A 1,041,299-nucleotide genomic window follows, 5' to 3' on the forward strand; every position below is an offset into this window, starting at 1 on the left:
GGTCAGTGCTAGTAGAACTCTGGAAAGTACATAAAAAGGTAGGCAAAGAGTAGTTTTTGAAAAGTTTGCTGCACAACTGGAGGGACAGGGCGTTCTGGGCAGAGGCCAGGGCTGTGTGTAGAAGACAGGGTAGGACACGGTGTAGTGTACTAGCTATCAGCAAGTACTGAAGGAATTCGCTGTGACTAGAGTTTAGGTCTGGGCAAAAGAGTGAAGTGTTTGTGTTTGTGTGTAAGAAAGATCTTAATGGTGGTGATTTGGAGGATTACTTTAGGAGGAAACCAGGCAAGGCCAGGAGAGCAGGTGAAGGCTGCTGGAGTCATTCAAGTGAGATGGTAATGAGCTAAAAATGTGGCTGTGTCTGAGGCCTGAGAGATGGGGACCAATTTAGGAGAATTAGCAGGCCTTCAAGTCTGATTAGACGTAGACGTTCAGCGGAAAGGCGTGGTTCACAAACTTTAGTGAGCATCAGGATCACCTGGAGGGCTTGTTAAAATACAGATTGCGACCCCATCCCCGGAGTTTCTGATTTCAGTAGGTCTAGAGTGGGACCCAAGAATTTGAAATTCTAACAAGTTCCCAGATGATGCTAAAGTTGCTGGCCCCGGGGAACCTAACTCTGAGAACCACTGGAGTAGAGGCTGACTTCCAAGTCTCTGTTCTGCAAGTTTTATTAAATCTACTCATTTAGTTTGCCATGCTGTTGCACATTGTCATTCTATACTTGACCTCTGGATTCTGTTTCATAATGTAAAGCACTTCCAATCTTTCTTGTGGTAGAGTTATTTAAAAATAATAATTGGAAGCTAATAACACTATGTGCCAGTACTATGTGAAGGACTTATATATAATGATTCATTTTACTCTCCATAACAGTCCTTTAAGTTAGGTGCTATTATTTCCAGTTTAAAGATGAGGTGCAAAAAGGTTAAATAACTTGCCCAAGATCCAGAACTAAAAAGTACCCAAGGTAGGATTCAGTACCCAGGAGTCTGACTACAGAATCCATGCTCAGTCACTCTTCTGTACTGAAAAAACTTATTTTAAGATACTTTTGATGCATAGATCCATAGTGTACCTCTTACTGGCTAAAATCCCCATAAGCCTGAGTGTTGGAAATGTACAGTGAGAAAATCATTGTCATTCCATTCATCTTTTGCTAAGGTGTATTGTGTTCTAGGTACTGTGCTGGTTTAGGGACAGAGAAGACTTTTATGAGGCTCTTGGATTAGTGGTGATACAGTAGGAGGGATAAACACCTACTCAACTAATTCCACAACATTGCATACTGAGGATTAAGATAGGAATGCTGGGATACCCAGAGGAATTGGGGAAGGCTTCCCAGAAGAGGTGCCCCCAGGACACAGTATAGTACTTCTAGCATTAGTAAAAAACATGGATGGTGACTCAGAATTTTTTATAAGCATAGGTCTCACAAGGCCACCCTGGGAAAGGCTGACAGTCTCTTAGGAGGCCTCATGTGAGTAGCGTTTATTACTTAGTGGATTCAACCTGGCCCAGGTCTGCCCTTCAAGTTCAGAAACCTGACTTTCATCAGTAAAACAGAGACAGAGCTTCCATTACTGACGGGACTGATGTAGAGACCAGAACATCAGTTTCCAGCAAAAGTTGCCACAGGGTTTAGAGCACCCACAACTGGCTGAACAAGACTCCTCCCTTGCCAGTGGTGTCTGGATGCCGCCTGCCTCTGAAACTCCTCTCTCTCCGCAGCCAGGGCTGCCTGGCCCTCTGATGAACATGTTTTTCCGATTGCTATGTTTAATCAGGTTACAGTCTGGTTTGGCTGGTTGGGTAGCGATAGCTAGTGTCTCTTTGGGGTGACTTTACATATCTTTGCTTTCATCCATTGTGGACTTTATAGTTTAACTCTTCCTGAGGCTGACTTGCCCAATTTGAGTTCTTAGTGAAGTATCTCAGCCCCCCAGCTTTGATTCCACCCTTTCATTGACCATACTATTTATTGAGTGTATATATACCAGGCCTTCTCCCTGACGCATCCTCCTCCAAACCATCAACATGTCCTAACAATCTGCCTTTTAAATATCTCTCAAATCTATCCTCTTCTTCTCCAGTGCCACCGCCCCAGTTCAGGTCTTCATCATCTCTCTTGTAGACTTTGCCAAAGCCTCCTAATCTCCTTGCCATGGGTCCCTGTTTTTCTGTCTGCTTCCAAACCATCCTCCATGTCACAGATTCATCTAGAATCAAAATCTGCCCCTAACACTCCTACAATACAACATGACACTGATTCCCATCACACTCAGGTTAAAATTCTAAACCCTTAAAAGGCTTTTCCTTCATAACTTTAATTTCTGATTGGTACTTAATCAGTAATGGCTTAAACGTGTAAGCTGTTTTTCCCCCCCTTAAATCTTAAGAAAATGCTAATTGAAGGAAATAAAGGTACCTCCGATCTGATTATGGAGTAATGGAATCCTTTTGAGATGTGCTTAATTTTATACTCTCTAACTTGATGTTTTTCCAAAACAGGTAGGACATTAGTTGGGTTGGGAAATCAGTTTAGTGAATCAAGCAGCATGGAAAAAATGTAAACAGAGTAGTATAGTAGAATGAACTCCCATGTCCCAGTAATCACCTTCAGTAATTGCCAATTCATACCCAGTCTATCTATATTCCTGCCCACTTTCCTCTCAAATCATATACTTCTTATACTCCATTTGTAAATTTTTCAGCATGTTTAAAGTCAGCGTTTAAAAAATGATGAAATAGAATTTGTTATTGAATATGTATGTACTGGGTCACGAGAGAAAATGTTTGAAAGCCACTGATTTTTTCAACATCTCTTTTCAAATAAGAAATGTAGGTAGATCCTAATGTTATGTATCCAGGTTAGTAATATAAAAGATTATTTTATGGAGGGGAAGGTGTGTCTTTGCAGAAAGACCCCACCTATTTTTCTTCCCCACCCCAATAAGTATATATAGAATGTGTTCAGCTGCCCAAGACCTAAGGGCTTAGTTTCAGCTTCTGCTTCCTCTGGAGTCCCAACTTGAGAAGACTGAGTTGTTCTGTGGAAAGGAAAAGGGATGAGGAAAAGTAGCTAATACTTACTGAGGAGCTTCCCTGAGCCTGGCACCAAGGCTTTTAATATACATTCCCCTATTTAATCCTCACAACACTTTTAACAGAAAGAAAAGTTTATAGAGAGATGGAAATGACTTAGCAAAGACACCCCCACCACCCAACCCCCACCTAGTAGAGACCAAGCCAGGTTCCAGCCCAGGTGCCTCAGCTCTGAGACCTTCCACTACCAGCCTGCCTCTTGTATGTCTGGTCTTAAAGGCAGCCCTTTGGGCCTAAGTGGCAACAGAGATCAAACACAGTAAACCTGGGCTCTAAGCAAGAACTGATGTTCTCAAAGAAAACGCTGATTCATCTCAGCTTCTTGAGAAGGTTCCTAGCCTTGTAGAAAGAACCCAGATCTCAGAGTATTATGAACAGGCATCTAAATTCTGGCCTTCCCATCTGCTCTGTGACTGTGGGTATGTCTCTTAACCTCTCAGATAACGGTTACTTAATAGGGTTGTTGTGAAGATTAAAGATGATGGATATAAAGTCTTCATTCCTGTGACATGGCAGATATTCACTAAGTCAGGGCTGTCGTGTCTGTGTTTGAGAAGACAGAAAAGGTAATACTACATTTTAGGAAAGTGTGTAACCATGGTTAAAGAGAATATACATACGTCAGTCATCTTAAAAGTTTGATACAGAACACTTCATTCCTCACTGATTCTGAATAAAACTCACATAGGAGGTGCACATGACACACACATGTTCAGCACTATTGTGTTTTGTTTGAATTCACTCATCTAGCCCTCGCAACAACCCTTGTGGTGGGTGCTTTTCTTTTCCGCATTTTACATAATTCCCGTTTCAGATGAGAACATTGAAGCAGAGAGAGGTTAAGTAACTTGCCTGAAGTCACATACAGCTATCAGGTGGTGAAGCCCAGATTCTAACTCAGGAGTCTGGCTTCAGAGCAAGGGAAAGAATAAAACCCGCTCTACCTTGGGGTTGTTATGAGATTCAAAATAAGATAAGCTTTGGGAAAATGATTCGTAAATGCCATGTGCATTCTAAGACGGGCTGGCAGGCAGACGGGCTGGGGTTAAGATACAGACTCGAGGATGACTGCTTGGGTTAAGTCTTCACTCTGCCACTTAATTGGCCTTTGTGAGCTTGAGTAAATTACTTAATCCTCTGCCTCATTTTCTCAACTATAAAAATTGGAATTGTAAAAGGAAATACCTAATAAGATTGTTCTGAGGATGAAATAAGCTGGTATATCTGAAAAGTTTAGAATAATGCCTAACATAGCTCTAGACAAACAATGGTGATGACGATGAAGATGATGAAGGAAAAAGTGAACAGGAAGAACAGGAAACAAACCTTGAAGTTTAAGAAACCTGGGATTGAGGGCACCTGGGTGGCTCAGTTGGTTAAGCGACTGCCTTCGGCTCAGGTCATGATCCTGGAGTCCCGGGATCGAGTCCCACATCGGGCTCCCTGCTCGGCAGGGAGTCTGCTTCTCCCTCTGACCCTCTTCTCCCTCTGACCCTCCTCCCTCTCATGCTCTCTGTCTCTCATTCTCTCTGTCTCAAATAAATAAATAAAATCTTAAAAAAAAAGAAAAGAAAAGAAGCCTGGGATTGAATCCCAGCTCCTGACTTTATCTTAGGAACATTTCTTAACTTCAGACTCAAATATTCTCATGAGTTGTTGTCCCAGTTAGAGTGTCTGTAAAGGTGAGTATGTAAAGTGCCTGCCACAAAGTGGAAACTTTATAAATATGAGTTCCTTCTTTGTGTACTCTGCTCTGAGCACCTACTAGTGTAGCAGTGGTGCCAGGCTCCATGGAAGACACAGATGTGAGACATTCTCTATTTTCAGATAGAAATCTGAAGATGAGACTGGTCATTGATAACTAAGGATTAAAAAGTATGTAGTGCTAAACGCTGTGAAGAAGGCAGAAATGTAATCTCCGAAAAGGAGAGATTCCTCCACTGGGGAGATCTAGAAGGGCTTCTTGGAGGAAGTATTAGCTGTGGGCTCAGAGGCTGGGTGGGACTTTAATTCCAAATGGGATTTGACTGGACTCTGGGCCTATAGGAGGCCAGGCTTCTGAGGCCCTGTGATATTCATGCCTGTGAGCCCAGGAAGAAGTTGGCTATCCGTAATGCCAATGCTGCCAAGCTGGATAAGGCTCTGCGGGCTGAGGGATTTGGGCCCCTAGGTGCACGTAACTGGAATTTCCAGATCTGGAGGTTCTAGCATTGTGGTCAGATAGGCAGCATTTTTGGGTCCTGGTTGATCTGCCAAGACCATGACATGAGTTCTCAGAGAAAGGGGGAAAGGTCATATTTTCTCTGCTGCCTACCAAGGAGAATTGAGAGAAACTGCCCAGATAATCCTTGAGGCTTCTGCACCCTGCTTTGCCCAGGCCTCCCACTCCATCCCCAGCCCACCTGCAGACCTCAGGCAGGATTAGGGGAAAGTGCCAGATGGGGCAGACTTGGGTGTAAAGACCTAGCTCCACAGCTTAGTCTCAAGAGAATTCAGTTTTCCCCTCGGAGCCCCCGTTTCATCAACTGTAAAATGGGAGTAAATACTTAATAGGATGAAATTAAATGAGAATTTGTTTCAAACACCTGGCTTAGGGCTTGGCACATTAGAGTATGGCTCAGACTTGTCAGAATCAGTCACCATTAGTTGACACACGATTTGTGTTGCACAAGTGCCTACAATACAGACCCAGCCCAAAAGGAGACAGAAATGGTCCCCTCAACCCCCATCCTCTCACTGAGAAAAGTCTCCAGGGACCCCTGAATCCATCCTTCACACTGGACCTGGAGTGATCCTCCTCAAGGCGCTCCCTGCTCCTAGTCCTTAGTTGAGCTCCTATGGAAGCCTCCTGTCCCAGTGCCTTGCCTGTCAGCAGCCTCTACTCCCAGGCCAGACAGCTCCTTCCTACCTCCCTGCTCCCCTACCTGCCCCCCAGCCGCTCCTGCAGGCCCAAGCCCCAGACTCCATCCAGGTGCGGCCCTGGCAAGGCAGGGTTGTGTACTTAAGCAGAAGAGAAAGGCGTTGCTGACACCATCGCCCCTCGGCTCACTGGACCAGACTGGGACTGGAGAGGCTCGGGGCAGGTCCTGGTGCTGCCACTGGCCTTCCGTGTGGTCTTCGGACAAATCCCTGGGCGTCCTGGGCCTCAGCTTCTCCTCGTGACTAGTGATGGGTCTCGACGGCTCTGGACGGAAATGGGCTTGCCCTGGGACCCCAGGTCCGCTCCGGGGACACCGACGTCCCTGGCAGGCAGGGAGGTGCTCGGCCGCGGCGGGGAGGAGCCGCCGGGCCCGCCCCGCCCCGCCCCGCCCGCCCGCCCGCCCGCCCGCCGGGTCCAGGAGCTGCGGCTGGAGCCGCGGCTACAGCCCACGCCGCCACGAGGGGCCGCCCGCGCCCCCGTCCAAGTCCGGCCCGCGTCCATGGCGTTTCTGACCGCCTGGAAGGGGGCGGCCTCCGGGAAGAGCGACCGCAGGTACTGGGCGGGGACGGGGACTCGGCGGGAGGCGCGCGTGGGAGGGAGGGGCGGCTGCCGGCAGCCGACGGGAGGGACAGCTGTGGGGGTACAGCTGGAGACCGCAGTGCGCGGGCTAACGGCCGGAGGGCCGGCGGGGGGAGGTGCAGCCCAGTGCGTCTCACACCCCCACGTGCCCGCTGCTCGCGTGTTGCGGCCCCCGGCGGGGCTGGGCCTGGGGACGAGGGTTGCGGACCCCCGCTCCCCGGTCGCCCCCGAGCCCCGCTTCCAGTGCCGTCATCTGCGCGCTACCTGCGAGGGTACCCAGGTGAGCTGGCCCTCGGGCGGGCTGGGAGTCAGGTTTGGGCAGCCGAGTCAGCCCTCAGGGGTGCTTGTCACGCCCCTGATCCTCCAGAGCGCTGCATGAGTGGAGCCATGGGCACCCTTTGTGCCGGGACAGGTGAGAGCAGGCACACCATCCGCCCCCCAACCCTGGGTTGTCCACATCTGGGGGCAGCACTGTGGGGGGAAATCTTGGGTGTCAGTGCTGGTCCAGGGAGGAATTATGTGCCCTACAGCTCCTCCAAGGTCAACCCATCAGGGCTGTCATTGTCTCCTTTGTGTTGTCTCCTCCCCAGCTGTCCCCACCTCCTGGATGAGTTGGTGTCTCCAGATGTGTTCCCTTGAGAAAGAGGAGAGGGGGCAGTCCTGACCTCTCTTCTGAGCTTAGATACCCAGTTCCTTTCCTTCACATACTTAAAGTTCACCCTCCATTCTCCCTGAAGAAGAGCAATCCAATGTCTCTATGTCAGTTTTCTGTTTTAAAACTTCCATGACTCCGGGCGCCTGGGTGGCTCAGTCGTTAAGCGTCTGCCTTTGGCTCAGGTCATGATCCCAGGGTCCTGGAATCGAGCCCCACATCGGGCTCCCTGCTCAGCAGGGAGTCTGCTTCTCCCACTCCCCCTGCTTGTGTTCCCTCTCTCACTGTGTCTCTCTCTGTCAAATAAATAAAATCTTTAAAAAAATAAATAAAACTTCCATGGGTCTCTATCACCTAGAGGTTAAAGTTCACGGCTCTTGAGGAGAGAGGTTGTGACCCACCTAGGCCCGTTTCCCATAGCTTCCCAGTGCTCACTCTGGTCCAGCAACACTGACCGCTTTATAGTGCTCTCACAACTGTGCCAGGCTGCTCAGGGTTGCCTCTGTCTGGAGTGCCATCCTCCACTCCTGACATTCACATCGGTAAGACTCAACTTCAGGTGACCTCTTTTCGAGAGCCTTTCTGACCCCACCCTTGAGTCAGACTCAGGGGCTTTCGGCATCTTTGCTTCCTTCTCGTGGTTCTCATTCAGTCTTTTAACAAACATTGTTGAGCACATACTGTGCTCCAGGCACCGTACTAGGTGCTGCAGATATGGCCTTACTTCAGAGACACAACTCCCTGCTCACAGGAGACCATGTTCGAGTGGAAAAGACAGACTACACAAATAGGCAAACAAACAATGCTGTGTGAAGCTTAAAAGAGGGCCATGTGATAGACAATAAAAATAGACCATTCCCAGAAGTGAGGGTAGCTCATATCAAAGGGTGATTTGTGTCTGAGGAGCAGAAAGGAGATCCTTGAGGTGAATCAGTGTCTGATGGGATCCAGGAGGCAGGCTGCCCCGAACAGAGCAAGGAGTTTGGATTTCACTGTGTGTCGGGAAGCCACTAGAGGGCGTCAGGGAGAGGATTTACATATTTAAAGATGACCCTGGTACCCCAGGAAGAAAGGATTTTGCTGGGGGATGGACCATTTCAACACTGAATCGGGGTCACCTTTTTCTGTCTCCCCACTACACATGCAGAAGGGACAAGGGCTTAGAGAGTGCTTTGGCTTTGATGAGGACATGAAGGGACAATTTCTGAGGAAGGTGAGATACCCTGGCTGGGGTAGAAAAGAAGTCTTATGTCCAGATGAATTTCTTGCCTGAGGCCTGCCCTGCCTATGAAAACCTGGTTATGCTCTGTCCTGTAGGCACCAGGCACCTTCTGAGTTTCAAATGTGTGTATGTTGCTGATGTCACAGTGTGGAGGGAGGTAGGGAGACCAGAGGGGAGGCTGGCGTGATGATCCAGGATGGATGTTGGGGTGTGGATTAAGAGAACGCCAGGGTAGTGGGGGTGGGGGGGTGCGGGGTGGAGGGGGAGGCTAAGGAGGAAGAACTGCTAAGTGGTGAATAGACAGGCTGAGAGGTGAGACTCAAAATCACTAATGATGGAAGGGAGGTGAGAGACAGTGAAGAGGAGAGGGAGAAAGAAGACTCTAGCCAAGTAGAGGCCCCTGTATCCTCTATGGGCCTGGATGAGGGAGTATATGGGAGGGCCTGAACACATGTGCCTTTATACTTCAGGTGGAACTTGCTGGACACAAAAACCCAGAGAATACTCCCAGGTGTCCCCACAAAGTCTCATATCTGAGGCACAAACCCAGGTCTCCATTCTCCCAGCTCAGGACCTGTGACTTCACCCTTACCCCTCACCCACCACACTGCCTGGTCTCCCATAGCATGGCCAAGGGTAAAGAGCTTGCCCAGCCCCTGGTCTGCCACTTACTTACTGGCTCTATGGCCTTGATTCAATTACTTGGTCTGTGTGAACTTGTTTACTCAGCTATAAAATAATAGCTACTCACTGAGTGGTAGGAAGACCTAGTGAAGTCACATTGGAAAGGACCTCACAGACAGCCACTGGGGCATATTTGGTGTGAGTTCACTTCCTTCTTGGCAGTGGTATGAGGTAACTAAGGTATTCCCATTGAACAGAGGGGATTCTGAAAGGTTTGGGAGTCAAGGGTGGGATTCCGGGCACCAAGATGGGTATAGCCAGGAAGTGTTAGGAGAAAGAAATGATGCCCACACATCTTACAAAGGGGACTGCCACCTACTCATGCTACAAACAGGGCCCCTTCCTAGCCAAACCAGTAGCTACCCCCCCACCCCCAACCCCCTTACCTCGCCACACCCCACCCCATGGCTGCTCCTGTAGGAGGCAGCACTAGGAGCAAAGGGGGAAATATGGATGGGCAGATGGCTTTTGGGAGAGTAAGCGGCAGAGCTGCTGTGGGGGGAGGGGCCTCTCTGAGAATGGAGGGGCCCAGCCAAAGAGGCCAGGGTCCTGGGGCTGCGGTCAACTGCCCCAGTTTCAGGAGCTCTCAGATGCCTCCAGGTAGGCAGTTTCAATTTTGGTGACTGGAATCCTGGAGTGGCTTTGGGGTTCCTTCCTTGGGACAGGATCCGGACTGGAGGCCAGGGTTGAGTGTTCACCTCTTTGAGTTTCAGATTCTGTGAATTAAGGCATTTGTGAACCATGAGACTTCAGGATTTAAAATTGCCGTGCTCTACGATATTGAGGTTTCTAATCCCAGGGTTCTGATCTACCTTCTGCTGTCCAGAGCAGCTGCTTGGGGTATGAGAGGGCTCGGGTGTGGGAGGCACACTGCAGCCTTCAAACCCTCCATCTCTTGGGAGGATGCCATGGGAAACCCAGAGGTCACCTTTGTCCCTTGTTATCAGGTACAGAGGGATTCCGACTTGGGACATTTTTGGTCCTGTCTTGAGGTCAGTTGGAAATAGATTATGTAGGTTGCAGTGTTAGCTCTGCCAGCATGCCAGTTCCTGATTTATCTCCAAATCTGTGATTTGAGTTGCTTGTCCTTCCCCTGAATATTTCTGCTGCTCAGTTCAGCTTCTCTCTGCGGTCAGCTCCATTCTCTCCTAATGCTCACCTCCTTCTTCTCCATTCCGTGCAGGCATGGCTACTAGCAGCTTCCAAGCTCAAGTCCTGGGACAGTAGTACCCTGAGCCACACAGGCGGATTTGGGGTCCTGACTCTGGGACTTTCTGGCAGTATGACTTTGGACAGGTTATTTAACTTCTCCCTACTTCACTCTCCTCATCTGTAAAACGCGGTTAATGTTAGGACTTGCCTCACAGGGTTGTTGTGAGGATTATATGAATTCGTTTATGTAAAGCACTGAAAACAGTGCCTAACACATAGTCAGTGTGACCCAGGAGTGTTACTGATAATTGTCATTAGTCCCCCAGGCCAGAAGAGGAAGGGGCTCCTCCACCAGTCTTGTTTGAAAAAGCTCAGGGAAATATTCCAGTTGACCCTCCCTTCAACCAGTCACTGTGCCCCGAGAGGTAGAGTCAAATAAGAGGCACCTACCATTCTGCCAGTGGGGCTGGGGAGGAGGGAAGGAGAAGAAGTACCCCTAAGAACAAGTTGTGGGGGTGGGGCACGATATTGTAATTAACTGTGGCCAATAAGGAGGGCCCTAACATAAAGTCATAGCTTCATGAAGTACCCAAAATATGATTTGCTTGGACCTTCCTCTGAGGGTCTTCAGTTGTTGCCACCCTGGGAGCTGGGAACTAGTCCCTTGTGGGACTCTCTTGCAATTGTGACTGCTGGCTCCAGCCCCATTCTCAGCCTGACTACCACCACCTGGGGGGGGGGGGCGGGGTTTACAGGGCAAAGGTCCCTGAAGCTCATCACTTTATCACCCCAGACCAAGGGTGGGACAGACCCTTCTCCTAATACCTCTCTACCTTGACCTAAAACCAATCTGTAACTTTTTAATACGTCTTAGGAAGCAAGGAATGAGTAACAGAAGATTTTTAGGATTCTACGGCCCCTTGCCAAGCCCCTCAGCCATCCTGGAAGGAGCCTAACTGCAAAACTTCCACATCTGGAGGGCCCCGTGGATGTCTTCCCACATCTTCCTTCCTTCCCACTTCAGATGAAAATGGCAGTTCAGAAATCTATTGTATTTAGGTAAAATCCTTCCTACCCAGTGGCTGGATTTGTCCCATGTACCCCAGGAGGGCAATTATATTAGGACTTATGACAGTGAGTGGGACATCAGGTGCCCTATCCAGGTAACCCTGAGCCAGATGCTCCATACCTTGTGAGTCCCTTTTTCCCCATGGAAGGAAGTTTGTCCCTGCTTGTTCCCTCCCACAGCCTCAGGTGTCCCTCTCCCTCCCTTCCAGAGTCTGCCATGGCAAGACCCTCCCCCTGCAAGAATTCATCCCTAGGTAAGAAACACCCTCCCCCAGAGAGAGCATCTAAGTCTCAGATTGAAGGTAACTCTGCTGTCTTTCCAAGAAAATGGGTGGGTGGGTACTTCATCCACACCTGTGTAACTGAAGGGCACACCCAAGCACTGTCCCTGAGCGCAGGACAAGCCAGTCAAAGAGGGATGACCTCTCCCCAGGCTCAGTGCACAGCGCTGCACGCAAATCGTCCCCCTTCTCCTTCACTTGCCACTGCTCCTTCCAGCCCAGGTTTCTCTCCGCTGGACCCTCTGAACTAGGCCTCGGCCTTTACAACAGCCCTACTGCCTGCCACCCTGTTGCCTCAGTGATCTGATAACAGCGAGATCCACCCTTGGCTGAGCCCTGATTTGACATGCCTCACCGCCTTCCACCAACCTCAGCTCTCATGGGGGAGGTCTTCTTGTCTCCAATTCTAATAGATGAGGAGATGGAGCCTCCTTGTGCTTTCTCAAATGCATACACATTGGGGTTTTCTTTTTAGTACTACCTTTGTATTCTGCTTTTTAAATATTTTCCCACCTTCCAGAAAACTCAGTCATGCAACAATTACTGAGTGCTTACTGCATGCCAGGCACTGTTCCGGGCACTGCAAATATATTAGAGAACAAAACTGAAAAAAAAAATCCCACCCCTGTGGAGTGTAGAATTTAATAGGTAGACAGAAAATAAATGAATAAGGAAAATATTCAGGAGGTAAGATAGCAAGTGCTATGGAAAAAATACTGCAGGATGAAGGAATAGGGAGGATGAAGGCAAAGGTTCCATTTTAAATAGAATGGTCAGGGAAGGCCTCACGGAGAAGGTGACATTTGAGCTGAGATCTGAAGCCCTTTGGTGGAGGAGTAATCATGTGAATATCTGCAGGAAGAGCATTCCAGGCAGAAGGAATAGCAAGTGCAAAGGCCCTGAGGTGGGAGTGTGCCTGACATATTCGGAAAAAAGCAAGAGGCCAGAGTGGCTGAATATGAGAGAGAGAGAGTAAAGGGAGATGATGTCAGAGAGAGAGATGGGGGTACAGGTCATCCAGGGCCTCAAGGCCATGTGGAGACTTTAGCTTTTGCACTGAACAACATGGGGAGCTAGTGTGGGGTTTTGAACAGACGAGGGACATGATCAGATCAAATGGGTGTGGTTCTGTGTGGAGAAGACAATAAGGGGACAGGGGTGGGAGCAGAGAAACTACTTGGGAAACAATGTAGTAATCTGGGCAAAGAAATTCTCTATAAAATTTAAATATCTGCAGAATATTTGACCCTATAAATTCACTATAATTCACTGAAATAATTCTTTATTGATGGACATTTAGGTTATTACTAGCTGTGTCCTTATTATAGAAAACACTGTGATGAACATCTTTGTACCAGCAATCTTTATGTTTGTGACTATTTCTTCAGACATATTTGTTGCCTAGGTGTATTGGGTCACCTTTCTAAGGTTTCCAGTCCAAAATTCCAGTTCCCCTTCTGAAAGATGGTGCTGCTTTCTACTCCCCGTGGCAGCATGGGAGGTAGCACATTTGCCATAAAGATACGTGGCAGGTGTCCGTCCAGTGGATGTCCTTGTGGCCCTGGCCAGGAAGAAGACTTCCTCTTCTCTGGACAGCCTTGCATGGTTCCAAAGCTCTTTGGGGTCCATTTGCTCATTTAATGTTCACAAGAATCCTGTTATCCCTGCTTTATAGGTGAAGAAACTAAAGCTCAAAGATTAATGGTAAGGCCCTGTTCCAAGTGCTTCATGTATGTTACCACATTTAATCCTTGCAACAGCCTAATGAGGTTGGTGCCGTCATCATCCCCATCTCAGAGTTGAAGTCACTGATCCAGGGTGTCAGAGCTGGGGTGCTAACCTGCTCTCTGAACCACTCCCTGCCCTGCCTCAAGCTCGTAGAGTGATTTGCTTGGGGCTGCACAGCTAGGTTGTGGTGGGGCCAGGAGTCCAGCCAGATCTTCCTGGCTCTGCAGCCCAAGTTCTAACCCCTGACAGGATGCCACTCAATGCCTGAAACACCTCATTGGAGCTCTGCCTCTTTTTGTCCAATCAAAACTGTTCCTGGTCCCTTGTGCCTTGACTGGGGCTCCTTCCTTAGATCCACTTTCAGCAGCTCTGGGAGACCAGACTTTGGTACAAGAGCTCAGATCCCAGAACCAAGAACATCAGAGCAAGGAAGGGCCTTGAGCTCCTGGCCCACCCTTCTCTCCCCTCTATATGGGGAAAAGAGGAACCTAACAGCCAGAGTGGGGCAGTAACTTGCCCAAGGTTACACAGCTAGTGAGGGTCAGAGTTCATGAGGAGGGAGGAGGCTGGCCCAACAAGTAGGTGACCCTCTGGTCTTCCCTAAGAGCCCCTGCCAAGGGATATTTCAGAACTGTGACTGTCACAGCCCTGTTCAAGGGCCCTTTGTTGATGGGTCTGTTGATTGTGAATTATTAACCTGCCCAAGCCCGCAACCTGCTGGGTGGGGCTCACTCACTTTAAGAAAACCTGCTGTATAGTCACCAGCCCAGCTGGGTTGGTGGGAGGTCTCTGGAGTCCAACTGGCTAGTTCTGGGCTGGTAGAGAGAGCTAGTCCGGGATTGCTTCATGCCAGGGAAAGGCCTGGAGAAAGGGACTGAGAAGAGGGAAGAGGGAGAAGGGGGAAGGGGCCGAGGCATCACCTGAGTAATGCTCAGTAAAGCCTCACAGCATCCCTGCGAGGCTGGCACTGTTATCCCAGATTTACAGATGGGAAGACAGGACCAGAGAGGTAGACGCAGAGCAGACTTCACAACTTAAGCTATTTCTACAACAATGGCCTCACTTTTCACATGCTCACACCCCCATTTCTGTGGCCCACCCCCCCCTTTCCACACACTTTTCCTATAGGATAAGGAGTTAAGACCTGAGTCCAAGTCACACTTGGTCCAAGCCACTGTGGGATGGGAGATAAAGCCACTATGGAGCTTTTTGGAAATCCTGAGCTTTCACTAAACAGATATTTATTGAGGGCCTTCTTAAGCTGATAGATGGTACAGGTAAAAGTAGTCTATGGAGGTTCTCAGGGCCATCAGGTGTGGTGAGCCCAGCGATTTGTTCTTGCCATCAGGTGTGGTGAGCCCAGCAATTTGGGAGAACATGCAAGAGGAAGCAGGCCTGGCAACTTCAGGCACAAAGCACCAGGAAACTCCCCCAGCAGGGGAGGAAGGAACCTGGGACTCAGTGTACTCTCCTGATCCCCAGAGCTTGGCTATCGCCTTGAGGTGGAAATGGGCAGGTGACCTGGGTTGGGAGGCAGAAATAATGGTGACTCCCAGGCTCCCCAGGGTTGGGGCTGAGCCAGAGCTCCTGGGGGCTGGGAGCTGCCCGGGTGGAGCCCTTCTGAAGGGTGGACCACTCTGCTGCCCTGACTCATCAGGTGGGTGGCTCCAGCATCTTTGCCACTGCTATGTGGGGAGAGTTCCAGCTCCGAAGGCAGCTTGGTTGCTTATCTTGCTTAGCTTCAGTTTTCATCTACAAAAGGGGAGAATAATAGCATCTGCCTCACGGCCACCACCACCAGAGCACCGCACAGCACTGTGTCACCTGCCAGGTACTGTGCTGGGCATTTTATTTATTTTTAAAGATTTTATTTATTTATTTGACAGAGAGATAGAGAGCACAAGTAGGCAGAGAGGCAGGCAGAGGGAGAGGGAGAAGCAGGCTCTCGGCTGAGCAGGGAGCCCGACGTGGGGCTCGATCCCAGGACCCCGGGATCATGACCTGAGCTGAAGGCAGCCGCTTAACTGACTGAGCCACCCAGGTGCCCCTGCTGGGCATTTTAGATACAGGAATTCTTAATCCTCACAACCACCCTTTGAAGCAGGCAGTATTTCCGTTTTACTGATGAGGAGGTGGTTAAAAAGAGAAACCCCCAAGAGAGGTGGTTAAAAGCGAGCATTAAATGAGATAGCCCGTGTTCTACACTTAACATGTGTTGCGTGTAATAAGCCTTCGGTGAACATCAGTCATTATTATGATTACCTCAGAGGGAAATGGTAAAGTGCTAGGCCAAATGTTGGTATTCTGTGATTCATCAGAAACAGAGATGTCTGACCAGACCGGACCCTCCAAAAGCTCCCAGTCTAATGGCAGAGACAATCACATACACACCTCACTCCACCACCATCACACACAGATGGTGTGGTGTCACCCCCCCGGTGATGAGGTTAGGTCATAGGGGGTTAGGGCAGTGTGTACCCAGGAAGCCCCTTACCCAGCCAGGGAGGGAGGGCTTTCTGGAAGATGTGCTGTCTGAACTGAAACCTGCAGGGCGAGGAGTTTGGACGTATGTCAGGCTCTTAATAAATGTTGGTCAAATGCAATAAAGATTTACCTGTAACTAACGTAGCGTGAAGCTTCAAAACCGTTCCCTCACCTGGCCCTTACTGGGGCTCTGGGAGGACTCTGGCAGTTTTATATTGGTAAATTTGTATTCTTTTTTTGAAAAAGAAGGCTTCCGGGGCGCCTGGGTGGCTCGGTTGAGCGACTGCCTTCAGCTCAGGTCATGATCCTGGAGTCCCTGAATCGAGTCCCGCATCGGGCTCCCTGCTCGGCGGGGAGTCTGCTTCTCCCTCTGACCCTTCCCCCTCTCATGTGCTCTCTCTCATTCTCTCTCTCTCAAATAAATAAATAAAAATCTTTAAAAAAGAAAAAAAATTAAAAAAAAAGAAAAAGAAGGCTTCCAGTTGTAAACTTCTGGATCAAACCCTGATTAAATGAATAATAAGTGACAAGGGAGGAAGGTGTGTCCCAGGTGGAGGGACGAGCATGTACAAATGCCCAGAGATGGGCATGGCATGCGATAGGGTGCCCCAGCCTCATTATTGAGGCTCCTCTTCATACACATGGCTGGTCTTCTCACCAGCCTCACAAACACCAGCTGACATGGGTGTGCCTCTGCCCACCCCCATTCTGCTTTCACCCATGCTGTTCTCCCATCTGGTACACCCTCTCCACGACTTTATTGTGTATAAACATTCTAAACTTCAAGGCTCAACTCTGTGCCCACCTTCTCCAGGAAGCTCTCCCCCCACCCCTCCAGTCTATGTTGCACTCCTGATCTGGATTCCTCCAGATGATGGTGTATGTCATCATAGCCTGCTCCTTGTAGTTAATTACCTTTTCTGTGCCCATGTCTGAGAATGCCAGACATAGGATGATCCTTGCAAGTGAACATCTAGCCTCTGTTCACATATGGGCAGGATAAGAACTCACCACCTTTCCAGACCACCTGTGAGATTTAAACAGTGATCTTCTAAACCTCTCCCCTCTGCCACCAGGCCCAATCTACCTGGCTTTCCTGGGACCTACTCCACAGCCTTCTTCCTACCAGGCCTGCCTCTACAGGCTCCTCCTGCTTCCTATTCTGACATCCTGGAGCTAAGGGTTGCTCCAGGGGCGCTGGAGTCCCTCCTCCTCCTGTCCCCTGCCTTTGTAAAGGGAGAGTTCTGATGGCAGCCACGTGCTCTGATGAGTCATGGTTAAGAGCATCTGGGGCCTGGAAGTGGTGGCTGGTTAACGCTTCCTGGACCAGTGGCGCATTGTGCCAGAAGGCCAGGTGGGCTTCAACCCTGGTCCTAGACAGATACCGTAGGGTGTGCACACAGTGAGCATTTGAGGAGTGTTATGGGTGACTTCATATAGGGGTTGGGGACTCAGAGGGGAGAGGACCAAGGGGGAAAGAGAGACAAGAGTGTCCACCCTGGAGTCAGGAGGGCCAGTTCCAATCACAACTTGCCATTTATTAGGTGAGTTAACTTGAGCAAGTCACAAACTCTGTGCCTCGTCTCTGTCTGTAAAATGGCAGCTAGGGGGATGATTTGAGAAGGCGAGTGTGAACTGTGTGAGCACAGGGAGTGCTAAACTGCGTTATTTTCTGCCGCCTTGTGTGCTGCACGCAGTCAGGCAGGGGGCAAAAGGGAATATTAAAACCCAAGCCTGACTCTGGAGGCTGTGTCTTTCTCAGCATGAATGCCCCCCCCCCAATGCAGTAGGATGACGAAGGGCTCAGGTGGGGGCCGCTGCGAGGCGGGAGCTGGGGGGGGAGGGGAGAGTGACAGGAGGTGGACCTCAGGTTTAAGAGAACTTTCTGGCCACAAATAGGTGGGGCTGTGTGAGGAAGGAGCGAGCTCCGGCCCCTGGGGGCTGCGCGGCGGGGGCACTCGGCATGGGCCCGGCGGACCTTGGGCGCCCGGGCCTCTCACCTGTGAGAGCTGAGGGTGGGGGCGCCTCCCGCGGCCGCCCCCCGCCCAGCCCCAGCCTCCAGTCGGCCGCAGACGGGCGGCGGCCGCGGCCCCACCGCGCGGGCAAGCGGACCGAGGCCCGGCCCGGCCCCGCTGCCTTCCCCGCCCCCGGCGCGCCCCTCCCCGGCCGCGGCGTCTGCGGCTCGGCCGCACAGCGCCCGGCTCGGGGTTCCGGCGGCAGCACCTGGGCCGCGGCTGGCGTCCGGCGGGGCACCCTGCCCGCCCCCCTCCGCGATGAGCTCGGCGGACGCCGCGGACTCCCTGGCCGCGGGGTAAGTGCGCGACGGGGGCGGCCCGTGGGGAGCGGGACGGGCGCGGGGCCCGGCCTCCCCCGCGCCTCGGCCCGCACTGCGGCTCCCAGCCCCCCACCCCAGCCCCCCACCCCAGCCCCCGGCCTGGCGCTCCGCCGGCCTCCGGGAACCGCCGCCGCCGCCGGGAGCGGGGAGGGGGCTGCGGACGCTCGCGCCAGCGGAGTAGAGGCTCCGGGATCCTGGGGCGGGCACTCCCCTCTGGGTCCCAACTTTCTCACGGAGCTGTAGTAATGGCCACGTCAGGGCCGCCTTCCTCCCCTTGTGGCATTTACACCTGTGGTGAGCTCTGTTGTTTTCACCTCCGTTACTGTTGAGGAAACTGAGGCATAGCTCTTAAGTGGCTTGCCTTCCGTTACCCAGGAGGTGAGCGGTGGGCCTGGGATTTGAACCCAGCTCTCTCTGATGCTAGAGCCCCCACCCCCGTGCCATACTGCCTCATCTTCGGGATATCTGAGGGAGTTAAAAGGCTAAGATATGAATCAGCTGTGCCCATCCGGCGCAGCAGGAACTGGGGTAGTAAAGGTGGGTGTTGTCACTTCCAGTATGGCTCTCCTGCTCTTCCCCACCCCACTGAGGAACCCGGTAGAATCCCTGCACTGCCCCTGTAGCAGTGATCGCTGCTAGCAGCTGGGAGACCAGGAGCCGCTGGCCCTTTCCTGGGCGCAGGTGAGTAGGGGGCGGCTCCTGAGGGCCCAGCTGGGCAGTTGCTGGGTGGAGATCCGGCTCAGGTGAGCTGGGAGGTGTTCCCGCCCTACCTGGAGCCTCACCACCAGGGACAATATTTGCCAAGGGCCTCAGGGCTAACATGTGAACAGGAGGTGACAGGGGCTGGTGCCAGGCCCAGCTGGAGGCCTCCACAGCGCCTGTGTGTGCATCCCGGATGAGGGCTTAGAAGTTGGGTCACTGAGGGACATTCTGGGCCCCGGGACGGTGGCCTGGTGAGTTTTTCCCTCACCATGTTTGTTGTATGATTTGGGCCACATCCTTTATCCTCCCTGGACTTCTGGTCTCTCCTTTGGAAAATACAGGGAGGCCAGGCCTGGCTGCTCCCTTCCTGCTCTGAGCTGAAGTCTGTACATCTGGAGCCTGGTTAGGTCCCTGTGCCCAGCCCTGACTAAGCACCACCCTAGTGTGCCCAGAAAAGAAGCTGCCAGGAGAGAAGGCAGGCATGGAACAGGGCACCTATCAAAGAATACTGAACTCCCAGGCTAGAAGCCACATCCATCCCTCTTCCTTCCACACTCATATCCCTGCCTGAGTCCACTCTCCAACTGCAGGCCCCCCTGGCCCCTCCATGGGCCTTTAGGGCAGCAAGCTCAGTCTTCCAGCACTGGCGGATCTTCCTCATACTGAACCATACCTGCCCCCCACTGCATGCCCTCCAGGTCCCTCTCTTCTTTGAGGCCACACAGGTCCATCTGCCCCTGTCTCTGGTCAGTGCCATCCCGGTGGGGTCTGAGCAGAACAGAGGCAAAGCAGTTCCACCTTCACAATAGGTACTCAGTCACCCAACAAACACTCCCAAGGCCTGCTCGGGGCCCAGCCCAGTATATGAGGGTCAGTGGTAAACAAACCAAACTTTAAATCTCCACCACTTTAAAAATTATGAAATATTTTAAGCCTTCAGAAAAATATAGCAAATAATAAAATAAACTCCATGCCCTTGCCACCAGCTTTTTCAGATGTCAACATTATGGCCACTTATTTCATATTCTTCTTGTTAAGAAATAAATTATAGCAGAGACGTTTGAAGCCTCTGTGGACCCTCTCCTCTGCCCTCTCCAGAGATAACTGCCGTCCTGAATTTTGATTTTGGCATTTGCGTTTTTATCTTTTTAATTTTTTCTATTTGAGTATAGCTGACACACAATGTTACATTAGTTTCAGGTGTACAAACATAGTGATTCAACTTCTCTATACATTATGCTATGCTCACCACAAGTGTAGCTGCCATCCGTCATCCTACAACACTATTACAATATCATTGGTTTTGTCATTCTGTTTTTATTCTTTCGCTGAGTATGTATAAGTCTAAGAAAATGAAGCTTGTTCTGACTTCAAAATTTTTATATAAATGGGGTCATCCAGCATGAATCATTCTGCAGCTTGCTTTTTCTCACTGAGCTTCAGGTTTCTGAGATGTAGCCTTCTTGATCCTTGCAGCTCTGGTCCCCACTTTCCCTGATGTATGATATACCACCCAATGTAGGGTCCCGCATTTATTTATCGGCCTTCTTGATGGACACTGAGGTGGTTCCCAGAGTCTTGCTATTCAAACAGTAAATACTCTCAAAGGTCGTCCTTTGCGCATATGTGAGTTTTCTTTTCGGTTGCCCCACAGGAGTGGAATTGCTGGGTCATAGGATATGTACATTCCATGTTTTAAAGTTATTTAGTTTTCTTATAAAAGCAGTGTTTCTTCAGACATAATGGAAACACATATTCGTACAAACGGGAAACACATTCTCGTAGAAAAAAAGTAACAGTGGCTAACATTTCTTGAGTACTTTTACTGTGCTTACATTGTCTCAGTCATTCTTCTCAACAACCCTAGGAAGTAGGAACTGCCATTCTCGTTTTCTTGATGAGGACACGGAGGCTCATAGAGGTTAAAGAACCTTCCTAAGTTTCTCTAATGAGTAATTGCTGAGCTGCAGTTTGCGACCAGGGTTTTCCACTTTCAGAACTCTTTTTTTTTTTTTTAAAGATTTTATTTATTTATTTGAGACAGAGAGAATGAGATACAGAGAGCATGAGAGGGAGGAGGGTCAGAGGGAGAAGCTGACTCCCTGCCGAGCAGGGAGCCCGATGCGGGACTCGATCCCGGGACTCCAGGATCATGACCTGAGCCGAAGGCAGTCGCTCAACCAACTGAGCCACCCAGGCGCCCATCCACTTTCAGAACTCTTGAAGGCCACACTGCCCTGTCACATCACTCCATGCCATGTCATACTCACTTCATTCACAGCTAAGGGGGATTCTCGGAAGGAGAGTCACAATCATGTGCAATTGAGAGAGGTCACTTTGGGATGGGTTCCCGTGGACAGATCCCCTCCCAGCCCCCCACCCCGGACAGAGTTCCTCCTGAATGGTGGAGCAGGGAGGAAAAGCCACCTCTGGCTCCAGTCTGCTTCCTGAATGACTTCCTTGCACTGCGTCTACTGCCCCAGTGGGGATGGAGAGGTCCCCCTGCTCCATCCATCCTGTGCATCAGGTGTCAGGGTAGCAGCTTCCAGACAGATGAAAGCTGGGAAGGGGGAGGGAAGGGGAGAGTGGGGTGACTCCAGGCCGCCTGACAGCTCCCTTCTCACTCCAGCCTCAAGCCTCCCTCCCCTACGATGCCAAAGCTCCTGGCGTTGGTCACCAGCCCTGCTCCATGCTCCATCGAGCTCAGCGGCACCCCAGTGTCTCAGGTTCTCCAAGGCACAGTGGAAAGGCCACCATCAACCCCTCAGGAGCTCAGTAATGTATTAACCTGGGCTGGCAAGGTGGCTTGGAGCAGAAAGGCCTTGAAGACACGGACAGCCTGCAGAGAAGTGGGGACCTCAGTCACAGCCAGGGGAGGAGAAAGGTTTGGCAAGCTTGCTTTTTTTGGAAAGCATTTCTGTCTTCTCCCTAGGTTCCTTATCTTCATTGTCTTTGTCTCCTTATCTGTCAAATGCAGATAAGCGTGCCTGCCTCTGGGCTGGTGGGAGAATTGAAACAAGGCAGTCATCAGTTTAGAACCTGAAGTGAGAATCTCATGGTGGTGAAGGGGTGGTTATTAATGCCATCATTAAGTCAAATGGGACCAGTGTCCCCAGCCTTCCTGAGCTCCCTAGCCAGCCGGGACATCCCCACCTCACACCACTTAGCAGGCCTTCCAGAGCCTGTCTTGCCACCTCACCTGTATGGCTCGTGCCTCTTTATCACTATGGTATCATGACTCTAGCTCCTTGCTTGCCTTTTTCCCCTTCTTGGACTTCTTTTCCCATCTTGTCCTCAGATCAGTGCCATCTTTTCCAGAAAGCTTTGTCGAATGCCCTGTCTCCACTTCTGGGCCATCAGTGATCCCCGTGATTGCAGCCTTGATGGTTCTGGCTGTCATTGCCTCTGCCTGCATCTGTCACTTCTGTAGACTGTGAACTCTTCAAGAGCAGGGCCGGGTCTGGGCCAGAACCGGAGATGAGTGGGTATTTGTGGGATCAAAGGAAGGAGGAAATCAGCCCCAGGGCCACCCCAAAGCAGCTCCCGGTCTGCAGAGGTCATGTCAGACCCACTTAAGCAGTTAAGCAGAAGAGGTACTGGGGCTGTCAAGGGAGGGAATGCCCCTCTGTGCTATGGGTCCACCTGTCTTTCTCTCCACATAGAGCGAACAGGCAGAACGTCTTTCTTGATGGGAGGCAGAGGTGGTGGTGGCAGTAGGGTGTATGCAGAAATGGGAGGTAGGCTCTTGGCTCTGGAGTTGTTTAGAGATGGTCATAAGCCAGGACAATGGACTTGACTTCTTGGAGCTGAGCTGGTGGGTGGGCACTGGCTTAGGCAGAAACTTGGTTAGAACCCATGCTTGGGCATGTGATCGTGGCCTGGTCACCTCTCCTCTGTGCCTCATCTGTACTGGGGATAATAATCCTACTTCACAGGCTTTGTGAGGGCTCAAGGAGAGAAGCCCAGTTAAACGCTCAGGGTGGTAGGTCCTCACTGCCTCTTCACCCGTTCATCCAACAGAATGGGCAGACTGAACACCAGTCACTAGGCTAAGCCCTGGGCACAAAGGAAGACACTGTGTCTATCTCATGAAGAAAGGGACAGGGGCTGCTTCTGGTGGGGCCTTTTCTGCCATGGAAAGAAAGTTGGTCTTTATCCTAAGAGTAATAGGAAGCCAGTGAAGGATTTCAAGTTCAGAAGTGACATGGTCAGATTTGGGTTTTAAACAGGTAACTTTGGCTATTGTGAGAAGGATGGGTTAGAGGGAATAATGCTTCCGTCATTCTCCCTTATAAAAACTCCCTAGAGGCTACATGGGTTACTTCAGCCATCCTTTAAAATACATTCCTGAGCTCCCACAGAAGTAACAGAAATCCTCTCAAGCCAAGAATATAAAGGATGCTGAAATCAGGCTGATAAATGAGATGAAGCCTCAGCAACATGAGGGTGTTGACAAATTCCAGAAATCCAGAACCTTGAGTTTTAATGACCACTCAAGGGATGATAAGTAAGGAGTTGGGCCGACCCAGTGACAGTGTGAGGAGTTGAAACCCAGCCCTCCTACCACCACCACATGCATCTGGAACCTTCAGAGGGCTACCCCCTCAGCAAATAGACCAGAAAGAAATAGCCACCTTCTCACAAAATGTGGGACGACAGGTCTGGTGGAGAAATTTATAAATACGAATCTGCCCTCACACAAATTTTGTGTTTGAAGACATACTCCCTTTGTGGTCCTGGAGATACTAACCCAAAAAAGTAACTTAAGTATCATCGGATGGTAGCACCCCAGGGAATCTGGCCAAAGTAAGTGAAAATCCTCTCTGGAGGAATAGATTTTTCTCCTAAGATCCCTTTGGGATCAGCCAATAAATAGGAGCTCACGGTAAAATTACAAAACACAAGGAAACAAGTCATTGTGAGCAGCAGACACCCAAATCAAGAAACAACAGAATTTGTTTCCCTGAGAGTCTAAGATGCTAGAATTAAGATCTAGAATATAAATATTTTAATAAACATGTAAAGAAATCAAAGATGGACTTGAAGCAATAAGTGGGGAACAAAACACTGCCCCAAATGACCAAGCAGATTTGAAAAGGAAACAAGTGGAATTTCTGGAAATGTGAAAGATAATCATTGAAATTAAAAACTCAGGAAAAGTAGCAGATCAGACACACCTCAAGAGAATTAGTGAAATGGAAGATCTGAAGAAATTACTGAGAATCTCATGGAGTCAGAGATGGCAAGAAGAGCGTTAAGAGACTTGAAATATTGAGCAAAACAGTCCAACAGAGAGAGAGAAGGGGTAGGAGGGGCGAGAGCAGAAGGGGCAGTCTTCCATCAGACCCAGGTGGGGGTGATGGCGGTGCCCTGGAGCTCGCTGGGCTCAGAAGGGGCTGGGTTGAGAGATGGTCGGGAGGCAGAACTGACAGCTCAAGGAGAGGGGTGTATTAGGGCTGACTCTCAGATTTCTGGCTTGAGAAACTGGGTAGAGGAGTGTCATTTATTAAGATGGCAAAGACTAGGGGAGAACAGCTTTGGGAGAATGAACAAGAGTTCAGTTTTGAACAACATACATGTTTTGATTTGCCGGGACGATCCGCTGCTGCATCACGGAAGAGATATTCAAGCTGGACCCTAAGGCATGTGTGGACTTTTATCTGGTAGAAAGGGACTCTCTCTCAACTAACTTTTGGGGAAGGATCTCTTTTTAGTGAAGTCATCAAGGCCGCTTTTGAAATCTTCTCTCAAAAGAGACTCCTTGAAAAGAGATGTCCTCAAGACCATCCTCAAGATAGGACTTTTGGGATCTCCTAGTTTAATCTCTTATTTTTCAGATGGGGAAGCTGAGACCCAGAAGGGTCAAGGATTTGTTCTTCTCGTTCAATCATTTTTTTTTTCATTCATTTAACAGATACTTATCAAAAGCCCACTTTGTACCAGATACTAGATGCCGGGGATACAGCAGTGAACAAAACAAGGATTCTTGCCTTTGGGAAGCTTATTTTTAGTGGAGGGAGACAGACAATAAGCACAAAATAAGTAAAAATAAATAATAAATAAAAATAAAACTGTGTGTGTGTGAGGGTGATGAAAGCCATAGAGAAGTATAAGGACTAGAAGATGGTCTGGTCCACTGAAATGCTGTTGGAAAGGTGACCCTTGAGGATAAAGGGCCCTGGAAAGGCCTTACAGTCTGCTGCACACTACAGCCCATTGTGACAGAGCTTCTGGGGTTCTAGAGTGCAGGCCCGAGGAGGGCAGGAGAGAGAAGTTCTGGAGAAGGAGGAGGGAAAAGGACTGAAGTGGGATTCAGTGGGTGGGCTGTGCCCCCCTGGGGGCGGTGGGCAGAAAAGCGCGATGGGTCAGAAGGGCCATAAAGACTCCCTTTACCCTTGTGAGGGGTAAGATAAATTTGTTCCTGAGGCTTCCTTGCCCTCCATCCTCTGCTCCTCCCCAATCCCCTCCACCAGATCTCAGATGACACCCCCATTCTGCTCTCCTCCCACCTTTAGGAACACTTAGAGGTGGGTCCAAGTTGTCTTTGTGTCCCAGTACAGAGCGGGCAGCCTGGAAGAGCTTGTGACAGGCACCCAAGGCCCACAGGGAGGTCTCATGGGCTCTGTGGGGCTCAGTTCCAGCTTGGAGTGGGGTTGAGGTCTCCTGGTCACTTGAGTGTCTCTCCCAGCAGGACTTCTGTGAGCAGCCTCCATGAGGCCCTGGACCAGTGCATGATCGCCCTGGACCTCTTCCTCACCAACCAGTTCTCAGAAGCACTCAGCTACCTCAAGCCCAGGTGAGGCTTAAGTCTAGGTTGGGGGTGGGGGCCCCGGGGTGTATGTGTGTGTGTGTGCACGTGTGTGCGTGTGTGCACACACCTGGGTACACTCGGGAGTCCACGTGTAGAGGGATGGGGGGAGTTGTCTGGTCATGGAGAACTAGAAGTCTTATGTAAGAGGAACCCCGTGTAACTGACTGCCTTCAGCCTTCTGGGTCACCATGACCCTCTGAGTCCCATAAAAGTAGGGGCTCAGGCTCCCCATTCTACAGCCCTGAACAGCCAGGCCCTCCCCAAGGTCATTGTGACTTCCTTCCTTTTAGGTTCTCATGGCCTCTTCAACTTTGATTTCTTGTTACCACTGAATCCACTCGGGGTTTCTCCCTGGTCAGCTCTAACACAGCTGCTTTTCCTCATTTTTCCCCAGAGCACTAAAGATTTGAGTTGCCGTTACTCAAGCCCTTTAGGGTAATAATGTCGGTTAATCATTTAGCCATTTCTTCCAGTGTTTACTGCCTTCTTGCTAAATAATATGCTTATACTACTCTTCCTTTATCACTTTTTTCAGTTTTTTAAAAAGATTTTATTTATTTGTCAGAGAGAGAGAGTGAGCGTGCGCATGCTTGAGCACAAGCAGGGGGAGCAGCAGGCAGAGGGAGAAGCAGGCTTCCTGCTGAGCAAGGAACAGGATGCGGTCTCAATCCTAGGACCCTGGGATCATGACCTGAGCCGAAGGCATATGCTTAACCCACTGAGCAGCCCAAGTGTCCCCTTTTATCAACTTTTTAAAGACAAATTGAGCTAGAATTCATACACCATAAAATTATGGTTTTTTTACCTTTTACTTTTAAACATCTATTGGTAAACAAGAATTTAGCTTTCTTACTTTTTTTGTAATATAATAGTTCATTTTTTTAAAGTTGGTCATTTCTTTTTTTTTAATTAACAAATAATGTATTATTTGTTTCAGGGGTACAGGTCTGTGATTTATCAGTCTTACACAATTCATAGCGCTCACCATAGCACATACCCTCCCCAGTGTCCATCACCCAGCCACCCCATCCCTCCCACCCCCCTCCACTCCAACAACCCTCAGTTTGTTACCTGAGATTAAGAGTCTCTTATGGTTTGTCTCCCTCTCTGGTTTCGTCTTGTTTCATTTTTCCCTCCCTTCCCCTATGATCCTCTGTCTTGTTTCTCAAATTCTTTTATCAGTGAGATCATATGATACTCGTCTTCCTCTGATTGACTTATTGCACTTAGCATAGTACCCTCTAGATCCATTTGCAAGATTTCATCTTTTTGATGCTGTATAATATTCCATTATATATTTATACCACATCTTCTTTATCCATTCATCTGTTGATGGACATCTGGCCCTTTCCATAGTTTGGCTATTGTGGACATTGCTGCTATAAACATTGGGGTGCATGTGCCCCTTCGGATCACTACATTTGTATCTTTGGGGTAAATACCCAGGAGTGCAGTTGCTGGGTTGTAGGGTAGCTCTGTTTTCAACTTTTTGAGGAACCTCCATACTGTTCTCCAGAGTGGCTGCACCAGCTTGCATTCCCACCAACAGTGTAGGAGGGTTCCCCTTTCTCCGCATCCTCGCCCACACCTGTTGTTTCCTGACTTATTAATTGTAGCCATTCTGACTGGTGCGAGGTGGTGTCTCAGGTTTTGATTTGGATTTCCCTGATGCCGAGTGATGTTGAGCACTTTTTCATGTGTCTTTTAGGCCCTTTGGATGTCTTCTTTGGAGAAATGTCTGTTCATATCTTGTGCCCATTTCTTGATTGGATTATTTGTTCTTTGGGTGTTGAGTTTGATAAGTTCTTTATAGATTTTGGATACCAGCCCTTTATCTGATATGTCATTTGCAAATATCTTCTCCCATTCTGTCAGTTGTCTTTTGGTTTTGTTGACTGTTTCCTTTGCTACAGAAGCTTTTTATCTTGATGAAGTCCCATTAGTTCATTTTTGCCCTTGCTTCCCTTGCCTTGGCGATGTTTCTAGGATGAAGTTGCTGTGGCTGAGGTTGAAGAGGTTGCTGCCTGTGTTCTCCTCAAGGATTTTGATGGATTCCTGTCTCACATGTAGGTCTTTCATCCATTTTGAGTCTATTTTTGTGTGTTGTGTAAGGAAATGGTCCAGTTTCATCCTTCTGCATGTGGCTGTCCAATTTTCCCAATACCATTTGTTGAAGAGACTGTCTTTTTTCCATTGGACATTCTTTCCTGCTTTGTAGAAGATTAGTTGACCATAGAGTTGAGGGTCCATTTCTGGGCTCTCTATTCTGTTCCATTGATCTATGTGTCTGTTTTTGTGCCAGTACCATGCTGTCTTGATGACAGCTTTGTGATAGAGCTTGAAGTCCAGAATTGTGATGCCACCAGCTTTGCTTTTCTTTTTTTTTTTTATTTATTTTTTTTTTTATTTATTTTTTTTTTTTTAAAGATTTTATTTATTTGACAGAGAGAGACACAGCTAGAGAGGGAACACAAGCAGAGGGAGTGGGAGAGGGAGAAGCAGGCCTCCCGCTGAGCAGGGAGCCCGATGTGGGGCTCGATCCCAGGACCCTGGGATCATGACCTGAGCCGAAGGCAGACGCTTAACGACTGAGCCACCCAGGCGCCCCTGCTTTTCTTTTTCAACATTCCTTGGGCTATTCAGGGTCTTTTCTGGTTCCATACAAATTTTAGGATTATTTGTTCCATTTCTTTGAAAAAAGTGGATGGTATTTTGTTGGGGATTGCATTGAATGTGTAGATTGCTCTAGGTAGCATAGACATCTTCACAATATTTGTTCTTCCAATCCATGAGCATGGAACGTTTTTCCATTTCTTTGTGTCTTCCTCAATTTCTTTCATGAGTATTTTCTAGCTTTCTGAGTACAGATCCTTTGCCTCTTTGGTTAGATTTATTCCTAGGTATGTTATGGTTTTGGGTGCAATTGTAAATGGGATCGACTCCTTAATTTCTCTTTCTTCTGTCTTGTATAGAAATGCAACTGATGAATTTAGCCTGCCCTACCTCCCTTCCCTCATCCTCCTCTCATCATTATATCACAGTATCTGGCTAAATCAATAATGTTTACATTATTATAATTTTGGTAACTAATGCTCATTGCAGAGACAAGTTATACATTGTAAGATTACATTTCCTTTCTGGAGTTAATAATTGTCTTGTCTTTTCATTTGCCTAATTTGCTATATACATTTATCCTGAACTCTTTCTAGCCTTTTCCCTGGAAACCTGAACCGTGGAAGACAGATGTGTCTATTGGCCACCTCCCAGCTATCTCCTAGAAATCCCTTTGCTTCTCTCCCGTTTCCTTGACCTGGCTTTTTCTCTGGGATCCTCCCTCATTTTACCACAATGTGTCCTCCAGAAACTTCCTAGGAAGGAGTTGCATGAATATAATTTCTCCCCCCTCAGAATTTTGAAGGCATTGCATCCCTGTTTTCTAGCATCTACTGTAACCATGGGAACCCTAATTTCTTCAAACTTTGCATGTGATCATTATTTCTTCCCCAGAAATGTTTAGAATCTTCTCTTTTATTCTTGCAAATCTGAAATTTCACAATGATGTGCTGAAACATAGGTCTTTTATTTGGAGCCTTTCAGTTCTGGGACCTTCTCTAGCATGACCACTCCATGTTCTGTCTCCCTTTCTCAGGCTTTCTTTAAGTCAAACACTGGACCTCCTGGACCCGTCCTCTTCTAAGCCTCCTGTTTTCCCTCTAATTTTGCATTTCTTTCTCTTTTTTTTCCTCTTATTTGGGGGAGATTTCCTCAACCTTATTATTAAATCCTTCTATTGAGTTAGAAGAGGTCCTTCTATTTTCTTTTTTTCTGTGATCATATGATTAATTTCCTTGTACTCATTGTTCTCTGAATGTTCTTTTTTTCCCTAAAACATTTTATCCTTGGTTTATAGATGTACTCTGTTCTTTGTGTATATTTTTGAAATATGAGAGTCCTTAGGATAGGGCCTGGCATATAGTAAGCACTCTAGTAAATATTTGTTGTTACTATCACAGAATATTGTCTCCCAAATATTTTAATTTTTTTCCTGTATAATCTTGGCTTTCTCCAGATTCCCTTTTTCTGTGTAATGGGGGAATTTTCTGGTGCGGGCTTTTCTCAAATGCCTGATGGCCCCTGGTTGTCTGGTCATATTTAAGAGCTAGTTCTTGTCCTTGTAATTGGTGGGATTGGCTTTTGGATGGCCCAGCAGTCCCCACACCTTATCCCCACCCTTTGAGGGGATCTGGGCTTGAGATGGGGCAGGGGCAGGTCTGCAGCAAGAGTGTAGCCACCATCTGAGGTTGGCCAAGCTCCATCTTGCTGCATCCCTGAACATCTAGGTTCCCTTCCCAGTATTCTTTTTCAAGATTTTATTTATTTATTTATTTGTCAGAGAGAGAGAGAGCACAAGAAGGGGGAGTGGCAGACAGGGAGGGAGAAGCAGGCTCCCTACTGAGCAAGGAGCCGATGTGGGGCTGTATCCCAGGACCCTGGGATCATGACCTGAGCCGAAGGGAGACGCTTAACTGACTGAGCCGCCCAGGCGCCTCTCCCTCCCAGTATTTTTGAAAGACTCCCCAGCTCCACTTTCCTTCTGGTCATTACCTGTCCCTAAGCAGGCTCTTCCCTACCACCTCCCCCCACACCTTCCACACCCTCTCCCCACAGCCCCCTTGTGTGGAGGGGCTGCCTCACCCTCCCTCACCTCAAGAGGGCACTCTACCACAAGTCCTACAACTCAGGCCTGACAACTTAGGCCCCGGAGAGGAAATCCTTGCCCTGAACGAAGGAGACACTACAGAGAGACCAGCCTTTCCATGAGGCTACCTTTTAATGTCATACTTAAGGCAGTGAAGCTGCCCCTTAGCCCCTGCCCCATTCCAGAAAAGAATCTTTCCTTCCTTTTTCAGTTTAAGAGCGTTCTCTCCAAACAGTAGATGTTGTTAGCACACTCCCAACCCACATCCCCATTTTGACAACCAAAAAATGTTTCAAGAAATTGCCAGATGCTAGGGAGCCAGGGGGAGACAGGAAAAATATCTCCCCATCTTTATTAAGAAGCACTGGTCTAGGGGAAATAATTCTTGCTAAAAATGGCCTCCCCTCTTCATTTATAGCCATCGAAGTTTCAAAAGATGTTGGGGTCCAGTTTCATTCACTGTTCCTCATTGTGCAAGGTCCTCAGGGATAATGGGCTCATCAGGCTCCAAGCCTCATGCCCCAGTCTGGGCATCTGTTTTCTGTGTTTGTCACTTCTATGAGTAGCTTCTAGTTTATTTTATTTTGCTGCTTGCTGGTAGAGGAGGGAAGGGGTGGAGGCCACTAGGCTTAGCTGACCCCCACATGGCTTGAGGAGTCCCAGGTCCCAACACCCTGCTCTTCTGACGGCTCTTCCAGTGCCCTCCCCAACTTGACAGCTGGTCTGGGCCTAGAAGGTAGGACCCCAGTGAGCATCATGTCCCAGAGCTGGGTTTCGCTCAGAGGTGAGGGGGTTCTTACTCTCAGGGGTCAGGATTCTATAAGCAAACAAGAACTTGTGGATTGTAAACTAACTTGGGGTGCCTGAGGTTTGGGGAGTTGTCCTACCCCTGTATCTGCTTCACAGATACTGCATTTGTTACAAATTGAAGGTTTGTGGCAAGCCTGCCTCAAGCAAGTCTGTCCGCGCCATTTTTCCAAAAGCATTTACTCACTTTGTGTCTCTGTGTTACATCTGATAATCCTTGCAATATTTCAGACTTTCCCATTACTACTATATTTGCTGTGGTGATCTGTGATTGGTGATCTTTGATGTTACTATTGTAATTGTTTTGGGCCACCACTATGTAAGACAATGAACTTAATAAATGTTGTTTGTGTTCTGACTGGTCCACTGACCAGCCATTCCCCCATCTCTTGCGTTCTCCTTGGGACTCCCTATTCCCTGAGACACAACAATATTGAAATTAGACCAGTTAATTTCAGGACCTGCCGTGGCCCCTGAGCGTTCAGGTGAGAGGAAGAGTTGCACGTCTCTCCCTTTAAATTAAAAGCTGGAAATGACTAAGCTTAGTGAGGAAGGCATGTCAAAAGCCAAGACGGACTGAAAGCTAGGCCTCTTGCACCAAACAACCAAGTTGTGAAAGCAAAGGAAGAGTTCTTGGAGGAAATTGAAAGTGCTACTCCAGTGAACACACGAATGATAAGAAAGTCAGCCAGCCTTACTGCTGAGGTGGAGAAAGTGTGAGTGGTCTGGATAGAAGAGCAAACCAGCCACCACATCCTCTTCAGCCAAAGCCTGACCCAGAGCAAGGTCCTCGCTCTCGTCTACTCTGTGAAGGCTGAGAGAGGTGAGGAGGCTGCAGAAGGAAAGTTGGAAGCAGCAGAGGTGGGTTCATGAGGTTTAGGGAAAGAAGCCGCCTTCATAATGTGGAAGTACCAAGGTGAAGCAGCCATCTGGGTTTAGATGCTGCAGCAGGTGATCCGGAAGCTCTGGCTCAGATCACTCATGACGGTGGCTACACTAAACAACAGATTTTCAGTGTAGACAGAACAGCCTTCTATTGAAAGAAGATGCCATCTAGGACTTCCATAGCTAGAGAGGAGAAGTCCGTGCCTGGGCTTCAAAGCCTCAAAGGACAGGCTGACTCTCTTGTGAGGGGCTAATGCAGCTGTGACTTACAAGTTGAAGCTCATTCTCCTTTAGCATCCTGAAAATTCTGGGGCTCTTAAAAATTATACTAACTCTGGGGTACCTGGGTGGCTCAGTCATTAAGCGTCTGCCTTCGGCTCAGGTCGTGGTTGCAGGGTCCTGGGATCAAGCCCCGCATCAGGCTCCCTGCTCAGCGGGAAGCCTGCTTCTCCCTCTCCCACTCCCCCTGCTTGTGTTCCCTCTCTCACTGTGTCTCTCTCTGTCAAGTAAATAAATAAAATCTTTAAAAAAAAAAAAAAGAATTACGCTAACTCTATCTTCCTATACTCTTTAAGTTGAATAACAAAGCATGTCCTTTTACAAGATGGTTTACTGAATATTTTAAGCCGAGTGTTGAGACCCACTGCTCAGAAAAAAAGATTCCTTTAAAATACTACTGTTCACTGACAATTCACCTGGTCAACCCAAGAGCTCTGATGGAGCTGAATGGGCAATGAGATGAATGTTGTTTTCATGCCCGCCAACACAGCATCTGTTCTGAACATCCATGGTTCAACGAGTCATTTCGACTTTCAAGTTGTATCATTTAAGTAATCTATTTGATAAGGCTATAGCTGCCATAGTGAGTGATTCCTCTGATGGATCTGGGTGAAGTAAATGGAAAAACTCTAGAGAGAATTCACCATGCTAGATGCCAGTAAGAACTTCGTGATTCATGGGAAGGGAAGAGGTCAAAGAATCAACATGAGCAGGAGTTTGGGAGAAATTGATTCCAACCATCATGGATGACTTGGAGGGGTTCCAGACTTCAGGGGAGGAAGTGACTGCAGCTGGGGTGGCAGGAGCAAGAGATCTAGAAGTGGAGTCTGCAGGGGGCACTGCGTGGCCGCCCTCTCAGGATAAAACTTGAGTGGGTAAGGAGTTGCTTCTTATGGATGAACAAAGAAGGTGATTCCTTTTCTTTTTTTTAAAGATTTTGTTTATTGATTTGAGAGAGAGAGCATACAAGAGAGCGTGAGAGAGAGCGCATGAGCAGGGGGAACAGCAGAGGGAGAGGGAGAAGCAGGCTTCCTGCTGAGCAGGGAGCCCGATGCGGGACTCAATCCCAGGACCCTGGGATCATGACCTGAGCTGAAGGCAGATGCTTAACCAACTGAGCCACCCAGTGCCCCAAATAAGGTGGTTTCTTGAGATGGAATCCACTCCCGGTGAAGATGCCATGAAGGTGGTTGAAATGACAACAAAGGACTTGCAATATCACATAAACTTAGCTGATAAAGCAGCAGCAGGGTCTGAGAGGACTGACTCCAATTTTGAAAGAAGTTCTGCTGTGGGTAAAATGCTGTCAAACAGCATCGAGTGCTACAGAGAAATTGTTTGTGAAAGCAAGAGTCCATCAGTGCAGCAAACTTCACTGTTGTCTTACGTTAAGAAATTGCCACAGCTTACCCGTCCTTCTGCAACCACCACCCTCATCAGTCAGAAGGCAAGATCCTTCACCAGCAAAAATATTACAGCTCACTGAAATGTCAGATGCTGGTTAGCGTTTTGTAGCAATGAAGTATTTTTTAATTAAGGTATGTATTTTTTTAGACATAGTGCTTTACACACCCTGGACATAATGCTATTGCAGACTTAATTAAGCTTCTGTGTGCACAGGGAAACAAAAAATTGATTTCACTTGCTTCATTGCAATCTTGACTGTATTGCAATGGTCGGGAACCAAACCTGCAATATCTCCCATGTATGCCTGTTCCACGAGTCTCAGTCCAGAGCGCAGCTGAGGGGCTGCAGGGGTGGGCTGGGGAGGAGCCAGGATTCCCAGCCGCAGGTGCGTGTTCTGGCATTGGGCCTCAAACTAGAAATTCCACTTTGCCTGCCAGGGGCCCAGGCGGGGCTGTCTGTCTCTCCTGGGCCCGGCACCAGACTGGGTGGGTGGGGCTGAGTCTCCTGCCTCACTGGTGTGGGGGGCGTTGCTTGTGAACTGGAGAGGCCTGGAGTGGGAGGGGATTATCTGGGGGGCGGGGGTGGGTCTGGGTACTGCCAGGGAAACATCTCCTGAAGGAGAGAGTTTCTGTCCAGGGCAGTGACTCTTGACCCTGGCAGACACAGAAGGACTCACATTTATTGAGCATCAGCGATGTGGCCCTGGCCTGGGTGTGCTATTTAAGCCACCCGGAGTCCTGGGTGAGAAGGATTATTGTATCCATTTTACAGAGGAGAAACTTGAGGCTCAGAGAGGTTTAAGATTCACCAGGATTACACAGCTGGTCACTGGCAAAGCCAAGATTTCAACCTGTGTTTCAGGGACTCGGTAGCCTGAGTTCTGTCCCCACTTCAGGCTGTGGCCTCCTTTCCACAAGCCACTGCCCTCAGATTAAGCATTTCTAGCAAAGACCTGGGAGGTATCCTGACAGCTCCAGGGCTGGTGAGGGGTGGACCAGCCTTTGGTTTCCTTTACAAACATTTGACTCCCCAGAAGGAGAGGAGCTGGGGTGAGGCCTTTTGAGCAGCAATGGAAGAGTCAGACCTTGGGAGAGTCTCTTCCCCTCCCTGTTTCCCCCTTTCCCCACCACAGGGGGTCAGGGAGGTTATGGTGATCAACACATGCCAGCTACCTCTGGAGTTCTAGGAGTTGGTGCTGTCATGTTCCTTCTCTCTGGCAGAACCAAGGAGAGCATGTATCACTCGCTGACGTATGCCACCATCCTGGAGATGCAGGCCATGATGACTTTTGACCCTCAGGACATCCTTCTGGCTGGCAACATGATGAAGGAGGCACAGACGCTGTGTCAGAGGTCAGGGCCAGGGGGCGGGCAGGGATGAGGGGTTGTGAGGGCCATCCTTCTGTTACCTTCGCCTATCCCTATGCCTAAAATGCCACTATTAATGATGCTCCTTTTGGCTAAGAAGATGTGTCCCCAAGTGCTAAGAGCTGTCCCTGTCAGCTCTGCTTCAGGAGCCTTGTTGTCTGAGCCAGTCTCTAAGCAACTGCCAGGGGCCAGGCCTAATTTCATGGAGATGAATTCTGGCTCTGTCGCGTAATAACTCTTTGATCTTGGGCAAGTCCCTCTCTGGAATCAACTTTCTTCATATGGAAAATAGGTATTAAGATCGGGCCTTTGTGGGGACTGAATGAAGTCGCTGGTCACAGGACCTGGTGCATAATTGGCGTTCAGTACACATAAACTGCTTGACTGAATGAATGAATGGACGGATCCTCAGTGTTGTGCGCAGGTAGTATTGTCTTTCGCTGGGCACACGCGCATGCTGGCCCTAGGCCGGCCGCCATGCTGGGCACTGGCTACCCAGGGAAGCATCCGACCTGGCCCCTCTGACACCGGAGCTGGCTGGCCTGGGAGAAGGTGCAGCCAGTGACTCCCAGCCTGATGCAGGGAAGTTCCAGGGGCTGTGGGGGTCTTGCCAGAGGAGTAGGAAAGGTTTCCTGGAGGAGGCGAAGCTGGAGCTGGGTCCTAGAGGGTGATGAGGAACTGGCTGGGGCTAAGGAGGGAGGGGAGGGGCTCCAAGTAGGGGTGACAGCAGAAGCAGGGGCGTGAGAAAGCCTGGACTCAGTTGAGCGTGTGTGGAGTCCCATGGGAAGGGTAGCAGATGCGTCTGAGCCCACCCGGGCCCCTGCTCACCCTCACTGAATGACTTGAGGCCCCCCTTTCCTCTTCAGGCACCGGAAGAAGTCCTCTGTAACCGATTCCTTTAGCAACCTGGTTCACCGCCCCACGATGGACCAGTTCACAGAAGGTGTGGCATCTGAATGTCCTCTCACCCCCGCTGACCCCAGGCCACCCAGTTCCTGGCCCAGGGAGGGGTGGGGAGGGGCACCTAACCTCCCAGTTTCACCGAAGGGGCCGGGCCCCGGCCTAGGTGCTGGGACACAGATGGGTCAGACCTGGGGCCTTTGGACAAGCTGCTCTCAGGTGAGTTGTGGGGGTCAGGGGGTGCTCACTTACCTGATGGCATTACCTGCTGAGGACCCAGAAGCTGGGGAACGAAAACGCTGTCACGAGGTCCATGTGCTTGGCTCCTCAGGCCAGGGTGGGCTTCGAACTGTGTGTGCAGTTAGGTTTACTGGCCTGATGATCTCAGTGATCTCCTGTGCCCCAGAGGGGAATGTGGCTTTGGAGGCTGGCCTGCTGGGATGAGACAGCTGAAAGCAGTGTGAGGGATGGTCTAGGCCACCTGTGTGCCGTGAACGCCTGTGGCCGGCCTGGCGGTAGCAGCGGCCAGCCGTGGGGGGGGGGCTCGGGGCTCTTCCATGCAGGAGCAAATGGCCTTCCCCACCCTCAAGAGCCCTTGAAGTTTCCAGCACAAAATAATGAATATGACAGTGCCCCTCCCTCCTTCATGCCTTCCAGAGCTCCCCGATGCCCACAGGCCAAATGTGCAGCCCTCCACCAGCATTCAGGCCCTTTGCAACCAGACCGCTGCCCCTCATCTTTACCTGTCCCCTAAGTCTCTCCCTACCTTACCCTGTTTCAGCCTTCTGTGCTTGGCTGTCCCCAGACATCAGAGTTTTTGGTTCTCCCAGGCCTCTGCCTTGAAAGCTCTTCCTGCCTCTTCCTTCCATTCCTTTTCAAGTCAGATGGCTCGACCGAATGTCCTTTCTTCTGGAAGTCTCCCCAGACCCCCTGGACTGTGTTAGTTTTCCTTCCCTTACTCCTACAGCCTGTGGGCTTCCCTGGATCAGGATCTTCTTTGTTTATCCATTCAACCCAGCACCTTCTCCCTGCCTGGCACTGCGGGGGCTTGGCGCACAGCACCTACAGGGGTGCTCGGAGAACAAGAGAAGGAAGCCCAGGGCCCTGCACTGCCACTTGGGGTGATGGGCTGGGGGGAACCAGATGGAAGGCAGGTGGGGGGGATGTGAGCTAATTTTGGACAATGGTGAAAGCTGTGAAGGAGCCGGACCCCTCCCCCCATGGTGGGGGAGGGGGAGGGTGCTGACTCAGGCTCCCTCTGCCTTCTGGGAAGTAGGGCGTGGAGGATTTGGCCCCTGCCGCCTGCCCAAAGTCCCAGGAGGCCTCAGGGCTTTGGTTCTCTCCTTGCAGAGGAAATCCATGCTGAGGTCTGCTATGCGGAGTGCCTGCTACAGAGAGCAGCTCTGACCTTCCTGCAGGTAGGAGCCCTCTCCTTGTACAGAGGGCCTGGGGGTTTCCCATCCGTCACCATCTCGAAGCCGGAAGTAGCTATAGCAGCCCCAGCCAGCCTCCTTGCGGTTCCGGAGGACTGAGGCTTGGTGACCCCAGCACTAGCAGCCCTGGCCAGGCTCACTGGCCGCGGTGATGGGCTTTACCCCCCACACTGAGCACACGTGTCCCACCCACTGCGAGGGTGCGCTGCCGCCGTGAGGGGTGATGGGCACTGGCACAGAGCCTGCTTTACACTTGATCCATTCAACACGCAAGTTTGAATGGATCCAACTTGATTCTGAGACGTACCAGGCTTTGTGTGCACATTACAGCTATGTGGTTTTACCTACCTTACACCGAATGCATGGTCGTTTTTTTGTTTTTTTAAAGATTTTATGTTTCAACAGAGAGAGAGAGAGAGACAGCGAGAGAGGGAACACAAGCAGGGGGAGTGGGAGAGGGAGAAGCAGGCTTCCCGCCGAGCAGGGAGCCCTATGTGGGGCTCGATCCCAGGACCCGGGGGTCATGACCTGAGCCCAAGGCCAACGCTTAACGACTGAGCCACCCAGGCGCCCTGCATGGTCGTTTTTACATAAGTGTGCATAGATTATTAAATCGTCACCTCACAGGCCTGCAGAGGGGAGGACTAGAGGGGAGGAGCCACTTCCACAGGGTCATCTGATTAGCACCTGGCAGAGCTGGGATTTGAATGCAGGTCTGGTCAGCCTGGAGCCTGTGCTCCCCACCACACAGTGGTAGTTATGAGCGCCACCACCTCATGATTTCACCAGAAAGCCTGGGTTGTGACATGTAATCATGTGAATGTGGGTATTGGGGTAGGGAGGCACATATGAATTTTATTATTAGGGTACTATTTTTTTTTTTGTTAGCTATTGTTCTTTTTGTACCTCAGGTAATTAGAATTAGATTAATCCTAATTCGTCATTAGGATCACTGTTAATAATTGCATTGTGAGTGGCCTTTTATTTGTGTATTCTATTACACATAATAAACACCCATGAGTTCCCCCACCCAACCAGAGAACAGAACACAGCTCGCAAGTCCGCGAGGCCTCTGGGCTCCTCCCCACCCTGTTCCCTGCCTCCCTTCATGGGGAAACCACTGCCTAGAGTTTTATTTATCATCCCCCACCTTATTTTTTAAAAATAGTTTTCTCAGCTTCCTATTCATGTCTGAGCAGCATATTGTTATGTTCTAGTTGGCTTCAAGGTTCTTAAGCCCTCAAGCTGTGTGGGACTTGCTTTCTTTACTCGACCTTATGTGGTTGTATAATATTCCCTTCTACGAATATAGCAGTCTGTTTATCCATTCTCCTGCTGAAGGGCATTTGGGTTGTTTCTGGTTCCTGGCTGCTATCAACGCTGGTGCTGTGAACATTCTTGAAGGTGACTTCTGCAGCCCATGTTCATCATTTCTCTTGGGCATACCCCCCAGGAATGGAACTACAGATGGGCTGTAGGTATTGGTGCTTTAAATTACAAATGTGATAAATAGCTGCTTGTTGTAAAAAAAAAAAACAAAACAAACAAACAGAAAAATTAAAAAAAAACAAAACAATGAGCATCCCTCTCGCTTTCCCACAGTTCCTCCACCTGGAGGAGGCCTGTTACCCACTGGGAGTGCCTCCTCCAGGCCCCTTGCCAGGCACTTAGAATATGTAACTGTGAGGCTGTGGTTGAGCCCTGGGCATTTTGGAGGTCTTGTTTGGCAAGGAAATCCTCATCTCAAGTTCCAGGGCTTAGGGAGGCCTGGTTTGGCCAACCCCTGACCCCATCCTCCCAGGACTCCTTAGAGAGCTGGGCCCAAGGTGGGGCAGGCTGGGCCCGGAGCCTTGTACGATGCCTCTCAAGCCTGTGGCTCCCCACCCAGGCCTGGCTCTTAGCATCTCTCCCTCCTGCAGGATGAGAACATGGTGAGCTTCATCAAGGGCGGCATCAAAGTTCGAAACAGCTACCAGACCTACAAGTGAGTGGGGCTGGTCTGGGGGCGCTTGGGTCCACAGCGTCTATGACCCTGTGCCCCTCAGGCTGCTTTGTGGGAGGTAGAGAGCAACTTGCTGGTGGCAGGAAGCCTAGAATGCCATGTGACCTCAGTCAAGATTTCTGCACCCCCAGGACCTCAGTTTTCCAGAATATTATTCCCCTGGTTTTCTAGGTATATCTGTTCATTTGGTTCCCCTAAGTCTATGCCTGACCCCGAGCAGGGGAAAATCAGACAGATTGTGGACAGTGTGGTGTGGTAGGGGCTTGGAGGAAGGCACAGGGACTGTCATTTTGAGAACAGCAACAGGACCCCTACACATCTGTTAAGGCCCAGTCCAAATGCCACTTTCCGCATGAAGCCTTCTTTGGACCCCTCCAGTACACACTCACATGCTCCTAAGGGCCAGATCATTTCCATACCATCTTAGCACTGGGCCAGCCATAGGCCTTGTTCAATGGATAAAAGAAATAAGCCTCAGTCCAAACACTTCTACTTAACATGGCACTACAATTCTTATCTACAATTCTAAAATCAAAAAAACTTGGAAAGCCCAGTTTCTTCCCTCAAGTTTGGCATTAAAACTCATTTTCCATTAAAAGTTGACTTGAATTGACTTGAGACTATGTATCATCTTATTTTCCCCATCTAAAGTGACTGTTTCCCTACAGAGATACTGTGAGTCTGATTTCAAGGTACTGCTGGGATATAAGACAGCATGTAGTACATGGGCGTTGCATTACCTGGTGGGTCTGTGCTGGAGTCGTGCTCTGCCCCCACCAGTCTCTTCACCAGCTCCCAGAGTGATGTTTCCAAAGCACAGACCTTGTTAAGTCACCCCCTTACCAACTCCTGACACCCCTCTTGCTCTTAGAATAAAGTCCCAGGTCATTGCTGAGTCATTCCTGGGAGCTCCTCCTGCCCTCCGAGCAATATCGTCCACCTCATTCTGCCTCAGACATGTGGGCCTTCCCTCACTTCTTCAAACATGCCAAGCTCATTCTACTTCAGGGCTTTTGGACATGCTGTCTCTTTGCTAGGAACACTCTTTCTGTGCCAGGCTAACCCTCCCCATCCCTAGGGTTTCAGCTCAAGTGTCAGCTTCTCAGGGAGACCTTCCCTGAACCCCAGACTAGGTCAGGCCCCAGGAGTCTTCTCCTTTGAGGAGCTCCTCACCCTCACAGTGACTTGATGGGGTTCCGTCTCCTAGAGTGGGAGAGTTGTGAGGACAGCAGCTTGGTGGCTTTGCTTCCAGATGCCCTCCCTTGCCTGGCACAAAGAGACCTCAGTCCGTGTTTGCTGACTGAAAGCCCTCAAGATGCTCATGGCCCTGGAAGGAGGCGGGCACATCTTTAAAGCCTCTGTCCTACCCCAGGCAGGCTGGGATATGGACTCTGTGTGACTGATGACCAGGAAAGAGAGGGCTGGATTTCAACCAAGAGGCCCCAGGTAGACTTCTTGAAGGATGGGGTGTTGGAGTTAGCCTAGTGGCTCTTCACTGGGGCATTTGGCAATATTTGGAGACATGCTGGTTGTGACAGCCTTGGGGGAGGTTGCTCCTGGCATCTAGTGGGTGGAGGCCAGGGATGCTGCTAAACATCCTATGATAGTACAGACAGCCCCCCACCTCCACCTGAACGAAGACTTTATCCAGCCTAAAATGTCAGTAGTGCCAAAGTTGAGAAACTGTTCTAGAGAGAATGCAGAGCATGTGCAAATACCTAGACGTTGGACGAGGCAGGTGTGCTAGGGCTGATAAGGCTGACATTCAGGGGCAAGGAGTATGTTATTATGGAGATGGGGTTAGAAATTCCTCGAGTATCAGCTCTCTGGATTGCCAGAACTGTTATCAGTCTACCACCAGGGAGTTCTGAGAACAGCTGGGAGTCGGGGGCAAGCTTAGTCCCCAGCTGGAATGGGACCTCGCCCCCGCTATGTGGCTGAAACAAGACTGTGCCTCTCTCCACAGGGAGCTGGACAGCCTTGTGCAGTCCTCACATTACTGCAAGGGAGAGAACCACAGACACTTTGAAGGAGGTGTGAAGCTTGGTGTGGGAGCCTTCAACCTGGTGAGTGGGAGTGCCCCTACACCTGCTCTCTGCTGGCCTGTGGTGCTGGGTCCCATGCTGGCCCGGGGACCCAGCAAGAAAGCAGACCTGTTGCCAGCCTCGGCCACTCAGAGCCGGGGTGGGTGGGAGTGGGTGCTGGCGCTGGCTTCAGAAGTCCGTCTGTGCATTTCTTCCCAAGTCAAGTTGAAAGCTTGAAATGCACATGGCGGCGGTATTTATAGGACCAGAAAAAGACAAACACAATAAATCAGGGCCTTTTCTACCCTGGAGAGCTGGTGGTTAAATATTGACCAGTAGCAGGAGAAAGGCCTGGAAGCAGTGGGCAACGCACAGGAACAGAAAGCCAAGACCCCTTCCTGGGGGATGTTGGGGAAGGTTCCATGGAGTAGGGAATATCTGAGCTGGATCTTGAAGGATCTGTAGGCGGGAAGGGCACTCAAGGCAGAAGGAACAGTGTAAGCTAAGCGAGGCAGGGAGGCTCTGAAGCTTATTCTTGGGAGGAGGAGATGCTCATCAACAGTTTAGACTCCTGGCCCCGGGTGTCCGGAAGTGCATATGAGGCAGGGTGTGGCTCTCTCCCCACTTGGCAAAGCCTGTTCCAAGAGCAGGCCTTGGGGCCGGGGTCCCTGCCCCACTCTGGGTTCCAGTTTCCTTGTATTTGAAGTGGGAAACTGGGTTCCAGTTTCCTTGTATATAAAGTGGCCCAAGTGCTGAGAAGTTCAAACTGCAGAGTTCATCAGATGCTTTAGCAGGTTATAGCCAGGCTGTCCTGGGTTTGAGAACTGGCCCCCCTCTGATGAGCTGCGGGACCCTAGGCATGTCCTGTCACTTATCTCTGCCTCTCTTTTTCTATCTATGAAAAGGGACAGTGATCTTTCTTGGCAGGACTGTTCTGAGGATCAAATGCAATGACAGAGCCCCTGGTGCAGAGCAGGGATTCAGTGTGAAACACCAGCTTTCATGTGCTTTACAAACCTTAGTTTGATCCATCTTCATGGTACCCCTAGGAGGAAGGGGCTATTATTATTCCCAGATGAGGAAACTGAGGCACAGAAAAGCTATGTAGCTTGCCCAGGGTGACCCAGTGGGTGTGGTGAGATTAGGATTTAGACACAGTTTGCTCCTAGTTGTCACACTGAGGTGCTTCTCCATCCGGGGAAGTTGGCTTTCTGGGAAACCTTGGCCCTCCTTGTGGGCATTCTGGATATAGGTGCTCCCCCAGGATTACCGTGGGACTCTGGAGCTTGGGGAGTCGGACGGACAGCTCCCACCCCTCCACATGCCCACCTGCCTCTGTTCCTGCAGACGCTGTCCATGCTTCCTAACAGGATCTTGCGGCTGTTGGAGTTTGTGGGATTTTCAGGAAACAAGGTAACCGCCTGTCTTCTGGGACTTCTGACTGGCTCAGCTGGACAGGGTGGGGCTGAGGGGCCGCAGGCCCTGTGTGTTGGTCCTGGCACAGCCCCCCTCAGTTGTGGCCCTGGACAAAGCCCAGGCCTCTCTGAGCCTCCGTCTCCTCTCCAGTGAAATGTGGCCAGTGATCCCTGCCCAGCCCCACACAGGGTGAAGAGGCTGTAGGGTAAGGATGGGTGTGAAGGGCAGCTTCGTGCAGTGGCCTGGAGTCATGTTCTCTGAGCCTTACAGGTGTCAGGAACCTAGTCCTCCTCCCTTTGGAAGACTTTGAGCAAGTTCTTTCCCTTGAGATCATTTTCTTATCTGAGAGATGCCGAAGAGAAGCACTACCATGCATCAGGCCCTGAGGGCAGAAACCAGAGGACGCAAGCACCCAGAGACTTTGCTAAAGGCAGGAGTCTGAGTACTAGGTAGCAAATCAGGAGAGCTCCCTGGTAGAGGAGGCCCCTCATTGTAGAAGGAACCGTGGCCTGGGAGTCAGGAGTCCTGGGTCAGTCCAGCCTCGTCTCCTCCTCCTCCTCCGGGTCTTTTTGGGTAAAACAAGGGGCTTTTTTGTTTTAGACTGATCAGTGTTTCTCAAACTTGAACTTCCTCTTGCCTTTCCTGATTTTTGCCACGACTGTAGACCTCAATATTATTATTTATGTATTATTTTTCCCAAAAATGGCTCATATTTTTTACTTAAGTTTATCTAAAGGAAACACTACTACATAGAAAACCCATGTTATTTGGCATGATAAGAACATAATCATAACCATAAGCAATCTTGTGAGAGCAGGCTGTAGGATCTACTGACGCCGTTTTCCTGTGGGAAGAGGTGTTGAACACACACCAGCACGGGACTGAGGCTTTCTCCTGCATACCATCAGGACACATAGAGAACTGGAAAGGGAAGACCCTCACTTGGGACTCTGAGCCTCATGTCTGTCTGGAGACCTGTCCATGGTCCATGGCCCTGGTCCTGGGAAACACCAGCTAGAGGCTCCAAAGGTCTCTTTTAGTTTTGTTTTAAGAAGGCCCTCGAGTCCTGAGAAGGATTTCGGGATGATGACAGGAGGGAAGAGCATGAGAAAGGCCAAGAGGTGGGACGGTGTGGCCTGCCTGGCTAGGAGGAGAGGGTGACGAGACCAAAGTGGGAGAGACCTCAGACACTGGCTTTGGCTTCATCTTTACCCTGAAGGCAAGGAAGCTATGGAGGGTTTGAGGCAGGGGTGAGGTAGGTCAGATTACCCTGGAGGGCAGATGGGGGCAGAGACTGCAGGCAGGGATACAAGTGGAGTCTGGCCTCTCCTCCTCCCCAGCCAGGCTCTAGAGCCTTCTCCTTCAGGAAGCCTTCCCAGACTGCGGTCCTCGTGGTCCCATCTGTGCTCTGAGCCTCTGGTTAGGATTATCTGCCTCAGTGGAGTCTGGCCTCTCTTCCTCTCCGACCAGACCCGGGGCTGTTCTGGGCCTCAGTGCTCACCCTGGGGGCCAGCAGGTGAATAAAGGCAGGAATGGGGAAGGGGCTGTTGAGGAAGGAGGGGACACCTGGAGCCAAGCCTCCGCCCTGGCCTTGGCACCCCAGGAAGGTGGCTGAGGCAGCGAGAGGGGCAGCCTGGCTCAGGGTGGCCCAGCCCGGTGCGGGGCTTGCGGGCGGCTGACCTGGCCGGCGGGCTTCCGGACGCGCAGTGCAGCGCTCTCGGGCCCCTGCCCCAGCCGCACGGCCCTCCCAGCTGCCCGGTGGGCCCCCCGGCCCCCACCGCACCCTGGGTCTGGCCTCAGCCTGTGGGTCTCTCTCCGCCAGGACTACGGGCTGCTGCAGCTGGAGGAGGGCGCCTCAGGGCACAGCTTCCGCGCTGTGCTCTGTGTCATGCTCCTGCTCTGCTACCACACCTTCCTCACCTTCGTGCTCGGTAGGAGCGCCCCCCGGGCGCCTGGGGCTGGGCTGGCTCCCAGGGCAAGGAGCTGCGGACCCTGCGGGGGGCGGGGGGGAGGGAGGGGCGGGGCGGGACTGGGGGCGGGCGCTGGGACCAGAATCAGCAGAGCACCGTCAGCTGTCTTGGGGCCTGGCCTGCCGACCACTCACTTCCTCACCGTGTGCCCAGGTTCCAGCCTCCGTTTTGTCCTCTGGGAAATGGGGATGGTCATGCCCACCTTGTAGAGGGTGAGAGGACACTGTAGGCGGGCCCGTGGGGTTCTGGGTACCACCCTGGTGGGCATGGCTCTTGGGTATTGAGCCTCGTGTGCCGGGGCGAAACTGGCACCGTCTTATTTAATCCTCACATCACCCTGGAGGTAGGAGACTTATTATACCCATTTCCCCGAGAGGGAAGAGGAGGCCCCGAGAAGTCCCTGGTCGATTGCTGGGGGGATTCCAAGAGCCAGTGGTGGTGATATGTGCTGTCCCCTCGCCTCCTTCAGGTACCGGGAACGTCAACATCGAGGAAGCAGAGAAGCTCCTGAAGCCCTACCTGAAGCGATATCCTAAGGTGAGCCTCCCCCCTCCCCCGCCAAACCCGCCCCGAAACCTCCCCCCGGCCCACGTGTGCCCTGCGCACCCACACAGACCCGCGTGCGTGTCACTGCAGGGTGCCATCTTCCTGTTCTTCGCGGGGCGGATTGAAGCCATCAAGGGCAATGTTGACACAGTGAGTGACGGGGGTCTGGGCCAGGGCTGGTGACCCCTTGTGGTCTCCCAGACCAGCGGGCAGAGACTGGGAGGAAGGCTCCAAGAGAGAACCAACAAGAGGGCGGGGGGCGGGGAGAAGCCGTTCCCAACGGGACAGTCTGGGGAGATGAGGGAGGAGGTGGCATCCGCGGTGAGTAAGATCTGACAGGGAGATGCAGGACTGCCGCATTCCCGCACAGGGGGGCCCTTCGGTGAGACAGAGGCGTGGAGGCCCCGCTTGTTCAGGGCCTGGTGACAGGCACTGTGAATGGAGCAGCGGTGTCAGGGTGTGAGGTGGGCACCTTGATGACCTGGCCAAGGAACCTGAGCTCCGTGGATGGGAGGGAGCCATCGAAGGGGCTCGAGAGGGGAGGGACCCAGGTCTGGCAGAATCCCCAGGAGGGACTGCACAAGGTAGAGTTCTGGGGTCTCCAGCTGGCCCTGGCTGTGGTTCCTCAAGCGGCAAGACAGATGCCCCGAGTCCAGGTCCTTTCTTGGGAGCTACTGGAAGCTTCCTGAGTTTGTTCTGAGGCACAGACATTGTATTGCTTTCATATTAATACTTTCCACTGCCTCCTGTCCTTCCATTAGAGCTCTTTCCCATCCTTTCATTTTGTGCCCAAAGACTAGAGTCCCAGGAAGGGGCAGTAACTGGGCCCGGGGTTGTCCTATCAGTAAGACTTAGTGGGTAGACCCAGGCCTGGAGCCCGGAATTCCCATCCCATCCCCCCAGCGCTGCTGCCCCTCCCCCGCCCCCGAGCCTGGCACAGGGCTGGGCGGCCGAGCGCTGGGGGAGGCTGGGCCTGCCGTGGAGCGGGGCAGGGCGGTGGGGCCACAACGCTGACCAGCAGCTGCCCGCAGGCCATCCAGCGGTTCGAGGAGTGCTGTGAGGCCCAGCAGCACTGGAAGCAGTTCCACCACATGTGCTACTGGGAGCTGATGTGGTGCTTCACGTACAAGGGCCAGTGGAAGATGGCCTACTTCTATGCCGACCTGCTCAGCAAGGAGAACTCCTGGTCCAAGGTGGGCTGACACCAGGTGCTGGGGCCGCTGGGGGGCCAGGCCAAGCCAGCCTGGCCACAAGCCCCCAGACCCAGGGCCAAACCCTTAACTGAAAACAGATGTCTCAGCTGGAACTTAAACCGAACCATAAGTTCTAAGAGGACTCAGGGTTGGTAGGAACTAAAGACCGTGAGGAGCAGATAAAGTTTAGAACTACAGTGTCAGTCAAGATTTTTAGTCACAAGGGACGGAAGCATGGCTCAGCTGTCTAGGTGAGTGCTGTCCGATAGAACATTCTGTTATGGTGGAGGTAGCCCCCAGGTACAGGGCATGTTGAGAACCTACAGTGTGCTGGTGTGACTGGGAACCTGGCTGCTTTCAATTTTATTTAATGCAAATTTAAAAAGTCACATGGGGTTAATGGCCACTGTATATGGACTATGCAGGTTGAAAACACCAAAGGCTCTTTAGTTCACAGAACTGAAAATTCTAGGCACAACTGATTTCAGGTAGGGCTGGATCCGGGAATTCAAATTATGTCATCTGGGTTGACATTTTTCCATCTGTGGCTGTGCTCTGCTCTATGACATCTTTGCTGTGCAGGCGGGTTTTCTCCATGTGACAGGCAGGGTGGCCACGGACCGCCTGCCCCTAACTCACATCTTCCCTTTGGTTTCAACCATAGTCCCACAATCGAGGCTCACTGGTCTGGCGTAGGTCACATGTCAGTGCTTGGGAACAGGGGTGGGAAGACTCCTCGTGGATCAAGAGTAGGAGAGGGATGGTTCTCCAGAAAAAAATGAGGGGATGTCCCCAGAAAAAGTGTTGGTTGGTGGGAAGAGGCATTAGAGATCCTATGAAGGCAAAATAAAGCACAGCAGATGCCCACAATAGGTGAAAACTTGTAACATTATGGTAAGTGGTAAAGTAAGTGTTAGCCATTATCATCACAGTAATGATAGCACAGAATGCTCAACTAAGACTCTTAGAATCATGGAGATCATCAGAGAGCATCCAATTTGGTATTGGCAAATATAGAGAACATGGGTCTCAATGACCTTAAACCCTGATTTCTCATCCCTCCCCCACCTTTTCAGTACCCCTGTCCAGGGACAAAGCTGAAAGGGAATTCTCTGGGTCTGGGGCAGGCGGGGCTGGAGGAGGGGGCAGGCTTTCACTGAGCTTACTGTGTGCTCAGCACTTGCTGTTTCTTCCACATACACCCGATGAGGTAGAAGTTACCTCCATTGGGCACACAGGGACATGGAAGCCAAGAGAGGGTATGTGACTTTCCTGGCCCACACAGGTGCCGGTGACAGACACTGGATTTGAAGACAGTTCTGTGTGACTTCAAGGCCTTTGCTTTTCCCTTGTTCCTTAAGTCCCACTGAGGAGGCCCTTCTTGCCCTGAGACCACCATGCTGTTGAAGGTGTTCCCTCAGACCTAGCGCCTTTGGGCCTGAGATTCACTCCTCATCCCCTCCCACCCCCAGTGGGAACACCACCTCAGGGAACCTTGTTGAACTAAAGTGACCTAGAAGCCTTCCTATGGAGGGAGGCAGGCAGCTGGGCTCACATACACAGGGAAGAAGAGGCCCGGGGTGCCCTCGCAGCTGCTGGGAGGAGCTGAGGTGGGGCCAGGCCTCCCAGGTGTCAGGAAGTCTGGCTGTGAGTCAGCTCCATCGCCAGCTCACTGTGTGGCTTTGAGGTGGCCAGCCCCCCCACCCCCTACCCACAATGCTTTCCTCAGAAGTGCTTCCTGTGAAAGTGGGGGTTGTAGTACCTCGAATTCTGGGGCCTTGTTCATTCCTATTCTGCGGCACTTGGCCACCCGAATCCACCAACTTCCAGCTCTAGGAACTTAGCGTATGGCCACTACTCAGCCCCTCTGCTCGGCATCCCTCTTCGACTGGACTGTGCCAAGTCATCCGTGTGGGGCCTTCGCATTTCCCCCAGTGCATGCAGCCTGAGATGGCCACACGCATAGTGGAGACAGTGGTATGCTGAGTGCCGTAGTGAGGGAATCTAAGGGGAGCTCAGAGGCAGCCCTGGGCAGGCCAGCCAGGAGGACAGAAGAGGAGAATTTAGGGTGGCAGAGTGGAGGAAGTGGAAGGGTACTCCAAGCGAGGAGAGCAGCAAGGACCGAGGCTCAGGAGCTAGGGTGCTGCCAAGAGGTTCTGTGTCACCAGGTGAAGGGCTTTGTGGGTGGGAGTGCAGGGTTACTGCGGAGGGACTTTCCCCCTAAGTCACTAGCTGTAAGCTTCTTGAGGACAAGGACTGTCTACACAGAGCCTGGTAGAGTAATCCAGCAAAATAAATGTGTGGAATCATTGGGCAATCAGATAAGCCTGGGGAGACAGGACTCCCACCCAGGGAGGTGGCTGTTTTCCATCAGAGTGGCCCCGTAGCATCCCTTGATAACTTGGGTGCCTGTGGGTCTCAGAACTCTAGGTCACTGCATCCATCCTAACTTCTGGTGACTCAGTGAGGGTAAGTTGTTTGGGTTGGGGGAGGGGTGGCAGAAGGCTCTTAGAGGAGGCCAGCGGATGGGCCTGGTAAGGAGGGACAACGGCATCCCAGGCAGAGGGATGGCACAGGTGAAGGCCTGGGAGTTTAAGGACTGATGGGGGAGAAATGGCAGAAGAGGAATCAGAAAATCAGGTCACAAAGGGCCTTGAGTGGCTGTTTGGGCTTTAATCTGAGAGTGGGGGAGCCCCTGATGTTTGTGGCTTAGATCTGTGCCCTGAGAAATCCCTCCTGCAGTTGTTGGGCACCCCATGGGCCAGGTCCTGAGGACATCCAACCGTAAACAAAGCAAAGACCCCTCCATCTCAAGGCTCATATTCTAGTGGGAAGAGGGATAAGAAACACACAAATAGGTGTACAGTATGTCATCAGGCTGGTATATGCAGTAAAGAAAAATCAGGCAAGGCCTGTCTGAGAAGACACCAGAATGAAGTGTGGGAGCAAGCCATATGGATTTCTTAATGAAGAGCGTTCCAGGCAAAGGACACTGAAGATGCAGGGGTGGGGAAGGTGAGTGCATCTCAGGTGTTCTGGGAACAGCCCAGAGGCTAGTGTGGCTAGAGTGAGTGAGGGGGAAACAACATGAAGTTGGAGAGGAAACTGGGGGAGGAAACAGGGTAGGGGCTTACAGTCCATTACAGGGAGTCTGGATTTTATCCTAAGCATTCTGGGCTACCAAGATTTCAAAGAGGAACTGACATGACCTGACTTAAAAAGATCAGAGTGGGGTCGCCTGGGTGGCTCAGTTGGTTAAACATCCGACTCTGATTTTGGCTCAGGTCATGATCTCAGGGTCATGGGATAAAGTCCCATGTCAGACTCCACTCTCAGCTTGGAGTCTGCTTGTCCTTCTCCCTCTGCCCCTCCCCCACTCATGCTCTTTCTCTCTGTTAAATAAAATCATTAAATAAAGAACAGACTGGTGGTGGTGTGGAAATGGCCTGCAGGGACAGGGATGGGAGCAAGGAGGTGGGTTAGGAAACCATATGGACAAGGGCAGTAGAAAGACATCCCTGGTGGCCTGGAGCGGGGATGTGGGATGGAGGCTGGTGCAGTGAGTGCGGGCGAGGCCAGTGGGATTCAAGAGCTATCGAGGAGGTCAGATCATGAGGACTTGCTGACTCAGTGCCAGGCAGAGAGGGAGAAGGTAAGGATGACACCAGGAGGTTAAAGATGGGATGAGCAACAGGTTTCAGAGGGGGAGAGATCTTCCCACCACCCCTGCAAAGACCAGCTTTTCCTCATTTTGTGAAGGGTAGATGGAAGTATGGAGGGCAGAGTGGAACTAGGAGTAGCCCTGAGCTTCAGCCTGAAAGGGGCCCCCAGGTGGAGGCTGCTTTCTGCCTTCTCCTGAGACTCGACTCCACGATGTCCTGCTCCTTTTCCTTCTCCACCCCCCTGTACTTCTTTGTGAGCCACTGCCAGGTTCTTCCTCCACAGCCCCTGGTGGCAGGAGCTGAGGTTCAAGGCTCGGCCACTGGGGGGCAGGACATAGCCAGGTTTCTGGAGGGCTGGACTCCTGGGGAAGGGGAGCAGCTTTCAGGGATGTACCCTGGGGTGGGGATGGGGGTCTCTGCACAGCTGCACCTTCCCTGTCAGGGCTGGCTGTGGATCCAGTGGGCAAGGCCCTGGAAGCACACAAACCTGGGGTCACTTCCAGCTCTGCCCCCAGAAGCTCTGCAGTCCCAGCCAGGAAGCAGAGGCAAGGTACAGATTCCTTTCTGGCATTGTCTTTGGGATCAAGTGAGGTGAAGTGTGTACAGTGCCTGGCACACAGGAAGGTAGTTCTACGCAGGGACCCTGACTCACTCTTCTGGCCTCCCACCTCTGTGTTTAGGCATTCCATACTTGCCGCTACCTATTTGTCACCTTCTTACCACACATCTCGGCCCCTCCCTGGCTTTGCTCAGGCTGTTCCCCTCGTCCGGAAGGTCCTTTCTCAGGTCTCTGTGAATCATCCCATTGGCTCTCAAGAGTCCAGTCTGAAGGAATTGCTTCCCAGAAGCCCTTACTGCCCTTTGTGTGTCCATCCTCGCCTCAGCACTGCCCCGCACACCCACTCGTTGCCCGAGCCCTTCCCCCCGCTGCATCAGAGGAGAGGGGGAAGCAGCTTTGATGTGGGCCTCTCCAGGACTTAGCTCCCAGCTTGTCCTCAAGGTGCTTCAGCTTCCTCACCCTCACTTTCTCCCCTGGCTACCGGGCTGGCCTTGTGAGGTCTGAATGAGGTGTGTAGAGGGCGGGCTGCTTACATCTGACTCTTGCTCTGCTTTGCCCAGGCCACCTACATATACATGAAGGCCGCCTACCTCAGCATGTTTGGAAAAGAGGATTACAAGCCGTTTGGGGATGATGAAGTGGAGTTGTTCAGGTGGGTCCGGGGCCTCAGCCACATCTGCCCACAGCCACCCTGAGCTGTGGGCACCGGGGAGGGAGGTGGCGGGCTGCTCATCTCCCCTGGCTCTGAGCTCCCTGACCCTCCCCCAGGATGGCCCCATGTGCCTCATCACCACCACTTCCTACTGCTGCTTGTTCCAGCCCTTTGAATCTGTTCAGAGGGCTCCCCCGCCCCGGCCTCAAGAAAGGGGTTTTGTCAACATCCTTTCCACTGAGCCTCTTTCTTCTGGTCAGTGGGATACATGTGTGGACACTGAGGTTCAGAGATCTGAGGTCCCTTCTGCTGAGTTAGCCCGCTCTACTCAGAGAAGCACAGTAGAGAACCAAAATGTGGGAATCAAACAGGATCAAATCCAGCCTCTGCCGTTTCTTAGCTGTGTCACTGTGAACAATTTCAGCAGCTATAAAATGAGAATAACCACTTCTGCCTTGCAGGGTTGTTTTGTGAATCAAATAGAGACTATATTGAAGAGCCTGGTGTAGGGCCTGGAGCCACTGAATAGCGGCTGTTTTTATTCTTATCTGTGCTGCTGATTGCCTTGTGCGAAGGGTCTAGAGCAGGGCTCAAGCCTCAGCAGGCTGAGGATGGAGCCTCGGGCCTTCTTCCAGTCCTGGGTGAGGGCTGACCCCAACTTGCAGACCTGGGAGTGGTGGTAACCTGATCTTCCCACTAACTGCTGTCATAGTTGTAGGGTATTTTATCATTTACCAAGTGCCTCCACTTCACCATCTCATAGCTCTTCCAGAAAGCCTGGGACAGTAAGTATCTGTGGGGGAGGAAGGATCATTTTCCCTCTACATTTCTAGGTTCTTGGCTAGAGACTGGCTGAGATACTCCCCCCACCCCTAATAATAAAAGATTAACAGGAGAAAAATAGGCCAGAGTTTAATAACATGTATACCTCCTGTATACATGGGCGAGACCCAGGAAAACTGAGTCACTGAAATGGCCCAAGCCATCACCTTAAATATCATCCCCAGCTAAAGATAACAGAACATGTTGGGGGGTGGAAAGCCAGTTCTGAGAGGTTTTCAGGCAAAGCACAGTAAAGGAGGTAAGGTGGTCCTGCAGATTTAAGGCTCTGCTTTCTCCTTTAAGAGTTTCTAGGGCTTGTCATCCTCTTCCAGGTACAGAGGAGAAAAGCCCTTATTATTGGGAGATCTCACTTATAAGTGTAATTGTCTCTTACAAAAGGGCAGCTGCTACTAGGTTTTCAGAGCTTTTCCTGTATCTGCTGTTCCTTAACCAGCCTAACAATCCTTATGCCAAAGAGGCATATTTCAGAATGACAAATTCTCCCCTTCATAGCACTATCTCCAATTCAGAGATGAGAAAACGGGGGCCCAGAGAGGTTCCACACTGAATAAGCAGGGGAGGTGTTTGGCAGGGAACCTCACAACTAGATCCAGCTGGATGGCTCAGGCCTGAGGGTTACAGCCACACCCAGTGACTGTGGCAGAAATCGGAGGGTGGGAATGGAGCTGGGTGGGTGAGGCCCCAGATGTGGAGGCTTGCCTAGCTGCACGCATGTTACTCTGCCCTTGGAAACAGCTAAGGAGGCCACAACTCGCGTGGCAAATTAATTAAAGGTTTGAGCCATGCAGCTGTGGGCAGGTCCTTCCTTTTCTCTGGGTGTTAATCGTGGAACTGGGGTCAGACTTCTGCTGGGCCTTTTGGGCCTGAAAGTGGAAGCAAGACAATTAGCAAAGCAGGCCTGGGGTGTTTGCTGACATTCTCACCTCTGCCAGCTGGTGTGGACGAGGCCTCTCACCTAGCCTCGGGAAGTGGTCGGGTTTGGAGGCAGCGCTTGTGATACAAGGCCACGGCCACAGGCTGTTGAGTCCGACACAGTCCCTCATATAAACTGGGGAAACTGAGGCCCAGAGAGGCGCCAAGCAGAGGCTGGGCAGGCTGGAGATCTCAGTCCTCTCTAGCTTTTTTCTTCCCCTCATCTCTTTCACAGAGCAGTGCCTGGCCTGAAGCTCAAGATTGCGGGGAAATCTCTACCTACAGAGAAGTTTGCTATCCGGAAGTCCAGACGCTACCTCTCCCCCAAACCGATCTCGTTGCCAATCCCTGCTCTGGTGGGTAGGAGGGTCTAGACTGTCCCTGTACTTGTTTGGATTGTGGGGATTAACTGAAAGCCAGAGATACTGCTACGGCCAGGGGGAAGTGGATGGGGGAGAAAGACCTTCATGCCTCAGGGCCCTGAAAAGGATTTCACAATTTACCTGGGTCTGTGAGGGAAGCACACAAATAGGCCAGAGCCAGCCCCTGCCTGAGAAAGTACTGGTCTGGTGGGGGCAGGGAGACAGGTGAGCAGGCTCCAGGCGCCTTAAGGTGAGAGAGCAGGCCCACACCCCTGTGCTCAGGCAAGGACATCACTCAGCTGTTTGTGTTCCCACCCATCTGTTTCAGTCTTGTCACATGATTATAACTGTTTACACTGTCCCCCTCACTGGACCAAGTTTTTCTGAGGCCTAGGACCATGTTATAGGGCACTGACTATGTTCTTTACACCCATTGCCTCATTTGATCCTCACAACAACCCTGAGTATCAGATGCTGGTGGTATCCCCATTTTACAGATGGGGATAAGGCCTAATAGATAAGTAGAGAGAGAAAATATCTAATAAATAGGTAAGATATAAGTAGAAAGATAAAATTACTCATCCAGGTCACACAGCTAGTGAGTTGAAGAGTTAGAATTTAAACCTAGAATGGTTCTAGAGCCCAGATTCTGAACTGCTGTTATGATGCCAATTCCATGCATGATTTGAGCAGGCATCAGAGAAGTTCCCAGCTCGTTAAGAGCCTTTGTTGTTCAAATACTAAGGTAGCCAAAAAAGTGGAAAGGGCACTGCTTTTTTTTCTGGTCCCAGCTCCACTATTCACTAACAATGTGCCCTTGGATAGGGTTCCCCTTCCCTTAATATAAGATTAGGAATGATACACATCTTGCCCATTTTATAGAGCAGTAATGAGAATTAGCTGATAAACAAATATTTTATGAATCAGAAACTGAGTATCAATATAGAGCTTATTATGTATCCTAGATTATTTCTAAACACATTTTGAAGCTGTTTATAGTTTAAATTGTACAATAAAACTATTATCATATGGGGGGGTGATGGAAAGGGCAAGAAGTGACTATACCAGAAATTTAGGAGAATTTCTCAAACTATAATCTGCAAAATGCTATTTATGCCTAAAATAGTTTCTGTGATTAAATATATTTGGGAAAGACTGGCCTAAACAAAGTTTATACACTGTGGACCTTTTGGAGCCTTTATATAATATGTATGGTAAGTCTCCAAGAATAAGCTTGAAGATGATTTTTTTTCCCCTAACTTATTTGGCCACAGACCTCTTTCTTTAAAGGAACATTTGCTAATTTGGGACCATATACACCATTTGAGGAATACTGGTTCTAAACTTAAATTCCCTCCCTAGAACATAATAACAAGAACCAAAACAATAACATCTTTTTAGAACTTTTTGTATACAAATCACTTTCACATCTATTACCTGGTTTCATAGTTTAGGAAATGCTAATGGAATTACTATAAATGAACATTTAATTTAGAATTCTGAGATTCCTGGCAGTGGAGGAAAGAAAGGAATCCGGATGTCTTGCATAGTTTTCATGATGGTAACTCAAGCCCACTGCCTTGGGAGAAGAGAGACAGGGTGACAGTCTTAAGAGCTATTGGAAATCCTAAAGTGCTTAAGTAAATACAGTTCCTCCAATATGGGAGGTCCTGCCAGATGAGCAGGGAAGAGGACTTCCTGGAGAATGTGGGTCATAGCCTGGTCCTCAAAGTATAGGGGAAGAGTTTGGACACAGAGAGGTTGGGAGAGAGCATGATAACCACCCAGGGAAGCCACGAGCAGAAGAGTAGTTAAAAACTATGTGCAGGGCACCTGGGTGGCTCAGTTGGTTAAGCGACTGCCTTCGGCTCAGGTCATAATCCTGGAGTCCCGGGATCGAGTCCCACATCGGGCTCCCTGCTCCACGGGGAGTCTGCTTCTCCCTCTGACCCTCCCCCTTCTCATGTGCTGTCTCTCTTAAATAAATGAATAAATAAAGTCTTTAAAAAAACAAAACAAAACTATGTGCAGCTATGAGCAGAACAGTGAGGATATGGGTCGATCTTAAATCTGCATTGGTGTAAGGTGAGATCCCAGTATCAGTGATGAGGCTCCCTGCCATGGCCCTTCGAGCCCTTCATAGGCTGGGCTGAGATCTGTCATAAAAGATTAGAGCTAGAAGGGCCTTTAGTGATCCTCTTGATCTGAGCTGCCCATTTACAGCTGGGGAAACTAACACCCCACTGGGGAGGAAATCTTTGGACTGACTTGCTCCCCTGCTCTCAGGAAATGATGTACATTTGGAATGGCTATGCTGTGATTGGGAAGCAGCCGGAACTCACAGACGGGATACTTGGGATTATCACCAAGGCTGAAGAGATGCTGAAAAAGGGCCCAGGTGACTAACCCCGGCCCTTGAAACTGCCAGGCTGAGTCAGATCACAGGTCTTTACAGTTAAAGTTTCCCTCTAGTAAAAATGTCCTTCCTTTCTTCTCTACCCTGGTTAGTGTGGTCCTTTTCCTTTTCTAAGACTGAGCTTCAATGGCAGCTTCTCCAAGCTGTCCATTGTCCCCCAGGTAGGGTCAAGGCCTCCTCTGGGCTCCCACAGCCCCTGGGCTTCCTTCAGTCAATCCTGATCTCACTACATTGTCACTGTTTCAGTATCTGTCTTTCCTTCCCAGATGCGAGCTTCCTGAGTACAGTGACCATGTGGGAGTTACCTCTCTGTCCCCAGGGCCCAGCAGAGTAGGGGATCCATGAGTAACTGTTGCAGAAATAAACAAGCCTGTCTTCTTCCCTCACTCCCCTATTCTTAGAGAATGAGTACTCAGTGGATGATGAGTGTTTGGTGAAGTTGCTGAAAGGCCTCTGTCTGAAATACCTAGGCCGTGTCCAGGAAGCTGAGGAGAATTTCAGGAGCATCTCTTTCAAGTAAGTGCCTCTGTGGCTGCTCCCACTCCAGGTGGCCTACTGCTGGGGCCCATGTCTCCTGGGTAGAATATGCAGGGTCTCTCCTTCCTCACATGCACTCCAATGCTTGACTCTAGCCTACCCCCAATTCACTACACTTGTACTAGTGTCTGTTCTATGCCAGGATCCTTGCTGGGCACAGATCATTAGACCTCATTCCCTGGGGCCACCAGATTGCCCACCTACAGGAGTCCATCCACACTGAAGTTTAGGTGAATGGTGCCTCCTAGAGTTTGTAATCCAAGTCTGCACTTGAGGAGCACAAATGTTACAGAGAGACAGCTGTAGGCAACTCAAGTCTGGTATGATCAAGGCTGTGTTAAGAGGAAAGCAGGGAGGACAGTAGGTGCCCTGAGGAGGGACCTAAACATAATGCAAGATACCAAGAAAGGCTTTCCAGGGATGCCATTTTAACTGGGAAGTTTATCAGGCAGAGAAAGCAAAGCAGGAGTTTTAAGTGGGAGTAGGTACAGCATGTGCAAATGCCTGGACACAGGATAAACACCCAAGGTTGGGGTGACAGTGATTAGGTCCTTCCCTGCTTGGGTGAAGTTATAGAGGGAAAGGGTTATAGATGAAATAAGGGGTACTAGACTGAGAAGGGCCTGGATGTTTTGCTTACAAGGCTACTCTTTATCCTGCAGACAGAAAAGATCAGGAAGGATACTGAGCAGGGCAGGTTTGGGTTTTAAAAGAGTATCTGACGCAGCATGGAGTGTGGGTCAGAAGGGCCAGCCTGGAGACAGCAGACTTCCTAATTTAGTAAACCATTTAACTTGGACAAAGGGGGTTGGGGACAGTGGGCATGGGCTAAGGACATGGCATGAGCCATAAGTTATCAGGGAACTGAGGCCCTAGGTGCAGAGGACTGGAAGGCTTTCCTGTGGATCATAAGCCTTTCTACGGCTATGTGGTGGGAACCTTCCCCAACTAGGATTCGTTACCAGGAAACCCCACGTGAAGGCATGGATTAGATCCACTCGGGGAAGGCTCAGGAAGACTCTGAAGGATATCTCAAGGGCAGAGCCTGTAAGCCATGTCCTCCTCTGTCCCACAGTGAAAAGAAGATTAAATATGATCACTACTTGATACCAAATGCCCTGCTGGAGCTGGCCCTACTGTTTATGGAGCAAGGCAGAAATGAAGAGGCTGTCAAACTCTTGGAAACTGCCAAGTAAGGCGTGGTTAGCGTCGGTCTGTCCTTTGTTCCCTAGGAGCTCAGGAGCTTCACTCGGGCTGGGGCAGCAGAGCACAGAGAGCAGGGAGGAAGGGTGCTGGTAAGGGCATTACGGCAGGCCAGAGGCTGGGCCTGTGTCCCTGGGAACCCAATTTTCACCTGGTATAGGGAGGCTTCTTCAATTTGCCAGTGAGGATTGGAATCCCAGAAGCAGGGAGTGAATTATCCAGGGTCACACCACAAGCCAACTGCTGGGCTGGTAGGAAGACCCAGGTCTCCTGCCTTCTAGCCCCATGGATTTATTTCTTAAATTCATTCCCTCAAGTTACTCAACAGGAGTAAGAGTGGTTCCAGAGGGTACAATAACAGGGCGAGGGGTTACACATCCTTTCGGTTTTTCTCTACTGGACAAGGCCCAACTCTTTGGACAGAGACAGGGATTTAAGTGTCTGAAAATCTTCCTTGGCCTGCTAGTCCCCTACAGTTCAGACTGAAGGAAAAGCACTTCTTAGACCAGCCTCATATGCCTGATTCTCTGGTCTTTTCCAGGCAAAACTACAAGAATTACTCCATGGAGTCAAGGACACATTTTAGAATCCAGGCAGCCATACTCCAAGCCAAGTCTTCCCTAGAGAATGGCAACAGATCCATGGTCTCATCAGTGTCCTTGTAGTTTTCTGCAGCACTCCAGGCTGGAAGACAGAAACAGCCGGACAGAGCTGGAAACATTTCAAAAAGATCCCCTCCCCCTGCCCTGCCTTTGGGGTCCACCGGTGCTCCAGTGGGATAGCATGACATAGGTATCCATGCAGAAGGGAAGCCGGCATTTTCACCAGTGTGGCCAAGGGCCTTTACCAAGGACGGAGCAGGTGGAGTCCTCTGCCTGCCCTGTCACACATACGGGTACTTGTTTTTCACTGTGATGTTTAAGAGAATGTATGACCAGTTTACATTTTCCTTAGAAATATGAATGGGATCACAGTTGGCTTTAAAAAAACAAAAAACAAAAAACCCACTACCTGTAAATCTTTGTTTTTAACCCATACTAATCTGGAGGTAAATCTATACATGATGCTTTTCAAAATTCAGTAATGTCTCAGCTTCCAGGGCCAGGAGGACCATTAAGGCTTCTGAAGGTTGGGCATAGATGTTGCACACTGACACCCACTACCTTACTTCTTACACTTCATTTTCACTCCCTTAGTAACTTTCCAATTTAAAAAATGAAATGAAAATTATTTCACTAAAAAGACATGTGAATCCATCTGTAGGAAAAAAAAAAATCTTTACCAGTAAGGAATGGGAGTTGCTGAGGCCTGACAGAAGGGGAGCTGTGTGGCCCTTTCTGTGCTAAAGCCAAGAAGTTGGTCGGGGGAGGTTCTCAGACACCAATCTGCATCCTCACTGTATGCCAAACAAACAGCTGGGAATAATTTACAAAACAAAAATCTTCTGTACTTCACTAAGAGGTACAGTCATTTACTGACAGCATTTGTCTTAGAATGGTTATTCCTGGCCCGTTGTGTATGTTTTAGATTTTTCAGTTAAGAGAAAGATATTTAATAAAACTTATACACTTAAGAGATCATGCAACATCTATTTCAGTAAAATATGTGTTGCCTGAATTCTTGGGCAAGGCAGAAAAGTCTGGATCAGAAGCCATATGGCCCAGGTATGTTTTATTTAGACAACACAATGCCTTAAATGTTTTTAAAATAACATTTAAAAATGGGGATATTTCACAAATCTGGTTTCTGGCCTCTTATTTAAAAAAAGAGAATCCAATCTGGCAACATTGGGCTCATCCCTATAAGACAACAAGGCAACAATCAAGTTGGAGCGGAGTAGAGGCTGCTCTCCACACTTATATTAACCTTCTGTCCCTGAAAAGCATCTGAATTTGCAAACTCTGGGACTGTTACAGCGAGAACTCAAGTTCAGTGACTAGACACCAAGCTTTACCATTCATAAGCTAATAACAGCATACTTCATCTTAAACCATTTCCCTGGTGGAAAAAAATCATGTACATGGTAAAAATATTCATGAGTGAAATGTGACTCCTCAAATACATGAATGCAATTTCTGTAAGGGAAGAACCACAGACAGTTTCTCCAATCTTCCAGCATTGCTGGATTTTTAGCAAACACTTCTGAACATTTGCCAGGGGCTGGGTAGATTATTAACATAGTCAACCAGCCTTCTGTGACTAATAATGAAGTCATAGGTTTTAAGTAAAGCAAATTCTCATTAGGAAAACAGCATAAAACCCTCAGTCAGGATCCTCTTTTGCACTTAGTACTGTCAGAGCAGAAATGCTATGAAAAAAAAAATTTCTCATTTTGTTAGAACTAGACACAAGAATGCTTTCCACTGAGAGCAAGCCCTCTGCAAGCTTGCTCTCCAAAGCCTGGATTCTCGGAGACCAGCCTGTTTCTAGGTTGTTGGGCAGGGCAGGGTGAGAGGAATGACTAGAACCAGGCTGCTGAATGAGGGTGGCCTTTTGTGGTTCCTTCACATATTGGAACACTAATACCTACTGCTGTATAAAGAAAACAGGGCACGGGTCACAGGATACCAAGCACAACTTGCAAAACTGCAGTTAACAAAAAACTTTTCTTTAAACATTCATTTTAGGCACTTTTATTTTTAAAAATTTATGCTAGGATGGTTTCCTTGTCAATGTTATTACTGATTTCCTGTTGGGCTTCATTAATTAACCAATGCCACCTTACCTCTGTCTGCTGCCATGGCTACAGTCTGGCTGGTAAGAGAAATCAGTGGGGTTTTGTCTCCTTTATCCCACCTGCAGCTTATGAGATAGTCATATTAAAAACATGTTTGTGAAGTTGGGTGAAAATGTCAGGTGTCTAACACCATATCCTTGTGTGGAAGCTTTGAAGGTGAAAATTCTCTCCTGGGCTTCTTGTTCTATCTTCTTTCAGCCATTTCTGGTTGTTAATTCTCTAATAGTGCAGAGATTTCCAGCTCTTATGCCCTAGAGAGGGAACCATCAGGTGGACAATTCTGGCCTAGAAGTAAGGAGACCTGAAATCTAGTCCCTGCTTTGTTACTAATTTTCAGAGTGACCTTGGGAAAGCCATGGACCCTCAAAAAATAAGTAATTTGCACTAGATTAAGGCTCTTTCCTGCTGTCAATGGTTCTAACTCTGGTCAAGTATATTTTTGGATTTTCATATCCAAAGTGAGACAAGAGATATATACCTCCCTACCTTTTGCCAAAGCCTTATATCCACTCAACCAGAAATGATAGGCTTTCTCAGTCAAAGGCCTCTATAGTAGCCCAGCACACTTGGAAAGCAAATAATCTTGATTTGGGGAAAGTCTAAATCCTGTTACACAGAGGAACTCCACCATTAGGAAGTAGCAACTGTGTACCATGATCTAAACAGGCCCTCAGCAATGGAAAGTCTACCTCTGCCTCTCACTGGTCACAGGCCCTTGGACTCACAGGGTGGCTGCCAGCAGTGTGCTGGTCCCTATCAGCTCTCCCATGTGTTGGCAGGATTCCCTACTCCTTATCTCTCAAGTCAGAATGGGAGTATTTCCAAGACAGCTTTCGTCATTGACAGCAAAAAGTCATAAGCTGACAGCTAAAGCAGGACCCTAAGAGGCCAATGCCAACACAAGACTTGGCTGAGGCCCAGGTGAAAGAGTTCCAGCAACTGAAGAATGACACCAGGTGGTTTTCAGAAAGCCTCAGCCTGCTGAGTGCTAGAATCATGAAGAAAAACAAATCCAGGGAGACTTTTCTCTGGAGTTACTCCCAAATTTTTCTTCTAAGATGATGAGGACTTTTTCTTTGCTTCAAATTTAAAGCCTAACTGTGAGCCTTTCAACAACTGTTTCCTTATGTCTCTAGCACCATCATAAGAATTCACTAATAAATGAGAGGTGCTTAGATTCTGAAAACCAAGCAAAATGGGAACTTCTCATACACACCTCAGATGCAGTTTTCCAAGGCTGGAAAATGCCTTTTTGCTTTGGTTAGCATTAGCTCTTTTGAAATCTAGTGCAAAGTCCATCACTGCCCAACAGGTTAAGTCCATAAACAAGGAACCTCATTTCGGGGCTTGAAAAATCCATTTCTAAATGAGGAATGTATGAATTGTTTCTACTATATAAAACCAACTGTTAAGTGACAAAATATAACAGAGCCCTTCTTTTGGGAAGACAATTACTAAACGTTCCTTTGGACTTCTAAAAAGCTGACATTCAAGTTTAATCAGACACATCACAGCTAACACCTCACAAATAACTGGATTGGATTTTTTCGACACATCATTAGCAAATCGTTCAGAACACCACATACCATATGCTTTGGGTGGAAAAATAATAGCTAATACTAAGTGCTCACTATTTACCTCTTGCTAGTCTAAGCATTTTACATGTATGTAATTCTCATAACCATCCTATGAAGTAGGGACTATTACAGATGAGAAAACTGAGACACAGGTTAAATAACTTGCCTAAGATCACACAGCTATTATGCAGCAGAAAGATTTAAAGCCAGGCAGCTGAATTCTAAAGCCCATCCTTTGCTAAACTGCTGGTTAAACCGTAAAATTATCAGGTTAAAGTTGGATCTGACTTATATTGACCTCTGGGCCACTCACTATTAAGGATGGAAAAGTTACTGGCTAATAGCTCAAACACCAGAAATCCATGGCTTGGAACACATGGAGCATTTTTGTCTGTGTGGCATGGTTCTGGAATTGGCAAAATGTAGCCTATTTCCACACCTCTACAATAGACAGTGCTGGAGGCGAATCTCAATGTCTTTTTGATAGCATAATCCAGGCTTCCCAATTCACACAATGTCTAAGACTTGCTTTTAGATCCTAAATGACAGGGTGAACTCTTATGAGGCCTCCCCGAGAAAAGCTGGGCTCATTACTTTTGCAAAGCCAACCAAATCTTATAAGCATTCAGCCTTCACCACTAGGACCAGACTCTTGAGGCAAACCCTCAGTTACCTTTTTCAACTTCTTTTTCTCAGGGACAAGAAATTTGGAGCCTACAAGCACTGATGTTATAGAAGGGATCCGAACCATACAGGTGTTGCTCCTCCTTTGATCACAATTAGTTTTAGATGCTTAAAGTCTATACCTTATTGATAATGCTGCTTCATTCATACACAGACAAAAACAAACTTTCTGTGGAGGCATCCAAAGATGACTAAATCTTCCAGTGGACAGAAACTTAAAAAAAAATGTAGAGGACAGTTATCTCTCCTAAAGTTGCCTTGAAAACTTTATGAAAACAGTAAATGGTTTTAGTCTGTCAGCAACATTTATCAGATGGATCCAGCTGTTGTCCTGAGCTAATGCCTATTGCTCAGAGTGATAAAGCAAACAAGAACAATGTGGACAATTAAAACATGCAGATAAATCCAAATCCCTTTTGTACAGTTTTGCTGAAGCCCCTAACAAAAATTTTATGGATCAGGAAATGGGTTGTAAAGGGACTTGTGGATTTTGTTTCCATGCTAAAAAGCAAGGAAATAGCAAAAGGTAAAATGGAAAAGCAAAGTCTGGATATTCGTATCTGGAAAATCAACCTCTGAATAATCAATGAGCACCCAGTCGTGCTGTTATTTTTTAAACTACCACTATATAATTTATAAAAGGACTGGGTAGAATTAAGTGGGCTAATCATTTTTGTGGGATGTTTTTTGAGACCCACAGGCTCTCAGAAAACAAATTACAAAGTATATATTAAGTTAATATTGCCAAATACATGTGCCTTGCCCATTTATTAACATCTGTATGTCATTTTAATATAAACCTTAATGTGTTGTAATGTAACTCCCAGGAGCTTAAAAAAAGAGGTTCTTTTTCTCTAGTAAAAATACTTAATGTGCTGAGCTAATAAACAGCCCAGTTAACTTTCCCTAAATACATAAAATTAACTTACATATCTTTCAAACCACTTAGAAAAAGTACTATTTTAAGATATTTATATTATACAATCAAACATTTACAGTTACTCCATTAAATCCTTGTTTCACTTGAATTACCACACATGAAAGCCATAAATCTGAATTGTGAGCATTAAACCACTGACTAACCATAGGCAAATACATGTTTTCACCTACAGAACTGAGAAAAAAATTTTTTCAGAGACCATTTTTAATGGCTCTCAGGAAAATCTCATTTAATAGTAGGTCATTCAGTAATTACATTCAATGCAACAATGAAAATTTAATAGTTGGACATTTTTACTCTATACTTTAACAATCATTTATTAATAAGCACCTAGGTTTTGTGTACACCTTTAAGGAAAAAAATGTATTTAAGGAGATGAATGGGTAGATCCAATCTTTAAACGGGCAGACTAGCCTATACTTATGGATTCATTTCTGAAGGGAGCAGGAACATAGCCTTCATGAATAGAAGAGGCATGAAATTGACGGAAACGAGACCTCAATGCCAAATATTTAGGAACTGAGACTTAGAGGGAAGAAATTAGAAGGAATTCAACTAAGTCCCCAAAGGGTTAATATAACATAGGAAGAGACAGCTCAGGACACTGATGGCTCTTATGCCCATACTTCCCATGATGGAGACATCCAGAACGGCCTGTGTCTTAGGGAAGTGTTGTTGAGTGTAAGATTAGCGCAGAGCAGCTGCATAGAGGGTACAGAAGGAGGGATTATAAACGATCTTCTCTGACTTTCTCCCATCCAGGAAAAGAGTAGCTGATCTTTACTTTCAGTGAGTAAATTTAAAAGTACTTGAGGAGATACTACTAACCAATCCAACTTTTATGTCCACAGTTTCAAAATTAAAGGCTTACAAAATTACTTGAGGTTACTACAGTGGCTACAAGTGTAACCTCAGTTGGCTCTGAGAAACTGCTAGGCAATGCCTTTAAGCAGAGGTAACCACCGAACTGCCTACATTTCTGAATCATGCCAAAGAAACTTACCTTCATTACTGTTTACCATTTCAGTCTCAGAAGTACACAGGCAGGTCTGCTTTTTTAAAAATGCATCTTTACTTATGACAAAGCTTTGTATGCAAAGAATGTTTTAACACAATGCTCACTGTATTCTATAAAATCATATTGGCTTATATTACGCAGGGGACACTAACAGTAGGGGCAATCTTCTCCTGGCTTAAGAAATTCCCTATAAAGTACACTCAGAGGGGGCGCCTGGGTGGCTCAGTCGTTAAGCGCCTGCCTTTGGCTCAGGTCATGATCCCAGAGTCCTGGGATCAAGCCCGGCATCAGGCTCCCTGCCACAGGAAACCTGCTTCTCCCTCTCCCACTCCCCCTGCTTGTGTTCCCTCTTTCGCTGTGTCTCTCTCTGTCAAATAAATAACTAAAAAATCTTAAAAAAAAAAAAAAAAAAACCCAAAACTCAGAGAATTGAAAGGGTTTTTGTGAGAAGTATTTCAACTTGTTGGGTTTACACTTAAAAGATTCTTTTACTTTTTCCTGGTCAGGCTTTTCAGGTATTTCAAATCCTACAGCCACCTCTGAACACATCTTGCCCAAATCTAAAAGTTGCACCTATTATTTGGCTTCAGAAAATTTGAAGCTATCAAGCTTCTAAATTTATGATTAGATGGTATTAAATACCACACCAGAAAAAAACCTTCCCAAAAAGTTTATAGACCTAGAGATTAAATTTATATACCACTTTAAAGAAAGAATTAGGTAATTTGGGGAATATTCTCATGTAATCAACTCTAACTGTAGCCCTTTACAACTGTATTATAACTTTATTTAAAGTAGTAAAAGCCAAAATTGATAGTTCTTAACATGGTGTATGGAAATCAAAATTAAAGAATACAAAGTACCTTAAAAATTTTTTTCAGCTCAATACTAGTTCCTTCAATATTACTACCAAACTTCTGTGAAATAGCCTTGCAAAAAGACTAACAGCAACATTAGATGATTTTTTTTTAAAAAGTTCACTTACCTATTTTAACAATCTAGAAAAAAGGAAAGTCTGACTATAATACTTGATGACACAGACATCATGTATTAAGTAGAAAACACAAGGATAAAAAAAAGTAATATCACTGAAAATATTGCACAACTTCAGGTTTTCCTCCAAATTTGCTTTATGTAATTGGGTGGATATAAATTAATGAATGAAAACTTAAGCAAGATACATGTAATAATTTAACAGAACCTGATAATCTAATTTTCAATTTTTCTCAAATTCATCTTTAAGTCTTTCCATCATGGGGCTCATAAGAAAATTAACCAACATATGGATACCACAGTCTAATGTCAAATCTTTAGAAGTATTTATGACATACTGAATTCCTCTACAATGCAATTATGAAGAACCCTCAAGATACTTGTGTTTTGTATGTAGAAAAGTGTTAGAGTCAAATATTCAACTCAATATAAAATAACATTTCTGATGTTAGATTGAGATTGCTTCTCTTTTGCTAATGAATGATTCTTAGCTGTAATATCATTGAGCTGAACAAATAAGTCACCTTTGAGTACATAAGGAAAAATAAACACATGCTAAATGGATAAAACATTACAAACTACATCTTTACTAGACCATCTCTACCTCTAACACTTCAGAAGCTTAGAGATTCAGAGTGCTCTTACACTGAAAAAGATAAAGGAGAAATTCCCTCTTTGAGATCACAACTATGAAGTCATGTGGTTATACAAATTCTGCATTTGTGTGCAAAACATGAAATACGTTTATCTTAATTCTCCCTGCTTAGACTTGTCAGCCAGCAGGACTTTCCAAGAAACAGAGACTGAGATGTGTTTTATGTAACTTCAATAACCTCAGCACTACAATAATAAGAGATGCAGTATCCTTTTGCTATGGTTCAAGACAATAAGGGAAGGAGGTCACAAGAATAAATCAAAGCTATTACAACTGAGCAACTTTTCTCAGTTTCACCATGGTGCCACTTTCATTTTACATAAGCATGGTGGCATAATTCAAGCTCAATAAATCAGAAATCTTAGTATTTAAAATTTACCTTGACTTTTAATTATTACCATATTAACAACCAAAATAATTAGATAAAACACATGGGAAAGGGTAATAGTAAACCCCACTTTACTAGAGTTGTTTTTTGACATTAACTCAGTTTTTATAGAAAAGGGATAGTGCATCTCAGTTTGCTTACAAGCTAGGAGATCACTTTGAATTCTGCATTTCCTAACTGCAAACAGATATAGCACTTATAACAGGTTATAAATAAACTGGTTTTCAAGCATAGAGCCAGCCCCAACGATAATACAGTATTTAAAAAGACCTAAGGCAATGAATTCCATTTCCAATGGAAAAAAAGAACTGTGCAAACAAGCTTAAAACTACTTTTTTTGTGCCAGTGTTATAAAATGTAGCTTTTAATAAAACCTTGACCCAAATGCCAGCAACTTCAGAAAAGAATTTGGGTGGGGGGAAAAAGAGTTATTTCATTTAGGAAAAACAACCACTATCTTTTTCCTAATCTTCAACACACACAATTTAAACATATACAGCTGCTGTAACACTTTACACAATTCCTATGTACTGGAGCATAACAAGATCTAAATACAATTATATTTTTAAACACTGGGTCAAGGCTTTACATAAAAATACCATCCTACTTTTCCCCCTAAGTTTCTAAAATATCACGTATTTTTTCCCCAACATCTGCAGCCATTCAGGAATTTTTAGGAAACTTTTGTGCATGATCTTAATTCCTAATCCCTGGCTCTTTGGGCTCAGTGACAAAAGATCAAAACCACCAAAAATGATGGTTCACTTGTAGTCAGACCAGAGACCCTGGCTCAATTAGTCTCGTAGGACGAAAGCAGTGCTGCATCAACTGGCTCCATGCAAGAGGGGCACGTGAAGGATCTCATCAACCAGTCATCTATACAGTCCAGGTGATAGATGTGCATGCACGGCAGAAATCGAATCGGGTCCCCATAAACAAAGTCCATCATACAGATAACACACCTGTTGGGGGTGAGGGAGAGAAATCAGAAAGCAGTTTTAGAGAAGTGATATATCTAGAATACTCTTTAAAATCCCATTCCAAAGACTATGTTAATCTAAACAGATGAAAATGGCTTGCCTGTCATCCTACCACCAAAGCATGCAAACTGATTTTTTTCCTAATGAGCATTAATCCACCGACGATCTCTTATTTCGATCCCCTGGAAATTTGCGTGAGTTTGAGAGCTATCAACAGAACAAAGAGAAATGGACCACATGGGGATCAAGTCCATTCCTAGAACTGTGCATACAAAACATCTACCTATTATAGAAGACACCCGAAGAATGTGATGCTTCAGGTAGGAAGCCATCAGATTAACTTTATGTGAACTCAGTTTTTAGTGTAAGCCCAGGAGTAAAATAGTTTTCATTTTAATAACTATATATGTTTATAGTAATATAATAACTATACATATTTCTCTTAAAAAAGAGAAAATGTTATGTAAAAACCACCACTAATTTCAGTTTACTTACTGGGCTGCTGTAGCTAAAGATCTCTTTATTAACCCTAGTTTCAAGTTCACTGAATTCTACAGGTTTAAGAAGCAACCCAATGCTGTAGTATTTCAGAAGTTAGTATTCAGGACAAGTTATTATCTTAAGTACTAGCACTAAATGGTGCTATGGCTCAAATAGTCAAGCATCAACTTAGTTAATTAGATTATGTCTTTGTTGGCAAGACCATTCTCAACCTAAAAGGAGAATGTCCTCATTAGGGATTCTCAGACAATGAGCTCTTAGGACAAAAACTTCCCAGAAGTAAAATTTGATACTCAACTCAGTCTTAATAAAATTATTCCTCAAATTAAAAATAGGTATAAGATTTTCCTCATTATCACTAAAACTCCTTAATTTTAATGGCTGCATAATCTACCAGAGTATTCCTATGCCACAATCTACTTAACTATAGTTCTCCTCTAAATAAAACCAAGGTGAATATCTTTGTGTATAAAGTGTCAGGAGTTGGAGTGAGATACACATTTTAGGATAGATCTGTCTCAAAGGATATAGACCTGAGAAGGTCTATTGCCAAATTGCTTTCCCAGCTGACAGGGCCACCAGCACACTCATGCAGGTGAATATTTTTAACTGACATCAACTGTCATCCAAATGGACACAGACAACATATAAAATGGTCAGAATTCACATGATTTCTTAACTTTTTTTTTCAATGAAAATTCTTAATTGCTGTATCTCAGATATGTTCTGTTGCATGAACTGATTATCCAACTTCTAAAATGCAGGAGAATATTTTTCAAAAGCAAATCTCTGGAGATAGACCTTTGAAACATGTATACATTTATTAAAACTTACTCCCGGATCTTTTTTTCTGATCCATCCCTTCCAGGGTCATAAACTCCTTTAGGCAGATGTTGTATAAGGCCTATTCTTTGAGCTATCCTAATTTGTTCCTCTTCAGTCAGCTGAGTTGCTAGGCGAGTCTGGCTAGGTGTTGGATGATAGACCGGAACTGGAACTTGTTCCTAAATTTTAAAAAAGAGAAAATGATTATTTTTTAAACATCTGCTTTCTGGGGGTAATGTTTTCCTTGTCTCTTTTTTTTTTGCTTAGTGGGTGAGAGGTGACCTTGGAGAGGTAGGCTGGGCTAGTGTGCAGTAGTATGAGATTGTTTTACTCTGCCTTAACTTTAGCATACCTGACCAAGTTTTAAAATATAAAAACAGGGGCATCTGGGTGGCTCAGTGGGTTAAGCGTCTGCCTTCAGCTCAGGTCATGATCCCAGGATCCGGGATCAAGCCCTGCATAGGGTTCCCTGCTCAGCGGGGAGACTGCTTCCCCCTTTCCCTCTGCCCCCCCAACTCATGCTTGCTCTCTCTCTCTCAAATAAATAAAAATCTTAAAAAAAAAAGATAAAAACACAATCTTCACTGAAAAACTCACAAGGAATGTTGTTTGAAGTATTTCCACATGAATATATTGTTCCTGATATACAAATACAGTAATTCATCTATTTATATATCAGGAACAATACATAATAATTAATAAAATGGACTGTATTCAATATTCTCTGTAGGCTGTATTCTGTATTCAATGGAGCTTTATAGTCTCAGTATACCATTATTTACATTAAAACTGATCACTATAGACTCTTATTTGTAAACTTTTTTCCCCATACAGACAACCTTAAAATTTATTTAGAAAGGCTGGGTATTATTGCAATAAACTTTTTGTAAAATTCCTTTTAAGCTTTTGGATACATATTTGGATATGACAACTGAGCCAGAGGAGGCCACCCTTTCTCCCAAATGGAAAACATAAGTTTTTAGGGGATGTAAATAACCTCCATAATCATCCAGAACATCAACTGAAGCTGCTTTGAACTAATGGCTTTTGTAGTCGAAAATTGAGAGCACCCATAATGAGAAACTTTATAAGGGCTCAAGGGTAAGTAAGTATCTTTTCCAAAGAGAAGCTTTAGGAGAAAGTCTCAGATACATATAAATTAGGCTCAGATACCGAATATTTAATTCAAGGAAAATGAGACTTTTCCACAATGTCTCCTAACATGCCACTATGTCCCTTTAAAATAGCCTTATTTGTAAACACTCCTTTTCTGACAGTAGAGTTTATTAAAGGCAGAACATTAGACTTTAAAGATTCCTATATATACACAATGGAATACTGCTCAGCCATCAAAAAACCGAAATCTTGCCATTTGCAACAACATGGATGAAACTAGAGGGTATTATGCTAAGTGAAATAAGACAATCAGAGCAAGACAATTATATGATCTCACTCATATGTGGAATTTAAGAAAACAGAGTGATGAGCACTGGGTGTTATATGCAACTAATGAATTGCTGAACACTACATCAAAAACTAATGAGGTACTATTATGTTGGCTAACTGAAAATAATTAAAAAAAACAAAACAGGATCATAGGGGAAGGGAGGGGAAAAAAACAGACAAAATCAGAGAGGGAGACAAACCATAAGAGATTCTTAATCATAGGAAACAAACACCATGTTGCTGGTGGGGAGGGGGGAAAGTGGGTGGGGTAACTAGGTGATGGACGTTAAGGAGGGCATGTGATGTAATGAGCACTTGGTATTATGTAAGACTGATGAATCACTGATCTCTACCTCTCAAGAAAGTACTTTATTCCTTTTCTGAGACTTTTTTTTTTTTTAAGATTTTATTTATTTATTTGACAGAGAGACAGCGAGAGCAGGAACACAAGCAGGGGGAGTGGGAGAGGGAGAAGCAGGCTTCCCGCTGAGCAGGGAGCCCGATGCGGGGCTCGATCCCAGGACTCTGGGATCACTGAGCTGAAGGCAGACGTTTAACCGACTGAGCCACTCAGGCGCCCCCTTTGCTGAGATTTAGAACAAATGTTTAATTAAAAATCTCAAAACCCAGTAAATCCTTTATCAAATAAGAGTATATCCTCTAGTACAAATAAAATGCCAGTAGTTAAAAGTCTCATGTCTTCTGAATTTCCAACATCAAATCATTAATGGTTACTTAAGTACTTTCATACTTCTACCTCATCATGTGAATGCTTATCATAACTCTGTTGTATCTAAATAAATATTCATTTAGTGCACATTACATAGAAAGATGACACCGTGGCTCTTGGATCCAGATAACCTTGGCTCAGGTCACTTCTCTACCACTTAACAGAGTAACCTTGTTTAAGCTATTTAACCCATCTGGATTAGATTCTACCTTATAGGGTTGCTATAAGGCTTAAATGAGGAATAGTCAACCTTGAAGTGGCAAGAAGTTAAATGAGTATAGGTATTAAAACTATTAACATTGCATTCAAAGAGCTATTATCTATTGTTGCAGGCAAACTAGCTATTTCCTCTAAGTTCCATGCTTTTCCATCTTACTGCCTTTGCTCTTGCTATTCCTCCTACCTTTCCCTGCAGTCCCCGGTCCAAATTATACCTTGTCCAGCAGGTTGTTGACATGAAATGAAGCCTTCCCCAATCCTCCTCCCTACCACCCAATACTGACAGTCTCTAGCCTCAGCTTAACTACGTAGGTGTTGTCTACCTATACGAGAAATAGGAATATTATACAGAATACAGTGAAACTTCAGTTAACCTGCGCAGTCAAATGAAAAAAAGACTGTCAATTCTAGCTTTTCCAGAAAAGTTAAATACCAAACTGACTGTATTTCTCTAGTACAGCTTGGAAGCCTTCTTTCAGCCCTGTGTATCTATAGCACTATGAGCACAGGCAATTTTTGCTTTATAAACATTTTTTAAATGCATATTTCCTTTTAAAGGAACTTTGTACATACAAAAATTTTCAGTTTGTAGTTCAAATTCAGAATGTTACATGCAACATGTATATTAAAACCCTAGTTTATGCACTAGAAAAATAACTGTTGAGCAGGCTTTACAGTGCATATAAAAGTTATATTACCCCTTAGTCATTCATGATTATATATGACTGTTGACATCTTTGGTTTAAATACCTCTTCAAGGTTTTAACTATAGGCAAACTTTCAATGTAGAAGTTTCATGGTTGAGTCAAAAAAAACTGCAACTTACTAGCTTTAAGACCCTGTACAAATGGCACCTGGCTGGCTCAGCTGGTAGAGCATATGGCTCTTGATCTTGGGGTGGTGAGTTCGAGCTCCATGTTGAACCTACTCTAAATAAATAAATTAAAAAAGACCCCCCTCACCATGTTTTTTTAACCTCTCTGAGACTCAGTTTCTTCATGTGTAACGTACTAGGACGACTGTAAGAATAAAATGGGAAGTGCAAGTGTTGTCCCTGGTACAAGTACACATAAAAAAAGCTCATTAAGGGGCGCCTGGGTTAAGTGTCCGACTCTTGATTTTGGTTCAGAGTCGTGGAAGTCTGCTTGTCCCTCTCCCTCTGCTCCCCCACCCCTCATCATACTCTCTCAAATAAATCTTAAAAAAGTTCATTAAATGTTAGCTATTATTGCAGTTCTACTATTATATGACTATGGAACATCCCAATATTTAAGAAATGGATTTGATTTATAATTTTACATGTCAATTATACCTCAAAGCTGAAACTGAAACAAAATTTAGTTTTGAAAAAGAAATGGATTGGACTATGCAGAGGTATGTGAAAGTTTTCAAAAATGAATCTTAGAATTCATCCAAGACCAACTCTCTCATTTTATAGGCCTAAACCTGCCTACAGTCATGTAATTACTGACAATATTACAATCAGAATTTTGGTCTCCCTTTTATTTATTTATTTATTAAAGATTTTATTTGACAGATGAGAGACAGCGAGAGAGGGAGAGGAAGAGGGAGAGGGAGAGTGAGAAGCAGGCTTCCTGCTGAGCAGGGAGCCCGATGCAGGGCTCGATCCCAGGACCCTGGGATCATGACCTGAGCCGAAGGCAGACGCTTAACGACTGAGCCACCCAGGCGCCCCAGTCTCCTTTTTTTAAATCAGTAATTTCTACTATAGCATTCCTGGTTGCCAGATAGCAAGGAGACTCTGCAAGTTAAATGATCTGGCTTGTGTCCATTTACATTACTTTGAAGAACAGTACACTGAAATGACATTTTAAGAAAACCACAAAATAAGGCATATTTCATAAATGGTTCTATAAGGGTTTATCATCTGTGATAAAGGTTTTATAATTTCCATAACTTCTACAATTTAAGAATTTCAAAGAATATCAAATCCATCCTAAATTGCCCCTGTAAAATAGATTCTATAACTGATAGAAAAATAAACTCCAAAGTCTTATCATAACTTCCTGTCTGTCCTCTGATTGAAACTCCTGAGGTAGGTTATATCAGGTAGTTCTTACTAAGGTTGAGAGGTCAAATTCTGCTACTACTAGAGGACAGTTTCTCCTTATGCTCACTTGGGGATTTCTGTTCTCTGGTATCACTTTCTTTACCTGGTGTAAAAAGGTAACATGGCCTACTAATCCAATGGGTTTTTTGAGCATCAGAACTATCTCATTTATAATTACAATATTTAAAACTGAGCTACAATAGTGGAATGGGGCTGGAATGGAATGTGACCTAGGAGGGATGAGGATCCCCATTCTACCCCCCTACCAGGGGCATGTTTGCAGAATCACAGAAATCAATGGAACACAGTTTTTAAAACACTGCTATCCAAGAACATGGGATTTTTAATCTAAAAAATTGTAAGACTGGAGTCTGTTACTTACTATGGTCACTGTTAATATCTTTAGCAGTCTCTTAATATCGCTGAATAAAGATAAAAGCACCGCTTTAGGGGCGCCTGGGTGGCTCAGTTGGTTAAGCAACTGCCTTCGGCTCAGGTCATGATCCTGGAGTCCTGGGATCGAGTCCCACATCAGGCTCGCTGCTCAGCGGGGAGTCTGCTTCTCCCTCTCACCCCCACCCCCATCCATGCTCTCTTTCTCTTCATTCTCTCTCTCAAATTAAAAAAAAAAAAAATTAAAAAAAAAAGCACCACTTTAGAGGGTGATGATGCAATCATAAGATAACAATAAAGAGCTTTATAAATATGTCAACATTTCCAAGTTATTCTAACCATTTGTTTTCTCCCCATCATCAGTGACTCTGGTTTGCAGACTTTAAGCTAACAGCTATTGTCCCTGGATCTCTGGCTTGTCCCTGAATATGATTTCTTTGACCTCTGTTATGACCTCTACCAGGTCAGTGTTTTTCAACCCTTGGATTACCACTTCCAGGCTAGGCTACCCTCCTGATTCTCAGTCCCAGTCCAGCTGACTAGCATGGCACAGGATGACACACATATGAAGTCACACTGGAAAAACGTGTATTGGTAATAAGGGTCTCCAAAATCCTTGAACATACCTACTACAAACAAAGAATTGTTTTAAATTGTTTTAAAGGTAATAATCTCTAAGCATGTACTTTAAGAGGCTACATTTCCTTGGTCTTCCAGCTCATGTGTACAGTGAAGAAAGAACAGAAAAGGAAAGCCCTACTTTAAGAAACATATTAATACATATTAAAAATAAAAACCCTATCTTTTAATTACACATATTATGGATGTATTTTCTTTGGTATTTTTTGTTAAAGCAAAGGAACCCTCTAAGCACCATCGAGGTATTTAAAATGACTCAACATTCTAATTTCAATTTACATACAACTTTTCTGAAAGCCATAGAGGGAAGGAAATGACTAAGAACTGCTAATATTTTAAAGATGGATATGGCCTCACCATTCGGTTTAACACATACACCTAATTTGAATTTCCATCATACTTGTTAAAATGGCTTGTTGTGTGAGTTATTGTTTACAGACTAGAGATCCAATGGTATTTGTGGCAAAATGGAATCTTACTTCTAATGCCAGCTAGAAGACATTGAATGGACGATAAGACATGGATAAAAAACAGCAATTTTTAAAAGATTTGGATTCTGGGACAGTTCTCACCATTTCCTACTTGATGGCTCACTGTACCTAAACACTGTGTAAACAATTTGATTTATGCCGAACACCTGCTTCCCTCCTGGGAGTCTGTAATTTTGGTATGTCCTAGGCAGTGGGTGCCTACTCAGTATTTTGGGTTCCCCTAGTAGACAACCCTTCACACATACTGGTACAATTCAATGCTGGGGAAATTAAGTGTATCCTGTGTGACTCCACTATGAGAAGATTCTTGGAAGCTTGGGTCTATTTCCTATGGACTCGTGCTCCTTTTTCCTCTGCTGATTTTGATTTGTATTCTTTTGCCATAATAAATCAGAGCTGTGATTACAACTATATGCTAAGTGCTGTGACTCCTCCTATGAAATCGAAGAACAATCTAGATAACGTTCAGAGTGATGGACAGTTCCCACATTGACTTCTTTGCTTTCAGTTTATTTGGTCATGTTCATTAGAAATTCTTAGTGGAAAAAATTCTCCTTTGTGAAAAAGGTATGTTTTGACAATGGTGGTTACACAGTACTTGTGATTTATTCCTTTTCTCAAAGTAAAATTTAAAAGATCCCTGAAGGAACTATTATTTTGAACATGACTTAGCATACTTTTTCTGTACTTTTAAGACAGAGATGTTGTTTTGGGCTGAACGGTGTCCCCTAAAATTCCTATGTTGAAGTCCTAATCCCCAGTATCTCAGAATGTGACTGCATTTGGAATCACTAATGCAACAGATTTTGTCCTGGCCTCTTCTCCTGTCCTATACCCTTCACCTAATAACTATGTCCATGCTGACAACAAAAATTACCACTTCGATATAAATGATTCAAAAATTTATATTCCAGTCTAAATCTCCTTTTTAAATTCCAGGCTCTACTTGACAGTTCCAACTCAGATGTCCTTAAAGTGCCTCTAACTCAACATGTCCCAAAATGAACGAACCTCCTCCAAAATCTGGTCCTCTTTTAGGCGTCCCTATCTCAGTGAATGACAGGACCATCTTTCTAGTTCTGTAAGACAGAGACATCCTTGGCACTTCCCTCCCTCTTACTCTTCCATATGTAATATATCACCAAGTTCCAGTGAGTTAATTTTCTACTGAAAAACTGACAGAATCTGTTTATTTTCGTATTTATTGCCAATACTCTTAAGTTCCCATTTCGTCCCTGGTGTATAATATTAGCCAGCAAAATCTCAATTTGTTCTCTATCCAGAAGTTAGAGCAGTCCTTTCAAAACAGGCTCAACTCTATTCTATGCCCTCCTCACACATACTTAAAACCCCTTCATTCAATAGCTTCCCACTGCTCTTAGGATGGAGGCCAAAGTCCTTAATAAGACTTCCAAAGCCCTGAACAGTCTGGTTTCCTACCTGCCCTCCTTCCTGATCTAACAACTCACTGCTTTCTAGCCCCACTGGTTTTCCTTCAGCTCCTTTTTTAGAGCCATGATCTCTCCTACAGGAAGTCACAGTACCTGCTGTACTCTACGTGAAACACTTTCCTCCATCACTACTCTGCTTAAATAACGCCTTTTCTTTCTTCAGAGCTCAATTCAACTTCTACCATCTCAGAAACCTTTCCTAACTAACCATTCTCCTCTATAACAGGCTTTTATACACCAAGTAACTTTTCTTTTTTTTTTTCTTTTATTTATTTATTTTTTAAAGATTTTATTTATTTATTTGAGACAGAGAGAATGAGAGACAGCATGAGAGGGAGGAGGGTCAGAGGGAGAAGCAGACTCCCTGCCGAGCAGGGAACCCGATGCGGGACTCGATCCCGGGACTCCAGGATCATGACCTGAGCCGAAGGCAGTCGCTTAACCAACTGAGCCACCCAGGCGCCCCAAGTAACTTTTCTTCACAGCATTTGTCATAGTTGTAATTTTACATTTAGTTATAATTTGCATGTTTGTCTTCCCCACCAGACTGAGATCCACAGTAAGAATTCACTTTGCCTGAATAAAGCAGATGAATAAAAGGTCAATTAAAAACCTTACCTACTAACAACTAAAAACAATCACCCATTAATTTACTCTAGTGGTTTTTTTTCATTCGTGTTTCTTTACATTTCCTGGAACCCCTAGCCAATTGTTAAATACTTAATAAAGTTAGTGTACATGCCATAATATTGGGATTATACAGTTGTTTTTGTCTTGCTAAGTATATTCTATAAAGAATGACTGATAATAGTACCTACTTTCACCACTCCCCCAAATGTGAACTCTAAATAAGATTTTGAATACCTATTGAAAATGTTTACCAATTATTCATTTCCAATGTACAAGGACGCTTACAAAAATACTATGAATCAGTTTATGAAAATCTAAATCACTAAACTAATTAACATAAATGCTAGCACCTTCAAGGGTGATTCACTTGGCTGCCCTCACCTCTATGATATAATTCATGAGGTATTTTGTACTTATGCTAAAAAGGTGTTATTATCTGCATGATTATTTGATTATATTTCCTCATCACTGGACTATAAGTCTGATAAGGGCAGGGACTGTGTCTATTTTGCTTACCAATGTATACTATTTACTAAACACAGTATCTGGTACCTCACAGGGATTTGATAAACATTACTGGATAACTGAATGATTTATATCAAAGCACTCATGTTCCTGTAATCCATGTCATATATTCATACCAGGATTTTGTAAACATGCTATGAAAAAACTGCTAATGATTTGGATTAAATAAAACCAAAAAGAAAACTCAATGTAAACTATAACATTCCAAGTGAAAATACCTAGTTTCTTGCCTCTTAAATTTCTACCTACCTATCTCATAGGAACTTCAATACATTCAAAACCAAACTATCTCTTTACTTCCACAGTCCTTCTCAAACTCAGAATTTATATGCCTACTATAGGTTAATGATAGAGAAGTACAGTAGAAAGAACACAGACATCTCATGTAATCTCAGCTCTGGCACTTACCAGGTATGCAACCCTAAGCAAGTTACTCAGTACCTCCAGGCCTAAAGTTCCACTTCAGAAAAATAGAATACCTATCTTAAGAGTGTTGTAAGGAATAACTAAGGAAATATAAGTGAAGTACCTACTAACACAGGGACTCAATATTTAGGCCTTCCTAAAACGGCACCACCATCCTTCCTGATTCCTCTGACTTGCCCTCCTTCCACTTATCTCCATCATCGACTTTAATGTATTATCTTAACTACCATTTCCTCAATGTTGATAGGAGACACATATATTTGCCCTGTGAATTTAAATTTTGTGAAAGGGGGATTTCATAAAAGAAGCAAATATCAATTTAAACATTACCTTTCTCCTTAATGCTTTAATTCTCCACATCTTCATGCAAAAAAAAAAAAAAAAAAAAGAGAGAGAGAGAGAAGCCAAAAAAAAAAAAAAGCATTTGCAGTAAAGAAAAAGAATTAAAATTAAAGTGTGTTAGGATAAGAAATGCAGCATCACAGGAGGGAGGAGAACAGAAAAGGAACAAAGGATTACAAAATACGCTGAGGCAGAGCAAAGAGAAGACAGGGTCAGTCACAAAAAAGCAACGTCTGATCTGATGAGAAAACTCTCTGAAGCAGTTGTTTGTTAATATAGAATGTTTAATTATTTAATATATGTTGTTTGTTACAAAGCATCTATAAAATGATAAATGCTGTGAAAAATATAATGGGCCCTAATCTTAGGGAGTATACAAGCCAAGAAAGACAGAAACATATCAAAGTGTAAACATGTCTATTTGAAAGGCAGTGCATTAAAAGTTGAACCCAATTTAGGGAATATGATACAATTTTCAGAAACTAAAACAATGCAGTGGGTAAGTGCCTAAATAATGTGCTGAGGCTGGAAATAGTACAAGTCTGGTTTGTGGTAAAGGAAAAATAAAGTCACTGCTAAAGAATGCAGCTTGTCACCAAAAGCTGTATCCTTTCCTCCAGTAGGAAGTAAGAGTCAGCTCTTCTGATTTTCTCCTTACAGCCTCACAAGCTGCTGCTGGCACCACCCCCTCCCCAGCTGCAGTCTCCTACTGGGAATGTTTTCTCTGAATTTGCCAGACTGAAATTTAAGGCCATAAAATGGAAGACTTGGAATGGACAGTCTCAATGCATATTCTAACTCTGATATTCAGTGAATCATGACCCAAAAAAACTCCAAACTAAACAACCAACCAGCCAAACAAAGTCCTCAAAGATTAGCATTAATGCAATTCCTAAATCATAAGAGGTAACAATTATACATATAGAGGGGATAAGAGACGGCATTCCATCTATGATACTGACAAATGATATGTCATTTTTGTTAAGAAAGTATACAAACTAGAGTGATCTGCATGGAAGAAAAACACTGATTACATGGAGGTGGTTTGGCATTTGCTTATTTTTTTAAAGATTTACTTTTTAAAAAACGATTTTGAGAGGGGAAAGGAGAGGGAGAAGCAGACTCCCCGCTAAGCACAGAGCCCCACTCGAGGCTTGATGCCAGGACCTGAGATCATGACCTGAGCTGAAGTCAAACGCTTAACCCACTGAGCCACCCAGGCGCCCCTTATCTGAGAGAGCGAGAAAATCTCAAGCAGACTCCCTGCTGAGCAGGAGCCTGAAGCAGGGCTCAATCCCTGCTCTGAATGTCAAGAATCGGACATTCAACTGACTGAGCCACCTAGGCGCCCCATATTTGCTTTTTTTTTTTTTTTTAAATGAAAAGTTTGACTTCTTTTCACTACATAAATATTCACTGAGGACTTACTACACAGGGTTATTTACAATATCCTAATTGGGGGAGGGCTGGTAAGGCATTATCACCACAGGTACTCTGTATTAGCAAGTCATTAGATAAGCTCATTCATTCATCTAAAGCTCAAGACAACTGAAATCAAGGCCACATTTTGAGCCCAAGCATGAATTAAAGTATTTCTTGAACACCCAACCACCCACATTTCAGATGCTGTTTTAGGTGAAGGAGATTTAGTAACCAGGTAAGGTCTGTCCTGAAACCTAAATCCCGTATAGTAAGGGAATCCAGAGATAGTAAACAAGTGAAGATAGCTATCTCACCCACAGCTCCATACTATCTCTCAATTGCCCGTGAGCTGGCAACTTCTGGGACAGGCATACATTCCAAAGGCCCCATAGGCTAGCCAACATTTGATGACTTACACCTCCTGGTTGGTGAAAAGAGGGTGAACCAATCAGATTCCTTCTTCTCTTAGAATTGGAAAACTCAAATCAACTGACCTGAAAGGTCATCGAGCAACAAATAAGAGGCATGTAAAAACTGGGGTTATGAGGAGACATATATATTAAAGATAGGTTAGAAATGTTGAGTGAGGGGAACCTGGGTGGTTCAGTCGTTAAGCATCTGCCTTCGGCTCAGGTCATGATCCCAGGGTCCTGGGATCAAGTCCCACGTCAGGCTCCCAGCTCAGCGGGGAGTCTGCTTGTCTCTCTGTCCCTTGTGATTGTGCGCTCTCCCTCAAATAAATAAAAATTAAAAAAAAAAAAATGCTGAGTGAAGCAGACATTACTAGAGCCCACAAATAAAAAACACTGAAACCCCTGAGTAAAAGAAATGGGAGAGTGGCTGCTTTGGTTCCTTGACAGCTTTCTGCTTCTAATCCATGTGTATCATTAAAATACAGCATCTTTCCTCTAAGTCAATTTTGTCTAAAATATGTCTCATAAGCACCACCACCATTTTCTTTCCTAAATTAGGGCTACCTTTTTCTTCTCAAGCAAACTGGTTTCCAGAGGGGAAATGGCACCCAAGTACTGACAAAGAATTTTTTTACCAGTGGGGCAGATCTCCAGCATAGTTGTGGGCCAAGAGCCATTCCTCTGACTTAGTGCATGAGTTATTGTTGTACAACTGCTGGGCTACAAAAAATACTAGAATTTCTCATTTAAGCATTCTATCTTTGAATCTTATCAGTTCAATGAATAATACACATTTCAATAACTCTTCTTTCTTAAATGGCAGATGCAAATATAAGACTCCTAGTTGAAAGGTAAGAGTAATATGCCCAAGAATTCTTTGCAAAACCAACCAGAGGCAGAATATGTATAGCCTTGAAGGAGTTAATAAATGAGAGCTTAAAAAAATGGTATTAATTCCAAAAAGAGTAAGTCTGTAGCAGCTAAAGTTGGCTTTGGAGCTCAGGAAGTCTGGTATTGCATTTACTGCACTAAGTTCTCTAACAGATACCCTCACCCTTCTTTTTTTTAAGGTTATTTTTTGAAGGACCCAGGGGTAACATCACCAATAAAAATTAATTTCCTCCAAAGATTGCTAAACTTCAGTTGTAAGAATGTTGCAGAATTCTTTGAAGTGTCTATTTCTTGGATTCAAAGTTTGAGGCTATAAGGAAGGCCAGTCCATTAAATATACACATTAAAATACACATTCTGATTTCAAAAAGCATTGAAAAGTTTAAAAAAAAATTTTTTTTAAGTTTATTTAAGTAATCTCTACACCCAACATGGGGCTTAAACTACAATCCCAAGATCAAGAGCCACATGCTCCTCTAATTAAACCAGCCAGGCTCCCCCCAAAACAGAAGTTTTTAAAAGTACATCTCAGCATTAAGGAAATACAGTACCACTTTTATAAAGACCTACATTTAATATAACACTTACTGAACTATAATTCACACAACAGAATTAACTCATTTAAAGTATACAATTCACTGGTTTTAGTATGTTCAGAGTTATGTGACCATCACAATTTCAGAACATTTTCATCATCCTCAAACGGAACGCTATCTATCAGCTGTCATTCATCATTTTCCCAAATTCTCCAGCCCTACGCAACCACTAACCTGCTTTCTGTTTCTACTGATTTGACTACTCTGGGCGTTTCATATAAATGAAATCATACTAATTTGGTCTTTGGAGGCCTAAAACTTAGCATGTTTTCAAAATTTACCCATGTTGTACCATGTATCAGAACTTCATTCCTTTTTACACACATTTACACACCACCAGCTGTATGTGTTTAGCCATTTATCGGCATCTTGGTTGTTTCCACTTTTTAACTATTACGAATATGCTGCTATGAGCATTTGTGTACAACTTTGTGTGGATGTATTTTCATGTTTCTTGGGTATACACCTAGGAGTACTGTGGGTCACATGACAACTATGTTCAATCTTTTGAGGAACTGCCAAATTCTTTTCCAAAGTACTTGTACTTATACTGGAATTCAAATTTAAAAAGTTAAAAACAACAACAACAAAAAAGTACTTGTACCATTTTACATTCCCACCAGCAGTGTATGTATGAGTTCCAATTTTCCCACATCAATACCAAATCTTGTTTAATTATTATAGCCGCCCTAGTGGTTTTCATTTGTATTTCCCTGATAGCAAATGATATTAAGCATCTTTTCATGTGCTCACCGGCCATTTGTATTTCTTCTTAGGAGAAATGTCTATTCAGATCCCTTGCCCTTTTTGAAACTGGGTTTTGTCTTTGGAGTTCTTTATAGATCCTGGACACAGTCCCTTATCAGATAAATGATTTGCAAATATTTTCTTGCAGTTTATGGGTTGTCTTTTCATTTTCCTGATGGTATCCTCTAAAGCACAAGTTTTAAATTCTGCTGATGTTCATCTTATATGTTTTTGGGTCACCGTTGCTTCTTGGTACATCCAAGGCTTTACTTAAACCAAGGTCATGAAGACTTACTCCAATATTTTCTAAAAGCTGTGCAGATTTAGCTTCCATTAGGTACATGAACAATTGAGTCAATATTTGTATACGGTGTGAGAAAGGGGTCCAACTACATTCTGTGTGGACATGCAGGTGTCCCAGGACCATATGTTTAAAGTTGAAAAGGCCTACATTTTAATGTGAGATTTTTCCTAGAAGCCTAGTGAAATATTTTGGGGTGCAGGTGAAAGGAGTAAGAATCTTATAAGACTGCTTATCTGAAGGAACCAGGGTGTCTTAAGGATGCCTAAAATTAGTCTGACCAAACAGATTTTCTACATCCTCTAGTCCTATCAGTTGCTGCAGCTTCTACATAGGTAGTTCCTACTTTCTGCAGTCAAATGCTCTACCACTGAGCTATACCCCCACGGTAGTTCCTACTTTCTAATGCATTATTCAGTACCATATCCCTAACACTTGCCTTCTAATTGTTCATATGTGTTTCATGTAATATATCCTAACAAAGAAAACAAGAAAAATTATAGCTGTCTTATAATGATCCTCTTTAGAAACAGATACAGAGAATGCCCTGGATCTCAATGTTGAGACTATATGAAATACCAAGTATCAGCACCTAAAAGTCTGAAAGTGGAAAATCAGGTTTAATCTTTGGATTTTTCAAGTTCAATTCCACAATCAGGTCATCAGGAAACTGTTTTAACTAGTAAGAGAAATGGAAATTAGCAGAACATGGAATACAGAGTGCTTAAGTCCTCTTGGTAATGCACCCCCCCCCAAAAAAGATTCCTAACCTGACCTCAACAGTAGAAATATAAAACAGGTTAGGATTACTAGAGATTACTAATCTTAGAAACCAAATGTGAAATTGTTCTAGCAAGGTTATCCAGTGATGTAAACAGAGAGGGCCAGGTATTTACAAGTATTTTCTTTTTTTTTTATTAAAGATTTTTTTTTTTTTTTTTTTTTTTGACAGAGAGAGACACAGAGAGAGAGGGAACACAAGCAGGGGGAGTGGGAGAGGGAGAAGCAGGCTTCCTGCGGAGCAGGGAGCCTGATGCAGGCCTCGATCCCAGGACCCCGGGATCATGACCTGAACCGAAGGCAGACGCTTAACAACCGAGCCACCCAGGCGCCCCTACACGTTATTTTCAAACTGAAACTGACAGCACACTACTTTTCCCATAATTTCTACATGAGAAACACATCCAAACATCTCCTCTACCTTTACCACCACCAGGAATCAAGAAATTCACCTTGTAAAATCAAAAACCCAAATATACAGGTGAATATAAACTTAATATTTAATGGCTTTTAAAAACTAGAGCTCTAAAGACTGCGGCAACATGAGAAAATGCTTATAAAGTGATATTAAAAAGTAAAAGGATGCAAAAATATTAGTGTTATTATGCATACATTAAAAAATCTGCATTTGAGAAAATCATACACATTGAAATGTTAACCATGGTTGCAACAGAGTACTGAAAATGAGTTAATTTTTATTTCTATGCTATCATGTTTAATTTGCAATTATAAAAAGAAAACTTTTATAAAGCTGGTATCACTAATAGCTAATTTTAAAAGTTACTGCTACAAAGTCTAATTTATAGGGGCGCCTGGCAGGATATAAATCTATGCACAGAAATCAGTTGCATTTCTATACACTAACAATGAAACAGAAGAAATTAAGGAGTTGATCCCATTTACAACTGCACCCAAAACCATAACATGCCTAGGAATAAACCTAACCAAAGAGGCAAAGGATCTGTACTCAGAAAACCATAGAACACTCATGAAATTGAGGAAGACACAAAGAAATGGAAAAACGTTCCATGCTCATGGATTGGAACAAATATTGTGACGATGTCTATGCTACCTAGAGCAATCTACACATTTAATGCAATCCCTATCAAAATACCATCAACTTTTTCTCAGAGCTGGAACAAGTAATCCTAAAATTTGTATGGAACCAGAAAAGACCCTGAATAGCCAGAAGAATTTTAGAAACGAAAACCAAAGCTGGTGGCATCACAATTCCAGACTTGAAGCTCTATTACAAAGCTGTCATCATCAAGACAGTATGGTACTGGCACAAAAATAGACATAGATCAAGGGAACAGAAGAGAACCCAGAAATGGATCCTCAACCCTACGGTCAACTGATCTTCGACAAAGCAAGAAAGAATGTCCAATGGAAAAAAGACAGTCTCTTCAACACATGATTACACAGAAATAAAAATTAACTCATATTTTCAGTACTCTAATGCAACCATAGTTAACATTTCAATGTGTATTTATTGTTGGGAAAATTGGACAGCCACATGCAGAAGAATAAAACGACCATTTCCTTACCACCACACAAAAAAATAGACTCAGAATGGATGAAAGACCTATATGTGAGACAGGAATCCATCAAAATCCTAGAGGAGAACAGAGGAAGTAACCTCTTCGACATCAGCCATAGCAACTTCTTTCATGACACTCTCAAAACGCAAGGGAAACAAAGGCAAAAATGAACTATTGGGACTTCATCAAGATAAAAAGCTTTTGCACAGTAAAGGAAACAGTCGATAAAACCAAAAGACAATGGACAGTATGGGAGAAGATATTTGCAAATGACTTATCAGATAAAGGGCTAGCATCCAACATCTATGAAGAATTTATCAAACTCAACACCCAAAGAACAAATAATCCCATCGAGAAATGGGTAGAAGATATGAACAGACATTTCTCCAAAGACATCCAAATGGCCAACAGACACATGAAAAAATGCTCAACATCGCTCGGCATCAGGGAAATACAAATCAAAACCACAATGAGATACCACCTCACACCAGTCAGAATGGCTAAAATTAACAAGTCAGGAAACCAGATGTTGGCAATGCAGAGAAAGGGGAACCCTCTTACACTGTTGGTGGGAATGCAAGCTGGTGCAGCCACTCTGGAAAACAGTATGCAGGTTCCTCAAAAAGTTGAAAATAGAACTACCCTACGACCCAGCAATTGCACTACTGGGTATTTACCCCAAAGATACAAATGTAGTTATCTGAAGGGGCACGTGCACCCCAATGTTTATAGCAGCAACATCCACAATAGCCAAACTATGGAAAGAGCCCAGATGTCCATCGACTGATGAATGGATAAAGATGTGGTATATATGTACAATGGATTATGCAGCCATCAAAAAATGAAATCTTGCCATTTGCAATGACGTGGATAGATCTAGACGGTACTATGCTAAGCGAAATAAGTCAGAGAAAGACAATTATATGATCTCACTGATATGAGGAATTTGAGAAACAAGACAGAGGATCATAGGGGAAGGGAGGGAAAAATGAAACAAGACGAAACCAGAGAGGGAGACAAACCATAAGAAACTCTTAATCTCAGGAAACAAACTGAGGGTTGCTGGAGTGGAGGGGGGTGGGAGGGATGGGGTGGCTGGGTGATGGACATTAGGGAGGGAATGTGCTATGGTGAGTGCTGTGAATTGTGTAAGACTGATGAATCACGGACCTGTACCTCTGAAACCAGTAATACATTATATGTTAATTAACTGAATTTAAATTTAAATAAATAAAAAAAATACAGAGGCGCCTGGCTGGTTCAGTCAGGGGAGCATGCAACTCAATCTCAGAGTCATGAGTTCAAGCCCCACATTGGGTGTAGGGATTATTTAAATAAATTTTTTTAAAAAATTATAAAAACCCAATTTTTAAGCTAAAAAAAAAGAGACAGCTCGCAATGTATATTTAATTCTGCTAGGAATATGACTTGTACACAGTGGAGTCTAATTCCACTTTTTAAAAATGGAGGTGAATTCACGTAACATAAAATTAACCAATTTAAAGAGAACAATTCGGGGCGCCTGGGTGGCTCAGTCGTTAAGCGTCTGCCTTCGGCTCAGGTCATGATCCCAGGGTCCTGGGATCAAGCCCCCCATCGGGCTCCCTGCTCCGTGGGAAGCCTGCTTCCCTGTCCCACTCCCCCTGCTTGTGTTCCCTCTCTCACTGTGTCTCTGTCAAATAAATAAATAAAATCTTAAAAAAAAAAAAAAAAAAGAACAATTCTGTGACCTTTAGTACATTAACATTTGTGCATCCACTACCTTTCACTACTTCAAAAATACTGTAATCACTCCAAATAAAACTCTGTACCCATTAGGTAGTACTACCCATTCCCCCTTCTCCAACCATAGGGCCACCATCTGCTTCTATGGACTTGACTATTCTGTATATATCTTATAAATGGAATCACAGAATATATGACCTTTTTGTGTCTGGCTTCTTTCACTTAGCATAATGTATTCAAGGTTCATCTGTGTTGTAGCATATATTAACTCCATTATATTAAGATATAGTGAATCAGTCAAATATATATATTTGAGAGTTCCCTGCATGTAAGATATGAATATTACCTAAACAACATTTGGTTTCAACAATGCATCTTGGGATGCAAAGGTATATGAATCAGTGGAAATTAACTTTGTTTTTTACACTTAAAGTATAAAACTACAAAACAAGAAGGATTGTTAACAAACTTCAAAATATTTTTAAAGTTCACAAACCACTCATGATTTAGAATTATGTGATGATATCCAATGACTTGTACTTTTTTTTTTTAAAGATTTTATTTATTTATTTGACAGAGAGACAGGCGAGAGAGGAAACACAAGCAGGGGGAGTGGGAGAGGGAGAAGCAGGCTTCCCGCCGAGCAGGGAGCCTGATGCAGGGCTCGATCCCAGGACCCTGGGATCATGACCTGAGCCGAAGGCAGCCGCTTAACCGACTGAGCCACCCAGGTGCCCCAATGACTTGTACTTTTGATAGCACCTCTATTTTAACAAAAGATTAACTGAGAGATAGGTACATACATATGCTGTGTGTCATAAGTCAGGAAAATTTGGTTCAGTCTGGTGTTAGAAAAGAGCTGTGTGATCTTGTCGCATCCATTCAAATCTCCAAAAGTAGAGGACAAATGTTCTTAAATATTTGGCCTTTATATTAAATTGCGGACACTGAGGAATTGAGCAAGATGTAGAACCTATAGGCTATATTTTGACAGTGGTAGACAAGATATATTGAAGGCGGCAATGAAAGAAGGTAGAACAGAAGTTAGACATAACAGACCAGAGGTTGTTCATCTGAGGTCCAGGGCTTTAGGGAGCAAATACATTCCTTGAAAGTGCATGCAAAATTCTGTGCATCTTTCTACAGAGGATTTGTAGCTTACAGTTTCTCAAGAGTTAAAGAAAGGATTAAGAAACACACGGACTTAAGATGGTTGCCATAGAAAGAGAAAAAACCATCTGAAGGAATATGAGGGAAAAATTCAAATAATGGGGTTAAGGGAAGTCTTGATTTGAGAACTGAACACTCAGGAAGCCCTCTCAAACAACTAACCAAGTTCCCTCCCCCACTTCAACCCTCCTCTGGCACCATACCTATGACTTTATACTGTTTAATTTTTTTTTTTTTTAGATTTTATTTATTTGTGAGAGAGAGAGAGAGTTCACAAGCAGGGGGAGCGGCAGGCAGAGGGCAAAGCAGGCTCCTCCCTGAGCAGGGAGCCCAACGCAGGACTCTATCCCAGGATGCTGAGAGATCATGACCTGAGCCAAAGGCAGACGCCCAACCAACTGAGCCACCCAGGTGTCTCCTGTTTCATGTTTTTATCTTATACTTGGTATCCAGTGTGAGTGACATCACAGATACCCTGAAGTTGCTGAAAAAATTACCACTTTGAAGGTGTCTTCAGTCACTTTGCAAACAAGTAACTTGGGCTTAATCAAGGTTTCTATTTTATATTAAAATTACAAGTCTAGAACTGAAAAACAGAAAACTGAAATGCTTTGCAAATTATGCAGTCATGTCTTACAGTTTCTAAACCCAAAACAGTTCTTGCCCTCTAGATGGGCTAGATCCATTTAACGATGAATGGAGAGGTCCCATTTGAAGCTATCAAAAGTAGTCCTAATTCTCTATTAAAAGGTAACTTCTGAAAGTGACTTTTCAACTGACAAAACATGTAGTTTCAGGAATTTTCCTGGCTGTTGTCTCCAACTCTAGTCCAGTGACTCTTCACCTCCATGACCGGATCAGATTTCCCTAAATGAATTCCTGCTCATTTGACCAAATACAAATCTCCACACATCAGCTCTTTAACCCTAAATATTCCATTTCTATTTGCTGGTCCCAAAACAGAGCACCTCATTCTGCACTCAAATTTAGGCCCCTTAGATGTCCCAGAGTCAAACTTACACCCCTGTCCACGTGTGTACCTATCTCCAGTTAATCTTTCCATCTTATTAAAATAGAGGTGCTATCAAAAGTAAAAGAACAACCTAAATGTCCACCAAATAGGGAACTGGTTAAATATATTACATAAAATTAATTCAGCCCTAGGGAAGAATAAAACTTTTCATATACTGACAGATGGAAAAAAAGCAAGGTGCAGAATTGTGTGTGTAGTGGGCTTTTTGTGTAAAGGGGTCAGGAAGGACCCCTTTCTGTATTTGCTTGCATGTGTATAAAATCTCTTGGATCCACAAAAAACATAGTTGCCTACGGGATATGGAACTGAGTGGCTACAAAACAGAAATAAGATGTTTTCATCTGTACTCTAACAGAATTTGACTACATGAATGGACCACTTATTTAAACATAATTTTAGTTATAATCATATATATATATATCTTTTTTTAAAGATTTTATTTATTTACTTGACAGAGAGAAACACAGCGAGAGAGGGAATACAAGCAGGGGGAGGAGAGGGAGAAGCAGGCTTCCCGCGGAGCAGGGAGCCAGCCCTATGCGGGGCTCTATCCCAGGACCCTGGGATCATGACCTGAGCTGAATGCAGATGCTTAACAACTAAGTCACCCAGGCACCCTATAATCATATATTTTAATCATAAAATCATAATTGTTTTCTTTTATGTAGGCCAATTCTTCTATCTTTATGTGGATTCTATCTGCTTCCATCTTCTCAGAAAACTTAACACTGTGGGTTTTTGCTGCTTTCCCTATTCAACTTTTCACTAGATCCTTCCCATCAGCTTATAAATATGATCAATTCCTTCTCACTAAAACAAACTCATCCACCTTCAATTCCACATTCCATTATTGCCCTGTTTCTATATCCCAACCAGTCTTCTCCCAATACGTCCTGTTCTTGCTCTTTTTATATCCTAATATCCTGGATACATTCTTTTCATATAATCCATTACTAAATTGCCTTTCTTCAATATCAACACTATTCATTCATAACTCTTCATCTCTATTGCCAACACCCTACCCAACAATATCAGCTAATACAGGGGCTTCCTAACTAGTCTTCCCTTGTCTACTATCCCCTTCCTATTTGCTCTCAGAGATCTTTCAAATGCAAGTCTAATTTACATAATCATCTCACCCATAACTCCATTTAAAATCCTTTAGTGGCTAGCTTTCCACTGCTTTAGGATAAAGTCCAAAATCCTTAAGATAATAAATGTAAAGGACTCGGAACCAGTCAGCTTAATGACCACACCCAGGGTGCAAACGTGTACCCACTTCTCTAAAATGCTGCTTTACAGACCATGTTTGAATTCCTAAGCGATCTTGTTTGAGATGCTGGACATACAAAATATTTTAATGTATTTCACAATATTATCTTTTTGGCTTTATATCTTGGAATGTTTTCTAAACAGACATAATCTACTGTGAGTTATAAAATCAGTTTTAAAGATCAAAAGACTTTTTAGAAAATGAAATAAAATATACAGAATACATGCAAGGGCAACACTGTTTTATGAAATTTGTTTCTGGTTTTATAAACAGAAACATGGTATAAAATGTACTTTTTATTGAGGCGCCAAGAAATGTTTGAAAGCCTATATTCTTAGCAATTTTTTGAAATTATAATGCTGCCATTTTCCTCGTGATATTAAAATTTCTCATCTATGACTTAAGAAATTATACAAGTTAATTTAATAGATTTCAGAATTTCAGCCATTTTAAAATGGCATCATTTCATAAATGAGGTCTGACAATTTACCTAACAGTGTTGCAACAAGAAAATTTAACCGAATTCCTGTACCACACACCTATCAGAACTCTGTGGCTCAAACCCCAAAGGCTTTGTGGTTTCTGGCAGCAGTGTTATGAGCTCATGACCTGCAACTAGAGACTGCCTCTCAGGGATTCTTAACCATCTTTGTGGCACAGAAACCTTTGGCAATCTGGTGAAAGTTATGGACTACTTCTCAGATGGTGTTTTTGAATACATACATAAGATTACCAAGGAAATCAGTTATCTTAAAATGCAGTTAGTTCTATCCATGACCTTATAGGGATCTGTGGGACCAAAGGGTATTCATCAAAGATTACACTGAGCTTAAGAATTTAGAGCTTATAAAAAGTCATAGCTAATTAAAGCATGTTTTAAGGGATAAATAAAAAGCATTTTGAGAAATACAATCTAGGGAGAGAAAATTCCAGATAATGAATGAAAGACAGTTGGGAAGGAGAGGGAGAGGCATATGTGAAAAATGAAACACTGATAAGCTTACCTCAATCTTTAAGGTTTCTTTTTTTCAGTTTTTCTACTCTCATATGCATGTGGAATTCATGCCAAAATTAACTGACTTAAGCAAATTTGAGCCAAGGAAATTTTAATAATTTTTTTAAAAAAAAAGGTACCATGTATACAAATTCCAAAATACTTTATTCACAAATAAAAATGCTGCTTTAGTCAGAGGAACTGCATTTGGGATCTTTCTACCGGCAGCTGCTAGGAAATACGACAAGCTTGATTATCTGGCTTTCCAATATGCAGAACGAGAGGCACAGCAAGGGCAGATGCATTAACAGCAGATGAAGAACCATCTGACAGTGGGAAAAGAAAATGAGGGGGGAAAATGATAAAAAGCAGGTGCAAGAATTAAAATTAGAATAGGCTTCACCCAATAATAAATAGTCCTACATAATTCAAGACTCTGGAGATACCCCTCTATTATTTTCAGAGTATAATAAACTAATCTAATAATTCTGAATCAATAAAATGAGATGAAAGTCTGCTCAGAAGTCAATATTTCAGTGATTTATGGGGAAGGAGTGACAATGCAAAGGGAGGGTTGTGAAGTTTGATGAAAAAGGACCCAGTTGAGTGTTACTCTCAGTAAGAGACTGTTACTACCTTTGGTAAGTATACTGGAACAAAAAATGTTGACAAAAATGCTAAAAATGTATAATGTATTTTAGAAAGTTTTCTACCCCAAACTTATCCAAAATAAATCCCTGTTTGAACTGGTCAGTATTACTTAAATCTAACTGCAATTATACTTTCTACATTGGATCCATTACAGTCCCCTGTGTGATTTTACTACTCCATCTCTTTTTTTTACTTTATTTTAGAGAACTGTTTTCTGGACCTCCTTGCTCCTCCATTACCCTGAATGGACTACTTAGTTCCCACAGCTTCAGAGCCCACTTTGCTCCAAATCTACTTCTATTACTTCCACATTTAAAAAACACCACAATAAAAACCAGAATACAAATGACTAGTGGAAATAACACTAAATAAAACACATCCACACTTTACTGCAATTAGCCTCAATTAATAGACAGGAGCTAGTGCCTTAATACCAAATGATGATGAATATGCCATTTCTTATACTGATTTGGTTGAGAAAGGTTAGACAGGAAGGGGAATTACCAGTTGATAGAAAAGACATGTAGATACCAAACACACTTTGCTACCTTCAATACTGCACTGAGTTGGCAGGGCTGCTTATCCTCTAATGACAAAATAGATATTAAGCACAGAGGTATTTTTGTCAATTTAGCAGAACACTGTTGTGCTATATGAAACCTACCTTTATATGATTTACGAAATATTTTTAGAGGACTCACTTCATTATAAAGGAATCTCATTACTTCAATTATCACTGTTAAAGCCACTTCATTCCAATATCCCATTCTTCCGACAGATTAACTTTACTAGAAATGGACTCCATGTTCCCATGATTTGCCTTTGAGCCAAATCTGGTGTTATTACAGTTTCATTCTTCCACCATTCCTTTGCCATGCTGTGCAAATTACCTCTACTGTCTAAAACTCAAATCTCACAGCTGCCTGGCTCTGCTGTTAAGGCTGTTTCTTCATCTAGAAGATGGAATAATATTCACTTCCATAGAATTATTATGAAAATTAAGAATTTCTAGTTTCTGGTCTGGCATGTAAGGAGCTTACAAACTGCCACTCCACTAACAACAATGAAAAAAAAATTGAACAAACAAAAATGAACAACTCTTTTTATCTGTCACAGAAGTGATGTCACAGGGGAAACTGCTGACCCCAAAATTGGGAGAAACAGACAAGTGGATACAGAAAATAAAAACTTACCAAAGCAGAAACCCATGAGCAGAACCAGTGTTGGGGTAGGAAAACCTGAACTGTAACCGATAAGACTGCTGGAGGTTCAGCTTGGACAAGTCTGAGTTAAGACTCTAGGGCAGTGCCCCCACCTCTCTCTTCAAGAACTCTACCAGGTCCTCATAGTAAATATCAAGAGAAAAATCCCCTCATGCTTTTAACAGGGGTAGGGAAAAGGAGGCCTGCACTCAGGAGAAACCTTTGCCAGAGCCAACCTGCAGAGGTTTTATCAGAGCCTAACCTATCTGAACAAATGGAAATACTCAAATCCAACTGGCTTTAGCCTACCACATGGAGTAAAGGAAATATGCAACCTCATCTCCCTCTTGCCATCCTGTCCCACTAAGGGTGAGGGGGTTGACACTGAGAAGCACTGCGAACTACAAATTAAAACCAATGAAACATACCACTGTACACCTATTAAAATGGGAAAATCCAAAACACTGACAATATCAAATGTGGAGCAACAGGAAATCTTATCGCTGGTGAGAATATAATGTGGCACAGCCACTATAAGACAGTTTGGCAGTTTCCTGCAAAACTAAACAAACTCTTACAACATACGATCCAGTGTTCCATGGTATTTACCTAAAGGAGGTGAAAACTTATGTCCACCCAAAAACCTACACATGGATGTTTAGGGCAGCTTTATTCATAAGTGCCCAAATTTGGAAGCAACCAAGATGTCCTTTAATAGGTGAAAGGATAAACTGCGGTATATCAAGACAATAGATTACTATTCAGTGCCAAAAAGAAATGAGCTATCACACCATGGGTAGACATGGAGGAACCTTAATTGCATATTACTAAATGAAAGAAGACAATCTGTAAAGGCCCCATGCTGTAGGATCCCAACCATATGACATTCTGGAAAAGGCAAACCTATGGTGACAGTAAAAGGGTCAGTAGTTGCCAGAGGTTAGGAGGAATGAGGGATGAACAGGTAAAGCACAGAGGATTTTTAGGCCAGGGAAACTATTCTGAATGCTATTAATGGTGGATCTATCTCATTATACCTTTATTCAAACTCGGAGTGTACACAAAGAGTGAACCCTAATAAAAACTATGGACTTTGGATGATAATGATGTTTCAATGTAGGTTCATTTAAACAAAAAAGGTTCAAGTGGTCACATCAAAATCCCAGCTGGCTTATTTACAGAAATTGACAGCTGATCCTAAAATTCATGTGGAATTAAAAGGGACTATGAATAGCCAAAACAATGTTGAGTAAGAACAAAGTTGGAAAATTCACACTTCTGATTTCAAAACTTATTACAGAATTAGTGTAGTACTAGCATTAAGGAGAGACATAAAAATCAATGCAACAGGGGTGCCTGGGTGGCTGAGTCATTAAGCATCTGCCTTCTGCTCAGGTCATGATCCCAGGGTCCTGGGATAGAGCCCCACATTGGGTTCCCTGCTCCGCGGGGAGCCTGCTTCTCCCTCTCCCACTCCCCCTGCTTGTGTTCCCTCTCTCGCGGTCTCTGACAAATAAAATGAATAAAACCTTTAAAAAAAAAAAAATCAATGGAACATAACTGAAGAGTCCAGAAATAAATCCTTGCACTTATGGATGACTGATTTGGGGCAGGAATGCCAAGACAATGGAGGAAAAATACTCTTTTCAACAAATGATTCTGTAACAATAACACAGTCACTTGCAAAAGAATAAATTTGGGCCTTCCTTACATAAAAATTAACTCAAAATGGATGTGTACCTAAAATGTGAGAACCAGAAAGAAAACACAAGAGTAAATCTTTGTGACTGTGGGTCAGGCAAAACTTTTAGACACAACATCAAAAACTCAAATGACAAAAGAAAAAAATTGGACTTCATAACTTTTGTGCTTCAAATAATACCAGTGAAACAGTGGAAAAAACCCACAAAAGGGGCGAAAACTTTTGCAAGTCGTATCTTACAAGGGACTAGATTATATGAAGAACTCTTGCAACTCAATAATGAAGACAACCCAATTAAAAATAGGTAAAGGATTTGAATAGATACCTCTCCAAAGAAGATATACAAATGGCCAAGAAGCACATGAAAAGATGCTCAACATTATTAGTCTTTAGGGAAACGCAATCAAAACCATAATGAGATACCACATTATAGTCACTAAGATGGCTATAATAAGACAGTAAGTTTTGGCAACAATGTGCAGAAATTGCAACTCTTATGCACTGCTGGTGGGAGTGTAAAATGGTGAAAGTGCTTTGGAAATGGTTTGGTAGTTCCTCAAAAGGTTAAACATGGAATTACATGACATGGCAATTCCACTGGTAGGTGTGTAACAAAGAGAAATGAAAATACATCCATATAAAAACTTGTACACAAATGTTCATAGCAGCATTCTAACAGCCAAAAAGCAGAAACCCAAAAGTTCATTAACTGAACAATGGCTAAACAAAATGTGGTAGATTCATACAATGGAATATTTCACAAGAAATAGGAATGAAGTCCTAATACATGCTATACCACAGATGAATCCTGAAAACATTATGCTAAGTGAAAGAGGCCAATCACAAAAGACCACATAGTAGTATGCACATTGGTATGCATTCCTCATGGGGGAAATGCAAGTTAAAACCACAATGAAAGACTTCTACACACTTACCAAAATGTCTAAAATAAAATAGACTTGTAACACCAAGTGTTGTATGGATGTAGAGCAAATAGAATTCTCATACACTGCTGATAGGAGTATAAGTTGATGGAACCACTTTGTAAAATTGTTTATCAATTTTGAATGCATCAACAAATAAGATGGACTGATAAGGTGTCAAAATAAATACAGCAAAATGTATAGAATCTAATTCGTAGGAATATGGGTGTTCAAACAATTCTGTCAATTTCTATTTTTGAAAAATTTCTGTAATAAAATGTTACAGGAAAAACTATGTACCCAAAATTAGTATGTATATTATGTACATAAAAAGGTCACAGCAGATTTATACGGCCAAAAGCTAACAGAACCCAAATATACATCAATAGTAGAATGGATTGGAAAAAAATATGTAAAAATATATTTATATAATTGAATACTGTATAACAATGAAAAATTACTGCTACATAAATACAACATAAATGAACTTCACAATGTTGAACAAACTATTCTATTTAAGTTCAAAACAAGGCAAAACAAATATATGGTGATAAGGTCAGAATAGTGGTTATCTTTGGGGAAGGGATACTGACTGTTGGAGGATGTATGGGGGAGACTCTGGGGGTTGGAAATAGGCCATATCTTGATGGTGATTATAGTATGTAAACGTTCACTGGGCTATATAGTTAAGATACTGCTAGTCATACTGTAAAAGATATAGTCTTCATTGTACATAATCAGTAAGGTTTATTTACACACACACACACACATTATTACACTTTAATGTACAGGATTATACAACTCTCTAATTCATGTTCACCTACTGATTACTCTTTTGGCTCTAAGCTCCCCCACTCATAGTTTAATCAGGGCAGCTCTTTTGCTTCTATTCCTTCCTTACACTGATGTTCATGTAAGACTTCACTTAAAGTCTTCAGAAACTAAAAAGTAAATCTGATTCACTGCCCTGTCACAAATTGATCCCCCAATTTCAAAAGTCTACAGCAATTTAATAATTATATACCATTTCATACCAAACTAATAAACACTTCATGTATATACATTAATCTCATTCCCTTAGCTAAAATAGTAGCTCTTTAGGGGTAAAGGGCTCATTTTCCTTTCCCCTTGGCGCCTAACAAACTTGCTGACTGATAGAAGAAACTGGTTATGGAGCATCCTGGTTTCTATCCTTAAAGTCTTACTCACTCAATTTATGATAAACTGCTTTTTTCACCACAAATAAGAATTATACTGTTATACAAAATTACATGTAATTTTAACTAGTTGTGTCAGTTATAAAAGTCTCACTCTTCTTAAAGCCATTCAGTTTCATAAGAATTCAGAAATTTTTCAATAAATTAAGAAACAAATATATCTGGAGGACTGCTTTTTTCATTCCCATACTTTCAAATCCCTTAGTTAATTTACTGTATGCTCTCTGGATTAAGTAACAAGATAATTACTCAACTGGCCTTTGGGAACACACTCCAGGTTGGCTATTTAATTAAAAGATAGGTATATGTGCATTCATATTCAATTGAACTCAAAAGTATTCTTGATCAGTTAAAATAAGGAACTCTTCGAAGACTTCAAAAACATACCATAAAGCCAAATTGAATATCAATATCAAAAGGTCAGGCAGATTATCCAAGAGCCGGATATATTTAGTTCTCCCTAATCACTTTACTTTTTCAATTCCATGCAGCAATCTTTTGCCATTAAAAACACACACTCTGGCTGTCTATTAGCCAGCTTTTCCTTCTATCTTTCACTCACATTTCCACTCTTAAAGTCCTTGGTATCTCCACCACTTCGTTTATATCACAACTGCAAAAATCCTGAATTCTGAGCATATTACTATCATAAATATTTATTATATTCAGTATTAAAAGTTACTGGTAAGGGATCAACTTCTATAAATTTGTTACAGCCTATTTTTTAATAACCTATTTGAATACAGGACAGAAGTACATCATCCCTAACTCTTTGCTTGAAGGAAGGTTATACATAGAAAATAATTATATTCAGAAATGGCTCCAGGCAAGATGACAAATATAACCTGTAATTTTAATTGTATTTACAATTATCTTCCTTTCATTCCCCTCCTCATTTATAGAATTTAACTTGGCTAAGGCACAGTAAAGACAGAAGACAAAAGAGAAAAAGTGGCACAAGTTGAAGAAAAATGTCAGGGAGAACCTAGTCATTCTGTGACAGTTTTTCTATTTAGAAGCCAAATAAGATTAAGATCTTTAAAAGAATTTCATTCTACCTAAAGTATTAAGATTTTAATCGAAATTTTATAAAATATGGAGATTTCTAGAAAGTACTAACTAAAAAATATTTTAAGGAAGTCAACTTCTCAGATCTTATGCACCAAGTAACTCATTACCCCTATCTTCTCAAGTTACCCTATAATTAGCCCTAGAATTAAACACTGACAGACTGTCCTACTCTTAAAGGTACATACATTCTTTTTTTTTTTTAAGATTTTTTTTTTATTCTTATGTTAATCCCCATACATTACATTATTAGTTTTAGATGAAGTGTTCCATGATTCATTGTTTGTGCACAACACCCAGTGCTCCATGCAGAATGTGCCCTCCTCAATACCCACCACCAGGCTAACCCATCCTCCCACCCCCCTCCCCTCTAGAACCCTGTTTGTTTTTCAGAGTCCATCTTCTCTCATGGTTCGTCTACCCCTCCGATTTCCCCCGCTTCATTCTTCCCCTCCCCAGTGTCTATCACCCAGTCACCCCATCCCTCCCACCCCACCCCCCACTCCAACAACCCTCAGTTTGATTCCTGCGATTAAGAATTCCTCATATCAGTGAGATCATATGATACATAAAGGTACATACATTCTTAATGGCAAAGAATCAGCCTTAATTAAAGGACATCCAGATGGGTTTCGGGTATAAATAACCCCTGCAACAATGGTGACAAATAAGCAAATATCTTTAAAAAAAAAAAAAAAAAGGCAAGCTGAACTACAGTACACAAACCAAACTCAAATGAAAAAGCTCACATACTTTATAAATAACAGAACAAAAATGAATAGTCAGAAAATAATGTGGGAGAGAAAAATAGCAGAATCCTTTATGGTACACAGGCCAAAGCACAGGATTCTGGAACAATTTATATAGAAACAAGAACCATAAAATCTCACACTCTTACAGAAAAATGCAATTAACTGATTTTCACATTTATTCAAGTATTTGAGTGCCTGTTATGTGAAAAGAATAGTTCTAGCAAACTACTGAGCTGAATCATCAGAGTTGGAGTCTAGCAGAGGAGATATGACATTGTTATAAATAATTAAAATCAAGGAAGGGTAAAGTGTCCTAAGAACGGTAAACAAAGTGCTAAAGGAGTTCATATTAAGATGTTATTCAAATTGGGGGAAATCAGAAATGGATTCATGGCATATTAAGTTGGCCCTTGAAACTCTGAACTTATACCGGGAACAATTAAGGGAAGAGAATTCTGGGCAATGGGAACGGAAGAGCAAAGGCAGAGGCTGGAAAGCAGAAGGCATATATAGAATATAGCACACTGTTCAATTTGACTAGAGTCTAAGTTGTATACAAGACTACAAAAAGCTGGGCGCCTGGGTGGCTCAGTCGTTAAGCGTCTGCCTTCGGCTCAGGTCATGATCCCAGGGTCCTGGGATTGAGCTCCACACCGGGCTCCCTGCTCTGCGGGAAGCCTGCTTCTCCTTCTCCCACTTCCCCGGCTTGTGTTCCCTCTCTCGCTGTGTCTCTCTGTCAAATAAATAAAATCTTACAAAAAAAAAAAAAAAGACTACAAAAAGCTGGAAAAGTATATTAGGAGCCAGATCATGACTGACTGCTAATACAGAGATCTTCAGTAATAAGTCATGAAGAATCACTAAGCATTAAGAGGCAAGGGGTCTGATCTGGAGAGATTTATCTAGCATTGAGGAATGAAATGAATGGGGAAGAGAGGTGACATCAATTAGGTTACCTGGAGAAGTAATGAGGACCTCAATCATGGTGCTAACAGTACAGAAGGGAGAAGGCACAGTTCTAAGTTAGGCAGTAGGATCTACAATGTGTAGGATGCCATTACACTCAACTGAGATATTTTTAAAATCTTAACACATCATTCGCATTTTTTAAAAAGATTCATTTATTTATGAGAAAGTACACACACAAGAGTGGGGGAGAATCTCAAGTAGACTCCCCACCAAGCACATAGCCTGTAGTGGGGCTTGATCTCATGATCCCGAGATCATGACCTCTGCAGAAAACAAGAGTTGGATGCTCAAGTGACTGAGCCACCCCAGGGCCCCCACATCATTCTCACTTTTAAAGAAATTGTAATCTGGAAAAATCATTGTTAAAGCACTAAAAGCTAATTAATCATGCAATACATGATTTCCAGATAAATATTACAAACAAAAATTAAAATGGTCAGGGGAGGCTTTATTAAAAAGGTTGGACCTGATCTGCACCTTAATGAAAAGACAGAACTTTAAGAGGGGAGGGATAAAATTTCACACAAAGGAAACTTTTAAGTTAAATAATTCAATAAAGATGAATATATGCAAAATACAATTTAAGTAATTTCCAACAAAAAGGTAGATAAAATGTAATACATTAAAAAAATCTTCAATTTTTCATATTGCTATCAGAGAAACAAGGTATTATTACAGCTTTAAATAGTTAAAAATAAGTATTTTATTATATTCTAGACTTAAAGGAGGATTACTTTTAATGAGTTCTATAGGAAAATGAGTTTTTTTTAAAGTATCTTGAAACTTTATTCAGTCACAATTTGAAATATCCAAAATGTTTTGTTATTCATGAAAGAAGTTCCTCAAAACACATCACCTAATAACTCTCTTCATATTTTTCATGTAAGTGACAAACAGGATTTGAACTCAGATCCATCTGACTCCAAAACCAGAGCTACACTTGCACTCACTGCAGTATTAACTTATTTTCTTGATTGTAAAATCCCAGATGAATTAATCACAGTCAAAGGACAGGACAGGAGGAAGAGATCAGTAAATCTCAAACTATATAATGACTGCAAAACTGAGATACCAATCTTTGTATTTATATAAATATTTACACAGCACACAAATACTGTAAAGTGGCTTTTGTTGTTGTTCAATGAATATTAAGCTCTTTTTAACAAAGTGCTACTACTGAATTAGCATGACAAATGAGGAGGGGGATCTTAAGAGTGACAGTACCCCACTGAGGTACTTCAACCTGTTCACATATTTCTTTCAGCACTGGGCTACCAGTTGGCCTTTCCTCTTATGGACCCTCATCCTCCAGCCTTTCGTGGTTTATCTTCCCTCTCACAACCCTTCTAAGACTGCCCTTGATGGGCAGATTTCCTTTGTATTCTTTTTAAACATTCAGGAAGGACAGAGTAGAGGGTGTGCCCAATTTCTTTGTTTTTACCTTATAATTCAAGAAAAGCTCTAACCTCTTCTCTCCCATCTCTTTAAGGACAAGGATTCAAGTACTTTCTCATAAAGTAAACATTTTGTTATAGACTATACACAGAGTTAAAAAAAAAAAAACCCTAAATTTTATAATTATTTTAAACCAATTCCTATATTACTGAAAATTGATTTTTAGGATTCCTTAAAAATGATCCATAATAAAGGAAAGAAGGCACTAGGAATATGCACAGTTCTTACAAGACATTATAATTGCATTGGCCTCAAATATATTAATTCATTTAAAAGAAATCCATTCATTCAACCAATAACTGAGTGTCTAATGTGTGCCAGGTACTGTTCAACAATTTAAAAAAACTCCTTTCCTCAAGGAGCTTAGCCCTCGTGGGAGAAGACCGATAATAAGCAATAAACATAAGTAAAGACAGTGTGTTAGAAAGTGATAAATGCTATGGGGAAAAAATAGAACAGGGTACGGGAGAATTCCAGGGTGTTAGGGCAGGTTGTAATTTTAAACAGCTTACACTGGGGGAAGAGGGAAATGCCTTAATGATGAAAACATACATAACATCCAAGTGTTATATGTGCTGCTTATGGAAGTGGGGGGCAGGGGTGGTACACAAACAACTGAGTGATGGAATCACAAAGGGAGGAAGGAGAATATAGAGACTTGGGAGAGGTGACAGGAGAGCTGAGTCCTTAAAGAGGATTAGATGTTCACCTGGCCGACCTTGGGGGAAGGAATCCTAGCAGAGGGAGCAACTAGAGCAAAGGCAGAGAGATATGAACACACTCGTGTTATCTGGCAGGCCTGGAATACAGAATGTAAATATGGAGGCTTCTATATGCCACAAGTAAGACTGGACTTTATTGGTATATATGAAAGGACCCTGAGGGTTTTATTCAGAAAACCAGCATATGTGATCAGGTTTTTCTGGTGTGATGAGACACTGGTTTACAAAGAAATGAGAAAAGAATAACACTAGATAATGATGTCACCACATGAAACAACAAAGGAGACTGCCCAGTTAGAAAACTAAACCCCATTCAGGAAAAAAATTAAGCCACTTAACTATCCAAGCCCCTGCGGACAAAAAGTTTTTAGCCAGGATCATTGAAAACTGAAAAGTAGAGGAAAGGTTTTTATATATATTATGGATTATAACATCTACATATCTGTTTTGAGTTCAAGAGATCTTAGCTTTTTATTAATTGTGTAAACATATATGGGACTGATGACTGCTGTACAAAAAGCAATGAAACTGTTTAGGAGCAAGTCTTTGATACAAAGGGAGAACCACGAGTAACAGAAGGTATTTAAGTCAGGTTTAAAGGTTTCCAAAGTTCAAGATACTCAAGTTTTATTGAATCAGCGCGTTTAAGAGGTGTGTCATAGGGGTGGAGCAAAAGGAGGAGGGATTAAAATTAATACATAGATATATATAAACAAGTTAACTCTTGATGTCGCTGGACTAAAATCACCACTTGAAGCTCTTTTCTCATGTAGAAGAAATGAACACCTACCAGATCCAATTAACATAAACACACAGGGTATAGGGAGAGGATGATCATACATGACAATGTAAATGGGGTGGGGGCCAACCACCTATCCAGAACCCATAATCCAGCTGGCGGCGCGATGAGGAAATCCATTCCCCAAACCTCACAGCTCAGACTACACGATTTAGACATAAAGGCAGAAAAATGTCACTCCCAAATTCCACAAGCGAACCACCAGTCACTGGCCAAGGGGATAGAATCACATACTCAAGGGGACAGAATCCCAGAACTCAAGGACAGAATACCATCCCCACACCGTTCTTGAGCGGAGGTGAAGGATCCCCCCTATTCTAGGAGTGGGGAGCAATCACCCTCAGTCCCTGCCCTAAGGGGGTCGACGCCCCCGCGGCCAGGCCCTGACGAGACCAGGGGCAGTGACAGCCCCGAAGCCCCCTCAACCTCGGCCAGGAGCTGCCACTACTCCTCGCACCCCCTCCTCCCCAACACACAGCCTCCCCTACCTGATATGGCGGCGGCGGCTCCTGATCCGGCTCCGTCCCCTCGCCAAAACTAGCCCGGTCGGACTGAGACTCGTGAAGCAGGGAGATGTCATCCGAAGTGGGGGATTTGAGGCAGTTCCCCATCTTCCGGGGCTAGGATGTGTGATCTGGGGGAGGAAGAAAGCAGTGACGGGGTCGTTCGCACGCTCGCGGTCAGCCTCGGTCAGCGAGGTGGGGTCGGACAGCAGGCCGGGGCTCAAGCGGCGGCGGCTCCCCCGCCCCCCGGCGCCGCCGAAGGGCCGCTCATGCCAGCCCCCGGACTTGGGGGCTCAAGGCTGGGCCGCGGGCTCCGCTGGGGTCGCGGCGGTTGCCTCTTGAGAGGCGGCAATGGGGGGGGGGGGCGGGGAGACGAAGCACTTCCCCACCCCGCCCCCCCGCGGGGCGGCGGCGGCCACGGAGCTGTTGGGCCTAATCCAGGTCAGGAGGGGGGGGCGCGGCCGTCGCGGCTGCCTCAGCTGCTGCCTCAGCTGCTGCTACCCCTGCCGACGCCGGAGCCGCGGCCGCGGGCCTCATCCTACTCCGCCTCAAAGCGGCGGCGGCGGCGGCGGCCAGAACGAGGCCAGCTGCGGTCCTGCGTCACGCCGCCGTGCGTGCTCTGGTCCCGCCCCCGGCGCCGGGAGCCGTGGGCGGCTCGGGCTGCGCGGCCGCGCCCCCTTCTCCGCCTCCCGCAGCTGTTCCTCGGGCTGCGTCAGTTTCTGCGTCTCTCCCTGACAGTTGGCGCGGTACCTGACTCAGAAACCTCTCTCCAGTCTCCCGTGCCTCCCCGCTTCCACTTCTCCATCGCAGCTGTCTCTGTTCTTACCTGCGCACTGTTCTGACGGTCTTCTCACCGCCTTCTGCCAAGTGATCGATTTATAAACCCTTATCTGAATGTGTCACTCCCGTGGTTAAAATGTTAAATGGCTTCTTCCCCTTTATCCTTTCAGAATAAAGTCCAAGCTCACTAACGAACCAATCCACTATTTGTACAGTTGAATAATCTTTTTTAAAATGTAAATCTGATCCCCCATTTAAAACCTTCAATGGCTTCCTAAAACTGTTATGACTGCTATGACTAAGTATTCTTAAGTGTTTTACAAATCTGACTACTTCCCCAATCTTCATTAGCAACATTGTCTCCTCAAATATTCTAAACTCCAGGCTGTCTAAATAAAGTACTTCTGGTTATCTTAGAAGACTGTTCCCACTGGCTGAGGCCTTTAGGCATATTGTTTTTCTTTTTTTTTAAGATTTTATTTATTTATTTGACAGAGAGAGACAGCAAGAGAGGGAACACAAGCAGGGGGAGTGGGAGAGGGAGAAGCAGGCTTCCCGCAGAGCAGGGAGCCAGATGCGGCTGGATCCCAGGACCCTGGGATCATGACCTGAGCCCAAGGCAGACGGTGAAGAACTGAGCAACCCAGGCCACCCACGCATATTGTTTTTCTGACCCTAGCTCACTTCTTCACTCCAGACCTTCTACCTCTCATCAGGCTAACCATTATTCCCACTTATCCTTTCTACATTCATCTTTGTTTCCTCTAACCCTCTAGTCTGGGTTAGTCACCTCTGTGCTCTTAGTCCCTGAGCCTTTCTCTGTCACAACCTAATCAAGCTGAATCATCTGTCCCTCCTCTGTGCATGGCCTGACACATTGCCTAAGGTAGAGTAGGATTTCTTGGTTGAATGAACAAAGAGCCCAAGAAGCAATGTGTGGGAAGGAAGGAAACAAGAAAGATGAGAATGCTCTCAGAAGACAAGAAGTGGGTCTTGACTCCCTTTCTTTTATTCACCATTTACTGATTATTTTTCTCCCCTCACAAGATCCTATGCTAGGCACTAGGGAAACTGGTTTACCAGATCTGGCTTGTCTCTGTTGGAGCCCAGAGTCCAGCTGGGAATACAAGTAAACAGATGAGTTCCTCTTCTCCTCCCCGCCAAAGGTTTTTAGAGAGCCCTAAGGAGAGTGATTAGACCATTTGGGTGAGGATCAGAAACCATTCTTGGAGGTAGGACTCTGTTAAACTGGTATGGGCATGAGTACTCTAACTGTGGAGTCCCTATTCTACAAAATTACTTACTTAAATGGACTCATATCCCATATTAAATATGGGATATGCTGCATTCTCTCTTCCTCAAGACTTAGCTTCCTTCCCATTAATATCTCCCACCTAAATATGGGATCCTTTATGCCATGTTTGTATCAGAATCTTTCATACATCCTCAAGAATCATTACTTAATTCTCCAGCTTGAAAAGTAAAATCATTGGATTCCCTGGGAGAAAAATTTCAGGCATTTGGCTCTCCCCGCCCCCCCCCCCCGTTGCCATTTTCCTTGTCTCCTCTGAACTCTTACAACAGCTTCTTAATAAAGCCTTTGCTTCTATACCATGAAACCATTCTCCACACTACTGCCATGAAAAATGTAATCAGAGAGCTTTCATAGACTTGTGGTTCAGAAATTTAGCATGGCATTAAGGCCTTGCACCATTTGGTCCCATCTTCATGTCCCATGTGACTCCAACTCCAACCAGGCATCCTACACTCCAGCCATTTTCACACTACTTGCTATGCACTCAATTTTCACTATGCTTTTCCACCTTTGACCTTTTGCCATGCTGTTTCCTTCTGTTGAATTCCATCCATCTTTTAAGACCCTCCTTAAAAACTACTTTCTTCATGTAGCTGTCCTCGATTTCACTTTATTGGAACATGTGTAACAATAGAAAATAAATGGGATCTATTATTGTATTATATATAACTGTGTAATATATGAATATTTTAACACAATTTTAAATATGTAATCATAACTGACATTTATTAGCCTGAGCCAGACATGTAAGAGCCCAGAAAGGGATATATTGGTATTCCCATTTTGCAAGAATAGAAACATGGATTCACATGGATTCAGGGCTAAAGCCAGGATTTTAATCATGTACCAGTTGCCATTGTTAGGTATGAAAAAGGACTACAACTTTTTTCGTCCTGGTATTTCTCAGTATGTAAAAACAAGGGAATGGGGAAGACATCTTAAATGCCTTTGGCATCCACATGTAAGGAAGTAGCTATTCAATGATCTTTCTTCCTAACTCAGCTTTAGAAAGGAGCTCTTGGAGAGTGCCCTGTAGACCAGAGTGTGACCTAATCACAAAACATAATTTAAAATCGAAAATAGTAATAATCAGGACTACTGCAGTGACAAAGACTCTCCTTGACCTAACTCTAGTCAGCCTCCTCTAAGGTCCTCAAGGCCGTAAACTTGAGTTCTGTCCTAGGGCTACTTATTCCAGTTTTAGCAAAAATCTGAGTCAGTTTAACCCCACCCTTGTATCTGACAACCTTAGCCAGCCTTCAGCAAAAATCCTATCAAGGAGGTTTAGCCAGAATTCCTCTTAGCCCTGATGTTTCCTCTTAGTAATTTTCTATCCACTGATCCCACCCTGTTCCTTGCCCATAAATCCACACTTGTCCTTTTGTATTCAGAGTAGAGTCCATAGATTTATTTGGTAGACAAGTTTTAGGTTCATATCAATATTGAGCAGAAGGTACAAAGATTTACTATATACAGCCTGCCCCTACACATGCATAGCCTCCCGCATTTCAACATCCTGCACCAGAGTGGTATATTTGTTACAACTGATGAGCCTACAATGACCCATGACTAACACACAAAATCCTTGCTTATGTTAGGGTTCACTCTTGCTGTTGTACATTCTATGGGTTTGGACAAATTTATAATGATGTGTATCCACCATTATAGCATATACAGAATAGTTTCACTGATCTAAGAATCTGTGCTCCACCTTCATCCCTCTCTTGCCCCTAAAAGTCATTGATTCTTTACTGTCGCCATGGTTTTACCTTTTTCAAAATGTCATATAGTTGGAACCATACAGCATGGAGCCTTTTCAGATTGTCTTCTTTCACTTAGTAATATACCATTAAGGTTCTTCCTTGTCTGTCCATGACTTGATAACTCATTTCTTTTTTGCACTGAATAATATTCCACTCCCTGAATGTCCCACAGTTTACACTGAAGAACATTTTACTTACTTCCAAGTTTTGGCAATTATGAATAAAACTGCTATAAACATCCATGCACAGGGTTTTCTTTTCCAATTTTTTTATTGTGGTAAAAAACACTTAACCTAAAATTTACCACCTTAACCATTTTTTTTAAAAGTAGGCTCCACACCCAGCATGGAGCCCAACGTGGGCTTGAACCCACAACCATGAGATCAAGACCTGAGCTGAGATCAAGATCAGATGCCTAACTGACTAAGCCAGGCAGGCATTCTTCACCTTAACCATTTCTAAGCATACAGTTCAGTGGAATTAAATACATTCATAATATTGTGCAACCATTACCACCATCCATCTCCAGATCTTTATTCATCTTGTAAAACCAAAACTATCCATTAAACAATAACTTCCATTCTCCTCTCTCTCCAGCCACTAGCAACCACCATTCTGTCTCTATGATTTTTAACTAAGTATCTTACAGTATTTGTCCTTTGGTGACTGGCCTCAAGGTTCATCCATGTTGTATCATATTACAGGATTTCCTCCCTCTTTAAGGCTGAATAATATTCCATTGTATGTGTATACCACACTTTGCTTATCCATTCATCCATTGATGGGCACAGGTTTCTTCTATGTTTTAGTTATTATGAATCATGCTGCTATGAACATGGGCATACAAATGTCTCTTTGAGACCCTGATTTCAATTCTTTAGTCATATACCCAGAAGTGGAACTGCTGGATCACATGGTAATTCTGTTTAATTTTCTGAGGAACTGCGACACTGTTTTCCACAGAAGCTGTACCATTTTACATTCCCGCAGAAGTGTGTCTGCAAGTTTTTGTGTAGACATAAGTTTTCAACTAATTCTGGCAAATACCAAAGAGCACAATTGCTGGATTGTATGTTAAGAATATGTTCAGTTTTGTAAGAAACTACCAAGTTGTCTTCCAAAGTGGCCGTGCCATTTTGCATCTCCTCCAGCAATGAATAAGAGTTCCTGTTTCTCCATATCTTCCCCAGAATTGAGTTTTGGCCATACTAACAGGTGTATAGTGATAAACTCATTTAATTTCCATTTATCTGAAATTTTCCTTTCACATGCTTATTTGCTTATTTGCCATCTGTATATTTTAATTGGTGAGGTTTCTGTTTTTTTTTTTTTAAAGAGGGTTGTTTATATTGTTGTTGAGTTTTAAGAGTTCTTTATATATCTTACAGAACTGTCCTTTATCAGATATGTCTTTTATAACATTTCCTTCAAGTCTATGGCTTGTCTTTTCATCCTTTTGACCCTTTCATACAGCAGAAATTTTTAAATTTAATTAAACTCAGCTTATCTATTTTCTTTCATGTATTGTGCCATGCTTTGTATCTAAAAAGTCATTGCAAAACCTAATGTCATGTAGATTTTCTTCTATGCTGTCTTCTAGGGGTTTTATGTATTTGCATTTTACATTTAGATGTGATCCATTTTGAGTTAATTTTTGTGAAGTGTGTAAGGTCTGCATCTAGATTCATTTTTTTGCACATGGGTGTGTAGCCATTCTAGTACATTTGTTGAAAAGACTATCTTTTCTCCATTGTATTACTTGCCTTTGCTCCTTTGTTAAAGATCAATTGACTGTATTTGTGTGGGACTATCTGGACTCTATGCTGTTCTACTGATCTATTTGTCCATTCTTTTACCAATACCATACTGTCTTGATTACTATAGCCTTATAGTAAGCCTTGAAGTAGGGTAGCATCAGTCCTCCAACTTTGTTCTTCTTCAATAATCTGTTGGTTATTCTGAATCTTTTGCCTCTCCATAAAAATGGAGAATCGGGTGTTGATATCCATAAAATAACTTGCTGGGATTTTGTTTGAGATTGCCTTGAATCTATAGATCAAGTTGGAAAGAACTGACATCTTAACAATATTGAGTCTTCCTATTCATGTACATGGACTATCTCTCCATTTATTAAAAAAATTTTTTTAAGATTTTATTTATTTATTACGCAGAGAGACACTGTGAGAGAGGGAACACAAGCAGGGGGAGTGGAAGAGGGAGAAGTAGGCTTCCCGCGGAATAGGGAGCCCAATGTGGGGCTCTATCCCAGGACCCTGGGATCATGACCTGAATCAAAGGCAGACACTCAACGATTGAGCCACCCAGGTGCCCCTTTCCATTTATTTAGTTCTTATTTGATTTCATTCATCAGAATTTTGTAGTTTTCCTCAAATAGGTCTTCTACATATTTTGTTAACTTTATACATAAGTATTTCATTTTGGGGAGTGGCTAATGTAAATGGTATTTCAATTTGACTTTCAAATTCCCCCTGTTTATTGCTGGTATATACAGGAAAGCAACTGACTTTTGCATATTAGTCTTGTATCCTGCCATCTTGCTATAATGACTTATTAGTTTCAAGAGTTCTCTGGTTCATTCTTTTGGATTTTTTTACATAAATGATCATGTCATCTATGAACAAAGTCAGACTTATTTCTTCCTTCTCAGTCTGTATATCTTTGATTCCTTCTCTTGTTTTATTGCATTATCTAGGACTTCCAGTATGATATTAAAAAGCAGTGGTGAGAGGGTACTTACCATATTCCTTATTTTAGTGAAAAGCTTTGAATTTCTCACCATTTAGTATGATGCTAGCTGTAGGGTTTTTTGTAGATAGTTTTTATCAATCTGAGGAAATTCCCCTCTATTCCTAGTTTACTGAGAGTATCATGTATGAGTGTTGGATTTTGTCAAATGCTTTTTCTGTGCCTATTGATATGATCATGGGATTTTTCTTCCATTAGCCTGTTGATGTGCTGAATTACATTAATTGATTTTCAGTTGTTGAACCAGCCTTGCATACCTGGGGTAAATCTCACTTGGTATATAATTCTTTTCATATTGTTAGATTCTATTTGCTAATTTTTTTTTTGCTAACTTTTGAGGATTTTTTGCATCTATGTTCATGAGAAATATTGGTCAGTAGTTTTATTTTCTTATAATCTCTTTGTCTGGTTTTGGTATTAGGGTAATGCTTGCCTCATAAAATGGGTTAGGAAGTATTCTCTCTGCTCTATGTTCTGAAAGAAATTGTAGAGAATTGGCATAATTTCTTCCTTAAATGTTTGAAAGATTTCACCAGTGTACCTACCTGGGCCTGATCTTTCTGTTTTGGAACATTATTAATTGTTGATTCAATTTCTTAAATAGGTTTATTCATATTTTTAATTCTTCTAGTGTGAGTTTTGGCAGATTGAGTATTTCAAGGAATTGGTCAATTTCACCTATGCCATCAAATTCATGGGCATAGAATCGTTTGTGGTATTACTTTACTATTCTGTTAATGTCCATGGGACCTGTAGTGATGGCCTTTCTTTCATTTCTGATGTTAGGAATTTGTGTCCTCTCCCTTTTTAACTTAGTTAGCCTGGCTAGAGGCTTGTTGATTTTATTGATCTTTTCAAAGAACCAGCTTTTGGTTTGATTTTCTCTATTCATTTCCTGTTTTCAATTTCATAAATTTCTGCTCTAATTTTTATTATCCCTTTTCTTCTATTTACTTTGAATTTAATTTGCTCTTCTTTTTCTAGTTTCCTAAAATGGAAGCTTAGGTGACTGATTTTAGCTCTTTCTTCTCTTCTTTTCTAATATAGGCATTCAATGCTATAAATTTCCCTCTAAGCACTGCTTTTGCTCCATCCTACAAATTTTGTTAAGTTCTCTTTTCATTTTTATTTAGTTCAAAATATTGTTTAATTTCTCTTGAGATTTCTTTTTTGACCCATGTGTTAGTTAGAAGTGTGTTGTTTAATCACTAAGTATTTTGGGATTTTCTAGCTATCTTTCTGTTACTGATTTCTAGTTTACTTCAATTATGGTCTAGAGCAGACATTGTATGATTTCTATTCTTTTAAATTTTGTAAGGCATGTTTTATAGCCCAGAATGTGGTCTATTTTGGTAAATGTTTCGTGTGACCTGAGAAGAATGTATATTCTGGTGTTCTTGGATAAAGTAGTCTATAGATATCCATTATACCCAGTTGATTGATGTTGCCATTGAGTTCAATTATATCCTTACAGACTTTAAACCTGTTGGATTTGCCCATTTATGATAGAGTGGAACCAGATATTAAAGAGATATTGCAGGGGTGCCTAGGTGGCTCAGTCAGTTAAGGGTCTGCCTTCAGCTCAGGTGTTGATCCTGGAGTCCCGGTATCAAGTCCCAGATTGAGTTCCAGGATCGAGTCCCACATCAGGCACCCTGCTCAGCTTCTCCCTCCGACCTTCCCCCCTCTCGTGCTCTCTCTCTGTCTTTCAAATAAATAGGTAAAATCTTTAAGAAAAAATAAAGAGATATTGCAAAAATAAAATGTTATTTATGCTAACATATAAGGGGCTTGATATTGTTATTTTTAAATGAATTAAATATTTTTTTATATTTCTCAGTTTTCTTTTCTTTGTTTTAAAGATTTTATTTATTGGAGAGAAAGAGAGAGCAAGAGAAAGAGAGAGCATGAGCAGTGGGGAAGGGTAGAGGGAGAGGAGAAGCTGAGCAGGGAGTCTGACACTGGGCTCCATTCCAGGACCCCAGGATCATGACCTGAGCCAAAGGCAGACGCTTTACTCACTGAGCCACCCAGACGCCCCTCAGTTTTATTTCCTAACATGATGTATACTGATAGATATAATTTATATAAACCAAAGCTCATTGGAGTCCTCAATAATTTTTAAGAGCATATAGGGGTCCTAAAACAAAAAGTTTGAGAATTGCTAGTCTAAAGCCTTCCCACTCAAATGTGATCCATAGATCACCACTACCTGATTTACCTAGGAGCTTATTAGAAATGCAAAGTCTCAGACCCTACCTAAGACTGAGTAAATGAATGTACATTTTACCACGATCCTCAGATTTATATGCACATTAAAGTTTAAGGAAAACTTGACCCAGGAAGGTTAAAAGGTCTTCTTGACACTTGAGCTTTGTAGGATGGCTGGGAGCAGCTGGGGAGGACTGAAGACAAGGACTCAAGCAGAAGGGAAAGCTTAGATGAAGGCATAGTGGACAGAAATAGGAAAACTGCAAATAGAACATATCTAGATTTTTGTAATTTTTTTTCCAATTTTTTTTATTGTGGTAAAATACACATAAAATTTACCATCTTAACCATTTTTAAGTATACAGTTCAGTGGTTATTAAATACATTAATAGTGCTGTGCAATCATCACCACAATTCATCTCCATAACTCTTCTATTCTTTTTAGAATTATGTTAAAATACATATAATATAAAGTTTACCATCGTAACCATTTTTAAGGGTACACTTTAGTGGTATTAAATACATTCACATTGTTTTGCAGCCATCACCACAATCCATCCCCATAACTCTTTTCATTTTGTAAAATCAAAACTCTATACCTATTAAACAGTAACTCCCCAGTTATTGCTGTGCACAAGGGTTCCAGTTTCTCCTCATCATTGCCAACACTCGTTTTCTGTTTTCCTGATAATAGCCATCCTAATAACTGTTAGGTGATATCTCATCGTAGCTTTGATTTGCATTTCCTGAATGATAAGTGATGCTGAGTATCTTTTCATGTGCTTAATGGCCATTCCTTTTCTTTGGAGAAATGTACTCAAGTCTTTTGCCTACTTTCAATCATATTGTTTTGTTTTTGTTGTTGACTTTCAGGAGTTCTCTATATATTCTGATTCTTAATCCCTTATCAGCTATATGATTTGCAAATATTTTCTCCCATTCTGTAGGTTTCCTTTTATGCAATTTAATTTAAAAAATTTAAAAATTTAAAAAAATTTTAATTTTCATGAAGTCCAATTTGTTTATTTTTTCTTTTGTTACCTGTAATTAGTGTCATAGCTAAGATATCATTGCTGAGTCCAATGTTGTGAAGTTTTAGCACATGTTTTCTTTCAAGAATTTTTAAAATTTAGGTCTGATCCATTTTGAGTTAGTTTTTTTTTTTAATATGGTGTTAGCTAAAGGTCCAAATTCATTATTTTGCTTATGTATACCATTTTTCCCAACATCATTTCTTGAAAAGACTGTCCTTCCCCATTGAATGGTCTAGGCACCCTTTTCAAAAATCATTTGATCATATTATGTGAGGCTTTATTTCTGGGATCTCTATTCTACTCCATTGGTCTATATGTCTGTCTTTACGCCAGTACCACACTGTTTTAATTTTTGTTTTGTAAGTTTTGAAATCAGGAAGTGTGAGTTCCCCAGTTCTTCTTTTTCAAGATTTTTTCGGCTATTTGGGGTCCCTTGTGATTCCATATGAATTTTAAAATGTTTTTTTCTATTTTTATATAAAACTGTAATTGGCATTTTGATAGGGTTTGCATTGACTCTGTAGATTGCTTTGGGTAATATGGACATTTAACGATACTAAATCTTCCATTCCATTCCATGATATGTTTCCATTTATTTATGTCTTCTTTAATTTCTCTTAGCAATGTTTTGTAAGGTTCATGTACTAGTCTTTCATCTCCCTGGTTAATTCCTAAATATTTTATTCTTTTTGATGCTATTACAAAAAAATTGTTTTTGTAATTTCCTTTTCAAATTGTTCATTGTTAATGCAGGTGACCCCTGAAGAGCACAGGGGTTAGGACTGCTGACCCATGTGGTTGAAAATGCATATATAACTTTGACTCCCCCCAAATTTAACTACTAATAGCCTACTGACCAGAAGGCTTACCAATAAAATAAACAGTCAACACATATTTTTGTATGTTACATGTATTTTATACTGTATTTTTACAATAAAGTAAGCTAGAGAAAGCAAAATATTATTAAGAAAATCATAAGGAAGAAAAAATAAATACTGATAGTACTGTACTATAAAAAATCCATGTATAAATGGACCCATTCAGTTCAAACCCATGTTGTTCAAGGGTCAAATGTATATAAAAAATGCAACTGATTTTTGTGTTGACTTTGTTTCCTGCTACTTTGCTGAGTTTATTAATTAGTTCTAATATGTTTTCTTTGGTGCGTGGGTTCTTTAGGGTTTTCTATGTATAAGATTATATCATCTGCAAATAGAAATAATTCTACTTCATCCTTTCCAATTTCCCGATGTCTTTCTTTTTTCTGCCTACTTGCTCTGGCTAGATCTTCCAGTACTATGTTGAATAGAAGTGGTAAAAGTGGGCATCCTTACCTTTTCTGAGGAAAAGCTTTCAGTCTTTTACCATGGAATATGATATTCACTGTGGGTTTTTCATACATGGCTTTTATTATGTTGAGGTCATTTCCTACTATTCGTAGTTTTCAGAATGTTTTTATCATGAAAGTTTGTTGAATTTTGTCAAATGCTTTTTCTGTATCAGTTGAGATGATCATGTGGGTTTTTTTCCTTCATTCCATTAATGTGACATATTATATTGATTGCTTTTTCATATTGAAAAATCCTTACATTCTAGGGATAAATTACACTTGATTGTGGTGCATAATCCTTTTATGTGCTGCTGACTTTGGTTTGCTGGTATTTTGTAGAGGATTTTTGCATCAATGTTCATAAGGCATTGGTCTATAGTTTTCTCGTAATGTCTTTTTCTGGCTTTGGTATCAGGGTAATGCTGGCCTTACAAAATGAGTTAGGAATTGTTATCTCCTCTTCAGTTTTTTGCAAAACTCTGAGAAGGATTGGCATTAGTTCTTTAATGTTTGGTAGAAATCACTAGTGAAGCCATCAGGCAGGCCCAGGGCTTTCTTTCTAGGAAGATTTTTTATTGTGAGTTCAATCTCCTTACTAGTTATAGGTCTATTCAGATTTTCTGTTTCTTCACAATTTAGTCTTGGTAGGTTTTTTTTTTTCTAGTAATTTGTCCATTTCATCTAGATTATTCAATTTTTTGATATGCACTTGCTAATAAAACTCTCATAATCCTTGTTATGTCTGTAGAATCAGTAGTTATGTTGCCACTTTCATTTCTGATTTTAGTAATTTGAGTCTTCTCTCTTTTTCCTTAGTCATCTAATGAGAGTTTTGTCAATTTTGTTGATCTTCTAGTTTCATTTAAACTTCTGGTTTCATTGACTTTTTTTTCTATTGTTTTTGTATTCTCTATTTCATTTATCTGTGATCTATATTATTTCCTTTTTTCTGTTAGCTTTGGGCTTAGTTTGTTCTTCTTTTTCTAGTTCCTTAAATTGCAAGGTTAGTTTGTTGATTTGAGATCTTTCTTGTTTTTTAATGTGTTTATAGCTATAAATTTCCCCCTTAACACTGCTTTTGCTGAGTTCCATAAGTCTTGGTATATTGTGTTTTCGTTTGTCATTCATCTCAAAGTATTTCCTAATTTCCTTTGTGATTTCTTCTTTAAACTATTGTTTGTTTAAAAGTATGTTGTTTAATAAACACAATTTTGTGAACCTTGCAATTTTCCTTCTGTTATTTATTTCTAGTTTCATCCCATAGAAGATACTTTGCATAATATTTATATTTTTAAATCTATTGAGACTTAATTTGTGGCCTAATATATGGTCTACCCTAAAAAATGTCCCATATGCACTTAAGAAGAATATGTATGCTGTTGTTGTTGAGTAGAGTATTCTGTATATGTTTGTTAGAGGAGTTGGTTTATTGTATTAAGTCTTTTATTTTCTTACTTATCTTCTGTCTGTTATTTCCTTCCTTTCATCTTCTGGAATGGTAGTCCTAGTCATTATCATGAGTAGGGTATTGAAGTCTTCAACCATATAGAATTGTCTATTTTTCCCTTCAATTCTGTCAGGGGGAAAAGAGAAAAATGAAGGAGCAGCAAAAAAGGGGCACCAACACTTTAAATTCCCTGGAAGTCACTAGTTAGAGGGGGAGGGGCTTGCAACAACTGGAAGGTGCAACAATAATGGCTGCCCACCTCTTTGTCTGTACCTCTGTGATCAGAAGCAGCAAACAGCAATCAGAGCACAGATCCCCAGTATTTGGAGGACAGAGTTCCTTTTGCTCACCCTGGCTTGTACAAGCTGCTGGTGGTCAAGCTGCTCCAGAAACTTGTGCACAGTAGCCTGCCACTGGGGGTGGAGGTTGGACAGCTGCTACTGTGCTGAGTTGAAATTGACTGAAATTCACCACAATTTATCTTCCAAATCTTCCCCTAGAAGTTATAAGCAAGGCATCAATAAACTCTAGAATTCCAAATACATAGTTATATGAGGCAGATTCTGCTCTGCAGTTGTTGTCTAGGTGGGGAGACAGAATCTTGGCACTTCTAACTTTGCCACCTTTCCAGAATACTCTCTTGGTAACATTTTGCCCTCTAAAAAATAAATTATGGTGATTACAATATCTTTACATTAAAAACCAGGAGCTAATATATATATATTAACTGAAGGACAATCTTGGAAACAATGATCTAAATATTTGATCATAGGAAAATGACTAAATAATCATATACTCACTTTAAGATGTATTCTCTAAAATTGTCATTCTCTACAACATTATTCTCTAGTCCCTTGCCTTACTTTGTTTTTCTTTATAGCACCTGATATTTTACTATGTATATATTGTTCATTGTATGTATCTGTCACTAGAATTAAGACCATAGGGTAAAGTCTTTGTCATTTTCACTACTGAATCCTCAGCATCTAAAATAGAACCTGGCAAATTATAGGAACTATGTAAATATTTTTTGAATATATGCATAAATGAAGCATGAAAAGTTCTTGGGAAATACGATTTGGTAAAAAATACAGAAAATTAAATGTTTTCTCTCATTAAAACAATGAAAAAATGACAAAAATGACAAGACAGAGTTTGGAATTTAGGAACTTGGAGACAATGGTCACCAAGGTAATGTGGAGAAATGGAAATGATATTCTGCTAGGAGACAAGGTTGTAGGCAATGTTTCCTCTCTCTCTTTCTCTTTATTCCTAGTATTAGTGTTTCAAAATGGTTTGTGCTATGAAAAAAAAACTTTAAAAATTCTTTTCCTGAGGCGGGCACAAGTATGGATAGAATATTATACTTGCCACCCTTATTCTTGACAAATGGAGCTATATATTCCAGAGTGGGAAAGAATAGTCCTTGGAGCTTTCAGAGAGGATAATAAGCACTGAGAAGGAGGATGATTGCTTAGTGTTTGAATAGTAAGTCACATGATACATTAGAATCAAGGGATGTGGGGAGAAGGAAGTAAGAACTAGCTTCTGGGTCTGTGTCCACAGGCTCTGTTCTGAATTTAACAATGGAACACCAATAATCAGGCAAGGCCAGAACACAGAGTTTCACATCTTATACATGTCACAAAGATGCTCAAGCCAGGAAACAAGTGACAACTAAAATTCAGACCTTACTCTACTTTCTGAGCCACTGAAGCCTGGTGTAGGACTGTATCTGCCCAGAAGATGTACTTTTTTCTAATTTTCACAAAGGCGTCACAGAGGATAGGTAGTGGAATGGGCCACTGACTTAGTGTGCTGGAGTCTGATGCCAAGTAAAATAACCTCTTAGTTGTACCACATCAATCTCTACTCTAAATAAGTAGTAGGGTCAGGCTCAATGTGTAGTTTTCAAATAACCCATGAAAAGCATGTGATTAGTATTCATCACATACAGTCTGTTACCCAGACTTGCACACATGCTGAAATAAGTTTATATGCTGGATGTAAATATAGAACACTAAATGGCCTACTTTCTTCTAAGCCTACTGCCATGATTTAATGAAGAAATTGGGGTGGAAGGCTTGCATATGGGAACATAGAAAGAAAAGCTTTGGAGTTACAACTCTTGGATTCATCAACTGGAAAAACATTAAGTTGAAGTCTCCAATCACTTTCTCCTTATATCTCTCTGACTGCCTTAGGAAAAGACATTAAATAATTTCTGAGTGGTTTGTATTTCTCACATCCTCTACAACAACCATGTGAACTCAATGTTTCCCAAACATACTGTGCTCTCTCACCCTGCCTCCCCTTGGCCCATGCCTAGAAAGTCTTTCATTGTCTCCTCAGCAAATTCTCCTCAGCAAATTCTTTGATGCTCCTCCTATTAAGAGATGGTGTCTATATCCTTTCTACCTGTATCTGAGTAGAGACTCTGGTACTGTTTTAACTAATAAAATATGGCAGAAATAACAGTGCTGGTTTCAAAGCCTGGGACTTAAAAAACTGGAAGTGTTCATTTCCTATCCCTTGGAACATTGCCCCTTGGAGTTCTTGGGTGTCAGGTAAGATGTTTGACATCCTTCTGGAGGGACCTCATGGACAGGCTTTGATACCACATGTAGAGAGAAGGGCCTGACTGAGCCTAGCTTCTGTGTAAAGGAGGTGGACTTAGCTGAACCCAGTCTTCCAGTTGTCCCTGCCAATGCATCAGTCATGTGAGTGAAGCTAGGATCCTCTAGACTAGCCAAACTTCCAGCTGAAGAACATCCACTGACTCCATTTAACTCCATGTGGAGAAGAAGAATCAATTGGTCATCCAAGCTTATGCCAAATATTAACTCACAAAATTAAGATACATAATGATTTTTTTAAAAAAGCTATTAAGTCCAACAACTGATAACCAGAACAGAAGCTGATACCTGGAAATGGGGTACTTCCATAACACAAAACCCAAGACATTGGATATTGACTTTGAGACTAGGCAATGGGTAGAGACTTGAAGGGCCTTGAGGAAATCTGTTAATGAAACTTGGAATGGGTTGGAGAAGACTGTTGGTGAAGACTTACAGAACAGTCAAGAAATTGTGTTTGGAAGCTGGAGGAAGATTTGGCAAATGGTCATTTATAGTAACATGGAAAATAGAAAGATACCTAATGAACTTGAGGATCTGACTGGTGATTTGCCAGGCAGAAAGTACAAAGCATTAACTAGCTTTTTCTAGCTATCCATGATAAAATATGAGAAGAGAGAGGTAAACTAAAGAAGGGCCCAGGGTAGTATTTCTAGCCTATTTCCAGCACAAGGATCTCAAAGGAATAAATGGCCTCTTGTTACAGGTCAAATCCAAGGTGCTGTCAGCAAAATAAGGTCACAGGGTAAAAACAAATCAAGGGTGCAACTGTAAAATCTTTTTTTTTTTAAGATTTTATTTATTTATTTGACAGAGAGAAAGAGCACAAGCTTGGGGGGGAGGAGGCAGAGGGAGAAGCAGCCTCTCCACTGAGCAGAGACCCTGATGCAGCACTTGATCCCAGGACCCTGGGATCATGACCTGAGCTGAAGGCAGACTTTAACCGACTGAGCCACCCACGCGTCCCTGTAAAATCTTTTAAAACCTCAGAAAGATTTAAGGCTCTATCTTATAGATCCTTTATAAAATGTTCTTAGGGGTAAAAAAAAATTATTTCTGGGCACCTGGGTGGCTCAGTTGGTTAAGCTACTGCCTTCGGCTCAGGTCACGATCCTGGAGTCCCAAGATCGAGTCCTGCATCGGGCTCCCTGCTCAGCAGGGAGTCTGCTTCTCCCTCTGACCCTCCCCCCTCTCATGCTCTCTCTATCTCATTCTCTCTCTCAAATAAATAAAATCTTTTTTTAAAAAAAAATTATTTCTAAGAATCTTAATGCTGTGCCTCATTGCCCCTCAATGTTAAACAACAGGTTTTCTAAGAGTCTTAAGTGTGTCATTCCACAGCAGCTTCACAGAGCACCCAAGGTCAAGAAAGGCTCTCTGAAAGAGATTTGTGGGTGTGTTTTCTGCATAATGGGGCAGAGTATACTTTGATACACAGGAAACTCCCTGAATTTTAAAAGGATTACATTAGCTTGGCTTGAAACTGACAGAGACAACACAAAATGAAAAGAGGTCTTTGGACTCCCAGTCAGCTGTGGGCAGAGAGCAGGCTGAGAAAACTACTCAACTACAAAAATGGGTTAGTTGTTATAGAAAAAAGAGGAATGACTCAGAGGGCAAAACCAAAAGTCACAGACACTCTTATTCCCAGGGAGCAGAACCAGGCCTTAATGAAGGAACTGGCAACATGTGCCTGGCTAGATTTCAGAATATAGTAGTGACTGCTATGTGCTCCCATTCCCCCACCCACCACCACCACTGAACCAGAGTATCCGTTATAGTTATTTTATGCCTGTCACCATTATAGTTGGGTGTGTAAGGGGAAGATAACTTATCTCTTAAGTTCAGAGATCTTCAGGTTGAAAGGAACAATGCTCCAGAAGCTACAGCTGAGGAATTACATGAGGCGCTTCATCCACACCGGGAACTTATTCAGATAATGTGCTCATGGACCTTAATCCTGAGTCTGACGCTATAATGGGCTGTTTTGAGGGGTGGGTCCTTTGAGGAGGTGAATGCATTTTGCATGTGGGAAGAATATAAATAATTTGTGGTCAGAGGGCAGATGGTGACAGATTAAAGATGGCTGTAAATTCTTTGATCCTTTTACCATTGTCAAGTTTTATGTCTCCTCCTCCAGAGTCTGGGTGGGCTTTAGATTGTTTTGAGCAATAGAATACTAGAAATGACACTGTGCTAGTTTCCAAGCCCAAGTCTTAACAGACTGTTAACTTCCACTTCCTGTCTCTAGGGAACATTGTCTCTTTGAGCCCTGAGCCACCATGTACCCCGCTGGAGAGATCACACTGAGACTGTCTGTAGGGTAAGAGGGGCCCAAATGAAGCCAGCTTTCTAGCCATTCCTGTCAAGCCTTGAGGCATGTAAGTGAAGCCAAATGAATACCTTTGAGTGACCTCAGTTGACTCCATGTGGAGCAAAACAAGCAACTAACCGAGTCCTGACTGGATTCCTGATTCACAATTGTAGGAAATGATGAAATGGTTATTGATCTAAGCCACCAAACTGGGCTGCCTGGGTGGCTCAGTCGGTTAAGCAGCTGCCTTCGGCCCAGGTCTTGATCCCAGGGTTCTGGAATCGAGTCCCACATGGGGCTCCTTGCTCAGCAGGGAGCCTGCTTCTCCCTCTCTCTCCCTCTGCTTGTGCTCTCTCTGTCAAATAAATAAAATCTTTAAAAAAAAAAAAAAAGATAAGCTACCAAACTTTGGGATAGTTTGTTACACAACAGTAGATAACTGAGATCTCCATGACTTTGGGTCAATCTTTTCTCTCTAGAACTATTTCTTCAGCTTGGGCAGTGTTGGGCTCAGTTAGGTGAACCCAAAAGGCCTTAATGGTTCTGATTTTCAGTTCCAAAGCAGTTAAAGGTGGTTGGATTATTCCAGATGGCATTTAGACATTTGTTAAATGATCAGAGGAATATAGACTACATATAATTATGTACTCAATAAGTATTTTAATGAGTTTTGAAGGATGAAAAAGAACTAAGTAGAAGTGAAGGAAGGACACCAGACAGAATGAACAGCATGTGCAAAAACTCAAAAACCTGGACAGCTTAGGAAATTGCAAGCATTTCAGAATTGTTGAAGTAGCAAGTACAAGGGAGAACAGGGGAGATGAAGCTGCAATGATAGACAGGACCAGATTATAGAGAGACTTATGTGCCTGGCCACGCATTTTAGGCTTTATCTGCAGACCCTGGAAGACCTTGAAAGGAAAATTATCACTGAATCCTCAGCAAGATAAATGTATTATCCCTCTTTTCATAGATATAGAAACTAAGGTTTTGTTACCTGTCCAAGATTACATAATTAGTAGGTGGCTGATCCAAGATTGGAATCCATGTCTAATAGCTCTGAAACTACATTTTCAAAGACTGCAGAAGGGAATATAACTTTATTTTTTAAAAAATCACGTTGAATATATTCTTTGAAATTGTATAAAGTAGGAGAGATGTGAAAGTAAATGTCATAAGCAATCTGAATTGCTTATGATTAATTTTCCTTGGGGGAAATAGAAGAAATGATTAATTTTCCTTGGAGAAATGAGTAAAACCTCTCAGAAAAGAGGACATCTTATTTATGTATTTATGTATGTATTTATTTATTTTCCTTTTTTTTAAAGATTTTATTTATTTATTTTGAGAGAGAGAGAGAGTGGCGGGGGGTGCAGAGGGAAAGAATCTCAAGCAGGCCCCATGCTGAGCACAAAGCCAAACTCGGGGCTCCATCTCATGCTGGTGAGATCATGACCTGAGCCAAAATCAAGAGTTGGTCGCTTAACCAACTGAACCATCCAGGCGTCTCTTATTTATTTATTTGTTACTTACTTACTTATCATTTATTGTTATTTTAAAGCAGAGCTAACATTATTTGAGCTCTAACTATATGCCTGGCATTGTTCTAAGTGTTTTCCATGTATTATCTTATTTATGTCTCACAACAACCCTGTGAAGTAGGTACTACTACTTTCTACTATTATTTTTAAAGCAAAGAGAATTTAGGTAACTTGCTCAAGTCTCACATTTTGTAAGCCTGGATTGGATCCTGGTGGACTGGAATCATGCTTTTAATCATCAGCAGGAACATTTAAACTGGGTTTTAAGATAGGGAGAAGATTTGTGGGCCAAAGGCATTTAAGAGAGAAAAGCGAATGCAAATACTTGATGCAAATGTTTGTTGGCATGAAAGTTCCCTGTGTTCGAAGAATAACATTTCAGGGAAGCTGAAATTTAGAGAAAGAACATTGTGTATGTGTGTGTATAGTAGGAAGTGGAGGGAGAATGAGAGAAGAACGGTAGGTGAGGGTGCTAGAAATATAGTCTGGGGCCAGGTAATGGAAGGCCTGGGGTGCTAGACAAAGGACTTGATCATCTAGGCTATGGGGAAGCGTTGAAGTTTTTCTTTCTTTCCTTTTCTTTTTAAAAAAAATTTTTTTAATTTTTTAATCAAAGGAGTACCACAATTAGGTCTATATTTTAGAAAGAACAATCTGGTTGAAAGGGAAAATGGATGGAATAGAAGAGACTGGAGGCATACAGAAAGTAGTCAGGACTCAGCTGTAATGTCTGCCATCGAGGCCTGAGCTAGGATGGTGGTAGTGGGGATGGGGGAAAGGGAAATGAGCAATATGTGGGCTAGTGCTTGTTTTCATAGCTAATAGTTAGTTCCTACTGGGCATAATTTTGAAAGTTGATTAAATGTAGCCTGTTTTGCTTGGAGAGGTTTGGATAAAAAGCTTCTTTTCCTAATTTGAAAAGTCAGGAACTCTGCCTACAATTCAGTGGTCCACACAGGGCAGGCAAATCAAACACGCTAAGGCCATTAAAGGACACACATATAAGAAGAGTTTGAATACTTGGGTGTTTTCCTGGCCTTCCCATCTACAGCTATTTGCATTATTTCTACCTCAAAGACAAGACCCCAGCTGCATTTTTTTTTTTTTTAAGATTTTATTTATTTATTCATGAGAGACAGAGAGAGAGAGAGAGAGGCAGAGGGAGAAGCAGGCTCCCAAGGAGCAGGTAGCCCGATGCGGGACTCGATCCCAGGACCCTGAGATCATGACCAGGCAGACGCTTAACCATCTGAGCCACCCAGGCGCCCGCCCAGCTGCATTTTAACAGGCATATTCCTGGATTTTAAAATGTCTACCGAGGCCACAAAACTTTACCCGACCAAAATAAAACTGAACAAAGGCTGAGGCAAATCCTGCATTCTGCACATCCTGCCTTAACATGACAAAGGAAACTTGCTGACACCTCCAACACTTTTCATATCAATTCCATTTGCCTGGAAAGCCCTCACTTCCATTATCCTCCTCTATGATGGGCTCAGACCCACCTCTCCCAAGGCAAAGCCAGATATGCACTTCTCTCTGCTCCTCTAGCACCCTCCATATTTCTCAATTATAGCACTTGTCATCTGTTTAATAACTATGTGATTTCTTATCTTTCTCTTTCACCTGTACTGTGAACTGTTTAAGGGTACAGATTTAATTTTGTTCATTTATTTATCTCCAGCGTCAGGCAAGACACCTAACACATAAATGCTTGTTAAGTAACTGGCAGTTAGCACGTAAACATATGATAAAAATCTTCAGTTAAAGAAATTCAAATGCAAATGAAATACTGTCAAAATTATTTTAAAACTTAAAAAATAATCAAAATAATGCATTCATGTTGTTTATAAAATCAAAAAATTCTATCAGAGTTATGGTGAAAAACTGTGATCTCCAGCTCCTCCCATCCTTAACCTCAAGCCTCCTCCCCAAACTCTTTTGGCTATTTCTTCTGGTATTTACCTCCATTAAAAGATAACATGCTTACACTGATTCTTTTTGATTTATCAACTTTAGATATTATCTTTTGATTCCTATTGTGAAAAGTGAGGGGTCAGCCCTCTCCCATCACTCTAGGCCCCTATTTCCTCTCTCTAACATATATAAAATATAATTTTTTACTAAATCAAAATTCACTGTTTGAATTATTGTATTATTTACTGCCAAGCTAAGCACTGTACTATAATTCTATTTCCTTTCTTGTACACTTTTCTTACTGGAGATATTAATCATTTTATCTTTTCCTGTGCTTTGTTCTCTATGTCACTATTTTCTACATTATCGAATATATCAGATAATTCATCTGTTCCATTTATTTTCCTGAAGATACACATTCTGGAGCCCTCCATTCTCCTATTCCAATCTTCAAACATGCTAAACAGTTGCCACCCCAGCATTCTCCTTTACTATCATAACAGAGAATTTTCTTTGCCACTCTCCTGTGGTAGATGTCCTTTTTACCAAGCCCATGTTTACCTTTTTCTCCCTCATTTTGGTGGCACATATGCTATCAGTGTCATCTGTTTGTCCTGAAAAAGAGGTATGGGAAGTAATTTTTTTTGGAGACTTTGGAAGTCTCAATATGCCTTATTTTTACCTTCCAGCTTGACTGGCAGTTCTCTGCATATAGAATTCTAGCTTGGAAGTAATTTCGACACAGAACTTTTAAGGCACTGTTACTTTCTTTTCTAGTTTCTATTTTTTGTTGTTGAGACATTTCATGTCCTTTGGGTTCTCTCTCTATACCTTGTAGGATACCATTATTTTCCCTTCGTAGCTTAAGGATACTTTATCTCCCAGTATCCTGAAATTTCTTAAGGATGTACCCTGACATTTTTTTAAAAAAATTTATTGTGCTCAGCTTTTAATACATCTTTCAAATGGAAAACATGTGTTCTTCAAATTCTGGAAATTTTTTCTTGTGTTCTTTCTTTAATAATTTCTTTTTCTCGGGGCGCCTGGGTGGCTCAGTTGGTTAAGCGACTGCCTTCGGCTCAGGTCATGATCCTGGAGTCCCGGGATTGAGTCCCACATCGGGCTTCCTGCTCAACAGGGAGTCTGCTTCTCCCTCTGACCCTCCCCCCTCTCATGAGCTCTCTCTCTCTCAAATAAATAAATAAAATCTTTAAAAATAATAATAATAATTTCTTTTTCTCTATCTCTTTACTTTCTCTTTTTGAAACATACATAGCTGGATTGTGGATCTCCTGAATTGATCTTCCAGTTTTCTTCTGTCTTCTTTGTCGAGCTGTTTGTCTTCCTGTTCTGTTCTTGGGGGAAGATTTCTTCCATTTTAATTTCCAACTCTTCTATTGATTTTTTAAGTTTTCTGCTTTCATGTTTTTAATTTTCATGAGTTCTTGTTTTCTTTTTATTCCTTTTTTTCTTAAGAAAGCATCCTACTCTTGTTTCATGAATGCATTATCTATTCTTACTCTCTAAGTACATTGATGATCATCTAAAATTTTTCTTCTGTTCCCTAGTTTGTCTGCTTTTTTTTGAGTTCCATTTCTTGATTTCTTTTGGCTTCTCCCACTTTGGAGGCTTCCTTCAAATATTTGGTGAATTTTTGAAGCCCTTTATATTTAGTAGTGAGGTACTAAAACATCAGTTGGAAGCTCCGTGTGAGTAGATGGGATTTTCAACTGGTGGCTTCGCTGTAGGGTAATAGGGAGGTTACCTGATAATTTTGCTGGTTACCTCAAAATATCAGTATCTATAGTTCTTTTTTCTGAAGCTGGTCAGTTTCTCTAGATTCTCCCCTTGAGTAGCAGAGGCAGGTATGGCTGCCTGGCTATCCAAGTACTCTAAACTGTGTAGGACTAGGGGCCAGAAGTCTCACCATTCAGTGAGTGTATATTCATTTAATTCCCCTGTTTTCTGTTGGCACTTCTCTGCCCCTGCTAAGTGCCTAATTTCTCTGGGCTTTGGCGTCATGGGTGCAATTTTCCCATAGGTCAAATCTCTGGTCTTCTGCCAGGATAGGGAGATACACTAGCCTGGTTGGATGAGCTGGGGGAAGGGACCTGCAACTCTAAGTTCTCTCTACACAGACATTCAACCAATATCCACACCTCATCCCTGCCTTCCACAATAACTTGTGCCTCAAATTACTGAGCCTTTCTCAAATGGCAGTACAATGTAGTCATTAAGAGAATGGACCTTGGGGGCGCCTGAGTGGCTCAGTCGGTTGAGCGACTGCCTTCAGCTCAGGTCATGATCCCAGGGTCCTGGGATCGAGCCCCGCATCGGGCTCCCTGCTCTGCGAGGAGCCTGCTTCTCCCTCTCCCACTCCCCCTGCTTGTGTTCCCTCTCTCGCTGTGTCTCTCTCTGTCAAATAAATAAATAAAATCTTAAAAAAAAAAAAAAAAGAATGGACCTTGAACCCAGATAGCCTGGGCTTGAAATTTGGACAAATTATTTGACCTCATGCTTCAGTTTTCTCAGATGTAAAATGGTGAAAATAATAGTACCTACCTTGAAGGATGTTGTGAAGATTAAATGAGTTTATATATGAAAAATGCTTAGAATAATGCCTGATATCTACTAAGATATATAGTAATATAATATTATTCTTATCCTTATTCGTGTCTATAGCTTCCAACTGGAATCTCCCCTCAGCATATACTTCAGCTTTCTCAACTCTACTGACTTTGCCGTCTTCTAAAAATTTGTCTATTGGCAACTTTTTCTGCATTCTTTGCTCATGAGTTGATAGCATTAAAACAAACATTTGTTCTCATTTTATTGATAGTTTTGGAGAAGAGGGAAGATAAGCACACATACAAATTATAATATATACATATTATGTATAAAACATACATAACATGTTATATATTATTATATGTTATTATACTAGAACTGGTTCAGTTGACCAAAACAAAAACACTGAAATCATAACATCAATGTTGAAATAGGGAACTCATTTATTGTTATCAATATGAATTCATATAGTTCCTTTAGAATATAGAATCTATATTGAAACAATAAAATGCTTTGACCTGTAACTGGCTCTCCATTGAAATTATTTAGAGGTGAAAAATCAATAAACAAAATGTTATTCATTTTAATGAAAAATTAGAGGTCACAAAAATTTCCAACAATCTTAGGATGCTAAAATTTAGTACATGTCTTACACATCTAACACACAGTTGATAATATTATATAGTAATTATTTTCAAATATGACTTATGTTAAAATTTAAATATTATAATATAACACTAAGTGCAAAGAAAAGGACACAAACATATGTTCACTGTGGGTAAGCAATGTAAACTTTATATGTTATAAAGAGAATATGCAAAAATAAAGCCAGTTGTTTTAGAGAGGTAGAATTAGGGAGGTTTTGTTTTTCTTTTTAAAAAATTCCTTTTATGTTGTTATAAAAATGTTTTTATAATTAAAAAAAAAAAACAACCTCAAGCCTAAAGCTGACAAAAATCATAGTGATTGTGTCTACCAGACCCCTTAGATGAAGAGGAAAACTAAACCATTCAGCCAAACATCTGAAAGTTTCAGAACCGCCAGGTCTTTGATGTTGGGTAGACTAAACAACCAGATGTTTGACTGAAGTTTTCCATTTTCATCTGAAAAGCTGACATCACATAACTATAGCCTGAGTGTATTACTGCTGTCAGTCACCATAAAGTTCAATGAGTTGTTAACACAGTCCCATGCAACTCTTTTGGCCTTCCTCATTTGGTACTCATAAATATCATCATTAGCTTGCTCTTTGTTTTAGGTGTTACATGACTCTTTGATTATTCTTCATTTTCTAAAGAATAAAGGCTAACCTCCTTAACCCTTCCTAATGTGGCTCCAACTGCATCACCAGCCCCACCTCTCATCATTTCCCTCCCTCACAAGGTCCATATTCTCTAGATGCTGGAAATACAGTCCCTGATTCTCAAGATAGTCATAGTGGTATTATTATTATTGTTGTTGTTGTTGACTAGAGAATATTAGTATAATCATTGAGCTATTATGAGCCATAGTGATAGGGCTTAGTGTAAACTATTGAATTTAATCTTCACCATAACTTTTGTAGCATTATTATTTTCACTTTACCAATAGTGAAAGAGAAGCTAGAGAGATTAAGCGTCTTGCCCAAAGTTATATAACTTGTAAGATACAGAGCCAGGACTCAGTCTATTAAAATCCAAAGCTTGTGCTCTTAATCACAACACCATAGAGACAGGTTTACTAATAAATTTACTAAGGTATTATGGTGGCTATGTAGAAGTATGGAGAGAATAAGGATTATAAAATGGCAGAAAATAGATAGGCAGAGGTTTAGCCCAATTACTATTTGTAAAGTGCCTACAATGTTCTGGGTCCCATCCCAAGTACTAGACACAGAGGGAAGTCACATATGATCCTTGCCCTGAAGGAGAAATCAGTCTGATAAGGGTGTCAGGCACCTAAAATTAGTTGGAAAGTGCTGGCATTCAGAAATGGAGCCCACAGGAGTGATGGTGTCATATTTCCCCAGGGCTTGGCTGGGATATAGGGTCTCAGGGTAAAAGTTCCAGGAAAAGGAGAAAGGGAATAGAGAGATCCTAGGTACTAAGTAACTTGAATTCCTGAGTGCCCAGGGAGATCATTGTCTCCTCACAGGAAAACTTGAGGGATGAAGAAAGAGGGGAAACTGTTATCCATCCGAATCAAGAAAGCACTAAGACATATGACAGTCACAACTATTCAAGACAACAATAAAAATTCATTTATTTTACTAGTTCATATTCTGTGCCTCTTTTGTGCACCAGGGATTCAGATAAGAGTCAGACATAGTCTATTGCTGGTCACTGTGGTTGGCTCATTCTTTCTACAATTAAGTATGGAGAACCTACTATGTTCATTGTTCTAGGCATTAAAGATACAACAGTAAACAAAACAGACATGTCTTCTGTTTTGGAGCTTACATTCTACTAGGGGGAGACAAGCAAATAAATATGTAAAATATATAATATTTTAGATGGTGATAAGAGCCAGGAAGAAAAATAAAGCTGGGAAGGGGGACAGGATGTATCGGTGAGATGGAGAAGTCAGGAAAGGCCCCTCTAGGAAGATGATTTTGAGCAAAGACCTTGCATTTTCACAAAAAGGAGAGTAGAGCAAGTGCAAAGGCTGTGAGGCTAGAATATTGCTTGATGTGACCAGGAACAGCAAAGAGGCCAGTGTAACTGGGGCAGAGTAAGGATTATAAGAATTTTGACTTTTATTCTGAGAAAGATGGTTAGCCATTGGAGGGTTTTTGAACCAAGGAGTGATAATGATCTACTTTTTGATTTCAAACTTTCATTGTGGTTGCAGTGTTGATAATAAACTGAAAGAGGATAAGGGTGGAAATAGGGAGACCAACCTCACCAGGTTATTGCAATAATCCAGAGGAGAGATGATGGTGGCTAGGATCAGGAAGGTAGCAGTAGAAGTAATAAGTGGTCTGCTTCTGGATATACTGTTTTAAAGGTATACTTGGTAAGTTTGATGATGGATCAAGTTGGAGTGTGAAAGAGTGGAGTCAAAGATGACACCAAGGTTCTACTCTAAGGAAATGGAAGAATGGAATTTTAGTATATTTTGATGAATAAGACTGAGTAAGAAGCAGATTTTAGGGGAGAGACCTGGAGCTCAGTTCAGACACACCAAGCTTTATATACATATTAAATATTCAGGTGGAGATGATGAATAGATAATTGGATATATGAATCTGGAGTTCAGGGGAGAGGTCCAGGCTAGAGATAAAAATTTGGGATTCATCAACATATAGATATTTGAAACCACATGAGGCAACTAAGGAAGTGAGTATACAGAAGAAAAAAGTCCAAGGACTGAGATCTGGGCACTCCCAACATTTAGAGGTCGGGACATGAGAAACTAGAAAAGGAGACTAGAAGGAATTATTAAAATTAGAAAGAAAACCAGAAGAACATAGTTTCTAGGAATCAAATGAAGGAAGTGTTTCTGGAAACATTTGCAGTAAAGGGGAGCAGGAAATAGGGTTGAAGTTGGAAGGGAATATGAAGTCAGGAGAGGGTAATTTTTAAGATGGGAGCAATACTAGCATTTGTGTGTGTGCTGATAGGAATGATCTAGTTCAGTGTTTCTCAACTTTGGCACTATTGATATTTTGGGCAAAATAATGTTTTGTTGTGGAGGGCCATCCTTCGCATTGTAAGATGTTTAGAAACATCCCAGGCATAGTAGATGACAGTGTCCTCCCCTCACCTCCTCAGTTGTGGTAACCATAAGGGTCTCTAGATATTGCTAAATGTTCCCTGGAAGGTAGAGGGAGGGGAGTTGGCAAAATCACCTGTGACTGAGAACCACTGATTTAGTGGAAAAGAAAAATATTGGTGATGCAGGACAGAGAATGGGAGAATTTCTGAGGCAATATCCTTGAGTTAGTGAAAAGGGATGGGATCTACTGTCCAAGAAGAGGGATTGGTCTGCTAGTTTCATGGACTGTGAATCTACATTAACAGAGAAAACTGAGGATATGGGCACAGATGCAGCTAGGTGGCTAGTTGTGATGGTAGGAACCTAAGGAAGTTCTTTTCTAGTTGCCTTTGTTTTCTCAGTAAAGTAAGAAGCAGAGTAAGCAGCCAAAAGCAAGCACACAAAAGGAGGTGGTGGAGGTTTTAGGAGTTGGGAGATCTGATGGGAGATCATCTAGGAGAATGAAAGGCAAGTTGGACTAGTGAAATGTATTGTAATTGCTGAGCAGCTTTACTATTCAGAAGTAAAGATCCATTAAGAGTAGAGTAAGACTAATTAACATTGTTATGTGTTTTTTTTCCCAGTCATACTCAGGGCTCTTGGTGCACAGAATAAACTCAGAGTTGGATATAGGCAGGGTTGCATTCTTACCAAAGAATATCATGAAATGAAGGGTGGCCAGGGAGTTGAATATGAGCAAGGGAGTGATTATAATGATTGACCATAACATTTAAGCTGGGTAGGAAGGGAAGCAAGGACATGAAGGGGGAAAAGGGACAGTAAAAATGTGGTAGCATCATCAGTGGAATATAGATCCCTGTGGGATTGTTGGAGTTGAAGTACTAAAGACAGTGAGTGAGATGGAAATATAGGGGGTCAGGGTAAGGATAGGATCTAGGGTATGACCACAGTAGTGAGTTTCAGGGTAGGGTGAGAAATGGAGTCACAAAGACAGATGCATAGAACCAAAGAGATGCACAAAGCCACAGAACATCAGAGTCCAGAGGATGAGGAGGGACAATAAAACCTTACTGTAGTAACTAACATAAACAATTAGCAATTTCTACCCTACCTGGGATGATTATCCTAAAACTCTTTGTGGTAATATTATTTATTCCTCTTGCCACTGACTGATTTTGAGATGGCCAAGTAGATAAGGGAAAGTCTACAAGGAAGCTTATGGAAAATGTTTTCTTATTCCAAAGAATGGGCTGGTTCCTCTTCTTCCTCTGGATTATGTGATGCCTGAAACTTATGTAGCCACTCTTTTAGCACCCTAAGGATAAAGTTAACATTGAAGATGTCAGAGAGATGGACAGAGCATGGGCTATTGATGAATTGTTGAACCACTGTATCAACCAATCTTGGAGATTGCCCTACTCATAGAGCAATATTCCTATTTTGAGAAATAATAAGTTATCTTATTGTTTAAGTCAGTTTGCATTAGGTTTCTGATATTCACAGCCAAAGCATCTGATAACCTGTCCTTGAGGAGCCCCTTGCCTGTGGGAAAGCCAACATGGAAACAGACAAACACATCTCAGTATGTCACATGCTGGAAAACCAGGGGGCGGTGAGATCCTTGTGTAGGTGCCTAGATTGAGAGTCAGGGAAGCCTACCCAGGTGGGAGTAGTCCTTAAAGGTCAATAAGAATTTGGAAGGCAAAAGGGGGTTCCTGGGGAGAGAGAACTGAATATGTGATGGGGCAACGTTAAAACAACAACAACAACAACAAAAAAAAACCCTCAAAACTTAGTAGTTTTACAGCTAGCTAGGAATTCTAGATGACCTCAACAAAAATACTAACACTTGATATATATTTGCCAATCAAAAAAGTCACATATGTCAGAGGTTCATTGGTTGCCTATCCAGCATTTACCTTCCCTCTCTCCCTTCCTACCCATATCCATTTTTTCCTTTGGGAGCTACTCCTCCCTCCCTGTGTGATTGATTCCAACCCCAGTTCTAGAGGTAGCCTCTGACTGACAGAAACCAAGCAGAGTAATCTTATGCCCCTTGACATGGTGATTTGTTCTGGTAAATGAGGTACAAATCAATCAAATTTGGCAGTCCTGTGGGTACAGAAGATAGTTCAAGGGTAGTGTAGTCTAGTTTGGGACTTTTACTCACTGGTTTTGAGAAACGATGCTCTCTCTCACTGAATGTAAACTACAAAGCATATAATCTTTCTGCTAGATGCTGATTTGTGTCCATGGGCGATGCCAGTCCAAGGATTACAAGCTACATAAATAGGAGGTCAGAAATGAGACAACTGAGGAGAGCAATTGAGAAGCCCTGACTGAACTGCACTGAAGTCTGCCCAATTACTTGATTTTCAGTTACAATTGCTAATAAATCCTTTCATTCGTTAAGCCCATTTGAATTGGATTTTCTATTACTTGAAACTGAATGGTCCCAATTTGAAACACATATACAGAAGATCAGTATGTTCATTAGTAACCTACATTATATATATATATATATTTTTAAAAGATTTTATTTATTTATTCATAAGAGACAGAGAGAGGCAGAGGGAGAAGCAGGCTCCCCGCTGAGCAGGGAGCCCAATGTGGGACTTGATCCCAGGACCCTGGAATCATGACCTGAGCCGAAGGCAGACGCTTAACCATCTGAGCCACCAGGCGCCCTCTACATTATATTTTATATTAGCTGGTATATATGAGCAATTCATACATAACATAATGTTTTGTATCTTTAATTTCTTGGACACATAGATGACATACAGAATGCCTGATTCCACACCAGACATCTGTCTACTCTAATGGCTTGGGATGGGATACATAGATAAAACTTAGGAGAAGTGGACAGGGGACAGTATTTTATCTTAAAGATAATGGAGAGCCAGGGGAAGGGGTTAGGCAGGTTAAAAAACAAAAGGTAACAATTTCCATGGTTTTGAGGATAAGCCTTTTCAAAAAAGAAATTCTTTTTCTCTGCCTTTTTCTTTTAGTAAAATTCTTATTGAGTTCAGAATCTACCAATGTATTCAATAGCTATTTATTAAGCATTTACCATGTGCCAGTCATAGTTGTAGGAACTTAGGATATAGCAGTGAGCAAACCAGGAAAAATTCCTGCCCTTGAGGAGCTTAGGTCTTTTTCAGGCCAAACAATATCCTCTCCAGTATGTCTGCCTGAATTCTCTCAATCATATTTATTATTTTTTAAGATTTTATTTATTTATTTAGAGAGAGTGGGGGAGAGAGGCAGAGGGAGAGGGAGAGAGTGAATCTCAAGCAGACTCCACACTGAGCGCGGAGCCCATGTGGGGCTCGATATCATGGCCCTGAGATCATGACCTGAGCTGAAATCAAGAGTTGGACACTTAACCGACTAAGTCACCTAGGCACCCCTTTCTCAATCATATTTAATATATCCTTCTGCTTTATGGCATGTTGTACCATTGTAATTAAAATTATGACCTGCTTTGGGGTGCCTGGGTGGCTCAGTCGTTAAGCGTCAGCCTTCGGCTCAGGTCATGATCCCAGGGTCCTGGGATCGAGCCCTGCATCGGGCTCCCTGCTCCGCGGGAAGCCTGCTTCTTCCTCTCCCACTCCCCTTGCTTGTGTTCCCTCTCTCACTGTCTCTCTGTCAAATAAATAAATAAAACCTTTAAAATAAAATAAAATAAATTTTACACTCCTGTAAAAAAAAATAAAATAAAATTATGATCTGCTTCAAGTTAGAGGTATTGCTTAGAGGTCTCCTTCACTAGACCAAAGGGTTCTTGGGATCACAGTCTATGCTGCTAATCTGCCTCCCCAGCACCAACCTGGTTCAGAACAAGTGCCACTACGTATTCGTTGAATGAGCAAATGACTCTGTCTACAGTCCTAAAAGGGCAAGACCACATGGTGCAGCTCTCACCGTAGGCTCTGTCAGGCATTCATTTGGAGTGGATGGGAGCCAACCTGTCATGGACTTAGGTGATCTGGGAGTCATACAGAAATGACATTCCTAATGAGTGATTATTACTGATAAGTGATAATAATAAAGTTCTTTTGTATGACTGTGGGCATGATAGTAAATGAAAGTCTGGATAATTGTATTATGAAATTCAAACAGCTGTCCAGCTTAATGAATGTAAATGGCTCTTTGATGAAGAAAGGGAACATACCAATGAAAATGGTGACTGCAAGTGTAAAAATATTTCTTTGGTTAAAACTTAAACAACTCAAATGCTGGGTCACATATGCACTTAAATATTTTATAAATTATTATAACTTAGGGGCAAAGACCTCTGGTTTTCCTAAAAACAAAAAAGAACTACTGTAAAGATCCAAAGCATTTGTTTCTGCTGGATGTCAAAGGGTTGCTGCTTTATTGCTACACCATCAACAGAGGGAGGCCATGTTACAAAACCTTATATAATTTCCTTACTGAATTTTGTACATTGCTAGAAAGCCAATAGAAGAAATAGAAAGGAATGGAAGAAGTAGAATAGAACAGTTAAGGTACTGGACAATTTTGGTTTTAAACTGTACTGGGAAACTGGAATCCCTCTCATGAAACTGAGTTTAAGAGGGATGATGGTAAGTTAAAGGTATTTCAAAATAGCATACACGTAGGGGACTTGTTTTTAAATCATTTTACATACCACCAGGGTGATCCTTTATTTTTAAAGTATACAGTTATATTACTCTCCTGTTTAAAACCCTCCTGTGGCATCTTCATCACTCATATGACAAAGCCAACCTTATGGAGTGGTGTTAAAGGAGATAATCAATAGCATAGTGCCTGGCACAGTAAATTGTCAGTAAATTCTTAGTATCACTTTTCACTACTGTGTCTTTTATTGTAGTGATCCTTCAGAGTAGAATGCTTTCCAAACTGCCCCATTCCTACTACCCCCATCTGGTCAGCTCCTTTCTTGTACTAGAGGCTTCAGGATCCCAGAAGTTTTGCTTCATTCACAGTCTGCATGCTCTTCTGTAGTGATATGTTCAAAAAACGTGTCTCTCCAACTTGAGAGCAGAGGCCAGATCCCATAAATTGTTCTGTCTCTATTGCCTAGCAATCAGGTGACCAACCACCCAGGTTTGCCTGGGAGTGTTAGCACTCTAAGTTCCATGTCTCTGGAACCCCACAGTTCCAGGCAAACCAGATAGTTGGCCACCCTCCCAAAGATCCTGATACATAATAATAGTTCAATCAATAAATTTGTTTTCCTAGGCAAATTATCTTTGGTGACTCATTTTGCTTCATGGGTTTAAATTTCTCCAATTATAACTAAAAATTTTAAACAAAATAATACCTAAGCCCCTTTTTTAAATTAAAAAAAAATTTTTTTTAAAGACTTTATTTCTTTATTTGACAGAGAGAGACACAGCGAGAGAGGGAACATAAGCAGGGGGAGTGGGAGAGGGAGAAGCAGGCTTCCCTCTGAGCAGGGAGCCCGATGTGGGGCTCAATCCCAGGACCCTGGGATCATGACCTGAGCTGAAGGCAGATGTTTAACAACTGAGCCACCCAGGTGCCGCCTAAGCCCCTTTTAAACTCTGATATTTTAGAATTGGATGTTATATTTATTCTGCCTACATTCATCATTTTATCTTATCTGTACCAAGGGAATTTTAACTGTATTAACACCCTAATTTTTTAAATTAAAAACATTTTTAAAAAATTTATTTATTTTAGAGAGAAAGTGAAAACATGAGTGGGAGGGGCAGAGGGAAAGGAAGAGAGAATCTCAAGCAGACTTCACATTAAGCACAGATTCCTCACAAGGCTCAGTTTCAGGACCCTGAGATCACAACCTGAGCTGAAACCAAGAGTCAGAAGCTCAACAACTGTGCCACCCAGGTGCCCCAAAAAGATTTTTTTAATTGATGTACAGTTGATACACAATGTTACATTAGTTTCAGGTGACCAACATGGTGATTTGACAACTCTATATGTTATTCTATGTTCTCCACAAACATAGCTACCTTCTGTCACCATACAATGCTATTACAATACCATTGACTATATTCCCTACACTGCACTTTTCATCCCTCTGACTTATTCATTCCATAACTGAAAGCCTATATCTTCCACTCCCCTTCACCCCTTAAATTTTTTTAAAAAGTACTGCTGAAAATACTCATGAGAAATCAAATGAAAAGTAGAATATAAATCTTGTATATATGGTATAATTCCAATTTTGTAAAATATGTATATTTTTATGTTTTATTGAAGAAAAGAGGATGGAATTATGAATACATTTATTAATAAATTCTCCCACTTTCTGAATTTTCAAAAATTTCTACAGTGATCATATGATTTTATAGTCAGTTAACAATACCTACAAAACACCAATGTTTGTGGCAGTGGGTGTCCTTGAAATAATTATTTTTCAGGAAATTGTTCTCTTTGCATGAAGTTGTTAACAAAGGTTAGCTAACTGATTACAAGTTTCCTTTAACAGTGCTTCTCAAATATTAATGTAGGTCTGGGTTGGGTCTGATTCTGCCTTTCTAACAAACTTCCAGGTGATGCCAGTGCTTCTGGTCCCTGGACCACATTTTGGGTAGTGGGCTTTAGTGTATATGAATTCTAATTCATGTTTGACTATCAATTACAACTTTTTCAACCATACTGTGCCTTTGGTAGTGCTTCCCCAAATGACACACTGGGGAAATATAGGAAATGTCTCATAATTCACCTTTCTGAGGTGTAGTGGTTGGGAATTCCTGCCTTTGAGTTAGTTGTCTTTTGTAAACAAGAAGTCAAATGCAACAATATATGTCTGACCAACCAAAATACCAGAATCCTATGTTAACAGATGCAACAGTTGTGTTTCATAAATAGTGTTTGAATGAAGGAATGAGACTATATCATAATCCCTAACATTTGAATACTTTCTGTAGATTTAAAGCACTTGTTCTCAAATTTCAGTGTGTCTAAGACATACCTGGGAAAGTAGCTGAAATGAAGATTCTTGGACTCTGTCCCCAGAAATTCTGATTCTGGGCAGTGGAATTCAAGAATTTGTATTTTTAACAGGTATTCAGATGATTCTAATGTAGGTGTCTCTGGACCATATGCTGAGCAACACTAGTTTTAAACATAAAAAAAATTAACACATACCTATGGTAAGAAATACCTTTGGGGCGCCTGGGTGGCTCAGTCGTTAAGTGTCTGCCTTCGGCTCGGGTCATGATCCCAGAGTCCTGGGATCGAGCCCCGCATCAGGCTCCCTGCTCAGCGGGAGGCCTGCTTCTCCCTCTCCCACTCCCCCTGCTTGTGTTCCCTCTCTCGCTGTCTCTCTATCAAATAAATAAATAAAGTCTTTAAAAAAAAAAAAAGAAATACCTTTTATATCATGATCCAGTTCACACACACATTTATATACATATATATCTAAAAGAAAACTTTCATAAATACTGACCTTTACTATGTGTCCCACCTATGTGTCATATCATAGCCTGATATTTTCTATTTTATTTAATTTCCTTACAAAAACATTGCCCACAACCAACCATATTGATTTCACATCATTTATCTCTTTTAACCTTAACATCAGTGCTGCAATGTAAGCACTCTTAACTGAGTATTTCTTATTTGGAAACACAACCTTGGGGAAGATTAATGTGCTCAATGTAACACATTAAGTAAGTGGCAGAGGTGGAATTCAAACTCAGAATGCCTGGCCTTAAATGGCCCTTCTCTGCCCTCACCCTCATACAAACATCCTGAAAAAGCCTAGCAAATCTCCAATTCTGGAGTACATTCAGACAACTCCTGGCTTCCCCAGTTGAATCCTATCACCTTTGAATAGCGATTTGAAATTTCTTTTTTTTTTTTTAAGGGCAGCAGCAAAATGTTTTATTTAAAGGAATCTCATTGGCGATCCTTTTTTGAATTACCTTTGTTTATTTCTTTTATTATTATGTTCAGTTAGCCAACATATAGTACATCATTAGAAATTTCTAAGAGAAAAAGAATTTGACTCAACTTGGACCAGGTGTGATCCATTCTGCTGTAGTCAAAAGATGCTGAGGGTGGGGTCACCTAGTATAGTCATGGTCACCTAATCCCTACAGCAAGGGTTGAAGCTGGAGGACAGTGATTTCAAACAAAGGGCAAAGGGCTCAGCAGTCACAGAGAAACACATTTACTATATCTGTATTCCTCCTCATTTGAGCAGGGTAGTTTTTTAGCTCCCTTTCCAGGTCCTCACTGCAGCATCATACCAGGAGAAACTAGAACAGTATAATCCAAGTCTCCATCTCCCAACCCCTGCCAAACTTCTGCCCTCCTCACCTCCCCAAATGCACAGCAGGGATAGTCCTGGAAGTTCTCAACTGAGGCAAAGGAGAATGCCAAAATGAAAGGGGCATCTCCTTCAGTCTTTGTGACTGAGGACAGTGACTGACTTACTGGGTCAATAAAGATCTTAGGAGATTCAACAGTAGCTGATTCTTCTCTGTGTTTGAGGTTGTCACTGTTGTCCCTTTCTTCCCTGGGTCCCAGCATCAGGTTTTTGCATAAGATTCTCAAAACCTGACATTGTTACATAATTCAAACTTCCCCAGTTCCAAGACACTATTTTAACCTTCTGAAAAATGAAAAATTGCAAAATTTCTCTCAAAAGTTGTTGAATAAAGAAAAAAGGATTATTAGTGTTTTTGAAAAGTATTCAAAATAGAAAATTAAGGGGTGCTTGAGTGACTCAGTTGGTTAACCATCTCACTCTTGGTTTCGACTCGCATCATGATCTGAGGGTTGTAGGATCAGGCCCCAAGTCGGGCTCTGCACTCAGTGGGGAGTCTGCTTGGGATTCTCTCTCTCTCCCTCTGCCCTTCCCTATGCTCATGCACTCCCTCTCTAAAAATAAATAAATAAATAGTTTTTTAAAAGTAGAAAATTAATGTGACAGTTCTCTGACACATGTTCCTTCCTATAAAGACTAGCTATGGAAGTTTCAATGATGCCAAGAAACATAAGACTAAGTAAATCAAAAGGCTATAAAAGCATATGGAATTTTTAAATAGCTAAATGCTTTTTGGACAAATCAAAGAGTACTTTCATCTAAATCCCTTGTTTTCTTCCCACCCTTAAGGAAGACTGACAATTTCTTTTTTTTTTTTTTTAAAGATTTTATTTATTTGCGAGAGAGAGAATGAGAGACAGAGAACATGAGAGGAAGGAGGGTCAGAGGGAGAAGCAGACTCCCTGCCGAGCAGGGAGCCCGATGCGGGACTCGATCTTGGGACTCCAGGATCATGACCCGAGCCGAAGGCAGTCGCCCAACCAACTGAGCCACCCAGGCGCCCCTGACAATTTCTTTGATTAAAATAATAGTTTGAAGTGTTTTTTTTTATTTTCTTATTTTTTAAATATTTTATTCATTTATTTGAGAGAGAGAGAGAGAGCACAAACAGGAGGGAGGGGCAGAGGGAGAGAGAGAAGCAGACTCTCTGCTGAGCAGGGAGCCCAATGTGGGACTCGATCCCAGGACCCTAGGATCATGACCTAAGCTGAAGGCAGACACTAAACCAGCTGAGCCACCCAGGCACTCTGAAGTGTTTTTTAAAGAATATTTTTAAGGTTTTGGGTTTTTTAAAAATATTTTATTTATTTATTTGAGAGAGAGAGCAAGAAAGAAAGCACAAGCTGCAGAAATGGAGAAGCAGGCTCCCCACTGAACAGGAAGCCTGATGTGGGCTGGATCCCAGGACTTTGGGATCATGACCTGAGCTGAAGGCAGATGCTTAACCAACTGAGCCACCCAAGTGCCCCAAGATTTTGTTTTCTATTATTTTCAATATTCTTAAAAGTCTTCCTTTCTTTAATATGGTAAAATAAAGATTGATTTTTGACTTGTCTTATAAATAGAATTTAATAATGTTTACTTCTAATTAAACTCTAAAATGTTATTAAAAAAACGTTCCCTAAACCCTAACTCAAAAAGTATTTTCCTTTTCTTCCTATTCCCTTTAAGTCTTTATATGCTGTGTTTGTATAAGGATAATCCTGGGGAATAGAAAATGTTGTGCTGTTCTTTGGCTCCTTAATGACAACAGCAAAAAAATAGTGCTTTCTTTTGCAGGAACTTATTTGCTTGTGCATAATCATTATAAATAGTATTTCTATGTCTCCTACATATTACAATCATGTCTCATACTCTTTCATCTGAAAGCATTTTGATGTGTATTATTTGATGTGTATTAATTAAAATGACTATTATTTTAACAAACATTCATTTGTTCATTATTATTCATATTTACCGAGTGAAGATAGCATCTACATCCCACCAGAATCATGCCAAAGTCAACCCAATGAGCATCTAAAAAATAATACACATTTCCAGTTCCAACTGGTAAGCACTTTAAACAATACTACTATTACTTTAATAAATGAATACTATGATTTCTCTTTAGAAAATAATGTCTCAGGAAATAAATGTTTCACAAAAAAAAATTAACAAATTAATTGAAAACTTTTTAGGAAGGAAGAGGTAAAGATACAATTGAATTCTATTTTAATGGCAGATGGGGAGAGGGGATAGTTGTATTTAAAGGTAGGCTTATCATTGAATTTCTTAAATAATTTCATAGAAATGTGACAAAATATTTTAATTTCATTCAATAAATTACTGTTGCTTCACCTTCTTCAAAAATAAATAAATAAATGTAGGCTTAACACCAAAAGTTGATGGTACTCAAAATTACCCTTTAAAATGTCAAATCAGAGAGGAGGGGGCCAAGATGGCTGAATAAGAGGACCTTAAACTCACCCATCCCCTGGATACAACTGGATAACACTCACATCAGTGTAAATAACCCAGAAAATAACCTAAAGACTTACAGAACAAACCCCACAACTAAAGGTAGTGAAGAAGCCACATCAAAGAGGGTAAGAAGGACAAAGACTCAGTAGGGAGTGAAATGGATGGGGAGCAAAATGGACCTGTAGGTGGGAGGCAGCTGTAATGTGGAGAAGGAAGAGAAACAGATTATCACACTGAGAAGAGAGGAAGACAAATCCCCAAAACATTTGGCTTTGAAAATTAGAGGGGTGGGGGCACCTGGGTGGCTCAGTTGATTAAGTGTCCAACTCTTGGTTTTGGCTCAGGTCATGATCTCATGGGTTGTAAGATTGAACCCTACATGGGGCTCTGCACTCAGTGGGGATTCTGCTTGAGATTCTCTCTCTCTGTCCCTCCTGCTACTCTCTCTCTCTCTCCCTCTCTCAGAAGAATAAATAAATCTTTAAAAAAATGAAAAAGAATATTAGAGGGGTCAAATTCCATGAGTGCTTACAACAGGGAGATTTAAAGCCTGGAATTTTAAAAATCAGAGGGCTCAGCTCCAGGAGAGCCCAGAGGGTGATAGGAAGCTGAGTCCCTGCCCTTAAAGAAATAGTATGACAAACAGCCCTCAGAGATACAGCGTAGAAGTAGCAGTTTGGAAACCACCTGGGGCACATGGGATGTAGAGTTATTCACACACTTCAGAGCTCAGCCTGAAGGGCAGGGTTCCCAGAGGGATTTCCCCAGGAACAGGCACCATTTTCCTCCCCTAACCCCCAGCATAAACACACAACCACCTGCAGGGACCAGCAAAGTGCCAATATTCACTACCTAACTTTCTTACAGCAAACTCCTCCCCTCCCCAACACCTCCCCGCACCCCATGCTATAGCAGATCTATCCCTTCCAGTCACATTTGCTTCAGTCCAGGTGCTGCAGTTCCCCTCCCTCAGAAGACCAGAGTAAACCTTGCCAAGGCTGCAGTTCCCAGGTCAGTCAGCCCTGGGGAAGACTGAGGCCCACCTTGTTAAAATTGTGTGCCCAATCCTCCTAGCCCTGGTCCCAGGGGCTGCAGGAAGTCTCATTTCAAAAGTAGACCTGAGTGCTCCTTGTTAAAATGGCACACCCCACCCTACCTGTGGAGCAAACACTGCCCCCACTAGGCAAAAACAGCCTCTACAGATGACTGGACTGAAGGAAAAAGTAGCCAGGACTCAACAGCAGGGCAAATGCAATACACAGAGGAATTACCTAAAGAACCAGGTCCTGGTGAACAGGGGACACTGCACTGCAGGGCACTACAGGACCTCTTCTTCGTAAGGCCATTACTTTCAACAGTGAGAGATGTACCTGACTTTCCTAAAACACAGAAATAGACACAGAGAGTTAGACAAACTGAGGAGACAGAGGAGTATGTGCCAAATGAAACAAGAGGACCAAACCACAGTAAGAGACCTAAGTGAAATGGATGTAAGTAATATGCCTGATAAAGAATTTAAAGTAATGGTCATAAAGATACTCACTGGACTTGAGTTCAAGGCTCACATTGGGCTCCACACAGTGTGGAGCCTACTTAAAAAAATTAAAATAAAAAAAATAAAGATACTCATTGGACTTGAGAAAAGAGTGAAGACATCAGTGAGACCCTTAACAAAGAGCAAAACATAAAAAAGAAACAATCAGAGATGAAGAACAGAATAAATGAAATTTAAAATATATGGAATAAATAGCAGGCTAGAAGAAGCAAAGGAATGAATTAGTGACCTGGAGGACAGAGTAATGGAAAGTAATGTTGGTTTTGATGTGGTGATCCACGATCCATTGTTTTCGTATAACACCCAGTGCTCCATGCAGTACGTGCCCTCCTTAATACCCATCACCGGGCTAACCAATCCCTCCTCCCCCATTCCCCTCTAAAACCCTGTTTGTTTCTCAGAGTCCATAGTCTCTTATGGTTCATCTCTCCCTCCAATTCCCCCCCACCCCATTTTCCCCTTCCTTCTCCTAATGTCCTCCATGCTATTCCTTATGTTCCACAGATAAGTGAAACCATATGATAATTGACTTTCTCTGCTTGACTTATTTCACTTAGCATAATCTCCTCCAGTCCCATCCATGTTGATGTAAATGTTGGGTATTCATCCTTTCTGATGGCTGAATAATATTCCATTGTATATATGGACCACATCTTCTTTATCCATTCATCTGTTGAAGGGCATCTTGGCTCTTTCCACAGTTTGGCTATTGTGGACATTGCTGCTATGAACATTGGGGTGCATATGGCCCTTCTTTTCACTACATCTGTGTCTTTGGGGTAAATACCCAGTAGTGCAATTGCTGGGTCATAGGGTAGCTCTATTTTTAAATTTTTGAGGAACCTCCAAACTGTTTTCCAAAGTGGCTGTACCAACTTGCATTCCCACCAATAGTGTAAGAGGGTTCCCCTTTCTCCACAACCTCTCCAACATTTGTTGTTTCTTTCCCTGTCCATTTTTGCTATTCTAACTGGTGTAAGGTGGTATCTCAATGTGGTTTTGATTTGGATTTCCCTGATGACTAATGATGATGAACATTTTTTCATGTGTCTGTTAGCCATTTGTATGTCTTCTTTGGAGAAGTGTCTGTTCATGTCTTCTGCCCATTTTTTGACTTGATTATTTGTTTTTTGGGTGTTGAGTTTGAGAAGTTCTTTATAGATCTTGGATACCAGCCCTTTATCTGTAGTGTCATTTGCAAATATCTTCTCCCATTCTGTGGGTTGCCTCTTTGTTTTGTTGACTGTTTCCTTTGCTGTGCAGAAGATTTTTATCTTGACGAAGTCCCAAAAGTTCATTTTTGCTTTTGTTTCACTAGCTTTTGGAGATGTATCTTTTTTTTTTTTTTTTAAGATTTTATTTATTTATTCATGAGAGACAGAGAGAGAGAGAGAGGCAGAGGGAGAAGCAGGCTCCCAAGGAGCAGGAAGCCCGATGCGGGACTCGATCCCAGGACCCTGAGATCATGACCTGAGCCGAAGGCAGACGCTTAACCATCTGAGCCACCCAGACGCCCTGGAGATGTATCTTGAAAGAAGTTGCTGTGGGCGATGTCAAAGAGGTTACTGCCTATGTTCTCCTCTAGGATTTTGATGGATTCCTGTCTCACATTGAGGTATTTCATCCATTTTGAGTTTATCTTTGTGAATGGTGTTAGAGAATGGTCGAGTTTCATTCTTCTGCATGTGGCTGTCCAATTTTCCCAGCACCATTTGTTGAAGAGACTGTCTTTTTTCCATTGCATGTTTTTTCCTGCTTTGTTGAAGATTATTTGACCATAGAGTTGAGGGTCCATATCTGGGCTCTCTATTCTGTTCCATTGGTCTTTATGTCTGTTTTGTGCCAGTACCATGCTGTCTTGGTGATCACAGCTTTGTAATATAGCTTGAAATCAAGCAACATGATGCCCCCAGCTTTGTTTTTCTTTTTCAACATTTCCTTGGCGATTTGGGGTCTTTTCTGATTCCATACAAATTTTAGGATTGTTTGTTCCAGCACTTTGAAAAATGTCATTGGAATTTTGATTGGGATGGCATTGAAGGCATAGATTGCTCTGGGTAGCATAGACATTTTAACAATGTTTATTCTTCCGATCCATGAGCATGGACTATTTTTCCATCTTTTTGTGTCTTCTTCAATTTCTTTCATGAGTGTTTTGTAGTTCCTAGAGTATAGATTCTTTACCTCTTTGCTTAGGTTTATTCCGAGGTATCTTATGGTTTTGGTGCTATTGTAAATGGAATCATTTTGCTAATTTCTCTTTCTACAGTTGCATTGTTAGTGTATAAGAAAGCAACTGATTTCTGTGCATTGATTTTGTATCCTGCCACATTACTGAATTCCTGTATGAGTTCTAGTAATTTGGGGGTGGAGTCTTTTGGAATTTCCATATAAAGTATCATGTCATCTGCGAAAAGAGAGAGTTTGACTTCTTCTTTGCCAATTTGAATACCTATTATTTCTTTTTGTTGTCTGATTGCTGTTGTTAAGACTTCTAGTACTATGCTGAACAATAGTGGCGAGAGTGGGCATCGTTGACGTGTTCCTGATCTTTTTTTTTAATTTTTTTTATTTAAAGATTTTATTTATTTATTTGACAGAGAGAGACACAGCGAGAGAGGGAACACAAGCAGGGGGAGTGGGAGAGGGAGAAGCAGGCTTCCCGCCGAGCAGGGAGCCCGATGTGGGACTCGATCCCAGGACCCTGGGATCATGACCTGAGCTGAAGGCAGTCGCTTAACCAACTGAGCCACCCAGGTGCCCGACGTGTTCCTGATCTTAAGGGAAAGGCTCTCAGCTTTTCCCCATTGAGGATGATAATCGCTGTGGGTTTTTCATAGATGGATTTTATGAACTTGAGGAATGATCCCTCTATCCCTATACTCTGAAGAGTTTTAATCAGGAAAGGATGTTGTATTTTGTCAAATGCTTTTTCTGCATCAATTGAGAGGACCATATGGTTCTTCTCCCTCCTCTTATTAATGTGTTCTATCACATTGATTGATTTGCGAATGTTGAACCACCCTTGCATCCCAGGGATAAATCTCACTTGGTCGTGGTGGATGATCCTTTTAATGTATTGTTGGATCCTATTAGCTAGGATTTTGTTGAGGATTTTGGAATCCATATTCATCAGGAATATCGGTCTGAAATTCTCCTTTTTGATGGGGTCTTTGCCTGGTTTAGGGATTAAGGTAATGCTGGCCTCATAGAATGAGTTGGGAAGTTTTCCTTCTGTTTCTATTTTTTGAAACAGCTTCAGTAGAATAGGTATTATTTCTTCTTTGAATGTTTGGTAGAATTCCCCAGGGAATCCATCAGGCCGTGGACTCTTGTTTTTTGGGAGGTTTTTGATCACTGCTTCAATCTTGTTACTGGTTATTGGTCTATTCAGGTTGTCAATTTCTTCCTGTTTCAGTCTTGGCAGCTTATAGGTTTCCAGGAAGGCCTCCATTTCATCCAGATTGCTCAGTTTATTGGCATATAGTTGTTGATAATAATTTCTAATAATTGTTTCTACTTCTTTGGTCGTGATCTCTCCCCTTTCATTCATAATTTTATTAATTTGGGCCTTCTCTTTTCTTTTGGATAAGTCTGGCCAGTGGTTTATCAATCTTATTAATTTTTTCAAAGAACCAGCTTCTAGTTTCGTTGATCTGATCTACTGTGTTTCTGGTTTCTAATTCATTGATTTCTGCCCTAATTTTAATTATTTCTCTTCTAATGCGTGGCGTAGGCATTGTTTGTTGCTTTTTCTCTAGTTCTTTAAGGTGTAGAGCTAGTTGGTGAATTCGGGATTTTTCTATTTTTTTGAGTGAGGCTTGGATGGCTATGTATTTCCCCCATAGAACCGCCTTTGCAGTATCCCATAGGTTTTGGACCGATGTGTTTTCGTTCTCATTGATTTCCATGAATTGTTTAAGTTCTTCTTTGATTTCCTGGTTGACCCAAACATTCTTGAGCAGAGTGGTCTTTAGCTTCCAAGTGTTTGAATTTCTGCCAAATTTTTTCTTGTGATTGAGTTCCAGTTTTAAAGCATTGTGGTCTGAGAATATGCAGGGAACAATCTCAATCTTTTGGTATCGGTTGAGACCTAATTTGTGACCCAGTATATGGTCTATTCTGGAGAAAGTTCCATGTGTGCTCGAGAAGAATGAGTATTATGTTGTTTTAGGGTGGAATGTTCTGTAAATATCTATGAGGTCCATCTGGTCCAATGTATCATTCAAAGCTCTTGTTTCCTTGTTGATTTTCTGCTTAGATGATCTTCCCATTGCTGAGAGAGGAGTATTGAGGTCTCCTACAATTAACGTATTGTTATCAATATGACTCTTTATTTTGGTTAACAGTTGGCTTATGTAGATGGCTGCTCCCATGTTGGGGGCATAGATATTTACAATTGTTAGATCTTCTTGTTGGATAGATCCTTTAAGAATGATATAGTGTCCTTCTGTGTCTCTTATTACAGACTCCATTCTAGCCATTGTCTTCACAATTGCTAGCCTGAATTCCCTCTCCGACATCTTGGTTATATCTGCATCCATTTGTAAATCTGCAGCATAAGTCATAATCTCTGAGTCTTTTCTATTTTGGGGGCTCCTCCTCCTAGTCATTCTGTTGATGGGTGTTTGAGGGAATGTATAGAGTCCAAATTATTGATCACAACCCAAGCAAGATGCACCTGTTTTCTTGGGACCTTAGGGTTGCTGGCCTCTTGTTTTCCCAGCCTGTCTTCTGCGGGAGGGGCCTGCTGTGCTGTTACTCAGGCAACCCTGTTTGGGCGGAGTTGCTCTGCCCCCCTGTGGCAGGGGGATGGGTTCAGCAGGAATCAGTCTTTGGGGCTTTTGTTCTCTGGCGGCTTTCTGTGTCTCTTCCGTAAGTCAGAGCAGAAGAGACCATTTCCAACCCTCTGCCTCAGAGCAGAGAGACCGCAGTCTGTTCTTCAGTCAGCTCTCCAGGCCACACCATCTCCGTTTCTGTCGGGGCTGCTATAAACTGCAGCATCCTGGGTTGTGCGCCCCTCCGCAGCACTCCCAGTCCTGCCTCCAGGTCGGGCACGTCTCTGCCCTTTGTGCTTCTAAAACCGCCAGCCACTCCCAGTTCTTGCACGCAACCCCACTGCTTGGGCCCGGGGGCTGCCCTAAAGTCCTTTCCCCGCTGCTACCGGTCTGCGAGTCTGTGCCCATCCGCAGCGCGCGAGGCTGTCGCTCACCGGCGGGGTAGGATCCCCAGGGCCAGGCTCCCTCCCGCTGCCGTTTATCCTCCGATATCTGCCTGCGCGGAATCACGGCTTCCCGCTTCATACCTCAAAACCAACCGCCTGCGATATTCTGCTTGTAGAGATCCAGATCTTCTTACATCTCAGGCTGGTTTTGTAGGTGCTCAGAGTGGTCGGTAGATATGCAGCTCAATTCCAGGGACCAGTTGAAATAGGGTCCCCTACTCCTCGGCCATCTTTCCCCCCTCCTTATCCTGAAAGTAGGTGTCTTAAAACTCGTAATATTACTTTAAGTTTAAATGTTTTATTTACATCTAAACCGAATTTAATATAATTCTACTTTCCTGATTTTAATGGAAACAAGCTTATCAATATTTTCAAAATCTACTTGTAAAAAAATTTACCATTAAAAGTTTGTAAAAACATGTATATAGAGGTGCATATTTTTCCTTTCACCTCGGGCTTCACCATTTCAACATAGCACTGTAAAAACCTAACTCCAGAGCTTAAATAATTGGGCTATAGCTTTGGCCAAAATGAATACTTTTAACATATCAGTTTTTCATCCCTTCTCTTCTCTTCAAATTATTCTACATTATTTAGTTTTAGGATGTAAAATAGGAGGTATAGTTTCTTCTTACTTTGTAACTATCTTGTATGTAAAACATCATATAGTAAGTAACTTTTCAGAATATATTACAGATTACTTAGTTTGCTAGCCTGTACTCGCATCAACCTATCAACAATTTACATTAAAAATTTGTCTGCAGGTGCCTGGCTGGCTCAGTTGATAGAGCATGTGACTTTTAGTCTTGGGGTTGTGAGTTTGAGCCCCATGTTGGGTATAGAGATTACTTAAAAAAATTTTTGTCTCAACCCAAATGTCCATGAACAGATGAGTGGATAAACAGAAATGTGGTATATGTACACAATGTAATACTATTCAGCACTGAAATGGAATGAAGTCCTGTTATGCACTCTAACATGGATGAAGCTTATAAATGTTAATCTAAGTGGAAAAAGCTAATCACAAAAGATCACATATTGTATGATTCCACGAACATAAAATGTCCAGAATAGGCAAATTTAGAGGGACAAAGGGGTGCATGGGTGGCCCAGTTGGTTAAGTGTCTGCCTTCAGCTCAGGTCATGATCCCAGGGTCCTGGGATTGAGCCCTATGTGGGGTTCCATGCTCAGCGAGGAGTCTGCTTCTCCTTCTCCCTCTCCCCCTGTTCCTACCACCCCCACTTGTGCTCTCTCTCACATTCTCTGTCTCAAATAAATAAAATCATATATTTTATATATAATATGTATATATATTATATATAAAATCATGTATCATATATATCATATATATAATGATGGTAGGGGGAAAATGGGATTGACTATTAATAGGTATGGGATTTCTTTTTAGGGTGATGAAAATATTCTAAAATAGTTTGTGGTTATGGTTGGAGAGTTGAGTTATACATTTTAAGTGGGTGATTTATATGATATATGAATTATATACCCAGAAAGCTATCGTACATAAAACAAAAACAACCCATCCCCCATCAGTCCCTATTTCACTCAAAGCACACACAAACACAGATGCACCATCCATGAATCCAATCCTACTTGTTCAGGTCATGATTCACCACATCTTGAGAACCTTCCCTGACCTCCAGGCTGAGTTAGGGATTACTCAACAATCCCACATTCCTCCTTTCTGCTATCACAGCACACTTCACATACGGCATTTGTACTGCTGCATGCATGACTCCCTGGGGATGGAGGAGTCAGACATAGTCTTGCCTTGAAGAGCTCAACTATAAACATGATCTGAAGGGCAAGATCAAAGCTAGAGGGTGTTTGGGGAACAAAGGAAAAAAAGTAGTCAATTCCAACTTGGTGGGTTGGGATGGGATTAAAGTGTAATAAGAAAGGCATCCTTGAGATGTTTAGGAATCAGTTGTATCTTGAAGGATGAATCAGACTTGGACAGGCAGACATTGAAGCAAGGTTAGGAACATCACATTGGGAATCATGGAAGTGACTCAGGACCAGGAGTCAAAATCCTCACTCTGCCCCGTGTAACACTTGGAAAGTCCCTGCTCCTTGCTGGGCCTCAGGTTCCTAGAAATTAAAGGTAAGTGTTTGACTAGGTGGTATCTGATACTCTTGCTACTATGCTGAGCTCCTATAGTCTTATGTTCCCCTATATTATTTCATTGATTCAGCAAATATGTATTGATCACCCATTATGTGGCACTGAGAATACAACATAAGGGTACAACATAAGGCATTTTTATGCGGCTGGGGTGAGTGTCATCAAGGTCAAGTGCAAGCTGCTATGAAAGTGAGTAACAAGGAGATGTGCCCAACTGAGAAGGAAGAACACTCTTTCTGAGACTGTGGCATTTGAACTGAGATCTGAAGGATGAGGAGAGTGGGTGTGTCCCATACCAGGTAGAGGGGGATAGCACACAAAAAAGGTCATGGTCATAAGGGATGAGGCTCAGTTGAGGGGCTGAATGGAGCCAAGTGACACAGCAGTGGAAGTAGGAATGGGGCTGGAATGCGAGTGATAATCAGATCACCAAGAGCCTTGTAAGTCACAGAAAGAACTTTGATCTTTCTCTTAAGAGTAATGGGATGTGGAAGCAACCTAAGTGTCCATAGATAGATGAATGGATAAAGTAGGTGTGGTATATCATACAATAGAGTATTACTCAGCCATAAAAAAGAATGAAATCTTGGGGGCGCCTGGCTGGCTCAGTCACCAGAGAATCTGACTCTTGATCTTAGGGTCATGAGTTCAAGTCCCACGTTGGGTGTAGAGATTGCTTAAAAAAAAAAAAAAGAATGAAATCTTGCCATTTGCAACATGAATGTACCTAGGAGGTATATTGCTAAGTGAGGTAAGTCAGACAGAGAAAGATAAATACTATATGATTTCACTTATATGTGAACAAACTTCTAGTTATAAAATAAATAACAGAGATCAAAAGTACAGCATAGGGAATATAGTTAATATTGTGATCACTTTGTATGGTGACAGATGGTAACTATACTTACCATGGTGAGCATTTTATAATGTATGTAATCATTGAATCACTCAGTTGTACACCTGAAACTAACATAATATTGTATGTCAACTATACTTTTAAAATGTGAAAAAAAGAGTAATGGATGGATAAACAAAAAGTGGTATATTCATTAAATGGAATATTATTCAGCCATAAAAAGGAATAAAGCACTGACCCATGCTATATTATGGATGAATCTTGAAATATTACAAAATCTTGAAAACATTATGCTAAATGAAAGACCACATATTGTATTAAATGTCCAGCATATGCGAATCCATAGAGAATCCATGAAATACTCTAAATTTGAAGTAGGGCGAAAAAAAAGTTTCAAAAAAGGAAAAGAAAAAATACCCAACTCTTTCGGTGTTAGTGTTAGTGAAGGAGAGCCACGTGGCATGGTGTTTGTAGTTGAAGGGTGTATAGGGAGTTGTAGGAGCCTTTCCCTTTAGAAAGCATCTTGTTTGCCGCACAATCCAGACTCAGCCTCAGCCCTCAATGGTGGACAGGAGGTGTTTCTTAACAGCTTCCTGGATAGTCACATACTACAAGGTAACTCCTTTCACCATCCAGGAAAGAGTACAACTTATTTTCAATTAGACTGCAAATGCTACATTTTATTGATTCATAGAAGAATTTTTGTTATACTATGTTTCAAAATCTCCTGTTTGTTCAATTCAGTAAATTAAAAGGCCACTTTTATTTTTGTTGGTCTAGCTTTTGTGTGTGTGTTTAAAAATAACACCAATGAAGAGAGAAGCATGTTGTTAAAATTCTGATTTAAAAAATAGTGCTGCCAAGACTCTTTTGTGGTTTCAAATAGAAGAGCTAAAATATAAGAATCTATAATTTAATAATTATCTACCCTCTGAATTTAGAAACTCTAAGAATGAAACATAATTCTAAAAATTCAGTTATAAAAATTATCAGCCTTAACACTCAAAAAGACATCTTTAGTAGATTCAAAGAAGGATATAAAATATTTTAATATCTGATATTACTATTTGAGGAGACATAAACTAGCTGGCAAGTTTAGATCTCCTCAAGAATACTGGTTTCCTAAAATTTACTTTGCAACTTGGTTTGTTAAAGCACATGATATCATTTATGGCTTAAATAATCTATACTTAGGGAAAGGGACAGGAAAACTGTGTTTATTCTTTAAAATTAAAGCTTTCTATATCTTGAATTTTAAAAATTTCAATTTTGACCTTGGGTATAGGAAAAATTTTCAATACTCTTCTATTATTTTCTTTCCAAAACACCTTTCTCTATTTAAAAATATTCGATGGCACCTACTGCCTGTAGAATCAAGCCCAAATCTTAGCTTGGCATTCAAAGCCTTCCACAATCTGGTTGTCTATTTTTCTAGTCTTATCTTCCATCATTCTGTCCCTTGCCAGACTCCCACTCCTGCTACATGAGACTAGGATTTAATCCCGAAACAAGCTCCCTCTTGCACGTGGATGTGTAATGCTGACCTCACTGCCTAAGTAGCCCTTCTACTTCTCTGCCAAGCAAAATACTGGTCATAGGTCAAGATCTAGCTCAGATTGCTTCTATCATACTACAACAAGTTCTTAAATGATTTCCCTGCAGTCCATCTTGTATATCACCTCTAAGCCAATCTTATTAAAACAATTGTTTTTATCCTTTTTTTTATAAAGATTTTATTTATTTATTTGACAGAGAGAGAGACAGCGAGAGCAGGAACACAAGCAGGGGGAGTGGGAGAGGGAGAAGCAGGCCTCCTGCCGAGCAGGGAGCCCGATGTGGGACTTGATCCCAGGACCCTGGGATCATGACCTGAGCCAAAGGCAGACACTTAACAACTGAGCCACCCAGGCGCCCTGTTTTTATCCTTTTATTATCAGCCAATGACTGGGAGTTCTAGTTCAGTATAGCAAACTAAACAATTTAGATGTGGGAAATTCTTCAGCATGTGACTCTTAAGAATGAGGACATTCTCCTACATTATAACAAAATAACCACATTCATGAAATTTAACATTGATATAATATTACTAATACATACTTCATAGTCAAATTTCCCCAATTGTTCCAATAATGTTCTTTATAGTGAGAGAGAGAGAGAAAGAGGTCTAGTCTCCAATCAAGTATATCATGTTGCACTTAGCTGACATGTTTCTTTAGCCTCATTTAATAAAGAACAGTTCCCTAGCCTTTTATTGGTTTTTCATGACATGGTTGTTTTTGGAGAATCCAGGACAGTTGCTTTGCAGAATATTCCTTAATTTGGGTTTATTTGATTGTTTTCTCATGATTAAATTTAGGTAATTTGGGGAGCACCTGGGTGGCTAAGTTGATTAGGCATCTGCCTTCGGCTCAGGTCATGATCCCAAGGTCTTGGAATCAAGCCCTCCGTCGAGCTCCCTGCTCAGCGGGGAGCCTACTTCTCCCTCTCCCTCTCCCTCTGCCACTCCCCCTTCTTGTGCTCTCTCTCTCAAGTTAATATGTAAAATCTTTAAAAAAAAACTTAGGTAAAATTGGAGGGGGAGGGCAGGAATACTGCACAGGAATTGTGTCCTTCTCAGTGCATCATAATGGGAGGCAAATAATGTCAATTGGTCCCATTTTTGGTGAAATAAATTCGATTACTTGGTTTTTAGAAGTCAGCTCTGGTGAGGGATGTCCCAGCCTGAAAGGCGCTCAGGTGGCTAAGTGGGGCAGAATCCTAGGTGGGACAGTATGATCTCAGGACTCACAGGAAGACCAGGCATGCCTGAGTGCAGCAGAGTTCCTAGGCATCAGAGCACAGAAGCTGGCTGCAAGCAGTGAGCCCAGGAGTGGGCTTTCAGTTTGGGGTTGCCATAAACCGTGAACCGGAATACAGTCAGGCGACTGCTCTCCATGCAGGGGTCCAACAAGCAACAGAACTGACAAGACCCCCATTCCTCACCTGGGAGGAGTGGCACAGGAGCACACTGCAGGAGTCTGTAAGGTTTGGAGACTAGAAAAGGGGTCGTGTGCCTGAGATAGAAATGCCCGGTCACAGACTGGGTGAGCACAGACTACAGACAGAGACCAATGAAGCAGGAGTGATTGACTGCTTTTCCCTGGGGTGCACTGAGGAATGAGGCCCTGAGCTTTCAGCTCCAGGGCCAGAGATTCGGAGGCTGCCATTTTCATTCTCATCCTCTAAAGCTGTGCAGAAAGCCTTTGGGAACAAAAGCCACATAGAGAAAACCAGAGCAGCTTACTTAGCCTGGCCCCCTGGCAAGGGCAGTGCAATTCCTCCCAGGGCAGACTCTTGAGAATCAGGGAAACAGGCCCCTCCCCAAGAAGATCAGCAAGAACATCCAACCAAGACCAAGTTTACTGATCAATGAGAACTGCAAAACTCCAGTGCTAGAGGAATATAGCATATAGAATTTGTGTTTTTTTCTCCATGATTTTTAGTCTTTCAATTTTAATTTTTTTCTCTTTCCTTTTTCAACCAATTTCTTATTTTATCAATTCATTTTTAAATCTTTTTTAATTTTCATTTTTGTAGTTACATTGTATCCCTTCATTGTATTTAATTTTATTTTTGTATATATATTTTCTTTCATTACAATTTTGGGATGAAGTTTCTTCTAACAGACCAAAATACACCCAGAATCTAATGTATGGCTCTGTTTTCTTCACCTATCTGATCGTATTTCATACTTTTTTTTTCTTCTTTTTTTTTGTTAAAGTCTTTTTTAATTTTCATCTTTACAGTTACGTTCTATCCTTTCAATGTATTTAATTTTATTTTTGTGCGTGTGTGTATATATATGTATATATATATAAAAGTTTTTCTTTCCTTATAATTTTGGGATCGAGTTTTTAATAAACAGACCAAAATACACACAGGATCCAGTGTACTGCTCTATTCTGTCTGCTTGTCTGATTATATTCTTTTTTTTTTTCTTTCTTTTCTTTTGTTTCTTTAAAAAAATTTTTTTTTTCAGTCTTGGGTCTCTTCTGATTTGTTTAATGTATATTTCCCTGGGGTGGTTGTTGCCATTTTAGTATTTTGTTCTATTGTTCATCTGAGTGCATCTTGGCATTGGACAGGAGTCTGTAGGGTTTGGAGACTACAAAGGAGGTCATATGCCTGAGACAGAAATGCTTGGACAGAACGACAAGACAGAAAAACTCACCTCAAAAAAGAGAACAAGAGGCAGTACTGACTGCCAGGGACCTAATCAGTATGGACTTAAGTAAGATGTCAGAACTAGAATTCAGAATAACGATTATAAAGATACTAGCTGGGCTTGAAAAAAGCATAGAAGACACTAGTGAATCCTTTTCTAGAGAAATAAAAGAACTAAAATCTATTCAAGTTGAAATAAAAAAGGCTATTAATGAAATGCAATAAAAAATGGAGGCTCTAGGGATGCTTGGGTGGCTCAGTTGGTTAAGCGTCTGCCTTTGGCTCAGGTCATGACCCCAGGGTCCTAGGACCGAGTCCCACATCAGGCTCCTTGCTCAGCAGGGAGCCTACTTCTCCCTCTGCCTGCTGCTCACCCTGCTTGTGCTCTCTCTCTCTCTGACAAATAAATAAATAAATAAAATCTCTTAAAAAATGGAGGCTCCAACTGCTAGGATAAATGAGGAAGAAGAGAATTAGTAATATAGAAGACAAAATGATAGAGAATAAAGAAGCTGAGAAAAAGAGAGATAAACAACTACTAGATCATGAGTGGAGAATTTGAGAGATAAGTGATACCATAAAGCAAAACATTAGAATAATTGGGATCCAGAAGAAGAGGAAAGAGAGAGACGTGCAGAAGGTATATTGGAGCAAACTATATTGGAGAACTACCTTAATCTGGGGAAGGAAACAGGTATGCAAGTCCAGGAGGCACAGAGAGCCCACTCTCAAAATCAATAAAAATACGTCAACACCCCGACATATAATAGTAAAACTTGCAAATCTCAGAGACAAAGAGAAAATCTGAAAGCAGCTCAGGACAAGAGGTCTATAACCTACAAGGGTAGAAACATTAGATTGTCAGCAGACTTATCCACAGAGAGCTGGCAGGCCAGAAAGGAATGGCATGATATATTCAGGGTGCTAAATGAGAAAAATATGCAGCCAAGAATATTTTATCCAGCTAGAATGTCATTCAAAATAGAAGCAGTGATAAAAAGCTTCCAGGACAAACAGAAACTAAAAAAAATTGTGATCACCAAATCAGCCCTAGAAATATTAAAAGGGATCCTTTAAGCAAAGAGAGAGCCCCAAAGTAACATACACCAGAAAGGAACAGAGACAATATACAGAAACAATGACTTTGCAGGTAATACAACAACACTAAATTCATATCTTTCAATGGTCACTCTGAATGTAAATGGGCTAAATGCCCCAATCAAAAGACACAGGTATCAGATTGGATAAAAAAGCAAGACCCATTGATAGGCTGACTGCAAGAGACTCATTTTTCGGCCCAAAGACACCTCCAGATTTAAAGTGAGGGGGTGGAAAACCACTTATCATGCTAATAGACATCAAAAGAAAGCTAGGGTGGCAATCCTTATATCAGACAAATTAGATATTAAACCAAAGGCTGTAATAAGAGATGAGGAAGGATACTATATCATAATTAAAGGGTCTATCCAATAAAAAGATCTAACAATTGTAAATATTTATGCCCCTAACATGGCAGAGCCAATTATATAAGCCATTTAATAACAAAATCAAAGAAACACATCGACAACAATACAATAATAGTAGGGAACGTTATCACCCCACTCACTGCAATGGACAGATCATCTAAGCAGAAGATCAACAAGGAAACAAGGGCTTTGAATGACATACTGGACCAGATGGACTTCATAGATATATTCAGAACATTGCATCCTAAAGCAAAAGAATACTCATTCTTCTTGAGTGCACATGGAACATTCTCCAGAATAGATTACATATTGGGTCACAAATCAGGTCTCAACTGATACCAAAAGACTGGGATCATTCCCTGCATATTTTTGGACCACAATGCTTTGAAACTAGAACTCAATCACAAGAGTAAATTTGGACAGAACTCAAATACATGGAAGCTAAAGAGCATCCTACTAAAGAACGAGTGGGTCAACCAGAAAATTAAAGAAGAATTTTAAAAAATTCATGGAAACAAATGAAAATGAAAACACAACTGTTCAAAACCTTTGGGATGTAGCAATGGTGGTTCTAAGAGGGAAGTATATGGCAATACAAGCCTTCCTCAAGAAACAAGAAAGGTCTCAAATATACAACCTAACATTAAACCTAAAGGAGCTGGAGAAAAAACACCAAATAAAGCCTAAACCCAGCAGAAGAAGAGAAATAATAAAGATTAGAGCAGAAATCAATGAAAGAGAAACCAAAAAACAGTAGAACAGATCAACAAAACTAGGAGCTGGTTCTTTGAAAGAATTAATAAGATTGAGGGGTGCCTGGGTGTCTTAGTTGTTAGGCGTCTGCCTTCAGTTCAGGTCATGGTCTCAGGGTCCTGGGATCGAGCCCCACATCAGGCTCCTTGCTTGGCGGGAAGCCTGCTTCTTCCTCCCCTGCTCCCCCTGCTTGTGTTCCCGCTCTCGCTGTGTCTCTCTCTGTCAAATAAATAAATAAAAGCTTTAAAAAAAAAAAGAATTAATAAGATTGATAAACCCCTAGCCAGACTTGTCAAAAAGAAAAGAGAAAGGACCCAAATAAATAAAATCATGAATGCAAGAGGAGAGATCACAACCAACACAGAAGAAATACAAACAATTATAAGAACATATTATGAGCAACTATATGCCAATAAATTAGGCAATCTGGAAGAAATGGATGCATTCCTAGAACATATAAGCTACCAAAACTGAAACAGGAAGAAATAGAAAACTTGAACAGACCCATAATCAGCAAGGAAATTGAAGCAGTAATCAAAAATCTCCCAACAGGGGCGCCTTGGTGGCTCAGTCGTTAAGTGTCTGCCTTTGGCTCATGTCATGGTCCCAGGGTCCTGGGATCAAGCCCCACATCAGTCTCGCTGCTCGGCAGGAAGCCCGCTTCTCCCTCTCCCACTCCCCCTGCTTGTGTTCCCTCTCTCGCTGTGTCTCTCTTTGTCAAATAAATAAAATCTAAAAAAAAAAAAAAAATCTCCCAACAAACAAGAGTCCTGGGCCAGATGGCTTCTCAGGGAAATTCTCCCAAACATTTAAAGAAGAATTAATACCTATCCTTCTGGAGCTGAATCGAAATGGAAGGAAAACTTCCAAACTCTCTATGAGGCCAGCATTACCTTGATCCCCAAACCAGACAAAGACCCCACCGAAAAGGAGAATTACAGACCAATATCCCTGATGAACATGGATGAACATGAACAAAATTCTCACCAAAATACTAGCCAAGGATCCAAGAGTACATTAAAAGGATTATTCACCATGACCAAGTGGGATTTATTCCTTTGGTTCAACATCCACAAATCAATCAATGTGATACACGACATAAATAAAAGAAAGGACAAGAACCATATGATCCTCTCAATAGATGCAGAAAAAGTATTTGACAAAGTACAGCATTCTTTCTTGATTAAAACTCTTCACAGTGTAGGGATAGAGGGAACATACCTCAATATCATAAAAGTCATACACATAAAGCCCACAGCAAATATTCTCAATGGGGAAAAACTGAGAGCTTTCTCCCTAAGGTCAGGAACATGGCAGGGATGTCCACTATCACCACTGCTGTTAATTATAGTACTAGAAGTCCTAGCCTCAGCAATCAGACAACAAAAAGAAATCAAAGGCACCCAAATTGGCAAAGAAGAAGACAAACTCTCACTCTTTGCAGATGACATGATACTCTATGTGGAAAACTCAAAGACTCCAGCCAAAATTGCTAGAACTCATACAAGAATTCAGCAACATGGCAGGATAAAATCAATGCACAGAAATCAGTTGCATGTCTATACACTAACAATGAGACAAAAGAAAGAGAAATTAAGGAGTCGATCCCATCTACAATTGCACCCATAACATACCTAAGAATAAACCTAACCAAAGAGGCAAAGGAACTGTCCTCAGAAAACCATAGAACACTCATGAAAGAAACTGAGGGAGACACAAAGTAATGGAAAAATGTTCCATGCTTGTGGATTGGAAAAACAAATATTGTGAAGATGTCTATGCTACCTAGAGCAATCTACACATTCAGTGCAATCCCTATCAAAATACCATCAACTTTTTTCACAGAGCTGGAACAAATAATCCTAAAATTTGTATGGAACCAGAAAAGATGGTTCCTGATGGCTATTCCCTGAATAGCCAGAGGAATGTTGAAAAAAAAAAGACCAAAGCTGGTGGCATCACAATCCCAGACTTCAAGCTCTATTACAAAGCTGTAATCATCAAGACAGTATGGTACTGGCACAAAAACAGACACATAGATCAATGGAACAGAATAGAGAGCCCAGAAATGGATCCTCAACTCTATGGTCAACTAATCTTCGACAAAGCAGGAAAGAATGCCCAATGGAAAAAAGAGTCTCCTCAACAAGTGGTGTTGGGAAAACTGGACAGCCACATGTAGAAGAATGAAACTGGACCATTTCCTTAAACCATACACAATAGACTCAAAATGGATGAAAGACCTAAATGTGAGACAGGAATCCATCAAAATCCTAGAGGAGAACACAAGCAGCAACCAATGTAACCTTGGCCACAGCAACTTCTTGCTAGACACGTCTCCAAAGGCAAGGGAAACAAAGGCAAAAATGAACTACTGGGACTTCATCAAGATAAAAAGTTTTTGCACAGCAAAGGAAACAGTCCAACAAAACCAAAAGGCAACCGACAGAATGGGAGAAGATATTTGCAAATGACTTATCAGATAAAGGGTTAGCATTCAAAATCTATAAAGAATTTATCAAACTCAAAACCCAAAGAACAAATAATCCAATAAAGAAATGGGGAGAAGACAGGAACAGACATTTCTCCAAAGAAGACATCCAAATGGCCAACAGACACATGAAAAAATGTTCAACATCCCTCAGCATCATGGAAATACAAATCAAAACCACAATGAGATAACACCCCACACCAGTCAGAATGGCTAAAATTAAAAAGTAAGGAAAAGACAGATGTTGGTGAGGATGCATAGAAAGGGGAACCCTCTTACATTGTTGCTGGGAATGCAAGCTGGTGCAGCCATTCTGGAAAACAGTATGGAGGTTCCTCAAAAAGTTAAAATGGAGCTACTCTATGACCTGGCAATTGCACTACTGGGTATTTACCCCAAAGATACAAATGTATTGATCCAAAGGGCCATGTGCACCCCAATGTTTATAGCAGCAATATCCACAATAGCCAAACTATGGAAAGAGCCCAGATGTCATCAACAGATGAATGGATAAAGAAGAGGTGGTATAAATATATAAATATACATATACATACATACACACACACACACACACACACAATGGAATCCTACTCAGCCATCAAAAAAACGAAATCTTATTATTCACAACGACGTGGATGGAACTAGAGGGTATTATGCTAAGCGAAATAAGTCAATCAGAGAAAGACAATTGTTATATGATCTCACTGATATGTGGAATTTAAGAAACAAAACAGAGGATCATAGGGGAAGAGAGAAAATATAAAACAAGATGAAATCAGAGATGGAGATAAACCATAAGAGACTCTAAATCATAGGAAACAAACAGGGTTGCTGGAGGGGGAAGGAGGTGGGGGGACGGGGTAACTGAGTGATGGACATTAAGGGGGCACATGAGGTAACGAGCACTGGGTATTATATAAGACTGATAAATCACTGACCTCTATCTCAGAAATCAATAATACATTATATGTTAATTAATTGTATTTAAATTAAAAAAATAAGAAAACAAATTTGATCACTTTGATCACTTTTAGTTTTCAGTGGAAAAGTAGTTTCTTCTCTTTTTGTACATAATCTATGAATATGTACAGATACTTTGAGACTGTGAATATCATGTTCTCAACTATCTTAAACTTAGTGTTTTAGTACACATTGACTTCTTGCATAAATCATTACTAAGCAGATTGCAAATAGTGATTTCTTAATTCTATCATTCTTTCTACATTTATCAGTTGGCTTTCTGTCCTTACCACTTTAATTTTTTTTAAAGATTTTATTTATTTATTCGAGAGAGAGAGAATGAGAGACAGAGAGCATGAGAGGGAGGAGGGTTAGAGGGAGAAGCAGACTCCCTGCTGAGCAGGGAGCCCGATGCGGGACTCCAGGATCATGACCTGAGCCGAAGGCAGTCGCTTAACCAACTGAGCCACCCAGGCGCCCACCACTTTAATTTTTTAAAAAAGTTATCAGGATGGATTCATGGATCCTTTTTTTTTTTTTTCCTTATGTTAATCCCCATACATTACATCATTAGTTTTAGATCATGGATCCTTTTTTACTCAATATGTTACAATTTATTATTACTCAAATTTCCCCTAATTTGACAAGTGGGAGCCTCTTTAAACTAGCTCAGGTGTCCTTCTGACATAGTCCCATCAATTTATGAGTACGCTCTTACTTTAGGTGCAAGAAAATGTTTCAGGTTTACTTCATACTTTCCTTGCCCCAGTCCTATAATTAATCATTTCTTTCTTTTTTTTTTTTTTAGGATTATTTATTTATTTATTTGACAGAGACACAGCGAGAGAGGGAACACAAGCAGGGGGAGTGGAAGAGGGAGAAGCAGGCTTCCCACTGAGCAGGGAGCCCAATGTGGGGCTCGATCCCAGGACCACGGGACCATGACCTGAGCCGAAGGCAGATGCTTAATGACTGAGCCACCCAGGAGCCCCTAATTAATCATTTCTTCAAGGAATATTGTTCTTTTGAGTGGAGAATAGTTTTTAGAAACCAAGTCTGGGCATTAACTGTGTTGATACATGGGATGAGGTATCAGTATTAGGAAATATAGTATGAACACATATAGTATAAAGATACTAATGCTAAAAATAGTATTACAAGTATCAATGTAAATAAATAAATACACGCACAAACACACAATGTATATACATACATACTAATACTTCTAATTCCAACCCAATACTACATCACAGGCTTTTTTTCTTTTCTTCTGCAACCCTAGTCTGCATGAAGGTCAGCTAAGTCTCCTCTAAGAAGTGATATTTGAGATGAAATCAGAATAATATTTAAGAGCCAGATATATAAACTCTAGAAGCAGATCTTTACAAGCAGACAGAACAAGTACAAAGGCCTAAGGCAGAAATAAGTGTGGTACATTGGAGAAATGGAATGGCCAGGGTGGATGGAATGTATTGAACAAGGAAGTGTTTCAAAACCAAGTCAATGAGGCAGGAAGCAGTTGCCTCACATAAAGCTGTATAGGGTATGTTAAGGAGTTTGGAATGTATTTTAGCACAGCAAAAGGACATTGGAAGTTTTTGAGAAAGGGATTATGGTAATCTGATTTATATTTCAAAATATTACTCTGGATGTTGTATAGAGAATGAATTGTTCAAGGGCAAGAGAAAAAAAGCAGGGAAATAATTATGACACGTGACAAGATAAAATGATGACTAAAATTAGAGTAGCAACAGATGAGATATAAGAGAATAAATCTGAGGGATATTTTGGAGGCAGAGCTAACAGGAATAATCCTGAATTTTCAAATGGTTTTTATACATCTACTATGTGCTATGCATTGTGGTAAATCCTGGGGATAGAAACATTAAGACGAGACAAACCCTATTTGTAAGGGGTTCATAATCTAGTGGTTGGGGGATAGATACATGAATAACTTTAATGTAGTGTGATGAACACATAACCATAGAGTTAACAATAACATCTATTGAATTCAGTACTAGATAAAGTGTAAGTACAGAGGAAGAAGGAAATGACTGTGCCTGAATGCAGAAAGTGGTTATAGAAGACTTCATAAAGGACATAGAGAACTGTCTTTTTTTCCAGTTTGTTGAGATATAATTGACATATAACATTGTGTAAGTTTAAGGTGTACAACATGCTAATTTGATAAATATATATTGTAAAATGATTACCACCATAGTGTTAGCTAATACTTCTATCACGTCCCATATTACCATTTCTTTTTTGTGATGACATTTAAGATCTACTCTCTTAGCAACTTCTAAATATGTAATATTACGAGTATTATTAACTACAATCACCATGCTGTACATTACATCCCCAGAACTTATTATTCTTATAACTAGAAGTTTGTACCCCTTGACCACAAAGAACTATCTTCTAAAGATAAAGGAGTGCAGAATAAAATAGACATAGGTGGATGAAACAGCTTGGTGAATTCCAGAAATCCTTAGGATGACTAGAACCTAGAGTTTAAGAAAGGGATTCGAGTTAGGTGGAAGCAATTGAGGGGTTTTAAGTGAGGTGAGATAATATTAGATTTGCATTTATAAAGTATCACTCTGGTTTTATAAGAAAAAAGATTTGAGAAATAGGTTGATTTCCCCAACTGAGTTCTTGAAAGAAGTTTCCACACTACAGAGGTGGGAAGGGAAATTCAGTTTGGTGATTTTTTTTTTAATTCCAGTACAATTAATTACAATATAGTGATTCAACAGTTCCATATTACTCAGTGCTCATCAAGATAAGTGTACTTTTTTTTTTTTTAAAGATTTTATTTATTTGAGAGAGAGAATGAGAGAGAGAGAGCACATGAAAGGGGGGAGGGTCAGAGGGAGAAGCAGACTCCCTGCTGAGCAGGGAGCCCGATGCAGGACTCGATCCTGGGACTCCAGGATCATGATCTGAGCCGAAGGCAGTTGCTTAACCAACTGAGCCACCCAGGCGCCCAAGATAACTGTACTCTAAATCCCCTTCACCTGTTTCACCCATGCCCCCACTCACCTCCCCATCTGTTCGTTCTCTGTAGTTAAGAGTATGTTTTTTGGTTTATCTTTTTCTCCTTCTTTGTTTGCCATTTTGTTAAATTCTACATATGAGTGAAATCATATGGTATTTGTCTTTCCCTGACTGGCTTATTTCGCTTAGCATTATGCTCTTTAGATTCATCCATGGTGTTGCAAATGGCAAGATTTAATTATTTTTGTGACTGAATAATATTCCATTGTGTGTGTGTGTGTATACATATATGTATATGTACCCCAATAAACAGAGGGGGTGAATGGATCCTTTTGAATGCATGTTTTTGGATTATTTTTGGGTAAATACCCAGTAGGGTGATTACTGGATCAAAGGATAGCTCTATTTATAATTTCTTGAGGAACCTCCATGCTGTCTTCCAAAGTGGCTGCACCACTCTGCATTCCCACCAACAGTGGGATTCCTTTTTCTCCACATTCTCGCCAATACCTGTTACTTTTTGTGTTTTTTATTTTAGCCATTCTAACAGGTGTGAGGTGATACCACATTGTGGTTTTGATTTGTATTTCCCTGATGATCAGTGGTGTTGAGCATCTTTTCATGTGTCTGTTGGCCATTTGGATGTCTTCTTTGGAGAAAGGTCTGTTCATGTCTTCTGCCCTTTTTTTTTTTTAAAGATTTTATTTATTTATTTATTTGAGAGAGAGAGAGAAAGAGAGCACAAGCAGGGGGAAGCGGCAGAGGGAGAGGGAGAAGCAGACTCCCACCAAGCAAGGAGCCCAATGCAGGACTCGATCCCAGGATCCCAGGATCATGACCCAAGCTGAAGGCAGATGCCCAACTGACTGAGCCACCCAGGCGCCCCCTTCTGCCCATTTTTAATTGGACTATTTGTTTTTTGGGTGTTGAGTTGTATCAGTTCTTTATATATTCTAGGTATTAACAACTTATCAGCTATGTCATTTGCAAATATCTTCTCCCATTCAGTAGGTTATCTTTAGTTTTATTTGTTGTTTATTTTGCTGTGCAGAAGCTTTTTATTTTGATGTAGTGCAATAGTTTATTTTTGCTTTTATTTCCCTTGCCCAAGGAGACATATCTAGAAAGATGTAGCTACAGCCAATGTCCAAGAAATTACTGTCTGTCCTCTCTTCTATGATTTTTATGATTTCAGGATTCACATTTAGGTCTTTAATCCATTTTGAGTTTATTTTGGTGTATGGTGTAAGAAAGTGGTCCAGTTTCATTCTTTTGCATATAGCTGTCTAGTTTTCCCAATACCATTTGTTGAAGAGACTGTCTTCTTCCCATTGGATATTCTTTCCTGTTTGTCGAAGATTAACTGACCCTATAATCATGGGTTTATTTCTGGGCCCTCTATTCTGTTCTATTGATCCATGTGTCTATTTTTGTGCTGATACTACAGTGTTTTGATTACCCAAGCTGTATAGTATATCTTCATATCTGGGATGGTGATGCTTTCAGTTTTTTCTTTTTCAAGCTTGCACTGGCTATTTGGGGTCTTCTATGGTTTCATACAATTTTAAGATCATTTGTTCTAGTTCTGTGAAAAATGCTGTTGGTATTTTGATATGGATTGCATTAAATCTGTAGATTGCTTTGGGTAGTATGGACATTTTAACAATATTTCTTTTTCCAATCCATGAGCATGGAATATCTCTCCATTTTCTTGTGTCATCTTCAATTTCTTTCATTAGTGTTTTATGGTTTTCAGAGTACAGGTCTTTCACCTCCTTGGTTAAGTTGATTCCCAGTACTTTACTATTTTTGGTGCAATTGTAAATGGGATTGTTTTCTTAATTTCTCTTTCTGCTATTTCATTATTAGTGTATAGAAATGCAACAGATTTCTGTATATTTGATTTTGTACTCTGTGATTTTACTGAAGATCCATTTATTAGTTCTAGTATTTTTTTTTTCTGGAATCTTTAGGTTTTTTTATATATAGTATCATGTCATCTGCAAATAGTGAGAGTTTTACATCTTTCTTACTAATTTGGATGCCTTTTATTTCTTTTTGTTGTCTGATTGCTTTGGCTAGGATTTCCAGTACTGTGCAGTGAGAGTGGACATCCTTGTCTTGTTCCTGATCTTAGAGGACAAGCTCTCAGTTGTTTGTTTGTTTTTACCAGTGAGGATGATGTTAGCTGTGGGTTTTTCATATATGGCCTTTATTACATTGAGGTATATTCCTTCTACTTTGTTGAGGGTTTTTAACATGAAGGGATATTGTACTTTGTCAAATGTTTTTTCTGCATATATTGAAATGATCTATTGTTTTTATCCTTTCTTTTGTTGATATGATGTATTATGTTGATTGATTTGTGAATATTGAACCATCCCTGTATCCCAGGAATAAATCCCCCTTGGTCATTATTAGTGGTTGTTTTAATGTATTGTTGGATTTGATTTGCTAATATTTTGTTGAGGATATTTGCATCTATGTTCATCAGAGATATTGGCCTGTAGTTCTATTTTTTAGTGACTTTATCCAGTTTTGGAAACAGGATAATGCTGATTTTTTTAATTAGTATCAGTATTTGTTTATTCTGGGAACTCACATCTGACTTTTTATATTTTTCGTGGTACTTCTGTGGATTTTAAAATATAAAAGCAAGCAAAGCAGATATTTTCCCCAAAGAACACAAGCTTTACTGCTTTCCAGTTTTTTTGTTTTTAATCTCTGGGCTGCTAATGCAGATATTATCATAATCTTCAAAAGCATCTGACCATTTCTTGAAGACACAACTTAATGCATCAGCTTTGACAGATGCTTTTATTTCCAACTTTATAGAGGTAAAACTGAAAAATAAAATTGTATATATTTAACATGTACAACATGATGATATACGCACACATTGTAAAACATTTACCACAATTAAGTTAATTAACACTTCCATCACCTTCCATAGTTACCTTTTTTTTAGTGTGTTTGGTGAGAAAGTTTAAGATCTACTCTCTTAGCAAATTCCAAGTATACAATACAGTACTGTTAACTATAGTCACTATGCTGTACATCAGATCCTCAGGACTTACTCATCTTATGCTTGAAAACTTGACTGTTGACTAATATCTCCCCATTTCTCCAACCCCAGCTCTTGGTAATGGTGATTCTACTTTCTGTTTCTATAAATGCATTTTTTTTTTTCAGATTTCACATGTAAGTGATAGCACATAGTATTTGTCTTTCTCTGTTTGGCTTATTTCACTTAGCATAATGCCTTCCAACATTCCAGTGTGTGTGTGTGTTATTTTCTTTAGTCATTCATTCATTGATGAATATTTAGGTTGTTTCCAAGTTTGGGCTATTGTAAATAATGCTGCAAGGAACACAGGGGTACAGAAACTTCTTCAAGATACTGATTTTGTCATTTAAAGAAGAATTAATACCTATTCTTCTGAAACTGTTCCAAAAAATAGAAATGGAAGGAAAACTTCCAAACTCATTTTATGAGGCCAGCATTACCTTGATACCAAAATCAGACAAAGATCCCATCAAAAAGGAGAATTGCAGACCAATATCCCTGATGAACATGGATGCAAAAATTCTCACCAAAATACTAGCCAATAGGATCCAACAGTACGTTAAAAGGATTATTCACCACGACCAAGTGGGATTTATTCCTGGACTGCAAGGTTGGTTCAATATCTGCAAATCAATCAATGTGATACAATACATTAATAAAAGAAAGAACAAGAACCACATGATCCTCTCAATAGATGCAGAAAAAGCATTTCACAAAGTACAGCATCCTTTCTTGATCAAAACTCTTCACAGTGTAGGGACAGAGGGTACATACCTCAATATCATAAAAGCCATCTATGAAAGACCCACAGCGAATATCATTCTCAATGGGGAGAAATTGACAGCATTCCCCCTAAGGTCAGGAACACGGCAGGGATGTCCACTATCACCACTGCTATTCAACATGGTACTAGAAGTCCTGGCCACAGCAATCAGACAACAAAAAGAAATAAAAGGCATCCGAATTGGCAAAGAAAAAGTCAAACTCTCACTCTCTGCAGATGATATGATACTTTCTGTGGAAAACCCAAAAGACTCCACTCCAAAACTGCTAGAACTCATATAGGAATTCAGTAAAGTGGCAGGATATAGAATCAATGCACAGAAATCAGTGGCATTTATATACACCAACAACAAGACAGAAGAAAGAGAAATTAAGGAGTCGATCCCATTTACAATTGCACACAAAACCATAAGATACTTAGGAATAAATCTAACCAAGGAGGCAAAGAATCTGTACTCAGAAAACTATAAAATACTCATGAAAGAAATTGAGGAAGACACAAAGAAATGGAAAAACGTCCCATGCTCATGGATTGGAAGAACAAATATTGTGAAGATGTCAATGAGACCTAGAGCAATCTACACATTTAATGCAAGCCCTATCAAAATACCATCCACTTTTTTCAAAGAAATGGAACAAATAATCCTAAAATTTGTATGTAACCAGAAAAGAGCCTGAATAGCCAGAGGAATGTTGAAAAAGAAAACCAAAGCTGGTGGCATCACAATTCCACACAATTCCACAAGCTCTATTACAAAGCTGTCATCATCAAGACAGTATGGTACTGGCACAAAAACAGACACATAGATCAATGGAACAGAATAGAGAGCCCAGAAATGGACCCTCAACTCTATGGTCAACTAATCTTCAACAAAGCAGGAAAGAAGGCCCAATGGAAAAAAGACAGTCTCTTCAACAAATGGTGTTGGGAAAACTGGACAGCCACATGCAGAAGAATGAAACTGGACCATTTCCGGGGCGCCTGGGTGGCTCAGTTGGTTGGGCGACTGCCTTCGGCACAGGTCATGATCTCAGGGTCCTGGGATCGAGCCCTGCATTGGGCTCCCTGCTCAGCGGGAGGCCTGCTTCTCCCTCTCCCACTCCCCCTGCTTGTGTTCCCTCTCTCACTGTCTCTTTCTGTCAAATAAATAAAATCTTAAAAAAAAGAAGAAAAAAGAAACTGGACCATTTCCTTACACCATACACAATAGACTCAAAATGGATGAAAGACCTAAATGTGAGACAGCAATCCATCAAAATCCTTGAGGAGAACATGGGCAGCAACCTCTTCAACCTCAGCCACAGCAACTTCTTCCTAGAAACATCACCAAAGCAAGGGAAGCAAGGGCAAAAATGAACTATTGGGACTTCATCAAGATAAAAAGCTTTTGCACAGCAAAGGAAACAGTCAACAAAACCAAAAGGCAACCGACAGAATGGGAGAAGATATTTGCAAATGACATATCAGATAAAGGGCTAGCATCCAAAATCTATAAAGAACTTATCAAACTCAACATCCAAAGAACAAATAATCCAATCAAGAAATGGAGAGAAGACAGGAACAGACATTTCTCCAAAGAAGACATCCAAATGGCCAACAGACACATGAAAAAGTGCTCAACATCGCTTGGCATCAGGGAAATCCAAATCAAAACCTCAATGAGATACCACCTCACACCAGTCAGAATGGCTAAAATTAACAAGTCAGTAAACGACAGATGTTGGTGGGGAGGCAGAGAAAGGGGAACCCTCCTACACTGTTGGTGGGAATGTAAGCTGGTGGAACCACTCTGGAAAACAGTATGGAGGTTCCTCAAAAAGTTGAAAATAGAGCTACCTTATGACCCAGCAAATGCACTACTGGGCATTTACCCCAAAGATACAAAGGTAGTGATCCGAAGAGGTACGTGCACCCCAGTGTTTATAGCATCAATGTCCATAATAGCCAAACTACAGAAAGAGCCAAGATGTCCATCAACAGATGAATGGATAAAGAAGATGTGGTATATATACACAATGGAATATTATGCAGCCATCAAAAAAAATGAAATCTTGCCACTTGCAGTGATGTGGATGGAACTAGAGGGTATTATGCTAAGCGAAATAAGTCAATCAGAGAAAGACATGTATCATATGACCTCACTGATATGAGGAATTCTTAATCTCAGGAAACAAACTGAGGGTTGCTGGAGTGGTGGAGGGTGGGAGGGATGGGGTAGCTGGGTGATAGACACTGGGGAGGGTATGTGCTATGGTGAGCGCTGTGAATTGTGCAAGACTGTTGAATCTCAGATCTGTACCTCTGAAACAAATAATACATTATATGTTAAAAAAAAAAAAAGAAGATAGTAGGAAGGGAAAAATGAAGGGGGGGAAATCGGAGAGGGAGATGAACCATGAGAGACTATGGACTCTGAGAAACTGAGGGTTCTGGGTGGGGGGATGGGTTAGCCCGGTGATGGGTATTAAAAAGGGCACCTTCTGCATGGAGCACTGGGTGTTATACGCAAACAGTGAATCATGGAACACTACATCAAAAGCTAATGATGTAATGTATGGTGATTAACATAACAATTAAATGAAATTTTAAAAAAAGATACTGATTTTGTTTCTTTCAGATATATATCCAGAAGTAGAACTGCTGGACAATATGGTAGTTCTTTTAATCTTTAGGGAACCTCCATGCTATTTTCCATGATGGCAGTAATAATTTACATTCCCACCAAGGATTCCCTTTTCTCCACATCCTTGCCAATACTTGTTGTTTCTTGTGTTTTTTATTTTAGCCATTCTAACAGGTGTGAGGTGACATCTGTGACATCTTGTGGCTTTGATTTGCATTTCCCTGATGATTAGTGACTTTGAGCACCTGTTGGCTATTTGTATGTCTTCTTTGGAAAAATTTCTCTTCATATCTGCCATGGCTCACTCTTGAACTATTACATGCATAGGTGAAAATCCAAGGTATCCTGGGGCAAAACAACAGCTGGAGAGCTGAAAGAACCAAGCAGATACTTCAGTTATTGTCTACCACAGTGGAGACAGATTTAACCTATATAAGCTTACTTGATTTAAGAGAAAAAGCTCTAAGACTGACAAATAGCTCTAACTTGAATCATCACCATATAGAGATGTGGTTCCTCAACCGGTTCCCAGATTTGAGCTAGTTCTCAGGCTCAGAGCCTTTTAGATAAAAGATGGCCTTTGAGGAAAGGCCCAGCTGCTTTGCTAAAAATTTACATTGCAAATTTTATTACATAGTAAATCTTCCTCCTACACTTCCCCCCAAATATTTGCAGCCATTTGCCAGTGTGAGAGTGCATTGAGCTAAGGGAAATACCCAGATTTAAAAAATAGATTACCAGATACGGGCTGTGAACTGACACTAATTCCTGGAGATCTGAAATGTCACAGTGGTCCCCTAGTCAAAATAGGGGCCTATGGAGGTGTAGTTTTAGATTGGTCCATCTCAGTGAGCCCAGTGGGTTCCAAACCAAACCTGTGGTTATTTCCTCCAGTCCTAGAAAGCGTAATTGGAATAGTCATACTTAGCAAATGACAAAATCTCCACACTGGTTCCCTAACCCATAGAATGAGGGCTAGTATGGTAGCAAAAACCAAGTGGAAGCCACTAGAACTGCTTCCCCCTCCCAAAATAATAAACCAAAAGCAATACACATAGAGAGATTACAGATTAATGCCACTCGAAAGATTCAGGAGTGGTGATTCTTACCATATCTCTTTTCAAGTTGCCTATTTGGCCTGTGCAGAAGACAGATAAATCTTAGAAAATGAAAATGGATTGTTCCAAACTACTTAATCAGGTAGTCCCTCTAATTATAGCTACTGTTCCTGGTGTTGCTTCATTGGTGGAGCAAATCAATACTTTCTCTTGTATATGCTATTCACCTATTCCTCCAGCAAATACTTTTTTCTTTATTCCTGTTAGCATGGACCACAAGATGCAGTTTTATTTCATCTCTAAGGGTCAGCACTAACACCTTCACTGTTCTACTGCAGGGCTAGATTATCTCTCTAGCTCTCTGTCATAATCTAGTATAAATGGGCCTTAATCTTCATTCCATACAAATGGACACCACAGGACATTTGTGATATCATGCTTACTGGACATGGTGAACAAGCATCAGTAACTACCCTAGATAATTTGGTAAGATATATGCATGCCAGAGGGTGGAAATAAATTCTACAAAATTCAAGGGCCTGCTGCTTCAGTAAAATTACTAAGCATCCAGTGGTCTGGAGCATGTCCGGATATCCCTTCCAAGATGAAAGACTAGTTGCTGCATTGGATACCTCCAACCACTAAGAAAGAGGCACAATGCATAGTGGGCTCCTTTGGATATTGAAGGTAACATATACTTCATTTGGATGTGCTACTTGGACCCACTTGCTGAGTAACCTGAAAGAGGTTCCAGTTCTGAGTATGGCCTGGACGAATAGAAAGCTCTGCAACAGATACAGGCTGCTAAGTTAGTTGTTCTGCCACATAGCAGATCCATGCTATGTGAAGTGTTTGTAGCAAATAGATATACTCTATGGAGACTTTAGCAGGCAACTCTAGGTTAACAAGAGTCTACAGGATTCTAAACGAAGCTATGTTATCACCTGCCAATAATTATTCTTTTGGAACGTCCTCTGGCTTACTATTAGACTAGTAGGGACTTAACATGTGACCATGGCCACCAACTTACCTTTGAGTTCAACTGTTCACCATGAATTGGTGTTGTCTGATTTGCTAAGACATAAAATTAGGCATGCAGATCTGCACTCAATTACAAATGCCATTAGGATATATAAAATTGCATTTGAGCAGATTCTTAAAGCACAAAGAAACTGCATAAGAAAATGGTTAAATACCCATGGCTCTTACTCCAGCTACATGGTCTTCTCTCTTTCACCACATACCTGTGGCATCAAGTAGAGTTACTTACCATCATTTGACTGAGAAAAAAAATACTTGAGCCTGATTTTCAGACAGTTCTACATGATATGCCAGCATCATCTCAAAGTTCACAGCTGGAGTACCAGAGCCCTGCTCATGTATGGCCTTGATAGGCAGTGGTGAAAATTTCAGTAAGCATAACTTTGAGCAGTGACCTAGCTGTATAGCCTGGAAGGATAAATGTTCCAAGATATAGATTTTTACTGATTCACTGGCAGTGGGTAATGGTTTGGCTGAATGGTTGGGGACTTGTAAGGAATACAATTGGAAATTAGTGACAAGGAGTCTAGGAATGATATATATAGGTAAGTTTCTCTGAATGGGTACAGAATATGAATATAAGTGAGTTTCAAGTAAATGTTCCCCAAAGAGCAATATCAGAAGAAATGTTAATAATTAAGTGGACAAGATGATCCATTCTGTGGATGTCAGCCTCTTTCAAAAGCTACCCTTGCTACTGCTATGAATAATAAGCTGTCCTTTGTCACTGACCCAAGAGACACAAAACTATTGAAGGCTAACTTGTCAGAGGGCATGAATGGCGAAATCTCAGATCCTTCACAGTTCTTGAAAATAAGATTATTTTAGACTGGTTTAATTTCATGTGTACTGCTCATTAGTCTTTTCAAAGAGAACAATTATACAGCTATGATATAGAATAACATTTTCATAAACAAGTAAATGTGTTAGGTTTTGAGAAATAAATTCAATCTATTCTATGATAATATAACAATTACTTTATATGCATAGATCTCTTTATTTCTCATTTGTAATGACAAATATTTGGTTAGGATGCTTTGGTCAGGGGCGCCTGGGTGGCTCAGTTGGTTAAGTGATCGGCTCAGGTCATGATCCTGGAGTCCCGGGATCGAGTCCCGCTTCGGGCTCCCTGCTCGACAGGGAGTCTGCTTCTCCCTCTGACCCTCCTCCCTCCTATGCTCTCTGTCTCTCATTCTCTCTCTCAAATAAATAAGTAAAATCTTAAAAAAAAAAAAAAAGGATGCTTTGGTCATAGTAGCAGAAACAAAACTCTTTCTACTTTATGCAGAAAGGATAATTTATTATAAAATTACAAGGGTACCTTACCAACAGTTAAACAACAGTTTAAATTTTTTTTAAATTTTTTTTTAAAGATTTTATTTATTTATTTGACAGACAGAGACACAGCGAGAGAGGGAACACAAGCAGGGGGAGTGGGAGGGAGAAGCAGGCTTCCCGCTGAGCAGGGAGCCCGATGCGGGGCTCGATCCCAGGACCCTGGGATCATGACCTGAGCCAAAGGCAGACGCTTAACGACTGAGCCACCCAGGCGCCCCTAAACAACAGTTTAAAACAGGACACTAATAAATATCAAATTTTGCTAGCTTAATCAAACAGGGGGATTTATTATTAGGATACAAGGGTGCCATACCAAGCCAAGGGCAGGCTTCATGAAGGGCTGGAACAAGGAAATGGAGGACTATTAGAAAGCAGGAATCACATTCTCCTGATCTCTCATCTCAGCTTTTTACTTTGCAAGTGCTTCACTGCTCTCTCACTGCAGATTTACGATTTTTCCTCCCCAAACCACAAGGTGGGACATGGCAGCCCATAGCTCCCAAGTTTGTTTCCTCTATTCCAGAGACTAATCAGATCAAAGCTAGACTCTCTTATCTTCAATCTCAAATTCCTAGGAAAGTTTTAAGATCTTACCAAATTAGAGATGACTTTTCTGGGATAGGAAGATGGACTCTGGGACGCCAAGAGACAGAGAACAATTTATATATATGCTGTTCCTTACAGACCCTAAGTTCAAATAGCTTATTTAGATGTAGGAGTGGATATTAGAGAGATGTTCTCACAACCAGTAACTAGTAGAAATAATGAGGTGGTTCAGAAGAGAGAGGTGTTCTAATCTTTTTTAATATTTCCCATGGGACAGAATCAATTGACATGGGTAATGCTACTATCTTAATTGAGACAAATTTTTTTTCATTTTTTGTAATAGGTATGATTTATCTCTTGGGAAGATAAGCACAAATGCTGGCATGAGTAACTTAAGCACAAAAATTAATATTATATTTAATCATTTTCCAAGAAAGAAAGAAAAGGAGAGACTGATTACATGGAGAGTATTTAGGAGAAAGGGAAAAAAAAATTAATTACATGGTGGATTTCAGAAATTCCTCAGGACCAAACATAGAAATCTGACCAAGGGTCTCTCAGATTATCTTCATTAAGAGGTTTTGGAAAACTCATCAAACTCAGTAAATTTCCTTCATAACCCATTTGGAATTATTCCTAATGAAATGATAAAAATATGTAAAAAAGAAAAAAAAAAGGATTTCTCAGATTAGAGAGGAACTCTGATTCATCTAGCTTGAATCAGCTGCTTAAGAACATAGCTGCCAACATTTCCATCATAGTGGAGTAAGGACTGGGAAACCATTCTGAGAAGCAGACATAGGAAAGGGCAAAGAAAATTATTTTCTGGATTCTTCAGTGTTCCAGGCTCCCCTAGAAGAGCAAAATTATATTGTTTACCAAAATCATGACAAAATAAAATTTGAATGATAGGAAATTTATGTATTTAAAATTCAGAAAAGCTGATGGAAATATTCTGCCCAGCCCTACCCATATTGAAATAAAATTGAAAATGTCAGAAGTATAAGGAAATGCTGTCAAAGTTTTATTCAAAAGTCTATTTGTGCTGAAGATTTCTTAAAGTATTTCTCTTGTATGCTGAAATACATTCATATTATTTATTATGTCCTTTGATGAGATACAAGGAGTTAAGCTTAATGTTCATGATGTCACTCTACTGCTTCCTGTAATTTTGTTTCTAGAAATAAGAATTGGCAAGGGAAGTAGGACCACTCTATGGTAATGAACAAGTAATAGTATGGACATGTTAAGAGCCTCAGAAGCTGGTAATTCAGTTTTAACTTTCCATCACTTCAGTATATACAATGTTTCAAAAGAAAAAAGTCATTCAATATTATGTTGAAGGTTTTGTATTTCAACCTCTGTATTTCTTCGTGAAAATATTTCCTTAATGCTGTCATCTTTCTGATCATCATAAAGTGTCATGTTCAGTACATTTTCAGTACAATCTTCTAATGAAATTGTTGACAGGTATGAAAATACTTTTTCCATTAGAGGTTCCCTGAGAAAAGGAATTGGAGAGCTCTTTTTTGCTAGAGTATCATCAGAAAACCAGTCATCAGCTGCTTCTATACTTTGGCTGTAATAAGAATCAGATGGTATTGTTGATAAGCTTAAGGTAACACTGCTGGGATGTGTTGCCAAGCTAGTCTCTGAGGGGTCAGAAATGACCTTTTTTGTTGCAAGGCAGAATTCATCTTTAGAGTGATCTTTTATTACTGTAAAAGAAAATTAGATTTACTATGAATATTACATATTCATCAGCCAAATCTTACTTATAAGGACAATATTTCTTTTTCAAATTCAGACTTTTTAGGGTTAAAATGGACAGGAGGATGCAATAGTGAAAATTCTGAGTTGCTATCATCATCTGTGCGATGTTAAATATGTAACTGGGGATTAACAATTTCACAATGATGAAGAACAGAAAAGGCTATTCTAAATAAAATCAATCTGCTTTAATAGGAGATTTTAAATAGGCTAGAAGGCTCAGTTCTGGAATGTCCCTTAATATCAGAAAACATAGTTTCTTAAATATTTATAGATAAGTATTGCCTGATTTTTAAAAAATAAATTAAAAAAATACATGCCTCTGTAAGCAGGCAGATTACAAAATGTTTGGTCCACAGTGGGAAGGGCCTATGGGTTGGCTTTACACCAATTAAAATAACAACTAATATTCCTAGAGTGCCTTACAATATGCAAAGCAGTTTGATATATTTCCATATCTCATTTATCCTGTAAATAATTTTTCAAGGAGGTTATTATTAGAACCACTTCATAAAGGAGAAGACTGAGATTTAGAGATGGATGACTCACCACAAATCAGATACACAACAGACTTCACCTAGACTTCTAGTACTCTAAGATTCATGCTTCTCCAATTATTACATTATTTATGCTGCACAGTTGATATTTAAAAATGTTAAGTTTTAGAAAATATCACACTATATAGTATCCTAAGGACCTTTTATAATATTTTACATATTGACTTTTTTTAACATATTGACTTTTGAAATTAAAGTACAACATTAATTTTTAAAGCTGTTCTAAATACCTTATTATATTTTATATATCCAACGTTTCTTATATTATGTAGGACGGTAATGTTTTGAGGTACTAAGACATCATGTACAGTATCTAAAGGATTATAAAATACCCATGTCTTTTGACCCTCTAGGATTACCATATGGCATTGACTATGATACTTCTTCTGTTTTTGTTTTTTTTTTTTAAGAGATGGGGAGAGAGAGAGGGAGAGGATGAGTGGAGGGAGAAAGAGAGAATTTAAATACGCTACATGCCCAGCGTGGAGCCCTACGCCAGGCTTGATCTCACAACCCTGAGATCATGACGTGAGCTGAAATCAAGAATTGGATGCTTAACCCACTGAACTACCAAGATGCCCCTGACAATGATACTTTTGGGTATAAATAAGGAACAAAAATTTAAATTTCACATTTTAATTTAAGATGCGACATTGCAAGTCTTGTTTTTTAAGAAACATATGCCCACGCACATACTAATACATTACTGTTTCCCTTGAATTTCCATAATATTAAAATAATATTTAGATAGCATTTAGGTAGGCCTCTTGGTTCTTTAAGATGCAAATTGCTTTAAGTTGATTATGATTTCTTCTAATAAATTGTTGAGAAAAATTACCTTTTATATGTGCGGTTTCCTTTTTTCTTTGCTCCTCCTATATAAAAAAAGTTATTTGTATTTAAAAAACTGAATGTTTCTATGTAATTTGTTTAATATATTTAATGTATATTTATATAAGAATAATATATTTTAACTTCATAATAAGTTTTTGATGGAATTTTTTTTCCACGATGAGTTTATTTCACCAAAATATACTGACAGAAAAAAAAGTGTTTAGGTCTCATCTGGAAAGAATGTGAATTGGTTCAAGAAGGCAGTCTCAGGATAGGGAATGAAAGGGTGAAATAGAGTTCATAAGGATTATTTCTCCCTCTCCTCACTAACTCAGAGTCACTTGATTAGAACTAGAGAGGTCTAAAAAAGGAGTTAGAATTCCTAGACTTACTCATTTCATTAACCAACAACAACAAAAAAGTGAATTCTGGCTGAAGACTTTTATAAAAGTGTGCTATTCTTTTGAAGCAAATAAAACAGTTGCTCAAACAATATGTTCCATATGTGTTCTGGGAAGTGTCATGGTGTAGTAGTTTTCAAACTCCAGGGCATCAGAATCACCTGATGTGCTTATTAAAATGCTGATACTTGGGCATAATATCAGACCCTACTAAAACAGATTCTCTGGGAGGGGTTTGGGAATATCCATTGTAACACACTCTGCAAGTGGTTCTGATTAGGTTTTCCTACTGCATAGGGTGTTTGGGATGGAGTGGGTAAAGATGAGGCTGGAGAGATAATAACATTGTCTTCTTGTGTTTTAGGAGAACAGTGTTAGTACTCCATGCTGATCTGCATTGTCCTATCCCCCAAAATGGTTTGCTTAAGATATACATATATATAGGGTATGTATGTGTATGTGTGTATATATATTATGTATATAATACATATATTTCATATATGTCTTATATGTATATAGGATAACACATAAGTACTTTTTTCACAATCAACTTTACTTATTTGTCACTTTTACCTTTTATTAATATAAATGCCAGTATAGGGTCCTGACTTACCTTACCTGGACTTAGGACCAATTCAATTTGTGACTCCTATATAAATTATATTAGAACACTGCCCCTCAGACTTTTATGGCCCTATATTTTACCTGGGGAATTTGTTCAAATGCAGATTATAACCCAGTTGGTCTGGAGTGGGGTCTGAGATTGTGCATTTCTAACAGATGCGCCCAGGTAATGATGAGATTGCTGGTCTGGGGACCACGGAATAAGGCCCTAGACTGATTGAAATTCCACCCAAATTTAAGGGAATAGCAAAACAAACATTCTTACATATTGCTACTTATAAATAGGTAGAATTTTTCTGGAGGGCCATATAACAAATCTACTTCTAGAAATGTATTATGCCAGGTTAATAATTTTGGATTTATGTAAATATTCAGTTACCAGAATGTTCTTTACAACATTGTTAAGCATTTTTAAAGTCTGCAACTTAAAATTCTAAAAGAAATACTTAAATGTATTATGATACATAGATAGTAGTACAATCAATATTCTTCCAACTATTAAAAATGATGCTATAATTCCAGAAGTAAGGGCTCAAAAAATGACAGGGACATATAAAAAAAGACAGGGGGGACGCCTGGGTGGCTCAGTCGGTTAAGCGTCTGCCTTCGGCTCAGGTCATGATCCCAGGGTCCTGGGATCGAGTCCCGCATCAGGCTCCCTGCTCTTCAGGGAGCCTGCTTCTCCCTCTGCCTCTGCCTCTCTCTCTGTCTCTCATGAAAAAATAAAAAAAAAAATCTTAAAAAAAAAAAAAAAGACAGGGAAACATCCTTGAAGGGGTTCCCACTGGTTAAATTTGGGCATCAAAATAAGTATAGTAATGGATTATCATCTGCTGAATAACACAGAAACCCATGAGTCTACACAGATAATAAAGACAGAGAGCTTTTTTCTTATAGTAGAAAGCCAAATGGAAGATGGAAGTAGTAGAATTAGAAAAACATTATTTGCTACAGTTTTGTAAAGATCAGTTCAGGCAAGAATAATTTATATAGCTGGTAAGTAGAGTTTGATGAAGAAAGATATTTTCATGGTTATTACTTGGTTCAAAGTGTCATCACACAGGTTATTTAATTGCTAGGGTAAAAACAGGAATAATACAATGGGTGAATAGACATCATGTGTGATAAACTAAAATCATTAGTGAAAAGCAGATGAACATTGTATGTCTTCAGATGTGATAAAATGAATCTGATCACAAGGAAAGTCAAAATGAGTCTATGATCTATAAAGTAACTGTATTCTTCAAAAGTGTCAATATCATGGATGATGACAAAAGGACATTTTAAAATATTTTGAACTGAACAATGATGAAAACAAAACATAAAAATTTGTGAGATGCAGCAAAAGCAATGCTTAGAGGAAAATTTAAATATTAGATGTTTATATTATAAAAGAAGAAAAGTCCAAGAATAATAAAATTGAATATTTCTAGCAAGACTGATTTAGGATATAATCAGGAATGAAATGAGTGCCATCACTAAAGATTCTACAGATATTAGAAGGATAATAAGTGGATACTATTAAAAACTTTATGCCAATAAACTTAACAATTTAGATTAAATGGACAAATTCATTGAAAAACATAAATTTCTAAAACATACAAAATAAAACATTTAAATATCTATTAAAGGTCCTATATTTATAGTCAAAAACTTTCTCTGGAAGAAAACTCTAGACCTAGATGAACTCATTGCTGAATTCTAGGAAAACCTTTGAGAAAGCAGTATTGCCAATTATACACAAAAATTTTTCAAAAAGTAGAGGAGCAGGAAATATTTCATAGCTATTTTGTGACCAGAATAACTGTGATTTTAAAATCTAACAACAAAGAGGGGCATCTGGGTGGCTCAGTCTGTTAAGTGTTTGCCTTTAGCTCAGGTCATGGTCCCAGGGTCCTGGGATTGAGCCCGGCATCAGGCTCCCTGCTCAGCGGGGAGTCTGCTTCTCCCTCTATTCCTCCCGCTGCTCCTGTTCTCTCTCTCTCTCAAATAAATTCTTTAAAAAGTCTAACAAAGATATTATAAGATAAGAAAATTATAATGTCCCTCAAGAAAATAGATGCAAAAGTGACTTAAAATATATCAGTAAATCAAATCCAATGGGTTTATTCCAGGAATATAAGGTTGGTTTAACATTTGAAATTCAATGTAATTCATACTAACAAAAGAGAAAATCCATGTGAACAATGTCAAAAGATGCAGAAAAACCATTTGGCAAAATTCAGCAAACTTCATGACTAAAAAAACAGAAACAACAAACTCTCATTAGACTAAGAATAGAAGGGAATTTTCTTGACCTGACAATATGCATCTACAAAAATTCCATAGTTAACCTTCTACTTACTGGTGAAGAGTTGAATGTATTCTCTCTGAGATGAGGGATATAAAAAGGATAACTGTTCTCGACACTTCTATTCATCATTGTATGTGAGGCCTTACCCAGTAAAACAAGATAAAAAATTAAAAGCATAAAGATTAGAAAATAAGTAAAATTGATGTTTTTCACAGATGATATGATTGTGTTGAAGAAAACCCTATGGAGTCCACAAAAAAAAACTACTAAAAGTAATAAGTAAATTTATTTATAAAGGTCACAGAACACAGATCAATATAAATATCAATTGCCAAAGATGGCAATTCACTCCAATCTTATCTATAAACTAAATGTAATTCCCATCACAATCTCAAAAAGATTTTTTGTAGCTAGAGATTAATTTATCTTAAAATTTATATGAACAGGCAAAAAAACAATAAAAGCTAAAAAAAATTGACAAAAATGAAATTGGAGGAACCATACTGCTCAATTTTATGACCTACTATGTAGCTAGAGTGTGGTATTGGTAGAAATAGACACACAGGTCAGCAGTACAGACAGAGATCCAGAAATAGACCCACACATATTTTTCCAACAGATTTCTGACAAAAGTTGCAAAAGCAATTCAATGTAAAAAGGATAGCCTTTTCGATAAATAGTGCTGGAACAATTAGACATCAGGAGTCCCCAAATGAATTTTGACTTACACCTCATACCTTATTAAAAAAATTAACTAAAAGTGGATCAAAGATAGAAATATAAAATGTAAAACTTAATAGCAAAAACAATCATGAAAAAAAAAGTTGGAGAACTTCCTGAAATTAAAACTTACTTCAAAGCTATAATAATTAAGAAGATGTGGTACTGATATAAGGATAGATACATAGATCAATGGAATAGAACTGACATTCCAGAAATAAAAGTTCACATTCATAGTCAATTGATTTTTGACAAGTGTTCCAAGACAATCATTGGGGAAAGAATAGTCTTTTCAACAAATGGTGTTGGGACAACCAGATATGTACATGCAAATGAATGAAGTTGGGCCCATACCTCACACCATATCAAAATGCAACTCAAAATAGATTAAACATTTAAATATAAGAGCTAAAACTATTAAAACTCTTAGAAGAAAATATAGGCATAAATCTTTACATCTTAGATTAGAAAAAGGTTTTAGATATGACACTGAAGTTTTTAATCTTGATGAAGTCCCAATAGTTCATTTTTGCTTCGGTTTCCCTTACCTCCAGAGACATGTCTAGTAAGAAGCTGCTATGGCCAACGTGAAAGAGGTTGCTGCCTGTGATCTCCTCTAGGATTTTGATGGTTTCCTGTCTCACATTTAGGTCTTTCAACCATTTTGAATTTATTTTTGTGTATGGTGTAAGAAAGTGGTCCAGTTGCATTCTTTTGCATGTTGCTGTCCAGTTTTCCCAACACCATTTGTTGAAGAGACTATCTTTTTTCCATTATATATTCTTTCCTACTTTGTCAAAAATTAGTGGACCATATAGTTGTGGATCCATTTCTGGGTCTTCTCTTCTGTTCCACTGATCTACATGTCTGCTTTTGTGCCATGACCATATTGTTTTGATTACTACAGCTTTGTAGAATATCTTGATATTTGGGATTGTGATATCTCCATTTTTGTTCTTATCAAGATTGCTTTGGCTATTTGAGGTCTTTTAATTTTAGGATTATTTGCAAAACATAAATTTGATCTGTTCATACGTTGGAATACTATAAAAAAGTCTATAATGAACTATGGGTATATGCACCAACCTGGATGAATCTCAGAAACATAATGTTGCACAAAAAGGTAAGAGTATATTAGACATGGAGTCTAAAAACATGTAAAATTTAATAATACATTGTTCAAGGATCTATAGTATTTGTGGTAAAACCATAAAGCAAAGCAAAGAAATGGTTAACTGCAATTACAGGATAATGGGTCCTTCAGTGAAGGGTGGGGGTACAGACTGTAAGAGATAAATGAAGACTCAGGACATCTCAAAGGTACTGGTAATATTCTATTTCTTATTCTGGGTGGTGGGCTTAGTCTTTAAATTGTTTATGGGTACTCTTCTGTTTATATGCTGTATTTCACAATAAACGCTTTTTTAGAAATGAAGCTGTAGTTCTAAATATTAAGCCGTATCTTTTGTTACAATTTTCATCCTCCTGCCTGTCTGTCTCTAGGAGGTGAGGAAGAGGCCACTACACAGGCAGAAATTGAGATGAAAAAAAGAGGGGCAATATGAAAAAGAATCCTTTTGTACTGAAACTGACTGTGGCTGAAGTCAGCACTACTTTATTCTTTTCATACCATGTTTTCATACTATGTTTTATAATACCTTTTTTTCTGAATTAGGTTCCTATCACTATCAAGAATTCTGGCTAATACTTTATATTTACTTGTGTATTATTTATCTCTCCCATTAGACTATAAATCTCATGGGAATAGGGACTCTTGTCTTCCTTGTTCACTACCAAATTTCCAGTTGCCTAGAACAGTGCCTGGCATATAAGCCTTCATCAGGTATTTGCTGAATGAACAATAAACAGTTAAACAGTACTACTATATATGTACTTCTTCCATCATAGTACTCATGACATTTTTGTAATTATCTGTCTGTATCTATCATTAGGTATGAAGACATCATTATGTCTGTATCTATCATTAGGTATAAAGACATCATTATACTACAGTACCTAGCAAAATGCCTAGATGTGTTGGGTACTCAGTAAATTCAATTAATACTAAATACGTACATAGAAACATTTTTCTCTGCAATGCAATCTCAATTTCAAACAACCCTTCATTTGAAAGAACTATTAATCTTTAGAATTGATTTGATCATTAAGCCCACCTGCTTAAAACCCCCCAGTAATCATAATGGTAAACTTGTATGATGCTCATTATGTGACCAGGCATGATTCTGAGTGTTTTTTACATACTAATTAATTTACTTCCCATAACAATTCTATGGAGATAAAATCATCCTCATTTTGCAGATGAGGAAACAGACACACAGAAGTTAAGTAACTTGCCTAAGATTATACAGCTAGTAGTGGTAGAGCCAGGATTCTAACCTGCATCAACTGGCTCTACAGTCTATGCTCTTGACCCTAATCCCATAATGCCTCCAGTGGATCTGTAAAGCCTATGGAGTAAAATCCAAAATCCTTAGGCTGTAAATGAGGTTTCTCACAACCCCATCTCCAGGATCTTTCCCCACCACTTCTCTCTATGAACCCTAGGCCCCAAACACTGTAACAATTTTACTGAATATGTTACTTACTTTCATAGCTGCAAGCCTTTGAACATAGAATGAATGTCCTTTGTTCTCTTTCCTCCTGGCACACTTAACATTCCTTTCTCAAAATCCAGCTAAAAATTTCTTCTCTGTGAAGCCTTCCTCAATTTATGCTCCCTTGTCTGCACTTCTTCAATTCTGTGGCTCTTACCACATTATGATGTAATTTTTAGCTTATATGTTTTTCTTCTCTACTAACTTTGGGCTCATCTAGGTCTGAACTCATATCTTATTTGTTTATGTAGCCTCAGTGCCAAACCTAGTGTTGTCATATTTAAGGCACTTGAAAAATATTTGTTCAACAAATGAACACTGAGTTCAATTTGAATTCAATATTCAATAGGTATAATGAAACTTTGATATCCTATCAATTTGTTGCTATTTATTTATTAATGCTATAATAATAATGATGATGCTATAAACCACTAATATTTGTTTTGTTTAGTTATATCATAGTTTTACATTTCTACTGGTATCTCCCCCTTGTTTTACTTTGTCCATATAACACTTGTGTATGGTGTAAGAAAGTGGTCCAGTTTCATTCTTTTGCATGTTGCTGTCCAGTTTTCCCAACACCATTTGTTGAAGAGACTATCTTTTTTCCATTGTATATTCTTTCCTACTTTGTTGAAAATTAGTGGACCATATAGTTGTGGATCCATTTCTGGGTTTTACTTTGTCCATATAACACTTGTTTTACTTTGTCCACATAACTCTCTTTTGACACCACATAACAAAAAGTTAATTATGTGTCTTCCTTTCCCACTTGTACTACACTAGCATATCTTACCATCTTTAACTGGGGGTTCCCAGAGCTTAGAATATAATGAAGTCTTAATAAATCCTTGTTAAGTTTTACTTAATTTCAGTTAGTTGGTTTTGTTAGATTATCTGATTATCTGAGTATCCTCTTATTTCCAAATCGCTTTCCTCTGATGGGCCTGGCAATTTTGCTTTGTTTTTCTTATGCCATTTATCTTCATCCCTGTAATAATCCCCATCTGAGGAATATAGGTTCTTAAGCTAGAGATGTAGAGAAACAACTACAAAAGCATTTTCTTTTAGTTTTTCAGTTTCCTATAATATAAAAACTAACTAGTCTGGGTAATTTAAATTTAGCTCCACGTTACTATCTCTCAAATTTAAAAATAGCAGTGGATACTCTGTCTTTCAAATTTAAATGTTAATGACAATTTCTTTTTTTTTTTTTAAGATTTTATTTATTTATTTGAGACAGAGAGAATGAGATACAGAGAGCATGAGAGGGAGGAGGGTCAGAGGGAGAAGCAGACCCCCCGCTGAGCAGGGAGCCCGATGCGGGACTCGATCCCGGGACTCCAGGATCATGACCCGAGCCGAAGGCAGTCGCCTAACCAACTGAGCCACCCAGGCGCCCCGACAATTTCAAACAATGTTAATGACATGGTATCAAATAAATTATTTGAAAATATTTCTATAAAATATCATACACTACCTGTGATTGGAATTCTCCAGTATGAAAATTTCGAGAAATAAAGATACATTGAGAATGACTTTTAATCTTTCCCTTTAATGATCTTTGCCTGCATCTCTCATCAATTCCTTTAAATTTGGAATTTTGAAATATTTCTCTGAAAAATATTTTATAGAGAATTATTATCAAACATGAGTTCCATTATAAATCACTTAAATTATTATTTCCAATAGTTATACATAAAAGTTTAAAATCAGAATTACTATATATTTATTTTTAAAACACCAATCAACATATATATTCCCTTCTCATATGTTACTGATTTCACTACACCTATTTTATTCATAGAATGTAAATTAAGCTACTTCTTATGCAGTCATTCCAAACTTAACTATTTATTTTATTTATTTTTTTCAAGGAATTATGGCCTTTATTTTTTTTAATTTTATTTTATTATGTTAGTCACCATAAACACTATTTAAAAAATAATGCTGATTGCCATTTCTTCTTACAAAAGTACTAGAAAATTTCTAAATTCAAGAGACTGTATTGCATTACTTAATGAGGTACAATTAGGATTCACTCATTCATTGAATTCAGTTCATTTAACAGATATTTATTCAGTACTATGTGTCAGGCATTATGCTGCATGTTGTATATATAGTGGCAAGGAAAAAAAAGCACAGCCACTACCCTCATAGAACTGTTATTGCTCTCGTGGAAGTTAAACACTATTAAGGAAGACAGACATTAATAAAATGCTGACAAGAAAATGAAAAATTACAACTTTGGAAAGTGTTATCAAGGAAAGGTACCTGGTGGACTGTGGGAGTATGCAACAAAGGGAATTAATCTGGTTGAAGAGGTTAAGGAAGGCTTTTCTGAGGAAGGGATGATTGAATTGGGCATTTGAAGCAATAGTTAGTTATTAGGTAGAGTATTGTGGAGGAAGGGAGATGCAGAAGAAAGAATGTTCCAGTCAGAAAGCATATCAAGTATAAAGACCTAGGGGCCAGATTAGGACAGTGCAACAGAAGCAGTGAAAGCAAGAGAGAAGTGGGAGATGAAATGGGCAGACCATGTAAGGCCTTAAAAGTCATGCCACTTGGGCACCTGGGTGGCTCAGTTGGTTAAGCGACTGCCTTCGGCTCAGGTCATGATCCTGGAGCCCCTGGATCGAGTCCCACATCGGGCTCCCTGCTCGGCAGGGAGTCCACTTCTCCCTCTGACCCTCCTCCCTCTCATGCTCTCTGTCTCTCATTCTCTGTCTCACAAATAAACAAAATCTAAAAAGAAGTCATGCCGCTTGTCTTTATCCTAAAAGCAATGGGAAGTCCTTTATAATATAGTGGGGAATGGGATGGAATGGTCTGGTAACTTGATTAGATGTGTATTTGGAAAATGTCTGGCTGAAGTGTGAAGAGATTTAATGAGGATGATAGCAAAGGTAGAGTGTCAGTTATAACTTGTACTGCAGTAATCTATGTGAGGGATAATGATAACTTAAGTAAGATGGTGGCAGTGGTAACTGAAAGAAAAGGATAGATTTGAGTGATTTATGAGGTAAATAAATATAACTTGGTGATGGTTCAAATTTGGGGGAAGCATGAAAGAGAGAGGAATATATCAAGCATGTCTTCAATTTTTAGAGAGAAAAAAAAAACCCTTCCTTGACCTCACATTCTCCTCCAGCTACTTCCCCATTTGTCAACTCCCCTTCACCAAAAACAAAACAAAACAATACAAAACAAAAAAACCCATCTTCCTTAAAGAGAGATCTATACTTGATTCAATTCTCTTACCTCCTGCGTTTTATTCAAATGTGAGCTTCTGAACCCATCACTCCACCAAAACTGTTAAAGGTCATCAATAACTTCCATGTTGACAAATCCAAAAATTATTTCTCCATCCTCATCTTTCTCAACTTCTTAAGCACTTTCAATATCATCTCCTCCTTCTTGAAACATTTTCTAATTTTTTCCCTCTATTTCTTTTAAAAATTTTAAATTCCAGTATTGTTAACATACAAGGTTATCTTAGTTTCAGGTGTAAATATAGTAATTCAACAAGTCCATACATCACTCAGTGCTCATCATGACAAGTGCACTGCTTAATCCCCATCACCTATTTCACCCATCCTCCCCTTCACCTCCCTTCTGATAACCATCACTTTGTTCTCTATAGTTAAGATTCACTTCTTGGTTTCCCTCTCTCTCTCTCTTTTGTTTTGCTCTTTGTTTTGTTCCTTAAAATCCACATATTAGTGAAATCATATGGTATTTATCTCTCTGACTTATTTTGCTTAACATTATACTCTCTAGCTCCATTCATGCAAATGGCAATATTTTATTCTTTTTTATGGCCAAATAATATTCCATTGTCTATTATACCACATCTTCTTTATCCATTCATCATTCGATGGACACTTGGGCTGCTCCCATAGTTTGGCTACTGTAAATAATGCTGCAATAAACAGAGGGGTGCATGTATCCCTCTGAATTCATGTTTTTGGATTATTTTGGGGTAAATACCCAGTAGTGCGATTACTGGATCATAGGGTAGCTCTATTTATAATTTCTTGAGGAACCTCCATACTGTCTTCCAAAGTGGCTGCACCAGTTTGCATTCCCACCAACAGTACAAGACAGTTCCTTTTTCTGCACATCCTCTCCAACACTTGTTTCTTGTGTTTTTTTTTAAGTCATCCTGACAGGTGAGAGGTAATATCACCTTGTGGTTTTGATTTGTATTTCCCTGATGATCAGTGGTGCTGAGCATCTCTTCATGTGTCTATTGGCATCTGGATGTCTTCTTTGAAGAAATGTCTGTTCATGTCTTCTGCCCATTTTTAAATTGGACTATTCGTTTTGTGGGTGTTGAGTTGTATAAATTCTTTATATATTTTGGATACTAACCCCTTATCAGATATCATTTGCAAATATCTTCTCCTGTTCCATAGGTTTCCATTTAGTTTTGTTGATTATTTCCTTTGCTATGCAGAAGCTTTTTATGTTGATGTAGTCCCAATAGCTTATTTTTTCTTTTATTTCCCTTGCCTCAGGAGACATATCTAGAAAAATGTTGCTAGAGCCAATGTCAGAGAAATTACTGCCTGTGCTCTCTTCAAGTGGTCCAGTTTCATTCTTTTGCTTGTGCCTGTCCAGTTTTCCCAACATCATTTGTTGAAGAGACTTTTTCCCATTGGATATTCTTTCCTGTTTTGTTGAAGATTAATTGACCACAAAACTGTGGGTTTATTTCTGTGTTTCCTATTCTGTTCCATTAATCTATGTGTCTATTTTTGTGCCAGTACCATACTGTTTTGATTACTACCACTTTGTAATATAATTTGAAGTCCGGAATTGTGATACCTCCAGCTTTATTTTTCTTTTTCAAAATTGCTTTGGCTATTCAGGGTCTTTTGTAGTTCCATATAAATTTTGTGATTTTTTTTCTAGTTCTGTGAAAAAATGTTTTTGGTGTTTTGATAGGAATTGCATTCAATCTGTAAATTGCTTTGGGTAGTATGGACATTTTAACAATAATTGTTCTAAGCAATGAGCATGGAATGTCTTTCCATTTCTTTGTCTCTTTAATTTCTTCCATCAATGTTTTATAGTTTTCAGAGTATGGGTCTTTTACCTCTTTTTTTATTCCTAGGTATCCTATTGTTTTTGGTGTGATTATAAATGGGATTATTTTCTTAATTTCTCTTTCTGTGGCTTCATTATTAGTGTATTAAAATGCAACAGATCTCTACATATTGATTTTGTATCCTGTGACTTTACTAAATTCATTTATCAGTTCTAGTAGTTTTTTGGTAGAGTCTTTAGGGTTTTCTATATATAGTATCATCTGCAAATAATGAGAGTTTTACTTCTTCCTTACCAATTTAGATATCTTTTATTTCTTTTTGTTGTCTAATTGCTTTGGCTAGGACTTCTGGTACTATGTTGAGTAAAAGTGGTAAGAGTGGACATCCTTGTCTTGTTCCTGACCTTAGGAGGAAAGCTCTGTTTTTCCCCACTGAGAATGATAATAGTTGTGGGTTTTTCATGTATGGCTTTATTATGTTGAGGTATGTTCCCTCTAAACCTACTTTTTAAAGGGTTTTTATCATGAATCAATGTTGTACTTTGTCAAATGCTTTTTCTGCATCTATTGAGGTGATCAAAGTTTTTACTTTCTTTTATTGATGAGATATATCACACTGATTATTTTGTGAATATTGAACCACTCTTGCATCCCAGGAATAAATCCCACTTGGTCATGGTGAATGACTGTTTTAAGTATTGGTGGATTCTATTTGCTAGTATTTTGTTGAGATTTTTGCATTTATGTTCATCAGGGATATTGGCCTATAGTTCTCCTTTTTGTGGTATATTTATCTGGTTTTGATATCAGGATAATGCTGGCCTCATAGAATGAATTTGAAAGTTTTCCTTCTTCTATTTTTTAGAATACTTTGAGTAGAATAGGTATTAACTCTTCTTTAAATGTTTGGTAGCATTCACCCGTGAAGGCATCTGGCCCTGGACTATTGTTTGTTTGGTGTTTTTTGATTACAGATTCAATCACCTCACTGGTAATAGATCTATTCAAATTTTCTGTTTCTTCCAGTTTCAGTTTTGGTAGGTTATATTTCTCTGAATTTATCCATTTCTTCTAGGTTGTCTAATTTGTTGGCATACAGTTTTTCATAATCTCTTAAAATTATTTGTATTTCTGGGATGTTGTTATTTCTTCTCTTTTGTTCTTTCATTGGTGATTTTGTTCATTTGAATCCCCCCCCCCCTCCTTTCTGGAAGAGTCTGCCTAGAGGTTTATCAATTTTGTTGATCTTTCAAAGAACCAGCTCCTGGTTTCATTGATTTGTTTTTTTTTTTTTTAAGTTTCTATATCATTTATTTCTGCTCTAATCTTTATTATTATTTCCTTTCTTCTGCTGGTTTTAGGTTTTGTTTGTTGTTCTTTTCCTAGTTCCTTTAGGTTGTTTGAGGTTTTTCTTGCCTCATGAGGTAGGCCTGTATTACTGTAAACTTCCCTCTTAGAATTGCTTTTGCTGGGGGTGGCCAGGTGGCTCAGTCTGTTAAGTATCTAACTCTTGGTTTGAGCTCAGGTCATGATCTCAAGGTCATGAGATTGAGTCCTCTGTCAGGCTCTGTGCTGGGAGTGGAGCCTGCTTAAGATTCTCTTTCTCCCTCTCCTCTGCTCCTCCTTTCTCTCTCTCTTCCTCTAAAGAGTAAAAATAAAAAATAAATTTAAAAAATAATTGCTTTTGCTGTATCCCAAAGAATTTGGACCATTGTGGGGGTTTTTTTAAAGATTTTATTTATTAATTTATTTGAGAGAGAGAAAGAGAAAGACTGAATTGCTGTATGAGTTCTAGTAATTTGGGGATGGAGTTTTTGGGTTTTCCACATAAAGCAGGGAGGAGGGGCAGAGGGAGAGGGAGAAACAGACTCCCTGCCAAGCAGGGAGCCCAACCCCGGGGCTCAATCCCAGGATCCAGAGATCATGACCTAAGCTGAAGGCAGACGCTTAACTGACTGAGCCACCCAGGTGCCCCTGGACTATTGTGTTTTCATTTTTGTTTGTTTCCATGTGCCTTTTATTTTTTTTATTTAATTTTATTTTATTATGTTATGTTAGTCACCTTACATCATTAGTTTTTGATGTAGTGTTCCATGATTCATTGTTTTCGTGTAACACCCAGTGCTCCATGCAGAAGGTGCCCTCTTTAATACCCATCACCAGGCTAACCCATCCCCACACCCCGTCCCCTCTAAAACTGTCAGTTTGTTTCTCAGAGTCCATAGTTTCTCATGGTTGATCTCTCCCTCGGATACCCCACCTTGATTTTTCCCTTCCTTCTCCCAATGTCCTTCATGCTCTTCCTTATGTTCCAAAAATAAGTGAAACCATATGATAATTGACTTTCTCTGCTTGACTTATTTCACTTAGCATAATCTCCTCTAGCCCCATCCATGGTGATGTAAAAGTTGGGTATTCATCCTTTCTGTTGGCTGAGTAATATTCCATTGTATATATGGACCACATCTTCTTTATCCATTCATCTGTTGAAGGGTATCTTGGCTCTTTCCACAGTTTGGCTATTGTGGACATTGCTGCTATGAACATTGGGGTGCATATGGCCCTTCTTTTCACTACATCTGTGTCTTTGGGGTAAATACCCAGTAGTGCAATTGCTGGGTCATAGGGTAGCTCTATTTTTAATTTTTTGAGGCACCTCCACACTGTTTTCCAAAGTGGCTGTACCAACTTGCGTTGCCACCAACAGTGTAAGAGGGTTCCCCTTTCTCCACAACCTCTCCAACATCTGTTGTTTCTTGCCTTGTCAATTTTTGCCATTCTAACTGGTGTAAGGTGGTATCTTAATGCAGTTTTGATTTGAATTTCCCTGATGGCTAATGATGATGATGTGTCTGTTAGCCATTTGTATGTCTTCTTTGGAGAAGTGTCTGTTCATGTCTTCTGCCCATTTTTTGACTTGATTATTTGTTTTTTTGGGTGTTGAGTTTGAGAAGTTCTTTATAGATCTTGGATACCAGCCCTTTATCTGTAGTGTCATTTGCAAATATCTTCTCCCATTCTGTGGGTTGCCTCTTTGTTTTGTTGACTGTTTCCTTTGCTGTGCAGAAGATTTTTATCTTGATGAAGTCCCAAGAGTTCATTTTTGCTTTTGTTTCACTAGTTTTTGGAGATGTATCTTGAAAGAAGTTGCTGTGGCCAATGTCAAAGAGGTTACTGCCTATGTTCTCCTCTAGGATTTTGATGGATTCCTGTCTCACATTGAGGTATTTCATCCATTCTGAGTTTATCTTTGTGAATGGTGTTAGAGAATGGTCGAGTTTCATTCTTCTGCATGTGGCTGTCCAATTTTCCCAGCACCATTTATTGAAGGGACTGTCTTTTTTCCATTGCATGTTTTTCCTGCTTTGTCGAAGATTATTTGACCGTAGAGTTGAGGGTCCATATCTGGGCTCTCTATTCTGTTCCATTGGTCTTTATGTCTGTTTTTGTGCCAGTACCATGCTGTCTTGGTGATCACAGCTTTGTAATATACCTCGAAATCGGGCAATGTGATGCCCCCAGCTTTGTTTTTCATTTTCAACATTTCCTTGGCGATTTGGGGTCTTTTCTGATTCCATACAAATTTTAGGATTGTTTGTTCCAGCACTTTGAAAAATGTCATTGGAATTTTGATTGGGATGGCATGGAAGGTATAGATTGCTCTGGGCAGCATAGACATTTTAACAATATTTATTCTTCCGATCCATGAGCATGGAATGTTTTTTCATCTTTTTGTGTCTTCTTCAATTTCTTGCATGAGTGTTCTGCAGTTCTAGAGTATAGATCCTTTACCTCTTTGCTTAGGTTTATTCCAAGGTATCTTATGGTTTTTGGTGCTATTGTAAATGGAATAATTTTGCTAATTTCTCTTTCTACAGTTGCATTGTTAGTGTATAAGAAAGCAACTGATTTCTGTGCATTGATTTTATATCCTGCCACATTACTGAACTGCTGTATGAGTTCTAGTAATTTGGGGGTGGAGTCTTTTGGAATTTCCACATAAAGTATCATGTCATCTGCGAAAAGAGAGAGTTTGACTTCTTCTCTGCCAATTTGAATACCTATTATTTCTTTTTGTTGTCTGATTGCTGTTGCTAGGACTTCTAATACTATGTTGAACAATAGTGGCAAGAGTGGGCATCCTCGATGTGTTCCTGATCTTAAGAGAAAGGCTCTCAGCTTTTCCCCATTGAGGATGATAGTCACTGTGGGTTTTTCATAGATGGATTTTATGAACTTGAGGTATGTTCCCTCAATCCCTATACTCTGAAGAGTTTTAATCAGGAAAGGATGCTGTATTTTGTCAAATGCTTTTTCTGCATCAATTGAGAGGACATATGGTTCTTCTCCCTCCTCTTAATGTGTTCTATCACATTGATTGATTTGCGAATGTTGAACCACCCTTGCATCCCAGGGATAAATGCCACTTGGTCGTGGTGGATGATCCTTTTAATGGTGGATCCTATTAGCTAGGATTTTGTTGAGGATTATGGAATCCATATTCATCAGGATTATTGGTCTGAAATTCTCCTTTCTGATGGGGTCTTTGCCTGGTTTGGGGATTAAGGTAACGCTGGCCTCATAGAATGAGTCTGCAAGCTTTCCTTCTGTTTCTACTTTTTGAAACAGCTTCAGAAGAATATGTATTATTTCTTCTTTGAATGTTTGGTAGAATTCCCCAGGGAATCCACCAGGCCCTGGACTCTTGTTTTTTGGGAGGTTTTTGATCACTGCTTCAATCTCATTACTGGTTATTGGCCTATTCAGGTTGTCAATTCTTCCTGTTTCAGTCTTGGGAGTTTATAGGTTTCCAGGAAGGCATCCATTTCATGCAGGTTACTCAATTTATTGGCATATAGTTGTTGATAATAATTTCTAATAATTGTTTCTATTTCCTTGGTGTTAGTCGTGATCGCTCCCCTTTATTCATAATTTTATTAATTTGGGTCTTTTCTCTTTTCTTTTGGATAAGTTTGGCCAGTGGTTTATTGATCTTATTAATTCTTTCAAAGAACCAGCTTCTAGTTTTGTTGATCTGATCTACTGTGTTTCTGGCTTCTAATTCATTGATCTCTGCTCTAATCTTAATTATTTCTCTTCTAATGCATGGCTTGGGCACCATTTGTTGCTTTTTCTCTAGTTCTTTAAGGTATAGAGTTAGTTGGTGAATTCGGGATTTTTCTCTTTTTTTGAGTGAGGCTTGGATGGCTATGTATTTCCCCCTTAGGACCCCCTTTGCAGTATCCCATAGGTTTTGGACTGATGTGTTTTCATTCTCATTGATTTCCATGAATTGGTTGAGTTCTTCTTTGATTTCCTGGTTGACCCAAACATTCTTGAGCAGAATGGTCTTTAGCTTCCCAGTGTTTGAATTTCCTGTTTTTCCTTCTCAGATATTGATTCTTCCTATTCTTTTGCTAGATTTCTAAATGTTGGTGGGCTGAAGGGCACAGTCCTAAGTTCTTTTCTTCCAACAATCACTCCCTGGTTAGTCTCACCCAGTTCTATGACCTTAGATACCCTCTATACATTGATATCCTAAATCTTCAGGCTTAAACTCTCTTCTGAAGTTCCTACAAGTATATCTGAGTATTTGACATTTCTAATGGATGTCCAAAAGACTTTTCAAATTGAAACTCCTAGTTTATCACTATTCCCTCAACTTGCTCCCCTCTCTAATCATATTCTCATCTCAGTAAATGGCATGATCAACCACTCAGCTGCTCATTGTAAAAACGTAGGTGTTAGCATTAATTCTGCCATTTCATTTATCTTCCCTTACCTTATCTAATCCATCAAACCAGCCCTGCTAACTTGACCTGCAAAACACACCCCAAATCCAACCTCTTCTTTTTATCTCCTCTACTTCCATATTAGTCTAAGATATTATCTTTTAAAAAAATGAATTAGAACTCTCATATATTGCTGGTAGAAGCATGTACCCACTTTGGAAAACTGTTCAGCAGTTTGCTACAAAGTTAACCACATATGATCCAGCAATGCTACTCTTAGGCATTTACCCAAGAGAAGTGAAAGCACATGTACAAAAAGATTTATACAAGAACATTCATAGCAGCCTTACTCCTAAGAACTAAAAACTGGAAATGACCCAATTGTCCATTAAGAATAAAGTGAGGTATATTTATACAATTAATAAAAATCATCAATAAAAAGAATGAAATACAGATAATACAATGACATGAATGAATCTCAAAAATATTATGTTAAGTCAAAAAAGCAAACATAAAAAAGTCCATATGATTCCATTTACATGTAACTCAAGACTAGACAAAATTAACCTCTGGTAATAAAAATCAGAATAATGACTGCCTCTGAGTGGGAGATGGGGAGTGATGCCTGGAAAGGAGCATGAGGGAACTTTCCAGGGTGATGGAAAGTTGTATATCTTGACTGGGGTTGTGATTACATGGGAATATATTTGCTGAAATTCATCATCATACATTTAAAATCTATGTATTATACTGTATGTGAATTATATCTCAAATTTTCAGTTTTATAAAAATGTACATCATCTATAGGTGACATTATAGTGTCCTTAAAAGAGAGATAATATTACTACCTCATGGGGTGGTTAAATGAGATCATGTATAAAGCACTTAGAACAGTGCCTACCATGTAGTAAGCCCTCAGTGTTAGCCATTATTATGCTGATAATGTCATTCTCTGGCTTAAAACCTTATGATGGCATAAATAATAAAATCCAAACTCCATATTTTGGCCTACAACATCCTATGTGATCTAGCCCCCATCTACATCTTCAGTCTCATCATTATTTCCCTCACTCACTACAGTCTATACACTAGCCTTCTTTCCCTTTATTGAACAATACTGAGAACATTCCCATGTGGGGTCTTTGTACTTGCTAACCCCTCAGCTGAGAGAGCTCTTTGACAAAGTCTTCACATGGTTGGCTCTTTCTTTTAACTCTGATCTCAGATTAAATATTGCCCACTTGAAGAGACATTCCCTGACCATTTTATTTTTCATTATCTGTCTCCTCCCAGTGGCACCGCTAGTCTATGAAACAGAAACTGTCTGACTTGTTCACAGTTGTATCCTCGGTACCTAGAACAATGGCAGGCACCAATAAATATTTGTTAAAAGAATGAATAAGTGAATAATTTCCAGTTTTCTGACTTGTGCAAATGAATAGATAGTATGCATTCATTTGCTGAGATAGGGAATACTGGAAGAGTGTGTGCAAGAATGTGTTACAGTTTACATTTTTAAACATCAAACAAAGCAAATACTGAACAAAATAATCAAAACCACCAAATTTTAGGGTTTTCTGTCTCTGGCAAAAGACTACATTTAGACTATACCAAAGCATTCTGTCAGCTCTTCTCTTAAATATCTCCTAAAGAAAGAAAGTCTTTTTGTCTCAGTAATGTTTTTAACCTCTAAATTAGAAATCAAAAATTTTTTAAATTTCTAGCCTTATAATTTGAACACACATCTTCTAGAGAATAAAATATGTCTTATTATTCCTTAAATTTTTAATGCATGAAGATTGCTATTACAGTACTCAGACTATTATACTAGTAGGACTTGTCTTTCTGGGCTATTTTAAACATGTAAAGCTTTCCCTCCCCAATCAAAGTGTCTATAACCAAACCTCAAATTACAGAATCAGTGCTATTATAGTTATTTAATACCATTTGAAAAAGTCTTTCACTGAATTTTTAAGAGGAAAAAAAGTTAAGCATTCTAATAAACCTTACCTTCGTTTGCAAATCAGGAACCACAAAGCTGATGCCAAAGCAAAGAAACCAATTCCCAAAGTAACAGCACCAGCAGCCAGAAAATAAGTTAAGTGGTTAAAAAAACCTATACAAATAAATTATAAAAGATTATTTCATGCATGTATCTTCATTCTCTAGGTAAAATTAAATGACATAATAATATGAATGCTATGACATACTGTAGTGTTAAAACATTAACCAGGAAGTTGGGAAACCTGAATTCTAGGCTCCTGTGCAATACTAACAAATTTCAACACAAGGCCTCATGGTGAGTAGGGTCCAGGGTGCATTCCTCTGACCCTGCCTCGATTTGATATCTAGGTTTTGTTTGTTTTTGTACAGCTGTCACCTCCTTTTTTCTTATCTAGCTTTCTGCTTTCCCAGTCTAGCTGTAAATTTTTGTTATTTTTCCAGTATCATTCTTTGCAGTCCTCCAACATAAGACACTTTTCATTTTAAAATTTGTATTATCAATCACTACAAGAAGGCAGATGGAGGGTAATAAAGAACAAATATGAGGAACTTTAAAATATTTTAGAAATCTTCGTTTTATCTCTATTTTATCTCAGGAACAATAAAAGATCATGGCCAAAAGCTAAATAAAAGCAATATAAAATAATAGCATATCACAAGTTTAAAATTGGAAAAGCCTATAGGAATTATGTGGTATAACTCCTTCATTTTACAGATGATAAAATTGAGGTCTAGGTAAGAGCGAGACCTGAACTGAGATTAGGCAGCAGATTAAAGCCAGTCTTCTGTTTTTTTCTATTATCTTATCCCTTCTATAAACCATCTTAATAGTGGTATGTATTGAAAAGAATTAGGAATAAAGAATGCACGAGGTATTTATAGACAGGTTGGTCAAGTATTCCTTAAGATTCTGAAATCTGATACCTAACCATAAAGCAAGCTGTAGGAAGCTTTCACAAAAAGCTGTATAGAACCCAAAGGGCCTTAAAACAATTTAAGAGTACAGCTGACCCTTAAACAATGTGAGGGTTAGGGGCACCAACCTATGCACACTCACAAATCTACATATAACTTTTGACTCTCCGAAAACTTAACTACTTATGTACATACATATATAAACAACAGCCTACTGCAGACTGGAAGCCGCACCAATAACATAAACAGTCGATTAACACATATTTTGTATGTTCTATGTATTATATACTGTAGTCTTACAATAAATAAGCTAAAGAAAAGAAAATGTTATTAAGAAAATTATAGGGAGGAGAAAATACATTAATAGTCCTATACTATATTGAAAATCATCCACATATAAGTGGACCCTCACAGTTCAAACCCATGTTGTCCAAGGGTCAACTGCATATTACCTGGGAAAAAAGGGTTTAAAAGTATAAAACTATAGAGAACAAACTGATGATTACCAGAGGGGATGGGTTAAAAAGATGATGGGGATTAAGGATGCACTTGTGATGAGCGCCAGGTGTTGCATAGAAATGTTGAATCACTAAATTGTACACCTGAAATTAATATTATACTGTATGTTAATTAACTGGAATTTAAATAAAATCTTAAAAAAATAAAACTAATGGAAGATCTTTATCTGTGAACTTATTATAAGTTCCACTAAAAATATGACATGATAAAGACTTTGTATTTCCCATATTTTTGTTTCCTAAGTAATTTCCAGCTTCCAAGATGATGCCTCTCAAATCATAGTTTTCTTTGGGTTCAGAAAATGTCTATATTTGGGAATTAATTAATGGTACCAAAAAATTATAGAAGGCTATTTATCAAAGTGATACTTACAATACAAAAAAAAAAAACTTCTAAGTAAAACAATTTAGGAAGGCAATTAAATAAGTTATGATGATGTTACATATGAAAAATATCATATTCTTTAATTATTTAGTGCAGGGTTTCTCAACATCAATACTATTGATCTTTTGGATCAGATAATTTGTTGTAGGGATTGTTCTATGCATTGTACCAAAGATGTCTACAGGCAAATGTATTCTGGGGGGCAAAACTGCCCCAGCTGAGAATCACTGGCAGAGTGGTATAACAAAATAGACAGTATTCACTGATAAAAGCAAGATTGGTAAAATGCATATTTTTTAAAAATTAAAAAGACATAATCATACTCAAATATAAGATAAAGATTTCTAGGGGCACCTGGCAGCTCAGTCAGAAGAACATGTGACTCTTGATCTGGGGGTCATGAGTTCGAGCCCCACACAGTGTGTAGAGATTACTTAAATAAATAAAACTTTGGGGAAAAAAAGATAAAGATTTCTACGGACAAAAAAATAAAAGCAACACAGAGAAATAAGTAGAGGCTAAAACCACAGGCATATGAAGCACCGAGATCTGCAAGCAAGAATTAGCTAGAAGAAGCAGAGAAAATCACTGAGATAAGACCTAGACCAAATCATCCTTTGGCACTGTGAATGACTCTACATTAACAAAATCTCTGAGGGAAGGGGGTCCTGAACCACTAATAGAAGACCAAGAAGGAATCTTAGAAAATGAAAAATTCAAAAATTTTAAGATAAATTCTTCTTTGAACACAATTAATGAGATGAAATATAACACCTAATTACTTAAAGAAATGAAACTCACCTAATTACTTAAAGAAATGAAAAATATAAGGAAATATGAGATTGGAAAAGATTAAGAATATATAATATAAAAGTAATAGGGTTCCTAAAAGAAAAAATAGAGTAGTAGAAAAGCAATATTCAGGGAAATAACCTAAGAAGGATTTAAAAAATTTTTTAAATTTATATAGTAAAATTCATTTGTGTGTGTGTGCAGTTCTGTAAGTTTTGACAAATACAAAAAATATCTGTCACAGCACCATAACCAAGTTACGTGAGACTTCCATCACCTCCCAAAATTTCCTCATACTGCCTCTTAGTGGTCAAGCACTAATTTCTGGCAACCATTGTTTATTTTCCATCCCTATTCTCCATCCTTATACTTTTGCCTTATATGAATTTCATATAAATGGAATCATACAGCACGTGGCCTTTTGAGTCTGGCCTTTTTCACTTAGCATAATGCATCTGACATTCACTTACATTGTGTTGCATGTATTAATAGTTTGTTTCTTTTTATTGCTGAATAACATTCCATTTTACAGATGTACCACAGTTTGTGCATTCCCCAGCTGAGAGACATTTGTTTGTTTCCAGTTTGGGGTTGTTAGATTAAAGCTACTATATATTTGCATTAAGGTGTTTGTTTGAACATAAATTTTTATTTCAGTAGTGTCATGTAGTAAATATATATTTAAATGTGTAAGAAACTGCCATGCTGCTTTCCAAAGTGTCTGTATCATCTTGATTTCCCACCACCATTATATGATAATTCCACTTGCTCTGCATCATCACCACCGCTTGATATTGTTAGCTTTATTTCAGTCATTCTAATAGATGTACAGTGGTATCTCACTGTGGGTTTTTTTTTTTTTCTCACTGTGGTTTTAATTTGCATTTCCTTAATGAATAATGATGTTGAGCATCTTTGCATGTGCTTATTTGCCATCCATATGTCTTCTTCAGTGAAGTATTTGTTTACATCTTTGCTGATTTTTTGGAATTCCTCAAGTCCTTGGTCAGAGACATGATTTGGAAATATTTTCTCCAAGTCTATGGCTTGTCTTTTCAATTCTCTTAAGAGTGTCTTTCACAGGGTGCCTGGGTGGCTCAGATGGTTAAGCGTCTGCCTTCGGCTCAGGTCATGATCCCAGGGTCCTGGGATCGAGTCCCGCATCGGGCTCTCTGCTCAGCAGGGAGCCTGCTTCTCCCTCTGCCTCTCTCTGTCTCTTATGAATAAATAAATAAAATCTTAAAAAAAAAAAAAGAGTGTCTTTCACAGAGCAAAACTTTTAAATTTTGGTGATGTCTAATTTATAAAGTTTTTCCTTGTATGGATTGTGTTATGATCCTATCTAAGAACTCTTTGCCTAACCCAGGCCACAGAGATTTTCTCCTATGTTTTCCTATAAAGGATTTATAGTTTTATGTTTCACATTTAATTTATGATTTATTTTGAATGAATTTTTACATAGGTGTAAGGCATGGGTCAAGTTCCTTTCCCCCCCCTTTGGATATGTATATCCAGTGGCTCCAACACCATTTGTTGAAAAGACTATCCTTTCTTCACTGAGTTGCTTTTGCACCCTTGTCAAAAATCAAGTAGCGGGCGCCTGGGTGGCTCAGTTGGTTAGGCGACTGCCTTCGGCTCAGGTCATGATCCCAGGGTCCTGGGATCGAGTCCCGCATCGGGCTCCCTGCTCTGTGGGGAGCCTGCTTGTCCCTCTCCCACTCCCCCTGCTTGTGTTCCCTCTCTCACTGTGTCTCTCTCTGTAAAATAATAAATAAAATCTTAAAAAAAAAAAAATCAAGTAGCTATATTTGTGTCAGTCTCTTTCTGGAATCTTTATTCTGTCCTCTTGATATATATTGTCTATCCTTTTGCCAGTAACAACAACAACAATAATAACTGATATTCATATAGTAAATACTACATGCCAGGCACTGCTCAGTGTATTATATATTTAAACTCCTTTAATTCTCACAACAACTCTGAGTTAAATACTATTATTTCCTCATTTTCTAGATGCAGAAACAATTGAGACAAAATAAAGTTAAGAAACTTGCTTGAAGGCACACAACCACTAAGTGAGGGAACAATAGTAATCTAAAAATTGCTAAGGTCCTTCCTTATCTAGATAGGGTGGAGAATAGAGACCCTTAATATCTTTAGATCTGTTAGAAAAAAACCAATTAAGTAAGGATGCTAAATATTTAAGGATATCATAAAAAAAAGTATCTAAATGGCCAATAAACATATGAAAACTTCATTAACAATCAGGGAAGTACTAATTAAACCACAATGAGGTAATAACAACTACTCTATACGATGCCTAAAATGCAAATGACAGAAAATGTCAATTGTTGCCAAGGAGGCAGAGTAACCTGAATTCTCATTCACCATTAGTGCGAATGTAGTTTTGTACAATACTTTGGAAAATTGTTTGGCTCTATTATTAAAGCTGAACATATGCATACCCATGACCCAACAATTTTTAGACATTTACCAAAATGATACGTATACATATACATTCAGAAAAATATGTACTACGTTTATAGCATCACTATTTGAGACAGCCACAAATTAGAAACTGCACAAATGCCCATCAACAGTTGAATGGATAAATTTCAAAAACTGAATTGATTTAAGAAACCAAATATTCTATAAATGGGAAAGAACAGACTACAACTATGCACAACAAAATAGATAAATTTCATAAATAATGTTGGGCAAAAGAAGGCCGACATAAAATTCAAACACAGGTATTTGGGGAGTTCAGGAATGCTGGTAATGTTCTGTTTCTTGAGCTGGGTGCTGGTCACATAGGTGTGTTCAATGAAAATTCATCAAGGTTAACACTTAAGACTTATGAATAAACTAGATATATATGTATCAGCATGAATAGAACTGAAAAACACAATGTTCAGTGCAAAAAGCAATTCCCATAAATTCATGTTCAATTATTCCAATTATGTATTGATTCCATGTATGCACATTAAAAGAAAACACAAAATAATACTATTTCAAAAAAATTAATGTAATAGAAGTATTAAAATACATTAAATTCATTATATTTGTTGTGTCTGGAGAGGGAATGAGGGGAATGGGACTATGGATGGAACATAAGCTTAGACTTTATCTGTAATGTTTTATTTCTATAAAAAACTAAAGATCTGAAGCTTATATGATCAAAAACCATGTATTTAGTAGATTACATGGGTGTTTGTTATCCTTTGTCCTTTTCCTTTTTCTTTGCACTTTTCTGGTTTCCTCAAATATTAAAAAAATATATAAAAATAATATAATTTCAATTTTGTGAAAAAGACAGAAAGAAGGAAGGAAGGAAGGAAGGAAGGAAGGAAGGAAGGAAGGAGAAAGAAAGAAAGAAAGAAAGAAAGAAAGAAAGAAAGAAAGAAAGAAAGAAAGAAAGAAAAAAAGAAAGAAAGAGGAGAAACATTTGTATAAGGAAAATAATCAACAATGGTTATCCCTGGAGTAAGGGCTTATAGTTACAATTTTCTATTCTAGACTTTGTGTGTGTGTGTATTATCTACCATGAGTATCTAGAAAATTGAGAAAAAAAATTTTTGAAGCTTCTTATGTAATTCCTGACACCTTTACTTCGATACTACAAGTCTCCTTATAGAACTTTATTGTTATCACTGTGATTATAGCCCACTTAGCTGTCTCCCCTGAAGATCCCTGCCCTCCTCTATCTTTTCTTTTTTTTTCAAATCTCCATTAAGCAAGAAAATAGGTGTGATTAGTACACCATCATAGTCCCTGGTTTAAACAGGTCATTTACATCTCAGGGAAATCCTTATCAGGTATAAAGAACCTGAAAGTTTCCAAACCACTTTACCAAGAGAAAGACAAATTACATATTTGTTAATACCTTCAACAAGTCACACATTCTCTCTAAATCAAAATGTAAAATGAAAAGGCTGGACTCTGATCATTAAGATCCCTTTCTCACTTTAAAGTTTTAGTCAATATATATACAAAGGTAGTATTTTTACTTTCTTGATTCTGCTCTTAAGTATCCTGTCTAAAGTAATGACTTTATTGGGGTGCCTGGGTGGCTCAGTTGGTTTTAAGCAGCAGGCTCTTGATTTCGGCTCTGGTCATGATCTCAGGGTCCTGGGATTGAGCCCTACATTGGGCTCTGCGCTCAGCGGGGAGTCTACTTGAGGGTTCTGTCTTTCCCTCTCCCTTTGCCCCCCCACCCCCGCTCATCGCGTGCACCTCTCTCTCTAAAAATAAATAAGTAAATCACAAATAAAGTAATGACTCCTCACTTTCAGCAGTTACTCTATCATTTCACTTTGTTTCTTTGTCTTTAATAATTACTATTGTAAATAATTTTCTTTACTGGTTTATTGTCTATTCTGTCTTCCTCTACCAGAAGATAAATCTTTTTCATTATGGTATTCTTGGAGTTTAGAAAAATGACTGGTTACTCAAGAAATGATTGAATATTCAATAAACGAATGATAGGCACTGTGCTAAATGCTAGTATTACAAAAATGAATAATATAACTATGTTGTTTATAATATAAGTATGTAATAATATAAGTATGTATGTAAGAAAGTCATACATGTGAAAAGGAATAAATGCAATTAAAAAGTATATAAGTGTTATAAAGGAAGAAATAAGTACAAAATGTGGTCACAGGTAGATTTATAAAAAGGGTAAATTTTTAAAAGCTCCATAGTTTAGTTAAACATTGCCTGAGAATTTTCTATTGCCAAACCTTTGTCAAGAATTGGTGATTGAAAGATAAATAACACATGATCACAGAGTTTATAATCTGCAGGAGACAAGACATTTAAATGGATATATTCAGGGGTGCCTGGGTGGCTCAGTCGTTGAGTGTCTGCCTTCGGCTCAGGTCATGATCTCAGGATCCTGGGATCGAGCCCCACATCGGGTCCCTGCTCGGCAGGAAGCCTGCTTCTCCCTCTCCCACTCCCCCTGCTTGTGTTCCCTCTCTCGCTGTGTCTCTCTCTCTGTCAAATAAATAAATAAAAATCTTTAAAAAAATAAAAAATAAATGGATATATTCATTAAAATATTCTAAGTGCTATGATAATGACCTTTTGACAGTGCTAAGACAACAGGAGTTTGACCAAGTACAGGTACAGTCCTAGAGATAACACCTCAGCTGAATCTTACAAACTGAGTAAGAGATAGCTAGGCAAGAACATTCAGTCCTTTTTTTAAAAGATTTTATTTATTTATTTGATAGAGTGAGTGAGAAAGACAGCACAAGTAGGGGACAGAGGGAGAGGGAGAAGCAGGCTCCCCACTGAGCAGAGAGCCCAATGCAGGGTTCAATCCCAGGACCCTGAGATCATGACCTGAGCCGAAGGTAGCCAGCTTACCCAGGCACCCCAAGAACATTAAGTCTTAAATCTTAAAATAAATAAAACTCTCTCTTGGCAGCACCCTCCAGCCTTTTTTTTTTGGTACTATTTGCAGTCTAAATGAGAATTCCTACTTCTTCACATCTATTTCCAAGGCCATTAATAACTTCATTAACACAAAAATCAAAAGGTCACTATTGGCCACTCTCTCTTTTGCCTTGGCATCAGTAAAATAAATTCACTTAGTTTTCCTTCCATTTATGTATCTATACCTTTATTGCCTTTGTAGGTCCCTCTTTGTTAGCCCATCTATCCTTTAACATATGTATCTATATCTATTCTTTATATTGATATAAAGGATATATCTTTATATAGTTATAAATGTATGTATGTATATATCTGTCCTTTAACATATCTGTCTAGATTTAGATAGATATATAGAGGTATTTAAAGGATATAGATAGATATAGATGTTATCTATATACACCTATATCTATCACTTTTCCCAGAATTATTGTAGGAGTGTTTTCAGATTATTTTTTGCAATAATTCCAGAACTACAAGTCCTGTTTTATTTTTTGAGTATTCACAAATTACCTGTTTATTATACTCTTTTAGAATTTTGCCAGATTTCAGTCTCAGGTTTACTCCAATTCAACAAAAATCTTTATTTATTTTTAAGATTTTATGTATTTATTTGAGAGAGAGTGAGCAAGTAGGGGAGGAGCAGAGGGGGAGGGATAAGGAAGGGAAAGAATCTCAAGCCGACTCTGTGCTGAGTGTGGAGCCCCTTATGGGGCTTGATCTCACAACCCTGAGATCATGACCCAAGCCGAAACCAAGAGTTGGTCACTTACTGACTGAGCCACCCAGGTACCCAATCAACAAAAATCTTTTGAACACCAAATATGTGTAGAACACTGTTTCAGATATCAAGTGAGGGATAAAAAGCCATTTAAATAAGAATGACTCCTTGCCCTAAAGGTTTAAAAATCTATAATGAGATATAAGCAAGACCGATACGCAACCAGTATAAAAAGTTGACCATACTTTTTTAGTTAGTGTTTGTTCCAAGTGGTTATAAGACTAACTAGATCTGTCTGCAAATATAGAAAAGTTACTTACTGTGCTGGCTGGACTTTAATGTTCTTATTTGAAAAATGGGAGTCATACTATCTATCTTACACAATTAGAATTAGAAATAAATGAGATAATGTTGCAAGGAATTAATAACATAAAAAAAACCAGGAAGACATCTCAAACTTAACATGCATATACCAGGCCATAAAGCAAGAAAGACTCAACAAGTTTTATAGAATCATTTTACACATACCACATTCTCTGAAAATTATGAAATTAATAACCTAATATATACCCTAAGAAAAGCTCCCATACTTGTGAAATTTAAAATCACACTGTAAACAACTCACGCATTAAAGAAGAAATCAGTGGAAGTTTAAAAATACATAGATGTAATGAATAATGATATGTACAAAGACTTGTAGCAACAAAGCTGGAGCCAAATTCAAGGGAAATGTATGGCCCTAAATGCATATATTAGAAAAGAAAGCTGAGGGGCGCCTGGGTGGCTCAGTTGTTAAGCGTCTGCCTTCGGCTCAGGTCATGATCCCAGAGTCCTGGGATCGAGCCCCGCATTGGGCTCCCTGCTCGGCAGGAAGCCTGCTTCTCCCTCTCCCACTCCCCCTGCTTGTGTTCCCTCTCTCGCGGTGTCTCTCTCTGTCAAATTAATTAATTAATTAATTAAAAAAAAAAGAAAGCTGAAAAATAATGAGCTTATCATTCAAATTGCAAGTTGAAAAAGACCAGCAAAATAAGCCCAAATAATGTAGAGAAAAGAAATAATGAACAGAAATTAATGGGATAAAAATTAAGATTTTTGGTAAAGACTAGTAAGATTGACAAATCTCTAGTTAGATTAACAACCAAGTAAAGAAAGGTATAAGTAAACAATATTTAAAATGAAGAAAGAACATAATTACAATTACAGCAGAGTTTAAAATAAGAAAATACTTTGAACAAATTTATGCTAATACATTTTAAAACTTATACAAAATTATATGTACCTAAAAAGTGACTCAAGAAGTAATAGAAAACCTAAATGAACATGTATCCATTAAACTGAATCAGCAGTTACAAAATTTCCCCCAAAGAAAACAGCAGGCCCCAATAACTTTACAATTTCTACTGTATACCCATGATTCAAGTATTTCTTATCTTATACAAGCTCTTCCAGAAAATAGAAAGAGATTTCTGGTTGTTTGTCCAAATACATTTTCCTCTTCTTCCCAGGCAAAAAGCTAGACTACTGTGTCCCAGCTTTCCATACCATTAGGTGAAGCCATATGACTGAGTTCTAAACAATGGAATTTGAATGGAAGTGATGTCATAAAAACCTCTCAAGCACCTTTCTCCATGTTCTTTCTCCTTTGAGGTTTGACTGGGATAGAAATTATCCCCAGGGAACTTTGGAGCCATGTGTCACCATGATCTAATTAACATTTATAGAACACTCAACCCAAATAAAATGAAAACACAACATTATCAGGATTTTTGCAGAACTTAGGGGAAAATTTACACCAAAAAACTGCAGTATTAGGAAAAAATGTGTGAAAAACCTTAAAAACTAAAGTAGAGCAGATTAAGCCCAAAGTAAACGGAAGAAAAAGAATATTAAAAAACTAAAGTGAAAACCAATGAAATAGAAAACAAAACAATCCATATGAAAAAATCTAGCAATAGATATGCAAAAAATAAAGAAAAAGGAATCCAACTATATCACTAAAGAAAGCCAACATACCATGGAAGAGAGCAGGAGAAGAAAGGATGTAGGAAATCTATAGAAACAACCATAAAACAATAACAAAATGGCAATAAAAACATATCTATCAATAATTACTTTGAATGTAAATGGACTAACTGCTCCAATCAAAAGACACAGGGTGGAAAAGTGGATTAAAAAAAACAAACAAGACCCATCTATATGCTGCCTGTAAGAGACTTATTTCAGACCTAAAGACACCTGAAGATTGAAAGTGTGGAGATGGAGAAAGAGTCATCATGCAAATGGATGTCAAAAGAAAGCCATAGTAGCAATACTTGTATTGGACAAAATAGACTTTATTTTATTTTTTTTAATAGTTCAATTTATCACCTTTTTAAAAAATATTTTATTTATTTATTTGACAGAGAGAGACACAGCGAGAGAAAAAGCACAAGCAGGGGGAGTGGGAGAGGGAGAAGCAGGCTTCCCGCTGAGCAGGGAGCCCGATGCGGGGCTCGATCCCAGGACCCTGGGATCATGAGCTGAGCCGAAGGCAGACACTTAACCAACTGAGCCACCCAGGCGCCCCACAAAATAGACTTTAAAACAAAGACTATAACAAGAGACAAAGAAGGACACTATATAATAATAAGCAGGACAATCCATCAAGAAGATATAACAATTGTAAATATTTTATGCATCCAATATAGGAGCACCCAAATACATAAAACAGTTAATAGCAAAATAAAGAAAATAATTGATAATGATACAATAATAACAGGGGACTTTAACACCCCACTTACATTGATGGAGAGATTATAAACGTTGATGGAGAGAAAATAAATAAGGAAAGAGTGGTTTTGAATGACACACTGGACTAAATGGAGTTAACAGATATATTCAGAACATTCCATCCTAAAGCAGCAGAATACTTTTCTTTCTTTTTTTTTTTCTAAAGATTTTATTTATTTATTCATGAGAGACACAGAGAGAGAGAGAAGCAGAGGGAGAAGCAGGCTTCCTGCTAAGCAGGGAGCCCGATGCGGGACTTGATCCCAGGACCCTGGGATCATGACCTGAGCCGAAGGCAGACGCTTAACCATCTGAGCCACCCAGGCGCCCCCCCCTTTTTTTTTTCTAAAGCAAATACTTTTCAAGTGCACATGGAACATTCTCCAGAAGAGATCACATATTAGGCCACAAGATAAGTCTCAAAACTGAAAAAAAATCAAAGTTATACCATGCATCTTTTCTGACCACAACACTATGAAACTAGAAATTAACCACGAAAAAATTTGGAAGGATCACAAATACATGGTGGTTAAATAACATGCAACCAAACAATGAATGGGTCAACCACAAACTAAAAGAAGAAATAAAAATTACATGGAAACAAATGAAAATGAAAACACAATAATCTAAAATGTTTGGGATGCAGCAAAAGCAATTCTAAGAGGGAAGTTAATAGCAATACAGGCGTACCTCAAGAGGAACGAAAAATCTCAAATAAACAACCTAACCTTATGTCTAAAGGAGTTAGAAAAAGAACAAACAAAACCCAAACCCAGCAAAAGGAAAGACAGAATAATATTATAGCAAAAATAAGTGATATAGAAACTAAAAAACCCAGTAACAGATCAATGAAAACAGGAACTGGTTCTTTGAAAAGATCAACAAAATTGATATACCTTTAGCCAAACTTATCAAAAAGAGGGGAGGAAGGGAGAAAGAGAAAGGACCCAAATAAAATCACTAATGAAGAGGAGAAATAACAACCAACACCACAGAAATACAAAAAGTTGTAACAGAATATTATGAAAACCTATATGCCAACAAACTGAACAACTCAGACGAAATGGATAAATTCCTAGTAACATATAACCTACCAAAACTAAAGTAGGAAGAAATAGAAAATTTGAACAGCTTACCAGCAATGAAACTGAATCAGTAATCAAAAAACTCCCGAAAAATAAAAGTCCAGGATCAGGCAGCTTCACAGGCAAATTCTACCAAACATTTAAAAAGAGCTAATACCTATTCTTCTCAAACTATTCCAAAAAATAGAAATGGAAGGAAAACTTCCAAATTCTTTCTATGAGGCCAGCATTATCCTGATACCAACACCAGATAAAGACACTACAAAAAAAAGAGAACTACAGGTCAGTATCTCTGATGAACATAGATGAAAAATCTCAGCAAAATATTAGCAAACCGAATCCAACAATACATTAAAAAAATCATTTATGATGATCAAGTGGCATTTACTCTGGGGATGCAAGGGTGGTTCAATATAGATAAAACAATCAATGTAGTATGTCACATCAATAAGAGAAAGGATAAAAAACATAGGATAGTTTCTTTTTTTTAAGTTTTTGTTTATATTCCAGTTAGTTAATGTACAGTATAATATTAGTTTCAGGTATACAATATAGTGATTCAACACTTCCATACAACACCCGGTGCTCATCACAAGTGCCCTCCTTAATCTCCATCATCTATTTAACCCTCCCCTACCCACTTCCATTCTGGTAACCATCACGTTGTTCTCTATAGTTAACAGACTGTTTCTTGGTTTGTCTTTCTCTCTCTCTCTCCCTTCGCTCATTTGTTTTGTTTCTTAAATTCCACATATTTGTGAATTCATATGGTATTTATCTTTCTCTGACTTATTTCACTTAGTATAACACTCTCTAGTTCCATCCATGTCATTACAAATAACAAGATTTCATTATTTTTTATGGCTAAATAATATTCCATTATATATTTATATGTGTGTGTGTATACATACATACACACATATATATATATACATACATACTACCTCTTCTTTATCCATTCATCAGTCGATGGACACTTGGGCTGTTTCCATAATTTGGCTATTGTAGATAATGCTACTATAAATATCAGGGTGATGTATACCTTGAACACATTTAATTCAATCCCTATCAAAATACCAACAGCATTTTTCACAGAGCTAGAACAAACAATCCTAAAATTTGTATGGAGCCACAGAAGACCCCGAATAGCAAAAGCAATTCTGAAAAAAAAAAAAAAGGAAAATGAGGAATCACAATTCTGGACTTCCAGTTACATTACAAAGCTGTAGTGATTTAAACAGTATGGTACTAGCATTAAAAGAGACACATTCAAAAAGAAGGAATGAATATACAATGAGAAAAAAACAATCTCTTCAACAAATGATGTTGGGAAAACTGGACAGCCACATGCAAAAGAATGAAGCTGGACCACTTTCTTTGGCTATCTACAAAAATAAATTCAAAATGGATTAAAGACCTATATGTGAGACCTGTAACCATAAAAATTCTAGAGAGCACAGGCAGTAATTTCTCTGACATAGGCTCTAGAAACATTTTTCTAGATATGTCTCCTGAGGCAAGGGAAATAAAAGAGAAAATAAGCTATTGGGACTACATCAAAAGAAAAAGCTTCTGCACAGCAAAGGAAATAATCAACAAAACTAAATGGCAACCTATGGACTGAGAGAAGATCATTTGCAAATGACATATCTGATAAAGGGTTAGTATCTAAAATATATAAAGAACTGATAACAACTTAACACCCTAAAAACAAATAATCCAATTAAAAATAGACAGAAGACATGACCAGACATTTCTCCAAAGAAGACAGCCTAATGGCCAACAGACACATGAAAAGATGCTCAATACCACTGGTCATCAGGGAAATGCAAATCAAAACCACAATGAGATATCACCTCACACTTGTCAGAATGGTGAAACACAAAACACAAGAAACAAGTATTGGCAAGGATGTGGAGAGAAAGGAACCCTCTTGCACTGTTGGTGGGAATGCAAATGGTGTAATCACTGTGGAAAACAGTATGGAGATTCCTCAAAAAGTTAAAAATAGAGCTATACTTTGATCCAGTGTTTGCACTACTGGGTATTTACCCCCAAAATACAAAAACACTAATTAAGAGGGATACATGAACCCCTATGTTTATTGCAACATTAGTTTCAGTAGCCAAACTATGGAAGCAGCCCAAGTGATCATCAATAGATGCATGGATGAAGATGTGGTATACCAACAGACACATGAAAAGATGCTCAACATCAGTCATCATCAGGGAAATATATATCAAAACTACAATGAGATATCACCTCACACCTGTTAGAATCGCTAAAATCAAGAAGACAAGAAACAACAAATGCTGGCAAGGATGTGGAGAGAAAGGAACCCTGGTGCACTGTTGGCAGGAATATAAATTGGTAAAACCACTGTGGGAAACAGTATGGAGGTTCCTCAAAAAATTACAAATAGAATTACCATACATTCCCATAATTCCACTTTTGGGCATTTACCCAGGGAAAATGAAAACACTAATTCCAGAAGACATATGCACCCCCAGGTTTATTTCAGCATGACTTACAATAGCCAAGATATGGAAGCAACCTAAATGTCCATCAGTAGATGAATGAATAAGTAAAATGTGCTGTATATATACAATGAAATATTGCACAGCCATAAAAAGGATGAGATCATGCCATTTGAGACAACATGGATGGACCTAAAGGGTCCTAAATGAAATAAGTCAGACTGAGAAAGACAAATACCATGATTCTACTCATAAATGGAATCTGAAAAAAATGAGTAAACAAAAAACAATCAGAACTACAAATACAATGAATAAACTGATGATTGCCAGAGGGGAGGGGGATGGGAAGTTGGGTAAAATGGATGAATGGGAAAAGTAGATACAGGCCTCCAGTTATGGAATGAGTAAGCCGCAGGAATAAAAATCAGAGCAGAAGGAATATACTCAACGATATTGTAATAGCTATGTAATGGGACAGATGATAGCTATACTTGTGGTGAACACAGTATAACATATAAACTTGTCAAAATTAGTGAAGTTGTACACCTGAAACTAAAGTAACATCATCAATTATACTAAATTAAAAAAAAAAAAAGATGTAAGATACACACACACACACACACACACAATGGAATGTTACTCAGCCATAAAAAGGAATGAAATCTTGCCATTTGCAACACAGCAGATGGATCTAGAGGGTATAATGCTAAGTGAAATAAGTCAATCAGAAAAAGACAAATACCGGGGTGCCTAGGTGGCTCAGTCATTAAGCGTTTGCCTTCGGCTCAGGTCATGATCCCAGGGTCCTGGGATCGAGCCCCACATCGGGCTCCCTGCTCCGCGGGAAGACTGGTCTCCCTTTCCCACTCCCCCTGCTTGTGTTCCCGCTCTCGCTGTGTCTCTCTCTGTCAAATAAATAAATAAAATCTTAAAAAAAAAAAAAAGAGAAAGACTAATACCATATGATTTCATGTGGAATGTGGATGTGGAATTTAAGAGGCAAAACAAATGAACAAAGAAGAGACAAACAGGTACGCCCCGGTGGCTCAGTTGGTTAAGCATCTGACTCTTGGCTAAGCATCTGACTCAGCTTAGGTCTTGATCTCAGGGTTGTGGGTGTAGGCCCTGCGTTGAGCTCTGTGCTGGACAAACAAACAAACAAACAAAAAACAGCCTCTAAAATATACAGAACAAACTGCTAGTTACCAGAGGGGAGGTTGGTAGGGGATGGGTGAAATAGGTGAAGGGGATTAAGAGTATATTTATTGTGATGTGCACTGAGTAATGTATAGAGTTGTTGAGTCACTACATTTTACACCCAAAACTAAAATAACACCATATCTTAATTATACTAGCATTTTTAAAGTGAAAAATTTTTTTTAAATTAAAACTTCTGCTCTTCAAAAGATACTACTAAAGGGTCCTGGGATCGAGCCCTACATTGGGCTCCCTTCTCTGCGGGAAGTCTGCTTCTCCCTCTCCCTTGGCCTGCTGCTCTGCCTACTTGTGCTCTTTATCTTTCTGTCACATAAATAAATAAAATCTTAAAAAAAAAAAGATGCTACTAAGAGAATGAAAAGACAAGCCACAGACTGGAGAAAATCTTAGCAAAGCACATATCTGATTGAGGACTTATACCCAGAATATGTACAGAGTTCTCAAAACTCATCAATAAGAAAACAAACAGTCCAATTAAAAGTGAGCAAATGATATGAACAGACCCTTCACCAAACAAGATATACATAATGGCAAATAAGCATATGAAAAGATTCTCCATATCATTAGGCATTAGAGAAAGACAAATTAAAATCATAATGAAATATCAGTACACACCCATTAGGATGGCTAAAATTAGAAAGACTGACCATACCAAAGGTTGGCAAGGAGGGGGAGGAATTGGAATTCTCATACATTGCTGGTGGGAATGTACAATGGTAGAATCACTTTGGAAATAGTTGGATAGTTTCATGAAACGTTAAACATATACCTACTATATGATTCAGCCATTCTATTCCTACATATTTATCCAATAAAAAAGGAAATATATGTTCATACAATTTTTATAGCAGCTTTATTTGTACTAGCCAAAAACTCTGTGGTAGGCAGAATTCTAAGATGGCCCCAGATTCCCAGCCCCTGGTATACGTGCACCTTTTCCCAGTTATTCAAGAAGCATTAATCTAGTACTACTATTAAAGGATTTTGCAGATGTTATTAAGGTCCCAAGTCAATTGAGTTTAAGATAAGGAGATGATCCATGCCTTAAACTTATGAGTAAGATAGAGAGATGATCTGAGTGGGCCTGGCCTAATCATATTAGCCCTTTAAATCTGGGCCTAGAGGTCCTCAAAAAGTTAAAAATAGAACTACCTTATGCCCCAGCAAATGCACTACTAGGTATTTACCCAAAGGATACAAAAATACTGATCCAGAAGGGCACATGCACCCTGATGTTTATAGCAGCATTATCAACAATAGCCAAATTATGGAAAGAGCCCAAATGTCCACTGACTGATGAATAGATAAAGCACATGTGGGGTATATATAATAACCACATACATATATGAATATTAGTCAGCCATTAAAAAGAATGAAATGTTGCCATTTGCAATGACGTGGATAAAGCCAGAGTATATTATGCTAAGCAAAACAAGTCAGTCAGAGAAAGACAAATACCCTAAGATTTCACAACTATGTGGAATTTAAGAAACAATACAGATGGACATAGGGGAAAGGAGAAAAAAAGAGAGGGAGGCAAACCAGGAAACAGACTCTTAATTATAGAGAACAATCTAACTGAGGGTTGCTGGATGGGAGATGGGGGGGAGGGGATAAATGAATGATGGATATTAAGGAGGGCACTTGTGATGAGCACTGGGTGTTATATTTAAGTGATGAATCACTAGATTCTACTCCTGAAAACAATATGTTTTCTATATGTTAACTAACTAAAATTTAAATAAAAACATGAAAAAAAGAATCTGGGCCTAGAGTTCAGAGACTGGGAAAGTCAGAGATTGAAGCTTCAGGGGAATTTGTATGTGGTAAATTCTCTAGAGGGAGCCATGCAGCAAGAAATGAGGGCAGCCTCTAGCAGCTGAGAGCTGCCCTTAACTGAAAGCCAGCAAGAAAATGAGGACCTCAGTCCTACAACTAGAAGGAATTGAATTCAATTAACAACTTGAATGAACTTTGAAGCAGATTTTTTTCACCAGAACCACCAAAAAGGAATGCAGCCCAGCTGACATCAGGATTTCAGCCTTATAATACCATAAGTAGAGAAATCTGGCCACACTGTTCCTAGACTTCTGCTCTACATAACTAAAAACTAACACATGGGTGTTGTTCTAAGCAGCTAAGATTGTAGTAATTTGTTAATCAGCAAGAGAAAACCACTACAAACTGGAAACTCAAGGGTCCATCAACAGATAAATAAACAAATTGTAGTATATTCATACAATGGAATACTCTGACCAATAAAGAGAAATAATCTATTGAAAACACACAACAACAGGGATAAATTTTAAAATAATTCTGCTGAGTGAAAGAAGCCAAAAAGAGAGAGACTACATACATATGATCCCATTTATATAAAACTCTAGAAAATGCAAACTAATCTATGGTGACAGAAAGCAGATGAATGGTTGCTAAGAGATGGGGAACAGCGAAGGATGGGAAGGAGGGATTACAAAAGGGTATACAAAAACTTTTGGGGATAATGAATATACTCATTATCTTGACTGTAGTGATCTACATGTATACATACTTTGTCCAAAGTGTCATAAATATGTATTTCAATTATTTCTCAATAAAGCAGTTTTTAAAAGTAAAAACAAACTATATTTTAAAAGAAGAGATAGAAAGGAAAAATTTGAACACAATGAAAATGAAATTAAAGACTACATATTAAAAAATAAATAGAGTCTCTGAGAGGTATTTTTGTTTTCAGAACCAATTTAAATTCTGCAATGAGAGATGGATCTGAAACCTTGCTAAAGTAATCATGGTTGATCCTCATTATTTGTGGATTCCATATTTGTGAATTCATTTGCTCAATGAAATTTATTTGCAACCCCAAAATCAATACTCACAGTGCTTTTAAAGTTATTTACAAGCATGTGAATGGGCAGAGTGGTGAAAAATTTTAGTCGATGTGCATGTTTTTAACTGAGGTCAAACAAAGCAACATTCTGCCTTCTTACTGTAGATCTCATACTGTCGACAATTATCCTTTTTGTGATCTATGTAGTGCTATGGTTTTTGCATTTTTGTACTTTCTGTTGGTGATTTCACTGTTCAAAGCCTGAAGCATAATGCAAAACACTGTCTAGTATTCCTGAGTGCATGAAGGCTGTGATGTGCCTTACAGAATAAATGTATGTGGTAGATAATTCTCATTCAGCTATGAGTTTTAGTGCTGCTGTTGACTGAGTTCAATGTTAATGAATCAACTAACTATCCCTTATAAGGTGTCTTTAAGTAAAAACACACATAAAACAAAACTATGTATTGACTGGTTGACAAAAATGTAATCAGAACATAACCCTATATTTTTCCGAAGGAGCAACAGTTCAGTATTTGTTAATTCAATGTTCACAGCAACTTTATAGAACATAACTACCATGAGGAATGAGAACTTTTATTCTCAATAATAAATAAAAATGATTGAGGTTCTATAATTGAATGGCTTATATGGGTAGTCAGAGGCTTTAGAAACAATTATTTCTCTGATGATTTCTGCTTTGCCTACTTGTTAATGAAGTAAATTAAATCCAATGAATTATGCAGATTTTTAGTGTCTTATTCTCCACTGAAGATATTCTGATCTTTCTCCATTTTGCTCAAGTTTTCAACCCCATCTACCACTATCCTTAAGTTCAGATGACCTCTGTCCATTTCATACTTTAAGCTTCACTTCCAATGAGAATGCCTCAAGTCCAATGAGAACGCTAATTCTTCTTTAAAAAAAAAAGATTTTATTTATTTATTTGAGATAGAGATAGAGATAGACCGAGAGCAAGCATGAGCAGGGGGAGGAGGAGGGGCAGAGGGAGAGGGAGAAGCAGACTCCTGAGCAGGGAGCCCAACGTGGGGCTAGATCCCAGGACCCTAGATCATGACCTGAGCTGAAGGCAGACGCTTAACTGATTGAGCCACCCAGGCACCCCAAGAATGCTAATTCTTAAACCCCTTTTCTTTAAGGAAATTCAGGAATTCCTGTTGCTGGGAAATTTTCCCTTCATCTAGATTGTAAACTCTTTTAGATCTAGGTGCAGAATGCCTTTATTGCACTCCCTATTTGCTGCACTCGAGGGAAAAAAAAAAACAACCTTCAAGAATCAGGAAGAAGCAATTGGGCATGGCATCTGCAAAGGCAAAGTTAACAGAAGAAGGCTTTGAAATATATTTCAAGGTCAGTAGAGACAGATGCTCTTTTAGCATAAAAATATCTAAAAATTATGTTAGTAAGAAGAATATGAATATGATTCCTTTCCTCTGGTACACATGCCCTGTGTAATCCTCTTTCCTTGGATGCAGAAAAAAAAGTCTTCACGGGGTATTTTTCAAAGGTAGAAGGAATGTACAAGAGAAGCAATGCTGCTCCAGGCATATACTTTGTGCAAGGGAAGCTAGATTTAGGGGTACCATGCTCAACTTTTCATCTCCCACATGTATATTCTGTGTGATTGGACTTTATCATTGTAAAACTGGAATACAGAACTAACTGAACCTTGTTTGGGCTTCCTTATATGTTTATTCAGAAGAGAGGGGAGCATTTTCATTCCCTTTTCCAATCAGTGTAAGATAACTTAAGAGTAGATGACAGGGGAAAAAAGAAAATCTCTCCTGGAACTCATCTGGCCTACTAAACAGACCTACTTTAATCTTCCATGTTATCATATGTACACTAAAGAGGTAAAGGGGGCATTGTCAGCTTATCTGCGGGGGAAACTGTATTATGCTTAAGTGTAATGAAAGAGAAAGGGTCATAAGCATTTCAAAATTATTTCAAATATTTTTTTCAAAAGAGAAATAATTTGTTGCTAGAAAGAAGACTTGTTATAACCTCACAATGAGATTCCCTTACACTCTGCATAACCTCTTATTTGAAGAGGTCCCTGTGATGTACAGTACCATTACACCTAAAACTGAAAGAAGTTTTGGGCAGTGGGGAAAACTGCTTTGATCCTTCATTTCTCACTCAAGATAAGTATGGTGGTCTCAGGTGTTCATATTCCTGATGACAGTTCTTTTATATTACACGCAGAGAAATATTGCCTTCGGAAACTTTTCTCTACAACCTGGGATATATTTCAATGCAATGCATAAGCCTAAATAATAAAAATTGTACAACTGCTTAACTGTCAAAGGCATAGCCTGTGAAGTTGTTGGACAAATATAGAGCCTATAGACTACTTGTTAAAACCTTAGAGTATTAATAAATAACACAACAAAAGTACCAACATATACTCAATTAGAGGAAAAACATTGTGATCTAAAGCTTACCAACAGTTATTATGACCGTTTCATCATCTGTGGAGCACTTCTTTCTTTTACTTAAGGTACTTGAAGGAGAAGGCTTAAGAAAGTCCCATTTTGATGATGAATCTTCCATCTCATTAAAGAGCATGTAAAATGAACTGCTAGTTTTCTCATCTTGTTTACCTGGCATAAGACTCTATGGCTTTCGATTTTAAATCCATCAGAAGAAAATTCTACATTTGTGAAAAATGTTCCTGTGTTTCCCTCTGATGCTTCATTTCTGTAGTTAAAAAACAAACAAACAAGGTATTTATGAGAAAACTATAGTTTTTCTAGCTTTCAACTTGTTAGGAGACTGTCATGAATCTTCTAATAATTGTAGTGATTACCCTTTTTGATATATTTGCATCATTTGAATAGGATTTAATAACTCAAATGTGATGATGACTATAGATCACATTTCTAGACTTACATTTTGCTTCTTTTTCAGAATATTTTTTACTTTAGATAACTGTCTCTTTTGTGATTCATTTTTGCCACTTATCAACTTAAATTCATCATATATGACTTTTGATTCTTTCCTGACATCTTCCATTTGGCCTTAGAAACTTATTATTTTGGGGCACTTGGGTGGCTCAGTTGGTTAAGCATCTGCCTTCGGCTCAGGTCATGATCCCAGGGTCCTGGGATCAAGTCCCTCACCCGGCTCCTTGCTCAGCGGGAAGCCTGCTTCACCCTCTCCCTCTGCCTGCTGCTCTGCCTACTTGTGATCTTTCTTTCTCTCTCTCTCAAAAATAAATAAATAAAATCTTAAAAAAAAGAAACATTATTTTGTAGATCTGAGTGAAGGTCTTTCAAGATGTTCTGAAAGATCAGTTATTGCCAATTTAAATGAAAATAGGAATTTAGCTTTTCTTGAATAAATTCTAAAGCTGCTCTACTTTTGTTTGCTTTTTTAATAAGCCCTATTCCAAATCTGTTATTTGCTATATTCCAACACTTTCTTGAGTTACCTTTTTATGCTTATTCTATTACAATCAAACCTACATTTTCTGTAACTTGGTGACTCTTTTGAACTCTGGTTGATTTTTGGTTCACAGAGGTTAAGAAGAATGAAGGACTTTTGCTTTCCAGTTTGGGCAAATTTTGGTAAATGATATTTCTGAGAACACTTGCCAAGTGTTTCTACCATTTATTAAACTACTTAAAAATCATAATCCTTCATGACATGCTTTAAATAAAATACTGTGGGTGTTTTCCTTTATTTTTCTGTTTAACACATAAAACATTTTTAAAATGCAATGACTGAAACAAATCATATGGTTTCTATGTTCTGAAACTCAGATAAATTAACTTTGAGTTAAGAGATGTTAGCAATGTACTAAAAACATAATTTCTGTTTCATTTTAGTTTGAAATGTTTGTTTTCATCATCCTGAAGAGCATTGGTTAAATTTAATACTGAGATGCTGGGGCGCCTGGGTGGCTCAGTCGTTAGGCGTCTGCCTTCAGCTCAGGTCATGATCCCAGGGTCCTGGGATCAAGCCCCACATAGGGCTCCCTGCTCGGGGAGGGGTCTGCTTCTCCCTCTCCCACTCCCCCTGCTTGTGTTCCCTCTCTCGCTGTGTCTCTCTCTGTCAAATAAATAAATAAAATCTTTTTTTAAATTTTATTTTATTATGTTAGTCACCATACATCATTAGTTTTTGACACTATAAATAAATAAAATCTTTAAAAAAATTTAATACTGAGATGCTTACTAAGTTTTTTTTTATTTCCATGTGCTTTCCTCAATGCATATACCAATCATGTGTCAGATCACATTGTTAAAAGAATTAGTATTCTTTTCAATTGCCTTCTTTCTTAAAGTTATTTAAAATTCCTTTGTAATATGTAATCTATACCTCTGTATTTCTTCAAACTTATAATTCCCCACAACATCGCTTTTGCTGTTTATGTAGAACTAAGTTTCTTTACTCTTGTTTATTTATTTTTTTTTAAGATTTTATTTATTTGACAGAGAGAGAGAGACAGCTAAAGAGGGAACATAAGTAGGGGGAGTGGGAGAAGGAGAAGCAGGCTCCTGGCTGAGCAAGGAGCCCAATGTGCGACTTGATCCCAGGACCCGGGGATCCTGACCTGAGCCGAAGGCAGACACTTAATGACTGAGCCACCCAGGCGCCCCGTTGTTTTTCTTTTTAAAATAGATATTTTTATGTTTTCACTGATACTCTTTCTAATTTATAAAATGATTCTTAAAATATTTCCAGATAAGAGTTTCTGTTGCCAATTCTTGCCTTTATTTCATATTTTTTGTTGAAACTCTTTGTTTTTCTAACATCCATAAAATCATTCTTCTCCCCAATACTTTAATAAATTAAATTCTTTGAAGTATGGCCTATTCTGAATTTGAAGATGGTAGTTGCCTAATACATGTAGTTTTATTCAGCACAGATATTGTTTCCCTCTTATTTGACCTGAAAAGCATAATAAAATACAATTATAACATAATAAAGCAGATGTTTTAAATCACTTCATTATATAATATTAAATCATTAATTATTACAATTAAAATTATTTCATAAAATTCTATGAATTAGTCAGAAATGCCACTGGAAAAAAAATCTGCTAAAGAATGTAATAAGAGAAAAAACTGGAGGTGTCACAATTCCAGATTTCAAGTTATATTACAAAGCAGTAGTAATTAAAACAGTACCATACCGGCAAAATGATAGATACATAGAGACTCAAACATGCTGTAGCTGAGAAGTATGTGAACAGCAGCCTGGCTCAAACCCTTACCTCACTGATCTATGGATTTCTGTGTGTTTTGAGCCCTGCCTGCAGTGGACCATAGAAGCAAAAAGAGCATCATGGACTTGCAAAATGGCGGCCATATATCTGTCTGCTATATTAGACCCTGCTGGTGCCCACGAGAGGATCACAGAAGTGGAAAACATCCACTCTGCATTACAGAACTCAATAACCTTTGAGGATGTGGCCATGGACTTCACCCAGGAGGAATGGGCATTGTTGAATTCACATCAGAGAAAACTACAGAGATGTGATGCTGGAGAACTATAGATACTTGGCATCTCTGGAAAAGCAGCTCAGCAAACCCACTCTGATCACCCAGATGTAACAAGAAGATGAAACTAAAACAGGTAACTGTTCAAATTGGATGGTTCTCCTTAAAACCAAACAATCACGGGCGCCTGGGTGGCTCAGTTGGTTAAGCGACTGCCTTCGGCTCAGGTCATAATCCTGGAGTCCCGGGATCGAGTCCCATATCGGGCTCCCTGCTCGGCAGGGAGTCTGCTTCTCCCTCTGACCCTCCCCCCTCTCATGTGCTCTCTCTCTCTCTCTCATTCTCTCTCTCAAATAAATAAATAAAAAATCTTAAAAAAAAAAACAAAAAAACCCCAAACAATCACAACATAAACAAGATATTTTGGAGAAGGAAGCACTCAGTAGCAAGAAGAAGGAGCAAACTCATGGAGGCAGATCCATTGAGCAGAATAAAATTGCCTTGAGCATGAAATCTAGCATTACTCAGAATCAGAGAATTTATCCTGGAAAGAAACCCCATCAACTCCTTCATCTTGGGAAAGCCCTCAGAGATTTTTCACACCTTAACCCACATGAGAGCATTCTTTCTAGGGAAAAATTCAATGACTATAAAAATGATAAAAATACCTTCATTAGTTCTTTCTTAGATGTGCACAAGAGACAACATACAAAAGAGAAATCCTATGAATGCATTGACTCTAGGAAAGTCTTAAATTCAATCTTATAACGTAAGCATGAAAAAACTTGCATTAGAGAGAAACAATGTAGCCAGTGTGGTAAGGTATTACAGAACCATTTATCCATTGCATTGCACATGAGAAACCATAGTACATAAAATCCTTTTAAATATAACCAATGTGGGGAAGTCTACAGTTCAACCTTTTTTTTTTTTTAAAGATTTTATTTATTTATTAGAGAGAGACACAGCCAGAGAGGGAACACAAGCAGGGGGAGTGGGAGAGGGAGAAGCAGGCTTCCCGCTGAACAGGGAGCCCGATGTGGGGCTCGATCCCAGGACTCTGGGATCATGACCTGAGCCGAAGGCAGACGCTTAACGACTGGGCCACCCAGGCGCCCCGAACCTCTTATCTTACATGGTACAAGAGAATTCACACTGGGGAGAAGCCCTATGAAAAACCTTCAGAGTGTGGAAAAACCTTCAGAGATAGTTCACTTCTCAGACTACATGAAGGAATTCATTCAAGGGATAAACCCTACAAATGTGATCAGTGCAGCAAAACCTTCAGTAGAAGCTTTAGGCTTACCACGCACAAGATAATATATACCAGAGAGAAGCCCTATGCCTGTAATGATTGTGGGAAAACCTTCAGTATTCTTTCATACCTTACAAGACATAAGAGAATCCACACTGGAGAGAAATGTGTTGAGTACAGCCACTGTGGAAAAGCACACCTGTGGATACATACTAGGGAGAAACCTTACAAGTGTGATCAGTGTTGGAGAATTTTTAGAATGAGCTGTAATCTTAATGTGCACAAGAAAATGCATGCTGGAGAGAAACCATGTACATGCAATGAATATGGGAAAGCCTTCAGGGATCACTCATGCCTTAAAGAACATGTGCGAATTCACACTGGAGAGAAACTTTTTGCATGTAATCAGTGTGGGAAAGCCTTCAGAGTGAAATCTTTCCTCACTTTGTACAAGAAAATTCACATGAGAATGAAACAATATGAATGTAAGGAATATGGGAAAGCCTTTGGTGGCCTCTTACCTCATAGGAGACATATGAAAAAGCACACCAGGGAAAAGAAACCCTTCAAGTATAGTGAGCATGAAAAAGTTTTTAGGAGGCATATATCCCTTACAATACACATAAGAACTCACACTGGAGAGAAACCCTATGAGTGTGATCAATGTGGGAAAACCTTCAGTGTAAGGTGTAATCTTACTGTGCAAAAAGAGTCCATATTGGTGAATAGCCTTAACAATGCAATGTCTGTGAACATGCTTTCAGTAAGCTCTCATCCCTTCAGCGGCATCATGAGAGCACTCATGCTGGGTAAAACTCCTAGTAATGTCCATATGCAATAATTTTTAGTGAACTCTCATTCTGTAAGGCATAAAAGCAAATGCCAACTGCAGAGAAAAACTGAATGTAAAGAATGGGAGAAAGCATCTGAATAACAGACCTATGGGAGAAATATGTTATGCAATGACTGTGATAAATCCTTATTCATACCTTAGATATGTGACCACTTGATGCTGAAAGTAAAAACTTATAATGTCTTCAAGGCTTGTTACTTGAGAAAAATAAATGCCTAATGTTTTAAGCCAAAAAAAAAAAAAAAAAAAGACACATATATCAATGGAATAGAATGGAAAACCCAGAAGTAAACCTACAATTATTTGGCCAATTAATCTTCAACAAAGGATGAATGAATATACAGTGAGAAAAAGACAATCTCTTCAACAAATGATGTTGGGAAAACTGGACAGCCACATGCAAAAGAATGAAGCTGGACCAGTTTCCTTCACCATACACAAAAATAAATTCAAAATGGATTAAAGACCTAAATGTGAGACCTGTAACCATAAAAATTCTAGAAGAAAGCACAGCCAGTAATTTCTCTGACATTGGCTGTAGCAACATTTTTTCTAGGTATGTCTCCTGAGGCAAGAAAAATAAAAGCAAAGATAAGCTATTGGGACTACATCAAAATAAAAAGCACACAGAGAGAAAAACACCATATGACTTCCCTCATGTGTAGAATTTAAGAAACAAAATGGATGAACATTCAGGAAGGGGAAAGAAAAGAGAGAGGGGGGAAACGAATCATGGGAGACTCTTACATATAGAGAGCAAACTGAGGGTTGATGGAGGGAGGGCAGTGGGGAATGGGATAGATGGGTGATGGTTATTAAGGAGGACACTTGTTATGATCAGTGCTGGGTGTTATATTCAAATGATGAACCACTGAACTCTACTCCTGAATCCAATATTGAACTAACTAGAATTTAAATTAAAAATTTGTCAACTAACTAGAATTTAAATTAAAAAAAATAAAATAAAAAGCTTCTGCACAGCAAAGGAAACAATCAACAAAACTAAAAGGCAACCTACAGAATGGGAGAAGATATTTGCAAATGACATCTGATAAAGGGTTAGTATCCAAAATATATAAAGAACTTATACAACTCATCACCCAAAAAACAAATAGTCCAATTAAAAAATGGGCAGGGGCACCTGGGTGGCTCAGTCTGTTAAGCATCTGACTTCGGCTCACATCATGATCTTGGGTTCCTGGGATTGAGCCCTGCATTGGACTCCCTGCTCAGCGGAGATTCTGCTTCCCCCTCTCCCTTTGCCCCTGCCCCTACTCATGCACTCTCTCTCTCTCAAATAAATAAATAAATAAATAATGGGCAGAAGACATGAACAAACATTTGTCCAAAGAAGACATCCGATGGCAAACAGACACATCAAAATATGTTCAACACCACTGATCAACAGAGAAATGCAAATCAATACCACAATAAGGTATCACCTCACACCTGTCAAAATGGCTGAAATAAGAAATACAAGAAACAACAAGTGTTGGCGAGGATGTAGAGAGAAAGGACCCCTCTTGCACTGTTGGTGGGAATACAAACTGGTGCAGCCACTGGGGAAACAGTATGGAAGTTCCTCAAAAAGTTAAAAATAGAACTACTCTGCAATTCAGTAGTCACACTACTATTTATTCCCAACATACAAAAACACTAATTCAGAGGGATACATCCCCCCTATGTTTATTGCAGCATTATTTATAGTAGCCAAACTATGGAAGCAGCCCAAGTGTCCATTGATCAATGAATGGATAAAGAAGAGGTGGAATACAATTCAGCCATAAAAAAGAATGAAATCTTGCCATCTGCAACAACATGGAGAGAGCTAGAGTGTATAATGCTAAGCAAAATAAGTCAATCAGAGGAAGACAAATACCATATTACCTTACTCATATGTGGAATTTGAGAAACAAAACAAATGCGCAAAGAAAAAAAAAAGAGAGAGAGAGACCAACCAAGAAACAGACTCTTAACTATAGAGAATAAACTGATGATTCTCTCAGAGGGTGGGTGGGGGAATGGAGAGAATGGTGGGGGAAGGATGCAGTAAGAAAATTAACCATAAAAAAGCCATAAAATGTAGTAAGAAAATTAACCATAAAAGCTGCCTGATGAAAATGTGACCCCATTAGTTTAATTTAGGAAAATAACAGTCAAAACCACTTCATCTAGCAAATGCAAATAGTGATAGTATCTACATTATTAAGGATTGTGAGGCTTAAATAAAATAATGCATATAAAGTGCTTAGTATAGTATCTAGTACTCTAAAAACTTAATAAATGCTAGCTATAATCACTCCCCCTACTCTCCATGCCCTCTCTCACCTTCACCTCACCTCAGTCCCAATCTGCTTCACCTCTGAAATTTTAACTCCTATGTTCTACTCTTTAACCATAATATGCTTTTCTCTGATCATTATTCCAGCTTTTACTACCTTATCCTCCCATAATTTTAATTTTACCTCCTTGATATTCCTAAACCTTTGACCCTCCCATTTCCCCCCCAATTTATTATTACTCTCTGGCTTTACTTCTAGCTCTACTTTTTTCCCTATCCATCACAAAATCTCATAGTCCACAAATTTAATTATACTGCCTTGGGTTTTGTTAAACCCTAGAGGTCTATCAGTCATAGGATCTGATAGATTGTCATGGGATCTGATAGAACCCACCAAAAACTGTGGGTTCAAATTCTGGCTCTGTTACTTACTAGCTGTGAGAAATGAGCAAGATGTTTATTCTTTTTTTGATATATATAGAATGACAATTGTTAAAATTAAATGCAGTAATGTATATAAAGCTTTCACCATACAGGCTACAAATATTCGATCTTCAATAACTCTTAGTTCATTTCTCTTCTTCTCATTCCCTTCAGTAACTATTCCAAAATTTCATCTTTTTATTCAAACTCTCATTTAATCTCTTTCTCCCACTAACTCAGCAGATGACTTAATTTCCTATTTCATAGAGAAATCTGGAGCCATTAAGTCAAGACTCCTTTAATTTCCTCTAAGTTACTTATAATTTAATCTACATTAGTATTTCTTTCCAGTCTTGAAGAATCTCCCTTCTATCTATGGCTTAATGTTCCTCCTCAGCTCAGAAACCATTAACCATCACTTCTCTCTTTCTTCTGTACCGTTTCTTCCTCTTCTCTCCCTATTGACCTTTTCCCTTCACATATAAACATCCAAAATCCTCTTCCTTCTTCAAGACAAACCCTTTATTATTCCTCATGGCCAAGCCTCTTGGAACAGTTGTTCACTCTCGCCATCTCTGCTTTCTCACCTCCTATTCACTTCCAACTCACTCTAATGTTACTTCTGTCCATACATTCTTCCAAAGCTTCTCTCAGTAAGGTCCACATTGATCTCCATATTACCATGGCCAATGGATACTTTTCTACATTAATGACACAGTTTGTCAATCCCTCCCTCATTCTTGTAATTCTTTTCTTCCTTGCCTTCTATGCCGTAAGTTTCTTCAGCTTTCCATTTCTTGATTTAGTTTTATCAGGCTCATCTTTTAATGCCCATCTCCCAAATGGCATAATTCCCTCAGACTCTATTTTAAATATTTGGGTTTTTTTCTTTCACAGTAGTTGGGTGATCCATCTGAATCTATGACTTTAATTACAACACCTATATGCTGATGACTATTAAACTTTATTTCCAGTCTAGGTTTCCACTAAAACTAGAAATCTTTTACTCAACTAGCTATCCCATCTCTCCTCCCAAATGTCCCATAAATACCTCAAATTCAATATACTGAAAACTAAACTCCTATTTGCTTCTACACATATAGGACATATTTTAGAAAATAATAAAAAACCATCTTCCACACAATTACCAAGGCCTTTCTCAATATAGGACCTTTATTTAAACACAAAAAATAATTATTTCTCTTTTTTTCCAAGGATCAGTACATAATTAATTCTATTCCAGATGCATAGGAAATTAATCCATTATATATAATAGAAGCCTTAGGGCCCTAGGGTTTAATTCTCCTGCAGAACTCAGTTGAGACAGGATTCATTTACCTTCCATATCTATGCACCAAGTTAGTAGATTTTACCTCTTATCTCTGGTATCTCCATGCCTTCCTCCTTCACCTTTGCTGGCTAATGCTCTCATGCTTTTCTGGTTACCTACTCTAAGAGCCTACAAAATTGGGTTGGCCCAAATCTAACTCTCTAATTTGATTTCCTGACATTTCCCTTTAGGCTTATTATGGGACAGCCATACAATGTGTCCTGTACCTCCCTGAATATAATGCATTCTCCTGGGCTAAAGTCTCTGTGCCTTTGCTATTATTTCCTCTCTCAGGTATCCCTTCAACCCCTTCATCGCATGAACTTTTTTTTTATTTAATTGCACAAGCAAGTGATAAGTACACATTCTTTAAAAGGATTCACACAATACAACAGAGTAAAAAGTTAACTATTCCTTTATCTTGACTTCTCTCCTCCAATACCACACATATACACACATACACTTTCTTCTCTACGGATAACTATTATTAACAGTCTGGTTTGTATCCTTCCAGACTAAATTCTGGAGTTAACTCCTCCTATTTGCTTCTATAAAGCTTTGGGTTTACCTTTATCAGAGTATCATAATATATTTTAGTTGCTTAACTTTTGGTTTATACCCAACCTTAACTGTAAAATCCTGAGAGTGGGGCTTTCTTTTTAATATTTAAAAGATCCCCCATTTGTCACAGTGCTTCAAGCATTTTTGTTGAAGGATAAATTACAGTCTTTGTTCTCATTACGGTCTAGTGGGGAGACATAAATAATTCCAGGGGAAGGAACGGGGTATTTAAGAATCAAAGAGTTATGTAAAGAGTTTAGGAACTCTTCTAGGTAACATGACAGCTAAGCATCCAAATAAGTGTGAATATAAGTACACTAAAGGAAACAGAAATGTGTTCCACAAATAGAGTGACACCATAATTAGATGTCAGTGTGTACTAAAAATTTTAAAAAGAGAACAAACTGATGGTTGGCAGGGACGGGGGAGTGAAATGAGCAAAATGGGTAAAGGGGAGTGAGAGGTACGGGCTTCCAGTTATGGAATGAATAAGTCACGGGATGAAAAGTACAGCATAGGGAATATACTCAGTGGTATTGTAATAGCACTGTATAGTGACAAATGGTAGCTACGCTTGTGAACACAGCATAATGTATAGAGTTACAGAATCACTACATTGTACACCTGAAACTAATGTAACATAGTATGTCAACTACAATAAAAAAAATAAAAATAAAAAGAGGTGCTTGACTATTATTATACAACGTTATTATATTAACATATACAAAGATTTTTTCGGTTTTTTTTTATGGGCTAGGAACTTAGTATCACTCTAGTTATAATCTCTAATTATTATCTTGTTTGCAGAGAAACAAATAAGGCTTAATGAATGTATCAGATATCATCAGTGGCCTGCCCATATGTGGCAATTACCATTAGTGTTATACCAATGGTTTCCTATTTCAACCATCTTTCTGCCTGAAGGTTTTCTCTACCAACAGGAGCAGGCTACTTGAGGGAAGTACCAGTGAGTTGAGACTCCCAAGAATAACCCTTAACCACTGAGGGAGGGGAATTGGTAGATAAAGATCCCAGTTTTCTTGTCCCTCAGTGAAACAATTCTGAGTTTTATTCTATATAGCCCCTTAAAGGATCACCAGTAGAATTGAGTACCAATTGCCCTCAGTAGTAACCTGCTCATTAACACACTTCATTGGCTTTCCTTCCCTCCTTGTCTCACTTCCTCACTATGCTTCCCAAATTTCTTTGTATCCCTATCCTTGCCTCAGAGTCTTAGTTGTGGGGAAACCCAATTTAAGGTAAAGAAGTTGCTTAAAGTCATACATAGCTAATAAATAGTGAGCCTAGGTCCATCTGACTTTACATAACCCACATTCTATTATATTTATACCAACTTCTAATGGGTTTTGAATTTTTGTTTTCCTATTCACTAAGCACATTAGGAAGGCTCACAATTAAATTTACATGTGGCATAAACTCAGCGAAAAGTGGGAATACAGAGGTTCACAATAGAATACTTACTTAGAATATACATTCTTGACAGTGAACAAAATGAATTGCATTTAGAAAAACATGTTCTATGCTTTATTTGTTCATAAGGTTCAGCATATCTTAATTCTGGAATAAGTTAGCCATAGATACTGCCGTGTACACTGAAAGTGCTTACACTTTGTTACCATTGAAGTCTCTGCAAAAGTAAGCTCATATAGGAAGGAGAGGCTCTTGGATTTTACCTAAATTTGCACGTGGTAGGAAGTTGGTTTCTTTGCGGAAAGTGTTCAGATGTAAGGAAGGGTAAACAAGATTATCTTATTATTCCAAAGACTATTCTGGAAGGGCCAGAATAGGGCAATATTTTTAGATTTAGCACTTTCATCATCCTTTTAAGAAGATTCTTACCTTTCCCTTACAAACAGGACAAGAGCTCCTCATAGCAAGCCAGAGGAGGTAACTAAAGCCTGGAGTCTTCCAGGGACCCTAGGTCCGAAAACGGTCATCAACTACAAAATTCCAAAGCCCAGTGGGTGCCAAAAAGGGAACGAGAGAAAATGAGGGCGAAAGTGGGTGCCACTTCTCAGACCTGCAGTAGGTGACTCCACTGAAGCCAATCTCCACAGGAGCGAGAAGAGCGGGGGCACTTTTTCAGAAGTTTTGAAGTTTGCTGGGGCGGCAAGAAGGAAGAAAGAAACAAGATCCGGCTGGAGCAAGTGAGGAACTGCACAGCCAAGGTCAACTACAGCTACTGCGGCCACGGCTCTTGGGACAGCCTGGAGGTGAGGCGCCAGGTAGCCTCTCCGGGACTGGGCGGTGTCTTCCCCGGAAGTGGAGCCTCGCCGCCGGAAGCAGGAGCCTCACAGGCGGGAGTCAGGGCTAGAGGGCGCTAAACTCCGGCCGGGGGCTTCGGAAGTTGTAGGTAAACTCGGGATGCTTGTGCAAGTTGGCACCAGCTCCTGGGTTTATGTAATCTGAGTGAAGAGGACAAAGGCTTCCAGTATGCTTCCAGTGGGCCCCTTCGAGTCAGTTTCTGCGGTCGCCATTCTGTCCTCTGCTTCTTTTGAAGTAACCCGCTTCCACAGCCTCCCAAACCCAGTGGGGTGTCCTGTCCCGGGGAGCTTCGCTTTGCCCCCGGCCCCCTCCTCTGGTGGTGAGAATTAAGAGCCTTAAACTGTGTCTTCCCAGGACACACAGTATATTCTAGTCACTTGCTATCAGCGTTTAATTCAGCAGCGTGTAGTGGATTTATTCATGCATCAAAGTCCTGAGAGAAATTAACGTTAAAAGTCTGATTTGGATTTTTACCGACTTTGGTATATTGATTTCAGTAATTTTTTCAACCAACACATGGCACTGAGCATTTGTGTGTCAAATCCTGTGGAAATGAAACATTTTTTGCTCTCAGGGAGCGTCCAAGATAGGTAAAAATACTCGATTGGAGCATATCAATACTTCGTATATAATAAATTCAATGAGAATTTATTAAACATCTATTCTGAATTAAGCTCTGCTAGGTATTGGTCATAGAAAGTGAATCAATCTTTGGTCTAGAAATCTGAGCTCACCTTCTTGGTGGAAGGAAGAGACAGAGCACAAAACAATTATTTTTAAAAATGTAAGATGAACACTTGGTAAATGCTACTACAAAAGATTCAGAACAATTGTGAATACAGGAAACAGAGAACTGAGTTATACATCTAGAGAGAATAGGAAAGTCTTGGTAGAGAAGCAACATGTGTAGTAAGCCCTGGAAGAAGAAAGGTTATGTTTACAAATGGAGTTCTGGCTTAAGGTTTGTACTTTCCAACGGAGCTAACTTGAGGTTTTTGCTCCATTTTTCTCTAATTTTCTCTTGCTTTCCAGTCCACTTTGCCTTCCACCCACCTACAACCCAGTTCTGTTTTCTTCGAAGTAGCTTTGGCCAGGGTATATCACTTCCAATGATAATTACCTCTTATTAAAATACTTATTTCTTCATAAACATTACTTGTAAAGAAAGAATTTTTATTTTTTTTTTAGAATTTGTTTTAGTCAAGTCAACAAAGCACAGTTCCGGTGGCCCATCTGCTAGAACACAAAAATAGCCTCAGTATGCAGAAACAGATGTTTAAAATGGTATTCATTAAAATGAGATTCCACCTGTAATAGAAAACAGAAAGTGGATGCAAAAGGCATGTTGTAAGCTGGCAGTGCTTGCTTTCTGCCTTCCATTCCCTTCGAAATGTATATTTGTGGGTAAAATCTTGCTAATAAGAATATACTTCTGGCTTTAATTTCTAGTGATATGGGTTATTAGTATTATTGAAACACAATCATCCTAGACTCATTTGGAGGGTAGCAATCATAAAAAGAAAAAAACAACCCTCCAGGGTACATGTCTTCTTACTAGTGAACAAAATTATCTTGGGCAGAAAATTAATGACTACTCTATATTAGCAACAAAAATGAGCATTTACATTACACCTTCTGTGCCAGGTGCTTTATTGTATATTTTTACAAGAACCCTATGAAGGAGATATTATCTTCACTTTATAGATGAGGAAATTGAGTTATATATTAAATACTGCCCCAAACCACAACTACATTGGAATCCAAGATTCTCAGATTCTTAAGCCAATGTACTTTTTCCACTATTTCATACTGTCTTTGCAACAATGAAAGCACATAGAGGTTAAAAACCCTTCTCTATCAGATAGAGTATCTGGCATGTCAATCTAGGTTTATCTGATTCCAAAGCCTATGCCTGTGTACTTCTGCATATTTTTGGCCTTTGCCTCCAAGTTCATTTAGCCCCATCTATAGTGTGGAGGAAAAGAAGAGAACATCTAGTGAAATAGGCAGAGTTCTAAGTTACCATTAAGCAAGCCCAGGCCAGCATTTCCTGAACTGTGAATAGTTCAGGAAAACATTATACAGACTGGTGAAAATACGTTAATCATTTTTTAATGTATATAAAATGTAGATTAATTTTATTACTTCTTAAACCATATTCTTTCATTCATTAATCCAACAGATATTTGTTGATTTCTTATTTGTGTGAGACTTATAATTAATCAGTTACGTTCTGATTGGAGTTACATTCTGATTGGAGATTAAGGCAGTAAGCAAGATAAATAAATATCAACAAAATATGTTGCACATTTAGATGATAAATGTTAAACATCAAAGTTTAAGTGTGGAAAGGAAAGGAAGTGTGTGGTAGTGATTGTTCCAGTTTTAGGTAGGATAGCCAAGGAGGACTTTACCTAAAGGAAATAGGAAAAAAGAGCCAACTTGGTATCTGTGGAGCTTGCATTCCAATAGATGGAGATTAATTGCAGAGGCACTGAGGCCAGTGTGGTAGGAACAGAATATGGGGGAGGTAGCTAGTAAGATGAAGTTGGAATGATAAAGAGAGGGGGTTCAGATCATGAAGGCCTTGTGGGTAATAATAGACTTTGACTTTTACTCTGAATGAGATAGAAATTGTTGAAGGATAATGAACTGATGAATAACCTGATCTGCTTTTTTTTAATTGTGGTAAAACATACATGATATTAAATGTATCATCTTAACCATTTTAAAGGTACAGTTCAGTAGTGTTAAATATACTTACATTGTTGTGCAGCTATCACCACCATCCATCTCCATAACTCTTTTTAAAACTGAAACTTTATGACTATTAAACACTGATTTGTCCTTCTCCCATCCCCCTAGCCCCTGGCAACCACCATTATACTTTCTATCATTAGGATCTTGATTAAGTACCTCATATAAGTGGAATCATACAATATTTTTCTTTTTGTGACTGGCTAATTTACTTAGCGTAATGTCTCCAAGGTTCATCCATGTTGCAACATATTGGAGAATTTCCTTCCTTTTTAAGGCTGAATAATAGTCCATTTTATGTATATGCCACATTTTCTTTATTCATCTATTGATAGGCATTTAGGTTGTTTCTATATCTTGATTATTGTGAAAAATGCTGCCATGAACAAGGGTGTACAGTTATCTCTCTGAGACCCTGATTTCATTTCATCTAGGTTATCCAAATTTTTGGCAATTATACATAGTACTCTTTTACAGTCCTTTTCATTTCTGTAGAATCAGCTTTAATGCCCTCACACTCACTTCAGAGTTTAGTAATTTGGGTCTTCTCCTTTTTTTTCTTAGTCTATTTACCTAGAGGTTTGTCAATTTCGTTGATCTTTTTGAAGAACCAACTTTTGGTTTCATTGATTTCTCTATGGTTTTTCTATCCTCTATTTTGTTTATCTCTGCTCTCATCTTTATTATTTCCTTCCTTCTGCTAGCTTTGGGTTTAGCTTGTTCTTATTCAAGTTTCTTACGTTTTAAAATTAGGTTGTTGATTTCAGCTCTTTCTTGTTTTTTAATGTAAGCATTCACAACTATAAAATTCCTGCTTAGCACTGCTTTTTCTGGGGCCCATAAATTTCGGTGTATTGTGTTTTCATATTCATTCATTTCTAAGTATTTTCTAATTTCCCTTGTGATTTCTCTTTGATCCATTAGTTGTTTAAAAGTGTGTTGTTTAATTTCCATGATTTTGTGCATTTTTAGTTGGCTTTATGTTATTGGCTTTTTTATGGTATTGGTCAGAGAAGATGTTTTGTATGATACCTATCTTTTAAAATCTACTGAAACTTAATCTGTGGCCTAACATATGGTCTATGCTGGAAAATGTTCCATGTGCATGGAAGAAGAATGGGTATGCTGTTATTGGCGTATGGAGTGCTCTGTATATGTCTGTTAGATCTAGTTGGTTTATTGCATTGGTTATGTCTTCTATTTCCTTACTATCTTGTGTCTGGTTGCTCTATCAACCAGATTATTGTGAGAGAGGTATTGAAGTCTCCAGCTATTATGGTACACATGTATATTTCTCCCTTCAATTGTCAGTTTTTGCTTCATATCTGGTCTGTCATTAGGTGCATAAATGTTTAAAATTGTTATTTTTTTTCTGTATTGAAACTTTTGTTAATACATAATGTTCTTTGTCTCTTATAAATGTTTTTTATTTAAAATCTCTTTAGTCTGATATTAATATAGCCACTTCTGCTCTTTTGGCTAGTATTTTCATGGAATATCTTTTTCCATACTTCCACTTTCAACCTGTTTGTGTCTTTGGATCTTAAGTGGGTGAATCTCTTGTAAACAACATATAGTTAGGTCATGTGTTTTTAATCTATTCTTCTAATCTCTGTCTTTTGATTGGGAGTTGAATCCATTTATACTTAAAGTAATTACTGATAAGGAGGGATTTGCTTTTGTCATTGTGTTCTTTGTTTCCTACATGCCAGCTTTTTTGTCCCTCATTTCCTGCATTCCTGTCTTCTTTAGTGTGTAGTTGATTTTTTGTAATGAAGTATTAAAACTCTTAATTTCTTTTTGTATATAGTCTATAGCTATTTTTGGTTACCATGGGGATTACATTTAACATTCTAAAGTTATAACATTCTAGATGAATTTATAGCAGCTTAACTTAATAACATACAAAAACCCTGCTCCCTTACATTTCCATCTCCACTCCTTCTGGTTTTTGTGTCATAAAATTTCATCTTTATACATCGTGTGCTCCAAAACATAAACTAATAATTTTTTAAATGCATTGGTCTTCTGAATTATATAGAAAACAAGATTAGAGATATAAATCAAAGTTACAGTAATATTAGCTTTTACATGAATATATTTTATCTTTAAATGTATTAGTCTATTAAATTATGTAGAAAACAAAAAGTTATATACCACTGTTACAGTAATATTAGATTTTATAATTACCCATGTGTTTACCTTTATTGAGATCTTTATTTCTCCTTATAGCTTCAAGTTACTATCTAGTGTCCTTTCATTTTACCTTGTAGGATTTCCTTGAGCATTTTTTGCAAGGCAGGTGTAGTGGTTATGAACTCTCTCAGCTTTTGTTTATCTGAGAATGTCTTGATTTCTCCCTCACTTTTGAAGGACAGTTTTGTCAGATATAGGATTATTTGTTGACACTTTTTTCTTTTTCTTTTTTTTTTTAAGATTTTATTTGTTTATTTGACAGAGAGAGAGCTAGAGTACAAGCAGGGGAGCAGCAGAGGGAGAGGGAGAAGCAGGGTCCCCGCTGAGCAAGGAGCCCAATGCAGGGCTCGATCCCAGGACCTTGGGATCATGACCTGAGCCGAAGGCAGATGTTGAACCAACTGAGCCACCCAGGCACCCCTGACACTTTTTTCTTTTAGCACTTTGAATATATTAGCCCACTGCTTTCTGGTCTCCAAAGTTTCTGATGAGAAATTTGTTGATAATCTTATTAGCGATCCCTTGTGTGTGATAATTTGCTTATCTCTGGCTGCTTTCAAGGTTCACCCTTTGGCTTTTGCAAGTTTGATTATAATGTATTATGGGTTTCTTTGAGTTTATCATACTTGGAGTTTGTTGAGCTTCTTGAATATATTCATGTCTTTCCTCAAATTTGGGAAGTTTTCAGCCATTATTTATTCAAATATTCTCTCTGCCCCTTTCTCTTTCTCTTATCCTTCTGGGACTTCCACAGTAAGTATTAGTGTCCCACAGGTCCCTTAGGCTCTGTTCACTTATCTTCAATCTTTTTTTCTTTCTGTTCCTCGGTTTTGACAATTTCTATCATTCTATCTTCAAGTTCACCAATTCTTTCTTCTGCCTGCTCAATCAAATCTGCCTTTGAATCCCTCTAGTGAATTTTTCATTTCAATTACTGTCCTTTCAGCTTTGTAATTTCTTTTTAGTTTCTTTTTAGTTTTTTAATCCATTGATATTTCCATTTTGTTCATATATCACTTTCTTGACTCTCTACATCTTTCTTTAGTTCTTTCACCATCTTTAATATAAGAGTTTTCAAATCTTTGTCTAATATATTTCCTATTAAGTCTTTTTCAGGGACAAATTCTGTTGATTTACCTTTTTTCTTTTAATGGGCCACAATTTCCTATTTCTACATATACCTTGTGATATTTTTTTTTGTTATTGTTATTGAACATTGGTCATTGAATCTAATAATGTGATAACTCTGGCAATCAGATTCTCTCCCTTCCCCAGGGTTTGCTGTTTTTTTGTTACTTTAAAATTTTTTTTTCTACTTTTTTGATTGTTTTTTTCTGTGCTGTTTCCATGCCAAGGATCAGCCTAATAAGTAAACTTAATGCCTTCTAAAGTCTTTTCTGGGCATGCACAGTCACTTTGTGATTTTCTCCATATATTCAGTTGTTTTTGAATGTACTAGTCTTTAAAGTCTGGCTACTGAAAGGAGAAAAGCAAAAAAATGAAGGGTATTAAAAAAAAAGGGACCAGCCCTTTAAATGTCCTGGAAGTCACTTCAGCTAGAGGGGGAGGGGCTTGCAACTCTTGGAGGAGGTGTAACAACAATGACTGCCAGACTCTTTGTCTGTACCTTTGTGATCAGGTGCAGCAGTCAGTCATCAGAGCACAAATCACCAATATTCAGAGGACAGGTACCTATCCTAGCTCCCACAAGCTGTGTGCAAGATGCTTTAAGAACACATGTGCAGCTGCCTGCCATGTGTCTGGGGTTTGGGGGAAGGTAGCTGCTACTGTGCTAAGAACTGAAATTGACTAAAATTAACCAAAATTTAACTGTCCAGGCCTTATCCTGGAAGTTGCAAGCCTTCAACAGACTCCAGAGTTTCAAAATTAGTTACATCAGACAGATTCTGACAGTGCAATTGTTGTCTAGGTGGGGAGACAGATTCATGGTGCATCCTATTCTGCCATCTTCCCCAAATCTTCTATTATGTTTTAACAGGATCATTTTGGCTACTGTGCTGAGAATGTACTGAGGGAAAACAAGGGAGGAAGCATGAACAAATTATGAAGTCATTGCAGTAAGTAATCTAGATGAAAGAGCCTCAACAGGAGATTGGAGGGAGGGATAAGACTAAGGTCAGGGTTGGGCGCCTGGGTGGCTCAGTTGGTTAAGCGACTGCCTTCGGCTCAGGTCATGATCCCGGAGTCCCGGGATCGAGTCCCACATCGGGCTCCCTGCTTAGCAGGGAGTTTGCTTCTCCCTCTGACCCTCCTCTCTCATGTTCTCTGTCTCTCATTCTCTCTCTCTCAAATAAATAAAATCTTAAAAAAAAAAAAAAAGACTAAGGTCAGGGTAATTATTCCCCTGCAAGGAGATTACTTCCTGCAAAGTCACATGGCCGTGTCTCTTGCCTAACAACTATTGTTCTTTTCAAGATACCTAATTAATTCTTTCCTTCCAAATTATGATAACTTCCCTTTTCTCTTTGGGGTAGTGACAGCTTGGCTACTATTAAACTCGGGGTTAATGAACTATCTCTTGTGGTTTCCCTGTACCTTCATCTTACAAATATTCCTTTATAAATAAACCCTCATTGAATTATCCTTTTTCAAGTGTTGCATGTATTTACTGTTGAAACCCTAACTGATACATGAATTCTTCAGTTCAAGATGCAATGTCTTAAGTATTCTCAGTAAATTAAGCTTGTGAATTATGTACACATAATCTATATAACTGCACTTAAAAATCTATATGATGTATCAGTTATTGACAGAAGTATGTTAAAATCTCTCATTACCACCATACCCTATGTCTTTGAGAACCAAGATTCTCAGTATGGAAGAGGGAAAATAGAGAAGTAATCCAGAAGATTGAAGAGGTCATATAAAAACACTGTAGTATTAAATTTGAATTGGGAGTGTTAGTATGAACATGTGAGGTGTCATAGAGATGTGTGTATGTATATGTACATATACATATATATATGTATTAGTTTTGTCCACTAAAAAGGAATAGAAAAATGAACAACCCAGTAATAATGAGCAACCCTAGCACCCACATTCCCAGATTGTAGTCTAGAATTAATATTTGCCACTTAAAGAAACTAGAGCTTCTTAGAAAAGAGTTTTAGTTCAGGAAATGTGCAAGATGAGCCTACAACATCTTGTCATACTAGATAGCAAGGAAGCTATCAAAGACTACTAGTATCAAATCTAAAGGACACATGACTGAACTTGAAGAGGTTCCCACTGGCCAGATATTGGACCAATTGAGCTTTAATGAAGATCAAAAATACAATAGATTGAAACTCATAGAACCCATGAGTTCATAGTGACAAAAAAAATTGATCACATTCAGAAAATGATAGGAAACAAATTTGATACTTCAAACTTGACAAAGGGAAAGATCAAGAATTTATCCTGTCTTTCCTACATGAACTATATCATTTGGTACCCAAATAATAGACAAAGAGTAGCATCACTTTAATGAAGTATTTCACCCAATAAAAAAAAAGAAATATTAGCATTAGAATATCAGCATTTTGGAAGTCTCAGTGAATTAATGGTTATACATTTGGCAGCAATGATTGTTATATCACAACTAGATATGGTGTGCCTCTTAATGAATGACCACAGCATTTCCCATGATCTTGAATGTGAATGAACCTGAGTCTATTGAAGCCAGTGGATCTAGCTATCAACTTGCAGGAAATAATAGGAGTCAGAGGAACACACTGAATTGTGTGTTCTTCTCACCTAGTTTCAAGGGTATTCACCTTATAATAATTCATAGACTATACATTCATGTATTACTCTTTGTGTTTCATTTTACAATAAAAAAGAATAAAAATCTTGCACTATGTTGGTAGAATTGCTTATTTTTCCTTGTAGTTCTGTCAATTGTTGTCATGTGTATAGGTATGTCATATATATGTACATATATATGTATATGGTAATGGTGAGAATTTATACATATGTATGACAGATTTTTAGGTACATATGGGAATTATTTAGAATTATTAAACTTTTGGTAAATTATGTTGTTATTCTCTTTTGTTAATATTTTTTCCATTGAAGCCTATTTTTGTATTAATATAATGATACTAATTTTCTTGTGGTTAATATTTTCCTGGTATATCTTTGTCCATCTATTTAGTTTTTAACTTTACTGTATTCTTTGGTTTTAGATATTTCTCTAGTAAACCAGATATTGCTAGATTTTCTTTTTTCATACACTGTATCAGTCTTTGTTTTTTTTTTTTTTTAAAGATTTTATTTATTTATTTGACAGAGAGAGAGAAACAGCATGAGAGGGGATAGGGTCAGAGGGAGAAGCAGGCTCCCCGCTGAGCCGGGAGCCTGATGTGGGACTCGATCCCAGGACTCCGGGATCATGACCTGAGCCGAAGGCAGTCGCTCAACCAACTGAGCCACCCAGGCGCCCTCAGTCTTTGTTTTTTAACTGAGGTTTTATACACCTTTATGTATGGCAATTATTGATATACTTGGATTTGTCTTATCTTATTTTGTGTTCTCTCTTATCTTGTTTTTTGTTTATTTTTTCTGTTTTCTTTGCAACTTGTGAATTTTGGTCATTTTATATTCTACCCACTACTATTTCAGAAAGTATCTACTCTAGCGCTAATGTATTAGTGCTTATTTTTTAAGATTATTTATTTATTTATTTATTTGAGAGAGAGAGAATGAGAGAGAAAGAGAGAGCATGAGTGGGGGAGGGTCAGAGGGAGAAGCAGACTCCTCGCTGAGCAAGGAGCCTGATGCGGGACTCGATTCCGGGACTCCAGGATCATGACCTGAGCCAAAGGCAGTTGCTTAACCAACTGAGCCACCCAGGCGCCCAGTGCTTACTTTTTATATTTTTATTTTATACTTAACATATCAAAGACGAAAATTATTTAATATGTTTATCCTTTTCCCAAACAACACAGAGATTCTAGAATACTTTAATTAATTAATTAATTTTTCTGTTCACATTACTTAATCTAAATATTTGAGTGGCAGACATTAGATTTTATTGCATAAGTCCTGAAATATAAGCATAAGGACAAATTAAAAACAAGCATTCTTGGAATAAATGAGTCAGTAGAATAATTTTTTTAAAAAGATTTATTTATTTGACACAGAGAGATATAGTGAGAGAGGGAACACAAGCGGGGGAGTGGAAGAGGGAGAAGCAGGCTTCCCGTGGAGTAGGACGCCCGATGCGGGGCTCAATCCCAGGACCCTGGGATCATGACCTGAGCCAAAGTCAGACACTTAACAACTGAGCCACCCAGGCGCCCCCAGTAGAATAATTTATATCAAACTTTCCTGACTTACATGTTATTTTTTCATGTACTTGACTTCTGCTTTTTTTTAACCCTGATGATGTTGTTATTATTTTTAAAAATCAGTGTTTGCCAACACCATCTCTTGAAGAAGTTGTCTTTTTTTCTATTGGATATTCATTCCTGCTTTGTCAAAGATTAATTGCCCAAATATTTAAAAGTTCCTTTCTGGGTTTTCTATTCTGTTTCATTGATCTATGTGTCTGTTTTTATGCTGGTATCATACTGTCTTGATCACTACAGCCTGTAATATAACTGGAAAGCAATATGCAAAAAAAAAAAAAAGAAACTTGACCACTTTCTTACACCATACAAAAATAAATTCAAAATGGATGAAAGACCTAAATGTGAGACAGGAAACCATCAATATCCTAGAGGGGAACGTAGGCAGTAACCTCTTTGGCTTTGGCCATAGCAACTTCTTACTAGACATGTTTCCAGGGCAAGGGAAACAAAAGCAAAAAGAAACTGTTGGGACTTAATCAAGATAAAAAGCTTCTGGATATTTGCAAATGACATATCAGATAAAGGGCTAGTATCCAAAATCTATAAAGAACTTCTTAAACTCAACACCCAAAGAACAAATAATCCAATCCAGACAGAGAAGACATGAACAGACATTTCTGCAAAGAAGAACATCCAAATGGCCAACAGACACATGAAAAAGTGTTCAACATCACTCGGCATCCGGGAAATCCAAATCCAAACCTCAATGAGATGCCACCTCACACCAGTCAGAATGGCTAAAATTGAGAAGTCAGGAAATGACAGATTTGGTGAGGATGCATAGAAAGGGGAACCCTCCTACGCTGTTGGTGGGAATGCAAGCTGGTGCAGCCACTCTGAAAAACAGTATGGAGGTTCCTCAAAAAGTTGAAAATAGAACTACCTTATGACCCAGCAATTGCACTACTGGGTATTTACCTCAAAGATACAAACGTAGTGATCTGAAGGGGCACATGCACCCCAATATTTATAACAGCAAAGTCCACAATAGCCAAACTATGTAAAGAGCCTACATGTCCATCAATAGATGAATGGATAAAGAAGATGTGGTATATATGTACAATGGACTACTACTCAGCCATCAAAAAGATGAAATCTTGTCATTTGCAATTACGTGGATGGAACTAGAGGGTATTATGCTAAGCCAAATAAGTAAATCAGAGAAAGACAAGTATCATATGATCTGATTGATATGAGGAATTTGAGAAACAAGACAGAGGATCATAGGGGAAGGGAGGGAAAAATGAAACGAAACGAAACCAGAGAGGGAGACAAACCATAAGAGACTCTTGGTCTCAGGAAACAAACTGAGGGTTGCTGGAGTGGAGGGGTGGGTGGAGGGATGGTGTGGCTGGGTGATGAACATTGGGGAGGGTATGTGCTATGGTGAGCACTGTGAATTGTGTAAGACTGATGAATCACGGACCTGTACCTCTGAAACAAATCCAAAAGGGCACATGCACCCCATGTTATATTTTAAATAAATAAATAATTAATAAATAAATAAATAAATAAATAAAACTTCCAAAAAAAAAAGATAAAAAGCTTCTGCTCAGCAAAGGAAACCATCAATAAAACTAAAAGGTAACCCACAGAATGGGAGAAGATATTTGCAAATGACATATCTGGTTAAGGATTAGTATACAAAATCTATAAAGAACATATCAAACTCAACACCCAAAAAACAAATAATTCGGTTAAAAAATGAACAGAAGACATGAATAAACATTTCTCTAAAGAAGACATATAGATGGCCAATAGACACATGAAAAGATGCTCAACATTACTCACCATCAGGAAAATGAAATCAAAACCTCAATGAGATATCACCTCACACTAGTCAAAATGGCTAAAATTAACAACACAGGAAACAACAAGTGTTGGCAAGGATGCTGAGAAGGGGAACCCTCTTACACTGTTGGTGGGAATGCAAACTGGTGCAGCTACTCTGGAAAACAGTATGGAGTTTCCTCAAAGAGTTAAAAATAGAACTACCCTATGATCCAGCAATTGCACTACTAGGCATTTACCCAAAGCATACAAAAATACTGATTCAAAGGGATACATGCACCCCAATGTTTATAGCAGCATTATCAACAATAGCTAAGTTATGGAAACAGCCCAAATATCCATCAGTTGTTGAATGGGTAAAGAATATAATACAGTAGAATGTTACTCAGTCATAAAAAAAGAATGAAATCTTGCCATTTTCAATACAACATGGATGGAGCTAGAGAGTATTGTGCTAAGCAAAGTAAGCCAGAGAAAGCCAAATACCATATGATTTCACTCAGATGTGGAGTTTAAGGGGAAAAAACCAAATGAACATGGGGGGGAAAAGAGAGCAAAACCAAGAAACAGACCCTTAACCATAGAGAATAAGCTGAGGGTTACTGGAGGGGAGGTGGGCAGGGGGATGGGTTAAATAGGTGTTGTGGATTAAGGAGGGCACTTGTGATGAGCACAGGGTGTCATATATAAGTGATGAATCACTAAATTCTACACCTAAAGCTAATATTACACTGTGTGTTAATTAACTGGAATTTAAATAAAAACTGGGAAAGAAAAAAATCTCCTTACCTTTTTGGATAAGAATTATTTATTATTCTTTTTAGGTTTAGAATTATTCATCCCATCTTGCATATTCATCCCACATCTCACAGACCTTCTATCTGTGTTTACTTTCTTTCTACTTGAAGTTTCTCTTTTAAAATATTTTTTACTGAGGATCTGTTTGTAACAAATTCTCTCAATTCTTTTATGTTTAAAATTATTTTTAGTTTGAATTTGTTCTTAAGTGATATTTTCAACAATGGGAATTTTAGGTTGAAACGTAATTTCTCTATTCTCATTCAGTTTCTGTTGCTAGTATTGACAAGTCAGCTATAGGTCTAATAGCATTCTTTTCATGGGCATGTTTTTTCTCTCTGGCTAGTTTTTAGGATTTTCTTGGTCTTATATTCTAGTTTCACTATAAAGTATTTAAGTAGAGATTTTCTGTTTATCACACTTGGTATTTGTTGGGATTCCTGAACTTATAGATTGGTGTCTTTTCTAAATTCTGAATAATTCTAAGGCATTATCTTTTAAAATATTGCTGCTTCTCCATTCACTCTATCCTCTCCTTCTGAAAACTAATTAGACCTTCTTAATCTATCCTCCATGTGTCTTTTTTTTTATTATGATATGTTAATCACCATACTTTACATCATTAGTTTTTGCTGTAGTGTTCCATGATTCATTGTTTGCGTATAACACAAAGTGCTCCAAGCAGAATGTGCCCTCTTTAATACCCATCACCAGTCTAACCCATCCTCCCACCCCCCCTCCCCTCTAGAACCCTCAGTTTGTTTCTCAGAGTCCATAGTCTCTCATGGTTCATATCCCCCTCCAATTTCCCCCCCTTCATTTTTCCCCTCCTGCTGTCTTCTTCTTTTTTTTTCTTTTAACATATAATGTATTATTTGTTTCAGAGGTACAGATCTGTGATTCAACAGTCTTGCACAATTCACAGCACTCACCATAGCACATACACTCCCCAGTGTCTATCACCCAGCCACCCCATCCCTCCCACCCCCCACCACTCCAGCAATGCTCAGTTTGTTTCCTGAGATTAAGAATTCCTCATATCAGTGAGGTCATATGATACATGTCTTTCTCTGATTGACTTATTTCACTCAGCATAATATCATCCAGTCCCATCAACGTTGTTGCAAATGACAAATTTCATTCTTTTTGATGGCTGCATAATATTCCATTGTATATATATACCACATCTTCTTCTTTTTTTTTTTTTAAGATTTTATTTATTAGGGAGAGAGAGAGAAACAGCATGAGAGGGGATAGGGTCAGAGGGAGAAGCAGGCTCCCTGCTGAGCCAGAAGCATGATATGGGACTCGATCCCAGGACTCCAGGATCATGACCTGAGCTGAAGGCAGTTGCTTAACCAACTGAGCCACCCAGGCGCCCAATATACCACATCTTCTTTATCCATTCATCTGCCGATGGACATCTTGGCTCTTTCCACAGTTTGGCTATTGTGGACATTGCTGCTATAAACATCGGGGTGCACGTACCCCTTCGGATCCCTACATTTGTATCTTTGGGGTAAATACCCAGTAGTGCAATTGCTGGATCATATGGTAGCTCTATTTTCAACTTTTTGAAGAGCCTCCATACTGTTTTCCAGAGTGGCTGCACCAGCTTGCATTCCCACCAACAGTGTGGGAGGGTTTCCCTTTCTCCGCATCCCCGCCAACATCTGTCATTTCCTGACTTGTTAATTTTAGCCATTCTGACTGGTGTGAGGTGATATCTCATTGAGGTTTTGATTTGGATTTCCCTGATGCCAAGCGATGTTGAGCACTTTTTCATGTGTCTTTTGGATGTGTTCTTTGGAAAAATGTCTGTTCATGTCTTCTGCCCACTTCTTGATTGGATCATTTGTTCTTTGGGTGTTGAGTTTGATAAGTTCTTTATAGATTTTGGATAATAGCCCTTTATCTGATATGTCATTTGCAAATATCTTCTCCCATTCTGTCAGTTGTCTTTTGGTTTTGTTGACTGTTTCTTTTGCTGTGCAAAAGCTTTTTATCTTGATGAAGTCCCAATAGTTCATTTTTGCCCTTGCTTCCCTTGCCTTTGGCGATGTTTCTAGGAAGAAGTTGCTGCGGCTGAGGTCAAAGCAGTTGCTGCCTGTGTTCTCTTTTAGGATTTTGATGGATTCCTGTCTCACATTTAGGACTTTCAACCATTTGGAGTCTATTTTTGTGTGTGGTGTAAGGAAATGGTCCAGTTTCATTCTTCTGCATGTGGCTGTCCAATTTTCCCAACACTATTTGTTGAAGAGACTGTCTTTTCCATTGGACATTCTTTCCTGCTTTGTCCAAGATTAGTTGACCATAGAGTTGAGGGTCCATTTCTGGGCCCTCTATTCAATTCCACTGATCTATATGTCTGTTTTTGTGCCAGTACCATACTGTCTTGATGATTACATCTTTGTAATAGAGCTTCAAGTCCGGAATTGTTTATGCCGCCAGCTTTGCTTTTCTTTTTCAACATTCCTCTGGCTATTTGAGGTCCTTTCTGGTTCCATACAAATTTTAGGATTATTTGTTCCATTTCTTTGAAAAAAGTGGATGGTATTTTGATAGGGCTTGCATTAAATGTGTAGATTGCTCTAGGTCTCATTGACATCTTCACAATATTTGTTCTTCCAATCCATGAGCATGGAACATTTTTCCATTTCTTTGTGTCTTCCTCAATTTCTTTCATGAGTATTTTATAGTTTTCTGAGTACAGATCCTTTGCCTCTTTGGTTAGATTTATTCCTAGGTATCTTATGGTTTTGGGTGCACTTGTAAATGAGATCGACTCCTTAATTTCTCTTTCATCTGTCTTGTTGTTGGTGTATAGGAATGCCACTGATTTCTGTGCATTGATTTTATATCCTGCCACTTTACTGAATTCCTGTATGAGTTCTAGCAGTTTTGGGGTGGAGTCTTTGGGGTTTTCCACATAAAGTATCATGTCATCTTCAAAGAGTGAGAGTTTGACTTCTTCTTTGCCGATTTGGATGCCTTTTATTTCTTTTTGTTGTCTGATTGCTGTGGCTAGGACTTCTAATATTATGTTGAATAGCAGTGGTGATAGTGGACATCCCTGCCGTGTTCCTGACCTTAGGGGGAAAGCTGTCAGTTTTTCCCCACTGAGAATGATATTCACTGTGGGTTTTTCATAGATGGCTTTTGTGATATTGAGGTATGTACCCTTTATCCCTATACTCTGAAGAGTTTTGATCAAGAAAGAATGCTGTACTTTGTGAAATGCTTTTTCTGCATCTATTGAGAGGATCATGTGGCTCTTGTTCTTTCTTTTATTAATGTATTATATGACATTGATTGATTTGCGGATGTTGAACCAACTTTGCAGCCCAGGGATAAATCTCACTTGTTCGTGGTGAATAATCCTTTTAATGTACTGTTGGATCCTATTGGCTAGTATTTTGGTGAGAATTTTTGCACATATTCATCAAGGATATTGGTCTGTAATTCTCCTTTTTGCTGGGGTCTTTGTCTGGTTTTGGGATCAAGGTAATGCTGGCCTCATAAAACGAGTTTGGAAGTATTCCTTCCATTTCTATTTTTTGGAGCAGTTTCAGAAGAATAGGTATTAATTCTTCTTTAAATGTTTGGTAGAATTCCCCTGGGAAGCCATGTGGCCCTGGGCTTTTGTTTGTTGGGAGATTTTTGATGACTGTTTCAATTTCCTTAGTGGTTATAGGTCTGTTCAGGTTTTCTATTTCTTCCTGGCTCAGTTTTTGTAGTTGATACATCTCTAGGAATGCATCCATTTCTTCCAGGTTATCTAATTTGCTGGCATAGAGTTGCTCCTAATACGTTCTTATAATTGTTTGTATTTCTGTGGTTTTGGTTGTGATCTCTCCTCTTTCATTCATGATTTTGTTGATTTGGGTCATTTCTCTTTTCTTTTTGATAAGTCTGGCCAGGGGTTTATCAGTCTCGTTAATTCTTTCAAAGAACCAGCTCCTAGTTTCGTTGATCTGTTCTACTGTTCTTTTGGTTTCTATTTCATTGATTTCTGCTCTGATCTTTATTATTTCTCTTCTCCTGCTGGGTTTAGGCTTTATTTGCTGTTCTTTCTCCAGCTCCTTTAGGTGTAGGGTTAGGTTGTGTATTTGAGACTTTCTTGTTTCTTGAGAAAGGCTTGTATTGCTGTATACTTTCCTCTTAAGACTGCCTTTGCTGTATCCCAAAGATTTTGAACAGTTGTGTTTTCATTTTCATTGGTTTCCATGAGTTTTTTTAATTCTTCTTTAATTTCCTTGTTGACCCATTCATTCTTTAGGAGGACACTCTTTAGCCTCCATGTATTTCAGTTCTTTCTGACTTTCCTCTTGTGATTGAGTTCTAGTTTCAAAGCATTGTGGTCTGAAAATAGGCAGGGAATGATCCCAATCATTTGGTACTGTTTGAGACCTGATTTGTGACCTAGGATGTGATCTATTCTGGAGAATGTTCCATGGGCAGTAGAGAAGAATGTGTATTCTGTTGCTTTGGGATGGAATGTTCTGAATATATCTGTGAAGTCCATTTGGTCCAGTGTGTCATTTAAAGTCTTTATTTCTTTGTTGATCTTTTGCTTAGATGATCTGTCCATTTCAGTGAGGGGGGTGTTAAAGTCCCCCACTATTATTGTATTGTTGTCGATGTGTTTCTTTGCTTTTGTTAATAATTGCCTTATGTAATTGGCTGCTCCCATGTTAGGGGCATAGATATTTACAATTGTTAGATCTTCTTGTTGGATAGACCCTTTAAGTAGGATATAGTGTCCTTCTTCATCTCTTATTACAGTCTTTGGTTTAAAATCTAATTTGTCTGATATAAGGATTGCCACCCCAGCTTTCTTTTGGTGTCCATTAGCATGGTAAATGGTTTTCCACCCCCTCACTTTCAATCTGGGGTGTCTTTGCATCTAAAATGAGTCTCTTGCAGACAGCATATCAATGGGTCTTGTTTTTTTTATCCAATCTGATAGCCTTTGTCTTTTGATTGGGGCATTTAGCCCATTTACATTCAGGGTAACTATTGAAAGATATGAATTTAGTGCCATTGTATTGCCTGTAAGGTGACTGTTACTGTATATTGTCTGTGTTCCTTTCTGATCTATGTTGCTTTTAGGCTCTCTATTTGCTTAGAGGACCCCTTTCAATATTTCTTGTAGGGCTGGTTTCGTGTTTGCAAATTCCTTTAGTTTTTGTTTGTCCTGGAAGCTTTTTATCTCTCCTTCTATTTTCAGTGACAGCTTAGCTGGATATAGTATTCTTGGCTGCGTATTTTTTCATTTAGTGCTCTGAATATACATGCCCGTCCTTTCTGGCTTGCCAGGTCTCTGTGGATAGGTCTGTTGCCAATCTAATGTTTCTACCATTGTAGGTTACAGATCTCTTCTCCCGAGCTGCTTTCAGGATTTTCTCTTTGTCTCTGAGACTCGTAAGTTTTGCTATTAGATGTTGGGGTGTTGACCTATTTTTATTGATTTTGAGGGGGGTTCTCTGTCCCTCGTGGGTTTTGATGCCTGTTTCCTTCCCCAAATTAGGGAATTTCTCTGCTATAATTTGCTCCAATATACCTTCTGCCCCTCTCTCTCTTTCTTCTTCTTCTGGGATCCCAATTATTCTAATGTTGTTTTGTCTTATGGTATTGCTTTTCTCTCGAATTCTGCCCTTGTGACCCAGTAGTTGTTTATCTCTCTTTTTTTCAGCTTCATTATTTTCCATCATTTGGTCTTCTATATCACTAATTCTCGCTTCTGCCTCATTTTTTATTGCACTTCATTAATAGCCTTTTTGATTTCGACTTGTTAGATTTTAGTTCTTTTATTTCTCCAGAAGGGGTTTCTCTAATATCTTCCATGCTTTTTTCAAGTCCAGCTAGTATCTTTAAAATCATCATTCTGAACTCTAGTTCTGACATCTTACTAATGTCTGTATTGATTAGGTCCCTGGCAATTGGTACTGCCTCTTGTTCTTTTTGTTGAGGTGATTTTTTCCGTCTTGTCATTTTATCCAGAGGAGAATAGATGAATGAGAGAACAAAATGCTAACAGGGTAACAACACCCCCATAAAATATACACTAAACAAATCAGAAGAGACCTAAAACGGGGGGAAAAGAAAGGGAAAGAAAGAAAAAAGAAAAAGATAAAGATAAAAACAAACAAAAACAAAACAAAACAGAATATGATCAAATATGATCAGGCAGGCTGGTGCATAGATCAGTGCCACACACTAGATTTTGGGCGTATTTTGGTCTGTTAGAAGAAAGTGCCTCCCAAATTTAAAAAAAAGGAAAACATATATGTACAAAAATAAGGGTTAATACAATGAAGGGATGGAATATGACCGTAAAGATGAAAATTATAAAAGATTTTATAAAAGGAATTGGTAAGATAAGAAGTTGGTTGAAAAAAGAAAGAAGAGGATTTAAAAAAAAAAAGGAGAGAATGTGATCAGGCAGGAGACTCGAACAAAGCCATATGCTAGAGATTTAGGGTATATTTTGATCTGTTAGAAGAAACTGTATCTCAAAATTTTAAAGAGAATACAACTTATATATATATACCAAAAATAAGGGTAACTACTATGAAGGGATAGAATATGACTCTAAAAATGAAAAATAAAAAATATTTTTTAAAAAAGGGATTGATAAAATGTTGGTTGAAAAAGGGAAAAAGAAAAATTCAAAATAAAAAAAAGACAGTTAAAAAAAATTTAACTTTGAAAGACTAAAGAATCATGGTAAAAAAGCCATGAATTCTATGTGCAGTATTCTCCTAGTGCTGGAGTTCTGCTGTTCTCATTGATCGGTAAACTTGGTCTTGGCTGGCTATTCTTGCTGATCTTCTGGGGGAGGGGCCTGTTGCCATGGTTCTCAAGCGTCTTTGCCGGAGGCGGAATTGCCCCTCCCTTGCCAGGGGTCCGGGCTAAGTAATCTGCTCGGGTTTGCTCTCAGGAGCTTTTATTCCCTGCAAGCTTTCCGTACAGCTTTGGAGGATGAGAGTGAAAATGGTGGCCTCCCAAACTCCACCCCAGAGGAGCCGAGAACTCGGGGCCCCACTCCTCAGTGAGCCCCCAGAGAAAAGCAATCACTCCCATCTCCACGGTCTCCAGCTGCACTCTGTGCTCCCCCAGCATGTGACCAAGCGTTTCTATCTCTGGCACACGACCCTGTCTGGAGTCTCCAAACCCAGCAGATCCCTGTGGTGCACTCCTGCACCACTCCTCCCAGGGGAGGAAGGGGAGTCTCCCCGGATCTGCCACTTGTTGGGTCCCTGCTTCCAGAAAGTGGTCACTTTTCTCTTCAGAGAGTTGTTGCTATCCTTTCCTTTGATCTCCTGTTGAGTTCATAGGTGTTAAGAATGGTTGATCCCTATCTAGCTGAATTCCTGGGACCAGACAAAATCCAGGTCTCCTACTCCTCTGCCATCTTGCTCCGCCCCTCAATCCTCCATGTGTCTTAATCACTTTCATTTTTTCCTGTGCTAAGTGTAAAATAATTCCTTCAAATTCATCTTCCTGATCTTCATTTTGAGTATAACATTTCCATTTCTAGAAATTCAGTTGTTTTCCATATTATGTTTATTTTTTTAAAAAAATAATCTCTTGTCCTTTATCCATATTCTCAATTCTTTCTTTTTAAAAAATATAATAAACCTGAATATTTTATGTTATGTTTGTAATGATTCTGAAGTCTGTGGATCTGATTCTGCTACCTAATTTTGTGCTGGCTTTCATATGTGATATTTTGTTTCCTTGGGTGTTTTATGATTTTTTTTTTTTACTATGAGCTTATGTATTTTTGAACTTTTTTTTTTTTTTTAAGATTTTATTTATTTATTTTGAGAGAGAGAGAATGAGAGAGAGCGAGTACATGAGAGGGGGGAGGGGCAGAGGGAGAAGCAGACTCCCCGCTGAGCAGGGAGCCCGATGCGGGACTCGATCCTGGGACTCCAGGATCATGACCTGAGCCGAAGGCAGTCGCTTAACCAACTGAGCCACCCAGGCGCCCTGTATTTTTGAACTTTATCTGTGGGAATTCTTTGAAGGCATTCTAAGGAATTTGTATTTGCTTTGGTGAGACATGCAGCCATATTAACAGATAGTACTGTCTTATTTATCTAACTTACTCTTTTATTTTGCTTTGAAATAATATTAACATACAGATAGACTGCAAGCACAGTACAAAGAACTAGAAATCCCACTAAAGCTTCACTAATTGTCCCAGTAATGTATTTTATAGCAAAAGGATTCTTGTGGTCAGATTTCTTTTATTCTCCTTTAATATAGAAGAGTTCCTTAGTCCTTCTTGACTTTCAGGATCTCAACAGTTTTGAACATTGCAGGAGAGTTATTTTGTAGAATGTCTATTTGTTTTTTTCTGATGTTTCTTCATAATTAGATTCAGGTTATGCATCTTTGCAGGAACATAAAAAAATTCTTGGATTTTTAAATTACATCCCATTAGGTAGCACGCATGGTGGTTTCTTCCATCATTGGTGAGGTTAACCTCTGTTTTGAGTAAGGGATCAGGTTTCTCACCATTATGATTAATAAGTACTTGTTCAGAGATATTTTGAGTACCTTTCAGCTCCAGGTCCATATTTCATTTTCTGCTCTGTAAAATGGAACTTGAGCCTGTAAACATTTTTCTTTTGCCTGATGATACAATGTTAATCTTTGTCAGGACAGGGTGCTGGAGATACACTAAAGAAAAAAACTGGTTTCTCTTCCTGGTTTGAGTATGCTTTCCTCAGTGGGCTTCTGTAGTAAGTGGCTTCTGCAATGTGTGGCAGCCAACAGCATTTAGTGACCATCAGCATGTGGTATCTTACCATTAATGGCTTCCTTTTGTTCCCTAGAAGGCAACTTTCTGCACACTGTGCAGCAGCCCCCGTGAGTTCTACCAGTGGGGCACCTTCCTAGATGACTTCCCCTGGTACCTCAGTGTGCCAGAGCTACACCATATCCAATTAGGGCTAGATCACAGTCTGGGTGGAGCGCTTTTTCAGATTTATTACTTCCTTGAATGTTCTGCTCAGTCCTGGAGGTAGTGCTACTCCTATATCTCCTATTCTACTATTCTTTAGAGTTCTCTTTTCTTCTTGTTAAATAATTCCTTGTTACAATTCATAATCCTTTACACTAAACTTTCCCTGTTTAAATTACTGTGTAGTTTCTTTCTGCTAAGTGACCCTAACTAGTCCAGATTTGGTACTGGGAATGGTCCCAAGAGACAGACCAGAAAAAATTGAATTTGGGGATTTGTTTAGTCATGCCCTTGGGCTTAAACGTAGTGCTGAGATCCTTGCCAATAGGAAGTGGGATGCTAGTAGTTCATGTTATGCAATTATCACCACAAATAAACATGCTATTACCTACAGATGATTGTCAACAAATAACAACTGAAACAACTCACCTATTAGGCCAAGTGACTGCTGCATTTGAACATTATGATAATGATGACTAAAAGAACTAGTATGGAATATATCCTATTGACTGTATTGAATGTTTACAGAAAGAAAATGACAAGTTCAAATCTTTTATCTCTCAGCTGAAGTTGTGATCTAAGAACTAGAGAGCTGCCTTGATAGTCATAAAATAATCTCTTATGTCCAATAGCCACAGGGCTGATATTCCTAGAAAGAAAATGTAAAATTTAATCACATATATTGCTGAATTACAGTGTCAGTAGAATTCATAGTTCCACCAAGTTTCTGAGGAAAACTTAGAAAATTAATTGGTGTCTTAGTCTGTTCACACTGCTATAACAAAGTATTACAGACTGGATAGCTTGTAAACAACAGAAATTTATTCCTCACAGTTCTGGAGGCTGAAAGTCTGAGGTCAGGGTGCTAGCATGGTTGAGTAAGGGCCATTTAATGCATTGCAGCCTTCTCATATCTTCACGTGGTGAGAGGGGCTAAGACATTCTTCATGATTTGTTTCATAAAAGCACTAATCCAATTCATGAGGCCTCCATACTCAGGACCTAATCACTTTTGGAGGCCTCACCTCTTGACACCATCACATTGGGTGTTAGGATTCCAATATATGGATTCGGGGACTGGGGGACACAAACATTTAGACCACAGCAATTGGAAAGAATAGGATCTTAAAACTTGGAATGGGGACATTTGGTTGAACCCAGATGTAACTGACAGTTGAACTCTCAAGTCACTCTGGACCTCACTTGATAGGAAAGTAGTTGCCCTTTTGTTTCTGAGCAGACTAGCCTTTCTTTTCTAGAAAACCTTGTGATAACCCCCTCATATGGCACAGATGCCTTGAAAGGGGATGCTCATTCTCTTCAAGACCCACCATAGCCCCTCCCTGTTATCATTAGACCCTAATTAAGGGTCAATTTTCACCATGCTCCATAGGACCAAGTACACACTATTACCCAGGAAGAAATAGCTTACACACTACTAAAAGGATTGAAAGGCTTTACTAATATATATCAGCAGAGATCTGGGAAACATGGGAGTAATTCTGAAGGAATTGGACCAAGGTAAGTGGAATACTACACTGGATTAAATGCATTAACTAGTGAGAGCTTAACAGCTTACTTGATATGTTGATGGAACTTGGACTCAACAGTGGCTTATGTTTAATAAAGTTGAGATACCAGAGCTTCCCTGGCATGATATGCGTAAGTGCCACCATCAAAGACTTTAAAGAACTTGAAGATGGAACATTTGCCAAGACAGACAACATTCTGGGTCATAAAACAAACTCAAGAGATACAAAATAATTGCAATAATACAAAGGATATTTCTGAACACAATAGAATTAAACTAGGAATAAGTAACACAAAGATATCTGGAAAACACTACTAAATAACCCATGGTCAAGCAGAATGTCTCAAGGGAGATTAGAAATATTCTAAATTGACTAAAAATGAAAACATAGGTAACATTAGTGGAAACAATGAAGTAAGAACTCCAAAAATCCTCCCCTCTTTAAAAGCAAAGAAAACAAATGGCCAAAATTGTCAAAATCAACTTTTTCTAGAACTCTGGAAATTAACCTAATGTTTGCAACAATCCAGGGACCATTTGTTTAAGAAAAGTGGTTAAAAATAAATAAATAAATAAATAAAAAATAAGAAAAATGGTTAACTTTGTAAGCACAGCAAGCCTTGAAGTATGTTAATTTGCCTTATTTCCTTTTTTTTTTTTAAGATTTTATTTATTTATTTGTCAGAGAGAACAGGAGGAACATCAGGCAAAGGGAGCAGCAGGCTCCCCACGGGGCAAGAAGCCCAATGTGGGACTCAATCCCAGGACCCTGGGATCATGACCTAAGCTGAAGGCAGACACTTAACTGACTGAGCCACCCATTCATCCCAATTTGCCTTATTTCCATCTTCCTCTCTCCAGCTCGGTGATACGCTTGGAAACCAACAGATTCACAGTCATGGTGAAAATCAGAAGCCTTCCATCATGAGAAGGAGCTCCCACAAATCTCTATTGTCAGAGAATTGTCATTATTGGCCTGACAATTCTCTGGGAAATCTCATTCAGGGGATTTGCTTTATTTCATCTGATTCAGAGCTCACCCAGTTTGAATAGCCTATGCCTTGAAGTATTTGTCATAAACAGTCACAGGCAACTGTTGAACATCAAGGCTGCCTAGGGTGGTAGTAACAGGGCAAACAAGAAGCTGACCAAAAACCTTCAAGGAAAATTTGAGGAATGAGATGCCCATACAGGGTCTTAAAAAACTCTGACATAGACCTAGAAATTTATAAGGCCATGCACATGCATAAGGCTGTGAGCACAACAGAGCTGTGTGTATGTGCAGAAAAGACCTGAAAAAGCTTTAAGCTCTCACTTTTGACTGACCCTGAGTCTAAATAAGGAGGAACTGACAGCTAAAGTAGAGTTGTAAACCACCTGCCTGAGTGTTGAAAGTGTGCCCCAGTGCATACACAGGGCTCCTTGGCAAAGACTAGGAGACTTGCTGATTCCAAGCATTTAAGAAAGTCTCTGTAACTGTTAGCTGACCACTAAGGTAACTGAGCAGAGCCTTCAGAGACCACACATGAAAAAGAATACATACTTTACAGGGGCACCTGGGTGGCTCAGTCATTAAGCATCTGCCTTCGGCTCAGGTCATGGTCTCAGGGTCCTGGGATTGAGCCCCGCATTGGGCTCCCTGCTCAGCGGGAAGCCTGCTTTTCCCTCTCCCACTCCCCCTGCTTGTGTTCCCTCTCTCGCTGTGTATCTCTCTGTCAAATAAATAAATAAAATCTTAAAAAAAAAAGAAAAAGAATACATACTTTACAGAATGTGTTAAGGAAAGTCATTAAGCAAGTAAATAGCAACAATAAACAACAACAATAAATAAACAACCATCAATAACAATAAACCCTGGGGGGTGGGGGAGAATCTGATTTCCATAGCTGTCACATTATATTATTTAAAATATCTGGAGTTTTTTTTTTAAGATTTTATTTATTTATTTGACAGAGAGAGACACAGTGAGAGAGGGAGTACAAGCAGGGGGAGTGGGAGAGGGAGAAGCAGGCTTCCCGCCTAGCAGGGAGCCTGATTTGGGGCTCGATCCCAGGACCCTGGGATCATGACCTGAGCCGAAGGCAGACGCTTAATGACTGAGCCACTCAGGTGCCCCTAAAATATCTGTTTTTTTTTTTTTTTTTTTTTTTTTTAAAGATTTTATTTATTTATTTGAGAGAGAGAGAATGAGAGACAGAGAGCACGAGAGGGAAGAGGGCAGAGGGAGAAGCAGACCCCCTGCTGAGCAGGGAGCCCGATGTGGGACTCGATCCCGGGACTCCAGGATCATGACCTGAGCCGAAGGCAGTCGCTTAACCAACTGAGCCACCCAGGCACCCAAAATATCTGTTTTTGACAGAAATTTTTAGATTCAAAGAAACAAAGTATGAATCATATACTGGAAGAAAGGAGCCAATAAAAACTGCCCCTGAGAAAGATCAGACACTAGACTTACCTAAAAAAAAATTACTTATTTTTAATGTTTAAAGAACTAAAGGAAACTATTTCTTAAGACCTAAAGGAAGGTATGAGAATGATGCCCCACTAAATAAAGATTATTAATAAAGAGATATAAATTATTTAAAAGAACCTAATAGAAATTCTAGAGTTGAAAATGACTGAAATGAAAAATTTACTAGAGGAGTTCAAAAGCAGATTTGAGATGGCAGAAGAAAGAATTAGTGAAGTTGAAGATAGGTCAATTGAAATTATCTAGACAGAGGAACAGAAAGAAAACAAGTATGAATAAAAATAAATAGATCTGGGTGCCTGGGTGGCTCAGTTGTTAAGTGTCTGCCTTCGGCTCAAGTCATGATTCCAGGGTGCTGGGATCGAGCCCTGCATTGGGCTCCCTGCTTGGCAGGAAGGCTGCTTCTCCCTCTCCCACTCCCCCTGCTTGTGTTCCCTCTATCTCTGTCTCTGTCAAATAAATAAATAAAATCCTTGAAAAAAAAATATGTCCTGAGATTTGTGGGACACCATCAAGTATACCAGTATATACATAATGGTATTTGTAGAAGGAGAGGAAAGGGAAGGAGAGAAGATGGGAGAGGAAGGGAGGGAAAGAGGAAATATACTGGAAGAAACAATGGCTGAAAACTTCCCAAATTTGATGAAAAACATTTATCTGTGTATCAGAGAAGCTTGAGATTCCAAAGAGGATAAACTAAAAAAGATTCATACCTAGACACAACACAGCCAGCTGTAGAAAGCCAAAAGCACAGAATCTTGTAAGGAGCAAGAGAGAAGCAGCTCATTATATGTGAGATATCCTATAAGATTAACAGCCTACTAATCTTCAACAAAGCAGGAAAGAATATCTAATGGAAAAAGACAGTCTCTTCAACAAATGGTGTTGGGAAAACTGGACAACCACATGCAGAAGAATGAAACTGGACCACTTTCTAACACTATACACTAAAATAAACCCAAAATGGATGAAAGGCCTAAATGTGAGACAGGAATCCATCAAAATCCTAGAGGAGAACACAGGCAGCAACCTCTTTGACCTCAGCCATAGCAACTTCTTGCTAGACACATCTTCAAAGGCAAGGGAAACAAAAGCAAAAATGAACTATTGGGACTTCATCAAGATAAAAAGCTTTTGCACAGCAAAGGAAACAGTCTACAAAACTACAAGGCAACCTACAGAATGGGAGAAGATATTTGCAAATGTCCTATCAGATAAAGAGCTAGTATCTAAAATCTGTAAAGAACTTACCAAACTTAACATCCCAAGAAAACAAAAAATCTAGTAAAGAAATGGGCAGAAGACATGAACAGACATTTTTTCAAAGAAAACATCCAGATGGTTAACAGACACATGGAAAGATGCTCAACATCATTGATCATCAGGGGAATACAAATCAAAACTACAATGAGATATCACCTCACACCAGTCAGAATGGCTAAAATTAACAACACAGGAAACAACAGATGTTGGCGAGGATGCTGAGAAAGGGGAACCCTCTTGCACTGCTGGTGGGTGTGTAAGCTGGTACAGCCACTCTGGAAAACAGAATGGAGGTTCCTCAAAAAGTTAAAACTAGAACTACCCTATGATCCAGCAATTGCACTATTAGGTATTTACCCAAAGGATTAAAAAATAGTGATACAAAGGGGCACATGAACCCCAGTGTTTATAGAATCATCATCAACAATAACCAAAATATGGAAAGAGCCCAAATATCCATCGACTGATGAATGGATAAAGAAGTCGTGGTATTTATATACAATAGAATATTACTCAGCCATCAAAAAGAATGAAATCTTGCCATTTGCAATGACTTGGGTGGAGCTAGAGTGTATTATACTAAGCAAAATTAAGTTAGTCAGAGAAAGACAAATACCATATGATTTCACTAATATGTGGAATTTAAGAAACAGAACAGGTGAACACAGGCAAAAAAGAGAGAGAGAGAGGCAAAACCATTGATTTTGGCTCAAGTAATGATCTCCAGAACATGAGATGGAGTCCTGCATCCACCTACATGCTCATCGCACTGTTAGCTTAAGATTCTCTTTCCCTCTCCTTCTGTCCCTCCCCCCATGCTCTATCTCTCTCTAAAATAAATTTTAAAATCTTTTTAAAAAAAACAATACTACATGATTCCATTTACATGAGGTATCTAAAATAGTCAAACTCACAGAAACAGAGTACAATAGTAGTTTCTAGGGACTGAGGGGAGGGGGAAAGGGGGAGTTGCTGTTTAATGGATATCAAGTTTCAGTTACTCCCTCATGAATACATTCTAGAAATCTATTGAACAACATTGTGACTATAGTTAATAATACTGTATTATACACTTAAAATTTTATTAAGCAAGTAGATCTTATGTTAAGTGTTCTTAGCATAATATTTTTTTAATTTTTAAAAGACAAAGAATTTTAAGCTATAGTACTTAATAAAAGTATTAACAGGATATTGATGCTTGAAAGTTACTGTTAAGAAAATTTGGTCTTGGGGCACCTGGGTGACTCAGTCGGTTGAGTGTCCAACTCTTGATTTCTGCTCAGGTCATGATTTCCGCGTCGTGAGATCGAGACCCATGTGGGGCTTCACGCTAGGTATGGAGTCTGCTTAAGATTCTCTCTCTCCCTCTGCCCCTCCTTCTCTCTCTAAAAAAAAAGAAAATTTGCCATCTATTTATGTTTTATTCTTATTTATAGCTACCTGGAATGTTACAATAATATACCTAGCATTTCTGTACTTTCAAAGTATGGTATTACTGGAAGAGTTTTGTCTCAAAATGCAATAATATTAAGTTGAGTACATTTTATATTTTGCATGTGAAAAATTAAACAATTTTAATTTGGCATACATATAGGACTTTGAGTAAATATATTTTTAAATTCTATTTTAATTTCTGGACTAAAATCTCTGATATCTGTCTGAATTTCTTGGAAGCAGGATTACGTTGTGACAAGAATTTGGATTTTGAAGACTTAAGTTAAAATTATGACCTCTTACTAGCTGTGTGATCTTGGTGAGTTATATAACTACCCAGAGTCTCAATTTTCCTCAACTGAAAAGTAGAAATAATTATACCCACTCAAAAGATTGTTGGGAGGATTGTATTAGGTAATGTATCTAAATGCTTGGCATATAGTAGGGTTTACAAGAGATGCTATTCCCCTTTCCTTTCTCTTTTGTGTAAATACAGTAATGAAAAGTTTTGTTTGCTTTTTTTAGAGAGAGAGCATGCATGTGAGGTTGGGGGTTAGAGAGGGAGAGGGAGAGAAAGAGAGTCTTAAGCAGGCTTCATGCCCAGTGTGAAGCCCTATTTGGGGCTCAATTTCACAACCCTGAGATCCTGACCTGAGCCAAAATCAAGAGTCAGATGCTTGACCAACTGAGCCACACATGCACCCAGATTATGAAAGGTTTTATTTTATTTTATTTTTTTTAAAGATTTTATTTATTCATTTGACAGAGAGAGAGACAGAGAGAGAGAGGGAACACAAGCAGGGGGAGTGGGAGAAGGAGAAGCAGGGCTCCGGCTGAGCAGGGAGCCTGATGCGGGGCTCGATCCCAGGACCCTGGGATCATGACCTGAGCCAAAGGCAAACGCTTAATGACTGAGCCACCCAGGCGCCCCATTGAAAGGTTTTAAATGTGATTGTAAACTCTAAATTCTGAAACTTTACAATTCTGAAACTTAAAGTGTTACAGAAATCACTTTCAGTAATTTTTTTGAAAAATCACATCAATTACACCAGTTCTTTTTCCTCATACTCTCTGAAGAAGTCATCAAAACATTGTGATTAATATTTTTCTTTTTCTTTTTTTTTTTTTTAAAGATTTTTATTTATTTATTCATGAGAGACAGAGAGAGAGAGAGGCAGAGGGAGAAGCAGGCTCCCAAGGAGCAGAGAGCCCGATGCGGGACTCGATCCCAGGACCCTGGGATCATGACCTGAGCCGAAGGCAGACGCTTAACCATCTGAGCCACCCAGGTGCCCAATATTTTTCTAATTAAAATATATTTAGTATATTTTCCTATCACAGTCAATAAATATTTAAATCCTTCATATTAAAATAATATATAGTTTTGATGTTGTCAGAACTTGGTGTGCTTTGGTATATCTCCTTTAATATTTGACAATTGCCAGTATGTTTCATTCTACCTCAGAAAAATTAGATTCAAAATAGGTTGTTCATAGACAGTAAGTGATTAAACTTTAATTTCTTAAACATTATCCCTTTTTAACCTATTCTATCAATTCCTACCTTTTAACAGAGCCTGAAGTTAGATCAATAAAAAATTACAGTGGCATACACACACATTTATATGTATTTCTTTAAGGTTTATTTAAGTAATCTCTACATCCAACATGGGGCTTGAATTCACAACCCTGAGATCAAGAGTTGCATGCTCCTCTGACTGAGCCAGCCAGGCACCCCTATATTTACATATATAAACAAACATATGTGTACACTATACACACTAAATACAATCTATTTAGTGTATTCAGAACCAATTGGCCAGTTTGAAACAATATAAGCAGTTAGTACAGAAAATGCCTTAAAAAGAAAAAATAATGATGCTGGAGCTGGTTCAAGAGTTCACTTATATAGTTAAAGCCCTTTGAAAGAGATTAAAGAAAATTACTTGCCAACATTTTAAGAACTTAAACTTTGTTTTAAAACTTTTTTTTTTTTAGATAGATTCACTTTCATTGTTCCCATATAAATGTTTGCACAGCTCAGCTATTTGATAAAATATCCACAAGATGGTGCCATGGTTAACATGTTAACGTGGGAATCTGAGAACTAGAAGGGAGAAAAGTGTTTGACATACCATTGTATATGACAAAATCACCACCAAATTTTCATTCGTTATAATAATACTAATTTTGCATTTCAAATGTTCAAAGTATTACATTTTAGTATCAAGTTTTCTTATTGTTTGTAAACATAATTTTCAGAGAATGTTAAATAATGAAATGATATCAAAATGATAATAGGGACATAAATTGGATCTTTTATACTTTACAAATTAATGGATATGTTTTTAATGATCTCTTGCTCCATCTTTACTGCCAGGATTAGAGTAACATTCAAATGGCATAAACTACTGTAAGTTAAACTTATATAAAGGCCAGGTTTTTGCTATGGAATGTTTTATGCCCCCCTCCAGTTCATATGTTAAAGGATTAATCCCCAGTGTGAAGGTATTTGGAGATGGGGCCTTTGGAGGGTAATTAAGTTTAGATGAGATCATGAGATGGGGCCCTCATGATGGGAATAGTGCCCTTTTAAGAAAAGACATCAGGGCGCCTGGGTGGCTCAGATGATTAAGCGTCTGCCTTCGGCTCAGGTCATGATCCCAGGGTCCTGGGATCGAGTCCCGCATCGGGCTCTCTGCTCCTTGGGAGCCTGCTTCTCCCTCTGCCTCTCTCTCTGTCTCTCATGAATAAATAAATAAAAATCTTTAAAAAAAAAAAAAAAAAAAGAAAGAAAGAAAGAAAAGACATCAGAGAGCTTGCTCTTTCTCTCTCCACCATATGAGGACGGAGCCAGAAAGTGGTTGTCTGCACTCCAGGAAGAGTTCTCGCCAGAAACTGGTTATACTAATACCCTGATTTTGGACTTCCAGCCTTTGGAATTGTGAGAAAATAAATGTCTGTTGTTTAACCCACTCAGTCTATGGTACTTTGTTAAAGCAGCCTGAGCAAGCTATGACAGTCTTTAACGACAACAACAAAAATTTGCTGGAAAGCAGTTATTAAAAAATAAGGCCTGTTTGCACAGTAGATGGAAATTGGTGTAGTTAATAATAATTATTATTTGTAGTTAACTATATATAATTGTTAATATTTAAGGCTGTTACAATTTGAGTTCACCGTAGCTGTAGTAATAATGGTTACACTGATGAAATATCTAATATAATCATCTTAAAGGAGTGTTCTGAAGGAAAAATTTAGAGGAAAATTTGATTAGTGGGTGGGGAGGATTTCCAAAAATAACCAAAGGTGTACAGCAAGAATGCTAAAGAAGGAAGCCAGAAATGGGTAAAAGTGAAGTGAAAAACTTACTGCAGAAAAGAGGAAGTGTGAAGCTATCTCTAATTGGTTTTCCTAAAAACACCTTAAACACATTATTTTAAAAATTTATCACTAAACTCTTATCTCTTTGCATTTTTCTATTATGCTGTGTAACTATTATTGTTAGCTATACTGGAAAACTTGAAGTCTTTGATTCCTCAGTTCTTTATTTGACATAACTTACCCTTCACAAGATTTTCCCAATTCTTCCTCTGTGCAATAGGTCTAATATATATTTTTACCTCATTTTAAAATTACTTATTTAAAAAACCTGTGTTACTTATTTAAACTTATATATTCTCCCAGATTTTAATTTAGTAGCCTATTTCCAACATAATCTATTGATTAAGAACTACCTTTCATAAATTCTGTTCTGGTGTTGTTATTGTTCAGAAATTGTTTTCTTTTGGACTTATTCTGAGCTTTACAACCCTTCAAAATTACTGTCTCTTTTATCTTTCAATAGTGATTTCTCATTACTCATCATCACATCATAACACTTAAAATAAAAACCAGTTGATGGTATGGGTAATTGGTATCTTTTAAAAAATTTATTTTGAAATAATTTCAAACCTAAAAAACATAGTAAAAATAGTACAACATTTTGCAGGGTGCTTGGGTGGCTCAGTGAGTTGAACATCTGATTGATTTTGGCTCAGGTCATGATCTTGGGGTCCTGAGATCGAACCCCATGTGGGGCTCCGTGCTCAGCCAGGAGTCTGCTTGGGATTCTCTCTCCCTCTCCCTCTACCCATCTCCCCCAAATAAATAAACAAATCTTTAAAAAAAAAGAAAGAAAAATTAAAAATAGTACATTTTGTATACCATTCACTCAAACTCACTAATTTTTAATGTTTTGCTAGTTTTTCATTATCACTCTTTCCTTTCTTTCTACACACACAAGCACACACATATATTTTTTCAATTTTGTATTGTGGTAAAATACACTTAACATAAAATTTGCCCATATTAACCATTTTTAAGTGTACAATTCAGTGGTATTAAATACAGTTATAATATTGTGTAACCATCACATGATATGGAGATGGAGCTGTGGAGATGGATAGCTCTCAATCTTGTTTTCATCTTGTAAGACAGAAACTCTATTCCTATTAAACAATAACTCCCGGGCGCCTGGGTGGCTCAGTTGGTTAAGCGACTGCCTTCGGCTCAGGTCATGATCCTGGAGTCCCGGGATGGAGTCCCGCATTGGGCTCCCTGCTCGGCAGGGAGTCTGCTTCTCCCTCTGACCCTCCTCCCTCTCATGCACTCTGTCTCTCATTCTCTCTGTCTCAAATAAATAATAAATAAAATCTTAAAAAAAAAAAAATAACTCCCAGGGTACCTGACTGGCTCAGCTGGTAGAGCATACAACTCTTGATCTTGGAGTTGTGAGTGTGAGCTCAACGTTGGATATAGAGATTACTTAATAAAAAAATAAAATGAAATGAAACAAACAAAAAAAAAACCCAACTCCCCATTCTCCCTTCCTCCCAGCACCTGGAAACTACCATTCTACTTTCTGTCTCTATAATTTTGACTACTATATCTCATATAAATATAATCATACTGTGTTTGGCTTTTTGTGACTGACGTTTTACTTAGCATGATGTTCTCAAGGTTCATCTATGTCGTAGCATATTTTGGATTTTTTCCCTTTATAATGCTGAATAATACTCCATTGTATGTATGTACCACATTTTGTCTATCTATTTATCTCTCATGGACACTGGGGTTGCTTCCACATTTTAACTATTGTGAATAATGCTGCTATGAGCATGGGTGTACAAATATCTCTTTGAGGCTCTGCTTTCAATTCTTTTGGGTATATACCCAAAATGGAATTGTGGAATTGCTAAATTATATATACATATATAAAATTTATATTTTTATATGTTTATATATGCTTAAGATATACATGTAATTTAATATGTAATATATTATATAGTATAATATATGTAATATATATATAGTTTCCTGAATCATTACCTAATTTAAGAAATTTTACATTAGTATTATCTAAGGTACAGTCCATATTCAATTTTTGGCAGTTGTCTCAGTAGTGTCCTTATGGCATTTTCCCCTGGATCCAAGATCTAATCCAGGTTTACATTGCACTTTGTTGCCATGTCTCTTTAGTCTCCTTTATTCTGGAATGCACTTTTTTTTTCCTTTTAAGGAGGCTCCTCGCCCAGCATGGAGCCCAACATGGGGCTTGAACTCATAACCCTGAGACTGAGACCTGAGCTGTCATCAAGAGTCAGATGCTTAACCGACTGAGCCACCCACGTGCCCCTGGGATGGATTTTAACAATTTTTTTTGTCTTTTATGATACTGATGCTTTTGAAGAGTATAGGATAGTTGTTTTGCAGAATAGCCTCTGATTTTTGTTTGTCTGAAGTTTCCTCAGGGTTAAATTCAGGTTATGTATTTTGGCTGAATCATAATGATAATGTCAATTTGTCTCATTACATCTGCTACATTATAAATTCCATTAGTTATTGGTTTGTTTTTCTTATTCTACTTTTTTAAAAAATCAGCAGATATACGTATATTCTCTTATTTCCCTTTATTTCTTATATAAAAGATAGCATATTACATTTATTTTTACAGTTTGCTTTATTCACTTTACATTATATTCTAGAAATCCCTTCATTTCAGTTTATACAGATCTTCCTCATTGTTTTTTACAACTGCATGCTCTATTGGGTGGATGTGCTATAATTTATTCATCCAATTTCCTATGTATGAGCATTTCTGGTTTTTTTTCAGTATTGTTATTACAAATAATGGGAAAATGAGTAACCTTGTGCATATGTATTTTCATATTGTTGTAGATGTGTCTTGAGGGTAAATTTCTAGACATGAGATTGCTGGTCAAAGGATAAATAAATAAATAAATAAATAAATATAAAAACATAAAATAAATAATAAACATATATGTATATACATAATTTGTTAGATAATGCCACATTCACCTCAACAGGGAAAGCACTATTTTTCATTCCCATCAGCAAATGTATGAGAGTGCTTATTTCCTGAAACTCTCACCAAAATAGTGTGTTGAAAAGCTTGTGAAGTTTGGCAAATCTGACAGGTGAGAAATGATATTGCAGTGTAGTTTTTAGCCTGAAAAGCTCCCTTTAGTATTTTATTTCTTGTAGTGCAGGTCTGCTAGTGAAGAATTCTCTTAGGTTTTGTTTATCTGAAAAAGTCTTATGTTCTCCTTCAATTTTGAAGGGTGGTTTTGCTGATATAGAATACTTGTTTGACAGTCTTTTTTTTTTTCTCAGCACTCTGAGGATGTCACCCCACAACTCCTTGCCTCCCAGATTTCTGACTGGAAATCAGCTGTTAATCTTATTTAAGATCTTTTGCCTGATGAGTTGCATCTCCCTTGCTGCTTTCAAGATTCTCTCTTTGGCTTTCAACAGTTTCATTATAGAGTGTCTAGGTGCAGATCTCTTTGAGTTTATTTGATTTGTAGTCTATTATGCTACTTGCATGTATAGATTTTTTTTTTTTAATAAAATTTGGGAAGATTTTGGCTACTATTTCTTCAAATAGTCTTTCTGACCTTTCTCTCTCCTTTTCTTCTGGGACTCCCATTATACATATGTCAATATGTTTGATGGTGTTTCGCAGGCTTCTGAGACCCTGTTTATTTTTCTTCATTCTTTTTTCTTCCTGTTCTCAGAATCATCTCAAATATGCATTCTCATATGCATAATGGTATGTATATATAATGCATAATGATAGTACAAGAAAGAGAGGAGAAAGAAAAAGGAGCAGAAAAAATGCTTGAAGAAATTATGGTCGAAGACTTCCTGCATTTGATGAAAAACATTAATCTATACATCAGAAAAGCTCAACACACTCTAAGTATGATAAACTCAAAGATATTTATACCTAGACACAACCAAAGGCTTCTTCAAGCCAGGTTTACAGTTTCTTTGGCAACACATTTTCCTAAAATATTTAGTAGGTTTCTGATATACTTACAGAGAGTTATAGGTGTTATTAATCACAGTCCAGGTTGTTTTCTTTTCTTTTTTTTAAGATTTTATTTATTTATTTGACAGAGAGACACAGCGAGAGAGGGAACACAAGCAGGGGGAGTGGGAGAGGAAGAAGCAGGCTTCCCACTGAGTAGGGAGCCCGATGCAGGGCTCAATCCCAGGACACTGGGATCATGACCTGAGCCAAAGGCAGACGCCTAATGACTGAGCCACCCAGGTGCCCCTCTATATATTCTTGAAAATAAGGTGTATTCTGCTGTTGTTTCATGGACTATTCTAAAAAATGCCTTAAGACAGTTGGTTAATGGTCAAGTTTTCTCTTTCCTTGTTGAATTTTTGTCTGGTTATTATGTCAGTTATTGAGAATAATGTATTGACATCTCTACCCCAAACTGTGGAATTGTCAATTTCTCTGTCAGTTTTTACTTCATGTATTTTTGTGCCTCTGTTGTTAAATGTGTGTAAATTTTTACTTGTTTTCTATTCCTGATGTACTGAGCTTGTTAACATTATCAAATGTGCCTGTTTGTTTTAAAATATATTTTATCTGTGGGGCACCTGGGTGGCTCAGTCAGTTAAGTATCTGCGTTTGGCTCAGGTCATGATACCTGGGTCCAGGGATTGAGCCTCACATAGGGCTCCCTGTTCTGTGGGGGGGCTCCTTCTCCCTCTCCCCCAGCCTGCTGTTCCCCCTGCTTGTGCTCTCTCTGTCAAATAAATAAATAAAATCTTTAAAATATATATGTATATATTTTATCTGATACTAACATAGTCATTCTGATTCTCTTATGGTTACTCTTTGAATGATACATCTTTTCCCATCATTTTACTTTAAATTTATTTGTGTCTTTAAATTTAAAGTGTGTCTCTTGTATATGGCATATAGTTAAATCTTGCCTTTTATACTGCCTTAAATTATCTGTCTTTTAACTCTGGTGTTTAGCCCATTCACATTTAATTAATTATGATATGGTTAGATTTACATCCACTATTTTGCTATGTGTTTTCCAAATGTCTAATGTATATTTTTTCTTTATTGCATTCTTGTTTCCAACAAATACATTTTAGTGTACCATTGCAATTCCTCTGATTATCTTTTTAACTGAATATTTTGTGCTTATTTTCATAATATTTGTTCTAGGGATTACAATATGCATCTTAATTCATGACTATCTGCTTAAGGTTAATACTGACTCGATTCCAGTAAACTATTATAGCTACATCTTTGGTGCTACTACTGTCATACGTATCTATATATGTTATAAATTCAACAATATAATGTTATGATTGTTGCTTCATACAATCTTGTCTCTTAAAGAAATTAAGAAATGAAAAGAGAACTATAGATATTTATACAGGTTTTTATATTTACCCATATATTTACCAGTTCTAGCAGTGGATTTAAGTTAATGTCCCGTATCATTTCCTTCCAGCCTGAAGGACTTCCTTAGTATCTGTTATAGGGAATGTCTACTAGGAGTAAATTCTTTCAGTCTTGTTTAATATGGGAATACCTTTACTTTTCCTGAATTTTTATTATATAATTATTTGGTGATAACATTTTTTTTCTCCCAGCACTTTGAATATGTCATTCCACTGCCTATTGTCCTCCATCATTGTTGATGAGAAGTCAGCTGTTAGTCATATTGTTGTTTCTCTATACTTGATGAATCTTTTTCCTCTTGCTACTTTCAAGATTTCTCTTAGTCCCTGTAGTTTTTTGACCTCCTTGAATATCTAAATTAATGTTTTCTTTGTTTAATCATATTTACAAAGGTTTCAGCCATTATTCTTCAAATAACTTTTCTGCCCCCTCTTCCCTCTTCTCTTCTTCCAAGACTTTCACTACATGTATGTTGGTACACTTAATTTTGTTCCACAGGTTTCCGAGGCTCTGCTAATCTTTATTTAGTAATTTTACTCTGTGCTTTTAAATTTGGATTATTGCTATTGATCTAGCTTCAAGTTCACTGATTCTTTTTTTTTTTTTTAATTTTTTGGCACTGAAATTGCAGTTGAAGGGTTAGGGTTAGGGTGAATTTTTCATTCTAATTATTTTACATTTCTAAAATAAAATCTACAAACTCTAAAATTTGCATCTTTTTAATCATTTCTATTTATATTGATGTTCTATATTTGTTCCTTCATTATCATCATATTTTTCTTTAACCTTTAAACATGGTTTCCTTTAATTCTTTGAACTTATTTATAATAACTGCTTTGAGGTCATTTTATGCTAAACCCAACATCATGGCCCACCTAGATTCAGTTTCCATTGATTGCACTTTTCCTGAGTATGGATCATATTTTCCTATTTGTGTGTGGATGCAAGCAGCCCCAAGCAAGAACTCCACATACTGCAACTACTCAGTGGTTCTTCACAAACACTTTTCAATTTGTTGCTTCCCTCTGGCCTATTTCCAGAACTGTGAAAATTGTTTTTTTAGCAATTTTGTCCATTTTTATAGTTGTTTTGAGGTGAAAGGACTTGTCAAAGTTTTCATTCTGCCTCAGCTAGAAGTCCTTTCCTCTTAATTCTGTATTTTTAACAACACAAAGTATTATTTTTGTTGTTATTGTGGCTAATAGGCAATTTTTGTTTAGATTTCTCTACTTGTTTATATATATTCACTATTTCTTTATGTATTGTAGACTACTCTGCCAGGCTCATTTTGTTTATTCCTAAAATTAATCCTTTAGAAGATTTTTAGTTTAGGTTTCTTGGTAGTAATCTCTCATATATTTTTTTACTCTAAAAGCATTTTTTTAAAAAAATCATTATTGAAATATAATTTTGCTGTACAATTTTAGGTGGGTTTTTTCCCAAGCACTTTGAAGATACTCCATTTTTTCTGCTTCCTTGATTGCTTCTAAGAGGCTTCTCTTCTCCATGTATTATTCCTTTATAAGTGACCTGTCCTTTTTTTGGCTACTGTTAAGGTATATCTTCCTCCTCTATGTTGCTTTTTAAATTTGTCAGCAGTATATCTAGGAGTGGATTTTTTTGGTTTTGGGTTTTTTTTGTTGTTGGTTGTTTATTATCCTGCATGGTACATGCTATGGTTGTTAGATCTGTATATTCGTGTATTATTTTCAATTCTGGAAAACTCCAAGCTATAATCTCTTGGAATACTACATCTCCTGTATTCTTTCTTGAAATTGTCTTAGACATATGTTAGCTCTTAAATTCTTTTTTCTGTTTTCTTTTTTAATCTTTTTGTGCCTTATTATTGGAAATTGCCTTATAGTCATCTACTTTCTATTTTATATCTCTTATCCAGTTTTCTGTAGCTAATCTGTTAACTCATAAACTGATTTTTTAAAACTTCTTTTATTTTACTTTTCATTTCTAGAAGCTTTATTTACTTTCAAATTTGCCTGATCATTTTGATAGTTTCTTATTTATTGATAATTTTAAAATATCATGCTAATAATTTAATTTTTGTATTCTTTATCTGATCCTCTAATTTATGAAGTTTTTGGAGGTCTAAATTTGTTATCATTTTGCTGACTCTTACTCATGGTAACTTGTTTCCTTATGTGTTTGGTATTGTGAGTTCACACAATTTATTAAATTCAATATATAGAATCATGAAGGTCTAAATGTGATTGCTTTCCTTCAAAGAGGATTTATGCTTGCTTCTAAATTATTAGAAGCAAGGGTGGTATAAATATGGAACTATTTTAGCTCTGCTCATGAACTCCAGTTAATTATTTGAGTCTCAAATTCAGCTCTTTTTCTTCGAGGCAAGACCTACATTCTGCCTCCCAATATTAGTGTTGGTATTGGCATCTAACTCCAATGGAACCTCCACTTCAGAATTTACTAACCCCTCACAATTCAGGTTTCACATCACTGTGTCTTTATTTTGGCTCTTGGAAATTTCCTTCACTTTATTGAATGTCCAGCAAAGCTTTAAAAAAATATGCTTGTTGTATTTTATCCAGGATATCATTACACAGTAGTAGGAAAGCCCTTCAGAGTATGTAGTCCAACATTTTGCTGGAAGCAGACCTTTCAATATTAATTTTTTCAGAAGAATTTCTGAAGGTATTATGTTCCAAAAAATGTTTATTTTGATTGTTAATGTATTAAGTATACAAATTGATAAGGGGAGAGATAGCATTTTCTATACATATATATTTTTTCTATTTAATTTGTTTCCTTTATGTCCATCATGTTTATGCTTTTCAGTATAAGTCTTGCATGTTTCTTAGCAAGTTCATAACTAGACATCCTTCAGATTGTTTTTTTTGGTGATAGTTGTCAATGTAATGTTTTTATCATATATAGTAAAACTTTCAATTTTTGCATATTATGTAACCAACTACTTAGTAAAGATTCTCACATTTCTAAAAGTCTTCAATTGATTCTCTTAGATTATCTACATATTCAATCATTTTATCTGTGAATAATAATATTTTTGCCTCTTTCGAAGTTAGTATTTTTGATTTTGTAATTTTGTCTTTTGCATTGGCTATGACTATCACAAACCTACATGTTCTTGCATTAAAACTTTCCAAAATACAAGATACCTATGTAGCATACACTGAAACTGGAAATTAAACAATTGACCATAAAACTATCTATGTGCAGGTGTTTTAGTCCTTTAGCTATTATTAGAAAGGCATATTATGCCAACAACAAGTTGGTTTTAGATTTGTTTTATTTTTGGACTCGGCTTCCAAGTGATTAAATTAATTGCATCCTGAATTTGATCTCTAGAGAGATTCATGGGTTGGAGTCTCAAAAGGGGATCCTCAGCTCTCCACAAAAATGCACAGTATCAGATTATTTTTAATTATTTCAGTAATATCTAAATCTCTTTTAGGCACTGAAAGAGGTGCCTTAATCTTTAGGAGCACTGTTAAATAATCCTGTATATGTCTTTTCTCTAAAGTAATATAGTTTTCCTTAACCTTTACTATTAATTCCTATTTTCCAACACTTTCATCATTTTCATGAGTATTCTGTAAGTCTTCTCTAAAAGCTCTGTCTTTCTGAGGTTATACAACTTATTGTTGGCTCACAATCAGTCTAATAAGTATCCACCCAGGATAAAGAGGGATAATTATGAATAGTTTGCTACATATTGCCCTTCCTTTCTGGATGCTAGGATTTTATTTGCATCTTTAATAGCTTTACTTAATTAGACTTATTTTCAGGTTGTGATGCTTCATTCTTTAAATCCTTTTCAGCCTGGGTGGCTCAGTTGGTTAACCATCTGCCTTCAGCTCAGGTCATGATCCCAGAGTTCTGGGATTGAGCCCCACATCAGGCTCTCTGCTCAGTGGGGAGTCTGTTTGTCCCTCTCCCTTTGCCCCCTCCCCAGTTTGTGCTCTCTCTTTCTCTCTCAAATAAATAAAATCTTAAAAAAAAAAATCCTTTTCAGTCATACTTGCATATAGTCTGTGTTCAATAAGAAGTCATATCAACTAAACCTCTTCTCTTCTTTGGACAATGTCATTAGAAAGTGTTAATAGATCTTTATTAGAATAAGGAAACCATTATATTTTGTGTCTAGATTTCAGCTCACACACTCTCTGGACCCAATCGCTTTTGGCAACATTTAGTGGACAACATAGCCATGTTGACTTGATAATTAAGCAGTAAAATGAGTACTTAACTATATTAAAAACAATACTCAGGAAGTAAGAGTTATAGGTGTGTTTTAAACTTGAGGAAGTCTTTCGGTCATTAAAAAACTAATGATAAGCCCTAGAGAGATGGCTAATTCTATAACTGGGGTGAGAGGTACACGGTCTGAGCCAGAGAAAGTAGTGCCAGAGGGGCACCTGGCTGGCTCAGTCAGTGGATTGTGCAACTCTTGATCTCAGAGTCGGGAGTTTGAGCTCCATGTTGGGTATAGAGCCTACTTAAAAAAAAAAAAAAAAAAGAGTAGTGCCAGAAAATAAGAAAGTGCTCAAACACTCACCCATAATGAGGGGGATATGTTGAAGGGCTTACGTAGTCCTCTGAAAGAGCTCACAAAAGCCAAAGCTGGAGGGGCGCCTGGGTGGCTCAGTCAGTTAAGGGTCTGCCTTTGGCTCAGGTCATGATCTCAGGGCTCTGGGATCAGCCTCGCATTGGGTTTCCTGCTCAGCGGAGAGCCTGCTTCTCGTTCTCCCTCTGCTGATCCCCTTGCTGTGCTCTCTCTCTCTCTGTCAAGTAAATAAATAAAATCTTTTAAAAAAAGCCAAAGCTGGAAAAAGTTGAACAACAAAATAAATGAATTAGCATTGGATTATAACTCAAAGTCTAAAATAAACATCCTTAAGCCCATACTGGTATAAATAAATGAATACATGAGAGAGAATAGACAAGTATTGCATGCACGATTCCAAATAACTTACATAGATGATCTACTTTTAAAGGGATGAAGCTGGAAAGAGCCCAGATCAACAGATGAATGGATAAAGATGTGGTGTATATATACAATGGAATATTACGCAGCCATTAAAAAATGAAATCTTGCCATTTGCAACGATGTGGATGGACCTAGAGGGTAATCCTAAGCAAAATAAGTCAATCAGAGAAAGACAATTATCATATCATCTCACTCATATGTGCAATTTAAGAAACAAGGCAGAAGATCATAGGGGAAGAGAGGAAAAAATGAAACAAGATGACATCAGAGAGGGAGACAAACCATAAGAGACTCTTAATCTTAGGAAACAAACTGAAGGCTGCTGGAGGGGAGATGGACATTGGGGAGGGTATCTAGGGGCAGATGCCCCTAGACTTTTTTTTTTTAAAGAGGGAAGGTGAGGGACGCCTGGGTGACTCAGTTGGTTGAGCGTCTGCCTTCGGCTCCAGTCATGATCCCAGGGTCCTGGGGATCAAGTCCCGCATTGGGCTCCTTGTTCTCAGGGAGCCAGCTTCTCCCTCTGCCTGCCGCTCTTCCTGCTTGTGCACTCTCTCTCTCTGACAAATAAATAAATAAAATCTTTAAAAGAGAGAGAAATAGAGAATGTGTGATTTTATAGTGGAGAATCCTGGCAAACACTAGCTCAAGCCAAGTGACTAAAGCTAACATCAACAATGATAAGTCATACTGATAGTATTGATAGTAGTCATATTGATAAGGTTTGATGAGATGGTATTTTACCTCTGTGGTCTTCCTCCCCAAAACCCATAACTTCAGTCTATTCATGCCAAAAACATCAGGTAAATTTCACAGAAATACCTGGCCAGTATTCCTCAGAACTGTCAAGGTCATTAAAAACAAAGTCTCGTTAAACACTACATCAAAAACTAATGATGTATTATATGTTGGCTAATTGAACATAATTAAAAAAAAGAAATTATATTAACAAAAACCAAACAAACAAAGTCTGAGAAATTGTCACAGCTGAGGATAGCCTAAAGATACATGAGTACTAAATATAATGTGATGTCCTGGATGAGATCCTGGAACAGAAAAGGACATTAGGGGAAAATGGGGGAAATCTGAATAAACTATGGATTTTACTTAATAGTAATGTATCAATATTGTTTCATTAATTTTGACAATATATCATACTAACAATGTAAGATGTTAATAATAGGAAAACTGGATATGGGATATATGTCTCTGTACTATCTTTGTAATAATTTCATACATCTTAAACTGTTACAAAGTAAACAGTTCATTTAATAAATAATTTTATTTATTTTTTAAATATTTTATTTATTTATTTGACAGAGAGAGACACAGCAAGAGAGGGAACACAAGCAGAGGGAGTGGGAGATGGAGAAGCAGGCCTCCCGCAGAGCAGGGAGTCCAACACGGGGCCCAATCCCAGGACGAAGGCAGGTGCTTAATGACTGAGCCACCCAGGCACCCCAGTAAATAATTTTTTTTATTTATTTTTTTTAAAGATTTTATTTATTTATTTGAGAGAGAGAGAGAGAATGAGAGACAGAGAGCATGAGAAGGAGGAAGGTCAGAGGGAGAAGCAGACTCCCTGCTGAGCAGGGAGCCCGATGTGGGACTCGATCCCGGGACTCCAGGATCATGACCTGAGCCGAAGGCAGTCGCTTAACCAACTGAGCCACCCAGGCGCCCAGTAAATAATTTTTTTAAAAGTCAGTAGTAGGGCTTTGTTTCTTTCATGTTTGGTATTTAAATGACTATCTTGGATAAATATTGATAGCATCCCAATGAAGATCGATGGAGAAAAATGAGAAGTGATAGCTAATTTGTTAAATAAGACGATTGGGATTTTAAAAGATCTCAATGGATTGGAATGATAGACTGATCTTCAGTAAGATTCCATTTCATAAGGCTAAATTTAAATTTATGCTCAAAAATGAATTGCACAAGTAAATTATGTTTGCTAGATGTACCATATATGTGAAAAAATCCTATAGGCTTTATTTTATGATAAACTTGATGCAAGTCTGTAAATTTTTGCTGTCAAAAAAAGTCAGGGCTCCTGGCTGGCTCAGTCATTAGATCATGTGACTCTTGTTCTCGGGGTCATGAGTTTGAGCCCCACATTGGGCATAGAGATTATGTAAATAAATAAAAATATGGGGCACCTGGGTGACTCAGTTAAGCAGCTGGTTCTTAATCTCAGCTGAGGTATTGATCTCAGGGTTGTGACTTCAAGCCTGCATTGAGCTCCATGCTGGGCATGGAGCATACTAATAAAATAAATAAAATTAAAATAAATAAATAAATAAATAAATAAATTAATAAATAAATAAATAAATAAATAAATAATAAGTATTCATCTATAGCAACAGGATTTAGAATGAATGGTAATGTTGCTATTCTCTTACAGTCAAAAAACTCCTTGACTATGAAATCAGTTTAGGAATGGTATACTTTAAAAGATACAAGGCAGATTGGAGCAGATCCAGAGGAGAAAAAGTACAAATGAGGAACACATTTTAGAACACAGTTTCTTCACCTATTTGAAAAGTAACACTGTGAAAAAACTGAGGTTAATTTCATGTGGCTTTAGAAAATAGGATAGAAATAGGATAAAAGTTCTAAGGAGGTAGATTTCAGGAAAAAATTGATTTCTGAAAATAAAATTGTCTAACTCAATATGAGTTCTCTCTCACTGAAGGTGTTCACATAAAATCTCTATTTTAATTTGTTGAAGATCTTGAGGAATTCAAATATTTATGGGGAGTTTTAGTAGAATGAAATGCCCTTAGGTTTTATATTCTTCAATATTTCATTCAATTAAAAAATTTCAAAATACATTATTATTTCCTGTGTCAAAAGCCAAACTCTGCCTACTGAATAAAACAAAGCATAAAGATAAGTTCATTTCAAGGCTTTTGACCTGCAAGCCAGGAACTCAAGGATACAGAAGCAATGAATTCAAAGTTGCTCACAGACTAAGAGATTTTTATGAGATAAATGCAGAAATTATTTGGCTTTTTCAGCCGATTGGTTGGCTAGTATTTTTCTTTTTTTTCTTTTTAAAATTTATTTATTATGTTCAATTAGCCAACATATAGTATATCATTAGTTTTTGATGTAGTGTTCAACGATTCATTAGCTAGTGGCTTTCTTATTTGGATCAGGTTAGTTGAGTCAGGGGAACAAGGAAGTCCAGAGATGGTATAAACAGACTTGGAGTTTGGAGATTGGCTGTTGTCCTCTGCTGATTTCCAAGAAGAGCTGTAAATTCCTATAAGGTTAGGTTGTTTGTTTTATGCACCTGCATTGACCCTTCCCATTTTGTCCTTGACATAAGTGACTCCATTTTAGTTTAGTTCTACACTTGATACTAGTTAATCTTCTGAATATTAAATATTAGGCATTGGGGAAGCAGCATAGCATATAGTGAATAAAATGATAGTCTTTGGAGCAATTGTCTGGGTTCAAGTCTGGTTCTGCCATTTACTATGTTGGTGAGCTGGGGCAAGTTACTTAACTTTAATATGTTGTAGGCTTTACCCAGACAAAAGCAATTTGTTTCCTTATTTGTAAAATGAGAATAATAGTACCTACTTCATGTCTTTATTATAAGGATTTAATGACATCATATTTATAAAATGCTTAGAGTAGTAACTGATACTTTGTAAGCATTATAAATGTTGAAATATAATGAGGATTTTTAGTAAGTTTTAAGAGGCCCTAGGATGAAAGTTGCAATCTTTATTTCATATGGTGCAATTAATGTTAAAAAATATAATTTTTCTTCTAATTTACAACTTTTGGTGCTGTTTTGTTATATTTTTAAATAAAAGGGAATCTGTTCATGCCACAATTGTAAAATAATCTAGTAAGATCAGTAAATTAATGATCCTCTGCTATGTAGATATTTATACATTAAATTCTTAATTACTTTATTATTTCCCCCTACATTTGCTCTACATCAAGTGTAAATTCCAAAGTGTTTCTCCCCCAAATTATTTTAAGCCCTGTCTTTCATCATTTTTTTTTGCTCACCCCAAATGCAACAATACCCTTGCTTAATCAACTTAACTTATGTATCTGGAATTGCAACATAAAAGTCCCAAAACAGCACTTGAGAAACTATGATTTATACTTAATGTGTTACAGGTGGCTTCTTAGGAGAAATGCTTATTTCTTGCATCATTAAAATGATAAATTTCTAAATTCTCAAGTTGCATTTCTGTTAAAAGTTTGCTGTAGTTCATTTACTTCCAAATTTGGTTTTGCATACACATTCCCAAATAATACTCTTGACCTTAAGTTTACAAGAGCAAAATTACTATTAAAATCCTAGTAGAAGTAGATGATATTAACAAATTCAGCAACAGGATTTCCTGCTATTAAAACATCATAAGTTATTTAGACTAAACTGTACCAGATTTTGTTCTCAGGATTGGTAAAAAACAAAAAACAAAGCAAAACAAAAAAACACATCAGATCACTATCAAAACCAATAAGATGACCTCACTGTTATTAGGAATTCTCAATCTCAGGAAACAAACTGAGGGTTGCTGGAGTGGTGGGGGGTGGGAGGGATGGGGCAGCTGGGTGATAGACACTGGGGAGAGTATGTGCTGTGGTGAGCGCTGTGAATTGTGCAAGACTGTTGAATCACAGATCTGTACCTCTGAAACAAATAATACATTATATGTTAAAAAAAAGAAGAAGAAGAAGAAGATAGCAGGAGGGGAAGAATGAAGGGGGGGAAATCAGAGGGGGAGATGAACCATGAGAGACGATGGACTCTGAAAAACAAACTGAGGGTTCTAGGGGGAGGGTGGTGGGAGGATGGGTTAGCCTGGTGATGGGTATTAAAGAGGGCACGTTCTGCATGGAGCACTGGGTGTTATATGCAAATAATGACTCATGGAACACTACATCAAAAACTAATGATGTAATGTATGGTGATTAACATAACATAATAAAAAAACCCAATAGGATGGTGAGAGGATGGGTTAAACAGGTGATGGGGATTAAGGGGTCTACTTGTGATTAGCACAGAGTGACGTATGGAAGTGCTGAATCACTATATTGTACACCTGAAACTAATATAACATTGTATGTTAACTAACTGGAATTAAAATAAAAACTTAAAAAAAAAAACAGTAAGAATGTAACGGATGAGGCAATCTTAAATATAAGTTACACCAAAGAAAGCAGCTGCTATAGATTTTAACATGTGATCTGTTACATTGATTTTTGCGAGGTTTTAGCTTCAAATTCCAATTTTAATAAAAAAGATTTATAATGAAATAAGGGCAATAATCATGTCTTGAAAACACATTTGACTATACCTTTGCTAAGTTAATGTTTTACAATTTAAAAGCTACTTTAAAAATGAATATAGAGACCAAACACATGGTTTCAATAAGCTTTGGTGTGATACAGCAACATCTTTTGCTGATTTAAAGATAAAGAGTATATTATACTACAGTAATACAGCTAGGCTGTATTATGCACAAATTGTCAATCAAATGCCCATCATTTTGGTACAAGATAATTAATCCTATATACTCTGTATGTAATATTTTAGGAAAGTACTGTTTTAATAATGAAATGAAGATGGTTATTTAAAAATTTTTTAATATGATAAATGAACTTTAAAGATGTATGAAGGCAATAATTTCTGTATCTTCTAATGTTTAATGACATTCTATTCATGATGAATGATCATATGAACAAGCTATATTAGCCTTATTTGCCCATTTGTTTTTAAGGTTTTTTATTTATTTGACAGAGAGAGAGACAGTGAGAGCAGGAACACAAGCAGGGGGAGTGGGAGAAGAAGCAGGCCTCCTGCGGAGCAGGGAGCCTGATGCGGGGCTCGATCCGAGGACCCTGGGATCATGACCTGAGCTGAAGGCAGATGCTTAATGACTGAGGCACCCAGGCACCCCCTTATTTGCCCATTTTTATCTCTCCTGATTACTTTTTTTTAAAAAAGATTTTATTTATTTGACAGAGAGAGAGATAGAGCAGGAACACAAGCAGGGGGAGTGGGAGAGGGAGAAGCAGGCTTCCCACCGAGCAGGGAGCCCGATGTGGGACTCGATCCCAGGACCCTGGGATCATGACCTGAGCTGAAGGCAGACGCTTAACGACTGAGCCACCCAGGCGCCCTCTCCTGATTACTCTTAAGGAAAAATTGTGTATCTACTGATTATTGAGCCTTCCTTGGGCAAAATCATCTATCCTCTATTTAAATCACTTGACAGCTAAAATTGTTTTTGGGAATACAAACAACTTTCTATATTTAAATATCTCCCTGAAGGAAGTAAATTTAATGCCATCCTTGTAGTATTCAAGTCAGGAATTATGGAGTTGTGTTTTTTGAGCTTCTGGGTAATAGAAAAGCTACAGACTCTACCTTAAACATATAGAAGAAACTCAATACAGTAGCCTACCAGGATTTTCCCTAATTGTTTTCTTGTTCAGTCACTTAAAAAAACTTTTACTGTGCCTAATTTATGTCAGACTATGCTATGTATTAATAATATTTTTTAAAAAACATAACATGGTTGTTCTCAAGGACTTTACAATTTAGTGAGTCATACAAGTAACAAAAACTTAAAATATAGTTTGAAAATGCTATGATAAGGTATGCAAAAACATAGCAAAGAGGTATCCTAACTGTACCTCCGATGGCTTGGGAAGGTTTTTTGAATGAGATACTAATTGAATCAAGACTTAAATTGTATGTAAAGTATTCAGGAAAATTTGGTGTAGGATAAGGTGAAAAGAATATTCTAGGCAGAGAACAGCATTTGCAAAGGCAAAGTTTCAAGAGTGTGTGGCATATTATTAAAAACACTAAATACTTAGGTATAACAAGTAAACAGAAGCCTGTTGGTAGAATTAATAAATATTTCTGGAAAGACAAAGTCCAAGTCAAGAAGTATCTTCAATGATGGCGCCTGGGTGGCTCAGTTGGTTAAGCAACTGCCTTTGGCTCAGGTCATGATCCTGGAGTCCCAGGATCAAGTCCCACATCGGGCTCCCTGCTCGGCAGGGAGTCTGCTTCTCCCTCTGACCCTCCTCCCTCTCATGCTCTCTGTCTCTCATTCTCTCTCTCTCAAATAAATAAATAAAATCTTTAAAAAAAAAGTATCTTCAATGAAATCCTATAAATTAAGTATTTATTCTGAATATGACACATTGTCAGATGTTTAATGATAGCCATCCTACCATTTTTCCTTAGCTATAACATGCATGTAGCAAAATATATTAAGTGTATAACTATGAATTTTTTCTTCCTGTTTTGTTATTTTTTATTCAATATAATTAACAGTGTTATATTAGTTTCAGGTATATAATATAACGATTCAAAATTTCTATACATTACTCAGTGCTCATCATGATTAGTGTACTCTAAATCCCTTGTATCTGTTATCTATTTCACATATCCCCCCCTCCACCTCCCCTCTGCCAACCACCAGTTGATTTACTATATTTGAGTCTGTTTGTTTATTTGTCTCTTTTTTCTTTGTTCATTTGTTTTATTTTTTAATTTCCACATGTAAGGGAAATCATATGGTATTTATCTCTGTCTGACTTATTTCACTAAACATTGTACCTTCTAGATCCATCCATGTTGTTGCAAATGGCAAGATCTCCATCGTTTTTATGGTTGAATAATATTCCATTATATATGTGTGCCACATCTTTATCTACTCATCTACCAATGGACACTTGGGTTGCTTCCATATCTTGGCTATTGTAAATAATGCTGCAATAAACATAGGGGTTCATATTCTTTTGAATTAGTGTTTTTGTTTTCTTTGGGTAAATACCTAGTAGTGAAATTACTGGACCATATGGAAGTTCTATTTTATATTTTTAAAAGAATCTCCTTACTGTTTTTCACAGTGTCTGCATCAATTTGCATTCCCACAAATAGTGAACGAGGGTTCTTTTTTCTCCACATCCTCACCAACACTTGTTATTTCTGTCTTTTTGATTCTAGCCATTCTAACAGGTGTGAGGTGATATCTTGTTGTTTTGATTTGCACTTCCCTAATGATTAGTGATGTTGAGAATCTTTTCATGTGTCTGTTGACCATTTGTATGTCTTCTTTGGAAAAATGCCTATTCAGGTCCTTTGCCCATTTTAATAGGATTATTTATTTTTTTGGTGTTGAGTTGTGCAAGTTCTTTATATATTTTGGATATTAACCCCTTATCAGATATATCATTTGCAAATATCTTCTCCCATTTGGAAGATTGCTTTGTCATTTTGTTGATGATTTCCTTCACTGTGCAAAAAGTTTTTTGTTTTGATATAGTCCCAATAGTTTATTTTTGTTTTTGTTTCCCTTGCCTGAGGAGATATATCTAGAAAAACGTTCCTATGGCTGATGTCAAAGAAATTACTGCTTATGTTTTCTTCTAGGAGTTTAATGGTTTCAGGTCTCACGTTTACCATCTTTATTCCATTTTTAATTTATTTTTGTGTATAGTGTAAGAAAGTCATCCAGTTTCATTCTTTTGCATGTAGCTGTCCAGTTTTCCCAGCATCATTTGTTGAAGAGACTGTCTTTTCCTCATTGTGTATTCTTGACTCCTTTGTCATAGATCAATTGACCATGTAAGTGTGAGTTTACTTCTGGGCTCTCTATTCCGTTCTATTGATCTTTGTGTCTATTTTTTTGCCATTACCATACTGTTTTGATTACTACAGTTTTGTGGTAAATCTTGAAATCTGGGATTGTGATATCCCCAGTTTTGTTCTTTTCCAAGATTGCTTTGGCTATTCAGTCTTCTGTGGTTCCATACAAATTTTAGTATTATTTGTTCTCGTTTGGTTGCAAATGTTCTTGGTATTCTAACAGGGATTGCATCAAATCTGTAGGTTGCTTTGGGTAATATGGACATTTTAACAATACTGGTTCTTCCAATCCATGAGCATGGAATATTTTTCTATTTGTGTCATCTACAATTTATTTCTTTATTTCTTTTTTTTTTTCAGTGTGCATTTTCCCCCTGAACTCTTTCTTTCTTTTTCTTTCTTCCTTCCTTCCTTCCTTCCTTTCTTTCTTTCTTTCTTTCTTTCTTTCTTTCTTTCTTTCTTTCTTTTTCTTTCTTTCTTTCTTTCTTTCTATTAATTTTTTATTTAAATTCAATTTAGTTAACATATATATATAGTATATTATTAGTTTCAGGGGTAGAATTTAGTGATTTGTCAGTTGCCTATAACACCCAGTGCTCATTACATCAAGTGTCCTCCTTAATGCCCATCATCTAATTACCCTATCCCCCCACCCAATTTATTTCATTCAGTGATTTATAGTTTTCAGAGTACAGATCTTTCACCTCCTCATTTAACTTTATTCCTAGGTATTATATTCTTTTGGTGCAATTGTAAACGGGATTATTTTCTTAATTTTTCTCCTACTTCATTATTAGTGTATAGAAGTGAAATGGGTTTCTGTATATTAATTTTATATGCTGTGACTTTACTGAGTTCATTTATCAGTTCTAGTAGTTTTTTAGTGGAGTCCTTAGAGTTTTAAAAATAAACACCTTTTTAACTATTACCCATATTAAGATGTGCAATATTTCCCACACTCTAGGTTTTCTCATACCCCTTCCCTATCTATAACCACCCCTTACCCAGGTAACCACTATTCTAACATATTATCATGGATTAGTTTTGCCTGTTCTTGTGCTTTTTTAAGACTCTCTTCTTTCACTCAACACAAAATCTGTGAGATGCACCCAGGTTAATGCATGTAATACTAGTGTTTTTTCTTATTGCTGTGTAGTCTCTTTTATGATTTTATCACAGTTGTGTATCCATTCTACTGTTCACTAACATTTACATTGTTTTCTAGTTTTTTGTTACAATAAAACTACTATAAAGATTTTTTTTGGATGTGTTGATATATTGTTTGCATTCTTCATTAGATCTGTTGGGTGGATTCTCCTGGAGTGAAATTGGATGTTTAGGTTTAATAGTTACTGCCAAAAAGTTTTCTGAAGTGGTTATGCCAATTTACACACTAACCAGCAATGTATAAGATTTCTTTTTTTTTTTTCCTTCAATTTTTTATTTAAAGTCTAGTTAACACACAGCACAATATTAGTTTCAGGAATAGAATTCAGTGATTCATCACTTATATACAACACCCAGGGCTCAACATGACAAATGCCCTCCTTAATACCCATCACCCATCTAGCCCAACACCCACCCACCTCCCTCCATCAATCTCCATCAGTTTGTTCTCTATCTTTAAGAGTCTTTTATGGTCTCTCTCTCTTTCTGTCTCTCTCTTTCTTTTTGAGCCCAAATGTCCACTGACTGATGAATAGATAAAGAAGATGTGGTATATATACACAATGGAATATTACTCAGCCATGGGAAAAAGGATGAAATCTTGCCATTCACAATGACATGGATGGAGCTAGAGTGTATTATGCTAAGTGAAATAAGTCAGTCAGAGAAAGACAAATACCATATGCTTTCACTTGTGTGGAATTTAAGAAACAATACAGATGAACATGTGGGAGGGGGGAAAAGATTTCTATTTGATTCATATCTTCATCAATACTTGATAGTCTTTTACATTACTAGCTATTCTGGTGGATGCAAACTGGTATTTCATTGTAGTTTTGTTTTTTGGTTTTTTTTTTAGATTTTATTTTTAAGTAATCTCTACACCCAACATGGGGCTCAAAGTCACAACCCTGAGATCAAGAATTGCATGCTCTACTGACTGAGCCAGCCAGGTTCCCCTCACTGTAGTTTTAAAGTGCATTTCCCTGGTAATAATGATTTTAATTTTTTTGGTCATTTGGATATCTTCTTTCAGAAGAACTTGTTCAATTCTTTTGTTATTTTTTAATTAATTTTTTTCCTTTCATCTTATTTGTAGGAGTTCTTTGTAAACTCAGGATAAACTCCTTTGTTAGATGTATGTACTGTGAATATCTTTTCTGGACTATAGCCTTCCTTTGTACTGTCTTACTAGTGTTTTTGATGAACTAAATTTCTTAATTAAGTTTAATTTATTAGTTTTTATTTTAGAGTTAGTGTTTGTGGCCTGTTTAAATCCTTGCCTACCATAAGATCATAAAGATAGTCTCCTATGTTTTCCTCTCTAAACTTAATTGTTTTAGCCTTCACATTTAGAATCATGATTCATCTCAACTAATTCTTATAGATGGTATGAATAGGGGTTAAGGTTCATTGTTTCTCAAACAGGTGTCCACTTTACCTAGCACTATTTTTTAAAAAATCCTTCTGCCACTTAATTGCAGTTACAGCTTCATTGTAAATCAAATGACTATATATTTGTGAGTCTATTTCTGAACTCTATTCTGTAACAGTATTGGTCTATATGTCTATTGTCTTAGTTCAGACTGCTATAACAAATTACCATAGACTGGCTGGTGTGAACAACAAACATTTGTTTCCCACAGTTCTGGAGGCTGGAAGGTCCAAGATCAAGATGCCCACAGAGCCAGTGTCTGGTGAGAGCCTGCTTCCTAGTCTGCAAATAGCACTCTTTTAGTATCCTTACATAGTGGAGAGCAAAGAAATAAGGAGCAAACTCTCCTGTCTCTTCTTCTAGGGGCACTAATCCCAGTTATGATGGCTCCATTCAAGACCTAATTATATTCCAAAGGCCCTACCTCCTAATATTAACATACTGGAGGTTAGAATTTTAACATATGAGTGGGGGAGGGACACAAATGTCTATTCTTTTGCCACTACCACAGTGTATTAACTAATGTACCTTTAAAGTAAATCTTCAAATCTTGTTATTCAGGATTATATTGGCTATTGTAAGTCCTTTGCATTTCCATATAAATTTTAGAATCAGTTTGTTAAATCTTCACAAAACTCAAACCTTTTGGGATTTTGATTAGGACTGTGACACATAGATAAAATTGGGAGGAATTGACATCTTAATGATATTGAAGGTTTTTTTCTCTGTGAACACGAATTATCTGTCTTTATGAAGGTCTTTAATTTCTCTAAGAAATGTTTTATAGTTTTCAGTATAGCGGCCTTTCACATCTTTGTTAGATTTATTCCTAGGTATTTACTTTGCTCATGTTATTGTCAATGGTGTAGCTTTATAAATTTTATTTTCCATTATTTATACCTAATATATAGAAATACAATTAATTGTTACATAATAACCTTGCATCTAGATACCCTGCCAAAATCAGTTATATTTTGTATATTTTCTTGGGTTTGCAATATATAATCATATTATCTTTAAATACAACTTTTATTTTCTATCCAATCTTCATACATTGCAAAATTTTTCTTATTGCACTGCCTAAGACCTCTAGTATAATAATAGCTTATAGTGAACATTGATGTCACCTTCTCAAATTTAGAAGAGACATAACCTAAGTGTAGGTTTTGTGTAGATAACTTTTATCAGATTTTAAAGTTCCCTTTTTTTCTTAGTTTTTATCATGAATTCATGTTGGACTTTATAAAATGCTTTTGCTGCTGCTGCTGCTGCTAATGGGATGATTGTATTGTTTTCCTTTTTATTCTGTTATGTGGTAAATTAAATTAATTGATTTTTCAAATGTTAAACTATGCTTGCTTCCTGGAATAAATCTAACTTGGTCATGATATGTTATCCTTTTTACATATCACAGGGTTTGATTTGTTAATACTTTTTTTTTTTTAGAATTTTGGTATCTAGTTTCATGGGAGATATTGGCCAATAATTTTACTTTTTTACAATGTTTTTATCAGATTTTATAATTAGGGTTATGCTGGCTACATAAAACAAGTTGTAAAGTGTTCACTCTTTCACTATCGTCTGAAGGAGATTGTTAATATTGTTATTATTTCCTTCCTTAAATGTTAGCAATAATTTACCAGTGAAGCCATATGTGATTGGGGTTTTTTTGTGGGGAAAGGGTTTCAGTTTTGAATATAATTTCTTTAACAGGTATAAGACCATTCAGATTTTTTTCTTTTTCTTTCTTCCTTGTTTTTCCTTTTGCTTTCTCTCTTTTTTTTTTTTTTTTTGCTTTATATATTTTGAAGCTACGTTATTAAGTGTATATAAACTTAGGCTTGTTGTGTATTGCTTTTGAATCAATACTTTTAATCATTATCAAATGTCCCCTTTTATATCTAACAATACTTTTTGTCTTAGGTTCACTTTTTCCCATGTTAACATAGCTGTAAATTTTCTTTGATTAGGGTTTATTTTCAACCTTTACCTGTTCTCATCTTTATAGCATGTCTCCTGTAAACAATGTATTATCAGGTCTTGTTTTTTAGTCATTCCTACAATACTTTTCCTTTAATCAGTGTCAATGTACATTTAAGTACTGATATATTTAGATTTAAATCTATCATCTTGCTATGTTTCCTATTTGTTTCATCTATGTTTCCTTATTTCTCCTTTCCCATAGTCCTCATCTTCTTCTTTTAGGCTAGTGAATTTTTAGTTATACACTTGATATTATTACGTTAAGGATCACTTTAAAGCAGGGTTTCCTCAGCCTCAGCACTATTGACATTTTGGAACAGATAATTCTTTGTCTGTCTGTGCACAGGAGACTGTCCTGTGCATTACAGGGTGTTTACCAGCATCCAAGACCTGTACCCAGTAGCAGCATCTTTCCATCCAAGGTTGTAACATCCCCAAATTTCCAAGACATTTCTAAATGTTCCCTGGGATGGCCAAATTAATCCTGTTTGAGAACCACTGCTCTAAATTAGTGCTAACAGAAATATAACACAAGTTATATATGTAATTTTAAAATTTCTGGTGCCCACATTAATAAAGCAAAAAGAAAGAGGTGAAATTAATTTAAACAATGTTTTTATCTAACCAAATATATTTAAGATATTAGCATTTCAACATGTAATCAATATTAAAAAATGTTAATGAGATATTTTACATTCTTTTTTTCATACTATGTCTTCTAAATCTGGTGAGTTTTACTTTTGCAGTGCATCTTAATTTGAACTAGCTACCATAGGGGCACCTGGCTGGCTCAGTCAGTGGAGCATGCAACTTTTAATCTCGGGGTCCTAAGTTCAAGCCCCACATTGAGCACAAGCCTACTTAAAAAAAAGAAGGAGGAGAAGAACAACAACAACAACAACAACTAGCTATATCAAGTACTTAATAGCCACATGCAGCCTAGTAGCTACCAAATTGGACAAAACCTTAGAGATGTTGATATTTATTCTTGACTTATTATAATTGTTAGCACATAAGTCAGGAAATTCAGTCGAAGTAAATCAGTACTTCTATCACAATAGAAGAATCTTACAATAGTTTAGCTCCATTTTTTCCTGTCCTCCCTTTGTGACATTGTTGTCACATGTTTTATTTCTACATATGTAATAAACCCTGCAAGACATCATTGTTTCTTTTTAAAAATCTGTATTCTTTTGTACTAACCCACATATTTACCCTTATGGTATTATTTATTCCTTTCTGTAGTTCTGTACTTCTGGGATCATTTCCTTTAACTTGAAAATCTTTTAGAATTTATTATTGTGTGAGGCTATTGGCAACAAAGTCATTTAGCTTTCCTTCTGTCTTTCTGTTACATTTTAAAGAATATTTTTTCTGGGTACAGAACTCTAGTTTGGGAGGGTGTTTGTTTGTTTAGCAATTTAATGATGCCATTACATGGTCTTTTTGGTTTCAGCTGAAAGTCAGTTTGAAATCTTATTGTTGCTCTTTTAAAGAGAATTCTTTCTTTTTCTCTGAATTCTTTCTAATATCTAATAAAGATATTAGTTCTTTTTTTCAGCAGCACATCTTCTTTATCCATTCATTTGTCAAAGGACATTTGGGCTCTTTCTATAATTTGGCTGTTGTTGATAATGTTGCTATAAACATCAGGGTGCATGTATCCCTTTGTAGCAGTACTTTTTGGGTAAATACCTAGTAGTGCAATTGCTGGATTGTAGGGTTGTTCTGTTTTCAACTTTTTGAGGAACCTCCATACTGTTTTACAGAGTGGCTGCACCAGTTGCTTTCCCACCAACAGTGTAAGAGGATTCCCTTTCTCAGCATCTTCACCAACACCTGTTGTTTCCTGTGTTGTTAATTTTAGCCATTCTGACTGGTGTGAGGTGATATTTCATTGTAGGTTTGATTTGTATTTCCCTGATGATCGATGATGATCAATGATGCTCATGTGTCTGTTAACCATCTGTATGTTTTCTTTGGAAAAATGTCTATTCATGTCTTCTGCCCATTTTTAAATTGGATTATTCATTTTTTGGGTGTTGAGTTTGATAAAGTCTTTATAGATTTTGGATACTAACCCTTTATCAGATATGTCGTTTGCAAATATCTTCTCTCATTCCATAGGTTGCCTTTTAGTTTTGTTGATTGTTTCCTTCAGTGGGCAGAAGCTTTTTATTTTTATGAAGTCCCAATAATTTATTTTTGCTTTTGTTTCCCTTGCATCAGGAGAAAGAAGTTGCTATGGCCAATGTCAAAGAGGGTACAGCCTGTGTTCTCCTCTAGTATTTTGGTGGTTTCCTGTCTCACATTTAGGTCTTTCATCCACTTTGAATTTATTTTTGTGTATGGTGTAAGAAAGTGACCCAGTTTCATTGTTTTGCTTGTGGCTGTTCAGTTTTCCTCATACCATTTGTTGAAGAGACTGTCTCTTTTCCATTGGATATTTTTTCTTGCTTTGTTGAAGATTATTTGACCATAGTGTCATGGGTTCATTTCTGGGTTTTCTACTGTGTTCCATTGATCTAAGAGTGTGTGACTCTTGATCTTGAGGTTTTAAGTTTGAACCCCGCATTGGATGTAGAGATTACCTAAAAATAAAATCTTCTAAAATAAAATAAAATAAAAATCTCTTCAAGTTTTAAAACCATATTTGTTAATAGTGATTTTAAAGTCCTTATCTACTATTTCCAACATATGTATCATCTGTGGTTCTGGTTCTGTTTGTTTTTTATCTTGATTGTTGGTATCATTTTTTCTCTTTATGTGTATTGTAATTTTTAATTATATGCAGACATTTTGTATAATGTGACCATAGAGAGTACTGGTGATGTTATTTTCTCCCAGGAATAGTCCACTCTTTTCTCTGCTAACTAAATGAATTAAGGTAAAGATCACTTCAGTACAATCTGGAAATGAACTAGGTGAAAGCTGAATTATACTTCTAGTGAAACTCAGTCCATCTCTGACTTATCCCTGATCCTTAGAAGGGGCCTCTAAGCTTTTAATTGGAATTTTAGTAAGTCTGCAGACTGACCTACTGTGGGAGAAGCCTAACACCCTACTGGACATTCATTCAGAGGTTTGAACAACATGAAACCACAAGAGATTTCACTCTACCTTTTCAGCCCAGCCCCATCCTTTAGTGTGACCATTCCAGGCTTTTGACTGAAAGACTGGTGAGTCTCTGTCTTCTCAGCTCTCAAAATTTCTTTGGAAAGTTTTACGTTTTAAACTTAATCTTTTGCTTCTCTTCTCATACAGTTATGAAATCTGGCAAATTTATTGGGAGGGAGAACTGCTGTGTGTTTGTTGCAGGCCTATTTACTTTAGCAAGACTCTTTGTCTTCCTGCCCCATGCAATTTCACTTTTGCTCCCTGGCCCAGGCCCTCCAGCTTCCTGCTCCACTCAGTTAGAAAATGTCCCATATGATAAACTGGCTCCATATTTGGGGTATCTCTTTTTTTTTTTTTCAAATTTTTATTTAAATTCTAAGCATTAACATATAGTGTAATACTGGTTTCAGGAGTAGAATTTAGTGATTCATCACTTACATATAACACCCAGTGCTCACCATAACAAGTGCCCTCCTTAATACTCATCATCCATTTAGCCCATCCCCCCCATCAACCCTCAGTTTGTTCTCTTTCATTAAGAGTCTCATGGTGGGACACCTGGGTGGCTCAGTTGGTTAAGCATCTGCCTTTGGCTCAGGTCATGATCCCAAGGCCCTGGGATCAAGTCCCATATCCAGCTCCTTGCTCAGAGGGGAGCCTGCTTCTCCCTCTGCCTGCCGCTCCCCCTGCTTGTGCTTGCTCTCTCTCTCTCTGACAAATAAACAAAATCTTTAAAAAAAAAAAAGTTCTCTTATGGTTTATTTCCCTCTCTCTTTTTTTTTTCTATTTGGTGTATCTCTAAATTCCAATCCATCATGCTAGCCAATGTGGTTGTCTAATGCTTTTCTGCTTCTTTTTTCTTCCAGGGGAGTCCCTCTAAACTAGGCCAAGCCCAATTTCTCAGTGTCTAGAATTAGCAAATATAATAAGGAAAGAAAAATGTTGGCTATTATCAACTTATCTGGAGAGGACTCTTCACATTAAAAGTTTAATTCATCTAAGTGAAAACTGATGTATTTAAAAATATTTTTGGAATTTATCTATTTGTTACAGCAGAACATTGGTTTATCCTTCCCACTGTATCCTACCCACAAGTGGAATTATCATGATTTAAAGAGAATTTTACAGGTTATGAATTAAGTTGAACTGTTTTCATGTATTTATGGACATTGGATTTTCCTTTTTGTGAAATATAAGTTACATCTTTTGCCCCTTTTTTCTACTGAGTTATCTACTTTTTTAAAAAGATTTATTTATTTATTTTAGACAGAGATTGAGAGAGAGAGAGCAGGGAGATGGGGCAGAGGGAGAGGGAGAGAGAGTCCCAAGCAGACTCTGCGCTAAGTGCACAGAACAACATGGGACTAGATCTCATGACCCTGAGATAACGACCTGAGCTGAAACCAAGAGTCAGTCGCTTAACCAACTGAGCTACCCAGGTACTCCTACTTTTTAATGATTTAAAGGAGTTTTTATATATTCTTCTAGAATGGGTCCTCTGTAAGTTTTATGTATTGCAAATATATTCTCTCCCTCTGTGGCTTTTTTTCCCCCAATTTTCTCTGGATATGTAATATATCATAATAAAAAAGTTTTGAACCTATTTTAGACATGTTGAGATTAAAATGCCTGTAGACAATCCAAGTGGGAATATGTAGGCCACAGTTACAGATTTGGGAGTATATTTGGCACTTTCTATGCATTGCCTCAGTTTTTCCACTAGTCTTCCTGGCCCTCGGCTGCTTGGTCAGCCCTTGCTACTGCCTGTTTGGTCAATTATACAGACTGCAATATCCAAGTTGTTTCACAACTGAATCTTGAAGTCTCCTTCTCCACCCACAAATTCCAGACTCAAGTGAAAGATCATGCCATAGAGTATGAGATCTTGCTTACCTAGAAAGTATAGGAGAGGCCAAATGACTGGAAAGTATAGGGTAGTTAACTCTGTCAGGGGAAAACTTTGACAATGGGGACAGGACAAAGGAGTGTCCAGCCAGTAGATTCTCCTTTCATTCTGCTCCAAAAGACTTCACTGGGTCTGGTGTTTCTGTATAACCTGTCTGGAGATACCGTTTGGATAAATTTCTGGCTGTCTAACTTTGAGAAGTAATGGCCAGCTTAGCAATGTAATACATTGTTTTTGCTACCAACTTTTCCCTACCTCACTGCCCTTTTTCCTCAGTCTTTTTCTTTCTTTCTTTCTTTTTTTTTTTTTTTTAAGATTTACTTATTTATTTTAGAGAATGAGAGAGTGAGCATGCATGAGCAGGGGAAGGGCAGAGGAAGAGAGAATCCCAAGCAGACTCCCCACTGAGCACAGAGCTGAAATCAAGAATCAGATGCTTTCCTGACTGAGCCACACAGGTGCCCCTCTTTTTCCTCAGTCTTAAATTAATAATTCAGCTTTGCCTCAGGATTTGTTTTCTAGGGAACACAGGTGAATATAACTTGTAAGTTAGTAGTCTTTCCTTCTCAGCTTTAAATTCTATCCACTTGGGACACCTGGTTAAGCGTCTGCCTTCAGCTCAGGTCATGATCCCAGGATCCTGGGATCAAGTCCTGCATTGGACTCCCTGCTCAGCAGGGAGCCTGCTTCTCCCTCTGCCTGCCACTCCCTCAGCTTGTGCGTGCTCTCTTTCTCTCTCTGACAAATAAATAAAACCTTTAAATTCTATCCACCCTGAAGTATCCAATGTTATTTTCAAGTCCTGCTTAAATGCTGCCCCTCCATTTTACTTCCTGGGTTCTTTTTTTCACTCAACTCTCAAATAACTTTTCTTCTTTTCCTGTGTCACTTACCATATTCTACCTTATAATTGTAGGCTCTTTACTAACAACCTGGACCTGGTATAGTGCTACCAGAAAGTCATTTTATTATTTCCCCCTGATTCCTTCAAGACTACTCTCAGCTTTTTCTTTTCCATCCTTGGATGATATCTCAGGAATTTCCATAGCTTTTCGGGTTACTTTCAGTAATTAAAAAAAAAGTCCTCCTGGTCCAATAAATAAAGTCTTTTGTTTGAAACTAAAAATGTCCAGTCCAAACTCTCCTACTTCAAACTTGCATACAGCTTAAACTTCTCCTTTATCCAACTTGATCTGTGACATGTAAAACCCTGTGTTGGGGAGAGTAATGTAATTGACTTCTGTTCTACTTTACCACCTTGCTCTTTCACTCCTTCCCTATTCACTAGGGTATATCTGGATTGGAACAAGGGAGAGGGAGGAGAGGTAAGAGGCAGAAAAATCTCACTTAACTGAAGTTATAATCTGCCTTCAGGGTCTTCTTTATGGCAGTGGCATAATTAGTGGCTCTCTCTTTCATAAAGTACATTTGTGGGCTTTTTCAAAGACCCTTCTTTCAATTCCTAGGGATTCTCTCAGCAACAGCCAATTACTCTCCCAGCTTATTAGTTACAACTCCCCTCAACCTTAGTTTCTTTTTTTTTTTTTTAAGATTTTATTTATTCATTTGACAGAGAGAGAGAGAGATAGCGAGAGCAGGAACACAAGCAGGGGGAGTGGGAGAAGGAGAAGTAGGTTTCCTGCCGAGCAGGGAGCCCGATGTGGGACTCCATCCCAGAACCCTGGGATCATGACCTGAGCCAAAGGCAGACGCTTAATGACTGAGCCACCCAGGTGCCCTAAACCTTAGTTTCTAACAGTTCACCTATCTATTGAATTCACCTCACCCTCCAATCAGTCCTGTATGGAGTCTCTCTCAAGAAAACCCAAGCAGGTTCACTGGCTTTCTTCAGAACAGTGGTAAGAATTTAAGTCAAACTTCAATAAGTTGGCACAAAATTTTCTTACATTTATTCTGAGTTCAGTGCCTTGACATTCAATAACTGTTAAATTTTGTTATTCAGGGACCCTCTGGATATTTTAATACCTCTGCCAGAATTTGAGGTGTGGCACAAAACTCTCAGCCTTTGGCAAGATTTCTTCCCTCTTGCAATATTCACTACTTTACCACAAACTTCTTCCTCGGGACAATGAGAAACAATCTTGTGATGCCATTTGTCCCTGTTTGTATTAATTGTTATAACAAGCCCAGATCACATAGGTCATCCTTCTTACCTGAGAGTGTATTTCCATTAGACTATGTATATTTCATTACCTGACTCCTTTTCCAGCCTACCTCTGCCACTCACTACCATAATAGCACTCTAGACCTTGTCTTACCTGTAACTATAATCTTCCTATAATCTCAATTCCAAGCATCCTACTCTCCAACCATCATTTGTCTTTCCACTCACTCCCTCTAGGGTAGTAACTCTAATAAGTCTTAAAGCCGCCTGAGACTTATAATTTATTGTTTCTGTGACCTTTTAATTATCCTTCATCCACTTATGACCTCACACTTTTCTTACCTAATTTAAATTCCATGGCCAGTGATTACAATTCTTCCCTTCCACACATCTTCAACCCACTTGCTTCTCTCTCATTTTGTCATATTCCTGTGACAAAACTTGTTAAATTCAACTCTCTTTATACCTTTTTATTACACTCACCATGCTAAATGTGACTGGAGAAAAACACACAACTATACTGACTATTCTTATTTTAAATTTATAATCAGGAATCAATAACCTTGAAGGTGCTCAGAAATCATATTACCTGCAGTTTTTACCCTTCCATTCTCCTAGAAAACTATTTCTACCTGTTTCCTCAGATCTTCTACTCCTCCCGCCTCTTTAACACTTCCTTCTAATAACTTTACTTCCTATTTTACTTTAAAATTTGAAGCAATCAGGGACACCTGGGTGGCTCAGTCGGTTAAGCGTCTGCCTTTGGCTCAGGTCATGATCCCAGCGTCCTGGGATCGAGTCCCACTTCGGGCTCCCTGCTCAGCGGGGAGCCTGCTTCTCCCTCTGCTTGTTCTCTCTTTCTCTCTGACAAATTAATAAATAAAATCTTAAAAAAAAAAAAAGAAAGAGATCTTACTCAGCTTTGATCTCTTAAAAAATTTTTAAAAATAAAAATTGAAGCAATCATAAGAGAACCTCCATAGCTCCCTCCACACTCTCCTGGTTTCTGTGTGACAACATCTTTTCAGTTCCCATTGCTGGTTTCTCTTAATCTCTCTGACCTCTAAATATTTGGAAGTCCCAGGGCTCAAACATTTTACTTCCTCTTTATTCCATCTAACCTTACACTTTCAGGTATTTCATCCAGCCTAATGGCTTTAAATATCATCAATGTGTGGACAATTTCCAAATTTATAGCTCCAACCAAGTCTTCTTCTCTGAACTCCAAACTTTTGTATATTCAACTGCCTACTCATCATATCTATTTGGATATATAATAGGAGTCTCATATTTTACATCTCACTCCCAAACTTATTTTTCCTACAGTTTTCCCAATCTCCATTCTATTTGTTTAAACTTAAAAACTTTGAGGCAAATTGTACTGTCCCTTTCTTTAAAACATATTCAAAATTTTGCTATTTACCACTATCTCCACTGCTACCATTCTGGTTCAAGTTATCTCTCCTGCCTAGATTATTGCAACAGCATCCTAACTGGTCTCTCTGTTTCTATCCTTGTCTTTGTCCTACTTCTCAACATAGCAGCCACAGTCATAGTTTTAAAATAGAAGTCAGATCATTTTATTTCCCTGCTCAAAGCTTTAATGGCTTCTTCTCATCTCACTCAGGGTAAAAGTAAGGGTCCTGACAGTAGTCTCCAAGATCATACATTATCTGCCTCACTATACCCCAGTACCTCTGATGTCATCTTTCTATTTTCCCCTCACTCACTCTACTAATTCTACAATATTTGCTTCATTACTGTTCTCTGAATATGCCCATGACAGACATACTCTTGCCTGAGGGCCTTTTCACTTATTTTTCCCTCTGCCTGGGAAAGCTTAAGAACACTCTTAACCCAGATAGCAATATGGCTTATACCTTTTAGATGTTTTCTCAAATTTTACCTATCAATTCCCTCTATGATCACCCTATTTAAAATTGCAACTCCCTCAATACTTTCCTTTTCTTTTGCTGTTTTCCTCATAGCACTTACCATCTTCTAGCATACCACAGATTTTATTTGTATATCTTGGTTTTTGTCTTGGTTCTCTCTCATAGAACAAGGGTAGAATTTTTGTCTGGTTTGTTCTTTATCCCTAGAGTCTGGAAAAGTGCTCAACCAATGATAGGCACTAAGTACATATTTGTTGACTACTCACAGGATTCCAGACTTTTTACTAGATGCTGAGCCTACTACTATCAGCAGACATCATCCCTGATCTCATGGAGCTTACAGCCTGACTCAGAAAACCAACTTTAAACATAAAATTATCCAAATAAATATTCAAGTACAGTTATAATAAGACTCACTGAAGAAAAGTACTGGTTGATAAAAGCATTAAACAAGGGGCCATCTAAGCTGCTTTACGGAGTCAGGAAAGGTCTCCTCATGAAGTGATATTTAAGTTGATACCTGACTGATGAGGTGGGGAAATGCACAAAAAGTAGAAGGAATAGCATGTACAAAAACCCTGAGGCAAGAAAGAGCTTGTCCTTTTCAAAGAACTACAAAATCTGTAAGGTTATTGGAATATAGTGGTTGAATATATTTTCAATTTGTGTTTCTCTGAAAGCAGAGTCATAGACATGGTCTTGGATGCAGGCAGTTTATTTAGGAGGCAGGTAGTTTATTTAGGAGGTCATCCCAGGAACCAGCAGGGAGGGAATAAATAAAGTGAAATAGGGAAGGAGGAAATATAAGGGCATGTTGAGTTTTTTGTAATCCACTTTAAAGAAGCTGGAGCATTTATCCATGAATCCCACATCCTATCAATTACGTTACCCCAGAAGAGGTTAAATCCCCCCACTCATCTGGGTTGTGCTTGCCAAATGGGCTAAGCAAACTCTCATGATGTCTGGAGAGGGCCCTAGGGAAGAATATAGGAAAATATTTGAATAGGACAAGGGAAATGTGAAGTGATTTGGGATGACCTTGTAGATATGGCTAATGTCAGAGATGGGCTGTGGGTATGTGATATGGGTAGTACCAAAGACATCTGCTACAGAGGAGGAGAATGCCATTATTATATATTTTTTCTAATTAAGAATGGTGTTACCTCAGAACATGAACATCTAAATTTGGAATAATTACATTTCAGTGCCTAACCTTTTTCCATTTCAAAATCAAATTCAGTTTTTAGTCTAGTTAGGATGCAGTGAGAATATTTTTTACACTTATATTTATTGATTGATTTCCTATTACATGAAATGCCCTCATGGAATTTAGTCTATTTGGAGAGAGAAGACAATTTGTAATTTTGTAAGATATACAAATTGGTGAATGATTCAGTAAAATATAAAAACTAAAGTGCTATATATAGAGATATGGAGTGTTCAGGAAGGAGAACATTCTCAACCTCATTCTTTTTTTTTTTTTAAAGATTTTATTTATTTATTTATTTGAGAGAGATAGCGACAGAGATAGTGAGAGAGCACGAGTGGGGAGGAGAGGGAGAAGGAGGCTCTTCGCTGAGCAGGAAGCCCAATATTGGGCTCAAAACCAGGACCCTGGGATCATGACCTGAGCCGAAGGCAGCCGCCTAACAACTGAGCCACACAGGCACCCCTGGATAGTGAAAATCTTTTATTATTGAAATATAATACATATATAGCATTATATTAGTTTCATGTATACAACATAACGATTTGACATTTGTCTATATTGTGAAATGATTACCACAATAAATATAATTAGCATCCATCACCACATAGTTACAATTTTTTTCTTGTGGTAAGAACTTTTAAGATCTACTCTTAGCAACTTTTAAATATACAATACAGTATTGTTAACTATAGTCACCATGCTGTACATCACATCTCCAGGACTTATTTATTTTATAACTGAAAAGTTTGTACCCTTTGACCACTTACACACATTTCACCCACCCCCACCTCTAGTAACTACCAATCTGTTCTCTGGGGGGATGGGATAACTGAGTGATGGGCATTAAGGAGGTCACATGAACAATCTATGAGCTTGTTTTTTTGTTTGTTTGTTTGTTTGTTTTTTTTTCCAGGAACATTTTATTTTTATTTATTAATCATACTTGGCTCTTATAAATCAAAAAGCATTGCCTTTTTTAAAAAAAAATTATTATTATGTTCAATTAGCTGACATATAGTACATCATTAGTTTTTGAAGTAGTATTCAACGATTCATTAGTTGTGTGTAACACTCAGTGCTCAACACCACACATGCCCTTCTTAATACTATGAGCTTAGTTTTTGTTTATTTATTTGTTCATTTAGATTCCACATGTAAGTGAGATTTATGGTTTTGTCTTTCTCTGTCTGTCTGACTTATCTCAGTTACCATAATGTACTCAAGGTCCATGCATATCATTGTGAATGGGAAAATTTCCTTTTTATGGCTGAATAACATTCCATTGTGTGTGTGTGTGTATATATACACACACACACATATGTATCCATTGGCTATATATATGTATATATCCATTCATCCATCAATGGACACTAGATTTATTTCCATATCTTGGCTATTTTAAATAATGCTGCAGTGAACATGGGGGTGCATATGTCTTTTCAAGTTAGTGTTTTCATTTCCTTTGGATAAATACCCAGAAGTGGAATTGCTGGATCATATGGTAATTCTATTTTTAATTTTTTTGAAGAGCCTCTATATTGTTTTACACAGTGGCTGCTCCAATTTTGCATTCCCACCAACAGTACACAAGGGTTCCCTTTTCTCTACATCCTCACCAGCACTTGTTATTTTTGTCTTTTTTCTTTTATTTATTATTTATTTATTTATTTGAGAGAGAATGAGATAGAGAGAGCATGAGAGGGGGGAGGGTCAGAGGGAGAAGCAGACTCCCTGCTGAGCAAGGAGCCCGATGCGGGACTCGATCCTGGGACTCCAGGATCATGACCTGAGCCGAAGGCAGTCGCTTAACCAACTGAGCCACCCAGGCGCCCTGTTTTTGTCTTTTTGATAATAGTCATTCTAACAGCTGTGAAGTGATATCTCATTGTGGTTTTGATTTGCATTTCCTTGAAGATTAGTGATGTTGAGCACATTTTCATGTATCTGTTGGCCATCCATGTCTTCTCTGTAAAAATGTCTATTCAGATCCTCTGCCCATTTTTTTAATACTTTGCCTAGCCAGCACACATTTATTTTTTTTATTTAAATTCAAATAGCCAACATATAGCACATCATTAGTTCAGATGTAGTGTTCAGTTATTCATCAGTTGCATGTAACACCCAGTGTTCATCACATCATGTGCCCTCCTTAATGCCCATCACCCAGTTATCCCATCCCCCCACCCAGCTCCCCTCCAGCAACCCTCAGTTTGTTTCCTACAGTTAAGAGTCTCTCATGGTTTGTCTCCCTCTCTGATTTTTTCCCATTCAGATTTCCCTCCCTTCCCTTATGACCCTCTGCACTGTTTCTTTTCTTTTCTTTCTTTCTTTCTTTTTTTCTTTCTAGAAAGTCTTTATTTGTCTGTTATGAATAATTGTTTTTTATGGTTATCCCAAATGATTTTATAAATTTCGTAATTTTTATATGCCTGACTGGTATCCATGAAATATCAAAAGTACAATCCCCATCCAAAGAAACAAATGGACGTACTGAAAGGCTCTGATTAAATTGATTATTTTCAGGAATAAAAGTAACTATATCCTCTTTCATTAATTAGATGGTGGTTTGGTAAAATTTTTATACTTTTAATGGTTTTTGGTTTTCCATGATGTTTTCTTAGGCAACATTCCACCAAATTACAGCTTTCCAAAAGTTGTAGTTTCATGTATAATTCCTTAGTATGATAATCATTTTCATTTTAAAACCAGAATCAGGCTGAATGTAGCTTTCTTTTTGAATCTAAAATTTATGCTAAATTTTAATCTAAAATTTAAGACACTGATACTCTAGTGTCCCATTACCTTTAATCAGAAGTAATAACACTCTTGTTGAAAAGTAAATTATCAAACAATGAAACTTAAGGTTGTAGTAAAAGTGAAAAAAAGGAAAGGAAAAAAAACCCTTGTCTTTTTTGTTAAGGCTTTATGGAATAGAATTTGTATTTAATCAGAATGACTAAAGACCCTTTTTTGGCAATGAAAGCAAAAGAAGCAAGTCAAATTGTTAGATCTCTTGTTTTTTTGTCATCTACTTATACTGCAACCATAACTATGTATAGTGCATTAGTATGAAATACTTTTGAAATACATAATTTTTAAAAAATGGAACCTATACAAAAATCACATACTGTTGGATAGGATGTTGAAATGACTGGTGTGTAATATTTTTTAAAACCTTCATTTTTGGTCAGCACAAATTTCCTTTAATTTTCATTTCCAGTAGGATTTCATTTTGAGGTTTAACATGTATGAAGCCAGTATAAAGTTTTACAGTGTAGTAATTCTGGATTCCAGGTCATTTAAGATGAAAACTGAAAGGTGAAGTTTACTTAAGAAAATTAATTTTCTTCTTCTGTAACATCTAAGTCTTCATCCTCTTCATCATCATCTTCTGCCTGTTGATCCTTTCTTAGTCGACAGGTAGATACCTGTCCTCTTCCAGATATACACTTAGCTGAGAGTGATCTCTGAAGAGATGACTTTGAATTTGCTCTTACGATATCTAAAAGAGATGCATAATCTGGTGGATACAGAGAATTTCGGAAAACCTCCAAATCTTCTCCATCAATCTTTTGTATGTTTTGGTAGGCAGCAGTGTAGACCTCTAAAGCTTTGCCATGAAATAACATTTCAATTGTGATAAATTCTGAAAATATAGTCTTTATATCCTTTATTTTCTGCTTTTCAAAATTGTCAATAGTTTCCTACAGATGACGAGTTGTTTGGGTAGCATCCATTGTAGCTCTCTGCAATTCAGTTTTTGCCTGTGAAATAACATGTGGCTCCCATGGGTTTCGCTGATGTGTTCTTTCTGAGTTAACTGTTTAGCTTCTCGATTCCTTGCTGTTAATGTTGCTTTGAGGTCATCTCATTTCATTTTTACAATGGTTCCATAAGCTTTCAAAGGTTCAACTACTTTGGCTTCAAGTCTTTCAACCTCTGCTTGTCGATAATCCTGAAGCTTGGCAAACTCATCAGCAAAGTTTTTCAGGCCCTGCTTTAAATTTGGGGTTTCTGTAGAGGCATACACGTTGATTTCATTCACCAGTAGGTCTGCTTTGTCTCGCGGTCTGGCAGTTTTCCGCACATAAGCAGCAAAGATTTGGCACAGCTCTCCGAAATGCTTCTCCACATTTGTGACAGCATCTTGCAGTTGTCTGGTTTGAACGTCCCGGTTTTCCATGCTGCGCCTCAACATCTTGCCTTGCACTTGGCCCGGGGACCCTGATCCCGGCCCAAAGACTTGGGCTCAGAGGCGCCCGAGCGTGCGCCCCCTCTGCACTGTTTCTTAAAGTCCAGATATGAGTAAAACCATATAATTGACTTTCTCTGACTTATTTTGCTCAATACCCTCCAGTTCCATTCAAGTTGATGTAAATGGTAAGATTTCATCCTTTTTGATGGCTGAATAGTATTCTAATATATATATAAAACACATCTTCTTTATCCATTCATCTGTTGATGGACATCTGGGCTCTTTCCACAGTATGGCTATTGTTGACATTGCTGTTATGAACATTGGGGTGCAGGTGCCCCTTTGATCACTACATTTGTATCTTTGGGGTAAATACCTAGTAGTGCAATTGCTGGGTCATAGGGTAGCTCTATTTTCAACTTCTTGAGGAACCTCCATACTGTTTATTAAACTCAACACCCAAAAAACAAATAATCCAGTCATGAAATGGGCAGAAGATATGAACAGACATTTCTCCAAAGAAGACATATAAATGGCCAACAGACACATGAAAAAATGCTCAACATCAATTGGCATCAGGGAAATACAAATCAAAACCACAATGAGATACCACCTCACACCAGTCAGAAAGGCTAAAATTAATTAATAGCAAATATTTTCTCACCTTTGGTAGGTTGCCTTTTAATTTTGTTGATGATTTCCTTCACTGTGTGGAAGCTTTTTAGTTTGATGTCATCCCACTTTTTTTTGTTGTTGTTGTTGCCTTTGCCTTTTTAAAAAGATTGATTGATTGATTGATTGATTGATTTAGAAAGCATGAGCCAGGGGAGGGGCAAAGGTAGAGGAAGAGGGAAAATCTCAAGCAGACACTGAGCTGAGTGTGGAGCCCAATATGGGGCTTGATCTCATGACCCTGGTAGCATGACTTGAACTGAAATCAAGAGTCAGACACTTAACCAACTGAGTCATCCAGGTGCCCCTGTCTTTGTTTTTGGTGCCAGATCCAAGAAAGCATTGCCAAGACCAATGTCATGGAATTTACTACCTATGTTTTCTTCCAGGAGGTTCTTTTTTTTTTAAAGATTTTATTTATTTATTTGACAGAGAGACACAGTGAGAGAGGGAACACAAGCAGGGGGAGTGGGAGAGGAAGAGCAGGCTTCCCGCGGAGCAGGGAGCCCGATGCAGGGCTCGATCCCAGGACTCTGGGATCATGACCTGAGCCGAAGGCAGACACTCAACGACTGAGCCACCCACGTGCCCCATCTTCCAGGAGTTTTATGGTTTCAGCTCTTATGTTCAAATCTTTAATCCATTTTGAGTTGATTTTTTGCACAGTGTAGTGGTCCAGTTTCATTATTTTGCATATGGCTATCCAGTTTTCTCAACATCATTTATTGAAGAGGTTCTCCTTTCCCCATTGTGTATTCTTGGCTCCTTTGTCATAAATTAATTGACCATATATGCATGGGTTGAAAATCTTTTGTTGATAACAACAGCAACAAAAATTTTTTAAAGATTTTATTTATTTATGTTTCAGAAAGAGAGAGCACAAGCAGGGGGAACATTCTACATCAGAAAAATACAAACCAAAACCACAATGAGATATCACCTCATACCTGTCAGAATGGCTAAAATGAACAACACAAGAAACTACAGGTGTTGGCAAGGATGAGGAAAAAGGGGAACCCTTTTGCACTGTTGGTGGGAATGCAAACTGGTGTAGCCACTCTGGAAACAGTATGGAGGTTTCTCAAAAAGTTAAAAAATAGAACTACCCTACAGTCCAGCAATTGCACTATGAGGTATTTACCCAAAGAATACAAAAATACTACTTCAAAAGGATACACACACCCCAATGTTTATAGCAGCATTATTTACAATAGCCAATTTATGGAAACAGCCCAAGTGTCCATCAATAGACGAATGGATAAAGAAGATGTGGTATACATATATAATAGAATATTACTCAACCATAAAAAGAATGAAATCTTGCCATTTGCAACAATATAGATGGAGCTGGAGAGTATTATGCTAAGCAAAATTAAGTCAGTCAGAGAAAGACAAATGCTATATGATTTCACTTATATGTGGAATTTAAGAAACAGAACACATGAACATAGGCAAAAAAGAGAGAGACATACAAAGAAACAGACTCTTAACTATAGAGAACAAACTGATGGTTACCAGAGGGCAGGGGGTGAAGGGGTAGGTCAAATAGGTGATGGGGATTAACGAGTGCACTTGTGATGAGCATCAGGTATTGTATGGAAGTGTTGAATTGCTATATTGTTCACCTGAAATTAATATTACACTATATGTTAACTAATTAAAATTTAAATTAAAACTTTATAAAAAAATAATAAAAAAATTAAACCAATGTGTTGTATACCTAAAACTTACTAAATGTTATGTCAGTTATACCTCAATAAATATTAAAAATAGCAAAAATAATTAAAAATTACAGTACAGAAAAATAAAAAATAAAGGATTAATAATTTTTAATTTTATTTATTTATTTTAAAGAGAGAGAGCATGAGCTTGGGGAGGAGGGGCAGAGGGAGAGCGTGAGAGAAAATCTCAAGCAGGCTCCACACCCAACATGGAGACCAACGTGGGGCTCCATCTCATGACCCTGAGATCATGACCTGAGCCAAAATCAAGAGTTGGACGCTTAACCAACTGAGCCACCCAGGTGCCCTGAAACTTTTAAATTATTTTTAAAGGGGAAAGAAACTTATACTTACAAGTTGTCTGTTGTAGTAATCAATACCATTTTGTTTTTGAGCTATACCTTCTGCTGTTTTGTCAACGACTTCATCAAAATTGGCCTTCTTTGTATATTCATATTCAATAGAGAATACAGTCAGATTTATCAATCTTTATTCACTGTTTTTTTTTAAGATTTTATTTTATTTATTTGACAGAGAGATAGAGAGAGAGCACAAGTAGGCAGAGCAGCAGGCAGAGGGAGAGGGAGAAGCAGGCTCCCTGCTGAGCAAGGAGCCCAATGCAGGACTCGATCCCAGGACCCTGGGATCATGACCTGAGCCGAAGGTAGCTGCTTAACTGACTGAGCCACCCAGGCACCCCATATCTTTACTCACTGTTGATTGAAAAGCTCTTTTTATTGACTTTAATTTTGAAAAGTTTCTTTCAAATGAAGCAACATATCTACAAATAGTAAAAGTCTTAAGTAGAAAGGATAGGCTTGGCAGAGATTCACAAAAATCCTATTTCACAATAAACTCTAGAAATTACATGTCTTTGTTTCTTCAGTATTGATTTTAGCAGTTTTCAAATGTCTCTGCTTTTTATTTTATTTTATTTTTAAAGATTTTATTTATTTGACAGAGAGAGAGACAGCAAAAGAGGGAACACAAGCAGGGGGAGTGGGAGAGGGAGAAGCAGGCTTCCCACTGAGCAGGGAGCCCGATGTGGGGCTCGATCCCTGGGATCATGACCTGAGCCGAAGGCAGACACTTAACAGCTGAGCAACCCAGGCGCCCCTGCTCTGTATTTTAAATTTTAAATTTTAAACACAAATAAGAACTCCATATTGTTATGTAAAATGAAAGAATTCAGGGAACTGAAGTTTGTTCTTTACCTTTACAATCTTTGTGTTATCATTTTTGTATCAAATTCACTGTTTAAATGCAGAAATAGGGGTTGAAGACAAGAACAGCATCTGTAGGGAACTCAAGCAATTCTGAACCATTATGAATTTACTCTAAAACAAATGTGTAGCTGTGTTTGAGGGTGTTGGATGCTGATTCCAAATTGACTTCCATATAGCATATGAAGTTTCAATGACAAAAATTAATGATAAATTATTTTTAAGATGATTAAAAATGTGCTAATTGGAAGTTTATGTACATATTAATGTTTATTTGTTATTGTTTATTATGTTATTTTTAGTTTCATGGCAAAATTGAGAGGAAAGTACAGAGATTTCCCATATACACCTTGCCCCCCACATGTATTGTTTCATTATCCCATTATCAACATCTCTCATCAGAGTGGTACATTTGTTACAATTGATGAACCTAAACTGACACATCATAATCACTCCCAAATCCATAGTTTGCTTTAGGATTAACTCTTGGTGTTGTACTTTCTATAGATTTGGGTAAATATATAATGATATGTATCCATCATTATAGTGTCATACAGAGTATTTTCACCTCCCTAAAAATTTTCTGTGCTCTTCCTATTCATCCCTCCAAACACTTTACCTCTGGCAACCACTGACTGTTTTACTCTTTACATAGTTTTGCCTTTTCCATAATGTCATATAGTTGGAATCATACAATATATAGCCTTTTCAGATTGGCTTCTTTCACTTAGTTACATGCATTTAAGGTTCCTCCATGTCCTTTCATGACTTGATAGCTCAATTTGTTTTAACACTGACTAATATTCCCTTGTCTGGTTGTACCACAGTTTATCCATTCACCTACTGATGGCTATCTTGGTTGCTTCCAAGTTTCAACAGTTATGAATAAATGTGCTATAAATATCCAGGTGCAGGTTTCTGTGAATATTACTTCTCAACTCCTTTGGGTAAATACCAAGGGATGCAATTACTGGATCAAATGAGAAGAGCATGTTTAGTTTTGTAAGAAACTACCAAATTTCCAAGGTGGATGTACCATTTTGCATTTACACCAGCAATGAATGAGAGTCCCAGTTGATCTACATTCTTGCCCAAATTTGGTGTTGTCAGTGACCTGGAGTTTAGCCATTCTAATAGGTGTGTAATGGTATGACTTATTGGTTTTTTGGAGGAAGATTATAAATGTAAAGTACCATTTTCATCATAGGATATCAAGGTTACATACCACCAACATGACATAGGACTGCTGATGTTGACCTTGATCTGCAGACCATTGTGTTTGTTAGGCTTTCTTACTATAAAGATATTCCTACTCCCCAACTTTCCATATTGTACTTTTAGGAAGAAAGTCACTATGTGCAACCTACATTTAAGGAGTAGGAACTTAAGCTTCCCTTCTTTTAGGTTTGAGTATCTATATATTTGGAATTCTTCTGCATGGGAAATTTGCCTATTCTTCCCCATTAATTAATTATTTTAGTCATGTATTTATATCATTATGGACTCATGGATATTTATTTTATACTTTGGGTTATAATTTGATGCTACTTTTATTTTGTTGCTCAAATTATTCCATTTTTGGCCATTTAAGAGTTCTTTCAGTAGGCTCCTATGTCCCTTTGACATATCCCACTAGTGTGTATATGAGTGTGTTTGTATGTGTATTAAACAATCCCTTACTTTCTGACACCACAAGCTGATCCAGGTTCATCTTGTATATTGTCTTCCTCAGTCATAGAATAAGCCATTTTCCAAGGAACCCTGGTTCCTTTTCATGAAAATGGTACTAGATGCCAAGATCTAGGCCCTAAGTGTGTTTATTGTATTTGGGGTGTCATTTCTTCTAAGCTCTCTCAGTGGACAGAACAAAGAAGTATGTGTGCATGTACTAACCCATGTGTGTACACATATCTACAAATATTTCTATATTTAACCATCTGTACCTATAGCAATTAAACATTCATTCTTACTGATGTCTCCAACTTTAATACATTACCACATTCATGATTCTATGTATCCTGTTCCCCTGGCTTGTCTGTAACTTCCCATTCATGAAAGGAATTATATATATATATATGAGATTATTTAATCGTGTGAGATAGGTGTTAGTATGTCATTTTATAGTTGAGGAAACTGAGGCTCAGAGATGATACATTTTTTCTAAGACATAGCAATTAAGAGGTGGAAGTAAAATTCCTTCTGTGAGAAAAAGAACACTTAAGACACAAAATTAAAACATTGGTTTGTGCAGTAGGCCATCTTGGTGAATTGGCAAAATGCATTAAATCTATGTTGGTATGACCCAGAATTAAACACAGATAAATTTGAAATTATGTCAGTTCTTTCAATGTTGTGTGCACATCTTTGAGGACCAAACTATTATATTGAAGATCTGTTCTTAATTGTACATCACCTCATGAGTCAACTGCAAAACTGTTTAAATTTGTTTTATATCTTCTAAAAAAAAGCATGACTTGCTCTTAAATCATAAAGATCATTTTGTGTTGTATACTTTAAGTCAATCGACTGAAGAATAATAAATAGGAAATGGATTAGCCAGGGAAATTGCATAGTCATATTTTTCCTGACCCACTTAAATAATCCAAAACAACAACCATGTCCCCCAATTATGGTTTATTTTGAAATATTAATTTTGACTGGTCACTGGAAATGGGGCTCTGTGAACAAAGAGCTTGGGAAACATTGCATATCTATCAATCCCCTCTTGTAAACTCACATTTGCTTAGTAAGGTAGTTGAGAAAACCTGCAACAAAAAATCAGTTCAACTTTTGAATAACTGCTTCCAGATTTATTTGTCCATAGAATGCTGTTTTCATATAAAGGCTATTAACATCTCATACATCTATACTTGGAACACAATTAGTTCTTCATTTTACAAGAGAAGGAACATGGTTTATTTTTTCTATTTTCAGAATCTGAAACAGGGCCTGGCATATAGTAGGTCCTTAATATTTGTCAAATAAATGAATGAACAAATATTTATTGAGCCTCTACTATATACCAGTCACAAGGAATACAATGCTGAAAATATAAACATGGTCTCTGCCCTATGCAACTTACAGCCTAATGGAGAAGATTATAAATAAGTAAATAAAAAATTAAATGTTAAGTAAGAGCTGTGGAAACACAGATAATGTTGAGATGCAGCATAAAGGAGGTGATGGGGATGGTAGATCTTTAAAGCATTTACACAAACAAGTCAGTAGTTAACCAGAATTTGAATATTTCTAACATCAACTTTCATTCAGAATGCATGTTGAAATAGGTTATGTTAATTAAGTTCTTGCATTAAGTGGATGGCATGCTCAAAAGAACTTAGATTAAAGACTATTTACAGAGATGTGGACAAGTTTAAAGGAAGAAACAAGGGAAGAAGAGGATCTCAAGAACCAAAAGACAGCCAGGAGTCATTAGCACTCTTAGACCTGAAAAACAAGGAAGTCAGTGGGAGCAAAGCATTGGGGGTTGACTGAAAAAAAAATTATATTAAGCATTAGGTAATATGCAGGCAGTACAAACACCATCTATATAAATAGACAAAAACTGTGATTCCATTTAGACAAAAAGCAGATTTGTCTTCTTGACTGTCTCAGCACTTATCACAATCCTCACATATAGTGGCACTCAAATGTGTATTGAATATATAAATTGCATCTAGCTCAGTCTTTCACACATGGTTTCCTATAAACTATCAAATAATCATACAGACTAGTAGCTATCAGCAACAGGGATGCACTGAAAAAAGTACTTACCATCTGCCCAAATACTTAAGGTACCAAGAAAGAGTGGGCTGGGGAAGGCAAAGCCAACAGTTGAGAATACTGGTAAGAAATGTCCACTTTTGGGGTATCTAGGTTGCTCAGTCGGCTAAGTGTCTGCCTTCAGCCCATGTCATGATCCTAGGGTCCTGGGATTGAGCCCCGTGTCAGGCTCCCTGCTCAGCAAGGAGTCTGCTTCTGCCTTTTTCTCTGCCCCTCCTCCCACTCGTGCTCTCTCTCTCCCTTGCTTTCTCCCTCTCAAATAAATAAAATCTTAAAAAAAAACAAAGAAATGTCCACTTTTACTAGCTCTCTTACTGTTATTAGCCCTGGGATACTGCATCATCCCTTGTTGGTTTCCTTAAACTCTGCTCATGCCTTTGTAAATATAATCCCTTTATTAAATTTGTCCCAAACAAACAAACAAAAAAATTACATCTAACAGATGTAACTTTCTTGAACAGCAGTAATTACATGAGTTATAATTTTTCTGAAATTTTGCAGTTAAAAAGTCAGGATAACTTTTATAAGAGTCAGAACATTTCAAATTTAGAACTATGTTCTATTTGGCAATTATATATTTCAAATTAAGAAAACTATTCTCTTGTGGGTCTAGTGAAGAAACCAGAGAAATCAGCAATAAACAGAACAGAGGTTTAAAAAACTACTGGCACAAAGGTGTAAAACAGGTCTTCTTTCATGTTTACTTTTAAGTGTGTGAACAGTGAAACAAAAAGCACCTTAGAAAAAAGTATGTTTGCCATAAAGAGGAATTTGCCATGAATTTTCACATATAATCACTTTGTTCCATTCCATGCGAAAAAAAGATAGATTAAGCATTAGTGACCTTTTTAAAAGAACAAACTGGCTCTAGATAACTTAAAATATCTATTTAAAAAAAGGATTTGTTTAGGTCATGTGAAGTAATTTACATTTTAAAACATGCTACACATGAAAATGTAGAGCATTATGGGCACCTGGGTGGCTCAGTTGGTTAAGCGACTGCCTTCGGCTCAGGTCATGATCCTGGAGTCCCTGGATCGAGTCCCGCATCGGGCTCCCTGCTCAACAAGGAACCTGCTTCTCCCGCTGACCCTCCCCCCTCTCATGTGCTCTCTCTCTCTCGTTCTCTCTGTCTCAAATAAATAAATAAAAAAAGAAAAAGAAAATGTAGAGCGTTATAAGCACTAAATTCTAGGTTTATTTTTCTTTTCTTTTTTCCTACTTAATCTACTATATATGTATAGAATTATGTGATGTTTGTAACAGAGATCATGAGCAATTAAATGACCACGCTGCAACATTAGAGCCAAAATTGTCTTTTTGCCAGAATCCACTTATGCAAGTGCTTAGGTGGGATTGACTCAATACTCCCCGAGATGGGTAAACTCAGGTTTGGCCAGACAAAGCCACAGTGATTACTTCAGAGATTGGTTACTTAAAATCAAGGAGGCTCAATGACGAAGAAGGAAGGAAGTCATAGGATTCATAATATATTTTGATGATGTAGTGGGCAGGATTTGCTAATAGTTAAGATGGTTAAGAGAAAGAGAAGAGTCAAGACTAATGAACCTGAGCATTTGGGTGATGGTAGCCATGTACTGAGATGGGAAACACAGAAGAAACAGGTTTTATGGAATAAAAATTAAGGATTTAGTTCTGGACATTATAAATTTGAGATGCCTATTAGACACACATGGGTATAAGACATGTCCAGTTAACAGTTGCACAGATGAATTTAAGATAAATTTAGAATTCCTTAGTGTAGATTCCTAGCAGTAGAGTTGCTGGATCAAAGGTTATGTGCATTTTTACTGAGTTGTGCCAGAGCCAGCTTCTACTGGCTCATAAGAGTTGATTGTTAAATTTTCAAGAATTTTATGAGCCAATTATTTGAAATAGTCATTTTAAAAAATTAAATTACATAAGCTTACAATTAAATACATTACTTTTTTAAAAAGGACAATAGGGGGTGGTGTCAGAGGAGGTCTAGTAGAGAGCCAGGATGTTCACCACTGCCAAACAATAATGAAGTTACTTTGTTCTCCCCCATAGTGTCCATGGGAGGTCCTATTGGGAGCACAAATGAAGCACACCTATCTTTCCTAGGCAGATTGGTATTGGTTGGAGCACTAGTGGGGAACCAGAACTTCTCTCCTTGCCCAGCAGTAATGAATAGCCCCCATCCTGCATGTAAACAGAGTCCAAATTGGAAACCTGGACTTGTGCCCTGACTTCTACCCCACCTTGCAGTAATGAGGTGGTGGGCACATCCCTTCCCCTAGCCATAGAAATGTCAGAGAAAGCTGGCTAAAACAGGATAAATAATATTCATGGCTCAATCCAACACCTAAATAAAGGGACAGAGAAGCATGGTAAGTTAAATTCAACAGTGAAGCAACTGGCAAAATCCAGACAGTATAAATACCCAGTTTCTGCAATAACAATAAAACAACAACAAAAATTTTGTAAGAAAATTTTCAAAGGAGGGGAGAGAGTCCTTACAGACTAAAAAAGACTTGAGATTTATTGGTGAAACACAGTGTGGACATTATTAGGATTCTGATTGAAATAGTCTGTCAAGAGAAATAAGACAAGAAAAATTTTAAAACAATGTTTAATGGTAATAAAGAATTATAGCTAAAAAATTACTGCTAGTTTTTTCATACTTAAAAAATAAATATTTAGGGGCACCTAATATTTAGGGTGGCTCAATCATTAAGCGTCTGCTTTTGGCTCAGGTCATGATCCCAGGGTCATGGGATCGAGCCCCGCATTGGGCTCCCTGCTCAGCAGGAAGCCTGCTTCTCCCTCTCCCACTCCCCCTGCTTGTGTTCCTTCCCTCACTGTCTCTCTCATTCTGTCAAATAATAAATAAATAAAAATCTTTATTAAATAAATAAATAAATAACAGCCAGAGTTTCAAAACCCCAAGATGTCAAAGTTTCAATCAAAAACCACACATCACACCTGGAACTAGGAAAACCTCAAGCTAAATTACAAATAAACAAACAAAAAAGATAATCAATAGCTACCATTCTGAGATGACAGAGATTTTAGGTCTATATGACAAAGATTAAAGTAGCCATCATAAAAATACTTCAAGAAACAAATGTAAAAACATGCTTGAAACATGGAAAAACAAAAATTCTTGGTAAAGAAATAGGAAATGTACCACATCTTCTTTATCCATTCATCTGTTGAAGGGCATCTTGGCTCTTTCCACAGTTTGGCTATTGTGGACATTGCTGCTATGAACATTGGGGTGCACAGAGCCTTTCTTTTCACTACATCTGTGTCTTTGGGGTAAATACCCAGGAGTGCAATTGCTGGGTCATAGGGTAGCTCTATTTTTAATTTTTTGAGGCACCTCCACATGTTTTCCAAAGTGGCTGTACCAACTTGCTTTCCCACCAACAGGGTAAGAGGGTTCCCCTTTCTCCACAACCTCTCCAACATTTGTTGTTTCTTGCCTTGTCAATTTTTGCCATTTTAACTGGTGTAAGGTGGTATCTCAGTGTGGTTTTGATTTGAATTTCCCTGATGACTAATGATGATGAACACTTTTTCATGTATCTGTTAGCCATTTGTATGTCTTCTTTGGAGAAGTGTCTGTTCACGTCTTCTGCCCATTTTTTGACTTGATTGTTTTTTGGATGTTGAGTTTGAGAAGTTCTTTATAGATCTTGGATATCAACCCTTTATCTGTAGTGGCATTCGCAAATACTTCTCCCATTCTGTGGTTTGCCTTTTTGTTTTGTTGACTGTTTCCTTTGCTGTGTCCACATATACAGTGGAATATTATTCAGCCATCAGAAAGGATGAATACCCAACTTTTACATCAACATGGATGCAACTGGAGGAGATTATGCTAAGTGAAATAAGTCAAGCAGAGAAAGTCAATTATCATATGGTTTCACTTATTTGTGGAACATAAGGAATAGTATGGAGGACATTAGGAGAAGGAAGGGAAAAATGAAGGGGGGGATATCGGAGGGAGAGATCAACCATGAGAGACTATGGACTCTGAGAAACAAACTGAGGGTTTTAGAGGGGAAGGGATTGGGAGGGATGGGTTAGCTCAGTAATGGGTATTAAGGAGGGCAGGTACTGCATGGAGCACTGGGTGTTATACAAAAACAATGAATCGTGGATCACTACATCAAAAACTAATGATGTATTGTATGCTGACTAACATAACATAAAAAAATAAAATAAAAAAAAGTCAAAGAAAAAAAAAAGAAATAGGAAATATAAGGATGGACCAAATGGAAATTTTAGAATTGAAAAATATAATAACCAAAATAAAAACTCAGTGGATGGACTCAACAGCAGAATAGAGGGATCAGACAGAAGAACTAATGAACTACAAGATATAAAAATAGAAATTCCTCTATCTGAACAACAAAGAGAAAATAGACCAAAAACAACAAAAACAACAACAAAAGAACAGAGCCTCAGGAACCTGTGGGACCATAACAAAAGATCTAATGTTTATGCCATCAGAGTCCCAGAAGGAGAAGAGAAAGGGGGCATGGTTAAAAAAGTACTTGAGGAAATAATGGCTGAAAACTTCCCAAATATAGGAAAAGACACACACCTACATATTCAATAATCTGACTAAATCCCAGAAAGGCTAAATCCAAGAAATCTAAACAAAACCCATCATAGTTAAACTTTTGAAAACTAAAGACATTAAAAATCTTGCAAGCAGAGAGAGAGAAACAACACCTTACGTATCAGAGAAAAAAGCAGTTCAAATGACAATAGATTTCTCATAAAAAACCATGGAAGTCAGGGACGCCTGGGTGGCTCAGGGAGTTAAGTGTCTGACTCTTGATTTTGACTCAGGTCATGATCTCAGGGTCATGGGATTGAGCCCTGCATCAGGCTCTGTGCTCAATGGGGAGTCTGCTCCTCTCCTTCTTCCCCTCCTCCTGCTCTCTCTCTCCCTCCCTCTCTAAAATAAATAACTAAATAAATCTTTTTTTTTTTTAAGCCACAGAAGTCAGAAAGAAGTGACACAAGACTTTTAAAATACTAAAAGAAAAGAACTCTGAACCCAGAATTCTATATCCAGCAAAATTATCCTTTAGGAATGAAGGGAAAACCAAGACATTCTCAGATAAAGGAAAACTAAGAAGTTATCATCAACAAACACACACAGAAAGAATGGTTAAAAGAAGTTCTCTAAACAGGAAGGAAGGGACTAGGGGCTCCTGGGTGGCTCCGTCAGTTAAGCATCTGCTTTAGGCTCAGGTCATGATCCCAGGGTCCTAGGATGGAGCCCCCAGGTGGCGTTGGGCTCCCTGCTCAGCGGGTAGTTTGCTTCTCCCTCTCCCTCTGCCCCTCCCCCCCACTCGTGCTTTCTCTCGTTCTTGCTCTTGCTTGCTCTCTCTCAAATAAATAAAATTTTTATTAAAAAAAGAAAGAAAGAAAGAAAAAAGGGACAAGAAAAGCTGACTTGGAGTATCAGAAAGGATGAAATAATACAGTGAGAAAAAACATAATTAAATATATTAGATTTTCCTTCTTTTTTTTGAGGTTTCTAAAATATGTTTGACAACTGAAGCAAAAATTTTGATACTGATGTGGTTGTACGTGTGTGTAGAGGAAATATTTAAGACTATTTTATTATAGGGGCGCCTGGGTGGCTCAGTTGGTTGAGCGACTGCCTTCAGCTCGGGTCATGATCCTGGAGTCCCGGGATCGAGTCCCAAATCCGGCTCCCTGCTCAGTGGGGGTCTGCTTCTCCCTCTGACCCTCCCCCCACTCATGTACTCTCTCTCTCTCATTCTCGCTCTCTCAAATAAATAAATAAATCTTTTTTAAAAAAAGACAATTTTATTATAAAGGGGGGAAGTATAAAGGAAAATGAAGGAGAGTATGGTTTCTATACTCCCCTCAAACTAATAAAATGACATCACTAGACTGAAAGGTTATGTATGTATGATATAATACTTAAAGCAATCCCTAAAAAGGCTACACAAAGAGATCCACCCAAAAACACTATAAAAAATAAAAATGGAATTCTAAAAATATTCAAGCAACCCACAGGAAGGCAGGAAAGGAAAACAGAAAAATGAAAAACAGGACAAACAGAAAGTTAAAAATAAAATGACAACTTAAGCTCTAAAATGTCAATAATTTCCTTAAATGTAAATGATCTAAATACAAATTAATAGAGGTGGTCAAAGTGAATTAAAAAACACAATCCAACTATATTACGTTTATAAGAAACTCACTTCAAATATAATGAAACAGTCAGTTTGATAATAAAAGAATGGAGAAAGTAACATCATACAAACATTAATTAAAAGTAAGTGGTGGGCGCCTAGGTGGCTCAGTTGGTTAAGCGACTGCCTTCGGCCCAGGTCATGATCCTGGAGTCCCGGGATCGAGTCCCGCATCGGGCTCCTTGCTCAGCGGGGAGTCTGCTTCTCCCTCTAACCCTCCTCCCTCTCATGCTCTCTGTCTCTCATTCTCTCTCTCTCAAATAAATAAATAAAATCTTTAAAAAAAAAAAGAAAAAAAAAAAAAGTAAGTGGTAGTGTTCCTAGCCACTGCCATGCCATGGTCGCTTGCTCACACCAGGGCCACCTGTAGCTCCCTGAGCTCCAGCTGAAGGAAAAGAGCGGAAAGTAAGGAGGTCTCTATACCATGGCTCCTACAAAGTGGACTGCAAGGTTGCAGCTTTTGGTGCTTTGTAGGAGGCAAGTGAGGCCTATCTGGTGTGCCTTTTTGAAGACACCAATATGTATGGTATCCATGCCAAACATATAACAATTATACCAAAAGACATCCAGCTAGCATGCCACGTAGGTGGAGAACATGCTTAAGAATCCACTATGATGGAAAACATTTCAGTCTTTAAAAAAAAAAAATCTCTTCTTGGTAGTTCTGAATGTTAGATATTTTTTTTCCATAGGGTCAAAAGGTACCTAAAGTATATGACTGCAAGTGGAAAAATAGAAGACAGAAATCAGGTAGTGGCAGTTTTTCCATTTTCATTTGTGTGTGAATTTTTAATATAAATGTGGGAACATAAAGCCTTAATGCAAGTCAATGTTTCAGTGAACAAATTTCAGTAGTTCAACTTTATAACAATTATAAATAAACCTGTTAAATTTTTAAAAAGTAGTAAAAAATAAATAAATAAGTAGTCATGACTATATTAATATCAGATAAGGTACACTTCAGAGCAAAGAAAATAACCAGGAACAGAGAAATACATTATGTAATGATTAACCCACCAAGAAGACATAGCAATCCTAAATATATATGCACCAAACAACAGGTCTGCAAAACATGTAAAGTAAAAACTGGTAGAACTGAAAGGATAAATCAACAAATCCACAACTATAGTTGGAGACTTAAACACTCATCTGTCAACAACTGTTACGTTGGATAACAGATCTAAATATAAAAGCTAAAGCTATTAGAAGAAGAAAAAATAAGAGAATATCTTCATGGTCTTGAATTAGGCAAAGTTAATGCAGACAGGACCCAGAAAACCATAACAGAAAAGATTGATAAAAATGGGCTTCATCAAAATTTACATTAATCAATTAACAAAAATTAAAACATCTGTTTATTGTAAGGATATGCACATTTTATTTATCCATTTATCAGTTAATGGACACTTGAGTTGTATCCACTTTGTTGGCTATGATGAATAATGCTGCTATGAACATTTGTGTGCAAGTTTTATGGAGTATGTTTTTATTTTTCTTTGATATACACACTGAGTAGAATGGTAATTCTTTAACAATTTGAGGAATTGTCACATTGTTTTCTGAAGTGGCTCTATTTAACATTCTTACTGGCAGTGAATGAGGATTTCAATTTCTCCACATCCTTGTCAACACTTATTATAGTCTTTTAACTTTTTAATTTTTTGTAAGACTTTATTTGAGAGAGGGAGGGAAAGAGAGAGTGGGGGGGCAGAGGAAGAGGGAGAGAGAATCTCAAGCAGACTCTACTGAGTGCAGAGCTCTATGTGGGGCTCAATCTCATGACCCTGAAATCATGACCTGAGCCCAAATCAAGAGTCAGATGCTTAACCAAATGAGCTACCCAGGTGCCTCTATGATAGTCTTTTAGATTACAGCCATCCTACTGGATGTGAAGTGGTATCTCCTTTGGGCTTGATCTGTGAATGATATTGATCACCTTTTATATGCTTATTAACCACTAGTATATCTCCTTTAGAGAAGTATCCAAATTGTTGTGTCCATTTTTAAATTGGATCATTTGTCTTTTAAAAATTTTTAGTGATGATTTTTTTTAATTCCAGTATAATTGACATACAGTGTTATATTCATTTCAGGTGTACAATATAGTGATTCAACAATTCTATAAATTACTCATTGTTCATCATGATAAGTGTACGCTTAATCCACTTCACCTATTTCACCCATCCTTGCACCCACTTCCCCCCCTGGCAAAGAACTGTTTGTTCCCTATATTTGAGTCTGTTTTTTAGTTTCTCTCTTTTTTCCTTTGTTCATTTATTGTGTTTCTTAATTTCCACATAGGAGTGAAATCATATGGTTTTGTTTTTCTCTGTCTGACTTATTTCACTTAGCATGCCCTCTAGTTCCATCCATGTTGTTGTAATTGCAAGATTTCATTCTCTTTTATGGCTGAGTAAAATTCCATTGTATATATATGCCACATCTTCTTTATCCATTCATCTATCAATAGACACTTGGGCTGCTTCCATATCTTGGCTATTGTAAATAATGCTGCAATAAACATAGGGGTACATATATCTTTTAAAATTAGTGTTTTGTGTTTTGGGGGGTAAATACCCAGTACTGGAATTACCAGATCATATGGCAATTCAATTTTTAATTTTTTGAGGACCTTTGTACTATTTTCTTCGGTGGCCGTGTCAATTTGTATTCCCACCCACAGTACATGAGGGTTCCAAAAGCTGTAGTAATCAAAACAGCATGGTACTGGAACAAAAACATACACATAGATTAATGGAACAGAATAGAGTCCAGAAATAAACTCATGCTTTTATGGTCATTTAATCTATGACAAAGGAAGCAAGGATATACAATGGGAAAAAGATCATCTCTTCAGTAAATGGTATTGGGAAAACAGGACAGCTACATACAAAAGAATGAAACTGGACCACTTCCTTACACCATTCACAAAAATAAACTCAAAATTAATTAAAGACCTAAATGTGAAACCTGAAACAATAAAATTCCTAGAAGAAAACACAAGCAATAATTTCTTTGATGTCAACTATAGAAGCATTTTTCTAGATATGTCTCCTCTGGCAAGGGAAACAAAAACAAAATAAAGCTATTGTATTTACTAAAATAAAACTATTGGGACTACACCAAAATAAAAGGCTTCTGCACAGTTAAGGAAACTACCAACAAAACAAAAAGGCAACCTACTGAATGGGAGGAGATATTTACAAATGATATATCTGATAAGGGGTTAATATCCAAAATATATAAAGAACTTATACAGTGCAACACTAAAAAACAAATAATCTGATTAAAAATGGGCAGACAACCTGAATAGATAATTTTCCAAAGAAGACATCCAGATGGCCAAAAAACACATGAATAGATGCTCAACATCACTAATCATCAGGGAAATGAAAATTAAAACTGCAATGAGATATCACTTTGCTTTTTTTCCTTTGATAATATTGATATTTTTGAACAGTCGAGCCAATTGTCTCATAAAGAACTCAAAATCTTTATCTGATTGCCTCTTCAAAATTAGATTCAGGTTAAACATTCTTGGCAAGAAATTTCCTATGTAGTATTGTGTGCTCTCTTTGTATCACATCAGGAAGTACCTAATGTCAATTAATTCCCTCATGGTCATGCTAAGTTTGATCACATGATTAAAGTGGTGTCCAAAAGATCTCTCCATTGTAATAATAACTTTCTCCTTCATGATTAAGTAATCTTCGGGGTGATCTTTTGGGATCATGTAAATATTCTGTAACCCATCAAACTTTCATACAATAATTCTAAGTATTGCATGAGTAATTACAAGATAGGATTTCTTAACTCTGTCGTTCATTCTTCTTCCTTTTTTTTTTAATTCAATTAGCCAAGGTATAGTACATCATTAGTTTTTGACATAATGTTCAATGATTCATTAGTTGAATCATATCATGTGCCCTCTTTAATTCCCATCATCATTCATTCTATTTTTCTTTTTCATTCAACACTTACTTCCTGGGTGTCTACCATGTGCTAGGCACCATCCTAAGAATCAAAGATAGTTAAGTGACCAAAATAAACACATTTCCTCATTCTCATGGAGGAAAATAAATAAGGAAATAATCTCTTCTCAGCACTCCAGGAAAGAGTTACATAAAATATCTAAAGAATAAGTCCTACTTTTATAGATCATCATCTTTGTTCTGAGTAAAGGGCAATAGACACATGCCTGGGTTCTTTTGTTGTTTTTGCCTCTCTCTTCCTCTTTAAAAAACTGGCAGTTCATACACCATAGAATTTACTTTTTCAATAAAGTATACACTTCAGTGATTTTTTAGTATCTTTACAAAATTGTGCAGTGATCGCCACTTTCTAGTTCAAGAATTTTTATCACCCCTAAAAGGAATTTTGTACCCATTAGCGTCATTCCCTATTTTTTCCTCCAGTAGCCCCTTACAACACTTAATCTACTTTCTGTCTCTGCAGCTTATTCTGGACATTTTATTTAAATGGAATCATATGGGGGCACCTGGGTGGCTCAGTCGTTAAGTGTCTGCCTTTGACTCAGGTCATGATCCCAGGGTCCTGAGATCAGGCCCCTCGTCGGGCTCCCTGTTCCGTGGGAAGCCTGCTTCTCCCTCTGCCACTCCCCCTGCTTGTTGTGTTCCCTCTCTCGCTGTCTCTCTCTCTGTCAAATAAATAAAAATCTTTTAAAAATTTAAAAAATAAAAAAATAAGTGGAATCATACAGTAGGAAGTCTTTTGTGTCAGTCTTCTTTTACTTAGCATAATTTTCATCCACGCTGTACCATTTATTAGTACTTCATTCCTTTTTATGACTAAAAATATTCCATTGTATGGATTTATCATATTTTGTTTATACATTCCTCACTTTATCTCAGATTACACAGCTTTTCCTAAGTTTTTAAATGGCTGCATAGTTTTCCATTGTGTAAATGTGTCACAGTTTATTCTAATCAGTCCCTGTGGCTGGATATTTAGGATATTTACAATATTTTGCTACTACAAATAATGTTTATTTGTAATGCTATTACAAATACACATAATAAAATATTTGTGCATGTGTTTTTCCTATCCTTTTTTAAAAATTTTATTTATTTATTTGACAGAAGAGAACACAAGCAGAGGGAGCAGCAGAGGGAGAGGGAGAAGCAGTCTCCCGGCCGAGCAGAGAACCCAACGCGGGACTCAATCCCAGGACCCTGGGATCATGACCTGAGCTGAAGGCAGACGCTTAACCGACTGAGCCTATCTTGAAAGTGTATTTCCAGGTTAAATTCATAGAATTAAAATTATAGGGTTAAAACATGAAAGCATATGTAGTTTTGTTATGTGTTGCCAAATTCACTTCATAGAGGTTGTACCATTATTTTATTCCTGTCATTAATGAATAGAGTGCTTGTTTCCCCATAGCCTAACCAACTGAGTACACAGTACATTTTTTACCAAATTTTATTTTTTTACCCAACTTTTCAGTGAGAATTATATTTTTACTTTGCATTTATCTAATTTTGAATGAAGCTGAATATTTTTTGAAATGTTTAAAGATCATCCTAGAGTATCCAACATCATCTGACCTGCCCCAGATGAGAACCATCTAGCTAATCCACAGAACCTATTAAACAATAAATCTTGTTTTAAGCCATTAAGTTTTGAGGTGGTTGGTTACACAGCTAACTCAAATAGTCCCATTGGCCAACACAAATCATATGACTGAGCATAACTACAAGGGGCTGGGAAGTACAGTGTGCCTCCTAAGGGAAGAATCGCTAGTTAACCTGGCAAAGAATATAGATAAACAGAACAGTGAGTAATTGGTCCTATAGTTCAATCTAGCACAGTGTTGTTCTTTTTTCCCTATCTTTATCAAATTTAGCATTTGACAGTTTTCCTTCTTTTATGATGCTCTGCAATAATTTAGGTAGCACTGGAATCATTCGCATGTGAGAGGTTGTATAATTCCCTTGTCAAAACATCTGACCTGATGCTTTTTTGAGAGATATCTCTTCAATGATTTTCTGTTTCTTCTATGCAAATTGGTCTATTTAAGCTTTCTATCTACATTGGAGTTAATGTGAGTAAATTTTATTTTAGTAGAAACTCTGCATTTTAAATTATATTTAAATGTGTTTGCATAGAGTTGTGCAAAGTAGTCTCTCATAATTTGTTTTGCTATTCTCTATATCAGTGTTTATTTCCCATTTGTCATTTCTTATTTTGTGTATGTGTGCTTTCTCCCACTTTATCAGGTAAGCTAGTGGTTTTCTATTTTATTGACTTTTTTCCAAAAAAACAGAAATTTTTATTTCTTATTATTAGTTATGTAATTTCTCTATGTGTCTCTATGTGTTCTACCTCAATAGCAACTGCTTTTATATTTATTATGCCTTTCCTCTGCTTTTATTTGATTTATTTTCCTTTTCTAGCTACTTGAGTTGAAAATTAATTCATATTTTTATTGATAAAAGTATTTAAGGCTATAGGCTTTCCTCTGATCACTACTTTAGTTGTGTCACTTAGATTCTGATATCTAGACATTATTTTTTTTTTTTAGAAATTCTGGAATTTTCATTTGTTTTCCCCTTTTAACCAAGAGTCATTTGCTAGAGAGTTTTTAAAGTTGTAGTTGGAAGAAACTTTTTAAAAATTTTTCACTCTTGGGCGCCTGGGTGGCTCAGCCATTTAGCATCTTTCTTTGGCTCAGGTCATGATCCCAGGGTCCTGGGATTGAGCCCCACATCGGGCTCCTTGCTCAGCAGGGAAGCCTGCTTCTCCCTCTCCCACTCCTCCTGCTTGTGTTCCCTCTCTTGCTGTCTCTCTCTCTCTGTCAGAAAATAAATAAAAAATCTTTAAAAAACAAATTTTTTCACTCTTGGGAGCACCTGGGTGGCTCAGTCAGTTAAGTGTCCAACTCCTGATTTCAGCTCAGGTCTTGATCTCAGGGTCATGAGTTCAAGTCCCATGTGAAGCTTGAACACTGAGTGTGGAGCCTACATAAATAAATAAATAAATATATAAATATATAAACAAACAAATAAATAAATAAATATTTTTACTCATAAAATAAAATAAAAAGTAAAGGGGGCACCTGGCTGGTTCAGTTGGTAGAGCATGTGACTCTTGCAACTCTTGATCTCAGGGTTGTGAGTTTGAGCCCCATGTTGGACATGGAGATTACTTAAAAATAAATAAATAAATATTTTTACTCTTGATTTCTAGTTTTCTTAGATTGTAATAAGAGAATGTTGTTTGTAATATATCTACTTCATGGTATTTGTTGAGATTTTTTTTTGACTCACTATGTGACTTATTTCATAAATGCTTCATGTGCACTAGAGAAGTAGGTACATTTCCTATTACCAGGGTGTAAAGTTTGATATATACATTAAAGCTACCATAACCATAGCTGTTACATTGTTTAGAACTTTTTTATTTTTACATCTTCTGTTAAAATTGACATGATAGATTTAGAATCACGTATTATAGATTCATACAATTAGTGTGTTTCTATTTCTCCTATACCTCTTTTTTTTTTTTTTTAAGTAAGCTTGTTTGTATTTACCTGGTATATCTTTGACTATCCTTTTTTTTTAGACTTTATGGTTCACTTAATTTGAGGTATGTCTCTTAAGTAAAGCATAGGTTGACTTTTGTTTTGTCCTGAAATATGAATATCTTTTTCTTTTTTTTATATCTTTTTCTTTTAATAGGTGAAACAAGTCCACTTTATTTCTTTATTTATAAATATTTTATTTTTCTTAAGTAATCTCTATACTCAACATGAGGCTCAAATTCACAACACTGAGATTGAGTCACATGCTCTACCAACTAAGCCAGCCAGGTACCCCAGAACAAGCCTATTTATTTACATTTGTTGATATGATCTATGTATTTGATCTCAACTGAAATAATACAAAGTATATTTTGTAATCACAGATAGTGGAAATAGCCCATGGATCAAAAAGGAAGTCATAAGGAAAGTTAGAAATATTTTTAATTGACTGAAAATGAAAATGTAACTTATCAGAATTTGTGGGATGCATGGACATTTGAGAAACTGTTTCTTTTATTTTTTTTAAAGATTTTATTTATTTATTTATGAAAGAGAGAGAGAGAGAGAAACAGCATGAGAGGGGAGAGGGTCAGAGGGAGAAGCAGGCTCCCTGCTGAGCCGGGAGCCTGATGTGGGACTCGATCCCACGACTCCGGGATCATGACCTGAGCCAAAGGCAGTCGCTTAACCAACTGAGCCACCCAGGCACCCCAGAAACTGTTTCTTTTAGAAAACAAGAAGTGTCCTGAATCATTAAGCTCTAAGCTTTCACTTTAAGAAGAAAAGAGCAAGTTAAACTGAAAGCAAGGCGCCAGAAGGAAATAATAAAGGTAAGAACAGATATCGGTGAAATTGAGAACAGAGAAACAATAAAGAAAATCAGTGAAGCCAAAAGATGGTTCTTTGAAAAGTTCAATACAATTGATATATTCAATTGATCAAAATAAATAAATAAAAGAGAGAGAAGATATTAATTGCCAATATTAAGAATGTAAGAGGGGACATAACTTCATATACTACATATATTTTAAAAATAAGGCATATTATGACAAACTTATTTTCAAAAGTTTGACAACAAAAATAAGATGGACAAATTCCCTGAAAGTCACAAACTACCAAAGTTTACTAAATGAAATAGATTGCCTGAATAGCCCTGTATCTATTTTAAAATTTGAATTTATACATAAAAACTTTGCCATGAAGAAGTTCCAGAGGGCTTCAATGATTAATTCCACCAAACATTTAAGGAAGTTATAATACCATTCTATTTAAACTCTTTCTGAAAATAGAAGAAGAGAGAGCACTTCCCAACTCATGAGGTTAACATTACTCTAGTATCAAAGCCAGAAAAAGATGTGTCTTAGTCCATTTGAGCTGCTATAACAAAATACCATAGACTGGGTGACTTATAAACAACAGAAATTTATTTCTCATAGTTCCAGAGGCTGAGAAGTCCAAGATCAAGGCTCTGGCAGAATCAGTGTTTGATGGAGGCCTGCTTTCTGATTCATAGGTGGAAGAGACTAGGGAGCTCTGTGGGGTCTCTTTTATAAGAGCACTAATCCCGTTCATGAAGTTTCCACCCTCATGACCTAAGTAGTTCCCACAATCTCCTGATAGCATCACATTGAGCATTATGTCTCAACATATGATTTTGAGGGGACACACATCCATCTATAGCAAGATGTTAATAGTAAAGAAAGCTATAAATCAATACCCCTAATGAACATACTCATAAAAATCTTTAACAAAATATTAGCATATCAAATCCAGTAATATATAGGAAGTATGATCAAAACCAAGTGGGGTTTGTGGGGTTTCTCCTAGAAATGCAAGGATAATTCAGTATTTGAAAATCAATATAACTCACCTTCTTAACAGGTTAAACAACAACAACAGCAACAAATAATCACCTCAATAAAAGCAGAAAAAAGTTATCAAAGTCCACATCCATTTATGATTTTAAAATAAAAAGTGTAAGCATACTAGGAAGAGAAGGAAACTTCCCTAACCTAATAAAGGGCATCTATGAAAAATCTAGAGCTAATATCATGGTGATAGATTAAGTGCTTTCTTCCTAAAATCAGAACTAAGGCAAAGATGTCTACTCTCATCACTTCCATTAAACATTGTATTGGAGGTGATAGCCAGTGCAGAAAGGCAAGAAAAAGAAATAAAAGGCATACAAATTGGAAAGGAAAAAAATAAAACTCTTTACTTATAGACAATATGGCTATCCATGAAAACCTACCAAAAACAAAACAAAACAAAACAAAACCCAAAAACCTAGAATGATTAGTAAGTTTAGCAAGGTTGGAGGATATAAGGTCAGTATAAAAAAGTCACTGTATTTCTCCCTATGACCCAGTAATTACACCACTGGGTATTTAGCCAAAGAATACAAAAGCACTAGTTAAAAGGGTTACACGCATCCCTATGTTTAGAGCAGCTTTATTTACAATAGCCAAATTATAGAAGCAGCCCAAGTATCCATCAATAGATGAGTGGATAAAGAAGATGTAGTATAATAGACAATGGAATATTATTTAGTCATGAAAAAGAATGAAATCTTGCCATTTGCAACAACATGAACGGAGCTAGAGAGTATAATGCTAAGTGAAATAAGTCAGTCAGAGAAGGACAAATACCGTAAGATTTCACTCATATGTGGAATTTAAGAAACAAAACAAATGAGCAAAGGAAAAAAGAAGGGAGAGAGACAAACCAAGAAACAGACCTAACTATAGAGAAGAAACTCATGGTTACCACGGAGGAGGGAGGTTGGGTATGGGTGAAATAGGTGATGTGGATAAAGGAGTGTACTTGTCATCATGAGCACTGAGTGATGTATGGAATTGTTGAATCACTATATTATACACCTGAAACTAATAATAACACTGTATGTTTATACTGAAATTTAAAAAGTCACTATATTTCTGTATGCTAGCAATAAACAATTGCAAATTGAAATGAAAACAACTTAAAAATGTGAAATGTTTAGGATCAAGTTTGACAAATTTTATGCAATATCTATATAGAAAGTGGCAAAATATTAATGAAAAAAATTTTAAACCTGAATAAGTAGAGAGATATTCATGGTTAGAAGACTCAAAATTATTGACATGTCATTTCTCCCCAGAATGATTTATAGATTCGACATAATTCCAATCATTTTTTGAGAATTTGACATACTAATTCTAAAATTTGAAAATGTATATGGAAATCAAAGGATCTGGAATATCAAAATTAGATTTGAACAAATACAGTTGGATTGGTTTCAAGGCTACTTGATTTCAAGACTTATTATAAAGCTATGATAATCAAGACAGTGTTACATTTGCATAATGATAGACATATAGTTCGATGGTACAGAATAGAAAGCCATAATTAGGCCTACATATATATGGTCAATTGATTTTTCCAAAAAAAATGTCAAGATAATTCAATGGTTAAGGATCGTGTTTTCAATAAATGATCCTAGAATAACTGGATATACAAGGAAAAAAAGCCTTCAACCCTTACCTCAAACCATATATAAAAATTTATTTGAAATGGATCACATACCTAAATGTAAATTATAAAGCTTTGAAGCTTCCAGGAGAAAAACTTTTTTCCCCTGGTTTAGGCAAAGATTTCTTGGAACACACAAAGCGTGAACAGGAAAATTTAAAAATTGATAAATTGCATTTCATTAAATTAAAAACTTCTCTTCAAAAGGCAAGATTAAATGAAAAGACAACCCACAGACTGAGAGACAATATTTACAAACACATACTGATAAAGGTCTTGTATCCAGAATATACAAAGGACTTTCAAAACTCAGTAAGAAAATAAACAAATGAAAAACAATAAAAATGGTCCAAATATTTGTACAGACACTTAGTTTAACTTTTCCTTGAGCATACTACTATTTGGGGGGGGGATGGTTCTAGCTTTATAAAGGGGCTTTTGGTCAGTCTTCCTACTTCATGATTCCCCTAACCATTGTCTTTTAGCCTTTCTTTAAAACCAAAACTTTAGGTTACCAGGTGTTATGGGCTGAATTGTGTCTCCCCGCAAAAGACCCTGAAGTCCTAACCTCCAGTACTTGTGAGTATTATCTTATTTGGAAATAGACTTAGCAGATAATTAATATAAGATGAGGTTTTTAGGGTGGGCCCTAATTCATTATGACTGGTGTTCTTATAAATAGGGGTAAACTGGACACACATAGAGGAAAGACAATGCCAAGACCTAGGAAGAATACCATTTACAAGCCAAGAAATGTCTGAGGCTACCAGAAGCTAGGAGAAAGGAATGGAATAGATTCTTCCTCAGCCCTCAGAAGGAACCAACGTGATTTCAGACTTCTACCCCTTAGAAATGTGAGAAGATACATTTCTGTTGTTTTAGCCACCCAGTTTGTGGTACTTGTTATGGCAGCCCAGGAAACTAACACATTAGAGATCAGTAGATGCCCCTAGAGCACCTGGCATCAGGACTCACTTTCCCTCATTTTTTGTCTCTGTAGATTTCTCTTACTTTCTTACCAGCTCACTTTGCATGCCAAAACATGTTTTAAAAAGTATTTTATCCAACAAGTTATTTGCTAATTTGGGGATTTTTTTTTTCTTTTCTTTTCTTTCTTTCTTTTTTTTTTAGAAAATCTAATCTTCATTTTGTCGGAAATGAAAGTCTACCTGACTCTTCTAGAGTAACTTTTTGAAAATGGAGTTTGGTTTCTCTCAGGCACTTATTACTTTCCAAGTCCAATTTATTATTTCTTTTGTGCTTTCATTATACCTAACATCCTATTATATTCTGTATATGGTATTTTGTTTCCCTTACTAAATTGCCAGTTACTCACCTTTGTATACTAGCATATAGAAAAATACCTCACATATAATAGGTAATTAATAAGTGGTTATTAAATGGAATGTACTTGTATATTGGTCACATGTACATATGTGTATATAGCTGCTAGGAGCAATGACTTTAAGTCTTAGCTCAAAATTTTTATTCTTAATCCACAAATATCTGTGTTAGTCAAGGTTATGTTTACCTAAGAGGAATTTTCTTTTCTTTCTGGTTAATATAACTAAATATAAGTCTCAGGAAACCTCTTGGTTTATGTCAAAACAAGTTTCCTATATTAGACCATAAAATGACTTATTAATAAATATTCCTAATTGTTATAATGCTGTAATGTAAATGTAATTATACCCATTTTACAAACGTAGAAATGAAGATCAGAAAGGTTAAGTACCCATTGCAAGGTGAGATACATATAATGTACCAGAGTTGGAAATAAAGTTTATTTGGCTCTAAAACCATTCACTCACTAGCCTACACTGACTACTTATTATGGATCCCATTATGTTATGATTATGAAACTCCTAAGTATTTTTCTATTCCCATTTGAATCAGAGTATCATAGTCACTTATTCCAAAATAATGAAAGATACCTTTCAAAACACCTACTTATTTATGCTTTTAATAATATATTTCATGTCCTTGCAGTTACTTTCTATTGTTCACCTGATGTATTTGCTAGATATAGACACCTTCAGAGTACATGCTGGAAAAACAGTCAATTATTTTGAGGTGGCTTTTCCTTTTTCTTCTCAATAAGGGAAGTTTTCCACTATAGGATATTTAAATCCATATCTTAAGTCTTCTAATAAGATTTTCCCTAATAAAACTGCTTTTTTGTGTGTGCAATCTGCACCACAAATTACCATGCACTCAGACCTTGCTTTCCAGTTGTTATGTGTATGCCATATGTAAACTTTATTTACCCAAATAGTTTTTAAGTTCCTTAAGGTCAAGAATGGATTTTCTGTTATTTTGTATTCCTCATAATGATAATTGCCACTTACATGAGAGGGGTTATGAATATTAAATTAGGTAATACAGATACAAAATAATATTGATTTATTAACATGCTTGATTTTGTTCCTTTTCTCTCTCCTTTTACTGAATTGTAAACTGAATTAGTATGTGTATAAATTAAGAAGTTCCAAAAAGAAAAGACACTTATTAAAGTGTCCCCTATTTTCTTTATATATATACAGTTTAATAGCCTACTAAATGATGACAAAATTCAATTCAGCACTTTTTATATGCCAACATATTCATAACTACATAAAATGTCTTCAGAGAACCATCTCAGATCAATTATTATCGCACATCCTAAGCAGGGAGCCACTTGTTTTTTAGGATGTTCATATCTCTTTTATAAATATTTAGGATTTTATTCCCTACAATATTGGATAAGAAGGCAGCAATCTTTTAATCTAATGAAAAGAGATTTAAATATTTTTTCTTACGTTCTTTTCCTCAAATAAACAAGATTATGATGTGAGAAAATTTTTCTTGGTTGATTTAATATGACTGTTATTCTATAATTTGAATTCTATGTCTGAATTTTATGTTTTGATTTAATTTCTCTTCTGTCTATTCTGTTGCTGAATAAAGAGAAACCTCGCAACGGCCATACAGAGTTCTTTTGTTTAAATTCTATATATTTAAACTTAAAACAATGATATAAAATATTATTTTACTTTAGAAATGTCAAATTAACTTTACATTGATCCTAAATATAATCTGGGGTTTTTTTTGTAGAAGACAAAATGTGCTACTAAAAATTTCCATATCTTCATCCTAATAATTCAAGAAGGACATTTTCCTTAGAAAGTACTGATCTTTAAAATTCTTTTACGTTGATAAGCCACAGCATTTACTTGCTGATCTTAGGATATGGTGCATGATATTTCAATAGGATCTGATGAACTAAAAGGCATCTTGGAGTACTTTTTTGTGGAAATTTTAAAAATTAGAATATTAAGTTTGTGTTGTGTATTTTATAGATGCAAGTCATATGTCTGAAGAACTGTGCATTTTAAATCTTTAAAACATAAGACTTTCTTAAGAAATTGAAACCAATCATTGATCTTCAGCTGATGTTATTATGTGCAGTTCTCTTTTATGTTGCTACATTAATATTTTCCCTGTGACATCTGTGATGTCCTTCTGGATGCAAAAAAATATATACCTCTTCCTTGAAGTGTCTTTGAATAAAGTTATTTGCTTTTCTAGTAGGTACATTGTGTATTTAAACAACTATAGACAATGTATACTAGGCTCAGAGCCCTTTTGATTACTCTTAAGCAAATTAGCCAGCATTCAGTCAATTCAGTGCTCTCTCCCATGTGGCCCTACTTGGGTTTCACATTAAACAGCCCCTCAGTTTAGTCCAGATGTCCAACTGTATCACTCTCCCTTTCAGAATCGTGCTGAACTTGCTCTTTTGGGACAGAATATGTGTCTGTTGTATTTAAGTAAAACATAATATATACGTAATTTTAAAATATGACTGTAAATAGTAAGTGGTTATTTTCTAGCTATATGTTTTAAGAGCATTAAGCAAGTGAAAGAGTAGAAAACTTCACTGGAAACTGGAAACTTATCCATACCAAGAAAATTAACTTGTTTATATTTCCTATGGTGGTACAATGAAAAGAAAATTTTGATCTTGTTTGCCCTGCTTTTGAATTCTTGGGCAGATGTCTTTTTACTAGTCTTGTTTTGTCCTTGCTTTTGGATTAGTTAGCAAATTGCCTATCATGTAATTGAAATTAAATTAACCTACAGTCATGGCTACCCACATTTTAAGTATCCATTCTTCCTCTTGTCACTATCACAATTCTATTTCTATTATTTCAAATTTGATTATATTAATTGTGGATGTTAAGTTGCTTTCATATACATTTGCCTCATGACAGGAATTTGAAACAATAACCTAGGAAGAACTAGGACCTGCATCAGTATTTTAAGTTCTCAGATTTTAATTTATATCCTTCCCTGGATCATTAATGAAAATGATTTCACCTATATCTAAAAAATTATCAGCTAACATTTCTATAGCAGATCATGATTTTACATCTTAAAATTATAATATAAAGTGAATTGATAGTATTTGTTCAAAATATCTATTTGCTCAGTAGTGAACTTTAGTAAGAAATATCTAAACATGCACACATGTACATAAAAATACCCATATAGGACAAGACTACAAAGTATTACTTTGAATACCTGCATGATAACAACCATATGCTTTTAGATGAACATAGAAAACTCTGGTCCGTGTGCCAAGTGCAAAATTTAACTGTAAAGTAGTGACCACTATAATTAAAATATACAATTTACCAGTAGAGAATAATTTATTTAAAAAAGCCATTGCATTAGATTTGATATCATGGTGGTACAATGATATTTTGTACCTTCATATTTTTCTCTATCAACATTTTAACTTTTTATTGTTAAAACAACTGGTCTTATCTTAATATGGCAAATTAAAATATATTATTTTCTGAAGACCAGAAATTTAAGATTTTCTAGATCTTGATCCTGCACTAAAAGTCTTAGCATATGTCAAAATATTAAATAGGTTTTAAGATTCCAGGAAATTTATATTCAAAACATAAATACACACTTGCTACAACGTAATATCCACACTTTTTTCACTTTATTTTAAATAAAATACAGATTGAGTGCTTTTTCACTTATAGGCCTATGATAAATTTAAATTAATGGGAATAACAATTACTTTTTAACGTCACAATATATGATTTTTAAAGTTGAAGTAATGTTTGTGAATAGAGAAATAGATGGCTGAGGAAACAGGAATAAAAGAGAATTGGAAACCTCTTTCTACATGCTATTTTTGTCCATCACCTAAAATGTGGAGGCAAAAAAATACAAAAAGTAAAAAAAAAAAAAAAAAAAGGGCCAGCCAAAAATATAGGTGATTATGTAGTGAAGTGTTTTTTAAAAAGAGCACTATGTTTTAATTACATTTTACTTAGCAGTGGAAAAGAGACTCTGGAACCATTACTCCTATATCTAATGATGATTATTATATATTATTATCTTGACAGTTAAAAATCATACCAGAATACACACTGTTGCTTATTTGAGTATTGAGATAGGAAATACTATACTATTAATCATCATCAAATGTTGCTTACTTTAATAATTTGAACTCACTTATTCTCCTAAAATATGAAGTTTTAAAAATTTCATCTTGAATCATCACTACACTATAATAACTGATTTGCAAATTAGTTATTCTAGGACTTTCAAATGTTAACATTCAATCATATCTTTCCTAAGTTTTGACATAGAAGAAATGCATGTTCCTTTTAAAATGGCCTGTATAGGTTTGGTCTGAAGTTTCTGGATTAGCAGAATGGACATCAGAACGGACATCAGTTGCATCATTGACAGTCACTTTTTAGTAAAAAATCTGAAGGAGAAAACTATGGAACAAGAACTATTTGGGCCCAAATGGCTTTTACAATAGTTCCAAAATGTAAGACAGGGAGATACTGTTGTATTAGCTATACACAGAATAGCCAAATTATAGAATAATTATTCTTAAAGATCAGTGAGTTATTTTTTAATTTAGGAAATTATGTTTCCAAAGCATAAATTTTAAACTCAGGGCAGACTTCTTTATCAGTGAGTTGTGCACATTGTACATTTAGAAGAAACAGGGGAGTAGACTGTATTTTAATACAGTTGTGATAATTTGGTTGCATTTCCAAATTAAAATTTTAACATTATAAGAAGTTGTCAGTTTTGCTTTATAGTGAACTATCACTATATATAACTAATCTGAAAAACTAAGGCATATAACTAAAATAAAATTAGCATGATATTGCTTTATATGGTCAAGATAAAGGACCTATTTTTTCCCTAAGTAACTACTGTACTGATTAAATATAAAGAAGAACAGAAGCTGCGTCTCCAAACATGTCGGTGATTTTTTTAGCTTTTCACCTATCAATTCCAGAAACTGTCCCATTATTTTCATGTTAAAAGATAATTAATATCACTTTAATTATACCAATTAAATGTGTTTGAGGTCCAGGTAAATCATTTCTTCTTTCATAGTATTGGTTATATGTAGGATTCCTTCTTAGTACACAAAAGAAATGACGGGTAGTTTGGATAAGGATTGGTGGTTTTTTTACTTCCTCCGCAAAAGAGCTGATATTTTTGGCCGACTGGTTTTTTGGGGGGAGGAGGGGGTGAGAAAGAGATAAAGGCTGTACACAGAATTATAGAATAGGCCTACACTAAAATTGTTCCTTGACCAATGAGGATGAGGGCTGGGAGAAAGAGAGGTGAGGTGGATTAACTGAAGTGTAATAATGGCAGTGTAGTTTGTTGTTGTTGTTTTAATGTACAAACACTTTTCCCGTCTCCTGTCCCCCTCCTTGTCTGTGCTGGTACCTCTGGACCGTTCAGAAGCCATTTTAGAACTCAGGAAGCAAAATATGTGAGTTCCACTTGTGCTTTTGCAGGTGCTGTGGTGGCAAGGATAACCTTTGCTCACTGGCCGGGTGTGTTACCATGCTGTTATTTCATGTCTTTGGGAATTAAAGACACTACAGAAAATTCCAAACCCACATCCTAACACCTGAAGCTTGCACAATGTTTCTGTAACAGATGGCAAAACATTTCACTGGAACCTTAATTTACCAAGTCAATATCCAGATCTGGAGAGTTTTTATTCTTTGAGACACCGCTTGAAGATCCATACTCGATATTCGGATCTATTCCGGGTAAAAACAGAACAAGAAGACCCCTTCTAGGTGTTCTGCACGCCCGGGCCCCACCCAAAGTGCCGGCGGGCCTGCAATCTCTGTATTTCGCGCCGAGGGTCTTTCCGAAAGAACGTGCATTTTCAGTCCTGGACGACTACTAGTTTATGGGGGAGGTGCGGGGGGGAGAAGGCAACACCACAGGGCAAATTCCCGAATAGTCTAAGGGGCTGAGAAGCCTGAGGTACATTTGCCTCCTCGCAGTTGGACGCAAGGCTCGGAGCCCGGCTGTCCTCAGCTGTCACGGGGGGAGGAGGAGGGAGTGCTGGCATTGGCATTGGGCGTGGAGTTGCTCCAGCCGCCGCGCCGCGTCCCGCCGCCAGCTCACCTCCACGGAAAGCTAGGCACTCACCGGCCCGCTTGCCCCTGCTCCCACGTCGCCCTCCCGCCCCAGTCCTCAGGCACAGGTCGCCGGGACCATCCAGTGGGATGGCCGCCGCCTCCTCAGGGACCGCTGCCTGAAGGCCAGGGCCGAGGGACCCCGGCCGCCCCGGTAGCCCGCAGCTCCGGGGCGTTGTGGCAGCGGCCGGCAGGCGCCGGGGCCCGCTCCCCCTCCCCGCCCCCAGCTCCCGCCTCCTGCCCGCTGAGCGGTGCACCCGCTCGCCCCAGCCGGCTGGCGCAGCAACGCACACACTCACTCCGAGGGCGCCTCCAAGGTTACCCGCGGGGTGGGGGCTGGGGCAGGCTCCGGCCACTGGCTTTCTCCGCTGCTTTCCTATTGCCGCGGCCCTTTCGCCGCTCCCGGGCGACCGGGATCCAAACCCCGAAGCAGAAAAGGCTCCAAAGTCCGGGGAGGGAAGTCGAGCTGGGAGGCAGACAGGCGTCCGGGCGGGGGGCGGCCTTAGCTGGCTCTGGGCGCCCGGAGAGCCGGGTCAGGCGAGGTCGCGGCAAGAGGGGGCTGTGGCTCCGGCTGGCGCGCTCTGAGCCACGCAGCCTGGGCCTGGGGCAGCGCGCAGGGGCTGCAGGCAGCACCGAGGCGCCCGAGACGCCCCGGGCCCGATGGGGGGCAGAGACAAGCGGGCGGCCAAACCTGCCGAGGAAACTAACTAAATAAAAGGAGACTGTTATTTAAGGCGCGGAAATTTGAAATATTTGGACAGGAAGAGAAAAGAAAAGAAACCTTAGCGAGGGAGGGAAAAGAAAAAAAAAAAAACGCGAGCTAACGGTTTTGAAACTCCCCCACCCCCACGCCGGGCTTTTCTGCGCGCCCTGAGGGAGCTCTGGGCTCAGCTTCCTCACTGGGGAGCCGGAGCTGCCGTTGGCGTCTGGAGAGTTTCGAAGGGACAGAAAGGATGTCTTCGCAGCCCCTGCATAGACGGCTTGGCTTAGGTTGGCAATGGGCAGAGCTTTATTCCGGGTCTCAGGCTTGAAGATTGTCTCCTGCCTCTCTGAGTAGGTCCCTCCGTGGATCTGCTTTTTTTTTTTTTTTTGGAACTGCCGTGTAAAATCAAAACAGTCTCGAGATAGCAAGACCGGGACTCCCCTCCTCCCCTCCCCCCCGCCGGAGTCTTTCGATGAAGGTAGCTTAGGGCAGTCAGGAAAGCTGACGGTACGACCCTTTCTCGCTCCAGCACTGTGATCTTCCAGCGCTTCTGGACTATTACTTTTACCCCCCGGCAAAAGCCGAAAGCACCTTTTTGGGAACTGAGATTTCGAAACCAGTCCCGGGCTACGGATTCCACAACGTTCGTTTCATGATCAGGAAAATTTATAATATTACCAATTGAATTGCTTTTAGATTTTATTTATTTATTACTCACCCAGGGTGGTGTGTGTGTAGGAGCTCATCACCCCATTGTGAGATGCGTAATGTTTATCAGAAAACTATTGATTCACTACCGAAAGATGGCAAAATGAGGTTTGCTCAGTGGCTCAAGGACCAGAATGTGGCCTGAGGTGCGATTAGTGTCCCCCACGTATAAGCTTGAATTCAATTTACCGGGCAAAGGCTGAGCCCGAGTTTCCAGAAGTGGATGCGGATGCAGTGAAGAACTGAATTTGACAGCGCATCCCTGCTTAAGTATCCTCCATCCTTTACATAGCGTTGTCTCCTGGGATTCTGATCATTCTGTCCATTTGCGCTTGCCGCTCCTCTCGGTATCTGAATTAAGTTCAGACCCTTCTCTACCTCAGCTCGTTACAGATTAGATCCCATTAAACTCAACAGCACCTTCTCTTCCATCGTATACATCGTATACATTCAAAGCCTTGCTGAATATTGTCGAGGTTTTTGAGAGATTGAATAATGGCTTTTCATATTTCCTAGAGGGGGACCACATAACTCATTTCTAAAATACTTAGATTAGTAAAGCTATTTCCTGCAAAGAGCCAAAGAAATGTGCCGATGTTTTAATGCTTAGCAAATTTTAGGCTAATGAAGAGAGCACGAGAGAGCTCCCACTCCCCTTATGTGCTCCAACCACTTAAGAACAAAGCAACTGTAGAAGTACTTCTCAGCTTTATAGACACCCTATGCCTCTAGATTTGAAATCTCTAAAGAGTAATTTTAATGCTAAAACTTGGATACTGAAAAGTTAATTAAACTTCACTTTAAATTTGGAAATGTCCATCTTTACAGTTGCAACTTGTAAAAAGGGTTGTTTTTATTTTTTAGTAATAAGCTTGTGTTTAGAAAGTATTGTTTTCCCAAGCAGTGTATTTTGTATACTGATTCTGGTTTTAAAATTCAAAACACAACACTTTTCCTTCAAAACATCCCAATTTCTACTTTTTTCTAAACTTTAAAATTTAATATTTTTAATTTAATTTCATGTTGCTGTCAAAAATTAATTAATCAGTAATTTGTGGTTAGGGGTGGCAGAAGTCGAAGTCTTACTGAACTTAAGGAAGGTGAACTTTAGTGATAAGTGAAAAGGATAAAACTTTTTCTCCTATATTCTTTTATACTATCACGGAAAATAAATTATTGAAAACCACTTGCCTGCGACCATTCCAATCCTTGTTAGGGCAGGCATCAGAACCATGTCCTTCAATAAACCTTAAAGTATTTTCTTCTTTTTGGAGGCAGGCAGGGAGCTTATACAGCAGAAGGAGAGAGCTTTCACATAAAACATCTTTGTTCATGTCAGAGATGATGAATAAAGTATTTATAAATTTATAAATGGTAACGGCATTGAAATCCTTTGGTGAAAATCTTTAATTAAAATTAAAGTAAGTAGTAGATGCTGGACAATTCTCTTGGAAATTTGATATTTCTATTTCAATTTTTTTTTGTTTTTAGCTAAGTGTAGTCTTAAGATTTTATAAGCCTTTACTAAAAAGTTTTGTGGAAATCAAGTACCATATATAAGAGTGGCCTATTTACTGATTGTAAAAGTTTCTATATTTATTATACTGCAGTTAAGACACTTACATGTATATATAATTAATTAGTTAAGACCCTTACATGTAATTTATATATTTTTTTCTTGCTGCACTTTTTATCCCCTAAAAATTTGTATTTGCGTTATGTTTTAAGACTTAACATTTTGTAATGTTACATTTCTGACATGCAGGGAGAAAAAATGTGATAGTATACTTATGGTATAATTTTGGGAAATGTATTATTTAACCAATTGTTTCACTTTGTGATCTAAAAAAAACAACTAGTGGGAAGCACTTTTACGGTGGTACTTTAAAAGTGACTTTTAGAGCTAATATATATTTGTTTTCAGATCGCTACCTCTGAAACCCGTTTTTCAACTATTATCTTAACTTTGAGAAAAGGGGAAGATTGAACATTAGGAAAAATTCACATTGCAATAATTTCAGCTCTTCAAAAAATGTTGTCCTTATTTTGTTGTAAAGAGAAATACGAGGCGCCAAGTAAAATCTTTGGAGGGAGGCATGAGGAAAGAAAGAATAACTCAATCATCAGTAGAATATGTCTAGCTTTTTACTTGGTCTACTTTTCTAATGTTGAGACTTACAACATTGTGATCTTTTAGTACACTTCTTAGCAAGTGGCAAACTATGTGGGGGTAATAGAGTGGAAATCACAGAAAAACATTGTCCTGTTTTGAAAAAGTGTTTTAATTAGGCAAAAGAAGCATCAGGACAAACCATTTTTAAAATAAAATCTCTTAAGCTGGGTTTTGAGACTGGCAAAGGGAGAAGCAAGGAAAAAGTCAAGGCAAGATAACATATTCAGGAGAAAGCCAAAGCTATTTGCAATTACATGTTAGAACTCAGGATTTTGCAGGTGAAAAGGATGTTGCTTAAATATATTCATAAACCTGTAATAAGATTTCCACTTTGCAGTCTGAGAAGATTTAACTAGCTGCTTAAAATATGACAAAACTGAATTTTAACAAGTGATAGTAAAATAGGACAGCCAACCAATTAACTGACAAAACAGAAGGCGGTGTGGGAGAGCCCTCCCCACATTCATTGCAAATTTGAAGCTCCCTCAGCCTGGTTTCCCTCCATCAGGCTAACGATCTCGTTCCTCCGGTAGAGCCTGGCCAAGTCGCAGGCGGTGTCCCCCTTATGGTTCCGATGCCCCACTTTGCTGGCCGTGTGCTTCATGAGGAACTCCACCACAGGGAGGTGGCCTTCTTTGGCAGCCAAGTGCAAGGGCAGGTTCCCTTCATTATCCTCGATGTTAACATCAGCTTGGAACTCCAGCAAAGTCTGTAAAGTGTCCAGGAAACCTGCTCTGGCTGCATCGTGAATGACAGCGAAACCAGTTCGGTCTTTCAAATCGGGATTAGCACCTCTAAGTAGTAGTCTCCTGGCAATCTCGGGATTTCCAAGTTTCATAACCTAGGAAAGAAGAGAAAACGGGAGAATTCTTCAAGTGCTCTTACAAGAATATTTTAAAATATCCATGTCTCCTCTTTATATAACTTTATTTTTGGTGAAAGAGTGCTTGGGGAAGACCCACCTGGTGGGGTCTGAAAGGCTCAATTGCAGGAAAGAAAGTCCTAGTAGGTAAAAGTAGAAGAAGACCTCTAAAAATTGAGCTTCTATGATGGAATATCTTAAACGGGCCCAAAAGTAGGATAAATTGATCAATAAAATATAACCAGTAAAACTTGTAGAAAATTCACCCCACAACTCAGTTTCCTATCTCCCATGAAGAGTTGTGTAATTTCATGAATTTATTAAAATAAAAGAAATGGAGTTTGAGAATCTCTTGTTTGCTTGCTTATGCTCATAAAACATAAAACCTGGGTTATTAATTCTGAAATATCAAATGTAGATAAAATTTATTTTCTAAATAGCTACTGAAAAGAAATAAGGAGAGTGAGTTTCTTTAAACCCCCCAAGAAGTGTTTCCACACCTCAGACACCATCACCTAGTATAAAAATGATCTATTAAAACACCGGACCTGATATTTTCTTAAATTATTAATTTTCACAAGTTCTCTCCAAAAAGATATAGCTCAAATTTCCAAGTGTTTTTTAAAAATATTTTTTCTTTGCAAGTTACTTCATATTGGCTACCGGGTGTGTTTGGTGCTTAGAATCCTTCACCTGAAATTTTAAAATGTTACTGATTGTTCAAGTGTTAAATAGTCAATGGTATTCTACACTGCTTATGATACTGATTTGTCTAAAGCTGAGTTCATGATATGCTATGTATTAGACAGGAGATGATTGCATGGCAACCGTTCTTGAAAAGAATGAAACAGTGATCCTACTATATCACTTACTGTTTCTTAAAGTTCTAACTAGCTTCCTGATTTTTAAGTGAGCAAACGAAGAGAAAATAAGATATTTAATGTGTATTTTGAGACAGACAACTTTGTCTTGTGGTTTGAGTGCATTTAATAATCAACTGGTGATGCCATCTTATTTCCTTTTGCAGTTATTATCAGGCATTTAGGAATAGCTATTTGTAAACTGCCACCATTTTAAAAGTCAGAATGTGGTATTAAAATTTGCTATCAACATACAAATAATTCACATGACAAAGACTTAACCTACTGTTGTCTGAATACATTTCACTTTAATAGGGGCCTCTGTTAGGCTCTCCTAATTATAAAATGTCTTGTAGAGCAGCATGCAATTATATAATACATAAAATTTAGTTGTGAAAAAAATGTAGTCTCATTAACATGCCAGAAAATAGTTCAGCATTTTAACTGGTTTCATTTATATTTAGGTATATTCATAACAACTTAAATTTATAATAAATAGATTACATAGTAGATACTCAAATGTTTGTGAAATTAAATATCCATTGAAAAATCCATACAAAGTTGATCTATCACTTAAACTGTTTATTTATAAAACAATCACAAATTAAGTAATAAAATATGTTTAGAATAAATAATATTTTATAAATGCAAACTATACAGATGGCCAAGATATCACGCTTCCCGGTTGATAAAACCCTGGGGACTTAGCCCTTCCTTTGGAGCAGTGGTAAAAATGATACATAATTTATTTTTTGAGAATTTCAATAAAATATACTTTTTGGTTAAAAATGAACACATTCTAATTTTTGCCACATCTACCTCTAGAGATTGAGTCACATTTAAGGACCTGGACTGGGAAAAATAAGGGACAGACACCTTGGATCTTTGTAAAGCAAATGTGCGATTAAGGCCTTTGATATTATCCTGATTGAAAAGCTTATACTAGGAAGGGGGGGAAAGCTTTTGCAACAGAGTTAAATGAACATAATTACAGAAGAAAATTTGCCATCTTCCACAGAAATAATAGTAATTTTGGAAATGGTTTTGAAGAAAGTTCTTTCTTGAATTATGACACAACTTCAGAGTCAGGATTATACATATGAAAATAAGCCTTGAGACTTCTGTTTGTGTATGTTTCATTATATGTACTAGGGTTAAGCCACAATAAGTGGGTGTTAGTATATTGATAAGTGTGGTTAATATAAACAAGATTGCAAAGTTGTATTAAAAATGCCAAAACTTTTTTTGTCAGTATTAATCTCCCAGTCTTCCTGTTCGTCAAAAGTCCTGTAAGATCTTATTCTGAACATGGGTTAAGTTGCTCATTCTTTGTGAGATTTATATAACCTTTTGGGTTTTCAATAGGAAACTTTTCAATGTGTTAAATTTGTAGCATTGTTATCACCACCAAACCTATTAAAAACTACTAGGTGGACAAAGAAAAAAATTCCTTATTCCACAGAACCTACCCGAAATAACAAGATTAAATAATTTGGTATCTATGCATAAGCTTCCTTAATACTGAAATTTTTGCAAGGTCAGTATATTGTTTTAAAATGCACAGACTGAACTTCGTCTGTTAATAGTGTATCTCCTGCCACTTAAATTTCTAATTCTTGTAAAACAAAGCATTCTAAAACCTTCTCCCCAAAGGATTTTCAAAAACAGCTTCAAGTGTTGCATTTCCGAATAAGAATAGTTCATAAGAATACCATCAGAACTCTGATAAAGCAACTATTTGAGACTACTTTGCCATTTTTCTATTTCTAAGCCTTTCAACTAAGTTACTTGATAACTAACATTCAGAGGAGGAAAAAAAAATATCAGGTACAATACTTGGCAGCTGAACATGTTTCATTTCTTGCTTGTAAATCTAATTACTGAAAATTAGAACATACCACCACATGACCGCAGAGACAAAAATACTACAAACTGAGCTCTGATTAGAAAATTCAACTTTTTATTCCTCCTCAATCCTGAATGGGTGGATGGTATTACATTAACTGTGAAATGTACATCCTGTCCCCGTGCCCAGGCCACCCATTCCAAACGAGGAAAGGTCGTTTGTCAAAACTTGAAGCATTTGAAGGAAAAACACCCTCGCCAGTAGTCAGGAAAATTAACGTTAAAGTCAATTATTGGAGCAAAGCACGGAAACCACTAATAGCAGTGTATTTACTTCAAATAATAATCATAATAATGTGTTTACAGAGCTGTCTTAAAAAAAAACACACACACCTCGGCGCTGCTACGACTACTTTTAAATCCCAACCGTCACAAAAACATTCCAAAAATTAAGACCAAACCTGGAACCCATTTGATATCGAGGAGGTTATTGAATTTGACGAGTTTGTTCAAAGTACGTCATTTTGGGGAGTTGGATCCACTTAAAGATATAAAATATGGCAACCAACTAGGCTTTAAAAAGTGAAATTTTGTACCCCTGAAAGCTTAAAAGCCGTTATTCCAGAAACCCGGTCACGTAGGCAACATTGTTGACCTGTTTTCCCCACCTCTCTGGATACCAACCTGCAGCGCAGTCCTTCCAAATCCATTTTGTGCATTGACGTTTACATTATTTTGCAACAAACTAGTAAGTTGCTCTAGGTCCCCCCTGGCAGCTGCAGACGCCAACTCGTTCCCCCAAGGCTCGGCCATTCTTTAGGGTCCTGACGATCGGGAAAAGATGAATTAGTTGTTTTTCTTTTTCCCCTTTCCTTTGCTCCTAACCAGGCTGCATGATGGCATCGGAGACTGACAGAAGGACTGGGATGGTTAATCTGGAGTAGAGCTTGGTAGTAAATACTAGTAAGATCTGCCTGCCAAAAGCCCGCCCCTCGATTCACACGTGATTATTCAGCAAAACTGAGCCATTGGAGAGGGGCTCCGCTCCTCGCTTTTTAGCTTAACCCCTGTGAAGAATTCTGGTGACTCAACAGAAAGACACACAGACATATATATATTCCTGGCAAATTACTCTGGACGTAAAATGTAGACAGAGATGTCACGTATCTACACTACAGATCTCTGTGAGGAATGTGTGCGGAGACTTAAGGGACTAGATCAGGGCACAAAATACCGCGGAAGAAAAGACATTTCGGGGGGGAAAGAAAAGGCATTAACCCACCCTTGTTCACGGTGGTGACTTGAGCCGCGCGAGCCAGAACCGCTGGGGCAGGTCCTCGGAGGGGCTCGGTCTCCATCCGTCTCACCGAAGGGGTAGTGCTGAGTCCTCCGCAGGGAGAGCGCCGCGGTGGCTGGATGCTGACGTGCTCGGGAGGGTTAAAGATGATCGCCAAAGGCAAACGGGAGTAGCAGTTCCGTGGCCCTCAAGTTACAGGTCTTCACGACTCTTCAGTCGCCTCCGCTTCTCAGGAGGAGCCTTTATTCGCGTTCCGGCCGAACTGCTGGCTAACGCCGCATGGGCAGGCTGCGTAGCCCGCCCGCTGGGCTGCCGCAGCCCTGCGGAGTCTCAGAGGCCGTGGGAGCCAGGCTCGGAGCGCGTCTCCGGAGACTGCCCGGCGCGCGGCGGGCTCCGGGCAAGTCGGTCATGCCGGCCCCACCAGGTCCCGGGACTCCCAGCAGCGTGAGGAAGGGAGCGAGTGATGCGGGAAGCGTCTATGGGGCCCGGGCTGCTGGGGCAGCGCGCGGCAGCATCGCGGATGCACAGGGCAACCCACCCGTAACTTCCCGCCTACGACCGAGCCAGTTCAGACTTCCCACTGTAGACGCTCATTGAGCTGCAGCCGCCGTCTTTTCCTTCCTTTCCCAGTTTTCTGGGGGCCTCCGGAGATCGAGAGCGACCAGAGAAGCGCAGGCCAAGGTCTGAGTATGGGCAGTCGCCACAATGCCAGAGCGCAGCCAGTCCCACCGCCCTCTCGACGAGAGCCCAGCGACTCCGACACCCGGTGCCACTTCGCCAACCTCTCGCCGTCCCCCGGCCTGTGCCCCCAGCCTGTGCCGCCGACAGGGCAGCGGCCGCCAGCTAACTGTGCCCCGGAGCCGAGCCGGGCAGCACTGCTTCCTCCAGAGCCGCAGCGCTCCCAGTGACAGTTTCTTTTGTAGCTGGTTCCCCCAAATCGCCGGTCCCTGCTCTCTTCACCCCTACAGACACTTGCGCGTTGTCCTCCTTTGAGCTCTTTTCCTTCCCTCCCTCCCTGGCTTCTTTTTTCGCTCAAACAATTGCTGCTTCTGTTGCCGCTGCAGAGACGGTGCCGGTTTCTTCTCTCTTTTTTCCGACCTCATCAGCTTTTTTTGAAAAGAAAAAAATTGAGCGCTTTTTGAGTTGAAAAACCCGCCCCCATTTTAACGGCAGAGTTTTAAGGAGGCTCGGCTGAGTTGCAGCGCCGCAGGAGCGGGAAGGCCGGGCACCGCCCACGCCCCGCCCACTGCCCAGGAGGCGCTCGCGCTCGCAGGCTCGCTCGCTCCGCCCCCCGCCCGCGCCCTTTCTCCCGCCTCCTCACTCCCCACAGCCCTCCCTGAGTCTCAGGCGCTGGTTCCCACCCTCCCGCCCCGCGGCCAGTCCCCAGCTGAATCGGCGTTCTGCCCCGCGAAGCCGGGTATGGCCTTCTCAGGCCGGCTGGCGGGATGGAGTCTGCGACACGAAACCTCGGACTCTTGGAGCCCGGCGGGGGCGGGTGAGGGGGAAGAGGCTTGTTAATTAAGACGGCTGCGGAGAGCCGCAGGGCCTTAGAGGCTCGGCGGCGGTGGCTGCTGGAAGGCGGAGAGCGAGCTGGCGCGAACCAAGTTTTCCCCGGCCCTGGCGGGGCAGGCCGGCTCGCCTCCGCGCTCCCCCACTAGGCTCTCGAAGTTCGGGCGGCCAGGCCTACCGCTGCCGCCGCCTCTTCTGGGGCGCGCACCGTGTAAACTCCACAGCCTTTTCTCACTCCCGGGCCTCGGCCTCGCACCTGCCAGATCAGCGACCGGGTCGTGGTGGGCAGAGGTGGCCGTGGGGCTGGAGGAAGAGACCCGGACTGACAGCGAGAACAGTGCTTAGAAAAAGCAAACGTCTTTAATAGACTGATTTTTACGAAAACTAAAGACAGTATAGGGAAGAAATCATGACGAACTCTGAACTCTTAATGTTTCAGGGACGAGAAACAAATATTCCATTTCTTCGGGAAAAGGGAGAAAAGCAATCAACTTGAAGGCTAAATTTACAATAAGTCTTAGGAAGCTTTTCTAACAAGGCCATTTCTTTATTGCCAAAGTTCTCTCTTTTTCTACTTATATGGGGGCTTGTTTTTGGGGGGGAGGGAAGGGTGTCCAACTGTAAAGGAGCAAATAGTCTGTTCCCCAGTCATTTATTTCAGTCATCCGAGACACCAGGTGTCTGTACTTCTAACCTCCTCTTTTAGCTACGTAAGATAATTAACTACTGGCTTATATATTTTTTGCTCTTAAAAATAGCCAGCACGGTTACATGATGCACCCAGTGGTCAAAATGAAACCAAGCAAAAAATGACAAGTGGTCTATAGAGCCGGCCTCTACTAAACATATTCCCCCAGTAACATCTGTACCCAGCCCCTTGAAGTATAATGGGAGTATTAGCAACAAAACACACCAGAAACATCGATAATCATCTAGCAACAGATTGGCTAGTAGGTAGAGGGAGAGTTGAAACTGGGAAGAATCTGGCAGTATTTTCTTTAACAGAAGCGCTGAGGAAAAAAATAACTAGAGTTCTTTCCTTAGGTAACTAAACTTGAATTGTGCATCAAGTATTAACTACAACACCAGAGATTAACTCCTCTCATTTCTTACATGTATTTAGACATTTCAAATTTATGAAGAGTTGCTTTCTGGCATATATTATGATTTCTTGCTAAGAGAAGGTATTGTAATTAGGAAGAATCTTAAATTATGCTCATTATGTATAAATACATATGTGTTATAATTTTCGTGAAATATTTTGGCTGAATAACTGAGTAAATAAAATTATGGTAATTTAGGTTGCATGCAGAGCTAGATTAAGGATTTTTGGAGGTCCTAAACTAACTGAAAAGATTTTGATGGCCCATCACCCCACCTCATATGTAAATAAAAACAAAGCCAAAAAATAAGAGTAAAGAAGTCCAAAAAAATTGTGATTTTCCCCATGATGACTACTTCAGTGCTTTTGCTGAAATACTAAATTTAAATTCTTTAAGGAAGGCTTTTTGGTTTTTTATTCTGGCTTTGCTGGTGCTCTAAAGCATGTGCTTAATCTGCTTACTGTATAAACCACAACTGGCAGCATAGAGATTCCAGTCTTAGTTCAGAGAGCATAAGTAACCACTCTAAAGTACCTCCAATGAAAATCTAATATTTATTAAGTATTAGTTCACTGAAGTATATTCAAAGGTGAGTATCTCTGCCTTTAATAAGTTTACATTCTAATATTCAAAGGTGAGTATCTCTGCCTTTAATAAGTTTACATTCTAATATGATATATGAGAAAGATCCACAGTTAGGCATCTGTTATATTGAAAGTAGTGGTTTCTCTTTTAGCATAATAATGACATGTCTTTCAAACACCAAAAAAGAGGCTTTATATTAAATACTAAGTTATAGAAATCTTTTTTCCCCCAGCAGTTCATACTCATTTTTAAGTGCTTATAGAAATATAATTTATCAGATTATTTTGTGCTTTTCCTCATTGACTCAATTATGCAGTTTCTCAGTGATTAACTTATGGAAATGTGTATGTGGTATCTATAATTTCTTTACTGAGTATCAAAGTCTTCCTTTTTGTTGTATTTATAGATCCAACAGAGGTGGAAAACAGACCTCAGGGACCTTTTTACCATTTCATAATTGTGACTTAGACATTTTATTTCTGAATTTCAGTAGGTTTTTTATATGGGTACTCCCACCACTTATGAAAGTCATTTTGTATAGTAAGTAAATAAGTGCCCAGTAAGCAACTCAAAAGCTTAAATATAATAGCAACAATTAACATTTGTATATTGTTTCATAATTATAACATCTGATGATATGCACACATTATTTAATCTTCACAACTCCAAGTTAAATATGGTAATTATCTCCACTTTTTAGCTGAAGGAATTGAGGCTTGCAGAGATTATGACTTAAAGCCAGTAAGTAGTGGATATAGGATTTGGACTCAGATCTTGGGGCCCCAAATCTTATGCTTTTCCCATTAGTTAAGAGTCCAGGATCAGACACTAGACTCCTAAAGAAATTAAATCATTAGATGAAATATATTTTTGATTACTCAAGTGTGGATCTAATTCTGTAGTAGCATTAATCTTCTCATGAATTATATTAGAAGTGAGTAGTGTTAAAAAGCTTAATTAACTTAACCAAAGGATTAAGGTTAACACCACCATAAGTTATGTTGATAATATGTGCCCTGGTAATATGTGATGATGGCACATCACTTCTGTGGTATTCTTCCTCCCAAATCCATAAACAGTATAATTCTGACAAAACTTAGGCAAACCCAAATTGAGGGATGGTCTATAAAGTTCCTGACCACTACTCTTCAAAAGTCAAGATCAAAAAACTATCACAGATTGGAAGAGGCTAAGGAAACATGACAACTATATATACTGTGGTATTCTGGATTGGACCCTGAAACAGAAAAAAGACATTGATGTAAAAATGCAAATAGAGTCAGGGCACCTGGGTGGTGTAGTCCATTAAGCATCCGACTCTTGGTTTTGGCTCAGGTCATGATCTCAGGGTCCTGGAATCGTGCCCCGCATCAGGCTCCATGGTCAGCATGGAGTCTGCTTGAGATTCTCTTCTCCCCCTGCCACCCCCCACCCCGTCTCAAATTTTAAAAATGCAAATAGAGTCTCTAGAAATTGATTAAGGGTATTATGCCAATGTTAATGTCTTAGGTTTGATAGCTGTACCATGGTTATGTAAGATGGTAACATTAGAAGAAGCTAGATAAAAAGCAAATAAATATAAATCTAAAATCATGTCAAATGAGGGGCACCTGGGTGGCTCAGTCGTTAAGCGACTGCCTTCGGCTCGGATCGTGGTCCTGGGGTCCTGGGATCGAGCCCCGCATCGGGCTCCCTGCTCCGCGGGAAGCCTGCTTCTCCCTCTCCCGCTCCCCCTGCTTGTGTTCCCTCTCTTGCTGTGTCTCTCTGTGTCAAATAAGTAAATAAAATCTTTAAAAAAAATAAAATCATGTCAAATGAAAATTCAGCAAAATAACTTTATCACATATATTTGAAAGAGAGATGAAATAGAAGTTCTTTTTCAAACAGTAATGGTAAGATCAAAGAACATGGAGATTCTAGAGAAAGATTTATATTTGAATTAGGCTGCTCCATAATATAGTAAATTAACTATGAGAATGAATTAAAATTATTTTCCTTTGCTCATGCTTATGTACAGAGAATCTCTATACATTTTTATTCTCAATTTGTGACAGTGAAATGAAATTGTTTCTAAGAAAATTCTGGGGAAATGAAAAATGAACTATTTTTTAATTCAATATTTATTTTTCTTTCATTTCATTCTCTGCAGTGGACAATCATTTTGGATGCTGGGTACCCAACCATGAATAGCTAGGTCATAGGGAAGAATCAGTCTCTTCAGGAAATGTACAAACTTTGCAACATGGAGGGTGAATTGCAAGGATGCAACAGGTTCAGTGGAAAGAGCACTGGTTTTGACCTAGCCTTGAATACTACGTCTGTCACTTTGTAACATGACTTTGGACACATTCTTAACCTCTCAGAGCAGTTTTTTTATTCTGTAAAATCATTGTCAGAATAAGATAAGGTGTGTAAAATACCTGTACACACTAGACATCCAATAAAAGTTAATAAATTCAAAAATATTGGTTATTATTATATACCCAATACTTTGCTATATGTGAACTATGGTGAATATAAAAACATACTGAATGAAATGGCTTATAATCTCAAGGAACTTTCAACCTTTGGGGAGAGAATAAAACATGAATAGATGAAACTGTTAGAGAAAAAAAAATTACAGAATTCCCCACAGCATTAAATTGTGTTGTAAAGACAGTAAAAGCAGTGATTAGAAAGGAGAACAATCCTTGTTTGTTTGTTTTATGAAAGCAGTAGCCTTGAGAAAAACATTTAGGAGTTGGTATACAGAGTAGTAGTAACTAATATGTTTGGAGAGCTTTAAGGTTTCTGAAGAGTTTTCACAAGCATTGTATCAATGTTCACAATTACTCTATAAGTTTTATAAGCCCCATTTTAGAGATAAAGAAATTGAGACTCAGAATTTTTTTTGTCAAGGGGCAGAATTGGAACTGAAACCTAGTAATGCTGACCATGAAATTTCTATGCTTGTTTTGTAAAAATATTTTATTTTCCATGCATTTTCATATTTGTTTTTTATCACCTGAAACAGTCATATCAGAAGATGAAGTCAGAGATACTAAGTGACCCATCCAAGTTCCCCCAGCTAATTAGTTGGAAAAGCAGTACTGGAACTTATATACCTGAATGTGTAGGGTATGCTTCCCATCTTTGCACATTACCACATTATTTTAATTTCCAGATGGAGAGAATGGAGGGGGAAAGGGACCAGCATTGGATTTGAATGGGTTCTGCAGTATACACACATCATCACAGAGAAAACCCTCAACTTTTCAGGGCTGCATTAATCCTGGCCATATAACTAGAGACAATTATTCACCCGCCTTGTTCTGAGAATGACATGTATGAATGGGCCAACTGAATTACCACACTTAAATTGCTGGTACTGTGTTTCACCTCATGATTCACATTTGTGCTATATTTTGGAATTACTTCCTATGGGATGGCAATTTAAAAAGACATTCAATTCATGTGACTACGGAGAGTTCTATTCCTGATCTACCTAATTCTGGTTTAAGTACAGATTATTGCATGAGAGTTGTAGGTCAGACTATTTTCATTTAAGAAAACACAGGATGAACCTAGATCTTTACAACACCAGAGTGCTACCAGAGTGCTCTTCTTTGTCTTCAGGGAATACAAAGATCTAGGCCTTGGTCTATATGGTGATTTCACTAGCACCTACTTTACAGCACAAAATCAGCAATCTTACTCCACACTTTCAGGGTTTAATGTACTTTCCAAGGCAAGTCAATGCTCTATTACAGTCCAGACAATGATATTTTCCCAAGTCAAAGTTAAACATATCCCACCATCACTTTTCCTCCAGTGAGGATGACAATTACAAATTGCCACACTTCATTACATAGTCTTTGACTATTCTTGTCTCAAAGCCGTTCAACTTCTGACCATAAATTGAAACTTTTGGTAATTGGTATTTTAATATAATTTCTTCATTTATGGAAGTATTTTAAATGGATTATATACAAAGCTGGACTCAAGTTTTCCCCATTTGTAAGATGTTGCCTTAGGTCTAAAAAATAAATGCTATGCTGCAGGAATAGAAAAGTTTTTGTCATAACTAACAAAAAATGCTCATCTTTTTCTTGGGATCGATAGTCTCACTTTTCTCGGGATCGATAGTCTCACTTTTCTCAGCTTCCATGTTCCCCCACGTCGATCTTGGGAGCCTGGTTATCTCTGTGTTATCGAGAGTTTAAGGATGCATGAGACAGGGGGCTTGGGATTGAGGGTGACAGTGTGTAAGCAGGTTTTGGTAGCGAGGTTGAACCTAAAAGACTGTAAATGAAGTTGTATTTTGGTGAACCTTTGTTAGAGGAAATGTACATTTATGAAATGCTGTTTGTAAAACGGGTTGTGAGAGTGTTGAATTGGTTTGTGGGGCTTGATGCGTTACTTATGTGACTATGTAACTTCGTAAGGCTTAGAAGCTGATCCCCGCCTCAGCCAGGAGGAGGCTGTACCCTGAAGCCTTTGCTTAATTCCAAACCGGAATAACCTGTTGCGGGACTACTAGCTCCCGCAGTTGCTAGTTGGGGGTCCCCGCCAGCGGCGCGCGGATCCCCGCCCGGTAGTCGCGCGCCCAGCGCTTGACAGGAAGGCAGTCACGTGGCAGCCGCAAAGCGGCGCTTTGCGACCTCGATGACAGGCAAAATGTGCGACAGCCTTGGCGCCGGCCAACCAGGGGCGGAGGCGGTGGCCAGGGAGGAAGCGGAGGAGGCGGAGGCGGCCGTGGGGTTCGCCCGCCTGCTCGTTCGCCTGGTTTCCCCGCCCCCGCCGGGCTCGCCGCTGCTGAAGGGAGCCGGTTGCGCGCTGTCGTAACCTGCCCTCATCCTGGCCAGCAGCAGCAAGACCGGACCCTCATCCAGACCAACCTCCCTGTCAGGGCGGCTGCGGCGCGGGCTCCGCGGGGCGCAGGCGGGCGGCCCGGGCGCCTGAAGGTTACTGAGTGCATGAGCGCCTAGCTTCCCGCGCTGCCCCGCCCGCCGGCCCGCCGGTCCGCCCGCCGGCTCGCCCGCCAGCCCCTCGGCGCCCGGCGGCGGCGGCGGCGGCGGCGACGGCCGCAGGAGGCGCCGTTTCCCTTCCAGGTGCGCGCTTCGCTCCCGGAGCCGCGGAACTCGGCGGCCGCCATGGCGTCCAACATGGACCGGGAGATGATCCTGGCGGATTTTCAGGTGAAGTATATGGCCTTGTACCTCTTCCACCTCCAACCTCGTGGGTTCCCGGTGCCAGAAGGGTTGCCTTTCCTCAGGGTTTGTTAGAGCATTGCGGTGGTGTGTGGTTTGGGCTTTTATACGGTACGTGGCGCGCGGGTACGCGCGCGCGCGCGCGCGTGTGTGTGTTTGGGCTTTTATACGGTACGTGGCGTGCCTGTGTGTGTGTGTGTGTGTGTGTGTGTGTGTGTGTTGTGGGCCATCCGGGAACGTGCAATTCTTATGCTGGTTTGGGTGTGTATAGAATTTGTATGTACGGATTTGCAGGGTGAAGGGATGTTATGATACTTGGTTATGTGTGTGGACTGTGTAGTGTTTCCTGTATTATGTGGAGAATGGGTAGAATTTGGGGGTATTAAGCGGGGCTTTTAAGTATGGGCTTTTTGGGAGTTTTGGGTTATGTACGTGGGAGAGTGCTGTATGGAGTGTGGGTGTGGAGAGTGTGGTGTTGTGGGTGTGGTGTATTAAGGGGTGAGTAAAAAAGAAAGGAGGAGGAGGAGGTGGTGAAGGTAGTGGTGAGGGTATGGTCTTTTTCAAGGAGAAATAAACATTCGAGACTTTGCCTTATTGGAATCTTTGGAGTGTATAGAAGGTAAGGAGGAGGCAAATAGACTGTATATATCAAAGTATCCTCGGTGAAAATTAAAAATTACATATTTGCGGATTCCCTTCCCCTACAGATTTGAATTGCTTGGTGTGTGTCCTAACTCCAGGAATAATTTAAAGAATAAGCAAAGGTTATTCCTTTACTTATCCCAACTGTAGTCACACTAATATATGAGTATCTTAAGGAGGCCCTTTGAAAGTAGAGTTGTACACCATTCATGAAAGACTTGTAGTTAGAACTAATACCCTGTGCACACCACCTTTGCCTTTTTATGTTTGATGAAGATATTGTAGTGAGATTTTTTTTTTTAAAAGATATTATTTATTTGTTTGACAGAGAGAGACACAGCGAGAGAGGGAACACAAGCAGGGGGAGTGGAGAGGGAGAAGCAGGCTTCCCCGCTGAGCAGGGAGCCCGATGCGGGGCTCGATCCCAGGACTCTAGGATCATGACCTGAGCCGAAGGCAGACGCTTAACCGACTGAGCCGCTCCGCGCCCCATTCATTTTGGCATTAACTTAGAAGCTACTGTTACGTATAGGCAGACTTTTCTCTCTGTAACAGTCATCATTGCACATGGTCTAACACTAGCATAGAGGTGATAGTTTTTCTTACTGAGATTTTGTTTGGCTTCTCTTCTCCCTCTTTCTCTGATTTTCCTTATTTCATAACTTAATATTGTGATGGTCATTTCCAGAGTTTGCTCTTTATCTTACCCAGTAAGGGTATCTGATTTATTGGGAATGTGGATATATCTGCATTTGATTATACTGTAACTTCCAAACTCAGAAAGAAGTGTTCTGAAAATAAAAGTTGATCGCAAGATTTTGGTGTTTTGTAGGATTAGAATTTGCCTGAGATTTTTTTTTTTGCCTAAGTCTTTTATTCTCTTTCTTTTTTTCATTCTCCAATCTTTTATCTAATGTGGGATATGGTCATATGAAAAAGGACTCTATTTCTAGGAGTATTTTATCCTGTTATAAAACTGCTTTATAGAAATGTCTTTAGACAACAATGGTCATAGTTTACCTCACTAAAAGCTTTAAGGTAATTATAACTTTGTTTTGATTTCACCAAATTTTTTTACTTACTCTAACAACTTGTAGCTGCTTGTTTTCTTATTTGTGATAGTTATTATGTTTACTGTGAACTTTATATTGGCCAAGGACAGGAAATTTAGGATTCTTGTACTCAGAGACAAAGTAAGATTTTCTGACAAGCATTTGGGATTTTATTTTGATCACATTAATACATTCTGTTTTTCTCTTCGAACCAGTGGCATGATGTGAACAGTTCTTTACAGAATGGGAAAAAGCTATGGCATTCTCAATGTTTGCCAGATGGTGAAAGTTTATTTCATATTGTCAAGTAGGTAAGAACGTTATTGGTAGAATAAAAAGTACACATAAATAAAATATGAATAAAAAGAATACACATACAGAATAATACACATACAGAATAGAAAGTATACACATATTAAGTACATTAGCCTTTTGTGTTTTTAGGAACCTTGTATTCCTCTCACAAATGATTCCAGATCAGTTTGTTCTTGTGGACTTACTTTTTAAAATCAATTATTCTTCCTATTTTTTAATATTATGTAAACTTTTTTATAGGATTAACTTCTAAAAATTAGCATTTATCCAGTTATCAGAAACTAGGTAATTTTAAACATTGAAGTTCAAGTCTTGTAGATACTTGGATGATGCTGGTTTCGCCTGTAACTGTAAATCAGTTTCTCCCCAAAAGTGAACACATGACTGTGAAATTAATAATTTTGAGAGTTCAGTGCTGCCTTTGTAGAAAGGCACATGATTTTTTTTAAAGTTTTTATAAAAAATTCTAGTTAGTTAACATACAGTGTCATATTAGTTTCAGGTGTACAATATAGTGATTCAGCACTTCCGTGCAATGCCCAGTACTCATCACAAGTGCACTCCTTAATCCCCATTACCCATTTAACCCATTCCCCCCACCTACCTCCCCCCTGGCAGTCATCAGTCCGGTTCTCTATAGTTCAGTGTTCACTTCATGGTTTGCCCTCCTCTCGCTCCTTTTTTGAGAAAGGGACATGATTTTTAAATATGATCAGATTTTAAAAAATAAGTTTCAGATTTTGATTATTGTTAGGTAATAGGTTCTTCTAAAGACAGTGCCTAAATATGAAAAAACTTTTTTTTTTTAAGATACATTTATTTATTTGAGAGAGAGCCTGGGGGAGTGCTCTTGTGTGCTCAGGTGGGGAGAGGGGAGGGGAGGAGCACAGAGTGGACTGGAGCTGGGGCTTGATCTGACCACCCTGATATCATGACCTGAGCTGAAATACAGTTCCATGCTCAACTCACTGAGCCACCCAGGAGCCCCGGAAAAACTTTTGGGAAAGATTTTTGTATATTAACTATTTCAACTCAATGGAGAAAGGACTTCTGTTGAAACTGATCAGTGAAGGAGTAGTTAACAATCGTAATTTTAAAAATAAATTACCTGGTTTCTTATAACTGGTAAGTAGTGGATGGAAGATTGCACCTCAGACTTAATGAGACAGGTTTGGAATTTTGTAGATCAGTGAACTCATTACAAAGGAAATGTATTACAAATTGTCCTCTAAAAGATTCCTCCCCCTGAAATAAGAACAGCTTTCAATTAAAAAATTTTTTTTAAAGATTTTATTAAGGGAGTGAGTGAGAGAGAGAGTGAGCACGCACGAGCTGGGGGGCGGGGGGCGGGAGGGGCAGAGGGACAGGGAGAAGCAGACTCTCCTGCTGAGCAGAGATTCTGAGGTGGGGCTGGATCCCAGGACCCCAGGATCATGACTGAGCCGAAGGCAGACACTTAAACTGACTGAGCCACCCAGGCACCCCTCAATTAAAATTTTTAAAAAATTGTGGTGAATATATATAACATAAAATTTGCCATCTTAACTTTATGTGCCATTTTTAAGTGTCCAGTTCAGTGACATCAAGTACATTTACATTGTGAAACCATCACCACCCACCGTCTATCTCCAGAACTCTTTTTATCTTGCAAAACTGTAACTTTTTTTTTTTTTAAAGATTTTATTTATTTATTTGAGAGAGAGAGCACATGAGAGGGAGGAGGGTCAGAGGGAGAAGCAGACTCCCTGCCGAGTAGGGAGCCTGATGTGGGACTCGATCCCGGGACTCCAGGATCATGACCTGAGCCGAAGGCAGTCGCTTAACCAACTGAGCCACCCAGGCGCCCGCAAAACTGTAACTTTAACCATTAAACAGTAACTTCCCATTTTCCCCTGGTCTCCAGTCGCTGGCAACCACCATTCTATTTTCTGTCTATGAATGTGAATATTCTAGGTACCTTATATAAGGGTAATCATGCAGTATTTATCCTTTTGCGACTCTCCTATTTTATTTAACATGATGTCTCCAACGTTCATCTGTGTTGTAGTATGTGTCAGAATTCCCTTCCTTTTTAAAAGGCTAAATACTGTCTATGGCCGTACCACCCTGAACGCGCCTGATCTCGCCTAAAAGCCTGAATACTATTACACTATTAAACAGTATGTGTATACAGTAATCCCCCATTATCTTTGGTTTTGCTTTCTGTGGTTTCAGGTACCCTTGGTCAACTGTGGTCAGTATGTGTATATAGTAATCCCCCATTATCTCTGGTTTTGCTTTCCATGGTTTCAGTTACCCTTGGTCAGCTGTGGTCCAAAGGTAGATGAGCTTCCTGATGTATAATAAGAAGGTCAGTAGTAGCCTAGTGCTACGTCACAATGCCTAGGTCATTCACCTCACTTTATCTCAACATGTAGGCATTTTATTGTCTCACATCACCAAAGAAGGGTGAGTACAGTACAATAAGAGATTTTGAGAGACCACATTCATGTAACTTTTATTGCAATATACAGTATTGTTAAAATTATTCTGTTTTATTATAGTTATAGTTAATCTCTTACTGTGATGGGTTTATAAATTAAATTTTATCATAGGTATATAGGAAAAAACAACATACATAGGGCTCAGTATTATCCTTGGTTTCATGCATCTGTTCGGGGCCTTGGGACATAACTTGCAGATAATGGGTCACTGCTGAACCACATTTTGTTTACCCATTCATCTGTCAGTGGACATTTTCTTCCATGTTTTGAATATTGTGAATCATTAATGCTGTTATGAACATGGGTGTACAATTATTTGTTTGAATCCCTGCTTTTAATTCTTTTAGGTATATATCCAGAAGTTGAATTATTGGATCATATGGTATTTCTGTTTTTAATTTTTTTGAGGAACTGCCGTCCATACTGTTATCCATAGTGGCTCACCACCAAAAGTTTGAATGGAGACAATGACAGCATCATGTTTAATGAATTATTTGTAAATTCAACTCTGGGCAATGAGTTTATAATTTGGAATAATCTAACAAAAATCATTTCTTTTTTTTTATATTTTATTTATTTGTCAGAAAGAGCACAAGCAAGGGGAGCAGGAGTGGCAGGCAGAGGGAGAAGCAGGCTCCCTGTTGAGCAAGGATTTCCCAGGACCCTGGGATCATGACCTGAGCTGAAGGCAGATGCTTAACCGACTGAGCCACCCAGGTGTCCCAAAAATCAGTTTTAAATGTAAATAGTGTTAGCATAGTATGCTACTGGTAAAGGAATGAATAGAGTAGTACACCTAGAGTTCTGGCTGGCCAGAGCCAGGAGGGGGTGTAAAGGAATTTCCTGGGTTTAAAAAACAGGCAGGCATTGATGAATCAGGACCTTTTTTTTTTTTTCCTTAATGTCTTTTTATAACAGAGATGCATTCAGGTGACAGTTCCAATCTTGTTCTTTTTGTAATTGTAGAATTCTTTGCCTTTTTTTTTTTTTAAAGTTTGAGGTGTAGAGCAAAAATCATTTGATCACACAAACTTTTGAGATATATTTGGTTTGCTTACAGATGTGAAAATAGCTATCCAAATGGAATTGCAGTTGCTATCAAATAATTTCAGTAATATTAATTATTTTGGGCCCATATGAACCAAAAATGAGTATTCCCATTTCCCCCTTAACCTTTTAATTACTGTAGTGCTAATTTCTTTTTCCTCTAAGATACATTTTTATAATATAATTTTTTTGAAAACAAAAATGGTGCTAAAGCTATTTAGGTTAGTCTCACATATTTTTCTATTTATATTTCTGTTATTGTATAATACAGAGATATAGATCATAGCTTTACTCAAGTCAAGGAAAAAAAAGGAACAACTTTTACTAGTAGTAATATTTTTTTTTTAAGCAACAAAACCTTATCTGCCTTGCTAAAAAAATATTTTTTCTGAACCTAGTTCTAGTGGTCACAGAGTGAGTCTATTTCTTCTCTAATTTGGCTTTGATTTTGATGTTACTTTCAGTTATGTTTCCTGGATGACACAGTTGTGCCTTTGTTTTCCTCTCCTGGTCTTTCAAGCTAGTAATACCTTTGCTGCCTAAATTGCTGTATGCATTTTCATATATTGGACTATCATTATGGGACTTTTAAGTTTTCTCTTGCCTATCAGCTTCTCTTGGAAGCATGGACTCTTCCATGAGACTACCAGTAAGTCACTTGAAATTCATTTCTGCCCCTTCATAACATTTCTGCCTTCTAAATGAAGCTGTGAATCTTCTTTCTTTTTTTGGTTTGACAGACTGTGCAAGTAGAAATGGTATTGATCCGCATGGATAGGTATTCTTTGTGATGTTGTGGTTTAGGGACCAAACTAAGTATCCATGGAACATCATATTTATTTCCTGGAACGTTACCTTAGGCAAGAGATTGAGTACTATGGCTGAAAATAGTCTTGTTACTGTCCTTTCTTTCCTTTTTCCACTATCCTCTTTATTCATTAGAGGGACAGGCATTTTGTGTTTGTGTTTGGATTGTTGGTCATTGGGATAATAGGTTTGGCATGTAGAATAAAGTTTAGTAGTTAGTGGTTAAGAGCATGGACTCTGAGGTCAGATTGCTTGGATTTAAATCAAGTACTGCCACTTGGACATCTTGTGATCTTTGACTACTCATTTCACAACTCTGCCTCAGTTTCCTCATATGAAAAATGACTTAATGCATGTAAAGTGATTAGAACAGGTGTCTGGCATAGAAAGAGTTAGATAAGTTTTAGTTATTTTCATTTTTGATAATTTTAAGGTATATACTTGTTCTCTGCAAGAGACATCTATTTCCAGTTTCTCATTTTTCCTTTTGTGGAAATTGAGGCCAGAAGAAGGAAGTGACTTGTCCAAGTTCATGGGTTGATTTGAAACAAAGATTTTATCCAGGTACATGGAAGAGTGTTTATTTTCTAGCTTAATGTGTCAGATGGCTTCGATTTCTAGAGGAAAACAAGACCCACCTTTCAGAAATTTTTCCAAATGATAAAATTTACGTATAAAATGAATTAACAATACCTGGCATATAGCAGACATGCCAGAAGGGAGGGAGGGAGGGCCTGGCACTTTGATTGTTCCTAGACTAGCATTCATTCCAGTCTAGTGCCATGCTTCTAAGTTTACAGGTGGTCAGAAGCCATGGAATGCAGAGTCTTTAGATTTGTTGAGCATAGTTGGGTTGATGCCTGTGTTTGCCAGACTGCGTTTATGGACTCTGTAGATGGGGGGTCAGGAAACTATAGCCTATAAGCTGGCTTCCTGTTTTTATACATAAAGATTTATTGGAATACAGTGATAGCTATTCTTTTACCTATTGTTTGTGACTGCTTTCTTGCTGCAGTGACAGAAGTGAGTAGTTGAGACAGAGACTTCATAGTGCACAGGCTTAAAGTACTGTCTGGGCCTTAAGATAAAGTTATTTCAACCCCCCTCCCCCCACAACAAATACTTCTCTTTCAAAGTTTTAGTAACTGCAAAGTGCTAGAATGTTTGAATGCTTCACGAGTAATATTATATGGTTATACACCACTATAGGAGGCAGTTGTTAAAACATTGCACTTAGGCAGACTAGAGCTCTAGTTTTTTGCTTTGTTTTGTTTTGGTTCTGGTTCTCTGAGCTAGTCCTTTATCCTTTCTGGCTTTGAGTTATTCAGTCTATGAAATGGAGATTTGTGTAGAGTTATATGTACCTGAAAACAGGAGTGGACTAAATCAGGTATTCATATAGAGCTTGGACAGTCACTTGGCAGCAGGGGTGTTTGAGGACATTCAGTTATAATTTAGGTAATTCATCTGGATTAGGGATCAGCAAACTACATCCTGAGGGCTAACCTACCACCTGTTTTCGTCAGTAAAGTCTTATTAGAAGACAGTCATGCATATTTGTTTACATATTGCAAAGCCTAAAATATTTACTCTGCCCTTTACAGGATAGCTTGCTGATCCTTGATCTATATTAATGGTATTCAATTGTGGGTGATTTCTGTTCCCCAGGGGACATAAGGCAATGTCTAGAGAGATTTTTGGCTGTTATAACTGGGGGGTGCTGCTGGTATTTAGTGGGAAGATGCCAGGAATGTTGCTAAACATTCTGCACAAGACATCCCTTCACAATGAAGAATTATCCACTCTAAAATGTCCAGAGTGCTGAAAAACCCTGATCTAAATTACTAGTTCTCAAACTTAAATTTGTATAAGAATAACCTGGAAAGCTTTGCTAAACTATAGGTTGCTGGGCCCCACCCCAGGTTTCTGAATGAGTAGATTCTAGGTGGGGCCTGAAAATTTGCATTTCTATCAGATTCCTAGGTTATGCTGCTGCTGATCCAAGATCTACACTTGGGAACAACTGATCTAGATGACTTTAGAAGTTATATCCATTCCTGTGATTTTTTTGATTTTGTTGTCTTAAGTACTGTTTCATTTTTATGACTTAAGAAAATTGAGTATTTTATTATATGCCCTGTGCCAAGTGTGGGGCTTGAACTCATGACCCCGAGATCAAGAGTCACATGCTCCACCATCTGAGCCAGCCAGGCCCCCAGGCTCTGTGCCTTTATACCCTTATTTTTTGTGGCCCTTTAGAAAAACTATTTACCTTTCAAAACCTATCAGCTGCCTTTTGCTGATAACATCAGTATCATGTGCCCAGTTTTAGGGTTAATAATTTTGTCTTATGTATCTTTGGTATGTTTCTCTTGAGTCTTTTTAAAAATTTTTAAAAAATATTTGTTTATTTATTTATTTTTAGAGCGAGAGAGCACATGAGCCTGAGGGGCAGAGGGAGAGGGAGAGAGACTCTCAAGCAGACTCTGGGCTAAGGACAGAGCCTGATGCAGGGCTTGATCCCAGGACCCTGAGATAATGACCTGAGCCAAAACCTAGAGTCAGACACTTAACCCAACTATACCACCCAGGTGCCCCTCTTCTTTTGAGTCATATGCCAGATTGTCAGTAATCACTTTACATATTTCTTTTCCCTAATGTCAGCTCTTTGAGTGAACAACTGCCTGGGTCTTAACCATCTTTTCCTACAATATCTATAAGAGGTTCTCATGAATATTTTTTGAAGGAATATTATGAATATTAGCTCTTATGGTACAAATAGAGTAGAATTGTAAGTTTGCATGTATAGTTGACCCTTGAACAATACAGGGGTTAGGGGCACCAATCTGGGCCGCACATTTGAAAATCCACACATAATTTTGACTGCCCCCAAATTTAACCAGTAATGGCTTATTGTTGACTGGAAGCCTTACTAATAATATAAACAATCAATTAACACATATTTTATATGTTGTATGTTTTATATATCGTATTTTTACAATAAAGCAAGCTAGAGAAAATGTTATTAATAAAATCATAAAGAAGAGAAAATACAGGGACAGTACTGTACTGAAAAAAAAAAAATCCAGGTATAAGTGGACCCACGCAAATAAAAATGTGTAGTTTTCAAGGGTCAGCTGTATTTTTAAGCATCTACCATTTGTTGACATATGATTTTGAATAATAAAATCTGCCATTGAGAGAATAAAAATTGGGCTGTTTTATTGAACTGAGGATTATAACTTTAAAGTGACCGATTTATAGAGAAGTACAAAACACCTCCCTTCTTGTTTAGCTTTTATAGAGGGCTCAATAAGGTAATGTGGCAAAATATAGGGCTCGAGGTCAATAACTTCGGGAAATTTGCTCTGTGTCAGTCACTCTTCACTTTCAACTTTTTTAAGGCAGAAATTTAAATTTCAAATCAAAATTGTTTACCATGTTAAATCATTAGTCATCGGCTTTAAGGTGAGTTTGAGATATTTTAAGAAGTGTTTGGCAGGGTGCCTGGGTGGGTCAGTTAAGTGTCTGCCTTTGGCTCAGGTCATGATCCCAGGGTCCCCTTCCCCCACTCTCTCTTTCTCTTTCTCAAGTGAATAAATAAAATCTTAAAAAAAAAAAAAGAAGCAGTTTGGCAACATTAACAGAATAATTGTACCTGTCTTCATACTTATTGTGGTTATAGAGGAATAATTGAGGTAGAAAGGATGAGATGTCAAGTTGTGGTAAGAAAAGCAGAAATGTTTGCAGGTTATGTGCATCTTAATGGCTTTAGAGTTAGGTTCCAGGCACCTGTTTTTTTTTTTTCCTTCTCCATTTTACCTTGGTTCCCTGGACTCTAATGATTGAGCTGTAATAGTATAATGTTAGTGAGAGGAAAGCTTTGTCTCTTGTGCCCTCTTGGCTACCCACCTTCTTTCTCACAAGGGAAAAGTAGTGCTTGAACTTGTTTTTTAAAATATAATTTTATTAGGTGGATACACAATTGAGCATTCTTATTTTAGGTTTAATGGGGGAGGAATAATAAAATTAGCATCTAGCTTTTGATTGCTTTGTATGTGTCAGGTACTGTGCTAGTCTCTTAACAGCTAAATTCTACAGTGACCCTGTTGGGATCCATTGATACAGTTCTCCATGGTTTCTGTATGTCTTGTGATCAGAGACACTGCTTTTGTTTTCTGCTCTTTTCAAGGATATTTGTATAGTGAGCTGCCTTGGAAGATAGAGGTAGTGTCTCCCTTTGGAGCAAAGGGTATGCATGCGTATCCTTTGAATTTTGAGAGATTTGGTTCTGTAGGCTCTGGGTTCCTCTTCTAATGCAGTCCATTGCATGTGTAGTTATCACTTGGCCTACTACATGTTGCACTGTGGGCAGTGGGACTGGGGAACTACATAAGAAAATGCTGATATTCTGACTATGAATATTGTCATGAGTCATAAAGTTCATTGTCTCTAACCCAGAATTCTATGTCTTCCTCCATGAAGCTGGCAGGCTAACTTGTTAGTTTACAAGTAGGATAAAAAAGATCAGCTCTTTCACTGCTTTAACAGTTTTGGCAACAAGGATATTATGTTGATAGACACATGGTTTCTTGGAAGAGGAAGGGTGAGGGCATGGGCTGGTTAACAGAATTTGGGGGAAGGCCATGGGAATTGATTCTGAACATGCTGACCAAATTGTCAAGTGGTTCTCTACTTTATTGCCTGTTAATGAGGAAGAATTAGGAAGGTGGTTGCAGACTGAATACCAGGAAGTGGGTTCAGAGACAGCCTGGACATTCCTCTAGTTGTTGCTAACTCTTAACAACCCTCAAATACCGTCTCTGGTAGATGGAATTTTTTTCACCAATCTGTCAGTCAGATTCAGAGTCAGACTACCCCCCCCCCCAGTGTAAAACTAGTACTAAGATTTGTCCTGGCTGGGCAGAAGGTTCTGCCTCTTTTAGACAACATTTACAGACCTGTGTATATCTACACTTGAGTGTGAAAGGAGGCAAATTTGCAACCTCCTTGGGCACAAAGCAAAGTTGTTAGAACTTTCACTGGTTTGTCTGAGAGATGAGAGGATGGGGGTTCATAATATCTATGGCTCAGTCCTTCCTTTGGAGGAATCTTTATTCCCTACTTCAAAGCCACTGACTCAGTGGGGTCCTCAATTCATAGAGGTTTCCATAAACCTGGGCCTGGTTCACCAGTGGTTCAGCCAAGCCAAAACTGATTGTGTCTGCTTGTCTTCTGGGGCTGTTCAGCCTCTGCGCCAGCTATGCAGACTGATAGTGGTTGTGATTGCTTTGTTCAGTGGATAGAACTCAAGGCTGTTCTTATAGCTCTGGCCAGTACTGTCCTTCATGAAACTTGTATTTCTTTTTTTTTTTTTTAAAGATTTTATTTATTTATTTGACAGAGAGAGACACAGCGAGAGAGGGAACACATGTGGGGCTTGATCCTAGGACCCTGGGATCATGACTTGAGCCAAAGGCAGACGCTTAACGACTGAGCCACCCAGGTGCCCGAAACTTGTATTTCTACCGCCCTTTGGCCTGTTGCCAGTGGCCTAGCTATTTGGTCTGCCACTTGGAAAGTATAGACTGGCAGATTAAAGACAGCTCTCTTTGAAGCTGTGAACTATGGAAACAAATTACAGCTGCTGATCAAACTGTCTGGATCACTCATGTAGATGCCCACAATAAGGGCCTGTTCTCTAATGAAGCCCACTGGAATCAAGCTTCTGATTGAGTCTGCACTGCCCAGAGCTATCATTGTTGTCTGGGTCCATCCATCATATCAGATGTGATAACACATCAGCTATCATAAACTGGGTGTAGACTTAAGGACTGTATTTCTGATGCAGAGGGTAGCATTGCTATACTTGTGATTTCTGCCAAAAATTGACCTGCTTGTCACATAATGAGAGAAGCCACATTTAATGGGATGTGGCCCCTGCTTGCTTTTAGCAAATTTAATACATTGGATCTTTGACCTCCCATTCATAAGTATCAGTGCTGCCTCACTGCTGTTGATACTTTTTCTGGTTATGGAATTGCTGTTCTAGTCCAGTTAGCTGACTGACCACACCATTTTGGCCTGTGAAACTAATCTGTGTTATGCTTTTGGGCTTTCTGGACCATTTGCAGTCTGACAGTGGTGCACTTTTTGTCTCAAAAGACACTCAACAGTGAGCTTGATAATCAAGATACTTGAAGGACCTTTCATGCTCCCTACCATCCACAGGCATCTGGTATGTGGATAAATGTTGAACGTTGAAACATCTTTTTCCTTAGTAAGTCAGGCCACTGAATGCAGCTATGCCAGAAAGAGATCATCTCATCTTGGTCACTTCATGACCCAGTGGTAGGGATGGAAGGGGTGGGAGGTTATATAGTCCTGTTTTGAAAATTCAGGTTATTATTATTATTTTTAAAGATTTATTTATTTATTTGAAGGAGAGAGAGAGAGAGGGCGGAGGGGCAGAAGGAGAGAAAACCCTAAGCAGACTCCGTGTGGAGCGCAGAGCCCAACGCGGGGCTCAGTCTCAGGACCCTGAGATCACACCCTGAGCCGAAACCAAGAGCTGGATGCTTAATTGTGCCACCCCAGGCATCCCTTGAAAATTCAGATTCTGTCCTATTTCTGGGCATGAAGCTTCTTTTTTTCTCCTAGCTGCAGCACATGGCCAGCCTGTTGGTACACCTTTTTAAAAAAGATTTTATTTGAGAGAGAGTGAGAGAGAGAGAGAGAGAGAGAGAGAGAGAGAGAGAAGAGAGTGCACAAGCTGGGTGAGGGGCAGAGAGAGAGGGAGGAGCAGAACCCCCGATGAGTAGGGAGCCCCATGTGGGACACGATCCCAGGACCCTAGGATCATGACCTGAGCTGAAGGCAGATGCCTAACCTCCTGAGCCACCCAGGTGCCCCTGTTGGTACACCTTTTATGTGGCAGTTTGACAAAAGGTGGCGTAGGGATTCAAACTTAATTCTCGTTCAGCCACCTGGATTCTCACATTGGTTTGACATGGTCTAGACCTTAAGGATAATGACCACTGGTTGAGTACACTGCTTGCTGAGTTCCCCTACAGTGGCCCATGTGGGTCAGTGGGGACCATAAATGGGTTTCTGTAGGTTTAATAAAAATTCTTGCTTATCTTGCTTGTCTCACACCTGACATTTCTAGGGGAAAGACCTAAGTATGAGTAGGAGAAGATTGTAAAAAAGATGAAATTATAGCTACTTGAATGGAACATACTGATTTTGTGGCAGTGGGGGGAAAGCCAACAATCTTGACATCTAGGAAGGAACACCTTAGACCCCAGAAGAAGCTTTGGGGAGGGGAGAGACCTTCAGAACCACACTTTAAGCTTTCCTTATGAAGGAAAATGTCCTGGTGCTTTTCTCCAAACTGTTACAGGCACATTAAATTTAATTGACTGCCGGGTCTGCCATCCTCCCATTAGATTGCTCAGCTCTGATCACCATTTGATTGTCATTCCCTTTAATTTTACTGGGAAATCTATTGGAAACAGCAAGGGTTGCCCCAGCTCCTATACCTTCCATGCAAAACACCTGTCATTATATCCTCATGTCTACCCACATGTCTTCCGTAGCCTTCACTCAGATATTCTGTGGGGCAGATTACTAGTGGCCTGGACAGTTGGGACAGTTTGGACTGACTGCCTTCATTCAGTCCTTTGAAAAACAAGAACTAGACTCAATTATTCAAACTGAATTTGGGAACTCTAGGGCTGCCATCTGGCTGGGAGGCCATGTTGGGACACAGGTTGACTATGTCTCCCAGGCTGAGGTAGGTCCTCCTAAAAAATATGGACTCTTGCACCTTTGAGTGTTTAACAGAACACCACTAGTAGATCTTAGAGCCTTTGGTGGACTGTGGAGATCTCTCCAAAATGAGACTATCCTTGATTTTTTGGGGGAAGCTTCCCAGAGTCGTAACTGATTTGTTATTTATGTGCATCCGTAGACAGTTACCTCCATGAGGGAAGTTACTGAATTAGAATAGGTGGTTCAGAATTTGTTCCTGACCTTTAGCTGACATGATCAGTGACACACGTTGGCCCTGGAAAGCATTCTTATTAGCCTCAACTCACTGACCAGCATTGTTATGGATGATAAAATTGCCCTTGTAGGCCGAAGCAGAGGCTGTATAATTGTTAATACATCTTGTTGTTCCTGGATTAATGCCTTGGACCAAGTGGAAAGGTTAATACAGAACCTCAGGGATAAAGCCACCAGACTTTCTGAGGTAGATCCTGATGTCTTACGGGATTTCTTCAACTTATTTGGGGGTGGGACTCTGAGGAACATGGTTGAAATCAATTCTGAAGGTTGGCCTTATCCTACTGCCTGTTGATAGCTGATTTAATTAAATGCTGTATGAAACAAATTGAATGGATTTAGTCCCAGTCCCTTGTCAGTCAGATTAATCAGAGTGGTCATTGGAATCGTATACTCATGAGAAACTTTGTCAGCAGCCAAGATGGTTTAGAAGTGAGAGAGACAATTCTCTTTGTCTCATATTTCAGCACATCTTTTGAATAGAGACAGTGACTGTTCCAGCCTGTCTTTTCAAGGGTGTTTTATTGTGACCAGCCTAGATAATGTCTCCTTCCAGACCAAAGGACAAGTTTGCTTGCATTCTCGGAGATAAGGATACTTTCTCCCTAAAGCAAAAGGTGGGCATGCTTACTGTCCATTAAAAGAGATTCAGGGTTCCTCTCCTGTAGTGCATGTGCAGGTGTCACCTGGCCCACTCTGTATGACCCTGTGGGCTAATGGGAGTTGGGAACCCATGCAAGAAAATGCTGATACTCTGGCTACTGCTATTGTTGTGAGTAATAAAGTACTTTATTCTTGACCTAGGAGTCTTGTGTCTTCCTCTAGCATCCATGAAATTGTAACATGTTAAATTGTTAACTTGCAAGTGAGTAATATATTAGATCCTTCATAGTTCTTAACACCCTGTAAACTAGGCAGTCCTTTATTATACAGATTGATTTTGGAGATGGCAATTATAATTACTACTAACATTTACTCAGCATTACTTTGGCCTATATGATAAATGTCTTATCTGCCTTGTCCAATCTAATTGGTATATACCATTTAATTTATGATAGCCATTATTACTATTCCCATTTTAAAGATGAATAAGTGGAGGCCTCTCGGGAGGTTAAGTAATTATCTAATGACAGGTAGTCATAACAAGGCTGGGTTTAGAACTCAGGTCTGCTCTACTCCAAAGTCAAATCTGTGATCTTATATATGTACATTTCTCAAATGGGTATGCTAGGGAGTACTCGAAGTTACAGAATAAATATCAATGTCTTGTAGCACCAGTTTACTAGAATAACTTAAAAAGAAATATGTGGTTTTTTAAAATTAAAAATAATTATGAAGTAAATATAAAAATTGCATGAATTTTAAAGAGTAAATGAAATTTCAGAGAAATTGTAAGGATGTGGCTTTTTTTCTTTGGGTCATTTCCTCCCCTCTTCCCATTGGGGGACATGTTTCCTTTCCTCTATCATTATGACTACAATAGTGGAAAAAATTAGTAAGTACTACACTTTATAAGGTTACCTTTAAAAAAATCAAAGCTGCATCCAGTTATTTTTTGATTCCTTCATCCTATTGTAGCTTTGTGAAATACAAAAAGAAAGAAAATAAAGTTTTTCTGGTGTCCCTGGATTTATTGAGGCTAATAGAGGGATCAAAAGATGAAAAACTGGGATTAATTGACCTCTATTTTTTTAAGATTTTATTTATTTATTTGAGAGAGAGAGTGTGTGTGCTGCATGTAAGCACAGGTGGGGGGGCAGAGGCAGAGGGAGGGGGAGAAGCAGACTTCCCGCTGAGCAGAGAGCCTGATGTGGGGCTTGATCCCAGGACCTGATCATGACCTGAGCCGAAAGCACATGCTTAACCGACTGAGCCACCCAGGCGCCCTTGGCTTCTGTTTTGAAGTTTCATGTGGCAGTGATTGCTATTAGGATTATTTAGGTACTATTACGATCACCATTAGGTTGCTATTAGGATTACTTTAGTAAGAGATTATCCTGTCGTTTTTTTTTTTTTTAAACTTCACTTTTACATTTACCAGTATTTGTATTGTGTTGGTATAAGTATATATTTATGTTAAGTATTTTTGTCTCATTTTTCTGGGAGTACTGTCAGTTTGGGGTATATTCCTAAGGTCTAGTACTGAGTCTTGAAACAAAAGTAATGATGTTGTGACAAAAATAGTAGGATTGTGGTGCCTGGGTGGCTCAGTCAGTTAAGCATCTGACTTTGGCTCAGGTCATGATCTCAGGGTTCTGAGACTGAGCCCCCTGTTGGGCTCCTTGCTTGGTGGGGAGTCTGCTTGGAATTCTCCCTCTCCTCTGCCCCTACCTCTGCTCGTACATGCTCATAAATAAATAAATAAATGAATAAGTGAATAAATAAATATAAATAAATAAAATCTTAAAAAAAAATAGGATTGATTCCAGCTAAGGCAAGCTGGCTCCCAGTTGAAACCCAAGAACTTTGTTTTATTTATCATTTTATTTTATTATTTAAAAAAATTTTTTTAAAAGATTTTTTAAAAAATTTTATTTATTTGAGAGAGATAGAGCAAGAGCAAGGAGGAGAGGCAGAGGGAGAGGGAGAAGCAGACTCCCCACTGAGCAAGGAGTCTGAAGCGGGGCTTGATCCTAGGACTCCAGGATCATGACCTGAGCTGAAGGCAGGCAACCAATGGAGCCACTCAGGCGCCCCCATTTTATTTTTTTATTTTATTTATTTTTTTTAGGGGGGGCAGAGGCAGAGGGAGAGGAATCTTAAGCATGTTCCGTGCCCATCACAGAGCCTGACATGGGGCTCAATTGCGTACAGCACTGACGTCATGATCTGAGCCGAAATCAAGAGTTGGATGCTTAACCGACTCAGCCACCCAGGCACCCCTTATTTTATTTTAAATTCCAGTATACGTAATCAAGAACTTTGTTTTAAACTACATTGTATTTTAGAAAAGGAAAGCATTATTTAGTGATTACTTTGGAATAATTTAGTAAATATTTTGCCAAAACTGAGTGGCTATTTGATGGAATTAAATAATTGCATTTATTAAGTGTGATAATGTATTGGGTTATGTTTTAAAAAAAGGAGTCCTTAGCCTTTAGAGATATATACTGAAATATAGTGGGTGAAGTGATATGATATCTGAATTTACTATGGAACAGTCTGGGAGGGGTTTTGGGGGTAGAGTTGATGGGGAGTGAAATACTGGCTGTGACTTGGTAGTTGTTGAAGAGGATATTGTGTTCATGGCTGTTCATTTTACTATTATCTCTATTCTTTTATATGCTTAAAATTTTCCATAATAAGTAAAAAAGATGTTCTGTCAAAATAAAAATTACTTTGAGGGAACTGTAAGCTTTAGTATAATACTTTCATGTTCTAATGGGCTACAGGATTAGAGGAGTGGCTATGAGATTATTACAAGGAAGTAATAACATAGCAATCATAGTAATGTTATATAATCATAATATCTTGCCAAAATGGTTGGTAAATATTTGTCTATATTTGTTGTCACTGGAAAATTTAAAGTAGTTAAATTTTATTTGTAAAAAGTCTTGGCTGTTGTCTTGGCATAAAGGTTTCCTAAAACTAATCAATTTTCTAACCAAGATGAAAGGTATAAACTTACAAGAAATTAACTTTCTGTTGTAAATTTGATTAACTGAAGGCAAGTGTTACTTTGGCAAAGAGGTGCTAGGAACTTTTTTCTTTTTTTAACCAATATTTTGACAAAATAAGAAACCTAAAAAGGTACAAAAGATCCCGTTAAGCAGAAAGAAAAGGCCAAATTAGATGATGTGTCATTTTCTGTGTGTATGTTTAGATTTTATTTATTTTTATTATTATTTTATTATTTATTTGAGAGAGAGTACGTGAGCGCAAATGGGGAAGAGAGAGTGAGTATGTGAATGCGAGCCGGGGGAGGGGCAAAGGGAGAGGGAGAGGGACAAGCAGACTCCCTACTGAGTAGGGAGCCTGATGGTGGGGCTTGGTCCCAGGACCCTGAGATTATGACCTGAGCCAAAGTCAGATGCTTAACTGACTGAGCTACCCAGTCGCCCCTAAATATGGCTTTGTTTTAAGAACTGAGAAATACTTGGGGTGCTTGGGTAGTCAGCTTGTCTGACTCTTGGTCTCAGCTCAGGTCTTCTCAGGATGGTGAGTTCAAGCCCCTCGTTGGGCTCCACGCTGGGTGTGGAGCCTACTTAAAAAAAAAAAAGCACAGAGAAATACTTCATGTTATAACACATGCATGGAGAATATGTAAAATTACATCATGGATTATGCCAAAATAAAGTATGTTTTTATTGTTTAGATTAAAGATTTTATTAGATCATAAATCCTACCTATAATCCAGGATTAATTTAATTTGCTAAGATAAAAACATTGATATGCCAGGAAATAATCACATGGTTTCTACTAGAGGATTTCTATTTCTTTCCTTTTTTTTTTTAAAGATTTTTATTTATTTATTTGAGACAGAGAGAATGAGATACAGAAAGCATGAGAGGGAGGAGGGTCAGAGGGAGAAGCAGACTCCCCGCCGAGCAGGGAGCCCGATGCAGGACTCGATCCCGGGACTCCAGGATCATGACCTGAGCCGAAGGCAGTCGCTTAACCAACTGAGCCACCCAGGCGCCCTTTTTTTCTTTTTTTTTTAATCTGTGCAGTGTGTGTGTGTGAGAGTGTGATTGTAGCAGAGCCTTGGCATTTCCAGAGGATGGATTCTGAAGGTATGTTGACTTAACATGGATACAGAGTCATTCTTTGATGAAAGGGCAATAGTGACATGCATAGTTGGCCTTGGGGATTCAGTTCCACATGCATTTCTCCTGAGTTTTTAGGAAACCTTAATGAAGGGGGCACCTGTGTGGCTCAGTCGTTAAGCATCTGCCTTAGGCTGAGGTCATGATCCCAGAGTCCTGGGATGGGCCCTGCATTGGGCTCCCTGCTCAGCGGGAAGCCTGCTTCTCCCTCTCCCTCTCCCTCTCCCTCTCCCTCTCCCTCTCCCTCTCCCTCTCCCCCTGCTTGTGTTCCCTCTCTCACTGTGTCTCTCTCTGTCAAATAAATAAATAAAATCTTAAAAAAAAAAAAAACACCTTAATGAAGATAGCTGCAAGGAATTTCCTGCTGGCCATGACATATCTCACAGTTGCAGCTGCTGTATTTTACCCATGGGGCAAGTATGAAATTGTGGAGTCAGGGATCTTGGTTGGTTTTCTACTGTTGTTTTAGTAATCCCAGATAGGATGCTCTGGGCTTTCCCAACAAGGTATTTACTCAGAAATACCTCTGTTCTGGTTGCTGTTATAGTCAGATTAAGTAAAATAAAAGAGATGGGAATAGCATGAGTTTTGGTGGTGTTAGTGATAGTTTTTGATAAATGAACAGCATCTTTAATTCTTAGTGCTTTAAATCTGTAAGTATGTTACTGAGGGTATACCAGACATTCATTTGTTCAACAGGTACTTGAATGACTTCACATGTGTTGTGATGTGAGGATGTTAGGAATACAGAGAAATATGAATTGCCTGACACTGTCTTGATTCGTATTTTCTCTTGATGAAAATTTATTGAATACCTGCTTTGTGCCAGACATTATACTAGGTAATTGGGAGATCGCTACTTCATAAGGCAGTTAAAAAAGCTAATAAAAGTTTACCTCTGTATAGCTTATTTATTTACTGTAGACCTGTAGAGAAGTTCTTTTCCTGTCACATGAAGGCAACTATGTTACCATTAACTCTTACTATCTGAGCCCTAATTTTCCAGTGCTTTCCACTACTCCTTATCACTTGTTTGCTTTCCTCTGGATGCTTTTACTTATTAATGGCACACTTCAAAGGAGAAGCTTGGGAGTGAACACAATATTCAAAAAGAGGCTTGGAGTAGAGCAGAATGGCCTCTCCCCTAATTTTGTACATTATATTACTATTAATGCAGTCATTACGGTTTTGACACATTTTTAATGGGTAGTAACTTAAAACTCTACATGAATAGGTAAGGCATATCTCCCTCATCCTAAATTCAGTCATTTGCATTTCTCAAGCTAAGTGGAGAACTTTATATTTATCTTTCTTAACTTCTGTCCCTCTACCTGCTCTTAATCATCTGTCTAGAAATTTGTTCCACATCACTTTTTTTTGTACATTTCCTTTGGCTTCTGCATCTTCCTTCCTTCCTACTGGCTCCCTCTTTTCAACCAATTTCCAGTTTAAAAAACTTGCCAAGCTTCAATCAGTTTAAAAATATTCCTCATCGATTTTACGTCCTATTCTGAATGTTTTCATATTTCTCTCTCCTTCCCCCCCTGTATTTCTCTTAAGAGTTAATGTACCTTAAGGGTCTTTCCCTGTTCTCTTTTCCTTTCTACCCTATTCTGTCACATATGGTTTCTTTGCATAATCGTCCTTTCTTTAGTTTTAACTATCCAATATATATATATATATATGCTTTTTTTCCATTATATATATGCTATTGACTCCTAACCCAGCAGCCTCACTCCTAATTTCTCTTGAACTCTATTTTCATTTGCTTCTATAAGATATAAAGGTCAGGTTCATTGGTGTGCTAACAAAGCTCTTTGTGATTTGGCCTTTTGTAGGCTATACTTTTCCCATTACTTTGTTCTGCAGTATGCTTGTAATTTTCTTGAACTTATTTCTGTCTCTTTGCTTTTGCCAGTTCTCCCGTTGCCTACCTTCCAGTCTTCTATTTATCCCTTAGAGTTCTGCATAGGCATTATTTCCTGTGAAGGCTTTTCTGACAGTTACTTACTCCCTCTATATTTCTCATTCTTAGACATGCATCTGTTGTTGCAGCTATCACATTACTTTGTAAATACTTGTTTACTTGTCTTTCTTACTAATTTGTGAGTTCCTTACAGCTAGGAATTAGATCTTACTCATTTTAGTATTCCTAATGCCTAGTACACTTTCTGGCACCTACTGTGTTCTCACTGAATAGTAAATTGAACTGAAGTAGTTAGTTTTGAGCCTGTTTAAATAAGACGAAGATGAAAAGGATATGATTGAGTTTTTGGATTCTCATTTTGTCATCAGAATACTAGCCATTTAGCTTTGTGTCATTTGCATATGTAAATGAGTATCCTGAGATTTAGAATTGTGTCAGTTCATCTCTGTATTGTTAGTATCTAATGCATGCCTGCCAAATATCAGGTTTCTAGTGTTTATTGAACTGAAGCAAATTAAATTAAAATTGATGAAAGCATTCATGCTACAAAGATAGTATATGACTAGTGGCATTCATCTTTATTTCTGTATGTTATCTTTAAGAATAAATGAGAAAAAATTTTTCAGTTGCCTTATTGAAATCCAGATTTAGGGGATATATGTTATATTCCTGATCTGTAAGTCAAATTATTAAAAAAAATCTTGGCATTATTTATTATGATGATCACACTTTCCCTTCTAAGCATTTATAGGGCAACATTTCTTTAAGATTTGTTTTAAAATGTGGCATGAATTGATGACAAAGTAATAGTGGTAATTGTTTTAATTTTTCTCTTTTTTTCCTCTTTTAAAGTGCTCCTAGCATTCCTTCTGTTAAGAAAAAAATGTCCCCAAAGATGTCCTCTTGGTTGTGTGGATATTATTGGCAAGATTTTTCAGTACCTTTGCATGTAGTTGTTACGAGACATAACTTTACAGATTCAAGAAGCTCTGTGGACAGCAAGTAGGATTAATACTAAGAAAGTCATACACAGGCACATGGTAGTCACATTGCTGAAAAACAGACATAAAAAGAAAAGTTTTAAACACATTCTATGAAGAGAACAATGACAAGAATGGTAATTAACTTCTCATCAGAAACAATGTGATAAATACAGGGGACAATGGAATGATATCCTTAAGTGCTAAAAGAAAAAAAATTATCAAACTGGAATTTTAAATGTAGCAAAATTATCTTTCAAAAGTGAAAGTGAAGACATTCTCAAAAAATAAAACGAGAGGGTTTGTTGCCAACAGAGCTGTACATTATCAGAAATGCTAATGGAAGTTCTTGAGGCTGAAGAGAGGTGATACCAGGTGGAAATGCGGATCTATGGAAGAAGTGAAGATCACTGAAAATAATATATATGTGGGCAAATATAAACAATTATACTTCTCTTTTCATAGTTTTTTTTTTTTTTTAAGATTTATTTATTTAACCTGGGAGGGAGAGAGAGAGAGCGTGCACGTGCATAGGGGGAGGGGCAAAGGGAGGGGGAGAGAAAATCTCAAGCAGACTCTGTGCTGAGCGCAGAGCCCAACTTGGGGCTTGATCTCACGACCCCGAGATTATGACCAGAGCCAAAATCAAGAGTTGGATACTCAACTGACTGCACCACCGAGGTGCCCCTCTTTTCATAATTTCTTAAAGAACAGTTGACTAGCACAAAAATAACAATACACTGTGGAGTTTTATATTTTATGTAGAAGTAAACTACATGACAACAGTAGCTGAAAGAAAATACATAATTAGACTTTCTTATAAGGTTCTTACATTATATGGGATGTAGTAATAATATTAACTCAAGGTACACTGATAAATTATGGATACATATTATAATTTGTAGAACAACCACTAATAAATAGAAAAACTGTGGTGAAAAAGCCAATAGAGGAGATAAAAATAGAATACTAAAAAATAGGCTCAACCTTAAAGAATGTAGATAAGGAAGAATAATGGAACAAAAACAATTGGGACAGATTATAAACAAATGATAGACAAACTCAGTCATATTAGTAATTACATTAAATGTAAATAGACTAAACAGTAATCAAAAGGTAGAGACTGCCATCAGCAAAGGTCCCTGAACTCACCCCCACCTCACCCACTGATATTTCCAAGAGTGTGACTTGGACTCAGCCACCACTTTCTAGGAGCCAGCCTGTACTCTTTTTACCTGCTTCCCTCACCCCTCCCACCCCCCATTGTAATTAAAATTGTTTAAGGAAAGGCAAAAGGAAAAAAATAGAGACTGTCAGATTGGATAAAAATAAAAACTGATCTATTGTTTACAAGAGGGACATTTGAAATATAAAGACCCAGTTAGGTTGGAAATGTAAGGATGAGAAAAACTATACCATGTAGACATTGATCATAACAAAGCTGGTGTGATTAATATCAGACCAAGTAGACCTTAAGATAAGGAGTATTTTATGGTTTTTGGTGCTATTGTACATGGAATTGTTTCTCTCATTTCTCTTTCTACAGTTGCATTGTTAGTGTATAAGAAAGCAACTGATTTCTGTGCACTTTGGAAAAGTGTGGAGGTGCCTCAAAAAATTAAAAATAGAGCTACCCTATGACCCAGCAATTGCACTACTGGGTATTTACCCCAAAGACACAGATGTAGTGAAAAGAAGGGCCATGTGCACCCCAATGTTCATAGCAGCAGTGTCCGCAATAGCCAAACTGTGGAAAGAGCCAAGATGCCCTTCAACAGATGAATGGATAAAGAAGATGTGGTCCATATATACAATGGAATATTACTCAGCCAACAGAAAGGATGAATACCCAACTTTCACATCAACATGGATGGGACTGGAGGAGATTATGCTAAGTGAAATAAGTCAAGCAGAGAAAGTCAATTATCATATGGTTTCACTTATTTGTGGAACATAAGGAATAGCATGGAGGACATTAGGAGAAGGAAGGGAAAAATGAAGGGGGGGAATTGGAGGGAGAGATGAACCATGAAAGACGATGGACTCTGAGAAACAAACAGGGTTTTAGAGGGGAGGGGGGTGGGGGGATGGGGAGGGGGGTGGGGGAATGGGTATTAAGGAGGGCACGTACTGCATGGAGCACTGGGTGTTATACGAAAACAATGGATCATGGATCACCACATCAAAAACTAATGATGTATGGTGACTAACATAACATAATAAAAAAAAAAGATAAGGAGTACTAAGTAGAAATAAAGAAGTTCTGGCTTGCTACTTTTCCACTTTCTAATCCTGGGCAAAACATGTGGCCTTCTTTTATTTTCTCATCTATAAATTGCAATTAACATATGAGCTCTTATGTTAGGCATTTACCTGCATTATTATCAATCCTTGTAATAGCCTTGCAAGATGATTATTATTTTTCCTAAAGTCACAGGGTTATTAATAAGCTGTGATTGAAAATTTTCAGTGTTGGCATTAAGATATTATTGTTCATCACTATATTTTATTTTTTAAAATATTTTATTTTTAAGTAATCTCTACACCCAACACGGAGCTTGAGCCTACAACCCCAAGATCAAGAGTTGCCCACTGATCCAGCCAGGCGCCCCATCAATACATTTTAAAGATGCCCCTCTCCTGAAATACTTCGTAAACTACAGCCCCAAATTCCCTAAGTCAGTGTTAATTTACTTAAATTTTGATTAAGGTAAATGAAAAAAGGCAAAATAACTTAGATTATTTGAGTCCATTCAGAAAAAGATATTGGCATTGTAGAGCCTACTGTGAATTCTTTATATAATAAACAGCATAATGCATGTTATTTGCCTTAGAGTTGTAGACTATAAATTAACTGATACTTGTTTAGTCTTTTCCATCATATTTGTGGTTTCTGGTCAGACTTACACTTTGCAATTTACAGTAATGCTATAAAAAAGCCAAGAATGATTTGTTCATGTTTTTAAAGAATTTTACAAAACTGTAGACGTACTTTGTTGTGTGAAGTACTATGATGCCTGGGAGCAGGAGCTATATATTTTACCCATAGTATTTCCAGACACTGCTTAGCACATGGTAAATACTCAAATACTTTTGGTAGCGTTTTTTTTTTTTTTCCTGTTTATTGTCCCCTAAAAGTCTTGTGTAAAAATTAGTATGTAATGAAATTCCCATGAAGATGTGTTAAATGTTTGCTCCCTCTTGTGGTTATAAAGGAGAACGTAAGTTCTTACAATGAAATCTGTTCTCTAGTTTTTGTTGTTAAAAGATGTGTGTAAAAATTACCAAATAGTGTGTAAAATTTACCAGAATTTTTCTCTTTTTGGAGGGATATTAATCCATATACCTTTATCAACTCAATAAATTTTTTTATTTCACACTCATAAGACATGCAGAATTCATGCTCAAGTATAATTTTTTAATGTCCAGGATAGTTTATATACTGTTAATTCAAGTCAGAACTTACTAGCACTTTTGGGCACACATTTTCTGCTTTCCTGCATATAAATTATATGAACAGTGAAATAACTTTTTTGTGTTTTGAGAACTATATTAGTTTTAGATATATATGAGAATATTATTGAGAGTATTGTTTCCTAATGGTGTTAAACGTTCCTTGTTTTGATCAAAGTAAAAACAAAGCCTATTTTTTTTTGCCTTCACAGCTTTTAAATTCAGAACACCTGACCAGTTTTTTTTAAATGCATAATATTTTTATTCTAAATAATTAATGCAACTAAGACTATAAGCAGCTGGGCCTTGGGAATGCTTTGACACGTAGAAAAATCTTTTTAACACATGTCTATATATATCCTTGACATTCTTTTCTTTATATACTTAACAGACTTCCAGATTACTTTGTTAGACCTCTTCATTTTGTTTACTTCTGTCATTAATAGAAGTTGACTTTCCTTTTGAGACTATTTTTGGAATAGAAACAATATTTTTACCATTTCAGAAGAATTGTACGGTATGTGCCAAAGACAAATAGCATGCAATAAATGTGCACTGTAAAGTGATGTTGTACTCTCAGCAGGGCTCACTTACTAGACAGGTGACTTGCTCCTGAAACCAGTCTAGCTGTGATCATGATCTAGATCCTCACCTCAGCAAAATCACAACTATCTGTCATTAATTGAAGCAAACAAAAAACAAACAAAATGTTGTGGTATATACTCACATAGCAAAGAATACAAATCATAAAAGATTCATGAACTTGCACAAAATGAATACATCCATGAAACCAACGCTCAGGTTAAGAAAACAATATAAAGTACAACTTCAGAAGCCTTCTTCTAGTCATTATCCCCTCATGCTCTAGGATAACCCCAGTACTTTAAATCTAACATATATATTAGTTTTGCATGTTTTTAAACATTACATGCAGGAATTTTTTTAAACCATTTGTAAGTGTAGAATTCAGTGGCATTAAGTACATTCACATTGTGCACCATCACCACCATCTATCTAGAATTTTTACATTTTTAAAAATATTTTATTTATTAGAGAGAGAGCGAGCACAAGTGGGGGGGTGTGGGGGTGCAGAAGGAGAGAGAGAGAGAATCAGACTCCCTGCTGAGCAGGGAGCCTGACATGGGGCTTGATCCCAGGACTCTGAGCTGAAGGCAGATGCTCAACCGGCTGAGCTACCCACATGCCCCAAGTTTTTCCATTTTCTTGAATTAAAATTCTATAACAATTAAACATTAACTCTTCATACCCCTCTTCTTCTAGTTCCTGGCAACCACCATTCTACTTTTTGTCTCTAATGGATCTGACTCTTCTAGGTACCTCATATAAGTGGAATCGTAATATTTGTCCTTTTGTGTCTGGCTTATATTACTTAGTATAATGACCTCAAGGTTTATCCATGTTGTAAGCATATGTCAGAATTTCCTGCCTTCTTAAGACTGAATAATCTGTTGTTTGCATATGCCACATTTTGTTTATCCATTCATCTGTCAGTGGATATTTGGGTGATTTCCACCTTTTGGCTATTGTGAACAGTGCATCTGTGAACATGAATGTACAAATAACTATTCAAGTTCTGCTTTCAGTTCTTTTGGGTATACCCAAAAGTGGAATTGCTGGATCAAATGGCAGTTTTATGTTTAATTTTTTGAGGATGTGGTAGACTTTTTCATGTGCTTATTTTTTATTTTGTGACCTTATTAATTTATCAATGTAAGAGGTTTTTCTTTTTTTAAAGATTTTATTTATTTATTTGACAGAGAGATAGAGAGAGAGAACAAGTAGGCAGGAGGCAGGCAGAGGGAGAGGGAGAAGCAGGCTCCCTGCTGAGCAGGGAGCCCGATGCGGGGCTTGATCCCAGGACCCTGAGATCATGACCCGAGCCAAAGGCAGCCGCTTAACCGACTGAGCCACCCAGGCGCCCCGAGGTTTTTCTTTTTAAAGAATGCAGAGGATGTTCTACATACAGTCATTTATCTGTGATAAAAGATATCTTTACTTCTTTAGCACTTACAGCCTTTTTCTTGCTTTATCACATTGGTTAGTTAGGATCTCCCATATATGTTGAATAGAAGTAGTGATAGCAAACATCCTTACCTTGTTCCCAATCTTAGGAAGAAAGTTTTGGTCTTTCACTATTAAGTATAGTGTTAGTGTAGGTTTTTTATAGATTTCTTTCATCAAGTTGAGGAATTTTCTTTTGTTCCTAGTTTGCTAAAATTTTTTTTTTATTACGAGTGAGCGTTAAATATTGTCAGATTTTTTTTTTAAGTTTATTTATTTATTTTTAGTAATCTCTGCAACCAACGTAGGGCTTGAACTCATGACCCTGAGATCAAGAGTCACATGCTTTTCCAACTGAACCGTATAGATTCTTTCCATTATTTTGTTATTATGGTCAGTTACACTGATTTCCTCATGTTAAATCATATTTGCATTGCTGGAAGAAACCCCACTTGGTCATTGGTCATGATGTGTTATCCTTTTTATAATATATATATATTATAAACATGTATTATTATATACACACGCATATATACATATATTTTTGGACTTTTGCATCTGTATTTGTGAGGAAAATTAGTCCAGATCTGGAGAAATTATGGACCTATCTCCTGCTCCATGTCAGTGAGGTAAGTCAGTAGATCAGTGATAGTCTGTATGAGCTACAGTAGCACCGTGTGCCATATCTAGACTTTTTGAAGGTGGTAAAGCCTGCTGCTTCTCATCTGCCTTCTAAATCTTGCACAGATTTTTTAAAAATTAGGGCCACTCCTGACCTGAAACTACTCAGGGAAGAAATTTTTAGAAATGTAGTTTCAGCTTAGATAAATCTGAGATCATCTTGGCCATACTTCCTATACCTTTTTGGTTTTTTTTCTTGTTGTTCTAGAGATTAAAATATAAATGGCTTACTCTACCCCAGTGTGTCTTGAATTATATACCACTTCATGTATAATAGTGTAAGAACTTTATAAGGGTGTACTTCTATTTTTCTGTCCCAGTCTTTGTTTTATTCTTGTCATGTATTTTACTTCTACATGTTATAAACCTCATAATTTATTGCCGTTATTTTTGCTTTAAAGAGTTAATTGTCTTTTAAAGAATCTAAGAAACAAGAATTATCATGTATTTACCCACATATTTACCATTTTTGGCAATCTGTGTACATTAAAGTTTCCATCTGATATCACTTCCCTTCAGCATGAAAAACTTTTTACTTTTTCTTGTATGCAAGAAAGATCCATTGGTGAGAAGTTTCCTCAGCTTTTGTTTATCTGAATATTTCTTTATTTTGCCTTTTCACTGTATATTTTTTATTGAGGAATTAGATGTAGTGGTAAACCATGTTGGGTATATAAATACATTTTGGCAAAGTATGAAAATCATTAGGGAAATCAAGTTTCTCTTATCTCATAATTTTATTACTCTGCTTTTTTAATAAGTAAAAGTCCATTTCTTTGGATGTTTATAACTTAAAAATGTTAATTTATGTGAAATTCACATTCAGTGGCATGCACTTATCTTAAGCAATTTTTATAGCTGTATATACCCCTTTAACCATCACCCTAACAAAGATAGAGAATATTCTGATTGTTCCAGAAAGATTCCCTCATGTTTACTCCAGTCAGTCCCCATGCCTCATAGGGAATCACTGTTCTGATTTCTATCATTGTAAATTAGTTTTGCCTTTTATTGGATTTCTTTCCCTCAACATAATTCTTTTGTGTTTCATCCATATTTTCATAGATATGTAGTTTAAAAAATTGCTGAGTAGTATTCCGTTTCCCCAATAAAGATAGAGTACATTTTTATTGCTCCAGAAAGGTTCCCTCAAGTTGTCATCTTTTTTTTCTTTTTTTAAGATTTATTTATTTTGAGAGAGAGAGTGGGTACATGAGCAGGGGGAGTGGCAGAGGGAGAGGGAAAGAGAGAATCTTAAGCAGACTTCCCACTGAGCATGGAGCCTAATGTGGGGACCCTGAGATCATGACTTGAGCTGAAATCAAGAGTTGGATGCTTAACTGAGCCACCCCGGTGCCCCCCATCAAGGTGTCTTCTAATCAATCCCCATGCTTCCTGGAAAATCACAGGTCTGATTTCTATCACTATAGATTAGCTTGCTTGTTATTGGACCTCATATAAATGAGATCATATAGCATGAAGTCTTAATCTGACTTCTTTCACTCAAATGAATGCTTTTGAAGGTCATCTGATAATATGTATTATGAATATTTTCTTTCAGTCTGTGTCTTGCCATTTTATTTTATCTTAGAGCTTGTGTTTTCTGAGGTCTTGTGCTCTGGCTGATCCTGAAGCGTAATTTTTATATTGTAAGACTGCCAAAAATTATGCTCTTTTATTTTTTACTAATGTTTTTAGCTTTCTAACCTGTAGAAGCCTAGAATTTACTAAATGTTATTTCACAGAAAACTGGCATTATGTTTGAGGGCCCTCCAGATTTTCATAAATAGCACAATGAGGCACATAATAGTATAAGGTAGAGTAGAATTAAATGCAAAATGATTGTTATAGACAGAATCATAAAAGAACAGAAAAGGAAGAATTGAATTTTTAAAGGGCTTCATATATGAGGGACTTTAAGCCTTAAAGGCTTAAAATCCAAGTTACCTTTTGGCTTTTTCTCTCACATATCAAAATGGAATGTGATTAAATCCTAAGTCAATCTCTCAGGCTTTTTATTTTGAAGCCCTAATTTTAGTAGTTTTGGAAAAGCAGTTTACCTGTGGGCTAAGTGTGAAAAATTGATAGTGGACAATTTGAGACTAGCAGTAATTCACTCTGCTTATTATCATTTGCTTATTTAGGGGGAAATTTTGCTTATATCAAAAAGTGCTTTTTATTGGCCTATATAATTTTGTATACTTATTTATATGCCTGTGGTATCATAAGCAAAATTCTGTTTGGTATACTTGAAAGTGAATGAAGAAAAAAAGATCTAACTTTAAGATTCTGCTAAAATTGAATCATAGTTGTAAATGCAAGGTTTGGATATTTTTATGAAATGTGATTCAAATAATGAGAGAGATTGGCCAATTTATCCCAATTCTGTGGTTTGGTTCTTTGCTCTGCAGACTTAAATATTATTTGTTCTTTTTTTTTTTTAAGATTTTATTTATTTATTTGACAGATAGCAAGAGCAGGAACACAAGCAGGGGGCGTGGGAGAGGGAGAAGCAGGCTTCCCGCCGAGCAGGGAGTCCGATGCGGGGCTCGATCTGAGGACCCCGGGATCATGACCCCAGCTGAAGGCAGACGCCCGATGACTGAGCCACCCAGGCGCCCCATGTTATTTGTTCTTTATCTGTTACCCATCAGTGATAATGTTCTGGGGAATTGGTTCGGAATAACAGCTTCACAGGAGGCAGATTTGTTAATTAGAATATTAATTTACAACAGGATAGACACTTTTACATTGACCACAGTACTTGTAATCATTATTCAGACATCCTCTTCCTGGTATTAGGATACCTGAGAAACCAGTTTGGTTATCAGAATATGGATTGGTAAGTAAGGAAGCAGAGCAGAACAAAGTACCTCCATTTGTTTGGAGGTTGGCTTACCCAGGCTATGCTAAGTCTAGGGAATTACTCTTGCTTTATTTCTAGTGTTGAGATACTCATACAATTAGTTCCATGAATACTATCTTTAGTATCTTTAAGATATCTTTATAGTAACTTTTTTGGTCAGTAATGGACAAATTCTTACTTTCTGATTCTTCTTTCCTTATACTTGGTGTACCTTTTTGTTAGAAACTTGTTATATTGTGATTAGTTTGATTGATACTTTTGCTGCTGACAGTTTATTCTTCTTGATGAAACTCGGGAACAACCCAAGCCTTCCTAAGACTGTGGTACAAATACTCTTCCTTTTTTATGTTAACATCTTGACGAAATTTGCAGGGTTGTAGTGGAAAGATTGATCACTTTGATGTTCTGGCTCTAGATTCAGATTCTGGTTCTGCTACTGAGTAGCTGAGCAACTTGGTAATGCTGTTTGATCTCTTTGAGCTTGTTTCCTCAGTAGTACTTAATTTTGTGAGGATGTTGAGAGGGTTATGAATTAATGTGTCTAAAATACTTGAACAGTGAGTGCATAAGAAATGTATTTCTATGAAATTCATCCATCCATTTATCCTTTCAACAACTATTAATTGACTGACTTACTATGTGCCAGGCAATTTGCTATGCACAGGGGTTACAACACTGACCATGATGGTCAGTGATCTGTGCATTTTTGGCATTTACAGTCTAGTGGGGGGTAGAGGCACATAAACCAGCAATTGTAATACTATGTGATAAGTGCTATACTAGGTGGTAGAAGCATATTTATAAGTGTTTTTAGAGATACCTTAAAAAATGCAGTGTCATAATAATAAAGACTTTTCAAGACCTGAGTTCCCCAACTTACTAGCAGTGCCTGGTTAATTTTTGTGAATTGAATGCATGTACAACTTATATGAAGGAGATGTTTGTATGAAAGATAGATACTGAATTGATACAATTCAATTTTGGTGGAGCTTCTACATTTTGAGATTTTTTAAAGAAAAATTTAAAGTTTTAAGAAAAACTTTCGGGCGCCTGGGTGGCTCAGTTGGTTAAGCGACTGCCTTCAGCTCAGGTCATGATCCCAAGGTCCTGGGATCGAGCCCTGCATCAGGCTCCCTGCTCTGCGGGAAGCCTGCTTCTCCCTCTCCCATTCCCCCTGCTTGTGTTCCCTCTCTCGCTGTGTCTCTCTCTGTCAAATAAATAAATAAAATCTTTAAAAAAAAAAAAAAGAAAAACTTTCAAAGAAAAGTTATTTAAGAAACTGAAACTGGGTCAATGATTGTTAATATTTCCTAATATCAGACTGTTTTGTGATAAAATGTGTGTGCATCTGCACTGTGGTACTGTTTGGCATTTATTTGCATTGACCAATTTGTGAGTAGATTACATTAGTACAGAATCATATGGCAGCTTATTTTGGGAAATAGTAGAGACGTGCTTTATTTTTCTTAGTACACATACATTGTCAATAAAAGCATCTGTGTAGGTTGTTGTAATCAGACTAATGATGTTAAAAAGAACAATAACAGAAAAGCAATGCTTGGTAAAATTTAAAATAGTATAATTTAGTAGCCCTGATTTTCATTTTTACTTTTTTAGGTATGTATGTGTGTACGTATGTATATAGGTAAGTAAGCAAGCCTCTACGCCCAACGTGGGCTTGAACTCATGACCGTGAGATCAAGAGTTGCATGCTTTATGACTGAGCCAGCCAGGTACCCCAGTAGTCCTTTTTAACAACAGGAACTTTTGCACTGAGTTGAAGTGGCTTACCTGAAAATATCCAGCTGGGGATTAGGAGGTAGGCAATGCTCTGTTTTCATTGTGCTGGTGGTTCTCAAACTTTAATCAGTATAAGAATCACCTGAGGTGGTTAGTAAACTAGAGCCCTACTTCCAGAAAGTCTGATTCAGTCGTGCAAGGCAGAGTCTAAAAACCAGTGTTTTTAATAACCATCCCAGGTAAACCTGATGCAGGAGTGATAACACTTTTATCTACTATGCTGGCCCCTGTGCTGTGATAGAGACCTGTCATGTTGCTGCTCAAGGCCTCTCTCCTCTTTCTGAAGTTGATGACCTTCTTGAAATCAAATTGTCCTTACCATTGTAGCACTGACAGTAATAGTCTGCTCTGTGTTGTGCTCCAGTCCTCTAAGTGCTCTGCTTTTGAGTATCCCTTGGATATATCTGATTTTTCTCATAATGTGAAGACAACGCATCTATTACTCTTTTTTCATTTTCCACAATTCTTAATTAAAAATTTATGTTTTAATAAAAATGAATTAATTTTAGTTTCCTAGCATGACTGCTCTTACCCTGTTTTATCTCTTCTTTCCACTTCCTCTCTTCTTCTCTACCTCTTCCTTCCTCCCATCACTCCTGTTATGTTTCTCTGACCAAGCTATGAGCTTCTTAAGCCTGGAATAGAATTGGTGCTTAATAAATATAATGAATAAGTGAATAATAAGTCTTGTATTTTCTAAATATTATTAGTTCATATATGAGTTTCATGGTTGTTTTACCCATTCATGGGAATAGATTTTTCTTAAGAGAAGCAAGATAATAATAAAGGTAAAATTCAGGGTAATAGTTAACTTAGTGGAAAAAGGAAAGTGATTAGGAAGTAGCACTCTGAAGGCTTCGAGGCTACTAATGATGATGTAATTTTTTAGTTGGTTGGTGGGTGCATTAGTATCAGTAGGTATTTGGAAACTGGCTATTCATCTTTGCTCAAATAGGGAAGAGTGAAATATAAACTATTAGAACCATTTGTAATGTAAGTGGGACCGTCTGTGTATTTGGGATGGTAGACTCTAAAATGAAATCCACTGGGAGATTTGAAAAGTTGGCTTCAGTGAGATTGGTAGGAAACTCTCAGCACAACTAAGCAATACCAAAGGCTTAAATAAATGGCTTTTTTTTTTTTTTTTTTGGTTTTGGTTTTGGTTTTTGTTTTTTGTCAGGTGAAAGAGCAGAGGGAGAGGCAGAAGGAAAATTCTTAAGCAGACTGCATACCCAGAGTCACTGTTACTAGGCGCTGTTACTCTATCTTTGAGAGTCCTTTAAACATCTTTTGTTGTTAAATAAAGTATTTACATGGTTACAAAGTGAAATCTACGCGCATCAGAGTATAGTCAAAGAAGTCTAACTTCTTTTCCCTTTTGCCTTTTCCTCCTTTTTTAACATTAAAAAGTCCTTTATTTTCCCATTGAATAAAGTAAAAGTGAGTATGTTTATATTTTTATATTCTTATCAGTCTTAAATAAATGATAGTACAGTACACCACCTTTTCTACAGCTTTTTTTTTTTTCACTTAAGGGTATATTCTGGAAGTCTCTTCATTGTAATATATAGAACAGTTGCTCATTCCTTTTTATAATTGTATAGTACTGCTACAGTATTATTTAATTTTTTTTATTTTTTTTAAGTTTATTTACTTAAGTAATATCTAGCCTCAGCATGGGGCTTGAATTCATGACCCTGAGATCAAGAGCTGTATTAAGGAGGGGACGTACTAAATGGAGCACTGGGTGTTATACGCAAACAATGAATCATGGAACACTACATCAAAAACTAATGATGTAATGTATGGTGATTAACGTAACATTAAAAAAAAAAATTGTAAGCTCTTCCGACTGAGCCAGCCAGGTGGCCTGCTAGAGTATTTTTTAAAATGTAAATCCTAAATAGTATTTCATTCCAAACTGATGCTATTGTTGAACAGCAAACCACCCTAAATTCAGTGGCTTAAAACAGTTACTTACTTTCATTCAGGCATTTGCTGTGAGTTGACTGATCTAGGCTGTTTGTGTGGGTCGCTCTGCTTCATGTTTGAGGTCTTATTGGACTATCTCCTGAGCAGGTTGGAGCTCAGATATGTTACATGCATATTCATTCTGTCATCCTCTTAAGGGACTACAGATAACCCAGTGATTATCTGGGTTCACATCTGTGATGAATACAGATATAGGAGGGCAAGCAGAAACTCTTAAAGGCCTAAGTTCAGAATTGTCGTAATGCCACATTCAATCATATTTCAAAATCAAGTCATAGATACAAGCCCCAAAGTTACCTTTTTTTTTTTTTTAAAAGATTATATTTATTTATTTGAGAGAGAGAGAGCATAGGGGAGGCAGAGGGAGAGGGACAAGCAGGCTCCCCACTCAGAGGGCCCGACAGTGCTCGATCCAGGACGCTGGGATCATGACCTGAGCTGAAGGCAGACGCTTAACCGACTGAGCCACCCAGGCATCCCTCAAAGTTATCTTCTTTTTTTTTTTTTTTAAAGATTTTATTTATTTATTTGAGACAGAGAGAATGAGAGAGAGAGCACATGAGAGGGGGGAGGGTCAGAGGGAGAAGCAGACTCCCTGCCGAGCAGGGAGCCCGATGCGGGACTCGATCCAGGGACTCCAGGATCATGACCTGAGCCGAAGGCAGTCGCCTAACCAACTGAGCCACCCAGGCGCCCAAAGTTATCTTCTTAATGTTGGTCTTACTTGGCCACTCTATCAGAAATTTCAATCCCTTCCCAGTGTTTCATATCCCCCTTCCCTGCTGTAATCCTTAATTTATTATTATCTTAAATATGTGTGTATTTAAAATACTTAAATCTTGTTTATTGTCTGTATCACCCCTTTACAATGCATGTGTAATGAGAGCAACATTTTCTATATTTTTATTCACTGTATATCCTGAACCTAGAACACAGTTGATGCTCAATAAATATTTGTTGAATGAATAAATGAAGGCATGAAGTGAAATAAGACCTGTCCTTCATTAGTTTTTTTTCTTATACTACCCTTTCTTGTTGTCGAGGTATACTTCTATAAGATAAAATGCACAGATCTTAATAGTACAGTTTTATAAATGTCAATAAAAGTATATTCATGAAATCATAACTCCAGTTAAGATGTAGAACATTCCTATCACTTTAAAAGGCTTCCTCATGTCCTTTCCTGTCATTTCTCCAACCTCTAGAGGCAATTGCTATTCTCATTTCTGTTGCCATAGATAAGTTTTTTGTACTTTAGAATATCATGTATATGGAATCATATAGCATATATGTTTTTCTTATTTCCTATTCTCACTCAACATAATGTTTTTGAGATTTATCCATGTTGATGTATGATCAGAAATGCATTCCTTTTTACTACTGAGTAGTATTCTATTGTACAAATACATCACAATTTATTCATTTGTTGATGGATATTTGGGTTGGTTCCTTTTTTGACTATTATGGATAAAGCTGATATTAACATTCTTATATAAATCTTTTTGTGGATATTCATTTTATGAAGGTTTTTATTTCTCTTGAATAAATACTTAGAAGTGGAATTGCTGGGTCATAAGGTAATGTATTAACTGTTTAAGAAAGTGCCTAATGGTTATTCAAAGTGGTTTACCATTTAAAATTCTCCCAACAATGTATGAAACATACCAGTTAAAGTTTTTTGTTTTATTTTACTTTGAAAGTTTGTTGATTTATAAGTATTCTTCCTAAGAGGCAGTATGGTAGGGAGAAAGAATAAAGACTCTAGAATTAGTCTGTGGAAAAATGTTTTAAGTATTAAAGCAGTCTTGCTGTCTGAGAACCATTCTCCATATACATATGTATGTGGAGAATATATATACAAATATGCATGTGTGCGTGTGCGTGCGTGTATGTGTGTATGCCTCAATATCTCAGACAGAACTCTAGATGCAGTTTTTTCCTCTGTGCAGTATTTACCTAATTTATGAGGATTAGAATTGGCATGTAGTTTACCGGTTTGAGATGGTGACATAAGAGGCTCAACTCAGCTATTCTCATGGACACACCAAGTCTACAGCCACATATGGAAACATTCCCTTTGAAAGAAGTACGGAAACAAGCTGAGTGACTCCTACTCATTGGGTAAATGAGATAAAATTCATCAAAAAAGATGAGGAGAGGCTGAGAAACAATCTTACCATAAAAACCAACTCCTGGTTAGCAACATACCTGGGAGGGAAGGAACAACTCCCAGCTTCTTCCTGAAAAGAAAAGGTTTTGGATCCCACATCTGGTGCCCCGACTCCTAAGACTTCCATTTGAGGGATGTGCCCCCAAAACATCCTGCTTTGAAAGAAAATAGGGCTTGTGTTCATGAGACCCATAAGGCTATAGTGAACTCAGAGGCAGCTCTTGAAGGGCTTTTGTTGACTTAACTGTAGCTAACCCCCCAGGGCCAAGCACACAGGTAGCAGACTGAAACGTACCCAGTCTTTCCATGAAAGAGCCCCTCTTAAAAGCTTCAGTCTGGGGGGCAGGCTTCTAATTTAAGACCTATTTAGGGGCCAACTGCAATAGTCTCCAGAGACCACAGAGGCTAGCAGGCACCATCTTCCTGCTCATCCTCTGCCTTGCACCAGGTCTTCACTATCTCAGAAAGGAGCTCACGCACACATCTGGCACCAGGGTTTTTGCAGCTACTGACCAGGGATGCCCCTTGATTGTCTGATTCTTGTGGCCAGCATGGCTTACATTCATGAGTACACAGGACTGTAACAAACAGAAACAGTTTTTAACCAGCAATCCTCCAGGGCACGTACAGAGGCAGCAGGCAGAAATGCCTAGACTTTTTGTGAAAGAGGCCTATTTGCATATTATAGTACTGCAGTCTGAGGGGGAGGCTTTTATTTTAACACAAATCAAGGAGCCAACTGCATCTTCAGAGAATGGGGAGGCTGATGGGTGCCATCTTCACGCTTACTCTCTGCCTTGTGCCATATCACTGGTGGATCCACGAAAGGAGCTTGTGCACACATCTGGCAGCCCAGCTTTTGTGGCTGTTGTCCAGGGAGACATATGATGATAGCCTGGCTCTGGTGGCCAGCAGGGCTTGTGTTCATGGGTTCATTGGGAAGGTAGCAAAGAAACAGTTCTTAAGTGGCTGTCACCCCAGTGCGGACAGATATACCCATCCACAATCTTTTCGTGAAAGAGATATATTTACTCACTTCAATAGCTGCTGCCTGAAGATCCAGCTCTTAATCAGCCTACATCTAGCTGCTGAGATCCTCCCCTTTGGGATACTGACAGTTTTTGGCACACCTTCAACTACTGGGAGCCATTAAGAACAAAAAAGTGTGCTTGGATGATCATAAAAGTTTGAGAGACAACCAAGAGCTATGGCAGGATTGAAAGATAAAGTTCATCTCCTACATAAGACCACTACATCAAGACTGGAAAGGGTAGCTGTTTCATCTAATGCTTAGCAACCGGCCCAGAGAGTCAAGGAAAATGAACAGAGTATATTCCAAGTGAAAGAAAATGGTAGAACCCCAGGAACAGATCTTAATGAAACAGAGATAAGTGATTTACCTGAAGAGTTCAAAATAGGGGTGCCTGGGTGGGTGGCTCAGTTGATTAAGCATCTGCCTTCAGCTCAGGTCATGATCTCAGGGTCTTGGGATTGAGCCCTGTGTTGTTGGGTTCCCTGCTCAGCGGGGAGTCTGCTTCTCCCTCTCCCTTTGCCGCTCTCCCCAACTCATCCCACGCATGCACGCGATCTCTCAAATAAATAAAATCTTTAAAAAATTTTTTTTAAAAAGTTCAAAATAACGGTCATAGAGATGCTCACTGAGGTCAGGACAGCAATGCATGGCAAAGTGAGGATTTCAACAAAGAGATAGAAAATACAATCAAGTACCAAAGAGATATCAAAAGAGCTAAAGAATACAACAATTGAACTGAAAAATTCAATAGAGGTATTCAGAAATGGACTAGATGAAGTAGAAGATAGCGAGCAGCAAACTTGAAGACAGGGCAGTGGATTCATCGAGAGGGTCAAAAAGGACAAAGAATGAAAAAGTGAAGATAAGGAACTTATGGGACAACATCAAATCAGTATTTACATTATGAGTCTTCTCAGAAAGAGAAGAGAGAGAAAGGGGCAGAAAACTTATTTGAAGAAATAGTGGCTAAAAGGGGCACCTAGGGGGCGCCTGGGTGGCTCAGTCGTTAAGCGTCTGCCTTCGGCTCAGGTCATGATCCCAGGGTCCTGGGATCGAGCCCCGCATCGGGCTCCCTGCTCTGCGGGAAGCCTGCTTCTCCCTCTCCCATTCCCCCTGCTTGTATTCCCTCTCTCGCTGTGTCTCTCTCTGTCAAATAAATAAATAAAATCTTTAAAAAAAAAAAAAAAGGGGGCACCTAGGTAGCTCAGTTGGTTAGGCGTCTGCCTTCAGCTCGGGTCATGATCACAAGGTCCTGGGATCGAGTCCCACATCAGGCTCCCTGCTCAGTGGGGAGTCTGCTTCTCCCTCTCGCTCTGTTCCTCTCCCCTGCTTGTGCTCTCTCTCTCTTATTCTCTCTCCCCACCAAATAAATAAATAAAAAAATATTAAGAAAAAATACATAGTGGCTATAAACTTCCCAGACTTGGGGTGGGAAACAGACATCCAGACCCAGAGAGTTTTTTTTTTAAGATTTTTATTTATTTATTTGAGAGAGAGAGAATGAGAGACAGAGAGCAGGAGAGGGAAGAGGGTCAGAGGGAGAAGCAGACCCCCCACTGAGCAGGGAGCCCGATGTGGGACTCAATCCCGGGACTCCAGGATCATGACCTGAGCCGAAGGCCGTCGCTTAACCAACTGAGCCACCCAGGCGCCCCAGACCCAGAGAGTTTTAAATAAGTTAAACCAAAGAGACCCACACCAAGATACATAATAATCAGATTGCCAAAGTTAAAGATAAGGAGAGAATCTTAAAAGTGAAAAGGGAAAAACAACTTGTTATATACAAAAGACAGCCCCCCTCCCCCATAGGACTGTAAGCAGATTTTTCAGCAGGTACTTTGTAGGCCAGAAGGGAGTGGCATGGTATATTCCAGATGGTGAAAGAAGAATTGCCAACTAGTAATACTCTGCCTGGCATAACTTCAGAATTGAAGAAGAGATAAAGAGTTTCTCAGACAACAAAAGCTGAAGGATTTCATCACCAATAGATTGGCCTTACAAGAAATGTTAAAGGAACTTCTTCCCCCCCCCCCCCCAGCATTGCCGTTTACTTTTTGGGGGAGAGGATAGGAGGAGGGAGGAGAGAAACAGTCCCAGGGAGTCTCCGGAGTGTATGAGACTGGTAATACAATGATGGGATGTGATGGAAGGTCCCCAGGATCCTTTTTTTTTTTTTTTTAAGATTTTATTTATTTATTTGAGAGAGAGAGAATGAGAGAGAGCACATGAGAGGGGGGAGGGTCAGAGGGAGAAGCAGACTCCCTGCCGAGCAGGGAGCCTGATGCGGGACTCGATCCCGGGACTCCAGGATCATGACCTGAGCCAAAGGCAGTCGCTTAACCAACTGAGCCACCCAGGCGCCCCCCCAGGATCCTTTTTGCTATTGGTTTCTAGACTTTGATGAAAATGATATGACACATGTGTAATTGGCTACCATGTGGTATTCAGTAAACGTCAGTTGCCTTTTCTAGCCAGGCTCTCCACAGGCTATACCTAGGTATCTCCATCCTTCCCGTTTCAGGGAATGAAGCTCACCTACAGAATGAGGGAACAAGAAGTGCAGTACAGTTTGGGTAATGCAGTTGGCTAGCTGGCTTGGTGGCAGGGCCTCACTGTGTCCCCATCCTCCCCATGCAGCTCTGCCAGGATGGGGCCGAGAGTAGAGGTTCCCAAGAGGCTTCCCTGAGGCCTAACCAGCTTGTCTTAGAAGACTCCATGTGGAGGGCTATGGGCTGCAGCTCTTTAGTGTACAGTCCTCTCTTTTTGACGATGATAATTGTAGGGAAAGAAGTGGACACAGATGCTGATTTCACAGGCGGTCTTCAGGGTCTCAACAGCCTTGCTGTGCTCAGTGTCTTGGAAATCCATGTTTCACAGCTAGGACTTTGTCCCCTTCCTGATGTCCAATGTGCATCCGAGTCAGGAATCACCTTGGAGATAAAGATGCCTGGCTGGGAGGGCTTTCCTCCTCGGATATTAAATCCCAACTGAGTTCCAGGGGGCTTCTTCAGTGTGACAATTTGGGGCAGAAACTGGGTCAACTCATTGTTGTAGTCTGGGTGATAAACCCTCTCAAGAGGCAGAATCTATGCTGGGGGATTCTCATAGGCAGGCAGGAAGACCCAGGGGTAGTCATTATAAGGAATCTGTCTGTCCATCTCCAGCAAGGCCCCATAGGCCTCAGGAACCTCAGGCTCCACTCCTAAAGGAACTTTTTAAAGCTGAAATGATAGTTAATTAGTACAGGAAAACATGAAAGCATAAATCTCACCAGTAAAGGTAAATATATGGTTAAATTCAGGATAATCTAATGTTGTAATGGTGGTGGATTAATCATTTATAAATCTAGTATGAAGATTAAAAAGACAAAAATAGTAAAAACAACTAGCAACAGTAGTTTTTTTGATGGAAACACAAGATTAAAAGATATAAATTATGACATTAAAAACATAAAATGTAGGAGGGGAAAGAGTAAAAATGTAGAACTTTAGAATGCATTCAAACTTAAGTTGTTATCAACTTAAAGTAGACTGTTACAAATATGTTTTATGTAAGCCTCATGGTAACCATAAAGCACAAACTTATGGTAGATACACGAAAAATAGACAGGAATCTAAATACACCACTAGAGAAGATCATCAAATCAAGAAGGAAGAGAGCAAGAGAAGAAGAAAGGAACAAAAGGATTACAAAATAGCCAGAAGACAATTAACAAAATGGCCGTAAGTCTGTACCTGAATAATTACTTTAAATGTAAATGGACTAAATTCTCCAATCAAAAGACAGTTGCTGAGTGGATACAAAAACAAGACCCAACTATATGCTGCCTACAAGAGACTCACTTCAGCTTTAGGGATACACAGAGACTGAAAGTGAAGGGATAGAAAAAGATATTCCATGCAAATGGAAACAGAAAGCCGGGGTATAGACTCCACGACAAAGACTTTAAGAAGACACAAAGAAGGTCATTATATAATGATAAAAGCATGAATCTGACAAGAGGATATAATATTTGTAGATACTCATCACCTAACATAGGGGCATCTAAATATATAATGCAAATATTAACAGGCCTAAAGGGAGAAATAGACAACAGTGCAATAATAGTAGGGGACTTTAATACCCTGCTTCATCAATGGATAGACTATTTAGACAAAATAAAGAAACATTGGCCTTTAAGGTTAACATATTAGACTAGATGGACCTAACAGACAGTACAGAACATTCCATCCAAAAAGCAACAAAATTTATATTCTTCTCAAGTGGACATGGAGCATTTTCCAGGATAAATTACTTGGTTACAAATGTGTAGTAATTTTTTTGCCTTCTGACACACTCATCAGAGGAGTAGGGGAAAACCGAAAGAGCTCCCTTCACAAGTGGCAGGCACCATTATCTCCTAATTCTAAATCACTAGGTGAATAAAAAATAACTGTATAGGCTCCTCACCTTGTCAGATTCTTTCCACAACATACCATGTGGCAAATATGATAGCCTCATTTCTGTATGACTGAGAAAAACTAAGTTTCTTTTGATAATCATTGGTTTAGTGTAATTACTAGCACCTCCAACAACAATAGCAGTAACAGAAAAAACAATATATGAAAGAGAAAGAATAGCCAAAATATGATTACACTTGTATAAGCCCTTCCATCATCATGTCAAAATCAAATTAACTCACCAGGTGCTCCCTCTCTTTGGTGTCATAGGCCCTAAGATATGCCCTACTTTCTTCTTTGAGTAATAGCTATGATTGTAGTCTCATCCCTTGAGATTTTTCTCAGAAATAGGACAGGTCCTCAGTTACTATATATATTATACAGGTCTTTTTATAGCCCAGGTCCCATTAACCAGCATTATATCCTGAAGCATCTTGAAGCTAGAGTACTCCTGTTCAGTGGGAGTCCTCTAGGGAGGGGGTTCCAGTATGGTGGCTGAAGCCCCAGCTATCCACAGAGATGGTCATGCAACATACATGAAAATCACATTTCCTTGCCTGTCAAAGAATGTAGATTCAGACTACCTCATACTCTTTTTGAGATTTGCCATCTTTTTTCTGCTTCTTTCTCCATTTTTAGCTGCATTACCACTCTGGGGTAAAACAAGATCTCTATCTGTTGAGTAGCTTAGTAACAGTCAAACAAGATATCTCAGTTGGCAATTGAAAGGGGAAAGAGAACTGGTTGGGAAAATTTAATTTGAGAAAACAGCATCTGAAACCACCATGCTGTATACATAGAAAAAAGTTTATAATGTTGCATATACTAATTGTCAGTGTCATGTATATTCTAAATACTGTAGAAGTTAGGAAGAGAGCTACATAATGATGGACAAATGATAGCTCATTCTTAAAGATAAGGTTAAGGAAGGAAGGGATAGACAATACAGATAGGAAAATCAGAATGGGAAACATAGGGTTCATATGTATGTCATATGTTGGGAGACAAAATTAACTGTAGTCAAGTGGAATAGGTTTGCAGAGGCCAGACTATAGATAGGCTTTGAATACTATGGAAGATTTTTCTTTTTTTCTTCCTTTTTTTTTTTTTTTTAAGATTTTTTAAAAAAAGATTTTATTTATTTGAGAGAGAGAGAGCCAGAGAGGGAGTATAATCAGAGGGGAGGCTCAGAGGAAGAAGCAGATTCCCTGCTGAGCAGGGAGCCCGATGCAGTGCTCAATCCCAGGACCTTGGGATTATGACTTGAGCTGAAGGCTTAACCAACTGAGCCACCCAGGCACCCCTGTGGAATATTTTTCAATAGAAGAAGTGAAATGGTTAAAACAGTATTTTACGAAGATTAATCCGATATTGGTGAGTAGAATGGATCAAAAGAGGAAAATATAAAACACAAAGAGTACTACAACACTATCATAATATTTCAGATATTTGGTACTGAGAATCTAAATGAGTGTAGTGATATGGAGTGGAATAGATGTGAATTAAAAAAAAAAAATCCCTAAGAAACAGTGATCAAAATTAGGTGACTGAATAGGAAAGGGATTAGAAGTTTGAAGAAGTGACTGAAAGATGATTAAAGTTTATGTCTGAATGAGTGGGAGAATGGTAGTTCTGTTACAGTAAACAAGGAAGCCTTTAAAATGTCTTTCATCTTAAATTTTCCTTAGGGTTCTTGTGATAGGAAGAATAATGGCTCCCTAACGATGTTCATATCCCAATCTCAAGAATTTATCAATGTGTTACCTTACATGACAAAAGCTACTTTGAAGATGATTAAGTTAAGGATGTTTAGATGGAGAAATTATGCTGCATTATCCAGATGGCCCCAATATAATCACAAGGGTCCTTCTAAGGGTTTGGCAAGAGGGTCAAATTTAGAGAGAAGGTGACTTGACAACAAAAGCAGAGAGATGAAAGGGTTTGTAATGCAAGACCAGGCTCCGAAGATTGAGGACAGCCTCCAGAAGCCTGTAGCTTCCAGAAGCAAGTAAACATTTTTTCTCAAAGCCTCCAGAAGTGAAGCAGCCCTGTTGATAACTTTTTTAGGACATCTGACCTCCAGTATTGTAAGGTAATGAATTTGTGTTGCCTTAAGATACTAAGTTTTGTGGTAATTTGTTAAGGGAATAATAGGAAACTAATACCATTCTCTCAGCCCTCCCTCTTGGGTAATGTCATCCATGCCAGTGGCTTCCCTTACGACTCATATGATGGCTATCAAAAATAAAATTCTAGGCCCATGTTTCTAACCAATGGACTGCACATCCTGAAAATCTTACAGTTGCCTCAAAAGTATTGGGTTCAATTTGTGTAAACTGTGAATAGAAATGTCTCTCAAATCTGATGTGTCCCATTGCCACTATTCCCCCTAGAATTTAAGAAATTGAGGTAAAGAACACAGAACATAGCATTTACAATCTTAACCTCCTTGAAACTTGTTTCTCATTGTTAAGATGGATATAACGGTATCCACTTTTTAGGGTTGTTGAGAAGATTTAATGAGATAATGTAAGTTGCTTGGCTTACAATAAATAACTTGTTTGCTCTGAATGGGTAAGAGTTATGCTGGGTGTTCCAAATGATTTTGAATGTTCTCCATTGGCCTCATTTCCCTAGTTTGAGAATTATGTCAGTTGAGTTTGCTGATAGTTAACTTTTTTTATCTTATCTGTAGGTCTTAGGGTGAAAGAGAAGAAACCATCTGGAACAGACACCTATATATCTGACTCAAAAGGCTATGAATAATTTGACTAGAATCCTAGCCTTTTATTGGTTTCTTGGGCTTTTGAATGATAATTTAGTTCCTTGTGTAATACTTAGGGAGGCAGATAACTTTGATTATTAATTTACAGCATTTATAATTCACCAAAGCAACTTTTATACTTGATTTATTAAGTTAATTTTGTCTCACAGAGCATAGCCATTTTTGTTAGTCATCAATAAACTGAAGGGGGAAAACAGCTAATTGGAATGAGGAAGCATTTCTTCCAGGCCTGGAAGGTGCTTTCAAAACCAAACTGTTACATTCAATATAAAGTCGATATAAATGTAACTAGTAGAACATTTAGAACCTAGGTATTACACAATATATAGTATTTTTACTTGATGTTTTTTTCTGTTCAGGATTTTATCAAGGATACTGCATTACATGTAGTTGTTGTCTGCTTAGGTTCCTCTTGCTGTGATAGTTTCTCAAGCATTCCTTGTTTTTGATGATTTTGATGATTTTCAAGAGTCCTTGTCAGGTTGTCCTTCAGTTAGGATTTGTCTAATGTTTTTCTCATGATTAGCCTGGAATAATGTTTTTTTGGGAGGAAAACCACAGAGATAGATTACCATTTTCTTCACATGACAGCATTGTTGATACTGACCTTGACCACCTGGCTGGGATAAAGTTTAAGTTTTTCCACTGTAAAGTTACTCCCTCCCTCCCATTTATATACTGTACTCTTTGGAAGGAAGTTGTTATGTGCATCTCACACTTAGGGAGTAAGGAGTAACACTCCGTCTTTGTGAAGGCTGAGTATCTACATAAATTATTTGGAATTCTACATGGGGGGTTTGCCTCTTATTTATTTGTGCGCGTGTGTGTGTTTCAGTCAGAACTCATGCATATTTATTTTATACTTTGGGTTATAATCCAGTAATAATTTATTTTGTTGCTTGAATGTCCCAGTTTTGACTATGGTCTTTCAGTGAACGACTGCATTCTTCTTACATATCCTTATCATTGTGTGTGTGTTTTGTATTTGAACACTTACATGTTCTCTGGCACTGCAAGGTGTTCCAGGCTAATCTTCAATATAGCCTGTCCCAATCCTAGAATCAGACATTACTCCAAGGAACCCTGGTTCGTTTTATGGGAGAATAGTATTAGAAACTAAGATGTAGGTGCATTGTTCTTGATTTTGACCTACTTCCCCCCAAACATACCATAATTTCACGCATCCATGATGCTTTCTCTGTGCAGAGTATTCTCTACCTTTTTTCTGCCTGGAAACTCCCATTTCATCTTTCAAAAGCCTATTCAAGGACTACTTTCTCTGGGAAGTAGTTCTTTGATTCTCTCTGAGTCATTTACTCTCTTTTAAAAATTCTTTTACACATTTTGCATACTGTTAAAGTTGTTTTGAAGTTTTTATGTGTAATATTAATTTCAGGTGTATGATACAGTGATTCAACCCTTCCATACATCTGGTGCCCATCACAATAAGGGCACTCCTTAATCCCCATCACCTATTTAACCCATTCCCCCAATCAACTCCCTTCTGGTAACCATCAGTTTTCTATAGTTAAGAGTTTGTTTCTTGGTTTGCCTCTTTCTTTTTTCCCCCTTTGTTTATTTGTTTCTTAAATTCCACACATGGGTGAAATCATATGGTATTTGTCTATCTCTGATTTATTTGCTTAGCATAATACTCTCTAGCTCTGTCCATGTCTTTGCAAATGGCAAGATTTCATTCTTTTTGATGGCAGAGTAGTGTTCCATTGTATATATATACCACACCTTCTTTATCCATTCATCAGTCAGTGGACCCTTGGGCTGTTTCCGTAATTTAGCTATTTTTTTTTTAAAGATTTTTTATTTTGTATTTGACAGAGAGAGAGTACAAGCAGGGGGAGCGGCAGGCGGAGGGAGAGGGAGAAGCAGGCTCCCTGCTGTGGGGCTCGAGCCCAGGACCCTGGGATCATGACCTGAGCTTAACCATTTGAGCCACCCAGGTGCCTCCATAATTTAGCTATTGTTGATAATGCTGCTATAAACATTGGTGTGTATGTATCCCTTTGAATTAGTAATTTTGTATTCTTTGGGTGAATACCTAGTAGTGTGACTGTTGGATTGGATATCCTCTTATAGTTTTGTTTGTTTACATATGTATTTGCCCTGCTAGACAGTGAGCTTTTTCATGACAGTGGTTGGGTCATTCTCATCGTTTAAAAAAACCTACAAAACAAACAAAAAAACCCATTTGTTTTTGAGAGGAAAAGAAGTAGTGGTGGTGATAATTAAAGGGGGACTTGGGTGAATGGTTTTTTCAAAATTAGAATTTGAAAGAGAGCATACTGCTTACTATACTTAAGCTCTTTTGCTTTTCATACAACTGTCACTCAATGTCATTTGAAAAGGAAGACCCATTTTGTTGTCTTAATCAGAATATGGTAAAAAACAAAGATAACAAATAGACCTCTAGGCATTTTAAGCAGGAAGGGGTTTAATACAGAGAATTAGATGCTAATGAAATCTTTGGCTGGGTTAGAGAAAAGGCCTTTGCTTTCAGGAAATAAGTGATTATAGGAATAGCTATAACTTCTGCCTGTGATCTTAACTATTTGCAGTTCTGAAGCCAGTGGTTTGTAAGAGCTCACTTGGAGGCCATGGCAAACTTCATGGTTTCAGTCTGCTCAAGGTTTTATCTTTTGCTGCAAGGAAGGATTCATTTTATTTTATTTTTTTGGTCTTTACCTAGGATTAACTGTGAACCTGGGGGATTTTTCATATACATGACAACTCATATGACTGCCTTTCTTTAAAGGTGTCTTATTTTTATCATTTTTTAAAAAATATTTTTATTTATTTATTAGACAGAGAGAGATACAGCGAGAGAGGGAACACAAGCAGGGGGAGTGGGAGAGGGAGAAGCAGGCTTCCCGCCGAGCAGGGAGCCTGATGTGGGGCTCGATCCCAGGACCCTGGGATCATGACCCGAGCCGAAGGCAGCCGCTTAACTGACTGAGCCACCCAGGCGCCCCATTTTTATCATTTTTTGTTTAAAGCTGTGGTTAATACTAACCAGGGATGGGTGCTATTGTTAAAGAATTTGTTTGAGTGGGAGATATGAACTAAACAGATAGAAATACATGTATTTGTCAGTATGTATTTGTGTGTGTTTGAAGAAATTCTGTTTGTTTTCAAGGAAAGCCATACATGTTGTTCATTTTGACATCTTATTAAACTTTTGCTTTTTTGGTCACTTCTAGTGTGCTTCCGAAAGCTTGCATGTAGTGATGGTCTTGTGCTTGAGAGTGGGCACCCACTGCTTTGTAAACAGTACTTATATAAGGCTCCAAGTCTTGAAAGACTTAAAATAGCTGTCACACACTCACTTTTTGGCTGCTTTCATGGCCACGGTGACTTTGTTAGCATCAGCTGTCTTTCTTTTTCTCCATGGCCTTGATGACCCCAATGGCCATTGTTTGCCTCATATCATACACAGCAAAGTGACTAAGGGGCAGGCACTTTGAGAAGCTTTCCAGCTGGGTCCCCATACTTCAAAGCTTTGAGTTGTCTTCAGGCTTCTTGCCTGAGCTGCAGTTAGTCATCTTCTACAACTCAGCAAACTTGCAGGTGATATGGGCCATGTGGCAGTACTGTGATGTGACAAGAATGGTTGTGATATGACAGGAGTGGTTGAGAATGGTTACCTGAGAGACAAAGGTACCCACCTCTGAAGGCAGGCTGTTTCTTGCAGCCTTTTGTCCCACCTGATGTTCTTTACTGAAGTGCTTTTCATGTTGATGCCCATGCTGTAGTTGGGCAGGGCCTGTGGTGCATGCATCTCTAGAGACTTGACCTCTGTGGGTGATGTTGCTGGGGGCAAAGGTCACTACCAATCTGTACTTGACAAAGGCTGATTCCACTCCGCCCATGGGCTTGGTGTTGATGCCCCAGTCTTGTAGATGACCTGCAAGGGCATGTTGGTAGGTCAGGCTTGGGGGGTGGGGGGAAGAGATAATGGAGACCAGCACATCTAGCAGTGTCATGCTTGCCACATTCCCTTTTTTCCTGGTGGTCTTCCAATCTTTGAACCTGTGTGTCTTGCTGTTGGTAGTCAGCATGTTGTCCCTGTGCCAGCCTGAGATGGTCACAAAGGCCATAACCTCAGAGTTACAATCAGTCTTGTCAACGTAGGCATTACCTCCTTGATGATATTATCAAAGCACTCTTATGAATAAGATAATTATAAAATTATAATTTTAATATAAAATGCATTAAGATGACAGAAAAATAATTTAGGGAGAGAGTTGTTTTAATACCTAAACAAAGTCTATTTCAATATGTTGTGTTAGGAATTTGTTTATCTGGTTGCTAAGGAAACTTTTGACCTTTGTTTGACATTCTTTTTTTTTTTTTTTAAGATTTTATTTATTCATTTGAGAGAGAGAGTGCGAGTGCACAGGTGGAGGGGAGGGGCAGAGGAATGGGGAGAAGCAGACTCCCCACTGAGCAGGGATCCCAGTGTGTGGCTCTATCTCAGGACTCTGGCACCATGACCTGAGCGGAAGACAGACACTTAACTGACTGAGCCACCCAGGTGCCCCGACATTATTTCTTTAAAAGAAAAATTGACTCTTGAGTTTAAATAGAAATTCACTTTAGTAATGTTTAAAATCTCTCCATACCACTTGCCTTTTTTAAAAAAGTGACATAAATTTTTCAAAACCTTAGTGCTGTATAAAATTTGAATATTTTCCTCTTACCCAGTCACTTAATGGAGAGAGAGAGGAAAGCAATTGAAAGGCAGTAAGGTGAGTGCATTTGCAAACTTAGAATTTTAAAAATCAAAAAACTAAAATTTCAAAATTTAAAATAAAAGTGTATACTCATACATGTATCATCTGAAATAGACCCCACTGTGTCAAATCAGACCTAATGCAATGGTATAGATATGATGACAATATAGTACATGCACTGAAAAAATACATGACACCAAAAAGGTGACATTACATGTAGCCATAAGATAGTCAAATTTTTTTCTCTTCATTCATTTATTCATTTATTTAACATCTATGTGCTTGGCACCATGCTGAGTAGTTGGGGATACATTTCTCATTAAAATCTGGTGGTCATACAAACTTAACATGAAGATTTGGAAGAAAAATCTGATAAACCAGGAAAAACTGAAGGTGTGAATGTCTTACAACCCATTAAGTTTACATATTTAAAATCTATCTATACCAGAAAACATACTGTTGGTTTTTATAAAATGTACTGAAGTATAGATTCAGATTGGTAAGATTTATCTAGACTTTAAAAACACAAAATGATGTTCTTTCATATCTGAATTCATATATATAATGTAAAAATATAAAACATGCTGGTGTAACTCTCAGACTGTTGGAGAAGGAAGAAGGAAAGGATATAAAATAGAGAAAGATTAGGGACTTAAACCATCTGTAAATTTTTCTCACTTAAAAAATGGATTTGAAATATTTATGACAAATAATAAAATTGTTAAATGTGGGTGGAGGGGTATACCAGGGTATGGAATGTTTTTCCTTTTATGTTCAAGAAATTTTATTATAAAAAGGAAAGAAAAATAGTGAAAGACTTTTATATAGTGTGAAAGACTGAGCTAAAGACCCTCTCTGTTAATGCTTAATGAAATCAACCAACAAAATAAAACAGCAATAACTACAAAAAATTAAACATGTTCAAACTAGAGAGCAAGAAAGCAGAGTTCTCAGATACTAGAACTCAAAAGGGAAATCACTGCCTTTGGAGTGGCCAGTTGCTGAAGGCAAATGGCCTTTTGAACTTCATATAGATAACAGTATTGCTGGACGTTGATCTCATGCCTGGAGTTGAAGGCTAAGACCTTAGGCCTGTATAAGCAAGGAGTTGTAAAAGCCTGGTGTCTGTCTCTGAAATAATATCTGGTAAAATTCTACCCATAGATTCAGGGATGTGGTAAAGAAAGGGAGTTTTGACTTAGGAACATTGGTGGAAAAGGCATCATCCTCAAAAAACTGGAACTACAAGATTATATCAAAAGGTTAAGTCTCTGAATTTAAATAAGAAATAAGAATAAGACAAATAAGAACTGGTCCAGAACTAATGAAATGCTTAAAGTTTCAGCCAAGGTAAATGCAATAGACACTTTGTAAGGACACCACCAAACCCAAAGCATGAAAATAAATCCTGCTGAAGATGAACTTAATGTCAGAAATTATATGCCACAGAGAAGCCACAATCACAGTCAGCAGATGCCAAAACTGAAGAACTAAGAACTTGAGAATTGATAACAATGTCAAAGAGACTTTGAAGTGGATGTTTAAAATATGTGAAGCAACAGAGAATAGAATTCATAAGATAGAAACAGTATAGTGACAATTATAGAATGGGTTTTTAAAAAGAATCTGTGGGCATCTGACTGGCTTAGTTGGTAGAGCATGCAACTCTTGATCTAAGGGTCATGAGTTCAAGTCCCACATTGCATGTGGAGCCTACTTAAAATAAAAAATAAATAAAATATTTAAATAAAAAAATAAAAAGAATCTGAAAGAAAATCCTGAAAGAAAAAAAAAAACAAAAACGGAATAGATGAGTAAATTAGAAAGCTACATAGTTAAAAAAAAATGAAATAGGAGATTAGAGCAAATCATCACAGTAAAATATAGAGATCATTTAAAAGATGACATAGAAGCTAGAATGAGATGCAGCTACATGACAAGTAGGAGATATGACAAGGAGAATAGATTATGTGGGAGAGAGAACACCCAAGTAAATAAAAGTGGAGGATGTCCCAGATTTATAAAAATACCTTTAAACATCAAACACTATGCCAGAATAGCAAAATCAAAAATAACTGCTAAATTCTTTATAGATTTTGGATACTAACCCTTTATCTGATAAGTCATTTGAAAAGTCTTCTCCCATTCTCTAGGTTGCCTTTTAGTTTTGTTGGCTGTTCCCTTTGCTGTGCAAAAGCTTTTTATCCTGATTAAGTCCCAGTAGTTCATTTTTGCTTTTGTTTCCTTTGCCTTTGGAGACATGTCTAGCCAGAATTTGCAATGGCCAAGGTCAAAGAGGTTGCTGCCTGTGTTCTTCCCTAGGATTTTGATGGTTTCCAGTTGCGCATTTAGGTCTTTCATCCATTTTGAATTTATTTTTGTGTATGGTATAAGACAGTGGTCCAGTTTCTTTATTCTGCATGTGGCTGTCCAGTTTTCCAACACATTTATTGAAGAGACTGTGTTTTTTCCATTGGATATTCTTTCCTGCTTTGTTGAAGATTAGTTGACCATAGAGTTGAGAGTCCATTTCTGTGTTACCTATTCTGTTCCATTGATCTATGTGTCTCTTTTTGTGCCAGTACCATACTGTCTTGATGATTATAGCTTTGTAATACAGCTTGAAGTCTGGAATTGCGATGCCTCCAGCTTTGGTTTTCTTTTCATCATTCCTTTGGCCATTTGGAGTCTTTTCTGGTTCCATACACATTTTAGGATTATTTGTTCCAACTCTGTGAAAAATGCTGGTTATATTTTGAGAGGGATTGCATTGAATGTGTAGATTGTTTTGGGTAGCATAGACATTTTAGCAATATTTATTCTTCTAACCATGAGCATGAAATGTTTTTCCATTTCTTTGTGTCTTCCTCAATTTCTTTCACAAGTGTTCTATAGTTTTCAGAGTACAAACTCAACACCCCAAAAAATAAAAAATCCAATCAAGAAATGGGCAGAAGACATGAACAGACATTTCTCTAAAGAAGACATTCAAATGGCCAACAGATACATGAAAAAATGCTCAACATCACTTGGTATCAGGGAAATACAAATCAAAACCACAGTGAGATACCACCTCATGCCTGTCAGAATGGCCAAAATGAACAGCTCAGGAAACAACAGATGTTGGTGAGGATGCAGAGAAAGGGGAACCCTCTTACACTGTTGGTGGGAATGGAAACTGGTGTAGCCATGCTGGAAAGCAGTATGGAGGTTTCTCAAAAAGTTAAAAATAGAACTACCCTATCATCCAGCACTTGCACTACTGGGTATTTATCCAAAGGATACAAACAGCGATTCGAAGGGGCACATGTGCCCCAGTGTTTGTCACAGCAATGTCCACAATAGCCAAACTATGGAAAGAGCTCAGATGTCCACTGACAGATGAATGGATAAAGAAGAGATGGGAGATATATATATATATATATATATATATATATATATATATATATATCGATCACACACACACACACACACACACACAGGAATATTACTCTGCCATCAGAAAGAATAAAATCTTGCCATTTGCAGTGACATAGATGGAACTAGAGGGTATTATGCTAAGTGAAGTATGTCACAGAAAGACAAATACCATATGCATTCACTCATATGTGGAATTTAAGAAACAAAGCAGATGAACATAGGGAAGGGAAGGCAAAATAAAATAAGATGAAACAGAGAGAGAGGCAAACCATAAGAGACTCCTAACTATAGGAGACAAATGGAGGGTTGCTGGAGGGGAGGTGTATGGGCAGATGGGGTAATTGGGTGATGGGCATTAAGGAGGGTACTTGACGTAATGAGCACTGGGTGTTGTATGCAGCTGATGAATCACTAAATTCTACCTCTGAAACTAATAATACAGTATATGTTAACTAGATTGAATTAAAAAAATAAACAAAACAAAATAACTGCTAAAGGCTACCAGACTGAAATAGTTCGAAAACAAATAGGAAGATTGTAAACCCAGTCATATTTCATTAAATGTGAATGTTTTAAATACACCATTAAAAGGCCAGAGATTGTCAGACTGGATAAAAAAGACCTGACTAGGCTATCTACGAGATGTGCACTGTATAAATAAAGCAACGGTTATGTTAAAAGTATACAAAAAACCATATTATGAAATTATTGAAAAGCTTAAGTGGTTGTTTGAATAGCAAACAAAATAGACATTAGGATAAGGGATATTACCAAAGGTAGAAGGAACAAAACGATAAGAGAATCTATTCTTCCAGGAGATAATATCCCGCGTTTGTGTACATTCAATGTATCAAGCAAAAATGAGCAGAACTGAGGGTAGAAATAGACAAATTCAAAATTATTACTGGAGATTTTTTTTTTTTAAAGATTATTTATTTATTTATTTATTTGAGAGAGAGAGAATGAGAAGCAGAGAGCACGAGAGGGAAGAGGGTCAGAGGGAGAAGCAGACTCCCTGCCGAGCAGGGAGCCCGATGCGGGACTCGATCCCGGGACTCCAGGATCATGACCTGAGCTGAAGGCCGTCGTTTAACCAACTGAGCCACCCAGGCGCCCATTACTGGAGATTTCTACAGTCTTCTCTTAGTGATTAATAGAACAAATAGGATCAGTGAAGATATAAAAGATTTGAAGAAAACTATCAATAACTAGACTTAATTGGTTTATTGAACTATAATATTAATTTGTTATAAATTTATAAAGTACTTCACAACAGTGGAAGAATACAGATTTTATTTTAGTGCATATGAAATATTTAGCAATACAAACCATTGGCTGGGGAAAGAAGTCTTGATAAATTATAAAGGATTGATACCATATAGAAGTGATTGATGATGGGGTGCCTGTTGGCTGGGTTGGTGGAATATGCAACTCTTGATCTTGGGGTTGTAGGTTTGAGTCCCGTGTTGGATGTAGAGATTACTTAAGAAAATCTTTAAAAAAGTGATCAGTGATGGGATAATTCTTCATCTTCATGAGATGATTCTTTTATTTTTTACCAAGAATGAAGAAGCCATTACTAAAGATCCTCCAGATTTAGAAGTATAATGGGAGAATGTGTTCTCTGACTATGATGGAATTAACATAGAAACCAATAACAAAAAGATGTGTGGGAAACCTCTAAATATTTGGAAATTAAGTAACATCATTTCAAATATAATGCATGGTCCAAAGAAGAAATTATGAGGAAATCTAGAAGGTATTTTGAGTTGAATGATAATGAAAGCACATATATCAAGATTTGTGACATAGGAAAAGCAGTGATTAAAGGTAAATATGGGGGCGCCTGGGTGGCTCAGTCGTTAAGCGTCTGCCTTCAGCTCAGGTCATGATCCCAGGGTCCTGGGATCGAGCCCTACATCGGGCTCCCTGCCCAGCAGGAAGCCTCTCCCACTCCCCCTGCTTGTGTTCCCTCTCTCGCTGTGTCTCTCTCTGTCAAATAAATAAATAAAATCTTTAAAAAAAATTAAAAAAAAAGTAAATATGGAGCTATAAATGCTTACATTTAGAAGAGAAAAGATTTAAAACCATTGATCTAAACTTCCACTTTAAGCAACTTAAATGAAAAATAAGTGGAAGGAAGCAAATAAAGATAAATGCAGAAATGAGTGAAATAAAAAACAATAAAAATAATGGAAGCAAAAATACTGGTATTTTTTTCTAGGTTGTCCACTTACATTTTTAATTCACCAGATATTTTTTATCACAATTATTTTATGTTAATGGCTTGAGTTTTTTTTATCACTTTTTTATTGAAGTTTAACATACTGAAAAGGGCACAAATCATTAAATGTATCCTTCAGTGAATTTCTTAAAAAAATTTTTTTAGAGTATAGCTGATGCACAATATTGCATTAGTTTTAGGTGTGCAGTATAGTGATTCATCTTCTTTATACATTATGCTATGCTCACCACAAGTGTAGCTACTGTCACCAGACAATGCTATTACAATATCACTGACTATATTCCCTGTGTTGTACTTTTAGTTCCATGATTTACTCATTCCATAACTGGAAGCTTGTATCTCCCACTCCTCTTTACCCATTTCACCCATCCCTCCATCCAGCTTCCTTCTGGTAACCATCAGTTTGTTCTCCATATTTAATAGAAATCTAACTAGGCTGATCTAAGAGTACCTCCCTCCCCACACACAAACACATTACCAGTGATAGGATAATTCTTCACCTTCAGAAGATAATTCTTTCACACTTCATTAGGAATGAAGGTGGGGGCATTACTATAGATCCTCCAGACCTAAAAGCACATTAGGAGAGAATTATGAATGGCTTTTGCCAGTTCTTTCAACAATTGAGAAGATACATATTACTCATATTAAGAAATACATTTGAATATATTTATAACATTTAAAAAAAGTAAATTGATCATTAAAAACCTTCCTTAAGAAAACTCTAGGCTGGGCGCCTGGGTGGCTCAGTTGGTTAAGCGACTGCCTTCGGCTCAGGTCATGATCCTGGAGTCCCTGGATCGAGTCCCGCATGGGGCTCCCTGCTCGGCAGGGAGTCTGCTTCTCCCTCTGACCCTCCCCCCTCTCATGTGCTCGCTCTCTCCCATTCTCTCTGTCTCAAATAAATAAATAAAATCTTAAAAAAAAAAAAAAGAAAACTCTAGGCACAGATCACTGGTGAATTTTGTCAAACAGTTTAAGGATGAAAAAAGTACCAGTCTACGTAGACTATTTCAGAAAATAGATGAGGACATTACCCTTGTACCCAAATCAGACAAAGACACAGGAAAAGAAAACTATAGACCAAAATCCTTGTGAACATAGATGTGAAATCCATAAAATACTAGCCGTTGAATCCAGGGACATGGAATTTAATATATCCTGACTGAATGGGGTTTATCTGAAAAATGTAAGATTGATGTATCATTTTATTTATGTATTTATGTATTTTTAAGATTTTATTTATTTATTTGACAGAGAGAGAGAGATAGCGAGAGCAGTAACACAAGCAGGGGGAATGGGAGAGGGAGAAGCAGGCATCTTGCCGAGCAGGGAGCCTGATGTGGGACTCGATCCCAGGACCCTGGGATCATGACCTGAGCCGAAGGCAGACGCTTAACGACTGAGCCACCCAGGCGCCCTTGATGTATCTTTTTAAAGTCAGCCAATGGAATTCACCATATTCATAGGTTTAAGGAGAAAATTCATATGATCACCTCAATAAATACAGGAAAATATTTCACAAAATTCAGCACCAAGTCATGGTAGAAATTTTTAGGAAGCTGAATAGAAGGAAAGCTCAGCCTGATAAAGAGTAAATGAAAAACCTATAGCTAATATCATAGTTATGCTTTCCCCCAAGACAAGATAAAGACAAGAATGTTTGCTCTCATCACTTTTATTCAGCATTTTTTTTTTACATTTCATTTATTTATTTTTATTATTATGTTACATTAATCACCATACATTACATCATTAGTTTTTGATGTAGTGATCCATGATTCACTGTTTGTGTATAACACCCAGTGCTCCGTGCAGTACATGTCCTCTTTAATACCCATCACCAGGCTAACCCATCCCTCCAGCCCCCTTCCCTCGAGAACCCTCAGTTTGTTTCTCAGAGTCCATAGTCTCTCATGGTTCGTCTCCCCCTCTGATTTCCACTTCATTCTTCCCTTCCTGCTATCTTCTTCTTCTTCTTTTTTTAAACATAAAATATATTATTTGTTTCAGAGGTACAGGTCTGTGATTCAATAGTCTTACACAATTCACAGCGCTCACCATAGCACATACCCTCCCCAATGTCTATCACCCAGCCACCCCATCCCTCCCACCCCACTCTAGCAACCCTCAGTTTGTTTCCTGAGATTAAGAATTCCTCATATCAGTGAGATCATATGATACATGTCTTTCTCTGATTGACTTTTTTCTGTCAGCATAATACCCTCCAGTTCCATCCACGTCGTTGCAAATGGCAAGATTTCATTCCTTTTGATGGCTGCATAATATTCCATTGTATATATATATACCACATCTTCTTTATCCACTCATCTGTTGATGGACATCTTTTTTTTTTTTAAAGATTTTTATTTATTTATTTGAGAGAGAGAGAATGAGAGAGAGCACATGAGAGGGGGGAGGGTCAAGGGAGAAGCAGACTCCCTGCCGAGCAGGGAGCCCGATGCGGGACTCGATCCAGGGACTCAGGATCATGACCTGAGCTGAAGGCAGTCGCTTAACCAACTGAGCCACCCAGGCGCCCCTGTCGATGGACATCTTGGCTCTTTCCATAGTTTGGCTATTTTGGACATTGCTGCTATAAACATTGGGATGCATGTTCCCCTTTGGATCCTTACATTTGTATCTTTGGGGTAAATACCCAGTAGTGCAATTGCTGGATCGTATGGTAGCTCTATTTTCAAGGTTTTGAGGAACCTCCATACTGTTTTCCAGAGTGGTTGCACCAGCTTGCATTCCCACCAACAGTGTAGGAGGGTTCCCCTTTCTCTGCCTCCCCGCCAACATCTGTCGTTTCCTGACTTGTTAATTTTAGCCATTCTGACTGGTGTGAGGTGGTATCTCATTGAGGTTTTGATTTGGATTTCCCTGATGCCGAGTGATGTTGAGCGCTTTTTCATGTGTCTTTTGGATGTGTTCTTTGGAAAAACGTCTGTTCACGTCTTCTGCCCACTTCTTGATTGGATCATTTGTTCTTTGGGTGTTGAGTTTGATAAGTTCTTTATAGATTTTGGATACTAGCCCTTTATCTGATATGTCATTTGCAAATATCTTCTCCCATTCTGTCGGTTGTCTTTTGGTTTTGTTGACTGTTTCTTTTGCTATGCAAAAGCTTTTTATCTTGATCAAGTCCCAATAGTTCATTTTTTGCCCTTGCTTCCCTTGCCTTTGTCTTGATGATGACAGCTTTGTAATAGAGCTTGAAGTCCGGAATTGTGATGCCGCCAGCTTTGCTTTTCTTTTTCAACATTCCTCTGGCTATTCGGGGTCTTTTCTGGTTCCATACAAAGTTTAGGATTCTTTGTTCCATTTCTTTGAAAAAAGTTGATGATATTTTGATAGGGATTGCATTAAATGTGTAGATTGCTCTAGGTAGCATCGACATCTTCACAATATTTGTTCTTCCAATCCATGAGCATGGAACGTTTTTCCATTTCTTTGTGTGTTCCTCAATTTCTTTCATGAGTATTTTCTAGTTTTCTGAGTATAGATTCTTTGCCTCTTTGGTTAGATTTATTCCTAGGTATCTTATGGTTTTGGGTGCAGTTGTAAATGGGATCGACTCCTTAATTTCTCTTTCTTCTGTCTTGTTGTTGGTGTATAGGAATGCCGCTGATTTCTGTGCATTGATTTTATATCCTGCCACTTTACTGAATTCCTGTATGAGTTCTAGCAGTTTTGGGGTGGAGTCTTTTGGGTTTTCCACATAAAGTATCATATCATCTGCAAAGAGTGAGAGTTTGACTTCTTCTTTGCCGATTTGGATGCCTTTTATTTCTTTTTGTTGTCTGATTGCTGTGGCTAAGACTTCTAATATTACGTTGAATAGCAGTGGTGATAGTGGACAACCCTGCCGCATTCCTGACCTTAGGAGGGAAGCTCTCAGGTTTTCCCCATTGAGAATGATATTCACTGTGGGTTTTTCAGAGATGGCTTTTATGATATTGAGGTATATACCCTCTGTCCCTATACTCTGAAGAGTTTTGATCAAGAAAGGATGCTGTACTTTGTCAAATACTTTTTCTGCATCTATTGAGAGGATCATGTGGTTCTTGTTCTTTCTTTTATTAATGTATTGTATCACATTGATTGATTTGCGGATCTTGAACCAACCTTGTAGCCCAGGGATAAATCCCACTTGGTCGTGGTGAATGATCCTTTTAATGTACTGTTGGATTCTATTGGCTAGTATTTTGGTGAGAATTTTTGCATCCATGTTCATCAAGGATATTGGTCTGTAATTCTCCTTTTTGATGGGGTCTTTGTCTGGTTTTGGGATCAAGGTAATGGTGGCCTCAAAACGAGTTTGGAAGTCTTGCTTCCATTTCTATTTTTGGAACAGTTTCAGAGGAATAGGTATTAATTATTTAAATATTTGTAGAATTTCCCTGAGAAGCCATCTGGCCCTGGGCTCTTGTTTGTTGGGAGATTTTTGATGACTGCTTCAATTTCCTTAGTGGTTATAGGTCTGTTCAGGTTTTCTGTTTCTTCCTGGTTCAGTTTTGGTAGTTGATACATCTCTAGGAATGCTTCCATTTCTTCCAGGTTATCTAATTTGCTGGCATGGAGTTGCTCATAATACGTTCTTATAATTGTATTTCTTTGGTGTTGATTGCGATCTCTCCTCTTTCATTCATGATTTTGTTGATTTGGGTCATTTCTCTTTTCTTTTTGATAAGTCTGGCCAGGGGTTTATCAATCTTGTTAATTCTTTCAAAGAACCAGCTCCTAGTTTCGTCGATCTGTTCTACTGTTCTTTTGGTTTCTATTTCATTGATTTCTGCTCTGATCTTTATTATTTCTCTTCTCCTGCTGGGTTTAGGCTTTATTTGCTGTTCTTTCTCCAGCTCCTTTAGGTGTAGGGTTAGGTTGTGTACTTGAGACCTTTCTTGTTTCTTGAGAAAGGCTTGTATTGCTATATCCTTTCCTCTTAGGACTGCCTTTGCTGCATCCCAAAGATTTTGAACAGTTGTGTTTTCATTTTCACTTGTTTCCATGAATTTTTAAAAATTCTTCTTTAATTTCCTCGTTGACCCATGCATTCTTTAGTAGGATGCTCTTTAGCCTCCATGTATTTCAGTTCTTTCTGATTTTCCTCTTGTGATTGAGTTCTAGTTTCAAAGCATTGTGGTCTGAAAATAGGGGAATGATCCCAATCTTTTGGTACCGGTTGAGACCTGATTTGTGACCTAGGATGTGATCTATTCTGGAGAATGTTCCATGGGCACTAGAGAAGAATGTGTATTTTGTTGCTTTGGGATGGAATGTTCTGAATATATCTGTGAAGTCCATTTGGTCCAGTGTGTCATTTAAAGTCTTTATTTCCTTGTTGATCTTTTGCTTAGATGATCTGTCCATTTCAGTGAAGGGGGTGTTAAAGTCCCCCACTATTATTGTATTGTTTTCAATGTGCTTCGTTGCTTTTGTTATTAATTGGCTTACAAAATTGGCTGCTCCCATGTTAGGGGCTTAGATATTTACAATTGTTAGATCTTGTTGGATAGACCGTTTAAGTATGATATAGTGTCCTTCCTCATCTTTTATTACAGTGTTTGGTTTGAAATCTAATTTGTCTGATATAAGGATTGCCACCCCAGCTTTCTTTTGGTGTCCATTAGCATGGTAAATGGTTTTCCACCCCCTCACTTTCAATCTGGGGTGTCTTTGGGTCTAAAGTGAGTCTCCTGCAGACAGTATATTGATGGGTTTTGTTTTTTTATCCAATCTGATAGCCTGTGTCTTTTGATTGGGGTAATTAGCCCATTTACATTCTGGGTAAGTATTGAAAGATACGAATTTAGTGCCATTGTATTGCCTGTAAGGTGACTGTTACTGTATATTGTCTGTGTTCCTTTCTGGTATATGTTACTTTTAGGCTCTCTTTGTTTAGAGGACCCCTTTCAATATTTCTTGTAGGGCTGGTTTCGTGTTTGCAAATTCCTTTAGTTTTGTTTGTCCTGGAAGCTTTTTATCTCTCCTTCTATTTTCAGTGACAGCCTAGCTGGATATAGTATTCTTGGCTGCATATTTTTCCCATTTAGTGCTCTGAATATATCCTGCCAGTCCTTTTCTGGCCTGCCAGGTCTCTGTGGATAGGTCTGTTGCCAATCTAATGTTTCTACCATTGTAGGTTACAGATCTCTTCTCCCGAGCTGCTTTCAGGATTTTCTCTTTGTCTCTGAGACTTGTAAGTTTTACTATTAGATGTTCGGGTGTTGAGCTATTTTTATTGATTTTGAGGGTGGTTCTCTGTGCCTCGTGGGTTTTGATGCCTGTTTCCTTCCCCAAATTAGGGAAGTTCTCTGCTATAATTTGCTCCAATATAGCTTCTGCCACTCTCTCTCCTTCTTCTGGGATCCCAATTATTCTGATACTGTTTCATCTCATGGTATCACTTATCTCTCCAATTCTGCCCTTGTGATCCAGTAGTAGAGAGATCCAGATCTCTCTTTTTCTCAGCTTCTTTATTTTCCATCATTTGGTCTTCTATATCACTGATTGTCTTTTCTGCCTCATTTATCCTGGCAGTTAGAGCCTCCATTTTTGATTGCACCTCATTAATAGCCTTTTTGATTTCAACTTGGTTAGATTTTAGTTCTTTTATTTCTCCAGAAAGGGTTTCTCTAATATCTTCCATGCTTTTTTTAAGCCCAGCTAGTATCTTTAAAATCATCATTATGAACTCTAATTCCGGCATCTCACTAATGTCACTGTTGATTAGGTCCCTGTCAGTTGGTACTGCCTTTTTTTTTTTTCCGTCTTGTCATTTTATCCAGAGAATAGATGAATGAGAGAACAAAATGCTAACAGGGTAACAACTCCCCCAGAAAATATACACTAAACAAATCAGAAGAGACCTGAAAATGGCAAAAGAGAAAGAAAGAGAAAAGAAAAAAAAAGAAAAAGATAAAAACAAACAAAAACAAAATTAAAAAAAGCAGAATATGATCAAATATGATCATGCTGGTGCATAGATCATTCCACACATTAGATTTTGGGCGTATTTTATTCTGTTAGAATAAAGTGCCTCCCACAATTTTAAAGAAAGAAAAGTATATATGTACATAATTAAGGGTAAATACGATGAAGGGATGGGATATGATTGTAAAGATGAAAGTTATAAAAGATTTTATAAAAGGAATTGATAAGATAAGAAGTTGGTTGAATTAAGAAAGAAGAGGATTTAAAAAAAAGAAAGGGAGAGAATGTTATCAGGCAGACTAGAAAAAGCCATACACTAGATTTAGGGTATATTTTGATATGTTAGAAGATACTGTATCCCAAAATTTTAAAGAGAGAACAACTTACATATGTATACCAAAAATAAGGTTAACTAGTATGAAGGGATAAAGTATGACTCTAAAAATGAAAAATAAAAAAGATTTTTTATAAAAGGGATTGATAAGATGTTGGTTGAAAATGGAAAAAGAAAAACTTGGAAAAAGAAAAAGAAAAAGAAAAAGAAAGTTAAAAAAAAATTAACTTTGAAAGACTAAAGAATCATGGCAAAAAAGCCATAAATTCTGGAGTTCTGCTCTTCTCATTGATCTGTAAACTTGGTCTTGGCTGGCTATTCTTGCTGATCTTCTGGGGGAGGGGCCTGTTGCCGTGGTTCCCAAATGTCTTTGCCTGAGGTGGAATTGCCCCGCTCTTGCCCGGTCCCAGCTAAGTAATCTGCTCGGGTTTGCTCTCTGGAGCTTTTGTTCCCTGCAAGCTTTCCGTTCAGCTTTGGAGGAGGAGAGTGAAAATGGCGGCCTCCCAATCTCCCCCTTGGAGGAGCCAAGAACTCGGGCCCCGTTCCTCAGTGAGCCCCCAGAGAAAAGCAGTCAATCACTCCCGTTTCCCTGGTCTCTGGCCGCACTCCGTGCTCACCCGGCCAGTGACCGAGTGTTCCTGTCTCTGGCACACGACCCCATTTGGAGTCTCCAAATCCAGCAGATCCCTTCCATGTGCTCCTGGGCCACTCCTCCCGGGGGAGGAATGGGAGTCTCCCCTGATCTGCTGCTTGTTGGGTCCCTTCTGGAAGAACAGTGGCCCGACTGTGCTGGGGATCACAGTTTATGGCAACCCTGAGCTGAGAGCCCACTCCTTGGCTCCGTCTCTGCAGCCAGCTTCCCTGCTCGGATACCTGGGAGCTCTGCCGCAATCAGGCATCCCTGCTCTTTCTGTGACTCCGAGGGTCCTGAGACCACACTCTCCCAGCGAGGGTTCCACCGTCCGCTTAGCCACTGGAGCGACGTCCCTCAGCAGAGCTGACTTCTAAAAGTTCTGATTTTGTGCTCTGCTGCTCTGTCACCTGCCGGTAGTGGCTGACAGAGGCCCATTCCCCCACCATCTGTCTTCACGAATATTGCCTCAGATTCACATCTCTGCACGTCCTACCTTGCAGAAAGTGGTCGCTTTTCTGTTCAGAGAGTTGCTGCTATTCTTTTCTTCGATCTTCTGTTGAGTTCGTAGGTGTTTAGAATGGTTTGATCCCTGTCTAGTTGAATTCCTGGGACTAGACGAAATTTAGGTCTCCTACTCCCCCTCCATCTTGCTCCTCCCCCCTTATTCAGCATTTTACTGGAAGTTCTATCCACTTATTATTCTATAATAAGTCAAAGAAAGGAAGGGAAAGACTTCAGTTTGTAAATTGAAAATGAAGAAGAAAAAAGTATTATTATTGTTGTATGACATGGTTTTGTGCAGTTAAAATCATAAGGAATCTACAGGAAAAACTACTTAAAGTAAGTCAGTATGTAATTTTAAAAATTTAAAAAATAACTTTAAACTAAATTAAAAATACCACTTACAATAGCATTCAGAAAACACTTGGGGATAAGTTAAAACATGTATGGGATAAATATTACTGAGAAAATAAAGAAAAATTAAGTGGACAGATTTTTATTCATCAGAAGTCTCAGTATTGTTAAGATATCACTTCTCCCCAAATTTATTTCTATATATTTTATTCATTTAGACCATATCATAAATGGAATTATTTTCTTATTATCCTTTCCAGATTATTCATCGCTAGTGTATGGAGATACAACTAAATTTTGTGTGTTGATCTTTTATCCTGCAACTTTGCTGAATTTATTAGCTCTAACAGGTGTGTGTGTGTGTAGTCCTTAGAATTTTCTATGTTTAAGATCATATCTGGGAATAAGGGTAGTTCTACTTCTTCTGCTCTGATTTTGATGTGTTTTATTTTTTTTCTTGCCTTATTGATCCAGCTAGAATTTCCAATATAATGTTGCACAGAAGTGGAAAGGGTGGGCTTTCTTATCTTGTTCTTGATCTTGGGGTAAAGGTTTTTAGTCTTTCATCATTGAGTATGTTATTAGTTGTAGGTTCTTCATAGATACCTTTTATGTCAAAGAAGTTCCCTTTATTCATAATTTATGTGTTTTTATCATGAAACATTGGATTTTTCAAATACTTTTCCTGCATTGTTTGAACTGATTTTATTTTGTTTTGTCTTTCCTTCAGGCTTTATATGGGTGTAATGATTCCTCTGTGTTGAACCACTTTTGCAATCCTGGAATAAATCCCCTTTTAATATGTTCTGGTTTGTTAGTATTTTGTTGAGGATTTTTGCATCTATATCTACAATGGATATTGGTCTGTAGTTTTCTTTTCTTGTGCTTTGTCTGACTTTGTTATTAGGATGCTTCTGACCTCATAGAATGACTTAGGAAGTTTTATCTCTTTAGTCTTTTGGGGAAAATTTATAAGATTAGTGTTAATTCTTTATATGGTAGAATTCAGCAGTGAAGCCATCTGGTCCTTGGCTTTTCTTTAATGGGATGCTTTTGATTACTGATCTAATCTCTTTGTTATAAGTCAGTTTGGATTTTCTGTTTCTTCTTGAGTCAGTTTTGGTAGATAGTATGTTTCTAGGAATTTCTTTCATTTCATATAGGTTATCTAATTTGTTGAAATGTAATTATTCATAGTATTATTTTCATATTTTTATTTCTGTGAGGTCAGTAGTAATATTCCTGCTTTCACTTCTGGTTTTTGTAATTTGAATCTTCTCTCTTTTTTTCTTACTCAGTCTAGCTAAAGGTTTGTCAACTTTGTTAATCTTTTTGAAGAATCAGTCTTTGGTTTTTTTGATTTTCTCTATTTTTTTCTATTCTTTGTTTTATTAGTCTCTAATTTTTATTATTTTCTTCCTTTTGCTTGCTTTTAGTTTTTTTTTTTCTGTTCCTTAAGGTATAAAGTTAGAATATTGATTTTAAATCTTTTTTTATTTAAGATTTTATTTATTTGAGAGAGAGAAAGTGTGCAAGTGGGGTGAGGAACCAGAGGGAGCGAGACAAGCAGACTCTGCACTGAGTTCAGAGCCACATGTGTAGATCGATTCCATGGCCCTAAGATCATGACCTGAACTGAAACAAAGCGTTGGACACTCAACTGACTGAGCCACCCAGGTGCCCCTTAAATCTTCTTTTTAAGAAGATATTTACAGGTATAAGTTCCCTTTTGGTCATAATATATTTTGTATGATTTCAGTCTTTTAAAATTCATTGAAACTTGTTTTCATATGTTCTATCTTAGAGAATGTTCCATCCACACTTGCGAAAAATATGTATTTATGTTTTTTTTCGGGTAGAGTGTTCTATAAATATTTTATCTATTCAGTTTATACTATTTCTCAAGTTCTCTATTTCTTTATTGATGTTTATTGAAGGTAGGACATTGATATATCCAGCTGTTGTTGTAAAACTGTCTATTTCTCCTTTCAATTCTGTCAATTTTTTCATTTATTCTGGAGGCTCTGTTATTAGGTATGTATATATTTCTTATTTTTATATCTTCTTGATGAATTGTTTATCAGTATATAATGTCCTTTTTATTCTCTTATAAAATTTTTTTAGTTAAACTCTACTTTATCTGATATTAGGATAGCCAGCCAACCTTTCTTTTGGTTATTAATTGCACATGTATTTTTCCATTCTTTCACTTTTCACCTCTTTGTATCTTTGGATCTGAGGTGAGTCTTTTGTAGACAGCATATAGTTGGATCATTTCTTTTTATCCATTCTGCTAATCTCTGCCTTCTTATTGGAGAGTTTAATCCATTTACACCTAAAATAATTACTGATAAGAATGCCTTTAGTTCTGCTATTTTGTTATTTGTTTTTGGCCTATCATTCTTTTTTCCTCAATTTTCTCAATTCTTTACTATGTCTCCTTTTTGTTTAGTTGACTTTTTTGTATTGTAGTTTTGATTCCTCTCTCATCTATTTCTGTATATTTTTTAGTTATTTTCTTAGTGGTTACTCTAGGGGTTATAAATAGCCTGTCCAATTTATAACAATCTATTTTGAAATAATACCAGCTTAGCTTCTGTAGTATATAAAAACTGTTCCCTGTACAGCTCCATCTCTCCTTCTTTATGTTCATTTTTCTTCTTTCATTTTTCTTTGTGCTCCCCAGACTAGATAATTGCATTTGATCTACCTTCAAGTTCTCTGATCTTTCTTCTGCTTTCTCAGAGTTGCTATTGAAACCCTGTAGTTAGTTTTTCATTTCAGTTATTGTACTTTTCAGCCCCAGAATTTTTTTCTTTGGTTCCTTTTGAAGTAATTTGTATCTCTTTATTGATAGTCTCTATTTGTTGACACATTGTCTTTCTGGTTCCCATTAGCTCTTTGTTCATGGATTCTTTGAACTCTGAGAATATTTAAGATGATGATTGAAAGTCTTTGCCCAGTAAGTCTAATGTCTCTTCTTCTGCAGTTTCTGTCTGTTTCTCCTTTGAATGAGTCATACTTTCTTATTTCTTAGCATACATCACTATTTCCTTTTTAAAAAGTGATTATTTTAAATATTATAATGTAATAACTCTGGAAATCAGATTCTTCCTCCTCCACCTTATAGTTTGTTTTTTTGTTGCTTTCTGTGGGTTGTTGCCTGTTTACGGACTTTTCTAAACTATTTTTGTAATTATTTTGGTGATGAGCTGACTCTGTCTTAGTCTGCTTGGGCTACCGTGACAACATATCATAGAACAGATTTATTTTCTCATAATTCTGAAGGCTGAAAGTCTGAGATCATGTTGCCAGCATGACTGGTTTCTGGGGAGAACTCTCTTCCTGACTTGCAGATGGCCACCTTCTCCCTTGGCTCTCACATGGCAGGGAGAAAGAGAGACAGAGACACAGAGACAGAGAGAAAGGAAACACCCACTGGTGTCTCTTCTTCTAAGAGGCACTAATCCCATTATAAGGGGGCATTAATCCCATTATGAGGGCCCTACCTTCATGACCTCATTTAAACCTGATTATCTCCCAAAGGCCCCCCCCCCATCTCTCAGTTCCATCACAGTGGAGATTAGGGGCTCAACATATGAGTTTTGGTGTGTATATGGGGGTGGGGCACAGACATTTGGTACATAATGGTCTCTGAAATCTTTTCTTCTTTAGCTGTGGTCTGCTAGTAGTATGAGAGAGATATCCTTGAATATCTGAAGTAAAAAAAGAAAATAAAAAGAAACAAAAGAGAAAAAAAGAGAAGGAAGAAAATCCTTTCTTAGTCTTTGCAGACTGGCTCTGTGTTGGAGCGCTCTAACACTTAGGCTGTTTACACATCTGTCTTTACTTCCTGTTTGTGCTGAGCCTAGAGATGAGCCAATAGTTTTCTCAGGTCTTCTCTGAGTAGGTTTCTTGCCTTGCACATATGCATGGCTTTCTAAATTCCCAGTGTTTTTTAATGTCCTAATTTCCCAAAGAAACTCTCTTGCCATTTTTTCTTTCAGGTTTTTGGCATGTCTTGTTGTTTGCCTCAACTGGAATATTTTGTCCCAGGTGGCAGTGAGGTTTTCATTTGCCTTAAGAATTTCTCTGAAGAGGGGCGCCTGGGTGGCTCAGTCGTTAAGCGCCTGCCTTAGGCTCAGGTCATGATCCCAGGGTCCTGGGATCGAGCCCCGTATCGGGCTCCCTGCTCAGCAGGAAGTCTGCTTCTCCCTCTCCTACTCCCCCTGCTTGTGTTCCCTCTCTCGCTGTGTCTCTCTCTGTCAAATAAATAAAATCTTGAAAAAAAAATTTTTTTTTTCCTGAAGAATGCCCTCTGCATAGCTGCTTTTCTGTACTAAGAGATTTTCAAGTTGATAAAATAAAGGAGAGAGCCTTGAGTCAGTCCTTCAGGTAGCCCTGTACAGGTCACAGCAGACAAAAATTCTTTGAGAACAGAGTCTGCTCTGCTCCCTCTAGAACCAGGGACCAGGGTTCAACTGTTGGAATGTGGGCTAGTATATTCAAGACTGCCACAGAGCCAGGAGTGGGGAAAGGGAAATAAAAACATCGCAAAGCTTTCACACTGTTTTGAAGTACCTTTTCATGTTTCAGCATTTGTTTGATTGATGTAAACCTTTGACTAATTTCCAGAGTTCTGAGAAATTTGATTCTGACAGTTTTTGCTCCATTTTTAGGTGTTTCTATGGAGGGGATAGGCTCTTGGAACTACCTCCTACATGTTTTTCTGAGGGGAAAAAAGGGTGATGTCATCGAGGAAGTGTATTTTGCTGGTGCTTTCTGATATTTGTTGTTGTTAGGCTCACAGTTACCCCCTATAGTTTTTCTCTCCTGTTCCTCCTGTGCAGCTTCTGCCCTATCTTAACTCTTCTTAGCTGCTTTTATGAGTATTTTAGAACCTTTGGGTTGTTCCTGTTTTTTCATTCAGTTTAAAATAAGGATTGCATTTTTTAATGTCTTGTTTGCTTTGTTGCATTTTTATGGTATCCAGGAATCAAATTTTGTTCCCCTTACTCCCCAGATTTCCCTCTTAATGCTTGTTATCAACCCTTACTCCTACCCCAAGCCTCTGGTAATAATAAATATGTTTTCTGTTTTTATAATTTTGTCTTTTCTAAAATGTCATGTAAGTGGAATTATACAGTATGTATCCTTTTGAGCCTGGCTTTCACTTAGCATAATGCATTTGAGGATTTCTCCACATCGTTTTGAGTTCAAATCAATAATTTGTTCATTTTTGTTGCTGAGTAGTTTTCTGTTATATGAATGTATAGTTGAAGGACATTTGGGGTGTCTTCTGTTTTCAGTGATTATGAATAATGCTGTTGTAAACTTTAATTTTATAATTTCATGTGAACGTAGTTTTAATTTCTTTTGGATAAGTAAATACCTAGGAAGTGGGATTACTGTGTTATAACTTTCTTAGAAATTGCTAACCTGGGTGGCTCAGTTGGTTAAGCAACTGCCTTCGGCTCAGGTCATGATCCTGGAGTCCCGGGATTGAGTCCCGCATCGGGCTCCCTGCTCAGCAGGGGGTCTGCTTCTCCCTCTGCTCCCTTCCCTCTCGTGCTCTGTCTCTCATTCTCTCTCTCTCAAATAAATAAATAAAATCTTTAAAAAAAAATTGCTAACCTGTTTTGTAAAGTGGCCACATAATTTTGAGATACCTGTGTACATCACACATATTGTCAATGTATGAGAGTTCTGATTTTTCTGCATCCTTACCATCACTTGATATTGTTAGTGTTTTGGATTTTAGCACTCTAATGTATGGAAGGGGAATCTGTGTTTGTTTTATATTTTTCTTTTTTTTTTAAGATTTTATTTATTATTTGACAGAGAGAGAGATAGCTAGAGGAGGAACACAAGCAGGGGAAGTGGGAGAAGGAGAAGCAGGCTTCCCGCAGAGCGGGGAGCCTGATGCGGGGCTCGATCCCAGTACCCTGGGATCGTGACCTGAGCTGAAGGCAGATGCTTAATGACTGAGCCCTATTGACTAATGCTGTTGAGCATTTTTTCATGTATATTTGTATATCTTCTTTAGGGAATTTTCTGTTGAAATCTTTAGCTATTTATTATTTATTTTAATAGAGTTTTGAGAATTCTTCTTATATTGTGGTTATTAGTCCTTTGTTAGATGTGTTTTGCAGTTATTTTCTCCCAGTCTGGCTTGCCTTTTCATTCTCTTAACAGTGTCTTTCAAAGAACAGTTCTTAATTTTAAAGAAGTCCATTTTATCGAGTTTTTGGGTTTTGCTTTTGCTGTTGTATCTAAAGCTCATGAAGATTTCTTCCTATGTTTTCAGTACTAAAAATAGAACGAAAGTCATAAATAATTAAAACGTTCTTAGTATTCATGTTAAAAAAGTAAAAAGCAGGTGGAATTAATTTAAACGTTATGTTTTAATTAAGCCAACATTTTCAAAATGGTCATCTCAATACACATTGAATAGAAAATTATTATTACTATATTTAAAGATTTTATTTTTAAGTAATCTCTATATCCATCGTGGGGCTTGAACTTATAACCCTGAAATCAAGCATTGCACGCTCTACTGATTGAGCCAGCCAGATGCCATGAAAAATTAATAAGTATTTATTTACATTTTTATTTTTGTACTAAGTCCTGCTCTCATGTGTATTTAACACAGCACATATTAAGTCAGTTGAGGCGCATCTCAAGGGCTCACTAGCCATGTACGTCTAGTGGTTACCATAGCAGACAGCACAGATCTGCAAGTCTTAGAGTTTTAGGTTTTACTTTAAATCTGTTATTTAGGGGCTCGAGACCGGGCGCTGAGGGCAATGGCTGCGCGCCGGCTCGAAGACGAGCGTCTCCGGGCGGGGGCGGGTGTGGAGCGTGCCGGGGCCGCGCGTGGCCTCTGAGAGGCCGGACGGCACTGCCGGGAGGCGGCGGCGACAACGACGGCGGCGGTGACGGGAACCGCGCCAGGGGTGAGGCACTGTAACCCCGTTTAATTCTGCATCTAGAAAGCCCAAGACTGAAGAAGATCAGAGACATTGACTAACCTGGAAACAGGGACCTCTTTGGAACTTTGCTTTCATCCATAGTACCGTTTTAGAACTATCATTGAGTGGAATTGATTTCTTCATCTTATTTTGTTAATTGGGAAGAACATGGATTCAGGGATTTTACGTTTCCCTTTAGTTTGCATGAACTCGATAGGAAACGGAGCCCTTAAAGGGCTTGGGAATAACAAGAAGAGATTGAAGACACAAGCTTGCTCGTGCTCTCTCTCTCTGTTTTCCCTCCCCCTTGGAAGAAAAGGATTTACAACTCAACCTTCTAACAGCTGCGGCCCACCTTTAGCCATCAAAAGAAAATAAATAAAATTAAACCACCATTGCCAGACTACAAGCCCTGAAGTCAAGGTGTGGGAGTGGTGGCATTGAGAAAACTGCCTAAAAGGGACAAGGAGTGCAGTAAAAAATCTTCTCTTTAAAACTGGCAGGGGCCTCAGATTCCCTTTTGGATTAAAATAGAAACACAGGGCACACCTCTTTTAGGTGCAGCTCACATTTGGTGGAGTGTGGTAGTCGTGGAGGTGCTAGAGTGTCTCCTCAGAAGAATTTTTCCTTGCCCGAAGTGGTCTCCCCTACCCTGATATTCTCCCTGCTTGCCTTTTGAAGACTTGCCTCCATCCATGAGCTATTCCCTGACCTGTCTGACGGCCCATGTTCTCCACCTGCAACCATTTGCATCTGTACAGCCTACTGTTTGTCTCCAGTTTTTAAACTGTACAAGTTGTGTTTCTTAATCTCTCCCTCTTGCCTTGTTCTGGGGAGTGGTTATTCATCATTTGGAATCACCTTTCCCCCTCCCATGTGTTTTCCTTCATTTGAGATCTTTTGACCTTTGGTTTTCTTTGGGAGGGGGAAGGGTGATAATTTTAAATTTCTGTTTCCCCGGTTTCCTTCTGTACTCTTTTTCTCCGTTGTTCACCTCATCTCATTTTCTTGTCTGTTCTGCCACTGTGTGGGCCTGGGCTATGCGGCAGGGCAGACCTCCCATCAGAGCTCCAACATGCCCGCAGAGTATGGAAAGAGTTTCAAGCCCAGCAAGTATGTTCTGGTCTCAGCAGCCACCATCTGCTTAGTGGGAGCTATGACCCTTTTCTTTGCCTTTACCTGTCCAGGACTAAGCCTCTATGTGTCACCTGCAGTGCCCATCTGCAATGCGGTGGTTTTTCTCTTTGTGCTGGCCGACTTCAGCATGGCCACCTTCAGGGACCCAGGGATTTTCCTTCGAGCTGAGGAGAATGAAGACAAGGAAGATGACTTCCGAGCTCCCCTTTACAAAACAGTGGAGATTAAGGGCATCCAGGTGCGCATGAAGTGGTATGCCACCTGCCGTTTCTACCGTCCTCCTCGATGTTCCCACTGCAGTGTCTGTGACAATTGTGTGGAGGAGTTTGACCATCACTGCCCCTGGGTGAACAACTGTATCTGTTGCCGGAACTACTGCTATTTCTTCCTTTTCCTCCTCTCCCTGACAGCACACATGATGGGTGTGTTTGGCTTTGGCCTCCTCTCTGTCCTCTACCACATGGAGGAACTCTCAGGGGTCCGCACGGCTGTCGCAATGGCAGTGATGTGTGTGGCTGGCTTATTCTTCATCCCCGTAGCTGGCCTCACGGGATTTCATGTGGTGCTGGTGGCTAGGGGACGCACAACCAATGAACAGGTTACAGGTAAATTCCAAGGAGGTGTGAACCACTTCACCAATGGCTGCTGTAACAATGTCAGCCGTGTGCTCTGCAGTTCCCAGCACCCAGGTATTTGGGGAGACCAAAGAAAGAGAAGACGATTGTCATCAGACCTCCCTTCCTTCAACCAGAAGTGTCAGATGGGCAGATAACTGAAGATCATGGACAATGGCATCCAGGGAGAGCTGAGGAGAAGCAAGTCTAAGGGAAGCTTGGAGATCACAGAGAGCCAGTCTACAGATGCTGAACCCCCACCTCCTCCTAAGCCGGACTTGAGCCATTACACGGGGCTACTAACACACCTCAGCCTGGCTACTAATGAGGATGGCAGCCTCCTGGGCAAGGACAGCCCTCGCACACCTACCATGTACAAGTACCAGTCGGGCTACAGTAGCAGCAGTACGTCAGCCACCATGCCTCATTCCTCCAGTGCCAAGTTGAGTCGTGGGGACAGCTTGAAGGAGCCGACCTCAGTTGCAGAGAGCAGCTGCCATCCCAGCTACCGCGTGGAGCCCAGCTTAGAGCCAGAGAGCTTCTGTTCTCCCACCTTTGGCAAAAGCTTTCACTTCGAGCCACTATCCAGCGGCTCACGCTCCTCCAGCCTCAAGTCAGCCCAGGACACTGGCTTTGAGCTGGGCCAGTTGCAGTCCATTTGTTCAGAGGGCACAACCTCCACCTCCTATAAGAGCCTGGCCAACCAGACACGCAACGGAAGCCTGTCTTACGACAGCTTGCTCACTCCTTCGGACAGCCCCAATTTCAAGTCCGTGCAGGCAGGGCCTGAGCCAGACCCACCTTTAGGCTACACCTCTCCCTTCCTGTCAGCCCGGCTGGCCCAGCAGCGGGAAGCCAAGAGGCACCCACGTTTGGTGCCAACCGGCCCAACACACCGAGAGCCCTCCCCGGTCTGGTACGACAATCTGTCGTGCCATATTGTGGCCTCCCTCCAGGAATGAGAGAAGCTGCTACGCCAGTCACCCCCACTCCCAGGCCGCGAGAAGAACCAGGCTTGGGGGACTCAGGCATTCAGTCAACGCCGGGCTCAGGCCATGCCCCTCGCACTAGTTCCTCCTCAGATGATTCAAAGAGATCACCCTTGGTCAAGACTCCACTGGGACGCCCAGCTGCCCCCCGTTTTGGCAAGCCAGATGGGCTAAGGGGCCGGGGACTAGGGTCCCCTGAACCAGGCCCAGTCGCCCCATACCTGGGCCGATCTGTGTCTTACAGCAGCCAAAAAGCCGGTGTCACCCCAGCTGGTGTCTCTGAGGCAGAGGAAGTAGCCTTGCAGCCGTTATGGACACCCAAAGATGAAGTACAGCTCAAGACCGCCTACAGCAAATCCAATGGGCAGCCCAAGAGTATAGGCTCTGCCTCCCCTGGCCCAGGCCAGCCGCCCCTCAGCAGCCCCACAAGGGGTGGAGTCAAGAAGGTGTCAGGGGTGGGTGGTACCACCTATGAGATTTCCGTGTGAGCCTTCGGCACCTCCCTTCCCCCCATGCCTCTGCGCCTACACCAAAGGGCCCCAGGTGGCCACCTTCCTTTCCTCAAGGGATTCCCCTCCCCTGCATGGACATTTTTTTAAACCACCGATTCCAAGAGGATGAGGAGCGTTTTATAAAATGCAGTGGGGATGGGGAGTCAGAGAGTTGGGGCCCTGAGACTGGGGTAGCAACCCCCTTCACCTTTTAAGACCTTCCCTTCTTTAACCCCTGGACCAGACTCAGTGGACATTTGTGCAATTGCTCGCCCTGGAGGGAACCAGATCATTTTTAAACCAGAAATAATTATTTTTATTATTGTTATGGATTCTGTTTTTTTCCTCTGCATTACCAGGTGTGTGTGTACATATATATATATCTATATATATATATTATAAATATCAAAGAAATTATATATCTATCCTGGGATGGGAAAATGAGGGAGGGGTATGTAGGAGGAGGGGTATCTTACTCTTTCGTTCCTCAGACCAGCAGGAAAGACACGGAGACATCCATCGAAGTCTTCCTTTTCCCAGTGGTTCCCTCTCTTTTGTCCCAGTTACCAACTAAGGAAACCGCACCCCCCTGTTGTTGGTGCATAGTGATCAGGAAAGAAACCTTGGGAGAGGCGAGTCTGGGGGTCTTGGTCAGAGGAAGGAAGGATTTGGAGAGGAGAGTTAGTTTTCTAGGTTCACTGGCACTTAGTTTCCCCAGGAAAGGAGTCACAGCCCCATGACTTTGGTGGTGGTGGGGAGATCAGGAAAAGAGCTTGACTGAGCTCCAGAAACAATATTGGATAATGCCCCCCCTTCTTAGGGGAGAGGGATTAGTGTGGGCTTCTTTAGTCCCCTCAGAGCCTTCCTCCAACTCATACGGTTAACATTATTTTTAAATCCAAGGCTGGGAGAGACGAATCCAAAAAGCAATATTTTTCATCACATGGGGCGCCTGGGTGGCTCAGTTGGTTAAGCGACTGCCTTCGGCTCAGGTCATGATCCCAGGGTCCTGGGATCGAGTCCCACATTGGGCTCCCGGCTCAGCGGGGAGGCTGCTTCTCCCTCTAACCCTCTCCTCTCTCATGCTGTTTCTCTCTCGCTCGCTCTCTAATAAATGAATAAATAAAATCTTAAAAAAAATATTTTTTATCACATGCCGAAAACGGGATACAGAGAAGGAGTGGCAGGCCTAGGCCCCTCCGATTGTCCCTTGGGGGTTACCCCTCAGCCTGCCTCAGTATGGTGCTGGGTAGTGGGGGTACCTGGGTTCTAACCTCTAAAAAGGGGAGACCCCAGCCTCTAGACAGAGGCCCTCTTATTTTTTATTCTGATTAGCCATTTTAAACCAACAAGGAATAAAAAGAAATCCTGATCTAAAATAAATAAATAAATAAAAATAAATCTGTTCCTTATTTTAAGTTAAATTTTGTATAAAGTATAAGGTATAAGGTATGGATTGCAGTTTGTTTTATATGGTTGTCTGTCAGAAACGTTTTTTTTAAAAGTAGGCTCCATGCCCTGTGTGGAGCCCCATCAGAAACTTTTTAATAAAAGTTCTGGGCAATTAGAAATCTCGAGATCATTCTGGGCTCCAAAGCTCAACATTTAAACATACTTTCTTTTATTGCTTTAATTTATTGTCTTTTGTTTCAGTGCAATGTAAATTTATTTTGTAATTAACAATTTTCAAACCATATTTGTAAATTGCTCAGAAGTGTTAGGCATTTAGTGGCTTTATTCATATACCTTTCTAAAACTGAAATAACACATTATGCTTTTTATATTTTTAAGATTCACCTCCCCATTCCCAAACTTGTATCTAAAATTTTCACTTTGCTTCCAGGCATGTACTGGCATTGAAAACATTGATGAAGCTATTACACTGCTTGAACAAAATAATTGGGACTTAGTGGTAAGTACTTTTTATCTTTTCCCTTTTTTCTAGCTTTATTGAGATATAACTAATGTATAACATTGTGTAAATTTAAGGTGTATAATGTGATGATTTGATACACATACATATTGTGAAATGATCATCACAATAAGGTGAGTTAACATATCCATCACCTCATGTGGTTACTTTTTTTGTGTGTGATCAGAACTTTTAAGATTTACTCTTTTATCTATTTACAAGTATACAGTGTAGTATTGTTAAGTATAGTTACCTTGTTATACATTAGATCACCGGAATTTATTCATTTATACTTGGGAAGTTTGTATACTTTGATCACCTTCACTCACTCTCCCTAGCAACCACTAATCTAATCTGTTTCTATGAATTCCATTTTCTTTTAGATTCCAAATGTAAGTGAGATCATACAATATTTGTTTTTCTCTCTCTGAGTTATTTCAAGAAATTTTTTCTTTTTTTGGACCAGTAATCAAATTTTATTAATTTTTCAATGTTTTTAGTGTTCCTTATAGATGATTTAGCATACCATAGCCCATTTATAGCTCTAATCTAAATGAATAAAATCTAAATGTCTTTAATATGAAGTTTGTAATTAGTTCAGTATTAAATTACTAAATTATTATGAATTCTTAGATAATTTAAATAATTGTTAAAGTTGTTCTCTTATGTTACTGTGTATTAAGGTTCCTCTTTCCCTGTGATATTTTGGTGGAGATGCTTGGTAGGAGAGAAAATGCAGACTTGTCTAAATGTCAGAATAAATCTATTTGATGTTTTCCCTTCACTTCCTGGGGCCCACACTGATAATCACTCCTTTCTAAAGCTATTAAAGAAGTGACATTTTGTTAGATGTTTTTAAAAAAAATTTTTTTAAATGAACTTCAGAGAGTTTATTATAGAAGTCTTTTAGTTTTTTGAGTGGGGGGAGGCAGTAACTCAAAATCAAATCCTGGCACAGCACTACACATTCACTGAATTGTAATTTACTTACAGTTGCAAGGCAAACTAAACATGAATTGTTTACCAGTATAGGAGCAGCAGTGGTTGTGTTGGGATGACACAGGTGTCCTCAGTGCCTTTGAAATCCTAAAAAAGTCTAAGTTACAATTTTGAAGAAGTGTTAATTTTCAAAGGTCAAAACTTGAAATGTGTGCTTATAGAATTGAGATTAGATATGTAGATAGCTTCAAGTCCATGCATGCATGGACTTATATAATCAGCTATCAATTGTCTATGTTTTGTGTAGATTTACTATTAACTTTTTTTACTCAAAATGTAAAAAGCCTCTATTTTCTACTTCTACAAGTAATCAACATTTTCTAGTATATTATTCAAGGGTATTTTCTCTTAATTGTGTGATTAAAATTACTTTTTATATAAATGAGGTAATTCTACTCCTACTATTTTGTAATCTGCACTTTTCAAGTAACAATCCATCATGAATGTCTAAGTAAATGTGATTGCTCATTCTTTATAATGTTCATTTAATGTTTGCATGGTATTCCAAGGGGTGGTTATAGCATAATAATTTTACCAGTCAGTGCTATGCTGTTATACATTTGGGGTTTTTGCAGTATTTTGCTATTAGACACATTACTTTAGAAAATATTCTTGGACATTCATCCTTGCATACTTAACCCATTATTTTCCTAGAAGATACTGAATAAATTCAATTCATAAGTGTATTTCTGTGTCAAATTGTCTATGTGTATATATATATACACATACTTTATATATATATGTGTGTGTATATATATATATATATAATTTATTTATTTATTTAGGTTTTTGGTAAATTGCCTTCCAGGATGGTTGCACTAAATTAAATCTCTGTCAAATATATACATTTTTGAGATTGCTTATTTCATTAAAGCAGAGCTTCCTTATTTTTCATTTAGGGCATGTTAGGGCATTTGTCAAAATTTATAAATGTTTGTATGGCCTGACTCCAAATCCATGCTTTTACCATGCTGTAATCTTTTAAAAAAATATTTTTATATTTTTAAAAAAGTTTTTATGTTAATCACTTGCTACTCATCATGACAAAGATACTCTGTAATCCCCCATCACATATTTCACCCATCCCTCTGCCCACCGCCCCTCTGAGGTGACCACTAGTTTGTTCTCTATAGTTAAGAGTTTGTTTCTTGGTTTCTGTGTGTTTCTCCTTTTTTTTCCCTTTGCTCCTTTGCTTTGTTTAAGTTACACATATGAGTGAAATCATATGGTATTTGTCTTTCTCTGACTGATTTCACTTAGCATTATACTCTCTAGCTCCATTCACGTAGTTGTAAATGGCGAGATTTCATTCTTTTTTTTTTTTAAAGATTTTATTTATTTGACAGAGAGAGAGATAGCGAGAGCAGGAACACAAGCAGGGGGAGTGGGAGAGGGAGAAGCAGGCTTCCTGCCGAGTAGGTAGCCTGATGTGGGACTCGATCCTGGGACCCTGGGATCATGACCTGAGCCGAAGGCAGACGCTTAACGACTGAACAACCCAGCGCCCCGAGATTTCATTCTTTTTTATGGCTGAATAATATTCCATTGTATGTATATACCACATTTTCTTTTTTTTTTTTTTTTAAGATTTTTTTAAATTTATTTATTTGACAGAGAGATAGCACAAGTAGGCAGAGCGGCAGGCAGAGGGAGAGGGAGAAGCAGGCTCTCTGCTGAGCAGGGAGTCTGATGCGGGGCTCGATCCCAGGAGCCTGGGATCATGACCTGAGCCGAACGCAGACGCTTAAGGACTGAGCCACCCAGGCGCCCCCTATACCACATTTTCTTTATCCATTTGTTGATCAGTGGACAGTTGGGCTGCTTCCATAATTTGGCTATTTTAAATAATGCTGCTATAAACTTTGGGGTGTATGTATCCCTTTGAATTAGGGTTTTTGTATTCTTTGGGTAAATACTCAGTAGTGCCATTGCTGGATTATAGGGTAGTTCTATTTTTAACTTTAAAAAAAATTTTTATTGTTATGTTAATCACCATACATTACATCATTAGTTTTTGATGCAGTGTTCCATGATTCATTGTTTGTGTAGGAGCAGACCATGTCCTCTTTAATACCCATCACCAGGCTAACCCATCCTCCCACCCCCCTATTTTTAACTTTTTAAGGAACCTCCACACTCTTCTCCAGAGTAGCAAAAATAAACTATTGGGACTGCATCAATATAAAAAGCTTCTGCACAGTGAAGGAAACAATCAACAAAACTAAAAGGCAACCTATGGACTGGGAGAAGATATTTGTAAATGACCTATCTGATAAAGGGTTAGTATCCAAAATCGTAAAGAACTTTTCAAACTCAACACCCAAAAACCAAATAATCCAGTTAAGAAATGAACAGAAGACATGAAGAGGCACTTTTTCAAAGAAGACATCCAGATGTCTAATAGACATGAAAAGATGCTCAACATCACTCATCATCAGGGAAATACAAATCAAAACCACGATGAGATATCACCTCATACTTGTCAGAATGGCTCAAATGAACAACACAAGAAACAACAGGTGTTGGTGAGGATGCAGAGAAAGTGGGAATGTGAACTGGTGCAGCCCCTCTGGAGAACAGTATGGAGGTTCCTCAGAAGTTAAAAATAGAACTACTCTATGATCCAGCAATTGCACTACTAGGTATTCCCCCAAAGGATACCAACATACAGATTCAAAGGGGTACATGTACCCCAATGTTTATAGCAGCATTATCAACAATAGCCAAACAGTGCAGAGAGCCCAGATGTCCATTGACAGATGAATGGATAAAGAGGTAGTGTGTGTGTGTACACACACACACACACAGACACACACACACACACTGGAATATTACTCTGCCATCAAAAATTGAAATCTTGCCATTTGAAACAATGTGGATGGAGTTAGAGTGTGTTATCCTAAGTAAAATAAATCAGAGAAAGACAAATACCATTTGATCTCACTCATATGTAGAATTTAAGAAAGGAAACAGATGAACATACGGGAAGGGGAAGAAGAAAAAAAGGAGAGAGAGAAACAAACTATAAGGGACTTTTAATGATAGAGAACAAACTGAGGGGTGATGGAGAGAGGTGGGTAGGGGATGGGCTAGATGGGTGATGGGTATTAAGGAGGGCACTTGTAAGAAGCACTGGGTGTTGTATGTAAGTGATGAATCGCTGAATTATACTCCTGAAACCAATATTGCACTGTATGTTAACTAACTAAAATTTAAATGAAATAATTCTAAAAATAAATGTTTATGTTCTCATGGCAATGAATTAAATAAATAAATACATGTATGTATGTATGTTTGGTAGAATTTGCCGTGAGGCTATCTGGTCTGGACTTGTGTTTGTTGGGAGTTTAATGATTACTGATTCAATTTCATTGCTGGTAATTGGTCTGTTCAAATTTTTATTTCTTCCTGTTTCAGTTTTGGTTGGTTATGTAGGTAATATGTTTCTAACAATTTATCCATTTCTTCTTGGTTGTCCAATTTCTTAGTATGTAGCATTTCATAATATTCTCTTATAATTGTATTTCTCGGGTGTTTGTTGTTTTCTCTCATTTGTGATTTTATTTATTTGGGTCCTTTTTCTTTTTTTCTTTATATGTCTGGGTAGAGGTTTATTCATTTTATTGATTTTTTTCCATGAAACAGCTCCTGGTTTCATTGATCTGTTCTGTTGTTTTTTTTTAGTTTCTACTTCATCTATTTCTGCTTTAATCTTTATTATTTGTTTACGTCTGCTGGTTTTAGGTTTTCTTTGTTTTGGTCTTTTCCTAGCTTCTTTAGGTATAGGGTTAGGTTGGTTATTTGAGATTTTTTTTCTTGCTTCTTGAGGTACGCCTGTATTGCTGTAAACTTCCTTCTTAGAAGCATTTTTGCTGCATCCCAGATGTTTTGAGTCATTGTGTTTTATTTTCCTGTGTTTCCACGTACTTTTTAATTTCTTCTTTTATTTACTGGTTGACCCATTCATTGTTTCGTAGCATGTTATTTAACCTCCATGTATTTGTGGTCTTTCCAGATTTTTTCTTGTGTTTGACTTCATAGTGTTGTGGTCAGAAAAGATGCATGGTATGACTTCTATCTTTTAAAATTTGTTGGGGCTTTTTTTATAGCCTAATATGTGATCTGTTCTGGAGAATGTTCCATATGCACTTGAAAAGGATGTGTATTCTGCTGTTTTAGGATTGAATGTTCTGAATATATCTGTTAAATCCCCCTGGTCCAGTGTGTCATTAAAAGCTGTTGTTTCTTTGTTGATTTTCTGTTTAGATTGATGTAAGTGGGGTGTTAAAGTCCCCTACTGTTATTGTATTACTATTGATTAGTTCCTTTATGTTCAGTTATTAACTGTTTCATGTATTTGGGTGCTCCCCTGTTGGGTGCATAAATATTTATAATTGTTATATCTTTTTGTTGGATTGTTCTCTTTATTATTATATAGTATCCTTTGTCTCTTGTTATAGTCTTCAATTTAAAGTCTGTTTTGTCTGATATAAGTATTGCTACTCTGGCTTTCTTTTGACATCCACTTGCATGGTAAATGTTTCTCCATCCTCTCACTTTAAATCTGCAGCTGTCTTTTGCTCTGAAGTAAGTGTCCTGTAAGTAATCGATAGATAGGTCTTTTTTTTTTTTTTTAATTAATCCAGTCTGTCATCCTGTGTCTTTTGATTGGAGTGTTTAGTCCATTTATTCAAAGTAATTATTGATAGAAATGTATTTATTGCCTTTTTATTACTGGTATTATGCTTATCTGAAGATTTTCTCTGATCCTTATCTTCCTTTCTTTCATAGATTGCTTGTTTTATTTAGTGATACATTTGGATTTCTTTCTCTTTATTCCTTGTGGATTAATAGTTTTTGATTTTTGGTTACCATTAGGTTTGTATATAACATCTTGTGCATATAGCAGTCTATATTACGTTGAAGGTCATTTAAGTTTGAACCCATTCTTTCCTCCTTTCCTCCTCATGTTTAGGTATATGGTATCATATATTACATCCTTTTATATTGTGAGTTCCTTGCCTGGCTTTTTACATAAATACTAATATTTACTACTTTTGTGTTTCCTACCTTCATGCTGCTGTTTTTTTGTCTTTCCTTTTCACTCAGAGTCCCCTTTAATATTTCTTGCAGGGCTGGTTTAGTGGTCATGAATTACTTTAGTTTCAGTTTGTCTGGGAAATTCTTTTATCTCTCTGTTGTGATTGATAGATAGCCTTGCTGTATAGAGTATTCTTGGCTGCAGGTTTTTCCCATTCATCACTTTAAATATATTATGCCGCTCCTTTCTGACATGGAAATTTTCTGCTGAAAAATCCACTGACAGCTTTATGGGGTTTCCTTTGTATGTAACTGCCTTCTTTTGTCTTGTTGCATTTAATAATTTTCTTTCTCATTGTATTTTGCCAGTTTAATTACAATATGTCTTGTGGGTCTGCTTTGTTGATTTTGATGAGGGTTCTCTGTGCCGCCTGAATCTGGATATCTATTTCTTTCCGCAGATTAGGGAAGTTTTCAGCTATTTTTTCTTTTTAACTTTTTTTTCTTTTATTATGTTAATCACCATACATTACATCATTAGTTTTTGACGTAGTGTTCCATGATTCATTGTTTGCGTATAACACCCAGTGCTACATTCAGTACGTGCCCTCTTTAATACCCATCACCAGGCTAATCCATTCCCTGACCCCCCTCCCCTCTAGAACCCTCAGTTTGTTTCCTGAGATTAAGAATTCCTCATATCAGTGAGATGATATGATACATGTCTTTCTCTGATTGACTTATTTCTGTCAGCATAATACCCTCTAGTTCCATCCACGTCGTTGCAAATGGCAAGATTTCATTCCTTTTGATAGCTGCATAATATTCCATTGTATATATATACCACATCTTCTTTATCCATTCATCTGTCGATGGACATCTTGGCTCTTTCCACAGTTTGGCTATTGTGGACATTGCTGCTATAAACATCGGGGTGCATGTACCCCTTCGGATCCCTACATTTGTATCTTTGGGGTAAATACCCAGTAGTGCAATTGCTGGATCATATGGTAGCTCTATTTTCAACTTTTTGAAGAACCTCTGTACTGTTTTCCAGAGTGGTTGCACCAGATTGCATTCCCACCAACAGCGTAGGAGGGTTCCCCTTTCTCTGCCTCCCCGCCAACATCTGTCATTTCTTGACCTGTTAATTTTAGCCATTCTGACTGGTGTGAGGTATCTCATTGAGGTTTTGATTTGGATTTCCCTGATGCCGAGCGATGTTGAGCGCTTTTTCATGTGTCTTTTGGATGTGTTCTTTGGAAAAACGTCTGTTCACGTCTTCTGCCCACTTCTTGATTGGATCATTTGTTCTTTGGGTGTTGAGTTTGATAAGTTCTTTATAGATTTTGGATACTAGCCCTTTATCTGATATGTCATTTGCAAATATCTTCTCCCATTCTGTCGGTTGTCTTTTGGTTTTGTTGACTGTTTCTTTTGCTATGCAAAAGCTTTTTATCTTGATCAAGTCCCAATAGTTCATTTTTTGCCCTTGCTTCCCTTGCCTTTGTCTTGATGATGACAGCTTTGTAATAGAGCTTGAAGTCCGGAATTGTGATGCCGCCAGCTTTGCTTTTCTTTTTCAACATTCCTCTGGCTATTCGGGGTCTTTTCTGGTTCCATACAAATTTTAGGATTCTTTGTTCCATTTCTTTGAAAAAAGTTGATGATATTTTGATAGGGATTGCATTAAATGTGTAGATTGCTCTAGGTAGCATCGACATCTTCACAATATTTGTTCTTCCAATCCATGAGCATGGAACGTTTTTCCATTTCTTTGTGTGTTCCTCAATTTCTTTCATGAGTATTTTCTAGTTTTCTGAGTATAGATTCTTTGCCTCTTTGGTTAGATTTATTCCTAGGTATCTTATGGTTTTGGGTGCAGTTGTAAATGGGATCGACTCCTTAATTTCTCTTTCTTCTGTCTTGTTGTTGGTGTATAGGAATGCCGCTGATTTCTGTGCATTGATTTTATATCCTGCCACTTTACTGAATTCCTGTATGAGTTCTAGCAGTTTTGGGGTGGAGTCTTTTGGGTTTTCCACATAAAGTATCATATCATCTGCAAAGAGTGAGAGTTTGACTTCTTCTTTGCCGATTTGGATGCCTTTTTTTTCTTTTTGTTGCCTGATTGCTGTGGCTAGGACTTCTAATACTATGTAGTGGTGATAGTGGACAACCCTGCCGCATTCCTGACCTTAGGGGGGAAGCTCTCAGGTTTTCCCCATTGAGAATGATATTCGTTGTAGGGTTTTCATAGATGGCTCTTATGATATTGAGGTATGTACCCTCTGTCCCTATACTCTGAAGAGTTTTGATCAAGAAAGGATGCTGTACTTTGTCAAATGCTTTTTCTGCATCTATTGAGAGGATCCTATGATTCTTGTTCTTTTGTTAATGTATTGTATCACGTTGATTGATTTGCGGATGTTGAACCAACCTTGCAGCCCAGGGATAAATCCCACTTGGTCATGGTGAATAATCCTTTTAATGTACTGTTGGATCCTATTGGCTAGTATTATGGTGAGAATGTTTGCATCTGTGTTCATCAAGGATACTGGTCTGTAATTCTCCTTTTTGATGGGGGTCTTTGCCTGGTTTTGGGATCAAGGTAATGGTGGCCTCATAAAATGAGTTTGGAAGTCTTGCTTCCATTTCTGTTTTTTGGAACAGTTTTAGAAGAATAGGTATTAATTCTTCTTTAAATGTTTGGTAGAATTCCCTTGGGAAGCCATCTGGCCCTGGGCTTTTGTCTTTTGGGAGATTTTTGATGACTGCTTCAATTTCCTTAGTGGTTGTAGGTCTGTTCAGGTTTTCTATTTCTTCCTGGGTCAGTTTTGGTAGTTGATAGTCTCTAGGAATGCCACCATTTCTTCCAGATTATCTAACTGACATATAGTTACTCATAATATGTTCTTATAATTGTTTGTATTTCTTTGGTGTTGATTGCGATCTCTCCTCTTTCATTCATGATTTTGTTCATTTGGGTCATTTCTCTTTTCTTTTTGATAAGTCTGGCCAGGGGTTTATCAATCTTGGTAATTCTTTCAAAGAACCAGCTCCTAGTTTCGTCGATCTGTTCTACTGTTCTTTTGGTTTCTATTTCATTGATTTCTGCTCTGATCTTTATTATTTCTCTTCTCCTGCTGGGTTTAGGCTTTATTTGCTGTTCTTTCTCCAGCTCCTTTAGGTGTAGGGTTAGGTTGTGTACTTGAGACCTTTCTTGTTTCTTGAGAAAGGCTTGTATTGCTATATCCTTTCCTCTTAGGACTGCCTTTGCTGCATCCCAAAGATTTTGAACAGTTGTGTTTTCATTTTCACTTGTTTCCATGAGTTTTTAAAAATTCTTCTTTAATTTCCTCGTTGACCCATGCATTCTTTAGTAGGATGCTCTTTAGCCTCGATGTATTTGAGTTCTTTCCGACTTTCCTCTTGTGATTGAGTTCTAGTTTCAAAGCATTGTGGTCTGAAAATAGGCAGGGAATGATCCCAATCTTTTGGTACCGGTTGAGACCTGATTTGTGACCTAGGATGTGATCTATTCTGGAGAATGTTCCATGGGCACTAGAGAAGAATGTGTATTTTGTTGCTTTGGGATGGAATGTTCTGAATATATCTGTGAAGTCCATTTGGTCCAGTGTGTCATTAAAGTCTTTATTTCTTTGTTGATCTTTTGCTTAGATGATCTGTCCATTTCAGTGAAGGGGGTGTTAAAGTCCCCACTATTATTGTATTGTTTTCAATGTGTTTCGTTGCTTTTGTTATTAATTGGCTTACAAAATTGGCTGCTCCCATGTTAGGGGCTTAGATATTTACAATTGTTAGATCTTGTTGGATAGACCGTTTAAGTATGATATAGTGTCCTTCCTCATCTTTTATTACAGTGTTTGGTTTGAAATCTAATTTGTCTGATATAAGGATTGCCACCCCAGCTTTCTTTTGGTGTCCATTAGCATGGTAAATGGTTTTCCACCCCCTCACTTTCAATCTGGGGTGTCTTTGGGTCTAAAGTGAGTCTCCTGCAGACAGTATATTGATGGGTCTTGTTTTTTTTATCCAATCTGATAGCCTTTGTCTTTTGATTGGGGTAATTAGCTCATTTACATTCTGGGTAAGTATTGAAAGATACGAATTTAGTGCCATTGTATTGCCTGTAAGGTGACTGTTACTGTATATTGTCTGTGTTCCTTTCTGGTCTATGTTACTTTTAGGCTCTCTCTTTGCTTAGAGGACCCCTTTCAATATTTCTTGTAGGGCTGGTTTCGTGTTTGCAAATTCCTTTAGTTTTGTTTGTCCTGGAAGCTTTTTATCTCTCCTTCTATTTTCAGTGACAGTCTAGCTGGATATAGTATTCTTGGCTGCATATTTTTCCCATTTCGTGCTCTGAATATATCCTGCCAGTCCTTTTCTGGCCTGCCAGGTCTCTGCGGATAGGTCTGTTGCCAGTCTAATATTTCTACCTTTGTAGGTTACAGATCTCTTCTCCTGAGCTGCTTTCAGGATTTTCTCTTTGTCTCTGAGACTCGTAAGTTTTACTATTAGATGTTGGGGTGTTGAGCTATTTTTATTGATTTTGAGGGTGGTTCTCTGTGCCTCATGGGTTTTGATGCCTGTTTCCTTTCCCAAATTAGGGAAGTTCTCTGCTATAATTTGCTCCAATATAGCTTCTGCCCCTCTCTCTCTTTCTTCTTCTTCTGGGATCCCAATTATTCTGATATTGTTTCATCTTATGGTATCTGGTATCAAATTCTGCCCTCGTGATCCAGTAGTTGATTCTCTCTCTTTTTCTCCGCTTCTTTATTTTCCATCATTTGGTCTTCTATATCACTGATTCCCTCTTCTGCCTCATTTATCCTGGCAGTTAGAGCCTCCATTTTTGATTGCACCTCATTAATAGCCTTTTTATTTGAACTTGGTTAGATTTTAGTTCTTTTATTTCTCCAGAAAGGGTTTCTCTAATATCTTCCATGCTTTTTTAAGCCCAGCTAGTATGTTTAAAATCGTCATTCTGAACTCTAGTTCCAGCATCTTACTAATGTCCATATTGATTAGGTCTCTGGCAGTCAGTACTGGCTCTTGTTCTTCTTTTTGAGGTGATTTTTTCCATCTTCTGTCATTTTATCCAGAGGCGAATAGATGAATGTAAGAACAAAATGCTTACAGGGTAACAACGACCCCAGAAAAATATACACCAAACAAATCAGAAGAGACCTGAAACCGGGGGAAAGAAAGGGAAAGAAAGAAAAAAGAAAAATTAAAAGATAAAAATAAACAAAAACAAAACAAAACCATAATATGATCAAATATCAGGCTCGTGCATAGATTAGTGCCACACACTAGATTTTGGATGTATTTTGGTCTGTTAGAAGAAAGTGCCTCCCAAAATTTTAAAGAACGAAAGACTCATATACGTACAAAAATAGGAGTAAATACGATGAAGGGATGGAATATGAGTGTAAAGATGACAATTATAAAAGTTTTTATAAAAGGAATTGATAAGAAGTTGGTTGAAAAAAGAAAGAGGAGGATTAAAAAAAAAAGGAGAGAATGTGATCTGGTAGGAGACTAAAACAAAGGCATACACTAGAGATTTAGGGTACATTTTGGTCTGTTAGAAGAAATTGTATCCCAAAATTTTAAAGAGAGAACAACTTATATATATATACCAAAAATAAGGTTAACTAGTATGAAGGGATAGAACAGGACTTTTAAAATGAAAAATAAAATAGATTTAAAAAAAAAAAGGATTGATAAGATGTTGGTTGAAAAAGGGAAAAAGAAAAATCCAAAAAAAAAAAAAAAAGAAAAAAAAGAAAATTAAAAAAATTAACTTTGAAAGACTAAAGAATCATGGGGAAAAAGCCATGAATTCTATGTGCAGTATTCCCCGTGTGCTGAAGTTCTGCCGTTCTCATTGATCAGTAAACTTGGTCTTGGCTGGCTGTTCTTGCTGATCTTCCGGGGCGGGGGTGGGTGGGTCGGGCCCTGTTGCAGTGGTTCTCAAATGTCTTTGTCATAGGTGGAATTGCCCCGCCCTTGCTGGGGGCCGGGCTCAATAATCTGGTTGCGTTTGCTCTCGGGAGCTTTTGTTCCCTGCTTGCTTTCCGTACAGCTTTGGAGGAAGAGAGTGAAAATGGCGGTCTCCCATCTCCGCCCCGAGGAGCCAAGAACTCAGGGCCCCACTCCTCAGTGAGCCCCCAGAGGAAAGCAATCAATCACTCCCGTCTCCCTGGTCTCCGGCCACAGTCCTGTGACCAAGCGTTTCTATCTCTGGCACCCGACTCATTGTGGAGTCTCCAAATCCAGCAGATACTTGCGGTGCCCTCCCGTGCTGCTCTTCCCGGGGGATGAAGGGGAGTCTCCCTAGATCTGCTGCTTGTTGGGTCCCCGCTGGAAGAGCAGTAGCCCGACTGTGTCACAGATCACGGTTTACCGCAACCCTGAGCTGAGAGCCCACTCCTTGGCTCCGTCTAGCAGCTGGCTTCCCCGTTCGGATACCTGGGAGCTCTGCCGCACTCAGGCACCCACGGTCTTCCTGTGACCTCGAGGGCCCTGAGACCACACTGTCCCAGTGAGGGTTCCACCCCCAGCTTGGCCACTGGAATGACGTCCCTCAGCAGAGCCGACTTCTAAAAGTTCTGATTTTGTGCTCTGCTGCTCTATCACTTGCCAGTAGCGGCTGACAGAGGCCCCCTACCCCGCCGTCTATTTTTCTGAATATCGCCTCGGATTCCCGTCTCTGCACATCCTACCTTGCAGAAAGTGGTCGCTTTTCTGTTCAGAGAGTTGCTGCTATTCTTTTCTTTGATCTCCTGTTGAGTTCGTAGGTGTTCAGAATGGTTTGATCCCTATCTAGCTGAATTCCTGGAAGCAGACGAAATTTAGGTCTCCTACTCCTCCACCATCTTGCTCCTCCTCCTATTTTTTATTCAAATAAATTCTGTGCCCCCTTTTTTCTCTCTTCTTCTGGGACTCCTTTAGTCTGAACATTATTATGTTTGATGGAGTCATGATCATTACTTTCCATTACTCTGTCTTCTAGGTCATTAAGTAGTTCCTCTGCTTCTTTCGGCCTCTTGTTCATTCCATCAGTTGTGTTTCTCATTTCATTTATTGAGCCTTTTATCTCTACTGTGTTATTTTTTATCTTTGTGTTAATTGTCTCACTGATGTCTACCACTTTTTTTTCAAGTCCAGTGAGTATCCTTATGATCATTGCTTTAAATTCTTCATCAGTAATGTTACTTACATCTGTTTCGCTTAGACCTCCAGCTATGGCCTTGTCTTCTTTCATTTAGGACACATTCCTTTGTCTTTTCATTTTGTCTAAGTTTCTGTGCCTGTTTCTGTGTGTTAGGAAAGTCATTGATATCTCCTGTCCTTGAGGGTAATGGCTTCATGGAGAAGCCCTCCAGTGCCGTACAGTGTAATCTGTTCTGTTGCCCAGGGCCTGGTGCCCCTGGGAGTGGCTCCACGGGTGTTGTTGTGTGTGCTCTGCTGTTTTGTCCTGACCACTTTATCCTTCAGGTCAGTTGTCTGTAGAGGCTCTCTTTGCCTGGTGTGAGTAGTGTTTCATCCTTGGCCTGAATGTGGCATATTTTAACTAGGTGTGCTCTGGTCTGCTTGTGAAATGAGACCTGTCATTGCTGCCACTGGATCCAAGGCCTTGCAAAACTCCTGGGTCTGGAGTCATGGTGTTGGCATTGTTTTGGGTTGGTCTTCTTGGGGAGGGGCTTTCACCCTTGGGAGTGAGGTAAGTGTGATTGGGAGGTGTGGCTCTTCTGGAATGTGGGAGGCAGGGCTTGGTTTAAACAAGTTAGGTAGTGACTGGCAGCACTGTGTTGTTTCCCACAGGTGGCCCTGTGTTCATGCTGAGGGGTGGGGAAAGGAAATGCCACCTGTTAGTTCCTTTTTTCTGGACGGGGTCTCTCTGTGAATGCTACCTCTCTGGACATGCTCCGGAATGAGCACATAGCTGGTTTACCATGTGCCTCAAGTGCTCTTCAGAATGCTGTCTCCACACTGTATGTCCATGGGCTGTTTGTCCTGCTTTCTTTTTTTTTTTATTTTAATATTTTATTTATTTATTTGACAGAGAGAGGCACAGCAAGAGAGAGAACACAAGCAGGGGGAGTGGGAGAGGGAGAAGCGGGCTTCCCACTGAGCAGGGAGCCCGATGCGGGGTTCGATCCTAGGACCCTGGGATCATGACCTGAGCCGAAGGCAGGTGCTTAACAACTGAGCCGCCCAGGCGCCCCCCGTTTGTCCTGCTTTCTATTCAGGAGCAGCCACAATGTCCTTTGAACTCTCCCAGATCAAAGTATGTTGACCTTTAAAACTCCAGGCTCTAAGTTCTGCTGGTTGTAAGAACTCCCGAAATTTGGGCCCTGTGGCTTTGCAAGCGAACTACTGTGGCCTTTTCATTTTCCCATGTGCTCTCCTGTGTGCAAGTATGTCTCTCACCCTTCTCTGCACTGCAGTGGCCATGATCTGTTTGTTTCCCAACCTAGTCTCTGAACTTCGTACCTTCTTCAGTGTGGCCTCTTTTCTTCCTTTAGTTGTGGAGTTTGTTCTGCCAGTCTTCAGGTCGATTTCTGGTGTATTTTAGGTGATTTGATAGTTCCTTCGTTGTATTTGTGGTAGGAGGTGAGCCTAGGGTCCTCCTACTCTGTTGCCATCCTCCTAATCCATTGTGCTATATTTTTATTAAAGCACTGTATAGATGATATGTCCATGATTTCTATGTGGAGGTGGGAAGTGTCGGGAACTTATTCAGAATAATGTCCCAGATTTCTTGTCTTGAAGTTTTTGTTTGTTTTGTTTTGTTGTTTCTTTTGTTGTTTTTTGTAGTAGCAAGTGCATTACTTTATTTAGTTTGTGTATTTTTAGGGTATCCTTTGGGGAGGCTGATGCAAATTGTTGCTTTAGATTAAAAATCCCACCAAGCCACTCTTGCATGGTATTGATGAGAGGAGTATGGGATGGAGTGAAGTGAGGTCATGGGCTTGGAATAATGGACTACAAGTCTTTCATCTGAAAATTACCCTTTGGGGGTAATGTAAATTCTTTCCTAATGTCCTTTCTGTTGGTCCATGTTCATTAGCTTTGAAGGGTAAAACGTCAGTTGGCTCTGCATATTTTCTTAATCCAGTCTATCTAGAATATTGCAAAAGACAATTTTTCCAGATAGTGTTAAATAATTGAATGATAGAAGTATTCTTCAACTATTTCTGAGTTAACTTAATTTTGGAAAATATTGTAATAGCACTTGGGTTAAAAACACTGGTGTTAAATTTCTGCAGAAAAGTAATTTCACACTTTAATGGGCCCAAGCAAAAGCATCAGGCTATCTCTCACAACCTTAAACTTTGGGTTTCTTTTGAAATAAATGTCCTAGCTGGCTTTTTTTCTGCAACTAATCCATTTGTATCCACAGTAAAAATTTGCTGTGCTGTGTAACTATCTTGCTCTATACATTTTCTCATTTTACTGTTTTTCTACAACACTTACTTTATCTTGTTGTTTTTAAAAAATGAAACGAACATTTTAAATAACTCATTATTCAAACTTTTCATTAGGTTCATGGAACTTTTATGGTGTTTTATATATTTTGCCTGTGCATTGTATTTTGTCTTTCTAAATTGTGATTTTCACTGCTCTATGTTTTATGGACCTTACGGAACAGTTTGTATAATTTGAGTTTTAAACCTCAGACATGTCTATATTTTAAATTTCCTGTACGTAACAGTTGGACCTCTCTTCCTCTGTTTTTGTGCCTATTTTGCTAGAGAAGCGTAGAGGAATTTGAGTTAGGTACCACAATCTCGGATTGTGATGATTTTAAGAAAACTCAAGAACAAAAAACTCATTATGTCAGTACTGAGTGCTTATAGTGTATCCAGATTTATGTTAGATACAGTGGGAGCTTAAAAAAAATTAACATATATGGTATCTGACTTCGAGAAGTGTACTGAAAAATTAATAAGACATATGGTCTCTTAGACATGTGTTTTATACTTAGAAATGGTAATAACTTCCTGAAAAATGATGGTTGTGCATATTTTAGCTATTTTATAGATTTAGACACACAAGTAAAAATATTCTATGTGGAGATATAGCTGAGTCCCAAGAATTTTAGTCATTAATCACTTACCCTGATCCTGCCCCTTATTTTCATTATATAGGTATTGACAAACTAGTGCTTCCAAACCCTGTTTTAAATACTCTCCAGTTGACTGTATTTATTTTGGGGTAACTCTAGGTTGGGTTATATATGCTAAAATTCTGAAAGCAAAATGACATGAACTTTAATTCTGTTGGGAAGTATCTCAGCTACTGTTTTACATGAAATGAAGACTAATTGTACTCTGCCTTCCTCCATCCACCTCAGTCTTTGAGTTTTCACCTTGTCCTGCACTTATATTTAAGAGAGGATTAATGTTGTTATAGTTGATTCCTTCCTATACTGAAAGATGAATATGTAAGAAAGAGTTACTGCAAATGAAGTAGAATCTTTTACCAAGGGATTGCTTTCTTACATGGAAGCATGCTATGTGATCACTATAAATTCTAATCTAGGCTCCAGAATTGACCCACTGTTCCTTTTTTTTTGTTTTCAGTATAGAAGAATTTGTGCCAGTGGAGGATAGAAATCTATACAGTTTGTGTTAATTTTGAGTAATCAACATGTGAGGCAGGTAACTATAGTGAAAATCCATTGCTTTCATCTTGAATCAGAATCCCTGTCTTTTCAAATCTCTTGTCATTATTTTATTGAGTATAGCCTAAGTTACTTCTTTCTGAACTTCTGGACTTCTTTATATAAAATAATCTGTTTGGACTAAATCATAGCCAAGGTCTCTAGATACATGAAATATTTATGAAGAATTGATTTATGTCCTAATTCCTATTGAGATTCTATAAAAATCAGTCAACTGTGAATAGTAATATAAGCAAACATTTTAGTAGAATTTCATAAGTGTTTGAAATACTTGTACACATACCATTTTGTTTAATCTTTTTAACAACTTTATGATGTAGATAATGGCAAGACAAGATGCGTGTCAGTTGCTTCACAGGTCTGTATATATGAAACTCCTTTAATAAAATAAAATTTTCAGTAAGTTCTAGGAGATCCAGGGAAAGATATTTGACATATACTTGATAACCCAGTGCTAAGTGAAATAAAATAAAATAAATGTTAACCTAGTCATACTGCATTTTAAGTACTCTATGCTCTTAGGAAATGATTTTTGAACTTTGCACTCTAGTTCTGCCCTAGTTTTCTGCCTGTGCTGACATAGCTGTTTTGCTGAAGAAAGACTCTATTCAGTGTGCTTGTATTTATCTTTACATGTTTCAAAGTAAGGCAAAAATGAAACAAATCAGCCTATCTATTTTTGGATCATTACTGAATTAGTAGTCCTCAGTGATAGATTTGTACTAATAGTAAGTTTATAATAAATTGATAAACAGTGAAGAGTGAAACACAAGGAAAATTACTATGCACATAATTTGTCACATTTTAAGGTTCACTGAGGTGCCTTGAGATATTTCCATTCTACCAATTTTCACTTTTGAAGAAATGTATCTTAGTGATTATCCTAAAATTCCTTAGAAATATTTCTTCTACTACCCTACTCAGGATGTGGTTAGAGTTCCTTGAATGTGCACTGCTTTTCTATTTTATACAGTGTTATGAACACCTGCAGTTTTATGAATGAACTAGTTTAGCCAGTGATATAATGAGTCTCTGTTGTCATCAGAAAGCAGCCAAGCATTGAGTGCTGCCCTTCATCAAAGGCCATTAGACACTGGCTTATATTTGCACACATCCTTGTTATGACAAAAGAGAAGTTATTATGAAGGAATATCTCATTTTATCAATTACTTCTCCTTTGCTATAGCCTTCTTTGTTTTTCTTCTTTTTAAGGGACTGTAAGGCCATTGTTCTACAGAAGTTTTCAATTTTTCAGTTTGTAATTCGCCTACCATCCCATGTCTACTGTCAGTCCTTTTATTGAGGGTGTACTTTGTGCTAGGTATCATGTCAAGTGGTTTACCTACATTATTTCATTTAATCTTCACAGCAGTTCTAAAAGGTGGATAGGTAGGTGGATATTAGCTTCATTTTATAGATGAGAAACTGAGGCCCTATAAAGTTAACTGTCCATGCTTGTGCATCTATCTGATAAGGAGTAATGTTGTGATTTTGAACCCTTGTCTTTCAGTCCATAAAAATGTTCATACCTTTAAAGTCATGGTTCATGATTATTAGATTCTCTATACCCAGTCTATTTATCTTCTCTTTACTCCTATATTTTTCTTTTTACCACTCACAACTAATTTCATATTGTCAAATGAAAAACTTTTGCTGTAGTTATCTCTACTGGTACTTTAAATATGTTTATGCGTTGTTTTCAAGTGGATTCCAAGATTCTTTTTTTTTTTTTTTAAAGATTTTATTTATGTATTTGACAGAGAGAGACACAGCGAGAGAGGAAACACAAGCAGGGGGAGTTGGAGAGGGAGAAGCAGGCCTCCCGTGGAGCAGGGAGCCCGATGCGGGGCTCGATCCCAGGACCCTGGGATCACGACCCGAGCCAAAGGCAGACGCTTAAGGATTGAGCCACCCAGGTGCCCCTAGATTCCAAGATTCTAGAAGAAAGGGATTTTGTTTCTTATTATCTTGGCACCTGATACTTGTTTAATAAATGCTTATTTGAATGATTGCTTTTATTAGTAGTACACTTAAATTTTTTAGTCTATTTTCCATCTCTGTCATTTGCATATTTGAAAAGTCCTTACTGTTAAGTCTTCTCTTACTGCTATTACTATTCCTTATCTGGCATAATGCAGTTTGAGGAAAGAGGGAGGAAAACCCAGATACCCAAGGAATATGATTGAGCTGATTTCATTATCTCACTAATAACATTTAGATGGTCTTCTCCTCTTGTAGCTTTTTTTTTTTTTCAAAGATTTTATTTATTTATTTGAGACAGAGAGAATGAGAGAGAGAGAGCACATGAGAGGGGGGAGGGTCAGAGGGAGAAGCAGGCTCCCTGCCAAGCAGGGAGCCTGATGCGGGACTCGATCCAGGGACTCCAGGATCATAACCTGAGCCGAAGGCAGTCGCTTAACCAACTGAGCCACCCAGGCGCCCCTCTTGTAGCTTTTTAAGCAATATGTTTCACAAACAAATTGTTTCTGTTTTTTTTTTTCCCTTCTGTTTATTTCTGGTTGTGCTAATCTGGTTGAACTATCATAAAGAAAGCTCCTCACATGACCTAATCTGTTTGAAGTTTGAAGTTGAAACTCTGCATCTCAATAAAGAACTTAAGTGCAGTGAAAGACTACTGCTATTTCGGGGTGCCTGGGTGGCTCAGTCGGTTAAACATCTGTCTTTGGCTCAGGTCATGATCTCAGGGTCCTGGGGCCAAGCCTGGCATCTGGCATCTGGCTCCCTGCTCAGCATGGGGTCTGCTTCTCCCTCTCCCTGTGGCCCTCCCCTGCTCATGTGTGTGTGCTCTCTCTCTCTCAAATAAATAAATAAAATTAAAAAAAGACTACTGCTATTTAAAGTGTGATTAAGTGGATATGAAAGAATTGTTTTCTAGGGACGCCTGGGTGGCTCAGTTGGTTAAGCATCTGCTTTTGTTCGGCTCAGGTCATGATCCTAGGGTCCTGGGATCAAGTCCCATGTAGGGCTCTTTGCTCAGTGGGGGGCCAGTTCCTTCCACTCCCCCTGCTTGTGCTCTTTCTCTCTGACAAGTAAATAAATAAAATCATAAAAAAAAAAAAAAGAATTGTTTTCTACCTTTCAGAGGAAACTTAGGTTTTTACAAACATGAAATTCTCAGTTTACTAACCTCACAGTGGTTCACATTACCAAAACAAAACTTTGAGGTCTACATTTTTACCCCTGACTGCAACTTGACTTTCTGCTTATTTTTTCATTGGAATTTGCTCCATGTTGTGTTACTTTTCGTTTAAATATAATCTAGTTCTAGAGTTACTTCCTTGCATGAACCAAATATCTCTTTTATAAAACCTATGGTAGGTAAAAGTTTAGAGACTTTAAGACCTAGTAAAAAGTGGTGTGCTAATGTGATGGTTAATTGATAATGTGCCCATTATTAAATGAAATTTGGAACTGTGGCTAGTATTTATTGTTTTCTGATTTCTAGTATACTTGTCTAACCTATGTTTCAGAACACAGTTAAAACTATTTAATGAAATCATGAGGAGTCAGCTCACTGAGGTGAAACTAAGCTGAAAGCTTCATGCTAATTCTGAAAGAGGTAGTATATGCTACTTAAAGCTTGAATATTTAAAAGAAAATTAAAATTTAAATGGTTTTGTTTTTAAAATTACTCAGTTCAACTGGATGCACTTTAATCTTGATATTTTATAAAGCTTGCTAACCTACAGGTTAGCTTGATTTTAAAAATGGGTTTATTTTCCCCAAGTTGCCTTGCTATATGATACTTAACTAATTTATTTCTGTTACTGGAATTGGTTTAAACAAAATATCATTGCAGCAAAGTCAGTGGTTAGCACACCTGTAAATGTGATGACTTGCAGTTCCTCTTGCTGGTTTCAAGGATCAGTGGACATAAATCAGTGTGTGCTTAGAAAAAAAAGTAATACGGCAGTTAAAATTCCGGTTTTCATAATTTTTTATACTGACATGTCAGTTTTTAAAAATTTGCTACTTAACAATAATAAAATTTCTTAATAATTTTAGTTACACTTCTTTATTTAAGTAAGAGGTAGTTAAAATGTTCACATAAAAATTTATGTTTTCTAATATCTCCCTAGGTTATCATTTTCTTCATTCTCTTATTAATTTTTTTAATTAAAAAATTTTTTTGCAGTACGACTGTTTAACATCTACCCTCAGCAACTTCATTTTCTTTTAATAATCTATTTTTGAATTTTGTTGTCTGGTTTGTGTTTTGTTTAACTTGATGTTTTAGTAGTTTTTTATATTTTTGGTGTACTCATCTAATACTTCTTCCTTTCTTGTGCATGGGTTTCTTTCCAACATATACTTGTTCTATGTCTTAAAAACATAGTTCCATAGTTCTTTAGATACCAAGGTACTCTAAGATAAACTATGTTTTATTTATATCCAGTTTAGTTAGGTACTCAAAGAACAACTCCACTGTTGCTTGGAGTTGTTGAGTACCTCTGTTATAGAATTTGGGCTATCTTTCATAGCTTAATGTTGAAAGCCCTCTACCATTTAACCCTGCCTATTCATTATGAATGAGCTTCCATAACTCTAGAGCATATATGACTTCATACAGCCAAGTTAGCCTATAATCTCAAACATGCCATAAGTATTCTTATTGCCAAGTTTGTGCTTTTCCTTTTCCTTGTTGATCATTCAGATTTTATCCTTCCTTTAAGGCTCACTTGAACTCTAATCTTTTCTATTTCCTAGCAGCCTCTTCCCTCAGTGGGAATGCTTGTCTCCGAAGCTTTGTATCCATTATTGTGGTACTACACTCATCTAATATTTAGCCTTTGCTCCATTTTTCCTCTTCCCTTCACCCCAACATGTGGTCATACACATGCACACATTTAAAGAGAATGTGTAATATTGTTAAAAGAATTAAAATGGCTTTCATCTAGGGGAACCTGGGTGGCTCAGTTGGTTTAAACGTCTGCCTTCAGCTCAGGTCATGATCCCAGGGTCCTGGGATCGAGCCCCACATTGGGCTCTCTGCTCAGCAGGGAGCCTGCTTCTCCCTCTGCCTGCTGCTCCCCCCGCTTGTGCTCTCTCTCTCTGTCAAATAAATAAATAAATAAATAAAATCTTAAAAAAAAAAAAGACTTTCAACTAGAGTGTATAAGGAAGGACTTTATGGGTAAGTGTACGTGTTGATTCATAGATATACCTAGAAAAATGCAGTATGTTATACCTGTAATAAATCTATGGTTCGCAGCTATGTAGAAGATATCTTTGAAGATAATTGAATAGTCCTAATGTATTACTACATTATGACTAACATGTTGGCTTTTTTTTTTTTTTAAACCAGTAAGTTTATTATCTTTTTCTGAGTGTCACAATTGAGGTATAGTTCTAGAGGCCAGTAGTCTCTAATAGTCAGAGGTCTGTATTTTAGGGATATGGCAAGTCTAATAGCACTCTCATAAATTCTCGGCTTGAATTTTTTTCTTCGTAACTGATTTAATGCACAGAGGATGAATATTTTTAAAACATAATGACTAATAATAGCATGTTTAGAACATGAGATTATTTAAAAATGTTAAGGAATCATAGAATAGTTGCAAAATAGTTCAGGGTTCTTGATACCCTTTATCAAACTTCTGTTAACATTGACATCTTACATAACCACAGTGCAGGTGGTAACAGTTGGTACAACTGGCACAGTACTATTGGTAACTTTAGTACAATACTATTATAATATTACTGATTTACTATTGGTACAGTATTATTAACTAATCTATGGACCTTATTTGAATATCACTAGGTATTTTACTAATGTACTTTTTTTGATTCAAGATCCAATCTAAGACCCACAATGCATTTACTTTTTGTGTTTCTGTAGCCTTGTGCAGTCTTTGACAATTCCTGGGTGGTTCTTTGTTTCATGACCATGACACTTTTGGAGAGTACTGATCAGGTATTTTGTAGCATATTCCTGAGTTTGGATTTCTCTGATGTTTTCTCATAATACACTGAACATATATGTATTCTTGGAAAGAATATCACAGATAGGATTTTGTGCCTTTCTCACTGTACCAGGAGGTACACGATGTCAATATGTCTTACTGGTGGTGTTAACTTTGACACTTGGTTCAGGTGATGTCTTCCAGGTTTCTTCACTGTAGTTACTATTTTCCTCTTTGTAATTAGTAAATATCTTACATGGAGATATGCTGAGACTATAGAAATATTTTATTAAAGTTTTGTGTGCTAATTTTATCTCTTCTGTTGATTTGTCATTATACTTCTTATGAAATTATTTTTAGTAGTTGTCCTAGGTTTTACAAAATAATCTTTAAACAATCAGAATCTACATTTAAATAATAATATACTGCTTCATGTGTAGTGTGATGGCCCTACAGCATTGTATTTCCAATTCTCTCCCATTTTTTGTATTGTTATTGTCATGTTATTTTAGTTTTGCAAATTGTATAAACACAATATGTTGTGACAGTTTTTGCTTCAGGTACTCAGTTTTCTTTTAGAGCAGTAAAATGTGAGGAGAAAATAATTTTATTTTACTTAATATTTGTTTCCTTTGTGTAGATTTAAGTTTTTATCGGGTATCATATTCCTTCTGCCTGAACTACTTCATTTAGTATTTCTTGTAGGGTAGGTTTGGTGGTAATAAATTCTCACAGTTTTTTGTTTTTCTGAGAAAGTTTTTATTTCTTCATTTTTGAAAGATGATTTCAGTGGGTATGGAATTCTGGGTTGACAGTTTTTTCCCCCTTCAGCACTTTAAGTTGTATTTTACTCTCTTATTTTCTAGCTTGCATGGTTTCTGGAGAGAAGTCTGTTTATTTTCTTATATTTGTTCCTCTGTTTGTAATGTCTTTTTCATCCCCTCTGGCTGCCTTCAAGATTTTCTCTTAGTTTTTCAGCAGTTTGAATATGATCTGCCTAAGGGTGTGTGTGTGTTTGTGTGTGTGTGTGTGTGTGTGTGTGTGTGTGTGTAGCTTTTGTAGTTCTGCTTGGTATTCTTGGATCTGGTTTTAAAGATTCTTTTTTATTTTTTTAATTGAGATTAATATTGCATACAGTTAACCATATTAATATGTACAGTTCAGTGGTATTTAGTGTATTCACAATGTTATGCAACTGCAAGCTCTCTAGTTGGTTTTGAAAATTCTTCATTTTTTTCTCCTCTTTTTTTCTATATTTTTGACTATGTATGTATTAAATATAGTAATCTTAAACAATACAGGCTTCAACTGTGTGAGTCTGCTTATACATGGATTTTTTAAAATATAGTACAGTACTGTAAATATATTTTCTCTTCCTTATGAGTTTCTTAGTAACATTTTCTTTTCTCTAGTTCACTTTATTGTAAGAATATAGTATATAGTACATAGAACACACAAAATATGTGTTAATCAACTGTTTATGTTATTAGTAAGGCTTCAGCCAACAGTAGACTATTAGTAGTTAAGTTTTTTGTTTTTTTTTTTTTTAGATTTTATTTATTTATTTGACAGAGAGAGAGACAACGAGAGAGGGAACACAGGCAGGGAGAGTGGGAGAGGAAGAAGCAGGCTTCCTGCTGAGCAGGGAGCCCAACATGGGGCTCGATCCCAGGACCCTGGGATCATGTCCTGAGCCAAAGGCAGACGCTTAACGACTGAGCCACCCAGGCGCCCCAGTAGTTAAGTTTTTGTGGAGTCAAAAGTAGTGTGGATTTTTGACTGTGGGGGGGGGGGGTTGGCACCCTTAACTTCCTGCATTATTCAAGGGTAACTTTAGTTTGATTTCATCTTACAGCTCTTGGATTCTCTTATGTTTTTTCCCCTTCTCTTTTTCTATGTGTTTCAGTTTGGGTAATTTCTCAATACCTATCCGCAAGTTCACTGATTCTTTCCTTGACTGTGTTAATTCTACTGATAAGCCTGTTGAAGATATTCTTCATCACTGTTACAGGTTTTTTTTTTTCCTCCCTCCAGCATAGTTTCCAACTCTGCTGAAATTACTCATCTGGTCTTACATGTTATCTGTTTTTTCTGTTAGAGCCTTTAACATATTAATTGTTATTTAAACATATTAACTATTTAACATATTCAGTAGTCATTTAATATTCCCTGTCAGTTTTAACATCTGTGTCCTACCTGTGTCTCTTTCTGATTACTGCTTGTACTTGCCTGTGTGCTTTTCTGGCCTTTTGATATGCTTTACAATTTTTTTCTGAAAGTTGGACATTTTATGTAGGATAGTAGAGACTAAGATCTAGAAATGGGCATGCCATTCTTTATGCTAAGACTTTTGTGCAGGTGTTTGACTTGATCTAATTTTGAGTTCGGTTGGACTTGAGATTTATTTCTCCTTTAGCTTTACTCAGTGAAGGAGATGGAAGGGTCCTGACAGAGTTTTGTGCCCTTCCCACAGTGTCTGCTGCTCTTCTCCCTTTGTTCTCTACCTTAGTAGAGACTTTCTCAAGACTGCCAAATTCTTCTTGTGATACCTTGTGTTTAGGGTGTTGACTGGTTTGTGGGAGTTTTTTTTTTTTTTTAATTTTCACTGCTCCCTCAGCTTTTGGTTTTTCCTTTGAGCTGTGCTTTGGAGAGGGTGTCTCTTGCAAGTTACTTGTTACTCTGCAAGCTAGACTGGTCATGGGGACTGGCAGGCATTCTCCATTGTTTTGATAATACTTAAGTCTTCTGCAGGCATTGAGTCCAAGGGTTTTGGGTTTGTGGCCTTCTCCAAGCTCCTGTCTCTCTCCAGGTGTAATTCTGAGCCTAGCATGTTTTCCTGCCCCTCTTTGTAGGGTAGAGGATTTTCCCTCTTTTTACTTTTCAGGTCACTGTGGATATCACCAGTGTCCTAAGGTGACAATGTTTGTTGCCCTTCTCTCAGACTAAGGCTTTTGTTTTGTGAGGGAGATGGAAGGGTCCTGACAGAGTTTTTGCCCCTCCCACAGTGTCTGCTGTTCTTCTCCCTTTGTTCTCTACCTTGGTAGAGACTTTCTCAAGACTGCCAAATTTTTTTCTGTGAGCACTTGGTGGTATTTACAGAGCAAAAACCTGTAAGAACTTTCAGAACTCCTATATTTGCCTTAACTCTCTCTCACCAGTACACTTTTAGTCTTTACCAATTTGTCAATCATCCTAGTGTAACTCTTACCCTAGCAAGTCCGTGCTCACATTTTGTCTTTCTCTGCATGCTACTGTCTTAGATTTTATGCCAGTTGTTCACCCTGTGAATGGGGTCCAGAAAAGTTAGGAACTTGGGTGCTCTCTCTTTCCATTATGAGGTTGAAAGTAATACTTTCTCTAGTTCTCTAATGATCCAGTGTCATTATTTTGAAAAACTGTCATTTCAGTTTTTCTTCTTTCTCCAGTAAATGTTTAGTAGGTGGTTTTAAAATTTCCAGATGTAAGGTCCTTTCTATTTTCTTATTTTTGTTAGTAACTTCTAATTCCATTGTATTAGATTTAGAGAGTATTGTTTATAACATTTCTACTTGGTGGAGATTATGTTTCTTTGTAACCTAACATATGATTGATTTTTGTGTTTGTGTCATTGGCTCTTGAGAGAAGGTATGTTCTTTATTATCAAAATGTAGATTTTAACATATATCCGTAAGATCTTCTACCTCCTTTCGTATGTTTTGTCCACTTGATCTGTCTTGTATTGAGAGTGCTGTATTTAATTAGTCTACTATTATTAGTGTATTTCTGTGTCTTTTTAAATATCCTATAGTTTTCTATAATGAAGTTGGTTGCTGTTTTATTCCATGCATGCATATTCATTTTTTAAAAAATTTTATTTATTTATTTGAGAGAGAAAGTGAGAGAGAGCGTGCATGCACAAGAGGGGGGAGGGGCAGAGGGAGAGGAAGAAGCCGACTCACTGCTGAATGTGGAGCCTGACACGGTGCTCAGACCCAGGACCATGAGATCATGAGATCATGACCTGAGCCAAAGTCAGACACTTAACCAACTGAGCCACCTGGGTGCCCCATGCATGCATATTCATAAGAGTAATATCTTCATTGTGATTTGTGGCTTTTAGCATTAAAAAGTGACCTTTGTAAATAAAAGTGACCTTTGTTACATTTAATATTAGATGGCTACTCCTACTCCTTTTTTGTGTCCATTAGCTTGATTTTTTAAAAATGATTTTATTTATTTATTTATTTGACACAGAGAGAGAGAAAGAGCACAAGCAGGGGGAGTGGCAGGCAGAAGGAGAGGGAGAAGCAGGTTCCCTGCTGAGCAGAGAGCCCAGCACGGGACTCCATCCTAGGACCTCAGGATCATGACCTGAGCTGAAGGCAGACAGATGCTTAACTAACTGAGCCACCCAGGCACCCCCATTGCTTGATTTTTAAAAAATTTTTGTTTTAGTCATTTTGTTACTTTGTCTTAGGTGAATCTCTTGTATATAGCATATAGTTGAGTCTTGTTTCATGAGTGAAATTGAAAATGTTTAACAGTTATGTCCATTCATATTCACTAATGCGATTGAAAATGTTTAACAGTTATGTCCATTCATATTCACTAATGCGATTGATGTGTTTGGTCTCAGTGCTGTCATAACATTTTGTAATCATTTGCTATGCTTTCTATCAGGTGTATTTTCTTTCCTTTTATTTACAGTTATTTTTCTTAAATTATTGGTATTTAAGAAGGCTTGTATGTTCTTGTGGTTACTTTTATACTTGAACTTTTTTTAATGCTCTTAGTTTCATATTTTCTTTTTAGCTGTTTACTGTGTGATTTATCAATTTTAAAGTATTATTTAAGCCTACCTTTTGCCTGTGTAACAATTGGTGTTCTTATTCTATTTTCCTTCTTACATTAATATTTTATACTTTTTCAGAACATTTAAATTTGTCCGTTTGTCTTTCTCCTTTCATCTCACATCTGTTTTAGTGGTGTATATTTATATATTCTTAAAATACTTATTTTTGGTCCTTTCACTAAAGTTTTCTTAGTCATCAGTTGGTTGGATGAAGTTCTTTCTCTAGTAGATTTCTCAAGGGCTCATTACTGCAGAATTTCCTAAGTTCTTACATGTTGAAAAATTTTTTTCTGTTACCCTGATATTTGAAGTTTGGCTGCATATAAAATCTTTGGTTCATATGTTCTTTATTTTTGCTTTTATTTATTTGTTAATTAGAAATAGACCTTTTTTTTTTAAGATATTATTTATTTGAGACAGAGAGAGAATGAACAGGGGGTGGGGCAGAGGGAGAGGGAGAAGCAGACTCCCCACTGAGCAGGGAGCCCCATGTGGGGCTTGATTCCAGGACCCTGGGATCATGACCTGAGCCAAAGGCAGCTGCCCAACCTACTGAGCCACACAGGTGCCCCTAATTGTGTTTTTAAAACCTGCTGCTTCATTGTCTTGCTTTATATATTGGTTTGGAAACTGATGGCAGTCTTAATCTTTTGCCTTTGTAAGTTAATGATCTTTGCCTGGAGGCTATGAGGATTTTATTTATATTTGAAATTTAGTAATTTTAGTAAACTATGTCTCAGAGTTGGTCATTCTGGATTAATTTCCCCAGGCCTCCAGTAAGCCTATTCAATATATAGATTCATGTCTTTTTGTATTTCTAGAAAGCTTACTTAGATTATAGTTTTTTAAATTTTATTTTTATTTTTAAATTTTTATTATTTTTTTAAGTAGGCTCCACGCCCAGCAGGGGCCCAATGTAGGGCTCAAACTCATGACCCTGAGATCAAGACCCAAGCTAAAAAGAAAAAAAAAAAAGACCCAAGCTAAGATCAAGAGTTGGATGCTCAACCGACTGAGCCACCCAGGCGCCCCTCTTAGATTACAGTTTTAAATTTTAGTTCTGTTCCATTGTTTTCTGTTTTAGGAACTTGACAATATGAATATTATTACTTTGTCTCTCTTCCACTTTGAGTACTTTCTTTCTGATCCTTTTTTTTTCATTATGTTATTTTCATTCTCATGGTTGTTTTCTTGCCTTTCTTCAGTGCCCCTCATGAAATTTTGGTTGGCATCTCTTTTTCCATGGGTACCTTGTGACTTATTCTTCATTTCTGAGAATATCTTATTTTTTCCTTTTTCCTGAGTACCATCAGCTTTCTTTCCTTTCTCTCTGCCTTTTTGATTATTGTTCATAGTTTTAAAATTTTCTGATTCAAGGTGGTTTTTCCTCAAATGCTTATTTAACAATATTTAAATACATTGTTTGGATTATTGATTTACAGCTTTTCTTTGCTTCATGGTAGTTTTTTGGAAGGGAATTTCCCTCAGTAGATACATATGAAATTTCTTTTCCTGATTTTTTTTTCAGTAGCTCTTATATATTGGTTGATTTGTGTGTGTTTATGTTCATTTTTATGGTGATACGAATGACAATATTTTTATTTAATGGCGCCCTCTTCTGTCAATTTAGCAAAGCTCAGATACTTCAGTCAGTTTTTTGGTTGGTTTGTTTTGGTGTTTGGGGGGAGTTGAAGGGTGGTAAAGAGTAATGCTTGATTTTATGATTCTCTTTTTGTCTTGTAAGACACTAAACTTTCCCATTTTGCTTCTTTTCCCCTTTACCACTTGACTATCAAAGGGAGCCTTTCACTTTCTTTTTGCTTTTTTTTCTCTTTGCAATAGCTTTGTGTTTTTTAGACTGCCCCTTTAAGTCATTCCTGCCCTTTTAAATTGTGCCTTTATAAATCCCTTTCTTGTAATCTTTGCTCTGATCTGTTTTACGTTTTTATTTTTTATTTATTTTATTTTTACCTTTTTTTTTTAATTTTACGTTTTATTTATTTATTTATTTATTTATTTGAGAGAGCCGAGCAAGTGAGAACATGAGTTGGGAGGAGTGGCGGGGAGAAGGAGAAGCAGACTTCCCACTGAGCAGGGGAGTCTATCCCAGGCCCTGGGATCATGACCTGAGCCGAAGGTGGATGTTTCGCCAGCTGAGCCACACAGGCGCCCCTGTTTATACCTTTTTAATGTTTTCAGACAGACAGAACTTACGCACTCAGGCAGTAGTTTTAGCGCAGTTGTAATCTTCTTCTCTAGCTTTCCTCTTATGTATTCTCCTCAATTTTGGAGGCCTGTCTTGTGGGGTAGGGATAGGATGAGGAACATGAGAGACCATGCACTAGGATTTGGTAATTTTCCTCTTTTTATTCACAGTTACTTTGAAGTTTCAATATTCTCTTTCTGTAAGTCATGTTGAAGGCATCATTTTTGTTTACCTTTATTTCCCCTTTGTTGTTTAGTATTGTTTTGGATGATGTAACAGTCTGGCTTTAATCAGGATATAGAAAACCACACAGTAGGTTAAACAAGTGAAATTTAATATAATGAATTATTAACTATGATAAAGGAATAAGTATAAGATTTGAGAAAACTCTATACTGTACTCTAGGGCTAAGAGAGAGTACCTAAGGAAGGACAAACTTAGAAGGGATTCAGACCTTTTTGGAGAGTTCAGCCCATTGAACAGGAGAGAAGTTCACTCTTTGGCCAGACCTGAAATGGTTTGTAGTCACTGGGTAAGTAATTGTCACCCTCTGGTGGAAGATGAGGGGGGCAGCAAATCAGCCATCATATGCAGCGGGCTTGCATGGAGTTGGGAATCCTCTGATCACATAGGTAGGCTGAGTGCGGAAGATGGGGGACTTGAAGAAGGAGCTGCAACATGGTGTGATCCCTCTGGCCACAGGCAGCTGTGCACAGGGACTTGCAGGGAAAATCAGGGGGTGGTCAGTGGGCAGAAAACTTCTGGGCACTTTTCCAGTTGAGATGGCTGTGGAAAGATTATCATTAAGCCAAGACTGCATGGTTGTAGACAGACTATGTTCTGGGCTCAGGACTGGGGTAGCACTCTGTTGGGTGTCCTCACTTCCCACCCATATTGCCAACACCTGTGCTGCAGCTTGAGACTACAGGAGAGAGCCTTTTTCCCTCGGCAGTGTCCTTCTAGTATTCTCTACTGACAAGACGTTATGCTCACTTTAAAAGAGATGTCAAGGAATTCTTTCTTTCTTTCTTTCTTTCTTTCTTTCTTTCTTTCTTTCTTTCTTTCTTTCTTTCTTTCTTTCTCTCTCTCTCTCTCTCTCTCTTTCTTTCTTTCTTTCTTTCTTTCTTTCTTTCTTTCTTTCTTCCTTCCTTCCTGCCTTCCTTCCTGCCTTCCTTCCTTCCTTCCTTCCTTCCTTCCTTCCTGCCTTCCTTCCTTCCTTCCTTTCCTTCTTTCCTTCCTTCCTTCCTTCCTTCTCTTTCTTTCTTTCTTTCTTTCTTTCTTCTTTCTTTCTTTCTTTCTTTCTTTCTTTCTTTCTTTCTTTCTTTCTTTCTTTTCTTTTCTTTTCTTTTCTTTTTCTTTCTTTCTTTTTAAATCACTGAACATAGTTAAAGTGTATGTTTGGACCTAAGAGTCAAATAAATGACACAGATGGAAATACTGGATGGCAGATAGTTAGGCAGCCACTGTTGACTTCAGTTACCTGGAAGTCCCACTAAATTCTATGTATCTGTACCTTTTTTCTCTTTTCTTTCTTTTTCCTTTTTTTTTTTTTTTTTTTTAAGATTTGATTTATTTGACAGAGAGAGAGACAGCGAGAGACGGAACACAAGCAGGGGGAATGGGAGAGGGAGAAGCAGGCCTCCCGCTGAGCAGGGAGCCTGATGCGGGGCTCAATCCCAGGACCCTGGGATTATGACCTGAGCCAAAGGCAGACGCTTAACGACTGAGCCACCCAGGTGCCCCTCTGTACCTTTTCTTAAGTTCGTCATTTGGAATGCCATCTTTTGGTACTTCAGAGCTTTCCTTCCTCCCAGCGTGTCAAAAATTTATCCTGCCTCAGGCACCCTCTGTTATAATCTTGACTTTAGCTTTTTTATTACTAATCACTGCCACCTCTTCTGTAATCTTAATTTCAGGTATTCCTCTTTCCTATCCCCATCTCCTACCCTTTAATAACTTGACTTAGAAAATCCTTCAAGCACACTAGGATCTATTAATTCATGGGTCCTGTCACCTTTACACTGTCTTTCAGATCCTGTGTATCCTACTTTCCTGATTTTTTTTTTTTTTTGGTCCCGTCATTATATTGATACTGCAGGGCCAAAACTTGAAGTCCAGGTCTTCTGACTCTAGATTCATATTCCCATATTCCACTGTACTAGAGATGGCAAACAGTTTTAATATGTAAGCCAGCTCTGTTCAATTTTTTTTTTACTGTGTGCAAAGACAATTGATAATGTCTGCCTCAAGAAGTGTATTATGGTTTATGGGATCATGTCTAGATTTAGCAGGAAAAAGTGATATAATTGCTTCTGAATAGCTGCAATGGACATATATATCTCACTGTAACCACATTTATTTCAACAGGTCTTAAAAATCAGTAGTGATGATCACTGGTATGTTTAAGAAGCAAATTTAGATTTTGGTTTTAGACAAAGATAACTGGCATTGGTAACATCTCTCTTCCTTCCACTTGCTGTGTTCTATAAAGCTGATACATAATTCCAAAATGATTATATCTCCTTCACTTATTAATTGGAATGAGAAGCCAACCTTGTAAAGATCTGAAGGAAAAGCACTGTAGAAGCAGAAGAAAGAACAAATGCAAAGGCCCTGAGGTGAGGGCCAACATATTTTTGAGGAAGAGATAGAAGTCTGATGTGGCCAGAGTGCAGTGAGCAAAGGAGAGAGAATGCTAAAAGTCAGAACAAGAGTTAGGGACCTGATTTTGTAGGACCCTGTGGATGAATATTTTGGGTGTATCAGTAACATTTCAATTTGATAACTCATAGTCCAAAAATGATTTTCTCATTAATGCATGAAACATTTAAATACATGCTTAAGAATGATATAAAATTATATTAGTTTGGGTTACAAAGTAGTGTTCTCTTATAGTGGACCTCAGATGACAAGCCATTTAATACATACAGGAAGAAACAATGGAAAAGCTCCTACTGTTCTGAAGAAATTATTACCCAGACCGTCAGTTCTTTTTGTGTCTGTCTTCGACCGTTTGGACTGTGTTGATTAGAGGCTCAATATCTAGAGTTTTACATTAGAATGGAAGTATTGGTTCTGGCAGTCAGTGTGAAAGAGTTACAAGTACTCTGAATGAGTATATGAGGTTCAGTGCAGTTAGTGTTATCTGGACTCAGTACTCCTATTTAGGGTGACAAGACTTGATATACTTACATAAAGTATAACAGGATCTTTTGGTCAGTAAATAAAATGAAGTCCAGAATTCCAAATAAGTTAGAAAGTATAATGAGGCCTTTGCATTCCTAGTCAGTCAGGAAATGTAACAGAGTCCAAATCTCTTACTTAGTCTGGAAATGTAATGATCCAGCATTCCTAGTTAGTCAGGAAGTATAATAGTCCAGCCCTTAGCCAGATATTGCTTAGCAACTGGTATAAAGGTTTGATGGAAGAAAGGAAACAGAAACTAATGGTCAAAATGGAGTTTTGGAATCATTAATTTATTTAAGCCAACTTTTGATTGATCTTAAAATTTTATGCTTCATAGCCGGATTTTTCTTTTGACCTTAATAACTTATTTTTAAAAATCTTTAATATCTGACTTTTCATTCTCTCCAAGTATTTTTGTCTCATATTAATTGATGACTAATTCAAAGTGTTGCTTTTCAATTAACTTCATATCTTTTTCTTTGTTTTTGTTTTGTTTTGTTTAAAGACCTAGAGTTCTTACCTTATCTTCCTTTTTACTAAAACCTTAAAGACAAACAAATGAAACCTTACAGACAAGGAAACAAATGAACAGGCTCGGTTTAGCCTGTTTCTTCTGATTAATTTGAACCGAAGGCAGACACTTAACTGATTGAGCCACCCAGGCACCCCCATTTAGGTCTTTCTTAATTTTTCTCTGTTATAAACAAAATAGTGGAGCAGTAAATACTCTTACATTTACTGTCTGACAATTTCCTTGCAATATATTCCTAGAAGTAAAATTGCTCAAATTTGTATGAATTGCCTGGTTGCACTTGAGAAATGGACCAATTTATAGATAACTTAACAGTAGGCATTATGGAACATTTTCATTAGTTATAATTTTTATAAAGTGAAATGCATAGATCTCAAATATACAGTTAGATGAGGGTGCCTGGGTGGCACAGTTGGGTAAACCTCTGATTCTTGGTTTTGGCTCTGTCATGATCTCAGGGTCCTGGGATGGAACCCCGTGTTGGGCTCTGGGCTCAGCACAGAGTCTACTTGAGATTCTCTCTCTCTCTCTCCCTCTGCCCCTCCCCTCATGCTTGCTTGCTCGCTCTCTAAAGTAAATAAATCTTTAAAAAATATATACTGTTAGATGAATTTTGACAATTCTATACACCTACATAACTAATATCTCCATCAGAATATAGAACATTTCCATAATCACAGAAAGATTCCTTGTTAATCTTCTTCATGTGTTTGTCGGCCATTTATATTCTTAAGTGATTTATCTATTCAGGTCTTTTGTGTATTAAATTTGGATTGCTTATTTTCTTATTCCACTGAATTATGCGTTCTTTATATATTCTTTATATATAAAAATATTCTAGTCCTTTGTCAAATATATTTATTATGATATTTTCTTCCAGTATATGGCTCATCATTTCATTTTCTTTTTTTTTTTTTATGTTTTTTATTAACCTATAATGTATTATTTGTTTCAGGGATACAGGTCTGTGATTAATCAGTCTTATACAATTCACAGCGCTCACCATAGCACATACCCTCCCCAGTGTCTATCACCCAGCCACCCCATCCCTACCACCCCCCACCACTCCAGCAACCCTCAGTTTGTTTCCTGAGATTAAGAGTCTCTTATGGTTTGTCTTGTTTCTCTCTGGTTTTGTCTTGTTTCATTTTCCCCCCCCTTTCCCCATGGTCCTCTGTCTTGTTTCTCAAATTCCACATATCAGTGAGATCATATGATAATTGTGTTTCTCTGATTGACTTATTTCGCTTAGCATAATACCCTCTGGTTCCATCCACATCGTTGCAAATGGCAAGATTTCATTTTTGATGGCTGCATAATATTCCATTGTATATATATATACACCACATCTTTATCCGTTCATCTGTTGATGGACATCTAGGCTCTTTCCATAGTTTGGGTATTGTGGATGTTGCTGCTATAAACATTGGGATGCACGTGCCCCTTTGGATCATCACATTTGTATCTTTGGGGTAAATACCCAGTAGTGCAATTGCTGGGTCATAGGGTAACTCTATTTTCAACTTTTTGAGGAACCTCCATACTGTTTTCCAGAGTGGCTGCACCAGCTTGCATTCCCACCAACAGTGTAGGAGGGTTCCCCTTTCTCTGCCTCCTCGCCAACATCTGTGATTTCCTGACTTGTTAGTTTTAGCCATTCTGACGTCACCATTTCATTTTCTTAATGGTGTCTTGTGAAAAATAGAGGATTTTAATTTTGATATTCAATTTATGAACTATTTTATTGTTCCTGCCCTTATGTCAACTGGATACCCATTTGTTCCAGTACCATTTTTGAAAGGATTATTCCTTCCTCATTAAATTCCTTTATCGCCCTTTTTGAAAAATCAGTTAAACTTATAGAATTGTTCTATTATATCTTTGAGGAATGGGTTTGTTCATAGTGTTGAAGTATAGGGAATCAGGATCCAGGCTTTTAATAGTCTTCAAGTTGATTAATTTTGATAAGCCTTCATTAAAAAAATTTTTTTTTGCCTTTTTTCTGTATCTTAGGATGGCTATCATAGAATCTGATTTGTAATATACTCATTTTCAGCAGAACATGTTCAGATTTTTTCCCTCTCTTTTAAAAATTACTAGTATTGCCAAATTATCTACTGGTATTGAGGGATAAACAGGTTAATAGCCATCTGGAAATAGTTGTTAGAAGGACCTGACAGGTAATGAGCATCCTTAGGACACCCTACTCTTCCTTTCTGTGAAAGCATAAGATGCTGTGCAATTATCAAAATCTGATAAACAATACTTAGGCCATTTCTCCATTGCTAATGCATATTTGCTGACATCTTTTGTGTTGTCATGCCAGCAGTGACCAAGACCTTATGAAATTCTGGTTGAATAAAACACCTGGAGATATAATAATTTATAGATATATGAAAAAAGACTCAAGTCTATAAATACCAGACTTCCTGCATACCAGAAAGTTTTGTGTATTTTGAGTGCTTGGGAGTATGTGGAGAACTTGGAGTATATGGTTGACTACCCAGTAGTGGCCCTTTGCTTGATGTTAGTGTCACTAATATAAACCAATGTAAGCAGACATATTTTGTGAATATGTCGCAACTGGATTTTTGTTGTTTTTGTTTATAAAAATAATAGTATAAATTTAGTTACTACAGATATGAACTCCCTTCTTCTTGTTTTTCTTGCATAGTGCCAACAAAAAATGTGCAGTCATTGAGCAAAGGGCAGGCTAATAGATGTATATTCCTTTTTAAGAAAGTGAAACAAAACAAAACAAACCTTTCAGTTCCTTGCTGTAGAGAGTTCTTTGTGCTTTGAACACATCGAAAAAGAATAGTTTAGGAGTAACTCATACTATAGCTAAGTTAGTTGAATATATTCCCCCTAGTATTTTAATAATGAACACTTATTTCAGTTGTTTATACCTTGGTAATGAGTATTGAAAACTTATCTTTAGCTTTTAACTTTACTATCTGAAAGATTTGTCTGTGTTATAAATTTGAATTTGATTTAGGTACTTTTATTGTTATAACTTTAAAAAGAATTATTAGTATTTAATAGTAATAGTGATGTATTATTTATAGTTGCCACATTTTAGGAATTTTCAAAATAGAATGAAATCCTGTGTATATATCACTCTGAGCGAAGATTATGATTTTCAAAATTTTATATTTGCACAACCAGTAGCATTTATGGTAGCAATTGATTGTCACAGATATTTTCCAGGAGATTCAAAAATAATTTATGTTTCTATTTACCATCCTATACATGCCAGTGTATGCATTTATACTATAGCTATGGTTACATGGACTTACCAGGATAAAATTTTTTTAACAATTGAGAGCTTTGAAAGATAACAGTTGTTGAATATTAGTTATAAATTTTTCACTTTTTTTTTTTTGAAAAAAAGAAACATCTACCATCTGATGGTATTTACACACTTTAGCCCAGTGGTTCAGTCTGTAAAACCATCCTGTTTTAATACACCAAAGAAATGTTTGCGGGGGGGGGGGGGGGAAGAATGTTTGCAGAGTTGAGCATGCCTTTATGATTGATTTTTTTGGGGGGTGGTGGTGGGAGGCACTTTATGGTTTTAAAGGGCACATAGTATAAAGGAGCTTCCTTTTCCCAACAGTATTTTCTACTATTTTCATAAAGCTGATGGCTGAATTGAGTTTACGGATTGGGTATGTATTTGGCACAAATTGTTCTGGGTGTCAGATCACAGAATTATGCTTCAGTTGTTGTCTTTGAATTTACATAATGAAAGTTATTTGACCAGCCTTTCAGAACATGTAGATTCCACATTAAATCAATACATGTAGATTCCACATTAAATCAATACATGTAGATTGTTTAGAACATGTAGATTCCACATTAAATCAATACATGTAATATATTATAAATTTCATAAAGAAGAGCATCACCTATGTAGTATTCTTGCCAAATGTTTAAATGAAATCTAATCATGAGGAAATAATCAAATACAGTTGGCAGATTATTGTATAAAATTTTTAATGGCATGTAAAACACACACACACAGAAGAAAAGGAAAAAAGTTGGGGAAACTGTTCTAGATTAAAGGAGACCAAGCAACAAGATAGCTAAATGCAGTGCATGACCCTTAACTGGATCTTGATCCAAAACAAAAACAACAAGAACAACAAAAACAGTGCACACTTATTAAGGGACAATTGGGACAGTTGGAGAAATTCATATATGCACTATATCCTACATGCAATATAATGTCAATATTAAAATTTTTGAACTTCATAATGGTATGGTTGTTACATAGGAGAATGTCCTTTTTCTTCAGATTAAATGCTGGGGTAGTTTCATAGTATCTACAGTTTACTTTTAAATGTTTCAAAAAGAAAAGGTGAGTGCATAAGGCCAGAGGGAATGAAAGTAAATTTGGCAAGTGTTAACAATTACTGAATCTATGTGAAAGGTGTATTGGTATTCATTGTGTTATTCTTTCAGCTTTTCTCTAGCTTGAAAATTTCAAAACAAAAATGCTGGGGACAAAATCTCCACACAGAGTAAACTTAACAGTTAGGATGGTGCAACTTACTTTATTTTGTCTGATTTTTATCTGTAATCATATGTTTTGCAAGAGATTTTTAAATATGTTATATGCTCAATAATTACTAGTTGGGATTCTGCATTTTAATAATGTGATTTCATGATTTTAGAATGTCTCATAGTTTAAAGAACATATACAGTGGGTTATATACATTCTGTTTTCCATTTTGTAAAATAGATGAGATAGGTGGTGTTTTCTTCATTTTAGAAACAAACAATTTGGGGTTTCAAGAAAGGTACCCAAGGACATAGCCAGCTACCCTCATGCCCAGACTTCTCTCCTAAGCCTTGGAATCCGCTATCTTATCATTCATTACACACTTCTCCTGGATGTTCCACAGGTATCTTTTTTTTCTTTTTAAGATTTATTTATTTATTTATTTATTTGAAAGAGAGAGAGAAAGAGAGAGAGAGAGCAGGAACAAGGGGGCGGGGCAGAGGGAGAAGCAGACTCCCCGCTGAGCTGGAGCCTGACTTGGGGCTTGATTCCAGGACCTGGAGATCATGACCTGAGCCAAAGCTAGAGGCTTAGCCACACAGGCTGTCCACTTCATTTCCTTTAGAACCTCCATGCTGTTGACATAATGAACTTTCTAAAAAAGCAAATCTAGTCATATTGCTTCATTTCATTGATAGGATGAAAACAGCAAACAAAGCACTTCATATAATCTAGACCCTACCTACTTCTCTTTCCGCATCCTTATATGCCTCCTGACATTTACCTTACTTTCCAGTCACACTGAAAACTGATTTGCAGCTGCAATAGTCTTTCATGGCTGCATGCCCTCATATTTGTTATTACTCTAGCTCTTTCACTCTTTGCCACATAATGTGTTACACTTACTATTCAAGATTTGAAAGTATAAGTTCCCACTGTAGGTCTTCATAACACCTTCACTGGCTGAATTAGGTGCTTTTTCTTTGCCCTGTGCATATTTCTGCTATAAAACTCCATTTTAACTGTTTCCATTGCCTTTTACTATAAAATTGTGAACTCCTTGAGGGTCATAGCTCACACATATTAAGTGTTCAGTAAATGTTAATGGACCTTCATCTAATCTTAACACTATGAAGATACTTTTCCTTAGAGACACTGGCATATATCAGTTTTTCATAGAGTTGTTGTGACTTTTATATTTATGTGTTTAATTCATCCCCAGTATTGGAATGGTAATTGGAGAACCTGATTTCTAGTTTTGGCTCTGCCCCTTTTTTGGTATACTCTCTTAGGCAAGTTAGTGTGACTTTCTAGGCCTTAGTTTCTGGTTGATGACAGGTTGAATTAAATGTTTTCTCACACCTACCCATTTTTCCCAGTGACTCTGATTTTATGATTTCATCTGGGAGGTTTTTAAGCAGAGATGTGACACATTGATAGCAGTGTTACAGGAGTTTCACTTTGACAGAATGTAAATTGGAAGGGTATAGAATGGATAGATGCAGAGAAACCAGTTAAGAAACTAATGTGGTTTAATGAGCATTTCATATAGGATCAGTGTTTGGGAAAGGAGAAATAATTATGAGAGAAACTTTACAGTTTGAAATGGTGAGGGCAGAATGAGTTGTCTTCTGCCTAGTCCTTCCCCTCAAATGGATTACATGATTCAAAACCTGTATTGACTTCTACAGAGAACTAGATTTTCTATTTTGAGAGAAATGAAACTAGGGGAATAAATGGCTTAAATTTTCTCTAATTTCTACCTTAGCTTCAAAACAGAATAAAAGATAGGAACTTTATAACCAGAGCATAGCTATTTCCAGATTTACATAGAAAATATGTTATTTTTCACTTGAAGAAACCACTCCCTAAAAACACAGAAAGAAGGTTATCACTCAAAAGAAGCATAAAGACAGAAAAAAGAGGTTTGAAAATCCTAGTTTGAAAAAAACAAAAAACCTCAACTATCTAAACATGCTGCTCATCAAGTTCATAGGCTGTGAAGTTTTGGTTTTGAAATTTTCCTCACTGGGGCATACGCTGTGGAGAAGGTCTCCTTGTTAGTGTTATTGCAGTTGCACACTTAAATTTAACAGTTGTTGAGCTTTCAAACTTGTTCAGCTGGGAGCTTTAGAAAATACCTCTCCTGTACTATAAGGATGCTACTGGGGCTTATTACCCCAGACAATCAAGAAATCCAGAAAACTTTGGTAACAAAATTGATACTAAATATGAGAAGTGCCATGGATGATCACTTTTGTTCCTGTCACGACAACTGTTACTTTCTGCCAGTAGAGGACAATAGAAACAACTGTTGAGGCAGCTGTTGCTAATGTTACTACCACTCTAAAAGTTTTACATAATGCTTCCACTTGATTTACAAATTTGTTGAGAGGAAATGTGTTGGTTTTCTCCATTTCGCCCTTTGTATTTTCCATGCCACACTGCACATTGATATTTCTAATAGCAAATATATTAGTTTCCTAGGGCTGTTTTAACAATTTACCACAAACTTAGTGTCTTAAAACAAGAGAAATTTATTCTTTTACAGTTCTAGAAGCCAGAAATCCAAAATCAAGTTGTTGGCAGGGCCACACTCTTTCTGAAGGATCTAGGGAGAGTCCTTTCTTTCTTGCCTATTTCAGCTTCTGATATCTTCTTGTGGTCTTTGGTTTGTGGCAGCGTAACTTCAGTGTCTGCCTCCAGTTTCACATGGCCTTCTTCTCTGTGTATACTTTTTGTCTCTGATAAGGATGCACTCATTGAATTTAGGACTTACCTTTTTCTAGTACTATCTCAGTCCTTACCTTGTATCTATGAAGACCCTATTTCCAAATAAAGTCACATTTTGAAGTTACAGGTTGACATGAGTTTTGTTGGCATGCCATTCAATCCACTGCAGGAGAGTGCTGGCAATTTGAGATAACTCTTATTGGTGGAGACCTTGTTTTCTTATGATCATATTCATTCATTTGTTCAACAAACATTTAATAAACCCCAACATTATACCAGGGGCAGGTTTAAAGGAAGATGGATCAGATTATTTACTCTTAAGGAGCTCTCACTGTAGTTGGAAGGCAGATACAGACCTCAGTATCTATGATACAATGGGACAAGCAGGGTAATAGAGGCTTATATTCAATGCTGAATACACCTATGTATTCATCCAGTATTTGTTGTGGAGGGACCCAGGAGCGATCAGAAAAGCGGGGGGGAGAGGGAGAAACAGACTCCTGGCTGAGCAGAGAGCCAGAGGTGGGGCTTGATCCCAGGGCCCTGAGATCATGACTTGAGCCGACGGCAGACGCTTAACTGACTGAGCCACCTAGGCGCCTTGTTCTGATTTTTTATAATATAAACACCACAGAGAATATCCTTGTAGAAAAATCACGTAAAAAAAATTCCTTATTATTTCCTTAAACCAAATACCTGAGAATAGAGTTGTTAGTTTAAAGGGATCTCTCTCCTTGAGAGAGATACTCCTTTTTAATGCTTTTGATAGTGTATCAAATTAACCTCCAGAAAGGCTTCATCTATTTGCAAATGTAAGAAAGCCTTTTTCATTGATTGTTATCAACACTGGATATTTTTGTGTATGTGCCCATGTGCATGTGAGCATTTGGCAATCTGATAAGTAAGCATGTTATCTTGTTTTAAATTTTATTTCTTTAGTTGAGATTTTGACCCCCCCCCGCATATGTTGGATTGGTCATTTATATTTATTTCCTGTGAAGTTTGTATCTATTGTCCATTTTTTCAGTTACTAAAATATTTTTTAATTAGTTCTATAATTCAGTCTATTAAAGACATGGAGTTTTTTTTTTTAACAATCATGTATGTTCACCTTTTTTTTTTTCCTATTTTGTCATTTGTCGTTTAAATTTATTTATGGCATTCTTGGATGTCACAATTATTATTTTCATGTGGCTAAATCTGTCAGCTTCTTTTTTTAGTTTTTCCTTTGTTAGTATGCTTATATTTTTTACTACAAGATCAGATCAAACATATGCATGTATTTCTCCTAGCGCTGTTGTGTTTTCATTTTTTTTATATTTAACTCGTTAACCCACATAGGTTCTGTTATTGTAAAATAGCTCTATAACTTTTTCCCTCAGTTAATCAGTTCTTTTTTTTTTTTTTTAAAGATTTTATTTATTTATTTGAGAGAGAAAGAATGAGACAGAGAGAGCATGAGAGAGAGGAGGGTCAGAGGGAGAAGCAGACTCCCCGCCGAGCGGGGAGCCTGATGCAGGACTCGATCCCAGGACTCCAGGATCATGACCTGAGCTGAAGGCAGTCGCTTAACCAACTGAGCCACCCAGGCGCCCAGTTAATCAGTTCTTAATTTTAGTTAATCAGGAACATTTTTTGTTTACAACTCCTGTATTTTCTTTAACTTGAAATGTCACCTTTAGCATATGTTGAATTTTTCTGTATACTGGGGTTTCTTTTGGTCCCTTTGATTTTTGAAATCTGTTCTTGAACTAGCTTGAAGTGGTTTTCCTTAAGGTAACTTTATAATACATACTTGCTGCATATGAGAGACAAATGTTTTTTCATTACACTTCTTCTGCAAAAATGTTTTGCCTTTTTTAGCTGTTTTTTTTTTTCTTCCAGATGGGTTTTAGAATCATTTTGTTTAGGTTACAAAAAATATTGGTATTACTCTTGTAATTTCTTTGTTCTTATAAGGTAACTTGGGAAGAATTGGCATAATTCCAGTAGTCTTTCCATTCAGGGATAGCTTCCCATTTCTTCATATTTCCTTTTAATTTTCTTTAGTAAAATTTTAGATATTTTTATTTTAAATGAGATGAGAAGCCACTGGAGTTGATAAATAAGACTTTGAGCCCAGGAGGAAGGTACAGTACAGAACAGCTTATCTATGTGATAAACTAGTAACAAATTTTGTTCAGATTATAAAATGTAGGTTGGTGAAACTTGGAAATGTTTTATAAAAGATGTACTGATTGCTGAAGTGGTGAATCTGAATTCATCTAGTTAGTGGTCAATCTGATTTAATGATTGTCACAAAATTTATAAGAACAATCTTTTTAAAATATCTTTGTGTCTTAAATGACACCCTTGGGATCATGAGGAGAAGGTTAAACAGACTGTGTTTAATCTAAATTTCTATGATGTGGATGCAGACATCTTCCATCAGCCTGCCTGACCCTAAAAGGGACATAGTAAGGTGCCAAGGTTTGGGTAGTGCATGTGTGCTAGATTCTAATGACCAAACTATTATTACTTTTGTTACCTTGCAATTCTTTTCAAACTACTAATAATGCTTTTTTTTATTTAAAATGATATATTTTTAAATTTTACTCACTTGCAAGAGCAGTTTGGCTCCTGAGGTTTAAACAACTGAAATGCTAGCCCTTGGTTTGTCAATTGGCAGCTCAGTTACAAGATGCAATATAGCTGCCCAGATTTAGAAGAAACAAGTGGAATAGGAAAAAAGAGAAGGGTGTGTGGGTAGTTTTTTGGTTTCCTGATATTTCCACTCAATGGTACAAAATGCTCTGAAAGAGGAATGGACTTTTGGGAAGGGGTGTTGCCTTTAACTGCCTTTAATCCTGAGCAGCAGTCTCAATTTCCTACTTACCCTGGCACACATGCCTGTTTTTCTCTTGTGGAATGTGTTGGGGAACACAGCAAATGGGTGTCAGCACTGTTGAGGTTAGGCTGTAATGAGAGGTCGCTTATTTGAGGGTGAATCAATTTATGGTTTATAGCACACAATGTTAGTATTTCACAGTAGGTAACACTGTGAAAGTCAAATTGTGAGACTTTACTGAATAAGTAGTTAAAGGATAGTGCCTTTTTTGTGTATTCTGCCCCAGCAGAACAGATCTTTCTGACTGGTCTGGTTCCACTTTTCACCTTCATGTTAGAGTACGGCTCCTTGCAGTAATGTTCCTCCCTTCTTTGCTCCCTTCCACATTATGACTATATCATACTACCTCTTTCACAGAAGTGGTTACACGACTTAAATTACTGTGGGCAGAGTATGAGAGGTCCAGTTGCTCTGTATCCTTGCCAGTACTTGGTATTGTCACATTTTTATTTTTATACTTTTTCTTAAACGTAGAGGCATTTGATCAGGGTTTTAATTTGTACTTCCCTGATTACTAGTGGTCATTTGGGTATGCTCCTTTCTGAGTACCCATTTAAATCTCTTACTTTTCTATTGGAGTGTGTATCTTTTTCCTGTTGATTTGTGGGAGTTCTTTATGTTTTCTGGTTATACGCTCTTTGCTGTATGTGTTGTAAAGATCTTCCATTCTGAGGCTTGCCTTTTACTCCTTTAATGGGGTCCTTAACGAGGAGGAAAGGCTAATTTTAATGTAGCTGCATTTTTTAACTTTTCCACTTACTGAATTTGCTTTTTAGGTCCCATATTTTAAAGAAATCTCTGCCTAGTCCAAGCTCATGAAGATGTTCTTCTAGATGTTTTCTTTAGAAGCTTTACTGTCTTTGTCTTTTACATTTAGAGTTGTAATTTATCTGGAGTTGATTTTTGCGGTTGTATGAGATAGGCCCAAATTTTTTTGTTTTTTTTTGTGTTTTTGGTCATGGATATCCACTTGACTTACTGTCATTTACTGAAAAGACCATTCTTTCCCTGCTTCTCTGCAGTGCCGTATTTATCATAAATCAAGTATTCTACATGTGTGGATTTGTTTCTCAACTATTACAGTTCCATTGCTCTGTTTGTCTTTACTTGCTTCAGTACTACCCTGTTTTACTGACTGTAAATTTAAAAAAGAATATTGATAATCTGGTGGGGGTGTAGATTTTGAAGCTTTGTCCTTTCCAAGATTGTCTTGGTTGTTCTTGATCTTTGCATGTTTATATATATGTATAATCAGGTTATCAATTCATACAAAATAATCTGCGAGAATTGTAATTGAAATTATATTGAATTTGAGGATGAATTTGATAAGATGAATCTGAAAGAGAATTAACATCTTTACAGCATAACATCTTCAAATCTACAAACACAGGGTATTGCTACCATTTTTTGAACTTGTGTTTATTTTTAATTTTTTAATTTTTTAATGTGTTAGGCATCATACAGTACTTCATTAATTTTTGATGTAGTGTTCCATGATTCATTGTTTACATATAACACCCAGTGCCCATTGCAATATGTGCCCTCCTTAATACCTATCACCATGCTAACCCATCCCCCCTCCCCGAAATTCTGTTTGTTTCCCAGAGTCTCATGGTTCATTTCCCCATCTGATTCCCCCCCTTCATTTTTCCCTTCCTTCTCCTAATGTCCTCCGTGCTATTCCTTATGTTCCACATATAGGTGAAACCATAACCATATAATTGTCTTTCTCTGCTTAACTTATTTCACTTAGCATAATCCCCTCCAGTTCCATCCATGTTGATGCAAATGGTGGATATTCATCCTTTCTGATGGCTGAGTAGTATTCCATTTTATATATGAACCACATCTTCTTTATCCATTCGTCTGTTGAAGGGCATCTCAGCTCCTTCCACAGTTTGGCTATTGTGAACATTGTTGCTATGGACATTGGGGCGCATGTGCCCCTTCGAATCACTACATCTGTATCTTTGGGGTAAATACCCAGTAATGCAATTGCTGGGTCATAGGGTAGCTCTATTTTTAACTTTTTGAGGAACCTCCATACTGTTTTCCAAAGTGGCTGTACCAACTTGCATTCCCACCAACAGTGTAAGAGGGTTCCCCTTTCTCCACATCCTCTCCAACATTTTTTGTTTCTTGCCTTGTCAATTTTTGCCATTCTAACTGGTATAAGGTGGTATCTCAATGTTGTTCTGATTTGAATTTCCCTGATGGCTAATGATGTTGAACATATTTTCATGTATCTATTAGCCATTCATATGTTTTTGGAGAAGTGTCCGTCCATGTCTTCTGCCCATTTTTGATTTGATTATTTGTTTTTTGGGTGTTGAGTTTGAGAAGTTCTTTATAGATCTTGGATGCCAGCCTTTTATCTGTAGTGTCATTTGTAAATATCTTCTCTTATTCCATGGGTTGCCTCTTTGTTTCGTTGACTGTTTCCTTTGAATCTGTATGTGTAACTTAATAAGCTAAACTTAATGTCTATTTCTTATACAGCCTTAAGAAAAGTTTACATATTCAGGCTGATCAAATATTTTCATTATCTTGTCACTGAGAAAACGAGAATCATCTTATATTTAGACATGTACAATAAATTCTTTTTAAAGATTTTTTTTTTTTTTTTTTAATCTCGGAGAGAATGGGAGACAGAGAGCATGAGAGGGGGAGGATCAGAGGGAGAAGCAGACTCCCCGCTGAGCAGGGAGCCCGATGTGGGACTCGATCCCGGGACTCCAGGATCATGACCTGAGCCGAAGGCAGTTGCTTAACCAACTGAGCCACCCAGGCGCCCCATCATGTACAATAAATTCTTATTTTTATTTTAAAAGCAGCTAGATTCATCCACTCTAGCCATTAGTCACAAGGCCCAACTCAAGTCTCTCTTCGATCCCCCTGCATTCTCAGTCATTCTCACACTCTCAATTTTTATTGCCTAAACCTATTTGAAGACACTTAGTTTACACATATATTTTGTCTTATAATATTTATGCTTTTTTTCCCATCTATGTGTTTTTTGTCCTCAAATAGAATCTAAGCTCACATAGGCAAGCCATAAATTACTTCTTTGCATTCACCATAGCACTTAGAGCTGAGTGATTTCTAGAAGACAGAAGGAAAGCTATGGATCTAGGTTCTCCAGATATCTAAGGAATGACAAAACAAAATTTTTCTCAATCTATTATACAATAGATTTGCAGGACAATTCCTCAACCTCAATAAATTTGAGCAATTTGTACAAGGTCAGCACTACTAAAATTCAGGTTCTTTCCAATTCTGAATTGTTGATCCTTTACTGACTGATTACCATCTGATTGACACACTGTTTAAAAACTCTAACACCTTCCTGACACCATTACCCTCACCCTCCTCCACTCCTTCCACTGCCACCACCAGAAGGTATGAAAGGTGGAGGTGAGGAAGATGGAGAAGGAAAGATAGTAATAGTTACTGGCAGCAAAGAATATACGTGTCCAGGCACACAGTTTCATGGTAAATTAATCCGTGTCCACTTTGGAAATGTCTTAGGTACTAATAATTAGATAATAGCACAGACATTTCCACTCAGAAAAGAATCGCAATTAACAGAAGATAAGGGATCACAAATAATTAAGGCCTAAACGTAAGCAGTCTGAATTATTTATCATCCTGCCAAACCAATGAAGGGAAAAGGCTCCAGGCTGATGAGAATCAAAACTTGAGTAAACCCAAATCTTTTATTCACTGCTTAATATCTTCGGGGACAGGAATAAAATAAATATATAGAGAGAATGCAATACAGTAATTACTAATTCCAGTTCTAGAGTTAGAGATCTAAGTTCAGATAAGAGGTCTGTCATTGACAAAATGTGTCATTTTAGGCAAGTCAGTATGCAAAATAAGGTGATAATAACACTTATTTCCTAGGGTGGTTATGAGAATTGATGAGAAAAATGGATACAAACTACTTAGGATAAGACCTAATGTATGGAAAGTAGCCAATATGTATTTTTTATTTGAAGTAGGAGAGGCTGAGCTTTTCCATTTGGATTTGATGCTCTGGGCCAAGCAATTTCAGGTAATAAGAATGTTTGATTGGAAGTCAGGAAACTTGGGTTCATGATCTGGTTTTCTCAATAACGTGTTCTTTGACCTTGGCCAATTTCTTCATCTCCTTGGGCCTTTAAGTTACCATATCTGTAAAAATAGAGGGGCTGGGCTAAATAATCTTGTATTATTCAGCATTCTCCAGAGAAACAGAATTAACATGGTATGTGCATATATGTATATGTGTATGAAGAGGGAGAGGGAGAAGAAGAAAGGGATTTATTTTAAGGAATTGGCATATCCAATAATGGAGGCTGGTAAGTCCAAAATCTATAAGGTGGGCCAGCAGGCTGAAAACCTAGGGAAGAGCCAATGTTTGCAGTTCAAGTATGAAGGCCATCTACTAAAGAATTCCCCCGTGCTCAGGAAAGGCCAGTCTTTTGTTCTACTGGGCCTCCAACTGTTTGGATGAGGCCCACCCACATTATGAAGGGCAGTTTGCTTTACTCAAAGTTTACCTGTATCAGGAGAGGGGTCAAGGTGCTGGATATAAAAGAATGAACAAAAAGAGATATAGTCACCAAAACCATAAAACTCCTAGGGAAAAACATAGAGAAAAAGCTTTGTGAGACTGGATCTGGCAATGATTTCCTAACTATCACACCAAAAACATAAGCAACAAAAGCCAAAAAGGGGGGGCAAAGGGGAAGGATACATGAAACTAAAATTTCTGTGCATCAAAGGACACAATCAACAGAGTGAAAAAACAACCTATAAGATGGGAGAAAATATTTGCAAATAATACTTGTGATCCTACAACTCAATAACAAAAGATCAAATAATTCCATTTAAAAAACGGCAAAGGACTTGAACAGACATTTCTCCAAAGATGATATAGTAATGGCCAATGAGCATATGAAAAGACCCTCAACATCACTGATCATCAGAGAAATGCAAATCTACTGCAGTGAGACATCACCTCACACCCATTAGGATGGCTACCACAAAAATTAATAAATTAAACTTTTAAAAGTGTTGGCAAGGATTTGGAAATATTGGAGCCCTTGTGCCTTTTATGCACTGTTGATGGGATTGTAAAATCGTGTAACTACTATGGGAAACAATAAGGACAGTCCTCAAAAATTAAAAATAGAACTAACATATGATCCAATAATTCCAATTCTGGGTATACATCCAAAAGAATTTAAAGCAGGGTCTCAAAAAGATATTTGCATACCATGTTTCTACAGCAGCATTATTCACAACAGCCAAGAGGTGGAGGCAACCCAATCACCACTGATGAATGAATGGATAAGGAAATTGTGTTATATACATAAAATGGAACATTATTCAGCCTCAGAAAGGAAAGAAATACTGTCAGAGGCTGCAACATGGATAAACCTGGAGAACATTATGCTAAGTGAAATAAACAAATCACAAAAAAAACAAATACTGTATGATTCTACTTAACTGAGGTATCTAAAGTAGTCAAATTCATAGAAACAGAAAGTAGAATGGTGGTTACCAGGCAGGGTCAGGGCGGGTGGGGTGGTGGAGGGGGAGATCGATAGTCGTCGTTTAATCTGTGTAAAGTTTCAGTTTTGCAAGGTGAAAAAGTTCTGGAGATGTGTTTCACAACAATGTGAATACTTTTAACACTGTCGAACTATACACTTAAAAATGGTTAAGATGATAAATTTTACGTTACATACGTTTTATCACAATAAAACAAAATTCATTAAAAAAAGATTTCTGCCAAGAAATAAAGAGAAAAAGAAGGGAAGGAGGATTAAAATAAATATTCTCTGAAAGTAGTTTCCTTCCTAAAATGTCAATAATATATAAACTTTAAAAATACTTACATTAGCAGATTCTTATATTGGTTAATTGACAGTCAACATTTTTTAATACAGGGTTCTTGTCAAAAGCAGGTGAAAAACAACTAGTAATGTATATATGACAGACCACTTAACTAAAGATTAATTGCTCCTCATTTTGAATAAGGGTCTCTAATCCTTCTGTATCTCTAATATTCCTCAGCACTCTATTAAAATTTCTCTCATACCAAGCAACTGGGTGGCTCAGTCAGTTAAGTGTCTGCCTTCAGCTCAGGTCATGATCTCAGCCCCACGTCAGGCTCCCTGCTCACCAGGGAGTCAGCTTATCCTTCTTCCTCTGCCCCTACCCCCATGCTCTTGTTCTTGCTCACTCTCTCTCAAATAAATAAATAAAATCTTTGAAAAAAAAATTCTCTCATACCAAACAAACATCAGACCTGGTTTCTGCCCTTATGGAACTTAGAATATAGGAAATGTTACAGGTAATAAATAAACAGTAAACATATAGATAAGTATCTCATCAGTTTCCAACAAGGAAAAGTAACCAATACCAGACAGATCAATAGAGGGACTTCAATAAGGAAAACTACTTTTAAGAATATTGGAAGAACTAAAAAGGTTGAAAATGTACGCTAAGTGCAAGAAGGCTCACACAAAATGTTAAATATTGTATAATTCCTTTTATATAATATATCCACAATAGGAAAATCCACAGAGACAGAAAGTAGATTAAAGTTTACCAGGAGGTAGAAGGAGGGGGGAAAGGGAAGAATTACTTAATGGGTCTGGGTGTTTTTATGGGTAATGAAAAAGTTCTGAAATCAGAGTGAGCTGATAGATGCAACACACTGGGAGTACAATAAAGACCACTGAACTGTACACTTTTACATGGTTAATCATATGTTATGTGAATTCTACTTCAATTTAAAAAAAAAAAGTATGTCAGGCAACCTAGCAATAAGCAACAGGAAGTCCCTACTACCCCAAAAAGGGTGGCGATACCAAGAAAGAAAGTATACTAATAGAGTCTATAAGCCAAGGCCACCCAGTTGGAATGGGGGCCATGGAAGAGAGGCTGCCCAGCAAGAGATGGAACTCTTGAAAGAGCCAGAGACACACAAGAAATGGAATCACTACAAGAGACTCCACAGAAACAGGAGAAGAGTAAAAATAGCCTTGTATCTCACTCTCCCATCTCTTCACACTGCCTGTCGTAAGAGGATGGCTAAAAGCTAGATATCAAGAGAGCTTGGGGAGGGGCTCCTGGGTGGCTCAGTCGGTTAAGCGTCTGCCTTCGGCTCAGGTCATGATCCTGGGGTCCTGGGATCGAGCCCCACATGTGGCTCCCTGCTCAGCAGAGAGCCTGCTTCTCCCTCTCCCTCTGGCTGCCACTCTGCCTACTTGTGCTCTCTCTCGCTCTCTCTGTCAAATAAATAAATAAAATCTTTAAAAAAAAGAGAGAGCTTGGGGGAATGTAGCTTATGTGGGTCAGCCCAGTAACTCAAAACAGAGCAGGAGACAGTTGGAAAACTGTCAAATGATGAGCACAACCATACACTAAACTAAGCAATACAGAGGAAAAGAACACAGTGCTATGACAGAAATATCTGTGATCAAGAAAAACTCTCTGAAGAGGTTAAATATTTGTTAAGACCTAACAGACACTCAGATGTCAGTTATTTTAAAAACTGGGAAGGAATATTTGAGGTAGAGAAAACTGCATGTGCAAATGTTGTAAAGGTAGAAAAAAACTTAGTGCATTTGAGAAACTAAAGAGAGAAGAATTGGCAGAGGAGAAAAATTCTTGCCAACCAAAGTTACAAGTGAAATGGCCAAGATCTAAAGATATTAGTTAGATTTATGACCAGTGTTTGAGTTACTGCAAATCCTTAGACATATTGGGCCAACATCCCTTGAAGATTAGTCTGAGTCAAACATCTAGACTTCACCATCAAAATGCCTTCCATTCAGAAAAAGCCATCAATAAAACATGATATCCATGCATCAGTTAGTTGAACTGAACTCTTAAAGTAGTATCACTGTATATAAATTACGTATATTATGTAAATTATGCCCCAATTAAAATTTTTTTTAAATTATAAAACAAGCAAGGGGCAGCTGGGTGGTTCAGTTGGTTAAGCATCTGACTCTTGATTTCGCCTCAGGTCATGATCTCAGGGTTGTGACATCAATCAAGTGCCACGGAGGGCTCTGTGCTCGGTGTGGACCTGCTTAAGATTCTCTGTCTCTCACTGGGGAGGGTATGTGCTATGGTGAGCACTGTGAATTGTGCAAGACTGTTGAATCACAGATCTGTACCTCTGAAAAAAATAATACATTATGTGTTAAAAAAAAAAAAGATAGCAGGAGGGGAAGAATGAAGGGGGGGAAATCGGAGGGGGAGATGAACCATGAGAGATGATGGACTCTGAAAAATAGACTGAGGGTTCTAGAGGGGAGGGGAGTGGGAGGATGGGTTAGCCTGGTGATGGGTATTAAAGAGGGCACATTCTGCGTGGAGCACTGGGTGTTATACGCAAATAATGAATCCTGGAACACTACGTCAAAAACTAATGATGTAATGTATGGTGATTAACATAACATAATAAAAATAAATAAAAATAAAATGGTAAACAGCAAAAAAAAAAAAAAGATTCTCTGTCTCTCCCTCTCCCTCTGCCCCTTCCCCCAGCGCTTCCATGTTTTCTCTCTCTTTCTTAAAAAAAAAAAAAAAACCCAGAGAAAAATGGCAGATTACAATCAAAGAAATGGCAGTGAGAATGGCCACTAACTTCCCATCAGAAACAAAAAAGGCCAGAAGATAATGGAATGATATCTTCAACTGATGTTCTAAAGGGAAAGTATAATCAACCTATTATTCCATACCTAGGGAAGATATTTTTCAAAAATAAAGGAAAGGGAAAAATATATGTTTCAGACAAACTAAACCTGGAAGAGTTTGCCCCCATATGATCTGCACTAATGCAACCTCTACCGTATATACTACAGCAGAAGGAAAAGGATACTAAATTGAACGCAAAGATGAAAAAAAGAACAAAGAAAATGGGGGGAAATGTAGGTAAATCTAAATGAAAATTGACTGCATAGAACAATGATAATAATTTGTGGGGTTTAAAATTTTTCTACAAAACTAAAGTACCTAACAAAATAAACAGTATATATATAAGTTGAGAGGAATGTAAATGGAAAATAAACAGTTGTAAGATCCTTACAATATATTAATTTTAGAATTTGATGAGTCAGATATCCATTGTCTGATTTCCAAAGAAATTTGCCACAAGATTTTTAAAGAGTATATAATTACCAAATGGAAAGAGGAAAGGGATATGAAGGAGTAACAAAAATAACCAATGTAACAGAAGAGGGAAAACAGAACATTTCTACAAAGCACATAACATCATATATTTCACCCAAAATATATGAGTAATTACATTAAATCTGGCTGTTGAAAATGATAAGCTTGAAATGCAAAGATTATATAGATTAAAGATGACTCATCAACCAGCTGTATGTTATCATGAAGCAACACATTAAAATATAATAACACAGAAAGGTTAACAAAAAAGGGTAAAAAGGTTAACAATAAAGGGTAAAAAGAGATATACCAAAAAAACACTACCCAAAACTGGTGTACCTATAATAAAATTAAAACAGAATATAAAGCCAAAAACATTCCTAGAGAAAAAGAAAATAATAAGGGAAAAGGTTCAGTTTGCTAGGATGTTATAATAATTCTATATTTGCATGTATCTAATAGTACAGCCTAGAATGCACAAATGAACAGCATCACCCATAAAAATTAACAAAACCACAATCATTGCAGGAGATTTCAATATATCATGTTCAGTAATTGATAGAACAATCAAAAATAAAGATTTAGAAGATTTGAACAATTTAAAATACTTGATCCAATGGACATATATAAAATACTACACCTAACAACTGCATAGTGAACATATTTCTAAAAACAAAACAATAAACAAATTGGATCACAAATTAGGTCATTAAGCAGTGTATTAGTTATCTATGATGTAACAAATTACCACAAACTAAGCAGTTTAAAACAATAAATACTGATTATCTCATAGTTTCTGTTGGTCAGAACCTAGGCATGGCTTAGCTGGGATCTCTGCTTCAGAGTCTCTCACAAGGCTGCAATTGATGTGTCTGCCAGAGTTGGATCTCATCTGGAGGCTCACCTGGGGAAGGATTTCCCCATTTCCAGGCTCATTTATATGGTTTTGGGGATGATTCCATTACTTTTGGGCTGTTGGAGTTCTTTGCCACTATTCCTCACCAATACAGTCACTTGCTTCATCAAAGCCAACAAGAAAGTCTCTAGCAAGACAGAAGTTAAATCCTATGTAATTTAATTAAAGAACTGATATCTCATCACTTTGTTGTACAGACAGTGCCCAACTTACCATGATTCAACTTACAATTTTTTGATTTTATGATGGTGCAAAAGCAAAACACATTCAGTAGAAAGTGTACTTCAAATTTTGACTTTTGATCTTCTTCTGAGCTAGTGATATGCAGTACAATACTCTCTTGTGAAGCCAGGCAGTAGCCGCAAACCACAGCTCCCACTCAGCTATATAATCACAAGGTTGTGATTACACTTACAACCATTTTGTTTTTCACTTTTAGTATGGTATTCAATAAGTTACATGAGATATTCAACATTTTATTATAAAATAGGCTTTGTGTTAGATGATTTTGCCCAACTGAAAGCTAATGTAAGTTTCTGAGAGTGTTAAGGTAGGTGTATTAAATGCATTTTCAACTTACGGTACTTTCAACTTAGAATATTTTCAACTTATCATGGATTTATTGGGACATAACCCCATCATAAGTCAAGGAAGATCTATCACAGATCCCACTCAAAGTGAGGGAAGGGTATTAAACAAGTGTATGAATATGCAGAGGTAGGAATCACAGGGAGCCATCTTAGACTCAGCCTGTCACAGAAAGTATCAATAAATTGCAAAGGACTGAAATCATACAAAGTGTACTATCCCATACTAATATAACACTGTATGTTACCTATACTGAATTAATTATTCATACTGCTGTAATTATGGTGCAAACATTAACAAAGTTTACTTTTAAAAAAATGTTTGAAATTTTTTACATATACTTATTTCCATGTGAATTCTAAATAAATACTTGTGAATATGATAGTTGCCATTCCTCTGATTAAACTCTCCACTATGTCCTGTAATAATATATTTCTAAAAAATTGGTAATTGAAATATCTGGATCTCCTATGGATCTGTTTCTATTGTCTGTTTCTCTAGGTTTTCAGGAAAATTTTTACTTTATGGCATGCCTTATTATTTTTCACTGAGTAGATCAATGGAAACAAAACACTGAGAGATATGTTTGAGGTTCAACTGGTTTTTACTCCTGGAAACATCTAGGCAAAAATATAGATCATCTTACTGTAGTCAAAAATGGAGATGATTCAAAATTGGGCCTCATTTCTTCTGAGTGCTGGTCTATTTTCAGTTTACCCTTATTCCTTAGGTGTATTGCTTCAAGGTCCCAAATGAAACTGTCTGGGGTGTTCACTAGAGTTCTTTGATAGGACCTGACCTGTACTCTCTCTCATCCCTCTCACCCCTAACCCTGTGAAATTATGGAAATAAGAACTGAATAATAAAGCTGAAATTAACTTTGTAGATGGATTTAACATCAGATTAGACTTAACTGAAGAGATAATTAGTGAATATGAAGTAAATCAGAAGAAAATTATCCAAGTGAAGCATGGAGAGACAATGGAATAATGACTAAAAGACATATGGGGCAGAATGAAAGATATTACACATATGTAATTAGATTCTAGACTTAAAAGAGAGAGAGAATAACTCACAACCTTTATAAAAGGGACATTACTAATATTTCCAAAAATTGATGGGCATTAAGAGACATACTAGGGCGCCTGGGTGGCTCAGTTGGTTAAGCGACTGCCTTCGGCTCAGGTCATGATCCCAGGGTCCTGGGATCGAGTCCCACATTGGGCTCCCGGCTCAGCAGGAAGCCTGCTTCTCCCTCTCCCACTCCCCCTGCTTGTGTTCCTGCTCTCGCTGTCTCTGTCTCTGTCAAATAAATAAATAAAATCTTAAAAAAAAAAAAAAAGACATACTAAATAAACCCTAAGAACTCCAGGCAAGATAAATAAAAAGAAAGCCACACCTAGGCACATATTAGTTAAATCTCTGAAAAACAAAGAAAGAGAAAATCCTAAAAGCAGTCAAAGAGGAAAAGGTTTACCATCTAGGAACAAAAATAAATACAATAGCTGCTTTCTTCCCAGAAACAATGGAAGCCAGAAGAAAATAAAATGTCTTCAAAGTAATGAAAAAAACAAGCTTTCTTAACCTATAATGCTGTTTCCAGTTTAAAAAAATATACTCTTCAAAAATGAAGTTAAGAAAAAAAAAATAAGGTGAGATAAAGACATTTTGAAAACATATTTAAAAAGAGAATTTTTTTGTTAATACACCCACAATAAAGGAAAAACTAAAAGATATTCTTCAAACAGAAGAAAAATGGCATGAGATGGAAGAAAATGCAGAAGGGAATAAAAAACAACAGAAAGAGTAAAGAGAAAGTAAATCTAAATGCATATTGGCAGTATAAAACAATAATGATGTCTTATAGGACCTAAAATGTATACAGAATTAAAACATAACAAAATACATAAAACTTAAGAAAACAATAAATGGATATTAAGTGTTGTTCTAATTCCTTGCTTTGTCTGAAAAGTAGTAAAACCCTTCATTTATATTAGGTTTTAAAAATTCAGGAGTACATGTTTAACCTCTATCATAATCACATTAAGAAAAGGGGTGCCTGGGTGGCTCAGTCGTTAAGCATCTACCTTTGGCTCAGGTCTCATGATCCCCGGGTCCTGGGATGGAGCCCCACATTGGGCTCCCTGCTCAGCGGGGAGTCTGCTTCTCCCTCTCCATCTGCCCCCTGCTTGTGTTCCCTCTCTCGCTGTCTCTTTCTCTCTGTCAAAATAAATGGATAAAATCTTAAAAAAAAAAAGAGAATATATAATAAACAAAGATTGTATATCTTTGCAGGATACAAGGTTATGATATAAAATCTACTCACCTCCCTATATACCAGCAATGAAGAATTCTAATTTGAAATTAAAAACAGTATCATTTACATGAGCACCCCAAAAATGAAATATGTAGGTCTAAATCTAACAAAATTCCAGGCACAGACAGTTTCGCTGATGAATTCTACCAAATATTTAAGGATGAAAACACCAATCTTATATAAACTCTTCTAGAAAAAGAGAGAGATGCAACATTTTTTCTTAAGATTTTATTTATTTATTTGACAGAGACACAGCAAGAGAGGGAACACAAGCAGGGGGAGTAGGAGAGGGAGAAGCAGGCCTCCTGCGGAGCAGGAGCCCGATGCAGGGCTTGATCCCAGGACCCTGGGATCATGACCTGAGCCGAAGGCAGCCGCTTAACCACTGAGCCACCCATGCGCCCCGAGATGCAACATTTCTGAACTTGACCTATGAGTGATGTTGCCAGATAAAATACAGGATGCCAAATTAAATGTGAATTTCAGAAAAGCAGTAAGTATTTTTTAGTATAAGTATACATGGGATTTTTATTTGCTAAATCTAGCAACCCTTTATGAAGCCAGATAAGCTTGCTACCAAAATATGTTAACATTACAAGAAAAGAAAATCATATGCCAGTTTCTCTCACAAACACAGATGCAAAATTCCTAAATAAAACATCAGTAAAGTGCATCCAGAATTAAATGAAAAATAATATATAACATTCAAATATCAACCAGTGTAATTCACAACATTAACAGAATAAAGAAGAAATTTTTTATGGCTATTTCAATCTATGCAGGGCAAGCACTTAATAAACCTCAATTCAATTATAATTGCTAAGAGATATTCTTTTTTAAAAAAAGCACAGACAGAAATTTCCTTATCTTTATAAAGTGTTGCTACAGAAAACCTACAAGTAACATCACTTCTAGTTTAAACACTGAAATCTCTGTAAGAATGGGAATAATTCAGAGAGGCCCTCTAGTACCACTCCTTTCACTAAACACAAGTTCACTTCTCAAACTGAACACCCCAAAAACGAATAATCAAGTTAAAAAATGGGCAGAAGACATGGACAGACACTTCTCCAAAGACATATGAATGGCTAACAGATACATGAAAATATGTTCAACATCATTAGCCATCAGGGAAATTCAAATCAGAACCACATTGAGATACCACCTTATACCAGTGAGGATGGCAAAATTTGACAAGGCAAGAAACAAAAAATGTTGGAGAGGATGTAGAGAAAGGGGAACCCTCTTACACTGTTGGTGGGAATGCAAGTTGGTACAGCCACTTTGGAAAACAGTATGGAGGTTCCTCAAAAAGTTAAAAATAGAACTACCCTATGACCCAGCAATTGCATTACTGGGTATTTACCCCAAAGATACAGATGTAGTGATTCGAAGGGGCACATGTGCCCCAATGTCCATAGCAGCAATGTCCACAATAGCCAAACTGTGGAAGGAGCCAAGATGCCCTTCAACAGACGAATGGATAAAGAAGATGTGGTTCATATATAAAATGGAATATTACTCAGCCATCAGAAAGGATGGATATCCACCATTTGCATCGACATGGATGGAACTGGAGGAGATTATGCTAAGTGAAATAAGTTAAGCAGAGAAAGACAATTATCATATGGTTTCACCTATATGTGGAACATAAGGAATAGCACGGAGGACATTAGGAGAAGGAAGGGAAAAATGAAGGGGGGGAATCAGAGGGGGAGACGAACCATGAGAGACTATGGACTCTGGGAAACAAACAGCGTTTCAGAGGGGAGGGAGTGGGAGGATGGGTTAGCCCAGTGATGGGTACTAAGGAGGGCACGTATTGCATGGAGCACTGGGTGTTATATGCAAACAATGAATCTTGAACACTACATCAAAAACTAATGAAGTACTGTATGGTGACTAACATAACATAATAAAATAAAATTTAAAAAACAAAATAGTAAAATTATATAATATAAAATGTTGCCTTAAAGTATTACCTTTTTTACACTTGCTTCATGAAACATTATTCAGACCTTTCACATGCATTTTAAACATTAGCATCTTCTTCACTAACCAGAGTTAGTCTCCCAATTTTTCAAAGCACATGATCTTAATTTTTGTTTAAGTGGTTTGAGATAGGAGCATTTAAAAAATCTGGATATGGTACTTTTCCTGGGAATTTTAATCTCAAGTCACAAGAACTCATTTGCTCTTCATGAGCTCTACCCTGAAACCCTTTCAAACCCAGTCTTTAACAGGCTTATTTATAATGGCATCTAAAGTTTTAATTGTAAAATTATTATCTCCCCTCCCATTAGAAAATCTGTGCTGAAGTTCTTTGCCATCTTTTTAAGCTGATCACATCAGGGAACCTGTTTTCAGTATCCAAAACTTGTATTGCCTGAAGTTTTAGACTGTGTGTCTTTTTTAAACAGTTTTTTCTTCTTCCTAAATAAAATAGTTTTAAGGACTCAACTATAGGGTAATTTCCTTTTTCCTTTGGGACAGTTTTGGGAAAAGAACTTTGCCATATATGCACTGTCATCATTTAAAGTGGATCAAAGTATTATAAGTGAGCAAGTGAGTGAGGTGAAGGATATGGCTGAAGTGGAATGGAGAGTCTAGAACAGTGTATATAGACACATCCAATATAGATGTTACTACCCTTATGTGGGTATTTCAATTTAAATTAAATGGCTAATTTAATAATTATGTTAATCATTAAATTATAATTCAATTCCTTGGTCACACTGGCTATACTTTCAAGGGATCTATAGCCACACAGGCTGGTGGCTGGTGTATTATACAGTGCAGATATAAATTACTTCTATCATTGCAGGAAGTTCTTTTGGGTAGCTGTAGTCTGGAAGGTGTTCTGTAACCTCAGTAATTTAATTTAGTTGATTTCTAGGAATGATCATATTGATGGTAGTAGTCAGACTTCTCCCCTTACCCATAATTCAACACCCCAGCCAACACTTTCCCTTCACCCATACAGACACAGATCAAAGATGCATTAATATCTCAGTTTCTAAAATAGAGTTAGTGATCCAAGGTTATTAGTATTGTTAGTATAGTACAGAGATTTATACTGTGTTCATCTGAAACACAAGGTATACCCTTTCCTCTATGTTGTTGTCAAGGAAAAAAAAAACCCAAATTGCTTTGTGGTGAAAAGATCGGTACTTCTGGGAGTCAGAGAGGCCTGAATTTGAATGTTACTCTGTATAATCTTGGATAAACCACTTATTCTCTCAGAATCTTCATATGCTTGCTTCATGGAGTGAGGATTGAATGAGACGTGTAATGATGTGTAATTTATTGTACATAGCTCCTTGCACATTACAGATGCTTCCTTCCCTCTTTATTCCTCTAAGTCCAAAAAGACATCTAATGAATATTAATTCACTAATACTTCCATTCATAAATTCACCAGAAGATATTTATTGAGCATTTACTATATGCAAAGATTTCTTCTCTGTGGTAGGAATATAGCAGTGAACCAAAACAGGTAAGAATCTCTGTCTTCATGGTGCTTACATTTTCACAGGAGGAGACAGACTATAAATGATATAAATAAGTAACATAGTGTATCAGAAAGTGATCATTTCTTTTTTTTTTTTAAGTTTTATTTATCTATTTGAGAGAGAGAGAGAATGAGTCAGAGAGGAGAGCACAAGCAGGGTGAGGGGCCGAGGGAGAAGCAGACTCCCTACTGGATATGGTAGTCTGCTTCTCCCTCGGCCCCTCACCCTGAGCTGAAGGCAGATGCTAACCAACTGAGCCACCCAGGTGCCCCAGAAGTAATCATTTCTAAGGGAAGGAAGAAAAAAAAAACAAGGAAGGAGGATAAAAGTATGTTGGGTGGGGTCTGTAGTTTTCTAGAAAAAGTGGGCAGGTGACAATTGAATAAAGACCTGGAGGAAGGGAGTTAGTGAATGTACTGTCTGGGGGCAAGACCATTTCAGGCAGGGGGAATAGTAACCACATATACCCTGAAGTGGGAAATCAGGCTTCCAATTTTCCAGGAATATCAAGAAGACAAGTGTGGCTCAGGAAAGGAGAAGGAGGTGAAGTAAGAGATTAGAGGAAGGAGAAATAAGGCATATTAAGGATGTTGTCTTTTTATCTCAGAGTAAAAAGTGGAAGATTTTGAGTAGAGGATTGACATGGTCTGACTTATATTTTAATAGCTTCATTATGGCCACTCTGATGAGAGAATACACTAAAGATGAGCAAGGGCAATGCAAGGAAATCAGGAGGCTAATGCAGTAATAGAGGAGAGAGAAGATGGAGGCTTCACATTGCACATAACAGTGCAATGTGATCAAATTCTGAATGTGTTTTAACATTTCAGCTCTCAGAACTTGTGAATAAATGGGAAGGAGGAAATCAAGGATAACACCAAGGTTTTTGACTTGGTCAGCTGGAAGATTGGTGTCATTTATTGAGATGGAAACACTTTCTATATTCTACTCTAATGTATTCTTATCTTACTTTTCCTCCTCACTTCCCAAGGTTTGGGGCTGTCTTGTCCATGTGTTATCCACAATACCTAGTACATTTCTTCTTTTTTTATTTAGTACAGAGTAATTGCAACCTACTTTCATGAATTAAATTGATTTTAGATGTTCCATCAACCCCAAAATGGAGACAGCTATATTTAGGACCGCTAATAACAAGGAAGAGTGTTTTCCTTATGTTGCTGCTTGTAACAGAAAGCAGATTTGGCTTGTTGGCTTCCCTTTAATACTGCAGGATGTCTGCCTCCATAAATCCTTCATACTGCTAACCTTCAACATTTCTATCTTTTTTAGGTTTTTAGCTTATAATCTGAATCTAGCAAAGGCAGATTAGTTGACATTTTTTCCTTTCTCTTTTTACATTCATTGAATAAAGCAGAAGGCAATAATTTTATACTAAGTGGAAGAGAGAGGGGTGAGTAGGTCTTTATGTGATGCTAACCAAAGTCTAAGTACTACCATGTTTCCTCAGGAGGGGCAAAGAACCTGGGGAAGGGAAGCAAGTGACTGTCACAGAAACCACCTTTCCTAATTTTTGCTTTTAGTAAATGAGATATTGGTTGCCAATTCCTTTTGATCTTAGCTATATGGTTTTCCCAGTTTGCAGTTTGGTTTTTCATCCATAGATATTTACTTGAGTAGGGTAAATCTCTCAAGTACCATTATTAATCTTTGGATCTGCCCTGTATTTCTTTGTCCTTCATTTGATCTGCACCAGTCCTGATGCTGCATGTTGAGCTATTTTGATAGTGATATCTACTTGGAAGGACTCAGTGAACATTTTTTGCATTTGACTAAAAACAGATTGTGGGTGGCTATATGTCTTAAATTGTTCTGCTGTTTTCTTTCCCTGAAGGAAAAAAAAAATCAACTTAGAACTTATTAAAACTAAGTATTTGGCTGTTAGGAGCTCTTTTAGGGTTGCCAACTGTAATTCTTTTCTACTAAAAAAATAAACAACAATAGGTGGATTTAAAAGAACAGGTTAAAAAATTTAAGTTTGGGATTGTAGGATTGTTAAACTACTCACTTTTCTTGTATGTTGGTTTCATCATTTTATCTGTAAGTGATAGAGTATTTTGATGATGTAGACCATTATTTAAATAGTGAAGAGAGAAAACATCTCCAGAAATAAGTTGTCTGCAAAAGATAAGTGTTGTGAGTGGAAAAATTTGTTTTTTTATAGTGTCCATTCCTTGCTTTCAGAATTTTGTGATTAAAAACTATTTGTGATTTTATTTTATTTTTTTTGCCAAGTCAACAATGATTTATTTATTTATTTATTTATTTATTTATTTATTTATTTATTTATTTATTGTCCCTCATACTAACATCTTTTATTAAAACTTTTTATTTTTTATTATTTTTAAAATTTTTTAAATTTTAATACACATTTATTTGCTATATCCTTTTTTATTATTAATATATAATGTATTATTTGTTTCAAGGGTACAGTTCTGTGATTCATCAGTCTTACACAATTCACAGTGCTCACCATAGCACATACCCTCCCCAATGTCCATCACCCAGCCACCCTATCCCTCCCACCCCCGTCCGGGCGCCTGGGTGGCTCAGTCATTAAGTTTCTGCCTTTGGCTCAGGTCATGACCCCAGGGTTCTGGGATCCAGCTTTGCTCAGCACGGAGCCTGCTTCTCCCTCTTCCACTCCCCCTGCTTGTGTTCACTCTCTCGCTGTATCTCTCTCTGTCAAATAAATATTTGTGATTTTAAACAAGAATAAATCTTGGTATGACAAACATGGGTGGATCTAGAGGATATAATGCTAAGTGAAATAAGTCAGTCAGAGAAAGACAAATACCATATGATTTCACTTATTGTGGAATTTAAGAAACAAAACCAAGAAAAAAAAGAGAAACAAAAAAAGCAGACTCTTAAATATAGAGAATAAACGGGTATTTATCAGAGGGAAGGTGGGGGGGATTAAGAGTATACTTACTGTGATGAGCACTGAGTAATGTATAGCATGTTGAATGAACCATACTGTACACCTGAAACTAATATAACACTGTACTTTAATTATACTGGAATTAAAAGAAAACAGTGCAAAAAAAATCTTGGTATGACAAATGTTAGAATAAAGGCAGTTCACCTTTATTGAATATTTTACAATGTATCAGATACCATTTAAGCACTTAGTGTATGTTAACAAGTTTGATAAAATCCCAATGAACCAGTAGGGTTATCACTCCCATTTTACTGATGAGAACTGAGAGAGAACTTTCTCAAGATTATACAACTATAAATGATGGGGCTTAGAAATCAGTGGCTTTCTGGCTTAATAGCCTTCTCCTCACTTTGAGCATATTTAATAACATGAGTTTCTGAAGGATCTATGCCTTTAGATAACTTCTATGCCCACTTCTAAAATAATAAATGGTTTAGTGGGAATTAATAGATTGTATATAATGTCAGAATAAAGGATTTTGTGTAGATCTCTAAAATGTTCAAAGTTGTTCCCTAACCTCACTGTGCATAAGAATCACTTGAAGAGTTTTTGAGGGGAAAAAAAAAATCTGGACCCCTTCCAGACTACCTGAATTTGAATCACTGGGAGCAGGACTTCAGTATATCTGTCTTTCTAGCCCAGCATGAGGCAGACATTTATGCACCAGTGATATATAGTATGTAACAAAATAGACTAAAACAAAAACAATATGTGATGAGGATGAATAATTATGGTGGCTAACATTTGTAGAGTACTTTTGTATTATCTCATTTAATCCTTATAACAGATAACCTTGTAAATTAAGTTGGTATTATTACCTCCAGTTTGTAGATGGGGAAACTAAATCTTAGAGTAGCCAGTTAACATGGCCAGAGTCACACAGATAATAAACACATGATAGACCTAGAATTTGAAAACAGATCTGCCAGACTACAGGACATAGAACATCCCATAGTTGACCTATTAAATTATAGTAGATTATAGATCAGAGAGAACTAAGTACTGAATATGAATTGTTATTGTAGGTTTTTTTTTTTTTGCTTAAAAAAGAAGGTATCAAAAGCATTTATAAAATTTACTGTTTGTATGCCATCTCCTTTTTATCCATTTTCTATTAATGACAGTAGATCATCATAGTTGGTAAATTCCCTAAGAGCCAGTTTCACTTTTAAAAATTTGGTTAATGCGTATATGTAACTGTAACTGAGATTTGTATTGAGGCTCAGATGTCTATATATATCTCCTCCTACTTCTCTGATACTTCCGTTTAATATTTTGTCTGATTCTATTTTTCCTACATACTCCTTAAATGTTGACATTCCAGAGTTTCCATCATGGGGCTTTTCTTTTCTTTGTTCACATTATCCCTCATTTCAGATAAACTTAATCCACTCTTAAGACTTTTGCAAAGACTTTAAAAAATACGGTTTTGTAACACATAACATGAAATGTATCATCTTAATCATTTTTAAGTATATAGTTCAATAGTGTTAAATATATACACATTGTTGTGAAACAGATCTCCAGAATGTTTTCATCTTGCCAAACTGAAACTCTATACCCATTAATCTACAACTTTCCCTTTTTCCCTCCTCCCACTCCTGGTAACTACCATTCTACTTTCTGTTTCTATGAATTTCACTATTCTAGGGACTTCCTGTGAGTAGAATCATACGGTATTTGTCATTTTTTGACATTTGACATTTTTTGGCTTATTTCACTTATAATGTCCTCAAGATTTATCCATGTTATAGCCTGTGATGGTATTTCCTTCTTTTTTAAAGCTGAATACTATTCCATTGTATGTATATACTGTATTTTCTTTATCCATTGCTGTTGATGGGCATTTGGGTTGCTTCTACTTCTTCACTATTGTGAATTGTGGTGCTGTGAATATTGGTATACAAACATCTCTTTGAGACCCTGCTTTCAATGATTTTGGATACATACCCAGAAGTGAGACTGCTGGATCCTTTGGTAGTTCTGTTTTTTCCAAATACCTTTTTTTTTTTTTTAAGAAAGAACAGCATGGAGGTAGAGAGGGGCAGAGGGAGAGGGACTGAGAGAATCTTAAGCAGGCTCCACACTGAGTGCGGAGCCTGACATTGGACTCGATCTCATGACCCTGAGATGATGAACTGAACCAAAATCAAGTCAGACGCTTAACTGACTGAACCACCAGGCACCCCTTTTCAAGTACTTTTAAAGTAGATGACTCATGACTCCAAACTCGGTATCTTGAACTCACACATTTTAGATTCTTAACAATCTGTTGGACATCTCTATATGAATGTCCCATACTTCATACTTCAGTTTTACTTCAGTAAAACTGAAGACCTCAGATCCTCTTCTCACCAGCCTGTCCCTTTGCTCATGTTCTTGGGTTCATGGCATGCATTCATTTATTCATTCATGTGTTCAGTATATGTTAACTCACACAGCCTAGGGATGAGGCACTGTTGGTGTTGAGGACACATCAGTGAACAAAATAAAGTCATTTGGGTCTCACATTCTAGTGAGGGAAGACAGATAACAAACAAGGAGACAAATAGGTAGAGTGTCATGCATGGCTAGAGGAGTTCTCTTTTAGATGGGATGGCTAGGGAAGGTCTCTCTGAGATGACCTTTGAGTAGAAACCTTACTGAAGTGAGGGAGTGAGATATGTGGATATCTGAAGGAAGAGCATTGCAGGCAGAAGGAAGAATAAGTATAAGGGGTTTAATGTGAGAGCATATTTCACTTGTTCAGGAAATTGTAAGGAAATCAGCAACTAGAGTTAGTGAACCTCAGGGATAGTGGAAGAAGATGATGTCAGAGAAGGAGCTGGAGGCAACTAATGTAGTCTTTAAGGTCAGAATGAGGTCTTTGACCTTTACTCTGATGTTATGGGAAGGCATTAGAGTAGGGAAAGGGTTTTGACTTGACATTTGTAAGTATCATGCTGGCTTCTGTGTGAACAGGCAGTAAGCAAGTGGGGCAAAGATAGAAGCAGGGAGACCAGTTTGGAAACTATTGAAATACCAATCCAGAGGAGAGATGATGGTTTAGACTAGGGTGGTAATAAAAAAAATTGGTCAGATTCTACATTTTGGAGGTAGAATAAAGAATTTCTCATAGGTCAGATGTGGAATGTAAGAGAACGGAATTGAGGATGACTATATGATTTTTGACTTGAGCTATGGAATCTCTAGAATTGCTTGCCAGTTGTGATGATTGGGAGGACTGGAGCAGGAACTGCCTATACAGTCACCCAAGCCAGAAGCCTGGGCATCATTCTCAACAATTTTCTCTTTTCAATTCGTATTTCACAGTGCTGACCAAATGATGTTCCTTCCTGAAGGGCAAATTTCAGTTGCAGCAGTTGCCTGCCCATTATCTTCAGGTTAAGTAAAACTTTTAATGCCTGTATTTATACTGCTTCTCATAATCTAACTCTTGCTTACCTTTCCAACTATCTCCTCATTGCTTCCTGACCCAAACCTTTGTTGAAGCCACACAAAACTACTTTCCACTTCCTGAACAGACTTACCCCCCCCCATTTTTTTTTCCCTTGTCCCTGACTGCTCTTACTCAGCTTTTTACCCCAGAAGAGCCTTGCTTTAACACTTGGTTCAAATATCACCCCTTCCCAGCTTTTTTTCCTGGCATTCAAATTACTTCTACTCTTTTGCCTTCATATAGTATCTTATATATTTCTCTCTTGAAGGTTATAATAAATGGAAGGAAGAGTCATCAGCTTTTGAGTCATACAGTAGAGTACTTGAAGAAGGCTTAGAAAAGGGTCATCATAGTGATTAACATATTTGGAAAGTAGGAATTTGAAAGAACATTTTTTTTTTTTTGAAGATTTTATTTATTTATTCGTGAGAGACAGAGAGAGAGACAGAGGCAGAGGGAGAAGCAGGCTCCCCGCGGAGCAGGGAGCCCGATGCGGGACTTGATCCCAGGACCCTGAGATCATGACCTGAGCCGAAGGCAGACGCTTAACCGACTGAGCCACCCAGGCGTCCCTGAAAGAACATTTAGAAGAATTTAAATATAGTAGATTATTGGAAACAGTCTGTTACAGATACTTACAGAAAATCAAGTAATTATTTATGGGAAAAAAAAAAAAGATTTTCCTTTCTGCCCAGAAAGAAAGAGGAGAAAATGGTGTTAAGCATCTTTTTGAGGCCTCATTGGCTTCCCACCATAATCTCATTGTCTTTCTTTAGAACTCTACAATTTAGTGTGGACACTTAAATCTACTACTTTTGTTTCTCTGGCCTTTTACTTGCATAGCTGAGAAAGTTTCATTCCAAAATGGACCCTTTTCTTATAGCTCATTTGATTAACATAATACTAATGAGGTCTGTGAAATAAGAGAAAAAATATATACTGGTCTCTGTCCCCCAGTTCCTGGCACAGAGCTTCTAAAATCCTTATAATTTCTTAAGTGATAAGAATCTAGTGGTATCTTTTGTTCTAATATTTGGTTTTTGACCTTGGTTCCTGTTGTAGAACTCCTAAATCCCTTGGGGAATTTCCTGGGTGATAGGAGTGTCTTTTGTTCTATTGAGGAGACTTTTGGCTCCTGGATAGCTTCAGGATGGGGGCTGATCACCAGAAAGACCAAACCATGATTAGAAGCTTGGAGCTATCATTCCTACCCCCCATCCTCCAGGAGGGGGAGAAGGACTAGAGATTGAATTAGTGATTATTCATGCCTATGTAATGAAGCCTCCATAAAAATCCCAATAATATAGGTTGGGAAGCTTCCAGGTTGGTGAATACATGAAGGTGTGGGGAGGGAGAGTGTGCCCAGAGAGATAATGGAAGCTCAGCATGCCTTCCCATGTGCCTTTCTCCAGGTGTCTCTTCTATCTGGCTGTTCCTGAGTTATATCCTTTTATAATAAGCCAGTAATCTAATAAGTAAAATGTTTTCCTGAGTTCTTTGAGCCACTCTAGCAAATTAATTGAATTGAAGAGAGGGTTGTGGGAACCCCTGATTTATAGCCAGTAGGTCAGAAGCACAGGTAACAGCCTGGACTTGTACTTAGCATCTGAAGGGGGAGTAGGCTTGTGGGACTGAGCCCTTAACTTGTGGGATCTAATGCTGTCTCTAGGTAGATAGTGTCAGAATTGAGTTAAATTGCAGGACACGTAGCTGGTGTTGCAGAATTGCTTGATGTGTAGAAAACCCACACATCTGGTGTCAGTTGAAATAGTGTTGTTTGTAGTAGAGTATTGAGAGTAGAGTAGACACACAGGATAGTGTTTCATCCTCATACAAGGTAAAAGGTGAAAATTCCACAATTCATGGCTGTAGAATAATGGCCTCTTCCAGAACTTCTCATTGGCTCTACTCAAGGTAAAAACACGAGGGGGAGATGATTTTGTGAATTTAGCATGGACACTTAAATCTACTACTTTTGTTGTTTCCTCAGTACCCAGAATAGTTCCAGGTGAGTAACTAAATATTTGTTGGGTGGGTTAATGTTGGAATGAATAAATGAAATATTCAGATGAATGAATGAGATGTATGAGTGCTATGTAAGTAAATGGAAAATCATAGAGACTTTTAAAGCAAACCAAGAAACAGACTCTTAACTATAGAGAACAAACTGATGGTTACCAGAGGGGAGGTAGGTGGGGGGTGGGTTAAATAGGTGATGGGGATTAAGGAGGGCACTTGTGATGAGCACTGGGTGATGTAAGTGTTAAATCACTAAATTGTACACTGAAGCTGATACTACACTGTATGTTATCTAACTGGAATTTAAATAAAAATTTGAAAAAAAGAAAAATCATTGAGAAAAAGGTGGTGTGAGTCAAATTTTCTTGAAGAAAATGTTTCACATCTGGGTCTTCATCTCCATTAGGCAATAGTAGACATTCCTTCCTTCATGATCCCATATTGTCTTTCACATTAGAATTAGTTGTTTCTGTAACTGCCTGTCCTGGGAGGAACATGTCATTTTTGTTTTCCCTCTGGTCCTAAAACACTGTTCAGTGAATAAAAGAATGAATGAATTTGAACTGGTGGAAAAGAGAATGTTCTGTGTAAAGGATCAGTATGATTGGGTGAGAGAAAGTCTGGGTTTGTTGGAAGAATTCACTTGATGGCAAGATCAGAGCTGTGAATGCTAAAATACTAGTACTTTGTGGGTCCGAAGTTTATTTTTTAGGCATTTTGAAATTATTTGACTCTGACATGCCATAGAGTAATAATTTCAAATTGAACAAGAGTTTACTAATTTAGGAAGTATTTTTCTATATTTTAAGTATTTTTAGGAGATGGAAAAAAGTGGTTAATAGACACAACAAAGCAAGTATTACTGGGGCATCTGGGTGGCTCAGTCAGTTAAGTGTCTAACTTTTGATTTTGGCTTGGGTCATGATCTCAGGGTCTTGAGATCAAGCTGTGCATCAGGCTCTGTGCAGGGGGTGGAGCCTGCTTAAGATTTTCTGTCTTCCTCTCCCCCTCTGGAAAAAAAAGCCAGTATTAGAATAATTATTATTTTCTTAGTTTCACAGGCTTCCCAAACATGTGGGATATGTAGAGTTGCCTATATTTTTAATTCTATCAACTAATAATATATATGATTATATATATATAATGAAAATGTGTTTATCATTTCTATTTTCATAAAATTCTAAATATTTTCTTTTTCTATTTGTTTATAAATTCTTATAACTTAAATGTATTAAGTATTTAGTTTTACTGATCTGTAATCAGTAATTTAGAAATTGGCCAGGTGAGGAGGCTGCTAATAAGAATAAAGCTGATGATATGGGGCACCTAGGTGGCTCAGTTGGTTAAGTATCTGCCTTTAGCTCAGGTCATGATCCTGGAGTTATGGGATTGAGCCCCACTTTGGGTTCTCTGCTCAGTGGGAAGTCTACTCTCTCTTCCTCTCCCTCCCCCCGCCCCCACTCATGCTCTCTTTCTCATTCACTCTCTCAAATAAATAAATAAAAATCTAAAAAGAATAAAGCTAATCATAATGCTGTGATGTAATCATTGAAGCATCACTGAAGAAACATCTGGAAAAATGGTGGTCTGTTATTAACTAATCTGTATTATATTGAGAATAATGAGTATTATACTGAAATTCCTATTTTTATACTTTCACACTATTTCAAGTTGTAATTTATTTCCCATGTATTTCTTAGTCTTTTATAATTTAATTTTTAGTAAAACTTAAAAAGTATGTCTAATAATCTCTTAGGCCTCATATTATTAGACTATTCTCACATTTTTCAGTTTTGTCTAATCCTTCCTTGTAATACCTTCTTTGCCCCTTCTATGACATATTCCTGGTCTTTCCCTCATATCTAACCCTTCTATTTTTATTGTTTTGTTTTTGTCTTTAGCTTTCTCTCCTCTATTTCTTATATGTATGAATTCCCCAAGACTCTATCTCTGTCTCAACTTCTCTTCACCAAAGAAGAAGGCTTATTAGGGGGAGGGAATTAAAATATTTTTAGGGCTGCTTTTATTTGCCTTTAAACATATATTGTTTTACTTAACCTGGCTCTGAATTTTTAAATTACTTTTTGTCTCCATTTGGATATTACCTGAACTGCTTATAGTAAAATTAATTGTTTAAGGGGCGCCTGAGTGGCTCAGTCGTTAAGCGTCTGCCTTCGGCTCGGGTCATGATCCCGGAGTCCTGGGATCGAGCCCCGCATCAGGCCCCCTGCGGAGCAGGCGGTCTGCTTCTCCCTCTCCCACTCCCCCTGCTTGTATTCCCTCTCACGCTGTGTCTCTCTCTCTGTCAAATAAAAAAAAAAATTTTTTAATAAAAAAAAATTAATTGTTTAATATATTTTTGTCCCTGCTAGAAGGTAAGCTATGTTACGTCCATTAGTATATCTCCATTGCCTAGCCCAGAGCTTGGTATATAGTTGGCAATTAATACATATTTGTTAAGTAAACAAATGATATCCTACTGTCACTTTGAAGTTAACATGTTCAAAATTGAACTCATCTGAAATTTTCCTTTGCTTCTATGCCCACTCATTGTTCAGTGTCCAGATCAAATGCCATCTCTTTTCTGAAACTTTCCTTAATCCTCACAAAAATCTCTCTCCCTATTCTATATTCCTTTAGCAAATTATACTTTTATTGTACCTTCATTCTGGATTACATTTTACATATTTATGTACAAAATAGGTTGAGGTCAGGGACTTTCTACCCCAAAGCAGATACATTATTTAACATGATCTAAGGTCTTAGAAAAGGAAAGTGGAGGTGTGTCACTGTTCCTTCCGCATAGTATTGCCCTCTACCCCATCTTACTACTTTCCCCTTATCCTTCAGTCTTTTTTTTTTTTAAGGTTTATTTATTTATTTGAGAGAGAGAATGAGGGAGAGAGAATGTGTGCACGTGCACGAGCAGGGGGAGGGGCTGAGGGAGAGAATCTTTAAGCAGACTCTCTGCTGAGCATGGAGTCCTTCATGGGGCTTGACCTCACAACCCTGAGAGCATGACCTGAGCCAAAACTGAGAGTTGGATGTTCAACTGACTGAGCCACCCAGGTAACCCCGCTTATCCTTCAGTCTTAATTGAGACATTATCTCATCTAGGAAGCTTTCTGAGCCTTGGTCAGGTGTTGACCATGTGACTTTTGTTTTTGTATTTGTTTTTTAAAGATTTATTTACTTTAGAGAGAGAGAGTGTGGGCAGAGGGAGACGGGGAGAGAGAATCCTCAAGCTGACTCCCTGCTGAGCACAGAGCCCAACCTGGGGCTTGATCCCAGGACCCGAAATCATGTCCTGAGCTGAAATCAAGAGTTGGTTGCTCAACCGACTCAGCCACCTGGGCACCTCTGTTTTTGTTTTTTTTTGTAGTCCTCTAGCATCATTAATTTAACAAATAAGTATCGAGTGCCGTTTAGTGCCTGTGTTGTGCTAGGCAACTGGGATAAAGTAAAGAACAAAATTGTTATTATCTTGTCTGTCACATAGCCTACACCTTACAGAAAAAGGCAGACATAAAACAAATAATCACCAAATAAGTAATTAAAAATTACTATGAAGGAAAAGCACAGAGTTCTATGTGAGAGTAAGGCTATGTAGATGGGGGGGGGGTTGATTAAGAATTCTTTGAAAAAGTATATCTAACAAATTTCAATTATGATGATTAAGATTTAGCCAGACAAGAAATGGGGAAAAGGCATTTCAAACAAACATAGTATATCTTCAAAAGACCTAAGAAATAGAAGAACTTGATGCCTTTGAGGAACAAAAAGACAGGCCCATTTTGGCTGAGGAAATAGTATTAGCTCATTATACAGATGAGGAAACTGAGGCTCAAAGAGGTTCAGTGAGTATAGAACATATTAAGGTCATAAAATTAATAAGTGGGAAAGTCTGGTTTCAAATCTTGGACTTTGTAAATCCTTAGTATTCTTTCCATTATACCTTGGCATTCCCGAGTGAAAATTTGAACAAAATCTTTCCAAACTCTGGTATTTTGTTTCTTTTCCAACACCATAGAAAATTCTTTTACTATTTTCTATTTTTTAGCAAAGGAGATATTTGTATGTGGAGCTATTGCTGTCAAAAGAAAAGGGATAATTGATCTGGCAGTAGGCAGAGATACTTCCATTGAGTATGTGGCTTTGAAAACCCATTTTAGCATTTGTTTGACTCAAAGGATTTATGAGCCTCCAGAGTTGTCGGGGTTCTGTGGAATCCACTGTCTATATTAATCTGTGGTTATCTTTGGTTTTTGCTAGTGGAGCATTACAGCTCTCAAAATTCATAGCAAGCATCTTACATTCTACTTTATTTCAATTTAACAGAATAACATTGTAAACTTGACCCACTTCTGGCAAATATTTAAGTTAATGTTTCACAAAATAACACAACCTCCTTTTGGGAATTGATTTCTAGGCAACTGATAAAGCATTGAAGTGTTACCTTTTTTTTTTTTTCTTTCTCATTTTGATGTGGACTTGGATGGGCAAGGGGAGGGAAGAAGTTGTTATGATGCAGAGGCAAATTTGGAAAGGCAGAGTTTTTTCCTCCAGAGAATCTTTGTTACCCTGTAATGAACTGCCTACAATCCAGGATGTTGCAGCCTGCTTGCTTAGTATCCTGCAGAAATGTCCATATCATGTCAGGTCTGTGCTATGTTCTAAGTAACTGGTGACTTGTTAGCTTAGAGACCAACTTCAGGATTGTTTTATATAAGGAAACTTCCCCCGTGATACTCCTGCCTCCTTTTGTAACCTGGTACAATCGTGGTATTTGTTTATCAAAGAACTCTTGCCTCTATGTTTTTTCCTTCTAAATGTTCTTTTTACTAAGAATATTAATTATAACATGAAAGAATGAATTTATTCCATGAGCTCATTTTTAAATTCTTACTGGAATTTTTCATTTGTGATTTTATATCTCTCTCCTCTCAATCTGAAGAAGGAAATAAGTTAAAACTATTATTTTAAGGTACTGATTTTACTTGTTCTGACGTTCTTAAACATTGGTTTTTGTGAGTGTTTTGCTTGAATGAAGACTGTGGAATTAAGCCTTTTATGACTCAAGATTTGGGGGTATTAAAAGCCAAATGCATGGTTTTTTTTGGTTTGTTTTGCCTTTTTTTTTAACTTCCTAAAATACGGTTTTATTATAGTAAATAGAGAAACATTTTAGAGAATATTTTGTGTTATTAAGGAAACATTTAATATTTTGTTTAAATTTTATATTATTTTACTTTATTTTTTTTAAAGATTTATTGATTTATTTATTTGACAGATAGATAGAGAGACAAGTAGGCAGAGTGGCAGGCAGAGGGAGAGGGAGAAGCAGGCTCTCCATTGAGCAGGGAGCTGGGTGTGGGGCTCGATCCCAGGACCCCAGGATCATGACCTGAGCTGAAGGCAGCCGCTTAACCGACTGAGCCACCCAGGTGCCCCTAAATTTTATATTATTTTAAAAGCTTTTATTTATTTGACAGAGAGAGCAAGAGAGCACAAGCCTGGGGAGCAGTTGGAGAGGCAGAAGCAGGCTTACTGCCAAGCAGGGTGGGGCTTGATCCCAGGACCCTGGGATCATGACCTGAGCCGAAGGCAGACACTTAACCATCTGAGCCACCCAGGCGCCCCCTAAATTTTATTTTTCAAAGTATACTTATTTCCCTGTACAGTGTTCTCCACCCCACACATCCCTGAGCATTTTTCTGTTTTGTTCTTTTTTTTTTTTAATGGTCTTCTCTGTTTTTTGTTTGCAGGCAGCTATCAATGGTGTAATACCCCAGGAAAATGGCATTCTACAAAGGTATGTTATAAAGTGCCTAATGGTAGGATGAGAATTTAGCCAAGCAAAAAAGAGACAATTGTTAATTTTTTTGTTTAACTTTTTGATAGAGCATTTGATCTTTGGTGTAGAAGCTCTATTAGTTACTGTTCTTTCAGATAATTTTATTATATCAGTTTCCTAAAGTTTCCAACTTTTAACTATATAAGGTTATTTCAGAATGAGTGATACTATGTTTAATGGTGGTTTTATTTTATTTTTAAAAAAGCTTTTCAAGGGCATCTTCTAATTCATAAAATGGAAGGAACTGAATCTCTGTAGCTCTAGAGCATGGTTATTGTCTGCCTATCCAGGCTTTATCTTCAGCCTTACTACATTCTGTTTTTTTCTTCACTTTTGGTTTCTAAATTAAGTATATGATAATTTGCAACAATTTGCATAAGTCCTTAATTGATGAAACTTCCCAAAGCACTGAACTGTTTCACCTGAAGAATGCATTGTTAACATGTGGAATGGTCTTCGTGGTTTTGTGTCATTGCCGGAGGGTAAAATTGGAAGATGATGCCAAGAGAACTATAAGTTACAAAATAATTCCTTAAATTAGAAATAACTTTTCATAAGTTTTCTTTCCTTAAAATTGGAGACTGGTTTGGATTAAAAGAGGACACTATAGAGTCATAGGAGGTAAAACCATTCCCCCTTCCAAGTGTAGTTTAATTACTTGATTTTTTCCCCCCTCTCTTCTCAGTTCAAACTTTGGCTTGAATTTTGGTGGCTAGGATTTCTAAGTCACTGAAGCATGATCTGCTGAGTGCAGATGAGGCAAACAGAAACAGCAGACTAAGACTGAGGTTGTTTTGGAGAGGAAGAAAAGTGCTGTTGCAAAACCATCAAAAAATTCACCATGAACTGCAAAATGTGCTATACTTTATAGGAAACTGTATATTTAGAAAGGAAGCAAATTCTGTTTGGTACTTGTACTACCCTTAGTAATTAATAGACCTTCCCCACCATTTTTTAAAAACTGTCAGAAAAAATTTCATCCAGAGTAAATGTGGCTGATTTCCAGAGTCTGTACCAATTTTTTGTTGTTGTTGTTCAAAAGCATTAGTTTTATTGAAATCCTTGTCTAGAAAGCAAACCAGGTGATTACAGGAACTTCCTTTATGATCATTTTTTTCCTTGGTTTAGAAAGTTTTAGACTTCTAAATATGGCTTCAGTTTTATTCTTGAGTAAATGTTATTCCACTTTCTGTTCCAAAGTTTTTGCTTGTTAAACCCTTGTGGATTCAGCTTCTGGGTTCTGAGTACATATTGGATACATCTTAAAATTAACAGTATTTTGCTGTGGGTGAACTCTAGAAATTTCCTCATCCCTGGAAACATCCCATCTCTCCTGTCACTAATGGTACTTTTTGCTTAATATTTTATAAGTAGAGATTCAGCACTAAATTGATTTCTAAAACTATAAAATTTGGAGTTTAACGTTCATCAGAGTAGGTTTTTGTTTTGTTTGCTTGTTTAATTAAAGGAATGAATCATATGTGCATAGAAGAAAATCGGTTGTATCTAGCAATAGTCTTCAATTCTCTCCCTTCCTAACTTTGTTATTTAGGTTTGAAATCACTGTGGACTTGACGTAACTGAAAATTCCTCTTGTGTATCTCCTAACCAGAGGAAAATGAAAGAGGGCTCTTTGTTGCTTTCTCATTGGCTTAACACTGAAAGTGGAAGACTTAATAGTAGGAATGGTATATGTAGGTAGTTAAAAGGATTTTTGTTTTGTATGTTTTACTTTTGTAGTGTAGTCTTTGAATGCAGGTGACTCTTAATTTGTCGGTTCATACTTCGACAGAGGAAAGAGCTACTAAAAAGATTTTTTAATATGAATTATTTTTGGATGGAGAAGAGCCCAATCCCTGTGCTTTATAGCTTTTCTTGAAATCAGATTTTTGTGTGAATTCAAAAGTGGGAATATGGTTTTTAATGTTCCCATAAAGTTCAAAGCAAAGAAACTAACATTTTTTAAATGCTTAAGGCACTGTGCTAGGTAATTGATATATTTTTCATCATTTAATACTTACTGTAACTCTTAAGAGGTTCATATTTCATAGTGAGGAAACTTAAGGTTGGAGAGTTTACATAGTTTTGTCCAAGCTCACAAATGTAGTACATGGTGAAATCTGTATTGTCTCATTTTAAAAGCCATGCATTTTTTGATACCACTCTGCCCTATTCAGGGTCAGCAAACTAGTCATGTCATACCTTTTTTTAAAAGATTTTTTTCCTTTGGGTAAAAAAGTTGGAATTTAATACATGTGTATAAGATCTTTCTCCCATAGGTTTGTTTTACAGTTACTATTTTAGTTGTAAGCAAGTAAAGGCAGATATTATTATCCCTCATTTTACAGGTAGAGAGAATAAGGCATGAAGTGACTTGGCCCAGATGATACAGCATGATGTTGATGGAGTCAGGATATAAGCAAGTCTTCTGCCTCATCCTCCAAGGCTTATTTTACTAGACATACTGCTAATACAACATTTTATATACTGTGTGACTTATGCTGTCATAAATGTAAGCCATTCAGTCATAGAACATCAAATGTGTGCATGTTTATTTACTACATCTTGGTATAATACTTTATTTATTTAGCATATTGTCCAGAGCCTTTTTAAACATTATTTTTGGAGACAGTTATTGTTAGAAGGAAGTGCTAATGAATTACTTATGTTAGTAGACAGCACATGCTATATTTTCTAAAAATTTTATGAATCAGTAGTATAATTTTCCTCATTGACTAAGTGGGTAGTATTTGTCAACTCATATTTATTTTTTTGACCCAGACAGTCTGTATGTTTCTTTATCCATTGTTTAATTCATTGAGGAAACCTAGAGAAGACTAGGCATTTTTTTTCTAGTTATTTGCTGTTAGGTTTTCAGAATATATAAATGCTGAGGTTTTTGATACAGATAATATCCATTTTGGTCAGTTAGTTTCTATTTATTGTCTTTTCTGATGCTCATTTAAGAATCTGATTTAAAAAAAAAAAAGAATCTGATTTTTTTCTAAAGACAAATTTATCTTTAAAACACATACATGTTTTTGTTTTGTTTTTGTACCTAGAAATTTTACCTTGGGATGGTTTTTTAAAAATTGAAATAAACATGTACAGAGTTTCTGTTTGCTTTGTTCATTGCCTTCCAATGATATGTGTGGTTTGTAGAGCAAAGTTGACTGAGGATAAATACACTCCTTTAGTTGACCTTTAGATCTAAAATAGATTTCTCCATAGAGTTTCCCTTGCCAATCAGTGTATTTTTTTTTTAAATTATTGATTAACTAGAAAAGAATAGTGAATAGATCAGATTATAGAATGGTATCTTCATAGATGAAGTCTTAAAAATACCTTTTTTTTTTTTTAAGTCAACAATTTTGGATGTCTTTGTACTCTATGGATACCATTGAATATTAGTCAAAATTGATAGGATCATTAACTGGTAGTCTCTCTTTTTCCCTCTTTTTTTGTTTTTGGATTGTAAATTCATTATTTTTTATTGATCTTGAAATAAAATAATTATAGCCAATAAGAAAATTCTCAAGTGAAAACTTTCTAAAAAATTCTCTTGGGTTGACAACACACCAAATAGCCTGCTATGATTAGAAATGTTAAACTGTCTCCTAGAGTTAGGGTTTGGTAAAGAAAAAAAAAGGCACACTAGAGTGTTTCAAACACAGGGAATTTCATATAGGGAATCAGTTCCAGAGATGTGGAGCAGATTGAAAGAGCAAAAAGGGAATACTGAGACAATTCAGATATAATGACGTCAGGAAACAGCTGGACTAGCAGGCAGGCCCAGCTGTGGGTGGGGTGGTCCTGCTATGCTTGAGGAAAGGTGCATAGGTCAAGAGAAGATTTACAGCTGCAGCATCCTCTGAGTAGGGTGGGCACAACCTGGACTGTGTGGACTGGGTCCAGGGTATTGCAGGAAGCCTGCTCTAGGACAGGTCTGTCTGGGAGAGCTCCCTGCTAACCATTAAAGGACACAAAGTCACTCCTAGTATTAGAAGAAAAAAGGAAAGTGATTGGGAGAGATTGAGGTTAACAAGACTTTGAAGCCCAGAGGAAGGGCCCTAGCAACTTGACCCTAGACATAAGAGAAAGAAATCCTGCTCAGCTGATGCTGGTACCTCTGCAGGATGCAGAGGCTTGTTTTGAAGTACTGAAAGAAGCTAGAAGCTAACACCAGTGGCTGATGCTAAAACAAAGTGGGTGTCATTGTTAGAGTAATGTCACTGCTAGGTCACTGGTGTTAAGATCAATGTGCAAAACAGAAGAAGAAGAAAATTTTGTGTGTGTCTGTGCACACACTTGTGTGGTGCTACATTTTTGTTACTGTTACTGTTAAGGCCATGATTAATATTTACCAGTTTCTTCTTCCACTCTTTATATTCCCTCTGCCAGCAACTCAGATAGTCAAGTTTCTTTACTTGGTGGGACATCTCAAACATTTATTCTGAAATAGTCAGAATCCTCAGTGGACCTGCCTTTTTTAAATTGGCTGTAGTTTTCCACTAACTCATAATTGGAAATGCCTCAGAAAATAGTTCATTGTATAGCAGCAACCCAGTTTTTTCTTGGTAATCAGGACCTCCCACCTCACTTCGTACCCCCTTATTTTGCTAGTTGATTCAGTAATATGAAGAGTAGAAAATGGCCAAGTGGCACTCTCAGGTTCTAATTCTATGAAAAGTATTGTGGAAACATTACATACTTGGGAACCATGACCTCTGAACCACCAGAGCCCACAGTAGCAGGAAGCAAAAATTCTGTTGTTATTAGGAGTAATAAAAGGAACCACTACTGACACTTAATTCTCATACCCATGTTTTCTGGCAATATGAGAAATAGCACTGTGTTTTGGTCACTGATATAAAGCATACACTACATCCTTTAAGGTGGAGACCCAAGTTTTGAGTATGTTGTCTCCCAACTGTCTTCAGCAGGACAATTCACTGTTCTGACAACTAGGTGCTTCTGGCTAACAGTATATACGAATGATACCAGCACTACACTTCTTTTGCTGTGAAATGAGTTCCTTGATTAGAACCAGTGTTGTGTTTGAAGCCTTAGATCAATAAGGCATTCCCTCAGTACATGAATGGTGGTGCTGGCAGAAGTATTGCTGTCAGAAAAGTCAATTTCATATCCAGAAAAGTATCTTTTTAAGGGAGAACATATTGCTCCCTCCTCCATGATAGAAATGATCCATTACCAGATCCCTAAGTAATGATGCCATATTGGGGACTCAGTATTAGTCTCTGTTGTTTGCAGTGTAGACACTTGGTAGTTTCCCTAGCCAGATTCAGACGTGATAAAGGGGAATTGATGTTGTATCTATGTCTAACCTCCACTCCTATTGGCATGGCCACATTATATATTAATGCAATTAATATATAATTAATGTAAGCTGACTTACATCAATAGAACAATGTCATCTTATGCACATTGAGAGCCTTTTTTTCCAGTGGATAGCCTGTAGGCAACATCCCCCACAGAAACATATATTCACATTTTGTGTCCATTCTGAAAGTTCCGTTTTCATATCTTTTCCCCAGATTCCCTTGTCACCCAACTTTTATTTTTTCCAAGTCCTGATCAGCTGGCCAACCTATTGTCTGTTGTCCATGGTTCAAATAGATTTGTACCTCAAGCAGTCTCTTTCTAAATGAAAAAGTCAACCTGTGGTACAATCCCAAGTTCTCCCCATTAGGAAGCTTTTCTTTCACTACTGTCTTCCTGGGTTATCTTTGGGGGCTGTAATGCTTTAGCGTTTGTTTTTGGTTGGTATGAGCATGTATATTATATAAACATCTTTTCCTTTCCCAGTCCAAATCTTTTCTTCATCATTTAACTTAGTTATCTCTTATTATCAATGGGAAGTGCAAGATATAGCAACTGGCCTTTTACCCTGATTGCTTCTGATCACTGGACCCCAGAAACCTCACCAAGGTGGCGGGCCCCTGCATTTTTGTGGCACGTATCTTCTACTCTCTATCATACATGTGTCTTATCAAAGCACCCAAGTACTTGCTACTCTTCTCTTCAGGATCAATTCACATTGTTATCAATGTAATGTTGTTTTGTGGAATGTCTAGGTCATCAAGATCTCTCCAGACTAGATTGTTATGCTCGAGAGCAGGAGAGTTGATGTAATCCTCTGAAAAAGACAGTGAAGGTATATTGTTTACCTTGCTGGGTAAAAGTAAAATGCTTGTCTTGGTGATTGCAAATTAATATAGAGAAAAAAACTATATGCAAGATCAGTTGCTTCCTGTTACTAACCTACTAACCCTTCCTACATAGTAACCCTAACTCCACAGATCAGGAAGTCAATATAGAATGTCTGCTGGTTACTGAGTATGTCTCTTTCGGTTATGCGTTCAGAATCTGGAGAAGAAATTGCAGGGTAGTTTGACAGATTGTTTGAACATGGTATGTGTGGATTTGGGCCCAAACTTCATTTACCACCATAATCTTCCACTTTTATATCCCCAGGAATTAATATCAGTTTAGAGTTAGCATCTAGTAATCCCCTAAAAATTTAGATATTTTCCTTTTATCAGTACACAAACACCCTAGTAAATGGCTGCAGGCCTCTTAGGAAAAGTCTTAGAGGAAAATTTCCAATGCATATGTGTGGTTCCCCGTTGCATGGTCTTTGTGGGGATCAGGGACTTTATGTCTCTGAAACAACTTGTGTTTGGAAACTGAGAGTGGCTATGACTGCCCATTGTGTTACAGACATTAGGTTTTAGGCTATCAGGTCTAGGGTTTAGATCAAGTAATATTTTAGTCAATTGACTTTTAATTTGGTTCCTTAGAAATAATCATGTTCTGGGGTGCCTGGGTGGCTTAGTTGGTTAAGCGTCCAACTCTTAATTTCAGCTCAGATTGTGATCTCAGAATCTATGAGATTGAGCCCTTTGTGGGGTTGGGTGTGGAGCCTGCTTAGGATTCTCTTTCTCCCTTTCTCTCCGTCCCTCTCCCCCACCGTGCTTGCTCTCCCTCTCAAAGAAGAAAAATAATTATGTACAGTTAAACACTTCTAAAGATCTCTGCAGGTTGAAATCTTCTGATTGCCACTTCTTGTCTATGCTGTCCATTAACATAATTGCTCCCACCTTTTTCTTACTAAATTCTGCCATTTGACCTGAGCACTTTGGGATCTCATGCCCATTAAGGAAACTTATTCAGTGGTGTCATCTCCTCATGTCATTCCCAACCCATGGAAGACAGCCACTACAATTTTTCAAGAATGCAGACCTCCCCTCCCCCCTTACTAATGTATTTCTTAATGCTTTAGTGCAATGTCCTCTGGGACCTCATGGATGATGTAGTAGGAGGATGTATGTATGTTCAGATTGTGCATGGTGAATCCACTTGAGCATTCTTATTTTTCTAAGCATCTGGATTTCTTCTACATTTTGCCAGGAAAGTTTGGGCATTTCATCTTCATTAAATGTAGACTCCTTTGGGACTTAAGTTTCATTCAGTCAACAAGCAAACTATTAGAGGACTTAGAGCTGCTTAAGCAAACATGTTATATTTGGCCCTATCCAAACTCTTTTGGTCAAATTCACTTCAAATTCATTTCCTTACCTATTCCCTAGGTTTTTGCTTTATCAAAATCTTATAATTATTTTGGATATAAGCCCTCTCTCAGTTAAGACATTGTACTTATTCTCCTGGAGCATGCCTAGATCTGATTTTAGAGGCAGTAAGGAATGGTGGGGGTAGGTTTCGACAATAGGCATCCTTTTCCAAGGCAATGGTCCAAGTAAGAGCATTACCAGTTTTTTGGTTTTTTTTTAAGATTTTATTTATTTACCTGAGAGAGAGAGAGGGATAGCACAAGCAGGGGGAGTGGGAGAAGGAGAAGCAGACTCCCTGCGGAGCAAGGAGCCCGATGTGGGACTCGATCCCAGGACCCTGGGATCATGACCTCAGCTGAAGGCAGACGCTTAACGACTGAGCCACCCAGGCGCCCGAGCATTACCAGTTTTCAGGCAAGAGGAGGCTAACTTCAGTCATGGGAAGAGGAGTTGTTTCTGTTTACAAAAGAGGTTCAGAGGGACTCTGTGGGTTCAAGATTGTAACCTTCATCTGAATTCACTTGGGTATCCCTATTCCACATTTTAGGGTCCCACTCCTTCTAAAACAGTGCTGTAATTTTCACAACAGAGGCTTAGAAAGTATATGTACTCAGCTTTCACTGTAGTTATGTAAGCTGCAAAATTAAATTTTGTGTTTGGGATTCTCAGTAGGATCATACCTGGAGGACGGGAAATAAGAAAGTGCTACTTCAAAAGCTCTAGCTTTCTTATCATGGCTTGAACTGAAAGTTAATAACCCAAAGTATGTCATTTTCTTCTGTTAAGCTTTCCAGAAGCAGCCAGCTCAAGGTCTTTATTGTTATTATTACTACCGTGATGGCCAAGTCAAATAGTCATTTGTCCCCTTAGGCACTTGTTTTAATAGGTATGTGATCATAATGAACTATAAGTGGTAATTCAATTAATCATTATGCCAGTGCATGATCACTAGTATCTCATTTTCCATTGGCAAAGAGCTCATCAGTGTATTGAAGGTCAAGGACGTAATCAAACCAATTCCTGAATCCTGTTTCTGGGACACCTCCATTACCAAAAAAAAATTTTGGGTATTTCAAGTTTAGTGTAGGATTGGTTACACAGGTGTGGAAGACTAAAAGAGCAAAAAGTAAAACTGAAGTAACCTATGTATAATAGCTGCTTCAGGAAGTTACCACTCTTAGGTCTAGGTCAAAAGGATTAACAGAACTTTAAAGCTCCGAGGAGTCCCTTGGACCTGAGTGAGGATCAGGCCTCTGTGGAATGCACACTGTCTAGCTGTTATTGGTGTCTGAGGGGATGTCAAGAAGCTGGTTATATGGATACTGAAAAAAGCCAGGAGACTGAAAGCTACAGGATGACACTGATAGATGGATATGCAAATAGGAAGAAGGAAGGCTTTCCTCCTCTCCTCGTAACACGATCTCTATCTAATAGTATCCCCTATTTGCAGAATCTATTGGGGAAACATGCCAAAGGACAAATAGAATTTTGCAGAATGCTAGCCCCAGCATCACACAATAGACTACAGAAGGATGAATTTGTAGTTAAGAAAACAGTAAGTCAGGGACCAGCCTATTAACTTTAGCTGTTTTTCCGAGGTTCTGAGAAGTTGTGACAAAATTGAGAGATATGAAATATTGCACACATTCTCTTCATAGATACTCACTTTGGATTCCAATAGTGATAGTCTTTCCTGCTTTGGACATTTTCTTTTCCATCTCTTACTTCTAAGATTACTTTTCTTGAATCTTAACAACTGGGAGAAAGTGTAGGTTTTTGTCTTTGGATCAGTGATTACTAGAGTATCTGAACTCTCATCATTTTCACACTTTCTTGGCTATGATGTACAATGAGAAATACCTGGAATCCAAAACACACATATGCAAATATGTATCTGAATCAAAAGTTTTGGGAAACAATACATGGTCCTAATTATTAAGTGCCATGTACTGATCATTTGTATCCTATCCTATCCTATCCTATTCTTTAAAAGACGATCACAACTCACAAAAATCAATTTTGTAATCTAAATTTGGTAAACACTAATCAGAGCAATAGTGTGAAGTAAATGTAAATATTTTTTCCTGGCTTGTTGGTATCAGTAGTGCTTATTTGTGTGTTTTTGGTCGTTCTTGTTTTTGTTGTTCTTGTTCAGGTTCCCAATCTGTTGTTTTCCCGTAAATTTAGGGTGAGAAAAAAGATGTTTTAGAAATGAGCTTGTAGTTTGGTGGTGGTGGAACATATATACAAAATGATGTTTCAGTGGAAGCATTCCTTATATTCTCTTCTTCCTTACTCCTCCCAGTGAGGGGGAAAAAAGTGACTATATATGTAAATTAAGTGAGAGAAAAGCCAAATTCTTTAATAATTATTCCTTTACTCATTAGTTTGTTAAATATTTAAGTACTTTCTCTGTAAAATCTTGAGCTCCAGGCAGAGGATACAGCCATTAAAAACACAAATGTGAACTTTGCCCTTGTGGAACTTATATTCTCTGGGGGGTCCTAAATGTCAAATGATTAATACCAATTATAATTGGTAGTGGTGAGGAATTAGAACCAGTCTGAGGTAGTAAAACATGCTCTGAGTTGAAAAAGATTCAATCTGAGATATGAAGGGTAAATATAATTAGCTAGAAGAAAGATAGAATATTGGGATGATATGGGAAAGAAAGAATATTCTTTGAAGGAATAGTCTGTGTTCCCCTATGAAATGGGAAGGATCAAGGCGAGACGGAAGAAATGAAAGGCTGTTAATGGCTGTTAAAAGAGAGATTGGAGATAGCCTAGCACAAGCTAAGGATGGGGAGGTAGATAGGATTTGGATCATATAGGGGCTTATATGCCTCTTTAGCTCTGTATGAAGAGCAGAGGGGAATATTGAAGAAAATGACATGAAGACATTTCTATAATTTCATTTTTGTGGTGGTAAGGAATGACATGCAGGGGAGCAAAGGAACCTTCAGAGAGATTAGTTAGGAGGCTGTTCCATCAGTCCATGTAAGAGGTGCTTGTGGCTTGCGCTAGGGTGTCAGCTTCAAAGGGGAAAGGTGGATGACTTAAGTAAAAGATATTTAGGAGGTAAAATTGAAAGGACTGACTAGATATGGGAGTTGCGAAAAGGTATCAAGGATAATGCTGGAAGTTTCTGGCTTGGGTAGCTAATATGAGGAACAACGGAGGGAGGATCAGGCTTGGGGAAACATTAATGAGTTAAACTTTGGATATACTGAGTTTGATGTTTGAGATCTTACTAGGTACCAGGCAGTGTGCTAAGCTTTTCATGTAAATACCTGATTTAATCCCTACAAATATAATTAATTTTCCCATTTTAGAAATGAGATAACTATTAAGTGAGCAGAACAAAGATTTTATTTTTATTTTTTAAGACTTAAACATGTTTAAATGTTATTAAGAAGAATCCAGAAGAGAAGGAGATGTTGAAGATACTGGAAAGGAAAAGCATACCATAATGTAAAGCTAATTAGAAGATGGTTTTAGAATGATGTTGCCTCTGTTCTATAGAAAGAGAAAAAGAGTATATATGTGGGTTAGTTTGTGGATTTGATGTCAAAAAAGTAAGGGAATTTCATCTTGATGGCATCTGTTTTCTATGCAAAGCAGGAAAAAAATTATCTTTTAAGACTGAGCAGTATGATAGAATGGAGGTTTAAGGATGGTAAATTTCTGAGTTTTTTGGAAAGTAGAGTTAATCAAATAATGTTTCAGCAAGCAAATGAAAGTGAATGAAGAAGACACTGTTCTTAATTCAAAATTAATGTTTTACTAATATTATAACAACATGGGGCAAAACTCTGATTAAATGCTAAATTATATGTATGATACTGCTAATAGACATAGAAGGGCAGGGATGGGAGGGAGAGTAATTTGGCTTTCAGTCACTAGGAAAGATTTTATGGAGGAAGTAAAACTTTAGTTAGGCCTTGATGCACAGGTAGGTAAATTTGATTGGAAGACCAACACAAGCCAAATATGGAATGGGTCCTTAGTGGTAATCTGTAATGATTTGGTTGATGATAATCTTTCTTTCTATGTCAATATTTCAGTGACTATGGAGGTGAAACTATACCAGGACCTGCATTTGATCCAAGTCACCCAGCTTCAGTTCCTGCTCCCTCTTCCTCTTCAGCATTTCGACCTGTAATGCCATCTAGGCAAATTGTAGAACGGCAACCTCGGATGCTGGACTTCAGGGTTGAGTACAGAGACAGAAATGTTGATGTGGTACTTGAAGACAGCTGTACTGTTGGTAAGGTTTTTCCTAGCATAAAGCCTTCATAAATAAACAATTTATTAGGTAAACCTTTAGTTTATATTCTTTTCTTTTGAGTTGACTGCCAATAAGAAGGGAAAAAAGGCAAATTGAAACTGATATTTTCCATACAGATAATTATGCTGCATTTTAAAATACTGTGTTGATACTGAGGCAAGTTTGAAAATAATTCTTTTGTTCCACTTATATGGAATGGTATAAGATGCTCTTTTAGGGCAGATGCAAATCAAACTTTTAAGTATATTGTGTATTATACTTTATTGCTGAAATTCATTCTATTTTCATGCTATGGTTAATGAGAGATCAGAGAAAAGTTGAATAAGTGCTTCAATACTATCCTTTCAAAGGAAACTTAAGTGTATGACTGCCATTATTGGACAGATTTTACCCGATTCCTTTCTTTTCTTTGCTCTTTCTTTTTTTAAGATTTTACTTATTTATATGATAGAGAGATAGCGAGAGAGGGAACACAAGCAGGGGGAGTGGGAGAGGGAGAAGCAGGCTTCCCACTGAGCAGGGAGCCCCATGCGGGGCTCGATCCCAGAACCCTGGGATCATGACCTGAGCCGAAGGCAGATGCTTAACCGACTGAGCCACCCAGGTGCCCCTTTTTTCTATAGAGAAACTATGTTGAATTCATAATTGATTCAGATTACTTGACCCATTAATGGAATTTTGCCTTAAATCTAAATTCCAGATATTTCTGAAATTTTGCCTTTGTTTTTTTAAGGAAGATTCTTGCCTAATTTTATTTAATTTTTTAATTGAGGGCACTTGGGTGGCTTAGTAGGTTAAGCATTCAACTCTTGATCTCAGCCCAGGTCTTGATCTCAGGACTGTGAGTACAAGCCCTGTGCTGGGCTCCAGTTGGGTGTGGAGCCTATTTAAAAAAAAAAAAGAAGAAGAGGTATACTGCAGAGAAAAGTAAAATTGTTAAAAGATTGATCATTCTCAAACACTAATCAGATTGTTATTCCCTTACTTAAAGCCATTTAGAAACTTTCCATTGGTTTAGGATAAAATTAAAATCTTTCACCATGGCCTGTAAGTCCCTGCTTGATCAGGCTCCTGCTACATCTCTGGTTTTCATCTGTTACCACTTTCATCCTTGCTCACCATGCCTAAATTGTTTTGGACTTGTTTCAGTTCCTTGAATAGGTTATTAGCCCACTCAAGGCCTTTGTACATGTACCTTCTTCTGCCCAGATTTCTTTACTTCATTCATTTTTTTCCCATGCTCATTCCCATGCCCCCTGTATATTCCTTCCCCCACCCCAAATTGTGGTAAAAAAGCACATAATGTATCTATCCTTTTAACACATTTTTAAATGTACAATTTTTAAATGTACAGTTGTTAACTATATGCACATTGTTGTACAGCAGATCTTTAGAACTTGTTCATCTTATGTAATTGAAACTTTGAAATTTGAAAATTTGAAACATCAAATAGCAACTCCCTATTTTCCCCTTCCACCAACCCCTGACATCCATCATTCTACTTTCTGCTTAGATGAGTTTGACTACTTTAAATATATCATATAAGTGGAATCATACAGTATTTGTCCTTCTGTGTCTGGCTTATTTCACTTAGTATGATATCCTCAAGTTTCATCCATGTTGTAGCATTTTACAGGATTTTCTTTCTTTTTTTTAATGTTGAATAATAATCCATTATATATATACTACATTTTCTTTATCCATTCACCCATCTGTGGACATTTAGGTTGTTTTCACCTCTTGGATATTGTGAATGCTACAGTGTACATGGGATTGCAAGTATCTCAAGATTCTGCTTTCAGTTTTTTTTGGATAAATACCCAAAAGTGGAATTGTTGGATCATATGTGGTTCTATTTTTAATTTTTTGAGGAATGTCCATACTGTTTTCCATAATGGGTGCACCATTTTAACATTCCCACCAATATAAAATGCATAAGGGTTCCAATTTCTCCACATCTTTGCCATCACTTGCTATTTTCTGTTTTGTTTTTGATTTATACTGGTCTTCTTAACAGGTATGAGGTGATATCTCATCGTGGTTTTGGTTTGGATTTCCATGATGATTAGTGATGTTGAGCATCTTCTCATATACTTATTGGTTATTTGTATGTCTTCTTTAGAGAAATGCTTATTCAGGGCCTTTGCCCATCTTTAAATCAGGTTATTTACTTTTTTGCTTTTGAATTGTAGGATTTCTTTATATATTTTGAATATCAACTCCTTGTCAAATATATGCTTTGCAAATATTTTCTCCTTTACAGTCTCGTTGATTGTTTCCTTTGCTGCACAAAAGCTTTTTAGTTTAATCTAGTCCCACTTGTCTATTTTACTTTTGTTGTCTTTGGTTCTGGTGTCATATCCATGAAATCATTGCCAAGACCCATGTATGAAGCTTTTGCTTTATATTTTCTTCTATGAGTTTTAGGGTTTCAGATCTTATGTTTAAGTCTTTAAACAATTTTGAGTTAATTTCTGTATATGGAACAAGATAAAGGTCCAATTACACTCTTTTGCATGTAGATATCCAGTTTTCCCCACACCATTTGTTAAAAAGACTATCCTTTCTCCATTGTGTAGAATTGGCACTTGGTCAAATCATTTGACCCATATGCATGGATTAATTTCTGGGCTCACTATTCTGTTCCATTGGTCTATATGTTTTTCTTTATGCCAGTACCTACTGTCTTGATTACTTCGTAAAATGTTTTGAATTCAGGAGGTATGAGGCCCCCAGCTTCATTTCTCTTTCTTGAGACTGTTTTGGCTATATAGGGTCCTTTGTGGTTCCTTATGAATTTTAACATTGTTTTCTGCAAAAATGTCTGCAAAGATGCCATTGGGATTTTGATAGGGATCACATTGAATCTGTAGGTTACTTTGGATGGTATGGATATTTTAACAATATTAAGTCTTTCAATCCATTGAACATGTGATGTGTTTTCATTTGTTTCTTCTGTACTTTCTTTCAACATTGTTTTATTGTTTTCATTGTACAAATCTTTTGCTTCCTTGGTTAAGTTTATTCCTGTGTGTTTTATTCTTTTTGTTGGTATTGTAAATGAGATTGTTTTATTAGTTTCCTTTTTAGATTATTTGATGTTAGTGTTAGAGAAATATAACTACTCTTTGTATGTTAATTTTATATCTTGTAACTTTGCTAAATTTGTTTATTAGTTCTAGCAGGGTTTTTTTTTTAAATAGAATCTTTAGGGCTTTCTATGTATAATATCATCTAGAAACATAGATAATTTTATTTCTTGCTTTCTGATTTGGATGCCTTTTATTTCTTTTTATTGCCTAATTGCTCTGGCTAGGACTTCAGATACTCTGATGAATAGAGGTGGCAACAATGGGCATTCTTGCATCGTTCATGATCTTTAGAGGAAAAGATTTTAGTTTTCACCACTGAGTATGATACTAGCTGTAGACAGTTCATATATAGCCTTTATTAGGTTGCAGTAATTTTCTTCTGTTTCTAGCTTGCATATTTTTTATCATGAAATGGTGTTGAATTTTGTCAGATGCTTTTTCTGCATCTATTGAGATGATCATGTAACATTTTTCCCTTCATTTTGTTAATATGGTGTATCACGTTGATTGATTTCCATATGTTGAACCATCTTTTCATAACATGCATGAATGTTATTTGGTTATGGTGTATGATCCTTCTAATGTGCTGTTGAATTTGGTTTTCTAGTATTTTGTTGAGGATTTTTGCATCTGTATTCATCCAGTTGTTGGCTTATAGTTTTTATTCTTGTCTTGTAGTGTCTTTGCCTGGCTTTGGCATCAGGGTAATGTTGACTTCATAAAATGAATTTGGAAGTGTTCCCTGCTCTCTGATTTTGGGGATGAGTTTGAGAAAGAGTGACATTAATTTTTCTTTAGATGTTTGGTAGAATTCTCCATTGAAACCATCTGGTGCTGATTTTTTCTTTGTTGGGAAGTTTTTGATTACTGATTCAGTCTCTTTACTAGTTATAGATTTGTTTAGATTTTCTGTTTCTTTGGATTCAGTCTTTGTAGGTTATATGTTTCTATGAATTTACCCATTTCTACTAGGTTATCCCATTTGTTGGCATATAATTGTATATAGTAGTGTCTATATTCATATTTATTTCTATGACATCAGTTGTAATGTCTCCTTTTTCCTTTCTGCTTTTACTGAGTCTTCTTTTTTTTTTAGTTTAGGCTAAAAGTTTATCAGTTTTCTTGATCTTTTCTAATATCAACTCTCAGTGTTGCTGATTTTTTAAAATTATTTTTCTATTCTCTTTTAATTTCTGCTCTAATCTTTATTATTTCCTCCCTTCTTCTAACTTTGGGCTTAGAATGTTCCTTTTTTTAAAGTTAGTTGAGGTGTAAAGTTAAGTTGCTTGTTAGATCTTTCTTCTTCTTTTTTTAAATGTAGGCATTTACTGCTGTAAACTTTCCTGCTTTTCCTACATCCCTGAATTTTTGGTATGTTGTATTTTTGTTTGCATTTGTCTCTAGATGTTTCTTAATTTCTCTTTTGATTTTTTTCTTTGATCTTTTGGTTGTTTAGGCATAAGTTGTTAAATTTCCACAGATTTGTGAATTTTCCAGGATACATGACATGTTGGTCACAAACAAATCTTTTTCTTTTTTTTTTAAAGATTTATTTTTATTTTCTTTTAAAGGTTTTTATTTATTTATTTGAGAGAGAGAGAGCATGAGCAGGAGGAGGGGCAGAGGGAGAAGCAGACTTCCTGCTGAACAGGGAGCCTGATGTGGGGGTCGATCCCAGGACTCGAGGATCATGACCCAAGCTGAAGGCAGCTGATTAACCAACTGAGCCACCTGAGCGCCCCTAAAGATTTATTTATTTATTTGAGAGAGAGAGCTTGGGGGGAGTGGGAGAGGGAGAGAATCTCAAGCAGACTCCCTGCTAAGTGTGGAGCCTCACACAGGGCTTGATCTCATGACCCTGAGATCATGACCTGAGCCAAAATCAATAGTTTGATGCTTAACCAACTGAGCCACCTACCTACCCCAGGTCACAAACAAGTCTTAATAGATTTAAGAAGATTTAAATCATATCAGGAATGTTTTCCTACCATATTATAATGAAACTAAAAATCTGTAGTAGTTTCCTTCTGCTTCTTTCTTCTTAAATTCATTAAGACTGATTTACAACCTGGGGTGCCTGGGTGGCTCAGTCTGTTAAGTGTCTGCCTTCGGCTCGGGTCATGATCCCAGGGTCCTGGGATCAAGCCCCACATCAGGCTCCCTGCTCAGCGGGGAGCCTGCTTCTCCTTCTCCCTCTGCTACTCCCCCTGCTTGTGCTGTCCCTCTCTCACTCCCTCTCTCTGTCAAATAAATAATAAATTAAAAAAACCTTAAAAAAAAAAAAAAGACTGATTTACAACCTAACATGGCATCTACCCTGGAGAATGTTCCATGTGTGTTTGAGAAATATGTGTATTTTGCTGCTTTTCAGTGTAATGTTTTGTATATGTCTGTTAGGTCCATTTGGTCTACAATATTGTTCAAGTCCTGTGTTTGCTTATTGATCTTCTGTGTGGAAGTTCTATCCATTACTGAAATCCCCTACTATCATTGTTTGCTTCATATATTGTGTGCTTTGATGTTGGGTGCATATGTGTATATAATTGTTACATCTTCCTGGCGAATTGACTCTTTTATCGTTATATAATGTCCTTTCTCTCTTGTGAAAGTTTTTGACTTACAGTCTATTTAGTCAATATAAGTATGGCCACCATCCTCTCTTTTGGTTACTATTTGCCTAGGATATTTTTTTCTATCCTTCCACTTTCATTCAGTGTGTCCATGAATCTCAAGTGAATCTCTTGTAGATACCATATAGTTGGATTTTTTTTTTTTTTTAATCCTTTCAGCTAGTCTGTGTCTTTTGTTTCGGGAGTTTTATCCATTTACACTTACAGTAATTACTGGTAGGAAAGGACTTACTATTGCCATTTTGTTGATTATTTCCTTTGTCTTGTAGCTTTTGTTCCCTCTTTCTCTTGCCATCTTTCTTTGTTTGTTGATTTTTTTTTTGTAGTGTCATGCTTTGATCTTGTTCCATTTTCTTTTGTGTATCTTCTATAGCTGTTTTCTTTGTATCTTTTAATCTTCTTTAGCTGTTATCTTTGTAGTTATCATGGGGCTTACATAAGACATAGTTTTAATAATCTATTTTAACCTAATAACTTCAGTCATCTATACAATGAGTCTTTATCCCCTCCCTTCGTTAATTAATATCACAAATTAAATCCTTTCATATTATGTACCATTAACAATTTATAGTTATACTTATTTTGTATGCTTTTGTCTTTTAACTTCTATACCAGATTAAGTGATTAATCATTACTGTTACAGTATTCTGTACTTGTCTAGAATGTTTTGTAGTTGTCTATATATTTACCATTAACAGCTTTATACTCCTGTGTTGCTATCTAGTATCCTTTTGTTACAACTGGAGTACTCTCTTTTGCATTTCTTATAAGGCAGTGTTGAACTTTCTCAGCTTTTGTTTATCTGGAGAAAGTCTTTATTTCTCCTTAATATATGAAGAACAGTTTTCCTGGACATAGTATTCTTGTTTGGTTGTTTTTTTCTTTCAGCACTTTTAATATATCACTCTATCCCCTCTGGCCTGCAAAGTTTCAGTTAGAAATCTGCTGATACTGGGGGCTCCCTTTACGTGATGAGCTTTTCACTTGTTGCTTTCAAGTTCCTTTTTGTCCTTTAATTTGACAATTTGATTTTAATGTTTTCTTTTGGTATGGACTTTTTAGGATTTATTATTTTTTGGATCCTTTATGCTTCATGAATCTGGATGTCTATTTCCTACCCCACATTTGGGAAGTGTTCACCATTATTTCTTCAGATAAGCCTTCTGCCCCTTGGTCTTATTTTCTGCACCTCCCAAAATGCATATATTGGTCCTTTAATGGTTTCCCATTAGTCCTCTGGCTTTTTTCACTCTTTCTCTTGCTTTTTTCTTTTTTCTCTTCTGACTGGGTAATTTCAAAAGACTTGTCTTCAAGTTCACATATTCTTTCTTCTGGTTGATAAGTGTGTTGTTGAGCCCCTTTAGTGACTTTTCAATTCAGTTATTATATTCTTTAGCTCCAAAATATGCTTGGTTCTTTTTTTATAAGTTTCGATCTCTTTGTTGATATTTAAAATGAATTTATACTTTTAAAATTACCAAAACCCATCTACTGATGTTTGAAAAATAGTTTTACAATTACAAATTACAATAGTAATTAGTCAGAATTGACCTTGCTTATTGTTCATATAGATTTTCAATAATATTGCTAAGGCATCCTTGGTGTGTTAGTAGGAAACCCCTTATATAGGGTTTTACTAGGCTTTTACTTCCTAGTTTAGTAATGAATATATTTATTATAGGGGAAAGAATTCAGTACCATATCACACTTTTTCTTTTACTTAATATTGTCTCAGATTTTTATCCATTTAAAAAAAAACAGGAAAGAAGTCTTATACTAAATAAATTCTAACTGCTATTTTGTAGCATGTGGCTGAGTAGTTAGCAGTGTCTCATTTCAAAGTGACCTGATTTTTTTTGTTGATGTAATATTTGGTATATGGTGGAAGTAAATGGATCACTTAAACCACCCTTTTCATTGGTTCACTCAGTTGGAGTGAAATCCCTGCTTATTTCAAAGATGGTGATCAGAAATGCTGGCTTCTCTGGATGATATATGTTAATGTTATACTTTAAGTCTATCTGAATTTGGAGGATAATCTATGAAACTATTTTAAAGCTTTGTTATAAAAACATGTGATAGAATTTCCAGAAATCACATTTGTTAATCTGTTCGATTTATAATTCATTGTAAAAGCAGACTCATGCCCAAGTATGGTAGAGTAGAAAGTCAAGTCATCATTCTGTTTGAAAACAAATAAAATTAAAATAGTTACAAACATAAAAATAAAATGTGATTCAAAAGAAATTATATACAGATATTGTACAGTACACAGCTTCTCCTTATTATTCCAGTTTTTTATTTGTTCTCGATTATAGTTATTCTTTTATTATGAATTGCATGCCAGTCAAAGAATCATGTCATGCATCTTCTCTGTGTTCACTGTTAAGTTTGTTAATATGCATCACTGTGGAAGTTATGTGCAGAGATATTTGGGACTTGATGGAAAATTTTTTCTTCTTTCACTGCATTTGGTTGATTATGTTCTGTTAGTTTTATAGCAATATTATGTGAATCCTTCCTTTATTTTTATGACCTCTGTTACTTCAGGAGTTAATCTCTGTCATGAATTATTAACATAATTCCTCTAATTTCTATTCTTTCAGTTTCTTTATTTTTCTAGTCTGTATTTTACATAGTTGTCCTATAATGATATTTCTAGACTGTAAATCTTCTTATACATCTTTCAGAGGTTCCTTATTTCCTATATTCTATTTGATTTGCCCTTCCTTGTTTTAGTTTTTCTAGAAAACTCACACTCATATTTTAATATTACATACAAATATCTCCTTTATGAAGCCTTTCCTGACCTCCATGGACATAGTTAAGTTGATTCATTCATTGATTTTAAAACATCTTATTCTTTCTTTGTGTTTCAGGTTTCCTTTGTGAATGTTAACTTCTCAAACTGAGACTAGGTCTTATTCTTCTCTAAATTCTCCAAGCACAGTGGTTAGCACAGAGCAGTATCTGCTGAGAAAATAAATGGTTCAGTAAATGAGCATATGTATGTATTTGTTTGTATATTAAAATATTTACCATAGGGAAATTTAAAAATATACTCAGTAAAGTTTAGGTGACCTGAAATATAATTGTTAAATACTTTATAATAGACCAGCTTACTGTTATTAAGGAATTGGATAAATACTATTTTTTCTGTGTATGTATAAATATTAAAATGCAGAGAGATGCTAAATAAGATCCAGTTTTCCATGTTATTATCAGAAGACTCAACAATGTATAAAGCAAGCCTGAAGGCAGCCAACAACTTTATATCACAGTGACACCTAGTGGTAATTTTATTGGTCTGTTAATATTTTTAATGTGTTATTTAATTATTTATTTGTTTATTTCTGCAGTTTTGTTTTATTACAGAATCCATCTGGGTTTTCATATCTTTTTTTTTTTAAAGATTTTATTTATTTATTCATGACAGAGAGAGAGAGAGAGAGAGAGAGGTAGAGGGAGAAGCAGGCTCCCCGCAGAGCAGGGAGCCCGATGCGGGACTCGATCCCGGGACCCTGGGATCATGACCTGAGCTGAAGGCAGACGCTCAACCATCTGAGCCACCCAGGCGCCCTGGGTTTTCGTATCTTGAATAAATTTTAAGAATTATTTTAAAACACTTTTTTCTATAAAATACTATCTAGTGTGAAGTAGTATGATCTTGAGGGTAGGAATTACTGTGTATTTTAATGCCTATAATATGTAGCACTGGATTTAACCTAACATACAGGTATTTGTTCAGTAAAGTTTGTTGAATCAGTGCTGTCAGCAAATCTACTTTTGCTGGGTCTGTTCAGCATAGCCTTAGTTTCATTTCTGGAATGGAAAATAGAAAAATAGGTCTGTCATTAGTTTAACCATTTACCTCATTTTCTGTTTTTAATCTACTTTCTTAAAACTGCTTTTATTATATTGGTTAACATTTTAGTTTAAATGAATCAGATTGAGTATGGAAAGAGTTAAAACATTTAGCAAGTGCAGTTTGAGCCTAAAAAGTAGTTTAGGATATTTCAAACTAGTTTTTTTCTTCAATCTATGAACTTCTTAGTTTTCAGTCTTGACTCTGTAACTCAGATTAAGTATGTAATTTTTGGCATATGCCTTTACCCCTCTATGTTCAGCCACCCTTTATGAATAATAAACACCTATAAGTGGTTTTTGTTGTTGTTATTAGTGCATGTGAAAAGAGAGAAAGATTAGCAATCTTATTTGTCTTACACAGATGTTGTGGGCATGAAATAACAAGAGGACTGATCATAGCTTGTACTTGCGGGGAGGGGGTGTCTGCAAATGTTGTGCATTAGTTGCTTTGTTCTTTGGTCCATCTGCAAACTAATGTTTATTGCCTCCATGCCAACAATTGTGCACTCCCCAAATTATTTATAAGATCATTTCATTATCTAAATAAGCAGCATCTGAAATTGGGCCTTAATATGCATACTTAATTTTTATTTATGCATTAGGAATTTTTTTTAACCTAGTTTCACATTTCTAAATACTGTATTTTCAGTAAAACAATCTTTTTTTTTTTTTTTTAATAGAGAGGTATTTTTCCTTTCTCTCATTCTTAAGTCCCTGCTGTTAGCAGTTTGGTATAGAGTTTAAGGTTGCCATTTTATAAAAAGCCTTTAAGCTTTATTTTAAAATCATTTTTCCCTCAGCTACTTTTATCACTCATGTCATTTTTTTGTTGTCTTATCTTCAAAACAAAGAAATGAAGATCAGAAGCATAGACATGTTTTCTAACATCTTATTTTGTACCATTTATCTTTCAGTCTCTTCTTCCTCTAATAATTCCCTATCATCTTCCTTCGAAAGACTCTGATGACTTTTTTAAAAAAGATTTATTTATTTATTTATTTATTTATTTATTTATTTATTTATTTATCAGAGAGAGAGAGAGCGTGAGCATGCGCACACAAGCAGGGGGAGCTGCAGACAGAGGGAGAAACAGGCATCCTGCTGAGCAAGGAGCTTGATGCGGGACTTGATCGCAGGACACTGGGATAATGACCTGAGCCGAAGACAGGCGCTTAACCAACTGAGCCACCCAGGCGTCCCTTTATTCATTTTTAATACAGACACACACACACACACACACGTATAATCATATTACCTGTTGTACACTAGCCACTATGCTCACTGTACTTGTTTCCTATACAACACTTACAACAATACTGTGAGGCAGTCATTGTTATTCCTGTTTCAAAGATGAATAAACTGAAGCTCAGAGAATTCCTAAATCACAAATTCAGTCTTTTTTTTTTTTTTTAAAGATTTTATTTATTTATTTGACAGAGAGAGATACAGTGAGTGAGAGAACAGAAGCAGGGAGAGTGGGAGAGGGAGAAGCAAGCTTCCTGTGTAGCAGGGAGCCCGATGCGGGACTCAATACCAGGACCCTGAGATCATGACCTGAGCCGAAGGCAGACGCTTAACGACTGAGCCACCCAGGCGCTCCACAAATTCAGTCTTAAACTGAATCTAGAACTCATGATCTTTCCAATGAAATAATTTCTGTTATGAAAGTAGGTAGTGCTATGAGGATATTGAAAAGGAAGATTCAGTTTTAACTGGTGTCTTGGAGTAGGGAAGGGAATAAATAGGGCTGTTGAGGGTGGTCAGGAAAGATTTCAGAGGGACCAACTTATGAAATATGAATCAAAATATGTTATGTGGATGTAGTCGTCAGGAAGTTTATTCTAGATAAGGAAAGCACAGAAGCAGGAATGATAATGGGGTGTCTGGCAGAATAATGAGGAATATGCAGTCTTGAGCATGAAGTTGGGGTTGTGGTCTTCAGTTAGTTGAACAGTTCACTTCAATGGAACCTCTCCTTTTCCACCAGTGACAGATTTATGCTATGCTTCCCTCCCCTGATCCTACCTTAAGTTCCTACCTCTGCTCTTTTATACTCATTGACTTATTATTTTCACATTACCTTGAGATAGCCAGAAACTGTATCCCCACTTTATAGTTGTGAGAACTGACAAAAGAGAATAAGTGACTTACTGGTTCATGGAGATAATGACTGTGGAGGGATCTGTAAAACTGTCTAGTCCACATGGTCACAAATTAAGCAGTATTTTACACATTTTTGTCTTAGGGTCATCTCGTGCATGCTTAAATACTTTTAGCAGTGGAATGCTTATTAATTTTAAGGCATTACTTCATTTGTTCAGCAACTCTGTCTAAAATTTTATAAATAAAAACATTTTATACACCAACCACATGCAAAAAATGAGGTATCAGTTGCATGTGTTTGTTTTTCCTTATTTTGAGTTGCCACCTGTAAGCTCCATTCCTTTGACCTCACTCTTCTTTCAGAGACAGACCTCACAAGGTACATATATTTTCTCTCTTGAGTATTCTTCAGCTATTAAAAGACAGTACTGTTTTTTTCTCCCATTTCTTCGGGCTAAACATCTTTAGTTCATTCAACCATCCCAGAGTTGTATTGAAATTAAAATACAGGGACGCCGGGGTGGCGCAGATGGTTAAGCGTCTGCCTTTGGCTCAGGTCATGATCTCAGTGTCCTGGGATTGAGTCCGGCATCAGGCTCCCTGCTCAGCGGGGAGCCTGCTTCTCCCTCTCCCTCTGCCTGCTGCTCCCCCTGCTTGTGCTCTCTCTCTCTCAAATAAATAATAAAATCTTAAAAAAAAAAATTAAAATACATACTCTATGGGGATATAACGTATAAAGCATGGTGATTGTAGTTAACAGTGTTGTATTTATATTTGAAATTTTGCAAAGAGAGTAGCTTTTAAAAGTTTTCATCACAAGAAAAAAATTGTAATTATGTGAGGTAAGTGATGTTAACTAAACTTAGTGTACTAATTATTTTGTAATATGATCAAACCATTATGTTGTACACCTTGAACTAATATATCAATTATATCTTAATGAAACTGAAAAAATACGTACTGTAGATCCTAGTTGTTGTTAGTCCCATATTTTCTGAGGCATCACTTTCAGATACTTTTCCAATTTAGAACTGTGATTCATTTTAGGAGGTCAGTGCTGCATATACAATGTGACACTCATATGAATGCCCACCTTGGATTGAGAGACCGTAGTTGATCTATCCTCTTCCTTGAGTGAGGAATGTCATTTCTTTCTTTCTTTTTTTTTTTTTAAGATTTTATTTATTTATTAGAGAGAGAGAGAGAGAGAACAGAAGCGGGGGAGGGGAGGAGCAGAGGGACAAGCAGACTCCTTGCTGAGCACGGAGCCTAACATAGGGCTTCATCCCAGGGCCCTGAGATCATGACCTGAGCTGAAATCAGATGCCTGAGTCACCCAGGTGCCCCAGAGGCATGTCATTTCTATTAGTGTAACCTGTGTTAGTTTTTGGAACCTAATCTCACAGCGAGATGGTGATTGGTATTACTTCCTGCCCTGTGCTCACTCTGTTTATCTTTGTAAAGCAATTGTTTCATGGTTTCTCAACAAGTCTGTCTTTCTGTTACACTCTGAGTTCTTTAAAGACAGACATAATTTCTTCTTATTTATTTATTTATTTATTTATATGTTTTTATTTATTTGACAGAGACATAGCGAGAGAGGGAACACAAGCAGGGGGAATGGGAGAGGGAGAAGCAGGCTTCCCGCCGAGCAGGGAGCCCGATGTGGGACTCGATCCCAGGACCCTGGGATCATGACCTCAGCTGAAGGCAGACGCTTAACGACTGAGCCACCCAGGCGCCCCTCTTCTTATTTTTATATTGTGCTTGGTGCTTGGCAATAGTAGGCATTAATAAAATATTTGTTGAATGCCTTTATGGAATAATGGGATTAGCGATGGTCTAATACTAAAACTTTTAGGTTAAAAATATCTTATCCATGGGGTGCCTGGGTGGCTCACTTGGTTGAGCGTCTGACTCTTGATTCAGCTCAGGTCATGATGTCAGCATCATGAGATCGAGCTCCAGGTCAGGCTCCGTGCTGGGTATGGAGACTGCTTAAGATTCTCTCTCCCTGTCCCTCTATCCCCTACCCCAAAAAACCCCCCAGATCTTATCTTGTTCCTCTTCCTTTCTTCTAGTTTACAATGTTTTCTTGCTTAGGACTTCCTTTTCTACAGTCCTAACTCCTGTATGGCTTGAATTTCTGATTAGTTCAGACTGTTCTACTTGCTTTTCTAAGACCAACTTGTTCATCATCTTAGTGGGCTGGAGTCTAGAGAAGAGAAAGCAATAGGAAGATTTATGGCATTGCTAGTTATTACCTCTTCTGTCAACCCAACAATCTATTGTAAAAACTTAGTGCATCTTGGTATTTTAGGATTGTTGTACTTTTGAGTTGATCCTCTTCCCTCTACTTTTCTCCCAACCCTCTCTCCCTTTCAGTCATTTATGCCATTAGAGGATGTTAGACTATCCCACTGATAGATTTGGTTTGGAAACTTCTTTATAAACTTGGAAAATAGGTTTGAGTTTGGGGGGACTAAAGAGACATAGCCATACTTTATTTAATTCTTGGTCCCAAAATATAAAGATTTAGGTTAATTCAAGGATATGTGATAACCCAAGAAAAATAGACCAAATTACCTAGCCCTCTTTTCTTGGCTTGGTCATTGCAATAACTCAAACCCGGATGTAAACTAACATCAACCAAAATTTCTCCAGGATTCTTAGACATGTAGAAAGCTTGAAATTTTTGTTTGTTTGTTTGATTTTTCCTAATCAGATTAGATCCTTTGCCACTTAACTGTTCTGTTGCAGAAATAACCAACCCTCAACTAGATAGCCTCCCAATTATTTTCTCTACCTCTAGGGTTTCTTCATTCTAGCTGATCCTTCATGTTCTTGCTCTACTTGTATTTGTTTACACATTTGTTTATTCACTCAATAAGTATTTTCTTTGTTTTTTTAAAATATTTTATTTATTTATTTATTTATTTATTTGAAAGAGAGTGAGAGAGAGAGAGAGAGCATGAGCAGGGGGAGGGGGAGAAGCAGACTCCCCTGCTGAGCAGGGAGCATGACTTGGGGCTCATTCCCAGGACCCTGGGATCATGACCTGAGCTGAAGGCAGTTGCTTAACCAACTGAGCCACTCAGGCACCCCTCAATAAGTATTTTCTACTCTGATCCAGGCACTGTATTCAAGCCTAGATATAGAATGGAGGAGAAAACAGGCATGGTATTTGTCTTCACAAAACTTACAGTCTAGTGAAGGATATAGATATAATCAATTTATAAGGAGTAATTTGCAACTTATGTTAAATGATCTCTCAAAAATATAAGTATAATCCTGTCACTCCTGTGATTGAAAAAATTATCATGTACCTTATCAACAGGTTAAAAAAGAAAAACCATATGATCATTTCATCACATATAGAAAAAGCATTTAACAAAATTCAGTGTCCATTTGAAAAAAACTCTCCAAAATTAGAAATAAAAGTAGATTCCTCAACCTGATAAAAAACATTTATAAAAATCCTACACTTAGCATACTTAATGGTGAAAGATTGAATCCTTCACCCTAAGATTGAGAACAAGGCAAGAATGTTCACTCCTACCACTTCTATTCAACATTGTCATTCAAAGCATCATTGTCATTTGAAAATGACAGAATAATCAAGGTAGAAAACCCCCAGGAATCTACAAAAAAGCTACTAGAAATAATAATTGAATTTAGCATAGTCATAAGATACAAAGTCAGTATATAAAAATCAATGATTCTTCTTTACACTGCAATGAACAATTGGAAATTAAAATTTAAAAAAATACTTTTTTTATAATATCATTAAAAAAAAGACTTAGGGATAAATTTAGCAAAGAATATGCAAGGCCTTACACTGAAAACTATAAAACATTGCTGAGAAAAATTAAAAACCTAAATAAATGGAGTATTATCATGTTCATGAATTGTAAGACTCAATAGTGTTAAAATGTCACTTTTCCTCACATTAATCTGGAAAATCAGTGTAATTCCAATAAAAATTCCAGCTTTTTAAAAATAAAAGATATTGATATATTGATGAGTTGATTCTTTCTTTAAAGATTTTATTTATTTGTCAGGGGAAATGAGTGAGCACACAAGCAGGGGAGAGTCAGTCAGAGGGAGAAGCAGACTTCCTGCTGAGCAAGGAGCCTGATGTGGGATCATGACCTGAGCTGAAGGCAGACACTTAACTGACTGAGCCAGGCATCCCATGATGAGTTGATTCTAATGTTTATATTAAAATGAAAATGGTGTAGAATAGTTAAAACAGTTTTGAAAAAGAACAAACTTGGATATCTTCATACCACATAATTTTAAGACTGATTGTAAGACACTAGTCATGACAATATGTTTTTTGCAAAAAAGATAGACAAATAGGTCATTGAGACAGAGAGTCCAGAAATAGACCCTACATTTACCTGATCAGCTTTTTACAACTTGCCAAGATAATTCAACTCTGTAGGAATAGTCTTTTTAACAAATGGAGCTGGCACAATTGGACATCCAAATGCAAAAAAAAAAAAAAAAAAAGGGAAGCAGCAAGAGCATTAGCAGTAGCAACTTAACCCTTACACCACATATCAAAATTAACCCCAAATAATTCACAAACCTAAGTGTAAGAGATGAAATTGTAGAATTTGTGAAAGAAAATCTTTGAGACTTTGGGTTAGGCAAAGATTGTTTCTTCCCCAAATAGGACACAGAAAGTACAAACTCTAAAAGAAAAATTAAAATACTGAACTTCATCAAAATTTGTATACACTGCTCTTTGAAAGACATTCATTCTTATTTTTTTTTTTTTAAAGAATTTATTTACTTGAGAGAAAGAGAAAGCTTGCACAAGCAGGGGGAGGGACAGAGGTAGAGGCAGAGAATCTCAAGCAGACTCCCTGCTGAGTGTGGAGCCTGATGCAGGGCTTGATCTCATGACCCTAAGATCATCACCTGATCCGGAACCAAGAGTTGGATGCTTAACTGACTGAGCCATCCAGGCACCCAAAAAGACATTCATTCTTAAGAAAATGAAATGATAAGCTGAAGACTTGGAGAAAGTAATTGCAAAACACACACCTTGTAAAGGACTTGTATCCAGAATATCTGAAGAATTCTGAAAACTCAATCTTAAGAAAAAACCCAATAAAAAATGGGGAAGAGATTCTAATGGATACTTCATCTAAGAAAACAGGTAGAAAGTAATCATGTGAAAAGGTGTTTAATGCCATTAGTAATTAGGGAAATACAAACTAAAATCATAATGAGATACAACTACACACCTGTTAGAATGGCTAAATTGAGATGCTTAGGTGGCTCAGTCATTAAGCGTCTGCCTTCGGCTCAGATCATGATCCCAGGGTCCTGGGATCGAGCCCCACATCAGGCTCCCTGCTCTGCGGGAAGGTTGTTTCTCCCTCTCCTGGCCCCCCCCCCCGCTTGTGTTCCCTCTCTGGCTGTCTGTCAAATAAATAAAATCTTAAAAAAAAAAAAAGAATGGCTAAATTTAAAAGCCTAAATACAAAGGACTGGCAAGGATGCAAGGAACTTTCATATATTGCTGTTAGGAAAGGAAAATGGTAGGAACACTTTTGAAGACAATTTTGGTAGACAATCTTATAAATTAAAACATATACTTAACCATATGACCCAGAAATTCTATTTCTAGGTATTTACTCAAAAGAAATGAAAATATGTCCCCACAAAGACTTGTACGTGAATATTCATTGCAGCTTTATTCATAATGGCCCCAAGCTGGAAATATCTCAAATTGTCCATCAACTGATGAACTGTGGTACAACCATGCAATGCAATTCTGCTTAGCAATAACAAGGAATAAACTACCAATGCAGGTAACAATGAATGAATCTCAAAATACTATACTAAATGGAAGGAGCCAGACATAAAAAGGAATCTGTATAATTTCATTTATATAACTTTCTGAAAAGGCAACAAAACTAGTTAATGAAATCAGATTAGTGGTTGCTAGGAGTTAGGGATAGGGGAGGGCATTGACCGTAAAGGGGAATATGAGGGAACATTTCACGGTCATGGTAATGTTCTTTATCTTGACTGTGGTGGTGGTTTCACAGGGGTATACATTTGTCAAATCTCATTTCATCAAACTGCACCCTTTTAGGATAAGTTCAAGCTGATTAACTTGGCTTATATATACCCTTTCCTATCTGATCTTATCCTACATTTCTAGCCTTACAGTTTTCCTTCCCTTATAAGCACCCATTTCTCATTTCATTGTGTACCTACTGTGTCCCAGTTACTCTTCTAGCTCTTAAGGATAGGCTTGACATTAAAATGTTTTAAGCTCTTTAATGTGAGCAGCTTGAGACATTAAAAAAATACAATCCCAAGAGGACAAATTAAGCAGTTGCATAGTATGGCAGAAAGCTACCTTTAGGCAGAAGTGATTATTAAGTTAAACTAGAAAGGAAGCGTCCATGTTGTTTGCCACAGAAAATGGAGAGCCCATAGCAACATGGAACTGATTACCAACATGCTTGAAAACTAAGCCGTTTCTTTTATTCGTCCATCCCTCTCATTCTCAGGTTCTACAAGTTGCTAAATTTCACAGGAGTGTTTCTAATTTTGTGTGCATAAAAGTCAACTACAGAGAGAGTTGAGGGGCTGATTAAATGTTTAAGTCCTGGGCTGAATCCTATAGATATAGATTCTAACTCTGTAATGGAGTAGAGCCCACAAATCTGCATTTTTAAAAACAAACAGCATAGGGTGCCTGGGTGGGCTCAGTCATTAAGCATCTGCCTTCGGCTCAGGTCATGATCCCGGGGTCCTGGGATTGAGCCCCGCATTGGGCTCCCTGCTTGGTGGGAAGCCTGCTTCTCCCTCTCCCACTCCCTCTCCCATTCCCCCTCTGTTCCTGCTCTCGCTAACTCACTCTCTCTGTCAAATAAATAAAATCTTTAAAAAAAAAAAAAAGCATAGGTGAATCTGATGAAATTGATTCAAGAACTACATCTTGAGAAACAATGCTAAAGAGTCATTTTCACAGGCTTCTGTCTTGTGCATCACCTTTTTCATTATCAACACAGGCAGTTTATGCTTTATTCACTATTCTTGTCTTGCTGTTTTAGTGTCCTCTGCTAATAGGTTTTATCTTTTCTGTTCCCCATTCAATTCTTTGCTAGACTTTCTTGCTAAAATCTGTAATGAGTTCCCTATGCTACTCAATATACATGGTTAAAATCTGTCACTAGAAGAAAGCCTTTCAATAGATATTAGTTGCTTTGTTTACCCTTTCTTTATTGAGTCCTGGAATAGGAATTGTTTCTGTTTATAAATACTTCATTTCCTTTGCATTCCTGCTCCAGTGTTCATGGTAGAAAATTTTTGAAATAGGCAAAATATGAAAAAAGTAGAAATTGTCAATAATTCTACATTTAACTACAGTTAACATTTTGTTGCATTTAGTTCCAGTTTCATTCTATGTCTATTGTATAAATATATATTTTACAAAATTGAGATAGATTATATTTAATGCTTCATAATCTTTTTTCACTTGTAGTATTGTATCATGATCATTTTCCATGTTATAAAATACTCTTGAAGTATAGTTTTAAAAGCCTGTACTATGATTTATTGGACCACTTCCTTTTTGCTGTTTGAGTCCCCCTCTATTCCTGATCTTTTAGTATAATATACTGCAGTGAACTTTGTTGAACCTCTGTGGTTACTTTTCTTAATATAGATGCCTAGAGGTGCAATTCTACATGAAACGGCACACCCATTTTTGAAGTTTTAGGCATATTCTACCAAATTACTCTTTAGGGAAGTCTTACTAGTTTAAATTGCCATCAGTAGTATATTAGTTTATTATTGCCAACAATTTGTGATATTAAAAAAAATCTCAAAGACCTAAACATAAGAGCTCAAACTCTAAAACTCCTGTAACAAAATATAAGGGAAAAGCTTCATGAAATTGGGTATGACAATGATTTCTTGTATGTGATACCAGAAGCACAGGAAGAAAAGAAAAAATAAGTGAACTAGACTTCATCAAAATTAAAAACTTGTGTGCATCAGGGATTCTATCTACAGAATGAAAAGGCAACCTACAGAATGGTAGAAAATACTTGCAAATCATATATCTGATAAGGGTTTAGTATCCAGAATATATAAAGAACTACAACTCACCAACAAAAAGAAAATCCACAAACAATCCAACTGAAATTGTTCCCACCACAAAAAAATAATTGTGACCTGATAGAGTTGTTAAAATGGTAATCAAATTCCAGTATATAAATGTGTCAAATCAACATATGTACACCTTAAACTTACACAGTGTTATATGTCAATTATATCTCAATAAAATATAATTAAAAAAAAAAGAAAATGGGCAAAGGTGAGAGTGAACATCCCTGTCGTGTTCCTGACCTTAGGGGAAAAGCTCTCAGTTTTTTCCCATTGAGGATGATATTCACTGTGGGTTTTCATAAATGACTTTTATGATATTCAGGTATGTTCCTTCTATCCTTACACTGCAGAGAGTTTTTATCAAGGAAGGATGCTGTGTTTTGTCAAATGCTTTTTCTGCATCTATTGAGAGGATCATATGATTCCTGTCCTTTCTTTTATTAATCTGGTATATCACATTGATTTGTGGATGTTGAACCACCCTTGCAACCTAGGAATAAATCCCACTTGGTTGTGGTGAATAATCCTTTTAATGTACTGTTGGATCCTATTAGCTAGCATCTCACCATTGTTGTTCAACATGGTACTGGATGTCTTAGCCTCAGCAATTAGACAACAAAAAGAAATAAAAGGCATCCAAATCAGCAAAGAAGTCATCAAACTTTCACTCTTCACCATTGACATGATACTCTATGTAGAAAACCCAAAAGACTCTACCCCAAAATTGCTAGAACTGACAAGAATTCAGCAAAGTCACAGGATATAAAATAAATGTACAGAAGTCAGCTGCATTTCTATACACTAACAATGAAGCAGATGAAAGAGAAATCAAGGCATCAATCCCATTTACAATTGCACCAAAAGCCATAAGATACCTAGGAATAAGCCTAACCAAAGAGGTAAAGGATCTGTACTCTGACGACTATAGAACACTTACAAATTAAGGAAGACAGAAATGGAAAAACATTCCATGCTCATGGATTGGAAGAACACATATTTTTGTTAAAATGTCTGTGCTACCCAAAGCAATCTACACATTCAATGCAATACCTCTCAAAATACCATCAGCATTTTTTTATAGAGCTGTAACAAACAGTCCTTAAATTTGTATGGAGCCAGAAAAGACCCTGAATAGCCAAAGAAAAGTTGAAAAAGAAAACCAAAGCTGGAGGCCACACAATTCCAGACTTGAAGCTGTTTACAAAGCTATAATCATCAAGACAGTATGGTACTGGCACAAAAACAGTCACATAGATCAATGGAACAGAATAGAGAACCCAGAAATGGACCCTCAGCTCTATGGTCAACTAATCTTCTACAAAGCAGGAAAGAATATCCGATGGAAAAAAGGTCTCTTCAACAAATGGTGTTGGGAAAACTGGACAGCAACATGCAAAAGAATGAAACTGGACCACTTTCTTACACCATACACAAAAATAAACTCAAAATGGATGAAAGACCTAAATATGAGACAGGAATCCTTCAAAATCCTAGAGGAGATTGCAGGCAGCAACATCTTTGACCTTGGCCACGGCAACTTCTGGCTAGACACATCACCAAAGGCAAGAGAAACAGAAGCAAAAATGAACTATTGGGACCTCATCAAGATAAAAAGCCTTTGCACAGCAAAGGAAATAGTCAACAAAACTAAAAGGCAACCTACGGAATGGGAGAAGAGATGTGCAAATGTCTTATCAGATAAAGGGCTAGTATTCAGAATCTATAAAGAACTTATCAAACTCAACATCCACAAAAACCAAAAAATCCAGTCAAGAAATGGGCAGAAGACAGGAACAGACACTTCTTCAAAGAAGACATTCAGATGGCCAACAGACACATGAAAAAACGCTCAGCATCACTCAGCATCAGGGAAATACAAATCAAAACCACCGTGAGATACCACCTCATGTCTGTTAGAATGGCCAAAATGAACAGCTCAGGAAACAACAGATGTTGGTGAGGATGCAGAGAAACCCTCTTACACTGTTGGTGGGAATGGAAACTGGTGCAGCCATGCTAGAGAACAATATGGAGGTTTTTCAAAAAGTTAAAAATAGAACTACCCTATGATCCAGCAATTGCACTACTAGGTATTTATCCAAAGGATACAAACACAGTGATTCGAAGGGGCACATGTGCCCCAATGTTTGTCGCAGCAATGTCCACAATAGCCAAGCTATGGAAAGAGCCCAGATGTCCATCGACAGATGAATGGATAAAGAAGAGATGGGATACACACACATGCACACACATACGCACACGCACACACACACATATATACATACACACACAATGGAATGTTACTCTGCCATCAAAAAAGAATGAAATCTTGCCATTTGCAGTGACTGATGGAACTAGATAGTATTATGCTAAGTGAAATAAGTCAGAGAAAGACGAATACCATATGCATTCACTCATATGTGGAATTTAAGAAACAAAACAGATGAACATAGGGGAAGGGAAGGCAAAATAAAATAAGAGGAAAACAGAGAGGAAGGCAAAACCATAAGAGACTCTTAACTCTTGGAAACAAACTGAAGGTTGCTGGAGGGGAGGTGGATGGGGGGGATGGGGTAACTGGGTGATGGACATTAAGGTGGGCACTTGAAGTAATGAGCACTGGGTGTTGTATGCAACTGATGAATCACTGAATTCTACCCCTGAAGCTAATAATACAGTCCATGTTAATTAAATTGAATTTAAATAAAAATATTAATTGAAAATTAAATTAGGAATAAATAAAAATGAAACAAAAAAATGAGCAAAGGACTTGAGTAGATATTTCAGCAGAAGATATCAGATGGCCACTAAGTACATGAAAATATGTTGAACATTATGAATCATTAGGGAAATGCAAATCAAAACCAAAATGAGATTACCACTTCACACCCATCAGGATTACTATTATGAAAACAACAGAAAGTAACAAGAGTTGGTAAGGATATGGAGAATTTGGAACCTTTGTTCACTGCTGGTAGGAGTATAAAATGGTGCAACCACTGGGGACACAGTATGACGGTTCCTTGAAAAATTAAAATTAGAATTACCACATAATCCATCAATCCCACTTCTGAGTATATACCCAAAAGAATTGAAAGCAGGGACATTTACAGAAGAATAGAACAAGAAGTAGAAGCATTGCGGGGCACCTGGGTGGCTTAGTTGGTTAGGCGTCTGACTTGATTTCGGCTCAGGTCATGATCTTGGGGTTGTGGGATCGAGCCCTGCGTCAGGCTCCATGCTCAACGGGGAGTCTGAGATTCTCTCCCTCTTACTTTGCCCCTCTCCCTGCTCACATGTGCATGCTTGCTCTCTCTCATGCTCTCTCAAATAAATAAATCTTAAAAAAAAAAAAAAGGTAGAAGCATCCCATGGGACCATTGGCTGATAAGTGGATAGGCAAAATGTGGTATATACATACAATAGAATCAGCCTTAAAAAGGAATGAAATTCAGCTGTATGCTACAACATGGATGACAATTGAAGACATGCTGAATGAAATAAGCCAGACACAGAAAGACATATATTACTCCATTTATAAGAGGTACTGATAATAGTCAAATTCTAGCAAGTATAATAGTGGTTATCAGGGGCTGGGGGAGGTTGGAATAGGGAGTTATCGTTTAATGGGTACAGGGTTACAGTGTGGGGTGATGAGTACGTTCTGGAGATGGATAGTGGTGAGTTGCACAGCGTGAAAGTACTTAATGTCACTGAACTGCACACTTTTAAATGGTTAGAGTGGTGTATTTTATGGTATGTTTTACCACAATAAAGAAAGAAAATAAAAAGCTTTGCCAGATTGGAAATAAATGACATCTTTTGTTTTCAATTCACTTTTCTTTCACTACTAATGAGTTAATACTTCACTGATTTATTGGCCCTTTTATATGTGAGTTTATGTTGCTACTGACTTAAAAATTTTAATTTATAAGGCCTTCTTATATGAATGAGATGATCCTTTTATTCATTACCTGTTTTGCAGGTATTTTCCCAATTTACATTTTTATTTTATTGTGCTTTTGGAGAGAAGGAAGTTTTTTATTTTGACAATATTGGACTTTTTCTTCATAGTTTTTCCCTTTATTTTGGTAATTAGGAAGCCCTTTCCATCCTGACTTATTCAGTTTTTGTATTTTTCAGAGTGCTAAACTTAAGGCCTTACACTTAGTAGATATAACATGGATATGAGGTTTTAGATCCAGAAGAGCCCTTAAAGGCCATTTAGTCTAGCTGCTTTATTTTACAGATACAAAAACTTAAACTCAAGATGGCTGCCCTGCCATGGTCCCATAGTAGTTAGTAGACCCCAGAACAGATAGTAAATGTCTTTTGATGTTCAGCCCAGTCTGTTTCCACTAAACTTAAAATGATTTTCTTGTATGGATGGCAAACACAGAGTGTCTTTATTTGGGCAAAGTCTCTATAGTACAAGAAGCAAAGAAGTAAATAGCAAACACAGTCACAATGAAAATTATTTGATACCTTTATTGGCCAGCATGCTTCATAAATTACTAGAACTTTTGCTCCCTAAAAACTTATTTTACATAGTTCCCTTATCTATTAATTATAATCTTTAGGTTTCTTTCAGTGTTCAGGGGAACATTGATGTTTGGGGGAAATAAAGACTTATGCCATTTAATCTCACAGACACATTAGCTTTTAGAGTAGTCTGAGAGAGTGTTTACATGCATTGTTGGATGTAATCTCAAGTTCCTGTAGGACCCAGTGACACACTATAAATAACCTTGTAAAAATGAGCAGCATTTTCTGGAATCCTTTTGTCTCAGAACCCCTAAATATCCATGTATTTATGATTCTTTTGATAATTATGTGTTATGTTAATGATCTTTTTGTTCAGATTTATATGCTTGAGCAGCAAGTTTCAGGAGCTGCATCTTTGAATCTGTGAGGTCAGAATGTGGTATAGAGGGAGAAGCAATAGAGTATTACTTTGTAGTTTTTGCCATTAAAGTCCTACTTGTTCTTGGGTAAGTCATATTTCAGAGTGGTTTTAAACAGCATCTGAGATGGGTCCTTTCTAGCCTTAAAAGTCTAATGTGCTTCTTCTGATACAGAATCTTAATCTGATTTTTCTCAAAAAAATAGCTTTCATAGTTCAAACGAGTATTCATAGGGACTAGTAGTTTATAATGCTTGAAATAAGGAAATGATTGGAAGCACTAAAAGATTTCTGACTTACAAACATGTCAGTGGAATAAAGGGGAAAGAAATTCACTTTTGAGGATTATGCTTTGGAAAAATCCATATGATACATTATCACACATTTTGTTTCTTCTAGGTGACAGGTTTGATTTCCTTATTGTGGAAATAGGCTATCATTTTTGGAGGGGGACAGTTTTAATTTTTTGGCACCACCTTGTGCTGTCATTTTTTAATTTAAAAAATAGCAACAGGTGGCATTACAGGTGTCCTTAATATGAAATGTATTCATAGCTTTTTTTCCTTCTAATTAATGTGGAATTTGAGGCCCAGAGGCCTACAATTTGCCTTAATAATAGTTACCTAGTGATTGAACTGGGATAATGCTTTTTATCCTAGTGATCGTAGCATTGTAACAATGTGCTGTATTCTGCTTGGAAGTTATTAATACAGTCCCTGTATCCAATTTTCACTACATATTTTCCTCTGTGAGAGGAATTAATTGGAATGTATTAATAGCCATTTGTTTTATATTGATAGAATCCTCTTTTTCTTCTCCCCATATTTAGTTGCCTTTACAAACTATAAAGATTTAATAGTACATATTCCTTCCAAATGACTTGAAAGAAGGTAGTAAATTCTATAGACAGTGTGTTTGTTAAAACTTAGGAATCTGAAGGAAGATAAAAACAGTTAAATAAAATGTTTCTTAGGCTTTAAATGGCAGGTAAAGTGTTTATAAATCTGTTTTCAGTTTATTGTACCTCTTGCCAATGATTTCTCTATTGGGCAGGCAAAAATCTGTTTAGACTAATTGCTGACTATGGTTTGAGGTAGTCTTTTTTTCCTTTCCTTTTTCTTTTTAGCTTTCTTGCCACAGAAACTGGAAAACTAGAGAAATGTTGCTGTTAAAACAAAAAAAGCCTGGGTGGTTCAGTCAATTGAGTGTCCGACTCTTGATTTTGGCTCAGGTCATGATCTTAGGATCCTGGGATTGAGCCCCTCATCAGGCTCAGCGCTCAGCAGGGAGTCTGCTTGAGGATTCTCTTTCTCCCTCTCCTACTGCTCCTCCCCCCAATCATTTTCTCTCTCTCTCTCAAATAATTTTTTTTTAAAAGAAGTGTTTCTTTTTTTTTAAAGATTTTATTTATTTATGAGAGAGAGAGCGAGCCTGAGCAGGGTGAGTGGCAGAGGGAAAAGCAGACTCCCTACCGAGCAGGGAGCCCTATGTGGGACTTGATCCCAGGACCCCGGAATCATGACCTGAGCTGAAAGCTGATGCTTAACCGACTGAGCCACCCAGGCACCCCTCAAATAAATCTTAAAAAAAAAAAAAAGCAAATTATACTCAGAGCAATGTTTGTAATATCCTTATTAATGTATAGAATAAATTGATAGATGAAATAATTTATTGTTCATGTTAATATAAAACCACATGAATATAAAACATCGTAATTTCCAATGTAAAGGTAGGCATTATCGTGTAAAATATAATTAATGTGCCTAAAAATAGCTGAATATGCTTTCATGACCTACATCTCTGATTGGTTAGTTTTTATGAAACTTTTTCAGACCTGGGAAAACATTGGCATTTTTGTTGGCAGTAACTTTGAGAAATAAAAATTATAAGAATTTCTGTATCTGTCCCTAGTGGAATAACTGGTGTGGTGCCTGCTGAAAGCACCCATAACAACTATCTTTAGGTATTGGACAATAGGCAACATAATGGACTTGTGATCCCTGAGAAAAGGGAAACAAACAGGTGAGCTCAATAGTTTCCTCTGATTTCTGCCTGGAGGAAATTTCTAGACCATTGTTTACAGAAAGGGAACCCAAGCAGAAGGTAATAGTCTTGTTGAGATGAAAAAAAGCGTTCGGAGATCCATGATGCTTAGATGACTGGAATGTTCTGGGCAGAATACTAGAGAAAAGAGTGCTACATGGAGAAAAACTCCAGAAGTCTGGATTGTGCTTGCCTCATATCTTTGGCTGAATAGTAATCTGCGCAATATAGGCTAACTTGAACAATTCCTTGAGCTCACAGGTAGGGTTAGGAGACTATTAAATTCCTTCCAGCTGGAGGAAAGAGGCTCTGTTGAACATATAGGACAGTAGAGACTCCAGAGGAGTATTTTCTGTTAGTAATTAAAACTGAGAAATTTTAAAAGTATTTCTTAATTAGTAAATAACAAATTAGAACTCATCATATGTTGACATAAATAAGATTCTTCATGAAAAATAATTACTTTTACAAATAAAAAAATGGAAAGGGGGCATTGTTTCACATTTTTTGTAAACTCTTCAATGTCTATGTAGAAGACAGCTAGATTCTTAGATCTGCTACTTTATGCTGTTGAAGTATGTTATTTCTGTTGAAGTATGTGAAGAAATGGTGTCACCAACTGATATATAGTTAGAGAAAGGAGGAGTATTGTAATCAGGTAGTATTCTTATAGTTTTATTTGATATTCTTATTTGATAGTACAACCAAAACCTGGTAAGTGGTAATTTCTTAAAAGTTATTGGTAATGTAAAATCTGAAACCACATCAGCAAAATTTTGGTATTGTTATATTAAAATTCACTGGAATATTCAACTTCAGTATATGGTTTTCTAATATCTGTGTAATAGTTGTTTGGGTTTATCTTTGTGTATGGTGTAAGAAAATGGTCCAGTTTCATTCTTCTGCATGTGGCTGTCCAATTTTCCCAGCACCATTTATTGAAGAGACTGCCTTTTTTCCATTGGATATTCTTCCCTGATTTGTCAAAGATTAGTTGACCATAGAGTTGAGGGTCCATTTCTGTGGTCTCTGATCTGTTCCATTGATTTATGTGTCTGTTTTTGTGCCAATACCATGCTGTCTTGATGATCACAGCTTTGTAATATAGCTTCAAGTCAGGCATTGTGATGCCCCCGGCTTTGTTTTTTTGTTTTGTTTTTTTTTTTTCCAGCAAATCCCCTGGTGATCTGGGGTCTTTTCTGGTTTCATACAAATTTTAGGATTGCTTGTTCCCGCTGTGTGAAAAATGCTGATGGTATTTTGAGAGGGATTGCATTGAATGTGTAGATTGCTCTGGGCAGCATAGACATTTTCACAATGTTTATTCTTCCAATTCATGAGCATGGAATGTTTTTCCATCTCTTTGTGTCTTCCTCAATTTCTTTCATAAGTGTTCTGTAGTTTCTAGAGTAACGATCCTTTACCTCTTTGGTTAGGCTTATTCCTGGTATCTTATGGTTTTTGGTGTTATTGTAAATGGAATCGATTCCTTAATTTCTCTTTCTTCAGTCACACTGTTAATGTATAGAAATGCAACTGATATCTGTGCATTGATTTTGTATCCTGCCATGTTGCTGAATTGCTGTATGAGTTCTAGCAATTTGGGGGTGGAGTCTTTTGGGTTTTCTACATAAAGTATCATGTCATCTGTGAAGAGTGGGAGTTTGACTTCTTCTTTGCCAATTTGAATGTCTTTGATTTCTTTTTGTTGTCTGATTGCTGAGGCTAGGACTTCTAGTACTATGTTGAACAATAATGATGATAGTGGGCATCCCTGTCGTGTTCCTGACCATAAGGGAAAAGCTCTCAGTTTTTCCCCATTGAGAATGATACTCGCTGTGGGCTTCTTGTGGATGGCTTTTATGATATTGAGGTATGTTCCCTCTATCCCTATATTTTTTAATCAGGAAATGATGCTGTATTTTGTCAAATGTTTTTTTCTGCATCAATTGAGAGGATCATATGGTTCTTGTCTCCTCTTTTGTTAATGTGATCTGTCAATTTTTTCACTTTTCTATTGTTATGTTAATCACCATACATTACATCATTAGTTTTTTTTAATTAATTAATTAATTTATTTTTTAAAGATTTTATTTATTTATTTGAGAGAGAGAGAATGAGAGACAGAGAGCATGAGAGGGAGGAGGGTCAGAGGGAGAAGTATTTTCTGTTAGTAATTAAAACTGCTGAGCAGGGAGCCCGATGCGGGACTCGATCCCGGGACTCCAGGATCATGACCTGAGCCGAAGGCAGTTGTCCAACCAACTGAGCCACCCAGGCACCCCTACATCATTAATTTTTTTTTTAAAGCATGAGATTTTATTTTATTTTATTTATTTCTTTATTTTTAAAGATTTTATTTATTTATTTTGACAGAGAGAGAGACAGCGAGAGAGGGAACATAAGCGGGGGGACTGGGAGAGGGAGAAACAGGCTCCCCGCTGAGCAGGGAGCCTGATGTGGGGCTCGATCCCAGGACCCTGGAATCATGACCTGAGCCAAAGGCAGACGCTTAATGACTGAGCCACCCAGGTGCTCCTACATCATTAGTTTTTGATGTAGTGTTTCATGATTCATTGTCTGTGCGTAACAGCCAGTGCTCCATGTAGAACGTGCCCTCTTTAATACCCAACACCAGGCTAACCCATTCTCCCACCCCCCTCCCCTCTAGAACCCTCAGTTTGTTTTTCAGGTCCATTGTCTCTCATGGTTCATCTCCCCCTCCGATTTCCCCCCCTTCATTCTTCCCGTCCAACTATCTTCTTCTTTTTTCTTAACATATATTGCATTATTTGTTTCAGAGGTACAGATCTGTGATTCAACAGTCTTGCACAATTCACAGTGCTCACCATGGCACATACCCTCCCCAATGTCTATCACCCAGCCACCCCATCCCTCCCATCCCACTCCCCACTCCAGCAACCCTCAGTTTGTTTCCTGAGATTAAGAATTCCTCATATCAGTGAGATCATATGATACATGTCTTTCTCTGATTGACTTATTTCATTTAGCATAACACCCTCCAGTTCCATCCACGTCATTGCAAATGGCAAGAACTCATTCCTTTTGATGGCTGCATAATATCCCATTGTATATATATATACCACATCTTTTTTATCCAGTCATCTGTCGATGGACATCTTGGCTCTTTCCACAGTTTGGCAATTGTGGACATTGCTGCTATAAACATCGGGGTGCACGTACCCCTTCGGATCCCTACATTTGTATCTTTGGGGTAAATACCCAGTAGTGCAATTGCTGGGTCATAGGGTAGCTCTATTTTCAACTTTTTGAGGAACCTCCATACTGTTTTCCAGAGTGGTTGCACCAGCTTGCATTCCCACCAACAGTGTAGGAGGGTTCCCCTTTCTCCGCCTCCCTGCCAACATCTGTCGTTTCCTGACTTGTTAATTTTAGCCATTCTGACTGGTGTGAGGTGGTATCTCATTGAGGTTTTGATTTGGATTTCCCTGATGCCGAGCGATGTTGAGCAGTTTTTCATGTATCTGTTGGCCATTTGGATGTCTTTGGACAAATGTCTGTTCATGTCTTCTACCCATTTCTTGATTAGATTATGTGTTCTTTGGGTGTTGAGTTTGGTAGTTTCTTATATATTTTGGGTACTAGCCCTTTATCTGATATGTCATTTGCAAATATCTTCTCCCATTCTGTCAGTTGCCTTTTGGTTTTGTTGACTGTTTCTTTTGCTGTGCAAAAGCTTTTTATCTTGATGAAGTCTCAATAGTTCATTTTTGCCCTTGCTTCCCTTGCCTTTGGCGATGTTTCTAGGAAGAAGTTGCTGCAGCTGAGGTCGAAGTGGTTGCTGCCTGTGTTCTCCTTTAGGATTTTGATGGACTCCTGTCTCACATTTAGGTCTTTCAACCATTTGGAGTCTATTTTTGTGTGTGGTGTAAGGAAATGGTCCAATTTCATTCTTCTGCATGTGGCTGTCCAGTTTTCCCAACACCATTTGTTGAAGAGACTTTTTTCCATTGGACATTCTTTCCTGCTTTGTCAAAGATGAGTTGACCATAGAGTTGAGGGTCCATTTCTGGACTCTCTGTTCTGTTCCATTGATCTATGTGTCTGTTTTTGTGCCAGTACCATACTGTCTTGATGATGACAGCTTTGTAATAGAGCTGGAAGTCCGGAATTGTGATGCCACCAGCTTTGCTTTTCTTTTTCAACATTCCTCTGGCTATTTGGGGTCTTTTCTGGTTCCATACAATTTTTAGGATTATTTGTTGCATTTCTTTGAAAAAAGTGGATGGTATTTTGATGGGGATTGCATTGAATGTGTAGATTGCTCTAGGTGGCATTGACATCTTCACAATATTTGTTCTTCCAATCCATGAGCATGGAACGTTTTTCCATTTCTTTGTGTCTTCCTCAATTTCTTTCATGAGTATTTTATAGTTTTCTGAGTACAGATCCTTTGCCTCTTTGATTAGATTTATTCCTAGGTATCTTATGGTTTTGGGTGCAATTGTAAATGGGATTGACTCCTTAATTTCTCTTTCTTCTGTCTTGTTGTTGGTGTATAAGAATGCCACTGATTTCTGTGCATTGATTTTATATCCTGCCACTTTACTGAATTCCTGTATGAGTTCTAGCAGTTTTGGAGTGGAGTCTTTTGGGTTTTTTCACATAAAGTATCATATCATCTGCAAAGAGTGAGAGTTTGACTTCTTCTTTGCCATTTCAGATGCCTTTTATTTCTTTTTACTGTCTGATTGCTGTGGTTAGGACTTCTAATACTATGTTAAACAGCAGTGGTGATAGTGGACAACCCTGCCGCATTCCTGACCTTAGGGGGAAAGCTCTTAGTTTTTCCCCACTGAGAATGATAATCTCTGTAGGTTTTTCATAGATGGCTTTTATGATATTGAGATATGTACCCTCTATCCCTATACGCTGAAGAGTTTTGATCAAAAAAGGATCCTGTACTTTGTCAAACGCTTTTTCTGCATCTATTGAGAGGATCATATGATTCTTGTTCTTTCTTTTATTAATGTATTGTATCACATTGATTGATTTGCGGATGTTGAACCAACCTTGCAGCCCAGGGATAAATCCCACTTGGTCGTGGTGAATAATCCTTTTAATGTACTGTTGGATCCTAGTGGCTAGTATTTTGGTGAGAATTTTTGCATCCATGTTCATCAAGGATACTGGTCTGTAATTCTCCTTTTTGATGGGGGTCTTCGTCTGGTTTTGGGATCAAGGTAATGGTGGCCTCATAAAACGAGTTTGGAAGTTTTCCTTCCATTTTTATTTTTTGGAATAGTTTCAGAAGAATAGGTATTAATTCTTCTTTAAATGTTTGATAGAATTCCCTTGGGAAGCCATCTGGCCCTGGGCTTTTGTTTGTTGGGAGATTTTTGATGCCTGTTATAGGTCTGTTCAGGTTTTCTGTTTCTTCCTGGCTCAGTTTTGGTAGTTGATACATCTCTTGGAATGCATCCATTTCTTTCACATTATCTAATTTGCTGGCATAGAGTTTCTCCTAATACGTTCTTATAATTGTTTGTATTTCTGTGGTGTTGGTTGTGATCTCTCCTCTTTCATTCATGATTTTATTTATTTGGGTAATTTCTCTTTTCTTTTTGATAAGTCTGGCCAGGGGTTTATCAGTCTTGTTAATTCTTTCAAAGAACCAGCTCCTAGTTTCGTTGATCTGTTCTACTGTTCTTTTGGTTTCTATTTCATTGATTTCTGCTCTGATCTTTATTATTTCTCTTCTCCTGCTGGGTTTAAGCTTTATTTGCTGTTCTTTCTCCAGCTCCTTTAGGTGTAGGGTTAGTTTGTATATTTGAGACCTTTCTTGTTTCTTGAGAAAGGCTTGTATTGCTATATACTTTCCTCTTAGGACTGCCTTTGCTGCATCCCAAAGATTTTGAAAAGTTGTGTTTTCATTTTCATTGGTTTCCATGAATTTTTAAATTCTTCTTTAATTTCCTGTTTGACCCATTCATTCTTTAGTAGAATGCTCTTTAGCCTCCATGGATTTGAGTTCTTTCTGACTTTCCTCTTTCTAGTTCTAGTTTCAAAGCATTGTGGTCTGAAAATAGGCAGGGAGTGATCCCAATCTTTTGGTACCAGTTGAGACCTGATTTGTGACCTAGGATGTGATCTATTCTGGAGAATGTTCCATGGGCACTAGAGAAGAATGTGTATTCCATTGCTTTGGGATGGAATGTTCTGAATATGTCTGTGAAGTCCATTTGGTCCAGTGTGTCATTTAAAGTCTTTATTTCCTTGTTGATCTTTTGCTTAGATGATCTGTCCATTTCAGTGAGGGGGATGTTAAAGTCCCCCACTATTATTGTGTTGTTGTCAATGTGTTTCTTTGCTTTTGTTATTAATTGCCTTATATAATTGGCTGCTCCCATGTTAGAGGCATAGATATTTACAATTGTTAGATCTTCTTGTTGGATAGACCCTTTAAGTAGGATATAGTGTCCTTCCTCATCTCTTATTACAGTCTTTGGTTTAAAATCTAATTTGTCTGATACAAGGATTGCCACCCCAGCTTTCTTTTGGTGTCCATTAGCATGGTAAATGTTTTTCCACCCCCTCACTTTCTGGGGGTGTCTTTGGGCCTAAAATGAGTCTCTTGCAGACAGCATATTGATGGGTCTTGTTTTTTAATCCAATCTGATAGCCTGTGTCTTTTGATTGGGGCATTTAGCCCATTTACATTCAGGGTAAGTATTGAAAGATATGAATTAGTGCCATTGTATTGCCTGTAAGGTGACTGTTACTGTATATTGTCTGTGTTCCTTTCTGGTCAATGTTGCTTTTAGGCTCTCTATTTGCTTAGAGGACCCCTTTCAATATTTCTTGTAGGGCTGGTTTCGTGTTTGCTAATTCCTTTAGTTTTTGTTTGTCCTGGAAGCTTTTTATCTCTCCTTCTATTTTCAGTGACAGCCTAGTTGGATATAGTATTCTTGGCTGCATATTTTTCTCGTTTAGTGTTCTGAATATATCCTGCCAGTCCTTTCTGGCCTGCCAGGTCTCTGTGGATAGGTCTGTTGCCAATCTAATGTTTCTACCATTGTAGGTTACAGATCTCTTCTCCTGAGCTGCTTTCAGGATTTTCTCTTTGTCTCTGAGACTCGTAAGTTTTGCTATTAGATGTCGGGGTGTTGACCTATTTTTATTGATTTTGAGAGGGGTTCTCTGTGCCACCTGGATTTTGATGCCTGTTTCCTTCCCCAAATTAGGGAAGTTCTCTGCTATAATTTGCTCCAATATAGCTTCTGCCCCTCTCTCTCTTTCTTCTTCTTCTTGGATCCCAATTATTCTAATGTTGTTTCATTTTATGGTATCGCTTATCTCTTGAATTCTGCCCTCGTGATCCAGTAGTTGATTCTCTCTCTTTTTCTCAGCTTCTTTATTTTCCATCATTTGGTCTTCTATATCACTGATTCGCTCTTCTGCCTCATTTATCCTAGCAGTTAGCGCCCCCATTTTTGATTGCACCTCATTAATAGCCTTTTTGATTTCAACTTGGTTAGAATTTAGTTCTTTTATTTTTCCAGAAAGGGTTTCTCTAATATCTTCCATGCTCTTTGAAGCCCAGCTAGTATCTTTAAAGTCATGAATCTGAACTCTAGATCTGACATCGTACTAATGTCCGTATTGAGTAGGTCCCTGGCAGTTGGTACTACCTCTTGTTCTTTTTGTTGAGGTGATTTTTTCCGTGTTGTCATTTTGTCCAGAGGAAAGTAGATGAATGAGAGAACAAAATGCTAACAGGGTAACAACGTCCCCAGAAAATATACTCTAAGCAAATCAGAAAAGACCTGAAGCCTGGGGAAAAGAAAGGGAAAGAAAGAAAAAAGAAAAACAAAAAAAAAAAAGATATAGATAAAAACAAACAAAAACAGAACAAAACAAAAAACCCAGAATATGATCAAATATGATCAGGCTGGTGCATAGATCAGTGCCACACACTAGATTTTGGGTGTATTTGGTCTGTTAGAAGAAAGTGCCTCCCAAAATTTTAAGGAAAGAAAAACTTATATATGTACAAAAATAAGCGTTGGTATGATGATGGGATGGAATATGATTGTAAAGATGAAAATTATAAAAAATTTTATAAAAAGAATTGATAAGAAGTTGTTTGAAAAAAGAAAGAAGAGGATTTAAAAAAAAAAAAGGAGAGAATGTGATCAGGTAGGAGAATAGAACAAAGCCATACACTAGAGATTTAGGGTATATTTTGATCTGTTAGAAGAAACTATCTCAATTAAAGAGAGAACAACTTATATATATATGCCAAAAATAAGGGTAACTACTATGAAGGGATAGAGTATGACTCTAAAAATGAAAAATAAAAATGTTTTTTCAAAAAAGGGATTGATATGATGTTGGTTGAAAAAGGGAAAAAGAAAATTAAAAAAAAAGAAAGTTCAAAAAAATATTAACTTTGAAAGACTACAGAATCGTGGTAAAAAAGCCATGGATTCCATGTGCATTATTCCCCTAGCGCTGGAGTTCTGTTGTTCTAATTGGTCGATAAACTTGGTCTTGGCTGGCTGTTCTTGCTGATCTTTTCAGGGAGGGGCCTATTGCCGTGGTTCCCAAATGTCTTTGCCGGAGGCGGAATTGCCCCAAAGTAATCTGCTCGGGTTTGCTCTCGGGAGCTTTTGTTCTCTGCAAGCTTTCCGTACAGCTTTGGAGGATGAGAGTGAAAATGGTGACCTCCCAATCTCTGTTCCAGAGGAGCCGAGAACTTGGGGCCCCGCTCCTCAGTGAGCCCCCAGAGAAAAGCAGTCAATCACTCCCGTCTCCCCGGTCTCCGGCCGCACTCCGGAGTTTTTCGCGCTCACCCAGCCTGTGACAAAGCGTTTCTGTCTCTGGCACCCGATCCCATGTGGAGTCTCCAAACCCAGCAGATCCCTGTGGTGTGCTCCCACGCCACTCCTCCCGAGGGAGGAAAGGGAGTCTCCCCAGATCTGCCACTTCTTGGGTCCCCGCTGGAGGAGCAGTGGCTCGACTGTGCCGCGGATCATGGTTTATGGCAACCCCGAGCTGAGAGCCTGCTCCTTTGCTCCATCTCTGCAGCCGGCTTCCCTGCTCCGAAACCCAGGAAGTCTGCTGCTCTCAGGCACCCCTGGTCTTTCTGTGACCCCGAGGGTCCTGAGACCACACTGTCCCGCGAGGGACCCCCTGCTTAGCCACTGGAGCGACGTCCCTCAGCGGAGCAGACTTCTAAAAGTTCCGATTTTGTGCTCTGCTTCTCTATCACTTGCCAAAAGTGGCAGATGGAGGCCCCCTCCCCCGCCATCTATCCTCCTGAATATTGCCTCGGATTCACTTCTCCGCACATCCTACCTTCCAGAAAGTGGTCACTTTTCTGTTCAGTTGTTGCTATTCTTTTCTTCGATCTCCTGTTGAGTTTGTAGGTGTTCAGAATGGTTTGATCCCTATCCAGCTGAATTCCTGAGACCAGACGAAATCCAGGTCTCCTACTCCTCCGCCATCTTGCTCTGCCCTTGTGATCTATCACATTGATTGATTTGCAAATGTTGAACCACCCTTGCATCCCAGGGATAAGCCACACCTGGTCATGGTGAATAATCCTTTTAATGTACTGTTGGATCCCATTGGCTAGGATCTTGTTGAGTATTTTGGCATCCATCAAAATCCTGAGGAGAACATAGGCAGTAACCTCTTCAACATTGGACACAGTGACCTCTTTGAAGACACGTCTCTAAAGGTAAGGGAAACAAAAGCAAAAATGAACTTTTGGGACTTCATCAAGATAAAAAGCTTTTGCATAGTAAAGGAAACCGTCAACAAAACAAGGAGGCAACCCACGGAATGGGAGAAGATATTTGCAAATGACAGTACAGATAAATGGCTGGTATCCAAGATCTATAAAGAACTTCTCAAACTTGGGGCACCTGGGTTGCCCAGTTGTTAAACCTCTGCCTTCAGTTCAGGTCATGATCCCAGGGTCCTGGGATCGAGCCCCACGTCGGGCTCTCTGCTTAGCGGGAAGCCTGGTTCTCCCTCTCCCACTCCCCCGGCTTGTGTTTCCTCTCTCACTGTGTCTCTCTGTCTGTCAAATAAAGAAGTAAAATCTTCAAAACAAAACAAAACAAAAAAAGAACTTCTCAAACTCAACACCCAAAAAACAAATAATCCAGTCAATAAATGGGCAGAAGACATGAATAGACACTTCTCCAAAGAAGACATACGAATGGCTAACAAACACATGAAAAAATGTTCAACATCACTAGCCACCAGGGAAATATGAATCAAAACCACAATGAGATACCATCTTACACCGGTTAGAATGGCGAAAATTAACAAGACAGGAAACAAGTGTTGGTGAGGATGTGAAGAAAGGGGAACCCTCTTACACTGTTGGTGGGAATGCAAGTTGGTACAGCTACTCTGGAAAACCGTATGGAGGTTCCTCAAGATGTTAAAAATAGAGCTACCCTACCACCCAGCAATTGCAGTACTGGGTATTTACCCCAAAGATATAGATGTAGTGAAAAGAAGGGGCACCTGCACCCCAATGTTCATAGCAGCAATGTCCACAATAGCCAAACTGTGGAAGGAGCCGAGATGTTCTTCAGCAGATGAATGGATAAAGAAGATGTGGTGCATATATACGATGGAATATTACTCAGCCATCAGAAAGGATGAATACCCACCATTTGCATTGACATGGGTGGAACTGGAGGGTATTATGCTAAGTGGAATAAGTCAAGCACAGAAAGACAATTATTACATGGTTTCACTCATATGTGGAACATAATAGCATGGAGAACCATAGGGGAAGGGAGGGAAAACTGAATGTGAAGAAATCAGAGAGGGAGACAAACCATGCATGATTCTGGACTCTGGGAACCAAACCGAGGGTTACAGAAGGGAGAGGAGTTGAGGGATGGGGTAACTGGATGATTAAAAAAAAATGTTAATAGTGTTCACCAAAAAAATAAAAAATCAATCAATAAAATAAATAAAAATAATGCCACAATGAGTAAAAAAAATAGTTATTTGGAAAATACTGGTTCGGTTAGATCAACCAAATATTGAAACATGGCATTATATGATATCAGTAAATCACATTTATTAATATCACTGATCTCACAGAAATGTATTTTAAGTAAGGGGAAGTTGTAAAGCTCATAATGACATATACAGATTTTTTAAAAATTTGGAATTTAGTTTGAAGGCTCAAATTTTGTCATTGACAAAAAGTTGTCATTTGTTTTCCTTGAATTGACAGGTTTACTTTGTTCCTTTTTTAAGAAAATGTCAACTCTGAATAACATAGTGTGACATCATTTGCTCAAGTAAAAATGGTGTTCTTTGAAAAAACAGTTCACCTCACAGTGTAAACATGTCCTTTTCCTCAGTACAACGGTTGTGCTTTAGTATGTAGCAGAAATGCCTTATGGGTGCTTTCAGTTTCATCACACATAATATTAAAAGCCCCAAGATTTGATACAAATAATAATTTTTGTTACTTCATGGCTTTTTTTTTTAATACAATATTTATTAGTATGCAATACAGTGACTACTAGTTCAGCTTAGCACCACTACTTTTTATTTCTTATTATTTATTTATTTGAGAGAGAGCAAGAGCAGGGGGAAGGGGCAGAGGGAGAGGAAGTGAGTGTCTTAAGCACACTGGGAGCTGAGCGTGGAGCCCAGTGTGGGGGCTCAATCTCATGACCCTGAGATCATGACCTGAACTGAAACCAAGAGTTGGACGTTTAACTGACTGCACCCCAGGCGCCCCAAATTTTGTTTTTGTTTTTGTTTTTTTTTAAAGATTTTATTTATTTATTTATTTAGAGAGTATACAAGCGGAGGAAGGGACAGTGGAAAAGGGAGAGAGAGAATCTCAAGTAGACTCCACATTGTTTGAGGAGCCTGACATGGGCTCTATCTCACCACCCTGAAGTCATGACCTGATCCAAAATCAAGTGTCAGATACTTAAACCAATTGAGTCACCCAGGTGCTCCTTAGCACCACTACTTTGATTTGCCCGCAGTTTTACTTAGCATTACTTTTGTACAATCAGTCTCAAGAAATCTCAGGAATCTGTGAACTATACTCTTGAGAATCACTGCTTTAGATCCATCCTAAAAATGTTGTAAAGGAGTCTAAAAAGGATCAGCCTGATATGGGTGAAAATTAAGGGCTTGTCAGAATAAACTTCTACACTCTTTAAAGGCACACCACTAAGTGTAGACACTCATTAATGTAATTTTCATGATGAATGGTATTTAGTCAAAAACTAGTAGACATGAGGGGTGCCTGGGTGGTTTAGTCATTAAGTGTCTGCCTTGGGCTCAGGTCATGATCCCAGGTTACTGAGATCAAGCCCTGCATCGGGCTCCCCACTCCACAGGAAGGCTGCTTCTCCCTCTCCCACTCCCCCTGCTTGTGTTCCCTCTCTCACTGTGTCTCTCTCTGTCAAATAAATAAAATCTTAAGAAAAAAAACACAATAAACTAGTAGACATGAGAAGTAGCCAAAAGTGATTCATAACCTGAAGAAAAATTTGAAAATAAAAATACGTCAGTGGTAAAAATAATAGAGTTAGGAGATGATGATTTAAAAGTTATTATAACTATTCTTAAGAGTTTAAAGGAAATCAAGAATGCAATGAGGAAAGAAATGAAAAATACTGAAAATTAACCAAATGGAAATTCTAGAACTAAAGTATAACGTTTACCCAAAAGGAGTTAAGAGGCTAGATGCTGTTGACAAAAGATCAATGAATTTGAGAACATAGCAATAAAAACAATGCAAAGTGAAGTGCACACAGCAAATATATTTTGTATTTGTATTTTTGCTTCATGTAGGAGTGGAGGTAGATAGTGGAATGGAGCCTGAGTGACCCTTGGGGGACATAAAGAGTGGCCTAATGTGTGTGTGAGTAAAGTTCCTGAACTAGAGGGGCTAGTTAGAAAGGGGGAAATTTTAAAGAAAGAACAGAAGAAAACTACCCAAATTTCATGAAAAATATAAACTCACAGATATAAGCAGCTTAGTAACTCCATCAGGAGTAACTCAAAGGAAACCATATCAAGGTACATCATAATAAAATTGCTGAAAATCAGTAGCACAAAAAATTTAAAAAGTAGTCAGAGGTGAGAAAACACAGACACATTGCACATAGGGAAACATTTAAAAATAATGATTACAGAATTCTTATCAGAAGCAGTGCAAGCCAGGAGATAATCAATGATATTTTCAAGTGCTAAAGGAATAAAATGTTAACTTAGAATGCTATATCCAACAAAAGTATCTTTCAGAAATGAAGACTAAATATATTTTTCACACAAACAGAAGCTACAAGAAATGTTAAAGGAAGTTCCTTAGGCTAAAAGGAAATGATAACAGATGGAAAATTAGATCAACACAAATAAATGAAGAGCACCAGAAATTGTAAATATTTGGGTACATATGAGAAATTTTTTATTTATAATTTTTTAAAAAGAGAGACATTTGAAAAGTGAAAGTAATTACAGTATATTGTGGCATTTATGAATTATATAGAAGTAAATGTATGAAAACACACAAACAACAGGAAAGGAGAATATAAGTATACTGTTATAAGACAAGTCCTATATTATTTGAAGGCAGACTGTGTTAAGTTAAAAATGCATATTGGGGTGCCGGGGTGACTCATTTGGTTAAGCGTCTTGACTCTTGATCTCAGCTCAGGTCTTGATATCAGGGTCATGAGTTTAAGCCCTGTGTTGGGCTTCCTACTGGGTGAGGAGCCTACTTAAGAAATAAATAAAAATGCAAATTGTAAACCCAAGAGCAATCACTAAAACAGTGAAATGCAGAATATAGTTTTTAAGCCAAGGGTTGAAATGAAATGGAATACCTAAAAATAATAAATTCAAATGAAGGTAGAAAGAAATACCAAAATAAAAAATAAGGTAGGACGAATATAAAACAATAAGGCCATGAATACAATTTATATAAATTATCTCACATTCTTTTCTTTCTTTTTCTTTTTTTTTTTTTAGATTTTATTTATTTATTTTAGAGAGAGCATGCACATGTGTGCACACATATGGGGAGGGGTAAAAGGGGAGGAAGAGGAAGAGGGAAAGACTCCCAAGCTTACTGTGCACCGAGCTGGGATTCCGATGCAGCTCAATCCCTTGACCCTCTGAGATCATGATCAGAGCGGAAACCAAGAGTCAGAAGCTCAACTGGCTGAGCCACCCAGGCTCCCCTATCTCACATTCTTATTAGGAGGTAGAGGTTGTGAGAGTGGATAAAAAAGGAAAACCAAATATATGTACAAGAAACCCACTTTAAATATAAAGTATAATATTAAAATATATATAGGAAAATGCTAATCAGGATATGAAATGTTACGTTAGTAACATATTACTATATTATGTTAATATTAAATGAAGTACTTCTGGACAAGGATTATTATTAAGGCCAAATGGAGACATTTTGTGATGAAAATGGCAACTCATCACAGTCATCACAAAGACATGGTATCATAAATGTGCCCGTGTCTGGGGCGCCTGGGTAGCTCAGTCATTGAGCGTCTGCCTTCGGCTCAGGTCATGATCCCAGGGTCTTGGGATTGAGCCCTGCATCGGGTTCCCTGCTCCGTGGGAAGCCTGCTTCTCCCTCTCCTACTCCCCTTGCTTGTGTTCCCTCTCTCGCTGTGTCTCTGTCAAATAAATAAATAGAATTTAAAAAAAATGTGCACATGTCTAATAACAGAGTTGGAAAGTATATGAAACAAAACCTGATAGAACTGAAATGAGAAATGGACAAACCCACAGTGGTAATTGGAGATTACAGCACTCCTTTCTCATAGTAAATGTTCAGACCAACAGCAAATACGAACAACATATCAACCAGTTTGATCTATTTGAAGTGTGAAGACTCCTCATAATCACAGCAAAATACACGTTCTTTTCATATGCAGTTGGTACATTCATTAAGGCATAAAATATACTCAGCCATAAAATAAGTCACTAAAAGTTTAAAAATCATGTGAAGTGTGTTCTCTAACAATAGTGGAATTAATAGAAATCAAGAGTCTGGAAAATCCTGATATATTTGGAAATTAACATATTTCTAAATAAACAAGGTCAAAGAAGGAATCACAAAAGAAATTAGAAAATATTGTGAACTAAATTAAGATGGAAACATGGCATACCAACATTGTTTGATGCTGACAAAGTGGTATTGAGAGGGAAATTTGTGGTTCAAATGCTTAATTACAAAAGAAGAAAGTTCTAAAAGCAATGATCAGCCCTTCTACTAAGAAGTAGGAAAAGTGTCCCCTCCCCTCCTTTGACTTATAGCAACAAGATTTACCTTCACTCCTAAAACAGCTAAATAAACCACCCAAAAGGCTTAGAAGGAATACCATTAGGAATAGTATCTGTGCTCACAAGCTAGAAAAGAAAACCTCATAATTCATGAAGCTTGGATAGAGTATTCAAGGCTTTTGCATTGGTAATGGGGAATAATTAGCTTTAGATTAAGTACTACTTGGTTGATACTCACTGACATCTTAATAGAAAGACCCAAGCACATTGAACTGTTTCCAAGTAACTTACCTGCATTTTAGAACAAAGCCCAAGAATATAGGAAAAAAAAATATTCAGTACCCATCAAGGTAAAATCCACAATGTCTGGCATCCAATAAAAATTGCCAGGCATTCAAAGATTCAGAAAAACCTGGCCCATAATGAGGAGAGAGATTAAAAACAACTCAGAACTGACATAGATGTTGGAATTAGCAGGTATGGACATTTTAAAATAGTTTTTATAGCTTTCTTATGCTTACATTTAAAAGAGAGAGGAGAAGGGTCAAAAATGTGAGCAAGCCTGTGGTTGCCTGTGGTGGCAGAGTTCAGTAAACTGGGTTTAGTGCAAGGTGATATTTGAGAATGATGTTGTGAAAGAGGCCATAAGAAGTCTTCTTGAGAACCTTTATAACGACAGGATGTTTCGCATTAAGAGAGCACTGGACCTGCCTATGAGGCAGCAGATTTTGCCTAAAGAGCAGTGGATAATATGAAGAGGATAAATTCTACTTTGAACCATATCTGAAAGAAGTTATTTGGGAAATAAAAGAGAAGAATGGGCAAAGAAATAATCATGGAATTGAAATCTGTGGTAGCAGCTGTCCTACAAATATTTTTAAGAAGTTGGGTAAACATGAAATGTACAATTTAGAACTATTTGAGCTGCAAATGTATTACTTTAAATAAATGTCTAATGTAATTATAAAAAAATAAAAATAAAAAAGAGAAAAGATTTAAAATAATAAGTCATTGCAAATGTTAAAATGGCCCAAACTGAGTGTCTAGAGATGAAGACCATGATATCTGAGATGAAAAATTTACCAGGTAAGATTAACAGACGGCGAAGAAGAAAAGATTAGTAAATTTGAAGATAACACAGTAGAAACCACTTCAGGAAAGAGTTTGACAGTTTTCTACAAAGTTATTATACAATGCCCATTCCTCTTCTAGGTATTTACCCAAAAGAAGTGAAAGCATGTCTATGAAGACATGTACATTATTGTTTATGGCAATGTATTTGTAAAAGCACCAAACTATAGATAACCCCAAATGCCCATAAACCAGTGGATGGATAAACACTTTGTTGTATATCTATATAATGTAGTACTACTTAGGAATAAAAGAAATGGACTGTTGTTACACACAACAATGTGGGAGAATCTCAGACTTTTTTGAATGAAAGAAGCCAGATTTAAAAAGTATATTAATGCAGTTCCATTTATATAAAATCATAGATAATTCTAACTAAACCATAGTTACAGAAATCAAATTAGCAGTTCTCTGGGGATGAAGTAAGGAGAGTGTAGAGGAATTACCAAGGGGCATAAAAAACCTTTTTATGCATAAAACTACAAACTTGCGTATGATGAATTTCACTTTTTGGATATATTTATCAAAACTTACGAGATTGTAGATTTTAAATATGTGCAGTTTATTTCATGTCAATTACAATAAAGCTGTTAAGAATTTTTTTAAAAAAGAGCAAATAAAATTCCAAAGTAACTATAGAAGGAAGCAAATTTATATGTGTATACACACAAACAGAAATCAATAAAGCAGAAAATGGATAAATAGTAGAGAAAATGAACAAAATAAATAAAACTTACAGCTGTTTTTTGAGTAGATGAATAAAATTGATAATTCACTTGATACTGTGAATAAGAACAAAAGAAAGAAAGCACAAGTTGTTCATACTGGAAATGAAAGGAACTTTTAGATGTTAAATGGGTTATAAGGCAACATCAAGAACAAATTTATGCCAGTAAGTTTAAAAGATATATCAAACTTTAAGAAGCTATAAAGACTATTTTAAAGGTACAGATTACAGCCAACAGAAGAAAAAATAAAAAATCTGAATAGGTGTGCATCAAATATATAAATTGAATTGATAATCAAAAACCTTCCCAGAAAGCAATCCCAATATTAGATGACTTCACTGGTAAAGTCTATCTAATATTTAAGGAAGAAATACTAGCAATCATTCATAAATAGAGAAAGGATAATGTATTTCCTAATTCATTTCATGAAATCAGCATTACTCTAAGATTTTTTTTTTTTTTTTTTATTCATGAGAGACAGAGCGAGAGAGAAAGGCAGAGGGAGAAGCAGGCTCCCAAGGAGCAGGGAGCCCGATGCGGGACTCGATCCCAGGACCCTGAGATCATGACCTGAGCCGAAGGCAGACGCCCAACCATCTGAGCCACCCAGGCGCCCGAAATCAGCATTACTCTAATACTAAAACCAGACAAAGACATTACAGGAAAAGAAAAGTACAGACCAATATTTCTTAAAATTATAGAGGCAGAAATTCTTTACAAAATATTTGCAGGTTGGGGTGCCTGGGTGGCTCAGTTGGTTAAGGTCCAACTCTTGATTTTGGCTCAGGTCATGATCTTAGGTTCATGAGATGAAGCCCCAAGTTGGGCTCTGCACTCAACATGGAGTCTGCTTATCTCTCTGCCTCTGCCCCCACCCCGCTCGTGCACTCTCTTGCTCAGTTTCTCAAATATAAATAAATAAAATCTTAAAAAAATATTTGCAAGTTGAATTCAGTAAAATATAATAAAATACACATGTATATAATATACCTCATGGTCAAGTCAGTTTATTCAGGAATGCAAAGCTTGTTTAGCAGCTTATAAATCATTGTAATTCACCATATTAGAATAATAAATGAGAAAATTCATCTGATCATTTTAGTAGGTGGAGGAAAAAGCACTTAATGCCCATTCATGTTGTAAAATAAAAAAAACTCACAACTAGTAAGAACAGAGGGAAACTTTGTCATCCTCATAAAGCACATTGCTGAAGAACATACAACTAATATACTTGATAATTAAAGACTAAATTCTTCCCCCCCTTAAGATTAAGAACAATGCAAGGTCCACTTGTAACGCATCTATTCAGTGCTTTATAGAAGATAGGCAATAGCCATTAAGCACACAAAAAGATGATCAGTGTCATTAGTTATTATTAATCATCAGAGAATACAAATTAAAACCATAGTTAGAAACCACAGCCACTAGAATGACTAAAATTAAAAAGACAGAAAATTCTTTTTGTTGATAGTGATATGCAGCCATTGGAACTTTGGTGGGATTCATGATGGTATAATCACTTGGGAAAACAGTTTGGCAGTTTTTAAAATAAAGTTAATCATACAGTCTAGCAATTCCATTCTTAGGTATTTATTCAAGAGAAATCAACACATATTTACAAAAGGGTTTACACAATGTTCATAGTAGCTTTATTTGCAGTAGGGAAAAAAACATGTTTATCAGCAAGAGAATATATAAATTGTGTAATATCCATATGTATTTTATTTGTTGTAACAAATGACTCAAAATTTAGTGATTTAAGAAAACAATTTGTTATCTCACAGTTTGTGTAGATGAGGAATCCAGGCATGGTTTAGCTGGTCTCTTATGGGCTGCAATTAGTATGTCATCTCAAGGCTCAACTAAGGAAGTATAAACTTTTGAGATCACTGTTGTGGTTGCTGACAGGATTCATTTCCATGTTGGCTGTTAAGCCAGGACTCAGCTCTTCACTCACTCTTGGTTGGAGGCTGCCCTCTGTTCCTTACTGTGTTTGCCTCTCTCTATACCAGTTTACAAGGCAGTTGGTTTCATCAGAACAAGTAAAGGGCAAGAGAGAGGGTGCTAGCAAGATGGAAACCATAGTCTTAAAACTGATTTCAGAAGTCACATCCCATCACCATTATTATATTCTCTTCATTAGAAGTAACTTGGTACAGCTCATACTCATGGGAGAGGGAATTACAAACGGCATGAATACCATGAGGGTGGGGAGCATTGGAAGTGATTTCAGAAGCTGCCTACCTTACAAAATAATGAAATACTACTAAATAATGAAAAAGAACCTTATTGGTACACACAACAGTGTAGATGAATGTCAAAAACATTATGCAGAGCAAAAGAACCCAGGCATAAAAGGTAACAGAACTAATCTTTAGAGTGAGAAGGAAGATCAGTGGTTGGGTGGGAGGTTTTTGTTTCAAAGGGGTATGAGTATCTTTTTGTGCTATATCCCCAGTGCTTATTATATTATAACTGGAAGTTGTATCTTTTGAACACCTTCATCCACTTCCCAACTCTCCACTTCTAGTTACTACAAATCTGATCTCTTTTTCTGTGTGTTTCTTTCTTTCTTTTTTTAGATCCTCATATAAGTGAGATATATAGTACTTGTCTTTCTATATCTGACTTCTTTCACTTAGCATAATGCCCTCAAGGTCTGTTCCTGTTATCAAAAAAGGCAGGATTTCCTTCTTTTTTACGTTTGAATATTGAAATGTACACATACATCATAACTTCTTTATTCATTCATCCATCAGTAGACACTTAGGTTGCTTCAGTATTTTGGCTATTGTAGATAATGCTTCTATGAACATGAGGATGTAGATATCTCTTTGACATAGTATTTTGTTTCCTTTGAATATATTGCTGGATCATATGGTAGTTCTGTTTTTAATTTTTTGAGGACCCTCCATGCTGTTTTCCCTAGTGGTTGTGCTAATTTACAATTCCACCAGCGGTGTACAAGGGTTCCTTGTTCTCCACATCTTTGCCAGCATTTATTATCGCTCGTCTTTTTGATAGTAGCCATTCTAATAGGCATGAGGTGATATCTCATTGTGGTTTTGACTTGCATTTCCCTAATAATTAGTGATGCTGAGCACCTTTTCATTTACCTCTTGGCCATTTGTATATCTTTTTTGGAAAGATATCTGTTCGGTCCTTTGCCCATTTGTTTTTAAAGATTTATTTTGTTTATTTTAGAGAGTAAGAACAAGGGGGAGGGACAGAGAAGAGGGAGAGAATCCTTAAGCAGACTCCCCACTGAGTGCAGAGCCCAATGCAGGGCTCAATCCCAGGACCCTGAGATCATGACCTGAGCCAAAGGCAGACGCTTAATTGACTGAGCCACCCAGGCGCCCCATGCTTACCCATTTTTAATTGGATTGTGTGTGTGTGTGTGTGTGTTTTACTATTGTGTTGTGAGTTCTTTATGTATTTTGGATATTAACTCCTTATCAGATATATGGTTTGCAAATTCAGTGGACTGCTCTTAATGACATCTGCATAGCTTCATTTTTCCAAGTAACATATTAGGATGCTGTAGTGGCAGTGCCATCTTGTGTTAAGATCTTTGGTGTCAGGCAGACCCAGATATGAATACTGGCTCTGAAACTTGCTGCATTCTAGTACTTCACTGACCTATATTATTTTGGATATTCCTAAAACAATAACTACTGTTTATTTAGAATCTATACTGGCCAGGTACTATGCTAGACATTTATGTGTGTATTACCTTAGTTAATACAAATCAAAATAACCAACATTTTTTGAGACACATCTAATATAAAATATTTCCATGTCTTATGTGATTTAATGCAGCAACCCAATGAAGTGTTGGTACTATAATTATCCCCACTTTACAGAAGAAGAAATTGAGACCAACAGAATAAGTTTTTAAAATATGAGGAAATCGGGTTGCTATCAAGATTCTGGTTTCATTTTCTATTCTTCTCTACCTGTGGAATTAGACTTTTTGTATGTTACCCAAGCTTGTTGCCAAGAGTAACTGCAACTTCAACTTAAGATCTCTTTTTGTTTTTTCTTTAAGAAACTTCTTTCAGGTTGTGAATGCTAAGAGTATCTCCAGGAGTCTATAGAAGTGTCAGGTGAAGATTGGTTTCTAAGAGGAAAGCACTGGGCAGACTTGCAAGAGCATAAGCTCAATTCCAGACAAGTACAGCTCTAGAAATACCAACCTTAGCCATAAATGAAAAGGCAATGTTTATATATATTTGATATAAAAAGTATGGCTTATTTTTTCTACCATTTCCATAAAAGAATAATTCTTTGTCAGCAGTGACATTTTTTTGAAGTCCAAAGTTGATAAAAGTTTGTGCTTGTAAAATATATTATGATGTTTAATCACTATCAAAAGTGCCCAGACAGGAATTTTCTTTGGGGAAGTAAAACTTTGTCACTAAGGCCATGAAGTGTTTGATTGTAGCACTGCTTACTTTGGCAACTGTATTTCCATAGTACTTGTGTAGCCTGGAATTATTTTTCCTCTTTTAATATATAACAATCAGTTTTTTTCAGTATTTAATCACTTATTATAAATGGGGTTGAATTATATGTTAATCTAAAAGTATAGACTGGGGGCACCTGGGTGGCTCAGTAAGTTAAGTGTCCTACTTTTGATTTTGGCTTGGGTCATGATCTCAGGGTTGTGAGATTGAGCCTGCATCAGGCTCCATGCTGGATATGAAGGCTGCTTAAGATTCTCTCCCTCCCACAGAGGTCGGTTCTACACCTTCGGTCGTGTGTTCTCTGGGCTGGTGTCCACTGGCTTGAAGATCAGGATCATGAGACCCAACTACACCCCTGGGAAGAAGGAGGACCTGTACCTGAAACCCATCCAGAGGACAATCCTGATGATGGGCCATTAGGTGGAGCCCATTGAAGATGTGCCTTGTGGGAACATTGTGGGTCTGGTGGGTGTGGACCAGTTCCTGGTGAAGACTGGCACCATCACTACCTTTGAGCATGTCCACAACATGCGGGTGATGAAGTTCAGCATGAGCCCTGTTGTCTGGGTCGCTGTGGAGGCCAAGAATCCGGCTGACCTTCCCAAGCTAGTGGAGGGTCTGAGATGGCTGGCCAAGTCGGACCCTATGGTGCAGTGCATCACTGAGGAGTCTGGAGAGCACATCATTGCAGGGGCTGGGGAGCTGCACCTGGAGACCTGTCTGAAGGACCTGGAGGAGGACCATGCCTGCATTCCCATCAAGAAATCTGACCACGTAGTCTCCTATCGTGAGACTGTCAGTGAGGAGTCGAATGTGCTCTGCCTGTCCCAAGTTCCCCAACAAGCACAACCGGCTGTACATGAAGGCACGGCCCTTCCCTGATGGCCTGGCTGAGGACATTGACAAGGGCGAGGTGTCCGCCTGGCAGGAGCTCAAGCAGCAGGCCCACTATCTGGCCGAGAAGTATGAGTGGGATGTGGCTGAGGCCTGCAAGATCTGGTGCTTTGGCCCGACGGCACTGGCCCCAATGTCCTCACAGACATCACCAAGGGTGTGCAGTACCTCAATGAGATCAGGATAGCATGGTAGCTGGCTTCCAGTGGGCCACCAAAGAGAGGGCTCTGTGTGAAGAGAATATGCGTGGTGTGTGCTTTGATGTCCACGACGTGACCCTGCATGTGGATGCCATCCAGCGCGGGGGGCACAGATCATCCCCACTGCCTGGCGCTGCCTCTACGCTAGTGTGCTGACTGCCTAGCTCCAGCTTATGGAGCCCATCTACCTTGTGGAGATTCAGTGTCCGGAACAAGTGGTTGGTGGCATCTACGGTGTCCTGAACAGGAAGCGGGGTCAGGTGTTTGAGGAGTCCCAGGTGGCTGGCACCCACATGTTTGTCGTGAAGGCCTGTCTGCCCGTGAATGAGTCCTTTGGCTTCACTGCTGACCTGAGGTTCAATACTGGCGGCCAGGCCTTCCCCCAGTGCGTTTTTGACCACTGGCAGATCCTGCTGGGGGATCCCTTCGACAACACCAGCTGCCCCAGCCAGGTGGTGGCCGAAAGATGCAAGCGCAAAGGCCTGAAGGAAGGCATCCCGGCCCTGGACAAATTGTAGGCAGCCCTCCCCTGCCTCCACTACCCCGGATGGGACTCAGCACTGTATCCGGCTGACGATCGACCATAGCAACAAGCCCTCGCACTCTCCATAACACCTTGAGATTGTCCACGGGGACGCTCTACCTGACAGGTTCTGGGGCCCACTCAGTGCCATCACTCAATGTGAACACTTGATGCCATTTCTTTCGATATTTATTTCAAGATTTCAGAGGCAACAGAAATGCCCTGGCAGCAGGGACTTATTTGGCCGGTGGGGGTGGGGGAGGCGGCATGGGACACTGAACACTTTTTTCCATTTCAGAAACTCAAATGTCCAAGAAAAAACAAAACAAAACAACGCATTAAGAGGTTTATTTGGGTAAATGGTCCGTAGTGGATTTTCCCCTCAGAAAGGGGGAAGGAACAAGCAGGTAGACCTTTCTCTTTGGACAGAAGCTAGAAGGCAGGAAACTGTGCGGTGTCACCGTGAGCACCTGGAATAATAAATTTGTTATGGTGGTGAAAAAAAAAAAGATTCTCTCCCTCTCCCTTTACCCCTTTCCCTGCTCATGCACTCTCTCTCTCTCTCTCTAAAAATAAAGTATGAAAAAGTATACTTTTAAAAATAAAGTTTTTTTTAAAAAGGCTGGATTAGCAGCAACCTAATAGAAGTAGATATATGCAATACTTTTATATTCTGATTCAACAATCTGCTTAATATACTGTAGTTCTAGAAATTAGCTGATTGATTTATAAGTAGACTTGATTCCTGAAAAATAATTTGTGGAACACTGGGAAAATTTTGATTCCTGTTTTTCATTAGCATCATGTTCATTTTTGCCTTTTTACCTTTAAGTCTTTTGTCTTCACTGAATAGAATAACTTTTGGTGTGGCACTCCTTCACAACCCAGCTATCCTTCAATCTGGGTTTAAGTCTCATCTCTCACATAAAGCCTTCTCTACTTATCCAATACATTTTTTTTTCTTTTCGAAATTCTGTTGCTTTTCTCTTTAACATAATTTAAATTGTCTTCTAGATTATATACATTGGCTTTATTTTTCAGCTGCTTTCATGGATGTTATTTCCTTTTATCCTTAGACCCTGGAAATAGTTAAGAAAGGCAATATTATTCTCCATTTTATGATACAAAAACTAAGAATAGATATTCAATTTCTTCAAGACCCAAATCTTCATTCTAAAATCTGCTTTGCTTATACTATACCACTTCAAGTTTTATACTTTACCTGCTATTCCTACCACATGCTGAGCACATAGTGGTATTGTCAGTTGATTGGTTTAAAATACGTTGTTTCTAATCAAAGCCCCAATCACTGGTATCTATTTCTTTTAAAAAGCTATGTAATTAATTAACTAGTTAATTAATTGTAGAGTCTTTTGTCATAATTAATGTTGAAGCCTGAGTTCTTCAAAGGGGCAACATTTGTTTAAGATTTGAAGTTTGGGGGGCGCCTGAGTGGCTCAGTTGGTTAAGCAACTGCCTTCGGCTCAGGTCATGATCTTGGAGTCCCAGGATCGAGTCCCGCATCGGGCTTCCTGCTCGGCAGGGAGTCTGCTTCTCCCTCTGACCCTCCCCCCCTCATGCTCTCTCTCTCTCATTCTCTCTCTCAAATAAATTAAAAAAAAAAAAATCTTAAAAAAAAAAAAGATTTGAAGTTTGGAATATGGAAATTTTCTTATTTATTCATCAGACAAATGTCATTGACTGTGTACCATATTCCTAATATTTGTGGTAGCCCTGGATATGGACAAATGTTGATTGCATTATTTTGTTAGTAATATTCAGTCTTTTCTTATTTATACAGGAGAGATTAAACAGATTCTAGAAAATGAACTTCAGATACCTGTGTCTAAAATGCTGTTGAAAGGCTGGAAGACCGGAGATGTGGAAGACAGTGTGAGTTTCTTAATTGCCTAGAAATAAAAGAAAGTTAAGTCATGCAATTGACTAAATGATACATAAAAATTGGTTTTTATTAGTTTTGTTACATATGACAGAAGTAGATTTTGGTAATAGTAACTTAGTTTAAGGAATCAGCCAACAGTGTTTTTCAAGTTAAAACATTTTCATGGTAAACCAACAATAGTTTTGAATGAGTTAGGTATGTAAATGAGAACACTATATGGCATGTTTTTCCTATTTCTAACTGTTAATATAGGAGTTAGTTTGGTACTCTTTTTTGAGAGCTTTTACTTTTTTATCAAACCTCATAGGGTGTCAGTAAGTGCCCTGGAATAATAATTTACTGAACAATTACTTACTGGCCTGAAAGAAGTCATATACAATGTATACATGTATGTCAATATTGATAATGGAACAAAGATAATAATAAGACATTTTTTTAAACTTGGAAAATTTAATGGTAAGAATCTTTGTTTACTTGGGTAGTGGCAAGTACATGGAATGAATTGTACTTTAAGAATTTTTATAAAGTGTTGCAATTTTAAGGCAGTAGTTGCTGTTCTCAAGGACCCAGTAGCAGCCTCAGGTATTAAATATTTCACATTCTGTTTCTTTGTCTGACAGAGAAAGTGGGGAGGGAAGGAAAGAAATGAATTAACGCTAAAGTTTTAGATGTTTGAAGTGCAAATAATTATCAAATCTTTTCATAGTTACTAACTTGATATTTCAATATCTAGGCATAAACTTAGAACCTTCAACTTTTGGTTCAGTTCTTTTTCAGTGACTTCTGGTAGACATTGTACTTATAAATATATGTGAGTTCATTTGGTATATGGAGATGTTTGGAGTATTTCTTTCTTTTTTTTTTTTTAAAGATTTTATTTATTTATTTGACAGAGAGAGAGATAGCGAGAGCAGGAACACAAGCAGGGGGAGTGGGAGAGCGAGAAGCAGGCTTCCTGCCGAGCAGGGAGCCCGATGTGGGACTCGATCCCAGGACTCTGGGATCATGACCTGAGCCGAAGGCAGACGCTTAACGACTGAGCCACCCAGGCACCCTGTTTGGAGTATTTCAATAAGATATTTATGTGAATTTCACATTAGCAAGATATTTATAAATTTAGGTAGAAGTTAGTGATGTACTATTTTAGGGCTCAGCAGACTTTCTATACAGAACCAGGTTATAAATATTTTAGCCTTTGTGGGCAGTACAGTCTCATTGTAGCTACTCAGTTCTGCTGTTGTAGTGTGAAAGGAACCGTAGACCATATGTGAAAGAGTGAGCCATGACTGTTTTCCAATACATCTTTATTTGTGGACACAGAAATTTGAATTTTATGTAATTTCACATATCATGAGATACTCTTCTTTTGATTTTTTTCCCCCACCATTTAAAAGATGTAAAAATCATCCTTAACATCGTAGGCCATATAAAAATAGGCAGTGGGATAGATTTGTCCCATAGGCATAATTTGCTGACCCCTTGTGCTACATGGCTGTTGTAATTGAAACATAGGTTAAAAAATAAAAAGAAATGCTATCTGAGTAAATCAACAACCTCAGCAGAAATAAAACACTAAAATGCATTAGTTTATATGGCTGTATCATTTATTTGTTCATTTATTGAGAAATCTATGGATATGAATCATTTGCACATGGCATTTTCAGTAGTTTGTAAAGAGAAAGGCAATTATTTTGAAAATTTTCTTAAAGCTGTCTGTCCTAATATTTGAACATAGTCTTTTGTCACCAACAATATTTTCAGTTACTTATTTCTATGTACTCTTTTCCTAAGGTGATTTCTGCTATTCCTATGCCATTAATTTTCTGATTGCTCCCAAATTTATATTTCCAGGTTATACTTCTGTGAATTCATGTATCCAAACTGGTAATTCACTTTGGTACTTGCATACCTTATGACATCTTAAGGTTAGCATGTTTAAAATGGAGCTCTTGGTTTTCCTTTCCATACCATTTCTCTACTAGTTTCCCCCCAGTAAACAGCAGCACTGTATAGCCACTGCTGAGTCCAAAAATACGGGCATCCAGTCTTTTCCCATTTCAAACAACACCTAATCCTTTGGTAAGTCCTATAGCTTCTGTCTCCAAAATATATGTCAACTATGGTCACTTTTCAGCATTTTTATCATGCTGCCTAATCTAGGCCATTAGCATCTTTTGCCTGGACCAATGTAATAGCTTCATCATTGTTTTTCCAGCTTCCTTTCCTGGGTTCTTCCTTACATTCTCCACACAGCAGCCAGAATGATCTTTTAAGAACATAAATTGAATTATATCACTCTCCTGTTAAAACAGTTTTTTACTGCACTTTGAATAAAATTCAAACTACTCACCATGGTTTAAAAGGCATTGTATTTTTATGCACTATTCACCTCTGCAACCTCATCTTCAGCCTTTCTTACTCTCACTTTCCATGATGCAGCCATAGAAACCCCCTTTTAATTCTTCTAATAGAACCAAGCACTTTATATCTTTACCTGCACCTTCCACTGCTTGGAATGCTTTGCCCCCAGTTCTTCACATGGGTGTGGCTCTATTTTATCCTTCAGGTCTCAGTTTAAACATTACTTTCTCTAACAGGCCTCTATAAAATTAGGTTCCCATCCCAGCAATTTCTATCATAGTCCCATGAGTAAATGTTTGTGGAATGGATGAATGAATGACTTAAAGGAAGTATCCATTTATATAATCATTCCGTATGTGATTTAAGGGGGAAGATTTAGTGGAAAATCTTTGGATGGTGGTGTAGCAAAAGGACAGTAGTGACTTGATCAAGTAGTAAGAGTAAACATTTATCAGTAATCCAACAGTTAAAATAATGAAAGATAGAAAGGTAAAAAATAATTTTCCTATGTACATATGCGTGTGTTTTGTTTGCATGTTAACTCTAGAGAGGTAACACAGATCACTTCCAAAAGGACTTACAAATATTTGATATAAAGATTCGGAACTTAAAGGTGAAATTATGAGTAATTGCCTACTGCAGTGTTTTTGCAGATCATGGGTTACAAATACATTAATGGGTTGTGAAGTGAATTGAGTGGGTTATAGTCAGCATTAAAAAAAAGAAATAGAGATGGGCGCCTGGGTGGCTCAGTTGGTTAAGTGACTGCCTTCAGTTCAGGTCATGATCCCAGGGTCCTGGGATCGAGTCCCGCATCGGGCTCCCTGCTCTGCGGGGAGCCTGCTTCTCCCTCTCCCACTCCCCCTGCTTGTGTTCCCTCTCTCGCTGTGTCTCTCTCTGTCAAATAAATAAATAAATAAAAATCTTAAAAAAAAAAAAAAAAGAAATAGAGGGCGCCTGGGTGGCTCAGTTGGTTAAGCGACTGCCTTTGGCTCAGGTCATGATCCTGGAGTCCCTGGATCGAGTCCTGCATTGGGCTCCCTGCTCAGCAGGGAGCCTGCTTCTCCTTCTGACCCTCCCCCCTCATGTGCTCTCTGTCTCTCTCATTCTCTCTGTCTCAAATAAATAAATAAAATCTTAAAAAAAAAAAAAAGAAATAGAATAGAAGATGTCAGAGTACATTGCAAGTAGTAAGGGTATTTTTACTTAACATATAGCTAATATTAGTCAAACGAAGTCCCAATGTCCATGGAGTAAGACTGTGTACTTAGTAAGATGAACCTTCTTGTGGAGGGATCAAGAATGAGTTCCTCATGTTTTATGTTTGGGTAAGATCAGCCTCCTGTCTCTACTTCCATCTGCAGGGTTAAGAGAGATTCCTAGACATTCACTCCACTTGCTTTCCAACACTTGCAGCCTTAATATTATTGTTTGATTAAACCAGGACTAATTTTATTACTTCTTTTCCCACTGTTTATCACCCCTCACTCAAATTTCCGTAGTTTCTGCATAGGCCATATCTGTCTCTATCCTTTTTCGTTTACAATACCTGAAACCTGTTTGCTATTCCCTGTGGAACTAATTTTATCACTAGCCAGGTTCCCTCTGTTGTCAACCTCTTCCCTGCACATTCCTTTCACCATCTTCCTCTGACTGAAACCTGCCTTCCTAAGGACATTGTTCTCTATAGCCTTCCCAGTGTTTTTTTTTTTTTTAGACACAAAAGTGAGTATTTAATGAGAATAAGGAGATAAATCACAACGAATTACAAATTTCACAAAGCTAAAATATACCTCAAACATCACAAAAGGCAGAAAAATAAAGTATTTGCAATAACTGCCTGATGCATCTCTGTAATACTTTTTTTTCCCCCCCCACTTTTAGGTTTGTTGCACACTCTTTGATCACCTTTTGATGTGATAATAATTTTATAATTGAGTGTTTAGAGAAGTTTCTTTCAACTTCAAATTCATTGGTAATGTCCTGTAGCTTTCTGGGATTTTTTTTTTTTTTAATTTTATTATGTTATGTTAGTCACCATACAATACATCATTGGTTTTTGATGTGGTGATCCACGATCCATTGTTTTCGTATAACACCCAGTGCTCCATGCAGTACGTGCCCTCCTTAATACCCATCACTGGGCTAACCAATCCCCCCTCCCCCCTCCCCTCTAAAACCCTGTTTGTTTCTCAGAGTCCATAATCTCTCATGGTTCATCTCTCCCTCCGATTCCCCCTCCCCATTTTTCCCTTCCTTCTCCTAATGTCCTCCATGTTATTCCTTATGTTCCACAAATAAGTGAAACCATATGATAATTGACTTTCTCTGCTTGACTTATTTCACTTAGCATAATCTCCTCCAATCCCATCCATGTTGATGTAAAAGTTGGGTATTCATCCTTTCTGATGGCTGAGTAATATTCCATTGTATATATGGACCACATCTTCTTTATCCATTCATCTGTTGAAGGGCATCTCGGCTCTTTCCACAGTTTGGCTATTGCGGACATTGCTGCTATGAACATTGAGGTGCATATGGCCCTTCTTTTCACTACATCTGTGTCTTTGGGGTAAATACCCAGTAGTGCAATTGCTGGATCATAGGGTAGCTCTATTTTTAAATTTTTGAGGAACCTCCACAAAAGTGGAGGTTTTCGAAAGTGGCTGTACCACTTTGTGGTACAAGTTGTTGCATTCCCACCAACAGTGTAAGAGGGTTCCCCTTTCTCCACAACCTCTCCAACATTTGTTGTTTCTTTCCCTGTCCATTTTTGCCATTCTAACTGGTGTAAGGTGGTATCTCAATGTGGTTTTGATTTGGATTTCCCTGATTATAGCTTTCCCAGTGTTAATTGCTTTTCTTTAGCAGCCATCATACCACTGGATTATCTGGTGAAATATGTGTCCTGATTGTACCTCACTTCCACTTCCAGACCTTTATCAGTCCTTCCTCTCTTAAAATCTTCAGCTTTGAATTTCATGTTAAAAGGTCATCACCTATTTATTGAGGTCATCTCCCTTCATTTCCTGATTTTTGGGTCCTGGTCTATAATTGCCCCCCTTAATTCTTAGTAATTTAACTATCTTTATAAGTGGTTCTTCCAATACCTTGGCCCCTTAGTTTCTTGAATTTCTTTCCTACAGAAATCTTTTCCTCCATCCTGCATCAGCTATATCTTCCAGTGGTCCTATCATTTAATTATAAATTTCAAATCTTAATTTTAGGCTTCCATTTTCTGCTTACTATCTCTTATCTTTCTAGCTCATTTTCTTTGGTATCTTTACTCCAGCAATCCTTCAACACTATTTAGGCCTCCAGTCCATTGTTTCTACCATCTGTTTGTGATCATTACCTCCTTCATGTCCTCTCTTCCTTCCTTAGAGTGGATTAAATCCCACAATTAATCATTATAATCACTTTCTTGCATAGAGTCTCAACTCTTTCTTTATGGATCCTGCATGACAAAAGTCCTTATTTTCAATAAATCCAACTCCATCTATTCTGTGCATTACAGTTAAATGTGGCTACAGACAAATAAAATCATTAATGTATCTTTAAATTCATGATCATGATGTTTAGAGCGTCCCTTAATGTTGCTAGGCAGTCACAGTATATTTACCTGGTTTATCCACATCCTAAATGGTTATTTTATACTTATCCTCTCCTCAGACCTTTAAAGCACCTCTCCCTTATTCTCACTTTCAGCTGATAACTTGACTTCCTGTTTTGTTTCACTCACAAAATAAAGGCAATACAAGAAAATTTCTATAAGCTTGGTCTCTCTTTACTTACCTGCATCTTACACACATACTCTTCTTTTGTTACTCTGGATGGCCTGTCCATTCTCCTTTCAAAGACCACACCTCCATATTTGCTTTGGATTACATTCTTTGTGTCCTCTGGCCTATTCAAGGACTTCACTCTTAATTCTTCCGTGTGTTTCCTGTATCATCAATATTTTCCTCTAGTAGGTCATAATAGAGTATAACCACAAACATGATGTTCTTTCTTCCATTTTTCTCTTGATCCCACTTCCCCTTCCAGCAGTCGCTCCATTCCTCTAGTCCCCTTGATAACAAAACTTTCCCCAAAGACTTGTTTATATTTCTTGTCTCTATTTCTCCCCATGCCTCCTGAGCCCAGTCTAGGCAGAGAATTGCTAGTGCTCTTATCAAAGTACCAGTGAAGTGACCACATAACTAAATTCAGTGGTGATCTTATCCAGTGTAATGATTTTTAAGTGCATCTATATGCATAGTTTTATATGTTTAATTTATATCTCCACCCCAGACCCGTTCCCTGAATTCCAGATTAATATATCCATCTGCTTATCTTTTCCACTTAAATGCCTAATACACATTTCAAACTTACCTGCCCAAAATAGAAGTCCTCATCTTCATTCTTTCCCATTTCAATTGATAGTAACTTCATCCTTCTAGTTATTCAGTCTAAAATCTTTAGGATCATTACTGACTCCTTTTCTGTCATAACACATATTCAATGTGTCAAGAAATTTTTTGGCACTATCTTCAAAATATATCCAGAATCTAGCTATTTTGCATCACTTCTACTACCATCACACTGACATAAACCATTATCACCCTTATCTTAGTATATTCCATTAGCCTTCTGTGTGCTTCTACCCTCCTCTGCCAACCCCTTCCCATCTGTTTTCAACATAGCTGACAAAGTGAATCTTTTTAAATGTGAATCTGATCATGTCACTCCAGTAGTTTACCTTTTCATTAGGAGTAAAAGTCAAAGCCCATAGCTCAGTACATTTCTTGTCCCTACTGTGACTGTTCTCTCTCTGACCTATCTCTACTAATGTTCATTTGACTTCAGTTACATTGGACTTCTTGTTGTTCCTTAAGCATTTTGTGCTGTTTTCTTTGCCTGACATATTCTTTTTCTGTATTTTCTCATGAATTGTTTTGTCACCCCTTTACATCTTTGCTCAAATGTCACATTCTCCAAGTAAGCTCCACCCTGATCATCCAGTTTAAAATTACATAACTTCCCACCCCCATATGCTTCACCCCCCCTTCCCTGATCTATCTTTAGTCCAAAAAATTATCACTTTTTAATATTCAGCTACATAGGTTACTTACTTTATTTATTCCTACTAAAATGTAAAGCTCTATAAGAGAGATCAGGGGATTTAGACTGTGCTGTTCACCGCTATATCCTCAGTGTTTGGAATAGTCCTGGCACAGAGTAGGTGGCTCAATAAATATCTGTCGAATAAATATGTATGTCCTGAGTTACGATGTAAAGATATAAAATGTGTTTCTTAATGCATTTTGCTGTCAAAAAAAGTTTGAGGGGTGCCTAGGAGGCAGAGTCAGTTAACTGTTTGATTCTTGATCTCAGCTCGGGTCTTGATCTCAGGGTTCTGAGTTTGGGCCCCACATTGGGCTCCATGCCCAGTGTGGAGCCTACTTAAAAAAAAAAAAAAGGTTTGAGCTATGTTAGTATTTACCATCAAGTTAGGAATTTGAAAGGTATGTAGTAATTTTATGGCCAAAAAAATTTAGTGAACTTTTGTATGGTTTTCAAGATGTAGTTCAGATGTATCCCAAGAGTAGTTTATTCACCCTGGATGGATCATTTTAACATAAAAATTCTCTGGAGAAAGAGTTAAGTGACCTAGGTAACATTTACTAGAGATCTCATCCAAGTTACCTTATTTCTCAGGCTGCAGCTCCTCATCTATAAAGCCATTGGGTTGAGTTGCTCACTATGATCTTTTCTAAGTCTTATGATCTCTAAAAACCTACATTGCTAATTTTTGCTATAATGATCCTGGAACGAAGTGCATATTAGTTTCAAGGATATACTTCTTCAGTGAAGAAATTAATGACTCTTAACTGTGTTCTTATCTATTGTATCTCATCATGAGCTAAAGATTTTGTATTTTATTTTTAATGTTCATATTTATGCTTATATATATATATATATATAGGAGAAACAAGTTACTTGGTTTCAATAGTTCTGCATTATTCTGTTTAGGAAATTGTCAAAAGTTTCAAAAAATTACAATATTGAAAAAATTTTAAGAACTTTAGGGAAAAAATGAACAATATACAATCAACAGTCATTTTTTTTGTTTGTTTTTAATTTTTCTTTTTCAGACGGTCTTAAAATCGCTACATTTGCCAAAAAACAACAGTCTTTATGTCCTTACACCAGACTTGCCGCCACCTTCATCATCTAGTCATGCTGGGTAAGGTGTTTACTTTTCCTGAGAATCTGAAATGAAAAGCTTGATTGTTAAGTTGCTTTAAGCTGTATATAAATATCAAAATGAAATAAAATAAAAATCTTGCTGAAGCTTTAACTTACCAACAACTATTAACTACATAAAATTTCAAACTATTTGTTTTGGGTAGTTTGATTTTAGTGGTGGAATTTTTTTTCCAAAGAAAATCTTTAGCAAAACTCCATTATGGGAAAAATAGTCAAAAATGATACTGTTCTGTTTGAAGGGGAAGGACTAGTGTTGGATGGAAGAGATTGAGTAAATGGAACTCTAGCTTCTCCCATGGCTAAAGAAGGCATACCTTTGAGGAAAATTCATCAGGCACTGCAGAATACAGCTTGAAAAGCATTGATACAACATTTTTATTAAGATTTTATCTCTTTTTGGAATAAAGTATCTCGTTCTTTTTTCATTATTCACAGTGAAACTCGGGACATTTATAGAATGATTAAATGATTTTAATATTAAATTATGGCATTATTATTGCTAGGTGGTACATGATGTTAGTGATAGAGTAATAATTTTGTGAGTACAGTATCATTCCAGAACTATGTTTAAGTTGTTTTTAGGTTTTCACAGTTTTTATACACATTTACTTCTTTTTAAATACTACTTGGTGATTTTGTGTAGACCTGTGTACCTAAACTTGGGATATTATCAAACTTTGCCTACCACGTATCAAATATTTTTATTATTATATAGTAGAAGGAAAAAATTACTGTTTTTCTCTACTGTACTACTTACAGAACACTTCTGGCTACCAAATATGTGGCAATTCTTCAATACCAGCTTGATGTTCTATAATTTAAATAAATTCTGGAACTATCTACCTGGAGATAGCATCTAATCCTATAGGTTCAGGGCTCAGTTTCATAAGACTGCTCCCACATCGGATACTACTTCAAGTCTAGGTTGTCTCCTGTGCTTCTGAACAACTGGGTATACATTGGAGGTTCCCACAACCCCCTTCCTGGGTTTGATAATTTGCTAGAATGACACACAGAACTCAGAAAAGTGCTCTACTTACTATTACCAATTTATTATAAGACATATTTTAAAGAATATAGATGAACAGCCAGATGAACGAGATAAATAGGACAAGATCTGGAAATGTCTTGAGCACAGGAGCTTAAAGTTGGGGGTGTGTCACTCTTACAGCACATAGATGCATTCTTGTTCACCAACTTGAAAGCTCTTTAAAACCCATCAGCTAGGGTTTTTTATAGAGGCTTTATTACATAGGCACTATTGACTAAATTATTGGCTATTAATAATTAACTCAACCTCCAGCCCCTCTGCCCTCCCTACAAATGTGGAGGCAGGGAGAATGCAGGTAGCTGAAAGTTCCAACCCTCTAATCACTTGCTTGCTTTCCCTTGCAACCAGTCCTCATCCTGAGGATTTTTTCTCAAAGTCATTAACTCGTGAACAAACTCTTGTGTGGCTGAAAGGGGCTTGTTATGAATAACAAAAGATCCCTTGCTCCTTCCACCTGTATCACTCTCATCATTTAGAAAATTCCAAGGGTTTTAGGAGCTCTTGGGTGGGGGGAAGGGGGAGAGAAGACCAAATGTATATTTCTTATTATAAATTATGCCATTACAGGTAGATAGTAGCAAAAAAATTAAACATGGCTTGTACCAAAGTAGAAATCACTGAACTGAAAAAAGTTAAATCTAATGTAATTGTATTTGATAGTCTGTTAATAGTTCATTTTAGGTTAAGAATTTAAACATTTCTTCGGTCACTGTTTATTTTCTGTTAAGGTCACATATTAATGGGAGGTTGAATTTGCACATCATTACACACAGCCAAACAGTACTGTAGTCCTTGTGTTTATAGTAGTTGTTATCAACACTAGATGAGATTAAGTTAAACAAGGAGTTATATGTATGGTTCTGTATCTAGTTAGGGCATTATTTTTGTAGTTTAGTTAACAAGAGTGTAATCACTGTTACCCAGTATGTAATCCACATAATTATGAGCAGATAGGAGACATTACTGGTTATAATCTATTGCTTTCCAGTCACATGATTAAATGGATTTATCAAAATGTCTTCCTGGGCTAATGGAAATATTCTTCATTGCTATGTGGCTGATCTTCCTTTGATTGTCTGATTGTCAAATTGCTCAGTTCCTAGGCAAGCAGGGCCTTACAGTGCTTATGAAATGCAGTGTTTTATTGGAGAATGAGTACTTAATATAGCACTAAAGTAGTCTTCCTTAGTTGGCTTTATGAATTTTTTTTTAAGTTTCTATTTTAATTCCAGTTAGTTAACCTACAGTGTTATATTAGTTTCAGGTGTGCAATATAGAGATTCGCTAATTCTTTGCATCACCCGGAGCTCTTCACAACTAGTGCACTCCTTAAGCCCTATCATCTATTTAAGCCATCCCCCTACCAACCTCCCCTCTGATAACCATTAGTTTGTTCTCTATGGTTAAGAGTCTGTTTCTTGGTTTATGTCTCTCTTTTTTTCTCCTTTGCTCATTTGTTTTGTTTCTTAAATTCCACATAGGAGTGAAATCATATGGCATATGTTTTTCTCTGACTGACTTCGTTTGCTTAGCATTATACTCTTTAGTTCCATCATGTTGTTGCAAATAGTGATTTCATTTTATTTTATGGCTGAATAATACTCCATTGTATATATATATATATACACCACATCTTCTTCATCATCAGTGGACACTTAGGCTGCTTCCATATTTTGGCTGTTGTAAATAATGCTGCTATATATATATAGCAGGTGCATGTATCCCTTTGAATTTGTGTTTTTGTATTCTTTGGGTAAATACCCAGTAGTGCAATTGCTGGATCATAGGGTAGTTCTATTTTTAACATTTTGAGGAACCTCCATACTGTTTTCAGAATGGCTGTACCAGTTTGCATTCCCACCAACAGTGCAAGAGGGTTCCTTTTTCTCCACATCCCTGTCAACACTTGTCTGACGTTTTTTGATTTTAGCCATTCTGACAGGTGTGAGGTGATATCACCTGGTGGTTTTGATTTGCATTTCCCTGATGTTGAGCATCTTTTCACATGTCTGTTGGCCATCTGTATATCTTCTGTGGAGAAATGTCTGTTCATGTTTTCTGCCCATATTTTAATTGGATTATTTGGTGTTTGGGTATTGAGTTGTACAAGTTCTTTATATTTAGGATACTAACCCTTTATTGGATAACGTCATTTGAAAATATCTCCTCCCATTCTGTAGGTTTACCTTTTGATTTTGTTGATTGTTTTCTTCAATGTGCAGAAGCTTTTTATATTGATGCTGTCCCAATAGTTTGTTTTTGTTTCCCTTGCCTCAGGAGACATACCTAGAAAAAAGTTGCTATGGCTGATGTCAGAGAAGTTAATGCCTGTGTTATCTTCTAGGATTTTTATGGTTTCAGGTCTAACATTTAGGTCTTTCATCCATTTTGAATTTATTTTTCTGTATGATGTAGAAAAGTGGTTCTGTTTCTTTCGCATGTTCTGTCCAGTTTTCTCAGCAATATTTGTTGAAGAGACTGTCTTTCCCATTGGATATTCTTTTCTGCTTTGCCAAAGATTAATTGACCATATAGGTGTGGGTTTATTTCTGGGTTTTCTGTTCTTTTCCATTGAGCTATGTGTCTTTTTTTTCCAGTAATACTATTTTGATTACTACAGCTTTGTAAAATAATTTGAAATCTGGAATTGTGATGCCCCTAGATTTGCTTTTCTTTTTCAAGGTTGCTATGGCTCTTCAGGCCTTTTGTGGTTCCATACAAATTTTAGGATTGTTTATTCTAATTCTGTGAAAAATGCTTGTGGTATTCTGATAGGGATTACATTAAATGGGTAGATTGCTTTGGGTAGTAGAGACATTTTAACAATATTTATTCTTCCAATCTATGAGTGTGGAATGTCTTTCCATTTCTTTGTGTCATCTTCAGTTTCTTTCATCAGTGTTTTATAGTTTTCAGAGTACAGGTCTTTCAGCTGTTTTGTTAGGTTTATTCCTAGGTATCTTACTATTTTTGGTGCAGTTGTAAATGGGATTGTTTTCTTAATCTCTTTTTCTGCTGCTTCATTATTGGTATATAGAAATGCAACAGATTTCTGTAGATTGATTTTGTATCCTGCAACTTTACTGAATTGTTGTGTCAGTTCTAGGAGTCTTTTGGGTTTTCCATATATAGTATCCATATATAGTCGTATGCAAATAGTGAGTTTTACTTCTTGCTGATCTGGATGCCTTTTATTTATTTTTGTTGTCTGATTGCTGTGGCTAAGACTTTGAGTAATATGTTGAATAGAATTGGTGAGAGTGGGCATCCTTGTCTTTTTTCTGCCTTTGGGAGAAAGGCCCTCAGTTTTTCCCCATTGAGGATGATGTTAGCTGTGGTTTTGTCATATATGGCCTTTTGTATGTTCCCTCTAAACCTACTTTTTGAGTTTTTATCATGAATGAATGTTGTACTTTGTCCAATGCTTTTTCTGCATCCACTGAAATGATCATATGGTTCTTATCCTTTCTCTTACTGATAACGTGTATCATGTTGATTAATTTGCAAATATTGAACCATCCTTGCAGCCCAAGAATAAATCCCACTTGATTGTGGTGAATGATATTTTTAATGTATTGTTGGATTTTGTTTGCTAGTATTCTTTAGAGGATTTTTGTATCTATGTTCATCAGAGATATTGGCCAGTAGTTCTCTTTTTTTGTGTGGTGTTTTTATCTGGTTTTGGTATCACGGTAATGCTGTTGGCCTCATATAATGAATTTAGAAGTTTTCCTTCCATTTCTGTTTTTTAGAATAGTTTGAGAAGAATAGGTTATTAGCTCTTCAAATGTTTGGTAGAATTTGCCTGTGAAGCCATCTGGTCCTAGACTTTCGTTTCTTGGGAATTTTTTGATTACTGATTCAATTTCCTTACTGGTAATTGGTCTGTTCAAATTTTCTATTTCTTTCTGTTTAAGTTTTGGTAGGTTATTTGTTTTTAGGAAATCCATTTCTTCTAGGTTGTCCAATTTATGGGCATATAGTTTTTCATAATATTCTCTTATACTTGTTTATATTTCTGTGGTCTTTATTATTTTTTCCCTCTCACTTGTGATTTTACTTATTTGGGTCCTTCCTTTTTTTTCTAGATGAATCTGGCTAGAGGCCTATCAGTTTTATTGATTTTTTTTCCAGAGGACCAGTTCCTGGTTTCATTGATCTCTTCTGTTGTTTTTTAAATTTCTATATCATTTATTTCTGTTGTAATCTTTATTATTTCCTTCATTTTGCTGGCTTTAGGTTTTGTTTTTTGTCCTTTTTCTTAGCTCCTTTAGGTCTAAGGTTAGGTTATTTATTTGAGATTTTTCTTGCTTCCTGAGGTAGGCCTATATTGCTGTAAACTTCCCTCTTAGAACCACTTTTGCTGCATCCCAAAGGTTTTGAACCATTGTGTTTTCATTTTCATTTGTTTCCATGTACTTTTTTTTAATTTCTTACTTCTTTGTTGACCCATTCATTGTTTAGTAACATGTTATTTAATCTCCATGTATTCGTGGTCTTTCTAGATTTTTTCTTTTCTTTTTTTAAAGATTTTGTTTATTTATTTGACAGAGAGAGACACAGCAAGGGAGGGAACGCAAGCAGGGGGAGTAGGAGAGGGAGAAGCAGGCTTCCCGCCGAGCAGGGAGCCCAATGCGGGGCTTGATGCCAGGACCCTGGGATCACAACCCGAGCCGAAGGCAGCTGCTTAATGACTGAGCCACCCAGGCGCTCCTCCAGATTTTTTCTTGTGGTTGACTTCTAGTTTCATAGTGTTGTAGTCAGAAAAGATGCATGGTATGACTTCTTTTTAAATTTGATGTGGCCTGTTTTGTTTTGCCTAATATGTGAGTTATGCTAGAGAGTGTTCCACGTGCACTTGGAAAGAATGTGTATTCTGCCGTTTTAGGATGGAATGTTCTGAATATATCTGTTAAATCCCTCTGGTCCAGTGTGTCATTCAAAGCCATTGTTTCCTTGTTGATGATCTGTTTAGATGATCTGTCCATTGATGTAAGTGGAGGTGTTAAAGTCTCCTACTATTATTGTATTTTTATTGATTAGTTCCTTTATGCTTGTTATTAACTATTTTATGTATTTTATGTATGTATTTTATGTATTGTAACTATTTTATGTATTAAATATTTGTATTAGTTATATCTTCTTGTTGGATTGTCCCCTTTCTGTTGGATTGTCCCCTTTATCTCTTTTTACAGTCTTTGTTTTATTTATTTTTTTTTAAAGATTTTATTTATTTATTTGAGAGAGAGAGAATGAGAGACAGAGAGCACAAGCGGGAAGAGGATCAGAGGGAGAAGCAGACCCCCTGCCGAGCAGGGAGCCCGACGTGGGACTCGATCCTGGGACTCCAGGATCATGACCTGAGCTGAAGGCAGTCGCTTAACCAACTGAGCCACCCAGGCGCCCTACAGTCTTTGTTTTAAAGGCTATTTTGTTTGATATAAGTATTGCTACTTTGGCTTTCTTTTGACATCCATTTGCATGATAAATGTTTCTCCATTCCCTCACTTTTAGTGTATGGGACTCTTTAGGTCTAAAATGAATCTCTAGTAGGCATCCTGTAGATGGGTCTTGTTTTTTTATCCATTCCATCACCCTTTATCTTTTGATTGGAGCATTTAGTCCATTTTAATGTTGTCATTTTATTACTTGTTTTGTGAGTGTTTCTGAAGATTTTCTCTGATCCTTTCTTGTCTTTGTCTCTTTCATGATCTTCTGGTTTTCTTTAGTGATATATTTTTATTTCTTTCTCTTTATTCTTTGCATATACATTAGTAGTTTTTGATTTGTGGTTACCATTAGTTTTGTATACAATGTCTTCTGCATATAGCAGTCTGTGTTAAGTTGATCATCATTTAAGTTTGAACTTATTTTTTTTTTTACTTCTCCCCACGTTTGAGGTATATGGTGTCATATATTACATTCTTTTATATTATGAGTTCCTTGACTGGCTTTTTACAGAAATATTCATTTTTACTGCTTTTGTGTTTCCTGCTGTTATGCTGTCACTTTTGGTCTCTCCTTTCTACTCAAAGAGTCCCTTCTAACATTTCTTGCAGGCTGGCTCAGTGGTCTTGAACTCCTTTCATTTTAGTTTGTCTGGGAAACTCATTATGTCTCCTATTTTGATGATAGCCTTCCTGGATAGAGTATTCTTAGCTGCAGACTTTTTCCATTCAGCACTTTGAATATATTATGCCACTCCCTTCTGGTTTAGAATGTTTCAGCTGAAAAGTCCCCTGCTCGTCTTATGGGTTTTCCCATGTAAGTTACAGTCTTTTTTTTTTTTCTTGCTGCTTTAAAATTTTTTCTTCATTACTATATTTTGCCATAGTTTAATTATGTGTTGGTGTGAATCTGCTTTTGTTGATATTAATGGGGGTTTTCTGTGCCTCTCCTGGATATGGATATCTGTTTCCTTCCCTAGATTAGGGATGTTTTCAGCTATTTTTAAAAATATTTTATTTATTTATTTGAAAGAAAGATAGCAAGAGAGAGAGCATGAGCTGGGGGAAAGGGAGAGGAAGAGGGAGAAGCAGGCCCCCTCCTGAGCAGGGAGCCTGACACGGGGCTCACTCTCAGGACCCCAGGATCATGACCTGACTGGAAGGCAGATGCTTAACTGACTGAGCCACCCAAGCACCTCTGTTTTCATCTGTTATTTCTTCAAATAATTTCTCTGCCCCCTTTTCTCTCAAATGTTATTACATTTGATTTAGTCACTGAGTTCCCCAAGTCTTTTCTTGTTTTGCATAATTCTTTTTTCTCTCTTTTGTTCATCTTGATACTTTCTATTACTCTGGTCTGGGTCATTAATTTGTTCCTCTGCTTTTTGCAGAAGCTGTTCATTCCATGAAGTGTGTTTCTCATTTCATTTATTGATCTTTTTATCTCTGCTATGTTATTTCTTATCTCTGTGTTAAAGGTCTCACTCATGCCCTCCAGTCTTTTCTCAAATCCGGGGTGTATCCTTATGATCACTACCTTATATTCTCTACCAGGCATGTTACTCATATCTGTTTTGCCTAGTTCTCTGGCTATGGCCTTGTCCTGTTCTTCAATTTGGGATAAATATTTCTGTCTTCTCATTTTGTCTAAGTCTCTGTGCCTGTTCTTGTGTGTTAGGAGTCATCGATATCTACTGTTCTTGAGGGTAATGGCTTTATTAAGAAACCCTCTAGTGCCATGCAGTGTTGTCTCTCCTGTTCTCCAGGGCCTGACACTTCCAGGAGTGTCTCCATTGTGTGCTGCATGTGCTCTGTTGTTTTTCCTGGCTGCTTTATCCTCAGGTCAGTCGTCTATAGAGGCTCTCTTTGCTTATTGTGGGCAGTGTTTGGTCCTTGGCCTGAATGTGGCACTTTTTAATTAGGTGTGCTCTGGTATATTTGTGACATGAGACCTGTCACCACCACCGCGGAACTGAGGCTCCACAAAACTCCCGTGTTTGGAGACATGGTGTGAGCACAGGTTTGGGCTGGTCTTCTGGAGCAGGAGGCCACCACATTGGACTGATGCAAGCATTATTGGGAAGTGTGGTTCTTCTGGAGCATGGGGGGGTGTGGCTTGGTTAGGTATGAGTGTCCATGCTGTGCTGGTTCCTGCAGGTGGCCTTGTATTCATGGTGAGGGCAGGTAGTGAAATGGTGCTGGCCAGTTCCTTTGTTCCTGGAGTGGTGTCTCTGTGAATGCTGCTTCTCTGGGATGCACTCTGAAATGAGCAAATAGCCTACCCACTGTGTGCCCAGGTGCTCTTCAGATCACTGTTTCTACTCTGTGTCCTTGGGTTGTTTGCTGCTCCAAGAGGAGCTTAATGCCCTCTGGGTTCTATTCCAGCGAAGTCTGCTGACCTTTAAAACTCCAGGCTTTAGGCCCTGCTTTGTTGCAGGAACTCATGAAATTCAGCCCTTCTTGCTTTCCCAGCCACCTGCTATGGGGATTCATTTTCCCCTTGTGCTCTCCTGTGTGCTAGTCACTCTTCTCCAGGACCCAGATTCCCTCCCCATTGTGGCGGCCACAGTCTCTTTTTCTCCCCAAACCGTGTTTCTGCACATCCTACCTTCTTTGATGTGGCCTTTTCTCTACCTTTAGTTGTTGAGTTTGTTCTCCCAGTCTTCAGATGAATTTCTGGGGTATTTAGGATGATTTGATAATTATCTAGTTGTATTCCTGGGACAAGGCAAGCCTAGGGTCCTTCTATTCTGCTATCATCTTCCAACCTGGCTTAATGGATTTTTACCAAGTTATAATGATGCTGTTTCCTTTGTTGGAACAGTATGACAAAAAAAATTCAAAGCCAAACAGAAGACATAAATGCACAGAGTATCTGGGGAGTGGGAGGAGGGACATGTAGAGCTCCTCTTAATGAAAAATCATGTTAATGCACATTTTATTAAAATCTAACTAAAATCCAAGTTGTTTTTCTTTTAGTGTGTTAATCTAATATATCTTTCTATAAAAGTAGGGATTATTTTCCCTTTTTTGGTAATGTATATTTTAATTTTGATTTCATGGGAGACAATTAAAAAATCCATGCAGAACCTTAAATTAATGGTTATAATTATTTTTAACTTGTGATTTTTGTTTTTTGTTTCAACAAATAAAAATAAGTTTTTGACATCTTAACTATAGAGTCTACAAACAATTTCCTATTGAGTTATATAACATACTGTGTTCTCTGATATGGTAGATAAAATTTGTAATTTGTTACCTAATTTATAATCTAAAAAGGAGAAAATAAAGGATAACTGTGATTCTTAATGTTATTTGAGAATTGGCAAATGAATAGAAGAGCTCTGGAATTGGTTGTCATAAGTAGGAGATATTATTATGTATATAATAACCCATCCCTTTCTTTATCTCAGATTTAGGAATTTTGAAAAAGTAGTATTTTTTATTTACATGGTTGGTTTGATGTTTAGTTGGTTTTATTATTTATTTTTGTCTGAGATGAGTCAATATATATTGGAAAATGGAGGGGAATTGGATAATAACCGACTATAATGAGGCTCTGCTGCTAGATTCTACCATTGCAACTCCAGTGCAATGGAAACATTAGATTTTTTTCTTTATAAAGTATCCGTCTTCTCTTAATGGGGTGCCTGGGTGACTCAGTTGGTTAAGTGTCTGCCTTCAGCTCAGGTCATGATCCCAGGATCCTGGGATCGAGCCCCGCGTCAGGCGTCAGGCTCCTTGCTCAGCTCAGCAGGGAGTCTGCTTCTCCCTCTCCTCCCTGCTCCTGCTTTCTCTAGCTCTCTCTCATGCATGGTCTCTCACAAATAAATAAATAAATAGAATCTTAAAAAAAAAAAGTATCCGTCTTCTCTAAATGGACTAGAAAATACTGGTATTACAGTGTCACTCCTAAACAAAATTTATTATAACCAAGTCAGAAAAGTGTTATGATTAAAATCTATCTCTCAAGACAAAGGATGCCAAGATATAAGTATTATGAGAAAAAGCCTGGATTAGTCTCCCAGTTTAGTTGGGACCCTAGATTTTTCATTTATTATAAAATGGGAAGCACTGTTTTTAGTTGTCAAAGCGGTTGTAAAAATTCAGTAAGCATTAGTGGTACATTATATGCGAAAGCATAAATCACAGAGCATAATAATTAAAATGATTTGTTTATGCTAATAAATACCATTAGTAATCCTTTTCATTTAACTGTTACTTGATTCTTACCATAAGCCTACAAGGATGCAGATTGATTTTGATGCATCTATTTTATAAATGAGGAAATTGAGGTGTGTAGAAGAGTTTTGGATCATTCAGGGTCAACAGTAAATACTTCTGACTCTGAAGTCTCCATGTGAGTCTCCATCTAGTATAGTTTTCAGATCCTCAACAGAAAGTTACAAGATTTTACTCTAAAGATGCCTTTTCTTTTGGAGGCAGTTGTTTAGAAAGAAATTTTTTTTTCAGTCTTGTAATTTGTTATATACTCTTTGAAGGTCATTTATATACATTATTTCACTCATTGTAATTCTTCTCAGGAGTATTCATGAAACTTCAGTGTGGGATTCACTTCTTTTTCAGCGTATCCTTAATCATTTAGTAAAATGTAGATATAAAATAACATGCTTTTACATTTTTTACTGACAAACCACTTCATTCTCAAGGTTTGGTGAGAACTGTAGATCTAGAGAACACTACATTTTAAACCATGTCCTATAAGAATTTTTTTGTTGATTTTATACTGCCACTAGGGGGTGCCTGTTAATTGAGTCTTTTTTTTGTATTTACAATTTCTGAAAAAATAAAAAACTAAGAGCAGAAAATTATGATATGCGTATCTATAATTACATTTAGAATTATTTTAAAGTAAATTATATTTTTCAGAAAACAGAATATGAAGCTTTCTGAGAATATAAGAGCAATCTCTTTAATCATAACCTTTATAACAGTTGAAAATCATTTAAAAACACTTCTTAATAGATCACATTTCACTAATTAATAGAAAAGTGAAGCAGTACCCCAATGGCAAAACTTGAAACTATACTGTAAGTCATAGTAAACTTAGCAAAGCAAAGATAACCTGTTAATTATACATGTTTCATATTATAAGATTTAGTTCACCAAAGATTTAATTATTACATGCTGGATAAGCCCTGTCCTCAAGTAGCTTATACCCTATTCATTAAAAGTGTAAGGTTTTTTCTTAATTTGTCTCTTTACAGAAATTTTGCTTAGATACCACTCTTAATGTTCTGTCTGCCACTCAGATTGATTCATTCAGTAAGCTTCTTTTTTCATCTGCTCTAAAGGCTGGTGTTCCTGAGAGTTCTGTTCTCAGCAGTCTCTCCTACTGTAACTTCTCCTGATATCTACTCTTAGTCCTTCATTTTTCAAATATGTATAGATGACACACAATCTGTTTATCAACCCATATATCCTAGTTGCCAATGGAACTTTTCACTGGTGTGTATCCACATGTAATTCAAAGTCATATGTCTAAAAGTAAGAAAATTTTGAGAAATCTATACTATTTCCTATATTTTTTGTTTCAAATATACAGTGGTGCAAAATACTGCAGTGTATTCCAATTAGGATGATAATTATTTAAAAGGTCATTGAGTTTGGCATATTAATTGATAACTTTGTTGAGATTATTTTTGGTAGATAAGAATGAGAACCAGATTATAGTAGATTTTAAGGAATAAGAGAGAAATGAGGAATTGGAATTACTATTATTTCAGAAAAGTCAACTGTGAAGGGAAGGAGAAGTTGAGGGATGAGTAGGGTCAAGAGACTGGAGAATTAGAAGTATGAGGAGAAAGAGACAGCAGATAAGGAAAATTTGGAAAAGTAAAACCAAAAAAGAACGATTGGCCAAAAAGGTTACAGCAGTGGCTTAGCTTGAGCTACTGTAACAAAATACCATGGACTGGGTGACTTAAACAACAGACATTTATTTCTCACAGTTCTTGAGACTGAAAGTTTCAAGATCAAGTTTCCAGCAAGTTTTGGTTTTTGTAGAGAGCTTTATTCCTAGCTTGCAGACAACTGCCTTCTTGCTGTGTCTTCACATGGCAGAGATTGAGAGAGAGAAAAAAAAAAGATAGTAGGTGTGTGCGATTAAGCAAGTGAGTTCTGGTCTCCCTCTTGTAAAGACACCAAATCTATCGGAGTAGGGCCCCACCTTTACGAACTCATTTAACCTTAATTACTTCTTAAAGACTGTCTCCAAATAGTTATATTGGGGGTTAGGGCTTCAACATAAGAATTCTGGTTGGAAAGGGGGAAAATGCAGTTCAGTCCATAGCAGGGAGGCAGAGTAGAGTCCAGGGATTAAGTATTTGAAATGAAGTTAGCTAGCAGATTTAGAGAGAGTAGGAAAGATAGAAGATAGAAGGGAATAATGATAAAGAAAAATAACCTGCATACTTCTAGAAGAAAAAAGAAAATGGGAAAACTTAGTCAATACATCAGCAAGCAGTAATATGAAAAAGAAGCACAGGAAAACAAGGAGAGTAGAGAGCAGAAAATATGGTAGCAAAAAAAAAAAATAATCAAGTATATCAAAATTTCAGTAAAGTATCAAACTCTGCTATTAAAGATAAAAGCTCTCAAATAGGATTTTAGAAATAGTCCACTATATGTTGTTTACCAGAGAATCATCTTTTGAAGAAATGGCATAGAAAAGAGAAAATAAAGGGACAGAAAATGATATTCTAGCCAAATCTTAGTTAAAAGAATGTATAGCAATACTAGTATCACATAAAATTGAATTTAAGGCAGATAGCAATGAGGGCCAGTTTACCAAGAAGATAGGACAGTTGTGAACTTGTGTGCACAAATCAGCAAAATTGGCAGAATTACAAAGAGAAACAGATCAACCAGTCGTATACAAACATGTTTCAGAAACTAATGAATTAAGCAATATATTTTTGCAGGCTATAGAAGATTTGAATAGCCATGTTAAACATAAATGGAACACTTACGAAAATTGGTCATTCCTAGAACACAAAGCCAGTATCAAAGAATCACTATCATACTGACCTCATTCTCTGACCATTATGTAATAAAATTAGAGGTGAAGTAATAATAAAAGATATCTCTGAGATTCTCCATATATTTGGATACTACAAATGATTTATTTCAGAATTATGGGTCAAAATGAAATCATACTAACAACCACTAGATATTTAGAAGTGAACATAAGTGAGAGTGCTAGTACTAAAACTTAGAATACAGCAAAAGTGGTACTTTGAGGGAAATGTGTGATCTTAAGTCCACTAATTAGAAGACAAGAAAGATAGAAAACAATTGAATTGTTGTTCAACTTAAGAAAATAGAGAAATAACAACAGAGTAAGTCAGAAGAAAACAGAAGGAAAGAAGTACTAAGTAGCAGAAATTATTGATAGAGGTAATCAACAGCAAATTAACTCTTTGCTTGGAAAGTCAAGCCAGGAAAAAATAAGAGTACAAATAAAAATACCAGGTATGAAAAAGGGGACTTAACTATAGATTCAGAAGAGATTTCTTAATTAATAAAGTAACTACTAATTAATACTAAAAAATTAAATTGTTTTAAAACAAAAATAAATATGTATAAATAATAAAATGTCTATCTTTATATCAATAAAACCTGAAATTGAGATGAAATGGAGAGTGTCATATAAAATTAAAAGTACTAAAATTAGTACAAGAAGAAATAGATAACCTGAAAAAAATGATAACCATTAAAGAAACTGAATTAACCGTCAAAAATTTGATATGCCACTCCTTCCCCCTCTCCTACCCCAGAGGATTTCCATGGTGAAATTTTACTAAATCTTCACGAAACAGAATATTCCAATCTTAAATTGTTCCCAGAGGGATTGCTACCTATCTTATAATGCTCATAGAATCTTGATACCAAAACCAGAAAAAGATAATGTAAGAAAATTATCTCAACTTGTAACCAGAGACAATAAAAATGAGTAGGTAAACTTTTCTTTGCCACTCTCAGCTTTCCCATTTAATCTCTTTTTTCCCCTGTCCCTAATCCACTACGTTCAAATGGCATTTCTCTCCAAATTCAAATGGTGTTACTAATATTTAAATGAACCAGTAGCCCTCTTTTGAAAACATAACTTGATTATGTTTCTCCCCTGCTCAAACCCCTCTACTAGCTTTTCATCACACTTAGAATAAAATCCAAGTTCCTTACTATGACCTATGAAGGATTTACATAATCTTGTTCCTGACCCTCTCCCTCATTTCATCTCTCTCTTATCACTCTCCTCCTGGCTCATAGCTTGCCAGCCGCACTGGCCTACTTGCTCTTCTTTAAACATTCTAAATGTGCTTCCACTTCAGGGCATTTGCCTATTCCTCTGCCTGGAATGATCTTCCATCAGTAATCAACTTGGCTTATTTCTTTACTTTATTCAGTCCTCTACTCAAATGTCACATCCTCAGAGAGGCTTTTCTTGATCCCCCTGTCTAAAACAGCCCCTCTGTCATACTTTCTCCCTTTATCTTGCTTTATCACTGCAATGCATTACTTTAGTAATATGTTAATATTTCTTGTCCATTTTCTTTATCACAGTGTAAAGCTATAAGCAATCAGGGACTTTTTTTGTTCACTGGTATATCCTCAGCAGCTAAAAGAGTGCCTAAAACATACTAGGTACCTAGAAATATTTGTAGAATAAATATTGTGAAGTGACACAGTCCTAAGGATATTTGCCTCTTAAAGACCAAAGCTAACGAGTGAAGTTCTAGTGGTGGGATATGAAGCATTATGCAGAACGGAGATGAAATATCTGGGGAACAGAAGATCTTAAAAATGCCTCATAAATGTAATGAGCTAGACAATCTTCACTTCTTGGCATGAGGTTAGCCTTTATTTTTGTCCAATGTTCCTTATGGTTTTTCTTCATCAAAATATGGAGTAATGGAAGGAGCTCTGGCTTTATAGAACACATAGACTATTCAGTTCTATATTTGCCCTACACTGGCTTTTTGGCCTCAGGCAACATTTTTCCTCTCTGAGACTAGTTTCCTTAGTATTATTTCATGTATAGTTATCTTCTCCAACCAGATCCTGAGCTGTGAAAAGCAAGAACATTCTTAATGAGCATCTCCCTCAGTTTATGAAAGTGTTAATGTATGTAAAAAGCCCTTAATAACATATTTTTGTAGTGAATATGAAGAGTTTCATGACTAATTGAGGAATGTGGTTTTTGGTCCATGCATTTGTAGTCTCTCCATTGGCTGTTTTCCTAATTGTCAAATTCATCATAAAGTGTTTTTCAGATAAATTGAGAGTCCGTCTATCATGTTATTCATGAAGGATGTCTATTATTCACTCATTTACCAGAGACAGATTGAGTACCATCTTACAATGTGTTAAGTTATTGTTCTAGGTACTAGGGATACAATAAGGAACAAGATGACAAAGTGCCTGCTTTCATGGGGTTTACAATATAATATGTGTAGAGGTGGGGGGACAGGCAACAAACTATAAAAACATAAGAAAAAATATTAGGTGATAATAAGTGCTTTCTAGAGAACTGAAATAGACTGACATGATAAGAATTGGGTGGCTACTCTAGGTTGTAAGCTCAGGAAAGGCCTCTCCGAAGATTTACTGTTTAAGCTGAGACATGATGGTTGAGGAGCCATTCAAGTGAAGAGCAGAAGAAAAAGTATTCTAGGTAAGGGAAATAGTGCCAAAGCTTTCAGGCCATATATAAATATAGTTGGAGAAGGTTGAATATTTTTGGATTTGGTATTACTAGTGATCACTTGCTAGAAAAGGATTGAGGGGATGTCTTGGTAATAAGACAGTCTTTTCAACTTGTTTTGGTCTTGTTCTAATAAGTGATGAAAATGTCCAGTACCATTTTAGTTATATAGATTTTCTTCATTTAATGGAAAGGTGACAGAAAGCAAGGTGTCCCTTGTATAGTAGTCCCTTTTACTAGTAGTAATTGAGACATGGTGTTGAACTTTGACCTTTTATACTGGGAGGATGGTTCCAGTTAATATTTTAATGACTTCTATGAGGGTGTTTTTGAGCTCTGGTCATGCAAACATATGTTCTGCTTGTGTGGCCTCTGAGTTGTGAAGTTGCTGTTAACTATGGCTTTGAATTAATTGCTATTGTACAAGCAGGGTTAAATCCAGGGTGCTAATTGGGACTCTTGTGATAGTTGAGTAAACCACTGGTGTTAATATATATGGCTTTCTTTCTTTCTTTTTTTTTTTTTTTTTTTGTCCATGGAAAACCATTGGTGGGAAATCAGGTAATGGTAGTCTTGAATTAAGCAAGAGTGGGGTATTATATTTTCCAATGGGTGCTGTGGAAGGAATTGAGGAGTAATGAGTCAAGATATCTGAGTTGTAGCCCCAGCTCTGCCACAGAATCACTGTATGACTGTAGATAGGTCACTCTTCTGCTCTGGGCCTCAGATACTACCAGAAAATAAAGAGATTCTTCTAGATTCTTAGGCATCTGTGGTGCCATTCATTCTTCCTTTCCTCTAGGGTTCTAATCAGTGGATTATACACACAAAAATTCGTATTTAAATTAGAAAACAAAACTGCTTTAATGGCCAGACAAGCACACAATAGAACATGTGGTTGGTTGGGTGAGTGGGTTTGTTTATTTGTTTGTTTGTTTATTTTTATAGTACATCCTTAGTTTTTTATGTAGTGTTCAATAATTCATTAGTTGCGTATAACACCCAGTGCCCATCACATCACATGCCCTCCTTAATGCCCATCACCCAGTTTCTGCATGCCTCCACCCACCTCCCCTTCCACAACCCTCAGTTTGTTTCCCAAAGTCAAGAGTCTGTCATGGTTTGTCTCCCTCTCTGATTTCTTCACATTCAGTTTTCCCTCCCTTCCCCTATGATCCTCTGCACTATTTCTTATGTTCCACATATGAAATTGTCTTTCTCTGATTGACTTATTTCACTTAGCATAATACCCTCCAGTTCCATCCATGTCGATGTAAATGGTAGGTATTCATTCTTTCTGATAGCTGAATAATATTCCATTGTATATACGAACCACATCTTCTTTGTCCATTCATCTGTTGAAGGACATCTTGGCTCCTTCCACAGTTTGGCTATTGTGGACATTGCTGCTATGAACATTGGGGTGCAGGTGCCCCTTCTTTTCACTACATCTGTATCTTTGGGGTAAATACCCAGTACTGCAATTGTTGGGTTGTAGGGTAGCTCTATTTTTAACGTCTTGAGGAACCTCTGTACTGTTTTCCAGAGTGGCTGTACCAGCTTGCATTCTCACCAACAATGTAAGAGGGTTCCCCTTTCTCCACATCCTCACCAACATTTGTTGTTCCCTGTCTTGTTCGTTTTAGCCATTCTCACTGGTGTAAGGTGGTATTTCATTGTGATTTTTATTTGTATTTCCCTGATGACAAGTGATGTGGAGCATTTTTTCATGTGTCTGTTGGCCATTTGGATGTCTTTGGAGAAGTGTCTGTTCATGTCTTCTGCCCATTTCTTGACTGGATTTTTTGTTTTTTGGGTGTCGAGTTTGATAAGTTCTTTATAGATCTTGGATACCAGCCCTTTATCTGTACTGTCATTTGCAAATATCTTCTCCCGTTCCGTGAGTTGCCTTTTAGTTTTGTTGACTATTTCCTTTGCCGTGTAGAAGCCTTTTATCTTAATGAAGTCCCAATAGATCATTTTTGCTTTCATTTCCCTTGCCTTTGCAGATGTGTCTTGCAAGAAGTTGCGTGGCCGAGGTCAAAGAGGTTACTGCCTGTGTTCTCCTCTAGGATTTTGAGGATTCCTGTCTCACATTTAGGTCTTTCATCCATTTTGAGTTTATCTTTGTGTATGTTGTAAGAAAATGGTCCAGTTTCATTCTTCTGCATGTGGCTGTCCAATTTTCCCAGCACCATTTATTCGAGAGACTTTTTTTCCATTCGATATTCTTTCCTGCTTGTCGAAGATTAGTTGACCATAGAATTGAGTATCCATTCCTGGGGTCTCTATTCTGTTCCATTGATCTGTGTGTCTGTTTTTGTGCCAGTACCATGCTGTCTTGGTGTTTACAGCTTGGTAATATAGCTTCAAGTCAGGCATTATGATGCCCCCAGCTTTGGTTTTCTTTTTCAACTTTCCTTTGGCTCTGTGGGGTCTTTTCTGGTTCCATACAAATTTTAGTATTGCTTGTTCCCGCTGTGTGAAAAATGCTGATGGTATTTTGAGAGGGATTGCATTGAATGTGTAGATTGCTCTGGGCAGCATAAACATTTTCACAATGTTTATTCTTCCAATTCATGAGCATGGAATGTTTTTCCATCTCTTTGTGTCTTCCTCAATTTCTTTCATAAGTGTTCTGTAGTTTCTAGAGTAACGATCCTTTACCTCTTTGGTTAGGCTTATTCCTGGTATCTTATGGTTTTTGGTGTTATTGTAAATGGAATCGATTCCTTAATTTCTCTTTCTTCAGTCACACTGTTAATGTATAGAAATGCAACTGATTTCTGTGCATTGATTTTGTATCCTGCCATGTTGCTGAATTGCTATATGAGTTTTGGCAATTTGAGGGTGGAGTCTTTTGGGTTTTCTACATAAAGTATCATGTCATCTGTGAAGAGTGAGAGTTTGACTTCTTCTTTGCCAATTTGAATGTCTTTTGGTTTCTTTTTGTTGTCTGATTGCTGAGGCTAGGACTTCTAGTACTATGTTGAACAATAATGGTGATAGTGGGCATCCCTGTCGTGTTCCTGACCATAAGGGAAAAGCTCTCAGTTTTTCCCCATTGAGAATGATACTCGCTGTGGGCTTTTTGTGGATGGCTTTTATGATGCTGAGGTATGTTCCCTCTATCCCTATATTTTAAAGAGTTTTAATCAGGAAAGGATGCTGTATTTTGTCAAATGCTTTTTTTGTATCAATTGAGAGGATCATATGGTTCTTGTCTTGTCTTTTATTAATGTGATCTGTCATGTTGAATGATCTGCGAATGTTGAACCTCCCTTGCATCCCAGGAATAAATCCCACTTGGTCGTGGTGAATAATCCTTTTAATGCACTGTTGGATCCTATTGGCTAGTATCTTGGTGAGTATTTTGGCATCCATGTTCATCAGGGATATTGGTCTGTAGTTCTCCTTTTTGATGGAGTCTTTGTCTGGTTTTGGGATCAAGGTAATCCTGGCCTCGTAGAATAAGTTTGGAAGTTTTCCTTCCCTTTCTATTTTTTGAAACAGCTTCAGTAGAATAGGTATTATTTCTTCTTTAAATGTTTGGTAGAATTCCCCTGGGAAGCCCTCTGGCCCTGGACTCTTGTTTTTTTGGGAGGTTTTTGATTACTGCTTCAATTTCTTTGATGGTTATTGATCTGTTCAGATTTTCTGTTTCTTCCTGTTTCAGTTTTGATAGTTTATAAGTTTCTAGGAATGCATCCATTTCTTCCAAATTGCCTAATTTGTTGGCATATAGTTGCTCATAATATGTTTTTACAATTGTCTGTATTTCCTTAGTGTTGGTCATGATCTTGCCCCTTTCATTCATGATTTTATTAATTTGGGTCCTTTCTCTTTTCTTTTGGGTAAGTCTGGTCCGAGGTTTATCGATCTTACTAATTCTTTCAAAGAACCAGCTTCTAGTGTTGTTGATATGTTCTGTAGTTCTACTGGTTTCTATCTCATTGAAATGAAATTCTCCTGCTTGGTTTAGGCTTTATTTGCTGTTCTTTCTCCAGGTCCTTTAGATGTAAAGTTAGCTTGTGTATTTGGGCTTTTTCTAATTTTTTGAGAGAGGCTGGTGTTGCAATGTCCTTCCCTCTTAGGACTGCCTTTGCTGTATCCCAGAGGTTTTGAACCAATGTGTTTTCATCCTCATTAGTTTCCATGAATTTTTAAAATTCTTCTTTAATTTCCTGGTTGACCGATTCATTCGTTAGCAGGATGCTCTTTAACCTTCAAGTGTTTGAGTTCCTTCCAAATTTCTTCTTGTGACTGAGTTCAAGTTTCAAAGCATTGTGATCTGAAAATATGCGGGGAATAATCTCAATCTTTTGATATCAGTTGAGACCTGATTTGTGACCCAATATGTGATCTGTTCTGGAGAAAGTTCCATGTGTACTTGAGAAGAATGAGTATTTTGTTGTTTTAGGAATATTCTGAATATAACTGTGAAGTCCATCTGGTCCAGTGTGTCATTCAAAGCTCTTGTTTCTTTGTTGATCTTCTGCTTAGATGATCTGTCCATTGCTGTGAGTGGTGTGTTGAAGTCTTCTACTCTTAATGTATTATTATTAATGTGTTTCTTTACTTTGGTTATTAATTGGTTTATGTGGTTGGCTGCTCCCATGTTGGGGGCATAAATATTTACAGTTGTTAGATCCTCTTGTTGGATAGACCCTTTAAGTATCATATAGTGTGCTTCTGCGTCTCTTCCTGCAGTCTCTGACTTAACATCTAGTTTGTCTGATATGAGGATTGCTACCCTAGCTTTCTTTTGAGGTCTATTAGCATGATAAATGGTTCTTCACTCCCTCAGTTTCAGTGTGGAGGTGTCTTTAGGTCTAAAATGAGTCTCTTGCGAACCATGAGAGACTATGGACTCTGAGAAACAAACTGAGGGTTCTGGGTGGGGGGGAATGAGTTAGCCTGGTGATGGGTATTAAAGAGGGCACGTACTGAATGGAGCACTGGGTGTTATATGCAAACAATGAATCATGGAACACTACATCAAAAACTAATGATGTAATGTATGGTGATTAAAATAACATAATAAAAAAAATAAAAATAAAATAAAATAAAAGAGTCTCTTGTAGACAGCATATGGATAGGTCTTGCTTTTTTATCCAATCTGATACCCTGTGTCTTTTGATTGGAGCGTTTAGCCCATTAAAATCAGAGTAACTATTGAAAGATAGGAATTTAGTGCCATTGTATTGCCTGTAAAGTCCCTATTTCTGTAGATTGTTTCTTTCTGGTCTGTGTTACTCTTGGGGGTCTCTCTCCGCTTACAGGATCCCCATAATATTTCTTGCAGGGCTGGCTTGGTAGTCCCATATTCTTTCATTTTCTGTCTGTCCTGGAAGCTCTTTATCTCTCCTTCCATTCTGAATGACAGCCTTGCCGGATAAAGAATTCTTGGCTGCATATTCTTTTCATTTAGTACCCTGAATATATTATGCCAGCCCTTTCTGGCCTGCCAGGTTTCTGTGGATAGGTCTGAGGTTAGTCTGATGTTCCTCTGTACATAAGGAATCTCTGGTCTCGAGCTTCTCTCAGGATAGCCTCTTTTACTCTAAAATTTTCCAGCTTCACTATTATATGTCGGGGTGTTGATCTATTTTTATTGATTTGGGGCAGGGTCCTCTCTGCCTCATGGACATGAATGCTTATTTCCTTCCCCAGATTAGGAATGTTCTCAGCTTTGATTTGCTCAAATATACCTTCTGGCCCTCACTGTCTCACCTCCCCTTCAGGCACACCAATAATTCTGACATTTGTTTGTTTCAAAGCATCATTAAATTCTTAAAGCCTTTCTTCATGGGCTCTGAGTTGTCTCTCCTTTCCTCTACTTACTTCCTTTCCATCAGCCTGTCTTCTAGATCACTTACTCTCTCTTCTGCCTCATTCACTCTAACTGTTAGAGCATCCAATTTAGACTGCATCTCAGTTAGCATTTTTAAGTTTGGCCTGATTAGATCTCATTTCTGCACTTGGAGATCCTCTACTGTCTTTTATGCTTTTTCAAGCCCAGCTATTAACTTAATAATTGCTATCCTGAATTCCATTTCTGACATCTTACTTATGTCCATATTGATTAGCTCTGTGGCAGAGAACATTACCTCTGGTTCTTTCTTTTGTGGTAAATTCCTCCTTCTGGTCATTTTGCCCAGAGAAGAATGGGTGAGCAAGTGAGCAGAGTCCAAAATATCAATCCCAACCCAAGCAGAGTACACCCTAGGCAAATCCAAGGCAGCTGGAAACCAAAACAGAAAGCAAACAAAAAGAACAGAACAAATGAGAAAAAGAGGGGGAAAAAAGGCGGGTTGGTGGGGAGAGAGTATAATCTCACAGGATGGACAAAGCTTGTTTGTCCATCACTTGTTCCTGAGTGAATTTTCTTCTGTGTGTTAGAAGACACTACTTCCCAAAATTGCAAGGAAAGCAAAACTTACCTATATATAAAAATAAAATTGAATAGAGTGTAAAAAGGACTGAAATGAAGCCTATGTCTGTTAAATGTAGATGTGAAAAATAAAAGTTACAAAGCAACTTAAACATAAGTTGGTAAAATAAGAAACTAGCTGAAACGGGAAAAAGGTAAAATAAAGAAATGGAAAATTTTAGACTGAAATATAACTGAATTATGAGGAAAAACCTCAAACTCAATATATTATTTTCCCCTGGCGCTGGAGTTTTACAGTCTTGTGGGATAGGTAACCTAGTTTGCACTTAATATTCCAGATTGTCTTCCTGGGGGAGGGGCCTATTGTGCTGCTTCTCAGGTATCTTTGCCTGGGCAGAGTTGTACTGCCCCTTGCCAGGGGGCTGGGCTCAGTGTAAGCTGGTCCTCTATGTGGTTTTTGTTCCCTGGAGGTTTTCCATACCTCTTTAGAGGATCAGAATAAAAATGGCCACGCCCTGACCTCTGGCCCAGAGCCAAAAGATCGAGGTCCCCCCTCTTCAATAAGGAACAAACAATCTTCCCCTTTGGGTGTGCCAAACTCTGCACACTCTTGTGGTGTATGCCCGCTGTAATCCTCCTAGGGGGAGTCTGAGGGACCCGTGCATGTCACTGCCCTTTGTGTGCCTTGGGACTGAGAGGGGTTGCGGGCTTGTGCATGTACCCCACTCCACTGCTCCCAGGCCACGGCTGGGTGTCGCTGTACTGTCCTTTCCGGGGCTGCCACCACCCTGAGAGCTGTTGCCCAGTTGTGGGTGCAGCCTTTTCACCCCTCCCAGGGGATAGTAAATAGCCCACACATTCCAGTCCTTTTCATGGTGCTCAGGTAGAGAGCCGTCACCTAGCCGGCTCGCCGTTTATGGCGACACAAGCTGAGAGTCCCCTCCTGGAGTCGCTGACCATAACTAGTTTCCCCTCTCCATTGCTTGGGCGCTCTACCTGTTCAAGCACCGCTGTTTGTTCTCTCTGCTGGGATCCTGAGACCATAATGACCCACCTAGAATTCTGCCCTTTTCATCCCCTGAGCCCCTTTCACAAAGTGAACATGTGGTTTGTACTTGAATCCTAAGTGGAGTCTTTGACCTTTCACTCCAGATCTAAATCTTAGGAACTACATACTTAGGTAGCCTATAGAAGGAGTTAAGACTGGGTCTTTAGAGCCTGATGGCCTGGTGCAATACCCACTGGTGCCTCACCAACCCACTTACAGTAGGATTGACAGCTTAGAGAGCTCATGGCAAGCTTTGTTCAGGTCTGTCTACCACAGAGGGTAAGAAGTAGGAGGGAATTCAGTGCACTGGGGCATAAGAAGTGAAAGAGAAGCTGCTGGGGTTTAGTCCCTGCCTTCTGTGAAACCTAACCTAGTACAATGTGACCTTGTGAATAATTCCAATAGTCTCTTCTCTTCCTCTGGGAGAAACAAGTGTAGAATAGGGAAAAATGCTACAAGTGTCCTCATTAAAACTTCCTTTGTGGGAAGAAGTGTCATGGGCAGAAATAGTGTACCCTTATGAGCAGAGGCAGAAATTTGAAGAAAAGCAGATGAAACATTGTTTGCAGGATCCTTGAGGTCTCTAACTCCACATTTGATATGTGCTTCCCTACACCCATTAAGCATGGTATGATAAGGGAAGGACTGAAGTATTCCTCCTGTCTGTAGCTTCTTGTAACCATCCAGCAGTTCTGGTAGTAAGTATCCACCTGTGCTCCTAGCCTTGTTTCTAGCAAAGAGGTGTATTGATATTCATATAAACATAGTATACCTTTTTCTTTTTCTCGTTCCAGTCTGTCCCACCCTATACTGAGACCATCCTAGACACTCATCTGCCCCCATTATCCCAACTAAGAAAGAATTTGTGGGATTCAGTTATTTGAAGGACATTCTGAGAATGCCTGCAAATAACTATCATTCTATTTCTGTTTGCCCAAACACCTCACAATCTCTGCACAAATATTACTCCTTGTAATATTTTTCACTCTTTTGTGTGTATCCTATTTTCACTTTTGGTATATTCCCTTAGTGCAAGAAGAGTCACACCTGTAAGAGCTCTGTCTTAGAATGAGAGGAAAGCTGAAGGATATCTTCTTTGGAGGGAGTTAAAGCAACCTTCTAATCCAGTCCCATTTTATGATTGGGAAAACTGAGGTACAGAAAGAAGTTAAATGGTCTGTTAAGCCTTAGCTTCTTCGCCCAGAATGATCAGGTTGATAATTTCTGCCTCCTTGTGCTTTGGAAAGAGGCAGTGTGATTAAATAAGAACACATGTGAGCATTGGGCAGGTCACAGAGCTAGTTAATGGATGAGCCAGGACTTGGCTGTCATAGAACTCTTAACTAACTCTAAACCACTCAGAGTGCCTCTGAGCACTACTCAAAAGGTCAGAGTGAATATGGTCCTCAACATAAAGTCTCATTTCAGCCTAGTTCATGTGTAAAGTAGATGTTCAATAAATCCTTTAGACGGATAAGACAAAGTGATACAGTTCCTTTAGGAAGAAACAAACAGCTTTCAATGGGGGAGGTTTTTTTTTAAGTATTTTTATTTTCAAACGAGGGGGAAAAAGCCACAAAGACTTTAACCTTTAAATAATTTGCTGAGATTTCATTTGAAATGGTGTTCTATGAGTGTGTCTTCTTCATGGTGGCTTTTTATTGATCGGTATTCATGAGATTTTAGCAGTGTGGTAGAAAGAAATGGCCTATATATGACAGTTTTCTGAAAACTTCATATATTCAAGTAAATGTTTTTAATGGATCGATTAAATTTTTCTTCCAAAATGCTTTACAAAATAACTTTTTTGTTATTGTTTTTACAAAGTATAGTTACCTGTGGGAATATTTTACCAGTGTTATAATCATTATAATTGATATCAGTTTGATATATCATTCTTAGAGTAACTCATTATTTCTCAAGAATAAATGGATATAAGCAATGTTTCCAGTACATTATTGTGATTGCTGTTGAACTTAAATTTAATTCTAGTGACTATTATTATTAGAGTTTGTAAAAGTAAAATTAGGAAATACTGGTTTGGTAAATGTTTCTTAATAAGGGGTTACTGAAAAGTGGCTCATTTTAAGAAGAGGATATTTCCCTGAAGTTATGCATCCTGGATGAAAGAAGAAACTTGTCCCCAATTAAAGCATCGATGGAGTTCACAACACATCTAATTGGATTGATGTACCAAACCCATTTATACAGTTTACTGCCTATTGATGGGTTGGTGACTACTGAGATTAGCTTAACATCACACTTTGAAAAAGAATTGCAGGTATTCTCTATAGTTGATTTAATGAACAGTCAGAAACTTGGTCACTAATTCATGAAACAAATATCAGTATATATGTAAATGTAATTTTTTTTGCTTTCTTCCATTTTGTCTACATGGATAGAATTATGTTTTGACAGTTTTGCTATAAACTACTTGATGGATCACAATATATCACTATCACCACTAATTACCACATTTTGATTAATCTTAAATACTTTGGTTAATACATTTTGCTGTATGCAATATGTCACTATATTGATAAACAGTAATTATAGACATAAAGACACCTGAACTTGAAATTATCATGAAAAATGTTATTAAGAATTATGTGAAACCAAATGTTTGTTTATCTAGACATATTTGCCAGCAAAGAAAGCAATTAAAAGTAGCTGCAGAGTAAGAGGCTAACCTTCGTTAAACGTGGTTTTAAGATTGTTACAGAACTTGTGGTGATGATAACATGGTGTCTTGGAGGATGTTAACAACTGTAGCAGAGTGTTAATTAAGAATGATGTAATCTGCAGCTCAGAATTTATAGTATCATATGTTAGTTTAGCTGGACAGGAGCAAGACCTAGTTTCAGTTATGATGAGGGCTCAAGTTGTATTTATAGTGGAAAGATTAACATTTTATTTTTATGCTGTTCCTGAGACAATTTAAAAATCCTGAATGAAATACAGTCAAATGTAAACATCAAGTCCCTAGCTCATTTACATATGTGCCAGATTTCCAAACTGATTGCTATTTGAACCTAATCTGTCATTGCTGGCTGCATTAGCTACAACAAACATTACATTTACATATTGATTTCTTATTTTGTTTTAGTGCAAATAATCCATAATTATAGTAAATTTGGTCTTTTGTTGACAAGAGCTCATATGACTCTGTAAGTTTAGAATGGAAATTTAAATTGCCATGTGTGATGCTTTTTAATTTAAAATCTTGATGTATCTGAAAGGATAAAAAGATCACTGTAGATCATAAAATATTCCCAGAAACAAAAAGAACATTTTGTAGGGCCTTTTGGAAAGATATAAATTATAAAGTATTAATGAAAAATTCAATAGCATATTCCAAGATTATTTACATTTTTCTAATAAAGATTCACAGTAATTTGAAAGAAATTACTGTTTTTGCTTCAAATTCAGGTCATATTTAAAAAATAAAATCTACTGGAAATGAACCCTCTAAGCCTATTATTTTTTACTGATATTTTTGTTTAAAATATCTAGTACAAGAAAAGAAATAGCACACACACATAGCAGGATTGAAACAGGAGATATTTTTGATCCCTATATTGGTGTTGATGCTTTGCTTATTGTAACTACATACACAGCATTGATTTGAGAAGTATGATTTCATTGGCAACAAACCATATGTGTCAGTGGAAATACAGTATTATTAACTAGCAGTGGCAATAAATCCATGGTTTCCATTTACATTGATTAAAAAGCATGTTGTATTTTTGAAGTTAAAAATATGGGACCCAGGGTGTCTGCGTAGCTCAGGTCATGATCCCGGCCGGGGTCCTGGAATTGAGCCCCGCCCCCCCCTTACTCTGTCATTCTCTCCCTCTATCTCAAATAAATAAATAAATAAAATCTTTAAAAAAAAAAAAAAAGGGACCCAGGGTACCTGGGTGGCTTAGTTGTTAAGTGTCTGCCTTTGGCTTAGGTCATGATCCCAGGGTCCTGGGAGCAAGCCCCGCATCGGGCTCCCTGCTCAGTGGGAATCCTGCTTCTCCCTCTCTCACTCCCCTTGCTGTGTTCCTTCCCTCGCTGTGTCTCTCTCTATCAAATAAATAAATAAAATCTTAAAAAATAAATACATAAATAAAATAAAAAATGGGACCCATTTAATTGCAAGAATGGTAGCTATCAGACTGTTCAAGTATTTCTTTTCATGGTTTACATTTTTATAGAGATAAAATTTACATACAATAAATGCACAATTGTTTTTTGCAAATTTATTTACAATTAAAAAATTTTTTTATTTGAGTGTAGTTGACACACAATGTTAGTTTCAGGCATACAACATAGTGATTCCACAAGTTTATACATTATGCTATGCTCACCACAAGTGTAGCTACTGTCTGTCACCATACAATGCTATTACAATATCATTGACTATATTCCTTACACTGTGCTTTTTATTTCTGTGACTTATTCTATAACTGAAAGCCTATATCTCCTACTCCCTTTAACCCATACCCCAACCAAAAATGCACAGTTCTGAAGTTTCTTCCAGTTACAAGAGTTTTGACAAAAACATATTGTTTTCTACCATGGATTTTAATGAGTGAGATTCTAATTTGGATGTGTGTGTGTGTGTGTATGATTAACAGCCATTTAGAAGCTTATGCACAACTGATAGCAGTTGTTTACATGGTGCTATGAATACAGAAACTCTAAAGGCCCTTACATTAGTCAACTCAGGCTGCTATAACAAAATACCATAGACTGGGTGGCTTAAACAACAGACATTATTTCTCACAGTTCTGAGGCTGGGAAGCTCAAGATCAAGGTACTGGCAGATATGGTTCCTGGTGAGAGCCCTCTTCCTGGCTTGTAGATGGTTGCCTTCTTGCTGTGTCCTCACTTGGCAGAGAGAGAAAAATCTCTGGTCTCTCTTCCTCTTCTTTTAAGGACACTAATCCCATAATGGGCCCTACCCTCATGATTTAGCTAAATTTAACCTTCCAAAGGCCCTACCTGCAAATACCATCACATTGGGGATTAGGCTTTCAGCTTGTGAATTTAGCGGGCTCAAGGGATAGGGGAGGAAGGGTGGGACACAAACTTTCAGTCCATAAGAGCCCTGAAACCTGTCTGAATTTGTTGTGCTTCCTAGTTTGGTTGTTTAATCTTGATGGATTTATACTTTTATAACAGTGTTTCCCTTGGAACTGGTAATTAAGACCAGTGTAGCCTGGCCAAATCTGCTAGCTGAAGAATTTAAGAGGGAATTCCTGATTCAAGGATTGCTGGAAAGGAAATCCTTAAATTACTGTTACTATCCTTGATTCAGGATAGCCTGCCTACTACTGTGCTGCCCTGTGAAATGGGCCTGCTGCTATTTGGCAGGAAGAAAGCCATTTGTCTTAATCAGGAATTAACAACAGGTATATAGATACATGATGATCAAATGATTGTTTCACTACCATAATGCAGCCTTAAGTTAACCTTGAAAAATCACTGCATCATACATATTAAATAGCCATGTGCTTTCTGCATAAGTGAATTACTAAAGTGCTCTCTCAATGTGAAATAAACTCAGTCAAGACAGTAGACTGTTAACATTTATTTCATAATGTTGCTTTTATCAATACTTGATCCATAGAGGCTAATAATTTATGGCTTTTTATGTCCACATGTATAAAAATATATGTAGCTTCAGATTTATTTATTGGGGCCTATGTGTTAAAATTTGCTATACATTATTTTTCCCTTATTAAAAAAAGCTAGGGGGGAATATAAAATGTGTTAAACTAATCCAGTGAATTAAAATGAAACTGGTACCTATTAGAAGACAGATATTTTATAGATGACCTCTTGATTTCTGATAAATATTAATAGTTAAATTGGAATAAGATCTCCCCAGGCAGAGGAGGACATTCTGTTAATGAAAGGGCACTAGAAGTGTAAGACTTCTGGACAAAAAAGAAAGCAGAGAAGGGATGTTCTACCAGAACTATTTCTAGAATTGTGTTGGTGACTTCAATATTAATGCTTAGTTATAATACTGAGAATTTTAAGGGAGTGGCTGGGCTTCTTTTCCTTCCTTCCTTACTATAATTCCCTCTTTTGTATCCTCTCCTCCCCCAATTGTAAATATTTTATTATTTATTTATTTATTTAATTTACTTATTTAGAGGGGGAGAGTGGGAGGAGGAACAGAGGGAGAGGGAGAGAGAGAGAATCCCAAGCAGACTCTATGCAGAGCGTGGAGCCCAGTGCGGGGCTTGATCCTGTGACCCCGAGACCATGACCTGAGCTGAAATCAAGAGTCAAAGGCTCAACTGACTGAGCCATCCAGGCTCCTACCCCCCCCCCCCATTCCCCACCAATTTTAAAATGAAGAAACTGGCTAGGGGAGTTATGAGATGGTATATATGAAAATATCTAACACTTTATCTACTAATTGCTTAAAAATGTTAATGTTCATTGTAATATCATGTAGTGTATTATATTTTTTGCACATAGCCACTAGCTTTAAGCTTGGAACAACGTATGTGATTCTTATTACAATTTGAACGTTAATTTCACTCTGAGTTTGAAGGTAGAGTAATGGTAAGTATTAACAGCCCTTGTCTGTTTATAATAACAAAGTCATTGTTTTTTTAAGATTTTATTTATTTATTTTAGAGAGAGAGAGGGAGCATGTAAGAGCAGGGGGAGGGGCAAAGGGAGAGAGAGAAGCACACTCACCGCTGAGCAGGGAGCCCGATTCGGGGCTCCATCCCAGGACCCTGAGATCATGACCTGAGCCGAAGGGAGATGCTTAACCGACTGAGCCACCCAGGCACCCCCAAAATCATCTTCTTGTTGGTAAATGCAAATGTTCTAACTGAAAGGAAAATCATGATGAAGAATAAAAAATTAAAAACCTTACAGTGAGGAGAGAATAGATATTCTATTGAAACCATTTCTTGCTATGGGTTAAAATTCAAACTGTTTTTAAAAAGGTTGTACATTTGCCTACACCTTTCCTTCTCCCTCTAATTGAAGAGAAAACATGCCATTAAAAAAAAAAAAATCATTTCATGGTATTTCTCACCTACCCACTTTGGTTGGCAGTCATCCTCAGAGCTACTCTAAAGGTCAAAAGTTGAAGTAGCATGAATGACTTTGCATTTTAAAAGAGAGACTGCTTGAAGGTGGATTACCTGAGGCTAACTATCCTAATCAACCTTTAGAAGACACTTAGAAAATTGCTCCTAGGTGCGCTAAAAGGTGAGGACTCAATTCATTCTGCTAGGTTGCAGCTAGAATCAGTTGCCTAGATAATATTTTAGCAAGTCTTTGCAGATTATGCCAATCACCACAGTAAATTCTTTACAGCTTTCACCCCTATTTCATTTCAATCCCCCCCCCAAAAGAAAAACCCCTCAGAAAACCAAGAAACAAAACTACTCCGTTTACATGCCAGCTTCTGTGGAAAGCCTCTGTGGTTAAATTTAGCTATTCTTCCTTTTTATTTACATAGCACCCTGGGAGAAGGGGTATTAGAGTTCTTAGCAAACAGTACCAAAGATGAGTTGTAAGTTTGCTTGTCTCCCAGTCTCTCAATAAACTCAATGAAGACAGAACTATGATTTTATTGGGTTCCCTTCCCCAGTACCTGGAGGACAAATCCTGAGTTAGACCTGGGTCACCGTTACTTATTTTCTGTGTGTCATTAGGCAAGTAGTGTAACATCAGTTTTCTCATCTGTAAAATGGAAAATGATAATCATAACTTCATAAAGTTGACATGAAGTTCTTAATGCCTGATACATAGTAGCACTCATTAAAGGTTAGCCATCATTGTTAATGGCTAAGTAAATGAGTCAGGCTGGAGTCTGAGGTCACAGATAATACCCTCAGCTTACTCCTCCAGATGAACCATTCTTACAAGGAACATGAATGTGGTATAGCAACCCCAAGCAAGACCTGTGTAAAAAAGAACGTTGTGAGTCTGGATAACATTAGGCATAATATACAATTATGTTCAATGCATCAAAAAAATGTTTCATTCTTATTGTAAGATTTTAAAGTATGGGTACCCTTCAAAAGTGTTCTGTTTTCAGTAATTTATATGATAGGCCACCTTAAAACTTATATGCAATAAAAATTCCTACTTGGCTTTCTAAAATTTAATATTCATAGTTCTATGAAGAATTATTATCCTTTTTCTGAAGAGGAAATTGAGAATTTACAGAATAATTAAGTACCTAAAATGGGGCCTTATGTGGTAGACATTCAGCAAATATGTTGAATGTATGACTGACTTTTCAAAATCAAACAACTAGCGAGTAGTGGAGCAGGGACTCAAATCTGGCTCTGTGACCTTTGAGCAGTTTAAAGCTATAAATATTTTCTCTTGCCAACTTACCCTCTGCCAGGACTATTGAGAAATTGTAGAACTGGACTAACGTGATTTTTTTTCTTTAGAGAGAGGGGCAGAAAGAGAGGGAGAGACAGAATCTTAAGCAGCCTCTGTGCCCAGTGTGGAGCCTGACACAGGGCTCAGTCTCAAGACCCTGAGTTCATGACCTGAGCTGAAATCAAGAGTTAGACACTTAACTGGCATGTGAGCCACCCAGGTGCCCCAAAGGTGATGTTCGTCTAAAGTAGTCTGGCAGTTAATGCTGGTCCTGGCAAACCTTTTTGCAAAGTTATTGTACAAGTCTGCCAGTCAATATCAAGAAACATATCTAAGGAATTACATAAAAGCAAGCACTGAAAGTATTAAACATATGTGTAGATCCATATGTAAAGATAAAGGAGGATCTATATAATAAGACTTAACAGAATTCTGAGCTTCTTAGCCTTGCATGTGAAGCCCCCATAATGGTGGTCTTTAATTTTTTAAAGTTTTCTTTTTCACAAACCCTTCTTCACATTTCCTTATACTTCTTCCTCATTGCTTTCTACATCTTTCTCTATGTTTTCCAGTCTCTGTCTCTGCTCAAACTAGTCTATGCCTGAAATCATCTTCCATATCTGCTTGTCAAATTACTATCCATTCTTCACATTACTCCAGAGTACTGTCTCCTTTCTTCACAATCTTCACATCTCTTTTAAATTCTGTGAATAGTCTGTCTTGACTGTTACAAATAATAGGAATCAAATAATTATAGGAAGAATGAATGACTTGTGAACTCCTAGCAGGCAGGAGTCTTATTCATCTTTGTATTCCCAAAGCACCCTAGCCATTTGGGAGATAGGATACTGATGTGTAAAGAACATAGAATGAAATATAGTTTAGAAACTTGGTTCATCTTTCTGTACTGCATGACCTTGGGCAATTACTTAACCTTTCTGAACCACAATTTTGTGAATAAAATGGCAAAAAATATGCAGTTATATGCAGTTCAGAATATGCAGCTCAAAAAATATGCGGTTATATGCAGTTCAGAATATGCAAAACTATTCCTTAATTGTGTATAGGATTCGATTGAATCACTTTTGAATATGCTGGTTGCCAAGGGAAATACTGATGAGTAATAAGATATTTATCCTCAAAAGGCTTATAGTCTTGAATTAAGGACATCCACACATGAAACAAAGCAAACTATACAGAATTGCTATATGAAGTATTAAATGCTAATATGCTATAATTAGGTATTAAATGAATTATATGATAAAAGAATTCAGAGAAGAGGGAGTCTATAATAAATACAAATGGTAGGCCCTGAGGTAGCCTGAAAGCTGTGCAGTGTTGGTGGGGTAGCTGCGAAAGGGGATGAGAACAACATGAACAGAGATTGAATTGAGTGTAGTGTGATGTTTTTGACATGAGAAGTTAGCCAAGCTTTAGAGCAAAAGCCAAATTTTGTAGAATAGTTGTGAAAGGCCCTGAAATTCCAAGTAGACTTTCCATTACTTGCCACTTTTGACCCCAAATTCATTTAATATACAGATATTGAACATTGACCCAACCTACTGTTTGGGCCTCATTATACTCCTCCCACACACCCTTCATTGTGGTCATAATGAACTTTTCACAATTTCCTGAACACTGTGATTTTTTCTGACCTTACTGTACTTAATGTCTCAGCATCACTTGGCATAATTACTTATGCTCTCCTAATTGAAACAGTTACTTATACTAGACTTTCTTGGTCTTTCTCTTATCTCACTCCCCATTTATCAATCTCCTTTGCTCTGACTCCTCTTCCTCTGCTTGATTTCAAATGATTGGAATGCCCAGGGCTCCATCCTGGCCTCTCTCCTTTTCTCTAAGCAACCTATTTCTCTAGGTTTATTTCTTTTGCCCACAAAATCTAAATATGGTCAGTGTGCTATGAACTCTCCTGCTCTTGAGCTGTCTTTGTTGACCTTTACCTCTGTACAGATGTACATGATACCTCTTTTTGGATATCTAATGGGCATCTTAAACTTAATATATCCAAAACTTCACTCTCAGTTTCCCCACCCAACCTGTTCCTACCCCAGTTTTCCTTGTTAAATCCAATTCCATCCTTCCATTTGCTTAGGCCAGAAACTTGGGGTTATGTTTTTCTCTCATTCCATTAGTAATTTGTCTGGCTTCTACCTCTAAAAGATACCTGAACCTGACAACACTTCACCCTCTTTGCCTCTACTACCCTAGTCCAAGTCACCACCACTTCTTGCCAGGACTAGCCTCCTAAGTCTCCTAGCTCTCCCTGCCTTTACTCTTTCTTCACTGTAGCCTAAGCAGCCGGAATAATATTGTATACATGTAAATGTAAGTCAGTTCTTAACTATTTCCCTGTGTAAAACCTATTTCCCTGTGGCTTTCCGTTGCAATTACTATAAATATCAAGTTCTTTACTATGGTCTGCAAGGACCTACATGATCAGACTACTGCTATCTCTTTCTTATCATAGCAGCCTCAACTTAAATGGCACTTCCTCAGAGATGCCTTTCCTAACTATTCTGTTGAAAATAACTCCCTTCACCCTGCCCCTCTGTTACCTTTTTAATTGTAATCCTGTTTTATTTACTTCACAGCACTTAGTATTCTCTCAAATTACTTACTCATTTATTTGGTTATTGTCTGTCTCCTTTACTGGAATATAAGTTTCATGAAAGCAGGGATCATGTTTTTCTTGTTCACTACTGTATCCCTAGCACCTAGAACAATGTCATAAATATACGTAGGTGCTCAATAAATACATGTTAACTGAGTGAATGAACATGCTGTGTTCTTCCATTTATTATTTCCTTGTCTAAAAAGTGCCACCCTTCTTTCTTCCCCAAACGAAGCAAAAATTTCATGCCTTCCAAATGATAAACACAAAGCTCCTACTTACCTAACTTCATATTTCAACGTATATTTTTCTTCCCCTCTGAAGCTTTCCCTAACCATTTCCCCTTTCTCAGTTGTACCTATTACATTTTACTCTGGCTGTTTATATATCTGTCTACCCTTCTTGGATTGTGAAGTTTTTTATGGACAGACCTATATATTTGGGTTGGTTTCCTTAGCACATGGAATAATGCAAGACATTGACTTAATGTTGATAAATACATGACTCAACATCAAAATCTTAACCCCATAGTAGTTTTCCAGAAAGTAACATTGCTTTCTGAGATACAAAGATGGATAAGACTCTTGCCTTCTGGAAATTCACAATTTGTTCATTGTTCAATAAATATTTACCTGCAGTGTGACAGGCATTATGCTTAACTGCTAAGGATACAGTGACAAAGCTTCCTGCCTAAAGAAACTCTATTTTAGTTGGGTATTATTTCCTTTGATTTTGATCAATAATATTTCATGCTGTATATTGGTGTTTCCTAGGTATTTTTAGTCTGTAATTAACCTGGGAACTCTATGGGAGACAATGGGAGAGACAGATTAACTACCTAATCCTAATCTTACGTTGCATGTATGTTTATTGCATAGTTACAGAATAGCAAAGGAGGAGTAATGGAGGCCAGAACTGTGTAGCACACCCAAATTGTTTTCCCAATTCTGCAAGCATGGCACAATTATACCCAAGGCTGCCAGTATAGATTATTCATACATTAACAGTGGCAGATTTTTATTTTCAGTGTTGATAGTGCTTTTTAATATTGTTATAAACAAATAGAACCATGACTAATGTTTCTTAATTTATGTGGTTAATTTCATTTACTCTTCATGGTTCGGACACATTTCTAACATTTTGGTTAATGTTGCTCTGAATTCTCCAATTTCTAAATTCTGTGTATTCGTGAGTCCTAAGTGAAAGCACAGATATTTTGAAGGAATTTTGATATAGCAGGTAAAGTTCTGGAGATTTCAGTATTTTCTGAATTTTGACTGAAACCATATTTCTATTCTTATACAGCATTCATGAGTATAAACAATATTTTATATTTCTGTTCTTCTAAAACACCTATTTCACTTGGATTTGAACCAGAGTCTTTGAATATACATCTTAGTAGCATATTTGGAGTTTTATATAATTGAAAAAATTTGGTTCTCTTAGAGGAAGTACATATGCAGACAATAGTATATGACTTCTAGAAAATTCTTATGTATGCAAAGTGTTTAGAATTGAAGTTTAAAAACACCTTGGTAGAGAAGGAGTTAACAGGTTAGCTCCCCTTGGTTGCTCTCAGCATGCTCTCTTGCCTTTAGGAGCTGAAAAGATGATAACATTGGGCCCGGACATGCCTGTGTGGAGGTTGTGGTACTCCTGGGGTTTTTGCAGCTAGCTGTAAAGCAAGCTAGAACATGTTCATCTCAGAGTTCCTTGTTTTTCTTTCAACCCTTTCAGTGCCCTGCAGGAGTCATTAAATCAAAACTTCATGCTGATCATCACCCACCGAGAAGTCCAGCGGGAGTACAACCTGAACTTCTCAGGAAGCAGTACCATTCAAGAGGTAAGTTATGTCTCACAGCTAAGGAATAAAGGTAGCTCATTATAGCTAATGTTGACCCTGTTAAAGAGGGCTTATCTGTTCTAGTTGGAAACTCTCTTTATGTTTCATTATTGGGTTCTTAATTTTAATTAACTGGAGCATCAATGATTACTGTAGATCTATTTAATGACTTGACCCAGAAAGATAGATGTTATAAATGAGAGCTCTTGATAACTCTTAAAATAGTCAACTTAAAACCTTGCTTAAAAATAATTCATTGTTATATAATGTATTTTACGGTTTTATAGTAATAGTTAAAAATATTAATTTGGAAATTGTTGACAGCATGCATTTTTGAATATGCCTATATTTTATTTGAAAGGTTGCTCTCAAATGTATTATTTATAATGTGTACCCTGCCTTTTTCCAAAAGGAGTTTGAGGAGGCTTTTCTTTAGTAGCTCAATCCCAACATTAGGCAATATTCGTGAGATGCTGTTGGAGACTGTCAGTCTTTAGCTTAGAATATCTGAGATATAGTGTCAATATTTTCTTCAATGTGGCCAACCAGGGCCACTGTTTCAAAAAAGAACCGCCCCCAAGAGAGAAAAGGTACCTTTTTGCCTGTGGCCCCACCCACTTAAAAGCCAGTAATTTATCTCCATCTGGGTAAAATGTATAAGGCTTTGACAGGATTGTGTTTAGAAACACTGAAATGACGATTATGACAGTTAGGTTTGTTAATTGTGAAGACAACAATTGTTTGTCTACTGATATTTTTATAAAGATAATTATGCTCAATCTTGGATTATTTCATAAAATTTTTCTTGGTCTACATTGTTTAAGATAATTATTAATGTCATATTGAAAGAATGAGTTGTTTTCACCTAATCATTTTTCAGATGTATATGAATTGTTTTAGTAGTGGTTAGACTATTAATGGTTTCCTTTTGGATGTTTTGTCAATGAATTTCAACTTCTGAATTTGCCATAAGTAGCTCATTGTTTAAAGTTTATTTTCTCTGTTTATTACTTAAATAGTTTGTTGACTAGTAACTAAAATCTTTAAAATTTTTCTTGGCCCCTACTTTGAATCATAAGTTTGAATTATTTGATTTTTTTTCCAGAATTTTAAGTGTATTAATTGGCATTTCATTTTAACCTCTATAATGGGTGTTCTAGTCTCTAAATTTTCAATTCCTTGGAGAATCATTGTTGCTTTTACTTTAGAAATAATATTTAACTATGGCTCTATAGCAGATTTCTTCTGGTAACTTCATGGTAGTAAAATTTAAATTACATATTGGATGTAATTAAATAAGGAAATTTAGTTTCAAAACAACTCCATTTTAATCAAGAAAAGCAAAAATAATACAAAGTAAATTTCATTTTGTTGTTGATTTACTTTTTTAAATTGAAGACTAGTACAATGCTTGATGGATAAATATATACTGCTGTATTTTTTTTCTGATTGAAATTTTTATAGCCAGAATTTTTTACCTTTTTTTTTTACATTTTTTTTAACATTTCTCTAGTTTAAGTGTGTTTCAACTTTCTCCCACAAGAGGGCAGAAAGGACTATTAAACTGATAGTCTAAAAATGTCATTCAGTGTTTTCAAATTAGCTTCTCTTATATTAACAAAAAGGAGCATAATGGCCAAGTTATTGTTTGATTTACAGATAATTGGCATATTGCAGGGAGGAGACTTAATTTCACCCTTTTAAATTAAACAGGGAGATTTAAAAAGACATAAAATATTCATTAATGTTCGGTGATTATAAAGTAGTGGCATATATTTATTTTGCCTTTATTACTGTTTCGATGGGAAAATACTGCAAATATTTCCGAAATCGAGTTGGCCATACTGACAAGTTGAAATGTTTAAGCAGCGTTAATGCAATCTGCTCACACCTGATATCCTATGCAGAATGATTCAAAATGACTACATCAATTATTAAAAGAAATATTTAAAATTCTGTAAATGTGCCACTGTGTGCCACAGTTGGCTGAAACTGTTCTCCATGGCCTGCTATTTAGATTATCCAATATATTTTAAGCTTCAAGGACTTGAAAACAGTAAACCTTTTTCATACCATTTTCTAAATGAAAAATGTCCCAGAAATATTTTTGCAAAGACAGATATTCTTGTGTATTTCTTCACAAGAGTTTGGTTTCTTCTTTTTCTTTTTTCTCCCCCCCCTTTTAAGTTTATTTAAAATAATATTTTGAAATTCTAGGTGCCAGGACAAAATAAACGCAATCAGTGCTTTTTGTGAGTAGACAGGTACATGGAAACTCCTTTATTCTGTACAATTTAGTAAAAAAGAATATAGGATTATAGTCTCTGGGCCTAGGATCACACTCTGTAGGCCTAGTTCAAAGACTTTTCTTCTTCAACTTATGGAATATTTGGGGGCTTGGGGCTGGTTCGGGAGGAGTAGTTGCTCTTATGCTACAGCCATGCAACCCACAGTGACACTTAAGTATGTCCTTTTTTGTTGTGTGATTGAAAGTCAGTTTGCAACACAATAAAAATACAATGTCAATATGATTTTGCAGTATGGTTTGATAAATGTTAGAATTTTTGCTATTAATATGGAAGCTTAATGATGCCATATATCTTAAATTATAAATTAATTTCTGTCATCAGTTTCAGAAATCTCTTTTCAGTGTTGTTTAATAGTTCCAAGAATGAATTCTGACCAATATATGAGAGAAAGGAAGAAAAAAACACCTGATTTTTTTCCAGGGTAGGAGTATATTATTTTTGTTATAGGTGAAAAAACAGCCCATTTTTTGCTGTTTTTAAATTTTGAAAGCCTTGCGTATATAAAAAAAAAGCTTTTGTAATATTTTTCCCCCAGAGACAAATTTGTATTAAATGAAATAGTGTTGAAAAGGCACTGTGATTTTAACTTTATTTAGACAAAATACATTTTTTAAAATACTGAATTAGAAAATAGAACTTAGATGCAGTTTGAATTTCAAATAAACTCTTCAGTGACCATATGTTCATGCAAGTTAGTGGTGATAAACCGTAGTTGTGCAAGTGTTTGTTCATTCTGGCTCTGTGGTCTCTTGCCTCACAATGCATGACTTATGTCCTTTGGGTGCTCTAGATTTTAATTTAAGCTAGTTAGATATTGAGGGTTTTTTTAAACTCTTTACAAATCATTCCACTTACATTATCCTTCTACTTAAGGAAAAGGCAATGATAGTATAAAAAGGTCAGTGTGGAAAGTTGCAAGTAGTCCTAGAATAAAAATCCTTTCTCTTTTTCCATTTCAACAAATTGTTTATGAAATTATCAGATAATATGACAATTACTTTGTGACAGTCATCTTTCCACCTTTTTGGGTCCTGAAGTAGCTACTTACCACACTTTAAAACAGTGAATTTCTTTGAAAATTTAAACAAGCTTACCTTATTTTAATGAATTTTCTACACTGAGAATTCAGATTTTTAAACAATTATACAGATTCTCGTAATACTGTCTAATACTATTAAAATCTGTGATTACAAATGCACTTGGGATTGGTTAAATTAAGGGAAAAAAGATTGATTTGCCTAGTGCAAATCCTAAACCCAGGTGTGGAAAAGGATATGAAATCCCTGAAATCAAGCCAACTTTTCTTGGAAACCAATTCTTTGTTGTCTATATTACTATTGCAAAAGCTTCTATTAGGCAGAATACCCACTTTTCTTTGCCGATGTCATACAAACTTAAGGAATACACACATGACCCAGAAAAACAATAATAAGAAAACTAATTATTTTTGGCATGGAATCATGGAGTATTACTTATCTATCTGTTATAGCGAGAAGCATGATAAATAGCTATTGGAATTATTTAAATTCTCTTCCAAGTTTTACTTTACCCTAGAATTCTCACTGTTCTTATTAATGTTGATTTAGCTCTTAAGGGGAATGAAAGGTGAAAATTGATGACCTATAAAGATATAGCTTGCATAAAATAGTAAAACATTTCACTACTAATATTAGTGATTGTCAAGTGAGAAGCCAGTAGTTTGAATTAGCAACAAGAAGTGAACTAAATATATAAATCATACCAGTCTTTAAAAATAATCTTGGCTAAATAATTGTGAAATCATGAGGCTAGTTCTGATTCTGCAAATTTGAAACTTGGGTTGGGTTTTGTGCCTATTTTTCTATTTGCTACTTTCTGAACTTGCTTGATTAACGTATATTTCAAACTCTTCTTTGATGCTAGAGATCATTAACAGTATTAAATATGTAGTTTTTTAGAGATTGTACTAATAAGCAATTTTCTGGTATTGGGTTGACCATAACTGCTTAACTAACATGCCCTTTCTGTAAATGTTTTAGGTATAGTTGTTTTTTGTTTGTTTTGTTTTGTTTTTTTGTTTGTTTGTTTTCCAGTTTAGAGAGGGCGGGGGTGCTGGCACAGAACTGAAGAGTAGACTAGCTGAGAATGTGCATGTGCAAGAGGGTAAATTAAATTGTGTGCTTATTTAATTAAAAGTTTAAGTGGTTTATAAATTTACTTCAAGATAAACGGCATATATAAACTCAATTAGAATGAACCCATTTTAATTAGCATGTATCATAGTTTGATTTTTTAAAATTTGAAATCACCAATGACATCTTAGCAAGAATGAAAGCGATATAATTTCTTAAGCAGTCGGGCAATGAATTCAAGCCTTTATTCAGCTTTGAGAAAAGGACATTATGAGTTTCTTTTAAATATGCGTGTATATTATTAGTTTCAAGTTGAAATTTATAATCTGTTGAAGTCATACCACTTTAAGTGAACAAATTGCTAATGATCATTTTATAAATATTGAGGTTACCTGTTATTCCTAGTAAATCATCCCCTTAGGAAATAAGTTTAAGTAATATTTACAATGCAGCCATTTGGAACTGACAAGTCTTTTTCTCTCCCCAAAAGTATTTTAGAATAATCTCTCTGGGAAATTTTTTTTAAGCCCATGTAAGTATTTCTTCACCTACTTTTCAAGAGGATAGAAACAATGAAATTTTGTTAAGAATTAAGGGCAATGCTTTGGTCCTTTGTTACTTAAGATATGTGTATCCTAACATCTGCTTAGCTGACCATGTTTCATAATCTGTGATTTGTGTGTTGGTAGTTTTGAAATGTCTGGGTTAAGAGAAATTATGTTCAGTTATCAGAAACTAATAAACATAAGACATTTTTATATGCAAGAAAAGGCAGAGAGTAAATAATTGCACTGGTGACCAATACTGTAATAATCCTGTTTTACAATATGCACTTGACAGGTTGTAATAGTGCTAATTGAAGAGACTAATTCACACTTGCTTCATTCTATTCAAAGGCAAAATCAGCAGCTTGTTTTGCTTTTGACCAGATGGTCCTCATGAACACCTACTGTGCACTTTAAGTGCTTTACTAGAATTACAAAGGCTGGGGGCTGCGTTCGACTCCAAATGATTGGAGAAGAGAGAGGGAGACAGAGAGAGAGAGGGGGAAAAAAACCCCTCTGTGCTCAATGGATTTGGTGCAAGTAAATTAATTCTAGTGGACCCATTACACACTGAGCCCCCTTTTCAAAGCTCTGAGCCTCCTCGCTTGCTCTGTAGCAATGAGAAAGAGAAAGAGAAAGGCAGATTACTGCAAACAGAAATAAAAAAAAGGGCTATGAAAGGGAGAAAAGAGGCCTTGAAGCCTTTCATATCATTTGAGTTTTTCAAGTGCGTTATTTTTGGGGAGGGTGGATATATGAAAAGCCAATTGGAGTTTTTTTTGTTTTAAAGTGCGCTATTTAAGCACCATGAATATAGGCGCAAGAGCAACAGTTGACTGAGTTTACTGTGGTGAAGCTTTGTGTCCGAGGATGAATCAAATTCATTATATTCAACTCTTTGTGTTTTAACATGAATGTAGGGTTAGTTTCACAAGACTGTGTCTGTTTAGGATAATTATAATTTAATATTTTCCTTTCATAAAGTTATCACTGTAGATGTCTAAAATTTTAATCAAAGCAGATTTTGTACATTGACTTTGAAGCACCCTGACAGTTTAAAATTCAAAGGAAAGCTTTTTTAGTTTTCAAAAGAAAAGAAAGGCTCATTCTAATGGCATTGAAGCAGAGATTATTATAACTAATTAGAAGTCACACATCTGTTAGCTTTTGGTTTGTGACTTACTTATGTATTTTTTGAGTAAAATATATACTTTAAAAATATATTGCTGTTATTGAGTGAACCCAAAGGGATAAAATTCACTTAATGGAGAGCCATTTATTTGAGCCAACCATTTTTGCAAATTTCTACACGGTCCCATAAAAATATGTAGTATATTAAAGTCCATTAAATGTGAATGGAATTGTATAATTAATAACCTGAAATTGGAATACACTTCCAAACAAAATATTCTCACATAGTTCTTCTTAGGATAATTCTGATTATTAACCAAAGTTATTATGACACAACAAGAAAATTAGCTAGCCCAGATTGTGCAGATTTATAATTATCTTTAAAGCTGTTTATGTACAATTGTAATTTGGAATACTGACACTGTAAAATAATGAATTCTAAGCTATGTGGGTTAGATAAGATACAAGGGATTACATCTAGGACATGTCAATTTTGTATGTTTTTATACTTTTAAGTTTAATACTTGTGGTACATTGTTGTTGCATGGTCTACCTTTGTTTGATGTCATACTGACACTAATTCAAGTGCATTTTTATTATAGTTACTAGCAAAGAATACAACAAAATCATGCCAATAATATATAACTTAAAGATAATTGTAAACAATTCATAGAGAAGACTGTTTCTAGGTTTGGCCTATCTCTTTAAATGAATGTCTAGAATTTATACTTTAAAAAGCATAAAGTACTAATAATGTTTTACATATCAATATATGTTAATCACATTCTTAGGAAATAAAATGTAGAAATGTAAAAACAACTACAAAAACATTTGGGTTTTATTTTTCAAAGACTTAATAGTAGCATGCCTTCTTTAATATTTAAAATAAAATTTGATTCATTTCCTATTAATGTCATTACTTTAGGACTTCATTCATTGAAATACAAGTTTTGAGGTGGGGAAGAATATAGGGGGAATCCCCAGACCTTCAACCAACAAAACATATAATGAAATTTATAAGCAATGAGGTGTTAATGAATTGATATCCTTTGGGAAAAAAGGATTTCTAGAAAAAATATGAATGATTAGGAAAACTTACTGAAAAATTTTTTGCAGTGGACTAAAAATGAAAGTAAGACTACTAGATTCTCTTTCTTGTAGGTACCATAAAAAGCTATCTTTAAATCTAAAACTTCCATTAGCAGATATGGTTTGACCATGACCATGCAGTCACTAACTTAGGTGGCGCTAATTCTTTGGTTTCATAGGCACAGTAGTTGGAGCCTTTCTCCTCATGAAGAAGAGTTTATTTCAGTATTAAAATATTAACCCCTAGATTCCTGAATGCTAGAGACAAGTTTCTCTCCTGTAGGGGAAGGGTTGGAAAAGGCTACAGTTTTTTTTTTATAGACTTGGTAGGTACCATGTTACTTAAGCTGAGAAATATTTTAACATTTAAATATCCTCCAGCCATAAAATAAGAATAATGACCTCATTCTTCTCCCAAACCAATCCCAGAAAAAAAAAAAAAGAGAGCGAGAAAGAAGTAAATCAAAGGATGGGTAAGTGAATATAAGGTGCTCATAAACATAACCTAGATTGAGTCAAGGTATATTAAGGCCTGCATGTTGAAAATTATTTATATGTTTATCCTTATATACCAAAGATTATTTGTCCGTAACCCCTTAAACATCTGTTTATGATCATTTTTCTTTTGTCTAATGTGTCTTGTGTATGACTTAATACCATCTAGTCAAGGAGTTCTTTTTCAAACATATTTAGTATGGAAAATAAAACTTTAAAAAGATTCTATAACTCAGTTTAGAGCTATATTACCTTATTATTACCCTCAATACATTCTTTTTAAAAAAAAAAAAAAAACGATTTTTAAAAGAAAAAAGACTTTAAAAGCTTGTAACAAACATTTTTTATAAATGACAAAATGTATTCCTTGCTTTGTGGTCATTGCGTGACCAGACAGTAGAGTACTGGATTGTTCTAAGGTTTTTACAGCTGCAAGGCAAAAGCATCTGTTCGTTGCAAAGCCGGCATTGTTTAATTTTGACACTGACTTTTCCATGCGTCTTGTACCAAGCACTGGATTAGATGCCACTAAGATGAAATTTGTTTTAAGTTGCTCCCAAAGTGCAGCTGTCCCCATATATGGCCTTGTAGCTTAACCAAAACAGACAGACATAGGATCAATCAGAATCTTTGTACAGGGTCACCTTACTAGGCTAGAGAGGCTCAGAGAAGGAATGTTAATGATATTTATTGTGAATAACTGCAAAATTTGTTTACAAACTGATTTAGTGTATGTAGAAGTATATCCTTCCCATTTTTAGGGCAACAGAACCATTTTTAAATATTAAGCTTTTAAACTGGGGTATCAAATACTATCGTGCCTATATATACACAGGCACTATTCTTCCACATTTGATTATAAGAAAAATGATCAGTTTATTGGTCACTAAAGTAGTAATTGACTGAAAATAAAACTCAATCTAAAATGGCTCTGCTAAAATCTTGAGAAGTGGACATTTTTATAGAATGATAATTTTTCTTTAATGTTTCAAGTGAATGAAAAATGAAAGAGCACCTCACTTCCCGGGTTTCCTGGGATTGTGTGAATTTCTACCCAGCTGGTCCAAATTGATTGATACAGGGCCAAATATTTGTCTGCCTACATTTCAAAGTCTATAATTTGCTAATGAATTGTGGTAATAATCTTTCATCATACATGAAAGATTTAGCCAAACAATTTGCTAAGTATGTATTTTGATCATAAAATTTTTGGACTTACACCAAGCTTTACATCTGTTTTACAGCTTATGCATGGGGGTGGAGGGGGAACAGGGGGAGAAATAATACTGAACATGAGCACTTGATGGAAAGGGAAGAAGGAATTGAGGGAAGAAGGAACTTTGGAAAAGAGTAGTGCTAGGAAAGTCCTATGAGTGACAGTGGAAAACAAATTAGATTTGCACTTAGAGTACAAAATAGAATTTTTTAAATGCCAGCAGTTTTAGCCTGTGATGTCCAGAGGTGTGGTATGTATCCAGGTAGATGAAGTCAAGGAAGGAATTTTTTCCTTTTTGGCTACAGCTATTCTGTACATTGATTATGGAATAATTTCCTTGAAACTTTATGCTAGAAAAGTCAAGTGCCCACAAATTAAAAGTAATTGAAGGCATAAGAATAAAAGCCAGATGTTTAGAGACTTAAAAAAAAACAAACAGTGACGACATAAATATGATTTGACCAATTCCAGAAGAAGGTGAAAGAGGAACCTCCTAGTTACGCTTTTGACATGACTGTAGGCATCCACGAAAATACTTTCTCCCTCTAAAATAAAGACTGTACAAAGGACAATGGGGGCTCATATTTGTATGTGTGTGTGTGTGGGGGGGTGATATTTAGGATTAAGTATCCTCCATTTGAGAAAGTGTAAATCTTAATTATGTATTTTTGAAGAGCAGCATAGGATAGACTCCAGAGAAAGCCCAGGATTAGCCAATGGAGTGAGAGGACAAGAAAATGTTCTAAGTAAGATTCTATTGTATATCAGTAATTTCTGTTTCATTGTTAGAATTCAGGGTGCTATGACTTCTTATTTGACTGATATAGTCTGAATTGTTTTCAAGTTGTCTGTAAGGAGAATATTTAATAATATTGATAAAGTTTTCCTTGCCTTGCAGATAGGTAGTTTTAAAAAAAAGGAGGTAGCTAGAAAGAGAGAAACATATTATAGAAGAGACTGGACCTTCCATTTTATAGATTTTAAAGATAAGCAGCTTTAGAATTTTTACATACCTATTGGACTTCTTGATTATGTCACATTTCCAGAGCATTATTTCTGTCCACTTATCTAATTCTCTTTTCTCTGATAGAGCTAAGCCTGTTCTAAATGTTAATACAGTGAATGTCTATCCAAGATGGCACCATTGGAAACTCCTAATGCATATAGGAAAGTTAAAAGATTTATATGTCAGACTAGAGCTTTATTTCAAATGAATTGAAATCTTGTTTTACAGTTGACTTTCTCAGGCTCTTTCCTTCTATTTTGTGATTTTTTTCTGTTTCACCGATTTGATACTTGTCGTAATTCTTTTGTGAGCATAGTTACCACATTTATGATAGTGCAGTTAATATAGAAGAGATAACTATAATCATTATGAAGGAAAGAATTATCAAAACTGAGGGTTATAGAAGGGAGGGAGTGGGGGGATGGGGTAACTGGGTGATGAGTATTAAGGAGGGCATGTGTTGTGATGAGCACTGGGTGCTATATGCAACTAATGAACCGTTGAACACTACATCAAAAACTAATGATGTACTATATGTTGGCTAATTGAATATAATAATTTAAAAAATCATATTTAAATAAAATCAATTATGAGTGAGATAGTGACATTCCAGATTCTCTTGTTCACAATTTTATAAAAATTGCATTTCAAAAACATTAAAGTTATAGGTTATATATGTTAAATTCAAATGTTGAATGCTGTTGCCATTTGTTTCTAGTACTTTGGATATTCTGTTATCAAAAGCACTTTACATTTACATGCCTGCCTTTGCCTGATGAAAATGTGAAGTATTTCCAACTAAGAGGTATGTTTGTAATGTCAGTTAAACATCGGTTCATTTCTGTTGAATCAGGAGGTATTTCCCTTATGCTTCACATTGTAAATGAGGGAATTTTAATAAGGTGTATTTAAGGCTATTTTTTTGTGGGTGAAAATTTTTGTTGCTGATAACAGGTATGCACATGGATCACTGTGCTTGGATTTTGAAATTTCAGAAATATAGTAAAATGTCTTATGAGTCCTAATTTCTATTGGTAATTGTAATTTCAAATATTGTGACCAATGTTTGTATATAACGAATGAGCAATATGTGGAGCATGACTCTAAAAGTGATTGATATATTAACATGCTTACATGTCATAAATTTAAATGAATGTTGATGCCTTCAAATTAGTCATCTTTGTTATTGATACATATATTCTCTGTTGCTCAGAAGTTATTCTAGATTTCTAGGAACTGGCTTTAGAGACTATGATGCTTTTTAAAATTTTTCTTCTTGAATGACCTCATGTATGGCCAATCTTTGTCATATGAAGGGGAGAAATTGATTTGTTGAAACTGCCAAAAGTAATTGGAAGCCAGATGTTGAGAGGCAGGTGGTTATTCAATCTGGGTAGTCAAATTTTTGGTTATTCTCTCTGCTTTGAGCTTCTCCTCTCCCTGTAAATATGTATCTGTCTTAGCATTTACCACACTCATTTGCAGTTATCTGTTTACTTATTTTTTCCTCCTATTAGACTAAGAGCATCTTAAGAACAGGAAAAGTATCAAATTCATCTCTTTATTTCTGGACCTACCACTGAATTTGTTAAAGAGTTGGTATGCTTAATGAATGACTGAATTAAAAAAGAATCTATAACTCAATGAGATTATTTGCATCTGAAGGCATTTGCAAAAGTGAAGTCATTCAAGGCTTTCTGAGTATTTCAAGCATTTTAAGTATTAACGTTGACATAAATAGGTACTTTCTCAAGGGGGTTATGAGAGATTTCTCTGATTTAGCTATTTAAACTCTCACTTATTTGTTAAAAATGAGACTGAGAATAGATAGTTTGCACAAAAAGTGTAAAATAAAATTCTGACTTTAAAATAGATTTATGTCATCCTTAATTTGTAATATCTGCCAGGTCATTTCTTGGTGTTTTCTTTGTAAATGAAGTTATAGCTGTTTTTTTTTTGTTTTTTTTTTTTAATTTTTTAATTAACATATAATGTATTATTTGTTTCAGGGGTACAGGTCTGTGATTCATCAGTCCTACACAATTCACAGCGCTCACCATAGTACATACCCTCCCCAATGTCCAGCACCCAGCCACCCCATCCGTCCCACCCCCCCTCCACTCCAGCAACCTCACTTTGTTTCCTGAGATTAAAAGTCTCTAATGGTTTGTCTCCCTCTCTGGTTTCATCTTGTTTCATTTTTCCCTCCCTTCCCTTATGATCCTCTGTCTTGTTTCTCAAAATCCTCATATCAGTGCGATCATATGATACTTATCTTTCTCTGACTGACTTATTTTGCTTAGCATAATAGCCTCTAGTTCCATCCACGTCATTGCAAGTTATAGCTGGTTTTTAAAAATTGTTTTCCAAATCTAGGGGATGCAATCTTCTAGATTTTAATCTAACTATTTCTCAATTGGCAATTAGTTAGCTTGTGATAGTGGAAAGATCATTACACTATGGTGTATGGAATCTGAGTTCTTTTTTTCTTTTTTTAAGATTGTTTATTTATTTATTTAACAGAGAGAGAGAGAGATAGTGAGAGCAGGAACACAAGCAGGGGGATTGGGAGAGGGAGAAACAGGCTTCCCGCTGAGCAGGGAGCCAAATGTGGGGCTCGATCCAGGACCCTGGGATCATGATGTGAGCTGAAGGCAGACGCTTAACGACTGAGCCACCCAGGCGCCTGGAGTCTGAGTTCTAATCTTCCTGCTACTAACAAGCTGCACGATCATCTAGCCCTGAGTGGCTTGATATTTCTTTTTCATATGTATGACTTTTTCATAATGTAGAACTGCAGAAACTCAAAGTTTTTGCTGGTGAAAATATAAAATGTCTTAGAACTTTAAAGTATGCATAAAATCCCTGTGTCCCATTGAACTTGGTGTATCCTTCTATTGCAGCACCTCTATTCTTTTGTTTTGTGTTTATTTTCCTTCTTATGGTAGGTTTCTTGAGGGTAGGATCTCAGTCATTTAATCTTCATATTTATAGCACTAAATGTAGTACCTAGCACCTTATAAATGATTATTAAGTGAGGAAGTATTTACATGAGTCACCATCCAGTAGCTGAAAAGAAATTGGGAAACCTGGATTCTATATCTGATATTTTGCTTTCTTAGCTATATTAGTTTGGGTAATTCATATAACTACTCTGGGTCTGGGTCATTTATGAAAAATAGGAAATGGTTTCAGAGGAGTTTTCTGCTTCTAAAATTTGGTCATTACATATGAATTTAGAAATTTAGTATGTGCTTCAGTTGAACCTTGTGTGTGAGGTTGGGATGGGGGAGAGAGAACTGGTCAGTAGGTAGTCACTGTGTATGTAAATGTGTATATATGTCACTGTGGAATGTAAATATCCCTTTAATACTTAAGGTGTTAAGAGGTTCAAGGTTGAAATAGAGGCCTCTCTTGCCATGGTGTTTGAATTTATAGAATTGAGATTTTTAATTTTTATCTTAAAGTAGACTTTAACCTTGAATACATATGATCTAACAAGACTTTAAAGGTTAGTTGCATAAACATAACAAGTCTTTCTAATATGTAAGATTTTTAAGTATTGAGATACGTAAAAGTAAATAGTAGTAGTTTAATGTCATTAGTTTCACTTGTGGTAAGTGAATTAAAATTTTATGAGAATATCAAGGTTATAAAGATAACTACCATAAGGATACACCTATAGATCAATGGAACAGAATTGGAAGTCCAGAAATAAATCCCTTACACTCAAGTTCAGTTAATTTTCAGCAAGGTTGCCATGACAGTTAAACATGGAAAGAATAGTGTTTTCAACATATGGTGCCAGGACAGCTGGATATCTACATGCAAAATGAAATTGGACTACTCTTTCACATCATATGTAAAAATTAATCAACTGGATCAAAGACCTAAATATAAAAGCTAAAACTGTAAAACTCTTAGATGAAAACATAGGAATAAATCTTTGTGACCTTGGGCTAGGTGATGGTTTCTTTAGATATGACATCAAAAAGACAAGCAACAAAAGGAAAAATAGGTAAATTGGACTTCATCAAAATTTAAAAACTTTTATGCCTCAAAAGATACCATCAGTGAAGTGAAGAAAATACTCACAGAATGGAGGAGCATATTTCCAAATCACTTATTGATAAGAGACTTGTATCTGGAATATAAAGAACTCTTACAGCTTAACAATGAAAAGACAACCTAATTTAAAAATGGGTAAAGGATTTGAATGGATATTTCTCAAGAGAAGATATGCAGTGAGTATGCATATGAAGAGTTGCTCAACATCTTTAGTCATTAGGGAATTGCAAACCAAAACCAGAATGAGATAGCATTTCATATCACTAGGGTGGCTAGAATAAAAAGAATGACAGTAACAAGTGTTGAGAGAGAACTGGGGAGTTTTTGCATAGTGCTTCCATTAGTTTGTTCTGTTACTGTGAATGTAGTAGAAGCATATTTGAGCGTGGAGTAAGTACATCTTATGAGAATAAAGATATTAATTAGCCTGTTAGAAAAATATATTCTCTGTGAGGAAATTATCATGTATCTATAATCTAGTGGAGATCCACTAAAAGAGGGAATGGTTTTTATTTCACAGTAATTTGAATGAATTTCTACAGAGATTCTTGTAGTCAGTGATATTCTAGCTGTTGACCTAACATTAAGTTGTTGATTACTTCACTGAGGAGAAAGGAGAAGGAAGCTTCACGTTGGGTTAGTGTTTTATACTTTTCAACTTCCTTTCCCTGCCTTACTGCATTTGATTCTTATAGCATATGCTAATGTCAGGCCTGCTGCATATGGCTGTGCAGGTTGAAAATGGAACCACTTGAAGCTGTGAAATACAATGATCTTGATGAGGCTGTGAATGTAGGACTTGATGAATGTAGTCACTCTTCCTTCTAGATAAATAGGGGTACTGGGGCACCTGTCTGGCTCAATCGGTGGAGCATGTGACTCTTGATCTTGGGGTTGTGGGTTTGAGCCCTATGTTGGGGGAGAGATTACTTTAAAAAATAAAATCTTTGATAGATAAATAGGTAGATAGATAGATAGATAGAGGTGCTGATGCAGGTTATAGGTAAGTGGTATAAGAGTCCCCAATAAAGTCATTGTTTTTTCCCATTGTATGATTCGTAGTACTTTAATTTATTTCATTTCCTAAATCTTTAATCCATTCACATTGTCTCTGAGAAATAGCCTACCTCACCCTCCTTCTGTCTCACTATATAGACTCTTTCCTCATCTGTAAGATTAGCAGTGGTAATATTACTTGCCTAATAGGTATTATTTATGCAAATGAAAGTGAGACAATAAACGTGAATATAACTTTAGTAACTAAAATACTTTTTATAGGAATTATTCTTCTTTCCATGTACCTCAGATTTTACTAAGTGACATTACTTGTCTCTTAATGTGCCTCACTTTTTTTTTTTTAAGATTTTATTTATTTGACACAGAGAGAGAGACAGCGAGAGCAGGAACACAAGCAGGGGGAGTGGGAGAGGGAGAAGCAGGCTTCCCACCTGCAGGGAGCCCAATGCGGGGCTCCATCCCAGGACCCTGGGATCGTGACCTGAGCCGAAGGCAGACACTTAACTACTGAGCCACCCAGGCACCCCAATGCCTCACTATTTTTAAAAAGGTTTCTTTAATTCTTCTCCTTCAGCTTGACTCCTTCTCTTCAAACTGTTCAAAGACCCTTTCCCTCTCTCCATATATATTTCAGGAAGACCATACTCAGCTGATAATCCTTCAGGAAATCTTCTTTAATCCTCTGTCCTTTTATAGATATAACCTCTCTTTACCTCTTCATTTTGCCCTTATATGCCACGATGTGATATTGTGCCTCATACACTCATTTATATACTTGTCCTAGCTCATTGTTCAGCTCTTTGAGGAGAGGGGGGCTATGTCCTGTTGATCTGTATGTTCTCTACAGAACCGAACAGAATGCTTTAAGAATAATAGGGGGAAAAATAATATAGAAGAAAAAGCATTTGTTGAAATTGAGTTCCATTCAGTTGTTCCAACCATAACACTTAACATATGCATCTGTTATAGCACTTATTGGTGTTAACTGCAAAAATTTGATTGAAGTCATTAGTTGTGCTGGAGCTAACTCCTGTCAGCGCAAGAAAGCTGATTGTTAGATACTCAGGAATTTTGTGAACCTAATAAACTGTTGATAGTTTGAAATTGGCCACAGTTGGGAGTATTTACACCATGTAAATTGGCAAACTTCAAATCATGGCTTTTTGTTTTGGGAGAACCAATTTACCAGCCATCACTAGTTGTGTCTCTCTAACCCACAGTAGTCTGTGAATTCCTTCGATTCATTTCTTTCTCAATGCCTGCCCTATGATAGGAATACTCTTTGCAGAATTAATGAATAAATAAGTGATTGAATATATCAGCTGCCTTATTCCTCTACTGTCTCACTCCTGCTGGCAGAGACTGAATTTCAGAGTCTAGTGTATTTTTTGAGATCGGAAATGGCCCATTGTCATGGTTCAAAAAAGGTGTCTGTTGGAAATCAAGTCTATTAAACACAGATGTTTCAATAGCACAGTAAGGATGGCATTTCTGTCCATTATCACCTTGTTAAGCTACTCCTGCTATGATTTTGCTGCCTACTAAGTTTTTGGCATCCATTGCTTAACTGACTGACTCACCTTTCAGTTTCCAAGTTGGAAGCCAATAGTGTGAACCATCTCAAATTAGCTGAAAGATTTCCTTTCACGTTATAAGAGGTAACTTAACTGATAAATTCTCTCTAGTCATAGATGCTATCAATACCTACAAATGAAAATACAATGTCTTGGACCTTCAAATATTACTAAAAATAACTGTATTAAAACAACTTGAACTATTTTTTCATTAATGTTACTGTCAGTTTTATTAAAAGTGACATTTATATAAAATGAAATTTAAAGATAATGTTAAGAATCATTTGGATTTTTTATTTTTTCTAAAATATCCTCCATAATCATGATACATATAAGTTTTAAAAAAATGCTGTGCTTTCTGGCCATTCCATGTGCCATCTATAGCCATCTAAACTGAAAAATGCTTTACATTTTTAATTTCCTTTAAATTTTGAAGAAAGTAAACATACTCAGATCTCAACACTAAGTATTAAAAGAATAGAAAGAGCAGCTTTGTGAAGTTCTGTTTTATGTTCTATACATTATATTTATGTTACTTACAGTACTTTTAAATCCCTTTCAAAAGTCTGAGATGGGAGTGCCTGGCTGGCTCAGTCTTGATATTGAGGTCGTGAGTTCAGGTCCCACGTTGAACATGGAGCTTACTGAAAAAAAAAAAAAAGCGGGGGCTGAGATGTATTGAATAGGTAGCAGGTTAATTCTTGTAACTGAGGAGGTGAGTAGGCTAATCACCAACATAATTTTTTTATTTCTGAAGTTCTAATCTCACTTTACACAATAGGTTAAATATTTTGTTGGTAAAATCGAGACAGACAGAAAATGACATTACACAACATGCATATTTGTTGGTTTTATTGAAAGTGTGAAAAATTTCAAACAGTTCTAATTAGGTGCAAGTGCACTCTTATCTCTAGAGGTACATCTTTCAGTATCAGCTACTCAGTTGCATGTTGAAATTCTGTGCTGTTTGGAATTTGTGCATTGCAGATACTGAAGATGTTTGATTCAAGAATAATAATAATGGAGGGGTGACATTTTAATAAAATCTTGCTTATTCTGTGGAAAAGTTAAGAGATAGAAGCTATTCAGAAAAATGTGAGATTCCTGTTTGGGTTAAAAATTTATAGTGTGCTAGTATTTGTTTTCAAGTGTGTGTGTGTTCCAGAATACTGTTGGATCATTTCCAGAGATTAATAGGCATTTGAAATTTATAATCAAAACATGAAAAGAATAACTACTTTTTATTTTTCAGACAAAGTTAAGGTCATCACAAATTTTGGTAGAAATGAAGCATACAACTAACTTTTCTTTTTTCAGGTATTTTATTAAAAAATCTGATTATGTGTGAGAGATTCTTGTTATGGAGAATACTGCACTGAGTAATTGTTTTTACCAGATGATCCCGTAGGTTACTTTTGGCTCTAAAGTTCTTGGAATCTGTGATGGATTTTCAAAGTGTTTCCTTAATAAAATGAACATTATAACTTCTGCTTAAGGTATCTTTTCTTTAAAATGAATTTTAGCCAAAGGATAATAAGAAACGAGCTTTAAAAAATTATAATTAATATTTAGTGATAAAACAAATTGTCAGTAACACTTGAATGCTAGTTCTACAAAATATTAATTAGATGTTCCTGTTATCATACACTATCAGAGCTTAACATTTCTTCAACTTGGAAAGCATTATTTTAATCTTTTAACATTCCCTAAGTCTGTATCGTAATTAATTAAATATGAAACAAAAATGCTTTCTTTTGTTGAGCACCTACTATGTATACTAGGTACATCATAGTGAAAGTGGTTTTCCTTTTTAGCTAGATTTTATCTCAGGGCAAAATATTATTTATTGTGAAGCAAAGGTAAAAGTTTTAGGCTCTAGCATTTATTCATGTTTAGGTCATTTACCAGAAATGTATTGTCAGTCTGTATGGTGTTGTTATTAGATGTATTAACTGCTAAGATGTATGGTTAAGACTGTACTTAAATGCTTGTACAGAAACTATTTTATTTTTTAGTATTTGCATTTAGAATATCTGTGACATACAGTTACATGTGGAAATATATAGCAGTTACCAATATTTTTATTTTGTTTATTGTACATTTTAACTGCACAATGTTATGATTTTATTAATCGGTAAAAACGTGTTTTAGGTAATACTAAATTGAAATACAACTTATAGAAATAAGATAGAATTTACTGAGAATTATCACTTTGCCTCCTTAAGTGTGTAAGACTCTTGCCTACTTTTTACTTACCCTTCTATCTGGAACATCTTTTGTATGTTTGGCTCCTCATTCTTCAAGTCTCAGCTTCAGTGTCTTCCTAGAAAGACCTTCTCTGCCATCATTTCCCCAATCTAACTAGGTTTCCACTACTTTGTTAGTTTCCATCATTAAGTTCAGTTTATTTCCTTCATAGGACTGATCACAAGTTGTAATTATGTGTTCTGCTTACTTGTCTTTCCCATTAGACTATATGCTTCATGGAAGTAAAATTATGTCTGTCTTACTCCCCAGCATAACCCAAACACCTAGTTCAATAACTACAACAAAATTTTGCTGCCTCTAAGAAACTTGTCCACTCAAACTCACTGTCTTTTTACCTTTGTGAGGGGAGGCACTTTATGCTAGATGTACCACTTACTAAATTTGACCTTGTGAAGTTATTTAGTCTCTCCATGCCTCAGTTTCTTCATCTCTGCAAAGATGACATATTTCAGGAGTTTGTTATGAAAAATTAACTTTATTAGTGCATTTAGAGCTCTTAACACAATAAACACTAAATACAGATATTTAATATTTAAAGATGTACTAAGGTCTGGATTGCATGAAAATTGTTCATCATTGTGTCCATTGCTCTCTTTTTTGTTGTAAGCTTCAGGAGGAGAGTAGTAGGTATGTTTTACTTATTTGTCTGTACTACTGTATGTCTGCAGTGTTCTGTAGCAAGTTAAGGTCTAGTTCAACATCCATTAGATACTTAATTCCATATCCTAAATATCTACAGAGTAATAAAATTGTTCTCTTGATGTCTGAGTGTTGCTATGAACTAAAAGCAAACAACGTCACCTTTGTTCTTCCTATTTACCAGAAGCTCCAACCACTCAGAGCTGCTCTGCATTCTTAGACACACACCCCTGCAACTTCTTGTACCTTTCCTTGTTCATGCTCTCTTTTGCTCTGACTGCTTTTACATTCCATGTCCATATCTAGAAAGTTTTTAAGGTCTGTGCTCAAAGATGCCACTTCTATAAAGCTTTCTTTAATCTTCCATAGAGGTAGAATGACTTTTCCTCTTAGCTCTTTGTTTGTGACTTTTTGGATACCTAATAATGTAATATCTTACATTAGAGTCATTTGTATAAAGCTCTTCCTATGTAAAAGAAATACGGACTTCTATTTCAACAAATATTCACAGCACTCTTACCATTTGCTAAGCACCATGCTAATAGCTTATAGCACAAGGATAATTTGCATGTGGACTTCTAAGGAAATAAACCCATATGTATTAAAGATGATTTAGTGCTGTAACAGAAGTCTATTGAAGATTGTAGGGACTGACATTGGCTTTACCTATATGGTTTAAAAAGGCCTTCTCAGGTGGTAATATTTGAGGTGGACGTTTAAAAATGGGTAAGAATTTTCCAAGGGGACAAGAGGAAAAGCATGGAAGCATGAAAGTAACTGTTTTAAGGAAATACCATTTTTCTGATATATGTAGAAGAAAAGGTTCCTTTTATTTTCTAGTCCTGTTGGGGTCTACCCAGTATAGTACTTGACATATAGTGAGTTTTTAATGTTTGAATAATGAATAAGCACAAGTGGTATGTCTAGCACAAACCAGCATAAACTGCAGTCTTATCTTTTGCTTCCACTTTATTTTGAACTATCTTTATTTTCAGTCGGTTTCTTCCCAAGTGCTGATACAGTGGCTAGTACATACAGTTCCAAGTTTATTCTGCAAGTTTAGTAAGTTTAGTGAAATTTGCCTCTCTCGTAGTTACAGTCAAATTTCTGCTACTGATTTAACTGGCTCTGCTTGGATCACATATTCATCTTTAAACAAATAACTTGGTGGGTGAGAGGATAATTAGTTCTTAATTTGGAGAAGTGGGGACCAAGTCATTCTAAGTGCAATGGGATGCTTTTAGAGGTTTCAAAAAGAAAAATTACATGATCTAGTTATGTTTTTTAAGATACTATTTTTGCTGCTATGTGTAGAATAGATTGCAGAAGGCAAAAGTGAAAGCACCTAGACTTTTGTGGTAGTTATTGTACTTGTCCAGGTGAGAGATGGTGGTAGTCTTGTTTTGGTTACGAATTAAAAGGAATGAACGGTGAGATTAAGGTGAAAATGAAAGATGATTCCTAAATTTTTGACTTGAGTAACTGAATGGTAGTGCCATTTATTAAAATAGGGAGGACTGGGTATGAAAATAGTTTAATTTTGGATATGTTACATTTTTCATTGTTAAATATCTGCATAGAGAAGCAAGTATATCAATTGGGCAAATACTTAGATGTCATTTTTCTCTATAAAGTGGAAATAAGGCCATCTAATAGGGATACTGAGGGATATGTTCATGTATAAAGCATTTGGCATCTAATAGTTGAATAAAGGAATGAATGGTGTTGAAATTCAGAACTACAGCCTTTTTTTAAAAGGAACTGGCTTCCCTTCCCTCAGTAATTTTGTTGCCACATTTAGCAGTTATAAAACAATGTACTTTGTGTTGATCATATTTGGTAGATAAAGGATCTGGCATAGGAAAATATATATTTTAAAAAGCAACTAGTTTTACTTTATCAGATTGTCTATTTCTTGCCTTCTTCCTTGTGTTTTTAGTCCTAAAAATGGTGTTTTGTGAAATGTGTAAGATAGAGAAAAAACGGATTCCCTATAGTACCCTGGTCAAACACTAATGAACTTGCCCTCAGATATATGCTTGACATTGTCTGACCCATGAGTTAAATAAAAAATGACAGTTGTGGTTTCAGTAGTGTACAGTTGCCTGCTTACTCAGTCCCTGTACACTTGCCTATGAGGCTAATGCTATTTGTACTTATGAGAGATTGGGGATATTCCTGATGCAGTTTTTAGATTTTGTATTGTGGGGTATCTTAAGGGTGGCACAGGTGGAGTTAAACCTGCCTGGAGCAGGGGAAGGGCCTGACATCAAGTGTTAATTTTGAATGTGTAGTGGTTATATCAAATAGTCAAACACAAATTATTTTCCTTTTGTAGTTTACATATCTGGCCTAGATATGCTTCACAATTCATACTTTTCTATACTTAGTAATATGAAATAAAATGAAGAAATTATTATGCACACTTAGGTTGACATTTTAAAGTGTAACAACAATTTTTCCATCATAGTGTTAGTTACTATTTTTTAAGTTACTCAGAAAGTACATAAATAATATTTTCATTGTAAATGGCTCAGGAACTCAGAAGCCTTAAAAAATAAAAATTGACAGCCCCTCTTTGTGAGTGGTATGGATTTCTCTAAGATAGCTACCCAGAAAGGGAATGACAGGGTTGAAGGATACATTAATTTTATTTTAATAGATATTGCCAAATTTACCCCTTCAAAAAAGCTTTACTTTTTACTTCACCCACCAGCTATTTGAGCATGCATATTACACCAACAGTGGATTATGTCAATATTTTTAGTTGTTTCCCCTTTGAAAGGTGTGAATGGTATTTTTTTTTTTAAGGTTTTTAAAATTTATTCATTTGAGAGAGATACAGAGACAGAGCACAAGCAGGGGGAGAGGCAGAAGGAGAGGGAGAAGCAGGCTCCCCATTGAGCTGGAGCCCAACATGGGGCTCGATCCCAGGACCTGGAGGTCATGACCTGAGCCGAAGGCAGACACTTAACCATCTGAGCCACCCAGGTGCCCCGTGAGTGGTATGGTATTTTTTAATTTGCATTTTCTTAATTACTAATGAAATTAAGGATTTTAAAGTGTGTATTGGTTTATCTTGATGGTATTATAGTTTCCAAACCAAGTTACTTTGGTATTTACTGAATTACAAAGTTATTAGTTAATGTGCACATAGTAATGGTTGAAGTGTAACGACGCTGAAACACTTGATTCATGTTGTTTTACTATAGACTAAGTATATATTGTAGTGTATAATTTATTGCCTTTTCATGTATATCACAGTGGGAATAAAATATAGAGAGGCACTTATTATCATTATTATTATTATGTGATCTTGGTTAAGTTACATATCCTCTCTGTGCCTCAGATGTCTCATCTATGGATGAATGGATAAAGAAAATATGATTTATACACACAGGGGAATACTATTCAGCCTTAAAAAAGGAAATCTTGCCATTTGCAACAACATGGATGAAGCTAGAAGACATTATGCTAAGTAAAATAGACACAGAAGGACAAATACTATGTGATATCACTTATATGAGTAATCTAAAATAATCAAATTCATAGAAGCTGGAAGTAGAATGGTGGTTGCCAGATGTGGGGAGGGGGAGGAGGAAATGGAAAAGTATTAGTGAAAGGGTACAAAGTTTCAGTTATATGAGATGAGTAAGTCATAGAGATGTACTGCAAAGCATAGTGGCTATAGTTAATAGTACTGTATTGTATACTTAAAACTTTGCTAAAAGGGTAGACATTAAGTGTTCTTATCACCAAATAATAGTAATAATAGTGATGAGAATAAATAAAGAGGTTAGAAGGAAACTTTTGGAGGTGAGGGATAGGTTTATGGCTTAGACTGGTGATGGTTTCACCGGTGTATACTTACCTCCAGTTCATCAAGTTGTTTGCATTAAATATGTACAGCTTTTTCTATTTTAATCATACTTCAATAAGTTTTTAAAAGATATTTATTTATTTATTTATTTATTTATTTATTTATTTATTAGAAAGTGGGAGAGCAGGAGGAGCAGAGGGGGAGGGGCAGGGAGAAAGAATCTGAAGCAGACTCCACACTGAGCACGGACCCTGACGCAGGGTTCAGTCCCCCAACCGCAAGATCTTGGACTAAGCTGAAACTAAGAGTTGGATGCTTCACCAGCTGAGCCGCACAGATGCCCCTAAAGTCGTTTTTAAAAAAAGAAAATTTATGAAAATTGTTAATATCTGTAAAAGTGCTTAGAATAGTGCTTGGCCATAGTAAGTGCTATTTGAATGCTAAATTAATCAAATTAATAAATTTATTGCATATTGAGTAAATGCAGTTCTTTAACCCACTAGGATCTCAGCATTTAAAAAAAAACTTCATGATACAAAAATGTACTACAGCTCAACTGTTAATGTCTAAAGCTCACATCTTGAATATGTGCTGTATAGGTAGTTGCCAGGGCAATTATTAAATTGAAAAGACTATCTAAAATTTTCTCTATTTTATGAAATGAGTTGGGTGCAAAAGTATTAGTTTTATTTTTCAAATATTCTGTATGACTGATCTTCAGAAACTAAGACTTTTATTTGGAGCAATGAGTAGTGTGATATGGTAGGAAAAAACCCACAGATTTTTGAAGTTGGAAAGAATAGGGTTCAAATCCAGCTCTAGCACATAATAAAGCCCTTTCTGTACCCACAGGATTGATGTGAAAATGAACTGTAGTAACATATGCAAAGTGTGTAGACCAGTGCCTTGGCACTCAATAAATGGTAGCTGCAGTTGTTTATAATGGTCTCTTCTCTGTGTGCTCCTAATACTTTGTTGATATCTTTATCATACTAATCATCACATTGAACCATGAATATTTGTTTCTGGGTGTAACCATCACAGGGCTGTGACTTCCTTGAAGGCAAGAATATTGTGTCTTTTTCTACCTTTGTATCTGTCCTGCAGAGGTTGTAAACTGGCCAACTGCAAGTTTGGCTATCAGTTTTGGTCCGAGAGTGTTTTAAATTTGAACTGGTTGCCAACATTTAAAAGCTGGGAGGCTTCACATTTAACAAACAAAACAAACCAGGATTCCTGGCTTCTGGCTTCTCTCAAAGAATGAGAAAATTCTGGCAACATCGAACCCCAGATTTTTCATAGCAGCAATCAGCTGTTCTGGAGTAGCAGCCACCTCATTGGATGAAGTATGCTCTCCTGTTTGCCATAGTCCCCAGCACCCCAGTATTGCTTCCTCAAAACTAAATCTAAATGCCATTTGCCTGTCACATTTCACTCATTTATATTCCTGTCTGGCTGCTCTGGACACCTGGATTTGAGAAAGCTGCTGTTGTGACTTTCAGAGACTAGGACTTTGGAAGTGCTTAAGAAATCTTTGTTGAATGGATGAATGAAAGAACCATGAACATATATATACAGGTATAGAAAGTTTACGATTTACTTTTATTTATTTATTTATTTTTTTAAAGATTTTATTTATTTATTTGAGAGAGAGAGTGAGAGAGAGAAAGAGCACAAGAGGGGGGAGCGGGAGAGGGAGAAGCAGACTCCCTGCTGAGCAGGTAGCCTGATGCGGGACTCGATTCCGGGACTCCAGGATCATGACCCGAGCCGAAGGCAGTCGCTTAACCAACTGAGCCACCCAGGCGCCCTAGATTTACTTTTAAATGCACAAGGTGGTAAGGGTCTAGCTGTGCTTTAGCAACAGCTATTCCCATCATCTTTTTCAATTTAGAAGGTGTGGTAGTGTTGGGGTGTCAGAGAATGATGCTCTGAAATAACTGGCTTTCATTGGATGTGATTGCCAGGCTGCCACAATTTTCAAGAATAGATATCCTCAAATTTATTAAGTACTGGCATAATGCAGTGAAACATGACAAAAAATAAAATATGATCAAATGCACTTGCCTTTTATTTTGGAATGCATGACAATATCTATTCACTTGAGCAAAAATGTACAAACAACACCCAGCTGTGTTTGAAGACAGGGTATCTTTGATCAGAATCTCTGAAATATCCCTTTGAGTTTAGCTATTAGTATAATAAACTTTATTAATTTGTACCTGACAGTAATTTGGGATTTATGATTATTTAGTCTAGTTGAACTAATGCATGACCCAACCTGTGAAGGAAGAGTTAGCCAAGTAAGTGAACTGTGTGGGTAATATTTCTTTGGTAAGGGATGTAAAGGGGGGGGGGGCAGTAATAATCTAATGAAAAAGAACGGACTTTTCTAGTTTTAGTTTTGGGGGAAGTATCATGGTACGGTGAAAAAGATAAAGTGCCTCAGAGTCCCATACATTTCCTTTTGAATCCTGTTTATGCTACTTATTTGGAGAGTTTGAATCCTCAGTTGCTTTTTCTGTTAAAAAAAAAAGAATAAAAGCTGCGTTGAACTTGATAGTAAAAATTAGAGAGTATATACGTGTATCTAAAGCACCTGACAGTACCTTTGCATTTCATATTTCAATGCCTGGAACATTCTTTCTGGGATAAGTACCTTCTCATTCAGGATTCAACTCATCTAAAGTAGAGAATGACTGTGGGAGTCTAATATCACCCTTCATAGAACTTAACTAATCTGAAATTATCTTGTTTATATTTTTACTTATTTCTTTTCTGTCTCCTTCCTTACTGCCCCCCCACCTGCCATATACATACTATAGAATGATTTAAACTCCATGAAGGCAGAGACTTTGTCTCTTAGTCACTACTACAAAATAGTAGCTTCCTCATTGTAGACACTCAGTAGATATTTTTTGACTGGCTGGACAGCTATGAATGCTCATGAATTATTAGCAGTCAATGAATGTATTTGTTAAACCTAAACAGGTTTATCTATTGTTTATAAAATCCAGTGAGAAATTCTCCTCGTACTTTGTTAGCAGTATATTATGTGCTTTCTTTAAAAGTATTTTTTAAGTCACCCTTATTTTTAGCATTAATAAAAAGATGATCTGCTTTTTTAAAGGAGGAGAAATGTTTTATATTTCATTCTTAACTCTCTGGTCCCATCTGCATTTTTTTTTCATTCATTCATTCATTCATTCATTTTATTTACCTTTAAAAAAAATCCTATAACAAGTATATTATAGCCTTTCTCACATATTTTCTTATAACCAGATGCACTTCCTCAAGGGAGTACAGAGGTCTGCATTTTATTCACCCAGCACTTTCTTTGCTTTATTGTAATCACTGAAGTGATAGATGCTCAGTAATAACTTATTGAATCAATATGGAACTGAGTATGAGACTGGTAGTGGTTATAGCATCTATTATATCTGTCTATTTCCAGCTCTGCTCCTATGAATGCTTTAGGAACCTTGGCCCAAAAAGAAGGCATTAATTTTGAATCACCACTCTCTTAAATGAAAAACTGCCAGATGTGCAGTTAACATCATTTGTTGTAGTAACATCTAAATCATTGTAATTATTCCCAGGTAACCATTTTGTGAGTGAGGGAAGGAAGGAAGAAAGGAAGGAATTGATGAATAATTAGACCTACATAATGTGGCAGCTATGTAAATCAAGCTTATATTTTTTCCTAAAGAATATTTGACTATCTTGGATGTTTAAGGATTATAATATAGCCCATATTGCTTTTTTCCAAGTACAGTATTATTTATGTGTATTCTGTTACTATTCCTTCAATTTCAGAATACTAAAGCAGTTAGTTCCTATTGGTACTTATTAGGCTACTTTAACATTGTTAAAAACAATAAAAGTATATGTGTGAAAAATTAATTTAGCACAATATTTCTATCTTTATGTCTCAAGGACTATAAAGAAATAAGAATGAGATAAAGTATGTAAGTATATAGTTTTATCAGTAGTATGTTTTTATGTTGTTCACAGTGTTCTCTACTTAAGTAATCTTAATATACTGTTCAGTAGGGTAGGTACTATTCACATGTGGCAATTTAAATTTAAATTTATTATAATTAAAGTTAAAAATTACGTTCCTTAATCAACTACAGCTGTGTTCTAAATGCTTAGTGGTCACATGGGACTAGTGGCCACCCTATTGGACAGCACAGATAAAGAACATTTCTATCTTCATAGAAAATTCTGTTAGCACTGGTAGACCATCATACACACAACTCCTTACCCTTTATTTTGCCACATTGTACATTAGATTCTTTTGTTTATAATTTGAAAATGAAGTTTAGTATTTTCTAGAAATACTACCTTGCTAATTTCTTGAAATCTTTTCCCCAAAATCATTGTTTTATCAACTATATATTTAAAACAGCATGTTCTTTTTTTCCTTTGTTTTTCCATTTATTAAGATAGTCAACACCTGACATTTTCACTATTATTTAAAACTCTTGAGTTCTGTGATGAATACAGTTGAAGTAATACCTCTAGGTATTATTAACTTGTAAGACAACATAGCATATGACAGTGTCTCCATGCACCTCATATACAATGAAAAAAATACTTATTAAATGGTGATTTTTCCCCCTTTATCTTATTAAGTAAATTATATGGTCCTTTTATATGGAAGCCTCCATAGTTAGAGATGTAAAACAGCAATTTCTTGGTTCTATAGCATGACATAGTTCAGAGCTGAGATTAGAGAAACCCCGTAGAGTTGTTAATACTTGAGGGCATCCCCAACTAGAAAAGTATGTGAATTTAGGCATGAGAGGAAGGAAGGATCTGCTTTAAATTTAGTGTAGGGTCACTGAATCTTAATGATAGATTAAACAAGGGAGGTAGAATAATGAATAGGGGTATGCAGTGTGTAGCACTAATACCAGAAGTCCATCATTTGTGGCGGTTTTTTAATGTCCTTTCCCATATGGTTTTGAATAGAGTAGGTTATGGCAGGGATGAGCTAAGGAATAGCTTTGTTAATGAATAAATAGGAGTAATTTTTTTTAATGGGAGACTTCAGACAATTTATTTAGAATGCCTGCTTATTTAATGAATCATGATTTAAAAAAAAAACACATTTTCTGATCTTAATACATTAAGATCAAAATACATTGGCTAGGGTATTCCTGTTATTTTCTTTATAAAATAGCTATATTTACATTTCAGAGCCAGCCCTAACAGTGAAATCCTTGGGTTGGGATTGTAACTGCCTTAATTAAAACCCAGTTGTGTGGAGCTTCTGCACATTGGCAGCGTTAGTCCTTAGTTAGGGTTTGGTGTGTAGTATTAGACTTTAATTCATAGTGTCAATTCACTTTGATAAGTTTTAATTAAATTGTCATTTGGAACAAGTTTCCTACTCTACCTCATTCACCTAAAATTAACAAAGTATGTGATTATGTTGCCCATCCTCTTATTACAATTTTGCTCTTAGTCAAGGCTGCTACTTTCCTTAAGATATCCTCCCTGCCCTCCCACCCACATATCTCTTGGAGAGAGTAATACTGAAAACTGATCTTGGAAAGTAGCAAGTTAGAATCAGAAAACCTAACTGGACGCACTTCTAAATATCATTCAGTGCTGCTGTTTGGAGATTACTTAGTATTTCCGAAAGGAGAGGTTAAATAGGTTGTCTCTGATGCCTTGGTTAAGCAGAGTGAAGGGAAATGTAACTCTCCTGACTCCAGGGCCCCAAATGCAAACACTGGCCTAGTGTTCCCAAACTTTCTCCTTGATGTGGATGACTTGAATGGTTTATTTTCACTTGATGAGCCACACCCCCAGGCCACTTTAGTATTCATGGCAGACCCCAACACTAAGTCCCTTTGTTGTCTTTGTTTTTTGCATTTTTTTGTTAACAAGAAAAGATAAAATTATAAGAGACCTGATTATAGACTGAGCTTCCATTGCTGATGGTTCCCACCACTTTTTTCAGCATCTCAGAGAAAGGCAAAGGCCTGGATGGGCAACAGAAAGCAGCAAAGCAAACATAAACATCATGTCTAAGCATCAGTGTGGTGCTACCAGAATGGGTAAAGGATACACAGTCTTTATCAAAATATAAAGATGGGTCTTTGCCCAAAACAGTAGGATTGGCAGCATTTTAAAAAATTTGAAGTTTCCTCTAGAAGCAATGGTCTTTTCTTTAAAAAAATTTTTTTTGAGAGGAAAGAAGAAATGGATTAAGAACTTAAAATCTGCATTATCATCCTGACTTAGACTAACTGAATGACATTTGGACAAGTAGTTTAATTTCTGTGTGTGTGTGTGTGTGTGTGTGTAAAATTTAAAAGAAAATGCAATTCTATGATAAAACAAATTGGTAGAGTAGATTAACGTCATTGCCCCACAATTTTACATTAGAACCCGTAGAGATTGTAAGTAAAAACAAATTCTTGACCAGAATTTCACTTGTGCAAATCAAAAGCATTGTCCACATCAAAAGAGGGGTTGGCAAGAGGGCCCAACTATTGAAAGAAGGAAAACTAGAATAATAAGGTAGGGCATAATTTACTGTAAATTGGCAAAGTAGAAGAAGCAGACCTATAGTGTGAATGTCTTCAAGTTCTTTTATTCTAGGCAGAACTCTTACATTAGCATGGGGTGGTAACTCAGAAGGCTTTGGGCAAAAGCTTATAAGAGAAAGAGCCTTTGCTACCTCTCACTTTATAGTTTATTTACTATTAACTGTTCTTTTGCCTTGATTTATTTTCCTTGAAAATTTTTTATCTTGCTATTTCTTTCCCAGCTGTGTGTGACACCAGGAACTGCCCTCATACTGTGAAGGCCACATTCAACTGTTGAAACAATAACAAGTTGCTATTTGATCTGGCAGTTGTCCTTCCTCTATAGTGCTTAAAAGTACAAAATCTGCAGCCTGTAACTTGCTCTTCATTGCCTGTTGCAGCACAACAGGTGTGAAAAGGCTCTCTGGGTCTCATGACAGAGCTTTTTATTTGTAGTTGGTTACTCTTACTTGTTACCACTTAATGCCCACCATTTAGAGTAAGTATAAATGGTCTCATAGAAAATTCTTACACATTGCATTTATAAAAGTGTCAGGTGGGAAAGAATTTTAAAGATATTAAAGAAATTTGAAGATTTATTACAACCCTTTATTTTACAGAAGAGGAAATTCAGGCTAAGAGAAGATTATGTCATAGTCCAGAAAGAATCTAGACTTTAGAATCTCCGAGAACTAAATTAAATCCTAATTTAATTAAGTAGTCACCATAGGTAAATTATTTTATTGTCTCTGAGCCTCAATTTCTCATTTGTTAAATGAAGACAATAATATATGTAAAAGGTTGTTGTGAAGATGATATGTTAACATAAAACCTAGTTCCTGGTTTGTAAAAGATACTCAGTAAATGTTCGGTTGCTTCTCTTTCCTTCCCCTTTACTTTGTTCAGGGTTATTTATAATTAGTAGCACAGCTGAAAATGAAAACAAGGTTGTTCTGACTCGAAGGGCATGTCTTTACCTTGAATAAAAATAAAGCAAAACAAAATTCTTATTACAGAAGTAATAGAAACTTAGAAAAGATAGAAAATAAAAATGAGTCATAATTCCATGATACAGAGGGAACAAATTTTATCTTGTGTATTTTTTTTCTGTGCATACACATAATACACATACACATATGTAATATATATAATATACACATATATATGTGTATATACGTATGTAACTTAATAACAAGCAGAAATGTACATAATTTTGTAACCTGGTTTTTCTTTAATATGTAACAACTTTTAATGTTAGTAAATATTCTTCTATATCAAGGTCAGCAAACTTTTTCTGTAAAGGACTAAATAATAAATATTTTAGGCTTTGCAGGCCATATAGCCTCTGTTGCATCTGCTCAACTCTGCCATCATAAAAATTCAGAAGCAGCCACAGACGTTATTATATAAACAAGTGGAAGTGGTAGTGTTCCAACACAACTTCATTTACAAACACAGCAGACTGAATTTGGCCTCGAGGCTGTACTTTGCTGACCCTGGTTCTACATCATCATTTTAATGGATGCATGATAATTTGTTTATTTATTTATTTATCCTATTATTGGATATTAAGAATTGTGCCAATTTTGTATATGTCTGATGATATACAAGGTGCAATGAATGTCCTTATAGTTAAATATTGGGTTTTACACGTACGATTATATCCTTAAGATTAACTTATATACTACTTCTGACATTATATTAAATTGTCTGCTAAAATTCAGACTTAAAAATCAAAACATTTCTTACATACAGGTATTTCTGGATTTATATAATCAATCTTTGAAGTAATACATAAAATTGCACTTTATAAAATGGTTAAGTTAAAGTAAAACTCCTAAAAATGTTCTTATCATTGTGCAATTATTTCTAGGATTGACTTTTGACTTAATTGTGGAAGGAATTATAAATTGATTGATTTACTTTATTTTAAAAGGGGAAATTTTAAGAGCATTTTTTGAGTGACTGATATATTCATTGCAGGCATTAAAAAACATATCTATTAGACCATTAAATAGTTTGAAAAACTTTGCGCTCTTAGTGTTTCCATAAAGAATAGAGAGGAGATATTGCCCTCTAGGATAAGGTCTCGACTGACTGATATGAGGTTAACCTCTTGCTATTTTTCCTTTGGGTCTTGTTTCTCTAGCCTAAGAGAGTGACAAAAAACAAAACTGTTTAGCTTTTCATTTGCTTCAAACATGGTTCTCTGATGTTTAGGAACATTTCTTCAATTCAGCTGATGTATAGAGGTGTTTTCCACATTTACTTATTTATTTATTATTTATTTATCATGACCGATATATCACTTATTGTAGATTTGCAATTTTACTGTGTTGTCCAAATATATATTATAGCCAGAAAGCAATCACACTTAAGCTTAAGGCAGAAAAACAGAAGAATAACACAGATTTTCAATGATGAAGATTATTATTTCTCAATTATTTCAGTGCTATAAAGTCTGTAGTAAAGAGGTAGTGGGGTGTCTCATTAATTTCTTAAACTAACAGTGATCACTTTATCATTCAAATAAAATTATAGCATGTCTAAAATTTCTGTAACAAATCATTATTAATCATATTTATTCTCAGAAAGGATTGTCTACATTAGGCACAAATTCAAAGAACTTTAGAATGAATATTCTAGAGAGGCATGGTTATCTGGGAAAGCCCATGATTCACACATCCTCAAAACAGTGCTTCTTAAACTTTGGCTTAGTAAGAATTACTTAGAGGGCTTGTTAAAATACAGATTGCTAGTCCCCAGAGTTTCCAACACACTAGGTCTGGGATGGGTCCCCCAAATTTTCATTTCTAGTTTTCAGGTGATGTTAGTACTTTTCTCCAGGTACCACACTTTGAGAACCACTGTTGTAGAAAAATAATTGTTCTATTTATTGTTGTTGTTTATGGTTTCAACTTCTGCAACTTCATAGTTTCTCGAGACCTTTTTTTTCCCAGAAAGCTCTTAAAATTTAGCATCTTTACTATTTGTGAAATATACTCAGCCTTGCTCATCTATAAACATTTTCTTAGCACTGTAGGAATTCTCTTTTAAAATCCAGGCTTAACCTTTAGCTAAAGATATGAATTTATTTTAATTTGTGATCATTAGTTCAGTCACTTTAAATATGATCTATCTATTTTATATCATTTTCACCCACACCAACCTTTTAGGATAGGCAATTATGAATATAACCATGTTTCTAATGAAAGTGTTGAATCTTATCCATGGTAGTTTTTTAGGATGGATAAAATCCATTTCCAAGTATATGCATTCAAATGTATTTCCATATTTGATTAGCTTTATTGTCATCATTCGCAGTAATGCCAATTGTCAAACTTCTTTACTGACAAGTAAGAGGTAGAATAAGTTTTTTAAGTATGGTATACAAAGCAAAACTTAGTTACAGTTGTTGGAATGAAGAATTCAGTTAGAGCCAAAAGATGTTTTAAAGAGCAGAATACAGTCAGTTCAAAGCCTGATTGAAAGCAACTTCAGTTTTATAGTTTTCTTCAAACAACATCTTCATTGTTTTCTGGAAAGATGGTATTTGAGAAAAAGAAATGTCTCGAGTTACTGTTTTTATGAGGAGAGAATTGCTGAGTCTTTTAAATGGTTAATGAGAAGAAGTAATAGTTAAACACTTGGAGCATTGATTTCTGATTTGAATTCTCCAACACAGGCCAGCCCTGAGGGAAGGGGAAAAAAAGCTTGCTAATTAACATTTGATTACTGATGCCACCTTCTCATTCCCCTTGCACCATCCGGTTTCAAGTGTTTTTGTTCAGGAAGGATTTTTAGGAGGGTTTTAACTTGCATCTTAGTAAAACAAATCCATCTGCAACTGCAGTGAGTATATAATGTGTTAAAAAAGAAGAAAAAGAAAAGTCCTTAGATATAAAGTATGTGTTCAAAACCCAGTCTGGATCAGGAATGATTGGTTTCTTAACTATAAGCCTTTCACAGCACCAAAGATTGCTAGGAAACTGGAAGGAAGCCTAGTCTGTATGCCTTATTTTGATTTAAACACCCACACACAAATACTTACTTGTTCAGTGCAGTTACTATTTAGCAAACTCCTAACCAGAGCATCATTTGATAGTGTGAATGAAGTACTTAGAGTTCAAAGTTTGATATAATTAAAATTTGGGTAAGTTCAGGTTCTAATAGGACCAAAGGCCTTTTTCTTCTGATTGATAAGAGAATGAGATAGATGTCCGTTTCAGGGTGCTTTTTGGTAAGGGTTGTAATTTGCCATAGTATTCTTAATACAGAGAAATTAGGAACTAGAATACTCATAAATTTATAGCTGTTCTAATCCCATGGAAATTAAGTATTTTGTTTCTTTTTTTGCTATATTAAAATGTTTGATATGTGAAGAATCCTGAGCCAGATTTCAAAATTTTAAAGATGTTGACATAAATTAATGGAACTTTACAACTGTATCACTTAGCTAGTAGTATTCTGGCAAAACCATAGCCTCACGGATAACATTTGGTTGATGGAATAGTTATTTGGGAAACCAACATGACTGGCTTTACTTTTAAATGAGATTTCATAAGAGGAAACAGTTATTTAGCCTTTTAAAAAGTGTAGACTTTTTAGTGTAATAAAAAACAAAAGCTAAGACTTTTCTCATCTAAGAAAAAAATTCACCTAAATGCTTATTATAAATATGTTATTCTTACATGAAATTAATTGCAGTTTTCCTTTTGGATGATTGTATTAACTCTTTACTATTTTTCTTCCATGTTCATTTTAAACTTTCCCACATTAGTTCCTTCTCTTACATATAGAATGCTCTTCTTTTCCTTTTCCTAGGATTAACTCCAATATTGTCATAAAATTTTAGAATTTTGAAAATCAGAAGTGATTTGTTTTATTCTCTTCTAATATTGAGTAAACTAAGTCTCAGAGAGATTTCACCAACTTGCCCACAATAATAGCTGGGCAAAATTAGGACTAGAAATCTAGTTCTCTCCTCTCATTATGCCATAATACCTCAAACCTTGTGCCTTTTCTACTATCAGAATCTGCTTTCTCTTTAAATGACATTTAAAATTCCCTGAAATGTTTTTCAGTAGTTTGATCAACATTTAGCACACAAGGAATGATTTTATTAAGGCTGACAAGTTTTAACTAAGTTTTTTATATTTCAGTTTGAATAGCTACAAACAACTCATTCGAGGCTAATCTGAGCCTCAAAATTTAGCCTTTAGCAGAGTAACTTCATAAGAATTTTTTTCTAAGAAATTCTGATAAAATTTAACTAAAAAATAAAATAATTTGAAAATTTATGGAACTCAGAAGAAAACTTTGTGGGAGATGAAGATCTTAATATAATTTTATATTGAGCAGGTCAAAATAAAAATGATCTTTTCCCCAGTGCTGTATTTATCACTGAAAATGCACATGAGGAAATACGAAGTTTGAAGTTAAGAGCATTGCTTAGCTTTATATATTAATTATAGTATAATAAATAGATGTTTATTATGAAAAGCAAATCAGTACTGTATTAATTCTGTACTATTTCAAGTTAATCTAATTTTTTCTTAGTCACAAACAATTATCTGAGGCAAGGGGAAGAAATGAAACTATCCTTTTAGAAAATCTAGAAAACAAACTCTGAAAAGTCTGTTGTCAATGTAGAATACTTGATCCATATACAGTATACTTTGCAACATAACTTTAATGTTCAGCTGGTAATCAAAGCATTTATTAAATTTCTTCAGAACTAATTGAAACATTTGCATAGTTTAGCAGCCTGAAATCTCATAGATTTAGAGCTTAATGCATAACCAAAATTGAAAAGATTATGAAGGTTCAGCATGTTACTGAGCCAATGCTGATCAAAGAAAATGTGTAAGACAAAAAGGCCCTTAGGAAATGTTACCCTGTGAAGTGCCACTTGTCCTTAACTGGAATTTAACACAAATCTCTAAAGATGAAACTCCATCAGAAGTAGCACAATAATGGCAGCTGGGCATGCCAGCTACAACATCCCAGCCTGTGTGTGTGTTCTTTCTGCCTCTCTCAAGTGCTGTCAAATCTCTCAAATCAATCAGTCTCTCAGTTTCTCTCTCTTCCTCCCTGTCCCCTTTCCCTCTTCCCTTTAGTCCTACCTTTCTCCCCCCAGCCTCTCACTCTCCTTCCTCTGTTTCTCCATCCTTCTTCCCTTTCTTAGAGAACTCTGTTCTTCATATGATTCATGATGACCTTAAATTCATCTACATCATTTTATACACAGCTGTATTTTGTTACTCAGGTTTCCTAGAATACTAATTTTTTAAAAGAATCATTTTTTACTTTTGTGTACATTTGGGATTTTTTCCTTCTCTGCAAAATTGTGACGTAAATTTTTAATTAAGTAAAACCGTCAATGAAGATAATGGAATTTGAATATCTCCATTAGTAAAACCATCACTCATTTTGTGGTTTTGCTCTCGTTATCACTTATCTTTCTTTCATATAATGGTAAAATCTGCCTAGGGTTACAACACTGATAAAATAGGAAATTATTTTTGAAAGACTGGTTTGTTTTCACTTAAATTGTTGTTTAGTGATTGCGGTTTAACACATGATTCTTTTTGCTTAATCTCAGAAACTCTGTCAATTTAGTTTTTCATTGGAACAATCAAACATTAGCCTAATATGCTTTCCCTAATATGCTTTACGTTGTACTGTCTCAGCCAAGTTCTGTCCGCATTAACCAGTTTATTCTATGACAAGTTGCTTAACAGATGTCATTCTGGGAAGAACAATGAAGCCAAATACTTGTGCAATGGCTAACATTACTCTAACTTTGATCACTTTTGTTCAGCACATCAGTCTGGCGTTGTGCTTTATACCAACATAACACTATAGCCAGAACATGCTTTTCAGGCTTAGAATAGCAAAGGAATGTTATTCAATTCAGTGCAGTTACAGATGAGTTAATGGAAGAAGAAAAATACTGTTTATTTCATAATACCATATTGTTGTGTTTTGGAATTAAGGTGGAATTTAAAGAATCCCACTCCAGAGTTATTTGTTTATATACTCAACCCATAGTATTTGTGTATACTCTTCAATGCTGGGGTAGGCTTGCTACCTTTCCAACAGATGTAAATATTTGTCTTGTCTTTCTCTCCCCCCCCCCCCCCAATAGCTGAGGAAACTTGGTGTATCTAGACAACATAATTCAAAAATAACTTTAAGAAAGGAATTTTTTGTGTTGAGGCCTAAAGTCTCCTCATAATGCCTTTTCTGTCCTTTCCCTTTCTTTTATTAATATAATGCTTTGGGTTTATGAAACACCCTGTTCCTTAAGAGCACTAATGTTTAAGCATGACAGAATAGTCTTGGCTAGTGGAAGTGGTCAGAAGTTTGCCCAGTTGCATTTGGTTAAATTGTTGTGTTGATAATAACTAATGAAAATTTCCAAACTTCATGCAGCTGGCCATAAACAAAATACTGCATGGTAGACTGACCATTGCTAAGAACCTCTGAAGAAAAGCTGTTTGTTTGAATTGAGTGGGGATCAAGCCATGCCCCCAAGCTCCTCAGTTCTCACTTAGTCTTTTTTCACAGGTGTACATTAGAGATAAAAATAGATTGAGTTCTGAGTTTTGTTTTGTTTTTCTTTTCCCCAGTGAGTATATATCTCTATTTCACTGGAAGGATAACTTAGATGTGTTTATGTATAATAAACAGTAATGTGATACAAGATGCTGTAATTGGATAATGTGATACTTTAGGCTTCTGCATTTTTTTTAAAACATGAATGAATACTGCTTGTTTTCCATATCGAAGTGGCGTTATAGAACAGATTATGTGCAACATTTCAGTACTAGCTTTACTTGTTACAGTCAGGTATTCCTGTAACTAACTTGAAGAGTTAGTTAAGATGGGTGATCTCTCCATTCTTAGGACTTGTTATTTTTTTAAATTTGTACATTCAGAATGAAATAGAATTTCTGTGTCCTATTTAGAAGTAAAGCTAAAGACAGAAACCACACCTCTTAATTACTGGGTAACATAGAATTTAACCTTCCAACACTTTATTTGGAGAAATTACTTACCTCCTGTCCTTTTAAAATGAAAGGTACAATGTTGCATGTTGAGAAAAGTAGTTTTTCATCTTTAACAGTATTTAAAAGTATCATTACCCTATTTTCAGGAGAAGCCTAAATAATATGTTAACAGATGACTTTCAGTTAATAAATATTCTGTTGAAATAGTTTTTAATTTGGGGTGATATCAAAGAAATAATCTGTGCTGCTTTATTAAGTTTTTATATCTTTGAAACTTCCACCAAACAATAAAGATACCTTCAGGCTTTTCCTCCTGCCCTGTCCAAAAAATAAAACACAACAACCAAAAACTACATAGAAACTTGAAGTATATCTTTTGTTTATTGCACATCATGAGTCATTTAAAGATTTAATACATTAATAACATTTATAATTATAGTCCATCATAGATGAACTGTGTACCTGAAGTTTCCTGACTGAAAAGAAACTTGAAGTCATCCGGGAATATAAAAACAATCGGCAGAGGGAGATGTTTATTGAACCTTTATTTCCCCTAGTCTTCATTGAGAATCTGCTTTTAAATTTGATTTAGAATTTTTTACAAAATTTTTCTGACTTCTGTTTTCCTAGTTTCAAATTTTTGTTTCAAATCCAGAAAAGGAAATACAATGAATATCACATAAGTGGCAATGATCATAAGTCATGTGGAAACCTTATTTTAATTGTGCTGTCTTTTTCTTTGTATAGGTAAAGAGAAATGTGTATGACCTTACTAGTATCCCTGTTCGCCATCAATTATGGGAGGGCTGGCCAACTTCTGCCACAGATGACTCGGTAAGTGACAGTTGAGTTATCAGTTTTTTATTCTCTTCTCTCTTTTGCCACTTTCAGTCTAATTGGTTGTGATAATAAGCAGAATCAAATGCTTTGAATGTTCCATTGAAAGAACCTTATAAATCAAATAATGTGAAAATAAGGAGTTGTGATAATTTGAGTTCACTTGCAGAACAGATATCATAAACCAAGTATATCAACATTCTTTTGGTAATGTTATAGTATCAATATCAGGAATTTGATGCTGCTTGATATAATTTTTTCCTTAATGAAAAGAATATATTTAGACGTTCCTAATGAAATATCCCAAGCACAATTTTTTTCCTAAATTACAGTTGTCTCAAAATCAACCTAATCATTATGTTTAATTTCAAAACTACATTTCCCATAGTAGGTTGATACTTTTTTAAAATGTTAATTTTTACAGTAATATTAATGGCCCTTTATTCTTAAAATACCCATAATTTTCACTGCCATAAAAAGCTAGAGGAAAAGATTTAGTCTGTCATTTTTACCTGTTATTATATCTATTTACAATAATTATCCTATTGTAAATTTTGAAACCTTTCCTGTCTCTGCCCTGTTTGCAGTGATTATTCTTTTCTCAGAAAGTAAATTTTATCATCTAAGGGGGCCAGCTGAAATTACATTTTGGCCACTTTTACCCATAATCTTGTTCTAACCAGATACCCTTTCAAAAAAAAAAAAGAAAGAAAGAAAGAAAAAGAAGAAAAGGTAAAAAATGAGAATGTTTCAAGAATTTTGAAGTTAAGTCCAATGTTTGTAATGAATAGGGCTAAAAAGAAATTGAGACTTTGTAAACATCTTTTAATAATAAATACCCAAATGATTATAGCTAGGAAGCAAATTACCTTTTTTTATTTTCTGGTAAATACTGTGTTTCTATATGGATAATAATTATTCCTTCTCTCTCAATACCACCATCATACATTTTGTGGAAGATAGAAACATTTTTAAACAATTTATGTAGATGCTGAGTCTAAATTATTTCACAATTTAAACACCATGCTTTTGGAAAATGCTTTGTAGGTTTTAGAACTTTAAGAATAAGCAGAAAATAGAGGAACTTTTTTTTTTTAAGTGGAAAAACTTGTTTACATATAGTCATTTATTTCTAAGCAACTGATCTTAATGTTGATATAGTAAATCATTAGAATTATTGACTGGTTATCCATGGCTAACAGGTAGGGATGTGGTTGTTGTTTTTACTTTGGATTTTTTTTTCCCTATTGGATAAAATTTGACGCGTTTGACAGAAAATGTGCTACATTTATTTTTACAAAAATAAGAGTAATGTTCATAAATGATAGCTTTCTGTTTACCTGGAGAGACATGGAGAAAACAGAAATGTTCTTAACATTGTCTAATAATCTGTTACAAGAAATAATAACATTAATAGAAGAAAATAATTAAGATCTGACCATGTCACTTAAATTCTCTGAGCTTCAGTTACCTCACTAATTTGCGGTATTGTTATGAGGAGGATTAGTGATAATATATGTATTGTACCCAGCTCACAGTAGACACTCAATAAATGAGTCACTATTATAATTAATATTAACATATAACATTAACTCAGAAAAGTATCACATGCAAGAATTGACTGGGTTATATAAATGAAATGGTGTTTGAGATTTGCTTCAAAATAACTTGTGGGGTTGGGAGTGTGAGTAGAGATACAGGTAAATCCAAGTGAGCCACATATTGATCATTGTTGAAGCTGGATGATGTGTATATTCAGTTTATTACACTGTTTTCTCAAATTTTGTATATATTTGAAATTTTCTATAATACAAAGTTTAAAGCAAAAATAATTTTAAGAACATAGGTGATATAGTCCAGAAATGTGGGACTTCACAGGGTTTGAAAAGCCAACTGCTCTGAGACCCCATACTTGAAGACACCTATTACATTTTGGTTACAGATTCAAGTTCCAAGAGTGATAGGCAAATTTAGTGAAGAATTCAGTGATAAATTCTTCTGTAGGCTCATGCCCTATACATTTTAGGTGTTAAAAAATTAAACTGAGTCGACAGAGTCTTTTATGAGGCCCATGTTTTAGTGATTGTTATAACATTTAACTTTTTACCAAAGAGTTCTAATGCAATTTCATTCCCTGTAGGAGAATATGGAAAGCAACTTAAACTCACCATATTCAAAACTGTAATACTACCTGGTGTTGTATCTAAGTCACAGCTAACACAAGAGGGAATCTCTATTAAGAGACTTGATTCTTTTTGCCTCATTATTCATATTTGCACCTTGTCCCAGAACCTGTGAAGTGATGCCTGCCCACACCTCCCCAGAGCAAATGTTGCCACATTGGCAGGATGTTGCCTTGAGCTGCATGATTTGATACAACAAAGATGTTTAGGGCCCGTTGCTTTTAACTGGTGCCATAGCAGATCCACTAGCTCCAGTACTTAGGTTTTGGCAAAAATGGCTTATAACTGTAGTCTTCTAAGGAGATCCCAGCCAAAGAAATGTCATGAAACCTTTCTTTCATTAGGATTATAAAAACTCATAAAGCTGGTGCTTGTAATCTATATTGTTGCAGGCGATGGTGTTTTTTTACTTGTTTAAATCACTAAGTGGAGGCATCTGCTACAAAACAAGATCGTCCTCACAGCTTAGGGCATGAATTGGGTACAGCTGAGAAATGTCAGCTGTGTAAACAGCCTGAAATGTGTTACCAACAAAAATATAATTAATTTCTTTCCAAGACAGTGTGCCATAACTTAATACTTAGAATGGTTTAACTTTCAGAGAAAGCACCTGAACATTTTCTTCCCAGTGCCAGAGTAGAGGATTGATTATAAAGGTCATTAAAAGTGAGGTTAGTTTGCACTTTTCCTGCTCAATTGCGGATATTTGTGTGGCTTTGAATATATAGTAACTTACCAGTGGCTTCTGTGAATTTATGGAAACATCTTAGATCAAGAAGTTAATGGATTTGAGACGATGCAAGTATTCTAAAATTAGATCGTGGTGAGAGTGCACAACTCTGTAAATTTACTAAAAATCACTGTATTGAGCACTTAAAAATGAGTAAATTTTATGGCATGTAAATTATACCTCAAAAGCTATTTTTTAAAATGTTAATGGAGAGAACTAGATTAAAATACGTTTTTCATTTACATTTTTATGTTGCATAAGAAATTTTTTGCAATAACACAGGAGGTGTTTTCTTTAGCGTACTTCTCATTAACCTTTGACTTAGCAAACGGGACAAAGAAATAGACTTCTTATAATTAGATTCTTGTATAATCTTGAGTCTCTTACCAACCTGATAGACTACACTCTTTTGACATTTTCAGTGCTACTCAGTGAAGTCAACAATCATTTAAAACATTGTTGTCCCGTCTCCCTTCAGAGTTAAAATATTTTCTTTGCTTGTAGCTGTACTCTAATGGGGTATGGGATACTGTATGAATTGTCAATAACTCTTTCAGTTCCTTTTGCGCTCTTTCACCAGGGAAATAGGTATCTAAAGCTGCACCAGTAGGGGAATGTTTTCATGCTGTGACAGTTCAGCTGTGAGAACAAGGAGTTGCAAGTAGGCGAAATCTCATTTTACACTTTAACAAGGAAGCTCTTGGTTTCCAGAGAGTAGAAATAATTTTAACACTCTGAATTATGTCTGGACACCTTATTTATTGTAATGCAGACAATTTGAATATATGTAGTTTTTAAAATTCCAAGTTTTAATAATGCTTATATAAAGGAAGAAAAAATCCTTCCATTTTTTTATTAAAAATTTTTTTATAGTTTAATGTATTTTAATAGCAAACTTACAGGAACAGCACAGAAGAGAGACAATAGTAAAAACATGTACTTACATGTAGGACAACTCAGAAAAGTATAGTTAATGGATGGAATACACTGTATGATAAAAATGCTACAAACATCATTTAGTTGCCATCAATAAGAAATTTACTTGTTTTTAAAAAATCCAAATGCTGGCATTGTGCAGAAAAATTTAGCAGTTTTATTTATAATTGTTATAAAGTTGAACTGCTGAAACTTGTTCACTGAAATATTTTGACTTGTATTAATGCTTTATGTCCCTGCATTTATATTAAAAATTCACACACAAATGAAAATGGAAAAACTGCCAATACCTGATTTGTGTCCTCTGTTTTTCCACTTTCAACCATATACTTAGATATCTGTTGACCCCATGGAAAAAAACATATCTAACATTCAGAACTACCAATAACAGGAAGAAGAGAAAAAAAAATTTTTTTTAAAGAATGAAATGTTTTCCATCATAGTGTGTTCTTAAGCACATTCTCCTCATGTGCGGTGTGCTAGCTGGATGTCTTTTGGCATAATTGTTATACATTTGGCATGGATAGCACACATGTTGGTTTCTTCAAAAAGGCCTATCAGATAGGCCTCACTTGCCTCCTGCAAAGCACCAGTATCTGCACTCTGGAAGCACAAATCTGTTTTGAAGTCCTGGGTAATTTCTTGCACCAGCTGCTGGAAAGGAAGTTTACGAATCAGAAGTTCAGCGGTCTTCTGATAACGTCTAATTTCACACAGTGCCACAATACCAGGCCTGTGACGATTAGATTTTTTCACCCTTCAAGTAGAGGGTGCACTCTTGCTAGCGGCTTTTGTATCCAGTTGCTTCCTCAGTGCTTTATCACCAGTAGATTTGCAGTCCACTTTGTAGGGGCCATGGAAAAGACACCTCCTTACTTACTCCCCTTCTCCTTCAGCTAGAGCTGGGTGAGCAAGAGGTGGTGCAGCAGTGGCTGCAAACACAATTTAATCCTTCAGGTTTAATCCTTTTTTATTGTGTACCTTATTTTTTCTTTTGAATTTACTAATGGGCTTCTATGGTTCCATCATTGGCTAAAGGAATGTTAACTCAGAATTGAAGAAAATAGGAATTTTATTTTATTTTTTAAAGATTTATTTGAGAGAGAGAGAGAGCAAGCGAGCAGGGAGAGAGGCAGAGGGAGAGGGAGAGAGAATCTTTAAGCAGACTCCCCACTGAGCATGGAGCCCAATGCAGGGCTCAGTCCCAGGACCTTGAGAACATGACCTGAGCTGAAATCAAGGGCCAGACCCTCAACCAACTGAGCCACCCAGGTGCCTCTTGAGAAATTAGGAATTTTAGAATCAGTTCTTTAGGCATGTGTTAGGAATCAGAAAGCTGCTTATTAAATATTTTCACATTGAAAAGGAGATCATTTATAAGCAGAATCATTACACAATGGTTTTTCTATAAAATAAAAACAAAACAAAAACCACACACACACACACACACACACCCTCCTTCCTTTTTGTAGTTTTAAATAAAAAGAATTTGTGAATGTTAGGTATGTTATCTACTTTGATCCTTCTTGTGGGAACAAAACATTTTCTTCTGTAACTTCTCCCTGATGCATTGGGTTTGGCACGTGTCAAATTATGGACATTCCCTTGCCACTGGCTGCCTGCCCTCCACTTTACAGGAGCTGCTGTCTGAATAGACTCTCACAATTACCACATACTTACTACACTCTAGTTACCTACTAAGTAAACTCATAAGCTTCCACTATAGTCATTCCATCCATTGTTCCAAGGTTAACATTCTGAAGTGCATAATGAATCACATTTAGCCTTGCTTACTTATCTTCAATGGCAACCCAATACTTGCTGATTTATGTACAGATTTTTATTGCTGGCACTCAAAACCCTTCATTCTTTGGTCTGAAATTTCTCTTCTAGGTTTATTTTCCCATATAGGCCCAGAATAAATGCTCAGTAAATATTTCTCAGTGATTGAATATGATAACATATATATCTCAGCTTTAGCTAAATACTCATTTTGCTGTTCCTGAAATATACATGATACTCTCTCCTACTCTGTGTCAGTTAATCATACTATTCCTTCTGCCTAGAATACCTAGAGCAATAATTTCCTTCCTCTAAGACTTTTCTTTTTTTTTCTTTTATTATGTTATGTTAATCACCATACATTACATCATTAGTTTTGATGTAGTGTTCCATGATTCATTGTTTGCGTGTAACACCCAGTGCTCCATTCAATACGTGCTCTCTTTAATACCCATCACTAGGCTAACCCATCCCCCATCCCCCTCCCCTCTAGAACCCTCAGTTTGTTTCTCAGAGTCCATAGTTTCTCATGGTTTGTCTCCCCCTCCAGTTTCACCCCTTCATTTTTTTCCTTCCTACTATCTTCTTTTTTTTTTAACATATAATGTATTATTTGTTTCAGAGGTACAAGTCTGTGATTCAACAGTCTTACACAATTCACAGCTCTCACCATATCACATACCCTCCCCAATGTCTATCACCCAGCCACCCCATCCCCCCCACCCCCCACCACTCCAGCAACCGTCAGTTTGTTTCCTGAGATTAAAAATGCCTCATATCAGTGAGATCATATGATACATGTCTTTCTCTGATTGACTGATTTCGCTTAGCATAATACCCTCTAGTTCCATCCATGTCGTTGCAAATGGCAAAATTTCATTCCTTTTGATGGCTGCATAATATTCCACTGTGTATATATCCCACATCTTCTTTATCCATTCATCTATTGATGGACATCTTGGCTCTTTCCATAGTTTGGCTATTGTGGACATTGTTGCTATAAACATCGGGGTGCACATACCCCTTTGGATCCCTACATTTGTATCTTTGGGGTAAATACCCAGTAGTGCAATTGCTGGGTCATATGGTAGCTCTATTTTCAACTTTTTGAGGAACCTCCATACTGTTTTCCAGAGTGGTTGCACTAGCTTGCATTCCCACCAACAGTGTAGGAGGGTTCCCCTTTCTCTGCCTCCCCGCCAACATCTGTCATTGACTTGTTAATTTTAGCCATTTTGACTGGTGTGCGGTGGTATCTCATTGAGGTTTCGATTTGGATTTCCCTGATGCCGAGCAATGTTGAGCACTTTTTCATGTGTCTGTTGGCCATTTGGATGTATTCTTTGGAAAATGTCTGTTCATGTCTTCTGCCCATTTCTTGATTGGATTCTTTGTTCTTTGGGTGTTGAGTTTGGTAGTTTCTTATATATTTTGGGTACTAGCCCTTTATCTGATATGTCATTTGCAAATATCTTCTTCACTCTGTCAGTTGTCTTTTGGTTTTGTTGACTGTGTCGTTTGCTGTGAAAAAGCTTTTTATCTTTTTTTTTTTTTAAAGATTTTATTTATTTATTTGAGACAGAGAGAATGAGATACAGAGAGCATGAGAGGGAGGAGGGTCAGAGGGAGAAGCAGACTCCCTGCCGAGCAGGGAGCCCAATGCGGGACTCGATCCCGGGACTCCAGGATCATGACCTGAGCCGAAGGCAGTCGCTTAACCAACTGAGCCACCCAGGCGCCCCAAAAGCTTTTTATCTTGATGAAGTCCCAATAGTTCATTTTGCCCTTCCTTCCCTTGCCTTTGGTAATGTTTCTAGGAAGAAGTTGCTGCGGCTGAGGTCAAAGTGGTTGCTGCCTGTGTTCTCCTTTAGAATTTTGATGGACTCCTGTCTCACATTTAGGTCTTTCAACCATTTTGAGTCTATTTTTGTGTGTGCAATAAGGAAATGGTCCAGTTTCATTCTTCTGCATGTGTCTGTCCAATTTTCCCAACACCATTTGTTGAAGAGACTGTCTTTGTTCCATTGGACATTCTTTCCTGCTTTGTCGAAGATTAGTTGACTATAGAGTTGAGCGTCCATTTCTGGGCCCTCTATTCTGTTCCAATGATCTGTGTGTCTGTTTTTGTGCCAGTACCATACTGTCTTGATGATTACAGCTTTGTAATAGAAAAGACCCCGAATAGCCAGAGGAATGTTGAAAAAGAAAAGCAAAGCTGGTGGCATCACAATTCTGGACTTCAACCTCCAAGACTTTTCTTTAAGAAACTTTGCCTATATGCCTCTTCCCATGCCACCTTCCCCAATCCTCTTAGAAATAAGTTTATGTTTCTGTTCTGTTTTTTTTTTTTTTTTTTTTTTTTTTTTAAGATTTTATTTATTTACTTGACAGAGAGAGACACAGCGAGAGAGGAAACACAAGCAGGGGGAGTGGGAGAGGGAGAAGCAGGCTCCCCGCAGAGCAGGGAGCCCGATGCGGGACTCGATCCCAGGACCCTGGGATCATGACCTGAGCTGAAGGCAGTCGCTTAACCAACTGAGCCACCCAGGCGCCCTGTTTCTGTTCTGTTTTTAAAAAAGATTTATTTATTTATTTGAGAGAGAGAGCACACATGAATGTGAGAGAGGGACAGAGGGAGAGAACCTCCAAGCAAACTCCCTGCCAAGCACAGAGCCTGACAACCCATGAGATCATGACCTGAGCAGAAACCAAGAGTCGGACGCTTAACCGACTGAGCCACCCAGGTGCCCCTCTGTTCTTCTACTTAAATTATTTTAACTTTCCCTTATTTGGTTCTTTCCTTCCTTTATTCCTCTCACCTGGCTCTATTACTTACCATCTGAACAACCACAAACAATTAACTTCTATGGGTGTCAGTCTATAAGTGTAGAACACAGATAATTACTCCTAGAGGTATTGTGAAGACTGAAAGAGTCAGTAGTTATAAATACAGTTACTCCTAAGTTTATTTTGAAGATCAAAGTAGTCAATACAAGGTAATGTCTAACATAGTTAACCTTTGGCTGTTACTGTTTTTCATCCATCTATCTGTTCATTCACTTGACATTTGTAGAACAACTCTTATAGGCCAGTAAACATGCTGGCCCTGAAAGTTGCAAGAATAAGGTCCTGTTCTTCAGGTCCATTCCTCAGGGATTGCAAAATATAGTGTGAGACAGATGTATAAGCAATGACAGTTGAAGTTTATGTAAATGCAGAGGGATCGTTGAAGAGGGAGCAGCCAATTTTGCTGACAGATGGGGGTAGTGAAAAAAATGACTTCCCAGAGAAAGGGATATTTGATTGTATTTCATTTTGTATTCTTATGTTCCTCTCTTTTGTAAATTCTAAAAATTGAGAGTAAGAACGCTCTTCCTCATCTTTGTATGCTCTATGAGTCAAACGTAGAGTACATTCACTCATTAGAATTGTTCAGAGCTCCATTAAGTTGACATCTATGACAATAAACAACTAAACAGTGAATTTATATTTTTATAGTAAATTGATAAACTGAGAATCGGGTTTATTTTCTTTCTAATAAAAATTAAATTATCAAAATTCAGTGTTTCTTTAGTGGCAAGTAGAATAACATAGTTGGGGTTGGGGGGCAGGGCAACACCCAGCTGTTTTGTACCACTGTGTGATGTGTGTGTGTCAGAGCAGGGCAGTCCAAGTTCATCGAATCGCAGTATTGCTCTTATTTGGGTAGGTTACTTACAGTATGAATTTCGGTTTCGTCATCTGCAAAATGAGGATGCTATTGACACCCTTGGAAGTCTATTGTGAAGATTAAATGGATTAACATAACAGGTTGAAACATGAAATTGCCACTTTTTAAGAATGAGATAATTGAATATTAACAATTTCATATGGTTTTACCGAATAGGTAAAGCACATAATATGCAGGGTTTGGCAATTATAACTGTCAGCCCAAATCCCACTCAACATCTATTTTTGTAAATAATGTTTTATTGGAACACAGTCACACCCATTTGTATATGTATTGTATACAGCTTCTTTTACACTATAACTGATGGCAGGGGTGTGTGGTTACAACAAAATCACATGCCCACAAAACCTAAAATATCTACTGTTTGGACCTTTACAGAAAAAGTTTGCCAACCCCTCGTGTAATGTCTGGCATTTAGTAGGCATTCAACAAACATTACCTCCTTTTCCCTTGAGTAAGCACCTTCTTTATATCACATACACATGCAGAATCAGAAACATTCTTTGGGTAGCTTCAGGGCCATTTTATGCTATTTAAATTACTCTGTTGGCCTGTCCTAGGTCAGACAAATTTAGGCAATCTTTGAATGTCTTCACTGGCTCTTTCTTTATTTGGCAAGGTTATAGATAATGTTGCTTCTGATGGTAGTGAGACTCTGTAGCTTCAGAGCATACATCCTTGTCAACATATAGAGTCTTTGACAAATAACACAGGCAAAGACTAAACAGCCAGAAAGAACAGCTTTGAAAGCAGAAGAAAGTTTGATTGATTTGATTGATTGATTGATTGATTGATTTGAGAGAGAGAGAATGAGAGAGAGCGAGTACATGAGAAGGGGGGAGGGTCAGAGGGAGAAGCAGGCTCCCCACCGAGCAGGGAGCCCGATGCGGGACTCGATCCAGGGACTCCAGGATCATGACCTGAGCCGAAGGCAGTCGCTTAACCAACTGAGCCACCCAGGCGCCCGAAAGTTTGATTTTTAAAAGGAGTGAAAAGTTGTGAAATGGACTATACCCTGAACAGAGAGAGTGAGAAATTTGGGAGGGTGGATGAAACATTCAAGGGACATATTTACTCAGTAAATATGAGGGCAAACACATGGAAGTGAGACATCCCCCAACAGGAAATTTACAAGCACTATAATCAGATGCTGTGAATCTTTTTTTTTTTAATTTTTTTTATTTATTTTTATTTTTTATTTTTTTTAAGATTTTATTTATTTATTCGAGAGAGCGAGAATGAGAGAGAGTACATGAGAGGGGGGAGGGTCAGAGGGAGAAGCAGACTCCCTGCTGAGCAGGGAGCCCGATGCGGGACTCGATCCCGGGACTCCAGGATCATGACCTGAGCCGAAGGCAGTAGCTTAACCAACTGAGCCACCCAGGCGCCCCAGATGCTGTGAATCTTGATTTCAGTTTATTAAAATCCCAAACCTGTAGACCACTGCTTCTCGTAACTGCTATGAAAATGTTCTTCCTTCTATAAACAACTAGAAGACTGGATAAAATATGTGATATATAACTATTTTCAGATATTAGACAACAGGTAGTGCAGGACTCTGAAGAAGGAAACAAAGGAGCCCTATGGTGGTCTTACATTCTTACACCTCCAATCCTGGAGGCAATTTCTGGATCCCAGAGTAGGGAGAAGAAACCAAAGCAGAACCTGCTATTTTACTGAGTTTGAAGAGACAGAGTGTTTAGGGAAGTCAAGGCAGCTAGACTTTTTGCAAGGTAGAGTACTAGCAGAGGAAAAACCTCTAGAAATCTAATAGTGTCCCACATGGCGTTTAGCTGAGTAACAATCTGTGCATGCATCGGGTGAAATTCCAGGAGGCTGGACAACCAATGACTGCCAGGAAAAAGAACAATTAACTGAGACTTGTAAGGCAAATAATTCTGAGCTCACACAGAACTGGGAATAATCTGAGTTCCCGCCAGCATAGTAGAGACACCTCAGTGACTACATGAGGCATTCAGGAGATACCCTCCAAAAGAGTCACACATAATGGAGTGAATAAACAAGCGCTAGGGTGAAGACTACTTTAGGATCGCTGTTTTACACGCTTAAAAACAACCTTCAAAAGGAACAAGTTGATTAACAAATTAACAAATTGCCTCTAAGAAACAGAGTCCAGCATCCAGTCAAAAGTTACTATACATATGAACAGCAGGGAAACCTAACCCACAATCAGGAGAGAAATTAGTCAAAAGAAATAGACCTAAAAGTGACTTAGATAATGAAATTAGTACATTGGGACTTCAGCTGTTATAAATACTATGAATATGCTCAAGGATTTAAAAACATGAACATACTGAGGGGAGAATAGAATATATAAAATGGAATAACATATCATTCTAGAGATAATATAATATCTGAAATGACAGTTTCAGTGGATGGCTTAATAGCAGATTAGAAACTGCCAAAGAAAAGACCAGTGAACTTGAATATATAACAATAGAAACTACCTAAATTGAAGCACAGAGAGAAAAAAAGACAAGAATAAATGAACAAAGTATCAGTGACCTCTAGGGTAAAATTAGGCAGTCTAACCAACATGCAGTTGGAGTCCTCAAGGGAGAGAAAAGATTGGGGAAGGAGGTCAAGACAAAAAATCCTTGAAGAAATAATCTCTAAAGTTTTTCCATAGCTGATGAAAACTATAAAACTTATAGATCTAAAAAGCTCAATGAACTCCATGAAGGGTAAACACAAATATTTCTACATTAAGGAGTATCATTGTCAAATTGCTGAAAACAAGTGATAAAGAGAAAAAACAATTTCAAAGCAGAAAGAATTAAAAAAAACACAGATTACACAGGGGAACAAATACAGACTCTTTAGATTTCTCATCAGAAACAATGCAAGCTAAAAAGCTAGACATTTTTAAAGTACTGAAAGTTAAAAGAAATGATAATTTAGAATTCTATATAAGGTGAAAATAATCTTTCAAAGTGAAGGAAAAATACTTTTTAAAATAAAAACTGAAAGAATTTGGTGCCAGCAAACCTGCACTATAAGAAATATTAAAAGAAGTTCTTTAGGCAAAAGGAAAATGACACCAGAATAAACTTTGATCTATACAGAAGAATGAAGAGTGCTAGTAATGGTAAAATGTGGTTAAGTATAAAAGACATTTTCCTTCTGTTTTTAATTTCTTTAAAAGATAACTATTTAAAGAAAAAATAACTAATACTGACTTTTGGACATACATAGAAATAAAATATATGACAACAATAGCATGAAAGACAGAACAGAATTGTAGTACGGTTCCTTTTTTTTTAAATATTTTATTTATTTATTTGAGAGAGAGAATGAGAGAGAGAGCATGAGAGCGGGGAGGGTCAGAGGGAGAAGCAGACTCCCCGCTGAGCAGGGAGCCCGATGCAGGACTCGATCCTAGGACTCCAGGATCATGACCTGAGCTGAGGGCAGTCGCTTAACCAACTGAGCCACCCAGGCACCCTGTAGTAGGGTTCCTTCTTATACATGAAGTGATATAATATTAATTGAAGATAGTCTGTTATACTAAAGATACATATTGTAAACCTTAGAGCAACCACTAAAAAAAAGACAGAAAATATAGTTAATAAGCTGTTAAGATAGATAAAATGGAATACTAAAAAAAGAATTATCCAGAATAAGGCAGGAAAAAGGAAAAAAATGGGATATGTACAAAACAAGTAGCAAGATGAAAGATTTAAATCCAACCACATTATAATTACAATAAATATAAATGGTCTGTACATTAAAGGGCAAAGATTGTCAAAATGAATTTTTAAAAGCAAGACTCAGCTGTATGCTGCCTATAAGAAACATACTTTAAATATAATGACAGTAATAAGTTAGACATAAATGAAATGGGAAAATATTTACAAACACTAAACATAAGAAAGCTATAATGACTGTATTAATATCAAAGTACAGAAAAAAGAGTATTATCAGGACTAAAAAGAGACGTTTCATAATGATTGAAAGGACAGTTCAAGAAGGTATAACAGTCTTAAATGTGTATGCACCTAATAAGAGTTTCAAAATACATAAAATAAAAACCGACAGGACCAAAAGAATAGACAAGTTCACAATTATACCTGGAGATTTCACATTCCTATCTCAGCAATTATAGGAAAATGACAGATAAGGGTATAGATTTGAGCAACTCTTAACAACTCGACCTAATTGAAATTTATAGACACTTTACTTAACAGTAGCAGAGTACATAGTCTTTTCAAGTGTACATGGTACATTCACCAGCATAGACCATGGCCTAGACCATAAATAAAGTCTTAATAAATTTTAGAGGACTGCAATCAAGTGTATTATATCTGACCAAAACAAAATTAAATTGCATATTTTATAATTTATGTAATTTATAATTTATATAAGTTATCTTTATTCTTATGCACTGTGTTTAGTAGTTTGTTTCTTTGTATGTCCAATATAATCAACAAAAAAGCTACTAAAAGTGATAAGTGAAATTAACAAGGGCATAGCCTAAGATTAATATACCAAAAAAAAAAAAGTACTACATTGAAGATGGAGTTTTTGAAATATTATACCATTCATGATTCCACCCAAAAACATGAAATATTTAAGGATAAATCTAACAAAATATATGCAAGATCTGTACACTGAAAACTACAAATTATTGCATAAAGAAATACAGTCATACCTTGAAGATATCATAGGTTTGGTTCCAGACCACTGCAGTAAAGCAAATATCGCAATAAAACAAGTCAAACAAATTTACGAATTCTTTTGTTTCCTAGTGCACACAAAAGTTATGTTTACCTCATACTGTAGTCTGTTACAATGTACATACCTTAATTTAAAAATACTCTATTGCTAGAAAAATGCTAACCATCATCTGAGCTTTTTTAGCAAGTTGTAAATTTTTTGCTGGTAGAGGGTCTTACCTTTATGTCGATGACAGCTGACTGATTAGGGTGGTGATTGAAGAAGGTTGGGATGGCTGTGGCAGTTTCTTAAAATAAGACAACAATAAAATTTGCTGTACTGATTGACTCCTCCCTTCATGAATGATTTCTCTGTATCATGTGATGCTGTTTGACAGCATTTTACCCACAGTAGAACTTCTTTCAAAATTGGGGTCAGTCCAGGGTGCCTGGGTGGCTCAGTCATTAAGCGTCTCCCTTCAGCTCAGGTCATGATCCCAGGGTCTTGGGATCGAGCCCTGCATCAGGCTCCCTGCTCAGTGGGAAGCCTGCTTCTCCCTCTCCAACTCCCCCTGCTTGTGTTCCTTCTCTTGCTGTCTCTCTCTATGCAAAAAATAAAATCTTAAAAAAAAAAATTGGGGTCAGTCCTCTCAAATCTTGCTGTTGCTTTATCAACTAAGTTTATGTAGTATTCTAAGTCCTTTGTTGTAATTCTAACAGTCTTCATAGCATCTTCACCAGGAGTTGATTCCTTTGCAAGACCATTTTCTTTGTTCATCCATAAAAAGAAACTCCTCATCTGTTCAGGTTTTATCATGAGAATGCAGCCATTCAGTCACATCTTCAGACTCAACTTCTAATTCTAGTTCTCTTGCTCTTTCCAACCCATCTGCAGTTAGTTCCGCCACTGAAGTCTTAAACCCCTCAAAGTCATGCATGAGGGTTGGAATCAGCTTTTCCCAAACTCTTGTTCATGTGGATATTTTGACTTCTTCCCACAAATCAGGAATGTTTTTAATGGTATCTAGAATGGTGAATCCTTTCCAGAAGGTGTTTGATCTGTTTTGCCTAGATCCATTAGATGAATCACTATCTGTGGAAGTTATAGCCTTACAAAATGGATTTCTTAAATGATAAAACTTGAAAGTTGAAAGGACTTCTTGACTCATGGGCTGCAGAATAGATGCTGTGTTAGCAGGCATGAAAATAGCATTACTCTTGTTGTATATCTCCATCAGAGCTCTTCAGTGGCCATGAACATTGTCAATGAGCAGTATTATTTTGAAAGAAACATCTTTTTCTGAGCAGTAGGTCTCAACAGTGGGCTTAAAATATTCAGTAAACTGTGTTGTAAACAGATGTGTTCTCATCTAGGCTTTGTTGTTTGATATAAAGAGTACAGACAGAGTAGATTTAGTGTTAATTCCTAAGGGCCCTAGGATTTTCAGAAAGGTAAAGGAGCATGGACTTCAGCTTAAAATCACCAGCTGCATTAGCCCCTTGCAGGAGTCAGCCTGTCCTTTGAAGCTTTAAAGCCAGGCATTGACTTCTCCTCTCTAGCTATGAAAGACTTAGATGGCACCTTCTTCCAATATAAGGCTGTTTAGTCTGCGTTGAAAATCTGTTGTTTAGTGTAGCCACCTTCATTATCTTAGCTAGAGCTTCCAGATAACTGCTGCAGCTTCTGTATCAGTACTTGCTGCTTCATGTTGCAAGTTCATATTATGGAAATGGCTTCTTTCCTTAAACCTCACAAACTCCCCTCTGCTAGCTTCAGATTTTTCTTCTGCAGCTTCCTCACCTCTCTTAGCCTTCACAGAATTGAAGAAAATAAGGATCTTGATCTGGATTAGATTTTGACTTAAGGGAACATTGTAACTAGTTTGATCTTCCATCCAGACCACTCAAACTTTCTCCATATCGGCAATAAGGCTGTTTCACTTTCTTATCATTCATATATTCACTGGAGTAGCACTTTTAGTTTCCTTCAAGAACTCTCCCTTTGCATTCATAACTTGGCTAACTGGTGCAAGAGGCATAGTTTTCAGTTTATCTTGGCTTTCAACATGGCTTCCTCACTAAGCTTAATCATTTGTAGCTTTTAATTTAAAGTGAGAAACATGCAACTCTTCCTTTCATTTGAACACTCCGGGGCCATTGTAGGATTATTAATTGGTGTAATTTCAATATTCCCTCTCAGAGACTGAGGAAGCCTGTGGAGAGGGAGAGAGATGGGGGAAAGCTTATTGGTAGAGCAATCAGAACATACGTAACATTTATCAGTTAAGTTCACTGCCTTATATGGGTGTGGTTCATGGTCCCCTAAAACAATTATAATAGTAAAACACACTGATCATATATAACCATAACAACTATAATAATAATGGAAAAGTTGGAACTACTGCAAGGGAGAGGGAGAGAGTATATTAAGCAGGCTCCATGCCCAGTGTGGAGCCTGACACAGGGCTTGATCTCATGACCCTGAGATCATGACCTGAGCTGAAATCAAGAGTTGGTCGCTTAACCAACTGAGCCACACAGGTGCCTTTAAGTTCTGTTTTTAATAGTGGATTATGATGAAATGTCGATTTAAAACCATAACTGATAAATGAGAAGGCAAAATGCAGAACCAGTATTCAACTCCAAATCTGCTCCCTCCCTGATGCCATGTACCTTATCTTGTACCATGCTATTTCTTATGTATTCCATGTTTCCCAAGATAGTTTCAATTTTTGAATATCCAGTCAAATTTTTTTCCAGAACTGCACTAATACTGGTTTGAAGTATAACAGTTATTCAATAAAAGGCAGAAACAGAGAAACAAAATTTGTCTTTATTTTCCTTTATTAGATTAGCATTTATGTGTCTTTATTAGATTCACATTTATGTGTCTTTGGGTGTAATTGAATTTTTGACTTTCACTGTAGCACTTTGGTTTGTATATGTATGTGTTCTTGAATAGTAGCCATATGATTGATTAATGTGGCAGGGAATGTGCAGCAATACTCTATTTTGCTACCCACAGTTACTTAATATAGTGCTAGGTAGGCATACTAAGAGACACTTATATAATGATTTTTAGTTTACAAAGCATATTTCATATACATGATCTCATTTGAGCCAAGTAGTAGATTAAATAATTTTTGATAGAAATAGTATACAGTAGAATACAGTTGGTATTATTATAAATTATCCTCAGTGTTATTTCAAACCACTTCTTCTAACTAGCTCTTAGAGTAGTTGTAATAATGTATTTGTTTGTATACACTTTGCTCTATAAGACTATGAACTCCTTGAGGGCAGGAAGCAGATCTTACTCATCTTTGTGTCTCAGGTGCCTAGCATAGCTCCTGGCACAAAATAAACAGTAAATGTTTCTTGTATTTATATTAAATGTAATTCTGAAAAGTCAAGTGATTGGCTCTAAATTGCAATAAATAACTCCTAGCCCAGTACTCTAATATATATTACTGCTTTCTTCAGATGTTCCCCTGCTCTTTTTCAAGAAACCAAGCTCTTTTCCTCTGTTATTGAGAAAGGTCTTATTGGAACCCTTGTACTTGACCCTATTCTATAACTGAGAAATGAAAGGTTGTTTATAATATATATGTACACTACTTAATCTCTGGCATTTGTGTTTGCAAGTTAACATGCTGTCTATTGCATTTGAACAGCTGTAACGTATGTGATAAGATTTCTTAATAAGTCATTTTTTGAGCAATGGAAATATGAATCTGGAGAATAATGTTCCCAGCTTGTTAAGTTGTGCTTTTGGACTCTTGGGTTTTAAACAGTCAGTTGCCTATAATTCTCTGTTTGAGAAAGGTAGTGAAGATAGCATTGTAACCTGTTTCTGAGCTAACAGAGATTCCATGGAATTTTTTGATGTGCAAAGAAAAGGGCTGTTTGCAACTATGTTCAATTGGCTAAATTCCTATAAATTTTCCAACAGAAAGAGAAGGCTTAAAATGAAAATTTATGCATGATAAGTAGTTTTTTTAGTTCAGGGTGACTTAATCAATAGTCTTATCAATTGCTGGCCCACTTCATGACACTGTTTAATATTCTACATGTATAATATATAAAGGTTTTTTTGGATAAACATCTACAAGAGATTGTTGGTACTGATTGTTCCCACAGCCAATGAAAGTCTTTTTGTTCTTTTATTGTATGTTTGTTGACAGTTGTGATCAACACGGAATGAACTGCTTTACAGTTTATTACTTTCAAAGTACAAATTTGAATGCTGTGGATTCAGATGTATAAAAGAGATAAAATTACAGACAGCTTTGAGTGGCAGTTACATATCAAACCTCATGGGGGTTTGACAGGCAACGAATATCGTTATTAGACGCTTTTTCCATAATTGCTGACATTTATCCAGTGTTTCACAGTATTTGCTAATGTATTAATGCAGTCAATCTCTGAGAGGCTGCACATGCCTTTTTAGCCCTGGCTTTTATGGGATTCTGAAATTCATAGACCCACAGATACTTATTCCCTGCTGGTTGCCGTAGTGACAGAGCTCAGAGATAAGCCAAGACAGAGCCCTTTTGTGATTGCTTTTCAGGTGACATTCAGCGGCAGCTTGAGTAGAGTGTCCTTTTATAGTTCCTGTAATTCAGAAAATGATAACAGCTTTCTGCTGCTTAGAAGGGAAGTCTGTGGACTGCTCCCGGTGGGATTTCAGTTTGCTGTGCCACTTCATACCAACATCAGCCTGATAAAGTTCTTATTATTGTGGAGATTTCAAAGTGCAAGGGGACTGAATTAATTATGACAGGTTAGAAAATACAGGACTGATGCTACAAATAAAACTTTAAAGAACCAATGCATGTTCTCTAACTATATGTAACATTAATTTGGATATTTTAAGTTATTAGTGATGATGTAATTAAGTACTTGCTTAATAAGTAAATGCATCTGACCTTTAAATTGCTGGTGAACAATGCCAGCTGTTCCATCTCAAAGTTTAGAAGTTATCTTTTATTTCTGTGTATCATTTTCTCATTTTGAAACCATTTCCTCAATATCTTCCTGTTTTAGAGGCAAAGAGCTGTATTTGGACACTCTCAGAGTTATTTTAATTTCTTTTCAGTATTCTCAACAGTGGAATAATTAAAAATGAATGTTTTATAAATAGCAGCTTATATAAAGTACTTAAAGTTCAGAAGAAAACACTATTGATGATAGAGCATGGTGGTGTGGGCAGATCAAGAAATTGCTGGAGAAAATAGAATCTTACCTGGAAGGCATATAGATGCCCTAAGGAGCCATGTTTTCCCCCTAGACTCTGGAAGCTAGGAGAGTTAATAGTCTTGATTCTGGAAGAAGGAGAACTCCAGTAACAATGGGTATGTATGAGAAGCCATGAGAGCTAGAAACAACTGTCTGTGTAGTTGATTTTATTGAAAAGAGGCAAAAACAAACAAAAAACACCCAAGAAGAAGCAGGAACACTAACCTGAATTAAACCATGCAAATCTGAAGGAAGGTATTAAGCGCTTATATATCTTACCCCTAAATGTAATTTCACAGTTAAACGGGAAGCAAGCAGAATGAGCTGAATAGAGAAGTAACTAGAGAATCTGAAGAGATGAAAAAGAGTAGATGTATTCCCTGATTTGTAAATTTCTAGTGAACCATGCTAGGTGAACAAGCATATGGATAGCACATGAATGAGGACTCAGAATAGAAATTTGGCCTAAAACATCTAATTAGTTATCTTGGATTAGGTATGCAATTGAAAAGGTGGAGATCTGATTTGTGTTACTTGTTTCTAACCTTTCAGTCTCATTTAGAGCAGATGTAAACTCAACCGTCATAAAATTCAATATTTGTAATTCAGACAAAAAAGGGTAACCTTCAGACTAGTGACAAATAAATATGGCATTTTCAAATGATGTTTAGTAGACCTTTATTAACAGTGTGTTACTCCATGGTGTTCATTGCATTTCTTACTTTTTACAGTTAGCTTAATCAGTCATCTACTTTGATATATTAAAGAAGAGAAAGAGAGAAGAGAGATCTGTAAGAGTTGTACTATTATATGATATGCTTTTCTGTGTTGTGGTTATCTACTTAGGGAATCTCTTAAAATTTAATTATCCACTAAGAAGGTCTTTAGGACCATATCACCCTCACAGTATTTTAGAATTGATAAATACCAGCTTATAATTATTACTAAAAACAAAACAAACAAGCAAACAAACCAGAAAAATAAGACCTATAGGGTAAGGGAAAAGGGCATAATAGTCTTTTGAAAAATGTAAAGATTCCGTGTTTAAAAATGGTTATTATATTCAGGGAACTGTTTCTTTCTTTTTTTTTTTTTTTTTTCATTTTTTTATTCTTATGTTAATCCCCATACATTACAACATTAGTTTTAGATGAAGTGTTCCATGATTCATTGTTTGTGCACAACACCCAGTGCTCCATGCAGAATGTGCCCTCCTCAATACCCACCACCAGGCTAACCCATCCTCCCACCCCCCTCCCCTCTAGAACCCTGTTTGTTTTTCAGAGTCCATCGTCTCTCACGGTTCGTCTACCCCTCCGATTTCCCCCGCTTCATTCTTCCCCTCCCGCTACCTTCTTCTTCTTCTTCTTTTTTTTTTTTTCCTTAACATATATTGCATTATTTGTTTCAGAGGTACAGATCTGAGATTCAACAGTCTTGCACAATTCACAGCGCTTACCAGAGCACATACCCTCCCCAGTGGGAACTGTTTCTTTTTATTAACATAATCACTTGTTTCCTGAATTCAGAAGCAAAAATTTCATCATGATGTTTGTCTATTTTCAGATGATTATAAACTCAAAAATAATTTAATGAAAATTGGCCTTTTGCAGCATGACATCAGATTTTGCAGCAAGAACATTTAAATAACTTTCAAAAATTGAAGTTTAGTTATTTTAATACAAAATATGTTAAAACTGGGGCACCTGGCTGGTTTAGGCAGTAGAGCATGCAACTCTTGATCTCAGAATTGTGAGTTCGAGCTCCATGTTGGGCATAGAGATTACTTAAAAATAATAATAAAATAAAAATGTTACAGCTAAAAGTGGAATACATTTGTGACTTGACCCCTAGGAAATTAAAAAAAAAGAAAAGTCTAGATGAAATGTAACCATTTCTCTTCACCTCTGTAATTATTATTCTTTTTGTTATTAATAAAAATAGTAATAACAGGAATGATACCCATTTTTCCTACTTTGTTCTAAACATCTTGCTGGGGCTTTATATACTTTATTCCTAATATTCCCATTAATCAGTTCTGAAAGGTAGATGTTGTTATTGCTCATTTACACATGAAGGAACTGAGGCTCAGAGTCATTTAGTAACTTGTCCAACAATGCACAGAGAAGAACTGGTAGAAAGGGGATCCTGGCCCAGGTTTGACTCTAAAGGCTACTTCTTTCCATTGTACCAAAAGGGATTTCCTTATGAACCCTCAGTCCCAGGTTCTTATTTTTCCTTCCCTGTATAGTTCTCCAACTTCACTTATTATGAACATTCAGATATTTTCCTTAAAGAATCTGTTTTGTTCCATAAGATTGATCCCTTTGCCTTAAGCTCATCTTAGACTTGTCTCTCTAGGAATGATAACATTAGATAGTGCTTTAAAAATACTATACACAAGATACTAGTCTTAGCAGTGTATATAATAATATAATTCAGTCTTTCTGACTACCGTAGGAGGTGAAGTTTATTGTTTGTCCCATTTTACACAAACAATACACAAACATGCGTATTGAGGCATATTCATATGACCTCATAATTAATAAGTGGCAGTGGTATTTGAACCCAAGTAGAATAGAGTTCATGGCCTTACCACATTGTATGCCTCTCGTTATAGCAGAGGTAGATGAATGACAGGACATCTGTGAAAGCCTATCTGTTGTGTTCCATGATTCATTGGAACACTACATCAAAAACTAATGATGTACTATATCGTGACTAACATTACATAATAAAATTAAATTAAAAAAAAAAAAAAGAAAGCCTATCTGTCATCTGTGTTCCTCACCGTGGCGTTCTGTTCATTGTGGAGCAGCTCACAGATGAGCATGCCACATTCATTGTGTCAATAATTCTACTTTTATGGAATTTGAGGTGGAAAATGGAAACTAGATCTTTCTGTAATTTACTGTGAAGGATGACCACTGTGTGTACCACGTCTGCCAATCCTTTCTCTTTCTTTTAGATTCATTGATCTATAGACAGTTGGCAACTTTATTTCCTCACAAGCTTTTAACATTCAAGGAGAAGGTATCATCATTCTAACCTTTTTCATCTCTAATGCCAATAGCTGAGGGTTTACCAATTGATCCATAAAACTCCAGAAATGATATTAAATGTCATTTCCATTTTAAACACGGAAGGAAGATACCGTGGCTAGTTATTTAAAAACTTGTCCAATTCCACAGAGACAGGATTAAAACTTGGAAGCTCCTTTATACTGAACATTAGAATATTGCCACTAACTAATCCCACACTTTGAAATCAGGTAACTGTGTATAGGAAAAGCACTGGATTTAGAGGTCAGAAAACATTGATTCTAATCTAAGCTGAGTATAAGATCATCTCTATACCTGTGTTCAGTACCCCATTCCCATTTGTCTTCTCAGAACTATACATTATCAATGATCTCTTCTTTAGTATTTTAACTAATGTCATTGTGCTGGATATTCTATCCACATTTTAAGCACAAAAAGCCTCTCATCATAAAAGAAACACACATATACACACCATAAAAACAAATATATATAAAAACAAATCCTCCCCTGGCTTTAACTACTACTTTCTCTCCTACTTTTTGCAGCCAAAATTCAAAAAGAGTTATCTGTATTTACCATCTCCATTTTTTCTGTTTGACTGATTCCTCACCTCACACCACCTTCACCTTCAACCCATTTCTCCACTGGAATAGCTTTTCTTGAGGTACCGTTGACTGCCATGTTACTAAACCAAGTTGACCTCTCAATCCTCATTGTAGCTCTGCTTGATTTCTTAACAGTGTTAGAGGAAAAAAAAAAAACCTTTTAATTGAAATACATTCATTCAGAAAATTGTACACCTCATAAATGTACAGCTTGATGAATTTTCATAAAGTAAATACCTTCATGTAATCAGCATCCAGACTAAGGAAGAGAACATTTGCAACATTCCAGAAAGCCCTCTCAGGTCCCCTTCATCCAAAACTAAGACCCTAAATTAGTTTGTCTGGCTTTCAACATATGTAAATGGAATCATATGTATATACTGTTTGTCTTCTTTATGCATTCTTTGCTTTCTCTCTTCCTTCTTTTTTTTTTCAACCTTATGTTTATGAGGTTCATCCATATTCTTATATGTAGTTATATTTGATTCATTTTCATTGCTTTATAATACTCCATTATGTGGATGTTCCCCATTATTCATCTATTTTACTATTAATGGGACAGGCATTTAGGTAGTTTCCCCTGCTGGGCTATTTTCTTTTTTTTTTTTTTTTTTTTTTTTTTCTGGGCTATTTTCAGTACTACTTCTCAGCAGCATTAGATCCTGTTGAAAACTCCTCCTTCCTGGAATGTTCTTTCTTTGCCTCCCAGGATACCATACTCTCCTGGTTTTTCCCTTGCCTCTGTTCCTTCCTTTTTGGTCTTGTTTGGAAGCTCATCCTTCTCTCTACCCAATCACTAAATATTTGAGTTCCCTAGGGCATAGTTCCATGTACTCATTTTGTCTCATTTTGTGTGTTCTTTGTAGGCATTCTCATCATACCTATAGCTTAAATTGTCATCCATGTGATGGTGATTAATAAATTTATATTTCTAGCCCAGTCCTCCCAGGTCAGTTCCAGAAGAGCCTTCTTATCGCCTCTTAGAGGTCACATAGTACCTTAAATTCAACATAACCAAACTTGAATTTATATTTTTCCCTGGCCATACCTGGTCCCCTTCTAAAGTTTCCTGATTCCATTAATGGCATCACTATCCGTCCAGTTTCACAAGTCAGATAGGAGTTACTCTGGGTACCTCTCTTTCCCTTGCTGAGTTTATCCAAATATTCAATTCTTGTCAATGTTAGCACTATATAGCTCCCATTTATTCAATTCTATCCATCTCCACTGCCACCACCCTAATACAAGATACAATTTCTTAAATCTGGATTATTGGAAAAGCCTACAGACTGGGCTCTTGTATCCACTTTCCCTTCCCTTCAAGTCTACACTTCATACTACATCAGGATTATTCTTTTAAAAAAAAATATATGTGTATGCTCAAGTAGTCTCTCTGTTTAAATTCCAAATAAAGACCAAAATCATTAGCATAACCCACCGGACCCTGCATAGTCTGATTTCTGCTTACTTCTTTAGTGTTGTCTTATGTTTTATTATACTGTCTCTTGTTTTTTAGCTACACTGGTCTTCTGTGAGTTCTTCTAATGTACCATCATTGGGCCTTTACAAATGTTGTTCTCTGTACCTGAAACAGTTATACTCCCCCAAGATCTGTGCTTTATAAGTCTTACTCATTCTTCTGACTCAACCATTTCTTCATGGAAGCCAGTCTTTCTTTGCATTTACCACAGGTGTGGTTTTATATAAGTGATTATTTCACACTTTAAACTGTAAGCTCCACAAGGACAGATGTCTATTTTTTATTCACCATGTGTATCTAATACTTTAAGAGAGTAGGTGCTCAATAAATGTTGGTTGAAGGAATAAATGTTTCTGAGCCTCAATTTCCCATTCTTTCAACTACTCAGCATTGTTGTAAGGTAAAAATAAGACTCTCTACGTGGAAACACCTTAAAATTTAACACACTGAGGAAGTTAAGGAGTTGATATCATTATACCCAAGCAGATAGATTCTTTCTGCTATAGATTATAATTCTTAAATTTTGCTGTGATACTGGAATTATGCAAACAAATGGCAAGAATAATTATTATTTCAGTTCTCATTCTTTTGTTCCATTGATCTGTCTCCCCTGTCATTCTGTCATTCTTGCCATAGTTTATTTAGGTTCCCATCATTTTCTCCCATTTCCCTATTTCAGGTCTCCTTCTCTTACATCAGTCCATCTTCCCTTCTTTATTGTAATTATCTTTGTTAGATGCATTTGCATCATATTATTCCCTTGTTTCAAATCTCTGTGGTTTCTCATTGCCTATAGGATAATGTCTAAGCTCCTTAATGGGACATATATGATTCTTCATAATTAGACTTATCCCCTTCTACCTGTATCTCTCACTATTTTGTACCTTATCTGTCCTCCAACAACACTAAATTACTTGTTTCTTAGATGTGTTGCCTTCTTTCTTGCCATTTTGCCATTACCTATATCATTTCCTTTTCTTTTAAGGTGCTTGCACTCCTTGTGGTCTGCTCCTTAATCAAATTATTCTTTCTAGATTCAGCTGGCACTCTTCTGTGATATTTTCCCTTGAAGTCTTCAGGCAAAGTTAGGCATTTCCTCCTCTTGTTCTATTAGGGGACTTAACCACATTGGTAAAACTAGTTATTTACACTTCTTATGTGTAAGTACATTTCACTACTTGTTTGTAGACCCTTCAAAAGCAGTGATACTATTCTCTTTATCTCTCTATCTATAGACATATACTTGATATTTAGTGACAGGGTGATTAGAGGAGAAGAGTGACTAGAAGAAATGAAGAATGGTCAGACTTTAAAGTGAAAAGATGTTTGGGGTCAAATTCATGTTGTATAGTGGAGTCCTTCTACCATTGTTGTTAAGACTGAGGTCAGCTGCAAGATCTTGGTGCTGTGTAGAGGGACGAATTACAATGCATTTGACTTTGGCTAGTTAAGGTTCTTATTGTGTCATCAAGATCAGCTTAACAGTCAGATTTTTTTTTGCATATCTACTTAGTACATGGCACTTGAATTTTACTTTGAGATCCTATAAGGCAATCAAGGTGAATATATATGAAAAGTTAAAGTTAAGATAATGCTAATGTTATGTAGTGCATAGGATGAGGCTAGTAAATGCTGAAGGAATAAAACCATTCATCTGTTTTTCAGTTTTGAAGTCGTTTCATGTAGACGAACTCATTTTTCTTTCGTAATTTTTTAAAAAAATTATTTATTTTAGAGGGGGGCAGAGGGTAGGGAGAGAGAATCTTTAGCAAACTCTGTGCTGAGCGTGGAGCCTAATTTGGGGCTTGATCTCACGACCCTGAGATTATGACCTGAGCTAAAACCAGGAGTCGAACCCTTAACTGACTATGCCACCCCGGCTCCCCTCTTTCATAATCTTTTAATCAGGCAGAAGAGTTACTGTTTTTCCCTTATAAATAAAGAAACTGAGATTCAGAGAGGTAAATGACTTTGGTAAGAACACTAGAAAGTAATAAAGTTGTAGAGTCTGGACAAGAATCCAGTTCTTCTGACTTGACTACCAGAATGCCTCCCATGGAACTGCATGACCTTTCTGTTTGGCTGTACCACCACAATGCCATTTATCTTCTGATCTGTGAGAAGTTTTTCAGCCTGGGCCAAAATTTCTGAAACTTTCTAAAGTACAGTCAAAATGGAACATTGTCCCTTAAATACCACAATAAAAATGAAAGAATATCATTTAGCAAAGTCTTCAAGTGCTCTTTACTTGGTAGGGGTTGGTCTGTCTGTTGACCTAGTTGATACTTTAGGCTCTGAGGGAATGAAACTCAATACAGACTCTGTAGTTCGGAGATGGTAAGAGCAGCAGGGTCATGATGTAGGAGAAGATGATATTAATGAGCCTAGGGTGTAGAGTATGGTATAATATGGACTTAGAAAGTCAAAGATGATGAAGTCATAGGAGAGGATTTGGGGAATAAGAGTAGAATCTACAAGAAACTCCAGGCTGCCTCTCATTTGGGCCTAATTGTGACTACCATTGCTTCCAGATATACACAGCTATACTCTCAAAGGTTCCCCAGAGGAGCCATATTCCCTTCTCCTCACAGTATCCCCAAGGACATCCCACTCTGGTAGAGAGTTGATCACTGCCACTTGTCTCTGAGCTGGCTTTGTGTGTACAAAATGGCAGCCTATTGGTTCTTAAGCCCCCAGGAACTCACCTTAGTGAATGCCTCCTGGGTTGGCAAAACAAAGAAGATGCTTTTGTTATCCTTCTTTCCTAAGCAGACTTCACCCAAGACTGGCTATAGCATAGTATTTTTTCCTCCCTGGCCATAACTGACTAAAAGTTTTAGTGTTAGGAAATTGGAAAAGGTTAAGTTTGAGTGATATTATCGTAATTATGTCAAATAAGTTTGAATGTCATTTTAGCTGGGGAAGATTTCATATGACATCATTTAGGAGGCTCTTGGGTTAGGCAGTGATGAAATGTGTGAATATCTTGAATGACAAAGTGTGGGGAAAAAAGAGTATGATACATGGAAGCAAATAGGCCCAGCTCATAGTCTCTCCTCTGAACTTGCCACCTGTTTGACCTTGGGCAAGTTATGTAAGTCCTCCGGACTTTGGTTTCCTTAGCAGACAAATGAGTTATATTAGAAAACATACATGTGAACATATAATTAGAAGATCTTAAAGTAGCTTTAGACGGAGTTACTAATTTTACTAAGCCTATGTTTCCTCCTCTGTCATATGGGAATATTAGCAACTTTAAGATGGAATGAGTTAATGAATATGGATTGCCTGGCTAAATAAAAGTTAGTTTCTTTCATATGGGTGAACAGATATACATTCTAGACTTAGAACAACTTGAATTAGAATTAAGTCTCAACCCCACCAGGGGCAGTTCGTCTCTCGGGACTTCTGTTTCCTACACTTGATCTTAGCCAAAAGGCCGAGAAGTGATCGGGACTTCTGTTTCCTGAAACAGGGGTAATAATACCTACCTCATAGAACCCTTTGTTAATGGGAAGTTGGTGGAGGAATTTAAAGTGCCTGGTACCTAGTAAGTAGGTGCCTAAAAAAATATTGGAATCATCTCTAATCTCCATCATCTTTCCCACCCCCAATTCCAAGGTTTCCCCTAACTCTAAAATTCTTTGATTCTATACAATTCTAATGCATAAGTCTTTAACAAATGAATCAACTAAAAATGGGTAAAATTCAAATAATATGCAACTCCTAAATGACAATCTTACTAGTGTTTTTCAAAAAATAAAGCTTTTTCTTCTCATTAGTTCTTGCTCCCACTTTGCTGAGAGATCTCCAGATACTTTGTTTTGCTTTATTTTTGTTTTTGACATTACTGTATGTTGATAAAAATAATGTATAAAATGATTTATTCCTAGCTTCTGGAAAAAAAAATTTTCACTAAAAATGAATTAGTTCACTAAAAAGTTTTATCTCACATTAAAGAGTCCTTTTTTTTTTTTCCTTTACTGTACTACTTTTCAGAAGTCTATTCAGCTCAAAGTTAACAGGTTGATTAGTATTTGGAAAATAAGGCTTATAATTAGCACACAGAAATGATTACTGTGTATTTTAAAGAGTTAACACTTTAGCACAACTTTCATTTTATATATATTTTTTGGCATTGACATAAAATAAGCGCTGCAGGTATGAATTTGCCCACTAAAGCATGCCTGAATCAGGAATAAAGCATTATTTTATCATGTGTCAAAATATTTTTGAAAGATTATTGGATTTGAGGATTTTCCCATTTCTTAATACAAAAGATTATTCTTGGTGTGTGTGCGTGTGTGTGTGTGTGTACAAGAACCCAGTGAACCAGTGACTAAACACATGCACATGTATCTAGAGAGATCTAGAGAACTTACTGGTTTTTGTATTTATCAGTGTGAGTCCTAAAAAATACAATAGTAAAATAATGCTTATGTATTATTACTCCTAAGTGAGATGTAATTTACAGTGTATTAGGGTATTTTTATGTATAGTATACATTACTGGATAGTTTTTATACCTATCTGAAAACATTTTTATTAGCCATATTATTATATATCCTCATAAATTTGAGCCATCATATTTTACAATGTAGAGTTGAAATGACATTTGTATACTCTAATTCCTATGAAATCCATAGAGATGAAATGCATTAGAAATTGAAGATAATTATACAGAAACATTAAATATGAAAGAATAGTATGCTTTATCAAAAAATGAAAATATTTAAGTTCAAATTATGTTGATGTTGAATTTGATGGTCTATATTTTACTTATTTTGACTGGTGGTTTCAGGTCATCAGTTACTACTGAATCAAATTTAACCTGTCAGAATTATGTCAGAATCCTTTTGGTCCTTAACGCTTTTCACTCAGACGCAGAGGTCAATCAGCACTCTGATGATACTTTTAGTATTTCTTATCTCACTTTGGAGTGGTTTCCAGGCTTTTTTTTTTCCCTAGGTAGATATGTATTTCTCTAGAAAATTACAAGTATCTTTCATATCTTTGGCGAGGAAAGTAGGTAAAGTACTCATGTAAATTAAAGTAATAGACATTTATTATGTGGCAGGTCTATCAAAGTAAGCTGCTAAGCCCTATGCAGGCTAAAAATGAGAATATAAGATTCAGGTTGTGTCCTTAAGGACCTTAGGGTCAAATACCTACACAGAGACATAGGCAAAGTTGAACCACAAACCAAGAATTCTCAAGGTTCACAGTAAGGGCATAGGAGTTGAGCAGACGAATCACAGGATTGGAATGGGCCAAGCATGGATTACCCATCGAGGTGAAATTCTTTTTTTCCTAGTTTCTAGATAGCACCCATTTATTGGCTGTGCGTAACTTGATATTCAGACTCTGTTTTTCCGGGAGGAAAAGCCATGACAAGATGCACAGCAGCACTATGTCCATGTGGTATGACCAAAGCTGTTAGCATAACTGCCTGAGTTTTGCCAAGGAATTAGATGCTGCTGGAAAAATATCCAGAGCTCCTATGTTTGCTATCCAAAGAGTTCCACAGTATTGTGGGGTAAATGGCATCCCACTATTGACTAGATATATGCCAAATGGCTGGTTGGTACTCTTTATGCATACAAAGCAGGTTTGAGATGTATCCCTGCATATTTGAAGAGTCTGTCATTATGATGAGCTAAAGTCACCACTGATTACCACTGTAGCTATCTAAAATAATGAGGTTTTCCACAAGAGAACCTCTTTATCAAACTTAAAATGAGGAGCCAACTTGAGGTAAAAGCACCTTCTGACCAAAGATTTTGTCTTGATTTTCTGTGAATATGTTATGATTATAGAATAAAGCAAAAGGCTTGTCTTGATAAGATCCTGGGTTCTTATAATCAATATTTCATGTTGACTTTATATGTTTTTGTTAATAAATGACTTTCTAAATGTTAGAAAAATGAAGAAAAATACCTTGAGGGTTTTTTTCGTAAGTTACCCCTTCTATATTTTGGCTTGAGAAAAATTCTGCATTTCTAATGCACTATCCATGTATATAATAGTTTTAAAATTTTGTGGAACTTAATATTAAGATAATGAAATTATGTTGCCATACCAAAATTACAATGGTTTCATCAATGGATGTGGTTTTCTGTAAACAAGCAATTACTTTCTTCTGCTGAATTCCTGCTCACTGTCATTATTTTGCCCTTTGCTTTTCATGAGTGTTTAATACTTCTAGATTCTGTTTCAAAGCTAGTTTCTACAAGCTCTGACTTATAGCTTTCAGCCAAGTTGTTGGTGTGTGTATGCCTATGTGTTTGTGTTTGTGAAACAACACTGAATTCCTTTTAACTTTGGTCAGGTAATGGACACTAGGCATTTGTTAGTCAAATTGTGCATGTTTTGATGAATACAGATCCATTCATTGTTGCTTTGTTAGTGCATATTAGCATTGATTATGATATGGACATGTTTATTTCCTAGACTTTCTGGATCTTCATCTAAATAATAGCAACAAATAGTGAAGTATCCAGAGTTTAGCCATCATTATTCAGTGTTTCCTTGAATACAAATCGAAGTAAAAATGGAGTAAAAGACCATTTTATTTATTTTTAAAATCCCCTATCAGGGGAGAGTAATTAACTCAAGATCCACAATTAGCCTCACAGCAGTCCATATTAACCACCTCCAACCATCCCAGGTCTTTCAGAGGTGGCATAATTCTGAGATTATTTAGCACTTGAAACAGAGAGGCTTATAATAACTAGCTTAAAACACATTCAAGAGTGTGAGGTTTTTCCTTTTTCTTTTTATGTTAATGTCTGCCTTCTCTAATGATAATTTTCTGGTTTGTAAATGGAAAAAAACACAAATATTAGGAGAGAATTAATGCTTCCTTCCTACCTGGTTTTAAAGCTATGTATTCCTTTGGTAAATCTGGAAGTAGCTGCTTTAACTGGAAATTTCATTATTGAACTAGTTACATGACACAAAAAGAATCAACAAAATGAATCACATATTCAAGCTTGAGAGAAAACCATGAAGAAAACTTAGGCCCACTGTTAAAGTATAATTGCTGGCTCTTCCTTGTTTACTTTTTTGGTTTTGTTTTGTTTTAAAGGAAATGTTCGGTTGCAGAGCATTCCTGCATAATTCATATATAGCACAAAGCTCGACCCTGGGAACCTTTTCTGCTGCTCTCTGAATGTTCTTTGTGCAACCTACTTTTACAGGTTTAAATTACATTCTGTGACACTGTTTTTGTGGTTGAATTAGAAACTTTTTTTTTTTTTTTTAGTTAAACCTGTGATAAGTAATTGTCACAGTTAGCGCCCTGGTACAATGCTAATTTGAAGTGACATGTCCATACTGGCCCTCCGTAACATGAAGAAGCCTAACAGGTGTGAGGGGTGTGGCTTCCCATGGGCTCTGTTGAACTTCTAACCAGAGAAAAATAGCAGAAAAAGTGAAATGAACCTTGAATAAAGCTGTCAGCAGTAATTATCTCAGCAACACTTTGTGGGGAGATAAAATAAGCACTGGTGCTTTTATAACCTGAACACACTGCACCCAAGATAGATTTTTTTACCCATTTAACCTAAACTGCTAAATACCTTTCAAGAGATATTTTTATAAGCCTAATTAAACAATAACAACAATAATAATTATCACAAAATATAAATTGTTGGAAGACAGGCATTTGTTTTTACTTTAACATGTGGCTTTTTGGTATTTGTTTAAGTAGTTTTGGTAACAAAAGTTTTGTTTTTTTCATTCTTCTTGTTTTGGTAAGCCATTATGGTATGAAATCTCAAGTATTGTATAGAAAATTACATTATCTTCTCAGAAAGAATACTTTCACAATTAATGTTTGAGAGTTTGGTTTTCAGTTACTTTGAAAAGTATTCAGAGTATTGGACTGACCCATATGAGACAGGATAATATATGTGAATGAGCTGAATGAACTGCAGGACATCATAACAACACAGCTGCAAACACTTCCTTGGACAGGTATAAGAGTACTCTATTTCTTGAGTGGAAGATTTGATAAGCCTTTTTCCAGTCTGCTTTCCAGGCACCAGCCATTGTCACTTTCTTTGACAGTAGTATTTTTAAAGTATACTTTAAAAACTTCCTTAAAAATAATTCAAATGACATAATGACTATGTTTGCCTGACCTGAGAAGTACAGATGAGTTAAAGTATGATTTTTCTTTACAAATGTCCAGGCTTTAGAAGCTAACTGTGCAAAAAATAGTTGAGATTTTGCAACATATACTGCTCTCTTTATTTCTTTTATTGCCTTTCTTTGGCTTGAAATAGAGTTATGATTTCAGGTGATCTGATGATATCTGGAGACTTTTAAGTTTTTTTCATAATTTAACTTTACCATGTTCCCACACCCAATAATTTAGAGGCTTAACAAGCTAGCCAGGTTGGTTCACATTTAAAGTGGAGGTGATGTCATTTAAAAAAAAAAAAAAAAAGGTTAGGTGGGAGTCAACATGTTAGTCCTGACTCTGCTGTATTTATTAGCTTTGTGATCTTGGGTAAAAAATAAGAACCTCAATTTTTTTTCCTGTGGAATGGGACTCGGCAAATATGCCAGGTACATTCTCACTAAGGGGATAACAAAGATCAGATATAGCAGGATAAAATAGAGCTAACATGTATATACTTTATTCACAAACCAATGGTTATTAACTTCATCAAAAGAGAAACTGTTCACCATTGGCTATATCCCTAGCACTCAGCTGATTTCCTCGTGGATGCTCAGTAACTATTAGTTAAGTGAATGAATAAAGTTGCATTTTGTACTCTACTTAAGACAGGTTTAGTACTCTCTGTTTGTCTACTCCCCAGAGTTATATAGCAAAATCCCTACCATATGTATATATGACACACACACACACACACACAGACACTCTTTAATCCTCACAACAGTCTTATGACTTAGAAACTTTACAGAGGAGGGAATTGAGGAACTGAGAAGATAAGAGAGTTGTCTAAAGTCACACAGCTATTAGCCAGCAGAGTCAGGATTTCAAATACTGGCAGTGTGACTTTGGAGTTCAAGTTCATAATCACTATGCTTTTATACCTCTCTGAGGAAGTACAGTGACAATGATTACCAAAGAAATTGTCTTATGGTGACACAGGTTTCCCCAGAAACTTCCTTGTTACAAATATAAATGATTCAGGAGACAGGGGAGTACATTTTGGTGAGATTCCTTCCTTATTCATTGGGACACTTTCTCTCTCTTTTGTCTCCTAGAACAGCAGGTCCCCCGATCCATTGCACCCACTGAAACAGTATTGCTGCCTTAGGGGCTACCTCTTCCCCAGTGACAGAAATGGCATACAGGGCAAGGGCCTGGACAGACTTCCACAAATGTAGGATAACAGAGCTTTGATTCCTAGATATTTGGCCCTTCCTTCAGGGGGTCCTATTCCTGGGCCAAGCTTTTCACCCCTTTATTCCAGACCCTGATCTACCCATGTAAGACTTCTGTTTATAAAATTCCCACTGCCTCCTTCTACTCAGCTCTCACCTGGGATTCTCGTCCTCCCCTCAGGAACTGGCTGACTAAAAGATGTTTATTTCTGGAAGATTTGGCCAAGTTTCACGAGGTATGATTGAATACCAAAAGATACCAGGTGTTTTTTGGGGCACCTGGCTGGCTCAGTTGGTGGAGCGTGTGACTCTTGATCTCAACATTGTGGGTTCAAGTCCCATATTGGGCTTAGAGCTTAACTTTAAAAAAAATTTTTTTAAATGATACCAGCTATTTTAGAGAACAGAGAAAATTTTGAGATTGGGAGGTTATAGGGGCCTTAAGGAACGTGATTGAGCTGAGGTTTGAAGAAGTGCTTTCACTTTTCTCATATGATCCTAACATACCTATGAAACAGACAGGTAGAAAAGAATGGGGAGGGAAACCCAGGCAAGAGTAATGGCATGAGCAAAAGCCTAGGAGTAGGTAAGTGCAAGGCATATTTTTGGTTCATTGAGCAAACAAATGTGTATATAGTACAAAAAAGTAGTGAGGGATAATAGCTGGAAAGATGGGTAAGCAGTGGCCTTGAAAGATTTGTTCAGAGTGAGATAAAGGAACTTAGAAATCACCTAGTCATGTTTTTTTTCATTTTACAGGTGATGAAGCTAAGAGAAGAGAGTTGATCAAGGTCACACAGTAAGAGGCAGAGTTAGAATTTTAATCCACATCGTTTTATTTATGTACAGTGTTCTTTCAGTGTATTAGCCCTCCAATATTTTTATACACATGGAATCATATCATAGGCAGCATTGATGGGAGAAAGTCTTAAAAGGGCACCATGCAGCCTTAAGACATAAAAGAACAATACTTTATTTGCTTTAATGGTGGTGACAAAAGAGGAGTAGCTTATGGGCTGGTTAAATGTATTTAAGCTGAAAGTCCTTGGTAGGCTTAACTAGTCTCCCGCAGTCACTGCAGCAGATAGGAGCACTCCTTTCCTCTCCCCTGCGCCCCAACCCCCACTACTCCCCGCAGGCTGTTTTCCTCTCCTTCAATCTTGGTTAAGTTAATCTCATAGGAATTAAATGGGAAACCTGTAGCAAGTTTCCACTTTTGGACATCCCTTGTAAAATATCCTTATAAAAATCTGTCATGGGGCGCCTGGGTGGCTCAGTCGGTTAAGGGGCTACCTTCGACTCAGGTCATGATCTCAGGGTCCTGGGATCAAGCCCCGCCTTGGGCTCCCTGCTCAGAGGCGAGTCTGTTCTCCCTCTGCCTCTGTGATCTCTCTCGTGCTCTCTCAAATAAATAAATAAAATCTTTTTAAAAAAATCTGTCATAAACAGGTAGTGAATGTCAGAGATGGGCTCTTAGGTTCACTTAGAGCCAAAATATATCTAAACAAACATACTCCTCACTGGGTGATACTTAGAAGAATGTCATACAAGGTCTTGAGAGTAGATAAGAAACCCCTAAGTAAGCTTAGCTTGTTCACCTAGGAAGAAAATATTTTATTAAGTATTAGTCCACATCTTATGGATACCTTTGATGTGGAAAAGTTTAAGTAGTACATTAGGCTGTTCCGTGTATATTTCAGAACACATATCAATTAAGTTAAATGTAGTTGACATAAGGTGTTATTAAACACTTATCTGATATCAATACTGTCATCTAGGCTTAAATTCTTAAAGACAGAAATAATTGGGCATTGCATCTGAAAACACCTATATGATAATCCTTTCTTCTGACAAAGAACCAAAGATGAAGTGTGTGCTTTTTGTTGTTGTTGTTGTTTTAGTTGAAAAATTAAGTCCACTATGCTTGGCACTTATTCACTTCCCATCTTTTTAATGCTGTCAATAAAGATATTATTCCCATTACTCAGATGAGGAAACTGGGGGGTCTTATGAGGTCAAGCAGCTTCCCTGGGAAATGTATTAAATATCAAAGCCAGGATCCAAGGCCAGGTTATCTGTATCCAAATGCCTGACACAATGGGAACTTAAATGTTTATTGCATAATTAAGTTATAGACTTTGGGTAACTATATGGTTCATATAACTTACTCAGCAACTAGTTCTAAATTATAAGTAATTATGGGGAAGAAGGGCAAGTTAAAGAGAAATCTGCACGTTTCAGATTACTTTTTTCCCCCTCACCTGTCCAGTGGGTTCCAGAAGCAGTGGATTTTTTAAATAGGTTCTTTTCTCTTTTCTGCCCTCCACCAGAGGGTGCTCATAAGCAATTAAATGAGCCAGCTCTAGAGATTGGAACTGAGAGACAAGTGCCATTTTAATTCACAGCATGGATTATTGGCCCTGTGCAAAGTAGCAGACTTTAAAACGGAACGCTTGATTCAGATGAAATAGCTTCTTTGGCTTAAAGTTGTCTTGCAAATAATAACTAGTCTGCCTGCCTGAGCTTGTATCTTTATAGAGGTAAACCTAACCATTCTCGCTAAATAGGTATGAGGAAAATTATGCCAGTAGGCAGCGTTAGGCTGGTCTGATAGGGCTATATTCTTATATAACTTAATGTTCAGAAGTACTCTAGTATTCTGAAGTACTTCAGAAGCTCGCCTAGTGTACTCACTGGAATCAAATAATGAAATGCAAGAATGTTGTTATTGTCTATATATTTAGTTTTATAAAAGTATATCTTTTTAGAAATTTTGTTAATTCTGCTGCAGTGGGTAAATCTTTATCTCCTTATGGTATAGTCTAGTTTTAGGAGCTGGGATGCAATAGAAGACTTTAAAAAAGAAAACTTTTGTCTTGAGCAACCTCTCTTTGATAGAATGCTGGATAATGTTGGACCAGTGCAGGGAAGTATGAAGGTAGGCAGTTATAATGTGTAAAAGTATCATCAGGTGATTCTCCTTGTTTTCAAAAATCCCAGCATATTTTAAAAAATATTTTCAAAACTTTTAATAAATTTATTCTTTGTACAAAAAGACAATTTAAGTATGTTATGTAGAATTTACAACTTGTCAAAGCTACAGTTCACATCTTGGGAATATTCACATGTAACTTATGACACTAACTATTGGTTAAATGGAACCAAAATAAATTAAAAATATTATAATGCAATCTTTTTATTGAAAATTGTCCTCTGCAAATGTTCACTGAGGACCCAAGAAGATGCCCAGCTTATATAGCTTATAATTGAGAGTGTAGTTATCCAAGAATGCCACAAATATGTTGCTTCACTAAGGCATTTCTGCATACCACTGCATTAGGAACTGCTATTTATTTTGACAGTCATTTCCTCAAAGATCAGTCTCAAATCATTATTTATTTGAAATTCCTTTTTTCTTTTTTGTTTTTTTTAATTTTTAATTGAAGTATAGTTGACATTTAATTTCAGATGTACAATTATATACAGTACAAAATGCTCACCATGGTAAGTGTATTTACTGTCTGTCACCATACAAAGTTATTACAGTATTATTGACTATATTCCCTATGCTGTACTTTTCATCCCTGTGATTTATTTATTTCATAACTGAGGTTTGTACCTCTTTATCTTCTTCACCTATTTTCAGCCATCGCCCTACTCCCCTCCCTTCTGGCAACCACTAGTTTGTTCTCTGTATTTATGAATCTGTTTTTCTTTTTGTTTGTTCCTTTGTTTTGTGTTTTAGATTCCATTTGTAAATGAAATCACATGGTATTTGTCTTTCTCTGTCTGATTTATTTCACTTAGTGTAATACCCTCTAGGCCATTCATGTTGCAAATGGCAAGATTTCATTCTATTTTATGACTGATTCCATTGTATATATATTTACCACATCTCCTTTATCCATCCACCTATTGAGGGACACTTAGGTTGCTTCCATATCTTGGCTGTTGTAAATAATGCTGCAATAAACATTGGGGTGCCTGTATTTTTTCAAATTAGTGTTTTCATTTTCTTTGGATAAATACCCAGAAGTGGAATTACTGGATCATAAGGTATTTCTATTTTTAGGTTTTTTGTTTTTTGTTTTGGGGAAACTCCATACTGTTTTCCACAGTAGCTGTACCAATTTACATTCCCATCAACAATGCACAAGGGTTCCCTTTTCTCCACTTCCTTGCCAACACTTGTTATTTTTGTCTTTTTGATACTAGCCATTCTGACTGGTGTGAGATGGTATCTCATTGTGGTTTTGATTTGCATTTCTCTGATGATTAATCATGTTGAACATCTTTTCATGTATCTGTTAGATTAAAAGAAACAAACAAGAAAACAAGTCAGGAGCATTTTAAATTATTTTCATATATATTTCCTAAAAAATTTTTTTTAGAAATTTGGGATAATTAAAACAAAATATAGTATTTTGCAACTAGCTATAACATCTTTGAAGAACAGATTAAGAGTCAAGAGAACACGCTTGTGCTATCATTAAGCTGTGACTTGGGGCAAGGAACTTTACCTCTCTATGTCTCAGTTTCCCCTTAAATAGTAGTATTAGACTAGATCTTCTTGTGAGAAACTACCTTTCATTTGGAATCTATTAGAGATGATGGGGCTACTGATAGAAGATGCTTAAGAGTAGGCTGGTGATAAACTCTCAGGGGAGTCCCATTACTAGCTTTGAATGGAGCAACGGATGCTTGATGGAGATAGTATGGTGGCAGCACTTAACTCAGCTAAGACTTAAAGATCTGTGGTTTCTGGGGCTCTTGGGTGGCTCAGTTGGTTAAGCATCCAATTCCTGATCTCATGTGAGTTCAAGCCCCCCATTGGGTTCCACTCTGGGTGTGGTGCCTTCTTAAAAAGAAAAAAAGATCTGTGGTCTCCTTGTTGGGATATGAGCAATTGATGAATTCAAAGACCCTTCCAACTCTAATACCTTATGAGTCTAAAATGAAGCCATCTACAGCAGCCATCCTTGTTTCTTTCAACTCTGCTTGCTTGCATGATAGCATTCTTGTTTTTGTACACAGCAGAAAGTCTCAGAATTTGCTACTGTTGGTATTTATTTCATTAAACGTTACCAACTTGCCAAATCAGTTGAGGACTCTAATACAGCAAGGCCAGGGTGAGAACACAGTTTTTAAGCTGTTTACACAAGAGTTTTGTAGATAATTGATCTTGACCTCCACATGTCTTATAATATACCATTCCATTGGTTCCAGATTATTATTAGTCACTTCCTTTTTAACAGTGTGCCTTTTTTTTTTTTTTAATGAGGTAACTAAACTGCTATTTAACCCTGCTACAAGAATGTGGCAGTGGACTAGTCCAGACAAGTGGATGTGCACTTGGTGACTAACATTCTTAATAAGCTTGCTTCAACCTGCCACAAATTAAAGCTCTGTGACTTTTCTAACACATAAGTGATTTAAAAAAAAAAAAAAAAAACTTGGATTGTGAATAAATAAGCTTTTTTGATTTGCACTCTGGTTGGCAGTAAATGAAATTTCAGCGTCATGATTCAGTTTGGCTTCTAACTACTTTAATCTGTCTAGCTGAAGAGCATCTGAAAATTTTAAAGGGGGTGATCCAGCAGTTATCTTTAGGGCTTCTTTTTCATAAAAAGCTTTGGGTTGGTCAGAAATGTGTGATGTAGTTAAAACTCCATGGCTTTTGGAATAAAATCTGGTTTGCCACTTAGTAGCTAATTAGTCTTAGACAAGTTATTCTACCCCTCCAAGGCTGTTTCGCGATCTATGCAATCATGTTTATCTTTAATTTGCAGGATTATCATATATGGTAGATATATATTAAGCACTTAAAATATAGTACTTGACAAATTGATGGTATCCAGGAATAGCTATTTTGATTAAGCCAAAGAAAGTATTCTTGTTTATCAGTCCCTCAGACAACATATAGTAGGGCCTTAATAGTTGTTTGATTGAATTATTTCTAAATGCCTCTGAGATAAATCTTTCTGAGTTTGAGTTTTGGCTCACTACTCAATAGCTGTGTGACCTTGGGCAATCTGTGTAAGGCTTAGTATCCTTATCTTTAAAATGGGGATTATAATAATACCTATCAAGCAGGGTTATTGTGACAGTTAAGTGGAGTAATGCATATAAAGCACACACATAATACCAGTATATATTAAGCTCTCAATAATAGCAATTATTATTAAAGTATTTTTTAAAACTACTGAGTGATTTCATGGGTATTTGTATATATATTCCAAACCATATCAAATTATATATTTCAAAATGTGTATAGTTTATTGTAGGTCAGTTATACCTCAATAAAGTAATAATCAGTGATACGTGTGTGTGTATCTTCATTGTACTACAATGATTGTATTCAATGCTGATGCCCAGTAAGACTCCCAAACCTAGATGGAACTAGGTTCCTAGATGGAACCATGCCGCTGCCTTGTCAGGATGGTGACAAGCTTGAAATATGGTTTTAAATTTTTTTCTTATATTATTTTTTAAAACACAAGGCAATTGTATTTTACAAACTAATTTTTAAAAGCTGTTTGGGGCACCTGGGTGGCTCAGTCAGTTAAGCATCTGCCTTCAGCTCCCTGCTTAGCAGGGAGTCTGCTTCTCCCTCTGCCCCTCCCCCTATTCATGGGTGCGTGTTCTGTCTCTCTCTCTCTTCAAATAAATAAATAAAATCTTTTTAAAAAGATACAAATAGTGAAGCTATCGTTTTATAATTTTTAGGTTGTGTCACTAAGTGTATCACATGCAGGGCAAGGATCCTGCGGGTGACTAAACTGAATCTTCTTGGTAATGCATTAAGATTATAGTTCATAAGAGCTAGAAGGGATCTAAGAGGTCATTCATGTGGGTTGCTCTCAGGGAGGAGTATTTTATTTTATTTTTTTAAATTTTATTTTATTATGTTATGTTAGTCAACATACATCATTAGTTTTTGATGTAGTGTTCCATGATTCATTGTTTGCATGTAACACCCAGTGCTCCATTCAGTACATTAATACCCATCACCGGGCTAACCCATCCCCCCACCCCCCTCCCCTCTAAAACCTTCAGTTTGTTTCTCAGAGTCCATAGTCTCTCATGGTTTGTCTCCCCCTCCAATTTTCCCCCCTTCATTTTCCCTTCCTACTTTTTTTTTTAACATCTAATGTGTTACTTGTTTCAGAGGTACAGGTCTGTGATTCATCAGTCTTACACAATTCATAGCGCTCACCATAGCACATACCCTCCCCAGTGTCCATCACCCAGCCACCCCATCCCTCCCACCCCCCACCACTCCAGCAAACCTGTTTGTTTCCTAAGATTAAGAATTCCTCATATCAGTGAGATTATATGATACTTGTCTTAGTCTGATTGACTGATTTCGCTTAGCATGATATCCTCTAGTTCCATCCACGTTGTTGCAAATGGCAAGATTTCATTCCTTTTGATGGCTGCATAATATTCCATTGTATATATATCTATCACATCTTCTTTATCCATTCATCTGTTGATGGACATTTTGGCTCTTTCCATAGTTTGGCTATTGTGGACATTGCTGCTATAAACATTGGGGTGCTTGTACCCCTTCAGATCACTACATTTGTATCTTTGTGGTAAATATCCAGTAGTGCAATTGCTGGGTCATACGGTAGCTCTATTTTCAACTTTTTGAGGAACCTCCATACTGTTTTCCAGAGTGGTCCCACCAGCTTGCATTCCCACTAACAGTGTAGGAGGGTTCCCCTTTCTCTGCATCCTCGCCAACATCTGTCGTTTCCTGACTTGTTAATTTTAGCCATTCTGACTGGTGTGAGGTGGTATCTCATTGAGGTTTTGATTTGGATTTCCCTGATGCCGAGCGATGTTGAGCACTTTTTCATGTGTGTGTTGGCCATTGGGATGTCTTCTTTGGAAAAATCTGTTCATGTCTTCTGCCCATTTCTTGATTGGATTATTTGTTCTTTGGGTGTTGAGTTTGATAACAGGGAGGAGTATTTTAATAGTCTTTTCAGATCATTGTGGATATTCTTCTTTGATATTAAACCAGAACTCAAAGTGATAGTTTTCTAAATGTTAGTTTTGATATGGAATCTGCAGCCATATCAATATACTTTTTGTACTGTCACAGTAAGATCCATTGATTTGTCTTGCACTTTAAATAGATCCTTTACCAGTGCATAATTTTATAACATCATGTATTCATTGTTCATTTGGAGAGTATTGATCCTCTGAGTTATGCAGATTTTCTAACAGTAAGCTATTCCATATATATATATAAAAACCTGTTAATATCACCACGGACCTCATCAGAAAAGTCTTTAAGGGGGTGCCTGACTGGTTCAGTTGGTGGAGCATGCGACTCTTGATCTCAGGATTGTGGGTTCAAGCCCCATGTTGGGTGTAGAGATTACTAAAAAACAAAATCTTTAGGGGCACCTGGGTGGCTCAGTCATTAAGCATCTGCCTTTGGCTCAGGTCATGATCCCAGGGTCCTGGGATTGAGCCCCGTGTCAGGCTCCCTGCTTCAGTGGGAAGCCTGCTTCTCCCTCTCCCACTCCCTCTGCTTGTGTTCCCTCTCTTGCTGTGTCTCTGTCTGTTAAATGAATAAATAAAATCTTTTAAAAAACCCCACACAACCAAAATCTAAAAAATAAAGGGGTGGGGGAGGAAAGTCTTTAAGCATTAGGAAGCTGTTATATTTTTGGTGGCTGGTAAGTTTTCCAAAATTTTAATTTTTACTTGAAAACTCAAATTTTGTCATGGGCAGTTAATACTCCCAGACCTGTTCCTTAAAGTAACAGGCTTGCTTAATTCATTTTGGAAGAAAATCCTGTCAAATATTACTTAAGTCCAAATAACCATAGTTTGCCTGCCAGTCATTTCAGTAATCATAGGGCTCTATGAAAAAAGTAGTTCATTCAGCACACAAGTCAAACAATTACACAAGTGCTTTTTCCTCAACACAACCATCATACTTCTTCATGCAGCAGGAGTTTTATACATACTTCCCATTTGTCACATAGAGAATATTAAAAGAGGTGTACTCGAGAGTCAAGTTTAATTAAAAGTAATATTTTTTACTGATTCAGCAGGAACATTCTTAAGTTAAACTGGCATTTTTAAAGATTTTTTTTTTTAATTTGAGAGAGAGAATGAGAGAGAGAGAGCAGGAGAGGGGGAAGGGTCAGAGGGAGAAACAGACTCCTTGCCGAGCAAGGAGCCCGATACGGGACTCGATCCTGGGACTCCAGGATCATGACCTGAGCCGAAGGCAGTTGCTTAACCAACTGAGCCACCCAGGCGCCCTAAACTGGCATTTTTACAGTGAGTTTGGCAGTGGAGACTTTCACACAGTTTGGTGTCACTACCTTGATTTGTGTTAAGGTACCAACAGTTTTGCCCACCATTGCTTTTTCACTGTCAGTGTAAAAACAGTGAAAAAGTGAAATACCATCTAAATATTATTATGAAAATGATTTTGACCTTGTGGAACCTCTAAAAGGATCTCAAGAACCCTGTGTCTATAAACCACATTTTGAGAATCATTAACATAGTTAATATGTTCCTAAGAAAATACTAAATACTTTCTATAAGAAAAAAAAAAACAACTTCAAATAGGCCTTAAGAGTATTTACAAACTGATGGGATATCTACTGTTTGGCAAATCAATTCTCATTAAAGCCATCTTACAGAAGGCCTTTTAGGAAAGGAAATATTACCCATTTTTATAGAAGAAGCTGAGGTTTGAGATATGAAATATTGATTGGAGTAAATAATAGAACAATAACTACCAGAAGTGAATTTGAACTCAAGACACTCAGACTTTAGAAGTCCTTGCTTTCAAGAGAATCAGAAGATAAACCACAAATTGGTAGAAAAGATCTACAAAAGATACTCTTAAAACTCAACAAGAAAATGAACAACCCAATTTAAAAATGAGCCAAAGACCTTAACAGACATCTTACCAAAGAAGATATACAGATGGCAAATAAGCATATGAAAAGATGCTGCACATCATATGTCATCAGGGAAATGCAAATTTAAAAACTACCCATTAAGGGGTCCCTGGGTGGCTCAGTCTGTCAACTCTTGATTTTGGCTCAGGTCATGATCTCAGGGTTGTGAGATTGAGCCCCGCATAAGGCTCCATGCTGGAAATGGAGCCTGCTTAAGATTCTGTCTCTCCCAGGGTGCCTGGATGGCTCAGTTAGGCATCTCACTTTGGCTCAGGTCATGATCTCAGGGTCCTGGGATCGAGCCCTGCATCAGGCTCCCTGCTCAGCAGGAAGTTGCTTGTTCCTCTCTCTCTCTGCCTCTGCCCCTCCTCCTGCTTGTGTTCTCTCTCTCTCTCTCAAAATCTTTTTTAAAAATTCTCTCCCTCTTTCTCCGCCTCTACCCCCCCACTTAAAACAAAACAAACAAACAAACAAACAAACAAAAAACACCTTTTAAATGACCAAATTCCAGACCACTGACACCACCAAATGCTGGTGAGGATGTGGAGCAATAGGAACTCTCATTCACTATTGGTAGGGATGCAAAATGTTACAGCCATTTTGGAATACGATTTGGTAGTTTCTTAGAAAACTAAACATACTCTTACCATGTGACCTAGAATGTGCTTCTTGCTATTTACCCAAAGGAGTTGTAAATTTAGTTCCATACAGAAACCGACACACAGATGTTTATAGCTGCTTTATTCATAATTGCTGTAACCTGGAAGCAACCAAGACATCCTTCAGTAGGCGAATGGATAAGCAAACTGTGGTACATCCAGACAATGGAATATCATTCAATACTAAGAGGAAATGAGATTTTAAGCCATGAAAAGACATGGATGAACTTTAAATGCATATTACTAATTGAAAGAGACCAATTTGGAATGACCTTCTGGAAAAGAAAAAACTATGGAGACAGGAAAAAGACCAGTGGTTGCCAAGGGCAGTGAGGGGAGGTGGAGATGAATAGTCAGAGCATGGAGGATTTTTAGAGTGGTGAAAATACTCTGTATGACATTATACAATGGATAAATGCCATTATACCTTTTTCCAAACATATAAAATGTACAACACCAAGAGTGAACCCTATTGTAAACTATGGACTTTGAGTAATTACAATGTGTCAATGTAGGTTTATCCTTGGTAAAAAACACCATTCTGGTGAATGATGTTAATAATGGGAGAGACTATGCCTGTTTGAGGACAGGGAGTATAGGAGAAATCTCTGTATTTTCTTCTTAATTTTGTTGTAAACCTAAAATTACTCTTTAAGAAAAGAAAGTCTTCGTAAAAAAAAAAAAAGAAAAGAAAGTCTTCGTAAACATGTATTACGAAGACTTTCTATGTTGCCTTTCAACAACATAACCCATTTACATATATAATAGTTTAATTTAATTAAACCCATGACCCATTTAATACATATAATAGTCAGTGAGAGTAAAATTCTTTTACTTCAACCTTTCTCCATCCCTAAGCATTCAGAAGATTATACTCTCAGATATGCTTTATTTAAAGGTATAGAATTAAATAATAAAGGAATTTTGCCATGACTTCATTTTGAATTTGTGACTCTGTTTTGAACCTCTGTATCTGCAGTAATGGAAAGTCAGAGAATTACAGTCTAACATGGCCAGGAAAAAAACTGAATAAAGCCTTGAAATAGATTTTGCAAATGAGTCACAGTTCTTCATTATATTAGGTTAAAGCTATCTTGTGACTGAGAGAGTACCATTATGTATAGGTTAATTAACTAATATAATGTATGCAAATTTAAATTTTTTAAGGTAACCCCCTTCAACTATAAAGTCAAACAAACCTGCAGCCCTAATCTTTTTTTCCAATTCCTTGCAAAATAAATACCCCAATGATAATAATATCAATCCTTTACAATTGTATAATCATTTGGTTTCACATACATTATCTCAATCTTACTGGATCTTCATACCAACTCTGTGAGAGAGAACAGATTGATTACCCTATTTTGTAAATTAAGGACGGGTTCTATTACACCATTCTCTAAATAAGAAAACTGAAATACAGAAATTCTAAGTGATTTTGTCCATAGTCATTGGACAACTCAGCCTTCTGACTTCACATCTTTTATGTGAATTTAGGTTATGAGTCCCATCAAACATTTACTTTAGCCCTAAATTCTTGAAATCACTGAGTAACTATTGTCCCTTCCAAGGGGTTGCTAGCCCTACAGAGACTGCCCCATCTTTCCTCCCTTGTATTCCTTTTTCTGTGCCTGTTCCTATGTGCATCTTTTGTCTTTCTAACTGGTATATATGTTCCTTTAGGACACACTTCTATTTAATCCACACTGGACGTATAGTAACTCAGAAATTCCTGACCCTTTAACTTCCCAGTGTATTGTGATTAGTAGGATCTGAAATAGAGTGATGCAGAGGCCCACTTGGTCAGCTGTAGGCTAAGGAGAAAGTGCTCGCCGCTCTCCTCTTCAGGAATTATTAGTAGCTATGGGGAAGGTTAATGTTGAAAACTGTGGAGAGAAGCCCATTGAGGAGCCAGCCCATCTGTAGTACTGTGTACTTTTTTTTTTTTTAAGATTTTATTTACTTATTTGACAGAGAGCGAGAGCAGGAACACAAGCAAGGGGAGCGAGGGAGAGGGAGAAGCAGGCTCCCCGCGGAGCAGGGAGCCCGATGTGGGGCTCAATCCCAGGACCCCGGGATCATGACCTGAGCTGAAGGCCCACGCTTAACGACTGAGCCACCCAGGTGCCCAGTACTGTGTACTTTTAATGAGCACTTTCCTCCAGCTTCTCCTAAAGTATGTCTTTTAATTTATACATGATTAGGCTGTTATGCAAAGGTAGTCACAGTAGAATCTAATCATCATCTCTTTTCTCCAGGTCCTAAAAATGATGATCATTGGAATGATAACAGGTCTTCTGCTTATTCAGTAGTTTCAAAGCCAGCTTTTACTTACCTTAATACATTTAACCCTTTCAAAAGTCAATTGAGGTAGTTAAGGCAGGGATTATTCACCTCAATAAATGGAAAATTCTGGAGTAGAATAGAGAAATGACTTCCCCAAGTGCAGGAGGCTGGGAAATACTTGAATTGAGATTTTTCTGGCTCCCAGTCCAAGTCTCTTTCCATTATACTACACTGCTTCTGATTGTCAGTGACATTTACCATCATTATTATTTCATTACCAGAGGATTTTAGGGTGGGGGAGGAGGACTTTTTTTTTGTAATGAAAAATATTGTGAAAGTAACGTGACTTGAAATTTAGCCTGTGCTTCTTATACAAATTAGCTTTGCTTTTGTTTATCCTGAAATAAAATAAATTGAGCCAATTGTGACAAATGTTGATGAATATGACTGAATAGAATGACAGAATTGATACAGTTTTACTTTTAAAAATTATTATTATTAATCAGGTTTTCTAGCATTTGTAAGAGACAATGCCAAAACATCTAAATGCCAAAACTAACTAACTAACCTCTCTCTAACCACGGGGCACCTGGCTGGCTTAGTCAGTAGCACATGAGACTCTTGATTGCAGGGTGGTGAGTTAGAGCCCCACATTGGACATGGACATTATTACTTTAAAACATAAATAAAATAAAATGATTAAAGTGGCAAAGATTATACCCCAATTTAAAAAAAAATTTAAAAACCTCTAACCAGACTAAAGAAAAAATAATCAAATACAAATGATTTTTATCAGTATAATCTATATGACAGCACACACCTCACATGATTGAAAATACCTGTGTATTCATGTGACATTTGCCTTTTTCATTCAGTATTTGTCTTCAGATAATTAGCTTGATTATAACACGTTTGAATTGTAGTTATAACCAACCCACTATTGTGTCCGTGGTTGGTCTCTATAAATTTACAGATATTTGGGTTTCCTCATATATCAGTGTAATTCACACCTCCCCAAAAGTTACCAAAAGTGTTCTCAGTGTGCTAATGGAGACTCTATTTTATTTCTAATAATAATAAAAGAAACATGATATCATCATTACATTAAATACACAAATGTGTCATTTCATGAACACCAAAGAAAAACACCCTCTTTTGGCTATTTAATATTGTTTTAATTCCTCTAAATATACAAAAGTGACATGTACTCATATTTGCTCACATTTTCCCAAATTTAATTTAAACCTCAAATTAGTTATTTAATATCTGACCCACTAAAAACTTCAGTAGGAGTAAATATATTTGGCTTTAATTGTGTTGGCTAAACTAGGCAGATTCTTTAGGTAATATATCATAATGGTAATAAAAATTAACTGAGTTCACTGAATGTTTGTGTGCCAGTTACTGTGCTATGTGCTTTACATATATTGTAGATTCCTAAGCTATAACAATCTGATATTGTGGATTAATATGATTAAAACATAAATGATATTGTTACCATCTGTAGAAACTTTTCTTTTTAATGCCTTCAGCAAACACTATTGCAGTATACCCTCCAGAAAAGATTTATAGAGTGTTTCCCTGGGAATTAGTAAACTGAAGTATTATTCTAATTGGAAAAGTAACAGACACACTGGTGGTGGGTGGGGGTGTAGAGATATATATATATATATATGATTAGCTTTATTTTAGGCCTATTACGGTTTCCTGGAGCACTAGTCTTTTGCTTATGAAAAATAGCCTTGACTAAAAATAAACTTCGGGACTACATCAAAATAAAAAGCTTCTGCACAGCAAAGGAAATAATCAACCAAATTAAAAGGCAACCTACTGAAGGGGAGAAGATATTTGCAAATGATGTATCCAATAAAAGATTAGCATCCAAAATGTATAAGGAACTTAAAACAACTCAACACCCCAAAAACAAATAATCCAATTAAAAAAATGGGCAGAAGACATGAACAGACATTTCTCCAAAGAAGACATGCAAATTGTTGACAGACACATGAAAAGATGCTCAACATCAACTCATCATCAGGGAAATGCAAATGAAAACTACAATGAGATATCATCTCACACCTGTCAGAATAGCTAAAATCTAAAACAAAGAAACAACAAGTGTTGGTGAGGATGTGGAGAAAGGGGAACCCTCTTACACTGTTGGTGGGAATGCAAACTGTCTGTGCAGTTTGTGCAGCCAGTCTGGAAAACAATATGAAGTTTCCTCAAAAAGTTAAAAATAGAACTACCCTGGGATCCAGCAATTGCCCTACTGGGTATTTAGCCAAAGAATACAAAAATACTAATTCAAAGGGATACATGCACCCCAATGTTTATAGCAGCATTATTTACAATAGCCAAATTATGGAAGCAGCCCAAGTGTCCATTGACTGATGAATGGATAAAGAAGAGGTGGCATATATATACAATGAACTATTATTCAGCCATAAAAAAAATGAAATCTTGCCATTTGCACTGACATGGATGGAGCTACAAAGTATAATGCTAAGTGAAATAAGTCAGGCAGAGAAAGACATACCATATGATTTCACTCACATGTGGAATTTAAGAAACAAATGGGCGTAGGAAGAAAAAATAGACAAACCAAGAAACAGACTCTTAATGATAGGGAACAAACTGATGGTTATCAGATGGAGGTGGATGGGGGGGATGGGTGAAATAGGTGATGGGGATTAAGGAGTGCACCTACTGTGATAAGCACTGGGTGATGTATGGAGTTATTGAATCACTTTGTTGTACACCTAAAACTAATATAACACTGTATATGTTGACTATGCTGGAATTAAAATAAAAACTTAAGACCGCTGGGACCATTGATGACTGAGTCGGTGTTGCAGCTTTTGTATTACTCCCTGGGCACTGCAAGCAGGCCAGGCATCGTATCACCTTACAGGTGGTATGGAGGAGAAAACCAAGGTGTGTGTTGGTAATCTGGGGACCAGTGTCAGCAGAGGAGAGTTAGAAAGGGCTTTTAGTTATTATGGTCCCTTAAGAACTGTGTGGATTGTGAAAAGTCCTCTAGGATTTGCCTTTGTGGAACCTGAAGATCCTAGACATGCAGAAGATGCAGTTTGAGGCCTGGATGGGAGAGTGATTTGTGGTTCCTGAGTGAGAGTTGAATTATCAACAGGCATGCTTTGGAGATCTGGTTTTGATAGACCACCTGCCCAACGTTCCTTTGATCCCAATGATAAATGCTATGAGTGTGGCGAAAAGGGACATTATGCTTATGATTGTCATCATTACAGCCAGCAGAGGAGAAGCAGGTCACAGTGTAGATCACATTTAAGATCCAGAGGCAGGCGATACTCTTGCTCATGTAGCAGGAGCAGGAGGTCAAGATCAGCATCTCCTCAACCATCAAGATCTGTGTCTCTTTCAAGATCCGCTTCACCCAGAAGATCTAGGTCTGGTTCTATAAAAGGTTCAAGATGCCCGTCGAGGTCAAGGTCAAGATCCAGGTCTGTTTCATTACTAAGAAGCAGCCAAAGTTCAAATATCCCATCTCCAAAAAGAAGTCATTCCCCATCAGGAAGTCCACAAAGAAGTGCAAGACCTGAAAGAGTGAAGTTCTCAAGTTCACCTTTTAGGGAAGAGTTATTTCGTTTACATTATTATAAGGGATTTGTGATGTCTGTAAAGCGTAACTTAGGAAGGTTATTTCAATCATCCAGTCAAAATGGATCTGGATTATAACTGTAAATTCACAGCAATAAGATAATATAAATTTTTGTTAAATGTATTAACATCCTGGTGGTCTGAAAATGTGGGTTTTTATTTGGCACATTTAAATAAAATGTTTCTAGCTAGAAAAAAATAAATATAAATTAAAACTTAATAAAAGAGGGGTGCCTGGGTGGCTCAGTTGGTTAAGTGTCTGCCTTCAGCTTAGGTCATGATCTCAGGAGTCGGCCTCTCCCTCTCCTTTGCCCCTCCCCCCCACTCCTGCTCATTCACTCTCTCTCTCGCTCTCTCTCAAATAAATAAAATGTTTAAAAAAAAAAGTAATTAAAAAACCAGCAGATTAGAGAAAAAAAAAAAAAAGAAACCAACCCTGCCGACATCTTGATCTGAGACTTTCAACCTCCAGGACTGTGAGAAAATAAATTTCTGTTGTTTAAACAAACAAACAAAAAAATAGCTTTGACTCTTGTAACGTGCTATATATGGAAGAATTTCAAACTTTCAAAGCCTTCCTGGGAATGTAATACCTGGGCTACTGTGATAAAGATTAGAGCAGAGATCAATGAAATAGAAACCAGAAAAACAGTAGAACAGATCAATGAAACTAGAAGCTGGTTCTTTGAAAGAATTAATAAGATCTATAAACCACTGGCCAAACTTACCCAAAAGAAAAGAGAAAGGACCCAAATTAATAAAATCATGAATGAAAGGGGAGAGATCATGACCAACACCAAGGAAATAGAAACAATTATTAGAAATCATTACCAGCAACTGTATGCCAACAAATTAAGCCCTGGAAGAAATGGATGCCTTCCTGGAAACTTACAAACCACCAAGACTGAAACAGGAAGAAATAGACAATCTGAATAGACCAATAACCAGTAACGAAATTGAAGCAATAATCAAAAACCTCTCAAATTCTACCAAACATTTAAAAAAGAAATAATACCTATTCTACTGAAGCTGTTCCAAAAAAAGAAACGGAAAGGTTCCAAACTCCTTCTATGAGGCCAGCATTACCCTGGCCCCAAAAGGAGAATTACAGACCAACATCCTTGATGAACATGGATGCCAAAATACTCAACAAGATCCTAACTAATGGGATCCAGCAGTACATTAAAAGGATTATTCACCACAACCAAGTGGGTTTTATACCTGGGATGCAAGCGTGGTTCAACATTTTCAAATCAATCAACGTGATAGAGCACATCAATAAAAGAAAAGACAACCATATGATCCTCTCAATTGATGCAGAAAAAGCATTTGACAAAATACAGCAACCATTCCTGATTAAAACTCTTCAGAGTGTAGGGATAGAGGGAACGTTCCTCAATATCATTAAAGCCATCTTTGAAAAGCCCACAGTGAATCTCATCATCATTGGGGAAAAGCTGAGCGCTTTTCCCTTAAGATCAGGAACACAAGAGGGATGCCCACTCTTACCACTGTTGTTCAACATAGTGCTTGAAGTCCTAGCCTCAGCAATCAGAAACAAAAAGAAATAAAAGGCATCCAAATTAGCGTAGAGTGAGCTTTCTAATCTAACTTCAGAAATCTAGAAAATATTGGGGCACCTGGGTGGCTCAGTCCATTTAGTGTCTGCCTTCGGCTCAGGTCATGATCCCAGCATCCTGGGATAGAGCCCTGCATCGGGCTGGCTCCCTGCTCAGTGGGGAGTCTGCTTCTCCTTCTTCTGCCCCTCCCCCTGCTCATGTGCGAGTGTGCGTGCGCTCTCTCTCTCTCTCTCTCAAATGAATAAAATCTTTTTAAAAAAAAGAAATCTAGAAAATATCAAAAGGGGCTTTTGTGAGACATGGCCTCATTTTGTTTACAAATGGTGGATTCTTCTTTTTGCAGATGTGTCTTGCTGAATCAGGGCTGTCTTATCCCTGCCATCGACTTACAGTGGGCAGAAGAGCTTCACCTGCACAAACCCGGGAGCAGTCCGAAGAGGTAAGCCTGTTTGCCAAGCTTTTCAGTGAATAGGAGGCCTGTCTTCCACCTGCCTGCCCATTTCCTATTCTTTTTTATCTGCCATAGCAATGAATAGATAAGTTAATGTAGCATGAATAAAATCTCAGTAAATTCTTGAAGGTAGGAACTTTTCATGCGAGTTTATTGTTAATGTGCTCCTTCTTGGTCTATAAGTTTCATGTTTCAACAGACAGAATTCAGGTGGATTGGTTGAAATGAGTTTTACTTAGAATTGACAGGTTGACAACAGATTTTCTTCATTGCCAACTATATAGTTGAGTACATTTACTAAGACTGATCCTGAAGGTCCTTTAACTCATTGAGCTAGAGCACCTTCTATGAACCAGGTATTGTGCTTAATACTAAGTAACAAAGATGAATAACAATGTATCTATACCAAGGTGCTCAGAGTCAAAGGTGATAGATTAATTAATTATAATGGCAAACTAATAAAAGCAGAGATAGCACATAGAGTGCTATAGAAACAGAAGAGGGACAGATAAGATTGAACATGTTTAGGTATGGGATGTACTTGTGTGTGTCTTTGTGGGTCTGAACAATGTTAAAAGACAGTATCTTTTCCATGGCAACAGTAGCACTCGGTGTCCAACTGTGACTTTGATTAAAAGGTAATGGGAAAGATAGCTTGGACATTACAATTTATCTGTTAGAAAGCATTTATTGAGCTCCTACTATGTGTTAAAGAAAAATCATCACCATCACTTAAAAAGTGTATGTGATAGAGGTCATAACTAAATAGCACAGAAAAATGTTACCTTAGTGTTTTTCAGTCCAATAAAACCTTTTTCCATTTACATTCTATACAAAATATGGTTGTGAATTTTTATTTAAACTGACTGTATTTTGGACACTCATTATGGAAGCTGCCACAGGACCTCTCCAGCCATCCTCTGAATATGTATTTATATCACTTAAATATGTGAAAGGGAAATGGGATGCATAAGTTACATTCTGTAAAATGATCATCCTGTGAAATGATAATTTGCAACTCTGGTTTTTAACATTTTTTTAGAAATCCACAAAGAAGAAGGGGTTTTCCCGTGCTACAAATATTACTGTATTGTTTTCTTAGGCCTCTAAAAATGTTAATTTCCTTTAAAGAGCCCACACCATTTTAGTTAGCATTTTATCTCACTAATCCTCATGAAAGAAAACATGATATTGAGTTTCACTGCTTGGCAGAAATTCCCAGAAATAATTTATTGAAATACTTCTTTCTAATGTGTGAGTGTGTTTCTAATGCTGAAGTAGGTTGTGCTTCAACCCTGTAATGGATAAATCTACTACATTAAAAGGTGGCCAACTAGCTCCACCCAAAATTTTAAATTCTGTGCTCTGAAAGGTGACAGATACCTGTTTCACTTCATTTTATTTCCTTCTCTCACTCTTACCATTGTATGTGTTATTTGGATGGTCCCTTCAGCAAAAAGAAGTCAGTGCCATACAGTAAGAAATAGTGTTTATGAAAGGCTGGCATACTCTTTAGGTTAGAGAAGAAGGTAGAATGGGATTAGGAGGCTTTGCTAAACTAAAAGAGCTGCAGTCCTGGGAACATCTTAAAATATGATTATTTGTGATGAAACCATTATTTTTCTTCCCCTGGTTAACTGTAAATATCACCTTTTTAGGGAACTGGTGAGAAATGGGCAAGTGTGACTCGGGCTTTTATGCTGCCATAGAATTATACAACTGGAAGGGATTTTTAAAATTTGATTTCCACTCTTCTATCCATTCATCCCTCATTCATTTAAATACTAATGGCTCCTAGGTGCCCATCATTAGGACCACAGTCTGTATGCTAAAAGAGCTCACTCAAAATATCCCCTCAAAATATACCTTTGTTTTATCTTCAATAACAAGGCAACCAGTTCCATTGTTGAGCAGCTCTGTCTGTTGATATCTTCCTTAAACTGGAACCTGTGTCCTTGTAGCTTCCACCCAGTGGTTCTGCTTCTTTTTTTTTTTTCTGCTTTTAACCCTTCTCCTACATGATTTCAGGTTTCAGGACAACTACCATTTTTCTATTGATTGTCTGAAGCCTTGAGTTAGGACGAAGATATTTGAGACCAGTAGTTAAATTTAAGCTTTGATTTTTATGGATTATAGTTACGTGTCCTCTGGCTAGAGGAATTTTATTTCTTACATCCTCCTTCCTCTCCTGCAACTATATTTTTTTATGATAATTCACCATTTTTTCTTTCCTTCCCAGCCTTCCCTTGCTCCTGAGCCCCCTTTTAATGATCTTTCCATATCTGAGTACCTAGCTAATACCTTCCTCTCCTTTCTCCAGCTGCCTGGGTGGAACAGGGTAGGGACCCATAGACCCAGGCTTCTTGAGAATTGTCCAATCCTCAGTTGATAGTGGAAGAGAGAGGGGAGTGCCACAAGAATAAAACAAACAAACAAAACAACAACAACAAAAAACTTCAAATGTAGTAGATGCTAGTTAATTAGTTAATAACTTCAGTTAAGGAAACGTCTATTAAATGCTCACTATGTGCTAGTCAGATGAATATAAAACTGGTAATTTCATATTATGTAATGATAAAATTGAGCAAGCACAAGATACTAGGGCACAAATGTGGGGGTTGAAGGCATAACACTCAAGAATGTTTGCAAGCAAAAGCCATGTCTGCCTTATGCACCTCTGAACACCTAGTGTAGTACCTGGCACATACCAGCCACAAAATAAATATTGGTGAGTGAGTATTTTTTTAAAAAGAAGAAGGAGTGGGGGAGAGAGGAATGAGTTGGGGGAGGAGGATGAAGAAAGACTACAGGAATTTATATCCAAATCTAATTATAAAGAATGAGGCACAGTCAGCCAGATGAAGAAATATGGAAATAGTATTTCATTCAAAAGAAACAGCATGATCTGATGTAGTATATGCACAGAGATGAGTGCAGTTTGGTGTTCGTGCAAAATAAAGTGGGAGACAAAGATAAGAGATGAGGTGAAGGTGAATAGATCTTAGGTCTTACAGGTCATGTTGGGAACTTGAACTTTGGGCAGCCACAGGAGGCTTTTCAGTGACAAATGATTTTCTTTCCCCAAATACACATTTTAGAGAAGAGTACTTTGCTGCTGTGCAGAGGCTAGATATAAGGGAAGCAAGACTGGAGGCAGAAAAATCAGGTATGAATCTATTGTACTAGCACAGTTAAAGGATAATGAGATCCTGAACTAGAACATAATTTGTAAAAATAGAGAAGGATATGGGTTCAGGAAGTACTTTGGAGGGAAGATCAGTAGGACTGGTGACTGATAGGATCTGTGGGAGGAGAGAAAAGGAAGCGATAAGAATGATACCTAGGTTTTGGTTTAAGCGACAGAAAAGAGTCATTCGGTATTCATTCAGTAAGTTCTGATTACATGCCCCTCTATGCCTGGTACTGATCTAAATGTCAGGAATGTGGCTGTGAACAAAGCAAAGTCTTTGCATAAAGGATCTTGTACCTAATAAAATGAAATTGAACACAGATAATTGCCAAAAATTTGTATTTCAATTTTTAAAACTTGGTGAGACAAGTATTTAGCTTGTCTGCTGTGGTCCTACCATTAGTATGTGGTATTGCACCACAGGCAGACAAGCTAAATAGTAATCATGTTACTTCTGAACATTTCCATCTGAATGCCCACTGCAGACTCACTCTGTACAAAATTGAACTTCCCATATCTCCCCAGAAACCTATTTCCTCACCCATATTAATGATCACTATCAATCCAAGCCAAAAACTGTTCATTCTAATCACTGAAGGACCTGCTATTCTTTGAAACTGTCCCAAATGAACTGATACATTGGATTTTTATAACCCTTTCCTTTTGACTATTCAAATAAGTATATTTTTATGTCTTCCTTTAGAATTTCTTGAGGGCCTGAACCATGTTTTATCTATCTCTGTATCCCTAGCTTTTAACCTGTTGCTTTGATATAAGTAGTTGATGAAAAGAACATCTACTTCAGTTTTAAGCTTGCCTTAGTGCCGAGTATATATGAGTCTAAATTTTGTCTCAAACAGTTTGGTTCTTTCTCCTCTAGGAAGTTTGCTCTGATTTTTCCCATTCCTCGTGCATTAAATGTTCTCCTCTGAACTTAACCTGTCATAACACTTATCACTAGGTATTACAATTAACTGTATATATTATATAGTGTTCTTTAAGAGCATATAGACTATCTTTCACATAGGTCCAGGCAGTGTGGCATTTACTAGGGTTTGGTAAATGTTTGTTAAATGATAATGGGAATAAATGAATGCCAATAAACAGCCAAAATAGAATCACGAATTTTTTAAGCTGTTTTTTAAATTCTGAGTAAATAACTTCTCTGGATTCAAAGAGTTTTAGGGCTGCCATGGCTGAACCAAGAGATTATGTATTCTCATCAGCAAACATTAATGAAAAAAAGATTGTTTATCTCATTTTTTAGAAAAAGCTTTTCCTAACCTGTTAGATGGCTGATAAGAAAATGTGAAGAGATTGGAAGTTCCTTATACATAATTAAGCAGCTCATTCTTGCAGATACTTCAATAATTCATATTTGAAATATACTTTTTTCAACAAAATTGACTTTTTAGATAACTCCCTTTAAAGATGTTGTTGTTGTAGGATTTTGCTTTCTGGATTTTAAGAGATTTGGGAACTCTACACTTTATGAAGACAAAATGAATAATGAGTTAGTTACATAGGCACAAAATTAAAATCACTATCCCAGTATGATATAAAGTTCTGTTGTTATGGAAAGGGGCTACTATTTGATTGGAAAACTGGATTAGGAGAAGGAGTTTAGATGTGGTGGATAAGGTAAAAGGAGTGAGAAGAAAAGATGATATGTAGAACAAGGCTTTTTCTTCTCTATGTCCTCCAACCCTTCTTAACCTGATGCCTCTTAAAGGGAAAGATGAGTGTTAGGCAAGACTAAGTGAAGGCTGAGATGGTAGCTTAGCTGATAGAGAATGTGACAAGATTCATCAGACTGGACCTTTGTTTCTTTCCACTAGCCTGTGAACCTGGCTAAGTATCCTAGAAGAGTATGTAGTGTACCTTTTAGATCCTAAACCTTTACCCCTTTAAGAAACTGAGACTCAAAGTTCAGGGAACTTCATGCTCCAGATATCTGTGTGCCTGAAACACAGGGAAATCAAGCACAGTAGTCATCCTAATAGATGTGTGGTTTTGTAGAGGAGGCTCCCTTACTACTTTGAAATGAGAAGGGGTTTTTGAATTTTTAAGCTGTTGAATTGCTGAAATCAGGAGATCTTTGCCCTACAAAGTGAAACACTAAAGTAAGATTAGGATCGTAAGTAGAACCAAGGTGTCTGTGAGAAATAGTGGTGCAGTCAGAATAGCAGATAGACTGCTTAGGACAAGGACCATTCATTTTTACTCCTTCAATAAGTATTTGTTCATTATCTTCTTTATTCAAACCACTAGGAAGACTTTCTTTCAAATAAGACGGAGAATGTTACAATTCTGGGCATTAGTGCTTGGTTATGCCCAAGGAGGAAATGCTAAGCTGAGTCAAATGGAGTAAATATCTTGGCTTCTTCATTTGGAACCATTAGACTTGCTAGGTCAGTAGTTTTAAAATTGTTCCACAGTGTCCTGAGATCCTTCAGAGGTACCCCAACTATCAAAGGGATATGAGAAAGAAAAGGCCAAGCCTAGGAGGAGCATTAGACTCCCCATTGCCCTCTGGCTGCATCAACCAGAGTAGCCTTACTTTTGTCTATTGTATGCACTATAATTTTACATAATATTTTCCTTGGGGCCAGGGGAGAGAGGTAACCCTGTGAAAAGAAGTTTGAAAACCATTGATAAGAAGATCTTTAAAATCCCTTCTAGTTTGGGCGCCTGGGTGGCTCAGTCGTTAAGCGTCTGCCTTCGGCTCAGGTCATGATCCCAGGGTCCTGGGATCGAGTCCCACATCGGGCTCCCTGCTCGGCGGGAAGCCTGCTTCTCCCTCTCCCACTCCCCCTGCTTGTGTTCCTGCTCTCACTATCTCTCTCTCTGTCAAAAAAAATAATCAATCAATCAATCAATCAATCAATCAATCAATCAATAAAATCCCTTCTAGTTTAAAATCTGTAATTTTTATGACTAGCTAACCTCTAACATCCCTCTAGCCAAGTTTTATAAGTCTTTGATTCTAAGTTTCTCTTAATGCTTTTCTGGCAAATATTTATCTCTAAGTTAGGCTCTTTTGCATAGACCAGAATCAAATAGTTTCCCCATTTTCACAGCTTAAGGACATAGTGCCATATTTTAAAAGATAGAAATTTCATATATTAAATAGTCTGTGTAGACTTCATTTATCGAACATAGGACAGACAGGCATTTAGCCAGGTACCTTGCTGGGACCCCCTTCTCATCCAAGGCATAAATATTTGTCAGTATTCACAGTTTGGATGTTTTAGATCTCAGTATTTTGAAATTCCATTCTTACCTAGAGATAGCAGCCTAGTTCATATTTTGAATCCGATGTTTTTAATTGTAATACTTTAAATCTCAACTGATGTTGCTGAAAACAAAATAAACGGAGCATGTTTATCAGTGCCCAGCATGTAGTAAATTCTCAATAAATGTTTATTGAATAGAAGCACATCTCATATTTAATAGCCTGCACTTTACAAAGAGCTTTTATATAGTGTATCTCCAATAACACTGAAAATAGTGTACCATATTCCACTAATGAAAAATTTGAGAACCATTGCAGTAAGGAAGTGGCAAGTTTGAAATGGAGATTACTGTGAGCTTTTTAAAAGACTCATATAGCTTGCTTTGTCTTTGACCTGATTATACCCATCTCCTCATTTATTGAGCAAATATTTATTGAGCACTTAATTGTGTACTATGTTCTGGGGATAAAACAGACAAAAATCCCTGTCTTCATTGAGTTTGTAAGCATCCTTCATTTTCCCTCAGGTTCCAGCCTTTAGTCTAGGGGTATCACAGCAAGTTTAGAAATATATATAAGCCTTAAAATGAAAAATATTAAGCTTTACTCTAGCAAATGGCTTCTTACTTAATAGAACTATTGTAATACTAATGTCCTATTGTGATTACTTAACTTATATTTTGGAATTTGATTTCCTAAAGTCAATATAAAACTAATCAGGACTTTTCTTAAATAGCAAAGCACCGATGTTCATATGGTTAGTGATAGTGATGGAGATGACTTTGAAGATGCTTCCGAATTTGGGGTGGATGATGGAGAAGTATTCGGCATGACATCATCTGCCCTGAGAAAATCTCCAATGAGTGAGTATTAATAGCTCTTTGGGTCCAGCACTGTAATTCTACTTCCTACTGCAGAAACTTATGAAGAACAATGAACTTAAAAATCTCTTACTGACTTCCCAGGTTTGGAGAGAGAAAATATAGCAAGTAGGCACATTATTCATTAGAACCAGATCCTCTTGAGTTTTGGTTTTATTAAGCTCAACAATTCCCAGTGCTTTAGTAAAATTCATTAAAAATGCAAGGGAATGTATAACTTATGTTTCACGTATATTTAGTTATGATTCTTTCTCTTTACTTTAAACCTAGAGGTTGATAAACAAATAGCTATATTTTCTGTGACTGTACTTGTTTCCCGGCATCTTAGTGGAGATATCAGTTTTAAGAATAGTAATAATTATTTTTCCATTCGGTGGTACCACCTTTGGCAGGAAAAAAAGGTAAACTAATGTGCCATCTCCTTCTCTTTAACTTTACAAGATACATACTGTAGAATCACAAGCAGTATTATATTCAAAATTACCATTAAAATCAATCCGTAAATGGCTCATTTACTCAGTGAAATTAGGGAACTCCACTGGGCAGAAATAGATGTGATATTTACTTAAAATTGACCATCTTTCTTATAAATGAGATTTTTGAAAGAACTTGAGATCCTTTTTATATAATTTATTCACAAGATGTCATTTTAAGAAAACATTGAAATCCTAATTGATGACTGGCACGTACTTGAAATGCTTAGCAGGACTGTGTCAGTTGGCTTTCCAAAATTTATGAGCTTGGAATTTTTTCAAGGTTCTTTTTTAAGGTTTGATGAAATCTTCTAATGTATGTCAAGTTAAAATGTCTCCTCAAATATATCACAGAAGCTAAGATTTAATTTTATTTCCTCTTTATTGATTAAATATATTTCTTATATGTGGGATTAGATGTTATGTGGTTTGTTTTTTGTGTCTATTTGTTTTGTTTTTTTTGTTTTTGTTTTTTCTTTTGTTTGTTTTTTAGTGCCAGAAAACGCAGAAAATGAAGGAGATGCCTTATTACAATTTACAGCAGAGTTTTCTTCAAGGTAGGGTTAGGACATTAACTATATAAAATTGATGTTCTTTTAATGCTACTGTGATTTTTCTGGAGCAATTTTAATCATAGATTGTCTTTAATTTCTCTGTAAAGTATTCAAAGGATATATTTATCAGTTTATGTAGTCCTGATAGTTTAACACATACTATTCAGTGTCAGATAACTAGTAAGCCATTTATGCCACTTCAGAGATGTATTTATCATCTTATCTCTATATCTTTATTGAAGGAAAATAAATGTGTCACTAATTAATATATTGACTATATTCCCAAAAGGACTAGGTTATAGGATACTAATTTTTGGTATATCCTAGAATAAACAAAATATCCTTTAAAAGAATATTAAATTAAAAAATAATTTAAAAATTTTAAATGTAAGTGAATTTTTTCTTTTAATTTTTGTTTTGGAACTATTAACATTTCTTCTTTTAAGAGGCTAATATAAAATGTTTTATATGCATTTGAGATTCTTATAAGTTGTTTAAGAGGATTTAAGTATTTAACCCTAAATTTTTGTGTAAGTGATATTTCTCTTTAGTTCTGTTTTCTAATGTAATATAATTTGGAAACTTTGCAAGATTACAGTTTTTTCCCTCTCTGTTGGACTTCCAGAATAAATGAACTAATAAAATGGAAAGTTAAGGTTACTATAAGGAAAATCTTATGAAAGTGGATAACCAGGAATTGCTACCTATAAATGGCATGGTTTTGTAGCACTTATTAAATCCATTTGCTAGATGTACTTAAAATTCCAGTATTCTAATATTATCACTACAGGCCAAGATGAATTTTAAGAACTAATGAAGCTCATTCCCAAGCCTTTAAAGAAATGTTTTAATGTTTGGTCTATAGTTAAGAGACATTAATCCCAACATTTACTTAAAAGATGCTGATTAGACTTGTGAAACTTTGAAGTAAATTTGAAATGTATTTAAATTAATAGACATAATTTTTCCTATAGATATGGTGACTGCCATCCTGTATTTTTTATTGGCTCATTAGAAGCTGCTTTTCAAGAGGCCTTCTATGTGAAAGCCCGAGATGTAAGTGCAATCTTACCTTTTGTGATTAAAAAATGCATCCCATAGGTTTACCACCAGGCCTCAGGCAATGCTTAATGTTTTCTGTTTTTTTCAGATTGAAGACTTGATTTTGTTTGTGGTTCATCTACCAGCCTAATCATCACCAAGATGCCCATTTCAGAGGGGCAATAGTGTAATAGGGTATTGCTGGCTCTTGTAGATGGCCTTGTCAAGCTCTGAAACAGGAGTTTTTTTGTAGGGGGAAAAAGGGAGCCATGCTTAGAAGGGACCAGGCTACATGTGTATGTTCTTTTCAGTTATGTGATTGACAGGTTCTTTCTAAATGCCCTTTCAGTCTTTTCCCAAAATGATTCCATCTAATAGTATATATCTAATAACTGCAATATTTTTATCTTAAAAGTTACTTTAGACAACAAAAATATAGAAATGGGCATTTTGATCTTAAAGTAAAGTAGATTGGCATTTATAACAAGAATTCCGAAGGTACATTTTCAGCAAGAAATTTCTATGCAATCACTCTGTTTATATGTTGAGCCAGCAGTGGAGACCTCAGTAATCTGGCTCCTACCTATATGCACAACTTTAGCTCTTTCCATTCCTTGCCTTACACTTAATAAATCTAGCAATGATGTACTGTTTGTGTTTCCCCATAATCTTACTCTTTGGTCATGCTTCTCTGCTATAAGGAATGACTTCATTCTGCCCTTTACCTGGTTAACTTCTGCTCTTCCTCTGAGACTTAATTGTCCCTGACTCTTCCACTATTTGACAGTTGGATCCACCCCTTAGTACTTTGTACCGATACCCTCTGCTCATCTTACTGTTACACTTAACACATTGCTTATCATTATCCATTCTCTCTATATATGCCTTCTCAAGAGATTCGATTTTCTTTTTGGCAGTGACTGTACCATCCCTGGTAAATATTCTATGTATTTAATGAATGAAGGAAAAAAAGAGAGTGGGAAGGAAGAAATAGTGTGTAGATAGAGTAGAGGGCAAGTTATTGGAATTAAAGAGGGCAAGGACTTTTGAGAGTAGAGCGCAAGGATGCCTCTGAAATTTCTAGTTTCCAGTTTATCTTAAACCCTGACCTAAAAAGAAAATTTCATTTTAAACAAATTTTAAAAATTGACAATAATTAGTGATCAAACTTAGAGCAATGAATGGGTTTAATGAAGTGGAATAGAAACACAAACTGTTCTTTATCCTAAGAATAGTGGAATAGCCCATTATAAATGCTGTGTTAGTCTATTTTTTAACTATTAAATTTATATAAAATGGATGTCATTTTTGAAGAAATAAATATTTATAATAATACACATTTATAGTTTCCATAGGTTTATGGAAAACACTGAAAAGCAAAAAGAAAATATTCTAACACAGATTAACAGTTAACTTTATGATACATGTTCTTTCCATATTTTTAAATATATTTTGATGAATACTTTTATGTATGCTTAATATTATTGAGTCATGTTATAATCCTGCTAAAACAGTTTATTTTCACCTTTTAATATTACATGGTCATTTGCTTTTTTTTTTTAAATTTTTTATTCTTATGTTAATCCCCATACATTACATCATTAGTTTTAGATGAAGTGTTCCATGATTCATTGTTTGTGCACAACACCCAGTGCTCCATGCAGAATGTGCCCTCCTCAATACCCACCACCAGGCTAACCCATCCTCCCACCCCCCTCCCCTCTAGAACCCTGTTTGTTTTTCAGAGTCCATCGTCTCTCATGGTTCGTCTACCCCTCCGATTTCCCCCGCTTCATTCTTCCCCTCCCGCTTGGTCATTTGCTTAATTATATTTTATAATATTTTAATTTTTTATTAAAACAATTTTTAATACAGAAAAAGTAAAAAGAATAGTACAGTAAACACCCAAATCCCCTATCCCTAAATTTAATAACTAATAAATTTTGCCATGTTTGCTTCTTTCATATGCAAGCATCCCAAAGTTTTAATGGAGATAGAAGCCTTAATAACTTCAAAAGTTTAACTACCACACATTTATAAAAGAGCAGCATTTGAAATGTAATTATTTACATTTTTATACTTATTTAGGTTTGTGATTTTGATGAATAAATTTTTTATGATAAATTTTCATTTCCTCTCTGAAAATGGCAAACATTGACTGGAATAGAAAATAAGTATAAAATTTATTATTCAAAATATATAAAAACAAATGTAAAAAAATTAAAGTTTCACATGATTTTTTTTTAACTTTGTAGCAGTTACACTTTTGAAATAAAACTTAAACTGCATGAAAATATTTAGGATACCTTTTTATATTCAATATTTTTTGTTAAATTACATATCTTACACCTAAAGACATCTGTATGTGTTTTCCAAAAAATAATGATATTCTCTTACATAATCATAATACCATTATCACATGTAACAAAATTAACAGTAATTCCCTAATATCACCTAATATCCAGTGCATATTCATACTTTACCAGCTGTCTCCAAAATGTCTTTTTAACTATTTTTTTGAAACCACAGTCTACTCAAGGATCACAAATTACATTTGGTTGTTAGATTTTTAAAAATATTTATTTATTTTAGAGAGAGTGAGAGAGGGCATGGTGGTAGGGGCAGAGGGAGAGAGAGAATCTCAAGTAGACTCCCCTTTGAGCGGGGAGCTTGTCACAGGGCTCGACCTCATAACCCTGAGCTCATGACCTGAGCCTAAATCAAGGGTCGGACACTTAACCGAGCCACCCAAGCGCCCTGTGATTGTTAAATTTCTTAAATCCCTTTAAACAAGCACTCTCTCCTCCTGCCTCTCTTTTTTCCCCCATAACATTTGCTTAGTGAAGAAATCATGCTTTGTTATATTCAGGTCAAAATTTTTTTGCAAGAATGCTTTGTAAATAATACTGAATACTTCATTAAAACAGGACTCTAATGGTTATAGAGTCTCATTGTATGGCCATGTTATTATATTTAAACAATCACTTATTGGACATAAATATGGTTGAAAGTAGTTGAAGTAATCGGAAAATGTTAGGGCCTTTGTGACTTAAACTGTAGCTCCCAAAATAAGCATAGATGTCTTTTAAATCCCACTTAAAAAGCTACCCTAAGATACACTGTGTATACCTTAAACATTTTAACTTTAAATGAAGATACTTGTTTAAATATACAGTATATAATAGACAAAGAAACTTTTGCTAAGTGTCTTATATAATAAACTGGCATTTGATGATCCCCAGAGGAGAATAAACTCTTGCATATTAGCTTCTGGATATTTCTAATGAAATAATTGATTGTTTGCTTTTGACTAGGGTCTTGGTATTTTATTTTATTTTATTTTATTTTTATTTATTTGAGAGAGAGAGAATGAGAGACAGAGAGCATGAGAGGGAGAAGGGTCAGAGGGAGAAGCAGACTCCCTGCTGAGCAGGGAGCCCAATGCGGGGCTCGATCCTGGGACTCCAGGATCGTGACCTGAGCCGAAGGCAGTGGCTTAACCAACTGAGCCACCCAGGCGCCCCGGGTCTTGGTATTTTAACAAATGAAAGTCATTGGTTCATGTAATTAAATGTTTTGCTTCATATTAGATTCGTACCAAAATCCTTTGACCTCTTTGGAATGCTAAATTGTCTGTATCTTTTTCCCCTTGCCCAAAACTTTTTCTTTCCTCATTTCTCTTTTCCAGGTTAAAGAACAGTTTATACATCGTTTAAGACATTACTGTAAACTTAAGTAAAATTGATCCACATGATAGATACATTTTTCAGATTTAAATCTATGCAGATACATTCATTATGGTCATCAGCCAAGTTACACACATACACACACACACATATCTCCTTTTAATTAAAGAGTACTGTGTACGCATAGAAATAGTACTGCTGCTACAGATTTATATGGTGCTGTATGGTTTATAGAGCATCTTTCCTATATGTATCTTATTTGAACCCCACAACAAACCAGTGAGATAGGGACATATAATATCAATATTCCTATTGTATAGATGAGGAAGCTCAGAAATGCAACAGAACTTAATCAAAGCACATCAGTAGTAAGTACTAGAGGCCAAATAAGAGCTCAGGGTTCTAACACAGGTAAGTACGATTTACACTGTATCACTATATTTCAGTTTTCAATGGTAACTACTATACTGCAGGATTCAGTGATCAAACGTCATTTCTCCTTTTCAGATTTCACATTTGAAAGTTAAAACAAGTCTTTGTCAATATTATTTTTTAAAACTTGTGAATGAATCATTTTTAAGAAAGCAGTTTGCTGATGTTCACATATTTTAAAGCAAGTGTGACCGATACTGTGGCATTCTGACTAAATTTCTTTCATCTTAAATATCACATGTTTAATTTAAACTGTGGGAGGCACATTAATTTTACCAGGGCAACAGATGAGCCTCAAGCACCAGCATTCTTCACTCAAAGTGAGAAATTGAGTTCCAAGAGTAAATAAAAACAAGATTGAAGGTTTAAATCCTCTGCTAGGCTTTTTGAACTTATATACTCATTAAATGTTTATTGGAGTGGTGGGATTACAAAGGATTTGGGGAGCTTCATCAACTGGTATATAGTTAATCACTAAGTAAAACACTACATTTGATAAAGTGTTTCTCACGATGCCACATTCAATCCATCTTAATGAAAACTGCTTCAAACTGATTTCATTTGAGAGCACTTGGTGGTGAGAGTGCCCATAGTTCCTTCTGCCTTTTTCATGAGGAATTTAAAACACTGTCCAAAGCAGTGCTCCAACTTCAGTGAAACAAGTATTCTAAGGTCTTGTGTTTAAGCATATTGTGACAGAGTTTTGACTTCTGGCAACAGGTCCATCAGTTATGACCTCCTCTCATGCCCTTAACTGTTAGAGATGTTCATTCAGTTGAGGGCCATAAATATTTATCACATGCCTGTTAAGGACCTGGAATATAGAACTTTCCTGCCTTTGAGATGCTCATACTCTAATGGGGAAGATAATATCAACAGATTCATATAGTATAGTACGTTATAGCAGCAAAGAGGAGAGGTACTTCATCTACCTTAGAAAGTTTAAGGAGATTTCTTAAGGAGGTACATCTACCCTGAATCTTATGAGTCATACTTAGCCAAATAACAGAATTCTAAACAGAAAAAAAAGGTCAAAACCAAAGGCAAGAAGATTAAAATGAGAGAACTACAACGAAAAACTTAAGACCAAGAGTAAAAAATGCAAGATAGAGAGTTGGATTGCAAGGCATGAGGTGGGGAAGATCAGAAGGGGCCAAGGCATGGAAGGGTCTAGCATTCCCTGTCATTTAAGAGATATTTATTGAATAAAGCTTATATTTTATCTTTAGGTAAGTGAGAGCCAATGGTTAGTTACTGTAATTAAGGTTGCAGAAGCGTTACCACTGGCCACACCATGATTCCCTAGGAGTTTCTTAACCAGGGTTCTTTTTCTCCTTATAGCCTCCCCACCTCTCATTCCTGCTACCTCTGAATTCTGTACAAAACAGAAAGTGCCCTATAGAATGATTAGACATTTGTAGTAAGTAAAAATCAACAGCAATAAAAATCTCAGTGCCAGGGTTTATCTCCCATGTGAAGTATTGTTCCTTTCTTAGTTCAGTTCCTCCCCTTGGGAGACTGGGCTTTGATTTCAGTAATCCTGTTATACTTCCTTAGATCTTGACTTCAGATCCAGTGATGTTTCCAAATATTACACATAAATTAAGGAAACCACTGCTCAATTACTAATTTCCCACTTAGTAACTCTGTGGCCCCAAACAAGTAATCAGCCTATTTCTAATCTAGGAACTAAAAAACAAAAGGGAGATAATGATATGGTTGTTTTGAGGATTAAATAGGATGCTATCCATATATGCACCCAGCACCGTGGCTAATTGCTGTGAAGCAGTTTTGGACTATTTGAGAAATGTTTGTGAAAAACAAACTGATTTATTCATGCAATTCATGAACTAATTCTAAGAACAATTCCAGAAAGGAATTTTAAGAACCCCTATGAGCATTTACAGCACTAAAATAAGTGCTTTACTTTAACAGTATTTGTGATCAAGTTTTATTACATTTACTTTTAAAAATCAGCCCATTTTAAAGTAGTGCTGTTTCTATTATATCATGTTAAAAAGAAATCTGAATACCATCACTGATCAATACGTTTTAAGAAAAATAAGTTCTACAGAAATCTGAAGCCACAGCTGTAGCTGGTAGGTTTCTAGCCCTCCATTAGCCAGAAAAAAAGAGGCAAACAAACTTATTTGTGCTTTAGAGAATATGCCCAGTCTGATTATCTTGTCTTTGTTTTCTTTTCAATTTAAATTCCTTAAAGGCAGACAATGTCCTTGGAGTAATTTTATATGACAGCTATGAGAGCAGCCTGCACATGTGTGAGATAATATAATGCTAATATACTTTGTTAAGTATGTTCATTCTACAAATAAAATATTTGTTGTAAAAAGAAAAAGGAATACAGGTGCATTTAAAGTAGAAAACAAGTTACCACATAATCTGAAGCCTGAAAATAATCACTATTAAATATTATTTTTACTTTTAAACATGATTTTTTAAAAATCTCCAAATATGTGTATCAGTAAAAAAGTTGACATGTTTTACATAAATAAAACCATACCAAATATGCTGTTCTATAATTAGATGTTTCCATTACACAGTATATTGTTAGCACCATATTTAGAATTTGCCTCAAATTCTCCTACTGAATTATCAGAACTACCTAATTAAAATTGTAGAAAACTTTACTGTCCATATTTAAATTATTTTTTAGTTAAAAATTTAGTAAATTAGTTTTAAGATATGCTGCTTTGTAAAACATTCTTTTCAATTTACTGCTACTCACCATCTTTTAAAAACAATTTAACCATATTTGAAAAGCATTATAGGTAAAATTTATTAAAATATCAGAAGCAAGGCTGATTTTCATTTATGGGCTTTATCCATATTTGTATCATTTTTCCCAAAGGGCCTTTCCTGGCCCTAGAAAGTATTTGTTATTCATATTACTTATTTTAAAAGGATTAAAAGCTAAGTTTGATCTCTATAGTATTTCAGTTGTAAATTCAAGAAATCTGTTTCATATCTAATCTTAAACACTAAAAATAAGAGGTATGGTAGAAAGCATACTAATCAAAATTCTTATATTTGGGTTCTGGTTTTTCATTTACTAACTATGTCCAATTAACCAGATTACTCTTCTCCTCTGATCATCAATTTCTGCATTTAAAAATTTGTATTGTAATACTTCACAAGATTGTTTAACAGAAAATTAACATATTTAAAACATCTTTGAAATGTATGTGAAACATCTTTAAGATTGTTTGCTTATAAGTAGGTGGACATTGAATAAATCAGGCAAATTTGGATTGGAAACTAGGCCCTGATACTGACTGAGCTATGTAAGCAAGCCTCCATTCTCCTTTCTCTGAAATGGGCTAAAATTACCTTGACAATTAAACCACCTTGGAAAATGAGCCCTTACATTAACAGTAACCAAGTTATTCAGATATACATGTTAGAGAAGATAAATAGGCCTGTTTAATTTGTATATATGGTACTTGGAACAGTAGAGGATAGGGCTAAAATAAAGAAGTAGACTGGGTCTACTTTTCATTATGGAAATCCCTGAAGACGAGCTAAAGACTTTTGTTGTTGTTAGGCAGTGGTTAGCTTTGGAAAGTTTTTGAAGAGGTCACACTGTCAGAGCTGTACCGTAGACATAAGTAATGTGGTAGTAGTTTGTAGGATGGATTGGAGGGGAGAAATTGGTGGCATGAGACTGAGCAACTGTATATATTTGTATCTTGTGTAGTTGTGGAATGTCAGGCATTGGTTAGAAAATCATAGTACAGTGATAGCACAATATAGTTCGCAAACTTTCTGGCTCCTAAATTTCACAGCCTATTAGCTTTTGTGTACCTTTTTATACCTATGTATCTTCTAGTATCCTGACTCTCCCATATCCTCCTTAAAGTGCCTAACAAAACTGAAGAGAATAATACTGCTTCTGACATAGACCTAGGCTAATGTGTTCTGGCCTTTCTTTCCTTTGTGGAGCATTTCAGTAGGATCTGTTGATTTTATATTTGCCTTGTCATTTACAGTCTTTTATAAGGAACCTGTATTAAGAAAATCAAAGTATTTCTTTTTTTTTTTTTAATTCTTATGTTAATCCTCATACATTACATCATTAGTTTTAGATGAAGTGTTCCATGATTCATTGTTTGTGCATAACACCCAGTGCTCCATGCAGAATGTGCCCTCCTCAATACCCACCACCAGGCTAACTCATCCTCCCACCCTCCTCCCCTCCAGAACCCTGTTTGTTTTTCAGAGTCCATCGTCTCTCATGGTTCATCTACCCCTCCAATTTCCCCCCCTTCATTCTTGCCCTCCCGCTACCTTCTTCTTCTTCTTTTTTTTTTTCTTAACATATATTGCATTATTTGTTTCAGAGGTACAGATCTGAGATTCAACAGTCTTGCACAATTCACAGCGCTTACCAGAGCACATACCCTCCCCAGTGTCTATCACCCAGTCACCCCATCCCTCCCACCCCACCCCCCACTCCAGCAACCCTCAGTTTGTTTCCTGCAATTAAGAATTCCTCATATCAGTGAGAAGAAAATCAAAGTATTTCTGATGTTAAGTAGTGCATAGTATCTTTATTAAAGATACTGGAAACTTAAATTTCTCTAGCATATTTAATTATGAAAAACTCCATAAATCAGTAAGAAGACAGCAACCCATTATGGGTAAGCAATATAAGCAAGTACTTCACAGAAAATATGAAAAGATGTTCTTACTTTCCATAATACAAAAAATACAGATTAAAACTACACTAATATATCATTTTCACATATCATAATAGCAAAATTTTTTCTGCATATATACCTAAGCATATGAGAAATAAGATAAATACAAGGATAATTATTATATAATTGTTTAAAATAGCAAAAAATTGGAAATACTTTAAATGTCATTCATATCATGGGATACTATGTGACCAGTAAAAAGAATGAAGCCACTTCATATATATTGATGTGGAATGATGTTCAAGATATTTTGCGAAGTGAAAAAAGTGAGATGCATAACAGTGTGTATAGTACATCCTCTTTTGTGTTGTAAAACTGTGTACATAGATTATAAAAAATACAAAATACATCGACCAACCACCTGCTATGACTTCAACCATCCTGGGTCTCAAATATATGTAATATGGCACGCATGGCATTTCAGATAGATGTACCCTTCACTATTGCACTATTACAAATCCCAGTAGGCTATGCTGCATGGGTTAAATGGACTGGACCACATGTTAACAGTGAAGGCTCTCCCTGATCTTTGCATGAAGGCTAGATAGCAACCTCCATGTCTTCTTTTGCCTTCATGCCTACTTGGCCTTTCAAAAACAGTGTCCCCCTCTTCTCTTCTCACTAACCAGATGTATAAGATGGAGCTTTCTGAATAGCCAGTTAGGTCATTTACGTTAGGCTAGTGTTAATTACAGTCCCTTAAAGTGTAATTCAGGGTCCTTTGGAGGCTGTGAGAGTCTTTCTGATGGACCATGAACTAATCCATAAATGCATATCTATTCTTTAGATCATCTAGGTTAATAGTACAGTTCCATGGACTATCATTTCTATGTATGACTAAGGATTTCTTATAGTTAGTCTATTGTTAAGAGTTAAGATTGGGTTTGGTTGCTTGTAACAGAAAAATAAAAATTAATAGTGGCTCAAACAAAATAGAAGTTAATTTCTCTATTCCCTTCAAGAAGTCCAGAGGTAGTCTGTCCAGGCCTGGTATGGTATATCACAGAGTCAGAAACTCAGATTCCTTCTATCATGTTGCTCCACTGTGTGGTACAGTTCAGGTTATGTCATGATTCTGGATGTAAGCACTTCTGCTTACATTAACCAGAACTTGGTTACATAGCCACCTTTGTTTAAATGGAGGCTGAGAAATGTATTCTTTATTTCAATCAGCCATTAATTCAACCTAAAAAAATACGTAAGAGATTTCCTTACTAAGGAAGATGTGGAAAATATTTAGGGACTACAGTCTCCACCATTCCTATTAAATGAATAGTTAAGAGTTACTACAATTCTGTATGCTTAAACTTAGCTTATTTTTATAATTCACAGTGTTCTACTTTGAAATCTGCCAGACAGTACTTGATAGTAGTAAAAAGTTACTGAACATGTACACCCACAAATCGTTAGAATTCTTGACTTTTCAGCAAGAATGCATTATTATCTATATATTTTAAATTAAAAATTACTGTTAATAATCTCCAATTCTTTATTGCTGTGGTTCCCCCACCACTGGAGTATGGAAATGATGAGATAGGTAGGCTATGGGTCCTTTTTCTCTTCTTCAGTAGCCTAAAAATGGGAGAAGGAAGTGTTTGTGTAACATTGCCTTTCATCCACATTCATGTTGTTCTGCCTGTTTAACAGACCACTGTTAACCAGGGGTAGTGTTATTCCTCTCAAAAGAGAAAATCAAAAAAATCCTGCCTGCACTTCTATGAGGCTGCTCTTCCAGTCCTTGGTACTGCTTCTAGGTGTTCACCTGGAAAAGCAATGGGATGAAATCTTTGATCTGGCCCAAAACTGCCTACTTTCTTGCCTCCATAAGCCCTCTCCCGGCCTTCCCAAAGAGCTTGCCTGCCTCTCTACAGTTTGCTGTAATAGCCTATCACTTGAACTTCTAATTTCCTTATTTGTAAAAACTTTAGTCATATGTTGGTTTTCCTCAAAAATATTTTACGACCTGAGTATTACAGTCTGAACAATGAAAACTGATAAAACTCTGTACCCAATGAGCATTTGTCAGCTTATTATATGAAGAGAGTTTGATTTTACTTTAGGCTTTTTTTCTTTGTTTGTATAACCTGTGACTTTCATATGAGAATTCAACCTACATAAGACTCAAATACATTTGTGTCCTTAAGAATTCAGAGTTCTATCCCAACATCTCATTAAGGAAGTGAGAAGAAAAAGACACCTTGGCATCTTGGCATCACCTCACCTTCAATATCTGGCTGTTTCCTTTTGGAACCTCTCCAATTGGTTGCTGCCTATTGGTCCCTGAACTCAGCTTTGGGAGCCAAAAATGCAGAGTGTCAATGATTCTTTCCACAAATCAATCTGCACTTATTCTTCGCTCTTTAAAAGTTACTAGCTTGGAGTTCTTTGAACATATCAGGCTACTGACATTACTGGGCCTTACCAAACTTTTCTCTTTTTCTTTTTCTCATTCTTCTTTTCTTCGTTATCACCTAAATTTAAAATTTAGCTTAAAATCAAAGATGTCAGTTAATATATCATGTTTTTAAAATTTAGCTCAAGTATTCCCTTCATAAGGAAACAGCCAGGGCGCCTCGGTGGTTCAATTGGCTAAGCATCTCCCTTCAGCTCAGGTCATGATCCCAGGGTCTTGGAATCAACTCCCGCATCAGGCTCCTTGCTCAGTGGGCAATCTGCTTCTCCTTCTCCCTCTGCCCCTACCCCCGCTCGTGCTCTGTCTTGCACTCTTGCTCTCTCACTCTCTCAAATAAATAAATAAAATCTTTTTTTTTAAGAAAAGAAGCAGCCAATCAGTGTTCATGCTTAGACCCTAGGACTGCCTCTATTACAGCACTCACATTACCACTCCCATCTAGACAGAGTATTGAACTTCTGACCTCCAGAGCTATATAGCACCCAAAGCATAAAAAAGTGAGGTAGTTTCCTAAAGTCACATAGCCAGGAGGTGGCAAAGCAGGAATTTGAACCAGATGTTGTGGCTTCATGGTGCCCTGCCTCTAATCTCACCTTAGTTATGTTGAGTCATGGTTTCATGCTGTGCTGGGCCTATGAACATTCATAAATAGGAATAGGATTATAGAAGTGAGCAGTGTACTGGAATGATCCTAATTGGAGCCAGGATTTTTTTTTTTTTTTAAGATTTTATTTATTTATTTGAAAGACAGAGAGAGAGCACAAGCAGGGGGAACGGCAGGCAGAGGGAGAAGCAGGCTCTTTGCCGAGCAAGGAGCCCAATGCGGGACTCGATCCCAGGACCTTGGGATCATGACCTGAGCCGAAGGCAGACGATTAACCAACTGAGCCACCCAGGTGTCCCTGGAGCCAGGATTTAAAACAATAAATAAGACAGCTACAAGGGGCATTTTGAGGTGGTTGGAGAAATTTGAATATGGACTTTATGTTAGATGATATTGTAACAATATTATATGTCCAAGGTATGATAAAAATATTATGGTTATGTAAGGGAATGTCCTTGTTTCTTAGGAGACAGACACTGAAGTATTTAAAAGGTGGAGGTGTCAAGATGTGTGCAACTTTAAATGTTTCAGGGAAGGAGGCATACAATGAATGATAGAACAAATATGGCAAAATGTTAATAATTGATAAATCTAGGGTAAAGGATGAGTGAGTGTTTATTGTTGTATCAGTGTATCAGGTCTTTGTATCAATAAACCATTCCCAATTTAAAACCAAAAAAAAAAAAATAATAATAGTGATATGATTCTGATGATTATGGTGATGATAATCATGATAGAAAAGAAGGAAACAGAGAAAGTCAGGTCCCAATTTATATAAAGGAAATTATTTTGTTTTTAATATATTTTAATTCTTACACTGGAAAATTTATGAACTACCATTTATAGAAATTATTTATCCTATCAACCTTAAAATTTTTGAAAACATGGACTATAGATATTCTGGTACTCAAAAAGAAACTAGAAAATTTCCTTTTCAGTCCATCAGCAAATATTTTCTGAGTGTGTGCTCTGTGCCTGGCTTATTTTGAGACATAGCCAGCTCATTTCTTCCAGCTCTAATGTTCTATGGTTCTGTAATGCTAAGTGTCAAATACAATAGCTACTGTAGCTCAAGGCCAAATCACATTGGTTGCTGTCAGCTTGGCATTTCCTAAGCATCAACTTAGTACCTTAGCTCTTGGATTTGAATGTGAAGATTAGTGAGGCCCTGAAGGCAGGGACACAATTTAGCATCCCAAACATTGCTAGTAAGAGAAATGAAGGCACTTCATAATCTTTAATAAATTTTCAGGGCTATCATTTCTCTTGAAATTGCTTTCAAATCCTTTATTTTGAATGGATAGTTCTGGAATCATCCTAACAACTACATTTCATTCAGCACTTGCTATGGGCCAGGTGTTGTAAAGGAGGTACTTTACCTGCTTTATCTATAATTCTTGGAACAAATACCCATCTTGCCCCATGGTCACACAGCTGGTAAGTGCAAAACTGGATTTAGCACAGAGCTTTTTTTACCTTTACATTATGTTACCAAAACCTAGATCACAAAGAGGGAGTCTGAGGAGTGTAGCTGGGCTGCTTGCCTTAGTTTACCAGACTTATACCCTCTCTGCCAAATTAGAAAGACAAATAAAATGTTTTTTTTTTAAGTGTCCCATTCTTATCACTTATCATATGGTACTGCAGTTTAATTTTTGCTTCCCCATACACCAACCCCCGCCCCCCAACTCTTTGAGGCCTAGGAAACTTTGTTTTATTCATCTTTATGTTCGCAATGCCTAACACATCAGTGCTCCGTAAATGTTATTGAACTAAATTATTAATGGGCCAACAGGAAAAATGGTTATAGTAATGGGAAACAAAACATTTTCTCATGCTTTTCCTATGTACTAAATGCCCTTTCTTCACAAAAGCAGTTTTCTGATATGCTGAACCCTGTTCGGGCCTGTGTTTAATTGAGCTCAATAAAATAATCAGAAATCTGAGTCTGGGGCTCATTTAGTTGTGCCTGTAATCTAATCAGAGATTTATGTAGCCCAAATTTAGTGGCATTTGCATATTTTTAAGAGTTTTATATTTTGCTTTTTACTACTGTCAAAATAGCGGAAGAAAAATTTTTGTTGAAAGCTTTTTATGTTAGAGAGAAAAGATCATTTTAAGATTATTCAGTTTTCCTTTTCAAAGCTACTATGGGAGTCCCCCCAGCCTGAAGATTCTCTACTGATTACTCTCTTTATCATCTCCTTTCTCACAGTTTAGAGCTTAAAGTGAGAATTTTTTTTAAGTGTGTTTTCCTGGCATCTCATGTTTAACAGTGTCAGGGGTTTGTGTCCCTGGAACGAAAACTGTTTCTCCAGAGCCTTTTTTCTCTCAGCTTCCAGTGAAAAGAGGGGCGAGGCGAGCCAGTCGCTTACCACAAAGCAATGCCACCACAAAGGAAAGATTAAGGGTTTAGAGAGAGGTCAATGTGGGTTTTTCTCTAACTAAACACTTTCCTAAAGTTTCCTTGTGGAAAAATAATGAAGTCATCTCAGAGTTTTTAAAGAATTTTTATTTCTTTTTCACCGTCTGCATTCGCTTGTCTTCTCAGCATGGATGTTTAATCTTCCTAGGCTTTGTGAATTGGCCCAAATGAATAAGTAGTGAGCTGTCTCTCTAGGAGCTAGAGGCTTATTCTAAGGGCCTAATCACTGAGTAAACACATCTTTGCCCTCCCTCTCACAACTGCGATATAATAGTCGAGATTCTAGCACAGTAACCTGGATATTGCAGGGACCAATGCTTTGAAATGCAGAATGGTTGATCCTCCAAAACAGACAGTGCCTGATCTTCGCCTGCCTCTTTCTTCTTTTTTAAATTAAATATTGCCAAAGAGATGCTGTTTTATTGCTTGATATTGTGCATTAGTGCCCTGGATTTCCAAGTTTAGTTTCAGTCAACACTGTCGACTGCACTTAGAGGGAACTCTGCATGTTGGGTTTCTTAGTAGCCTCTTCAGCACATGTGTGTTTGGTTTGGAAGAGCATTTAAATTAAATCAGTGAGATAGCAATGTAAATCGCTAATCTCTTTCCCAAAGTCTAAATGTTCCATTGCAGCATTCTTGAGAGAAATGGGCGTTTTAAAGATTTGCCATTGCCATTGTTTGGTTAGAAATATGCTGATTTAAAAGTGGACAGCTCTCTTGTTCCCAGTGTCTCATTAAATGTAGTTGCTGAGATACGATCAAGCAGAATTAGAGGTTGACATCTCTCTGTCTATTCAGCTAGAGAGCTCCTAAGAAGAGGAGCTCCGAATTTGTTAGTGCGGCCAGGTTCACGTTCCTTTCCCTAAAGCAGCATATTTCTAGATTCTTTTACTGAAAGTGGTTTGCATGCTGCTGCCATTTGGGGTCTTTTTTTGCCAGGGGGTTGATAATCAACATTCAAGTTTCTTTCATCAAACATGCCGAGACCTATGCTAGCTTTAGGGATGCAGAGAAGACTGAAAGAGACCCAGCCCTCACCCTTGAGAGACTTTGTCTAGAGGGGAAACTGATAAACAATGATGATACTAATTGGGAAGAGATAGAGGCCCAGAAAAGGAAGCTCTTAACTCTGCCAGAGGGAATCAGGGAAGGTTTCATAGAGGCATTTGCTTTGAGACTTAAAGGATGAGTAGGAATTTACCAGAGAAGTATCTCTTCAACTATGTATCTGATTACAAACTTATAGAAGCCAGCTACTGTTACCTTCGGACATCAATATGGATGAAGAAACCCTGAGTCTTTCTTGCTCACCATTTTATTACCATTGCTTCCTCCTCGGCTCGACACAGTATTTCAACAAATGCTTGTTGAATGAATGATTAAATGAATTGACACATGGAAACAGCTACTGTTGGAGTAACTGAGCTACTTATACTCAGGAATCCTGTCCTTATTCCCATTACCTGTTGTCTCTGAGGCCCCAGAAGCACTAATGTATGAGCAGCGGCCAGTCTGGCATCTTCATATTCTATGAGCACTTCAAGCCTTGAGTACAGTATGGTTGATTTTCCTACTACTGCTGTAGTATCAGAGAAAGAGTACTAGGCATGGCGTCAGGAATCCTGGTTCCAATCCCAGATGTACTACTTACTTACTAGTTGTGGTAGAATTTAGGACAAGTCTGCTTTCTAAACCTCAGTTTCCTTGTATGCTAATAAAATTAAGAATACTACTTTACAGGCTTATTCTGGGGAGATAAGTAGATAATGGGTGTGTAATTAAAGTGCTTCCTATTTGTAGTAGAAGATTTGGGGATCTTAATCTACCTATATACCTTAGTACAGAATTTACCTTGGAAGAAAATATTTTAATGATTACTTTTTTATTATTATTATAATTTGGATTATTTATCAGGATAATTCCAAGCATCAAACTTCAGTATCCTTTCATCAACGTGAGCCTTATATTTTTCTGTAAGTGTCCTACTTTTTTTGGAATCCCACACAGTGAGTTTTTCTTTATTATTATCACATCCTTATTTAATATGAAGGGAAAGACCCTAAGCTTCCTTAAAATTTTCCTTTCCAGAATTTCACAGATTGGTTTGTATATTGTCTTTACCATAAAATTTATCTTTCCGTTTCCTGGCAACTGACTGTTGTTAAACTCTATAAGGTGGCACCAAGAAGTTTGTCAATAACAATGTAAGCTCTTTAATCATCATTGTCACTGTTATTGTTAAAGTTAACATGTTGTGGGGCGCCTGGGTGGCTCAGTTGGTTGGGCGACTGCCTTCGGCTCAGGTCATGATCCTGGAGTCCCTGGATCGAGTCCCGCATCGGGCTCCCTGCTCGGCAGGGAGTCTGCTTCTCCCTCCGACCCTCCCCCCTTTCATGCTCTCTCTCTCTCTCAAATAAATAAATAAAATCTTAAAAAAAAAAAAAAAGTTGACATGTTGCAAATTGTATTGCTCCATTTCAGTTTTTAGTTTCAATTATTTTATTGACTATCCAACTATGACAGAGGACACTTTTAAGAGAGCAAATGCCATTTCTTGAAAGCAAGTTTTATCAAGCAAAGAGGAAGGAATAATTCTCCATATGAGAAACCACAGACAAATTTTCTGGAATATTGACTAGAAAGAATTCATGTGAAGCGAACTATTTTCTACTATCCTTCCATTGACAATTAGATGTTACATGCTCTTACATAAGGACTTTAATATGAGAACACATTAAGGGCTTTGAAAGTACCTGTGGAAGTAAAAGACAACTTCATTTCAGACCTTTTCCTTTCAATTAGAAGAGACTTTCCAGTGTTCAGATTAAAAACAAAAAATACTAAGAGAGATTTTGGCAACCAGTCTTAATCAGTACTTTTTCTGTGTACAAAGTTGAATAGTTCAAAATTAATTTTCCCTTTGTAAAGTATGTTTAATATGAAGAATTGTAAATCCATTTTATTTAAAGAAAATGCAATTCCGTTGCATATTCTGCTTGAGTTAGGCTTGCACATGTTAATAAGAATCTGTGACAGTGGTCTATAAAACAGAATATAATCATCCTACCCTCTTTAGGGTTTAAGGAAGCAAAATTTATTCATATTAGTAAATGCTATAGGAAGTCCAAGTGTCAGGTACTCTTTTAAAGAGAGTAGCATTTAATTTTTGTCTTTGCTGTTTATATCGACAAATTATGCTTTTCCAAAATTCAAGAAATCTTACATTAATGGATATTTTAATTCATCAGTCTTTCTTCCTCTTTTCAGAGAAAGCTTCTTGCTATCTACCTCCACCATGATGAAAGTGTATTAACCAACGTGTTCTGCTCACAAATGCTTTGTGCTGAATCTATTGTCTCTTATCTGAGTCAAAATTTTATAACCTGGGCTTGGGATCTGACAAAGGACGCCAACAGAGCAAGGTAATACTGTTGTTCACAAGTTATAAGTTGGGCTTCTATTTTTTTAAAAAAAGTTATCATTGTATTTGGTTTCTTATCATCTCATAAACATTTTCGTCCTCAGCATTAAATTCTCTACCATTACATTTAATTATATAAAAGCTATTTGTTGTAGCTAACATGCAGTTATTTACAATGGGAAAATATACCTCAATTTATAAATGATTTCTAAATCCAAGAATAACCCAAAAAACAAAACCAAAATACATCGTTTTCATCTTTTTGCAGTAAAACTGGTACAGTACATATCTATGTACTTACTGTATATTCCAAGGTTCTTATCTGTTGTTGAATATTTAGAGAAAATCTGTTTTTAATAATGTTCAGAAAAGGCAAGGCAAGTCTAACATATAATCTTAGTAGTAAGTTTATTTTTTAATAATTCCAGTGAAGAAGGCAGTACATTCTGGACTAGTCCATGGAGTTGGTAATAGCTTAACTCTAGCATATACTAATTGATGTAATTGCTTTATTGCACACATTCTTTTGCACACATCCATATTCTCAGTAGGAAAAAAAAAGTCCTTTTCCTTGCTGTCAGGATAAATTTACTTAATTTGTTAATCATAATATCTATAAATGAATAATTTTTCATATTTTGCCTATTTGAGTTTCCCATCTGAAATACATTTCATCATGTTTAATTACACATGTGGCCATAACATCCAGTGATGTTACTTTGGGTGTGTTAACACAATAATAATCACAGGCTGCTGGTTTATGAACAGGGAGATTAAATTAATTCATTTCAAGGCAAGCCTATTGTAGTTACCTAATTTAAATGTTTATAGAACAATTAGAAATCATCTGATTTTTTTTATTATTTTATAGCTCACTGAATTTTTGCTCATCATTTAGACTTTGTTTTATGTAGTCTAAACCTGAAAAGAAAGATGATTCTTCCCTTAAATGTGAAGCAAAAGAATGTTGAAGCAATTTTTTCATCTAATACTTCATTTCTTTAAGCAAATGGTTAGGAAATTTCACAGGATGACTTCGTTCTGCATTGGAAATGTTCCCTGTTATACATAAATAAAGAACCTTTAGCACCTGTATTTGTTTAAATTAAATCAGGTTATTATTCACACTCAGTTAAAGGTGATGAAAAGCAGTGCCAAAAACAGATAAAAATGCAGCATCGAAGGGCTTTCATGAGGCAAAATACATAGACTGGAGACTTGGCTAAATCTTTCACCATTCACTGGCAGTAAGGAATCTCCTCCTTTCCTTTTATCCACAACTTGATGGAGAAGGAAACACTATTTCTAAACCATCTGTAGTGGCTAAGTTCAGCAGGCTACCTGCTGTTATTTTGTTCTATCCTCCATTTAATTCCTTAGTTCCTTTTATTTTACAATGACAAAAAATTGCAGTGTAGTTTCTTTTGAAAAACAGTGTTTGAGGGTTTTTTTTTATGACTAGCAATCAACAGCCATGTAATTGCTTTGTTATGTTTTACTAAAGAAGTCTGTTAAGTAGCACAACTTTGATACACTAGTAATAAGAGTTTGCAGGTTACAGAGACACCTGTGGTGACCAAAGCGACAGAAGCTGCTTATTAGAAAGAGCCAGTACAGCTGTGTCCTATTAACTCCTTATGACACTTTTTTTAAAACACAAAATAAAGGCCTTGTTTAAGGCTTTAGAGCTATTTCTCAATGAATTGCAGGACCAACTAAGAGGTATGATAGGCTATTTCAATCTACATTTTTAAAAATATGGTATCTCATTATCGTTATCATTACATTCATAAAAATGAAAAGAAGTGATATTAAAGACTAAAAATAGAAAGATGTAGGAATTTGCTTTAACAAATATTTATAGGAACAAGAAACAGGGCCAATGGGAAGAAAGAGAATGTTATAATTTCTAGAATTTAGGATACTGGCAATCCTTACTCAAAATCAAATTCTATCCATATTACAAATTAAAAACTTTTAATTTAAGGTATTACATTTCTCTCTATAAAGCAAAAGAATTATGTAGATGCTTTTCATGTACAGCTCCTCATTATTATTATTAAAGCAAATGGAAAAGTACACATTTTACACACACAGGATAAAAATGCATTGAAATGGCATATTCCTAAAAGAGAGTAAAAGTGGATTTCTTTTTGCTATATTAAACTGTAGGAAAATTTTAATTAATTAGTCTGATTTATTGTCCCAAAAAAGGATTGGCTTAGCACCGGTTTTCTGACCACCCATCATAGAGTCAATCTAAATATAATTGTCTAATTGAGTTTCTGTCTTTGTGATCTTACTTAGATTTTTTTAGCACCACATTTTACCCAGAGATGTTTGTCATAAAAATTTATTGCATTGTCCATTTGATACTATTAACACTGAGTAACAAAACCTCAAGCTTTCACCCTCAATTCAGTAGAAGACTGCTGCACTAATATTTATTGGTCAGTGAGCTACATTTCAAAAGTTGCTGTGCCATCATTTGCATATTACCAGAGTTAAAATATGACAGATCAATATGTGAAAATATAGAAGAGATTTCTAGGTATCACAAACTAGATTGTTGCTCTGAGTTTCCTTTTAACTGTGATTTTCTTATGACATATGTAAAAGTTTAGAAATAAATTCCTTGTGGATGGCTTGTCTCATCCCATGTCCGGCTCTCCTAGTTCAAACTGATCAACACATTTTTAAAATCCTGAGCCTGTAAGCTGGTTAGTCTAGATGACTCCTTAGTAATTTTTCTGGGACCACACCCTGACATGATAGGTAGGGACATTTGTGCCCAAGATGGGGAGGGTCTTGCCAAGCATATTTACTTTTCCTTAAGAAATACTCTGCTGGGGGCGCCTGGATGGCTCAGTTGGTTAAGCGTCTGCCTTCAGCTCAGGTCATGATCTCAGGGTCCTGGGATCGAGCCCCACATCGGGCTCCCTGCTCAGTGGGAAGCCTGTTTCTCCCTCTCCCACTCCCCCTCTGTGTTCCCTCTCTCGCTGTGTCTCTCTCTGTCAAATAAATAAATAAAATCTTAAAAAAAAAAAAAAAAGAAAAGAAATGCTCTGCCAGGGGTACCTGGGTGGCTCAGTCGTTAGGCGTCTGCCTTCGGCTCGAGTCATGATCCCGGGGTCCTGGGATCGAGCCCTGCATTGGGCTCCCTGCTCGGCAGGAGGCCTGCTTCTCCCTCTCCCACTCCCCCTGCTTGTGTTCCCTCTCTCACTGTGTCTCTCTCTGTCAAATAAGTAAATAAAATCTTTAAAAAAAAAAAAGAAAAATACTCTGCCAAACCTACAGAAACATTAGTCCTCCTCAGTTTATTGTGAATCTCTCATGTGTAGAAGATAAGTGAAGGGTTTTGAACTAAGTGAATGCTTTGGTAAAGTTACCAGAATGTGAGTGTCAATTGTGGTTATAAGTTAAATTTCCTGATTTCACTAACAAACTAGAATAAAAAAGAAATAGATGTCTATCGAATGTCACTGTCATACACCTCTGTGATGTTGATGATTTGGATTTCCCACTCCAAAATGATTCTAATAACTTTCTAAGTTGAATACTTAAGTTGACCAACCTATATCTGTATGAAATGGATTAGAGTAATTTCTGGATTGATCTTGGAACATTCCAAATACGAATTGGGACATCAGACTGTAGCAGTAATGATTATGTGCCTATCTTCTCCCTCACTAAATTGTGATCTTCTGGATCTTATTCATATTATTTATCTCATTCAACAAAACACTTTAAATTTACAAAATTCTAGGAGAAAGAAACTCAATAAGCATTTGGCAAATGAATGAATGCATCCAATTCCACCAAAGAATGTGTTTATAATTTCAGTATTATATATCTAAATGTAGGTTTCTTTCCTGGAAAACTCTGTACAGTCTCGTTGGCTGCCATGTCTACTTGGAATTCAGGTCCATTCTTTCTTAAAGCAGTAGGCAATAAGCCCTTGGTTAGTTTTAGGAAGTGCTAGAGGGTATAATTTCCTAAATATCCATCTGAATAATGATCCTGAAAGAAACAGTAGGATATATCTGTAAATGAAAGAGCTAAAAACAGATAATAGTATAAACAAGGAGATCCCGCAACTCACTTCTGAAAGTGGCTAAAAGAATATCTTAAGAAACATATATTTCCTTCATATTTATTCATTGAGTAAACATTTACTGAATATTTCATGTGAACCAGGAATGGTGCTTTGCACTGAGGGTGAGAAGATGAAAAAGATACAGTGCTTACTACTGGGTATTTACCCCAAAGATACAAAAGTAGGGATCCGAAAGGGTACGTGCACCCCGATGTTTATAGCAGCAATGTCCACAATAGCCAAACTGTGGAAAGAACCAAGATGTCCATCGACAGATGAATGGATAAAGAAGATGTGGTATATATATACAATGGAATATTATGCAGCCATCAAAAGGAATGAGATCTTGCCATTTGCAACGACGTGGATGGAACTGGAGGGTATTATGTTGAGCGAAATAAGTCAAACAGAGAAAGACATGTATCATATGATCTCACTGATATGAGGAATTCTTAATTGCAGGAAACAAACTGAGGGTTGCTGGAGTGGGGGGTGGGGTGGGAGGAATGGGATGACTGGGTGATAGACACTGGGGAGGGTATGTGCTCTGGTAAGTGCTGTGAATTGTGCAAGACTGTTGAATCTCAGACCTGTACCTCTGAAACAAATAATGCAATATATGTTAAGAAAAAAAAAGAAGAAGAAGAAGAAGGTAGCAGGAGGGGAAGAATGAAGTGGGGGAAATCAGAGGGTTAGACGAACCATGAGAGATGATGGACTCTGAAAAACAAACTGAGGGTTCTAGAGGGGAGGGGGGTGGGAGCATGGGTTAGCCTGGTGGTGGGTATTGAGGAGGGCACATTCTGCATGGAGCACTGGGTGTTATGCACAAAAAATGAATCATGGAACACTAGATCTAAAACTAATGATGTAATGTATGGGGATTAACATAAGAATTAAAAAAAAAAGATACAGTGCTTAATGCTCAAAATACTCATAGTCTAGTAGAAAGACATGGAGCTAATACGTAATATTAAGTATGCACAAGGTGCTTGGGGAATACAGGTGAAATTCATAGGGAGTTACTCTACCTGAGTGGGCTAAAGAAGGACTTGAAAGAAATGACATACAGAAAAATGAAATTAGAAGTTTTGTTCTTTTTATTTAGAGATTTTTATATTAGCAGCATTCCTAGTTTATTGGGTTGCAGATATTTGCTATTTTTATAAAAGAATATTGGTATTTTAAGCCTCATAATTAAGTATCAGAAATGAAGGATCAGTGGCTTACATAATTGTGGAGGAGAGGGCCCTGGCCAGCTAGTGTAATCATATATGGTCTGAACCAGATTGAGGATTAAGGTCAACCAGCAGGATGGACAGATCCCAAGCAGTTGTTTTGTTAATGATTCATCTCCAGTATTGGCATATGCTTACAGGCAGACAGTGGAGCAGAGATCAGATACTCTTTTGGATGTAGAGACATGTAGAAAACTATCATGAATTTAACAATAAAAATATATTTAAGGACAATATACTATTAGTAAACAAATGCTTGTGCTATAAAAGAATAATTTCTTAAAATTCAGGACAGGTGTCACCTCTAGGAAGCCTTGCCACTGTCCATCCTTCTCTTGCCTCAGTCTGAGTTAAAATGCACATTCTTTATGCTCCGATAATATCCATATACTAACCTATGATGGAATTCATTACACTGTCTGTCTCCCTGTTAGGTTGTCAGCTCCCCAAGGGAGCTATGTCTATAATCTCAATGTGTTACACAGTGCCTTTGAAAAAGTGAGTGTTATATTGAAAAATAAATAATCTCTAATAGTCTTATTGAATAATGAGAGAGACCAGCTTGGGTAGTAGAAAAAGCAAGGAAATGCTGCTGTATGACTCTTTTGTGATCTTCCCCCATAGCCATTAATAGGACTGATAAAGCAAAAGCCTTCATTTTCCTTGTAGAATGAACTAACAATGTCCAGACCAGGTACTTTGTGTTCTGCTGGCCCTGAAGCACTTGAGAATATTGTGGCCTGTGCTCTGTGCACCAGGCACCCACACATCATCTGGAAAGAGACTTGAATTCCAGCCTAGATGAGTTCATCCAGTGGTTCTAGAGTTTCTTCCCCAGATTCACCAAGTCTCTGATAGCCCTGAAACAATTGGCCCCTCGGATCGGGCCATTCTGGGATGGAACTCTGAGCCTTCTGCAGTGGTGATGGTGCTGATTAAAGTAAACATGTCCACAGAACCAGATTGCTAGCCTGGCTACATGATGACATATGCCACAGAGCCAGGCAAGTTCCATTTGGGCACCATTTGAATTAATTAAATATAGATAGTACTATATAAAGCACAATAAGCGTTAATTTCCTTCCCGCTATTAGAGTTAATTTGGACATCTGTTGGTTGCGTGGGAACATTGGCACATGACTGCCCTTGGTGTGAAGCTGTGTTTTTGGCTCTAGTTGCTTCATCAAGAAAAGCTACATAACAGGGCACCTGGGTGGCTCAGTTGGTTGAGCGACTGCCTTCGGCTCAGGTCGTGATCCTGGAGTCCCGGGATTGAGTCGCTCAGCGGGCAGTCTGCTTCTCCCCCTGACCCTCCCTCCTCTCATGCTCTCTCTCTCTATCTCATTCTCTCTCTCAAATAAATAAATAAAATCTTAAAAAAAAAAAAAAAGAAAAAGCTACATAACATGTGGCACACTAAACCACCAATATTAACCAGTAATAAGTGAGTTAATAGGTATCTCTTTTTCTGACCAGGAGGGCCCACAAGGCAAATGTCTCCATTCATCCAGGATAGGTACTGGTTTATATGATACAATTCTAGAAAACTTAAACATTGAATTTGACTAGAATAGTGCCAGCTGAGGTCACCAGCCAGCTATGAGTTGCTTATATGTAAGTTTCTGAAGTGGAAATGTTTAGCACATCAGCATACATGCTACAAAGTGTTAAATCAGGCATCGCACACTACTTCTAAGCTGTGTTCTGAGTAGCTGCAAACAGTTACCTAGGAATTGCTGACAATTACACAGGTTGCATGTAACTTATACAGAGTGTTGTATTAAATTTTACCTACACAGTTAGTACCAATGTTCACAGACAGAATTATTAGCTTTTGAACTGCATGCCCTTAGGTGCAGTATTTCAGATCACTGTAAACTTCTGCTGCTATGCTGACAGGTACTTGTTAGCCTTAATATTCAAGTGATAGTTTTCCACATTACTTAATCTTTGCAAGAGTTAATTGACTTAAAGCTCTTATTATCAGTAGGCTGTCTTCACCTGCACTTTCCATCTCAGTAATTAGCCATATTCACAGTGGCATACCCTTAATTCCAAACTACTCAGTGCTTCATGCCTGGCTGAAGCCTAGATGACCATGTTACTCTAACCCTACACCTCCATTTGATCCAGCAAATTTAGCCCAGGTGTGGGGTCTGTGTGGGAGACTAAGGAGTGTTAATTTCCAGCTGCTACCCTAGGAGCAGATATGGATTCTGCAGAAGTAGCTGATAAAACAGATGGATATGTTGTGGTCAGGGAACCAAGACTTCATAAGAGTCTTCATGCCAGATTTCCATATAATTTTCCCCAAACTTCTCTATTCCCTTTGTGCTACGTTTTCCTTCCAGTACTTTTAAAGGAAATGTATTGTCATCCTAAACATCCCAGGTCAAGGGCTTAATTAATGCTTTAAAATAAAGGTTCCAAAACACCAGGAGAGTTTGTCATTTTCTCCCTGGTTTGTTTTGTGAAGAGGGAGGAGAGAAGGTGAGGAGGAACCCCTCCTGTTCCATGATTACATCCTACCCACTCATTTTCTCCTTTTCTCCTCTGCTTTTGATTTTTAGTGGCAGTCTTAACAGAATGTCAAGATCAATTTGCAGCATGGTTTAACTCAAGGTTTGCGTTCTGCCAGCAGCAATTGTCCCTGCAAACAATGCCGTGTGTTCTTGTAACTTCAGAAGCTTTTAGAAGGATCATGGCAAGGGCAGCATCTAATGACTTTATTAGTGTAAGGTTTCAAAATGGGCTCCGTAATTGTTCATATCTCTTTGTCAGCAAGTCATAATTACTGCTCAGCATTGTCCAAGGGTACACTTGTGAATAGTTTTCTAATAGTACTGAAAGGAAGGGAAAGAGGGGAGGATAAAAGGTGATAGCCTCTTATGACTGAGAACAAGCCAGTCTGTATATAGATGATGGCTAAACTGTTTATAATACTTTACTCTTTTTAAAATGGAAGATTATCCTTTTTAAAATGTTCTTTTGGGTAATTTGAAATGACTAATTTGGAAGCCTTTTTTACTGTAATTTAGATACTTCCCACACTACTACCTAGTACTACAATCATAACTGCCTGGTGCTACATGCACTAAATCTGAATCAGGCTATGTATTTTTCCTTGACATTAATCTAATTATTGCTATTTAGGAAATGTGCATTTAACTCAGATACAGTTTTCTGTGTGTTTTCACAGTCTATGTGAAAACTGTTGTTAGAAAAGAACAATACAAAGGTGATAACTGTAGACAAGATAGTCCAAAAGAACATTGTAAGTTTTTATTAAATCTTTTTCTCACGCACTAGACCTTTCTTGTTACTCTTTTGGGGTTCTCCTTGGTCTTTCTGCTAAACCCTTTGTGTTTTGAATATTCTAAGTATCTTGATTGTAAGAGTTACAGAATTAAAAGAATCATTGCCTTCTCAAGATATATAAAGGTTCAGCTTAATGCCAAGCCTTTGTGCTCTGTTGCCAAATTTTTTCCTGTTCTGTGACTCTGTACATTCATGTACAGTTCTGTGCAAATATTCACTCCCAATAGCTAGTTATCCTAGTATTTTAGAATATACAGATTCAAATAAATATGACTGCCTTAGATATTTAATCCAGTGTTTATATAGAATAAAAAACATGAGTTTTCTAACGAAACAAATTCTAAAAATAAGACATCTCCAAAATGAAATTTTTTTTTAAGTAATATATACCCCATCAGGGCTTTTACCTTTACTTCTTGCTTAAAATTGAAAAGATCTCAAAAAATTTATTTTTTTTTCTTAACTGCTTTGTTAGTACTAATAATTTTTATATTCATGGTTGTTTCTGAAGAGTTTTTACTAATCATATCATCTGTGCCACTTAAATCAGTAGCACAGTTCTCCTCTTCCATAAATACTGATGGTAATACACTCAGAAAAATTATAATGGAAACATGTTAGTTCAGTCATATAAAACCAACTATGGAAACTGGTTCCTCTGACATTTTTCCAGGATTTTCCTGTCAGTCTACATAGATACTCAAAGAGGTTTTAGTGCCCAGTTATCTTAATGATCTAATCTGCTAAATATACCACCAAAAATTGAAAGAGGAAATAACTGTTAATCTGGAATTGGGGAGTCAGGTGGAATCCTGTTTCTTATTTGTTTGGGTAATTCATTAGGAAACGGTTTGGTATCCTTTCCTCAAGGATGTGTCTTTGAACTTGATTGCATTATAGTAATAGAGAAAAGTGACAAAATAGTTTTATATTATTAACAAATAAAGGCTTAACCTTAGGGATTTTTGTGAAAAGCCTTCTGTTAATTTATCTACTATTGGCTGATTCTGTCTGTAGCCACACCAACAATTTAAAGAATCCTTCTAAACAGTCTCCTTCAATGTATCTTTCTTTTCCTCAATGCATGATCAGCACCAAGAAAGTCCTCTAACATTCTTTTCTACACATCTCAACTAAGGAAAGAGTGAAGCAAGCTTATACGAACTATAAAGAAGCTTTGATTGCTGTGTCTCAATCTGAGAAATTATATTTCCAACCCAGTATCAAATCAGGTATTGGTGGCTCTGAGCAGCACCCAAATAAGTTACTCAACAACCACAGCAACAAAAATTTATTTGGCTATTATGAAAGCTATGTAAGTATTAACTTCTTATTAGTTCTTAAAGCAAAACCTATACAAATTTAAATATGTCAGTTGCTGTTCTTGAAAGACTATGATAAACTATTTTTTCATTGTTTATACAGATAGTCAGACCTCATTCATAAAATGTAGCCCTATTAGGAAGTGGGACTCAGTCAGTCTGGGAGTATGAAGAACTCAAGGAATATTAGGCAAGTGGTATAACATTTTCAGATCTTTTTTTTTTTTCATCTCTGAAAATTGGGGGAGAGGACGCTAACAGCTGATCTATTTGACCTAAGACTTTTGACCTTTATCTCTAAAATTCCCTTTCTGATGACTTAGACACAATTGTTTTCAATAGAAAAAAGAGAAGTAAGCAAGATTTTGTTTTTAAAATAAATGTTCGTAAAGTATGTAAGTAGATTATAGCATACTGCGCTTGCCAGTTTGTGATGATTTAGTTAGTGTGACCTTAGTGGAGTGTAGCTAAGGAAGCCACAATCATTTTCTCCCTCTTTCACCAATAAAGATAGCTTCCTTACCCTTAGAACTGTTCTCCAAGCTCATGCCATTCTTGACAGGAGCTTCTACTGAGAGAGTATCAGTAGCTAAGAACAAGACTATCATTACTGCTTTTGTAAAAAATCAAAACACATAATAACTGTAACCATTAAACCTACTATGTGCCAGACTCTCTCTATATGAGCTCCTTTAATGCTCACTGTATATGCATTACCTCATTTAACTACAATTCTACAAAGGTCCAATCACATATGTGGAAACTATTTTTGGCTCAGAGAAGTTCTATAATTTACCCAGTGTCATGTAAATGGTTGTACCAGGTATAAATCCCAAATCAACCTATGCTTTTCTGCTTCATAATGCTTCTTGCCCCATGACCTTGTCAGGCTGGATTATTCAACAATGAAAGTGTACTGAATAACTGTATGCAAAACCTTGTGGGAGTTATAAGAGAAATATAACACATGGACCTTTTGCACAAGGAACAAATAAACATGGGATTCACTAAATCTTAGAGTTGCAGGTTAGAGAGGTATTCTCAATATCCAGGCGGCAGGTATTTTTCCTCATGATGTGCTTAACTGATGTTACTACAGTTGCTACCTGAATACTCCTAGGGACAAAGAAATTAAAGCTTCAAAAGATAGTGTATTTTTGAGCTACTCGAAAAGTCAGAAAAGGTTTTTGCTACAGTGTTTCTTCCTCTGGAGGGCTTCTGCAACTTTCTCCCTTTTGGTTCTGGTTTTGAATTAATAAGCTTAACTTGGGAATTAATAAGCCTAACTTCTGTTCTGCATTACAGTCCTTTATCAATTTGACCACAGCTATCTTGTTTACCCTATTTTTCTTGCTTTTTCTTACCAAGTATGTTTGTTTATTTCCATTGTTCCTTATATGCTAGGATATCTAGACCCAGCCCATTCAGAAGGTGCTCAAATCAAGCTCCAGAGCAAGTTTATCTCATGCTATGCTCAATTCTATTCTGTAATTTTATTATTGACTCCTATTGAATTGAGGTAGTCAACTAAAACCCCCTACCAGTTTCTCAGATATGAGGCTGCCGAGAATAGTCTGGGTCTGTGTTGTTACTAAACTAGATCTCTGCCATTCTCTACTAATGCAGTTGACTGACAGCATCTTTTGAAGTTCAGATTCTATTAACTCTCCCAAGAGTTATCACTCACAAATGATGCTGTAACTCCTGTCATTTCTACTGTTATCATTCTTGATAATCCTCTCTGCTCCTAGACATATCTAACTCCAGAAAATTTTTTTTCTTCTCCTTATTTACCAAACTTGGATGTAGTCATCAAGAGAAGCTTTATCACATCATATATTTTGATTTCAAGCACCTGGCTCTCACCAGCACTTCCTATTCCTATCTTACTTGATCAAGTGCTGAAGTTTTTTTTTTATATCATTATGCCCTCTAATCTGTTGACCCCACCACTTTACTTCATCTACCCTTTTCTGTCTCCAATCTTCATTTCCCTCTTTGTCCTATTTAGATTTCAAGGTCCATCATTATCATCATTGTAATATCTTGAATTTCCTCACCTCTGTCTCCCTCCATTGTACTCATTTTGTTGAACCCAACTATTCACCTTCTCTGTGCCTAGGCCTTTGCACTTGAACACTGCTGGAGACAGTCACACTCATTTTTTTTTCTAAATAAACAGAAACTTCAAGCAAGCAATAATGCTGAGAAAGCCTACTGTGAATCTCTAGTTTTTCTTTTCCCAGATAAGATGGCTATTTCATACTACTACTCATTCGTTAAACATCACATGTCCCTCGCTTCTCCCTTTCCCAGCTGTCCTTACTAGTTGACTGAGAAAACAGAAGTCATTAGATGGAAATGACTCTTAATTTTCTTTCTTCAGGTCTCAATGTAAATGTCTACTCTTCAAAAAGGCCTACTGAACCCTTTTAGAGGAAGCTTCTTCACCATCATTCTCTTTCATAGAACTCTCTTAGAACTTTCCATAATAAGCCGTTATTTTGCTTATTAAAATTTTGTTTTCTAATTCTTCCATTAGAATGTAAGATTACTAAGGGCAAGAATTAACATTAGTCTTCTTCACTTTGTTTCTTACTCCAGTACTCAATAATTACTTGTTGGATAATATAAAAATGCAGGAGTGCCTGGGTGGCTCAGTCGTTAAGAGTCTGCCTTCAGCTCAGGTCATGATCTCAGGGTCCTGGGATTGAGCCCCACATTGGGCTCCCTGCTCCAGGGGAGGCCTGCTTCTCCCTGTCCCACTCCCCCTGCTTATGTTCCCTCTCTCGCTGTGTCTCTCTCTGTCAAATAAATAAATAAAATCTAAAAAAAAAAAATGAATGGGAAGAAATTAGAGAGCGAGACAAACCATGACAAACTCTTGACTCTGGGAAACAAACTGAGGGTTGCAGAAGGGGAGGTGGGGGGGGATGGGGTAACTGGGTGATGGGCATTAAGGAGGGCTCATGATATGATAAGCACTGGGTGTTATATGCAACTAATGAATCACTGAACACTACATCAAAAACTAATGATGTACTATATGTTGGCTAATTGAATTTAAATTAAAAACAAAAAAAAACAAAATTAAACAAAACAAAACAAAAAATATATAAAAATGCAGAACAGTGTAATGGTTGAGTATGAATTAATTTGGATTTAGTCAAACTAAGATTGGAATTCTAGCTATGCCAGTAGGCCACCATAGTGACCTTGAGCAAGTTGCTTAAACCCTCTAAGTTGCAGTTTCTGTATTGGAAAATGGAGATTAAAAACTATATCCCTTAGAGAACTTGTTAGAAATAAGTGGGATAATTGATTTTTGAAAAGGGACAAAGCACAGAGTAAGTGCTCAGTGCATTTTATCTATATATGTATATTTTATTTCTTTATCTCAGACATTTATGAAAATGTTGACAAAGCCAAATGGTAAGCTGTTTGAGACCACCTTCAGTTTGGCAGCACTCTACAGGTTCAATTTCTCAGTGACAAAGGATTTATCCAACTTAGCCTACATTTCTGAATCTTACCCTGAAGGATACTTTGAGACACCTCGTCACTTCTTACTGAAGTCCAGATAGTTGAAACTTAAGGAATGCTCCTGAGTTCTCAGCCTGGTAACCTCATAGTTAAGTTAGGTTTATTGTGTTCTTTTTTTTTTTAATTTAATTTATTTATTTGAGAGAGAGAATGAGATAGAGCATGAGAGGGGGGAGGGTCAGAGGGAGAAGCAGACTCCCCGCTGAGCAGGGAGCCCGATGCGGGACTCGATCCAGGGACTCCAGGATCATGACCTGAGCCGAAGGCAGTCGCTTAACCAACTGAGCCACCCAGGCGCCCGGTTTATTGTGTTCTTAATAACCCATGCTGTCTTCTAGTTATCGCTATGGTATTCTAAGCATTCATAAGCCATTTGTCTAAGTGACTTTTCTAGCTTCTGTAGAGGACTGAGGTCAAGTTTACTAATCTGTACTTTTTGAAACTCATGGTATTTACTTGTTTTTAGGGATGCAGATTCCTCAGATGATAGTCATTTTTATCATCATTCATTCTAGCTTTTTACTGACACATTTATTCTACTACCTATCCATTTCTTTGTCCAGTATTTTGTCGTTACTTTGTCCAGTAACGTACCTATCCATTAAACATTTATAAACACCTGGGGTGACTCAAGTTTTTGAGTTTCTACTATGTGTCAGGTACAGTTTATTGTACTGTATTTATTTATTGAGTTTCTACTATGTGCCAGGTACAGTTATGTACTGGAGTTTACAGTTTACTATTTGTAGTTCTCATTGATTAATAAAAAAAATTTAACAGTCCATCTCAAGATTTCCTGGCACTGAATTCAAGAAAGAATTTTTTTGCATGATTATCTATTTGAGAGTCATTTAAGAAATAAAATAGACAATTATTTTCTACTGTTGTTTTGCATACGACATATTATTTTAAATTTAAATAGATGGTTCTTATATCAATCCTCTGTAAAAGCAGAGGGCTTTGTATTAAATATTTTTTCAGTAATGGTAATTGTTTTAGGGAGCTTAGGTGATATGGTCCTTAAATATTCCTTTTTGATGATCTGACTCATAGCTGGTATAGAACTTAAAGGAAAAGCCTATGTAGTCAACCTGTTCATGTAGCTCTCTTTGTCAAACATCAGTTATCTCAAGTGAGCCTTTGTCAAGTGCTGGACTGTAATCCTTTCTTGCTTGAAAGCTTTAATGAGTGACTGAGATGCTAATATATTGGATTGTTGGTCATTTATCTTTTAAAGACTTTCTTCCTATGTATGAGATTTCTGCTTATACTCTCCCACATTTTTTTTATCCATTAGGATGATAGTAGGTGGGGAGATGGGCTAAATAGGTGATGGGGATTAAGGAGTGCACTTGTTGTGATGAGCACTGGATATTGCATGGAAGTGTTGAATCACTATATTGTACACCTGAAACTAATATTACACTGTATGTTAACTAACTGGAATTTAAATAAAAACTTTTTTAAAAATCAAATACAGGGTGCCTGGGTGGCTCAGTTGGTTAAGCGCCTGCCTTTGGCTCTGGTCGTGATCCCAGGATCCTGGGATCCAGTCCCACATTGGGCTCCTTGCTCACTGGGGAGTTTGCTTCTCCCTCTACCCTTCCCCCCTGCTTGTGATCTCTCTCTCTCTCTCTCTATCTCAAATAAAATCTTTATAAATAAATAAATAATCAGATACATAAGGAAATTATGTATAGATGTCAATGTTCCAAGAGAAGCCAACCAACTCTAAAATAAACCATGCTGAAAATTTTTTATATAATAATAAAAATCACAAAGTCTCCAACTTTTGCAGGGGGGGCTGGAAATCAGGGAACATGACAATATGAAAAAATAGCTATCTTCAAATCTCTGCCCAGAATAGGGCATGATCTTATGTTACAAGGATGCTGATGCATACCGTAGAAGTTATAAAGCAATATAATACAGTGCCAAGCATGGTGCTAAGCATAACTCCTTGTTTAGTGATGTGAGTCTGATACTGCTGTTATAATTTATTAGGAAACATTTTGCCATATCCACGAGGGGGTGGATAAAGGAAAAACTGATTTTGATTCTGAAGCACATAAAAGAAAGGAAAAAGAATATTAAGTAATCTGCAGACCAATTCTAAAAATAGGTATCATTATCTTCATTTTATGTATTAGAAAGCTAAGGCTCAGAGCAATTAAGTTATCCAAAGAAACAACTAGTAAGTGATAAAACCAGGTTTGTTTGATGCCTAAGTCTGTTCTTCCTACAGAATTACACTGCTTGCAATGCCATCCAGGCACCCCTAATATGTTAATGTTTCAATATTTTACACGTCTTCAAAATCACATTTTCGGTCAGTGGGTGGTGACAGGATGAAATTATGTGAAAACTGCAGTATGCTAAAAAATCAGAAGGGAAGCTTAAAGTCATGAACTTGTGGACCAATACCTGCTTATTTTGAGGGTCCAAATGCCTATGGTGATAGAAGCACAGTGGAAGGGGCTTTAGAGACCATGATAATTCATGTCAACCGTCTTAATTAAATTGATTTCAGAAGTGGTTGGAAGAGGAAAAGGAAAGTTGTATGATCAACATTGTTATAGTGGAGATAAAAGTTACCTAGGCTGAATTGGCTTATTCATGTAATAAATATAATTAGTCACTAGGTGCTAGGAATGCAGAGGTGAATAAGGGATGATTTGTCTCCTTCTAATAGCTATCTAGGAGTACCATCATGGAATACAAAATTCTCCCTGACTTCTGGGCCCCTTCTCTGAATCTCTCCAGCATTTCATCTGAACCACTAAATCCAGGCCCCAATTAAATACCAGATTATGTTTCCTGTTTACAGGCCTTGATTTGCCAAACCCAAAATATCCTTAGTATCTTAAGGACAGAAACCATGTCTTATCTTGTCATATATTTAGTAGGCCCTCCTAGATATTGATTGATTGGTAAAAGTCAGAACACAGAAAAAATATTATCTATCATTTAACCTAAATTTGCTCTCTTACACAGCCCTGGAAAATGAATCTTCTCTTTACATTGCTAGAGGAAGAATTTTTGCATTTGATAAGAGATTGGATTAGATATTCTCTGTTATTCCTCCCAGCTAAGATTTATATGAGGTACTTAAAATGAATGTTTATGTTCTTACTAGTGGTGAGAAAAAGCCAATTATCTATTTATGATTATTATCCTTCCAAAAAATTAGTATAAATAATGACCCGATAGTCATTAAACTGTCAGTGCCTCAAAGCCTTTTCATTTGAGTGAAATAAGGAGATAAATTAAGAAGTTAATTGCTTTTTTAAAACTCTGTCTACTAATCATTTGAGACAATTTAACAGTTTACTGTTACTGGGAAGTCCAATAAACCTCAGACAGGTAAGGGATGCTTTTTAGATTAAATCTTCCCAAAATCTCACCTGTGTTTTCTTAAATTTATCTTTAGTTTGGCTGTGTTCTAACATGCATACAGTATTTGCATTTTCACGGAGAGACATTATACCATCCTTTTAGGAAATGATTGATACATACTGATAATATGGATCAGTAGTCATTAAGTGATTTTACCTTTTTACCCTATAATTCCACTGTACAGACTTTTTGTCTTAAGGAAATACTTCTGGTTATTTATCCCAGTATTATTTATAATGATAAAAAACTAGAAAGGAAAATCTAGCTGCAGGTGAATAGTTATGAATATAGCAACATATACATCTACTCAATGGAATATTATTCAAACACTTAAGTAACATGCCAGTTCGATTACTGTTGCATAGAAGGCTAAAAGATTGTATTCATTCATATAGTGATTACCACAAAAAGGAAAAGATATATTTGAACAAAAGACCAATAAAAAATAGACAAATGTGATTAATATTGTGTTAAAAGTTTATGGAACTGTGATACTCTATGTGGAAAACCCAAAAGACTCCACCCCAAAATTGCTAGAACTCATACAGGAATTCAGCAAAGTGGCAGGATATAAAATCAGTGCACAGAAGTCAGTTGCATTTCTATACACTAACAATGAGACAGAAGAAAGAGAAATTAAGGAATCTATGCCATTTACAATTGCACCAAAACCCATCAGATACCTAGGAATAAACCTAACCAAAGAGGTAAAGCATCTGTACTCTGAAAACTGTAGGAACACTCATGAAATAAATTGAGAAAGACACAAAGAAATGGAAAGATGTTCCATGCTCATGGATTGGAAGAACAAATATTGTTAAAATGTCTGTGCTTCCCAGAGCAATCCATACATTCAGTGCAATCCCTATCAAAATACCATCCACATTTTTTAGAGAGCTGGAACAAATAATCCTAAAATTTGTATGGAACCAGAAAAGACCCCAAATAGCCCGAGGAATGTTGAAAAAGAAAACAAAAGCTGGTGGCATCACAATTCCAGACTTCAAGCTATATTACAGAGCTGTAATCATCAAGGCAGTATGGTACTGGCACAAAAACAGAGACATAGATCAATGGAACAGAATAGAGAGCCCAGAAATGGACCCTCAACTCTGTGGTCAACTAATCTTCAACAAGGCAGGAAAGAATACCAGTGGAAAAAAGACAGTCTCTTCAACAAATGGTGTTGGGAAAATTGGACAGCGACATGCAGAAGAATGAAACTGGACCATTTTCTCACACCATACATAGAAATAGACTAAAATGGATGAAAGACCTAAAATGTGAGACAGGAATCCATTAAAATCCTAGAAGAGAACACAGGCAGCAATCTCTTTGACCTTGGCCGCAGCAACTTCTGGCTAGACACATCTCCAAAGAAAAGGGAAACATAGCCAAAAATGAGCTATTGGGACTCCATCAAGATAAAAAGCTTTTGCACAGCAAAGGAAACCGTCAACGAAACCAAAAGACAACCTACAGAATAGGAGAAGATCTTTGCAAACGACATATCAGATAAAGGCCTAGTATCCAAAATCTATAAAGAACTTACCAAACTCAACACCCAAAGAACAAATAATCCAATCCAGAAATGGGCAGAAGACATGAACAGACATATCTGCAAAGAAGACATCCAAATGGCCAACAGACACATGAAAAAGTGCTCAACATCACTCGGCGTCAGGAAAATACAAATCAAAACCATAATGAGATACCACCTCACACCAGTCAGAATGGCTAAAATTAACAAAACAGGAAACAACAAATGTTGGTGAGGATGTGGAGAAAGGGGAACCCTCTTACACTGCTGGTGGGAATGCAAGCTGGTGCAGCCACTCTGGAAAACAGTATGGAGGTTCCTCAAGAAGCTAAAAATAGAGCTACCCTATGATCCAGCAATTGCACTATCAGGTATATACCCCAAAGATACAAATGTAGTGATCCGAAGGAGCGCCTGCACCCCAATGTTTATAGCAGCAATGTCCACAATAGCCAAACTATGGAAAGAGTCCAGATGTCTATCGACAGATGAATGGATAAAGAAGGTGTGGCGTATATATACATGGAATATTACTCATCCATCAAAAAAAAGAAATCTTGCCATTTGCAACGATGTGGATGGAACTAGAGAGTATTATGCTAAGCGAAATAAGTCAATCAGAGAAAGACAATTATATGATTTCACTCATATGTGTAATTTAAGAAACAAAACAGAAGAGCATAGAGGAAGGGAGGGAACAAGACATAATCAGAGAGGGAGACAAACCATAGGAGACTCTTAACCATAGGAAACAAACTGAGGGTTGCTGGAGGGGAGCGGGGTGTGGGTGATGGACATTAAGGAGGGCACATGAGGTAATGAGCACCGGGTGTTATATACAACTGATGAATCACTGAACTCTACCTCTGAAACTAATAATACACTATATGTTAATGAATTGAGTTTAAATTTTAAAAAAGTTTATGGAATTGATGTTACATGCAATTTTTATTTTTTAAGGGACTTACTATCTTTCAAATTTGATATTTATTTCCTGACTGGCTAATAAATGCACATTAATCAAAACTCAAAAGGCATAAAAAGGTATGAAATGAAAAGTCTCGTACTTACCCCTGTCTCGAAGTTACCCTCCCCAGAGGCACTGTTATTTGCCCACCCAGAGATTATCTTATATTTATTAGCAAGCTAACATATACTTAATTTTCCCCAGTTTTACACAAATGGTAAACACTTTATTCAACACACTGCATTTTCCACTAACATTAAATGTTAAAGATATTCCATATCAGTTCATAAAGAACTCTGTTTTGTGGCTAAATATTATCCCTTTAAATTCCATAAGGTACTATAATTTATTTAATAAGATCCTTCCTACACATGGACATCCAACAGTCTGCTACTACAATTCAATAGTAACAGTATACATAGATGATTTCCCACATGAAAATATAGACTAAATTCCCAGATGTAGGAGTGCTAGGTTAAGAGTATGTGTGCATTCTTTTTCTTTTTTTTTTTTTTAAGATTTTATTTATTTATTTGACAGAGAGAATGAGATAGAGAGAGCATGAGAGGGGGGAGGGTCAGAGGGAGAAGCAGGCTCCCCGCTGAGCAGGGAGCCCGATGCGGGACTCGATCCCGGGACCCCAGGATCATGACCTGAGCTGAAGGCAGTCGCTTAACCAACTGAGCCACCCAAGCGCCCTGAGTATGTGTGCATTCTTTAACAGATGAATATAGCAGGGGGGAAGAGAGGCAAACCATAAAATAGACTCTTAACTATAAAGAACAAACTGAGGGTGGGTGGAGAGGAGGTGGGTGAGGAATGGGTTAAATGGGTGATGGGTATTAAGGAGGGCACTTGTGATGGGCACTGGGTGTTGTATGTAAGTAATGAATCACTAAATCCTACACCTGAAACTAATATTACACTGTATGTTAACTAACTGGAATTTAAATAATAATAATTTAAATAACTTGGAAGAAAGAAAAGGGTATGTGTGTGCTGTTAATTTTCATAGATATTGGCAAATTACCCACAAGGGAGTTGGTACCAATTTCACTCTAATAGTGTACAAGTGTGCCTATTTCCCTATAACCTTGCTTTATTAATTTGACATATGAAAAATAGTTTCTTAGTGTAGCTTTATTTTTTTTTAAGTTTATTTATTTAAGCAATCTCTACACCCAGTGTGGGACTGGAACTCACAAACCCAAGATCAAGAGTTGTGTACTCCAACAACTGAGCCAGCGAGGCATCCCTCTTAGTGTAGCTTTCATTAGAAGTTAATTCATTATGAGTTATTTTGAGTATCTTTTCACATGTTTATGAGCCACTACTACTTCCATTTCTGGGAGCTATCTTCATAAATTGTTGATTTTTTCCTTATTGTTGTAAAGAGTTCTTTATATATTAGGGAAGTTAGCCCTTTTTCTGTGCTTTGAAATTCAGAATTTTTTCCCCTGTTTATCATTTATCTTTTGGCCTTGTTAAGCTGTTTTTTACCATATAGAAATAGTCAAAATTATCAATTTTGTCTTTTATGCTTCACTCTGCTCTAGCTATACTAACCTCCTTTTTACCTTTAAAATATGCTAGATACTCTCCAACTTCAAGGTCTTGGTATTTGCTGTTCTTTCTGCCTGGAATTCTCTTCCCAGAGATAATGTGTTTCACCTCCTCCTTCACCTCTTTTGAGTCTTTAACCAAAACCAACAACTTTTCAGTGTGATATGTTCCCTGACTATTTTATGTTGCAGCCTCCCCTTCCCTCCTTTGTTTTTCTGTATCACCTATAGCTCACAGGCTTTAGAGGTATATTTTTATTAGTCTCACAGAGACATTGCAGCTCACCTACACAAATGAAGCAAGTGAGAATTAACATCTTCAATGTGGTCATCACCTCAGGAGAGTAGATATATGCTCCACTGAAGCTGCTATTGCCCAAAATATTTTGGGGACAACTTCTTAAAGAATTGCATTCCAAGACAGCTTAAAGCCTTACAAGGAAAACAGTCCTGTGTCCTGAAAGCAGTGTTTCTCAGTGTGGTCCATCGATCACTTATATCAAAATCACCTGGGTGGGTTGGCAGCTTATTAAAACAGGCAATTTCCTGGGCCTTTCCCCAGATCTACTGAATCAGAATCTCTGAGGGATGGGGCTGAGGAACTTACCTTTTAGAATAAACTCCCTAGGGGCACCAGGGTGGTGCAATTGGTTAAGTGACCAACTCTTGGTTTTGGCTGAGGTCGTGATCTCAGGATCATGAGACCAAGCCCCATGTTGGGCTCCGCGCTCAGTGTGGAGTCTGCTTCAGATTCTCTCTCCCTCTCCCTCTGCCCTTCCTGCTCATGGGCTGGCATGCTCTCTCTCTCAAAATAAATAAATGAATTCATTCATTCATTCATCTTGAAAAAGAATTTTTTTTAACTCCCTAGGTGATTCCTAAGCCATTAACATTTGAAGATCACTGCCTATAAAGTCAGTGTCTCCCAACTTAGTCATGTACCTTGTTTACCTAACTCAGTTTGAATCAGATGTAAGACTATTTCCAAAAATCAAAGCCACCCTCAAAGGACAAAGGGGCATGTGCCAGGGATGCTGAAGGTCATTCCCAGTGGGAACTCCAGAAATGAGGTGACCAGTTGCAGACTCACAGAAATGATGTTGTGGTAGGAGACAAAACTCTTTGGCTGGCCTGATTTTGGTATGCTTAGCAGTGCTAGTAACTTGGTAAGTGTCACTTCACACATTAAAGAACCTTGGCTTATCAGGGAAATTCAAATCAAAACCACACTGAGATACCACCTTACACCAGTTAGAATGGCAAATATTGACAAGGCAAGAAACAACAAATGTTGGACAGGTTGCAGAGAAAGGGGAACCCTCTTACACTGTTGGTGGGAATGCAAGTTGGTACAGCCACTTTAGAAAAGAGTGTGGAGGTTCCTCAAAAAATTAAAAGTAGAGCTACCCTATGACCCAGCAATTGCACTCCTGGGTATTTACCCCAAAGACACAGATGTAGTGAAAAAAAGGGCCATATGCACCCCAATGTTCATAGCAGCAATGTCCGCAATAGCCAAACTGTGGAAAGAGCTGAGATGCCCTTCAACAGAGGAATGGATAAAGAAGATGTGGTCCATATATACAATGGAATATTACTCAGCTATCGGAAAGGATGAATACCCAACTTTTACATCAACATGGATGGGACTGGAGGAGATTATGTTAAGTGAAATAAGTCAAGCAGAGAAAGTCAATTATCATATGGTTTCACTTATTTGTGGAACATAAGGAATAGCATGGAGGACATTAGGAGAAGGAAGAGAAAAATGAAGGGGTGGAAATCAGAGGAGGAGACGAACCATGAGAGACTACGGACTCTGAGAAACAAACTGAGGGTTTTAGAGGGGAGGGGAGAGGGGGGATGGGTTAGCTCAGTGATGGGTATTAAGCCTCCTTAATTGCATGGAGCACTGGGTGTTATACGAAAACAATGAATCATGGAACACTACATCAAAAACTAATGATATACTGTATGGTGACTAACATAACATAATAAAATAAAAAAAAATAAAGAACCTTGGCTTTAATTTTCCTATTAAAGGGAAAAGGGGAAGAACGGAGAATTGTGTGTTGGCTAGATAGGTAGATGATCTCTAGGTTCCTTTCTCTGTCTTATGTTCTGGTTTTTCTGCTGATGATAAAAAAAACCCTCGACACATGAATGAATATGTATAAGTAACTAGGATTATTACTATAGCAAAAGCTGCTAATTTGGTCTGTTTTAAGAGGAAGAGCCTTCTTAATTAAAAAATAGTTATTTTAGTTCTATACCCACTTTTTAATTTTTCTTTTATTAAAGATGAGTTGTTTGGAAAAGCAGATTCTGATTGCATTTAGCTATATAACTGTATTGTGCCTATAATATCCACTTTTAAATGTGTAAAGTTTGTAGTATCACAGCTGCAGCATCATGTATTTTCTTATTTTCCAAATATTAATACTTGCCCTTTTATTCTCTAAATGAATATAAAACCAGCGACTATATTTTTTAGTCAACAGTTCTTACTATGCAAAGTATCAGTGTTGGCCCATAGATAAAAGCTATCATTTTAATCCTGAAAGTAGTTGTGATAAAAATGTTAAATATTATTATGCAGTTAATAATAAAATAGTACCAATGTTAAGGGCATACCATATTTTGAGCATAATTCTGAGTAAACTTTTTGTATCTTATAAGAATATGTGTTTTAAAAATAAGTGTTATTCCCATTTTGCATCCGAGGCTTCTTTGGAGGTCATATTGAAATGTAATAATCAGGAGGCCTCACACAGTCATTAGCAGTTTTCAGCTTCCATTTTTTATCAGATGTGCCTCCTTTTACATTACCTGGTTTATTGTAGGTAGTCAGTAAATGTTTGTGGACTTTCACCACTCTCCCCCTAATTTGCTGTTTCTTTTAGTATATATTTTATGTTGAAATACAGCTTAATAAAAGTCAGTGACTGGTTTAATTATGACTTTGAAAGAAACTAAAGTATATCCTGTTTTGAATTAAAATGAGATTACTTTTTCCCATATCTGATTTATTAGTAATCCTGGTTTCCATTAGCAAGATAGAAAAGATCTATGCTTCAGAGACTGAAAATTTTACTAATGATTAATATATGCTAGCCATTAGATGTTCTGCTTGTTTTTCTCCCCAAACTTCAGATTAAAAGATAAGATCGTATCTTTCTAATTTTAGATGTCTAATAATAAGAACTGGTGAATAGGGCGCCTGGGTGGCTCAGTTGGTTAAGCGACTGCCTTCGGCTCAGGTCATGATCCTGGAGTCCCGGGATCGAGTCCCGCATCGGGCTCCCTGCTCAGTGGGAAGCCTGCTTCTCCCTCTGACCCTCCCCCCTCTCATGTGCTCTCTCTCTCTCTCATTCTGTATCAAATAAATAAATAAAATCTTTAAAAAAAAAAACTGGTGAATATGAGCTACTAATTATATTTATAGTTTCTTCAGCAAGGCAGAAGTTTGAGACTTCTCACTCACTAACCCCACCATCACTACTACCACCCAGCTCCCAGGGACCAATGAGTTGCTTTATAGTACCTGATTTGTGATTTGTTTTCTCTTCATTCATTTTCTCAACCCTTCGTTTTTCTTCCCCTTTCTCCCTAACCCCCTTCCTCCCACCTTCGCTTTACCCTCTTAGTGAGGGCGTTTGTTCTTTATCTTTTCAAATTTGTCACTTTAGCTTTTGGTTTTGGGGGTTGATTTGGCAACTTATTTATTCCCTCTTCTCAAATAGATACATGATGAGTAGGTTGTTTCATTTATTTAAATCTTTTATAATTAAAATAACAAAGCCATTTCTCCTTGCCACAGACCAGTTGCCATTGCTTCCCCTTTTGGTTTTGAGATTGCAGGAATCCAATTGCTGTGGAAACCAATTATCCCTTCATGACACCTGATTCTCATGAACACCATATGCAGTTGGACTGACAAGTTTGGTGCTGCCATTAGATGCACCAGCACACTTTTGTTTTTAAAAGGGAAGACAATGCCGCAGTTATGAGAACCACATTTTTTCTCTTGAAACAATTTGTTTTTCCCTTGTCTGTTTTTGTGCTAATGTTTTGAACTGTATGCGGTGAATGATAACTTCGTGCTGTGAATGATGTTGAGAGGAAGAAGCAGAGTCCCCCAAGCCATGAGAAAGATTTGATATCTGCATTGTGAAGTTCTTATAAATTGTAATGGAAGGAACTAATAAGTAGGAATTTTGTAATTTGGGGCTGTCCATTGGCCCTACAGGCTCTCAATGATTATAATTTGAAAATCTCAAAGTAAACATGATTCGGATCTTAGGAAGATTAATTTAGATTAATTAAAATTTTAACAAAGTCTCTCTTTGATTAGAACAAATTGTTAGTTAAGGCCACTAGGAAGCATCAACTGGCTGCGGGATCCCTGTGTATTTCTCAGCTACTTCCAAAACATTAGAATGACTTGCCAATACCTGGCAAAAAACTGATCACTTTGTTGTTTTTTATAATTAATTGAGCAGCTAATGTACCTTTGAAGGCTCTATCTCTCTTGAATATGTTTTATGAAGTTTTGAAATTTGTGTTGTATATTAATTTAAACCTAATAAGATACCTATATTTTCATAATTATTTTTCCTTCTAGCTCATTTTCATAAAAAGACAATTTGGGAAGTACACAATTTCTGGGCAAAATTACCTTGAAATTGAATTCTTTAAGCCATTAAGCTAGCCAGTCTGCCTGCCTACCTGCCTCCATCTCTCTTTCTTTCCTTCATTTTTTGGGGATATCCTGTTTAGGTAGTATTTAATATCACTTGTGAGGCTAGTACTGTGATGGGCATCTACTGTGTGATATCCACTTAATCCATTGGTGTGAAAGCAACAAGGACTTATTTTCTCCCTTTTGTAGGGAATGACATTCCAACTGTTTTTTGACATCTTTAAATTCAGAGGTCAACAGTGATCAAATCAGGATCAAGATAGACTTCAAATATTTTCGTAAGAGCAGAAAGAAAAATGAGATCCTAACTTTCTAGTGTTCTGATCTACACATCTCTATTGATGAGTTAAAGCTATATGGGTATGAAATTTGGTACCAGAGGCTTAGGCTGCTTGAGCACCTTTTATCGTGTAATAGTTCTGGAATGTGAAGATCTGAATTTTCATGGGAGCACTGATATGGCCAACAATGGATTTCTTAGGGCCTTGTCATTTCAAATTGCCATGAGGTCTGGTTATTGCTGCTCTAAATGTAAATATGAAACCGCCTCCCAATGAACTTATTGCGGTGGTGCTAACTTGTCTTGACACTCTTGCTGACAGTTCTAGTGGCCCTTAACATGGTCTACTTTTGTAGTCACAGCACAGGTTTTATGGAGAATTCAGCCTAAATTTCTGGAATGAATTTCTATAGACAAGAGATATATTGGCTTTAAAAATTAAGAGGTTTGATTCTGTTTTGAATTTGGTTATCAAATGAATCTGAGCACATGACATTTTCATGCCGTTTGTCTTTTCAAATAGGTTTACCTTCTAATGCATGTGACAACAGGATTTTGCTCATCAGCTAGAACATACATTTCGGAGGAGTTGTTACCTAAAATATTATCATAAGGCATAAGAAAACACACGATTTAAGTTGCCTTTCATGAACATAATTAAGAATTAATAAGCCAGTACCAGTGGCTAGTCCCCAGAATTTCCACTGTTTTGCCTTTTGTGACCTGTGTTATTAAAAGTCCATTATTTTTACAGACTTTATTAAATTGGATCTTATTAAAGCATTCTATATTTGCATTTGGTCTTTCATAATTCATTATTATTATGACATTTACTTTTTACCATCAGATCTGAAAACATATCATAAGCTACCCTTTTCTCTTGAAAGAAATGCTAATTTCAAACAGTCCTCTAATAGAAGAGAAAAGCTTTATCAGTTTTTTCATTTATTCCAGATCGTGTTAAGAATACTAATGCTAGACTTCAGTATGCTAATATCTCTGAGCTTTTTTTGGTAAAAGCTTAGAATTATTATTTTTATCCCATGGTAAGTATGAAACCAGAAGACCTGCTACTACTGGAGAAAACACAATTCTAAAGTACAATTCTTGATTCTAAAGACTTGTGAAAATGTTGCTAAATCCTGTTTAGACTAGGATGCTGCCAGTCAATTTAACTTTGTACCATACAATATTTGTCCTATTTAAGAAATTATTTTCTCTTAAAATTCAGTTTGTTTGTTTTTCTCATAGTCTAGGTCAATATAGCTTGAAACGTTTAAGACTAAGAATCCTACGCTGTCAGCCCCAGACACCATTTAGGGTGTGCTGCCTGCCTTTCTATATGGTAGTCATTTCTATATCATTTAAGATGCAGTTGAAAACTCAATGTAGCAAGATTTTATATATTGATATCAGACAGGCTATCTAATTATTACTAACATAATTAGTAAAATAGTGAGTTTTCTGTTGGGGTACTAGTAAATTTATTAAACTCTGAAATGAAATTTACTTTGGCTTTTGTCTCATTTTAGATTTCTGACAATGTGCAACAGACATTTTGGCAGTGTTGTTGCACAAACCATTCGGACTCAAAAAACAGATCAGTTTCCACTTTTTCTGATTATTATGGGAAAGCGATCATCTAATGAAGTGTTAAATGTGATACAAGGTAAAGTACATGTCACAAGGGGAGTAGAGTGTCTTCTTGTGTATGTGATAACATTATAATATTTACCATCAAAGTTGACTGTAATTCTCTATATGAGTGCACATCTTTGTATTTTCAAACATAGAATATCCTAAAGAAGAACATCTTCAAAAAATATAGGATCTATGAAAAATAAAATATGCTGCATGAAAATCTAACAGAAATTTCTTAATAAAGTTGCACAGCCCTTTGGACAGAGCATAATCATGTTAAATGTTCAGAATTGCTAAGTTCTCTAAACTAGCAATCAAGTCATAATCAGTTGTCAAATATGACATTTCTTATACATGTATTGATTTCTTTCTGTAATGTTGATTAGTTGAAAGAAATGCTTAACTTCAGTTATCTAGAAAATCCAGTGACTGGATATTGCAAATTAATTGTTCACACAGTTGTAGTTGTTTCCCCTTAATTGTGTGAATTTGTGTCTAGGATGCAGCGCTAAGGCGTGAAGCTATAGGAAGCCTATGAATGTAATTGCATTATATATTCTTTACAAACAAAAAACGTGAATTTTTTTTACTATTACTGATAAACACCAAGGATTATTATAAAATATTACCTTATTTATAGCACAACTTAAATTGAAAACAGTATATCTTTTCTATGCCCCAGGGAAAAAGATGTTTCAAGGGCCCCAGGCTAAAGCTTGTGTTTGAGATACTTTATTTTTACAAACCCTATTTAAGTCAAAAGTTGTATAGCAGATAATATGATGGGGGTGTGTGATGTAAATTCTAGTGCCTTTAAAACTCAAAATAAAACCTCTGGTATTTTATGTTTGCTCTGTAACTAGAACATTGAGTTTCATAAACAGTGCTAAAGAAGATCTGCAGGGGGAATGAATTGCATAGGGTAAATGGATAATGAAAATAATATTTCATTCCTGTTTTCCCTGTCAGAGGCAATATTATAATAGTGGTTCTCAAAATATGGTCCGTGGTTCTGGAGGTCCTCTAGACCCTTTCAGTGGATCCATGAGGTCAAATTATTTTCATGACAGTAAAAAGACTTTTCCATTTTTTTACTGTGTTGACATTTGCACTGGTGGCACAAAATCAGTGTTGTGTAAAACTATTGGCACCTTCACACAATCAAGGTCATGACCAAAACTATACCAGTAGTCGTATTCTTTACCTCCATTTTGTGCAATTAAAAAATTATTTTATTAAATTTTAACCCTTTTTATAGTTTGTGTGATACAATAAGAGGTATGGAGAATGCGTTTCTGCTGCATTTCAGAGTACAAAGGTAGTCTCAAAGAAAAGCACTTGTGTGGTTGCTTGAGCTGAACTACTAGTCATTTTTTCTTAGAGAACATCACTTTTACTTGAAAATAACTGACAGACAAACTATACTTAGATAGCCTGGGTATTTGGCAAACATTTTCTACAGAATGAACAAAGTGAGTCTATCACTTCAAGAAAAGAGAACTGACAGTACTTGTTGCCAATGATAAAATTTGAGCTTTTAGGCAAAATGTTATATCCTCCACCATAAGATTGACAGCTTAAATAATTTTCTGATGACATCAGCTGTAATGTTAATATGATTTTTTTGATATCATATAGTTATGTCAACATTGAAGATAAATGCTTAAGTTAGTAAACCAATATTTTCCACATGACCAGTGCATGATGTTATAAAATAATGCACAGGTAAAAGATCCATTCAAAGAGTGAGATAGGTCAGTGGATCTTAATATAGCAAAGTACAAAAAGTTCATTAATGGTTTCAAATTCTTCACATACTTGAAGAAACTTCCACTTGTCAGTTTGGGTGTATCAAAGAATATTTATAATTATTTATTACAATACTCCTCCCTTTTTCAACTATATATCTATGTGAGGCCAGATTTGCTTCATAAATTTCAGCTAAGGCATAAGACAACATATTGTAACTGGTTTAATATAGAAGTGGATGTGAGAATCCGGTTATGTTCTCTTAAGCCAGACGTTAAAAACATTTGCAAAAATGTGAAAACAATACCATTCTTCTCACTAGACTTTTCCCTATGGAACATAGAGCCATTTTTCATAAAAATCTTGTATTTATAAACATGTAATGGGTTTAGTATTGTTACTTTTAATGAATTGATAAATATGTTTTAAGTATTTCAGCTTTAATTTCTAACACAGTAAATGTTGATAAAAATAACCCACATAAAACTTATTTCAGGATCTCAGTAGTTGCTAAGGGTGTAAACAAGTTCTAAAAACAGAAGTTTGAAAACCACTGCAGTTCGTCTCCCCCTCCGATTTCCCCCCCTTCTTAACCATGAGAGACTATGAACTCTGAGAAACAAACTGAGGGTTCTAGAGGGGAGGGGGATGGGGGGATGGGTTAGCCTGGTGATGGGTATTAAAGAGGGCACGTACTGAATGGAGCACTGGGTGTTACACGCAAACAATGAATCATGGAACACTACATCAAAAACTAATGATGTAATGTATGTGATTAACATAACATAATAAAGGAAAAAAAAAGAATTTAAACAATAAAAAAAAAAAGAAAGAAAGGGAAACTCAAAGATTTGCCCAGTATCCAAATCTACATTGAAGGTACTCCTAAACTTTTTGCCATTTGTTATATCTATTCATAATAACTACCAGTGATCGTGTGTCCTATATACAGAGGTAGTATTATCTTCATTTTACTGTGAAGGGAATTGATCCTTAGAGAGCTATAGTCAGTCACTCATTCACTTATTTATTCATTTACTAAGTGAATATTTATTAAGCCCTTGTCACATGCTAGGCAATTTCTAGGTACTAGAGATCATATAGTTTGTAAGTAGCGGAACTAGAGTTAGAACTATGACTACAAAACTAGTTCTGCTTTCTCAGTACCATGATTTTTTTTGTTAAGGACCACACATGCTCCCTAACATGCTGCCAGTGGTCATAAGGAAAATTGAGAAACAGACCATTGAAAGACAATGTTAGTCCAGCCCTACTCCAAAATAACACTAACAAGGATACTACTTGTCCTATTTCATCAATGGGACAGGAAGACCTCTGCTCAGGCCCTGAAGGAAGATGGGTTCTTTGCCCATAGTCTTGAAAGAAGAGAAGAATTGCTATATCTCTATGGATTTCTCTGTTGTAGATGTATCGAAAGCAAGCAACAGGAGAGTGCATTCAGGAAATAGCATATATCTGCTATAGGCTTGTTATGGCCTTGGACAGGGAATAAAATAGCATTAAGGAAAATCAAACATTTTAATACTCTCATAAAACCAATATAACATTGTATGGTAACTAACTGGAATTAAAATGAAAACTTAAAAATAAATAAATACTCATAAAGTTTATAGTATAGTCATTTGAAAGCAGCTGAAAGAGAAAAATATCAACTGGGCAAAAAAAGAACTCAGTTTTTTTAGAAAATGAATTACTATCTGCTTCACCAAAGAATTTTTAATGATAGGAGATAATTCTAAATAGTGTATTGAGGTGGCAAAGAGAACAGGCTTTTGAGTCACTCATTTAGTTTCAAATTCTTGTCCCACCACTTACTCAGCCTGACCTTGATTGCACAGGCTACTCCAGCTCTCAAGGCCTCATTTTTCCTTCTCTTTAAAGTCAAAATCCTAATGATACCTTCAAAGAATTGTTGTGCAGGTTAAATGAGGTAATATATATAAAGTGCTTAGCCTAATTACTGGCATATAAACAAATGGTAGTTGTTGCTAGTATTTTTAAGTAGATAATGTTTCTGTAACTTGAAAGAACTTTTGATTCTCATTACTTGGACATTGTTCTTCATAGAGCTGAAAATCTTTCTCATTAACAGATGGTTCCTTCAAATCTACTGTATTTGAAATTTCAACTGCCTATACACTGCTTTACTCTTTCACAGTGAACATATGAAACTTTTCAATGAAAATATGAAAGTATTTTAACAGATACTAGCATAGTATGTCATTTTTATTAGACTGTAGCTGTTCCTTACTGATTAATTCTAGAATGATTTTTCCATTTTATAATAACTTCACTAATGTGAAATTTGGCAATCTCCATGTGTTGCTAGGTAACACCACAGTGGATGAGTTAATGATGAGACTCATGGCTGCAATGGAGATCTTCACGGCCCAACAACAGGAAGATATAAAGGATGAGGTAAGATGAAAGGTTAAGTAGACCTTTAATAGGATTTTGATGAAATAATTTGTCAAAAGGAGACACTTGCCTATGTCATGATTGATAAATAAGTATGATGAAGATGCATTTCCAGATTAACCAAGGACTTTTATGCCATTGAGTTTACCTTTCAGTCCATTCTTTTCATGACCCCAAGACCCAACAATTTGTTTAACTTTATGGACATTTATACTTGTTAGATTTGGAGTGGTGGCAGGAGGTCAATTTGCAGGAAATGAATTCTGAAGCATATTTACAAAAGAAATGACAGTCCAGGAAATCCTGTGCACTATGTGGTTTTTTCACTCACTTTCAGGATCCTTTTACTCTTTTAAATATTGAGGTTGATTAGCAATAAACACATTTTACATTTCTGAAGCACTGTGAGAATTAGTAAAAGATCTCCAGAATTCTGAATTTCTCAGTCTCCTGGATATATTCAGTTGGTATAGATGGCATGAGTGTGGAACCTCAAATAAAATAATAATAACAGCAATATTGATCATGACAATAGTACTCAACTCTTACTGAATATTTATAATGTGCGAAGCACTGAGCTAAGCACTTTACATATATTATCTCATGTGATCTCAAAACAACCCCATGAGGTTGTATATGAGTCACACAGAGTTCTGGCAGAAAACACATGGCACTTTCAAACTGGTTTATATGAGAACAATTTAACAAGAGAACTGTTTATAAAGGTAAGGGCAGGGTTTATGGAAGTCAACAGTGGATAGTACCGACTCTAGGGCTAAAGGGAGCCATTACCACCTGTAGGCCTAAAGGCCTTGGAGAGGGTGGTATATCGAGAGGACTATATCTGATAGAGGAATATAGCCAGCGCTTGGTGACCTGTTAGGGAGAAAACCAGGGAATAGCTTTATTTTCCTTCCATACTCTGATCTTCTGCTAATATTACCTACCTAACCTGTATGCTCAAAGGTGAGAGAACCTCCCTGGGCAAAAAGCTAGGTGGAGCATGGATACTGAGGGGCAAATGGGAGATAGTCTAGCATAGATTGGTACTATATTATCTCCACTTTTCAGGTGAGAAAACAGAATCAAAAGGATTAGGGGCGCCTGGGTGGCTCAGTGGTTAAACGTCTGCCTTTGGCTCAGGTCATGATCCCCCAGGGTCCTGGGATCTAGCCCCGCATCGGGCTCCCTGCTCCACGGGAAGCCTGCTTCTCCCTCTCTCACTCCCACTGCTTGTGTTCCCTCTCTCGCTGTGTCTCTCTCTGTCAAATAAATAAATAAAATCTTTAAAAAAAAGGGGTAGTTAAGTTAATTTACCCAAGATCACACAACTAGTAGGACCTATAATAATCTCAAGTAACTATTAGTGCTCTATCAGTCAAAAAATTTCCGGATTTGGAGACTAGCCTAAAGATAAAATATGAAACACATGTTAGCATTTGTTAATTTAAGATGCTCAGTTCACAGGTATTTCTTAAATTGTCCTTCCTAATATTTTTAACTGAAAGAAATCTTTCATGGACAAGTAGGGAGAGTTTGATTTCTGAGCAATGATGAAAAGTTTCCAGCTATAGTGAGTGTTTTCACTATAATACCCATTGGCTATTGCAAGTGGAAAACATGTAGACAATTTTAATATAAGGTAGAACCATTGTATTTTACCTTACTTGCTTGTCTCTTTCTTCTGTTAGACTGAGTTTAAGAGCCAGAGTTGTATCATATTCACATTTATAACTGTATCCTCTAACAGTGTACCTAGGACAAAGTAGCTACTCAGTAAATTTTTATTAAATGACTGAATAAATTAATACTTGGGAAGAATTCATATGAAATAATGTTACTTGAAAAAAATAATTCTTGATTGCAGTGGTGTAAAACCTGATGTGTCCATATTAACAAATATGAAAACTTAGAGTGCTGTAACTAGTTTAGAGTTTTATACACATTAGGTTTCTTTTATTGCGGGAAAAATGATGTTTGTAATTTTCCTTAATAGTCAGTGTTTCATTTACTCAAAGAAAAGGTAATCAGGTATATGGTGGAAAGATGTTTATCTGTTACTCTATAAATTGACAGTGACATTTTGAAATAATGAAGTACTGTACTTACTTAGGAATTTGTAATAATAGGTGTGTTGCCATTCAAGATTACGTTTATCCTGGAATAGAGGCATTGATTGACAATAATTCACTAAACACATTCTTCAGCCATTTAAATCTTGAGTCTCATTAGTACTAGATTTACAGATTATGCTGTATAATAATATGAATGCACAATATTTGCATGCATATTCCCAGTTCATTCTTTCATCTTAATTTGTGTTCCTCGTAATTCATTGGTAAAGAAATTGACTTTAATTCCTTTAATACTGAGCACAAAATTTAATATGAGGGTTACAGGAAAAATCCAAGGCTCCATATTAATTGAAATTTTTATTGAAATTTAACTGCAAGAGGTAAGGATTTCTCTTTGTTTTTAGAGTGTCTTCATGAAAGTTATCATTCAGTGCACAAGTAGAGTTCCTAAGAAAAGCCTTTCTAGGTTCAAAGACTTGTTTTGGATTATGCGTAGATCCTAATGGATTTGGTATCTGCTGAGTATGTGACAAGAAACACTGTCCCTTGTAATTGTGATTTTGCCTTTACTCTTAAAAAAAATTTCCAGTAACACTTTACCTGAAGCTTGCAATGAAAATCAAATTCATAAACAGGTTTGGAGAATGGCTTCCGAGGCCTGAATTTATGTAAACTTAACTTTGGTTCAGTTACATCCATCACTTCAGTGATTCCATTGTATTAGTGCCACCAGGGATACCTATACTATACAGCGTTTTTATTAAATAGAACCAAGCCCAAACATTATACTCTGAATGATTCTTTAATAGCCCAGAATGGACTAACCTTTATATCACTAATTATTCTATTTCTAATCAGGAAGTATACATTACATGAGTCTCTTGTTTTTGATAGAACTGCCAATATAGCTTTATTCACAGACATTTTCATTAGTGGTATTAGTTTGGTTTTTTAAATGTTAACTGAGTATCTATCAAGTATATAGCACTGGGCTCAGTCTTGGGGACAGAGGTACTTTGCCACAATGTAGGCTTATTGGCAAATATCACTACATGATGGTAGCCTGTTTAGAATCAGAACATGTAGACTCTATTTAGAATCAGAACATTTAGAATCTGTTTATGCTTACAGCCTGGTTCCAAACAGTAGATACTTTCTAACATGTAAATAGATTCAGTTATTTTCATATGCCCTATTTTCTTTCGCCATTAGTAATCCAGAAACCTCTGATTACTAAGAGTTTATGATACTTTTAGTTCCTAATCTGTTTATTATTTCATTCATTTCTTTGTTCATCCGTTCAACACTTAACTTATTTAGAATCCTCAGTATCATAGGTGCAAGGATTACTTCTTTCCAGATTTTCTATTTCTTCCTGATTTAGTCTTGTTAGGTTGTATGTTTCAAGGAATTGATCCATTTCTTCTTAAATGATCTAATGTATTTGCATATTGGCATATAATGGTTCATAGTAGTCTCTTACAATCCTTTGTATTTCTGTGCTATGAATTGTAATATCTCCTCTTTCATTTCTGATTTTATTTATTTGAGCCCTCTTTTTTTTCTTGGTCAGTCTAGCGAAAGGCTTGTTAATTTTATCTTTTTTAAAAAATCAGCTCTTAGTTTCATTGATCTTTTCTTCTTTTTGAAATATAATTAATATAAAATGTATTAGTTTCAGGTATACAACATTGATTCAGTAATTCTATATATTATTCAGTGTTCACCATGATAAATGTAGTCACACTGATCTTTTCTATTGTCTTTTAATCTCCATTTCTTTCTGCTCTGATCTTTGTCATTTTTTCCCTTCTGCTAACTTTGGGCTTTGTTCTTTTTCTAGTTCCTTGAGATGTAAAGTTAGATTGTTTATTTGAGATCTTTCTTCTTTCTTGATGTAGGCATTTATCACTATGAGTTTCTTGCTTATAATTTCATTGGCAGTGTCCCATAGGTTTTGGTACATTGTATTTCCATTTTCATTTGTCATAAGGTATTTTTTTATTTCTTCTTTGATTTCTTCTTCGACCCGCTGGTTGTTCAGCATCGTGTTGTTTAAGCTCCACATATTTGTGAATATTCCAGTTGTCTTCTTGTAATTGATTTCTAGTTTCATACCATTTTGGTTGGGAAAAGATTGATATGATTTCAGTCTTCTTAAATTTATTAAGATGTTTTTGTGTGTGCCCTAACATATGGTTTATGTTATGGACAGTGTTCCATGTGTGCTTGAGACAAATGTGTATTCTGTTGCTTTGGATAAAATGTTCTGTATATGTTTGTTAAGTCCACTCTGTCCAGCACATCATTTTATTCAAATGTTTCCTCATTGATTTTCTGTCTGGATGATATATCCATTGATGAAATTGGGGTATTAAAGTCCCCTACTATTATTGTATTGCTGTCTCTTTCTCCCTTTGAGGTCTGTTAATATTTGTTTTCTATATTTAGGTACTCCTATGTTGGGTGCATAAACATTTTAAAAAGGATTCTTCATCCAGTGTTTTTTCTCCATAGTTAGTCCCAGATCACAGAAGATAATAATTTCTCTCATCTTGATTTGTATATTCATTTCATAAATATTTATTGATCTTTTCCTACATACTAGACACTGTGTAAAGCACCAGTACCACAGCTATGTGCAAGATAGATAAGGCCATTGAGCTTACAACACAGCAGTTCCAATATAGTCTATGAAGTAACCAAGTAGATAAAGCCCTGGGAGCACCTAGTCAGAGTGAGCTAGACATGCTGTGTGGGCAACTTGACATACAGCACACAGAAGGGCTCTCATATTCTCCAGGGCCAGCTATGAGGTAGGTAGAACAGGTGAGAATGAAGATAATAATAACAGCCACTCTTCAGGTTCCTGCTACATGCCAGCCATAGGTATTTCTCAGTGTGATTCCTAGACTACCAGAATACTTAGCTACCTACCTAGGATTCCAGGCAGTTAGGTATGACAAGCAATGTAATCAGTTTTGTTAACATTTTCTTTTGTTAACATTGAAATGTAAAATAAATTGTGATATCCCTCCAAATCCCATTTCATTCATCATATCTGTTAAAATTTGTTAGACTGCTCGTGTACAAGAAAGATTGCATTGGATATTTTGTTTAGACAAATTCATTTAACTGGGGCAGTTTACTTTGGCTTCTGAACTTTTATGTCATTCACATGTTATTGTTAAATTTACATTCATTTTTCCTTGCTTAAATTAGTTATATTATATTCTTAATTCCCCAAAATTGATCATGGCTGAAATGTGGTTCATTGAAGCATAAACATAATGATGAAAATAGTATAATATATATTGTAAATCAGTATAACATAGTTCAAACTAATTCAACATTAGTGTAAACATAATTGAGAGAACTCCAGTGCTAGTATAGACGATGCCAGGACAGCTGACTCTAAATGTGATGATTTCATATTAGCTGCCATAAAAAAGAAAAATTTTTTTGATTGAGAGGCAAATATGTGAAAGTTGATTGTATAGGAGAAACAATCCATTTCCCACTAGTGCCACTATTTCTGAGGTTTTTCATAAAAGCATGAAGCTTTCAGAGTTTTTGTTTCATTATTAAATAAAGGCCAGTGACCTATCTTTCTGTTAAATCAATGGATTTTTTTTTTCAGTACAAGAGAAAAATAATACCACTAAAAAAAAAAAAAAATCTTAATTGTGCAAGGCAGAGAAGTGACCAAACCACAGATGAGAAATTGTTTACAAAGTGCATTCCTTGAGGTAAAAATGAATGCAAATCCTACTACTGCCAAAAACTGTAAATTCATCTCCAAAGTTAACAATAAAAAAAATACTCAACAAGACAATAGAATGATTTCCTGGGAAAGTACTTTCTCAAATTACACTGTTGAGTGGCATGCAATGGCAATAGGATGGTTTGTGGAAGAGCAATGACCACATTCTGCATGTTATGCTGCTTTATAGTTAGATTACCACTAAGATGTGCAGAATAAGAATCAGTTTTTAGCATATTGCTATTTGTATGTATACAAGGTAGAAGTAGTCATCACTGTTCATTCTGTTTATCAGTGAGAAATATATATTACAAGAGAAGTTTTTAATTTAATGATTATTTTGCAAACTTTGAGTTAGACTTAAAAAGATGAGGTAGAATTGGTACTGATGACAAACTAACTATATTTCAAAGGACACCATCCAGAAAGTGAAAGGACAGTCCACAGACTGGGAGAAAATCTTCGCAAATCATATATTTGGTAAAGGACTTATATCTAGAATATATAAATAATTCTTACAACTCAATAATAAAAAGACAAATTACCCCCATTTAAAAATGGACAAAGGATCTGAAAAGACATTTCGCCATGGGAGATATACAAATGGCCATTAAGCACATGAAATGATTTTCCACATCATTAGTGATCAAGCAAATGCAAATCAAAACCACAATGAGATAATACTATCCCACACAAACTGCAATGGCTGGAATCAAAAGATAACAGGTGATGGTGAAGATATGGAGAAATCTGAACCCTCGTAGACTGCTGGTGGGAATATAAGATGGAGCAGCTAGGGCGCCTGGGTGGCTCAGATGGTTAAGCGTCTGCCTTTGCCTCAGGTCATGATCTCAGGGTCCTGGGATCGAGTCCCACATCGGGCTCCCTGCTCCTTGGGAGCCTGCTTCTCCCTCTGCCTTTCTCTCTCGCTCTGTCTCTCATGAATAAAAAAAAAAAAAAAGATGGAGCAGCTGCTTTAGAAAACAGTATGGTAGTTCCTCAAATGATTAAACATAGTTACCATATGATCCAGAGTTTACTGATAGTCATGTACCTAAAAGAAGTGAAAAGATATGTCCATACAAAAATCTGTGCATGTGTAGCAGCTTCTTTCTAGATATGTCTCCTGAAGCAAGGGAAACAAAAGCAAAAATAAACTATTGGGACTTTATCAAAATAAAAAGCTTTGGCACAGCAAAGAAAACAATCAACAAAACTAAAAGGCAACCTATGGAATGGGAGAAGATATTTGCATATGACATACCCAGTAAAGGATTAGTATTCAAAATATATAAAAAACTTATCAAACTCAACACCCCCAAAATGAATAATCCAATTTAAAAATGGGCAGAAGACATGAATGGACATTTTTCCAAAGAAGACATACAGATGGCCAATAGACACATGAGAAGATGCTCATCATCACTGATCATCAGGGAAATACAAATCATGACTACAATGAGATATCGCCTCACACCTGTGAGAATGACTAAAATCAACAACACAAGAAACAAATGATGGCAAGGATGTGGAAGAAAGGAACCCTCTTGTGCTGTTGGTGGGAATGCAAACTGGTGCACTCACTCTGGAAAACTGTATGGAGGTTCCTCAAAAAATAAAAATAGAACTACCCTACAATCCAGCAGTTGCACTGCTGGATATTTACCCAAAGAACACAAAAACACAAATTCAAAGGGATACAAGCACTCCTATGTTTATACAGCAGCATTATTTACAATAGCCAAGATATGGAAGCAGCCCACCTGTCCATCCATTGATGAATGGATAAAGAAGAGGTGGTATATATATATATATATATATATATATATATATATATATATATACACACACACACACACACACACAGTGGACTACTATTCAGCCAAAAAAAAGAATGAAATCTTGCCATTTGCAACAACGTGAAAGGAGCTAGAGAGTATTATGCTAAGCAAAATAAGTCAGTCAGAGAAAGACAAATACCATGATTTCATTCACATGTGGAATTTAAGAAATGAAACAAATAAGCAGAGGGAAAAAGGGAGGCAAACCAAGAAACAGACTCTTAACTACAGAAACTTATGGTTACCACAGGGGAGATGGACAGGGGATTGGTCAAATAAGTAATGGGGATTAAGGAGTGCACGAGTTGTGATGGGCAGCAGGTGTATGGAATTATTGAATCACTATATTGTACACCTGAAACTAATATTACACTATATGTTAACTGGAATTTAAATGAAAACATTTAAAAAAAATCTGTGCATGATTTAAAGCAACATTATTCATAATAGCCAAGAGGTGGAAACAACACAAATGTCCATAAAGGAACAAATGGGTTAAAAAAAAAAAAAAGTGACATATGCATACGATGGAATGCTATTCAGCCATAAAAAGGAATGAAGTTCTGATAGATGCTACAATATCAGATAAATCTTGAAAACATTATGCTAAATGAAGTAAGCCAGTCAGGGGAAAAAAAAAAAAAAAACACAATTAGGCAAGAAAAATAAAAGGCATCCAGATTGGAAAGGAGTAAGTGAAATTATCTCTTCAAAAATAATATGATCTTATATGTTGAAAACCCTAAAGATTCCACACAAACTATTAGAGCTGATAAACACATTTGGCAGAGTTACAGGATATAAAAATTAAAAATCAACCAGTTGTATTTATATACACTAACCAGGAAGATTTGAAAATGAAATTTAAAAAACAATTTCACTTATGATTGCATCAAGAATAACAAAATACTTAGAAATACATTTAACCAAGGAGGCCCAAGCCTTGTACACTGAAAACTATAAAATAGTGCTGAAAGAAATTAAGAAGACCCAAATAAATGGAAATACTCCCCTATTCACAGGATTGGAAGACTTAATGTTTAGATGACAACACTATCCAATGCTATCCATAGATGCAGTGCAGTCCTTATCAAAATCCCAAAGGGGTATTTTTTTCAGAAATAGAAAAACCCATTTTAAAATTCATATGGAACATCAAGAAACCCTGAATAGCCAAAACAATCTTGAAAAAGAAAAACAAAGTTCATGGATTCATACTTCACAATTTCAAAACTTACCAAAAACCTACAGTATCAAAACAGTGTGGTACTAGCATAAAGATAGACATGAAGACCAATGGAATAGAAAAGAGAGCCCAGAAATATACAGTTGGTTTTCAACAAAGGCACCAAGACCATTCATGAGGAAGGAACAGTCTCATCCATAAATGGTGCTGGAAAAACTGGATACTCAGACACAAATTGTGAAGTTGAACACAAACCTAGCACTGTATACAAACATTAACTCAAAATGGATCAAAGACCTAAGTTTAAGACCTAAAACTATAAAACTCTTAGAATACAACACAGAGAAAGATCTTCATGACCTTGGATTTGGCATTAGTTTCTTAAATATGACACCAAACGCACAGATAACATAAGAAAAAAACAGGTAAGTTAGGCTTCATAAAAATTAAAAACTTATTGGTGTATAGAAATGCAACAGATTTCTGTACATTGATTTTGTATCCTGCAACTTTACTGAATCCTTGTATCAGTTCTAGTGTTTTTTGGTGGAGTCTTTTGGGTTCTGCGAATAGTGAAAGTTTCACTTCTTCCTTCCCAATTTGGATGCTTTTTATTTCTTTTGATTGTCTTATTGCTGAGGCTAAGGACTTCCAGTACTATGTTAAATAGAAGTGATGAGGGTGGACATCCCTGTCTTGTTCCTGACTGTAGAGGAAACTCTCTCAGTTTTTCCTCATCGAGGATGATATTAGCTATGGGTTTTTCATATATGGCCTTTATTATGTTGATGTATGTTCCCTCTAACCCTACTTTATTGAAGATTTTTATCATGAATCAGTGTTGTACTTTGTCAAATACTTTTTCTGCATCTGTTGAGAGGAACATATGGTTCTTATCTTTTCTTTTATTAATATGGTGTATCACATTGATTGACTTACAAATATTAAACCATCCTTGCAGCCCAGGAGTATCCCACTTGATTGTGGTGAATGATTCTTTTAATGTACTGTTGGATTTGATTTACTAGTATTTTATTGAGATTTTTGCATCCATGTTCATCAGGGATATTGGCCTATAGTTCTCTTTTTTAGTGGAGTCTTTGTTTGGTTTTGGAATCAGGATAATACTGGCCTCATAGAATTAGCTTGGAAGTTTTTCTTCCATTTCTGTTTTTTGGAATAGTTTGAGAAGAACAGATATTAACTCTTCTTTAAATGTTTGGTAGTGGGGCACTTAGGTGGCTCAGTCAGTTAAGCGTCTGTCTTCAGCTCAGGTCATGATCCCAGGGTCCTGGGATCGAGCCCCACGTTGGGCTCCTTGGTCAGCGGGGAGCCTGCTTCTCCTTCTCCCACTGCCTGCCGCTCCCCCTGCTTGTGCTCTCTCTCTCTCTGTCAAATAAATAAAATCTTTGATAAATAAATAAATAAATAAATGTATGTTTGTTTGTTTGGTAGTGGTGCAAGTCGGTTAAGCGTCCAACTCTTGGTTTCAGCTCGGGTGATGATCTCAGGGTAGTGAGATCAAGCCCTGGTTTGGGCTCTGCACTCATCAGGGCGTCTGCTTGGGACTCTCTCTCCCTCTCCCTGAGCCCCTCCCCACTGCTCTCTCTCTTTCTCTCAAATGAATAAATATATCTTTAAAAAAAAAAAAAGTTTGGTAAAATTCCCCTGTGAAGCCATCTAGCCCTGGACATTTGTTTGTTGGGAGATTTTTGATTACTCATTCAATCTCTTTGCTGGTTATCAGTCTGTTCAAGTTTTCTATTATTTCCTGTTTCAGCTTTGGTAGTTGATATGTTTCTAGGAATTTATCCATTTCTTCCAGGTTGTCCAGTTTGTTGCCATATAATTTTTCATAATATTGTCTTATAATTGTTTGTATTTCTGTGGTGTTAATTATTTCTCCTCTCTCATTATCAACAATAGCCAAATTATGGAAAGAGCCCACATATCCATCGACTGATGAATGTATGAAGAAGATGTGGTGTGTGTACACACACACACACACACGCACACACACACACACACTGGAATATTACTCGGCCATCAAAAAGAATGAAATCTTGCTATTGCAACAACATGGATGGAACTAGAGTGTATTAGGCTAAGTGAATTAAGTCAGTCAGAGAAAGACAAATACCATATGATTTCACTCATATGTGGAATTAAGAAACAAAACAGATGAACATAGGGGAAGGAAAAATAAAAGATAAAAACAGAGGGAGACAAACCATAATAGACTCTTAAATGGGATGACTGGGTGGCTCAGTCAGGTAAGCATCTACCTTTGGCTCAGGTCGTGATTCTGGGGTCCTGGGATTGAGCCCCATGTCAGGCTCCCTGCTCAGCGGGGAGTCTGCTCTCCCTCCCCCTGTGCTCCTCCCCACCATTCATGTGCTCTCTTTCACAGTGCACTCTAGCTCTCTCAAATAATTAAATAAAATTTTTTTTAAAAAGAGACTCTTAACTGTAGAGAACAAACTGAAGGTTGCTGGAGGGGAGGTTGGTGGGGTGATGGGCATTAAGGAGGGTACTTGTTATGATGAGCACTGGATGTTATATATAAGTGGTGAATAACTAAATTCTACTTCTGAAACTAATACTACACTATATTTTAGCTAATTTGAATTTAAATAAAATTTAAAGAATTTTTCTTCTAAAGAAAATTTTTCTTTTGGAAGAAAAAAATGATTTCAAAAGGAAAAAAGATGTGAGATATATATACATACATATGTGTGTGTGTATATATATATACACATATATATAATGGAATACTCAGCCATAATGAAAAATTGCCATTTGCAATGACGTGGATGGAGCTAGAGAGTATTATACTAAGTGAAATAAGTCAGAGAAAGACAAATACCATATGATATCACTCATGTGGAATTTAAGAAAAAAAACAAATGAGCAAAGGGGGGAAAAAGAGAGAGGCAAACCAAGAAACAGACTCAACTATAGAGAACAAACTGATGGTTACTGGAGGGACGCAGGCAAGGGTATGGGTTAAATAGGTTTGGAGATTAAGGTGGGCATTTCTTGCGATGAGCACTGAGTGTTATATGTAAGTGATGAAGCACTAAATTCTACACCTGAAACTAACATACAGTTACACTATGTGTTAACCAGCTGGAATTTAAATAAAAACTGGGAGAAAAAATTAAAATCTTTTGAGCTTCAAAGGACACTACTGAGAGAGTGAAAAGACAACCCACAGAATGGAAGAAAATACTTTCAAATCATATATGAAAAGGGTTTAATATCCAGAATATATAAAGAACTCCCACAACTGAACAACAAAAGGCAAACAACGCAATCCAAAAATGGGCAAAGAACTTGAATAGACATTTCTCTGAAGACATTCAAATGGCCAACAAGCACCAAAAAAAAAGTGTTCGACATTATTAGTCATTAGGGAAATGCAAATCAAAACCACAAGGAAATACCACTTCACATCCGCTAGGATGGCTATTATCAAAAAGAATGGAAATTAACACAAATCAGCCAGGATGTGGAGAAAGTAGAACCCTTGTACATTGCTGATTGGAATGTAAAGTGGTGCAGACACTGTGACAGTTTGGAGATTCCTCAAAAAGTTAAACATAGAATTACCAGATTACCCAGCAATCCACTTCCAGGTATAAATACCCAAAGAATTGAAAACAGGGACTCAGACACTTGTTCACAAATGTTCACTGTAGCATTATTCACAACAACCAAAAGGTGGAAACATTCACCAGCAGATGGGTGTGTTTAATGCCACTAAATCATACACTTAAAATAGTGAATTGTATATTATGTATATTTTACCGTAATAAAAAAACAAAACACTAACAACATACATGGATGTTTAGTACTTTTGAGCTGAGAAGTGAGAGGTTGCTGTGGGCTGGCAACATGAGAAGTTCTTGATTCTTGGGCTCAGTACTTGCCGGAAACTACTGGGAACTGACACGGAGTGGAAAAGATTCCACCCCTGCTTTCATGAGCTTTAATCCTGAGCAGTTTTTCATTCTGTATTAAATTCCAAACTTTTACTTCTTAGGGAAGCAAGGATGTCAGTTGAAGTACCTTAAAAAAGAAAGCAAGAATATGTTGAGTACCTGCTAGTGCCAAGCACTACGTTAGATACTTCCTGCAAATAATCACTTTTGGTTTTCATGATAACCTTGTGAAATAGTTATTATCCCCATTTTATTGACGAGAAAACTGAGCATACAGTAGTTATAAATAGTTTGCCCAAAGTCACACAACTGTGTCAAAACCAGAATACATACTTATGTGCTTTTCATGCATCATGATCCCTTGTAAAGCTGAGTTACATTTAAATTGAAGATTTGTAGGATAAATGAACACTGGGTGTTATACACAACTAATGAATCAAAAACTAATGATGTACTATATGTTGGCTAATTGAACGTAATAATAATAAAAAAAATCTCAAGATTTGTAGGATTAATGAAGCAGTGCTCTTATCAAGATTAGGTAGAATCAGAGTGGGCTGACCTGAGGAGTAGGTCAGACATTCCTAGATTCCCAGATACCATATTCACTTGAGTAGAATAAGAAAGTTTGTCATAACTGTCTACTCTTGTGCATGGAATAATGCTCACTGTTAAAAAGTTATATCCACACCCTATTTATTTACATTTGTTGCTCTTAAAGTGCCTGCTGATGGATTTGTTCAGCCATGCTTGACACCTTAGAGTAGAAGTTAATAATTTGTCATATATGAAACTAATGTAAAGAGATTTATGACTGAACACTGGCATTACAATTCAACACACCTGTTCTGAGCCAGCCCTTCACATTTTTTCCTTCCTTTGCCTGAGGTAGAGACTTCTTCATGGATTACAGTAACACTTTTTGACAAGCTTAGACTGGGTGGAGCTGCCTTGTAATGACAGAACACAATTGATGATATCTCAGTAATGCATTCTTTTTTGATTTGGACTGTCAACATTTATTACTGTAAAGGCACTCATTGTTAAACAGCTGGTCCAACCTGCCCACTTTTTGTTTTTAGTAGAAGTCGAGTCTAACAAAATATGTTTATTTTTCTAGTTATGCAATATTAGCTAGTTTGGGGGGGGATATATAGAGAATAAAAATTCTTTTATGTACCATTGTTTTAATTTTAGTGTTCTCCAAATAAAAAATTAAAACCTGCTGCTTTTTCTAAAGTGTTCTCAAGTGGCTGTTGAGACCTTCCCAGTGTCATAAACCTGACAGGCATCCAAAGAAAACGTTAACTGAAACTCTCTTAAGGCACATCCTTTAAAAAGATTCAGAAGAAACTTTTCCTGTCTTAAATATGACACTACCTAAATCCTTATCTTTAGAGACAGGCCTATTCCTTGTGAATTTTTCTTTCCCACGGGGCAATATATCTAATTACCTGTCATGCCAGCAAACAGGTAATTGCAATATAGTATGAAAACATAGCAATGCCACTAAGTACAAGATACAGAGGTGAACAAAGAAAACTTCTTAGAGGAGGAAACATTTAAGTCTTAAAGGATGATACATAGATGTTCACCAGGTAAACCACCATTAATTCATTTCTTTGGTCCCTAAGCCAACACATTTTTATTAAGGGCCTGCTACATGCCCACATTGTGCTAAGCTCTAATGGTTACAAGGATGACACAGTCCTTAGATGTTCAGTGACATGCAAACAAAGGATTCCAGTATAATGGTAAAATTCCTATGGTGGAGGTATATGTAGATTGTTAAATCTGCCCATCAGGGTTAGAAAGAAAGGCCTCACCAGGAAAAATTCTTTTAAGCTGAAACTTTAAAAATTAGCATTATAGCAGGTAGACTTGTGAAGAAGTGTCTTCTGGAAGAAAAAGAGATACTTTTACAATAGATGGGTAGTTTGGAAGACTACCTCATCAGCCAAAGAAGACACATTTACACATTCTATAATTAAGATATAATTGAGGACTACTTGGTTAGATATTTCAATTCAATGATAACCATATATACCCCATTTCCTGTTAATACTTGTCTTTGCAGACCATTTTTACCATAAAGCATACCAAACAAAGTTAAGTCAAAGAAAAAATGATTCTCCACACTTATAAAATTTTGTTACTGTTAAAGGTGTAAGTGTGTTTATGTATGTAATGTTTCAGTGTCTGGACATAATAAAGGAAGACATCCTAGAGAAAATTTTAGCAGACTAGAGAAAACTATTTTAATAGAGGATTTGCGTTTGGAATTCTTGGCTATGCAGTGTTGCTTTATTGAAGTCAGTCAGTGCTTGTATACTAAAATATTTATCACAGCTTTGCACAGCTTTGGAGACTTAGACTAAGAATGCTTATTATCCTTGAGTTAGAAGAGAGGACACTAAGATGCCTGATGGAGAACAACATGAACTCCAAGTCATTTGCTGATGCGAATACAAAATTCTTCAGCCATTCAGAAAAAAGTTTGACCTTCCCTCAGAAAGTTGACCATACACTTAACACACAACTCAGCAACCTCATCCCTAGGTATTAATTCTAGAAAAGTGAAAACTTAGGTTCACACCAAAACCTATACATGAATGTTCATAAAAACTCTGTTCATAATTGCCAAAGCTGGAAACAATTCAAATGCCCTTCATGATCCTTCCATTCACCTTCACTGGGTGAATGGATAAATATACCCCTACTGAGTCAGTTTTCAATCTCTTCTTGTATAAAATAGTACCTACCTGGGGTGCCTGGGTGGCTGTCGGTTAAGCATCTGCTTTCAGCTCAGGTCATGATCCCAGCGTCCTGAGATTGAGCCCTGCATTGGGCTCCCTGCTCAGTGGGGAGCCTGCTTCTCCCTCTTCTGCTCCCCCTGCTTGTGCTCTCTCCCTCTCTCTCTCAAGTAAATTTTTTAAAAAATCTTTAAAAAAATAAAATAGTACCTACCTGATATGCATGTTTGGAAAATTAAATAAGATAATACATGTAAAGCAGGAACTAGTACCTAGTATTTGAAGTATATAAGTAAGTATTATCTATTGCTGTTATTTTTACTCTAGTCTGGGCTGAAAAGAACTTTAGAAATCATTTAATCTTAATTTCATTCTACTGTTGAGGGAACTTAAGAGTTATAGAAATTTTCCCAAACTCACATACAGAATCAGGCCTTTGTTGTTAGTTTTTCTCTTTTTAGTGCTATTTTCTCTTTACTGAAATTAAATATCTCTCTTATAATGGGACATCCAGTAGGTGTGGGGGGGTTGGAGGAGGAAAGATTTTCAAATGATTTGGAATTGTAGCCTTTTGTTTTTAAATGACATTTTCCTTTTTTTTAACTGAGATATAATTGACATCATACAACATTATATTAGTTTTAGTTGTAGAACATAATGATTCAATATATGTATATATTGTGAAATGATCACCACAATGAGTCTAGTTAACGTACTTCACCATACATAATTATAGAATTGTTTTTGTGATGATAACTTTTAGGATTTACTCTCTTTGTAACTAACATATGCAGTACAGTATTACTACCTATAGTTGCAATGCTGTATATTATATCCCCATGACTTATTTATTTTATTACTAGAAATTTGTACCTTTTGACCACCTTTACCCATTTCAACCAACTCCACCTCTGGCAACCACCAACTTTTCTCTGTATGTATGAGCTTGGTTTTTTGTTTGTTTGTTTTAGATTCCACATGTAAGTGAGATGGTACAGTATTTGTCTTTCTCAGACTTATTTCACTTAGCATAATGCCCTCATGGTCCATCAGCATTGTCACAAATGGCAAGATTTCATTCCTTTTTATGGCTGAGTAGTATTCCGTTGTATATTTATATTCCATTTTCTTTATCCATTCATCCATTGATGGACACTCAGGTTGTTTCCATATCTTGGCTATTGTAAATAATGCTGCAGTGAATATGGAGGTACACATGTGGTTTAGAGTTAGTATTTTTGTTTTAGTCAGATAAATACCTAGAAGTGGAATTGCTGAATCGTATGGTAGTTCTATTTTTAATTTTTTGAGAAACCTCCATACTGTTTTCCATTGGCTGCACCAATTTACACATTTTCCTTTTAAAATAAATTATCTTATGGGGCGCCTGGGTGGCTTGGTCACATGGACGTCTGGCTCTTGATTTCAGCACAGGTCATGACCTCAGGGTCCTGGAATCGAGCCCCATTTTGGATTCCACATTCAGCAGGGAATCTGCTTGGGGATTTCTCTCCCTCTCCTGCTCCCCCTGCTCATACACTCTCTTTCTCAAGTAAATAAATTTTAAAATAAAATAAAATAATCCTATGTACTTTTGCTAGAAAAAATGATTCCTTAAATCCTTTTTCATAAAGCTCTTATATGCATATGTATATATTTGATTTTACTACTTTAGCATTGTAAAGAGGGTTTACCCTTAGGAGAAGATGAACTAGAATAACTGTATTTAAAGTGCAAAGAATACAATGTATACAATCTATTCACTGCATATATTCCAGGTGTAACTGAGACAGAGAACATACACTTTGTAGTCCTGAACTAGTTTATTCATGCAGAGCAATAGAAAAATTCAGCTTTGCAAGCAACCCGAAGTGTTGTGTTCGAACATCTCTTATTTGGGAAGGGGGTGAAAACTTCTCTATAGCTTTTAAACCCAAATATCAATTTAAATGTATAGCTGTAGCTATCTAATTACTGTTTACTTAGGGGACTAAACTACACAATTTCTCTTTGAAAGTCAGGACCAGCCAACCATGGAGATCAGTCCTTTATATGCCTAAGAGCCCTTTCATGATGACAGCCTTCTGTCAAAAAAGGAACTAACAAATACCTGCCCCCTCACTCCCTCATTCCACTTGGGAGGAACTACCCATTCCCCATTCATGTGCTTTCTCTTCAATCACTGAACATAGGTTAGCTGGTAAAATGCTTGCTGTGCACTTCAGTACAACAAAAATTCAGTGCCTGCCATGTACCAAGCTACACTGGGAGACACAGTTTCTACCTTTCTACCCTCAGAGAGCTTGCCACTTACCTCTAAAAATGAAACCTCCGTACCTGAAGCAATTAGAGAACAATTAAGTTCAAAGCAGGGAGACGTATTCCGCATACAAGTGGAATGGAAGAAAGTTCATTCAGAAGATTAAGAAATAAGAGTAGATTAAAAGAATCTGAAGAGAGATATGGTTTGAATTAGGCCCTGGGTAATTGAAAGGAAGTCCTTGCCTGAGAATAAATAGCTCATTGTCTCATGAGAGGCAACTATAAATTAGTCATTAAGAGTTTATAGTGCCATAGTGCCTGAATTCAAATCCTAGCTCTGCCACTTAGCAGCTGTATAACATTGAAAAAAATCCCTTAATCTCTGTGCCTCAATTTCCTCAATTAGTAGTTACTTGATAGGATTAAATCCATTGATACATGTAAAGTGCTTAGAGTAGTACCTGGCATCTAATAAGTACTTATGAAATATTTTCTTTAATAATCCAAACTGAGTTTGGAATAATGAGTAGGAAGTAATCATGTGGACTAAGGAGGAAGTACTTTTAAAAATGTGGAAATGTGATACAACTTGGAGTTGTGAAATGGCTTGGGACATGTAGAAAATGAGAAGTAGGGATGACTGGGTGGCTCAGTCAGTTAAGCGTCTGCCTTCGGTTTGGGTCATGATCCCAGAGTCCTGGGATTGAGTCCCACATTGGGTTCCTTGCTCAGTGGGGAGCCTCCTTCTCCCTCTGCCTGCCGCTCCACCTGTTCATGCTCTCTCTCCCTCTCTCTCTCTGTGTCAAAAAAATAAATCTTTAAGGTTTTTTTAAATTTATTTTATTTATTTGACAGAGAGAGACACAGCAAGAGAGGGAACACAAGCAGGGAGAGAGGGAGAGGGAGAAGCAGACTCCCCACTGAGCAGGGAGCCTGATGCAGGATTCAATCCCAGGACCCTGGGATCATGACCTGAGCCGAAGGCAGACGCTTAATGACTGAGCCACCCAGGCACCCCAATAAATAAATCTTCAAAAAAAAAAAAAGAAAATGAGAAGTAATTTAGTAAAGCAAGAAGGGAAGGGTTGGTAGAGGAAAGGGAGGAGAGAAGAGGCTGAAAATGTGCATTAGGGCCACATGTTGAAGGTACTTCTATGCTCTGCTGTAGAATTTGAACCTTAAACTGTGGGCTGTGGAGTCTTTTTCATTTCTTTTCAGCAGGAAGTTGACATGCTTAGATTTGTAATTTAGGAAACTAATGCTGATGACTATGACTATCACTTTGTTGGTATCTTTATGTTAGTACTTATCTTGATGTTATAATTTATCTGTTATTTTGTTTTCTTTTTGAGGTACAGTGCTTTTCGAAGTGTGGTCCATTGAGCACATATTTGTTACAACTACAGATTTTTGAGCTTCTATGCTAGACCTACTGAATTAGAATCTCTGCAGATGGGCCAGAGAATCTGTATTTTCACAGCTTTCCTATATAACAAGAGATTCTTGTATATCTTAAAATTTGAGAACCATTGGTTTAGTGAGAAGAACATAGCCTTTAGAAACAGATAGACCTAAGTATAAAACCTGATTCAGTCCCTTATAAGCTCTATATCACTGGCAGATTATGTAACCAGTTTGAGTTTCGATTTCCCCATATGTTGAGTGGAAATAGTAATACCCCATTGTGGGAGTGAGAAGAAACAGCATATGTAAAATGACTAACTCACAATAGGCCCTCATATATATTGCCTTCCTTTCCAAGTTCATCTATCTCCTCCATCTAGTGAAAGAAGGAAACTATGTCTTATTCATCTTCTTGTTTCTAGTTCTTTTTTTTTTTCTTGTTTCTAGTTCTTAACACAAAGCCCAACATATAGTAGGTGTACATAAGTATTTTATAAATGTACAAGTGAATGAATGAATGAGTGAATAATGAATTTTATGGGGAGGAACTAGAAGTTAGGATACCTGTTACGAGGTTAATGCCATAATGTAAGCAAGAGATGACAAGGGTCTGAACTAAGGCATCATGCTTGAAAAATGTGCAGGTTTCATTCTAGATTACCAAACAGATATGTAGATTCTCTCTGGATTGTTTTAGCCTTAACATAAACTCTCACAGGTTAGCCCATTTCCTTTAAAGCAAACACTGAGACAGCAGTCCATCGTTTGAAATCCTGCCACTAAAGAAATTAGCAAACCAGTCTTAAATCCAGCTTTTCAACTCACCATACCACTTCTATCCAGATGAAAAAGAATCTTTTCTAAACATCTCCACCGGAAATTCCAGAGACTTACATTCTAGCAAAGCAAGACCGTCTCAGTTAGGACTTGGAAGTTACTTGCTACTTGTGAATTCAGTTCTCTGTTTTCATAGTCCTACAATGGACTATTTTAAAATTTCTCTGTTTAAAACTTTGGATAATTAAATTTTAAAAAATAACCAATTAGTCTAGCATTTAGACTCAGTCTTTGATATAATAGGTACCAAACATATTCTTTCAAGAATGTAACCTGAAAGAATGTTGAGTGTCAGGTTTGCCGTAATCCTTATTTCACTGTTTTTGAGCACAAGTAGTTCACTAATGATTTTACAGGCAAATCAGTTTAACAAATATAAACTTATAATACAAATGTCTGTAGAGCCAATTGTTCATTCACTGTTCAGTTTTTAAGGATCTGCAAAATACCATGCACTGTTTGTGACTAAGGATACAGAAATAATAAGGAAAAGTCTCTTCAATTTGCTTAGGGTCTGAAGAGAGAAATAAACATGTGAGTAGATGATGACAACTCTACAGGATAATACAAGGCTGGAGGTACATATCCATCTCTTCCTATCTTGCTCTTCTCTATGGAGAGTCCGTTGGCAATAAAATAAGTTAAACCTATATTTTTCTTTTTTTTTTAATTTATCCTGTGTATTTTATGTATTTAGCAAATATAATATACATAATATAAGGAACATATACATCATATTTATATCCTGAGATGCATATTTTCCACATTTTTTTGTTTTTTTTCTTACTATGTTATGTTAGTCACCATAGAGTACATCATTAGTTTTTGATGTAGTCTTCCATGAGTCATTGTTTTTCTTATTATTCACTTCATTCAGCAAGGGTAAACAGCTTATTCCCAGGAAAATCATTCCATGACTATCTCCTACACCATTTGAAGGACTATATTTGCAGTAGTTGGAAGCAAGAAAATTTAGAGGGGGAAACACATTAAGCATGGAGATTGAAGAGAAATGAAATGACAGAAAAAGCTATAGATGAGATACCAGGTGGCCTACATTCTAATAAGCTCTGTGACCCTGGGAAAATCACTTAAACTTTCTTAGTCTCAGTTTTCTCATCTCTAAATGGGGATAAAAGTCCCTTCCTGGCTAACCTAATTATTGTGAGTATCACATGTGAAAGTGTCTTAGTGAAAGTGCTTTTTAAACTTTGGAATATAAGACTTTAAAGGATTAAAAGTCTTAGGTAAAAATATAGGTGGGGATATTCATTAATACTTAATCTATTTTCCTTTCCAAATACTTAGTTAATGGTAGCTTTGATTAACAAGGAAATGAGATGTTTCTCAGAATGGAAACCACAGTGATAAATTAGGCCTCAGGCCAAGGAATTCATTCTTTTTTTTTTTTTTTTCTTTTTTAAGGAATTCATTCTTACCATGGAGTAGATCAGGCCTTCTAAGTCATTCCTGATTCCATTAAGAAAATGATAATTCCTTCCAGTCTGCAGTCTTTGTACGTTTCAGAGCCATGTCCCACCATGTGTTCCTCTGTCTAATCCTCATAGCCTGGGTCACCCAAAAGTTGAGCAAACTTAGGGGTTTGCTCTGGGCCCTTAGGTTAAAGAACCTTCCTCCACTAGAAGCTCCTACAACCTGCAACTTAGAATGTCATTGTCTAAAGGCTGACTAAGCAGTTATGGACTCAGCAGAGTCAGTTCACCAAATAGACAGGAAAAATAGAGAGAGGGGGGTATAATTTGACTTTTCAGAAAATTCAAAGTGGTCATGAGAAAAATCAGAATTTTGTCAGACTTCTGAAATTTATTTTATAGTTTAGTATAAGCTTTTCTTCTAAATTACACATGGTGCATAACTCATACTTAGGACCACTCATGTTCTTATCTTTGGCACTGGGACACTTATCAGAGCCCTGGTACATGGGCAGTGACTTGGATGAGGTACAGCAATCAGCCAGGGAACAATGGAAAAATGCTTCGGAGACCTGAAGCTTGTGTTCATATAATTGTTCATGAACCTTTCCCTGCCTTCCCTCCTCTACCATTGCCAATCTACCCATAGAAAAATGATGCTGTTAATGAGTGATGATTTGCCCCAGGTCCTCCCCAGTCAGTCCTTAGAAGAAACTTAGAGAAATTCAACTGTTTGGACTGAGATTATACATCTAGTTATTAGAAGGAAGAGGATTGATATTATTAGGGTGATGATGGTGATGATGATGATTAGGATAACATTTATCAAATGCCCACTGTAGTCCCAGATACTATACTAGGAGATATATATTCATTATTTCATTTCATCCTTTCCATAATCTAGCTTATGGGAGGTATTTCTCCCATTTTAGAGATATCATTGATCAGTGTTTGAAAGAGGTCAAGGAACTTACCCAAGGACATAGAAAATAAAGTGGCAAACCTAGAATTCAAACCAAATCTGTGTTTTAAGCCTGTGACCTTTTCCTTGTACTGTTCTGCCATCAGGATGGGATGAGGACTACAATCCAAGTTGTTGGTTGGAAAACAAATGTCTTGGCTGCAGTACACCATGTAGCCAATGCTATCAGGCAGCACTTGTTTTGAATGTCAATTTAATGCATCTTTTCAAGCAGTGCTTTCATCATTTATACTGCAGGTGCAGAAAAATAAAAATATTCCTCTCTCTTTTTCCACTTTGTTGATATTCAGTTCTTGGTTCTGTTGCTATCAAGACAACAGCTCATATAATTTCCCTCTGTAATTCTGATACTTGGGGGTTTTTAAGGCAACATTCACATAACAAAATTAATCATTTTATTTTTTTAAACTGTTTTTTAAGGTTTTATTTATTTAAGTAATCTCTACACCCAACGTGGGGCTCAAACTCACGACCCTGAGATCACGAGTCACATGCTCTACTGACTGAACCAGCCAGGTGCCCCCAAATTAACCATTTTAAAAGTGTACAATTCAGTGGCATTTTGTACATTCACAGTGTTGTGCAGCCTCCATCTAGGTCTGAAACATCTTCATTACTTCAAAAGCCTCTGGCAGCCACCATTCTACTTTCTGTCTCTATGGATTTGCCTATTCTAGATATTTCATACAAATGGAATCACAAAGTAGTGATTTTTTTTTTTTGTCTGGCTTCTTTCACTTAGATTCCTCCACACTGTAGCATGTGTCAGTACTTCAGTTTTTTTATGGCTGCATAATATTTCATTGTATGGCTATGCCACACTTTGTTTATCCATTCATCTGCTGATGGACATTTGGATTGTTATTTTTCCCTTCCTCTCACCGCCCCCTTTTTAAATAACAGCCATCCTAGTGGATGTAAGGTGGTATATCATTGTTTTGATTTGAATTTCGCTAATGACTAATGATGCTGAACATCTTTTCATGTGCTTCTGGCCATTTGTATATATTCTTTGGAGAAATGTCTAATTCTGATACTTTAAAAATAGGAGATACTGTTTAAAAAATCTTATTTTGTAAACAAGATTATCAGAATATTCTGTGGCCTAAGAAATTTTCAAAAATAGGCTCTTAAATATCTGAACTCCAGTTCTATTCCAATTAAATCAGAAGATGAAGGTTAAAAAAAAAAAAAAAAAAAAAAAGCTTTCACCTCCCAAACATTGAGGAAGAAATTGAGGCACATTCTTACATCTTTCTGGTGCCTAATGAATTAGTCCCCTTAGAATAATTTAATTACTAAATTCTCTGCTTTCTTGGTTCTCATACTAACCAGGTACTTACTTAGAAAATAAAATGATCAATTTGGCTTCAGTAGCAGGTTATGAAAACTTGGCTTTTTCTTTTTTTTTTATTATGTTATGTTAATCACCATACATTACATCATTAGTTTTTGATGTAGTGTTCCATGATTCATTGTTTGCGTATAACACCAAGTGCTCCATTCAATACATGCCCTCTTTAATACCCATCACCAGGCTAACCCATCCCCCTACTCCCCTCCCCTCTAGAACCCTCAGTTTGTTTCTCAGAGTTCATAGTCTCTCATGGTTCATCTCCCCCTCCAATTCCCCCCCCTTCATTTCTCCCTTCCTACTATCTTCTCTTTTTTTTAACATATAATGTATTATTTGTTTCAGAGGTACAGGTCTGTGATTTAACAGTCTTACACAATTCACAGCGCTCACCATAGCACATACTCTCCCCAGTGTCTATCACCCAGCCACCCCATCCCTCCCACCCCCTACCACTCCAGCAACCCTCAGTTTGTTTCCTGAGATTAAAAATTCCTCATATCAGTGAGATCATATGATACATGACTTTCTCTGATTGACTTATTTCGCTCAGCATAATACCCTCCAGTTCCATCCACGTCATTGCAAATGGCAAAGGTAGTGATCTGAAGAGTTATGTGCACCCCAGTGTTTATAGCAGCAATGTCCACAATAGCCAAACTATGGAAAGAGCCCAGATGTCCATTGACAGATGAATGGATAAAGAAGATGTGGTATATATATACAATGGAATATTATGCAGCCATCAAAAGGAATGAAATCTTGCCATTGGCTTTAAATTATTATATATTTGAATTCTTTTACTTTTTTTTTAAATTTTTTTTTTAAGATTTTATTTATTTATTCATGAGAGACAGAGAGAGAGAGAGAGAGGCAGAGGGAGAAGCAGGCTCCCAAGGAGCAGGGAGCCCGATGCGGGACTCGATCCCAGGATGCTGGGATCATGACCTGAGCCGAAGGCAGACGCTTAACCATCTGAGCCACCCAGGCGCCCTGAATTCTTTTACTTTTTGAGATCACTGAATCTACAATTGCCAGGGACTGGCTTGTCTGTTTTGGTGACTTGAAGAAGTCAGTTAATTATCCTCCCAGTTGAATTCGGTCTACATTTGTTGACTAACTACTCTGTGCCAGGCACTGTGCCCAGTCATCAGCATGAGGAGTACCCTGAAAAGAAACTTGTCATTCATACAGATTATGTTACAGAGGGTAGTCCTGGAATAATCTAACACCCTACACAAGAGGACCATTTTCCTCAGTAGAGCTATATTTCTTAACTCCCATCCTTGCCTATTATCCTTTCTCTCAAAGCTTCTAACCATCTTTTAAATCTCAGAACCCAAGATAGAGGTAATAATAACTAATGGAAGCAAGAGGAAAGTAAAACAAGAGGATTTAGCTTGCAAAGGCTATTGACACTTCTGAGATCCATGATAGTTTCTAGAGCAGGTACATTAGCTCCCTTTCCCTTTCTTTCTTCTTAAATATGTAATCACCTCCTTTCTTTCTTCCTTCCCTCAATATACATGAGGATGAAATCAAATAATAATATACAAACTAATTAGAATAATACACAAACTAATTAGAAAAGTGGCATAAAGTAAGCATTCACTAAACATTAACTACTATTATTATCCAGCAAGTGCCAACTTGGTGGTGGTAATGTATGCTGGAAAAATTCAGAGATTAATAAAATAGTGTCCTTGCCCTCTAAATTCTCAGTCTAATGGAAGAGACAAATATGTAAATCTATAACTATACTATGATGTGAATAGAACACAGAAGTGAAGCCATTCTACCCAGGGGTGGGGGTGGAGGGAGTACCTGTGTCTACCTGGACACTTAAGGTGGGCCTGAAAGACAAGTGTGATTTTTGCCCAAAGGGAAGAGTATTCCAGACCAAGGATAAAGGATATATAAAGGCAGGGAGGCATGCAAAAGCCTGTTCTATTCAGAGTTATATATGGCTAGAACATAGGATATATGGAAGGGAGAAGTGGACAATGAAGCTGATAAAGTATGTGAGGGCAGCTATGCTAAGAATTTGGGCTTTAAATTGCACTACTGGTTATTTACCCCAAAGATACAAAAGTAGGGATCCGAAAGAGTACGTGCACCCCGATGTTTATAGCAGCAATGTCCACAATAGCCAAACTGTGGAAAGAGCCAAGATGTCCATCGACAGATGAATGGATAAAGAAGATGTGGTATATATATACAATGGAATATTATGCAGCCATCAAAAGGAATGAGATCTTGCCATTTGCAACGACGTGGATGGAACTGGAGGGTATTATGTTGAGCGAAATAAGTCAAACAGAGAAAGACATGTATCATATGACCTCACTGATATGAGGAATTCTTAATCACAGGAAACAAACTGAGGGTTGCTGGAGTGGGGGGTGGGGTGGGAGGGATGAGGTGACTGGGTGATAGACACTGGGGAGGGTATGTGCTCTGGTAAGCGCTGTGAATTGTGCAAGACTGTTGAATCTCAGATCTGTACCTCTGAAACAAATAATGCAATATATGTTAAGAAAAAAAAAAAAGAAGAAGAAGGTAGCAGGAGGGGAAGAATGAAGGGGGGGGAATCGGAGGGGTAGACGAACCATGAGAGACGATGGACTCTGAAAAACAAACTGAGGGTTCTAGAGGGGAGGGGGGTGGGAGCATGGGTTAACCTGGTGATGGGTATTGAGGAGGGCACGTTCTGAGGAGCACTGGGTGTTATGCACAAAAAATGAATCATGGAACACTATATCTAAAACTGATGATGTAATGTATGGGGATTAACATAAGAATAGAATTTAAAAAAAAAAAGAAAAGAAGAATTTGGGCTTTATCCTGAAGGCATGGGGAAATCATTGGAAGTTAGAGTGTTGTAATGTGATTTTGATTTTAGAAAGGTAATTCTTTTACTGACACTATACTTTCAACAATAGAAATTTGATAATAGCAGTATATAACTACAGAGTCTCCATTAAAGTAACAACAAAAATCCTTTGTCCCTTTTACATGAAATTAAAAGGACTCTTTAATGTAAGGACTAGTGTAACATCATTCTCTTTCCCACAGTACCTGGCCCAGTGTATTATTTATAGTAGATGTTCAACAGAGTCATTGCCTGAAAGCCAAGATAGCAAGTGGTTCACAACAAAAAAATTCTATACCTAAGCCTCTAAAACAGCTGATTTGTTCAGATATGTCTAGAGTTAGAAAGTATTCTTCCATTTTTTCTGGAAACCTAGGTATATAATTCTCTTGCATTCTTATGTTTAGTCAAATTATTTTTATCAATAATTTGAAATAAGTGGCTGTGAGACTTTTGCCTTTAAATCTTTAATGCTGTCAGAGCTAGGTTATGGCTTCTGATTTCTTGTACTGAAAAAATTACTCTTTCCATCTGACCTTTCCTTTTCCTGAAGCTTTCCCTAAATTTCCATGAACTGTAAATCTCATTAGAGTTTTATTCCCTGCTTACTAAAAGTTACAAAAGCTGAAATCAACATTTATGATGATTTAAATGGGTCATCAAACTTTTTCTGTGAAGGGTCAGGTAATATTTTTAGCTTTGAGGGCCATATACTCTCTGTACACCTACTCAACTGTGCTATTGTAGCACAAAAGGAATCATACATAATACGTCATGACTATGCTCCAGTAAAACTTTTATTTTCAGAACCAGGCCACAGGCCAGTTTTGGCCCTAAGACCATAGTTTGTTCACCTATGATTGAAAAGAAGCTTTCTCTTCCTGTCTTATCTACTTTCAGGAAGGAATCCTAACTAGAGAAGTAGCAACCGAATGTAAAAGATTTTACTGGAGACCATTACATCATTTCTGTTACATACACACACACACACACACACACACACACCCAAAAAATCTCCAGAGCATTTGGCTGGACTTTCCATGTAATGGGCCTGCCATATGGGAGAGGAAATACATTTTTCTCTCTCTGTTATCTTTCTCAGAGTGTATGCTCTCAATGGACATGTTCCTATGTGAGCAGTCTACATGACCACTTAGGAACCTATTGTGGGGTCTCAATTCAAAAGCACGGGTCTTGTCTCTCAAACTTCTGCCTGGCTGCTGATGGATTAAGTCCTAATCCTAGTAGTATTTAAGTATTCTTCTCTACCCATGTATATGAACTTCTCCCATTTATGGCTTTCCTGCAAGCAAAAAAAATCCCAACCACTTGTCACTTAAACAATATTAGATATGTTACCTTCAAGCAAAGAGATTCTTGCTTTCTGTAAGATGCCCTTCTTAAACAGTGCTTTTCAAAATTAAATGTGCATAGGAATCACCTGGAGATCTTATTAAAATTTATGTTCTGCTTTCATCAATCTGGAATGGGGCCCAAGAAATTCTGCATTTCTGACAAGCTTCCAGTTATTTTCAGTCTGCTTGTCATTGAATCACACTTTGGCAAGGTTTTAACTACTACTTCTGTTACTACAGCCCAGTCATTCAAGGTCTTATCATTGGATTAGCAGAATCGAGAATCAGAGCTGGTGTTTTTCAGGTGAGGTGGCATTCAAAGCTCTACTCCTTGATTATGGGACTTCAACCAATTGATATGTTTATTCAGCTTAGTAGTTTCTAACTAGAGGTTACCATTTGAAATGGTCTTACCCATTTAATATTATCTCATACTAGAAAATTCAAAAGCATTATCTCTTTGAGTATTGCTCCCTTTTCTATACTACCCTCTTCTAGAATTCCTAGCAGATGCATATTAGACACTCTGATTATATCCTCTGTGTCTTTTAACTTCTCTGTCATATTTTATTTCTCTGTATCTCTCTGTGTTGCAATTTAGGTGATTTTTTCACATTACTTCCACTTCATTAATTCTCTCTTCACCTGTGTCTAAGCTGCTGTTTAATCCATCCATTAATTTTCTAGTATTATTAATCATTTATTTTCTAAAGCTATTTTGGAGTATAATTGATACATAATAAACTGAACCTATAAAAAGTAAACAACCTAAAAGTTTCTGCCATATTTATACTCATTAAACTCTTACTACAATCAAAATAGTGAACCTGTTCATATCCATCACTCTCAAAAGTTTCCTCATATACCTTTGCAGTCACTTCCTCCTGTATCTACCTGCCAACCTTCCAAGTCCCATGCAAGCACTGATCTTTCTGTTACTGTAGATTTGTTTGCGTCTTCTCAAATTTTATAAAAAACTGTATCATACAGAATATATTCTTCAGTGTGGCTTCTTTCACTTAGCCTAATTATTTGAGATTCATTCATGTTGTTGCATGTATCAATAATTCATTCCATTGAATTGGTTAGTAATATTCCACTATATGGATATACAGAAATTTTATTATATTTTTTAGTTCTAATATTTTTTAATATAAGTAGAATTTACATAACATAGTTAATTACTATAATGTGTGTCATTCAGTGTATTCACAATGTTGTGCAATGACCATTCAGCAATATTAACAATGGTACCTTTCAGAATAATTTAACAATTGCATTTTAAAATTTTGCATAAATGCCTTTTTAAGACCAGTTTTTAAACAGCAAAATAGCTTAAATATGCTATATTTTTCTTTCTGATTAGCTCATCTCTCTCACACACACATGCACACACACATGCACACAGAATGCTTGAATATTCACCCATACTAAATAGCAATATTCCAACAGACCTAAATGCTTTATTCATTGTTAGCTATCCTGGATCCTAAAATAGGCTACTAACATGTAGGACAAGTCTTCCCTCCAGTAGCCACTGAGTAATATGATGGCTATTTGTGCTTATAAGGTAACTGCCTCCCACTCTCTGAAGTCCTATGAAGAGGAATCATTACATTATGACAGAAGTTCCAATACCTGTCTGCTCTGAACAAGCAGTGGTTCAGTGAAAGCACCTACTGCCACTTTCAGTGGTGTTTGTATTTTTTCACATTTTTTTGTCCATTCACCTATTGACAGACATTTGGATTATTTCCTAGTTTGGGACTATTACAAATAAAGCTGCTATGAACAGTTGTATATAAGTTTTTGTATATGCTCTCATTTGTCTTGGATAACCACCTAGGTGTAGAATGACTAGCTTATATAGTAAGTATATGCTTAATTTTTTAAAAACTGCTAAAAGTGTTTTCCAAAGTGGTCGCACCATTTTATCATGAGTGCATGAGAGAGAGTTCCAGTGCTCTACATCCTTGTTAGCCCTAGGAATGGTTAATCTTTTTAAATTTAAGACATTCTAGTAGACTCTATATAGTAGTGCCTTCTTGTAGTTTGAATTTGCATTTTCCTAGTGATTAATGAGATCAAGCTGCTTTTCATGTGCTTCCTTGCTGTCCATATGTCTTTATTTTTGTCCACTTTTTAAATGGGATTATTTGTTATTTTTGGATTTTGAGTTACCTGTTCTAGATAGAAGTTCTTTATTTGATAAGTAATTTGCAAAGATTTTTCTCCCAGTTTGTATCTTAATTTTCATTATCATTTTCAACTCTCTTTAAGAGAGCAGAAGTTTTTAATTTTGATGAAGTCCAATTTAGATTTTTTTTAAATCTGTCCCGCTTTTAGGTCATATCTGAGAAATATTTGCCTAATTCAAGGTAACTATTTTTTCTATATTTCTCCTAAAAGTATTATAACTTTAGATTTTATACTAAGGTCTATGATCCATTTGAGTTAAATTTTATATATAGTATGAAGTATGGATTGAAGTTCTTGGGGATGGAGGGAGACATGGATATCTCATAGTTCCACCACTATTTGTTGCAAAGACTATCCTTTCCATTGAACTGCCTTTACATCTTTGTCAAGAATCAGTTGATTATATATGCATAGATCTCTATCTGGACTCCATTCTAATCCATGACTCTTTAATCCATGAAAATGGATGTATTTCTCCATTTATTTAGGTCTAATTTCTCTCAGCAGTATTTTGTAATTTTCAGTGTACATCTTTTTGTCAAATTTATTCCTAAGTACTTCACATATTTTATGCTATTATAAGTGGTATTTTTAAAAATTGTAAATTCTGTTTGTTGCTAGTATATAGAAATGAGGTGTTGTATATCAATTTTATATCTTGCAATCTTACCAAAATCACTTATTAGTTCTAATCGCTTTTTGGTAGAATCCATATAATTTTCCATATCTCTAATCATTTTATTTGTGATAAAGAGAGTTGTACATCTTCCTTTTCATTCTAGATGTCGTTTATTTCCTTTTCTTGCCTTAGACTTGAGAATCAATCAGTGTGATTCACCATATGATTATCTCAGTGGATGTAGAAAAAACATTAGGCTAAAGCTAATCCATTACTGATAGAAACTTTCTGTAAAATAGGAAAAGAGTAGAACCTGATAAAGAACATCTATTAAAAAAAAAAAAAAGAACCTACAAGCTAATACTTACTGGTGAAAGACTGAATGTTTTTTTACTAAAATCAGGAAAAAGGCAGGAATGTCTGTTCATATCACTTCTATTCACCATTGAATTAGAGATCTAGCCAGTCTAATAAGCAATAACTCTCCATTCTGCTCCCTTCAGTTCCTAGTAATCTCTGATTTACTTTCTGTTTCTATGAATCTACCTACTCTAAGTAACTTATGTTAAGTGGAAACATACAATATTTGTCCTTTTCTGTCTGACTTCTTTTAGTATAATGCCTTTAATGTTTATCCATGTTATAGTATGTATCAGGACTTCCTTCCTTTTATGGCTGAATAATATTCCATTGTATCTGTATACCACATTTTGTGTATCCATTCATCTGTTTATAACACTTAGGTGGCTAGTGTGAATAGTGCTGCTATGAACATGTACTTATTGGCCACTTATATATCTTCTATTGAGAAATGTCTTTTCAAGTCCTTTGCCCATTTTTTGATTGGATTGTTCATTTTTGTTGTTGTTAACTTATAGGGGTCCTGGATATTAAACTCTTATCAGATAATATGATTCACAAATATTTTCTTCCACTCTGTGAATTGCCTTTTCACTCTCTTGGTAGTGTCTTTCGATGCACAGAAGTTTTTAATTTTGATGATACCTAACTTATTTATTTCTTTTTATTGCCTATGCTTTCATTGTCATACTAAAGAAATCATTGCCTAATCCAAGGTCATGAAGATTTTTCACCTATATTTTCTTATAAAATGTTTATAGTTTTAACTCTTAATTTTAGGTCTTTGATCCATTTTGAGTTGATTTTTTTTTAAAGATTTTATTTATTTATTTGAGACAGAGAGAATGAGAGAGAGAGAGAGCACATGAGAGGGGGGAGGGTCAGAGGGAGAAGCAGGCTCCCCGCCGAGCAGGGAGCCTGATGCGGGACTCGATCCCAGGACTCCAGGATCATGACCTGAGCCGAAGGCAGTCGCTTAACCAACTGAGCCACCCAGGCGCCCGAGTTGATTTTTTTATGAGGTTTAAAGTTAGGGCCAGGGGCGCCTGGGTGGCTCAGTCATTAAGCGTCTGCCTTCGGCTCAGGTCATGATCCCAGGGTCCTGGGATCGAGCCCCGCGTCGGGCTCCCTGCTCAGCGGGAAGCCTGCTTCTCCCTCTCCCATTCTCCCTGCTTGTATTCCCTCTCTCGCTATGTCTCTCTCTGTCAAATAAAGAAATAAAATCTTTTAAAAAAATAAATAAATAAAATAAAGTGAGGGCCCAACTTCATTCTTTTGTAGCTTTCCCAGCACCATTCATTGAAAAGACTGTCCTTTCTCCCTTTGAATGGTCTTGACACTCTTGTCAAAAATAAATTTATTGGGGCGCCTGGGTGGCTCAGTCCTTAAGCATCTGCCTTTGGCTCAGGTCATGGTCCCAGGGTCCTGGGATCGAGCCCTGCATTGGACTCCCTGCTCAGCGGGAAGCCTGCTTCTCCCTCTCCCACTCCCCTGCTTGTGTTCCCTCTCTCACTGTGTCTCTCTCTGTCAAATAAATAAATAAAATCTTTAAATAAATAAATAAATTTATCATGTATGTGAGTTTATTTCTGGGCTCTCTATTCCATTGGTCTAAATATCTGTCCTTCTGCCAGTACTATAATGGTTTTTATTATTATTATTATTATTTGAAGTATAATTAACATGCATTGTTATATTAGTTTCAGGTATACAGTATAATAATTTAATAATTCTGTACATTACTCAGTGTTCATCATGGTAAGTGTATTCTTAATCCCCTTTATCTGTTTCACCCATCTTACCTACCTACCTCCCCATTAGCAGTTTGTTCTCTGTACTTAAGTCTGTTTTTTTGTCTCTTGTTTGTTTTGTTTTTTTAGATTCCACATGTGAGTGAAATCCTATGGTATTTGTCTTTTCTTTGTTTAACTTATTTCATTTAGCAATATATCATCTAGGTCCTCCATATTGTTGCAGATGGCAAGATCTCATTCTTTTGCATGACTGAGTAATATTGCATTATAGTTAAGAATGGATAAATTACTACAGTGTTTTTACTACTGTAGCTTTATAGAAAGTTTGGGAATAAGGAAATATGAGTTCTCCAACTTTGTTATTTTTCAAGATTGTTTTGGCTATTTGGGGTCCTTTGAGTTTCCATATGAATTTTAGAATGGGTTCTTCTGTTTCTTTAAAAAATGCCACTGAGGGGGCGCCTGAATGGCTCAGTTGTTAAACATCTGCCTTTGGCTCAGGTCATGAGCCCCGCATCTGGCTCCCTGCTCAGTGGGAAGCCTACTTCTCCCTCTCCCACTCCCCCTTCTTGTGTTCCTTCTCTCGCTTTCTCTCTCTGTCAAATAAATAAGTATAATCTTTAAAAATAAAATAAAATGATAAATAAAAAATGCCATTGGTATACACTCAATTGTTTCTTAAGAAATTTAAATAGTAAGAAAAAAATGTCTCTTAATTTACCCACAAAGCTCCCATTTCTAGTCCTCCTCTGTGTAGATCCAGATTTCCATCTGGTTGGTATGATTTTCTTTCTACCTGAAGGACTTCCTTTAACTTTTACTGTAGTACACATGCTGGTGACTAATTCTTTACGCTTTGTATATCTGAAAAAGTCTTTTTATTTCATCTTCAATTGAAAGGTATTTTTACTGAATATAGAATTCTTAGTTGACACATTGTTTTCTTTCAGTGCTTTAAAGATGTTGCTCCATTGTCTTATCACTTGCACGGTTTCTGAGAAGTCTGCTTTCATTCTTAATTTATTCCCCTATACATATCATGTCTTCTCTGGTTTCAAGATTTTTCTTTTTCTTTTTAATTTTATGCAATTTGGTTATGCTGTTCCTGGATGTAGCTTTCTTCATGTTTCTTTCACCTGGTGTTCATTTAGATTCTTAGATCTGTGGCTTTTTAGTTTTTATCAAATTCAGAATACTTTTGGCCGTCATTTCTTAAAATAAGGTTTCTCTCCCTCCTCCCCCACACCGTATTCCCAGACTCCAATTATACTAATACTATACTGCCAAAAGTTATCCCATAGATAACTTTCCAGTTCCCTACCTTGCTTAGGTCCAAAATAAAATCTTCTGGTTTCAATTGGTCCTCTAGGTTACCAAAATGGGTAATCTACCTTGTCAGATTCTATATTACCTCCTCATTTGCAGCACTAATTTTTCAGTTTCCTCTTTATTTCTGGTACCCAGGTATTTCTCTTTCTTTGCTTCTTACCTTCTTGCATGCTAAGTAATACTTTTTAAATATCTTTGTTATATTTTATCTAACTCTAAGTATTTATATTGAGAGAATTTCAAGTTATCTTGGTCCATACCTTTTCGGGGATACATATCAGGGCCATTTCCCTGCTTACCAGGTTTTACTTATCAGGGCAAAGAGCAAGGTGTACATTCTGACCTGGGCATTCAAGAAGAACAGATAAATAACAAATACCATATGTGTATATATGTATGTGCATACTTGTATATGTATTTGGTAAGTATTTGAGACAAGCCTAACCACTATAGGCTGCTTCAGTTTGATAATTTAGAATTTTGCATTAGTCTTTTGGGTATTAACTGATGATTACTAATTTTAAACACTACCAAGGAGTAACAAGTTACACCTAAATTCCATTTCTGTTTAAGCTGCTCATTTAGGAACCATTTGACAGCTGAGAATGTTTTCATTAATTTTAATGGGTTGTAGAAAAATATGACTCAATGGCTACTGTCTCAGAGAACTATACCGAGCCACCTACTATGTCACAGTGGGAAAAAAACATAGGCTTTGGGGTGAGAAAGACTAGGTTTGAATTCTAATTTTTGCACTTCTTAACAAGTCATTATAATACTCAGGATAAGAAATACATGTAGATAAACATTACTAGTTTGAATACTTAGAAGCTCCAGAACTTCCATTCATTCATCAAACAGATACGTATTTAATGCTTGCCATATATAAGATGGTACCCTAGATGCCATAGGGAATAGAAGGACATATCAAATGGAGTCTTTTCCCTCTCGGAGCTTACAGCTCAGGTAGGGAACAGTGAGACAAATATATAAATGAGTGTAGCACAAAGCAGTATGAGAGCAGTGACAGGTATGCTATAAATGAAAGGCTCTAGTGGAGGCTATCACTTCATTCTGAGCAATCCAGCTTCACATTTTGGTGTGATAAAGAGTATTTTGATGCCAAATAGCCCAAGCCATAGCCCAAGCAGCACCTGAGACCTATTTCTGAACTTGATTATCCAGCTGTTCTACTTCCACACAACATACATGTATTTCTAGTCACTTTGTCTAATCTGTCCACTCAGATTTAGCAAGGGGAAACTCCACAAGGACTGTATTTGTACGACACCGGAGAAGTTCCAAGAGGCACATCTATAGAATATGAGAACAAGTTTGTACATGAAATGTTAACCACAACACCTGGAATTTTCTTTTTAAAAATCTAATTGTATAGAATAATATGGGGGAGATGCCTGAGCAGTGTTCTCTAAATCCCCAGATTGGAGATGACAGTGAACAGGACAATTAGAGAAACAAGTATAAAATCTACAAGACAGAAAAGAAGAAATGGTAGCCATTCACAAGCAACTACCAAACACATAAAAAGCTCTGACCATGATAAGTTTAGAAAAATTCATCCTGAGCCACATGCCTGAGCTAGCCCTTCTATTTGCGATAGTCAGGGAGAGCTGTGAGCAAAGGAAAGAGCATTGGATTGCAGCTGGGAGGGGAGAGGAAGCTGTCAGGAGATCTGGATTCAAGTCTAAGCTCTGCCACCTAATGGGTAGTCTTGTATAAATCCTTTATCCTCATATGATTTCAGTTTCTTCATCTATATAGTAGCTCTTTTGTACATGTTGGTCTCTTATATTTCTAAAAGTGTATGAAAAGCTGGTAGATTTTTTTTTTAAGATTTTATTTATTTATTTGACAGAGAGAGACACAGCGGGAGAGGGAACACAAGCAGGAGGAGTGGGAGAGGGAGAAGCAGGCCTCCCGCTGAGCAGGGAGCCCAATGTGGGACTCGATCCCAGGACCCTGGGATCATGACCTGAGCCGAAGGCAGACGCTTAACGACTGAGCCACCCAGGTGCCCCAAGCTGGTAGATTTTTAATGACAGAGATGACGGAGCAGGAACTATTCCAGGTGGAAAGAGAGTGACAGTATTTAAGGAACAAAAGGAAAATAATAGAAAACTTGAACACTGAAATCTTCACAGTAAGTCAGTAGGCTCCATAAAATAATGATGAAGGTGATCCAAGGATGACTATCTGTGTCTTCCCTTAGTAAACTATGGCCTGTCTCTGTATCCTCAGTGCTAGTGTGATGCCTAATATAAAAGGAGAGGGGTGGGGGGAAGGAAGGAAGGAAGCAAGTTAGCCTGTTCAGGAAGTCCTCTCACAACAGGTGCCACATTTTGTGGCAGAGGTCCCTGTATTTAATGGCTTTTCATATCTGCAACAGTCTGTTTTAAAACAGAGCTGTTTACTTAGAATGCTTTTATTATCAACTATATTTGTGTTCAAAGGGCTTCCAGCTGTGGTAGCTTTTAGAAGGTCCCTTTGTTGTGTGTACATAGTGTCATAACGTGTCATTTCTGCCCAGCCAGTTGATTTCATTGACTCAGATGGGGCTGCTTTGTGGATGAGCTGTCTTCTTCCTTCTTAATTTTTACTGCAGACAATAAATATTTTATGCATGGAAAGACAATTTATTTATTCAACAAATGCTTATTAAACACCTCCCCAAAACTAGGCAATGTGTGAAACACTTGGAATATAGAGGTGTATAATATAGGCAAGGTCCCTGCCTTTACGATGCTTACAGTGTCATGGGGGAATCTCACATTAAGTAAATGATTATATGATAATTAATTAATTGCAATTGTGATAAATGTTTTAAAGGGAAAGTACAGAATGTTACAAGAGAAACTTTAACTAATTTGGAGGGCCAGGGTCAAGAAAGTGATGTAAAATTAAAATTTTAGACATCCTAAGTGTTTCTCCATTTGAAATATAGAAAGATAATATTCCCATAGGTTATACTGATTGTATTAGGGATTTCTGAATTTGGAAAGATAGACTTGTCCACAGAGGCATAAAATCCTTAGAAATCCAGTCCTTTAATTTAATAAATGACTGAAAAGGGACACGTTATTTATCCTAGAACACACAGCTTGCTACTGGCAGGGATTGGACTTAAACACAGATCTGCTAATCGCACCCCCCCCATTACCTCTCCTCAGTGACTTAAAAAAATAAAGACATTATATATCAAATATAGATCAACCATGGCCAAATTAACTATTAAGTGGCCATGGTGTACAAACTTGGATATTGAGTGGGAGAAGGAATTCAAAGTAATGAATTAAGCAAATGCTAATATAAATAGAAATGCACAAAATATACCTTATCAGGCTGATTGTATCTGGTCACAGTAAAACCTAATGTATATACCAAAGTGGGAAATATCCAGCTGGAATTAGTGAAAATATATTTAAAGGTATATGCTTCTATTTCTCTAAAATATAAATACTAATGGCTTAGTACATGTCTCCAAATAGATGTTTTTAAAACCTATTTTTATTCATGTGTAATATTATATGACATGTAAATTATCCTTGAATGCTTTGCAGCCTGAGTGGTCTCTCAGGTAGTTAAATATTATTCCTGAAACTGTGTTCCACCATATAATTCACATAGCATACCCTTTCATCATAGATAATACAGCAATTAGCTTTAGGCCAGCAACTTATAATTCTTCCAGATTTTTTATTTAAAAGATTGGGAATCAGTGAAATGTTACTATTTATATCAGAGATTTTGGGATTAGTTGAATCATTGAAACTAAAAGGAGATTGAGACTTCAGAGAGAAGGCCAGTCTTGAATAGGTATCAGTGAGAGCACCTAAGTATATACTGACTTGGGGAGCCAAAAACTTAGAAAGTACTAAGTTAAACCATATGAAATTTCCATTTTTAGAGGTCAAAAACAGTCAAATATTGGTGACTTTATATGATTCGCTCAGCTATTACACAAAATGGCCCAAAAGGGAACCTATATTCTAATGTCAACAGGTGTGGCTATTTATTAAATTTAAGTACATGTACATTGGCTATACTTCAAAATTTAACAAATGAGAAATTACGGTAGTTGAATGAACTTTTAATTTCATATGAAGTAACGATTTAAATGTAGGTAGATGACACAATCACTTCAGAAGCTAAAAATGTTTTAAAAGATCTCCAACTTGGATAACTGCTAAGTCATCCACACTTCATGAGTGTGAGCGTTGTGGGGAATACTTAGTTCAATAACCAAGCTTCACTGGTGTGATGTGGACTGTAGTTAACCAGGGTATTTTGCTTTCAGCCGCTTCTTATGCTGACCAGAGGCTTACTTTCTAGTCCTTTACTCTCTCCCAGTCCTTAGCCCCAGTGGTGACAGTCTCCAAGTTTATCTTAGAAAAATCAGGAGAAAAGGGGAAGGGAACTAATCATTGTAAAAATGAACTGTCAGGTGCTTTGCAAGACAGTTTATGTATTATTGCATTTAATTCTCACAACAACCCTATAAAACAAATACTATTTCTATTTTACAGTTGAAGAAACTGAGATCCAGAGAGGTTAAATAACTTGCCCAAGGTCACAGTTTATAAGTGGTAGAGCTAGGCTCCAGACATTCTTATTTCACTATCTGCTGTGCTGCTCTTCTTGCTTGTTTGCTTATTTCTAACCTATATACTTTAGAAGTGCCTTATTTAATTCTAATAAATTCACACAGGAGTAGACAAGGGGATTATCATTGTTTTCTTCTTTTAAAAAAGTAATATAGTAAAACACATTTGAATCTTTTCCTTTCTTCTAAGGATGAACGTGAAGCCAGAGAAAATGTGAAGAGAGAGCAAGATGAGGCCTATCGCCTTTCACTTGAGGCTGACAGAGCAAAGGTAGGTTTGGTCAAAGGACTTCTGAGATAAAGAACTCAATCCTAAATAGTCTTTTATTATTTAATTGCCAGTCCTTTTATCACTTTGATCCCTAAGAATGTTGGGTTTGCAATGGAGTAAGCTAGATTCAATTAACAGAACATAATTCTACCCTTGGTTCTTAAAGAATGGTTCATTTGACAACAAAAAGTTTTTTAAGAATCATGAAATATGAAAACAAAAATGGGCCTAATATTTATTTTCCTTGTCTTTTAATCAGTCTGTGGTAAAAACCTAGCAATGTTTTAAAAGCTCTTCATGTGATTTCTACTGTGCAATCAGGGTTGAGAACACTGAGAACCATTAATTTATTTAATATTTCTTGAGTACCTACTTCTCTACTGGGCATTGAAGGAGAGGGAAATGAATAAGCCACAGTTTCTGCCCTCAAAAGAAGGCTCACAATATGGTGTAGAATAGATTAACTCAAAAACACAGTTAGCTATAATACTTACACAAGGGTCCTAAAAGTCATAAGGGAAGCCCTGAGTTTTTTGAGAGATTAGTGAACAGGAGTTTCAGTGGAAAGTCTGTTCCAGCTTTTCTGGAGAGCTAATAAGTGGGAATCTATTGGAGAGGGTTTCATGAAAGAGGTTGTATATGTGTACTAAGTAGAAAAAAGGGGTAGGAGACAAGAGGTGGTATATGCTAGCCGCAAGGAGCCAGAAAGCATGGGTGCATGATAGAAGCTGATGTGACTAGAGCTTGATATTTGGGTACAGGAGAAGTAGCAGAAAAGACCAGAAAGGAAGACCAGAGAAAGGTCTTCTGATGGATCTTGAATGCCACACTACCCAGAACTACCCAGGTGTTTGAATGGGTACTCAACATGAGCTGAGAGCTATGCTTTGTTGTTGCTTCCATTTCCATTCTTGTTCCAGAAAAAAACATTTCTATTATCACAGTGCTGGGAGTGAGTTCTTTTTTTTTTCTTCTCCTTTTTAAGTAAACCAGTGTTTATTGAGTGCTGGCTTCCTTTCTCTTTCATTGACAGAGGGAAGCTCATGAGAGAGAGATGGCAGAACAGTTTCGTTTGGAGCAGATTCGCAAAGAACAAGAAGAGGAACGTGAGGTAGGCATAATTTCAAGTAACATTATTCAAAAGCTAGGTTTATTTCCACTGCAGTTGATAACTGAGGCTGTTAATATTTCTTATGACTTCTTTCCACCTTTTCCAGACTCGTTTTAGTATGGAAAACCTAACCTTTCCTTAAAAGAATCATTCCTGCTCTCTTGTGTGGAACTCTTAGAAAGCTTGACCTTGTACTAGATTCATGGTTTTCTGTTGTTTTCAATTGCTTTTCCCTTTTCTTGCATGACCAGTGCTCGCATCCCTCTTGGATATTGTTTCATCCCAAGAATACAGAGACTGTATTTTCTGCCCTTTCCCAGTCTTCATTTTCCCCACCAAAAAACACTGTGAGTTACTTCTGTGACATCTTGCACTGGGCCCCTATGTATGGGAAATCCATTTAACATGGTTTATTTTTACCCCCAAGTTCATGTCATGTTCATAATAATAGAATTTTTCATTCACTCATCTTGCAAATATTTTTTTGAATACTTAGTACATCCCAAAATCTGTTAGGGGGTAGGGATACAGATGTGGGTCATCCCCACCAGGAGTTCATAGTCTTCTAAAAATAGAATTACAAAACTATGTGTAAAAGTTGTAACAGAGATTTGCCTAAAGTGCAGTGGGAACAAAGAGAAGGGGTGTCACAAAAACAGATTTTTAGAACTTTTTCGAGACATGGGATTAATAGCAAGATTTACTTATAAAAAGAGAAAGCCATCTAACAAGTGATGGAAAGGCCCAAAGGGCCCTAATTTGAGCTGAGGAAAACTCTATTAGTCATCATTCCCGGTCAGAGGATGTTACCTAGCACTTATTCGATATATGTTTTTTGAAGAAGAACTATGCTAAACACTGAAAGAGAAACAGAAGATAATAAAACAGTTTCTGCCTGCAAGAAGAGATTGCATCTTGTAGGGAAGATACAGCATGTCTACAAGTAACAGCAAATCAAGGAAAAACTGTGCCAAATAACATAGAAGTAAGAGCAAAATACTTAGAGAGTTCATTGGCAAAGTAAAAATCTGTTAAGCTTTGAGAAACAGACCACACTATAGAAGTAGTGATATTTGAGTCAGGTCTTGAAAGATGTATAATATTTCATGGTTTGGAAATCAAAGTTTATTCATCTTCATACACATTATTAAGTGCCTATCACATATGTACAAGATACTGTGCCTGACAAACCCTGGTCTCTGTACACTGAGGACTCTTAGTAATGGAAGGTAGAAAATATTTTATTGAACATCTTCTGTGTATCAAGTACTTTTCTAGCTGCTTTACATATGCTTACTCATTGACCATTAAAACAAGCTACAAGGTTAGAGACTTCTTTACAAGTGAGAAAACTGAAGCTCATTGAAAAGTCACACATAGAAATGGAAAAACAGCTGAGATTCTCACCTAGGTCTTTATTGGTCTAAAGTCCATGCTCTTTCACTTACTCCATTCCAGTACAAGGTCATATATCATTCTGTGTGTCTATAGGAATCATGTTTGCAGAGTTTTACAAAAGTTAAGAGACAGATTTGTCATTATGCTTTTAGGCTATTTCAAGAAATATAGTTTAAAAATTTAGGACTCTCGTTCTTTCCTGTTCTTTCACAATGCACATGCTGTCTCTCAATAGTGTATCTTCAACCATATACTTGATAAATGTCAAGTGTACTCAATTAACTGCATGTCCTGGATCTAGAGCTTGATGGTACATGTACTTTCTTCTGATGGTTTACCTTTTTTACCCTGGGCTAAAATTTTTTCTCTTTCCCAATACAGATAAAGCCTGTTCTCTCATAGAAGACCCCATAAACATCCTTTAGCATACCTCAACATATATGTTCCCGCTGTAAACATGTGAGAGGGTGGGGCACAGAGGGAGGGAGAACAAGTCGTATTTTGCAACTAGTCGTTATTATACTTAAAGTCCAAAAAAACCAAGTTCAGCTAGTGCTCCAGAGAGTCACAAATAAAGACTCTTATAAATCCCACCATTAAGAAACTATTTATCTTCTGTGTATCTTGATTTAATTAAGTCTTATCCAAACTTATTTGACCCTTTTCTTTGTGGAGCACCAATTAACATATTTCAGCACGCTCATGTACAACAAACAGTTCTTTGGGAAAGCTGGTATTGTGCAACCTCTGAAGAAACTGAGACTCAGGAAGATTATACAGTTTGCCTATGGTCACCAAACTGGTTGGATACATAATCTGGACTAGAAGCCTGGTCACCTGACTTTTCACAGTAATATTGCCTCTCCTTCTAACCAGAAATCCTAACCCATATAATTGTATTGAAAAACAAGAATGGTTTTATTATCTTAATTATCTCTAGTATTTCAAAATCCTTTGGAAAGATGGAAGTATTGTGTAGTCAGATCACCTTGGTTACAGGGAAATTCCTTAGTGGTTGGTCTCGCTTTGTTGTAGTGAAATCAGTAAATTAAAGTCCTAGAAGAAAACAAAATCTTCATGATCTTGAGTTAAGCCACGATTTCTTAGATCTGACACCAAAAGTATAATCCATAAAATAACAAGTGTCTAAATTAGACTAAATCAAAATTAAGAACTTCTACTGTTCAAACGACACTGTTAAGAAATTCAAAAGACTGGGGAGCCTGGGTGGCTCAGACGGTTAAGCATCTGCCTTCGGCTCAGGTCATGATCCCAGGGTCCTGGGATCGAGCCCCACATTGGGCTCCCTGCTGAGCGGGGAGCCTGCTTCTCCCTCTCCCTCTGTCTGCTGCTTACCCTGCTTGTACACTCACTCTCTCTGTCAAAAATAAATAAAATCTTTAAAATAAAAAAAAAAATTGAAAAGACAAGCCACAGACTGAGAAAATCATATATCTATTGTCCAGAATACATAATGAACTGTTAACATTCAATAATAAAACAAATAACCCAAATTTTTTAATGGGCAAAATATTTAAACAGACACTTCATCAAAGAAGATCTACACAAGGGCAAATAAGCACGTGAAAAGATGCTTAACATTATTAGTCATTAGGGAAATGCAAATTAAAACCATAATAGGTACACACCAATTAGATGGCTTTTTGAAAGAAAAAACTACTGGCAAAGATGAAGAACAACTGGAACTCTTATATATTAATGATGACAGTCATTAATGATAGCACATCCGTTTTGGAAAATAATTTGGCACTTTGTTTTAAAGTTAAATATATACATACCATATGACCAAGCAGTCAGGCTCCTGGGTATTTACACAGATGAAATGAAAGTTAACAGTAAAATTTAGGTTCACACAAAAATCTGTGCATAAACGTTTATAGTCACTTTATTTGTAGTCACCAAAAACTGGAAACAACTCAAGTGTCCCCCAACTGGAGAAGGAGTAATCAAACTGGTATATCTATCTATACAATGGAATACCACTTAGCAATAAGTAAGAATGAACTACTGATACAGTCAATAATATGGATGAATTTCAAATGCATTACACTAAAAGAAGGAAGCCATTTATATGACATTTATATAACATTCTAGAAAAGGTAGAACTGGGGACAGAAAACAGATTGAAGTTGCCAGGGGCTAGGAATGAGGGAATTGCGGCGGGGGGGTGGGGTGGGGGGGTGACAGAACTGTTCTTTACCTTGATTGATGATGATATGCATTTATCAAAACTCACAGAACTATACATTTAGAGGGATGGGTTTTACTTTATTTATATTATACCTCAATTTTAAAATGGGAAAAAAATCATTCTCTGGGCTACTCAAAGCCATGTATGATTTACTCACCCCTCTCCTTTGATTCCTTCTCTAACCACCTCCATCCCCCTCTTCTGATCTTTCTGCTCCAGCCACATTATCCTCAGTCAAGCCAGACACCAGGGCTTGGCAGTTACTGTGACTTCTGCCCGTAATACTTCTCTCTGATCTGAATGTCCATGTGACTCCCTCTCTCTTTTAGGTGTTTGCTCGCTGGCCTACAGTTTTTTGCTTATTGAGGTTTACAGAGTTGTTGGTTTGTTTTATGTGTGTCTGTGGGTTTTTTTTTTAAGATTTATTTATTTTAGAGAGAGAGAGAGGGAGAGTGTGTGCTCCTGGAGGAAGGAGCAGAGGGAGAGAATCTCAAGCAAACTCCCTACTGAGTGTGGGGCTCAATGCAGGGCTCATCGGTCGAGGAGCTCCATCTCCCCACCCGTGAGATCATGACCTGAGCCAAACCCAGGTGTTGGAGGCTTAACCAACTGAGCCACCCAGGCACCCCAAGGCTTACGGAGTTTATAGTTGTACCCTTCCCTCCTTTCTACCAGCCTCCCTGCACTCTTTCCATAGCACTCATCACTTTGTGACAAACTGTACATTTTCCTATGTGTGTATTTGTTGTCTTTCTTCCACCCTACTAAAATATAGCCTCCATGTAAGCAGAATTTTTTTTTTATCTATTTTGTTCACTGATATTTTCCTATCATATAGAACAATGCCCGGCACATAGGAGGTGCTCAGTAAGAATTCATGGAATTAATAGCTGTTAGCTTTAGCCTATTTCAAACTCTGCCTCAACCAGCTATAAACTGTTACTTGGTGGGTACTCATAGAAGCCTAGAAGATAATATGTGCATGCATGTATTTATGTATTTGTGTATGTATGTGTGTAAATTAAGTCAGTCCTTGATTTTTATTGTAAGAGAGTGGTGTGAGTATATATTATTTTTCCTGTTTAAAAAAATATAATTGTGTAGAAACTATCTTTTCTGGGTGTCTATCTTTACTACCAGATTTCACTTCCAAGAAGTCCCCATTTCTCATCCCTCAGATGTGAATGTTTTGAGTATTCATATTTTTTAGTAAAACAAAAAGTCCAAGGTCAATTTTTATTTCCAACTTATACTAGGTTTCCTTGCTTTGTTACAAACATAAAATAATGCAAATAAAAAATTATATTTGTTGAGCAAACCAAATTGAAGTTTAACAATGGTCTTTATACTATGACTGCTATTCAAGTGTAGGTGTCCTTTATGTCATTGTTTTATAACAATGTTTACTTATATGAGGCCTTTGTTTTTAGCCAGTATATTTGAAACTGAGCTACTGATGTATATTTGTTCTTTTTTACCGGTAAAACTTGGGTATTCAGATCCCAAGGTTGCCAACTTACCTAATATCTCTTCATTGTTTTCCACATTGGGACCACTGGTGTGGGATATCTGAGGTCTGTTTTCATTCTGGGGAAAAGCTCTACAGACTGGGTGCATTGAGGAAGCGGATAATGTCTGCACAATGAGTGGGGTAATGAGCTACTGTTGTTTATTCTTCTCTAGTATAATTGGTTGAGTTCAGACAATAATGTAGCATCTGTTGTTATACTGTGCAGGGAAATGTCAAAATAGAAAGCAAGCAGACAGGTGGATTAAATGGAGAACAGGAGGAGAAACCAGGAAATACCATATTAAGTTCTGATTTAAAGTAGGTGCAGAGGGATTATAATAATGATAATGATAACAACATCAATAACAACTGTCATCTGTTGAGCACAATATTACATCATGAGGTTCCATGCTAGGGACTTACTGAGTGCTGGCTATGTGTTAGCACTTGCTAAATGTTTTATAAACATTACTGCATTTTATACAAAAACCTTTTTGAGAAAGGTATTATCAGCCCTATTTCTTCTATGGGGTAACTGAAGTTCATAAAGACTGTCATATGCCTAATAGCCAAGATTTGAACCTCTGTCTGTCATACCCAAAGCCTATTTCCTAGCCAGACATCACATTTAATTATTAAAGTTTTTTAAACTGCAGATAGTGGGGCACCTGGGTGGCTCAGTCGTTAAGCGTCTGCCTTCGGCTCAGGTCATGATCCCAGGATTCTGGGATCGAGCCCCGCATTGGGCTCCCTGCTCAGCAGGAAGCCTGCTTCTCCCTCTCCCACTCCCCCTGCTTGTGTTCCCTCTCTCGCTGTGTCTTTCTCTGTCAAATAAATAAATAAAATCTTTAAATAAATAAATAAACTGCAGATAGTGATTAAGGAAGATAATTTTTAGGAAGGGGATTAAAGGACTTCTGAGATGCTTGATCAGGGTGCCACTTACATAGGTATGTTCACTTCTGAAAATTTATCAAGTTCTACACTGTTGTACGCTATCTCTATACAATGCACTTTTTCATATACATGTTACATTTCAATAAAAACTTTAAAACAATGACAAAGTGCATGACTTTGGACAAAAGATAAAGCATTGTACAATATAACAATGATTCAAGTTTTGTAAAAAAAGTTTAAAATATATATGTTTATATAAAAATATGCACAAAAAATTGATGGAGAGCGTGGTGATGAAAAAGTTTTAGAAAAAAATGGTGGTGATGGTAACACAACATTGTGAATGTACTTAATGCCACTAAATTGTACACTTAAAAATGGTTTAAAAAATTAATGGGTGTAAACACTCAAAGGATAGCAGTGGCTATCTCTCGATGGTGAATCTGGTAATTAATTGTAATGCTTTTCTTATCATTTATTTTTGCAATGATTATATACATTATGTTTATAATCAGGAAAAATATTTTTTAATCTCAAAGGCAGTTTTTTTAAAGTTTTTATTTTAATTCCAGCTAACATACAGTGTTATATTAGTTTCAGGTGTACAGTATAGTGACTCAACAATTCCATACATCACCCAGTGCTCATCACGATAAGTGCCTTCCTTAATCCCCATCACCTATTTCACCCATCCCCCTGCCCACCTCCCCTCTGGTAACCATCGGTTTGTTCTCGATAATTTACAAGTCTGTTTTTTGGTTTGTCTCTCTCTTTTCTCTCATTTTTCCCTTTTGCTCATTTGTTTTGTTTCTTCAACTCCACATATGGGTGAAATCATATGGTATTTGTCTTTCTCTGACTGACTTATTTCACTTAGCATTATACTCTGTAGCTCCATCCATGTTGTTGCAAGTGGCAAGATTTCACTCATGTTACTTGATTATAATAGTTGTAGGTTGGGGTGCCTGGGTGGCTCAGTCATTTAAGCCTCCAGCTCTTGATTTTGGCTAGGCTCCATGCTCAGCACAGAGTCTGCTTGTCCCTCTCCCTCTGCTCCTACCCCTGCTCATGCTCGCTCTTTCTCTTTCTCTCTCTCTCTTTCTCAAATAAATTAATTTAAAAAAATAGTTGTAGATCAATTGAGGGAATATTTTGTTTTTCTATTGATGACAAATTGGGAACATGAAAATGTCAAAGTAACCAGGCAAGAATATAACTGTGAGACTGAGCATGCTGATACCGGACTTACCTAAGGAGCTTCCTGGAGTACTAGAAACAAAAAGGTTTTCGTGAATTTCTGCCATAGATTCCTACATCAGAGACCTTCTAACTTCTAGTGGAGTATCTAACAGAATGTATCATGAATGTGAAACAATGCAATATTATATGTTGAGAACCAGGAAACCTGGGCTCAAGCCCAGCTCTAATCATGAGATCTCTCAACAGTTTATTCCACCTATTTGAATCTGTATTTTTACCTGTGAAATGAAGAATTTGAGCCATCTCTAGGTCCGGAAATCTGGACTTGGCCAAATCCCACAGCAAGTTAGTGACAAGGCTAGAACTAAGACTATGGTCTCCTACCTCCAATAAACCTGATATTTTAATTTCTTTCCATTCCATTCCACTTTCTTTTTATTGTAGCAAAATACATATAATAGAAATTTGCCTTTGTAGCCATTTTTAAGTGTACAATTCAGTGGCATTAATTATATTCATAATGTCATGCAGCCATCACCACTATTTCCAAAGTTTTTCATCATCCCAAGTGAATCTTTCCACTCCATTTTGATGTTAATATAATATCTAGTATTCTACAAACTCTTTAGTTATTTTGATTTGGGAAATCTGTGTTTTTCAAATATATTATTTACATGTGTGTCTTCTGTAAATGTTTCTAATAGCTTTAATTCATACCCTAGAAAGGAAGCAATTAGGTATTTGATACCTCTTTCCTCAATCACAAGCACCTGAGCCCTTCAGTAAAGAACAATTAAATTACATTTATTTTCTATGTGATTACCTATCAATTTAATAACACATATCATCAAGGTGGGACTTATTTTAATTAATTGCTTATTGGGCTAATATTAAGAAAATGAAAAACATGATTCTATTGTCAAGCATCAGACTTGGTTAATAAATGGACAGTAACTTTTTGATGGGTTTATACAAAGCAGCAGTTTTCTTCTAGGCTCTCCCTGCCCCATTCCCCACAGTCCTATATATCACACACTTTGACACCTGGTTTTTGCCTTCTTTAGGCCATCCGGCTCTCCTTAGAGCAGGCCCTGCCTCCAGAGCCAAAGGAAGAAAATGCTGAACCCGTGAGCAAACTGCGGATCCGGACCCCCAGTGGCGAGTTCCTCGAGCGGCGATTCCTGGCCAGCAATAAGCTCCAGATTGTCTTTGATTTTGTAGCTTCCAAAGGATTTCCATGGGACGAGTTCAAGTTACTGAGTACCTTTCCTAGGAGAGACGTAAGTTCACATGCCTATTTTAGGAAATGTGTCCAGTGGGAGATATCCCATCATTAAGGCTGGACAAAATAGTCCAAGAAAAGTCCCATGGTACAGCCTACTACAAGACCATACACCTAGGAGTACTTTGTTCTGCACACCATTCTGTCCTCAGGCTTCGGAGAAGGTATGTCTTCCCAGGCCAACAGACTTGTGCCCAGGAGCCTATAGAAGAAATTAGGTACTAGGTCTTTCTTCCTTCCTAGCTATTTTCCCTATTCCACCATCCATATAGGCTTTCCCAAGATCGCATCTTTGTATACCTCAGAATAGATCTGAGAATTGTGTGCCTAACAGCTTAACAATTCAATCAGAATCAGTGAGTATAGGTTCACTAAGACATGCTAAACCAAGAGTATTTTGTGATTTGATAGTTCTTACTATCCTGGAAAGTCACAGAGGATGACCTGTATTCACTGTGTTTCTGTATTTCAGCATGGTATTTGATAGTCTCTAATAGTATCCTGGGGCAAAGTAGAAAGATATAAATCTATAGCTAGGTAGTTTCATTGCTTATTAAATGATGGTATCCAAAAAGTGTTGACTAAGTGATTATCCTCTCCCTAGAAGGAACCAAGAGGTTCTATATTTAATCCCTTATTACTCACCATGCTTACTGGAACTTACATGAAGACTTTATCAGATTTATAGATTATGAAAAATAAGATTCAAGAAAACCTTAAAATACTAAAACAATAGAAATGAACCTATAAGGGGGCGCCTGGGTGGCTCAGTTGGTTGAGCGACTGCCTTCGGCTCAGGTCATGATCCTGGAGTCCCAGGATCGAGTCCCACATCAGGCTCCCTGCTCAGCAGGGAGTCTGCTTCTCCCTCTGACCCTCCTCCCTCTCCTGCTCTCTGTCTCTCATTCTCTCTCTCTCAAATAAATAAATTAAAAAAAAAAAGAAATGAACCTATAAGAATTTTACAGAAATATTCAGAGATAGATTCCCACAGTAAATTTAGAGAATTAATTACTCACATTTGGGATGGAAAGACCATGTGTTATCAGAGGTTATGGTTGAATTGAGCTGAATATACATTATTGTGTTGTGGCTGCTAAGAAAATGCTAGCTGCGTTTCTGGAGGTATAATCCCGAGAGGATAACTTAATGGTCCTATTCAACTCTGTACTAAAATAAATTCACTCTCAAAGAATCCTTAGACTCCATTCTGAAGCCTGAAGGAAAAAAAAGCATGTCTAGAGCAGGGCTAGTGGGAAGACGAGGGAACTGGGAATCATATAATTTGAGGAACATTTCCTCTAGAGATGGAAAGGCCATGGGAGACTTGATTGTTGTCTTCAGCTACTTGAAGGCCTGCCATGAAAAAGAGGGATCTTACTTTGTGAGGCTCAAAGGACAGAACTGGGACCAATGATTTGAAAGTTACAGGAGGCAATTTTGGCCCAATATAAGAAAGTATTTTCTAAAGAGGGAATGAATATCTTGTATCATGAAGTAGTGGTTTTCCTGACATTGGAGATAACCAACACTACTAACTGATTCCTTTTCAGCAGTACTAGACTTATGTGGAGAAGGATTCATTCCCGGTGTTCCTACTTTAAATAGGGTGGGGCTTAGACTAGCTTACCTCTAAGATACACAGTAAATCTTAATAGTCTATGATTCCATTTAATTGATCTAATATTTATGAGATCTAGTAACTTAGACTTCATCTAAAACACAAAACCAAGAATTTGATTAAGGTTCATCTTAGTCCCTCACAGTGACTGTCAGATTTGTAGAGTAGAGACAGAAGCCAGTGGTATATGTTTAGCCCTACCACTCAGCCACAAAATTCCTAGGTGGGATGAGGATCCTACTACTTATGTCTAAGCCAAGGAAACTAGAATAGACCCTAGGTGCTGGCCATTGGCTCCTGTCTTACTAGCCCCACCTACTGCTCCAAGCTCTTCCTCTTTGTTCATATATAACACACACAAACATGTTCAGGGAACACATGTGTGTACATGCTCTGTGTACTGCATAGCCAGGTAAGAAACTACTTTAATTCTGACACTGAAGTTAAACTCTAAATGTATAAACACTTAGGAAAGAGCCACTAGCAAGGGGTTCAAGATCAGCCTGGTTCTCATACTTACTGTTCTATGATGAACATCTCTCTTAAAGAACTTATAAAACTTAGGAGCTAACTTAGTCTCTCCCAATTCTTGTTTTTTTGTTTGTTTGTTGTATTTAAGTATAATTAACATATAACTTTATATTAGTTTCTAGTGTACAACATAATAATTCAGTATTTGTGAACATTGTGAAATGATCGCCACAGTAAGTCTAGCTAATATCCATCACCATACATATTTATAAATTTTTTTTCCCTTGTGATGAGAACTTCTAAGATCCCAACCCTTGGTTTTAAGGCACTCCCCTTCTGGGCCTTTCATTTGAAAATGAAAGTACTAGAAGAGATAGAATCTAAGGACTTTGCTGGCATTTAAAATTAAACTTTATTTTCTTTCAAATTAATTTTTAAACCTGATTACTGGAGGTAGGGTTGGGGGGCAAATCTCTAAAGAAGCTGGATTTTATGGTCAGTATTAGTGACCTCTTCCCACAAGGCAGAAATGTAGACTGTACAAAGTTGTTGTTGCAAATAAGCAAGGGAACTGTGAGGTGAAATGCAGAAGGTTCTTGAGCCTGCTACCTACCCGCTTCAAGTTCTACTGATCCAGCACTCAGCCTTTTCAGTGCAGACTGTGTTAACTGTGGATTTGCCCTAAATGGAGGATCAATCACCTAGTCTTAGAGAAAATGTACTCTTTTTTTTTTTAAAGAAGTGTTTTTGTTTCTTTTTTTGAGATTTTATTTATTTATTTGACAGAGAGAGGCACAGCGAGAGAGGGAACACAAGCAGGGGGAGTGGAAGAGGGTGAAGCAGCCTTCCCGCTGAGCAGGGAGCCCGATGCAGGGCTTGATCTCAGGACCCTGCCATCATGACCTGATCCGAAGGCAGACGCTTAATGACTGAGCCACCCAGGTGCCCCCAAAGCAGTTTAGATCAAGTTTGTCCCAGTTTCCCAGAGGAAAAGTCTAACCAGAGGCTTGCTTCTCTAGGAGGAATCAAGAGCTTCCCAATATCCATCACAGGTCCATTTTATGGTCCTTGGTCAACCTGATATTATCTGCACAGAGTGGTTTTTCTAAAGCCCTATTCTGATCATTCCCTTTGTTGTTAAAAACTCATTAATAGGGACGCCTGGGTGGCTCAGTTGTTAAGCGTCTGCCTTTGGCTCAGGTCATGATCCCAGGGTCCTGGGATCAAGCCCTGCATCGGGCTCCCTGCTTGGCAGGAAGCCTGCTTCTCCCTCTCCCACTCCCCTTGTTTTGTATTCCCTCTCTCGCCGTCTCTCTCTGTCAAATAAATAAATAAAATATTTTTAAAAATAAAAATAAATAAAAACTCATTAAAAGCTCCTTATAGCCCTGGGATGAGGATAGACCCCTTAGAATGTTTTTCAAAAACTCTTCACGGTCATACCTACCTTTCCCACTTTAAGTTCTGCCTCTCATTACGTATTTCTGTCACCAGGAGATAAGAGATTGCTCACTATTCATGGAAGACACAAAAGATTCTCATGCCTCTGTGCTCTTGAACTGTGTTCTCTCTTCCTTGAATATCCACCCTCCCCACTTTTCCTGGCCTGTTTGACCTCATCTTTTTTTTTTAATTTTTTATTGTTATGTTAATCACCATACATTACATCATTAGTTTTAGATGTAGTGTTCCATGATTCATTGTTTGTGCATAACACCCAATGCTCCATGCAGAACGTGCCCTCTTTAATACCCATCACCAGGCTAGCCCATCCTTCCACCCCCCTCCCCTCTAGAACCCTCAATTTGTTTTTCAGAGTCCATCGTCTCGCATGGTTCGTCTCCCCCTCCGATTTCCCCCCCTTCATTCTTCCCCTCCTGCTGTCTTCTTTTTTTTTTTTTCTTAACATATATTGCATTATTTGTTTCAGAGGTACAGATCTGAGATTCAACAATCTTGCACAACTCACAGCGCTTACCAGAGCACATACCCTCCCCAGTGTCTATCACCCAGTCACCCCATTCCTCCCACCCCACCCCCCACTCCAGCAACCCTCACTTTGTTTCCTGAGATTAAGAGTTCCTCATATCAGTGAGGTCATATGATACATTGACCTCATCTTTTAATGCCCAGCTCAAATGTCATCCCCTCTCAGAAGCCCTCCCCTCCTCCCAAGCTCCTCACCTATGTACCCATTGCAGTTTGTACATTCCTCTGTCATAGCACTTGTTCTGTTGTTCTATAATTTTTTACAAAGGCTGTCCATATCATGTTCATGTCTACCTCCCCTGAAGTTCCCATCATGGTACCTCACACATAAGTATTTAGTTACTGTTGTCAAATGGTAATGATCTCCAGTCTGACCTAAATCTCTGATTCCAGAGTGACCTAGAGAAGCTGTTCCAAATGAGAACAGAAGCCCTAGGCCCACCCAGATTCCAGACCCAGACCTAAACCCAGAAAGCCCACCCAGGACTCCTTAGACCTCCTAGAGTCACGGGTAGGATGAGAGTTAATGGCCCTTCATCCTTGTCTGAATGCTCTTTCAAGTCAAATGACTAGTGTTTTTGCAAGGCTATTCTGTTAACAGCCACCTGTGTCTGCAAGGATTAGGATCTAATTTGTAAAAGTCATCTTAAATTACAACCAAACTAAAGACTGTTAAAAAGCACATCTTAAGACTTCGCCTCTTTAATAACAAATAACGTAAGACTTAACTCTTATTGTGTCTTCAGCCTTTTCTCCACAAAGCAGAGACTGATTTCTCACCATAGGACCTGGTAAACGTTCTTCTGCACCCCCACCCCCCCAATCAAAACAATACTTCATGTTAAGATTTCCCAGCTGTCCAACTATTTACCACATGTCTGGTGGGTATACCACTGAACTGAGCACTGTGGGACAACCAAAACAGCAGCAGACACAGGCCGTCCTCAGAAAAGCTGATTGTCAAGGTGCTGGGAACATTGAGTGACTTGATTTTTGCTGTTGCTGTTATTGTCGTTGTTGTTTTACTGTCTGTTTTGCTAGCAACAGTTACCAAGAGAAGAAGTATTCACTACCAGAGCTTTGGCCGTTAAGCTCTACCTCTTGGATGTGTTAGAGCCATGTGAACATCAGTGGCCCATTTGCTTACTTGGGCATTGAGAGGTAGTTGGTATTGAAGTAGTTGAGTCCTAAAGTTGAGGAGTGATCCTAACCCCTACTTCCCCTGCCTCGGAGTCAGAGTAAGGGGCCCCTGACAGCTTCCCAGTTCCCCTTTGGACTTACTGGGCACTGACCCCGTGCCACTCAGTGTGAGGTTGTCAGTATCCTCCAACCTTCCTTTTCCCTTTTCTCTCCTTCTTTCCCAGCCCTCCCCTTCTTTCCAGTCCCATTTTATCCTTTTTATTCTCTTTCCTTCTTTCCACTCTTCCCTCCTCCTTATCTTTTTATCCCCCTTTCCCCTTCCTGCCTCCTCTGTTTTTCTTCTTTTGTCTACTCCTATCCATATCACTCAGAGAAGCTCCATCTGCAACTGGAAAATGTGGTCTTCTGTTTATAACATGACTAGGGAGTACTGGGGAAGGAGGATGGTAATGGCAGATTAGCTTCAGGACTAGTGAGTGCCCTGTGTGCCTTGTCACTTAGGTAATCACACAGCCCTCATTCTTCCCCCGAGAACATGTCTTCCTCCAGATCTATAGATGTGAACCCCCTCCCCCCAAGCAGACGAACATGCATGCGTCCCAAAATACAATATAAGACACTTTATGTTCTAAAAGTAACGTATATATTCCTATTTTTCTCCTGCTTTCTAGTTTTTTCCCCCTCCATAACAATAGCTTATCATTTTTTTCTTTCTCCCTCTATGTTTAGAGGAAATGTATAAACAAGCTTCTAGCAGGGTTTTTCACAGAGTGAAAGGCCCTCAGTAAATGTTTGTTTAAATTAACTGGGGGGAAAGCCTTTCAAATTTAGAGTATGTGGATTCCTTCCTCTGTCACCCATCCACCTTTATTACATTAAGCACTAAGCTCAGCACTGGGAAGACAGTGCTGAGAAAAATGACATAATTCTTACCCTTGTAGAACTTACAGTCTGTATCCACAAACCTACTGTTGGATGATGTTTGACTTTATCAATAACACAAGGATATCCAATTTGCCACCATAAGGAAATATAAGTAGTTTAATTTGTACTTCATTCATGTATTTGTTCTTCCGTATGGCAAAACATTTGCTGAGCAGCCACTCTACCAACCTCCATACCAGACGCTAATGATACAGAAATAAAAGATATTGTTACTGACCTCGAAGAGTTCACATTCTAGTGAAAACACATTTAAAACAAATTGCGTTATAAATTATACCCATAGTTGGAAGGATAGGTAATTTCAGCCTGCAGTGGTAAGGGAAGGCATTATAAAGGAAATGAATTTGACCTGAGCCTTGCACAGAGAGATGTTGGGTGAATGGAAACAGAATAGCATAGTTAAAAATAAAAGTTTTGGTTGTAGTTAGACTTATATCTGAATCCCACTCCATCAGATACCTGCTGTATGACATTGGGCAACTTACTTGGCCGTGCTGAATGTTTATCTCTTCACTTTTCTTTCTTTGAAAGAAAAATAATAACATCTAGTTCAGAGAGTTGTTGTAAGAATTAAATAAGTGAATGTAAACTACTATGTCCCTACCACATAGTGAACAGTATCTGCTATAATTATCTTAAGTGAAGAGAGGCAGAAGAGGTGGGAAAAGCTTATAGCTAAAGAAAGCATGGTAGCAGTGAATTCTTTCTTTAGAGCAATGATGGATATTTATGTTAAAAAATACCCAAATGTTCTAAACCAGACAAAATAATGTGTCATTGGAATCACTGATATATTTGAAAGGAATCTCAGAGATACCAAGGCCAATGCTGTCATTTTACATATGGAGGAATCAAAGCATGATCAAATGATACACTTTACTTATGTCACATGATAAATAGCAGAGCCAGCATTAAAACCCAAGTTTTGTTATGGCCATTGCTTTTTAAGATCACTGGCTCCTTTTAAAACTCTGCTAATAGATTACAGAGCTCCACTTTAAAATTAGAGCAATAGGACAATAAAACTAGAAGATCAACATTAGAGACCACATAGTAAATGCAATAAATTGCAGCTCCAAGCACCAAGTTTTAAAATATTCTGTATTTCAATGACTTTCATATGTTAATGCCTCTAATATTGCAGTGGGATTGATTTTAAATTTATATTAGACTGTCTGATTTAAAAAAAAAGAAAAGAACCAGAAGGAAAAACTTTAATGCCATTGAACTACCTATATCTTAAAAGCTTTGTTTTCAAGATAAAGCAAGATGAAGCATCTAATCAGTGAGATACATGTTAAAGTTACCACTGCTGAGCTTGCTCCATTCCCTCCAGGTATTTTAATAGCACCACATCTAATTATTTGAGGTTTTCCAATATCCCTAAATGATCAAGATTTAGAGAATAAGAATAATGATTGTGGATGGAACACAACTAATATCTAGTCGGTCACAATATCAGTCTGCCTCTAAGCTTCTCTCGAATCTCTTCTTTTCCTCTCCTTTCCCACTGTCCCCACTGCTCACATCGTCATAGCTGGATTAAACCTATGGTTTCCTTCCCCTTGACTCCAGTCTTGTCTACCCCACCTCCCACCCATCCTCCCCACTGACTCCTGAGTTATTTTTCTGAAACATAAATTTGATGATATCTCCTTCCGGCTTAAAAGCCATCAGTGGTTCTAAAGGCCAACAGTCCAAATTCTTTACCAAAGCATACACAATCTCACACCATCTCCTCTTCCTGCTCAGTTCTTCTCCCTCCCTCCCATTACTTCCCCACCACATGCATCTCACCAGTAAGCCACAAAAACCTGCTTGACTGAAAGAAACCAAGAGATCGTACTCAGGTGCAAAATGCATTCACAGGGTTATCTCAGTCCTTTTCTTGTCAGCTTAGGGAGGTAGCAAGGCAGGCGGTATTAGTGTCAGTCAACAGATGGAGAAAATGAGGGCCTGGGGTGACATGGCTTGCTTGAGAGCATACATGTAGTTGATGACCATGGAGGACTAGAGCCCAAGCCTCTTAGTTGCTTTATTTTCAAAAGTGATGTTATAAGGATAGATGTTTCTGGAGTATTTTGACCACAGGACACTTGCGTTTATAGGTTGAAGTCATCTGGTAAACTGTTTACATAATATTTACAACAAAAGAAACTAGGTAACAAAAGATTTAAAAGAATAATATAGCTACTTCTTAAATAGGTCTTACAGGAAACTCTCATCTGGTATAATAGCCCTCTAATTAAAGGGGAAAAAATACTCCTTCTAGCAAGGGTGATTTATATTTCTTCAGGTTATTTGTTTTGTTTAAGAAATGTATAATTTTCTAAATTATAAATTTTAGTAATGAAATGAAGCATCCTGTGCCTTAACAATGCCTTACACACTAAATCAATCTGAAAAGTTTTTAAGTGTCTCTTAAATGATTGAGGAGATGGAATAGAGGGAAGGCAGTGATATAGAGGAAGGAACTTTGGACTGGGAATCAAAAAGGGTAGCTGGGCAACCTTGAACAAGGAACACCCCCTCTCTAAATCTCAGTTTTCTTCTCTATAAATTAGAAGCAATAAATTCTGGCCTCTCCTAGGACCATAGCATGGCTCAAATAAGGTGATGTATATAAAAGTGTTTTGTAAACTGTGAGGTACTGTCTAAATATGAAAAATGATGATCATGATGACTATCCAATAACCAAACATTCAGAATAAAAATTTTTTAATAATAGTATTTATTGAGGGTTTACTATACTAGGCACTCTTCTCGGTGCCCTATATGCATTATCTCATTTAATCCTGAAAACACAGGGAAAGGGAAGGAAAAATAAAATAAGATGAAAATAGAGAGTGAGGCAAACTGTAAGAGACTCTTAACTCTAGGAAACAAACTGAGGGTTGCTGGAGGGGAGTTGGGTGGGGGAATGGGGTAACTGGGTGATAGGCATTAAGGAGGACACTTGATGCAATGAGCACTGGGTGTTATATGCAACTGATGAATCACTAAATTCTACCCCTTAAACTAATAATATAGTATATGTTAACTAAATTGAATTTAAATAAAGAAAAGAAAACAAACAAAAACTATTCTGAAGGTCAATATCCTGTCCTCACTGAGATGGGGAAATTCGGGCACAAAAGAGGTTAAGTAACTTGCCCAATGTCATAGTAAATATCAGAACCAGATACAAACGTAAGTTTGTGACTCTGGGTCTGTGCTCCTAATCCCTATGCCATCATTCCTCCTGATTTATTCCAAAGGAAGGAATAAATTAGTGAGGTAGTTTATCATCTAGAAAAATACTTTAAATGTGTAAATGAAGCTCAGTTTTATACATTTGCAAAGATTTCGTCTTCTCTGATTTCTTCATATTGTCTTTGTAATTCCTATTATAGAGTCACAGCCAGATGTAGGTAAAGTATACACTTAGTTGTATTTCACACTCTGTTTACCAACAAACTTTTTTTTTATTATGTTATGTTAATCACCATACAGTACATCGTTAGTTTTTGATGTAGTGTTCCATGATTCATTGTTTGCGTATAACACCCAGTGTTCCATTCAGTACGTGCCCTCTTTAATACCCATCACCAGGCTAACCAACAAACTTTTTATTTTTCGAGGCATGTGCTAAATGCCAAAGAATAAGGCATGGTCCTTGCCTTTGAGAATACCCTGGCTTCTCATACAAAAATAATCCTCATAATGCAGTTCATGCAATGGGTTCTAAGAGTAGTCAGACAAAAAGGGCAATATAACTCAAAGTTGACCAAGATCCCTGCTGACCTGGGTGATCAGGAAAGGCTTTGTCCAGGAGGTAGCAGATGAACAAAACTTTGAGATGGATAGGATTTTTGTTGGACTGATAAGGGGACAACATTCTCCAGCAGCCAGGATAGCTTGAAGAAAGAAGCTAATGTTAGAAAGCACAAGGCATGGCTAGATGGTGGAGTGCAGTCTAGATTAGTTGAAAAATGGGACTTGTATAGTAAAGTTCTAGGAACGGGAACTGTATAAAATCTAGACTACCAGGCAAGGGAGCTTGGCTTTATTTCATATAAATTTGTTGAGCAAGGTAATGACATGGTCATCATGGTTATAATCAAAGTAAGATTACCCGTACATTATTTCATATTTTATAAATTCACATTGCCTGGCACATTGTAGGTACTCAAGAAATGTCAGTCCTTTGATCTCTTCCCTTACTACCCTCATTATCTAGGTGATCTCATTCAGTCTTGTGGCTTTATATGTCATATATACAGTTAAAACTCCAGAAGTGTATATCTTTAGCCCAGGCTCTCCCCTGAACTCTGGATATTTGTACACACAACTGGCTATTCAGCACCTCCACCTTATGAGTAATTGGCATTTCAAATTAAACATAGTCAAAACTAGGGGCTCCTGAGCATCTGCCTTCAGCTCAGGTCATGATCCCAGGGACCTAGGATTGAGCTCCCTGCTCAGTGAGGAGCCTGCTTCTCCCTCTCCCTCTGCCACTCCCCCTGCTTATGTGCTCACTCACTCTCTCTCTATCAAATAAATAAATAAAATCTTTTAAAAAAATAAATAAACATAGTCAAAAATAAACTCTTGATTCCTACCCTCCCCTAAACCTGCTCCTCTTATATTCTTCCTCAACTCATTAAATGACAACTTCATTCCTTTTTTTTTTTCAGGCCAGAAACCTTGGAGTCATCCTTGACTCGTCTTTCATTTCTCCATCCAACTCATAAGCAAATTCTGTTGGTTTTACCTTCAAAATATATCCTAAGTCTACTTCTTACTGCCTCCACAACTAACCCTAGGCCAAGCCACTGTAATCTCTTGTCCAGATTATTGCAGTGGTATTAACTGGCTGCTTGGCCTCCACCCATGCAACTCCCCTACCCCCTTCAGTCTCCTTTTCTAAAAACCAGAGAGACTTCAAAATATATATATAAGGCAAATCACTTCTCAAAACCCTGTAATGGGAGTTCCAAGCTTTTAAAAGGCCCTCCCTGATGTGACTCCCTGGCATTTCTCTGACTCCACTCAATCTTTTCCAGTTACCTTGGCATGTTTGCTATTTGTGAAATACAACAAAACATTTTTTAACTTCAGGGCCTTGCATGTGCACTTTCTTCCTCTAGAAATCTGCATTGCTCATGTCCTTCCTTCAAGTCTCTGCTCAAATGTTGCCTTTTCATTGAGGCCTTTTTGACCAACCCATGTAAAATAAGTCTTCCTTCCCTCCTTTCAGCTCCCACCTTTCTAACTGCCAACACTTATGCTATCTACCGTTTATTGAGTTCCCACTGTGGATTAGGCAGTTATACTATGCACTTTACAGGCGTCATCTAATTGAATCCTTACAACCAACTTATGAATTTGGTATTATCTTCACCTTATAGTTGAAAAAATGAAAGGCACAAAGAAGCAGATTTCAAACACATGTCCAAAATCTATTATATCAGGCAAATCTTATTCCCATTGTACAGATACAGGAACTGAAGCTTGTAAATTAAGTGTTTTGTCCAAGATCACATAGCCAGGAAGTGGAAATTAAATATGAAGGTGCTGATTCTTTCCATTATATCTCACTGGCAACCTAGAAAGATAAATTGACATGAAGAAAGACTGAAGCCAGAAGAATAGTCAAGGGATGTTGCAGGACTTAAAATGAGATTGATAAAAGTGCAGCCAAGCAGGGGAAGATTAGAGAGATGCTTATACATAGTCTGCTAATACCTGGAATAAGTATTTTGATAAATGGTTCCATAGTTTCTCCTATCGTGTCTGTACTTAGAGTCAGAGAGATCTTGGTTCTAATGCTGGCACTTCCATCTATTTGCTGAGTTACATTGAGTACATTATTTCTCTTTGCTATATTTTAGTTACTTCATCTTTCAAGTGTGGATAATGTCATGTGTCCTCACTACTATATTGTGATGATAAGATTAAAAGTGATAATGAAAACACTTGGTAAATGGCAGAGGCCCACGCTGCTTGATTTGGTAATGCAGAGTTCCTTTTATCCATTTCCAGCAAGTCACTGCTTTTGCCATATCTCTAACCTTTAAAAAATAAGTTTTGACACACATTTTCATTCCTAATATGAGGGTGACCTGCGTTTTGTCACTTGTGTTATAACAGACTCTTCCCTGGAAGGGAATCCACTATTTATTGCAGTCTCCCTAGTATAGGAAAAATGTGTTCCGAGTATTGGCAGTCAACAGAGAGACAGCACAGTGATAAAAAGAACCTGTTACCAGGTGGACGTTGGGCAAGGCACACAACCTCTCTAAACTTGTTCCTTTGTCTGTACAAGGCAGATAATAATAGCTATGTGTGAGGTGGTTGTAGAATTAAGAGCGGTGATGTGAGGGCAAGGACACAACACATGGTAGATGCTCAGGACATGTGATACTTTAAAATGTGTAGACTTTGGGACACCTGGGTGGCTCATTCGGTTAAGCATCTGCCTTTGGCTCGGGCCATGATCCCAGGGTCCTGGGATCGAGTCCCACATCGGGCTCCTTGCTCAGTGGAAAGCCTGCTTCTCCCTCTGCCTGCTGCTTCCCCTGCTTGTGCTCTCTCTCTGTCCCCCTCTCTCTCCAACAAATAAATAAATAAATAAATCTTAAAAAAATAAAATAAAATGTGTAGACCTTGTGCTTGGAAGAAATAATGTAGCTCACCGGCTGGACATGCCCCTGGGCAAATCTCTATGTGTAGGATGAAACCACACCATCTCACTTTCAGCATATTTTCCTTTAAGGGAGCATTTTTTCTCCTCCTTCCTCCATGTTACTGTGGCCACAAAGCAGAGTACTGTTAGTTGAGATTGCATGGAAATAGGACTGAATACCAAAGAGGTTTGCAGTGGAATGTGTTGGTACAATTTCCTGCTTAGTTTCAAGATGAATTGGGTCTGAGCTTTCCAAAAGAGGGTGGATCTCTGATGTGAAAGTTTTATTTGAAATTTTTGTGGCTCAGGCCGTGTCATATCAGGATACACACAAGAAGTACAATCTCCAGAAGGCATACATGGTCCGTGGAAACAAAATTTATGATTAATTGCTAGAGCACCCCAAGCAAGACACGCATTAGGCCCAGTGTGTTAACTGCCCACCCATAGATTCTCAGTCAGTCCAAACAGTTTAGTTCAGCACTTGGTTTCAGAGGGACTGCCTAAGGCAAGCAATCTCAAATAGATTTGCTTGTCCAGAATACCAGGTCATCTGCCTCGTGAGTGTATATAACATCTGGAGGTGTTCTGTATGGAAGTGAAGGAGCTGGGACAACTGCCTTCTGTCTCTTAGTCACACTGTCATGTGTGATTGTAGACTCAGCAGTCAGTTTGAATTCAAAGCACTTGCAGGAGCTTAGAAAGCCAGCATGGGGAGTTTTCCTTTAGGAAGAAAGGAAAGTTTCCAGGAACAGTTTAGAAAAGCAAAGATTTTAATGCTTTCCTCCTCCCCTACCCCATGCCAGGGTTTTGTTTTTGTTTTTTCTCCTTTGTTACAAAATCAGTATATTTCATTTAGCAATCATAATTTTACTTTTTTTTTTTTAATCATCCCCTACTCTCATCTAGACCTTTTCTCTGGAAGGATTGTATTTGCAAGAGGGACAGAAGATTTTTATAGAAAATCATTTTTACACAACTTCACCAGAAAGATACATCATATTTAGGAATTGGTCAGGTCAAAATCCTGAATTACAAAGAATTTTCAAAATGGGTTTACATAACCTCCCACCCCTTTCATCCTGTTTGTTTTTCTGGTGAGCATCCTAGAAAATATCAATCCCTTTTTGGGAACAGCAGCATTTAATAATCAGATTGTCTTTCTGAGGTGTGTATACCAGGAGAAAGGTGAGAAAAGTAGAGTTTATTAGTCTTTTGTTGCAAACTGCAACTAAGCTGGGAAGTTGAGCACAAGTCAACAGCAGTGAGACATCTCCCAAAGGAAGTCAGGAGTCCAGTCTGTCAGGAATGGGCAGAGGGGTCACACTCCTTGTGGTGTGCCCTATCCCAACTTGTAGCTTTTGGCAGGAATCACAAATTAGGAATGCAGTCAGTCTCTATACCTAATATAAACCAATCAGCAACTTGATTTTATTTTATTTTATTTTTTATTTATTTATTTGACAGAGAGAGACAAAGCAAGAGAAGGAACACAAGCAGGGGGAGGGAGAGAGGGAGAAACAGGCTTCCCGCCAAGCAGGGAGCCCAATGCAGGGCTCCATCCCAGGACCCTGGGATCATGACCTGAGCCGAAGGCTGATGCTTAATGACTGAGCCACCCAGGCGCCCCAGCAGCTTGATTTTAGATGGTCCTACCAAAAAAACAAATCCTTTCCTAGAGGCATTTGTATGTGACTCAGATAGTACAGGCAATACTCATCATGTTTTCAAATTTCAGGCCCCACAGAGAGGTGTCCTAAATTTACAACAGTTCCAGGTTCAAAGTAATGTTCATTGAGCTTATGCTTGCTTTCAGTTCAGCACAGCACATTCTGATGCTGAAACAGCTCACAACAGACAGTGTCAGGTTTTTGTTTAGAGTCAGGTCTAGACAATTAGGATCTGTGGATTTAGGATTCCAAAAGAAGCCAGCAACTTTTCTTCAGCAGCAGCAAAGCCAAGATGCCACAAGACCAGGCAGCAGTGTTCTGAGTTCAAGTGACAAGCGAGGCTTTCCTAAGCCCTTTTGTTATTGTCCAAATTTACCTACTCAGAAATATGCACACCACACAGGGAAATCATCAGCCTCTAAAGATCAGAGATCTGATTTTATAAGAGCTCATTAGCAAACCAAAAACTGTTTTTAAAACTCCCAAGGTGTGTCTCTATCTGGAGACTGCCTCTATGTCCCATGTTATCTCCCTTTTTCTAGAGGCTTCAATAAGCAAAAATCTGGAAACATTTTCTATTTCCAGTACTCAGTTTAAATTTTAACCCACTCACCAGTGGGTGAATCAAGGAAGTAGTGTTCTACTAACACAATTTTTCAGCTTTCTTTAGTCAGGATGATTCCTCTAGCATTTATGAAATTAAAAGCATATAATTCTTTATATCCATTTTTACCATATATCCAGATACAATAGCCACAAGACCATTATTTTTTTAAATCCCCCCTCTTCTCATTGCACATTTACTCAAACACCTAGCAATACTTTTAGCATTTATAGGGTTAATATTAAAGCTGTTGGGGAGGATCCTTGCTGGAATGCAAGGGAAGATGGGAAGGGAGCAATACTTGGCTATTGCAGCAACAGAGGTGACAACAGTTAAGCTGAAGAAATGGCTGGAGTATTTTTCTCCCTTTTTCCCCCCTCTGGTTTATCTAAAATTGTGCTCCAGCCCTGGGAACTAATTTAACTCTTTTTCCTCCCCTACTCGAAGGAGAGAACAATGCAGACTTTTAGCATTTTTTTGCCTATCCAAAGCTCACCTTTGGAAATTTTGTGATCCTTTTCTCTTGCCACCTGAGAGAACAAAAACCAAAGGCATTACAAGGCTGCACTTTTTCCCCTCACTCTAGTTAGTGCAGCCAAAAGCAATTAGGGAGCCATGAAGCCAACTCTCCTGGATTGGATCTATCATTTTAAAATTCCATAGGTAACTTTTACGTCTCACAACCGATAGCAGCTGTTTCATGCCATGTATGAATGACTTCATATCTACTCAGGCACCAAAGGTTGACTATTCCCTATCCCATCAAACTTTCTTTTCTTAAACAATGCTTTCACCATATTTCAATGAGTCAGGTTGGGCTTTTTAATCCCACTTCTGACACCAACTGATACCATAACCACTCCAAGGTTTAATGATTGATTCCTTAGCAGAACTCATAGGACTGAGCATATAGTCACACTCATGGCTATGATTTATTACAGCAAAAGGATACAAAGCCAAATCAGCAAAGAGAAAAGGCAAATGGGGCAAAAAGTCCAGCAGAAACCAAGCACAAGCTTCCAAATGTCCTCTCCTGGTAGAGTCACATGAGACACATTTAATTCCCCCAGTAATGATTTGAGATAACACATGTGAAATGTTGCCAAGCAAGGAAGCTTATTAGGAACTGAGTACCCAGAGTTTTTAGTTGGAGACAGATCATGTATGTACCCTCTGCAGTGACATATCCCAAAATTTCAGAATCCCAGAAGGAAAGCAGGTATTCAGTATAAGTTACGTTGTTTGCCCAAACAGTTTAGTCATAGTGAGCCACTCTTACCAGTTCTGGGAATGGTGGGAAGCCTCTCCAAACCCAAGTTCCCAAATGCCAGCCAAGGGCCAACCTTGTAAGCAAGCCTTTCAAAAGAATAGCTGTCAAGTCTGCTATGTTAACCCTTCTCTGCACATATAATTTAATTATTTTTTTTATAATTTTATTTTTTAAGATACTTACATCTCAAATTCATCTCTGGGGTTTACTACTGGATATATGGGTGGAACTCTGTAAACTGGGAAACTTCTAAGCATTTGACTTTTTACTTTCATTTGTAACAGAACTTAGTCCTTTAGTAAAGGGTAAAAATAGCCTCAGAAGAATACAGTTGATCCTTGAACAATATGAGGGTGAGGGGTGCCAACCCCCTGTGCAGTCAAAAATCCACATATGACTTTTAACTCCCTGAAAACTTATGTACTAATAGCCTACTGGTGACTGGAAGCCTTACCAATTTAACATCAACTGTCGATTAACACATATTTTATATGTTATATGTATTATATACTGTATTCTTGCAAGAAAGTAAGATAAAGTAAAGAAAATCTTATTAAGGAGAAAATACATTGACAGTACCATACCATATTTATCAAACAAAATCTGCATCTAAGTGGACCCGCTCAGTTCAAATCATGTTGTTCAAGGGTCAGCTGTACTAACAGGCACCAGCTCAAGTCACCAGTATTAACAAAATACCAGCTGTATTTTCCAAGGGGATATTCAAGAGAAACTGAGGGGCGCCTGGGTGGCTCAGTCATTAAGCGTCTGCCTTCGGCTCAGGTCATGATCCCAGGGTCCTGGGATCGAGCCCCACATCAGGTTCCCTGCTCTGTGGGGAGCCTGCTTCTCCCTCTCCCATCCCCCTGCTTGTGTTCCCTCTCTCGCTGTGTCTCTCTCTGTCAAATAAATAAATAAAATCTTAAAAAAAAAAAAAAAAGAAACTGAGGAACGCGCAGTCCATCGGAGATGTTTTAGAGAGCCAACATATTCAATATAAACTTGCCCCCAAATCTGCAGTGGTCCTTCAGGCTTCAGCCACTTTCCCTCACTGCAGAGGAAGAATACTTTCTTCAAACTGGCTACTTAAAGGTGGGATTATTGGTATTTATTTTCCCTTGCTTGTTTTATAAGCAAATATAAATCAAACTGTAAAGATGATTTATTTAATACTACCTCTTCTTTTCAGTCACATTTCAGAGGCATTGTAGCCTGAAACAAAAGCATATACAGGCTATGGAGTCAAATGGACCTGGCCTTGAATTCTGGATCAGCTCTTCATTGAGCGATCTTAGGTTACTTAATCTCTTGGTAAAAATGGGAATAACAATACCTACTTCAAAGGGCTGTTGTGAGCATTAAATGAAAAAATGAACATAAGATGTTTAGTACATATAGCATTTACCACAGAGCATGAATATAATGATAGTAACTGGTATGATGGTAATGGTGATTATTTCTCTCGCCACCTTATTTTTTCATTCATGTTTTGGTTTTAAGAAGACAAAGAATCTTTGTCCAATTTTAACTTTTTGGAAACCTCCAGTTTTCAAGTAAGGATATCAAACCCTAGTAACAATAGTTTGAGAGTGGTGTTCAACTAGAAATATCTAGAGTTTAATATCTGTCTTCTGTTTTACCAAACCAGCAGATTTCTTTCATAGCTGGAAACATTTCTGTATTAGTCTGTGGCATCTTTCCTAGGGTGAGACACAGGCTTATTTCCTCCTGGAGATTTTTACCTCATTTATGTCAGGGTCCTCTAGGGTCTGCTGTCTGTAAGCTCATGTAGGGCAGTAGCTATACTGCATCTTATTTGCCTTTGCACCTCCAGTTTCTGACACTGGCCTTGCACAGGCCTACCACAGAGTAAGGACCCACCAAGATGTGAGTGGATATAGGATGGATAGAAGGATGTAGGGATGGCACACTGTGGTGGGTGTGTGAGGATGATTATGACATGGTCTTGGTCTAAAAGGCCAAGTCTGGTGGGGGAGATAAGGCAGGAAATCACCTTAGCAGGCACGGGACAACACATCCTGCCAAGTGAGGCACAACATGAAGAAGAATACACTGTTTGGACTGAACAAAAAGGTATGTGTCAGTGGTACAGATTATAGTAAGCAGTATACCTGAGGTTAAAAAATTACTGTATTCTTATTTCATTCTGGAGGCTATAGGGAGCTGTTGGTTTTAGAACTGAAGAAGTACAGTCAGTTTCCATTTTTCATAGTAGTTATGTTGTATAAAGTTGCCACAAATACTTAATATTGCTCCTAAGAGAAGTACAGAGTTAAGTTCCTATGAGCCTCTGGTTACAAGTTTTCATCAACCAATCAATACATAACTTTGTTTTATGTGTGTTTCTGTTTTTGAAGACACTTTATTTAATATATAATGTTTCATTAACATTGAGCTCATGGCCAGCAATACTATAACTCATGCCTGAATGAAGTTTGTCTAGCACACACATTTTCTCCATAAGGCATTTCACAGCCTTCTTAAACTTGGGAACACCACACAGCACTTCAGGAGTATGCTTCGGGGCCATTTGGAACAGCAAAATTACCCAAAAACACAAAAATGCAAAAACCATGACACTAAATCTACCAGGAGAAGGACATTTGTTTATACTGTGAGAGCTAAAACAATAAAGCAGAGTATTGCGTGGTTCAACCTCATTTGGGAACATGGGTATCAGGCAACTCACATTTTTCACCACACTGCACGTGTTCTCACATGACCATGAAAAGTCCTGCAGGTATGGATTTTGGAGTTACAAATGAATGTAAACGAGTAGATGAATTTGTAAATATTAGAATCTGGAGTCATGAAGACCAACTATAATATGAGCTGTGTAGCCTTTTAGGAACCTTTGCATAGCATTTTGCCATTTTCAAAAATACTTCTACCTGTAACTTATAAGTTAGTCTACATTTATTAATTTAATGAACATTTAATACATACCTAGTTTTTTTTTTTTTTTAAGATTTTATTTATTTATTTGACAGAGAAAGACACAGCGAGAGAGGGAACACAAACGGGGAGTGGGAGAGGGAGAAGCAGACTCCCTGCCGAGCAGGGACCCCGATGCGGGACTCGATCCAGGGACTCCAGGATCATGACCTGAGCCGAAGGCAGTCGCTTAACCAACTGAGCCACCCAGGCGCCCTAATACATACCTAGTTTTACCAGGTACTTGCTAGGCACTAAAGATACAAAACGTGACCAAAAGCCCTTACAGATGAACGAACAAATAAAGATATTCAAAGGTCAAAAGTGTTGTGATAGCCCATGCTGGCTATAATGGGAACCCAAGGAATAGTAGAGGCTTTAGTTTTATTTGGAGATCAGTAAAACTTCACAGAAGAAACAGGGTTTAGACAAAGTATTTTTAGAAAGGAATAGCAACTGAATTTAAGTAAAGAAAAAAAGAATAGCAATCAAAAGGAGTGAACTCTGATATATGAAACAACTTGGATGGGTCTCGAAGGCATTATGCTGAGTGGAAAAAGGCAATCTCAAAAGGTTGCACATACTGGATGATTCCATTTATATAACCATTCTTGCACTGACAAAAATATAAGGATGGAAAACAAGTTAGTGGTTGCCAGGGAATAAGGATAGAGGGTGTGGTTGTAGGGGATGGGTGTGACTATAAATTTCATAGTTTTATTCTGTATCTTAATTGTGGTGGTGGTTACACAAATCTGCACATGAGATAAAATTGCATATAACCATTCACATACACACACTCAAATGAATAGACGTAAGAACTGATAAAATATGAAGGAGGCCTATAGTGTAGTTAATAGTATGATACCAGTGTCAATTTCCTGGTTTTTTATTATACTATAATTAAAAAGGTGGTACTATTGAGGGAAGCTGGGTGAAGGATACAAGGCACTCTACTATTTTTGCAACATTCTAGGAGTATATAGGTTTTTCAAATTAAAAGTTAAAAAAAAATAAATGGACATTTGCCAAGCAGAAGTATGAACAAAAACCGTAGGAATATAAGCCAGCATATGTTGGGGAATTGCTGTTCTCTGTGATGGAATTTAGGATATGAAGTTGCACACAGAAGGAATTGAAATAGATGAAAAAATACTGAAGAGTCTTCTATGTATTAATCTAGCAAATATTATTTGAGCACCTCTTATGCATGAGACATTGGGGATATGGTAGTGAATAGGCTAGACAAAGGTCTTGCCCTCACAAAACAAGTCTAGTGGAAATTTGAACTAGTTAAGATAGGTGTTAACCCTTGTAATAAAGATGAGAAATTTAGGCTTATAGCTGCCAAGTGGCTAACACAAATTGACATAGCTAATAAGTTGCAGAGGAATGGCTCCACTTAGGTCTTTTGATTTCATATTTTTGCCTTTTCCTTATTGTCTAAAATTTGTGGATTATTTTTATCAAGAAGGATTAGAGTAGGGAGAGCCTGGAAAAAGGAGACCAGATAGGACTATTACAGTAGACAAGACAATAGGCTGTGGAAATCTGAACTAAGATGGCATCAGTAGGAATGAAGAAAAGGCAGCAGAATCAGGAAAAAGGGAGAATCAGTGAGATTTGATGATTGTCAAACTATGTCCGGTGGGAGGGTGGGGGTGGAGAAGGAGGTAACTTAGACGTTCCCAGCCTGAATGTCGAGATGGTATTTACCACGTACAGAAATCAAGGAAGACAGATAAGGAAGCAGATTTCACTTGAGACGGATTTGTTGAGTCTGGGGTACCAGGAGAAAGTCTAGGTGGTGCTTTCTAACAGAGGATAGAGATTTAAACCCTGAGACTGGCTCAACACCAGAAAATGCCCCTGGCAGTGACTGGAGTGGATTTGAAGGAGATAGTGATAGACAGTATAGGGTAGTGGTTAAGAGATTGGATTCTGACATCCCAGACTGAATCTCAACTCTGCCATTTCCTAACTCCTTGATCTTGGGCAAATTACTTAACCTCTATATAGCTCAGTTTCCTCACCTATGAGATAAGGATGATAGTACCTACTTCATAGGGCTGTTGTAAAAATGAAATGAACTGATACTTATAAAACACCAGCATGTAGTAAGTGCTCAGTGTATCTAAGCTGTTATGATTAAGTTGATGGCAGGAAGAAGAGGAAAGATTTTTATAAGAAAACGCATCATTTAAAAGATCAGATTAAAAGAAATACACAAAGGAGTTTTAAAAATATGTTTGAGAGAATTAAGCCATTTCATGGAAGCTGAAGAGAATTCAGAGCCTTCACAAAATCTGCTTTTGCCCTTTCTACTCTACAAAGGACTTGGAGTGGTAGGGAGTAATGACAATGAATAAAAAACATTTATTTTTGTGCCATTTTGTGTATAATCAAGTATATTAGTTCTCTGAAAGATAGATATTATTACCACTTTACAGGTAAGGACATGGAAGCTTAGAGAACTTAAATTTTTCAGGCTTGCACAATAAATGTCAATACCAGTATTTAATTCCCAAAACTCAGGTCCTTTCCCCATACCATACAAACATAAAATGGCATGACTGTTACTGATTATGTATAGGTATGTTGATGTATTTAAACCTTTACAAAATTATTTACTTTGCCCCAGAAGTTAATTTTATAAGGGGTTTATAAAGCACTATACCATTCAAAATTGCTATATCAGAAATCAAACTTTTGAAGGCTTTACATACAATCCAATCTGACTCCATCTGGCCATAAATAAAAAATCATTAGTTCTGTGCTCAATATTCCAGGTGCTTCTGCAGACATGCTTTACTCACTTAAAGTCTGTATAATAAACCCATTGTAAATACAAACAACTGCAAACGTGTATATGTGCAGATTAACCTTTTCTAGACACTCCTTGTAATTTTCAAAGCCAGTGCTGGAGTTCCAGAGTGCATTAGCACTTGCATCAACATGCCAAATCCTCCCCTGGGCCTCACTGCAGTGCCAGACCCAGCCCCAGACCCAGACCCAGCCTAGCCCCAGCCTCCTGCACCCTGACCACACCCCGATCTTTACCTAGCAGCAGGACCTCAAAGCTACAGGTTTAATGTCTGTGGCTGAATCCCAAAGCTGAAGATTCCTTTGACACTTCCAAGTTTATTTCACTTTCTTCCTCTAGTTGGCTTTAACGTAAGAGCCCTTTTGTAAACAGGCTTTCCTCTTGCATGTATTTTAGACTGTGTGAACTAGAAAAGACCCCTATTTTATAGATGAAACAACCAAGATACAGAGAAGAAAAGGAACTTGATCAAGGCCTAGGAAAACCAAAAGATACCAAAAGCAGAAATGCTTGGTCCCAAGTTTACATAGTCACAAAATGAAGGTAAGATATATGTTTTTTAAACAAAAAAAAAAAACAATTATACACATCAAATTATTTGGGATTGTGTCTTTATTAGAGTATTCCCTAGTACTGTGCTTGGCACATAGTGGGCAACTAATACTGAATTATTATGTGTAAAAGTGTAAGTCAGAAAAATTGTTAATTCGATTGTAGGAGACAGTTGTGCATATTAGAATGAGTCAAGAAGAAGGACAAATAAGGAGCTAATTGACACCCTGGGACTGAGATGCTTACCTTCCTCGTGCCCCCCTGCTGAACCTCTTCCCTATCATAGCCCTTTACTGGTTTGAATTGCAGCGGGCTGATTTCTTGTCTGCATCCTGTCCTAGGTTCTCCATTCCTTGAGGACAGAGATAGTGCCTTGTTCACTGTTGTGTCCCAGTGCCTAGCGCAGATTCCAACATTGTAGTAAACACTCAGGAAATATTTGTTTAGTAAATAAATGAAAAGGAATGAAGTATTCCTACCCATTCATGCATCCACTGTTTTTATTTGGTTTTTGCTTTCATATTTTCCATCTCACCAGGCAGAAGCTCATGGTATCCTCATGGCTTGAGCAGAGGCAAGAGAAGGACTGCAGTATAGTGACATTCACCCTCACTTATTCCTGGTTTCCCTCCATGTCTCTCCCCCTACCTCCATGTTTCTCCCTGCCCCCTCCCCCTGCACAGTCATGGAAGAGAACTCCAAAGTCTTAGGGGGAACCATGGAATCTCTGGAATTTAAGCTCTAGAAGTCACCCATCTGGTTAAAATGTTCAGGTGTTTTTGTTAACAGCCAGTTGCTAGCCTCTCATTTTGACATCTCCAGCAGGACATTCTCAGAAGATTGTGATAGACTAGGAAGGGAACTAACCTGGGAGCCAGGCATCCGGGGCAGAATCTCAGTTCTTTCAGCCATTTGTTGTGTGATTTCAAGCAAGGTACATACTTCTCTGGGTCTTATTTTCTTCATCTGAAATATGAAGAGATTAAAATAAATGCTTTCTTAATCTTCTCTCAGCTCTGATACTATGTGACTCTATGATTAAATGACCTGCATATAGATAACACCTGCCCTGTTGACAGCACTATTCTGAAAACTAGAGCAAAACCATTGGCTTTCTGGTCGTACTGGCTTTATTTAAGATTGTCTTCTCTCCTTTTATATGAGAATGTCTCTGTCCCAGGCAGTTTATGGGGACTTAAGCTTTTATTTACTGTAGCTGGAGGCTCCTATAAGCTGGGGCTTTGACAATATTTCACATTTATTTATCTGAGCCAGAGCTTAGGATCAGGTGGCAGCTAAGTCACTTAAGGTTATTCAGATGCATTGAAAATGTTCCTTAATAATTCAGAACCAGTTTTCTCTGTTTAGAGTATTAAGATTTTTTAAATCCTTCTAATTAGCCAATTCCAACAGCAGTTTAAATAGACAGGGAAAAATCTGTCCCTTCTGAAAGGGCAACTGATGCAAACTTATTGTCAGTCTCTATGTCTGTGCAGCAGGACTGACTGAGGCAAGGGCCAGAGTCCAGAGCCAAGGGACCTGTTAATGGTATTACTGACAAGCTCTGCCTGCTGTTGCAATGAGGCTAGGGCGAAGGCGCCTGGGAATACAGCTCTTCTTGACTCCCTTTCTTTGGATTGGTGGACACTCCTGGGAGGAGTGGGGAACCCCCATTCAGTCATTCAGTAGGTCAGTCTTTCAACAAACATTTGTTGAATTCACACTGTTCCCAGCAATACACTAGGCTCTGAGGATAGATAGCCAGTGAAACCTCATTTTGTGCCCTCAGAATTCAACCTAACTGGAGAGACAGACTCATAGACAAACCTGAGAGGCACAACAGACAAATAACTCGTGTGAGACTGTAGCTGATCCTTTGAACTAGATCCTCCAGAAATGGGTAGCCTTGCCTGGTCAAGGAAAAGTACAGTATAGTAGTGCTGGTTTAGCAAAGGAAAAGGTCAACTTGCCAGTGTCTACATTTCAGTTCAAACACTGATCTTAAGTCTGCCAACAGATGTTGGCAACCACCCTGTCTGAGGTGGAACAGAGGTATTAGTGCATCAGATGTGGACTGACCACATGCAGGGCATGTGTAGAATAGGCACTTGAGGGAGAGACCACAATAAACATATATGGCCTCTGTGTTCCAGGAACCCATGGCCCAGTGAATGGGAGAAGATGCCACTTAGGATTAATTCTGTTACCAGGAACCAAAGAATGGGATTAATTTAGGCTCTGTCACTTAGGCCTGGTTTTGTAGATGAAGTAGCATTTGAGATGAGCCTTGAAGGATATAGAAGTTTCAACAGATGGAACTGGGGAGGAGGGACAGTCCAGTAGAGGAAACAACATAAGCAAAGGTTCAGAGAGGAGAAGTATCAGACATATTTGGGGAATAACAAACTGCTCTAATTGGCTAGAGCATAAGGTCTGTGAGGGGATAGTATTTAGAGAAAGAGTATTGGGGCCAAGCCACCACCACCCTTTCAAAACATTTAGCCCCAGATATCACTTATTTGATGTATTTTTTCAAAAGAAAATAGAATAAACATCTATTTTGCCACCTAACTTTACAAATGTTAATAGAGGCTTGCTCTGTATTTTTCAATGTTCCATGATGTACATCTCTGGTTTGATCATTTATATTTATTCAATAAGCATTTATTGAGAGCATATAATGCACTAGGTTCTTTTCTGGAAGCTGGAAATAGAGGAACACACAGTTCCTGTCTTTAAGTTTCTCAGTCTTATCCAGGAGACATTCTTGTAAAGTGCAGTGGAAGACAAGCTGTGTAGATGCTCCTAGCAGGTATCTAAGGGTGCATCAGATATAACATCCTTATTTATTTATTTATTTATTTGTTTGTTTATTTATTTATTTATAATTACAACATCCTATTTAACAGAAGGAAACTCAGAGGAGGAAAAGTGACTTGCCCAAGATCACACAGATAGTTAGAAGCTGTGTGCTAGAGTTAGGGGCCAGGTTTGGAGTCTCTCAAAGGGCGCTTGTTCCCTTCTCTCCTCTACACTGAGCCCTGAACTTCTGTGGACATAAGGACTGAACTGACAGGAAATGAGCATGAAGAAAGTCTGGCTAGGTAAAATACATATCCCCAGCCACCTTCAAGTACCACTTCCTTAGCATCTTCTCTCCTAAATAGTTATTTCTCATCATGGTACCTTTCCTTAAGTCCAGGAGAGTCTGAGAGTTTCTGGTATAAGTTTGGTGTTGTCCAGGCGCCTGCTGGACCAACCTTCAAAGAAAACACCTGTTCTGTTCATGATTCTTGCCTTCCAGTTTCATAAGCTTTTGGGCAGATGAAATGTAATATCAAAATAGCTCAGAGAGAGCCTTGGTAACATTTAAGATATTGAACGTGCTGCATCTGGTAACTAGAAAATTTAATGATCTCCTGCTGTTTTGGTAATTGGATAAGTAAATACATCAGAATAAATCACACCGGCAAGTCTTTTGTATGTCGTTAGGGACTCAACTCTTTTAACTCCTGTTCAAAGCTTCAGCTCTTGAGTGGCGTTTGCATGCAGAGTTACGCACACACCAGCTCATGTGGCCCTGCTTGAGTACTAAAATGCATTCAAAATGCTCACTTTCCCCCTAGCCACTCTGCCTGAAGAGCACGCTGAGCATGCCACTTCAGATCCCTCTGAAGCCAGGGAGAAAAATTTTATCAAAAGTTTAAACTAAGCCTAATAAGACATTCGAGCCCTTCATGATCTATCTCCAAATGGTCTGCCCAGCTATGTCTTCCATTATGGTTGTGCTATAAGCCTTGCCCGAAACACTATCCATTTACAAGTTGGGAAAATGAGGCCAAAGCAAAAGGGGATTATCCTGTTGTAGAAAGGAATCATGTAAGAATTTTAAGTAGGAGAGAGGCAGGATCAGACATTTTGTTCAACTCTCTCAAGTGACAGTGTGAAAGAGAGACCCAGAAGGAAAGAGGGAAATGGTCCATTAGAACCTATTAGGTGTTGGGTAATGTTGTCACCATCTTGCAGATGAGAAATTTGGGTCTTCTGGGGGTTAAATGACTTGCTCAAGAGCATACATGCAGAACTAGAATTCAAAACCCACCAGTGCTTTTTCTTACTGCCTCTCTAATTAGCACTTAAAGGCCTAGCGGTGAAACTGTCAGGAAAACAGTAATTAGGGTTTTTCAGAAGGTTTTTACGCTGAGGTAACAGTTCTGAACTTGACCAGTTAACAGGTTTCTCTCCAAACACAGTGGTAGCATTATAGACCAATCTTTTATCAGAGGCATCTTAGGAACTATTTATACAAGGACCTGGCTGCCTTCCATGATATCAGCCCCTGAAAGTGAGGCACGTCCCCCAGACCAATGCTTCCAGCCTTTTACAAGTCACTGCACACATTGAAAATGTTTGTGTGCCTCATTGGAGTAACTACACTAAGCTGCTCAGGGTTAGAGGCAACCCAGCCCTGAGGATCCTAGTTGCCCTAAGGGATGAGGAGGCTGGCATCCTGGCACACCACTGGGGCTAATCTGCACAGATTTCTCTTGCCACACCATAGAATCCTCATTCATGAATTTGCCTGTACCTCCATTTATTATGCTTTCAGGGACAGTGAGCTTGCAAACCATCTGTAAAGTAGGACTTCCTTTTATGTACTTGAAATCATGTCTTCCAGAGCCCAAGAGGGACTAATCTTGGGAACTGTCTTCCCAGAATGAAGACACATGCATGTTCTCATTTTTTTATGCTATTCTTTTACTCTTTTCCTGCTTTTTACATTCACTCTGCACACTTGGATCTTCTGTTTCTAGACTAAAGAGGCTTTCCTGTCCACCCCCACGCTACTCATCTTGATAGAAGCCTCTCTGTTCTCTCTGAGCTTTCCCCCTCAACACTGTTGTTTAATAGTGTAGTGACCAAAGCCACTATCAAGGATACCAATGCAAGGAGAGGGCCACATCTTTCATTTGGTCTTCAGGGTCTCCCTGACAGTATGCCAAGTTTGAGGCCATTTTGACATTAGTAACACTTTAGAGTTGGTGCCCTCATTAAAAATCCTGTCTAAAGGGGTACCTGGGTGGCTCAGTCATTCGGCGTCTGCCTTCGGCTCAGTATCCTGGGATCGAGCCCTGCATCGGGCTCTCTGCTCGGTGGGAAGCCTGCTTCTCCCTCTCCCCCTCCCTCTGCTTGTGTTCCTTCTCTCACTGTGTCTCTCTCTGTCAAATAAATAAAATCTTAAAAAAAAAAAAAAGTTCTGTCTAAAGGCACAGGCTGAGAATGAAGAATCTAGATTTGGTCCCACATCTGCCGTGAATGCTAAGTAATCTACGGTAAGTTCTTTTCCCTCACTGGACTTTTCTCTCCCCATCTGTTACAGAGATAACCTCTAAAAATCCCCTCCAAGGGTACCTGGGTGGCTCACTCAGTTAAGCGTCTGCCTGCAGCTCAGGTCATGATCTCAGGGTCCTGGGATTGAGCCCCACATCGGGCTCCCCACTTAGCGGGGAGTCTGCTTCTCCCTCTGTGTGCTTGTTTTTTCTCTCTCTCTCTCAAATAAATAAAAATTCAAAAAAATAATAAATAAATAATTAAAATCCCCTCCAGTTCTAACAATCACGGGTTTGTGATAATTGAGGAGCTAGAAATTTGTCCAAATGCCTGACATAGTAATACACTCTGTTTGGGGGAGATATGTGCTTCAGTTACATGAAGGGGATGATCCTTCCAAGCAAGAGACTTAGAATAGTCTAGTGTATGACTACAATACTAATATTACCTGGTGTGGTGATTAAGAACACAGACTTTTGGGGTGCCTGGGTGGCTTAGTCATTAAGCACCTGCCTTCAGCTCAGGTCACGATCCCATGGGATCGAAACCCCGCATTGGGCTACCTGCTCCATGGGAAGCCTGCTTCTCCCTCTCCCACTCCCCTTGCTTGTGTTCCCTCTCTTGCATTCTCTCTCTCTGTCAAATAAATAAAATAAAATCTTAAAAAAAAAAAAAAAAAGAACCAGACTTTGGAGCCAGACCCAGTTTTAGGTCCTTGTTCTGCCACTTCCTGCCTGTGCAGTCTTAGGCAGGTTACATAATCTCTCTGAGCTTCTATTTCTCATTTTTAAAGTGGAGGTAATAGCACCTTCCTCAGAGGGTTGTGTAGTGCTTGTGAACCACTTAGAAGAATTAGCACCCAGTAAGCTCCCAGAATATGGTTAACTGTCACCATTACTATAATGTGATAAAACAAAGAATAGATATGGCAACCTACAAGATAAAATTTTTATCCCTTTGCCACTTTAGTCTTCTCTCCCTTTGTTCTTCCTTTAACTTTTCTTTCATTCTCCCTTCCCATCTAAAAAAAAAAGTCAAGGAAAGAAAATGTCTTGTAGGACCCTATTCTTCGCAACTGCAGAAATCCACCCAGCCTCACTCTGTAGCACACCAGTTACTCTGCCACAGTTTAGTAATGAAAAGAGGAGCATCTGTCATTGTTTTCTGGAAACTCTTGCCCAAGTGCTGCTGCTTTCCTGTGATCCAAGGAGACATATTGGTCCAGCGACTACACAGGAAGCTGGGATGGAAATAAGCTATAGCGTAGTCACATAGTGGGACCCTTCCAGATTGAAAGTTCCTTTTGGGGTTGCATTACCACCTACAGCAAATGTAGAGGAGAAGTTACTAGGAGCTAAAACGCATTGCTGTGCTTGGTGATGATGATGATGATGATGATGATGATGATGATGAAGAAGAAGAATCCCTTATGTTTGCAAAAGACTTTATAGTTACCAAAGCCTTTTCACACTCTGACCAGCATATGACCAGCAGATCAGTTCTTAAGTTCTCTCTCTGATACTTTGTGGGTGTAAGTGGCCTCTTCAGGGATTCCTAGCTCATCAAGAGGTATTTAAAGAATATGGACAGGGGCGCCTGGGTGGCTCAGTTGGTTAAGCGACTGCCTTCAGCTCAGGTCATGATCCTGGAGTCCCTGGATCGAGTCCCACATCGGGCTCCCTGCTCGGCAGGGAGTCTGCTTCTCCCTCTGACCCTCCTCCCTCTCATGCTCTCTGTCTCTCATTCTCTCTGTCTCAAATAAATAAAAATAAAAATCTTTAAAAAAAAAAGAATATGGACAATTAGCTATTTGGACCAAGTTGACAGTAATAAAAAGTAGCCTGTGTTCCTGTGGGGAACAACAAAGCTCATACCACACCAGGGCCATGAGCTATGATACATCTGCAGAGTGCATGCTTTTTTTATGCTCAAGGGAACATTAACTGTTCTCCTTTTAGAAGTAGCATCAGAGGTTAAGAGGCAGTGAAGAGGGATGCATTAGATGTAGTCTGGACGTTCACAAACCTGGGTGCAAATTCTAGCCTTATCTTTTCTACCTCTGTAATCCTGGGCAAATCCCTTAACCACTTTGGACCTCAGAGAATAGAATTCATCTATAAAGTAGGAATAATAGGAGTACTTATCTCATAGGATTGTTACGACAATTTAATTAGATAATATATAGAACAACTAGTATTGCATATGGCACTTATAAAATGCCAAATAAATGGTAACTTTTTTGGTAGTGATGACATTAATGATTATTTTTTAAACTTGTATTTAATACGCATTTTTTACAGCAGTTAACAGAATGGATTACTCCTAGCATACCAAAAAGATTAGTTGTGGGGCACCTGGGTGGCTCAGTTGGTTAGGCATCTACCTCTTGATCAGGTCATGATCTCAGGGTCATGGGTTCCCCACTCAGCGGACTCAACAGAGAGTCTACTTGAGATTTTCTCTCTCTCTTTCTCCCTCTCTCTGCCCCTCCCCCCTGCTCTCTCTCTCCCTCTCTAAAATAAATAAATAAATCTTAAAAAAAAAAAAAAGATTAGTTCTCCCATGCTCAAAGTAAATGCTAATTTTGAACAGAAGCGAAAGCAGATATATATAGATATATATATACAGCTTCAGTATAATTTGGGAATTTACATAAGCAACACCTTTGTGCTGCCTCCTAGGGTAGAAAGAGCTCAGGATTTGAACTGAGAAGATGTGGGTTCAAATGTGAGCTCCAGTCACCAATTTCTAGTTGTATGACCATAAGTAATAACCTTGTTTGAGTTTTGGTGTTCTCATCTGTTAAAATGCGAATAAATTAGTCCAATCTCTTGGAATAGCTCCGGGGTTTAGATAAAATATATGAAGGTAGTGTGAGAGCTATAAAACAATAGTCATTGTTATGTACACATTCTTCAAAGGAAGTTTGTGAGCACATTCATTTTGTATTCAGATAACTTGTTTAAAGAAGCAAGTCTTTAAGAACAAGCTTTGTTGTGGCTTTATGGGTGGGAAATATATTTAGAATTGATTAATGCCCTGACTGGGTGACTCTCATCTTCTAATCAAGGCTGAATAGACTTTGAGAAAAAAAAGATTTGTGACCCTTACATCAAGTTACATCAAATCATAATTGTTAAGCACTTGTTTAGTGCTATAGGGGTATTTGGGGTTTTAAGTGTCATTTAAATAATACCCCTTCACTTAACTTGTTCAAGACTAATTAAAAGACATAAGACCAACTGAAAGAGACATTTGACTGAGGGGGAATACAAATATCACGTTTGTTACTGAGAAAGTTGATTAGAGATTGTGGTTTGGGATCTGCAGCCAGGGGGCTTACTGATATATTCCTTGCCCCTAAATTGACAGACTTGCCCACGAAGTCCTTGGTCTACAATTGGAGAAGCAGATTTGGCTCCAGAAAAGGGAAAGGAAGGGGCTGAGCTTAGATTCTTCACCCACACTCACCAAACAGGTCTTGATCTCACCCTGTGTGAGAGATGGGGAGAGCATCCCAGAGTCCCTCTGTGTGGAATCATGAGTATGAAATGTGTCATAGTTATAAGCTTCATCTTATTAAATCTTCACAGCAACTCTGGATGGTAAAAATGTCTCAATATTATAAATAAACAATGAACCAGAAAATTAAGTAATTTATCCATGGTCATCAGAGAGTTAGGAGGTGTTAGCAATGGAATCCAACCCAAGGCTCTCTCCCTAGGTCATTGGGGATCTCACACCATACAAATGACATCTACTAAGACATAAATAAGACATTGAATCATAATAGCTGCCATGTGTGAGACTCCATGATGGCCATTTTAATCCCTACAACAACCCTTTCACCCAGTAGAGAAGGAAGCTGGAGCTCTAAGCATCTTACTGACATGGCCAAGAGCTTGAATTTGAACCCAAGTGTTTCTATTTCCAAAGCCCCACAGCAGTCCAGTTGACCCCATTGAATCATTAACCCCCACATTTTTAAAAATGCAAAAATTAAAGGGTAGAGAAGAAAAGTGACTTATCCAAAGTTGCACCACTAGAGCCAGAATTAGAACCTGTACATTCTGGTCCTTTACATCCTGACAGCATTAGATAATATACAGCCTTAGCCGTCAGTACAAAGGAATGTAGAGGAGGGGGAGCTTGATGAGAGCTGAAAGGTGAGGGAGTGCTTGCAGAGGCTGCATGGTCTTCTGTCTGTCTATTGTAGATGATGGGATCTAATTGTCTCCCACATCTGTGGGAGAGAAAAGGAGGAAGAAGGGGTATGGATGAGATTCTAGTGTTTGCTTTCTGTGTGAACTACAAAAGGATTGTAAATTTTCCACCAGTGTAGCAAAGGGCTGCTCCTGGGGGTCAGACTGTGCAAGGCTCCATCTGCTCACAGTGCTGCCACCACACAGCACAGTCTAGAAAGTGGTGGTGTTGGTCGCCCAGAGAGGAGCAGCCAAATACTACAGAAAATATGAGAATAGAGCTTTTCTCCCCTTGGAGATGCTGGAATTTTCTGAAATGCAAATTTTACTCTAAAAGCAAGAATACATTTGAGAAACCACTGGTGGTCTATTGCCTCCCAATTCCACACACTGAACCTGAAGGCTATAACTCATGGAGTGAGAAAGAACACTTGAAGGAGGTGGGGGAGTTGTAATGGAAAGCATTAGGAAACTAGTCAGAAGGCTTGGGTTCTGGTTCTGCCTCTAACGTTTATGCTATCATAGGCAAACACAATCTCTAGGTCTCATTTCCTAATCTACAGAGTGTGGCTAATTCCAAATGCATGATTTCCAAGTACCACTGCAGTGCATTTCCTTCATAAGCTGTTAAAATACCTTGGGAATGTTAAAAAAAAAAAAAGCAACCTAGCATGTTTTTTAAAGACTTTATATTGGGGCGCCTGGGTGGCTCAGTTAGGTGTCTGCCTTCGGCTCGGGTCATGATCCCGGGGTCCTGGGATCGGGCCCCGCATCGGGCTCCCTGCTCGGCAGGAGGCCTGCTTCTCCCTCTCCCACTCTCCCTGCTTGTGTTCCCTCTCTCGCTCTCTGTCAAAAAATAAATAGAATCTTTAAAAAAAAAAAAAAATCCCCATTAAAAATAAATAAATAAATTAAATAAAGACTTTATATTTTTTGAGCAGTTTTAGGCTCACAGCAAAATTGAGCAGAAAGTACAGAGAGTTCCCATATACTCCCTTTCATGTGTAGCCTCTCCCATTATCAACATTCCCTATTGTCAACATCCCTCACCAGAGTGGTACATTTGTTACAACTGATGAACCTACCTTGACACATCATTATCACTCAGAGTTTATAGTTTACATTAGGGTTTACTCTTACATTCTATTGGAACTAGAATCTTTTTACTGGAAACTACTGGAACTAGTGATCTTTTTACTATCTCCATAGTTTTGCCTTTTCCAGAATGTCATATAGTTGGAATCATACAATATGTAGCCTTTTCAGATTGACTTCTTTCATTTAGCATTTAAGATTCCTTCATGTCTTTTCATAGCTTAATAGCTCATTTTTTTAGTGTTGAATAATATTCCATTGTGTGGATGCACCACAGTTTATCTGTTTACCTACTGAAAAACATCTTGGATACTTCCAAGTTTTGGGCAGTTATGAATAAAGGTGCTGTAAACATCTGTGTGCAGATTTTTGTGTGGACATAAGTTTTCAGCTCCTTCAGGTTAATACCAAGGAGTATGATTACTGGATTATATAGTAAGAATAGGGTTAGTTTTGTAAGAAACCACCTGTCTTCCAGTACTGTGCCATTTTGCCTTCCTACCAACAATGAATGAGAGTTCCTGTTGCTCCACATCCTCAACCAGCATTTGGTGTTTTCAGTGTTCTAGATGTTGGCCATCTAATAGGCGTGTAGTGGTACCTCATTGTTACTTAATTTGCATTTCCCTGATAGCATATGATGTGGTGGAGCATCTTTTCATATATTCATTTGCCATCTGAAGTAGCTCTTCTTTGATAAGGTATCTTTAAGGTCTTTGGCCCATTTTTTAATTGGATTGTTCATTTTCTTATTGTTGAGTTTTAAGAATTCTTTGTATATTTTGGATAATCATTCTTTATCAGATATGTCTTTTGCAAATATTTTTTTCCACTGTCTATAGCTTGTCTTCTCATTCTTTTGACAGTGTGTTTTGCAGAAGTTTTTAATTTTAATGAAGTCCAGCTTTATCAATTATTTCTTTTGTGGATTGTACTTTTGGTGTTATATCTAAAAAATCAAAGCCATTCTCACGGTCATCTAGGTTTTGTCCAATGTTATCTTCTAGGAATTTTATAGTTTTGTGTTTTACTTTTAAGTCTGTACTCCATTTTGAGTTATTTTTGGAAAGGGTGTAAGTTCTGGATCTAGATCCTTTTTTTTTGCATGTCAGTGTTCAGTTGTTCCAGCACCATTTGTTGAACCTAGCATTTTTTCCTAAATGTGAAAATATTAGATTCGAACTTAACTTTTATTCAATTTCAAAATAAAAGCATTACTTCAGCAAAATTAAGTAAAATAACAAGGACTGATAATAATATCTATGCTATATGACCATGAGTTAATGTTTGTATAAATATGTTACAAACTACAAAGTACTATGCATATATTGCTGCTACTGTTATTTTTAGTATCACTCAGCTCTTGCTCTCAGGTAGCCCCCAGCCTTGTAGTAGTAGTATATTATGCTTAGGTATTTTTTTTTAAGTGAGAGGCAGAATGGTGTGCTTTCTAGAAAGAACCCCGAAATGGAAGTCAGAAACTCTGGGGTAGAGTACTACATCTGCCTCTTAACTGTGTGACCTGGGCCAAGTCACTTGACCTCTGTGTGAAATGAAGGGGTTGGACTTTTGGCATTTAAGGAACTTTCTCACCCTAACATTCTGGGACTCTGTTTGGTATGACGTAGGACGAGATTCTGTCACACTGATTCACATTTTTCTCAGCAACAATATTAGACTTTTTTTAAAAAGGAACTGAAGCCCAAGGAAGTAATAGAAATAAGATGTATATGAAAGTTCCAACTGCTGAGACAATTGATCTTGGAAAGAATAGTTCTATTTGTCCCATTTTTGCTAACATAAACAAGTTTCACAAAACCAAATAGCTAAGGTATTAATTTAATAAGAAAATATATCATTCAGGTTCCCTAAGTATAATGAATAAACTGTCAAGGTGATTGACTTTCCTTTTCTAACATAGACAAAGTCAGGCCAGAACTCTTAACTGAGAATGCTCCTCCTCTCCCAAGGAGTCCCAAAGGGTAGGTTTCTCTGTTGATTTAGAGAGTCAATAATTCAGTAAAGTCCCAGGTAAATGGCAGAACACAAGCTAAGATTGGGTTTTTGTATTCGTATTTTATAAACATTTCAGGGTTGGTTTTTTTTTCCTGACCCTTGATCTTTTGCCATTCTTAAAGTGAAGATTTTATATCTTGGAAGCTTGGTTAGAAACAACCTCAGGGTCATCTCATCCAACTTTTTTCTCTGGGTGGAGCCTGCTCTTAGCCACACCCCTGGCTGAATATTCTAGCAGTTCAACATATGGATTCCAAAACTGGATTCACATCCTGGCTCTGTCTTGAATAGCTTTAAGACCTTGGGCAAGTTACTTAATGTGTTCCATGGGTCAGTTTTCTCATCTGTAAAATGGGAATAATAATTGTATCTACCTCAGGAGGTTATTATGCAAATTAAATTATTTTATAAAGTGCTTGGAATATGCCTGGTACAAAATAAATGCTAACTATATGTTAGCCGTTACTGTTATCTTCATGATCTTCTCAAATATGCCCTTATTTGAATGCTTCTAGGGGCAAGAGAGAATGCACTCACTGTCCCCACCCCACCCTCCTCCTCCATTGCCACAAGGCAGCCCACTGACATGTTAGCCAGAAGCATTCTGTTTAGCATGAGCTTTGGAGTCAGACAGACTTGAGTGTGAAATCTTATTCTATCTACACCTTGATATGATAACCCATGGTATCTTCAGCTATAAAATGGCAGCAGTAATACCTACTTCATTTGGCTTTTTTGAGGACTAGTTAGAGTACTATATATATATGAAGTACTTAGCATGATTCCAGCTACATGGTAGGTACTCAATAAATGATAGTTGCTGCTATGATGATGGTTAGGAAGAACAAGAAGAAAACAGAATAGAAGGAGGAAGAAGGAAGTAGCACAGCCGCACACGAGCAGCTTCAAGAGTCCTTTCTGGCCAGCTGAATTCTGCGTTCCTGTGATCTCACCGGTCCCAGCCCTGCCCACTGGCGCTGCACGTAACATGTCTGATCTGCTTGGCAGTCCTTCAGCTACCCCTTTCCTTATAGCAGCAGCCACCACCACCACTTCTCAGTTCTCTCTTGAACGGGACCCAGAGCATGGCATGATGGTTCCATAGCATGGCCACCTGTCTTGCAGGGGAGAACCCCATCCCCCTAGGTTCCCCTACAGCCTTTTTGTCCATGCAGGCAAAAAAAGAATGGAAGCAGAGGTTGTCCTTGTTCATTCTGAAATTTCTGTCTAAAATGACCTCCGAAGAAGAAAACCATTGCTTCTGATCTGGGGTACCAGAAGGAACAGCCCCCAAACAGCCACGTTTGCTGTGAAGTAGCTCAGCATGGCCTCACTGAAACTATCCAAGGGGGTCTCTAGTTATTGAGGCATTAGCCTAGCAGGGCAGCAGGGCAGAAATAAGAAAGGCAGCCCAGTGCAGACCTGCGCTCCAGGAGGCTTCAGGAAAAGAGCTCCAGCTGTGAAGTGGGACCAGGACCCCTCTCCAAGGCAACATTCCAGCCAGTAATGGCTACCACTCACTGAGCATGTACTGGCTTGAGCACTGTACCAGAAGCTTTACCAACACTCCATTTAACCATCACACCAACCTATGAACGAGAAACTGATTATTCTCATCTTAGAGATGGAGAAACCTAGGCTCTGTGGTTATAGAACTTCAAGGTCTATAGGTAGTAAAGTGAGAACAGGGATTTGCATCTAAGTTTGCTTCAGTCTTTTTAACCATTATACTGTATAGACAGACCCCTACTAACCACGTGGCCTTAAACAAGTGGCAGCCACTTTGAGCCTCAATTTTGCCACCTCTACCTACCTTGCATGGTTGTTACAGGAATTAAATGAAATAACATGAAGTCCCTGGCATGTAATAGGTGTTCAAAAAACTTTAGTTTCCTCCTTTTCAAGTCCCAGCTGTCTCACCCAAAGTGACAGAGAAAATCACTTAACTTTCCTGGGACACAGTTTTCTGAACCTCTAACCCTGGATGTTGACAGCTTAGGCAGGGTGCAGTTTGGGCCCGAGGCTCCAGCCTCCAGCCTCCCTGCCTGTTTTGCTTCATAGCATTTCTGCTGGTGTGCATAGGCTCTGGAACTATTATGATTATGGTTTCTCCCAACAAACATCATATTTACAAACCACAAATAACAAAGCACAAGATGCCGGAAGAGCTCTGGCATGTTAATTAAGAACAATAGCGGAAGCAGCTGGGCAGAAAATACCAACGAGTCTGAAGCAGAGTCTCTGTTGACAAGAGACAGTGCAATATTGTACATTAATTGGGGATGTGGGTAAACATTTGCCGCAGCTTGCCCCCCAGTGCATTGGAAGACAGACAGCAGGCTGGGCCCTCCCCACCACCTTGCCTGCCCATCTGCCCAGAACCCAAGAGATACCAGTACAGCCACTTTGCTCTGGGTTCCGTGTAAGCAGAGAGGATTCTGGTGGTTGATGTGTCTCCTTAATGACCCCCCTGGGCCTACCAGGTTTCCATCTGGATACAGTCGAAGATGAAGATAGTGTTCCTCCTTCAGCTCTCCAGCCTGCTTGTGACACTAGGCTCCCAGGGCCCTCATCCCCCTTGAGTAGAAGACAGTGGAGCCATCTCATTAGGTGTGGCTTGAGTTGAGCAGAGGACAAGATTGCCAGCCTCAGGTGCTATATTCTCTGCGGACCACAGGCCCAGAGTCCCTGTATCTCACATAGCAGACTACCCAGCCTCCCATCACACACAGACCTGTCCATTTATCTGTGTGTCTGTCCATCCTTAGTTATTCACATACACGGTAGCCATCATTGAACACCTGCTCTGTGCTGGACACTGCTAATTGTATATTTTTTTCTCATTTAATCCTCACATCAGTCCTGCATGGTTGATATTAACTCCAAAGACAGAAAGCTAATAGCCAAGACAGCTATGATTTAAACCGGAATCTTTTTTTTTTTTTAAGATTTTATTTATTTATTTCAGAGGGACAGCAGGGGTAGGGGGGGGAGAGAGAGAGAGAGAGCATGAGCAGGGGGAGGGGGCAGAGGCAGAGGGAGAAGCAGACTCCCTGCCGAGCAGGGAGCCTAATGCGGAGCTTGACCCCGGGACCATGACCTGGGCCGAAGGCAGACGCCTAACCGATTGAGGCACCCAGGCACCCCTTAAACCGGAATCTTTCTGGTTCCAAAGCCCACTGTCACTTCCACTAAACTAGTATTTCTTTTTTTTTTTTTTTTAATTTATTTATTTGACAGAGAAAGACACAGCGAGAGAGGGAACACAAACGGGGAGTGGGAGAGGGAGAAGCAGACTCCCTGCCGAGCAGGGAGCCCAAATCGGGACTCGATCCTGGGACTCCAGGATCATGACCTGAGCCGAAGGCAGTCGCTTAACCAACTGAGCCACCCAGGCACCCTAAATTAGTATTTCTCAACTTTTTAAAATTCATACTCCCTGCTGATAAATAGGAAAACTGTTTCTTTCTCTCACTCTCAGATTCATAAATCCTCCATCCCTGCCCCTGGCCTAGGAGTCATAAATCTACTTTAGGATTCCTATATGACTAGCATTTCCCAACTGAGCCAAGATTTGGTCTAGCTTTACTCCCTATAGTTCATACTATTAAATAATGATTTTTTTTATTTCTAAAATAGAAAGTCTTATTATGGCATTGACTATTTTTTCAAACTAAATATCCTCCCCCTCCACCAACAAGGAGATTGTGATACGCCTTCCTAGGGAGACTTTCCCTCAGAGGAGGATATTCATCTTTGGGCATGGTAGAATAGGCATTGTCCAGTTTACTACAGGAAGGTTTAGCCAGAAAATCAGCCCCGAGGACTTAGCTCTTTTCCTACCAAGCAGAAAAGTGCGCCCATGCTGTCAGGAGTTAATGAAGCGCAGAGGTCCCCAGAATGCCAATCAGTTGTTTAGCCAGTACCCTTTCCTAAGGGGCTTCCGTTCTGTGGGTCAAGCTGTGCTGTGCAGGAGGCACGGATCTCCCACCTGCCCAGGAAGAGGTCCAGGCTCCTGAAGCTGTGCCTGCCTGTGGTCACATGCTAGTTCTTCCACTAATCTATGAGCCGTGACCTCTCTGAGCCCTGGTGTCCTTGGTTCTAAGATGGAAATCGCACCACATACGTCCCAGGTTTATTGTGAGCATCTAATAAGATGATAGATTCGGACATGCTGAGGCCACTGCGTAGCAGGCTGAGAGCCAGTGTGCACAGGGAGGACCCGAACGCCATGAGGAGATTGTTCCAATCTTTTAAATGTGTTTTCTTTCTTTTTAGGTAACCCAGCTGGACCCAAATAAATCACTATTGGAGGTAAAGTTGTTCCCTCAAGAAACCCTTTTCCTTGAAGCAAAAGAGTAAACATGGCCCAGCAGTGGAACCAGCCTTCCTTGACAAGCCAGAGGCCTGCATCAAGAGAAGGGCTCCTCGCCAACCCACCTACACGCTCGTCTCACTCAACTCAATGTCACACTTCTGCCTCTTGCAAGATTGCTGGAAAAAAGTAATAATAAACATAGCTACTTAAAATTTCCCATCCACGAGTATATGTTCCCAATCCTCATAGAAAATTACAACTCTGCAGCCCTCCCTTATCCCCTTCACCTCACCCTTATTCAATGACTAATGCACTGTTCAAGTGTGAGTGACCACGAAGTAGAATTTTTACCTCTCCAGTGCCCACCGTTTCCCCACACTGTCTAGGACAGTTCTGTCTGCCCTGGGACACCAGGATGCCATGTATTTGATACGTCTCATTGAGCCAGGGCTCATACACCTCTGCCTTTTTATTTTCACAACTGGATTTCTACTTTGTCACCTAATTTTAAAAGGCATGGGGAAAAAAGTCAAATGGGACTTCTCAGCATGGAGATTAAACGTTGTTGTAGGAAAAAAAGCATATCATTTTTGTTGGTACTTTCTGACTTATTTACTAAGATGTGAGGTTGTGTTTGAGGACTGCATTTGACATATATGCAAGATACTTATTTTAAACTGCAGCTGCCTTGGGTCTCCAGGTTCCATCTAGGAGGTATCTGCTCTTCCAGTGCAGCGTGGAAAACTGTTGAAGCGCATTATGTGAATGTTGAGATAGTGTGAAGAGGACCAGTACCAGGACTTTGGTATCTGGCCCAGATGCAAGAAGCTGCTGTTTGCATTTGGGCAGTTCGAACCTCATAGATACCAGCTCCCACAGAGCTGGTCCATCAGTGAACACAGTTCTCTCCTGCTTTTCTCTCCCTCTGCTCCACCATGTGTTGGGACCTTGTTACTTGGTATTTTAAGCACCTTGTCTGTCATCAAAATCTGATCAGTCACGCCATGGACTCTGAGCCCCGCTATAAAACCTTGCTCCACTATTTCATTCTTTTAACGTTTCAGTATTAGATATTAGATTTGCATTTCAAATGAAAGATCTCATGGCTGAAAATTCTGATCTCATATATTTAAGAGAGCAAACTTGGGGGCTCAGCTCAGAAGACATGTGTTGCCTGAACCTACATATAATAATTTGGGAATGATTTAGTAAATACAGATTTTTGTTAATCTGTGGATTTGGGGTTTGAAGTTTAGTTCATGGAAGCACTATTGATGCCTTCACAGCCAATGATTTCTTTTTAGTCTTGGAATGTTTCTCCATATCTGTTTTTATGTCACCTGTGGTCTCTATCCCAGGGTTTGGGATTCTGATTTTGACATTTTGTATTTGTCCAAAGTACAGTCTAAGTGCTGGGTTTTTCCCCTGGCCCAATTCAAGGGGTTCTCAGAAGACTCTAACCGAAGCCTAAGATATGGCTGGTCCTTTTCCCTCTGCCTGGAAGTGGATATTGGCCAGGAAAATTCCTCCTGTGTCTTTTCTCTGGTGCTCCGACCAGGACCTCCCTGAACACTCTCTCGTAAGAGATGTGTTCCTAAAAGATAGTGCTACATCTGCTTAGAGTCAGGCCTTCTCTGCTCCAGAGGTCTCCCAGGGAGGCTGGAAGGAAAAGAGACCCACTATGGGGGGAATTCAGCTCTACTCCTACCTTCCTTTTTTTTTTTTTGTCCACACCTACCTTCCTAACCTGGTGGACCCAAAGACAGTCATTTCCAATGCTACAGATGCACTAGGGCACCAATTCTTCTTTTTCCAGGTATACCTTAGCTGCCATGCAGAAGCTATAGCCCTTAACCCAGGCCATACTCAGGAACAGAGCAAGAGTGTGGGTGGGAGTTGGAGAGACAGGACTCTGAATTTACTTTCATGGTTAACCTGTTCCATCTGATTTGGGTTTGGTTTCATCATATTGTTCTGCCCTGTCAGCTTCACTTCTGTATTCTAGTGATAGAGACTTTACTCTGAAAGTGATTTCATAAAAGTTATTAAATGCTTCTTGAACGTGTATGAAGTTTACACACCCTTTTTCAACCCTGTCTTGAGAGATTCTTCTAGTTCAGTCTCATGAAATCCTATCCTATAGGCCCCCATTGCTGGGAAAGGCCTCAGCTAATTGTCACTGTTCACTCACATCATTCTGGTCTACTGAGCTCCAGAACCGGAGGCCAAAGCAGTTTTGGGCTTTTTCTTACAAGCACAACATTAAAGGGACTTGCATAAAGTTAGGTTCCAAGAAAAACATCAAGTAACTTGCTATCACAAGAGGAGAATTTCTGCTATCACAGAAATAGCAATGTCCTTTGGCAATTCTTCCTCCTGCCCTTAAACTTCTTTGGGCTTTACATCCCAGCTGCCAGATGCAGTGAGTCAATCAGAACATGGGCTCCGTGTTCTTCTGCCCAGCTGTTTACAGTGAAGTTCCAGGACTCCCTGTCATCCTCACTTCCATTCCAGCTCATTCCTCTGTGTTCCTTGGATTATCAGTTGTATGTTTGGAGCATTAGTTTGAAGATTTAAGGAAGTATTGACAATTTCCCACAGACCCTGAGAAGGTGTAGTTTGGAGAGGTTTCTGGTTGGAAATGTTGCCATGCTCTGGCACCACTAGCTTTACGGGACACACAGGTGTTCATCTCTGAATTAAGCATCCAAAGTCTGAATTGGATGAGAACATCTTTTATGGAATCTTTCTTTTTTTAATGTAGGAGAATAGGATTTAGGCTTTTATAAGTTTTATTTGGTGACATTAGAAACATAAGTTTGCATTTGCATTAAAATTGCTACTCCCAAAGCTACACATACTGACCTGAGTATGCTGGTCAAAGGGATGGGTTTTAAAGATGTTGCAGAGCTCTGACAGATTTCCGCAAAAGCACAGAAGTTCTTCATTTGGATAGGGGAGCGGGTCTTCATTGTCTCCATGAGCAGCATCACTGATGAACACACTTCCGCCATCCCTCCCAGCTCCCCATCCACCCAGTCCCGGGTCCCACAGATGGATGGGACGTGGAATCCTAAATTCAGTTCAGGAGTAATCACATACACGTCACACTTCACAATCTGTGTGACCCTTTCACCTGCATTATCTCATTTGATCTTTTTAAAAATTCTTGGAGGGAGATCTCTCTCTCTCTCCTTTCTTTCGCTCTCATTTCTCGTTCCCTCTCCCCTTTTTTTCTCTCTCTCTCTCATTTCTCTTCTCTCTCTCTCTCTCTCACTCACTCACACACACACACACACAGACTTTAGTGTCTTCCAGTTTGAACCTTGGTTCTGCCACTTTATAGCTATGTGACCTTAAGGTGAGTAACCTCTCTGAACCTCAGCGTCCTGATAACATTCAGGTAGCATTTTGCAGTTTCCCACACCCTCTACACTCATCATCCCAGACCACTGCAGTGCGGGCTCAAAGGGCAGTGCTTGCCTAAGTCACACAGAATGTCAGGACAAGAGTCTGGACTCAAGCCCTAGGCTCTGATTTTCAGGTTCACGGCTCTTCTATAAAGAATCTCTAAATTTCATGTCCAAGAATGGGTCTTGGCATCCCCCACAATTGTGTATAAGAAGCTAAATGTAATTTTCTGGAAGGGAAAATCTGTATGCATCAGATTCTCAGTGGGCAATATTGATGCCAGAAAATTCAGAACCACCATTTACATCATGCAAACACCATCAGACTATTTGGGAAGTTGAATCTGCCCATTCTTTTCATCAAGCCACATTTTTATCTAAATGAAAGCTGCAACCCCCAAAGGGGGGGAGGGTGGAGATAACAACAGTTGGGCTTCCTTGCCTTGAACCTCCCTCTGCATTCAGTGCTTCTCTCTCATCTCAAATAATCTGCTTTGGAAGATGACCCCTAACAACTGCCATGGCTTTACAGCTCCTCCCTGCTGTATTTTGAAAGTGTGGTCTGAAAGGAAATACCAATAAAAGAGACTTGCTCTCCAGTCTTCATTCTGTTAACTCTTAGTTTGCACACTGTTAGTTGTGGTTCTCAGTTTTGAGAGGTGATGTGTGTGGCCAAGAGCATGGTCTCTGGAGCCACGTTGCCTGGGTCCAAGCCGCTCCTGCACTTACTAGTAGCGTGCCCTCAGGAAGTCACTTCACCTTCTTGTGCCTCCGCATTTGGGCTATAAAATGGAAATAATTACAGTACTTGGTTGATAAGGTTGTGAAGATTAAGTGAACTAACATTTAACAATTAGTTAACACGTAAAGCAGTTAGCTATCATCTGGTCTGCAAACTCACACAGGATTACAAAAGGAAAGGAGAGTGGGTGATGATAATGACAACTGGCAGTTTATGGGGGAGGACACAGGAAATGTGAACAGCAGATGCAAGAAGTCCAAGAATACTGCTCTGGGGCCCTCCAGGGAAGGTTAAAGAGCCTTGCACAAAGTGTCACTGTTACTGGTGTCCAGAGGCTAAGCCTGGGGCATCATGGGAAGGAGGGGAGAGGAGACCTAACTTGCTGAGCACTTAGGATGTGCCCAGTACTGTGCTCAGAGCATTACATACATTACCTCGTGTAACCCCACAACAACCCTGTCGAATGGGTGATCCTGACCCCATTTTGAAGCAACAGGCTCAAAGAGGTGAAGTGTGACTTGCCCGAGCTCCACAGCTAATAAAGAGCAGAACAGAGTTTGAGACCCAGACCTTTGACTCTAAAGCTCCTGCTGTTTATGTCAATGCAGTACCACCTTCAGGAAAAGTATGCCCTTTTACCAAAGCATTTCCAATAATCGTAATAATATTTTCTAACTGTTGGTGGATACAAAAATGGGTAAAGCCCCATTTCCATAGAGAATTCAGCTCTCCAAAATGACTCATTCCCCAAGGTGTCAGGGGCCAGGTTTTAAGCAATGCCTTTTATTTTTAAGCACATGCAACATTTTAAGAAGAATCCTGCAGCTTCTACCTCTTGGACATCTCCAAAGTCCATTCCTTGCTCCTTCACCCATTATCCCATGGGCATTTCTTCCGTCAGACCTTTGTTGTCTCTCACCTGGGTTATAAAACCACATCCTAATTGATTTCCCTTTCTCAGTCCTTCTCTTCGAGACCAGTCTCCACGAAGCTGCCAGAAAGAGCTTTCTAAAACCCCTGCCTCAATATGCCACACCCATGCCTTCATACCCTCAGAGGCTTACCATTGCCCTCCAAGTAAAATCCAAACTCAGCTTGCATTTAAAACTCCTGCCATCTGGCCCCTACCTCCCTTCCCATCTACCTCCAGCCATGCCCTCAACACACATCCAGAGTCACCTGCAATCTTCTGAAAGCATCAGCTTTGTATCACCTCTGGCCTTGGACACTATTCCCTTTGTCGCCACCAGACTCCTGCCACCTCTCCATCCTTCACTTTCAGTTTAGACTTCATTTCCTCCAAAATGGTTTCTCTGACCACTGCTACAGCCTCCCCACACCCTCCAAGTTAGGCGAGAATCTTCAGCCCTGTGCTGCCCTTTCTGTACATAGCGCTGGACCACTCTGAATCATAACTCTAAACTCGTATGTTCTTCCTGCCCCCATCCCAGACTGTGAGCCCTCCAAAGGGTCTAAATCACTTCTTATCCTCAAGGCCTAGCAAAATGACTAGTACATAGTAAGCACACAGGAAATTTTGACTTTGTTAACTGAGTTTCAACAAAGAAATGATGTCTGTGTGCAGGTGGTGACTTCATCTCTAACACCTTGCTCATCAGGGAACATTGTGAGAACAGAGACCAGGTCATAATCACCTGTTTATTTCAAGCCAGCCCAGGGTCAGCACGTAGCAGTCATGCACCCAGTGGTTACTGAAGCAGTTAGTTAATTGGAGCTGGAACAAAACCAACTGGAGCTGCTGAGAAGAGACAAAGGGTAAAGGAATTCCTGTTGAGTACCCTGGTAAGCCCTGCACAGTGTCGCCCCCTAGCCATTCTCAGAAGTATTCCGCCAGGTCGCTACTGCTAATATCCTCATATTACAGTTAGGGGAACTGAGGCTCAGAGAAATGATGTCACTGTCCAGAGACACACAGCTAGTAGAGAGGAGCTGAGAATCCACTCTGGATCTGAGCCCAAAGCTCACGCCTGCTCTGTTTCCCCTTATCCATGAGCCCCAGCCCCAGCCCCGGCCCTGAGCTGCTTTAGTAGCTGTAACTTCTAAGCCACAGGTGAGAGTAGAATAAAAATCCCCACACACTTTCTAGGATACTGCACGCCCCTAGTTTTCTTCCACTCCTCTGAAAAATCCCCCTGTGTCTCCTCTGCAGAGTTTTCCTGCTCTGCTTGCCTGTGAAATATCAGCAGCCCTGAATTCCTTCCTCTGCCCTCTGCTCTTCTCAAACTGTCCTTAGATAGGAGGCAATTTGTGCTTCGAGACTCAGCTCAGATTTTGCCTAAGGTATAAAACCCACAAGGGTAAGGTCTGTGTCAATCTGATCTGTTGTTTTATCCTTCCACACAGACCTGGCACTGTATATAGTGCTTGATAAATATTGAACATTTATATCATGTTTATTGAATGCCAGGCACTAAGTACTTCACTCCTCACAACAACCCTGTGAAGTAGGAGCTATTAATATCCCCACTTCATTGGTGAGCAAACTGAGGCACAAGAGATTAGGTAATTTGCCCAAGGTCACACAGCTAGTAAACCAAGGAGCCAGGATTCAAACGCAGGTGTTTTGGCTCCAGAGTTCAGGCTATTACCACTTCACTCCACTACCTCTCCTCCAGAAAGCCTCATGGAATCCCCAGGGCCAGGTTAGGGGCCTCTTCTAATCCCTGTGTTTGCCCCTAGCTGAGCACTTATCCTATTATTGTGATTATTTGCTCAGAAGTCTCCCTCTGTGGATCGTGACAGGTCTGGCCCCTGGGCCTGGCACAGGGCACAGACAGTAAATGTTATATGAATGAATGAACTACAAAACTACCCTATGAGATGGAACATACTATCCTGCTTCATACATTGATAAACTGAGGCTTAGAGAGGTTCAATCATTTGCCCAAAGTCTCATAACAACTATATAACATATCCTGTCTGTCTCCAAAGCAAATCTTTTTTTTTCCATCATGCATTTTCATTAGACCTGCATTTATTTCATTTCTTTTAAGATTTTATTTATTTACTTGAGAGAGAGTGCACGCACACATGCGCCAAAGAGGCAGAGCATGAGCAGGGGGGAGGGTCAGAAGGATGAGGGAGAAACAGACTCCCCGCTGAGCAGGGAGCCTGACTCAGGACCCATCCCAGGACTCTGGGATCGTGGCCTGAGCAGAAGGCAGACGCTCAACTGACTGAGCCACCCAGGCGCCCATTAGACCTGCATTTAGTTGAAGTTCTGTTTAAGTGCCCTTTGCCTTATGGAGATAGTGTCAGTTTTGACTCCATCTATTCATCATTTTAGGCTTTTTGTTAAACACTGGATTCTCAGCCTCTACCCTTGTCCCAGAATCTCCAGGCTGGGATGGGGCCACCAATTCCAGGACAATGTGGTCAACACTAGAGAAGTTCCAGGAGCCATGGGAACCCAGAGAAGGCCCCCAGTTTGGGCAGTTGGATAGACTTCTGGGAGAGATGAACACCACCTAGTGGCTGTGGCCAGAGTCCATTCTGTAATAAATGGCACTACCCAAGCCTGACAATCTGAGATCTGAGAGTTAGAAAATGTAGGCATCCTACAGGATCAAAATGAAGACTGCCTCTCTGGGCTGAGGTCCCCAGGCCCCTAGAAATGTTATCTGCCTTACTTGGGCACACATTGGTAACACTGGCATAGTATTTTTCTGAAGAGTTGACAACAAGGAGAGTCTTACTGAAACTTCTCTGTGTTTGGGGGAGTCTAGTGGAAACACATGTAAAGGAAATCAGGTTTGGAGGCCAGGAATTTTGCTATATTTCCAGAGGAGAGTGCCAAGGTCCCAGCTGGATGGAGCATCCCACATATGTATCATCATTTTCCTACCTGGGTCTGCATGGTCCTTTTCTCATTTCAGAGCATTTCCAAATATAGCAGGTCTACCTCTCCTCATTCTACAGATGGAGCAACTGAGACCCAGAGCAGTGAAATGACTTGAGCAAGGCTCCATTCTGGCATGCCTTCAACCACACCAAGCATCATTGAAGAACTAACTTGTGCAGTATCACCTACATGCCTCAGGTTCTTGATATTAAAAAAAAAAAAAAAAAACGGCGCATTTTATGAGTTTTTTACATGCTATGGGAGGTCATGGACACAAAAGGAAAGACTATGTTCTCTGGTATAAAAGTGGTACTGTGCCATGGGGGCAAAGAACCCAGCCCCTGCCTTTGCGGAGTCCCACAAGGAACCAGCAGGGCTATGGTGTACCCAAAATAGTGGAGGCCCTGAGAAGAGACAGGTGGGGTTGCTTCCAGAAGCTGGGGATGGGCTCTGGGCTGTGATGCTCCTTTCTTTTTTTTTTTTTTTTTTTAAAGATTTTATTTATTTATTCATGAGAGACAGAGAGAGAGACAGAGGCAGAGGGAGAAGCAGGCTCCCTGCGGAGCAGGGAGCCCGATGCGGGACTCGATCCCAGGACCCTGGGATCATGACCTGAGCCGAAGGCAGACGCTTAACCGACTGAGCCACCCAGGCGTCCCGATGCTCCTTTCTTACTGGCACAATTTCACTTTATGCTTTATATCAAACATGTTCTGATTAATGGAGCCCCTGGAAAGGGTGGTGGGAGTGAACGAGGTGACCTAAGGAGGGAGATGGCCCCGAGTCCCTCTGGGACCTTGAGCACCCCAGGCCTGCCAGAAGGTCTCTGAACCACTACAATCCATCAGAATTCTGATTCTGGAGGGAGTTTTCAAATTATGGTTCAAGTGACCTCCTGTCATCAGCTCCCAGCCTCCCCAGTCATTTTTCTAAAGGAGGCAAAAGGATACTGAGAAGGGACCAGTTTTCCACTCTGGAGTAAGGCAAAGAGAAGAATTCATTCATTCAGCAACTGGCTAACAAATAACGATATCCAATATACCTTGAGTGTTTACTACACATCAGACACTGAGAAGGATTTTCTGTGAATTGTGTTATTGAATCCTCACAATGACCCCATGAAAGCATTCTTTTTACTTCCATCTTACATAGGAGGGAATGTGACAAATGCAGGACTCCACCCCAGGTCAGTTTTCATACTGACAGCCCTGCTCAGCCAGGCCCTGTGACCAAGGGTGCTAAGGATGCATGAAGGATGGCGGGAGACTCCTGACCAGCAGTGAAAGCACAGTCCTGACAGGCGAAGGGGGGTTGTACATGCTCAGAAGGGAGTGAAGTGGCTAGCCCCCAAGAAAAGAGGCTCCCAACACCAAAGGAAGGGCTGCCTTCATCTTCCTACACCTATCCCTAGGGGTCAGTTCCGAGAACTAGGGGTAAGGAATGTGGCCTCAACTCCACCTGCTAATCTCCAACCAGTCTCTTCTACAGATGCAAAGAACAGTTCTCATCCCTCTCCCACCTAGCTGTATGACCCTGGGAAAGTCACTTCCTCTCCATGCCTCAGTTCCTCTGATATGAATTGGGCATGAAGATGGGTGTGTGTGTGGCTTCAGAGAGGGCAAAATGCAGAGGCACTTAGAGAGCTTGCAGCGTTGGCATCTGCCTACTGTGCCTCTGACAAGAAACAGTAGAGCATCCTGAGTGCTGGGTCCTAACTGGTGAGCAGAAGTGTTCCAGGTAACTGTCTGGCCTGGGCCTGGGCACCCGGAGGAGGCATCTCTGCATCCGTGCTGCTGCAAGCCTGGAGTCTGAACCACCCACTGGGGTTAAAAAGAAAAAGAAAAAAAAAGCCCATTTGTCAGCCAGCTTCCCCACCCTGACACGGGACCCGGCCAGGAAAGAGAGTTAACATGTTGGGCTCCTGCCCAACCAGTATCCGGCCCTGAGCCAGTCAAGCAGCTTGGAACTCACCCACCATACACAGCCTGGAAGGAGACTGCACAGTCCCAGCAGGAAATGGGGGGTGGAGGGAGTAGAAGGTGTGTGTAGGGGAGGATGTAAGTCAGAGTAGAACTCTTTGAGGGAAAGACACCAAAGACGCCAAAGAGTGAGTGAGAGAGTGTGTGTGTGTGTGTGTGTGTGCACGCGCGCGCGCGCGCCTGAGCAGATGGATTAGGTCTCTCCCTCCTAGCCCCATCTCCCCCTTTTATCTTCATTTTGGTCGGTGACCTGGGGTTTATAGGCTGGGCAAATGGGGCTGGGGACCCCCGATGCGCACTTCAAGAACGGGTAGGCACTGCACTCAAGCCGAGTCTGATCCGGCCCAAGAGCCTCGCCCTGATGCCCTTCATCTTCACATTCTCCTCTCCCCACATGCGGTGGCCTGGCCGCCGCTGTCCTCCAAGCAATCTGATTCCAGCAAGGAGACGACTCATCCAATGTCACACAGCGCTGCGAAGGCTCTGAGTCTGGGTGGCATGTTGCCCCGGGGGCTGATTCCTGGAATCGCTGTTTCCAAAGGCCCTCTTCTGAGGTGGAGACCATGAGAAGGAAGGTCCAAAGAAGACCACCTTGCGTGTGCACATCGTCCTCAAAGCCTAGGAGAGCCTGCAAATCACTTGGGCCTTTGCCCCATTTCCTATGTGCAGAATCGCCCCTCCCTTTCTTCCTCAGCCTAGTCAATTCCAGATCCTTCCAAACTCAGCTACCGGAGACTGTGAGAACTCATTTAAAATGGGTCAGAAAGGAGGCCAATCTCAAAATAAATATACTATGATCAGTAACTTTCTTATAACCAGTTAGATGTTGGGAAAAGACAGGTGAAAAGATTCTGTTCACAATAGACACATAAAATACCAAAGATTATGCTTAAGAAACAACTACAGGAACAAAATGACAAAATTTACAAAGGGACATAAAAGTCATAAATAAATGAAAGTCACACTGTGTCCTATATGGCAATATCCCATATTGTGAAGATATATAATCTCCCTCAAAATACTTTCTAAAGGCAGTTAAATAAAATTTCCAAAGGGTTTTAAATTTTTACTTTCCCTTTGGAACCAGCTTTAAAAATTCTAAAATATTTTTTCAGAAGACTCTCTTTCCAAAATAGCCAAGAGAATTTTGAAAAAGAAGAATCAGGAATCAGAAAGATGCTTGCCTTCCCAGACATTACAGAACTACAATAAATTTTGAGTGAAGCTGGTGCAAAAGTAAATCATTCCTTAGAAGAGAAAGTGTTGAAATGACCTAACACCATCTGAGAATTTAGTATATAGCATATGGTCAGTGGGGGAAAGGGTGGATCATTAAGTAGTGCTGTGATAACTGGTTAATCATTTGGGGAAAAATTAAGTTACAAACTTCCTTCACACCTTCCACCAAAATTAATTTCAAATGAACTAAAGATTTAAATATGAATAATGAGAATATAGGTGAATGCTCTCAGAAAGTTGGATTTAAAAAACCCTTGGTAGGTATGATACTGTAAATCGAATCTATAAAGAAAAAATGACAGATTTGGTTATATAAAATTGTTTAAAACTGCAGTATAACAACAAAACTGGGTGAAACCAAAGAAAGGAGAAATGCAGCATATGTTACAGATAAGAGGATGCTACTGTCTTTAATATATAAACAGCTATTACAAATTAAGGAAAGGAGAAACTTTATAAGAGAAAAAAACAAAGAATATACACAGAGTTAAAAAAAAAAAAACACGAGTGACTAACACATAAAGAAGAAACTAAGGAATAAGTAAGGAAATGCAAATTACAATGACAAAAGATTCTTTTTTTCCTGCCTGAACTGGCAAAGAATAAAAAGATCGGCAAGATGCACTACTGTTAGTGTGCTCGTTGACACAACCTTTCCTGAGGGCTATTTGACAAGCAGCTATCAAAAGCCTTAAAAAAAAAAAAAAAGCCTCTGGCCAATCAGTCTTATTTCTAGGAATTTATCCTAAGGAAATAATTAGGCAAATTCACAAAGAATGTTCATTGTAGTAATGTTTATTGTAGCAAAAACTGGAAACAAGCAAAATACCTCTCAATGGAAAACTGGCTAAATAAAGGTACAACCATACATGGAAATATTAAGCAATTTTTAAAGTTTATGTAGATATATTGATTAACATGAAAAAAATGTTTATCGGGCTTATGTAAAAACGCAAGTAACAAAAAGCATATTTTTGTAAAGGTATGTACACAGAAAAAAAATTCCAAACATACTTTGCTGAGCTGTCTAAAATGTTTTATAATGTTTTATCAGAACAAGCAATAATAATGTTTCCACTTGGGAAACTTAACGTCTCACCTCAGGGATCCCCTTCTTCAGGAAGTCTCCTTTGACCCTCCTTTCCCCACTCCCACCTCAACCCTGTTTCTCACTGTGAGGTCACTGGTGGGTGACTGTGTCCCTGGTTGGTCAACGAGCACTTCAAGGGGCCATCACAGTTGATTAACTTCGGGCCTCAGGGTCTGGCACTTACTAGGTGCTCAACATGAATGAAATTAATGAAAGACCCCTTCTCTCGCATTTTCGTGAATGATTTATCAATTGAATGGTATCGAACTGATCCTACCCGACTGGAACTGAAGATGAGAAGGAAAAATGCCTGGGTGGGAGTGGGATCTAGGTTCCCATCTTCCTCGAAGCTCAGCAGCACTGTGACCTCGGGTAAGTTACGTCGCCTCGCTGAACCTCGGAGAACTTGTCTCTAAAAAACGTGGAACATCACACCTCCCCAAGGACTGGGTACCAAGCAATGGAGCACACACCAAGCATTTAGCAGGGTAGTGGTATGCATTAGGTGCTCAAAAATAGAAGCAAATAGTTGGGCAATGAACATTACTCTCAGCGCGTTTGTTCCAGGCTCAGATGCACCCAACCAGAAGGTTGTGGAGACAGGAAGCCTGGCGACACTGGGCGGTCGCCGCTCCCGCACGCGCCCTGCGGACTCCCGGGCTTGATCCGAAGGAGCGCTGCGGCCCGGCTCAGGGGCTCCGCGTTGGGGGCTCCCGCCGGGCTCTCAGCTCCGGTGCCCTCGCTGCCCCGCCTTCAGGTGGCTCGCTGGCCCACTTCTCCCCTGGGGAGTCAAAGGCCCGAGGAGAGGCTGAGCACCAGCAGGTCCCGCGGGCCCCAGAGGGTGAGGGTGAGGAGAAGGGCCATCCGTTCGCCGCGCCCAGCCGGAGGCCGCGCCTGGAACCGTGCACAACTTGGGCCTTGGGTAGGGGTCTCCCCTGGTACCCCTAGTTTCGAATTCTCCTCTGTCCCGTACTGCTTGTGAGATGGGGGGCCAGTCACCTCACCTCTCTGAGTCTGTTTTCTCACCTGTCAAGTGGAATAATAGGACTTGCCTCGCAGAATGTGGCGCGACTTAAGACCCTGCAGGGAAAGCGCGAGGTGCAGGGCCCCTCGCAGGAAGAGCGCCGAGAAGTCAAGCGCCAGGATGGCAGAGGGTCTATCTGGCTGCCTGGGCCCCTGGCCCTGGTCTAGGCCGTATCCGTGGCTTTGACCCCGTCAAAGGGCCATTTTAGCGGGCTCGGGGGCGGGGGCAGCAAACCAGGCTGCGCTTCTCTGTCCACCCAGGGGTGCACGCGGCTGAGTCTAACGTGGCTCAAGAGCTGATCCGGAGGAAAATGTTGTCGTGGTCTGTCTGTGTGTGTACAGATGTGAGTGTATCTACACGCGTGTTCGTGCGTCTGTGGTTGTGCGCGAAACAGCGTTATGGGTCGGCCTGCGTAGACTCCTTCTCCCAAAGGCACCTTCCCCCTTTTCTTCGCGCCCCATTCCGGGTAAAGAGTTTCAGCCAAACTAACGGAATCTGGAGCGGCCAAGGGAGGGCTGGGGACAGGAGGGGCGATTCCGTCCCGGAGCCACTGGTTTGGGGATAATTACTTTTAATGTCAGAAAGATTTAGTTTAATATCATCTCTATTAGGCTGCCGGGAGGGTAATTAAACGGGACGCGCCGCAGCCGGCAAACAGATGGCGTCTGCTTGCTCCGAGGCCGCGGGCAAACAGCGCAAAAGTCAATGCCTCTCGGGTCCCCCGTCAGAGCCCCCGGCAATGTTCCTACTCAGCGCCACCGTGCTGCACCTCCAACCCCCTACCGCACCCTCAGCCCCCAACTCCAGCCTCACCCTGGGTCTCCACCGGGCCATCTCTTTGGACCCCACCCTTGCCCAGGCGGAGGTTGGGGCGGGCAGCGAACACGGGTGGAGGCGGGTTTTCGTGGTTGGGAGAGCTCATCCGGGACCCTCAGGCGCCCGCACAGCAAATGATTCCGAGCTAAGAGGAGATGCGGGAGGGAGTGTGTATGTGTGTGATCGTGTGAGGATAAGCTTTCTGCTCTCAGCCACCTCATTTGTCCCGGTGGTCTGGGTTTGTCCGCCTAGGGTCCACCTTCAGGGCCCTGGAATAGGGCTGGGCCCAGGGAAAGGGAAGGCACACGTGTGTGAGCATATGCTCCTGTCTAGGTGTTCAGTCACTGACCAGGGAGTCTGTGGGCGTCTGAGTATGAGGTCAAGTACTAAGTGGAAATTCTAGGATGAGGGCATGATGATGAGAGCCCTGTGAATTCAATCAGACTTTCTGATGGGGTCCTCTTGGGTGGAAAGACAGCGTCAGAGGTATGTGCACCCTGTGGGTGCATGCAGGTGTGAGCATGTACCCAAGATTTTTGCAGAATGAGGTCCCACATGCGGGGTGTGTGTCCAGGTGTGAAGCCACACTCTGGTGCAGGAGGTGTAGGAGGTAGACCCTGCTGCCTCAGTCTGGGCATGTTTTCTCTACCACTTGCAGCTGTGGAGCCACCCCACTCTGGTCTGCCCCCCCTTGGGGACCTCAGTCCAAATCAGAACTAACCCCAGTGGCCTGTGGAGGTATGCGTGCAGTGACCTCCACCCAGCTTGGTTACTCTGTCTCCCTCTATCCATGACACATTCACTCACATGAGCACCCCAACCTCCCAACCTCGGGTGCCCCAGAAGAAAGGTTGTATGTAGGTCCAGGACCTGCTGAGCTGTGAATGCAAGGAAAGAGGAGCCTGCTCTAGGAGTGGGCAGGTTTCCTCTGATTGGGCTAGGCTTCAGGATATGTCCTGGAGGTTCCTCACACACTAGTGGGAGAGCTTGGGGTTCTCAAGTCCTTGTGGCTGAACTCTTGTCTGCCCCCTGGTTCACTCCGCTGAAGTCCTGGAATCCCACAGTGGCCTGGCCTCAAGTGAGGAGTGCCTGGGCCACCGCCCTCTAAAAGCTAGGCATATTCCTATCGTTCAATTTGTTTGGGGTTTAAAACAATTTCTGGAAAACCTTGTCCAATGTAGCTCTGGGGGAAGGCGCCCAGGGTGGTGCGGGATCCAGCCGCAGCCCTCCCTCTCTCCCACACATCCTCCTGCCAGGGTGCAGTTAACTGAGAGATTTCCTTAACCTTATAACCTCAAGGTGTTGTAAGGTGCGGTCTGGGTCTTATACTCCTGCAGGACATATTATCCCAGACTCACTCCCTTACCTCACCCCACATGGGAGACCGGCAGAGCTGACCCCTTGCTCTCTCCCAAATTCTTCTCAGGCTCCAGCGAGTGGAATTTTCTAAGAGCGAAGGGCCTGGTTTATGTTACCATCACAGACTCCACTCAGGGTCGGAGGGCGCTCGGGCGCCGGCCTGGTCAGCTTTCTGGAAGTTCTTTACCCGGCTCTTCTGCACACCACCCTCTCCCCTCCTTCCCTCCCTCCCTCAGCCTGGTCCTCCCAGAGGGCATCCAGGAGGAACCGCGCAAGGCTCCGCGCTCTGAGGTGGGGCCCCGCTTGTCTCGGCGCCTTCCTCCTCCAGTCGCCAGCCCCCAGGTTCAGAGGCTGGGCTGCCGGGGTGCAGCCCACGAGTTGTGCCAGGGGGAAGGGGCTGCATCCCGAGGCCCCTGGACTGAGTCTGCACGCCCCGTACCCCTGCGCCCCAGACGGCGGGCGGGCCAGAACCCCGTGGCCCTGAAAGTTCTAAAGAACATCACGGAAACGCATGGTTGGGAGTGGAGGGAGAACAACGTTTTGGAAAACTCATTTTTCCCATCAATTAAACAAATTTTCTTTACTCTGAAGGAAAGAGAGAAGTGGAGAATAAAAATGAGAGTGAGGGCACATTGGAACGAGGAAAAGACAGAAAGAAAGGGCACAGAGAATCACAGAGAAACCCAAGGCGACCCTGCCCGACGACTGCAGCATTAATTCCAGATGTTGCCATTCAAAAGGGAAACAAAATCCAAAACCTGTTACCTCCTCTGCAGATCAAACTGTTCCTCAGGGCCTTGACGTCAGTAGGGGAGAGGAAGGTGAAAGCTAAAACTACTCCTGGGGGTCGGTGGCGACCTTGTCTCAGGCTCGGAAGGACCGACAGACGGATGCGCGTCCTGCGTGCAAGAGGATCTGGGGAGACAGAGAGGTCACGTTTTACTTTCGTTTAAAAAAGAAAATTAAACTTCTTGTTAATTCGAAATAACACTGACAAAAAGAATCCCACCACCACGTAAAAGAAATCGAGGTGCTGCAGAAGTGAGGAGAGGAAAGAGCAAGAGGGGGCAAAGGGACGGAATTAGGGGGTGGGGAGAGGAAAGATGCGGAGCGCAAGGGACTCGGAGGGCTCCGACAGGAAGCGCAATCTCAGTTCTCTCCGGACTCCTCTTTAAAAACAAAAAATCCTCGTAAACCACACTTACCCTTCTTGATGACTATCATACCGGGAATTTTAAAATGAAGGACCTGTGTTTTAAAGGCGGCAGGAGGAAAAAACAAAACAACAGCCCCCAACTAACCCAAACGCACCGGACTTGGGAGCATACCGTAACAGAGCCGGAAAGAGGCAGGAAAAATCCTCTTGGCATTTATGCCATATACCCTCTCCCTTCCCCACCCCCGAGTCCCCGTTCCACCCCCACCCCGACCGCGGTAATTGAATTGTCACCTGCCCCTATCCCGCCCCCGGCCACCAGGGCCACTTGGGAAACTCGGCCGTGCCAAGCGCCCCCGGCCAGTGAGAGCGGCGCAGCCAAGCCCGCGTCCCAGACGCCGAGGGGTTACACACGGCTACGTAGAGGCGCACCGGACACGGTAATTAGGCGCAATTCACACGCTCTAGGGCGCACGGAAACTACTTGTCACGGTATTTTCAACGCTCCTCCTAGCCCACTTTTCTCCACTCCTTCCCTGGCGCGCCCCTCCCCTCCCGGGAGGCACTCAGTAGAGCTTTTGGAGTTTCGAATCTTTCGGACACTGTAGAATGCGGGGCTCCCCGGGCGCGGGCCCGGCCAATCAGAGCGCTGTCTGCCTCCCCCGGCCAATGGCAGGCGCCACATTGTTGTCCAATTCTGTCTAATGGAGCCCTAAGGAGCAACAATAGAGCAGGCGAGCGGCTCATTGAGAGTCTGGCAGCGCCGGGCAACTGGGGCGCGGCTGTGCGCAGCGTCCCGCGCGCTCCGCGAGGGGACGCCGCGCGGCGAGGGCCGGGTCGCGGGCTCCAGCCAGCCGGTCCCTAACCGGTCCCCTGGCTCGGATTTCCGACGGAAGGGTTGGACTGCGCAGCGTTCTGAGGGGGTCCGGAAGTTCGGACATGGTGACTGAAGGAGGGTGACGTGGTCAGATAAGGGACCAGGGGGCAGGGGGAAGAGGCCAAGAGCGCCAGCAACGCGAGCGGAGCTGGTAGGTGCGTGAAGCGCCGGCGGAGGAGGAGGATCCCGAGCCCAAGGCAGGTAGTTGAGGGACGCAGGGAGGGCAGGGGAGGCGGCCTGGCCTGAGGGCCCTGTTGACGAGGCCCGGGCCACGCCGGCCCTAGGGACTTCGCGGCCCAGGGGCCTGAGGGAAGAGGCAGCTCAAATAGGGAAGGGATCTAGGATACTGGGGCGGAGACCCCAGGACTCTGGCCCGGGCTCTGGCGGGAACCCGGTGACCCAGAGGAGCCCGGGGCCGAAGCTCGGGGCTGGGCCTGCTTGGGCCTTCTGAGGCCGCAGCACAGGTGAGACTCCATAGCCAGGTCCAGAGGCGACTCCCCTGCCTCGGTGCTGTCTCCTGGGCCGTCCAAGTCCCAGGAACCCAATTCCGAGCCCAGAACTCGAGAACCTGCACCCAAATAGGGTCCCGCGGGGGATCCCAGGATGGGGAGGGCGTGTCTGACGATTCTGTCCCTAAAACCGGAGGGGAAGAGACAGCAGTGTGAGACGCTCAAGGAAAGGATCTCCCTCCAGAAATACCTAACTTTCCGCAAGATACCTTTTCCTTCCCGACTACTCTTCCAGACGACAGGGGTAAAAATCGTGCCACAGGTTTTACTCCACCCACAACCTTTGCCTGCAGGGTTTTTTGTTTTTTTCTCATGCACACCTCTCTCCCCCACGTGAACCCTGGGACCCAGACATCCATATCAGCTGGTTTTTGTTTTCCTCACTCCTCAAGCTAACCTTCTGGCTGTGTTTGCCTGACCAAAGTTTCTTGGGCTTAATTTTCTCTTTAACTCTGCCCCACGCCTACTAAACTCATCACACTCATTTTTCTCCACCATTCTCTGGAGGCCCTCTGCACCATGAAACTTGTAGCCCCCGCATTTTCACGGGTCCCTGGGGCCCCACGGCCTAACTTTGCTCCTGAGATGTTTGTTTTGTTATCTAGCCTTCACTCTATTCCTAGAGCTATTCTTTTCTGTCCCTGATTTTTCTAACTCTCCTGCTCCCACCAGCATAAAAACTTCAGACCCAGCCAGCTGAACTCTATGCCTTGTGTGCTTTGATAGCTCTCTCCTTTTCACCTTTCCACAAAACTGAGCAGTTCGCCTCGAATTTTGTTTTGTTTTGTTTTGCTCTTGGTATCTAGTCTGACTGTTGAGTCAAAATTTTCTCTCTAATCCAAGTCCCATCAAACAGACATTTCTCTCTACCCGTCTCGCCCCAATTAAGCTAAACTTTGGGGGGGATAATACTTTCCTTTCCACACCCTCGTTATATCCACCTGAACCAGTGACTTTTCAAAATTTATCTTTTTTTTTTTTTTTTTCCAGCGGAACCACCGATTCAAACGAAATCTTAGACCCAGCGCATAAATCAGATTTAAGAAGAAGAGCTCTGGTGGGAATAGGGTGGGGGAGCTCGGCTTTACAAGGGGGATCCGAAGGTACCTCCTTCCAGCAATTTGGCAACCACTAGCCAAACTTCCGCGACTTTCCCTCCCTAAGCCTGATCTCCTCGAGGGTACGCTGTAGCTTAGCACACCGTGCGCTCCTCACCGCAAGTCTCTTCCTTCTTCCCACCGTCTTCTACGCCAGGTCCTGCCATGGAGCTGCGCTCCGAGCTGCCTAGCGTGCCCGGCGCAGCAACGGCGGCGGCAACAGCGACAGGGCCGCCCGTGGCGTCGGTGGCGTCGGTGGCAGCGGCGGCGGCGGCGGCCGCGTCGCTACCGGTGAGCGTGGCGGGCGGCTTGCTAAGAGCGCCGCCGCTGTTGTTGCGGGCGGCGGAGAAGTACCCGCGGACCCCCAAGTGCGCGCGCTGCCGCAACCACGGCGTCGTGTCGGCGCTCAAGGGCCACAAACGCTACTGCCGCTGGAAGGACTGCCTGTGCGCCAAGTGCACGCTCATCGCCGAGCGCCAGCGCGTCATGGCGGCGCAGGTGGCGCTGCGCCGGCAACAGGCGCAGGAGGAGAACGAGGCGCGCGAGCTACAGCTGCTCTACGGCACTGCCGAGGGCCTGGCGCTCGCCGCCGCCAACGGCATTATCCCGCCGCGACCCGCCTACGAGGTCTTCGGCTCCGTGTGCGCCGCCGACGGCGGGGGGCCGGGAGCGGGAGCGCCCGCGGGGACCGGAGGCGGCGCAGCGGGCGCGGGGAGCTCAGGTGAGCGCGCCGCCGGGCCGGGAGGAAAGGGAGCGGGGCCCAGGCCTGGGGGCACGCGGCCCAGGGACTTGTCTTGGTACTGAAAGAGTGGAATCCCCTCTTCCAAACGCCCGACTGCTAAGAGTTCGCGGCGCACCCAGGCCCTGATCTGGGGCACAAACACATAAATTCTTTCTCCCCTTTCTGAAGAATTTGCCCTTCACCCCCTTCTCTCACCGCGGGCCCAAATGTAGACGCTGGAATCGTATCTCCTCTACCCAAAGGCGGCCGGGTCCCACCTTCCCTGCTCACTTGGCTCGGTCTCCCCAGCGTGGAACCTTTAACCTTGGTTCTGCTCTTCTCCACTTGCCGTGGTTCCCTTCCCAACTCTCTTCAGAAATCCGGCCCTCTCCCAGTCCTCCTCCCCCGCACCCTCCACCCGCTTTCTCTGGGTGTCAGGAACACCTCTTTCCTTTCCCCGTGTGATTTCTTTTCTCCAGTTCCTAATGCTCCCCGGACAACCGCACGCTGCGCCTGCTCCTTCTTTCTAGCTTCTTTCCCCACTTGTCCCCGTTTTCTCAAGAGTAGGCGCTCTCTCGCTTCCCTCGATCCCCATTCTTCTAACCCCCTACTCCCCGTCTGGCCCCACCCTCCTCTTCAAGAATTTCTCGCCTTTTTCTAGGGAGGGAAGAAATTAAGGCTGGGGCCATTGCGGGGCCTCTCAGCCCTCATCTTGGGAGTAAAGAACTTCTTAGGTTTTAATTTTGGAAAGGGTTGATTAGAAATAGGGGCTCTATTTTTGCCTGCAGAAAGCCTTGGGATCTCTTAGATACCCAAGGTGCCTTCCCTAACAAGCTATGTTGCCCAGGGCCAGAGGGTGCCCAGGGCAGGGTTCGCTCTTGGAATGATGGATGTGGAGTGGGGTCCTCTATACAGTAGGTGGTATATATAGGTGGAAGTTATATTGTCTCCTGCTTGAACTCTGGGCCAGGCCACTTTGCCGGGTCACGGACCCGGCTAGGAAGGAGGATAAGGGTGGAGGTGTTGGGGCACAGATGTGGAAGAGGGGAACTGGACATTGAATTTACAGGGCACAGGTGGTTGGGGTTCTGGTACAGAAAGAGTGCGCCCTGGGGGGTAGGGGAAGTGAGAACTGTAGGGGCTCAGAGAGTAAGGAATGCTGGAGAAAAAAGGAGGGGGCGCCGGAGTCCAGTGAATGAGGGTCCTCAGGTTCAGGAAACTGCGGTCCAAAGGGCTGATGTGCTGAGGGTGCCTCACCTCCCCGCCCCTAATCACGCCTCACATCCCCTTTTCTCCCCTCCTAGAGGCCAAGTTACAGAAGTTTGACCTGTTCCCCAAGACGCTGCTTCAGACCGGCCACCCCGGCAGCCCGCAGCCGCCACCGGGGAAGCCCTTATCACCCGACGGCGCGGACTCGGGGCCCGGGACATCTTCTCCGGAGGTGCGGCCGGGCTCGGGCTCGGAGAACGGCGACGGCGAGTCCTTCTCAGGGTCGCCCCTGGCCCGGGCCTCCAAGGAGGCAGGTGGGAGCTGCCCGGGCAGTGCAGGCCCGGGAGGCGGTGGCGAGGAGGACAGCCCGGGCTCCGCCAGCCCTTTGGGCTCCGAATCCGGTTCTGAGGCCGACAAAGAAGAGGCAGAGGCCGCTCCCGCTCCAGGGCTGGGCGGGGGCCCGGGTCCACGGCAGCGGACGCCGCTGGACATCTTGACGCGCGTCTTCCCGGGCCACCGGCGAGGCGTCCTGGAGCTGGTGTTGCAGGGTTGCGGCGGCGACGTGGTGCAGGCCATCGAGCAGGTGCTGAACCACCACCGCGGGGGCTTGGCAGCCGGCCTCGGTCCCGCCGTGCCCCCTGATAAGGCCGCAGTGGGTGCAGTAGCAGCCGCGGACGACGCGTGGCCGGGCCGCGTCGACGCCGCCGCTGCCGGGGGGCCGGGGCTGCCCGCGCCGCTGCAGGCCGGCCCCGCCGCTCCTCCGCACCACAGACCTTTGCTGGCCGGCGCCATGGCGCCTGGGGCGCTGGGCTCGCTGAGCAGCCGCTCGGCATTCTCACCACTGCAGCCCAACGCCAGTCACTTCGGCGCCGACGCAGGCGCCTACCCGCTGGGTGCGCCGCTCGGCCTCAGCCCCCTGCGCCTGGCCTATTCGGCGGCAGCGGCGCACAGCCGTGGCCTGGCCTTCATGGCTCCCTACTCGACCGCCGGCCTGGTGCCCACACTCGGCTTCCGCCCGCCCATGGACTACGCCTTCAGCGACCTCATGCGCGACCGCTCGGCCGCCGCCGCTGCGGTGCACAAGGAGCCCACCTACGGCGGCGGCCTGTACGGGCCTATGGTCAACGGCGCCCCTGAGAAGCAGTAGGGCCAGGGGCCCGGCACCGGGCCGCCCCCAAACGGGGACCCCAGCCTTGATCCCGCGGGCCGCCGGTCCTTCTTTGCCCGGGGCGCTCTGTGCGCCCCGGCTGGGGTGTTCTCGCTCAAAGGTGATTTTCGGTTTTGTTTTGGAAGGTGGGCAGAGAGCTGAGCAAAGGGGGAGCAACTACAGATGCAGGTGTTCTCGGAGAGGGTGCGTGGTCCTGATCCTCATCCTCTGGCCACCTCCCAAGGCTCCTCCAGCCCTTCAAAAGGCCGGGAATTCTTGAGAATTCAGAGGCTGCGGCCGCCGCACACGCTCCTGCCTCTCCTTTTCCTGTGCTCATCCCACCCGCCCGCTCTCCAGTGGATGGCAGGATAGTCCGAGAATCTGTCTTCTGTGTATCCCTCTCCTTATTAAAATTTTTAAAAAAATGTTCGCTCTAACAAATATAAATTTAGGATGTATAAATCTCTTGACACTGAGTTGAGTCTTTGGGACACACACATATATATATCGATATCAATTGTAAAAAAAAAAAAGGAAACAAGTTCTAAGGTGCACTTTCCTCGTTGCGGTATTTGTCGCTCTCTGTTGCTTATGCCAATAAGCATGGGTTTCCTTGGTGCAGTGTGAGTTTTTATATATGTATAAATCTATATATAATCTATACATATATATATACAAGCCAGTGTATAATGTTATAAAATGGAATTCTAAGTTATTAATTGTAATCTGTAGGTGACCTCGGTATTAACGTGAAAAATATTCAAAAACAAGCAAAAAAAAAAGGACAAAATGGAAAAAAGTAGACTATGCGCGCATTGTACTTATCAGGTTTTATAGATTAAATATATTGTAAACTCGGGACAAATCCTGCCCACCCGCCCCTCTTGCCTGCGGCCGATCTCTCCCTAAGATGCGGTCAAGGTGCGCACTGAAGCAGGAACAGAGCAACGAGTGACTGAGCCAGAACCGCCCGCCCGAGAGCCCATCCCTGCCTCCCGGGACTCGCCAAACCCCCGGCCCGAAGGGACGGCAGCGGGAAACGCTGCTGCAGAGAATGGCTCGCTTTGTGCTTTCCTTTGCATAGACATGAGCTAGAAATAAATGTTATTTTCTAAGAAAACAGCACCGGATCCCGTCCTGCTCCTCGGTAGGCCGGATTGAAAAGGTCTTGAATTCGCGTTCGGGCCCGCGGTGCCAGCTAGACTTCAGTCCGGCTGGTGTCCGACCCTCGGGGTGCGGGCCGGAAAACTTTCTGTGGCGTCGGGAAAGGCCCCGCCGACGGGAGTGGCGCGCGGCTCAGAGCCCCGCGAGGAGCGGTGCCCCCTGCGCCTCTGGGACCCCGCGTCCTTCCCACTCCGGTTTTGGGCGCGCGGGCGCAACGGGTCGCCTTGCCAGTGCTCAGGATCCCTGGATTTTGGGCAGAGCCTCTTACGGAATCCCGAGAGGCTGGAGGCCGGATTTCGGTTCTCCCCGGGCCTCAGATTTGGACACAGCCGGGGTCGCACAATGCGCGCTTCCCTTCTCAAAGAGGTTTGGAACCCAGGTGACAGAGGCGGCGGCTGGGGAGGGAGAGCTGCGACCCTTCTCCCACGAAGGCTAGTGGCCTGGGAGTTATTTTGGGGTGGTAGGGGTGGTGGGGCGCTGCCCTCGCCAAGAGACAGGGTGATCCGAAAGTGGCTGTGAGGATGCGCCTTCCAGCCAGACCTCGCTCAGCACCCTAGTTACCTTCCCTCCTCACTCCCGGCTGAGCACAATAGTGGGTCCCCCGCCGACCCCCTCCTCCAACCGCCCCGGGCCTGCTCTGCTCCCTGCAGGGTGACTCCCCCTCTCCGGGAAACAGGGTGCTCCCTCCCCTAGTCTGGGCCCGGCGACATCCCAAGGTAAACTTCTGGGGCCGGCTCAAGTTCCGCCAGGCGGTGAAACTTAATAGCAGGACAAGAAAACGGTTTAATAAAGAAGGGCTTTAATAGGGAACTAATTTGATTGAGTTGCCTAATTCCACTTTAATTGGAAAGGGGTTTGGCTGTTTGGTTATAAAGTGCGAGGGTGACAACGAGATGGAGGTGGGGCAAGAAGGAGCGAGAGAAGAAAGATGGGGGGCAACAGAAGAGGCGAAAAAGGGAACGAAGGTAGGAAGGAAAGAAGAGGGAGAGAGGAGAAAGAAGAGGGAAGAGTTACTAGAAAAAAAAGAGGAAGGCTAGAGAAGCGCAGGAGCTTTTAGAAGTGTGAACTTTCTTGCCCTTCACGCTGCTCTCTCAAGCCTCCCACGTCCTCCTCCTACTCCAGGTTTTTGGAAGCCTCGGGTCCTCTCTTAGTCCAGGTTCCAGCTGCCGCCTTTCTGGCCTCTGCCTTCATCCCCATTCAAGGTGAATCTAAGATCGCTCTGGGTCTCTTGGTTTCAGGAGGGACTTATACTGAGTCTCCCCAAGTTCCTTGTTTCCTGCTGGTGCTTAAGCCAGACCCCAGGGGTTGGCTTGGGGGCCCACATTATCCACTCTTGAGAACATCCAGAGCTTCAAAGATTTCAAGATTAGTATTTTAGTTCATCCTCACAGCAAACCCGGAATAATCTGGTGAATTGTTTATTAATGGGTCCATTTTACAAAGGAGGAAACTGAGGTCCAGAGTGGTTTATAGACCCGTCCAACCAATCCGGGGACTCTGGACCTCTTTTCCTCTGCCCTGTTAGGGTGAACCTCCTCCTCTCCTGGAGCGGTCTCTCCTGGCTGAAGGTGGGGGCTCTGCAGATCCCCCCATGTACTCCTGCGGCTCAGAGAGGGGAAGTACCTTGCCTCAGCTCCAGGCGGCCAGCGCTTTGGCTGAGCTCAGAATGATTCGTGAGTGGTGAAACTTTGAGAGGGTGGAATAGTGGGGTTCCCAGGTTCTTCTCATCCCCGGCCCTGTGAGTCTTGGTGGCCCAGACCTGGGGATGGAACCCCAGGGCTGTAAGTCACAACCTTGACACCTGGCGAAGGGCTGCACCCATGCATGCCCCTGACCCCACTGCCTACTGAGCAGTCAGGAAGACTGAGGCTCAGAAACTGACAGTGACAGGCCCAGGGTTGTACGTTCAGGTTCTGCAGAGTCAGACTCGGAACCCAGGACGCTCAAGCCAGTTTGTTAGGTGGCAGTGGTGGGAGTGGGGCTGGGCCAGTAGGCGCCTCTGCAGCAGGTGGGAGGAGGGTGGGGCCTGAGCTCCGCTGAGTTCCACTGGGAGGATCACTGGGATCCCAGTCATGGGAGGCAGCAGCAGCCTCACCTCTTCTTTGTGGGGAGGAGAAGGTGGGATGAGAGTTTCCTCCTGACCTCTACAGTCCATATTTATTCCCAAACTTTCCCCTAAGTCTGCTGGAGCTGTGCTTGGCCTGGATACTGGGAAGACCTGGGCCTGATCACCATGGGGGAGCTAGGGCTATTGTAGTCATTAAAACTTACTTTCCTCCTCCTCCTCTTTCTTCATAACAACAGCAGCAGCTACAAATTACTGAGTACCTACTGTGCACCAGGTCCTGTACACAGCACATTTCATACAGATCCTGCTCAGTGGGTGAAAAAGAGCCAAGAGCTGGGATCCAGGCTCTGTTTCTGGCTGAGTTTATTCATTCACAATTACTTCAGTTAGCAAATGTTTACTAAGTACTTACTGTATGCCAAACCCAGTTCTAGGAACTTGGGATACACAAGTGTGCGAGACAGGCACCATCTCTACCCTTTAAAACCTCACAGTGTGTGGGGGTGTGGACAGGAGCAACTAAACAGGCAAGGAGGATGCACTGATCAGTGCCCCAGGGCTCAGGGAGGTCTGACCAGGGAAAGGTGAGTTGGGACACTTCACCTCAGCTTCCTCCTCAGTGAAATGGGGTTGATAGTGACTGTCAGTCTGGATGCTGTGAGGATTGATTGAGAGAATGTGTAAAAAAAACTTTTAGCTTAGTGCCTAACTGACCAGGCACATTCATTATAATCTCAGATACTTTGGTGTGGGTATTGTCCCATTTCATAGAGGAGTACACAGTTCAGAGGGATTGAGTGACTGGAGCAAATTTCCCTTATAAATCCTCTAAAGTGTCACAGGTTATGGGAGGTGCCCTGCCTGAGCAACAGGCCACAGTGAAGGATCATCAGATGGGAGATGCTTCTGAGGGAAGGTGAGGCTGCAGCTAAGTCCTGAGGACATTGGTGAGGGGCAGCATTAGTGATCAGGAAATTGGTGAGGGAAGAGCAGGTGGAGAAGGAGGAGGTGGGGACAGGTGGTGATGTTGGACAGAAGTCAGGGGTCAGATCAAGGGGAACCTCAAGCTCCAGGGTAAGGGACCTAGGTTTCAGAGTGAGGGTACTGGGGGCCAGTGACAGCATGCCTGGTGAGATTTGCATTTGGACTGGATACATTGTTAGGGAAGGCCAAACCCATTTAAGGAAGAGTCATGTAAGATGGTAGCACCCAAAAATGACCAGTGGGGGCAGGGACAGGGAGAGAAAAGGTTGACTTCAAGAACTACTGGGAACCAGACCCTCTACTCTTGATCCAATGGATGCTGGAGGGGAGTAAACCAGGAGGAGGGCTCATGGATAATTCCCAGGTATCTGGGCTGCTTGACCCTTTGCAGGTGACAGAGTTGTGGGCCCTTAGAGCAGAGACAAGATTGGAAGGTGAGGAAAAAATTCCAGTGTTCAACATATAGAATTTGAGGAACTTATGGGGCTTCTAGGTGTGGACACCAAATGGTAGAAAGAGTTAGCATGTGGGTGGCAACAGGGCCTTGGGAGGGATGAAGTGGCCCAACCCTTTCTCCACACTGGACATAGGACTCCTTTAATGGAGGCTGTGGGCCTGGGGGAGGGGGGTTGTTGAGACCCCAGACATTGGAGTTCTGCCTCTCACCTTTTTGGTTCATTCCAAGAAGGCTGGCCTCTGAAAATAATTCTCTTAAAATTTTTCACCCTGTGAAGGTTATTGTCCTGGAGCAGGACCCTGGGAAGCCTGTCCCTGCCTTTATTGTGACACCAATGAAGCTTAAACTTAAGGGGTCCCCACCTGTACAGGTCCCTTTCAAACTTTCCCTGCTTTCTACTCCCTGAAGCTTTAGCTTCAGTGGCTTTCTGCCCTCTCCCCACTTGTCCATCCCCACCTCACCATGACCAATGAGCTCATCAGAGTCACCTAACAGACCATGAACTTTCCTGCATCTTTGCTCATGCAAGTCCCTCTGCTTGGAAAGCCCTACCTTTTTCTTCTACTTTGAGGACCATCCTCACTTGCCCCAAGGCCCAGTGACACCAATGGAACTTAAAGTTCAAGTCTTGTCACTCAGAGAGGAAGATGGTGGTGGAGTAGGAGGACCCTAGGCTTGCCTCTTCCCACAAATACAAGATTACTATCCTAAATACCGCAGAAATTGATCTGAGGACTGGTAGAACAAACTCCCCAACTAAAGGTAGAGAAGACGCCACACCAAAGAAGGTAGGAATTGCAGAGACAGAGATGCAACTTGGGAGAGAAAGGAATAGTGGTCACTGCCATGGGGTGGGAGCCACGGTCACAGAGAAGGGCAAGAGACAAACTAGCACACAGGGAAGCACACGGGGAAAACAAATCCCCATAGCAATTGGCTTGGAAAGCAACAGGGCCTGAATTTCATGAATTCTTGCAACCAGAAGGGCTTAAAGCCTGGAGTTTTAAAGGTCAGTGTGCTTGGCTCTGGGAAAGCTTGGAGGACATTAGGGCTGCTTTTGGAGAAAAGGCAGAGCAAACAGCCTGTGGACATACAGCTTGGAAACAGTGATCTCAGGAACGCCTGAAATACACAGTGGGGAGGTTAGCTGTTCATCTCAGAGCATGTCCTAAAGAGGCAGTTTTCATGAAAAGACCTTTCCAGGAACAAAGGAACATAGCTGGCACCATTTCCCTCCTCTGCTCATCAGCATAAACACAGAGCAGTGCCAACACTCACTACCTAATTTGCTTACACCAAACCCCACACTCCATGCTTCAGAAGAACCACCCTTCCCAACTGTACTTGCCTCAGCCCCAGCATGGCCAGCCCCCTCACCCAGAAAACCAGCCCAAAACCCTGCCAACACCATATCTCCTGACCTGGAAGTTTTGTGAGGCCTTGGTTCTGGTGGTAGTGGCAACAGGTCTTATTTCACAAGCAGACCAGAGTACACCTAGTGAAAATGTACCACATCCAGGCCAGGGACCAAACACTGTGTACAACAGGCAAAGAGACCCTCAGCAGACCATTGGCCTGAAGAAAAATGTGTCAGGGACACAAGAGCAGAGTGCGTGCAGCACACATTGGAGGCCCTGGGGGACAGAGGGCACACTGCTGGGCACTTCAAGACCTCTTCTTCAGAAGGCCATTACCCTCAAGAACAGGAGACATAGCTGACTTTCCTAATACAGAGAAGCAGGCACAGAGACTTAGACAAAATGAGAAGACAGAGGAATGTGCCCCAAATGAAAGAAGAGGACAAGGTTACAGCTGGATATCTAAGCAAAATAGATATAAGTAACATACTTGAATGGAGAGTTTATTTTTTTATTTTTGACATTTATTTATTTTAAATAGGTTCCGCACCCAGTGTGGAGTCCAATGTGGGGTTTGAACTCATGACCCTGAGATCAAGACCTGAGCTGAGATCAAGTCAGACTGCTTAACTGAATGAGTCACCAGGTGCCCCAAGATTTTATTTTATTTTATTTTATTTATTTTTTAAAAAAGATTTATCTATTTATTTTAGAGAGAGAGAGAGAACAGCAAGGAGGGGCAAAGGGAGAGAGAGAATCCTTAAGTAGACTCCCCACTGAGTGCAGAACTTGATGCGGGGGTCCATCCCTGGATGGAGCCCCGTGTTGGGCTCCCAGCTCCATAGGGAGTCTGCTTCTCTCCCCCCACCCCTCCACTTATGATCTCTCTCTCTCAAATAAATAAATGAAATCTTAAAAAAAAAAGTATGTTTAGAGGGAATGTACCTCAACATAATAAATGTCACATATGAAAAACCCAGAGCTAACATCATCTTCAATGGGGAAAAACTGAGAGCCTTTCCCCTAAAGCCAGGAACAAGACAAGGATGTCCACTCTCATCACTTCTATTCAACATAGTACTGGAAGTCCTAGCCACAGCAATCAGACAACAAAAAGAAATAAAGAAAATCCAAATCAGTAGGGAAGAGGTAAAACTCCCACTATTTGCAGATGACATAATAACATATATAGAAAACCAGAAAGACTGCACCAAAAAACTGCTAGAACTGATACACCAATTCGGTAAAGTCACAGGATGCAAAATCAATCTACAGAAATCTGTTGCATTTCTATATAACAATAATGAAGCCACAGAAAGAGAAATTAAGAAAACATTCCCACTTACAGCTGCACTAAAAATAAGATACCTAGTAACAAACCTAACCAAAGAGCTGAAAGACCTGTACTCTGATAACTATAAAATACTGATGAAAGAAATTGAAGAAGACACAAAGAAATGGAAAGACATTCCATGCTCATGAGTTGGAAGAACAAATGGCTTTAAAATGCCTATACTACCCAAAGCAATCTACACATTTAATGCAATCCCTATCAAATTACCAACAGGATTTTTCATAGAACTAGAACAAACAATCCTAAAATTTGTATGGAACCGCAAAAGACCCAGAATAGCCAAAGCAATCTTGAAAAGAAAAGCAAAGCTGGAGGAGTCACAATTCCAGACTTCAAGTTATATTACAAAGCTGTAGTGATCAAAACAGTATGGTACTGGCACAAAAATAAGACACATAGATTAATAAAACAGAATGGAAAATCCAGAAATAACCCCACAATTATATGGTCAATTAATCTATGACAAAGCAGGAAAGAATACCGAATGGTAAAAAGATGGTCTCTTCAACAAATGATGTTGGGAAAACTGGACAGCAACATGCAAAAAAAATGAAACTGAACTGCTTTCTTACACCATACACAAAAATAAATTCAAAATGGATTAAAGATGCAATTGTGAGACATGAAACCATAAAAATCCTAGAAGAGAGCACAGGCAGTAATTTGTCTGGCATCAGGTGTAGCAACTTTTTTCTAGAGAGGTTCCCTGAGGCAAGGGTAGCAAAAGCAAAAATAAACTATTGGGACTTCATCAAAATAAAAATCTTCTGTACATCAAAGGAAACAATCAAGAAAACTAAAAGGCAACGTATGGAATGGGAGAAGATATTTGCAAATGACACATCCATTAAAGGGTTAGTATCCAAAATATATAGGGAACTGATATAAGTCAATACCCAAAGAACAAATAACCCAATTTAAAAATGGGTGGAAGTCAGGAACAAACATTTTTCCAAGGAAGACATCCAGATGGCCAACGGACACATGAAAAGATGCTCAATATCACTCATCACCTGAGAAATGCAAATCATGACTACAATGAGATATCACCTAACACTTGTCAGAATGGCTAAAATCAAAACACAAGAAACAACAGGTCTTGGGGAGGATGTGGGAAAAAAGGAACCCTCTTGCACTGTTGGTGGGAATGCAAACTGGTGCAGCCACTCTGGAAAACAGTATGGGGGTTCCTCCAAAAGTTAAAAATAGAACTACCCTACCATCCAACAATCACACTACTGGGTATTTACCCAAAGAATACAAAAACACTAATTTGAAGGGATACATGCATGCCTATGTTCATAGCAACATTATTTACAATAGCCAAGATATGGAAGAAGCCCAAGTATCCATTGATCGATGAATGGATAAAGAAGATGTGGTATATGTATGTATACAATGGAATACTATTCAGGCATAAAAACAAATGGAATCCTGCCATTTGCAACAATATGGATGGAGCTAGAAAGTATAATGCTAAGTGAAATAAGTCAGTCAGAGAAAGACAAATACCATATGATTTCACTCATATATGGAGTTTAAGAAACAAAATAAATGAACAAAGGGAAAAAAGAGAGAGAGAGACAAACCAAGAAACAGATTCTTAACTATAGAGAACAAACTGAGGCAAGGGTAACAAAGGGGGAGTTACCAGAGGAGAGGTGGGTGGGGGGAACGGTGAAACAGGTGATTAAGAAGTGCACTTGTCCTGATGAGCACAGGGTGATTAAAATAAAAACTTACGAAAAAACTCAACAAAAACCAAAAACACCCCAAAACTACTGGAATGGAGATCTGAATGAAGAATGGACTTTAGTTAATGTGAATGTATCAATATTGGTTTGTTAATTGTAACACATGCACCACATTAATGGAAAATGTTAATAATAGGCAAAGCTGAATACGGGGTACATGGGAACTTTCTGTACTGTCTTCTTAATTTTTCTGTAAATCTAAAATAAAGTCTTAAAAAAAAATAAAAGACTTGTTACTTGTACAGGTCCCTTTCAAGGTCTTGCACTTTGTGCGCATGGTCAGATGACTTCTTTTTCTTAAAGTTTCAGGCCCCATTAAAACTGTTACTATTAACTATTACTGCATAATAAATGACCCCCAAATTTAGTGACTTAAAACAATAACCATCTTATTATCTTACGACTTTGTGGGTCAGGAATTTGAGCAGGGTGTGACTGGGTTGGCCTTTTTTCCATATAGTGTTGATGGTGATCAGTTGGTGGTATTCAGCTAGTGGATTTGTTGGTCTGGAGGGTGATAGCTTCAGTCACATGTCTGGTGCTTTTGTGTGGAGGGCGGGAAGGCTGGGCTCAGCTGGACCACTGACTGGAGCACCTATCTGTAGTCCTTCTGTCATGGTGGCCTAAGGGTATCAGACCTCTTGCATGTTGACTCAAGTTTCTAAGAGCAGATGTTCCAGTAAACAAAGTGAAAGCTACATGGCCCTCTATGACTTAGCCCCATAGGTCAAGAATGTGATAAGACTACTATTTCCAAGTGACTGACACCAAAGTCACATTGATTTAAAAAAAAAAAAAAAGGAATTGATGTCCTCTCTGCAAAGGCTTCTGCAGAGAATAAGGCCTGCTGGAAAACCAAGCTTTCAGTATAGCTGAATGTTTGGCCATTTCAGCCCTAAATAGTCTTTGTTTTAGCATTTTAAGGTAGAAGCTTAATAAAGCATGTTACTTGCTTTTCCATTTTCTTTTCCAAGGGATACTGAGATGCTTCAAGCTTTCTTTGATTCAAATTCATCTCAGGATGTACATGATAGGGTTGTGGGATTTTACTGGATTGAGGGTTCACTGTCTCTAGCACTAAAGACTCAATATTTCTGGGATTTTCTGATATATTTTTTAAAATTTTGAAAACCATTTATTATGAAAAATTACAAGCATGTAAGAAAATATACATTAGAGTATAATAAATTCTTATATACTCATCACATAACTTTAATAATTAACGTTTTGCCATGTTTGCTTCACCCAGTTTTTTTGAGGAATTTAAAATAAATTATAGACATTGTGAATTTCCACTGTGAAATACCTCAGTATGCATCACGAAAATATGAGACATGTTCTTACAAAACCACCATATCATCAATACACTATCAATATTAAAAATAATTCCTTTATATCACCTAATACCCAAAACATATTAAGATTTACCCAGTTGCAGGGGTGCCTGGGTGGCTCAGCCAGTTAAGAGTCAGCTCTGGTCATGATCCCAGGGTCCTGGGATCAAGCCCTGCATCAGGCTCTCTGCTCAGCAAGGAGCCTGCTTCTCCTTCTCCCTCTGCCTGCAGCTCTGCCTACTTGTGGTCTCTCTCTCTGTGTCAAATAAATAAATAAAATCTTTAAAAAAAAAAGATTTACCCAGTTGCCCCCACTGGGGACTTAACTTACTTATTACTTACTTACTTACTAATTTACACACACACACACACACAATTGATTTGTTCAAACCAGGATTTGGTCACCTCTAGTAGACACTGTCAGAGTCCTATTCATATCCCTTAGGACCTTTCAGCCACTGATTTCCAGCTTCTGGGATCATTTTCTCTATGTTAAGGGCTTTTAGTCCAGAACCACAGAAGAGAGTGGCATACCAGAGTTGGGGTGGTGGGAGTCATCCTTTTCTGAGGAGACAATGAGAAGATGCATTGTTTGTAGAGAATTAAAAACAATAATAATACGGACTACAAGTTCATCTGCTTTTTATTTTTTAATTTTTTTTTTTAAAGATTTATTTATTTATTTTAGAGTTGGGGAGAGAGACAGAGAGAGTCTTAAGCAGACTCCATGCTGAGTGTGGAGCCCGATGCCAGGCTCAATCTCACAACCCTGAGATCAAGACCTGAGCTGAAAACCAAGAGTCAGACGTTTAACTGACTGGACGACCCAGGTTCTCCGGTCTGCCTTTTAAATGATCACCATAGCCCAGCAATTCTAAATAATCCAGAGATAAAATATTACTCACCTCAAAAACTTTTTGTTGGTGGTTAAACTTCTGAACAATTCTTGCTGTGATTGTTGAGTTTACATTTTGTGTACACGTGCATGTGTGTATGCAGATATGCAGACACATATAAAATGTATTTAGATATACATATATATCACAAATTGTTACTTTATTATTTTTTATGTTTATATACAGTAAACCTGACTTTTCTGTAGTTGATTTCTAAAAGTGGGAACATGCGTATAGATTTGTTAATTGCCTTCACAATCAGGATTCAGATCATCTTTATCACCCCAGAAAACTTCCTTGTGTTACTCTTTTGTAATCAATCGACACTTAACTCCTGTTAAACAGTGACCTGCTCTCTATCTTTAGTTTCTTCTTTTCTGGAATGTTACATAAGTGGAATCAATAGTATGTAGCCTTTGGCAACTGGCTTCTTTCACTCAGCATGCCTTTGAGATTCATCCAAATTGTTGCAGGTGTCAATAGTTCATTCCTATTTATTGCCACATAATATTAAACTATTCAGATGACCACAGTTTGTTAATCCATTCACTGTTGAAAGACATTTGGGTTGTTTTTGGTTTTGGTGATTATGAATGGAGCTGCTATAAACATTCATGAACAGGCTTTTGTGGGATCATAAATTTTCATTTATCCAGGGTAAAGTACACGAGAGTATGATTACCAGGTCATATGGTAATTATTTAGCTTTAGAAGATATTGCCTGTTTTCCAAAAGAGCTATGCCATTTTGCATTCTCAGCAGCAATATATGAGAGTTGCCACATGGTTAAATGCACATGGTTGTCTAGCTCTTTTCTTTTTAAGTCATTTTTAATAACAGTGCTATGGTGTCTTATTTTTTTTTAAGATTTTATTTTTTAAATAATCTCTACACCCTATGTGGGGCTTGAATTTACAACTCTGAGATCAAGAGTCACATGCTCTACTGACTGAGCCAGCCAGGTGCCCTTCTTACTGTGGTTTTGATTTACATTTCCCTAGCGGCTAATGATCTTAAGCATCTTTTCATGTATTTGTTTTCCATCCGTACAGCTTTGCTGAAGTGTCTGTTCAAATATTGTGCCCTTTTAGAAAAATTGAGTTGTTTGTTTTCATACAATTGAGGATTTTCAAATAACAGCTTTTAAAAAAATTACATTCAATTTAGTTAACATATACTGTATTATTAATTTCAGGGGTAGAATCCAGTGGCTCATCAGTTGCATATAACTCCCAGTGCTCATTACATCAAGTGTCCTCCTTAATGCCCATCACCCAGTTACCCCATTCCCCCACCCACCTCCCCTCCAGCAACCCTAAGTTTGTTTCCTACAGTGAAGAGTCTCTTATGGTTTGCCTCCCTCTCTGTTTTCATCTTATTTTATTTTGCCTTCCCTTCCTCTATGTTCATCTGTTTTGTTTCTTAAATTCCACATATGAGTGAAATCATATGGTATTTATCTTTCTCTGACTAACTTACTTCACTTAACATAATACTCTCTAGTTCCATCCACATTGTTGCAAATGGCAAGATTTCATTTTTTAGTTGGGTAATATTCCATTATGTGTGTGTGTATATATATATATATACATACATATATATATACATACATATATATATATACACACACATACACACACATATACACATACACACACATATATACCACACCTTCTTTATCTGTTCATCTGGGCTCTTTCTATAGGTTGGTTACTGTGGACATTGCTGCTATAAACATTGGGGTGCATGTCCGCCTTCGAATCACTATGTTGGTATCCTTTGGATAAATACCTAGTACTGCAATTGCTGGGTTGTAGGGTAGCTCTATTTTTAACTTTTTGAGGAACCTCCATACTGTTTTCCAGAGTGGCTGCACCAGCTTGCATTCCCACCAGCAGTGTAAGAGGATTCCCCTTTTTCCACACACTTACCAACATCTGTTGTTTCCTGAGTTATTAATTTTAGCCGTTCTGACTGGTATGGGGAGGTATCTCATTGTGGTTTTGATTTGTTTTTCCTTGATGCTGAGTGATGTGGAGAAATTTTTCATGTGTCTGTTGGTGATTTTTATGTCTTCTTTGGAGAAATGTCTGTTTATGTCTTCTGCCCATTTCTTGAGTGGATTATTTGTTTTTTGGGTTGAGTTTGATAAGTTCTTATTTTTTCATGCCTTCAAACATAAATACATATTTATTATGTAGTTTCTGTGGATCAGGAATTCAGGGGCAACTTGGGTGTGTGGTTCTGACTCAAGGCCTCTCATGAGATTGTACTCCAGTAAGTAGTTGGTCAGGGCTGTAGTCCTCTGAAGCCAAATTGAAGCTGGAGTTCTTTATGGATTTTGGATACTAGCTCTTTATCTGATAAGACATTTGTAAATATCTTCTCGCATTACGTAGGCTGCCTTTTAGTTTTGTTGACTGTTTCCTTTGCTGTGCAAAAGCTTTTTATCTTGATGAAGTCCCAGTAGTTCAGTTTTCAGTCTTCTGCATGTGGCTGTCCAATGTTTCCAACATCTTTTGTTGAAGAGACTGTCTTTTTTTCATTGGATATTCTGTCCTGCTTTGGCTAAGATTAGTTGACCACAGAGTTGAGGGTCCATTTCTGGGTTCTCTATTCTATTCCATTGTCTATGTGTCTGCTTTTTTGCCAGTACCACACTGTTTTGATGACTACAGCTTTGTAATGCAGTTTGATGTCTGGAATTGTGATGCTTCCAGCTTTGGTTTTCTTTTTCAACATTACTTTGCTATTTGGGATCTTTTCTGGTTCCATACAAATTTTAGGATTGTTCCAGCTCTGTGAAAAATGTTAATGGTATTTTGATAAGGATTGCACTGAATGTGTAGATTGCTTTGGGTAGCATAGACATTTTAACAATATTTGTTCTTCCAATCCATGAGCATGGAATGCTTTTCCATTTCTTTGTGTCTTCCTCAATTTCTTTCATAAGTGTTCTCTAGTTTTCAGAGTACAAATCCTTTACCTCTTTGGTTAGGTTTATTTGTAGGCATCTCATGGGTTTTGGTGAAATTGTAAATGGGATCGATTCCTTGATTTCTCTTTCTTCTGCCTCATTGTTAGTGTATAGAAATACAACTGACTTCTGTGCATTGATTATATACTGCCACTTTGCTGAGTTCCTGTATCAATTCTAGCAATTTTGGGGTGGAGTCTTTTGGGTTTTCTACACAGTGTATCTTGTCATCTGACTTCTTCTTTGATGATTTGGATAACTTTTATCAAATAACAGCTTTATTGAGATATAATTCATATACCATACAATTCACCTATTTAAATTGTATAATTCAGAAGTTTTTAGTGTATTCCCACAGTTGCAAAGCCATCACCATAATCAATTTTAGAACATTTTCATCACCTCCAAAAGAAATTCTATACCCATTAGCAGTCACTACTCATTTGTCCTAAACTCTCCAACCCCACATAGGCACTAATCTATTTTTTGTCTCTATAAATTTGTCTGTTCTGGAAAATTCATATAAACAAAATCATACAGCATGTGGTCTTTTGTGTCTGGCTTCTTTCACTTAGCATAATGTTTTCAAGGGTCATCCATGTTGTAGCATGGATCAGTACTTCATTCTTTTTTATTGCTACATAATATTCCACTGAATAGATACACCACACTTTCTTTATCCATTCATCTGTTGATGGACATTTGGATTGTTTCCACTTTGTGGATATTAAGAAAAATGTTGCTATGAACATCTGTGTATAAGTTTTTGTGTGAATATACATTTTCATTTCCTTTGAGTATACATCTAAGTGACATTGCTGGATTACATTATATATCTATGTTTAACTTTTTGAGGAACTGTCAAACTCTTTTCCATAGCAGCTGCACCATTTTACAATCCTGCCAACAGTGTAATAGGGTTCCAATTTCTCCACATCCTTGTCCACATTTGTTATTATCCATCTTTTTGATTCTAACCATCCTAGTAGTTGCAAAGTGGAGTTTATTTTGTTACACTGATTTATGTATCTATCCCTTTGCTAATACCACACTGTCTTCATTATTGTAGCTTTATTTTTTCTTACTGTAGCTTTATAGTAAATATTAAAATCCTCTGGTGCCATGAATCCTCTGACTTCATTCTTTTTCAAAAAAAAAATTCAGTATTTTAGTTCCTTTGGCACTTCATGTAAATTTTAAAACATGTTTGTCTATATATGCAAAAACTTCTGCTGGGATTTTGATTGGAATCGTGTTGCATGTATAGATCAATTTTAAGGAAGAATGGAAATTTTAACCATATTGAGTATCCCAACCCATGAACATGATATGTCTCTCTCTCCATTTAGATCTTTCATTTTGTTCATCAACATTTCATAGTTTTCATAGATGCTGAATATGTTGTGTTAGATTTATACCTTACTACTACTACCTACTACATTTTGGGAGGAACTATTGTAAGTGCTGTTTTAAAATTTTGGTTTCCAGTTGTTCATTGCTATTAATAGATATACATTTGATATTTATATGCAGCCACTGTATCTTGCAACTTTGACAAACTCAGTTGTTAGGTATAGGAGGCTTTTTGTATATTCTTGGGATTTTCTACATAGATAATCATGTCATCTGTTAGTGGAGATAGTTTTAATTGTACTATAATGTTGAATGAAAGTGGTGAGAGTAGAGATCCTTGCCTTGTCCTAGTCTTACAGGGAAATGATTCATCTTTCACCATTAAATATGGTATTAGTTCTGGGTGTGCTCTTCTGGGTTTCAGGCTGTCCTTAAGTCCAGGCTGGGAGGTACTGAAGTAAAACACAAGGAAACTCACCAATGGTTCAAGTTTTAGTTTCCTTCCCCAACCCTCCTGCTATTATTACTTTTTGGAATTCTCAGATAGCTGCTCCATGTGTTCTTTGTGGGATTGTTGTTGTTGTTGTTGCATACAATGGAAGAGACAGGTGGAGTGTGCTTACTCCATCTTATACAGGAACCAGAACCAAATAAAGGACCACCTTTTAATTATCCTTTAATAAGCATTGTTATTCACATGGAAGTTAATTTAGAGATATCAAGTTATACAGTCAGCCTCCACATATGCAGAATCAGCTACATGCATTTGTTTCAAGATAAGTTTGTGAAGGTCTGGAATCATTGGAGCTTCATGTAGTTCATTACTCCAACCTCTGTGGAACTACCTATTCCTATGTTTATTTATTTTTTTAAAGATTTTATTTATTTATTTGACAGAGAGAGACATTGAGAGAGGGGGAACACAAGCAGGGGGAGTGTGAGAGGGAGAAGCAGGCTTCCCGCTGAGCAGGGAGCCCAAGGTGGGGCTCGATCCCAGGACCCCAGGATCATGAACTGAGCCAAAGGCAAACACTTAACGACTGAGCCATCCAGGCATCCCTATTCCTACGTTTAAACAGCAGATTTGAAATAAATGATAATAGCATAGTGAGTGTAAAGATGAAGAATCAGAACTTGAATTAATTCTGTCACTGTACATGACTTCTTGGAGATTTTATTTGTGTTTAATATTTATTTATTTTGTTTATTTATGTGAAACAACATCCATAATTTTTATTAATTGAAAGTTCATAATTTACACTAAAACTCAGTCTTTGGGCTTTGACATTCTACGAATTTTGACAAATGCATAATGTCAAGGATCACCGTTACAGTAACATACAGAAATCTGTACACCTGTGTTCATTGCAGCATTATTCACAATAACTACAGATGGACACTCCCCCAAAGGCCATCAAGTGACGAGTGTATGAGCATTTTCATTAACAGAAAATCTTTCTCCTTGAAAAAGAATTTTGTATTTGCTGATCAGAATGGACTTGAGAGAACTGCCATGAAAGGCTCGAGCCTTTTCTATAGGTGTCTTCTTTAATTTCCAGGGAGCCATTGACTCAACAACTGTATTCCATCTGGTTTCCTGAAGTCATCAAGAAAACAATGTATAGGATGGTGTGATCCTCATAGTGCTTTATTTTTTCTAATCACAGGTGGATGCAGGAGGAAATGAAATACATATGTATTCTAAAATCAGTCTTTTTTTGAGGCAAAATCTAGGTGATGAAGAAGGTGGGCCTTCCTTGACTGCTTTGGAGAGTCACCCTGATTCCAGGTTCCTGCTGGGAATGGGGGTTGGGAGTGTAGCGAGAGAAACTGACTGTCCTGTAAGAACTGTGACCATGTTCTATAAATCCTGGAAGCAAGTAGGTCATTTAGGTGCTGTGGTTTGTGTGTGTGAGAACTGGAGGGTGTCTATGTTTGAGGCTATGTGACATGATTCTAAGTGTGAGTGCATGTGAGTGCGTGTATTTCCTCAGGAGCTATTTCCCACTTAAACAGCACAATGCAAGTGTCAGAGTTCTAAAAAAAGACACACATTGCACGCTTTATCTACATTAACTCATTCCTCCTTCACTACAGTTGCATCTGGAGGATTCTTCAATATTCCCTTTCCTCCCCAAGCCAAAGGCCTTGTTCTTCATTTCTTTCCTGCTCCTTTACTCTGCCTCCCTGTGTCCACCCAGGAGGGTGGTCTAACAGCAGCTCAGTCCATACTTACTAACCACCCACATGCACACTCTCACACCATGCACACATCCAGTAAAGCTCGCTGACTAGTTGCTGAGCAACCCCACCAGTGCCCTGACAGTTGCTATGAATCCTCCTAGTTCCCACCAAGGGCCTATTGAAAGATCTTCCCAGTTTGAAGGAAGAAGAAGAAGCCCCAAATCTCTCCAAGGTAAACTTGCTTTTCTTTGTCTAAAAGGGAAACATCTTTTTTTCTTTTTCAATAGACTTAAGGTATGAAATTCTGACATCTGGACATCACAGATGATATATACAATTATCTCGGTTTGGAGAGTTTCAAGTGAGAGTGTATTACCAACTGATACCTAATATAAAAGGGTATTTTTAAAAAATGACAATATCAATTACAAACTGTATGGTAGTGAGCATTTTCTCAGCAGAAATTTTCATCCTTGAAAGTAAATTTTGTACTTGCTGATCAAAATGGACTTGAGAGATCTTGCATGAAAAGCTCAAGCTTTTTCCATGTCCTCCATGTTTTGTTCTGGGGTCATTGACTCAACCACTGGTTCCCATTTGGTTTCCACCAGGACCTGAAACAACTAGGGAGATGACAGAGCATAACAGACCCTTGTAGATAACTTTCTTGAATCTAAAGTGAAGCTCAGGACAAAGGTTATGTGCTTTGGATCCTGCCAACTATGCCAAGTAATGACCAAGAAGAAGAGGCTGTGAAATGAATGTCAAAGCAGGTGATGTCCAGGGTCCTTCCAACCACAGTCTTGCTCACTGTATCACTCCAGCACTGATCATGGGACCAGGAGAGCCACAACACACTGAGTGGACCAGGGGAACCTTTTGGTGCCTGGCCAGTAAACAGGCGTGGGAGGGAGCATGGGTGGGACTTGTGTCTAAAATTTAAAACAGTAAAACAAAGTGTGAAATTTGAGGCACAATATTTTTGTTTGGTAAGCATGGTGTAGCTCAGGTAAAAATCAAGTATATTGATCCCAAATCCTTCTTAGTCCCTTGTATAATTTTTCTCTGGATCTTTATGGAGTTCACACTTTTGGAAGTTTTTTTTTTTTTTAATGTGTGATTTTTTTTAATTTTGAGAAAAAGTTATCCATTCCTTTCAATATCATTTCATCTATTAAAAATGCTACTGAATGTAGATATATCAGTGAAACAGACTATCTTAGGCAAATGAAGCTGTGTGCACAGTAAGGACAAATTTGAGAGTTAATGCTAACTTTTGAAATATTGCACAACCTAAAAGAAGGCATGGACATAAAAGGATCAGCTCATAATTTGTTCTTTGCTCCACATGATCTGTGTTCTGACATATTTTATTATTTGGTGTGAAATTTTATTTATTTATTTATTTTTAAGGATTTTATTTATTTGAGAGGGAAGAGAAAGAGAGAGAGCAAGGGAGAGCAAAGAGCAGGGGGAGGGAGAAGCAGACTCCTTGCAGTGCAGCGAGCCTGACATGGGGCTCGATCCCAGGACCCTGGGATTACCACCTCAGCTGAAGGCAGATGCTTAACTGACTGAGCCACCCAGGTGCCCCTTGGTGTGAAATTTTAGATGACATTAATTAGACAGAAAAATATTCACAAAGAGTCAGTTACCCACTGCAGTACTGACATAACAAAAAACCCTGCATTAGCTCCTTTCCTTTCCTGTATCACTTCCTTGCTGCCCTATGGGTCCTTCAGTGACTCCCACATAAACTCAAATCCATATTTCAGAGTTTGCTTCTGGGGGAACCTTTTCATTTAATCTAGAACATCCTTCAATTTGTTTTAAATGACAGTGATTTACTAAAGACACGGAGGCAGTTGTCCTCTAGAATTACCTTTCTTCAGAATCTGTCTACTTGTTTCTTCATGGTGTCATTTAACTTTTTCCTCTATCCCCTGTATTCCTGGTAAACTGGAAGTTAGACCCAAAATGTTGTTTAAAGTCATGTAAAACATTCTTGGTAAGAATTTTTCATTGGCGATGCTTTTTTAGTTCATATTACACAACACAAGAATGCATACCATCCACCAATAATGATGTTAAAATAGATCAGTGGGTTCAGGTGGTGACAGTCTAACTCCTTCATTTCTAAGATGCATTTTTCCCATATGACCTCTATATAATCTGTGTGTTGAGAATTTGACACCAGGCAAATACCTACTTCCCCATTTTGGTAGGCAGAATAACACTCTTCCCCCAAAGATGTCTGTGTCCTAATCTCTAGAACTTGTGAATATGTTATATTGCATAGCAAGAGGGAATAAAGGTTGCAGATGGAATTAAGGGTAATAAGATTATCTTAAAATAAAGAGGTTATCTTGGATTATCCAGGAAGCCCAATGTAATCACAAGGATCCTTTAAAGCAGAAGAAGGAGGCACAAGGGAGTTCAGAGTCAGAAAGAGATTTAGAGATGCTAGCTGCTAGCTTTGAAGAAGGAGAAAAAGACAACTAGCCAAGGAGTGCTGGCAGCCTCTAGAACCCAGAATACCTAGGAATTGGATTCTCCCCTGGGGCCTCCATAAGAAACACAGCCCGCATGACATCCCTGGCTTTAGCCCCTGGGATTCATTTTGGATTTCTGACCTCCAGAACTAAAAGATAATAAATTTATGTTGTTTTAAGCCACTAAGTTTGTAGTGATTTGTTACAGTAGCAATAGAAAATGAATATACACACCAAGCCCTTTTTTTCCCCCAGAGGTAGAATTTGGTGATTCATCAGTTGATATAACACCCAGTGCTCATTACATCAAATGCCCTCTTTAATGCCTATCATCCAGTTACCCCATTCCCCCATCCACCTCCCCTCCAGCAACCCTCAGTTTGTTTCCTACAGTGAAGAGTCTCTTACGGTTTGCCTCCCTCTCTGTTTTCATCTTATTTTGCCTTCCCTTCCTCTATGTTCATCTGTTTTTTTTCTTAAATTCCACATATGAGTGAAATCATATGGTATTTATCTTTCTCTAACTTATTTCACTTAACAAATACCCTCTAGTTCCACCCATGTCATTGCAAATGACAAGATTTCATTCTTTTTGATGGCTGAGTAATATTCCATTGTATAAATATACCACATCTTCTTTATCCATTCATCTGTCAATGGACATCTGGGCTCTTTCCATTTGCCTATTTTTTTTTAAAGATTTTATTTATTTATTTGACAGAGAGAGAGACAGCGAGAGAGGGAACACAAGCAGGGGGAGTGGAAGAGGGAGAAGCAGGCTTCCCGCTGAGCAGGGAGCCTGATGCGGGGCTCGATCCCAGGACCCTGGGATCATGACCTGAACTGAAAGCAGACGCTTAACAACTGAGCCACCCAGGCGCCCCTCCATTTGCCTATTTTTTGCCTATTATGGACATTGCTGCTATAAACACTGGGGTGCATGTTCCTCTTCAAATCACTATGTTTGTATCCTTTGGATAAATACCTAGCAGTGCAATTGCTGGGTTGTAGGGTAGCTCTATTTTTAACTTTTTGAGGAACCTCCATACTGTTTTCCAGAGTGGCTGTACCAGTTTGCATTCCCACCAACAGTGTACGAGGGTTCCCCTTTTTCCACACACTTACCAACATCTGTTGTTTCCTGAGTTATTAATTTTAGTCATTCTGACTGGAATGGGGTGGTATCTCACTGTGGTTTTGATTTGTATTTTCCTGATGCTCAGTGATGTTGAACATTTTTTCTGTGTCTGTTGGCAATTTGTATGTCTTCTTTGGAGAAATGTCTGTTCATATCTTCTGCTCATTTCTTAACTGGATTGTTTTTAGATGTTGAGCTTGGTAAATCCTTTATAGATGTTGGATACTAGTAACCCTTTATCTGATAAGACATTTGCAAATATATTCTCCCATTCTGTAGGTTGCCTTTTAGTTTTGTTGACTGTTTCCTTTGCTGTGCAAAAGCTTTTTATCCTGATGATGTTCCAATAGTTCATTTTTACTTTTGTTTCCCTTGCCTTTGGAGACATGTCTATCAAGAAGTTGCTGTAGCCAAGGTCAAAGAGGTTGCTGCTTGTGTTCTCCTCTAGGATTTTTTTTATGTGAGAGAGGGAGTGAGAGAGAGAGAGAGCATGAGCAGGGGGAGAGGCAGAGGGACAAGCAGACTCTCCACTGAACAGGGAGCTCAATGTGGGGCTTGATCCCAGGACCCTGAGATCATGACCTGAGTTGAAGGCAGATGCTCAACTGACTGAGCCACCCAGATGCCCCTCCTCTAGGATTCTGATGGATTCCTGTCTCATGTTTAGGTCTTTCATCCATTTTGAGTTTATTTTTTGTGTATGGTGTAAGAAAATGTTCCAGTTTCATTCTTCTGCATGTAGCTGTCCAATTTTCCCAACACCATTTGTTAAAGAGACTTTTTCCCCCCATTGGATATTCTTTCCTGCTTTGTTGAAGATTAGTGGATCATAGAGTTGAGGGTCCATTTCTAGGTTCTCTATTCTGTTCCATTGATCTATGTGTTTGTTTTTGGGTCAGTACCACACTGTCTTGATGATTACAGCCTTGTAATACAGTTTGATGACTGGAATTGTGATGCCTCCAGTTTTGGTTTTCCTTTTCATGATTCCTTTGCTATTTGGGGTCTTTTCTGGTTCCATACAAATTTTAGGGTTGTTTGTTCCAGCTCTACACACAAAGCTTTTGTCAAATGTGATTTTCATCCGTTGTTCATCATTAGCTAGAACATTATTCCATGAGGGGTTGCAAAAAAGTGTTTTTTCTAGTTCCATCATTACATCAACATTTTCTAGTTAAAATTCTTTTGTAAGAAAAAAACCTTTCCTCATCAACCAAGGCTGTTTGGTTACATACAATTTGTCATACAGTTTGAATAGGAGAGGCAGGCTAAATGCTTGATTGTTTCCCATTAATTGCCAATAGTCAGATTTTGGAGTGGGTACAATTGCTATGTCCAAGGGTGATAAATGCACTGTTACAAAATATTATTATGATATGTATGACCTCAGTCAGGGTATGTAATTTCTCTAAGCCTTATTTTCCTCATTTGCATAAAGGAATAATAGTGGTCTTACTTCATAGTGTGCTGTGAGGATTAAATGATGATGATGCTGATGATAAATATATTTATGCACCTAATAACATATCTTCAAAATATATGTAGCAAAATCGACAGAACCTAAGAGTGACACAGACAGTTCTACAGTAATAGCTGGAAATACAATACTTCACTTTCAATAATAGATAGAACAACCAGATAGAAAATAAGCAAGGAAGTGTTAAATAGAAATGAAATTCTGATATATGTTACAACATGGATGAACCTTAGAAACATTATACTAAGTGAAATGAGCCAGATACAAAAGGATAAACATTGTTATGATTCCACTTATATGAGGTACCTAAAATAGCCAAATTCATAGAGACATAAAGTAGAAGAGTGGTTACCAAGAGCTGGGGGGCGGGGGTGAGGAATGAGGAGTTAGGGAGTTAATGTTTAATGGGTCCAGAATTTCAGTATGGGATGATGAAAAAATTCTGGAGGTGAATAGTCGTGATGTTTGCACAACAATGTGAATGTACTTAACGCCACTAAACTTGATATCACTTAATGAACTTAATGTCACTTAAATGAATAAACTTAATACCTCCTAAAATAAAGTGGTAAAATTTTTGTATACTGCAATAAAAATAAATTTTTAAAAATATACTACAATAATAATATAGACATTATATTCTAGGCACTGTTATAAGCACTTTCATAATATAAACACACTTACTTAGTACATAAATAATACACTTGGCATAAAGCTTGGCACATAGAAAGTGCTTAATAAATCATAGCTAATAATAATAATAATAATAATAATAATAATAATTGCTGTTTTTTGATTATAGCAATCCCCATTTTGAAAATCTGAGACTGAGGCCTGGGGCCTGGGGAGTTTAATGGACTTGTCCAAGATCATTAAGCATGAAATTTATGGTTCAAGGCCTCCTCTGGCTGCTAGATTCCCAAACCTTCAGTTTCCTACTTTTCTGCTCCCCATGAATTATTGAATTTCCAGCCAGCAACTGATAATGATGGAAAAGATAGAAAGAAAGTAATCCATCAATGCCAACAAACAGTGGTTAACAACCAAGATTTTCAGTGCAAGAGAAAATTATAAAATCAGAGGATTTGTACATGAAAAGATATTCAATGTCACTTTCATCGGGGAAATGCAAAAGAAAACTACAATGGATGCTGTTATCCAACCACTAGAATGACTAAAGCAAAAAAGAGTAATAACATCAAGTATTGGCAAGCTTGTGGAATAATTAGAATTTTCATTGCTGGGTGGGAATGCAAAAATAGTTCAATTACTTCTTAGATATAGTTTGGCAGTATCTAATAAAGTCAAACACACATGTATCATATTTCCCTGAGTCCCACTCTTAGGTATTTATTCAAGAGAGGTAAAAACATATGTCCACATAAGGACGTGTACTGAAATGTTTATAGCAGCTTTATTCATAACAGCCAAAAGTTGAAAACAACCCAAATGCCCATCAGCTGGTGAATGGATAAACAGATGGTGGTATATCCATATGCTATAATACTAATTCAGTAACAAAAATGGATGCAATATTAATATATGCAAAAATATGGATGTATCTCAAAAATATGCTAAGAGGTAAAGCACAAAAAACTATATGTCATATGATACCACTTACATGAAATCCTAGAAAAGGCAAAACTGAAGTGACAGAAAGCAGATCACTAGTTACTGGAGGTTGAAGGAGGAGGGATCAACTGTAAAGAGGCATAGGGAATATTTTAGCGTGTTGGATTTTACACAGTTTTGTCCCAAAATGAGTTAAATTTATTGTATGTAAATTATACATCCATAAAGTTATTAAGAAATCAAACGAGTTAACTAAAACTCTAATAACATTAACTTAAATTGGAAATGTTAGTGTAAACTCATGACTTTTTAAAAATTCAAACTGTGGTGGGGCACCTGGGTGGCTCAATTGGTTAAGTGACTGCCTTCGGCTCAGGTCATGATTCTGGAGTCCCGGGATCGAGTCCCGCATCGGGCTCCCTGCTCAGCAGGGAGTCTGCTTCTCCCTCTGACCCTCCCCCCTCTCATGCTCTATCTCATTCTCTCTCTCAAAAAAAAAAAATTCAAACTGTGGGAAGAGCCAAGATGCCCTTCAACAGACGAATGGAGAAAGAAGATGTGGTCCATATATACAATGGAATATTACTCAGCCATCAGAAAGGATGAATACCCAAATTTTGCATCAACATGGATGGAACTGGAGGAGATTATGCTAAGTGAAATAAGTCAAGCAGAGAAAGTCAATTATCATATGGTTTTACTTATTTGTGGAACATAAGGAATAGCATGGAAGATATTAGGAGAAGGAAAGGAAAAATGAAGGGGGGGAAATCGGATGGGGAGATGAACCATGAGAGACTATGGACTCTGAGAAACAAACTGAGGGAGGGATTTAGAGGTGTAGGAGATGGGGGGATGGGTTAGCCTGGTGATGGGTATTAAGGAGGGCATGTATTGCATGGAGCACTAGATGTTATACGCAAACAATGAATCATGAAACACTACATCAAAAACCAATGATGTACTGTATGGTGACTAACATAACATAAAAGAAAGATTAAAAAAATTCAAATGTATTTATTCTGTCCAATGAAAAGGCCTAGAACTAATGATAATCTAGAGCAAAGAGCACTCCTATCACCCCAAATTTGGTCTCTAAATATTATTCCCTCACCATGATACTGTGGATATCCAGGTCACAGGCTGGGAGTGTAGATGAGCCTGGGATACTTTCTTGTACTAGAAAGTAATTAAGCTATCAAAAAAAGTAACTGAGTCTGTCAAAAGCATAAAAGTTAGCAGGGGCTTCCCCTCACCAAAAAAGAAATAACCTGAGCATCAAATTAATATTAACTATAACTGATTGAAGCACAGATATGGCTCTGCCCTCATGGAGTATATCATCTGGTAGGGAGACATACAATGACCATGCAAATAGGCATACTGAATTAGGCAGACTAGGCCCAGCTATGCCTTAGTAATACCCCCAGATCTGCTTAGCATCATAAAGAAAAGAACAAGATACTATGAAATCAAAAGAACAGTCTTGGAAAAAAAACAGATAGAACTTAGAGAAATGAGAAATATAATCTTTGAAATTAAAATCTCAGTAAGCAGACTAAATATCAGATTAGAAACAGTTGAAGAGAGAATTAGTGAACTGGTAGATCCAAGTAAAATACCCAGAATGTAAACATAGACAGAAATGGAATACAGATTAAGAAACACGGAGGATAAAAGAAAATCTAATAAATTTCCAGAAGATGAAAATAGAATGAAGAGAGAGACAATATGTAAAGCAATTTTGAATAAGAATTTTCCAGAATTTATCAAAGACAGAAGTCTTTAGGCGTAGGAGCCTAAATATCTCAAGAAGGATAAACAGAACTGAATGTATGCATAAACATTGGAGTGAAACTGAAGGACCTTAAAATCAAAGATAACATTTGAAAAATAACAGCAAATGAAGAGATTAACCACAGAGGGTAACAATTAAAATAACTTTAGACTTACCAAAAGCAACAATAGAAGATGGCGGACAGTAGTATTATAATGTCAAAATACCTAGAGAAAATAGGTATCTACTAAAATTTTATTCACAGGTAAACCAGCATTCAAGAGTAAGGGCAAGATTGGGGCGCCTGGGTGGTTAAGCATCCAACTCTTGATTTTGGCTCAGGTCATGATCTCAAGGTTGAGACTGAGTCCCATGTCAGGTGCTGCACTCAGCACAGAGTCTGCTTGGGTTTCTTTCTCCCTCTCCCTCTGCCCCTCTCCCCCATGCTCTCTCTTTCTTTCAAAGAAATAAAGAAATCTTTAAAAAAATAAAATGTTAACATATATAGAGAGAGGGTAATTGGAGATAAAGATCTAAGTCATTGTTTTATATAAAGGAGGGTAAAGATATACTTTAACTTAAAAATAGATAGTCTTTAACTTTAGATTTTGTTAGGTCTGTATCTGTATTAAAATTTTGAAGGTAAGCAGAGGCTGCTGGGAAGATGGCAGAATAGGAGGATCCTGGGCTCACCTCTTGCCATATGGCCACCTAGAGAACACCTACATCAACATAAATAATCCAGAAAGTGACCCAAAGACTGGTAGATCAGACTCTCCGCAGCCCAATGTAGACAAGAGGCCACAGCAGATTCACACCCTCCGATCGCTCTTGGCAAGATCCCATCAAAGCAGTGCCACAAGCCTGACAATGTGCAAGCAGCCCAGACAAGGGCCAACACCGCTCCAAAGTGAGTGCTGCTCCAGGGAGAGGGGAAGATAACCACACACCAGTCTGACTGTGACCCTAGCAGTGGGCTGGGGGCAGGCAGCTGAAGGCCCCACCTACCAATAAAAGCTTCTCAGGGGACAACACAGGGAAGTGCCCTATAGTTTGGTGCTACTTCATCTCTGGCAAACACCTGATCTTACTCAACTCAAGCCCAAGACAGCCCTGGACCAGCCCACTAACACCACAGGCACCATACTCTGCCCACAACAGGCAGAGAGCCATCGCAGACTGCACTGAAGGCAAACACAGCTCCACCACAACGACAGGACACCCTTATAGCAACACACATAGGAGACACCCCTGAAGCACCATTTTCTGGTGAAAAGGAGACACTGCACTGTGGGATACTACAGGACCTCTTCTTCATAAAGCCACTACTTTCAAGTGCAGGAGATGTAGCTGACTTTCCTAACACATAGAAACAGACACAGCAATAGACAAAATGAGGAGACAGAGGAATATGTCCCAAATGAAAGAGCAGAACAAAATCATAGCAAGAGACCTAAACAAAATGGAGATAAGTAATATATCTGATAGTTAATTTAAAGTAATGCTCATAAAGATACTCGCTAGAATTGAGAAAGAAGTGCAGGACCTCCATGAGACCCTCCACCAAGAGATAGGAGACCTAAAAAAGAACCAATTAGAAATATTGAACTCACTAAATGAAAATAAAAATAGACAACTTGGAATAAATAGCAAACAAGAGGAAGTAGAAGAACGGATCAGCAACCTGGAGGACAGAGTAATGGAAAGTAATCAAGCTGAGCAGATGAAAGGGGGAAAAATATGCAAAATGAGAATAGACCCAGGGAACTCAGCCACACTGTCAAGCATAAAAGCTGCATGATAGCATCCCAGAAGGAGAAGATTGAGAAAAGGGGGCAGAAGATTTATTTGAAGAAATAATAGCTGAAAAATTCCTTAATCTGGGGAAGGAAAGAGAAAAATCCAGATCCAGGAGGTCCAGAGAGCCCCCAATAAAACCAACCCAAAGAGGTCTGCACCAAGACACAAAGTAAATAAGATGGCCAAAAGTAGTGATAAAGAGAGAATTTTAAAAGCAGCAAGAGAAAGGAAAGCAGTTACATACAAGGGAAACACCATAAGACTATCAGTGGGTTTTTCAGAAGAAACTTTGCAGGCCAGAAGGGAGCGGCATGGTATATTCAAAGTTCTAAAAGGAAAAAATCTAAGGCCAAGAATACTCTATCCAGCAAGACTTTCATTCAGAATAGAAGGAGAGAGAGAGTTTCCCACATCCTCGTCACACATAATGCCATCAGCCTGTGGGTCCCAAACTCACAGTCCAGCTGCCCTCCTGCCTGAATCAGCATGCACGGCCTGCTACCTGCTCAATGCCAGTCAACACCCCTTTACCTCAGACTGACAAGGACTCAAACTGACACTCTTCCCCTCAAATTCCAGCCCCTGTGCTCAAGTTTGTGCACAAAAGTGGGCATAATTATAACAGCAGGATGAAGCAATCCAAATAATGACACTAATTCTGTGGAATATATAATGGATAAAAAGGAGTGTGCTAGGCTAAGAACATCTCCAACAAGGACATCAAAGAATAATGTATGCAGCATGATTCTGGTTAGTAAAAGAAACAAACCCAGAAAAAATAAAACAAGACAAAATCAGAGAGGGAGACAAACCATAAGAGACTCTTAATCATGGGCAAAAAACTGAGGGTTGCTGGAGTGGAGGGAGGTGGGAGGATGGGGTAATTGGGTGATGGGCATTATGGAGGTCACTGGATGGAATGAGCACTGGGCATTATATAAGATGATGAATTGCTGAACTCTACCTCTGAAACTAACAATACACTATATGTTAATTAATTGAATTTAAATTAAAAGAAGACCCCCCCAATAAATAAAAATTTGAAGGTAGCTCTAAGAATAGAAGAAGAGTGTATAATTTTAAAACAATTAGAGAAAAAGGAATAAAAAATACTCTATTAGAAGGCAACAGAGGAGAAAACAGAAGCATTAACAAAGTAGCAAATATAGGAAGCCCCGCCCCCCACAAAAATTAATTCAAGCATATCAGAAATCACCAAAATGTAATGGACTAACCACATCAGTTAAAAGCAGAAATTATCAGATTGGATTGAAAAAATATGGTCATATGCTTTTTAGAAGAGATGCTTTTAAAACATAAGGACACAGGTGAGGCATGTGCAGAATTTGCTACAGTTTCCCTTTGCAGTGCTGGGATCCAATCTGTCACCACATTAAGTCCACTCTGTTCTGTCACTGATTCTCCAAGGTATATTATCCCTAAAAAAAGATTTACAACAGGAGGATTAGTGGGACAAACTACAGTGCTCACTACTATAGTTGACTCTGAGTTTGTAATTATAATTTATCATCTTCCATTCATTCAGGATTTCCCATTTGCTGAGCTTCATCCAGAACTTCTGCTGGTCTATATTCCTTGCCCTGGGGGATAACCCAGACTTCCAACCCCAAGGGATCTTGGTCCTTAGTTACCTTGTTCTTGTAAGGCCATGATTGCTGCAATTGCTTTGTTTTGTTTTTTTATCACCTATCATGGAAGCATGAAATTCTGGACAAACTCCTTCCTGCTCCCATTATAGAGCAGCCCTTCTGTTTCCTTATGATAATCAGGGTTAGTTACTCCTGCTAATATAAATCCCTTTTTGCCCAGAGGTCAAAGAATGAAGGATACAAAAAGACCAAAAGACAGTCATAGCTTTAGGTTCATCGGAGCACTTATGGTCCCTTAATAAAAACATTTCATCCCTGAACTCAAAATCCCTAACTATAAGAGACTAAAGTTGTGGGGAAGGCTAAAGTACAGAATTCCCAAGTAGGTCATAGCATTGGTGGCAAAGAAACCAGTCTTACTTCCAGCTCTTGGCTCCTGGGCCCATGTATTTTGACTTGTGGGATATAGTACCCTATAGAAATTCAAAATTGCTGTTCAAGAGTGGTCATAACTAGAACAGCCTTGGTAAGAGAGAGCCCATGACTTTGAGCCATATATAGCATCCATCTTTGCCACTCTGACAAGATGGTTCATGGGCCTATTGTATAATCACTGGGATGGCCAAAGATAGAGTTTGATGAACACCCATTAGATGAGTCATTCTATTGACCTAGTTATTCAGTGCCTCCTCTGGTGGATCTCTGAGGAGCATTAAATATGACACAAGTACCTTCACACTTCATGACCACTCCCATAGGTTGATCTAAATGCCTCTTCTTCAAACCTCTTTGTTTTTGATCTTTCATTTTTTTTTCCCTCCAGGCTCCTGACTATTCATACAAGCCTTTTACCATTTCCTAGGAGTCTGTATGTAGCCTTACCTTTGTCCCTACCACACAAAATTGATGACATGTACTGCTTGAAGTTCTCCCCAGTGGGTGGGTTTCTTCTACTCCTATGTCATGGAGTCACCTGAAAATGGGTTGTAGTGTAGAAGTCCATTTTCTACTTGTCAAACATTTTGAGTCTACACATCCATGAACCAGGCCCAGGTTTTTCTCCTTTTATCAGCTGTTTGTTGTAAACTTCCTAAGAAGCCATAGGTGAAACTGATGGAGATACCACGATGCTACAGAGATAGGAGACATTGAATTTGGGTCCCCTATTTGTATCTTCTGGACCTTATAAGGCCCAAATACGAAATGTACCATTTACATTGTATGATAGAATTGTTTGGCAGATCTGATAATATCTGGATCTTGATAAGCATCTCTGGTTTCATAGTCATCTAATGTTCTAGGTCAGGTGTTCAGTCTCTCCTAAGGCTTAATAGCAAGCCAGGAACTTGTCTTTGAATGGAAAATACTTCTCTACTACAGAAATATGAATAGCATTCCTCCAGAATCATAGAAGTCTACACTGAAACTCTTATTTGGGGGCTTGTCAGAGATTCCACATGGTCTTCTATCTACCATGGATACCTCTAACATCACTGAGTTTATTGGGCAGCTTTTACAACAACCCAAACCAGCTGTAGAGCCCTCTTAAAATAGGTAGCCTTCTAAGTCACCCAATAAATGGATTATAATACTATAACACTAAGTGTGGGCTGTATCTAAAGTCCAAGGAACCTACCAAGGGCTGTGCCTTTTTCTTAGTTATGGGAGATAAAATGTGCAATAACTTAGCCTTTACTTTGGGGTGATGGGATGTCCCATAATGCCCTATGCCATCAGATTACTAAAAGTTGTTACTCATGTGGCAGGCCCCTTAATCTTTGTAGGATTAATCTCCTACTCTGGTACACATGTTTCTTTCCAAGGTATACAGAGTACTTCTGCTCACAAGATCTGATTAATATGATGTGTTTAGTCTAGTGAACCGGTATAATGATGTTCTGTGGAAATGTCAAAATGACCGATGTTCCTTTGATTACACTGAGACAGAAAGGAGGATAATCATAGCCCTGGGGCAAAAAGATCAATGTGTATTGCTGTTCATCCTAGGTGAATGTGAAATGGAACTCTGAACTGCTTTTGATCTTCCTTTTAGATGGGGATTGAAAAGAACACATTTGCTGCACCAATAAATCTATACCGAGTGTTGATAGATTCTAGTGAAATACCATATCTGGCATAACAGCTGTGGCTGGATCTGCCATTTGGTTAAGTTTCTGGTAGCCCACCATTGTCCACCGTGATCTATTTTTTGCAGGGAATATAATGATAAATTAGAGAGGGATATGGTAAAAATCACCACCCTTGCATTCTTTAATTCACCAATGCTGGCACTAATCTCTGCCATTCTACTCATGCTGTAGCACTGCTTCTGATTCTGTCTCTTGTCCTGCACAGGAGACAGTTTCAGGGGCTCTCACTAGACCTTTTCTCACAGGATGGATTCCATGTAAGATGGACTTGGGCCAAAACTCCATGTATCATCTGACCTACATATAACCTCAATCCAACAAGTGAGCCATGATGGCATGTTGAGTCTTCTGGTAAGAAGTTCAGGCACTTTATTCAATAGCCCTCAAGACTTGGGTGTTCCCCTGGGCGCCTGGGTGGCTCAGTTGGTTAAGCGACTGCCTTCGGCTCAGGTCATGATCCCAGGGTCCTGGGATCGAGTCCCACATCGGGCTCCCGGCTCAGCGGGGAGCCTGCTTCTCCCTCTGACCCTCTCCTCTCTCATGCTGTTTCTCTCTCGCTCGCTCTCTAATAAATAAATAAATAAAATCTTAAAAAAAAAAAGACTTGGGTGTTCCCCTTTCTTCAGTATGTAATTAGTCTGGTAACCGGTTTTAGGGTTTTTTGGGGGGCAGGGGGTAAAATGTATTGTATATACTTGCTGTGGGATTTCTTGGTTCTTCCTCAAGGGGACCTGGCTTCTCCTTCAATTAATGGACTCTGGATCTGAGAACTGGCTCAAGTCTAGAAACTAGGCAAGGGATCATTATTTTCCATTAGGCCAACTGATGATCAGTTTTCTGCTTCTATGCTCTTGATATGTTTTTGGTTCATAAGTGAACACTCTAGATGGCTGCCCATCTGCCTCATCTCTGGAAACACTATGGTCTATTAGCCATCACCACATAACCCTATTGGTATGCCTGGAAACCATGCAGGTGACCTCTTTTGACCACAGCAACCTCCTTACTGGCATCTCCCAAGGCTCCAAGCTGACCATGCCATTGTATGGTTTCAAATCCTGCAGTAACTTCCTACAGTTGATCCTCAGGATAAAGTAACTACTGTTCTCCGAGGGCCAGTGAGATGTCAGGTGTTGCATAAATGCCAGATCTTCTCTTACATTAATACATTTTATCTTTATAAGAGCCTCAACATTTTCATTCCACTGAGGAGAAAACTGAGTCTCGATGAGGTGTGAATGCCTCAGACTAGCACAGAAGCTCCTTCATATTCCAGCCCCTGCCCACTCCTCCTCCCTTCTGAGACCTCTCCTTTGTCCCACCCACACCAAGTCACTTGCAGTTCCCCAAGCTAACCCATCTTCACACCTCCCTACCTTTTTACATGAAGTTTTTTTTTTTTTTTTGTCTAGAATGCTCTTTCCTTTCCAGATCTTGCAAATGCCTTCCTGTACTTCAAGACTCAGCTCAAGTGACACCTCCAGGGAGTCCTCCTGGCCCTGCCAGGCTGAGTTAGCCCCTCTTTGGTGCTGCCACAGTCTTTGTGTTCCTGTAGGAACACTGACCTCTTGGTCTTCCCCCTTGTCTGTTGACATGCTTGTGCCTCTGCCAGGAGAGCCTGTGGTGGGTCAGCGCCATGTTTTGTTCTCGAGCAGCTTACTGATGGAAGGAAAGGACTGAGCTGGACAATGGTGGGAGTTCTGTTGGATGTGCTCACCATCCCTGTCAGGTGAATGAAAGATCAGCCAGGTGAATGAAAGATCAGCCCACTCATTTTAGTTCTCACTCTTTGCCAGCTTGTTTTGTTTCCCCCCTTTTTTACATTTCTATGTTTTCCCAGGGCCAAACTGTAGGCTTCTGGTGAGGGGGGCGGAGGTGGGCAGAAATCCCTGTTTCCTTAAAAGTCAGTCTTTCCTGGATTGGAAGCCCCAGGAGGGCAGGAAACATAGTGGATCCTCTCATCACTGTATCCAGCACCTAACCCAGGCCGGGCCTCGCGTGGAGCGAGATTACATATTGCTGAATAAGTGAACGAATAAGTACTCTTTATGATGTACTCATTTACTGTGCTCTGTGCTGTGGGGAGATGAATAAGGCAAACAGGACATATCTCTGTCCTCAAACTTAGGTTCCTCCAGAAGCCCTGAGATAAGTGCTCTTGTGCAAATATCTTATCTGACAGGTGTTCCCAAGGGAGAGGGGAAATGAGACAGGCAGGCAGTGAGCCAGCTGAGGGTGTGTCACTGAACATGTTACCACAGTGAGCAGCTAGAGCTTCATTGTACAGAGACTCTCTGCGAACTCCAGTGGAGCACATGAGCTTTAGAGTTATCCTGCCCATGGGGTGAGAGAGCTGGGGTGTTTATACCCCAACTTCTGTTGGTCAGTGGTTGAAGGCTGGCATTTGCATGTGAGTGTGTGTGGGGATGGGGTAGGGGTGAGAAATGGGCTCCAGTAGCCAGAGGAGGCCCTTCCATAAAGCAGTGCATTTGCTGGTAGGTGGAAGGTAGGCAGGAAGGGTAAGAGCAAGGGCAGTGCGTGGGGTATGGAGAGTGACTGCTGCATCCAGGGGGTGACAGTCACATAAACATGTCATTACTGTATAGCCAGCCTCCAGATGAAAATCCTGACCAGGACCAGGCAGGCAATGTGAATGAGAAAAATGCTTGGGTTGAGAGCAGTTGTCCCTCTAAAATTTGCATATATGTGCCACTTTGCCTCTTCCTCTGACAGAAAGTCGCCACTGGTTTTGAGGAAGATGAGTGTCTGGGCTGTCTTTAATCCTGGCCCGCTCTTGTAGTTGTCAGACACCTTCAGAAGGGACTATGTCAGTGTTCCCCACTTCTCAGCTCTGGCCACTCATCACCATGTGGGGACCTGGGGTGCAGGGTGGTGTGGGGTCACATGTGGTTTTCTTAAAAGAGAAGTGGTAATTCAGGTATTTATGTAAAATCTCCTGGTTTTAAATGTACTATGTTGCATAGTATCCTCCCAAAACTCACATCTGGAACCTCAGAATGTGACTTTATTTGGAAATATGGGAGGAAACAAAGCCTGCAGGAGGGCAGCTTGCTGGTGTGGGGGGCAAGATTAAATGCTGGTGGAAAGGGGCTAAGAGGAAGAAGAGCTGGGGTGTGGCTTTGGGCAGGAGGAAGGATCCCGCTTTTCAGAGGGTCAGAAAGGCAGGGGGAAGGATGGTGGAGGATACTAACAACTGGTGAAAGGGGAAGCTGGGGTCACAGCTGACTGTGATGCAGGGTCTGGGGTCCCCTGCTGGAAGTGAGACAAGCGGTGAGGGTGGTGCACAGGTGGTTCGAGATCACTATCAGTGGGCACAGCAGGGGCTGACCAGAAGGCCCCAAAGCTCAGTTTCCTACAAAAGCCTCATCATCCCATGCACGTGTTCTTCTTGAGGTGTGTAGTTGGTGGTGGGAGGGGCTTTGTCTCCAAGTTATTGTTGGCTGAAAGACCAACCCGTATCAGGGCGTGTCGCCCTCCAACTCTACAAAGCCTGACAGCAGATCTGATTTAAGTCTCATTTCCTCAGTATCTGCTGTGTTGCAGGCACTGAAACACACATCATTTCTTTCACTCTTTGAAATAATTCTGAGAGTAGTATTATTTCTCTTTTAAAAATAGTAACAGATCTCCTTGCCTGGAGTATCCTGTGTGTCCGGCTGGTCCTGTGCACTGGTCACCTCATTCCATCCTCCTGGCTCGCCCTGTTGAGGAAGAAAGGTTTGCTGTTATCCCCATTTTGCAGATGAAGAGGGTGGGGGAAGGGGAGGGAAGTTAAGTATCTGATCTAAGGGGACCCAGCTTTAATTGGAGACCCGGCTTTTGGAGACTAGGTGCAGCCCTTCTCCCGTTCCAAAGTGCAGCTCTCCAGTGCCATCTGTTTGGTGTGCTCATTGCCCAGATGTTTGTCTCTAAGTCTGGAAACTAAGAGTGGGGCGCAAGCAGGACCAGGATCTTCTCTCTTTGTCTCTGACAGGGATGGTGAGCACATCCAACAGAACTCCCACCATTGTCCAGCTCAGTCCTTTCCTTCCATCAGTAAGCTGCTCGAGAACAAAACATGGCGCTGACCCACCACTGCGTCCCCAGCCCAGGGCCTGCCACCAGGCTGTGCTCAGCAGGAAACGTTGGAACCAAATTTTGGCAGCTTGGGCTGAGCAGGCACTTTTTGTCCCCTGCCGAGGAAGCAGGCATGATAAAAGAAGGGGACAAGCGAACTGATTCTGAATCGTGGTTCTGCAATTCCCTGGCTCTAGATCCGTGTGCTAAGCCATGCAATCTTTCCGAGCCTGTTTCCCCAACTATAATATGGGGGAAATAGTTTTCAGCACCACTCCACAGACCTAGAATCCAAGGGCCCCCTCTCCATGTTGTGAGGATTTAACACTAAACCAAATACTAACTGTTGGCATTTATTGTTTACCGTGTGCCCAGTGCGAGTCTAGCGCTTTGCTTGTTCTCTCGTTTAACTCTCACAAAGCATAGAGAAGTTAAATACTCCAGCCGGTACACGTTCTAGTGCCAATTCTGTACCTTAGTGAGCCATATCATTTCTCATCCTGTTTCTTCATGTCTGAAATGGGTTCACTAAATCACCAGGTGAGCCAGCGGCACCTGCGCATGTGAAGAATCTCTTAGTGTGAGTAGGGCTTCCTCCTTTTTTCGCTCGCTGAGGTCTCTGTCTCCCCGCCCTCTTCATTTTCCTGCCATCTCTTTTTTGTGTGTACTTTCTATCCCTCTCTAGGTCTTTCTCCCAGTCTCGTACGCTCTCCCACCCCCGCAACCCAAGACCCTCTCGGTTTTCTCCGCCTGTCCTCTGCTGCCCCCGTGTGGCTGGAGATGGAAAGGTCGCTCCTCGCGGAGCCACCCTTCCCCGGCCGGGGCGCATCTGAGCACGCAGCTGGAGGTGAGCGCCGGTGCGTCCAGATGTGATGCCCGCGCTGGGGACTCGCTTTCTGCATGCGTCTGGCAGAAGGTCTGGGTCTGTCACCGAGCCTTGGACTTGACTCACACCTAGAACTATCCTGACCTCCTCTTGGTGCGGGGGACAGAAGCCTGGTTCTAACCTCCTTTCTGAGCGAGCCCCCGGAGTAGCCTTTTCCAGAGCCTCAGCCCCAAGGAGGGCCTCCGTCTGTGCGTGCGTCCCTGCCGCCTCTAGAATTTGGTGAAATTTAGTCTTTTGATAGCCTCTTTCGCCCTGCGGACCCTTCCAACACACACCAGGTGTTTCCCTTTTTAATAGTTGCTGTTGTGGTAATGAAAGCTTAAGAACGAATTGGCAGAGGAATTTATTCGCCTTTATGGCACAGTGCCAATGAGCGGCATCTCCAGATACTTTCCTTACACCACACAGCCCCTTCTCAGAGCTTGGTTATCCTCCCGTCAGAAATCTGATGAACATCCCATTCTTAAATTGTTTTACACGGTTGCACAACATTTAACTCTTTCATGTGCTTAAGTATATTTTAAAATTGCACAAGAAATATGTGGTCATTATAGAAAGATTAGAGAACACAACAAAGGACTTCCAATTAAAGATGACAGATTGGACACGCACGCTCTTTCCTGAAACTCCGCTAAAACGACAGCAGGAGATTTTATTAAAATATTTAAAGACACAAGGACAAAGAGAACAGGAGAGAGGACAGCAGCGTTTGGAAGCTGGGAGTAGAGTGCAGACATTTAGCTCAACAGACAGGGAAAGCTGCATCTTAAGCCTCAGTAAACATATACATGCCGCTGGATTTACCTTGGGAACCCCGAAAAGGCTCAGGCACTTCAAGAAGTAGATGGGGCTGAAAACCGAGAGGAGTTAGACCCACTGGTTTCTTCCCCCTGAGGCCACACTACCCCCTCCCCCAACTTGGGCAGAGGACTAGAGGTTTATTCTTTGGAAAGGGTCTCTGGTCTGGGGGGAGGGGCACTTGAGGGTGGGAAAAACAGGAGATTTAAGTGAATATTGAGTCCCCACCACAACACTCCTTTCCCTGCCACATTCAACTCCTGGCACCTGGCAACCAGGCAGACACCTTTAGGCAGGAGACTGGAAGATGAAACTGGGGAAGAGGGGCCCCGCCTAATGAAATAGCCCCAGCAGACACCCTTCCCCCTGGGCCCATTGTCAACAAGGGACCTATGAGCACACAGCTCCCAATCAGCTTTTGAGTTCTTACTTTTACTTTTTTTTTTTTGTCTAATTTCAGACTTAGAGAAAATTTGCAAGAATTCCTCTTTTACTCTTCACCAAATTCCCCTAATATGGACATACTATTTTTTTACTGAACATGATGCCCCTTTGCCCCTGAATAATTCAGTGTGTGTTTCTCAAAACCAAGGACATTCTTTTTAACATTGAAATTAACATTGATTCAGGGCTATTATATCTACAGACCTTATTCAGATTTAGCCAACTGTGCCAATAATGTCCTTTAGAGCAGAAAATCCCAGATCATGTGCTGCATTTAGTTGTCATGCCTCTTTAGGCTCCTTTAATCTGAAGCAGTTCCTCAGTCTTTCTTTGCCTTTATGACGTTGACATTTTTTCAAGAGTACAGGACAGGTATTTTGCAGAATGTCCCTCAGTCTGTCTGATGTTTCCTCCCGAGTTAGGCATTGTTGGCAGGACTATCACACAAATGATGTTGTGTTACTGCATGTATCAGGAGCCACGTGACCTCTGTTTATCCCATTGCCAGTGATGTTAACATTAATCACCTGCTTAACGAGGTGCCTGCCAAGCGTCTTCAGTGTAAAGTTATTGTTTTTCCTTTGTAATTAATAAATATTTATCATCCACCAGTTTTCAAATCATTGAATATTCTTGCCTGAATCAATTATTATCATGATGTTATCTGGGGGTAATTTTCTTTTTTTTTTCTTCAGAGAGAGCACGCGCCCATGAAGGGGGGAGGAGAGGGACAGAGGGAGAGGGAAAGAGAGAATCTCAAGCAGGCTCCATGCCCAGCATGGAGCCCCACACCCAGCTGGATCTCACAACCCTGAAATCGTGACCTAAGCCAAAACCAAGAGTGGGACACTTAACTGACTGAGCCACACAGGTGCCCCTAAGCCACCATTCCTTTTTATATTTATTAGTTGGTTTTCTAGTATAAGGAAGAGCTTTTCCTTCTTGCCATATGTTTATTTATAACGTTATATGAATGTGATTTCCTTGATTTTATTTCAATCAATGAGTTATAGCTGTTACTATACATATGTATATTATGAAATATGCTCGATATGTTATACTGTGTGTGCATATTATGCTCAGTTCTTTCTAGATTTATCCACTGGGATCCCCTTCCTGCTGGCTCTTGTGTCCATCATTATGTCATTCTTTGAGCACTTTCTGTCACAAAGAGATATTCTGGACTCATCTACTTTCTCTGCCCTAGCTGGAAATCAGCCATTTCATCAAAGAGGTGTGTTCTTTTAGTAATGTCTCACAGAGAGACAGCAAAGGACCATCTGAGAGCCAAGGGGAGCATCTAGTAGAAAAGATAGAGACAAAACAAAATAAAACAAATGAAAAAAACAGATAAAAGCCATGTGGCAGAAACAGAGACTAGATAGGGAGATAAAAACTTAAAAAAATCCAACACATTATCATGAATATTTTCAAAGAATCAAGAGAAGCTATTGAATCCATTAAAGAACAGGATGCCATTAAAAGAATGATTAGGAAAGAAAAAAGCTCTTGGATGTTAAATATCCTAGTGCATAAATGAAAATATCAATTGAGGGGTTATGAGACAAAACTGAAGAGATAGTTTGAAAAGTGAGGCAAAAAGACAGAGATAGAAAGTGTAAGAGCAAAAATAAGACAAACCAACCTCCAGATTCTAAAAGGTGGGAGTCCTAGAAAAAGGTCCTGGGGTGGGGGTGCGGGTGTTGGTAGACGTTGGCAACCCCAGCCTTTTTGGAACGAGGGATAGAGCTGTCACTTTGGGTATTTGAAGGCTGCTGGGCAGCAGTATGCTGGCAAATTTTTAACAACTAGCTCTCCAAAAATATGTGCATATGTACACATCCATAAGTTCATGACACATTTTACTGATATGAGTAACACAATTTACAGTAACAACATATACAATATTCTTTATTATAAATTCTATCTAGCCAATTGATTTTCACAGAATACTGCCACTGATTTTTGCCAAACTCTTATATCTGTAACTGATAGCTGTGATTCAACCATAATTTGACAAATGGAGTTGCATTCCAATCTGCTTTTTTCCCATATAAATTTATTACCATTAAATCTGATATGTGTTCTTCTGTAAAACTGTTTCTCAAACCTCATATAAGTTATAGTCATAAATTTAAATCTCTTTCAGCTTCAGCATTACATATTTTGGAATTTCACCTTTTTTAATTTCAAGTTTTTATTTAAATTCCGGTTAATTAACATATAGTTGAATATCGGTTTCAGGAGTAGAATTTAGTGATTCATCACTTATATATAACACCCAGTGCTCATCACAAGTACCCTCTTTAATACCCATCACCCATTTAGTCCATCCCCCATCCACCTCCCCTCCAGCAACCCCGTTTATTCTCTATAGTTAAGAGTCTCTTATGGTTTGCCTCTCTCTCTCTTTCCCCACTATGTTCATCTGTTTTGCTTCTTAAATTCCATATATGAGTGAAATCATATGGTTTTTGTTTTTCTCTGACTGACTTATTTTGCTTAGTGTAATACTTTCTAGCTCCATCCACATTGTTGCAAATGGCAAGATTTCATTCTTTTTGAATGCTGAGTAATATTCCATTGTGTGTGTGTGTGTGTGTGTGTGTGTATCACATTTTCTTCATCCATTCATCAGTTGATGGACATTTGGACTCTTCCCATAATTTGGCGATTGTTGATAATGCTGCTATAAACATTGGGGTGCATGTGTCCCTTCAAATCACTATTTTTGTATCCTTTGGGTAAATACCTAATAGTACAATTGCTGGGTCACAGGGTAGTTCTATTTTCAACTTTTTGAGGAATCTCCATACTGTTTTCAGAGTGGCTGCATCAGTTCACATGGAATTTCACTTATTTGTCAATGATGTGAATGACTTTTTTGCTGCTTTTGCTTTATTAGATAATAATTTTCAAATGCTGAAAAATATTTCCTCAATATTCTGTGTGATTTATGATGTAACAGCTACAGATCTGACATGTTTATAATCTGCATTCTTAACATTTCCCCCTCACTTTCTTATGTCTAGACCAGAGATCAGCAAACTCTTTCTGCAAAGGACTTACAGTAAGTATTTAAGGCTTTGTCAGTGTCATATGGCTTCTGTTGCACCTTCTCCTTTGTTATGTCTTTTCAACATTTTTGAAATGTAAAAATCATTCTCAGCTCACCATAGAAAAACAGCATGTTGGTTGTGATTTGCTGATTCCTGGTCTAAACAATTAACAAAACAATAACTCAAGCCTGACTTTGTAGTGTGGATGATTTCTGTGATATAAATACTCTCACTATGGCTAATTTCAAGCTACTAATGTGATATCCCTGAATATGTTGTGGAGTTGGGGAGTGGTGTGCAGTAACATGCCATTATATAGTATTTGTGCTATACAGATAGATTTAAATCACTTCAAGAGCATAGAAAGTAGCAGAATGTCATGAAATAATTAGGAAGTAATACATTTTCAGTATGTATGTTTCGCCTTTGTTTTTCTATACAACTTATTTAATTGTAAATGGGTATATTTATTTTCTGGTAATGGCGATGTTTAACAACTGGGGAACAGGTGAGGAGAACGGCAGAGGTCTGGTGGGGTCCTAGTGTGGCTGTAGTCTCTAATCAAGGTCAGAACTCAGTCTGTGCCCTTCGTCACAGCTTAGTCTTTGCAGGGCTCCATCTGGGGTTAAGTTTGGGGCTCAATATATGACCTGAGAAAAGTTGAGTGTCTCTCTTGGTGAAGCAGATTGACCCCCGCACTACTGCAGTTTCAAACCTAGACCTCTCCATTTACGAGCCTGGGAGCCATCTCACGGGTCCCAAGGCTAAGAAGAGGCTCAGAGTTAATGTGGATCCCCACCCCGCCGCCCAAACCTGCCACTTCTGTTTCCTCCTGTTATCTCTGCATATCCCACTAGAGGGCAGCAGAGACTTGACTAAAAAAAAAAGTCCGCGGACCCTTCACCCAGGACCCCATCATCTGAGGGCGGGGAGAAGGATTTCCCCTTTTACTTGCACCACCGCTATGGTTCCAGGCTCAGCTTCTAGGATCGTGGAGCCAGACCCACTGACTCTGACCCCTAACCCCTTGCTCCTCCTCCGCTCTGGCTCTGTCTCTCTGGCCAAATACACTTTGGGACGTTGGGGTGGGGTTGATTACATTGGGGTGGGGTTGATTGTACTCCCAGTGCCTGGCATAGAGCCCAGCACTGAGTGGGTGCTTAGGAAATGTTCACTGAATCAGTACTTAGAGGGTGGGGTAATATAGTATATGGGAAAGAAACTGGCTTTATTTATTTTTTTAAGATTTTATTTATTTATTTGAGAGAGAGAGGGTGAGAGGATCAGAGGGAGAAGCAGACTCCCCGCTGAGCAGGGAGCCCGATGTGGGATCCCAGAACTCCGGGATCATGACCTGAGCCAAAGGCAGTCGCTTAACCAACAGAGCCACCCAGGTGCCCCAAGAACCTGGCTTTAAACATGATTTAACAATTTAAAGATCACTCTAGCTGTATGTCTTTAAGCAAGTCACTTAATCTCTCTGAGCCTTTGATTCACCATTTGTAATAGGAAACACTGATACCTAACTTGAAGTTCTGTTGTAAGAATTAAATGAAATGACATGAGGATGGACCCAGTATACACTAGGTGCTTAATAAAAGGAACAATTATTATGATGCAGTTTTGAGGTATGTTAAGTAATCCCATATGGATAAAGGAATAGATGGAAGATGGAAGTGTGATTGCCAGAGGAGACTGAAGGTCATGAAGGAGCCTGAATGCCATGTTGAGGACATAGGGTTTTCTTCTGCCTACAGTGGGGAGCTCCTGAGGAGCTCTTCAGTCTACTTGGTGAGATGAAACCAAGACACAGGAAACCTCTTATCTCAGCTCCTTGGCATTCTCACTTATTGAAAATCCATTGCACGCATGCACGCGCGCGCACGCACACACACATGCACACACAGGTACTTAATTTGGAAATTACTTCAAATTTACAGAAAAGTTGCAAATATAGTAGAAAGAATACCATATCCTTTTTATCGAGAAGCACCTATTGTAAATTGTCACATTTGTTTTATCATTTCCCCCCTCCCTCCTTCTCTCTGTGTATTATTATTTCTGATCCACTTGAGAGTAAGTTGCATACATCGTGACCCTTTCTCTCTAAATACTTCAGTGTAGACTCTGTGCGTTCTTTCTCTGTTGCTGTGGCCGCTTGGGTTCTTCTCGCCAGACTCGCCATGGGTCGAGCTGGACGCGCACTTGGCCGCTGGCTGCGTGCCCGCAGGACTGGAGAAGCGGCTCGGCACGGCCAGAGCAGCCATCCTGGGCAAACCTGAGGACCACGTGAACATGACGGTGCCACCGGGTCTGGCCCTGGCGGCGAACGGCTCCACGGTGCCCAGCGCGCAACTGCTCATCTCCTCCGTCCGTGTGCAGGCACCGCGGAGGAGAACTGCGGCCACAGCGTGCGACTTTCCGGGTTCCTCACAAGGAGCTGGACCCGGGCCAGGATCGGATCATTACGCGCGTTTTCCCCGTGGAGCCCTAGTAGACTGGCAAGAAAGGGACGGTCATGACTTTTCTCTGATTGGCACAGAGGGCGTCCAGGACACCTGTGAGCTGTCCGCCCCTTCCAGAGGGGCCTCCTGGCAGAGTGGGGGCCTGGTGGATACCAGCTTCATGCAGAGGTGCCTGTGACCTCTCGGTCCTCTTCTTCCCCCACCCTCATGTCAAATAAATGAAGAGAGCTTCCTCTTACATAAATAAGCAAACAAATACTTCAGTGTTTACTTTTGAAGGATAAGAATATTTTCTTACATAAGCACAAGACAGCTAACAATTTCAGTAATTTTATTGTTGATAAAATGCTCATATCAATTTTTGACTATGTAAGTGGAATAATGCTCCCCCCAAAGATGTCCACATCCTAAATAAATCTGTGGTTTTGAGTCATTAAATTTGTGATTATTTGTTACAGCAGCAATAGAAAACTAACACTAATAATTTCATCAGTTCTGACTGTATTCCAGTTTTGTCTGTTGACCATTAACGTGCTTTATAGCATTTTCTCCCTCCAGTAGATGATCATACATTGTATTTTTTTTAAAGATTTTATTTATTTATTTGAGAGAGAGAATGAGAGCATGAGAGGGGGAGGGGCAGAGGGAGAAGCAGACTCCCTGCTGAGCAGAGAGCCCGATGCGGGACTCGATCCCGGGACTCCAGGATCATGACCTGAGCCGAAGGCAGTCGCTTAACCAACTGAGCCACCCAGGCGCCCTCATACATTGTATTTAATTGTCATATCCCTTTAGTCTTCTTTAACTTGGATTGGTTCCTCAGCGTTCCTTTGTCTTTTATGCCAATGACATTTTTGGAGATTCAATCTGCCCCTGCCCCTGGCTCCTTTTTAAATAGAATGTTTCTCATTTTGGGTTTGTCTGATGTTCCTCTGTAATGAGACTCAGGTGCTGCACCAGTGGCCGGGACACTGCATAAGGGATGTTGTGTCCTTCTCAGGGACACATCAGGAGGCACCTGTCATTGGTGATGTTCATTTTGATCCTCCAGTCAAGGTGTTTTTGGTATTGGGTGCCATCAAGAAGGGTTCCGTGTGGTGAGAACTGGTGCATCAAGGTTGTCATTGGTCTGCTGGGAACTGGGCACCAGGGGATAATTGATACCTAATATCTGCCTTTGCAGACACCATAGCCTCCCGAGCGACTCCCAAGCGAGTGGGAGGCCAAACAAGTAGACTTAGTCATTCACACGTGCGTTCATTTCTTTTTTTTTTTTTTAAAGATTTTATTTATTTGACAGAGAGAGACCCACAGCGAGAGAGGGAACACAAGCGGGGGGAGTGGGAGAGGGAGAAGCAGGCTTCCCGCGGAGCAGGGAGCCGGATGTGGGACTCGATCCCAGGACCCTGAGATCATGACCTGAGCCCAAGGCAGACGCTTAACGACTGAGCCACCCAGGCGCCTGCGTTCATTTCACACATGCTGATTGAGCACCTATGTGGGATACAAAGGTGAGCAAGAGAGAGCTGGTGTTTACCTTCATGTTGCTGACAGTCTAGCAGAGAGGATGGCTGATTAAAAGATTGCTGTGTCCCCAGCGTCTAGACCTGTGCCTGCCACGCAGAGCTGCTCAGTAAATCAGGGTTGACCGAATTGCTGAACATCAGCACAGGACCAGTCCTTCCCTACAGACACCGGTTTGCCCTGCTCCCTTAACAGGCAAGGAACTGCAGCTCAGAGAAGGAAAACAGTCCCCTGTGGCCTAACCAGGTGGCTTTGGGGGCTGTAGGCCCTGCTCCTCCCAAGCAGGGTGGGCCAGCGAGTTGGGAGTTTCCAGTCCGTGGGCAGCTGGGGGTTGGTTCATCTGGGAAGGCGCTGTCCCCCCTGCCGTCCTGGGGTGCCTCCTCTCCCCAGCCTGCTCTGGGGTCTGGGGCCCCCTGATTGGGCCTGTGGTTATTTAGTCAGTGATAATATTGGATTTACTTTCATCTCTGAATTGCATCAAATGTCGCCAGTGACATTTAGCTGACACACAAGGAGGAGGCTGGCATTTTTAGATTGTCAGCGTGTTACAGATGTAGAAGCGGATTGTGTCGGGGCGTCTGGTTTATTGTTAATTAGATGGAACAGGCAAGGCCTCCTCAGTGAGCAGGCGGATAAGCCCTTCCACAGCTCCCTCTTCAAACTGACTTCAAATCCCCTCCCGGAAATTAATGAGGCCGCCAATTTTCCCATCATGATGGGAAATTCATTTCAGAAGTTTGGGGAGCAAACACAAAGTGAGTTGTTCTCTATCTGTGGATCTCCTTTATATTTCAGTTATGTCCCGAAAACTTACCATCTTTCTCCTTTCTAATTGAGAGAGAAAATGAGAAGTGACATGGTTAGCGATTCATACTAGTTCAACACCTCCACAGCAACAAATATTTCTGGGATGCTTCCTGGCTGCCTGGCCCCAGGTTCGTTCCTTAACCTCTCTGCCTCGGTTTTCTCATCTGTTAACTGGGGATATTAATAGTCTTACCCCGAGGGTGTTGTGAGAAGTAAATGAATTTAAATATTCAAAGTGCTTAGAAAAGTGCCTGACACATAGTAGGCGCCACGTCCCTTTCTGCGACCACTACCAGCACTGCAATTATTATGGGTAGTGTAGTGGGTGCTGAGGAGGTCCGGAGTTGTGGGAAGCTCCCCCATCCCTCTGGTAACTTATCTGATGGAGGAGATGGACATATCCGCAACCAACTCCTCACATATTGAAATATTATTTCAAGATCCCATGATTGTGGAACTTGAAAGTTCTATGACTTCATATTTTTAAGATTCTCTGAATTCATGGTCCTAACATTCTATGGGGCTATGATTCTACGTTCTGCGATTCTGTGAGGTGATCTGAGGTGACAAACACTGGCTTGTTGTTCCCCAAGCCTGTTTTCCTCACCTCCTGGGACTGTTTCTGCAGCCTCCCTGTAGTTAGGTCTGGCCATGGGGCTGAGTTCTGGCCAAGGAAGGTGGGTGGGAGTGGCCAGGCCCGGCTACGAAACTTCCCATGGAATCCTCCACGTCCTTTCCTTCTCCCTCTCCTGACAGAATGGACAGAATGCCAAGGCCTACTGCCGCCAACAGTGGGCAGAGCCACCATGCTGAAAGAGCCCGAGTCCCTGAATAAACATGTGAGAGGTGGTCCAGTCAGGAGCGTGAGCAGGAACATATCTATTGTGTAAGCCACTGAGATGTCAGGATTCATCTCACCTGGCAGCTAGCAGTTTAGGGCAGATGAGAAGGCAGGTGGGAACCTTCCTGATAGAACCTCCTTCCCGCCCTTTCCTTATTATCTGCCGTCTGCCATCAGTTCTTTCTTGTTGCTTTCCCCAGCCCTGCAACTGGGTCACAGTGTCCCCAACATGAAGGTCCAGGGCTGCCCCATCGGGAGCCCCAAACTCAGCTGTTAGCAGGAGGGGATATAAGACTGGCTGCTGGGATCATGCCCCTGTGGCTTAGTCCCTGCCCCTCCTTACCTGCAGCAAGCATGGGAACCCCAGCTGGAGTTGATGTCATTGCTCTGACGGGGGGCCAAGGACCCCATCCCATGGGCAGGCCCAGGCCTCTCATGCCAGCCCCATTTCCTTTCTCTGTTGGAATGAGCAGGGCCCAGCTCCTTCCCTGGGTAGGCAGGAAGCGAGGTCTCTGCTGGTGCTCTCACCTCCGTCCCCCCTTGTCCACAACCTGTGCCACGCCCCCCTCCTCTCAGCGTGACTGCCAGGTGGGGCAGGTTGCTTCTCCCTGTCCAATAACCGGCCCCCAGCTCAGCCAGAATGTGGCCTGTGGACTCAGGGCACCCCTCTGGAGAGGTAAGATTTTGCTCCAGTGGAATTAGGAATACAGTCTGTTCCTTGTCAAAGGGGACTTCCTGTGATTTATGCTTAAATTTCACTGCAAGAGATTGTATATTCAGCTTGCACTAGCTAGATAAATAAATGGGCACATAGATAAGAGCCTTCGCTTCTGTCAGAGTTTGGCTCACAACCTGGGATCTGAATTTTAAAAACAACCTCATAAACTTCAGCCACTAGGTTACAAAGATAGTGGGGGTTAGGGGAGAGAGGCAAATGGAAGACCCACCACTTCTCTATTTGGCTAGCTTGAACTCCGAAGCCACCTCTTCCAGGATGCCTTCCTTCATTCCCCCAGATGGAATCAGCTGGTCCTTCTTCTAGGCCTCAGTTTTCTCATCTGTAAAAGGCAGATGCCTATTCACAGGGGTACACTAAAGATTAAATGAGATGCTACACACAACACGCTCAGACCAGGGCCCGGCCCTAGTGAGTGCCCAGTTCTATTAGCTGCAGCTCTTGGGGTAGGTGTTGGTGTTGGTGTTAGGCTGGCTCATGAAGATTCCAGTCTTCATGGAGATGCACTGACGTTCTGGGAAAAAGACCAGTGAAGAAAACTTTAGCTTCAGGACACCAATATTAAGGACTTGAAAAAAGGCGGACAAAGGCTATTCCTGGACTCTGGGAAGGGTGTCCAGGAGGGGCAGTAACTGGGCTCAGTTATGTGTCTTCAGTGGAGGGAAGCACTTCTGAGCAGGGACCTGAACTAGTCTTTCAACCCAGCCCTTCAGCAAACACTCATCCTGAGTTCCTAAAGAGAATGGCACTGGTGCTTAGTAGAAACCCATTCATGAAAACTAGGGCAATTTAGAGGCCAGTTTACATGTAAAGAGACTGAAGTTCAGAGAGGGTAAGTTACCTCCCCAAGGTCACACAGTCATTAACTGGCAGAGCCAGGATGGGAACTGCAGTCTCCAGGTCTTTTCCTTGGTCTGGTCCAGGGTCCACATGAATGAGGGCGGCAGCTGTAGGGGTGGAGGATTCAAGAGCAGCCCCCCACCCCCCAGTTGGCCCAACTGGTGCTGGCAGTTGGAAAGCTCTGGATGCCACTGAACAGAAATCATGAGCCTCCTGGGGGCCAAGAGAAGAGGCTGGGGTCTTGTGGATTCATCATTCCGTGTCCGTGGGATGGCCTTCTCCTCTAGCTGGCATGACAGGGAGGCCAGCAACACCGAACGTGATACCTGTTCCCTGCAGATTAGTGCTTGATTGCCAGGGCCATACAATGTACACTGCACATTTGCTTTATGTAAATAACAAAATAGAAAGGCAGCCTCTGTCACCATGCAGCTCTGCTGTCCTTTGGAGCAGGAGGCTTCCCCCTGAAAGATGTTTAGGTACTAATGGATTCTACCTGAGTTGCCATCTAAACAGCAAACATCTTTGCAGCTGCATAAAATCTTTCCCATTTCAGGTGGGTGGCTGGGGAGATGCTGCGAGCTGAGCGGAGGTGGGCTTTACGAGCCGTTATTTTTAGAGCATGCGGCAGGCCTTGGAGATCTGAGCGGGTGCAGATGTTACAGAGAGGTTTTTCAGGTTGGATACAGTCTCAAAAAATGGAAAGAGGCCAAAAGAGGTGGTGATTCTTTAATGGCAGAGCCCGAGATAAAAGGCTAATATATTGGTGCCACCTTTTTAACCTGAATTTTATAGCGATGAAATTTAGCATCCATCTTCCATTATATGTTGTCAACTTTATGGCTGTACCTGGAGTCTCACTGATTTCCTGATGAGCATGTCTGTGGGAATTTGCTCCAACCTGTGTATTAGAGGTGGTCTAAGTGACACAGAGCTTTGAATATATGGAACGCATTTTGGTTTTCTCTCTTCTTGCGGCTGCTGCAAAGTCAGAAGATATATGGACAGCTGACCTCTGATTAATGGTGAGCTCATGGATATGCCTGGGACAGGAATGTGTCCTGAGAATAGGAAAGTCAGGGAGCAGCTGAGTCAACCCAAGGGATGGGAGGTTATGGGATGGACCCCAGTCACGTGATTGGAGGCAGCCCTGCAGAGAGAAAGGCACACATTGTTCCCTGAGACACAACTGGGCTTACGTCTCAGATCCGCCACTTTTGACTGTGAATCTGGGAAAGTCATTTCACTGCTCTGAGCATCAGATTTTTTATCGGGGAGCAAGTAATGGTCTCTGCCTTAAAGGGCTGACATGAAATAAGGAATGTGAAGTTCCAACCACCAATGGGTGCTCCATAAATGCTGGTTTTTATCCCCTCTGGTGACAGCTGGGTTTAATCTAGCTTAGGTGTACTGTATTTCTGTGTTTTCTTTCTCTCCGTGTGTGTCCACTGACTTAGAAACTGGGCTGAGTAGAATAAAGATCATTCATCCCTCTTTGCTCAGTGTATAGCCCTGGCGTGTGGATATTGTGGGTCCTGTTTTCTACTGAACATCTGACTTTTTTAGGTTTGGAATATTGTGGTACAGACTATTTCCTGACATAAGCAATACTTCAGCTGTAGATTAAAATATAAAAGACTCAGTCCTTGGTCTTTGGCCCCAAGTAGGTCCTCAGTAACTATCTGTGCTGGAATGTTAGCTAATGAATCACCAACCAGTGCCTGTCCTCCAGGGGCTCCATATTTAAGCTCCACAGGGATCATGGAGTGACCACCTGCCCCTGGAAGTGGCCGAGCAGATACTAAAAACATCTTGGACTCAGAGAGCCCTTCAGTTTCCTCAGGCAAAGGTTCTGCACCACATGCTACACTGAGCAAAGAGGGACGAATGATCTGAGGAGGTGGGAAGTCTTCACAGAGGAGGTGACATTTGAACTGGTCTTGAAGTTGCAGAAGAATTCTCCAGAAGGAGAAAGAGAAGAGCGCTGCGGGCAAGCAGCCTCTGTAAAACCCAGAGGCGTGAAAGGTGTGTTGCAGTTGTGACCTGAGTGAAACCTTAGAGCAGCTCTGCAACCCCAGGGGCAGCCGATGCTGCAGATAGAGTCCTGCCGCCACAGAGTGGCAGCTGGGATGCTGCTCGCTGTAATATTAGCTCGCATTTATTGAGCACTTAATGTGTGCCTGGCACTATAGTGTTCTGCACATATCAACTTCTTTAATCTCCATCAAGCTTATGAGGTAGCTGCTACCTAGCTAGCTAGCTAGCTAGCTATCCCCACTTTAGAGATGAGGAAACTGATGCCCACAGAAGCTAAATAACTTCCCGAGGGTCACATAGCTAAAGGTGGCAGGCACCCTGCATCTCCCTTTCCTCCACTTTAGTGCACTGCCTTATTTGGTGTTTCCCAAGACAGAAGTGTGTGGACCACAGATCTATTATATGATAAGGCCAGAATGAGCCGCTAATGTGGGAATCATTGTTCGCTGGTGATAAGGCGGGGAAGGAAGAAGAAATCACATGTGATGACAAGGTGAAAAATAAGAGATGGCTAAAATTAAGTGCTATTACTCACACACCTCGGGCCCACACCCACACCTGTTTTTCTTCCTGTTTTCTTCCTTTTTTTCTCCCTGCTAGTTTTTCGTAGGGCTGGTCATAGGTCGCTGGTGATAAGAAACAGGGAGTACGACATTGTCCAGAGTGGCCTCCCTGCGGGCACTGACCTGGCAGGCAGCAGCAACTCCCTGGTGTAGGAACCACTTTACTTCCCGCCTTCCTCCTCGTCTTTCTCTTCTGAAGCTCGACTTTACATTATTACCCCCCTCTTCACATGTTGAAGACACTGGGGATCAGGAAGTTTGTCAATAGTGTGGTGGGTTGGGGTGGCTGTAAGATGGAGGGAGGAGGAGGGAATTGGAAGGGAAAGGTGGGGGAAAGGGAAGGATGGAAAGGTGGAGGAGGGGGGAGGGGAAGCAGAAGGGAAGGGAAAGGAGGAGGAGGAACAAGGAGGGGAAGGGAGGGTGTCACATGGATGCTGCACTGGAGACTCTCTTCTCCATGCCTCTCTGCCTGCCTCTGGGAGTTCAGTAGGTGGGAATTTTCTTTTGGGCCCATAAACCTCAGTGCCAGGTAAAGGCCTGATGCTGGACACTGGGAACCAGCTCTTGTGGGTCTGAGCAGAGTAGTCACTGCTCAATGACTGCATTCAAGTGAACTGGATGGATACACTCACTGAAAGGGGCTGGAGTGTGGTCAGTGACTGGGGGTGAGGCTCAGTTGCAGACTCTGGAGAAGGTATGGCCCCAGGGAGGGGTGGCTGGTGCTGGGTTTTAGACACCGGCAGACCTGTATTCAGATCCCAGCTTCTGCCACTCACGAGCTGTGTTACCTGGGCAAATGACCAAATGTCTCTGGGTCTCAGCTTCCTTTAGGGCTGTTGTGAGGTTTACATGATGTAAATTGTACAAAGTACCTGGCAGAGGTACAAGTTCCTTTCTTCTTCTCAACTGAGTATTAACTACCTGTGTGACTCTGGGCATATCATGCCACTTCCCCAAACTTCAGCTTCTCAATAAAATGGAAGAAATAACGAGCTGTCTCTTGTGCCTACCTCACAAGGTCAAGGTGAGGACTAAATGACACAAGGAGTACTTAACTGAACTGATGGGAGAAGTAATTGAGGTATCGGTTATGTTGCTTCCATCTGAAATCATTGTTTTGAATGCTCTGGTCATAGAGCCATAGGACTGACTCTACTCTTGCTTGACCGTGTCCCTGAAAAACTAAGTGTTTGAAAAACAGGGCAATTACTCTGTGGTAATGGAGGCTTTTGGGGTGTTGTCATGTTCTGCATTTTGATCTCAGGACTGGTTACACAGGCAGGGGCTTTGTGAAAATTAATCATGCTGTACACTTATGACTAGTGCACTTTCTGTATGTATTTTAAACATCAGTAAAAAAAGTTTACTTAAAAATATTTGTGTGTGCTGACTGCATTTTTATTTTATTTTTTAAATTCTTTTTTTGCTGATTGCTTTTTTTAAAGAATTTATTAGATACTAATCTATTAGTATCTTTAAAGAATTTATTAGATACTAATTTATTAGTATCTTTAAAGAATTTATTAGATACTAATTTATTAGTATCTTTAAAAAAAGCAATCAGCTTTTTTTTTAGATACATGTTGAAATATTTAGGGATGAAATGAATGGAATTTGATAAAAAAAACAAGAGTTTGGGAGAAGGTGAATGGGTAAGAATATAGATGAATCTAGACTGGCCAGAGGTTGAGATTTTGACACTGGGAGGTAGGTAGATGCAGGTTCACTATACTCCCTATTTTGTATATATTCAAAAAATTTCATAATAAAAATGTTTTTAATATATTGAGGGATTTGTATATACCACAACAGGGTGGGATTTGTCCCAGGTATGCAAGGCTGGTTCAACACTCAAAAAATTGGTTAATATAACTCCATCACAAAAAGCACAAAAACACACCAAATTAGAAAAATCACACGATTCTATCAACAGGTGTAGAAAAAACATGTGACAAAATCCAACACTAATTCATAATAAAAACTCTCAGCAAAGTAGGACTAGAGGGAAACTTCCTCAACTCAATAAAGAACATCTACAAAAACCTACAGCTAACATTATACTTAATGGTGAGAAACTAGAATCCTTCCTGCTAAGATCAGGAACAAGGCAAGGATGTCCCTTCTTACCACTCCTTTTCAACATCACAGTGGAAGTCTTAGCTAATGCAATAAGATGAGAAAAGGGAATAAAGTAACATATTTAGAAGGAAAGATATAAAAACAGATGACATGATCATCTATGTAGAAAATCTAAAAAGTCTACATAAAGCTCCTGGAACTAATAAGCAATTATAGCAAGGTTGCAGGATACAAGATTAATATACAAAGCCAATCAATTTCCTATATAACAGTAACCAACAAGTGATGTTTGAAATAAAAAACACATTACCATTTACATTAGCAACACCCCCGAAATACTTACACATAAATCTAAAAAATATACACAAAATCTAGATGAGGAAAACTATAAACCTTTGATGAAAGAAATCAAATAAATGGAGAGATAGTCCATGTTTACAAACAGGAAATTCAATTCAATTCTTCCTAACTTGATCTATAGGTTAAACACAATCCCAATAAAAATACAGTAAGTTATTTATGTCAACAAACTGTAACATCTTTATGGAAAGGAAAAAGATCCAGAATATCCAACAAAATATTGAAGGAGAAAAACCAAGTTGGAGGACTGACACTAACCAAATTCAAGACTTTCTATAAAGCTATAGTATCTAGTGAGGTACTGACAAATGAATAGACAAATAGATCAGTGGAACAGAATAGAGAGCCCAGAAGTAGATCCACTTAAATATAACCAATTGATCTCTCAAAAGGAGCAAAGGCAGTACAGTGGAGAAAAGATAATCTCTAACAAATGGTGCTGGTACAACTGGACATCCACATGCAAAAAAAGTGATCTAGACACAGACCTTGAATCCTTCACAAAAATTAACTCAAGGGGCACCTGGGTGGCTCAGTTGGTTAAGCGTGTGCCTTTGGCTCAGGTCATGATCCCAAGGTCCTGGGATTGAGCCCCACATCATGGTCCCTGCTCAGCAGGGAGTCTGCTTCTCCCTCTCCCTCTGCCCCTCTACCCTCCTTGTGTGCTCTCTTTCTCTCTGTTCTCTCTCTCTTTCAAATAAATAAATAAAATCTTAAAAAAAAAAAAAGGATCACACACCATAATCAAGTGGCATTTATTTCAGGGATGCAAGGATAGTTTGACATATGCAAATCAATAAATGTGATACGCCACATTAACAAAATGAAGGATAAAATCATATGATCATCTCATAAAAACTCTCAACAAATTAGGTATAGCTGGAATATACCTTACCATAAAAAAAAAAGCCATATTTGGCAAGCCACAGCTAACACAATACTCAATGGTGAAAAGCTAAAAGCTTTTTCTCTAAGATCAGGAACAAGACAAGGATATACTCTTTTGACACTTTTATTCAACATAGTACTGGAAGTCCTAGTCAGAGCAAGTTGTTAAGAAAAAGAAATAAAATCATCCAAATGAGAAAGGAAGAAGTAAAATCATTTCTGTTTGCAGATGACATGATATTACATACAGAAACTGCACAAACCGTTAATACCAATAAATTCCGTAAAATTTCAAGATACATAATTAATACTCAAAAATCAGTTGTGTTTCTACACACTAACAATGAACTTTCAGAAAGAGCAATTAAGAAAACAATCCCATTTACAATAACATCAAAAAGAATGAATAAATTTAACCAAGTAAGTGAAAGATCCATATACTGAAAAATATAAAACTTTGATGAAAGAAATTAAAGACATGACAAAGAGAAAGGTATTTTGTGTTCACGGATAGGAAGAATTAATATTGTTAAAATGTCCACACTACTCAGAGTGATCTACAGATTCAATGCAATCCCTATCAAACTTCCAATGTCATTTTCTGCAGAAATAGAAAATAAACAATCCTAAAATTCATATGGAACCACAGAAAAAACCCTGAATAGCCAAAGCCATCTTGAGAAAGAACAACAAAGCTGGAGACATCACACTTCCTGATTTCAAACTATATTACAAAGCTATTGTAATCAAAACAGTATGGTATTGCATTAAAAACAGACACATAGATCAATGGAACACAATATCTCTTTGAGATAATGACTTTTTATCCTTTAGAAAGAGAATTGCTGGATCATATAGAAGTTCTACTATTCATTTCTTGAGGAGTCTTGTTTTCTTGTTTTCCATAGTGGCTGTACCAGTTTACATTCCCATCAACAGTGTACAAGGGTTCCCTTTTCTCCACATCTTCACCAGCATTGATCTCTCCTCTGTTTTTTTTTTTTAATTTAAATTCAATTAGTCAACATATAGCACATCATTAGTTTCAGATGTAGAGTTCAGTAATTCATCAGTTGCATGTAACACCCAGTGCTCATCACATCATATGCCCTCCTTATGCCCATCACCCAGTTACCCCATCCCCCACCCACCTCCCCTCCAGCAACCCTCAGTTTGTTTCCCATAGTTAAGAGTCTCTCACGGTTTGTTTCCCTCTCTGATTTCTTCCCATTCCGTTTTTCCCTCCCTTCCCCTATGATCCTCTGTGCTATTTCTTATATTCCTCATATGTATCTCTCGTCTTTTTGGTAATAGCCATCCTGACAGGTGTAAGGTGATAGATATCTCATTGTGTGTCTTCACCCCCCTCCCCCTGCCCCGCAAATGTAAACACGTGAGTGAACTTGGAGTGAATCCTTTCACGATGTACGTGTATATCAAATCATCACATTGTACACATTACATATATTACAATTTTATTTTTCAATTATACCTCAATAAAGCTAAAAAAAACTTTAAAAGGTTAAGAAAAAAATACAGTATATATGAATTACCTAGAACTGTTCTTGGCTCAAAAACATTAGTTAAAAGAGGCTTACAGTGTAGTGGTTGAAAGCTTAAGCTCTGTAACTGGACTTCCTGGGGCCAGTTCTGGCTTTACCATTTATAACTGTAAACTTGGGCAAGATATGGACTCTCTCTGGATGCTTTAGGTTAACATGAGACAGTACAGGCTGGGGATGTAAAGCCTTGAGATCTGAAAGATATCCCCTCTGGACTGGGCGGCTCTGCTTCACTCCTTGTATCACTGGAGTCCTGGCCAAAGGAGAGAAGGCCAAAGGCAAGAGAAGCAGGGTGATGGGGGGAAGGAAAAAGCTAGCATTTGTTGAGATCTACTGTGTTCAATATTCATTCATTTATTCAACAAGAATTTAATCGAGTACCTATCATGTACAGGGAGAACTCTAGTTGCAAACAAGACAGAAGATGGCCCTCAGGAGTTTACATTCTTATGGGGAAGACAGACAACAGGCAAGGAACAGATAAAAAAGGTGATTTCAGATTGTGGTTCCCCCTTGGAAGGGACTGGAACACCATCTATCTCTGGGTTGGGTGGTCAGGGAAGGCCACTCTCAAGAGGCTGCCTCTGAGATCTGAAGGGTCATGAGGAGAAGCCAGCCCTGTGAAGATCTGGTGGAAGATCATTCCAGGCCCTGGCTTAGAACTTGGTTATATTATCTCATGTAATCTTCACAATAGCCTCAGATATAATTATCTCCTTCTGTAGATGAGGAAACTTGACGCTAAGGAGGTCACTTGCTTGGAGAAAGTAGTAGAGACAAATTGAGCCCAGGTCATTAGACACAAAGAACCCTCTGGGTTGTGTTTTCTGAGGAAAATAAAAGTCCAGCATTTTAGCTCATAGAAATAAAAGATTAAATTGGCAATGCTTGCAAATGATGCAGTCTTAAAAACAATTATCTCCTAAGAGGGTCTTTAAGGCAGATGTCCTCCTTCTACACCTTTGCCTGGGCTGGCTTCTCAGTCTGGAATGTCTTTCCTGCTTTTCTCTGCCCATCTGTACCCTCCCATCCCTCAGGGCCTAACTCCAGCTCCACTCCCCAGGAAACCTGCCAGGAGGACTCCAAGCCCTGGCATATCCAAGACATGCCTTCCAGAAAGGGAAAGAGCTTTGTCCAGGTCACTCAGCTGCTAAGGGGTGTCAGAGCCAGAAGGACAGACGTTGAACAAGCCTGGGGCCAACAGAGAAAAGTGCTAAACAGAGATTCCAATCAGTCTTCCTTGTGATCCACATGTCTCTCCCTTGGGACACCCCGAGCTGCTCTGGCCTGATTCACTCTGGGGCCTCATGGGCAGCTGTGTGCTGCTTTCTGCAGGTCTTGGTTCCTGCCCCTCCCTCTCCCAGCTGCTGAGATTTCCTTCTGGGAGGAAGGAGCGTTTTTTTGCTTTTTTGTTTTTTTGGGTTTTTTGCAGAGATGATTCTATTCTTGTGGCCATAGATTACTCCTGACACCTAATTACTGTATATCATCGTGCCATAAAATGATGATTGGAGGTGTCACTGTCCCAAATTTGCGCTCATAAAATACGTGTTCTTTTTGTTTTCCTCCTCTGCATTTGTCTGGGAGAAAAGACAGGCAAATTTATTCTAACTTTTCAGAAGAACTTTAAAGCACAGGAACAGAGGATTTTAGAGGTGGGTGGTTTTAAAAATACCCTGCAGAGGCGGGAGGCCCCAGCCATGCTGATTTTGTGTGGCCCGGGGAGAAAACGAAGACCTTGGTGAAGACATTGACTGCTAACCTGCATTTCTCTGCCTTTGCTGGCCTGGCAAAAACCCCTCCTCCATCCTTTCTTCCCTCCCCATGCCCTGCCATCCTTACCGCCACACCCTCTCTCCCAGTTGGGTCTCTCAAAGGAGTGCTTGAATGTGGTGGGCAAGATTCCCCTTTCAATGTCATCTTGACTTAACTCTCGCCCCTGCGGTCGGCCAGCCCTGCAAACTTGGGTAAACTATACCCCCTCTGGAGTCTTGGTTCCGTCAGATATAAAACACGGAATAACAACTACTACCTTTACCTGGCAAGGCTGCTACGAGGATTAAAAATAGAACAACCCTAAAAGTAAAGAACCTACTACGGGCTGACACAAAAGAGAGGCTCAACACATGTTGCTCCTTTTTCTTCCCTCGAAAGTTCTCTTGCCAGTTCTCTCTGAGAGGGCCCCGAAGTCCTAGAATCACTCCTAACCTTATTAAAATTCCCCTTCTACAAGCTCAGGCTGCAATCAGGAGCCAGTAGGAAAGCATTCTGATTAAACTGGTTGGCAACAGGGGAATGTGGTATCCATTTAGCCCTCCATGAGGCAGCAACAAAGGCATTTTGAAAGAGCAATCTTATCAGTGTAAAGAAACAGAAAAGCTGGCCTGTCCCACCACCCTCCCTGCACAGGGGCACCCTCGACAAGCTCCCTGCAGCCTCTGAAAGGGGTTCAGTCCTCTGCCTCCTGAGGCACCTCCCTGAGGCCTCACACCAGAACCCCAGAGCATACATATCCTCTGGGTCGTGGGAGTGGGACTTTGAACCAAGATGACTTGTCTTGTGAATTGAAACCAACCTGCAGGTGATTCCTGGTCTTAGATGGGGGGCGTGAGGACTTCCAGGCAGGTATGGAGGCCACGGCTGCCTTAGGGGAGCCCTTACCCTATCTCACCTGTGCCTGGCAAATACGTCACCTCTCCGGCTCAACCCATCTGCGTGCCTGCCTCAGCCCTGGCTTGAGATATTTGTTTCCTACTCTGGGATCCCTGTGTCCTGGACTTCTGCCTCCCATCTAGCACTTTTCTCTGTCAGCCCCAGGTCAGTGGCTGTGTTTGGGTCTGGGCCACCCTCTGGCCTGGGATCCTCTCAGTACTCTAAATGTTCGTCAGGCTTGTTCCATGGGTCTCCTAGGCTGGCAGCTTTATGTGGGCAGTGGTGAGCACACAGTAGGTGCTCAGCGAACAATCATGGTAACACAGGCTTACCGCGTGCCACGCACCGTTCTGAGTACTTCACATATATCAGCTCATAAAATCCTCCCAATACTACTATAATGTGGGTACTATTATCCCAGTGTAGTATGGCAATTAAGCAGTGATCCTAGAGCTAGATTACCTGGATTTTTGTCCTAGCTCCACTGCTTACTCTTTGGGTGACCCTGGTTAAGTTACTTAACCTTTCTGTGCTTCACTGTTAAACGGGGATGACTGTACCTACCTCATAATAGGCTTGCTATATGGTTAAATGAGTTCATATACATAGAGTGTCTATATATCAGATATTATTTTGTCACCCATTTTGGTGACAAGAATTGAGACAGAGAGTTTTGGTAATTTATGCAAGGTCACACAGCTGAGAAGGGACAAAGGTATGACTTAAACCCAGGCAGTGGGGCTCTGGAGTCAAGGCTCTTAACCACCTCACTGTCCAGCTCTTACCGAAGAGGAATTTTCCTCTGGAAGGACAGTTGAGGTCTCTCCTCATCCGAAACCTGCAACTGCGAAGCGTATTTAGGCTTCTTATGCGGGCCCAGGCCCCGTGTCTGAGCCTGTTTTCTCGGCATGATCGAAGTGCCAGGCACTCCTGAGGCCTGAAGCTCCACTCTGGGCGGGAGGGGCTCACCCAGGCAGAGCGGGGGCGGCCAGTGGGGGTCGCGGTCGGTCCCGGCGCAGCGACTCTCCCTTCGCCCAGCAGGGGTCAGCCGCGGCCGCTGTTGGCGCCTCGGGTGAGCCGCTGAGAAGCGCCGAACGCAGCCCTGGACTGGGCGCGGGAAGGACCCTTGGAGGTCATATGCACTGAGGCTGGACCCAGGCCCTGGGGTAGGGTGGAGGTCCCGCCCAAGGTCGCCCAGGAGTCCGTGCCAACAGGGCGGGACCCGAACTCCCTTTGTCCCCGGCTCTTTCCCAAAGCCCAAGAGGCCAGTTCGAGGGGCTGTAGAAACCAGGAGGTCTGGACCCCTGAAAGGTTCCACAGGACGTCTGGGTCCCTGTCCCGGTTGTACCAGACGTGCTGTGTGACTTTGGGCAGGTCGTCAACCCTCTCTAGTCCTAGTGTCCGTCCAAGGAGGAGGCTCCGGCGGCCGGCGCGTCCTGTGATTTTAGAGAAGGATCCCCTGTTATTACGGCGCTGCCCGGCCATAAGCTGTCCAGAGTGGGCCAGACCGTGTCGAAACCTGCCCTGATTGCCACGCGGGCTGGGTCCTAACCCCTCCCAGAAGACCACGCAGGGCCCGCCGGGAGCAGAGCACCCGGCGTCCGGCAGGGGGCGCTGCTGCACCGCGCGCGGCTTCCCCGCGTGTCCTCCCAAGGACGGTGTGGACGCGGCGGGCGGCACAGGGGCCGTGGCTGGCAGAGTCCGGTAGCACCCACACTACCGTTGCGTGGCCGAGTTCGGAGACACGATCTTCGGCGGCGGGGGTGGGAGCGAGTCATCAGCACCCTGCTGGCCTTTAGAGAGTTTCTGGTGCTCCGTGTGTAGGTTGGGCTTGGGTTGGGCGGGGGGGGCAATTCAGCAACGCGAGCGCTGGGAAGTCAGGCCTAGCTGCGTGACTTTAAGAGGTGACTGCCCCTGTCTGGACCTCGGTTTCCTGTCTCTGCAAGGGAGTTTCTTGAAGAAGTCGGAGACACACATGTGAAAGTGCTTTACGAAATCTGAGGCCCAGGCCAGATGAACATCGAAAGGCTTTTATTGAAAAATGGGCAGACCCTGCTCAATCAATCCACCTCCCACCTCTGCACCCTGGTAGCAACCAGTTTAGGTTTTTAACTTGTATTTTCTGATATTTACCTACATAATTAAAAGTCATATGCTTATACTGCTATTTCTTAATTTACCAACTTCAGACATCTATTGTCTTCCTGTTGAAATAAAGGAGTTAGCTGTATTCCAGCCCCATCCTCCTGCCCAGTATATCTGGAGCACTATTTTTAGGTAACTCAGTGATCAGCATTCTATTAAGAAAATGTGGCTCTTTATTTCCCCTAAAGCTCTGTCAGAACTGCCCTCCACCTTTCTTCCCCCACAAAAGTTCTGTCAGGTTCCATGTTCTGTTTGGGGCTTCCTTTCCCCAGGAGCATTCCCTCCCATACCACACTGCCCACACTGCCCATACCACACTGCCCAGCTGCAGGAGCTCTCTTCTCCAGGGCTTTCTCCCATGTCCCTGCTTCTTGGTCCTCTGTCTCTGTTAGCTTACTCTCTGCCTTTGGAAATTCCAGTTGCTTCCTAAGAAATCGGTCAGAGGTGGGACATTACTGTATATGTGGACTTAATCTATATTCTACCCTTGTATTTGGTCAATAATTCAGCTAGGCATAGAATTCTGGGTTGGAAATTATTCTCCTTTAGAATGTCCATGCTCTGCTCAGCTGTCTTCAGCACCTATGGTTACCATTCAGAAGCTTCATGCCTTGTGATTTCTGTTTATATGTAACTGTGCTCTCTCTCGGTATTTTAGGATTTTCTCTTTATCCTTGGAATTCTGGAATTTCAAAATCCATGTGACATGTTGGTGACTTTTGTCATTGATTGTGCTGGGCCCCAGAGGGGCCTTTTCAACCTGGAGACTTGTGTCCTTCAGTGCCATGAAATTAAAAAAAAAATCTCTTTAATAACTACTTCTCTCTGTGTCCTCTCTAGAACTCCTATGAGGTGGATTCTGGACCTCCAGGATTGATCTTCCAGGTCTCTTTTCTTTTTCCCTTGTTCTTTTTTTTTTTTTTTAAAGATTTTATTTATTTGACAGAGAGAGACACAGTGAGAGAGGGAACACAAGCAGGGGGAGTGGGAGAGGGCAAAGCAGGCTTCCCGCGGAGCAGGGAGCCCAATGCGGGGCTCGATCCCAGGACCCTGGGATCATGACCTGAGCTGAGGGCAGACACTTAACAACTGAGCCACCCAGGCGCCCCTCCCTCGTTTTTATCCTTCTGTTCTACTCTCTAGATTATTTCCTTGAATTTACTTCTCAATTCTTCTATTGAATTTTTTTATTTCAGATATCATATTTTTTAATTTCCAAGAGTTATTATTTGTTCTCTACCTCCCCCTTTCTCCCACCCCAACATAGATACAGCCTCTTTATTTATCTCTCTGAGGGTATTACTTAGTGACTCCGCCTCCTGTGCTCTCTCCTCCAGTTTGTTTGTTTAGCTGGTTTATTGTGGTCTGTCTTTGGCTGTGTCCTTCACGGTGGAGGGTTCTCTGATGTTCAGTGGTCCTAAGCTTTTGTCCCTAGTTAAGGATAAGGGTCCAAGAAGTTGATTGGCATTGGGTGTGCTGTGAAGGCAGGTGGGTCAGTTTCTCTTTAGGTGGGCTAGGCAGGGCCTGGTCTTTTGGTTGGGGGACACATATTTATTAACAAGGGGAGTTCTTTTCTCTGGCACTGCTCTGTTTCTGTAGTAAGGTAGGATGGATGTGGTTAAGAGAATGGATATGTTTAAGAAGATGGATTCTGGAGCCGGACTACCTGGTTTGAATCCCAGCTCTGCCACTTAGTAGCTGTATGACCTTGGACAACTCACTTAATCTCTCCGTGCCTCAGCTCCCAACTGTAAATTAGACCTAATAAGAATATTACCCTATGGGCTGTTGAGTTCATATACATAAACTCTTAGCCTGGAACATAGTGAAGGTCTGGGGGTCACTATCTACAGCCACATTCTAGGGAAGAGGGCTGTGGGGTCTAACTTCACTAGGCAGATTTTCAGCAGTAGATTAGTGGGGGCAGATTTTCAGCCCTTTCCAGCCTCAAAATTTCATCTCCTACCACCTCCACCCCCTTCCCACCTCATTGGTACACCTTCTGCAGGTCTTATCTAGGTCAGTAGAAACTAGTGCAAGTTTAGTTCATTGAAAAAGTTATTTCAAGTGAGAAACCATTAAAAAATGAAACACACGGGGTGCCTGGGTGGCTCAGTTGGTTAAGTGGCTGTCTTCGGCTCAGGTCATGATCCCAGGGTCCTAGGATCACGTCCGGCATCGGGCACCTTGCTCAGCCAGGAGCCTGCTTTTCTCTCTCCCTCTTCTGCTCCCCCTGCTTGTGTGCTCACACTCACTCTCTCTCTCTGTCAAATAAATAAAATCTTTAAAAAAATGAAAGACAACATTGTAAACATTTTATTTTAACTTAAAACCTACAGATGCTTACTCCCCTTTCTTTGAGTATGGGTCTGTTAACTGGAATTCTATGAGGTCTTTCTTGCACAAACCTCAATGCATAAAGCATTGTCTATCATTTCCTGGTTCAGCTTTACTTTATAGTGCAGCTAGCACTTAAAGGAACTTGTGGAATGATCTGAATACAGATTCCTTCTAGATTTATATCATTTCCTCCCAATCTGTTACAGTTGCTTGTCTGTAACTCATCTGTACATTTTTTTTTATAACAATCTGCCTTCACTGAGTATTTCAACTTAGTTTTCATAAAACAACTCCCTTTTTGCAATCATTATTTTATTGGTTTATTAATATTAAATTGAATCACATAATTACAAAAACAAGTATAACTGGCATAAACAGATTTGGGAATAAGCAATTGTTTCTGGGAAAGCAGATGGATTAACCAGAGGAGATGAATATGGTCATTTGCAGGAACATCCTACCAGACAAGGGTATCCAGCCCATGAAGTTTGTACAGAGAATGGCGAGTGTAGCTATTTTAAGTGTCCTCATTGGGTGGTGGTGGAGCATGAAAGCTTAGGTTGTGTTATGGGTTCCAGCATTCTGCCAAATAAGTACCACTCACTCCCCCACTCCCTTTCAATCCTGAAGAAATTTGTTGAACTCTCTCATCCACTAGAGACTTTTCTTTCTTCTTATCCTCTGGGTTTATATCTTCTCTTTTCCTTACTGTCATTTTAAGGGGAGGAGGTATAGAGAGGGAGAAAAGATAAGCATTAAAGTTCAAATTGCCATTTTTATCCAGACAATTCTCTTATTTAAGACTCTCAACATCCAGGGAGCAGCAGACCCTATTTTTTTTTAAGATTTTATTTATTTATTCATGAGAGACAGAGAGAGAGAGAGGCAGAGGGAGAAGCAGGCACCCAAGGAGCAGAGAGCCCGATGCGGGACTCGATCCCAGGACCCCGGGATCATGACCTGAGCCGAAGGCAGACACTTAGCCATCTGAGCCACCCAGGTGCCCAGCAGACCCTATTTTTATCTCCACAAAGGTCATGCAGCTATCACTGACAGAGGCAAGTTTCAAACTCAGGTCTGTCAGAGGCTGTAGTGGATACTGTGGTGCTGTGCCCAGATCCCCTCCCTAGAGTTAACACACAATCCCCTTGCTGCTGGGAATATTGGTTGCTGGTGGCTCACCGGAAGTTGCCCTTGGCATAGGAACTGCCTCATCCTAGCATACGCTTCATCTTGGTGATTGTTCTGGCCAATGATTGGCTGTTGGAGGGATATAAAAGCTCAACTCACTTTCCTCAGTTTGGAACAATCCTGAGGGGCCATCCCAGCTTCAAAGCTCTCTGTGGGATCAGTTGCAATTCATTGTGGGTCAACTGTCCCTCTGCACAGTTACAGGTGTGACACCAGAGAGCACTCCCCAGTAAGCCTTCTGCACACAACTCGCCACTTCAGAGTCTGTTTCTGGAAGCCCAAAGTAAGGCAGAGGCTGCGGTCCTTGATCTTTTGCAGCCTCTTCAGGTAGTGGAAACTCAGAGCTCCCAGGCCATCTTGGGGCAGGATTCATCAGCACAAGGAAAACTGGGCTCAGGATTGTTGTTGTCTACAACCTAGCAGGGGCTAATGTTCCTGCAGGAGGGGCAGGGATGGCATGTCCCCTGGTGTGGTTGGAGGGCAGGGCCGTTGGTGCACAGGAGTGATGAGGCTGAGCAGGCAGGTGCCATGCAGTTTCAGGTCTTAGAGGGATTTGCAGTCAGTGGAGAGTCATAAGGGTGTTTTACACAGGGAGTGACATGATCAGATCTGGGACTGAGTAAGATGAACTTGACTCCAGGATGGATAGGAGGAGGCCAGGTGGGGACAGGGAGGGCAGTGTGGAGGTTGCTATGGTGGTCCAGCAGAGAGAAGATGAGGCCTGGACCAGGGCAGTGAAGTTTTTCTTAAATGACCCAGAGGATACAGAGATGGTTTTTAGTGATGGACTGCTTCCCACCCAGCACCCCAATCCCTACTACCTGCTCTTTCTCTGTACTTTCTAATGTGCCACGCCATTAACTTACTTGTTATGGTTATTTTCTGTCTCCCTCCACTACAATGTAAACTCCACAAGGGCAGGGGTTTTGTCTGTTTTGTTCATTGACATGTTCTTAACAATAGAAGAGTGCCTGGCACATGGCAGGTGTTCAGTAAATAATGGACGGATCCTTGTGAGGTATGCGGGATTGGGACATGGCATCAGTTTTGTCTCTTGGCTTCTGCCTGGGTGCTTGGATGGATGGTGAGTGCTCCCCGATATGGGGTCGGGAGGAGGGGCTCGATTTTCTAGGTGCTGAGGGGCAAGGATGGAAGGTAGACAAAGTTGCCAAGTGTTGATGTCCAGTAGATCTCAGTTCCCCTAGACTTGAGTTGTTCAGTATTGCTAGGAGCTATGATTTTTGATAGGGTGACCAGAGGGCTTGGGGTAAAAAAGGGCTTCAGTAGGTTCCTAATTTAAAATGCTACTTATCGGGCACCTGGGTGGCTCTGTCCGTTAAGTGTCTGCCTTCGGCTCAGGTCATGATCCCGGAGTCCCAAGATTGAGTCCCGCATCAGGCTCCCTGCTTGGCAGGGAGTCTGCTTCTCCCTCTGCCCCTCACCCCGCTTACGCTCTCTCTCACTCTCTCTCTCAAATTAATAAATAAAAATTAAAAAATGCTACATATCTTTTTGCCCCCCTGGCCCAGTACCTCTCAGCTGAGGACCCTTAGCCCTGAGCTCTGCTGGTGGCTGTAGCATGAATGAGCTCTGTGTTTGGTAGACTACTTCAGCTCCCTGAGCCTCAGTTTCCCTTTGTCAGATAAAGTGAATTGTTTACTCTGAGAAGCCCTCCTGGTCCCCCTGCCAAGGTCTCCTCCCTTCTCTGATGGGTCCAATGTACCAAATGCTCTGTCACATTTGAGTCACCATAGGACTGGGGAAGCTGTCACAGATATGGAACTAACTTATGGCCAGGAAACATGGGGAAGAGATAAACACTTGCTTTCCAGGATAGGAAGCATAAAGGATGGAGCTCTCCATGGTAGTGCTGGAACTTGTTTATTTACTTAACTTTGAAGTTTTTCTTAAATGACCCAGAGATGCTCTTTCCAAGATGCACTGATTTCTTATGGATGTTTAAATGAGGGAGTGTGGCATCTCAAAGTCAACATGTGCAAAACTCAACTCATCACCATTCTTCCCAAACTGTTTTTCATGCTCTCTTAATGGCATCACCATCCTCCACCTGAATGATTATAACCTCCTCCTCCTTCTTTATTATCTTTCTTTGTTGTTGCTGCTGCTTGGAAAGGTCTTTATTTTGCTTTTGCTCTTTGCAAGAAGTTTTATTATGGTAAATTCAAACTCATACAAAAGTAGAATAATATAAGAGAGAGTAATGAACACTCATATGCCTATCATCCAGCTTCAACAGGTGTCAACCCATGGCCTATCTTACTTCATTTACTCCTACCCACTCTTTCCACCCTAACATGCCCCCAGATTATTTTGAAGAAAAGCCTAGACAGCATGTCATCATGTGTATAAATTTAAGGATGCATTAAAATACCAAAGTATAGAAATAAGCCAGTCACAAAAAGACAATAGAGTCATAGAGAGAGAAAGTAGAATGGCGGTTGCCAGGGCCTGGAGGGTGGGAAGGATGGGGAGTTAATTGTTTAATAGGTAGAGAGTTTCAGTCTTACAAGATGGAAGGAGTTATGGTGATGGGCGGTGGTGATGGTTGCACAGCATTATGAATGTATTTAATACCACTGTGTTAAAAATGGTTAAGATGGTAAATTTTATGTCATGTGTATTATACCACAATAAAAAATAGGAAAAAATACATAACTATAATGTCATTACCATACCTAAGAAGATAACCAAAAAGTTCTTTAATATCATCAAATACATAGTGTTCAAATTTCCTAGGTTAATTCATAATTTAATTCTTTTATACTTTGACTCAGAATCCAAATAAGTTCCATATGCTATAATTGGCTATTGGTGTCTTTTAAGTCTCTTTTAATCTGTAGGATATCCCCTCCTCTTATTTTTTCCCAGCTATACATTTGTTGAAGAAACTGGGTTCTTCATCCTGTTGCCTACACCTGGACTTTGCTGATTGCATCCCATGGTGTCATTTGATATGTTCATCTGACCCCTGTATTTCCTGGATATCAGTGGTTAAACATAGAGCCCTCATCAGCTTTTATTTGTGAACAAGAACAGTTCAGAGGTGGTGGGGCGAACTTTTATCATGAGGCACACAAATGTCTAATCGTTGTGTCTCTTTTTGTTGTTAGCAGCCATCCAGCATCATTGCCTAGATCAACTGCTTCTTCAGAATTTGTACAACAGTGATGCTCTAGTTCTATCACTTTTTATTTGTTCTTTAGCTGGACTTCTATGAAGAGTAACATCCTCTTATTAACTCTTTGGATATGCCAAAATACGGTTCATACAGGAAAGGCAGGATAAATGCTTAATTCTTTCCATTTATATTCAGTTTTTAAAATAATGAGTTGGTTCTTTGGCATTACCCAAAGGTGACCAATGAGATGATTTTTCATCATTATGTACTCATGGATTTAAATAAGTGTGATCTGTTTCGATCCATTTCAGTTTTTATCTTTGCTGATGTTCAAATGATCCCATCCCATCTTTGGCTAATGGGAACCTCTTCAACTTGGCTTCTGAGTTTTTTTGATGGTGATGTCAGTAGTCTCTGCTAACTTCCCTGCTTTCTCAGATGACAGGATGTTCCATTTCATACATTTCCTGTCCCACACCTGCAAACAACCATTTCTTCAAGAGCTTGGGGTGGAAGGGGTTTCAATAGTTCCTAGTTTAAAATACAACTTGTCTATTGCCTCCCTTTCTTTTTATTGGGAAATGGCCACAGTCTGGGTACTAGGGGTTACATTACTTTTAATATTATGTTTGATATTTATTAAAGAGTGTGTATCATATATATAATTATGAAGCGGCATAATAAAATGGCTACCCATCAGCTGCTGCCCAACTTAAGAATTGGAACATAAGCAACAACAGTTCATCTTGTGTGTGTTCCTCCTTTGTCTCAGCCCTCAGCCTCCATCAAAGTGGGTGGATGGTGTATTTATCATTTTCTTGCTTAAAAAAAGTTTTATCACATATGTCTATGTCCTTAAATATATGTGTTTAGTTTATAGTTTGTTTTTGAGTTTTATAAGAGTGATATTATAAAGTATGTTCTGTGACTTGCCTTGATTTTACTAAATGTAAATAAAAATAAATCTTAGAAATAGCTTTTGTTTCTTTTTTTAAGTGATAAGTTTATTTTCAGTGATATACAATATCCCATTGGGTGACTGTATCATAATTTTTTTAATCCATTCTCCTGTGGTGGACATTTGAATTCCTCCATTTGAATTTTTGAATTCAATTTTGAATTTGAATTTTGAATTTGAATTTGAATTCCTCCATTTGAATTTTTGCTATTACAGATATTTTGCTAAGATAATGCTATTGTAGGTATTCTTGTTCATGTCCCTGGTGCACATGTGCCAGAGTCTAAGGCAGTGGTTATCAAACATTTTAGTCTCAAGATCCCAAAGAACTTTCATTTATGTGAATTATAGCTATAGATATTTACTATATTAGAAATTAAAACAAACATGTAACCATTTTATTAATTCATTTCAAATGCAATAACAAACTCATTATATGTTAACATAAATCATATCATTTAAATGAAAAATAAGTATTTTCTGGGACAAATTAAGTAAGAAGAATGACATTGTTTAAATTTTTGTAAATCTCTTTAATGTCTGGCTTAAAAGAAGACAGCTGAGTTCTCATACCTGCTTCTGGGTTCAGTCTGTTCTGATATCTTACATCATGCACTCTGAAAAACTCCACTGTATACTCATGACATGAGAGTGAAAAAGTCATATAAAGCCTTTCAAATATATTACGAAAATAGTTTTGACCTCATGGACCCCTGACAAAGTCTCAGGGTCCCTGGACCACACCTTGAGACTTGGGTTTGGTTGCAGGCTGGAATAATCAGTTGGGGGCCTGCGTAGGTTCTGACTAGAGGGGTCTTGGTCCCATCTTGGGATCCAAGGTGCATTTAAAAATCAGTGTAACTGAGCCATTCCTTTTCTAATTATTGTCTGAGTTCTTTCTTCACTCAGTGACTTGAAGGAGAGAGGTGAAGGCAGGGCAGGGTTTGGGCACAATAATATCCAGTGGCACTTGGATTCACCCTGATTTCTAATACTCTCCTGACCCACCAGGATAAACACGCTCAGTGTTTATCCAGGTGGGCCTTAAATCTTGCTGAGTCCTTGGTCCCACTCTGCTGAGGAGAGATTTTATATCATCACCACCACCACCAACATCATCATCATCGTCATTATCATCATCATCATCATCATCATCATCAAATAGCTTCTGCTTCCTGAGCACACCATGTGGATCAGGTCTTGTGTCCTGTGTTAGGTACTCTATATCCAATAGTTTATTGGATCCTTGAAAGACTTTACAGATCAGGTGTTATTATCCCTGGAGAGAGACGGGTGAGGAAATGGAGGCTCAGAGAGTGGAAATGACTTTCCCAAAGTCGCACACCTGCTGATCTGTGGAGTAGAAGGTAGAGTTCAGTGCTCATACCTCTTGATGCAGGACTGTGAGGGGCCAGAGCGGGGGGTCACCATCCCATGGCTAATGTGGTCTTGGGCTTTATGAGAGAAATTGAGGCAAAGGGGGCGGTTCAGTTCCAAGAGTCAAAATCTACAGACTTAGCTGGCTCATCCAAACTCTAGGCCACCACAAAAGCCACTTACCTTCCCCTCAGGGTACTGTTTGCTTCCCTGAGTAGGCTTTTGGAACCCACTGGGCGAGGAAGCAGGAAGGGGGCTGGTAGGATCTGTGTGATCCAGGCTCTGCCCCCTAAGCTTCCTGTGCCTCATTTTCCTCTTCTGTAAATTAATACCAGGACCATCTCTGCTTCTTTCTCAGGACTTTTGTGAGGAAGAAACAGTGTAAACAACAACCTTCATCTACGTAATACTTATATGTCAGGTCCTATGCCAGTCTTTATATATTATCTCATTTAAGCTTCATGACAACCCTGTGCATGAAGTATTTTATTATCTCCATTTTTCAGATGAAGAAATTGAGGCTTAGAGAAGCTGCATGACTGGCCCAAGATCTCTGAGCTGGGGAGTAGTATAGCTGGGGAGTAGTAAAGCTGGGGTTTGAATCTAGGTCTCTTTGGGCTGCTAAGAGTTTTGTAACGGCAATGATGGCAGCATGTGATGGTGTGTGTTGTGGTTTCATGTGAATATGGGCTCTGGGCAATGCTGGTTGCAATGAGCCAAGCTGCTTGCAGGAGACAGATCAGGGTAGTCAGACCAGCTGGTGATGGTTATATTTGCCAAAAGATATGACAGAGAAGAGAAACAAAGGGTGTGTTCTCAGGAGGGATGGTGGGTGTTGGCAGAGGCAGCACACAGCAAACAGCCATTGGGCATATTCTCTGTGCTCTGAAGTCCAGCAATAGAGCTGACATGGTCTCACCCTCAGGGTGCTCCATCAGGGAGGACAGACATCCCAACAGACACCACTTGTGTACTATGTTCTACTAGGATGCAGAAGTTGCATTTATAAGAAATCTTGTGTTATAAGAAATGGAATTATAGAGACAATTGTTTCAATGGGGCAAAACAGGTTAAGGGCTGGATAGTTTCAGACTCACCATAACAAAGTTATTTTTCCTCCAGGAATGTCAATAATAAAGGTGCTTTTATAGCTATAAGTATATGGCTGTAAAACCTGAACATCACAGAGCAAATCCAGCCTTAGACATCCCCACGCATTTGCTCAAGAGGAACATCCTCTCTTTTGCTGTCCCCCCCTGCCCCACCCCAGCACTGTCACTAGGGCAGACTTCTCTCACTTTCCATTCACCTTGACCATCCACTACTGTAGAACAAAGGGCCAAGCTCTGCTAAGCCATCCTAAAGACATCAGACCCTGCCATCTCCAGCCCCCACCATCCCCTTCACTAGTTCCCCAGTAACAGACTCTTCCTCTCCACTGTGATATGTTCAGTGCAAATTGTCCTCTCTAATTAAAGGACCACATCATATTGAATTTACACTTAAAAAGCTCACCATAGGAGAAATTCCTACCTGGTTAAAGAACAGAAATGAGGGTATGTGGAGGCAGTGTTGTGTCACAATTAAGACTGAGGACTCTAAAGCAAGTCTTCATGGGTTGAAATCCTAACTTTGCCACTTAGTAGCTGTGTGACCTTGGGCAAGTCTCTTAGTCTTCTGTGTTTCATCTCTAAAATGGGGAGAATGATAGCATCTATGGTTGTGAGGATTCAAAGAGGTAATGATTGTAAGGTCTTACACAGAACCTGGCACATAGTGAGCACTCAATAAATGTTACCTCTCCCACAGTGCAGAGGGAGGAGAGGTCTACTGAGCCTGGAGTGTGGGACACAGGGAGCAAGGAAAGTCACTGAGGAGATGAGAGACTGGACCTGGATTTGAAGGGTGAATGGGATTGGACAAGAGGATGAGGCAGAGGGAACAGAAAGACATAGCAAGGTTCCTTTGAGGTCCCCAAATGAGTTAGGTGGAGGAATGTGGGAGGAGGAGGAGGAGGAGAGGTTGGATGTAGACCAGTTAGGGGCTATTGCAGGGATCTAGGTGAGAGCTGATGAGGCCAGCACTCAGCCATGGCCATGAGGATGGAGAGTAGGGGTGGCTTCATGAGAGTTCACCAGGCAATAGTTACTTAGAAGACACCTGTATTCCATGATCCTGGTGCCCAGTGCTTTGAAGCATGTAAAGAAAATGAACTGTGTCTAATCTGTTGGGAGTATACGCTCTATTTACAGACATGAAACTGACAAAAATAACTTTAATTGTCAAAAATTGTGAGTGAACTGGCCTGAGTTATCCTACAGTGGTCTTCTATTGACTTGAACACTGTCATCTATGTCATCCCATCTCTGCTGGCTGTCACTCTCACTCTCTCCCACGCCATGTTTCATCTTTGCTTCCCACTGCATTTGACTTTAGTCTCTCAGGCAGGCTGGCCCCACCAGGCTAGAATCATAGCTGAAGGCCGGTCAGGCTTATATTCACACATTCCAGCAACAAAGAGGTATAAATGTCTGATTATGGCTTAGAGCAGTGGTTCTCATACTTTAGTGTACTCAGAATCACCTAGAGGGCTTGTTAGAACACAAACTGCTAGGTCCTAGAATTTCTGATTTAGTAGATGTATTAGCTTGCTAGGGCTGCCATAACGAAGTACCACAGACTGGGGTGGCTTAGACAACAGATTTATTTCCTTACACTCCTAGATGCTAGAAGTCTGAGACCAAGTTGTATGTAGGGTTGGCTAGGTTTCTTCTAGAGGCCTCTGTCCTTGGCTTGCAGATGGATGTCTTCTTCTGATGTCTTCACCCTGTGTGTGTCTTTGTCCTAATCTCTTCTTCTATGGGCACTAGTCATATTAGGGCCTATTTCAGTGACCTCATTTAAGCTTAATTACCTCTTTAAAGACCCTGTCTCCAAATACAGTCACATTCTGAGTACTGGGAATTAGGACTTCCACATATGAATTTGAGGGGGACATAATTCAACCCATAACTGTAGGTCTGGGGTGGGGCCTTAGAATGTGCATTTTTTTAAAAAGTAGGCTCCATGCCCAGTGTGGAGCCCAATATAGGGCTTGAACTCATGACCCTGAGATCAAGATCTGAGTCAAGATCAAGAGTCAGATGCTTAACTGACTGGCTACCCAGGCACCCCAGAATGTGCATTTTTAATAAGTTCCCAGGTGATGCTGGTTCAGCACCCACACTTAGAGAATCACTGGCTTAGAGTGCTTACCTCTCTCCCTGGTACGTATGCACTTGAACAGAAGCAGACTTAGGCTCCAAGAATTACAATGTTAATTGAAAGGAATGCCAAACACTTGTAACTGGCAAAGAGGGGAGAAGGATTGGAGCTGAGGAACTTTTTGGCATTTCCTGAATTACATGGTGCTGGTATTATGGCTTTTCAGCAGCTTGTGGCAGAAGAAAGGGCTCAGATTTTCACATTGGAGACATCGTGAATGCCATACTGGCTTTGTCCTTTCTAAGCCAATTTTGAGCAAGCCACATAATAACTCTGGGTTTCACATTCCTCATCCATAAAATGGGAGTGAAAATAATACCCATAGGGTAGTTGGAGTTAAATGTAATAATCTCTGTAAAGGATCTGGCACTTAATATATGATAGCTATCACTATTGTTTTTTATTTATCCATTTGCTCATCAATATGTGACTAGGAGTCAGAAGACATGAGGTCTAGTCCTAGCCCTGGAATCTAGCTGTGTGTCCTTGGGCCCCACTTAACCTCTTTGAAAAGAATGTTTCTCTCCTACCACCCCCAGTCATGGTTGTTTTGAGGACCAAACAAGATGACATGAAAACGTAAAATTGATCAAACTATGCTGTATGGTGGAAAGCATTCATACAATTTTTTTGGTAATAGACACCAATAGGAGTAAGTTCCTGACTCATAACAACCCCTTCTTCTCTAGCAATAGCGTCAGCCCTATGTAATCCCACACACCTGCCCAGAGTTGCACCCCTAACTCAGCTGGGCCAGTCAGAGGGTTTCCTGGGGATTTTCCAAACTGGAATGAAGGGAAGAAAATCCTAGATTTTCTTTCTGATGGTGGGAGTCATTGGATGTGAGGTTTGGAAGGTGTAAGTCATCACATTTCTTGCCATATGGGGGAAAGCCAGGTCTTTGTTGGATGGAATGATGCTGATATGCAAAGAGAGGCTGAGATGGGTGACAGGCCTAGTGGCATTTGAGCCCCTGGCTCCTGTGGTTCCCAAAGCCCTGCTGCCCCAGTCATAAGAGATATCCCAGTATCCTTCCCCTTTTTATCTTGGCAAGTTTCAACTGGGTTTTCTACATCTGTAACCCTGACAAACACATTCTCACTCAACAAGTATTTATTGAATACTTATGCTATGCTAGCCACTGAGCTAGATGCTAGTCAAATGATGTAACAGATTGGCAAGGCTGTTTTCACTGCCTGTCTCTCCTTAGCAGGAATCTGCAGGGTCTACCTCCATCCCTTGCTTCACCAGAGCTGAGGGCAAAATCTTAGAATCATAGAATCTCAGTCTCCTAGAGTGAGTGACCCAGAGGATGATTAACTTTGAATTCTCACTGACTTCAGGGAAAACCCTTGTATGACAGATATGAAGCTCTCTCAGTAAATGCAGTGGGGGTGACTTTTCCACACTCCTCACTGGGCCTTGGGATGGAGGCCAAGGAGGTCAAGGAACATCTCAAGGGTATCCTCTCATTTGTAGCTACCACTGCAAATTAGAAACAGTTTTGGCATTTATTTAAAAATGCAGATTCCTGGACCCTGCCCAGACCATTCAAATCAGAATCTTTAGGGACAGGACATGGGGATCAGTATTTGTAAAAAGCTTTAGAAGTGTACATCATGCAACCAGTCCCTAGGCCTTTGTGGTGGAGGCCCATGTGTCCCTCTCCTCTGAAAATGAGAGGAACTGGACAAGGAGGGACCAAGGGACATGACTCAGAGGAGTAAGAACTAGAAGGGCTCAGTGTGGGGACAGATCGACCTGGGCGAATTGCTTCCCCTCTTTGAGCCTTGTTTCCTCATCTGACAATCAGGAATGATGATAACTTCTGCCTCATGGAGTTGTTATGAAGAAGAATTTATTCTTTTCTCTTATGGTCAGTCTTCCTCCTATGGAGAAAAGTGAAGCCCCCAAGAGGGGAGGGCTTCAGGTGTTTTTCTTGTATTCCCCACAGGGTTGAGGATGCAGATGGGGTCCAGCGGGTGCCTGGTGATGGGCCTTCCCCTCCTCTCCATCTCCATAGTCATCATGTGGGGCTTCATCCTCTGCCACCTGGGCTGAGGCCCCAGCCTCCTTCTGCATCTTGCCAGTCCCTCCCACAGGTCATGCAGGGAGGAAGACTGGCCCTTCCCAATGACTCCTTCTCAAAACTCCACAAGGTTCCTTGGGTACTCTATTTGCCCTGCCCCCTGCCCTTGCACCTGGGGCCTCTGTTGCCCAGGTATTCTGGGTTAGTCCCAAGTGGGCTGCCTGGGGGTTCCTTCTGGCTTGTTTTCTTCCAACTGTTAATCTACATCCTGCAAAAGGGCTAGTGCTGGGTGATACAGACCCAGGCCTGGACCTCAACTCCAGAGCTCTCTGAAGGCCGCTTTGAAACAGAGTGAGCCAAGAAGAGACACTTGGAATCTTGGGGTGAAATTCCTAGCTAGATGTACTGGAGCAAATTGCCTGTCCTTTTGGGGGGCTTCAGTTTCCTTGGGTGTCAAATGCAGGGATGCTAGGACTGGTAGGGTTCTGTGAGGGTTAGAAATACTGTAGCTGCAATGCCTGGAAAAGGGAGTTGTTCAATTAATGGCAGCATATATCTTTACTTGAGTGCACATACCTGCCTCCCTCACCAAGCTGGGAGATTTCTGAGGGCAGGACTGTGCTTCTCTTTAATATAACAGTTCTGTCTACCAAGCATTTCTTATGACCTGGGCAGAAATTCCACAGGATAAAAAATTATACTTATTTATAGGGTTGTGTGTGGATTAAATGAAGGGGTTTGTTCCCATTTTACAGATGGGGAAACTAGGCTCAACTAGGTTAACTTCCTTTGTTTGTAGCTTTGTATTTCTCCGTCTCTGCACAGGGCCTAGCACAGGGCAGACACTTGAATGACTGAATTTGTAGTACCTGGCATAGCGGTGACTTGGCCCTGTTCACAGGGCATGTGGGAGAGACCCAGGTTTCCCAGCCCCTTCCCTTCTCTTTCCTGGCCTCCCTGGCAGAAAAGGAGGGTGTGAATCCATTGTTGGGCTGGCAGTGAGGAACTGAAAAGTCCAGAGGCCAAGTGCAGGGCAGGAGAAACACATCAGAAACCCCACCCTCCATGAGGGGACATTTCAAGGAGCCAAAGAGCAATCTTTGAAAGCCTGAGTCAGATTCAAGTGGAAGGTGAGGTGGAGAATGGTAATGAAAATGTGCAAACTCCTGCCTCCGCTCTGATGAGCAGAGTTTTCTCTTAATGACCTCAGTGGACAGAGCGGCTCAGGGCTCTCTTGCTTTCTTCTGGTTGTTCCTCTTATTGTCCTATTTTTGCATAGATCTCTCCAATGGGGGGGCACAATTGTTTCATTTTACACAGGGCACCACTGAGGCCCACAAAGGGAAAAGACCTGCACAAGAGCACACAGCCTGCGGATGAGGAGAGCTGGGTCAGACAGACTGTGACCCCTTCCACTGCTGGCAGCACCATGACTTTGGACACGTTCCTTTAGGCTCTCTGAGCCTCAATTTGCTTATTTAAAAAATTGGAAGATATATATTTCTAAATTCAAGTTAGCTAACATGTACTGTATTATTAGTTTCAGGGGTAGAATTTAGTGATTCATCAGTTACATACAACATCCGGAGTTCATTAAATCAAGTGCCCTCCTTAATGGCCATCACCCACTACCCCATCTCCCCATCCCAAAATGGGAACATTAATTTTCTCTACCCCATAGGGTTGACCTGGGGATTAAATGAGGAAATGAGTGCACCTTGGCTAGCACAGTGTCTGGCAAGAATAGGTGTTTCAAAATGTGGGTTCATTTGTTTTTTTGATCTTTGGCTCCTGTCTTTTTCTTCTTCTTTTTTATCAACTGCCCCAACTCCCTTTCAGCTCACCTTTTCTTGTTCCTCAGGCTCTTTATACCATGGTGTCAGCATGTGGTTCTGCTATACAGTTCTTGTTTTCAGAAGCAAGTGAGTGGAAGGAGAGTTCAGTGGACAGCTCAGAACCTCAGGAATCAAACCACATGAAATCCATCTCAAAGGAGACAGCGAATTGACCCACAGGAGTAACCTGCTGGTTTCTGACTTCATTTAGTGTGTGCAAGAGCTGAGGGAAGGAAACTGAATGTGGAGCTGGGAGACTGAGGTTCAAGTCCCAGCTCTGCCACTATATGGCTGTGTGACTCTGGGCTGGCCCTTTCCCCTCTCTGGGCCTTAGTTTTCCCATCTGACAATAAGGAGACAGGCCAGAGGAAGTTCTGATACTCTGAATTTCTAATTTTATTTTAATTATATGTTTCATGGAGGAACTAGGCCCTGGATCGGATGTGATGAATGAATCTTCTTAATGAGAAGTGGAAATCATTTGTGGTTGAGAGCTGTGCCTCAGATCAGAGTGACAGGATACATGGCCAGGCTATATTTTCCAGCAGATTAAGTTAAAAGCTGTGGCCCAAGACTCTGAAATATGAAGAAAAAAGGAGAGGATGACAGGATTTTTTTTCAAAGAAATATTTTCCAGCCAAATGGTGCAACAGATCGCTTCCAGGAATTTGTTCTTGTTCTCTATCGAAGGTGAAGAGTTCAGAACCTTCAAGGAAACAAGAAGCTGTGGGATGGATGAGGAATCCAGCCTGGTGGCTTTGGGCCAGTTGCTGAATCACTCTGAGCCCCAGTTTCCTCATCTCTAAAATGGGGCTGATCTTTCCACCTAGGATGGTCAGTGCAAGGACTAAGTGAAGTATTGAGTGAGACAGCATCCCTCCCATTGCTCATGATTCCTAACTAGGAAGATTGGTTCTGGTCCAGATAGGGTGTGGCTGGTCCAGAGCGTCAAAGAGGTAATTAGGGGGATTGCCAGTTTCGTGACAGGGAGTCAGGATTGCCATTTTAGACCAAGGGTGTGGCCATGGTGATAACCTTACCATTTTGTTTCTTTATATTTATTTATTGAGCTAGTATTTACTGAACACATGTCATGTACCTAACATCTTACTGGTTGCTGGGGTGAACAACAGCCCCTCCTACAATGCGTAAAAGCACCTCCACATCCACGGGCTCCTCTCCACCCTGGGTCAGCCCAGCACAGCAGCTGCTCAAGTGAAGAATGGGTCAGCATCCTTCCCCCTCCCCCTGCATCCAGATGAGCATCACATCTGACCCATTCATTCTCCTGCTGTCACCCACAAAGACTTTCCTCCTGCTGTACTGTTCTAAGCCATTACCCATGTCAGGGATCCGACATCAGCCTCTTCACTGCACGTCTAATCCAGGTTCCATATACCAGCCAAGCAACCCTTCTAACATGCAAATCATGCCACTGTCCTGCTGAAAACTCTTCAGTGGCTTCCTTCTGCCCTCAGCAGAAAGGATACAGCCCTTTATGTGGCTTAGCAGAGCCCCCCACGTCCTGCCCTGCCCACTTCAGCCTCATCACATATGACTCTTTCAGACCAAACCTTACCTGGCAGTTCAGGATGGGCTGTTTCAAGCCTCTATGGCATTGCTGGGCCCCCTCCCTCTGCTGGATTTCACTCTTCCTGCCAGCATCTACTCAATTTTGACCATCAGCTTCTCTGTAAAGGCATTCCTGAGTTCCTCTCAGCAGAGCTGACTCCTTTTATCAACTGTAGAAATAGCTTGGAGAAAGGCCACAAACGAAATGCGACACAGGCCCTCTATATTTGTCTATAAGGGCTGCCACAGAATACATAGACCGGTTGACTTAAACAACAGATATTTACTTTCTCACAGTTCTGGAGGCTGCAAGTCCAAGATCAAGGTTCCAGCAAGGTTGGTTTCTGGTGAGGACTCATTTCCTGGTTTGTAAATGGCCACCTTCTTGCTGTGTCCTCATGTGGCCTTTCCTCTGTGCTTGAACACTCCTGGTGTCTCTTCTTCTATAAGGACACCAGTCCTATTAGATTAGGGCCCCACCCTTATTACCTCATTTAGTCCAATTACCTCCTCAAAGGTCACATCTCCAAATATAGTCACACTGGGGGCTGGGACTGCAACATATGAATTTTAGAGGGACATAATTCAGTCTATAATACTCTTCTTGCTGGAGATCTAAGGCTAGCAAAGAGAAAATTGTTTAGGGGCAAGATGGGGCCATGTGTGTCCTGTGGAGGTGTAAGGAGGAGCTTGGTGGTTAGAGAAGTAGAAGCAGAAGACTGAAACAGTCAGGGATGAGTAGGGGAGGATTTTAGTGGCCTAGGGTGAAGGCAAGGAGGGAAGGGCAGCCTGTGGCTGCACTAAGTGTAATAGGGTGGGCTATGGAAAGAGGTGGGTACAGAGGAGGATGGTGAGCTCAGCCAGGCTGCCTTGACCTTGGGAGGGAGTGGAGAGCAGGTGGTCACTAAAGGCTGTTATCCACTGAGAGAGCTCAGCTCCTTTCAGTCACCCTTCAGCTTTTCCACATAGGGATGCACACCCTCAGTTCTGGGAAGTGATAAATCCAGTTGCCTAATTTAATTGCCTGGCAAGTAGCAGAGCCGGGACTTGAACTCAGGGGTCCCGATCCTCAGTCTGTGGACTTTTCTCAGCAATGAGGTGCCTAGGATGCAAAGTTTAGAGAGGCACATGCATAATCCTGAGCCTAAGTTCCTCCTTTCTTTTCTCACCTTTGCCCTGGCCCAGCCTGGCCTCCTCTGAGGTGACCCCTCTTTTCTCTAATCTCCTCCATAGCAGAGGCAGCAGGCTGCAAGCACCTGAAGCTCATCTTGGCTTTGCTCCTAACCAAGTGGGAGACATTAAGTTAATGGCCCTACAGGTGAAATCAATCCAGTTAAAATTACTGCCCTCTCCTTTCCCTGCTCACTTCAGAAGTCAGCGGTGCGTCATTATCTGTTCTCACTCCTCTCCTCAATTCATGCGTCCCCTCGGCCCACTTTCAACCATGGGGGGCCATGGCACAGAACTGGGGTGGGCTTGGGAGGGGTAGAGGTAGAGCCTCGATCCTCACTCTGCCCTATGGCTTGGGCCAGCTGCTGTCAGAGGGCAGGGCAGGGCTCAGTACTCATAGCTGAACCCTGATTTCAAGTCCTAGCTCTACCATCTCCTGACTGTGTGACCTGGGCAAGCCTCTAGGCCTCTCTGAGTCTCATCTCCTCTGTGAAGTGGGCAAAATAATTTTTGCTGCCCCGCCCCCTTCCAGGCCACAATGAGAGGTTGATGTGAAAAATCTTTAAAAGCTGAACAGGAGCAAGGCAAAATTGGAAATAATGGTTGCTAGCACTTTCATAGTACTTACTATGTGCATCTATAAACCTATGATGTATATACTACCACCACTACCATGATCATCCGCATTTGGAAGACAAAGGAAACTGAGGTTTCTTAACTCCTGGAGCTATTAAATACTAGAGCCATGTTCAAACCCTGGCAATCCAGCTCCATATCTGTGCTCTTAACTACACTGCTATTTTTTTCTTCTGGGACCTTTCCCACTTATTATTAAATGTTAATTAAGAAGGATCAGTTGCTTACTAAAGGCCAGAAACTTTGCATATATTTTTTTCATTTGATCTTTCCAAGGTGATGGCAATTGTTTACCCATTTTGTAGAGAAAATTAAGAAAGAGGGGCATATGGCTAGTGAATGGAGAGTCAGGATTCAAACCTAGGTCTATTCTAAACTAATAACAATAGTAATGACAATATGACAGTATTCATATTAGTAACTGATTAGACACTGCTCTCGGGGACAAGATAACCTGAATTCTCATCTTGGCCCTGCCTCTGATCTACATGTGACCTTTTGCAAGTGCCTCCCCTCTTGGGATCTCACACTGCAGTCTCTGCTTCTAAGATCCCTCCAGCTCTGGCAGGTGGTGATTCACCAGGATTGGCAGTCTGAGGGCAGTTGATTCCCTCAGATAGAGGTATTTGTTATCTGTACATTGGAAATATTTGTGTGTCTCAACCTAATTAGTGAACAAGCTTAATAATAATAATAAAGCCACTCTGGAAAGGGAATTGCTGTTGGAAACAATTGTTTAGAGAAAACACCATTTGTTCCCAGCTCTTGCTCCCTGCTGGAATGCCGGACCACTTGTTTTGGTGACAGATGCCTTTTGACTGGGGTTTTGAAGCATGAGCAGCTGCAGGGATAGAGGTGGGAGATATAGCTGGCCCATTCTCAGCTGGCCTCTGAGGAGATTCCCAAAGTCTCCTGGAGGTGGGGTACACTCTGCCTGCCCTGCAATCATGGGGTCCCCAGATCTCTGGGACAAAGCTAACCCTTAAGTCCTGATACTACCTTCTAGACTGACTCACATCTGTGGTCTTGAGATGCACAGTGACTTGCCCAAGGTCACTCAGCAAGATGGTGGCAGAGCCAGAACTAGAATCTACATCTTCTAGTTCTTTCCATCGTGGCATGTGGTCTTCTGAACCAATGATGATGTCATCACATATAACTTTTTTTTTAAAGATTTTATTTATTTATTTGATACAGAGGGAGCAAGCGAGAGAGAGAGAGGGAGAGAGAGTGCAGGCACAAGCAGGGGAAACGGCAGGCAGGGGAGAAGCAGGCTCCCCGCTGAGCAGGGAGCCCGATGTGGGGCTCGATCCCAGGACCCTAGGATCATGACCTGAGCCAAAGGCAGACGCTTAACGACTGAGCCACCCAGGCACCCCCACATCTAACTTTAGTATCTGGTCTGCCTGTTTGCACAAGGCTTGTCAGGAATTACTAACTTCTTGTGTCCCACTAGTGATCCTAACATTACTGTCATCCTCTGGCCTGGACAGATACCAGGGGGACTGATGCTGGTTATGTCAGGCAGGGTAAGAAGGGCTTGAGTCAAGTCTAATTGTTTTGGTCTTGGTCATATGACTTCCTTTCTTGTGTATGATTGGTGGTTGCCTCCATCCACCAGCAGGTCTTGGTCTGATTCCTCACTTATAAAACAGAGCAGTACTCTCTGTTCTCCATACCCCAGTCACAAGGGCATCGTGAAGATGAATTACATGAAGAAATGAAAAGTGCTTGTAAACTGAAGAGTGATATAAAAATATTATTATTAGTAATGGCCAATATTTACCAAGCACTTTCTCTGTGTGTGTTAGTTGAGGTATTAAATGTTTGCTGCTAGAACACACAACCTTCAAATCTCAGTGGATTAAGCGACACAGGCTTATTCTTACCTGCCATAGTCAGGGGTTGGCCAGGTGGCTCTTGAGAGCAGCTCTTTTCTAATTTTATTTTCTTGGAGTCTTTCCCTTTCAGCCTCACTGACGGGTGAGAGAAGCATGGAAAATGCATGGTGGATATAGAGCCAAGGTTAGAAGTGGTATGCTTCACTTTTATCCACATTCCACTGGCCAGAATTCAGTCTCATGGTTCCTTGTGGGAACTGGGAAATGAAGTCAAGCTATATGCACAGGAGGAAAATAAACCTAAATGGTGGACACATGATATTTTCTCAGCTACAGGGTACCATGCACCTTGTTAATCCTCACAGCAATCCTCTAAATCATTTTATTATCCCCCCTTTTTTCCAGATGAAGATACAGAGACTGAGAGGTCAAATGACTTACTAAAGATGCCAAATTAAAGGGAGTGTGGTGATCTGAATTCAGTCTGTCTGGCTGCAAAGTTCCTGCAATTTATTTTTGTTTCCAGAGAAAACTTCTAACTGTGAATGGATCAGCTTAATTCATGTTATTTATTGAAGGTCTCTTAAGTGCTGAGCACTGTACTATCTCCTATAAGATGTCATAACCATTCCTTTTCCTCTTCTGCATGATTCTAATTCTGTCTAGTCTTTAAGGTTCAGCTTCAGACTGTTCCCTTCAGGATGTTTCCCCTGATTACCCCTGGAAGTCGCTCTTTCCTGAACCTCTCTTGTGCTAGGCTCAATTCCAGGAAATTGTGTGCAGGAGAGAGTAAGGTGCAAAGTGGCCCCTTTTTTTCTTCCAGGAATTGACAACTGAAGTTCATGATTTAGAAAAAAAATACCAAGTCCCCACATTTTAAAGAGACTGACAGGGAGTCAGGGCCACTGCTGGCTGAGACTCCTGGTTTAGAAAACAAGCCCTCCCCATTAGAAGAGGAGGAAGGGGAGAGGGAAAAGCTGTTACGTCCCACCCCATTCCCCTGGAGGAGACAAAAGATTTCCCCTCCCTGAGACAAGGCCCCAAGGGAAGACTAGACTGACATTTTGTTTCTCCCTTTAACTACCTGGCCTGGCTCTGGTGTAGCAGCAGAAGAACAGAGGAGAGATGTGTGGTGGTTTGGCCAGTCAAAAGAAGTAAGGACAAGCTCCCTATATCAGTCAGTTCTCTAATGTGCTCACAAGCCTCTGAGTGGAGGCCCTCAGAGATTAGATGAGATTAGGGACCTCATCAGTGAGAGGTTTCAGGTGATTGAGTTATGAGAGCATGATGGGAGGTGTCAACCAATGATGAAGCTAATCTCAGGGAGAGCAGTACATAGGAGAGGGTCCTCCTCTGCAGAATTTAGGGGAGACTCCCCAATTACACAAGGATTGCACAGACAATAAACCAGGTCAGTGGCTAAAGCTAAGGCACAATTAGGAGAGGACTACCCGTTGTGAGCTGTCACACTAGGAGACCACTACCTCCTGCTTCCCTCTTTGTAACCCAATACCAGAGCAGTGGAAGAGGGAGGGGAAGGTGGGTAAGAGCATACTCTACCCCCCACAACAAGAGCCAGAGGCTTGAACAGGGTTAGGGATGGTGGGGTATAAGGCAGGGAATGACAGAGGTGGGGTAGCAAGAGATTTGAATCAAATATAAGAATAAGAAAAAAATAAGTAAATAGGATTGAGTCCTAAAGAACTCAAATGAGACTGTTCTATTAACTAAAAGTGACTGAAAAGTTATGGCTTCAGACTGAGAGTTTGTTAGGGCAGCCTGCTACCCAGCAGGAAAAAGGAGGGTTCAATAGAGCACAGTTGGTAGCAGTTATTGGAAAAATAAAAGTATTCTAGGTTTACACCCCAATGAACTGAAACTCCACAGTATATCAGTTCCATACTCATCCATTTAGCTACTATTTGATGAGCTTCTAGTCTTTGCCAGACAATGCTCTTGGCACTGGTGATTCCAAGGAGCTTACCCTGGTGAGAAGACAGACAAGTAAATGCTGTGAGATAGGATTTGTGTGATAAATGCCATGAGATAAAATGGTAGAGTACATTGGGGCATGGGGGAGAAAGGGACTCAGTTATAGTTGTGTGTCAGGGGAAGGGCTAGGATGATTTTTGGGGTCAGGAAGAATGAGTGGGAATTGACCAGGTAGTTGCACTGGTGAAGGATATCCAAGTACAAAGGCACAAAGGCATGAAATACTCAGACACATTAGGGGAATTGTGAGGAGTGTGTTTGAGCAATGTATAAGGGGTGCTTATTACTGCCACTTTGCTTCTTATTTTCACTTTATCTCCTTTGCCCAACTGGACTGTACACTTCTTCAAGGAAGGGCAATGTCAAATATCAATTTTATCCCCTTACTACAACTAGCCTAGTTGTACAAATGTAATACTGAGCTGCTTTTCACTAGAGGGAATCCAGCAGAAGTTGCATGATTCTCAGGGCTTGGGGAATTCTGCAGTGGGAGGGAGGAAGATGGGCCAGTATGTGGCTTAGGGCAAGTCATCCCCTTGTCTAGGCCTTAGCTTCCTCCCCTGTATGTAAGAAAATAGACCAGATGATCTCCAGAGTTAGCTTGAAAATAGCCTGAATTTAGAATTTGGGAGATCAGTGCAGTGGATTGGAAGTCAGGAGACTTGGTCCCTAGTTTCATCTCTGCCACTAGCTAAGTGTGTGACCTGCCCTTTCTCCTCCAGGCCTCAATTTCCCTATTTATAAAATAGAGGAGTGGCACACTATATTTCTAAAATCTCTTTAAGTTCTGATCTTCTGTGTCTTTCTCACTGAATTCAGTTGACCTTGTCTTGGCCTGGTGTCCTTGCTCAGGAAGGCCTCACTTTCCTCAATATTCTTCAGACACATTTTCAAACTCTATGGGGTAAGGGAGGGAGATTAGGGCCAGGAGAGGGTATTTGAGTGAGGCAATGAATATTTATAACAGACGCTCCCACCAGAGGACACATTAAGTCTTGCAGCATAACAAAACTGAATTACCATGAAATAAACTTTCTTAATTAAACCAATTAAATTTCTTCCCAGTATGTAATTTAGAAACTCTGATAAACCCTGGTTGAAAAGGTTTGTTTTAGCCTTAAGCTGGCTGAGAAAGCAGGAACATCTGGTTGGTGGTGGAAAGGCCTGTTTAGGCTCCAGGCCATGGAGGCAGCACTATGGTGGAGCTATCCGTGGTGCTGACACAGCCTCTGCCTCACGGCCTCGATACAGGAGGCAGGCAGGCCAGGGCCCAGTGGTGCTTAGGAGATACGCTATTTGAGGACAGCATTTTCCACTCTAGACAGGGTGCACTTTTCTATTCCTATGCTTGACAGCAGCCACTCAGAAGTTAACCATGTATCCTCCCCACCCCCACAGAGCCACTAGAGTTTGAAAAGATGCCATGAATTTTCTTATATTCATGGAATCCTAACTCACATAGCTGGGAAGCGTGGCCTAGTTCAGCTTCCTCATTATAAATAAAGGAAATTGGTCTTCAAAGTGTTAAAATGACTTGACCCAAGGTCACACAAGAACAGAACTCAGATTCAAGGCCAAGTCTCTGACTCTAAATTCAGTGCTCCTTTCACTGGGATGTTCTTGTAGTCAGAGAAGACTTTGAGGGCAGAGGCCATGTCTTGTTCACCTCTGTTTTCCTCTGGAACCTATTTTAGTGTCTGGAAAAAAAATTTTTTTTATTATTATGTTATATTAATCACCATACATTACATCATTAGTTCTTGATGTAGTGTTCCATGATTCATTGTTTGCGTATAACACCCAGTGCTCCATGCAGAACGTGCCCTCTTTAATACTCATCACCAGGCTTACCCATCCCCCACCCCCCTCCCCTCTAGAACCCTCAGTTTGTTTTTCAGAGTCCATAGTCTCTCATGGTACATCTCCCCCTCCGATTCCCCCCCTTCATTCTTCCCCTCCTGCTATCTTCTTCTTCTTTTTTTTTAAACATATAATGTATTGTTTGTTTCAGAGGTACAGATCTGTGATTCAACAGTCTTACACAATTCACAGCGCTCACCATAGCACATACCCTCCCCAATGTCTATCACCCAGCCACCCAATCCCTCCCACCCCCCACCACTCCAGCAACCCTCAGTTTGTTTCCTGAGATTAAGAATTCCTCATATCAGTGAGGTCATATGATACATGTCTTTCTCTGATTGTGGAAACATTTTTGAACAGATGAATACATGCATGTTCTTTATATTCCTCCATAGTCAAATACATTCAATAGCAATCATACCATAATGCCAATTACACTTTTACCTTTGTAAGATTATTATAGTTAACAAAGTGCTTTTTGTCTGTTATCTAACTTGAATCTCACAATCGTTCTGGAAGCAATAATGTTAGTGCCATTTTATATCATAGGAAACTGAGGCTCAGGGGTCTAGTGATTTGTTTAAGGAGTCAGTGAAGAAGCTGGGAGTAATATCCAGCTCTCCTGATTTCTAAGCATGAACCCAGGGCTGCACTTAGCACATGAGGGGGCAAAACCAGAAGGGTAGTACATGGCTCTTGCTCACAAACTGCAATCTAACTGGGGAAATAATCTATACCCTCTAATGTATGGAAAAAAGGTACAGGTACTCAGGAACAGGTAATGGATGAGGTGGCATGGACTAAAGAGAGGTAAGTATCACAGATTGTGACTACTCTGGTATTTCAGGAGAGAAAGAGGCTCTGAAGGCCTGTGGAGGATTAGAGAAGTCTTGAGAGCCAAACTGGTGCTGGAGGGTGAGTGTGCTTTTGATAGGTAGAGAAAACACCATTCTTATGAAATCAAACAATTTAAATGCTGGAAGAAACTTACAAGTTATCACCTCCTACTCCTTTATTTTATAGTTGGTGAACCTGAAATGAAGAGAAATGGGGGATTTGTTTACTATTATAAAGCCATTTATGGCAGGCTTTTAATATGTAGTCACTGGGGACACAGGGGAGGTAAGACAGGATCCCTGCCCTGAGAAGTTTCCCAAGCTAGTAGAAGGAGGAACATGGAAATGAGTAGGTGCATTCAAGTGTCACAGAGATAGAATTTAGGTGGGGCCTCATGCAGTTACAAAGGAGGGGGTACCCATTTTATACAGTAGCACACTCAAAGTTCAAAAGACTACATTTGAAATGGTCAAGGTCAATCGAAGTCAGGTACCATATGTCAAAATCCCTTTTTCTCACTCTGAAACCACACTTGATCTTCATCAAAAGGCCGAGAAGCAATACCCCACTCTGAAACCAATGACTAGAAGGAATTTCTGCCTAGGAGTGGCTTAAGTTGGAACAATAGAGAGAAGCAGGCACTGAATCTGGAATCTGAAGGGCTAGGTTCCAGTCCTGGCTCTGTCTCTTTCTGGCTATGTGGCATTGCCTTGCTACTCCCACTTCAAGGAACGTCAGTTGTTTCATTATAAAATGGAGGGAGGGGCTACTTTGCCTTTTTTCAGAGTTGTAGGGATGATCAGAAGAAAGATCTAAGTACAAATGTTTAGTTAATTATAAAGTGATAAAGCAGTATATATGTTGTTATTATTCCTCCTTATAGAAAAAAAGTCCTGGATTATAATTGAGTCACCTCTCTTGGACCCTGCTTTCTTGCCTATGGAATGAGATGATACCTGTCCCATCTACCTTATAGAAATGGTATAAAATAAAAAATACCCATAATAATAAAATGATAGGTATAAACAAACAAAAAGTGTGACTGAATTCCTGGATGGGGATCAGTGATTGAGTAGAAGGCAGACTGGGCATTGTTACTGTAAACTCTCATTTGTACCTTGAATCCATTTACAAAGCACATTCACAGCCATTATCCCATCCAATTCCCTCAACAGCTGTAAGATGAGCTTATAAGGATGAGCCTATCACAGATGATTAGCTGCATCTCACAGATGAGAAAACTGAGACTCAAGTAAGTGATGAGCTCAGAGGCTGAATCTTAGTATAGCCTCAGAGTCACCTCCTTTCCTTCCTTTCCAACCAGCCCCCAGTCCTAGGGCCCAGAACTCTGTCTTCCTGCAAGTCAATTTGGAAGACAGACCAAAATCATGTTCTCTTGGACTTCCCTCTTGTCTTGGGGAACAGTACTGGTCTCTTTCCCCATTCATTCAGTACTTAGCCCTGGGGCAGCTTGATAAAATCTCTTTCCCAGAAATGGGTTGGAGGTCTCACCTGCATGGGTTGCCCTTCAAACTAATAAACAGAGCCACCTGTACCTTTTTCTTTGTTCAAAGGATTCCAGATGTGAGACTGGAACAGCTGTAACACTCCTTAGGATGCTTTTGGCTGCTCAGGCTGTCTCAGCCAAGACATGCTTTTCTTTGCTTCTGATCTCATTTGAGGACTCTCCTCCCCATTATGCAGGCAGGACCTTAGGGGTTATTGTCTGCTCTGTTCATGTCCCTCCTTTGCTGAAACCCTCCAGTGGCTGGATTACACCAGTCCCTATGTGTGTTCCCTTCCCAGCTTGACCCCATGAAGATGTTAAAGAAGAGAGAATAAGAAAATCATCCTATTTTGGGGTTTGGGGACATAATTGAATTGTGTTTTGTTAGAAGGTTTACTGAAAAGAATCTCTTCCACGCTGTGGCCATGGACGTTTGGGAGACTGTTAAACTGGAGCCTTTAATGGGAGCTGAATATATGGAATCCGGGAAGTATGGTTTGGCTGAGTCTTCTCTCATCATGGGCAGAATCTGGGTGTGAAGCATACAGATCCAATTAGGAGGGGAAAGGATTATCAGGACCAGAGCTGGTCCAGGCACAGGAAACACTAATGCCTGCCACCTGGGGAGCAATTATTGGCAGATGATTATCTTCCAGGGGCAGCTCAGGCACCCCTTCTTTCAGGATGCTTCCCTGATCTCCAGGCTGTGTTGGGTGTGGGGTGGGGCAGCTTTTCTCTGGGCTTCCAGATCCCTGGGCTTCTCTCTGTCTCAGCCCTTAACACACTGTGCTGTTATTGTCTGTGTTAGTGATTACCTCCCTTCACTAGACTGTGAGCTCCCCTAATGCTGGTTCTGGCTCATGTTTGTATTCAGTTCCCAGCACAGGGCCTGGCACACAGTGGGTTTAGCATTATGGTTAGGAGCTTGGGCTCTAGAGCCAGCCTGCCTGTAGTTGATTCCCAGCTTGACCACTCACTAGCCTGAAGACCCAGGGCCAGTCATTTAACTTCTTTGGGTCTTTATTTCCTCATCTGTAAAGTGGGAATAATAATGGTAATTACTTCAGAGGGTTGTTATAAGGGTTAAAAATGAAAAGCATTTCAAAGAGTGTCTAGCATAGAGTAAGTAGTATATAAAGTTTGGATATTATTATTTAAACCTTGATTCTGTATTTAGGATCTTCACTTATTAGGAGGTATGATTCCACGCTCCCTCCTACCCCCCATAGCCACCGACATGCTGTGGGAGTGAGTTCCAAGTGTCTGGGGCTGGGGGGGCAGGCCAGGCCAAGGAAGATTGAACAGGAAAAGTTATCATTATTTTTGCAAAATTTGACCCTTAATGAAGTCTCTGTATTCTGTGACATGAAATGCAATTAAATTGCCTCCTCCTTTCTCTACACCTAATCTGCTCAAATGATACCCATCACCTGGGTCCAGAAGATGCTGAGTAAATACCATTAGTGTTCTATATAGCAACAGGAAGGCCTTCTGAAGACTGATCCAAACTGGCCTTTGCTGGTCTGTGTTGAGTGGCCTGGGTGGGAGAGGAGGATGGAGTCAGTGGAGAAGGGTGAGCAGAAAGTACAAGAAAATTTCCTCCTGGGGAGGCTATGGTAGGATTGTCTGACTGTATACATCTAAAAGACAGAGAATCAGGCACTACGTAGGTGTTTGTAAAATAAATAAAATAAAATAAGATAAATCCCGAATAAATTTGGTGAGGGAGGAGTCCTGGAATGGTCTTTGGAATCTGGCAGTCTTGGCTCTGGCTCTTAATGTATGATCTTTGGGAAATTCATTTGCCATTTAAACCTCGGTTTCCTCTTCTAGAAAGTCTGAGAGGCTTAAAATCAATGTTCTTAAATAAAACTAAACCCAGCATTTTAAAATTATTTTTTATTAACATATAATGTATTATTTGTTTCAGGGGTACAGGTCTGTGATTCATCAGTCTTACACAATTCACAGCACTCACCATAGTACATACCCTCCCCAATGTCCATCACCCAGCCACCCCATCCCTCCCACCCCCTTCCACTCCAGCTACCCTCAGTTTGTTTCCTGAGATGAAGTCTCTTATGGTTTGTCTCTCTCTCTGATTTCATCTTGTTTCTTTTTTTCCTCCCTTCCCCTATGATCCTCTGTCTTGTTTCTCAAATTCCTCATATCAGTGAGGTCATAGGATACTTACCTTTCTCTGATTGACTTATTTCACTTAGCATAATACCCTCTAGTTCCATCCATGTCATTGCAAATGGCAAGATTTCATTTTTTGATGGCTGCATAATATTCCATTGTATGGGTATATATATGTGTGTGTGTGTGTATATATATATATATACATATATACCACATCTTCTTTATCTAGTCATCTGTTGATGGACGTCTAGGCTCTTTACATAGTCTGACTGTTGTGGACATTTCTGCTATAAACATTGGGGTGCATGTGCCCCTTTGGATCACTACATTTGTATCTTTGGGGTAAATACCCAGTAGTGCAATTGCTGGGTTGTAGGGTAACTCTATTTTCAACTTTTTGAGGAACCTCCATACTGTAAAACCAGTATTTTTAAGCTAAAGTAGATTCCCAGAACTCACTTCAGAAACTTTAATTACTTGGGCCAGGAATGGGGCCTAGGAATCTGTATTTCTAAAACAACCATGTGATTATGACTATGTGAACAAAATGCTTCTCCCTGGATTTAATATGTATGGGTTTATAATTTTCTCAAGGTTAAGTTACAAATCTGACCATATCTTTCACCTGTATGAAACTCTTCACTGACTCCTGTTGTTTTTAGGATTAAATCCTGCTTTCCTAGCTTGGCTTTACTGCTGGCTCCAATTTCATGTCTGGACTCATCTTACAGCATTGTCCTCTTCTGCTATGTACTCCAGCCATACAAGAACTGTTTGCAGTATGTCTCTTTCCCACCTCCACTCTTCTGTTCAAGCTGTTCTCCTTTTCTGATGCATTCTCCTCTTTTCTATCTTCTAATGTCTTGCTCAGTTTACTTTATCCTGGATGTATTTCATACCCACTCTAGCCACAGAGATTCTGTCTTCCTCTGAGCTACAGAAGCACTGACACTTGGTACCACTCACTCGTCATGGGCAGACTGCCTTGTATGGTTATTCATGTATGTCTTAGCTTTACCCTGCCCCCCCTGCCTGTTTTTTCCCCTACCCCCCTGCATTAGAGTATAAACTCTGGGAGAGCAAGGATTCATTCAAGGCTCCTTAGCCCCTGCTTTCAGTTAGTAGAGCATCACAGACATTCAAAAAATATCTGAAAATCAATGATGCGATCTCCTTTAGAGTACAAGGCCCTAGACTTGTTAGTTGGTTGTTCATCTTGGGGTGGACCAAGTTTGTTGCTTCTTTCCTAGCTGGGAAATACCCTGTAACAGCCAATCACAGAATAAAAGAAAATTTCATGACTAGCAATATTATTTTCACTTCTAAACTTACCAACCTGAAATTATCACCCATTAATGAGAAGACTGTTTTATAATTTGTTAAAAATGTTAACAATTTATAGTTATTACTTAATATAAAATATTATTATATAATTTAAAAATAATAACTATTGGGCGCCTGGGTGGCTCAGTTGGTTAAGCGACTGCCTTCGGCTCAGGTCATGATCCTGGAGTCCCGGGATCGAGTCCCACATTGGGCTCCCTGCTCGGCAGGGAGTCTGCTTCTCCCTCTGACCCTCCCCCCTCTCATGCTCTCTCTATCTCATTCTCTCTCTCAAATAAATAAATTTAAAAAAATCTTTAAAAAAATAAAAAAAATAAAATAAAAAAATAAAAATAAAAATAATAACTATTATTATTTCCCTTAGCTGTTTAAGGGAAGATGTGCTCATTATGTTCATGCATATCTGTTTAATAGACATAATTACACTGTTAAGGTGTGTTTGAAGGAGATGAGTTTATTGAGTACTTCTGGGCTCTGAAATCCCCACCCAGGACTCCTTTGCCTTCTTCTTCTACATCCCTCAGCCTAGCCTACATGGCTGTCATTAATTCTGCATGCTAACAGCTTTGGTACCTAAGTAAGTAATTGCAATTTTCAATTAAGGAGCCCAGGATCTCTGGAACCCAAGCTGACCCAGACACCAAGAGGCCCCATTGTCCCAAGAGGCTACAGAGGCAAGCTGCAGCTCTGTCCTTAGCTAGACCAGCCAGACTCACCCCAGAGTAGAAGGACTTTCCAGAATCGGAAGCCTTGGACCGTCATTGCCCACCACCCCCGCGGCCAATCATTGTGACTTGGGGGATACAGCTCTGGCCTGGAAGTCAGTTGCCTTAGTAATCATCCCATATTCATCTTTTGCCTATTAGATCAGTGCTTTTCAAACTTGAATGTGCCTACAAAACACTTGGGGATCTTGCTAACGTACAGATTCTGTCTCAGAAAGTCTGGGGTGGAGCCTGGGATTCTGCATTTCTAATGAGCTCTTAGGTAACACTGATGCTATTGACTAATGGACCACACTTTGAGTAGCAAGGAGCTAAACTATAAACTTTACTCTCTGAGCCTCGTCTTCTTTATCTTCAGGATGAAGGTGCTAGACCTGGTGATCTCTGAGGACCTGCCCAGCTCTGATTTTCTGTGATTCTAATAAGTGATAATTATGGCTTTTGTAGCCAGTGTTAATTCTTAATGGCCAAAATATAGAAACAACCTAAATTTCCATCAAACTGGTGAAAGGATAAACAAATTGTGGTATACCCATACAATGGAAAACTACTCACCAATAAAAAGGAATGAACCATTGATATATTTGATGACATGGATGAATCTCAAATGTATTATGTTAAATGAAAGAAGACACAAAAGACAGCATAATGTGTTATGCTATTTATATGAAATTTTAGAAAAGAAAAACTATAAGGAGAGAAATCAGATCAGTGGTTGCTAGGGGCCATGAGTGGGAAGAGGGTATTGATTGAAAGGGGGCTTGAGCAAAGTTCTGTGGAAAGGGTGATGAAAATGTTCTGTGCCATGATTGTGGTGGTGATACATGAGTAGGTACATTTGTCAAAACTCACGGGATTATATACATAAAACTGGTGAATTTTATTCTATGTAAGTTACACCTCAAGAAGGCTGACCGAAGAAAACTCCCCCCCAAACCAAACCCCATAGCTACTGTTCACTGAGTATTCAGTATGTGCCAGGCATTTTACAGATTTGTTTTGCTTCTTTTTACCGCTCCTTCGAGGTAGGATTAACCACCCCCCAGATGGGGAAGCCTAAGCTCAGAGAGGAAATGACAGCTTTCAAATAAGAGGCAGGATTTGAACCCATGTCTGATGACTCCAGCACCTGGGCTGCTTCTGGATGGCTGCATTGACTCCCACATCCCTCATGAGTTCTAAAAGTATCGCAGGGTCATGCCTGGCTCCTGGCCTCTCTACCAGGGACTTTTGTTTTAAGAGGTATTGTTATTATGCATCCCTTTGTTGAACATGGAACCCACCTTGGTTCAAACGTGCCTCTAAAGTGACATTGGCAGCATGGTAGGTACAATAAATCATTAATACACACATTGTTTTATATCACTTTTAATTAGAAAAAAGAGGGTTTTTGGGGAGCACACAGAGTTTGGGTGAGTGGTGGGAGTGGGCCCAGTGGAGAAGGTGGAGTTCCTGGTTAGAAAGTGTGGAAAGCACAGCCCCAGTGGCCCATCACAATTTACCTGGGAGGCTGGGATTATTATCTTCTCCATTTTGCAGATTGAGAACCTGAGGTTCATAGGGGTTGGGCAGCTTCCCTGAGGTTATACAGCTTGTTAGTGGCAGAGACCAGGCTTGAACTCTGTTTTTGTGGCTCCCAATTCCATGCCTTTTCCCTTTCCCACAAGCAAAAAGAGGACACAGAGCCCCACCCTTGAAAAGTTTACAGAGATACAGCAGCTGGCTCACAGCCATAAAAGGACACTGAAAAACAGCTTATAATCATGGTGGCTCAATCAGCTTATAATCAGGTGGCTCAAAATAAAAGGAATTCAGAAGAGAACTGAGCCAGGGAGGGCAGAAGCAGTCAGGGAAGACTTCCTGAAGGAGGTGAGACTGGGTAGGTTAGCTGTGGAGGTTGGGTACAGCTGGGGCAGGCGGATGTGGGGGAGTTATATTTGTGTCTCCACCCCCAGTTCCCTAGGAAGACCATGATCTGAACTATGGGAAGATTTAAACCATGGAGAGAATAGTTGGGATGCACAAGGCTTGGGCCTGGCTAGGATGGCTGGAAAAATTCACTGCTGTTCTCCCTCTGATTCTGTCCTGAGGGCCTTCCCTGTTTGGGAACGGGAGGCAGCAGGAAGGGCATCAGCCAAAGATGAGTAGAAGGGAAGTGGCCCTTTCTTCAGGGCCTTCCAAATGGCCCACCTCTTGGTATCGCCAAGATGGTCGGCAGATCTACCCACTCACTCAGGCCAGGCATCAATCAGATCTTGTTGCCCCAGGGGCTCCAGATGTGGCCTAGGAGCTGCTGGGTAATACTCAGGCACCCCCGCCCCCCACCTCTGACCCCATCCCCACTTGGGATCAGGCTACTCTTCTGGGCATCCAGGAGGCCTGTTGGCTCCAGCAGCTGGTGCAGGATTAATAATTGAGGGTCTCTCCTGAGCTTTGCATCCATCAGGGACTAGTCCTCCTGCTGCCTGCTATTATTGTGCTCTGATCAATTAGTGGGGAAGAAATGAGGTCAGAGAGAGAGCAGGTGTGGGCTTGGCTTTGTTTCTGGGGAAGGGCTAGGCTGGGCTGGGGCTGGTGTGGGGTGGTGATGAGGAAGAGACAATTCTCAGGGCTTTAGGCCATGGGCAGTAGAGAGGAGAATAGACCACAGCAAATACAGGCCTTTTAGCTCAGAGGGCTTGGCCACACTGTTGCCAAGAGATAAAAACAGCATTTGGAAAACATTTGTGCTCCAGGCTGCACAGGGCATTGGGATGGGCCCATTAGCCACTTAATGTCCTGGATAATAACCCTCGGCTTCTGAGAATGTCAGCTGGAAACCCAGACTCTACCAACAGCTTGGAAACAGGCCAGCATCCTTGGCCTCATGTTCAAAGCCCTCTCCATTTAGCCAACCATTCCTACTCGCTTCATCTATAACCTTCTCTCATGCGGCTCTAGGCTCCAGCAACCTGAGCATGTCCTGGGCTCTCTTATTTCCTTTCCTTTGCTTAAAATGTTGCCCCCTTCTGCCTACTCTGCTCCATCTCTGCCTGTCGAAATCCTACTCACCCTTCACTCACCATATTATATATTGGCTTCTTCATGAAGCTTCTCTTAAAGTCCCTATCAGCAGTTGTCTCTTGCCTCTGACCTACAGGATGCCAACACCATTTTTTCTTATATTAAGGGAATCTGAAATCATTCTCCTTTTCCTCTTCAAGAGCACTAGACTCACAGAAGGCCATGATGTGTCCAATTCTGGACAGCTGGCCTTGACTCTACTTGACTTGTTCAGAGACCATGACTTGTCCAACATTATTTTGGCACACAGTAGGTCTGAGGAACTGTGTTAAACCTAATACCCATTTGTACACACACTATTTCTCTATATTACTCTAACCACATGAATGTGTAACTTTTTTCACCCATCAATGCCTTTGCACTTGCTGTTCCCTCTGGCTTAAGTACCCTTCCTTTCTTTTTTCTCTGGCAAGATCCAGCTCCAAGTCAGGTTAATCTGTGCTCTTTCTGTGTCTTGTACTCTTGTCTTTGATGTCATCATTCACGCTGTGCTGTGAATAAGGTAGGCTTTTTCCCCTCAAAACTTAAAGCTTGGCAAGCAGGCAAACGGCTACAGCACAGTCTGCAAATATGGGGTTGACTTGCAGGCTTCAGGCTTTGGTGTTGTAAAAATTCAAATAGTATTAAAGATTATTATTAGTAGTAGCTAATAAGAGGTTTATCTTCTCCAAAATCAGAGCTGCTGCTGTATTGCACAACTGCAGGGCACACCATTGCCATTGTGGTTTAGGCATGTGACTCCACCTGGGCTTGCACAGTGCACAGGTTTTAGAACCATATCTGGCAGCCCTACTCCAATTCTTCAACTGCAGTTCCATTCCCCAGAGGTAGCACTGTTACATTTCTTGTGTATCATTTCAGATGCTTTACACATATCAAACGTTTGTATGTATCCTTTTACACAAATTGGATTATGTCATACATAATCTTGCATTTTGCTTTCTTAATATATCTTGAAAATAATTTCCTATCAGAACATCTGATCTACTCCATTATTTTCAATACCAGTCTACTATTCATTATATGTGTGTGTCATAATTTAGTCCTCTATTGATGAATATTTAGGTTGTTTCCAATCTATTTTATTTTTAAATTTTGTTTATTTATTTATCTTTATTTTTTTATTCCAGTCTATTTTAACACTCTTAACAATACGTCAATGAACATCTCTATGGGTATAACTTTGAATGCTTTTGGGGAGTTAGTTGTCTGTGGGATAAATTCCTAGGAGTTGAATTGTGGAATCAAACAGAAACATGTGTTTCAAATTTTGATGCACATAACCAAATTTCCCTTCAAATGCTTAGCCAAGTCTTCTAAGATGAGTAGGAACAAATAAGGTAAAGGCATGAGCATAAAGAACAGCATGAGTAGAGGCATGAGGGCTTGATAAACCACAGCCTTCTTAGAGGAAATGAATCATATTGTGTGGCTGGATTGTAAAGCAAACATCATTGCATGGTGAGTGATGAGGCTAACCTCTCTGAGGCAGTGGCCAGGTCACTCAGGGCATTGGTCTAAATCTCAGAGGTTTGCACATAATGGCTTGCTGGTCAAGTCTGGCTCCCTACTTATTTTTATTTTTATTATTTATTTATCTATTTATTTATTTATCTGAGAGAGAGAGAGAGAGAGAGAGAGAGAACGAACGGGAGGGGCATGGAGAGGGAGAGAGAATCCCAAGCAAACTCTGCTCTGAATGTGGAGCTCAGTGGGGTGGGGCTTGATCTTACAACCCTGAGATCACAACCTGAGCCAAAATCAAAGTTGGATGCTTAACCAACTGCGCCACTCAGGTGCCCTTGCCTGTCTATTTTTATAAATAGAATTGTATTGAAACATGCCACACCCATTTGCTTACCTTATTGTCAATGACGGCTTTTACTACAATGGCCCAGCTGAGTGGTTGCAACAGAGAACATATAGCCCACAAAGCCTAAAATATTTACTACCTGGTCCTTCACAGAAAATGTTTGCTGTTCTAACCAGTAATACCAGCCTGAGAACAGTAGCAGGCGTTGGAGAGTTTCAAGGAGTAGAGGGACATGGTCAGATTTGCATTTTGGAAAGATCACTACTGGGGTGCCTGGGTGGCTCAGTTGGGTGAGCAGCTGCCTTTGGCTTGGGTCATGATCCCAGGGTCCTGGAATCAAGCCCCACATCCAGCTCCCTGCTCAGCGGAGAACCTGCTTCTCCCTCTCCCTCTGCCTGCTGCTCTGCCTACTTGTGCTCTCTATCTCTCTGTCAAATAAATAAATAAAATCTTAAAAAAAGAAAAGAAAGATCATCACTGTGCAGAGAGGATAGGGGCAACTCATGGGATATATTGGGCTGCTATTTTGCTTTTATCCAGTTCCACAAAGATAATCTCCTGGTCACTTTAAACAAGAGAATACTTTCCTCCTTCTTTGAGCTGATGGGGTATCCTATTCATATCAGAAGAGTTAAGTATAAAGAGCAGGTGAAGAGCTGGGAATAATGATTCACTAGAATTTGAAAGGATAATGCCAAGGGATCTTAACGGTGCATTGGAGTCAGCCTTTCCAGAAGTCAGTCTCAGAATTACTGTTTTCTGAGTCATAAGAATTATGTCCTGGGCGCCTGGGTGGCTCAGTTGGTTAAGCGACTGCCTTCGGCTCGGGTCATGATCCTGGAGTCCCGGGATCGAGTCTGCTTCTCCCTCTGACCCTCTTCCCTCTCGTGCTCTCTCTCATTCTCTCTCTCGCAAAAAAAAAAAAAAAAAAAAAGAATTATGTCCTAATGACAACACAAGACAGACCATGATTGTCCAGGTAAAGGTAGAAAACAAAGAACAAGTATAGCTCAGAGAGGCCTGTGGTAGTAATTGCTTTGACTTCTAAAACAGAGCAGTTTGGGACATCCTCTGGAAGTTTGAAAATTGACATGAACTATAGTGAATGAAGCAGAGAAGAGAGAAGAAGAGAAGGAGGGACAGCAGAGGACAGCAGAGAATGAGGAGCAAGTGAGTAAGAATGGAGATGGAGAAGAAGAAATCGGATAAGTTCCTGTGCATGGGAGGTATAGGTGGGCTATTTACTATGCCAGGAACGCCACACTCATGACTCATTTATTCCTCATAATAACTCTGGAGTGTGGGTAGTATCACTATCACTTTATGCATTAGGAAGCTGAGGTTCAGTGGCAGAACAAGTGGCAGAAGTGGGGTTTTAACCCAGGACTATCTGACTCCCAAACCTGTGATCTTTCTTCTACCCTCGACAGGGCCAAGAGTGGGTAACGGGTAGACTAGGGTAGAGGGAAGATAATTTAGGAAGGCAACAGGACTAGAGGAATCTCACAAAATCCAAGCGCTTGCCAAGCCCAGCCACTCATGCCTGAGCAGCTGGCTGATTTTTCATAAAATAAAAGAAGTCCCTGAATTGAGAAATATGTGTGTCTCCTAGATTGGATTGTGCAGTGAACAGTAGCCAGAGCAAGCAGTAATCCATCACGGCCTGGCGTTGGCGGGTGCTGCCAGCCGGAGCCCTGGTGGAACTGTTGTGAAGGTGACCTTGCAGGAGAGCCAGGGTCCAACCTCCAGCTGCCTCCTGGGAGTCCAGGCATGGGATGGAAGGGAATGGGGTGACAAGTTCCCTCCTCCCTATTTCTGAGCTATTTTCCTCCATTTTCTTTTCAGCGTTTTATATGCCGCACAAATGCTGGTCTGGCAGCAGCTGGCCAGGTCCCAGGAGCTGACGATGGCGCTGACCTGGAGAGATGGACCGAGCCAGCGAGACCCCAAATCCTATACAGAGACTCCATTTATCAGCTCTTGTGACCCCAGACCTAATGTCTTCCCTTGTTGGCTGAATTCCTTATGTGGAGCCAGTCAGCCTGAGATGGGCCCTGGAGTTCATCCCTTCACCTAGGGAAGGCCAGTGGTTAAGGATTCTGGCTCTGAGTCAGTCAGACCAGGCTTGGTGCCTATTTCCTATCTGTGTGGTTTGGGCAAGCTATTAACCTCCTAGCCTCAGCCTCTTCTTCTGTAAAATAGAGATTCTTAGTGTACTTGAGAGAAAGAAATAAGATAATGTAGGTAAATAAAGCCACTAGTTAAATGCCTGATGCACAGTATCTGGACTAAATGGTAGTTATAATTATTTCCTTTATTCTTCAGGGTCATGCTGTCAGATGGGGATTATTTACTCCATTTTACAGAGATCCAGAGATGTGCCCCTCTGTGCTTTTGTGGGTTTAGAAAAGACAGAGAACAAAAGACTTGTTTTCTGGAACTAATATAAACTTTGGTATTGTTTTTTCTGCAATATTGTTGGGCTTTCTGGTCTCCTGAATTCTTGGCTACCATAAAGTGAGTGCTCACCATGTTCCAGGTAGTGCATTAAGCTTTTTTCAAATATTAGCATGTGTTAGGGTATCACTGGCTGCCATAACAAACAAACCCATGAAAGCATATGGGTTTAAACACTATAGAAGTTTATTTCATTCTTGGGTAAAGTCCAGAATGGGTGTTCCTGATGGATAGGAAGCTTTCCTCCAACTGGTGAGTCAGAGATCCAGGCTCCTTACATATTGTGGGTCTGTCAGGTTCAACATGTGGCATTAGAAGCACTCTCTCATCTACATCCAGTGGTAGAAAGGGGAACAAGCATGGAGGATGGAGCTTTTCATGTTCCAGGTCAGGAAGTGGCACACATCACTTCTACTCACATTCCATTTGTTGGAATTCGGTCGTATGGCTCCTCATAATGGTGGAAGACTGTAAAGAGTTATCTATCCATGTGCCCATGAAGAAGACATGGGTTTGGTAAAGAGCTAGGCAATCTCTGTCATACATCATCATCCTATTTTATTCTTAAAACAATCGAGAGAGAGAGAGAGAGAGAGAGAGAGGTTGCTCATTCTGTCTTAGCCAGCACCTCACCATGAATTCCTTCTCAACCTTCCAATATCTACCTGGTTCTTTAACCCTGATGATTTCAGTTGAACCTCCTTTTCTTCTTTCCTCCATCCACTGAAGTTCTCTTGTTCTAACGATTTCCTATAGGGTGCCAGATATTTGTGTAATACCCAGTGCATCTTGTAAAGGGTTTTCTGTTGTATATCTTACAGTAGATGGTGAGGGTTATCTATAATAATAGACAATATTTACTGAGTGATGATGATATGCCTGAAATTTTCCAATCATTTTACACATATTAACTCATTTAATATTCACAACCATTTATTTATGAGGTAAGTTCTCTCAGAATCCCATTTTACAGATGAGAAACCTAAAGTACAGAGAGGTTTAAGTAACTTGTCCAAGGTCACCCAATGGTGGAGCCAGAACTGGAATCCAGCCAGTCTGGCTCCAAAATCTGTGCTGTGGACAGTACCACTACCAATTGAGCAGTATCATGGGTCAGACTCAGAATTAAATGCTCCATATGGATTAGTTAATGAACCTATATGGAGGAGATAATTGTCATTGTCCTTATTTTACATATGAGGAGCTCCAGGATCAGAGGGGTTAAGCAAACTGCCCAAGGTCACGCAGCTAGTGACAGGTCTGAATGAGACCAAAGCCTAAACTCTAAGAACAATGAGATGGGGTCATAATTGTATTTTCATTTCCACCGGAAGTAGAAGGATTCATTTTAAAGAATGAGAGGGCAGATGGTTAGTGTATCATTTCAGGTGGTTTGTGTATATTTTAGAGAGGGAGATAAAGCACTGAGGGAGTAGAGGGTCCTCTAGTTCGCTGACTGTGACAAGGAATCTCGAATCCTTTTGAGTCCCATTTGAATTCTTCTACTCAGGAGTCTGCATGAACTTGCAGAAAACTTGGGCATGTTAGCATTTGAAATATGCCCTTGATCTCGAACAGGATTGAACCTCTCTGAGTCTTATTTTCTTATTTCTAAAGTGGTGATATGACAGTCTGTCTCCATTGTGTGTGTGTGTGTTTATGTGTGTGTGTGTGTTTATGTGTGTGTAGTGTCCTTTACAGGGTCTCACACACAGTACAGTAGGTGCTTAATAAATGGTTGCTCTCATAGTGTGCCAGCTGAGGGGTTGGGTAGCTGGCTTAATACCACAGAGCAGAAAGTGGGTTGAGAGCAGAAGTGCCATCCTAAGGTGAGGTACAGAATGGTCCTCCTCTAAAGGTCAGGAAACTGAGGTTAAGGGGCAGGCGACTGACTTTCCCATGGTCATATAGCCTATTAGTGGCAGCAGCAGCATCCTGACCCAGAAATCTTTCCACAGCTCAGACTCAGACAACAGCCTTTGGATTCCACACTTTGCAGTTCTTCTCTGATGGGTTGAATGACAATCCAGGGGCCCCCAAGAATTACTCTGACCCACAGAGTCCTTTGTTGAAAGATAAATAGTGATTCAACCTTCTGCAGTGAATTGGAGCTACTTCTCCCTTTCTTTTTCAAGGTCTTGGGGGTTATGATGGGTGACTCAGATAAATAGCAATGGTCTGGGAACTGTACTGTGGGGACCCACCAATAATTTTCTCATTTGTTGGATAAATGCATGAGGATAAAACTCCTCACCTATCATGTTGCCCTTGCTCTCAGATGCCTTCTAGCATCTGAGGTTAAAAGTTCCCTCATTCTAGAAGCTGAACTATTCCTGTTGGCCAAGTCTGGACTAATGTTGATGATGTGCTTCTGAGATGGTGCTGCCCACTCACACCCTCCAGCTTCCATACTCCATCTCACCAGCCACTCACCTCCCTGACCAGCCCTCATCTTCCCTGACATGGAGCCTGCTGCAGCCTCTACTTGGCCTCCCTACCTCCCCCTTTGGCCCCCTTCAGCTCACTCTCTGCACTGAAGCTAGAATTGGCTTTCTTGCCATGTCACTCTCTAAGAAACACTTTTGGCTTTCCTCTGCCCACTGAATAAAATGCCAGACTTGTTGGCTGGGCATATGATTCTTACCCTTTGAGGTCTGAGCCCCACCTATCCCTCCTGCATCATTTCCCACATTCTCTGCTGGCCACAGTCCCTTAACATGCCCCACACATTCCCAGGTCCAGGTCTTTGCCCTGATTGTTCTCACTACCTGCAGTACTGGTTCCCCTTCAGCTCCCTAGCCCAAACTCCAAGGACTAACCAAAATACCGTCCCTTCCCTAAATAGTATAACTCCTCCTTCATGAGACTCCCAGCACGCTTTGCATGTGGCTCTTTTACAGCTCTTGCCTCATTGAGTGGTAACTGATCTTGACTTCTCTACTTGGTCTCTTAGTTCCCTACTGGGCACTAAACTCCTGGAAGACAAGGCATTCGGTCTCCTTCATTGGTATGTCTGGGTATAATGGCTGGACTGTACCAACAGAGCCCAGCCAATTGCCAGCGTTGAAATATTTTTATACTGTTTGGCAATAGCTGTCTTGGCCTTTTGCCTAGGACCCTTTGCGCTTCTATGGTCCATCAAGTAAATAGTTAATACTGGGCATAGCAGAGGGCTCTGGATTGGTCAAGCTAGTTGTTATATTTCTAATTTTGCCATGAAAAGCCTTTCACAGGGAATGGGCCTCGCTTCATCCTTCTCTACCAGACAAACACCCCAGGTACCTCCCAGGTCTCGACATCATGAAGAGTTGTGAGGAGTGACTTTGGAGGCCCTGCTCTCTGGAAAGTAACAGAAGCCTTCTCTTCAAGATGTCCAGGTCTGAGTACATGGGAAAGTGTGGGCCTTCACTGGGGGCCTAACTTGGAGGCAGGCGTTAACAGCTTGAGATTTCAGGCACAGGTTATAGGTTGAGGAGGGTTTGATAGTTACACTCAGTTATGGAATCCATGGCATCAAGTGAGGCACTGGGGTTCCAGAGCTGCATCAGAGTGGACTTGCCTTTTGGAGTTCATAGCCTGGATGGGGAGACAGACATGTAAACAAATAATAACAGCATAGGGCCATGATAGAGGCGAGGGTTTTGATGGGACCTTGAGAGGTCCAGAGTCAGGGAGAGCTCATTGGAGATTGGAGAAGGTCAGGTGGAGCTGAGTTCTGAAGGACTGCACAGAGGAGCCCTGCCTTGGCCCCAAGGTCACCCCTTCCTGGGCACTACACTCTTAGAGCAGCAATGCCCCGTCATTGCTCTGTCTCCATCACTGCTGGTCTTCTCCTGCCAAACCACAGCGTGAAAACAACAATAATCAAAACTTAAATAATGCTTACCATGTTTTAAGTGCTTCATATATAATAATCCATTTAATCCTCACAGTGACCCTATGAGGTAGTTGCAATCAATATTCCTATTTTGTAGATGGGGAGCCTGAGAGAAAGAATATTTTTGTAACTTGTCCAAGGTTTTGGAGGTAGGATGTGGCAGAGCAGACAGGCAGCCTAGCTCTAGGGTCTCTGTGGAGCCTAGAGGTATATTAGCCTCCATACCACTTTGCCTCAAACCATCTCTAAATATCATGGCTGAGGCCTTCATCTCTGTGGTGAAAACACAAGGTGATGCCTGAGGCATTTGGAAGGTCTTTTCCTCCGGAGTACATCATGTGGTTGGTAGTCCCCACAGTCTCAGGCACCATTTGACACAAGCTCCTTGAGATCCCAGGTACTGTGTGTATCTGTTGGGGGTCACAGAGAGGGCCCCAGCCATGGGCAATCACATGTTCCCCCCACCCTTGAAGTCAGCATAACCTTACAACCTACAGGAGCTCCAGGAGCCCAGGTCTGACAAAGGATCCCAGAAGCTGCAAGAGTCATTGTTCCCTAAATTGGCCTCATCCTTTATTGTATCTGTGTCCTCACAATGCTCCCTCCTCTTCTCTCAGAGGAGGCTGCATGGGACAAGGTGACATTTAGGTTGGATTGTGAAGGGTGAGGAGGAGTTTTTCATGCAGAGGAGAGGAGCACAGACACTTTAGGTAGAATGAGCTGCCCAAGCACAGGCATGGGATTGTGAAACAGCATGATGTGTTTGGGGAATGAGGAGAGTCAGGGTCGATGATGAGGCTGGGAAGGTAAATAGAGGCTATCACCTTGGCCTTCAGTCATTGGACAATGGGGAGTCACTGAAGAATATGAAATAGTGGAGTTGCATGGACATATTGGTGTTTTATTTATTTTTTTTAAAGATTTTATTTATTTATTTGAGAGAGAGAGAATGAGAGACAGAGAGCACATGAGAGGGGGGAGGGTCAGAGGGAGAAGCAGACCCCCTGCCGAGCAGGGAGCCCTATGTGGGACTCGATCCCGGGACTCCAGGATCATGACCTGAGCCAAAGGCAGTCGCTTAACCAACTGAGCCACCCAGGCGCCCCATATTGGTGTTTTAGACGTACTATGAACATGGTTTCCTAGGGAGGGACTGATGGTCGGCAGCCAGGAAGAAGGCTGAGGCCATAGTTCTTGTATAATAGTGGCCTAAATTAAGGTGGTGAAAGAGAAGGGGACAGCCAAGAAATGTTTGTGAGGACTTGGGACTATTGATTGTGGGGTGAAGGCAGGGAGGAGTTGGAGCTGATGCTCAGGATCCTGGTTTGTGTGACTGGGGGATGGTGCCAGGAGGAGGGGTGCATTTGGGTGGAAGGTAGTGAGATCTCTTTTGGATTCTGATTCAGGTGGGGCCCAGGTGCCGATGTGCCCACCTATACAGGTGAGCTCAGGAGTGGGCTCTGGTCTAGAGATAAAGATCCAAGGGTCCTCAGAGGAGGGAAGAACCTGAAGCCACGGGAGGGAGTAAGATTCCCTAAGGAGAATGTGCCAGTGACACTAGAAAGGAGAACCAGAGACTGGACCCTGAGGGGTGCCAGCAGTTCAGGGGCACCAATCACCTTCTATCTGCCAGGCCTGTTCTTTATGCTGTGAATGCAGCAGGGAACAAGACAGAAGACCCCTGCTTGGAGGTATGTTCTAGTGGGGAGAAGCAGATATTAAAAAAAGTAAAATATGGAGCAAGACAAATAAATGCTCTGGAGGCTAATTAAACAAAAAAGGGTAGGGAGAGTTGATGTGGGGGGGCTGCAACTGTAAATGTGGGGGACCTCACTGAAAAGCTTATTTTTGAACAAAGATTTGAAGGAGGTGAGTGAGGTGGATATCTGGGGGGAGACTGTTCTAGGAAGAAGAAACAGCAGTATAAAGGCCCTGAGGCAGGATGTGCATGGCATGTGGGAGGAATAGCTGGGAGGCCATATGGCTATCACCAAAAAAATGTATAAGTATTATTATTATATAATTATTTTGTAGTTTTTTGTATCTACCCCTGCTCTGTACTGCAATGATTTTTATAGAAGTGATCTTGGGCAGCAGATCCCTTAACCTCTCTGGACCTCAATATCTTTACCAGTAAAATGGGGACAATGATAGTATCCACTTGTTGGTAAAGTGCTTTGCACAGCACCTGCCACAGAGCATTTGCTGCTACTACTAGTATCACTATCATTACTTTTATAACCATCATCTCCCTCTCTCTAGACTGTAAGCCCTTTGAGGACAATGGCTGTATGTAGGTCTTCCTTGCAGTCCAGGGCCAGCCCAGGGCAAGGCTTCACAGTATAAGCTCTATAAAGGGAGTTTTGGGATAGAACAAATGAAAACGCAAAAGGTAAGACATGGAAGGAGCCAGGTCCCTGGTGGCCCCCTGCCCCAGCTCCACAGGCCCCACAGAGCCAGCCAGGGCATGGGTGGCTGGGGCTTAAGCAGGCCCACACTCAACGGCGCATGTGGAGCCTCCAGGCCTGACAATCTATTTGTTATTAGGGTAATAAATAAACAAGTTGCTTGTCAGCACGGGGACTGGCACGAGCGCCTTAGAAGATAAATGCTGCCTCTGAAATAGACAAATATTTACCATCCTCCAGACGAAGTTGTCAGCCCTGCTAAAGGCCTCCGGGGCTTGGAATTAAAGTGAACACTGAGATTTTTTTACCCTAATAGAGATGTATAGTGTACTTCTTCATAATAAAGAATGTGAAACTGCTTGTCCTTGAGCACCTACTATGTGTTGGGGCTTTCTGTCATGCTCATCACAATTCTTTGGGGTAGGGAATGTGATCATCATGTTTCAGATGAGCAAACTGAGACTTGAATGAGTGAAGTGACTCACTAAAGGCCACACGGCTGGTAGTGGTGGAGCTGGAATTTGGACCTGAGCCCTAGCCCAGGCTCTGGGTTGGAGTTTCCTATAGCCAGTAGATCAAGATCCTTAGCTCTATGGGAGGAGTTGAAGGCAAGCAGACAGGCTGCTCCCCCTCATGACTCTGAGGTCACTTCAGCTTCATGCAACAGACAAATGGGGCGCATAAGGGATTATGCACCTGAGTGAGGAGGAGGCACAGGAGGATGGCAAAAGTTGTTTGACTTTTAAGACTGCAGAGCATTAGAGGTGGGAGAGGCCATAGAGTTCCTGTACAGATGGAGACCAAGGTCTAACTCAGCCCTGATATGTTAGCTGTGTGTGCAGGAATCAAGTGACATGATGCCCACTTCACAGGTCAGGAAACTAAGGCTTGGAAGACTAATGACTTGTTTAAGACCTATCATCGTGAAATGGTAGCCTTAGGGTTCCAAGGTGGTGCATCTCCAGATTGTGCAGGTAGAGTGAGGGGAGCACTTACATGCCGCACTGCCAAGATTCAGTCTTGGTTCTGTCAATTATTAGCTGCATGACCTTGGGCAAGTTACTTAGCTCTTAGTGCTTCTGTTTTCTTATCTGTAAAATGGACATACTAATAGCTTACCTTGTAGGGTCATTGGCAGGTTGAAAAAATGTGTATAAAGAGCTTAGACTTAGCAAAATATTAGTAATTATTATTTAATTATTATAAATATTAGTAAGTATTATTATCATTATTCAGTTGTTTGTGTGTCCGTCATTCATTCAGCAAAATTTATGTGTCTGAAGCAGATGCTGTCAGTGCCCACACACATGCCCCCAACATTTACCATTTCTGAGCACAAGGAGCAGGCCAGATGTAGCAGGGTGTTGACATACAGAGCAGCTTTCAGCCAATAAGTAATGGCAGCTGGTGGATAAACACCCCAGCTCCCTCACCCCTTGGGTGGGATATTCTGAGACAAGTTCCACACTGGTTCCTGCAGTTAGGTTCTACTTACTCATGGAGGTAACTTGCTTACAAATGCAACCTTTAGATACAAACATAGTGATTCAAAGGGCATAAGCACCCCGATGTTTATAGCAGCAATGTCCACAATAGCCAAACTATGGAAAGAGCCCAGATGTCCATCAACAGGTGAATGGATAAAGAAGAATGGCATATATGTACACAATGGAATATTACTCAGCCATCAAAAAGAATAAACTCTTGCCATTTGCAAGGATGTGGATGGAGCTAGAGGGTATTATGCTAAGTGAAATAAGTCAGTCAGAGAAAGACAAATACCATATGATTTCACTCATATGTGGAATTTAGAAACAAAACAGATGAACATAGGGGAAGGGAAGGAAAAATAAGATGAAAATGAGAGGGAAACAAACCATAAGAGACTCTTAACTATAGGAAAGAAATTGAGGGTTGCTGGAAGGGAGGTGGGTAGGGGATGGGGTAACTGGTTGATGGGCATTAAGGAGGGCAGTTGATGTAATGAGCACTGAGTGTTATATGCAGCTGATGAATCACTGAATTCTACCTCTGAAACTAATAAAAAAAAATGCACGCTTTATTGGTGCCTTCCCTTCCTTATCTCACTTCCCAATATCCCTTCTAGTGTTTCCTGAGACCATTTCCCAAATACACAACCTCACTTGAATCCTTGTTTTAGAATCTGCTTCTGGGGAAACCCAAACTGAGACAGTTCCTAATGTGTATCAGATCTTATGTTTGGGACTGATTAGGCAGATGAAGTAGAGTTGGGGGGGATGGGGAGAGAATTTCTGTCAGAAGGAACGGCATCTACAAAGGCACAGAGATATGAACTGTGTTTAGTGAAGGGTGGGAAGAGGAGTATGGCTGGGGCAGAGGGCTTACCACCTCATAATTTGACTTTCAGTTTGGCCATGATATGGACAGACTTAGGAAAGATCCCTCAGATGGCCATAAGGAACACTATGCCCAGACAATAGTCTCAATTTAATATTTGAGGACCTCTCTGCAAAGGGTGGGGGTGCTCATCTGCATTTTTAATGTAAGTTTCCAAAGGTGTTCATCAGCTGAAGGTTGGTTTTTAAATAGTTGAATTTCATTAGAAAAACAGTAATTACTGATGGACTCTATTAGGGAAGGTTCAACCTAGAGGATGCAAGGCAGATGAACATTCTTTGAACATTCTCTGGTATAGGTAAGAGACACAGCTCAGTCCTAGAAATGACCTCTGCTCCCCTCAAAGGGCAGGAGTGGGGTCTGGTCTCTTTCTCTCCCTAAACCCTGAACAAGGCTTTCCTTTCCCATTGTTCTTCCTCCAGGAAGAACCTCTTCTACATATACATCACTACTCTTCTCATGTCCCTGCAGTTCTTTTTGGGTGTGCACTCTTTGCTATCCAGTTCAGCAAACAGTTCCTGAGCTTATACTTAAGCAGGACTTTTTGCCAGGCCCTGAGGACCCAAGGATGCCTCAGATGTGGGTCTGTGCCTTCAGAGAATCTCTCACTCTGGAAGAGGAGACGGACATGTAAACTGACAGTGGCTTCTATGGTGAGGAAGATGTCACAATAGAAAGGCAGAGGGAAGGATTAATCAAATCCAGGGAACAGGTCATGGAAAGCATCCCAGAGACAATGAAATCTAAGCAGGGTTTTGAAGGATGTGGAGGAGTTGGGTACTGATCTTCCATGACAAGGTGTGTGCCTTCTTAAGAGGCTGAGCATCAGACTCTGCCAGACTTTCAGCTTCTTCCCCTAACTCAGACCCTCCAAAGATAGATATACTCAGGCTCTACCCCAACCCCAGCCACACCTTGAGTCTCACCCCATCCTGGTAGGGAGCAGGAAGTCACTGAGAGTCCGGGACCAGCACTGCTTCCCCTTCCCACTTTGCTTTTGAATTCCTGAGCTTGAGCTTCTTTCCTGACCATGTGAACCCTGGAGCTCCTTTAGTTTTCCCCAATGAGACCCTTGTATTTATTGTCTGATTTCTTTTATCCTCACAATATTGGATGGGCCCACAGAAGTGGAGCAAAAGTCTCAGGGTCACAAAGCCAGGCAATGTTTGAGTGGGTCCTTGGACCTGGGACAGGATGAGCCCATGCTGCCATTCTAATAAATCAATTTGTTAGAGCCTGGGAGGTGCTGGAACATTCTGATAGAACATTCTAAATTTGTGGGATATCCTAAAAATCAACCAGGCTCCAATTTCATCTTCTTTCTACAAACAAACTCATAATTTGTGATAATTCAGAATTTATGAGCTGGTGTGAAATTTACCTTTGCCTTTGCCATGAAAAATCTTAGTAGAGGTACATATTTTTGAAGAAAAAAATTGCCATGTGGATGTTTAATTGGCACTAAATATATCAACATGATGTGCCCATGGCAAAGATTTATATTCATTCATAGGAGTTAGCTATTCTAAGCATGATTTTGATGGGCAGTAGAATATGCCACTTGTAGAGGTGTGGGGAAGAACATATTTCCTACCTTTCATCCTGTAATTCACACTTTTCTTTGTCAGAGACACTGAGCCCCTGCCCCAAAGCCAGTCACTCTAATTCTGATTATTTATTTATCATTTTCAGGACAGTCCCCTGCCCCTGCCAATTGCTGTGCTGTTACTTGTGTTGAAGATGAAGGCAAAGTGGTGAAGAGGAAGAGTCCTGGAGTCCAATCATAGATCCCCCACTGACTTTGTGCGTCTTTGGATAAATTCTTTAACTTCTTGAATGGCATTCAAGTCTCTATTTACTTTGGCCCAACTTTCTTTTATAGCTCCAGTTCCCACTTATATTCCATATATTCCCTAAACCCTCCAGTCAAACATGCTTACTCCCCATTCCAGGAACGTGATCCATCCTCTCCTGCTTCCTCCTTTACTAGGAATATTCTTTCTTTCTTTTCCCATAAAATCCTGTGCATCTTTCAAGACTCAGATGAAATGCTATTTTTCCATAAGGCTTTCTTCCCCATTGGCTGTGAGCCTCCTCTATCACCTCTCTGGGAGCTTTTAATCACATTCTACCTGGCATTAGACTTCTTATAGACATGTCTTTTTCCTATTACTAGATTATAAGCTCCTTGAAGGCAAAACTGATGTCTTCTATATCTTCATAAATCCACACTGTAGACTTGGGGTATACAGATGTAAGTGGAGAAGCTGGAATTAATACTTGGGGGTTCTGACTGCAGAGCCCCTGTTCCTGTATCCTTATGGAATGGATGAAAGAACTTCATTCTCCTTGGCTTTCAAATGCAGATAATATTTTGTGCTTTGTGTTACCTGTAAAAATGAATAATAAACTCTGAAGTTCTGTTATTCTCAGGAGATTATGGGATGGATCTGGCTTTCTTGGATGAACAGGCTAGAAATTTAGCAGGAACTCAGTTGCAGATCTATGTCAGGGATTTCATCATGGAGCCAAAGTCTGGATTTGGGAATACCCAGGCCTGAGACTGAACATCTTATTCCTGAGCTCTTGAGCTGGTGGGGCTCTGAGGCTGGTTCCCAGTTAGCCTTCTTATACCTCAACACTCACTCTTCCAATCTTTTCACCATCCAGTGTTTATTCAAGAACCATTGGTTTATTCAAGAACCTTCTTCTATGTATCATGCATTGAACTAGGTCCTGAAAATATAAAGATTAACCAGACAATATCTTTACCCTCTAGGGGGAGGCAGACATGTGAACAGACAATGACAACCAAGGAGACATGTGTTATGGTAGAGGAAAACCCAGGGGTCATGGTGGCCCAGAGCAGAGGGTCCAAGGGATTTGAAAGATCACACTTTCTGCCTCTTGCTCTCCCTGGACTGTGGAGTACATTGACTCACTGTGAGATCTTAGATCATGTTTACTCTCTGGCCTTGGTTTTCATTCTCTACACAGCAAGGCATCTGGGCTCAATGGTCTCCCCAGATCTTATCCCACAATACTTACCTCTTGATGACTCTGTACTCATGCTGCTGAGCACCATGCCATTCATCATCATACCTTCCATGTTTCTCAAGAGGGCAGAGGCCTCCTCAGAACCCAAAGCCCCATTAGGCAGAAGCTCTGGCATTGGGGTTTGACTCAGGGACTTACAGAGAGGTTTCAGGCCATCTGTTGGTGTCTCAGTCAGTGCTGGAATGGTCAGGTCTGCTCTGGGCACATTGCCTGCTCTCCTGCTATTTCATGGGGGAGGCTGCTCCCTGTAATCATCGTGTCAGGACCTGGGAGTGCAGTGTTGAACAAAAATAGATGCAATTCCTAACCTCATGGAATTTATAGTCTAGTTGGGGAGTGAATATTAATTAAAAATTAAAAAAATAGTATAATTATGTCATAAATAAGTGTTTGAAAGTAAGAAGCATCGTCCTAGGGGAGCAAGTATAGTAAGGATTGGAAGATGTCAGTGGGTTTAGCAGCATGAGGTCGTTATTGAGAGATGTTTCATCAGAGTTATGGGCCCAGAAGCCACACAGGAGTGGGCTGAGGAGCAAATTGGAGGTAAGGAAGTGGAGACTGTCAGTGTAGGTAACTCTCAATCAGTGAGCACTGAATGACCTGGAAGGAACTTCAGAGGTCTTTCATGGAAGACACTTGAAGAAAAATTACAAAAAGATTCACAGACATCATCTTTGTAATCTTTAGAACACTCTTGTGACATGGGAAGGTCAAATTCCCATTTGACAGATGAGAAAAATGGAGACCCAGAAAGGTTTTGTGCCTTGAGCAGAGTAATCACAGCACAGCCAGGAGTGGATCCCTGCCCTCCTTCTGCTCTGCAAACACTGTCTGTTTAGAGATTATCTGAATGAAAGTGTATTGTTTTCACCACACTCGAGGTATCTTTATTATGTCTTTCTTCTCTCCTCAGTACTTAAGGATTCAGGACCACGGACAGCATCCCAACAGCCTACAAACTCCGAAATAAGCTTAGAGTCTTGGCCAAAGAGATCAGCACTGCCTTTGTAAGTTGGTTTTGTCAACAAACATCAGCCAAACATCTATTAAGTATCAGGTGCTGTGAGAGGTGATGGGGACACAGAACTGGAAAACTGCCTTTAGGGAATCTACCATCTAGGATGGAGAAGACATGGACACAGATAATCACAATAGAGTGTGAGATGTGCACAGAGGTTGTGGGGTCAAGGAAGGCTTCCTGGAGGAGGCCCAGCCTGAACTGAATCTTGGAGAGAGCAGAAAGGTCCCCCTGGTGCAATGTGAGAATAAAGGAGGGGGTGATAGGGAGAGGGAGGGGTTGACTCAGGAGACCGAGTAAGAAGAAGGAGTCTCCCCAAGCTCATTCTAAAAGGCATAGCCAGGTTTTCATCTCACTTGCAAAAGTTGATGGAAATATCCTGGGTTTTGTGTGTTTCCTTTTGGCACTGAAAGGTTTACCACCTCACTAGCTGAAGCTGACACTGTGAGAACTGTGTTGCTGGTTGATGGGGGGAGTTGAAATTTGGAGATAGAGAGAGGAAGGAGAATTTGATTTGCTGAATAGTCACTATGCATCAGCACCATGCTAGGTGTTTCTTACATATTCTCATTTAATTCTCCCAACAACTTGTAAAGTAATGAGGTCCCCAGATTCCATAAAGAGAAACTTTACGAAAGAGGGTCAGAGATACCAATTAACTGTGGCTCATGGCCACACACAAAATAAAAGGGAGAGCTAGAATTTGAATTCAGACCTGCATGACCCCAACTCCTCACATTCCCTCCTCACGCACATGCTGCTTTGGTGGAGACCCAGCTGACAGAGGAGCAGAATAATGGCTCCTGGGCACCCACTCCTACAGCTTCCTGTTCACACACAAAGGAGTAATCACATTAAGTATTGTTTTCTCAGCTCCTAAATCCAGGACCTTTGGAAGGCCACAAATGGACTCAGGATCTGTGACACGGCCCCTCCTGGGCTGGGTGGGTTTTTCTTGTTCCTTACCATTCCACTGTATACCATCTTGCAGAAAAGAGTGCTTCTGTGTCCAGGAATGAAAAATTGAGGGGTTTCATATTGGTGCCAATTACCTTCTTTGACACCCCCGAGGTGCCCTTGGCCCTCAAGTTTTGGAGTCTGCACCATTCTCTCCAGGCCTTTTGCCGTGGCTGTGGTGGTGTCTGCCGCAGAGCCTAAGGAAGCTTTATGGAGATGGTCACACTCCAGTGCCCAGCCTACTTGTTGGAACTTTCCAGAAATATTGCACTGCAGACATTTTCCACGCCGTTATGCTAATGGAATCAGGAAAAATCAATTGTCCTTAAGGAACAGGGGAATGAGACGTGCTGTAAATGCCACGGGATGAGTGATTGGTTGATTGCTTGCCGGTGATCGGAGCGCGTCTCATCCCTACATTATTCTGATGAATTTTTATGGCGTGCCTCCTCTCTTGCTTGCTCCCTTCCCCCACCCCACCCCCCTAGCTGGAGAAGAAGGTTTATGGCTTGCAGCTTCTCAGTTGATTGAATGCAGCTGGCATTGTTGCAGCAGAGGACAAATAGGTACATTTGCTTTACAGGCTGAGAAAAGTGGGTTTGGAGAAATTGCAGTGCCACGTCCCTCTGCAACAAAGGTGCCCTTAAAAATGCAGATATTTTTTATGAAATGACTTTACTCTCCTTCTTGGCTGTCTGTAATCTTCCTATCAGAGGAAAGGGCAAAAAAAAAAAAAGGTTGGGGGAAAGAAATATATGGCTTGCAATTCTGCGGAAATCCGATTTTTCATTCTTATCACAAAGGAAGTTAACGAAGGCATTTCATTAGTATTCATTTTAGGCCGATGTGATTTTCTCCTCTTTGCTAACACAAAAATAAATAAATAAACAGCCGAGCCATGTCTGGGAAATGGCCGACAAGGCAGCCTAGAGCAGAGGTCAGCATTTTCTGGAATGAGTGTACACCGTATTGAGCAAGGTGGCCAAGAAAATGGATCCAGCTCAAATACAGATAATCTGGGGCAGAGAAGAGACAAGGTTTAGGTGGAGATAGGCACCTTGGGTTTCAAAGCTGGTGTCCAGTGTGGCTGTGGCAATTTATGGACTGGGCAAAGCAAACAGGCTGTGACTAATGTTTTCCATGGGGAGTTTGCTGCTATTTTGGCTGCTGGTCCTGAGGCAGGGGATGTTTCACATCTGGTCAGGGCACTGGGGAGCTCCTTCTATTGTTTGTTCTTTCCTGTTTCTTTCTTAAGGGCAGCTCAAGCCTGTTGAGGGTTGGTAAATCATATTGTGAAAATCTGGGAGTTTTTGGCTGGGAAGTAGAGATTTGGGGACACAGCTGTTGTCTTCATCCATCCAGAGGGGCATTGTGGGCAGAGGAACAGGCTTATTGCATTGGGTGCCAGTGGGCTAAACTAGGACCTGTGGGCGGAAGTGACAGTAGGCAGAGGAATCTACCAGATACGAGATCAAATTTCAGATCAAGCATTTTCTGGGTATGTCCATAGGAAGGTTATTAATGCCTCCCAGCCTCAGCATCCTCATATGTATAATCAAGCAAGTTAGAATAAAATCCAATCCTTTTATTATTTTCAAATTATTATCAGGTACAGTAACGTGCAGTGCTGGGAAGTGGGTATTAGCGGCCGCTTTGTAGAGAGGTTCCCCTTCTGAGATTCAGGGAGGTGGTAAGTTGCACAGCCTCTGGGAAGCAGACTCCTGGTCTCTGAGGCCAAAGCTCTTACCCTCACCCAGCCCCCAGCCCTCTTCTTCAGCTGTTTCTCAGTCTACTGTGAGAAGGAGTTGAGATATAGAAGCAGAAAGCTCTTTGTTCTTAGATAAAAATTCTTACCCAGTTTGCCTCAAATACCAAGTCATTTGACACATTTCCATCTCTCTCCTGGGCTGCGCACTCACAGAGGGCAGTGTCCCTTTGTACCCTTTGTGCTCCGTGCTGATGGCTCAGCAATTCCTGACTCGCCTTAATGTGCCATATCCTTTGATGGTTACTGGCCCTGGCCTGTGCTCTTGTCCCCTCATGGAACTTTCTCCCTTGCCCTTTCTTTTTGGCCAAGGCTCAATCATCCTTCAACTCAGATGCCACCACTTCTGGAAAACCTTCCTGGAGATCCACATAGGCCTTTTTTCTCTCCGTGGTCTTGTGGGGTGTAGAACTCTAACTGTAATGGTAACAAAAAGCAGCAAAAAGCAAGGAGTCAGGTTGCCTTGGGTTCAGATTTTGTCACTGATGTATAATCATGAGTGAGTTACCCAAACTCCATGAGCCTCACTTTCCTAGTCTTACCTACCTCCAAAGACTGTTTGGAGGAGTCAGTGAGTATTATTTGTAAAGTACTTTGCTCAGGGCCTGGCACATACGTGACTGCAAGCAATTCAAAATGAATGACTGACTGACTGAATGAATGAATGGAGTTTCCTTTAGGTTGGTTAGAAATCTTGATCAAGAGGCCTGAGGACACATTTTCTTCAGTCCTTCACTCCTGTCTGTATTTCCCAGAATAATAATTAGCCGCACAATGTGCCAGGCAGTTAGTGACAGGCCCAGGATAGAACTCTGAGGCTCTAGTCCAGGCTCTTTCTCATGCCTCCCCTCCCAATCAGGACTTCAGCTGGTCAAAGGCTCATTTCCATCTTCTTCACCTGTCTCCCAGTTGTGCCTCCTACAGGGCAGGCCCCACTGTGGGTGGTCCACGAGCTGTTGTGACAGGAGGGTCATGGAGCTCAGGTGGGGAGATTGGAAGCCCAGTTCAACCCCAACTGCCTGTGACCCCGAATCCATCCACTTTCTCATCCATCATGGGGTGATAATACTTCCTGCCAGCCCTACTGCGCCAGGCTATGGGCTATTGCTGAAGAGGGAGAGGAAGAGGAGCAAGAGGAGGGTGCTTCATCAGCTCTTGTGTGTACATCTAGGGGTTGAAACGATTGCTGTTTTTGCCATGTGGTTGTTGTCATTGTCTCTCAAAAAAGTCCCCACAGTCAGGGTCCTGGAGCCAGTCTCTTAGAGGAGACGGCTCTGCCCTTGAAAGCCACTCTCTCGATCTGGCGTTTCCTGTGGGTAATTTGAAACTGGGGCTCAGAGAACTGAACTCCTGTTAATGGTTTTCAATAAAGAATTAAGTGCTGCTCGTCAGGCTGGCGCTGTGGCCAGCTTCCCGGAAGAGGAGAGGGCTGGGGCGGGGGTGGGGGGGGCAGTTGCACGCGTTTAGGGATGTGTTTGCATTTTCTGGTCAGTTAGGCAGCCTGATGAAAAAGGGATAAGATCAGGCCACAGCAGCCAGAGGGCAGAGTGGAGGGGGGAGCAAGAGAGACCCAGACCTGTACTGTGCAGGCTGCAGGCAGGGAGTAATGGTCACTGCCATTGGAACTAGATGAGTTGTTCCCACAGAGAGCACTTTTGTCAGGCACCTGGATGGTGGCCCCTCCCCTCGGGGCAGCCCCTGTAGAAGGAATGCTGAAGCCTTTCCTGCCGGGTCCCCCTCCCACATCAGATGTCACCTTTATAACAACCACAGCTTTCACTGAGCTTTCTGCACAAAATCACTCCTTAAACTTCATCTGCAACCCAAAGGGGCTGCTATTATTTTCATCACTTTTGCTTTGCAGATGAGGACACTGAAGTACAGGGAGGTTAAGTGACTCACCCAAGGTTACACAGCTTCTGCGCAGCAGTTCTGGGCTTCAAAGCCATGTGGTCTGGTGCGAAAGGTCATGCTGTATAACCACTGTGCCTTATAACCTGCTAATCTCTGCTAGGGTCCCCGAATCATCTTATCTCCAGTTCATGAGGTTAGAAGGGGAGGGTCATTAGCTCCATCTCACGGATAAGGAAGGACTGAGGATCAGGGAGGTGCCGTGTCTGGGAAAGGGGACGTGAGAGAGAGGCAAAGAAGGGCACCCAGACATGGGGAGTGAAATAGAAAGACCCCATGAGAAAGTTTTTTACAGCAGATGCCAAAAGTCTTAAAAACACTCATACCCTCTGACCTGGTATTTCTGTTTCTGGGAGTCTGCCCTAAGGAAAGAATGCTGCTACAAGAAGACAATTCTAAATAAAAAAAAAAAAAGATTGATTATAATATCAAATGATTGGAAGCAATTTAAGTACCCAACCATGGGAAATGGTTAAATAAAATCTGGTGTTTACACCTGATTTGACAGTCTGCAGCTATGAAAAATAGTGCTTCTGAAGGTGACATAGTAACCTGGAAAAATACTTATGTTACAATGTTAAATAAGGAAAGAAGTAAGACAAAATTTTATGAATAATAAAATCTCAATATGTACCAAGTATACAGAGCTGTGTGAAATAATAATAGCTGCTATGTTAGGATGATAAAATTATAGACACTTTTTCTCTGTTTTTCCAACTTTCTATAACGCTATTTAACATTTTAATTATAGATAAGTTAGTGGACTTGGTCCAGGATATTATGTGATGGCCTAAGAGAAGTTACATTCTCTCTCTATGCCTCAGTTTCCTAATCTGTAAAACATCGATAAAACTCCCTTCTTTTCAGGATTGCTATATTTAATGAGATAATAGGTATAATGTTCCTTGCACAGTGCCTGTGCATTGTAGGACTAAGTGATGTCAATTTCTTCCATTTCTCACAGGTTGTTTTCTGACTTACTGAGGTTTGCACAGTGATGATGGGACAGCCAAGTCCAAGCCTGCATTCCAGAGATGGAGGCTCTTCAGAGTCAGGTATAGACCTGTCACTCTTCCATCACCCGATACCAGACAAAAGAAGGAAGGCTAGAGAGGGTCAGCAGGACTCCAAGCCCCAAGGCAGCCCCTGATATTTTTCTTCCTGCCCCTCCCCCACATACCCACCTCCCTAAGCAACATATAGCCCTAAATTAGCCTCTTGGATAGTACCTCCCCAGCACTTTGGCAAGAGCTAGAGACTTGTGTCATTCTGATGCTGCCTGCTGGGGGCCTACAGGTCACCAATTCCTTCATCCATTTGTTCACTCATTACTCATTCATTTACTTACTCACTGAGTCATGTAGAGAGTCAGCTATAACAGATCCTCATTGAGTGTTGACTTCATGTTTACTGGGTGTGGGGCAGGGGTGTGTGAACAAGAGGCTCTCACTTACCTTAGCTTATTGAATACTCATATATGCCCAGCAGAAGAGGTTCACTTAGCAGAGCCTCGCAATTTAAAAGAACAAGATACAGGGCACCAGGGTGACTCAGTCAGTTAAGCATCTGACTCTTGATCTGAACTCAGGTCTTGATCTCGGGGTTGTGAGTTCAAGCCCTGTGTGGAGCCTACTTAAAAAAAATAAAAGAACAAGATACAAATGAATCTTTCCTTCCATAGTCAGTCAGTCAGTCAGTCAGTCCCCTGGTCTTGCCAATTCTGCCTTGGTACCGCCTTTTGGATCTGATCCTTCTGCTCCATCCCTCAGCGTCAGCCACTCCCCTCTCTGCCAGAGTCACCTTTATAAAACCCAAACCTGACCTAGAGAGCATCCCAGCTCTTCAGCCTGGCCAAACTAGTTTCTCATGGTCTGACCTGGCAGCTCATCACACAGCCACTGCCTGCTTCTTCCTGCTTCTCCCTGCTCCTCAATGCCCCTTTATGACTTTATGCTTTACGCACTATTCCTGCTTCCTAGAATGCCCGTTCCTGCATGGCAAATGCCTACCCATCCTCTAAAACCTACTTCAAATCCCCTCTCTTCTTTGGTTCCCATACAAGATTTGCTCTTCCCCCTCTGTGCCCATCTCCCACTGCACTGTGATAATTTCCTGGTCTGTTTGTTCCCCTCTGGCTCCCTTTCCCCCAGGACCATACATCCCTCAAGGGCAAGAACCATGTCTTTTTATTTCTGTGCCCCTGGAGCTTAGCTCAGAGCCTGGCATAGACAGGAGGCCCAGTGAGTGTTTGTTGACTGAATTATGGATGACAGTGTGATCTCAGGGCCTCCACTAGGGAGGAACAACAGGGCCTCTTGACCTCTTGGGAATGGGAAGTGTTTGCAGCTGAATTCTCCTGGCAGACACTTTTCAGCATCACCAGCTGCTCACTCCCCAGAGGCCCTGTCTCTGCTCGGCTCCCTGATGGATATAAGAACATTTGGCCATAAACCTACCTAGCTATGGGATTGCAGCCACCACTTCACAGGGAGCTCACTCTCACAAAGCCTTGACCTGTGCGGCTGGGCATACAGGGAGTCTCATGGTCTGACCCTGCTGCATCTCAGCCCCATGCCATGCCTCTCTGCACCCGCAATACTCCAGGCTACAGCCAGACTGAAAAGTTTCCTGAAGGCATCTTGTGACTTCTCTTTTTTAAATGGTTTCTTCTGCCTGAAATATTCTCCACCTGCCCACCCCTCCACCTTTGCCCGGTGAAATCCTACAGGCTTTTCTGGTTGGTTCAGGTGTCACCTCTCCTCTGGGGCAGGGGCTTGTCCTGTGCACATCCCAGGCTCTGTGGCACCTCCACACAACACGGACATTACCTGTTTATTTTCTCAGCAAGCCTGTGGGCTCCCTGAGGACAGGGACTTGGTCTAATTCACTTTGGAGTCCCTAGTACCTGGATCATGATAGGTGCCTACAAGTATGTGTTGGCTGGCTGGTTGGTAGGATGGCTGAGTGGGTATATGGTGCTAGGACCCTTCCCTGTTGCTTGGAGTCTAACTGCAGTGTGCATGTGAGTGTGAGGGTTCCAGTCTATAGAAAGGGCACACCCAACCCTCAGGCTTGCTGGGCAAATAAAACACACTATCGATGAAACCGAGCTGGGAGCACTCCCAGTACAGCTGTGGGTTGGAGAGAGACCTGGGCTTCAGGATCAACCCTGCTTCCCACTGGCTCTGAACTTTCTCCTCATCTGTCCAAACTCGTTTCCCGATCTCTGAAATGGGAACCACAACCCTTGCTCAGCATACTTGACAGAGTCATTGTGAGGAACAAGTGTGACAATGTCTCTGACATGACTGCCTAAACTGTGAAGTGCCCGGCCTGTTTTTTTCACTCTGAGGGGGAGCTTGGCACTGTGATGTGGCAATGCCCACTAGAGGGAGTAGCAGAGCAGGACAGGCCCTCCTTGTCAGCCATGTGGCTGGCCCAGAAAGGGAATACAGAATCCAAGACGCGTCATGATCAGGTCCCAGGCTCCCCTCACCTCAGGTTTCTCTCCAAATTCAAATGACATCTGGCCTATCTCTGAAGTACTAGAAAAGAAAGAAATAGAAAAGCCCAGTGATGGCACAAGGGGCAGCCCTAGCTCTCTGCATTATTACTGGGGGTGGCTAGGAGCAGGGTGAAAGTATAGGACCTGGGGTTCTTTCTCTTGAGCACTGTTTTATCAGTTTCGCTCAGAATCCTGGATTCCAGGGGTCTGAGGCCATTATCTGGTTGGTATAGGGCACATCTACTCAGCTACGGAATGCCACCTTAGTGGGACAGGGCTGAGGTCTGCACAGATCTCCCTCCATGGATGCCTGAAAACTGCAGGCTTGCCCTCACAGCTGATTAGCTCCCTCTTTGCTGGGGTGAGTGGGACCAGACAAGGAGGCCAGCTGGAGGAGAGCTCTGTAACCCAATTTGCTGTGTAGAGAAGCCAGTCTGTCTGGCAAGAGCTAATTGGAAAGCTGCTTCCTCTGAGCCTGGACCCAGGGGGGCGCTAGGCCTGGCTGGGGTGGGGCGGGGCGGGGGGGCTGTGCTCAGCTAGACCCACATCACTTAGTGCTTTGTGGGAGCTGCTCCCAGCAGGAGAGCACTTAGCCCTGGTAATTGGCCAGGCAGGCTCATCATTAATTCATGCCAAATTGTATTTCTTCTTTTGAGGGAGAGAGAGAGAGAGGAGTGGGGGTAGATGGGAATAAATGAGTTTCTGAAGGGAGGAGCTGTTTTAGGGCTGGGTTTAAGCAGCTTTGACTTGGGACGAAGGAGGTTGGTGATTCATTTGCTAACTTGCTGTTGACCTGAGCAAGCTACTTTCCCAGAGGAGGTCTCAGTTTCCTAATCTGTGGTAGGAGACAATAACTGTGTTCTATCTACTTTGGAGATGGCTTTGAAGATTGAATCCAGATATGAGAGACAGTGCTCTTCAAATGGTCATTTCAATAGGCCCAGGAAGGCAGGGAGCCATTTACATTTCATGTAATTATTGATGTGGAGTGGGTAGCTTCACATCTATCATCTTTTGGATGGACAGTGTTTTCTCATGACTCCATCTTATCTCTTTTGTTGGCTTATTAATTCTTTGGTATGTTATTTTAGTGGTTGCCTTAGGGTTTACAGTATACATCTTTAACATTGCATTACCTTCAAGTGAGATTATAGGACTTCAAATAGAGTACAAGATTCTTAAAATAGTATATACTTCCATTTATCCTCTCCTGACATTTATGCTAACTTTGCCATACATTTGACTTATAAATTCCACAATACATTGTTACTATTTTTATTTAAACAATGATTTTTTTAAAAAGATTTTATTTATTTATTCGACAGAGAGAGAGACAGCGAGAGCAGGAACACAGCAGGGAGAGTGGGAGGGCGAGAAGCAGGCTTCCTGCTGAGCAGGGAGCCCGATGTGGGACTCGATCCCAGGACCCTGGGATCATGACCTGAGCCGAAGGCAGACACTTAATGACTGAGCCACCCAGGCACCCTAAACAATGATTTTTAAAATGTTTTTTTACTGTGGTAAAATATACATACCATAAAATTAACCATCTTAATCATTTTTAGGTGTATAGCTTAATGGTATTAAACACCTTTATAATGCTGTGCAACCATCCCCATCCTTCTCCGTAACTCATTTCATCTTGTAAAACTGAAACTCTGTACCCACTAAAGTCAATTACTTTTTAAATAGATTTAAACAATAATTTTAAAATCTTTGTACATTTACCCCATGTAGTTGCCATTTCTAGTATTTTTTTTATTCCATTGTGAGGATTTCTATTCCTATCTGGTTTCATCTTCCTTCCGACTGAAGTCCTTCCCATAACATTTCTTACAGGACTGTTTTGTTGGTGATGAATTCATTCAGCTTCTGTGTGTCTGAAAAAAATTTCTTTTGCTTTCTACTTTGAAAGAAATTTTCATTATGTATAGACTTCTAGGTTGACAGCTTGCTTTCTATACTTTAAGGATGCTGCTCCACTGTCTTTTGGCTTACATTGTTTTTGATGAGAAATCTGTTTTCACCTTATCTTTGTTCCTTTGTATATAATCTTTTCTGATTGCTTTTAAGATTTCCTTTTATTACTAGTTTTGAGAAATCTGACTATTATGTGTCTTGGTGTAGTTTTCTTCATTTTTCTTGTGTTTGGGGTTCACTGAGCTTCGTAGATCTGTGAGTTTATTGTTTTCATCAAATTTGGAAAAAGTTTCAGTCATTATTTCTTCAAATAACTTTTCTGTCCTCCTCTCCTCCTTCATGGACTCTAATTATTATCAATTATTACATATATTAGGTTGAATGAAGTTGTCCCACAGGTCACTGATGATCTTCTCATTTGAAAATTCCTTTTTGTTTCTTGTGTTTCATTTTAAATAGTTTCTATTTCTAGCTCTTCAGGTTCACTAATGTATTTTTCCGCAGGGTCTAATCTGCCTTTAATCCAATCCAATGTATTTTCATCTCAGACATCATAGTTTTTGCCTCTAGAAGTTTAAAATATGAGCTATTTTTTGTATCTTCCATGACTTTATTTAAACTTTTTGAACATAAGGAATATAATCATAGTATCTATTTAATGTCTTTGTTTCCTAATTCTAATATCTGTGTCAGTTCTCATTGATTGACGTTTCTCCTCAGTATGGGCCATATTCTCTTGCCTCTTTGCATGCCTGGTAATCTTTGATTGGATTCTAGACACTGAATTTTACCTCGTTGGGGGCTGGATTTTTTTTTTTTTTTTTTTTGTATTTTGTAAATTATTTTTGAGCTTTGTTCTGGGATGCAGTTAAGTTACTTGGAAACAGTTGATCCTTTTGGGTTTTGATTTGAAGACTTTTAAGGCAGGACAAGAGCATCTTCTAGTCTAAAACTAATTAATCCCCATTATTGAGGTAAGACCATTCAGAATGTTCTACCCATGCCCTATGAATTGTATGCTTTTTTTTTTTTTCAAATTGCCTGGGGAAAACACGTACTATTTCTGATACTGTGTGAGTGCTTGGCACTGATGGATCTTTCCTGGACCTTGTGTAGTTTTGTCACACATCTGACTCAATACTTGAGGGGAAACCTCCACAGATCTCTGGATTTCTCTTGTTCAGTGCTCTTTCTCTCCAGCACTCTGTCTTGTGAATTCTCACTGTCTTGCTCTCCTTGGACTATCATCTCTGACTCTTCAACTCAGGGAATCCATCAGATTCTCCTTGGGTTCTCCCTGTTCTGAAGCCTAGAATCTATCTCAATGCAGCAAGCTGGGGAAATTGTTGGTTCCACCTTGCCTCTGTCTTGTTCTCAGGGGTCTTTGTCTTTTGTTGCCTAAGATAAACTGTCTTGAAAGTCATTATTTCATATCTTTATCTGTTTTTTGTTGTTGTTGTTGTTGTTTCAGACAACAAGGTAAGCCCTATCCCTACTACTTGATCTTGCCTACAAGTGGAAGTTCCCAGGGAGGCAGGAAATGGGAACCTTTTTAAGAAAATGTGGGTCTAGCTCCAGGCCTTGATAGTATGAGATTTGCAGGGTAGGCTACAGCAGGGTTGGTAGACAGAGTGGAGGACAGTAATGAAGAGGCCAAGATTCTTGGAATCTGTCCCTCTTTCTTCTACTCATAATCTTTAAAACAAAATAAAAAATCCCTGTCATATTGTTCCAGATCCTTCCTAATGCAGGCATCTCCAAAAGGGCTCCTTAAAGAAGAGAAAGGAACCCAGGAAAGGAGAGGGTTAATAAGTGATAATTTAAAATTCTGTAGAATTCCATTTAATCTGGGGGAAGAGGGACTGATTTATTAAGGATATCACCAAATGAGATTGAGTATTGGTAGAAGTACTTTGTGTATATCATTTAATTTAGTGGTTTAATTGATTTGGAGCCCCTCACTGAACTCTGATCTCAATACAAACTTGAACCCTGTTATCAGACTGAGATGTCTCTGTGCAGACACTGAGCCCTAACTGTGATTTCAGATTGGGCTCTGATGCCAGGATACATTGAGTCACATGAATAAGAATAGAATTCATTCAATGCATCCTATTCCCACCATGGTAAACTCCTTAAATGATTTTGTGACTAATGAGTTGGGGGTCCCTTCCTTTTTCTTGGTCTCAGTTCTTTTCCTTTTTAAAAGCTGAGAGTCTCAATGGTCTCAATACTGAAGGCTATATATTCCTCTTGAGATTTACTTGTGAGGTGAACAATGGCACATCATTCTCCCAAACCCTTGTAACCAGCTCTGATCTCTATCCAAGATGACTCTGACATTTCAGTTCTCTCACTGTCCACTGTGAGTTTGGACCTGGAAGGGACAAGAAACACCCAAGAGAAGTCATTTTGCCCAAGACTTTATATATGAAATGCAATCATAATGCTCTCTTAATGTTATATTGTTGTTTGTCTATAACTTAGTAATTAATTTAGTCATTAAACAATTATTTATTGCCCACTTACTATGTGCCAGGCACTTTTCTAGTTGCTAGGAATAAATCAGTGGACAGACAATAAACCTTGCCCTTGTGGGCCTTGTGGTAGAAGACAGACAATAAATAATAAATACAATACATAAGTAAGCCACATAGCATGATAGTATGTAGTAAGAGATATTGCCTATGAAAGTCATCACCACAGTGCCTGATACATAGTAGGTATCAAAGAACCCTTTCTAAAAAGCTAATGTGGTTGAAGCCAATGGGAGCCAAGTATTGAAAAATGATGAGAAATTCACCAAATATGTGAGAGGGGAGTATCTGGCATAAGGAAAAACAATGTTAGAAGTTGGAGATAGGGAATACACTTGGGAAGTACCTGACTACCATCCTTAACAAACCTACATAGTGCTTATGGGGAGAATGTGTCAGGCTTTTAGGACTGGCAGATGGAAGTCATGTCAGTACCATGGAGAGCTCCAAGGGAGGTCAACCTCTGGAGAGACCTCCTGAAGCAAAGGAGAACCCTGGCAGGTGATAAGCTGATTTGCCTGGACAATTCAACCCCAAGACAGAGCAACTCTGTCCTAAATTCAGGCCACCATTATCTGGGTCTGAGTCTCAGAATTGGAAGTTAATGTTACCCTGCCTTGCATTTTCTGCTATTATAGTAGTTGGCAGAATATTGTAGCAATAATATCTCTGGAATTGTTATCTAAAGACCTGGGTTTGAATCATAGTTATACCATGAACCATCTGCATGGCTTTAGATGGGTTAGTTATTCATCTGTAAAGTGAAGATAATGATACTTACAGTGGTGTTGTGAGAGCTAAGTAGAATGGAATTAGCAAAGCATCTTGCGCAGTGCCTGGAACATAAGGGCTACCTTGCTTTTCAACACTTTGTTGAAGGGTGAGTGAAATCTCTAGCAATGTTAGGGCTTCTCTGGAGGTGAGGCATAGGATCTCACTGGCAGATAAAGAGAGTGGATGTTTTAGGCAGAGAGAACAGCAGGAACAAAGGTAGGGAGGCATGAGAGTGGATGGCTTGGCCAGGAAATGAAGAGTAGTTTAATAAGATTGAAGCTATTCAGCTGCTACTTTTATTCTGAGGTCTCCTAAACTACTATTTTCAGCACAGAGCACGCTGTTGAACCTCCAGACTTTATTTCCAGCTAGCCTATTGTGCATCTCAGTTGAAAGATCTACATACATCTCTGACCCACCTTTCCAAAACAGAATTTACCACTTTCCTCCAATGTGCTCTCCTCAGATGACATGTTAGAAGGAAGACGAGTGTCTTATGAATGGCCTTAAACTGGGTGGAAGTTTTCAGAAAGGATATGGTGACCTTATTCTCCTTTCCAAGTGAGAGCAGAAAATGAGAATGGCTTAACTTAAAGCATGAGATAATTGGGTTAGAGAAGGAAGAACTCCCACTATCATAGATTGTAAGAAACTCAAGAGAGGTGATCAAGAAAAGCCATGCAATTCTCTTCCCTGAAAGAGACATTATCATCTAGCTGGAATATTTTCCTTCTTCATCACTACTTAGTCACTATTATAATAATTATTAATATCCTTTTAACAGCAGTTTACATTTGTATAGAGCTTTACAACTTGTAAAAGGTCTAATTTGATCTTAATCGCCACCCTGTGAGGTTATCAAGACAAGGATTATTAACTCATTCCCCCCTGCCCTCATTTTATACATGGAGAAACCTAAACTGCAAACCACAAAAATGATGCAATTGGCAAGAAATCAAGTAGTGCAGTCAGGAGCAAAGCTATGTCTCCCAGCTCCCACTGAGACCCCCCCCCCTTTCTTTTTCCCAACACAGCACTCTGGATGTCAACGGAAAACAGCAAGAACAACAGTTGAATATATGATTAAAGATCCATAGAGTTCCTCTTCCTGGTGCTGACTGCACCAGGGAGAACAGAGACTTTACCTCAAGGAATTCAGGAATTTCGGTTCAAAGTCCTAGAGCTAAGTTATTAGGAGGGAAGGGTCCTGACGCCATGTTAGCTTTAACAAAGAGAATTGGCAGTCATCTATTTCTCAGATGGTCTAGGACTTGACCATTTACAAAGCATTTTTCCACTCCCTATCTCATTTGCCATGCTGCCCCCACCCTGTGAGGGATGAAAGATTTGTCATTGTAATCCCCACTTTCCAGATGCAGATGAGGAGCCTCAGAGAGGTGAATGGATGGACCTGAGGTCCCTGGTCAGCAACTGAGCTGGGCTCTGAATCGCCTTCTCTGGCCTCTTGGTTCTAACTCTTTCTTTCCCTTTCTGCCGCATCCCAGCTGCCTCTGGCCAGACCCAAAAAACAAATCCTGTAATTGAGTTGGAATGTGGGTGCTGGGGCTCGGGAGACAATGTTTCCTGCTTTTCAATCTGTTCTTAATTTATTAAAGTGATGAAATAAGGAAGAAGCCCAGAAGGGGTGGATGTTTTCCATCAGTGAGTCATGGGAACCTGCAGAGGCAGAAGGTCAAGAGGAAGGCGTTGTTGCTCTGGCAGCTCTCCTCCCCTGGCAAAGCCCATGCAGTGCTGGGGCGGGGGTCTTCTCAGAGCTGTCCCTAGGAGTGAAATAAGCTGAAAAAGAGCAGGCTCCACAGAGAACTCTCTCTCTCCCCATAGTGTTACCTCTGACCACTTGAGTACCTTCCCTTTCAACTGACAACCACCTAGGCTCCTAGGAGAGACATCCAGGGAAGATAGAAGGAGACTGGTCCAGCCCCCTGGCCCCTGAGGGGGATCAGGAAAAGCTTACTGGGGGAGGTGACATGGAAGCTGAGACTTGACAGGTGAACAGATGTTACTGGGAAAGGGGGAGGTGAGGAGGAAAAGGCACCAGAAGGAGGTAGGCAATCAGGGGAGGCTTCCTAGAAATGGTGACTGCAGAACCAGTTCTTTAATGACTGGGTAGGAGTTAGATGGCTGATTGAAGAACAGATTATTATGAGGATGGAAAAGGGGTTGTGAGAGAGCATGATATGTGCAGGGATGTCTGTGGTTAGAACTGTGTGGGGAGACGGAGACTGGCAAGGCTGGGCTTTTGTGGCTTGGCTCTCTATGCGCTCTGCTCTTTCAACTGAGGACACTTTTCTTTCTGGCCCAGCTCACATCACCCTTCAAGATCCATTTTAAGTTCAAACCCTTGAAGTCTTCCTTGATCCCCTCTTTGGTCTCAGGTAATTTATTGAGCATGACTGATTTCCCTTTATATACTTTATTTCATTTATTCATTACGACATCCCTGTGAACTTAACTGCTCAGTTCAGTTCAACATCCATCAAGTCCCTATTATGTGCCACACTCTAAAAATACAGAGATAAATCAGACATTGACCCTGCCCTCAGATAGCTCACATTTTAGTGGGAAAACACACCTATTAACAGATACTTTCAATAAAAATGGTACCGGGGACTATTATCTCTGTTTTGCAGATGAGGAACTAGACTCATATTTATTTATTGACTGGCTTTGCCCAGAGTCCTAAGGATAGTAAAAGGAATCCTGCTCTGGGGGGCATTGAAGTCAGTGTTTTGTCTCCTACTCCGGTCAGCTCCCATGATACTTATCATGGTCCATCTGTCTTGAGGATATATAAAAAAAAGAAATGCTGGTAGATTTGACTTACCCCCACACTGTTTTTAGTTCACTGAAAGCAGGATCCAGTGTTGTGAAGTGGTCTCATAGAGAGAGATCTTGTAAAGAGATGGGAACTAGCATTTAAGAAGTACCTACTAAGTGCCAGCCTAGTGTTCTGGTGCCAGGCCCACTTTCCACCCATGTGTCCCTTTCTCTGTGTTTCCAGCACCCTCCCATCCTCATCTACCCTGGTTCTTCTTATGGTGAGTGACTCTTGGTCACTGCCCATTCATCTGTCTATCTCTGTATTCTCTACTTGATCAGTTCGGAAAATTCAGAACCCCGCATAGGATGTGGGCTATTGTCGGAGTTTGGTAATCCTGAATTGGGTTGATTTGAATTTTCCTTGTTGATTTCCACATGCTTTCATAGACTTTGCATGTGTCTCTGTATTTGTGCATGTTGAGCCTGGGTTTCTATATGGACTAACTCATAGCTTGTGTTGTGTGTGTGCAGCTCCTGCATGGGGCCTTGCATTGACTCTGAGTTTCCTACAAGGGCATCCACGGTCTCTTCTAAACCCCATGTATGCCTCCTCACCTCATCAGCATCTTAGCCTGACCCAAATGTCTCTCTCTTCTAGAAATACATTTCAAGGTAACTCATGTCTCCTAGGCTTGATTGAAATACTTCAACACTCTGGGGTTTGGAGCCTGGCCTCTTGGTGCATATCAAGAACTTACATTTGCCAGCTGAGCTCCCCAGCTGTGTGACTGCTGAAAATGTGAGAGGACTTCTTGGTTCTGAGGGAAGATGGGCAGTAAGTCATAAACTATACTTAGCACCCCACCCCTGTACTGTCCGCAGCTCCAAAAACACCCCAGCTGGTTTGTAGCTTCTCTAAGAGGCTGAACCTTTGTGGGGAGGGATAAAAAGGTAGGAATTTGGGAATTGTTGTCTTCAGACAGTTTGTGTTTCTGGGTATATGAGAGAGACACCCCCCTCCCCAGCTGATCATGGTGTTTTAATGACTCAAAATCATGAATATTAAACCGAGGGAAAGTTGACAGTATTTAAATGAGCATCATTAAGAGACACATAAATTAACAGGGTTTTTAGTTCTTGTGGAACTGCCGTTTCAATGTTAATTAAACAACCGGAGTGCTCGGGCGCTTTTGCAGCAAACTGTCCCCAAAGTGTGCTGCAGAATATCATTATGGGTGGCTGCCTCACTGTTTAATTATTTCCAAGTTGATTTTTTTGTTGTTGTTGTTCATTGCTGTAGTAGTTTTATGCTTGTCTTGCATTTGGAAAAGATGGTGGGACTGAACCTCCAAGGAAGCTGTGGTGTGATCCCTGGGCCCATGGCGAAGATCTGAACTGAGCAGTGCTTGTCCCTTCATGCTGGCCTCTGTGAGGGAAACCCCAGCTGACCTTTTGGGCTTCCTAATGGACTGGTCCATGGCTGATACTTAAGTTCAGACAATTTCACTCTTAGAAAGTTGAGGGTCTGGGTTGGAATGGAGCCCTGAGTTGAGGAAGCAAAGACAGGGGTGATGGTGAGGGAGGGGGTAACAGTGGCCTCCATGGGCATGTTTGAGGCAGTGTGGAGTGGAGGACCAGGGGCGCTGGGATCTGCTTTGGACTCCATGGGCCTAAACTAAGTGATCTTGAGGCAATTCCTTCCCCTGACTGGCTGGCACCAGTCTCTTCAACTGTGAAATGAAAAGGTTTCTCAAAGAGGGTGATATTGCCCACAAGAGGGTGAAAAGTAGTTCTTGGGGGATGAAAAAAGCTTACTCTTTTTTTTTTTAGTGTATAAAACATGGAAATACACAGAGTATAAAAGCAGATATATAGTATAACTGGTATTAAAATTTATGGGGGGGTGATTAAGAGAAAAAATGTTTAGAAAGATTTCCTAGGTAGGCAATAATGGAAAAAAGATTGACAAACAGTAGACTGGATGAACCCTAGGAGCTTCATCTGTAAAGAAAAGAAAGTCCTGTGTGAGGTGGCCAGATGGCCGCATACCCTACAATACAGAAATGGTCGTTTAGAAGAGAACCTGGCACATAGGAGACAATATTTATTGAACAAAGAGATGAATGAAGAGGCCCTTCTTACAGCATTCCATGAAATGCTATGAAATTCCATGAAAATATTTATTTATTCATTCTATATCCCTCAGAGTAGAGTCATTAAACAGCATAAGACAATTTTCTTAATGCATTGTAAGTGGAAAAACAACTCTATGGTCAACTAGTTTTCAAAAAAGCAGGAAAGAATATCCAATGGAAAAAAGACAGGCTCTTCAACAAATGGTGTTGGGGAAATTGGACAGCAACATACAGAGGAAGGAAACACCTTACTTTCTTACACTATACATAAAAATAAGTTCAAAATGCATGAAAGACCTAAATGTGTTACTGGAAGCCATCAAAGTCCTAGAGGAGAAGAAAGAACACAGGCAGCAATCTCTTTCTCATTAGCTGTAGCAACTTCTTACTAGACATGTCTCCAGAGACAAGGGAAACAAAAGCAAAAATGAATTATTGGGACTTCATCAAGATAAAAAGCTTCTGCAGTGAAGGAAACAATAACAAAACTAAAAGGCAACCTACAGAATGGGAGAAGATATTTGCAAATGACATATCTGATAAAGGGTTAGTATCCAAAATCTATAAAAAACTTATCAAACTCAACACCCAAAAAACAGTTAAGAAATGAGCAGAAGACATGAATAGACATTTTTCCAAAGAAGACATACAAATGTCTAACAGACACATGAAAAGATGCTCCACATCACTCACCATCAGAGAAATACAAATCAAAACCATGGTGACATACTACCTCACACCTATCAGAATGGCTAAAATTAACAACACAGGAAAAAACAGATGTTAGTGAGGTTGTGGAGAAAGGGGAACCCTCTTACACTGTTGGTGGGAATGCAAACTGGTACAGCCACTCTGGAAAACAGTATGGAGATTCCTCAAAAAGTTAAAAATAGAACTACCCTATGACCCAGCAATTGCACTATGAGGTATTTACCCAAAGGATACAAAAATACTGATTTGAAGGGGCACATGCACCCTGATTTATAGCAGCATTAAGCCAAATTATGGAAAAAGCCCGAATGTCCATTGACTGATGAATGAATAAAGATGTGGGATACATATATATAATGGAATATTATTCATCCATCAAAAAGAATGAAATCTTGTAATTTGCAACATCAATAGAACTTGAGTGTATTATGCTAAGCTAACTAAGTTGGTCAGAGAAAGACAAATACCATATGATTTCACTCATATGTGGACTTTAAGAAACAAAACAGATGAACACAGGAGAAGGGGAAAAAAGAAGAGAGAGGAGCAAATCATAAGAGACTCAACTATAGAGAACAAACTGAGGGCTGATGGAGGGAGGTGGGTGGGGGGATGGGCTAAATGGGTGATGGGTCTTAAGGAGGGCAGTGGGATGAGCACTGAGTGTTGTATGTAAGTGATGAATCACTAAATTCTACTCCTGGAATGAATATTACACTATATGTTAACTAGAATTTAAATGAAAACTTAAAACATTGTTAAATGGAGGACATTAGGAGAAAGAAGGGAAAAATGAAGGGAGAGATGAACCATGAGAGACTATGGACTCTGAGAAACAAACTGAGGGTATTAGAGGGGAGGGGGGTGTGGGGGTGGGATAGCCTGGTGATGGGTATTAAGGAGGGCACGTACTGCATGGAGCACTGGGTGATATACAAAAACAATGAAGTGTGGAACACTACATCAAAAACTAATGATGTATTGTATGGTGACTAACATAACATAATAAAATAAAATTTAAAAAACATTGTTAAATGGGAAAAATATGCAAAACTGGCTATCATCTATAGTTATTGTGGGTATGTAAGTATGTATGTATACACTTGAATGAAATCTAGTACAATGCTTCTGAAGGGTCCGGTTTTCAATCAGGTTGTGCATTAAAACACCTGTGAGAGAGGCCCAACAGGCCATCTGGCAACAGAAAACCGCCTGGAGGTGGGATGGCATCAAGTCTAGGACGATTGAAGTAGAGCCTCTATTCTCCCTCTAATGGTGCCCACCTGGGGAGGCAACACAATGTGAAGGGAGCATAGCACCAGTCTCTTTAAGGAGGGGCCGGGACCTGGGTCTGGAAATGAACTAGGGGCTCCCCTCTTTTGGTCTTAGCTTTCTGGCTGGGCTCAGGTTTACTCACTAGGGACCCAAGTTAAGAGGGCCTCCAGGCAGAGGTGCAACTTCCTTCTTTCAAAAACCCATTTGGACAGGTAAATATTTATGAATTTGAGCGTTGTGGAAGGTTTTAAAAGTCAAGACTCCAGTGACAAAAATCATAAAGGAAAAGATTAATAATGCTATAAAACTTTTAGACATAATATTTTAATATTAAACTATTACAATTACTTAAGATGTTTTCCATAATGGACTGTGAACTCCATGGGAGCAAGTGCTGTGCATACATTTTCCACTGTTTTTTGAGTGGCCCTGGCACATAGGAGGTGCTCAAATAATACAGGTATCCCCTAACTTTTTAAAAGTTTGCATTAGGCCACCTTGCTTTTATTTGTTTATTTGTTTATTTGTTTATTTATTTATTTTTATTAACATATAATGTATTATTTGTTTCAGGGGTACAGATCTGTGATTCATCAGTCTTACACAATTCACAGTGCTCACCATAGCACATACCCTCCCCAATGTCCATCACCCAGCCACCCCATCCCTCCCACCCCCTTCCACTCCAGCAACCCTCAGTTTGTTTCCTGAGATGAAGAATCTCTTATGGTTTGTCTCCCTCTCTGGTTTCGTCTTGTTTCATTTTTCCCCTCCCTTCCCCTATGATCTTCTGTCTTATTTCTCAAATTCCTCATATCAGTGAGATCATATGATACTTGTCTTTCTCTGACTGACTTATTTGGCTTAGTATAATACCCTCTAGTTCCATCCACGTCTTTGCAAATGGCAAGATTTCATTTTTTGAAGGCTGCATAATATGGATCTTCTTTATCCATTCATCTGTTGATGGACATCTAGGCTCTTTCCATAGTTTGGCTATTGTGAACATTGCTGCTCTAAACATTGGGGTGCATGGGCCCCTTCAGATCACTGCATTTGTATCTTTGGGGTAAATACCCAGTGCCACTTTGCTTTTTGGAAAGACCTACATTAGTGCCTGTTTTTGGTAACCAAAAAAAAAAAAAAAAAATCCAAAGACGATTTTTGCTCTCATGAATAAAGGCGAAAAACAAAAATAGTTTTCAGCATTTGTTTTGCAGCAAGCCATTATACAGGCAGCATGCATCGAGTAGTCAGAGTGGCAATGCCAAGCTCCTTCCTGGGAACTACACTCATCATCTCGCCTCCATACTTTGAACTGTGTGAGCATCTGTGCTTTCTCAATTTATTTTCTGCATCCTTTATCAAGATGTGTTAATGTATCAGAAAAGTCTAAGAGAGGTTATTTTTTGGGTCTGGGAATGATAAAAAATTTTTTCCATATAAATAAATGGTAATTGCTTCTTTGCTTTATGTCATTTTGGCTTACAAAAGTTTTCATAAGGACAAGTCTACTTTTGGATCGTGGGGGAGACCTGTAATAATAATACATAATAATAAATAACAGGGAGTTTACCATGCTTTCAGTATGTGTTATGGTTATAGGGAATACTTTAATTAATAAAAAGAACAAAAATGGGGCGCCTGGGTGGCTCAGTCATTAAGCGTCTGCCTTCAGCTCAGGTCATGATCCCAGGGTCCTGGGATCGAGCCCTGCATTGGGCTCCCTGCTCCACAGGAAGCCTGCTTCTCCCTCTCCCACTCCCCCTGCTTGTGTTCATTCTCTCGCTGTGTCTCTCTCTGTCAAATAAATAAATACAATCTTTAAAAAAAAAAAAAAGAAAAAACTGTCTGAAATGTTCATTCTTTCTTCCTTGCACATGCCAGGATTATAGAAAAAAAAGTTCATAAACTATAGGGGATATTGCAAAAATGGCCACAATACTTTGTAAATTCTCCCATTGAGACATGGAGTGCATTTCAGGCTGGCTTGTGTCTTGCTTTGGTCAACAGAATAAATAATATTGGGTGAGTTCTAAGTCTAGGCTTCAGGAGGCCTTGTAGCTTCCTCTCTTGCTATTCTTAAAACACTGAGACTACCACCATTGTGACCAAACGCAGGTTAGCCTGCTAGATGATGAAAACATGTGGCTCAGTTGACCCCATTACCCTCAGCTGACAGCCAGCTAACCCCCAGGAACAAAGCTTCCTAGCTGACCTGCAGCTGTACACAGACAAATGAATGAGCCCAGTCAAGATCAGCAGGAGAATTGCCCACCTGAGGAAAACCTAAATTGCCAACCTACAGGATCATGAACTAAATAAATGGTTGTGTTAAGACACTAAGTTTTAGATGGTTTGTTACACAGCAATAGATAACTGGTAAAGACCTCTTCAGGGGGATATTTAAGACTAATTAGAAGATGTTTCATCTTATACCCTGCCAATAGAAACACAATTAAAATAACCAAACAAAGCTCATCAGGAGATGGCATGTAATGACTCTCATGATGTAGGAGCAACATTTTCAAGAAGAACCATACGGAGCAGGTATTTCCGTAGTGGATAGCTGTCTAAAGGAGAGATTGCTGGAGCTTGGTGGTGGTGGTGGAGTGGTTGTGTGTTGGTGGTAATGATTGTGAAGGTCCAGAAGTTTCTCCATTTCTTAAGGTATGGGTTACCACAATTATTCTTCCTGGGACCCAAACAGCCTTTACTCACCTATTCCTCTCATCTTAATGCCACTGCAACTCTCATACCAAAGAAGTATTCAAATTTCCTCTATATTACTTGACCTCTAGGGACTTACCCATTCCCTTTTCTGTCTCAACACCATCCTGTATACACTATGACATCGAGACCAGTCCTGATGGCCTAAACACACTTCTCTTTCATGCCTGTGTCTTCATATATGTTCCCTCTACCCTGACCTCTTCTTCATCTGGCAAAACCCCACTTATCCTTCAGGGCACAATCATAGAAATTTACCTTTTTTGGGAAAACTTCCTCAGTCAAGCTATCTCTGAACTCTCAGATCTTGATTACAGCATACTGACTCATTATGAGCTAAACTTGTCTTCTCTCTTTGTTTCCTCATTTCCGTCCCTGAACTGTCTCCTCCTCACCTGCAAGTAGAGTCCCCATCTAATTCCTATTTGTTTAGGTCAATTGCTAGCACATTGTCTGCCATAGTGTAGGAACTCAAAAATATCTTTTGAATGAATGAATGAATATTAATTTTTTGAGCAGGGTTTTCCAGCAGGCAAAGTATTTTTTACATCCATTGTCCCAGATATTCTCATTAGCCCCATTTTCTAAATGAAAACAAAAAACAAAAACTGAGGTTCAGTGTGGTTAAATGACTTGTTGGAGATTTCTCAGTGAGTAAGCAGAGGAAATAGGAATCAAGGCTTTTGAGCTCTAAAGCCCAGTCTGTGTAATGCCTGTATTATCATTCATTTGTTTATTCATTCCACAAATATTTAATTTGTGACCAATCTCTGCCAGATCTCCTGCACATCTTCTCACCTTCTACCCTTGCTGCAAATCCTATCAGGATCACTCTTCTCTACTTCCCCATCTATAGCCTTCACTTTTATCTCCCTGGGAAGTCTTCACTGAACTTGGGCTGAGTTATGTATTTATCTCTATTCCCACAAACTCCTTAATTTTCCTCTCATATCACTGTCTTTCCCTTATTGGGCTACAAGGAGTGTAAGGGCTCCCCAAAACCCCATTATGATCCCCATACCCAGAAAGTTCTTGGCTGGGATAGAGTAAGGGGGCCAAGTGAGTGATGAGGCTTGGTGGTGGTTGCAGAGGACAGATCATGAAGGGGTTTCTTAGTCATTTGGAGACTTGGACTTTATCCTGCAAGCAGTCAGAAGCTAGGAATGGGTTAAACAGGTGAAATGCTATCATTTAAAGAATAGAAAAAGTGGTGCTCTTACAGGAATGAGAAGGGATAGCCAGAGAGGCTGGGAAACCAATACACAGGCCTGGGGAAACCAACACAAATGGAAACCTTCTAGCAGATATTGTTGGTATTCTATTCCGGTTTCCTTGGATACCCGCCCCTCACTTCATGTGCTTTCAATAGCTCTTGTGGCTTTTCTTCAGTGGACTGCCCTCGGGCTATTGGACTAGCACTAGCCCACTATCACAGACAGCTAGATGTGTCTGGGAGTTGACCAATGGTTGTTGGCTTACTGCAAAGGAGAGAATGAAAGCCCGGCCCCACTCTCAAGTTGGGATAACTTACACTCCAGAGTTCTCCTGCAGGATTTGGCTAAAATCTACTCTCTGTAGGACTTTTACCTGAGGTCACACCCTTGTTTATCTCCTTTCTTTGCTGCCCTTCTTTTCCTACTTCCTTCCTGGTTTTTTCAGGAAGCATTTCCTTAATCACTTGTACATAAATCCCTACCACAGAGTCTGCTTTGAAGAAGCATACTGGCCCCGGCCAGAGACCAGTCCTGGAACTCAAGTCTCATTTGAGCCCTAATCTCGGCCACAGACTGAGACCTAATCCTGGTCATAGTCTGAGCCTTGATCTTGGTCACAACTTGAGCCCTGACCTTGATCCCAGCCTGAGGTCTGATCTTGCTCATATATTGAACTGTAAACTTGGCTCTAGACTGAGTCTTGATCTTGGTCATAGACTAGACCCTGGATCCATCTAATATGTCTGTTATTTCACAAGGGGATCAGCCCAGCCAACCCTCTTGCTATTTATTTATTTATTTATTTATTTATTTATTTATTTATTTATTTATTTATTTTAAAGATATTATTTATTTATTTGACAGAGAGAAAGACAGCAAGAGAGGGAACACAGCAGGGGGGGTGGGAGAGGGAGAAGCAGGCTTCCCGCCGAGCAGGGAGCCCGATGGAGGGCCCGATCCCAGGACCCTGGGATCATGACCTGAGCCGAAGGCAGATGCTTAACGACTGAGCCACCCAGGCGCACCCCTGTCTTGCTATTTAAACAACTCCTTGCATACATGTTTGCCTCTCTGTTTCACCTATTCCAGCCTCAAAGCTCTATTTGACCTGGAGGTATTCCAACCTCATACCTCTATTAGATCTTGAGCACCCTTCTGGCATGTCTGCCCCACAAGCTGGCACAGGATGGAGCTGTTACAGGCTCCTAACCAGAGCGGGATCGCTGAGTGACCGTGCCCTGATGAAGATGTGTTCACTATGGCTGCATTGTGGGAGGAACAGGAACCAATATGGTCAGATCATAAACTTCTTCTACCCTGGCCATCTCTGTGATCAAAGAGCATTTGAGAAAAGTTATCTTTTTACATGCAGCAGAGTCCCAGGTAACAGTATCTGCTTTTTCTTAGTCAAGAGTCTGCCAGAAGTGGGAGAACAGTCAAGAACTTGAGTGCAAAGACAGTGAGAAGGAGAACTTTTGCCTTCCCAGGCAGAAAATTAATTATAAAATCAGATCATGTTACCAGAATTGTTTATATCTGTGTTTTAAGAAATTTGCCATCTTCTGAATCTAATAGATGAAGCAGTCAGAGCTTGACTGCTACAACAGTTTTTAATTTGTTTGGAAATTAGTCCAAATGATGAAGAAATGCTTTTCAATACAACACAAAGGCAATATAATTGACATGTCTCCTTTTAAACAAAACGACAACACAGTTCTCAACACTGAATAATTAAAGAAATGCGTATGTCAGATACAAGTTGTATACCCATGGTTCTGAGAAATGTCACTTCTAAGGGGATACTAACACTTAACAAGACCTCATAGTTTAGCACTTTGGTGCCTGTATCATTTTACCCTTTGGAACAGAACTAGGAGAGGGGTAGGTAACCTTATCTTCCATTTCAGAGAGAGGAAATTTGGGCTCAAAGGAATAAAGTAATCTGCCCAGGGGCACACAGCTAGGCTAGTGCTCTCTGCACCTTCCAAGCTGCCCCTTTCTGGGTGCGGTAAAGGCTCTGCCCTTATAAAAAAATAGATAAGTGGCTTTCCCCAGTAACTTATGGGTTTTTAAAATGGGCAAATCACTCTGAAGTGTTAACTTGATTGATGATATAGACAAAGTCCATACATTACAGCCTCTTAGCCCATTTTCATGTAAAACTGCATATTTCCTGCTCCGGTTTTATCATCATCAACCCACTGTGTGATCTTGTGCATGTCATTTTTCCTTTCTGAGACTGAAAGATATTGTTAGTATGTTAACAAGTAGTTGTGAATTAGTTCATCAATGACTATGAAGTGTTAAACACTGGTCAAGACCAAGATGTTGTTATGACACCTAGAACCGTGCTTGGTGTTCAGTAAGTCACCAAGCTATGCCTTCTGAGCTGGCCCTGTGCCCATCCTCAGGGCATATCCACCCTCCAGTCTCTCCCTGAGACGTCAGGAGCCACAGAAGAGCATTCCTCAAAAGATGAGTGAGCTTTCAGACATTTCGTCGTAAAGTTTGAGAAAACTTCTCAGACTCGCCAGTGAAGAAGGGAGGGTCACTTCTTGGTTTTCTGCTCCTTCTTCCACTAGGAAATGTCAGTAGATTAGGGAATGGTCTGATGGGGCAGGTTTGCCTATTGGAACTTTTAAAATTGGAATTTTATTTTCATTTTTTCTGGGTCCTATGAAGTAGACAAAATTTCAAAAAGCAAACATTAAAGGAAGGATTTGCTATGAAGAATCAGTATTACGAGCAGATGTACAGAGGTGCAAGTAGGCAATGCTGGGGAGGTGGGTGGGGGCCAGGTGGTCCTAAGGAAGCAGGCTTCTCTGATAATTCAGAACCACTGAAGAGTATTGGGGAGAAGAGTGGCTTTTACTGATTTTCTGTTGGGAGCTTTACATGTCAGTCATTTAACCCTGTGAGGTAGGTATCATCATGCCCATTTTACAGATTGAAAAATAGAAATTCAAAAGACAGAAGTAACTTGCTACAGTCACGTAGTTTAGAAAGGTGAGTCAGGATTTGAGGATTTTAGGCCTGTTCTAATCAATTCCAACATCCTTACTCTCTCCAACACAACTTGCTGCATCTCCCACCACGTCAGTGCAAAAAGATGTATACTCAAGTGGCAAATTTTGAGGTCAAGTTCCTGGGGGTGGGAGCCACGAGGGGCTGAGCAGAAAGGGAGACCAGAACATCCAGCTTCTAATTTCCTCTGCTCCTCCCAACAGGAGGCTCAGAGGCCTTCAATATTAAGTGTGCAAGGCAGTCTGCTGCCCTCCTTCCTTTCTCTCATCTTCTCACCCCTGCTGTTCTACTGGCCTTCCCCCTCCAGCCCATTATCTGGCTTTTTATTGCTTTCCAAGATGTCTGAAGACAGCTTCCTCTAGTGGCTTGGTCTCAGTCCCGATAAGTGATTTGCATGCACAACACACAGCAGAGAAATGGTGGAGCTGGGCTGGAATCCAGGAAGTTAGAGCTTTGTGCATTTTACTGTTTTCACTGTGCCTAGTATATAGTAAGTGCTCAATGAGTAGGAATCCTCTTTTCCCTTCCTGCAGAAACCAATGTCTATCCCACCCAAGGTTCAGAATTTTAGAGCCTGAAGGCACGTTGGCCCCTCCTTTCCCTTTGGGGGTGGCTCTTGTCACTGGCCAGGGTTCAGCCTTTTCTGGAGGCGTGATAGTGCCAGTGTCTGCAGCTTAGGCTGTTGAGGCTGTGGTCCAAGGGTATGGGCCTGGATAGAAAGAGGGTGACTTGGGGAGGCCCTGGCTGCTTTGCATGCAGGATGAGGACTTCTCTGGTCAATTTGCTTTCACTAATGTCAGGCCCCTGCGGCGCCGTTGTCGGTTGCGTAGCAACTGGCCGAGCAGCACGGCAGAGGTGGCCATGCATAAAAGATGACACATGATGGTGGGGCGCGAGGTGACGATTTGCAAATTTAGATACAGTCGCAGCAGGAATATGAACTGGGCCCTCGACAGGCATTGGGGGGTGGGTGGCTCTCTTTGTCTCCTCCCACCTCATTCAAAAAGCCAGGCTCCCACTATATTTACAGAGGTCTGGGGAAAGGGAGCAGAAGGGAGAAAAGGTGGCTTAACTTCAGTCCTCAGAAAGCCAGGGGTTGGGCAGGTGGGGGCTGAGAGGGGAAAAGGGAGGAAAATAAGGTGGGCAGCTATGCCGGCATAGACAGAGACTCGGGGCGTCCTGAGGACCCTTCTCAGGCAGTCAGGCTCCTGGAGACCATCTCTGCCCCAGGCCTTTCCCTGCCTAGTGGAAGGATGGTGAAAACAGTTATCTGGACACCCCTCATCTCCCAGCGGGTCTCCTCTGTGCCACTCCTGGTCACTTACAGGGAAATGAGGTATGCTGGACTTGGCATCCCCAGATCGGGGTTCCAGTCCTAGCCCTGCCATTTCCTGATACTGGGAACCTCAGCAGGTGACTTTAAATCACATTTAATTCAATCCATCCAACAGCAACTGAGCACCTGCTATGAGCCTCATGCTAACCTAGGGCCTGGAGATACAGTATTATAAAATACAGTCCCTGCCCTTGAGGAGCTCTCAGTGTGGTGGGAGAACAGATGTTCAAATCAATAAATTATATTCTAGTGCATTGACTGCAAAAATTAGACAGGTTAGGGAGGAGGTGGATTCTACTCTGAGTTTTAAAGGTAATATAAGGACCGGCCAGGAAAGCAAGGAATGGAGGGGAGCTCCCAGCCAAAGGAAGGTGTGGTCTTAGCAGGAGGTGAAGGGAACTTGAAGGTGTTTGATGTGGCCAGGGAGTAAAACTTAACTGTTTCAGTCTCAATGAAGAAAAGTCTGGTGAACTCTGAAGGTCCTCTTGGATGTGTGGGCTCATTCTCCTGCCCACCCTGGACTTCAGCATACAAGGGAAGGAGTAACAAACCATACAATCATTGATGGCCACCTGGAAGGGCCTGGAAATCCCCTGACCCCAGATCCTTATTTTAGAGAATGGGAGGGACTGGCAGGGGCCACCCCTTGACCTAGGTGGGGGCAGAGCAGGGAGGAGAGAGGACAGCAGTGAGTAGGTGGGTGGATCCTGTCAGTGAGGATCCTGAGGTCCTGCCATGACAAGGAGTGTGGTGGTTTCATAAATAGAGACAGACTCCTTCATGAAGAGCTGGTCTGGGAAGTAACTCCAGTGCAAATGTCACCTCCAAATGCAAACTAGGAGAGGGCAGGTCCTTTTTTGTCCTGCTCGACAGCAGCAGTGCTAAGTGCTTGCTGAGCAGCTGTTGACTGAGTTACTCCTTGCTTGCCTGGGGCTTTGATGCCCACTATTTTATTTGACCCTCTCTAAATCTCTGAGACAAGTGTTGTGTCTCTATTTTGCAGGTGAGGAACTAGCTCAGATTGTAGCAGGAAATTGTCGAAAGTCACACAGCATGTCAGATGTTGACCCCGAGCTTTCTGACAACTCCACCGTGCCCTTGTGTCTCCACACTGAGGACGTTTGCTCTGGAGTGAATTGTGGGTAATTGCAGTAATGGCAACTGATAGAAGAATTACAATGTCAAGAGTTCGGCCTAGAAGGATAGATTGGGGGTCATCACTGAAGAATAAAATGCTTTGGGAAAAAAGATGCAATTTGGCTAAAAACTTTGCCTGGGCCTCCCTGAATGGGATCATGTATCAAAACAGAAAGTGGGCAAAGCAGCTCTCCTCATGCCTCATCACACCTTTCCATCACTCCTGAAAACCACGCAGGAGTTCAAATCCCCACTCTGACACTTATTTGCAAAGTAACCTGGAATAATTCATTTTGCCTCTAGTTCTCGGTTTCCTTCTCTGTAAAATAAGGACAATAATAGCAACCACCTAGTGGAATTATTGTTGTTTTTTTTTTTTAAGATTTTATATATTTATTTGACAGAGAGAGACACAGCGAGAGAGGGAACACAAGCAGGGGGAGTGGGAGAGGGAGAAGCAGGCTTCCCACGGAGAAGGGAGCCCGATGCAGGGCTCGATCCCAGGACCCTGGGATCATGACCTGAGTCAAAAGCAGATGCTTAACAACTGAGCCACCCAGGCGCCCCATAGCGGAATTTTTGTGAGGACTAACTAGATCAACACACGTGATGTGCTTTAAACAGTGCCTGGGCATGTGGTAAGTGCTTAATAAAACAATTACTATTATTATGGAGGAAGGCAATCCAGCTTGGGATAGGAGTTAGAAGATGGAAGGTGGGGAAAGACCTCCAAAGGGAACTAATAACATGAGTTGAGTCTAGAAAGACCTAGGAGTTAGACAGATCAAGAAGAGGAAGGATTTTCCAGACAGGAAAGAGTAGGTGCAAACTACTCTTTCCTCAGAGGCTCAGAGGCTCTATCTGCTCTCTATGTAGCAGATATGGACACTGAGGTGCTGAGAGGTTAACTTCCCATTGAAGGTCATGCAGCAAACAGTAGCAGAGCCTGGCTGGCCTCCAGGCCCAAGGTTGAGGGGAGGGGAGAGCTCTGGGTACCCCAGGGATAGGGCCTGCAGATGAACATGGTCTCAACTCTCTGCTGGGGCTGTGTCTGGGGTAGGGGAAAGGTGGAGAGGTAAGGTGGCCCTTCTCCAATGTCCATGGAGTCAGAGGGAAAGCCAGGTCCTACTTGACCTTTGAGCTGCACTTTGGGGAGAGGGGAGTGGTAAGTCTCATGTGGCTGGAGGGCTGGTGCTTAGAGCCTCTGACAGCTGAGGGGGGCTCACTGAGGGGCCGAGTACATGAGTCAAGCACTGGCCTTGGTGAGGATGCATGATTTGTATTGCTTACAGATCCAGATTCTGAATGTGGGAGCAGGATCCTGGTCTGTTTAAGGGCTGACGTGGTACCAGAGGAGGCAGATGCCTCCAAATCTACATCCCCTTGTGTGGGGCCTGTGCATTTTCAATTGCCTTTATAATCTTTATGGGCTCTGGTATTTGTGAGGAGCTGGACAGAGATTCTTACCTGGAGGGTCCTGGGGTGAGTCCTTGATTGACATGAGCCCAAGAATGTTGGTCTTGGTGATAGACTCGTTTAAGGTATCTTCTGTTCCTGGGAGGTGAGTTGTGGTGGCTAAGGGAGTGGTAGCTCCTTAGGGACAAATGTTGCAGTCTAGAGAAATGCATCAAGGCTTCAAATCTCGGCTCTACCTCCTGGATGTCTGAGCTTGGCTGAGTAATTTACCCTTCCTCCCTTTCCTCATCCATAAAATGGGGATAATAATGGCACCAACCTCAAGACTATTCAAAAGATTACCTGAGGTCGTGGGTGTAAAACACTTGGCAAGTGAATGGCCTGACATAAAGGAATTGCTCAGCCAATGTTAATTATCATAGTAGGGTCTCAAATTTAACTTGTGCTCTAACCTGAATCTGCAACAAGATTGCATTATTTTTTCGATTGATGACCTAGCCTTTCCTTTTGAGCCTCCCTTCTCTCTGCCCTCCGTTAAGTTAGTGGGGAAAATATAGCTTTTAGTTCCAGCCAGGATAAAATTCTGGCTATTTTTTTTAAGTGTCAGTATCTACATATTACCTCATCTGTCTCTTGGAATTCCTTCTGGAAGATTCTCAACTTCACATTAGTCAGACTGGGCAAGGCTCACGTACTTGCCGAAGCAAAGAGAATAATTCATTGACCGTTTCCAAAATATTGCCTCTGCTACCCTTTTATTATCATGATAATGATGCAGGGCTCCTGTCACCACTCCAGGCTGTGGTTAGGGTTGCAGCACATCTTGCACCCCTGGGCCAAACAAGGCATGGGCTCTCCAGGGTGGAAAGGCTGCAGTGAGCCCCTTGAGGGCACCTGGCTGCGCTTGCAGAGGCAGCTGGTCACAGAAGCCCTCACCAGACGGCCCCTCATCTCTACACAGGCCCCATCTGCCCCCACCGCTGCTCCCTGTGCCAAGGGAACCTGCTGCCCCTCAGATCTAGCGACCTGATCTCCAACTGCAGCCCTGGTCTGGTTCTCGCAGCACTGTTCAGAGATTTCTTTCAAGAATATTTAGCAGAAAGAAGCAGCAGCCCCAGGGGCTTTTCTTTAAGTTATTATGTATATATTTCTTTAAGTTATTATATATTTCTTTAAGTTTATTATATTATTATATAATATATTATATTATTATTGTTTTATATATATATAAAACAACCAAAAACCAATTAAAAAAAAATCATTCCCTTCTTTCCTTCTGGAAGCTCTTCTCTGGATCAGCATTCAAATGTCACTCACCAGCCATAGAATCCAGACTCACAGTCAGATGGAGGGCACAGAGGGGCTTGGAGGCATGGCCTGATGGGGGCCACCTACAGACGTCACCGCCGGCTGCGCCGGGTCTGAGGAATCAGTCTGTAGCCACCCAGCAGTTCACCTGCGTCTGAATGCGGCCCCTTCCTGCGGGCCTGCTGCTCTGTCCTCCACCGTGGCTGGAGCAGCTCTGGGATGCTCTGACTCACCAAGTGCAGACGATTTTAGGTGATACTAAGATGGTTTGAGGTGACCTTTAGCAAGTTACTGAACCTCTCTGTGCCTCAGTTTCCTCTCTCTAAAATGGGAATAATGCTACACCACTGAGGTTATTAGACAAATTAAATGGAGAATGAGTTAATTAATTAATTATTTTTTTAAAAGATTTTTTATGTATTTATTTGACACAGAGAGAGATAGTGAGAGAGAGAGCACAGGCAGGGTGAACAGCAGGCAGAGGGAGAGGGAGAAGCAGGCTCTCCGCTGAGCAGGGAGCCCGATGTGGGGCTCGATCCCAGGACCCTGGGACCATGACCTGAGCCGAAGGCAGACGCTTAACGACTGAGCCACCCAGGCACCCCGAGTTAATTTTTTTAAAAAGAAGTTTTAAAACCGCCTCTGCCACATAGTACATGCTATGTAAATGTTTGTTAAATAAACTGCAGGGGTGATAGCATTAAACAGCACTGGTTCGAGGCGCCTGGGTGGCTCAGTTGGTTAAGCGGCTGCCTTCGGCTCAGGTCACAATCCCAGGGTCCTGGGCTCAAGCCTCCACTTCAGGCTCCCTGCTCAGTGGGGAGTCTGCTTCTCTCTCTCTGCCTCTCCCCCTGCTTGTGCTCTCTCCCTCTCTCTCTCTCTCAAGTAAATAAATAAAATTTTTTTTAAAAAAGAAAATAAATAGCACTGGTTCATACACTGAGAAAGTGGATTCCAAGGGGTACGTACACCTTGACTTTGCACTACTATGTCATGAGCATCTTTCTAATACTTGCTTTTTCCCAAATGAGGTGAGGCTTCAGACTCAGAAGCTCTGCCAGGCAAGAGCCTCTCCAGAATTTGTAAACTTTTGTTTTCAATGTATAGATTTTACATTTACTTTCTCTTCCTGATATGTAATATTATATTTATTTATATATATTTTCCATTTATGATAGTGATATAAAATTTATTTAAGATAAAAAGTGAATAAATTTAAAGAAAAATGTAAAAGAAATAATGGTATTGGTGACGTATGGACCTGGCAGAAGCAGTGATACTGGGAAGTAAATTCTGGAAGCAATAAAAGTCTATCTCTCTATCTCTATCTATGATCATCATGATCACTTATCGATCTAATTGATCCTCTTTCTATTGTTAGGGAGAAGAGGGCCTGGGCTGTTGACTTGTGGGTCTGCTCTGAGGAGTGCCTTTCTCTGCCTGCCTCTTATGCGCCCGCTCTCCCAGGGCATGTGGCTTGGCTCTCCAGACACACCCCAGGCTGGTGCCTCTTAACACTCTGCCCCTGCAGGTCTCCCTCCCCTCACTCTCTCTCTCCCTCTCTTTTAATCTTCTTGCCTGGCAGAGTGGCTGTAAATTACCACATTAATTTCCAAATCAAGCCAAGTTCCATAGTAACGGAACAGCTTCCATCCAGACCTGAAAAGATTCATTAGGAAGTTGATTCGATAAGTGCCCTCAACTTACTCCTTCAAAAGAACAGCTGCATTTACCCAATTCTGATAGCTCTCCAGGGGCTGTGAGCCCGACAGCCAGGCTGCCAGAGTGAGTCCTGCAACCCGTGGAGCAGGACAGCCAGGGATTCAGGAGCAATGGACTATGGACCTCAGATGGACATTGGAAATTTGGGCACATCAGCGAGGGGGATGCTGATCTGCCTGCCCCTTTGAGAACTCCTGGATGCCTCCAAGTTTTAGTTGGTAAACTTGTGGGGAGAGGTGCCAGGGGAATGCTTTAGACTCACAGTCAGTCTCAGGATGCTGGGATTGTGACTTTGAGGCAAAAGTGGGGGCACAAGACACCCCAACCTCTTTGTGTCAGGCGGAGGGACTGAATAGCCAGGGAACATACTTCGTGGTTCAAAAGGGCTCATAAAATGTTTATTTTATAAGATTTGAGTCATTTTCATTTTAAATTGTCCCAAATAGTTTATTTGGAGGTTAATGGAAGCTTCTATATTCTCCTCTCTAGAAGGGGAATAGTAATAATACCTTCTCCCAAGGTTGCTGTGAGGCCCAAGTGGGATCATGTACTTAGTACATTGCTTGGCATGAACTTCCATCCGTCTACCATAATGACAATGATGTAGGTGATGATTTACAGTCCACATTTCTGATGACAGCACCACTATCCACTCATCCATTCCTCCTTCTCCCTCAGCATTTCCTCACTCAGCAAGGGAACAGATCCTGAGCTGCCCTTCCCTAAGCATCTCTCCATTCTACCACCTGCTCTCCTTCCCCCCACCCTGCTGAGACTCTTGTCCCCTTTCATTTGCATGCTGGGAACAGTTTCCCAGCCAATGTCCCTGCCCCAGTCAAAGCTGAGAGGGGCAAGTGAAGCAATTACTCCTCCTCCCTCCTGCCTCCCCTTTAAGCAGGAGAGGTTAAGGTTAGGCTCTGGAATGGTTATAGCTCTGGAGAAGACAGACACACAGTCTGATCAGGATCCCCCTCTCACTGGAGGTATGACTTTGGACAAGGGACTTGATTTCCCCAAGCCTATGTAAAATTGTGTGCTGCTTCTTCTTAGCTTATAAAGTATTGTGCGATTTAGTGAGACTGCGTCTGTGAATTGGTTAGCCCAGAGCAAGGCCCAGAGCAAATGTTAGTTAGTCTTCATTTTCCTGGACTCAACCTTGTGCTCAGCCCTGGGGCCCAGAGTTGGGAAAGACTCAGGTGCTGCCCTCCAGGCCTTCACTCTCAGGTGGGGGAGGTGGACACCTGCAGGCACAGCCATAACTCCAGGTACCAGGTGGCTGTAGGGGCTACTCCAAGAGGCTTCCTGGAGAGGCCCACACCAGGAGGTGGGCAGGAGTTGCTTTGTGGCATTGCAGGGTGAGAACGGCGCACGTGAGCGGAAATACTGAAGCTTGAGGCTAACGCCCCGAAGTTAAGTTTCCTGCAGGAGTCTGGAGAGAGAGAGAGGGAGAGAGTGCCCTCAGAGGGCATCTGGCTTAGCCAAAAATGCAGGGAGTGACTTCAGAGCCAGTTTCTTTTTATTTGAGGAAATATTTTGAGGAGACATTGTGTTTATTGCTTTGGCATACTTGATGTGATTTTATTTAACTGTGAGAAAGACAATAATAACAACAGTGGACAACTTTGGATTGTCAGCTCTTCACCATCCTTTGGGTCTCTGGCACCAGGGAATCTAGTTTGCAGATGGGACAACCAAGGCTCAGAGGAGTAGCGATCATTTTGGATGGAGTTGCAGGGCAGTGGTGCCACGTGGAGGACACATGGACTGGTCCTGGGAAAGTGAGGGCGTGGCGTGTGGGGAGGGCCACCCTTCCAGGAACAGAGCCAAGTTCCGCCCTCCTGGCAGAGCTCCCTGCTGACAGGGACCAGTTTCAGGCCAGCAGTATCCTGTCTGTGCTGAAACAACTTCAGGCCGGTGTACAGGTTCCCCGGTTAGAGTCTTCCTAATGGCATTCAGATTTGCACTGCACATTCCTGTAGCCCGCAGTGGGGAGGGAGCCCTTGTTTTAATTTGGCAGAAATAAATAGGTCTGAGTGGAGAGACATCACATATCGGGCTGAACATGGCATTGTCACCCCCTCTAATTTGTTAGACAATATAGCCCTACTGCAGCTTCCAGTGTAGACAAGGAAAAATAAACACATGTATATTAATGAACTTAAAAGATTTCCGTTTATCCAAGCGTGTCTCTTTCTTTTTTATTCAGCATATCATCAGATCAATAATTCGTCCCCATACATTTTAATAACTGGAATTTTCGCTTATGATTGTTTTTCATAATTTTGCATTTATGTTTGACAAGTTCGGGAACTTGTTTAGTTTGAAAAGGGAAAAAGAAAGTCAGGGTTGGTTTCTTCTTGTGTTGTGTTGTCCCAAATCTTAAAAAGCGGTGGAGGTGTGAGCTGAGAGGGGCTCGCTGAAATCTGCTGAGTCTCTTCTGGGTGGTTCTAAGCTCAGGGATGTGTGTGTTGGAATGGGGGCAGGGATTGGATTCTTCATTATTCATTGTCTTTTGTTTTGTAATAAGCCCTGCTCAGAAGGGAGGCCCACTGGGGAATGTGGGGAAACAGTCCACGTGCAGAAGCAGCAAAGTGTCCTCAAGAGGTATCTTGGCCCCACACACTACTAACTTTGAATTCCTTCCCCTCAGGAAAGGCCATTGTCATGGTAATGGTGGGAGGGACCTGATACCCTTGGACACCTATTTCATGACAAGTCCTTTCTGTATTACCATCAAACCCATGACAAACTTGTCCAGCAGGTATTATTATCCTACTTTACAGAAGAGGAAACTGAGTTCCACAGAGGGTGCACGAGTTACCCTGGGCTGCACAGCTGAGAAGGCTCTGAACTACAGTTGGCCTGACTCCTTTGCTGTGTCTTCCCATCCCTGCACTTGCATGTTGTCCTTTCCACTTTGCCATTAGGACCAGCACAGAAAAGTATTCTTCCAGGGAGCATCCTCTGTGGCCTCCTCCCCACTGTGCTTTCCTTTGTCATGGCACTGGGGGCATGGATAAAAATGCCCCACATATATATCCACGGGTTGTCATCTGTTTACAGGATGTCTCCCACCTTAGAATCTAGACTTCTTGGGGTAATGACTATACCTATTTATCTTCGTCTCCAGGCTTGGAAAATAAATATTTGTGGGAAAAAAGGAAGGGAGGGAAAGGAGAAAGGTGGGGAAAGAGGAATGAATTGAGCAGATTCTAAAGTTGCAGTCTTTCTCAATGCCCCATACTCAGGCCAAACGGAGAAGCCTCATTTCTATTTTCCCATCTTCTTTTTATTTTTTTATGAACGTGAAGGTTTATTTATTATTAAAAGCACATTAATATTTTTAAATGAACCAGGTGCTCTGAGTAAGGCAAAGAAGGCTACGACATGATCTTTACTTTCCCAGATCTTATAATGGAGCTTGAGAGACACACATACAGGATACATTAAATAACTAAATAAGGGAGCTTATGATTCAGAAGGGGGGGAAGCAGGAATGCACAGTTATTAAGCATCTGCAATGGGCCAGGAGCTGGGCTAGGTACTTTACATACATTATCTTATTCAATCCTCACACTTGTGCAAGTGGGCATGACAGCCCCCTTTTTATAAACAAGGAGACTGCAGGTTGGGTGAAGAGACTAAGTGACTAACAGAACTAGCTGGTAAAGAATGGGGACCCAGGTTTGTCAAATTTCCAAAGTTTATTCTTAGTTGAGTTCCCAAATGAAGAGAACAGTCAACACAAAGTAGATGGGTTTCTAGGGGTAAGGGAAGCAGGCAGAAGATATTCTGTTGGCTTTGCATCTCCTAACCTGCTCAGCTGCCAGCCCCAAGGTTCTCTTGCATCACTCAAGTCCTGAGCCATCCTGATGCCAGCAGCATGGCTTTTGGCCTCAGCCTTAAGAGTGGGTGGATTCTGGAATTAAGCCCAGAGCCTGAGCCTAGCATGTTGGATACCTGCTGGGAGCACTCTGACCCACATCCTCCTTTGTTTTTGTTGGCCCAATAGATGCTTGCCTCAGTTTCCTTGATAGATGTCCAGTATCCAGCAGAGGCCTCAGCCTTGCCCTCAGCCTGTTTGGCAGACACCTTGATCCTATAACTGGCTATTCCCTTTGATTAAATGAGTAGAAAGAATGATAATGTGTCAGCCAGTGTCTGGTCGAGAAGCAAACCCCTCTAGATATGTCAAGCAGAGAGACTTTGTTATGAAGCTATTGGATGGGCTGGAGAGCAAAAGAAGAAATAAAAGTTGTGCTCCCCAGAAATCAGTACTGAGAGGAAGCCATCACTGCTCTTGGTCTAGAGAAGTAAAAGGGGAGAGTGGAGGCTTCACATCCCTGACATTCCTGGAACTGATATTGGTGCAGCTCCTACAGTCCAAGAGTCCACACTCTCCTGGATAACAGAAGCCAAAAAAGATGCCAATTTCTTCTGGCCGTCTTATGGCCCACGTGTGCCTTTCAATTTGCAGACCCAGACTGGAACCCAGCAGGCAGGGGAGCCTGAGAAATGTAGTTCTCAGATTTCTGGCTCTAGGGGTGCCCAGAAGAGTTGAGAACAGCAGGTATAGAGCTGAAGACCAATGACAACATCCAGGACAGGATGAAAAGAGCAAGGGTTTGGGAATCATATGACTTTGGGTTCATAGCCTGCCTTGGCGTTAATGGGTCCTTGGGCAAATTTACTTAACTTCTTCTGACTTAGTTTTCTCATCTGTAAAGTAGGAATAATAACACTTATACCTTCCTCATAGGGCTATCGTGAGGCATAAATAAGATTACACATATATAGCACTTAATATAGTCCCTGTCCATAATAAGTACTCTCTATAAATGTTAGCTATTGTTGGCAGTAGGATATTTCAGTTTACTTCCCTTCCATATCCACACAATCCTATGTTTCTTGAACTGCTTATCTCTTCTTCCTAACCATTACAAATCAGTGCCCAGGTTCACTAATCGGGGGGCTTTTAAAAATGAGCCAGATCCTCGGAAGATATCGTATATTTGCAGAGAACCTTCCTCTCTATGCTGTGCCAAAATGGGATCCTACCTGAAGTTGTGCTTTTCCTCGCTCTCTTCACCCCAATTTCCCTGGTGATGTCAAGAAAGTTAACAGAGATCAAACAGGATTAAAAAGTAGTCACTATGTGCCCACATTTGTGATCTTGTTGACTCCCCATGACAATCATTAAAGTAGGGATTATGGCCTCCATTTCATAAAGAAGACTGAGGCCCAGAGAGATTGTAGATTCAGGTAACCCACCTTCTGCTTACCATCTACTCCTGTCTCCAAAGCCCCATGGTAGGAATTGCAGGGCTGGACTGCTTGGTGGTGCTCAGTTCCTTTCAGCAAGTGTTTCCTGGGCGCCCACGGGTGGTGGGCATACAGCCAGGCAGCCACTGCCAAGCCCATCCCATCTGGAGTCAACTCACGAGACTCACGCGGCTAGGGGGGGGTTGGCATCAGGAAGAGGACGGTGTGAGAAAAGAACATCTCATGCTGCCCTTGCCCACGCATGAGCCTCTCCCAGTGAAGTTGGATCTAGCCACTTTATTCTGCTTTCTTTCTCTTAAAATGCAATATTGGGCTGGTTCCAATTCAATCCCACTTCACATGGGTTTATCCAGCATCTACACAGATGGGTCGGGCCTGGATTTGCCCTGGAGGAGCTCACAGTCAGGGGAGGCAGATATGTAACAGCAAAGGCAACACTGTGTGGTCAGTGCTTTGTCGACGAAGCACCAGGCTTGTGGGAACACAGAACATGGGCTCCTGATTTTGCCTGGGGAATCAGAGATGGTGTCTCAGAAAGTGCAACTACTGAGCTGAGCCTTGAAGGAGGCAGAGGAGCCGGCTTGATGAAGGAGCTGGGGGCACTGGCCCAAGCAGAGGGAGCAGAATATATGCAAAGGCCATCTGGGGAGCTGAGAAAGGCTGCTGCGGCCGACACATGGAGGGTGAAGGCCCTGGCAGTGAAGGCCCTGGTAGCAAAGGCTGGGGCTGTGAGGGGCCGGAAAGAGCTGGATCATGGAGGGCCTTGTGAGTTATGTCTGTGAGCGTGGACCTCACCTCATCCCGGGGACGATGGACAGCCACTGATGGGTTTTAAGCCGGAAGTAACATGGCCAGATTCGTGGTTCAGAAACAGCATTCTTTGGCCAGAGTGGAGTAAGGGGTGAACCAAACAAGACAGGGAAGTCACTGAGGAGGGGATAGTTGCTGTGTCTGTGGCCTGGACTAGGCAGTGGTACAAGGAATGGGGAGAGGGGCAGATTTGTGCAGGAGATAGGAAGTAGAGGCAACCAAAGTAATAACAGGAACCAAACAGTGAACACATGGAACTCTTGCCACGCGCCAAACACCAGTCTAAAAACTTGACAAGTAACTCATTTAGCTCTCACAATAATCCAAAGAAATGGGCCTGGGAGGGTATATATCATATTCCAGGATTATAGGTTATATACCTAGTAAGTGGTGGAGTCAGGATTCAGTCTCAGGTAGTCTGGTTCCAGAGTCCATGATCTCAAACCCATACTATACTGCTCTTGAGATCCCAGTGCTTACTGTCTGATTAAGCATGGGTGTGAAGGGCAGGGAAGAGTTCACCATGACTCAGTTTTCACAGAAGCTCATGCTCAGTAGAGCAAGGCAGAGCTGAAGGAAGGTGAAGGAAGCACAGCTGGACTCCTCTGTGGCTCATGGCCAGATCCCATTTTCTTTTTGGACCCAGCTTTTTGTCCTCACTTTTTACTATAGTGAATGTTTGTATTCTCATAGTTTAAAAACTAAACACAATGTGATTGATATTTGGTGATGGGGCCTTTAGAAGGGCTCTGCCATCATGATGGGGATTAGTGCCCTTTTTAGAGAAACCCCAGGGATCTCTCTAGCCCTTTCCTCCATTAGAGGACACAGCAAGGAGACAGTTGTCTATGAAGCAGGAAGCAGGGTCTCACCAGACACCAAATCTGCCAGTGCCTTGATCTTGGACTTACAGCCTCCAGAACTGTGAGAAATACCTTTTTGTTCATTTGTTTAAGCCACCCAGTCTATGGTTTTTTGTTATAGCAGCCTGAGAGGACTGAGATACCGTTCCTGGCATCCTGTGGGAGCCTTGACATTGTTCAGCACCATAACTCTGAAGAACCCTGGGAGTTTCAAGCCTTTCTTCCTGAAGGGGTCCTAAGAACATAGAGATGCTTCAGACATGGTCCATGTCATTGATAGTCTTGCTGGGAGCACCCCTGCTTCCAATCCTCCCATCCCCAGCATACTCCATTCATTAGCATGTCCTCTAAACTATCTGGTGGAGGACATTGTATTTTTCCACTTCCAAAATGTTCTGGACCGGGCGCCTGGGTGGCTCAGTCGTTGAGCGTCTGCCTTCGGCTCAGGTCATGATCCCAGGGTCCTGGGATCGAGTCCCACATCGGGCTCCCTGCTCCGCGGGAAGCCTGCTTCTCCCTCTCCCACTCCCCCTGCTTGTGTTCCTGCTCTCACTATGTCTCTCTGTCAAATAAATAAATAAAATCTTTAAAAAAAAAAAAAAAATGTTCTGGACCAATACTTTTGTAAAATTCAATAAAAAAAGTCTCAGCAATATCAGATCACTGTAAAGGTTTCTAAGTCCTTACTCTCACCTTTCCCTTGATGTACTTCTCTCATTGCGGACTGGTAATAGCTCATGGATTAGCCCCAGTTCGCAGACCACATTTTGTTGAGTACTGCTCAAGTCTCTGGCTCTAATTCCACTGCCACCACTCTGGACTAAGCCACCCCTCCACCACTTGCCTAGACTTCTGTCGTAGTCTCCTAAATGGTCCACCCTTATTCATCCCGGAAGGGTCCAACCATTCTGCACCAAGTAGCTAGAGGAATCATTCCAGCCCATAAATCGGACCATGCCATGCCCTTGCTTAAACCCTTCCAAGGCTTCCCATTGTCTTCAGGGTGGTTTCTGATGGGCCCATTTCTACTTCTTGCTTTCTATTTAAACTCTCACTTTCCTCCTCATTCATGCACATTAGGCTTTGTGTCATACCGAACTGCTATAGTTTTAAAAAATGAATGTACTCTCTCATGCCTCAGGGCTTTTGCACAGTTTGTTCTCTCTACATGGAATATCTTTTATTAAAAATTCATTCATTCTTTTAAGCAACACTTATGGGACACCCACTATAAACTAAACATCATGCTAAGCACTGGCACCACAAAGGTGAAGACAATACAGCCCCTGCCCTTTGGAACCCATGATAGTAGGGAGAGAGACAAGTTCATTAACAATGACTACATAGTGGGGCAAGGCAGAGACAAAAGAAATCACAGGGTAGTGGGAGTACAGAGGAAGGTTTTGTAACCGAGAGTGAGGTAGAGAAAGGTTGCCTGAAGCAGATAACGCTTGGAAAGATGGTCAACGAATCAATCAGAGTTAGCCCGGCAGTGGCAAATGCTGGGGTGAGGAAAGGTGATCTGGGCTGAGGAACAGCCTATGCAAAGGCTCAGAGGTGCCAGGCAGGGAAGGGGGTGGAGGAACAGCAAAAGAAGTTTTCCTCATTGCTCAGCTATTCTTTGGCAGGTCGTAGGTTAGGTTCTGGGGACAAAGCACTGGTGCCAACTATCCCATACATAAATACACACCTGAAACCTAAGCAAATGTAAAAACATATATGGAGAACCTTGAAAATATTATGCTAAGTGAAAGGAGCCAGACACAAAAAGTCGCACATTGTATGATTCCATTTATATGAAATATCCAAAATAGGTAAATCCATAGAGACAGAAAGCAGATAAGTGGTTGCCAGGGACTGGAGGGAGGAGAAATATGGAGTGACTGCTTAACGGGTACAAGGTTTCTTTTGGGGGCAATGAAAATGTTTTGGAACCAGATGGATGTTATAGTTGCACAACATTTTGAATGTACTAAGTGCCACCAAACTGTATACCTAAAATGGTTAGTTTTATGTTATGTAAATTTTTTTTTTAAGATTTTATTTATTTATTTGAGAGAGCGAGAATGAGAGAGAGTACATGAGAGGGGGGAGGGTCAGAGGGAGAAGCAGACTCCCTGCCGAGCAGGGAGCCCGATGCAGGACTCGATCCAGGGACTCCAGGATCATGACCTGAGCCGAAGGCAGTCGCTTAACCGACTGAGCCACCCAGGCGCCCCTATGTTATGTAAATTTTACCTCAATTTAAAAAAAAGTATGGAAACACATAGACACATTCATTCTACAGACATTATTGAATGTCTCCCATGTGCCAGGCACCATACAAAGCACTACAGATTCAGGGATAATTCCTGCCCTGAAGGTCCCATATATGTAAATAGAAACACAGATATGAACCCATGCAGACAAAAACATATGCCTCATGAAGACATGCAGACATATTCACTTAACGTTCATTTAACAAATATTTATTGAGTACTTACCACATGTCAGGCAATAGGCCAGATGCTGGGCCTACAGTGGGGAACAAATAGACATAATTACTGTCCTCATAGCTTAAGGACACAAACACATAATCATCTACAGAGGCACACCCAGACTGAAGTACACAAACACACACATACCTCAACAAGGACAGAGCCAAAGTTTACCAGTCACATGTTTTGGCTGGAAGAAATGCGCAGTAACACTCAGACAGGCAAGCACAGCCCCCCACGCTCCCTGACATGCACACACATCCCTCATGCAATCAACGGGAGTTCCATTAAAAGTCAGATTAAAACTGGCTTGGGATTTCAGAGCCTTCTCAGGAGAGGGGAATAAACAGGCCTCAGTAGAAGGGCCTGGAGCATTGAGAAAAAAAAATCCCCAAGTCTCACTTAAGTGATTTTTGGCAGAAATCAAATTAACGGTGAGACTATGGACCACTGACAAGGTGCTCCATCATGCTCTGCTGTGTGAATGTGTTTCTTATACATGTTGTTTTCATTAGCACTTCATTTGATAATGATAAATGGCATTTTCATTTGAAAGGAAAATATTAAAAAGTTCTGATTTGCAAGAGCAAGTTAGAATAAATGATATTATTATGTCCTGTCACTTGTTTGGCTCAGAGAAAATAATAATAACGATAACAAAAAACCCCAGCAGCCTTCCCGGCTGAAGAAACAAGCATTTTTTTTCTCTAGCAGTCCATTTGCTCACCATCAAATCTGTCCTTGGTGCAACATCTGCTGAAAGGTGATGGTTTAGGAAGGTCGGGGAGAAATGCTAGAGACATCAAAGGCCATCAGGGTGACCTTGGGAAGTCCTCAGCCCCTTGTGGGCTAAGAGGGGCAAGGATTGCTCATTGGCTGAGGCTCTGTTGGGACCTGAATGCACTTTCTTGCCTTTGGGTCAGATTTCAGCTTTCTTTCCACCAGTTTATAGAAGCCTGGCCTCCTCTGAACTTAACTTCCAGGACCCCAGAGTCATGGTGGTTGACCAAGTCACTACCTGGCTTACAACCCATGAAGGGCTCCCCATCACCCACGGGATAAAGTCCTAACTCCTTAGCCTGGCATCCAAGACCCTTGGCCACCTTGCCCCTGCCACTAGCCTCAACTCCCACATTCCCCCACTCTCACCTTTTGCTCTAGTTACACTAAACTTCATACCATCCCTTACATATGCTTTCCTTCCTACCCACATGCCACACAGAATCCCTGGACATTTCTTCAAATGAATTCCTAATCATTCTAGCATCGCCCTCTGAAACTATGCCTGAATCATCTTCCAAGAAGGGGCTTCACTTATTGGTTCCCAAGCCTTATTTTTACATACCTCATCATGGATGTGAATGCATGAAATGGCTTGGTGCGGATGAAATGCTGTAAGTTATGGGCATAGTGGTGCAGTTGGTGTGAGCAGGTGTGGTGAAGAGGATCACTGGGGCTGCAGCTGGACTTAACCTGTACAGGGCCAGGTGTCTTCAAAACCTCTGTGGGCTTGCCTACCAGATTGCTCCCTTCTCTGGCTCCTACAGCACTCTGGACTACTCTGCCCTATGACCCATCACATCTTAATGTCTGCAGTTGTCTGGGTCCATGGTTTTGCTCATTTCTTGCCTCTGGATCAGGAGCTTCTTTAACGTAGGGTTTCCTCCATGTTCTCTTGGAGCTCCCAGGGTCTGGCTCAGGGTCTGCTCAAAGTGAGTATTTGTTAGATACTCAAGTGAGGAGATGATGGCATGAAGAAGGGCCTGTCACTTCAATCTAAGCAGAAGTTGTGAAAGTTGAAGCCTGAGGAGAATTGTTGTTGTTTGGGTCACTTTGTTCCTGGTATTTCTTCATATCAATAATGTAACCTTTCTTTTCTCCAGAGGTGAATCAGAGTCAAATAAGCTTGTTTGAAAACCTTGCACATCTCAGTGAGGGTCGATGGCATTAGCATGCATTGGGAGATTTCCAACGTCTGGCTCAGCCCAAGCGACGGATGACTTTCCCTCCTGTCTCCTTTGCTGCAGAGGGAGCTTGGCGTGACGGGAGCGGGCTGACTCTGGATGGAGTGAGAGCTGCTCAAGGTCAGTGACCACAACAATAACACAGGACTTTGAGGCTGTCTTTGGTCTTTCTTCCTAATCACTGGACCACCTACAATCTCATTTGATGCCCTCCAAGAGCCCAGTTCAAAGAACATAAGGTGAGCTCCCACAAAATGCTATACACCCTATTGGGTATTATTGGCAGAAGAAGTATGACTATTTCCATTTTATACATAAAGAGCCTGAGGCTCAGAGAGGGGGAAGAGTCTTGCCCAAGGTCACATAGCTGGATTGTAGATGAATCAGGACTAGACTCCAAGTCAGTCTTGCTCTTACCTAGGTTAAGTGTCTCCTTCTCCCAGAGCATTATAAGTATTCAGCCCTGGAATCGGTGCTAGGGGAGAGAAAGGGCTGAATGAATTGTGGATATTGGGAAAGAGAGGAGAGTTTGTGTTCTGGCTGACACTGAAGGTCTCCGTAGCCAGGCTCTACTTTTGTCTCCAGAAGTACTCCTGCCTCCTCCCTGCGCATTCCACATCTTGGCCAGTACTCCAGTCACACCTAGTTCTCTAAGCTGGCCCTGCCACCTTCTTCACTACATGTCTTTGCTCAAGATATCCCTCCCACCTGGCAGGATTTTCTATCATTTTCACCTGTTAAGGTTCTTAGCATCCTTTAGGATCCAGCTTGTATCCTATCCCTTCCAAGAGACCGGCCAGCTACATATGGTTTGTTATCCCCAAAGCACTATGAGCCTTGTGGGCATGAATTTCTCTAATTCACTCTTGAATTATATCTGACACATAATATGTGCTCAATAAATGTATATGTAATGACAATAACCATAGCATGTTCATTATTAACATTGTAATACTTGCAAAATTTGTCTAAAATGGTGCTTCCCAACAAACTTTGGGTCACCTTCTCCTTTGAGAATCTGTTGCTGGGAGTCACAGACACTCCTGCTAAAATGTACAAACAGAGGAGTCACATTTTATGCAAGGGTTGGATTCTAAAGATGGTCTGTGAGGCAAAAATCACATGGAATCGAAATTATTCTTGAAAATCCTTTGAATTGCCCCTAAAGTTCAGAGTACCTTGTCTACACAGTAGTTATTGGTTTACATTTGGGAGCCATGTAGTATAGAAAAGCTCTTCTTTAAATAATAGAATCACCATTCATACAGCAAGATGCTTACCTATAAAAGAGGCATGAGGAAAGTCACACTTTTTGTAGGATCAGCAGATCTATGCCTGTACATACAAATTTTAGCATCATCTTCAAGGGATTCATGGACCTCAAAGCTCAGGCATGAACCTCAAGTTAAGAATTTTTGATACAGAGCTTTAAAATGTGCATAGTTCTAATCATGCAGCTTATTTTAACCCTCAAAGCCATCCTTTGAAATGGATTTCATTGATACTACTCCTCCTTATAGATGAGGACACTGAGATTCAGAGAGGCAAAATGAATTTTAGTCCAAAGACCTGATCTCTTGTCCAGTGATTTTGCCCAAAAAATCCCCACTCCATTGCCTTGATGATCACCTTGAAGGGTTGGACTGATCCTTGATCCACTTGTCAATAGAAAAGGAGGATGTGTGACCTTAGACTAGTTACTTAGCCACTCTGAAACTCAGAAGCTGTTTGCAAAATAAAGATAGTAATATCCACTGAGTAGTGTCCTTGTAGGATTAAATGAGCCATTAGATGTGAAATTGCCTGGCAGGGTGCCTAGAATACTGCAAGGGCTTCCTAAGGGTTAGCTTTTCTTTTCCATCTCTGCTGGTGCTCCTGGGAAATCAAACAGATAAAAGCCTTCCTCTGCACAGTGTCATCTCCCCTCCTGACCCCCAAAGGTCTTCAAAGAGTTGGAGTCCTGTGCAAAACTGCTTAAGAATATGCAAATGCTTTTCCTTGTCTTTGAAATTTCTGGATCCTTAATGCCATTTATTGAGTACTGAGTGGAGAGCAGAGAAGCAGGCACCAGGGGTCTGTTCCATCACATATTTTGTGTGACTTTGGTCAAATGTCTTCAGTCCAAGAAATGCTTATGGAAAAACAATGCTTCACCCAAGCTTTCAAGGCCCTTCATGAACCTCTGCTTGAACCCTCCAATGGCTGCCCATTTCACTTAGAGTAAAAGCTCAAGTCTTACAGAGGCTTATGGAGCCTGTATCAGTCAGGGTACAGTTGGCTAAACACAACTCAAACCAGGTAATCTAGTAGAGATCGTCTAATGTAAGGAGTTGGTTACAAAGGTGTTAGAAGAGCTGAAAGAGTAACAAAAAGGTGAGGCAACTCTGAGATTAGCAAATGCAGCGGCTGCTACTTCCCTTAGGGATGGAGGAATAAAAGGAGGAGGCCATGTTACTAGAGCCCAAGGGCTGGAGCTGTCCCACCAGAGCCCAAACCTTGGTTAGCCTGTCTGGTGGGAGCTGGAGCCATGGGGAATTGAGGCCCCCGCAAGATATACCACTTGAAACAGAGAGAGAAAGAGAGAGAGATACTTTGCTTTTATCCCCTCCCCCTCTATCCCTTACTAGTACCTCCCATTGGCCAAACCTAACCAGAAGCCAGAGGGCAAGGGAGCAGTACAGAGAAGGATGAATATGAGAGGAAACCAGCTATTGATGGCACAGAACCTTTACAATATGGTGCACCCCTTCCCAGTCCCCTATTATGTCTCTGGACTCATGTCCAAAATCTTATACTTCGCTCACTGTGCTTCAGTCACATTGGCCTCCTCAAGATTCCTTGGGCACTCCAGCCCCTTACATTTGCTATTCCTTCCATCTGGATTTTGACCACATGGCTCCCTTCCTTGCTTCTATCTCTTTCTAAGTGAGGCCTTCTCTGACCATCCTGATTTAAGTTTCTGTCTTCCTCCCCTTCTGGCCCTCCTTATCTCCTTGTTGTAGTATTCTTTTCTCTAGCTTTTATGACCATTTAACAGTCGTTGTGATTTATGTATGTGTATATATATATATTTAGTATTCACCTCCTCTCTCTAGAATGTAAACTCCATGAGGGTAGAGATTTTTGTCTATTTTGTCTATATCCCCAGTGCCTAGAACAGTGCCTGGCAAACAGTGAATACTCAGTATATGTTGAGCAAATGAATGGATGAACCAAGATTTGAACACCCCCTCATTTGTATTCATTTGTTCATTTAATAACCTCTCATGTGGTGGGGGGATTGGAGCAGGAAATGTGAGGAAGCAGTCTGAACAATTAGGATGCACTTCTGTTTCCCCATTCATAAGGCACAAGAATGGAGCGGGAGACCTCAAAGGACCCTTCCAGCCTCACTGTTCTACAAATCTTAGAGTATTTCTCTGGCAGAAATACTTGGAAGATAAAATTAATCCTCTCTTTAATCAGCGGTTCCCATCTCTGCACGTGACTTGTCAGGGGAACTTTTCTCTGATGTTCACACGATGTGGGAACTTGTCACATCTTCCATCTCTGGGAACAACCTCACCTGAAATTGAAAGGTAAATATTTCAGTTGTGAGTCTCTCTGTCATGACTCAAATAATTTTAAAATTGCTTAGATGTCTTTGCCTAACAATGTTCAGATTGTTCTAATGCAGCGGAAAAACGGTAGTTTTAGACACAGTAATATTGATAGCAGCAAGTAATTTCCATGTATTTCTCACAGTTATTGGCACTGGGAGGATTACCAAGGAGAACTTTTTACTTATTAAAAAGACATTCTATGTCAAGGGCCTAGCACAGCACCTGGCAATAGAAGTGCTCACTAGATGATGATGTTTGCAATCATTATTTTCATGGAGTTGGGCTGGGAAATGCCATGCTTATTTCTGGGATGTTATAATGTCATCAGGGATCTCAGCTCAAGGGGATTTTATCACCAGTAGAGCACTTTAGAGACCAGAACAGAGTAGCAGAATGTTTGTAGAAAAGAACTGAAGGTTTATGACTAGGGGTCAATGGATGGACAGCTCAGAGTTGGCACAGTCTTTCCCTCATTCATTCAGCAGAGAGTCTCCAGTGCCTTTGTGAGATTCAACCTCCATCCCTGCCTTCTAGCAGCTCCCTATCTAGTCCGAAGGACAATATAATGCACTGTAAGTATCAGTTAATGGATCTCAGTGCAATGGTAAAAGAGGGTACAGGGTGTTTCCATGCGTCTTTAGAATATCAAAGATGTTTCAAAAACTACATATTGAATGAAGCACAAATTTTGTTTTGCCACCTTCACTTACCAGTTCTGGCAAAAAGGGAAAAAGAACTAATATGGTAAGCAATGATCACAGCATTTAAGACTATATTATGTTAAGAAAAAAAAAGAAGAAGAAGAAGAAGAAGAAGGTAGCAGGAGGGGAAGAATGAAGCGGGGGAAATCGGAGGGGTAGACGAACCATGAGAGACGATGGACTCTGAAAAACAAACAGGGTTCTAGAGGGGAGGGGGGTGGGAGGATGGGTTAGCCTGGTGGTGGGTATTTAGGAGGGCACATTCTGCATGGAGCACTGGGTGTTGTGCACAAACAATGAATCATGGAACACTTCATCTAAAACTAATGTTGTAATGTAAGGGGATTAACATAAGAATAAAAAAATTAAAAAAAAAAAACTCAAAAAAAAAAAAAAAGACTATTATTTATTTATATGGTCATTTTTATTGTCTGGTTCCTCCTGAAGGCCATAGAATTTTACCTGTTCTGTTAACTGCTTTCTCCCCAGCATCTAGAACAATGTTGGGTGCATAACAAGCCCCTGGCAAGCATTTATTCACTGATAGACTAGATATGTATAGAAATTTCTTCTTCCACTGTATAGGAAGAAGAAATAAAATTGGGCCCTGGTTGAGAGAAAGAAGCTGGAGGAGCCCTGACGTCCTTAAAGTCACCAGTCCTTAAAGCATGGTGGTCGGGAGTTGGGGTTGGGGCACAAGGTGGCAGAGATTGGAGGTGTGGCCAGATCCTAGAAGTCTTGAATGCCAGGCCAAGCACCTTGACCTGTGTTCTGAGGCCCTAGAGAGACACTGAAGGATTTTTACCTGGAGTGAGACCTTTTCAGACTCCTGCTCCATGACCTTCTCTTTCTTTCCAAAGAGTTTTCCAAGTTTGTTTTGTGTCACTTGCTTTATTGGACTGGCCCAGTCTTAGTTGGGAGTTCCCTGGCCAGCAAAAGTTCTTCAGCAAGTGAAAGGTACCCAGTTATCTGCTCCCCTCTTCCCCAAATCCAAGTTGACCTAACCCAAGCCCACATTCTTCCTGTAATTAAACCCCAACTCCAGCTAAATTAGGCAAATACTTTAAAATAGTAACTCAAGAAGGATGTTTTAGTAATTGTGTGATGAAGATGTCAGATCTCTATCGCCACATTGCAGTCTGAAGGACAGCTGGGAGGGAAGTCACTTTGAGGGATTTTAATAATGTGTCCAATTCTTGATGTGTGTAAGGATGAGGACGACTGGATGCCATTTTCAGAGAGAGTGGGTCAAGTTTGGTTTGGTGTGTCTGTGCTACCTGCCTTGTATATCAGGGTCTTTTAAAAACATTATTATTATTTTTAAAGATTTTATTTATTTGAGAGAGAGATAGCGACAGAGATATTGAGAGAGAGCACAAGTGGGGAGAAGAGGGAGAAGCAGGCTCCCCGCTGAGCAGAGAGCCCAACTCGGGGCTCAATTATCCCAGGACCCTGGGATCATGACCTGAGCTGAAGGCAGACCCTTAACCCACTGAGCCACCCAGGTGCCCCTAAAAAAATTATTATTAACAAAACTCTATATTCATTGACAAACATTTTTTTAAAGATTCTATTTATTTATTTGACAGAGAGAGAGAGCACAAGCAGGGGGAGAGGGAGAAGCAGACTCCCCATTGAGCAGGGAACCCGAAGACACAGAGCTCCATCCCAGGACCCTGGGATCATGACCTGGGCTAAAGGCAGATGCTTAACTGACTGAGCCACCCAGGCTCCCCAAGGTAACTATTCTTAAATTTCCACCTGTGAGGGGCAAAGGTGCCTGAGATGTCCCCTCCCTCGGGCTTTGTAAGAGGAGGGGCGAGGCAGATATCCCTGGAAGAGGTAGCAACACTTAGTAGAAAGAGTTCATGAGCTTTGGAGTCAGACTGGGCTAGAATCCCACCCTCCCCACAGCCAATCTGTAGATGCTGGAAAGGTAATGGGACTCCTCTGCACCTCTGATTTCTTACCTATAAAGTGGGAAAATACTATGTACTTCAAAGAGGTGTTGGGAGGATCATAGAGAATATACTAAAGCCTTGGGCTCCCGGTTGGTCTTCATGAAAAGGCAGTCATTTTTATTACCTCTGCTCTGAGCTCTCAGACCCCATGCCTGGGCCAGGCCTGGCCATATTAGCATGTGGAAGTCTCTCCTTTTCCCTGACCTGCTTCAGCTTCCCTTGAGCAGCCCTGGGCAACTGTCTGAAAGTGGAGGAGGAGATGTTGCCTGTAGTTACCACCCTGCCCAGCCGGCGTGGACCTGGAACTCCAGCCTGGTTCTTAGGTCCCCGAGGCACATGGGACTGGTCAGCCTGATTCAGATGTCTTGCTCCTTCTGTGATTCCTCTTGGGCGTGTCATGACCTCAAGGCAGCAGTGGCTAGAGTTGGGTTTGGTTTATATTAACTCTCCCTGAGCAGAGAGATGAGGTGCTGAAGCCTTGGCAGAGGGAGGAGGGTGAGAGTTAATGGCCATGGCAGGAGTAGACAAAGTGAGCCCTGACCTGGGGACCTCAACAGGACAGAGTTCCCACTTCCAGGGACTTTTTGGTCAGCAGGTCACTTCTCATCCTGTCTTCTCAAATGCCAGGAACTTGGCTGGCATCTTGGCTGGAACGCCTCAGGCGTTGCTAGGAAATACCTTTTAACTTACACCGTAGCAAAATAGCCCTTGCTGATTTTAACCATATTTAACGCCTTTAAACGCAAACTGTTCTAGCTTTTCCTTTTGCTTACTCCACGTCTTTAACAATCCAGTTTAAATGTCCCCTAAGCTCTGGAGTGACACCTCTGAAGGTCCCTGGCTAATCTACCTAGAATCTGAAGACAATGGTACAAGGTAAGCAGGTCAGAAATCCCTAGATTATAGATGTGGAGTTCAGAGAAGGAGAGATACTTGCTAGAGGCCACATACCATAAGCCTGGCAGAACAGGGAGCCAAATCCTCAGGTTTTAACATTACTCCACATTTTTTATTTAGAAAATTGACAAGACAAGTGAACTCAGTGACCTTGGAATAAAATCCACATTCCTTACTAGGGTCTGCAAAACCCTGCATGATCAGGCCCTGCTCAGTAACCCCAGTGTCTGCTGGTACCTCTGTTTCTTCCCTGTTCTTCTGCCCCTCTAGCCATCTGTTACTTCCCAGATCCCCTTAAACTCATCAGGCCTTTGCATTGATGTTCTTTGCCTGGTTCTTCTATAATGACTCCTTCCCATCCTTCAGATCCCATTCTAAAGCCACTTTCTGAGGGAAAAGACCTCTACCCGAGGTAGAACCCCTCTGTTTTTTTCTCCTGCAGCACCTCCCTTCCCAGCCTTTATCCAATCTGTAATTATTTATTAAATGAACACATGGAAGAATACCTTGGGACCCAAGATGTTCAATTAAGTTAACTTAATTGTTCATTTATTTAGCAAATTTTTTTGAACACCTATTAAGGGCCATTCTTTCAGGAGCTGATACCAATCTCGGCACAATGGGGACACTTTCTAAAGGAAAGTAGAAAAGCAAATGGGGTTAGTGTCACTGCAAGCGTTTTGGCTTGAGAGACTGGTAGGACAGTGCTGCCATTTGCTGAAATGGGGAAGAGAGAAGGTTGGGTGGGTGGGAGGGTAAAATGCTTTTTTTTTTTTTTTTATTGTGGTAAGTATGAGATTCCCCTTAGACAGTCAGGTGGAGATGTCAACTTGACAATGGTATATATGGTGCCTGAGTTCAGGGCAGAGATCTGGGCTGGAAATACATTTGGGAGTCATCCAAACATCAATTATACTAAAAGCCAAGACCCCAGATGAGTGATACTGGGGAGTGAATGTAGTTAAAGAAAAGGTCCAAGAACTCAGCTTTCAACATTTAGAAGTCAAAGAGATGAGGAAGAAACTGAGAGATGGCCAGAAAGGTAGGATAGGAACCAGAGTCTTTGCTTGAGAATGAAGATGGGGGAGGGGGTATTGGAATTTGAGGAATGAGGAGAGGGCAGGAAAGCGCCATCTAGGAGAGAGGGAGAGAAAATGAATTAGAGAAACAGTGCTCCTTCAGGCAGTTTTGGGCATGAAGCTGGTGGTTCCTAATTTAGAGGGAGCCTGATCAGCATCAGCATGTACTTTCCCCTTGTCTGCTCAGCTGTGAAGATGCAGGTGAAGAGTAGATAGAGAGCTAACGAATACAGGGGAATAAGGGCTGGTGAGGACAGCGAGAATGCATGCAAGGTGGGGTTAGATGTTTGACCGTGGAGTTTACACTGGATAGGAAGGAAAGTGAAGGCAGTGAGGCGGGGGAGGGGAAAAGGGACAGTAAAAGGGGATTTGAAGATCCCAGGAGGTTGAGTCCGTTGACTAGAGGGAGCGGGAGAGGAAGTAGGCATGGACAGAGATGCTTGAAACAGACATTAAGGTGTTAAGGCCTGAGGTCTGAGCAGGAAGGGAGTAATGAGGTGGAAGGAGAAGCAAACGCTGAGGAATTGAGAAGCCAGGATATTGGAGGGATCATCTCTATGCATACTGAAATCATCAAGGCTTATGATGGACTAGTTTTGGAGAGAGTCTTAGTATGGTTTGGGGGAGTGTGTGAGATGAGGTACGTGCCTGGCACACAGTGGGTTCTCAGTCAATGTCCTTTGGTCATTTATTTGCTTAGTCTCTGTTCAGGGGCTGGGGCTTCTCCCTCAGCAGAACTTCCTGGAGGGTCGTGGCATAGCTTGGTGGGTGCAGACGGGGGTTGGCAGACATGTGTGGGGGCCTGAGCTGGCGCTGAGGGAATGTGCCGGTACCTGTGCTGAGCCTGCCCCACAGTCTAGGGTCCAGGCCCTCTGCCGGCTGCAGGCTGGACTCCCACCAGAGCCGCATGCCTTCGGCTTGGCGGCAGCAGCAGCAGATGGTGAGAAGTGGGTGGGCTGGGGGGGGATCTGCAACTGATCCCACAGTTGCCGGATTAATGAGGCCTCGTGCCCGCCTTCTTTTCTGCAGTGTGCCAGCCGACAGTAGCTTCCTTTGCTGGGGTGGGTTTGTTTGTGGGAAATTTTTTGGCAGTGAAAGCTCAGCACCTGATGAAAACTTCCTCTCCCCCTCATTTCTCCCCGTCCTCTTCCTCCTAGACTGGTTCTATGTATTTTGGGGCCTCCAACCTTTCCCTGGGGTTCCTTCTGGAGTCAGCATGGTGGAGTTGAGATCATGTAGACCTGCGTCTGCATTTACAAATGGGGCAATTGAGGCTTAAAGAATGTAATCATTCATCCTGTAGCCAGGCTCAGGACTCTACATACATTCCATGCCCTTCCAGTGTCTAGCTACATCCCCCGGTTGACATAGACTCCGTAAGTGAGAATGTGGATGGTTCATATTTGAGATTCAGACATATACAAGCATATCTGATGGGCACTGAGGTCATGGGGTTAGGGACATTGGCAGTCAGATTACAATAAGGACAACAAGGTCCCAAGAGAAAAACACCAAGCTAGCAAACAGGCTCGAAAATAAAAGGCACTGGTTGTGGGCCTTCTTAGCCCACTCTGACCTCCCCCACCCTGGCAAATCCAAAGAACTATTTTACGAAGTCACTAGGGGTCTAAGCGACTCTGTGGTAGGACAATTCCCAGCCAAGTGGGAGAAGAGAAAGGGAGGGTACATCCCTAATGAGGACTGAGAGCGAGAGTGAGCAAGTGAGAAAGAAATGAGCCCTGCAGATCTGGAGGTGAGCAAAGACGCTGAGATCTTTCAGTCAGTGGTGTGGCAGGAACTGAGGCCACAAGAAGCATCAGGGGTCAAAAACAGGTCAGTGCTGCTGGATGGGGAGCCCTCCGATGCATGGCAGACTGATGTAAGCAGCAATAAAGCAAGGACACTATGGAGGCAGGTGGGGATAGAACTCCTAGAAAGGGGGATATAGGCCTTTGTAGGGGCACTGGACATCTGGGGTGGGTCTGAAGACCAACATGGTCTCATCAATGTGGTCAGACTGAAAGGCACAGACAATGGCCAAGTGGGACAGTGTTATAATCAAACTTAAATCAATGAGGCAAAGTTGTCTAACCTTTTCCACATAGTGACATACATACATACCCTGTTTGTCCCAACAGGGTAAAGGGACAGGCTGTTTGGGGCCAGAGATAAATGGCTTGGGAGCTCTAACAGCCCAGGGCCTCACCCAGCTGCTCAGAATGTTGAAGAAATAGAATGAGTACATCAATAAGAATGTGTTCACTGGTTGGGAAACTCTGTAGTAAGGAATGTATTTTTTCCTGTGTAATAGGAAGCACAGGGAAGATAATCCAGGGCTGCTGTAGCAGCTTAGAGATGCCACTGAGGACCTAGGTGTCTCATATGTTTCTAACCTGCCATCCATTGGCAGATGCCTTGGATGTTGTCTTCATAGTTGCAATATGGCCCCTGTAGCTCCAGACATCACATCAGCATTCCAAGGCGGAAGAAAGAAGAGGTGGAGGAGGATGATGGCAAAGGAAAACAGAATGTCAGCTGAGTTTGCTCCCTTTTAAAGAGCTTTCCTGGAGCACCTGGGTGGCTCAGTTGTTAAGTGTCTGCCCTCAGCTCAGGTCATGATCCCAGGGTCCTGGGATCGAGCCCCACATTGGGCTCTCTGCTCAGCGGGAAGCCTACTTCTCCCTCTCCCACTCCCTTTGCCTGTGTTCCCTCTCTCGCTGTCTCTCTCTCTGTCAAATAAATAAATAAAATCTTAAAAAAAACTAAAAAATATAAAGTGCTTTCCTGGAAGCCTCACCAGGGACTTGTTACATCTCGTTGGCCAGAGCTGTGTGATGTGGCCACCTCTAACTGCAAGGGAGACTGAAAGACATGTTGAAGCTGAGTGTTTTGTTGCCTGATAAAATCAGGGTTCTGTTAGAAAGAAGAGAATTAATATGGGCAGTTTTGCATAGCTGGACACAAACCGTGAGGCAGGAAGAGGAGGGGATGAGGCTAGTTAAGCAGTCACAGCCTAGATACTGCAGGGCCTTGGAGTCATGCTCAGGCATCTGGACCGAGTCACCTGGGTGATGGAACTCCCCTCAGGGGATTTAGGCTGGGAAGGGATTTGGTCCGATGGATATTTTAGGCAGCTCATTCTGACTGAGGGGAGGTTCAGGTCTGACTGGACGAGGTGCAGATGTTGAGGAAGGGAGGTCTCCTGTGAGGTTGGTGCCAGAATCCTTGTACATAGAAGGTGTCCACTTAAGTCTCTGAATGAGCTGATGAAACTTAAATTAGGATAGCAGCTGTGAGGAAGGGATGAATTCGAGAAATATTCAGGAGGTAAAATTCAGTTAGGTAATTGATTGGATGGCTGGGGGAAGGGGATGGAATTTAAGAATACTTCTGGGTTCTCCCTCCATTGATTGGGATGTGGAACACAAGATAAAGAGCAGGTCTGGAATGTATAATTTGTTCAAAATCACACAAGCTGGGAATTGAACTCAGGTCTCCTGGACCAGTGTTCCTTCCATTACTTTATTATTTTTTTAACTGTCTTTATTTTTTTAATTCTAATTTTTAAATTTAAATTCAATTAGCCAACATATAGTACAACATTAGCTTCAGATGTAGTGTTCAATGATCATATACTATACTTTATACTCCAGCCTCTATCCTCTGGAGCCTGGAAAAACAGTACACTGATGTCTTTGGGACCCGTTGATTTTTCTCCCCCTTTCTCCTCCCAACCAGGTCATGAGATCCCAAGAATGAAATTAAAATGGTGGTGGCATCTTGCTTCTGGAGGGCCTAGTTTGATAAGGGTATGCTTAGAGGGTGGGCAGAGGGGTCACCAAAAACACCACCCCTGCTCTGACTGATGTGAGGGGGTCAGGGAGTGTCTGGACTGGCATTGGCTTCTCCCACAAGTATTCTTTCTCTAATCCCTGCCTTGTGCTTGGCTGGTACATTAATTTCCTATTTCTGCTATAACAAATTACTACAAACTGAGTGGCTTAAAACAACACCAATTTATTCTCTTAGAATTCTGGAGGTCCTTACCTTTTTCAGCTTGTAGAAACCACCTGCAACCACCTTCCTTAGATCCTGGGCCCAACCTTTTGCTTCTGTCATCACAACTCCTACTACTGACTGATCCTCCTGCTGCCTTCTTGCCGCCCTTGTGATCATAGTGGGCTCACTAGATAATTCAGGATAATCTCTCCATCTTAGGATCCTTAACTTTTGCCCACATTTGCAAAGTCATGTTTATCATGCAATAAGGTAACTTATTCTCAAGGTCCAAAGATTAGGACGTGGACATCTTGGGGGGCATTATTCAGCCTACCACAATTGAGCACCTTCACTGACATTCTTTTTGTGCCCAATCTTGTGCTGACAAATAGGTCACAGTCCTTGCCCTTGATGAGCTTACAGTTTAAGGGTGAAGGCAGAGACGTAAACAGCAAATTACTCTGCAGGCTGAGGGAGGGAAGCATAGGGACTTTGGGAGCCCAGGGGAGTGGTACATAATCTGATCTGGGAAGTCAGGGAAGGAGCTCCAGAAGAGATGGCTTCCATGCTGAATTTTGAGAAATGTGTGAGAATTAGCCAGATGAATAATGGTGAGATGATGATAAGGATGATAGCAAACATTCGTATTGTTATTGCTATTTGCCAGGTTGTGTTTTAATCACTTAACACAAATTAATGCATTTGATTCTTTCAATACCACATAAAGTGGGTACTTTATTATTGTTATTTTATAGATAAGTAAACCAGTCTGAGAAAAGATGATC

General features: G+C 39.2%; 7 protein-coding genes, 1 long non-coding RNA gene and 6 pseudogenes across 23 annotated transcripts; 7 read left to right on the forward strand and 7 right to left on the reverse strand.

Annotated features, from left to right (window-relative positions):
- Nucleotides 1-6,465: 6,465 nt before the first annotated feature.
- On the forward strand, nucleotides 6,466-65,173 carry TTC39A (tetratricopeptide repeat domain 39A). Of its 10 annotated transcripts, none has more exons than XM_064589162.1 (19): nucleotides 18,033-18,186; nucleotides 21,542-21,796; nucleotides 25,604-25,708; nucleotides 35,021-35,152; nucleotides 36,034-36,110; nucleotides 37,418-37,485; nucleotides 39,420-39,484; nucleotides 41,469-41,568; nucleotides 42,874-42,939; nucleotides 44,765-44,873; nucleotides 45,382-45,449; nucleotides 45,549-45,608; nucleotides 46,490-46,651; nucleotides 51,433-51,524; nucleotides 53,515-53,635; nucleotides 55,928-56,039; nucleotides 56,459-56,573; nucleotides 57,670-57,786; nucleotides 58,339-65,173. In XM_064589162.1, the coding sequence occupies exons 1-19, from the start codon at nucleotides 18,149-18,151 to the stop codon at nucleotides 58,460-58,462; spliced, it is 1,986 nt and encodes a 661-aa protein (XP_064445232.1). In that variant the 5' UTR covers nucleotides 18,033-18,148; the 3' UTR covers nucleotides 58,463-65,173. The 10 variants fall into 10 exon arrangements, with proteins under 10 accessions (XP_064445236.1, XP_064445235.1, XP_064445239.1 ...); XM_064589168.1 differs by lacking the exon at nucleotides 21,542-21,796 and adding an exon at nucleotides 18,768-18,891 and having other exon boundaries at nucleotides 18,046-18,186; XM_064589166.1 differs by lacking the exons at nucleotides 18,033-18,186; nucleotides 21,542-21,796 and adding an exon at nucleotides 6,466-6,577.
- A 753-nt stretch (nucleotides 65,174-65,926) lies between these two features.
- Nucleotides 65,927-103,896, reverse strand: RNF11 (ring finger protein 11). Its single transcript, XM_045897727.3, has 3 exons — nucleotides 103,293-103,896; nucleotides 69,105-69,274; nucleotides 65,927-67,751 (listed from the first exon to the last, which is right to left on the reverse strand). The coding sequence occupies exons 1-3, from the start codon at nucleotides 103,413-103,415 to the stop codon at nucleotides 67,580-67,582; spliced, it is 465 nt and encodes a 154-aa protein (XP_045753683.1). The 5' UTR covers nucleotides 103,416-103,896; the 3' UTR covers nucleotides 65,927-67,579.
- Nucleotides 103,897-108,868: 4,972 nt separating this feature from the next.
- On the reverse strand, nucleotides 108,869-143,377 carry LOC135364182 (uncharacterized). The gene is made up of 3 exons (XR_010410942.1): nucleotides 142,671-143,377; nucleotides 116,304-116,449; nucleotides 108,869-116,079 (listed from the first exon to the last, which is right to left on the reverse strand). It is a non-coding gene; the product is annotated as an uncharacterized LOC135364182 (long non-coding RNA).
- A 30,680-nt stretch (nucleotides 143,378-174,057) lies between these two features.
- On the reverse strand, nucleotides 174,058-333,962 carry CUNH1orf185 (chromosome unknown C1orf185 homolog). Of its 5 annotated transcripts, none has more exons than XM_064589171.1 (8): nucleotides 333,187-333,957; nucleotides 273,037-273,194; nucleotides 272,619-272,844; nucleotides 218,720-218,975; nucleotides 197,118-197,223; nucleotides 185,803-185,938; nucleotides 177,674-177,710; nucleotides 174,058-176,226 (listed from the first exon to the last, which is right to left on the reverse strand). In XM_064589171.1, the coding sequence occupies exons 4-8, from the start codon at nucleotides 218,883-218,885 to the stop codon at nucleotides 175,832-175,834; spliced, it is 840 nt and encodes a 279-aa protein (XP_064445241.1). In that variant the 5' UTR covers nucleotides 218,886-218,975; nucleotides 272,619-272,844; nucleotides 273,037-273,194; nucleotides 333,187-333,957; the 3' UTR covers nucleotides 174,058-175,831. The 5 variants fall into 5 exon arrangements, with proteins under 5 accessions (XP_064445241.1, XP_054368842.1, XP_054368841.1 ...); XM_054512867.2 differs by lacking the exon at nucleotides 273,037-273,194 and adding an exon at nucleotides 259,085-259,233 and having other exon boundaries at nucleotides 333,187-333,955; XM_054512866.2 differs by lacking the exon at nucleotides 273,037-273,194 and having other exon boundaries at nucleotides 333,179-333,955.
- On the reverse strand, nucleotides 299,710-307,354 carry LOC123858358 (CBY1-interacting BAR domain-containing protein 1-like; annotated as a pseudogene).
- A 2,602-nt stretch (nucleotides 333,963-336,564) lies between the features above and the next one.
- On the reverse strand, nucleotides 336,565-342,510 carry CDKN2C (cyclin dependent kinase inhibitor 2C). Its single transcript, XM_045897729.3, has 3 exons — nucleotides 341,321-342,510; nucleotides 340,723-340,862; nucleotides 336,565-337,312 (listed from the first exon to the last, which is right to left on the reverse strand). The coding sequence occupies exons 2-3, from the start codon at nucleotides 340,849-340,851 to the stop codon at nucleotides 336,935-336,937; spliced, it is 507 nt and encodes a 168-aa protein (XP_045753685.1). The 5' UTR covers nucleotides 340,852-340,862; nucleotides 341,321-342,510; the 3' UTR covers nucleotides 336,565-336,934.
- A 6,717-nt stretch (nucleotides 342,511-349,227) lies between these two features.
- Nucleotides 349,228-850,052, forward strand: FAF1 (Fas associated factor 1). 2 transcript variants are annotated; one of them, XM_064589173.1, is made up of 19 exons: nucleotides 349,228-349,709; nucleotides 426,269-426,337; nucleotides 500,601-500,647; nucleotides 512,348-512,550; nucleotides 564,401-564,492; nucleotides 573,001-573,092; nucleotides 609,519-609,624; nucleotides 648,220-648,306; nucleotides 700,518-700,613; nucleotides 707,787-707,913; nucleotides 708,898-708,961; nucleotides 709,933-710,014; nucleotides 727,547-727,701; nucleotides 755,197-755,333; nucleotides 759,405-759,493; nucleotides 798,627-798,707; nucleotides 799,741-799,818; nucleotides 808,100-808,315; nucleotides 847,948-850,052. In XM_064589173.1, exons 1-19 carry the CDS (start codon nucleotides 349,665-349,667, stop codon nucleotides 848,029-848,031), a joined length of 1,950 nt encoding a protein of 649 aa, XP_064445243.1. In that variant the 5' UTR covers nucleotides 349,228-349,664; the 3' UTR covers nucleotides 848,032-850,052. The 2 variants fall into 2 exon arrangements, with proteins under 2 accessions (XP_064445243.1, XP_064445244.1); XM_064589174.1 differs by lacking the exon at nucleotides 349,228-349,709 and adding an exon at nucleotides 492,690-492,760 and having other exon boundaries at nucleotides 426,263-426,337.
- LOC123859629 (PDZ domain-containing protein 11-like) lies at nucleotides 390,567-390,982 on the reverse strand (annotated as a pseudogene).
- LOC123859625 (palmitoyltransferase ZDHHC5-like) lies at nucleotides 420,649-424,799 on the forward strand. Its single transcript, XM_045897730.3, is given in 4 exon segments — nucleotides 420,649-423,005; nucleotides 423,008-423,104; nucleotides 423,106-423,944; nucleotides 423,947-424,799. Coding segments are annotated over 4 exon segments (2,148 nt in total). The 5' UTR covers nucleotides 420,649-422,269; the 3' UTR covers nucleotides 424,423-424,799.
- LOC123859626 (elongation factor 2-like) lies at nucleotides 555,680-563,108 on the forward strand (annotated as a pseudogene).
- On the reverse strand, nucleotides 652,537-653,015 carry LOC123859628 (uncharacterized; annotated as a pseudogene).
- On the forward strand, nucleotides 697,636-699,053 carry LOC123859627 (serine/arginine-rich splicing factor 7-like; annotated as a pseudogene). Its single transcript, XR_006794538.3, has one exon. The product of XR_006794538.3 is annotated as a serine/arginine-rich splicing factor 7-like (transcript).
- Nucleotides 850,053-867,074: 17,022 nt separating the features above from the next.
- Nucleotides 867,075-870,613, forward strand: DMRTA2 (DMRT like family A2). Its single transcript, XM_045895421.2, has 2 exons — nucleotides 867,075-867,868; nucleotides 869,173-870,613. Exons 1-2 carry the CDS (start codon nucleotides 867,313-867,315, stop codon nucleotides 870,222-870,224), a joined length of 1,608 nt encoding a protein of 535 aa, XP_045751377.1. The 5' UTR covers nucleotides 867,075-867,312; the 3' UTR covers nucleotides 870,225-870,613.
- A 41,254-nt stretch (nucleotides 870,614-911,867) lies between these two features.
- On the forward strand, nucleotides 911,868-913,920 carry LOC123860374 (D-dopachrome decarboxylase-like; annotated as a pseudogene).
- Nucleotides 913,921-1,041,299: the final 127,379 nt, after the last annotated feature.

This window comes from Mirounga angustirostris, unplaced genomic scaffold (genome assembly GCF_029215605.1).
Source record: "Mirounga angustirostris isolate CCGP_5_RB_7025 unplaced genomic scaffold, mMirAng1.0.hap1 SCAF_4, whole genome shotgun sequence".
NCBI lineage: Eukaryota > Metazoa > Chordata > Mammalia > Carnivora > Phocidae > Mirounga > Mirounga angustirostris.

Coding starts and splice junctions, on each gene's coding strand:
- RNF11 (XM_045897727.3), bottom strand. CDS start 103,415: ATGGGGAACTGCCTCAAATCCCCCACTTCGGATGACATCTCCCTGCTT. Junction 69,275..103,292: donor AGCCGCCGCCGCCATATCAG/GTAGGGGAGGCT, acceptor TTTAAAATTTAG/GAACAAGTTCCAGTTCCGGT. Junction 67,752..69,104: donor TCAGAAAAAAAGATCCGGGA/GTAAGTTTTAAT, acceptor CACCCCCAACAG/GTGTGTTATCTGTATGATGG.
- FAF1 (XM_064589173.1), top strand. CDS start 349,665: ATGGCGTCCAACATGGACCGGGAGATGATCCTGGCGGATTTTCAG. Junction 500,648..512,347: donor GAAAATGGCATTCTACAAAG/GTATGTTATAAA, acceptor TCAATATTTCAG/TGACTATGGAGGTGAAACTA. Junction 700,614..707,786: donor CCCGGGAGCAGTCCGAAGAG/GTAAGCCTGTTT, acceptor TTTCTTAAATAG/CAAAGCACCGATGTTCATAT.
- TTC39A (XM_064589162.1), top strand. CDS start 18,149: ATGAGCTCGGCGGACGCCGCGGACTCCCTGGCCGCGGG. Junction 25,709..35,020: donor CTCAGCTACCTCAAGCCCAG/GTGAGGCTTAAG, acceptor TCTCTCTGGCAG/AACCAAGGAGAGCATGTATC. Junction 36,111..37,417: donor GATGGACCAGTTCACAGAAG/GTGTGGCATCTG, acceptor CTCTCCTTGCAG/AGGAAATCCATGCTGAGGTC.
- CDKN2C (XM_045897729.3), bottom strand. CDS start 340,851: ATGGCCGAGCCTTGGGGGAACGAGTTGGCGTCTGCAGCTGCCAGGGGG. Junction 337,313..340,722: donor TTGGAAGGACTGCGCTGCAG/GTTGGTATCCAG, acceptor CTTCTTTCCTAG/GTTATGAAACTTGGAAATCC.
- DMRTA2 (XM_045895421.2), top strand. CDS start 867,313: ATGGAGCTGCGCTCCGAGCTGCCTAGCGTGCCCGGCGCAGCAACGGCG. Junction 867,869..869,172: donor AGCGGGCGCGGGGAGCTCAG/GTGAGCGCGCCG, acceptor CTCCCCTCCTAG/AGGCCAAGTTACAGAAGTTT.
- CUNH1orf185 (XM_064589172.1), bottom strand. CDS start 218,885: ATGCCAGGTAAACAAGATGAGAAAACTAGCAGTTCATTTTACATGCTC. Junction 197,224..218,719: donor AACGGTCATAATAACTGTTG/GTAAGCTTTAGA, acceptor TTATTTGTATAG/GTTTTTTTAACCACTTAACT. Junction 176,227..177,673: donor GGAAACCGCACATATAAAAG/GTAATTTTTCTC, acceptor TTTCTTTTACAG/TAATAAAAGATCACTCTAAA.